This window comes from Lissotriton vulgaris, chromosome 5, assembly GCF_964263255.1.
Source record: "Lissotriton vulgaris chromosome 5, aLisVul1.2, whole genome shotgun sequence".
In the NCBI taxonomy this organism is placed as follows: Eukaryota; Metazoa; Chordata; class Amphibia; order Caudata; family Salamandridae; genus Lissotriton; species Lissotriton vulgaris.
The window spans coordinates 1,186,381,452-1,187,363,351 of record NC_141693.1 but is presented as its reverse complement, the minus strand read 5'-3'; the positions used below and the strand labels follow the sequence as shown (position 1 = coordinate 1,187,363,351).

General features: G+C 44.4%; 1 protein-coding gene and 1 long non-coding RNA gene across 10 annotated transcripts; one reads left to right on the top strand and one right to left on the bottom strand.

Annotated features, from left to right (window-relative positions):
• Positions 1 to 246,311: 246,311 nt before the first annotated feature.
• Positions 246,312 to 932,199, bottom strand: LOC147712238 (scavenger receptor cysteine-rich domain-containing protein DMBT1-like). Of its 9 annotated transcripts, none has more exons than XR_015295985.1 (27): positions 931,958 to 932,169; positions 849,669 to 849,753; positions 838,097 to 838,138; positions 774,947 to 774,988; positions 748,876 to 748,917; positions 728,147 to 728,188; positions 652,952 to 652,996; positions 621,962 to 622,276; positions 616,561 to 616,596; positions 586,613 to 586,660; positions 552,855 to 553,172; positions 529,875 to 529,904; positions 527,923 to 527,952; positions 521,779 to 521,826; positions 479,871 to 480,188; positions 468,684 to 468,713; positions 463,175 to 463,204; positions 461,177 to 461,224; positions 382,054 to 382,371; positions 378,518 to 378,547; positions 328,719 to 328,745; positions 308,094 to 308,120; positions 283,739 to 283,889; positions 267,349 to 267,566; positions 253,467 to 253,674; positions 248,795 to 249,233; positions 246,312 to 246,733 (listed from the first exon to the last, which is right to left on the bottom strand). XR_015295985.1 is itself a non-coding variant. In XM_086922971.1 (27 exons), the coding sequence occupies exons 1-27, from the start codon at positions 932,066 to 932,068 to the stop codon at positions 246,484 to 246,486; spliced, it is 3,246 nt and encodes a 1,081-aa protein (XP_086779097.1). In that variant the 5' UTR covers positions 932,069 to 932,199; the 3' UTR covers positions 246,312 to 246,483. The 9 variants fall into 9 exon arrangements, 7 of the variants coding, with proteins under 7 accessions (XP_086779097.1, XP_086779101.1, XP_086779102.1 ...); XM_086922971.1 differs by having other exon boundaries at positions 248,795 to 249,183; positions 253,499 to 253,674; positions 931,958 to 932,199; XM_086922975.1 differs by having other exon boundaries at positions 248,795 to 249,183; positions 253,499 to 253,674; positions 849,669 to 849,710; positions 931,935 to 932,060.
• On the top strand, positions 409,287 to 411,119 carry LOC147712239 (uncharacterized). The gene is made up of 3 exons (XR_015295987.1): positions 409,287 to 409,501; positions 410,204 to 410,273; positions 410,747 to 411,119. It is a non-coding gene; the product is annotated as an uncharacterized LOC147712239 (long non-coding RNA).
• Positions 932,200 to 981,900: the final 49,701 nt, after the last annotated feature.

The following is a 981,900-nucleotide window of genomic DNA, read 5'->3' as shown; positions in this document are numbered from 1 at the left end:
GGTGGGAGTCTAATTCTCTGTGTTCTGCCTGTGAAGAATGAGCGTATCCAGTCAAGGTCCTTTCCTTGGATGCCAGCGTCTCGGTGCTGTGGTTGCTGAAGTCTACGGATTGAGAGTTGTCCAGGATATTGGCTTCGATGAAGTAGGCTAGCTGTTGAGTGTTGACAGACTTTTCGATGACCTTGGCTGCAAAAGTAAGCAGCGAGATGGGCCTAAGTAAGTAGGGTTTGTGTGGTGATGTCGCTGGGGTGGGGGTTGAGGCAGTGATGAGGTCTTGGTTGTTGAAGTTGTTGTAAAGTATCTTGATCTTGAGTTGAAAAAAGGAGCTGTGTTTGTCGCAGATATCTTGAGAGGGAGGGACATCTGTTGTTTCACAGTTGGGTTTGGCAAATTCCTGTATGATGGAGAAGAGTTCCTTGGCGCTGGAGATGATTCTGTCTTGGAGGAAATTCTTCTTTGTGGATTTGATGAGTTCATGGTGTGCTGCGGTGGCTGTTTTGTAGGCGTAATTCTTTGGCGCAGTTGTCAATCCATTGGAGGAGGTTACTTGCTGTGGTGTTTTCAGCTGTCGTAGCTGGGGGTGGGGTGGAGTACTGGTGAGGGTGGTGGTGAGGTGTTCTTCAGAGACTTTGTTCCAGCAAGGGGGCAGCATGCATGTTTGTGAATAGTGGGTTTTCTAAAAGAGAAATAGATGCAGTGGTGGTCGGTCCTGGGCAGTTCTGTGGTGTGGTTGAAGAGGATGCTGTTTCCTCCTTCAAAGATGGGGTAGAGTATGTGTCTTGCTGTGTAAGTAGGGGTGGAGGCAAGTTGCTTCAGTCCAATTTTGGTGAGGTTGTCTAGGAGGGCGGTGGTGTTGGGGTCATTGTGGTTGTCCAGGAGAAACTTTAAGTCTCTGAGTAGTATGTAGTCTGTGGAGGCAAGTGCTTGGGGTGTGATGAGGTCGGAGATGATGTTGGTGAACAGAGAATGGGGGCCAGGCGCTCCATAGATCAGGGTGCTACAGTGCATCGATCTGGTGTCTGTCTGGATCTGGAAGTGTATGTATTCCATGGAGGGCAAGGCGTTGTCCGAGTCGGTGGTAGTCGTGTGGAGGGAACTTTTGTGGATGAAGGCGAGGCCTCTCCTTGGGTGGGTAGGTGGTCTTTTCCCAGGATCTTGTATCTGTCAGGGATGGAGGTTGCGAAGCTGGCATTGGTCTAGGTCTGTTAGGAAGGTAACATCAGGCTTGTGCTGAAGAGGTTCTAGAATTCCACGGCGTGTCTGTGCAGGGAGTATAGGTTGAGGAGAATGCAGTTCAGTGTTTTTTGTTCGCTGGTGTCTGGTGGGCTGGGGGCTACAGTTGGGGTCCGGAGGTGGGTGAGGTGTGGCGGCTGCATCGACAGGAGATCTGGTGTTGTGTGTTGTTCGCAGTCGAGAGTTGGAAGTCATTGTTGCATCTGTGGTTGAGAGCATGTAGCGTGCTGGGGGTCATACTGGTGGAGAGGTCAGAGGACCAGCGTTGCTGCCGCTGATTGCAGTCAAGTTGCAGGCTGGCACAGACGGGCTTGCCTATGGTGTGCCAGTGGCACGACTGCTGTGCATGGCTGCTGCATATGGCCGCTGTGCACCAATAAGTGAGGGTTGGGGAGGGTGATCAGATGGGAGGCGGGAGCAACACACTGGGACGGAGCAATGGGGGCACCAGCATCAGGAAGCACAGGAAGCGCAACACTAGGCAAAGAGAAAAGAGGCAAAAAAGAGAAAAGAGTCATAAGATGCAAAAGAGAAAAAGTGTCAAACGAGGCAAGAAAGAAAAAAGGGCAAAAGAGGCAATACGAGCCAAAAGAGAGAAAGAGACAGGCGAGAAAGAGAGAGAAGAGGTAAAAGAGAACAGGGGACACAGAGAGAAAAATAGCAGAAGAGCAAGGTGCTATTCCCCTACACCACCAGGGATGTGGCGAAGGTTGGAGCCTGTGGGTGGAGAAAGGCCTTGAACATCTACCTGGCAAGGAGCTCGGGCTCAAGGGCAGACCCATAATGTTGGAGCTGCGTGGGAGAGAGTAGTGACCTACTAGCTTGGACATGTTAGCGAAGTGTCGTTTAGGCCATTGCTTCTTCCAGCAGGACACCTTGCAGTACTGCGGGCATGGGAAGTTGCACTGAAGGCCCGCTGGGTCAGGTTGATGCAGGACCGGCAGAAGCTGGGGCTGCACTCCACCGACACCCGGTCTTGGAGGGGTCCAGGCAGCCTGGGCATGCAGCGTCCTCCTGCAGGCAGTGCAAGGGGTCAGGGATGGTGGCTGAAGCCGTGGCAAACAGAACTTCTCCATTGTAGAATCAAACGAAACTGTGAGTCAGGCACGATTGGCTCTACTGCGGGCCAAGTGTAAACAAGACCACAAGCGAGAACTTCAGGTGCACCACAGACCACCCACTATCCATGGCCAACATGATGGCCATCTTGGAATCCCAATAGTTACTTTCTGCAGGAAGGACATTTGTTGAAGGAACACCTCCGCAATGAGCTTGCTACTTTTGTAGAACATAAAAGAAAGAGAGTAATCAATGGATGCCAATAAGAAGTGTTTCAGCTAAAATATGCATTGTGACTATTGTTACATACACATCTGAAATACCTAATATTTTTGATGTAAAGGTGGGGAGTTGTCCAAGGTTGCAACCTATCCATACTTGTGTGTGCTATTTGATGAAAAGTGATCCTGGGTGGCTCAATGAGCTCTAAAGAAAAATACTTTAGCAATAGCCACAGGAGCAACATTGAACTATGCCAGGAGATTAGGAAACAAACCATTATTGCCATTGCTGAAGGTTTATAATGAGAAATGCGTCCTCATGACAACGTATAGTATTGAGGTTTGGGGCTACAAGGAGGTAAATGATCTGCAAGGGGCCGAAAATTAATATATAAGGAAACTTTTAGCCTTCCCCCTAGTACCCCTGCCTTGATGGTGCATGAAGAATTAATGCAACTATAGACCTATATCATTAATTGATAATACATAAAAAATATTGGGGAGAGTACTTTACAATAAAATTTTAATTCAGACAGAAGAGAATGATGTCTTAGAGCCATGCCAGTTAGGATTCCGTACCAAGGTGGGCACCACAGAGCAATGCCTCAATCTTAATCTGATTAATCTATTTGGCCTTTATGGATTTGTCCTCAGCATTTGACCTCGCTAATAGGTCAAAGCTGTGGACAATCCTTTTGGCATATGGGCTGGATGAGCTGCTGGTACACTTTTTAGCGTGCCTTCATAGAGATCTCCAGGCCCAGTGAGGATTGGCATGGGTGGAGAGGTCTCGGGTCCTATTAAGGTAGAAAGGGGGTGAGACAGGGTTGTGTCTTGGCCCCCCTTCTTTTTATCATTTACATTAATGGGTTGAATAGCTTATTGAAAACTGCAACTCTTGATGTTCCCTTAGTTAATGGTAAACCAATTCCCGTATTATACGCAGATGATGCGGTTCTTATAGGCCGCACCCCAAATTCCCTGCGTACTTTAGTTCAGACTTTTGTAAGGCATATGGATGGCATGGACCTGTGCATTCAGTTTAACAAATTGTTTTTCATGTCTTGTGGTCCAGGGAAGCAACAGTTGAGTTCTATTGCAGTGGGCAGTCAGAAATTGACATGCACCCTCACATTTTCCTATCTAGGGTTGACCTTTGCTGCGAATGGCTCCTGGACTGAGCATTTTGCTCACTGCAGAAGCAAGTTCTCAAAGCCCACAAATTCAATTCTTAGTCTTCCCCGCCCAATGACTACTGGAGCAATTTTAGCCATTAAAAAAATCTATACATTACAGTGCATTCGTGTGGCTACATATGGGGCTGAAATTTGGGGCATTGCAAATAACTCAAGTATCCAGCAGGAAGAAAATAGGCTTTGCAGGAAACTGCTGGGCATTCCAATCTCTACCCCACAATACATCTACCACAGAGAACTTAACATTAACTTTATATCTGACTTTATACGTGCTCGACCTGCTCTCTTTTGGCTATCAATATGGAAGAATCTGGCTGCCTCCCTCACTAGACAGATTATTAATGATTGTGCTACGTGCGAGAAAAAGATGGACATCCCTTGGCTGGTTGAAGTGCAACAAAGTTTACGTAGTGTTAATAACTAACGTATTTTCTCAGATCCAAGCATAGTAGAAACTGTGTGAAAAAAGGAACTAAGAGATGCCCTCTACTCTTTGTATAACACAGAAAGGATAGATTTGGAATCTAAGAAATCTACTGTTTTTAGTTTCATGGCCATAGAACAGTGCTATCATCCTTTACCCATATATCGCTCTTTAACAATGAGTCATTGGGAAAGAAGCCTATTATTACGTTTAAGAGCAGGAACTGTCAGATCTGCACTGTGTTTTCCTCTTGGTTACCACTCTAACCTCAATTACACACTATGTCGCTGCGATGGGAAGATTGGTCAATCAATATTACATTTTCTATTTTTCTGCAAATATTACATAAAATACTCAAAGTGGCTTTTAATCCCATTTATAAAAAAGAGGGCCTATTAGTCTGGAGAAGGCTTATTCGTGCATAGTATCTTTGGCTGATGAAGAGTTGATTTTTCGTACAAGTACATTCCTTAGAATTTCCACTAGAGCACGTAAATCGATGTCTGATCCCTGATACTTTTTGTTTTGTAGGCTGATAGAATGTTTTTACATTAGTAACTTATTTTATCTATTGATTACCAATGAAGTTATTCCTATGTTTTGTAATTAATATACTGTGGCTATATCAATGTGAATTTCAATTTTACCTTGTTTTCTCAAAACTCTCTGATTGTCATTTTACTTTTATGATATTGTGCTTTTATGGGTACCAAGTTACCCGAATAAAGTTTATGAATGAATGAATGGAATTAAGGCAGGGTTACATCGCAGATTGTATTGCAGTGGGCCCCTTAATACAGTTGATAAAAATATGGTCTAGACCCAAGCCTTGCCTAAGTCAAAATATTCTAGAGGATTGCATGAAGTTAGACAGGACCGCAGACCTCCCCTGGTTAAGTTATATCTCACAACAACAGCTAACAGCATTAGGGCACCCTTGGCCTCATTTATGCAAAGTGAGGCATTGCTGCGTCAAAACAGCGATGTGTCACTTTTCCCTGCGCCCTCCTTGCGAGAACAATGATGCGTCATATTTACAGTATGACGCATCATGGCGCAAGGAGTTACAGATACTTCAGTATTTCTGACGTATCTGTATGGTGCAAAAGTGACGCATTGCTGGAGTGTGTCATAAAAGTGACGCAACTCCAGCAATGTGTCCTTTCACATGAGGAAAGCTCCATGTGAAAGGGCCTGCGTCAGTCGTACGCTTGCTGTGAAGCAGGCATAAGAAATTGACGCATTTGTGTCCTAGAAGTGGCGCAGTGAAATCTTATAGATTTCACAGCGTCCCTTCTATGACCCTGTCTTGCGTCAGAACGCCCCCCCTGCATACAATATACCTGACATAGGTATAGTGTGGCGCAGGGGTTTACAAAGTGATGCATCTACCTAGATGCGTCACTTTGTAAATATGGTGCAACAAGGCACACTTATTACGCTGCTGGTGCGACACAAAAAGTGATGCACCGGCGGCATAAAAGTGACGCATAGCCTCATAAATGTGGCCCCCTGAGCTTTTTATAAAACACTGTCTGTGAGGTGAAAGACATCAAAAGTCAATTTTTAACCAGGAGAAGGCTAAAAAGGGAAACCAGTGAATTTAGCAAACCCACGTTTAGATATTATATGATAACAAACCCTGGGATTTTGGATCAACCCCTCTGGTCTTTTATTAATAACTAGCAGCCCGTCCCGACGTTGTCCGGGTATGAATTGCTGCCGGCCAGTAGTATATTGTTTTGTAGGATTTTGTTTAGATAGCATTTCTTATCTGTGACAGGCCTGTGAAACGCTCGAATTCACAGTGCACTGCTGATGCACTTAAGAGTGTGCGTTCAGTAGTGTGTGAACTCGAGTTTCCCTACTTTAATTTTCCTTGCAATATTATATAGCGCGAACTCGACAACATGGCATGAGCACAATTTATATTACAGAAGAACACATTCATTTGTGGTAGGCACGGGGAGACAAAGCGATTTGCCTGGACTCACAGGATGTTGAGCTGATGCCGAGATTCGAACGTAGCTCCCCAGCTCTAAAGTTCGCAATTCTAGAACTTGTGGCGGGAGGTGTGTCTAAAAGTGTATGTCGGTGCTGGCCATCAATGAGAGAGACATGTGCATTTTTCAAATGGGTGGTGAAAAAATATGAGTATGTTGCTGGAGATGTGGGCCGCCGTGCCACCAATGTACTTACCTGGGGAGGGTAAACACCCATTATTCCACAACTTTCTTTCCACATACCATCACTCCGCATACTTTCATTATGAAAATTGTAAATGCATGAATGGTAAAAGCATGTTTTTTTTAATGTTTGGATAAGGTAAGTATGGGTATAGGGGTATATGTTTTGGGGTACTGAGGTATATGTTTTGGGGTGTTTGGGTATTTTAAGGGTTCAGAGACAGTTTTGGGTTATGGGGTATAGGGGTATTTTTAGGGTTCAGGGGTAGGTTTGGGTTTTGGGGTACAGGGGTATTTTAAGGGTTCAGGGCTAGGTTTGGGTTTTGGGGTACAGGGGTATTTTTAGGGTTCAGGACTAGGTTTGGGTTTTGGGGTACAGGGGTATTTTTAGGGTTGAGGGCTAGGTTTGGGTTTTGAGGTACAGGGGTATTTATAGAGTTCAGGGCTAGGTTTGGGTTTTGGGGTACAGGGGTATTTTTTGGGTTTAGGGATAGGTTTGGGTTTTGGGGTACAGCGTATACTCATAGGGTTAAGATGGGTTAGTGTTTAAGGGTGTTGGAGTATTTTAAGGGGTAGGGGTGGGTTATGATTATGGGGTGCAGGGGTATTTGAAGGGAGCAGAGTGGGATTAGCACAAGATATGAGACATGGCATGAAGGGCCGAACGTACCACACGCCCCCAGTATTTGTCACACCCCCAGCACACGCCCACAGCACAACACAGACACGCCCACAAGGGACTACTTTGCTGGCACGGTTCTTTTACCTTTTACATGTATATGGTGGGAGTCTGCATAGCCTATGTCCTTCTGCTGCAACTGCTCTTTCCAACGCTGTATTGGGTGTTGTGATTGGTGCTGTGGTTCCTGAGATTACCCACCTCAAAGGTTTGGGCTCTCTCTTTATTATATTAGTATGGATTTGCATCATCGTTTTCTTTTATCTAAATTTATGTTTAACTGTATTCATTGGTGTCTTATAGTACCTAAGGGTTTTTCAAAGGCAGGGTCCCTAAAGCCCTGTTCCTGTGATGATTGTTTGTACCAAGACTTGATGCACTTTATGTTTTTCTGTGGTATTTATAATGATTCATGGTCTAAACATATCTTACCTCTTTTTAAAAAGTGCCAGTTTGCACAAGTAAGGCCTGACCTGATATATCTGCAAATGCTTTCATCCCCTTTGATACGTTATGAGGTTTTGACCTTTTTAGCTGGGGCTAAACGCAGAATAAAAAATATGGATCGCCCGTAGAAATGAATTGGGTTTTGCTGAGCCAAATGAAGAAACACTTTTATACTTATTTGATGACCTTTTTTTACAATGTATTGATATTGCATAATCTTTATTTTTAGTAAGGTATTTGCTGGTAGTATAGGTCTTATTGTGTTACTCCACAGTTATATAGGTGCCTAAGTACCTGTTTTTAATCCAATTGCATATGTAAAGGTAGTTTTGTTCTCTACTTTTATCATGTGTGTGTACTGGTTCCTCCTTGTGTAAACCTACTTTTATGGCCATAATGAGGCCGAATAAAGTTTTCTTGACTTCACTTAAGTTACTATTTTCAATGAGAAAACACTAGAAAAATTGCATTGGTTTCGCCTATGTGATGAATAAAGAGCTGCTTTTATCAATCATCGTCTGTGAGTAGGAAAGAGCTCCCTGACAGATAACGTGGAAGTGCAGAGGATGTGGCACATCGGCCAAAGCTGCTGACTGAGAGCTGGGGATTCCGGTTCGAGTTTCGGTGGCACAACATAGTGTGATTCGATGCAAATCACTTAATAGGAAAAACAAAAGGAGGAAAAACTTTAGGAAAAAAAAATCGTTCCACCAAAGTTGATGTTAACAGTATTTCGGCTGCGGGAAACTGGTAAGAGGGGCAGATGAGGAACAAGATATGGCAAATGCAAGAAAATATGCTACAGCCAAAAGAAATGGAGGAAAAGTAAGTGGCACGCACAGGAACCAATGAGAAGCCAGGAAAGGGAGGAGGTGGGATGTAAGTCCCTTTTAACTTTATATTAAAAACAGTAGATTTCTAAAGCAAAGCACAACTGCTGTGCAGTCAAAACCTAAAAATCTTATATTTTTCATTAATAAAAAAATTGAAAGAAAACTGAAAGTGTCTGTGGTTAATCCATGTTGATGCTCCCTGTGACCTCTAGTGCTGCTAGCAGTGGGGGGTGCACTATTGGTGGTCTGGACCATTGCCGGACAGTCAGAATTAAATTCCTTTACTTTAAATAAGTGGTTGGGAAGAATGATCAGAGTCCTGGCAGTCCTGCAAAGTGCCATATCGACTGCGCTATTCTCCTGGGGAAGGTCGGTATCTCTGCTGTTTTGGTCCATAATGCACTCCGCTCTGTTTCTGTCCAAGTGCGACAGCCCTTTCCCTTACAGAACTAGCAGTACAGGCTGTACCTCACATTGTATGTCAGATTCATATAACTCTTCGGTTATCAGGGCCAGAACATCGAGAGACTCTTATGATGGGCATAACAACGTCAGCATCAGCCACATAACCTGTCTCCTAAGCAATGATATGAAGCAGCAGCTAGGTCTAAAATGTCAGAACCACAGAGTTGGGAAAAAAAAACACTGACGTTTCCATTGAACACACATTGCAGTTTAATTGCCTGGCAATCTTGGGAGCATGCGTTGATGCAGGAAAAGTTCTGAAATGCTTTGGTGTGACCCAAAAATGCCTGTCACTTGGAGGGCTGCAGCCACGACTTCTCACTGTACCTCTCCATCTCCTTCCTCATCCTTTTACTCAGTGGATTGAGTTTAAGGTTGCACTTCACTTCACCTTAAGACACTCTTTCTATCTTTACTTCTTCTCAAGAGGAAGCCATCATCCCTATAAACAATATCTTAACTCTACAAACTTCTTGCCATTTTTTTAAACCTGGATTCTTTCAGGCTTCTAATAAGGATCTTTTGGAATGGTGCAGGAGCATGTTTGATTGCTTCTATTTGATGTTTCAAGCAGTGCATTTTAATTTATTTTCTAGAATGGCCTAGTTCAGTGCTGTTACTCTGTTCAGACCACCCAGGATATTGCGGCATAAATTTACATATTTTGTAGCACCCAAATGGAAATTTTGCTGCTTTATTGTGGCATTTTATTTTACTTGTAATCATTCCTTTTCAGCCTTAAATTAATGGAAACTGGTTTAGCAGAGTAATTCCATTTTGACATAGGCATGCTTAAAGTGTCTGTTTGCCATTTTCTCCTTTGTGGTAACATTCTTTATCCTAGGTTAAGCCAAGCACAAAAGCACAAGGTTGCTAGTCATCCTGTTTTTTGTGGCATTGTGTTGACGTCTGCGGGAGGACACCACATTTTTATATTTCTACTAAGTGCAAAAGTTTAACTCAGGGTATTCCAGCAGGCCCTGAGATTACCCTAGATTACGCTTCCACATCTTCTTTACCTGGCCTCTTGATAGGTTTCCCAAATAGAACGACTGACTTGTAGTATTGCAAGGGTTTGGGGCTTCAAGGACAGTTGTGTGATTTTATTTGTTGTTTAAATTTGCATCTTCACTGTATTGTGTGCGTTTTATTTTTCGTACAAGAATTCTTGTTTAGTAAAGTAAAATAAAAACATCAGGAAAGGTGAAATTGAAGCAGGGTATCTAAGGTGCACCCAAGAAGCTGCTCCAGGGACAGGATAACTGCCATGTGACCACCATTGTGTGCTGTATGAAAGAACCTTGAAGATCATAAAAGACATTCAACACACAGTTACCATGAACAACAGATATGGACCCAAACACACAACATATAAAGGTGTTACATAAAGGACACCATTTACGAGCTGCTTAGCAGGCTTTAGCGGGCTGTAGACTTTTTTCTTACTAGTGGTACAGGAACAATGGTGTGTGCTCCTAAACTAGCAAGTTAAGTTCAGCTGAATATCAGTATCCTTTTGGGTTGGACTAGCCTATAGGGCAATCAGGCAGTGCGCAGGGAGCTGGTCTGATATGATAGTGTGTGGGATGGTTTTTTGGGGGGGGTTGGAGCCTGTTTTATGGTCTGGTGGGCAGATATTTTATTGTTGCTTTTACTAATATTACCCCAAACATTGGCTTGTAGCAAACACAAATGCAGGAATATGTTACAAAACACTGACAGTGTTTCCTAAAACTGCACTATTTGCTGATATGGCCACTTTTTTTCAGCTAGCCACCCTCATCTGTGGTTTGTGGTTCAGTTTGGACCCACCGTCTCGCAAACAGAGCCTGTTCCTTTGATGGGAAATGTGTTTCAAGGAAAACATGAAGCACTCTCTTTTTTATTTTTATTTTTAATTTTATTTTTTATATTTTATTTTCTGCCGCCAGGTACATCTTAAGACCACCATACATAGAGAATGGATATTTACATTTCCTAAATTCATATATTCTATTTACAGTATACTGTTAAAATTCTCGCAAATCCCTACAAAGGAAAAGCAGAAAGAAAAGGAAAATTATATAACATCAATTAATATTGCTTGATTCCTTCCTATCCCACTCATCATCACCCCTGGTTTCCTTCAAACCAGTCTGTTATCGGTGCCCCTATATTACCTCCTTTCACTCTAGCTCGGAGGCCCTTGTTTTTATGTTTTTATATAGTGCCATTTGAAGTGTATGTATACTCAATAAGTGATAAAGCCAAGCTGAGAATGTTGGGGGTTCCAAATCCTTCCATCCAGAAGTAATTAATAGTCTTGCTACCGCTATTGAAACAAACATAAAATCTCGATGTGATGATTGTAATCCCATTCGACTATCGTATCCAAATAGCATCAATGGTGGGGTAATACTAATTGTAGGGTTGATCAAGTTTTCCCAGAAATGTTTTATTCCCTTTTTCAATACTATAAGTCTATATCATTATCCCTGATTTTTAATGCCCATCTTGACTCAGTTTTACCTACATCATCGGGTAATGTTTCCAATAACATATTATAATAATCCCCAATCTGACCATCGCCCCGACATATCTTATCCATTAGGGGTATTACTAGAAAGTTGTCCAGTTTTTGGAAATATTTAAAACATAATCTATTATTAATTCCACATTTTTTAACTAATTCCGGGAACGATAGTATTTCCAATTTGTCATTAATTAAGCTTGCCACCTGATGTATACCAGCCTGTGCCCAGCTTCTAGCCATAGCATCCAATATCTTTGAAGGAAAAAACGAAGATCCCCATGGGGGGGGGGGGGTATATCTATTGCATTTAGGGATTTTCATAACTGAGCTAACTCTTACCTATACCCTTCTGGCTGATTTCAAACACTTAAAACGTTCTTTTTTGTAGTAGCTGGGCTCGATTTGTCTTAAGAAAAGTCCTGTTGCTTCCCTTCCAATCGCCAGATGATAAATAGATGGTAAGTCATCCTCCCGTATAGAGCTTTCTGCCCCAAGCAAGGAACCCATTTATTGCAGGCAGGCTGCCCAATAGTAAAAGATTAGGTTTGGAGCAGCCCATCTACCTCTCTCTCGTGAAAGGGTTAATGTTTTTAAAGCACAACAAGTTTTCTGATAGCTCCATATAAAATTTGAAAAAATAGAGTTCATTCTCTGAAGTGCATTAGAGGGAAGTTCTAAGGGAATGGAACGGACTAAATATAGAATCCTAGGAAAAATCTTCATTTTTAAAACATTTATGTTATGTTATGTTATGTTATGTTACCTTCTTTTTGTATAGCGCAAATCACCACTGGTCTCTAAGCGCTTTCCAGAGGGAACAAAACACCCTGCCATTAAGAGCTCGTCACAGCCTGCCCATTATATTGTGGGGAATGTCTTTCTAAACAGATGGGTTTTCAAATGTTTTCTGAAAGACAAGAGCCCTGGGTCTCCTTGCAAGAAGGCGGGAAGCTCATTCCAGAGCTGAGGGAGAAGGACCGACAGAGCTTTACCTCCTCTGGTCTTAAGTTTGAATTTTGATGACTTCAAATTCACAGCTTTAGAGGAGCGTAGAGCTCTGCCTGGGACATACCGCACTAGTCGATCCTTGATATATTTGGGGGCCTCCCCATAGATGGCCTTATGAGCTACACAAAGACATTTAAACTGCACTCGATATTCAAAAGGCAGCCAGTGTAGTTTGTGCAGCAAAGGAGTGGCACGAGTTCTTCTCGGAAGGGAGAAGATGAGCCTAGCTGCATCATTCTGGACTACCTGCAATTTCCTGATGAGTTTTCTTGAGAGGCCCAGGTAGAGGGAATTACCGTAGTCGAGCCGGGCTATGACAGTAGCAGACACAATGGATTGAAGCGCCGGGACTGAAAGAATAGTACACCAGTGCAGGTGCCAACCACCGAGGAGACTTGAGGGGCCATAGACAACTCTGAGTCAATTTTTAGGCCCAGACTCTTCACTACTTTCCCTGGAGTAGGTACCTCACCCAGTTCGGGGGGAAAAAAAATCTCACACCAGGGATTGTTGGGAGTATCAATGATAAGTACCTCCGTTTTGTCAGGGTTAACCTTCAGAGAGTTGTTGGCCATCCAGTTAACCGTGAACCTAAGAAGTCTTTTGACAGAGTCTTGGGTTTGGCTTGTATTATCCAGTTGAACCAGGAGTTGTGTGTCATCCGCATAATTAAATACTTGACAGTCTCTCTGCATTAGTTCAGCAACCAGAGGCTCCAAGTAAATATTGAAGAGAAGAGGAGACAAAGCTGAACCCTGGGGGACCCCGCAAGTCACTGGACTGGCCCTGGATAGTTCGTCTCCCATTTGCACTCTCTGCAAGCGGCCAGTTAGAAAGGAGGTTAGCCATTTAAGATCCAGGAGATTCAGGGCGCACAGTTGTTTATTGTCCGCTCTGATTCTCAGATCATCCTCCACTGACGCCATAACTAGCTCAGTGCTGTGGTGTGGTCTAAAGCCTGCCTGTCTAGGATGAAGTAGCTTAAACTCTTCCAGATAGCTAACAAGCGTTTTCAAGACCTGTTTCTCCAATACCTTTGCTAAAAACGGGAGCTGGGAGATAGGTCTATAGTTTTTCAGAGTTTTTATATCAGCCCCTGCTTTCTTCAGGAGAGGAATAACTCTAGCTTCCTTCATACTCGCCGGTAGATAACCTGAGTCAAACGACTCATTTAAAAGATCTAACACCGGCTCTTCCAAACCAGGCAAGGCCATTTGAAAGAACCTAGATGGGCACGGGTCCATTCTAGAGCCAGATTTAACCTGATTTGCTGTGGCCGTGAGGCTCGCCGCATCAAAGCTCATTAGTGTGCCACACCACGGTGGGGGTCTCAGAGGGTCCTTTATACTGGTATCATTTGAGATAGTGGTAATCTCTAAAATGATATCTCGTACCTTTTGGAGAAAGAACTTCTGGAACTGGTCACAATTGGGAAGATCGTTTACTTGAGTCTTGCTCCATCTCAGAGTAAGTTCCTACAGAATCAAGTAAATCTCTTTTTGTTTGTTTCCTGCTTTGCCTAGTCTATCCTCGTAAAAGGATGCCTACTTCCGAAGAATATAGGATTTATATTCAATCATGAGACTATTATAAGTATCAAAGTCTGCTGGCTTATTATTTAGTCTCCACCTCCTCTCTGCCTGACGGAGAAGCCGTTTCTTCTCCCTTAGGGTAGTGTCGAACCAGGGAGCTCCCTTACCACTGTCTCTGACCGTCTCTAGTCGGTCAGATGAAAGTGTATTGAGAGCCGACTGAAGGCAGGAGATTAACACAATACTTTTGTCATCTAAATTGCCTTCACCCACGACAGGAAGAGGCATAGAGCACAGTGTGGAGACTAGGGGGTCCGCTTCCACTTTTTTCCAGGCTCTAATCTTCTTCCACAGGGGAGCAGTCGATAGTGGAGGATGGCCGCAGGGGACCCAGCATCTTATCAGGGAATGGTCAGACCAAGCATATGGGCTAATATCTGTTATCTCTGTATTGGGCAGCGAGGACCAGATCAAGTGAGGTCAAATTTGTATCAAATCCCGCTTCTGTCTTGTCTATGGGTATCTTATCCCAATGGTAATTGAAGTCCCCAACTATCAAGAGATGTTTGTATCTTGAGCTAAGATCTGTTAGGAGCTCTAAGGATGCTTCATTGAAATCTGGAGAGCATGTAGGGGGACGGTAAACTACCAATAGTGCAAAGCAAGCGGATTTCAAGGTCATTTTTATTCCTAAAAGTTCAGCAATATCGCAGTTCTCAGCGATAATCTGAGTCACGGCAAGACACTTTTTAAATATGAATGCAACGCCACTGCCCCTAGAATCGCCGGGTCAGTTGTACCATAATGCGTCATATTCAATTGGAAGCGCTGCCAGAATATCCGGGGTCGATGAATCCCCTAGCCATGTTTCCGTAAGAGCTAAGATGCCGATATACCCGTCCAAGAGGAGAGACAGCACTTCCAGATGATGTTTCTGCAAGGAGCGTGTGTTAAGCAAAGCTAGCCTAAGGCCGTTGATCTTATTTACAGATTGGGGGCGTTGAGTTGTTATAGATCCCTTCCCTTCCTAGTTACAGTCCCTCAATATCAATTCATTCCGTAGCCTGGCTAGCACATTAGCCCCTAGTAGTTCAGTGTCTGTTCTTAATGAATGTAGTTGTTCAATAGTATAAACAAAATGAACAGCAGGGGTCCTAGCCCTTGGGCCCGGCAGGGCGCGGACGGGCGCAGACGGGCTCGCCAGCGGCACGCCTGCTGCGTGCGTGCGCTGCACGCTTTCATCCCTTCTCCTTAAGTGGGGAAATTGCAAGCCTAGCGCGCTGACCGGTAGACCTCTGAGGGCTCTGAGTCCCCACCCCACACCCAAGATGGCGGTCAGAGACCGGGAGAGGCTGAAACTCACCAAAGTGGTGTGTCCGTGAAACATAGATTTTAAGTGCGGGCAATGCGGGAGATGCAAGTGAAGTTTCCAAAAGGAAATTAAAACGCTATTTAAGCCACACTCTTTTTAAAAATATCGTTGCAGTGGAGTTATTAAAAGATTAACGAAGCAGCAGGTTCCTCAATTCTACAGTCAGGTTGTGCAAAAATGCAAATGTAGCAGACAACGTTTGGCAGCATATAGTGAAAGGGCGCGTGCTCTTACTCTTAGTCCACTATTTACTCTCCACACTATCGATAGATGCAACTTATCCAACCGTCGAAGCTCTGACGTGACCTCATCCAGCACTGGATCAATATTGTTTGCCCATTGTGTATATAGGTCCGGACCTATCTTTAGCCCAAGGTAGGTTGCTGTACCTCTCTGTCGCTGATCCCTTATATTGCACTGTTCTGTACTAATAATCTGGGGTTTACCCTTATTCAGGCAATAGCCTGACCTGCTCCCAAAGCTTTTCGCCATACTCTTGAGTTCTATTATTGCCGTTACAGGATTCAGTGTGACCACTGCGATATCGTCAGCGTAAATGAGTACCGTTGTCTTATAGCCACTTGTTTTGAAAGGTTCTATCTGCGGGTTGTGGGTTATATGATTAATGAATGGATCAAGATATATGGCGAAAAGAATAGGGGGGCACGGACACCCTTGTCTAGTGCCTCTTGCCACCATTATTGAGTCTGATGTCTTCCCCATCACTTGTAATAGGGGTGTATGGTACATTGCCTTAATAGCAGCAATTATTTTGGGGCTGAATCCTCTCTCCACTAAGGCTCCCCGCAAATATTGCCATGTCACTCTGGTAAAGGCTTTTTCGGCGTCCAAGAGGATCACAGCCACTCTATCTCCCCTAGTCTCTGCTAAATGCAGCAGGGAGACCACCTGTCGTATATTATCTGTAGTTCCCCTGCCAGGTATGAAGCCGTGCTGCCATTGCGAGACCAAGTGGGCTATGACCCTCTGAAGCCGAATCGCAAACATTTTTTAATACACCTTTGCATCTGAATTTTTTAGCGAAATAGGACTGTATGAGCTCCGCAACATGCTTGGTTTCCCCTTTTTATGAAATATTATTATGTTTGTTTCCTGCCAAGATTTAGGCGGCACTCCTTGGTATTGAACATCTAAAAACAAGTCATATATAGCCAGATCAGCTTGAAGTATTTTATATGCCTCTACTGAAATTTTGTCTGCACCTGTGGCCTTCCCAGAAGAGAGGGAATTTAGGGCCATCACTGTTTCATGCAACGTAAACGCCTTTTCCAACTCAGAGCATTTATTGGGGTCTAATCTACTAAGGTGCAGGTGCTCCTCTGTGGGTTCTAGTTGATCATAGCTAGGATCCGCCTGATACAAGTTATTATAGAACTGTTAAAAAAAACATTTTTTTATCAGAATCTGTTTCTACTCCTTCTGCTTTTTTTTTTCTGTTATAATATTATGAGAGACCTTTTGTCTAGTCCTAAGGGCCAACAGCCTTCATGTCTTTTCCTCAAACTCGTACAGCTCTCTTCGATGAGCTTGATATGCCTGTGCAACTTGTATTTGAAAAAAGCTATTTAGCTCCGTTTTCGTAGTAGTTACCTGATCTTTAACCATAGTTAATCTATCTGTTTCTCCCGAGTGTAGCAACATAATGTGTTCTGTCTCTAATTGGGACATAAGGGAAGTAATTTGACTCTTCCTCAACTTCCGATGCTGGCCTACATAGCTTACTATTTCCCTCCTTAAGCACCCTTTATATGTATCCCACACAATCGTGCGAGAGGCACTATATCCGTTAATTGCAAGAATTCTCTGGACCAATTTTTAATACATTCAATAAAATCCTTGTCTACTAGTAGCTTCCTATCAAAGAACCATGAATGCCGTAACCTTCCTGAGCCTTGACCCGTTATTTCTAATAAAATTGGGCTGCAGTCAGAAAAAATTAGAGGGATCTTTGCTATCTCTACCAACCCCAAAATATTTTCAGACACCAAGAAATAATCTAAATGGACATATTTTTGATGGGGGCATGAAAAATATGTATACCTAGGGTCCAAATTGTGCTTGACTGCCCAGACATCTATCATTCCATGGCTAGATTTGAAGTTAGTTATGGCCCGATTAACCTGGGGTTTCCTCCCCATGTACTTTGACCCAGTCTCACTTGGGACCCCGTAATGAATATTAAAGTCTCCAGATATTATTAGGAGTGTTGGCCATGCAGCCAACTCCACCTCTAACTCTTCCCAAATCTCAGGATTATCCAGATTTGAAGCATATACTGGCCCAACTGTCATCCCTGTATTTAAAGTGACAATTGCCCATCGACCCCATTTGTCCACCAGAATACTTGTAGCACTTCCATAATTACTCCCCTAATCATGGAAATCTGTGTGTAGCAAGCTACCAGGTCGTATCCTGTTATCTGAAGGATACCCCTATTATTCTATGGAATGTGGGTCTCCTGTAAACAAATAATTTCAGGGTTGATAAATCCCAAGATCTCAAATATCTTAGCTCTTTTTGTCCTATCAATCAGTCCTGCCACGTTAACTGAACAAATCCGTAGTTTATCCATACTCTTCTCCTAAAGCGAACCATCTGCTTAGCCTACCATTCCATTTTTCATCCATTCTTTCCTTTATTTCATTTTCTTAATTACTGAATCCCAACATGTTGATGCACCTAAACCGGCTTTTCTTCCCCTTACACACAGTCCCACCCCCACTAACCTTCCCCCCACCTCCCTTAGCCCCCTCCCACTCCCATCCCCCTTTACCCCACCCTTAAAAGCAACTAGACCTATGGTTTAGTTCGGATGGAACAGCTCTTAACATGATCCTTGAGTCCCCCTTTTTAGTTATCCAAAAGTGACCATACTCCCCCTTGAACATAACCACTACAGTATATCCCACATTCCTATACCATATCGTATCCACCACCCTACTGTCCACCACCCCAATACCTGTGCTACTTAAAATAATGAAAAGAAACTAAACAAGCAACATTTTCCCCCCATCGGTAAATAACTAGATGGGTGACAAAGAAAAAGGAGATCCTTAGTCTCATAATCGCATAATCAGTTTTCAGAGCCTTCGTAGACGTAGCCTTCTTAACCTTTCTTGTTTAATTCCAAAAATTATTTTGCTTTGACTTCTGATGTGAAGTAGCGAGCACTATCCCCTATTAATACTTTTAGTTTTGCTGGGTTCAAAAGGTAAACCTGAGCCCCCTTTCCTGAAAAGGGTTTATCATCTGGCGTAGTCTCCAGGGTCTTTCGACCGTCACATGACAAAAATCAGGTCTTGTGAAAAATTCACCATCATCCAACCGACATTTATGATCAGTTCTGGCTTTCTCGAAGATAATCTGGCGCAGGAACACAAGAACTGTTCAAGGTCTGGTGCCTGCACCTGTCTGTTGTTTCCTCACCAGGGGGACCGGATGTGCTTGTTGGATTTCTTGGGCCCAATTCCAACCTTCTACTTCGGGGAATGCCTTCGCTAAGAGATCTACCATATAGTGTTGCATATCCGTACCCCCTTTGTTTTCAGAGATGCCCAAGAACTGCAGGTTGTTTCTTCGCTGTTGGTTTTCTTGTTCTTCGAGTTGCCACTGCACGTCTATGAGTCTAGCTTCATGTGATGCGGGTTGCAGCTGTGTTGATTCCATTTCGGTCTCCATAATACCAGTTCTTGTTTCAAGATCAGTTAAACGATCTGAAATTTCACTGCATGTCTTGACAATTTTACGAACTGAACCTTGGACTTCACGAATAGCAGTTTAAGAACACCTACTATCTTGTCTAGCCTCCTCCTGGTGGGCCATAACTGATTGCAAAATAGTGTGCAGTGTTGCTGAGGGCACCAATTCCGTATTACAGGGAGATTTAGTAATGTCCCCTACTAGCAAGCTAGAGGGTGAATAATCCCAATTCAGATCATGCTCCCCCTGCTTAGTTTGGACTAATTTTGTTGCTCCTTTCTTTGGCCTTCGAAGAGTTGCCGTGGAATCTCTCCCACTATTGTCATGGGGGCTATCACTTTCCTCCTCTTCTTCTTCCACGCTACCGCTTGTCGACGATGCTGACCCCACTCTTGATTTGGTATCTTCCGATAATGAATAATAGTTATCTGTTGTTTCAATGTCTGTTTCTCTTCCCAGCTCAGAGTTACTTAATATGCGTTGTTTTCCCCGTACGTGTAATTGACCGCCCCCCCATAGAGCCTGTGCTTTGTGTACTACGCATGAGATTTTCCGAATCCTTATTTTTTTATTGGAGGTTTGTTTCTCACTTAGACTCGTCTGCCCCTCTGAATGGTTTATGTGGTTTATCTGAGGTATGTTGTTATTGTGCTGGGCTGGCACTGGCACAACCTCTAATTGCTGCACAGGGTCTCTTCCATAATGCTCACTCTTAATATTTCCATTGATACCAATCATACTGCCCTCTACCAGATCGCCCCAAGCCATAACAGCCTCAGCCTCAGTCTCATTATTCTCCTTTAGACCACCATTTGTGGGGTTAGTAGCATTTGGAGCCTCTGTAGAATCAAGTACCTCGGTTGCAGTAGGCTGTGTCAGTCCATTCCCTGCATTTCTTCCATTACCTGCCCAGATTTAGCTGTTGGAGAGCCCCTGGTGCCTGATTCGGCTGTGACATCTTCTGCCGCCCCTGCCTCGACATTCTCCGTTGTTGCAGCCATTCGAACTAGCAAACATCTCCACGATAGTTACACCAGCCGGGCACTGCTTGGGCATCAATTCCCCAGAAGATTCTTCCGGGACGGCATTGGACCCTGTCGTCTGGGTGCTCCGGTCGCTCCTTCCCCGCGCTCCGTCGTGCCTCTGTTCCCAGGTGTTCCGAGAGCGTCCCTCGAAAGCAGGCTCTCTGCAGCCTGGAACTTTGCAGTTGATGCCCGCGTCGCCAGCGGGTCCCCCTTCAGCTTCATCTTCCACTCGCAGCCAATGTCAGAAGTGTGGCTCAACGACCGCCAGATCCGCCAACAGGTAAGGGCTAATACCTGACGTAGCTCTTTTTGCACCGAAATATAGGCGCCGTGTTTAATCTTATCTTCAGTGGTTTTTAGCAGGTTCAGTACTGTTCGAATCATTCTTAGGGCATATTAATACTGATTTAATGGGTGTTCTTGCGGGGGGCTCAAGGGATCACACTATCGAGCTGCACAGCAGCCTAGCCTGCCGCCATCTTGCTTTCTTCAAAAACATGCAGCACTCTCAGTGCACTTGCTCATGGTCGAAATACATGTTGTACCACAAAAGGTTGAAAAGTGCCATAATGGCGGGGGGAGCCTAAATGATGCTGCTCCAATGATATCCTGTTTGATTCCCAGACTAATTCTGGAGTCTGACATTCAGTGACCTTAAGATGATGTGGAAAGACAGGCTGATTTCAATAGTTGGAGGCTTCAGGGTCCTTCACTAAACCTATTTCTGTTTAAGTTGATCGGTTAGATACATTTTCTTAAGCACCTGAAATGTTTGAGAATATCTAGCCAGTTAGGTTCTTCCTATACAGATATTCCTCACCTTCTGCAACTGTGGGGTCTTTTAGTGGGAGTTTGTTGCCGTGTGACCTCAGAAAACCAAGATACTATTAAAGGAATATGCTAGTCACAGCAGAGGCTTACTGCCTGCCTGTGTTTTCTATTCAAATTGTCAACTGTGATGATTTGGAGAAAAAACACAGGTTGTTTCTCTGTTGTGTGCCTAGTTCATCAAATGCTTTTGCTACAGGCTTTACATTATAAACTAATATTGAAATGGAAGGGTGCAATAAACAACTGCGCTATCTAATTGCAGATGTTAAACTTGTACCGCTATGCAAAGTCAGTGCTCTCAGGAGACGAGACAAAAGACATACACACAGAGTAAATAAGAGGCAGAGCAGTCAGGTGTCTCAGGAAGCTGGTGTATCACCTGCATATTTTAGAGGCAGACTGAGGAAGGTTTATTCAAATAACTCTTAAATAAGCCCCCACAATGTCTTTAAGTATCCTAAAGACTACTTGCCACTGACACAAGCGCAAGCCTTCATCTTACTGCGACACTAGGCCCTTGAAGCTCACATTTGGCAATTTGTCACTGAGGCCATTGGCCGCTCTCTCTCCATTTCCCTGTCCCCTCATTCTGTCTCTATGTTGCACCTCCTCACCTGCTGAAAACTGTGACTGTAAGAGACGGGTGTTACCCTCTTTTTCCTCTCCTTTTCTTTATTCATTCCCCTATTTAATGGATCCAAAAGAGAAAAAAAACAAATTTCTGAAAATGTCGTTTCTTTTCATATATTATTTACCTTCCAAAGTGCAGCCTCAGGACATAGAAAAACAGGAAGACTTTCTTTTTCAAAATTCCGTCAAAACAAGCCAAAGTGGCCCGATTAGTTATATTCACACTGAAACACATCAGTGTTACTTTACAGAGTTTCCAGTGAAATGCTACTTTAATTTTCTTGTCTTTCTTTCAACAGCTTGCTTTTCCGTTTGTTCTGTGAAGCGCGATCAGCTCTGGATCTACACGCCAGAGATTGCAGAGAATGCAAGCTGTGAACGTCATGTCCCGGCATTCTGTGGCCGAAAAGATAAATATTGTGGTCATTGCGCTCCTCAGCTGATTTTGCGATAATGTCATGGATTGCAACAACACAAAATGCTGAAGGGTCTGTCTTGAGCACTAGACTGCTGTTCCTGGCATCTTTTCTGGGGACACAATTGAAATCTTAGCAGTACAATGGACCACAATGTTCCATAGTTGTGCATTGGCCACGTGTGAAGGTAATCCATCTTACCTTCACAGATGGAGTGTAGCGTTAAGAATAATGGCAGTACATTCATCTGTCACGTTCTCATCTTCTCTGAAGTATTGTTGCGCATGTCTAAAATGGAGTAAACATCCAAAATATCGAACTTTAAATATCGACTGTCTAGTTTAAATATTAAATCAATACTTTCCCTACTGTTACACTCACTGGAGTGGGAATATTAATTTGTACCCCTACGCTCTCCAACGCTTTCCCTACTGTTGCACTCACTGGAGTGGGAATAGTAATTTTTACCCCTTTGCTATCCAACACTTTCCCTACTGTTGCACTCTCTGGAGTGGGAATAGTAATTTTTACCCCTACGCTATCCAACAGTTTCCCTACTGTTGCACTCACTGGAGTGGGAATAGTAATTTTTACCCTCCCACTATCCCAAAAATTCTCTACTTTTACACTTGTTGGAGTGTGAATACTAATTTTATTCCCTGAGCTATGTAATGTTTTCAATTTTGTTATATTTAATGATATATATATATATATATATATATATATATATATATATATATATATTCACAGAAAAAACCATAGGTTATAGACCATATATAGTTAGGGATTTGCATTTACAAAACGTTATTTTACTCGCATAAAACCATTGAAATTCCATATATAGTTATGTGCGCTAACTATATATCGCGCACCCGCAATCCACTGCTGATGATGTCACATATTACATCATTCATGACATGGTCAGTGACATCACTGATGACATCACTGATGACAACATCCAGTGACTGTATGTTTCTGTAAAGTGTAAATATGTCTTACATATTGAAGAATGAGTGGATGTGTAAGTGTCTGGATGAAGGATTTAGTAGGTGCATGACTGACTGTATGAGTGAGTGATTAAATGTGTCTCACTGAGTGCATGGGTTAGTGACTAAACTGTCTTAATTTGTGCATTATTATGTCTGTTGTTCTGTAAACTGCTGCATGTGTTGATAAGTAGCTATATGAGTAACTATATGGGATATTCATTGGTTGTCCAAGTATTTGTATGGGAGACTGAGTGTGTGTGTGGGTGGCTGGGAGGTGTATGACTCTGTGCATAGATGTGTGAGCAGTTGATTCACTAGATGTATGGGTTCAAAAGTGCATGTGGAAACAGCTGTATGGGCGGTTGACTGTGTGCATGAGTGTATTGGTGAGTGAATGGATATCTCAGTGCTACATGTCAAAGTAAGTACATATGTAAAACACAGTACATGTGAGAGTTGACATATATAAATAACTGTGCATAAGAGCCAGTGAATGTGTGAGTGGCTGTATGGATCATTGTGAACTTGTATCAGGGATTGTATAAGAGAGTAAATATGTGTTAGTATATGTTTGAATAAGTAAAGTTTGTATAACTGTATAGTTGAGGAAATGGAGGTGTGATTGATTCTTTGCATGACTGACTAGGTGTGTGAGTAACTCCATGGATGAGTGACAGTCTGTGAGTGTCTGTTTACACTGATTGTATCTAAGATTATATTAGAATCTGAAGAGGTTCATCGTATTATCACATGAATGATATCATCAGTGATGTGATCAGTAATATCAAATGAGATGTCATCAGTGATGTCATTTGAGATGTCATCAGTGATGTCATCAGTGACGTCATTTGAGATGTCATCAGTGATGTCATCAGTGATGTCACTGACCATGTCATGAATGATGTAATATGTGACATCATCAGCAGTGGATTGCGGGTGCGCGATATATAGTTAGCGCAACTAACTATATATGGAATTTCAATGGTTTTATGCGAGTAAAATAAGGTTTTGTAAATGCAAATCCCTAACTATATATGGTCTATAACCTATGGTTTTTTCTGTGAATTTCATTGGTTTTTTAAAAGCTAACATCTGTAGCTGTAAAATGTATTCTTCTTTAAATCCCAAAATATATTTAGATGTTTATTGATAATTTTTTTTTAAATATTTTTTTTCTTCGCTTTCGGTTCGCGAACCGGGAAGCTTTCCGTTAGCTCATCTTGATGCCGCGATCTAGTCCGCGAACCGGTCAACGTTACGTTAGCGGAACTGTGACGCGTCGCGGAAGCGCGACGTATCACGTTATCGCGTAATGCGTCTAATGACGCGCCGCGTTAGCGCTCCCGGAAGTGCTCCGGACCGCGAACCGGAAGCGATCTGGGACGCGGCGCGCGCCGCGTAACGGAAGCGGAACAGGTCATGTGACTTGTTTATCAAACTTTTCATTGGTTCATTTCACTTTTGGTTTCCAAATGATGTATGACTAGGTCATGTGACCTAAAAATAACACTTTTCATTGGCTCAGAACTTTTGCTTTCCCCAAATCATGTAAACCCCTCCTTATTTCCTCACTCTGACTTTCATCTTGGTGAGAGAAAGACCATTTACCTAGAATTGAACAATGGCTTCTGTACTTGCTGCAGCTGGTGGACCCCCACCACCACCTCAACCTCCTCATAAGAAGAGAGGACCACCTAGTCAATTTATCTCTAACAGAGAGGAGGAAGAGGAGGAAGAAGAAGAAGAAGAGGACAGAGAGGAACAACAATTTATCCAAGAGTTGCCCCGGGTTTCAAAGAGAAAAACAAGTTTCATCTGGCAGTTTTTCTCCATCCCTCCTGGATCAAAGAAGGTGAATGCTAAATATGCCACCTGCCTCATCTGTGATTACAGATTGTCGAGAGGCACAGAGAAGAAATACAGTATGGGGAACTATACGATGCATCGACACATGAGCAGGTGGCATCCCTTAAACTACAGCCGGGCTGAGTTAAGGGATCTACAAGACAATCCCCCGACAACTCCTGTGGCCAGATCTACCTCCACAATGTCTTTGTCGGGAAGAGAGGCACAAGAAACTGTGCCAAACATTCAACCCAATTTTCAACATATGAAATTAACTTGTATATACTGTGGTGCTATGCTGTCCTATGGCAACATGAGCGTCAACCTGATTAATATGGCGTTCGAAAATCATAAATGCCCTAATGCACCCAAGAAGTAATTTTTTTTTTGCTCCTGTTGAGCCGTTTTCAATGCCTGTTTTTTGTTGTTTCCCCTCCATAAAAAACACAAAAAAACATAAAACAGTTCTAAAAATACAAAAAAATCAAAAAATGTTCAAAAAAAAAAAATAATAAATAAAACAACAAAAACAAAAAAAAACAGTTCTTTTCAGAACTACCTCCCCTTTCAAACAAAATTGCTAGAATGTTTATCACTCTGGCAAACTCTATTTCTTTTGGTTCGCTTCAAGTTCGCTGACCGGTTCGCGAACTGGAAGCGAACCAAAAAAAATATTTTTTTAAAAAAAAGAAGAGTTAGTATAAGGGAAGTAAACAGAGAATAATGTAAAAAGAAAGACAGCTATAGAGAGTAAATGAGAGATAGTGTCAGTGACATCATCAGCAGTGCATTGCGGGTAAAAAGAGTAGAAAGTATTTACCTTATAATTCTTGTTACCTTTTTAAAATATTTTTTCATACTTTCAATCTGTAAAACAAAGAACAAACATTTCCAAAAATATTAAAACATGTATTTAAAAATTAGAAAAGACAAGGGAAAAGGTTCAAAAACAAACAGTTTTTCAACAACTTTGACATTTACAGAAGTCTCTGCTTCTCTACGTCCCCTACACAATCCTAAAGATATATATTTTAAAGAAACTGTATCTTGATGTTGATGAACTGAGGCCTATTTTGGAACATGGTGTTTTTCTTGCACTGCTAATGTCTCACAATAGTGATGCAATAGCAGCGCAAAAAAGATGTAAAGCCATCATAAAATTGTGTCTAACATTTTAAATGATTGTTTTAGGATGCAAATAAGATGTGTGCTTTCAAGAGCTTTCTTTGAGGTGAGGCCTCTTTTCTTTTTTTTAAAAAAACACTACCCAGAAGTACAGCACTGTAAGCATTAAAATTGATATTTACAGAACTCAGCTTACCCATATGTACCTCACATTTCTAAATGTATATCATAAGGACAAAAAGCATAACATTAATTATACATGTTAAATGGTTTATTTTTGCTGTTCTCAGAATGTATCAAATTTCACTTAAATCAGTGACTTGAAGGTATTCATCATGTAACAGCGGGGAAAAAAAAACACAATCAAAATGACTGTGTTTAAAAAACCCATACAACCTAAGAAATCTGATTTCAAAACTCCTTAAAATTAACTTACTTTCAATGACGTCGAATGATCTCCTATAAACAGCATCCACTCTGTTCTGCTATAAATATTTTCAGCCCGCCACTTTCTGAAAGAAAACCTCCATCGATACGTAAAATATGTTACATAAAAAAAAACTTCTCTCATTATATCACATGTTTCCACTAGGCCAAATCATGTTGCCGCGATTCGCAAGTCTTGTAATTCTTCCAATCAAATCCCGACATTTTCTATTTTCGCAACTTTCAAAAATAAAATATTTGAGATTATTTTCACAATCCTGGACTACTAATATCTTACTCTTCTTTGTCACTCATGTTCTCCTTTTCCTATGACACTGATACTGCTTACTATGAAGCAGACTTACTTGCATCAGGTTTATATAGTTGGATTTTTAATCTAGACAGCATTGCAGACTTACATTCCCTCTACTTAAAATTTTGGTTTTAAAAACACCAGGTAAGAATTTTTAAGGTCAAACGGCAATTTTTTTTTGAAAGTTACAACGGAATCATTACAGAATGACCAGCCATTTCCAGACTTTAAGTAAGCTGTATAATGTCCTGATGTTGTTGATGGACCATCATGATAGATAATTGCTACAGTAACAAAAGTCCTCCCTGATATTGACAGCTGTGAAGCCACAACATTTTTTATTAAAGTTGACAATTTTGATCCATCAGGCCTACAACGTTGGATCATTAAAATGACATACTGGCTATATCTACGTATAAATAATGTTGACATCATATCACATTTACATTGGCTACACTCCATGTTGTGATCCGCTGCATTTACTAGCTTATTAAAGGACACTGATTTACTGTCTGGCAAAGTTAAATATATAAATCTTTCTGAGTCTACACTAGTAGTACTTGATACCATACAGTTCTCGCAGTCATGCTGCCATTGATAAGAAAGCCCAAACAGGTGATCTACATCTACACCCTCATCTTGCAATACATCAAGCATATACATTAAAAACTCCTGACAATCTTGCTGATTATTTTCAGAGAAGTCTGTTTGACCTGAACATTCATCTAACAGATAACGAACTTCAGACACACTTTCTACTTTTGTTCGATCAGTGCTACATTTCTCTAACACAGAATTCAACAAGCAGCATAAACTTTGTTCTGAATTGAACACAATCTGCTCTTTTAAACTCTCTAGTGAAAAGAGAACATTAACAACTACATTTGCATAGCAGTTGACACCAGAACTGTTTTCAAATTGAAAACCAACAACATCTTCAACAGAATCCACTTTCTTTCTGCTAACAACTTTCGGTTCATTGACTTTTAGTCTTTTTGCAACAACCTCCCTACTATTACTGATATTTCTACGTTTCTGGCCTACCACACGTTTCTCAAACAAAGGATATTGAGGCAAATGTGGCGCATACTCTCTTCTTAACCTATTGTATTCCTTAACACAATCTAGATCCGCACAAATGTTTGTGACATCACAGTCAATCAAATACAATCCCGATAAAGTTCTAACTCGTGACAATGCCACATATGCCATACCCTCCTTGAACACAGAACTGCCAATATTCACCAATGCACAGTCTACACTTAAACCTTGCGATTTATGGATTGTCACCGCATATGCCAAGCAAACAGGAAACTGTTTACGGCGAACATATAAGTCTTTAACAAGCAAAAACCTAGCAGAACAACGACCAATTTGCTGTACTTCCTCAATGCCATCAAATTTAATTCTTAAAAATTCTATTCCATCTCTATTTTTGTATTTCTCAAAATCAACAACATTACCCATTGATCCATTTACCAGACCTCTTTCTACATGTAAATTCCTTCTCAAAATGATTCGGCAATTTAAACACACATTCAAAGTCTTTTCAAAACCCGCTGTCTTAGATATAGTCTTCTCTAATGAATCCAATTTTGATTTCAAATTGTCTGACAAAATAATTGTTGATCCCATATGCTCTAATTTGTCGATAGCTTCAAGTTTCACAATCTCTTGCTTTTCTAAATTCAACATTTTGTTGTTGAAGATGGCACATTCTGCAAGAGTTGGCATGAGACATATCCCGGATTTCTTCTCAGTAATTTTCTGAAAAATATTCTCAGGCACAATCTCTTGTTTGGGATATAAATTTGACAGTAATCGTGCATTTAAAGCTTCTTTCCCATGCTCGGTCACTTTTCCAATTCTAATATCTTGTAGAATATTCTTGTAATCTTCATCCTTTGCCTGACGCATATTTTGATGCAGTTCTGCATAATTGAAGTTTAACCATATATTGACGTTGCCAATGCTCCCTAGGCACTTCCTGGTATCTTCATGCGTGAGTATTTTGAACACAGGTTGACCTTTTACTGGTGTCAGCTGCAGAAGATCTCCGAAAACAATGATGTGTTTCCCACCAAATAAGACATCATATTCAGTTTTAAGTACTTCTTGCATTCTCAAATGCACAAAGGCAAGCATGACATTGGAAACCATGCTTACTTCGTCAATGATAAGTAGTTTCATTTTCCTCAAGACTCTTGAAACTTCACAGCAAGCATCTCCAGATAACTTGTTGTATTGTAATTTGTTGTCATGCTCCACCGGCAGCATCAGTAGACGATGCAAAGTAATACCTTTAATGTTATGTGCTGCCAGTCCAGTAGGAGCGGTGACAACACAAGACAGCGATGACTCAGTCCTTTCCTGCAAATAACAAGAGATTGCTTTAATGAGGAAACTTTTTCCAGTTCCCGCTTCTCCACTCACGTACAGTCGGACAGGCTTCAACGATGTACATGAGCACTTGTTCTTCTCATGACTTAATCCGTGCTCAATTTCCTTGGTAACTTCATCATATATTTTCCTCTGCTCAACGTTGAGTTGTTTTTCCAAGTCTTCTAAGTTAACTGAATCCTCCTGAGCATGTGCCATGGCTCTTTCTACTTCATTCATAGCAGTGGCAGCTTCATTTTCGATAATAGGTCCTCCAAGTGGATCTTGACTCAATGAAACAGAACTCTGACTGTCCTGAGAACTGTCTCTGGCAATCTCAGCTGCAATCGTTGCTTCCTGCTCAATTTCCAAAGTTAGCATTTCTTGATATTTAGAAAAAGCAGGACATTCTATGGACTCCTTGGCTGCATTGAAAGAGTCTTCGTAACAGAGGAAATCTCCAAGCAGTTCCTCTTCTGCACGCCAAGGCTTGAAAAGTTGCAAAAGTGCTAAATAGAAAAACTCCTTTTTTTCTGGAGATTCGCCACTCAATTTTCGATGGTTTACTAATTGGCATTTTCTTTGCTTGACCAGGCATCCCTCACTTCCAATTACAGCATACACTCCTTTCTCAATATCTTCTTTGATGTTCCTCTTGAATATATAATTTTGGAGAACCTCATATAGACAAACATTCTCAAGGTGACTGCTTCGATTTGGATAATATGTATCCAACATGTTGGTCTTCAAAATGTCGGTACTGTTTGGTTCCTTTTCTGCCAAATACTCAATTTCCCGGACAGGTTTTAGAACTCGATTTCGCGTTGCAGCAAGACCAAGACTCGCCCAAACGAGACTCCTGGATTTGGCATAGAGACTTGCTGAAGACAATCGATCAGAACATTCGTAAGCTCCGATTTCTCGATGCGACAACATCTTCAGACTGAAACTGTACAACTTCTTGCTGAGGCTCTTTTCATGGGAAATGTCCTCCCACATATCCTTCAGTTCGGTCTTTTCTTTTTTGGTGATGTAAGATGTCACATACCGAGCCACAGCCATACAGTTGTCAGCCACAAACTGTATATCCATGTTGGCATTCCACATGGACAAAATCACTGGGTTGTAGTCATTGATGTACTTGGACTCTTCATTCCTTTTCAAATTGTATGTATTCTTGGGTGATTTCCTCGTCACATTATGTCGCAGCGAAGACATCAAACTGTTCACTCTTCCTTTAGAAATCACCGGTCGTGGAAAGTTGAAACGACATTTGGTGTAGAACTTGTCCTTGTTTCTGAATTTACGACGACAGTACTTTCCACAACGATGGCTTTGGAAACGTAGAACTTGTTCTCTTAGACTTTACTTCTCCGTTGCGTTTGGAACAGCACACGTAGAATACTGTTCGATGAAATTCATCACTAAGTCATCCGGATCTGTTCCAAATTTAGGTGCATCCTTGATCCACAGCAACATATGTATATGAGGGGCACCTCTTGCTTGGTACTCCTTTCTCCAGAAGAAATCCAACACCTCTCCAAGAGGTGGATTCTTTTTATTTGTGATGAAAGACATCATAGCTTCAAATCTATGATTGAAGTACCTGCATACATTCACTGGATCCAAAGAACACAGTTCTCCAGGTGTCTTGAATTCAATGTTTTCAATATTTCCATTTGCCTCTCGTAGAAATTCAAGTAAGTCTTCCCAGCCATACTCGGCACAGCTCAGAGTGAGGAACCATGTCGGAGTTCCTAAGTTCCTCAGCATACATTTTAAATCACCATGACGACGGTACCAGTACTCATTAGTACCACGCAGACACGCCATGAGATTAATTAAGTGAGAATCCAAAATACTGTCTTGGACATTGACTTTATGCATAAAGTCCCTTGCCGAAATATTTCGCATCTGTATACCACTTTTTAAGATGTGGTTAACTGCATATGACAGTCCAGACAGATCGCTTTCAAACAGGAGATGAAACAAATATGGAATGCATTGACGAAACCTAGGATCGTCTGCATACAATCGTAAAGTCCGGTATTCAGACGCAGGAATTTGATGAGGTCGCTCATCATATCTTCCTCCTTGACCTGTGGGAAATAGCTGTGGGAAACACCGAGCTTCCAAACTTTCCTCCCAAACACTAATGGGACTCCCTTTGGCTTGTTTCATTTGAAACAACTCAATAGCATTCCCCATGACTTCCTTGGAATGCAAAGGATGAACACTATAATGTTCATATATTTCTTCACTTTTAGAGGCCTCTACTTTCTCAATTTGGCCAGCACACAAATCGCTATCCTCTTCATCACTTACTTCCTCTTCTGCAACATATACATTCTTATAGTACTTATTATTTTTCTTCAAATACACTGTTGCCTTTTTGACTTTCCTAACATCCACTAAATCTTGCCATATTTTCTTATTCTTTGTCGGAACACCATTAACCAAGATAACCAGAGGTTCCTCTTCCACTTTTTCTATTCCAATTGTGTTAATGTTTTTCTTCAAATCTAGAGGCAAATAAACAACTCTTCCCTTTAATCCTCTCTGTAAATCTGCTGGAGGCAACTTCCCTGTCTTTGGCTCCATTCTTACAATAGCCTGAAAGGGATGGATACTTTGAATCAAAATAGATTCATAAGTATTTAAATCCTTCAATTCAGAAGGAATCTCAACCAATTCCAGATTATTATGAACTGCCCTAGCAGGCATCTGGTTTTGGTTTAATTTATTACAACAATAAGTACACACACGTTGATCCGATCCCAAATCAAAATAATTTTCTACCATCAAGTATGTGGCAAAATCCTTCCATTCACTATTATTTTCCCTTTCACTTTTTGCATATAAATCCACTACCTTAGTCTGATTCTTATAATAAGTGCGTCGACAACATACACAAGTGAAATTAGGCCTCTCACTTGATTTCATCTGAAACGTGGCAATTTCCTTCTGAAAATTATCTGTACTGGAAACCTGTACATTATCTTCCACATTACCCTCTACTTCAGGGTCAATTTGAACATTCTCATCTTTACTACCAAAGTAACAAAACTCAATTTCTTCACAAATATTCTTCACATCTATTTCAGAACCATGCAAAAGAGCAGCACATAATTGTTTAAGCATAATTGCTGGACTCTTAGCATAATACAACATTCTTACTAATTTTCTCACTTTATTATGATGCACTGCTAGCATCCTGAAATGATGAAAAACACTCTGGCATACTCTCCTGGAAAGACAAGCCAGTGAATGACCACGCAAACCTGTCATTTGTCTCACTCTGCAAGGATCTAAATCTTGCAACAACTTCATTTTCTGCTTCAAACTTTTCTTATTAAATGTCCGTATAAAATCACAAAGCAAATTGATGGAAACCTGTCGCACACTGCAAATAGAACTACACTTCCAAATGTACACAGGACCCTTAGGACGTCTTCCTAAAACCTCATCACTTAGCGCCTCTTCTGTCTCTGTTGTCACAAGTTGTTCTTTTTCAACTGGACAACCATCCTTCACTTCATAAGCTCGACCACTGATGTCAACTGCATGCACCAAATCATTATCCTGAAAATAAGTCTCCTCATTAAAAAATGCCTCAGAACTTGAACTATGCATCCATTCTCCGGAAAAAACTTCACAAAAGTTAGTACGATTTACTACTCTCTTCCATCTACTTTTTGTTTTGAAATCAGAAATTACCTTGCTTAGTTTCCTAATTCTATTGATTACCAAAATAAACAACTTCCGCTTAATTTCAAAAGCATGATCAATAATTTTCTCTACATTTTTCTTCTTCTTATAAAATGCCGCTTTCTGTTGGCCTTTCTTTTTAATATTTTTCAACAAATTAACTAATATCCTATTACGGAACATTCGATTTCGAATGTCCCTAAACTGTTGTTTCCTTCTACTATCATGCACAGAGTTATCTCTTCCTCTACCAGTAACATTTGTGATGGGTCTCTCCTTTCCATTTAAATTACTTTTCTTTTTGTGAACTGAAACATTTTTTTGAGCAAAACTTTTTTTACTAAAAATATTTCTTAAGAATGATTTCGTGCTCTTACCCGGACCTTTCTTGGTGTTTTGACAAGTATTTGGGGAAGAGGACTGCTGCAATAAAACATCATCCTGCTGTCTTTGACGTTTTCTAGCCTTTCGTATTCGACTTTTGTAAGGCATTTTCCAAACTATGAAAGAATCTGCAGTTGAATCTGTGGATAAATATAATATAAAATGTTATTAACCACAATTACCAAACAGTAAATAAATAACAGTCATCTAAAACTTAATGCCGTACTAATTATTTAACATAGCAAATATTTTCCACCAGCACTGTATCACAAAAATGACACTCAATGGTACAAAACAAGCATACAACACTCATAAATCACTCCCTAATATTTTAAATCATTAATTCAGGATGACGATAAGATGTAGCCTATCTAAAGATTTGTTTAGGCCCTGATCTTTAGACTGGGGTAAATGTGTGTCATTGATCCACATTCAGTCCATCACCTGTTTTGTTTATTTGAGGTGAGGCCAACACATGGTTGCAGATAAGATTTTTACTGAAAAAGACCAAGGTAAAAAAACATGTGAAGCCCTACCAATGAAGTAAATCATTAAATGAAAACCAATACATTTCTGCAAATATGCACTACTAGTGCTTCATAAGATGTTTTGGGTCATATTTATAAGGCATTTGAGTATCTAGTATGCTATTTTACGTTCTTCATGGTGCAAATTTATTGTAAATACGCTCCCACCTGCGGTTGGCAAATTTAGATTTTGATTATGGGAGTTAGATAGGCATGTTAATAATTTCCCAAAAATGGTGTATAACCCCAAACAACCTTTAAAGCAAATGCTCTTAGCCATGTTATCCACCTCCCATTGGATAACATGGCTAAGAAGTGCTTGCAAATGTGAAAAAAAACGGCCGCAATGCATAAATATCGCAGAAAAATCAGCGATATTCATGCATTTTCCAGCAAATGCTCTTAGCCATGTTATCCACTTCCTATTAAATAACATGGCTAAGAACTGCTCAGGGCCCCATGAGGAACGCTTTCCATTTAAAAAGGGAAAAATAACATCAAAGACACTAAAATGCCTTCTAAATATGAACCCAAACAACCTATGAAGCAATGTGAAAAAAAACGGCCGCAATGCATGAATATAGCAGAAAAATCAGCGATATTCATGCATTTTCCAGCAAATGCTCTTAGCCATGTTATCCACTTCCTATTAAATAACATGGCTAAGAACTGCTCAGGACCCCATGAGGAACGCTTTCCATTTAAAAAGGGAAAAATAACATCAAAGACACTAAAATGCCTTCTAAATATGACCCCAAACAACCTATGAAGCAATGTGAAAAAAAACCGCCGCAATGCATGAATATAGCAGAAAAATCAGCGATATTCATGCATTTTCCAGCAAATGCTGTTAGCCATGTTATCCACTTCCTATTAAATAACATGGCTAAGAACTGCTCAGGGCCCCATGAGGAACGCTTTCCATTTAAAAAGGGAAAAATAACATCAAAGACTCTAAAATGCCTTCTAAATATGACCCCAAACAACCTATAAAGCAATGTGAAAAAAAACGGCCGCAATGCATGAATATAGCAGAAAAATCAGCGATATTCATGCATTTTCCAGCAAATGCTCTTAGCCATGTTATCCACTTCCTATTAAATAACATGGCTAAGAACTGCTCAGGGCCCCATGAGGAATGCTTTCCATTTAAAAAGGGAAAAATAACATCAAAGACACTAAAATGCCTTCTAAATATGACCCCAAACAACCTATGAAGCTCTAACAGTACATATCCTGAAATTTAATTGATTTCAAAATTCGTTTTTAAACACAACATATAAATCAATTGTATACCTGCATTCATGAAGAAATGACTAAAAATGTCCCTGAGACACATGAAAGTGTTTTCTGGAATGCCCTAGCACCATTTTTGGGACACTATTAACATGGCTAGGTAACTCCCATAATCAAAATCTAAATTTGCCAAGCACAAGTGGGAGCGTATTTACAAGACACTTGCCCCATGAGGAACACTTTACATTTTAAGAGGTAAACATAACATCGCAGAAAAGTCAGCGATATTCATGCATTTTCCAGCAAATGCTCTTAGCCATGTTATCCACTTCCTATTAAATAACATGGCTAAGAACTGCTCAGGGCCCCATGAGGAACACTTTCCATTTAAAAAGGGAAAAATAACATCAAAGACACTAAAATGCCTTCTAAATATGACCCCAAACAACCTATGAAGCTCTAACAGTACATATCCTGAAATTTAATTCATTTCAAAATTCGTTTTTAAACACAGCATATAAATCAATTGTATACCTGCATTCATGAAGAAATGACTAAAAATGTCCTTGAGACACATGAAAGTGTTTTCTGGAATGCCCTAGCACCATTTTTGGGACACTATTAACATGGCTAGGTAACTCCCATAATCAAAATCTAAATTTGCCAAGCACAAGTGGGAGCGTATTTACAAGACACTTGCCCCATGAGGAACACTTTACATTTTAAGAGGTAAACATAACATCGCAGAAAAGTCAGCGATATTCATGCATTTTCCAGCAAATGCTCTTAGCCATGTTATCCACTTCCTATTAAATAACATGGCTAAGAACTGCTCAGGGCCCCATGAGGAACGCTTTCCATTTAAAAAGGGAAAAATAACATCAAAGACACTAAAATGCCTTCTAAATATGACCCCAAACAACCTATGAAGCTCTAACAGTACATATCCTGAAATTTAATTCATTTCAAAATTCGTTTTTAAACACAGCATATAAATCAATTGTATACCTGCATTCATGAAGAAATGACTAAAAATGTCCTTGAGACACATGAAAGTGTTTTCTGCAATTCCCTAGCACCATTTTTGGGACACTATTAACATGGCTAGGTAACTCCCATAATCAAAATCTGAATTTGCCAAGCACAAGTGGGAGCGTATTTACAAGACACTTGCCCCATGAGGAACACTTTACATTTTAAAAGGAAAACATAACATCTTAGACACTCAAATACCTTATAAATATGGCTCAAAACAACCTATGAAGCTCTAGCAGTACATATCCAGAAATGTAATTGATTTCTTAAATCGTTTTTAAAAGCAACATATCTGTTTCAGCTTACATAACAGACCATGGAATGGGCTCCATATATCACAATATCTTGTGTTACTGCATGCCAGAATGTTACACCAAATATGCAATTACAATTTCTCTATGAAACTAATTCTATTACTATATCACTAGAGACAAAAACACATTTTAAAAACACAGCTTTTTTCATCATTTTCTCCTTAAATCATACTATTCTCTATCTAAATTAAATAAATCTTTTCTCACCTTAGCAAATATTTTTTGAGTTTTGAAAACAGTCTCAGAAATACACCAAATTGTCTTCAGCAGAAGAAAAAGGATGCACTCCAAAGGCTGCAGCTATTGAAAGCACAGAAATACAGATATTCATTTCACATATCTCTCATATTAGCCAATCATACCTCTTCCCTCACTTTTTTCAAATCAAAACCCTTCCCCCCTCTGCCCTATCTGCCTTGTTTCCATAGCAACCACCTCCTGGAAGACCTCTCATGTTTGCAAATTCATACAACAATGTTTCAATTGAACTGTGAACTCTCAGTGCACCTGCGTATCCAGTGCAATCTTTCATTAAATGTTTCTTCCTTGACCATTCAAATGACATGTTTCAAAGAACACATCCATGCACCCTAACTTTCTGTTTTCAGAAATGGAAATGCACCAATCACTGCTAATGAATCATTAGCATTGTAAATCCACAGTTTTTTTTCTTTAGAAACTCCTACTGTTTCAACTGCCCTTTCATTACCACACTTCATCTGACTGCAGAACAACCTTCTCCCACCATGTTTAAGGTCTGGATTGTTGGACATAGTTACATCCACTGGGCTCAAAGGTATGCTGAGAACAGAAATTTACCTAACCTCAATTTACAAGATGTGGAAATTAAGTGGTTGGGCCAAAGAGGATTAAAATGTCACCAATTGATACCATTGGTGAAAACCTTTATGCATTTGCCAAAACCTGACCTGTTAATAGTGCACTGTGGAGGTAATGATTTGGGCACTTTGACAGGGGTAGGTCTGGAAATGCTTTTAAAGGACACCTTTGAGCAATTAATGGCACTTTTTCCTCAAACTGCCTTGGTATACTCCAATATATGCCAAAGACAGAAATGGAAGTGGTCCAACCAATTTTGTCCACAAATTGAGAAAGCGAGGAAGCATGTAAACAAATCTGTTTCAGCTTTCATGAGAGACCATGGAATGGGCTCTCTGTACAACAATAACTTGCGTTACTACATGCAAGATATCTACAGAGGAGATGGAGTTCACTTCTCAGATGAGGGCAACAGAATTTTCATTCTGAATTTAAGACTGTGCATTGGTACCTACTTATAAGTACCTAAATGTACCATAAACCCAAAAGCTCTTCTCAGAGCTACCCTTCATCTGATCACTCACAATTATTATGTTTTTCTAATTTTTTTCATTATTTTTCCACAAAATTCGCTCCCCGGGGCGCTACCCGGTTCGCGAACCGAAAGCTAACCTCGCGGAATTTTTTAAAAAAATGTTTTTTTCCGCACATATAAGCCTCCTCAGCCACCCTCAGAAAACCTAGAGGGTCAAGATAAGTCTACCATGACCCCTTCTACCCATTCTAAACATTATTTGCCCTCCATCTTGTATCTTAATGCGCCCGAAACACAAAATGGTGGACTCCCGTGACGCTTAAGGTTCGCGAACCGGGCCGCTTCCCGGAAAGCGGTCCAAAAAAAAAGGTGGGAAAGTAATTTACAGAAAAACGACTAGAGACACTCTCACCAAATATAGATTAGCTCATACTACATAACAATCCCTTCCATTCTCACAAATTTCATTGAAATTTCATTTAGCCATTTAGCCTGTAGACCTCTCCAAGTACCATGAGGTAAATTACTTCACAAAACACATCTGAAGTGTTGGAATTGACAACCAATGAAAATGTTACTTATATTTTCTACTTTTATTACCTGATATTTGATTGGTTATATACCTGAATATATATAAAGGAACAGAAGAAAACACAGCCATTTTGACTGCTACTTGTTGTTGTATATATCATTTAGAATACCACTAATAACATCAACTTGTTTCTAAAGGTAAGTTGTTATTTTTAAAACTGAAGTATATTGTCCACTATAAGTAAATATGGTAAACTTTTTCAGATAGTTATATACTATCCCTCTGTAAGAGTTAGACATTGAGAAAGGCTTCTTTATTATAATTATGGACTGATTTAGGTTTCCGTGGTATAATTATGAATTTACTTAGGCTTCTTCACAGGCACTTTTTAATAGTACTACTTCACGCCTGAAACCATACAGTGCCCATAGATTACTTCTCTGTTATAAACTCACAAGTGCCTGTCTGAACTTAAACCCAACAGTGCCCTATCTCTACTGATATATTTATTTTTTATGCAAATTACAGCAATAAAATGGAAGGTGAGCAGAATGTTTCCTTCGAAATTGTTCTGGAGAACAACACAGAAAAAGTTAATGAGGACAATGATGACTCAGATTTCATGGATGAATCACGGGACCATGAATTAGTTCAATGTGTAGAATCTGTGGATCATTTACTTTATTATGATGACGGACAAATGTTGGAACTTATGTTCACTGAACAAGAACACATATCAGACAGTGAAATGCTAGACGTTGTATTAAATTTTGAAAAACAATCCGAAAAATAAAATTGTATGTAATATTAAAAAATTGTTTGAGTCTTTAATCATTTTTATATGTAATTCATAAACTAGTTAAATGTTAGAAATGTTATTAAATTTTGAAACACAATCACAATAATAAATAATTGCTTAAAAAATAAAAAAATTAAAAAATAATCAACAAAACCAACAAATAATTAACATACAGTATTAGAAAAGTCTTTCATTCTTTTATCCATAAAGTTCGCTGCCCAGAACGCTTTCTGGTTCGCGAACTTGGCGCTTACCACGCAAAAAATTATTATTTTTTTTTTTTTTTTGGACCCTCCTAGGCCCTTTTAAAACCTCCACATAAAACCTAGGGGGTCAACGAGGATCTACTATGCCCCCTTATGGTAATTTCCCCCTTTGTTTTGGCCTCCTCTTGTCTCTCGATCCTACCGAGAGACAAGATGGCGGCCGCTCCGGACTGTTTAGAATGTTGACAGACACCAGAGGGCCAATCAGCTTCGCATCGCAAAGTTCCGATACGCGAAAGGTTCGCTAACCGGATCGCTGCCCGGAGCGCTGTTACAGATATATATCTTGATTTAAACGTTAATTTCTCAAAATCCACTGAAGCACATATATTGAGACCTAGCAAAGGCACATCGGGCTAACAGTCCCTACAATTTTGCCAAGTTTCGTGAAAATCCATTCAGCCGTTCGGGCTAAAAGTGAGTCCAACCGCCCTATGGAAAACTCAATGCAAAAAACGCGTTTTGGGACCCCCCTTTTTTCTCAGCCCCCCCTTGACGAAACCCGACCAAATTTTCAGGGGCTGCTCAGAAACAAAATGTGCCATTTTCCTGAAAATTTCAGCCAATTCCGTCCACAAACGCAAAAGTTATTAGGCATAGAATTTTCAGAAATCCCATAGGGAAAAAATCCTAACTATATATACCTACTGGCGACCGCCAGTAGGTAATATATATATATATATATATATATATATATATATATATATATATATATATATATATATATATATATATATATATATATATATATATATATATATATATATATATATATATATATATATATATGTAAATACATTTTTAATACTGTCTTAAATATTTTATAATTAAGATTAATAATTATTTTATTATATTATTAAGTAAATATATATGTTAAAAAGGTTATGGGTTTTACATGACATTTTTTATTTTTACATGTTAAGGTTTTTTACATTATTGTAACTATGTTTTATTTAATTGTGTTTATTATTTAATTACTTTTATATTATTTTTAATACGTTTAAAATTCGATCTTTTAGTTAACTATATTTTAACTATCGATATTTTGTACTCGATATTTTAGTACTTACCTGTTTGTAGATATGGGTTCTATATTCTGTCCCTCAATATTTTTGAATCGATATCCTGGGCAGTCGATATTCTGTCCCTCGATATTTAGTCACTAAACCCTAAAACGGATCCACAGGGTAAGTCGGCACTGTGTTGTCCCAAGTTTAATTGCAAATGTTATTAGTGTTGCAAAAGGTACGCTGTAATTAAATGGATGTTATTGGAATCTAAAGTATTGCAGTGACATGCAATGCATATTCTAGAGTGATTTCCGAGGATTATAAAAAAAGGAGGTCAATTAACCTATCCAATGCCCACTCTGCCATCTAACGATCAGGGGGCTTTTTGTGAAGAGGACCAGCAAGGGGGTGTCCCTGTCTATTTTATGTGTTTGATGTATGTTTATCTAGGTGCCTGTATTTCATTTAATAAAGAAGAGTTTTAAATGTTCCTCCTTGACAAATTAAAGATGTTGGGAATTTAGTCATCTGCTTAATGCTTTATTAAAAGTAATGTGCAGAGCTTAAGCTTAAAAATTAAATATGTTAAAAGCTAAATTTGTAGTAGGCAACCGTACTTAAAAATTATTGGACTGGTACACAAAAATTAAGCATGGATTGGTAATCTGACATAATTGATGATGCCATGAATGAATTAGAAAATATATTAATACTGAAAGTCTTGGTTATCACATTAAATAACCTTTGTGCAAGATGTGTTTCTTGTCTTTGCTGCAGACGTTACAATTTCGGAAGCTGCTGTTTATTAGCTAGTGAATAGACAATTGTCTGTATTAGACAACTGATAGTAAGGTTCTCCCCACAAAAGATGCAGAGGACAGGGAGGATGATTCATGGGAAGAAGTTTTCGGAAAGCAAGAAAGGATGTGCTACAACATATAAGGACACATGGTTAAATGACGATTGTACTCTGGTGAGAATATGGGAGTACACCTGTTCTCAGGAGCATGCTGAAATGTTATTGGTCAAAATGAAGATAAAAGAATATTAATGTTGCAACATAGGAAATGTTCATTAATATTTGTGAGTGTTCTCAGAACAGTTTGCAGATTTACATTCTCTTTAATCCTATTCCTTAACCTGAGAACAGCATCTCATTCTGTTTCCCTTCTTCCTGCCTCTGTAAGAGGGGACTTTCATTGAGTTTTTAGATTTCTCTATATAAGATTTTTTGGAATTTCTTGGTCTGCTGTTATTTGAGCTGAGAATATTTTCCAGTTTATTATTCTAAAGCTTCACGCTTATGCTTGCCACCGCGCGGAAGCAGGCACCGCGCGGCGCCTGCCATGTTGTGCATGGAACTGAAGGGGGGGTACCATAGGTACCCTCCATGTGCACCCCCACCCCCAGAATCCCTGGGGGCCCGCTACGGAACCCTAATGGCAAAAATCACCTGCCTTTCCGTGGCGGCAATGGATGGCGGTGTCTCCCAGACACCGCCACCATGTTAGCAGCTTTTCCGCCCGGTCGACTCTGTGACCGGGCGGCAAACCGGTGGATGGTCTTTCCGTCCTCCGGGGGTCCCCCTGTGGTAAATTAAATGTTACCCGGTCATAATTTCTATACATTAATAAGGAATAAGGATAGCTCATAAAAATGAGAGGCAGAGTCCGTGGTGTCCGAGTCAAAAGGGCTTTAATACAATGACTCGAGTTCCATCACCACTAAGGTTCAGGAAGGATCGACTTCTGACGTTTTATTCACATAACACATTATATATAGTAAAACCATACAATTGCAATGAATAGAGAAGGCGGTACACTCCAGGCGGAGCAAGTGAAAAAGAGAGATAAGAACACATGGGCGTGAAAGAAGACGTGTAAGAAGGTGTACACGTGGATGTTCACTTGATGAGTCATAGGTGTGTCATAGGTGGGTGGATACATAGAGGAGGTCTGCAGGGTCAGCAGAAACCTTTACCCTACATGTGTGCGCAACTGGTCATGACGTGGAATTGACGTGTAACTGGGGAGTTGACTTTAGCACTAGTAGAGGAGTCTGGAGTCTGGAATGTCAGAACGACCTGCACCTTTGGCACATCTGATATCTTGTGTTTGGAGGATGTATTGTCTGAAGTAAAGGTCTCTCGAATAAAGGCTGTTCATCACTAAATGCTAGTGTGTGCATATATTTCTACGTGCATTGCGTGGGTGCCATGGGCCTCCTATGGCAACGGGTTCAGTAAATCACTTGCATGGAGACAGGAAGGCTAGGCCCTATGCTCTGCAGGCGGAATATGTTTACCTCTTTCACTAGACTGGAATGTGTTTTTGCGGAGCTGAACAGATAACTGTAGGCAAAATACCGTCTTGGCAGGCAGGCCAGGCAGGGCACCTCTCGGCTGAGCAGGGAGTAAGGGAGAGGTCAGGGATGCATACCTAAACTGCAGCTTTCAGAGTCAGAAAAGAGGCTCGGAGCCTGAATTCAGGGCCTGGCTCGGCTGGGCCACAAAAACGTGTGCTTCTCGACTTTTAAACGTGTACCATGTAAATGCATTGGCAACGTAGGCCTCAATGCAGAATTAACGTTTCATTCATGGAAGGCCTAATAACAGACATGCTAACATTAGACGGAAATGCAGAGGCATTATTATTACAGGCTCGGGAAGAGAATTACATGATAACATGGACATACATGGGGCATAGGTACATGGATAGGGTGCGAGTGGGGGACACACTGGCCACATAAAATTTCTATTTCCTCATTCCCTCCTTGTCCCCTACTGCGCCCTTTAGGACACATCTATTTTCATGAGACCATCTATTTGTTCATATAGCATCATTTGCTCGTCTTTTTCCATTTGTGCACGGGAACGAGAACGTGGACGGGGAATACAAGCAGTGGCACACAAGCCGCAAATCGCTGGGCCACTTTGCAGACAGAGACAGCAACTGAATACTATGAGCAGTATTATTCCTAGGAATGACAATACTTTCCATCCCCAGGCTGATATCACACTCCAGAGCCAACCGGACCAAGTCCAGGTGCCTGGATTCTGGTGTATCTCGTGAGCTATCTTATGGAGCCTTGTTATAGCTGCATACACTGATGGTGCGTTATTAGGAATAAACACACAACAACTGGAGCCGATCACTCTACAAGCTCCGCCCCTATCGGCCAGGATGACGTCAAGAACAAGGCGGTTCTGAAGAACAACAAGTCTCATAGCAGACTGCTCTTCGGTTAAGTTTCCTAAGGCAGAAGTAGTCTCATTCACTACTGCTTCCAGTGTTCTCGTTAATCTGCGTATCAATTTACTATTTTGAACGGGACCTATGAACCAGAAATATCCTTTAATATAATCCTTGTACTGGTCCCATGCTGACTCAGTATAATCGATAACTGAGGGAAGGTCCCTCTTATGTCTAACATGCACAAGTCGGGAGTCTCGATGATAACGGGATGGGGCTAGAAAAACAGGTGGCAGTAGGAACGCAATATAACATGTTCCACCCCAATCTAAGGGCAGACGTACATAGGCTGTCTGACCACAAATTAAATAGGAATGGTGGGAAGCTTTGAAAGTAGACTTTCCTTTATCATTGAATTCGACCACAGTATTACAATCACTGTGTCCTAGGTGCACTGAACCATTCTTTCTAACGCATAATTCCCCTTTTACTGGTAAGACTGTTATAAACGGGGAACCTGTATTGGTCTCGGACTGGACATTCAGAATCATGAGGCTAAGGGAAACATTCCCTAATTCGTACACTTCATTTTCTAGGTCTGTTCCTTTCCTTTGGGGAAAACCATCTTTGCCGGGAAAACATGCCTTATTCATGACTATATTCAGGTCCCCCCAAATCCATGCACTCTGGGAATTTGTAAACTGTCTGTCTTGTGTTGATGACATTAAAGCAAACCAGGCTCCGCACGAACCAGTGCGGAAAACGGATAAGGAAAGAGAGGCAGAACTCCCTTCATTTTCTGATAAGGTGGGAGTCGGCCACATACCCAGCAATTCGTTACATTGCTGGTCTGATGAGAATGGTGTAACATACGAATAAAAGTGTTGTTGCGAAGTGCTAGTCGATATGACAATTCATGGGGTGGCAGGTCACTGAATGTGTGCTCTACAGTGTCATTGAAGGAAGAATGTATATGTGAACCAAGAGGAGGAAAGAGAACATGTAGCGTCAAGCTTATACATATAATCGATATACTTAAAAAAAACATAACGATCAGAGTTACTATGCATCTACTGCGTAAGTTTTTGCAGTACTTTTCTTTCATCTTTTTCTGCCTATCTCTCTGGCTATTTGGGTCTACGATCTTATACATGTCAGGAACCTGTCTAACCGCTTCACCCGAGGGGGACTTAAACAATTAAACGCTGTCTGACATACTAGACCGTAGTTTTTGTCTATACTCTTGTTGCGGAGTCTTTTCTAACAAAGGGGGTTTAGAGTCACTGGTATCAGGGCAGTCCTTAGAGTCTTTTACTGAACCAAGTCCATGGAATCGCTTCACATGATGGGCGTGGAGCCATCCTTTTCTCCCTTCGACCTTGACGGTGGTTCTCGTTGTCAACAGGACCAATTTGGGCGCGCGCCAGCGGGGCTCCAGAGGGCTTGAACGGTCGAAGTTGCGGACAAACACCAGGTCTCCTGGAACAATTGCATGAGTCTTCACCTGGGTGTTGTCAGGGAAGGCAGCTGCAACCTGTGAACGACAAGAAAGGAGTGCAGACATCAAGGAAGCCAGGTAATCTGTCAGCATAGTACTGTCGACATCGGTTATCTTTCTTGGCATAGGGGTACCCCACATATTCGGCGGTCTACCAAAAACCACCTCATACGGGGATAGTCCGGTTCTGGAATGAGCTACCATACGCATGTAGAAGAGGGCAACCGGCAAGGCTACCATCCAATCCACGCCTTTCTCTGCACAGACCTTCGCTAACTTTGTTTTGAGAGTCTGATTGTGTCTCTCGACGAGACCTGCTGCCTCTGGGTGTCGTACACAATGGAATTTCCACTGGTACCCTAACAGAAGAGATACTTGTTTCATCAATTCAAAAGAGAATGGCTGTCCGTTATCTGAGTACACGACACGGGGCAAGCCGTATCGCGGGAAGAGTTCTCTGACCAACTGCTTGGCAGTGGTCACAGCAGTGTAATCTGGGACTGGGTACGCTTCTGTCCATCTAGATAGGGCACATACAACTACGAGAACATACTTGAATCCTCGACATCTGTCCATCTGAATATAATCCATCTGGAGGACTTCAAAAGGGTGGTCAGGAGGATGAAATCCACCTTGTTCCACGGGAATGCCTTTGCCTGGATTGAACTGACAACAGATCATGCAGGTACACACTTTCTGTTTCGCTGCTGCACGCAGGTGCTTGTTAAACCAGATATTCTGTATACTGTCTAACATGGCTTTTTCTCCTAAGTGTGCTGGACTATGTGCTGTATTTATGATAGCCTGAACCATGGAGTCAGGGAGAAACCATGTGGCTTTTCCCTTTGTCATCCATCCCAGATCTATCAGGACCCCTCCTTGTTCGGTCCATTTCTTGATTTCGTCTGGAGTGGCATGTGTCTGTATGTCGAGTACATCTTGTGAGGGATCCCTGACTGTCATGCAGGTTGTCAGTGATGGTACTTCAATCTTTGTCGTGTCAGTTGGAATGTCTGTTTGAGTCTGGGCTGTAAGTTTAGCTGTTCGATCTGCCAGGTCGTTACCCTGGGAAATAATGTCTGTGACTTTCGTATGTGCTTTGCACTTCATGATGGCTATGGCTGTAGGTAAGTGTATTGCCTCCAACAGAGCTTGAATGAGGGGACCATGCTGTATTTTGGCCCCATGAGAGGTCAGAAAACCTCTCTCTTGCCAAAGGACTCCAAAGTCGTGTACGACTCCGAATGCATACTGTGAATCCGTGTATATGTTTACTTTCAAATTCTTGGCTCGTATACAGGCTTGGGTCAGAGCGATGAGCTCTGCTTCTTGGGCAGACAAGGTGTCAATTCGTTGTGTCTCTATGACTTCAGTATCAGTGGTCACTGCATATGCGGCCACTAACTCTCCTATGCTTGTTCTCATGCATGAACCATCCACATAAAGTGTCAGGTCTGGGTCGGGTAATGCAACGTCTGTCAAGTCTTGTCTTGATTTCGTCACTGTGTTAATTACATCCACACAGTCATGTGGTGTAGGGTCTGCTGTGCTCGAGGGCAAAAGTGTAGCAGGGTTCAGAATATTGCAACGTCTGATCTCTATGTGTGGCTGGAACAATGTCAGTTCATATCCTGTCAGTCGCGCTATAGTCAGGTGTTGTGTCTGTGTCCTGTTCAAGAGAACTTCCACTGAGTGTGGAACCTGTACTGTCAGGGGATGTCCTAACACTATGGAATCACTTTGTCTTATTGCTAGAGCTGTTGCTGCAACTGATTTTAGGCACGCAGGCAAAGCCTGGGCCACTGGATCCAATGTACTAGAAAAGTAAGCACATGGCTTGTGCTTTCCAGCCTGATCTTGTGTGAGGACGGATAATGCTGTGCCATCGCGTTCAGTGACAAAAAGCGTAAAAGGTTTGCTGTAACATGGTGTCGCTAAAACTGGTGCTTGACATAGGGCTTTCTTCAATTCATCAAATGCGAGTGTATGTTCCTGAGTCCAAGGGAGGACAGTCGAAGTCGCTGCCTCCTGTGTTGTCAACTGTATGAGTGGTTTGGCTAGATATGCGTACTGAGGAATCCATTGTCTGCAGTAGGAAGTGAGGCCAATAAAGGCCCGTACTTCCTTTTGTGTCTTGGGCTGTGTAAGGTGTGCAATTAACTGAATGCGGTCAGGTGTCAACTGTCTACCCCTCTTGGACAGCAAGTGTCCAAGGTATACCACTTGCTGGGCACAGAATTGTAACTTTGAAGGGGACACCTTGTGCCCCTTGTCTGCCAGGAAGTATAAGACTGTCAGTGATGCACGTTCACAGTCTCGTTCTGTTCGTGCTGTGATCAAAAGATCATCAACGTATTGGAGCAATGCAGTGTCAGTAGGCATGTGAATACTGTCTAGTTGTCTTTTCAATGCTTGACTGTAAATACTAGGACTTTCTGTGAACCCTTGAGGAGCCCTCGTAAATTTGAAGCTTCGTCCATTTAAACAGAATCCGAAGAGGTATTGGCTCTCTGGATGGATCGGGACACTAAAGAAGGCGTTCTTGAGATCAATTACAGTGAAGAACGTTGCTTCGGAATCAATTGCAGTCAATAGTGAAGAAATGTCTGGGACCACTGGGTACTGTGGTATTATGCATTTGTTCAATTCTCTGAGGTCAATCACTAGTCTGTAGACAGGTGGTGCATTTGGATCAGTTCGTTTAAGAATCGGAATGATAGGAGAATTACATGCATTGGAGTCAGTTTCTACAACCACTCCCTGTGTAATGAGTTCGTCAACAATTTTCAATAATGCAACTACAGCATCAGGTGGTAACTTGTATTGTCGGATTCGTGGCAGTACAACTCCTTGCTTAAGTGTGACACGGTATGGTTTAATGTGCATGTAACCTACATCAGTCGGACCTTGCGCCCATAAATGCTGTGGTACATTCTGGAGTCTGGGGTCAAAATCTCTCAACACATAATGTCCTTTAAAATCACGTAAAAACAATCTCACTCCTTCCGGAGAACAACAAATCACTGCTCCTAATTCTTTCAATGTTTTTATACCAAGCAAGTTTTCTGGACATGATTTCGTAAGCAACAAGTCTGTAGTGCGGGACAATGGACCGACTCCTAGGGAAACTGGCTTTGATACTTCGTTAACAATAGGCTTTCCTGAAAATCCCAGGGAAATATTCTGTGAGCCTGAGAGGGGTGCCCCTGGAACCTCGTCATAACTGATGGTAGTTCTGCTCGCCCCTGTATCAATCAGAAACTTTCTGTCTTTTCCCAATACATGACTATGTACATAGGGACCTTCTTGATCTACAGGAACCTCAATAAGGGGCAAGCCAACCTCCCTCTCTAGGCTGTTTCATGAGTACTGTTGATAATCTGGGTAGTCTGACTGTGCATACTGGTACATTTGTTGCGTGACATGTTGTGTGGCAGCAATGGGTTGGGGTGTAGCTACTGTCTGTTGCGTGTTCTGTGGCGTTTGCGTGTTCGGCGGGATGTTATCCTGTCTAGGAGGACGCGGTCTTTCTTTCGTCTTGCCTGTAGCTATATTGTGTTTCAGGACAGCACATTCATTTATATAGTGACCTGGCTGTTTACAGTAGTTACAGTTCCCTTTAACAGGTGCCGCGCCCTTTTTCTGTACTTTCATTTTCGTATCTTTCATGTGTCTCTTTTCGTGTTCCTGTTCTTCTCGAATTCGATTCTGGTGATACTGTAACATTTGTAACATTTGGGAAGGGCTATTTGCTTGCCAGGTACTCTCAACCTTCAGTACTCTATTTTTGATCTGGGGTAAGGAATTCTCTACTAATTTGCTCACAAAAAGATGTGGATACGATTTACTACTTGTTTTCAGGCCACTGTTAATAAGAAAACATTTTTCGAATCTAGAATAAAAATCACTAGTGTCTTCATCTTGTTTCTGTTTGCAGGCTGAAATAGCATCCCAATCTTCCTTTTTCGTAGTCAATAATCTCGGAAAAACCTGTATTAATAGCTCGGGTAATTCTTTAGCTTTGTCCCCAAGACCAACACCAGGGCCTCGTGTTTTCTCTTCGTCCTCTAATTCTGTCCAGCTAATCTTTTTCTCTCCCACCTCCCAATCTTTTTCTTTAAGCTTTTCGTAAATGCCTGCTGGTAACAGTACTTTCAACAATTTAATGGTATCAGCGTATGTGTACTCCCCCATGCGGAGCATGTCTTTTAATTCACGGTGGAACCCCCTGGGTCTTTATCATGACAGGGCAGTAACTTTTTCATTTCCAATAATTCCATTTTCGTCAGGGGTGTGTAAACGTATACTCGTTGAAGCTCACCCCCAGTAGTTCTGACGGGATGAACCTCTCGTAGGGGGTTCTGTCTGTCTATGTGAAAGGTCTTTCTTTCTCGATGTGGGGCAGGAATCAAGTGCGGAGTCAGAAAAGACAAGTACTTATGTTGTTGATCTAGAATGACATTAATTAATTTGGTACCTAGGCCTCTCCATCTTGCTAGCAGTAAATCGTCCAATAATTTATACAAGGGACCTGAATCAGAGTGCTGACTCTCATACAAGGTAATGAGATGTTGAATCATGTAAATACCGGCTAAACGCTGTTCTTCCGGAGGAAGGCTCAAAAATGTTTGCGCTACTATGTCATCTTTATATATGTTAGAATTACAAGCCCATTGGACTGCTGACCGGGCTAGTTCCTGTTCATGCATAGTACAAAGTTCACTACTACCTACTCGTTTTTTCAATGCATGTTCGGTAGCTTGGAATAGGTGTTCAAGGGAATATCTTTCTGGTATTGGAGAGAGGGAACGTTTATTGTAATCTAGGCCTATGGGTCTGTCAAACGGTCTTGCCCTACCTACGTAATTCATTTTATTTATTTCCTCTGTTTCTGCATCATCCTCTTCTGAGACTTCGTCGTCCTCTTTCTCGGCTTGTTTCTCGGCTTGTTCTTTCTTGTGTATATCAAGAATTTCCTTACGTATTTTTCTATACATGCATTCTATTCTGTTCTGTGTATCATGTTTACCAACACCTATATTGTCACTCCAAGTCCTCATACCTTTAGTTACTTCTTTATCTGGCTGGTCTCGTTCCCTGATCAAACAATTAGTCAAAAACTTTAAAAGCATGCTTTGAATCTCCACCTTTCTATTTGCCATGGCCTCATGTATACTTTCTGGTCCCTCCCCCGTTCTAATGAAATGGTATATTCTGTCTAAATGTCCCTTCATATCTGGTAGAGTGATCAGATAGTCTGCAACACGTCTTAAACGTACGGAGTATATGAGCATTACGCCCTCACCTGGTACTGGATCATATATACAATCGGAAAGTGACTGTCTAAGAGATGCTGGTGTCATTGGTTTTGGCGTGCGCTGCAGTGCTAATTCTCGTAATGTTCGTTTTAGTGGTGGTGGGGGATGCGGTGTGTGTGGTATGTCTCCAGAGGGCCCCCCTCCCGATGCCCCTAGACTTGAGTCGTCTTGCACTGCCGGTGCTGCTGTTAATCCGGGTTGATCTTGTGCTATGGGTTGTTGGCGAAAAGGATTGGTAGGGATGTTGACAGGAGCATTGGTTGGGTTGGTAGGAGGAAGAAGATCCTCATTTACATACTCTGGAGCAGCGTCGTCTAAATAAGAGGAAAGAAAAATGTCCGCTGCTGTCTGTTTATGACTACGGAGTTTAGTCGGGATCAGTAGTGGCGGTAAGTTACTGGGTACTTCCGGGGTCACTTTAGGTAGGCCTTCGGCGAGGATGGGATTTTTCTTTGTCTATCAATTTGTTCTGCTTTAACCCGTTCACCTTCTTCCTTTAGCTCTTTTTCTTTGGCTTTTTCTGATGCTTCTCTACTTTTCTCTGCTTTGTAGATTTCTTTCTCTGTTCTTCTATGCGCTTCTTTACGCCACAACTCAATGGCATCTTTCTGGGATTGTCTAGCTTTCTTTTTCCACAGTGCTTCCTCTACTCTCATGATGCATTCAGCATCCCATGTCCCTGAGACAGGCCATCTATATTTCTCTTCCAGGTCCTTCGTGTACTCTACCCATAAATCTAAAAACAGTATGGCGTCTAGGCCATGCTTTTGGTACATAAAATGTCCAGGACTGTCCCTAGGCGGGACGGGAACTGCCTCTTCGAGTATCCCTTTCCTGGTGCCTATCTGGCGTAATTTCGAAAACAGCGGCATGTTTGAACTTGCTTGAACGAGAGCACAATAAGCACAATAATAGACTGAAAACAATCATTCATACTACGACATTAAAACATTAAAAACAGATACTAATTAGTACATGGAAAAACACACTCCTAAAAAAATCCTAAAATAAACCTTGTTTACTGGATGCACTACTAGAACAGTACAGTCATAACGGTCTCATAAGAGACACGTCTTTACCCCATCCAGCTAAATGGACACGTCCTTACCGGATCTGTGTACCCAGACCCGTCTTGACCGGGTTCAATTAAATGAACCCGTCTATATGCGTTCCCAACAACGGTACTCACCGGGAAGCAAAACTGAAGGCCTCGGAAACTCAATACTGGACTGGACTGCTACGGTTTCTTGCTGTGCATGCGCCTCGGAATAGGTGGGCCTCGGGATACATCGGACCTTGCTCTCGCTCGGCTTGGGCTCTGGTCGGGATGGTCCGCAATCCTCACCGCCTCGTGTGGATGCCTGGTCGCAGTCTCCGTCTCCTCCGTGGGCCTGAGGGAGTTGGCAGGAAATCCTGCTGACGTGTACACTATAAGTCCGTCACGGCTATAGAAGGGGTCAGGGGGCTGCGCTTACATCGCCGGCGCGTGGGGAAGGGGACTAGTCCCTGTTCGGGCGCCAGATTTATGTGGTAAATTAAATATTGGAGATGATTTCAAAAAAGAGGGAGACAGAAAGGACACTATTTACCACACAGTATTTGTGGAAGGTCCAGTAACAGCTTAGTGTCCTGTACGAAGTACTAGAGAGTTTTACCAAAAATGGGGGTTGCTGTACTGTTCCTCGAGAAGGTAGAGTTAGGAAAGTTCTTGCTGGCGTGAAAGGGAGAGAGAGAGGGGATGTTATTAATACCCTGGGGAATCCATTATGTTGGATTTATTTGCCTCACACACCCCGAGGAGTGTCATGCTTCATCATCGGCGGTTGCTCCTCGTCGGGGAGGCGGTGCAACCCCCGACGGGCACACCTCTGAGAGGGGCTCTTTGGCGGAGATCTTTTTCCAACTGCCTGTAGGTGAAGTGGGGGTATGTGGGCGGGTAGGTGTATGCCTCTAGTGAGGTGTCTAAAAGATAGAGAGGGGTACCTGAATTGACTTTTATTCTGGGGGTCCCCTAGCTATGGTTAAAAGGTGAAGCTAGTCCTCTAGGTGTTAACCAATTATGTTGTGTAACCCTAGAAGGAACTAGTGGTGCATGTGGTCAACATGTTTCTCGCTCATGGTGCATTAACCGCGATTCTTCAGGACCAAGAAGTGAAGATAACATCATGCGTGTATCATATGTTATTAAAATTTACCTTAGTGGGTCCTCCTATGCCTATGTCTAAAGATCACGACCTAGAGGCCCCCTGAGTGTTCGGCAGGGCTGGACTGCAGCGCTGAGCCCAAGGTGTGGCTGTCATCCGCTGTGTCCGGGTGTGGTGACCTACCCTTCCCCGCCGAGCTCGAGTAGAGCTCGGCGGGGAAGGGTAGGTCACCACACCCGGACAGGCAGTTGGAAAAAGATCTCCGCCAAAGAGCCCCTCTCAGAGGTGTGCCCGTCGGGGGTTGCACCGCCTCCCCGACGAGGAGCAACCGCCGATGATGAAGCATGACACTCCTCGGGGTGTGTGAGGCAAATAAATCCAACATAATGGATTCCCCAGGGTATTAATAACATCCCCTCTCTCTCTCCCTTTCACGCCAGCAAGAACTTTCCTAACTCTACCTTCTCGAGGAACAGTACAGCAACCCCCATTTTTGGTAAATTAAATATTACCCGGTCATAATTTCTATACATTAATAAGGAATAAGGATAGCTCATAAAAATGAGAGGCAGAGTCTGTGGTGTCCGAGTCAAAAGGGCTTTAATACAATGACTCGAGTCAGTGGAGAATCGGGTTCCATCACCACTAAGGTTCAGGAAGGATCGACTTCTGACGTTTTATTCACATAACACATTATATATAGTAAAACCATACAATTGCAATGAATAGAGAAGGCGGTACACTCCAGGCGGAGCAAGTGAAAGAGAGAGATAAGAACACATGGGCGTGAAAGAAGACGTGTAAGAAGGCGTACACGTGGATGTTCACTTGATGAGTCATAGGTGTGTCATAGGTGGATGGATACATAGAGGAGGTCTGCAGGGTCAGCAGAAACCTTTACCCTACATGTGCGCGCAACTGGTCATGACGTGGAATTGACGTGTAACTGGGGAGAGCTGGGGGGAGTTGACTTTAGCACTAGTAGAGGAGTCTGGAGTCTGGAATGTCAGAAGGACCTGCACCTTTGGCACATCTGATATCTTGTGTTTGGAGGATGTATTGTCTGAAGTAAAGGTCTCTCGAATAAAGGCTGTTCATCACTAAATTAGTGTGTGCATATATTTCTTCGTGCATTGCGTGGGTGCCATGGGCCTCCTATGGCAACGGGTTCAGTAAATCACTTGCATGGAGACAGGAAGGCTAGGCCCTATGCTCTGCAGGCGGAATATGTTTACCTCTTTCACTAGACTGGAATGTGTTTTTGCGGAGCTGAACAGATAACTGTAGGCAAAATACCGTCTTGGCAGGCAGGCCAGACAGGGCACCTCTCGGCTGAGCAGGGAGTAAGGGAGAGGTCAGGGATGCATACCTAAACTGCAGCTTTCAGATTCAGAAAAGAGGCTCGGAGCCTGAATTCAGGGCCTGGCTCGGCTGGGCCACAAAAACGTGTGCTTCTCGACTTTTAAACGTGTACCATGTAAATGCATTGGCAACGTAGGCCTCAATGCAGAATTAACGTTTCATTCATGGAAGGCCTAATAACAGACATGCTAACATTAGACGGAAATGCAGAGGCATTGTTATTACAGGCACGGGAAGAGAATTACATGATAACATGGACATACATGGGGCATAGGTACATGGATAGGGTGCGAGTGGGGGACACACTGGCCACATAAAATTTCTATTTCCTCATCCCCCACTATGGTAATGTGGCGGGGGAAATCCAAAGCGGGTAGTGGCGATCTGCCCGCTATCCAAATGACCCCCTAAGTCTCTTTATTGACTGAATTAGAAGGAATGATAATTGGTAATATTTCATATTGACTGCGGCTCCTTACATCTCTGTCAACATCAAAGATGCATTGACCTGTACCCAATGTTTATGATTGATAGGTAGGTGAGCATGAAACCTCATGCTTGAGGAATGATAACAGATGTCATGAGAGAGGAGCTGAAATAATTAGCCATAGTTTAGAAATTCCCATGGCCTTAAGCCCAAAGCCTGAAACTGAAGATTGAGAGAGTTGAGGTTTCGAAGGCAGTTGCAGTGGTGGAGGTGTGAGTATCAATAGGGTAATGCATTGCTATAGTATTTGTTAAGATTTTGTCATTATGTTGAAGTTATGTTTGTGCTTGGGAATAGTGGTGTTCAAGTGCTAACTGTTGAGCAATTGAAGTTGTTATCAGACTCAAAGTAGTGTAAGATACTGGGATTTGTGGTACAGATTCCTGAGGTACCATCAAATTGCACAATTGAGATAGGACTATACCATTTGTTATGAGAGTGGTAATAATGATTGTTGTTAGTGGAGTCTAATGCGCAAAGGGGAAGCAACATCAGTAAGAGAGATTTTCCGAAGGCCAAGATTTCATTCGGGTACGTGTGTGTAATGAAGTTAGAGGGTGTCAAAACTTTATTTCTAATTGTTTCTTGGATGAGAGAACTACTTTGGATTTCTTTAGTGGAGCTGATGAAATGTATCCGTTTAATAAACTGACTTAGAGTTGGAGAATTTGTGTACAGGAAAAATTGAAAAAGAGGTGAATAGCTGCGAGGAGTGAGAAGTACGTCATAGTATGCTCACTGAGATTGGACCGTTGGCATTAGTACCAAGCAGTTACTGGTTGTTGACGACACAGGATGCCACACTGAGTCTTGTTGACGAGCTATTTAGTGTTAAACTGTGATAGGTTTGTGGAACAAAAGATGAAATGGGATTGGAGAAAGGAATTGGCATATGTATGAAAAAGGAATAGAACCAAAAGATTGAAATTGAAATGATCCCTGTTTATATATTTTTGAATGATTGCAAAAATAAAATGTTTGAAAACCCTTAGAGATTTATGAGGGATGATACAAGAGTCCTAGTTTGGGAAGTTGAGGAGGCATCACTGGAAGGTACCCCAGTTCATTATATGACGAGTCCATTCACAATTCTACAATATGGTGTATTTGATTTAAAGGTTATTGAACATTAAAGGGCTGTAACCACCTCCTAGATCCATGCAATAAAAGCATTAAATGTGTGATTGAGAGCGTCACATGCTAAAGAGAAAGATAAATACTGGAATAGGGCAAAAGGCGATGTGTGAAATTACGCAGATGATCAATTGGATGAAGAACTGCAAAGGTGAAGAAAATGTATAATTGAGGGAGCTAAAATGTACCTAATCATTGTGTCAAGGGCTGTACTTCTGCCTAGTTAAACTTAACCCTGGGCGTAGTGTGCATAGTGGGGCTACGCGAAGCTACGCAAAGTGGGCTAGAAACTACGCCCACCTGCGCACTTCACGTAGCCCCACTATGCACCGCATGCCCCCCTCCCTTACATCCCTAACTTTATTAAATGGGCACATCAAAATAAATAAAATGCACTTACCTTGTCCGTGGCGTCCCGGGGCTCCCTCTGCTCGTTCAAGCCGCCGTCTGCTAACCAATGCGCATGCGCGTGCGGCCGCGCATGCGCATTTCTCACGCCCGCGCATGCGCATTGGTTAGCAGACGGCGGCGTGAACGAGCAGATGGAGCCCCGGGACGCCTCGGACAAGGTAAGTGCATTTTATTTATTTTGATGTGCCCATTTAATAAAATTAGGGATGTTCGGGAGGGTGGGAGGGAGGCGGGTGGCGGGCAACTTCGCTACGCCCAAGGAGTGGGCGTAGTGTTGCCTGGTTCACCTACTTTGCAAAGGGCGAAGTAGGCAACACTACGCCCACTTTGTGGGCGTAGCGAAGTCCTTCGTCCAGGGTTAGTTAAACTGCACAGGAGTAGAATGAAGCTAAATTCCAATGGCCTTCTCAGAACCTCCCTGCTAGGTATTTAGTATTCCATCACAGGTAAGTCCCAAGGGGGGAAAGAGGTTGGGGACAGAGAAGAGACAGCTCCAAAACTCTGCTGGTTCTGCTTCGTCTTCTTCTTTGTCTCACTGACTATAAACATTAACATTTTCAGCTACATTTGTTAACATTAAACTTACTTTTATTTTTAGCATAAGATAACTTATCTTACCAGGAAGTAGTTTTGGGCTTGCTTCTATTCTTACTTCTCATATGTTTTGTTTATTAAGTATCATGAGAAGTATTCAGTCAGTTCTCTTACTTTTCGTTTTCAGGTCCCATCTGCTTCTCATTCTGCTCTGTTGTGATGCAAGAAAACAAGGTAAGTAAATGTGTCTTTTATTTTCAGTGTATTGTTTGATTTCTCCTTTTCTCCAACCTACTCACAGGAATGAACTGGAGTGATGCCTTGTACTGGGGGTTCTGGAATTTTCTGTGTCCAATCCTTCTGTTTTAATTCAATATACACTGTATCACCGGTAATAGGACTTTTATATTCTTAGGAGCTTAACCCTATTTAAACTTCTTTTATTATTCTTTAGATTATTTACTGAGAAACACAGCACCCGCGTTTCAAACTCCTTCTGCTTATGAAGAACAAACGCGACAAGTAAAGGATCTCGCTTGCGTTAAATGGATTTTTTGCCTTTAGTGATTAACGCGGCACGAAGAGAATCATGCATGCGTTTAATCTGTGGAGCCTCAAAAGTTTTAACTGCGGCACAAAGAAGAATAGTGCCCACGTTTTGTTTATTTAACCTCCCTCAACTCTGGAGCTCAGAATTCCCGTCTCTGAAACATTCAGGCTGCTGACTAGTTACAGAAATGAGGATTTGGTAAATGCTCTCTGAAATATTAACAGCTTTTTCAAGGAAAGATTAGGTATTTTAACTTGGCTATTTATCCTTGATTAAACGCCAGCAGAACGATTTTCAAGTTTACTATAAATGTTCCAAAAATCCAACTCTTACTGAAATTTAAATATTAAGAGATAGTTTTTAAATGCTAACCTTAATTCTGTGAATGACTGGAGTCCGGCGAAACTAACCCCGTTAATCCGCAACTACCCTGACTAACTTCCACGACGCCTGGGAAACAGGTGCTCTTCAAGTAAATTCTTCAATGAAGTGCGCAGTGGAATGTTGAAGTCTAAAAGACTAGACTACTAACAGCGGTGTGCTGTTGCAGTGTCAGAAAGTTGGCAGCTATGTTGGTGTTCCTGCGGTGCCAACCAGCGCTCCAGCTTAAGCAATTAACCGCCTTTTGGTGAATTTGTAAGGGGAAAATAGTAGCCACAGTTGAGATAGAAGGAGGAAACCTCCAGTGAGTCCTGACACATTGCCACAAGAATACCAACCTAAAATTTAACACCAGAGACAGTAGTAGGAATAACACCAGTGATTGAAAACATGGTAAACAGGGAATTTTGAAAGCGATTGATGGATGCCTTTGCAATTCTTCTATTATGGTTTTACAGAAACCCAATGTTAAATGCCGAATTTGTAAAGGATCTTCAAAAAATTAACAACATAGTAATTTCATTTTGTCTTGTGCTTTCCGTTTCCATGTGAGCAAGGATTGCAAAAGCATTCCTAGCACAAAATGTTCACCTTCTTTTGCAATTAAAGGGAAGGCTGGGCTCTCTCAGTGCTTATTCAGATACATGGAGATTCAGGAAGACATGTGGAATATTTTTCAACTACTCTTGACCGTTTTGGTGCTGAATTGTCTAACTGCCTTAAAGCGATTACAGCAGTTGATGTCAGTATTGAGAGATGCAAGAGCATAGTGATGGGCCATCCTCTTACAGTGATGGTCACTTGACCAAAAACACAATATTTGATAAACAGCAAACTTACAAAGTATGAACAATGGATACTTTCTGTGGAAAATGTGGTGTTTAGAAGATGTTGCATGCTGAATCCAGCTACTTTGTTGCCATTAAGCGTGGGCGTAAAATCCGTTTCACGGGCAAATTTGCGGATTATTGACGATTTCGCGATCCGCGAATCGTGCGAATTTACCCAATAATCCGCAAATTCGCAAGCTACGAATTATTTTGCTTGGTCGCGCTTGAAAAATACAATATCGCGTGCGCCGCGCTGACTTACCGTGATTCTGAGTCCGCAGATTGGTTTTTCTCCCGGTTTTGCGTGTGCTGCGCCATTTTTAATCTTGCTGCATGATCGCGCGAGAGTTTTTCGCACGCAATTACGTTATCGCGGCTTGCCATCTTGCACAGCAAGAGTTTGACAACGCGAGTACGTCATAAAGGCCCGCGATCACGCATTGCTGGAGTAAACAATGGCGAACACGTAGATGCAGCGCGCAGCTGACTTCCGGCAGGAGATTTGAACAGCTTGCGTTCCCGAAATTGCAAAAATTGCAATTCTGCACAAGAAATCCACCGCAAGAAGCATAAACCTTGTGAAAATGATGATTTTGATCAGAATAACTCCTCAGATTGACATTTGGCTGCACTTTTTGGTGCAAGACTCAATTTTTTGGGGTGGGGTGGGAGGAAGGAAGTGCCCCAGAGTCTCCAACTTCCTGTCCCTGTCCAGCAGGCTCCTCCCAGTGCTTTGTCCATATCCTGGTCACTTTTCATTTGGTTGTGGAGCTGGAAGGATTACTTTTTGTGACTGCTGCTGGATATTTGTATTTGAGGACTTTTTGGACTTTGGAGTTTGGATCACTTTCGGACTTGAGATTTTACAAGTAAGTTGGTGTTGTTTGTTTGGGACATTGCAGTTGAGGCAACTACAGTTCTAAAACTTTTTTCACAACTTTAACAAAATATATATTGTGGTGGGTAGCCACAGTATCCAGTAGGCCCAGGGTTAGTCATGGGTGCATGATACAACTGTTTCTGTGATTTTTGTTAAACTTAATTCTCATTTATATCATGGAATTTTAGTTCACTGTTATATGTTGTTTTTAAAAAAAAAAAAAATTGGGGTGCCTGTAAACCTCACTAGCCAGTAGGCCCAGGTGTAGTGAGTGGTGCATGGACCTAGTCTTTCTAAGGGGTGTCTTGAATTTAAACATCATTGAGGGCATGGATGGCATTGGATTGTGGTGATTTTTGTGTGTTTTTCGACTTTTTGGGGTGTTACTAGGGCCTGTCCATGTGGGTGGGGGCCATTTTGAGGCCTGGTAAAGGCAGGGCCTGGCCATGTGGTGGGGGTCAAGGGCCATTTTGAAGCCGGGCAGTGTGCTCAGGCCTGCACCCAGTTTGCCTTGCTTTCAACCAGTATGCCCAGGGGTACTCAGTGGTGCATGGGCCTAGTCTTTCTGTGGGGTGTCTTGAATTTAAACATCATTGAGGGCATGTATGGCATGGGATTGTGGTGATTTTTGTGGGTTTTTGACTTTTTGGGGTGTTGTTGGGGCCTGGCCATGTGGGTGGGGACCATTTTGAGGCCTGGTCCAGGCAGGGCCTGGCCATGTGGTGGGGGTCAAGGGGCCATTTTGAAGCCAGGCAGTGTGCATGGGATTGTTGTGATTTTTGTGTGTTTTTCGACTTTTGGGGTGTATAACTGATGTTCCTCTGGCTTCCATTGCTTTTAGGTGCACATGAGAACCACCAGTGCCAGGAAGAAGTCAGACCCCCAGGATATAGCGGCATGGATTAGCAAATTTAGCGGCAGAAAAATGGAAATTTAGCGGCACAAATATGGAAATTTAGCGGCAATTTAGCGGCATTTTATTTGGTGGTTTTTCCTACAACAAACACAGATATCTTCTTTTAGTTGTTTAACAACATGAAGCTATGTATTTTTGGTTTATTTATAATGTAGACCCTTTGTTTGGCTTCAAGGCTGCATATAGGACATAAACTAATGAATAAATGCCCCAAAAACAATCCCCCCAGGGCCCACCGCACACTGGGCACGCTGCAGAATTACTTAGAGTAGTGGTGAGTGGAATAGTATTGTAGAGTGGCATAGAGTTGGCATTGAGTGTTGTAGAGTAGATTTTCCACCCAGAATGTGAACAGTGTCTAGTACCACACGTGCATAATTATGTGTGCCAGGGTGTGGTCACAAGCTAGTAGGGCTACAGCACGTACATGATAAATATATGCAAACATGTGTACCAGCTTCTACTTAGCAAGAAGATCTGTTAATGCAAGCGTTGGTTGAAATGAAACTCATCAACTGCACTGTGTGCATCTGCCAACATTAACCGAGGATGCTAGATTTGAGGTTCCCCACAAAAGCTCCATGTTTTACACAAGACGTTTGTGATCTGGGATGTATTATGGTTAGTCAATTCCAAGCAGCTCCGACCGCTAAGCAGGACGCTTAGTACCAGGATAATGGAAGAAATACTGCTTACCCGCTCTTGCCTCTCACTATTCCTAATTGAATAATCATGTATCAAATCAATGTGTGTTTGATGAAGCCCATCATAAGGTAGCTTTGAATTCAGTGCAATCTTGAAAGCAATGTCAGCTAAGCCCCTACATTTTGTGCAATCACACATCCGTGCTGGGGGAGCTATGCTCATACAGTCATGTGAGTTCCTAGCAACATCACAGTGGATTCGAATAAAAAAACAGAATTAAAACAACACTTTGAAATGTTTTCCATATTAAAATGAATACGTTTCAATAAAAATGACACAATGTAAATTGAATGTTATCATAACAAGTTTCCATAAATTTCCTTTCTTCTGAGATCGCAGCAACGCCCGAAGGGTAAGCTAGTGTGCTATAAAAGGTATTCATCCAAAGTACACAGACATTGTAATTTCTTATTCTGGTACCTCTGGAGGACTTGCCCTAAAGTCAACAATAGTTGTATGAAGTCCTTATATTATGGAGGTAGACCGCACAATTCACTAAATGTAATTATTTAATGTCCTTTATTCAGTCATTAAAGTATCACCTGTGTCATGGTGTCTTATGTTATGTTATGTTAGCCTTTTGTTAAAGCGCAAACAGCTGCCCCAGCAACGGAGCGTCCCGGCGCTGACCTAACCAGTACCTGAGGAGTGGGTGGGATAGCCAACAGAAGACTAGATGACAGAAAAGAGATGGGTTTTGAGTTCCTTTCGGAAGGCGGTCAGATTGGTTAGGGTGCGGATGTGTAGAGGCAGGGAGTTCCAAAGTCTTGCCCCTAAGACTTTGAAGGAGCGTCCGCCCATTCTACAAAGCTTGGTTCGGGGGACAGTCACAAGGTGTTGTCCTAGTGCGCGCAAGGTGCGCTGGGGGGTGTAGGGTACAAGGAGCGGGCGTAGAAGTTCAGGGCAGTCTGAATTAAGAATTTTGAATGCCATGGTAAGGGTTTTGAAATGAATTCGGGATTCAATAGGCAGCCAGTGCAGGTTACGGATGGTGGCTCTGGCAGAGCACCTGCGTGGGAGACCAACCACAGCTCTGGCAGCCGAGTTTTGAATGCGCTGCAGTCTGCTTTGTTTGCCCCCAAGAATAGAACATTGGCATAGTCCAGCCGGGCAAGGATCATAGATTGGATGATAAGTTGGCGGGTTCTGGAGTCAAAGAAGCCGAGTATCGGGCTAAGGCTCCTCATTAGCCCCACACACGTAGCTGCCACTTTCTTTGTGTGGGACTGAAAGTTGAGTGAGGAGTCAAGCCAGACACCTAGGTTCTTGGCAAAATTTTTTGGCACGGGGTGGGGCCAAGCAGAGAGGGCCACCAATGATCGCTCCAGTGGCTGGGGTTTTTGCCAAGGAGAAGCACCTCCGTTTTCCCGGCGTTCAGCTGTAGCCAGTTGTGCGTCATCCACTGTGCAACTGCCGCTAGACCATCCCTGAATTTAGTAGCCGAGGATGATGGGCCTTCAGAGAGTGTGATGACCAGCTGTGTTTTATCGTCGGCGTACGACACCAGCGTAAGGTCCCACTCTTTTGCCACTACTGCGAGAGGCTGGACAAACAGATTAAAAAGGGGTGGGCTTAACGCCGATCCCTGGGGGACTCCCTGCTCGATGGAGTGGGGTTGGGAGATGTAAGGTGGGGCTGAAACTCGAAAGGACCTGTCCTTTAAAAAGGACCGGAACCATTCAAGGGCTAGTCCACCGATCCCTATGGCCTCGAGTCGTTTCAACAGGATATTGTGTGAGACCGTGTCAAAGGCCGCGCTGAGATCCAGCAGGATCAGCGCGGCACTTTGACCAGCGTCCAGGACACCTCGAAGGTGTTCGGTAGTGGTTAGCAGGGCCGACTCGGTGCTGTGTCCTGGCCTGAAGCCGTTTTGGGAGGGGTCCAGGACGTGGTTCTGCAGCATGTGATGGGATAGCACTTTGTTTACATGGGCTTCAGCCAGCTTAGACGTCCAGGGGAGCAGCGAGATGGGGCGGAAGTTTTCTGGCTTAGTGGGATCTAATGTGGGTTTTTTAATAATAGGGGAAACCCATGCAGATTTCCAACAGGTGGGGACCACAGCTGAGGAGAAAGAAAGGTTGAGTAGGCTGGCAAGCGAGGGAAGGAAGAAATCAAGTGAGTCCAGGAATTTAGTTGGTCTCATGGGGTCTGTGGGGGAACCAGACTTAACCTGTCTACACAGTTTAGCAAGGTCGTCAAGGGATATGTCGGGTATTCTTGACAGTTCCGACGTATCAGCCGCTGAGTTAGGAGTGTTGATGGGTACAGGGTCATTTTTTGCGGGAAGGAAGTATAGATCTTCCTCACTTTTTCAATGAAAAAGGTGGCAAGGTCTTCGCACTGTTTCGAGGAGGTAATGCAGGAACCTGGGTTGGAGACTTTGTGGAGGCTTTGAACTAAATTGAAGATAGTTTTGGTGGGGTTGGAGCTTAGTTCAATTTCCTTTGCGTAAAAGGAGGCTCGAGTGGTACGAATCGCCTTGTGATACGTGCGTAGTTTAGATAAGTAGAGAGCTTTGTCACTATCTAAGTAGTTTTTCCTCCATCCGCGTTCGGCTTTCTTGCATTCCTTCCGCAAGGCTTTGAGCGTTTCATTGTACCATGGGTTGGTGGGGGAACTGCGGGTTTTGGTCCATTTAGCCGGAATTAGGGCATCAAGCCCTGTAACGATCCAGTCGTGAAAAGCGGCATAGGCTGTATTGATATCTCTGTTCTCGTCAGGGGGGTGGAATTCTCCTAGGTTTTTGATGAGGTCTTCGGAGGAGAGTTTGTGCCACGGTCGTTTGTGGCTGGGGTTGGCCGCAGCTTTGGCAGGCGGTTTTGTTGCCGTAATGATAAGTTTGACAAGAAAATGGTCGGTCCAGCCCATGGGTTCAGGGGGATCAGCCGTAGCTTCCAACATATTGGTAAAGATGGGGTCTAATATGTGGCCAGCAGTGTGGGTGGGGGAGTGGACCAGGGAGTTTAACTGCAGGGCCGTGAGGTCGGCCAGCAAGTTTTTAATGATGGGTTCTGTCACGGAGTCAAAGTGGAGATTAAGATCACCCAAAATGGTGAAGTTGGGGGAAGAGACGGCCAAGGTGTGAGATATTTCAAGAAGTTCATCAATAAATCTGGCAGAGGGACCTGGTGGCCGGTAGATGTAAAGCCCAGAGAGGGTGAATTGAGGGCAAATGGAGATCTTAAATCGTGCACATTCGCAGCCCCAAATTTCTTCTTTCGTGAAAGAGCAGTTATATGTAGTTCGGTATATAACGGCTATTCCCCCGCCCCTAGAGTCTCTGTTAACCAGCTTTATGGAGAAACCGTTGGGCAGCGTAAGGTTCAGAATGCTAGTCTGGTCATCATGGAGCCAGGTTTCGCATACAAACAGAATACTTCAGAATACTTTACCACATTTATGTCAAAATGGGTACTCCGATTTCCAGAATCTTGTTAGGTTTCACATTCTTTTTAGCTTCACTCTATTTAGGTTTTGAAAAGCTTGACTGTGGTCACTAGAATTGTGTCTGGGCAGGACAGTGCTTTTTTGGTTTAAAAAAAAAAGTGCTAGGGCCCTTCTCAGAAAGCCACTGCAGCTTGCACCGCCCATTGCCACTAAAGCTCTGCCAGTTCCAATATAACTACAAACCATCACACTCTTCCAGGAGTGACAGTGTGTTCTATCCCTGCCACCCAAAGCTAAGACAATGCCCTGGGCTAGAGGTGGTATAATTTTTTTTTATGTATATTGAATTATAAAATCCTGTTGATGTGCTCACCGTAGAAACAGATAAACAGTGCCACCACGCGGTTTACTGTCATGTGTGCCATTATTGAGATTTAAGTGCCATTGTCAGGCACCAGTGAACACCTGCTCAAATTAAGCACTGCATGGAGGATCAAAGTATGTGCAGAACTGCCTAAATTATGTAGCAGATAAGACAAATTATGCGGTGCAATGCTGCACAAATTGTGGCAGCATTCCTTCATGATTTTGTTCTTTTTACAAATTAACGTGGTCTGGGCAAAGGTTTGATATCCTGAGTGTCAGTTTAGCATGTAAATACAGCAATTAGCCACTGAAAGGTGACTCGGTAAGTTTAAGAGGCTTGCCACTGCACAGAAACCCTCATGGCAGTGTTTTTAGGTACTTTTGAATCTCTAGCTGAAAAGGGCACTCTCTCAGTATAATTTTAGGTTTGTGAATAGGGGAAAAACAAACCATCAAACAAATATATACATTCATGCTTAACCTATCTATTTAATGAAGGTAGTCAATCCACAACGAGCACTGACCCAACTAAAACATTTTAATTGCTTGTTAATAAATCCTTTTCAATTTCGTACATTTTATAGTTTTCTTCTTTTTTATCTGTTTCCCTCTTTTCAGAGTCGGGGAAGATAAGGCTCCAATAGAGTTGTAAAACATCGACTGTCGTGATCGCCCGTGATTAATTATTCCAGCCCTAGGCAGAGGGGTCAAAGAAGGGGTGAAACACAAAGCCTCATTAACAAGTGAAAGGTCTTTTAATGACCTGTGAAGTACTCGGGTGGGGCTCGCAGCTAAAAAACTGACTGTCTGTGTGTCCCCGGGAAGCTGCTGACACACACGAGTGGGGAGGGGCGCACAGCCAATAAAAGGCATTGTTTGTTTTGCTGTCTCCCGGTAGAGACACTTTTCTCTAAATATCGCGGCCAGTATGGTCATTATCGCGGCCATCACGGTAGTCTGCCGATTTCGCGATTTTTTCGTGAATCGCGATAAACTGGAGGGTCTGAGAAGTCCTGCAGCGGTGTGTGCACAATGTCACGTGACGTCACGTGTGGCCACAGACAAGACAACTCTGCAACTCGTGCAACTGCAGCCTGCTGTTCTGACATCTCAAGAAGATGGCCCCAAAGAAAGTTGCCCATAGCGCCTTAGTGAAAAAAGTTGCCAGTGCCACTGCTAGTAAGAAGGAGCAGAAGAAGCAAGTGGCACCACCTACCAAGAAGACTGGTGTGCCCACCGACACCTTTTTTGGGGAAAAAAACTACGCCTGCAGCAGCAGCGTTGTCCGCCGGGGACCAAGCAGGAAGCAACACCTCCGCTTCATTGGGCTCAGTGCCACCACGCCAACTTAGGTCCAAGAACATGAGTGCTGCTGCGGCAGCCACTTTGGTTGTTCAATCACCATAGACCAGTGATCTTGGCTCATCACAAGAAAGTACCATCCAATCAACGCAGGGTGTAACTCAGCTGACGAGTGTTCAACAACCACAGCCACAAACACAGGTGCAACTAGTACAAGCGCAAGTACATGGGCAAGGAGAGGCGCAAGTAGAGCCGCAAGGATAGGCGCAAGTAGAGCCGCAAGGAGAGGCGCAAGTAGAGCTGCAAGGAGAGGCGCAAGTAGAGCAGCAAGGAGAGGCACAAGTAGAGCCGCAAGGAGAGGCGCAAGTAGAGCCGCAAGGAGAGGCGCATGGACAGGTGCATGGAGAGGTGCAACTAGAGGTTCATGGAGCAGCACAACTGCCTACAACGCTTGTTCCTCCTGATGTAGGGGCACATCAGGAAATTGATATTCAAGAGGAGGTATCATCCGAGGAAGCCAATCCTCCTGATGATGATTATCCATTGTCTTCCAGATCCCCAGCAAGAAAAAGGTCAAGGAGGGATACTACTACTACCACAAGTTCTTCTTCAAGCCCCCTTCATTCTCATGACCTTGATCATGATTGGAACCCAGCCATGCAGTCTGAGAGCGAGTCATGCCATGAGCCGACAAAGGTAGCTAAGCCTAAAAGGAAGGCTCCCGCAAAGCTTCGACTTATGGGTGATGACGACGAACAAGAAGTGGTGTCTTCTGCTGCTGATGAACAGTCGGACGACGACCCAGTCATCACAGTCGTCACTCTAACCCCAGCGGGCATGCAGCAGACACACATTTTGACCCTATCCCGAATGGCTGCTGAGCGGGATATGGGCGGCGTGGCACTGGTACCACCACCGTTAACTACAACACCAACACGACCTACAGCTTGCATCTTTTTTAGTCAGAAGGGCCAGCATGGACCTCCATCCAGCTCAACCTCAAGTAGTGGTGCTGTAAGTGAACAACAGAAACAAATTTAGCCACGCCCATCCTCCACTTCATCTGGCATTGAAAGTCAAAGTAGCACCTCCACCTTCAGCAGACATCACCAGTCCCCAGTTTGGGACTTCTTTACTGTTAGCGCAAAGGCGGAAAAAATGGTCGTTTGTTCGATTTGTAAAGCATCTGTTACTCAGGGTAAGCTTGGTACCAACTATGGTACCGGAGGCCAGAGAAGTCATCTCAAGCGACACCACACTAGCATTTGGGAAGCACACATAAGGAAGATCAAGAAAGGCAAAAGAAAAACAAATCCAAATGTATCCCTTGATATTGCATCTGATGATGATGAGAAGCTGATCAAGCAGGGGGGAAGTGAAGAAGCAACAGACATTTTTTCTGGTACACCCAGTTCTGCTGGCAGCAGCACTGCAGTGGTATCGCCCACACCCTCTACCCCTGCAACATCTATGAGGCACACTAAGAGTGTTGGAGGGACACCAATGCGAAAAACTACATCACTGGGCCTAACTGGTTTGAAGACGTCATCATCATCACGTAAAATGATCCAGCCCACCATTCGCAGAATGTTGTGGTCGGAGGCGCCATTTGAACGCAACCACCCAACGGTACGTCTGTATAATGCAAAGCTGGCTAAAATGCTAGCGCTGGACCTTCTCACTTTTTCTTTCGTGGAAGGGGTGGGGTTTCAAGAATTAGTGGCAACAGTCTGCCCTAAATGAAAGGTTCCTAGCCGGTCCTATTTTGCCACAGTTGGGGTTCCAGCACTACATCAAGATGTGCTGGAGGTAATTGGGGCAGCTTTGCAGAAGAGTGCTGTTCACACTATCCACTTGACAACAGACATGTGGACCAGTTGCCAAGCCCTTAATTACATGTGCATCACTGCACACTGGGTCTCTTTTGCAGGGTCTTTTGCAGGGGTTAGAGACAAGTCAAGTGCAGTTGTTGACCTGGACACAGTTTTTCAAGCTACTCGGAAACATGCAACATTAGCCATGTTTGCCATGGAGAAAACTCATACTGCAAAAAACATTTTGGAGGAGTTTAACAGTAAGGTCTCTGAATGCCTGCAACCAAGAAATCGCATAGTTGGTTATGTTTCCACGGATAATGGCAGTAATATAGTTAAGGCCATGCAGGAAGGTGAACATTTCAGAGTGCTGTGTCTGGCGCACTGTATAAACCTGGTTGTTCAAGATTTATTGAAAAATGAAAACCCAGTCTAGAAGTTACTGACCACCTGCCGAAGAATCTGCACATATTTCAGCCATTCTTTTAAGGGCCGGGAGGAGCTTAGGAGCATTCAACATGAACGTAAAGTGCCAGTCAAAGGACTCATCCAGGAGGTGGCAACACATTGGAACTCAACTTTTTACATGCTTGAGCGTCTGTTTGAGCTGTGCATGGTAATCAATGACTATATCTTTTTACTAGGTTCTATTATGAAAGACATGAGGCTAGAGTTGGAGGAATGGCAGCTAGTTAAAAGCCTGACAGACATGCTTTGTCCTTTTGAGGTCTTCACGCGTGAAGTCAGGAGGGAGGACTGTTCTTTGAGCAAAGCTATCCCATTGTTGGTCATGCTAGAGCACCAACTGAAGGCGGTGTCTTCAACGTTCAGAGATGATGTTGGAAAGCAAGATGCATATCTGTTGGCGGAGAAGTTATTAAGCCGCCTAGTTGCCAATGTAAGGCTTAAAAACATACATACAGAATAACATTACATTTGTGCCACTATTCTGGATCCACAGTACAAAAAGGCAGTGGCCAGCAAAGCATTCATTCCTTTTGATGAAGCAGATGTTTCAAAGTACAAACATTTGCTAGCTGTGTCAGCCAGTCGGTTCGAAAAAGATCGGCAGAAAATTCAAGGAGCCGTCAGAAGTCCAAATGAATCAGCAGGCCATCCAGCGTCAAGTTCCACTTCTAAATCTGTGGGCGAAGGGAGTCACTTTCCCTCACAACCGTTAATGACACCAGCAGCAACAGTATCATCATCCTCACCTGCACCAGGCCCAGCCATAATATTGTCGGAAACAGATTGGCTAACTCATTAAGGGTTTGCTCGTTCCAGTGCTGAGAAGGCCACAGATGGTACGCAAAGTGGAGCAACCGTGGAGAACCTTGAGTTGATGGTGCAGGCCTATCTGGATGACCAAACACAGGTCTTTATTAATATGAACCCATTGCTGTATTGGTACAGGAAAATGGCTCTATGGCCACTGATCACCAACCTGGCTATAAATTATTTGTCTTGCCCACTCGCAAGCGTGTCTTCTGAACGTGTTTTCAGGGGTGTTGGTGCCATTGTAACTTCAAAAAGGACCCGTCTTGCGGCCAAAAATGTGGAGAGGTTAACACTGATCAAGATGAATCAGCACTTGATACCACCAGATTACAAAGTATGTGAATGCACGCAGGAAGAAGAGGACACCGACTTAGGTGACGGAAGTTCTTCTCTGTTACCTGACCTACTACCGTCTCAATTCATGGAGTTTGAGGACGAGCTCTACTTCCCTGACACTGAGCCCTGAAAATGACTTCCTTTTTTTCGTCCTTATTCACTTTTATTCCTGTGTGTCTTTCTTTGTTTTGAAACTTTTACCACAACAAAACTCTATTCACTTAATCACAACAAGTCCATCAGCAGCATTGTCTTCATCTTATATTCCTTATTGATTTGAAGGTGCCGCAGTCTGCATTCCTGAGGTTCACAAGTTCACAACTCAATCATGCTCCTTTATACTCCTCCTCCAGACTCCCCCAATCTATTTCCCTCAAGGCAGATGGATGGATTACGACGAGTCCCCTCAAGAGGGACTGAAATTACTGACTGACTACATGCTTGCTGATTGCTGACAGAGTTACTTCTGATATTGACAGGAAAGGCTGCCCTGTGGGCCCTCACTTTCCGAAGAAGATGCGGACAAAAAGTAGAACAGGTAATGAATAATTGAGAAGATGGCATGCAGTGGACAGCAATGGCTGTCTGGCTTTGATGAAACCAATTGCTGTTTGTTTTTTGTGCATGAAATGATGATTCATATGTCTTGTCTTAGTTATTATTTAATCTTTCACACAGTAATGGTAACTAATGTCAACAGCTGTTTTTTTTACCTTGTTTAATTAAAATTGTACTTCAAATTCAGGGGCCACTATATTGCATTTCACAAAATATGCAAAATGTCCTTGGAGCGGACTCACTTGCCAATATACCATGATGATTGATTAAATAATATATCTTTTTTCTTTACAGTCACTCACTGGGACGGATGGATCATCAGCGTCTGTTTACTGAAGAACTATGGCCAATTCGTGAGTGGCAAACAGGTAAATCAGTCTACAACAACTACTACAGCAGGACTACATGTCTGTCTATTTGTGGTATGTATTGGTCGAGGACGAGGCAGTGTACTGTTGTTGTTATGCCAGGCAGAGTCCACTCCAGACAGCAGTTCATGTAAAATTGGGGCTATATGGCTTGCTGCATACAATTAGATATGCTTTGTCTGTCTGACAAAGAGCCTAGATATGCTACATCAGGTTGCTTCACTCAGTGGTGCCTGCCTTGACCCTCTGCATGGCACAGCCTCAAGCTTGGGCCAAACATCCGTTATGTTTGCAAAATTTGCTGTTTTTCGGTATTTCGCAAAGCTTGCGAAAGTACTGATAAATTGCAAATTCTTGAGCAGAACGGATTTTTGGCCCATGCTTGCGGCAGGGCCATGCAGACGGTCAAGGCAGGCACCACTGAGTGAAGCATTCTCCTGATGTAGCATACCTAGGTTCTTTGACACTGACAGACAAAGCATATCTGCGGTTTAGGGTTCAGTGGAATTTACTATGGTTTTTGGGTTTAAGTTGGTATGGTTCACGCTGATTCTAGGGCTCTGGGCCTGATGCAGGCTAGTTCATAATGATGTTGGCAATGTTTTAGGGGGGTTTGGTGTTCTTTGGTCCAGAATTGGCAGAATTATGGCCTTTTTGGGTGTTTTGCGGGCGCGTGTGTTTGGGTGAAAACTAAGTGAAAACTAGTCGTAGACCTTCTTTTTCTTCTTCAAAGAGCGCAGTGGTTCGATTTTGATCTGCCTTGCTGAGATTTCTGTGAATCGCTGGAACAAGTGACTGTCCAGGTGAGTTTCAAGAGGATCAAAGTAGTGGAAGTGCTGAAAACAGCAATGTTTTGTGAACAGCGCAATTTGCCATGCTCTGAATATACCAGTATTGCATGTTTTTGGGGGGCTGTTTGGGGGTGTTCTAGATTTGTGGGGGAGGGTGTGGGGGTCTGGGAGCACTGCTGGGATAGAATAATTTTTATTGGAAGTGATTTGAAGAAAATCCATAGTGGGAAAGAGGAGTTAGGGCCTACCTGCAGAGCCCGTTTGGACCAATGTTGACTGGTTGTCTGAAAAATTTCTAAGTATGAGTTTTTGCATTTTTGCTTTTTGCCTGTTTAGGGGTATTCTGCTTTTTTGCAGGTGGCTGCAGGGGTCTGGGGGCATAGCTCGGAAGGTCTAATATCGGAATCAAGTCTTTTGGACCAAATCCATGGTGAAAAAGTTTTTGCGTTTTTGGGGTGCTGTTTGGGGTGCTTCTATTTTTTTTTGGGTGGGTTTTGGGGTCTGGGAGCACTGCTGGCACAGTCTAATGTTGATTGCATTTGTTTTTCAGGAAATCCATTGTGGAAAAGGAGAGTTAGGGCCTAGCTCAACAGCGCATTTGGACTGAATTCCAGGTAGGCCCGAAATTTACTGTCTCACTTTTTGCGGTTTTGCTTTTTGGCTGTTTAGGGGTGTTAAACTTGTTTCTGCCTGGGTTGACAGATCTGGGGGCATTGCAGTGAAGGTCTAATATTGGATAAAAGTGGTTTGGAGAAAATCGGAGGTGAAAATGTTTTTCCATTTTCACGCATTTCGCTCACTTTAGCGTTTTCGGGGGGCTGTTTGGGGGGTTCCTGGTGTTTGTAGGGGGGGTTTGGGGTCTTGGAGCAATGCTGAGTATGGATACTTTTGATTTCAAGAGGTTTGAAGAAAATCCATGGTGGCAAAGGGAAGTTTGGGCCTAGCTGCATAGCGCGCACGGAGTGATCTGGGAACTAGGCAGAAATTTGTCAAAGTCCCCATTTTTCCATTTTTGCATTTTGGCTGTTTGGGGGGGGGGTAAACTTGGTTTTCGCTTGGGTTGACGGATCTGGGGGCATTGCTGTGAAGGTCTAATACCGGATAAAAGTGGTTTGGAGAAAATCCATGGTGGGAACGTTTTGAACTTTTCAGACTTTTCGCTCACTTTCGTGTTTTTGTGGGCCTGCTTGGGGGGTTCCTGGTGTTTGGGGGGGGGGGGGTTTAGGGTCTTGGAGCAACGCTGGGTATGGATACTTTTGATTGCAAGAGGTTTGAAGAAAATCCATGGTGGCAAAGGGGAGTTAGGGCCTAGCTGCAGAGCACGCACGGAGTTATTTAGGATTGAGGGCTAAATTATTCTGTGTCACTTTTTGCGGATTCGCTTTTTGGCTGTATGGGGGTGTTAAACTTGTTTCCGCCTGGGTTGACGGGTCTGGGGGCATTACTGTGAAGGTCTAATGCCGGATAAAAGTGGTTTGGAGAAAATCGGAGGTGAAAACGTTTTTGTGTTTTTGCTCACTTGCCTGTCTTTGGGGTGCTGTTTGGGGTGCTTCTAGTTTTTTGTGGGTGGGTTTTGGGGTCTGGGAGCACTGCTGGCACAGTCTAATGTTGATTGCATTTGTTTTTCATGAAATCCATAGTGGAAAAGAGGAGTTAGGGCCTTGCTGCACAGCGCATTTGGACTGAATTCCAGGTAGGCCCGAAATTTGCTGTCTCACTTTTTGCGGTTTTGCTTTTTGGCTGTTTGGGGGTGTTAAACTTGTTTCCGCCTGGGTTGACGGGTCTGGGGGAATTGCTGTGAAAAAAGTGGGGGAATACCGGACAAAAGTGTTTTGGATAAAATCCATGGTGAAAACGTTTTTAACTTTTCAGAGTTTTCGCTCACTTTCGTGTTTTTGGGGGCCTGTTTGGGGGGGTTCCTGGTTTTTGTGGGGGGTTTTGGGGTCTTGGAGCAACGTGGGGTATAGATACTTTTGATTGCAAGTGGTTAAGAGAAAATCCATGGTGGCAAAAGGGAGTTAGGGCCTAGTTGTAGAAAGCGTTTGACACTATTTTTAACTTAGGGCTCGTTAGGGTTAGCAGTATTGCATGTGTTTGGGGGTGTTCGAGATTTTGGCAACTGGGTTCTGGGGTCTACTCTTGGAGCACTTGTCGAGAAATGTCTAATTTTGGTTGCAAGTTGTTTGAAGAAAATCCATGGTGGGAAAGGGGGGATTTGGGCCTACTTTACTTTCAAAGTACGTTTTGTCACCATTTTCCACTAGGCCTCAGACAGGTAGCAGTATTGCATGTTTTTTGGTCTGATTGGGGGTATTGGACATTTTAGCGTCTGTGTTTAAGGGTCTGGGAGCACTGCTGGGAAGGTCTAATTTTGTTCTAAAATCGTAGTTTACACTACACCTAGCTTGAGGGGAAAGATCCGCAAAATTCGCCCATACTTATTTATCCTTCAAAAGGAGACTCAGAGTACGCCCTTTCGAAACTATTGTACTGTCGATTCTGAAACTGAAAGTGTGACTTTTTTCACTACACAGCGTACGTACCTTATATTTTTTTCTCAGTGGTGTTTTAATATCACTTCCTGTTTTCCCATCAACATTTACAGGGTGGCTTTCAATCTGTGTAATGGAAAAAAGGATGAAGTCAGGCTTCACATTAGCGACCCGCAATTCAGCATCCGCCAGGCAGGCAGTGGACAGGGTGTCTTCTGGTCACCAACATTGATCGACGGAGCGTCAGATGGAACGGAGGAGTACCGCAAATAAGAGGAATGGCTTGATGCATGCAACTTCCCAAATTCAACAGGACAAGTACAACAACATACAGTAAGAGTATCCATTCATTTCTACTTATCTTTTAAGTAATGTTATTGCTGTGAACTTCTATGAGTGTGACTCTGCATTTCCTTGCTCTCTGCTTCTAAATTCATCCCTCCAGCCATTGTATAATTTGACTTTGCTATTTTTCAAACTAATTTAATGAACAAAGTGGTTCTCTGAGTGCAGAGATAGGCAAGTGAAAACGTATAATTACTGCAGCCCTGTACTGTCGCATTCTTTCATTCATTAGAAAGTACTACTTAGTTTAAGTAACTTAACCATCCATTTAGCAATCAACTTCATGACTGCAGAAGTGCATGCTCTTCCTTTATGTCCCTTAAAATATTTATGGATATCTTTGTATCCAAAGATTTGTTTATCTTCATTTGTTGTTTGTCCATGCTGTGTTTTTTTTTCCTCTCTCAACAAAACTTTCCCAAAAAACCCCATTCCCATCCAATTTCCAAACCCTAACCCTCTTCCCCCAGGCTGTTGTTGTTGATGTAGCATACCTAGGTTCTTTGACACTGACAGACAAAGCATATCTGCGGTTTAGGGTTCAGTGGAATTTACTATGGTTTTTGGGTTTAAGTTGGTATGGTTCACGCTGATTCTAGGGCTCTGGGCCTGATGCAGGCTAGTTCATAATGATGTTGGCAATGTTTTAGGGGGGTTTGGTGTTCTTTGGTCCAGAATTGGCAGAATTATGGCCTTTTTGGGTGTTTTGCGGGCGCGTGTGTTTGGGTGAAAACTAAGTGAAAACTAGTCGTAGACCTTCTTTTTCTTCTTCAAAGAGCGCAGTGGTTCGATTTTGTTCTGCCTTGCTGAGATTTCTGTGAATCGCTGGAACAAGTGACTGTCCAGGTGAGTTTCAAGAGGATCAAAGTAGTGGAAGTGCTGAAAACAGCAATGTTTTGTGAACAGCGCAATTTGCCATGCTCTGAATATACCAGTATTGCATGTTTTTGGGGGGCTGTTTGGGGGTGTTCTAGATTTGTGGGGGTCTGGGAGCACTGCTGGGATAGAATAATTTTTATTGGAAGTGATTTGAAGAAAATCCATAGTGGGAAAGAGGAGTTAGGGCCTACCTGCAGAGCCCGTTTGGACCAATGTTGACTGGTTGTCTGAAAAATTTCTAAGTATGAGTTTTTGCATTTTTGCTTTTTGCCTGTTTAGGGGTATTCTGCTTTTTTGCAGGTGGCTGCAGGGGTCTGGGGGCATAGCTCGGAAGGTCTAATATCGGAATCAAGTCTTTTGGACCAAATCCATGGTGAAAAAGTTTTTGCGTTTTTGGGGTGCTGTTTGGGGTGCTTCTATTTTTTTTTTGGGTGGGTTTTGGGGTCTGGGAGCACTGCTGGCACAGTCTAATGTTGATTGCATTTGTTTTTCAGGAAATCCATTGTGGAAAAGGAGAGTTAGGGCCTAGCTCAACAGCGCATTTGGACTGAATTCCAGGTAGGCCCGAAATTTACTGTCTCACTTTTTGCGGTTTTGCTTTTTGGCTGTTTAGGGGTGTTAAACTTGTTTCTGCCTGGGTTGACAGATCTGGGGGCATTGCAGTGAAGGTCTAATATTGGATAAAAGTGGTTTGGAGAAAATCGGAGGTGAAAATGTTTTTCCATTTTCACGCATTTCGCTCACTTTAGCGTTTTCGGGGGGCTGTTTGGGGGGTTCCTGGTGTTTGTAGGGGGGGTTTGGGGTCTTGGAGCAATGCTGAGTATGGATACTTTTGATTTCAAGAGGTTTGAAGAAAATCCATGGTGGCAAAGGGAAGTTTGGGCCTAGCTGCATAGCGCGCACGGAGTGATCTGGGAACTAGGCAGAAATTTGTCAAAGTCCCCATTTTTCCATTTTTGCATTTTGGCTGTTTGGGGGGGGGGTAAACTTGGTTTTCGCTTGGGTTGACGGATCTGGGGGCATTGCTGTGAAGGTCTAATACCGGATAAAAGTGGTTTGGAGAAAATCCATGGTGGGAACGTTTTGAACTTTTCAGACTTTTCGCTCACTTTCGTGTTTTTGTGGGCCTGCTTGGGGGGTTCCTGGTGTTTGGGGGGGGGGGGTTTAGGGTCTTGGAGCAACGCTGGGTATGGATACTTTTGATTGCAAGAGGTTTGAAGAAAATCCATGGTGGCAAAGGGGAGTTAGGGCCTAGCTGCAGAGCACGCACAGAGTTATTTAGGATTGAGGGCTAAATTATTCTGTGTCACTTTTTGCGGATTCGCTTTTTGGCTGTATGGGGGTGTTAAACTTGTTTCCGCCTGGGTTGACGGGTCTGGGGGCATTACTGTGAAGGTCTAATGCCGGATAAAAGTGGTTTGGAGAAAATCGGAGGTGAAAACGTTTTTGTGTTTTTGCTCACTTGCCTGTCTTTGGGGTGCTGTTTGGGGTGCTTCTAGTTTTTTGTGGGTGGGTTTTGGGGTCTGGGAGCACTGCTGGCACAGTCTAATGTTGATTGCATTTGTTTTTCATGAAATCCATAGTGGAAAAGAGGAGTTAGGGCCTTGCTGCACAGCGCATTTGGACTGAATTCCAGGTAGGCCCGAAATTTGCTGTCTCACTTTTTGCGGTTTTGCTTTTTGGCTGTTTGGGGGTGTTAAACTTGTTTCCGCCTGGGTTGACGGGTCTGGGGGAATTGCTGTGAAAAAAGTGGGGGAATACCGGACAAAAGTGTTGTGGATAAAATCCATGGTGAAAACGTTGTTAACTTTTCAGAGTTTTCGCTCACTTTCGTGTTTTTGGGGGCCTGTTTGGGGGGGTTCCTGGTTTTTGTGGGGGGGTTTTGGGGTCTTGGAGCAACGTGGGGTATAGATACTTTTGATTGCAAGTGGTTTAGAGAAAATCCATGGTGGCAAAAGGGAGTTAGGGCCTAGTTGTAGAAAGCGTTTGACACTATTTTTAACTTAGGGCTCGTTAGGGTTAGCAGTATTGCATGTGTTTGGGGGTGTTCGAGATTTTGGCAACTGGGTTCTGGGGTCTACTCTTGGAGCACTTGTCGAGAAATGTCTAATTTTGGTTGCAAGTTGTTTGAAGAAAATCCATGGTGGGAAAGGGGGGATTTGGGCCTACTTTACTTTCAAAGTACGTTTTGTCACCATTTTCCACTAGGCCTCAGACAGGTAGCAGTATTGCATGTTTTTTGGTCTGATTGGGGGTATTGGACATTTTAGCGTCTGTGTTTAAGGGTCTGGGAGCACTGCTGGGAAGGTCTAATTTTGTTCTAAAATCGTAGTTTACACTACACCTAGCTTGAGGGGAAAGATCCGCAAAATTCGCCCATACTTATTTATCCTTCAAAAGGAGACTCAGAGTACGCCCTTTCGAAACTATTGTACTGTCGATTCTGAAACTGAAAGTGTGACTTTTTTCACTACACAGCGTACGTACCTTATATTTTTTTCTCAGTGGTGTTTTAATATCACTTCCTGTTTTCCCATCAACATTTACAGGGTGGCTTTCAATCTGTGTAATGGAAAAAAGGATGAAGTCAGGCTTCACATTAGCGACCCGCAATTCAGCATCCGCCAGGCAGGCAGTGGACAGGGTGTCTTCTGGTCACCAACATTGATCGACGGAGCGTCAGATGGAACGGAGGAGTACCGCAAATAAGAGGAATGGCTTGATGCATGCAACTTCCCAAATTCAACAGGACAAGTACAACAACATACAGTAAGAGTATCCATTCATTTCTACTTATCTTTTAAGTAATGTTATTGCTGTGAACTTCTATGAGTGTGACTCTGCATTTCCTTGCTCTCTGCTTCTAAATTCATCCCTCCAGCCATTGTATAATTTGACTTTGCTATTTTTCAAACTAATTTAATGAACAAAGTGGTTCTCTGAGTGCAGAGATAGGCAAGTGAAAACGTATAATTACTGCAGCCCTGTACTGTCGCATTCTTTCATTCATTAGAAAGTACTACTTAGTTTAAGTAACTTAACCATCCATTTAGCAATCAACTTCATGACTGCAGAAGTGCATGCTCTTCCTTTATGTCCCTTAAAATATTTATGGATATCTTTGTATCCAAAGATTTGTTTATCTTCATTTGTTGTTTGTCCATGCTGTGTTTTTTTTTCCTCTCTCAACAAAACTTTCCCAAAAAACCCCATTCCCATCCAATTTCCAAACCCTAACCCTCTTCCCCCAGGCTGTGGGGTTTTCATTGTTGTGTGAGTAAATGACAGCAATAATTCCACACACTTGCTGGGGAGGTAAGGTCATAGCAACTGAAAATGAATTACATTTCAAGGCTGGTGAAGGAATCGAAGGATATATTCTTACTCAGCTTGACACAGACCCATGACTATTGGCAAATCAAAGCAGATTTTCATGGGCACCATCAAGTGGATTGATCATGAAGAACATCCTCTTCCTACACATGGCAAATGATTACGCTGCTGTGTCCTTCCCCTTCAGTTCTATTTCTTCTAGTAGTAGCCAATGTCAAATTCCACACAAGTAGTAGTTATATTTTCAATACTTTAGCATTTGTAGGGCTACATTTTGGCACTGTTCTAGTGTACTGTCATGTGCTATAGTATCTATTGTACCGTTCTAATGCTCCGCTCAGGCCAATCAAGGTTTCAATTTCTTTTTTTTCATATGCTGCAACTGCCACTGTGTACCACTACTAGTACCACCGCAATGATGCCATTTCAACCGCCCAGGATTGCCATCCTTAATCGCCATTTGCCATTCAGCCAGCCCTGTGCCTAGCCCTATTTTCAAACATGGATTACAGGTAAGATAAGCGTTTGGGGGGAGGAAGAATAATGGAGTAGTATGAGAGACGAGAGACTGGCGGTAGTACTAGTAAAGTCCTAGGACAATTGAATTCAATAACTCTGTGAGAGGCACTTACTTTTGTAAACATTTGGGCAATTACTTACACAATTTGAATAAAGAAGCCACTTAAGTTTCAGGAAAACAAACTTACAGTTAACCCCCCCTCCAGCCTCAACTGCAGTAAAAACACGTATGCTATGTTTAAGTTGAAATTAATAATTATTTATATCCCTAACAAAGAAAAACTATCCCGCAAGACCTGACCCACCCCCCCCTACCTAACCCTAAAGAATGTCCGTGAAATAAAAGGTCCCCAAAGTCCAAAAAACACAACTTCCAATTCCCACCCCCCAAAAGTCTTTAAAAAAGGGGCAAGGGACAGTCTCTCCTCCTCTAATGCCGCCGGCGGTGTACTTTTTGGGCCAGGTTGTCATGCTCCTTGCGGAGGGTCTTGAGCTGGATTCTCATTTTCTTCTGCTCCTGCTGAAGGTAGGACACCCTGAGGGCTAGGCGGTGCACACGTGCCTTCCACCTGCTGTGGGGGGCAGCTGATTTTTTGGCTGCTTGGCGGTGGCGGGTGGCTGCGGTACCACAGCTCCGTACCGCTGGAGGCCTGCGCTGACTGGCTGACCCAGGGAGCACGGAGGAGGATGCAGCTGTCGCTGTGGATGTTGTGGAGGTTGACTGCATGTCCTCCTCCTCCTGGGTCACCAGCCACCGATATTCGTCGACAGTCGCCTCCAGTTTCCGTTGCCGGCCCGTCTAGCCAGCTCCTTCCGTGACAGTTTGGAAGGAGCATCTATAGGAAGAAAGAAAAACATAGGGGCATATTACCAAGCAATAGCGATAATTATCACTATTTCTTGGTTAGAGACAAAAATATATCGCCGACCTGCGGCGATTTTTATCGCAGATAAACCTTGGTATTACCAAGGTTTATCGCAAATGCGATAAGAATCGGCCGCAATGCATGAATATCGCTGAAAAGTCAGCGATATTCAGGCATTACCGAGCTAATGCTCTTAGCCATGTTATCCACCTCCCATTGGATAACATGGCTAAGAACTGCTCAGGGCAGGTGTTAGCTTTTGGTGATATTCACGCTTAGCGCGAATATCTCCAAAAGTTGGTAATAGGAGATAGCGATGTTAGCGACTGTTTCCAGTCGCTAACATCTTGGCACGCCCACTTTGCATGTGATAAATTTCTCTGACATGCAAAGTGGGGCCCAAGATGGTCGCTATCTCCTACTAGCTGTCGCTAACTGGTGTTAGCGACAGCTAGGTAATAGTGAGATAATTTTATCTCCGGTTTCTTGGCTTTTAAAGTCAAAAAAGCGGAGATAAACCCCTTGATAATATGCCCCATAGTCTGTAACCAATGCTCTTTAAGATTAACACAAAATAATTCAGCAGAAAGTTGTGTCACAGTAGAACTAGCAACTTGCAAGCACAGTACATAACATTTGTGGCCTGTGTCTATCTAACCTCCCACTTCTTCAGCATTGCTCTAACATTAGTGGGAGTTTCAGGAATCAATTCTATGAGCACTATGGACTCACTACATTAGATTCGACTATGACAGTCTACCAGTCTTATTCTTCTTCTTCTCTCTTGTTTAGCGAAATTGGTACGTAAACTTCTGAAAGCCGGCATAATACCAGCGCAGTCAACTTGCACCCGAGAAAAACAGACGCACGCCATGATGACACAGGCTTGCGTTACTGTACCAGTCCAGTACATGCAGGAGGTGAAGCTCTTACTTTTCTATTATGGGTGGCACTGAGAATACTCTGTTACAAGGGCTACTGCTTAATTAATTTAACTTTCACCCTACAGTGCCAATGACTACTAGAAAAGGAAAATGAAGAAGATAAATATTATGATTATCTATCCCTTCACAGGATATGTATTTGATTACATATGGGATTTCTTTAGGTGCTTTGTTTTTTATTGAGTGAACACTGATAGGCCACACATGAATGACAGAGTTGTACTATAATTTTTAACAGAGGTAGTGAGTGGCCCCGTAATCGCCGGATATATGCTGTGCTTGCAATACAAAGTTCTACTCCTATTCATGGTAGTATTCGGAAAAATTACAACTTCTTTTCCTTGCCTTTCCTACACTGGAACGGACTTGCGGTGCGGTGTTACATGCTCTTCAAAGTAACACTTAGTTCATCCAGTGACCGTCTACTCTCTCTACATACACATATGCTATCTATGAGTCAGATAGTACCATGATCTAGGCATCCATCCATTCAAAGTAAATGTCAATCATTCTTCTTAATGTCTCAAGTGGACAAACCTTACTTTTTCTCACGGGAAAATAACATTTTCATTCTATTTTGGAAACCGCAAGCCATGTATCCGTGCTTAACTTGCATTTGAATTTCAACCAAAGGATATATTGCGCACACATACAGTTTCTGTTTCACCCACCCAGGCAGTCCTCTTTCCTTTCTCCTTCCACCCATCCCTGCTTCATCCTTCAACCGGCCATGCATCATATTCCCAGCCACCTCGGGCAGCATTCAAAAACACGTATCATTCTTTGCCAGTCATCATTACTTTTAACTCGCTCGTCCTTCCACACTTACACCCTTCTTTCCCTTTTCGTTCATCCCATCCATTAAGTTCATCTCTGATCTGACTTGGATTCTCGAAAAAACTTTCACAGCTGAGTTGAAGTCAATTTAGAGGAGGCTACTATCTGGTTAATAAAAACCTAGTATGGCAAACATAGGATGGCAAAGATTTAAGCTGGATAGGAAAAGCATGCCCAGAACCATAGCAGGGTCAGAGAATAGTTACAAGTATGGCACAATGCTCCTGTAAAAAAAATTAAACTGCAACAGGAAGCACATACAGCTAAGGAAGCAGGTGCCAGACTTGAAGCTCTAATTCAGTGACACATTTACTCACCCCAAATTAATTCATCTCAGTTGAGGCTGGGCAGGTGTGCTTTCCCCCAATAATCTACAGTGGTGAGCCAGAGGGTGCTGTGATGAACCAGAGGGTGGCAGTGCTGAACCAGAGGGTGGCAGTGATGAACCAGAGGGTGGCAGGGATGAACCAGAGGGTGGCAGGGATGAACCAGATGGTGGCAGTGGTGAACCAGAGGGTGCTGTGATGAACCAGAGGATGGCAGTGATCAACCAGAGGGTGGCAGTCTTGAACCAGAGGGTGGCAGTGATCAACCAGAGGGTGGCAGTGATGAACCAGAGGGTGGCACTGGTGAACCAGAGGGTGGCACTGGTGAACCAGAGGGTGGCAGTGATGATCCAGATGGTGGCAGTGGTGAACCAGAGGGTGGCAGTAATGAACCATAGGGTGGCAGTGATTAACCAGAGGGTGGCAGCGGTGAACCAGAGGGTGATGAACCAGAGGATAGCAGTGATTAACTAGAGGATGGCAGTCTTGAACCAGAGGGTGGCAGTGGCGAACCAGAGGGTGGCAGTGACGATCAAGAGGGTGGCAGTGGCGAATCAGAGGATGGCAGTAATGAACCAGAGGGTGGCAGTGGTGAACCAGAGGGCGATGAAACAGAGGATAGCAGTGATGAACCAGAGGGTGGCAGTCTTGAACCAGAGGGTGGCAGTGATCAACCAGAGGGTGGCAGTGATGAACCAGAGGGTGGCACTGGTGAACCAGAGGGTGGCAGTGGCACACCAGAGGGTGGCAGTAATGAACCAGAGGGTGACAGTGATGAACCAGAGGGTGGCGGTGATGAACCAGAGGGTGCTGTGATGAACCAGAGGGTGTCAGTGGTGAACCAGAGGGTGGCAGTGATAATCCAAAGGGTGGCAGCGGTGAACCAGAGGGTGGCAGTAATGAACCAGAGGGTGGCAGTAATGAACCAGAGGGTGGCAGTGGTGAACCAGAGGGTGATGAACCAGAGGATAGCAGTGATGAACCTGATGGTGGCAGTCTTGAACCAGAGGGTGGCCGTGGTGAACCAGAGGGTGCTGTGATGAACCAGAGGGTAGCAGTGGTGAACCAGAGGGTGGTAGTGGTGAACCAGAGGGTGACAGTGGTGACCCAGAGAGTGACAGTGGTGAACCAGAGAGTGGCAGTGGTGAACCAGAGGGTGCTGTGATGAACCAGAGGGTGACAGTGGTGAACCAGAGGGTGGCAGTGGCAAACCAGAGGGTGGCAGTGGCAAACCAGAGGGTGGCAGTGATGAACCAGAGGGTGGCAGTGATGATCCTGAGGGTGGCAGTGGCAAACCAGAGGGTGGCTGCAATGAACCAGAAGGTGGCAGTAAAGAACCAGAGGGTGGCAGTGATGAACCAGAGGGTGGCAGTGGTGAATCAGAGGGTGGCAGTGATGAACCAGAGGGTGGCACTGGTGAACCAGAGGGTGCTGTGATGAACCGGAGGGGTACAGTGATAATCCAGAGGGTGGCAGTGGCAAACCAGAGGGTGGCAGTGATGAACCAGATGGTGGCAGTGATGATCCAGAGGGTGGCAGTGGCGAACCAGAGGGTGGCAGTGATGAACGAGAGGGTGGCAGTGATGATCCAGAGGGTGGCAGTGGTGAACCAGACGGTGGCAGTCGCGAACCAGAGGGTGTCAGTAATGAACCAGAGGGTGGCAGTGATGAACCAGAGGGTGACAGTGGTGAATTAGAGGGCGATGAACCAGAAATTAGCAGTGATGAACCAGCGGGTGGCAGTCTTGAACCAGAGGGTGGCAATGGTGAACCAGAGGGTGGCAGTGATGAACCAGAGGGTGGCAGTGATGAACCAGAGGGTGACAGTGATGAACCAGAGGGTGGCAGTGGTGAACCAGAGGGTGGCAGTGATGAACCGGAGGGTGGCAGTGATGAACCAGAGGGTGGTACTGGTGAACCAGAGGGTGCTGTGATGAACCAGTGGGGGACAGTGATGATCCAGAGGGTGGCAGTGGCAAACCAGAGGGTGGCAGTGATGAACCAGAGGGTGGTAGTGATGATCCAGAGGGTGGCAGTGGCGAGCCAGAGGGTGGCAGTAATGAACCAGAGGGTGGCAGTGATGAACCAGAGGGTGGCAGTGGTGAACCAGAGGGTGATGAACCAGAGGATAGCAGTGATGAACCAGAGGGAGGCAGTCTTGAACCAGAGGGTGCCAGTGGTGAACCAGAGGGTGCTCTGATGAACCAGAGGGTAGCAGTGGTGAACCAGAGGGTGGTAGTGGTGAACCAGAGGGTGACAGTGGAGAACCAGAGAGTGACAGTGGTGAACCAGAGAGTGGCAGTGGTGAACCAGAGGGTGCTGTGATGAATCAGAGGGTGACAGTGGTGAACCAGAGGGTGATATTGATGAACGAGAGGGTGGCAGTGGTGAACCAGAGGGTGGCAGTTATGAACCGGAGGGTGGCTGCGATGAACCACAGGGTCGCAAACAGGCTGGACACGTAGAAACAACATGGTCGCCACTGTTGCGACCACACAAGTACGTTCGCATTCCCGAACTTGTAAAAAACCCTCGCGAACTGGCAAAAACCCTGGCGAACACGCAAAAAAACCAAATTTGCAAATTTGCACGAATTCACGGATTTTGCGAGTTGCGAGTTCACGCGAATTCGCGGAACGCGAATTCGCAAATTTCGCCCATACTTAGTTACCATTATCTGAAAATGACATTGATGGGGATGAGGTTGTACTATTTAGATGTTATAAACTTGTTCACAAAGCCCAGATCAACAGCCCGAAGGTTTGCGTCCCCAATCTCCTTCCAGCAGAGTGGCTGAAATAGTTGATGACCCTTCCCTGCCCAACTCACAGAGTTTGGTCGAGCGGGCTGTCCAGGGACTTCACTTGTGGGGATTGTGGGGATTGTGGGTTTAGCATTACTCCGGAGCTCCAGCCATCAGGTCGGTCTGATGCGTCTCTGAGTTTGGGGGCGATTAGTGCTTGCCTAATCAATGCGAGATCTGTGACGAAGCATTTTATCGATATAGCTGGTCTGATCACGGATAATAATCTGGACATACTGTTTGTTAAGGAGACCTGGCTTGATGCCTTCTCCAACCCCATGGTGGCTCTAGCTACACCTGCAGGATTTAAAGTTCACCGGGTAGATCGCTGCGTGGGTCGAGGCGGAGGCTTAGCCATTTGGTATAGGGAAGACTGGATATTCCGGAGAGAAATATCTACCCTTTGTGGTTACTGTGAAGCCTTGAACTTTAGTCTTCAACTATCAGCCCAATTTACTTTGGGTGGTTCCTTGATGTATCGGCCCCCTGGGCCTGCAAGGAATTTTCTGGCAGCCTATGGAGATGCTCAGGCCAGGCGGGCTCTACGGTTTTCGAAGTTTGTGCTTCTTGGGGATATTAACATCCACCTTGATCACTCTGAGGAGGGGGACTCCATAGCTTTGATGGACTCCCTCCACCTAGCGAACCTCTCTCAAAGGGTTCTGATCCCCACACATTTGGGTGGGCACACGCTGGACATCATCTGGGCCAACTTCCCCATACTAGTGATGAAACCACGGCCTGTAGCCTGGTCAGACCACTTTCCCATATTTTTTTCATGGGATTTGGATAACTCTCCTCGGCAGGCCAACTGTCGTCGCCCCCCCCCGTCTCCAGGAAGGTGGACCCCGGCCAGCTAAGCGCCTTGCTTTCTGCTTCCCGGACCTCTTCCTCGGGTGGTTTGGAGGAGAATGTAACGCAATTTGCCAATTGGATTGCTGGCGCTGTTGCTAATGGGTCGGGGCAGTGTCAGACAAGGCTGCGGCGTGAATCCCCTTCTAAGCCATGGTATACTCCCGTGCTGAAGACTTTGAAGCATGCCTGTAAGGCTGCGGAGAGGGCTTGGCGTTGTGGCGGCGACCACCTCTCTGATAAAAACATCCTCAGATCCAAACAAAAACTTTATTATGTGGCGATAGGAGAGGCCAAAGGACAGTATTATGCCACTGGTATTGAGCGGGCTAATAACAATTCCAAAGAAATCTTCGCAATTGTGCAGAGCTTCCTGTCCCCCAGCGCCCAGGTGGCGACTGCTCCTGCCACGGAGTCTTGGTGTAACACCCTGGCGTCATTCTTCAGGGATAAAATAATTAGCATCCAGGAGACTTTTCGGTCCTCTCCCAGAAACAGAGACCTTGTGTTGCTGCTGCATCTGCCTAGTGCAGATCCAGTCTCCCTTTTCTCAGAATTCTGTCCTATTGACCTCGCTTGTTCTTTCCGAATCCTTAAAGCCCTTAAGTCCGGCTCGCCCAATGACCCCTGTGTGGCACGTCTACTATCGGATGTGGCTGACACCATTAATTCAGAGGTGAATTTTATGGTCAACAAATCGTTGCGGGAAGCTTGTATGCCGACAGCCTGGAAACATGCCCTGATCCTTCCTTTACTCAAAAAAACCGTCACTCGATCCACTGGTCCCAGAAAACTATCATCCTATCTCACTTTTGCCTAGTCTGGCTAAAGTCTGTGAGAAAGCGGTCACATTCCAACTTACCAACTTTGTTGAGGGGGCTGGCTTGCTTCATCCGGCACAGTCTTGCATCCGTGCCTCTTATAGCATGGAATCCGCTCTGCTAGAGGTCACTGAATCGATTCGGGAGTGTCTTGATGCCGGCGGGAGAGCAGCATTGGTTATACTTGATCTCTCGGCGGCGTTCGACGCGTTGCCTCATGCGATGCTCCTTGATCGCCTATCTGAAATAGGAATCAGCTTTGCAATGGATCAATTATTTTTTGGAGGAAAGATCGCAGCGTTTGGTTCGACGAGAAACTGAATTTTGTGACGCATGTAAAAAAACTGGCTAGCACCTGCTTTGGAGTGTTGAAAAGTTTGATAAAGTTTCCGCCCTTCTTACCGAGCTCGGCCAGACAGACTGTTGTTCGGGCACTGATTCTTTCTCGCTTGGATTATGCCAACGCCCTCCTAGTCGGCAGCACAGGTTTCCTTGTGAAGAAACTACAAGTGGTTCAAAACTCGGCTGACAGACTCCTAGGGGGGCTGTCTTCCAGGCCCAGTGCCCGGGCTATTCTACGGTCATTACACTGGCTTCCTGTCGAAATTCGCCTGAAATTTAAAATGCTCTCAATTGTGCAATGGGCCCTTTACGGTCTTGGTCCTAGCTATTTGCAGAAGAGACTTGCTTTTTACACAACAGTGAGACAACTGCGTTCGTCTTCACAGCTGCTGATGCAGACTCCGAAGTTTAAGGGCTAGCGACTGGGGGGGAACTCCTTTGTCCGCAAAGCTTGTCTGGCCTGGAATTCGCTGCCCTTGGCCTTGAGAGCCACTCAGGATCTTCTTCTGCTTAGGAAAGCTTTAAAAACCCTTTTGTTTTAATTGGTAATTGTGCATCTTCTGCCTTTCTGCTGTTAGCGCCGGGACACTTCTGAGTAGCTGTGCGCTGTATAAATTAAAATTTGAAGAATGGGGGAGTCAGGTCCTGGGACGTGGGGCTAGCTGGACCATTAATGAAACTAAGTACACAGATTGCCAGCCACACACTTACTTAAATCCTCTATTTTTGAGGGAACAAACGATAAGAGACTTCCTGGTTCGTACGGGTATATCACTCAAACCCTTTTATTATTTATTTATTTGTTGTCTTTTTTTTAAAGTATTGATGTATGAAAGGGACACCTTATCGTTTTGTACACCTTATATACAATTATTTACAATTCGCGATTATTTACAACACAAACACATACACATAACTAGTTGTATTATACAAAGTGAATTGCTCTGATATATATACACTCAAATATTCATACTACGAAGAAAAAATCATCCGTAATTCCATAAAGACCAGAGTCAAAAGTATAAACTTGATGACAATCATAAATCAATGAACTACAGTTAAATGTAGGCAGTTCAAAAAAGGAAAAATAGACTTCAAATTAATTCATTCAGTCCATTCAACCAATAAATGGCTAATCTTTTTACGCCAACGCGTTTCAAATCCGGTATGTCAACTCTACGGATTCTCATCAGGGCTCTGTCTTAATACGGGATATCTGTTGAACCAGCAGCCGCCGGTCAAGGGTAGGGTATTAGTTCTGACTGAGTTTCTTTTCTTTTCGGGATCTTACTGGATCATGCTCGTGATCCTACGTTTCCACCAAATGGGAGTTAATTTTCAGTCTTGTATTAACGCGTTTCGAATCCGGTATGTCAACTCTACGGATTCTCATCAGGGCTCTGTCTTAATACGGGATATCTGCAAGTGTATAAAATAAAACTTGTTTTAGCTACATTTCTGACAGTTGTTTAGCTTCCAACTACAATTAACTTGGATTCCTCATATTACCTGTTGAACCAGCAGCCGCCGGTCAAGGGTAGGGTATTAGTTCTGACTGAGTTTCTTTTCTTTTCGGGATCTAAAAACAAACGCAGGTATCATGACCTGTTCTTGCTCACTTTCTAAGACCAGAATGGGGCACATGTGTTATCAACATACCTTACTGGATCATGCTCGTGATCCTACGTTTCCACCAAATGGGAGTTAATTTTCAGTCTTGTATTACAGCCTGAAAATAACGAGAATAACGTTTTACGCGCTTTTTATGCACAGACAGAGAGAGTATGGCACTCGTTGCTCTACTCAGCATACCTGCTCTGAGGGATTCCTCGCTTGGGCTGTTCGTGTTCTAATCGGTTGCAGCGGTAAACGCTTTCTAACCATGTGGGCACCGCTTTCCTCAGTCCTTATTATTTGCGCTCGCTTTCCCTAGAGGAAATAACAGCGTTTTATTAGGTTTCTGGGGCTACTGCAATATTGGTGGCAAATCAAACCCATATTAGCTCTAGACTTACTTGAACAAGCTGTGACTCGGCATCTAGCTCTCATTCACTTAGTTTGGCAGCCATGTTGTAACATGGTTTTGGACCTACTTATAGCTACTTGCTTGGCGGCCATCTTAGAGTGGGGTCGCTAGTAAAAGCTCTCATTCACTCAGTTTGGCAGCCATGTTGTAACGTGGTTTTGGACCTACTGATAGCTACTTGCTTGGCGGCCATCTTAGAGTGGGGTCGCTAGAGAAGGCTATCATTTAGATGTGAAAAAAGGTGAATTTAAACCACATATGAAAACATACGCGCAATTACCATCGACCCTTTCTTTTGGAGGTACTATACTAGATAAAGCTCACACTCTAGATATTTCAGAAAGCGAATTGACCCCGCTGAGTGCGCTATTAAACTTAAGTATAAGGTAGGCCTCTTTTTTTAGTAGAAGTTTATCACGGTCAATGGGTCTAGACTGTTGCAGAACATATAGAATTGACCACTTTAAGTCATTCTCAGTGTGTTTATGTTCAATGCAATGCTCCACCATAGGTGCTGTAAGCACTTTATTCTTGATTCTAGACTTATGTTGCGTTATGCGCATATTCACTTGTTGTGTTGTCTTGCCTATGTAAATCTTATTACATGGGCAGATGACTACATACACAACATTTCGTGTTTTACAATTTGAGAAACTTAAGTGTTTCCACTTAGTATTCCCATGTCGGAATTCCTTCCCTTCCACAGTAGTCCCACAGGCCACGCATGTCCCACATTTATGATGCCCCTCAATGGGTTTCATTCCCCATTGAGACAATAGGTCACTCTTAGGTTTGGGTAATGCTATCTCGGCTCGGACAAGATGTTGTCCGATGCTCTTGTTCTTACGATACGCGAAAAGAGGACGGGGAAATGGACAGTCCAGGTTTTCTAGTAAGTGCCAATTTTTTAACACGGTTTGTCTGAATTTGTTTCTGTCAGGCCCAAATGTGGTGACACAGACCATCCGGTCTAGTTCAGCCTTTGATTTTGTTTGTAGCAAACATTCGCGTGGTGTACATCGTGCCCGCTTGAATGAGTTTTTTAACAGTTTTTTAGGATAACCACGGCTTTCCATTTCGTGACAGAATGTGTCAGCGTGTCTTTCATACTCTGACAGCTCCGTGCAGTTTCTCCTGATACGGAGCAGTTGGCCATAGGGCAAGTTAGCCTTCAAGTTCCTGGGGTGGTCACTTTGGTGGTGCAGTGTTGTGTTTTTATCAGTCTGCTTCTTGTACAAAGAGGAGACCAACTTCCCATTTGAACATGTGATTTCCACATCCAGGAACGTCATTCTTGTGTCACTGATCTCAATAGAAAATTTAATGTCCGGATGTTTGGAATTAAGCCATCCATGAAATTTCATCAACTCCGCGCGGCTCCCCTGCCAAAGGAGCCACACGTCGTCGATATATCGTAGCCATTGCTTAATGTGACTGCAATATGGGTTATCCTTTTCAATACATTTCTTCTCATATTCTGCCATATACAATATGGCCATCTCAGGAGCATAGGGGCATCCCATAGCAGTCCCTTTGGTCTGCATAAAGAACTGCTCATTGAATCGGAAGTAATTTTTGCGCAACGCTATTTCTGCCAATTTGAGAATAAAGCTGGTAGGGACTCGATGTGGTCTTGCACGAGCTTCTAAATAAAGTTCAATTACTTCCAATGCCTCTCCCTGGGGTATTTGAGTATAAAGGGACGTGACGTCCATTGTCACAAGCAGTTGTGATGCAGGATTAAAATCAGTCCCTTCTACCTTAACGAGGAAATCCATTGTGTCTCTGAGATATGATTTAACAGAGCTAACAAAGGGCTTCAAGAAAAAATCAACATATTTCGCAAGTGGTTCCAGGCAGGAATCGCACCCAGAAACAATGGGTCGTCCTGGCGGCTCATTTAGACTTTTATGGATCTTGGGGAGGAAGTACAGGATTGGAGTCCTGGGATATTTTTTGATAAAAAATTCACCTTCTCTCACACCAACATAGCCTTCATCTAACCCTATTTTAACAGTATCTGCTATCAGTCCCTGAATGTTTTTGACCGGATCTTCCTGTAGGGTTCTATACCAAACAGTGTTGCTCACCTGTGTATTGGCTTCAGCAAGATATTGTTCTCTTGGCCAAAGGACTACAGCTCCGCCTTTGTCGGCCTGTTTCACAACTATCGACGTATCATTCCTCAAGTCATGTAGTGCACTTCTCTGTCCTTTACTCATATTCTGTTGGAAATATTTTTTATTTCTCTCTAGTTTGTCAATTGAGGAAAGCATGATTTGTTCGAAGGCATAAACCTGTTTAGGAATTTTTTGACTAGGTATGAAGGTCGATTTATTACGTAACCCTGTAGTTTCTTTTTCTATCATAGGTGGCTGATTGGCAAAAAAGGCCCTAAGTCTAATTTTGCGACAAAATTCTATGGTCTCTAACTTCATTTGGGTAAAATCTGTTTGTTGACGAGGTACAAATTTTAGTCCAAGATTTAGTACGGATTCCTCATCTTTTGTGAGTGTTTTGTCTGATAGATTGACTATTGTGGATGGCGCCTTTATGATTTGTAAAAATTCCTCCTTGTCCGCATCTCCCATGGCACCTTGAATCTGGTTTTTCCTTGCTGGTCCTTCTCTAAAAAAGACACCTGCTTTTTATTTTGGTTTCCTCGCGTATCAGAGCCCGATGAGTCTGATGATGATGAGGTTTCGGAAAAGGTTTTAAACCTATATCGCGAATTGTAAATAATTGTATATAAGGTGTACAAAACGATAAGGTGTCCCTTTCATACATCAATACTTTAAAAAAAAGACAAAAAATAAATAAATAATAAAAGGGTTTGAGTGATATACCCGTACGAACCAGGAAGTCTCTTATGGTTTGTTCCCTCAAAAATAGAGGATTTAAGTAAGTGTGTGGCTGGCAATCTGTGTACTTAGTTGTATAAATTAAAATAACATAACATAACATAACATAACATAAGAGATGAACCTCTTGATGAGCATGGTTATGTAAGCTTATGTCTAATAAACAATGAGGGAATGTTGAGAGCAGCTTATGCGGTCTGCACAATTCAAGAAGTGGTAGAAGCCTCATGGCTTTGAGGTGTTACCTTTGCTCAAGTGGCAGAATTGATTGCCCTTAAAAGATTATATTACCTTTCAGCACAAATGAGAGTGAGTATATTTACAGATAGTCAGTATTGTTTTGGTGTGGTCCACGACTTTGGACAGCTATGGTCAAAAAGCTGGTTCATGGCATCATCAGCACCCCCCCACCCCATTAAGAATGGGAATCTGTGAAAAAATTGTTGGATGTCTTGCAATTACCCAGGAAATTGGAGTGGTAAAGTGTGCAGCACACAGAACCGGCAACAATTAGGTCACAATTGGAAATCAATATGAAAATGAAGTTACTCGTTACTCGGTATTGTGCACTTGTGGCTTACACATTTAATGGAGAATCAATCAATCAATTAATCAGAATACTTGGAGAGTGCACTACCTACCCATGAGGGTCTCAAGGCGCTGAGGGGAAGGGGGGTGCCGCTACTACTCGAAGAGCCAGGTCTTGAGTAGTCTTCTGAAGGTAAGTAGGTCTTGGGTCTGCCGTGGGTGGGTGGGGAGGATGTTCCAGGTCTTGGCAGCGAGGTAGGAGAAGGATCTGCCTCCGAAGGTCGTTCGCTGGATGCGGGGGACAGCGGCGAGGGCGAAGCTGCATAGAATATGCAAATGAATCTGATGAGGACACTGCTTTTTCTAAGTTTTTGTCAGTACTTGACACTTGGGAAGAGATTAAAATATTGCAAGAAGACGTTTCAGAAGCAGAACAACAAGGTTAGATCAGAACAGGTTGTGTTACGGATGAAAATACTATTTGGGTTACAGCTGATGGAAGACCAGTGCTGCCAAATAGTTGGTTATTTCCCATGATACGACATTTCCATGGTCATGCACACTTCGGAAGAGATGAAATGGTTAGGGTATTTAGGCAAAATTGGTTCAATCCTCAATTCACAATTCTAGCAGAAGAATTGTGCCACACATTTGTAATACGAAAATAGATGAATGAAGGAAGTAGAACCCCCATAACCATGAGTCAAATAGGAAGATCACGTGGACCATTTAATAGGATGCAAGTGGACTTTATCAAGATACCTGTAGCTAACTGGCTTAGATACATCCTAATTAAAGTGTGCATTTTCTCTCGATGGGTGAAAGCCTACCCAACATGGAGAAATTACAGTTTCTCTGTGGCTTAACTGCTGTTGTGTGAAGTCATACATGGTACAGATTTCTAGTTTCTCTAGAGTCACACCGTGGGGTTCATTTCAATAATGAGGTATGGCTCTTCAAGGTGTCCAACAGCTTCATCACCTAAGACCCTCACACCACGGCAACCACCACCGCAACAAATGATGTCGCCCTCAACAGACCCTACTCAACTGGACCCCACTCACATTGGACGACACACTCAAGGCCATGAAAAGCATCCACTCTGGAGCCCCCTCTGACTTCTGCCCGCACCACATCTTCCATAGAGCTGCCACCTCCATTGCCCCCAAGCTACGCTGCACTATCAAGACAGCCACCTTCCCAGACAACTGGAAACACCCTGCTGAAGAAGCCATCCGCTTACCCGACAGACCTCAAGAACTTCAGACCCATCTTCCTGCTCCCTTTCCCAGCCAAGGTCAATGAAAAGACCATCAACTGCCAGCTCTCCGAATCCATTGAAGCCAACCACGTCCTGGACATCTACGAATCCGGCTTCTGAAGCAACCACAGCACAGAGACGGCCCTCGCATCAACGGCGATATCCGCTCCCTCCTCGACCAGAGCGAAACAGCAGCCCTCATCCTCCTAGACCTCACTGCCACCTTCCACACCATCTCCCACAGCACCCTAATCACGAGACTCCACCACACCGGCATACACGACAAAGCCCCGGACTGCATCCACTCCTTCCTTACCAGTCAAACACAGCGAGTCAGACTACCACCTTTCCTTTCAGAACCCACAGAGATCAGCTGCCGGCTGCCTCAGGGCCCCTCCCTATGCCCCACCAATGACTAATTGGTCATTATCAGGTACCACAGACTAAACATCGGCTCCTACGCTGACGACATCAAGCTGATCCTCTCCCTCACCAAAGAACCCATAGCCACCAGAAACAACTTTCACAATGGGATGAAGGCCATCTCCACTAACCCTGGGCATAGCAGGCGGTGTTTCTCTACGCGGTTCACCGCAGAGTTGGCCAAAAACTCCCCTACGCACCTCCCACCCTGGCAATAAATATTTTCTAAATGCAATCTACAATTAATGTAAAATAAAAATGCACTTACTTTATCGTGGAATCCCTGGCTGCCCTCTGACTTCTCGCCGTAATTCTACCATGACTTATGTCCAACATAGGAGATCACGGCTAGGAGGAGGAGGGCAGCCCTGGATGCCACGATAAGGTAAGTGCAGTTTTATATTACATTAATTGACGTTTTGGAGAAACTTTGCCTTCTCTGTGGAACATGGAGTATGCAAAAATCCGCAAACTCCACCAGTGGAGCTATGTTCAGTGCCCAGGGTTGATCTCCACCTGGATGAGAGACAGGTGCTTCAAACTCAACAAGTACAAGATCAAATTCCACATACTGGGACCCCCCTCAGCTTGGGACAAATCCAGGTGGCCTGCCATGCTAGGAACAACCCCACACCCATGGACCACACACGAAACCGCAGCATCATAGTGGACTCCGCGCTCACTATGAACTACCAGATAAACACTGTTTCCTTATCATGCTTCCACACTCTTCACCTGGTTTGAAAGACCTTCATATGGATCCCCACTGATTCCAGAAAGACAGTCACCCACACACTCATCAGCAGCAGACTACACCTGGACAACACACTTTACGCATGCGTCACCCAAACACTCCTCAGTAAACTAAAGAACGTTCAAAACGCTGCAGCCAGACTGGTCCTCAACATCTCCTGCCACAGCCACATCACTGAACACCTGCGAGAACTCCACTGGCTCCAGGTCAACAAAAGAGTCACTTTCAAGCTCCTCACACATGTCTACAAAGCCCACCAAGACTCAGGACCAGCATATCTGAACCACTGCCTCTCATTCCACATATGCGCCAGACACCTCAGCTCCGTCCCACTGGCCATGGTCACCGTGCCACAGATCTGTAAGACCAGGACTCGAGGAAGATCCTTCTCCTACCTCACTCAAACACCTGGCACACCCTGCCTCTCCCCCTCAGCCAATCTCCATCACTAGCACAATTTAGGAAGGATCTCAACACCTGGCTCTTCGACTGAAACCTAGTGCCCAGATGGTTCAGCAGCCTTCCTCACCCCCTCAGCTTGAGACCCTTACGGGTGAGTAGTCGCTCAATACAAATCCTGATTGATTGATTGAACATAGATTACCTTGAAGCCTTTGTCCTCAGGCCTTTGGGATAGAGGATCAACCTTGAAGACATGATTTTCCAAAGTTTCTTCTTTCAATTCTTTGAAATGGCTAGATGCTTTACCATTGGTTCTTGTGAGTATTCAAAGTTCTCCTGGCAGGGGAACATGATTATCGCCTCATAAAAGTCTCATGGATTGTTCAATGAGACTGCCTGCAGTACCTGTAAATGCACTTGTGAATATCAGAGATGACATGATACTTGAATACTGCAAAGGACTGCGTTGTGTTTTTTCATCAGGTTGGAGCAAGGGTAGCTTGAAATACTGGAGCTGGATTTCTAGGCAAGAGAGCGTCTCTCTCAGTGCGTCTGCTGGAGGGTCGGCTTCCTTCGGCACTTGCTGTAGCAGGATGAGTTGGGCAAGTAGATAGTCGAACTGCACCAAACCACTGTGTGTTTTCTATAGCAAGTGTGGGCATATTTATACCTTGAAGGTGCCGAAGTTCTTTGAAAACTCTATGAGTTCTTGGATAAATCAATATTCAAATAAGGGGAAGTCCCTAGCTACTGAAGCTGAGTTTTCCAAGAAATCATTGTGGATTTTCAGAACTAGTGGAAGTAGCTATGCCGTAATGGGACTGCGTGAGCTATGTCTAAATTTGGTTATGATTTCTATGCCTATATAAGGATATGGTGATTTATACCCATATAAGGGCATGAATCTGGAAAATTACACTAGGGTCCTAAAATGCTATACAAAACTGTCACTTCCAATGCACATCACGAGAAGTGCTATGACCTTAGTCACATGCGCGGAAGTCCTGCTTAGAGCCAAGGTGGCAAGGGTACAACAACGCATCCTAATCACAAACCCTGCTGCAATGTGCTGCGATAGCTAACTGGGTACATGCATCACATACTCAGAGAGTGAGGTGCCCATATGAAGAAATAGTGTTTTTTAAGCCAAGGCAGAGCACACCTGTGACAGTTCCGAAGGACAAGAGAGGAGTGAAGAACTGCAAGTTCTCACACCAGTGCACATTTCTGAAATATTGCAAAGTGGTGTGGAAATACCCACTGAAGAAACTGCTGGAGTATCACAAGAGCAATTGAATGATCCAGATGAAGGAATGAGTGTGAGGAGAGGAAGCCAATATGGAAATTTGAATGGCCAAGTGGTAGGAGACGATTTGGATCAAGTGTGTCAGTTTAAAGTATACCACTAACATTCATTGAATAAACAAAATCCAGAGGTGTAAGTGAAACAAAAGAGGATCAGCAGACACTAAGGAGTATCAAGAGATTAAGGGTACCTTGTGAAAGGTATTCAGCTCCTGAATGGACATACAAGTGCAACAAATGTGCCAAATGGTACAAATCAAACTTAGCTCCGAGTTGTTTGTACCACCATAACATTCCCCACTGCCAACAGCATTGATTGAAACAAAATATTATACATAAGAACTCAAGACTGAACGACAACGCTTCAATGACAAGTGATTAACTGTGTTAATTCAAGCAGTAAAGTAGACTAAAGTAAATGTGACTGATAACAAAAGTATTAATAAAAACAATTTAAAAGAATTAAGAAGAATTCAAGGGTACAGTAGAAGAGTGGGGATAACCTAGTTAGAAGAAGTGGAGTAGAGCTAGGTATAACTCAAGAAGACTATTCTATATAAGCTGATTGAAATAACTGCAAGTTAAATCTCAAAACAAAGATTGCTTTTTTGCACCAGTAGAATTTAAGGCAGAGATCTGGATGTGCTTGCTGTTATATTCTGCTAAAGGTCTGACTGTAGAAAAACATATGTTTCCTCACACAAGCTAGATGTGTGATCACTGTAGGCATCACTTTAAGAGTTGTTTTTATCTCTCCTTGACCAGCACATCACCTGGTACGTTAGCAGAGGTAATGAAAATAGAAGCCTTTCTCTGTAGAATTGGCACTAAGAGAATGGGTGTGCTTTCCCTTCCTTTACCATGATCACAAGAAAGTCAGCACAAACAAGGCATCAGAGGGCAAAAGTAGTGTTTGTCATGTGAATTTGGAGACCTCAAGAGTGGTTGTCAGTTTTTCTGGAACTTTCATGTGATTTTGCAATCTGTGCACAACACCATTATCACTGTCTGAGGAATCTAGAAGAAAGCCACACTACCTTGTACTGGAAGGCAACCTATGACTGATGTCCTGGCAGTCTACAGGGGATGATCGAACATCCTCGGCCTATCGATACATGCTCGAAACTCATCCACAGAGTGTGGTCTATAAACACAATAAAGAGGTTTGGATCTGCCTAGAAAAGATGGCTTGAATGGTGTGTGCAATGATACCTGGATCCCATGGGGTCGGATATAATTCATGAGGTCTGGGTTACTTGCTTTGATTGTGCACTACAGTTCAGGGCAAGTATTATGTCCCAGAACTTTCAAAGATCAAATCCGCACCACAACATAGGTGGTGTCTACAATATACATTTGTCTGTATTATGTTGTTACACTAATCGTGCAGTTATTATGAAACATGAGACCTGTCAATCGTTGTGATATTAGTGTAATGGGACTTGTCTTCCTGAAAACAAAAGGGTCTACGGTCATATGATGTCACTTACTGTGAAGTCATTACGGTCTAAAGGCAGAAAACATTGAGGGCCAGATGTAGGTAGGCTTTTACCGGGTGGTAACGGCCGAATTCGGCCGTTACCACCCGGTAAAAGCAATTTGACATGTAGGTCCCTGTAATTTACAGACTCGGTAAATTTACCGATAGGTAAATTTACCGAGTATGTAAAATACCGAGTCGGTAACATTGTGGATACCGGTAAATTGGTATGTAGGTGGGACTCTTCTGAGTCCCACAAGCAGTACAAAATCGGTATTTTACCATCAAATAATACTTGATGGTAAAATGCCGTTTCAGGTGTGCATGCACATGTGTGCATGCACACCTATGCCATATGACAGGCAGACCTGCCCTTAGGGCAGGTATGCCTGCCACATGGCACCGAGCCTCTTTTGGGGGTGCCAGAGGGTGTCAAAGTGACACCCCCTGCTCCCTTGTGGCTATCGGTATTTACCGATGTGGTAAATACCGACCGGTAAATGCCCGTTCATTCCTATGGGCTTCAAAGCCCATAGGAATGCATGGGCATCAACTGGTCGGTATTTACCGCATCGGAAATTACCGACTGTTTCCGATTCGGTAATTGCACATCTGCAATTACCTACATCTCGGTATTTTTATTTTCCGACCTCTGAAATACCGAGTCGGTATGACTCGGTATTTAAGAGGTCGGAAAATAAAAATTACCTACATCTGGCCCAAATTGTTTTAAGTTCCAGTGTGTGCTGTATATCATGTTTTTGTGAATGAATGTTACATCAAAATGTTTGTGGTTTTTATGAATGAGACAAAGCATTGCTACAGAAAGTGATGTTCTATTTAAGTTGCAGCATATATAAAGTGGACAATTTATTATTTATTCCTGTCTCAGATTGTGAGTTCAAAAGTGGAAATTCTGACTACCAGAGTACAGAAATAATTAGGGGTTGGATTTAAGAAATGTGCCTTTTTTAACAAAAAGTTGGGTTCACAAACTGTGCCCAAAGCTGTGTTCAAAGAGAGGTTGCAGACTAACAATTCAAATATCTCTAACTTTGTAATCCTTCAAATCTCACCTGACACATTTTTGTAATGCTAAGTGATAAAAAACTGCTAAACAGGTTTGCACCAAATCAAGCAAAGGCACTTTTTAGAGCAATGGTGGAATGCAATGCCACATTTGGTGTAATTCTGATCAGTTGTTTCTTTTCTGTAGAAGACAGAAAATAATCCTATAGGAGTTAAAATGAGAAAAGCCACATTTTTTAACCTCCCTCCTCAAGGATCTGCAATAAACTTGCCATCCAAAACACCAAGCCGGATGGAGGTTTGATCTTTGATGCAGATTTTTTCAATGGTGCCAATATTATTACAAAGTAACAAACAGTTTTTCAACAGTGTAAGAAACTAGGTTACTTGGTTGAGGGGGGTTACACCCTTCACAAGCAGAAACCTCAATTCTTCTCAGGGTGAAGTCGCAAGCATATGCCTTAATTAACCAGTGCTCAGCCCTTAGAGCTTGGCACAGAGACGTCAGGCTAAACTCCGAGGCAATGTGTAAAGGATTACAGTACAAGTGGAAACACACCCCAAAAATTAACCCTAAACAGTTTTAGGAAAATAGAGTACTTTTTAATAAATAAAATTAGACCAAAATGATAAACATCTAATCAGTAAAACAAGAGATATTACCTTTTCCAAAGTTTAGTAAAAATAGTGCCAAAAGGTGTGAATCGCCATCTGTGGCTAGTTGGTTGTGCTGGAACAGGACAAAGTCACAAGTTAAGGCCAACTGCGATGCAGCGCAGGCTGATTAAAGGGGCCCAATTAGGACCAGTGAACAGAGTACCTTAAATCCTCGTTTGTGGTCCTGCTGCATCCTCATTGAAGATATCATTAATGAGGGCTTGTTTTGCAAAGTCCGAAAGAAATGCATTGTGCAGTCAGGGCGATGCATACGTTTCAAGGATCTGCGAGGTTGCGATGCAGAGTTTGGTGTCGTCGAGGCTGCCATTGATGAGAGAAACAAGGGCCTTCACCGAGGATGAGTCCCGACGCAGCAGTTTCAATGTGGTGATTGGCTGTGATATGATACGGATTTTTGTAGCAGTTTCGATCAAAGCAGCAACAGCGATATGTCAATTCTGTTCCCGGATGCACCACCCAGCAGAGAAGATGCTTTGGTTCTGCTGAATCTACAGAGGATGGAAGAGCATCATAGACCCACTTCCAAGAATGTAGGACTGGGATGGAAACATTTGGTAGTGTACACTGATAGATGGCAGAGATTAGGGGCATTAAAAAGGTTGTTGGAGCCTTTTGTCCCTCAGTCTCAAGTCAGGAGGCCAGCCAACTAGTCTTTGGATTCCCTTTGGGGTTCTGGGTTCACAAGATGCAAATCCAGTCCTTCTCGCCCAGGCAGGAGGGCAGCAGGCAGCACAGCAAGGCAGTAGTCTAGCAGGACAGCAGTCTGGCAGAGTGGCAGTTCTTCAGCAGCTCCTCAATCCCTTTTCCTGGCAGGGTAACCACAGGTCAGAAATGTAGTGAAGTGTTGGTGTCTGAGGTCCAGTTCTTATACCCAGTTGTGACTTTGAAGGGGGGGAGAAGCTTCTAGAGGTTTACGCTTGAAGTCCTCATGTATCCTGCCTTCCCTGTCCTTGCTCCAGACTAACTACAGGGGGTATGCAGCCTATGTATGGAGACAGGACACAGTCTATTTAGGTGTAAGTGGGGCTGTGCCCCACTCCCCCCTCCCATCATGCGCTAGTGATGACCCATCCAGGCATACCTACGCATCCTTATGTGGGTGGCGGTCTAAGAGGAATGCACAAAGCCTACTAGTCAGCTACACCCAGTCATGTGACTGGAGACAGGTTACAGACACTAAGGGGCATATTTATGAGGGACTTGCATCATGATTTCACCATGAACGTGCTACAAGCACGGCGCAAGTCTCCAAATCGGTGTGCAGTCAAAATATCGAATTTTTTATATCGACCTACACTAATAATCGTAGGAACAGAATATCGAAGTCAAGAATATCGTTGACCAGAATATCAACTGCAAGGTAAGTTACATAGATTTTTTTAATATCGAAGTAAGTAATAACGAAGTAAATAATATTGTTAGCAAAAATATTGTTGTGAATAATATCACATTTTTTTGTGTTATGTATTTCAGCATGTATTGTATATGTATGTTAATCAATCTTTTATGTGTTTTGATTACTTTTAAACATATGTATTACATTTTTCGAAAACAGTAATGTTTTTAAAGTAAAATTTGCGTTTTAGTATCAGATCGGGTTGTGGGTTTATAGGGGAATAGGGTGGTAAGTAATTTAATTATAATTAATTAACCAATATGTTTTTATTTATTGTTATTGATTGTTAATTTATTGTTAAGTAATCATAAATCAGTTATTTATTTGTATTAATTGGTTTATTTATAATCAAATTAATTATAATTATTTTATATTAATATGTATTTAATGTTATTGTTAATTAATGTATTGTAAATTAATTATTAATTGGTAATTATTTTTTATTATTTGATTAATTGATAATTACATTAATTATGGCATTGTGAATGTGTAGTGGTGTGTGGCTTTATAGGGGAATAGGGTGGGAAGTAATTTGAATATTATTAATGAATTAATATGTTTGTATCTTTTTTTTTATTATTAATTTATTATCATGGTAATTAAAGTGTATTTATTGGTTAAATATATTATTTATAATTAATGTGTTTTTAATTTGCATTAATTAATATTGTTAATTAGTTTATTGTTTATTATTTTTCAATAGGTCATTGATTTATATTAATTGATAAATAAATTAATTGTGTAATTTTTTATGTGTAGAGCGTTGTTTGTTTATAGGGGAATAGGGTGGGAAGTAATTTAATGTTGTTTAAGTAAATAAAAATTTAACGTAATAGGTATTCATTAATAATTGTTTTGTTAAATATTTATTAATATGTTATTTATTTTACAAAAAATATTTAATTGATAAGTATGTTAATTTCACCCCTATGCTATCCTACATTTTCCACACTGTTACACTCACTGGAGTGTGAATATTAATTTTTATCCCATCGTTATCCTACACTTTCCCTACTGTTACACTCACTGGAGCGGGAATAGTAATTTTTACCCCTATGCTATCCAACAATTTCCCTACTGTTGCACTCACTGGAGTGGGAATAGTAATTTTAACACCTACGCTATCCAACACTTTCCCTACTGTTGCACTCACTAGAGGGGGAATAGTAATTTTTAGCCCTCCGCTATACAACACTTTCCGTACTGTTGCACTCACTGGAGTGGGAATAGTAATTTTTACCCTACACTATCCAACACTTTCGCTACTGTTGCACTCACTGAAGTGGGACTTGTAATTTTCAGCCCTATGCTAGCCAACACTTTCCCTAGTGTTGCACTCACTGGAGTGGGAATAGTAATTTTTACCTCTCCGCTATCCAACAGTTTCCCTACTGTTGCACTGACTGGAGTGGGAATAGTAATTTGTACACCTACTCTATCCAACACTTTCCCTACTGTTTGCTGTCACTGGAGTTGGAATAGTATTATTTTTTTCCTCCGCTATCTAATATTTTTGTATTATTTTAGCCAATGTAGTGTATATTTAATTTGAAAAAGATTACATATTTATATATATATATATATATATATATTTATTTAATTTGTTACATACGTTTATTTAATTTGTATTTATAATATTGTTTTATGTGTATAGATGTATTTATAATTTATAAAAAATAAACAATGTATGAGTTATTAAAATAAATATTAAAACATATTAATAAGTAAGTATATATATTTTTTTATATGTGTATGTTTAATGTATTTTAAATGATATATATTACCTATAATTTGTAAGCATTTTATAATATTTGTAACTATGTTTCTTTTAATTATATGTATTATTTACTTTATTTTACATTATTTTTTACTTTAAATAAAAAACGATATTTTTAAGAATGAAATTATTGAGATTGATTAATTTTTTATGATATTTTTGTACCTACCATACGTAGATAGGATGTCGATAGTCTTGTCTTTGATATTTTTGTTGCAATATTTTTGTAGGTCCATATTGTGACCTTCGATATTTTTGTAGGTCGATATTGTGACCTTTGATATTTTGTCAGTGAGTCCTCCAAGTCATATTTGTGAAGCCACTAAAACCCCTTTGAGTGGATTTTAATGGCTTCACAAAAATAGAATATTACAATGCAGAGGAAATCACTATGTTGCATTACTCTGCACAAGGGAGGCGTTTCATGGAAGTTGCAGTGAGTATTCCCTCGCAAATCACGTAGTTTTTAACGCATTCCCAGATTAAGGAAACCTGGTAAACTTGGGAAGCACCAAAAAGATATGTCTCCCCAGGTGAGGCGCTGAAGAAGAAATATCTTTATTTCTCCTTGTTTTTTCGTCTTTCTATATGTGTTGCACTCTGCAGCACACATAGAAAAAGGAGAATGCCTCTATGGATTTTTTTGTGCAGGAAGGTACCCTTTCCTGCACAAAACAATCGTGCCTACAACACAGGCACCCTTCCACTATGTCCTTGCACCTCTGTGGATTGTTTTGTGCAGAAATCTGCCCCTCCCTGCACAAAAATATTTCTGTCTACAACACAGGCATTCTTACACCATGTTTGTGTCCTGCCTTTTCCTTATGATTCAGGGCAGCACAGCAAGGTAACTTGCTGCGCTGCCCCGTGTCAAAATTCCCATAAATATGCCCCATAAATGGCTAGGGTCAGAAAATCTCAATTTTCTAATAGTATAATACACAAAGGGCAACCAAATATTCCCTTGTGGGATTTGGTAACTGTAATGCGGTAGGTAAAAGTGCTAACAAGGGATTCACCTGGAAGCAATGTCACATAGGCCATTCTTATTATTTAGTGATGCCTGTAAGTGACATCACAAATAAATTGGTTATTATTTAATATTTAGAGCATGGTTTGAAGAGAAAGAGACCAATCATATAAGCAGGTGTATATGTTTTTAAATGCTGAATTAGAATAAAGCTAATATTTTTCAAAAAATGCAGAAAAATAATACAGGGTTTTTTAATAAATGAAATCTAACGGTACATTGACAGTTTCTATTACAGTGTAATCCAACTTTCAACGTTTTCATGACATATGCCAATGTGTTCTGTATCTACTTTCATATATACAACTAGAGAATCTCTTTTGACAAACACAAGACTCTTATGGATGTTATCAATTGTCCAGAGGAAAGACAGGTTGTGCATAGACGTTTCGGTCAACAAGACCATCTCCAGGACTGTGTTGTTTATATGAAGATGATGGATCCCCTATGAGGCTACAAAGTTGGTATTTGGCTGAGGTAGATATGGCACCAGAATGTAAAGTAGATCCAGTCGTGAAAACTGAACATTCAGTGATCGATTGAGAATGTGGTCCAAGGAAAGGAGCAAGTAATATTCAACTAAGTTTATGGAGACTGAAGCAGGTATTTTAAATACTTCAACATGTGGAATAATCCTCTAAAAAGTAGGATTCAATAAGGAGACTGCATGATCTCAAGGGGCTAACCAGCCAAGCATGCTGGGCAGCACCCAGAATGTAAAGGTAAATCATCATGCTTCAAATTGGTATGGCGTTTTTTTAATGAGGAAAGTGGCCCCATATGGAGCGAATGTGGAAACACCAAAGTCTGCAGGTTTTCCTCTGCTCCGGACAAATTTGAACTTATTACACTTTGCCGGACAAGGATTTTGTCATTTAATTCAGAAATCATGACTCCCAGCACAGGCTACTCCTGACATTCTGAGCAACCTGGAATAGCCACAGTGCTTGTTTGCTCCATACAGGACCATATTCTCAATCGATCACTGAATATTCAGTTTTCAGGACCAGATCTACTTAACATTCCTGCGCCATACCTATCTCAGTCAAAACCCAACTTTACAACTTCATAGGCGGTCAATCATCTTCATATAAACAACAAAGTCCTGAAGATGGTCTTGTGGAATGAAACGTTGATACACAACCTATCTTTCTCTTTAAATCATGTTTTATAAATTAAATGTTAACCAATATATTTGATATGTCACTCAGAGGCATCACTAAATAATAAGAATTTCCTTTGTATCATTGTTTCCAACTGAATTCCTCATATACTATAGCTTTCTAAAAGTCACATTTTCAAAACTATAATTTAAAATCCGACTTCACCATGAGTTAGGATTTTAAATAAGGATCCAGAGACAGGAAACCTGAACTGGCCACCTGTTCCCCTGTAGAAAGTACACTTAGAAAATGTAATAGGGGAGCTCCAATTTTATCCAATTGCAAAGGTAGGCATTGCAATGGAAAAAATTAGTTTTAGAGTTTTTCACCACCAGGACATGCAAAACCTAGAAGCACATGTCTTACTTTTTAAATACATGACAGCCTGCCCTCTGGGCTGTACAGGGCCTTCCTTAGGAGTGACATGTGAATTAAAAAGGAAGGTTTGGCCTGGCAAAAGGTTGACCTTGGCAAGTTGAAACAGCAGTTTCAAACTGCACACACACACAGGCTACAATGGCGGGGCTGAGATATGTTTTGAGGGCTACTTAAGTGGGTGGCACAATCAGTGCTGCAGGCCCACTAGTAGCATTTAATTTATAGGTGGTACTTCTTTACTAGGGACTCATAACTGAATTAAATATGCCCTTTTGGGGATGAGTCAATCTTACCATGTTTTGAGGAGGGGGCATATGCATTTTAGTACTGGTAAGCGGTGGTAACGTGCAGAGAGTCTAGGTCAGCAAAAACAAGATCAGCAAAAATGGAGGCAAAAAGGTTAGGGGAAGAACCCCCTACGGCTGACAGGTCTAACAAACAGAAACATTGTCAACAAAAACTGAACTGCACCAATCTGGAACTCTTCCAGCTTGTGGCGCTAAGGTCAATCGTGACAAATTTTGTGTAATCCTGTCCAGAGGAAAACAAGTTGGTAAAAGGTCAAACACTATTTGATTTTCCATTTTCAGATTCCACAAGAAAATGTGCTCATCACTGCAACAAAATCTGTTAAATGGATGTGCACCAGGTTCAGCATGATTGTAGAACCTTACTCAGAAAGTGTGTTTTCCTTGTATTGGTATAATCCGTTCAGTAGTTTTTGAGATCTTTAAATTTTTTTATATTGTCAGTTTTAACTCGTCTGCCATTTAAAATTCTGATTTTCAAAATTGTGATTCCTGTTAATCACATTTATGTTTTTCACGAAATGCAATTGGCTGATGAATGTGATGAAAATATGTTTTTCCGCATGTTGAAACATCACAATTTTGGGCCAAATCTGGATTTTTAGCATCAGAGGGGAAAGAATCACAGCTCAAGGGAGGCACAATGAGAAGTGACAAATCCCAGTGCCTTATTAAAGGACACTCAGAGGTGATACACATGCAAGTAAATGTGAAAAAACACAATGAATTTGTTATGGTAAAGTCATGCTTTTTCGGAGAAAAAAAGATTAGGTTGCTACCTTTTTGTAGTCAGTAAAAAAGCATCAAAAAGTGCGATTTTTTTTAAAACTGCAGCCACTTGCTGCCAACCCCAGTGTGCACAGGCAAAGGGTATGGTGGTATATGGAAGATGAATGCAGTATGTCTGTAAAATGCTAAAAAGACAAACATACTTCATGGAGAAATACAGTTCTAAGAACACACAGAACTATGACAAATTGTACATATTTCACAGTTGCCTGCAAAATCTGGAATGCATCATCTAAATGACAGGCCCCAAACCACTGTACTATCTTTTGTATGATGGAAATGTTGTTTTAGCTCTTCCAGTTTTTCCAGCTAGTACAATAAAGTTTTGAAATGATAGCCAACAATTTGAAGTTACAGATTTGCTTAAGAAGCCTGTGTGGAATGCATTGATATATTCACTAATAAAACCTACTGGATTTCAAAGTTCATGTCTCATAAAAGGTAGTTATTGCCTCGTACTAAATCCCTGCAAAGACAAAGTAAACACAGGTTAATTAACATTAGGTAGACATATTGATTTTTTAAATCTGTTTATTGCACAATGCCCAAAACAATTACTTTCTTTGGAATCAGCAATATGCACATGTTTTCAGAGGCAAAGCAAGCAAACATATTTTCTTATTACACATTTGATAAAAGTTGCATGGTTGAAGTATGTACCTAAAGTTTGTTAGTACCATCCAATCCTCTCTTTCACACCTATTTACAATATTTTGGGGAAAAACATTTTTAGTTTTATTTTTGCTTCAACAGCACTATTGTTACTGAAATGATGATCTAACTAATATTTTTTATTGTTCCTTGAATTATAGGAACCAGACGAGAGAGTTTACTGAAGCCAAGTACCTCTTTTTTAGGCTTTTAGGGGCATATTCAAAAGGCGCTATCGACGAATTAACTGCACTTTAGCGTAGCCAAAGTTGTGATAAATGTGCCCACCCATTCACAAGGTGGTGCAAACAGACCACAGCACGAGTTTTCCCTCAATAGCAGCCGTAAAATACATGGCCACAGGCGTTCCCATGCAAAATGCCGCAACAACACAACACCTCAACATTCACAACGACGAGCTAGATTGGCAATGAAAACACAAAACACGTGATAAGGCGCATTAGCAGGAGGAAATTAACACCTGCTCTGACCTGGTGTAAAGTCAGCCCATAGCCTGGACCACAAAATGGAGCCCAGACCAGAGCACACCTGAAGACAAACAGATGCCATGAGGCAACTGAACATGCAGCACGGACACCCAAGTGGGCCACAACCCCCACCAACACCACACCCAGGCCTGCAACCAACCCCCCCCCCAGGCCCACCCCCAACCCCGGACCGAGAAACTGAACACCAACACCATGAATCCCCTAAAAAATATTTTGCCTGAAGTCGCACAAGCAGGAAAATCAAAATATATGCGTGGCCAGAAAATGGAGAATCAGTCATACAGCAATGCAAGCACCAACACAAACACCATACAAACAAAAGCCAAAACAACCATTCGGATGAGTCCTAGCAGGTCCTCACTGGACAATCAGTAGGACACAGCCAGGAGACTAAATGCCATGCACCCAACAAAGGAAAGAGACGGAGAGAGCAAGGGAGAGATACGGAGTGAGTTTGCACAAGCAGCGCAAGGCCTTGCAGGGCACCTGGCTCCACATGCCAACAATTGTGTATATATTGCCATCCGTACCTCATGAGCCCAAGGCTGTGTCCTAATCTCAGCACCAAAGCCACATCCCATTGCGAAAAAGCAAGTAGCAGTCAAACAAACAACAGGGATGAAAGCTCCATTGTCCCAATGCAGAAGGCGGGAGGACACCTGCACCTCTGACCTTGGTCCAGAACATGTCTGGAACACCGTGAGAGAGATGCCATGGCAGATGTGGACAACTTCCACACCATGCATTGCACAAATGAACTATCCGACTCATCCACACCCCACACACTGAAGCCTCTTCCTGAGGAACCCATGCATGGGATGCCCTTGACACACACGGAAACAGCAACCCATTCAGCCCAAAGTAGCACACACATTCGAATCATTGCCCAGAGCTGTAGCATATCCACCACACAACTGCCGCAGTTCAGAAGAGTGCCGGTTCCACAAGACGCACCAAGGCAATGGCCATACTGGGCACATGCACAACCCTCTCACGTGGAACACTACTGTGCACGTATGCTGCATTTACCGGGTGCAGTGCCACTGGCAGTGCTGCGGATCAGTTACCGGCTCAGCCTCCGCATTGCGAAGTCACCTGCGTACAGCCCTGGTTCCACTGCTGAACATGCACATTCGAGTGTCGCATGGTAGTCTGCCTATCCAACACAACCGTAGATGAATTGGACTATGACTTGTGCCTGCACCCCCTGTTGTATCACGAACAGGAGTGTAACCGAGACAGCAGTGCATGGGATGCCTTGACATACTGCAAATGTATTGGCAGCTGTGCATGGGAGATTGCACAATTCCTTGTGTGCAGTGACCACATCGAGGCACTCCCCTATTGGGATGTGGTGCAGATTGGTGAAACGGCATGGGCTGAGCACACCTGCCAGATCAGGTAATGGTTTAGCTTACCCTAGTGTTCCTTGAACACGACAAGACATACTATTGGAATACAAGGCACATGAAGCTTCCTTCACATTCATGGATGAGTAACTATGTTCCTGCAGCCACATCAGATTGTTAGCCACAGCACAGGTCACAACAACTTGTTTCGTCATGGGGATTGCTCACCAAGCCCACCCCAACAGTGGACACGTCTGCCATCGTCCGGACTTTGGATGCATGTGTGTGGAACAACGTGTGTGTACACACACCTGTGCAAGGTCATGCAGGTTCATGGTTGGAGCAACACAGCGTCGTTTGCCATTGTTTACCATTTTCGCACCAACACTTTCTGAAACTCGACATGTACCCATGTTGTGTGTAAGTGTCTTAAGCATGTCCCTGCCTGTTGTGTCCGTTGCCTCGTCCATACTGACACGCACATGCCAATAAAGTCTATGCCACCCCACTGGTGTCTAACTGTGAGGTGTGTTCATTAGGGTGTCCACTCGCGTGCCACAATGAGCAACGTCCCTACACTGGGAGGAACTGACTGACGCATGTACAGTGGGGGTGTGTTACTTTTGCAAGTGCAACCTCTGTGACCCAGACAATTTTATGGGATAGGTGCTGGCCGACATGAGTACTGACGTGACTTCAGCAATGTGAGTATGGTGTCTAACCTCTGACCATGTGGAGCAATGTCATATATCATAACAGAATGTGTCAACATAGATGTGTATGAGTAGGTATGCGGCTTGAAGTACTGTTGTCACATGTGAAGTAGGACACCACTTGTGTCTTACTACCAATTTGATCACTCCTACACACAGCCCTATTCAACACATGGATTCAGGTCTACATTGGGGGGTAGTGAGATTGTTGTTGATGTGCAATGGGGACACATCTAGTACTCACCTTCACAGTCATCCAATTTGCCATGTGTCTCAGGGATACACATGCGCATAGATGTCAGTTACCATGGTGTACCTTCATGTGCAATCATTGTCCCTACATCCAGCCATACTACCATACGTGAGTGAACATTGTAATGACACATCTGTGTGATTTAGAATGTTTCATTCACATTTAGCTGATTGACGGAGCTGGAGCTGTATATGGCCTTCCAAGCCCACATCACATGGAAGCCCAGTGGTCGGCCAACCAGAGTCCTTTGGGGATTGTGAAGTGACTAGGAAGTGGGTGAGTGCAGTCCGCAGCAGTATTGCTGTGCCATTGGCCATCAGTGGTGAAATGGGTGTCTGTGACAGAGTCCAGGTGAATGTCACAGAGTGTTCCGAGGGTCAGTAGGAGGTATTTCCCAGGGTATGATGCATATGGTCATAACCAGGCAGGGAGAGGGTATATGGCAGTGATGGATGCTACTGCCTCCTTCCTCACACAGTAATTCCCATCCCCTTCTTACTCCCCAGATACGGGTTCTGTGTTGGGTGTGTCCGGTGTGTGTGGCGGGGTGATGGCTGCATCACTGTGTGCCACTGACACGACAGACTGCGAGGGTGATGGGGCAGCATCACTGTGTGCCACGGACATATCAGGGGTCGGAGCTGTGTGTGTCAATGTTCCCACTGCAGTCATCAAGGAACGGCTCAGTGGCAGCAATGGCAACACAAAGTACTGCAGGGCATTGTAGTTCCCAGATACTGCTGGCTGGTGTCCAGCCGTGGGAGACATATTTCCAGCCTGCATCTGCTCCATGGTCTCCTTTGACCTCTGCATCTGTGCCAGCTCTATGCTGTAATCGCTGGTGCTGGTCTGACCAGACAGTTCTTGGATTCTATTCACGGTCCCCAGCGAGGTCAGTCAAGGTCTGTGATGGAGCATGGTGAGTGCAGGGGGTGTCCAATAGGGACTGTACTTGGTCCCTGATGGGACTCAGACACCCACGTATGTCATTGAATTTGGCAGCCATGAGTTCAAAACCCACCTGCAGCTGTTCAGAAAACTCCACCTGGCAACCCATGTTGTTGGAACTCCATGTTTTGGTCTGGGGTGCTGGGAGACAGCTGTGGTGGTGTGTATTTTCTGCTGTGTGGTCTGTGCAGGTGGTGTGCTCACCTCGGGGCAGCTTGCCTGCCCTGCTCCTGGGGATGGGGTGTGGAGGCTGTCCATCAGCCGTTGGAGGGTGTCTTGACATATGTGCAGGTTGTCCTCTTCATCAACAATGCTGTGAAGTGTGGTGTGCCCTGCAGGTGGTGTTGTTTGTACCTCTGCAATGTGAAAGGGTAGATGCAGGTTATCAGACTTACACATGTATGTGGTGGATTTGAAGATGTTTCCATTCAGACTGCATGCCAATGCACATTGTTACTGTTTTGGTGGAGCTGCTATTTGATGGCAGTCAGTGTGTTTTTCCACTACATGATGGATGTGTGGTAGTACCCGTGCATTATCATCACACAGTGTCAGGCAATGCCAGATGTGAGTGGACAGTTACTACACATGTGCGGGACCTGTTGTGAGCCTTGTCCTATGGTGTTGCACTTTGTACCTTATTTCCATCATCGCTGATGTTCTGCTACATGTGCATGCTGCATTGTGGGGGAGTTGCCCCTGCAGCTCTGATTTCATGTAGCCTTCTCCCTTTGTGGCGGAGTGCCTTTGAATTGTGTGCTTTTCGGGGCCTGATTTCTTCTTGACTTGGGTCAAATGTGCTCTCGGACAGATTTTGTAACCTGTTCATTTGCTGCATGTATTGTACCGCATAGGTTGTGTGTGCACGTGGACATGTCAGGGTGTGACCTGCTCCTTTACGGATGTGATCCGCACTGGGCTACCTCCATGTCGATTCATGGACCATCTCATATTTATGGGCCGCTGCCTTGCTTTCAGGCATGCAGTGTTACTTGCATAGTCAGCGTGGGTCACAGAGCTGCTGCTTTGCTGGATTCAGCACATGTGCATGGGTCGGTTGTGGTGTTGGTTACATGGAGGGGGTCCCAATTTGTGCACATTGTGGATCAGTTATTACTTAGTGTTTCCATGTGTGCTACAGTGTGCCAAGGCTACCAGTGATATTTTTATTCTCACGTAGGTTCAGTAGTTTAATATAAATATGGCCTTGATGAAATTTGTATTACTCCACCATAATTTCAGTGATTTATCATTAGGCTTTTTATGCATAATTCAAAAACTGACACCAATATACAACTTTGTGTAAAAATGGCACTATTTGTGGTAAAATGTACTGTTCAATATACCATTCGCAGTGAAAATGACCAGGATTGTACCTATAAAACAGACCTTAAGCAGTTCTTGTTCACAGTTTATTTAAATACATCTGCATGCCACAAATTGATGCGAGGATGCATTTTGCTCTAAATTATAATGCAAAATGACAGACTTGCATAATTTCGTATAATTTTGCCGAAAGCTTGTGTAATTACACGAATGCAAATTACATGATCTTCACACCCTAATATAGATGCAATAGCTTTATAGTTGAAAATGTTTCTCGAACCCAGGGATAAATCAACCTAATCTTATGCTTTATAAAGAACTAGCAGCCCGTCCCGAAGTTGTCCAGGTATGAATTGCTGCCGGCCAGTAGTATATTATTTTGTAGGATTTCGTTTTGATAGCATTTCTTATCTGTGACAGGCCTGTAAAACGCTCCGATTCACAGTACACTGCTGATGCACTTAAGAGTGCGCGTTCAGTAGTGTGTGAACTCGAGTTTCCCTACTTTATTTTTCCTTGCAATATTATAAAGCGTGAACTCGACAACATGGCATGAGCACATTTTACATTACAGAAGAACACATTCTTTTGTGGTAGGCACGGGTAGACAAAGCGATTTGCCTGGAATCACAGGATGTTGAGCTGATGCCGAGATTCGAACGTAGCTCCCCAGCTCTAAAGTTCGCAATTCTAGAACTTGTGGCGGGAGGTGTGTCTAAAAGTGTATGTCAGTGCTGGCCATCAATGAGAGGGACCTGTGCATTTTTCAAAGCGGTGGTGAAAAAATATGAGTATGTTGCTGGAGATGTGGGCCGCCGTGCCACCAATGTACTTACCAGGGGAGGTTAAACACCCATTATTCCGCAACTTTCTTTCCGCATACCATCACTCCGCATACTTTCATTGCGAAAGTACCATGACTCCGCAATGCCATTATAACGCATGGCATTACATTTTATATGCTTTTACCACGCATACTTTTACAACGAAATTCGTTTGAAATGCATGAATTGTAAAAGCATGTTTTTTATGTTTGGATAAGGTAAGTATGAGTATGAGTATAGGGGTATATGTTTTTGGGTACTGAGGTATATGTTTTGGGGTGTTTGGGTATTTTAAGGGTGCAGATATAGTTTTGGGTTATGGGGTACAGGGGTAGTTTTATGGTTTAGGGATAGGTATGGGTTTTGGGGTACAGAGGTATTTTTAGGGTTCAGGGCTAGGTTTGGATTCTGGGGTATAGGGGTATTTTTAGGGTTCGGGGGTAGGTTTGGGTTTTGGAGTACAGGGGTATTTTAAGGGTTCAGGGCTAGGTTTTCGTTTTGGGGTACAGGGGTATTTTTAGGGTTCAGGGCTAGGTTTGGGTTTTGGGGTACAGGGGTATTTTAGGGTTCAGGGGTAGGTTTGGGTTTTGGGGTACAGGGTTATGTTTATGGTTCAGGGCTAGGTTTGGGTTTTGGGGTACAGGGGTATTTTTTGGGTTCAGGGGTAGGTTTGGGTTTTGGGTTACAGGGGTATTTTAAGGGTTCCTGGCTAGGTTTGGGTTTTGGAGTACAGGGGTATTTTAGGGTTCAGGGATAGGTTTGGGTTTTCGGGTACAGGGGCATTTTTAGGGTTCAGGGGTAGGTTTGGGTTTTGGGGTACAGGGGTATTTTTAGGGTTCAGGGGTAGGTTTGGGTTTTGAGGTACAGGGGTATTTTTAGGGTTTAGGGATAGGTTTGGGTTTTGGGGTACAGGGTATATTTATAAGGTTAAGATGGGTTAGTGTTTAAGGGTGTTGGGGTATTTTAAGCAGTAAGGGTGGGTTATGATTATGGGGTGCAGGGGTATTTAAAGGGAGCAGGGTGGACACCAGGAGCTGGAATGTACAGAACCTGGGAAGAAAAAACGATGAAATATTGGGCACAACCCTCGCTTTTTTTTCCGTAATCCCACGCCCCGCCAACGCCCACGTCCCCAGCACACGCCCACAGCACACGATATGAGACATGGCATGAAGGGCGGAACGTACCACACGCCCCCAGCGTTTGTCACGCCCCCAGCACACGCCCACAGCACAACGCAGACACGCCCACAAGGGACTACTATGCTGCCACGGTTCTTTTACCTTTTAAATGTATATGGTGTGCGTCTGCATAGCCTATGTCCTTCTGCTGCAACTGCCCTTTAAAACGCTGTATTGGGTGTTGTGATTGGTGTTGTGGTTCCTGAGATTACCCGCCTCAAAAGTTTGGGCTCTCTCTTTATTATATTAGTATAGACAACATACAGCAGGAATTAGCTTTCAATGAATAAATGACCATTATGCAGTACAACAGTGACCTCACTGAAGGCTCCAGACACTGGACAAGTACCGAAGAGAAGAAATCAAGTCACTGTAGACTAATCCAGAAGAAAAGAGTGGATTTGAAAAGTCCTGATGTTAGGCCTTTCTGGAATATGTAATGGTTAGATACAGGGGAAGGAAAATTGTATTTCTTTGCAATGAGATGAGAAAGGAAGTGCCCTCTCATTCTGGCACACGAGAATAGGGTGTGTGATTAAAGAACGGTTAATATTGAGCTAACAGTACATTAAGAAGTGTAGTGTGGAAAATATGAGCAGAGAATTTCATAGTCCATCACTGCTTTGAAAAAGAATGTTTTGTAGATCAGGAGCTAGTGAAGTGCAGGGATAACCTCTCAGTGAGGAAGAACAGGAGGCAAGGGAACTGCCAGATTCTGGATAATCTGCATAGGGTTTGAATATATTTGTCAGAATGTATATTGTGAATTTGAGAGGGAGGTGTTCTTACCACCTTAATAAACATACTCTGCTTAGGACACAGAGCTGCCTAACAGAATATGTGCTCACACCCTGGTAGGAATGGCTTAAGCAGCAAGCAGTTCTCTAGAGAATAATATGCAAAGTTGAAGCAGTACTAAAAAATGATGAAGTCACCAAACACATTAAAATTCCCAAACTAAGGGGTCGATTAGGATGGCGGTGAATCCGCATCCTCCGGGCCAGCGGAAGCCACCGCCGGCCCGGAGGATGCAGATTCACCGCTGCGGACCTCCAAAACACCACCAGCCACATTAGGATGGCGGCGGGATCAGCGGCGGACGGCAAGTCCGTCCGCCGCTGGTCCGCGGGATGTTGTCCGCAATTCGGTGGCCAGCCAAATTACAAAGGGTGAGGAAACATGCTTTTCCACGGCGGGTTTTCTGCCGTGGAAAAGCATGTGGACCAATGCTTCTGGGGGCCTGTTGCGGCCCCCCAGGGTGTTGTGGGGTGGGGGGTGCACATGGGGGGTACCTATGGTACCCCCCTGCATATGCATGCACAAAGCGGCGGGCACCTCGCTGTGCCTGCCGCTTTATGCATGCATATGCAAAGCATGCAATTTTAACCTCGCGGCGGGCGCTGCTTCAAGCAGCACCCGCCGCAAGGTTACAGATACGGGATGTGACCGCCAGGGTGGCGGTCACATCCTAATTTGCACGGAGGGACCGCCCTGCCCCTGCGAACGGTCCCTCCACCTCGGGGGTGGCGGACGGATGCAGGTCCGTCAGCCATCCTAATGAGGCCCTTAATTAGAAAAAATAAGAAAGAATGTAATGATCAAAAAGATCAAAACTGTCAAAATCACATAAGGGGAACTAAATAAAGTTTTTTTTTTATAGTTTTAGGGCACATGGGAGACAAATGCAGTATGTCAGTAAAATGCTAAACATTCAAACATGGTTCAAGGTTGAATACAGTTCGAAGAACACATAGAACCATGAAAAATGGTAATTATGTCACAGTTGCCTGCGAAATCTGGATTGCATCATCTTAAGGACAGTCCCCAAACCACTCTGCATAGCCCTAACATTGTCAGTGCTATGAGGATTACGTGGCATTGTAGACCAAAATATGCAGTAAGGTTCTAGGAATTATGGTCCTGATGTAGGTCGGTCGGTAATGGCCGAAAATCGGTATTTTCGGCCGTTACCGATCAGTAAAAGGGTGACCGGTATGTAGGGGGCATTATTTTACCGAATCGGTAAAATTACCGAATCGGTAATTTTACCGATTCGGTAAAATAAGAATTCGGTAATTTTACCGATTCTGAGGCACCCAGATGTAGGTGGGACTCTTCTGAGTCCCAGAGGCCTTACCCAATCGGTATTTTACCATCAAATCCAATTTGATGGTAAAATACAGATTCCGGTGTGCATGCACATGTGTGCATGCACACCTATGCCATGTGACAGGCAGACCTGCCCTTAGGGCATGTATGCCTGCCACATGGCACGGAGCCTGTTTTGGGGGTGCCAGAGGGTGTCAAAGTGACACCCCCTGCACCCTTGTGAAAATCGGTATTTACCGATTCGGTAAATACCGAATCGCTAATGCCCATTCATTCCTATGGGCTTCAAAGCCCATAGGAATGAATGGGCATTACTGATTCGGTATTTACCGAATCGGTAAATACCGATTGTTCCCGAATCGGTATTCCAGCACATCTGGAATACTTACATGTCCACAGCTTAGATTTACCGATTTTTAATTACCGAATCGGTAAAATTCGGTAATTAAAAATCGGTAAATCTATTTTACCTACATCTAGCCCTATATGCTTTAAAACGTAAATTCTGCACCACATTCTCTAAAATGTTATTTGCATCTATTTGAGGTAGCCACCGCCGGCCCGGAGGATGCAGATTCACCGCTGCGGACCTCCAAAACACCACCAGCCACATTAGGATGGCGGCGGGATCAGCGGCGGACGGCAAGTCCGTCCGCCGCTGGTCCGCGGGATGTTGTCCGCAATTCGGTGGCCAGCCAAATTACAAAGGGTGAGGAAACATGCTTTTCCACGGCGGGTTTTCTGCCGTGGAAAAGCATGTGGACCAATGCTTCTGGGGGCCTGTTGCGGCCCCCCAGGGTGTTGTGGGGTGGGGGGTGCACATGGGGGGTACCTATGGTACCCCCCTGCATATGCATGCACAAAGCGGCGGGCACCTCGCTGTGCCTGCCGCTTTATGCATGCATATGCAAAGCATGCAATTTTAACCTCGCGGCGGGCGCTGCTTCAAGCAGCACCCGCCGCAAGGTTACAGATACGGGATGTGACCGCCAGGGTGGCGGTCACATCCTAATTTGCACGGAGGGACCGCCCTGCCCCTGCGAACGGTCCCTCCACCTCGGGGGTGGCGGGCGGATGCAGGTCCGTCAGCCATCCTAATGAGGCCCTTAATTAGAAAAAATAAGAAAGAATGTAATGATCAAAAAGATCAAAACTGTCAAAATCACATAAGGGGAACTAAATAAAGTTTTTTTTTTATAGTTTTAGGGCACATGGGAGACAAATGCAGTATGTCAGTAAAATGCTAAACATTCAAACATGGTTCAAGGTTGAATACAGTTCGAAGAACACATAGAACCATGAAAAATGGTAATTATTTCACAGTTGCCTGCGAAATCTGGATTGCATCATCTTAAGGACAGTCCCCAAACCACTCTGCATAGCCCTAACATTGTCAGTGCTATGAGGATTACGTGGCATTGTAGACCAAAATATGCAGTAAGGTTCTAGGAATTATGGTCCTGATGTAGGTCGGTCGGTAATGGCCGAAAATCGGTATTTTCGGCCGTTACCGATCAGTAAAAGGGTGACCGGTATGTAGGGGGCATTATTTTACCGAATCGGTAAAATTACCGAATCGGTAATTTTACCGATTCGGTAAAATAAGAATTCGGTAATTTTACCGATTCTGAGGCACCCAGATGTAGGTGGGACTCTTCTGAGTCCCAGAGGCCTTACCCAATCGGTATTTTACCATCAAATCCAATTTGATGGTAAAATACAGATTCCGGTGTGCATGCACATGTGTGCATGCACACCTATGCCATGTGACAGGCAGACCTGCCCTTAGGGCATGTATGCCTGCCACATGGCACGGAGCCTGTTTTGGGGGTGCCAGAGGGTGTCAAAGTGACACCCCCTGCACCCTTGTGAAAATCGGTATTTACCGATTCGGTAAATACCGAATCGCTAATGCCCATTCATTCCTATGGGCTTCAAAGCCCATAGGAATGAATGGGCATTACTGATTCGGTATTTACCGAATCGGTAAATACCGATTGTTCCCGAATCGGTATTCCAGCACATCTGGAATACTTACATGTCCACAGCTTAGATTTACCGATTTTTAATTACCGAATCGGTAAAATTCGGTAATTAAAAATCGGTAAATCTATTTTACCTACATCTAGCCCTATATGCTTTAAAACGTAAATTCTGCACCACATTCTCTAAAATGTTATTTGCATCTATTTGAGGTAGAAACAACTTCTTAGTGAAATTTGCTTAATTTACAAATTATGAAAGAGATGCAGGAATTCGATAGTCATGCAGTTAATGTTGCAGCTATAGAATCGCAATATAAATCCACGTATATCATCATCCTCCTGAAAGTTAAACAAAACGTAACTATTCTAATTCCATTGAGTGCCCACTGTTAACTGCATTTTGAGGAAACAACTTTTTAAAGCTAATGTACCCAACATACACATGGCAATATAAAAAAATGTATAACAGCTAAGGTGTAAGATGATGCTATGTCGCCATGCCAAGGAGACTTCTTGGCTTTGTGATTGTTGGAGCAAGACAGGAATGCTAGTGTCATGCTTCTTTGTGAAGGCTATCTTTTGTATGATGAAAATGTTGTTTTAGCAGTTCCAGTTTTTTCAGCTAGTACTATAAAGTTTTGACTATATAGCCACCAATTTGAAGTTACAGATTTGATTAGGAAGCCTGTGTGGAATGCATTGATATCTTCACCAATAAAACCTACTGGATTTCAAAGTTCCTGTCTCATAAAAGGTATTTATTGCCTCATAGTAAATCCCTGCAAAGACAAAGTAAACACATGCTAATTAACATAAGGTAGACATTTTGATTTATTTATCTGATTATTGCACAATCCTCAAAACAATTACTTTGTTTGGAATCAGCAATATGCACATGTTTTTCAGAGGCACAGCAAGCAAAAATATGTTCTTATCGCACATTTGATAAAAGTTGCATGGTTTTAGGATGTACTTAAATATTGTTAGTACCATCTAATGCTCTCTTTCAGACATGTTTACAATATATATTGGGAAAAAATATTTCTAGTTTTATCTTTGCTTCAACAGCATTATTGATACCAAAAAGATGATCTAACTAATATGTTATATATTGTTCCTGGGACCGTAGGAACTAGCCAAGAGAGTTCACTGAAGCCAAGTACCTCTTTTTTAGGCTTTTAGTCTTTCAGGGTGAAGCACCATTGTACAGTCAAGACTTACTCTTGGAGGTTGGTGCATGTTAGGAAAATCACAGACAAATGACACAAAAATAACACAATAAAAATGCTGTTAATTCTATGACTTTTTTTGAATTTTTTTATTGAGCAAAGCATCAAGAGCAAATAATAGCATATAGACAAATATATTAACCTTCATTGGCACAAAAAAATCGTTAACTTCATCTTTCCAGGTTGCAAACAATAGCACAATAAAACTATTTCTTTAAAAAAAAAACTTTTTTATCCTCATTCGCCACCAACCTCACTTCTCTTCGCACTCAAGATGTCTATACCCATACTCAGCGAGCTGAGAAAGGTAGACAATTGAAAGTGGAGACCCGCCTACAGGTACCAAGACTAACTTGGGTTCTAATGAAGAACCAGCTGAGATAACTCTTCCACCAAGCTCCGAGAGCTAGATGACACTCATCGTAAAACTTCCAGGGGGAGACTGACAGTAACCAACATAGCCCAAAGAGTATTGAGGCAGTATAATCATAGGACTCAAACAAAAACACAAACAAAACTAATCAATCAACTCTGAACCCAATCTGAGTTGCACTAAGTCCCAAAATGCTTTCTTCTTCTTACTGCAAGATATGGCAAAATCTAGCTTGGAGACCGCCAAGACTGAAGTCAGCCAGTCTGAGAAGGAGGTGGAAGTGGATTCTGTCCCTCTTTTGCAAATTTGTCTCCTGGCTAGCAGGATTGCATAAAAAAGCAGCGATTTAGAAGGACCTGTAACTTTGTCTGCAAAGCCAAAAATAAGTCGATATGGATTGGATGCCCCAAAGTACTTGCCAAGAAATTTTTGACACTATCCCAAAAGGTAGCCAAGGCAGGGCATTCTTGAAACATATGAATGTCAGAAGCTAATGCCAGCCCGCATTTCTTGCAGCTCACCGGTGGGCCTTTAGTGATTTTAGAGAGATTTAATGGGGAGAAATATGCCCTGTGAATGGTAAACAGGTGGTTCATTTTCAGCCATGCCGGTTTTACTACTTCACATAAGATCTTGCAAGAATTCTGCCATACATAGTCACAATCTTATGCAGGTAAGGAACCACCCCACAGTTCCTCGGACAGTTTCTTTTTTGCCATCCACAAATTCGATAATGGCTTGATAATAAAAAGAAACCTCCTTCCTCCCAGGGGGCTTAGCCGGCCTTAGAAAGCTGCCACTCTCTATTGGGTTCTTATGATTTAATTGCGATTGGGCCCAGCTTTTCAACAGAAGATATTTAAACCTTGAGAGGCCTACTCCGACTTTGTAATTAAGTTGTTCCCATGAAACAAGAATACCAACGGAGACCAGGTCCCCCCAGACCGCCAACCCAGCTTCTCTCAAGGATACTGCCAGCCTATCCCTCAAACACTCCGGGTACTAAGAGAGTCCCAGAGGGGGGCCAGGCTAGAAAAGTAACCACATGCAGCCGTGGCCCTCAGTTTGGCCCATGTTTTAGCAAAACCCTGCAGAACCTTCAACTTAACCTTTTTTTTAAAACTTTGGGTCCGCAAATTTAAACAAAAATCCCTCCTCTGGTAAGTTTGGGCCTCTAAGCATGGCTAGAAACATTCCCCCGCACCAGTATTAACAGGCATTTTCAAGAGCATACTCGAGTGTGTAAGTTGAAAGGCCCAAGCATAGAACTGGTGATCTGGCAGAGCAAGGCTTCCGTTCTCTCTCCTCCTCCTCAGCTTGTTCCATGCTATCCTTGATGATTGATATGCCCAGACAAAGGAATGAATATACTGCTGTAGTTTGTCAATAATAGATTTTTCAAAGTGAAGGGGAATACAATTGAAGAGGAAGTCGACTGTAGGGAGTATTGATATCTTTACCAGATTGAATGGATAAAGGGAGTAGGGCCCAGGATTTCATCAGCCTCTGGCACTCCCTAGCCACCATAGCTAGGTTTGTCTCTGCAATCTTAGTGATACCTTGAACGATGTTAGTCCCCAAGTATATTATTTTAGAGCTGATCTGGTGCCAATGCTGGGTCCCTCCAAGGTTCCAAACCATAATTTGTATCTTTGTGGTGTTGATCTCATAGCCTGAGATGAGACCCAACTCCTGTGCCAGGCTGATCACTGCTGGGAATGCTGTTTGCAAATTAGCAAAATAACTAAAATATCGTACGCATACAGAGCGACCCTCCTCTCCCACTCCCCATACTTAAAAGACTGGATGTCAGGATCGTCCTTGAGCTGTTGAGCAAATGGCTCAATATATAGGTCAAAGAGTAGAGGGGAGAGTGGGCAGCCCTGCCTGGTCCCCCTCGAGATCTTAACCCCTTCGCTGCTAAGCCTTTTCCCCTCCTGTGCTAAGCCTTTTTTTGGCTTTTTGCTGTAGTGCGCGCTTAGGCCCCTGTAACTTTTTGACCACATAAGGTATCTATGCCAATTTTGCGTCCTTTTCTTCTAACATCATGGGGATTCTAAAGGTATCCAGGGTTTGTGGATTCCCTTGGAGGGGTGCCAGAAATTAAGCAAAATACAGTAACTTGTCTGTTTTTTTCAGAAAAACAGGAAAAACGGACTGCAAATTAAAGCCTCTGGGTTTTTCCCTGCAAATGTTATCAAAAAGGGTTTGTGGGGCTGAAATCACAATTTTCCCAGATTTTAGGGAATGACAGTCTTTTGTCAGAGAACCAACATTTTTTACACAGTTTTGGCATTTTTCAGGGACATAGCCTATTTTTGCTATTTTTAGTGCTTTCAACCTTCTTGCAGTTAATGGTAAAAATGAGTATGAAAGCAATAATGGATCCTGGCAAGCTATACATTTTGAAAAAGTAGATACAAATTTTGAATTCAGAAAGGGGTCATTTGTCTAAATCCATGAAGGTTTCTTTATATAAACTAACAGTTAAATATTAGAAAAATTGAAAATTAGTTAAAGAAAACAGCCTTTTGTGTCAACGTTTTCACCTGTATCTTCTTCTTGTAATAAGGACAGCTCTTTGAAAGCAATATACCGTTAATCCACTGAACCGTCCTGGTTGTGGGGATATATAGGACTTGTAGGTTCACCAAGAACCCGATGAACCCAGAGCCAAAAACTGAGCAGCAACTTGCAATGGTATTTTATTATGTACCGGGTTTAGAGCAATTATTCTGGGAAAATGTATACATGGAAAAATTGGTATGAAAGACACCTATGTATTTCTGAAATGGGTACAAATTATACAGCTTAGAAATAGTACATATTTACAAATTTTCAAAATTCGGAATACTCATACTAGCATGAGAATTATTGGACATTTTTCAAAATGAATTCTTTTTTACACAATGTCTTTCATTTGGAAGAGAGAAATGCATAAAAACTCAATAGGTAATAAAAGTGGATTTACAAATCTGAATTACCCTAAGTCTCCCAATAAAAATGGTACCTCAATTGTGTGGGTCACCTTGTGCCCGCGACAGGAAACAGCGCAAAACGCAACGGGTCACACCTCAAATTCGCAGTGAAAAATGACCCTTTTTTGGCAAAGTGTCTAGCTGTAGTTTTTGAACCCTAGCTCTGCCGGCACCTATTGAAACCTAGCAAACCTATACATTTTTTAAAACTAGACAACCAAGGAAATCCAGGATGGGTTGATTTGACTGCCTCCCACTAGGTTATGTTACCCAGAATCCCTTGCAAACCTAAACAATTGATGAAAAAAACACATTTCCCCACATTTCTGTGGTGAAAAGTTCTTAAATCTGTGTGTATCCACACATTTCCTTCCACGCTGCGTTCCCCAAAGTCTTCTGAGAAAAATGGTACCCCACTTGTATGGGTCGGCCTAGTGCCTGCGACAGGAAACGGGGCAAAACGCAACGTGGTCACACCTCAATTTCGCAGTGAAGAATGAGCCATTTTTGACAAAGTGCCGAGGTGTAGTTTTTTAACCCTAGCTCTGCCGGCACCTAGGGAAACCTAGCAAACCTATGAATTTTTTAAAAGTAGACACCCAGGGGAATCCAGGATGGGGTGACGTGACTGCCTCCCACCAGGTTCTGTTACCCAGATTCCCTTGCAAACCTAAAGAATTGACAAAACAAACACATTTTCCCCACATTTCTGTGGTGGAAAGTTCTGGAATCTGCATGGATCCACAAATTTCCACCCAAACTGCGTTCCCCAAAGTCTTCTGAGAAAAATGGTTCCTCACTTGTGTGGGTCGGCCTAGTGCCTGCGACAGGAAACAATGCAAAACACAACATGGCCGCACCTCAATTTTGCGTGAAAAATTGCCCTTTTTTGCACAGAGCCTAGCTGTAGTTTTTTAACCCTAGCTCTGCCGGCACCTAGGGAAACCTAGCAAACCTATACATTTTTGAAAACTAGACACCCAGGGAAATCCAGGATGGGGTGACTTGATTGCCTCCCACCAGGTTCTGTTACCCAGAATCCCTTACAAACTTAAACAATTGACAAAAAAACACATTTTCTCCACACTTCTGTGGTGGAAAGTTCTGGAATCTGCATGTATCCACAAATTTCCTACAACCCTGTGTTCCCCAAAGTCTTCCAAGAAAAATGGTACCTCACTTGTGTGGGTCGGCTTAGTGCCTGCAACAGCAAACGGCACAAAACGCAACGTGGCCGCACCTCAATTTCGCAGTGAAAAATGGCTTTTTTTTTGGCAAAGAGCCTAGCTGTAGTTTTTTAACCCTAGCTCTGCCGGCACCTAGGGAAACCTAGCAAACATATACATATTAGAAAACTAAGCACCCAGGGGAATCCAGGATGGGGTGACTTGACTGCCTCCCTCCAGGTTCTATTACCCAGAATCCCTTGAAAACATAAAAAATTGACAAAAAAAATACATTTCCCCCCTATTTCTGTGGTGCAAAGTTCTGGAATCTGCCTAGATCCACACATTTCCACCAACCAATTGTTCCCCAAAGTCTTCTTAGAAAAATGGTACCCCACTTGTGTGGCTATGCCTATTGCCTGTGACAGGAAACGGCGCAAAACGCAACGTGGTCATACCTCAATTTCACATAGAAAAATTACCGTATTCTGGCAAAGTGCCTAGCTGTAGTTTGTGAACCCTAGCTCTGCCGCCACATTGGTAAACCTACCAAACCCACACATTTCTGGAAAGTAGACACCCGGGGGCTTTATACGAGGTATGGCTTGCATGGATCCCCCAACGTTCCTTTACCCAGAATCCCTTACAAACCTCAATTTTAGCTGAAAAATAGGTTTTTCCACACATTTTTGTGCTGGAAAGCGTGGCATCACTGAGATCACACACATTTCCTACCACCCAGTGTTCCCCCAGGTCTCCCGATGAAAATGGTACCTCACTTGTGTGGGAGGCCCAAGTAACTGCCACAGGCAAGGGCCCAAAACGTAGTGAGGTGACTTCAAAATTGTCTATGTCAAAACCATCTGCTTTTGCAAGGGGGGGTCACCTGGGTTTTTGGCCCCATGCCCAACCTACCAAACCCACACATTTCTGAAAAGTAGACACCCGGGGGCTTCCAAGGAGGTATGGCTTGCGTGGCTCCCCCAACGTTCCCCTACCCATGATCTCTTGCAAACCTCAATTTTAGCTTAAAAAACTGTTTTTCCGAAATTTGTGTGTGGAAAAGCGTTTCCCAAGGTCTCCAGATAAAAATGGTGCCTCACTTGTGTGGGAGGCCCAAGTACCCACCACAGTCAAGGTCCCAAAACATTTTGAGGCGACATCGACATTGTTTATCATTGTCTTCTTTAATTAAATGTGTTTCCTGGAGAACAATGACCTGTGTGGGGAAATCCCTGAGATGTTGCATAATCCTGTCTCTTCTCGGTCTAGTGCGCAGGCCATTGACATTTCAAGATAGAATCTGTATGGAACTCGTGGTGGCTCAAACCGATGACCTGTCGCCAAAAGGGGAGATTGAAGAAACCCGCACCAGCACCCGAACCAACAAAATTCCATGATCGTTGCTCCTAAAACTGAAATTGTTAAGATCAAAAAAGGGAGAATGAGGACATTTTTATTTTTTTACCATACTGCTCGCAATCTCAACCCCTGTGCCCCTCCCACCCCTCCCCCACCCCTGGATACCCTTACCCCAATTATCTGGACAGATGGAGTTCATACGGTTGCATCCCAGAGGTACCCACCCCGACTGCCTTCAAACAAGTGAAAAAAGTATGAAAGGAAAGAAGGAAAGGAAAAGGGGACCCTTCCGACCCTAAAAAGCCATCAAGGGCCATTTAAGAAAGAAAGGGAGAGCACAAACCTACGATTATTCTTGTGCGTAGGGCTTATTATTATTATTTGTAAAATGTTTTCCTTTAGTTTTATTTCCTTCATAATTAGGAATTTTTTTATTTTTGCTACTTTTAAATCTATCCTCCGATGTTTTACTTTCAATAATGAGTACAGTTGGGTTAATTTATTTTCCATTCAATTCAATTCCTTGGCCCGTTCATCCCACTCCCGTCACTGTTATATGTATGTTTGTCTGTTGCTCTAACTCCTTGATCAATATTTGATTATCAGCCAGGAACTAATGAGGAGGGGAGAAAAATGAAAAAGGAAAATAGAGAAGACAAAGCCGCTGTTAGGCATAGATACAATAGCTAGACCCAGGCCAGGAGCCAGGCCGAGATAATCTCTTATGAAGCCCCCTTGCTGAATATATCAAGCAACTCATCCGCCTCCTGAACTGATCTTGAGCTATGCATTTTATTATTATGCATTACTTTCAGGAAGGTGGGAAATTTTAGCTAGGCTACTGCACCATGCTTTTTAAAATCTTCCAGCTTCGTTCCCAGTTCCAACTGCCTTTCCAATGTAAGCCTGGAAAGGTCAGAACGGATTTCAAACGAAAACTCTTTTGCCTTCACTGATTTAATTTTCAAAGCTAAGTTAATGATGTTCTCTTTTAAAGCAAAAGTGAGGAAATTGATTAATATTTTCCTGGGCTTAGATCTGTTGGGGTTTCTACGAAAGCGATCCTTATCCCTATGCACCCTCTGTCATGACTCACCACTATCTACAGAGTGAACCACCCTCCTTATGTATCAAAGTTTCCACCCTTGCACTTTGAGGAGCAGCCTGCCTTACTGACAGTTTCTAAGATTACAGCTCACTGGTACACATAACATTGGCTGCTTCAAGGAAGCTGACCTACTTTAGTAGAATTTGACAGAAGGACCTACCCATGCAGTTAGCACTTCCCTCACGAGACCTTGTTTCAGCCCCCGAGAGGAACTTTTGGCCTCAGAATAAAAAAAACAGTATATTTATAAGGTAACTGATGCTTAAAAAAAGAATTAGCATATCCTTCAGAATGCGTATACCTTCTTTGTGATGCCACATATTTCCTTTAAGAGAGGCAAAAACATCAAGGATCGTGTCATCCATTCAGTCGAGAACAAAATCCCCACTAACAACAAACAGAGGTATTTTTGGGGACTTGCCCCGTTGGTACGTCACTACTGGTGCAGTACCTGCTTGTTGTGCAAGTTCATGTATAACACCAAACATCTTACAATCAATTGAATACATTTTGAGCTGAGGTATGTCATCAACTGCAGTACAACTAACATAGTTTATTGTACATGGTGTCTGTGTCAACTAATTTATGTAGGGCAAACTGCATAGCAGGTTACAGGAAGGATTGGGCATCATCACAGCAAAAATATTTGCTGGGTGGAAAACACGCCATTTGTTGCCCACATCATGGAACAGATTCACTCAGCTGATGGTATCAGGTGGCGAATTACTGATGTTGCAAAGATGCCTGATACAGATAGTGAACTCTCTTTAATTCTACAAAGACTAAAATGTTTCTGAGTAGAGAATTGTGATTCTATTTAAAGAGGATGGAATACTGTGGAGGAATGGCACAGTTTTGTTTTATCAAAAAATTGCTATTTCGAAGGACTTAACATGCCTGTTGGATCAGACTGGCTGGGTAGTATGATACTACCTTCTTCAGTAATATTGCTGCAGAAAGATTATTTTTGTTGTTTGTTTTGTATCTCATATTATCCTTATTACCTTATTATGCATGTGAAAATGTTTGATTTTCAGTGTATGGAATTATCATTGTACTTTGCCAATATTATACATAGTTATGTCATATTTGGATGTTATGCCTTCTGTTATCTATGATTGGCAGCTATGGTAACTAGTCAAAATATCGAGTTTTTAATTTCGACTAGACATAATATCGACTAGACATAATATAGACTACAAAAATATCGACTAGAAAAAATTAATATCGACTAGAATAGCAAAAATATCGAATCAAAAATATAGAATGAACATAATATCGACTAGACAGAATATAGACAACAAAAATATCGAATTTAAGGTAAGTTAATATAAATATTTAATTTTTGTGTAGTATAATTCTGTAGCAGGTTGTGGGTTTATAGGGGAATAGGGTGGGAAGTAATTTAATTATAATTAATTAAATATGTTATTTTATTTATTGGTATTTATTTAGAATTAATTGTTAAATTATAATGAATTGGTAATTAATTAAAATATATTTGCTAATTAATTTTAATTGATTAATTGATAAATATTTTATTGCACTCACTGTAGTTGGAATAGTAATTTTAGCCCTACGCTATCCAACGCTTTCCCTACTGTTGCACTCACTGGAGTTGGAATAGTAATTTTTACCCCTACACTATCCAATGCTTTCCCTACTGTTGCACTCTCTGGAGTTGGAATAGTAATTTTAACCCTACGCTATCCAACGCTTACCCTACTGTTACAATCACTGGAGTTGGAATAGTAATTTAAACTCCTACGCTATCCAATGTATTCCCTACTGTTGCACTCTCTGGAGTTGGAATAGTAATTTTTACCTCTACGCTATCCAACGCTTACCCTACTGTTACACTCACTGGAGTTGGAATAGTAATTTAAACCCCTATGCTATCCAACGCTTTCCCTACTGTTGCACTCACTGGAGTGGGAATAGTAATTTTTACCCCTACGCTATGCAACGCTTTTCATACTGTTGCACTCCCTGGAGTCGTAATAGTAATTTTTACCCCTACGCTATCCAATGTTTTCCTTACTGTTGCACTCGCTGGAGTGGGAATAGTAATTTTTACCCCTACGCTATCCAATGCTTTCCCTACTGTTGCACTCACTGGAGTTGGAATAGTAATGTTAACCCCTACGCTATCCAACGCTTTCCCTACTGTAGCACTCACTGGAGTGGGATTAGTAATTTTTATCCCTACGCTATCCAATGCTTTCCTTACTGTTGCACTCTCTGGAGTGGGAATAGTAATTTTTACCCCTAAGCTATCCAACGCTTTCCCTACTGTTGCACTCTCTGGAGTGGGAATAGTAATTTTTACCCCTATGCTATCCAATGTTTTCCCTACTGTTGCACTCTTTGGAGTGGGAATAGTAATTTTTACCCCTACGCTATCCAACGCTTTCCCTACTGTTGCACTCGCTGGAGGGGGAATAGTAATTTTTACCCCTACGCTATCCAACGCTTTCCCTACTGTTGCACTCTCTGGAGTGGGAATAGTAATTTTTACCCCTACGCTATCCAACGCTTTCCCTACTGTTGCACTCGCTGGAGTGGGAATAGTAAGTTTTACCCCTACGCTATCCAATGCTTTCTCTACTGTTGCAATCACTGGAGTCGTTACAGTAAATTTAACCCTTTTGCTATCCTGCGTAAAAAATATTGTATATGTTTTGTAAATATTATGTATATATATATTAAAAATATATATATTTTTAGTTACATTAATTATTTCTCAATTTTTCGTTGTTTTAAGTATTTTAAATATGTTTACATTAATTTAATTTATTATTATATTACTTTTAATTTACTTTTAAGACATTTAAAAAATTCGATATTTTGACAGTCTATATTTTTTACACTCGATATTTTGGAGTCGATATTTTTGTACTTACCTGTTTGAAGATAGGAAGTCGATATTCTTGCAGTCGATATTTTTACCTCGATATTTTGTCCTCTCGATATTTTGACTGTCGATGTTCTGTCAGTGATCCGGCAGCCATGCTATTTATTAGCCACAATGTTTTTTTTACCATTAAGATCCAATCATTAATGACACAAATACACCCTGTATAAACCGATTGAACCACCTTTCTCCTACTATGGTGCAGTTGCTAACAGGAATAGTGAAGCTCGCTTGAAATCTGTATTGTGCTCCAAGACACTGCCTTGGAGCTGGCAATTGTTATCTACAGTGGATCCCAAGACAATGATGATCATATCATGTTGTGTTCATCCACTTAGCTCCTGATCTATTAAGGGATGGCTGCGACTTGGAAGCATTAGTGCTAAAAGCGGCACCAACCCATGTGGGCACTACAAAGGCTTTCTTTTTGTGAGGATTTGGGTGCATTATAAGATATGGCTGTGGGTCCTTATCGTGGAATACACTTGCAAAAGATTTTTTAGGTTTAGTCAGGCTTATTTGAATTATCTTTGCTCAACCCTGGGTACCTGTGGATTTGAGCAGCAAGGCTGGACACAGGAGCAAAATGTACAGCTTTTGACAGTACTAAACAACGAAATAGGCAAGTCACACAACACAAAAAAAATCAGACACCAATTTATAAAAATAGAGTATATTTTTATTAATTTTTTAGAGTCCTTGATGATCAAAATTTACTGGAGGGTTACGGAGCTACAGATTTCTATAAGATATAAATACTTTTAAATGCAACCACCAACAATCATGGGTCAACAAAAAGTTTGAAAACTTTCGAAAAGTATGAAAGAGTTAGTTTGGCAACTCTGGCCTGGCTTGGGGGACCAAATCCAACAGGATGGAGATCTAGGGGACCAGAGAGTGTACTTTGGACAGCCACCTGGCCACCCAACCGTTTTTACATTGAGTTCCAAACTTTACAGGACAACCGGTATAAACTATACTGGAGTGGTCCTTACGCTGATGATACAGGAGGAAAAGATGCTCAAGGATGTTCAGGTTGTGGTATGGTCAATGAGAGTACCTTTGTGGTGAGTCCTCGATCCACGAGTGGTGTATGGCGACTTTGGCAACAGAGGTCGAGGTCCCATGAAGTTCTTTTTGGTTGCAGTAGCTGGCCAGCCGATGCTGGGCTGCTGGTCTCCTTGCACTGTGGTTAGGGCAAAATCCTTTGGTAGGGGCTAGTGTTCCTCTTGGGGGATTAATCCAGACTCTGGTGGCACTTACAGGTCCAGTGGACTCGGGTGCAACTTTTGGCTATTGATGATCTTTCAATTTGTGCACCCAGCGGCAGGTAGAGGTACAATGTCCGCAGTGGCTACCAACTTGTTGGTTTGGGCTTCTTCAGGCTCTTTTGTCCTTTGAGCTAGTTCCCAGGGACCAGTCTACTGATCCTTGGAGTCACTGCTTTGATCTGAGGCCAGGAATTAACTTTTTCCTGAGTCAGGAGCCGCAGGCACAGTCCAAACGTTACTAGCCCAAAGTGCAGCAGGTGCAGTCCTTCCGACGGTGCAGCCACTGTTCATGCAGTTTCAAGAGCAGCAAGTCAGTCCTTCTTTGGTCCTTTTTTCAAATCCAATGTGATCTGAGGGGCAGAATTCCAAGGATCTCATATTTTTCCCAGGAGGGGACCATGCAGTCACTAGCAAATAGGCTAATTGGTCCCCTCCTTTCTGGTGACATGTTTCCTGCCATGCGTGGCATTTGGCTATCCTAAATGCACTATGCTCGCCATTCTCAAGATGTCAGGACAACGCTTTGGTTGTCAGGATCTTGGTACCCCATCGTAGAAGTGTGGCTGCCTAAGGGCTACATGCCCAAGAGAAATCTGGTTTGGGGATATGTTTTACGTCTCTGTCCTTGTCTACAACTTGTTTACATGAACAAAAGGCAGTCTGCTCATGAGTGTTATCTCCATCTGCCCTTCAAAGGAGGCTTCCCCTTTGAAGCTCGCTGTTTGCTTTAACACCCCAAGTGGCCTTCCTTGGAGAGGAGGTCACACCTCACTCTGCGGCAACTGCCTTTGTACCTAAGCCTGGGAGTCATTCACACATCTACAGAGGTTGGCAGCAGGCTGTAGGTGTGCCAGGGCTTTTGTGAGGCCACTGGACTGGAGTGGCAACCTTCTAAAATTTGCATAACTTTAATTGTGACAGTAACTTTGATATGTGCATCAGATAGGTTTTAATGCAACAATTAATTTGATACTTTACGGTACCTAGTTAGATAGTCCCATTCAGAAGTTAGCCAGCCTGGACTGCCAGCCTGGTTCTCTTTGTTAGCCAATTGAGCTACTAACTTTCCCCATCAAAATGACAATTTTGGAGAGTTGTTGTTACGATATAGGAAAAATATATGTCTTACTCACCAACATGTATAGCTCCCTGCCATAGGGTCCCATAGGCATTCCTTAGGCAAGACTTACATATAAGGTTAAGGGAAGTGGTTGCTTTGACATTCGTTTTAAATGTCAAAGTTGAACTATCAGTGTTGCCTCTACCCTTCCAGTCTGCACTGGCAGACTGAGAGCCGTTTTGTTATTTGTCACACTCAGGGTTGCACAAACTATGCTGCAGCACTAAGTTGGCACTCTGTCTTGCACACCCTGAGTACCACATACTAGAGACATAAGTAAGTCTGTGCTTGCCAATTGGGTATAGGCAATTCTAAATAACTTTGTAAGGGGTTAGAAATCTGACACTGAGGTCTGGTTAGCAGTCCTCAGTGCACTCTCCGAGTCGAAAAACCAGCAGCATCAATCCACAAATGTGGGGCAGAACAAGCAAATAGAGGCATGTCCTTACACTTTTATTATACTTTCATGTACTTGGTTCCTGATCAAATCAGAAATGGCTGCACCTTGCAAGTGCTGATGTTTAACTCTTGCACTATTCCACTTGCACACGGACCATAAAAGGCGTTTTGCGAAGGCTACATTTAACCTTTCGCCTCCCTGCGCTTGCCATTGGTGTGTGTCTTGCACACACGGGTAAGTCGACATCGTACTTAATTTGAAACCACTTCCATAACTCTTGATATCATGACCAATTGCTTCCTTCATATCATGTCAGGTTACGTTCCAATTATTACCATTGAGTAAGTATTAGTTTGTTTATCACTTTGGTTTGCATCTGATTTATCTGCACCCTTACACTTTACACCCACGTAAACTGGCGGGTTCCAGCTGGTCGCTTTGGAGCATATTACCAACAACTAGCGATAATTATCGCAATGTTGGCTTAGCGGGAATATTCCTATTGCCGACCTTCACCTGTTTTTATCGCTGAGATACCTTGCTTCAAAGTTTATCTCAGAAGCGATAAAAAACAGGCGAAATGCGTGAATATCGCTATCAATACAGCGATATTCAGGCATTACCGTGACAATGCTCTTAGCCATGTTATCCATCTCTCATTGGATAACATGGCTAACAACTGGTCAGGGCAGGCGTTAGCTTTTGGAGATATTCGCGCTTAGCGCGAATATTTCCAAAACTAAGCCATTGTTGGTAATAGGAGATAGCGATATTAGCGACTGTTTCCAGTCGCTAACATCTTGGCACGCCCACTTTGCATGTCATTAGCGATAATTATCGCTGACATGCAAATCGGGCCCCAAGATGATCGCTATCTCCTACTAGCTGTCGCTAACTGGTGTTAGCGACAGCTAGGTAATAGGGCGATAAAATTATCGCCGCTGTAGTGGGGAAAAGTCCATCTAAAGCGGCGATAATGGCCCTTGGTAATATGCCCCTTTGTTTTTAGTGACTCCAGACTGCATAAGTTAAACATATATTCAAATTCTAACTCCATAGGTATTATGACCTCATTAGTTTGATTTCCTATTTGTAGTTGTTATACTCCTCTCCCCCCTTCATCAGACATATCCTGATGAGGCTCTGAGACGACCCCACAGGTTAAAATGCCTTGACAACAATATAATAAACAAATCGATCGACGGCTCCAATTGAGTTCTGATGCAAGCAAACATTGCCGGAGATTTTATTTGAAACTTTTACGTTTTTTTAGATACAATATTTGTTTATGTAATTTCTTCAATTGCTTTCTCTGTGTTCATGTACAATCACTTGATTAGGCCAGAGTTAGAAGAGAAATGATTTCTCAACACCGTGTAATGGAAGGTTACTTTCCGATTTACCTTTTTGGAATATCACAGGCATGCAGATACCATATTGAGACGTGGTACTTTGCATGGTCCATTTGGTGACAGACTTGACCGGGTATGTCATGCGTAAGATCACACTCACATAGCTCTGCTTTTTTGCATGGTTGGTCTTAGCAGAACAGAGGCTGTATTACATAAGTGCCCCCAGGGCTTAACAGGCGTTTGCGCCCACTTAGCGTGCACCTGGGGCACTTTGGTATTAAAGAAGGGGCCGCAGACGCTTGTGTGGCCCCTTCTGTAATGCTGATAGTGCTGGCGCACATACAGCATTCAAATGAGGGAATCCCTTTGCCTCTGCACCCGTGCTGCATTACAGACGTCAGTGCAGAGGCAAAGAAGCTGTAAGGAGGCACACTGACAGTGCACCACGATTTCCTAAATCGTGGTGCACTGTCAGTGCGCGCCCTGCAGGCAGCCATCTTTAGGGGGATTGGGTTTCCCCTTGCAGGTGGATGCAGTCAATGACTGCACCTGCCTGTAAGGGGATCTCTAGTCCCCTTTAAAAGAGGAGGGTGCTGCCCGCTGTTAAGCGGCTTTAAAGCACTTTCACCTGAATGTGCTACCCTGGCGGCAGCGCGAGTTCCCAGCTGCCTCGGGGCAGTGCATTTATCATAATGGAGTGCATTTTTCTGGATTGCGCTAGGCGCACAATGCAGGGAAATGCTCCACATGTATACTATTGCCCCAGGTCTTTAAATAGGTGGACATGCATGTAGATTGTCCGATGTTTGAGACATGAATTATCCATGTTTTGCTTCATAGGTATGTGTTTTCTTGTCTTTCTTCTGTCCTGAGGAGGCCATTATCAAATATTATGTCCGAAATGAGTTGACTTCAGAATTGGAAGAGTTCAATAAAATGACCTTTTGGATTAAATTGTCCCTTGAAGGAAGTAAGGTTATTGTTGGTCAGACTACCTCTGAGTGAGTTTTGACTGAAATGGCAACACAAACACCATTGATTGTTTTGGACATGGTTTAATCCTGCCTAGAGCAGATGGTTGTAATATCTTGTTTTTGTATGATTATGTCTATGTACTGAGCAGGGTTCCCTCAGGTGCCAGCCAAGGACTCAGGCTCCGATTTCGCCATCCACCGCCCTCCGGGACACAGGACGGATGGATCGGACTCCTCTAGCTGGGCCCCTCATTCATGCAGCATTGATGAGGCCCAAGGACTCGATGACTGCAACTGCTGAAACCTCCACCTGTGCAGAACCTGCTGCAGAAATCTTCAAGAGTTAAAAAAGGTAAATTGGACTCATCACTTTATTCGAGGCGAATGGTGATGCTCTGTGAGCACAATCTCTTGTGTTAGAGTCGGGTGGAGTTGATTTTTCACTTTTTTCATATTTTTGTCGAGCTGATAATCCCTATAAAGTGGCTCATGTGCTAGAAGTACGGGATGGCGCTCTAAACAACTGTGCCGGAGTTAAGGGGTAAAAGAGCAGAAAGATGCCTTTAAAGTTCAGTTTTTTTTCTCCTTTCTTTTAATTCTTTTAACAAGAAGGTTATAATGAGAGGATTTTTGAAAGCCTGTAGGATGGCATTTCTTAGTAATACAAAAAAAGATCAAAACCGGCCAATTCATTGTACAAATACTTCACTGTACAAATATTTCAAAATTAGAAGTAAAGAAAAGAAAAATGAAGCAGTTTTTTTTGTCATTCTGAAGTGATGGGATAATCTAATAGGATTAAAACCAAGAATGGTACTTTACTGGGTGATGTACAAAACAAATATTGTCTTGAACAAGGACCTATTCCATTGGTGAAGCAGGTGCAGTGGAACAGAAGCGCGGGGGGGGGGGGGGTGGCACTGAACCCAGATTACTGCTGTATTTCACAGATAAAACAGGGGCAGGGGTCAGTTTCCTTTCTTGCACTCAGGACCATGGCGCACTGGCTACACCACTGGCTGGAACCCGATTTCAAACATTATCCGTTGTACACTGTATAGCTTTATCAGAAAAACTGCAAGTCTGTGTAAATGTAGTGGTCATGTCAAAAGAAAATGTGCTTTCTCTAAATGACAGAGCGCTACCACACCATGCAAGTCCAGTTAGATATCATACCTTTACCACGTTCATAATGGACGTGACTCATTTGCTACACTTGTTTACTTGTGTGATGCTTGGATTTTCAAAAGCCCCATGACTTCAGGTATGTAACATTAACTGCACCAAACACAGACTACAGAATTGCATCTTTTATAATCCCACAAGGAAAATCTTGATTCCCATTAAATGTTTCCCAGTACCTCCAACCTTCGCTCCACCCCTAACCCATATCCTCTCCACACCCCCTCTGCAATAGCTCAATTTGGTGAGTTGTGCGCTTTTCTTTTCCCATTTAAAGCTTTGAGAATTTGCATCTTTGCAAATCGGAAAAGGAACAATAAAATCCTCCTTCAGCACTTTCAGCACTTTCAAGTGATGGATCCTATATACAGCGCTATTGTGGAAGAGACTGTAAAGAGGGCTGCGATAGGGGTTAGTGAATGATGAAAGAATGTCTTTATTGTTTAAGTTAGTTAAAACCATAACAATTTCATAATACAAATATAAGGTCAATATAAAATATTATTTAAAAGAATGATATATATATTTTTTTCCTTTAAAAAAAAAAACAGGAACTCACTTATGAATTAAACATTATCTTAGTAAACAACAGCAGTGTCCTTCTCATTATGCCAATTTAAAATTTGTCTCATAATACAGTAAAAATTTCATTATTTTACAAGCCAGCTGAGGGTCAGTCGTGCTGAGTCCTTTAATTATTGCTCTCTACATGTTCGAATACCCCTGTCATTAAATGCCTTTTTCAGTAATCGCATACGTTGCATTTTTAAATTAGGACAGACGCATATTAGATAGATGATGTCTTGCCAGGCTTCCCCACATAAACCACAAGATTTGATGCCACTATATTTCCATGATGGTTCTTCCACTCGGCTTGGTAATACCCCAAATCTAGATGCCATTAATTTGAGTTTTAAGTGCGGCGAATATGTTGCGCCGAGGTATTCCGCCGGTCGAAGTGTAATATATGATTGGAGTACCATCCATCCGTGCAATCTTTTTGCTAAGATGGCTTTGTCTGCCAGTAATGATTGCAGTTTTGATGACTTGTTTGCTAAGCCACGGAAGATTTGAAATGACGGGTTCTTAGTCCACAACTCCTTCATATTAGTATCATCTAATACCTTTTTTAAGTATTTACCGTAGCTTGAATTTGGATCCTCCTGGGCTTGCCACAGGGCATCATTTAGCAGATTGGATCTATTCTGCCATAGTTTATACCATGTTTTAGTTGTCGCATATTTTCTCCCAATATCCTGCTTAATTGGGCCAAATTCAAGTAAATGTTGTATACTTGTAAAGCGCACAGCTGCCCACACACCGCGGGCGTCCCGGCGCTGTATACCGCTGAGGAACCCGTCCTGGCTTTCCCTGTGAGATGGTCCCTTCTGGACACCCCCAAGGTGAGACCAGGCATCCCCGGCGTTGAAGGGGCCGTTGTGAAGATTAAGCAAGCTATTGCCCAGAGTTGCAGAGTGGAACCCAAGGTTAGAGTAGGCGCCAAGGCGAGAATTATCAGGCCCGCGGACATTTTGACCCAAGACCCTGTCGCGTTGGGAATCGAACCCTGGTCCCGGGCCGATCTCAGTTTCTGGGTCTGCCACCTCTAACCATTGAGCCTGTGCCGGGGCTGCTGACTGTGGTAGTCTGAAAGCTTTTTTGTATGCCGTTGTCTGTATTGAGTCTAAGATTTTGACATCTTTCCCATTCAGCACTATGCTCTCATATGTGATTGAAGGTAGGAGTTTTATGGCCATCACAGAGATTAGAGGTGTGAATGACGGGCCATATAGCTTCTTCGCAATAGCGCAAAAGGCATAAGTATTTCAGTTTCCTTTTCTTCCAAGATATTGAATCTGCGATTGGAAATTCAGACTTTTGTCGATATATACCCCTGGGCACTTATAGGTTTTTATTATTTCAAGGCGCTTTTCTCCTAATTTAAATTGATACTGTTGTCGTGGGCTGTTCGTGAACGACATCGTTTTTGTTTTTATCTCATTAATCTCTAGTGCGTTGGTGTTAGCAAACAGCAAAAGTTCGTTAAGTGCCCTTTGAAGGCCTACACGGGTCAGGCTAAACAAAACGATATTGTCTGCGTAAGAGAGATGCGTTATGGGTAGTCTTCCCAGCCGTGGTGGGTGAGCATTTGCTTGATCCAATCAAGGTGAGAGGTCGGCTATAAAAAGATTGAATAAATGGGGGGCTAATACACAGCCTTGTTTTAATCCAATCTCAGTTGGTATTTTTTTTGATAATTTGGTACCATTCATTAGTTTTACACGGACCCAAGTGTTTGTGTAGAGTTCGATGATAGGGCGTAATATTGTGTCCGGAAGCCCCAGTTTGTGTAGTTTGGCCCATAGTAGTCCACGTTTCACTCGATCGAACGCCGATTTGAAGTCTATAAAACACGCATGTACCAGTCTTCGCTGGCATTTGCATTTATCGACCATAGTTACCAGAGCTAAAATATTTGTTGTGGTGCCACAACCTTTACGAAATCCTGGAATCAGGCCATTTGTATTGGACCATTCCACCAGGTCCTCCAGGATTAGTGTGGCAAAGTATTTCGCTTCCACGTCCATGAGTGCAATTAACCGGTAGTTTGCCGGCTCTGCTCGTTCACCACCCTTGTGGATCGGATTAATGATTGAGCCCTTCCAGCTTGTCGGGAGGATATTTGTTAAGGTGATTTCATTGTACAGACCATGTATCGATTTCGCCCAGTATTCTGGATCCGTCCGAAAAATGGCTTGGGGGATACCATTTGGACCTGGAGCACCATCATTGCAACCCTTTTTTATTATGCTTGTAATGTCTTCTACTGAATGGCTTTGAATTTCCTGGGTTATAGTTGTTCCATGGTCTAATAATCCTGCAGAATTCTCCACTGTGTTAAAGGACTTGGTACTCAACGTGATTGGCTGATTCCCAGATGTTGTATGGTCATCAAATATTTTGGTTAAATGGGATGCCCACGCGTTCTCTGATAAAGATGCGTTATTTATCACTGTTTTTGATCTTATCAATTTATTAACTTGTTCCCAGAAAAGCCTATTATTTGTTTGTTTGGCACTGAAAAGTAATTTTGTCCAGAGGCTTTCCTGTTGTGCTTTTAGGTCCTTCCAAATTTGGATTTTGTACTGTTTTTTGGCGGTCTTTATATCCTGCCATGTATGTTTGGTTTTTTTTTGTATATTGTTTTTTCTCACCATCTTTCTTAGTTCTTTCCTTAGTAAGTAGGCTGTCCTGGACATGTTTGTTTTAGGCTTAAGCCTCCTAGTCTGTGCGAAATTCTACTGCGTATTTGTGGCTTCAACAATTTCTTTTGCCAATGTGGATAGATAGGGGTCAGTGTTCAAGTGAGGATTTCTCTTCGCAGTGCTACTAAGAGGGTCATTCTGTGGCATTTCTTCCCCTGATGCCTGCATTCCATTGTCACCTGCTCAAGGTCTTCTATTCCCTCTGTCCTGCTCCCCCTTTTTCTGCCTGCATCTCGGAGACTCTCTTGGACAAGCATTTGCAATGCAATAGGTCTCGCATTAGGAAAGTTTGAACTATTGGTATTGTAAATGACACATTTTGTATTCATGTTTTGTTTTTGAAAATAGCAAAAATAGCGAAAATAATAGCTTTGTCATTTACAATGCCAATAGTTATAACTTTCGCAAATGTGACATCTATAGCATTTGTAATGCAATATGTGTTGTATTTACGTGACTTACATGTATTGATATTACAAATAACAATGCCTTTTAATTTTTTTCATATAATTAATACTTAAATAAAAGTTATTGTAATTTATAATGGCAATAGCTTAAAGCTTTGTAAATAACTTTTGTGAAGATTATGTTCAGTGTATTTTATTGTGACGAAATCCAGGAACAGAAGTGAAATATTAAATTTTTTTTGTTCCATTTGTAATAAAGCTTGAAACTTTGAGAGAACATATTTGAACCAGGTGTTGTTGAATGGTTGCACAGATTGATGCTGTGGTGGCGCTGAGTGATGTTGTGATGGCAAACGAGTGATGCTGTGGCGTTCAGTGATGCTATGGTAGTGCATAGTGATGTTGTGGTGCCCCTGACTGATGCTGTGGTGGTGTGGGGTGATGCTGTATGCTATGTTTTGTTTTGCTATGCTATGTTTTGTTTTGTATGCTATGCTATGTTTTGCTATCCTATGCTTTGAATTGTCATGCAATGCTATGCTGTGTTTTGTTATGCTATGCTATGTTTGTTGTGCTATGCTATGTTTTGCTATGCTATGCTATGTTTTGTTGTGTTTGGTATGCTATGTTTTGCTATGCTATTATATGTTTTGTTTTGCTATGCTATGTTGTGTTGTGTTTTGTTAAGCTATGCTATGTTTTATTGTGTTTTGCTATATTTTGTTATGTTATGTGTTGTGTTTTGTTATGCTATTTTTTGTTATGTTGTGCTATGTTTTGTTATGCTATTGTATGTTTTGTTTTGCTATCCTGTGCTTTGTTTTGTTATGCTATGCTATTTTTAGTTTTGCTATCCTGTGCTTTGTTTTATCATGCTATGCTATGTTTTGTTAGGCTATGCTACGTTTTGTTATGATATGTTTTGTTATGCTATGCTAAGCTTTGTTTTGTTAGGCTATGCTATGTTGTGTTTTGTTATGCTATGCTATGTTTTGGTGTGTTTTGTTATGCCATGCTATGTTTTGCTATGCTTTGCAATGCTATGTTTTGTTATGTATGCTATGTTACGTTGTGTTTTGTTATGCTATGCTTGTTTTGTTGTGTTTTGCTATGTTTTGTTATGCTATGCTTTGTTTTATGTTATGTTATGCAATGTTTTGTTCTGCTATGTTTTGTTGTGTTTTGGTATGCTATACTATGCTATGTTTTGTTATACTAAGCTATGTTTTGCTTTGCTTTGTTATATTATGCTATGCTTTCTTTAGTTATGCTATGTTTTGTTATGCTATGCTATGTTTTGTTGTGTTTTGCTATGCTATGCTATGCTTTGTTGTGTTTTGCTATGCTGTTTTGTTTTTTTATGCTATGTTTTGTTTTGCTATCCTATGCTTTGTTTTGTTATGCTATGCTATGTTTTGCTATCCTATGCTTTTTTTGCTATGCAATGCTATGCTGTGTTTTGTTATGCTATGCTGGTGAGGGTATGTGAATGTGTGTGAGGGTGAGTGAGGGAGTGAGAGGGTGAGGGGGTGTGAGAGTGAGGGTGTGTGAGGGTGAGGAGGAGTGAGGGTGTGAGGGTGAGGGGGTGTGAGGGTGTGTGAGGGTGAGGGTGTGAGGGTGAGTGAGGGTGTTTGATTGTAGTGTAGTTCCTAGTTTCCCACTAGGCCCTGCGCATTGGAATAACATAAACAGTAATATCGACGTGGAACTGCGGATATTCCAGGCCTCCACTGACTATGCTAAACTTAATTGGGTTGTGTTACCAACTAGCTCAGAGGTCACTGGAAACTTTCTTCTCTGCATAGGAAGTGATCAGCTTCCTTGGCACAGACAAGAAGGGATTCAGTTTTCCAACAACCGTGCAACATGACAACTTTGCTCCTCAGATCAAGAGTCGATCTCTAGGGTCGTGTGAAACAATAGACATGTATTTCACTCAGTTAGTCTAGTGCAGTTTACTTTCACAAGATGTAGAGAATAGAGAGACGGGCGTTTGTCAATAAAGGTTAACATTTATTGAACAGTCTTTCTTCTCGTACAAGAGAAATGTATTGCCACAATTGCAAAACTTGTTATGATAAAAAGTACGTACAGTAAGATAAGTATTGCGAAATAATACTGTAAAATCATTGATATGGTTTCTTAGCCATACAATGGTTAAAAGTAATAAAACATATATACAGTCATATATACATTAGGCTAAAATACTCAACTGATGCTTCTAACTAAGCCTACCCCAGTGTGCCTGACCTAAGCCTAACACGTGAAAGGGGAGTAAGTAAGTAGCTTAAGTTAAGTTGGTTTTGCCAAGGTTTGTTTCAAGAATTCTCATTTAAGGGTTTAGTCAGCACCATACCTCTGAATAGAACGATGGAGGTTTGGTATCTCCTTCAGGGGAAGCTCGATATCCCTGTCACCCGCGAGGGTAAACCGGAAACGCCGGAGCTGGATTTCTCTGCACGAGAAAGGCAGCGGCTCTTCTTCAGCGCGTCGAGAGGAGGAGGCGGGGGACAGCGTCCGCGGGCAGCTGGATCTGCTAGGCTCTTCGCAGAGGGACGTCTGTTCGGCTCCTAAGCGTACTGCACCATCGTTCGCGCTTTAGCAGCGATAATGGTATCAGTAGCTTCACCACCACAGGGACAGCAGGCTGCAGCGACAGAGTGCTACAGTGCTCGGCAACAGCAACGGTATGCACAACAGGGTGCACAACAGCTCTCGACCACAATTGCTTAAGGCAACGTTGGTAGTATTCATACCTGACAGGTGCCGGGTTTGACGCAAGTTTGCTGGACATAAGACGTCAATTAAAGATATCACTAGGAAGTGATAGCTATCAGTTGCTCATTAGAGTTCTATTACTAATCAAAACATAGCAAGGGGGATTTCCCAGTTTGCTGAGTTTTTATCTTGTTGAAGAACTCGGAGTGTTAATCTAGGAATATCAGATAGTGACTTCTGCTCTGTCATCGCACTAATTGGTCGCAAAGGAAGTGGCAGAGAGAGATATCCTTGAACGTGGCTCTGTTCGTGTGAGGTCAGAGATGACTTTCTGAATATCGCACTTGAACGGTTATGCCAATATAGGGAATAAAATGGATTTATAGCCGAATAGGGGCATAAGGTCACAGTATCGATCAGGACCCTAGATAAACACGCAACACCCACTCCACGTTTACATGTCCATCAAATTACTAAAACTAAAGCAATAGGATGCATGTGTAACATTGCCCACCCCAAAATACATAAATGCATTCGAAATAGGCGTACTTGTAATACATGGAATTTAGGTACTGTACGTTTTTGAAGCATAGAAATTATTCAAAAATTATGGCATGTGAAATCAATGAACGATTATGCATAAAAATTACACATGAAGTATCTCTGACAGAAGAAGGGCGAGATAAATCATCACATATAAATGCATTTGCAAAATGTGTGCTAGAGGCTAATGTAAGTTGTTATGTCTCTAGGTGTGTGTAAAAAATAGAAGTATGAACTTCTGTTCTTTAAGAATAGATTTTACCTCAAGCAAAGATTTGTTTGTGCCCAAAAAAAAAGGTCAATATTTGAAAAATATCCAATCCAAAGAGAATTAATGCTTGAACGGGGAAACAGAGTTCAAACGCTGCTAGCAGTCTTTGTTGACTAGAAGTGAAGGCCGAATTCAGAGTTTCATGGGAACGCTGTGTGTCGGAAAGCTTTTCAAAGTTATTGTTTCTGTATGGGTGGGAACATCATATCAGACAGGCTCGCAAAGAATTGGTCTACAAATTCAGGTGACAGTTCAACCAAATTTGATAGCGCTGTAACTTGGCAAGTGTGAGAATGATTGCTGTCATCGAAGGCAGGATCAGTAATGCTCACTGAACGTTGTACCTGGATGATGTTGCTTTTGTCACTCGCTCCACTGTTACCACTTGGTTGTAGTACAGGAGTCTCCACAAATGCCGTCATCAGGATTGGTAGCCGCTGGGGACAACACAATGCGTGAGCCGTTATTGGACTGAGCAAAGTATCGACGTCCATTGGTACTGCTGATGGAAGTGAAAGACAGATGTCCAACACGCATTCATTGCCGCAAAGCATACATCGTAGCACAGGTAAAATGCAATTTTGCCATACAGGTCTGAATGAAAGGAACCAGGTCATGTTTATGTCTCTCAGCCTGGCCAATCCGAGGACGTTAGTTATCCTGTCCCGGTAGCGCATTGCTAGGATTGTCTCTTCCATTCCCATGGGAGCTATGTCTGAGCTGAGGCTTGCCATAACGAAGTAGGAGGGTCAAAAATAAAATCCCTGCTACAAGTCCCAAAAATAATGGTATGCCGCCAAAAACAGAGTGCTCAAAATTAGGAACGATTCCCAAAATTGCTTGAAAAGGCGTTAGCAGTCCCGTAAAGACTGTCTTGAATATGCCTGGGATGCTTGTGGCACTAGACATGTTAAGGAGTTGGCTTAGCATTTGTACGAAATGCACGGGGCAATTTGTTGATAAAAGGTCATGAACTTCAGTAGCTGTCCTTGCAACTAGAAGATCATACGTCTCTTTTGATGACGTTATAGGCACTGTTGTCTGTAAAAGTACAGATTTAACTTTGCTTAAAGTATCAATTCGTATAGAATAGAGATTCAGACGAGGCCAGATGGGAGTCACTGAGTCTGCAGCCCCACTCGGAAACAATGCTTGCATACAGCATTTGACCATGGATGTTACTTCTACTAGATAACTTTTCCCTGGCACGAGGCCACAACATCTGTGATCCATTCTAAGAATGTAACTCCCGTTTGCGAGTTGCATAAAGAAGGGCTCGAAAGGTTGTTAGAATTTCCATCACATGCTCCGTGTAAATTAATACCCTGACACAAAAGTATACCGCTTAGTGAATGTTTACAGTTATTACCACTAAGAAATACATTTTTGTCGCTGTCACTATAGCAAGAATGAGTGTATGGTAATTTCCATTCAGATTTTACATATCCTTTACCCAATTGTTCATACTGGCCAGCAGGTATGTACTCAAGGCACTTTTTAAATCGGAAAGTTGTTATCGGAATTGTGATAATTCCGTGTATTATCCATTCAATGACAGGACTCTCTGACATTGTCAATGGTAATCTCTCGAGTTTTTCGATGCTCAGGATTGTATAGTCTGCTCCTTTCTGTGCCAAACTGATCTGTTTATCAGTAAGGTTAAAACTTGAAAATAATGACGTCGTGTTGATTAAACGCCAAGGCACATAGCCTGAACGAAGATTTTGCAGCGTCCAGCCTAATTCTATAATAGAGCGTAATTGAGACTGGCCATGTTGTAACATAAGCAAATCTCTGTCTATCACATCAAAGGCAGAGGATACAATATTGTCCAACGAATATATTCTGGAAGACAGAGTCATTAACCCATTGTCTACTACAGAAAGTGATTTCTCCAAATTAATACGATCAATTTCTCGTATTTTTTCAGCAGTTTCAATTTGTTTGACCTTCCAAGCCTCGTTGTAAGCAGCATAGATACTGGTCGCTATGAAACGCTTTTGACGCTGTTTGCGTGGTCCAAGAATGAAATCGCGCAAATCAGCACCTTCTTTTAGTAAAGATAAGTGTTGCTTAATTTCAGCCAGTGTGGATGTTGTTAGCCATTCGAGGCAGAGTTTCCCTACACTGTATGTTGTTATAATCCCTGGATGTTGTCTCTGGGAATATCTCGAGTCTAATCTGGTCATTTTTAACCCCTGTGTTCTATTCAGGAATCTATCTTGACAGCTGTTTGTGTCAGTAGGCCAGATTAACCACTTTTTCCAATCAGGATGTGTTCTGTTTAAATTTAAAATTTGTGTTACGTCTAACTCAATATCTGCAGTTGCATTTTCAGGTATTGGCTTTGGTATAGACGGTGTTTTAAGGTCTTTGATCTTAGCTAGGCCAAGACAAGATGTTTGGTGTATTGTGTCATTTAAAAACAACATTTGTTCTGGTATCATGCAGGTTCTAAATAGTGCTTCAATGCCTTGCACCTGCCAATCTTTTGTACCCCAGATTGTTTTCGTTTCAATATTATTTTTCCAATAATCAAAACCAAATGTCATCATTTTGTCATAAAATGCTTCTGAATATATCAATTTAGAATTTGTCAGCATTGTTTTCATTCCTGTTTTCTCTAACAGTTTATAATAAAATGTTTCTGCATCATTGGTGTTAAACCCTGAGAAGTATTTGAATTTCTCAAAAAATGCTTTAGAACTGCTTTTAGGTGGTGTTGCACAATGTTCCCATTGATTATACATAAAAACATTTCTAGGCTGTGCAGATTTGTGCAAATAATGATCCCCATAGTGGGTGTAACAGAATAACTGCTGATAACTAGATGAACCTTGTAAATAATCATGATCTGTGAATCTAGCTGACATTACTAAATCAGACATCATGTCATTAATACTGTTAAAGTCCCAATCATCAGAGAATGTACTAGGCGTTACAAAGTCACTTAAGGAAACCTTTAGTTGATGAGGATACTTCAGGATTTCGACCGGACCAGAGATCTCATAGTCTGTTTTCTCCCATACAACCCCACCAGGTATTGGAATTGCCGTGACATTTACTGTTGACAGTTCTCTTTTCTTCATGTGTGATGATCTGTGTGGTTTCAGGACTAGGTTGATGTTCTGACTTGCTGTGTCCATTCAATTGTAATAAACTTTCCTAAAATTAAAACTAAAATTAGGCATAGTAGGAGTATGAATACCCCTGAGATAATCCAATGCTCAATCAACGGTGAATCCAGATATAATTCTTTGATTTGTTGAAGGAGTCCTGTTGTATTTTCTTTAGAATACTTTTTTGTTTCTGGCATCACTTCGGGGTCGTTTAAATCTTCAGAGAAGTTGTCGAAGTTGATGAAATAACCAGAGGCAGTTCTGTCAATTGATGGGATTGTTCTTTCAATCTGTCTCTCGGTAGCACTTTCTGATGCCACATTAGTGTAGACTGGTGTTGTATCTTGATGAACTGTTTCAATCTGTGTTTCAAGAGGCACGAGTTCCATGGCATTATTGCATAGTCCTTCATTGTGCACTGCAGGCTGATCGAATGTGATGAGTCTTTCAGTTTGAACCTCTTGGATTGTTGCAAGTTTGGGTATTCTGTTATTTCTTGGGAGTCCACTGGGCCTACTGTTGATTATAGGCCACATGCTTGTGGTTTTACCAGATCGATTGACACGACTCTGTTCTCCTTTTTACCAGCAAGGGGCGGTAGCACAACTGATCTTGTTCCGGTGACTGCCAAGACAGGTACTGCTTTTCTGTAAGAAGGCCCAAATTCCTTCTTAACCGCGATCTTTTCTCTGACTAGATCCCCAATCTTTGGAATCCAGACAGGCCTTGCTGGGGCTGTTGCTGGTGGTGCCTCGTCAGTGGTAGGAGGCTTTTGCTTTAACTTTGTGTTGCTTAAGGATTTTCTTGTTTCGTTCAGTTCCTGTAAAACAGCCAAACGATCCTTTACATCAAAGTGCGTTGTTTCTTCTTGTACCACTGACATCTGACTATCGAGGTCCTGAACTCGCATTCTAATTCCGAACAATAGTTCGTATGGGCTGAAACCTTTTAGAGAATTTCTTGGCATGTTATTAAGACTAGTCTGGACACTTGTTAAATGTTTGACCCACCCAGCGCCTGAACCTAATACCTTCGCTGTTATAGATTGCTTTATGTCACGGTTTTTTCTTTCTACCACACTGTTCCCTTCGGGGTGCGACGGACAAGAATACCGCAACCCAATTCCCATGCTGGCCATGGCCTCCTTATAGGCTCGAGAGCTGAAAGCAAGACCCTGGTCAGAATGGAACGTGGTAATTGCGTATGTGCCGATAAAGACTCGCAAATCTTTTATAACCGTTCTAGCGTCAGCCGAGCGCTGGGGCCTCATTATTTAAGTGCTTTTCGTCTTAATGGTGTACACTGGAACGCGCTTCTCTTCTTTGATTGCGCAGATAGACCGCCTTATGCTGTCTAGAAGGGATCCTGAAACTACACTGGCCTGTTCATTTCTGCGATCTCGGTTGCAGTTTTCACAATTTTGAGCAAAACATTGAATATCTATACTCATTCCTGGCCACCAATACTCTGATTGTAATTCTTTCAGAGAGGCTTTGATTGTTTGGTGTCTCAGACCCAACCCCATGTGCGCTTCCAGTAAGAGGAAGCCCCTCGTGCTCCTGTTTGGAATTACTCTGTCCCCCACTCCAGGGATTCGAGCAAAAGGAACGGAGTTTGCATCTATTACGTATGCATAATTGAGTGGATAGTTTACGGGTAGTGCTGCACAGTCGCCTTTTACGGTCGTTTTTACTGCCAGCATGGTTTCCCCGTCTATGTATTTATCTGTACGCTTTTTTGTGGCTACGGAAGCCGGTTTGGTTGCTTCCGCGGTGGCTGTATTAGCCAATGAATTCCCTGCAACGTGAACGCCATCACGTTGAAGACTCTGTGCGTGAATCACGTGAGTCTTTTGTAGTTCTTTACTTAAAAGAGCTACCTCGTTCCAGAGCAATTTATGCTTTATTGTGGCACCTGTGTCATCTTTGTAGTCGTTTTCGATCCAACTCTGTAGTTTATTGTTGTAAGAGTTGACGCAAAAATGAGAATCGCACACTATAAGTGTCGGGAATTCACGTTCTGCATTTTCGAGCGCCATCTTTAAAGATCTGATTTCAGTTCTCTGAACCGAACAGTTTCTTACAGATTCAGTTTTTGTTACTTTCGGTCTGAATTTACCGCACAGCCAACGACCTTTAATGATCGCACATGCTGCATCGTAGGATTTTCTCTCTACGTTGAAATGCTGTATAAAGCTATCTGTATAGATTATACAGGCGTATTGTGGGAGAGGCAGAATTTCGATTGGCAGAGGATATTCTTCTTCATATTCTAAATCATTCAGTTCTTCAAATTGCGGGGCGAAATAGTATTTCACATCTTCCGCTCCTAGAGAATCTATACACTGTATCCATTTCGGATCCAGTGACACTGTAGGCAGGTTTACTGGGCTGAATAGCGCTTCGAAGGCGGATTCCGCTGTAAGGATATTAATCCGTTTGCCGTGTGCTAGTTCTCGTTCATTTGCTAATGCGATTTGCACTGCTTTCACAGTTCTTTCTGTGTGACTGAATGTTTTTTCTGCTTGTGTGTACAAGTGAGATTTAATTGAAATTGGTACCTTTTCTCCCTCATTAGAGGTTAGGTATGTGAATCCGCATCTTCCTGGGATGACTCGGATTACAAGATCACGTGTGTTGTCACGTGTATCTAATTTTGTTTGTGCTAACATGTCTGTTTGCAGTGATCTCAAAATTTCTGTGTGTTTTTGAGTCCAATTGATTTGTTTAAAATCAGGTTTAATTAGTTCGTAGAGTGGTTTAACCCTCTCTGCGTAATTTAGAATGTAAGTTCTTCCGAAATTCAGAAAACCTAGAATGGATTGTAAATTCTTCAGCGTTTTTGGAGCTTGGAGTACAGCGCACTTCTCTAAGAAGTTGTCCGCTAGGCTTTTCCCTTCACTTGATAATTCGTACCCTAAAAACAGTACTGTCAGATGGGCAATTCGAGACTTTTTAAAGTTGAATTTGTAACCCTCTGCTGCGAACCCAAGTATAATGGTGTTCACTCTTTTCAAGTGAGTATCCAAGTCGTCGTCTGTGAGATAGATATCATCTACGTAAGATAATGCCTCATCATCATAGGTTTGTAGTAACTCTGTTACCCTAGCTGAGAATAGTCCTGGGCTGTTCTTGAACCCCTGTGGGAGTCGACAGAATTTTTTCTGCGACCCAAATGCGGAGAAAGCAGTCAAATATCTGCTTTCTGGTGCAATGTTTTGACAAAAGAAACCATTAGATATGTCTAATGTCGTTTTATATTTTTTCCTAACTATATTATTCATTAGGGCTGCACTATGCGAGTTTTGTACTGCAAAAGTTTTACAACATGTATTAAGATGTCTGTAGTCCAAAACTAGACGATATGAATTGTCTGGCTTGGAGACAGGAAACAAAGGATTGTTCATTTGAGAGGTGCATGTTTCAATCACCCCCTGGTACTCAAGTTGATCTAAGATCTCACTGACCTGTTTTTTAGCTTCTTGCTTTATGGGATACTGCCGTTGGGCAGTTGGTTCACTTTTTAGTTGGATTTTGTGAGGAGGAGAGTCCTCATCCCATCCTACATGATTTTTATACAATGCAGGTGCCTGGGCTACTGCCCATTTCCTTGCATATGTGTATTTTTTGTGAATCGGAATGTGATTCGAGAAGGCAGGCATAATCACTTCTTCGCCACGAGGGCACTCCCTGACAAACTCTGGGGGCCAATCTTTTTCAGCTAACAGAATATCATAGCCTTTTGAGAGCTTATCCCAAAATAGACCCTTAATTTTCCTAGTCCTATCACCCTCCATACGCAATGTTATTTCGTATATTTTATGGGGCTCGCTAAGTCTGGTGTCGGCAGTTTCAACCTGAATGTATTCATTCGTGTCCACTGTCTCCAGATGACTCATCAAGATCTTGCGTGCTATACTGATCTCTGCTGCACTGTCCAACATTGTCAATGCCCACTCCCCGTTTTTCAACTGTGTCCTCAGTATTCTCGGCATGGTTGATTACTCTAATACTGGCTACCTTCTTTTTCTGAAATTGAGATTTCTTATTTTGAGCAGGTTCCTTGTCTTTGGACTTGGTGTGCTCTCCTGGGTCTGACCGTCCTCTTCTTTCCGAATTCTGTGGAGAAGATCGAGAGGGACGTGTATCAATACTTTGATATCTATCAGGTTTTTTCAGATTATCCCTATTTCTAAGGTTATATCTTTTCTCAGAGGGCTCCCTCTGGGGAGACTGGCGTTCTCGAGTCGGAGTTCTTTCCCTCCGTCGAGGAGACCTTCCTCTGGACTGGAAAACTTTTTCCTTGGGAGTGGATTGTTTATTTCCATCCCAGCTCTTTTTAGGAGTATTTGAATTATTTTTAATAAATAATTTTTCAGGACTTTCGAGCAGTTGGGGCTTTACTGGTTTCCCACCCAAGCTTTCTCTACCTAATTCTTCATAGCATTTTTCTATGATTTTTGCAAGCTCAACAGGATCTTTTATATCTGTTTCCTTCAACTTCTGGCGGATCGCCACAGATGCTGCTTCTCCTTTTATGTTGGCTAATAATATAGCCGAGACCTGCTTGAAGTCTTTCAGTAATTTCATACCTAGATTTAAAGCGGGCTCTGGACCGAATTCATTTTGAATCTGTTTTAGCACTTCTGGTATTACCGCCATAGACGGAACACCGTGTGTTTTTGTATAAATGGAAGCAAAGACTGTACCCCAAGTGTCACAGTCCTCCACGTGTGGTGCGATTCCCATAGGAAGGCAGATGGTCAAGATTCTGCGTTTCTCAATAGGGGTACTATCAGAAAATACTGCCTCTATTTGAGTGATTTTCTGTGCTAACCAGAAAGGAATTTGTTCCCGTTTTACGGGTGTTTTACCAAGACATGACTGTATGTTCTGTGGTGTAATTTTATTTGTGTTCCCCTGATGAGGGGTCAGCTGGTGTGAATTAACAGCTGGCTGGACTGTTGCAGTCCGCATTACATATTGGACTAATTGCCTATGTATTTTTATTAATGTGTTTAGCTGTACTAACAGCTCTTCTCTTGACATTCTTACAATGTCAGGATGTGGTGTGTAGCTGGCTAGAACCGGCCACGTGGCTCCTGGTCTACCTAGAGGACCGAGCCTAGTTATGTGATCATTGTGTTTTAGGGCGCCATTAAACCAGAGCAAGTGCTCTTGAAATTTAAGTGGAATTTCAATCTCCTCGAAAGGAGCGTACTCTTCCGGAGGTTTCTCTATTTTGTAATAGTGAAACTCTTTTGTTCTAGCGTTTACCGCTGGAAAGTTTATCCATGAATAGAAAACCTCTGTCTGCCGATACTCGTGAGCCTCTATCACGAAAATTACTGTACCACCTTGAGGTGTCAGTCCGTTTTCTATAAGTTTTAAAGTTATAGATCTTCTTAAGTGGACCGGGATGATTATAGCATCCGGGTCTGCTTCTAGGAGACTCGAGTCTTCCTCTATTAGTTGGGCTGCAAGTCTAACTGCTTCCCTTTCTTCTTCACTGTCTGACATTTGTTAAAATACAAGGTTTGCAGAGTAGGTCTCCAAGGAGACAAAGATTAGGTGCACAATATTTTGGAACACTGTATCCTTCAACGTTGAAGAAACCAGAGCTTTACATAGGAATCTCTTCCTACTAAGGTCGGGCGGATTTTAACCTTTCACCCACTCCAGACGTCTATTGGAGTATTTACGGGAGAAAGGGGTCTGTGTGAAATATGCACGACTGAGTTACTCTAACGTCTTGCGTTAGTTTATCGCCTTACCAAACGTTGGGCGCCATGTAGTGTAGTTATGTTATGTTATGTTATGTAGTTTTTATTAGGCGCGCAAATGCTCCAGCTAAGGAGCGTCTTGGCGCCAGACAAGGCAGTTACACAACACAACTAAATAAAACAGCACAAAACACACTAACTAAGGGAATACAAATGTTTTTAAGGCGCGACGGAAAGAGAGCACATCGCTCATGGCGCGAATTGCAGGGGGTAAGGAATTCCACAGAGCAGCGGCCCGCACTCGAAATGAGCGACCACCGGCCCTGCTTCGCTTAAAGCGCGGTACCACGGCCAATTCGAGATCTGACGATCTTAAGGGTCGTGCCGGAATATAATTGGCCAAGAGGGTCGTGAGGATCGTTGCCGGGGACCCCTTCAAGATCTTATGGGCGACGCAGAGGACCTTAAACTGAATCCGCTGCGCCACCGGGAGCCAGTGCAGTGCTCGAATGGTGCTGGAGGTGGGACAGAATCTTGGAAGACCCACCACCGCTCTCGCAGCTGCATTCTGGATCCGCTGCAGGCGCCCTATCTCAGCTACATTCAGCCCGGCCAACAAAGAACTAGCATAATCCAATCTAGAGATGACGGTCGCTTGGATCATGAGTTGCCGGGTGGGGGCGTCGAAGAACTTTAGCACAGGACGGAGCCCACGCAAGATGCCGAAGCAGCAGGCAGCCGTGCGTTTGGTGTGGCATGCAAACGTAAGGGAAGGGTCCAACCAGACTCCGAGGTTTTTAAGCTCCCGTCATCCTAGTTTCCCACTAGACCCTGCGCATTGGAATAACATAAACAGTAGTATCGACGTGGAACTGCGGATATTCCAGGCCTCCACTGACTATGCTAAACTTAATTGGGTTGTGTTACCAACTAGCTCAGAGGTCACTGGAAACTTTCTTCTCTGCATAGGAAGTGATCAGCTTCCTTGGCACAGACAAGAAGGGATTCAGTTTTCCAACAACCGTGCAACATGACAACTTTGCTCCTCAGATCAAGAGTCGATCTCTAGGGTCGTGTGAAACAATAGACATGTAGTTCACTCAGTTAGTCTAGTGCAGTTTACTTTCACAAGATGTAGAGAATAGAGAGACGGGCGTTTGTCAATAAAGGTTAACATTTATTGAACAGTCTTTCTTCTCGTACAAGAGAAATGTATTGCCACAATTGCAAAACTTGTTATGATAAAAAGTACGTACAGTAAGATAAGTATTGCGAAATAATACTGTAAAATCATTGATATGGTTTCTTAGCCATACAATGGTTAAAAGTAATAAAACATATATACAGTCATATATACATTAGGCTAAAATACTCAACTGATGCTTCTAACTAAGCCTACCCCAGTGTGCCTGACCTAAGCCTAACACGTGAAAGGGGAGTAAGTAAGTAGCTTAAGTTAAGTTGGTTTTGCCAAGGTTTGTTTCAAGAATTCTCATTTAAGGGTTTAGTCAGCACCATACCGCTGAATAGAATGATGGAGGTTTGGTATCTCCTTCAGGGGAAGCTCGATATCCCTGTCACCCGCGAGGGTAAACCGGAAACGCCGGAGCTGGATTTCTCTGCACGAGAAAGGCAGCGGCTCTTCTTCAGCGCGTCGAGAGGAGGAGGCGGGGGACAGCGTCCGCGGGCAGCTGGATCTGCTAGCCTCTTCGCAGAGGGACGTCTGTTCGGCTCCTAAGCGTACTGCACCATCGTTCGCGCTTTAGCAGCGATAATGGTATCAGTAGCTTCACCACCACAGGGACAGCAGGCTGCAGCGACAGAGTGCTACAGTGCTCGGCAACAGCAACGGTATGCACAACAGGGTGCACTACAGCTCTCGACCACAATTGCTTAAGGCAACGTTGGTAGTATTTATACCTGACAGGTGCCGGGTTTGACGCAAGTTTGCTGGACATAAGACGTCAATTAAAGATATCACTAGGAAGTGATAGCTATCAGTTGCTCATTAGAGTTCTATTACTAATCAAAACATAGCAAGGGGGATTTCCCAGTTTGCTGAGTTTTTATCTTGTTGAAGAACTCGGAGTGTTAATCTAGGAATATCAGATAGTGACTTCTGCTCTGTCATCGCACTAATTGGTCGCAAAGGAAGTGGCAGAGAGAGATATCCTTGAACGTGGCTCTGTTCGTGTGAGGTCAGAGATGACTTTCTGAATATCGCACTTGAACGGTTATGCCAATATAGGGAATAAAATGGATTTATAGCCGAATAGGGGCATAAGGTCACAGTATCGATCAGGACCCTAGATAAACACGCAACATGAGGGGGTGAGGGGGTGTGAGGGTGTGTGACGGTGAGGGGGTGAGGGTGAGGGTGTGTGAGGGTGAGAGGGTGAGGGTGAGTGAGGGTGTGTGAGGGTGAGTGATGGTGTGTGAGGTGTGTGAGGGTGAGGGGGTGTGAGGGTGTATGAGGGTGTGTGAGGGTGAGGGGGTGTGAGGGTGAGGGGGTGTGAGGGTGAGAGCATGTGAGGGTGAGATGGTGTGAGGGTGTGAGGGTGAGGGGGTGTGAGGGTGAGGGGTTGTGAGGGTATGTGAGGGTGAGGGGGTATGTGAGTGTGAGGGGTGCGAGGGTGTGAGGGTGAGGGGGTGGGGTTGTGAGGGTGAGGGGGTGTGAGGGTGTGAGGGTGAGGGTGTGAGGGTGAGAGGGTGTGAGGGTTAGGGGGTGTGAAGGTGAGGGAGGGTGAGGGTGACAGGCGTGAGGGTGAGGGGGTGTGAGGGTGAGGGGGTGTGAGGGTGTGAGGGTGAGGGTGTGTAAGGGTGAGAGGGTGTGTGAGGGGGTGTGTGAGAGTCAGGGTGTGTGGGGGTGAGGGCATGAGGGTGAGGGAGTGTGAGGGTGAGGGGGGGTGAGAGTGAGGGGGGTGAGCGTGAGGGGGTGTGAGAGTGAGGAGGTGTGAGGGGTGTGAGGGTGTGTGTGAGGGTGAGGGTGTGAGGGTGAGGAGTGTGGGGGTTTGAGGGTGTGTGGGGGTGTGAGGGGGTGTGAGCGGGTGTGAAGGTGAGGGTGGGTGAGATGGTGTGTGAGGGTGAGAGGGTGGGTGAGGGTGAAAGGGTGTGTGAGGGTGAGAGGGTGGGTGAGGGTGAGAGGGAGGGTGAGGGTGGTTGAGTGGGTGAGTGAGGGGGTGTGTGAGGGGGTGTGAGGGTGAGTGAGGGTGAGGGTGGCGGGGATGAAAAGGGGTGTGATGGTAAGGGTGAAGGGGTGTTAGGGTGAGCGGGTGTGAGAGTGAGGGGGTATGAAGGGGTGTGAAGGTGAGAGGGTGTGGGGGTGTGAGGAGGTGTGGGGGTGTGAAGAGGTGTGATGTTGAGGGAGTGTGAGGGTGAGGGGGTGTGTGAGGGTGAGGGTGTGTGAGGGTGAGGGGGTGTGAGAGGGAGAGGGTGTGAGGGTGAGAGTGGGTGAGAAGGTGTGTGAGGGTGAAAGGGTGTGTGAGGGTGAGAGGGTGGGTGAGGGTGGGTGATAGGGTGTGTGAGGGTGAGAGGGTGGGTGAGGGTGAGTGGGTGGGTGAGGGTGGGAGAGTGGGTGAGTGAAGGGGTGTGTGAAGGGGTGTGAGATTGAGGGGTTGTGAGGGTGAGGGGTGTGTGAGGGTGAGGATGTGTGAGTGTGAGGGGTGTGAGGGTGAAGGTGGGTGAGGGTGGGTGAGAGGGTGTGAGAGGTTGTGTGAGGGTGAAAGGTGTGTGAGGGTGAGAGGGTGGGTGAGGGTGAGAGGGTGCCTGAGGGTGGGTGAGAGGGTGAGTGAGTATGAGAGGGTGTGTGAGGGTAAAAGGGTGTGTGAGGGTAAAAGGGTGTGTGAGGGTGAGAGAGTGGGTGAGGGTGTGAGGGTGGGTGTGGGTGGGTGAGTGGGTGAGTGAGGGGGTGTGTGAGGGGGTGTGAGGGTGTGAGGCTGAGTGAGGTTGTGTGAGGGTGGGTGAGGGTGAGTGAGGGTGTGTGAGGGTGTGTGAGGGTGAGAGGGTTAGAGGGTGTGTGAGGGTGAGTGGTTGTGAGGGTGAGAGGGCAAGTGAGGGTGAGTGGTTGTGAGGGTGAGAGGCTGAGTGAGGGTGTGTGAGGGTGAGAGGGTGTGAGGGTGTGTGAGGGTGAGGAGGTGTGAGGGTGAGGGTCCGAAGTAAATGGTGGCAGGAAAGACATCATAAGACAGAGAGAAGAGACTGCATGGGGACTGCATTGGTCAGGTTAAGAATCAGGAGGGGCAGAGTCAGCACAGTCTGCGAGGGATCAACGTGTCTAGAGGCAAAGCATAGCGGATGTAGCATTGCAGCTAGCAAGCCGAGTGTTTTCAAGCTGAGTGTCCCTAGAGAAATGGCAACACAGCAACAGCATTTGAGGTGCAAGGCTACTGTAAACAAGCACGGTAGGCTTTCACTTTCGTCCAGTAAAAAAAACGAGAAAGGTGCAGAGAACGCCGAACAAAACACGGCTTCCCCGCGAAATGGATGCAAAAAAAACCAAGCTCTCGGCATTGCTGTGTGCGGGGGGGCGGAGGAGCGGGAGCGCATTCCTTTGAAGTCTGATGGTGGGGTGGGAGAGCGGCTTGGGAGCGGATTCCTTTGAAGTCTGATGACGAGGCTCAGGCAAATTGTGGTGTGCGAGCGGCTTCCTTTGAAGTCTGATGCTGAGGCCGATGGTGTTTGATGTGCACGCGCCTGCCTCACACGCCTGCCTCACATGAACTGTACTCGATCCGCAGGCTAGGTAGACTTATCAGACTACTTACTATAATCTCGCCTATTCAATCCCTAACGGGTTAGAATAGTCGAGACCTAAAAAACTACAAGAGATGCTGGCTCTCCGTATTGTGACTCTCGCTGCCTGTCTGCCTCCGTGAACCAGCAGTCAAAAACGAGACCCCTTGAGTGATGTGAATGGAGTCAGGGCCGGTGAGCAGAGCAGTTTCTTCCCAACGTGGTCTTAGTCTGGCTGGAGTCTTCTTACCCTGTAGAAGACTTGGTTGTGTGAAAGGACACCTACCTGTTACTGCTTCATCAGCCCATCACTCCTGTGGCCCTTCTGTCCTTCAATCCAGCTGCTACCGCACACTTTAGAACTCCACCTTCTCTCAGGCCCCATCAGGGTGACAGATGTAGAGTCTATAATGGGTGCCGTTTAGTCTGACCACCAAGACAACCAATAAATTGTTGTTTTTCTGATGTTAGAATCATCACTTCTAGCCTGCGCTAGGACCCCTAAGATTATGGTGAGTGCTGGGCAGCCCTATACAGAGAGCCTAGAGGAAAGACGGAGGATTGTGCCCTCACGATTTGTCAGTAGTAGTCCGAAAAATAAATGCAAACGTTCTTTGAAAGTTTTACTTGCATAGTTTTTATTTCATGTTACATCTGTGGATAAAGGACAGCCTATACAGAGAGCCTGCCAATGGCTAGGGAGGGTTAACCATTCTATTCCAACAAACTTTATTTCGGTCTGTAAGACCTTAAAAAGTGAACAGTACAAACATTAATACATAAAATACATGGGAAAAGCCAATGTATGGACATAAAATGAGAACAAAACTCAGTTAAAAACTCCAGTAAAATTCATCATGACAGAAGAAGATTAGTGGATTTAAGATGCTACTAGTCAGCGACCACCGATTACCCCTTGTCACATTAGTAGCTTCACATTTCCATTGTTCAAGGATGTTACTATTTAAAATATAACATGTTGGAAACTGGTTAAAAGTAAATTAAAAGATTGAAATGACTAAAATAAGTAAGAAATTACAAGATAGGGACTATGAAAAACGTTGTTTAGACTTACAAAACTGAATTTAACAATGACCTCTGGTTATGCCACATAGAATTCAAGAAGCGCAAGGTAGCAAAAACTATGGGTGGGTGGGAGTCCATTTGCAATAATCTAAATGCCTCCGCAACCTGCCTTCTCCCCAGGTTCCTGTAAAAGTGGAACTAGCCTTGATCACCCATCAGAGAAACAGGTACAAGGGGCAGAGGGGGAGCTGGGAGAGGTAATAGCCCCGGATTCAATTACTGGGTGTAATAGTCACTACCTAGGAACGGTGGAAGGAGGGAGTGAGTCTCAGACCCGGTACGAACCAGACACAACATTGGAAGGTGGGGAAAAACGGAGGTCTGTTTATTGTCTTAGAAACCGCCAGCTTACTAAACAAAACCCCTGCCATTCTAAAAAAAAACTGTGACCCCTAGACGTACCAAAAGAAAACAGCGAGTTCCACCCAAACTAGCTGAGCTATCAGAAAATATAAAATCGAGAGCCACGAAGCAAAAGGAACACTGGAAACTTTTAGCTAATCAAGGTATTAAAGTGACTCCCTCGCTAAGAACATACTTTAAAGTTCAGCAGGTGACACAAGTGCGAGGGGGGAGTCCCTCAGCCCAGACTAGGAGCCCGCCTACTTGCGACAAGTCAAATACAGACTCAGGTACGGACCTCTTAATAGATCAGGAACCTGCACCAGCAAACCCAGCGGTGACCACAAAGGAAGGGAAAATGTCAAAAACTCCCCCTAACACAACTCCCCAAACAGTCTTGAATGGGGACTTATCAACTCAACCCTTGGTGGAACTCCCCGGTCGAACTATAGACCAAGAGGGGGCTGTGTCACTGATGAATGAGCGAACTGAGAAACTATTGGAGATGTGCATGGATAAAATTATGGGGGAGATGAGGGAAAAATTTGCGGTCTCTGAGGCAAACCAGAACAAAATACACAAAGTCTGTGAGAACTTGGATCAAAAGTTAATCGATCTAGGAGAGAGAGTTACACCTGTAGAGTCAACGATTGAGACCCTTAGTAAAAAAGTGGCTGCCAATCAAAAAAGTTTTAGCTCATTAAAAGACAGTGACCGGGCAATAAAAGAGAAACTGGAATCGTTGGAAAACCAGGGAAGAAAAAACAATCTAAGAGTCCTGAACGTTCCCGAAAATTTGGAAGGAGCTGACATTAAGACGTTTATTGTGAATCTCCTTGAGGAATTCTTCCCATGGACCAAAGACAATGATCTGATTGCAGATATTCAGAGGGTCCACAGGGATCCATTCAGGAAAACCAAGGAAAGAAAAGTGCCAAGGAAAATATTAGTCAACTTCAAGACATACACACTGAAGGAGAAAATCTTAAGTGATGGCTTAAAAAGTGTGGCATTGAACAAAGACAACTGGTCCTTTAAGATCCGCTCAGATATATGTAAAGCCTCGCAGGACAGGCAATGGGAATTGGGACAACATATGCAAGAACTAAAATCCCTTGGGGCAAACGTACAAATGAAATTCCCTGCAGCCCTCAGAATAATGTGGCGCAACAAGATGCACAACATAAGGGAACCTCAAGAAGTAGAACACTTGATTCAACAGACAGATGGAGAAATCGGTCTAAGGAAGGGAAAGTGACCTAACTAACATAATAATCAATATAAGCACTGGTGAAATCGGAGCTCGAAGCGGGTGGAAAATTCCGCCCAAAAGAAGAAGAAGGGAAACCAGAATCTCACAAGTATATAGTAATGTAAACACTGTAAAAACATGGGTGGGGTGCAAAATAGGGAAAAAAAACCAAAATATCCTCATAATCCAAAAATCAAGAGCTAAAAGGGAGTCAATCAAAACCTATAAATCGTGCATTAGCCTAGATCAGGTAACTACAATTGTAAATAAAAGATGACAAAGGAGAGAACTGTTAAAGTCCTATCCTGGAACGTTAACGGCCTTAGAACCCCTAGCAGACGGAGAAGAATTTTGGAATATTTAAAGGAAGTAGATAATGAAATTATTATCCTCCAAGAGACCCACCTTGTAGGCTCTGAATGGGACCAATTGGAAAAATAACTAAACTGGGTGGAGACTTGCATATATACGACACAAGACTGCAATATAAAAGGGGTAGCCATTATCCTAAAAAAGTCTCTTAAAAACAAAGTCATAAATAAAGTGGTAGACAAGAAGGGAAGATGGGTAGTGATTAAAGTTAGTATAAACGATAGTTTACTGACTATAGCTGGCTACTATGGTCCAAACTTCGACGACCTGTCTCCCCTTCAGGAACTCTATACGGAACTACTGTCTACTTCCACCCCCATAATCATAGGTGGTGATTCTAACATAATACTTGACCCCAAAGTGGACAGAAAACCCTCAAGCAAACAGATGAAGCTTCCAAAAATGAGGGAGTGGATCGGGAATTATAAACAAGACCTAGGAGTGGAAGACCTGTGGAAACAAAAAGGAGAAAAAACGCATCCTTTTACATTTAATAATAAAAAATTGGGCCATAGGTCAAGGATAGATTTCATTCTTCTTAGGAATCTCCTAAGCAATGTCAAAGGCACTGAACACCTTCCAGCGCATTTGTCCGACCATTCTGCAGTACAATTAACCCTCTTAAAACCTAAAGATGTAAGCCCCCCCAGATGGACAGTTGAACGAATCATCTTCAATGACTCTCAAAATGTGTGCCAACTAGAAACTATGTTGGCATATTATTTTGAAGAAAATTCAACTGGCACGTTGAAACACGTGACTTGGGATGCTTTCAAAGCGGTGGCTAGGGGGAAGCTGTTGAACATAGGAGCCTACAAAACTAAGAACAGGAAACGAGAAATTAGAAGAATGGAAGCGGATATTAAACTAGTGGAGATCCAACTAGAGGGTGGATACTATTCAGAACCTAAAGAAGTCTTAGAGGAAAAGACCAGGAAGCTAAAAGAGACCCTGGCTGACTATCTAGAGGACATAGTGAGAGAAAAGTGGGAATGTAGTAGGCTGTCTAACCATGAATATGGGAAAGGATGCGGGAAAATGTTAGCATGGAGAGTCAAGACTGATCAATCAAGGAATAACATACCATGCATAAAAGTTCAAGATCAAGGGCAACAAAGCTTTGATGACGCTGTAATTAGACATGAGTTCTCAAAATGTTTCACTAACCTGTATAAAGAAGATATACACCCAACGGAGGAACAGATCAAAAATTATCTTGATACTGTACAGCTTCCTACCTTAACAGAAGAGGAAAGTTTAGAACTAAATAGTGAAATCAAACCTGAGGAAGTTAGAGCAGCCATAAAAGAATTGAAAAGAGGAAAAGCGTCGGGCCCTGACGCACTTCCAAATGAATTCTATATAGCCCTAAAAGAAACCTTAGTTGACCAGTTAACAAGTCTCATGAACACTATATATCTGGATCAGGAGAAAATACCGGATTCTTGGAACGACGCCACGATCACCCTATATTTTAAAACCTGGGAAAAACCCTAAGCTATGTGAATCATATAGACCCATATCGCTACTAAACGTTGACTACAAAATATTTATGCAAGTCATATCTAAAAGACTAGCAAAGGTTATGCCAAAACTAATCAATCCGGACCAGAAGGGCTTTATAAAAGGATGACAAATTCACGAGATCACTCATGAGCTATTTGCAGCAATAGACATAGCTGAATGTGAAAAATCACCCTTAACTATAATCACGTATGACGCTGCTAAAGTCTTTGATAGAGTCAATTGGGCCTTTCTAAATGAAACCATCAAGAAAAATAAACTAGGGGAAAGCTTCGGTCACACGGTAAGGGAGATTTACAACACCCCAAGAGCAAAAATTTAAAGTTAATGGGAGCCTAACTAACGACATTAAAATACATAGAGGCACAAGGCAAGGCTGCCCGTTGTCGCCGTTACTTTTCAACCTGTATATAGAACCACTGGCCTGCTCTATCAGAAATCATCCCTTAATAACGCCTTTCAAGCATCAAAACTGGGTGAAAAAAGTTGCACTATATGCAGACGGTCTGATGATCTTCACAGATAATGTAGGAAAAGCCAACCAAGCAATAGAAGAAACTATAAACAGCTTTGGAAGGGTCTCAGGGTATCTAACAAACCAGGGTAAAACAGAGGCGATGAGCTGGAACACGAACTCCAACACTCCATATAACAAAGATAAAATAACATATCTAGGAATCATGTTGGTTAAAGAAATTGAAAAAATCCCACAACTAAACCTGAGCAGAGTTGCTAAAGACATGGGAAGATTGCTCAGAGTATGGACGGGCCTACCACTTACCTTCTTGGGAAGATCTAACGCAATAAAAATGACTATTGTTCCAAAGTTCACATACCTCTTTAACACAATCCCATTGGAGTTCAAAAAAGAGACTCTGAAGAAGATCCAGGGGGAAATAGCTAGCTTTATCTGGGCAGCAAAAAGCACGAGAATAGCATGGAGCAAACTAAGGAGGAGGAAAGAGCAAGGTGGAATAGCTAGTCCTAACAATTACAAATACTGCAGATCATTCCAATTCAAGAACTTCAGACCATTATTAAAGAAACATCATTTTTACCCAAAATATTTCAGATCATGACAGACAGAACAGATCACTTTCTCTTCAAGGTTGGGCACCCAAAATTCTTTAAAAAAATAAAATTAAAGATCTTATTTAATGCAGTAAGACTTTGGTTTCAGATCAGAAACACTATAAATATACCCTATTACAGCTCCAAGGCCCCAATACGGGACTCCCCAGGAACACCAGAATGCCTGAAAGACTCATTGGCAACACCACTAAAAACAGCTGGAATAGAAAGGTGGGAACAACTAATGGTAGACAATGCTATAATCACGTGGGAACAGTTATATATAACTACAGAAGCCAAACTATCAAAATTCAAATACTATCAGTTAACCAGCTGGGCGAAATCGCTACCAGAAGGAAAAAAGGGCAATGAGATCCTTGAAAATGAAATGACCAAAAATATCATCGATAAAGAAAGAAATAGCAAAATGGTACTGGGCTTTCCTCGGGGCTGGTGAGGAAGACTTTTTAATACCAGAAGTCACATGGAGGAAAGATATGACGGATTCAGATCTAGACCTACAGACTATATGGCAAAGATCCTCGGAAAAATGTTGGTCTTGTATAAAACCGGCCGCCTTGAAAAGGAATCATATGTTCACTATTCACTGGGCATACTGGACTCCAAAAAAACTATCAAAATTCAAAGGAACAAATATTAAGGCCTGCCCTAAATGTGGAGAGGAGAAGGCGGATGACATCCACATGTTCCATAACTGCCCTGTACTTGGTCCGTACTGGTATGAGATCGGTAAGATTTTGACAAAGGTATTGGGAGTCCAAATTACTGTAAGTACACCTCTAATTATTTTTGGGATATATAACAGTAATGAGGCGGGGATGGGCATGTTGACCAAAAAGCAAGAAAACCTTCTATTTGTACTGACACTACTGGCGAGGAGAGAGATCTGCATAAATTGGGTTAAACCATCAGCACCCACACACATAAACTGGTTAAACTCTGTAGTAAAACATACCAAACTTGATAGGAAAGGGAAAAGCACAAGGAGAGTTCATTTCTGGGAAATCTGGGAACAACATCTCCACATAACCACCTAATACCTTCTGGGTTACCAGATCTTTCCAATGAATAAAGCAATGACAATAATTTCAGGCAAGAAATAATTTTCTTTGCTGAGTAGCCCTAAGGGCTAGCTACTCCCCCGACCACCGAAATTATTGACCACGATAGAGGACATGGAGAGAATCTGGCAGGTGATAACCTACAAAGGGATACTCCCCAAACAACGGAGCAGTGAAGGCACAGAATGTGGAACCACCAGATTCCCAAGCCTCCTTATCCGTACAATCGCAACATGAGGAAAAAAAAAAAAGTGGGACTAGCCATCGGCCTCTAGAAATTTTGTACCCGGGACAAAGAAAGAAAACATGGATATCAGTCTCGTTGTTGCAGCTACATGCAGGGCACCCCAGGGGGGGAGGCTTTTGGCCATTTGCTCATGAAGGCACAAAGCGGAAAAGTCCCTATTCTAAACAGGAAATAAAGTTTCCTTGCAAAAAGAGGTTGGATGGCATCCAAAAAGTGCTCAAAGCGATACTCAGCTTTGATGCTTAGCTGTTCGACGACCAAGTTGGGCGTTCCCCAGAATATCAGCTAGTTTGAGCAATCTATAAGCTCGTACTAATGCAAGGCGCAAGATGGCCTGACACGCTACTTTCGGATTGCTCCATAGGTTTGGAAGGCCAAGCTTATAGCATGCGTTCCTTATGTGTGAAAACTATGGCAGATTGCCCGCACCCGGAAGACCCAGAATGTCCCTAAGTTCTAACTGATAACCTGCGAGTTTCGGGGTAGCCCACAGTCTGCGCCAGAATGTTAGTGGTCGGAGACCAGTCTCCTCTGCTATGGGTCCAATACCAAGATCCACAAGTAAAGGAATAAGAGGGGTACTTGGTGGAAGACCCAGCAACTGCCTCAAAAGGTTATTCTCAGTTTTAGACAGGCCATCTGGGGGCTGTGCCCTTAGAGCTCAGTCCCATGTATTACAGCGCTCCTAATTTGTACTTTATAAATCTCGGCCACCATGGTAGCGGGTTTGGAGGAGCAGCTACTTTAAGGGTTTAATACTCCCCCTACCATCTGGGCAAGTTTGAGGCTTGCTTTAGCTAGTTGTGGACCTCAATCAAACTTTTCTGATAGTGTGACATCAAGATATTCAAGAACAGTAACAAGCTCTAGCAAGGTATCATTTAAAGAAGGGATAGGGCGGAAGGTTTTAGCTGGATTAAAAACCATGAATTTGGTTTTCAGGATGTTACAAAGCTATCAAAAACCCTCTGGATGCCCAGTGTAATCCGCAAACATCATTAATGGCACCTTGCTATGCATCAGTTTAGTGGCATAGTTGTCCACTACCTCATTTAGTTGTGCAACCAGAGGGTTGATGAAAAGACAAAAGAGGGTTGGGGCAAGCTTGCACCCCTGCCTCACTCCTCTATTGACTTGGAAAACAAGGGGTTAGATCCCCGAATTTCCAGTACCTTACTTGGGCATAATTGCCCACGTGCAGTCTCATGATCCATGTCAAGAGATAAGGGGGATTCCCTGTTGTTTGAGAACTTCCCACAATTTATCTCTAGGTATCAAGTCGAAGGCAGGTTTCAGGTCGACAAATATCAAATAGAGGCTGCCACCCTCTATTGATACCGTCTTCCAATATAATAGCTGTAACCTTAATATTTGGTCAATATTGGTCAATATTGGAGATGTTTTTCCTGAAACCTGCCTGGTAGGGACTGAAGATTTCACTCTCCTCCATCCACACTTGAAGGCAATCAAGAAGGACCGTAGCAAACAGTAAAAGAGGTGAGTCCATTTTGAAAACAGGGTAAATTTCAGCCCCCGCCAGGTGTCTGGGATCGCCATGCCTCACAGGATGGCATTAAAGACTACCCAGAGGTAGGGTCCCCATATTGTTGGTTCTTCCCTAAATAAGTGCCCTGGAATCTTTTCTAAAACCAAGTGCCTTGCCAAGAGAGAGATTCCGAATCGCATTTAGGACCTCAGCTAGGGTGATCCCTTGGTCCTCATCAGCCGCTATCCCAGGGATTGGTGAGAAGCTACCAGGTTCCAGAGCAGTGCCTACTTCTGTGGAGTATAGAGCTTGGAAGGGAGGCTTCCATGCCTCTGCAGCAATATTGGGCTCTAGAGCTGGCTGGCTTCGTTGCTATCTGAGCACACTAGTGACCAGAACAACTTCATGTCTCTATTTGAAAGTGCTAATCTGATGGCTTTCCATCTATCTGACTCCCAGACCTTCTTTGCTTGTTGAATGCAATCTCGATCGCAGCACCTCATTTGCTTATTCAGTTATCTATCACTAATTTTGATGGCATCGAGGAGGGCTTTCTTGACCTTGCGACAAGTGTCATTGTACCAGGTTGATTTGGAACCCTGCTTTGGTTTAGGATGTGACGGGGGTTAAATATGTTAGCCAAACTAGTTGTTAGTTCTATGTGCAGCATCTCTATTCTGTCGATATATTGGGGAGAATTATTTTACCTAACAATCTCCCCCATTTCCTGAATGGGCTTTATAGTTATAGAGAATAGTGCAGCTATCTTGTCAGGAGACTGCTTTAGTGTCCCCCATCTAAGTCTCCTCCTATTGTTAGTGAGAATTAGATTGCTAGCTACAGGGGTACTACTTTCCATAGGGTTGTTGAAATTTGAGGGCCGTAGCTCCAGTTTCACGACATTTTGATCGCTGTCGTGGCAGTACTGCGAAATCAGCTACCCTTTTCCATGATCTTGCTTCAACTAAAATGTAATCCCGCAAGGAGGATTGTCCAGGTCTATGGTCTGGTCTGTTTGACTTGGTGCGGCTATTACAAGCTCTCAGAGAGCAGGTTAGTGTAACTGCATTGATCTGAAGTGTCAGCAGTGTCCACGCCTTGATTGTTTGCAATTGAGGGTCGGGGATTAGCCATAACCAATCCTCAGCACTAGAAAGTGTATCAGAAGAGGCAACAAGAGGGTCATACTGACAATTAAAGTCACCCCCTAAAACCAATCTTCTATTCGGGGGAACAGTACCAATGAAGGTGTTCAGCTGTTCAAAGGTCTGTGATTTATGGCAAATAGTTACAGGACAAGAGTAAATATTAATAAAGGCAATTTTGAGGCTAGGTGGAAAAGTAAGTATGGGACACTGATGTCATTAGACAAGGTGTTCAAGTGGTCCACTGTGCAGTCCAAATGTGTACAGAGTCCCCCAGAGGGTCTACCTCTCCCCCTTTGTAGCTGAGATATTGAAGGTTGCATACCCCTTCCTCATGTTATCATCCCTGTCCCAAGTTTCCTGGAACATACACACGTTATAACAACCTACGCTAAGCCCCTATTCTGGCGAGTCTAGTTGGTTTTTAATTCCAGTGATGTTCCAGGATAGTATCCTCAACTTATGGTCAGAATTAGGGAATTCACCAGAGGGGAGATGACTATTAGAATCTGGGCTTAAGGTATTGTCATGCTGGGCCAAAGGGACTGCTTCCACTCCTTCCCTAGGGGAACCGCTGCTAGATGTGCCAGAGAATGGAAAATCATGTACAACCAACAGTGGATTTTCCTGCTGGTAATCAGTTAGCGGGACTCCTGGAACATCCCTAACATCACTCGGAATAGCCTGAATCATCTGCCCACTGTTGGAGCCCCTTGATTCCCTACCTAGACTCCTGTGCCAACTTTTCGGGTCAGATCCACCATTCCATGCAAGTCAATCCACGTCCTCTAAAACCCCATACCTGTTCACCACTGGGATGTTAAAGAAGAGAGGTCTGGGGTAAGGGACCACTGTAGGTTGCCCTCAGGACCTGTTGACTGGGGCATAGATGTTAGTGGACCTATTATGATTGCGACTGGGGAGATAGAAATAGTCCAAAGCGTGGGCCCTGACTCCTGTAGGTAGTGCTTGGGGGCTAAGAACGTGAGAAGCCAAGATGCAAGCAGTCTGAGGGTTGCTAAAATTAATGACAATACAGTCCCCTTGCATTGTTTTGGGTCTCGTGCCCACCCAGCCAACTCTACGGACCTTTAAAGTTGATCCTGCATGGTCGAAGGAAAACTGCCTATGTCTAGCCAGCCAGAATAGACACTTATTCCTTAATTCCAACTGTGTTTCCTCTGGCAGACTTTGATCTCGAGTACTCCAGTCAATTTAATGACATATGGAAGTGAAGCTGGGGGAATATTAATAGTCTGAAGCATCACAGCTCCAGTACCTTCGTAAATAGCCACAAAAGAAGTCCCTCCTACCCAGTGCTTAATTTGTAAAATATTAAGTGCAGGTGCTCAAATTGTTTTAGGAGGCCCCACCCACTTCCTATGTCTCCTGCCACTTCCTCCACTGGCTCCAACCCACCTACTCTATCGCTAGACCCAGATCCTCAACTGGCACTGGTGAAAGCCAGATGTAATAGTGTGAAATATTCTATCCTGCAACCCTAGGTAGGTGGTAGATGGTGTTCCCCACAGAACTGAAGGTGGGATAGTGATGCGGGTGCACCACAGCTTTAATAATAGCGTTAATCTTAAGTGGTTTTTATAGGCACCCTAGAATAAATGTGGATAGAGGAACTCCTGCTTTGACTGAGGTGCAGTGTGTTGGGAGGGAGGGAGGGCTGAGTGAGTTGCTTTCAGGGCTGGAAATTTTACCAGAGACAGTGGTCCCTAAACAAACAGGATTAATTCAATAAATATAGACTAAATAGTTCTACATTAAAGTCCAGCCGGACCGTTTTATTTAATTGGATAATTGATTGTATCAAAATCTTTAAAAAAATGTAAGTGGGACACCAGCCGTTGCCCGACTAAACACACTCCACAAGGAGAAAGAACAGACAACATAAATTGTAGGCAAGACAAAAGGTAGTCTGATTGGCATGAATTATAAACAGACTAATCATAAAATACACATATGCACATACAGAATCTCAGTACATTAGTGACATTTGTGTATGCTGTCGACGACGTTTCGAACTACAACTTATTCAGAGTTCATCTTCAGGACTATTGATCCTTTGCCTAGTCTAAATGGCTACGCTAATTCCGCATACCAATAGCAGATTATACAATTTGCCAACAAATAAACAAGAACAAACAAGGATAAGAAAGAAGAAGAAATAAAAACAATACATTAGAAATTGGCATATCAGATTCGCCACACTGTTAATCACATTTGCGCAAAATTATTTTTCTCTCCAACAGGGCTGGAAAGGCAGACAATCCAGTTGCTCAGCCCCTCTGTACATGCTCAAACCCTGTGACACATACTAGGAGTAGTTAGATAACACTTGGAACAGCATTACATTTTGGAAAATACATATGCTAACATGGTCTAATAGTGACGTTCAGTGTTATTTCTGTTTTGGTACCTGCTTGTATAAGTTTATAGTTGTCTTTTTTAGATTCTTGCACTCTGAGGCAGGCCACGAGTTGCATGTAGTGGCGATATCTATAAAACACCACATAACACATCATTGGATAACTGCTCTGAAACTATGCTGAGGCCTTGTGAAGGCAAAGTTCAAATGAACTATGAGGAACTCAATTTGCAGAGCTGAGATCCCTCGCTTCAGCGGCTGCATTGCTTTGCTGGAAAGCATCCAACCTTGGGTTTGGAGTTTTGTTTTTTTTACATATTCACAAACTCGACCTGAAGGTATTGGAGCGCAACATGAGCACCAGATACATTACAAGCAGGAGAGGTTATGTTTTTTGTAGGCACAGAGAAATTAAGAGATTTGCCCAGAATCACAGGATGTTCAGTTCACATTGGATTCTTTATGCAATGCTTAATACCTGCATTTATCTATTTGTCTGTCACCCTGCCTCATCATCCAGTATGGTGACGGTGACACATGAACATCATGAGATATATTCTTATGAATTTCCAATACTTCATGTATTGTTACGATTACAATATCTTTATTTACTTACTAACTTTTAATTAGTCTGAGGCCTGCTGTATGGCACACTGTTTGCTTCGTTTGCCTAACGGTGCAGCTGCACACTATGCTGGGGCGGGCAAAAACAAAGTGGGGACACTGATCACATTGATCGACTCGGGACACTTGACTGTTGAATTCCAAGGAGAGACAGGCTACTAATTATTTGCAAGCAGCCATTGGTTATGCACTAGCGCTACAGCCATATCTGAATGCATGTGGGATTTTTCTGTATTATAAATACACAGGAACAAGGGGCAGATGTATCAAGATTCCAATTTGCGAATTCTAAATAGCGATTTTGTGCGAATCACTATTTAGAATTCGCAAAATAGAATGTATGCACAAAATCACAATTTTTTTGCGATTCCTTAATATTCTTTATTTGCGAATTCGCATTTTGCGAATTTGCAAATATGGAATTATTTCCAATGCATTCCTATGGGCCAGGAGGCCCATAGGTATGATTGTGAAGTAATTCTCAAATTGCGAATTCGCAATTTGCGAATCGCAATTTGAGAATTATTTCAAGGGTGCAGGGGTGTCTCAAAGACACCCTGCTGCACTCCTGAAATGTTCATGTGTGTGCATATGGCACACATACATGCCCTATGGGCATGTGTGTGCGTCACATGCCACCTTAACAAATGATAATTTGTGCTTTTTTTAAAGAATTCGCAAATTACCATCAACAACAAGTTGGTGGTAATTTGTATTTTCTTAACCAAAATTCGCAAATTGAAATCGCTACATACATAGCATTTAAGGAATCGCAAAAATTGCGATTCCTTAAATGCTATGGAAAAATAAGGAATCGCAATTTTTTGCGATTCCTTAAATTGCGATTTTTTCATGCATTCCAAAACATGCAAAAAGGCCGTTTGCGATTCGCAAAGGCCGAAATTCGCAGAATTTCGGCCTTTGCGAGTCGCAAAAGGCTTGATACATCTGACCCCAAGTGTTTTTTTTAAAGAAGAATCAAGCTTGGAGTTAATGCAAATTATCCCTGTTACATGGATAATATCTGCCATTGCAGGGGAGGCAATGAGTGTAATGCAAAGAACCCACGGTGGAAGCAAGAGATCCGTGAAGGTGCACGGCCTACCTAAGAATCACAGAGCCGGCTACCCATCAGCAACATGCTTCATGGCCAGTAAACACTATTTTATTTGCCAACAAATATCATCCCTTAGGCACAACTTAAAACACTTACAACATTGGCATGCCAAATAAATACATACAGAACACTAAAAGCACAGGCGGCGCAAATTAACTCTCTCCATAATAAAGTAAAATGAGTCTCGATGTTACTTTCTCCATATGGATATGAGGGTGAGAGAATGCACAAAAAGCACTGTAATAACGAAAACTGCAAAGGTCCCAAGATATATTAAAAATGCCCCCTCATATACAATTGGAATAGGCTGTTACAGGATCACACCCCTCCACCCCCCCCCCCCCCCCCCCCCCCCCCCACCAGCAATAGTTGAGCAAGGACGATTTCGGAAGGAGTTTTAACCCCAAGATTTTTGGTGGACACTGAGGATTAGCTCCGTCCTGCTGCGCTAGGTGCATAGGGTCACGGCAAAGAATGCAAACTTACCGCACATGTTGTGGCCTCGCTCGAAGAACATCATGGTCTTCCAATACACAGGCCCAGACTATGGCAGAATGAGCAGGACCCACTGCCAAAAGGAAGACGTACAGCTAGGCCTGGCTCCAGGAATTTTGATTTGGGTGGGCCAAGGGTGCATTTGGGTTTGCCACTGGGGGCTCGATTTGTTGCATACATGTCTGGGCAGGCCTGCAGCAGGTCCCTCCTTTATCTCTTCTTAGTCTTACAAGGCCCAGTAAAACGCACTCTTTTCTAAATATTATCACTCTCAAAAAGTGTTTTTTCCAAGTAATGTTCCTTTGATGGTAAGAGGGGTTTCTGAGGTGGGAGTATCAGGCAAGTGACACTTCTCGGGCTCCCTCTGTGCGAGCCTGCAGGGAGAATACCTCTTCATTACTACCTCCACCTGACCCCTTACTCTACAACGCACTCCTTTACATGCATGATTATCCACTACTCCTCTCCAGTGCATCTTATTTCACAGCTGACCTTGGACCCCAGCCCCATATCAGGCACCATCGGGCTCCACTTTCATTATTCCCGGTAAAAACATTAGTAAAATCACCTTCAAACTTAAAACATTGAATATAGCAGTAAATATAATTAGCACACACTGTTCCACAGTAGCCCTTATGACCGACTGCTAATTAAATAAACAAAAACAGAAAGGCCATGACAGGGCCAGCTTTAGCGCTGATGTGAAAGTCTTTTTTGGTGCCACACCAATAACCTCTTTCTCTGTAAATACTTTTACTACCACCCTCCATAGTGCTCCTTATCTCTCCCTAGCTCCCCCCTTCACCCCATGACCTCTTTCTCGTATTACCTCACTGCCACCCTCCACCAGTGCCCCCCATCCCTCCATGGCCCCCCTATTCACCTCCTCATTGGATTTCCTCACTACCACCCTCCAATAGTGCCCCTCATCGCTCCATAGCCACTCCCCCTATTGACCTCCTCCTCGGACTCCTTCACTGCCACCCTCGACCAGTGCCCCTCATCTCTCTGTAGCACCTACCACCATGACCTCCTCCTCAGACTCCCTCACTACCACCTCTACCAGTGCCCTTTATCTCTCCTTAGCACCCCCTCCATCCCTCCATCCCTCCAGCCCATGACCTCTTCCTAGGATTCCCTCACTGCCACCCTCCAACAGTGCCCCTCATCCTTACATAATCCCTCTCTCATATGCATTTCATTTGTTGTATAGCACTACTCATATCAGTGTAGTGTGTGTCAGTACTTTACACCATGCGCACATTATACAGAGACAACGAATCATACAAGTATGTAAATCAGTCTACAGGGTATGTCACATAAGCCAATGAGGATTACAAGGTGTATGAATCACATGTCATCCATACAGGTGGGCAGTATATTTTAAGAGGGTTTAGTCTTTGGAAACAGAACCTTAGGATTTAAAGAGTATTCTATGGGGGTCAGCTTTACTGATAAAAATGTATATCTGCCCAAAAATACTCATTTTAGCTACATTAGAATAATGAAAGACAAAGGAAGTTCTAACTATATCACAAAACAAAAAAAGCGAAGTTCTAACTATACCATTCATGTTTGTATGCTCTTTGGTGACAATTCATTGGTCACTGTCCTTTGTTAGGATTGTAACTTCTGAACTGCAATTAACACAAGGATCTCTGTGACAAAGGCAGTAACCCACTGAGCTTCCACATAAAATACAGTTCATCTGCATTTAAAAACTACTAACAGACAAATGATTGCTCTCCAGCATGATCATTAATCACCAGCATTATTTGGTCATTTTGTATTGTCTTATTGTTGTCCTGCATCAGCCATGATACTGATAACAAGCATTTGCAATGCAATAGGTCTCGCATTTACACAAGTTTAAGCTATTGGCATTGTAAATGACAATGCCTTTTATTTATGTGTTTGTTTTTAAAACATAAATAAAAGGCAGTGTCATTTACAATGCTAATAGCTTAAACTCTCACAAATGTGAGACCTATTGCATTGCAAATGCTTGTGTTATTAAAGCTGCCTTTCTTTTTCAAACCAAAGCCTCAATTTATTCAGCCGCTGTAAGAGGCAAAAAATATGGTGCCTTTTAGTAAAAGAAAAAAATTCCATATTACTGCATCAGACATACTGGAAGGGCTTCTGGAGGGTCTCTGACAGGTAACTACAATTGTCCAACTCACTAGTACTTATTTTAATGACTTCAGCAGGATACATTGTAATGCAGATTTCTGCAGTGAGTGCATGGTTCCTGAGAAGTTTGGTGCTCTTTGGTGGGCTCTGGATGGTGTAAACTTTGAAATGCTTAGAGTGCCATGATGGTCAGCCTGTGTGTCCAAAAACACAGTGCCCGCACCCTGGGCACACGCTGGAGTCTCTATGTCAAACCACTTCACAGAGTGTGGCATCCAAAGAAAGGCACGACCATCTAGTCTTAGACCAAGCAGCGTAATATTTAATAAAATTTTCTGCAGCCAGGTGTGCGCGGGACACTGGCGTGTGGAAGACGGTGCTCCATGAGGCAGATACCTGCTCATAGAAACCCTCTGGCCTCTGGAGTCTGGTCAAGAAGGCACGCTAGACTAGCCCCTGTCGCGACAGATGCATGCACCAACTGTTCTACCTGTGTGATAGTGTGTGGAAAGTAGGAATGCACCTAGTCACAGAATGAGTCGGAAACCTTATCAAGCTGTGTATTTTCTATAAAGTGCCCCTTGCCACAAACTTGTAGGTCTGTAGCGTTGCCACCATCTAGCAGACTACAGTTTGTATCAGGCACACTGAGCTACCTTTTTGTGAAGATAAAAGGGAGTAAACATAAGCAAATCAAAGCAAAATGTCTGATACATTTCCAACCATCCTAAGTGCAGGCTTAAACCCTCCGATGAGGGCAGTGAGGTCAAGGGTTAGCAAGGTGAAATCTACAAAAAAATACAAAGAGGACATGCCTCTTACCAGCAGACAGTCTTCCAGTAAACCACAACACAGCCAGCCAACTGTTCTGTGCCCCGAGAGTAAAATAATAATTATACCGCCAAGATTGGGGTTCAGAGCTAACAACCACTCAGGAAAAGTAACCTAATTCTCACTATGTGGTTATATGAAAAAACTTAAAACACAAATATATTAGTGAATCAAAGGCTGCTTCCTGCACATCTCCTCAGTCACAGAAACGGGCAATCCTACATGTCATGCTATGGTGGTCACACAAAAGTGGCAACCCTCATTCCACGTTAAGGTGCTTCTTTATGGATAGGATTGAAACATGAATTTTTAAAAAAATGTCAACTTCATGCACAATTCTTAATTTCTATCTGTCTGCTCCATCCTAAATGCGCTCAAAAAAGGAAGAGGTAAATAAGGCCATCTTCAATAAAAAGAACCGATACGTACAAGGTTAATCTAATCTGATGAAGAGGGCCCCACATACTTCCTCCTACTCAACCTGTGATGTAAACTGAGCCTCTGAGAAGCAGAAGGGGATTTAAGTTTCACTGGAAAACAAGTAACAGTAACCTAACTAAAAAGACATCTTCCATCTGTGCTACTAAATCCAAGTGTGCAGAAAGGTATTTAAATTGGACCAATACCAGATATTCCAGTGCGTTGTTAACCCTGAATTCCTCGAAAACTCCTGCTTTGAGCTCAAAAGTCTATTTTTCTTTATCCACACCCCTCGATTACACTTCCTCTATGCATAGAACCTCAATGCCACCATCACCACCATTTAGGCCACATTTAGCCTGTGGGTGGAAGAAGGTACTGAAATGAATTATTACAGCAGAACAGGAGGCAAAGGTGACCGTTGTCGCCTTTCGCCAGTGGAGATGAAGGGGTGAAAAAATAAACAAAGCCTCGTTAACATGTAAATGGTCTTTTAAAGACCTGTGAAGTACTCGGGTGCGGCTGCGATAATCTCTTAAACTGTGTGTGTGTGTATTCGCCCGGGAAGCTGCCTCAGCCCGGGCGCGCACACACAGAAACTACCCTTTAAGCCTAATGCCGTTGCGCGCCTGCCTTGAAGCCCTCACTGTGAGGGCCAAGGCTCCAGTTAAAGGTGGGCCAGGCTCATATTTGGGTGGGCCTGGCCCACCCTGCCCACCCGCTAGAACTGGGCCTGCGTACAGCAGGCAAATTATGTGCCAGTGCACCATGTGCACTCAGCAATATAGCAGAGCAGCCAATGAACAACTGGCAAACTTTCCCTCAGCCAGTCTCAAGCCCATAGTAAAGTATCCTAACATAAACAGCCAGTTACGAGTCACGCAGTGCCTAGGCCAAAGCAAAGGGCAAGGACGTCAACATAGACCCCAGCACACAACCGCCTGACTACATAGAAGGCCAGGAGAAAAAACAAACAGAGAAAACTGCAAAAACAGCAACTGCAAAAACAGCGCTGTGATTGGCTCAGGCGGGAGTGGGTGCTTCCTGCTTCCGGCTGGAGCAGAGTGAAGACAAGGATGGACGAGAAGAAGAGACACAGCGGCAAGGACGTACATTTTACTTTTTTTTAATTACCCCCTACCTCCTCCCCACCCCCCACTCCTGATCCATGCCAGCCCCCACAGCACCAAGGTTCAGTAACCCCCCACACACATACATCACTGGTCGCTTCATTTAGGGGAAGAAGTATTGCAGGACAGGTGGCAGTAGTGCATGCTTCACCACACAGAGAACAACGTGCACAGCAGTTGTGCAAGTGACTGTGAAATGAACATCTATTACCTGACAACCACTGGAGAGCATGAACAAAAGCAGTAGTGGGGTGTGCCTTGCTGTTCCCATTATGATCTCTGAACAGGAGTGCTTTCGGTCACTCTCCTCAAAGCATTTTCTAAAAGCATAGGTGTTTGATGAGCAAGCAAACTAAGAAAATGGGAAAGGAGGAATAAATATCTGAATGATTCACCAATAGGGGGCTGCTAATTCTCCTATACTGGTGGCACTAGTCCACTTATCAACTATTTTATCAATGAAAATACCATCTCGACTAATGGAGAACGTGATTACACATTTTAATTATCATAATCACACAAGAACATTATTCAATAATTTCAATAGATTTCAAATTTACATTATACACAAATATACATACATATGCATACAACTATATACAACAACACAGGACAAAGTACACAAAATTAATACAGGCAACACATAATCACAAACGAATCCATCTTCATCCGGACAAAATTCTTAAAGCAAAAAGCTAGGTGTCCTCCTAGTAGTTCTAGGAAGTACACTCCGAGGTAGTCAGACCCAATTGGTTCAAAGCGGCAAATAGAGAACCTAAATATAAGGGATGTGTCAAAAGGTGTTATTCCACTTTAATTTCAAGTTTAAATCAGACTCCTCTTAATGGAAAGTGTTGACGCGGTCGCGTTTCGGCTTTCCAGCAACTCTGGCCTCCTCAGGACAGGATGATAAAAGAACAGCGGTATATCCAATCGGGCGGCACCCTTCAAGGTCTCAAACACAGGAGCAATTCTTGAAAATGGTGTAGTACATCAGTGTGGACCACTCTCACACGGTGCATTCAGTCAAGGAAATCAATCCCAGGAACGAACAACTTTCTCAAAGTCAGCTACGGGTCGCCCAGTCACTCTGGTGAATCTCCGCTCCACACGGCGATTTACAAGGTGATCTTCATTGCGTTGCTGTCCAGATGTGGGTTTGATTTTGTTTTTTGCAGCACTCTTTGTTAAAGGCACAATATCTCGCTTTTGTTGGCTTTTGCAACACAGATAATTTCCAGAACAGAGGTTTCTAGATGAAGAGGACATTTTTTTTTTTTCGACCCAACTGTAGACTTGAACGTACTTCATTGAGGAGGATAATGGATTACAATTCACATGCTCTGTTTGTAGAAACATTAGTACATATTTCCATGTTTCTCAAGCTTCTCACCTGGCAACCAAGATATTCCCCTTGTGTACCCCCACCCATGCCAGAAGCACCTAGTTTAATTCTCTCATTGTTATCAAGGCCAAATGTGTCTTTAACATCAGTCAGCTCAGAATCAGCACTTCGCAACTCATGGAGCGGCCTACGAATCCGGCGCTTAAAGCCAAAGAAAGCCAACTCCAGCCTTTTATCAGGATGTGTTGGAAAGTGGGTTATTGGTACAGGTAAGTATGCACCTACCACTAGTAATAAGCCCAACAACATGGTATAGGGTCCAGTTAATTTCTTAGGAAATTAGTCCCTTGCTTGACCCTATCAATGTCTGGTCAATAATCTCATAGAGGTTTTTCATAAAAGAACTCAAAAATTTCAGGAGGTGCTTCTTGAAGGTATCCTTGTGGGTTCCAAGTGCCCAAAACCTCAATCCAAAGGTCTGGAATCTCCTAGATGGTGTCTGGGAAGTCTTGACTACAGTTCCCACAGTGCACCTGGCCAAATCCTTAAAAAGCAACTGGACTCACTCCAGGATGGGGACTCTTTGTGGAGATGATGCAGGTGGGCTCTGCAAACCTTTAGCATGCAGGTCATCTACTCCTTAATCCTTCTTGAAGCAAGATACAATCCCCTGGACTGTAGTTGCAGATTGTGCAGCAGGCGCAGGCAGTCATAGTGCAGTCCTTTGGATGCAAATTCTGATTCTAGCAGGGCAGTCCGTATTCTCCTTGTAGTTTCAGGCAGCAGATCTGAGAGACTATGCAACTCTCACATATTTATTCAGTGTGCTGGGTGACAAGCAGGGGAGACCTCTGTCCAATGAGATCCTCAGTGCGACCCAAAAGCATGACAACTTCCTCCTAAATATGGCATCTTCTTGTCCCACAAAACCAACCAACAGTGTGGCTAATGTCCATTATCTCTCCTCCCCTTGACCTGTGTGTACTCCTGTCCTAAGCCTGCCATCTTACAAGGACACAGGATGTAGGGGTAGGTCCGCCCGGCATTCCTTACTGAAAAGCTCTCCATTTGAGCTCAGTTTGATTTTCCCAGCTCCCTCTTTATGATCTATCCTCCTCAGCTTCAGAGCTTACTCCATCGGGTAACCCCTGCTCCGGCCAGGCCACTTATTATCTAGCCAAAGCAGCTTGGCTAAGCCTTTTAAGGCTGACTAATCAGCAGAGACTACTTGAGGGTGGATTTTGGATAACAGGTGAGGAAGCCCTATAACTTCTCTTCTGTACTAGTTATAACAAATTCAACAGTGGCAAGTTGTGGAATTTATCAATACCAATCCTTTAAATCTTTGAATTATATTGTTCATTCCTTTCCAAGCAACAGTTATAGCTAAATAAAATACTGCAATGTTAGCCTATGGAGCCAAGTATCTTCAATAGTGAAAACATGAAATAGGCAGCTTTTCCCTTACCAGGGCATTTAAAACATATTGTCCCTGCCCCTGCTTATAGTTGCATGGCCTACCACCCCTGGGACACCTAGGGGAGACCTTGAGGGTGACTAATATGTAACAATAGGGTAGACTATCACTTTTAAAGTGGCTGAACCACCAAAGTCAATTTTGCATACAATTTACTTTTGAAGACAGTCTGTAAAGCCTGACTGCCTTTAAAATGACAGCAGGCACTCAGCAGTCTACACACTGAAGAGTGGGAAATCTACTGAGCCTCTAGACGTCCATGCCGTATTATATACTAGTGACTTATAGGTAGTTTGAACCCCCTAGCCCTATTATTTACTAGGGACTTATACAGTCTGTCATTGCCAATTGTAAGTGTAAGTGTACCCTATTATATGTACCTTTTTAAACATACCACTGGTCCTGAGCCTGGTTAGCAGAGACCAAGGTATAGTTAGAGTCAGTTATCACCAGTATTATTCAGCAAAAATAGCGGGTGAACATGGCAAAATAATGACTTTCTAACAGGATGATAAATTAAATAATGTATTGTAATGAGCACTTGTTATTTGCTACACCAGCAGTGGTAGCAAACATGATATAATTTGAATTTATTATTATTAGCCAAGAACAGAAGCTAGTGTTGCGCAAATCTTTGTGTGTTTCTGTTATATCGTGCAAGTAGGGGTTCTGAGTGCAACAATGCCCCTGGAGAGAACCAATGCCATTGATCCATGTGGTCTTCGTGCTTGCTTGAGGGTCGGTGGGCACTCTGTTGTCTGAGCCTTCTCCATCAAGGTCACAGTATGAGAACATTGTCACTGCGACGGTATACACCCGTTACAACGCATCTTTTACTCCGCACTACCACTACAACGCATCTTTTACAACGCCTACCATTACAACGCATTGCGCTGGGGGGCGCTCTAGGATAGGGAATAAGTATAATTTACTATCCAACACCTTCCCTAGGGTCCACGGGGACTGGAGTTAGAATAGTAAATTATACTTACCACTATCCAGCACCTCAAAGCGCTATGCGTTGTAATGGTATGCGTTGTAAATACCGCGTTGTAATGGTATGCGGAGTAAAAGTATGCGTTGTAACGTCATACATCCCACTGCGACATGTCCTAGGCTTCAGGAGTGGGAATGAATGTTTGTACTAAAGTCTGGAGCAGAAAAGTACCAATCAATCAATCAATCAGTACTTTTATAAAGCGCACTACATACCCGCGAGGGTCTCAAGGTGCTAGGGGGAAGGAGGTTGGTGCTGCTACTGCTCGAATAGCCAGGTCTTGAGAAGTCTCCTGAAGGCCAGTAGATCCTGAGTCTGTCGCAGGTGGATGGGGAGGGTGTTCCAGGTCTTGGAGGCGAGGTAGGAGAACGATCTGCCTCCGGTGGTTGTTCTTCGGATGCCGGGGATAGTGGCGAGGTTAGCAGAGCGGAGCTGGTGGTTCGGAGTGTAGAAGGTGAGACGTCTGTTGAGGTATGTTGGTCCAGTGTTGTGGAGTGCCTTGTGAGCTTGAAGGTGATCCTCTTGTTGACGAGGAGCCAGTGCAGGTCTTTCAGGTGGGGTGTGATGTGACTGTGGCGGGGGATGTCGAGGCTGAGGCGTGCAGAGGCATTCTGTATTCATTGTTGTCGTTTCAGGAGTTTGGTCGATGCTCCTGCGTAGAGGGCTTTGCCGTAGTCCAATCTGCTGCTGATGAAGGCCAGGGGCGACCGTCCTTCTGGTTTCGATGGGGATCCATCTGTAGATCTTGCGGAGCATGCGGAGGGCTTTGAAGCAGGAGAATGAGACTGCTGTGACTTGCTTGGTCATGGAGAGCGATGCGTCGAGGATGAACCCCAAGTTGCGTGCGTGGTTGGTAGTGGTGGCTGGTGACATTCGAAAGTGGTGAGCGTAAAATTATTTTCATACTGCATCAAAGTGAGCGAGCGTAGCAAGCAACCTCGAACAACCTGAGGGGGGTTCACCCTCCGAGAAAATTTCGAAAAAAGAGTGGACAAATTGTGCATTTTGATCAAATTTGAGAAAGTAGGAAGGTTAATAAAGCAATTGTGAAAGTGCAGTTTTACATTAAAATGTAAGATTCAAATAGATGATGGGATACACTTAGAACGGGCATTAAGTGTCACGCATTTGGGGTGAGGCTTTCTTAAAGTAACGTTACAATCATAGCAAACACAAATAATGCTGTGTTAACACAGCTGAAAAAATCAGAGAGCGGGATAAATCAAAAAGTATGACTTGAACAAATCTGTCATAAAAATTGCCTGAAAAATAGATAGGCTCAGATTAAAACCAATAGAAACACAACGTTTCCCTTTTGCCCTATCATATAATAAAATATAAAAGTTTTTATAACAATTGTCATAACGAATAACATTATTATAGATAAGATATGTTCATGTTTCACACAATGGAATAAAGGAAACGAACATGATATAATGGCTGTAGGTAATATTATTCCTTACAGGATACTGTTCCTTGCTAGATGTATTAATCTTAAACTGCAAGAATCGGCTATATTACAGTGCCCATATTGTCCATCTCCTGTAAGTTTTTTCTTTTAATTTAAGTCAGTTTTTGATAAACTAAAACAAATGCTCTTGCTGGATTATCATCTATTTAGATATAATTTATAGGAAAATATGCTTCGATATATTATATATAAGATAAAGGTAATGTTTTAGATACCAAGGATAGGCTCTTTAGTCTGTCACCATAGATAATTCTCTTCAGACATTTTGGGTAATGGTCACCTAATGATGGAATGCAATTGAATGCTTAGGTAGTTGTCCTATTTGGACTACAATTAAATACAAGAGAAGATACTGTGGACTCTTTGGAGATACAATTGGAAAATGTACAATAATATGTTTTGACCTATTTTAATGTTGAAAAAGGTATATATTTAAAAAAAAAGATTTTTAAATAATGAAAAGTATGGATTTAATTGGTTTTTATTGTATTTCAGAAATGAATATAACTTGTGGCTCCTGAAGAAGGCGTCTTTTGTACGCCGAAACGCGCGTCGAGAATAAGAACAAAATAACAACACTATCTGTCTTAATGTTTTGAATATAACAATTGTACTTTGTGGTTGTTTCCTAAACAACGGTTTTAATTTTGATATTATACTTATTAGAACTTTTTCATAAAAGAATGTACTGTATACGAATAATGAATTAAAAAGCTTATGTTTTAATTATAATTTTTACCTGGTTTCTAATTGTTCTCCTGAGTTCCTTGTTACTGTGATTTTATCTTTGCAATGCCTAGGATGTTACCCACATTATTGAACAAGGGAATAAGTCATGAAAAGGGGGCAATTCACAGATTACAATGGACACATTCTACGTTTCAAGGTAAGAATATAGTATCAACTCAGAATAGATTGGGTGAAAAGAATAGGAGGCATGATAACTGCATACATTGCATTATAAAACGCCTCACGCTGTCTCCGAAAAATACATATTAGAGCGCGAATGTGAATCAGTGGAATCAGCTACTGGAAAGTCCAAAAGAGGGCAAAATTATTCAGGGAATTCATTTACATACATTACGGTAACTAGACTCACTTGGCAGAGGAAAGGTATGCAGGAAGATTTACCTCAGAGCCGGTCGCTCCACCCGCCGCGTGGCTCCTCCTAAGTTTACCGGTTCCCCCTGCTGCTGATGCCTGTTCGCCGCTGCACCCTGGGCTCAGGTTCCCCTTGGTTGTGTTTCTCTGCTTTTTTGTTTACTGTTTAACCGTTGTGTCCCTGTATTTGCCCGATTGTTCTGTGCCTCTCTGCTGCCTGTTTCATGCTGTTTTTCCCTGCTCCCCGTTTCCTGACGCTGCTCCCCCGCGGCCCAGCCCCCCTTCTTTGTTCTGTACCCTCGACCCTCGACCTCCTATTCACCACCCCGCTCCCGCCTCCCAGCTGCTCCTCCCTCCCTCCTCCCTCCCACTCTCCATTTATGGCAGAGTCCGCACGTACGCGCAGCGGTCACGCCGATGGTGTGCCCAAGGCGCGCCAAAGGCAAGCCCGTTTACGCCCGTCCGCGCCTGGACCGCGCCCAGCGCCAGGACCCCTGGTCCCCGACGATGCCAATGCGCCCGACGAACTTACGACGCCGCCAACCTCCACGCACTCAACACCGGCCGAAAAATCACCTGCTACCAAGCAACCCCGAGGCGCACCCACGGGCAGGAAACAACCTTTACAACGCAACTTTTACAACGAACTACCATTACAACAAAACTTTTACAACGCAACATCCATTACAACCCATGCATTTACAATGCAACCATTACAACGCATGACACTACAACGCACACCACTACAACACATGCCTTTACAATGCAGTCATTACAACGCATACCATTACAACGCATAGCATTACAACACATAGTACCCTTACACTATCCAACACTTACCCTACTGTTGCACCCCCTGGAGTTAGAATAGTAATTTTAACCCCTACACTATCCAACACTTACCCTACTGTTGCACCCCCTGGAGTTAGAATAGTAATTTTTTACCCCTACACTATCCAACACTTACCCTAGTCGCAAGACCTCTGCGACTCTCTCGCCTCGTTCTTCCACCGCAAGATCGCCGACATACACAACAGCTTCGGTGCACAAACCAAGCACCCAACCACCGAACCGACGCCCCCCACCACCACCCTCCGCACCTGGACCCTGGTCAGCACCGAAGACACCACCCGCCTGATGAACACCATCCACTCCGTCTCCTCCACCGACCCCTGCCCACACCACATCTTCAACAAGGCCGACGCCATCATCGCACCCGAACGCCGGAACGTCATCAACAGCTCCTTCGCATCCGCCACCTTCCCGGAGAGCTGGAAACATGCCGAGCTGAGCGCCCTCCTGAAGAAGCCCACTGCGGACCCCACGGACCTCAAGAACTTCCGCCCCATCTCGCTCCTCCCGTTTCCAGCCAAAGTCATCGAGAAGACCGTCAACAGACAACTCTCCGCCTTCCTCGAAACCAACGGATCCCTCGACCCCTCACAGTCCGGCTTCCGAGCAAACCACAGCACCGAGACTGCCCTCATCGCAGCCACCGACGACATCAGGTCCCTGCTCGACAACGGGAACACAGCCGCCCTCATCCTCCTAGACCTCTCAGCAGCCTTTGACACCGTATGCCACCGCACCCTGATATAATGCCTCAGCAACACCAGAATCCAAGGAGCGGCCCTGGAGTGGATCATCTTGTTCCTCGACGGAAGAACCCAGAGAGTCCGCCTCCCCCCGTTCCGCTCCACGGCCACAGAAGTCATCTGCGGCGTCCCGCAAGGATCCTCTCTCAGCCCCACCCTCTTCAACATCTACATGAGCCCCCTCGCAGCCATCGCCCGCCAACACAACCTCAACATCATCTCCTACGGCGACGATAGCCAGCTGATCCTCTCCCTCACCAACGACCCCGCCACAGCCAAAGCCAACCTCCAGGAAGAAATAAAAGACGTCGCAGAATTGATGAAGATCAGCTGTCTGAAACTGAACTCAGACAAGACGGAAGTCCTCATCTTTGGACCATCTCCCTCTGCCTGGGACGACTCCTGGTGGCCCCCTGCCCTGGGAATCGCACCCAAATCAACGGACCACGCACGCAAACTTGGCCTTCATCCTGGACTCCTCCCTCGGGATGACCAAACAAGTGAACGCCGTCTCATCATCCTGCTTCAACACCCTGCGCATGCTCCATAAGATCTTCCGCTGGATCCCCACCAAAACCAGGAAGTCGGTCACCCAGGCCCTTGTCACCAGCCGTCTGCACTACGGGAACACCCTCTACGCTGGAACCATAGCCAAACTCCAGAAAAGGCTCCAGCGCATCCAGAATGCCTCAGCAAGACCCATCCTAGACATCCCTCGCCGCAGCCACATCTCTCCCCACCTGAAAGACCTGCACTGGCTCCCCGTCAACAAGAGGATCATATTCATACTCCTCACCCACGCACACAAGGCTCTCCACGACATGGGCCCGAAGTACCTCAACAGCTGCCTCACATTCTACACACCCACCCGCCAGCTCCGATCCGCCAGCCTCGCCCTCGCCTCCGTCCCACGTTTTCGAAAATCCACCATCGGAGGAAGGTCCTTCTCCTACCTGGCAGCCAAGACATGGAACTCCCTCCCCACTCACCTAGGGCTGACCCTGGACCATCTCTCCTTCAGGAAGCAACTCAAGACCTGGCTGTTCGAGCAGTAGCGACCCCCCCCCAGCGCCTTGAGACCCATACAGGTGAGTAGCGCGCGTTATAAATTCCGCTGATTGATTGATTGATTGATTGAAGATTACCACACTTTATTCTACTATTATAACATCGGTGCGCATGCACCACAAATCGGATCTACCATCATATTAATTTCCCAATGTGCTGATTATTTATTACCAGAAATGTGCATCAAAGGTCAGGAAGAATTAGTTATGTGAAGAAGATTTGCGCATGAAGGACATACATGTCTTAATTCAGTGCATATTCAAATGTCTTAATTCAGTGCATATTCATATTCAAATTCAGGCTGCATCTCTCTCTGTCAAATTGTCTCTAGTACTTATGATCTTTTTTTATCACCTCTCTTTGTCGCACTGTACTCTCTAGTTTTCCACTCATCTTCTTCAACATCTACTCTCTGATTTCTCTCTTCCTCCACCAGTGCACAGACAGGGTCTGTCACTCCCCGTGTCCTCCGTTAGTGCTGGGAGTCATTCCACCCCTTCCATTACCCATGTGCTGAATTCTACCTCTTCCTTTTGCACATTCTACCCAGGCCGCCTGGACAAATGCATCCATTTCCGCAAGAGATGTAACTAGTATTTAATTTAATGACAGCCAGTTTACCGACTATGGAGGATGAGTGGGCTGTGCTGTTTCAACATCAAGTGTTCTACTCACTGAGCCACCCCACCATGTCGACTCTGAGTGAGTGATGCAACAGCAAACCAGTGCTTTGTCATAGAATTGACAACAAAGGTACATTTGCTCAGTGTACACACCATTTCGAAGTGCACGTATTCAGACTCCATTCCCCACCCCTCAGTCTCGACCCCAGGATTCAAAAACAACTTCGTTTTGTGGCTCTACAAAACTGGGCAACTTTAACGTTAGAAGAAAACACTCGGATCACGTCCACTTCTTAACAAACACAGGCCACTTTCTAGTTCCAGAAAGAGCTTCACCCAGCCCCATTGGGCACCATTCGGCTGAGTCTAATTAGTATACGTTATGCCTTGCTTGGAGAGCCTAATCACAAGTTCGCAACATCAGTTTCTGGACGCCAGTAGTCAGATCAGAATGGAACATATCCCGAAACCTAGATGGACCCCGTGGAAACAACCGGAGCAACCTGCAATAGGAAGCCATAGGACAATCAATCCTCTAAAGAAATTCACACAATACCCGAGATGTCATGCTTCCAGTTGTCAGAAAGATCTGCCACCCTTAAATGCACTTTTAAGTATAGTAAATCCTAGTGAATACTGCAACAGCTTGCATCAGATTAACCTTAAAGCAGGCAATCCCTGCACATCTCTCACCTTTTTAAAAAAAATCTCCAGCCCCTCCAAGATTATAAATAGTGGCCAATAACTGAAATAATAAGCACAGTATGTGGTTTTCTGGTTGGGCTAAGTGACCTGCTGAAGCCTATGAGCTTTAGCATGGCGTCTGGTCCGGGAGAGCAAGAAAGAAAGGTTCATCCGGGTAACTGTAGAAAAACGGCGGGAGGAAGAGGAATTTAAAATGGACATGGACTTGGAGTATTGAGAAGTGATTCTCGCAGGTTTGTGGATTAACTTTTTTTTAACTGAGCCCGTCTTACCTGATGAGGAGCTGGTGGTTTCTGGAGAGACGTAGCCTCTTGCTGAAGCTCCGGGAGGCCAGGTGGCGGCTTCGGAGCCGATCTTCACAAACCGGACTGCTGCATCTTGATCTTTTCCCCCCCGCATGGCTCCTCTGAAAGGTATGGTGCTGCAGCCGGGTGATGGTTCCGGTCAGGGTAGGGGCAAGGAGCCCGCGAAAAATGCCTATGCCGCCCTGACAGACAGCGGCACCCAATGCTTTATGCCTCTAGGCCCTGGCTGCGCGGTGTCTCAGCCAATCCAGGCGCTGCATTAGCAGCGCTTGGATTGGCTAGAGCAGGGGTATGGCCCGCCCATTAGGAGACCTAGGGTTGCTGCATGAAGCAACCCGCGGCCTCTCGGGTCCCCCCTTGCTCTCCTACTGTAGGTGTCTGTAGTGCGCATGTTTGTGCTGGTCATAAAAATGACCAGCCCAAAATCGAGCATGCGCACTATTGCAGCAGCTGCGCTTAGTGCGTGCTGCTGTCACTCAAACCCTGGCTTGAGTGCTGCCCCACCCCCTTTAAGGGCTGATTGCCTCGGTCGTTGAACGTGAGAATACCCTGCTGCGAGAGTTATTATATTACTGCAATGGGGTCATGGGGCATTAGTGGGGCAACGCCCCAGCGCCCCCAATGGACGCACCGCCACTGGGGGTTGGTGGATGTTGGTGCAGTTCCTAGTGTGGCCGACAACCAGGAGTCATCCCAGGAGGACGGAGTGCAGCCGAGAATGAGGACTTCCGCATTATCTGAGTTTAGTTTCAGTCGGCTGTTCATCATCCATTCGGCAATGGCTTTCATTCCTTCGTGGAGGTTGTTTCTGGCGGCGGAGGGGTCCTTGGTGAGGGAGAGGATCAGCTTGGTGTTGTCGGCGTAGTAGATGATGTTGAGGTCGTGTGAACAGGTGATGTTGGCGAGCAGTGCCATGTAGACAATGAAGAGGGTCTGGCTAAGGGATGATCCTTGGGGTACATCGCAGATGATCTCAGAGGCTTGGGATTGGAATGGCGGGAGGCGGACACTCTGGGTTCTGCCGAAGAGAAAGGAGGTGGTGCATTCCAGGGCCTTGTCGTGGATCCCTGCATTATGGATTCGTGTGCGTAGGGTGTGGTGGCAGATGGTAATGAAGGCGGCCGAGAGGTCCAGGAGGATGAGGGCTGTGGTTTCTCAGTTGTCCAGCATGGCTCTGATGTCGTTGGTGGTGGCGATGAGGGCAGACTCAGTGCTGTGGTTTCTGCTGAACCCGGACTAGGATGGGTCCAGGATGTTGTTGTCCTTGAGGTAGCGGGTTAGTTGTTTGTTTACGATCTGCACGATGACCTTCGTCGGGAACGGGAGCAGGGAGATTAGCCGGACGTTCTTGAGGTCTCCTGGGTCCGCCTTGGGATGCTTGAGCAGGGCGTTGATCTCGGCATGCTTCCAGCTCTCCGGGAAGGTGGTGGTCTCGAAGGAGATGTTTATGATCTTGCAGAGATGGGGTGCGATGGTGGAGCTGACCTTGTTGAAGATGTTTTAAAAAATTGAAAAAATGTTCAGAACACTCTTATGTTTTATCAGAACAATTTGAGACTATGTTTCTGTCAAAATTACAATCCTTTCTTATTTAGAGCAATGATCATTCCTTAGTTATAAGACAAGAGAAAAAACTGTCCAAATTCCCATATTCTATTCCAAAGACAGAGTCCACATCACTTGGATTCTTCAAATATGTAATTTCTTTGTTTTTCTTTGATGATATATTCCAAAGCAACAACAGCCAACATCTGTTTCGTCTTCCCTTAGACTTTTTCAAGGCTGTAACATAAGATTTACATTAATATTGCAATCACTGGGTACACTAAACAAATCTTCAAAACAGTTGTTTAGACTCATGACATGTCATGAGACCTGTACAAGTTAGTTAGCTTTAGTGTATCTTATACACTCTCATTTGGTTTGGCTACAACATTATTTTCAATGTAATTCTATGTCCAAACAGATATTATTGGTTGAGCCATGAAAAGACAAATTTTGGCATTTGATACAAATCTAGAGAATACCTATTGCACAAAAGATCTTGGCAAGGGCCACTTAAATGGAAGAGATTCAGAATTTTAGTTGTTTCCTAGTGAATATAAAGAGATAAGTGCCCAACAGAAGAGTCACCAGAAAAAGTGAGTTTATATTGAAAACTATTAGTGCACTCACCCGAAGATGTGATGAAAATAGATTTAGTGAAAAGTACCTACTATCTCATAAGATTTGTGCTAACAGTGTACGTAGCACACTCCGTACGACCCTTTTCCTATGGGACCCGAAAACAGCCGTAAAAGGAGAGTCCGGCTCGAACCGCACCCCGGTACACGACATACACAACATGAACCTCATCATCCGTGTCATCCCAGTCCTGTACGCCTACGACCTGGTGCATAGAAACCGATGACGGCGCAGACGGTGAGAACAACGTACCGCAACAACGGGAGTGTACATGTACGGTGCATCATACACGCTCGCGTATACCACCATTGCAATAGCGATACGAGCCGCACACACGCCGTGAATGTTGGGGTACGGTGCATCACAGGCGCTCGCTCATGGCACCATTGCAATAGTGATACAAGCCGCACACACGCCGTGAATGTTGGGGTACAGTGTGTCACACGCGCTCGCGTATGGCACCATTGCAATAGTGATACAAGCCGCACACACGCCATGAATGTTGGGGTATGGTGCATCACACACGCTCGCTCATGGCACCATTGAAATACTGATACTAGTCGCACACACGCCTTGAACGTAGGGGTACGGTGCGTCACATATGAGGGGTCGGTGGATATGACTCCCAGCAGTGCCCAGAAATAAGAGGGGTGGGTGGATATGATTCCCAGAAGTTCCCATCAGTATGGGGGTGGGTGGATACGACTCCCAGCAGTGCCCAGACATAAGAGGGGTGGGTGGATAGGACTCCCAGCAGTGCCCAGACATAAGAGGGGTGGGTGCACAGGACTCCCAGCAGTGCCCAGACATAAGAGGGGTGGGTGCAAGGGACTCCCAGCAGGGCCCAACAGTATGAGGGTGGGTGGATATGACTCCCAGCAGTGCCCAGACATAAGAGGGGTGGGTGGATATGACTCCCAGCAGTGCCCAGACATAAGAGGGGTGGGTGCACAGGACTCCCAGCAGTGCCCAGACATAAGAGGGGTGGGTGGATATGACTCCCAGCAGTTCCCAGACATAAGAGGGGTGGGTGGATATGACTCCCAGCAGTGCCCAGACATAAGGGGGGTGGGTGGATATGATTCCCAGCAGTGTCCCGATAGATGAGGGGTGGATGCAGAGGACTCCCATCACTGTCCAGACATATGAGGTGTGGGTGGATATGACTCCCAGCAGTGTCCAGAAAGATGAGGTGTGGGTGTATATGACTCCCAGCAGTGTCCAGACATGTGAGGGGTGGGTGCAGAGGACTCCCAGCATAGGCCAACAGTATAGGGGTGGGTGGATATGACTCCCAGCAGTGTCCAGACATACGAGGTGTGGGTGTATATGACTCCCAGCAGTGCCCAGACATAAGAGGGGTGGGTGCACAGGACTCCCAGCAGTGCCCAGACATAAGAGGGTTGGGTGCAGGGGACTCCCATCAGTGCCCAACAGTATGGGGGTGGGTGTATATGACTCCCAGCAGTACCCAGACATAAGAGGGGTGGGAGCAGAGGACTTCCAGCAGTGCCTAATAGTATGGGGCTGGGTGGATATGACTTCCAGCAGTGTCCAGACATAAGAGGGGTGGGTGGATATGACTCCCAGCAGTGCCCAGACATAAGAGGGGTGGGTGGATATGACTCCCAGCATTGTCCAGACACAAGAGGGGTGGGTGGATATGACTCCTAGCAGTGTCCAGACATAGGAGGGGTGGATGGATAAGACTTCCAGCAGTGCCCAGACATAAGAGGGGTGGGTGCACAGGACTCCCAGCAGTGCCCAGACATAAGAGGGTTGGGTGCAGGGGGCTCCCATCAGTGCCCAACAGTATGGGGGAGGGTGGATATGATTCCCAGCAGTACCCAGGCATAAGAGGGGTGGGAGCAGAGGACTCCCAGTAGTGCCTAACAGTATGGTGGTGGGTGGATATGACTCCCAGCAGTGTCCAGACATAAGAGGGGTGGATGGATAGGACTCCCAGCAGTACCCAGACATAAGAGGGGTGGGTGCGCAGGACTCCCAGCAGTGCCCAGACATAAGAGGGGTGGGTGCAGGGGACCCCCAGCAGTGCCCAACAGTATGGGGGTGGATGGATATGACTCCCAGCAGTGCCGAGACATAAGAGGGGTGGGTGGAAAGGACTCCCAGCAGTGCCCTCATAATAGGGGTGGGTGGATATGACTCCCAGTGGTGCCCAGACATAAGAGGGGTGGGTGCACAGGACTCCTAGCAGTGCCCAGACATAAAAGGGGTGGGTGCGCAGGACTCCCAGCAGTGCTCAGAATAGGGGGGGGGGCATTATCATCATCATACCACAACTACATGGGCGTATGTTTACTTCCCTAATCTGTGAGTTTCCTGATAGTGCCATAGCAACACATCACTTACAGCAGTGTCCGACTCCACGGAGGATGGATCTTTGTCACACACTGCATGACAAACCACATGTGGGTGTGATGTCAGATCCCACATGCATACCCAACCCTGGAGGTTGCTGCCAACCTACACACCCTACCATCATGACACAATAGTGTATAGTCATGTAACAGCCCACCAAACAAAGAGAGCGAAAGGGAACACACACTGTCATGTACATCCTTGGGCTGATATGAATGTCCAGGTGGTGGTCAGACCACCAACATGTACTCTCCCATGGAAGGAATAGGGTTGAAACCCCTTAGATACAATGCACAAAATTGTGAGTCATGTGCACAAATACCCTGCATACCAATTCCCAACATAGGGGTAGGCTGTGATTACACACCTGCATAGTGGGAAAAAGGGTGAATGTGTCCATGAAGGCATTTGTACATACTCAAAACACAAGAACAGTGAGTAGCATGGATGGCACAGACTAATGAGCAGTAGTCATCTGTGAGCAGGCATGGCCATTGCTGAAGGGAACCGTCAACAAAATAGGAAATCTGTACACATTTCAGCACAACAATTGTGCAACTGTCTGTAGTGAAGATCTCATGTGTCACAGAGGAAGGAACGCTCCTTGGGACAATGTCTGTAGCCAAACTTAAAACACACAACCAATGATTAATTGCAGAGACATTGTGATGGCACATAAATACCATGGTCCACCTCATTACCTTCATAAACTAGACATCTTTCAGAACCCCAAAACATTACCATGACACCAACTCCTAGGCCCTCAGCACCTAAAGCAAGTTCCTGAAGGGCAATAGTTTAGATTAAAAATAAAATGCTTTATATAGCTCCAAATGAAAATGAGTGAAAAAATGAGTCCCGACTCAAACAAGGCCAATGGCCAATTCACATTAAAGTTTGGAAGGGGGACGTTGGGGAGGTCATCGACCCCAAACTTGCCTGCACATGATGGACCTAAAGGGTTGTTGACCCATGGGGGCATCATCTGGGTCAGGGCCAGGCACCGCAGGGACTGTAGTGGGAAGGGTAGATGTTGTGGGTGCAGGGGGGGAGGTATCCTCCTCAGTGGCTTGTGCAGCGCCAAAGGTGAAAGAAACTCAGCGCTGCACACTGCTGTCAGTTCAGCCAGACCACCACCTGCACCCGGGGACACAATGGGAGTGGAGGTAGAGGGCTGTGAGTCTTGTGGACTTTGTCTGTGGCTGCGTGCCTGCCGTCTGACCCCAGTCCCTGTGGGTGTGCCTGCATCCCTCTAAGATTGCATGCCAGGAGTTCTGCGCTTACACTTCTGTGGTGGTGTGCTGTTTGTGTCCGTTGGTGTGCGTGATCTTGTTGTTCTGCGTGTGCTCTGGACAGGTTTTGGAGAGGGGGGTGTGGATGGGTCCGAAGGAGGGGGGGACGGACAACTGCAGGAAGGAAACTGCTGCCGTCAGTGAGGAGTCCATGGACGATAGAATCCTATGTTGGTCAGGCATCATAGCTGACATGCCCTCCATGAATGACAACAACTGTGTCAGTATTCAAGTGTGGCCATGAAGGACAGTCAGCATTGATGTCTGACCAACCTGAATCTGCTGGAGTAGGTCCACAGACTCGGCACTGAGGGCAGCAGGGTAGACAGGGGCAGGGGCTACGGTGCCGGGCCGAAGGAGACATGGGGGGCAGCATGGACAGAAGGGACCCTAGCAACTGGGAGGGTGGAGATGGGTCTGGAGGAGGCGGGGACAGACACAGTGATGTTAGATGGTGTCGCCACGTACTCCCCCTCCTCCTGGGAGTCAGAAGCCGATCCGTCCGCATGGTAGGAAGTGTCACCTTCCAATGGTCTGGCCACCTGACTCCCCTCACCCTCCGTGCCACTGGCTCCCTCTGACTCCTCAGCTGTGGTGGCACTACGGCTGGGTCCCGTAGCAAAAAAAACAGGAACAAAACCTCTTACAGTGACCTAAAAATATTCAACAATTTTGGCAATTAAGTCAGTTATTTATAAAAAGGGTGCATCTGATGACACATTGGACTTCTCTCATATTTGTTATTTTTTTATTTATTCTTCATTATACAAAAATATATATACTTTTTGGATTGTTCTGCAGTTTTCATTTACATGACATACATAAATAATACATTTGAATAACAGTTGACATGCATTTGTTCAAGTGCGTTATATTTACTGAAATTGATGTTCTAGATAGGACCCCTCATATAAACAAGTGTAAACATTCATTCCAGCATACATACACAAACTTTCTCACATACAAACAACAGTGACAAAATACATAAAAATTTGCAGGCTTTATGATGAAATATTATTGTTGTCCAATACAAGACTCCTCGTAATGTAATATCAATCTGTCAGAAATCAGGAAACAGTACATGTAGAATCATTGTGATCTCTATTTAAATTATTTTCACATTTAGTTTTTGTGTTGTTTCAATTTGTCGTTTCCGAGGGTCTTTGTATGCGTACAGCCTACGTACGTTTCGGTGATATTAAATTCAGAATCACCTTCTTCAGGGCCAATTTGGACTAAACCAATGTATGCAGTAGTCATACCCTGCGGGGTTCTCTTTGGTCTTAATATTTAAGACAGTGCAGTAGAATGAATTCTACTGTGGCATTGATGAGGCGCCTAGTTTTATCACTTGATGGAAGTTTTGAATCAGGGATACTGTCCCATCCTAAACGGGGTGCCAAACGCCGTGTCTCTGCCACAGAGGTAAGAGGTTTTGTTCCTGTTTTTTTTTGCTATTTGCTACTCCCACCTCTTGACCGCAAACAAAATTCGGAGTACCCCTGTTTCTATTACTACGGCTGGGTCCCTCCTCTGGGTCCGTGCTCATGTCTCCTCCTGTGTCTGTTGATGATGCTGTGGGAAAGGAGAAGAAACAAAAATGCATCAGTCTCCTGTACACATCTGACACATGAGCACAAAATCAGTAGGTCACACTGCAAATCATCATAGTGGAGAAGTGTGGCTCACTGGTTAGAGGAGGCATACCCTGAAGCTGAGGTCAGACCCGGGACCAGGGTTCGATTCCCGACGCGGCAGGGTCCTGAACCCAATTGTCCATAGACTCGATAATTCTCCCTTCGGTGCCCACTCTAAGCACGAGTTCACACTATGCAGCTCTGGGCAACAAGCTTGCTTAATCTCCACAACGGCCCCCCTCGGCGGGATGCCTGGCTTTCACCTTGGGGATGCCCAGCACGGGTGATCTCACAAGGAAAAACCAGGACGGGTTCCCAAGGCAAGCGCCGAGATGCCCAAGGGTACATCGAGCGCTATATAAGAACACACATACATACATACATACATACAAATCATGGCATGCATCATGAGTAACAGCCAGATAGCTCCGCACATATTTGAGAATAGTACTGCCCAGTTGGTATAGACACAATGCTACTTGGACACAAGGATCCAAAGAACACACCAGGCCACAACTTGAATGAGAATTACACTGAGAAGCTTATGTTTCTTTACAGGAGAGCAGATCTATACAATGAAGTGATGCCACCTCAAGTTCACAAAGAAATAAACAGTAGTATTGCCCCTCTGGGCAAACTAACCCACCTCACCCCCCAAGGTGACACCACACTCAGAGCCCTGTAAGTACATTTGGGTGAAAAATAATGTCACGAGTTGTTGGCATCTTGGGACTCACCATACTTCACACATTCAACATGTGTTAATTCTCCATCTTGTGAAGAGAACACGTATGTGCCTGCATGAAAGATCTCTCACAAGGAACTGCACACAAAAAACATGTACACATTCATTGAAACAGCTGGCACACTTTAAGATGAAATACTGTTAGAAACAAATGGCGTAGCAGATTTGCCATATACATGGTCCAACGGAGGTCTTGATGGCTTGACACACATTAGTTTGTACAATTGACAACAAAGGAGTCTCAAGAACTCAAGACCACTGTGGGGACATGTATATGGAGATCAAGGCACAACATTAATCACTAACACTGGCCTCCTTCAAAAGCTGCCTGCTTCTTCCAAAAAATTGCAAATGTTGTTTTGTGTGCACTACCTTGTGAGACAACTATCATGCAGGCACATACGTGTAACCTACACAATTCGTCATATTAACACATTCAAAACATAAACAACTTTTAACAAGTGTTGGGAGTGCCAAGGTACATTCATCAATGTGTGACAACTTGAAATATGTCAGTCCTCACAGGGGCATCGATTACCTGACCATACAGTTGCTAGCACGTAAGACCCACTGGCTGTCATGTGAAGTGGCCCACATGTCCCAAATCAGGACAATGCTCAAGCTAATGGGCCTGCAATTGTGCAGAACAAAATCATTGCTGCATCATCCACACACCCTTATCCCCAGGCAAAATGTCAACACAGTAGTGTGCACAATAAGACAAAACAGCGTTGCACCAGAACTACATACATGTGGCAAAAATGAATGAGGCACAATCATGTCTGGAAACAAATTACATAGGCTGTCAAACCCCAAATGAAAGCACTGTGCACCATTACAGGGGAAGTGCATGGTGAAACATCGACCAGCCAATTCTCATTCACAGGTTACAACTGCCAAGGCCAAATCAGGCAGGCCCACTAGACCTCTCCTGCACAACACCCCCATCCCTCAGTCAATGTGATTGATACAGCACAAGAAGTGAGAACTCAGAATCGGGGTAACAAAAACTGTGCAGCAACATTTAAAAAAGTAACCCAAGCTCACCTTGTGGGGCTGCCAATACATATTAGTCACAAACAACCAACAACAGATTGGTGTGAATAAGCACACAGGCACTGTCCAGTGTGAGTATGTGCAAGCCACGTTTGGTATCCATGTCCAGTGGGAACATGTAGCAGACACAGTATAAATACAAACTATGCCAGGGACCAATGCCACTGAGGCAGACCCATGCTGAACCCACATAGAATGGGCACAGTGTTGGATGACACACATGATTCTGAGGCCAGGGTGTCTCAGGGGACTGTAGTGGGCACACTGATCTGTGGTTCTGGAATGAGCTGACTGTACCATGAGTAACCGTCATGGCACTATGCATATCTCCCAAATGATGTACATCATGTCTGACAACACAACATGGGTCATGCATGCTGCAAGGGTGTGCAGTTAAAACCTCACACTCCTATGTTGAGACTCATCATCAGTGCAAACAAATGTGAAGCCCTAACACAGTGCACAGGTCATGGCACAGGCAAGGTCCCAAAACATGTCACAGACCACCCTCCCACATGATGCGCTAGTCAATGTGCAGTCTAAATAACTTGCACCCTAGCTGAGCATGTGCATATTTGAATACACACAGACCAGGGGACACATGTGAAGGAGGGGAAGAGATGAAAAAGAGCACCAGCTGAATATGGGGAATTGAAAATGCACTGCACATATAACCTGTCTGACCAGACACCCCAACTGTGGGAGTGTTTCCAGGCTTCTGTGCATCTCAAGAAGCAGGTGACACACAACACAACAAACAGCCATGTACCTACCCCCTCCTTGCTGCTGTATCTCCTGCAACTGCCTATCGAGGTCTGGGAAGACCACTGCCAGGTCCCAGAGCATGTGGGCGGTGAGGTGAAGGCTTCCACCATGCTGGCGTGGTGGCTCCGTCTTCGGCTGGGCCTGGGCGATACGCCGGGTCCAGCACCGGATGTCCTGCCACCTTTTCTGAATGTTGCGCAGCTGCCGGCGATGGCCCCCCGCAGTCTTGACAGCCCTGATGATCTCCAGCCATATCTACCCCTTCTTGTAGACAGATACCTGTCAGGAAGACAAAGTGAAACAACATCACTACACCTGCTCCATGTCCCAGAGACACACACCATTGATAATATGAACAAGGCGTAGGATGCTGACAGGACTTGTATCATTGCCCATGTGAATTAGGCCTGTGGGCAAACCCCAATGTACTACATGGCATTGAAAGGCAACAGATGGCGTAACAGATGCAACACCCACACTGATCATGGCACACACTGGAGAACACATGCAAAAGCAGGGTGTGGGACAGCACGTGGCAAGCAGTCACATATCCTATTCCACTTAACAACCCTCAGCAGACCAGACAGACACACCCTGGCACAGATCACTCGCCTGTCACTGACAACAGTAGATACAACCCTCACTTTGCACATGTGCCACTTGACAAAGAGGTGTCACAGGTGTCGTGCTAACTTTGCAAGTCAGGCACACACCACTGCTTACTTGTCACATCAGATGGCTATAGCTGCTGCAAACGCCATGCATGTTATGTTATGTTATGTTATGTTATTTGTATTTTTATAGCGCACAGCTGCCCCAGCAAAGGGGCGTCCTGGCGCTTTGACAGATGCTATAACATAACACACAATAAAAGAAAAGAAATTAACTAGACACCGGAAACAGGAAGGTTTTAATCGCCTGCCTGAAGGCGAGCAGATCTTCAGGAGCTCGGATGTGTACCGGGAGCGAATTCCATAAACCTGCCGCTAGCACCCTAAAGGAGCGGCCGCCCATTCTGCTCAGCTTGAAGCGTGGACAGACGGCCAAATGAAGCCCCTCCGATCTCAAGGATCTCGAAGGCGTATAGGGCGTAAGAAGAGGGGCAAGTGCCGGCGGCGAAGAAGATTGCATCTGTGGTGCAACACTTCACACACACACTCACCCAGATGACAAGGAACATTCACACACTGCAATGTCCATGAGGTTAAACACATCATTTGTACAATATCACCACAGGTCTCCACAAGTCATAAACATCTGTGAGTACAGTCAGCTCTCACTCCGGGGGGAACACTGTTACACCTCAGGACATTTGGGAATAAAGCCACCAAGGTCTTGCACGGCTGAATGTGTCATGCACTATGCAGTGAATGTCACAGTAAGCACAATGCAAGTGAAGAGTGAACACACATGAGCTACATCAAGCTCTGCATGAGAGACACCACCATGAACACCCCTGGGACACTCTCAAAAACACATTGCATGTCTGTCCCACCAATGCACAATGCCTGTTGTGACACTCACTCAACAGGTGCACAGTCAAAGCTACTGCATTCAGCACTTACCGGCTCCCCTGGTCTTCCATACAGCTTGCTGTACTGTGGTAGGAGGGCATCCAGCAGGGCCTGGTTTTCCTCATCAGTGAATGCTTCTGCCCTCTCCATCGTACGTGACATAAGAGTACAGGGAATGCAGATACAGCAGCAGTGTGGTCCACTCCAATGTTGTGCAGGCAAGTGCTCGCTCACAGCCACATGCAGCCTTAAATCAGTGCTGCTGAGGGGCTTTCAGTCTCAGGAGTACAGTGTGATAGGCCAGATTACTTTAGATCCTACGTTTCATCCAATCCCTTTAAACATAAGGCCCTGACACACATTTGCATGGTTCAAAATTTGAGCTTCAGCTCCACAATAATTTTGCAGCATTGTATATTTTTGCCCAACTAACTTTTGCAGGACACCTGTAGCACACATTCAAATCTCAGTATCCATGACAACCAGCCTGCATTCAGGGCCTACTACTCGTACCCTAGGTGTCCCCTAAGTATTTTTGAGATCTACACACGTGTATGGTGCGTTTCACGTCACGTATGGCACCATTTTAATAGTGAGATGATGCGCACCCATGCACGTAATGTCGGGGTACGGTTTGTTAGCGTATGGCACGATTACAATAGTGAGACGATGTGCACACACGTACGTAATGTCGGGGTACGGTTCGTTCGCGTATGGCACGATTACAATAGTGAGACGATGCGTGCACACGCACGTAATGTCGGGGTACGGTTCGTTCGCGTATGGCACAATTACAATAGTAAGACGATGCGCGCACACGCACATAATGTCGGGGTATGGTTCGTTCGCGTATGGCACTATTACCATAGTGAGACGATGCGCACACATGCACGTAATGTCGGGGTACGGTTCATTCACGTATGGCACAATTACAATAGTGAGACGATGCGCACACACGCACGTGATGTTGGGGTACGGTTCGTTCGCGTATGGCACGATTACAATAGTGAGACGATGCGCACACATGCACGTAATGATGGGGTACGGTGCGTTTCACACGCATTAGTGAATGCAGGGGTACAGTGCATTTCACACGGTGTGTTTCACACGCATTAGTGAATGCAGGGGTACGGTGCGTTTCACACACTCACGCATTGCACCATTACAATAGTGATACAAGGCACACACATGGCAGGGATGTAGTGGTACGGTTCATACAAGGATGTGTATGAAGTTCTTTTCATTTCATACTGACATGTGCAGGCTCTAGGTGTGGCAGGCAGTGATATAGCACAGGGCATCTGACCTTGTTGCACAATTGATGTGTGCTGACCTGTTGACACATGTCAGGTGTGATAGTGCGCTATGTGGTACACATAACCTTTACACTTGTCACATGTGTAGCATTATGCAGATGTAGCCATGCACATCAACACTGGGATGAAACAGTCATCACTATGGGCACCTGTCTCATGATGCGAGGGACCGGGACACTTTGTCACTTGACCTTTCACGCTCAGCATGACCCTATGTGACTATGTCTGGTGTGTGTCATGTCAAACCTTGAGCTTGTTTGTGTTACGTAAACTGCATCTGCTGTTGATGCACCTAACATGGGTCTGTGTTGAGATGGGGAATGGTTTCACATGTATGCTCATCATGCCATATGTGCATTTCTACGGCTTTTGGGTATGATGGCATCAGACATCAATTTTCCCAAGGCACACATGTCTGCATCCTGACAAGGGCTGAGTCGTTTTTTTGTCACATGCACACCTTTCTCGCTATGTGTTTGATATGTACTTTTGCTATTCAATGTGACCTGTGCATGTGCCTTGCCGTCAGCTGTCTGAATGGGTTGACAACCTTCCACTGCAGGTTTGGTGACGTGTGTCACTCAAGTGAAATCTTGGGTTGTTCACTCAGACCAGACCAGCAGCTTGTTTCAGGGCATGTCATGTTTATTGAGGCAAACAACAGGTGTGTCTGAGTTTTCCTAGGAGTACCAGCAAGCTGCCATATGTGTCCTGAATGTATTGCACACGCCAGACTCCATAGTAACATGATGTCTAGTAGCAGTTTTGCATGTGCTATGTACCTTGCCATTGATGTTGTTTGACGGTTATTCTCCATTCTTCCCAAATATGTCCCGCAGGGCACCGCCTCTACCAAGGCCATTTCCAAACTTGGCTATCATGAGGGAACGTGACTGCATCCAACGTTACAGATTCACTCGAGAGTTGATTCAGGACTTGACGAACAAGCTGGCACCACATCTCCTACCGCAACACAGGTTGACCCCCAAGATCAAGGTGATGGCAGCCCTCCTTTTTTTGCGACAGGTACGTTCCAATTAACCATAGCTGATGTAGGTGGAATGTCCCAAACAATGTTCAGCTGTGTCTTGCATGATGTGTTAGCAGCCATCTTGGAGCATATTGATGAATTCATCAATTTTCCTACTCCTTAAAGGGTTGAGAGATGTCAAGGGAGAATTCTATGCCCTGGGTGGGATGCCACATGTAATTGGGTCCATTGATGGGACACATGTGGCTTTGGTGCCGCCACAGGCTCAGGAACAGGCTTACCGCAACAGGAATCATTATCACTCAATAAATGTCTGGGTGGTGTGTCTTGCTAACATGTTGATTTCCCATGTTTGTGTACGTTTTCCAGGATCGTGCCATGATGCATTCATCATGAGATGTAGCAGGTTGCCAAGAATGATGCTGCAGCTGCGCAATGATCGGGCATGTCTTGTTGGTGGGTATACTCTGTGTGTCCTGTGTGTTTCAGTATCTTTTGCTCTGTCTGCATCTCATGAACCACTTATTTACATGATGTATATTTGCAGGTGACTCGGGATATCCCAACATGCCATGTCTGATGACACCTGTCCGGAACCCAAGAACAGCTGCAGATCAGTGGTACAATAATGGACACGGGCAGACCAGGCGAGTGATAGAGCGGACGTTTGGCCTCCTGAAGAGCCAATTCCGGCGTCTCCTTAAGACCGGCAGATACCTCCCATATGCCCCGGCCAAGGTCTGTAATATCTTCATCGTGTGCTGCATGCTGCACAACATGGCAGTTGAGAAGGCAGTGCCACTCATCCTGGATCCTGAGGAGCAGGAACTTCCACCCGTTGAGGATCAAGGGCTTGGTCATGATGCAAGTGATGAGGAGGAGGAGGAGGATGATATCCGGAGTCAGCTCATTCGCAACTTCTTCTCATAATGGTGAGTCACTGCAAATGAGTGTGCAAGCTTGCAGCATTGAGTGGCATGTGTTGCAATGTGTGTGTCCAGCTGACTGTATGCAAAGTCACTTTGATGTGTGTTCTGATGTGTCACGCAAGTACTGATGTCATTCCACACTGAAATGCACAATGACTTAGCTTTAAATTTACATGTGTACTACATTGTTTGTGTTTTGTACCTGCCCATGTGTTTAGCAAAGATTTGTAACGTGAACCCTTGTGTGTCTCTCATTCCCAGGTTGTTGTGCCTGTTGTCTGTTTGTGTCATCTCAGTCCTCCTTCTATTGCTCATGATGATTGCAACGCGGGCCGAATCAGCGTTCCATGCAAGGGCATGTGTAAATGTCAGTTCAGGTAAGAGATCCAAACAGGCTTTTTGGGGTTGTTATGGTTTGGGAATGTGTTGGAACTGTTTCTGTGCATGTTGAAGAACCATCCATACATGTCTAATCACCATGGATCAAATTACATGTTGCACCACTCCCATGACAGGACAGTCACCCTTCTTGACAGTCATCTGTTGTGGAGTATTGACTCTGGTGAAGGCATCAATGTGTGTCAACCTTGACCCTGACACATTGCGGAGTCCACGTGTTGACATTGTGTGGGACATCACAACCATAGGCTCCATGGTGAATTGCAGCCTCACTGTGTGCAGCAGGATGTGTTTGGCACATCCACTTAATCTTGTGTGCCAGTACAGTTTGATTTGTAATCAAACATTGTGGTGAAGGTGTGGGCCAGCATATGTCCCACATGTTCTGTCAAGTGTCCTGTGAGTCTGTTCATATGGATGCATTGCCCCTTGTGCCAGTATGTCATGTCACTGTCACGTTGCTTCCTCAGGGCCGGTGGAGAAAACTGCTTTCCAAGCCTTCTTGGTCAGTTGATGTTAACTTTCTATTCCCATGATGCCAGGAACGTTGCGCTGATGACGTCACAATGTTGTGCTGTAGCTAATGTAAACGCCTCCGTTGCAGCAGTCGTGTGACGTCAAGCCGAGGATTCTCTTGTGGGGTGCTGCATATCCTGGTCACGGTAGGGTTGGTTTTGTGGAATTGCTCCTCATTACTCTTTGTTGATTTCCGGACCAGTATCTTGTTATGTTAGGCATTTCAAAGCCCAGTTGGACGAGACAATGACTGTGGAGAAGTGTGGCTCAATGGTTAGAGCGGCAGACCCTGATGCTGAGGTCTAGCCCGGGACCAGGGTTCAATTCCCCGCCTCGGCGGGTCTTGGGCTCAAAATTCCACGGACCTGATAATTCTTGCCTCGGTGCCTATTCTAATCATGGAGTCCCACTCTGCAACTCTGGGCAATAGCTTGCTTAATCTCCACAATGGCCCCCACAATGCTAAGGATGCCTGGCCTTCACCCTGGGGGTGCCCAGGAGTGGACGCCTCACAGGGAAAGCCAGGACGGGTTCCACAGCGGTATTCGTACAAGCGCCTTGAGAACCTTGTGGGTGAGTAGTGCACTATACAAGTATCAATTTACATTACATTTACATTTACACTGTCTATTGTGGGGCTTCCTTGTGTTTACATTATTCCCTCCCTCGTCGGATGAGCTTCTTAAGGCTCTTGCGGGAGATGCATAATTTCCCTTCTTGACCCTCACTGATTGCCAGGGGTAACTACGGATTGTTGCCTTTGTGGGAGTACCACTGCAGCGCATTAGTATTTTTTAGCATTGGAGCATTATTCATACACTGTGAGAACCTTCGTTACTGCATGGCTATAATTGCATTGAAGCAGCCTGCACAGCGTTATACACCCTTCATTTTTGCAGAGAAACTATGCTACCTTTTATGTGTCCGTGTTGAAACATCAGATCTAGTATAATTTTCATTACTGTGATGCCAAGTATGATACAGTGGCTGTTGTTTTCCTTTACAGGTGTAACGGGGACAGTATAGGTCCTGAGGTATTCTGTGAATCAGTGGCAAGATGTGTTGAATGCTTATGATTATTTATCTTTGTTTCAGATCTCCCTCCCTGCTGTTCCCTTCCTTTCCTTCCCTCGCCTGATCACCCTTTTGAGTCAGTAATTTATACTCAGACCAAGGGGTTATCGGGAGGTGGACCTCTATGATCATCGCACCTTTATGAGGATTCAAGGAAACAACAGTCCCAGGCAGACGTGTGCACATTGTCTCACCTGAAAAACCAAAACGAGCACCAATATTGCCACTTACTTCTTTGGGGGGGGCTATTAATGACCACTCGATCTACTGAGCTAAACAGTAAACCTCAGGACGCTTTTTAAGTCCAGAATGAATCAGTTTTAATCTTCAAATTTCAACAAAACATATTTCCAAAGGATCAAAACACATTATAACATTGCCTACCTCACTCAAATTTCTCTCATACAAAGACTCAGTCATTCACTCGACCATACAATCTACACGCAACATGAAAAAAAGCTATACATCAGTTGATACAAAAAAATTATTTACATTTCAAATTAGTACAACATAGCATAGGAACCACTTTAAATTATTACAATATTTTGTTTTTTGTAATGATCCTAATGCTGTAGAAAGGAGGTCTACGCGTTTCGATGACCCTTGATTTAAGGGAAATCTCGTCAGGACCACGTAGCTGCGAATGGAAAGGACAGGCGTGAGTCACTCTGCTAGAAGACCCATCCTTAATCACTTCTAACATTAATTAGGGAACCTAATCCTACCTCAAAGGTGCTCGTTTTCTAGGAGGTCGCAATCTTAAAACAGAGACAGGTACAAACTCGACTTAGTTTTCACTCTTAAGAAAGCGCTTAACAAAGAGCCAAACAACGAGTCAAAAGTATACTCACAGGCTTCTCATTCAACACAGCCTATTGTTCAAGGGGGAGTGAGTTCTGTTTAAAAAAGATTATATGTCAGTGGTGCTACAGAAGCAGTATTGAACCATTTAAATTACACTGTGTCCTTGTAAATTTAAATAAAAACGGGTTGCTTCTTACTTTGCACGTGGCGATATCCACAACCCAACGTTCGGTTATGTGAAGGCGGGCGGGACAAGTCGCGCCTGTGGGAGACAGAGGTGACGGGATAAGTCGGCCATACGTCAAAAGATGATGTCTAGAGAACGACGCTACATCGTAGCTAGTAACTCTGTGTTTACCTTAATTGTACGGTCAATGTTGCACAACAGGAGTTCACACCATCCGTCTCCGTCTCTTTCTTCACGAGACTGCCGCAATCATGGCTGCTCTGGTATTTTGACGTTTAGGGCGTCCTACCGCTTCCTGGTGTCGAGGATTGTGGGATATGTAGTTATTTTGCGAAAAGTTGACCACTGGCAGTTTTTGATGGAGTGAAATTCATATTTTAATTACAGAAAAGGGATAGTAGATAATCGTTGCAATGGCAGCCGCTGAGAAGCGCTTTCAAGGAAAAATTCAGCGAATATTCTCACAGAAACGGGGCTATCTCTCACATAGCTCCTTTTTATTCAGCAGTCTTATCCATTTGTTATAGTCGATAAATTTCTGACATTTCATTTAAGCCATCAACGGCTGTATTAAATTTGACTATTAGCCTGGCTTCGTGGCATGACAGTTTCTCTTCAATGTCAACCCCCCGGGGTTCCTTCTCGATCTTGGCTATAACTGTCCATTTTAGCTCATCCACTGTATGGTTGTTAGTCATCCAGTGATTGACCAGAGGTGCAGTGGTCACTTTATTCTTGAGGCGGGATTTATGTTGGCTTATTCTGCATCGAATCGCTTGGCTGGTTTTAGCGATATACAATTTTTCACAGGGGCACTTTATGCCATATATAACAAATCAAGTTTTGCAATTAGAGAATTTTTCATGTTTCCAGTGCATCTGTTTGTGTGAAAAGAGGGTGCCTTCCTCTGTACTTGAGCAGCAAGTGCATGAGCCGCATTTATAGTGTTCTTGTATTGGTGGTAGTCCCAGCAGAGAGCAGACTGTTGGTTGTTCTTTTTTTATAGCTGCTCTCACTAGATGGTTTGACACGCTTTGATCCTTCTTGAAGGCGAATAGTGTTTTTTCTTTTAGAGATTCATCGACATTTTCCACTAGATGCCAGTTCTGAAGTATGATTTTCTTTAGCTGGTTGGGGATGTATGACGGTACAACGCTTACCGTCACAACGCATCCCTTTACCTCGCATCCCTTACAACGCAAGTCGTTACCACGACTTGCGTTGGGGGTGCGGATTTCGAATAGTATAATTTACTATTCTAACACCAGTCCCCGTGGACCCTAGGGAAGGTGTTGGGATAGTAAATTTACTATTTTTAATCCTTTAGCACCCTCCAGCGCAAGTCGTGGTAACGACTTGCATTGTAAGGGATGCGTGCTAAAGGTACCGCATTGTAAAAACTTCGTGGTAAACGATGTTTACCCCTGGTTGGAGTTTGCACAAAAAGTTGAGACACATACTATTCTCTTAAGTGCAGGTTTTTCCCTCTTCTCTAGAAGGGTGTCTCTCGGTACCCACCACGCTCTTTTCATTGTCCTTTTCAGAAGTTTTTTAGGATAGCCGCTTGCTACTAGGTTGTCAGTGAGGTTATTCGCATGAAACATGTATTCGTCCTTAAAATGACAATTTCTTTTAATTCTGAGATATTGTCCGAATGGTAAGTTTTCTCTTAAGTTGCGTGGGTGGTTACTTTGAAAGTGTAATGCCTTATTCCGATCTGTTTTCTTTTTGTATAATGTGGTTACTAAATTATCCTCTGTTGGGTAAACTTCAACATCAAGGAAAGCCATTTTTGCTTTCGAGTAGCTGAGGCTAAATTTGATTTCTTGTGTTCTTGAGTTAAGCCATTTGTGGAATTGTTTAAGTTCTTCCACGTTTCCTTTCCATGTCATAAAAATGTCGTCAATATATCGACTCCAACTGGTGATCTGTTCAAAATAAGGATTATTCTGGTAGACAAATCTTTCTTCATAAAGTGCCATAAACAGAACGGCCAGTTCCGGGGCAAATGGACAGCCCATGGCTAGGCCACTTATTTGGTAGAAGAAATCACCATTAAAGTTAAAGTAGTTTTTCTTTAATGCAAATGTTGCTAGCTGCATTATAAATTCAGTCGGAACCCTGGTCGGTTTTTCTCTTTCTTCCAAGAAATATTGGATGGCATCTAATACATCATTTTGGGGAATTTGAGTATATAATGAGGTCACATCCAAAGTGACTAGTAGATCTTGATTTTCCTCAAATTGGATTGTGGGGAGTTTATTGATGAAGTCTGATGTGTCTCTTAGGAATGATTTCACTTTTGGGAGAAATGGTTTCAAGAAAAAATCCACAAATTTGGATAGAGGTTCTAAATGCCCCTGTGAAAAATTGTATATCGGTAAAACCAGCCAAGAGATTCGATGCAGAATAAGCCAACATAAATCCCGCATCAAGAATAAAGTGACCACTGCACCTCTGGTCAATCACTGGATGACTAACAACCATACCGTGGATGAGCTAAAATGGACAGTTATAGCCAGGATCGAGAAGGACCCCTGGGGCGGTGACATTGAAGAGAAACTGTCACGCCACGAAGCCATGCTAATAGTCAAATTTAATACAGCCGTTGATGGCTTAAATGAAATGTCAGAAATTTATCGACTATAACAAATGGATAAGACTTCTGAATAAAAAGGAGCTATGTTTGACGACATATTGACGACATTTTTATGACATGGAAAGGAAACGTGGAAGAACTTAAACAATTCCACGAATGGCTTAACTCAAGAACACAAGAAATCAAATTTAGCCTCAGCTACTCAAAAGCAAAAATGGCTTTCCTTGATGTTGAAGTTTACCCAACAGAGGATGGTTTAGTAACCACATTATACAAAAAGAAAACAGATCGGAATAAGGCATTACACTTTCAAAGTAACCACCCACACAACTTAAGAGAAAACTTACCATTCGGACAATATCTCCGAATTAAAAGAAATTGTCATTTTAAGGACGAATACATGTTTCATGCAAACAACCTCACTCACAACCTAGTAGCAAGGGGCTATCCTAAAAAACTTCTGAAAAGGACAATGAAAAGAGCGTGGTGGGTACCGAGAGACACCCTTCTAGAGAAGAGGGAAAAACCTGCACTTAAGAGAATAGTATGTGTCTCAACTTTTTGTGCAAACTCCAATCAGCTAAAGAAAATCATACTTCAGAACTGGCATCTAGTGGAAAATGTCGACGAATCTCTAAAAGAAAAACCACTATTCGCCTTCAAGAAGGATCAAAGCGTGTCAAACCATCTAGTGAGAGCAGCTGTAAAAAAAGAACAACCAACAGTCTGCTCTCTGCTGGGACTACCACCAATACAAGGACACCATAAATGCGGCTCATGCAGTTGCTGCTCAAATACAGAGGAAGGCACCCTCTTTTCACACAAACAGATGCACTGGAAACATGAAAAATTCTCTAATTGCAAAACTCGATTTGTTATATATGGCATAAAATGCCCCTGTGAAAAATTGTATATCGGTAAAACCAGCCAAGAGATTCGATGCAGAATAAGCGACTTGTCCCACCCGCCTTCACATAACCGAACGTTGGGTTGTGGATCTCGCCACGTGCAAAGTAAGAAGCAAACCGTTTTTATTTACATTTACAAGTACACAGTGTAATTTAAATGGTTCAATACTGCTTCTGTAGCACCACTGACATATAATCTTTTTTAAACAGAACTCACTCCCCCTTGAACAATAGGCTGTGTTGAATGAGAAGCCTGTGAGTATACTTTTGACTCGTTGTTTCGCTCTTTGTTAAGCGCTTTCTTAAGAGTGAAAACTAAGTCGAGTTTGTACCTGTCTCTCTGTTTTCAGATTGCGACCTCCTAGAAAACGAGCACCTTTGAGGTAGGATTAGTTTCCCTAATTAATGTTAGAAGTGATTGAGGGTGGGTCTTCTAGCAGAGTGACTCACGCCTGTCCTTTCCATTCGCAGCTACGTGGTCCTGACGAGATTTCCCTTAAATCAAGGGTCATCAAAACGTGTAGACCTCCTTTCTACAGCATTAGGATCATTACAAAAAACAAAATATTGTAATAATTTAAAGTGGTTCCTATGCTATGTGGTACTAATTTGAAATGTAAATAATTTTTTTGTATCAACTGATGTATAGCTTTTTTTCATGTTGCGTGTAGGTTGTATGGTCGAGTGAATGACTGAGTTTTTGTATGAGAGAAATTTGAGTGAGGTAGGCAATGTTATAATGTGTTTTGATCCTTTGGAAATATGTTTTGTTGAAATTTGAAGATTAAAACTGATTCATTCTGGACATAAAAAGCGTCCCGAGGTTTACTGTTTAGCTCAGTAGATCGAGTGGTCATTAATAGCCCCCCCCCAAAGAAGAAAGTGGCAATACTGGTGCTCGTTTTGGTTTCTCAGTTGTTAGTGAGGCTTGTCCTTATTGCCCGTGAGCCCTGACCCTGTTTTGGTTACGGCACATTGTCTCACCAGCATTACAGGTAAACTCCTTACATGACTGTTATTTTCTTCTGAGCAATGGGACTGGACATGGACATTGGCTAAAGCAGCATGGCCACCACACAAACTTAATCCATTTGTATAGCAAATGTGGCCCACTCAGTACAATGTGCATTATTACTGTCACCGCAGAGCTCTTGCCAGTTTGCATGCGTCATCTATGGCATAATTGACAAAGATTGTGCATATGGGAGTATGTGTACTGTGGCAACATGCATGGTGTTCATCATAGCTAATGATCTATATTGTGCATGAAGTACATGGTTGTGTATGTATTGTTGCAGCTTGATACACACAACGAGCAGCCCACACCTGCTGACACTGTTTGTCCTGTGCGCAGCTTGGTCTTTTGGTGCCTGATCCTGTGCCCGTCCTTTATGGTGATTGTTCTTCCATTTTAGTTCTGTGACCTATTAGTAACCAGACAATCCTTCCTTTCCATACACTGGTTACATTGTGCCTTTCAATCCTCCTTCTCTTTCTGTGCTAGTTTTTGCATGGTGTCTCACTCCTTCCACCATCATGTGTTCACTCATTCCTGCTGCTGCCTCACCTGCGGTACCACCCCACCGAGTGCCCTGATTCTGCAACACACACACCTCCTAGATGCTCCTCCCTCCCTCCACCCATTGTTAATGCAGGCATCAGCTTGTCAGTGCCACTGTTGCGCCACATCTGTGCCAAAGGCAGGACCGTCTGCGCCTGCAACGTGCACAGTGCAAGACCCTCTGGTCCTTCCATGATGCAGGTAACACAACAGACTCATGCTCCAGCCACCCTCCAAACAGGGAACACAAGACATTCACCCACCTGCTATCTGGTAACCCCTAAGCGCAACCATTACAGCTTTGCTGGCTGTGTGTGCAACTCCTACTGCCAACAACAGCATGACAGACCATGTCCGTACAACCAGGTCCTGTGCCTCCTACTGCACACCTGCTACATCCACCAGCACGCCATTGGACTCTGTCACCTCAGCCAACACAACAGCCCCACACATCTCCTTCATTACAGTGACCTGGTTGAATGCATCCTCAGCACACTACATCAACATTGCCATCACAGATGGATATGAGATCACCCACAGGGACCACACCAACACTCCAGGACGATGACAAGCAATTTTATCAGAAGTACCCCCTCAGAGTCACATACAACACCGAGGACACACTCAGCATTGTCAAACATCTGCACTTCAGGTTTCACACCAACCCCAGACCACCCTCAGTCTAACCATCATCCACAGATCTCCAGGCCTACACCCACAATTCTGCTAAGCCATCTACAATTATTATAATAGTCATGTATTGAGTGCATTGTAAGCCATCGGGGTTGTCCCAGCGCTGTAGTGTGCCAAAAATGAGGCAGCATACGGAAGAGCAACTAATCTAGCAGGCTAAATATCCAGGTCTTAAGGGCTTAACAAGAATAACATTCATACAGAATCAGATGCAGCGGAAGAGGTAGCTTAGTCCAACATTAGGTGGTTACTACCTGAGAGGTTTCACCTCCTGATCTAGGTTTAGTTAAGCTAAGCAAGGACTAATGAGCAAATGCTTGCCATTGGAACGTAGAGATCGTGATTGACAATAGGGACGCAGTCTCCTCCTAAGGTAGACCGGACAACGACCTTGTCCTGCCCAGAAGGTGAGTGTATCCCAGATCAGTTGACTGGGGGTGAGTGTTTGTTTTGTCAACGCTCCGTCCATCATCCCCTTTGGTTTTTCTTTGTTCGCCCTAAGTTGGCAGGGTATGCTCAGACGTGAGTCCCTTGCTCACTTTGCCACTGGATTCAAGCAAGCCCGGCTGAAGATGGCTGTAATGCCAGAAACCGGTCCTGGGAAGCCTGATACCGGTCCCGGGAAGACATGGCTTGGCAGTTCGGGCTGGACTGTTCCCATGAGGCACAGGGTCAGACTGATTTGCATATGGCCATGTCTGATCTGGGGTGGCGGAGTGAGCTAAAGAACGGTGATGGATTAAACCCATATCAGTTGACTGGGGGTGAGTGTTTGTATTGTCAACGCTCCGTCCATTATCCCCTTTGGTTTTTCAGAAGGTGAGTGTAAGCGCCTTGAATTCTATTTGTGGCAGCCAATGGAGTAGTGTAAGACACAGGGAGATATGTTGTCAAAGTGAGACTCCACATACCAGGTAGGCAGCAGCATTTTTGTCCGTCTGCAGTATATGGAGCAAGCCTAATGTGAGACGTACGTATGAGACTTTCTCGTAGTGTAAATGGGAGGTAATCAGTGTGTGAAACACCGTTTTCTGGGTTACAATGTGCAGATAGTGTATTATTCTCTTGATGAGTTTAATCTTGCGAATACAAGCGGCACCCGCCTCTTGTACCTGTGTGGAAAGGGATAGCTGATTGAACCATCTTACTCCCAGATTCCTGACCAAGTCCTTGTGTGCTGGAGCAATGGCAAGTTCCTCTGGCCACCACCGATTGGAAGAGAGGGGAGAAGGTTGGTTAAATAAATAGGAACTCTGTGTTAACTGTATTAAGTTCTCAGAAATTGTGGTACATTCAGGCCACAATAATCTAGAGACTATTTTCTAGTGTGTCAAAAGTTAACGGCACACACAGCATTCAAGGTGAATAGCAGCTGAGGCTCATCAGCATATGATATAATTTTGACTTCAGATATGGCAATCGATGCAGCCAGCGGGGTTAAGTAAATATTACAAGACAAAGGGCTCAAAGCAGAGACCAGCGGCACGCCCCACTTCAGTGATTTGACTGGGGAGATGGATGGATAGGTCTGGACCTGCTGTGTGCAGTCAGATAGTAAGGACGATATACAGTTCACCATGAAGCCACCCACGCCTATGGTCTTAAGGAGGTTCAGAAGAATGGGATGGGCGACGGTGTCAAATGCTGTAGACAAGTCTAACAGCACCAACACGGCCTTGGAACCTCCGTCAACTGCCCAGCGTATAGAGTCTGCCATTTCAATGAGGGCCGACTCTGTACTATATCCGGGGTTGTAACTGGATTGAGAGTCATGAAGGAGGCTATTATCTTCAACAAAGGCCATCAGTTGCTGCAAGGAATTGTTCACTTAAAGCTTGGCCGGAGCTGGTACGTGAGAGTTAGGTCTATGATTGCAAGCAGATACAGGATCTGCGTTGGCTTTCCTTAAGATGGGCAGGAGGAACACGTGTCTCCACACATCCGGATTAGAGCCCAATTTGAGGGAAAGGTTCCAGATGGAGCTTAAATGGTGATTGGGACTCTTAGCAAGGATGTTGTATAGCTTGGCGGGCAAGGGGTCAGTAGGGTAACCAGATTTACACATCTGCAATTAGAGCAGAGAGGCTTCATATGAAAATGTGTAAAATATACTGAGACCACAGAGATGGGAAACGGCTTTACAGATTGGTACTCAGACATTGGACAACTACATCAGCACGCAGCCCTCACCTAGACAGACAACATGGGTCAGGGATACAGCAACTCCTGGCTGGAGGACAACCATAGCACCATCCTGCATTGGTACATCAACATTTGCATCCAGTTGCCCAAAAAACAACACACTGCACCACATTCTGTTACAGATCCACCAAGAACGATTGACCAAAGTCAACACAAACAAGCTGTGTGGCACCCTCACACAGGACACTCCAACCAACGACACCGCCACACCCTGCAACCGCACACACTGGATCAGCGACTGACCCAACACTCTTCCCACATTGGCGGAATTTCCTGTGAAGTACAACAACAGTTAAGCCACCCGGGACAAGGCAGACCTACTGGATTCATACACGTCTAGCCAGACACTTTTCTGCCCTGAAACCACAACACACAGACATCACCATATCATCAGCACGGACAAGAGGACTAGCTCCAGGTATGGCCTAGGCACCAACACACACAACTTGAATGACCTCATCGGCATTGTCAGAGAACTATCTGACCCCAGCTCTCCATCCAAGAGACATCCCACCCTTGCAAGGCCAAGGGGATCCCTTGCAACTTACTACCACTGCAAGCTTGTGGACGTAAACGACAGCCTCGCCACACAGAGGCAGTCAGTGCTATTTTCCACAGGACATACCTCACTCCTCAGGTCCCGGACTCCTGTCAGCAGCAAAGACACCACCCAGCTCATGTTCACCATCCACTCCGGCTCTCCATCTGGACCCTTCCCACACAACATCTCAATCACAGCATACACCATCCTTCAGGCCCACCTCCGGGACATCATGAATGTCTCCTTTGAGTATGCCACTTTCCATGTGAGCTGTAGGCATGCAGGAACCCAGGCCCTTTTTTTAAGACGTACGGCTGTACCGCAGGATCTACTGGAACGTCACCCTGCTTCCCTACCCGGCAAATGTCATCAAGAAGACAGTCAACAAGCAACTGACCATCTCACTCCAAGCAAACATTTCCAGGCAAACTGCACCTGACCACCTTCCACAGTAATCACCCCACTGAGAGCCATCATTGCCACCACCAACAACATCTTGGACCGTGCTCAACAATGGTGAGTACACCACCCTCACCCCATTGACCTCTCATCCAGCAATCTACACCATGTGGTACCACGGTGTCAGATCACAAATCTCCAACACTGGTATCCAGAGGACGGGCCAGGAGGAAAGCCCCAAGTACCTCACCAGCAAGGCCCAGGCAGTCTGCCTCCCCCCTTCAGCACGTAGTACACTGGGGTCATCGGACCCAGGCATCATCTTGCAGTGTGACTATCTCCATTATCTCCATGACCCCCCTCACCAGCATCACATGCGCACACAATCTCATCATCATGTCCTCTGCCATTGACACTCAGCTGCTCCTGACCCTCACCAAAGACCCAGCCACTACCAGGTCCAACATTCAAGAAGGCCTGAGGTTCATTGACATATGGAGGAACATCAGCCACATGAGGCTGGACTTGGACAAGACTGGGCTCATCATCTGAGGAATGTCCCCTTACGGCTGGGACAACTCCTTGTGTCACAGCAGCCTTGGCAGCGTACAAGCACACATTGGCCACACACGCAAGCAGGTGCTCATCGTACACTCCTCGCTCACAATAACCATGCAACTCAACACCATCTCAACCTCATGCTGCAAGTTCCTCCGCATGCAGCAAATGTTCATCAGATAGATCCACTCCTAGTCAAGACAGACAGACACCCAGGTACATGACAACAGCTGGCTATACTACAGCAACGCCCTCTACGCAGGAACAACAGCCAGACTCCAGGAGGACTTGTGCACATACAGGGTGCATCAGCACACCTCATCCTCAACATCCCCTGCCACAGCCACATGACAGTCCACCTGAGATACCTACAATAAGATCACTCTCAACAGCAGGATCACCTTCATACTCCTCAGCCACACTCAGAAGGCACTCCACAACCCCAGCCCCGAACACGAACATGGACGTCTCCCATCCAACACCCCATTGCACCAACTCCGTCCAGCCAACCTTGCCCTGTACACCATTCTTCACATCCACAGTACAACTGCATATGGAAGATAGTTCTCCCACATCAACATATAGACCTAGTACTCCCTCCCACGGCACCTCCACATGACCCATGACCTCTACACCTTCATTACACTCTTCCAAAACTGTCTGTCTGAGCAGTATGGCAGACGCCACCCCCAGCAGATTGAAACCATCACAGGTGAGTATAGCGCTCCATGTATGTATTTGATGATAGATTGTGACCTATGTGTGTCCTTGACCGGACTCAGATCCCAGTGTATGGATGGGTTGAGTTTGTTCCACACTGTGGCATACTTTGACATATCCCCACACACGTATGTTGTAGAATGATGGCAAATGACTGCAACATCAATTTCAGTAGTGTTGTTTTTTTTATTTATCGTTCTTGTGCGGGAAACATGAGTTAGTGATGGGTGCTGAACAAAAAAGGGGGGGAATCCAAAGTTCACAAAGGAAGATGTGATGCCTTGCAGTTTGAGTCACCAGAGTCCAGACCACAGTGCTTGCCATCATTGGTCAGACTGCAACCAGCAAGTCCATGTGGGAGAGTAGGACAGTCAATGAGGTGATGCTGTTGCACACAGACTCCAGGTGCCAGACCAGGTGTCCTGGGAGATGTGCATTGCCCGCTGCCTCTCAGTGTGTCTTTCGTGGACGACCAACCTTCCTTGGGGGACCCTCATGTGCAGGCCTTGACGATGCACGGGACGCTCCGTCAGACAATTCTTCCTCCTCCTCCCTCCCTGTGCCTGGTGGCCGTCTTTGCCTTGAAGTGTCTTGCCTGGTGACACAGGGAGGGTGCTGCATGTTGTGAACAATCCGACAGAGTGAATGGCTAATGTCCCTTTGCACCGCCAGGAGCTCAGCCAGTCTTGCCTCCATCCGTCCTTGGTGTTGTTGTTGACTGGCATGTTGCTCGGCCTGCAGGTTTTTTATCTCTGTGAGGGCCCCCACTACCTGGCTGAACTCCCTGCTGCCCCACCGGTATGCCTCCATGATGTTGCAGAGCTCAGACATACCAGGACCTGCAGCTGTCTGGTCAGGTTCTCCCCTCTGCCTGCTGCCACTCCCGCCACCCCTGCCCACACGAGCCTGGCCTGTTGTTGCGTTATTATTATACAAAACAAGGGAAACCCAGAAGGTATGCCATAGGGACCTTGGGCAGTAACATGTTTTAGAGAACAGTGGTCCCTATTTTGGAAGGAAAAATGGACAACCACAATAATCATACCGTATTACAAGCGTGTCATTACTGTTGAACCTTGTTCATCCTTCAAACTAATGCGATATAGGCAAAATATGTGAATAAGCTTAAGACAACAATGAACTATCCCTTGTCCTGAAGATGATTCTTTATATTGTTGTGAATAGCATCGAAACGTCGTCGACACTAAAAGCACCATATGCAATATGATTTTATAATATTGTAATGATCAATGGTGTGAAAATGGATATTTAAGTCTGTCATAGTGATTACAAACAAACAGACACATCTTATACCCTGCCTTTGGCCATTCTGTTTTTCGATGGTTTGTCTTGTGTTCTGTGGGTCACGGCTGTGCCCACTTGTCATTTAATGTTTTGAATCTCAATCAACTGAACTTATATAAAAATACATTCTTGCCCGGCTGGACGAAAGACATACGATCTATTTAAGCATATGATTATTGTGGTTGTCCATTTTTCCTTCCAAAATAGGGACCACTGTTCTCTAAAACATGGTCTGTCGTTGTGGGCACATCGGCTCGATGGGACCCCTGAGTGATGGCAGTGGTGGTGTTGTCTGCCCCCTCCTGGGTGCCCCTCGAACCTTGTCCCTCATTGTCAGACTGGCTCAGTTCTTGAGTGTGGCCAGGGCTCCGAGCTGTCTGCTGGGATGTGGCAGGAATGGTGGTGGCGGTTGGCGCAGGTGTGCCTGATCCAGATGCTGCATGGTTTGGGGCACAAGACGTGCCAGGTCGGTCGGGGTCATCCATGGAGGGGTGAGAGGCGTCGCTGTTGGTGGGATGAGGGTCCTGCGGAGCCTGGGACTGTGAATCATTTTCCCCATTGGTGGGATTCGATTCCGCAAGCTGCCCTGTGGATGTGAGACACAGACAACGTTAATGCCATGTAATGCAACATCCATTTCTCATACACATTGTATTTGGCACTGTTCCACCTGGTAGTTGTCCATGCTTTGGATTGTCCTCAATGTTCACTTGTGGATGGGTATGTTGTGGGTTCTGATTGATATGTGCTCCTGAGTCATTGACATGGGGGGGCATATTTACTATAACTGGCACAGCCCTGCATATCAGCAGGGATTGACCAGTCATTGTGCACCACATCTATGCCAGCACAGATGCAACGCATTCACATTGTGGAGCACCATGGTGGAAAAAATGGGTCAGCAGCGTCACACATCTGTAGGCACATTGCTGGAGTAGCGTCACCAGCGCAAGACAGCTCCAGCAATGGTCTGTGGAGCCCTATCTGCACAATGTTGCTTCATTCCTTACGCCTGCATCAGCCATGCACAGGGTTTTGACGCAGCATGTGCTTATAAGTGACAGAGTGGAATCTTGTAGATTTAACATTGCCACTTTTGGGAGGCGTGCCTGTGCCATTACACCCACCCTCTTCCCCCCTGCACCAATACACCTACTTATGGTGCAGGGCTTTAGAACGTGACACATCTCCCAGATGCGTCACCTTGTAAATTACCAGCACCATGGCGCCTCTTTTGTGCCACAGCTGTGTCACAGAGGTGACACAACGACGGCTTGTAAGAAGCGCAAGTGGCTTGTGAATGTGCACCATGCATTTGTTGCTTGGATGCTTCATCCGATCTGAATTGGTTTAGTTGTGTTACATGGCCATTGTGACAGTGGAGAACTCCATTGCCTGTCCCAGGAGGGTATGTTTGTGTAAGGGGTGTGTGTGACAGCCTGTGGTGGTAGTTGGAGTCTGAGTTGGCACTGGGACTCCCTCGTGGTGTGGCTGTCCCACCATGGAGCATGCTGCCATTACAGTGGCTGTGAGTTCCTGCCCAAGATATCTGACCTTGTTGTCCTGGTGTTTGTGTTTGCACTGGTCACCGGAGGGCCTTTTGCTGCCTACACCAGGGCCCAGTGTCAGCTAACTTGTCAGTACATTCACACTCCATGTGCATTGAGCATGGTGCATGGTTGTGTACCTGCACCATATGGGATGAGTACAATTGGACATAGGCATCCACAGAGATGTTTATAGGGATGGGCAGATTTTTTGCTTCATCACCATCCCCCTTGTACCCTTCTCACCCTCCGCCTTGCACCCTCCTCCCCTCCACCTTTCACCCTTCTCACCCTCTGCCTTGCACACTTCTCACCCTACCCCTTGCACCCTCCTCTCCTCCGCCTTGCACACTTCTCACCCTCCTCCTTGCACCCTTCTCACCCTCTGCCTTGCACACTTCTCACCCTTCGCCTTGCACTCTCCTCTCCTCCCCTCCGCCTTGCTCCTGCTCACCCTCCACCTTGCACACTTCTCACCCTACCCCCTGCACCCTCCTCCCCTCTGCCTTGCACACTTCTTACCCTCCCCCTTGCACCCTTCTCAGCCTCCGCCTTGCACCCTTCTCACCCTCCGCCTTGCACACTTCTCACTCTACCCATTGCTCCCTTCTCACCCTCCGCCTTGTACCCTTCTCACCCTACCCCTTGCACCCTCCTCCCCTCCGCCTTGCACCCTTCTCACCCTACGCCTTGCACCCTTCTCACCCTCCCCCTTGCACCCTTCTCACCCTCCCCCTAGCACCCTCCTCACCCTACCCCTTGCACCCTTCTCACCCTCCGCCTTGCACACTTCTCACCCTACCCCTTGCACCCTCTTCCCCTCCGCCTTGCACCCTTCTCACCCTCCACCTTGCACCCTTCTCACTGTCCCCCTTGCACCCTTCTCACCCTCCCCCTTGCACCCTTCTCACTCTACCCCTTGCAATCTCCTCCCCTCCGCCTTGCACCCTTCTCACGCTCTGCCTTGCACACTTCTCACCCTACCCCTTGCACCCTCCTCCCCTCTGCCTTGCACCCTTCTCACCCTCCGCCTTGCACCCTTCTCACCCTCCGCCTTGCACCCTCCTCCCCTCCGCCTTGCACCCTTCTCACCCTACCCCTTGCACCCTTCTCACACTACCCCTTGCACCCTTCTCACCCTCACCTTGCACCCTTCTCACCCTACCCCTTGCACCCTCCTCCCCTCCGCCTTGCACCCTTCTCACCCTCCGCCTTGCACCCTTCACACCCTACCTTGCACCCTCCGACCCTCCGCCTTGTACCCTTCTCACCCTCCGCCTTGTACACTTTTTTTAAGTTCAAGAAAATCTTTATTTGATATTAATAAGAGAGAAAACCAGGTGTCAAAACAAAGTACAATGTGATATCAAGGGGAAAACTCTAAGCAGAATAATACAATCATACAAATACAAGCAGTATAATAAAAGAAAGAAATCTAGGTACACGATGAGAGAGAGGGAGAAGGCACAGAGAAAGCATGTTAAGCATAAAATATGAAAAACATGAGAACATTGGAAAGCATTAAAACAAAATGGTACGGTGGAGGATAAGTGGAATGTATCGAGCGGTTAAGGAGGTTTAGGAACTTCCTGTTGTGGAGGCGGGGGGTGAAACAAGCGTTTACTACATGAGTCCAGATAGAGTGTAACGGGAGTCCATAAGTCCAAGCGTTTAATAGCCATGCATGCCGGGAAAACATGAGCAGTATCGAGTCTATGGTTATGGCACACATTAAACCACCACGCCTTGAAGGAAATTTTTGAAAAGTCTTTCCAGTTGGCCGTTATTTGTTGGAAGGCAGCGGCAAGTAATAGGTCAACAATCTGAGGTTTTAGATCGACCTCATCCCAGCAAGGGGAGAGGCTACCCATAAAAACATGTGTGTGGGAAAAAGGGATAGAAGTGTGGAAAATTAAATTAATTTGAGCCCAGACCTGTAGCCAAAACAGAGTGCATAAAAATAACATATGAAATAAATTAGCTTGTGGTGACGAACAAGACCAGCATGTGTGGGGAGTGTTAGGGAAGCGTTTGTGAAGGTCAGAGGGTGTAAAGAGGAGTCTATTGTAAATAAAAAACAAAGTCTGAGTGAGGGTTGCTGCTCTGGAAGATTTGCGGAGTTTAATCCAGATTTTGTCCCAGAAGGAAACCGACCAAGAGATAGACAAATCATGCTCCCAGGACTCTTCCACTTTAGATTTAGGTCTAGGAGGCTCACTAGCGTGGAGGTATTTGTAAATAGCAGCAGCTTTTGGTGTAGTGCGTAAGAAGGAATGAAGTGTGGAAGTGGGAGTGGATGAAGCAGGAGGAGGACCAGGCTGGGAGAGGTCATTGTATTTTGCTAGGACTGTGTCTTTAAGTAATTGGTATTTGCGTGCGAAGGAAGTGGGTAGGTCATAGAGGGAGCGAAGGGTGTCAAAAGATAAGAAAGAGGATTGGGAAAAAAGTTGAGAGATCCACTGAAGACCTCGAGTGTGCCAAGTTTTCCAAAAAAAGGGTCTATCACGTATAAGTAAGGACGTGTTATGCCATATGGGGGAAGAGAGGAAATCAGCAATGGTGGTAGGAGACGAGTGAGTGGAGGAAAGGAGTAATTTAGTGGTGAACTTATGAATCGGGGTAGAGATAGAAGTGGGTTTGCGAGAGAAGGAGAGGTATTCAGCGAAGGAGAAGGGAGAAACAAGGAGGTGTTCAAATTTGGCCCATAGAGGACATGGGGTGTCAGGGTCTTGTAGCCAAAAAGAGGCTTGCCTCAACTGGAACGCCTTGTGGTAGGCTGGGAAGTCAGGAAAGTTAACCCCACCTTCTGACTTAGGACGAATCAGACGTTGTAGAGACATTCGTGGTTTCTTTTTATTCCAGAGAAAGGACACCAGAGTAGAGTTGATCTTTTTGAAAAATTTTGAGGGGACAGGGACCGGAATATTGGAGAGGGTGTAAAGAACAATGGGAGACAGCATCATTTTATTAGTGTCAAGGCGACCCCACCAGGATAGGTAAAGGGGGTGCCACTTGGAAGTGAGATCCGTTAATTTTTGAATGCATTTAGACAGGCACAGGGAAACAGTGTCTGGGATAGTAGGGGTAATATGCATTCCAAGGTACTTGATATTGGAAGGTTTCCATGTGAAATTAGAGGCGGCAAAATCAGGTTTGAATGTGAATTTAGTCAAGGGGAGGATCTCTCATTTGTCGTTATTAAGTTTATAACCAGATATTTGGGAATAAGCATGAACTTCACTGAGAAAGGCAGGGATGGAAACGGAGGGGTTGGAGACAAATAGCAAAATGTCATCTGCATAGGCAGCTAGTTTGATGTGGGAATCTGACAGTTGGAAACCATGGATGGAGGGATTTTGACGGAGTTTGGAGAGGAAGGGTTCTAAGGCCAGATTATAGAGACAGGGGGATAAGGGACATCCTTGGCGGACACCTCTTTTTAAATCAAAAAAGGAAGATATTTGGACGTTGGCACAAACCGCTGCACGTGGAGTAGAATAAAGTAGTGAAATTAATGATATAAAAACAGGACCGAAACCAAACCAACGGAGGGTGTGAAATAGATAAGTCCATTCGACCCTATCAAACGCTTTTTCGGCATCCAGGGCGATGGCCGCAAGGGGATGGGGCAGGGGGTGAGATTTAGAAAGAATATTGAAGAGGAGTCTGGTGTTATCAGTAATGAAATGACCTTTGACAAAGACCGACTGCTCCTCACCCAAGAGGTCTGGAAGAAGAAGGTCGAGACGTGCCGCAAGGGACTTTGCAAAAATTTTATAGTCAATATTGACCAAGGAGATTGGCCTGTAGTTTTTGCAGTATTGAGGATCCTTCCCCTCCTTGGGTATGAGGCAGATATGGGCGTCTGAAAAAGAGCCTGAGGAGGAACCTAGAGAAAGGAAGGTGTCAATAAGGGAATAGAGTCTAGGAATGAGGAGTTTTGAAAAGTGGAGAAAAAATTCTACTGTAAAGCCATCCGGCCCAGGGGCCTTGTCTCTCTGGAGGGTGTGAAGCGCTTTGAGTAGCTCTTGTTGAGATATATCAAGTTCTAAGTGAGAAAGGTCAAGTGGAAAGTGAGATGGTTTTTGAATGGAGGAGAAAAATGAGTCTAGAGAGTGAGGAGAAGGCTGAGTTTCAGAAGAGTACAAGGTCCTGTAGAAGGTAGAGAATTCAGTGAGGATGTCTGCGTCTGTGTGTTTGAGATTTGAATTGGAGTCGTAGATGGATTCAATGTTTAATTTATTGTGTTTGACCTTGAGATAGTTGGCTAAGATCTTGCCTGCCTTATTTTTGCCTCCATAGAACTTGGCACTAGATTTTAATAGGTACAGAGATGCGTTGTCCGTAGATTTTTTGTTAAATTTCATCTTAGCGTTGACCAGGGCGGTTAGAGTTGGTTGTGAGCGAGAGGTAAAATAAGAATGTTCCAATTTCTTAATATCCAAAAGGATAGCTTTGGTAAAATCGCGGGCAGCTTTACGTTTCTTAGCAACAAAGCTAATGCTAAAATCTCTTGCCGCCGCTTTAAAGGCATCCCAAATGGTGTGTTTTGGGACAGGGGAAGTATCGTTTAGGGAGAAAAATTAATTGGAGAAGGAAGTGAAGGAGGTGGTGAATTTAGGGTCCAGCAGGAGAGAATTGTTGAAGCGCCATCGTTTAGGGCCCGTTGATTTGGGCAAGACGTCCAATTGAACTAATGTGGGGGCATGGTCAGAAAGTAAAATGGGACCAATTTCCGCATGAGTGAGAGTTTGGGCAATATTGTGGGTAACAAAAACGTAATCAATTCGGGATTGGGAATGGTGGCATGGAGAGTAAAAAGTGAATTCCTGGAGCTCTGGATTACAAAGGCGCCAAGCGTCTGTGAGTTTATGTTGGGAAATGGCATGGGAGAAGGATTTATGAGACTTGTTAGGGATGAAGTGTGCTCTGGAGTTCCTATCTAGGAAGGGGTCTACGGGCTGATTGCAATCTCCTGCCAGTATAAAATTATCATCAATGAATCTGGTGATGTGCTGGGAAAATGAGTGCCAAAAAGTGGGATCACCAGTGGTAGGGGCATAAACATTCAGGAGAGAAAGTGGAACATTCTTGATAGAGAGTTTGGCATATACCCATCGGCCCTCAGCATCTGATTCTTGAACAAGCAGGGAATGAGAAAGAGCTTTGTGACATAAAATAGCAACACCATTGCGTTTACCGTCCCCAGGAGAGTAGTAAACATCGCCCACCCAGCTTCTTTTCAATTTAACAGATTCCTCAGTAGATAAATGAGTTTCTTGTAAAAAAGCAATATCTACATTCAAACGTGCAAGGTGAGATAGGATTCTTTGTCGTTTGATGGGGGAATTAACGCCCTTAACATTCCATGTAATTACTTTCAGAGACATATCAAATAAGGAAGGAGGAAAATGTCATGAGATAGGAAAAAGATGCAAGAGGAACCCAGAGGAGAAGGAAAGTCAAAGAAAGTAGGAAAGTCAGTAAAAGGCAGTGCATTAAAATGAGAAGAAGAAGGGTGATGAAGTAGAAAATAGAGCGGAGGAGAGAGAGATAGAATCAAGTGATATAAGAAATATGAGAAAGTAGACCGTGAAGTGGCAAGAATAATAGGAAGGAATTGATAGTAGAAGAGTTGTCGAGAAATAAGAAAGGAAGACACCTGTGGAATAAAGAAAACTAGTGAACTTGGAAAAGAGAAAATTACAATGAGGAAGGTGAACATTCGGGAGGAAAGGGAAAACATACTTACGGAGGGTAGAGGTGGGGAGGAATGATCACCAGGGAGAGTAGACGAGGAAAAATGAGTGGGGGGGGAGCGCCAGGCAGAGGAAGGAAGCATCCAATGCAAGCGAACCGGCAGGTCGAGGGGAAAACCCCATACATATCATAAACCTGCAAGAGAAAGGGAGGGAGAACGTAAATGAGTAAGACGAATGAAGGAAGAAGAAAACAGAGCAACATTACGAGAGAATACATGTCCATCCAACGCGGATGGAAAAAAGATAGAGAGGGGTGAAAAAAGGAACATAGGGACTGAGGATGCTGGGAAACTCATGAGAGGCAAACAACAAAACATCTAACATCAAACACGAAACATGTAAATTGGTTAGGCCAATGAAGTCACGGAAAGCAGGATTCATGGAGGGAAAGCTGATGAGGAGCCGGAGAAGTCCATGTCAGATGACTGTGCAGGGTTCAAGAAACTTCGGAGACGAACAGGATCCTCGTAGGTCGTGGTCTTGTTGTTGTGTGTGACTCTGAACAGGCAAGGATGAAAAAGGCCATATCTGGCTCCAAGAGCACGAAGCTCTGGTCTCATGTCTAAAAAGGCTTTACGGCGACTTGCTGTGGTTTTGGCATAATCCTGCGCAAAGAAGAGATTGGATCCTGACCATTGGAGACGAGGTGATGCCCGTGCTGCTGATATGACTTTGAGAAGGTCAGTGTACTCTAAGAAGTACATGATGACACCTCTCGGCCGTGAAGAGGACGAAGGAGTAGAAGGGAGGCGGCCCAGCCTATGTGCACGCTGTATATTAAGCGTAGTACCCTCAGGCAAATGAAGAAGTTTGGGTAAAAAAGACTTGAATGATGGACTGACTCGATGGGGTCAGTCCCTTCACAATTCTCTGCCAGGCCGTAGAGACGAAGGTTGTTGCGTCTGTTTCGGTTCTCCAACTCTTCAACCTGCTTTTGGAGAGAGGAAATCTGGGACTGCATGTGTGAGACCTTGGAGGACGACTCTTGGAGAGAGGTCAAAGACTTTTCTACTGTCGTCACCCTGGCGTCCATCTGAGACCAATTATCGGTGAGAACCTGCAGCTTAGAATTAGTTTCCTCCATGAAAGGTCTGAGGGCACGTATTTCCTCCAGTAGAAGCTCCATGGAGACAGTCGAGGTGGATCCTGTCGGTGATGGAGGATCTTGTTTTTGGCGCTTCGTCGTGACTTTCCCTGGTGGTTGGACAGGTCGCTCCGTGCTAGACTGCGACATCTGGGTGACGGGCGTTTGAGAGGCCTCGAGGTGCGCCAATGCGGAAAAGACTTTTGAGTTCTTAATGAATACACGACGTGGAGTCTTGGGAGTGCGGGAAATTGCCTTTCTTTCCATAAAAAGCAGTTGGTGGTGAGAGAAAAATAAAATTCAGTAGTAATCTCTGCTGGTCTGTATACAACTGCAAGTGTGCGCAGGAGTTCTTGGTAGGAGGAAAACAAGCAAGTTCCCCCAAGAAAAAAAAGAAAATAAGGAAAATATAACAGTCTGCGCAGAGTTCAGGAACGCCAAGGAGTTACTCAGATAAATGGAGCAGCATTCGAGTCATTTGAAGAGGCAGCACGTTGAGGCTGGGAGCGCAAAAACAACACTGCACTAGGGCATGCAAGAGTGGCACATGGCGATGCAGCAGAGAATTAACTGGTGAGGAACATCATAAATGCGAGGAGAGCATGTAGAGAAAAAAAAGACTTGTAAAAATAATACGCAGGACAGCTTCATGTAGTAGATACCTTACTAAAGTATGAGCGCGAGGAAATGAAACGCTCTCATAATATAATGTAGGTTGCAGCTGCGCATGCATTCAGGGTGCCTGAGGTAAAGAAGCAACAACCAGGAAACATGGTCGTCAGAAGACAAGTGAAGTCTGTGTAATTCACTGAAGAGAAGGCGTCATGAAGGAGAGTTGCCCAGCGGTGGTGCTAAAATACAGAAATGAGCTCACCAGAAGTAGCTGGAGGCAAGGAGGGCTCCGTGGCAGGCTGTCATGATTAACGAGCGGGAGCGCCGCCGTCCGTGGCAACAGGACTCAAGATGGCGGGCGCGACTATCTCACAGCCGCGTCCGCTACAGCGTGTGAAAAACAGTCATTCCGCCGCTCGTTTCGGTCCGCCGACAGGAGCCTGCTGATGTATCTGAGCTCCGGTCTCCGAAAAGCCGCTTTGCAGGAAGGTTTAAAATGAAATTAGAAGCGAAAGCCCCTTCAGTCCGGGAGCGCTTACATGAGAGCCGCCGTCCCCGTCGAGCGCCAAGCCACGCCCCCCCTCCGCCTTGTACACTGTCGATCAGTTTCTAATACAAGATTTTCAACACATTAGTGTTAGAGTAGATCCGTCAACAGCCCATTTTTCAATACTAATCGATGGACGTGCTTTTAGTGGCGTAATAAAGAAGGAAATTCTTTTATGATGCCGTCAACATTTCCCCCTTGCAATGGATTAGACTCAACATACTAACTATGAATCACGTGAGGTCCAAACGGTATGATGCATGCAATCCATGCACACTCAGTTTGTATTTACCCGGAAGATCCGAATTGAGGATTGCGCATAGGACAGTTAAGACACGTGGGGAGACGAGAGTGTGTTTTCACCATAGGTAAGCTACCGGAGAGTTATTATCACAATTTAATGTTGGTTTTATTTGAGACAGCCACGTCGTGGGCTTATAATACTAAAGGCGGTATTCTTTTGCTTTTATGTCAGGACTTATCAGGGTCTTGCTCTCCTTTCTCAGGAGATTGTGGCAAGTTCACCATTAATACTTTTTAGGTGAGTGCTACATGGGTTATTTGATTTGTTTTTACTTATAAAATCGAGGTACAGAAATATACATCTGGTTTTATGCCATTTTTGTTTGCAGAAGGATCGAGATAAATTTTACTTTTCTTCAAAAACACATTGCGCAAATCTCACCATACCTAAAACCGAGGGGTGACAATAATAATAAGTAAGTGGAACAAGATTGGATGGTATCTGGGTCTACATTTTTAATGAATTTACTGAAATTGTCTGGTATCAATTAGATTCGAGATACCTGTTTCAAGCAAACTATAATTTTTGTTGCTATTCATGTTCTATAAAAAATGGAAATACAAATAAAGTTGTTTTGAAGTCCTCCGTCATCATAAAATAAATCTACTAGAGCGTTAACATGCTAGCCAATACTGTGCACCAATATAGTGGAACAAAAGACAGGTGGTGCATGTCTAGAGAGGTAGTCTGCTTTTACTAACAGGAAAACAATTCTGTACTGACTTTTTTAATTGTTTTTAATATAATGTTGAGACGGCTTGATATGGAGTGTATTCAGCGAGCTTAGATTTAAATGAATTCCACCTTCTTTGACAGTGGAGGATATTATCATGGACTCATATGTATGATATTGGCTGAGTTTAATACCAAGTGTACTATTATCCTTTTGCTCTCACTAAGCAACATACCACGTGCAATATTTTGTGGTGTCGCCATAAGATATAAATATGTCCTCTTTTGACTGATACTGATTGTTAGAGGACATCACATGAGTATGATCGTGTCTTTATGTGTACTTCAATTTTCGTTCGATAGATGTACGGTGAATGATATGGCAGGGATATGCAATTATATTGGTCTGCCTTAAGGTACGTGCTTTGTTCCGCCTTTGGTAGGTGGACCAAAAAACCTCATCATCATTATTGTATGATCACAATTTTTGGTCCGGGTGCTACGTACGTACACTGTTAGCACAAATCTTATGAGATCTTAGGTACTTTTCACTAAATCTATTTTCATCACATCTTCGTGTGAGTGCACTAATAATTTTCAATATAAACTCGCTTTTTCTGGTGACTCTTCTGTTGGGTACTTATCTCTTTATATTCACTAGGAAACAACAACAATTCTGAATCTCTTCCATTTAGGTGGCCCTTGCCAAGATCTTTTGAGCAATAGGTATTCTCTAGATATGTATCAAATGCCAAAATGTGTATTTTCATGGCACAACCAATAATATCTGTTTGGACATAGAATTTCATTGAAAATAATTTTAATTTAGTAGCCAAGCCAAATGAGAGTGTATAAGATACACTAAAGCTAACTAACTTGTACAGGTCTCATGACATGTCATGAGTCTAAACAACTGTTTTGAAGATTCTTTTGGTGTACCCTGTGATTACAATATCAATGTATATCTTATGTTACAGCCTTGACAAAGTCTAAGGGAAGACGAAACACGTGTTGGCTGTTGTTGCTTTGGAATATATCATCAAAGAAAAATAAAGAAATTACATATTTGAAGAATCCAAGTGATGTGGACTCTGTCTTCGGAATAGAACATGGGAATTTGCACAGTTTTTTTTCTTGTCTTATAACTAAGGAATGATCATTGCTCTAAATAAGAAAGGATTGTAATTTTGACAGAAATATAGTCTCTAATTGTTCTGATAAAACATAAGGGTGTGCTGAACATTTTTTCAATTTTTTTAAACTTTATGAACACAATCATTTGTTTGTGTCTTTTGCACCATTTTGGTAGTAGGTGTGTAAAAAATAGCACCAAACTGTATTTGAAAAGTACGTGTAAAATAGATTTTCACACTCTGATTGTCAAGTGTAAAATATTCACTGATTGTGCGGTTCCATTCCTTTCTGAAAAGGAACACTACTACCTACTCTTCATTGAACAAAACACTTGTTGAAGATGTGGTGTGGACATGGGTCTGACGGAGAGCCGGAGTGGATGGTGTTCATGGTTTTGATGGTGTCGTCATCGTTGACGTGGGTCCAGGAGAGCAGAGGGTTGCTGTGGCTGGGGGGTGGTGAGTCTGAGGTGTCGGTGGGTGTCGGGGGGGCCTAGATGTTGAAGCTGTTGTGGATGTCTGCAATCTTTCCATGGAAGAAGGTGGCTAGGGAGTCACACAGGTCTTGCGATGGCAGAATGTCATTGGTTTTGAAGCTGGGGTTGGAGAGTTTCTTCACAATGTTGAAGAGCTCTTTGCTGTTGTGTGCGTTGTTGTCTAGGCGGTCCTTGAAGAGGTCCTTGAAGGAGGTTCTTTTGGCGGTTCGGATGAGGTGATGGTGACTGTGGATGTCGCTCTTGTGGGCTGCATAGTTGTCTGGGGTCTGGTCATGGCGCCACTTGTTCTCAAGCTTTCGGCAGGTCTGCTTGGAAGCCTGGAGTTCGGCAGTGAACCAGGTGGCCTTTCTGGTGTTGTGTCTGTTGGAGGGTTTCTTGATCGGGGCAAGCGTGTTGGTGCTGTCATCAATCCATTGTCTGAGGTTGCAGGCGGCAGTGTCGGCGTCGGTGTTGTCCGTTGGTGGGCTTCGGGCTAGGGTGGTGATTAGCTGGTGTTCGGTGACATTGCTCCAGCTGCGTTGGGGGGTCCGTTGAGTGTGGTGGTGCATGGTGGGTTTCAGGAAGGTGAAGTGGACACAGTGATGGTCAGTCCAGTAGAGTTCGGTTCGGTTCCAGAAACCCTGTCACTGGTTCAGAGCGAGAGATGCTGTATGATATGAGAGCATTTTGTGTGTACGTGTATGTGGATTTGTATAGTGTGAACACTGCTACAAAGCAATGACGCGCTGTATGCTGACAGTGGTTGCAAGAGATCGGTGGCTGTAATGAGAGAGGTGGGACCAGAGCTAGATGAGGGATGGGGTGTAGTATCCTGGGGAGAAAGAAGGTTGGAGAAAGGTAGACTCAGCTGTTGTCTTGGGTGAGCATAAATTTGAAGTTACCAGGTACCAGAAGGAATGATTTGACATGTGGACTTTAGGAGCTAAGGAGGGAGGCCTAGCACCTTAACACTCCTAGTAAATATTACTTGTGCCTCTTATTGAAGGGCTCATAGAGGTTCATTGAGAAATGGGATGATTTCTGCTTTTCCTATAACATTTAACAAATCTATAAATATAAAGGCAGGATAGGGGTAAGCCCAGTGCTCTCATTGTGTGCTGGGTGGTTCAGGGCAGCTGCTCAGTAAACAGAGCAGGTGTCCGACAGTAACATGTTGAAAATGTTGGAATGTCGGATTTTCTATACCAGTTAAGAACACAAAATGCTGCACCTACCAGACCAAACAGCTCTTGCAGACATGTGTGGCCTATTGAAATCTGGCCAATCAATGTCTTCTTTTTAGTGTGCTATGCATTACCTACCTTGTCCTTGTTTCTCAAAACACTCCTCTCATATTGAGCTAATCTGTAGCTCGTGCACAACGTTTTACCTACATCAGAATACTAAGCTCCACCCTACATGGTGTATAGGAAGTGGATCGCCACATGACCAGAAAGGTGGGGCTTAGCCTCTAAGTCTACCTGTTGTGCATTCTGTGGCATAGTTTTCATTTGACGCGGCCAGTCGTTCACGTACCAGTTCCCCCTTGGGATATTCCTCTAGTCGTGTGCTTCCTCCATGGAGCTCCTTTACAGTCTCTTTCTTCAGTTTCTTTCAAATTTCTCACCTTAAAGGTATTTTTCCTTGTGACAATTTCCTCAGGGTGGAGATTGGGAAATTTGGGTTACTTTTTGTCACAGACCCTTTGTAAAGGCTTTTTCTGGGTAAGGTGGTATTCATACCAGATCCTCCTTTGCTTCCCAAAGTTTCTTTTCATGTGACTCAGGACCATATTGTACCCTCATTCTATCCTTTCCCTTCATCATACCAGGATGATTTCTGTTCTGGTATTCCTTGGATTTGGACAGAGCTCTATCTATTTGAAAGGACAGCATCTGGTCAAAAGGTGGACTTTCTGTCCATTTCTATAGGCTTGGGCAATAGAGGTCAGTGTCTTACAGTTTCCACTTTGAGGAGGTGGATGAAGACTGTGCTTTAGTTGGCCTAGCAGAATACAGGTGTCGTAATGATGCAATGGAGCGGGACACCAAGTTCCTGCTCATGTTGTGAAGTTCCTATAAAAAGTATACAGGATCTGGGCGTTTAGACAACATACACAGTAGGATTGGTGTCAGACGAACTCTGATCACCCCCACCAGGTAAGTAGGCCCTTTTATACCAACTAGCTCACAGTGCCCCTATAATCTCCTTTTACCAAGGAGAGAATAGTTCCGGGCAACTTGCAGACATGACAACCCTGATCCCTCAGGACCGTGGAAAAAATATACTACCTTTCGCTCAGTTACTCATGCTTACTTAGTCTGTCTCAGAGAGATCCACAGAATAAACAGGCTGGGCATTTTCAATAAACATTTATTGAACAGTTGTTATTCTGGCGTAGAATAGATGTGCTGCAACAACCGATAGGCAGTGTAATATATAAATGATTAAAGAACACAAAAAGTCCCTAGTTGGTGGGGGTAAATACCCTACAGCGCAGACTAACCCAACCAGAAGGCTCAAAGGGTAGCTACGATGTCAAGGACAAGATCATAACATACACATAAATCGCAAATACAGGCTAACAGTCAGTATAGGAACCCTGTCTACAAATCACCACATAAATTTAGAGAACTATAATTTTTACCAGTGTAAAAAACAATTTATTAAAACCAATACATTTTCAAGTTTACATTCATAAAACAATTGTACATTCAAACATATGTTAAAAAACCAAAGAGTCGACGCGGCGTTTCGGTGTCTTGTGTCGAAGATAACACCTTCTTCAGGACGGGGTTTTTTTTGTTTAAAAAAATCTCTCAGAGATTGAGGGATTTAGGGCATAAGGAGTCTCATGAGGGTACAGTTTTTTTCAGTCATTAGTCTGACTCTCATGGACTTATCTTCCTTTGATGTAGTAATAAAAAACAATTTTGTTCCACCTGGATATAGGTATTCAAAAAAATTATCTGTGCTGTATCAGGGGTGACCACCGTATATCAATTCAGCTGTTTTGCATGTAACTTTAGTTGTATAGTGTTGGAGATGGTCCAACTTATCTCTTGGGGAAGCTGTATGAGGACCCGGTGACAGGGAGGCCGATACACAGGAAGAAGCGCTATTCTGAAAGTCAAGAAGGAATAGTAAGCGAATTGGGTGAAGTGAATGTAACAAATCTGAAGACTGCTACCCACAAGAGATAAGTTGGACCATCTCCAACACTATACAACTAAAGTTACATTCAAAACAGCCGAATTGATATACGGTGGTCACCCCTGATACAGCACAGATACTTTTTTTGAATACCTATATCCAGGTGGAACAAAATTGTTTTTAACACTACATCGAAGGAAGATAAGTCCATGAGAGTCAGACTAATGACTGAAAAAACTGTACCCTCATGAGACTCCTTATGCCCTAAATCCCTCAATCTCTGAGAGATTTTTTTAAACAAAAAAACCCCCGTCCTGAAGAAGGTGTTATCATCGACACAAGACACCGAAACGCCCCGTCGACTCTTTGGTTTTTTAACATATGTTTGAATGTACAATTGTTTTATGAATGTAAACTTGAAAATGTATTGGTTTTAATAAATTGTTTTTTACACTGGTAAAAATTATAGTTCTCTAAATTTATGTGGTGATTTGTAGACAGGGTTCCTATACTGACTGTTAGCCTGTATTTGCGATTTATGTGTATGTTATGATCTTGTCCTTGACATCGTAGCTACCCTTTCAGCCTTCTGGTTGGGTTAGTCTGCGCTGTAGGGTATTTACCCCCACCAACTAGGGACTTTTTGTGTTCTTTACACATTTGTTTACCCGGTCCCTCACTGGTCTTTGGGTACCTCCCTCATTGTGTTGTGTATATATAAATGATTAACAGTACTATAAAGGTAAATAGACGGTATAGTTCTACCATCTTACTATAATCATGAATACATTCAAGTAAATAAAACACATCATAAAAGATGCATACTCCTATGATGAACCCCTAACTGAATGTAGCTAAGTGTACCTATCATGGGTGTAGGTGTTAAGCCAAGAATCCCTCTAGGATTTAGTCAACCCCATTACCTGAAATGTGAGACTATGGGACCTTGTCCTGGTCTTGAGCTGGACACCCCGCAAGGGATGTTAGACCACAGCGAGCTGGAGTGTCTGCATGCAGGAACCTCAGCATCTCTGGTCCATGTGTTGGCCGGGAAGTCTCGGTCTCCTCTGTCTATCTTAGCAAGATGTGATGTATATATACCCGTAGGTCTCCCCAGGGGTCCTACCTTGCTGTATTACTGTGTCGGCCTAAGGATGACGTTGGGCATGAACTTTATACATAGATATTATACAGGAGATAGTAGTCCTGCAGTACTTCCAAGAATCCTCATAAATAATGTATGAGATTTCAAACTAGGGAAAACCTGCGTTCCGAGTGCAGTGTAATATCTAGGTGAAAGGTCAGTCCCTGTAAACTGTGCTAAGAACAATGTAGGGAGGAATATAGGAGAAGGGTAATGAGATTACCGAGGCTATAACCTATATGGAATATAACACTCACACCAGGCTGCAGGGGACTGGACACCTGACACTGCTTTCAGTCAAGAAAGGGGAAAGGCACTAACTAGACACACAGAGTGTTGGACACGAGGCAGGAAAGAAGTGACTGCATGAGCTCCGGAGAGAGAAACCCCTACACTCACCTTCCATTCTTACATTGTCATTAATTTGGGACCTGGGCAGTGGGATACAACATCGACAATGGGTATCAGTCTTCCTGTGGTCATTCAAGGTAGGTGAGTTTCTTCCTCTTGGGCCTTTTTTAATGGGCCTCTTTAAAGGGCATATATGTGGCTGCAACATGGTCCAGTCCTGAGCCTTTTATTTCTCATTATAAACTACAAATGGGGTGACATGTTTTCAACAGCTTTTGGGTCTGCTGTGCTATCGGCAGAAGATTAATAAGTGAATACATTTTATTTGTGTTTTGATTCAATTAATCACTGATATTGCAGATTTTTTGTCAGTCCTCAATTTCCTTCCTTTGGTTTTGGATTAGGTATACACTGAATTTGAGATGACTGTGGTGAGGAAGACCATCGAGGTAGGTAATGACTTTTTTACCTTCCGGTTCTATTCATTACTCTGAGACACAATCCTGCAGCTCTCCCTGCCCACCCTTGTGTGGTAGTTGGGCGGAAACTGATATTTGTTCTCTTTGATGAGCTTTGCAGCTTAACGAAGTCCTGAAAGCTAAGCCCCCGTTTGTGGTCATGTGGTACTCCACTTCCTGTAGACCACGGAGGTTGGGGATTCATTTTCTTTTCTGTTAGGGTGAAATGCTATACATCAGCTACAGAAAAGCTAAATTTGTGAGGACTATGGCAAGGAAGACTATGACAATTACAGGCTCTGATGTTTGATGTGCTAAAAACTCACATTTAGTTAGATTTTGCTGATTTGAGCATTCCATTTTATTTTGGAGGGTTGCACTAAAAGGTCAGCTACAACCTTGCCCTGATCTCCCCAGCATTGGCCTTTCTTCCCATTGCACCAGTCAAAGGTCAAGTGAAAAAGAAAATGAAGCCACCAGCAGTCAACCCCATCCAAAAGGCCCAAAGACTTTTCTACAGCCGCTCAGCTGGAGAGGGAATAGCACATGTTATACCACTCTGCTTAAGATTACTACCCTGATTGAGAGGTAATGCTGCTTGCACTGGCAGGCTTTACTGATTACATCAAAATTAACAGCTCAAAATTTTCACTGGAAGTTTTAGATTTATGTCAGAGACTCACAGATCAAAAGAAAAAGCGTAAAGGAGAGAGGGACGAGACACAGGAGAGAACAGATTTCGAATTGGTACTTATCCAGATACAACCACTCATTGAAATCTGTAGTAATATAACTTAGTTCATAAATCTCCCCTTGTGGAGATTGGTGAGTAAACCCCAAATTAAAATTTTAATCGGGCTGGGACATCTCAACTGTAAGGCCATATTATCAAGAACACGCGATAAATATCGCAAATCGCGCTTAGCGTGTTTTTCATTTTCGCCCTCTATCGCTGAATTACATTGCTGTGTTAGTGTCGTATTAGCAACGCTTTGCTAACAGACTAAGTACAATCCAGCGATAGACTGCGATAATGATCATTAGCCTGTGAAATACAGCGATGATTTCACAGCGCTAATGAAAAGCTTGGTAATAGGGGAGTATGTACTTAACCATACAATCCACCTCCCATAGGTAATAATGCTAAATCAGGTTTTATTCAGGCCTTAGAATCATGTGATAATGGGGGTTTAGCGCACCTTTTGTCATCGCTTCGCTGTTCAGGGGCAGCGTTGGTTATACCGCAATGTTGGTTTTGTGATCATTTCACATGTGTTTGTTTTTTTTTGTCCTCATTCGCCTTCAACCGCCTTAAAAACCAGCCGCCTATTCACAGCCTTAGTTATTAACCTTGAATGTCTTTTTATATGGAATCTTTCCATGCCTTAGCCTGTAAAGGTACATTTTTTAGGCGGGAAGGTTAATTCCCCTGCTGAAAAGGGGGGAGGTTGGATTTACTCCAGCTAGGTCTTTAAGAACCTGATGGACATCATCGACAGCCTGGAAAGCATAGAGTGGTCCAAGGAGTATGCAAAAGGCATATTCATTGACCCCCCCCCCCCCAAAAAAAAATACTATTTCCACTGAATCAACAGGTCCCAATATGTGATTCTTTTATTACTACATGTTCTAGACATGTCCATCTTGGATACTTCATATAGTGAGGTCAACCAATCTAAATGTTTGGGGGAAACTGGATTTATCCACTGTTTGCAGATTTGCCTCCTAGCCAATAATATTGAATAAAATAACAGAGATCTGGCAGGGTCTACGATGTTACTATTGAGGCCGAAAATTATCAAGGACAGGTTTATGTGAATTAGTGCTCTTAAGATACTTTCAAGTGTCTTCAGCACATCTTCCCAGAAAGAAGAGATGGAGGGCCAGTCCTTGAACATATGTATGTCCGATGCTTCAGTCAGCCCATATTTATTACACACTGCTTGGTTCCCTTTCAAAAATTTAGAGGGGATAGGTATGCTCTATGAGCAGTGAACAGATGATTTCACTTCAGTCAAGCAGGTTTAGCTAGTCTGAATAGAGTTCTAAACGAGAACTGCCATAGAAAATCACACTGTATGTCCGGGATCTGTTCCCCCCATAACTCGTCTGCAAGCTTAAATTCCCCAACCACTGCCTCTTCAATAGCCCAATACCACACTGAGACCTCCCTTTTTCCTACCGGCCTCACGACTAGATGTTGTTCCAGGCTAATGTCCCTACCAAATGATTTTTTCCGTCTTAACTGGGATTGTGCCCAACTTTTTAGCTGGATATACTTAAATCCTGAGAGACCCGTCCCTACTCTCTTTTTTAGATCTTCCCAAGAAACCAATGTATCCTCACTAATTAGATCTCCCCACGCTTTTATTCCAGCTTTTCTTAGTGGTATCGTCAAACTATACTGGAGGCACTTCGGTGAACCTGGCGAATCTCAGAGTGGCACTAGGTTTGAAAAGTAAGTAAGCCCCACCAAATTTCTTAATCTGGCCCAAGTTTTTGCTATTGACTGGAGGACCTTGAGTGTGACCTTTTAAAAAAAATGTTGGCCCCCAAATTTAAACATAAAGCCTTCTTCGGGTAAACAAGTACCCCTTAACATAGCCCGAAACATGTCTCCTTCCCCTGTACTCGCAGGCACGAAGAGCAGATAATTTCACATGTTGTCCTAGGAGGGAACGCCTACTTTGCATCTCATTAGCAATATCTATAACTGTCATGAGATGCGTTGCAGATTCGGCCGCTAACATGCGCTAATAAATATTAGCGACACCTTACAAATATTGAGATAATAAAATCGGCGCTTTTTCAGTGCACTGTGCCGAAAACGCGGTGATGTATCTCTTCATTATATGCCCCTCATTCTTTAACGGTCAATAAAACGGGCACCTATTTTATTTTTTCCGTTAAAATGACACCTATCAATAACAACGTCAGGAGACAAGTCCCTCTGCAATGCGTACTGCATTAATGGTCAATGCGCCTTGCGATTTTTTGTATGACAAGTATGAGGAAAGGCTCATATCTGTAGTGAAAGCACTAAGCCATTCATTTTCATTCTTCCGGAACTAGGAAAACAAGAGACATTAAGGCAGGTAATAAAAGCGCCTACTCTTTAAAATATAAAGAGTTAATTCATTCGATCTGTATCATATAAAAGTTAAATAATCGGTAAACACCCCAATTGGTAATTGAGCTGTGTGATAGACTATGACTATGTGTTTTCAGCATTTATTGTATGTGGGTGGGACAAGTAGGTGCAATACAATGAGGTAGAGGTTTAAGTGCTGGGCACCAATGGGAAGCAGTGAGCATTAAGTGGTGTGTATTTAGTAGATGTGGTGGTGCTGTGTAATTATATATGATTTTGGTGGCAGTTGCCTGAGAGAATAAAGAGTGGGAGGGGATGGTGGGATATGGTAGATCCTTTTTTCGTCGTGTATTGATGTATGTTGTGGTGTGATATATGGGTGGGAATTGGAGTAACAGAGAGTAATGTGAGTCTAGATATGCAAAGCAAAGCTCACAAAGTACCGGTTGCTATTAGTGACCAGTATTTGTGTGCCCAGTTTGCAATTTTACAAACCATTCCATGCATTAAAAGTCAGGTCACAAAATACTGAATTGTATTGTGTTGCAATTCAACCTACCTCATGAATATTAATGAGGTATGTCACAAATTGCAAACCTTTATGAATTACATCCACAATAGGAATATTGGCCTACTGGGGTCAGCATATTGCCATGTATGTGATTGCTCTTATATACAGCAATCATTTTTATTTTTAAATGCATCCCATTTTCCAAAAAGAAAATAGGATGTGCTTAAAAAACATGAGAAGTATAATTGACATGTTTTAAGAGTAAGCAGTAGTCCATTGAACGACTGCCAACTCTTTAAAAATATACTTGACAACATACAAAATGGTGAAGTTGTCCCATGGGGACCTCTTCTCACTTGCAAATGAATTACCACATAATATGAAAGCTTTTGACAGAGTTTTGGTTGCAAACCATTAACACATCCCATTTTAAATAGGTATTTGGAAGGGACGCCCTAAGCACACCACTTGCAAATACCTATTCAGTATTTATTCAAAATCAAAAATTGCTTTTTGTAATATATTACCGACTTGCAGTTTGGGTCCTTTAGGAGAAGAGGCCTTTTGCAACTGCCTAAAGCTCTGAGGTGCTCTAGTCTGTTGCTGCCTTTAGAAGTGAAAGGGGGAAGCTCGCTTCAGAGGGCTGCTGGCTGCATCATTTAGGCTGTATTTTGCCTCTTTCCTTCACCACTGCTGCTTGATTACCCCACTGCTCATGTTGTAATGGGACTTGATGGAAAATGGGCATCTCTGAAGATCTGAAGGATCACCCCAAGCTTTTTGCCTCCCCCTCTTCTTTTTCTGACTTCGTTTTTGTTGGCTTTAGCACCCTCAACACTTACCCAGGGCTAACCAGTTCTAAAGTGCATGTGCTCTCTCCTCTAAACTATGGGTGGGCCAAAGTCATGGAATTTCAGAATCACTCAGAGTTACATAAAAACTCAGCAAGATTCTGTAGAGTTCCGGGTACAGGCAGAAATCGGCACAACACATTGATTATTTTTTAGCACTGGGAGCTTGTTCTGTGCTGACAAATCAGTGCAAATGGCACCACACAGTGCATCAGAGGGCACTGCTTCTCGAGTTGGTTTTGCTGCCGCTGGCGTAGATTTTCTACTTCAGTGCACCTTTCCTACCCTGAGCGGTCGAGACCACATGCGGTGGAACAATCTCACCAGGTGTTAACCTAATACCCAAAAATCTTGCTATGGGACACCAATTTTCACTTGCCAACCTACCATTGTCAAGCCCCACATAAGAAAAAACTCCATGCGGCAGTGGCAGAATTTAGCTGGAACTCTGTCCAAAATACCCCCAACTCTGCCAGTGAAGCAGAATTTATAATCTGCCCTTACTCTAAACATTGTAACATTGGCTCATACACAGTTAGCATATTTATTTACTTGTATGTGCCTCATAAAGTTTACAACATGTGCGAGGGGCCTGTGATTTAAATGCTACTAGTTGGTCTGCAGCACTGATTGTGCCACCCACTTAAGTAGCCCCATAACCTTGTCTTAGGTCTGCCACTAGAGTTTATGTGTGCAGTTTGCATCTGCCTCGTTAACCTGGCTAGTTAAATCTCTAGCCAGGCCTAAACCTTCCATTTTAATACATATGTCATCCCTAAGGTATGCCCTGGACAGCCCAAGGGCTGGGTGAATGGATTTAAAAAGTAGGACATGTAGTTTTTAAGTTTTACAAGTCCTGGTAGTGAAAAACTCTTAAATTCGTTTTTCACTACTGCAGGGCCTATCTTTCCCATGGGATAATATTGGGATTACCTTATTATATGTTATAAGTGTCATTTACAATTGGAAAGAGATAAGAGCTCCAAGTCTGGTGTGTCTGGAATCACAATTTAAAATCACACATTATTGAAGTTGGATTTTAAATTTAAATTCTGTAAATGCCTTTTTTAGAAAGTTGGCATTTTCTTACTTCAGCTATTTTATACCAGCTGCCTGTCTCTGATTGCATATCTGTGGTGGTGACAGCTGGGCTTTGTGCATTCCCTATAGACAGCCACACACAAGGGGAGCTTAGGTGTGGCTGATGAGCCATCTGAGCAGGTTGGGAGGGAGAAGCTGGGCTCAGCCTCACACATTATTATTATTATTTATTATTTAGGGATTTATAGCATGCACGGCTACTCAATAGAGTGTCCCGGCACGAGCCAAAGCATCAGAGGGAACAAAAACAGAGTAAGAGAGGGACAGGCCAGTTGAACAGGTAGGTTTTTAGCTTTTTCCTAAACTGAGAGGGATTTTTCAGATTGCGTAAATCCAGGGGAAGGGAATTCCAGTAAGTTGCTGCAAGATACGACAGAGAACTGCCACCCTTACGTTCAGGCAAAACCTGGGGACAGATGCTAGGAGCATATTCGAGGAACGCAGGCACCTGACAGGGGTGTAAAACTGAAAACGTTTCCTAAAATAGTTAGGGCCATACTCATAGAGTGCAGCGTGAGCAATGGTAATAGCCTTAAACTTTATCCTAGCTTTAACTGGCCGCTAGTGTAAATTACGCAAGTGATGCCCTAAGCACTGGAGTGCTTAGGAAGATCCAGTAGAAGATGAGCGGTAGCATTCTGAACCACCTGAAATTTGTCCAGAAGGTAACATGTCAAACCAGCATAAAAATGCATTCGCATAATCTAGGCGAGAGGTGACCAAAGCATGGATAATCGTTTCTTTAGCAGAGAGAGGCAATAGTGGCAGAAATTTACAGAGAAGTTTAAAAATGCCAAACCAAATGCCAGTAAGTTCCGCAATTTGGTTACCAAAACTGAGTGTATCATCAAACCAGATGCCACGATTTTTCACCAGATGGCCAGAAGGGGAAGGACAGGGGGACTCAATTGGACAGCAGTGATGCCAAAACAAAGGGGGGAACTCCCCAAAGAAGAGAATCTCAGTTTTGTCTGCGTTACAGTTTAACTGAGCCGACTCAAGCCAGCTGAATACAGGCAGGCAGGCAGGCAGGCAGGCAGGCAGGCCTTGCCATGAGATGTGTCAGCCTTGTGTTTCTTCCAGGTAAACAGGAGTTGAGTATCATCTGCATAGGCAACTACTTTGGCACCAAGATCCTCAGCCAGCTGAATAAGAGGAGTCATGTAAAGATCAAATAACAAGAGACTAAGAATAGACCCCTGAGGCACTCCTGTCAGCAAATCTTGCGATGATTACACAAAAGGGGGAATCCAGACTTGTTCAGTTCTCTTTCCCAGGAAGGATTTCAACCACTTCCAAGCAGTGCCAATAATGCCAAGCTTATGTAGACGGGCAGGGAGAAGTGAATGGGGACAGTATCAACAGCGGATGAGAGGTCCAACAGGACCGAGTCGTTCCTGCCCCCAGCATCCAAGGTCTCACGGATAGCCTCTGCTACTTCCACAGTACTGTAATTGGCCCTGAAGCCCGATTGTGTAGGGTGGAGAATGCCATGCTGTTCAATAAAAAATGTGAGCTGCTTGTTAACCATTTTTTCACAGCCTTTAGCAATTGCAGGGAGCAGGGAAATAGGGTGATAGCTTAAAGGAAGATGGGGATAGAGAGTGGGTTTTCTATGAGAGGAACAAGCAGTGCCCATTTCCAGTCAATAGGCACAAAAGCAAGAGAGAGTGAGGTATTAATCAGCTGGTTCACAAAGGGATTAACAACAACCTCAGCAGTGGCCATAAGTTTTGCAGGGCATGGATCATGCGGGGAGCCTGATTTAAGGCAAGATAAGGCAGCCAGGGAGTCTGGCAGAGAAACAGGTTCAAATGCAGAAAAGGTAACACAGGTAGTGGAGCCAGTCAAATTGTCTGGGGACAGCTGAGAGATCTGGCTGTTGACGTTTTGAAAATGTGATTGCAGTGCCCTGACCTTAGTAATAAAAAAGGTGGAGAGTTCTTCGCACCATTCAAGAGAAGGGGCGTACCCCCCAGGCAGTGTCCTGGCCGCACACAAAGGGATGCATACCCCCCTGTAATGAGTCTGGAGCCAGGGCAGGAAGAGAGGACCACTGCACGCTTCAAAGACCTTTCTTTGAAGTCTTCTCTACTTCAAGGCACAACTGGGTATGCGTACTGCACCTCTGACACCACCACTTCAGTACCCCTCTGGACTTGTGATGACTCTGCCAGGAAGAAGAATTGATGTACTGCGGAAGGACCACGACTCCGCTAGATTTCTGCCTTGCTGGACTCCTGCCTGGCTATGCTGCCCTCCTGCTTGCTGTTCCCCTGCCTAGGTGAGAAGGACTGGACCTGCATCACTTGAACCCAGATTCACTCCAAGTGCTTACTGACTTGCCTCCGGATTGAAGTATAAGGGACATGAAAAAAGCCAACTACCTGCATCTACACCTGGGCTTTGCCATCTGTGAGTCTGCCTGCCAAGTGGTGCCACCTCAGTCCTGGACCCTTGGAAGTGAGGAGTAAGGTACTTCCTTAGCCAACCCACTCATCTCCATCTGAACGACTCATCTTCGAAGTTGCTGGGATCAGGACTGGCACATATATGCCTTTGCGTGGATTGGAACTTGTGCATTCTCGCCGCAGTGTGGATCAGTAATGGTACATCTCTTTAACTGTGCGTAAATCGGAACCGGTACATCCTCATCGTGAGTGAGTGGACCTGGCGCCCTCAGAGCCAACACATTACATTCGGGACCCTCAGACCCAATGCATCGCCACCTTTGCGTGGAGAAAACCAATACACCTCCTTCTGTTGTAGAATCAGAGCAAATGCACGCCTCAGCTGTATCCTACAACTTCTTCAATATCGACGAACACCAAGATCAATGTCCTTTTGTTCAGCAGGACGAAGTGGATCCCTCCATCTGGCCTGTACTCCATAGCAGTCAGCCTGAACCTTTGACTTTGCCCCGGTAAAGTGCTACCATATAACCCATTTAAGCACATATTGCTTCTAAGCACTATTTTATAGTTTATTCTTTAAAAATTCATGTCTCCACTTCTACTTATTGGGTTTTTGTCATGTTGTTCTTGTTTTATTTATTAAATTAAGTTCTATTGTTCTATCCTGGTGTGGATTCATTTTGTGTGTTTTTTCCACTGTATTACTATTTGAAAATTGAAGTGTTGCACAAATACTTTACACATTGCCTTTCAGTTAAGAATGACTGTTCTGTGCCAAGCTAACAGAGGGAAAGCATTATGCCTTACTTTTACCCTGACCTGGATTGTGGTTCCTGCTTTGACAGGGAGCATACCTCTGTCAACCAAAAACCCAATGTCTAACTGGGGTCATAACTGCAGTGACTTGATGAGAAAGGAGCACCCAGATGGAGAGGTAGACAAGGACATTGTTCCATTTCACTACGATATATTTATACATGCCATTGTCTTCATAAATTGTACTTTACAAAAATGGTTGTAAGTGTAAAATAATCCTGCATTACACCTAAGATTTTGGCTTCCATACTGAAATGGGGAAACTGGAGAGTTTCCTTTCTGGCCTTCTCTTTTCCAACTTCCATGCTGCAATCATTGTAAGCATTAATGTTGCTATCTATCTGCAACGTCTTCAGCGCTTCTTTAGTCCTCACTACTCCAAGGTGTCTACTTTTCAACAGCACCTGATGTTTTCAAGGTTCTCTGTCTTCGTGCCTGTTCTCCTTGTTAGGAAATGCCCAAGGGGGAAATGGAAGGTCGTGTGAGTTCACAACAATGCTCTGGTACTTGCTTGCAATTCTCAATTTTAGACCTGTGTGACCCACTTGGCCTACCTGGCCTCGACTCTATCCCAGCCAACCTGAAATTGAATCTATATTCTATCCACTGTGAACTGTGACTTTTGATTGGCGCTTTGTGTTTTCTTGGTGGCTTTTTGCACTGCAACTGTGAAAGTTCATTTTTCTAGTTCACCTTAAACCATTTGATTTTAACCATGTTGCTGTATGAGCCCGACTACGACTTTTGGCGGTGTGGAGTGGGTGGCCATCCACTGCCTTGCCCCCAGGATTGCCATGAGTCAATGCCGCCTGCCCCCCTCAAACGACATCTCCTAGACCCCCCCAACTACTTAGATCTATCCCCCCCTGTCCTCCCACCCCTCCTCCTGCCCTCTCTCCCCTTCGCTGCATGTTGATAAACTGTAGATCCGCCTCCTGCCATGCAACTGAGATTTCTGAAACCATTCTCAGTGAAAACATTGACATCGCTTTCCTTACTGAAACCTGGCTCACCTCCCACTCCACCCCTATCCTCGACCTGCTTATCCCTCCTGGCTTCTCTATTATCAGGAAGGACAGAATCAAACAACAAGGAGGAGGCCTTGCCCTTATCTTTAAGGAGAATCTCAACATATCACCCGTCCTACTCCAAGACCCTACGTCTTTTGAATATCTCTGCGCCGACCTCTCTTTTCCTGGCTTTCCCACCACTCGGCTACACACCATCTACCGCTCCCCGGAAATTGCCTCCCCTTCACAGAAGAGATGACTGATCTTATTATCCAAGCCTCAATCTCCCACCCCAAAATAGTCTTCCTGGGTGACTACAATATCCACTGGAATAAAAAAGATGACCCTGCGGTCTCCCTTTTTAATTAAACCCTTGACATCACTGACCTGACCCAACTCTGCCTTGCCCCCACTCACATCAAAGGCGCCACCCTAGATGCTATCCTGACGAACAAGGACTCGGCCTCTCTCGCGAGCATAACATTGGTTGATTGGTCTGATCATCACCTCATCCTCTTCACCCTAAACAGCCCCTCCACTCCCCCCGCCCCTATCAACACTTTTCCCAGAAAACCCACTCGTAACCTTCACCTCATCTCACCTGAGGAACTGGAATCAGCAATTAAAACTCGCTTACTCCTTCCCCCACCCTCTCTTGGCACCAATGATCTCACTGATCTCTATAACAAATCCATCCTTGATGCCCTTGACTTAATTGCCCCCATTAAGTTAAAAAAACAAAAAAAATCCCTCCAAAATCCTGGTTCAACGTTGAACTCAATAACGAAAGACGGACCCTCAGACAATCGGAAGGCGCCTGGAGGAATCATCCCTCCTCTGAAAACCTGGCCCTACTGAGATCCAACAGAGCTCATTACAAAAAACATATCTTTAACGAAAAAGCCACCTTCCTCCGGTCTCAACTTGACCAGGCCAGAAACCGTCCCCGGGAACTGTTTAACATTATTAAAAAACAACTTCCTCTGGCCCTCCTAAACTTGCAGCCTCTGTAAATAGATGTGAAGAAATTGCCAGTTTCTTTTCAAACAAAGTCAACTCCATTGAACAATCCTTCTCTTCCCCTCCTCTCTCGCTCCAAACTCCCTCCATCCAACCCACCTTACCTAATAGGCCCATCTCACCTCCTTCCCCCTCCCTCTCTCCTCTCACCTATCAACCTCCCCCATCCAAATCTCATTCCCCAACACTTCCAATTCACCTACTTCCTCCTCCCCCACGCACCACGACTCCACCCTACCCCTCCCTTTTCTCACCCCGCAGGCCTCTTCCTCTACATTTTTCCTCCCTAAAAATAACGCTTCATGGAATGTATTTATTCCTACCTCGGAAACCACTATCATCAACATCATTGCCAAACTCAAACCGTCCTCACATTCTAATGACCCCCTCCCCGCCCACTTAGTTCAACAACTTAAATACATCATTGCCCCAATTTGGACCGCTATCATCAACTCCTCACTTTCTTCTGGCTACGTTCCAGCCTCCCTACAGCTAGGTCAAATCTCCCCTATTCTAAAAAACCCTACTGCCGATACTAACGATCTGAACAATCTACGCCCTATCTCCAACCTTCCCTTCCTCTCTAAAGCCCTTGAAAAATAGGTTTTGTCACAGCTAGACAACCATATCTCCTCCTTCAACCTACTTGACACCTTCCAATCGGCGTTTAGAAAAGGATGCAGCACAGAAACAGCCATGCTCAATATTACTGATGACATTAATCGCTCTCTTGACAAGGGCGATCCTCCCTACTAATCCTCCTGGATCTCTCGGCGGCATTTGATACCGTACACCATCCCACCCTGTTGAACACCCTAAAAGTTCGCTTTGGTCTTAAAGGCACTGTACTCCAATGGTTCACTTCCTTCCTTCAGAACAGATCCCAACAAATTAAACTTAGTCACTGCCTTTCTAAACCCCAACCTGTCGCTCTCGGAGTCCCACAAGGGTCTATCCTCTCTCCGACCCTTTTCGACCTCTTTATGGAACCCCTCACTCTCATTCTCAAACAAGCCAAAATCAGTTACCACCTATATGCCGATGACACCCAACTATACTACAAGATCAAAACCCACAATGACATCCTTCACCTCAATGACACTCTGTTGAAAGCCCAAGCTTGGTTCCACCTTAATCATCTCAAACTCAATCCTAAAAAAACTGAAATTATCCTTTTCACTCCTAAACTCAACTCCCTACCCATTCAACTCTGGACTAAAGACATCACTGCCCTTAAATGCTCCCTCTCCACCTCTAATTCGGTAAAATTCGTGGGTATCAGCATTGACCAGAACCTTACCCTCATCCCCCACATCAAAAATACAGCAAGAAGTGCTCTCTCCATCCTACACCACCTCAAAAAAGTTAAACCTTTTATTCCAGCTGATGATTTCAAAATTGTCGTACAATCTCTTGTCCTATCCAGGATCGACTATGGAAACGCCACTCTGGCAGGCACCCCCAAGGTCCACCTGGCACCAATTAAATCTGTCCTCAACATAGCCGCCAGACTTATTTCTGACTGTCAAAAATTCGACCACATTTACCCTGTCCTCAAAAACCTGAACTGGCTCCCAATCGAAGGTCGCTCCACCCACAAGATTGCTTGCATTACCCATAAAGCTCTTCACCAAGACACCCCCTCTTACCTGTCAAGTAAACTACAAAAAGCAGGGAGCACTAGATCGCTGAGAAGTACTAACGCCCTACTCCTTAACCCTCCCAAACTTAAATGCAAAAAGACCCAATCTCGTGCATTCTCTGGTAATGCCCCCACTATCCGGAATGCACTACCCAAAGACCTTCGATGCAACCCCTCCTATCCTCTCTTCCAAAAGAGACTCAAAGCTCTTCTCCTCAATAAATACTGGGGATCTTAATTCTTACTGACCTTGAACTCCCTCATCTCCCATCTGTCACTCTCTCTCTCTGTCACCCTACATTCTCCCCCTCTCATCTCACCCTCCCCCCTCCTCACCCTCTCCCTTAGCGTTATCCTCAACTCCCCCTGCTCCACCTCTAATCTGCTCTAACGACCACTTCTCTCACTGTATCTTGCCCATTTCTAACTGTTTATTTTACTTAATATGTACCTGCTCTGTTCATTTGTCATCACTATGTAAAGCGCTCTGATACTCTCGGGTCCAGCAGCGCTATATAAAACTTTTTAAATACATAAATAAATACACATTTTTGGTACTCTGGGGGGTGGAAGACATGGTGGTTCATGCTGTGGTACCTCTTTTAAAGGCGGCGGTGCCTTTGATAAAGGCACCGTAATGGGAACGCCTCACAAGTTTCTTTCATAGCATGGACTATAACGTCCAGCCGTGCAGGAACTGTTGTGCAAGCACACAGTGGGGCACATATTGTGCCCCCCTGTGTGCATATACAAGGCACAGAGGTACAAGGGTGCCCTGTAGGGTCACCTTTGTTTCCTCTCCGCCATAAAAACCCTGGTGGAGAGGAAACATATAATATGCTTGGCAGGGTCACTGTGGTCCTGCCAAGCATATTGCAGCCTCTGACTGCCATGACACCACTAGAGAACAGCGGTTCCCTGGTGGCAGCAGCAGTCTGACCGCCCAAGTCTTAATGGGGCAGTCCGACTTCCGGTGCGGTGGTGGCTGGACCACCACCACTGTGCCACCACGAGTCTGGCAGTCCTTGGACCACCAGGTCTTGTAATTAGGCCCTTTGTGCTTACTTTTTTAATTTTCTGAAGGAGGGAGAGTTAGTTTAGATTCTTTTAAAACTGTGTTGTGAACTGACCAGATTTTGTTTATTATATTGGCAAGATTAAGCCCCTTCCATATTAAGGGACATATTCATGGGAAAGTCACACACAAAGTTGCTGTGCTGCCTGACTGCCAAAGGGCAGGGATGCGCCATATTTAAAAGAATACGTTGAATTCTTACATGGTGCAATGGTGCCAGTGTTGCATACACAATTGTTTTTGTGCAGGAAAGGGGCACCTTCCAGCACAAACACAATCCATTGAGGCATATCCCTATTTCTATGTGTGCTGCAGAGTGTTGTGTTACTCTGCTCTGGGAAGGTGTCTGATGCGCGTAGCATGGGTGCTCCCATGATTTTTGCTGGATTCCTAAATTTACCAAAAGTGCAAGACCTGGGAATGCGCCATAAAAATATGCCTCCCAAGAGAGGCGTAATGAGGAGAAATATCAAGGAAATCTTTGATATTTCTCCTTGTTACGCCTCTCCTGGGAGGCGTATCTTTTTGGTGCATTCCCAGGCCTACCACTTTTGGGAAATCTTTGATATTTTTGACATACATGCAGTGAGGTTGCTTTGGCAGTGCTTGCTCCCTCACACTCCTCCTACCTGTCAATATCAATGTCTTCCCCATCTACCTATTATTTACAGTATTTTATCTGCTAACCCCATCACTTTAAAATTAAATCATTTTTGCTTTAATCATGTTCTCTCTTGAAAGCGATACAGCTCTGTTCCAAAAAAAGCTTTGTATTGCCGATGTTGAATTGCCTTTGTATACAAATAAATTGAAATAATACAAATTAAATTAAACAAAACAAAATGCCTGGACACTCCCAAGGTGGCAAACATGATAATGGGCCTTGGCTGCTCTATAAATTTCAAAAGGGATGACTGTTCAATCAAGCCCCTTATGTCAATGTAGAAGCAATAATGGTTAAAGGGCACACAAACATATTAACCAGCAGACTTTGGATGTGGAAATGCTGCATAAAATGAAATGACCCTCTTTGTGTGACAGTATGTATAGGAAATACATATCCTGTTATGCACAATGGATGAACCCCCTATAAAAATAGATCTGAGTGATGATTTCTCAGTAGATATTTTCAGGTATGTGCTGTTGTTGATGATTTTTATATATCTGACAGTGTGTTTCTGACAAAGTCATATCTCCAGAGTTGACTATTCAGATTGAATATTATCATGGATTCGTTAACACTGTTCAATTACAAACAATTTTAATGAATAAAGCAACTAATAATGATCGCAATACTTGGAATAATGCAAAAATAATTAGTGCCCATTTTATTTATCAATTTAATTATATAACATTGTACGAATCATTTGGAAAATATTGTGGTGTAGGTATGAACCACCAAACAGATTCTTCTAAAAGCTCCTATAATGCATGAACTAAACATCAGGGTCCCGATCTTCTGGTGCTGATTGCTTTATTTTTTAAGCTGAATGGGTCCCACAATGATGTTTGCTACTGGGTGGTTCTCTTCTGGAGACCTCTTGCGTCTTGCCTGACAACCCTGGCGGCAACGAGATGAGTAATCGCTCACACGGCACACCACCATTTTACACTGCAGGTAGATCAAGGGATGCCTGCTCAAAAACTTGAAGGCTCGGAAAGCAAATCGAGGCTTGCTCCTGTAGGGAGAGTTGATGGAGCGGTAGGTAGAATCTCGAACACACCTGAGGGAGCAAAAGTAAAGTTATTGACTTCTGCATCTTACAAAGCTGAGTCCTATTATGCAAAACAGGACAATATGGACCTTAGCGTGCTTAACTACTACAAGCATCAAGAGTTTGTTGAAATGCTAAACGATTGAAACTGATTATACTGGAAGAAACTGATTATACTGGAAGAGCTTTCTACAGTGAGCCAGCAAGCAGGCCAGTAAAACTGAGAAGCATGCATATTTTATTTCTTTGACTAGATATTTCATCATACATTTTATATATTTTTTTCAAATGTTGCCATCTCCATCACTTGACAATCATCATACCCTTGTATATATGGGCCATTTCCTAATAATACATAATTGTGTTTCTCCAAAGGAAGTGGCCATCTGCCTTTTCTAGTAAATTCTATATTAGGATATTTTGAGAAAAGTATGTGGCATACCGATCAGTGACTCTCATAATGATTAGTATCAACTTGGGGCCATATTATCAAGAAAGGGCGATACATTATCGCTGCTTTTATCGGCAGGAAACTGCCACTATAGTGGCGAGATAATGGGCTTGATAATATGCCGTTGGGAATTCCCATAAAAGCCCAGGTTAACACCAGAACCAGGGCTTCTATGGGAATTTACAAGGGCATATTATCAAGCCCATTAACGCAACTTTAGCAGCAGTTTCCTGCCGATAAAAGCGGCGATAATGAATCGCCCTTTTTTGATAATATGGCCCTTAGTTTTCACATTTTATTCCGGGTGCTATTCCAGAAGCAACTTCAAACAATATAAACAAATATTGCGGCCAACTTGATGACTCATTGCCAACGGTCAGAATTTGACTGATAACACTTCTTAAATAAACATTTGAGGGGAGAATAACAACTATGGAGAATTTTTATTGTAAATATATTTAATCAAAGATATTTTTGATGGTCCTGTAAGATTTTATTTTGCTTCTCTTCTAAAGCTGTGGCTTTAGAAAGATTTTTGTTAATCATTATATTAAATAAACATGTTATATAAATACAAGTAGGAGGGCACTCTCAAGTATTTTTTGCCAGGGGAGAGTCAGAGGCCCCAAGGCGTAGCCTAATGTCCTATTCCATCAAAATCAATGACTACCTAGGAGTGTCCTCCCATTGGATATTATGGCTTTTGTAAATCGGACCTTTTAAGTTTAGGATAAAAATTAACAAAATGACGAGTCACATGTGCCTTCTTATACGATCAAAGGCAATACATTGAAACAATACTTAAAATAAATATTATTTAAAATTAGCCACCTCCTTAAAAACAAATACTTTAAAATCCTGTGATAAATGTTATGAATGACAGAATCTGTAGACGGAGTACGCTTTCAAATAATAATGCAAACTCATAGAAATGATTGTTTTGGTGACATTTATTTTCAGGGACTTTTACCAGTATATTTATCGGGTGTACATGGCTTGTGGGGTGACGCCTCAGTGTGACTTGGCAGAATATTAGCTGCAGTGGAGGATGTATCTACACAAATGTATTAGATAGAGGCATCTCATATACAAAGCCTTCTCAGCAATGCAGCATGCTCTGTACTGAGATCCTGTGCCTGAGGGAGTTGGTGGAGTGTTCCTAAAGTTTCCCTTGCACACTCATGGTACTTTGATCAGCTAAGGCCTGCTGTGCAGCTTCGGATTGTCTATAGTTGTGAAAAAGCATTTTTGGGAAGGATCAGCTCAAAGACCACTTAGATGAAAAAACCCTGAAATGAAAAAATTAATAGTTATGGTGGGAAATGAAGAAGAGAAGAGTTTTGGGCTCAGGTCTGAGTTGTTTACGTATGGCGCTGTCTAACCAAAATGTGACTGGTAAAACAGGAAGAGTTTAGTCAGAGAGTGAATGCCTTTATCCATTAACTGATTCTATTGTAGGTGAGGGGTTATCGAAGTGGCTCAGGAAATTATATTTGCAATATAGTATATAAACGTTTTTTCTGCTTTGCCTTGTTTACAGTAGCGGACGAACACTGAGAAAGTGGGTGACTTTGTTGTCATTTCTAAAGAATGTAAACAGTGTATGAATGTACACTTACCCACTCCGGATTAAATCATAGGTCTGGGATGTGAAGTCCAAGTGATCTGGAGAGGCCATACATGTGTCTAGAAACACCTCCAGGTCTGGGTCAGAGCTATGAAGAGACACCTGAAGGTATAACTCCTGGTTCAAGCTGACGCGGTATGGTGACTCGTAGATGGGGTACTGGAAGGACTGTGAGTTGAAGAAGGAAATGCTCATGTCATATCGCCCATACTGCAGCTTGTTGATCTCAATCGTGTCATTTGCCAAGTATTGGACTTCCACCAATGAGTCCTGGTTCATGCGGCAGCGCAGAGTCACGTATAGCTTCTTCTGGCGAGTAATGAGCGTAGCAGGTGGGTGCGCACGGATGGTGTTGGAGTAAATAATAGTGTTTCTGTCCACCTATAAATTAACAGCGTGTTAGTATTCTCATCAGTCTCTTTGGCGTTCCTCTGAAAGAGCAAATGACTTAAAGCTGAATAACAATACTGATATTTTAGCTTGTCAACGTTTCAACTGGACTCTAATGCTGGAAATTCACCCAGAAAGACATATTATGTAGGGCCGGCTTTAGGGCAGTGCGACAGGTGCGGCTGCACAGGGCACTAACCCGTGACAGGGGCGCAGACCTCAGGGAGGACGCTGTGTTAGCAATATCTTGTGATAGGAGAGATGAGGGGCACTTTTTGCCAGGTGATAGTGGGAGAATCCAAGGAAGCAGTCACTGGGTGTGGTGAGAGCCAAAAGGGATTGTCGCACTGGGCACCACCAGTGATAACTGGACATTTCTACTCGAAGAAATTAGCTATGAAAACATGGAATTTCACTGAAACGTTTGTATTCTGCCAATATACACCAAAAGTATGTTCCTTAATGTTGAAATTGTGCACACTTTAGACAAAATTGCTGATCTTGCCTAAATTGTAGGCAATATTTTAGTAATCTTAAATGTACTGCGTTCTCATCCTCTAGATACCCCATCTAGGTTGGGCAGCGTAGCAGAGACGGAAGGAGCAGCATTGAATTGGACTTTTATTTCAGTGATTGTAATATTTTTTTTAAGAATACAGGGGCATATTACCAAGCAATAGCGATAATATTCGCTATTGCTTGGTTAGCGTGAAAAAATTATCGCTGAGCTGCGGCGATTTTTATCGCAGATAAACCTTGGTATTACCAAGGTTTATCGCAAATGCGATAAAAATCGGCCGCAATGCATGAATATCGCTGAAATGTCAGCAATATTCATGCATTAGTGAGCTAATGCTCTTAGCCATGTTATCCACCTCCCATTGGATAACATGGCAAATAACTGCTCAGGGCAGGTGTTAGCTCTTGGAGATATTTGCGCTTAGCGCGAATATCTCCAAAAGTTGGTAATAGGAGATAGTGATGTTAGCGACTGTTTCCAGTCGCTAACATCTTGGCACGCCCACTTTGCATGTCATTAGTGATAAATATCACTGACATGCAAAGTGGGGCCCAAGATGGTTGCTATCTCCTACTAGCTGTCGCTAACTGGTGTTAGCGACAGCTAGGTAATAGGGAGATAATTTTATCTCGCTTTCTTGGCTTTTAAAGCCAAAAAAGCAGAGCTAAACCCCCTTGATAATATGCCCCACAGTATCAATACCATGAGAAGAACTGCAGGGCTGTCGAACCAAATACAGGGATTTACAAACCCCAGTATTTCGCACTGTGATCAAACAAACTGCTAGCCACTGCTCTTCCAGTGTGTCTTATTTACAAATGTTAAAGCTGCAAAATTGATATTGTTACATTTACACAACAGTTGATTGCATTGCGAGATTCACAGTGAAGTCAACAGGGGTTGAATAACTCATAGTGAGCACTTTCCCTATTTGCCCATGGTGCACCTTTCAAAAGGTGAGCTGGGCACAAATAAGGAAAGTGTGCCCTATCATTCTGAATGTGTTGCCTTCAGGGCAGCAGCGAACTCAAGGTGCTCTGCTGGCAGCGTATTCAAGTGAAATACAGAGCGGTTGTTTACAAACCGGTCCATGTTTCACTGTGCAGGAGGCAACGCACCTCCACTTTTAAGGGGGTGAGAGATCCCCTTGCAGGCAGAGGCAGTGCGTTCCTCTAAAACACTGTCCCAACCATGAATGTGTCTTAACCATACATTTGTTTACCATGCATGCCTTTACCATGCATGCCTTTACAACAATATTAATTGTAAAGGCTTGCTTGCTAAACGAATATCTGTGGTAAAATTAAAACTATAGGTTCTCAGCTACTTGCCGATCCAAGAAGATCTGCTCGGACCACCTGGAGCATCCTCTAATCCCACCCTGAAAACTTGCTAAACCTCTTCTTTCCATAGACCCCAATGTAGGAAATTTCCAATTTAAAAACTAGGCCTAAAACCACCCTTCCCATGGATTAATTTCCTGCAAACAGATCACAGGCACATTAGACATCCCTAGCCATCTGTGACAGAAGCAGTATTCGTCTGGAGCAACTGGAACCCCTCCCCCCCACTGCTCCTTTCCATATGTCCCAATGCAAGTGATTTCCCATTTAAAAACTATGCACAAAACGACCCTTCCCGTGGATTGATTTTCTCTCAAAAATTCACAGGCACAGTAGACATTCCTAGCCATCCGTGACAGAAGCCGTTTTCACCTGTAGCAACTGGAACTCCCCCAAAAGCATTTCTTGACAACCCCCAAAACTGGCCCATTAAATAACATTGCACACCAGACCTTCACAAACAATTCTGCTTCATCCCTTCCACTGCATCAATCCTCTTGAAACTTGGAGGGACACTGGTCCCAATTATTCCCAAGTACCTCACTAAGCAGAATTCCAATCGAATAACAGGAAGGGGTTCAAGTTTTGACCCAAAGGCCCACCCACCCATTGAAAAGCAAGCAAAAGTCAGCCAAAGCAAGTCAAAAACACACCAAATCCCTGCCAAATCTTACCAACTCCAATATGCTTGAAACTAAAATGGGCCCAGAGCACTTGACTCTAGATACCCTAGCCCGCACCAACCCAAAATCCCAGCCAAATCTTGCCAACTCCAATATGCACAAAACTAAAAGGGGCCTTGAGCCCTAGACTCTGGAAATCATAGCCCATACTAACCCTAAGGCCTGAAAAACAACCCCAACCCCCCCGCCCGGAACCTAAAACCAACCCCCACTAAAAACGACTCTCCTTCCCAAACCCGTCCCCTGCTCCTCCTATCTGTATGCATCGAGCCCTCTGTCCTGACCCTTCCTGTTCCTCTCCCCGCCCATCCATTTATCTAGACTGCACATTGACTTAACCACTCATATGTGTGGTTAAGGCATTGCGTGGTTAAGGCAAGCGTGGTTACACTTGCATTGTTGGAAAACTTGTCGCTCTGCCTGTGTGTTCCGACTGTTTCCCACTACACCGACCTGCAGGTTGGTCTGTGTCGGGTCCATGGGATCCCCTTTCCCCCTCCTAAGGGCTGCCCCCAGGGGCTGAACTGATAGTGCACCGCCTTTTTGCAGTGCACTGTCAGTTTACCTCCTGACGGCTTCTTAGCCTTTGCACCTCCATCCTCAATGCGGTGCAGGGGCAAAGAGATTCCCTCATTTGAATTTAGCCACACCCCCTTGCAAATAAGGGAATGCCCTCTCATGATTGCCCTGGTACAACATGTTCACCAATGCTATCTGTATTATAGAAGGGGCCGCACAAGCATCTGCGGTTCCTTCTGTAATACCAAAATTCCCGGTGGGTGTCCAAAGCGGGCGCACACGCCCATTGTACCCCCAGAGCACTTTGCATAGCACAACACCAGTTAGTGGTAAATACTACTGTAGGCCACATTACTGATTTTATTACCACTCTGCCAAGAATACTATCCAACTGCACTTCAAAATAGGCAATACTGTAATTATGCATTAAATTAAAAATTAACAGCCCTAAATACCGATAAGCAACAAAGATGTAAATTGCAGAGTATTGATAGTTCCTCTACATTCAGCAGCAACCCTTGGCTTTCCCCCTATTTTTTGGGACAGTTTTAGATACCGCGAACTCCACCTGAAGGTATTAGAGTGCTTTACAGGAATAACCGTTACATTACTAAGTACACATTCATTTGTGTTAGGCACGGGGAGATTAAGAGATTTGCCCCGAATCACAGGATGTTGAGCCGACGCTGAGACTCAAACTTGGTTCCCCAGTTCTACAGTCAGCAGCTCTAGCCATAGTGCCTCATCCTCCCTGTCTTCTTCTGCATGTAAGCACTGGCAGTGTCATTGTAACCTCTAGCCTGCGAGCATGCCAAGAACAGACGGAAAGCACTGTGTGGTGAGCACTGTTTACATTCTGTGGCTCCCACTGGCAAATGACACTTTCAGTTCAGTAAAGTAAGTAAATTCACAAGTGCAATTAACCACCAATGACATCAGTAACTTTAACTTCTAGGAGGATTATTCAGGCGTTTTCAAGGGAAATGTATTTAAAGCGTTAATACATGACCATAAACATTGCATGCATCCCATCCAGACGAGATTCAGATTTCCGTATCACACTGAAGAGCTTGTGACGGCTGTCGGAAGAATACACCGCAGTCAGTCCTAACACATCATAGCAGGCAGACCCTGAGTCAGGGTCTGCCTGCTATGATGTGTTAGGACTGCCTGCATCATTGCCACCAGGACAGAATGGAAAGCAGGCACTAGTTTCACCACAGAAAGAGCCCCAGTCTCACCTCTTTCACTGTACCGCAGCTGCTGTGAGGAATGTTGACTGTGACAACAGATGAAGAGGTTTGGGGGCGACAGCTGTTAATATTCAAATACAAATCCGATCCGCTGTACCCCAGGGACGCGAGGTAAGATCTGGAAATCACAGCCTGCATGGAGTCTGCTGAGCAGAACAGTGCAACTAGGAGCAAAGAATACATATTGTTAAAACTCAGAAGAACAGGCATTTGATTCTCAGAAGAGTTTGCATTCGAAAAGACAGTGCAAATCAGAAATTGCAATGGCTAAACTTGCTGTACAATTCGTAACTACCATTATGAATCACAAAGGAAACATTATGACCCATGCGTAATTCTATCTACACCTCCGTTAAGACTCACAGAGGTATGCACATATCCCTTGTGACCGGTTGTGCAGCCGTAGAGCCTGGAAAGGTTAGAGACGGCCATGGACGAATGTATGATGATACCACGCATACCATCACAACTCGGTATTTTACATCACGGTTTTGACAATGCAAGTCGTTACATCGACTTGCGATGGAGGGAGCTGGACTTAGAACTAGTGTGAATTACTATTCCAGCTCCAGTCTACATACAGTAGGGAAGGTGTTGGAATAGTAATTCACACTACTCCTTAGTCTAGAGTGCCCTCCAGTGCAAGTCGATGTAACAACTTGCGTATTTAAAACAACAATGTAACCATTACGCGTTGTAATGGTTGCGTGGTAAAGGATGTTTCCCGCCATGGACAGGCGTGAACCGCTCGCAAAGGTAAGTTGTCAGAATGTGACCCCTGGCACTCTGCTTGTACAGGCTGGATTTGTGTAAATCCCACGCATCTTTGCATCCTTCCTTGTCATCCGATTCACAATGTGCCGCATGCAGCATTGGGACTCTCCCTCCTTAGAAATAATGTGGTCCCAATGCTGTAACATTGAGATTCTGAATGCTGGCATGAAGGTGTGCTGGCCTGTGCAGGCCTTCATCACAGCATGCACAACTTTTCTTTTGGAGTCTCAAGGCAATTCTGCTCTCATTAATATTTATGACGCATAAGGTTTGGGTCTCTTAGTGAAAGTCCCTTTGCCCTGTGAAAGCTTTTAACATCCCTCCCATTATAACAGTAGAATCTGATTGCAAAATAATACATACATTGAGAAGAAAACACACTTTTTGAGAATCAGGCTTAACTGCAATGGCGTATCACATCAAATGACTTCTTACTCATATAAAGGTACAAAAACAGACCCCATACTCAGGGTGCAAAATTGCCTTTCCGACATTTGTTCCTGATATTCGCCATGTGTGGGGGATAGGTGGAGCATAAATAACTGGTCTCATCACCCTTAATTTCAAGGGGTAGACCGTGTTGATCACCACTTCTGAGTGGCCATTGGTTAGTGCCACCGTGATCCTTAGTGTTAGTGAAGCTCACATGAGCCAGCAGAAGCTCCCTACCAGCCTCCTTTGTAATGAAAGACGAGATACCTGGGCTAGATGGGGACCACTTCATATTTTTTTAATTACATCTTAAATTCAGATATATTATGCACAATCATAACTTCAAGAAACCTTAGGTAAAATAGCATTCCATGAGCACACTAATCCACTGGCTGAATTTCCTCCTCAATAATACACCTACGGCAGAGTATCCTACAGAAAAATATAGATTTTCAATTTCCTCCAAACTTTAAGTGAGACAACATTCTTAACCCAATTACACCATTAAATAAAATATATAAAGCACATTAAAAAATATGTATATATTCCCCTCTTTCTACTATGTTCGCTGTGTTAGCTTGCCTGGGGGGAATCCATTTACTTTCTCAAAAGAGAATGGGCTATAGGATTTGCCTTAGCTTGGTCACATGACCAGAGGAGTCTGCTATCCCAGATTTCTATCTGCAGAGGAAAAGACTGGTCCAGCTTGACTGAATGCTCCTTTGAGAATATACGGAAGCATTGGACACTGACTAGCTGTCAACATCTTCCCACCTGCCCAGGTATAAGTGCAGGTATGACAGTATGACCTGTGGTCATGCCTTTGATGCACTGACTTCGTTCATTTTCAGTCAATTTCTTTGTTCCTCCAAAGCCCAGACATATGTGGTGGTCAGGCATTTGCTTTGCTAGCATGCCAACCAGGTCTGCAGACCCTTGTGGTCTGTGCTGAATGTGTGTGGTTTTGGGATCAGTGCCCATGTGTCATCCTGTCATTCTCGAGGAGACCAACATCCTGGAGCCTTCCCAGTCCGGGATCCGCAGCAACCACAGGACCGAGACTGTCCTCATCGCTGCCACTGATGACATCAAGTCCTTGCTGGACAATGGAGAAATGGTGGCCCTCATCCTCCTGGACATGTCAGCCGCCTTCGACACTGTCTGCCACCACACACTACGAACACGCCTCCACAACGCCGGGATCCAAGAGAAGGCCCAGGACTGGACCACCTCCTTCCTCTCCGGCAGAACAGAGAGCGTCCGCCATCCCCCCTTCCGCTCCGAAGCCACCAAGATGATCTGTGTCGTACCCCAGGGCTCATCCCTCAACCCAACTCTGTTTAACATCTACATGGCACCGCTCGCTCACGTCGCACGTCGGCACGATCTCAACATCATCTCCTACGCCAATGACACCCAGCTGACCCTCTCCCTCACCAAGGACCCCCACACCACCAAAACCAACCTTCACGAAGGAATTAAGCCCGTCGCTGAATGAATGAGGAAGAGCCGACTGAATCTGAACTCGGACAAGACGGAGGTCCTCATCCTCAGATCCACCCCTTCAGCCTGGGACGACTCCTGGTGGCCGACCGCACTGGGAACCGCTCCAACAACCACCGACCACACACGCAACCTAGAGTTCATCCTCAACTCCACCCTCTCTATGTCTAAACAGATCAACGCCGTCTCCTCCTCCTGCTTCAACACCCTCCGCATGCTCTGCAGGATCTACAAGTGGATCCCCACTGAAATGAGAAGAATGGTCACCCAGGCCCTCGTCAGCAGCAGGTTGGACTACAGAAACGCCCTCTACGCAGGAGCCTCGGCCAAACTCATGAGACAGCTCCAACGCATCCAGAACGCCTCTGCACGCCTGATCCTCTACATCCCTCGCTGCAGCCACATCACACCCCACCTGAGGGACCTGCACTGGCTCCCGGTCAACAAGAGGATAACCTTCAAGCTCCTCACCCACGCACACAAGGCACTCCACAACACCGGGCCAACGTACCTCAACAGAGGACTCAGCTTCTACACCCCCAACCATCAGCTCCGCTCTGCCAACCTCGCCCTCGCCACTGTCCCCCGCTTCCGAAGAGCGACCTCCGGTGGCAGATCGCTCTCCCACCTCACCGCCAAGACCTGGAACACCCTCCTCATCCACCTACGGCAGACCCAAGACCTGCTGACCTTCAGAAAACTCCTCAAGACCTGGATTTTCAAGCAGTAGCAGCATTCCCCACTCCAGTGCCTGGAGACCCCCACGGGTGAGTAGTGCACTTTACAAATGATTTGATTGATTGATTGATTGATTGATTGATTGATTGGTACAACTCCCCGGTGTCCACAAAGGTGACACACAGACCACATACACTGCCTCATTACCTGTAGTTGCCCTTGACACACTTGTGTTTGCTGCGTTTTGCTTTTTTATGATATGTCAGATCCTTTATAGTCACGAACCTTAACTAGAAATAAGCCTGGTTTGTCAGGAAAAGTGTAAACCTCCTTTTAAGCTACTATCAGCCTGATTCATTATACTCCCGTTTTGCGAGCCCCTAATAGCGATTCATAGCGAATCGCTATTAAGGACTCGCAAAACGGGATTCATGTAGGAATATGCAAAAAAAATGCGATTCCTACTAATTCCTTATTTGCGATTAGCAAATTGCTAATCGCAAATAAGGAATAACTCCCCATTCATTCCTATGGGCCAAAAGGCCCATAGGAATGAATGGGGAGTATTCCTATGGGGAGTATTCCTTATTTTCGATTAGCAATTAGCTAATCGCAAATAAGATAGCGATTTAAAGGGTGCCAGGGGTTTCCAAAGGACACCCTGTAGCACTCCTTAAATGCTAATATGAACAGGGGTTGCGCACACACATGTCCAAAGGACATGTGTGTGCAACATGCAACTCGGAAAAATGCTTTTAAAAGCATTTTTCTGAGTTATCGCTATTTACCACGAGGTTTGACCTCGCGGTAAATAGCGGCCCGAAATTGCGATTTCGCAATTTTTAAATGGATGATGAATTCCATTTAAGGAATCTCAAATAGAGATTCCTTAAATGTAACCCATCGCAAATTTGCGAAAACGCAATTACCGATTTTTGCATTTGGGATGATGAATCCCAAATGCAAAAATCTCACTCGCAAAGGGCCAGATTCTCAGAATCTGGCCCTTTGCGAGCCAAATTCAGCTTCATGAATTAGGCTGTTTGTCCTTTAAAAGGTTTGCAATTAACAGCTGTTTGAAAAGCATGTACAGTGCTTCTGTGTCTGTGCTGCATCGGATTGCTGCATTTGTCTCCATTCTAGATGTGTGTTGGGCTTGGATGACATTAGAACTGCATGAACATTATAACCTCATGAACACTGAATTGTGCTTATCCATGGGCTCTTGTGTAGTGTGATTAACATCTGCATTAATTGTGCACTGGTTTCTACACAAAGTTAGCATGTTCAATGTGAGATTACTGGGTTATACTGTGATTACTATATTACATCGGGCACAGTGATTTCTGTCAGGTTCTAAGTATTTCCACTAATATGTTTTCTAAATATTAATATTTCATACTTTATTGCAAGCTGATTGCTGTACACAGTTACTGCAGTTGCAATAAAGTATGCATGTACTCTGACTGGACTCGCCTCACAGAGTGTCAAGATAGGAACTTGGTATCTTCAAGTGGTGATTGATAGGGACCATGAGCTTTAGGAGAGCCCAGTGTCCCCTGTGATCACCCACTCTCGACATCCACGCCTGTCAGTGTTGGTGCTATTTTGCCAGAGAGGCCAGATGTTGAGTGTGAATCTATGAAATATGGTAAAGCACCCAAATGCGCAGTCTCAATCAAGGAAAGGCAAGGAGGGCTCTACCAGTAAATCAATGATTGATGCATGGTGGTGAGGTAGTGGAAGTCTTGAATAATAATAATAATAATAATAATAATAAAAGCATTTATTAAGCGCCTGATTACACTAGGAACAGTGCATCTCCGCGCTAGGATGCATTCCAACATGAGTTCAGGCAAAGATCGCTCCATGCTAAGGGGAAAGGACAGGGGAGGAGAAACACTGACTTAATACTAAACTACGGGAAACAGATAGGTCTTAAGTTTCTGACGGAACCTTGATTCCGACGGTTCCATACGAAGCTCCACAGGGAGATCATTCCATTGTTTACTAGCAAGGAACCTAAAAGAACGCCCACCCATCCGTGCTTTATAGATGCGGGGTACCTAAAACTGCATATTGCCCATAGATCGTAGAAGGCGTTTAGGACAATATATGGTTAACATCCTATGTAGATAAGCCTTATCATGTGCAATCCGATGACATATGCACATGGTCTTGAATCGGATGCGTTCCCGCATGGGGAGCCAGTGTAAGGTCTGTAAAGCACGTTTCCCAGAGGACTTCCTCGGCAACTTTAAGACTAGCCTGGCCGCCGCGTTTTGAACATATTGCAACTGGTTCAGGCCCTTTTCACTGATGCCACAAAGCCGGGAATTCCCATAGTCAAGATTGGACGTGACCAAGGCATGCACTAATGCTTTCCTAGCTGTAATAGGTAGGAGGTCCAGGATTTTACGCAGGACCTTCAGTATGCCATAGCATTTCCCCACTATCTTGACAATATGGTGAGAATATGAAAGATTGGCATCCAACAAGACACCCAAATTCTTCACTGTATCTAAGGGGACGGGTGTAGGATCCAACTCCGTGGGCCACCAGGCAGATGTCCAAATAGATGGAGATGAACCAATCACAAGGAGTTCGGTCCTATTACCATTAAGGCGGAGGCAATTGCTCTTCATCCATGCTGCAAGTGCTACAAGACAGGCAGAGAAACTCTCTGCCGTCTCAACTGGGTTGTGAGATAGAGTAACCACCAGTTGCGTATCATCCGCATAAGATACAATATCCACCCCATAGGATTCCACCTTCCTAGCCAGGGGTTCCATATATAGATTAAACAATGTAGGGCTCAAAATGGAGCCCTGCGGGACCCCTTGTTTTAAAATTCTAGGCATGGACCTAAAGGGGGGACAATGTATTTGGAATTTTCTATCCGCCACAAAAGAGACCATCCATTCATAGGCTGGTCCGGCAATCCCCTTCTCACTCAAGCAAGCAAGGAGTCTAGAGTGCGACACCGTATGAAATGCCGCACTCAGGTCCAGCAATATTAGAGCGGCGGTCTGTCCTTCATCTACTTTCTGACGAAGCAGTTCTGTAGAGAAGAGGAGGGCAGTCTCTGTAGAATGTTTTGCCCTAAAACCAAATTGGGAGGGATGTAGAAGATGATTGTCCTCCACAAATTTAACCAACTGGTTATTAACCAGTTTTTCCACCACATTGGCACAGAATGGTAGAAGAGAAATGGGCCGGAGGTTATCCAGTTGGGAAATATTCAAGTTAGCCTTCTTTTTAATAGGAACTACCTGAGCAAGTTTCCATTCCTCAGGCACATGTCTTTCTTGGAAGGAGAGAGTAGCCAAGTTACCTTGGTAGTTGAAAGACTATTAAAGGTGAAAACAAGTCCTACATGCTGCTTGGGAATTCTTTGAAAGCCCTCAAGTCCACACATTTGGGGAGTGTGCTTTGACGTCCCATGGAGCAGCACACACTTTCAGGCACTTTATGTATTTATTGGGCCTTGTAGGGGCCCGGGCCTCTTTTTGGCAAGACACAATCTGATGAAATGTGTCCCCTAGATCTTTATGTCAGACTAAGGGTGATTAGTGTTCTTGCCCTTTTCTAAATGTAATCAGATGGGTGGCCTTCTTCTATGCTACAAAGGTGGTGGCCCGCCTAAGTCCCTCTTCTTCACTGATGATCAATACTCAACTTTCCACTATGTTCTAGAACCACTAGTTATAAAAGCAATTTGCATGCAGAAGCATGCTGGAACCTACATGCAACATCTTGCATAGCATGACTTAACATCAAACGCTGTTGCACCCTGTGCTGCACCCTAACAATTGCCAATGCAAGCATTTCGATATTTACTGTTGTGGCGTAAATCTGCGAGTCATTTGTTGTTTTCTGACTGTGAGAACCGGGACAGATAAGAATGTTATGATTCAGAAGCTGATCGGGGAAGCCATTCTGCTTCTGGAGTAGCATGTTATCTAGAAAAAAGACAATTCATCTTCATTCGATGCTGCCACCTACACAGTATAGTCAAAAACCTCAGTTTACTTTGCACAGGAGAAAAGGATAAATATGAACCTTTGCAAGGCATTCGATTTGTATGTTTCCGACACTCATGCATGGACTGTGAAGAACCATGGGCCTCATTTATGAGGCCTTGCGTCAGTTTTGCGCGTCCGATGCGTCACTTTTGTGACGCATCGGCAGCGTAAAACATGCCTCCTATTGCGCACTATTTACAAAATGACGCATCTAAGCAGATGCGTCACTTTGTAAACCCCTGCGCTACATTATACCTGCGTCAAGTATAATGTATGCAGGGGGGGAATTCCCCCGCAAAAAGCCTCGTAGAAGTGACGCAGTGAAATCTATGAGATTTCACTGCGTCACTTCTAGGACGCCGTTGCGTCAAAATCTTGCGCCTGCCTCACAGCAGGCGTAAGACTGACGCAAGCCCTTTCACATGGGACTTGCCCCATGTGAAAGGACGCATTACTGGAGTTGCGTCACTTTTGTGACACACTCCAGCAATGCGTCACTTTTGCGCCTACAGATACATCTGAAATACTGACGTATCTGTAACTCCTTGCGACATGATGCGTCATATTATAAATATGATGCATTAATCATGCCGCAAGCGGTGCGCACTGAGAAGTGACGCATCGCTGCTTTCACGCAGCGATGCGTCATTTCTCATAAATGAGGCCCCATGTCTACTTTGTGAGTTGTTCGTAATCACAAATTGTAACTTAGACGTCAGTGGCAAAACATTTCAGAGGGGGCATTAGCTGTGTTGCAGTACAAAATTTGAATGTTTACGGACACAGAGAATTACTACATATTATAATGTAATAGGTGATAACACCATTCGCAGTCTCAACAAACAGGCTCAAGAACAGCATTTCCACCATTTAAGAAAGAGAACAAGAGTCATCCATTCAGGTGGAAATTATTTTTTAAAGTCATTGTTAAAGGTCTATACAAATGTACAGGAACGGCCTTTTGTGGAGAGATATGATCCACTCAAAGCTATTAAAACCTCTTCTACAAAGTACACTGCCCCCTCTATTGGATCCTACCTAATTTTTTGTCGCATATCACGCGCTAGCATGCAGGAAGACTCGGGACACAGATCATGGGGGTGAAGGTACTTCTTTATTTGTATGTCTCAGCAGTCCGTCAGGGCACGTCTGTCCTCGTCCTCGTCCTATGTTATATTGTCCTTTTCCTGTCCCTCGACAGGAAGTGGTGTCCGGTGACCTGGTCACCACCCTGTGACCCACAGGGTCCTAGCGTCCGTCTGTCCTGGTCATCACATCTCCCCCTTTGTCACAACAAATACTTTCCCCATGCGCAAGTCCCGGCAATACTCTCCACACTGTGGAAAACTTGTGAGACAGTGCAAGAGAGAGGGAGGGAGAGAGAGAGAGAGAGAGAGAGAGAGAGAGAGAGAGAGAGAGAGAGAGAGAGAGATAGAGAGTCTCTACATTTCTTCTATCAGTCTCTTTGTCTTTTTGCACTCTCTTCTTGGTCTTTGTTCTCCGCTCTGTTCTGGTCCTTTATCTTCTTCTTTGTGTGTTGTCACTTCTCCGTTTGTTCCTTGCTCTCTTTCTTCCCCTTCCAGAGTCGTTATTGCTCTTTCTCCTTCTTCCATTTTGAACTCCTTGAAGTGTGAGCTGTTTCTTGTTATCTTCCGATGGTCTGAGACCGCGGTTACCATTGACCCGTTTACTCCAGTCACTACCAGCGGATCCTTTGAAAAAGGGCTGTCTGATTTTCTTTGCTGTGTTTGCCTCACTATTACTAGGTCTCCTTCCTTTAGTTGATGTTCAGCGGCATGTCTCTTTTTATCAGCATATTCTTTCATTTTCTTTTTCTCTTTGTTGTCTTTTTCTGCGATCTCTTGTCTATTGATGTCTGCTATTGCTTCTCTCTGTGGTAGCCTTGTTTTGCTGGTTCTTCCTAACACCAGTTCTGCTGGACATCTGCCCGTGGTGCTGTGAGGGGTGTTCCTATAATCTCGTAGTACCTGACACAGCGCTTGTCCAATGGAAATCTGTGCCAATTTTGCTCGCTGGACGGCTCTTTTGATGGTCCCCATAAATCGTTCTGCCATTCCGTTGGCTTGTGGCCATAGTGGGGTTATTTTCCTGTGTTTGATCCCCAGGTAATCCATGAACCTGCGGAATTCTTCTCCTGAAAATGGAGGACCATTGTCTGTTTTCAGTGTCTGTGGTGAGCCCCAGGCGGCAAATATGTCGTCCAGCACTGGTAAGGTGGCATTCGCCGATGTCGATGGCACTTCCCTCACTATTGGGAATCTCGAAAATTCGTCAATGACTACCAGCAGGTATTTTCCAGTTTCCAGTGGCCCATAGAAGTCTGCCGCTAGTTCAGTCCACACTGCCACTGGCAGTTCCGACATCCTTAACGGTGTGGGCTTGCTGGATGATCCAGTTACTTGACAGGTGTGACATTGTGACACTTCTTCCTCCACCATGCTGTCTAGTCCTGGGAACCACACTCTTTCTCTCAACATCTTCTTTGTCGCTACTATTCCTCTATGTGATTCATGGGCTATCTTGATTGTTCTCTTCCTTAGTCGATGTGGTATTACAATTCTTGAACCTCTCATCAGCACTCCGTTCTCTGTCTCCGACAATTCTTCACCTATCTTTTTGAACGCCAACAGTTCTTCTTTGTCAACTCCTTCTTCTGTGACGGTGTTGCTATTGATGTGTCTCCATCTCTGTAGCCTCACTATCGTTCCTATTGCTTTCATTGTCGGGTCTCTTTTTGTCTCTCGCTCCAGTTCTTCACTTGTTATTGACGCTGGAGTGTTTTGTTTCACGATGAAGTTTAGGTATTCTTCTGCCATTGTGGTACCACCATTCCGATACGGGAGCGGGTGTCGCGACATGTAGTCGGCTGGGTTTTGGTCTTTGCCTGGTTTGTGTATTATTTTGAAGTTATAGTCCATCAGCCTTATTCCCCACCTTTCTATTCTTGGCGGTATTTTTGCTTTTGGGTTGCCATAGATAGTCACTAGCGCTTGGTGGTCTGTCACTATTGTGAATGGTTTTCCATATATGAACATGTGGTAGTGCTCACATGCCCATACTACCGCCAAGCTCTCCTTCTCTGGTTGAGAGTAGGCTCTCTCAACGTCGGACAAACTTTTGCTTCCGTATGCTACTACTTGTCGAGGTGAATCTTTCCCAGGTTTGTGTTGTGCTAGTATTGCGCCCAGGCCGACCGGGCTGGCGTCTACTGTGAGTTCTGTGCATAGGTTTGGGTCGAAGTACGCTAAGTGGTCTACTGCCGTCACTGATGCTCTTATCTCTTCAAACGCTTTTGTGCATTCTGTGGTCCACTCGAATGGGTGCCCTTGTTTTGTCAGTTCTCTCAGTGGTGTGCTCACCGTTGCGAAGTCTTTTATGTATCTCGCGCAGTAGCTGGCAAGGCCAAGAAACGAGCGTACGTCAGCGACGTCTTTTGGTTCACTCGTTTTTTCGAGCGTATCTATCTTGCTTCTGTCCGGCCTCATTCCTTTTCGTGAGAATACGTGTCCAAAAAATACTAGTTCTTCTCTTCCCAGCTCGCATTTCTTCTCGTTAACTGTCAGGCCCACTTCTACTAACCGTGAGCATACTTCCCTCAGTGCCGTGTCATGTTCTCCGTCTGACTTCCCAAAGACCAGAATGTCATCGCTGTAGTTTAAACTGTTCGTTATCGGTCTTATTATCTGCCTGATCGTTTCTTGAAATATTTCTGCTGCTGAAGATATTCCAAAGCTCAGCCTTTTGTAACGAAACAGTCAGAGGTGTGTTGAGAAGGTCGTTATGTATCTAGATTGCTCATCTAGCTCCAACTGATGATATCCCTTGCACAGGTCTAATTTGGAAAAATTTCTCATTCCTGTCAGGCAGCTTATCATGTCGTCCAAATGTGGCCCTGGGTGCCTTTCTCTTTCGATTGCTGTGTTTGGTACTCTCATGTCCACACATATTCTTATTTGCGTAGTGTCCTTCTTTGGTACAGCCACTATTGGGGACACCCATGGTGTTGGTCCTTCTGCGGGCTCAATGATATCCTGTTCCAGCAAAGCCTTTATTTCTTCCTCCACTTGAGGTTGTAGATGTATTGGTACCCTTCGGTGATGCTGTGCAACTGGCCTGACAGCCTCATTTATGTGGAGTGTTATTTGTTTCCCTTTTAGCTTTCCTAGTCCTTCCGTTAGTTTCGGGAATTCCTGTAGTATGCTCTCCTTTTCTGACATGTGGTACATCATTTTCAGTAGTCCCATTACTTTTGCTGTTACGTTGCTCAGTAAACACGGTGCTGGAATGTCTCCTCGTAACACATGTATTTCTTCCACGATAGTCTTGCCTTTGTGCGTCATTGTGTCCGTGAATTTTCCCATGTTTGTTACAGGATTTTGTGCACCCCATGTGAAGACTCTTACACTTGATGGTTGTAGCGGCGGCTTTTTCTTCATCTTGTCATATTCAGTGGCACACATGATGTTGCACGTGGCTCCGCTGTCCAGTACAAAGTTTGTTTGATGGGGCCCTACTTCGATTGTCACCCAATCCGTCTTTTTTATTGACTTCCCATCTATTAGCCTGATGTGTTCCTCTTCATGCCCTTCGTCCGTGGTCATGAGATATAGGCGTTCTACTTTTCTTGTTGTTTCTTCCTCTTCCTCTTCTTCTCCTGATTCCCCCGATGAGCTCCTTTCCGTTGCTTCCATGTGCCGTACATGTTTTGTTGTTGTTGTTCTTGGCTTTCCTGGCTTGCCACGTTCACTTTTGAATTGTCCACCTTGGCACATAGTCGCAAAATGGTTGCTTCTGTTGCATTTTCTGCACGTTTGACCAAATGCTGGGCATGGTCCTCTGTGAGGGAAATCCAGGCCGCACCTGTTGCATTGGGAGCTTTGTTTCTTTGCCACTTGTTCCTTGTGTCCTCCTTTCCAGCTCCCTTTCTTGCCGGTGTCTGTCATTCTATGTATTTGTTCTCCCTTTCGATCCATCTGTTTCGCTTGCGTCGTCGCTCTTGCTTCTGCCCTCGCAAGATCTAGAATTTTTTCTACAGTGGTCGATTCTTTTAGTAGCCTTGTGCGAAATTCCGTGTCTCTGCAGCCTTCTATTAGTTTGAGGCGAAGTGCCTGTTCGTTGTCGTACTTTTCAAATTCGCAATGGGCTACTAGCTTTCTTAGTCTCGTTGCAAAATCATCCATTGACTCGTCTGGCTGCTGATATGCCATGTGAAAAGAATATCTCTCAAAGTCAACGTTTCTTTGTGGGTCAAACTTGGCCGTCAGACACTTTATTAGTTTGTCATAGGTTTCTAATTCACTCTGTGGCAGTGTTATGAGGAGGTCATCTATCTCATCTCCCATTAAGTTCAAGAAGAGATCTAATTTTTTTTCATTCACCACATCGGTCGCCTTCATGTATCGTTCGAATTTTATGATCCACTTCTCCCACCGGATGCCCACTTGTGGCTCCGATACAACGAAAGGCACTGGTCTGCGGTATTGTGCACTCTGTGACTTTGTGTCAGGCATTTTCTTTAAACTCGTTTATTTCGAGCTATTTCTATTGATATCTTTGCTCCTTTGTTTCTTTCTTTAATCTTGCCTCTTTTCCTTTCTTTTTGGTGCACAGGACGCAATTTTTAGCCTTATGTCTTGTTTCTTTGCTTTTGCCTGTGCTTTATTGCTCCTTTTTCTTGCAATCGGCACTTTTTTTCTTATTTTCGACCTTTTCCTGACTTCAAGATGGCCGCCCAAATTTCCTGCTCGCTGATTGGCTCTCGCGCCTGACTTCAAAATGGCCGCCGAGGCTCTCGCGAGACTTCCTAGCCAATCCGGGCGCTGCCTGACTTCAAAATGGCCGCCGCGCTTATCCTTTGTTTCTATTGGCTCTCCCGCCTGGCCCCAATATGGCCGCCGAGACTCTCGCGAGAGCTTGCGCTGGCTTTTCAGCTCCTTCAAGCTTCGCGCTCTTATTGCAGGCGCTTACCGGCAGTGTTGCTTTTTCTTGCGGCGGTCGGGGTGGGCTCCCACGTCGCTGCTGATTTTTGGACGGCGCTTCACTCTTCCCTCTTCCTGTTTGTCACAACGCGATCCAGGGTGGGCTCCTGGTTTGAGATCGCGATTTTCTGCACGCATGGACCGGATCCTTCGTCGTCAGATGTCGCATATCACGCGCTAGCATGCAGGAAGACTCGGGACACAGATCATGGGGGTGAAGGTACTTCTTTATTTGTATGTCTCAGCAGTCCGTCAGGGCACGTCTGTCCTCGTCCTCGTCCTATGTTATATTGTCCTTTTCCTGTCCCTCGACAGGAAGTGGTGTCCGGTGACCTGGTCACCACCCTGTGACCCACAGGGTCCTAGCGTCCGTCTGTCCTGGTCATCACATCTTTCATAGTCATAAAATCCTTTTCTGAGAACTTACCAGTCTCGTTATATTCTGGTTCAATGGAAGAATAGAAGGCACGGAATCCAGAGGCGGTGACGCTGACATCGCTCGAGAACAGGACCGTCATGCTATTGGATGAAGAGGTGAAGCTGTATGATGAACTCGAACAAATCCTTCGGAGCAAGGGAGATGTGTAGAGTGGTCCATCGTAGACTTCGATGTAATCATAAACACAGTTATTGGATGTCTCGAGTCTAGGAAAGGAAAATGGAACAGGTTATATTTCACATACATTTAAGCTTTTTATAATTCATTCTCAGTGGAATCCCAGACAGCCAATTCTCTCCACAGTATAAATACAATGACAGCATACAACACTCCAGGGTGGGGCCCCAAAACTCTCTCAAGCGACTCAAAGACGGGAAGGATAAGGGGCACTGCAGGTGCATTTTAGGTGTCATTGCTCTATGATAAGGGTGGGCATTGAACATGAGTATGGTAGAATGGACTTAAGACTATGAAAACTTTAGTAAGGATGAGTACGGCAATAATAAACGTGGTCATGACATAAGACGGAGACTGTGCTAATGATGGCTAAACTAGAGGATGGGTAGCGTTGAGATTTGAGTAATGTAACAATGTCATCAGATAAGCAGGTCTGAAAGAGAGTGAAAATGTACCTGGATATCTAATTTGAGATGAGCATGCGCCTTTGAGTAAGTTAAGAATACGCTTTCTAGGCACCAACTAGGTTGGCCTGAAAACTTGTAAACTGTGGTTAGCTAAGAAAAACATGCATATATGATAAGTAATGCGCTACGCATGCCATTTTCCTGAAGTTAACCTGTGGATGAAAGACTAATCTTTACGTGCTTCAATACAAGTGCAAAGGACAAGGGATTGAGAACTTGCAGGGAGAATACTGCTTTTCAGAAACTACTACCTGCTTACTTACTAGAGTTGGCAAGTTCACTCATCAAAAAGAATAACACTTGACCCCCAGCAACAGGTCGCAGACCCTAATGCCTCAAAGTCTCAGTAATCAAATCAGCTGACGCCCCCATCCTGACGGAAGCTACTCAACTTAGGGGGCCCCGGCGTGGACAGCAAGACACTCTAGACTACAAGAGAGCGTGGGGCCAAGAAGGGGAAACAACTACAATTTTTTAGACTTATAGATTTTACATATTTAGGGATTCTCACAGAACTAAGTAAAAAAATTGGCATGAACTGGAGTGTTCTCACATTTTAACTTACTTTAACACAGTCTATTAAAGGTGCATGTTGCTATAAACTGCACCCATGCAGGCATGGTGCATTTTTTTACTTCGAACTTTCGGAAGTTACTTGGGGGTGGGCTTCATTTATTCATGTGTTTTACTGTAAAGATTTTAAGTAATCGTGCTGTTGATTAAGAATTTTAAAATCTTTGTTCAATGGTATAAATTTCTTATAAATGGAGAAGCTGTTATGTTAGACCTGACACCCTTAGCATGGTTTTCCCCTAACTTTTTGCCTCTGCCTCCTGTATTTTTGATGCTGTGCTGGATTTCGTTTTTGCTGGTTTAGATGCTTTGGACACTCTGCCACTGCTGATCAGTGCCAGAGTGTAAGTGCTCCCTATGGAAATAATCATATTGATTGGATGTACCTAATTGGCATATTTGTATCACCTCGAAGTCCCTAGTAAAGTGCACTGGGTGTGCCAGGGCTGGTGATGACAGATGCTACTAGTGGGCCTGCAGCACTGATTCTGCCACTCACATGAGTAGCCCTAAAATGGTGTCTCAGGCCTGCCACCGCAGTGCCTGTGTGCAGTCAGTGAAGTGCCATGTCCTCTTGGCCAGTGTCCCCACTGGCTGGGCCTAACCCTTCCCTTTATGTACACATTGGTTACCCCTATGGAAGGCTCAAGGTACCCTCCTGGGCAGGGTGCAGTGTATAGGAAAGGTAGAGCATGTACTAGTGCAGGTAACATGCTCTGGTAGTGAACAGCAGCCATTTTTTGTGCTCACTGCTGCAAGGTGATCTTGCTCCATAGACTAACATGGGGGAGACTGGTCCCAATGGATACCAGCCTATCTTCCCACAGGAACAAGATGGGACATAAGTGATTGATATCCCTGAACTCAGAATTTAATAACCCATCTTTTAGGAAAGGTTGTTTTTAAATTCTGTGTTTGAGAACAGTACTTTTAGAAAGTGGCTGTTCTCTTGTCTAACCTTTCTGTGTGCCTGGGCCTGCTTGTGGATTGACTGCATGGTTTGAGGGTGACAGGGGCTGGGGAGCCCCCAGGAGGTTGTCTGAGTCAGCCCGTGGTTGAATGACTGCATCTGCAACTAGAGTGGTGGGAGGAGATAGCACCTGGGAGTGAATAGGGCTGTGCCTGCCTGCCACAATGCTGGCTCCACCTCCTGCTGGGCGGCTGTCACCTCTGCCCCTCACACTGAAAGGAAGGAAGAAGCCAGGAAGCCCCAGTGCTCCAGAAACACCCAGAACAGGTTTAGACCTTGCTCAGGGCCCACTTGCACAAAGACTTCAAAGACTTTTAGGGGTATAAGAGAAGGACCTCTGCCAGAAGAAGGACTGCTGAAGAAACTGAGGAAGACTGCCCTTGCTGTGTGCTCTGGGGCTGACCTGATTTGCTGTTCATCTGAAGGAGAGAAGAAGGGGACTTTGCTGTGTGATGTGACCCCTGCCTGCTTGATTTACAAGACTTTGCTGTGTGCTGTGTCTTTAACAGAATCTCCAAGGGCCTGAGAGGAGCTGGCCTCCTGTCCTGGAACCCAGGGTCAAAAGGTTCCCTGTGAAGATCGTGCTGCAATTTGCCTGGTGCTTGAGTTTTCAACTGCTGGCCTGGGGCTGAGATCGGTGTGCTCATCGGCACGCATTCTACGAGGTCCGGAGGATCGTGGTGTCTCCTCTCGTGAGTTTTTGCCCCAAAAGAGATCTTGTGGCTGTGATGGCGGTCTTTTGCGACCTGCGCCCCTGAAATCACTGTGCCGCAGAGTATCGCTTATGTCAGGGGCCTGAAAGCGCCCGAAGACCTCGTTGTCCCTTGCTGGGGCTGCAGAGACAGAGATCGAAGCCGCCGCGCTCCCATTGGCTGGAAGAAACGAGCCTCCTCAGTGAACGCCGCGCTGGGATTGGCCCAGCGCCGCTGTGTCATCATCGGAACCGTGCTGTGAGTGGCTAAGGTCTCCGTGTCATCAGGGGCTTGTCCCGGGAGCCGCACTGCCATTGGCTGACTCCTGGGTGTCTGCAAAGGCTTGTCTGTGGAGTCGCGACCTCATTGGTCTATCCCAGGGAAGCCTCGTCGGAAGACGCCGGAGCCACAACGAAAGAGAGACCCGTCCTCGCCGTGGGAGACGCACGAACCTTCCCCCGCCTTCACGTCTGCCCCAGAGAGAGCGGAGTGAGCAATCCCCGGCCCATCATCTCCACGCCTGAGAGGTATTGCGCTCCCCGCTGCTTTAGGAGATCGAGAGCGGGCGGAGAGCTGGAGGGACCGGCCGGGGGAGCTGAAGGGGGGTTATTCTTAACAAGCTCTTTACTCACCCTGACTGCCGCACTCACCGCCCGCTCCTCGCACAGACGACTAGGATCTGACATGTTGGAGGCAGGGCTTGTCGCCATTGGGGGTTGAGTCATTCAGCGCACCTGTGCTGGGATGAGTCCTGCCCACCAGCCTACTTAATCTCTCGCCTCCCTGCTCGCTTAGATTCAGTGATTACTACTCCTCTGAGGCGGAAGCCGGTGGACAAGGCAGCCACTATTTTACATTGTAATTTTGTTTGTTGCACTTTTAACTTGTGAATTGTGCTATTCTTAACAAGCTCTTCACTCACCCTGACCGCCGCACTCACCGCCCGCTCCTCGTGCAGATGACTAGGATCTGACGTGTTGGAGGCAGGGCTTGCCGCCATTGGAGGTTGAGTCATTCAGCGCACCTGTGCTGGGATGAGTCCCACCCATCTCAACCCTATATATTTCATACCACTTCTCGCCCGCGCAGCGGACGGGCGCAGCGGGCGCGCCGGCAGCGCGCCGAAGGTGCGCCAAAGGCAAGCCTGTCTGCGCCCGTCCGTACCGGGACCGGGCCCAGGGCTACCCCCCCCGGTCAACTCGTCCCTCAGACCCCCAAAGCCCCTGCCATGATCAAATATACCTCCTCTCAACTTCTGGAACTTAATCCTTCGTCCAACCTACCACACACGATACCTTCATTTCTATATACTGACCCTTCGGTAGGCCCTCTCAAATGCCCTGCTTGCATTAACCATACTCCCCCGGCTACTACCCCTAAACAGTTTCTGGCAGCACTCCTTAATGTACGCTCCCTTCCAAAACACAAACTCGACATCTTAGAGTTCATTGTGTCACATAATCTTGATTTATTGTTTATCACCGAGACTTGGGGTGATAATTCCTCTGGCCCGGACTTCAAAGCAGCCCTCCCTGAGGACTACTGCGTCCACAGATTAGATAGAACTATTAAAAAGGGTGGCGGTATAGCTACCATATATAGAAACCGCTATAAACTCAAAACCACAGTCCTTAATTACAGAGATTGCAAAGCCTTTTCCTTCTCTATTAGCCTCTCCGGTAACCAATCATTCACAGGCAACTAGCTCTACCGCCCTCCTGGCCCTAGATCTAATTTCCTTGTTAGCCTCAGCAACTTAGTCGAAATTACAGCTGGAGCTCCTCACTACACCATTTTAGGAGACTTCGATTTTCATTTAGAATCCCTCACCGGCAATTATACCATTGCCCTTATCAGTGATCTTTCAGCTGTAGGACTTCATCAAATTGTTACCCAGCCTACTGACAAGGCAGGACACACCCTCAATGGGATATTCACCAACAACCCTGATATTATGATGTCTTGACAGGCTTTTTGGCTCTATTTCGGAGAGATAAAGACTTTATGCTTGCTCACACCTATAGGCTGTATTCCTCCCTTTTAAGCCCTTTCTGCCAGACCTAGAAGAGGCCATCTATTGCCTATTGGCTTTGCCTTTCATTTTTTTGCCTATAATAGAGGTTGGATCCTGTGGTCCTGACTTTATAGTCAGGACCACAGGATGGCTCAGGGGTTAGAGGCGGCAGACCTGGCGCTTGAGTTCGGCCCGGGACCAGGGTTCAATTCCCCGCCTCGGCGGGTCTTGGGCTCAAAATTCCACAGACTCGTTAATTCTCGCTCTGGTGCCTTCTCAACTCACGGGTTCACACTCTGCGACTCTGGGCAATAGCTTGCTTAATCTCCACAACGGCCCCTCGCGGTGGGATGCCTGGCTTTCACCTTGTGGATACCCTGCCAGGGTTATCTCACAGGGGAATACCAGGACGGGTTCCCTAAGCAAGCGCTGAGATGCCCCAGGGTAAGTTGTGCGCTATATAAGTTTCATTCATTTCATTTCATTTCATATTATACATTGGTATGGTTTATGTAGGTACTCTGACAGAGCTAAGGGTTATTTCATCCTTCTCAGGCCTACAAGGCCCAGAACCAGATAGACTCCATTTTGCTCTCTATCCCTGCAGAGATGAGATGCTTTAAGGGAAAAGGTAATATTTTGATTTTGAGCTGTTCGCCCTAAGCGAACCGGAGAGAACCGGCCAGAGCTGAATCTAATCAAGAAGTGTCCCTGGGCTCAGGTCTCTAGACGAAACAAGCAGCTGATCACTGTGGGAGCGTCTAGAGCGAGGAGCCCGGTGCATGGACCTGGTGGGAGGAGGCTGCTGGCTGGAGCTTTCCACTAGAGGAGAGCAATCCATATTAGCGAATTGCAGAAGAGGAGGAGTGGTCAGTTCAGTTTGGTTCTTGAAGAGTGGAGAGTAGGATGTCTGCTGGAGCTGCAGAATACCGTGCAGTCCTATTGGTTTTCTGGAATGGAGAAAGAAGGCAGATGATTGCTGAAGCTGAAGAGAGAGCAGTAACTATCAGCTGGGACTGCCAGTTTGTCTAGGAGCATTAAAGCAGATGGAGGAGCTAAGGCTGTCAGCTGGAGCAATTGAGTCAGAGGCGTGAAGCTATGGTGACGGAGGGAGAGACATAGAGAGCCCTGATCCCACCAGAGTCAGAGAGAAATCTTCCTTCTAATAGGTGAGGTAGTCTAAACTAGTCCCCTTTACACTTACACCTCAATCTTGTCCTTATTCCCTAGGCTATTGTATGTCTAATCCTTTTCTTTCAGCGGTTTGTTAAAGTTCCTGTTAGTCACAGAGACCCCGCAGATAACATTGTTCCTGTATGTCTAATCCTTTTCTTTCAGCGGTGTGTTAAAGTTCCTGTTAGTTGTAGAGACCCTGCAGATTTGTGTATTGTTGTTGTAATAAAGATACCCCAGTTCTTAGTGAACTAGTGTGCATGTGTTGTTATTCCTGCATACAGTGTGTATATCTTTTGTCCCCACACAGTAGGGGTAACCTTGTCTCCTAGTCAGGTATTACTGTTTGAACAGATGTTACCCCTGATCAGGTAAGTGATAACTGAATAATTAGGGAGAGAGAGGAGACCTGAAACTGAGGGATAAATTATATACTAAGTAATTCGGCCATCCCATAATATTATTGTAGTAGCGAACCCTTAGTGAATAGTGAGAGAGACTTCCCAACATAGAGACAGAGAGCTGAAGGTATTCATAGGAAAGTGGTCGTCATTGGTAAGTGGCGTTAGTGAGAGCACTGATTGTGGTCAGTGTGTAGATCTGCCGGATTGCAGATCGGATTGTAAGTGAGTGAGCACCGGAGGGATACGGTGTTTTGTTCCGCCGGATTGTGGACACAATAGAAAGAGAGTGAGCACTGAGGCTGCAGCTCAGTGTGTAAGGCACGCCGGATTGTGTGTCAAGTGAGCACTGATGGTGATCAGTGTGTAATGGTAGATAATCAGAACTGCCCCAGGGTAGATTAGTCTGGACCCATGTGGTCGCGAGACTATGAGGTATGAGTCTGGTGTAGGGCATGGATGTCCTTAGTAATCAGTGAGTATTCTTAGTATCCCTATAGATTTAGTGGTGTTTCTGATGATATGAGCTTGTATATTGCGAGTTCCCCATCCTCAGGTAGGTACCCAGGTGCCTGGATAGATGGGTCCTGAGGAGGGAGGTGGTTACGTTCCGGCTGGGTTGGAGGGGCTCTCAGGAGCTGATCCCATCTGGTCTAGAACCCGGTCGTTACATATGATTTCTCCTCCTATTCCCCTTACTTGGACACATCACTCAGCAGTCTGCTTCTCTATTAAAGCCAAGTCCCCTCCATCTCAAGTCGGACCATCTTCCCCAATTTCAACACGAGACTGGAAAAACATTGATATCTCTCATCTTGCATCTATGCTGACCGCTGGCATCAATGCGATGGAACCGGATCCGTCACTAGCATGTAGTAACTATCTCAATATCTTGAACACGGCATGTTCCAAACTGGCACCACCCAAAACCTCTCACTGCAATAGAAAATCCCCTTCCGCTCCATGGTTCTCTGAATCCCTTTGTTTACAAAAACAACACTGCAGAAATCTGGAAAGACACTGGCGCAGGCACCACAACCCTCTTGACACACTTTCGTATAAAAGCGCCCTGTCCAAATACAAAGACCTCATTGTCTTGGAAAAAACGACTTACTATACTTCCCAAATCAATCAGGCTCACAACTCCGCAAGGAAATTGTTTCAGGTGGTTAACCATCTCTCGAATCCCCCCATTCCCCCTTCCGACACGTCTCAACCCCTCTGCAACTCGCTTGCAGATTTCTTCATGGACAAAGTCAATTCTATTTTTTCGGCCTTCCTGCACGAACCGTCTTCAACCCACAACACAGTTAACCAGCCTCCAATCATCACTTCTCCCTCTTTCTCTAAGTTTAATTCAGTCTCTGAGGAACAAGTCTCTCGTCTAATCTCCAGCACCAAGTCAGGATCACCCCTGGACCCATGTCCTCCTTCCATCCTCATCCTCATCCCTGATGCCATCTCTCCTGCTTTGACCAATATTTGTAATACCATGTTGGCTACTGGTTCATATCCCACAGTTTGGAAAAAGGCCATCATCAAGCCACTTTTGAAAAAACCCACCCTTGACCCCTCTTCCCCTTCCAGCTACAGACCCATTGCCTGTCTTCCTTTCCCTGCAAAAATATTGAAAAATTAATGAACATACATCTTTCCAAATTCATTGATGCAAATAACCTGCTAGATGACACTCAATTTGGATTTAGGCAAGGGCATGGAACCGAGACAGCCCTAATAAAAGCAGCTGACGAAATAAGAATGACGCTAGATAAGGGCGGGGCGGCAGTATTAATACTGCTCGACCTATCCGTGGCCTTCGACATGGTCGATCATCCCACTCTGATCGACCGTGTCTCAGCAATCGGCATCCAGAATAAAGCCAAATACCTTCTCGCTTCTTTTCTGGCCAATCGCTCACAAGCTGTAAAACTAGGCCTTTTCTTTTCCCACACGTTCTCCCTTCCGTGTGGAGTGCCACAGGGCTCCTCGCTAAGTCCGACCCTGTTTAATATCTATGTTTCGGACTTAGCGAGGGTGATCAAGTCCTACGGCATTAGTCTCACAACCTATGCCGACGACACCCAGCTAGTTCTATCTTTACATCACAATGGACTTTCAGTTGCAGCAAACTTTCAAGAGGGAATGCTTGCCATCAGTTCCTGGATGTCTTCCAACTGTCTAAAATTAAACTCTGAAAAGACAGAGGTAATCACATTTGGGGAACTTGAACCTGCCTGCTCCCCCCATTGGTGGCATAATGAGATGGGACCTCCACCATAACCCGTCACTAAGGTTCGTAACCTTGGAGTCGTGTTTGACGACAGACTACTCTTCCACCACCACGTCAACTCGGTAGTCTCCACCGCCTTCTTTACTTTAAAGAAGATCAAGAAGCTTCTCCCCTACCTTCCCACTTCAGCTGGTAAAACTCTGATCAGTACCCTAGTTTTCGCCAGAACGGACTACTGTAATGCCCTCCTTCTTAATGCACAGGAAAACGTTCTCAATAGGCTTCAGCTAGTGCAGAACACCTCAGCCAGGATCTTACTGGGCATACCCAAGTTCACCTCCATCACTCCATACATTCGACAGCTTCATTGGCTTCCTGTCAAGAGCCGTACAAAATTTAAGGCACTGTGCATTGCTTACAAAGCCATCAACGACTCTGGCCCGCAGTTTCTCAAAGATGCTCTCCGTCCTCTTGAAAACTCTAGGACCCTTCGCTCATCTTCGGCTCATCTGCTCAACGTCCAACGCACAAGGAAAGCTAACTGGGGAGACAGATGCTTTGTGATCTCCACAGCCAGACTATGGAATTCACTTCCTCTTACTATCAAAACTTCCCCCACTCTCCTTAGCTTCAGGAAGAAATTAAAAACTTGGCTGTTCCCACATTAAGATTTGTTATTGTCATCATCTGATCAGTTAAGCGCCGAGACACCCCTGGGTATTTGCGCGCTATAAAAATTGCCAAAACATAAACATAAGCATAAACATTTGCATAAAGAGGCTCCGGGCACCACCGCATTGACAGCGCTTCGTGAACACAGCGCTAGATACGGCACTCGGCAATATTATTAAAGGATTCTCCTGATATCTTCCTACTATTTTTAAAGACTGAGATTGGGATAAGTTCCCTGAATGACTTCCTAACCAAGTGCGATTATAAGGAAACGTCAAGTGATTTATGTAAGTGCATTGCCTTAAAGAACTGCCTAAAACTAGATAAATATATATTTTTTATACATACTTACCTGTGTGGTCTCAGTTTGTGGTGTACTTTGGGGTAATTGTGTGTGTTAAGTGCAAAAATTACACATTGCCTTGGGGATAAGCCTGCCTTCTCGTGCCAAGCTACCTAGGGGTGAGCAGGGTTCTAACATGTTACTTAATTAAGCTGAACACCTTCTAAGTACTTCCAACCCTTTCAGTGCTGTAATACTGGTCATTGTGTTCCTGCTGGGCTGATGTTTGCTTCCAGCACTGGTCTGCCAGTCCACAGCACTTCCTCAATGAAGTGGTCGACCCCTGGAGACCTGGATGTATCTAGTGTAAGACTCAATACCTCAGTTAGAGTTTAGCAGACAGAATACTCCACAAAACATGGTGAATATCCCATCTTCCCTATTGAGACTGCCTTTGACTGAAATTATCTTGTTCTGTATGACTCTCATTGACAGCAACCATTGAGCATACCAGATTGTAAACTGGGTTATTCACTGCTTTGACGAAGCTGGGCTTGACTGTTCCTATTGGAGTGGAGTCTAGGCTGATGCACATGTGGATGAGTCCAAACTGAAGTGGCATGGAGTGCAGTGGCTGAGATTAATTCAAGCATTCCATCCCTCACTTTATGCATACCATAATGGATTTCCAGGCTGCTCTAATATGGATCTCTGATAGCTTATCAGTGCAGTGTTGTGTCTGCTCTGAAGAGCATAACATTTAGAGAAGGGGATAAATTGGGCTGCCTTTTAGCATGGCTGATTAAGCTGGAAAATGTGTCTTCACCCGCCACAAAACTAGTCACAAGCACAGTCTCTGTAGTGCATACTCAGAGTGAGAAATTGCAGGAATTCCAGGCCTATTAATCTTCCATTTATCAAGCCCCACTAGTTGCCTCAGTAGCTTCTTCACGTGGGTTTCGTGCTGATATCATGCTTCCATGCATCACAGAAGCTGGAAGGCCGTCCCTTGATGACCAAATAACATTGTTTGAGGTGTTTAAACACCAGGACTGAATGGGTTACCGCTGAAATATTATGGACATTTTCACCCTTGTCCCCACCTTGTGGAGATGTTTGAGGCAGTCCTCCACGCTGGCTAACTTCCACAGATTCTTCGAGAGTCCCTCCTCATTTCCATCTTCAAGCCTCACAGGGAGACCACGCACCTGGGATACTACCTGTCTACTGTCGTCCTCGGCCCAGACTATAAAATATTAGGGAAGATCCTTGAGAGCAGATATACCCAGGTCCTCCCTGAGCTTATACACTCGGATCAGACATGCACTTCACAGTATATAAGGCGCCTCTTTCATGTTCATGACCTGGTCCGAGGTCAATTTCCGCATGCTGCCTGTCTTTTAATAGATCTGGAGAAGGCATTTGACACGTTGGTGTGAGATTATCTTTACCTTGTGCTGGCCCAAATGGGCGTCTGTAACAGGTTGTCTAATACAAACTTATCTTCTCAGATTGGCCTAGATCGCCTCATTTGGGCCTCCTTTTCAGTAAGTCGAGGTCCTAGACATGGGTGCCCAATCTCCCCCTTGGTCTTTGAGATAGAGCCCCTGGCAAATGGTTTACACAGTGAGGGCTGGGTTTAGGCTGTACCCCTAAAGGACAGGACACGTTGTGTCTTTATGTAAGGATGATCTCCTGCTATATCTCAAAGATGTTACAGCTGTTCTTTCTCTGCTATGTGATTCCTTGGCAGCGTTTGCAGAAATCAAATGCCTCGGGTTAATTGGGCGAAGCTGGCATTCCCCCCACTTTGCCCTGGTCAGGACCCATTGCCCATATACCTCGGAGAGGTGCAGCTGTGTTGGTGTTGGGAGGCGGTTCGCTAACTAGGAGTCTATCTATATCATACCCTCTCAATCTTTATGAGAGAAACCTCCGGAGGGCCCAAGCCACCATCAGGTCGCAGGCCCATTTTTGGCAACCTCTACCTTTAGCCTGATTCGCAAATATGGTGATCTTACCTCGTGTCTTAAATGATTTTGCCAACCTCCTTGTTGTTCCACCAAAGTCCTTCTTTTAAGACTTCCTTTTATGCATTCTCATCTGGGGCAACAGACATTGCTGTGTCACCCTTCAGAAACTGCAACTCTCATTAAGCAGAGGTGGACTGAGTGCCCCTTCCTAAAAGCATATTTTCTGGCAGCTCAGCTGCAGTGGCTATCAGGTAGGTCCAGGCGGTGTACTCTACTTGCGGAGCTTCCAGAGTTTTCTATACTCTGTGCTCCACTCCGTTCATCAAAGTGTAAGTTGGCCAATACGAGTTGCTGCCTGGGTAGAAATTCTACCAAGCGGCAGGAAGATTAGCACGAGCAGCAGTTTGCCCACACTCTGCCACTTGCGGAACTTCATCCAGGCCTGCTATTGAGCTGGACAACTGGGAGTTACATGGGCGAAACGAGTAATGAACAGTGGGTCATGTAGATGGCTACAGTTTGCGGCTGACTCCTCCTGAAGGGTCTTCCTTCCTTCCCTTGGTCCTTGCAGCTGACTCAATCCAGCATGCTCCGCATACACCGTCTAATACATGCTTCGGCTCTCCCCCTCCTTAGCCAGTCCCTGTTCCTGGGCTTTTTTACTTTTAGGGACCTGGAGGCATGGACCGCATGCTCGCTACTTACGGCGGGAAACTTATTTTCTGATGATCAGCCCCTTTCCTTTGATCAATTGACTACAGATCATGGCCTCCTGCTGGAACAATTTCTAATTCATCAGCAGCTTCAAGTCACCAGTTGAAGCCTTTGGGGCACATCAGAGGTGGAGTCTCTCACTCACCTGGTGTTGCAGGCCATAATCACCATGGGTGATAAACATCTTCTGATCACATGGCTGTACAGGGCTACCTCATAACTTGCAACTCTTCCTCTCAATACCCTGAGGCGTAAATGGGAGGAGGACTTAGGGACAGCACTTCATAACAGATAATGGGAGCAGGCAAGGTAGTTCCCCCAGCAGATTTCCCGGAACTCCTGGTTCAAAAACCTCCAGTTCTTTATGTTCCATAGTGTTTACTTTACCTTTTTCCCTGCTCAGACTAGTTTTTAGGCCCTCCTCCACCATTTATCAAACATGCCTAATGTTCATTTTTGTAAAAATTATATTCCAGCCAGTTGATTACACTTTATCTGGCCCAAGCCGAAGATTACAGCTCGAGCCGGAGAGTATTGCTCTAGTCGGAGAATACGGTCTAGGTGAGGAGAGTACGGTCCAAGTGTGGAGATTCCGTCCCGACTGCAGACGTAAAGTTAGGAGTCGTAAGTTATTTATGTGAATACCAAAAATCGTAAGTGCCTTCTGTGAATACCAGAAGTAGTAAGTTTAGGATTTTGTCTCAGATTAGTTCTGTGAATTGGCCCCAATGTGTGTGTATGAGCAAGAAATGTTTTTACTAGTGGAGCACAGAATTTTTGTGATTTGGATTTGTGCAATTACTTGAAAGATTTGCAAATTTATAAGTAGGTACAATGCAAAATCAAAATTTAGGGGCTTGTTTAGCCCCTTGCGCTGCTGGTGTGTCACTTTTATTATGGGAAAAAAGGCTGCATCTGCAGCGCAAGGGGCTTGTAAATAAGCCCTTTAGTGTTTATTTGCACGTGAAATGCATCCTTGCATCAATTTTTGACACAAGGATGCAAATTATGCTTGGATGTAGTGCAAAAAACACAAAAGCACTGTGAACAACAGCTGCTCACATTTTGTTGCTCCCATATATGTGTGTGGCATAATTTAAGACATTTCCTGTAACAAGAGTAATGTGAAATTCCAGGAAATAAGTAAATTATGACACTGTAATATAACTTTTGCCCAAGCCTTGTTTTTACTGGTGTCCCCCTATTACAAGATTACAAACTGGAGGTTTACGCAACGGACACTACTTCTCTTTTCCTTTACTATGTTTTGACATTCAATTATTGCACCCATGCGGGCAGGCCCCTTGGTATCTCAGATCAAACACCATCAAGTTAATAAGCCACATAGTTGGCTAAACATTTGACACCTCATTGGTCATGCATTAAAGTTATACTGACCCATTTATATTCTATCGCAAATATATATAAAAGCCATCCTAAAGAAGTTAACTTAATCCTGCCAAAACAATTTACACATAGAATGACATCAACACCACATCTCTAACAGGGTTTTGCTGTTCACTCAGGGGCAGCTCATGGGCTATGACAGAGGAGCATCTCCCTGCCTGCCAGCCCACTCAAAAACGTGAAAAATAAAACGACAATAAAACCCCGTTTTTATATATTCATGTGCCGAGTCTTGGGGCGGGACCAGTGTGATGACAGGCACTGAGGGGGAGTGGTCGGTGTACTGCCTTCAATGCGCATGTGGGTTTGGCCGGCCATCTCAGGCTGGCCAAACTCATATTCATAGTGAAGATCTAGCCAATCCCAGCGCATTGCTGGGTTGGAGAGACCAGGCACAAACTCCAAGTCTGTCTGGGGGTGCACATCATCAGCGCTCAGGCCACTCCTGAAGCTGCTCTCATTCATGAAAGCAGCTTCAGGATTGGCCGCAGTGCAGTCTGGGAGTGTGTGCCTGCTGCAGTGGAGAGGAGAGGAGCGGAAGAGTGTGACACGATACTGAAGGGTGGCAGCTGCAGGTAAGAGCTTTTTTGTTTTTTGGATTTCTCTCCCTCGCCCCTCATCCACTACCCCGACTCCCCACCTGACACATTTCCCTGACATGAGGAGTCTCCTCTGTTTTCACTCTCCTGTATATCCCTACATGACTATATTTTAATCTACTTCAACCCTGCCACCACTATCCAATGTAATTCACCTTAAATAATATGAAGTACAAGCAAATCCAAATTTCAACAGACCTCTTGAAACTGTAAAACGAGACTCTCAGATTCGAAAAAATTGTGAAGATTCTGAAAGTGCTTCGTGACCATAGAAATAGTGAGGGTGAGGGTGCAGGTAATATACCTTACCTGATATCCATGCACAGCAGATACAGCTTACATATCGTCACACAGTCAGAAACACTTTTTAGATCTTGGTTATCACTTGTCAACTTGTGATGGGACATCGTGAGTATACGTGTGTTTCCTTTGATAATTCATGTTGCAAGATTTGAGTTTTCAACTGGACCTTGCATGACTTCAAATGCTTCCAGTCAAAACCTAACTCGCACTAAAGTAGTTGGCGATTGTCACTAAAGTGAGGCATTTGTAGTTTAGCCAGAGTGGTGAGGAAAAAAGAGCCCTCCATCCCCGTGCATGCTATTGCACATGGCACAACAATGAATGTGTGCTGACAATGCTGCCACTGTCCTGATGTCCACATACTGAACCTGGACAAAGTGGGAACAGTAAGCATGTGGCACCCAGCACCTGGTGTTCCAGCACAAGAATAGCTGCCAGAACCAGAATCTGCCTGGTTTCCACTCAGTGCCAGGGCTGACTGCTTTTACACTACCACAGTGACTCAAAGATGCTCTCGGCTGACACCACACCTTGCAGCACATAGCTGACAGTTGCCACCTTCCCATTAACATTATTTGGACCAGTTTTCTCAAGCCTTGGCTTTTTCAATCACATTTGGTTTTCTTGTTATAGAATATGTTCTTATTTTCTCAAAAAATAGTGGGAATTCTGGATGTCAAGTCCCAAAATGTAAAGTGTTCGAGTTTAAAAGGGAAGTTGCTATGGTGTCAGACATTAGGGCTAGTGGTACTCCGCATACTCTGTAGGCGTCATTGCAGTGTGCTTTCAGTTGCCCCTTTGGACACATAAATAAAGAAATGTTCATGTTCAAACACCTAGCACAGTTACATTTTCAATACGTAAGCTCCTGACATCATAATATTTGCAACTTCCGTGTTCCTTGGCGTGCATCACGTGGTGACTTTTTTGCTTCAACAGGGACCTGGGATTTTCACCATTTGAATTGTTCTGCAGCATTCAGTCAGCGGTGTCCAACCAGAAAAGTGAGCGAGCTATCATGATGTCAAGGGATTGCCTCAGTGACATTTGAACAGGTCTGACTGTCTAAATTGGGAATAAAGGGTCTGAATTTCACTTGTAAATGATTACTGAAAATCGAAATGAATGCTACAAAGACTACATTTACCAGAATGCTGCGCGAGTCTTACTAATAGAACACACCTAGAAAGATTATGTGCTACTTTGCACGAGTGCTATCAAAACCGGTTCACAGAAACGGTTTTATTGCACGGAAAACCACAGAACTGTACCAATATGTGTCTGAATAGATGCAGAAGGACAACCGACAATCCAATGCAGAATATTGACGATCAGTGAGCAAAAGATTTGATAGTAATAAACACTTGCGGAAGAAGCAATTAAGTGAAAACAGTTGTTATCTAAGTAGAATTGTGCAATCATGTTCTTAAGTACAGGCTAGACATGTTTTAGTAATAGTAACCTCACTTTACAAATACATAATTGAGACCACTGTTGTGATGTAGTTGATGCCTTCTTATGTATTAATGCTACAAGAATGGCATTACTTTTCCAACTGGCTATAAAAGAAAGCCCATTACACCTCCTCATCCTCGGTTGTCTCAGTCAGCCCACTGTCGTCTTCAGTTCTCTACGCCCCACTGCTTCTTCAGAAACTTCAAACGCACACCCCTCTAAGATTATTGAATAAAATACACCGCTGAGTTTGGCCCCTGAGACGCTCCACTCACTGCAGGCTGGGGATAGAGAGATGAATCCGGAAGTTGTTCCGCGCTTGTATCTGCCACACACATCGGGCGTTGTTGGGATAATGGCCTGGATAGAATGGACTAGAAAGCGACCCGGATGGCTCGAGGAGGATTCCACCACACGGGTAGGAGGCTGCAGGGAAAAGAGAAAACATATATTACATAAAACACAGAGTATATGGTTAAACGTCTCTCCTAATCTGGAACAGGAAGAGTAAGGAAACATGATTTATAGCGTGCTTAAAAGTAGGTCAGGAGAAGATTCGATTTCCATTATGGCATTCAACAAGATTAAATATGTTTGTACTGTGCAACAACGTACCATTTTAAAACATTTTGCCAATTTTAAATTCAGTAGATATGTCTCCTGCAATGCCAGTTTTTCTTCATCATTTAACCTTGACAGTCCTCAGTAAATTTCAAAAAGTTTGCGATGTTGGCCACAAAAGTTCATGAAGTATATGCAACCTAGCACACTTATACTTAAAACATCATGATGCACTTAATTAAACAAACATTGACAAAGTAAATAGGTCTCGCCTATTCAAGATTTATCGGCTGTGTTATTTTTGTTAGTTATATGGTATGACCTGTAATATGGTATGGTACAGCCTGACATATAGTATGGTATGGTTTGTCATTGTATAGTATGGTATGGTATATCCTGTTATTGTGTAGTATGATACTTTATGATCTGTCGAGGAATGGTATGGTGTGTTGTTGTATGATGTGGGTTGTGATTGTATAGTATGGTTTGTTAACGTATGTTATGGCCTAACTTTGTATGGTATACTGTAATACAGTACGGGATGACTCATCAATGGTATGGTCTGGTATGGTATTGTATGGGTTGTCATTGTATAGTATGGTATAATATTGTATGGGCTGTCATTGTATGGCCTGTCTATGTATACCATGATATGGTCTGCTTTGTACAGTATAGTATGGGCTGTCATTTTACAGTATATTATTGTACGGTGTGACCTGTCACTGTATAGTATGCCATAATATGTTGTGGTATGGCCTGTCGTATATAATAGTCCATGGGTACAGTGCCACCCTGAAAGATCTATATAAGTAATATTTAGTAAGCATTGTATTTTGAATGTCAACAAAGTGTATTTAAACATTAAATAATTCCATCCCTGCAGTATCACTCTAGAGTTTTTTAACATTTAGTAAGCTCATGGCTACAGTGTTAGTGTGGAGAAGAGGCACAGCAGACAAAACCATGCAGTGGCACAAACTGCCTTCCGTGGCTACTGTGTTAACACACAGAAGAGGCACAGCAAATAAAAACATGCAGGCACATGATCTGCTTTAATAAAAAAATTTAAATTGCACATTGAAAATCAAGAAAATGGTTAAAAATAAATAAATACGTTTGTTGCCACGTCTGGACTGCGAGCTGCGGTAAATCACTGTGCTCTTCCGTTCACTCCTCGCGGAACCCGCTGCGCGGGTCCCGCTTCGTGTGGGGCTGTTGTGACTGCACCATCGGCGAAGACTCTTTGAAGAGCACGTTTCCTCTGTCATCTAGGGGCTGTTGCTGGAGCAGGGCTGCGAGCGAGGGTGGGCGCAGGACTACAAGTCCCAGGATCGCCCGCCCGTCTCCATTGTCAGCACCTGGACGCTCTCCCTGCAGGCTCCTCCCCCTTACCCTGACCATATGGAAAGGGGCGACCATTCGGTCCCCCCGAACGTATGGTTGAGTACCACGAGCCCCCCGGGAAGCCATTTTTTGGGCGGGAGGCGAGCCTCGGCTGGTATGCCCGAAGCGGCGTAGCCGGGGCGCGCCTTTTCCTGCCCTGGAGTGGGCTGGCCTAGACACTGACGCGGCCGGCCACGCCCTAGGGGCAGGCAGGGGCGGGTTTACGCCCGCCCTGAAGACGGATAAAAGGAGCAACAAGCCAAGAACGCATCCTCTTGTTCCTGTGCTCTGAAGCTGCACCCCCTCGCTGCACGTGAGCTCGAGACGGAACGAAGAGCCAATTTTGAGTGTGGTAATCTTTCTTGTTTGTCTTACAGATACTCTGTTGGAGAATGCCTAAGAAAGGCGGAAAGCGAATGACTACCGCCCAGATGCTGCGTGTTCTTATGAAGGAGGTGACTGACCTAAGGAAGCGAATGGCGGAGAAAGATGGCGAAGAGGGGTCGAAACGTCCGTTGGCTGAGACTGCTCCGGGAGGAAAAGGCAAGAGGCCCAGAAGGGGAGCAGCTGGAGGGGACATCCCGGTTCCCTGTACCCCACTCCAAGAGCCAACTCTGGTGCCGGTGGAGGGGAATCCGATTCCCGTGGTGGTCACCCCTGTGTCCGGCGAGGATATGCCGCCCGAGCTGGCAGCACAATTAGCAGCGTGGTTGGGTAAAAATAACGAGGGCGCCACGGCTGATGACGCACGAGTTTTGATGAGGCAACTACGTGAAACAAGGGAGGCGGCGAAGGCAGCATCGCCAGTTATCGCGCCGGCCGCGGCAGGAGGAAAGCCACCTGGGATAGGCTCAGCCGCAGAGACAGCTTCCGGTTCAGGTAAGCGGCCATTGCCGATTGCGAGGGATGAGTCTGCCCTGTCACGAAGGGAAAAGTTGGGTCAACATGTCCCCCTAGCTATTAAGGAGAAGATATGGGCAGATGAGTATGTAAACATCTTCTCGTTGCTTACCGATCATTATGAGATGGAATATGTTAAGAGCCAAAAGGAGCTCATGCATCCGGGTGTTTGGCGCGCAAAGATGGCCGCCTTCAAGGTAAATGAAAACATTGGCAATTGGGGCAAAGCGTGGGGGATTTTTACATCCATCCTGGGCGAACGTAGGCCCGAATTGCTGTCTGAATTGCCGATTTATCAGTCACGGATCATGGGGTATTCTGTGTCGCATGGGGGCAATCAGTGGTTCTGTTACGATAATATTTTCAGAAAAGCGAAAGAACATGATAAAAACTTGGGATTGTTACGATTCCGTGTCTTGGTCAAAAATGGCGGATACTGGTATGTTGAATTTGCCATTGGTGTGGAGTAATGGGGGGAGTCCTCCCGCCAATATTCTGGGACCCCCTTTCGATCAGGCGCGAGTAACGAATACCTCCCCAGGCCGAACGGCACCACAGGTAAAAAGGGGAGTTGTTGGAATTTTAACAGGGGAAAATGTACGAGGCCCCAGGGGTCATGCAAATTTAGGCACGAATGTAGTGGGTGTGGGCAAGCGTCCCATCCTGAGTCCATGTGCAGAGCCAAAACGGGTGATAACGGGGGGAGAGGAGGCGCCAAACAGGTCTGAAATAGTCCGAGGGGCGCCTCTACCTACTCCGATTGATACCATGGCAATGATTCCTTGGCTCAGCGAATACCCGGATCACGCTTCCGCTGGGGTGTTGCGAAACGGGTTTTCATATGGTTTCCGCATCCCAGTGGGGGAGTTTCAGGGTTTAGCGAAATGTAAAAACCAAATATCAGTCTTGCAGCACACAACCGTGGTACAAGAAAAGATTGGGAAGGAGGTGGCTCGAGGTCGAGTCGCCGGTCCGTTTCACGTTCCACCGGTCGATAACTTTGTTTGTTCCCCTTTGGGGGTGGTCCCCAAGAAGGACCCGGGTGAGTTTCGGCTGATACATAATTTGTCGGCCCCACGTGGTCTGTCCGTAAACGATGCGATAGACCCGGCAGTGTGTTCAGTACGGTACGCATCTTTCGATGAGGCCGTCGCCATGTTGAATCGCCTGGGGCCCGGTGCGCTGATGGCAAAATCTGATATCGAGTCAGCGTTCCGGTTGCTCCCGGTACATCCAGACGATCAGCGTCTTCTTGGTTTCATGTTTCAGGGACACTATTACATGGATAGATGTATGCCAATGGGGTGCTCTATATCTTGTTCCTATTTTGAGCAGTTCAGTTGTTTCCTGCAATGGGTCTTCACAAGGAAGACGGGGTTTCATCAGGTTATGCATTATCTCGATGACTTTTTGTTTCTAGGGGCAGCCGAGGATCCGGAATGTGGTCAGGCCTTGAATGAATTTTGTGTCTTAATGAATCATTTTGGTGTGCCATTGGCACCCGGTAAGACGGTGGGACCTTCGACTTGCCTGGAGTTTCTGGGGATCGAGCTCGACTCGGAGGAGGGTTGTTTTCGTTTACCAAGAGAAAAAGTGCTCAGGTTCAGGGCATCCCTGGAGACCTGTATTAGTCAGTCTAAGGTTAAGTTGCAGCAATTACAACAATTGGTGGGACAACTGAATTTTGCCCTGAGAGTAATGCCGATGGCCCGCCCCTTTTCCCGCTCGATCGCTCAGGCCATGGTCGGCCTGAAGGAGGGTCACCACCGCACGAGGCTTTCGGCCGAGGTTCGCCAGGACATGCGCATTTGGTTAGCATTTCTGGCGGATTTCAATGGTCGAGTTGTCTGGAACAAACCGGCGGTGTCCTCTGAGGAACTGGGCCTGTGGACAGACTCGGCAGGGAGCATTGGTTTTGGCGCCATATTTGGCACACAATGGTCAGCTCAAAAATGGCCGTCATGGTGGCATGAGGGTGGGCTGACGAGTAACATTGCTTTTCTTGAACTGTTCCCCATTCTGGTGGCCCTGAAAACTTGGCCGGAGGGGTTGAGAGATCACTCTGTGGTATTCTGGTCTGATAACATGACCGTGGTTGAGTGTATCAATAGCCAGGCGGCACGATGCAAATGGATCCTGAGGCTGCTCAAAGAAATTGTCTTGTTATGTATGCAATTGAATGTCCTATTTAAAGCAAGACACGTGCCGGGGGTGATGAACCAAGCGGCTGATGCGCTTTCTCGTTTCCGTATGCAGGCCTTCTGGGGTTTTCTGCCCACAGCGGACCCGGTGGCGGCACCCTTTCCCGAAGCTCTCTGGTCTCTCGGTGCCCCGAACTACGAAACCTCGTGGGAGAGAGTTTAGCACCCAGGACAAGGAAGGCATATGAAGGGGCGTTCCGTTCCTATTTGGCCTTTTTGGGGACTGCTGGAGAGGAACTTTGGGGCCAGGAGGAGTGGGTGGTGAATTTTCTGCTGTCTTTACATCGGGCAGGCAAATCTGTGGCTACGGCCCAGAGGCATCGGGCAGCCATTTCCTTTGTGGCAAGGGCTTATGGGATCCAGGACCCGACAGCATCTTTCGTTGTACAAAAAGCGCTACGTGGGTGGCAACGCCTTGAGGGTCGCAGAGTAGATGAAAGGCGCCCGATAGGTCTGGATAGGCTGGCCCTGTTATTTTCTGTACTCCCTTCAACGTGTTCATCCCGGTATGAAACGGTGTTATTCCGAGCCGCTTTTGCGCTGGCATTCCATGGGGCTATGCGGGTAAGCGAACTAGTGACTAGGAACAAGCGGGATGTGACGGGGGGACTGTGCCGAGAGCACGTTCAGGTCAGAGGGGAGACAATGTCCATCTCATTTGTCAGGTCCAAGTCCGACCAGGGTGCGGTGGGGGACTGCATAATCATACAAAGGATTCCCGGGTCCTCCATGTGCCCAGTAAGTTGCGTAGAGGAATATTTAGCGCAAAGGGTGGCATCATGGGGGGGGACCTTGTTGAGACACGCTGACACCACCCCATTGACGAGGTTTCAGTTTCAGCGGGTGCTTGCGATGTCAATTTCCGCTGCGGGCTTGAACCCCGGCGAGTTTGGGACCCATTCCTTTCGGATAGGGGCTGCTACTGAGGCTACAGCCAGGGGTCTGAATGTCGAACAAGTTAAACGTGTGGGGCGTTGGTCCTCGAACTGTTATAAAAGGTATGTGCGGTTGCACATGATGTGAAGCTGTAATGATGTACTCACGCTTCTTGTTTTTGTTTGGTTTTCAGTTGCGCAAGCCTACGAGGCGGGGCGGACTGTGCAGTCGACCCAACACCGGGTCAGCGGTCAGACATCACCGGCTGTGAAAAAGGAGGTGTGGGTCGTGGGCCACTCATACGTGAGGCGGGCCGCGGACGTATTCAAAGCAGGTGACATGATTCACGTGGCTGGGGAATACGGGTACAGTGTGTCCTTCTACGGAAAGGGCGGGCTCTGTATTGACCAATTTCATTCATTTTTTTGAGGGTTTGTTAGGGCGGACGAGGTCACCGCCGGCTATAGTCATAGTACATCTCGGGGGCAACGATTTGGTGTCCACTGGTAGACGACTACTTCTTGAGGCAATGCTTTCCACTGTAAGTTGGATAGCGAGAAGAGTTCCAGGGTGCACAATCGCATGGTCCCATTTGATCCCGCGAAAAGTGTGGCGGGGGGCTCTTTCAGTTTCTGCTCTGAATCATTCAGTAAGGAAGATTAATAATAAAGTGAGTCGATTGTTCCGTTCAGGTACACTGCATTCTATTTCGCATGGTTGTATTAAAGGGGACAGTATGTATTTGGGTGATGGTGTTCATTTGTCCCGAGTTGGGAACGAGTTACTCATAGGAGACCTGATAGCTTGGCTGGGGACTGTAAGACATGACCTTTAGGTAGGAGTGTGTGGGGGGTCCGGATAGCCGGTCAACTATCCGGCCTGTGGCGGTAAGGTCATGATCGGTGAGCACTAATTGGTAGATCCCTATGAGTGGGCGTCACCCATTACGGATGGGAGCGCTCGAGGGAGGTGGCCATTGGCCCCTCAACGGGTAGGCGGTCCCTTCTAAGGATGGGACGCCGAAAGGAAAGGAAAGGCGGTCAAGGCCCCTTCCTGGGTAGGAGGGGCTACAGCCCCCTCCTGGAGAATTTCCCGGGGCCAGGATATCTGCGACGGCAGATGTGGTAAGTTGTGTGGGGTTTGGGAGGGGGTCTACGCTACCTTCTAGATACCTCACACGAGTCCTCGGACGACCTTTAAGTGGCGTCGAGTTTATTGGGGCCCCCGTCAAGTCAAGGGAAATTGGTAGTTGCACTTGAGGTACACCTCTGTGCGGTCGCCCCTCACAAGTGAGGGGGATATTTCTGGTTTAGGGATCTTGACACCGGTTACGACCTTGCCGTTGGCCCTTAAACGTTAGGATGTACAATTTCAAATGTAATGTTAATGTTTTGTAGGATGTTAGTTCGGCTAGGAGAACCTTTGTATTAGAGAATATGTTAAGGTGAGCCAAACATCGCAATGTGGTAATGAAATTGTACATAATATGAAACTGTTATTTTAATGTTTTAATTTTGTTTCATATTTTAATAAATACGGCCGGGAGGGTCACTCCCTCCCGTCTTCCAAAAAGTTCAGAACTGTTTCCGATTTCCCATCCTTGGGGAGTGTGTTGAGAGGGGGTGGCGGGTATCTCGGCCATATAAAACAAACAGTCTGGTTCCGCTGCGCGGGAGCGCGCGGGAGCGACCGGGAGAAGCCTGGGACAAGGGCGGGACCGTCTGTGGCCGTCAGGGGCCGAAGGAGGCCGGGCTGGGCCGTCCCACTAACACTTGCAGACCTGGTATTTCTATATAGACATTTACGTAGTGTAGTGTTCTAACATATCGAGGGGGCAAAAAAGTTCTTTATATGGCTTGTTCTACAAATACCTCCACTTTGCTGCCGCCCCTGAGTGAGGGGGAAGCTACTGTTATGGGCCCCCTAGATACCTATTTTAAACGGCTGCCCCAGGATATTGATAGGGAAATCGCCTTGGCAGAAGGACGTGCGGGCGTAGGCTGTCCATTGAGCTCTTGAAAACCCCTGGTGAAAGAAGTAAAAGCCAAAGTTTTCCTTCATTGGTCACCCCTTTATCGTCCATTACGTTGCCTGCTGCACATGATATCCCACAATTCTCACCCTTAACAAATGAGACATTGGTTACTTTTCCCATAGAAAATGTAACCACTACGCTGCCTGTAACTTCCCCTAGCGTTCTTACTAACTCATCCACTGGGCAACATCCCACATCTCAACCCAGCGTTTCAGTAAATCCCACAAAACTCAAACTTTGTCCCAAAAGGAAAAGGAGTGTAACTGCTAAGAAATGTCAGGTCCCAAAACCACCAAAAAAATATAGGAAACTAGGGACAAATACACGACCTTGTCTTACTACTGGGGATAACCCAACTGGGTTATCAGTGGACAAGGGAGAAGTTGTGCCATCAGGCCTGGATCCCGTAATAATTGCATCTCCCAGGACACCATTAACATCGGGTCCTGACCCTATTGTTATTATCTCCCCTGGGACACCAACACCTAAGCCACAACTCCTCTCGGAGTTGGAAAAATTAATACGGTTCCTCTTGAACCCCTTTGTAGATAGACTTAAGAAGCTAGCTGATCAATTGGACCACCTAGAGCAGGCTAGCCTCGATAATTTTTTCTCTACAAAAACTTTAATTAAGTCTTGTCTCAAACCGGGCGATAATAGGAACAATCAACAAATAGCTGAGCGAGATGTAGGTGTCCCGTCGGTCGACTCATACCCTCTTGCTGTGAGTATTGTAGCCAACCAGCGGGGAAAAGGACACAGTAGTAAGACTATTAGTGATCCACCGACTATTGTAATTAATAGCAATTGTGGGAAAACTAAGCCACATAATACTGTAGCCAAGAGTAGTAATGAATGCTCAAAGAGTGCCACCCCTGTTAGTAATAATATTCAATCCCTACCAAGTACTTAGCTAACTTGCCAGGGTTCCTTGGCAAGCAATGATAGAAACTCTAGTAAAAAAGGTGTTGGAACAAGTAAATCTCATGTTCCACAAGTCCAAAATAGGGCTGGTCCTGTAAGCAATGGCAATAGAATAATTGAGAAAAAACAGGCTTCCATGGTACCAAAGAACGTTCTCCCACCAGGGTCTGTTGCTCCAGAACAAAGTCGGCCAACATTATGTGTGACAAAACCTCCAACTAGGATACCTCCAGTACAACTCACCCCTGATTCCTATCCCTACGTGGCTATCCTTACTAATGTTCCACCCTTATTAGAAGGGCAAAGAGAAACCTACCAGATGCTAAAAAACAAGGTTATGTACTGGTTAAGGGTTAATAGACCTCTGCCCGGGGAAGTAGATGGCTTGATTATCGGGGTTAGAAGGGTTAACTGGATAGGATGCACCCCAAAGGAACTGGGGGGCGAATGTATTATAATTAACTTCCAAGATCCAAGGGTGGTAGGATTGATCACAAGACCAGGCTGGAGTACCAGTAGTGGCGGGATTGGTATTGTGGATCTCACATTTTTCTATCCAAGACCAGTGGATGTTCATCTTGTTGGGAACAACGAGCAAGGGAGATTCAGTTTTTTTCCTCAGGTAGAGATCAACCCCTTTAACGTCCCTTTTCCACGTCTAAATGATTGTTATGAACAAGCATGTAACCTTTATGATGGATTGGGAAATTCAAGGTGGGGATGCTGACGGAAACCGGGTGACCTCATTGATATTGGGGACAACACGGTTGGGGTGAACATATCTGAGAAATCCCTGGTAACAACTAGGGATGTAGCATCAGGTTCAAATGGAGGGATCCCCAGTGGGGAAATTGAGAATGGGAAGGGGGGGCAGTATGGGGTTTAGGGAAATTTTGGGGGGCGATCCAAGATCTTCATTAAATGTGGGGGTCACTGAGGGAAATGATGCTAACTGTGTGGACATTGTCATAGAAGAGGAAGGTAACTGTGAAAAATTGATTAACCTCCCGTCTATACCTGTCATCAATGTGGGGATTTGTAATGTCAATACCACGGGGAGGTTCTTTTCGTGGAATATCGCGGGGCTGGGTACCAGATTACTGTCACAAAATTGGATAGATTTTGTCAATAGGTTTGAAATGTGTTTGTTTCAGGAGACATGGGCTTGCGACCCAATATTCCTTCCAGGATATCTAAACTTTTGAATTCCAGCAAGTAGAGGCCCAAGGGGTAGACCCATGGGAGGTCTAACAGTATGGATCAAGCAAAGTTTGCAAGTTAAAATAAAAGTGCTTGATCTGGGTTGCAAGGATATACAATTGTTAAGAATGTCATCAGATAAGGGGGGCATAATAGACATATACAATATCTATGCCAGGGGTACCAATGCTGGGAATTCCCCCACCCTAGAGGCTTTATCCACCTTCTCAGAAACACAGTCCCTGGGAAATAGAGTGGTTGTGGCAGGAGACCTCAATAGGACCTTTGAACCGTTGGAAAACACGGAAAACCCGATAGGACAGGAGGAAGATGTTCAATGGGGCGTCCCAAACTTAAACCTTGTACCAGTTAAACGGTGGACAAAAGATATACTGCTACTGAATGCGCTATGTTTGGAATACGGCTTGAGGGCCCTTAATGGAAGGACAAAGAGCGACCAGGGAGGCAATTGTACATTTGACAATGGTCACAGTAAAAGTAGAATAGACTATGTCATTTGTAGCCTCAACCTATGGTGTGGGATAGGCGACATGGAAATCAAGGGTAGATTAGAAAGTGATCATAATCCCCTTTGTGTAACCCACTCCTGGTGGAGGGTCACGCCTGATAATCCAGAGTCGTGTAGTGAAGTTGTACCTGTTATGGCCAATGATATGCGAAGTGTTAAATGGCCAAATGTGTTGGCAAATGTGGCATCCATGGCCTATATAAACTCGGAGGTGGATAAAGCAATTGCCGACACCGACCCTGTAACACCGACCCTGTAACACCTGGTTCCTCTTCAACAACAGCTATACACGATACGTTCTTTTCCCTTCTAAAACCACATTTTACTAGATTAAGTAAGGTAAATAGAAAAGCCCCAATCAAAATGGCTAGGTGGTTCAACAAACAGTGTAGGTTAGCCAGATTGGAGTTGGGTAGGGCAATCAAAAATAGAGATAAGGTTTTGATTAGTGCAGCCAGGAAATGCTACAATATTAGTATTCACAAGGCTAAGAAAAAGTGGGATGAGGAATACTGGGAGGAGTTGCTGGAAGCTTCTGGGGCAAGGGACTCCAGACTTTTCAGGAAAATTGTGAAGTGGGGACGAGGGGGCACCCCTAGCAATCCAGATAATAATGTCAATGAGGCATCATGGGTCGAGTATTTTAAACCCCAGTATGCAGAGAATAGGGATATTGTGGCCTTAGAACCTATCCCAGTGGCTGTTTTTAATGGAAACCTGTTTTCAAACAAAGAAGCTGAAATGGTCATTTCAACCCTACAAGGGGGAAAGGCACCGGGCTTGGATGGGATCCCCTCTGATTTATTTAAGAACGACAAGGTACGGTGGGCTAGGTATGTGACCCTGCTGGGAAATGCTCTAGCTAAAGGGGCTAAAGTCCCAGAAACATGGAAGGGGGCAATAATTATACCGATCTATAAGAAAGGCGATCGGTCACTCCCGGCCAATTACAGGCCGATAAGCCTGATTGCCACCATCCAAAAAGTGGTGGGGAAGATGGTGGTCAATAAACTCATGGACTGGGTAGACGAGAACAACGCCCTTTCCCCGTATCAGGCAGGTTTTAGGCATGCAACCAGCACGGTGGATCAAATATTTCGATTTACCATGTTGCGGTGGGGGACGGTACTCCTTGGCGAAGGCAGCCTATATGTCGCATTTGTAGACCTGAGGGCTGCCTTCGACCTGGTTCCAAGGAGCAAGTTATGGGCAGTCCTGAAAATGATAAGGGTCCCACTTGAGTTGCTAACTCTAATAATGCGTCTCCATGAATGCAACTTTGCCAAGGTCCAATGGGGGAGGAACGGAGAATCTACTGCTAATTTTCCTGTCGAGCGGGGTGTACGGCAGGGATGTGCAATGGCACCCCTGCTCTTCTCCTTGTTCATCAATGGTATTGTGGATAGGATGTTGGATGCAAGTGTGGATGCACCTTCGCTAGCGGGCATCAGGGTGCCGATCCTGATGTTCGCTGACGACACCCTAATTGTGTCCAAAACCCCAGCTGGACTCCAGCGTGCCCTAAATATATTTGATATGTTTTGCAAGGAGCATGGCCTTGAAGTCAATGCTAGCAAAACAAAGCTGATGTTTTTTTCTCAAAGGCGCCGACCCCAACCAAAGGTATCTCTGAATAACATCGAGCTTGAGGTAGTAAATGTTTTTTCTAACCTAGGGGTAGAGATATCAAGTAAGCCAGGTTGGTCACAACATATAGAAAAGGCGGTATTGAGACACCAGCAGATTTCAGGGGCGCTCCGGGTAGAGCAAGTGAAATCAAAAACTAGGCCCATAAAACCGGTCCTTATGGTTTATGATGCTAAAGCTCTAGGGGCAGCCCTGTATGGGGCAGAAGTATGGGGTTTTGAGAGGTTCCCTAATCTACAAATATCAGAGAATAGGTTTCTGAGGGGAATCACGGGTCTCCCCCAGAGTGCGCCACTAATACCTCTTGGCCTTGACCTAGGGAGGAGATCGGCTAGTGATCGGGCCCGATTAAGGCCTATCCTTTATTGGAGACGGCTTTGGACGACCCCAGAGATCCGACACTATGCCGATGGGTTCTTAGCCCTAGTTAAATCTGACACATTCCATAAAATATCATGGTTAAAGAAGCTCAGGGCTGTTCTTGCTGAGCTCGGTCTCTCCAACCTTTGGGAAAACCTGTCTGGGGAAGTATTCCCAAGTAAAAATACCATCAAGGCCATATATTGGGATTATGTTGAAGACAAGCTCTGGAGGGGTACACAAGCGGAAACAATGGGGGGTAGATTCATGGAAATTAAAATGAGACCTGTACTAGAACAGTACTGGGACAGTATAACTGTTCCGATAGACAGGAAATTATTTTTCCAGCTAAGATCAGGATCTCTCCCCTTGCGGTCATTGACGGTAGGTGAAGGAGTACTAACACTTTGTGTTGCCCGGTATGTGGTGCCCCCAACGAAACCATTGCCCACTTCTTATTCCTGTGAGAGGCCTATGCAAACCCGAGGAGAGTATGGCTAGCTCCAGTTTGTAGAAACCTTGGGGTTACCAGCGGTGCTGAGGGGTTGGGAATTATTTGTACCTCCACCGAAATGCCTATTGTGTTGGGAACAGCAAAATACTTGGGGTGGGCATGGTCCATCAGGCGGAGGGCTTTACCTCCTAATATGAATTACAATTTTACAGCTTATATATTTTCTTGTCAAAGCTTGCACAACTGTTTAATATCTATTTTATGTGTATGAAATATGAATTTTAATTGTAATGTATTTTAAAATGTATGAATTTTAAAATGTATGTTTGTGCTTTTATGAGTGTACAACTCGAATAAAGCTTTTTCAATCAATCGTTTGTGGCCACAATGATCTTAAGACCTTTCTTTTCACCCAGGCTTTTCTTAATGTGAACTGTTTTTATTTTTCCCCTTTCCACCAGTCCTTTGTTCCTACTGCTAAATTAGTCTCCACAGCGCCAAGAAACCGCACGGTGAATGTTGCGCTATATAAATATTTTAAATTCAAATTCAATGTCCACCTGGAGGATATAAAAGCATTGTTGTAGTAAACATTGCCCTTGGAAAACAATCAAAGTGATTTTAAACCTTAAATAATTTAGTTGCAGTAGTATCACCCTGGAGCTTTTAAACATTAAATAAGTCTGCGGCTACAGTTTCAAAGAGACTTATTCAGTACTTGGTCCGAGACACACACTCGAAGAGAGAAAGTGAAAACTGGCATGTGCTGACCAAATGGAAGCAAGGAAATGAGAGTAATGATGAAGCCAACCAATGGGTAGGCTCTAAGCACCCTTTAAGTTTAAGGTATCAAAAGCACATGTAGGTGTTTTTTTCACATATGTTGTAAGGAATCTATGTCAGGAGTGGGTGAAGAATTCATCTTCGCCGGCGGAGTTCACAGAGTTTTTCCCACTCCGCGCTCCACGTGGAGTTCCGCAAAACTGTTTCTCTTGAGCAGTTCATCAACAGTTCACTCCTCATTGTAAATTTGTATTTTTTTTCCTGTACATTCCCCACTCCTGTGTGCCTTGTTGGAATTTGTGTCTATGTAACCTTCATTTTTAGCCTCCTGTTTTTCTTTGAAATGTTTTATTGTGTTCCACTGTTCTCTTGAACCCTAACTGGCTCTATTGTACAACGCTCTGACACCTTTGGGTAATGTCTGCGCTTTATAAAAATGTACAAAATAAAATACAACAATAAAAAATAAATAAACCTAGAGGAGGCAGAGGCCCAGATTCCTGATTATGGTGTTTGGGGGTGATGAACCCTGCCCATGTGAATTTCATGACTATTTCCTCTCAATTTGTACTCGGACTAGGAGTCGAACCATAGCTCCCTGGATAGCTGTGGAACTTAACTCCCTCTGATGAGGATTTATGGGCGGAGAGGTAAAGGGGAGGGGCGATTCAGGGGTGACAGCCTGTGAGAGAAGTGACAGCCAGATGGTGCTGTGCATCAGCATCCTCTACCTATTGACACCGAGGGATCTCCGTGGAAGAAGCCACGCGCAGCTGACTGGCATGCGCCGGGGAGGCTGGGGCTCCGAGGGCACACAAGGTGCTTCTGTCTGACACGAGATTAAGCTAATGGCAATGTAAATGACAATGCCATTTATTTATCTGTTTTCGGACTCAAGGGCGTGCAGGCTGTGATTGGGCCTCCACCCCGGCCTGGTACTTGAAACCTTCTGGAAGGAAGGCGTGTGCGCATGGGGCAGCAGTGATCCTTGAAGTGGGAGCTGGCAGTGGAGACGCACTGACCTGGAGTCTTGGAGACCCGGCACGCTGGACAAATTTGGCCCCAGAGGCACGCGGTGAGTCTGGAGATTGGGAGACGCGGAGGCCGCCGTAACGAGCACGGACTCAGGTGGGGCTCTCTGGACTACTGGTGCCCGGGTCGGCCCTGGCCCTGGGAACACTATGGGTCGGAATAGGACCCTGGGCTAAATTAACCAGATTGAAAAGTATACTGTGGCAATGAACCAGGAAAAGGGTGCGGCCAGCAGTGCACGGGATGAGGACCACGACGATGGGGGCCCGACCCTTCCCTGAAAGACATAATGAGGGCCATCAGGGCTCTGGAGCCCAAGCTGGACTCCGTGACTGAAGAGGTGAACCTCCTACGGGCTGATTTTCGTAAAATCTCCAACAAAGACGCAGTGGCGGAGACGGGCATCATTGGGCTCCAGTCGAAGACTAAGAGACTGGAGGAATAGGTAGCCACGCTTACAAAGAACCAAGCTGCCATTCATGCCCCTTTAGAGGACCAGGAAGGGCGCGCTCAGCAGAATAACATCCGCATAGTGGGGTGCCATAGTGACTGGAGGGGCCCTTGACGGACTGGTTTGTGGAGGACCTCATTTTAAACCACCTTAAGCCAAAATGACTCTCCAATTTCTTTTCCGTGGAGCGGGCACACAAAGCCCTGGGCGGCAGGCCCAAGCCAGGGGCCCCCCCACGCACTATTATTGCCCACATCCATAGCTTCCGTGACCGGGATACCATACTGCAGGCAGGGCGCACACATGGGGACCTCCATAGGGACAACGCCACTATCTGCTTCTTCCCGGATTTCACGCTCCAGGTGCAGGGTCATCGGCGCTCCTTCGATGGGGTGAAGAAGGCACTTCGTGACAGAGGGTGAAGTACATGATGCTGTTCCCGGCATGGCTTAAGGTCCTCAACGGAGAAAAGGCCTACTTCTTCGACACGCCGGTGGATGCGGCTGACTGGTTGGAGGGCTGGCACACTGTTGGCCCTCAGGGGAGATGGCAAGAGGGGCCGCCAAACAGAGGTGATCGTTGGACAGCCCCGGAGGCCGAGTCGGTCTCCAGCAATGGTGAGAGAACGACAGCGGAATGACTTTGGCACCATGAAGGTATTATCGTGACTGGCCCGTGGCCCTGATTGGCCTTTGACTTTGGGATGGAGGGGCAGGTGGTGGTTGGTTGTTTGGCTCCCTGGAAGGGGGGGAAGGACAAGGCAGTGACTTTTTCTCTGTCCCAGTCGGAAGACAATGGTTGAGACATTCCTAGTCCCAGCCCTATGCTGGAAGTTTGGCCAGGTGGGGGGAGTATAAGGCACTATGCAGGTCGCTTGAGGTGTTCAACATGGGGGTAAGTGATCCGCCACTAGATCTATGCATCTTTCTTGGGCTAGCAGAATCATGTTTCTTCCGGAATGGTTTTAGTTGTGGTAATGGGGCGACAGGCACTCTTCAAGTTCTATTGGTGGGTGGTTGGGGGCTCACCAGGCAGGGTGGCAGGTAGGGAGTAGTTGGGGGTTGGGGAGTTGAGGGGAATAGGCGGGGGAGGAGGGGGATTGCTTTTTGTGGGGACAGTTTTCTCTTGCTCATTATCTAGACTGTTTTTTTGTAGATGCGGGTGGTCGTGGCACACGGCAGGGCAGCGTGCTTCATTCGTGGAGGTGGGGGTCTATGCTCCAATATGGATACCCAGACGCAGGTTAAGTATTGGACATGGAACATCAATGGGCTGGGCAACAAAAATCAAACGGACTTTAGTGCTAAAACACCTGAAGCGGCACTCCCCTGATTCTCATGCAGGAGACGCACTTGCTGGGCAATAGCTGCCGGGCATTGGACCGCTTTGGGTATAAAATTGTTGCCCACTTGGAGTTTACATCCGGGTTCAGGGGTGTAGGTATTCTCCTGCGGAAGGCCCTCTCTATGGTGATCTCGGGGGTGGATGGAAGATTCTGGATGTATGGTTGCGGGACGGTGGGAGGGGGGGACGGTGATGTTGTGTTCCTGTTATGTCCTACCTGGCCTACACTCCACAACCTATGCACAGCTGGGCTCCATTCTGGCTGATCTCTCCTCGGGGACTCTCTTGGTGGGGGGAGACATGAACGCTGTCATGAATGCGGACATGGATAGATAGGGCAGGGGGCAGGGTTTTAAGGGGTACAGCAGGCATTTGAAGGGGACTTGCGATTGGAAGATGTGTGGCGGGCCAACACCCTTCACATAGGCAGTACACTTTCTACTCGGCCATGCATGGGTCTTTCACCAGGCTGGATTACCTGCAGGCACGAATAGACCAGTTAGGCGATTATTCAGAACCGCACACACTGGCCCGAGGACTCTCAGACCATTCCCCTCTGTGCATCATATTGAAGGGTCCGGTTGTTAATAAGACGGCGTTCCCGCGGATTGACCCATGGCACCTCTGGGATGACAAAATTGGGGACAAACTCAGGGAGGGCTCCCAGTTGTACTTTGAAGAGAACCAGGGGTCTATGGCATCTCACGTCATACTATGGGAAGTGTACAAAACCGTCCTGAGAGGTCAGGCACGGGCCTTGATTGGGGCTAAAAAGAAGGATGAGTCTATACAGATTAAGAAATTAGAAAGTGAGATAGAGGCGCTGGGTAGTAGCTCTGATATTGGGACCACAAGTGACAGTAGCCACGCGCTGGAACTTAAACAAAAGGAGATTATGGCTCTGCCGAAGGGTGAGGCGCGCGCCTACTCTCTGGCAACGCAACACCGGCTGTATGATGTTGATGAAACTGCGCTAAAGCTCCTGGCTCGAACGCAGAGACAGAGAGTGCATTTGGGTGGCTGCGGTGCGGGACACGTCAGGCCCCCTAGTGTCCACTAGCGTGGGCATTGCAGAGGTGTTTGCGTCGCACTTTGAAGAGGTCTACACCCCGGCATGTACGAGAACAGGGAGGGATTGTGAGGAATTTCTCTGGGATTTTGCACTGCCTACGTTTTTTCAGGAACAGAGGGACAGTTTAGAGGCGGATTTTGCCAGGGAGGAAGTAGGAGCAGCGCTCAATGCCCTACAATCCGGGCAGGCGCGAGGCCGAACGGGCTACCGGTAGAAATTTTTAAGAGGCAGGCGAATGTCATTACTGGCCCCCTTCTGCAAATGTACCTTGAAGCGGGGGAGGAGGGAATGCTGCCGCCTGATAAAAGGGAGGCCACGATTGTGGTCATTCACAAGGAAGGCAAACTGGCCGATCAATGTTCCTCGTATCGACCGATGTCGCTTATCATCGTAAAAGCGAATGGGTTGGCTAAGATCCTGGTGGACAGATTGCTGCCAGTCCTGCCGGATGTAGTGCACATTGACCTATCAGGCTTTATGCCACGTAGGAGCACCAGGCATAACCTGCGGCACCTGTTTGGCACGCTCTATATGACGGAGGGAGTGGGGGACGCGCTAACAGCATTGATGTCGCTGGACCCCGCAATGGGATTTGATAGTATTGAGTGGCCGTATCTCTTCATGGTTCTACAGCGTTTGGGTTTTGGCCCTACTTTCTGCAGTTGGGTGTGTCTCCTGTATGAGCAGCCCATGGTGTGAGTGCGGGTCAATGGGACATTGTCGAGAGCCTTCTCACTCCGGCGGCGTATGCGGCAGAGTTGCCCCCTGTCCCCCCTTCTATTCGCCCTTGCTCTGGAGCCGTTGGCTCACTGGATTTGGAGGGATAGGTCATTCTGGGGATTAGCTCTGCATGACGACTGGGAAGAGCGCATTAGCCTCTATGCAGATGATATACTGTTGTATAAGGCTCTGCCCTACCAGTCGATGGTGCAGGCACTCCACCTGTTCAAGCTCTTTGGCAGCTACTCGGGCTACAGAATAAACTGGGCGAAATCAGTGATCTTCCTACTCTTGGGCCCTATTCCTCGGGTACTGTCTAGATGCCCTGAGGTGATTGCGCTGGATGGTTTTAAGTATTTGGGGGTGTATGTAACTAGAGACAAAATGGTGATCCTCTTCAGAAATCAGGAACCCCAGCTGGTTCTACAGCGTTTGGGTTTTGGCCCTACTTTCTGCAGTTGGGTGTGTCTCCTGTATGAGCAGCCCATGGTGTGAGTGCGGGTCAATGGGACATTGTCGAGAGCCTTCTCACTCCGGCGGCGTATGCGGCAGAGTTGCCCCCTGTCCCCCCTTCTATTCGCCCTTGCTCTGGAGCCGTTGGCTCACTGGATTTGGAGGGATAGGTCATTCTGGGGATTAGCTCTGCATGACGACTGGGAAGAGCGCATTAGCCTCTATGCAGATGATATACTGTTGTATAAGGCTCTGCCCTACCAGTCGATGGTGCAGGCACTCCACCTGTTCAAGCTCTTTGGCAGCTACTCGGGCTACAGAATAAACTGGGCGAAATCAGTGATCTTCCTACTCTTGGGCCCTATTCCTCGGGTACTGTCTAGATGCCCTGAGGTGATTGCGCTGGATGGTTTCAAGTATTTGGGGGTGTATGTAACTAGAGACAAAATGGTGATCCTCTTCAGAAATCAGGAACCCCAGCTGGCGCACCTGGCAAGGGACGTGGGCCACTGGCGATCTTTTCCTCTCACCCTTGCGGGGCGTGCCGCAATTTTCAAGATGCTTGCATTGCCTCGCCTCCTCTATATCTTGCAGAATACGCCGTACCTGGTCCCCTCGAGGGTCTTTAAATGGATATCCCAGGCAGTGCATACCCTGCTCTTTGATGGGGCAATCCTCAGATAGGTCTACGTTAGCTCACACGAGGGGTGTACGATGGGGGGCTGGCCCTCCCAGACATGCAGCTCTATTATTGGGCTTCCCATTTGCAGGTGGTTAATGACTGGGTGTACTCAGACAGATCAGAGCCGGCCTACAGGGTTGACCGGCTGGTGATGCCGAGCGGGAGCTGCGAATCATTGCTATATGCCCGCAGGCTCTGAGCGGACTGGCCCTCGCACACCGAGGTGGTGGTGCACTGCTGGAGGGAGGCAAATACATTTCTGGGGTGGTCCGGATCCCTGACAGGTCGTACCCCTCTATAGCTTGGTGAGCAACTGGCAGAGGTGTCGCGATTGGTGGGCTTCCGAGGGTGGAAACAAATAGGTATAGAATACCTAGGGGACGTTTGGAAGGGGGACGCCCCTCGCTCGTTCGATTATCTGAAAAAAGAATACGACATGCATTAGTCACAGCAGTATCAATATTTGCGCGTCATGCATGCCCTGCGTTAACAGATTAAAAGTGGCAGTTCTATCCCGGCATACTCTCCCCTGGAGGATCTCCTACTTCTCGATCCCATCCCTGAGAAGCCTACTTCGACGATCTATCGTAAGCTCATAAACAACATGCCGGATCCTTTGGGGCCACTGCGAGCGCAGTGGGAGAACGACTCAGGTGCATTAGCAGAAGAAGACTGGCAAGACGCATTGTAGAGCCCTCAGGAGATTGCGATTCGAGTCCGGTTCCATTTAGAGCAGCTCAAGATATTGCACCATGTGTATTACCCCCGCACTCACTTGTACTCATGGGGTAGGTGTCAGTCGGCCCTCTGCACAAGGTGTTGCCCGGAGGGAGGTTCTTTCTTCCACATCTTGTGGGAGTGCCCAGAGATCGTACCCTTCTGGACCAAGGTCATGGACACGATGGCCGAGGTGGTGGGCTCGCCGGTACCGAGGGAGCCCAGGTGGTTGCTTCTAATGATCAAGGGGGCCACGGATTGGACCAGGAATGGGGAGCTCTGGATTGCGTTGGCAGCAAGGGTCGCAAAAATAAATATTGCCAGTGCTTGGGGGACGTGGGCTCCCCTGCAGTGGGATCAGTGGGTGCGGGATCTCGACTGGTGTCAGAGAGCGGAGGAAACCATCTACAAAAGCAGAGGGAGCAATAAAAAATGGAGAAGGATCTGGGGGCCGTGGCGGAAATACAGAGACATGGGGGCTGGGCCGGGGGGGGGTCTAGTCTGAAGGTCGGGACCGGGGTTCAGGCTGGGCTTGCTGTGTGTTGTATACTGATGATCTATCCTATGTTATTAGACCATTGCACTGTAAACTTATCTGATATCAGCATTGTTAATAAAAATATTTTCACAAACGAAGAAAAAAACATCCAAAATAAGACCCAATGCATTTAGGGTTATGTTAACCCTTCTTCAGGGGTACTTTGTAACAACGATGTGGAGATTTATAAGGCGGTATTTTGGTTTCCTCCATGTCGAACTACAACAACAAACAACAGTGTAATGAGATTTCTATGTCTTACGGTACATGTTATCAATAAAATAGCAGGAATTGTTCAGGTCCATCCACATACAAGGCTCTTTAAGAGCTTTGCCAGATTTAACAATTTTGCAGGCAATAATTAGGGGTGCCTCGAAGATATCTCTAATTCCTCATCTATGCTCAGTTTTGGTTTCAGATTTTCAACATACATCTACAATTGCACATGGATCATATGTATTCAATAAATGTACTAAGTATGCAGTTATGTTCTGTTTGTACTGTAACAGGGTTTCTCCTGGTATGCCTGCTACACCATCAAAGTTCCTATAACTGATTCTCCAATGACAAAGTGTCTGGGAATCTGCTATTTGGGAAAACGGCATTTCATAAACTCTAGTTGAGGCAGGGTAACCAAATGGAAAGAGAATGGAACTTTCATAAATTGCTGGCAAATGTTTAATTTCCACCCTTTTGTGGAAAGGGGGCCTTTAGGCTGTAATTCAGATGGCTAGTATCACAATGGGCTTTCCTTTGAAAATTCTCACAATTTTTCCCCATTTTTCAGAGTTCACTCATTTTCTGAATTACTTCAAAGATGCATAACCATGTGCATTAATTAATCATATTTCATTTCTATGCTCTTCAGAATGTTGGAGACAAAAGCGGACAACTTTCATCTTGTCAAGCATGCGACCCGCATATAGTTTCTGTGTAACGTTTGTAGGATCCTGTTCAACAGCCTGTGTTAAAAAGTTCCTGTATCACAGAACCCTGCTAAACAATGCTCCTTTGATGAAGTTCATTCAAATGCAGCCGATAGGTCATTGGGTCACCGGTATTGCTGTAGACATAATGTGATAGGAGCCGGGTGTTTGGACAAAATATTGATTTAAAAATATTGGGAGACAGAAATATAAGAAATTAAACATTGCGACACACTCATATTGGGATGCAGAAATATCATTGACAAGAATATCATTTTTAAGGTAAGTAATATCGTAAATAATATTGATGTTTTAAATAATTGTTTTCACTAATATAGTGGTTAAAATATTGTTTTTCAATTCTTGTAATGTGTGTAAGTTGATATAATAATTGTATGTGTTTCTGTTTATACAAATGTTAATACTTGTCTTTAAAATATTGCTTCTATTTTTAAGTGAAGAAAATTTGTTATCACATTTTAATAGTGACTTATCATGTCGTAGTGGGTTGTTGGGTTTGTAGGGGGATAAGGTGGGAAGTTCATTAGGTTATACATAATTAAGAATGGTTTAATACATATTATTCGAATATCAATATGATTGACATTTATCATTTAATTTTTGTAATACTGATTTATTTCTGCTACATGCCATTTGCAGGCTGTTAGGGTTGTAGAAGTATAGGATGGGAAGCTAATTAAGTAATAATTAACAATTGTTAATTAATGACTTGGCTTGATTTTTAATTATTTAATTTACAGGATACTTATTTTAATTATATTTCAGTTGCAGGATTCTAGGTTTGTAAGGGTGTAGGGTGGGCAATTATATAATAAATAACTGTTAATTAATTAAATAATTTGAAATATGTAAGATATGGAAGAGGTTTTTTTAGGGTCTTTTTTTGTTATATTTTATGTGCGGACTGCTAGATTTTTAGGGGTACGGGGTTAATTTAATAATAACTGAATACCAATTATTTCTTGGTTGATAATTATGTTTTTAAGTAACTAGTAATTATGTAAATTGGTTCAGTGTTTTTCATTTTTTAAATAAATACACATATTCTTTTATGTTCACATTTTGCAGTTTGATATATTTCTTTTGTTCATTTGGTCACTTATATATGTAATGTGTTTGAAGTGAAACACTTTCCCTACGTTTGCACTGTGAAGTGGAAAAAGTGCATTCCACCTATCCGAAATGCAACGCTTTCCCTACTGTTGCACAGACCTGAGTGAGAATAGCACATTTCACCCCTCCAAAGTCCAACATTGTCCCTACTGTTGCACTAACTGGAGTGGGAATAATATATCTAACTCCTCTGAAGTCCAACACTTTCCCAATTAATGTGGTGACTGGAGTAGGAATAGTAAATCTAACCCCTCCGAAGACTTAACAATTTTGCCTACTCTGTTAGCTTTCATAGTATTGGTTAAATAGATTTTAAAGCATTGAGTTATTTTTTTATATTTTATACTATTTGCTTATATTTTTAAATTTAGTTTAATATTGATAGTTTTTTGTAAGTTTTCTTTTTTTAAATTTTTACTATTTTATTACCCAGTGGCAGTTGCCACTAGGTAGTTAATGTTAGGTCTGCTTTTCCAAAGACTGAACATTTAGTTAGCTAATAAATTTGGCCACATTTGACGAATCTTCAGAAAACTTTCCAGAAAAAAAGTTAATCTACTTCAGCTGCTTCTGACAAGTTTTGGGGCGATCCATCAAGCGGGGTCTGAAAATAAAGGAGGGGTCTCAAAACTAGCGGTGTGTGGAATTTGCATAGTCGCGCTACGCAAAGCTCCGCGAAACGGGAAAAAATCTCAGCGACCACGCAAAAGTTCCGTGAATATGCGGAATTGCTTGTTCCACGTGTTCGCAATTCTTTTTTCCTGTTCACAAACGCTTTTTGCATGCACGGAGAGAAATATCTCGCGAACACGCATTTCAAAGCGGGAAGAAGCAATAAATTTCGCAAAACTACGGATCGCTGCTCTGGCTATGGCTCAGTTGGACTCAGGGCATTCGAACAATGACAGCCGTAACATCTGGGTTCAGCTCCTAGATTGGGGCAAAGAAATTAGATTGATTTTAGATCTAAGTCCAAAGATTACACCAGGCTTTGTACAAAGAAGCTGGCCTGGTTAGGCCTACAGCCAATGCAAAAGCAGAAACCCTGGGCGCTCAAGATCGAAAGTTGGTTTCTTGCTTATATTTGCATATGCTTTATGGTGAGATGAGGACAAAAAAAAAACACGGATCGCGGAATTTTTCGCAATTCCGCGTTCTCCACAAAATGCGAAATTACCCGAATTCCACAAATTCCGCAAGCAGAACGGAATTTACCGCCCAGGCATACTCAAAACACAAGATCCCCCTGCATTTTACATAGGATTTTTTAGACAAGGCTACAGCAAAAACTGTTGACCGCAATTACACCAAATTCGTCAGGAAACTAGATCATGGTACCCATATTGTGCTTTTTGTGATTAGGTGTACATCTGTCCATTGGTATCTGAGATATTAAGGGTAAATAGATATTTGGACAGTTGAGCTCGTAAGAGTCTCAGAGACTCTCATAGGAAAGCCAATTTAAAAATAGAACTTTCTGATTGTTCCAGCGAGCTTTATTTCCCTTTTGCCATCTTGCTCCCACAGCAGTCTTACTCCTGCAAGTGCGAGTGCTCTGAGAAAAATTATGAGAAGCTGATATCCAATATCCCCTCAAAGTTGCAGCAGTGATTGTCTGCTGATCCTAAATGTTATAATATTCAGTGGTCTTTTGTGAGCTTCTTCCCACTGACCAGTGCCATATGATCAAATGAGCACGAATAATTACCTGTTCCGGATGCTGATATTTCTGTACCTGCATTGAGGAGATATTAAAAAAGCAAATATGCATTTAGAGTGCCTCTCATGTACGTCTTCAATCACATTATCTTTACAACCCCAAATCATCCAATGTGCATGAACTTTGTAATAATCCCTCACCATATCCTTTTTTTCTACATATAGTTTTTCAAATCTATATGATGAAATCTGATCTCAATACTGCACTCCACAATTACACTACAATTATATAGTTGTCTCTAATTAGAAGTCCAGTTATATTATGAGCAAAGTTTCCCACAGAAGAACCTATCTATGATTTCATGATTATAACTCATAAAACACATCCAATGTTTAAAATGTAATATCAATTTGTGCATTGCCCATTAAACCAGATGAAAGGTCTTTCTGATACAGCTTTAGAGGTATGGAAGAAAGGCAGACAATTGTAAACAATTTTTTCAAGAAAAATAAAAGCCCCTTCATATAAATTTTTTATTTAGCAACACCAAATTTTTAAACTCAAGGTATGGTGAAAATGATGACCATGGCCTAGATGTATCAAGCCTTTTGCGATTCGTTAAGGCCGAAATTCGCAGAATTTCGGCCTTAAGGAATCGCAAACGGACATTTAGCATCTTTTGAGATGTATCAGAAATTAGCAAAATAAGGAATCACAAAAAATTGCGATTCCTTATTTTGCTTATGCATTTAAGGAATCGCAATTTTGCGATTCCTTAAATGGCATGTATGAAACTTTCTTAAATTGCGAATTTGGGTTAAGGAATCGCAAATTAACACCAATTTGAGGTTCGTGTTAATTTGCGAAATCCTTTTAAAAAACAAATTATGACTATTTTGAAGGTGGCATGTGACACACATACATGCCCATAGGGCATGTATGTGTGCCATATGCACACACATGTAAGTTTCAGGGGTGCAGCAGGGTGTCCATGAGACACCCCTGCACCCTTGAAATAATTCTCAAATTGCGATTAGCAAATTGCGAATTCGCAATTTGAGAATTACTGCACAATCATTCCTATGGGCCTCCTGGCCCATAGGAATGCATGGGGAATTATTCATTATTTGCGAATTCGCAAAATGCGAATTCGCAAATAAAGATAAATAAAGAATCGCAAAAAAATGCAATTTTTTACATACATTCCATTTTGCGAATTCTAAATAGCGATTCGCAAAAAATCGCTATTTAAGATTCGCAAAATGGAATCTTGATACATCTAGGCCCATGTTTGATATGGAGAGGGTGCAGTTGGTGATTGGCAATACTTTAGATGGCTATGTGGAATGAAAATAAATTGTTTGGGTACACCATACAATTAGAAATGATGTCAGGAGAAAAAGAGGTTTTAAATTCGTTAGGGTACACATTGTCAGAGAAAATCACAAATATGTTAGGTGACGGTAGATAATGAGATGGCTGCATAAATAATTATAGAAAAACATTAAAGCTTTATAACATGTCCTTTTTGGGAGCACTATGGTTGTGGTGATTATGGATCTAGATTTGGTGAAATCCACTGGGAACTTTACAAGGGAGTCAGATTTCAAGAAATATGGATAGGTATAGTTAGGTCAGCATTGTCATTGGAACTGCATATTTTTTGTTGCTAATAACTTTGGCACCATTTGACGAATCTCCCCAAATCTCTTTCGTCTAGTTTGTGTATGGAAAATTTTAAGGTGATTCGGCAAGCAGAAACCAACTAAAAAGGAGGGGTTTCAAAAGGAAAGTCTCCATTCATTTTCCATAGACTTCTTTATGAAGGGCTACAGCAAAAACTGCTGAAGGGAATTACACCACATTTGACAGGAAGCTATATTTTGGTACTCAGAATGTGCTTTTTGTGATTGGGTGTAAAGGTTTTGAAATATTTGTATATCTGGATGGTTGGGTCTGCAAAAGGCTCGGAAGTGTCTTGTGGGAGTGCCAATTTAAAAATGGAGTGGCCTGATCGTCTCAATGAGCATTTCTTTTAACTCTGATTGACAGCCAGCAATATCAGAAATGTTTTCCTGCCACCCATTGCACAACTCAGCGACTTAGGGCCTTATTGCGCGTATTGGGGTCCACAGGACTGTCCTACTCATGGTTGCGATCTGACCATCGCCACCACTGCAGGTCCACCCACAGTATTCTTAGTGTGGTGGTCAGACCACCACGAGACCACCAGCTCCTCTGGGATCAAGAATCCCCGCTGCGCAGGCAGTCTGCAACCGACATCAATATGCTGGTGGTGCTGATGCTGGCACTGCCAAGCATATATTACGATTTGGCTTTCGACACCCCATATCATGATGGTTAGCTTGCCATGAAAAGGGGGGTGGATAGGCAACTAATGGAGTCTAACAGGGCCCCTGGCTGGATCTGGACTTGGGGGTGCATGCGGGGGAGCACAGGCTGTGCCCCTTGGAATTAGACCCACGTACCTGCATGGTGTGGCATGCATGCCACTCCTTGGAGGATCGTGCTGCAGGAGCTGTCACAGTGGCAGTCTGCTGTGAAGGCTCTTGTATGAGCCATACACAGCCACTGCCATGAGACCACTGCAGCACTGACCGCCTGCCCGGGATTACACTTGTAATCCAGCAAGCAGGCGCATGATGGGTTTTGCGCAGCAGTGGCGGGCCGATAGGAGGACCGCAAAACTCGTAATAAGGCCATTAGCCCCTTGGCACCTGTCCTGATTTTTTTTTAAGTGATATTAGAGGGCAGGGTAGGGATAGCCTGTCCCCCTTGGCCCAATGGGGCTCCCAGAGGGACAATCCCCCTTCGGCCAAAATTGGGAAAGACCTTCAATTTTGCCCACAATCCTGTAGGAACTCCTACAAGATAAAATAAATAAATAACTAAACAGCGATCCAGGACTACATTGTTTAATTAAGGGGAGGAGGCTCATGGGCCCCTCCCCAAGCCCTTGTAGGACCCGAGGAATCCATCCTGAGGGCTGCATTTGTGGATGGGAGGGTGGCATGTGGTCCCCCTTCCTGAGCAATTTTAGTCCCAAAGGTTCCTACTGCAGGGCTAACAAGTCTACAAAAGGAGGGGGGGCATTCCACCCTGCTCCCCAAGCCTTAACAGGCCCAGGGACCCCATCACCTGAGCAAAAATATCCAAAAAAGGGGAGGGTGCCACGTAATGTAATGTCTCCAATGATGTCATTTGAGATGTCATCAGTGATGTAATCAGTGAGGTAATAAGCAGTGAATAGCGGGGGAGCAAGTTTTAGTTAACTCTGCTAATTATAACTGGTGAACTTCTGTGATTTTTCTAGTGCAAAATGTTAATGGTGTCACTGACATCTTCACTTAACTATACCGTTACATTAACCTTTGTTTTTTTCAGCGATTATCTATCTATCTATCTATCTATCTATCTATCTATCTATCTATCTATCTATCTATCTATCTATCTATCTATCTATCTATCTATCTATCTATCTATCTATCTATCTATCTATCTGTCTGTCTGTCTAAATATATATATATATATATATATATATATATATATATATATATATATATATATATATATATATATATATTACATCAGCTTCTTCTCCCCACGATTCCCGCAGATGAAGACACGGCAAAGCAACAGGTAGGTTTTCACCTGATTTATTTACACACCATGTGCAAAATAAAGGTGCATCAAAAAACGGACGGTCTACGCGTTTCGGCTCCTTGCCTTCAACTGGACCATAGAGTCCTCGGGTCTAGACCTGATTTAAATATAGTGCTATGTGTAAGTACCCTCTTCCCTTTCCATGGTCATCTAGACCTTCAACCCTGCACAGTACCTTTTGGCCGGCTCATACTCGGGCCATTTTGTGTTCTTAATTACCGTAAAGTACTCATGTTAGGACAAACCCTTACAAACCAAAATAAAGTGTTTACAATGGTATGATTATCTAATCATAATCCTCATTTCCCCACCCCTTCCTATGTGCAGTGCAAATCATACAATAACGTTTTAAACTAAAACCTATTGCATTTCACTCTATCTATCTATCTATCTATCTATCTATCTATCTATCTATCTATCTATCTATCTATCTATCTATCTATCTATCTATCTATCTATCTATCTATCCGTCTGTCGGTCTGTCGGTCTGTCTGTCTGTCTGTCTGTCTAACAATATATATATATATATTTATATTGATCTATATTATCTATCTATATATTACCTACTGGCGGTCGTCAGTAGGTAGTTATAGTTAGGACCTAGTTTCCATAGGAATATCGTTTTTCGTTTTCCCAATAACTTTGGCGCCGAGTGATGAATCTTCGCAAAATTTTCAAAACTAGTGGCCCGCTCTGGTCAGCTCCTTTCTTGAAGGTTTCGGGGTGATTTGACAAGCGCGAGCTGAGAAAAAAGGGGGATCTTAAAATATGTTTTCCCCATGTAAATTTCCCTAGCAAACTTTAGACACAGCTACAGCCCGAACTGCTGAACTGATAAGCTTGTTGTAGAAGAACTTTAGTCTTCAATTCCTTAGTCTTCTTATCCGCTTTCTCTAACTCATCCTTACGTCTATTCTCATAATACTGAGCCGTAGCTAAAATCTGTGCTGATGTAGAAACAGGCCAAGCACTCTAAGAATCCTTCAACTTAGTACATAACTCAGGAAGAAGATTGTGCACAAACTTATCGACGAACAACCTCTGGCCACCCTCGGTAGCCATATCCTGACCACTATGATCGACGAACGTTTCTTCAAAACGCGTGAAGAAATCTGACACAGTCTCATCTTTCTTCTGCTTACATGCAGACAACTTGTCCCAATTCACACCTACTTCGGGCATCAAAGTCTTCATAAAAGTAATAATCCTACCAGGAAGTTCTGTAATAATATTTTCAGGCTTAGCACCTCCAACTTGTCTATTGTTCGCAGCAACAAGGTTCACCCACGAATCACCCAATTCATTATCATGATCTGTATGTCGAATGACATTCCAGATGGGCTGTTGAACAACATTCCCAAATAACATATCTATGTCCGCCAAATTCATGACGCACAAACTCACTGTTTGCGTAAGCTCTTTATAATATCCCGCAGGATTTTTTCTCGGATCAGGCAAAGTCTGTTTAAGCGCTAAAACTTCAGCACGCTTCCATGGAACATGTACCCATACTCTCTGAAATGGCGCAACAACAGGTGGATGAGCAGTTGCATCAGCAGGTCTCCATACCGGAGGAACCTCTCGCATCGGATACTGACGCGCTTGTCTCCCAACTGACGAATCAGGCTCAAGCAATCGTTCAGAAGGAACATTACTTCGGAATGACAATAACGTTGACACCGCTCTCTCGACGTCGAGGAGACTCACGATCGTTCCTTTTGCAAATTCGGAACACAACCGGAACAGCTCTTCAGGAGCTTTACCCACTTTGTTCGTCCATTGTTCATGGAGGAACGCACACATGATCTCAAAAATATAACGTTGCTTTGGTGCTTCCCATTGCCGGAAAACATCCATAATACCCTCAAGATCGTACTTGGATGCATACGTAATCCATCTACGCGCCATGTGATCTAGAACCACTCGTTCATCTGTATCAGGCAATTGACTACGCAGCTGTCTACGCTCACTCACTGGAGACATACCCAATTGTCCCAACCAAGGAGTCAGAAAACCAGAAAAGGCAGCAGTCATCCGCTGCCTAGGAGAAGGAGTAGTCGGAAGAATAAGAGAAGACAAAACAGTAGTAGAAGAATCCAGAGTCGGAACAGGCATAGAAGCAGTAGTGGGGACAGGCATAGAAGTAGCAGTCGTAGGAGAAGGCAAAGTTGGCGGCCCCTAAGGAGGCTGCGCCAAAGGAACAGTAGCCAACGGAAGAGCTGGCTGTGGAGGAATTACAGGAGGCACAATAACCGGCAACTGCACAGCCACCACTGGTGGCGGTGGTGCCGTAGCATTCTGCGCATAAGGAAGCGGTGAATTTAACAGATGCAACATTAAAGGATCTTTCACAAGATCTTTCTCATTGTTCTGCTCTTTAGGCGGCAAGACTGGGTAGCATCTGTCTACCGCTAACTTCCTCACTCTAAGCATCTGCTCACTTTCTTGTTCTTCCTCATTATCTCTGTACGCAATGGCAGCTTGCACCATTGACATACCTGTCTTATTCTTTTTCGCTTCTTTTATTTCTTTCTGTTTGGCTTCTTTGCGCCATATGCGGAAAGAGTCAAACATCCCCGGCCGGGCTTTCTTCTTGAACAATTTCACCTCAAGGTTATTTAGTATTTCAGTTTCGAAACTACCGTAACGGGGCCATTGTAGGACACCGTCACTCTTCGTATATTTTACCCAGATCTCATTGTAGCTAATAGGGCCCACACCATGTTTCACATACAATTCGTATGTAGGAGTTCCGATCGGAGGAACCGGACACGAATCCTCTAACCGGGAATCCCTCGATATAGCACAACTAAACAAGTTTCTAAAACTGCTAAAACCAGGCATCTTGCTCACTAGTTCAGCTTCAAACAACAAGGGAAGTCTAAAAACGACAGTCTCGTGAATACACAAATCCCTTGGCTTTGGGGCCTGCAGGTACCAAATCAAAGCTATCCAATAAAGGATACAAAACAAACTAAGGACTAGGAGACGCTCCGCTTATACTTAACTGAAATGTCGATGGCGTCACCAGAAGACCCGTCAATCGTCTCGCTCTACAAACATCTAAGGCTCCAAAACAGGGTGACAGTCAGGGCAGCAGTCCTTCGTAGCCGTCGGAAAGCGGGAAACCTCGCAGCAAAGACTTTTGGACCACGACGACATACAGGGGTCGATGAAGTGGCTGGCCTTCCTCCAGAATTTTCACACGAAGCTTCACACGAACCTCTGGCTTGGACCGGTACCGCTGAAGTCGCCCCACGTTGGGCGCCAACTGAAGGACCGGGTTTTTAGAACCCAGCGTCGTCAGGGAGAACGCCTGAAACCTTCGAGTTCCCCTGTCTTGGCAAACAGAGACACGGGATACTTCTTGATGACGTCAAAGACCAAAGTTTATTGGCTGCAACCAGGAACAGAGATCTACGAAGTACACACGGGTAGTTCGTCAGAGACTGCACAAATTCGGTAAGCGGAGCATGGTCTTTTATGCCAAAAATCAAGCCTCAGGCGACATTCCAATTTACATTCGGTGCATCAAAAACTAACCAATGACAGTGCAACATTTCAAAAAGTAGCGAATGATGACAGTCAAAGACAATCCCTTTGTCCGTTGTCCAGCCCACCAGAAATGACCACGCACATTCCCCATTTCCTGTTCGATCAGGCCGGACAAACCCATCGTAAACCCTTCGACCCAAATTAATGATTATGTCGTAAAGGAAGGGCAGAAACAGATTGGAAAGGAGATAGAAAGGTGGGAGCAGTGTACCATAAACTCGGGCATGTCCTGCTCTTTGATCTTATCAGACCAGCTGCTGAACAAGGAACTGGTTCAGCGAGGTCAGCCTCGGGCAAGGAGTCAGTTCTGCCAGGTCACCCAGAAGTCAGCTAAGGCGTACGTGTCTCAAGGACTCGTTCGGCCACAGTCTTCGGGCCTATGTTAGGGCAACCACACAAAATGGCTGCCGTATACAAAATGGAACCCGAAGGTTCAAACTAAATCCTTAAATAGAGAGTGTTCTCCTATATCGATTCATACGAAAACACTCAGACACGCTACACTTGCCATTTGCGGTCTGCTGACACCAAAATCGTCCATTTCCGACGATCTTTATTGAATGGATTCGGAACCGTCGAACCCAGTCCGTGAACCACGGAACCACACTGGTGGCACTGACGTTGTGGGGAGACGAGTTGGCACATAAGAAGGTCTTGTTCAGGATTGACAATCTGGAAGTGGTTGAGATCATTAATAGACAGTCAGCAAGGGAGGAGCAGATTTTGAAGCAGTTGCGTGTATTTGTGCTGGGTTGCCTTAGACACGATATTGCATTGAGTCTCTGCATATCCCAGGTGTGGACAATGACATCGCAGATGCTTTGTCTTGTTCGCAGTGGGAGAGATTCCATGGGCTGGCCTCGGAGGCGGACAGGACACCCACCCCAATGCCGTAACATCTGTGGTATGTAGGCAACGTCAGGTCATACAGTTGGTGGTAGGTTCTTTGTCGGCGCCTACAAAGGCTGCATATGCGCTGGCATATGCGTCAGGTGCTTGCCGGAGGGATGAGTCAAGGAGATGGTCTGAAGATGTGATACAGTTCATGCTTGACCTTTATGGAAAAGGGTTTGTCGAGGGTTACCATCACTGGGAAGTTGGCAGGTATTTCATTTATGGGGAAAGTGTTTTGGGTCTTCTCCCCTTCTGCAGAGGAGGCAGGGAAGAGGATGTTGGAGGGGTGGGCCAGGGAGCGAGGGGGGGCTCGAGGGACTCAGAAGCCTCTGTCTTGGCAGATTTTAGCCCGTTTGGTTTGTAATGATGAGTTTGAAGCTTGTTTTTTTTCTACGCTCATGGTTTGGATGTTTTTTAGAGCATTTAGGGTTTCTGAGCTGTTGGGTTCTTGGGTAAAATTGGATGTTACTTGGCAGGACGTTTTCTTTTCTGGGACGGGGGTTCATATTTGGCTGTCACGTAGGCAAGGGAGTGTGGCTGGAGGCAACTTCCCCGGCGGAGACATGTCCTTTATATTGGGCCAAGCAGTGGAGGTCTCTGTGTGGGGGATTTCTTAACAAGGGTGTTTTTCGGCATGGGGGTGAAGGGGTCAGGTGACGGACTATCAGCTTTGCATGGTGTTGCAGAAAGCGTTGCAACACATTGGCTTGGATGGTTCGCAGTTTGGGACACATTCCTTTAGGATTGAGGCAGCGACAGAGGCCTGTAATAGAGGTTGGTCTGCGGGGGACATCATGCGGCTGGGGCGGCGGTCATCCAACTGTTTTCAGCATTATGTGAGGAGCCCAGTTGTCGCAGCGCTTGTGTCTCCTTCTTTGACATGAATCTCTTCTTGTTTCAGGTTCAGTAGCGGGCCCTCGCTCCCCGGAGTTGACCATATGGATTGTGGGCCACTCGTTTGTCAAATGGGCCCAAGTTCAGGTGGGTGGGTTGCTACTTTGGAAAAATGTTGGGTTTTAATGAACGTTTGTTTAACATTGTTTGGAAGGGGAAAGGGGGGTGTAGTGGAGAGAGCTGATCCCGGCGTTGAATAGGTAGTTGGTGGGGGGTCAGTGCCCGGATGTGTTATTAATCCATTTAGGGGAGAACGATCTTTGTGGGGTGAAGGGTGTTGTCTTGCTTAGAGCGATGCTGAAGGAGCAGTGGTCTGGTTGCCACGTGTTGTGGACAGAGTTGATGCCTCTGCGGATTTGGAGGGGCGCTCGGAATCCCAAAGTGTTTGACGGGGCAAGCAAGAAGATATATTTGTAAATTTCTAGATTCTGCAGGGGCCTTGGTTTTGGTTGGGTGTCTCAAAGGGACATTCACTTTCATTCGGTGGAGTTTTTCTGGGGTGACGAGGTCCACTTGTCAAGGTTGGGTATGGACCTGTACTTGTTGGAAGTCCGGGAGGTGCTTTCCAGGTCTCTTTTCGTTCAAGAACGTTCACCTGAAGCTTAGTTCGTTTTTTGGTTCGGGGGGCAGAAAGGGGGGGTGTAGTTTCCTCCCCACCACCTTTCTGGGTGGCTGGGTTTTTGGAATTTTGAAAGGCGTTGGCTGTATTTTTGTGGTTCATTCTGAAGTTGGGTTATAGATAGTGATTGTTTAGGCAGGTTGATGGTTTGGGGTTTTCCGGCCGAGGTGGGGTGATCGTAAGTTGAGAAAGGGCAGGCAGGGGAGTTTTGATAAGAGATGTTTGCATTTATAGGATTAGATGTGTATTGATTTGAATTAAAGTTTTGTAATGTTGTAATGCTGAGTGGGGGCGGGTGCGAGATATGTATTAGGGGTGGGGGAGGGAGATGGGGTTAGGTGAGTTGTTATACTTAGTGAGGCTTAGTTTTGTAAGTCATTTGCCAAGGTAGTTTTAAATTGTGATGTGCACCTGTTCTAATAAAGCGGCCTTTTTCACACAAATCTGTGTGGTTTGCTCTCCCCGTCCACCCCTCCCTCGCAAGGGGGGCTTGGGGGGCGGGCGACCACAGGGAGTCCCCCTCCCCGGGCTGTTTGGGAGTGGCGGGGGCGGGGTTAGGCGATGCACTTTCAGGCATTTTGTTTTTGGGCTTTCTTTTTGTAGCCCAAATGAAGCCCAACGTATAAATTTGTTGGGCTACTGCTCCCAGCCACCATTTTGTCTTTGGTGACCTGGTGGCTGGGAGCGTTAGATAGAAAAAAAATTCCCTCCCTCCCTCTTTTGTACTTCTTTTTGTCTCTGGGTTTTTAAATAATTTAATTTTGTTTAGCTCTTTTCTTTTTCTTTCTCTAAAATTCGCCCCTTTATTGGTTTGTCAGGTGTGCAGGGTAGGTTTTTGTACTGTCGCTTAGAGCAGGTGCGGTGTGGGGTTTTTGGAATTTTGAAAGGCTTTGGCTGTATTTTTGTGGTTTATTCTAAAGTTGGGTCATAGATAGTGATTGTTTAGGCAGGTTGATGGTTTGGGGTTTCCCGGCCGAGGTGGGATGATCGTAAGTTGAGAAAGGGAAGGCAGGGGAGTTTGGATAAGAGATGTTTGCATTTATAGGATTATATGTGTATTGATTTGAATTAAAGTTTTGTAATATTGTAATGTTGTAATACTGGGTGGGGGCGGGTGCGAGATATGTATTAGGCCTGGGGGAGGGAGATGGGGTTAGGTGAGTTGTTATACTTAGTGAGGCTTAGTTTTGTAAGGCATTTGCCAAGGTAGTTTTAAATTGTGATGTGCACCTGTTTTAATAAAGCGGCCTTTTTCACACAAAGGGGGTGTAGAAGGATAGTTGCCTCAACTCACGACTATCCTTCTACACCCCCTCCCGCCAACTACGCTCTTCCAGCCAAGCCCTCGCCACTGTACCTCGCATCAACAAGACCACCATGGGAGGCAGATCCTTTTCATACCTGGCTGCCAAAACATGGAACTCACTCCCCGCGTACCTTCGCCTTACCCAGAACCACCTAGCATTCAAAAAGCAACTTAAAACATGGATATTTGACAAGTAACCCTCCTCCCCTTCCTAAGCGCCTTGAAACCCTCTGGGTATGCAGTGCGCTATACAAATTCCATGACTTGACTTGACTTGACTTGTTTGCTCTCCCCCCCCAACCCTCCCTCGCAAACGGAAGATATCATGGAAGGAGTGGCCGCTGTGAAACTTGAGGGTGAGCGGTCTAGAGTACGTGCTCATGAATGCACACAACAGACACACACAAAAACACAACACACAAGCGCACACACACACACAACAAACGCACACACACAACACACATGCAGGCACATACACCACACAACACACGCGCGCGCAGTAACACACACATGCTGGCATACACACACAGAAACAAACGCATGCACATAGAACATACACATAGGTATACACAAAACATGCAGCACACAGACACATCACGCACACACAACAAACATGCAGTCTAACACACAATGCACATGCACACACATTTACACACACACACACATTCCCGCAAAAACACGCACACACACAGTTGTGCTGCAGGTGTGGAGTATGCACAGTGTCAGTACAAAAGAAAGACACATGATAATAATAAGAAGGCACAGAGAAATGTAATGTGCACTCATAAACACATACACGTGCGCTGACAGACATGTGCGCTCAATCGCACACTAACATGCGCACACACTCATGGAGAGAATGCATTGCACTGTCCCCATAAAATACCTTATTGTTTGAAAGCAGAGCAAAACCGCAACGCCACAGGTGTACACTTTTATATACAGCACACGGAAGATACAGTGATGTTTGCTGGGCGCTATCTCAATAGGGTGGTCAGACAAGTGAGTGTCATCAAAATGCTGATGAGCCATTCAATGACAATGGGTGTGCACCTTAAAAAATACCATCACTGCGTTGTTTATTACTGGAAGTTCCTGAAGGCCCCGGAGGGGTGCGCCATATGCAGTGCCAGGCAGCGGAACGTGCACCTGGCTATGGAGACCTGCTGTGCCAACTCTGCCCCGGCCCCTTCTTCATGGTTCCTGCACCGGGAAGGGGTGACTGGCCGCACCCCGAAGCACAACAGACGCCCTGCAGTCCACAACCTCTCAGTCATGCAGAGAGCTGGTGTCCTCAACGAGGTGTAACAAACAAAGTCCAAATGGGGTGATGTGCAGCGCCGCTGACACCACCAGCGTGCCCTCCACACAGCTTTGTGCAAGCAGCGTGCAGCAGAATGCCCTGTGTGTTCAGGAATGCAGCCCAGCTCCTGTGGGGACCCACAGGGCCCGATTCACAGAATGAACTTAAGACTCAATCCTAAACTTACTACAATTTTGGTATTCACAGAATGCACTTGCTACTTTTGGCATTCACAGAATGAACTTACTACTTTTGGTATTCACAGAAGTTAGGATTTTGTCTTAAGTCTGTCTTAAGACAGACTTAAGACAGACTTAAGACAAAATCCTAACTTCTGTGAATACCAAAAGTAGTAAGTTCATTCTGTGAATGCCAAAAGTAGTAAGTGCATTCTGTGAATACCAAAATAGTAGCAAATTTAGGATTGAGTCTTAAGTTCATTCTGTGAATCGGGCCCTCACTCCCCTTCTCTGCCTCCACCATGTCCCACCCACTGGAACTGGCACATGAGGCACCAGCCAGGAGCTGTCTGTTTACTTCTAGCCTGGCACGATTCAGGCCCTTCACACACAGTGGGATAGCCGCAGAGACCACCAACAATTGTTCTCACTGGACTTGTCCTGAAAACTGGTAAATCATATAATGATCACATTTTGACGATGCTCCTTTTGTGCAACATTTGCACCCACTTTTGATGACGTTAACCTATTTGGCCCATATTTGGAGCTGCAGAATGAACACACCTTCAGATAGTGCCTCTGATACTGTTGGGCGCTGTGTCAGTTACATAATTTGCCAACTCCAGGATGTATCTTTACAGGTGGCAGTACCGACTAATTCCTTTGAGTCTCATTTTACAGAAAGGTAAATGTAATTACGTGTTTAGGGAGATTTCTGGTAATTGCATCAATCCTGCCTCATAGCCGGTTGTAGAGGGCTACCCTGCCGAAGAAAAGCTCTCTACCTGTGTGAGAGGCCCACACTGCAGGTGAGGGTCTATACCACACTAGAGGGCCTTTAACAGCCATTGGCTCCCTAACCAAAAAGACTATAGAACCTATCACCTGATAAGGGGAGTGTGCCCTCATTTATACAGGGAGAACCAGTAAGACAGTCAAGCAAGTCTATACCAGCCATTACTGCACCCCTGCCACCCCCTTGTCTTCAAAGCAGCTCCCAATCAGTCGTGCAAACGGCCTGAGACAGGGTTGTGTTCTTGCCCCCCAGTTATTCTCCATATTCCTGTCAAACCTACTGGCCTACTTAGAGGTTGAGGGTAGCGCAAGTCCCAGAATGGACGGAAAAAAGGTGCCCTGCCTACTTTACGCAGACGACTTGGTAATAGTAGACCAGACAGAGATAGGCCTCCAAAGAAAGTTGAACTCATTTAAGGTATACTGTGCTAGCAAATTCTTAACAGTAAACTTAGATAAAACAAAGATCTTATGCTTTGGTAAAAAGGCAAGTAAGTTTAACTGGTATCTGGGGGTCTTAAACTGGAAATGGTCAAAGAATACCGTTACCTAGGGATTTGGTGTGATAAGACATTAAACTGGCGTACACATCTGGAAGCCCAAAAAGTGAATGCTCATACTTCAATCTGTGGACTAAAAATGTTTAATCGGGACTATGGTGATCTGTCACACCGTCCAGTATTAAAAGCTTTTAACGCAATGATACCCCCACAATTCCTCTACGGAGCAGAAATCCTTTATCTGAGCTGTAAGGGAGTCTGGGACTTGGAGGAAGGGAAATGCCTGAAAAGCCTGTTATCTCTACCACAATCATCCATGGCCCAAGCAATAAGAACAGAAATAGGAACAAAGTCTTGGGAGGTACACGTACAAACTGCGATAATCAGACGCTGGAAACGATTGGATGATAGAGAAGGTCAAAATGTTGCACAAATACAAAATAGTGACCTAAAATGGGCAAACGCTTGTAGGGAAAGAATGGCGCAGGTTTGTGAAAGGCTAAAGGTGGAGGCGAACCAGGAAACGCAACAAATCGTCTGTACAACGAGTGAGCTGAAATTTAATGGTAAAGAATTATCCAGAAAGTCTGATGGGGGCTATCTGGTAAAGAAAAAATCAGTAGAATATATGATGAGCTCCTGGTCAAATGAAAACTGGTTCCCCTACTTAGATATCCTTCCAAACCGCTGCAATAGGCAGGAGATTTTAAGATTGCGGATTGCGATCAATCCATGGTTGATAAATAAAGATCCCAAATCAAAAATGTTAGATCACAAAGGGTGCTGTAGGTGCACCCTAAGCACCAAAGGAGATCTTGTGCACATCTTCTTAGACTGCCTAACATTACTAGAACAGCGGAAACTGTGGCTGCGCCCAATATTTTTAAAATATGATATAAGAACAAGGGCACAGGCGGCCAACCTCCTAACAGAAATGCCCACTATTGAGATCGCTATTGCCCTAGGAAAATATATAAAGGCGGTCCAAAGACTTCTAACGGAGTACTTTTAAAATGTTATGAATTTTAAACTAATGAATTCTCCTCCATGCAGCAAGACACTACCCATGCACTCTTCCATGCACTCAGCCATTATTCATGCACTCCTCCAATCACCCAGACATTACCCCTGCATTCAGGCAATCGCCCACGCATTACCCATACACTCCTACAATCACTGAGGCAGTGCCCATGCAGTCTTCCAAACGTACAGGCACTACCTGTACACTCATGCAATCACCCACGTACTTCTTATACACTCCTCCAATTACCCAGAAAGTACAGATGCACCCCTCCATGCACCAATACACTACTTGTGCACACTTCCATGCACCCAGGCATTACCCATGTACTCCTCCAATCACCTAAACATTACCCTTGCATGCATGCAATCACTGAAGCATTACTTATGCACTCCTTCAATCACTCAGGCAGTGCCCATGCACTCGTCCAATTACCCAAATATTAACCATGCAGTCCTTCAATCATCCAGGCATAATCTATGCACTACTTAAATCACCCAGTCAGTAACTAGGCAGTTATGCAATCACCCAGACATTACCCATGCACTTTTTCAATCACTCAGGCAATACCCATGCACTCCTACAATCACCCATACACTACCCATGCACTCATAAAATCACTCAGGCACTAGCCATGCACGCATGCATGCAGTTAGGCACTTCTGCTGCACTTATACAATCACTCAAACACTACCCATATAGTCTTCCAATTATCCAGACACTACCTGTACATTCATGCAATCAACCAGGTACTTGTTATGAACTCTTCCAATCACACAGAAACTACCCATGCACTCCTCCATGCAGCAAGACACTACCCATGCACTCTTCCATGCACTCAGCCATTATTCATACACTCCTCCAATAACCTAGACATTACCCCTGCATTCATGCAATCGCCCTCGCATTACCCATGCACTCCTACAATCACTGAGGCAGTGCCCTTGCAGTCTTCCAAACGTACAGACACTACCTGAACACTCATGCAATCACCCATGTACTTCTTATACACTCCTTCAATTACCCAGAAATTACAGATGCACCCCTCCATGCACCAATACACTACTTGTGCACACTTCCATTCACCCAGGCATTACTCCTCCAATCACCTAAACATTACCCTTGCATGCATACAATCACTGAAACATTACTTATGCACTCCTTCAATCACTCAGGCAGTGCCCATGCACTCGTCCAATTACCCAAATATGAACCATGCAGTCCTTCAATCATCCAGACATTACATCTACACTCATACTATCACCCATCCATTGGGAATGCACTCTTCCAATCTCTCAGGCAGTACCTATGCACTTCTCCAACCATACATGTACATCCCATGCACTGCTTCAATCACCCAGGCATTAGTCATGCACTCCTTGAATTACTCAAGCATTACCTATGTTACAAAATCATGAAGGTATTAACAATCCACACATTTAATAACTCAGGTAATACCTATGTACTCCTGCAAGCACTCAGGCATTACTCCTATACTCTTACAATCACCCAGACATTACCCATGTCCTCCTTCAATCATCCAGACATTACTCCAACACTTATGGAATCGTCTATGTATTAGCCAAACAGTTCTGCAATCACCCAGGCACTACCTATGCACTCATGCAATCACCCAGACATTACTTATGCACTCCTTCGTTCACTTAGGCAGTACCAATGCACTCCTCCAGTCACCCAGACATTATTACTGCATTCATGCAATCACCCAGGCACTACCCATGTACTCATGCAATAACTCAGACATAACCCATGCATTTCTTCAATCACTAAGGCAGAACCCATGCACTCTTCCAATCAGCCAGGCACTACCCATGTATTCATACAATCACCCAGACATTACCCATACACTCATTCAATCACTCATGCATTACCCATGCATTCATGCAATCACCCACATATTACCTCTGCATTCACACAGTCTACATGGCGTTACCCATGCACTTACCAAATCACCATGCACTACTTTTGCACTACTCCAATAACCCAGGCATTACCCTTGCACTCATGCAATCACTCAGGCATTACCAATACACTCCGCCAGTCACCCACACATTACTTCTGCACTCATACCATTACCCTGGCATAACCCATGCAGTTACAAAATCACCATGACCTACCCTTGCACTACTCCAATCACCCAGGGACTACTTATGCACTCATGTAAACACCCATGGAGTAACCATACACTCCTACAATCACTCAGGCAGTTCCCATATACTCATCCATTCATCCAGACATTACCTCTACATTCATGCAATCAACTAGGCATTGCCCATGCACTCATGCAATAAGCCAGGCACTACCCATGCAGTCATGCAATCACTAAGGCACTACTCTTGAATTAATTCTTTCCATCAAACACTATCCGTGCACTCATCCAATGAGTCAAGTAATACTGCTGCACTCATTTATTCACTCAGACACTACTTATTCACTAAAAGCATGACTCAGACATTACCCATCCACTCATTTTAATTCTTTTTGGTTTTTTAAAAATCTTTTAGTAATTTCTTGGTGTTTTTTTAAACAAACGTTTCAAAAAAACAAGGAAATGAACTAAAACATCTTTTCTAAACATTTTGCAATTACACACTCGTTACAAATAGAAAAATAAAATTTAACAACGATTATTGTTTGCAGCAAAAACAATAGCTCTAACAGATTGCTCGCCTGCACACAGACGTTTCTTGCACTGAAAAAAACATAGGTTTCAGGGATGTTATAGTTATAAATTAGCATTTACAAAACCTTTGAAATTCACTGAAAAAAACAAAGATTTCAGGGATGTTATATTTAGAAATTACCATTTAAAAATTCACTGGAAAAACAATAGGTTTCAGGGATGTTATTGTTAGAAATTAGAATTTAAAAAACCTTAGAAATTCACTGAAAAAAACACAACTTTCAGGGATGTTATAGTTAGTTGCACATTTCACTCATACAAAACCAGAGAAATTCCGCCGTTATAATTAGTTCAGCTAACTATAACTTGTGCCCTGCATTGCACTGCTAATGACGTCACATATTACATCATTCATGACATGGTCAGTGACATCACTTATGACATCTCAAACGACATCACTGATGACATCACTGATGACATCATCCACTTGAAAAGCTGATGCACCTTCTCACACTATATTATAACCTTTGAAACACCCACTGTAAAATACGAACTACCTTTTCCGAAACCATTGACACACTAATACCAGTTACTACATATGCACTCACTGATTCCTAGGTCTACACACACATCCACTCATTCACCCATACAATCACTCATACATGCAGTCACTCTTCAATACAACACTAACATATGCACTCATACACCTATACACTCACACACTTCCACTCACCTAGTCAGTCATGCAAAGATTCAATCACAATTACCATTATTCACATATACAGTTATACACACACCACCCCACTTATTCATACAGATACTGATGCATACTTACTCTCTTATATAATCACTGATACAAGAACACACTCATCTATACAGCCACTCTCACAACACTGACTCTCATGTATAGTCATTTATATATTCCAAATCCCATATACACTGCCTTTTACATATGTAGTTACTTGGACATGTACACTGAGATATGAATTCACTGAACAATACACCCGTACATACACTAATCCACCCATACAGCTGTTCCCACATGTACTCTTGAACCCATAAACCCAGTGAGTGAACCACTCACACATCTATGCAAAGAATCACAACCTCCCAACCACCCCCACACGCGCTTCGTCTCCCTTACAAATACTCAGGCAACCAATCAATAACACATATAGACACTCATGTAGCTACTGACCAACCCACGCCACAGCTTATACAACAATAGACAGGCTGATACAGATAGTTTAGTCACTAATCCATGCATTCAGTGAGACACATTTAATCACTCACTTATACAATCAGTCATGCACAAACTAAATCCTCCATCCAGACACCTATACACCCACTCATTCTTCAATACACCCAGGCATATATTTAATACATACTAAAACTTTAAAGGAACACACAGTTACTGGATGATGTCATCAGTGATGTCATTGGAGATCTCATCAGTGATGTCGTCAGTGATGTCACTGACCATGTCATGACTGATGTAATATGTGAATTGCGGGGGCGCCAGTTATAGTTAGCTGAAGTAACTATAGGAGCAGAATTTTTTTGGTTTTGTAGAAGTGAAATGTCCAACTAACTATAAAGTCCCTGAAAAGTATGGTTTTTTCCGTGAATTTCTAAGGTTTTTTAAATGCTAATTTCTAACTATAATGTCCCTGAAGCCCTTGTTTTTTTCAGTGAAAATATAAATATATATTGTGTGAACAAGGCAGATGTGCCAAAATGCGTTACAGCGAAGATTGTGATTAAAATGCAAGACCGACTGTGTCGGAGTCCGATTCATATGTGGGATTCGGAAATGGCGTTTGTATATATATATATACATATATATATATATATATATATATATATATATATATATATATATATATATATATATATATATATATATATATATATATATATATATTTACAAAATAGTGGTGGTCGCCACTGAGCTGTGTAGTTTAGTTAGGATCTAGTTAACATAGGATGTGGATTTTTTGATTTGCTACTAAGTTTGGGGCGGTCTGATCTTCAAGAGACTTTTTTAAAAAGTTCATCAACCTCAGCTCTACCTTGAAGGTTTCAGGGTGATCCATCAAGTGGGAGCCATTGAAACAAGCATTAGAAATGCAATAGGTCTCGCTTTTTCTTGAGTTAGAGCTATTGGCGTTGTAAATGACAATGTCTTTTATCCATGTGTTATGGAGTATTATTTATGTAGTGTTTTGTTGAATTATGTGGGCTGGATTGGGTGGAGTAAAATATATCATGGATTTATTTGTGTCCCTTATGGGCTGAACTGCAGCGATAGTGCACTGCACTGGGTCTGCTCTATTGCCCGCAAAACAAAGCTAATTTGAGCAATGAACAGTAATTGTGCATGTCCTGCACAACTTGACAGAGTTATTTGGAGCCTCTGCATCCCAATCTTTTGTGTGTAAATTATTGATCAACGCTTTTTATCCTGATGATGAAAGGCTGAGCGCACTCTCTCTGCTTTGAAGTAATGCCCATCCTGGAGCTTTCAAAGACAGATCCCTACATCAAATGTTTTTAACAACAGAGTCACTGCTCATATTTTTGCTGCAGATTTACGTCTCCCCCCCAAATAAAAAGTCCCAGTCACTAACTTTACAATTTAAGTTATTCATAAAGGGCTTTTACTAGTCGTATTGCCTTTGTGAATACGAAAAGTCAAACTTTAAGACTTTCAGTATTCACAAAGGGCATTTGAAAGTCGTAAAGTGAGACTTTCGTCTCACTTTACCTTTAAGAATGGGGTCTGAGGTCTTTAGTCTGTAATCTGATTATTACTATCACCGGGGATTTTTCCCTTTAAGAAGTCTCACACGTTTTCTCTAGTTTGCTAAGGTATACATATTTTCTCCAAGACTTGAAAATAAATCACCCATCATGCATTAGTTGAATACATTTTGTTTCTCTTATCTTCAGATTTTTAGACACAAAAGTGTCAGGCTCCACCCTGTCAGACCTTGCCATCCTCATACAGTTTCTCCTTAATGTTTGTGAGATCCTGCGTAAGAAGCTGAATTAAGAAGCCATTTTATTTCAAAGCCCTTTAAAAAAAATCATCCTATGATGCAGTTCATGCAAGTACAGCTGATAGAAAGCACCACCATTAGGCCAAAAGTATTCCTATAGACATAAAAGGAATAGCAATTATTTGCTACTTATCCTACCTTTACTATAACTCAGTAATCTATTGTGCAATTCTACTCACCATTGCTGCATGATCAAGAGATCATGAATATTATTTACCTGTGACAGGTGTTGATGTTCCAGTATCTGTAATGAGAAGAGATAGATATTTGAAAAGCAAATATTCATTCTGAAGCATAGTGCTTCTCATTTATGTCCTCAATCACATTATCTTTATCACAACTAATCATTCAATGTTCATGAACTTTTTTAATACTTTCTAGCCATGTTTTCCATGTATGATGACCTCCTGCTCACTATAGCACATCACAAACACAAAGAAACTAAGTCATGATAGTGTGGTTTGCTTTAATAAGAAGTCCCGTTATATAATGAGCAAAGATTGCTGCATCTTTGATTCCATGATTATAACTAAAACACCTTCAATGTAAAATATTTAACATCACTGTGCATTACTTATTAAAATTTAATGAAACGAACATCAGCTACAGCATTAGAGGTGGGGCAGAATGGCATACAATTACTGAGAATACTATAAAGATTTGATCAAGAAAGATTAAAGCCGCTATGTGTAAATTTGTGATTTAGCATCATCATACTTATAATCTCAAAGGATGGTGGAAATGGTGAAACTGTTTATTGTGGAGTGGGTGTAATTGGCTTATGGCAATAACTTAGATGGGCCATGTGGTATTGAGAGAAATTTTCCGGGTACAAAATACAATGTGAAATGATGCCTTGAGAGAAAGACCTTATATGTTCATAATGGGAAAATGTGTTGTTAGGCAGAATCAGAAAGAGGATCGGTGATGGTGGATAATGGAATGGTCACATACGTAATTGTAGAAACACAGATAAACCTTAAAATGTCCTAGTTTGGGAAGATTAAGAATATGGTGATTATAGATACAGATTTCCCAGGGGATTTTACCAATTTAGCAAGGGAGTCAGATTTCAAGAAAGCTAAGAGAATAGTCAAAACCACAAATGCATGGACTGAGTTGGACAATAGCTCTCAATGGTTTTTGAAAAGAGAAATTAAAGTTGATGTAGAAGATGTTACAGAGGATAGTTTGGAATATTAGAGCACAAAACGAGTTTATGGGAGAAGGTCATGTTGCAAGAATGAGTCCTAGAGATAGAGGAGAGAGAAAAATAAACGTTTTAAAATATCTACAAGGTTTTGTATTGAGCTATTTTATGTCAGTTTGTGTCCTGTATACATTGTGTATCTTGGTCATGAATGTGCAGAGGTGAAATGTATTGCAACATTTTGCAGCATGTATAGAGGATGTTTGAGAATGTTCTGTCACTTGAAAGGTTGCAATTCTCTGTTAAAGTCTCTGTATCATAGAACCGGTTATTTCCATCATCGCTGTGTTTGGGTGTATGCCCACCCACAAACCTTCATATTTTCAAATTATTTATTCATCAGCATAGATGGAAATACATACATTTCTCTGTAAATAACATAACCAACTTTTCTTTGTTTTTGTCTCTGCATTAACATTTACATTTACAGTTACTGTGCATACACATTTCTAAGTAACCGTAACTAAATTCATGGCACTGAAAAAATTCTAATTTGTTGAAGTAACATGTTTTGGAGTTTTTTATATCCATATAATGGTTGCCATTGCAATAGTGGTTTCTTATAAAAATGTATACATTTTATCTAAAAAAATAGATATTAAAAAAAATTTGTTATGCTTGTTTCGATTGATCATAAATCTTTACAGTACTTCTGTTTGTAGTACTATATGGTCAGACTGGACACGTTATTTATGGATGTCATACTACTAAATTATTCCTTAAGATCTGACAGTCCATTTCTATTAGATATCTGATAGGGAAGTTCTTCAACGATATACGACTAGTCTAAGTTGACATAGAAATGTTCCGATTTTTATACGTGTTGACATAGGATGGATCTGCATGGCAGCATTACTCCACTAAAACATTTTTTGTGCAGGATTTTCTTTAGAAAAACTTATAGGAGCCTATGAAAATAGTGCAGTTGTAGAAAAACATGGTATTAAGAGTGTGAAACTGAACTGCTCAAATGTGGTATACAACTGTTACAACGAAGTTTTTACCACGCACTACCATTACAACGCAGGCATTACCACGCATACCATTACAACGCATTGCGCTGGGGAGCGCTCTAGGATAGGGAATAAGTATAATTTTATATCCAACACCTTCCCTAGTGTCCACGGGGACTGGAGTTGGAATATAAAATTATACTTACCACTATCCAGCACCTCTAAGCGCTATGCGTTGTAACGGTATGCGTTGTAAATACCGCGTTGTAATGGTATGCGTGGTAAAAGTATGCGTTGTAACATCATACATCCCTCAAATGTATCCTAAATTCAGTTAGATTACCTTCTGAGCTATGCCTGATCATTATTAGCTCTGCCAAGGCTAGCAGGTTTTTTGGTGGTCCTGAAATACCAGCACAGACGTACAGCAAGCAGAGGCTTTCCTCAAGAAAAACGGAATATGCTCTAGTTTCATAAGTAAAAACTTTATCTCTGGGGAACATAAATATACATCGAAGTCCACATGCACACATCAAAGAAACTCATACTATTGGCCTTTGCCTACAGCTTGTGACTTACATTTATTGACAGGGTGGTGGTGTGATCGGTGCGACCGCACCGGGCGTTGACGTAGGGTGAGGACGTCATTTTTGAAAATGTGTGATCATTTTAAAAGCACCTGCTGCCCCGTTCCTGGCCTCCAGCAACTTTCAGACATCAATTAAAATGTCAACAAAGGGCTCAACAACCGAGTTCCAGGGCTTAATTTGTGCCGGGGCTTGCCGGTGCTTAGCACTGGCACTTATTTACCAGGACCGGGGCTATTGATTATTTTCTCCCCTGTCAGATGAATATGCCCAGTAATTATTAAAAATAAAAATGCCTACCTGTTCTGTCCTCCTCCTTCGGCTTGGACGCATGTCTGCTTTGCCTGCTTTGTCTTCCGAGGATCGCCCACCCTGCTCCAGGCATAATGACTTCATCACGTACGTGATGTCAGTAGCGCACGGCACAGGGGCGTGTCATTCACATTTGTTAATAGGTCCTTGGAGGGCGGGCCTGATGGGTTAGTTGGGGCGGGCACTGAGGCAGGCCGGGTCCTGGAAATTTCAGGCCTCAGCCAGATAACAAACTTAATGCGTCGGAGTAATTAAATATAAACATGAATAGCTGCCTATGGTTTTACCATTTAACAGCTCACATGCACTGAACTGAATCCAGCTGACTGACGTCCCAGATGAACTATCGGAAACGAACAGCAGTGCAGGACTTTAATTTCAGAGTTTTCCTGGTTCCGCAGCTGCCAGCACTCGAATCCAGACAGGAGCTCTGACCTAACGGCTATCCACCCACTGTAGTTACCCAGGCCTCATCCTAGTCCGATCCTTACAGTAAGTGTAGTGTGTATAAAAGAGCGAATGGGACCTTTTTTCCTTTGCATGCGACCGCCCACTAACATTCCACCCATCTATGCTCGCTATGTTGCTCCCACTTAAAGCTCATCCATTCTTTTATACACCCCTTCCCGCCTAAGCAATCTTTTTGTTGATTTGTTACATCCGCCCGCATGCTCTTCCATTACTCCCTAGCCCCTTCTTGTTGTGCCTCATATTAGGTAGCATTTACTGGCTCCAAGCCCGCTCCACTATAACAACCCATACAGTGAAGCATATTCAGTTTTATTTTTGCCTGGAGGGACCAGCAACTGCAATTTGATGCCACGCTCTCCATTTAAAAAACTGCACCTACACACACTGTATGTTTTTTTGTATTTACTCCTCCGTGAGCAGCAACTGTCATTTTAGAAACAAATGGTTGCCACTGTGCCATTATGCATGTAGAAGTTTGGTAACCGCTCCATGTGTACATTTCACAACACTGGGGTCAGCATAGCACCATTACTCAGACGGCAGCATGCATCATAACATTTGCATCATTGCTCTGATGGTCGTGCCAGGGAGTGAAGGTAATATGAGCCCTTTCGTCACATCTCATGCTTATTTATTTTCAAATATACACTGGTATCGTTTTATAGACAGAAGCGTCGTAATTGACAGAATAGAATTGAAGAGGTTTTTAATCTAAACCTTTGAAATAAAATATTGGAGTGATTGTGTGGCACGAGGTAGATGTTTCATTCTCATTTCAGGCCCTTCTGCCTCGCTTGCATTTCAAGCACTTGTAAACCCCAATAACCCTTTTGGATATCTAAACCTTTAAACTACGCCTACACTCATGCTCAGGCTCTCAATGGAAGTCTCCCAATCTAATTTCTTAAGAAAAAGTTGTTTTTATCATTTACATCTATGGAAAAATATTTTCCAACCTTCAGTTAACATATATTTAGAACCATCTTCCTGCCATGCGTGTACATTTCCCCAAATGCGAGCTTTACCTTAGGACCAATACTTAATTTTAACCTCTTGTAGAATCTCCATGGCAGTGAGGCCTGGGACGTGCCATTGCTGTTGTATATGTTTTGTGGCACTAACTGTTTTACATGCACTGCCATTACATCTAGCTTTCAGCAGTGCCAGTTGAGGATATCGATCGAGACAATAGAGTAAGTGAATGGAACTAGTGGAGGATGTGGGCAGGGACCGGGGAAGTGGGTGTGGCCTCCTGAAAATATTTGAGCACCTGCACTTAATATTTTACAAATTAAGCACCGCCGAGTTCAAAGGGGTCAACAACCCAGTTAAGCGTAGGGCTATCTTGTCTTACTCGTAAAATTCTAGGGCCTATATCTGTTTACTTCAGGTGACCCAATTGGTGCCCAGTGATACCCATAAAATGCCCTCTATAGCCTACCCGCAACAGTACTACTCCTCACTCTCTTCCAAAAAAGCTGGGGTAGCTATCCTAGTTGATCGCTCGTTCCCTGAGAGGGTGGAGGCCAATGTGACAGAGATCATAGGGTGGCTTCTGGCACATTCGGTAACCATAGGGGGCACACCCCTACTTTGGCCTCTATATACATCGTTAACAAGGGTCAAGAGCCCTTTCTACACAAGGCGATAGGTGACTTAACTGTCGCACCTGACCAACAAATCCTTCTTGGGGTGACCTGAATATTGTATTCAATGGACAGATTGACCGGTCAGCACAAACCCAGGGACAAACAGTGGCCCTTTCCAACATGCACAGCCAATGGATGCCTGACCTAGGATTAACGGATATATGGCAGCACTTCCACCCTCACATGTTCGACTATACATTTTACTCACATGCCTGGGGAACATACGCCAGGCTGGACTACTTTTTAGCAACCCACACTCTCCTTCAGGCGGCACATACTTCAGTCATCGAGACTCAGGCACTCTCGGACCATGCGGCCTTGACTACAACATTGCTGTTCCCCCCTACATCTAGACCGTCATACTCCTGGAGGCTTAGGGACACCCTTCTTCACAGACCTGAAGTCCTAACCCGCCTCACACAGATGCTGAAAGACTACCTAGCCATGAATAACACGCCAGACACCTCCATTGTTCCACTTTGGTAAACACTCAAACTAGTAGCCTGGGGTAACTTCATAGCCACATCGGCCACAAACAATAGGTCACGCAGAAAGAAGAGGGATGAACGTCCCACACAGGCACTTGAATTAGAGGGGATCCACAAGAGGACCGGGGCCCCCCGAATCTGGAGACAATTGAAAGCTGTCAGGGCACAACTGGCCAGCTTTGATTTTGACAGAGCGGAACATGCTGCGCGCTGCTTGAAACAAGCATTCTACACTGGGGGAGACAAATGTGGCCGCTTACTGGCCCATAAATTACGCGCACAAAGTCAGGCAGCAACAGGCCCCCTCATTTATTCTGATGGGGAGGTCGAGATAATGTGAGGTGAGGATATAGCAAACACCTTTTGGCATTTTTACGCTAACCTGTATACCGCACAGTCTCTCCCTGACTAGAGCCCATCTGGTTACATGCAAGGCATAACGCACTCCAAGCTGACGGCTGATCAAGCAACATCCTTTGATAGTCCTACCAGAGTCAAAGAAGTTATCTCGGCCATAGCCTGTCTTAAAATCCTTAAATCTCCCAGCCCAGACGGCTTTACTGCCATTTTTTATAAAGCTTTTTGCTCGCTTGTAGCTCCTGTATTAACACGCTTATTTAATGCCATTGATGACCATATGGAGCTACCACCCACAATGCTTCTAGCGTCTGTGGCGATCTTGCCCAAACCCGGCAAAGACAATAGATACTGCACCTCCTACAGGCCGATTTCTCTCTTGAATATTGACTTCAAGATTTTCACAGGAATACTCGCAGCTAGACTAGAGCCTCTTATGCTGGGATGAATAGAACCCGACCAAGCCGGATTCGTTGCGACAAGGCAATGCAGCGACAACACTAGAATGCTGTTGCATCTCCTGGACAAGTCCCATCGACAGTCAGTGGAGCATGTTTTCCTATCAATAGATGCCGAAAAGGCCTTTGATAGGCCCTTCCTAGAGACTGCCTTAGAGAGCTTTGGGTTGGGTCGCTGCTTTCGCCAATGGGTTGTTAGTGAGTACTGCCGCCCTTCGGCCAGTGTCAGAGTGAATGGCTTCCCCTCTACCCCTTTTATTATCGCCAGGGGCATGCACCAGGGCTGCCTGCTCTCCCCCTTATTATTTTCTCTCTACATGGAGCCACTGGCTCAACGGGTTAGAGAGACTCAGCGTATACAGAGGATCCTTTTTGGGGGAAACGCCATACGATCAGCCTCAATGCTGATGATGTTGTAGCTATACTGGAGTCTCCACATAATTCAGTTCCAGGGTTCTTGGCGGAACTAGAGGCATTTTCAGCCACCTCTGGTTTTAAGGTCAATGTAGACAAGTCCCAAGCACTAGGGGCCCGATTCACAGAACTAACTTATGACAAAATCCTAAACTTACTACCATTTTGGTATTCACAGAAGGCGCTTACTCAATTTGGTATTCACAGAAGGCACTTACTCATTGGTGAGTAAGTGCCTTCTGTGAATGCCAAAATGAGTAATTGCACTTACTAATTTTGGTATTCACAGAAGACACTTACCTCATCAATGATTAAGTGCCTTTTGTGAATACCAAAATGAGTAAGTGCCTGCTGTGAATACCAAAATGAGTAAATGGAAGTGAGGTTAGGATTTTGTCTTAAGTTAGTTCTGTGAATCGGGCCCTAGGTTTTTCCCTGTTGCAAACCAGTCTCACAGCTTTGTCCCAGGCGTGCCCTATTAGATGGTATCAAAAGACTATGCCCTACCTTGGTATAACGCTATCTCTAGCCTTGAATTACTCCCGGCTACTGCTTGTTTAATTATTTTGTCCACCATAAGCGTGGAAGGGTATACTCAGACGTGAGTCCCTAGCTCATTGCACCATCAGGATTCAAGCAAGCCGGGCCGAAGACGGCTGAAATGCCAGAAACCGGTCCCCGGTAGCTTGTTTCCTTCCCAGTGAAAGAATTGGCTTGGTAGTTTGGTTTGCCCTGTTCCCATGATACACTGGGCCAGGAACAGACTAATTTGCATATAGCCAGGTTCTGAACTGGGATGGTGCAGTGAGCTAAAAAACGGTGTTGGATTAAGCCCTGATCTCTTGACTGGGTGAGAGTATTCTGCTTAATTCAGAAACTCTGTCCATCACCACCCCCTGTTGTTTAATTATTTTGTCCACCATAAGCGTGGAAGGGTATACTCAGACGTGAGTCCCTAGCTCATTGCACCATCAGGATTCAAGCAAGCCGGGCCGAAGACGGCTGAAATGCCAGAAACCGGTCCCCGGTAGCTTGTTTCCTTCCCAGTGAAAGAATTGGCTTGGTAGTTTGGTTTGCCCTGTTCCCATGATACACTGGGCCTGGGACAGACTAATTTGAATATATAGCCAGGTTCTGAACTGGGATGGTGCAGTGAGCTAAAAAACGGTGTTGGATTAAGCCCTGATCTCTTGACTGGGTGAGAGTATTCTGCTTAATTCAGAAACTCTGTCCATCACCACCCCCTGTTGTTTAATTATTTTGTCCACCATAAGCGTGGAAGGGTATACTCAGACGTGAGTCCCTAGCTCATTGCACCATCAGGATTCAAGCAAGCCGGGACGAAGACGGTTGAAATGCCAGAAACCGGTCCCCGGTAGCTTGTTTCCTTCCCAGTGAAAGAATTGGCTTGGTAGTTTGGTTTGCCCTGTTCCCATGATACACTGGGCCAGGGACAGACTCATTTGCATATAGCCAGGTTCTGAACTGGGATGGTGCAGTGAGCTAAAAAACGGTGTTGGATTAAGCCCTGATCTCTTGACTGGGTGAGAGTATTCTGCTTAATTCAGAAACTCTGTCCATCACCACCCCCTGTTGTTTAATTATTTTGTCCACCATAAGCGTGGAAGGGTATACTCAGACGTGAGTCCCTAGCTCATTGCACCATCAGGATTCAAGCAAGCCGGGCCGAAGACGGCTGAAATGCCAGAAACCGGTCCCCGGTAGCTTGTTTCCTTCCCAGTGAAAGAATTGGCTTGGTAGTTTGGTTTGCTCTGTTCCCATGATACACTGGGCCAGGCACAGACTAATTTGCATATAGCCAGGTTCTGAACTGGGATGGTGCAGTGAGCTAAAAAACGGTGTTGGATTAAGCCCTGATATCTTGACTGGGTGAGAGTATTCTGCTTAATTCAGAAACTCTGTCCATCACCACCCCCTGTTGTTTAATTATTTTGTCCACCATAAGCGTGGAAGGGTATACTCAGACGTGAGTCCCTAGCTCATTGCACCATCAGGATTCAAGCAAGCCGGGCTGAAGACGGCTGAAATGCCAGAAACCGGTCCCCGGTAGCTTGTTTCCTTCCCAGTGAAAGAATTGGCTTGGTAGTTTGGTTTGCCCTGTTCCCATGATACACTGGGCCAGGGACAGACTAATTTGCATATAGCCAGGTTCTGAACTGGGATGGTGCAGTGAGCTAAAAAACGGTGTTGGATTAAGCCCTGATCTCTTGACTGGGTGAGAGTATTCTGCTTAATTCAGAAACTCTGTCCATCACCACCCCCTGTTGTTTAATTATTTTGTCCACCATAAGCGTGGAAGGGTATACTCAGACGTGAGTCCCTAGCTCATTGCACCATCAGTATTCAAGCAAGCCGGGCCGAAGACGGCTGAAATGCCAGAAACCGGTCCCCGGTAGCTTGTTTCCTTCCCAGTGAAAGAATTGGCTTGGTAGTTTGGTTTGCCCTGTTCCCATGATACACTGGGCCAGGGACAGACTAATTTGCATATAGCCAGGTTCTGAACTGGGATGGTGCAGTGAGCTAAAAAACGGTGTTGGATTAAGCCCTGATCTCTTGACTGGGTGAGAGTATTCTGCTTAATTCAGAAACTCTGTCCATCACCACCCCCTGTTGTTTAATTACTGCGCCAAAACAAGCAGGAGCTCAAGAGGTGGCGGCCATCCAATCTCTCCTGGTTGGGTAGAATAGCAGCCCTCAAGATGAGCATACTTCCCAAAATACTATATATCTTCCAGACCCTACCGGTGGATACCACCCGGAAATGTTTTAAATCAGCTACATTCTGAATTGAACGCCTTCGTCTGGGCACATTAGAGGCTGCAAATATATAGAGACCTGGGTTTTAGACCACATGATGAGGGGAGAATGGGGATCCCTGATTATTTACCCTTATTAGAAAGCGACGCAGCTGTGGACCTTATTGGAATGGGCTCAGCCAGAGTCTGAAAAGAGCTGGCTATTTATGGAACGCTTGCTGGCAAAAAAAAGCCCTATGGAAGGTCCTGTTTCTTCGCAGGGTGTCTAGACACCCTGGGCTATATGGCTCCCCTATAGCTGGTCTGTAAGAAAAGGTGAGATAAGGAACAATCAGAATCTATAGCGTCACCCTGGACTGTTATTAGTTTGAAAGGAATCTCATTAGCCCACCAAATGGCAGAGCTTCATCATCTGGGATTGGTAAGTTTGGTACTCAGTAGGACAGCTCTCCTTGTGAAATCAAGAGCTGTACCATTCCATGTTGGACAGGCCTCGTGAAGGGCTCGCTCCCTCCCCGCATGACAGGGCCCGGACACCGGTTGTCCCTGTGTCACCAGAAGAACAACCCCGACGACCCACAGAAGCAACCCACAACCCGTCCCCTACGGGACGCCTTCTCCCGGACATCTCTGTATCACTGGCCCGGGCCACCGCCAGCACCATTGCCCGGCCCAGCCGCCATCTTGGACACTGCACCACGAGGCCGCGTGGCCTCAGCTCGACCCCAACCCTGGGCCTGGCCAGGCCCCGACATCCCGGCACCACCATCCACCCAGGAGGTGAACGGACCACTTGGCAGGTCAATGGGAGAGAGGAGTTTCGATGGCTCTCCCCCGCCAGGTGCCGATCGCCCCCAGCCTCCCCGGGTGCTGGCTCCACCCCCCTGCTGGGTGTCTGGACTCCCTCATCCCGGACCTCCCGACCTCCAAGAGCGAGGGTTCGGACATCAAAGGAGGCCAGACCTATAACTGGGGCAGCTCCATAGCAGGAAGGCAGTTGTATCCTGGAGTCGAGAGACACCTAGAAGAACTCATCCTTGACGGACTGCTGGCGCTGCCGCAGCCCTGCCTTGTGAACCATCGTCCTGCCTGCTGGCGCTGCCGCGGCCTTCTGCAACCTTCCTTCTCAACCAAGGGACCTGCTGCTGCTGCCGCGGCCCTCTGCAACCTTCGTCGTCCTCGGGACCTGCTGGCGCCGCCGCGGCCCTCTGCAACCTACATCGTCCAAGGGACCTGCTGGCGCTGCCGCGGCCCTCTGCAACCTACATCGTCCAAGGGACCTGCTGGCGCTGCCGCGGCCCTCTGCAACCTACATCATCGTCGGGACCTGCTGGCGCTGCCGCGGCCCCACCTCAAGTGAGACTTGTCATCCGAGCCTGCTGGCGCTGCCACGGCCCGACCGTCCAGAACTCCGAGCTCGAGGATTGTGAGCTATCCATCATTCCACCTCAATACCAGATCGGTATCAAGACTGTCCCGCTACCCCTTTCCCTTCCAGAGACTAGAATTGAGAGGACCCTCGTGTCCCGATCTCACTGTACCATGATACTTTGCTTCAAGAACTGCATATAAAAAGCGTTAACCTTATCCTTGTGTGGTGTCCATCTGTGGGGGGAAGTTACTTGTCTGTACGATCGCTGGAGACGGCCCTCCCCGGAGGCCTCTCCCCTTGTCCTCGGCCGACCCTCCAGGTCCCTGTCTAACATTACATAATACCAGTGATGGTTCCCCCGCTCCCTATTTTGTGATTGTATACTGTAGGATGGAGACAGGATACTACTTGGTCTATAAAAATTGTTCCCTTGGACCCCCTTTTTAACTGGGTTGTATTGTATCCCCTAAAGCTGGTGCCACACTGAAAGCATGGGATGCCACTGCTCTCCACGGTGGCTTGACATCTTTCCCCTCGCCCCTCACTCCCATCACGGAAAATCCGGATTTCTCCCCAGGCCTTAACTGGGAGGCATTCTGTCAGTGGGACACAGCTAGAAGTAGGTCTATTGTTTTTTTTAATCTCAATTGCTCTCGATCCTTTGAGGACTTTAGGTCTGGCTCCCCCATATCGGAAACCAAACTTGCTTCAATTACATTCAAAACAGACATTGGGTCCTGCAACCACAAATCTGCCGGGGAGCGGAGAGGCTCCTCACCCAGTATGAGGACTGGCTACGTTTGAAGCATTCCTCCAAACGACTGATCACAGAACTTTATCACATCCTAGGTCCCCCAAAATTAGCTGATAAGTCGGCAGGACAAAGACGATGGGAGGCTAAACTTGGCCAGGCCCTGACACCTAAAGAATGGTCAGATGTTTACTATAGAGCTCTTCACTCGCCACACACTACATCTAGCATTGAAATGGCCACTAAAATCATGACTTACAAGTAATTTACACACTCCCGACTCCATAAACGTGATCCTAACTGCTCCCCTACTTGCTGGAGGAGATTTGATGTTGAAGACACACTAGCGTACATCTTGTGGGAATGCCCTCTCCTCGCCACATACTGGTCGCAAGTGCTAGACAAGATAGATGGCCTCTTCTATGTTATGTTATGTTAGTTCTACTTTTATATCGCACGACTCACCCAGGGAAATCTCGGCGCTGCTTGGAGACCAACCTAAGACTGGAAGATCAGATCAACTAAGATTAAAACAGGTAAGCTTTTAGCTGTTTCCTAAACGCACTGTAGGTGGAGGTTTCACGCAGAGCAATAGGTAATTTTGACAGGGTACATGTTTTGTGAGTTTCTTTTGCAAATAGCATGGACCTTTGCCTTTCAAGGCATTGCAAGTAAGGCAACAAATTTTAAAATATGATCGCTTCCTCACTGATAGCCAGTGCAGCTCTTTCAACAAAGCGCCTGAGGGGGAGCCTGCCGGGCGGTTCAGAATCATTCTTGCTGCAGTGTTCTGAATCAACTGTAGTATAGCAAGCAAGGTCTCTCCTGCTTCGGCCAGCAGAGCGTTTCTGTAATCCAATATACTAATCACCATGGCCTGAACCAGGGTTCTACGACAGTTAATAGGCAGGTAGGGAAGGATCTTGCGCAGAAGACGCAGACTATAATAGCACGAACTGGTCATTGCAGCAATATGATCTTTCATTGTTAATGTCTGATTAAGTTTTAGCCTAGGTTTCTTACACATTGTTTGGTTGCGGGTGCTATACCACGCTTCTATGCTTCCCCGCATATGTAGTCCTTGGGATATCAGATAGACTTACCCTTCCCCTCAAGTCTCGTAGGGGTAAGGAAATGGGCATATCCCTAAGGGCGGCACTATAGAACATACTGTCACATTTGGGCACAAATAGAACACGAACGGTGCAGGGTGGCTACATCGATTATGCTAAATTTTAGGTATGGATTGCATCTCTTTCTCACTTCTAGGCGACGGGCCTTTTTTGCTGAGGCGTGGCAGCTCTTTGTCGCTTTGTTGTGCACTTAGTTCTGGCAACTGGCCTGCCCGCAATACTTGCATGTGCTCCGCCTTCCTGAACTGGGTCAAAGTACAAACTAAACATTGCAATTCAGTCTATGCAGATGCTAGGTCTATGTTTTGATCTGTTGCCGGAACACGTTATACGGGGGAGGAGACGGGAGGGGGAGGGGAGGGTGGGAGTAGGGAAGGGGGCGGGTTGGTTCACCTGGGTGTTTTTTGTTTCTGATGCTCTGTGCAGCACTGTCATATTTGCGTGCCTGTGATCAAGGCCTCCCTACTCACTGTGTCTTGTTTGTTGACAACTCAATAAAAAGATTTCAAGCTCAAATATAAAGAGAAGTCCTGTGATTAATTGTCTTCCTGAAAAGAGACCGGAGGTTTGTCTAGTGGATTCATCCTAAGGTAGCGCAGAGGGTTAAAATGCCTACTGCTAAGAAAGTGTACCATACAGATAACAAAGTGCAGATAATAAAAATAGGTTAGTGGGTTACTGCTTCTGTAAGAGTGCTCCTTTTGGTACTTGTCGTTTATAATTCAAAATTCTAATATAGAACATTGAGCTATTAACTGTCACCCTAGAGCTGCTGCAAACTGCAAGGTATGTGTTATAGCTATATTTTATTTGCCGGGTCTTTCATTATCCTAATCTTGTAAAAAAGGGTTTATTTGGGTAGAAAACAATTCTTATTATGAAAGAGAACCCTTAACAATGATCAGTATCGATGACATACCACTCCTACACTACAGCTTGTAGTACTGTCTGATGTAACATTTCCTATACACTGATTTACACACATATGATTGTCTCTGTGCTATATGTGTGTGGTATTAAGTGTTTTGACACCTTACAATGGTATGAGTGGTGCTTTAAAACTAAATGGATCTGAGAGACAGTGGTTATGTAGACTTGAGAGGCACTGTTGAAGGGTGCCAGTGGGGGAATCCTTGGCAGAGGTGGTCATTGGGGGGAGCCAACAGACATTGTCGCACAGGGAGCCACTAGATCTAAAGTCGGCCCTGTTTATTGCTCCTCGACTAGAAGCATCTATTAACAATCCGCAAAAACCCAAAGTTTTTTCTAGCTTTGTTGTAACGCAAACTCAAAAATTGAATAGCAATTTATCAGGCATAATTCAATTTTAATTGCAACACAGAGGGGTATGCCTGGAAACCCTTGACAGGCGAATGTTTACAGGTATACTTCAGGAATGTTTTATAATTGCATAATCACATTTTACGGGGTAAGTGTGATGGTACAGATCTGCAACAATTTTTCTGCTGAGCTCCCACAATGTTAACATTCAGAGATGTACATACTGAGGGCAAAATGCTCTGAAGAATTATTGAGACAAAAAAACATCCAGGTGCCAGATGTACGTAAATTCAATTTAGCGAGTCCTTAGTAGGTATTTTTACCGAATCGCTATTAAGGACTTGCTAAATTGAATGTAGGTAGGAATCGCTAAAATATTAGCCATTCCTTCAAATTCCTTAATAACGAATCGCAAATTGAGATTTGTTAATAAGGAATACCTACCCATTCATTCCTATGGGCTAGGAGGCCCATAGGAATGAATGGGAAGATATTCACTATTTGCGATTCGGTATTAAAGAATCGCAAATAGCGGGAGCTATTTCAAGGATGCCAGGGTGTCAAAAGGACACCATGTTGCTCCCCTGAAATGTGCATGTGTGCACATATGGAGCACATACATGCACTAAGGGCATGCATGTGTGCTACATGGCACTTTAAAAAAAGCAAAAATTTGTTTTTTTACAGGAAATCGCTAATTACCACCAACTTGAAGATGGTGGTAATTAGCGATTCCTTAAGCCTAAAGTGCACTTTCTTTTGTGCTACCTACATTGCATTTAAGGAATCGCAATAAGCGATTCCTTAAATGCAAGAGCAAAATAAGGAATCACAAATTTTGCGATTCCTTATTTTGCTAGTTGGTTTAAACTCACCTACATTGCTCTCAGCCAAATACCGGTCGGTAACGCAGAAAGTCTTGAGACCCAACTTACTATCCAGTATAAACCAGTAAAATTGTACAATTGATGCACAAATACATTCCTATTGATACATGGGCAGAGCACTGTATCCCACAGATTAACGAGCATGGCTATGCAGAACACAAACACCGACGATTTATAAAGTAATGGGTCTTGCATGATAAAAGTAACATAATCAGAGGTAACCAAGAAACGCAAAATGCAGAGTCCATGAATATTTCCTGCTCTAAGTGTTTTTTCCTGGTGTTTGGTAGTCGCAAGTATCATGCATATTTTGTGGGGCAATACGATCATTCGAGTTTGACAGCCAACATGTGTTCTGGCGCCTCCAGGGACCACAGAACCTTTTCAAGGGTGTAATTTGTAGTTAAATACCATTTAGAACGTTTTCTACATCTAGGTGTAAGGGTAATTTGCACACAGCACAGATGTGTCACGTCAATCGAGAAGAGCAGATAAAAGCTTGGAAAGTGCAAAAGAGAGATATACATGTATGGAGAAAAAGAGACTTTGCATAATTTGTGGAACATATTTATAAACTAATCTCGGGTTTTTGTGACAGGCTTAGTGATGAATACTAAAACTATTCTGACAGAAGATCTCTGTGCATTCAATTGGCTCAATGAAATAAAAGTGTAACTATCAACAGTTCTATACAAAGGAAAAAGTCAACAAAGTAAGACTGATAGCAGTGAGAAGTTTGAGCTAATCTGTGACCCAGTTGTGGGCACGAAAGTGTCTAGAATAGAAACTTTAAGAGCAACTGGCTAGAACTCTTTAATGAGTTAGGTAGATGAGGCTCAAGATTGGAAGTTAAATGTATTGTAAAAGCAGTGCTTAATTTGAGCAGGAGCTTTCAGGTGCTCAGCACCTGCACTTCTTTCACAGGGCCAGGACTACAATTTCTGACCCTCCAGGTGGTAGTCTCAGTATTAATTGTTCAAATTCAAAATAAAAAGAATAACATACATTGCATGGTTAATGACTGGGAAATGTTCATAGACAGGCCAGCATATGCCTGTCCAGGCAGGCATGATTGTGTATCACCAAGTTAGTGATGATGTCATCTCGCCGATCACAAATCCAAGAAGTAATTGACAAACTATGTCTTGCATTCTATTCCCAGAGTCTGCTGCACCGTGCCACTGCCTAAGCCTAAGCCTAAGCCTAAGCCTCCCATTGGATAATTGTAGCTGGGGGCTGGCTCAAGACGGAGTTGAGGCAAGGAAGCTGCAAGAGCACATTTGGAACTTGGGAGTGAGGGCTCTTGAGGAAGAATAAACAAAAGTAAGTGTGGACTTTCCACTTGCTATGTAGCCAGGGTAGCATATCCTGCAGCCCTGCATTGCTGCTATCCTCAACGTGCTCGATGCTGCTGTGGCCCAACACAACTTTTGTGCGCCATGGCGTCACCGGTAGAATCTGTGCGCTGCACCCCAGCATGGTAATTGCTTAACATGTGTGAGTCCAGTAGGCACCACAGCCATACTTACCGGCATTGGCAGCATTACAGCTGGGGTCAATGCTTGTGCTGTAGCAGGCAGGGTCACAGCAAGCTGAGCAGTGGATGCCAATGCTGTTGCCTTCCCTTGACCTACTAATTACAGGCAGCACTAGTAGTGACATCACCTGCTGTGCTCGAGCAGCTACCTGTTCTGCAAATAACCTGGTTATACTGCACTGATTATTATATGCAAACAAATAATTTTCATTTGTTGTACATTTTGTTTTTGCACTCGTTGTAGGTAAGAAAGTAAAGCACATGTCATCTTCCTCTTCTTTAGGAAAGACAACAGGAAAATGCAGAGTTCGAAATAGCATGGACATGTACAGGCTGATGCCAGGGGTCACAGGCAGCAGCAGCGTTATAGATGAGAGAGAGAGAGCAGGAGTAAAGGGGAGAAAGAAACAACAGGAGAGGAGAGAGATAAGACGGAGCTAAGTAGAACAAAAGTAGAGCAAATCAGATGCAAAGAGAAAGCAGCCATGATGTGAAGAAGAGAGCATTAAGAAGAGATAAGATAGAATGAAAGGATGTAGAGGACAGGACAGAGGAAAAGAAGCAGACAAATGGTAAAACTGAGACACAGCTAATCACTGCTAGAAGAGTGATCGTAAAGAGCTAAGATCAAGGGGAGAGAGAGCAGAGCATGGATAAAAGTGAAGAGGAAAAAGGGCAGGGGTAGAATGAATAGAGGGAAAATCAGAAATGCAGGGAATAAGGTAACACACCAGGTGTGACAAAGATGAGAGAAAACAATTAGAGAGGTTAGAAGATAGACTCTTAGAGCAAAGACGTAGGGGACAGACAACAGATCAAGGTTAGAAGATAGAGACTGAGGCAGTGAGAGTATTGAAAGTGGGGCTCACCGGAGGAAGAAGTGAGCTGTGGCCTCCTTGGCAAAAATTTCAGCACCTGCACTTCTTTTTTTTTACAAATTAAGCACTGTGCCAAAGGATGTAAGAGAGCTTTTGAGAGCGCTCAAAGGCATATTTGTTTATTTGTCAGTCTTGTGAGGACGGTAGTTGCAGGGGAAAGCCCGAAATTGGTATGTATCCCTTTTTGGGTGTAGGGTGTGAAAAGGTATGACGAGTTATGTTCAATAGATCAAGGAGAGCAGTATCTCAACTTCTTAGAGAACTCATTGGAGAACTCTTGTGAGGTAGTAGGAGGCGCGCAGTTGGTGGAGTTTTACATTGCACTCTACTAATATTGGTAGGATAAGTATTTGAATGTTTAATCAAGACAGAGAGGCAACAGGAGGTACCTTGTAAAGAAAACATTTTTGTGAACGGGTTGAAACTGAGGTCGCATGTTGTGGCGTGGTGTGCAAACAGGGCTGGACTGGATACCGGGCGTTTAGGTGAGCTGCCGAGCTGGAGGCTACTTTCACTGTGGTGGGGGCTGATTTTGTTGATGGGGACCTGCGTGTGTTTCGAAATAAACAAAGCAAAACACATCTTTTTTCATCACAAGGAGGTCCCCATCAACGAAATTAGCCCTCAGCTCGGCCGCACACAAAACGCCTATAAGCCAGTCTGGCCCTGTGTGACAAATAACAATGGACTTGGATGCAGCCCGAGGAATTACCACTGGCTGAGATTAAGCCTCATTTATAAATTGGTGGATGGCTCTTTGCTTCACCTGGGGGGCGGATTAAATTACTACACCCTGTGGGGGAAGGACAGCCTGCCACAGTTATAAATGACTGCCAAGCTAAGTGGTCATTTGCAATGTATTGTCATAAAATTCCGTGAGAGGAAATCCTGTCAATGCATTTTGCTGTTTGGTGTAGGGCTGCGTCAGCATGAGACAGCCCTGCACCAAACAGTTTTCTTTATTTATTTTCAAAAAGAAAATCCTGAAGTGGAATTTCGTTTTTGAAATTAAAAACAATGCAATGCTCCCCTCGCCATGTGAGTCACCTCTCATGGCAGGGGAAGCATTATTTGATTTTTACTGTCCCACAGTGCCAGAGTTTGCCAGGTAGTGAAGTACATTTAGATATGTAGCCATTTCTCTGATGGCACTTAATCCATCAGAGAGGTTTGTCTATGGGAGTGACAGACGAGTCACCACTGTAGCCAAGCAGAAGGTCCACCTGCAATTAAATCAAGCGGAGGGACGTTCATGTAGGCGGCCTGTATACTTTGTTGCAATCACGAAGGAGTATACATACAATCAGCATATAAATTGGGCCCTAAGTCAAGCATTCCATCCATAAATATTTTGTATACGTAGGATTACATAAGATTTCAAGCCACTGAAGAAACCAGGTAAATGTACTTGCCACATTTCAGGTAAGCAGCACCCCTTCAATGCATTTTGCAGGGTTTGCCTGGTGGTGATGGACAGTAAAGAAATGGCTACATGTCCACCCATTCTGATTGGCAGATAGGCATGTAGCCATTTCTGTGATGCCCCTTAATCTGCAATAGAGGTTTGAATTTGGCAGTGATGGAGAAGTCATCACTGTAGCCAAACCAAAGATTCCGCCTGAATTTAAATTGGAAGGGTGGACCTTTATGTTTGCGTTATGTATACTCTTTCACCATTGCAATGGAGTACACATATAGTCAACGAATTGGGCCTTAAGTCAAGCATACTATTCATCTCTTTTTGTATATTTCTGTCTGGTAGAATTACCCAAGGTTACAAGCCTCTGCAGAAATCGGGTAAATGTACTCGCTACATTTCAGGTAAGCAGCAGCCCCTCAATACCTTCAATGAAAATGACTAGGCCTTCTCTAAACAGCATCATTTCTGATGAGGGAAATTCTGCTTCAGTCTGGCTGGTCACAATTTAAAACTCTGAAAAACAGTGCCACTGCTTGCCAGTGGACTGCTGTCCATCTGTCCACTGGCAAAGGACTAAGCACAAACACTGGCACCCTCTCAAGTAAAATTAAATGTCTATATTGATGCTGATATACTTAGATCCTGGTGAAATGAATCTCAAGCACAGAACTGGATGCAACCTCTTTCCCCCTACGCTAGGAGACAAATTGATGCCATTCTGGAACATTTTTGGCAAGCGCTGCTGGTTCCTACTCTGCTGTGTGGAAGTACCTAGCTAGCACTATGAGTCCAGAGACACAGGCACATAGTACAAAAAAAGCCCTCTCTTCATTTAACCATAAACAGGATGGAGATGTTTTAAATACACCACCAAGTGCTCAGTGATGAGCACACATCCTTAATGACCCAACATTTCTTTAGTTGTGTGTGATCTCCAATACCGCAGGTTCCTGGTCTGTCGTGGCATGAGCATTGACACATATCCACCCTGTGTGGTCCGGATGCCAGAACACGTTTTAGTGAACCACATTTGGAGTCCCCTGACTCTGCCATGCTCAACAGAGACCCAGAACTCTGCTGGTGTGTACATTAGACAAGTCCAGATCTTTAAGAGATCATGGATGGTACTTGTGCGTGCCTATGGGCAGCATCTTATGGCCACTTTTGCTTATATTCCAACATCAAACCCAATGGACATAAAGCCATTGTTGCAGTGTCTAAGGGTGACATTACTAGTCCCGGTAGCAATAATCTTTAGAATGCAGACACATAATGATATTACATTGCCATGGTCATATGGCCCCTCAACATACCTGGAGCAGCCTGTTTATAATTGCTTCTGGCTGTAGAGAAGTGTGTTCTTTTCTTAGCTCTTGGCTTGATTACTCTCTTGGGGTTTTCTGTCCATCTCCTTCTATACCCAGTACTTTCTAAAATGGCTCTTTCCTTCGCACTTTTTAGGTCGAGGACTCCGTCGCACTGCTGAAAGCAGTGTGGGCGGAGCCCGAAGATTAAATGTTTCTTAGAGGGGGCTTGAAACCCGCCCCTCTTCTCCATTGGCTGGCCTTCTAAACGGAGGCCAGCCATTGGAGGAGAGGGGCGTCACTCAGTTCAAGCCCCGTCTTTTCCGGATTCGGGGGCGTTTTTTTTACCTTCTTTCTTGTTTTCTTTCTCTCCTCTTCCCATTGGCTGGAATTTTACCTTCCAGCCAATGGGAAGAGTAGAGAATGAAAACCACTCCCCGAAACGGAAAATGACCGTGCTTTCTCCCAGGCATTTCTGCCTTGCCTCGGAGAAACATGGTGGTGTTCTCTGCCCTCCTGACGGCTTGCAGCAGCCTCCCACCTCCCTCTCCCCCTCTCGCACTAGAATTACACAGGAATCACGCATAGCAGGCAGTCTGTAAAAATCTAACCCAGGCCCTGAGCTCCCCCTCCCTGGACCGCCTGCAGCACTGGAGCCCTGCCTTGAAACTAGTCTGAAGCGCAGCGGTAAGGGAGGAGACTCAGGCCAGCCCAGACCCTGTGCGCATCGCTCCGGCTGGCGGCCTCCTAAATGTAGGTGGACGGGAGGACTGCCTCGCTCAGCCCCGCTGCTTGCGCACAGCCTGAAGACGGGAAATGTCCCCAGGCTCCGGACAGCTGTGAGGGGCCCGCGAGAGGAACGGAGCGCGTGGGACCTCTCACGCGCGCGCCTTCAATTTGTGCTACGTCGTTCCCAGCGCTGCCTTTGTAAGGTAAGGAACGGTTTGTGGAATTATGTGTGCTGTGTATATATATGTAAATATATAGAAAATAAATGGTGATGGGGTTGGAAAGAGATCCGTCTTGGTCTGCGCGTGGTGTGTGTGTGGGGGGGGTGCAGCGGAATCCTCCGTTTGTAGAAAGTCTCATGAGACCTAATTAGTTTAACGGGGGACAGGAGGCGACGTGTAAATTAACCAGGGAGGGGAGGGGACGGGGCTGACTTACAGCCCTGCAGGCTCAGCTTTGACAACCTCCCAAAAGGTCAGACGACATTATCACACTTTGCGCTGTATCAACAGCAGCTCGGAGCAGCGTCGTCTGAGCTGTAGGTGCAGCTTTAAATCTTCTGAAGGGGCTCTCTGCACCCACAGCCACATATCCTTCAATTTTACGCACCCCATTACCCCAAGTGGTTTATTTATTTATGTATTTGAGGAGCCACGGATGGGAGAGGGGGTGGATGCGCATGAAGTGGGAGCGGCTCCGTGCCCTGCTGGAATCGGGATTCGCACATACTGTGCTGTTTAATGAGCGCCCTCTGCTTCAAGCTGAGCAACAATATCATTCAGGCCGAGGAGATAAATATAACTTGTTGCAGCCACCTCCTAGAACCGACGCCGGGGCAGGCCGTGCTGTCCAAGTCCCGCAAAGAAAAAAGATGCTTGTGTGTGCGCCTTGAGTGGAGCTGCGGTGCTAATCTTCGACACTTGCACGGAATCCCAGCTGCAGCACCTGACCACAAATTGTGTGATTCTGGAAAAAGTCCTGTGTTTAAGAGATATGCGTCATGTAATCGGGGACGTAAATATGCGTCATGTAATCTGTAAAGCATGTCTGTCAATGCCATGCAACATACACGAATATGCATATAAATGTCTTCAACATACAAACACTGATATCTCCTCGCACTTTCCAGAGTTTCTGTGTAAATGTGGTCTCCTCTAAAAGTGTGTTGAGGCTTTAGGGCAAGCCGGAGGCTGAGAGACGGGTGAGAGTTTCCGAATGTTTGCCCCATCAGCCTCCGGATGTGTGGGCTCAGCTGTTGCCTGTCAATTGGGTGACAACTGGTCTTTCCTCAGTGAGCCTGTGCTTTCTTCATTATCCTCGTCTATATGTCAGTGTTTCTCTTCCCCCCCTATTATCCCGAGTGTGCCTGGGTCCCGTGGGAGAGGGCAGCAACTGTGCCCTGAAGGCCCCTCCAGGAGGGATTCCGTGCCGAAAGGGCGACGCGGTGTGTGTGTGTGGCTGTGTGTGTGTGTGTGTGTGAGGCTCTGTGTGCGTGTGGTGCTCTGTGTGCGTGTGGGGCTCTGTGTGTGTGTGGGGCTCTGTGTGTGTGTGGGGCTCTGTGTGTGTGTGGGGCTCTGTGTGTGTGGCTGTGTCTCTGTGTGTGTGTGGCTGTGTCTCTGTGTGTGTGGCTGTGTCTGTGTGTGTGTGGCTGTGTCTGTGTGTGTGTGTGATTGTGTGTATAGCTGTGTGTGTGTGTGTGTGGCTGTGTCTCTGTGTGTGGCTGTGTGTGTTTGTGTGTGTGTGTGTGGCTGTGTGTGTGTGGCTCTGTGTGGATAGCTTTTTTTGTAGGTGGCTCTATGTGTGGATAGCTTTTTTGTAGGTGGCTCTATGTGTGGGTGGCTCTGTCTGTGTGAGGGTGGCTCTGTGTAGGTGGCTCTATGTGGGTGTAAATGCAATAGGTCATGCATTTGCGAGCAATTAAGCTATTGGCATTGTAAATGACAATGTCATTTATTTAACGATTAAGCTATTGGCAATGTAAATGACAATGCCATTTATTTATGATTTTAAAAAAAAAATGTCATGAGCAATGCCAATAGCTCTGCCTTTAATAATGCCGAGACCATTGCATTGTAAATGCTTGTTTTTGTTTGCATGCTTGGTTCTTCATGTCTTTTTCCCCTGGTCCCCTCTGGACCTGCAGTTTTTTACTTCACTTTTTTATTTGGGCATTCCGATCTTCGATTCTTCTAACCTCTTTAATACTTCCTAGATATGAGTAATCTTTATTTATTCACTACTCTTCTTCCCCCCTGTCCTTCTTCTGATCGGTGCTGTTTTTCCCTTGCAACTTTTAAATCACTTACAGCCAGTATGACCTTGTACCTATGTGCAAACGTTTGTCACTGGTTGCTCCAGAATTTTCTTCCCTTTGAACTTGGGTTCACTTCCCTGCTTCAGCAGCTATCTTGTTTGCCTATAACTGCATTCCAGTTGCCTAACAACTGATTCTGCTTTTGCTTCTATGCACTGTTTCTTTTAACCAATTGCACCTTTCCTTTTTTCTGCAGGTCCTCACTCCCCTAAATCACCACATGCCTCATACAACATGATGTCACAACATGTATCAGCTAACTTGCAAACATATAGTAGCATCCATGCAACCTAACTGCTGGTTCTACACGCATTATTTACGCTGCAGCATCACCAATGTTGTTTATAGTGCAAGTTTGAATAAAAATGCCTTTTTTTGTATTTTCACCATTTTTTCCGGACTGATGCTGCTGGATTTCTGACACTGCCTACTGGGACCATGCTAACCAGGCCCAGGTTCATGTTCTCTGACCCCTAAAACATGTTGAATTTGGCAGTACTCCTAATTGGCTTATTTAACTTACCCTAAAGTATAGCACAACGGTGTACACAGGGCCTACAATTTAAATGTCACCAGAGGACTGCAGCACATATTGTGCTACCACTACAGTGACAATACAAATAATGTCTCTAGGCCTGCTCCTAAAACTGTCAATTCTACCTGGCAAAATAACCTATTTGCCAGGCCAAATCCTACTTTTTTTATATTTATGATTCAGGCTAAGATAGGCCTAAATGGCCATAGGACCGGATGAATGGTATTTAAAAAGTAGGGCATGTACATGTTAAGTTTTACATGCCCTGACAGTAAATAGCCCAAAGTCATTTTTCACTATAGCACGGCTACCTCTCCATAGTAAACCAATGGATTACATTAAAACACCTTATCTCGCCTACCTTCAGTTTGGGAGTAGCTAGAAAAATTATTACAGATCTAACTTTAATAGTAATTTTAAATCCAACTTATGTGGTCAAGTTAGATTTAACATTACTATTAGTTAGACAGGGTGTCCTTGGCGCAGTTTTCACCCTAACCTTTTGCCTTCAGTCCTCCAGTTTTACTGACTTCGTTTTTGCTGACTTTAGGACTCTGCACACTTTAATTCAGCTAACCAATGCTAAAGTGCTTGTGTGCTCTGCTTAAAACATGGTAGAATTGGCTTTTGCTTAATTGGCTTATTTAATTTAGTTAGAAGTCCTGTGTAAAGTGGTACTGCCTGTGCCCCAGTGGCCTGTAAATTAAATGACACTATTGGGGGTGCAGTACTGATTGTGCCACCCACTTTAGCTCATTAAGCATGTCTCAGACCTGCTATTGAAGCCTTTGTGCACCGTTTTAAACTGCAATGTCGAACTGGAAAAACAAACCATTTGCAAGGTCCAAATTTCCCTTTCTAATACATATAAGTCACCCCTAGAGTAGGCTCTGGACAGCCCAGAGCGTAAGGTTAATTGTATTTAAAAAGTTGGACATGTGCGGTTTAGCTTTACATGTCCTGGTAGTGAAAAAAGTATTTAATTTGTTTTTCACTATTGCAAGGTTTGCCTCAACCATAGGATAACATTGGGGCTATCTTATTACGTTTAATAGTTAATGATTTCCAAATGGGAGCAGGTATTAAATTCATTTTTGGTGTCTTTGGAATTGTAATAAGAAATCCTCTCTCATGGTGAAGTTGGGTTTTAAATTACAATTTTGAAAATGCCATGAGTAGGAAGTTGGCATTTTTGTACCTTAGCCATTCAGTGGCTGCAGCCTGTCTCTGGGTCACATGACTGGGTGTAGCTGACAGTTGAGCTTTGTGTATTGCTTCTAGATAGCCACACACAATAGAGAGTTTAGATGTGCCAGGATGTGCCATCACTGGCAGGATAGGAGAGCGGAGCTGGACACAGCCCCACTTAAACTTGAATATGCTGTGTCCTGCCTCCACGCAAAGGGCTGCATACCTCCCTGTAGTTAGACTGGAGCCAGGACAAGGACGGCAGGATGCGCAAAGATTCCAAGGGGAAAACTATAGCAGCAGCTTCTCTCACTTCTAAAGGAAGGCCCAGGTATAAACATTGGACCCCAGACACCAACTCTTCAGTACACGTCTGGACCTGTGGATACTCTGCCAGAAAGATGGACTGCTTTATTACTGAAAGTACTCCCACTCTGCTGGACTGTTGTTCTGAAAAAGACTGCTGCCATGCTGTGCTCACCTACTGCCCTCTTGCGTAAGTGAGAATGACTAAACCTGAATCTGTTGAACCCAGGACCCCAGTGTCCTGGGTTCAATAGAAGTCAGCCCAGCATGTAAACTCTGGTATCTGTGTGTCCTACCCTGCCAAGCGGCACCACCCGAGTCCTGGACCCTTTGAAGTTGCTCTGCCAGGCCATATGTAGATCCAGCAGAACCAATGCATCTCCTCAGCTGAACGGCTGAATCCAGAGCAGAATTGATAAATTGCCTCTACTGTGATGGTTCTCCTAGCACAAGGACTCAGCATCAGCCTTCCAGCCTGCCTCAGATGCTGTGTGAAGCTTTACCAACTCAGGCCTGTGCATCACAAATCTCTCATTGACAGCAGCTTCAGTGATGATACAGGTTCTCCTATCACAGCCTCAAAATTCCTCGGAACTGATGCATTGCCTCGACTGTGCGACGCATCCTTGACACCAGACTTTGCATCACAAGCACTGACCGATGGGATCCTCGATGACAATGCAGGACCTCGCATCGCATCTCCTCAGAACCACCTTGGTTGCATGATGCATCCTCGATGCAGAACCTCATAACACTTCTCAACCAACACTTAAGATACTCTTGTTCAGCGGGCCTACCTGGGTCCCTGTAGCCAGCCCGCACTCCATCGCAATTGACCTGAAGTTTTTACTTTGTCCAAGTCCAGCACAACGAAATATCCACTGTTGGCGCTTTTTAGGTATATTTTTTCCTGAACCTTCAAACTTGCATATCTCCTGTTCTACTGAATGTTTTTTTGCCGATTTGGTCTGATGTATTTAATAATTTTTTTTCTAAATTAGTGTGGGATTTTCTGTGCGCCTTTTTGTCACTTTATTACTGCTTGAAGTGCTGCATAAATACTTTACACATTGCCTCTAAGTTAATCCTGACTGCTCTGTTCCGAGATACCACAGGGTTCACCACAGGTTCATTTGGGGTTTGCATGTGCCTCAACCTGACAATTATTTTGGTTGCTTCTTCAGTGGGGATTCACCACCCTCAGCCAGTAACCCACTTTTCCACACTATTTAAAAATTGTGCTTTTGTCATTTTCCTCCCTCAGCTGAATGGCTCCTTAATTACGCGTGAAGTGGCTTCCAGAGATGAGGCAAAGGGAGAGGGCATTAGTTCCCCTGCCAGGTTGGCCATCTGGAACTTAATTAACATTAAAGTATACCTACCCTATCTAAAGCAGATGTAGCTCACAACTAGGCCATCTCAGCTATTGTCCTGCTAGCCAGTCAGGCAGCAATTTCACTGAAATTGTAGCTGCCCACAGAACCAGCTTTAGGTGTCCACAAGGGAGGGTTTGCTCATTACCATGGCCTTTGGGTGGTCACGGAGTGTTCTGCCATTTGCTTTTAGGCAAATAGTAAACATACAGGAAGTGATACAAACGTGGGTAGGGACACCATCGGAACTTTTACCCCAATGGTTAAAGAGCAGCCATGAGTTTCCCTCACCCCCAGTCTGGCACTGTGCATTAATGTGGCACCCCCAGTACCTTCTTCAGAGCACCTCTGGACCTGAGGGAGACGGAAGAAGGACTGCATATGCTGGGGGCCTATGAGGAGAACCCTAAGGGCTGGACCTACTCCTACTTGTTTCAAGGCCTGAGAAATGGACTCTAAGGGTCATTTGGCTGACCTCCCGTTAAGCTACAGGGACAGAAAAGCTGCAAGAAACCCACTTTGCTCAAGAGCCCAGCTGACCTGTTCCAACTGAACCCGCCCTGGATCCTCCAGGTGCCTGCACCTGGAGTGAGTCCTGACATCTATGTGGTGTCCCTAATGTCCTGGGACCATTAGGCGTTAATCTTGAGTTTCTCCCACTCTGAGCTTTCTCGCCAAAATTCAACAGCTTCACTGGGGCTTTGATGATTATTATTCATCCTCGTGGAACCCATTTCTACCACAGATTGCTGCCTTATCCAAATGAAGATTTGTGACTTCCATTTCAGAGACCAAGTCAGAAGTTAAATCTTCTGAGCGGGGCGGACCTGGCTTCTGTTTCAATCTGCATTCCATTGTGGTCAGCCTTAACTTGTGCCTCAATACCAGTCAGGCGCAACTAGATGACTCCAGTTTGTGCTTAACATTTCTTAACACTATTTTCATCTAAAACTTTAAAAATTCTGTTTACCCTTATTGGATTTTTGTCATTTTGGTGTCATTTTGTTCATCAAAATTATTTGTATAAATTGGAATGGGATTTTTATTGTGTTGTGTTTTTTACTTTTCAACTGTTTTGGTACTTCTAAATGCTTTATACATTAAGACTGTCTGCTCTGGTCCATATTTATCCGTGGTTGAGCTCTGGTTTGAATTACTGAATCCCTTATGGACCTAAGAAGGTTGTATGACTGAACCAGGCATGCCATTACAATGCATAGATTTACACTACGGTCCTTACAACACTACCACACATTAAATTAGCATGTAAGTCTTAAACACGCATATTCCTTTAAAACTGATTCCGTGCCAACTAATTTTCATTGTAAAGGCATGTACGGTAAAGGCATAAGTGTGGTAAAAATTTGACAGGTAATTATGAACATATATTAACATATATATATATATATATATATATATATATATATATATATATATATATATATATATATATATATATATATATATATATATATATATATATATATATATATATATATTTAACATCTATATATTACATATATAAATATATAATATATATATATATATATATATATATATATATATATATATATATATATATATATATATATATATATATATATATATATATATATATATATATATATACCTAGCTATATAGTACACACACACACACATATATATATATATATATATATATATATTCACTGAAAAAACCACAGGTTTCAGGCATGTTATAGTTAGTTGGACATTTCACTCATACAAAACCAGAGAATGCAGTCGTTATAGTTAATTCAGCTAACTATAACTCATGCCCCGCAATGCACTGCTGATGACGTCACATATTACATCATTCATGACATGGTCAGTGACATCACTGATGACATCACTAATGACATCTCAAATGACATCACTGATGACATCACTGATGACATCATCCAGTGACTCTGTGTTTCTGTAAAATTTAAATATGTTTTATATATATGGCAAGGTGTATTGAGGAATGAGTGGGTGTATAAGTGTTTGGATGGGGTATTTAGTAGTTGTGTGAGTGACTGTGTATGTGAGTGATTTAATGTGTCTTACTGAATGCAATGGGTTAGTGATTAAACTGTGGGAATGTCTGTATCAGTCTGTCTGTTCTTGTGTAAGCTGCTGCATGGGTTGGTCAGTAGCTACATGAGTGTCTATATGGATTATTGATTGTTTACCTGAGTATTTGTATGGGTACCTGAGTGTGTGTGTGGGTGGGTGGGAGGTGTGGACTCTGCGCATAGATGTGTAAGTAGTTGATTTACTGGTTGTATGGGTTTAACAGTGAATTTGCAAACAGCTGTATGGGTGGGTGATTCTGTGTATGGGTATGTTGGCGACTGAATGGATGTCTCATGTGTACATGTGTGATTAACTACATATGTAAAAGGGAGTATATGTGAGTGATGGTGTATATAAATATATGTGAGAGTGAGTGATTGTTAGAGTGGCTGTATGGATGAGTGTGTACTTGTATTGGGTATTGTTTAAGACATCAAGTATGCTTTAGTAACTGTATGAATAAGTGAGATGCCGTGTGTATAACTGTAAAGGTGACTAAATGGAAGTGTAATTGATTCTTTGCATGACTGAGGACGTGTGTGACTAAGTATATGGATAAGTGGCAGTGTGTGAGTGTATGTATAGGTGTATTAGTGCATATGATAGCATTGTGTTGATGAGTGAATGTATGGGTGAATGAGTAGTTGAGTGTGTAGACATAGTAATCAGTGAGTATGTATGTAGTAATTGACCGAGGTTTCACTTCGCCTCGAGGAGGACGCCGTATTCGGGACTGGGCAGACCTACAGGCCATTGTGGAGCGATTTTTAACCGTTTTGGAGTGACTTTACTCAAGTTGTAGTGTTTATAATACCAATAGTTGGCGCCACAGCCACGTCTGTCCAAGCATTTTTTATCGGCATTGATTTAAGGACAACACCGCTACAGCGTTCTTTCTTAACTGTTCTTCCTCACCTGCTGGACAATCTTCAGATACCCTTACTGGGTTGGAATTATCACCAGTTTTGGGGGATTGATTCCTTCGTATCTATTAGGATCTAGCCCTGAAGAATTGGAGTGTACTGTACTCCAATGAAACACGTGTCGGCTGGCGCATTAAAGCAACAAGATCAACAAGCGTCAACTGCTTTTCTTTTCTCAATTTCGCAAAATGTTAACATTATATGATTGATGGTTATGTGTGTGCACAGGTTCTCTTTGTATGTAGTAATTGGCATTGATGTGTCTATGGTGTTGAAAATTGTAGTCTGTATTTTAGAGTGGATGTATCAAAGGTTACATTTTGGTGTGAGGAGGTGCATCTGATTTTCACGTGGATGATGTCATCAGTGATGTCATTTGAGATGGCATCAGTGATGTCATCAGTGAAGTCACTGGCCATGTCATAAATGGTGTAATATGTGACGTCATTCGCAGTGCATTGCGGGGGCGCGAGTTATAGTTAGCTGAACTAAATATAACGGCTGAATTTCTATGGTTTTGTATGAGTGAAATGTCCAACTAACTATAATGTCCCTGAAACCTGTGGTTTTTCAGTAAATTTCAAAGGTTTTTTAAATGCTATTTTCTAAATATGAATGTTTTTAAAAAAAAAAAAATTACATTATTATGAAATGTTTGTATTATTTTGTAGTTTGTAAAAGATAAATATTCATATATATTTTTTTAAATAAAACATTGGAGTCGCGCACCCACCGTGTACCTGTCTCGATTGGTGCGCAAATTCAAGCCGCCATTTTGGTAAAGTCATGTAGGCCGTGTGCTTCGTAAGTGACTGGTGCGCGAAATACTCCTCACGTAACGTTACGCAGGGAGTTGCGGGCCTCGCGCTAGATTCGTGACTCCGCCGTGATTTTTAGCTCCTAAATCTATATATATACATAACTTTTACATGTATATTAAACCAAGAGATTATTTACTTTTTTTATCAAAATTATATCTTTGTGAGTAGAATAAAGATAAATTACTAGTAAATATATTTTTTTGAATTCGCGATGGGTGCACACGGAGTGCGTGCATGGTGCGCAAATTCAGGTGAGTTTTTCAAAGGAAGAATTTCATTGGTCCATAACTTTTTCATTCTGGAAATTTCAAGACCGCACCAATATTTTGTTCTACTTTCCAGAACCTCAGCAGAGAGACTACAGCTTTGATTTCTCTGTACTTTTTCTCCTTTTATTTGGTGTTTTTGAAAAAACAGCAAGGACAAATTGCTTCTTCCAACATTCTACCACAGGTTCATCCAGAGGAAGAAGATGATGAACCAGAACCAGTAAAGGAAAGGTATGAAAGTGTTGTCTGGGCTTACTTTTCCATCCCTCAAGGCCAAAAGAAAGTGAATGCACGGAAAGTTATGTGCACGCTGTGTCAAAGGGTCCTGTCAAGTGGGTCGGAAAAGAAGAATTCGTGTGGCACCTCATCCATGCTGAAATATCTGCAGACTATTCATTCAAGGACGCACGCACGAGAGCAACATCGTCGTGCAATGGCGAAGCAAACTGCAGAACAAGACCAATCTGGAGGTGCAAGCACATCATCTGGTTCTCCAACTGCTATGACAACGAACATCAAGTCTGAATTTGCGAGACTTAAACAGAGTTGTGTAAAATGCAACAAAGTTGTCATATATATGTGTGTGTGTGTGTGTGGAAAAAAAGACTTAATACTTACCTGTATTTATTTAAAATATTTACAATGCATATTCCTTTACCATTCATGCCTTTACAATGAAATTCGTTATAATGGCATGCGTGGTTAAGGCATTTTAGTTGTAAAGACTTGTGTGGTAATGGCATGCGTGGTAAAACCTTCGTTGTAAAGGATGGCAGGGTTCCAGCTTCGTGGTAATGGCTGTTTCCCGCTAAGAAGGATACTGACATGGCCCAAAATTAAGCAATGTTAAAAAGAAATGGAGATTAAAGTTATGATTATCATTGAGGGACAAGAAGTGACAAATATTTCTAGAAGCTTTCACAAGAACCTTGATCTGAGTGGAACATCAGAGAAAATATAGGGATCAGTGGACAATGCGAAATATAAACACCACACAGCTTACAGTTACAGTTAACTGTTTCCTTGGTGTAAATTGAAAGCTGCCGGTCTCACAGTGGGATCCGTGTTCATTATGTCTGATTCAGAAGAGGGTAAAGTCACTGCCTGCTGCCCCCAAGCCGTGTCCCATTCTCAGCTTGGCAGTCACATTCATACTACTAGCACTTGCTTTCAGTCCTCTTTCTACTCTGCCATTGAGACAATCACCTCTCAAAACAACTTAGTGTTTCACTCACTCAGATACTATATTAGTTCTGCCTGTCCTTCAGGGGGTTTCTGCTCTGTTTTTTTCACCAGAAAGTCTGGGAAAGTTGCAATTGCTGCTGTCCTATATATTGCTTTATTAAGAGCTTTCAATACACTGAATAGACTGTTCTAAGCACCTGAAGGGGTTAGTTTGAGTGGGACTTGTTTTTCTGAGCAGTGCACAGTCCATCAACTCGGCTTAGTACTGTAGAACTAGCCTGCTCCACATGGATGCAGAGAGAGATACACTCTCTCCTGATCTCCCCTGTGAGGGTACCACTTTCCTTCACTTCGAGGAAAGATTTATGCAAACCCACAGCAAGCTCATTTCCACCTTAACCTCTTTGGACAAGGTACATGGCAATATCAGGCCTTTGCTTTGCAGACCCTATGTATTTTAAGCGAGCTATTAAGGGTAACATTCATTTTCTCCATTGCACCACCTTTGGAGCATGTGGATCTCTCAAACCTTGTCATCTTCTGGACACATAAAGGTCATGCAAATGCCTTCTGTGGCACCACTTGGGGTTACAAGCATGTTAATTTTCAGAAGACACTCTGCTCTCCAGGAAATGAGGTTACAACTCTTTAATCCATTCCGCGCGCCCAGTCACAAAATCAAAGAGACACGTTTCGGCTTGTAACTTCTTTTTTCAATATTTTCCAAATTACCAAACAATTGCTTAATTTATGCAAATATCTCTTTACAAAGTCATGGAAGAAATACTCTCCTGTACTTGTGAACACAACCTTGCTGGTCATAGTACACAGAATATCCACAAATGTTCAAGGTTGGACGTGAGTATTGAAGTGTTATTTAATCATGCAAGCAATTTTAATGGAAAATGCCTTGTGGACAACGGTAAAAGCTAGTGCTTCTGACCACTGAATGTTATTAAAAAGTTGCCCTTATCATTTCCCTCTGCTTGGCCAATGCCTTGCGATACCCTGCTCCGTAATCTTTCTATTTCTCCTTCATAGACAGACTTCCTCTTGGGACCACTTCCCCTGCCTCTGATATTTCTACATGTCTGGTCTGGAGGAAGGCCGACCGTTATATTTTCACCTCTGTTTTGCTGTCTGCCAGGCTGCGTCAAATCATAGGTTGTGCACAAGTGGACTCAACCCAAATATATATTGCCACTTGTCCCTCTGGAAAAAGAGAATCTGCAATCAAGGAAATGAGGTTACAACTCTTTAATTCAGTTCATTCTCCCATTCAGGAAAGCAGGCTGGCAATTCTGATGGTAATTTGGAAAAGATTGAGAAAGGCAGTTAAATGCCGAAATGCGTCTCTTTGATTTTGTGACTGGGAGAGCGGAATGGATTAACCTAATTTCCTGGAGTGCATGGTCTCTTTTTACGGAGGGAGTAGTGGTAATGTATATGCATTGTAACATTGTAAATAGTGTAACACACTGTTTGCTGTACTTTGGGGTAAACAGCTTTTTGTAGTTACCTTCCCTAAAATTAACATGTAATATAAATATATACACAACGAGTAACATTAAATATGCTCATTATTGCAGATGCGGAATCCAAGTAACGAGGTAAGCAGGGTAAAAAATGAGTTTTTATTTTAAAGCAGAGCAAGTTCCAGTCATCCTGCCTCAGCAACCGCCTTCACCGGAATGCAGAGAATCTGGAACCAAACCTATTCTAACACCAGGGGTGCCGCTCACGGATTCAGACTCGTTGCTGCTGAGGATTGTACCGCAAATCTGGTGTTTGTGCCCCGTGCTATCAGCTCTGCTCCCTGAGGCACAGCAGCTGGTGTGAGCGCTTTTCGCATTCGGCGAAAAACAAACTCGCTCCCAGCTTGGAAGTGCCCATGTTGAGGACTCTGTTGCCTGCTTAGCCAAAGGCATCTACCGGGGGACTGCAAGGCCCAGCATTCTCCACTCTGCACAGCTGGTGCCTCTTCGCCCGGCGGCCACGCCCCTCGCCTCCACGTATTTTACTGTCGATCCCTCTCCGCGACGCGGGACGCGCGCGGGACTAAGATCGGGCAAAGAGCGGGCCGTTTGAGGCCGTTCGAGAACGTGAGAGACCGTACCGGGCCACCACACTAAGCTCTGCCAATATGGACTAGAACTGTATGTACTCCTTCTACTTATTGACATTCAAACTCTTTTTGTTATTGACTCCCTATAAAGACCCTGCGAACCTAATTTACTAAATATGAAGACGAGGGGTAGTAAATCAAAAAAAGTGGGGGTTGGTGAGCAGTTGTTAGGACCTATGGACGACTTCATCACTAAGGCAAACTCGTTCATAGACCAAAGCATCAGCATGAGTGAAGATAGAGTATCTATTGACCTTGCTATTGCAAGGCGATCATCCATGGGGCCACTGGCTGATGCAAGAACTCCCGAGACAGGTGGCACTTTAACGCAACCACCACAAGGTAATAACAGGCTTAGCCTCCCAAACGTTGTAGATCTCTCAGCCTCCCAACTCTCCTTTTCGAGTTCAGATCTAGAAAAAACACCTGAAATCTTACCCGACCATACCCCAGAGGAAGTAAGACAAGCAAGAGGGAGGAGGGAGGGGGCAATTAAGAAAAGAAAGGAAAAGGGGGAAAAATAATAGTCACGTACACTGTCGAATTAACTGCAAATTCAAACATGGTAGGGCCAACCTTGCAAACAGTTGACGATACAGACCGCCCTGTGTTGGTACACCATTCTCTGCATTACACACCAGATATTACCATTTCAGGATCCCCTGTTCTTCCACCCCCTAGCAAAGAACCAGAATTAGACGATACCTCAGCGTTGTTAAACAAAATAGCTGTCCTACTTAACTCGCTTTTTCTTCCCCTAGAAAGCAGATTATTAAATATAGAGAACCAATTATCCAAGCTTATAAACCCCCCAAAAACAAAGCCAGTCCAAGGGCCTCAAAAACTGGGGATAAACAAGCCGGCCGCACCTATTCCACAAAAGAAAACCACAATTCCACTGTGCCCAGCTCCTAAAGCACAAACAATAGTAAAGGCACCTATAGTGGAGAAACCCCCTCTTAAAACTACAACACCTATACCTCAGACCATTACGGTCCCAAGAACACCAGCACTAAAAACACCAGCCCTAAAAACATCAAATCCAGCAGTAAATAAAGGGGGAACCAGAGGGACACATGCGGGTAGACCCCCCGTCAACATGCCACCTGAGGCATGTCCATTTGTGGTTGTGACGACTGGCGTACCAGAATTGGTGGGGCAGGGCGTAGAACCTAATTGGTCCTTAAAAAATAAGGCGCAACATTGGCTAACTACAAACCGCCCAATCCCTCCTAACTGGTCAAGTAGGATATTAACGGTATGTAGGACCCCATGGGTAGGTCATGGCAAAAAAATATTACAGGGAGACTGCATTGTGATTACTTTTGAAGACCCCAGAGTAGTAGACTACATTTGCTCCTGGGAATATCATAGCACAAGTGGTGGGATAGATACAAAGCGTCTTTCCTTTTTCTATCCCTCAAGACAGCATAACAGCTACCTCCAGGAATTTGATAGTTCCTGGCCCAAAGCAGTCCCCCAGGCTTGGGAACTTGACAACCCCAGACCTAAACCGGCCCGCGCTATAATGAATATGACAGCTCTTGACGGGCAGTGGATCCCCACTATCAAAATTATGAGGGCCCATGGCAGATTGCGGGACCACGGAACAGAGGCAGAGAATGGGAGCAGTGGGGTGGGCTTCCACATAGACCATACAGACCCCCCTACAGGTAAACACCACATTGGGACAGCTGGTCGGGTATACCGACTATGAATCGGTTTAGTGGCTTAGAATTGGTCGACTGACCATTAACAGAAAAAGCAAACATCGAGCAGGACATTTTACCCCTAGACCCCATAGAGACGATTATTTTAGGGTCAGAGAATAAAATACAATTCCTGTCGGTCATCTTCTGGAATATTGCAGGCCTTCACTCCAAAATCGAGGATGGCTCTGCTGTTCACTTCCTAGAGGTAGGAAAAATAATTTGCCTACAAGAGACATGGGCCATGATGGAGCTACATCTCCCGGGCTATAAAACGTATTTCTCTCCAGCCCTTGCCAGTAATGCGGGCAGGCCTAAGGGGGGCCTGATTACCTATATAGCAAATACCATAAAAAATCTGAAGGTACTAAGAACAGAATCTGCCCCAAATTTTCAACTACTCTGTCTCTCGGCAGGAAAAAAAGTAACAATCATTCTAGTACATTTTTATAATGATCTAGAGGATGACCACTTTTGCATCACTCTTTTGACAATCAAGGAAAAAATTGCCCTGCTCCGACAACTGTATGAAAAAAAAGGGATAGTTCATTTACTATGGGGTGGGGACTTCAATTTACACCCTTGCCCGCGTGCGGGTAAACAGAGTTGTGGGATAGTGGATGAGCATGACATCCCCCTCATGCACTTCCCCCACACAAGGACAGGGACAGCTATGAATAACCTCCTTTTAGACTTAGAACTGTCAATAGCAAATAAAACAAGCTCTACTCGGAATCTCCTAGATCCAACATACGTAGGGAGGGGGCATCAGACTACTGTCGACTATGTTCTCCTGACGGATGGACTAAGACATTTAACCAGGGATTTCACACTTATGAAAAATATCCTAAGTGATCACTCCGCCCTTAGGTTGGACGTTTACCTGAATGATTTAGAATCCCAAACAGCAATCATAGCAAGCGCCCTATCCCAAAATAAGATAGAACTGGGCAAGAGAAACGGGTATACTCTGAAATGGGAAAAGATCGATCCCACCCAACTAACTGATAAACTGATAAAAATAACATACCCTAACATAATAAAATGCTTAGATCTTTCAGTAGATGACGGGGCGGTTCTTGAAAACTTCAAGACAATATTAGAAAAAATAAAAGGATTGCTGACTAGAAATTCTAAAACAACCAAGCCAACTGTACCAGGATGGTTTAACCACGATTGTACTGTGGCACTAACCAAGCTAAAAACGGCCTTTAATCAACCACATAGAGTTCAACAGCAGATACAGCACATCAGGCTCCAATATAATAAGGCAAGGAAGCTGAGAAAACAGGAGTTAAAACAAGCGCTATGGGCTGACCTCCATAAAAGTGCAGTCACGAAAAATAGCGAGTCCTTCTGGCGGATAGTCAAAACCCTCTTTCTATCTGACTCTAATAGCCCTAAGATTGAAGTGGCTATGGAAGAGGAAATCTGGGTGGACCACTTTTCAAAAATATTTAAATTAACATCGCCAACTGAAGGGCTAGACCACTCTTTTCCCCAGCTGAATTTCCAATTCCCCTGCAATTCGACATACTCGATGTAATACAGGCATTAAAAACAAGCAAAGGTGGAAAAGCACCTGGGCCTGATGGGGTGCCAGTAGACCTTTTTAAACATCTTCCGGACCTCTGGGCCCCCATACTCACAAGAGTATGTATTGCAGCAGCAAAACTGGGATTGATGGAGTCCTGGTCCAACTCCATCATGGTGCCAATTTTCAAAAAGGGGGACCGCCAGGATGTCACATGTTACCGCCCCATTTCATTGTTAGACTCTCTGGGCAAAGTAGTTGGCAGAGTAGTACTTGAGCGGCTCCAGCAATGGGCAGATGATAGGAATATTTTATCCGACCTACAATTTGGATTTAGGGAAGGTTTCGGAACTGTAGAACAGGCCCTTAATCTAAGCATGATCGTGTCCAAATATATTCACGCAAAGCAGGGGATAATGTACATGGTATACGTCGATTTGTCCGCTGCGTTCGATTGCGTATCTCATGCGAAGCTATGGTCTGTCTTGAGAACCATGGGGGTGGCCCCCACCCCTCTTGGATTTCTTGAGAGAATTATATTCTGAGGCTTCTGCAAGAGTGCGCTTTGGCATAAAAGGGGAGCTCTCCACGTCCTTTAGAGTGGAGCGAGGAGTCAGGCAGGGGTGTGTTCTGGCCCCCTTTCTCTTCTCGCTGTACACCAATGGATTGGAGGGGGAGATGTTGAGAGAGGGGCAGGACCTCCCCAGACTAAACCAACGCCTGATTCCCGCTCTACTCTACGCGGATGACGCGGTCATCCTGGCCCGCACACCAACCGAACTACAGAAGTCCCTGACTAAGTATGCTGATTTTATGAGTGCTTTAGATCTACATGTAAACGTCAAAAAACATTTGTCATGGTGGCTGGTGGAGGAAAAAAACGAACAAAGAATATTTACTTAAACAAACAAAAACTTGAGAGGACCCCCCAGTATCCCTATTTGGGTATAATGATTGATGAAAGACTAAACTGGAAGGCAGCCATAAAGGCTAGGAGGCATCTCTCTAAGAGAGCAATTGTAGCACTGATGAACTTCTCCCAACGACTGGGAAGGAGACCACCGGTTGAGCTGCTAAGAATCTATGCCGCGAAATGCCAAGCAATTGCGCTGTATGGGGCCGGGGTATGGGGGCATGCAGACGTTGGTTCCCTCCAGATAGCGGAGAACTCTTTTATGAGATGTCTCCTATCTGTGCCAAAATGCTCCTCTATCTATGCCTGCCATGTGGAATTAGGAATCCCCTATATAGAAGATCTGATAAAGGTCCAACCACTGCTACTTTGGAGGCGCATTTGGGTTTCAGACAAAAATGCGCTGACCAAACAAATCTTAGAGGATTCCATGGTGCTGGACCGCGCGCACAAAATAGCATGGCTCAGTTATGTCAGGCATTTCTTCTTAGACCTGGATCTAGAAAAGTACTATCTTACACCTGATAAGCTAACTGAGATAACAAAGAAAGAGTTGAAGCAAATAGCCCTGAACCATCTAGAGACTCTTAGGCTTACTCTGGTCTCAACCAAACAATCTGTTCTACATGCAAACATGATACAGCTTACCCTGCAAATCCAGCCTTATCTGACATTAGAGATCAGTACCTATGATAAGATGCTTCTGACAAGGTTCAGACTTAATCTTTTCCATAGGCTTGTAGCCTTTCCGGTAAAGAATACATGGGAACCAACTTTGGCTCACTGTCCTTGTGATGATATGTCGCCACAGTCCTGTATACATACAATATTGTTCTGCAAATATTATCATACCCACAGAAAAATCTGGCTATTTCCCCTGTTAAAACGCTGGGGTTTTAGACAATGCCATCCCGCCATGTTATGCTTACAAATGTTAGATTCTGAATGCACTTGCTACCATGTATTAAATTTTTAAAAATGCATTGTCAGGCACAGGAATAATCTTTAAATACCGGAACTTGCCAATCACTGTACTTCAATGGAACCCATCCTTTTAACATTTTAGATTCCTGTTAAAACATTTTTTATGACATACTGATATTTTCAATAATGTAATTGTTTAACCTATGTTGTTGCTTTTATGGTTTTGCAATGTCTAAAGCCGAATAAAGAAAGAATTTATTTATAACACCATGGTTCCAGATTCTAATGCATGCCTGCGAACGACCGCAGCTAAAGAAATATAACATATCTTCTTTTCTTATAAAAACAAAAGAAACAAGCAAGAAAATAACAGGGAATGCACATTTTAACAAAAACACCTAGAATAAGCATAAAATACATTCTTTAGCTAATTCAAAAATAATCATTACATTCTATAAACAAAGAACAATAGCACATACTAAGATCAACTCTAACATTTTTCAAGAAAAACTTAATACATCTTAAAGTATTCATATTTCCTTGGTACACGACATTGCCATGCAGAACTCTGTCATTTACTCTCCTGGATTGTTTTACTAAGAATATCTTTCTTAGGAGCAACACAAACAGAATCACTACTACTACCTCCTTTGGAATACAAAGCAATCCTTCTGAAGTTCCAATTTTGCCCATTTTCCAAAACAACATGCCATTTATGAACTTCTTTAACCCTAAAAGGTTCTGAAAATTTGTTAACACCATGCTCCTTTCTACCCAACTTAATTTTGACAAAATCACCCACATCAACTCTCCCTACCTTACCACTGGAAAAACTGGAAGACTTCCCAAATTTACCACTAAAGTTACTAACTTCAAAAGACCTCTCCTCAAATAACCACTGAGGAACCATCTTAGTCTTTGGAACCCTACCACGCATAAGCTCTGAAGGAATGGCATTGGTGACACTATGAACGGTGGTATTATATGACCAAATTAACTCTCCCACAGCACTGCGAACATCACGTAGACCTTGCACAGACATCTGAATAGTACCCTTCACCATCCTATTCATACGCTCCACAATACCGTTACCTTGTGGATTATGCAAAGAAGTACACATATGTTTGATCCCATGATTAGACAAGAACAAGCGCATAGATGAAGAAGTCAGTTGAGTACCATTGTCTGTAAATAAAATACAAGGAAAACTCTCCTTCAAAAAAGTTGATTTGAGTTGCCTAATGAAACTTTTGGTAGTAATATTCTTCATAAACTCAACACACATCCAACTCAACACACATCCACCAAAACCATAGCAAAACGACAATCTCCAGACAAATAGTCCATTGGACCAATAAAATCCAAACAGACCTTTTTCCCAAGGTAAATCCTTATCACATGCAATCGAACCGTGAGTACGTGAATCAATCTTCAATCTCTTCTTGCTCTCTCTGCACAGAGAAGAGTTTTCAACCCACTTTATAATGTTATCATCCATTCCAGGCCACCAAAAATGAACCTTAAGTCGCTTATTGGTCATACTCTGGCCAAGATGACCCTCATGTGCCAGAAGAAAAAGTCTTTTCCTAAGAGAATTTGGAGGTATGAATCTTTCACCTCTCATCACCAAGTCATCAGAACCACCCAAACAAAGTTCTTCTTGCAATGTAACGAAATTACGTAGGGAAGACTTTACATCACCCTCCCGTTTCCAACCAAGACGTATTGCACTAACTAATTCACCAAAATCAAGGTCTTCAACAACTGCTCGATGCCACTCGTCCTTGGAAATTGAATTAAAACCACCTGAGCAAACATCATCAAAGCTAGCAACTAAACACACATTTTCATCATTAAAATCATCACACTTTTCTGACTGAATAGGTAAACGAGATAAGCAATCCGCTTGTACATTTTTCCACCCAGAAATATGTTGCAAACTATATGTATATTCTTGCAATTTGGCTGCAAATCTCATTAAACGAGGAGAACCATTATTAACTCCTCCAGGTGACAAAATTCTAATAAGCGGCTTATGATCAGTTCTTAAGTTAAAATGTGTGCCCCACAAATAGGTGCGAAAATGTGAAACCCCCCAAACGGCAGCCAACGCTTCACGCTCAATCACAGCATAATTGCGCTCAGAAGCACTAAGAGTTCGTGAAGCGAAAGCAACCGTTTTCTCTAAACCATTTTTCCTTTGTGATAAAATGGCACCAATACCATGGGCACTGGCATCAACAGTTATAAAAGTGTCTTTACCTGGTTCAAATGTGGTAAGAATTCCTGCATTGACAATCTCAAGTTTAATCTTCTCAAAGGCCTCAGACTGTTGAGAACCCCAAACAAATTGTACTCCCTTTCTAAGTAACAGCCTTAAAGCTTCAGTTTTGTGAGCAAAATTCGAAACAAACTTTGAGTAATACTCAACTAATCCTAAAAAGGATTTTAACTGATCCCTATTTGAGGGAATAGGAGCACACCTAATAGCTTTCAACAAATCTTCTTTTGGCTTTACACCAGAATGAGAAATGGTGTACCCCAAATAATCAATTTCAGTTAATAAAAATTGACACTTATCTTTCCTTAGAGTAAGACCGGCATTGGAAAAGATATGCAAAACTTTAGCCAAATTAGCATTATGTTCAGGCTCATCAATACCCGTAATTAATACATCTTCTTGGAAAAAATGAACATGCTTTATGTCCTTTAACAACGAATGCATCATACGTTGGAATACGCTGGCCACTGAGGCCAGCCCAAACAGCAACCTTTTAAATTGAAACACTCCCTCAATAGTTACAAATGCAGTAAGTTCCCTGGAGTTAGGATGCAAAACGACCTGATGGTAGGCCAATCTAAGATCAAGCTTACTAACGAACTTTGCCTTATCCATCAAAAGTACCATTTCCGAGATGTTCGGGAGGGGAAATTTATCTACAATAATATTTTGGTTGAGGGACCTAAGATCCACACAAACACGAAGTTTGCCATCTTTCTTTTGAGTGACAACCACAGGAGAAAGCCATTCTGAGGCTTCAACAGGCTCTATTATATCTTGTTTCTGCATATCATCAAGCATTTCTTTAACTTCACCTCATATAGCAATAGGAATTCTCCTAAATGGTATGTTTCACAGGAGAACACTTCTTCTTAAGTTTGATCTCATGCACATAACCCTTCAATTTACCTAAACTTGAGCGAAAAACATAATTGTACTTGGTAAGAATAGCATCAACCTTTGAAAAGTCATCAATAACAAGAACTTTCTCCACAGATCTAGGATCCAGAATAATGTGCAAGTCATGTTGCTGCATCCAACCCAGAATAGATGGACCATCATCAGAAATATACACTTTCCCAGAAGCAAATCTGCCTTTGAATTCAAAAGAAGCATCCATAACACCCTTTATGTTGATAATTTGACCTCCATAACCTTTTGGAGTGATATCACTCTCGGATAATAACAAATGGGGCCAACATTCCTTGAATAAGCGAAAAGGGATAATAGTGAACATAGATCCAGGATCAACTAAGAGTGTTACAGCAACCCCATTCAAAACAAAGACAGCTTTTGGTCTTTGTAGACCAATACAAGCACAATTTTCTATACAAGAACATTCTTCTATGCATAAAGACATATCATGAGGAATTATATCACCTTCAACATAGGCAACTCTGTTAACAGAAGGATTTTTGCACGTCTTACTGATATGTCCCTTTTTTCCACATTTCCTGCAAGTTTTATCTCGGGCAAAACAACCTACAAAATCCACTGCATGAGACATGCTCCCACAGCGAAAGCAACCCACAAATACATTTTTTGCTTCAGGAACAAAACTTTTAGGTTTCTGCTTGAAAGTGGAACATTTTAGCCTAACATCAGTTGAAACAAAGTCCTTATCCACTTTGTTGACAACATTAATTGAATCTTCTTTTTTTAATTCCAGAGTACGCATTTCTTCCATACACTTATCCGACTCTTCCACCACTTTGGCAATAGAAATGGCTTCCATTAAAGTAGGATTCTTGGCTGCCCAAAGCTTTTGTTGCATCCTCTTGTTTTTGCATTGTATAATCAACTGATCTCTAGTAAGTTGATCTGTCATGGCACCAAAGTCACATTTCAACAAGAGTACTCTTAAGCGAGTTACCATTTGGTCAGCGGTTTCTTTTTCTTTTTGCGGAACAGTATAAAATTTGTGTCTTTGCATCACAATGTTTACTTATTTGCCAAAATATTTTTCAAGTCTCATTTTTGCTTCATTATATGGATTATCCACAGGTTGCCCAACTGCACCAAGCAATTCTGGCAAAAGTTTAAAAACATGTTGGCCTCCTTTGCCAAGAGAATTAATAAAATGGCTTTCTTCCTTGACACAGGAAATCTAAGCATATCGATCGCTTCCAAATAGTTTTCAAAAATACTTAGCCATTCTTCCCATTCAATGGCAGGGGTATCACTAAAAATTAAAAACGGAGGTGGTGGTGCAATAGTAGAATTAGCTGTAGTAGCCATGAAACTCAAGTACAAATAAAGTTTAATATGCACCAAATTGAATATATTGTACTCGGAATTAGGCTGAGGCAGGAGAAAATTGAAATATAAATTGTGCTCAAAATGTAAGAAAAGTGTTCTGAAAGTACAAGGCTAAAATATCACAATCCAAGAAAAGGCTACTTCATAAATATGTGGTTGGCAAAAGCGTATTTCACAAATGCAATTTGTGGTTGGCAGGAGTCAGCGATGCAAGAAAATGGCCTCCTTACGTAAAAGCAAGTTAAGTTTGTGTAAATACGCTGCGTGGTTGGCAAGAAATGGTTGGCAATGTTTCAAAATGGCCGTCAAACGTTAAAATGACGTGATGACGCGATGACGGTATAAACTTCAACAACGCGACTTACTGTCTGCGCGCACACATCACAGTGTGTCTCGCGACTGGTGGACAGCGCGTGAAAGAAAACATTTGCCCCAAAAGCCAACGACAACAAAATAATAAGGAACAACAGTACCTTAAAGCAGTTTTCACAGCGAGTGAAAGTTGAGGATAACAAAGATTGCGAAAAACGAGCGAAGAATGTTGAACGAGGCAGCAGAACAGGAATATCGAGTCAGGAGGTCAGGACAGGACTCCAGAAGAACAGGATCGTCGCCAAAATATTGTAGATGCGGAATCCAAGTAACGAGGTAAGCAGGGTAAAAATGAGTTTTTATTTTAAAGCAGAGCAAGTTCCAGTCATCCTGCCTCAGCAACCGCCTTCACCGGAATGCAGAGAATCTTTTAACACCATGGTTCCAGAATCTAATGCATGCCTGCGAACGACCGCAGCCACAGGAATATAACACTAATGTATTGCAATCTCGTAGTTCTGGTTGCATTTACAAACCACTTTCATCAGCCTTTGGCCTTGTGGCCTATAAATGTCATCAGAACCCCTAGATGCAATATTGGGCCATAATACATGTATTAGCAGTAATGTTTATATGTCTTACAACATATCTTACATGTCATAAATCTCTGATATCCAGCCATATCCAAACATATTTGTCTCTCCTCCTTGGATATGTTTGCTTTTGTCATAAGTCTGTCACTTTCGTCATACATCTTTAACATTTTGTCTAGATATCTTTCCTCAAGAATATCTACTGATCTGGATTGGCCTTCGATTAGACCTTTAATGAAGCACTTATAGCCAATGCTGAAATGAAATTAGTGAATGATTGCACTAGTTTTAGTAATTTAATATCGGGAATAACATGCAATCTGTTAAGTGTATATTTCTCTTCATTTTTTGTACACAGTCCTCTCTCTGCAAAGCTTCCCCATCACTCTTGTAGCCCTGCTTTTTTATCTACGTTTTTAAAACATTCCTATATGTCAGTCTTTACGACCGAATACCTTAATGCTAATCTAAATACATTTTATGGAGCGTGCAATTAACATAAGGCATCTTGGCACTAGTGTCATTTTAACAAGAAGTTTTGAATGATCGGATAACAGAGCCATGGAGTTTAAAGTCAACTGGAGAAGAGCTACTGAAGTATGTTGCTGAAGAGATAAGTTGTCAATTCATTTCCTAAATTTCAATAGATTGAGCTGCTCTCGGAGTTGAGGAGGGAGACAATTCCACCATTTAGAGGTGGAATAGGAAAAACGTCCTCCTCCCCATTGACATCTTTTTATTCTGGGTATACATAACTGCCTAGCAGTACTGGATTGAAGGGTACGAGGAGTGTACCATTTGGGAGTGGCCAGGAGAAAGTGGGTTCCAGCTTGGTGCGGTGCCTTGTGAGCCCACAATAAAGCTTTACATTTGATGCCAGCCCAGATGGGCAGCCAATGGAGGTCGCTAATTGTTCCTGAAACTGAGCAGAATTTGAGAAGATTTTTGAGTACTCTGGCAAACGCATTTCGAATGGTTTGTAGTTTGTTAAGAATGCGTGACTGGGCATCCATATAGAGAGCTTAACAATAGCCTATTTTGGATCTAACAAGAGCTAGAAAGACTGTTTTTCTAAGTTCCATGGGGAATGAACAGTAGGACTTTCTTTACAATGATTAGCATGGGGAAAATGATAAAGGAACTTGCTTAGAGTGGTCTATGAAATTGAGATTTAAGTAAAATATGACTCCAAAATTTCTGGTTTTCCAACTGGGCATAGAAGGGACCCAAGACTAAGTGGGCACCAAGGAGAATTCCAAAATGAGGGATTCCTGCCAAATAGCAGCACTTCTGTCTTTTCTGAGTTCAGCTTTAGTAAATTCTTCTTCATACAGGTGACAATTCGCAACACACAGGTTTTGAAATCATTGGCTAATTTATCAGGGTCAGTAGACACTGATACCACTGTTTGGGTATCATTGGCATAGGAAAAAAAAGAAATACCCAGCATTGAACTAATTTGATTATAGGAGTGATGTATGAAATAAAGAACGACTAAGAGGATCCCTGGGGGACCCCACAAGGGAGTAAAAATTGATCAGAGGTAAAACTGCTCACAGCCAACGATTGCTCTCAATTGGAATGAAAATATTTTAGTAATCTAAGCGGAGAGCCTTGAACCACGCTCTGTTAATTGATCACCATGATTCAATTGGGATCAAAGGCAATGTTCTTAAGTTCATTTCTTCATTCCTGGCTGACCTATTCAGTCGGTCTCTCTTGGTGAATTCATCTCACCAGCTTTTTTATTACCTTGTGGGGTCCCCCAGGGCTCATCTTTGAGCCCCACTTTGTTAAATCTTTATGGCACCCCACTCGCAGTCTTAATGAGATCATTTGGCTTTTCCTTAGTTTCTTATGTGGATCATACTCAGATTGTGGTATCCATTACTGATTTCCCACGGCAGCTCAGTTCCACAACTGCATACTTCCCATTTGGAAGTGGAAGAGCAACAATTGTCTTATCCTAAATTTCTCTAAAACAGAGGTCCTGCTATTTGGCAATAATCCTTCTTTTTGATCTAACAACTGGTGTTGCCAAGAACTTGGTACCTTGCCTACTCCCAGTGACAGGGTTAAAAACCTTGGGGTGATTATTGATACCAATTTGTTTTTTGAAAGACAAATAAACCATATCTTGAAAACTTTAAGGAATGTGTTGCCTTATATTCCTCTAAGCCTGCAGAAGAGGGTAGTTACAATTCTCATATCTTCAAAAGTAATTATGGCAACGCCCTCCTTATCATTATTCAAAAGCATTTTCTTCATAAATTACAAACATTACAAAACGCTGCTGCTTTGTTACTTTTTAGCATTCCGAAACATAAATCAGCTTCCCAAGCATTGATTCAACTACACTGGCTCCCTATGGATAAACGCATTCAATGTAAGGCACTTTGCATTGCCTTCAGGGCCCAACATACTGTCGACCCTGACTATTTGGTACAGCGTTTTCAACACAATACGCCAACACGCTCCTTATGCTCATCCACAAGTGGCAATTTCTTGATACCCAGATTTAAAAAAGCTAATTGGGGAGGGAAAGGCTTCATTGTCTGCACTTCAAGGCCATGGAACACTCTTCCCATAGAACTTAAGCTTAAGAAAGATCTGCTGGATTTCAGGAAACTTCTAAAAACCTGGTGCTTCAGTATATAACATTGATCCTCCTAGCCTAGTATCCGCTCAGTGCCTAGATACCCCCAGGTAATTGTTGCGCTTTATAAGTTTTATTTTAATTTTATTTTCCTTTCATGAAGATGAACGAAGACTATGCAGCATTTATTCAACCTCAGAGCATATATTTGGGCCCAGGTACTTATTATTGTACATATTAAGCAATAGCTACGACTCAGTCAACTCAAAATTACTTTCTAAGTATTTCCATTAATCATCTTTCCGCTCTCCGATCATAGAATTTCTGAGAAAAGCACCTGAAAAGAAACATTTATAAATTAAGGATACACACATGTATTAATGTTTTATATGGCTCCCTAAGCGACATTGTGATTGTCTGATTCTAAATCTGGTACCTCACTGCTGATACATCATAAAGGAATTCTAGGCAGCTCTGTGAGAGCCACACTGGAATGCAGGGAGCAAAGCTTCTAAATGAGGGGGAAGGGAAAGCACAGAGAGTAGTGGGAGTGGGTGACAGGAGGTCAATTAATTTTTGTATTTGTGACAGGAGAGAGAGGCCATGTAAAGTATGTCTCCCCCTTACTCTTCTGCACCTGCATAGCAGGTGAACGTTGGGGCATACATGATATAAAGTTAGAGAGAGATGAAAAGTCAATTACAGGGATGTTTTTCACCTCAGGGTTCAGAGTGACACCATAGATACCTTCAGCTTCCTCTCATTGTCTATTTTATGTCACTCAGAACATTCCTGTCAATCACTATTACCCATTTATAATTTGGTACATTATAATTTTGCAAGATCAGAGATGTTATAATCATTTATTTACGATAATTTTACACAAGAATGGATTATGACACTATTTTACAAGAAAATGTCAAAATGTGTGTTAGGTTTCAACGTTTCAAGAAACACTACAAAGTGTAATGTAAGCATTGGCACTGCCATGAAACGTAGGTGTTACATGAGGTTATGTTATGATTTGCCATTCATGAAGTTCTATTCTGATTTGCTTTAAAATCCTATAGGCTGTATTAACATATACCGTGCAATAGAGACTTACAAAATTATATGTGAACTGATAGCGACTATGAAAAATGCTATGAGTACCCTATACTTACATGAATTAATTGCACTTCATGATGAAGTGATATTCATATGTTTGCTTGAAACTTTAATACACCATTCTATGTAATGTTAGATTCATATTTTAGCACAAGTTCATCATGCATGAGGTGTGTGTTATGAAGGCCTCAAACTTTGCTTCCTTTCCTAGTATGAACTTATGAACTGAAAAGTCGGAAGCCTATGGGACTCTTTCGTAAAGTTACTACTTTTGTTCTAGCCCTTAATTGCCTTCTTTCACGTTCGTAGCTTACTTGACTAGACTTGCAACAAAATTGTTACTTCCTAGACCAAACGCTTGAGAATAGACGGAGAAGGGATGAGAGCATAAAATCGCCTACTTTCTAAATGCAACAAATGTACGTATGACTAAACTACAGTGGCTCTACGGGATGGCGACTAATGGAGTATTTAATTCTGCTGTCTCTGTATACTTTTACCTACTACATCATCTCACCCTATCGTGGGCACCCAATGAGACAGAGATGTCTGACAAATTCGGTGGTGTCAAGGGGTGTAAACCTGGAATCGATGGAGGTTAATTGCCTAAATGATGAACTAAGGTGCATCATCCCTTTACCCATCTTGCAGTACAGATACTGATGATTGGGACTTTCAGAAACATCGTGAACTGTGACGAAATGCTTTGATATGCTGCCGCCTGGTATGCTAAAGTAGTGGAACCTTTTCGGCTGCATGGGTTCGCGTCAGAGCAGCTGTGGCATTGACGCTGCAGTGCAAACAGAGGCAGACGATTCTATCCATGAACTGGAACTGGTCATTTGGAACTCACTGAAATTTCCTAATCGGGCTGGTATGAGATACAACTGATTTTCCCTTTTAATTGATTCTCATTAGGATAAAATCTCCCAAGGCAGAGGAAGATAGTTGCTTCATATTTGGATCTCGCAGAGTTTGCATATGGTTATTAAATCCTATCTCATTTAAAATTTAGGTTGTATGCTAATTAATTGAAATCTAAAGAAATACAATTTGAGGTACATTACTCTGCTAATTTTGTCTCATTATTTCTTGTGGCTAAGTTCAATTTGATTTAGTGATTACTTGAACTGTTTAGGGGAACTTCCTGGGAGAATATACCCAATATTGTATGGTAACAATTATCTTATTTCAAGTCGTCATATAATGATTGTTCATCCCTAAGTATTCCAGTCCCTTTCAGCACAGAACAAGATCCATTGGAGGCCCTAAGAGATTTGATATGATAGCTGGGGTTAAACTGTGATGAGAGAAAATAAACTAAACAAATAATTTATGAGGCCCAACACGTTAACCCTCAACAGCTTCTTCACGACTCCCAGTACTTGTATTCGAATAGATTGCACCACCCATAACAGTACTGACTTTCAGTCGATGAGACTATTGTTCTGAAGCTGTATTTTCACAAAGGTCCTTCTGACAGTGACATCTTAGATGCAGTGCATTCTGACACTATTGGCTATGAGTGCTGCCCCGAAATAAAGGCAGTAGGGGATACAACTATTCCCCAGTTCTCTTATTTCTTAGAATTGCAATACTCTCAGTACTGCCCTCCATAGATATTTGCTCTATTTTGAATTGGCTGTGTACTCACTAATTTATATCGCACACAAGCACACGCATAAGAAAATTGACACATAATTACCGATTGCTGGAGTTGGAGTTGTTGATTGACCTGTAATCAGAAAAAGCAGCAAAATCATAACCAGACAAAATAATTTATGTCACTTATAGGTGCCTTCAATCAAATTATTATAATTTGAAACACAACCCTTCATGAACTTTAACATTAGATTTTGAACCAGGTCTTATTCATATAAAAATACTTTTAATAAAAAACCCAGCTTCCATCCCAAACAAAGTTTAGGGGCGATATTTAACAGTTCACTCAATGATGCTTTTCCAGCCCTGTAGTGACATTGTCCATCTTTACCCTTTACAGACTCCTCTGAAACATTTGCATTTTACTCTAAAACTACGTCAGCGACAGGACATGCTCCTATGAATGTAGTGTTGCCAGATCTTAAGGTCTCACATATCAATAATGTATGGATTTTTGCAAAAAATTTATTGTGGTGATATTCATTCTGCACTTTCTTTTGTTAATTTCACAGCCTTACCCCCTCAGGATTCTCATTATCAAAGCGGTAAACAGTGTTGAGCACCACTCAGAACTCACTGAGAAGGAGAAGGATGTATCATTGCGGTCCTATATATAGAACATTGGGAAGTGTCAATTGGGCATTTTGGCCAGGGAGGTATCTTGGCAAGGGACATATAAGCAACCACAAAAAGGGAGTTTTTAAATTGCCCTTAGTTTGGTGCTACCTCAAGTCCGTTGAACTGACTTAATCTGCTGGCACAGTGCTACACCTCTCTTCTCTGAAACAATACTGCCTATGATCCAGCATGGTTATGGAAACACTGTTGAAGCATGGGCATGACAGCACTCTTCCTTTGAACAAGCAATGAACCAATGTCCCAACATGGAATGAATGCCTTTTCTGGTCAATGTAATTTAGAGCAAAATGAAAATAGCATTCCTTCTCTACCCTTTGTGAACAGTACAAAAAAATAAGCCCTTCTGTTTCAAAGTCAAAGTCAAAGAAACTTATTGAGCGCACAAATCACCTGAAAGGTCTCATGGTGCTTGCGGAACTCAGTAAAAGCTAGCGATCAGATCTGAACAACATTATTGATGGTCAAATAGCCATGTTTTTGGTTCCCTTTGAAAAAGCTTGTGATCAAAATGGAAAGAAGATGTGACAGAAGCTTGTTTCAGAGGTCGGGGGCAAGGAAGGAAAAAGATCCCCCCCTACTTCTTGTAGTGCGAAATCATAGTGGGGTAAGGAGATGCTTTGTGCTAGATCTTAAGAGTCTTCCTGGCTGATACCAGTTTAGTCTATTGGCTCAGTAACTTCGTCCGGTTCCGTTTATGCTCTTGTGGGTGAGGCATAGAATTTTAAAACAGCTTCTCTTTTTTACCGGAAGCCAGTGGAGCATCCTCAGACTGGGAGCTGATGGAGATCTTGGTGGAAGATTTAAAATGAGTCTAGCAGCTGTGTTCTGCAGGATCTGAAGTTTGGAAAATAGGTCTTCATTTAGGGAGGCTAATAAGGCGTTCCCATAGTCGAGACGTATTACAGTAAGACCCTGCACCAATGGCTTCCTGCATTCAATAAGGATCTATTTAAAGATTTTGCGTAATTTCCGCAGAATCCCATAGCAAGTACCTCTTACAAGATTAACGTGATTTTTCATTGTCAACTTGTTGTCAATTGGTATTCCGAGAATACGCACTGCTTGTTTGGGAGATGGGCATGGGCCCAGTGCCTAGGGCCAGCAGTCGTGGGACCAATACTCTTCGGCCATGCCAAACAGATTAATCTCTGTCTTGCTGCCATTGAGCTGTAGTTTATTATTGCCCATCCAGTTGTTAATATGGATCATACAGTTTTTAAACCGGACATTGTGTCTGTGGGGTCAGGACCAAATGTGATCAACAGCTGAGTGTCATCAGCGTATGACACTCCCTCAAAACCATAGGGCCTGATTACCCTGGCCAGGTGTTACCAAAAAGGTTGAAAAGCAAAGGGCTCGTGATGGAGCCCTGAGGGACTCCTATACTTACAGACCTATTACATGAGGCCAGGGTACCTATATGTACTGTGGTTGTACGGTTCATTAGATAGTTTTTGAACCAGTCCAGGGCTTTACCTCTGACTTCCACCTCCTAGAGCCGTTCTAAAATGCTATGGGAGATGGTGTCAAAGGCGGCTGACCAATCCAAAAGGATAAGCATGGCTGATTCCCTGTTATCCAGGGCCAGCCTGATGTTATCAACCACCTCTACCACTTCTGTTTCAGAACTATGTCCCGACCGAAACCCTGATTGCGGTGGGTCAAGAAATCCGTTATTTTCCAAGTGGTCAGTGAGTTGTTTATTAACCAGAGATTCAAGCACCTTCCCGAAATAAGGCAGCAGCAAGATAGGACGGTAGTTGTCTGGTACCCTTGGATCTGAGGTAGACTTTTTCAGAATTGGTTTGAATTGAGCTATTTTCCATCTAGTTGGGACCATGACTTGTTCTAGTAAAATGTCAGTAAGTTTGAATATTAAAAGAGGTGCTATGTTTACGCCGGAACGGTGTGGGAGAGGGCCTGCTGGAAAGCTTGATTTGATCTTTGTTAAGGCTACGTAGACTTCTTCTCTGGTAACAGCTTTTTAAATTCCGACAATAAAGGCAGAGTAAGATGGCTAATAATGGCTGTAAGAGAATCTGCATTGTTGATTTGATGTTAAGGGAAAGATCCATAGATAACTTTGACCTTTTCGCCAAAGAAGGAGGACAATGTGTCAACCCATTCTTTCGTGGGGGTATGGATGTGCTGCTCAGTGTGAGGGGGTAAACTTTTCCATATTTATAGAGCTCTTTATTGGAGTTCACAGCATTGCTGATCTTGTCTGTCAGGTACAACTTTTTGGCCTGTTTAATATTATTTAGGTAAGTGCGATGGATCTGGTTATATTTTAGCCGGTTCTTATTTGTCTTAGTTTTCCTCCATTGACGTTCAGCAGTCCTGCTGGTCCGTTTGTCAATTTTTAATGCTGATGTAAACCATGGCAACACTTTGTCCTTGACCCTTGACAAAGGTGCCACTGTGTTTAGGGTCAGTGTGATTCCGTCTTCAAAAGCTGTGGCTACCTGGTCTACGTTTTCTGAGTGAGACACAGACTGGAGATTGAAATGAGCTGAGAATGTTGATTGGGGACTTTACGCCAAGGCCTGATCCAGGTAAAGTCATTATTATGGCAATTATTCGAAACTTCAATGGGTATACACAATTTTAATAAATTATGGTCTGACCAGAGTAGGGCTAAAGGTTGCTCTACTGTAAGTTTAGTTGAATTTGTGAATAAAAGATCCAGGGTGTGGCCATGAGCACTATTGAAATATGGCATCTCTTTCAAAGAATACAGTTATCTACATTGCTAACCTTGGAGAAAATTTTTGTGAGTGACATATCTCAACATTAATTCTCAGGACGCCTTTTTACATCTTGAGTTGTTTGTGATTGTGGCATTAATAAAAAAAAACTATTTTGGTAGTTCCATATTGACACAGAATGCTGTTAGACCGGGTTAATAACTCTCTTCCACAAAGAAGAATGCACACTCACTTCTTGAGCAGATGACGCTGGCATCCTCGCTGTGGACACAGTTATGCACGCCCATCCCGCTGTGAGGACACGTCCACAGCGCATACTCATACCCTCTGCAGTTCACGTTATCCAGGTGGATGGGACCGTAGCCCTGTCCATAGAGGGCATTCCCTGGAGCGGACACTGCTGATCCGCAGCCAATTTCTCTGCACACGACATGCGCATCATTGAGGTCCCAGCCATCGTCACACACTGTGCCCCAGGAAGAGTTGTAATAGACTTCAACACGACCTGCACATCTGTCCAAGCCATTCACTAGCCGAACTGAGAAATAAGCTGGAAGAAATTGAGAGAAAGAACTATCATCTCCAAATGCAAATCTGTATTACTACAAATGTAACAAGTCCTGAAAAGGACCCACTACTATCCTACCCAACAACATATCATTTATACATAGACGTCTTGATGAAGGTCACTCTCACAAACAATTCCAACACTAAGCAGTCTCATGACAGGCCTGCTAAGAACGGTATCCTGAGTAAATCAGGCAGTGATGGAAGCAGGGCCCTCGGGCACGTGCCATCTCAATGAACTTGTCACTAGAATGCGAGTAGTATATCGAGTCTGGAAGTAAAGAGAAATGTGACAGGGGAAAACGAAGGACAGCACGTCACCAGCGATGAAAATCAGGCCAGGAGGGGACGCTAATGTGAGATGCAAGAATAGATGGCCAGGTGACACACAATTACAGAGAGGTGAATGGGGGAGAGTGAGCAAGCAGAGAGAACAGTGAAAGACAGAAAGGTGGGGATAGTGACAAGGAGAGAGATGGGAAAAGTAACTGACAAAGCTGCAGATGGAGAAAGTAAATAGGAGAATCAGGTGGGAACAGCAGTAAAGAGAAGGCCAGTGGAGGGCGAAGGAGGCATCACAGAATATTTTGTTGTCAGGCAAATGTGGCCGTGGGAGACCCCATCATTTTACACCCCAACCCTTTACCCCAACAGAACGCCTACAATTCTATGAATCAGAGGTGGGGTTAAAACTTAATTTCATGAGTCAAAGGTATGGCACCTCCCAACATGTAAAAATCCCAGAAATAGAGTAACCCCGGGCGTAGCTGGCATAGTGCCACTATGCAGAGTTCCACAGAGTTGGAAAGAAACTCTGTGGAACTCCGCTCCACTCCCCTCCACCCTGCCCAATATAATTATAATAAAAAAGGCACTTACCTGCTGTGGCTGCCTCCTCCTCCTCACCATGTTCTCACTCTCCTTACTCGTCCTCGCCGTCCTCATCGTACGTTTAAGGCGTACAACATAGGAGTTTCCAACGAAGAGGACTGTGAGGACGAGGACAGAGAGTGCGACCATGGTGAGGAGGAGGCAGCCACAGCAGGTAAGTGCCTTTAAAAAAAAATTATAATTACATTCTGGAGGGTGAAGGGGCTGGCTAACTCCGCTCGCCATGGAGTTTTCACCGGAGCGCGGATTAGGCATAATTATGTAAAGTCCGCTGGTGAAGCAGAGTTACGCGTCCGAGTTTAAAAACAAGTAAATTAAGGAAAAGGGATGTAAGAATCCTCTAAGCTTCTTTTCTTGGTAAAAGGTTTATTGAAGTACAGCACGGCAAAATGCATCTGTCCGTCTGTGGCTCTAGGTGCAACTGCAGCCCAGCTGGAATCTACAAACTGAAACTGTACTAAGAACATAGAACACATAACAAAAGTGTACAGAGTGCATGACAAGCAATCTAGAGCATAAGCTCATACTTGCTAAAGCAATAACTCATCCAAGATAAGTAAAGAATGTAACGCAGGACCACACATAACTGAATTCTACGTCAGGGGTTTTATTACTGAGTTCACAAATGTGGTACAAAATAATTGCCGTGAAGGAACCTACAGCCTGATTCATGTACGGGCCGTTTTGCGTGGCCCTAATAGCGAATCATAGCGACTCGCTATTGAGGACACGCAAAACGGCATTCATGTAGGAATTGCTAAATCAATAGCGATTCCTACATGTTCTCTATTTGCGAGTAGCAATTTGCTACTCGCAAAAAAAGGAATAACTCCCCATTCATTCCTATGGGCCAAAAGGCCCATAGGAATGAATGGGGAGTATCCCTTATTTGCGAGTAGCAATTTGCTACTCGCAAATCAGATAGCGATTTTAAGGGTGCCAGGGGTGTCCAAAGGACACCCTGTAGCACCCCTAAAATGCACATTTGAACAGGTGTTGCGCACACACATGTCCAAAGGACATGTGTGTGTGCAACATGCAACTTAGAAAAATGCTTTTAAAAGCATTTTTCTATGTTTTTGCTATTTACCGAGAGGTCTGACCTCTCGGTAAATAGCGGCCCAATTTTGCTAAATCGCAATTTTTAAATGTGTCATGAATAGCATTTAAGGAATCTCTAATAGAGATTCCTTAAATGCTAATCCTCGCATATTTGCTAATTCCTCATTAGCGATTTTTGCATTTGGGATTGTGAATCCCAAATGCCAAAATTGCACTCGCAAAAGGCAAGATTCTGAGAATCTTGCCCTTTGCGAGTGCAATTTTGCTTCATGAATCAGGCGGCTAGATAAATAGAGCATCACACAGAAGTGCAAAGTCAGACATATTGTAAGTCCCAAGTGGGGAGCAAAATTAGGAGAGAAATGGACAGCATCCCTTGCAACATCTAAGTCTTCAGGAAAGTCTTCTGGCTCATCCCCAGAATCGAAGGTTTACATACACTATTGTTCAATATTAAATTACTAAAACTGCAAAATCATTGTGGTATGATCAAATGTGTTACGTTCTCAGCAAATCAGAGCACAGTGTTATTGAGTGACATATTGCCTTAGCACCTAAGCACTATCTCACTACACCAATATTGATTGTGCCCACTCCATGGTAAAGCAATCAGGACTTGAAGAAAGCAGATACATGGTCAATAGCAAACAATTATGAGTTAATAGGGTACAGTAAGGTAGGAGAAAGACCTTGGAATAAATTAGTTTTGTGACCAAGCCATTAAATATTCATCGAGAACAGCATTAACAATAAACAAATCTGACTCTGCTGGACTAAGTATTGCAGAATTAACAAACAGTAAAATGTACAGGGGAAGATAGAGAAGACATCCATTTAGTAAAACAGAGCTTATAGGCCCAATTTGAGGCCTCGTTAACAAGAGTGGGTGTAAGAAATTGGGTTCCTGGTTCACTGGGGAACAGCTCTGGCCAAGTAGAAACCAGACTCTTAGTCAGGGTAAGGCACCAGCAATTCCCACATTAACCTGGGCTCACCCTCTGGTAGCTTGGCACAGAACAATCAGGCTTAACTTGAAGGCAATGTGTAAAGTATTTGTGCAAACTCCAAACAGTAAAAACAGTGCAATCATGACACAAACAAATCACACACCAGCTTAGAAGAATAGGGAATATTTTTATAAATATAACAAGACAAATACAACAAGAATCCAATAAGTAGAACTTGAGAAGTTGATTTTTAAAGAATAAACTGTAAAATAGCAGGTAGAAGCGATATGAGCATACTTGGGATATCTGGTCACGCCACAACAAGAGAAAGTCAAAACTTCAGGCCGACCACGATGGAGTGCATGGAGATATGGGGGCCAAGGGCCCGATGTAGGTAAATTCAATTTACCACTTCTTAAATACCGAATCATACCGATTTGGTATTTAAGAAGTGGTAAAATGGAGGGGGGGGGGATGTAGGTATTTCAGATTCGGTAAATACCAAATCATTGAGATTCAGTATTTACCGATTCTGTAAATACCGATTCGGTAATGCCCATTGATTCCTATGGGCATTGAAGCCCATAGGAATCGAGGGGCATTACCGAATCGGTATTTACCAATTCGGTAAATACCGATTGTTGCAAGGCTGCAGGGGGTGTCACTTTGACACCCTCTAGCACCCCGAATTCAGGCTCGTGTGCCATGTGACAGACAGACATGCCCTAGGGGCATGTCTGTCTGTCACATGGCACAGGTGTGCATGCACACATGTGCATGCACACCTGGATTCGGTATTTTACCACCCAATTGGATTGGGTGGTAAAATACCGATTCTGTAAGGCCTGTGGGACTCAGAAGAGTCCCACCTACATCTGCAAGTTACCGAATCGGTAAAAATACCGATTCGGTATTTTACCGATTCGGTAAATTTACCGATTCGGTAAATTTACCGAATCGGTAAAATAGGGCCCCTACATCACAAATGACCATTTACCGGTCGGCAACGGCCAAAATCGGCCGTTACCGGTCGGTAAATGGCCACCTACATCGAACCCCAAGTGAGGTCCGCTGAACAACAGTAGCTAAATTGTGGTTGTGTTTACGTAAAGGATGCGTGGAGCAGATGAGGCAATGCACCGGTGCTGATCCACACACCAACTTCAAAGCCATGTGCCTGATCTGCACCACAGTGATGATGTGTTAGCTCTGATGAGTCGGGTGCTGCGATGCAGAGGTTCAGTGCCGTCATTGAGGCTACTGTGAACAGAGATGTGAGGGCCCAGTGTTGGGTAGAGTGTCATGCTGTGGTGGTTTCAGAGGCAATATGTCGGGTCCGATCCACGCAGCAACAGGGATGTGCCGGTGTCCATCCACACAGCAGAGGTAATGAGCTAGTACTGATCCATACAACAGGGGCAATGCAATGGTTTTGAGCCTTGCAACAGCAGCAATGCATCAGTTTAACAGAGGATGCATTGGTTCTGCTTAAGCAAGCACCTTGGGCAAACTTCCAAGGGTTCAAGACTGGGAAGACACCACTTGTCAGACTCACAGATGGCAGAGTCCAGGTGCAGAAGCTGGGTGGCCTCTGTCCCTAAGACTACAGATCAGTAGGCCAGCCAACTAGCCTTCGGAGTAACTCTGGGTACTGCGTTCAAATGATTCAGGTCCAGTCCTTCTCACCCAGGCAAGAGGGCTGCAAGTAAGGACAGCAAAGCTTGAGTCCAGCAGCGTAAAATTCCTGTAGAGTGGCAGTCCTTTCAGCAGCACAGCAGTCCTTCTTACTGTCAGAGTATCAAAAGGTCCAGAAGTGTACTGAAGTGGTGGTGTCTGAGATCCAGTAGTTGCACCCGGTGGCATCTTTGAACTGGAGGAGATTTCAAAGACAAGGCTATGAAGTGCACAGATACCCTGCCCTTCCTGTCCTGGCTTCAGACTCACTACAGGGGGGTATAGAGCCCTTTGTGTGAGGACAGGACACAACCTATTCAGGTATAAGTGAGGCGGGATGTGGGGGCCAAGTGAGGTCTGCTGAACAGCAGTACCTAAACTGTGGTTGTGTTGACATAAAGGATGTGTGGCGCCGATGAGGCAATGCACCGGTGCTGATCCACACAGCAACGGCGATGCCATGGGCCTGTTCTGTACAGCAGCGGTGATTTGATAGCTCCGATGAGTCAGGTGCTGCAATGCAGAGGTTCAGCGCCGTCATTGAGGCTACCGTGAACATAGATGTGAGGGCCCAGTGTTGGGTAGAGCCTCATGCTGTAGTGGTTCCAGAGACAATGTGTCGGGTCCGATCCACGCAGCAACAGGGATGTGCCTGTGTCCATCCACACAGCAGAGGTGATGGGATAGTTCTGATCCATACAACAGGGGCAATGCACTAGTTCTGAGCCATGCAACAGCAGCAATGCATCAGTTTGACAGAGGATGCATTGGTTCTGCTTAAGCAAGCACCTTAGGCCAACTTCCAAGGGTTCAAGACTGGGATGACACCACTTGTCAGACTCACAGATGGCAGAGTCCAGGTGCAGAAGCAGGGTGGTCTCTGTCCCTGAGACTACAGATCAGTAGGCCAGCCAACTAGCCTTTGGAGTAACTCTGGGTACTGCGTTCAAATGATGCAGGTCCAGTCCTTCCCACCCAGGCAAGAGGGCAGCAGGTCAGCACAGCAAAGCTTGAGTCCAGCACAGTAAACACCCTGTAGAGTGGCAGTCCTTTCAGTAGCACAGCAGTCCTTATTACTGCCAGAGTGTCAAAAGGTCCACAAGTGTACTGAAGTGTATGAGATCCAGTAGTTGCACCCGGTGGCATCTTTGAACTGGAGGAGATTTCAAAGACAAGGCTTTGAAGTGCACAGATACCCTGCCCTTCCTGTCCTTGCTACAGACTCACTACAGGGGGGTATAGAGCCCTTTGTGTGAGGACAGGACACAGCCTATTCAGGTAAAAGTGAGGCTAGGTCCAGCTCCTCCCTCCCTCCCTGCCAGGATGACCCATCAGGTCACACCTAAGCTCCCATTGTGTGCAGCTGTCTGAGGGAATAGACAAGGCCCAACTGTCACCCACCTTACACATGATCAGAAACAGGCAGCAAGCACCAAATGGCTAAAATAAGAAAATGACATGTTTCTAAAAGTAGCAACATCTTGGTTACATTTTGTAGTCTATATGTGGTGTTGCTCCAATTGTGTATTAAACTAAGCACACAGACTCTGCAATGGACGACCTGAGACATGTTTAAAGTTTTACTTAAATGGATAGCACAATCAGTGCTGCAGGCCCACTAGTATTTACAACAAGGGGTGGTGAGGGACAGAGTCTCTGAATTAAGCAGAAAGCTCTCACCCAGTCAAAAGATCAGGGCTAGATCCAACACCGTTTTTTAGCTCACTGCACCATCCCAGTTTCAGAACCTGGCTGTATGCAAATTAGTCTGTTCCTGTCCCAGTGCATGATGGGAACAGGGCAAACCAAACTACAAAAGCCAATTCTTACACTGGGAAGGAAACAAGCTCCCGGGGACCGGTTTCTGGCATTACAGCCGTCTTCGGCCCGGTTTGCTTGAATCCTGATGGTGCAATGAGCAAGGGTCTCACATCTGAGAATACCCTTCCACGCTTAGGGTGGACAAAAATATTTACAACAAGGGGTGGTGAGGGACAGAGTCTCTGAATTAAGCAGAAAGCTCTCACCCAGTCAAAAGATCAGGGCTAGATCCAACACCGTTTTTTAGCTCACTGCACCATCCCAGTTTCAGAACCTGGCTGTATGCAAATTAGTCTGTTCCTGTCCCAGTGCATGATGGGAACAGGGCAAACCAAACTACAAAAGCCAATTCTTACACTGGGAAGGAAACAAGCTCCCGGGGACCGGTTTCTGGCATTACAGCCGTCTTCGGCCCGGTTTGCTTGAATCCTGATGGTGCAATGAGCAAGGGTCTCACATCTGAGAATACCCTTCCACGCTTAGGGTGGACAAAAATATTTACAACAAGGGGTGGTGAGGGACAGAGTCTCTGAATTAAGCAGAAAGCTCTCACCCAGTCAAAAGATCAGGGCTAGATCCAACACCGTTTTTTAGCTCACTGCACCATCCCAGTTTCAGAACCTGGCTGTATGCAAATTAGTCTGTTCCGGTCCCAGTGCATGATGGGAACAGGGCAAACCAAACTACAAAAGCCAATTCTTACACTGGGAAGGAAACAAGCTCCCGGGGACCGGTTTCTGGCATTACAGCCGTCTTCGGCCCGGTTTGCTTGAATCCTGATGGTGCAATGAGCAAGGGTCTCACATCCGAGAATACCCTTCCACGCTTAGGGTGGACAAAAATATTTACAACAAGGGGTGGTGAGGGACAGAGTCTCTGAATTAAGCAGAAAGCTCTCACCCAGTCAAAAGATCAGGGCTAGATCCAACACCGTTTTTTAGCTCACTGCACCATCCCAGTTTCAGAACCTGGCTGTATGCAAATTAGTCTGTTCCTGTCCCAGTGCATGATGGGAACAGGGCAAACCAAACTACAAAAGCCAATTCTTACACTGGGAAGGAAACAAGCTCCCGGGGACCGGTTTCTGGCATTACAGCCGTCTTCGGCCCGGTTTGCTTGAATCCTGATGGTGCAATGAGCAAGGGTCTCACATCTGAGAATACCCTTCCACGCTTAGGGTGGACAAAAATATTTACAACAAGGGGTGGTGAGGGACAGAGTCTCTGAATTAAGCAGAAAGCTCTCACCCAGTCAAAAGATCAGGGCTAGATCCAACACCGTTTTTTAGCTCACTGCACCATCCCAGTTTCAGAACCTGGCTGTATGCAAATTAGTCTGTTCCTGTCCCAGTGCATGATGGGAACAGGGCAAACCAAACTACAAAAGCCAATTCTTACACTGGGAAGGAAACAAGCTCCCGGGGACCGGTTTCTGGCATTACAGCCGTCTTCGGCCCGGTTTGCTTGAATCCTGATGGTGCAATGAGCAAGGGTCTCACATCTGAGAATACCCTTCCACGCTTAGGGTGGACAAAAATATTTACAACAAGGGGTGGTGAGGGACAGAGTCTCTGAATTAAGCAGAAAGCTCTCACCCAGTCAAAAGATCAGGGCTAGATCCAACACCGTTTTTTAGCTCACTGCACCATCCCAGTTTCAGAACCTGGCTGTATGCAAATTAGTCTGTTCCTGTCCCAGTGCATGATGGGAACAGGGCAAACCAAACTACAAAAGCCAATTCTTACACTGGGAAGGAAACAAGCTCCCGGGGACCGGTTTCTGGCATTACAGCCGTCTTCGGCCCGGTTTGCTTGAATCCTGATGGTGCAATGAGCAAGGGTCTCACATCTGAGAATACCCTTCCACGCTTAGGGTGGACAAAAATATTTACAACAAGGGGTGGTGAGGGACAGAGTCTCTGAATTAAGCAGAAAGCTCTCACCCAGTCAAAAGATCAGGGCTAGATCCAACACCGTTTTTTAGCTCACTGCACCATCCCAGTTTCAGAACCTGGCTGTATGCAAATTAGTCTGTTCCTGTCCCAGTGCATGATGGGAACAGGGCAAACCAAACTACAAAAGCCAATTCTTACACTGGGAAGGAAACAAGCTCCCGGGGACCGGTTTCTGGCATTACAGCCGTCTTCGGCCCGGTTTGCTTGAATCCTGATGGTGCAATGAGCAAGGGTCTCACATCTGAGAATACCCTTCTACGCTTAGGGTGGACAAAAATATTTACAACAAGGGGTGGTGAGGGACAGAGTCTCTGAATTAAGCAGAAAGCTCTCACCCAGTCAAAAGATCAGGGCTAGATCCAACACCGTTTTTTAGCTCACTGCACCATCCCAGTTTCAGAACCTGGCTGTATGCAAATTAGTCTGTTCCTGTCCCAGTGCATGATGGGAACAGGGCAAACCAAACTACAAAAGCCAATTCTTACACTGGGAAGGAAACAAGCTCCCGGGGACCGGTTTCTGGCATTACAGCCGTCTTCGGCCCGGTTTGCTTGAATCCTGATGGTGCAATGAGCAAGGGTCTCACATCTGAGAATACCCTTCCACGCTTAGGGTGGACAAAAATATTTACAACAAGGGGTGGTGAGGGACAGAGTCTCTGAATTAAGCAGAAAGCTCTCACCCAGTCAAAAGATCGTTTTGGCCACTATAGGTGTGGCAGGGTATACTCAGACATGAGTCCCTTTCTCACTGCTCCATCAGGATTCAAGCAAGCCGGGCCGAAGAAGGCTGAAATGCCAGAAACCGGTCCCCGGTAGCTTGTCTCCTTTCTGGTGAAGAATTGGCTTGGTAGTTTAGTCTGCCCTGTTCCCATGATGCACTGGGCCAGGGACAGACTGATTTGCATATAGCCAGGTTCTGAGCTGGGATGGGGCAGTGAGATAAATAACGGTGATGGATCAAGCCCTGATCTTTGGACTGGGTAAGAGTGGTCTGTTTAACTCAGACACTCTGTTCATCACCACCCCCTTTTCTAAATCGTTTTTGGCCACTATAGGTGTGGCAGGGTATACTCAGACATGAGTCCCTTTCTCACTGCTCCATCAGGATTCAAGCAAGCCGGGCCGAAGAAGGCTGAAATGCCAGAAACCGGTCCCCGGTAGCTTGTCTCCTTTCTGGTGAAGAATTGGCTTGGTAGTTTAGTCTGCCCTGTTCCCATGATGCACTGGGCCAGGGACAGACTGATTTGCATATAGCCAGGTTCTGAGCTGGGATGGGGCAGTGAGATAAATAACGGTGATGGATCAAGCCCTGATCTTTGGACTGGGTAAGAGTGGTCTGTTTAACTCAGACACTCTGTTCATCACCACCCCCTTTTCTAAATCGTTTTTGGCCACTATAGGTGTGGCAGGGTATACTCAGACATGAGTCCCTTTCTCACTGCTCCATCAGGATTCAAGCAAGCCGGGCCGAAGAAGGCTGAAATGCCAGAAACCGGTCCCCGGTAGCTTGTCTCCTTTCTGGTGAAGAATTGGTTTGGTAGTTTAGTCTGCCCTGTTCCCATGATGCACTGGGCCAGGGACAGACTGATTTGCATATAGCCAGGTTCTGAGCTGGCATGGGGCAGTGAGATAAATAACAGTGATGGATCAAGCCCTGATCTTTGGACTGGGTAAGAGTGGTCTGTTTAACTCAGACACTCTGTTCATCACCACCCCCTTTTCTAAATCGTTTTTGGCCACTATAGGTGTGGCAGGGTATACTCAGACATGAGTCCCTTTCTCACTGCTCCATCAGGATTCAAGCAAGCCGGGCCGAAGAAGGCTGAAATGCCAGAAACCGGTCCCCGGTAGCTTGTCTCCTTTCTGGTGAAGAATTGGCTTGGTAGTTTAGTCTGCCCTGTTCCCATGATGCACTGGGCCAGGGACAGACTGATTTGCATATAGCCAGGTTCTGAGCTGGGATGGGGCAGTGAGATAAATAACGGTGATGGATCAAGCCCTGATCTTTGGACTGGGTAAGAGTGGTCTGTTTAACTCAGACACTCTGTTCATCACCACCCCCTTTTCTAAATCGCAGACCCACTAGTAGCATTTATTTTACAGGCCCTGGACGCATATAGTACAGTTTAATATTGACTTCTAAATAAATTAAATATGCCAATTGTGGATAAGCGAATGCTACTACATTTTAAGGAGAGAGCACATGCACTTTAGCATTGGTAAATTGCTCCGAGTCCTAAAGCAAATTCAGTTAAAAGGGGAGGGCGAAAAGTTTGGGGGTGACCCTGCAGAAAGGGCCGTTTCCAACAGTCAGGAAAATACACTTCTACACATCATTGGATATTTATTTTAAAGACAATAATACAATATGTGCTTAGTAACCCTGGGCATAGATGGGAAGAAGCGCTATGCGTAGCTACGCAAAGCGCACTTTGCACTACGTGAGCTACGCGTAGTATTACGTGTACTGCGTAGTAGCCTGTTCGCACTGTGCAAGATGCCGTTTTCTATGATTGCACAGTGCGGACAAGCATCTGGCACTGTGCATGCATTGTAAATGGCATCTTGTACAATGCGAGCTGCAGTTTTCTGCCGCTCGAGTAGAATTTTACTCGAGCGGCAGCTTTCTGAACGCTGACTGGTAGTTTCTCATCGCGAGCGGTCGTGAGCATACACGACCACTCGCAATGAGAAACCTGACCTCTCCGCATTGAGAATCTCACCGGGAGGTTTATTTTCCATGCTCGCGATCGGCAACTTGATGTTCCTGATTGGAAGAAAAAGTCTTGCCGGGATGTCATTTTGCTTGCTCGCGGTCACCAACTTGATGTTGAGGACTGCAAGCAAGTAAAAAATGACCGCTGCACTACGCTACGCGTGTTTGCACTGTGCTACGTGCAATTCGCATAGTTCGAAGTAGCGGACACTTCACAAACTACGCGAGCTAGGCATAGTGCTTTGCCCAGGGTTAGTGCTTACATGTATAGTCAAGTGGAATACTATAATCTGCCCATTGGAAAAAAATGCATAAAAACATGAATGCTGAAAACTCCTCAACACCTTCTTCCTAGTAATATTCTTTAAACACTAACAAACCTGCAATTAATCTAATTAGTCAGCAATTATAGTCTGCATCACTTTCTGCTTCTTTCAGGTTGATTTTTCTATCAATTTCAGCTGAATATAAACATGGTCTCTAGTGCCCTCCATTATCAAATTCTTCTTGTGTTCTCTTTGATAATCCTCCTATCTCTTTACACCTACATTTTAGAAATAACCACTCAAAAATTATAACAGGGCAATTATACACATCAACACACTAATTGCAGGTGTTACTGAAAGCCTACACATAGCCCTTCCCTTTCCTATCATAACCCAGGAAACTACTTCTTCCCACAAGCCATGCTCCTCTAAAGTTTGGGCTTCACAAGAATTGTTAGTTATGTTTGACACATATGCATTATTTACCCTACTATTATCTGGTCGGAAGGTGCAGCACTGCCTTTCCTTCAAAACTCTGCAAACCCCACATTCCTTTGCTAGAAGATTATCTTCTGCTAAACGGTATTGTATAATATTTTTCTGCATTGCAATTATCTCTGAATTCATCTACATTAGGTCATCCAACGGTATTAGAAGCAAGACTGTCCACAAGCGTAGACAACTTTCTAATCTTTTTTTTTTATAAATTCTTTTTATTGTTGCATTGAAAGCATCACAAATGAAAAAAATGAGCACACGGGCAGGCGTCAACATTCCACCTTGTCTGTCAGATACGCAACTTTTCCTTTTTTTTCTTTTCCCATGGATTCCACAGGTGTAAACAGAACGTGTGGATCTTTAACAGACAACATAACAAGAACTTAAGAAAAGAAAGCAATCCCTAATACAGCAGCCCACATACCCACCTCCTCCCCCCCCACCCCCGGGCCCACCCCGCTCCCCCTATTGCATTCCCACCCACCACTCAAACCTGGTCTAAACATTTATGTCTGAATATGGCCTCCCTGAGTCACTGCCATTAGGCCTGTCGCACTGGGGGTCCCTCCAAACCTCCCACTCGAGTTCCCTGGGGCTTCACTCCAGCCCATGGTATTGTCTCCACTTCGCCCACACTCTCCGAAACTTTTTCGGGCAGCCCCAGGCCTTGTAAGTCACTCTCTCTGCCGCCATGTGCAAGTCCAGCCCCCTCCTCCATTCCTCCAAATCTGGCGGTTCGGGTGCCCCCCAGTATCGTGCAATGTCTCTCTTCGCCACCACCAAAGCAAGTACCAGAAAGATGATCAAGGGGCGAGCCAGGTCAACTTCGGTTGCAATGCCCAACAAAGCCAATCTAGGGTCGCGCGGTAGGTTCACTCCCAGGACCTCATCTAATTCTGTGAATATTCCTTCCCAGTACACTTGTATGACTTCGCAACCCCAGAGTGTGTGAAAGAAGTTACCATTCTGCTGATGACACCTAAGGTACGCTGTGTCAGTTATCCTCCCCATTCTAAAAAGGCGCATCCTGTCAAAGTAGGTTCTGTGGAGCACCTTCAGTTGTATGAGTCGAAGCCTCGACTTAATCGCCACCTTGCGTGGGTGCATGAGAACAATCTCCCAGTCTAGGTCCTCCATGTCCCCCACGTCTGCCTCCCATTTGTTCCGCAGGTCTCGTAGGTCTCCTAACATGTTGTTGGTCAGTGTTTTATACGTGAGGGATATCGCCCCGCCCTGTATCTGTTCCTGTAGTAATCTACCCTCCAGTGGTGCGTACTCTGTGATGTCTGTAAGTGTGCCCTCCAAGCGTGACTCAGTTGTGCATACTTATAGTACTGGGTGTTGTGTAAACCAAATTCTTCCCTGAGTGCCTGAAAGGTTTTCAGTTCCCCCCTTGAGATCACGTCTCCCACTGTTGAAATGCCTATGTCATCCCATCGTCTGAAGCCTCTCAGTTTGTTAAGTTCCCCCAGCCATTTACAGTGCCATAACGGCGTCTGTTGGGTGGGCCGCTTGTTCCATCCCATGCGTTTTGTCGCCTTATGCCATGCCGCCAATGTGATCCTTGTGGCCGGTAGAAATTGCTTTCCCACCGTCCCTTCGTATAAGTAATACAATATGTTGGTGGTAGACCACTTAGACCTTTCTAGTGCGTAGGTAGGGTGATCCGCTGTCGCATGCAACCATTCGTTAATCGGGGCGAGATACTCCGCCCAATAATACGCCTCCAGGTTGGGAAGAGAAATCCCTCCACTGTACTGGTGGCGCTGCAGTGTGGATAGAGCCACTCCCGGCTGTTTCCCCAGCCACAGGAATGCATTCAAAGTTTTAGCCGGCAACGGATAGTACTCGTTTTGAAGTGCGTATAAAAACTTCGGGAGCAGAACCATTTTATAGAGTGCCGCGCGACCCAGTAAAGTGAGTGGGAGCTGTCGCCACCTATCCATCTCTGTCATAGCGCCTGTCATAACTCGGGCCACATTATTGGCAAAGGAAAGCGTCCTGTCCAGAGTTATGTACACTCCCGAGTATTGAAAGCCCTCTTTGGTGTGAATGAGTAGCTCTGGCAGGCACTCCCTCTGCTCCAGGCCTTGCGGGTCATATAGGACCGATTTGTGCCAGTTGATAGTGTGGCCTGCCCTTGCACCGAAATCAGCCAGTTCCTTGAACAGTATCGGGATTGTCGTGTCTGGGTCGGTGACAAACAACAGGACGTCATCCGCATATAGTGCAATTTTCTCCTGTGAAGCGTCAGAGTCTCCCCATGTGAAGCCACTAATCCCCTGGTTCCGTCTAATCCTGATCGCTAGTATTTCTATTGTAAGTGTAAAAAGAAGGGGGGACAGTGGGCATCCCTGGCGCGTTCCCCTGCCGATTTGGAATTCGCGAGACAACCTCCCGTTGACTCGCACTCGCGCCCTCGGGGCTGAATATAGGAGCCGAATCCACTTCAAAAACTTGGGGCCAAAGCCAAATCTCAGCAGTGTCTCTAGCAAGAAGGGCCAATGGACTGCGTCGAAGGCCTTCTCTGCGTCCACCGAGAGGAACCAGTGGGGTTCACTCCTCCCTCGGACCTCCTGTAACCAATTATGTGTGCGGCGGAGATTCAATTTGGTTGCCCTATCCGGGAGGAAACCGGACTGGTCCGCATGTACCAGATCCGAAATTACCTGCCGCAAGCGTTTAGCGAGAACAGTGGCCAGAATCTTCGTCTCCATATTTAGGAGGGAAATCGGGCGATAGGAGGCACAATCGTCCCTAGGCTTGCCCTCCTTGTATATTGGGACTATCGTGGCCAGGGCGAGGTCTGGTGGCAGGCTCTTCGCCTGATATGCTTCAATAAATAAAGTTTTCACATGGCGTTGCAATAGGTCAGCCGCCGCTTGAAGAATTCCGCCGGGAAGCCGTTTGGCCCCGGTGTCTTCCCTGGTTTCAGCGATGCTATAGCCTCCGATATTTCCTCTAGTGTCATCTCCGTTTCCAAGTCCGTGGTGGCCTCAGGGGACAGAGTCGGCACCTCCATGTCGCACATGTAGTGTTGCGCGTCCTCCTCGCCACCCAGGTCTCTGGCCCTATAAAAGTTTTCATAATATGTCGCAAAGGCATCTGCTATGGCCTCGTCCGTGCACACCAATCTATTCTCGGCTAGCGTTATCCGATCTACCCATCTTGCTGCCCGTTCTCTCCTGCTCAGCCATGCCAGGAGTTTGCCAGACTTATCTCCCACGTCATATAATCGGTGGAGCGTTGCCAACGCCTGCGTGCGTGCTTCATCAGTGACGAGTTCCCTATAGTGTCTTTGCGTGTCTAACAGCTTCCTAAGTAGTACCTCTTCCTTCCTCTGGTGGTATTCTGCTTCTAGGGCTAAGATGGACACCTCTTCACTAGCTACCGTGTCCTGCCGTTTCCACCTAGCCTCTCCCAGCCTACTTTGTATGCGATCCCTCAGGACCGGCTTCATTGCCTCCCAAAGGGTAATCCCTAATTCAACCGTACCCTCATTTTCGGCCACATACACCCTTATGTCCGCTCTAATGCCCCTCAGTAGTTCTGGCGTTTGGATATCCCAGGCTGCTAGGCGCCAATCCGCCTTCCTCTCCCCTCTCCCCCGCCCCATCTGTGCATAGAGCGGGGAGTGATCTGAGATTCCCCGTGCTTTGTATTCTGCTAAGTCCCTCAATGAGACATCCTGCCGGGACACAAAGATATAATCTAGCCTTGAGAATACCCTGTGGGCCCCCGCGTAGAAGGAGTAGGCCTCCTGCGTAGGGTGAAGCCATCTCCAGACATCGGTGAGGCCTATGATATTCATCTGCCGCGCTAAAGCTGTGTCGGACCCTACTGTATGTGGAGTCCCCGATCTATCCCGTGTTACACACATAACGTCGTTAAAATCTCCCCCCACTATTTGTATCGTGTCAGCCGTGTCTATACGGATAGCGGTGATTGCCTTGAGGGTGCGTGTATGTAGCTTTGGGGGGCATATACTGAGAGGATCGTGTACCTACGCCTCTTCCAGACTCCCTGTACTCCCGCGTATGTCCCCTGTGGGTCCAGCCAGGTACGAGTGATAGTGAACGGTGCCGTTTTTGTTATGAGGATCGCTACTCCCCTGGAATCTGTTGTGTATCCTGCATGTGCCAGCACTACATGCCTGCCTCTTGCTATAAACGCGCACTGATTGCCTCTAAGGTGAGTTTCCTGGAGAAGGATGATATCCGACGCTAGCCTTTTAAGGTAGGCGTTTACCAGGCTTCTCTTAATCTTTGACCCAAGGCCATTCACATTCCATGTTAATACGGTGACTCCTGTGTCACCCACGTGTGGGGTATCCAGTGTATCTGCCATTGTGTGTTACATTTCTCTTCCCATGTAGGTCCCCAGAACTGGGGTGGCTCAAGGTGTGGCATGGCATGTTGCTGCTGTTTCTCAACTGACCCCCCCCAGAACCCCCTGGTACTCCAACTTGAGTGAGTAAAGAAACCATCCCCCCCTGCACCCCCCTCCCCACCTCCCTCCCCTTCCAGTCGCATCCCAACCTGGGACCAAACTATCCACGGGAGGAGGCCTGTCGCCCTCCAACACACCCCCCCCCATCACGCACCAAATAACTGTATAAACAACTCAAACTTGAAGGGCATGTCAACTTGCATGCTCCCGGTGGCCGGGCTGCTATCTCACTGATCCCTGGAGATCCACACTCATGAGTGTGAGTCCTGAGTGTCTGTTGCGGGGCCCTGCCTCGACGAGTCCTGCTCCAACAGCAGTATTTCTGCGACTAATGGGTGGACTGAATCGCCAAGACCATCGTCCTCATCTCTTCCTGAAACATGTCCCTCCGAATCCTCTTCCTCGTCCCCTTCAGAACGGATGCCATTCCGCAGGCAGCTAAACCTGGAGCCCGACACTGATTCTTTACCCGGAGATGTTGATCTGCCCCCCGTCTTTCACTGGCACCACGGGTCTGATAGGGCGTCGCTGGCTTACATTTCCTCATCTTTCCTGATCGTCTACGTTGTGGTTTCGGCAGCTCCCAGCGTGTCTTTTCCCTCATTGACTTGTCCATGGCTTCTCTTCCGGCTGCCTCCCTACTGTTCAGGATAGGGCGTTCTTCAAGCCATTGCCAGGCGTCCTCCGGGCATGTAAAGAAAATGGATTTGTCTTTGTAGATGACTTTGAGTTTCGCTGGAAAAAGGAGCATGTAGGCTATATTCAAGGATCGTAGTTTCATCTTTACTGAATCAAAGGAACGGCGATGTTTTGACACCTCCTGGCTATAGTCCGGGAAGATCATTACTGTGGCATTCTCGAAGCGGAATTCTCCCAGTTTCCTGGCTTCTCGAAGTATCAAATCCCTATCAGCATAGTTCAGGAATCTCGCTATGACTGGTCTCGGTCTTGCCCCCTCCGGTGGCTTGGCCAGGAGCGCCCTGTGTGCCCTCTCAATGACGAAGCACGCTGAGAACTGTGCCACCGGGAAGGTAGTCTTTAGCCACGTGTGGAGGAAGGAGGTCATATCCCTCCCTTCGAGTCCTTCTCTAAAACCTACAAAGCGAAGGTTATTGCGCCGTGATCTATTTTCAGCATCGTCCACCTTCCATTGCAAGTTACGATGTGAGGCCTGGAGCTCCGCCATGTCCTTTTTCAATGCTGTGATCGATGTCTCATTGTCCGTGACTCTAGTTTCAGCCACTGCCACCCTATCCGTCAGATTTCGAAAGTCCTGTCCCAGCAACGTTATCTCGGAGCCCACTTCTCCAATCTTCACCTCCAGGGCCGCCCGTGATTCCTGGATGTCACTCCTAGAGGCTTGGATGGCTGCCAGCAGCATTGCTGTTCGGATTGTGGTCCAGGAGTCTCCGGCCGGTGCTCCATTACCGGCCGTGATGTCGCAAAATTATCCATGGGGCCCTGTTTAGTTGGCTTAGGGACCGGGTCTCTCTTCCCCATGATGATCCTCGTCGGAGTGAGAGCGGCGCTATGGGTGGTCTGTCTGTGACGTTTGAAACTCGTCGCTTGTGGGAGATTTCACTCCGGGGGCCGTCGTCTCCACTCCAACCTCCGCGGCCTGTGCGGGAGTATCTCTAAGGGGCCACCTCACTGCCAGGTCCCTCACGGGTCACTCCTCAGTGTCGTGGGTTCTCACCCACCTCAAGGCTCTGCGTGGACCGTCCTGGCGGCCTCCCTCCATGCCGCCAAGAAGGCTTTTCTCCCTGTGCCGGGCCTCCAGTCGCGCCAAGACCTGCCCCCTGCTCCTGACCCAGGAGTGTCTCCGGTGCCAGAGGCTTACTGTCCTTATCACTTAGTCCGCAGCGGGGCGGCCGCCGGTGCCAGGGCGGGCGGAGGAGGCTGCCCCGTCACCTCGTCCTCTGTTAGTTTTGTGTGCTCTCCCGGTCTTTTCCTGGACACCGCCGCCCCCTCCGTCTCTTCCACTCCGGTCCCATAGTTACCAGGGGGACCCTGCCTCCACTTCCGAGCCTTGTTTTCCAAACAGTGCCGTCAGGATCTTCCCCCCGTATGGCTGGGCGTAGTGCCTTCTCACAAGCAGATCCGTAGCCGGTGGCCTGGCCCTATCCTCACTTCGCTCCTCACCACTACTCAGATCCGCACACACCGGGCCATCTAATCGGTGCCGCCCCGGATGGTGACTATGTTCGTTGCCAGCCCTTCGCCTTCCTCTTCAGCCGGTCTCAGGGCACCTCAGTTGCTCCCATGCGGTGTTTCGTTTCCTGCCGGGGTGAGCGGGGGGAGGGTGGGGACGCGGCCGATGCGGGTGCTCCAAAAGCGGGCGCGGGGGCAGTCACAGGCATACTGGGCCGCCACAGCAAGGCCTCTCCCCAGGCAGCCCCCTCCGCCAGTGCATCTCCCCTCGGGCTCACCTCCTCTGCCGACTCCACTCCAGCTCCGTCTCTGCAGGGGCGGACAGGCGTTGCCGTCCCAGGTGCTCGTCTCCCTCGTCTCTTTCGCTGGGGGAGCCCCTCCCGCTCACCGCTCCTGTCTGCCGCCGCCCCACAGCACTGTGTCATGTGGGGGGCTGCCCCGCTCCTCCCCTGTTCCCCGGGCACCGGGTCAGAAATCAGCCGGCCGCCATCTTGGTAAAGGTGGCCGGACTTCAAAACGGATCTGCCGCTCCGGGTCAGGCACCACTGTCGGCGTTCCAACGGGGCTCAGGCCAGGCCCAGGTTGCGTTGTGGTTCCGACTCTGCTTCAGTGGTCAAACAGGGGCACAGGTCTGCTCTGCTCCGTCTCTGCAGCCGCTTAGTCCCTCGCCGCCATCTTGTTCGCAACGGGCACTCCCGGCCAGCCGCCGGTTCTTCAAATTTCGGGCAGTTCCGCGCTGGTGGCGGCTCCGCAATGCACTCACCAGATTCTTGTTGTATTCATACACCGCCAGGTGAAGGGTGCGTTCTCCGGGGTGTTGTTGATCGTCGGATGATTGTGCAGCCCGGCCACATATAGGTGGCATGCTTCCTCATGGGGTTCTTTCTCAGACCACCTCCCAAAGGTCAGTGGTGTGAGCTACAACCCACTCTTAGGGAGGAGCTCTTAAGAGCTTTCGTTTGGGCTAGGGCCCTAGTGAGATAAGAGGGCATGACATAGTGTGGTGTTGGTGGTATAAAGGTTCAAAATACCTCCTTGTGGAATTAAATTAAAGTTTACTTATACATTCCCTAGAGTATATTAAAATATGAGGGTGCTATGCCTTCAACCCAGTAGTGATGAATGGTCCCTCCCGGCATTTCTATGAAATCTGCTTCAGGACTCATAAATGAGCTCTCTGATTTGCCAATATGATTCATAAGAACCACAGTTCTTTTTCTCAAATTACTTCTCTGACAGATGATGCATCTTCTGAAACATTTCTAAATTTAGAATATGACCAACACTTTTAGAAAATTCTGGTCATAATGTCTCTTCCTGCATATGACTGGTTATGTAAATAGCTGGTCATGCAATTCAACATAGAATCAGGTCAAATATATTTATTTTCAGGAGTGATCCATAAATGTTGGTAATTGTTTTTGCGATTCAATGTTTCTCACCTTCTTTGCTCATTCCTCCAAGGAAGTCTGTATTGGTTTCAACAAAAACAATTTACATTTTCTGCATTTTCAACAGAACACTTACTCAATGAGTGTAATATGTTCATTTCATCTCACAGCTTCCTTTTCAAATGCATAATATCTAGCTACTTAGTCTGCATACTTATTTATGAGTATGAGCATGCCTCCTCAAGCCTTATGTTCTGCACCAATGACCACTGCAACTTATTTTGCCTGCTATATTCCTTCTAGCAAATCAAGTATGTAAGAACTGTTCCTAAAGGCAGTTCCAGAGTCCGTCATAAATCCCCTTTTGTGACTACAGATATCCAAAGTCATGGACCAATCCAAAACCATACTGGCTGTCTTCATAGATTGTCCTATTCAAGTTTTCTGCAGGGTAATATGCTCTTGTCTGTGCACTTAAATATGCAACTTGTGCTGATGTTATTTCCAATCAACGGGCATGATACTTCCATAATTCAGAAATGAGACATACTGCATAAGCACTTCATTACAAAAAGAACAATTGATGGACAGAATTCAGAACAATGACAAACATTCATCCCAGTACAGAGATCTGGGCCTACATCCATCGTTTTTTATTCTCCCCATGCCATTCCAGTTTGAACCCAGCCATATGTAAATCCGTCTTGACAGAGAAGTCATGGCTTGGCGGTTTGGGCTGTGAGGCACAGGGTTAAGACTGATTTGCATATAGCTGTATCTGAATTGGGATGGCGAAGTGACCTAAAGAACAATGATCAATTCAACCCTGATCTGTGACTGGGGTGAGTGTCTGAAATGTTTCAGCACTCCGTTCATCATCTCCTTGTGTTTGCTTTGTTCGCCCCAAGTTGCCAAGGTATTCCCAGATGTGGGTCCCTTGATCTTATGCCACTGGATTCAAGCTAACCTGGCTGAGGAGGGCTGTTAGCCCAAAACCAGTCCCAGGATGCTTGTTTCCAGTCCAGGAAAGACATGACTTGGCATTATGGGCTGGACTGTTCCCATGAGGCACAGGGTCAATACTGACTTAAATATGCAACTTGTGCTGATGTTACATTTAACAGGCATGATACTTCCATAAATCAGAAATGGGACATAGTGCATAAGCACTTCATTACAAAAAGAACAATTGATGGACCGAATGCAGAACAATGTCATACATTCACCCCAATACAGAGAACTGTGCCTACATCCATCGTTTTTTTTGCTCCCCATGCCATTCCAGTTTGAACCCAGCCATTTGCAAATCCGTCTTGACAGAGAAGTCATGGCTTGGCAGTTTGGGCTGGACTGTTCCCATGAGGCACAGGGTTAAGACTGATTTGCATGTAGCTGTGTCTGAACTGGGGTGGCGAAGTGAGCGACAGAAAGATGATGGATTCAACCCAGATCTATGACTAGGAGTGAGTGTCTGAAGCAGTTCAGCGCTCCATTCATCATCTTGTGTTTGCTTTGTTCACCCTAAGTTGGCAGGATATGCTTAGACGTTGGTCCCTTGCGCACTTTGCCACTGGATTCAAGATAGCCTGGCTGAATAGGGCTGTTATTCCGAAACCCGTCCCAGGATTCTTGTTTCAGGTCCAGGGAAGATATGCCTTGGCCTTTCAGGCTGGACTGTTCCTATAAGGCAAAGGGTCAAGACTGATTTGCATATAGCTGTGTCTGAACTGGGGTGGCGAAGTGAGCTAAACAACGATGATGGATTCAACCCAATATGTGTCTGCGAGTTGAGTGTCTGAAACATTTCAGCGCTCCGTTCATCATCTCCTTGTGTTTTCTTTGTTCATGCTATGTTGGCAAGGTATGCCCAGACGTGGGTCGCTTGCTCACTTTGGTACTGGAGTCAAGCTAGCCTGGCTGATTAGGGCTGTTTACCCGAAACCGGTCTCAGTATGCTTAATTCCGGTCCATGGAAGATACGCCTTGGCAGTTCTGGCTGGACTCTTCCCATGAGGCACAGGGTCAAGACTGATTTGCACATAGCTATGTCTGAACTGGGGTCCCGAAGTGACCTAAAGAACGATGATGCCTTCAACCCAGATCTGTGACTGGGGGTGAGTGTCTGAAACGTTTCAGCACTCTGTTGATCATCTCCTTGTGTTTGCTTTGTTCACCCCAAGTTGGCAGGGTATGCCCAGACGTGGGTCCCTTGCTCACTATGCCACTGGATTGAAGCTAGCCTGGCTGATGAGTGCTGTTAGCCCGAAACCAGTCCAAGGATGCTAGTTTCCAGTCCATGGAAGACATGGCATTATGGGCTGGACTGTTCCCATGAGGCACAGGGTCAAGACTGACTTAAATATGCAACTTGTGCTGATGTTACATTTAACAGGCATGATACTTCCATAAATCAGAAATGGGACATAGTGCATAAGCGCTTCATTACAAAAAGAACAATTGATAAACAGAATGCAGAACAATGTCAAACATTCACTCCAGTACAGAGATCTGGGCCTAAATCCACAGTTTTTTTGCTCACCATGCCATTCCAAGTTTGGACCCAGCCATATGCAAACCCGTCTTGACCTTGCCCCCAATGGGAACAGTCCAGCCCGAACTGCCAGGGCAGGTCCTCCCTGGACTGGAAAAAAGCATCCTCGGACCGGTTTAGAGGTTTCACCCCTGATCAGCCAGGTTGGCTTGACTGCACTGGCATTGAGTGCACAGGACCCATGTCTTGGGATACCCGTACCACTCAGGGTGGCAAATTCAAAAAGAACAATTGATGGGCAGCATGCAGAAGAATGTCATACATTCACCCCATTACAGAGAACTGTGCCTACATCCATCGATTTTTTTTTTGCTCCTCATGCCATTCCAGTTCGAACCCAGACAAATGCAAATCCGTCTTGACAAAGAAGTCATTGCTTGGCAGTTCGGGCTGGACTGTTCCCATGAGGCACAGGGTTAAGACTGATTTGCATATAGCTGTGCCTGAACAGGGTGGCGACGTGAGCTAAAGAAAGATGATGGATTCAACCCAGATCTATGACTGGGAGTGAGCGACTGAAACAGTTCAGCGCCCCATTCATCGTCTCCTTGTGTTTGCTTTGTTCGCCCTAAGTTGGCAGGATATGCTTAGACGTGGGTCCCTTTCTCACTTTGCCACTGGATTCAAGTTAGACTGGCTGATGAGGGCTGTTATTCTGAAACCGGTCCATGGATTCTTGTTTCAGGTCCAGGGAAGATATGCCTTGGCAGTTCAGGCTGGACTGTTCCTGTGAGCCAAAGGGTCAAGACTGATTTGCATATAGCTGTGTCTGAACTGGGGTGGCGAAGTGAGCTAAACAACGATGATGGATTCAACCCAATCTTTGACTGGGGGTTGAGTGTCTGAAACATTTCAGCGCTCCGTTCATCATCTCCTTGTGTTTTCTATGCTCGTCCTACGTTGGCAGGGTATGCCCAGACGTGGGTCCCTTGCTCACTTTGCCACTGGATTCAAACTAGCCTGGCTGATGAGGGTTGTTATCCGGAAACCGGTCTCAGGATGCTTGTTTCTAGTCCAGGGAAGACATGGCTTAGCATTATGGGCTGGATTGTTCTCATGAGGCACAGGGTCAAGACTGACTTGCATATAGCTGTGTCTGAACTGGGGTGGTGAAGTGAGCTAATGAACAATGATGGATTCATCCCAGATCTGTGACTGGGGGTGAGTGTCTGAAACTTTTCAGTGCTCCGTTCATCATCTCCTTGTTTTTGCTTTGTTTGCTCTAAGGTGACATGGTATGCCCAGACGTGGGTCACTTGTTCACTTTGCCACTGGATTTAAGCTAGCCTGACTGATGAGGGCTGTTAGCCCAAATCTAGTTCCAGGATGCTTGTTTCCGGTCCAGGGAAGACATGGCTTGGCAGTCCGGGCTAGACTGTTCCCATGAGGCACAGGGTTAAGACTGATTTGCATATAGCTGTGCCTGAAGTGGGCTGGTGGCGTGAGCTAAAGAAAGATGATGAATTCAATCCAGATCTATGACTGGGAGTGAGCGACTGAAACAGTTCAGCGCCCCATTCATCATCTCCTTGTGTTTGCTTTGTTCGCCCTAAGTTGGCAGGATATGCTTAGATGTGGGTCCCTTCCTCACTTTGCCACTGGATTCAAGATAGCCTGGCTGATGAGAGCTGTTATTCCGACACCGGTCCCAGGATTCTTGTTTCAGGTACAGGGAAGATATGCCTTGGCAGTTCAGGCTGGACTGTTCCTATGAGGAAAAGGGTCAAGACTGATTTGCATATAGCTGTGTCTGAACTGGGGTGGCAAAATGAGCTAAAGAACGATGATGAATTCAACCCAGATCGGTGACTAGGTGAGTGTCTGAAACATTTCAATGCTCAGTTAATCCTTTCAATGTGTTTGCTTTGTTTGCCCTAAGTTGGCAGGGTATGCCAAGATGTGGCTCTCTTGCTCACTTTGCCACTGAATTCAAGCTAGCCTGGCTAATGAGGGCTGTTAGCCCAAAACCAGTTCTAGGATGGTTGTTTCCGGTCCAGGGAAGACATGGCTTGGCAGGTCGGGCTAGATTGTTCTCATGAGTCACAGGGTCAAGACTGATTTGTATATAGTTGTGTCTGAACTAGGGTGGCGAAGTGAGCTAGAGAATGATGAGGGATTCAACCCAGATCTGTGACAAGGGGTGAGTGTCTGAAACGTTTCAGTGCTCCATTCATCATCTCCTTGTGTTTGCTTTGTTCACCCTAAGTTGGCAGGGTATGCTTAGAAGTGGGTTCCTTGCTCACTTTGCAACTGGATTCAAGCTTGCCTGACTGATGAGGGCTGTTAGCACGAATCAGGTCCCAGGATGCTAGTTTCCGGTGCAGGGAAGACATGGCTGGGCAGTTCAGGCTGTACTGTTCCCTTGCCTAAAATTCATAAAGACATCACGGAACCGCCCATGCGGCCAATTGTAAGCAGTCTAGGGTCATTGTTGGAGCCCCTTAGCAAATACGCAGATTTTTTCTTGAATCTATTGGTCCAACATCAACGCTCGTATCTGAAGGACACAGCTCATACCATCTCGATATTTGAAGGGAGGAGCTTCGATGAGGTGACCCAGTTTCTGGTCACCTTAGATATCGAAGCTCTTTAGACAAATATCCCCCAGGACCATACCATCCAGGTGCTTTCATCCATCCTGGAGGGTGAGAATTTGAGGGGTGGACACAAGGATTTTATCCTAGGATGTGTGGAATTAGTATTAAAAAATAACATTTTTCTCCTTAAAGAAGAGCTATTCAAGCAAGTCAAGGGGACCAGCAAGGGGGCCACTTGTGCCCCCAGTCTGGCATGCCTCTACGTTGGTCATTTCGAAAAACAACACATCTACAACGAGATGGCCCCCTTTTATGAGAATGTCACCGTTTCATTGATGATATCATCTTTATCTGGAACGGTGCCAGGGAAGACTTGGTGTCTTTCTTGGAGTGGCTTAATCTGGGCGATAGAAACCTAAAATTCACTGCCCACTACAGTGCCCAGAGTGTAGAGTTCTTAGACATAAAAATTAAAGAAGTTAATGGACATTTAGAGGTTGAACTCTACACAAAGCCAATGGATAAACACCCTATTGCAGTACCAGAGCAATCACCCCCGATCCCAAAAAGACAATATCCCCTTTGGGGAATTTCTAAGGTCACAACGCAATTGCACAAGTCTGACAGATTTCTACCACCATGCTGAAATCATGGAACATAAACTATGCGAAAGGGGTTACCCTAAAAAACTTGTGAAACAATCTATGAAGCAAGCAAGATTTTATAACAGAGACAACCTATTAGATATAAACAGAAAGAAAACAAACAAGGCCCAGGATAGGATTGTTTTTGTGAGCCAATATTGTGGTCTCAGCAACAAGATCAAGAATATAGTCAATCGAAATTGGAAGATCATCAACAGTGGCCAAACTGTACCAGTACCCAAACCACTGTTTTCATTCCGACGTAACAGAACAATCAAAAATGCTCTTGTACAAACATATAAAAATAAGGCCAGTAGTGTGCAAACAACCCTGATCGATAACAAAAAAGCAATAGGTAACCACCAGTGTGGCTCATGCTCTATCTGCCCCAACTGTATCTCAACAAAGAAATTGATCTTCAGCGGGGAAACATTAATTCCCAAAAGTTTAAACAATTGCAGGAGCAAGAATTTAGTTTATCTGCTCGTTTGCCCCTGTGGCCTGGGCTATGTAGGGGAAACAGGGAGAGAGCTCCGAGTAAGACTATTAGAGCATAGATCATCAATTAAAAATAAAAAAGAAAATGCGCCCCTTACAAATCACTATCAAAAAAAGAACCATGACTGCAATGAGTTTACTTGGTTCATTCTAGAAATAATAAGTGTCAATAGAAGAGGAGGAAACCTAGATGCTATCAGAAAAACATGTGAACAATGGTACATGTGTTTTTTAGATACTGTAGAAAATGGCTTAAATTCAAAAGAGGATTGGATGAAATTAGTAGCCAGTAACTGAGATGAGACATGTGATTGTAGTCCAATTATAAGCTAAAGAAATTTAATTGTAGTACGCTCAAAATAATAAGTGGTAGCATGGAGGGAAATAAATCCATAAATAAGGTGTAGGAAAAAAAGCGTACCTCTCAAATGTAATATTAAGATAATCTCAGGGTAATCCAGCGCTGTTAATATTCTGCAAAACAGTAGGAGCAAACGTAGGTCTAATTATAAAAAGGTTTCAGAAATAGACCCAAATAAAAATGAATAAATGGCCCTATAAAGGGAACAAGAAACGATGTAATAAGCTCTGAAGCACTGAAAAGCATAAATCAGGTTGACCTTGTTTATTTCAAATTGAAACTAACGCTGAAATAACCATTCTAAACGTATTGTGGTAGAGAACACTTTAAAGAAGGGACACCCATAATATTGATTGTTAAAACCACGCCTAATAAGAAGTATAAACGAGGCATGGTTTAAACTTGAGAATGAGGCTTGGAACCGGATGTCGTCAGAAAACTAGAACGAGGCGTGAAATAGATAGAGAACACAAACGAGACGTGAAATGCTCAGCCGTGCATAGCGCCCGTTCAAAATTAAACTGACTATGGCCGCTAATTAGAAAGAACAGCTGAACCTAATATAACTGGCCAATTAACATGAGCACGATATAAAGCGGCAGCGGAAGAGGCTGAAACATTCGACTCTTTCCCTGTGAAGAGAGGAGCCGTCGTTAGACGCTAGACGGGTGTGGAGACGCGGAGGCTAAAACCTGCAACAGGTAAGGAACGTTTATGCCGATGGGGCCCTCCTGATGATTATTAGCACTATTTCGAAACCATGGGTGACAGTGTCTGCAACTAACGGAGCTGCGCTGTCTTTAATTTAATCCCCCTGCGAATACAATAAGCCTGTATACTGCGCCGATTATCCACCCCATTTAAAACTCATCAAGGCACGATACGAGGTGGGTCTATAGCGCATTATAAATAATACATACAGGAAGGGTAGATCGTTCTGCAAGAAGATGCCCATTGTATGTTTACCTCTTTATTTAGAAATTACCAAATACGTAGAGCTGAGGGAGCAACTTTCTTCAAGAAGGTGGCACCGTGGAAGACAGCAAAGTTGAAAAGAACCCCAAATCTGGGAATAAGCATCAGTAAAATCAGATAAATTTACTAAACAACAAAGAATCGTACTGTGTGGAAATATTATGAAAGCTAGGTAGTTTAATAAATAGAAGGAAACAAATAATGACAATAAATTAAAAAAATTCTTCTTTATATAGTTTCCGATCCTGCATGATTTTGAATGATCGCATAACAGGGGCATGAGTGGAAGCCATAAAAAGAATACACTCAGGTAATTTAGGATTTTTAAAAAAGACAGAATGTATCCAGATAGAGAGAACTACTCTTCTGTTATGTTAGAACTTGTCTGCTTTATAAAGTTTAATAACAAACAATAAACTACTTTGCAGATTTGCCCAAAAACCCTATGATGTTGAGCTCGGCAACTCAGAAGAACTTCAAATAATAATATGAGATAAGGTAATAACTCCAAGAGAGGGTGGTATGATTTATCTGTAGGTGTGAAAACACTGGTAGCCTATATGAAAGATATAACAGATTGATGACAGATCATGGTGGCTTATCCCCCAGAGGGCTCCCTAGGTAGTGGGCCTCCCCTACTGGTGGAGTACAAATGCAATTTAACAAGCACACATGGTAATATTGGACATGCATTTTATTTTGTTCAAAGTAATATGGATATAAATATGAGGCTAATAAGGCGCCTGGAAAATGTGACACTGGACGCAACACAAAGTACATGATCCAAACTTTAGATAAGAAGAAGATAAATTAAAAAAGATGTGTAAAATAATGGAATTGATGCCTGTGAAAGGACTAAGGACTGTACACTTCATGTGACAAATAATGGAAGTTTTATAAAAAAGATTAATTAACAAATGTAACTTTGAGAATGTTGTGAAAAATACTGATCCTAGTATGTTTACCAACAGGACTTTTAACTACAAGGCAACCATCCAGTGACGTTTATTAGGAGAGATCATTAATTCAGTCTTGAGAAAGATGGCACAATAACTAAGCTATCGAAACGCGCCGACGCCCAACAAACCGCATAATTGAGTAATCAAGCTTCTCCTGTGTATCGCAAGAATTTAATGTGTCCAGGATTGGGTTTTTGAATTTGGATACTTGATGTGCAAAGTCTGAATGACAAATTATACTGTCTTTTGTTTGTCTCTCCCCCTTTTTGTGTTTTTATAATTGATAAACTGTATGGTATTGTCTCTTTTTTAAGTTGATATCTTGAGTTTATAACTTTGATGAGATTTAGCACTGTGATCATTTTAGCAGTATATGCCAATAGAATGTGGAATTGTTTTTTATTGTGTATTTTTATGTTTTTAATATAACAATAAATTTGATATATATGCATTTGTTTTGTCACATTTGTACAATACGAACGTCCATTATTAACATTTGGGCCTGATTAGCTAGTAATCTTGCCAAGGAAATTCTTTTATTTTACTGTTGAAAAGTACCCTATTCCCCTGGTGTAGGGGGTCTCTCTCTGCTATATCTTATACTGTTCCCATGAGGCACATGGTCAAGTCTGATTTGCACATAGCTGTGTCTGAACTGAGGTGGCGAAGTGAGCTATTAATCGAGGATGGATTCAACCCAGATCTGTGACAAGGAGTGAGTGTCTGAAATGTTTCAGTGCTCCGTTCATCATCTCCTTTAGTTTGCTTTGTTTGACCTAAGTTAGAAGGGTATGCCCAGACTTCGGTCCCTTGCTTACTTTGCAACTGGATTCAAGCTAGCCTGGCTGATGAGGGCTGTTAGCCCGAAACCAGACCCAGGATGCTTGTTTCCAGTCCAGGGAATACATGGCTTGGCAGTTCGGGTTGGACTGTTCACATGAGGCACAGGGTCAAGACTGATTTGCATATAGCTGTGTCTGAACTGGGGTGGCGAAGTGAGCTAAAGAACGATGATGGATTCAACCAAGATCTGTGAATGGGGGTGAGAATCTGAAACATTTCAGGGCTCCGTTCATCATCTCCTTGTGCTTGCTTTGTTTGCCCTAAGTTGGCAGGGTATGCCCAGACATGAGTTCTATACTCACTTTGCCACTGGATTCAAGCTAGCCTGGCTGATGAAGGCTGTTAGCACGAAACTTGTCCCGGGATGCTTGTTTCCGGTCCAAGGGAGACATGGCTTGGCATTTCGGGCTAGACTGTTCCCATGAGGCATAGGTTCAAGACTAAATTGCATATAGCTGTGTCGGAACTGGGGTAGCGAAGTGAGCTAAAGAACGATGATTAATTCAACCCAGATCGGTGACTAGGGGTGAGTGTCTGAAACATTTCAATGCTCAGTTAATCATTTCCATGTGTTTGCTTTGTTTGCCCTAAGTTGGCAGGGTATTCCCAGACATGAGTCCCATGCTCATTTTGCCACTGGAATCAAGCTAGCCTGCAGGCAAGATGGCCGCCGTGAGGTTGTGGTGAGAAGTCGCTCCAGACCTCTCTCCCCGTGACACCCAGATGGTTTGGAAATAAGGACTACTATACCCCCTCTATGGATTTAAGTAGCTGGTTGCAGAGAGGACTGAGCAGGTTCCGTCCAAAATACCCAGGTGTTAAAGAACAACTCACCCGATTTCTTCGAAAAGCATTTGAGCTGAGAGCGGTGCTTCGTGATCAACTGATAAGGATGCCTGCACGTCTATCCAAGGCCGACAAAGACAAGGAGAAGGCAAAGCTGCAACAGGATGCAACAGCAAACACACAAGGAACGGGCGGTAAAGGTGCCCATGGCAGCGTAAAAAGAATCAGCAACGATCCACCCTCAGGACCACAACAACAGCGAGGGCCTGGTGCCATAAGGAAGATAATACCCCCGGTTCAAAAGGGGAAGAAAATCGAGAAAGCGGAGAAAGCAGAGACGGCGGAGGTGCGCCCAAAGCATGATACATCGGCAGCGTCTGCAGTAAAGTATGATCGGCCCCCAGACTACTCCATCGAAGACACTGTAATAGCGGCAAAACAAGGCACGAGCAAAGGGAAAGAAGCGGCACTAAGGCAGCCTACCTTGATGGAAGCGTTTACTCCTAGGAGAAGCTCACAGCCGGACACGGAGTTTACCGCTAGCAGAGACGTCCTCGAGGACGCAGCGGCTGAAGCACCGGCAGCGACTGACGCTTCCAGCGCGGAGACAGTGGCTGCTAGGCAACTCAGAGACCCGGCAACAGCACACATCGGCAGCGGCAGCGGAGACGGAGGTATCACGGGAGCTGCAGTGCCGAAGGTAATACAAGTCTCAGAATCAACTAACAGTGGGCTAAAGGAGGCTAAGGGGGCTAGCAATGCTACAACACCAACTGCAATTAAGGGTCCACATAAACCTGGCTTAGTAGGAAGCGCAGACATGATGGAAGCGCTAATTCAGCTGGAAGCAGAAATAAAAAGTTAAAGGAAAGAAACAATGGGGCTAATAATCCAGCGGAAACAGGAAAAAGTGCAATAATAGGTGCAGAAAATAAAACTGTTGGACTGGAGAAAAGAGAGGGAGCCTCACTGGAGGGGGAATGCTTCTTTTCAGTGAATGAGGACGCTGATACTACCCAGTCAAGCAATGAGACTTCAGAGGAATTAGATGAAGATTCGAGCTATGGTTCGAGCTCATCAATAAAAGATACCACGCAGAGAAAGAGAAGGTCAAAGGGTAGAAGATATGGCGGAGGATTGGATTCGCCCATAGCAGGGGGGAGGAAGTTAGACTGGGACTATTCTGCAACATCCCAGACCTATGTAGAGGAAAGTAACTCACAGGCCTCCGGTAGTACCCCCATCCCAGCGCAGTATATGGCCCCCTTTGACACGATATGCTCCACACTCAAACAGATGCAAGGGGAAGCGAGGACGGAAAGTCGGAGGGCTAGACAAGCCACAAAGAAGATCCAAAATACCCTTAGAAAAGTCAACAAGCTGTATGAAGGTCTCAGCGAAAGAGTGACTGAGGAGGAGGCACGGACTGGGAAGCTAGAGGATGATGTGGGGGGATGGCAGGACTTCAAAATGGAACAGGAGAAATTGACGACCGATATGCAATGGAAGCTGGAGGATTTTGAGAACCGCCAGAGGCGGAATAACATTCGCATTCTGGGAGTGGAGGAAGGAGCAGAGGGAGATGACATTATGCACTTTGTTGTTAACTTGCTAAGAGGTGCGTTCCCCGAGTCGCAGTGGGAGTGGGAGAGAGAGATACAACGAGCCCACAGATTTCCCTTCACCATTAGAAAAGGCAGAGGGGCTGAGAGGCAGGCAGGTCAACAGGCACTGCCTAGAGCCATTTTGATATATGTTGGGAACTACCTGCTCAGAGAGGAAATAATCGATAAGGCTAGACCGGACAGGAAAAGAACTTTTGAGGGAACCACCTTCTTCGCCAGACCAGATTTCTGCCACGTAACCGTCGAGAGAAGATGGAGACTCAGGCAGCTTATTAAACCCTTCCAGGCTCTAGGTTCTGAGGCATATCTTTTATTTCCTGCTCGACTGAAAGTGGTTACAAGGGGTAGAACAAATATCTTCTTGTCCGAGATCAAGGCCCAACAGTTCTTGGAGGAGATTAAAGCGCAGAAAGAGGGCAGAGTAGTATAGAACTGTTAAACTCCAAGGGTTTGGAATGAGGTACAGCGAGATATACGCACTGGGAGGGGAAGATATTAGATCTTGGTATATTAATGTTTGGACTATTGTTAAGTGGACAGAACATGCAAAATAGTGAAACTACTAAGAGAAAATTACAGAGGGGGGGGTATACGACAACACAGGGTGATGGGTGAGGGGAGAGAGGAGCGATCCCCACAAGCTACCGCGGCTACATATAGGTCTTATGGACCTATTTGCCAGTAAAAGGGGGGAGAGGGGCGGGAGACAGAAGGGGGGCAGGGTGGGAGCAGGGGGAGTAGGGGCTAAAAAGAGGTCCGAAAATGTAAAAAAAAGGGAGGTAGGATGTAAGAAGCAGCACAGGAAAGCACACACCATCGCGCAGGGAGCTCATTCTTTACACTATGCATTAGCCAGAAGGAGAAAGACAAGTGTTAATCATCAGTTCCATGATCAGATTAAAATGATAGACAGGCTAAGGTATGCTGAGTTGGACAAAACTTATGAGGTATTCTAATGACTTGTAGGATTGCTACTATTAATATCTGTGGCCTTAATGATGCGGGTAAAAGACTTAAGGTGGCGGCATTACTTAGGACACTTAAGCTGGATTTGGTTTGTCTCCAGGAAACACATGTTGAAGCCTCTAAGTCATATCTTATGGATCAATTAGGGTTCGCTGTACTGGCAAATACCAAGCAAGGGACGGAACATAGGGGGGTTGCTGTATTAGGGAGATCCACTGACGTAGAGGTGCTAAGGAAACTGGAGACCCAATGGGGAAGGTGGGTAATATTGGAAATAAAAAAACAAGGGAGAAAAGTGCACCATAGTTTCTGTCTATGGTTCGACAGAGGACGATCCTGAAATCTTCCAATTTCTAGACACCGAGTTGGCACTCTGGCCTGAGCCAATTATATGTTTTGGGGATTTTAATATTCATGATCCTAGTAGTTCATTTGTGCATACAGGGGGGGTTTATGTAGGGAGAAAAAAGAGAACCCACAGAGCTCTCTCTAATTTAGTGTCAAATAATTATTTAGTGGATCCATGGACTAAATTAAACCCAGGTACCGATGGTAGCACTTTTTACTCAGCCCCTTACAAGATACTTGTTAGGCGGGATTATTTTCTGATTTCACCCGCCTTGTTGACAGAGGCACAAATAGAAAAACAACCCTGAATTGTTTCAGATCACAGCCCTTTGATTTTAACCATTAGATTGGGCCAGGAATGTCGAAAAGATATGCAGTGGACATTTGAAAGAGCCCTTTTGAAGGATGAAGGATATAGGGTTCACATGACAGATTGGATCAGGGCTTATTGGGAAATTAACAAAGGTACGGCTTCTATAGGAGTGGTATGGGATGCCTTTAAGGTCGGGATACGAGGTGAGATGATGAGTTATGTGTTCTCAGCCCAGAAAAGGACACAGCTTAAAATTGAGGAGGTTTACCAAAAGCTGATAAGGGTTGAGGAGGAATTGGCGCAGGACTTAAAATATAGTGCACCTATAGAATTGCATTTGTTAAAAATAGTGGCTCTTAGAGCGGAAGCGATAGAAAGTATATCAAAAAAAGCAGCGGAGAATTATCTAAGTAAGAGGGAAGCCGCGTATGAGTTAAGCGAGAAGGTAGGTCACCTATTAGCAGTACGCACCAGACAGAGATTAGCAGCTTCAGATATTGGGGAGATTATGGATGTGAATGGAGCTAAAGTTTTTGAGACAACCGAAGTAAGGGAAGTGTTTAGACAGTATTATGAAAAACTATATACTAGGGATAGCATAGGAACAGAAAGGGAGACTGAAAACTATCTTAGAGATATTACTTCTCCGGGTATATCTGCGGAGGAAAGGGATAGATTGGACGCCCCCTTTAGCCTGGAGGAATTCTTTATGGCTCTAAATATGTTACCATCAAGTAAAGCAGCCGGCCCAGACCAACTCCCAGTAGAGTTTTATAAAGTGTTTTATCAAGTTCTGGGAATAGAATTGTTTAATGTTATGCTAGAGGCACAGAAGGGGGATAATATACCTGAGTCATGGGGAGAAGCGGAGATCATTGTCATTTTAAAAAAAGGCAAAAACTCGACACTCTCGGGGTCATATAGGCCTATTACACTGATGAATGCAGATACTAAGGTGTATTCCAAGATACTAGCAAGAAGGTTTGCAGATGTAATAGAAGGACTAGTAAGCCACACTCAACATGGGTTTATACCTGGCAAAGGCACGACGCAACACATTAGGCAGGTGATTACAACTTTTGACGCGGGAGGCGTCCTGGGAGACCCTATCGCGGCTCTTTTTCTGGATGCCGAGAAGGCGTTCGATAGAGTCTCCTGGGAATACCTATGGCAAATTTTAAAATGGAATGGATTGGGGAATAGCTTTATAATCGCAATGCAGACTCTCTACAAAAATCCGACAGGAAGGATTAGAGTTAACAGAGGCAAATCAGCAGCAGTCAGGATTGGGAGAGGGACCAGGCAGGGGTGCCCATCCTCCCCATTTCTATTCGCTCTTTACTTGGACCCACTGATAAAGAAAATGGAGGGCAATGAAAGGATTCCTCCAGTAAGGTTGAATGGATGCGAGGTAAAAACTCTCGCCTACGCCGACGACGTGGCCAATTTAAAACCCAATCCTAGCATGGCCATAGGGGAAATTGAGTCCGAAGCACAAAGATTTGGGCAAATATCTGGATACAGTTTAAACAGGTCTAAAACCCAAATAGTATGCAACCAATATGCTGTGCTTAATGATCAAAGAGTGGTGGACTCAGCGATGTATTTGGGGGTTGCAATCACACCGGACTTGGACTTGCTGGTACAGAATAATCTAGCACCCTTAATGCTAAAGGTCAAGACGGATCTGGATCGAATGATCAATTTACATTTGTCGTTAGTGGGCTGCACTAACGTTTTAAAAATGTTAATATTGCCAAAATTCTTGTATTTTTATAGGACAATCCCGTTATTTTTCGAGACGGAATGGTTTAAGGATTTAGAAAATATGTTGAATAGATTTATCTGGGCCCAGGGCAAGACTCGTAGGGCATATCGCTTTATGTCATTGCCCAGAGAGAGAGGAGGTTGGGGAGCACCTGATTTCAAATTATATTACTGGGCATCGGCATTGCAATACATGCGAGGGCTGATAGGTGGGGGCGGTTTGGATTATAGAACAACAAGCGATTCATCTAGGATATATTCTATAGTGTTGGGACCGGAGGTGGATAATTCGTTTCTTAAATGTATTGATTTCGCATATTACAAGTGAACTAGATTTAAGACAGTCCAAGCCGCAATTAAAATTTGGACCGCCGTGATGAAGAGAATTGGACTGGGTCGATATAATTGGTATACCAGATTGTTTAAAAATGTTTCCCTCCCAATGCAGATCTTTGGGACACCACAATGGCAGGCTGGATGGAGAAGGGGATAATACAGTGTGGGGATATGAGGAGTACGGAGGGCGTGTATCAATTTACAGAGCTAATGAGCAAATTTGGACTAGACAGGAGGGATTTTTTTAAATTTCTGCAGGTAAGAAGCTTTTTGGCGAATAAGCAGGGTGGGAATGTGGGTTTCAGTAAGGTAGAAATAATGGAGAAAATAAGGTTAGGGGGGACTGGTCTATTCAGAGTTTCTATGCAAATTTGTTAGCAGGAAAATCAGATGATATGGACAAATATAGTGAGTAGTGGGCAGACAAGTTGGAAGGTGAAGCCAGTTGGTTTAAAGAGTCGTTGGATTCAGGGCGAACTCTGCTCTGCTCAGCACCGCTGCAATCACAGCAATACAAAACCCTCTACTCACTATACTTCACCCCAGCAAAAGTAGCAAAATGGGAGGGTAACATAGGTACCACATGTCCAAGATGTAGTTCCTCTGATGCAGACTTAATACATATATTTGCTGTATGCCTGCAGCTACAAACTGTGATAAAGGAGATAGAGAGGTTTCTCGATGCCTCCCGAATATCCAGATTACCCTAAAACCTCCAGAAATACTATTAGGGAGAGTCACAGACACCAATATTAATCAGAGGGAGTTTATTTTTGTCGCAATGGCAGTTTATAGGCTTTGTATAGCCAGGGCCTGGCTTGATAAAAACCCCCCAGTAATGCAAGTCTGGTTGTCTAATCTCTTATCAACTTATAATCTGGAAAAAAATATCTATGCCCGAAAAGGTAGAAAAGGGAGGAGATTGGGGTTGAAGATTTGGGACCCTATTATAAGATGGAGAGAGGGACTGGGATTGCAGGATTAAAATAGGAAGGCATTGGATGTGGTAGCGGCTGTAGGAAATCGAGCCGGTTAAGTATTTGAAATAAGTAAAAAGATTCGTTGAATTTTATGTTTGATGTATGATGTAATATGTTATATGATTTGTAAAGTAATAATGGAGTATGCGCGATGTAAATGTGCTAACTGTGCAATGGTTAAAATAAAAATATTTAAATTAAAAAAAAGGAATCAAGCTAGCCTGGCTGATGAGGGCTGTTAGCCCACAAATGGTCCCAGGATGCTTGTTTCTAGTCCAAGGAAATCATGGCTTGGCAGTTTGGGCTAGACTGTTCCCATGGCGCACAGGGTCAAGACTGATTTGCATATATCTGTGTCTGAACTGGGGTGATGAAGTGAGCTAAAGGAAATCATGGCTTGGCAGTTTGGGCTAGGCTGTTCCCATGGCGCACAGGGTCAAGACTGATTTGCATATATCTGTGTCTGAACTGGGGTGATGAAGTGAGCTAAAGAACGGTGATTGATTCAACCCAGATCTGTGACTGGGGGTGAGTGTCTGAAACATTTCAGTGCTCCGTTTATCATCTCCTTGAGTTTGCTTTGTTCGCCCTAAGTTGGCAGGGTACGCCGAGACATGAGTCCCATACTCACTTTGCCACTGGATTCAAGCTAGCCTGGCTGATGAGGGCTGTTTGCCTGAAACTTGTCCACGAATGCTTGTTTCAGGTCCAGGGAACACATGGATTGGCAGTTCCGGCTGGACTGTTCCCATGGGGCACAGGGTCTAGACTGATTTGCATATTGCTGTGTCTGAACTGGGGTGGCGAAGTGATCTAAAGAACGATGATGGATTCAACCCAGATCTGTGACTAGGGGTGAGTGTCTGAAACGTTTCAACACTACGATCATCATCTCCTTGTGTTTGCTTTATTCACTCTAAGTTGGCAGGGTATGCCCAGACGTGGGTCCCTAGCTCACTTTGCCTCTGGATTCAAGCTAGCCTAGCTGATGAGGGTTGTTAGCCCGAAACCGGTCCCAAGATGCTTGTTTCCAGTCCAGGGAAGACATGGCTTGGCATTATGGGCTGGACTGTTCTCATGAGGCACAGGGTCAAGACTGACTTACATATAGATGTGTCTGAACTGGAGTGGGGACGTGAGCTAAAGAATGATGATGGATTCATCCCGGATCTGTGACTGGGGGTGAGTGTCTGAAACTTTTCAGTGCTCCATTTATCATCTCCTTGTTTTTGCTTTGTTCGCCCTAAGGTGGCAGGGTATGCCCAGACGTGGTTCACTTGCTCACTTTGCCACTGGATTAAGATAGCCTGACTAATGAGGGCTGTTAGCCCAAAACCAGTCCCAGGATGCTTGTTTCCGGTCCAGGGAAGACATGGCTTGGCTGTCATGATTTATCCTGCCACCATGAAGCGCCTGCATGAACAGTATGTTCAGAAATGCAATATGCATCTATATCGTTTCTTTAACTACATGTCCCATAATGCCTAGCGACTGGGAGGAGTTGGGCAGTTACACCTTGGTTATATACACACACACCCCCACACATAGTTCACTTCAAAGTGCTCCTGCGTACCCGCGAGTCGTAGCACGCCGCATCCCGTAGAGGGGTGCGAAGGCCCCGATGATGAAGCATGACACCAAGGGGCCTGTTGGTGTGTGAGGGGCATTTAAACAACACTGTGTGTCTCCCCATCACTTTAGGGATCACCACCTTGAGTGGATTCCACTTTGTTTACTTATACGCATAGGGAGACTGAATCCACTGACTCTCTCTCTCCCCCCTTCTGTTACAATTTGTGTATTGACAGCGCACAGCTGTGGGAGCCCCTTTCCCATCTTTGTTTTCCACTTTTGGATATACACGGACACACATACAAAACACTTTAGTCTCATAACCCTCCTGCTCTCCTCATCTAATATCATGGAGGATGAACATGGATTGACCTTTAGCGAAGATGATATCGACCGTATTCTGGCTGATGACAAACCCTTTGAAGGCCTTAGTAACAGTGACCCTGGCCCAGCTGTAGCAGACTGGGATGAATTAATGAATATCCGCAAAACCCAAATCAGGACAGCCCTCCATGGCTTACTAATGAGAGAGTATCTACGAAGCAAGATGGCTCCTCAAGGCCTACTAGTCAAAACAGAACCTTTTATTTTCCAAGATGATCTCATTTTTAAAAAGGCGTGGTCACTCATCTCGTGGCATTGTACCAGGGATTGGCTGGTACTCATAGTTCAAACTGCCGCGAGAAAGTCAGTGGAATTAAAAGTTGAGATACAAAGACTAGAAGTACAGCTCAAAGCTTTCATTTCCCCCGCAGATTTAAAAAAAGGCCTTGAAGAGCTAAATCAACAAATGAAGGATTTTGAGGCAACCTTGAAACAAAGCAAGTTTAACAAATTCAAAAAAGACAAAGATCGCTTTACCCCTGAGAGAGCCTACCCCTACACCCGAGCTGACTATGTCATGAAAGACAACTCAAGTGACACTGACAGCGTCAACTCTGATAGCAGTAACTCAAGTAATAAGTCAGGTGGTTTTCAACAAAGAAAACAAAGGGGAGGATTCCGTCAACAAAGGGCTCAATTTCCACGCCAACGTGGCTGGCGAGGTTTTCAAGGACCCCAATTTAATCCTTACCAACCGCCGTTCCAATTCCCACAGTATCAGTTTGTACCACCACAGATGGGACAAATGTACCCACAATGGGTTCCGGATCAAACCAATGCTCCCCAGAACCAACAGCCTTTTTTATCCTGGGGCCAAGGATCGCGCAGAGGGCGGAACAAGAAGGGCAACAACGTCAATTGGCAACCCGCAGAGGAGGAAGACCCACGGGTAGTGACGAGGTTGATGACGGCGAATCAGGCGTCATCGAGCAGCAGGGGGACCTAGTTATTAACATAACCCCCTGGCCCCTCACTGATTTACAGAGGGAGGTACTAAATAAAGGTCTAGGATATGTCCCTACGAATAAACCTGACATTTTTTTATTGCACAAAGAAATGCAGGAGTTCATCAGAACTATAAAACTGCGGGCTTTTTTCAAAGACAAGGAGCCACCCACAGAGACCTCAGACACCGGCTTAAAACCGAGATCAACTTTTACACCTTTAGATAATCAACTTCCGGTAGAGGTGCTGGCTTTTGAAAAGGCCATAATGCAAGACTTAAAAAGTCTAGAAAATAGACAGAAGATTTTTCAGAACATGTAAAGGATGGAAAATGAGGCCATTAAGGAGTTGAGGATGAAAAAAGACCTGATCATAAAACCCGCGGACAAGGGTGGGGCAATAGTCATCCAAACCACCTTAGCCTATGATAAAGAATGCAGGAGGCTTCTGTCTGACAATAGAAACTATCAAATCCTCACTGAAGATCCAACTGAATCACTGAGAGTTCAGATAGGAGGCATGGTGGAAGAGGCACTTGCCCATGACTGGATTACCAAGAAGGAGTCGGAGTTCCTGATACAAAAGAACCCACGAACTCCTTATTTTTACACTATACCCAAGGTGCATAAAAACCTTGACAACCCTCCCGGCCGCCCCATCGTTTCAGGCATCTCATCTATTCTGGAACCCCTGTCAAAATTTGCGGATGCCTTTCTCAGACCAATTGTGCAGGCCACTGACACATATCTGAAGGATACTAAGGCGGTACTCCAATTGCTGAAAAACCAGACATTTGACCCTAGCTCCCAGATGCTCCTCAGTCTCGATGTGGAGAGTCTCTATACGAGCCTCCCACACGAGGAGACCTTACAAATCATTGAGGAGGTTCTACACTCAAAAAACTGGGAATACCACACCCCACGGAATGTAGTGCTTGAATGTATCTCATTGGCCCTTACTAAAAATTTCTTTGAGTACGATGGCACCCTCTTCTGGCAAAAACATGGGACCAGCATGGGCAGTACTTTTGCCCCGAGCTTGGCTGGACTATATGTCCATCATCTTGAGTCTACAAAAATTCTACACTCAGATAACCCATACAGGACGAGGATACGTACCTGGCGGAGATATATAGATGACATCTTGGTTATCTGGGAAGGAGACATGACCACAGTAACTGACTTTACTGTTTGGCTTAACAACCAGAATGCTTTCTTGAAATTTACCCATCAGGTGTCCAACCAGAGCATGGTATTCCTGGATTTAAACATTTATCATGAAGCAGGAACCCTAAAAACTGAAACACATTTCAAATCAACGGCCAGGAACTGCCTCCTCAGATTTGACAGCTTTCATCCACGTCATCTGAGGGAGAACCTTCCCTATGGACAGTTCCTGCGCCTACGGCGGAACTGCAGTGATATTGCTAAATATAAATCTCAGGCCAAGGACCTTAGTATAAAACTAAGACAGAGAAAATACCCAGAACCTGTAATCAGAAAAGCATCAAAAAGAGCCAGGAACAATAATCGTGAAGCCCTCCTAGAGGACAATCCTCGTAGGGAGGAAGCTGAAAAAAGAACAGTATGTGTTACCACATACAGCCCGGTAACCAACCAAGTGACCAAGTTGGTAAACAAACACTGGCGCACTCTAACGAGTAGTGGTCTATCTTTGGAGAAACCTTTGTTTGCCCACAGAAGGGGCAGGAACCTGAGAGACATGCTTGTCCATACAAGACCGCCCCCCACGAAAAATGATCAAACAAGACTTCAGGGCTTACATGGTCACTACCCATGTGGTAACTGCAACAATTGCCACCTCACTAAAAAAAGCCTAAATTTGACTTTCTCAAATGGGACACAGTGGGAGCAACGGATGTTCACAAATTGCAACAGCAAGAACGTTGTATATTTGATCACGTGCCCCTGTGGAAAAGAATACGTTGGTATGACAACAAGACCTGTCAAAACAAGAATCAACGAACACAAAAGTAACATTAGATGCAAGAAACTCACCACCAAAATGTCTACCCATTTCATTGAACATCAACACTGTGTGAATGAACTGCAGTGGACAGTTATTGAACAATTACCTTCAGAGGTGGGCCTTTTGGAAAAGGAACAACGGTGGGTGTTCAGGTTGGGAACTGACGTAACGGGGTTGAATGACTCCATCCCGTGGAACCTCTTGAGATAACCTTGTCTGAAAAAATCACTTGGGCTGTTTTGCCCGTAAAAATGTTTGTTAAAACATCACCTTGGCTTCCTAGCCTTCGGACAGAATGCCACCACCTGTGTGTATATACGTGACTACCACACATGGCACTCCAGATCCATCGGTGCCCTATAGCTGAAACTCATTTGCACGCTAATTCAAACCAAGGGATAATGTAAACCCGCCCGCCCCCCCCCCTCCCTTTTGTGAAATTTAATTACTATTGCACAATACACATTTAAAAATAACAGTATTGCGCAATAACTTATATCGATTTAGGTCCCGGTTTCCCGGGTTTGGGAATCTAATTTATTGCCCTTTCTTAAGTTCGGAGATATCATCTCTCCGCGGTCCCAGTGTTAAGCGTTCCCTTTTCGGAGCATGCGCGATCGGTTTGTTTGACCGCGCATGCGCAATAGACAGGCGGCTCTGCGCATGCGTGCAGGCAGTGTTTCACGGGAGCGCATTACCGGATCTTCGGCGATGGCGTTCTCCGTATTTGGGCATATACCGACTCTCATCAACTAATTAGCCATCACTAATTATCACGAGGGGTAGTGTATTTAAAGGCCCTGATTCTAGAGAGGCTCACTTCATCGGAGCCGCGTTGAGGGAAGGCAGGCGAATGGCGTGTGCAGTAACCGTGAGTTAATGGGTGATAGCAGACGAACGTCTTTTTTCATAAGTATGGTAGACTCTATACTTTTCCTTTTTTCCAACTGAACCCTGATTACTAATGTTGTTTTAGGTCTTTCTGAGCAGGAAGGAGGGATCCCCAATATACGCTTAGGCTCATGAGGTTTTACATATTAGAACTTTAAGTAAGACTTCTCTTTATGATTATGTGCTCTCTTTCCATCAGAGCTGAGAGTAATTTTGTGTTTTGTATTTGTATGTGTCAGTACAGTGATGTCCTTTTGTGTGTTTTTTCATCACAAAGGTCCCAGCATTTTTTGGTTTGACCTTGTGATATTTTGAGAAGGTTTTCTTCTTCTCCATGAATCTGCTGGCATGTATTTAAGTATGCATTTCTTTTTGCAGGTTCTCTCGCCAACTGGGCGCAACGACATTCACTAACACTAAATAACATTGTTAGGAATATTACACATTGTGGTAATTTTTTAATGAAACACTTTTACATTTTACATGTGAGTAAGGTGAGGGTAAGTGCATAACCCTTGTCCTGAAGAAGGAGGCTGCGCCCTCCGAAACATGTTGACACTTTCACAGTGGTTTTTGATACCTTAACTCGTATCTACTTAACCACGCTCTGCACTTTTTTTAATAATACCAGCCGGGGATTAATAAAATCCTGTTTTTCTCCCACGTGCCAGGTATTTTTTAACTTTTCACTTTTTTCACCTCACCTCACTCACACCTTGGTTATATACACACACACCCCCACACATAGTTCACTTCAAAGTGCTCCTGCGTACCCGCGAGTCGTAGCACGCCGCATCCCGTAGAGGGGTGCGAAGGCCCCGATGATGAAGCATGACACCGAGGGGCCTGTTGGTGTGTCAGGGGCATTTAAACAACACTGTGTGTCTCCCCATCACTTTAGGGATCACCACCTTGAGTGGATTCCACTTTGTTTACTTATACGCATAGGGAGACTGAATCCACTGACTATCTCTCTCCCCCCTTCTGTTACAATTTCAGTTATTTAGGTGGCCATTTCCGGGCTGCAACTCGTACGTGATTTTGAATCCCGAACCGGAGACTGGGTTCTGAAACTTGTTTTGGAGATTCCTGTTCTCGTTCAGCGGCTGCTGAGCGTTCGTGCTTCTTTTTGGAGGTTCGTGCCTCGGAAGGGACACAAAAGGATTTGTTGCCTTTTGGGAACCATTTGTTGGCGTTCAGGCAGCTGCCGTGCGCAATTTTGAACTCGCCCATGTTTCCTTCTGACACGAGAAGTGTCTGTTTGATTCCTTCCAAGAAAAGGAGACACGCGTTCTGGCGGCTGCCGAACGTATGGATTGGGAACTGTTTTCTTTGTCGGGCATATAGGGAAATAGCGAAGAAGGTTCTCGGTAGGCCTGGGCGAAGCACTACGCTACGCTCGCGGAGTTTTTAGAATTTTGCGCAACTTCACACTACGCGAGCTGCACATAGCACAGTGCTTACACACGTAGTGCAGCGTGGCGTAGTGCAGCGCTCATTTTTTGCTTGTCTGCGGTCCAGAACGTCATGTTCGTGACCGCGAGCAAGCAAAATGACATCCCGGTGAGATTCTCAACGCGGGGAGGTAAGGTTTCTCATTGTGAGTGGTTGCGCATGCTCGCGTCCGCTCTCAATGAGAAACTACCAGTTCGCGTTGAGAAAGCTGCCGCTCGAGTAATAATCTACTCGAGCAGCAGAAAAATACCGCGCGCACAGTGCAAGATGCCGTTTTCAATGATTGCATAGTGACGGATGCTTGTCCGCACTGTGCAATCATTGAAAATGCATCTTGCACAGTGCGAACATGCTACCACGCAGCTCGCGTAGTGCTACGTGAAGTTCCCGTAGTGCAAAGTGCACTTCGCGTAGCTTTGCGTAGCGCTACTTCGTGACCTACGCCCACCTTTAGTTCTCGGTTCTTGGAGTCCCAGCGTTGTTTGTTGATTCAGTGGGAGGATTCTGCACATCGTGAGTACTAGCGTTCTCGGCTGAGACGCTCTGCTGTTTTCAGTTATGTTTTCCGGATAACATCCATAATCACAGAACTTAGCTCTTGATGTGAATTGGAACATTTATGTGGAACTTGATTCTACGTATAGAGACAAAAACTTAGTCGTTCTCCCACGGATTAAAGTAGTCGTGCGAGACTGTCATTTGTTTTTGCGATTTCCTAGTGAAACTGACATTTTCCTTTTCTTTTTTGATGAATTCACAAAGGGGATTAATTTCTTATGATTAAAAGGGAAGACTGGAAGGTATGCATGTTTCTGGAGAGAGGTGAATGTTGGTGCTTGTTGTGAGAACATCAGGTTTGAATACTGCTTTTGGTTTATGTTTTTCAGCATTAGATGCTAGGGTATAGAGGCGTTTATCTGATACCTGCCAAGAAAGAGGAGGAGAACAGTCTACAGTTAGTTGACGTGGTAGGTGTTGTTCTAGCGAGAATTGACAGAGTAGTTAGTGAATTCTTGTACTTACCTTGTGTGTTCTTCTTTTCTCGTTTCAGCCTCCCTTTTCCGTTCCAGACCCTTCCTTACCTTTCCCTCGCCTGATTTCCTTTATGCTCTGTGTAATATATACATTCAGCGTATAGGGCAATTTGGAGGTGGACACCTTTTAAGCATCACCTGATCCTGAGGAAGCGTGGTCGTGACATTGGCAGTTCGGGCTACACTGTTCTCATGAGGCATAGGGTCAAGATTGAATTGCATATAGCTGTGTCTGAACTGGGGTGGCGAAGTGAGCTAAAGAACGATGATGGTTTCAACCCAGATCGGTGACTAGGGGTGAGTGTCTGAAACATTTCAATGCTCAGTTAATCATTTCCATGTGTTTGCTTTGTTTGCCCTAAGTTGGCAGGGTATGCCAAGATGTGGGTCTCTTGCTCACTTTGCCACTTGATTCAAGCTAGCCTGGCCGATGAGGGCTGTTAGCCCAAAACCAGTTCTAAGATGCTTGTTTACGGTCCAGGGAAAACATGGCTTGGCAGGTCGGGCTAGACTGTTCTCATGAGTCACAGGGTCAAGCCTGATTTGTATATAGTTGTGTCTGAACTGGGGTGACGAAGTGAGCTAGAGAACGATGAGGGATTCAAACCAGATTTGTGACTGAGAGTGAGTGTCTGAAATGTTTCAGCGCTCCATTCATCATTTCCATGTGTTTGCTTTGTTTCCCCTAAGTTGGCAGGGTATGCCAAGATGTGGGTCTCTTGCTCACTTTGCCACTAGATTCAAGCTAGCCTGGCTGATGAGGGCTGTTAGCCCAAAACCAGTTCTAAGATGCTTGTTTACGGTCCAGGGAAAACAAGGCTTGGCAGGTCGGGCTAGACTGTTCCCATTAGGCACATGGTCAAGTCTGATTTGCATATAGCTGTGTCTGAACTGAGGTGGCGAAGTGAGCTAAATGTCGATGATGGATTCAACCCAGATCTGTGACTAGGAGTGAGAGTCTGAAGCATTTCAGTGCTCCGTTCATAATCTCCTTTTGTTTGCTTTGTTCGACCTAATTTGGAAGGGTATGCCAAGACTTCAGTCCCTTGCTTACTTTGCAACTGGATTCAAGCTAGCCTGGCTGATGAGGGCTGTTAGCCTGAAACCGGTCCCAGGATGCTTGTTTCCGGTCCAGGGAATACATGGCTTGGCAGTTTGGGCTGGACTGTTCACATGAGGCACAGGGAAAGACTGATTTGCATATAGCTGTGTCTGAACTGGGGTGGCGAAGTGAGCTAAAGAACGATGATGGATTCAACCCAGATCTGTGACTGGAGGTGAGTGTCTGAAACATTTCAGTGCTCCGTTTATCATCTCCTTGTGTTTGCTTTGTTCGACCTAAGTTGGCAGGGTATGCCCAGACAAGAGTCCCATACTCACTTTGCCACTGGATTCAAGCTAGCCTGGCTGATGAGGGCTGTTAGCCCGAAACTTTTCCCCGGATACCTGTTTCAGTTCCAAGGAAGACTTCAATTGGCAGTACCGGCTGGACTGTTTCTATGGGGCGCAGGGTCAAGACTGATTTGCATATAGCTGTGTCTGACCTGGGGTGGTGAAGTGAGCTAAAGAACGATGATGGATTCAACCGAGATCTGTGACTAGGGGTGGGCGTCTGAAAGGTTTCCGCTCTCCATTCATCATCTCCTTGTGTTTGTTTTGTTCACCCTAAGTTGGCAGGGTATGCCCAGACCTGGGTCCCTAGCTCACTTTGCCACTGGATTCAAGCTAGCCTGGCTTATGAAGGTTGTTAGCCCGAAACCGGTTCCAGGATGCTTGTTTCCAGTCCAGGGAAGACATGGCTTGGCATTATGGGCTGGACTGTTTGAGGCACAGGATCAAGACTGACTTGCATATAGCTGTTTCTGAACTAGGGTGGCGAAGTGAGCTAAAGAACGATGATGGATTCATCCCAGATCTGTGACTGGGGGTGAGTGTCTGAAATGTTTCAGTGCTCCGTTCATCATCTCCTTTTTTTTGCTTTGTTCGACCTAAGGTGGCAGGGTATGCCCAGATGTGGGTCACTTGCTCACTTTGCCACTGGATTAAGGCTAGCCTGACTGATGAGAGCTGTTAGCCCGAAACCAGTCCCAGGATGCTTGTTTCCAGTCCAGGGAAGACTTGGCTTGGCAGTTCGGGCTAGACTGTTCCCATGAGGCATAGGGTCATGACTGAATTGCATATAGCTGTGCCTGAACTTTGGTGGTGAAGTGAGCTAAAGAAGGATGATGGATTCAACCCAGATCGGTGGCTGAGGGTGAGTGTCTGAAATGTTTCAGCGCTCAGTTAATCATTTCCATGTGTTTTCTTTGTTTGCCCTAAGTTGGCAGGGTATGCCCATACTTGGCTCCCTTGCTCACTTTGCCATTGAATTCAAGCTAGCCTGGCTGATGAGGGCTGTTAGCCTAAAACTGGTTCTAGGATGCTTGTTTCCAGTCCAGGGAAGACATGTCTTGGCAGTTTGGGATGGACTGTTCTAATGAGGCACAGGGCCAAGACTGATTTGCATATAGCTGTGTCTGAACTCGGGTGGCGAAGTGAGCTAAAGAAGGATGATGGATTCAAATCGGATCTGTGACTGGGGGTGAGTGTCTGAAACATTTCAGTGCTCCTTTCATCATCTCCTTGTATTTGCTTTGTTCATCCTAATTTGGCAGGGCATGCCCAGGCGTGGACTCCTTGCTCACTTTGAAACTGGATTCAAGTTAGCCCGGCTGATGAGGGCTGTTAGCCCAAAACTAGTCCCAGGATGCTTGTTTCAGGTCCAGTGAAGACATGGATTGGCCAGTTCGGGCTGGACTGTTCCCATGGGGCACAGGGTCATGACTGATTTGCTTATAGCTGTATCTGAACTGGTGTGGTGAAGTGAGCTAAAGAACGATAATGGATTCACCCCAGATCTGTGACTAGGGGTGAGTGTTTGAAATGTTTCAGAGATCTGTTCATCATCTCCTTGTGTTTGCTAGGCACTTCATTACTCCACCTAAATCTCAAACAAGAACCACCTACAAATAAAATCAGATCTGCCATTTCTAGGAGAATTTCTTTCATGTTTATTTATTTGTTTATTTAAGAAGTTTTATATAGCTCTAGCCTGACCTGAGGGTATCGGAGCGCTTCACATCAGTTACAGAGCAGAGGAAAAGAGAGCAGAACATAATACAATAAAACAAGACAATCCAGCCAAAAGTAATCGTAATGACAGTGACGAAGAGTTCCATTTCAAGGATTTGTTAACACCGCATATAAGAAGGGTGAGGTGTCAATCTCAGGACTCTAGCTGCTCCTATATGCTCGCTTGGACTCGATCGAGGAAGAGGGTTTTGAGCTGATTTTTTAATTTAGCATAGGAAGGAATAGTTTTGATGTGAGGGGGAATAGAGTTCCAGATTTTGGGTGCGTTATCAGCGAAGGACCGGGCCGCGTTTTTTTGTTTTCGTGATTTTAGCGGATGAGAAGTAGGGTGTTAGAGCTTCCGAGGATCCTGTTCTGGTCAGCTTTTTCACGTTTGGCCGCCAGATATTCAGGTTTGCCTGTGTGAAGGGCTTTGTGGGTGAGGAAGGCTGTTCTGAAGTTCACCCACAATTCAATTGGTAGCCTCTTGAGATCTTTGAGTGCAGGAGAGATGTGTTCAAATGTCTTTATTCCCGTGACCATTCTGGCATTCGCGTTGAGAGTTGTTTTTAGAGGAGCAAGATGTGTTTTAGCTATTCCAGAGAGGACTGCGTTTCCATAGTCTAGTCTTGACAGCACCAATGCTTGGGTGGCTTGTTTAAGATCTTTGGGCGGAATAAAAGGTTTAATTTTGTTCAATGGCTTCAAGTTTAGGAAGGTGCTCTTCGCCGAGATCTTAATGTGTTTAGTCATGTCGAGTTTTTAGTCTAGGGTAACACCTAAAGATTTAACAGAATCAGCCGGAGTGAGGTTCCCATTGAGGGCATCGATAGCTTTTAACCACTCTGCCATTTGTGGGTTCTCTTCTTTGAGGAGTAGTTCCGTTTTGTCCGGATTCAGTTTTAAGTGGTTACTTGTCAGCCAAAGTTGCACTTCTCTTAGTGTTTCATTGAGTCTTTGGATGTCTTTGGCCGAGGAGATTTCCAAATAAATTTGAGTATCGTCAGCATAAAGGTGGAAAGGGATGTTGGCTTTTCTGAGTAGAGTGGTGAGGGGTTTCATGTAAATGTTGAAGAGTTGAGGGGAGAGCACTGATCCTTGGGGGACTTCCCTGTTGAAGGGGTGGAGGTCGGACTCAAAGGTTTTGATTTTGATTCTCTGGAAGCGGTTGTGGAGGAATGAGGAGAACCATTTGAGGACCACCTCGTCTGGACCGGCCCTATCTTCGAGAGCCTTGAGGAGAAGTTTATGGTCAACTGTGTTGAATGCTGCCGATAGGTCTAGGAGAATGAGGAGGCAGCATTGGTCTGAGTCCAATGATATGTGGATGTCATCTATTATGTTGAGGATCGCGGTTTCAGTGCTGCAATCTTTCCTGAATCCCGACTGATGGGAGTCGAGAAGGTTGGTGTGTCCAGGTGTTGTGTTAGTTGTTGGAGTACACATTTTTATAGGATTTTGGCGAGAAGAGGAAGGTTGGAGAAGTGTCTGAAGTTGTTGAAGTCATTAATGTTTAGGCCTGTTTTTTTCCAGCAGAGGGGTTACTTCTCCCACTTTCAGACAGTCCGGAATGATTCCGGTTTTTAGGGAGCTATTAATAATCCTGCACCAGTGTGGGGCTAGTGAGAGTTTCAGCTTTTTAGTGAGTTGAGCAGATAGAGGATCAAGGGCATGAGATGAAGGTTTGGAGGTAGAGATAAGTTTGACTATCTCTTCTTCAGGGATGGGAAGGAAGAGTGACCAGGGTTTGGTATGGTAGTGAGAGAGGGAGCACTACCAAACACCTCACCCATGCTGCTCTCAGAAAGGGGGCGCAATTGGTGTCAAGAGATCGCTCGATCTTAGAGATCTTATCATTGAAGAAGTTGGCGAAGTTGTCGCACCGTTCTTTAGATGCTGGCCCTAGCCTGGTACGTAACTCTGAGGCATTAATAAAGTCATGCTATGGCTCATCATCATAATCATCATAATTATCTCTCCTGTTCTTGTCTCCATTACTGTCTGAAATAGGAAGCAGTGCTGCAGTATTCAGAAATCCACACTTATTGTTAGAGAGGGTTGTAGCAGGGTTTCCGTTCTCCCACAGAACTGTGCATAGAGATCTAGAACCTCAGTGAGTTAGGATGATCCAAAACTCATCTCAGTGTCAGAAATCTCCTTACCTAGCTAGCTACAGTGTCTCATGGATCATTATGGAATGAACCATGTCTTAGACAAACCAGAACATGATCTTTAGAATACCTCAGGAATCGTGGAACACATGAACACTCTTTCATTATATAATCATTTCAAACCAAAACTGGGAGTCAAAGAACACAAGTGCAAGTTTGAAATATTTATTATTCAATGCAAAGTTCTCAAACGCAGTATCTTGTATAATACCAAAATGCAGATTATAAAAATCAGAGTCAGCAGCATAGTCACTAATCCATAGTAAGCAAAAGGTGCTAGCATGTTATAATGCAAAACCTATAGTAATCGATATCACCTATATTTCGCGCACCCTATCTAGTATATTATTTTATATCTAAGAAGGTCTCATTCGGGCTTTAGCAGGGCGGCCCCATACCTCTCAATGTCAGTAGGAGCAGTTCACATCAACAGCTACCAGCTCTCTCCATGCGCAGCACCAAGTGTCTACGTTCATTCCGTGTAACTCTATCTTAAACCCGCGTAGAGCCCAAAATGTTGGCATCAACATTATTTGTGTTATGTCTCATGTGGTGCGAGGATCAGGCCTCTCAGCAACCTTGTGTTAGGTTAATCTTAGAGTGTGCAGCTCTCAGTGTGCAGACAGTTGTACCAAGTGTACCAGGCAAAGCTGATAGCATAGAAATAACATATTATTCTCAAATAAACCACCTCACCGCTTCTAGGGTGAAAGCTACAACAACAAGTATGTGTCGTGTGCAAAACTGAAGCCGAAGGCAAACCGGCTGTTTAAACATGTAATACACTCATGCTAACTTAACGCAATATATGTAATGAAGTATCCATATGACACCCCCCCATTGGTCCGAGCACCGTCAAACATAAGGGAAAAGGCAATACTAAATCAGACACAACAATTGAAAGCAAAGTTCAATAATCTTGAGCTAAAATATGTATGAATGAATATGTATGAATGCCTACAGTGGCCTCAAATCTAAAAATAAAAACAAAACTTTTGAACCAAAAGTCATCCACCAGGTCTCAAAAATATGAAACGTAGGACCAGGTTTCATCAATTCAAATGTTTGGAAGAGAAAAAACAAGGCACGTATCCGATTTCCAAAGTCATGTGCCACATTGACGTTATCCCCAGCGACATCACATGATTGTACTCTCCATCAGCTGAACATAGTCCATCCCTCCAATCCAGCGAGGGGAAACTCATATTTCACAACAAAGCATTCCTCCCAGGCATCTCACGATTGGAAAGTATATGCAAAGAAAGTTGCCACAGCCTCCAGCATGAAATCACTGCCATCATCCGAAAATAGTTCAGCAATCCAATTTAGCAATGGGAAAGAACATACGTGCTCCTCCAGCATCGGATCCTCCTGTAACGTCAGAGGACAACTTGGTGGGTTCACCAGATCGCTGTGTGTCAGAAAGGCATCCGCCGCTGCAGAAATCTCCCATTGGCCCAGAACTCCATTTATCGCTGCCAAGGCCATAACTCTCTCGCCAGAACAGATCAACTCGTGAGCCACCACGGGACGCATTAGCTGATCAAAATCGACGTCAGGAGCAGTACTCAAGCATAGGCACAAATCAATGGCCCAATCGAACTCGCAGCTCAGGCAGTGAAACACAGGTTGGACACACGTGAAGTCGGTGAACCGAAATGACAATCTATAGGCCGTGCTTAATGCTGCAAGCGGCAATGTTCCATAGTAATTGAGCATCCGATTACGGCACAGTGTCAGGAGGCGTTGAACGGCGTCTTGCGCAGGATGGGCATCCATGTTTTATGAAGAAAAACACCAACAGAATGCCTGCGGCTACAGCCAGTAACACAGGTAATCCACCAAACAAACTCAAAAAAATAGTGTGGAAAAACGTGGGAATGATACCAAAAACCTTTTCAAACGTAGTCACGAGGCCACTGCTGACTAACTTGAAAAAATGTGCCAGCCCAGTCGTTGAAGAAGCATTAAATATCTGGTGTACCAGCTCGCAGAAATGAAACGGCAAATCAGTATTTAAAAGCGCCTGCACCTCTGTGCGGGTGTTGGCTATGTGAAGGACATAAGTTTCCCGGGCCGAACTCAGGGTCACTTGTTTTTGAGACAAAAGGGCCCTTATTCTGCTTAAACCATTGAATTTTGCTTCCAAGGTTGGAATCCGTGGCCAGATGGAGACATCTGAAGAACCATGCGTGGGTGGGTATAGAACATTCTTGCAGCACACTACACGCTCTGATACAGTTACCACATATGCCACACCAATTAATAAACCACAACATAATTTGTTGTTTAAAAGCAAATAACTACCATTAGCTAATAATGTAAATGTGGGAACCACTGCTGGAACTGGCGTGCCTTTTAAAACACATGCTAAATTTGGACGGTCCTGATTACAAGAACCGTGTAACTGAATGTGTCTGCATATTAATGAATGGTCAGGTGACTGTGTGCATTCCTCACCATTAAGATTCACTTCTTTCCCATCCTTCAGACATCTGTATGTGTATGGTAATGACCATGCCTCATGTAGGAATGCATTGCCTAGTGGTTCATATCGTCCTATAGCAATATACCGCATACAGTTAGTAAATTTATATAAAGGAAATGGTAATGTAATTAAACCATGAATAAGCCACGTGGCAGTAGTGGTTTCAGCAACAGAAAAAGGCAAGGATTCTAGCTTCTCAATATGTAACATAGAAAATGATGCATCACGCATTGAAAGCATGCGTTGTTTTTCAGTAAGATTAAAAGGGGCGAAAAGGGATGAAACGTTCAATGAGGTCCAGGGAACTCGACCAGCCTTAATCGTCTGTAGAGTCCAGGCAAACTGCATTACAGAACGCAATTGATTTTGACCATGGTATAACGTGGACACTTCATCATGTACAATATCAACAACAGAAGAAACAATATTATCCAATGTGTAAATCCTGGAAGAAAGCATGTTAATACTGTTATCGACCACTGCAAGCACCTTTTCCAAATTTGCTTGATCAATAGCTCTCAGGCGTTTAGCTGCCTCAACTTGTGAAAATTTCCAAATCTCATTGTATATAGCATAAAGAAAGCGTTTAGATCTACCCCTAGCTGGGCCTTTTATGAAATCATTTAGGTCAATATTTTCATTCAACTGGGACAGATGCAGCTTAACTGCAGCCAAAGTGGAATGTTGTAACCAGTTCTGACACAATTTGCCTACTGAATAAGTAGTAACAGTGTGATCCGCTTCAAACCTGGGATCCGGCCTGATGTGTGTAAAACCTTCAGACAAACCCAAAAACCTACGTTGGCAAGCATCAGTGCTTCTTTGCCACAAAAGCCACCCCTCCGGATCAAAATGGGAAATATTAAAGGAGGAATTCTGCAAAAGTGCTTGTATCCCATTGATGGATATTGTAGTGAAATTACTCCAACCCGAATATTCTTCTAAGTCAGGGATAGTAGGGGTATTTAATTTTTTAGATGTAGCCAATCCAAAACACGTTGTTTGAGAAACAGTAGAATTTAAAAACAACATGTGATTCTGGATGAGACATGCACGATGCAAAGCCTCAGTGCCTTGTACCTGCCAATCTTTGGTACCCCAAACCGATTTAAGGTCAATAGCATCCTTCCATAACTCATAGCCATCCACAGATAACCTATCTAAAAAGGACTTTGAATACAGCAATTTTGTATCTGTAAGTCTAACTTTGGGTATGAATTTCTGGTTCACTTTAAAATAAAACGATTCAGGATTTGATTGATTAAAATCTGTAAAATAAGAGTATTTTCCCAGAAATGTACTTGAGCTCCCCTGTAAGGGAGTAGGGAAATGTTCCCACGGAGTGTAATTCACAGGAACCCTCCTGGAACTTGTCTTGTGTAAGAAATGATTCCCATAATGTTGATAACAAAACAAATCACCATAATTGACAGAATCTAAGTACAAATCCTCAGCATCAAAGGCCGCATAATATTTCAAATCAGAGAACAATGCTTCTACAGCCTGAAGATCCCAGTCATCAGAACGAACATTTTGCTTAATCACATCTCCCATGTTTACTCTAAGCACATTAGGAACATTAATAACTTCTGTGGGGCCATGTATCTGAAACCTAACCGCATCCCACACAATCCCATCAAGGACTGGCCAAGCAGTAATCTGTACTGAATGTAAGTCTCTCTTTAGTCTGTGTACTGAATGTGAGGAGGACAGGGGGCCAATGTTCCATTAAGGTACCGAATTCCTGTTCTTTCTATCACGTAATGGCCATCGATCAAGCGGAAAAAATAAAACACAAAACCAATTGACATAAAAAGATAAAATGAAAATAGTAACAGCCAAACGTATGTCCAAGGTGGAATTAGAAAATGTTTTTTAAACAACGTGGCATATTTTGCAATAGTCGATGGTTTCTTTGAAAGTTCCGAATCCGAGTCAAAAGAGAATCTGGACTGGTTAGCCAAACGGGCATGTAGGTCGGACATAGATAAATCAGCAGGATCTGCATAGGTCAGCTCATCAATGTTAGCAAGAGGAATAGTATTTAATAAAGGACTGGATAAAGCAGGCATCTCGAGGGACACCTCCTGATCTGTACCAGATGTAATAGCCAGCACAGAGTTCCTCACCATGGAAGGACAGGATGCAGCCGGTGTCATGCTATGAAGAATCGGCCACCCTGTGTGTCTTGACATTGTCAATAGAAATAAATCTGTTTTCTTTACGACCTGGAAGTGGTGGTAAAATGACTGTTCTTGTGCCCTTCACTCCAAGGACTCGAACCGGCGGTCGATATGAGGGACCAAACTCTTTCTTGTTATCGATCTTCTCTCGAACCAGTTCTCCAACTTGGGGTAGCCAGCCAACTACCGGGATCTGCAACGCATCATCCGATGTGGAGGGCAAGTGTTCCTTTGCAAGACTGTCTCTGGTCTTTTGTAGATCCTGTAAAACATTGCAATGTTCATCTACGTCAAAGGCCGCGGCCTGGGCCTGGCAGTCTGCACCATCAAGGTCAGGGACGTACATCTTGATACCAAAGAGCATTTCGTATGGGGTCCGCCCACCCAGAGACCTTCTAGGGAGATTATTAAGCGCACGCTGCACGCCATAGAGGTGGGTCAGCCAGTTTCTACCAGTGCCTATAACACGGGCTGTCAAAGATTGCTTTAAGTCGCGGTTCATTCTTTCTACTACAGAATTGCCCTCAGGCCTGTAGGGGCTTGAAAACTTCACCTGTACTCCCAACGAAACCATAGCATCCTTATACGCCTTAGAGGCGAAAGCCGGACCCTGGTCCGAATGGAAAGTACCACAAGCAAAGATTCCCACAAAGACACGCAAATCCTTAATGACAGTTCGCGAATCAGCGCTTCGATGCGGCCATACCCATACAAAGCGTGTGCATGAGTCAACTGCTACTAAGATGTATTTATACGCAGTATCAGAAGAAAAAGGACCGCAGTGATCCAAATAAACACATCCAAGTGGTTTATTAGAGATGTACAACTGTGTCTGAGGCGGACGCGCAGCAGTAGAAGGCTTGATCTGCTGACAAATGTCACACATAAGGACATAATCGCGCGTCTGTTTGTACAGTCCCCGCCACCAGAACCTCTGTTGTAGCTGAGATACAGTGGCTGAGACGCCCGCATGCGCAGACGCCACACCTTCATGAGCCGCTGTAATCAGAGAAGCTCTGCGATCCGAGTTGGGAACTAAACGCTCTCCAACTTCAGGAATTTTCACATAAGGAACCTTATCGGGACTTAAGTGGTATGTGTATTTCGAAGGGAACCCCGCAGGATATTTACCTCCCTTCGCCGTGGCAGCAACAGCCGCCAAGATGTCATCATCTATTTTGCTTTTGGACCTCGTGACTGCTGCAACTAAGTATTTTGATACCGCTGACTTCGCTGCTTCATCAGCAAGCGAGTTGCCAACAGCGTGGACCCCCACGCGCTGGTGACCGAGAGTACGAATCACAAACACGAGCGGCAGTTTCTCTTTAAGTTCCGCCACTCGGACCCAGATCATTTTATGTTTTATTGTGCTACCCTTGGAATCACGAAAATCATTCTGAATTCAAAAGAACAAGTTCTCATTGTAAGACTGGACACAGTAGTAAGAATCACTTACGATTAAAGTCGTCGCACAAGGATCAGCGTACTCCAATGCAAGCATAAGAGCACGAAGCTCTGCCAACTGTGCGGTGCAGTCCCCTAGCGTTTGCGTGTGCACAACACTGGACTTGAACTCATCGTTCACCATGGCACCGACCACAATGGCGCAAGCGGAAACGTAGGCGTGTTTAGAGCCATGCGCAACCTGCGCCGAACCATCCGTGTAAATGATACAATGGAAATCCTCCAACGGCCGCATTGCTAAAGGAGCAGGATGAACAAATTCATACTGTAAATACTCCTGCGACCGTAAAGCGGCGTCAAAAATAAACGTGACATCCTGAGATGTCAAGGATGTAGCCCACTGAATCCACCGAGGGTGCAAAGCTTTAGAATTAGGCACACTGGCTTTCGTGACCGCCTCCAAGGCTGGACACGGGGTGACAACCAACATGCGCTTTCCCTGCGACAGGGCACGTTCCTTAAGAATTGCCATCTGCACAGCCGTTAAAACTTTCTCCACAGTGGAAAAACGCAGTTCAGCCGAAGTGTACAAGTGTGACTTGTAAGCAATAGGTACAGTATCCCCTTCATTAAAAGTCAGGTACGTGAAACCCACCGTCCCAGGGATAATTCTTATCACCAGGTTGGTCTGGTTATCACGAGTCTGTAAGTAGTCAGAAGCTAGCATATCAGCCTGCAAGGACTGCAGAATGGCTGAATGCTCAGGCAGCCAGCATGATTTGGAAAAAGATGGTTGTACCAAGGCATAGAAAGGCCTGATACGCTGGGCATATTCCGGAATGTATGTCCTCCCGAAATTTAAAAAACCCAGCAAAGACTGTAATTTTTTCAGCGTTGTCGGAGAGCGCAACTGCGCGTACTTCTCCAGGAACTGAGGAGCCAATCCCTTTCCTTCATGGTTAAGTTCATAACCTAGAAACAACACTGTGTACTCCGCAATGTGCGATTTTGCAAAGTTAAACTTGTAACCCATGTCTGCAAAGTTACAAATTATGCTGTTTACTCGACACAGATGCACCCAAAGCTCGTCGTCTGTGAGATAAATATCATCCACATATGAACATGCAACTGGATCGAAACTCTCTAAAAGAGAGACTATGCGGGCGGAAAACACTCCAGGACTATTTTTATATCCCATTGGGAGTCGATTAAACTTTTTTTGTACGCCGCCGCACGTAAAACTGGTCCATTGGGAACTTAGACCATCTAATCTATGTGCATAAAAACCATTGGAAATGTCAAGCGTGGTTTTGAACCGTTTACGCTCAAGACTATTCACTAGGGCAGAGCCGTGAGTATTCTGTACTGCACAGTTACGGCAATGCGAGTTCAAATGCCGGTAATCCAAAACCAGACGATACGATCCGTCCGGCTTGTTGACAGTAAAAAGGGGATTATTCATCGGTGACACACACGTTTCAATTACACCTTGATATTCCAATTGTTCAAGGATAGCCGCGACCGAAGCTTTAGCTTCACGCCGTATGGGATATCGGGGTTGTGGCTGCGGCTGTGACCGTAACGGAATCTCATGGCTAGGGGACAATTTATCCCAGCCACACTGATTCCGGTACACAGCCGGCGCAAGCGCCAGAGCCCACTCTTCTGCAAAATGCAGCGCTTCCACTCTCGGCACAGTGTGCGCGAAACTGGGGAGGATTACCTCCTCCCCTCGCGGAGCTGCGAGAACAAAAGGTGGGGGCCAGTCAGCCTCCGAAAGCAAAATGTCATACGTATCCGAAAGATTTTCCCAAAATACCCCTTTTACAGTTCGCTGCATGTCACCTTCAATTAACAGGACAATTTCAAAAAGTCTTTCAGGGGGAGCAACATGTGTATCAGCTGTTTCAATCACAATAAAAGTCTCAGTCGCTGTCACCTTCAACAGTGGACGGAGGGCCTCTCTCACTATGGTAATCTCCGCCGCGCTGTCCAGCAAGGTCAGAGCCCACGTCAGATTCCGAAGCCGCGTTCTCACTATCTGGGGCATATCGATGCGCCGTTAAGGCAGCGACTTTCTTCTTGGCAAACAGCGGTCTCTTTGGCGTAGAGTCGTCCCGCTGATCCCCTTCACTTCGTGTGCGGGGCTGGCCACGTCCTTGCTGGCCACCCCTGCCCCTGCCGCCCCCTCCACCACCGGTTGACGGAGCCGATGAGTCCTGAAAGGAATGAGGAGAGCGTTGGTCAGATGCCTGATATCTCTCAGGCGATTTAATCGTAGCGCGATCGCGCAATTCATAAACTCGCTCCGACTGCGCAGGTTGTGAAGGCGCCGGACTCGAAACCTGTGTCTGTTGTTGTTGTTGCTTACCCTGATTCTGCTTTTTAGGCCAATTCTGTTTTTTGGACTTGGGCTGTCCACTTGTTTCCGAAGACTGTCCCTGGGGCTGCTTCTTTTCTTTTTCAAGAAAAACCTTTGCACCCTTAGAATTGCGGCCAACCGTTTTATAAGCCGCCACAATAATTCTTGCCAGCTGACGAGGTTTCTCGGCATCGGGAATTAACGCCAGACCATTGGCCACTTGAAAGTTCACAGCATCCCCTTTTACATTGGCAAGGATAATACCGCAAACTGTCTCAAATGAACCGTTCAGGCGCATACCCAACTCAACCGCCGACTCAGGTCCGTGATCATCCTGAACACGTTTGAGGATCGCAGACAGGTTCGACACTGTCGGTGTGCCAAAGCACCTCGAGTAAACCGCTGCAAAAGTCTTACCCCATGTTTCACAGTCAGCAAGTTCAGGGGCTAAATCCTTCGGTAAACTAAGCGTAAGAATCCGGTGTTTTTCACCCGGAGTCGTATTAGGAAACACAGCCTCCAGCTGGTCGAATTTCTCGGCAAGCCAGTAAGGAAAATCATCCTTATTGTCTGGCTTTCTGCCCATTACGGAATTCACCAAGACAGGACTGATTTTCAAACCAGCCTGTTCCGCTCGAAGCTGCGCACCTGCGGGGGCTGCGCCATGTATATTACGACCAATGTAATGAACAAGCGCTCTAATCACGTCAACCGCGACATCATGCAGACGCCGCAAATCACCCACATTACAAGTGGCGCGATTAGGATGAGGAGTAAATCCGCCCAAGGCGGGCCAGGCTGTGCCCGGAATGGACAACGGACCTAACCTCGGAGCCGTTAAAGAGTGGGGTAGGACGCCACCAAACCAAACTCCGTGCTGCCAAGCATCGATAGGTACTTCCAGTGCCCTGTACGGAGCATAAGCCGCCGGTACAGCCGAGGCAGTGTATGAATGGTAGACGCCCGAATTAGCGTTTACTTCCGGAAACGTCACCCAGGAATAAAACAATTCGTACGGGTACGCGTGTTCCGCACTCACCACTAGAACCACAGCCAAACCTTCCGCCGGGACATTATATGCCCGCAAGTGGTCGCGAACCGCGACGCGGCTATGCTGCGCTATGTCCACGGCCATGGTAGCACCGGAAGTGAAAAAAAAAAGACAAAGAACACTTTGTAGCACAACTGGGTAGTAATTCAAAGAAACCGTTTAAAGTAGAATTCAAGCTTGAAAAGACCTATTTCAAAAATAGGTAGGTTTTTCCGACACCACCGTTTACCGGAAACGGGAATGAAGGTGTTAAGGTTTGAATGATATACTACTCGAGTGTCATGAAATACGGCCAACCAATCCGTTGGGCGCCATGTAGCAGGGTTTCCGTTCTCCCACAGAACTGTGCATAGAGATCTAGAACCTCAGTGAGTTAGGATGATCCAAAACTCATCTCAGTGTCAGAAATCTCCTTACCTAGCTAGCTACAGTGTCTCATGGATCATTATGGAATGAACCATGTCTTAGACAAACCAGAACATGATCTTTAGAATACCTCAGGAATCGTGGAACACATGAACACTCTTTCATTATATAATCATTTCAAACCAAAACTGGGAGTCAAAGAACACAAGTGCAAGTTTGAAATATTTATTATTCAATGCAAAGTTCTCAAACGCAGTATCTTGTATAATACCAAAATGCAGATTATAAAAATCAGAGTCAGCAGCATAGTCACTAATCCATAGTAAGCAAAAGGTGCTAGCATGTTATAATGCAAAACCTATAGTAATCGATATCACCTATATTTCGCGCACCCTATCTAGTATATTATTTTATATCTAAGAAGGTCTCATTCGGGCTTTAGCAGGGCGGCCCCATACCTCTCAATGTCAGTAGGAGCAGTTCACATCAACAGCTACCAGCTCTCTCCATGCGCAGCACCAAGTGTCTACGTTCATTCCGTGTAACTCTATCTTAAACCCGCGTAGAGCCCAAAATGTTGGCATCAACATTATTTGTGTTATGTCTCATGTGGTGCGAGGATCAGGCCTCTCAGCAACCTTGTGTTAGGTTAATCTTAGAGTGTGCAGCTCTCAGTGTGCAGACAGTTGTACCAAGTGTACCAGGCAAAGCTGATAGCATAGAAATAACATATTATTCTCAAATAAACCACCTCACCGCTTCTAGGGTGAAAGCTACAACAACAAGTATGTGTCGTGTGCAAAACTGAAGCCGAAGGCAAACCGGCTGTTTAAACATGTAATACACTCATGCTAACTTAACGCAATATATGTAATGAAGTATCCATATGACAGGTTCACAGCTGCCAGTATGACTTGTTCTTATCTGGTCAAACGATGGTCATGTGCTGAGTCCAAGTACAGGTCAGCAAAATCTCAACTGAATGGGGCATAAATACAATTTATGTATGCTCCAACACAATTCCTTAAATTTGCTCATTTGTAAAGCAAACAGCCACAAGTGCCATCAGATAGTCAGGAAGACCTACAACTACTGTATCCAACACTCCATCGTGTTTTTTTGTGTAAGTACGGATAGTGCACCCCCCGCTCCCATGATAAAAAAATTAAATTCCATATTGTAATCAGGTATTCTGAGGGTGGATGCAATACATATTTTTTCTCTGAAGTCTCAGGAGCTTCTAAGCATTTGTGATCAAATGATACTGGGTCTCTGATTTCACTGTGAGTCAGCCTTACTAAAGACTTTGCAATCAATGAAAAGTTTGGAATCCAGTGAAGAAAGTAGCTGACAATTTTCAGAAACATCCTCACCTCTCTCTACATGGTAGAAGGACTGATCTTTTCTTAATGTGATGACTAAGATAAAATCACTTCTTTTTTACAGTAGTGTAACTTTGTATGGGGAACCTTGTGACCATTGTCAGCTAAATGATTTAGTAGTGCAATTGTATCAAATATAGAATCTTGTTTTGTCTTAGATGCCATCAGTAAGCCATCTATACACGAACCAGGGCTAAGTTACTTTAGGATTTGAAAAAAAATTAAAGGACTTTCACTGTACCCATGTGTAATTTGGCATTTAATGAGAACTTTATTTTTTAACTGAAATGCATAAAGAAACTGACTATTACCACGCAGAGGAGTGAAGAAGAACAATTGGCATAAGTCTATGACTGTATACCATTCTGCATCTAATTCTGGAACAATATTTCTGGAGGATTCAGTACCACCAGACAACATGGACTCACTATTTAGTTTATTTTTCAAAGGTTTTGAACAATGTTCCACTTACCACTGATCTTTTTAACGCCTATCAAGAGAGAATTAAAAAAACTACTAAGCACTTCTCACAGAATTTCTCGTTCAAATATTTTCTCAAATACGAGCATCATTCCTTCTTCTACCTCTTTCAAAAGTATGTATTGCCTAATTATAGGGAAAATTGCATTTGGTTTTACATTAATCTTGCCAGGCTTTGCAATTTCTATCAATGCTATATTTTTTGTATCAAATCCCATACCTCTTTCCTCACAGTATGTCTTAAATTCAGAGGCAATCATCTTTTGCAAGAACTGTAAACAACTGAACATTTGAGTCTTGTGATTTAGTTTTTAAACATTGAGGGGCACATTAGGATGGCAGGCGGACTTTGTCCGCCCACTATCCCGATGCAAAAATGGACCGCCCGCCATAAGGGCGGGGTCCTGTGGGGGGCGATTAGGATGCGCCTGCCACACTGGCGGGCGCATCCCGCATTGTTAACATTGCTGTGGGCGGTGCTGAAAGCACCGCCCGTCGCAATGCTAAAAATGCACATCAGACAGTTCAATGCAGAATGTGACAGGCACCGTGCGGTGCCTGCCATGTTGTATATTGACATGCAGGGGGGTACCTGGTACCCCCCTCCATGTGCACCCCCCACCCCCCAGGATCCCTGGGGGACCGTAACGGGCCCCGCAAATGATTCCCACCTGCCTTTCTGTGGCGACATTACTTCCACAGAAAGGCATGTCGCCACCATAATGCTAATTAGGATGGCGGTGTCTCCCAGACATCACCACCATGTTAGCAGCTTTTCCGCCCGGTCGACTCTTTGACCGGGTGGCAAAATTTCAGACAGTCTTTCCGTCAACCGGGCTCCCCCCCGCCATGGTAATGTGACGGGGAGAGAATTCAGAGCGGGCGGAGGTTTTCTGCGGGCGGATTGCCACCGCCATACGGGCGGTGGCGATCCGCCCGCAATCATAATGGACCCCTGAGTCTTCATTTTCGATTTCAATTGTAACATCCTCCACTGTACAAAAAAACACAAATCCCTCCCCACCCTGCCCCACAACCCCACCTCTCTGACTTGAACGGGCCATATCTGGCCTTCTCTAAATTGTTAGTTCAATGTTTGAGAATGGCTTTAAATCTAATGCTGAATGAGGAGATTGTTTGAAAACATTACTTCAGGTTATTTTAGCAACGCTACTTAAGCGAAAAAAGGCATAAAGATTTGGAGTTTAGTTTAGACAGACCAATAGCATGTTAAACTCTGACTATACATTTTACACCAATGACTTGGTTTTGGATCTTGAGTGGTTAGTGCATAATTAGATTTTTCATTAGCATACATATTTCATGCGGTAATGTTGTATAGAAAGACAATGCGGAGTGTATATAATTTAAATAAGATACATCAGTTGGTATAAAATTGGCAATTTTATGTGAAATTCTTCAGTTACCTAAAGGAAAAACTGCGATGTGGTAAGTGATGGTAATATTGTTTAAAAAGCATTGGCAAAACAATAGATCTTACCTTTCAAAGGTGTTAGCTCACTTTTTTGGTTTTCCAATGATGCTTGCAGATACTAATCCGTTTTTGCAAAAAAAGCTTATCACCAATGCTGAAAAGTATTGTTAGAAAAAAGCTAAAATGCTCACCATCCAGAAATTGGCAGCCAAACTTGAGCTCAACTTACCACTAAGAAGTCACATCGCACCACTCCTCAGGGAACTACACAGGCTTCCGATGACAAACGTGCTCAGTTCAAACTCCTCACACATACTCTCAAAGAAACTACAAAACTCAGACCCCACCTACCTGATCAGTGGCATCTCCTTCTATCAATCACCCAGACTTTTCCGCTCTGCAGGACTCCTGCTCGCAGTGATCACACACATACACAGACCAGATAAGGGAGACTGATGTTCTCTTACATTGCTCCTAAACCATGGAACGACCCCCCTCTCCACATCAGAGCCGCTTTCTCTGTTCTTGAATTCAGCAAGCAGCTAAAGACCTGTCTTTTCATTATCCAACTTTGCATAGACAGGGCTAGGTGCACACACCTAGTTAGCACCAGGATGCGTTTGTGCACTTTGCAAACACACATTACAGGAGTGTTTTGTAATCCAGCATCTTTACTGTGAACATCGAAGCCCATTCTTTTAGGAAAAACATCACCACTAAAAAAGGAGGGGATTAAAAATATTGCACATCACTGAAACTTTAACAATCAATACCACCTAAAGAATCTGGCCAATACATTAGTGTTTTTCATTATGTTCTTCAATTTGTTTTCTTAAAAACAGCGTAAGACTACACTGTGGAACAAAATAAAAAGTAGTGACATGTGGCGTGCAAGTTCAGGCAGCATTTCCAAAACAAGCATTGACAATGCAAAGAGGTCCAGCATTGGCGGCAAGCCTTTTGATAGTTTTTGTTTTGTTTTGTCAAGGTATTTTCTAAAAACCTTTTGGTTGTAAACATGTGGGTCCTTCATCATCAATCTAAAAAAAAACATTGCCTAAAAGCAAACATTGTTTTTTGATCAAAAAAAATCACACATTATCATAGAACTCCATGACACAGGAGGGGACTGCTTTGTGTGTGGATATGCTCATTGTGAAAATGTAGCATAATTCAACACACAGAGAAGTCAGCCAATGGCTTAAATCTACTGAAGCATTACCCCTTTATGCATGCTGAAGTGGATGGGAGACACATTTTAATGATACAGATTAAAAGATGAAGGCTGCCTGAAAACCCTTATACGTAACTGTGTTATACACATAAGTTCACTAAAATCAAACGGTCTTGACTAACACACACCTAAAAAAAGCCAACTGGACTGGCATTGGCTTCCAGCCTTTTGCTGTAATAAAAAGGGCAAGAAAGAAAGTAGAAGAGAAAGATAGAAAGAAAACAAGAAGGAAAGCAGGCAGAATGAAAGAAAATATTGAAAGAAAGAAGGAATGACATGAGGACGGAAAGGAGGATAGAAAGAAGTGGTCAAGGAATTAATTGAAGAAGAAAGGCAAGAAAACAAGGAAACAAGAAGGAAACAAAGAAAGCAAGAAAGACAGAAGAAGGGAACTAAAGACAAAAGAAAGACAAAGAAGAAAAAAGAAACACAGATAAAAGTAGAGACAGAAAGAAGGAGAAACAGAAAGAAAAAGAAAAAGAGAAAGAATGAAGGAATGAAAAAAGAAAGAGAAAGAAAATAATTGAATGAGATAGAAAGCAAAAAAATATATATAAGGAAGGAAACAGAAAAAGGTAAAAGAAAAAAGGATGGAAAAAAGCAAGAAAGAAGGCAGAAAAGGGCAAGAAAAAAGAAAAAGGAAAGAATAAGCAAGAAAAGGAAGAAAAAAGAAAGAAAAAAGAGAAAACAAGGAAAGAAAAATCAAGAAAAGAAAGGGGGAACAGAAAAGAAAGTGACAAGAAAAAGGAAAGGGAAGAAGGCAAGAAAGAAGGAAGGAAAAAATAAAGAAAGAATGCAAGAAAAAAAGAAGGAATGAAAAAAAGAAAACAGGACAGAAAGAAAGAAAAAGCAAAAAACATAGAAAGAATGAACAGAAAGAAAAGGAGAGGAAAGATAGAAAATAATAAGGAAAGAAAGACACACAGGGTTGAAAAGATACAGAACACTTATGAGCTTATATCATAGTTTGTATGTGCTGCTGCTTGTATTACTGTTGTCTTTCAAAAGTCTCTTTTCTCCACAACTTTTTCAGGTCAGTGAGATAGCAGCATTCAAATAGAAAAGATTACTCCAAGAGGAATTTGCAACAGTATTGGCAGCGTCCTGCTATCACATCAAGCATATAGAAAAGTAGAATCTGCTTTCATGGAGACCCCCACATGTTGCTGGTATTAGCATTTTTTTTTACTAGTCTGGCTGGGATCCTGCTAATTAGGATCCAAGCCTCTGTTGTTCCCCCCTAAATTTGACATGATAAGTATTTGGTACCTCCATAATTGGTTACTGGTGTACCCTTGTAAGTCCCTAGTATATGGTACTAAGGTACCCAGGGCATAGGTACACCAGGAGTCTCACATGGGCTGCAGCATGTATTATGCCACCCATGAGAGATCACTCAAACTGTAACTACAGGCCTGCCATTTGGTCGCAATTCGCATTCCACTTTCTTAGTATATGGTTTGGTCTCCCCCTGGAGATCAATGTGTATTGTGCTTACTTACCTATTTACAATTGAAGTATTGTGTGCATTTGTGTTGATACCTCCAGGTAGCAGATATGCCAATCTGTTAGAGAGTGTTTTGTAATAAATCGACATATTTTTATAACTACACTGTGTGGTTCTTTTTCGTTTAACCTACACTACATGATTAGATTTGCCCAAACAAGCTGTTTAACACTCCATCTGGACTAAGCCTAAAGGCTGCTCTCCACAGTTACCACTTAGAAAGCTTTCTATGGTTGTCTAAGACAACTAAAATCACCATAAGGGTTCTATAGATTATTGCAAGGTGCTTAACTTAAATAGTGTGCACAATATGCTAACCCAGCCTCACATTGGAGTGCAGTATTTGGGATTCAAGCCTGCATTGTTTTAGCAGCGAATCTAGGTGTGGTTAGACAAAAAACTATCACTAGCATTGGGTACATATAAATACTACTGAACTTTCTGGATTGCTAGTTGAGGGTCAAGCACAACCCTTTCTACAATCCTTTTCAAGTTTAGTTTCCACTAGGGTAGGTAGATGCAACACCACACTATACCTAGTTTACCATGTCTTTAGTTGGGGAATCTAGTAAGTCCCTGTGAGAAGTTGGCTTGGCATATGCTGACCACTATACTAGTGGGGACATTGCACCAGTCCAAACAACCCCTTACTGATGGTAGGCTAAAGACAACATTTATAGAAAGCTATCCTAGTGGTAGCTGTGGAGAGCAGCCTTTAGGCTAAGTCTTGGAGGAATGTAAAGCAGCTTGTTTTACCAGTTTATAATCTTGTGAATGACCAAATGAAAGGAGAACCACACCAGGTATATATATAAATATATGTATTTATTCTAAACACAACCCTCTAATCTCTTTATGAGGCTAGAGGCAAAAGTACATTCAGTAAACTTAATAGCGCACAGTAAATTAGCACAATATACGTTGAGCCCTGGGAGCGTACTAAAACATATATCAATAAAGTGGTATAAGAACACAACTTGCATAGATACAAGGCCTAGAGCCTTCAGAACCGCTGGGGCCACCAGGACCCACCCAAAGTTGTGGCACAGGGGATCCACGGGGACACGTGTAGTGTCTTACCACAGCCACGAATCAACATTTACTTCTATGGGGAAAGTCGCAGTTGGAAATTTAAAGATAAATGACACTTCGAGGAGGAATTGGAGCAAAACGTTTTTAGAACTAGGTGGTTCTAGAGTCAACACCCACGGGAGCACCGGAGTACTCGGGTTACCTCACCCAGGGAAGCCGGGTACATAGGTGTCTTTTCGTGTCAGGTTTCGTCGTAGTTTTCATTGGCGATCTGCTGCAAAGTGCTGCTGCCGTCAAAGAGGAAAGTGTCCGGATGGATTCAAGCCTGGATTGGAGATGTGAAGAACCTGAAAGCAAAGGGGACAGAGTCTGGGCCAGTTGCCAGTAACCAGGGGCACAATAGTCGAATTCCCACTGATGTCGGGTGATTTCAGGTGAAGAAGGTGAAGCTTCACTCTTTAGCAATGAGGTTCCGGAGACGTCAACGACAACCAGGAGCTGGATTTGAGCTGTCCCATAAAGGATGTCGAGTGCTGCAGTGTTGGTGCCCGGATTGTACCCTACAAGCCTTGGCAACAGCAACCCATGCAGAAAGCAGGGATAGGCTTTGGTGCAGACCAGCAAGGTCTGGGGGACTTGGTAGGGAGTCAGGGCACATCTGGAGCAACCAGGGAAGCCCAAGGAAAATCAGAATGGCATTATGTGGACCCACCAGTCAACGGACCAGAGATCGCGAAGGAGCATCGAAAGGGAAATACAGGAAGTGGGCTCACGGCATACGCATGGAGTGTAGGCTCAAGATCTTCAGTGCACATGATGCTCTGGGCTTGGGCTACAAGTAACCCAAAGCACAACTTCGGTAAAGATCAGGAAGTCACTGCACTTAGCAAATGTGCACGATGTCCAGGGTTCCGGTTTCAGTACACTCGTGAGGGCCGCGGGTCTCAGCTTTGCTGGGGACTCGGGTCAGCCTTCAAGAAGTGGAAATCGTCTTCCTGGGCTGCAGGTACTTCGGAGGGGGCTTCAGAGATGCAGACTGGCAAAGGCTTTTTGGTGCCTGTTTGAACAGGGGAGTCACTCCTTAACCCCAAGGGAGATTCTTCCGTCCTCTAGTCTTTAGTAGAAGGTCAAAGTTCCAGGATTCAGTTTCAGTGTTTCGTCGAAGAAATCCTCTTCCTGGGCTGCAGGTACTTTGGAGGGGGCTTCAGAGATGCAGACTGGCAAAGGCTTTTTGGTGCCTGTTTGAACAGGGAAGTCACTCCTTGACCCCAAGGGAGATTCTTCCGTCCTCTAGTCTTTAGTAGAGTATCAAAGTTCCAGGATTCAGTTTCAGAGTTTCGTCCAGGTGTAATCTAAAGTCCTGTTGCCAGGGGTCCCATATTTATCCTAAGAAAAGGGGTTGGACATACTCTGGGGACCCACCTATGGGAGGGTTTTATAAAGAGGGGTGGTTACACCCATTTTCTTTGTCCAGTTTCACGCCAGAGCAGGGGCTGAGTTCCCCTGCCACCGGTTTGAACTGGACTATGCACAGGGACACCAAATGTGCCCCCAGTGAAGAGTTTCTGGCACACTCAGAGTGCACCCACCCAGCCCCAATACAATAAAGCCTGTCTGGGAGGTGGTTACGCCTCCCTGTGACAGGAAACCTATTGTCCAGGCCTCCCCTGCCAGAGATTTTGTCCAGCAGCAGGAGGTCAGACGCGTGTCTGTGGCTGCAGCATCCATTTTGTGATGCTGGGGCTCATTTGAACTATTACCGGGCAGACCATTGTGTACATGTATCTTCCTCTAGAAGGGTTGAATTCTATCCCCGCTGCCAGGACTGGTGGGGAGGTAGGATTCCAAACTGCTTGACACCAAACAAGACATGTTTCCATGCAGCCGTTCCAAAGTTAGCATTTACCACGAGGTTATAATGCACTTAAGAGTATATGGTCTGGCTGCATCACAGAACAGCCTCAGAGAATAGATTCCGAAAGCTGCATAGTGATCCTGCTCATGCATGAGCACCCTCTCACACAAAACCAAGCACTCTGCCTTCAGGACTGATAAGGCCTGCCATCGGAGTGGCTTATAGGCTTATATGTGTCAGTGATTAAAGGTAGATATAGGTAACCTATATCTTAGCAAGGGGTGCATGAACCACCTCACCCAGGCTGCAGTAGCAGTCCTGTGGTGTCATTTTGGAAGGCTTCCCAGGGGTGGCATAATACATGCTGCAGCCCCTGGTAAGCATCTGGGGTACCTATGCCCTTAGTATCCAAGGCACCATTTTCTAGGGACTCAAAAGGGTACCCCAGTAACCAAACTGGAGTGTACCTAAAGTACATGCAATCATTTTAAAGAGGAAGCAGCTGGGCTGGGGCCTGGATAGCAGGGTCCCAGCCAGACTAATATCGAGAAACAGTGACACACCAGCAAAAAGTGGGGGTAACCATAGTAAGCAGATCCTACTCTCCTACTTCCCAATCTTCTAGTTACAGTGATCTTAAGTTCCAGGAACGTAAGAAAGGTTGTCTGGATTAGAGCAAGGTGCTTCACTGAAATAAGCTTGCACCATACTCTAAGCCATCCTCCTACAAAACTCTAAACACAAAAACAATGCTAAAGTAATTATAAAGTAAAAACAAAAACACTGGCATTGAAGGGAACTATTTATTTATTTGAAGAGTTTTATATAGCGCTGCCTAGACCCGAAGGTATCAGAGCGCTTCACATGAGAACAAGTGAGTTACAAGTTACATGAGGACAAGTGCGATACAAGTTACATCAGTTACAGGGTCACACAGAACAACGACATATAAAAGACATTGTTACGTGGTCGGAGGGAGGGAAAGGAAGGGAGACAGCAGAGAGACGTGGAGAACAGTGCCCAATGTCCGGCTGGGTAGGTGACAGCTGAGGGGTGAACCTAAGCCGATCTCCTCTATAGCTGTCTATACAGCTCCACCGGGCATCAGCCACATTGTTCAGTCTCAGGTGAAGGTAGGCGTAGAAAAGAGGTGTATCTCCAAGTCCAATAAGAAGAGAGAGGTGTCGTTGGCTCAAATGGAATTGGTGAAGGTGGCTGGTTGCTCCGGCGGCAACAGGAATCATGGGGACAGTCGCAACCGCAACATGGAGGAGTAAGGGCAATGGACTCAATGCGCCCAAAGACACTTTAAGATGCACCTGCTAGAACTTGAGGCATACACACGTTCTTCTCATCATACACCTTCCATTTTCAAGAGGGTTACTACACTAATGCTAATTTGGTGGGGATTAAAATAAAACTTCAGGAAGGAGGATAGGGTGTCTTAAGGAGAGGAGAACATTGGGGAGGGGGGTAACACTCCATTGATTAGGATGTGGTTATTTTAACACTGCATGAGATACGGGTAGGGATAAGCCAAATGTTTATCGAACACTATCTTTGTTGCCAACAAGGGAATACAAATATCTGACTTTAATGGTCTGGATGATGTATGGCAATGTGTGTGGATGTGCTCCTTCTGAGAGAGCAAAATACAGTCAGAAAAGTGAAGTTAACCTAGTCACTTAAGCATGCTGGCCTACTGTCCAATATTGTGTATTGTAGTGAGTAGAAGCAAACAGTATATGACACAACAGTAGCGGTGGGCGATAAATTACGCTCTGCAAGCAGAGTAACTCCGTGTTACGCTTGGCAAAACTCTGTCAACTGCTGCATGACAGTTTTTTACTCATGCACGGCTTAAAGATACCAAGCTCAAGTGAGAATTGATGGCACCTGGGGAGTTTTTCTCAAGAAAGCTGCTGTTCCAGTAGAAAATCTACTCAAGAGGCAACAAAGAAGCATCACTTTCTAGCACGTCCTGTGGTGCAGTCCAGACTGACTTTGCAGCGCAGAACAAGCTCCCGGTGCTAAAAATCCCTACAAGCAGCGCAGTGTGCTGATTCTGTCCATTCGAGGAACTCCATGGAATTTCATATTATTTTCATGTAACTCCACAGAGAAGTGTGGAGTTACACACACCCCTAAACAACATACAAAGGGATGAAGAGAGGTGGTTGAAAGTCCCTTTAATTGAGAACATTATACATATATTTTAGTAAAAACAAAAGGTCTTGGCTAGTGCCAGACCTAGAAAATTGCAGCAAATTTTTTAAAATGTGAAGGGGAGACAGCTTTGTAATGATGGACATATGGAAGGGCACTAGGACCGGCCCGAGGAAGGCTGGTGGCGGGCGGAAAGGGAGGAGCCGGGGTTCAAGAAAGGCAGTTAGCTGTTAGCCCAGGACGAGGGCAGAGGCAATAAAGAAGGTTGTTAATCTATAACGCGTGTCCGTGTATCTTTGTATAAGGCTGGACACTATAACTGGTGACGAAGGTGTTTCGAGCTCACACGTGTGTGAGTCGGACGGCTAGCTCAGTGCACGTCCAAGGGTGACCGTCCTCGCGTGCTGGGAGCCCACCCCAGTCTTCCGGTGGCGTCTGACCCACCCAGAGCTTGCCCCGCATGTGTGAGGGGTTCGAGTGTGGTGCCTGACTGCCTACCGGGAGCTCACCACGGCGGCAAAGTAATGGGAGATCGCCCGGCGTGTGGGGGCTGGAGCGTGTCACCTGCCTGCCTACCGGGAGCCCACCGCGGTGGCGAAAGAATCGAAGCTCGCTCTGCATGTGGGGGCTGGAGCTTGTCGTCTGCCTGCCGACCGGGAGCCCACACGGGTTGCGACTGAACCGGGGCTCGCCCCGCGTGTGGGGGCTGGAGCGTGCTGCCTGATTGCCCACCAGGAGCCCACCCCGGCGGCAAACATGCAAAGAAGATAGAAAGAAGAAAAAAAAACTGCCTCACCTGGTGCAGTGGCGGGGGAAATGAACACTGGCTGCAACCGGCGATCGGTGAGTGAAAGCAAGCGCAGATAAATGCTGTGTATCCGGTGAAAAAGGCCAAATCTCGTTGAACACGAGATTCTCGCGCGGCCATTTTGAGATCAGGCAGTACTGTCCAATCCCCTGCGAGGGATCCTTGGAGGCCATCTTGAAGTCAGGCGGAGAACCTGAATTGCAAACATGCACTGGCAATTGCAAATCTACATAGCAAACAAGCACTGGCGAGTGCAACGGACATCATAAACAAGCACTGGCGAGTGCAACGACTATAGCAAACAAGCACTGGCAAGTGCAATGAACATAGCAAACAAGCACTGGTGAGTGCAACGGACATCATAAACAAGCACTGGCGAGTGCAACAAATATAGCAAACAAGCACTGGCAAGTGCAATGAACATAGCAAACAAGCACTGGCGAGTGCAACGGACATCATAAACAAGCACTCGTGAGTGCAACGAATGGAGTAAACAAGCACTGGCGAAGCACTAGCGAGTGCAAAGAAAAAGATCTCGGTGACACAGTTGAAATGTGTGAAATAACACAAGAGAGGGCGATGGCTGACCATGCTCCCGTGAGTGTGTTGGGAGTCTCATTCCTACGCCCTCCAGAGCCCCTCACCCTTGAACCTTTTGGGGTTATAGGCTTACGGTGGCAATAATGGCTAGAAGACTTCACAGACTTCATGACAGGGTAATATGTAACTGACGCTGCGCAGCAACTGATCGCTCTCAAGAATCTTGTAGGTAAAGAAGTGGGCCTGATCATAAAAGAGTTGCCCACTGAGTTAACCGGCTCCTACGGCAAGGTCTGTGGAGCACTCAACCGCAAGTTCCTACACAAAAAGATTGTCGACTACAAGCGATACACATTCAACCTGGCATCGCAAGAGAAAGGCGAGCAGATGAGTGCATTTGTCACACGCTTGAGACGTCTATCAAGATATTGTGATTTTGACAAGTTCTCTGCCGACGATGCCATCCGACTGAGGATCATAGAAGGCTGCCTGTCAGAGCCCTTGAGGCACAAGCTGCTCAAGAAAAGCTACCCGCTAGAGGAGATCGAGGAGATGACAAGGGTGGACGATCAAGCAGATGAACACATGAAGAAGATGGAAGCCGGGAAGAGTGAGAAACACGAATGGGCGTTCCGGATGCAGTCGCGACAAGTGCACGGACGGTCCCCACCTCAAGCACGCTTTTCCAGATCGAAGAAGCAATACCACCCTTCAAGTCGTCGACACGGAAGCGCAAGTCGCACCAAGAAAAGGTCAGAAAGGCAACTCAAATGTTATAGATGCGGCTATGACTTTCCACACGCAGACGCATGCCCGGCCCTAGACCAACGATGTCGGAAGTGTGGTAGAGACAATCACTTTGAAAGCATGTGCGGGACGTCACATAGGGATGACCAACGAGAACACAACAGGCAATATCGCCCCTCGAGCAGCCGTCACCATGTCCGAGCAGTACAGGATAGGCGAAACTCATCCACTGGGTCATCACAATCCAGCTGTCGCTTCTGCCGAACACATCAATCACGACGATTGTCGACAAGAGAGTCAAGATCACTATCACCTATCTCACAAGACCAGGAAAAATATGTATATTTTGTAGCAGATCCTGATCGGCTAAAAGAGTATCCGCGGCTAGACATCCAAATTGGCTCGCATCACACCAAGTTTGTTCTGGACAGTGGGGCGTCACTAAACCACCTGCCAGTGGCAGAATATCAACGAATGAAGCCACCTCCCAAGCTGGCCAATGCCCATGTACGAGTGTACACGTGGATGTCCAAGAAACCGCTCACCTGTCTTGGAAAATTAGCAACTGATCTATTTTACCGAGATCGCACGATACAAGCCTACATTCACGTAATCGAAGGGCCTAAGGCAGACTGCCTACTAAGTCTGGCCACCGCGGAACGACTGAAGCTGGTAGACATTCTGTACAAAGTGGATGACAAACCAGATGAAACAGCCATCATCATGAAGTTCCCCAAACTCTTTCAAGGTCTTGGGAGGATGAAAAACTGCCAAATCAGACTACACATCAACAAACAAATCGCACCAGTGGCACAGCACCATCGGAAAATCCCGTTTCACCTGCAGGAAGCCGTGGAGAAAGAGCTCCAAGACCTACTTGAGGCTGACATAATAGAAAGGACTGAAGGGCCAACCCCATGGATTTCCCCAGTCGTAGTGGTCCTGAAGAAAGGAGAGACGAACAGAGTCCGTCTATGTGTGGACATGAGAGCACCTAACACGGCGATAGAGAAGGAGAGGCACCCTGGCCCTCACATCAGCGACATGATCACGTCACTCAACGGAGCCAAGATATTCTCAAAGCTAGACCTTAACAAAGGGTATCACCAACTCGAGTTACATGAGAGGTCCAGATATATCACGACATTCTCAACACATCTAGAGCTATTCAGATACAAAAGACTAAGCTTTGGGGTGTCCTCAGCAGCAGAAATTGTTCAAGAAGCGATCAAGAGAACAATTCACCATGTCCCTCATGTACTGAACTACAACGATGACATCCTGGTCTATGGAGCAACCACCCAAGAACACAACAAAGCGCTAGATAGGGTCTGTCATGCACTGACATAAGCCAACCTGAGAATAAATCAGGACAAGTGTGAATTCCAGAAGCCAACACTGACATTTTTTGGCCACATCTCCGGAAATGGCATGAAACCAAACCCCAAAAAAGCAGCGCTCAATGACACACCGAGCCCAGACGACGTTGGTGATGTATGCTCATTCCTAGGCATGGCTAGCTACTGTTCCAGATACATACCGGACTACGCCACATTAAGTCACCCTCTGAGAATGCTCACCAAACAAGGGCAGCAGTTTCAGTGGTCCACCCAATGTGAACGAGCGTTCAGAGGGATCAAGGCAGCTGTGGAGTCAGCCAAAAACATGGCGTACTTCAATCTAAAGAAGAAGACCGAAATAACAGTGGATGCCAGCCCAGTAGGCCTAGGGGCCATCCTAGCGCAATACGTCAGAGATGAGGATCAAAGACACATTGTAGCATATGCCAGTAGGAGTCTAACAGACACGGAGAGAACATACTCCCAACCGGAAAAGGAAAGTTTAGCTGTTGTATGGGCTTGTGAACATTTCTACAAATTCATCTTCGGAAAACACTTCACTCTAGTCACTGATCACCAAGCTCTGATCACAATCTTCGGAAATCCTTGAGCAAAAATGCCACCACGAATAGAGAGATGGGTTCTCAGGCTACAAGAGTATATCTACACTATCATACACAAACCTGGGAAAGCTGCAAACCCTGCCGACTACATGTCCAGACACCCCACCAAGACCAGTGAATCGGAACAATTGATCGCAGATGAATACATCCACTTTGTGGTCGATCAGGCCAGACCTCCTGCAGTTCCGCTGGAAGCCATCTGTGAGGCGACCCAGTCTGACGTCACCCTACAAGAAGTGAAACGCCGGATACAAACGAATAGCTGGCGACATTCACAAACAAATGGACAAAACAACCAAGAGATGGCTGCATTCAAACATGTCCACAAAGAATTGTCAATAGCGACAAATGTGCTCATCCTAAGAGACACTAGAATTGTGATCCCATGACAACTCAGACAAGGGGTAATCAATCTGGCACATGAAGGACACCGGGGCATAGTAGCATCGGAAAGAGCACTCCGGGAGAGAGTCTGGTTCCCAACACTGGACATAATGGTGGAAACAACACTAAAGGATTGTCCACAATGTTAGCTAGTGAGTCGTCCAGATCCACCTGCACCGTTACAAATGTCTCCACTGCCTGAGGGTGTCTGGCATTACGTTGCCATTGACTTCTTCGGGCCATTCAAGTCGGGCCAATATGTCCTGGTCATCATGAACGAATATTCCAGGTTCCTCATTGCACAGCTCTGCACATCGACAAAAGCCTCCAGCGCCATAACAATTCTAGAGGAAGTATTTGCTGCGTGGGGCATTCCTCACGTGGTGAAATCTGACAATGGGCCCCCATTCAACAGCCACAACTTTGCCGAATGTTCTCAACATCTAAACTTCAAACACTGGAAGATCACACCACTATGGCCTCAAGCGAACGGAATGATTGAACGCTTCATGGCCACGGTCAAGAAAGCCATTCAGCAGGCGGAGCTCCCCAGAAAGAATACTCAGACAACACTAAATGAGGTGCTAAGAGCCTACCGGAACACGCTAGACTCCACCACAGGCAAATGTCCTGCCACCCTCATGCTAGGCCGCTCAGTGCGCACTAGATTGCCAATGATGAGCATCCCAGCGCATGAACAATAACCCGACTTTGACCATGAGGAAATCGAGGCCACAGACAAGCTGAAGAAAGAAAAGATGAAAGACATTCCGCCTGATTCATCAACGGGCCGTTTTGCGAGCCCCTAATAGCGAATCATAGCGAATCGCTATTAAGGACTCGCAAAACGGCATTCATGTAGGAATCGCATAATAAAATGCGATTCCTACAGATTCCTTATTTGCGATTAGCAAATTGCTAATCGCAAATAAGGAATAACTCGCCATTCATTCCTATGGGCCAAAAGGCCCATAGGAATGAATGGGGAGTATTCCTTATTTGCGATTAGCAATTCGCTAATCGCAAATAAGATTGCGATTTGAAGGGTGCCAGGGGTGTCCACAGGACACCCTGTAGCACCCCTCAAATGAAATGTGACACAGGTGTTGCACACACACATGTCCACAGGACATGTGTGTGTGTAACATGCAACTCAGAAAAATGCATTTAAATGCATTTTTCTGAGTTTTCGCAATTTACTGCGAGGTTTGACCTCGCGGTAAATTGCGTCCAAAAAAGGCGAATTCGCAATTTTATATTGGGTCATGAATATCATTCAAGGAATCTCAAATTGAGATTCCTTAAATGTGATCGCAATTTGAAAAATCGCAATTTTTTGCGATTTCTCAATTTGCGAGTACATGACCCAATGATGAATTTCTAATGCAATTTTTGCGGGCGCAAACGGCCGAATTCTGCGATTCGCACCGTTTGCGCCCGCAAAAATGCTTCATGAATTTGGCTGTAAGCGGACGAACGTCGACATGCTTCCCATACAGACATTCAAGAAGGAGACTGGGTGCTGGCGCGGCAAGAACAGCACCGAAAGACGGACTGCAAATATCACAAGACTCAGCTAAAGGTGGTGCAACAAAAAGGGACCATGGTCACCGCGGAAACTGATGGAAGACGAGTCACCAGAAACGTGACGCACTTTAAGAAGTGCAGCCCTAATGTCAGAGAACTACTGACTGAACCGCGAGCTGAGAAAAGAGAGCAAGAGACACACCCAAACCACAGTCAAGCACTATTAGAGATTACTGATGAACGTGAGCAAGACATCCCTGGTCATCAGTCGCGCTCTCAACGGATCATTGAAGAAATCTGAGCGGCAATCATCAGCGACGCAAAAGTAAAGGAAGTATATAGAACGATGTGGTTTTATTTTCGTTCCTGATATTATTTTGTTTGTTTACAGAGGGGGGAGATGTAATGATGGATATGTGGAAGGGCACTAGGACCGGCCCGAGGAAGGCTGGTGGCGGAGAGAAAGGGAGGAGCCGGGGTTCAAGAAAGGCAGTTAGCCGTTAGCCCAGGACGAGGACGGAGGCAATAAAGAAGGTTGTTAATGTATAACGCGTGTCCGTGTATCTTTGTATAAGGCTGGACACTACAAGCTTCTTTTCATTTGTGGCCATTTAGGTGTTCGTGCAGACATGCGGTCCAACATTTTCATGCCTAAATAACAATAACAAAATTCCAATAATCTGGAAAGGTTGGTGATGAGGAAACAGCACATACGGGCAGAGAGCAAGATAATACAAGGACTTCAATGGTGTGCTCAAAGAAAAAACAGAAGTTTCTGCATATAAGCAGTGGAAAGATAAAAGTCCCAGAAAATTTCCTTCTCCTTGAGCTGAAATTCACAACCAAGCTGCCTTGTAAACTTTAAAGATACTTTGTTCCAGAATATGCTCAGCATAGGACAGTCTACGAACATGTGTTTTAAGTCAGCCGCAAACAAGTTGCATTTTGGACAGTGCGATTTTGCTGTAGATTGAGTAGTTGCTCAATTGGAGATGAGTTCAGAAGTATAATAAAGCATACATTCTTCCCTGTGTTGCTGCATTTTCAGATTAATGAAGGTAACTGATTGGTCTAGAGCATCCATTTTCTCCTGCAGTTCATCTACAGATATGTGAGTTTTCAGAAGGCGACTAAGTTTAGCAGAGATCAGCAAATTATCGTCAGATGCATTTACAATACATTTATGATAGATTGCACTAATAGAGCCTTTACCAGGATTTAGGTATACCCCTGCCAGTAATTCTGATGTATATGGTATCTCTCTTATCTTGTGTTCATATAAAAGATTATCCCTAATTTGTGAATATTGAAAGAACGAGCTTTGCGGAAGCCCAACATCATCTTTTAATGCAGCGAACCAGCTAAACCCCTTACCATCATACAGCTGTCCAAGATAAATAATGCCGTTATGCTGCAAGACTCTGCCAGCATAATCCCTGAATGTTTTGGGGAATTTTGGGTTATCCCATAACGGAGTATATTGGTTTATAGTCGGCAAAGAGTAGTGCTTAGAAATTTCTTGCCAAATCTTAGCAACAGCCTTAATTATCTTAAATCCGTGGCCGACAGCGGGGGTAGGTCCTTAATGCATAGGCAATTGCGATTCCTTAATAGGGATTCCTTAATAGCGATTCCTTAATAATTACTATTAAGGAATCGCAATTGCCTAGCTTAAGGAATGTGCCCCTAAGTCCTTAGCTAGTTGTTTTTGCCCCTGAAGAGAAGAAAGTAAAAGTTTGAAGAAAGTGGGCCAAGAAACAATTTTTGAGATAAGGAGTGTGAACATAGGTTCACCAAAGGCTGGTCCATTTCATTAATGAGTATTTTTTCTTTCCAATTCTTTGCTAGACTATATGATATCAACCTGATCAGCTACAGTTTTCTATTGAATTTATATGCACTTTTAATTTCTTCATTTATATTTATATTTGACTTCTATTATATATTCACCAAGCAGGCATTTTCTCCATGATAAAGAAAACAGGTTTGAACTATAACTAATTATGTTTCACCTGGTGTGGGAAATATTTGAGTGGGTAGGAATGTATCCATTGTGTTCGCTGTTGGTGGGAGAGAGGAAATAGAGAAAAATAAAATTTTCAGGTATTATATTTATGCTTTGAATAAAAAGGTTAGCAATAACATCACAGCCATCCCTCTTTTTCTCTGCATGCTTATTATAGCTTAACCGACAACGCATCCATCTCTTATTCTAGTCCTAAGCATGATTGTTTAATGGGAATGTCCTTATCTCACTAATGCGTTGTAACATCTAGGAGCCGATTACGATGAGTGTCGGAAAGCCTCTGTGGTTTTCCAACACTCATCGTCGGCTTTAGTTCCGAGTGGCTGATTATGATACAGCCGGTGGAAATTCAAACCGGACGGTCATTCCGGCTGACTTCCGTTGGGTTCAAGGAGCCTATCAGCCAGTCAGAACCAGTCCATATTCCAAATGTACGACGGTTTACGCCGTCCGGATTACGATGCGCAGTTTCCGGAAGGGTTTCCATGCAGGCTTTTCCAACATGGACACCCTCTCGGAAAGCCCCCTTACCCTTGCGGCCTCTGGTTGAGGGCTGAGGCACCACCTGTGGTGCCCCTTGTTAATCCTTGCACCCAATGACAGGCACCTTGAGGGATTAACACAACCTCTCATTTCCCTATGGGAGCTTCACCCGTAGCACATGCTCCCACAGGGAAATGTGGGAATGCGACCGCACCATATGCGGTCGCATCATAATTAGGCGGTCGGGACCGCTGACCGGAGGTCAGTGAGTTCCGTTTCCGCAATGGTGTCAGGCGAACGCAAGTCCCCCATACATCGTAATAGACCCCTAAGTCATTAGAGAGATCCCTTGAATGCTTCACCTTGAAAATCTCGAGTTCCCTATTCAACTTTCACCACAAGGTTTCTTTTCTTCGCTTCTCTTCACGCAAGTCAATGTTTCTTTTTTGCAGACATTGACTATATCGCTGATCTTTATTATTCTTCAAGGCTCTGCCCATTTCTCTGATGCTCATCTATGTTTACTGATCTTTTTCAAATACTGCTGAGCTCTCTGATTCATATCTGTGTCTTTGCTCATTATGTATAATCCGCCAGACAATCTAATACCCTCTCAAAATCAGCTACCACTACTGAGAGTTTTGACTACCTCCATGCTTCAGAGTCATGTTTGGTCTTCTTTCCCATGGCTATTCCTCTGCTTCAAAGTCTTGACTGTGCATCTTTAGGTCGACTACCTACCTCTTGATCTCTTCATTACCACTATAACTGGGCAGCCCCCCTGGGGCTTGAGCTATCAAGAAAAACATTCCCACCAGCAGAGCCAGCTGAGAATCCACCGATCTAAGTCGAGTGTTTTCCCTTACTCCATTTAGAGCAAGACAATAGTATGTTTTGCCGAGCAGTAGCACAGATGATATGCAGAAGTGCTCCTATTCAGCCAAACTCAAAAGGACATCCTACGTATTTGCATTATTCATCATTTTTCCTGTCTGTTATCATAGCATTTCTGACAAAAGCACATTAAAATAAAAAGATACATATACATATTCAGGTTTTATTACACCTTCATCAGGACACCCTGTATTTGTATTCTTATAGATCACACTACATTTATAAAGTATGGCAACCAGCCAATGAGTCTTTTGTTACGAATTTGTATTTTCACAAAGCTCCTTCTACCAGTGACATCTCAGTTGCAGTTTATTCTGCCACAATTGGTCACTAGTGCTACTCAGAAAAAGGTATTTGGGGTACAGTTTGTTTTCTCCAGTAATGTTTCTTGGCACTGAAATGCTCTCAGTACAGCTGTAAATTGACCTGGCATAATGTGATTCTCCTCCCACCATATATGTCATCACCTATTACGCAAACATGGTGTTATCATTTCTGTTCATCTCAATTGCACTTCACAGATATTTGCTTTTTTGTGATCTGGCAGTGCATTCACTAATTTACACCGCACACAAGCATAAGCATAGGAAAATTGAATCATAATTACCAGTTGTTGGCATTGTAGTTGTTGGGTAGTCTGTAATCAGAAAAAGCAGCAAAATCAAAATCAGAATATGAAAAATACAGCTAAATGTACTTTATAGGTGCCTTCAATTCAATTATTATAACTCTCTGCCCATTTCTCCGATGCTCATTTATGTTTAGAGATCTTTCCCAAATACTGCTGTACTCTGATTCCTATCTGAGTCTTTGCTCTCTATGGATAATCAGCCATGCAATCTAATACCCACAGTAAATCATCTACCATTAGTGATAGGTTTGACTACATCTCTGCTTCTGAGTCATGCCTGGTCTTCTTTCCCATGGCTATTGGTCTGCTACCAAGTCTTGATTGTGCATCTTTAGGTTGACTCCCTACCTCTTTGATCTCTTGATTACCACTATGACTGGGCAGGCCCACTGGGGCTTGAAAGGTTCACCGACAAAATATCCACTGCAAAATATCCATGTAGAAAAATATTGATTCAAAATTATCGATGTAAAACGTATTGACTCCCATACTTTTCATTAAAATTACAAAAATATTGAGAAAAAAATATTTTGTTCACTAATATAGTTGTCTTAAATATAGATTTTCAAATATATGTAAATTTAAATAATAAACATTAATAAATTAACTAATAATACTAATATAATCAAAGTAAAATATATTTATTATTTTTGGGGGAAAATCATAACTGATTAATATTTTTTAAAAATAAAACAAACATACATATTACTATACATAATATGTACATATTTCTAATTTAAATATATATCTAAAGTAATATGTTTAATTTATATTATGTTTTAATACTTTTTTAATGTAATAATATAAAAAAAAGTATATAAAAATGTATCCAATAAAATACAATATTTAAATAAAGGAAGCATTGTAATTGTTAATAAAAAACACCTCAAAAATAAAAAATTACAATGCACTAAAAATAAAATAATTTAACCATTAGTAATCATAACTATTATAATTAAAAAAAACAAAAACATAAAAATATAAACTAAAGCAATATAAAATAAACTACACATTTTTAAAATAATACATATACTATTCCCACTGCAGCTTTTAAATAGTAGACAAAGGGGCCGATTCGATTCGGTAAAATCCCATACAAATAGCCTTACGGAGCATTTTTCCCGTACAAATCGTATCCTTGAGCGTCCCCGTTCGTACGATGTAGTACGATGCGTACCCAAAGCAGTTCTCCTTCCGAATCATACCAAAGCCCATACAACTCAATAATCCGTGCAAATCGCATTCGGAACGCGCAGTACGCGATGTCCGTACGGATCGAAGCATCATTTTTCTGACCCACCAAGTACGATTTGTCCAGTCAACGCTCCGTACGACTCTTTTTTTACGAGAGCTCAAAACGTCCGGAAAAGCAGAATTCGACTCAAAATGTGTGCGAAATGGACCCCCCGGCACGGTGCGTACACTCCATGATCGTAGGGGTACGGTTCGTACAACTCATGATCGTAGGGGTACGGTTCATACACCCCATGATCGTAGGGGTATGGTTCATACACCCCATGATCGTAGGGGTAAGGTTCGTACACCCCATGATCGTAGGAGTACGGTTCATACACCTACAATCATGGGGTATACGAACCGTACCCTTACGATCATGGGGTGTACAAATCGTAACCCTACAGTGTACGAACCGTACCCCTACGTTCATGGGGTGTATGAACCGTACCCCTACAATCATGGGGTGTACGAACCGTACCTTAGGACATTGTGTGGCTCTCCGTACGAATCGCTCATATGCAACGTTTACCTACTTCACTTTCAGGGTCTGTATCGTACGGATTTTTCCTTGCTTTTTTTTACGGTTTGCAACGTTTCAGATGTATTTTTTTACTACGGATCGTACTACGAGATTCGGAAAATTCGAATCGTCGTACGGATTTGTTTCCCGAATCGAAATCGACCCCAAAGTGTTGAACTCAGGAGTTGTAAAATAAAAGGTACAAGTTGCCCACTACAGTCAAGGCAAGAGTAGAGAAAGTGTTGGATATTGGGTGCTTAAAATGTACTATTTCCACTCCACTCAGTACTACAGTAGGGAAAGTGTTGGCTTGTGGAGTGGTACAATTTACTTTTCCCACTCCAGTCAATACAACAGTTGGGAAAGTGTTGGATTGCGGAGGAGTAAAATATACTCTTCGCACTCCAATGAGTGCAACAGTAGGGAAAGTGTTGGATAGATAGCAGTGGTCTAAAATGTACTATTCCCACTCCAAAAAATGGAACAGTATGGAAAGTGTTGGCTAGCTGAGAGTTACATTTTACTATTCCCACTCCAGTCAATACAACTGTAGAGAAAGTGCTGGATTTTGGAGGAGTAAAATGTACTATTCCCACTCCAGTCGGTGCAACAGTAGGGAAATTGATGGATTGCAGAAGGAAACAATGTACTATTCCCGCTGCACTACATTAGGACGAAACAAAACCTCTTCAAAACACTACAATAATTTAAAAACTAAATAAAAAAATCAATATTAAACAATTACAAATATTTTTCATATAAAAATACATATTATAATGTTAAATACATAAAAATAATGACAATGATTATTAAAATGTAAATCTAAAAATAATTTTCATGTAAAAAATCTGTTTGAAAATGATTTTAAAAAAAAGTTATCAAATAATTTTATTTCAGTTCAAAACCCAGCATATGCCCCTGCAAACTTACAAGCAACACCTAAATGTAACATTCAAAATATATTTATTTACATATAAACATCAATATTGACCAACAAACTAATTATCAATATAAATATAAATTAATTATTATTTTGTCAAATGTAATTTACTTTACACAATATACCCCACAAAATATAGAACATTCTCCTAAAATGTACTAAATGATTACTAACACGACTTACATAGTACATTGTAATTTTAATACTTATGATCAATTTCAAAATAAAGTTAAACCTATTTCAAAATGTAATTTACTTCCTACAATATACCCCAAGCAAACTCAAACCAACCCATAAAAGTTTATATTAAAATGTAATCACACAATTAACATAATTATTAAAATAATCATTAACTGCAAATATTAATATTAATTACTGAGAAATAACTTACTGTACCCCTATAATAATTGAAATTAAATTACTTCCCACCCTGCACCCCTTTAAAGCCCACAAGCTGCACATAAAATGTATATTTAAAAAAATGTATTTAACACTAATAACATAATTAACTAACTAGAAAAACAATAATAATTAAAAATGTATCATTCATTTATTATAATTAAATTACTTCCCACCCTGTGACACACCACAGTGCTAAGAACAAAGATTATTTAATTTAAATTTAATAACTCCTAAACATTTTACAAATACATTAATTAACATAAACAATATTCATACAAAAAAATGCAACAAATACATTTTAAATAGATACCAAAATACATAACAATATTTTGAAAACAATATTATAAACAACTATATTTTTGTACCCGATCTTAATGACTTTAATATTTGAAAAATTGATATCACTTACTTTAAATTCGATATTCTTGACAATTTTCTTGCTAATGATATTTACATGTCACAATATTTTTGAGTCTATATTTTTGCAAGTTGATATTTCTGACTCAATATTTTGTCTGAACACTGGCTTGAGCCATCAGGATAAAAAGTCACACCAGTGGAGGCAGCTGAGAATCCACCAGTGTTTGGGGTCCATTACGATGGCAGGCATACAAAAACCGCCCACCACCATAACAGAATGCGGGACCTTCCTCCAGGGGTGCGGCGGTCCTGCACTTGCAATTAGGATGCCACTGCCACTTGGTGGCATCCCCTATTCCCAGCATTGCCAGCATTGCTGGGAATGCACGTTGTGCATTGGCATGCACAAGGTGACAAGCTCCACACGGGGCCTGCCACCTTGTCTATGCCAATGCCGCGGGGTACAATAGGTACCCCCATGTGCACCCTCCACTCCCCCAACCTCCTGGGGGCCCGCTACGGGCCCCCAATAGCAAACACTGCATGCCTTTTCATGGTGGCAATGCCACCATGGAAAGGCAGCTCTCCGCCATAATCATAATATAGATGGCCCATATTAACCATGTTTTCCACCCGGTCGACGAGTCGACCGGCGGAAAAGCGGCGGACGGTCTTCCCATCGGTTGCAGACCCCCCAGCCACCCTAATGTGGCAGGGGGGTCTTTGAAGTGACTACCACCGGCCAGGCGGGGGCAATCTGCCCACCATCCTAATGGGCCTCTAAGTCAAGTGTTTTCCCTTACTCCATGTAGAGCAAGGAAATAGTATGTTTTGCCGAACAGTAGCACAGATTATGTACAGCAGTGCTCCCATTCCGTTAAACTCAAAAGACCTCACAAGTATTTGCATTATTCAACATCTTTCCTGTCTCTGACCATAGCATTTCTGACAAAAGCACATTTAAAGAAAAGCAAAGCATAAATGAAAGATAACCACACATAATAATGTTTTATTGCACCCTTCATCCGGACACCCTGTACTTGTAATCTCATAGATCGCAGTACACTTATCTAGTATGGAAACCAGCCAATCAGTCTTTTGTTATGAAGTTGTATTCTTAGATGCGTTTCTTTCTGCCACAATAGGTCACTAGTGCTACTCAGAAAAAGGTACTTGGGACACAGTTTATTTTCTCCAGTAATCTTCTTTCTTTGCACTGCAGTGCTCTCAGTACATCTGTATGTTGACCTGGCCTAGTGTGTTTCCCCTCCCACCAAATGAGTCTCATCACTTAGGGGCTGATTACGATGGCGGGCGGACTAGGTCTGCCCGCCATCATAGCGCTGTTTGGGACCGCCCCAGATATGCAGCGGTCCCAACACAGTGATTAGGATGCGCCCACCATACAGGCAGGCGCATCCATGGCTTTTAACATTGCGTCCGGTGCTGCTGGCTGCAGCCCCGTACACAATGTTAAAACTGCTTGCACAACATTTCCCTACACCACGACGCAGGCCCCACACGGAGCCTGCCACTTCTAGCATGGAAAAGGAGATGGTACCATGGGTACCCCCCAGTGCATCGACACCCCCCAACCCAATCACCGCCAGCCTTTTCATGCGGCATCACCGCCATGGAAAGGCCTTTCTAAACCCTTATTCTAATTTGGTGGACGGTGTCTGCTAGGCACCGCCACCATTTCAGGGGCCCTAAACCATCCACCAGGCAATCGGTGCGATTACCTTTGTAGGGGACTCAGTGGACAAACTTTGCATCTGCGGTGGTACACATCGCCATCCTGATTTGGAGATGGGTAATAGGCTTGGTGATGGCGAAAGGACCGCCACTGCCGACCCTGTGGTGGCAGTCCCTCTGCCATCATAATGACCCCCTTATTTCGCAAACATTGTGTTATCATTTCTGTTCATCTTAAATTGCCCTTCATTGATATTTGCTCTTTTGTGAACTAGCAGTGCAATCACTAATTTACACGGCACACAAGCATAAGATAATTGAATCATAATTACCAGCTGTTGGCATTGTAGTTGCTGAGTGACCTGTAATCAGAAAAGGCAGCAAATCAAATTAACATCAGAAAAATACAGCTGAATGTCATTTATAGATTCCCTCAATCAAATAATTCTAAAGGAAAAAGTAAACCATGATCCGCATGATCATTGAATTTCAGACCAGGACTTATTAATATATTAATACATTAAATGAAATAAAACAGCTTCTATCTCCAGTAAGGTTTTGCTGCAATAACGAACAGTTCATTTGTGATATCTTTCTAGCCCTGTATGGACATTGTCCATCATTTCCAGTCTCAGACATTAGTGACGGGAATTCGTTCTGAGAATGTAGGGTTGCCAGATCCCATTGTCTCACTTGTCAGTCAGGTGCACATTCCTGCCAAATCTTTAACGTGCTGATCACTATTCTACAGTTTCTGCCTGTTCATTCGTCAGACTTACACCTTCGAGATCCTCATTTTCAAAGAGGTAAACTGCAAAATTGGGATGTGTCAAATCTGTGATTTTGGCACGGATGGATCTTGTAGAAGGGAAATATAAGCAACCCACCAAAAGTTTCTAGATTGTCCTTATATGCTTTTTTTTCAAAGTTCATGGGGGCGCACCAAATAGAAGTCCAAAAAAAGTGTAAGTAGAAAAATATTTTCTTTATTTATCTTTGTCCATTAAAATACAGATCATCAGTTGGTATACAATGAATTCAGCCAACGCGTTTCACTCCCTACCAAGGAGTTTCTTCAGGGCACTGCAGTTCTTTATATACTTTTTGTTCAGGTATTTTCCATGTTTCCAAAGCTAATTTCTTGGTCATCCGTTTTGGTTATTTCTGTATCTTTCTATTCTTTTATTTGTGCAGTCTAAGTGTTCCCTTATTTTTTCTTTATTTTTTCATGTTTCCAAGACTTAATTGTTCTTGCCCAAAAAGTGGATTCAGGGAATCAAGATTCTTCTCATCCCTGTTCGTATTTGTACACGATCGTTGCGTTACTGACTGTATTTTTCGGCGTAGTTGTTAGCGTGTCGGCATGGCTGGTTCCCTGAATCCACTTTTTGGGCAAGAACAATTAAGTCTTGGAAACGTGAAAAAATAAGGGAACACTTAGACTGCACAAATAAAAGAATAGAAAGATACAGAAATAACCAAACGGATGACCAAGAAATTAGCTTTGGAAACATGGAAAATACCTGAACAAAAAGTATATAAAGAACTGCAGTGCCCTGAAGAAACTCCTTGGTAGGGAGTGAAACGCGTTGGCTGAATTCATTGTATACCAACTGATGATCTGTATTTTAATGGACAAAGATAAATAAAGAAAATATTTTTCTACTTACACTTTTTTTGGACTTCTATTTGGTGCGCCCCCATGAACTTTGAAAAAATTGTTTATTTGATCTGGAGAGCACAGCGACGCCAAACAGCAGCTGGCGTTGGGGTAGGCGGCACAAGAAAACACATATGAATATATGACAGACTTTGGAACTGGATTATAGGTGCGGCATTGTAGGGTCCGCTGTTGTTTTTTCGTACAAATGTCCTTATATGCTTTTAAAACATAGGAGGAATAGTGGCATCCTTAAAGAGCTGCGGACAAGCTTATGAGATCCCAAGTGAGACTACAACTAACAAGAAATTAGAATGCAGCCACCCTTAAGTACCGCATATGAGTCCTTGGACACCCTCCTATGACCCTCAGACTGTGGTTAGGGACCAACAATGGATCGACACTCGGAATTCCAGAGATGGGACTTACATCTTTTAGACACAATTTGAGAGTATTCGGCTCTGCTGAGCCTCTTCCTTCCCATAGATTGCCTCAACCAGACCTGTCTAGCATACCACTCATTACATCCATCTGAGGACTAAAAGAGTTGCTTTATTGTCCCTAAGTGATTCTCTGAACCCTCAAATAATGTCAGAACTTCTGGACACCTGAGTCCATGCAAACTAACTTTACAGGCTCCTATTGAACTCATTCTGTCTTGAGGAGCTCCTCAATTGGCCCTCAGAATATATCTACTGACTCTTAGGTAACCTCAAAACACCTCAGCCTAACCTCAACCCCCTGCTGTGTACACTAAGAGGAATCCTCTGTTCTTTGGTTCCTGCTCTGATCCTTAGAGCTACTTATATACCCTCCAGGAGTACACTGCCCCCCTTTCATGCCCCACTTAGATTAAGGGGCACCATGCCACAGTTGACATAGGCTATCTGGTCATTGTCTGTTACTCAGCTTCCTGTGTCTCCAGACACCATCACAGAGATTGCAGAAAGGTACTTCACTAATCTGCATCTACTAGAGTAGAGCACAACTGTGATTGATGGAAATTTCTGGCTTGAAGTCCTGCCAAGGGATACTGCTGTTCTCCTATACAGCAGCTTTCATCACATATATAAACGTATATTTTCTCTACTTGTTGTTTTTATATACACTTGTTACCATAGTTCTGCAGTTTAGTGTCTGTGCCTGCGTGCCATATGCACCATACTGTAAGCTGCAAGTCAGTAGAGAAATATTTTTATGCAAAAATATGTTTTTGTATTGTATGGTATTTAAATGGTCATTTAGACCGTAAATAATAGCATATCTGTTACACACCATATAGAACATCCAGGCTCCTTCTCAATCAATCACTCAATCAATCAATCACGATTTATAAAGCGTGGCAAATCACCTGTCAGAGTCCTAAGGAGCTGTAGTTGTTAGCTGTTTTGCGGTGCTCCGGTCATTTGAAACGCCAGGTCTTCAGTCCCTTCCTGAATTCCTGGAGCAAAGAAGTAGCCCTGTCGTGCAGGGGAAGGTCATTCCAGGCATTGGCCACCTGTTGGCTCGGTGTATCCAGTGGCTTTTGCGAGGAAGAGGAAGGCAGATTACAGGTCATTCGTTTGTTGATGCATGCTGGTCTTTCATTGTGCTGAGCTTTCAATGCATTTTGGTCAACATCTTGAGCTGGCCTCTTTTCTGGATCGGGTGCCAGTTAGCGTCTTAAGGTGCAGAGTGATGTGCGTCCTTCTAGGGAGGTCGAGGGTAAGCCTTGCTGAAGAACTTTGTATTGTGTGTAGTCTCTTGAGGAGGTATGCAGTGATTCCTACATAGAGAGTTTTGCCATAGTCCAGCCTGCTGGTGACAAAGGTCTGAGTGATGGTCCTTCCAGTTTTGCTTGGTAGTCAATTGAAAATTTAACAGTGCAAGTGTAGAGTGTAGAAGCAGGTGCACAAGGCAGTTTTTAACTATTTCTTCATAGATAACTTGCTGTCTATGATGATGCTGAGGTTGCGGGCATGGTCTGTCGGGCCAGGGAAGAGCCGAGTTCAGCAGGCCACACCGTGTCATTCATGGTGAGGTGGTGTTCCCAAAGATGAGAACATCTGTCTCGTCCGTGTTGAGCTTAAGACAGTTGCCCTTCATCTAGTCAGTAAAGTTCATCATAGATCTGTTGAAGTTGACTCTGGTGGTGGAGGAATCTCCTGACATTGAGAGGATGAGCTGGGTGTCATTGGCATAGGAGATGATGTTGAGTCCATGAGATCTGACGACATTGGCCAGGGCGGTCATGTACGTGCTGAAGAGGGTGGGCTGAAAGATGATCCTTGTGGGACGCCGCAGATGATCTTCTTTGGTTCCAAAGTGAACAGTTGGAGGTGGACTCTCTTGATTCTGCCGGTGAGGTATGAGGTGATCCATTTAAGGGCGTCTCCCTAGAATGTGACTTGGTGGAATCTGTTGATCAAGATGTGGTGGGAGACAGTGTTGAAGGAGGCTGACATGTTTAGGAGGATGAGGGCTGCTGTTTGGCCGTGGTCCAGGAGGGCCCTGATGTTCTCAGTGGCTGCGATCTGGGCTGTCTCAGTGCTGTGGTTGGCTCCTAATCCAGATTGAGAGGGGACTAGGAGGTTGACGTTTTCATAGTGTTCAGTGAGATGCTGGTTGATAGCCTTTTTTTTAATCAAAAATATTTTATTGCAAATTATTTCATAATAAACAAACAAGCAAGACATACAAAAAATAATATTAAACAACAACAATCTATTACAATATCTAATGTACAATATTTGTATACATATTTGAATAGATATAATGAAAATATATTCATAGAAAAACTAAAAAAAAGGGGATAAGGGGAGGGGAACATTAAAATAGCAAATTGATAGTAAAATACAAGTTGAGTTACTAGTCAATTTCAACTAAACAATGAAAAGCCTTTTTTAAAAAGTTTGGCAGAAAGGGAAGCAGGGAGATCAGCTGGTAGTTCTTTGGTTCAGCTGTGTCAGCGTATGGTTTCCTCAGAAGGGGCCTCACTTCGGTGTGTTTCCATTCTTCAGGGAAGGAGGCCTTGGTGATGGAAGCACTCAGGAGATTCTTTAGCATGTTGCCAATTTTCTTGCTACCGAGGTTCAAGATGTGGTGGGAACATGGGTCAGCGAGTGCTCCCGAGTGTACAGAGTCCATGATGGAGACTGTGGCTTGAGTTGTGAGAATGTCCCAATGTGTGCGCAAGTATTTAGTATTCATGGGTGTGAGTGGGCCGATGCTGTCGGCGGAGCAGATTGGGGTTTAAAGTGCTCATAGATGGCTGATATCTTGTCATGGAAGAAGTCTGCCAGGGTGTCATACAGTTCTTTTGAGTGGGAAATCTAATTTCCAGTGGCTTCTGGGTTTGAGAACTCCTTCGTAATGGTAAAGAGATCTTTGCTGTGGTTTGTGCTGGCTTCCATGTGGTCTGCTAAAGCATTCTTCTTTGTATCTTTCAGGAGGCAATGGTACTGGTTGAGTGCAGTATGGGTTGCTGTCTTTCTCATAGTGCGCCACCTCCTTTCTAGTTGCCAGCAGCAGTGTTTGATAGATATCAGCTCCACTGTGAACCAACTGGCTCTTCTGGCTGATACTTTGGGTTTGGCTGGCTTGGTGGAGCGATTATGTTGGGACATTTCTTGATGCACTGTGAAACGTTCTTCGCAGCCTGTTCTGAGTCGGATGTTGTGTCTGGGAGTTGGGAGTGGACAGCGTTTTACCACTGTTCTTCTGATATCTTTTTCCAGTTTCTTCCAATGGAGCTGGGGAGTATGGTGCCAGTGTTGGTACATCCTGAAGTGGACACGTTCTGGCAGTTCCAGGTGAGCTGTGGTACGTGGTTGTACTTGACTCTGTAGCTGGACGTATAAATGGGGTCTAGCGTGTGTCCTGGGATGAGCGTTGGTACAGTGAGAAGTTGTTTGAGGCTGATGTTGCTCATGCTTTCCTGAAGGTTGTTGTGTTGGTGGAAGTTAATATCCCCTAGGAAGATGTAGTGCTCAGAGTTGAAGGATATAGGGGCAATGAGGTCATGGATGGTGTTGCAGATGATGGAGCTTGATCCCAGTGGTCTTTATGTGAGGGTGCATTTTCCGTTTGTGTGAAGTTAGAAAGTTATCAGGATTAAGTCGTCTGAGGAGGTTTTGCAGCAGATGTTATCCTTGTACATAATGGCAATTCCATCACAGGTTTTCTTTCATTCCCCGCGTGTTATCTTGTAGCCTTTTGGTGTGACAATGGCGATGTTTGGCACGGAAACAGAGTTCAGTCAGGTCTCTGTGAGGAAGATGATGTCTCGGCTGAGGGGTGAGATTGTGTCCCAGATCTCAGTGGCGTGTTTGCTGAGTGATCGTGTGTTGAGTAGAATGCACTCGAGTTGTGCCTTGGCGGTCTTGGTCGGCATGGTGGTTGCAGTTGTGTTTGCAGAGGTACTGGCATTGTTGGCTGCTTCTGTATTGCAGGTTGAATGGCAGTGCTGGCAGGAGAAAGGTCCTCTAGTGGTTCATGGAGATATACAACAACAGATGTTCAGAAACCAGGGTTCTGAGCTTGGTCCAAATGCGAACAGGCACAGACGGGCTTGCCTTTGGTGCACCAGTGGTGTGACAGCTGTGCGTGTACGCTGCACGGCTGCACTAGGGCCTCTAATAAGTAGGTTCTGGGAGGGGCGCTGGAGGACAGAATGGCAATCAGCATGAATCAAGCAGTGAGGCTCGCTGAACAACAAGAGGCACAGAATCATGCAATAACAGAACAAACACTAAAACACAAAATCAGGCACTAACAAAATAAAAAGGAACACTAACAGTGACAATGACGGGCACAGAGGACAGCAAGGGACCCTCAGGCAACCAGAAGAATGGCACTAAGCCAAGAATCGAGCGGAGCTGGTGAACAGATATGCGTATATTAAAGGCATGATATAAAATATGTGTTTTCTTGCTTTTATTTTTCTGGTAGCATGTATATTTTAGTTCAGTTTCTCTTAGTTAACAAGGTTATCAAGGTTAACAACCTAGTACGCTTTGAGATATCTTTGCTAACTTGTGATGCAACAAGGCGAAGTGCACTTTGGTTTCCCCTTATGTTCTGCTGAGTCTAAGGAGCAGGTGTTAGCTGTGCTTGGGACCTCTGACGTCTTTATACTGTGTGACTTATGGCTGCCTTGATATGATTTTAAGCTTCAAACGGGGTGTTGGGGACCCCCACTCCGCATACCTCTGACCTAATAAATCAAGTAAAATCAAAATACACTAGATTCAGAGAGGAAGAAAAGTCTGCAAGCAGAGTGAGCAATATAAAGTCAGTGTATCATGCTTCAATCACTTGCCACCTCATACATGTTCAAAAAAGCTACACAGGATACAAATACTTAACTTTTCAACTGTGCTACCATTACCCTGAATCCAGAGTGACATCACTCAGGCTATGTAGAGAACACAAGCTGAGGCCTTTAAGACATACACTTGTACTTTATCGATTAAGCATCAAACCAGACTTCTGTTGAAAGCAACAGGGAAAATGGGACAAAATATTCCCCACAGCGATATGTTTCTTCAGTAGGTACTAGTTCCAATTGATTGCTTCCTGGTAGGAGATGTTTAGGGCCTTTATCTATGCAGGTCATTGGTTTTCTCACACAAGCACCCCCAATTCTTAGTTTTCGCCCTCCCTCTCTCTTGACAAATATGCCTTTTCCCTTTTCACAATCTGCTCTGAAGCGTTTCTCCTTTGACCTATGTCTATCACTACCTGCATATGTGTGGAGGCTTTGTAGAATTCTCCATTGTATGACAGGATATAACATGACCACATGATATGGTATGACTTAACATATAATGCACAACGCGACCACCTTCAGCCTGATAACACTTCACGAGGCCCATGTAGAGAACCATCTATCCAGAAACTATGTACCCCATTTCTCAAAAGACCTCCACTTCATCTTTAAATTGCATTTCGTTAAATTCAACTTTAGTGATAAATGGTAAAAGGACACGACAAGGAGTAACACATACCAAGCCCTATATTGCAGAAGTACCTATGTAGCAAGCGACACTGTGCTAGGATGGTGGTGTTGTGGTTTGCTACTGTAGACTAGCCATGGATCTGCTCCAATAGGAATTGTCCAGGCCAAGCTGCCTGCCAGTGCCAGGTCCCCTTGGGTTGGGAACACAGATGCCGGCCATATGACCACTCAGCTAAAGGATCCAGGCTAAACCTTACTGATGAGTCCCAACAAGGCAGAAACCTGTCTCAGTATACTTGTGTTAGTGTTCCGAGGGGACGTTGCCTGTCGATTTTGGCTGGACTGTCGCAATTGGAGCAGTGGGCAAAAAAATAGATTGAAATGCAGCCCAACCAGTTGCCACCCAGGATATTTTCTTTTTCTAGAGAACAAAAATAGTAGCAACCTATGAATGTTTCCACCAAACTCCTTTGTGCATTCTTCTTCTCTTTTACTAAAGTCCCCCACAGATTTCAAAAGAATAAACCCATAGTTTATAACGCTCCCAATTTTAAGATTCATTTGTATGCTGTAACTGCTCATTCAGCGAGTATAACACTCATAGGTGGGTGAACTGCGTTCTCCATAGTACTGAAGGAATCGATCAGCAGCAGTCTCCTACCCTATATCTCTTTACACACGTCTGCTGTAGAAAATACACCCCATCACTCAGAAATTGGCTATAAGAAAACCATACTATCATATCACCTCATGTCAGATAAAGTCACCATTGTATATGCATACCCTCACAAGTGTGAATACCATCATTCATACAACCTCTGGTAATAGAAATCCTTAGCCTTTCAGACAAAAAAAACTCGAACTCTAAATTTCTCCTGTGCACAGATGCCCCAATGAGAGTAGTGTCTGATAGTAATGAACTAATGTCTTACTTCAGGCAGTGGAATACAAATGCCCATGAAAATACAGCTGAGGTACAATTTACTGCTCTACCAAAGATTGCATTTCAATCTCCCTAGGAGGCAGGTTTAAAGCCAGCACAGGAGAAATAGATGAGAACCGTCGCCTAAGTCTTTACTGACCACACAAACCTAAATCTAGATGATAATTATGGGTTTAACCATTTTAGTACTAATCTTAGTTTGGGAAGTAAACCATCAATTTTTGGCAGCATTTTGTTTTCTCGAGAATTGCGTGTAAATGCCGGAAGCAGGGATGCATTTATCTGAGGTAGTAATGTTACCACCGCAGTAAGTGAGGATTTTACTTACATTAGAAGTTTCTCTTATGTAATAGCAGTGCTTTCAGTGGACAGTAAAATCGCAGCTGTGATGTATTGATGGAGCAAGGATTCGCATACGAAGCGACTTGCTCATACTCATGAACCTCGAATAACAAATAACAAAATAACCAACCTGTTTGTTTTACAAATTTCGCACATCTTACACTTACATGGGGAATCTGAGTGAAGCTTGCTTATGTGTTTTCTAATCCTAATATGCTGCAGCTAAAATGGCTGCTGCTATGCAGGAATTTCTACTGCGCATGCGTCTGTCATACCCATGTGACATGACGTACTCGCAGCTTTGGAGGGAACCCTTTCGCATCTGCGCACTAGTGCTAAAATGGCTGTTCTGTGTTCTCACATGCAAGAGGCTTGCATTGCTGCTTTTGCTAAGCTGTTCGTTCTGCCTAATCCTAATGCTATAGTTTATATTAAAGTAATGGGTATAGTGTAGAGATTCATGGTATACAGTGTAATAATTTATTACTGTGTTCTAAATTGTTTCCATTTACTTTTCATGTATCGTGTTCTTTGGGCCTGGGAGTTGCTTACTACTCCATTTTGGAAGTCCTTTCTGCGCATGTCACCCTGCAGAGGGAAGATGAACTCTGCGGCATTGAAACCCAGCCAGATGGCAGCAACAGCCAAGATGCGCCTGGGAAGACGACCTGTAACCCAGCTAGAAGGAGCTGAACTGTACAGAAAATTGTTACATTGTATTCAATGTTATATTCACCATTGTTAACCAAAAGACATATGTCATGGGTACCTGAAATTTAATGGGAGTAGGTGAAATGTAAATAAGGAGACTGTGAAAGTCCAAAATTTAGGTGGTGTGATGACCTGTCCTCCTCCTTCGTCCAATCAAAAGTGGGGATCCTTACACTTGCAACATTGGGGGGTGGTACACTGACCTGAAAAACAGTATAATTAGCGTAGGTTTAGCTAGAGAAATTGTCCAACTTCTCTGAATAGCTGACCTGTCACTGGCCCAACGCACTCAATAGGTGACTAAGAGCAGAGAGCTGCGGAGCACTCTGTCGAAAGGTTCGAGAACCCAATCTGGGTTTTTTGGGAAGTGAAACTGCTGGCGAAGCACTTTGCTGATAAAAGTTATAACCCAATTGGGGTTTTGGCAGATTCCTTGCAGAGAGAGTAGCGCAAGCGTTGCAACCGAAACTGCGGGTGCTGGTCTTAACCTTCGGTGATCCGGTCCTGATCCAATTCTGGGGTTATCCTGTCCTGATTGTCCATGAGCTGCACCTGCTTGCCTACTGGCACTGAAGTATTTGGGGTTTCTCTTGTCCTTTCCAACTGACCCATGGCCAGGGTTGGTCTTCAGACTATTCTAGGTAAATATACATCTGTGTGGGTAATTGTCTTTCTAAATCACGTCCTTTTCTTACCTTCCCTGATTGTGCAAAGATTTTGATTGCATATGTTCCTTTTCTTTCCCTGTCCCTTGGCAATGAGATTTTCAAGTATTACTGTTTATTAGCGTGTTCCAATTTTCCAACCCACCTTTACTCAATGCTAAATGTTTCTATAATAGTTTATGTTCCTTTTCTCACCCTACCTTTAAGGAGATAAGCTGAATCTATAGTGTATTCCAATTCTTACCTTCACTATAGTTATTATGCTAAATCTGAATTTCGAATTGCATAATTGTGTTCTCTTTTTTAAACTGCAAATGAATTGCGAAAGTTCTTGGATTTACTATGTTCCTTTTCTTTACCCTGCTTTATTCAAGTTGCGAAAGTCTGTTTTCTAAATTTAGTGTGTTCCTTGTTCCTACCTTCCCTTTTATTTCAAGTCTGCTAAATGGTTGGCATAATTTCTCTTTTACATAGCTATACGCTGTTTCTGATTTTGGTTATTGATAGTTTAATTGCGTTTAACCTGTGGCTTATGACCTTTGATGATGATGATTAGATAAAGAGTTTAAACCTACCCTGAGTCTGTGGTAATTATATAAATGCAAATGTTATGATATCTTGACTGCCTTTCCTTTAATTTAACTCCCTGATTCATCTTGTTTAGGTATCTAGTGACAAGGATTGGTAAGTTACTGATATAAGAATTAGAGATAAAAAATTACAATATACTGGTAGTGGAGCGTGAGTGACCTAAATAAATGTTAAGGTATATGATTTGGAATTATGGGCCTAGGTGAGTATCGGTACAAATTCTAGTTGGGTGACCTACGCGCTCTATCAGTATGGTAGTGCAAACTGGCTTCACTGTAAGCCAAAGCAGAAGGCTCTCTTCATTCGAGGTTTTCCTACTGACAGCGCAATGATACATCCTGTCTTCTCTCTCTGTGAGGCAATCCTGCCCATGACCCAGCATGGTTATGGGAACACTGTGCAAGCATGGTCATGACAGCTCTCTTCCATTGAACCAGAGACGAACCAATATCCCTTCTCTGAGCACCTTAAACAAGCTCAAAATGAATTAATGACGTCTCTGCCATATGAGGACAATCTTAAAAAAATAAGTTCTTCCTTTTCAATAACCACTGTTGAAATGTGGCATCTCATAGAATAATCAAGAGATCTACAGTTGTACTGTAATACATTGTCACAGAATACTGTCAGATAGTCAGTAATGGGCTTCATTGATGACTGAACACTCACTCATTGAGCAGATGACGCTGGCATCCTCATGGTGACTGCAGCCATGCACGCCCATCCCTCTGTGAGGACACGTCCACAGCGCATACTCATACCCTCTGCAGTTCACGTGATCCAGGTGGATGGGACCGTAGCCCTGTCCATAGAGGGCATTCCCTGGAGCGGACACTGCTGATCCGCAGCCAATTTCTCTGCACACGACATGCGCATCATTGAGGTCCCAATAGTCGTCACACACCGTGCCCCAGGAGGAGCTGTAATATACTTCAACGCGACCGGCACATCTGTCCAAGCCATTCACAAGCCGAACTGGGAAATAAGCTGGAAGAAAATGAGAGAAAGAACGATTAGCTCCGAACCTAAGTCTGTATTAGAGTCAATGTAACAAGTCTCAATGCATATCACGCCCACAGGCAATTCCAGAATAAACAAATCTCTTCAGTGACATCCTGAACAAAGCAAGCAAACAAGGCTGCCAACATCCAAGTGTCGAAGAAAAGCACACGCAAGCCCACTAGCCCCCTTTGCTGTGTTATGTGTCTATTCACAGAAACCCCTCCCTTTGAAGAAGGGCGACCACAAATACTTCCTCATGAAGTTTCTTCTAGGATGATCAGGGAGGAGAATAGACAGGTTCAAAGGGACTCCAGTCATCATAATGCAAGCATTCTTTGCGTTTAAACAAAACTGTACAAACTTTAAACGTCATTTGCGATGCGATTAATATCATACAATATAAATGTAGTGATATACCTTGGGCCGGGTCTTGCATAGTGTGGGTGATAGATGGCAATGTGTTTAGTCTAAGCCCTGAATACTGCTGTGTCATGGTCCGTGAGTTTCTGAGGTGGAATGGCATACTTAAAACTCAAAGGTGCCTTGCTGAAACACGTACCATTGGTGAATGGAGGTTGTCTTTTTCTGCGGTGCCCATTGGTCTTCACAACCCATGCCCGACTGATAATTTGTGGCTGCTATTCATAGGAATCTTTCAAATAATGGTTATTGGACTTTGGAAGAAGCTAAGATGTCCTCAAATTGGGGGGAGTTAAATGATATTATTAAATCTCTCAGGTCCTTTTTTCTTTCCAGGAAAATGGGTGGCATTTGACAGCAAGGACTTACAATCGAGTTGCCGAAGCCTTCATGTGAGAATCTGGATTATTAGTTGGACTGGTTATGAGACCTCACCAAGAAAATAATGCCAATATTCTGATATCAGGTCCAGTAAGGTTACAATAATTTAAACCTTAGATCAATCTTGGCAGCTGCGGAACATAGAAGCCAGGCTTAAACCAAAAGATATAAGTGTAAAACATTTATCGGTACATAAACATTTAATAAGTAACAAACACGGCACAAAAAATTACCACTCCAATTTATAAAAATAGTATATATTTCTATATTTAAACAGACACCAAAACAACAAAAACCTGATGTAGAGAGCCAGAGTTATGATTTTTTCAAAGATTTAAAAAAACTCACTGCAATTCAGTGAAACTTTTCCATAAATCCCTGCTTTTAACTCATAGTCTATGAGTCTCGAATGCGGAGGTCTAGACCAAAGTCGAAGTTTCAGGCTGACTGCAATGGATCGCTGGTCCAAAGCAGTGGCCAGGTTGGTCCTTGTCAAACTTTTACCTTTGCACTTAAAAATATTTTATGGTTCTGTTTCTTGCTGACAGTTTCGTGGTTGGGGAACTCTGCATCTGGTATCCAGTGTTGGGCTTGACATCAGCGGATAGGTGAGGTCCAGCGGTCCGTGTCAGCTTAGGTTTATGGGGCTGTTTGAGGCTATCCACAAATAATAACACATTTTCACTGGTACAATATGATCTGTGGCCTAAAGAGTCTTCAACGATGACGGTGTGCTGGCTAGGTGTAGTGTATGAGCCTCTAGTTTTTTGTCAAAAACTGTTATCTTTGAGTTCAAGACTCACAAGTTGCAGTTCTTCCTGTGGTAAAAAGTAAACTCAAGTACCAACCAAAGGCCTGGGAGCTTCTAGATGCCTGACAGATGGGTTGGGGCGCTACTCATGAATCTTTCAATGGAGGGTCATGGGACATGGGAAGAAGCTAAGAAGTCCTCGAATTGGAGAGATTCAGGTGACATTATTTAATGTCTCAAATCATTGTGGGGGCTAGGACGCTATCTCTCAGAGTGCACTAGCAGGTCCCAAGGCAAATCCAGTTGTTACTGCCCAGCTGGGCACTTGCAGATGCAGGGCTTCTTTAGTGTTGTATTTCTGAAGTTTATTGAGTGGTTAGCCTAATCGCACTTTGAGTCCACTTACTGGTGGAGGAGTGGGAATGAGTGGGGAGCACTTTCAACCCTTGGGATGTCTCTCTCTCTTCGCGAAGTCAAAAGCAGAAGCAGCCCTTCCCTTTCAGAAATCCTGTATCATTTCAGCAGGGAGAGGGTTTCTTAATGAGGTCCACAGGTTCTTAAGGTGTGATTCTTCTTCTGTCCTTTGAGTTCAATAGTGTTCTGAGGCTGGTATCCAGAGGTGCCACTTTTATGCCAGTTTTAAGGTTGTGGGTAGAGAGGACTCCCTAATCAATGGGTAAAACGTTCTCACAGGCAAACCCCACTTGTTCATCATTTCCTGGGAGATTGGCACTATCCAATCCCACAGTGTATCATTCTTCTCAAATCCAAGCTGTCAGAGCATTTTTCCCTTGATCCGATCTATGGGCACAGCCATGAGGTTCTGCAATAGATTTTTCCTTTCTGGGGGGAAATGCCATCCTGTCTAGCTTGACAAATGGAGTCGACGTCTACAGTGTGGCTCACATTGCCTATCAGAGCAGAGATCCCATTTGAGGCTGGGCCATCTGTGGCCACAGACCTCTAGCCATCCAGTTAAGAGGAGGTGTGTTAGGAGGAGGTGACACCTCCTCCTACCTTCAGGATTTTTGTTCTCTATTTCTGGCAGCACTTCACACTGTCTGGCAGGAGGCTTCCTCAGGTAGCAACTGCTGTAGTTTAGCAGAAATCACCACTAGAACTTTGAGGCCAGAAGGTGATGACATTCTCAAGTCACTCACATTAAAAGTCAGCACTATGTTTTGTTTAATGTAACAATTAATTTCATACCTTGGAAAACTGAATTTGCTGGTCCCAAATGGAAGTTAGCACTTAGCAGTTGGATAGTGAAACCCCATGTTAGCCAGTGGGACTACCAGCCTCACTTCAGTGAAGACGTCGTTGGTGAGTTTTAACTCTCAGGAAACATAAAACATAAAACTGTCATGTCCTTTTCTAAAATATTCTGCTCCTTCTTTATGGATTTCTAAGGCCTACCTAAGGTGTTGACTTGCAAATATTAAAAAGGAAAGTTAGGACTAGGCAAAAAAGGGTTACTTTAACATGTCAAGTTGTCAGTTTCAAAGCTCCCAGACTAGGCTACAGTGGCATACCAAGAGCCATGGTTTAACACATCACTGGAGTGGTGTCCCAATAAGTGCAGCAGTCCTCAGGTGACATTTAACAAACAGTACCTGGGTACACTGTGAACCATATACTGTGGAGTTCCAGGTAAGCTACATTTGCTAATCAGGCATTAGCCAATTATACATACATTTGAGGGGTCAGAGCTCAAGCACTGGGACCCGGCAACATGGCCCAGTGCACTTCAGGTAAAAATGATCAGCAGAATCAGTGCCAAAATGTGTAGGGTACAATCAGAGGTTCTTGCTTACACTATATCATTCACAGAGGGACAAAGATAACCTTTTTAGATTTACTAGCCAATGTGATATTCAGTGTGTGAAGTCTCTTCTCCCTTCTCTGAAATCAGCCTATCTTCTGGAGAGGGGAAATATGCATGCAGACAATCTCAGCAGGCATTTTCTCTCATGAGTTCAGTTTGTTTATCAGTAATATATTTTGTCAGACCTCTGCAAGATTGTGAACTCCTATGAGAGATCTTTGTGCTTCCCTGAGAATGAGCTTCTTCCTGTTTTTTGCTCAGCAGCCACCTGTGCAACATCTTAGGTGTGGATGCGCTACCCAAGGGCAGACAACGGCACCTTCTATATGTATTTCATATAATATCACTACTATTCAGAGTTTTGGAAAGGATTCATTTGGGGAGAACAGAGATGATTCTAGAACCCCCAATTTGACCCATGAGACCATGGTTTTCCCTCCTTTTGAAGGTAACTCTAGAGCATCCCTCTAAGATGCTGATTCTTCCTCCATCTCTTCAGTTTTCGATCTTTTGGGATCCACATGATCTTCAAGTAGTGATATGATGGTTGAGCAGGTTGGTCTCCAGCATTTAGATTGTCCTAGAAAAGTAGCTATGGATCTGCAGCAAGAATGCCACCCTGCTACATTGACGTTTCATGTTGATCATTGTAATTCATTTTAATTCTACTAGTATTCTAAATGATCACATCCTAGGGCTTGTGATCCTTTAGGAATTCTGGATTTTTTTAGGGCTAGTTTCCTTTTCGGATTACCAATATATACCATACCAGTGTAGTGGGCTACAATTCAATCTTTGTGGTGGCCATAGACATGATCTTTCTAATCATATTCCTTTGATTTCTAGTCTCTTAAGTAGGTTTTGCAATCTCTCAGACCTGTAGTTCATTCTTCCTTTCCTGACTGGGATCTTTGTTTGGTTTTATGGTCTTTGCCTTACTGGAATATATTCTTCTTCCTCTCTTATCAGCCAAGGTTTTATTCTTAGGGACTATAACATCTGCTCAGAGTCTGGGAAATTTAGTGCATTACTCTCTCATGAGCCTTAGCTGAAGATTTGTCTGTAAAATTATCCTTAAGATCAGGTGCTTCTTTTTGCCCTAGCATGTCTTTAATTTATCTCAGGAACTAATTCTTCCTGCATTTTGTCAAATGTTATTTCTGAGGAAGAATTCAATTATATCTCTCCAATGTCTCTACATGTTTGTCTACTGACTTAAACTATATTTCTTTATTTTGTACATCAGATGACATGTTTATTAAATGAGGTCTGTCTGATAATAGACGAAAGCCTACAGTGACAACCCTGAGTTGTGGTCTATACTTAGCAATCTCGACTTTCTAATTATCTGAGGATTGCCCTCTTCCTGAACAGATACAGAACATGTCCATAGGGGGCACAGTGACTTTCTGAGTGTTAATACTTGGTATATACTCAAGGTTAATGACTGCGACGAGGAAGATGGATGAGGTGGTAATGCTTTCATTATTTACCAGTAATCTTCATGACTCCAAATGGGATCATTTCCATTGTCCCACAATGCAGTCGTGAGTAGGAGCTGTAAGTAGCAACCTCTCCCATTTCTCTCCCTCATTCCGTCCGGCTGTTGATCTCCTGTAGGCAAATAAGTCTGATTTTTCCTTGTTCGTTTTGACCCCTTGTTCAGGTTGGGCATGATTATGAAATTGTTAGAGGTAAGGATCTGAATATATCCCACCCCCTGAAAAAATGGCCCTCTTTTTATCTCCTCAATCTTTCCTCTAGTCATATTTTGCTTTCAAAATGAAATATCAGAGAGACAAAGATGGCCCCTCACCAATGCCTTTCCCAACAGTGTATGTGCCTTCAGTGACTCACTGCACAGGTGCTCACACAATCATGCATTGCTCTTTCCATTTCAACTCTGTCAAAGATCTTTCATTTACATTGACTTCATCTTGGGTCAGAATCTGAGCCTCCTTCAGTTCTATACCGCATAGTCTCTACTTATGAGCCATTCCACCACACCCATTAGAACACCCTCCAGGTCTAAAGAGGTACTTTGCCACCCTTTTGCCCATTCCCACTGGGACAGATTAGCATCACCACCACCTTTCTTTCTGAATCCTGTGTCTCAGGGCCCTGACAATGGAGTTCATCAGGTCCAGGTGCTGCCTGGCAGCCATATTGTCCATGCCCTAGAGGTGCATTGTTAACAATTGGTTTGGGGAGAACCTTAGTGTGGGCCACTCTCTAATTTTCTGCACTTGTTTTCAAAGAAGTATGCTCTCCATTGCATCCTTTTTTCTGCATTGTGGCTTCAGACCACTCTAACAAGAAGTAGGTGGGGATGGAAGAGGTCAGTAGGTTATTGTGGTTAATAATAGTGGTGATAAAAATACAAGAACGTAATCAGGAATTATGTAGCACTGATTTACATTATATAAGATTATTGGTTTGAATACCTTCTGGATAATTCATACGGGTGCAGTGCTTTAGATGGAAAATATTACTTTTCAGTGCAAACTGTAAGTGCAAAGACATTGTGGTATTCAACGGCAGAATAACTTAACTTTTTGGTTAGTTAAAAAAGATTTTAAAATTAACTGGGTAAAAAATGATAATAAAACCATGGCTTTCATGATATAGGGGGGTGGGGGGTGAGGGGGACAGCATAAGATTCACATTTCGAATTTTTGACCCAGATAAATGAGGAAGATAGCTATCTACCTGTTGTCTCAACCTATTTTCCCCCCTCCCAATTGTTGTACTTTTTGTAAATTAAGTAAGGTCCTTGTATGTAATCAGTCCAGTAGTATAGATTATGTAGATTTATTCAGTGAGAGGTAAGATGGAACAGGCCCCACCGGAACAAGCATCCTGCTGGTCAGCCCCACTCATTCCAACTGACCACTCATCCGAACCATGCACTCATGAACATTCTATTACATCACACTCACACAGGCTGTGCAGCAAGGAACTAGGTGACACAGGATATAACAGTACTAACTATTTTTTTGTGTTCCTTACGAAGCTAAGAAAGCCTATGCCAAGGAGGCCAGTAGGGATGAGTTCTCCTTAGAGCCCCGCATCTGTCTACCCCGCTATGTCCCGTTACATGAGGGCGAGTTAAACGTATAATCTACTGATTCTACTGTGTTGCACTGCAAAGGTCGACATTCTACTACTGAGAGTCATGGCCAAGTGATTAAGATCCTATTTTGGAATACTGCCGGCCTGGCAAGCAGGATAGGCTGCAAATAATTGGTTAATTTCATATGGGACTATGATATCTTTCTCTTTCACAAAACTTGGTGTATGGAAACCATAAGCCTGGATGGTTATTGCTCCCACATAGTCCCTGCAGTGTCTTCTTCGTCTGGAAGAGCTTGGGCAGGACTTATGTCCTGGATCCAAGTTCTTTGTGCTGCAAGTTCCGTCTGGCTGCACTCTATTTCAAGCACTTTTATTTATGTGGCCTAATGGATTAATTATTGTTTTTTTAATTTTTTATTATGGGTATTTTGACACACTTGCTGTGGCGAGGATGTAGCCTTACAGCTAGAGTGGACGACCTGGAAGCTGGGGTACCGGGTTCGAGCCTCGGCACCGATGCTCATCATCCTGTGATCCGGGGAAAATCACTTTATCTCCCTGTACCTAACAAATATGAATGTTTCCTCATGTAACTGAAACTGGTGCCCATGTAAAGCGCTCTGATACCCAATATCTCAGGTCTAGTTCGCACTCTAAAAAAAATGTTTTTACATTACTGCCAATTTTAACAGGATTTATATTTTGATTTGTGATCTGTAAGTTAAATATACTAATTTGCACAAGGATATGAAATTATTCTGGGGGTATTTTAATGCCAAACTTGGGATCTGTCATTTGGTTGATGTATGTCATATGTCAGAAATAATGGTTTGGAATTTGATTATTTCCTCAAGTACAAGTGTGTGAAAATTCTTCTTCATCTGATTAAGGCGTTTGACCTTACTAATGTGACTGAAGTTCGGGATCCTAATTTTCATTCTAAGGCCACTTTTGAAAGGGGAAAATACTCTTCTACTAGTGACTATATTTTCATAACCTGTGATCTGTTAACCACGGTGCTTAGGGCAGCCATTGGTATTAGACATATAGCGACCACAATCCAATAAGCCTAGATTTATGTCTACCCTGGAGGGGGGAGCCAAGTGTACGACCACGGACCCACTAATGGTCAAATCACAAAACATGTGGCTAGTAGGGAGGAAAGTTGATATGACTTCTTTTTTGTCAAAACTTTGCTCGAACCACCTTTCCCTGATGATAAAATGTTTGACCGTTAATGATGACCCGTGGGGGTAGAGAATCAATTTGCCCTGCAAAATTTTGTCTTCAGTGGCGGTCTTTTGAAACCTATTAAGCCAGGGACTTACCAGGCTGAGTGGTTCGACCAGCACTGTAGGAAGTCCTCAGTGTTACTACATGAGGCTTTAAAAGAGATACTAAGAGATTTAGGAAAATTACAACAGCGTAGATCAGAGTATAAGGCTGCCTTAAGGTATAAGAAAAAAGTACTACTAAATGAATCCAGGGAAAAACTGGTCAGAGCTTGTAGGCAAAAAGATCCTTTTTTAAAAATATTTTTATTTGAAATTTATATCAGCAAGCAGACAAAACACAGCACAAAAAGTATAAGCAATCATAAATACATCATTCATCTTTTCAATATCAGACAATAAACATCTTATACAGTTAAAAAGAAATCATTTGATCATACCACAACCTCATAAATTATATCCAATTAGCAATAGGAGACCACAGTTTCAACCCCTGAGTTTTATTTCTCATGCCCTTAGCTTTATAGGCCGCAGTCTCCAGATAATATATAGACAGTAGTCTAGATTGCCAGTTAATAAAGGTTGGTGGTTCCGCATCCAGCCATTGAGACGTAATGCATAAACGAAAGATAGACATACAAATAAAAATAAACCCTTCCTCAGCCGCCGATCGAGAGTTGGCCGATCTTTCTTGAAGGCCAAAAATCACCAACTCTGCCTATAATTGCTGCCAAATACCCAGAGCATATATCAAAAAATACTCTACTTCCTTAATAAACTGGGAAAGTTTGGGGCAAAAAAAAAACATGTGAGATGCATACGCGGCATATAGCCCACAGCGATTACACTTATTCCCCCTTGTAGAATTCCATTTAGCAAGTTTTCCCGGCGTATAATATAAGATAAAGATTGACATAAAGTGCTGACTCTGTAGGGGGCAACTAAATAAAACATTCGTAGCTAACTCAATAATTCTCTCAAAATTGATACGCTCAATCCCCAATCTATTTTGCCATTTTACCTCCCAGCTCTCAAGATCATCCTCCGCCTTTTCAATAAGCATCTGATATAAAGGCCCCATTTTAGATCTTAATTTGATTACTTCCATGATTTCTATTCTTTTTAGTATAATCTGATTTTGAGTTATTTTTTGTTTAAAAAAACTACGTAGCTGAAGATATTTAAATAAAATCGATTCTAGCTAACTTATATTTCATCTGCAAAAGACCAAAAGAAACACACTGCTTCCCCTGGAGCAGATCTCCAATTTTACAAATTCCAGCGCTATACCACCTAGCCATAACCTGATCTTTGAATATTTCTGGAAGTAAAAGACAGTTCTTGAGTGGGGTATCCACATTCAGATTAGAACCTATGCCAAATTTCTTTTTAATTTTTCTCCATTTTTCAAAGGTGGCCATAACAACTTTAAATTTTGTTTTCTTATAATAGCTGGGTTCAATTATTCGATTTAGACATTGCCTCACCTCTACACCCAGTAGATTTGACGGCGCAGCAAAATCTTCGGTTGGATCATCCTGCAGAATTAACACCCCCATATGTTGCAATATAGCAATCCAATGATATAATCGGAAATTAGGGACACCCCAACCTCCTCTTGCTCTAGGTAGCATACAACATTTAAGGGCTCTCCTAGAACGACGATAGCTCCACAAAAACCTAGCGCACATTCTCTCAATACGGGAAACAAAAGTGGATGAAATTAGTAAAGGGATAGTCCGGAATATATACAAACATTTGGGAAAAATATGCATTTTTAAGACATTACTGCGCCCATAAAGAGATAAATGTAGGTTATTAATCCTTTCAAGTGTCTTATTAGAAGAGACAATAATTGGATCCAAGTTCAAGGGGATAATATCCTCAACTTTGGGTGATATTTTAATACCTAAATAGGTTGCCTCTGTTTCAAAATTAATATCAGCTGGGCGACCAGCCACCGAAAGGATCAGTTGTGTCTTAGAGACATTTAATTTATAACCCGAAAACTGCTCAAATACCTCGGCTGCTTCGATAATCCTAGGTAAGGCATTGCTAACATCAGATGTAACCACAGCAATGTCATCTGCGTACGCAAATACCTTATACACCCCATTATTTATCTAGACAGGTTTATTGCATCATTATTCTCCAGGTTAATTATAAACGGTTCAATATACAGAGCAAATAACAAGGGGGACTTAGGATAGCCTTGCCTTGTCCCCCTTGCTATGGCAATATCCCCTGACAGACTACCCGAGATACGTATAGCAGCCGATGGATGAAGATATAGTGTCTGTATGGCCGTGATAATTTCTACCGGAAACCCCTTCCATGCTAAGACTGACCACAGGAACTTCCACGAGACCCTGTTGAATGCTTTTTCAGCATCCAACAGGGCCACACCAACAGGGGAATTAGTGCCCTGTGACCAGTCCAGCATGGAAATAATCCTTTTGACATGGTCTGTAGTGTCTCTATGTTGAATAAAACCATGTTGTCTTTGAGACACCAAGCCTAGCATAAAATCGTTCAACCTATTAGCAATTAGCTTCGAGTACATTTTGCTTTCTGAGTTAAGTAGAGAAATAGGCCCCATTTCAGTATTTTTTTCCCTTTCTTTTTAAAAACCACAATCGTTGCTTTTGACCAAGAGTCAGGAGCATTGCCAAGAAAAGCTTGTTGACAAACTTCTAATAATTCATTTTTTCAAGATATTCCTAAAGGTTCGATAAAACTCAAGTGGAATATTTTCAGGGCCCATATCCTTACCCTGTGCTAAGCCTAATAAGGCCTCCTCAACTTCCTCCCATACCAAGGGAGCGGATAATATTGTTTTTTGCGTGTCCGACAATACCTCAGATACCAAATCTTTCAAGTATTCTCCCTCATCGCCTACATGTGATTCAGCCCCCGAGATACTATACAAAGATTGATAAAATCCTTGAAAAGCTACAAGGACGCCCTCCTTAGTTTCTTGCAAGACTCCGTTTAAATCAGTAACTTTAGTAATCTCGTTGTAAGCTGCTTTCTCCCTTAATCTAATGGCCAAAATTCTGCCGGTTTTATCGCTAAATTCATAAGCTTCCTCCTTATGCTGTACATATTTTTGCCACTATTTGATCAGCTAGATTAGCATACGCACTTGCCCTCTTAATAATAAGATCTCTTTGAACTCTAAGAGGATCTAAGCCCAGCCTAATCGTGTCTGCTAATTTCCGTTCCACTGTTATGACCAAGTCAAAGTCCTTTTTATGTTTGGCCCATATCTTTTTATGTTTAAAGTTAGCAAAACTAAGAGTTTCTCCTCCAACAACTGTTTAAAAGCATCCCATACTACTTTCTGCTCGGCTGTTCCTTTATTGAATTTGAAAATTTCCGGAATTATATTAATCATAAATAGGGCTCCCGGTTTTCCGTTTAAACGGATTTTTACATATAAATACAGACCGAAAACAAGTTTTCCTTTGTCTGTATTTATATGTAAAAATGGGTAAATACTAGCACATTTTGCAGCGCTGCCGTGCTCCAGCAGAGAGTTGCAAAACAGGATGGTATGGTGATTGCTCACAGAGTAATTCTTCCAGCCATAGTCAGAGTGGCGATGCAGGCAGTGAATGGTCTTTTAAAGACTTGTGAAATGCTCGGTTGCGGTTGGCAGCACAAAAACTGTCAGTGTGTGTGCCCAGAGAGGCTGTCTCAGCCTGGACTCATACACACGACGTGGGGGGGAAGAGGGGGGGGGGGTTTGAAATATAAGATAAAATACATCCATGGATTGAGAAAATGCTACAGAAGTTTCCGTCTAACTTTAAGGTCACATGCTTGAATCCTTGTAGGGCCAACTCAGCCTTCCTTCCTTACTTTCGATGTTGATAACATGATAACATGGTATAATTGAAACAGGCATGGCTTAGAGTGCCAAAACACCGTCCGTTCCGTTGGTATGTTCCATTCATTGTATTAAATCAAATGCAGGCATCTTTCTACGGTGCTCCACTCGTGCCTCTTTTATCTGGAGCAGCAAGGGTTAATAGATGCCTAACTGACTAACACTGATCCCAGGAGGAAGGTGAGCCAGCTCCTCCTTTAATTACAAAAACACCAGCCTTGATGAAAGTCGTACCAGAGGTTCTGAAAACTTTGTAACTTGATGACACGTCTTCAGAAGGGCAGCGGACTCTGCCATCCGGCCTCACACGCCAGTATTCTGCTATTAACAGGTCTTTATCTGTCCAAGGGATCTCTGCACTTCCTTTGAGCAGCCCGCGTCACCTTCTGCTTAAAGTGAGCAAATTCATCAATGGTGTGCAGAGGAGGGCTAGGTTTGTGGGGATGAGAGAGCGCCCACAGACTAAACCACCATCAAAACCATCTTAGGTGTATCGCCTGACTCACAGCACAACCAGCATATTTATAAGACATGTAATAACCGTAAAAAATAATCAATATACCGACTAAAACTTTCTAAAACTGACAGATACCAGAAGCCAGTCTGCGATAAAATCCTCGAAAGAAGAGAAGGTCTAAAATCGAATGGTAGCAGAAAATGGTAGAATTTGTGCCATGTAGATAAAGCATAACATATAAGTTATATTTGGGACATTATGCGAATGGTAAAGTTTTCAGATTAATGTATTGACCAATAACAAATGAGTGTATGTGTGCATTGTCAATTTAAATAAATGTGGAAAAATACTAGCTGCAGCGACGCCTTTTACTTGTGGGAAAAATAAAAATGGATAAATACAGACGGAAATGGCAAAAAAATAAATACCATAAAACCGGGAGCCCTAATCATAAATTGATGATACTCCTCATCCAATAATACCTTTCTCTCGAAAGACCAGACCTGATTCCCTTCTTTTACCTCAGGACCTAAAGCGAGCTCTAATATTACAGGATTGTGGTCCAATACCAGTTTGGGCTGTATCTCAATGCTAACCTTTCCTAACAGTATAAATGATACAAAAAAATTATCTAGTCAAACAAATTTAGAATGAGGGGCGGAGAAAAAAGTGAATCCAGGATCATCGGGATGCAATCTATTCCAAACATCGTGAAGTCCGTGCTCTAGGATCAAACCCCTCAATGAGGTAAATACCTGCTTCTTTCTACCTGTATATGCATTATTCACTCTCATATCCACCTGAGCTTCCAAATGTATATTGAAATCACCACACATTACCACTGGTTGCATCCACTGAGCAAGTTCTATATTCAGATAATTCAGAAGTTCAGCATCATCCAAATTAGGACCATACACATTGCAAAGTGTAAATCCACTTTCGTTAATCTTAAATTCACTAGTTGCCCAGCGTCCCCATTTATCTGACGCAACTTTTGGACAAACACCCAGCCTTTGTTTCATAAGTATTGCCACCCTCTCTTGACCCCCGTTTGCGTAGAACACACTACTAATTCCAGCCCTAAGTTTTTCAAATGTCCCCTGTCAGCCCAGGCAATATGCCTTTCCTGCAAACATAGTAAATCAATACGTAACAGCTGCACAATTCTAGCAAATACCTACCTCTTCTTGGGGTCATTAAGGCCGCATATTTTCAAAGTACAAATCTTTGGTTTCCTATCCATTTTCACAAACAAAAAATACATACATCATTACATAAAAAGAATAGCAGGGGAATATATACAAAAAAACATTGTAACTTGGCCTTTGATATACCAATCATTATTTAACATCTTCTGAACACATAAAGTCAGTTTAAACTGTGTCTTAGCTGGTGCTGATTTTTCACCCCCACACACCAACACCCTGCACCCACCACCATGACCTTTCCTCCCCACTCCTCGCCCATAACCCTTCCCCACCTACCCAACCAGCCCACCCATCCCACCATATGAGGCCCAGGGGCTATCAGCCCCTGTAATATATGGAGTGCTGTGCCCCCACCCCCAGGGCAGGAGAAAAAAAAGGATACTGTCCATATACTTATACATACAAAGGACAGACCCCTAAGTGAAGAGAAGCAATAACTGCCATGTACGGAGAGAGCTATCCATTATCATTGTTACTACTAACAACAGATATGATCACCTCTTTCTATAATGTCCCCAAAAATTCTTTAGCCTCAATCTCTGAAAAGAAAAATCTGCTCTGACCCTTTATGATGACTTTAAGCTTTGCGGGATTCTGCAGAAAGACAGTGGCCTCTTTATTCTGAAAGCCAGGGATAAGCTGACGGAGATGCCAACGTTTGGATACTGTGACCTGACAAAAACCTGGCCTGACGAAAAAATTACAATCTTTGGCCACCCCCTTTTTATCAGGCCAAGCAAGTGAAAATATGGCTTCTCTTGCTAACAAATTATTGAAGCAGACTAGAATTGCTCTCGGGCCATCTTCCTCTCCTTGCCTAGGCTTCCTCACTGTAAATGGGAACCTAAGGGCCCTTTGAACTTCCTTTGACCAGTCCCACAAAGTCAGCTCTGGAAAAGCTTCCGTAAGAAGTTTGACTACATATTTCCGGAAATCGAACCCCTCTTTCTTCTCCGGGATGCCCAAAAAACGCAGATTGTTCCTGAGTGCCTGGTTTTCAAGTTCGGATAATTTATAACTGATATCGTCCGGCTGCGCTTTGATAGCGTCCAACTCCACTTTCTGGGCTGCTACATCGTCCTCTAGAGCCGTAATTCTAGTCTCCGCTTCCATGATTCTAACAGCTGTGTCAGAGCAGATTTTGATCACGCGACGGACAGCATTCTTTACTTTACTACATGTTGCCTGCGTACACATATTTTCAGCTTTAATTCCCACTCTATGATTCATCATTGTGTTGTAGATTGTAGATAAAGTAATCTCTTGGGGTAAATTCACATCGTTTAAATTCTTCTCCTGATGCAACCTCGCTGCTTTAGATAACGCAGTTTCTACTACTGGCACCCCCTCAGTATTCCCCAAAATTAACTCCTCTGCATTAGATTTCTTACGTTCGGTCCTGCTCTTCTTCACTCTTTTGACTGTAGAGGAACTAGCATTTGGGGAAACCGTATTTGACATTGTTTCATTCTCCGAACTGCTCCCCTCACCATAATCAAGCCAGTCTTTACTTAAATATGTACTCTCATCTGAAGAGGGATCAGAAAGTGAGTAAAAATTATCGACGGCTTCCTGCGATCCCATCAAATCCTGTGAGGAAGCTCCCTCAGTTAAAGCTAAAGAGTCTATCTCCCATACAAGATTGTCCAAACTGCCAGTCATTACTTCCTTGGAAGTGCCAGGAGGAACTCCATCTACCATAATGCCTCTCTCAACACCTGGAGATTTCAAACCGTAATTTCCTGCACTAATGAAATATGTTCATTAATAATAACAGCTTCACCTGTAGAATCCACTTCTGCTTCTACTTCTTCAATTAGTCGAGGAGGAGATTTTTCGCCATTACATACGTCTACTGCCATAACATTTTGTAAGGCAGGTTCACCCCTCAATTCATAGCCACCTGCGAGCTGTACTGCTGCACCCTTCTTGATTTGCCTCTCAAATAGTGCTGGTAGGGTGTTTGCTCCCTGTTTTACAGCACGTGCAGCTGATTTACCCACAGAGTCACCCCCCTTTTTTGACTCCGGGGTAGCAGTAGATTGCTTTGTGCTCTCACCTCCTGCCACCACTCCTCTGGCAGCATTTTCTAGTGCATCCTCAGTCACAGGCTGTTCCTTTGTTTTGCCGCTACGCGTAACTACCTTAGGCGGCATTTTCCTTCGCACCGCGGCTTGGGTTCCTCCACGCCCACGGACCACGCTGAACTGGGATCCAAGAAAAAAGACAGTGAGCCGCTAAAGTGAGCTCTTCGCCGGAGGAGAAAGAAGCCAGCCGTCATCCGGGCGATACACGCGAAACCGCAAGAAACCTACTGCAGGTGTGCGTGAGCCTAAAGGTATCAGCACAAGCAAATCCAGGTAAACGTGAGCCAGCGCAGCGTTCTTGCTCATGAGGGATATTTTGCAGCTTCAGGTACTGAATATTGTCCACACTCTGTACTTTTTCAGGCGTTTTGCACGCAGTTACTCCTCGCTATATCAAGTCTTCTCCATGCCGTAGCCGTAACCGGGGTCTGCTGCGTTGAATTTTCTCCTACAGCCTGGAGCGAGGGACTGAGCTGTTCACACAGCCCACGCTACGGCCACCATCTTGCCTCCCCGCAGGCAAAAAGATCCTAGGGCCTTCTGGCTAGAGCACAATAATACCAACTCTCTAAGCATTAACTCTAACACTGTCCTAACTATCATTAGCCTTTGAAGCTTGGGTCAACCATTAAAAAAAATATATGGACACATTGTATCTATTCAATATGTTGAGAAGGATGTGCTGTTGCCCCTAGATCTGGAATTCACCATCAAAGAGGTGAAGGAGACAATTATTGGGAGCCCTTGCCACAAGACACCCGGACCTGATTGCGTACCATTGGACTTATATATAGTCTCACCTGAATTATGGGTCCTTCTCTTATGTAATTGTTTGCACGCTCTCTGTAAGGGAGGACTCCCACACTCATGGCACACTACTGGTATTGTGCCGATATTTAAGAAGGGCATCCCTCAATTACCGGACTGATATTGCCCAATATCACTTCTGAATTCCGCTGTGAAGTTAGTGGGGAGGGTCACCTAACTTGGGTGAGGGAGAGCAACACACTATCGGAGGTGCAGTATGGGTTAGGGGAGGGGCTTGGAATGCTGGACCAATGTTTAAACCTACACTCACTTGTTAGTCTCAAAGTACACCATTGCTAAGCCGGGTAGTGTGTGCCTGGCCTTAATGGATCTATCCTATGCCTTCAATAGCTTAGTTAGGTCTAAACTTTGGGTGATCTTATCTTAGCTTATCTTAATAGAAATGTATAAAGCGCACGTTCACCTAGAGGTTTCATGGCGCTGATCAGGCAGGAGTCACACCAAGGGAAGTCACCCGAGAGCTTGCTCGTATAACCAAGTTTTAAGCATTCTTCTGAACGCCAGGAGATTATTGCTCATCCGGATTGGTAATGGCAGGGAATTCCAGAATATTGGGGCGGGATAAGAGAACCTACACCCCCCCCTGGCATCTGAGCTTGAAAGTAGGGATAGTCAAGAGCTGAAGATGGGCAGATCGCAGGTTACGAGAAGGTAGATGCCTCGCTATTCTGCAGCTAATGATTTTTGGGCTATTTCCGTGCAAAGCTTTAAAGACAATGCACCCAGTCTTCAAAGCAATGCGTTGAGCCTTAGGAAGCCAATGAAGTTTATTCAACATAGGTCTAGCAGATAGCCATCTAGGTTGCTTATGTATTAACCTAGCGGCCTGATTTTGTACCAATTGAAGACGCTTGAGTAGGCCCAGAGGGAGACCAAGGTAGATGGAATTTGAAAAGTCTAAGCGTGACAGGACCAAGGCAATCACAACCTGTATCAAAGCAGAGTGGGTGAGCAGGTGGGCAATCTTCCTGATCCTGCGCAGCTGAAATAGGCAGGATGACACCACTGCGCCCACTTGGCCTCTAAGAGAGAGGTCGGCGTTGATGATAACCCCAAGGCTTTTTACCGATGAAGAAGGATGAGGGGAGGGGCCCAGTTCCACAGGCCAATAGTGAAGGCCCCAGGCAAGTTCACTCTTCCCGGGTAGGATTAGTTCAGTCTTGCCTGGGTTCAGTTTCAGATGGTTGCGGTCCATCCAGCTCTGAATATGGAGCATGGTAGTTTGAAATTGAAGAATGGAATCGGTGGAACTGTCCAAGGTAAAAACCAGCTGGAGGTCATTCGCATAGTTAAAGGCGGTAACCATCATATCTTTTAAAGAGTGGATCAAAGGCCGGAGATACAGGTTGAAAAGGAGAGGCGAAATGGAAGAGCCCTGTGGGACTCCACATGAGGTAACCTGTTTAGGATCAATGAAAGGAGTGAGAAGGACAGCTTGCGTTCTGCCCTCAAAAAAGATCTGATCCAGTTATAGGCAGTGCCCAGGATGCCGGCCTGTTTGACACGGTCCAACAAGATTTTATGGTCGACCGTGTCAAAAGCGGCCGACAGATCTAATAATACTAACGCCTGGGCAACACCTCTATCGGCATTAGCTCTCATGGTGTCTAGCCGAGTCCGAATTACAGCCTCAGTGGAATGAGCAGGCCTAAAACCTGCCTGATGTGGCTCTAGGTACTCTGACTGTTCTATAAAATTGGAAAGGCACTTAGTCACATGGGCCTCTAAGATCTTGGACAAAAAGGGGAGAAGAGAGATGGGCGGATAATTAGAAAGGTTCGTAGGGTCAGCCCCAGGTTTTTTAGGTAGGGGGACAATTATGGCATTCTTAAAGGCAGAAGGGACCCTGCCCTGCATCAGTGACTCGTTGAGGAAAGGTAACACACTGTGAGGTAAATGGGAAAGAACATCTCTCATAATATAAGGGGGACAGCAGTCATTAGGGGAGCCGGATTTGACACGAGTCAATAAATCTGAGAGCGTTGAAGGGCTAAAGAGAGGGAAATTTTCCAGGGTAGAGGCATTAATTACCAGATTGTCCGTCGATTCTCTAAGCAGTGTAGGTGGAATACTTGCTTTGATGACTGAGATCTTCTCCAGGAAGAAATTGTTTAGGGAATCACATAGATCTTAAGTGGGAGTTTGTTTTGGAAGGATCCTTTCAGAGTTGCAGAGGTCGTTAACTATCAAGAAAATTTCCTTCGACTTATTCTGGGAGTCTAATATTCTTTGTGAGAAGTAGGTGGCTTTGGCTCCCAGAATAGCAGTTTTATATTCTTTACGAGCTGAGGAGTATTGGAGTTTATCTTCCAGGGAATAGCATGATCTCCATTTTCTTTCCTTTTGGCGGAGCTCAAGTTTCTGTTTTTTTAGTTCAACCGAGAACCATTTTTGAGAGTCTGAATGACGAGTACGAGTGAACTTGGTGAGTGGGGCATGGATGTTACAGGCTGACTGCAACCAGGAAGAGCTGTTAGCTTCCATAGCATTCACATCTGAGATGAAGGGGGATACTGAACTAGCCAGTGTGTCCGAGAAGGCTTGAGTATCTAAGGCCCTCCACTTTCTAGTGACTCCACCTCCTAAAGGAGTGTACTTAGGCATAGAAGGCAAAACAATGTTAAATTGTATTAAGTAATGATCCGACCATATGCAGGGAGAAATGGTCAGTTCTGTCAATGAGAAATGAATAGACCAAATTTGGTCCAGTGTGTGACCTTTAATATGATTGGCAGAATGAATATGTTGAACAAAATTTAAGTTTAAAAGCAAATCAAGATGTTCTGTGGCATAGGGTCCACCTAAAGTGTCATTGAACCAATAGTTCAGGTCACCTATGAATAAAATATTAGTGAAGTTCATGGCTAAATTAGCCAACTGTTCACATAGGGAGATGGGGAAGTTAGGCATGGGTTGGGGGGGCCGATAGAGCAGAACAAGAATGAGAGCACCAGAGCTAGAGTTCTAGTTTGATGACTAGATTGTCTGCCGCCGTCAAAACCAGAGGGGAGTTGCAAGAAAATGTATGATGTTTCAATATAATAGCGGCAACTCCACCGCCGGGTCTGCCTGGGGATCGATTGGCCCGTAAAATGTAGTAGTCCTGGGGTAAGGCAGCCAAGATATCAGGAGTGGAGTCCTGAGTCAACCATGTTTCAGTAAGTAAGAGTATATCTGGTTTGGCTGCTGAAAGCAATAAGAAGATATCAAGCTGATGTTTGACAAGGGACCGTGTATTGAGATACAGAACGCGAAGAGCAGAGTGATTCAGAGTGGAAGAAACAGGGGTAGGGGAATGGTAACCAGTAGCCGCCTTGAGAGGAGACTATTGTTTGGAAAAAGACCTAAGTTCCTCAGAGGAATATTTGAGTAAAAGTCCAGAGTACCTGGTCCCTGGGCCTGTCGGGGCATGGACGGGCGCAGACTGGCTTGCCTTTGGCGCGCCGCCGGATCGTAGTTGACTTAGGTGTTGAGAACGATTTGGTTCAGTTTGTGGGATCCCTTCATTATGGTCTGTTAGCCTCTGTCAGGTACGGCCCTTCAGGTGAATGGATGCACCGATAAAGCTAAGGAGAGGGGTGTGCCAGGGGTGTGTCTCTCCCACTTATCGTTCTTTTTTTATTTTAATGGCCTAGCCACAGCCTTAACTAATGGTGTCTCGGACACACCCTCAATCAGTAGGAAAAAGGTACCAGTGCTCCTATACGCAGATGATGCGGTTTTACTCTCGAGAACACCCAATGGCCGAAATGCCCTATTCCAAGAATTTGATTCGTTCATGGGGTAATTGGGCTTGGTTACCAACCAAGCAAAAGCCTAAGTAATGGTCTGCAAGCCTAGACAACATAAGATGCGGGATCAATTTTAAAAAGGCCAACCGGTGATGCAGACCCATGATTTTCCCTACTATTGGAGTAGTTATGGATGCTAAGGACCATCGGGGACCCTGCATTGATAGTGTGCACTGGAAATGTGCGAGCTCGTGGGTATATTTTTAATTTGGCCAAACTCATCTTGGAAAAAACCTTCCCCCCATTTTGAAGCTCTATAAGAGAAAGGGTCTCCCAGTTCTTACATATGGCTCCACTATCTGGGGATCACCAATGTAAGCTTCCTTCTGGGTGAGTAAAACTGGGTAACTAAGTAAATTCTGGGTGTTCCCCCACCCCGCCTGCTCTACTTTTATTACGCACAAGGAGCTGGGAATCGAAAATGTGCTTATATTATTAAGCTGGCCCTCTGCTTCAGTGGTGCTCAATCTGGGCAAGTCCACATAATAGGGAGATTATTGCGGATTGCCTTTAGTGTGACAGACTATGAAGATCACTTGGTTCAGCTATGTTAGGGCATAACTGGTAAAGGTGGGAAGACCGGCTCATTTTATTAACCCAAGTTTTATAACTAAAACGGACTTGCCCTGGGTTTAAGCTGCTTTTAAATTTGGATGAAAGCTTATAGAGAGGAACTTGAGTTAAGAAACGAAACTCTTAGGGAGTAGTTGGACTTGCATTGTTCGTTAAGCATGGAACCACATTTGGTATAGATCGATGGGTTGTGGCTTAGATACTATTAACCAGGATTAGGTTAGGATTTGTGAGGTGGCATCTTGGATTTCCCCTAGGTCAAATTGACGCATCTAAAGTTTTAATTTGCCCCTGTGACGATCCCTCCCCTAAAGCCTGTTGCATTTTTCCTTTTTCAGACAATTTTACCTTGTTTTTACCAAAAGGTTTTTAATTCATATTATTAAGTCACAGAGTATCAGAAGTTCCAGACTAGCTTTGGCTTATCTGCAGCAATTAAATTCCCCACCCAACTGTATCAACATTTGTTCCTTCCTGTTATGTGCCCTCAATAGGAGGAAATCATTCTTGTTTTAATGGGATCAAATGATTCAAGGGGGACAATACTTTCACTTTGGGGAAAAAATGATTTGTGGACGTAGATAACCACTAACTAATTGTGACATGGTTGAGTATGTGGCTTCATTCATGGGTTGCTTACAATAACTTTTCTGTTATTCGATTTTAAGAACTTCGCCTGCAACTAGTGCCTAGGCTAGAGGGTCAGAAATCAAATGTATATGCCTGTCTTATTGGTATATGGTGGTGTTATCTCAATGTGAATTAATCTCTCCAGCCATGACCATGATGTACATATCTTTGTCCATTTATTTGTTTATGATATGAATTTGTAACTGTTTTGTTTCTGATTTGATGTGCTTTTATGGCCACTTCTTGTACACGAAAGAAAGTGATTTTGAATTTGACTTTTTTTTGGGGGGATAGCTTTGCCCGTGAGCAGAGATTTTATTGTGTTGTAGGTCCTGTGAAGAGGTTCTCTAGTAAAAAACAAACATTTACTGGTGTGATTTGCAGGTAGATAATAATGCTTTATGATATTTAGTCCCTGAATTAAGATTTAATATTTGAAACTCGAGAATGTAAGACATATTTTCACAATTCTGGTGCAAACTAATCTAGTTTTTTACAAAACCCTGGAGTATGCACTGAGCCAACTGTTCATTTGTATATATTTCAGGCAGGTATCGCTATCCTGTGTTCAGTTCATTGAACCTGGAAAATGACTAACTCTCTAGAAAAGCTTCATTTTTTTGCCAGAAAGTTAGGTATGGCATTGAAACTTTTTTATGGTTAATGAAATATAGTTGTTTAGAATAGTGAGTAGTACTGTCACAACTTCCCCCGAACTGTCGTTATTTCTATACTCTTGGCACGTAAGAAGGTGAGGTAGTATCACTGGATCTAACCATCATGATCTCAGTTTAATTCAAAGCCATTTGACCTATCCACTAAAAAGGGTATCCATCAGAAAACTAAGCTCATCCCTGAGGAAGGAGACATCCTCAAAAGGTGTATCTACAAGGATAATATGTATTTATTTATTTGAATAGCACAAGAATCGACTCCCGAAGGAGAATCTCTGCGCTTCGGACGAGGAGCACAGATAGAAGGCAACTACAGTCTGAGTCAACAGGAGAAAAAAATAGTCTTAAGCAGCTTCATGAATAGTAAAAGATTAGGGCACTGACGTAAATGTAGGGAGAGCTCATTCCAGTAGTGCGGACCGATGTAGGAGAGGGCCTTTCTCCCTAGTCTTGCCCTCTTAATTCGGGGAACTTCTAACAAATTTTTATAACAGGAGCGTAGAGACCTAGAAGGACAGTAGCGCAAACATTTCTCTGCCAGATAGGGGGGGGGGGGCAAAATTAAAAAGCGCCTTGTGAAAGGTACAACAGATTTTAAATTTTACCCTCTGGCATATCAGAAGCCAGCGAAGCTGCGCAAGAAGAGGGCGTGAAGCAGTCCTAAAGGGCACATTAAGGACTAGCCATGCTGCCGTGTTCTGGACCACGTGTAGTCTGCTGATCAAGGTCTCACTCCCAGAGATCATCAGACCATTACAGCAGTCCAACTGGTTTAGTATATGTGCCTGAATCAGAGTCTTTCTGGTAGAATCAGGAAGAAGAGGAAATACTCGACGAAGAAGTCCCAGAGTTTGGAAACAGACTCCAGCTGTCTGAGTAATATGCTATTTCAGGGTAAGGGATTGATCCAGGCGAATGCCTAGATTCTTAACAATGGATTTAGGGTCAGGAAGGGTGCCAAAATCAGGCAGCCATGCCTCGGGAGACCACAATAAAGGGGCCTCCCCAAAGAGCAAAATCTCAGTTTTTCCTCGGTTACACAGTAGGCAATTCCTCTTCGTCCAGTGTGAGATAGCTCTCATTCCCGAAGAGAAGGCCAGCTGCGCCAACGGTGTACATTTGTCAAAAGGGAAAAGCAGCTGAGTATTGTCGGCATATGATATTGGAGTACACCCATTGGTCCTAAGGAGATTGGCCAAGGGAACAACATAGATATTGAAAAGTGTGGAGCTCAAGCATGAGCCCTGAGCCACTCCCTTGGACAGTTCCATAGTGCCAAGCGATATGGGCCAAGATTGACAGTCTGAGAGCGACCGGATAGGAAACTCAACATCCATTGGAAGGCTGAGCTTCTTAAACCAATCTCCTGCAGTCTTCTGAGTAATATTTGGTGCGAAACCGTGTCAAACATGGCAGATAGGTCCAACAGCACCAAAATCGTAGAGTGGCCCTTGTTTAGGGTCATCCTGATGTTAGCAGTGACCGCTAGCAGGGCTAATTCGGTGCTGTACTTGGGTCTAAAGCCAGACTGGGAAGGATCAAGATGACCCATAAGTTCGACATGGTTTGAGAGATAAGTGTTATTATGTCTCCAGAAGTTTAATCAGAAAGGGGAACAACGAGATGGGCGGGAGATTGGACATATCTGTCAAAGTGGCCTGGGTGTTTTTACGAATGGGCATAACCTGCGCTTTTTTCCCATTCTACAGGGACATGGCCATGAATTAGTGAAAGGTTGAGAAGATGTTCAATTAAGGGGGAAAGTTGGGTGGCCAGAGAAGTGACAACTTTGACTGGGGTGGTGTCTTGGGGAGCCCCGGATTTAATTCTGAGGATCAAAGTGGTAACCTCTGCCTAGGTCAGAGGGGTAAAGCTTTCTAACATCTGAGAAGTAGCCGGTAGAGGTAGATCCGCAGCTGAGGGAGGCGGGTCCTGGCTGTCTGACAGAACAAAAAGGGGGTGGTGATGGACTGAGCATCTGAATCAATCAAACACTCACACCCAGTCAAAAGATCTGGGTTTAATCCATCACCGTTCTTTAGCCCACTCTGCCACCCCAGTTCAGACAGAACAATCTTTTAATAAATGTGTTCAATTTTTTGTGAGAAATATTGCGCAATATTATTGTATAGTGTTTGTGGGGGTGTTTCGAGGTTTTCACAAGCCTTGGGATTGGCACAAGACTGGAGGATACGGTGTAGGGTTTTAGGGGCATTGCCAGCCATATCCAATTGGGAGGCAATAAAGATTTTGCGCACTTCTTTTATATTATTGTGATATCTGGACAGAGTGGTCAGAAACTGAGTTTTATCTTTCTCATCATGAGTCGTGGGCCACCGCCTCTCATATTTCCTGCAAAGTTGTTTTTGCGCACGCAGCTGAGGGGAGAACCAGGCAGCCTGCAGCCGTTTGGAGTCGTTAGGAAGACGTTTCAATGGCGCAAGATAGTCAATCGTCTTGGAGAGTGCACATTTGTATTTTGCATAGGCTTCTACTATATCATCTGATGCGGTAGTCCGTGTTCTTGAGAAGAAGGCTTGAAAGCTCTCCGGGGTGACTTTCTGCCATTGTCTATGGATATGGTGGGTGGCCGGAGTCAGTACCTTCAGCTCCCTTTGTCCCTGAATAGAGAATCCAATTAGCGCATGATCGGACCAGGTGAGTTGAAAGGGGGGCTCACTGTGGACCTTAGGGGAATTGGAAAAAATAAGGTCCAGTGTGTGGCCCGCTATATGAGTAGGGCCTTCAGTTATACTTATGTTTGAAGTAAACAACAATCTGAGCACACTCAATATTTGACAGACCAACAAAAGGTCAGCTGGAAATGTTGTATTAGACAACGAATGTCATTTTACTAATTAGAAAATAGAAAACGTTTATAAAATGTTATAGAAGTTTGTAGAGTGAATACCTTCGCTCTCATACGTAGGTTCTAATAACATAGTAACAGATTTTGAAAATGCCTCCCTTGAGGAAATTCGTCACAATACTCTCAGTCAAATGATTGAGGATAGGAGGTTTTCTGAAGTTATACCTATTGGGCAAGCAGGAAGTGTGGAAGATGATTAAGGAAAGGATGTGTAGAAAATCTCTCATATGAGGGTCAGTCACTCAGATAGCTGTCCAAAAAAATCATTAACATTATAGCCGTAATGGTAGATTTTAGTTTTCACCGATACAGCATGTCAGCGAAAGCTATTGTAGTTAAAAAAAAAAAACTTTTAAATGGGCTTAGAGTGCCCTCCCATTATTTACCAAAACATACTATTAGTTGGTGTCCGCTTCACTCTGGGTTCCTTGCTTTTCACTAGTCACACCTCCTGACAGCTGCTCAGGAGACATCTCATGGCCTCTGTCCATGTCATGGAGCCTGGACCAAGCATAGCTTCCTGTTTGCTGCCAATGTCCTTCCACTTGTCCTGTGGTGCTGAATGTACTTTTATTTTACTTTGGCCATGCATAGCACAGTATTGTCTCCCTCCACTGCTGCCGTCTATTTCCCCCCACCCATCTGCTGACCGCTTATCCTCCACTACACTGTGTTGTACATTTCCTACTCATTAGCCCGCTGTCAATTTTCCCCTTACCCATTTCCTCACACCATCATCACAGCTAGTGACATCTAAAACTAAGCACAATGCAACGCATTTCACAGTACCACTATATAAAGAATGAAGAGAAGAGGTAGGGGGGAGGTACAAGTTTGAAGCACTGCTTCCTAACTAAAGTGTCCCCCAGCACTGCTGCTTTTATTACTGGGGCCGATATTGCAGCACTGCTGCAAAACTGGCCCCCAAAAACAAAACTGGCCCCCACAGCTCCATAACTGGACCCCACCCTTCTATTCTCTAAGGGAAACGCCCGATGCCCGCTACAGCTACAGCCAGTCCTGCCCTAACGCCATGCATCACCACAGACAGATTTGGTACTCCTAGTTTTCCCATTGTTGCAATTCCATGATCACCAGGGCTTCTCAATCATTCTAACCTCAGACAGGACTCATTAGTTTTATCCCTTCTAAATGGTGGTGTCCTCCTGTCACGTTGGCACGGTCATTTGAACAGTGAATGTGGCATGGTCAGATCTCATTTTTTCTTTGCTCACACTACTCTCTCTAATAAGTGGAACAGGAGCTTATTTGCCTGTAGTCTGTTCCAGAGGCCACTTTGGCAAACCTGATCACCACAGATTATGAGATCTTGTAAATACAAGCTACTGTTTGTCAATACTAAAGCTTGGCCTTTGCTCTGATATTTTACTGCACGGTTTTAAAACTTTCCTTACTTTTAGGTATCAGATATATATATATATGCAGCTCAAATCCAATCTCGCACTAGACGTGCACAAAGGAAACCGCACTCCGGGCAGCTGTGATTGCAAATATCTTACTTTATTACAGCAAACAGACGCGTTTCGGCGGAAGTGCCTTTTTCGATGTTACCGGCACTCGTACAAAACACCATGTTTTATTAGCATTCATTGTATCAAAATAAAGGAAGGACTTGCGTACCACTTCTAACGTGGGCACCATTTTGTAACATCCTGTGATATATAAACAAATGTGTTACGATTACTCATCTAAGAGTTGTTTCATGATTCATCATTATATTATGTGATGTTTATGAATCCAACATTTCATTATAGATGAAAAACTTTGCTAATAGAGCCGTGGATCGGCTAGTATCCTTCCATATATCATCCCAAACGTACCATAGATTAGGATAGACGATGACTAGTCATAGAAATCACGAATGCGTGAACATATTGCTATGTAATAATACATGAATTCATCAACGTGCATGTCAAAAAACAAAACATAATATTACGGTATCATTATTCATTCATCAGTTTCTCAGTTCATTGCTACTATGTACAAATTGATTAAGTAAATAACACAAATCTCCAGTACTGTACTTTGCCACAATTTACTTCAGCCTATGTGGACTGTCAGTTCCTCCCCACAATTCAAACCGTACGGATGTTTGGTGTGTAAATCAATTATATAACGCAATTCCAGTCTGCGCAGCTTCTTAAGTCTATCACCACCCCTAGGACTTGGAGCTACATGGTCCAAACCAAAATATTGCAGCTGATTAAGATCTCTATTATGATTTTCTGCAAAATGGCGTGCAACAGGGTATGCCTGATCATTTTTGTCAATGGCCCGCATGTGTTCATATGTTAACACCCTCCTACTGTTAGCGCAGACCTTGCATTTGCTGCATGGGAAAAAACCCATCATTTGTTAGAGCCCGCTAGGTTTGCCAGGCAGTTTGTCAAGGTGACTTTTGACCAGGATGTCACGCAGAGATCTCGCTCTTTTAAAGGTGACCAATGGTTGAGGTGGAACATCCATACCAATCATTGTATCTGTTAGGAGGATAGGCCAGTTTTTACGTAGCATTTTCTTGAGATAACTGGCCTCAGTTGAGTAGGGAGTTACCAGCAGGAACTTGCCCACCTCTGCTGTGGCCCTCTTACTGCCAGTGAGCAACTGCTTTCTATCCATGCTCCTCACTTTGTTTAATGTAGTGTCAAGGGTAGCTGGATCATATCCCCTGACTCTGAATCTAGCAATGCCAGCAGCAGCAGCTTTGTCAAATTCATTGACCGTTGAACAATTTCTTCTCAGCCTAAGCAATTCCCCGTAGGGAATGCTTTGGATGAGTTTGGGTGGATGGCTGCTGCTGGCAAAGAGTATCGAGTTGCCCGCTGTTGCTTTACGGAACAGAGTGGTTTGTAAAGTCTTCTCCTCAACATAGATCCTCAGGTCCAGGTAGTCCACTGCCACTGGACTAACTGTACCCGAGAATCTAAGATTGACTTGATTGTTGTTGAGGAGGTCGATATATCGATTGGCTGACTCTGTATTTCCCTGCCAGATAATAAATAAATCGTCGATATATCGATACCACTTGATGACCCGTCCTGAATTGAACTCATCATGGTAGGTTCTGGGCACCCGCTCCTCCCACCAGCCAACGAACAAGTTCGCATAGCTGGGGGCAAAGCAGGTGCCCATCGCCGTCCCAGTGAGTTGCCTGTAATGTTGATCTTCAAATAGAAAAATGCTGCGTGTAAGGCAAAACTCGATGTACTCAATGAGCATGGTAGTATGTGCTGAGTACCTCAATTGACGTCTTTCCAGAAAAGACATTACTGCTGTTATACCATCCTCGTGCCTTATGCACGTATATAGACTGGCAATGTCTAAAACCATTAGTTGGTAACTAGGGTCCCATACAATGTTCTCTATTTTGTTAAAAAATATCTTGGGTGTCCCTAATATACGAGTCAAGTTGAAATACCCATACAGATAAAAAGTGATCAATGAACATAGACAAGTGTTCGGTCAATCCATTCATTGAAGAAACAATAGGCCTACCAGGCGGATGTTTATCATCTTTATGTAGTTTGGGTATATGATAAAAAGTTGGTGTGACTGGATTCGAACTTCGTAGAAACAAATGTTCTTCCCGACCTAGCATGTTTTTGTTATACCACTTGGCAATTAAATTGTCATATTCCAAGATGCTGGTCTGATACTCCTTAGCTGTAACCTTCAAGTAACAGTCTGTGTTCAATTGACAAAGTGCTTCCTCACAGTATGCTTCCCTTGTTTGTAATACTACATTACCCCCCTTGTCTGAGGGTTTGATGATAATTGTATGATCTTGTAATAGTTGCTGTAATGCTTGTTTCTCCACTTTTGTTAGATTGTCCGAGCGTGGATGATATTTGGGTCTCCTTCTGAACTTGAGGAGGTCATTGGTCATCGCATCTGAAAAAATTTCAATGGCGTCAGGTGGCATCTGTGGATTAAACAAGGACTTAGGTTTGAAAGGGCTCTCCTCTCTGTCTTGTTCCACACCTGTGTTTACCGCTCTTGTTGGAAAATCTTGGATGTCATGTTCTGGTTCACTACCAGTTTCAGATCTTAAATCTTCCAGGCATTCTATAGCAGGCAGATCTTTCCCAGTAAGGGCGTCGGTAGCAGTCATCCGCGTAGTATTTCCCTTACGTTCTTTTAAGTGTGATCTAGTTTTGAAGTATTTATGGAGCTTAAGCTTCCGCACGAAACTAAATAGGTCAATGCGTGCTTGTGTGTACTCCAATTGGTTGCTTGGGCAGAATGTAAGTCCCATTGTGAGTATCTTATGCTCTACTTCAGTAAGGGTCCTTTCCGTGAGATTGACTACTGTCAAATTCGACGTCATTATTGCCTGTTCATGTTCTTTTTGCGATTCGTCCAGCTTCGTGTTCGGCCTCTTCCTCTGCCTGCCTCCCCCACCTCTGCGGGTTTTTCTGCGCTTCCTTCCGGGGGTTTGTTTTTGCCTCCTCGGAGCCACAACTGTTGTATGACCTTGAATTCGTCGTGAAAAGGAGTAGTTGTTGTGTTTCCTTCAGTTCTTATGCTTGACCCTTCATCTCCCGACTCATTTTCGGTGACTTCTGATTCGGAGGTTTCTACTCTGGTGGTAGTTTGCTTGGAGCGTTGATTTACTTCTTTCCTGGGTCCATCAAACTTGCGGGCGAAGGTAACAACTCTTCCATGCAAATAATCATTTTCGTCACGTGCAAATTTTTCTTGTTTTCGTGACTTGATCTTTTGTTCATATATGGTTAGTCACAATTTCATTTGGCCCATCATGTCATCTAGGGTTTTCTTGTCTGGTTCTTCCTTAGACAAGTCTGCTTCCAGCTACTGAATTTCCTGGAGGGCTTTGTCCCTATCACTCCACGCATACTTCACCAGTATATCGAGTGTTCCTCTGCAGTATTGAGCAGTATGTTCCGCCCAGTCAGTTAGTAGCTGTGGGTCTGGATTCTCATAGGAAGGCACAGTGTATACCCTCAACCCTCTGGGAACACGTTGCACATCAATGTAATTTTGCAAGCTGGTGGCCTCCCACCATTTACGGACTTCTCGCTCATAGAGACGTTCCAATTTGATCATAATTTCAGTTACTTTGCTCCTGGGTTGTTCCTGGCCACAGGCAGCACTCTGGGCTTGTCTTGTGTTTTGTCTTTTGAACATGCCCTTAGCTGCTTCTCGACGCTCTTGTTCACTAAACATGGCTTGTGCCATGGTAAAGTACTTTAGCTGTAGGTGATTTTGACAGCCGTCAAAACCACTGTGTTTGCAATGCGTGAAGCTGCCCCCAAACTCTGCCGACAATACTGTTCAATTACTCGTGTGATCCGAGTGAAAGCAGTGCACTAATCTTCAAAAGTGCGTGACTCACCGAGACGGCGTTTTCAGCAGATGGCTCGAACCCTGAGAATTCTTCTCCCTCACTCGGCAAGGAGTTTTGCACACAGCATGATATATATATAGAAGCCCTAAGACAACTATCAGACACCAACTATTATCAAAAAACAGGTACTGAACAGTATAATAAGAGTGTATCGCAGTACGATGAACTGGTGAATAAATGGTACAAAAGAGCAATGCTCAGGAGTGAGGAAAACATCTTCTTATGTAGCAATAACCCGACAATACCTACTTTCTACCATCTACCCAAACTGCATAAAAATGCCACTGAACCACCAGGGAGGCCGATTGTTTCTTCAATCAACGGACTCACAGAAAACATGTCTAAATTCATTGACAGTTTTTTATTTCCCCTGGTGATTCAACTGAAATCCCACGTGAAAGACACAAAAGATTTCTTATCAAAATTAGAGGATTTGTTTTGGGATCCGACATACTTAATAATGGTATTGGACATAACCAGTTTATATACCAACATCAAGCATGAACTGGCGATAACAGCTATTGAACATTTTCTCAATAAGAAATCGGCAAGATTTGCTTTACACAATTGTATGCTACTGGAGTTCGTGGAATTCTGTCTGACTAATAACATCTTCCTGTTTGATGACCAACTGTATACACAGGTGTCCGGGACTGCAATGGGCACCTGCTTTGCTCCCAGCTACGCGAATTTATTCGTGGGCTGGTGGGAGGAACGGGTGCCCATGGCACTTGAGACCAGCGGGCAGGAGGCAGGCAGAGTGGTGAGGTGGTACCGATATATTGATGACCTCTTCATCGTGTGGCAAGGGACGATGGAGATGGCTCATCGGTATATCGAGGTTTTAAATAACAACACCTGCGGCCTGCACTTCTCGGGGACAGTTAGTCCGGTGGCAGCGGACTACCTGGACCTGAGAGTGTTTGTCGAGCAGGGTAAACTAAACACCTCCCTATACCGTAAACCCACGGCAGGGAACTCCATACTAAGGGCAGATAGCAACCATCCCGTCAGACTTATACAAAGTATCCCCTATGGGGAATTACTTAGATTGAAGAGAAACAGCAGCAGGGATGAGGACTTCGAAGTGGCAGCAAAACAATGTGTTGAGAGATTCACTGTAAGAGAGTATGACACTGACTCCCTAACCAAAACACTAACAAAAGTAAGGAAGATACCAAGGGCGAGTCTATTACAAACAAAAACGCAAAAGAAAATTCCGGATGATCACATCTTATTCCACACAATCTTGGAATCTTAGGGGAATATTTGCCAAGAACTGGCATGTCCTTCTAACTGATCCGGTGATCAAGGAGGACATCCCTCCGAAACCCCAAATAACTTTTCGCAAGGCAAGATCACTCAGAGACACCCTGGTAAGAAGTCACTTTGAAAAAAAGAAACCGAAGAAAAACACATTGGCCGAAATGAAGGGCTTCTTCCCCTGCGGCAAGTGTAAGGCCTGCGCAGGGAGCAAAAGAACGTTAACATACTGGGTACCGGGGGTAGAGATCACAAAGCCCATTAAGAAATTTCTCACATGCAGCACACCATTCGCTGTATATTGCCTTGTCTGCCCATGTGGTCTCAGATACGTGGGCAGCACGATTCACCCACTAAAAATCAGAATACTGGAACATCAAAGAGCGATTGACAAAGTAGACCCCTCCTACCCTGTCGCAAGACACTTTGATGATATACACAATAGAGACAGGAGCAAATTACAGTACTTTGGGCTCGATTACATTCCGTTAAATGTGAGGGGGGGGCGACAGGTTGAAGCAACTTAGACGCTTGGAGTCCAGATACATTATCGATCTGATGACTAAGTCACCACTAGGGCTTAATAGCGGAGAAGAACTTGCTGTACATTTGGGAAAGTAAACAGTTAAGAACAGTCATTGAATCGACTAGAAAGAGCATGCTCCATGATTATTGATAACTGTTATACTAGTATTTCCTGTCATACAAAGCCATCCTCTAATAGATAATGACATGCAGAGTAACTACTGTCTGACCCCTTTAAAAAATGAAACAGAAAAGGAAGCAATTATAGTTACATCCTACATCACTTATCTCAATAGGTATGTGCTCTTGTTTATGGTTTATTAGATTTTGTTAAGTAAGGTTTGGTCAGAAAACATATGTGAATAATATGTGATGGTAATGCACCTAACCAAGACAATAAGCATCTTCTGGTTGTTGTTAATGTATAATGATGTTGTATTTGTGACATGGTTAAAATAGAAAAGAGGGACAATAGCGGAAGCACGATCATACGCTGGACATCACATCCCGAATATGTTGGTTGATACATCATATCCAAACCCCTGTCTGGGGTTACCCAGGGGTTACTTGCCGATCCACGGCGACACTCTGAGACCCACATATGTGGATAGACTGTGCATCATCAGCATCTCATATTTATGGTAAATAGTTGAGAGCGTTTGATATGATACCAACACTCGGGATGACAAGCCTATACACAGCATTATTCCTAAACAGCAGCGCAAAGCCCAGGTACAATGTAAATGATATATGCATTGTTGGTAAACAAACTGGTTTGATTTGTACATTCCAAAATGGCGCGACCTTTTGCATGTATGCTGTAGTCCCCTTTCTATGCTATGCATTAATCATGTGACATGGATTTAAATACACTGCTGGTCCACGCGCGAGTATCAACACTGACGAAGGCTTGCAGCCGAAACGCGTTTGTTGACTCTGTAATTAAAAACGGGAAGATTTAACACCAACTTGCCCACGAGTGCTGTTTTCCTTACGTAACTGGGAGGATTGTGAGCTATATATATATATATATATATATATATATATATATATATATATATATATATATATATATATATCCGCAAACTTCTCCCCAAAGAAAGAAAGAGGCCACACCAGGGAAACGCTTGGAGGGAGCTTTAATCTAGAGCACATCGAAACATGGCGAATGCATTTCAGCTATTACTGCCTTCTTCAGCGCCAGGGTTAGTAGTGGAACCGCAGCCCAAATGCTTGATTTCAATGTCCTGCTGCGTCCTGATGGGTAGACACCTGCTCCGCCCCTCTGAATCACAAATGCTAACGCCTCCTGTGTGTTGCCCAGTGCACGGCAACTACAGTTCCCAGAATGCCACATTCCGTGTCGTGAGGCGTTGCAGTGGCGGAGCGGTCTCTCAAACTCCAACCCCCAGGTTCCTCAGTGCGCCAAACAAAGCTCTCTCCTCCAGTCCCTGTCCACAGCAACCTCCAAGTCTCCGGAAAGTTATTAGCGGTGAAAAAGCAGAGAATCCACTTGTCCAACGTGTAGTCAATGACTACCCCCCCCCCCCATATTTTTCCGAACCTGAAGGTGGACCAAGGATATCCAGGTGAGTGGAGACAAAAAGTTCCGCCGAAGCAGGTACTAGTAATATAAATATATTGGTTGCCTGAGTATTTGTATGGGTGCCTGAGTGTGTGTGTGGGTGGGTGGGAGGTGTGTGACTCTATGCATTGCTGTGTGAGTGCTTCATTCACTGGGTGTATGGGCTCAAGAGTGCATGTGGAAACAGCTGTATGGGTGGGTGAAGGTGTGTATGGGTGTGTTGGTGAGTGAATGGATATCTCAGTGCTACATGTCCAAGTAACTACATATGTAAAACGCAGTGCATATGAGTGTTGGAGTATATAAATGACTATACGTGAGAGTCATTGATTGTGAGAGTGGCTGTATCGATGAGTGTGACTTGTATCAGTGATTGTATAATAGACTAAGTATATGTTAGTATCTGTATGAATAAGTGAGGTTGTGTGTGTATAACTTTATAGGTGAGGAAATAGAAGTGTGATTGATTCTTTGCATGACTGATTAGATTTGTGAGTAACTCTGGATGAGTGGCGGTGTGTGAGTGTTTGTATAGGTGCATGAGTGCCTATAATAGTGTAGGATTGATGAGTCACTGCATGTATGAGTGACTGTATGGGTGAATGAGTGGATGTGTGTGTAGATCTAGGAAGCAGTGAGTGCGTACGAAGTAACTGGTATTGGTTTCTCTATTGTTTCGAAAATGGTAGTCTGTATTTTAGAGTGAGTGTATCAAAGGTTTTATTATGGTGTGAGTAGGTGCATCAGATTTTCACGTGGATGATGTCATCAGTGATGTCATTTTAGATGTCATCAGTGATGTCACTGACCCTGTCATTATTGATGTATTGTGTGACATCATCAGCAGTGCATTGCGGGGACGCGAGTTATAGTTAGCTCCACTAACAATAACAGCCGAATTTATATGGTTATTTATGAGTGAAATGTCCAAATAACTATAACGTCACTGAAACCTATGTTTTTTTCAGTGAATTTCAAAGGTTTTTTAAATGCTAATTTGTAACTATAATGTACATGAAACCTGTGTTTTTTTTTGTGAATTTCAAAGGTTTTTTAAATGCTAATTTCTAACTATGCCTACAGAGAAGTGAAGAAAGAAGAAAAAACGCACAGAAAGAAAAAAAAGAAATGCAGAAAGAAGCAACAGATGTCAACAAAGATAAGGAAAGTGCTGGAAGAAGGAAAACTTGCATAACGATCAAACAGAAGAGCAGAAAGAAACCTTGTTGCAAAATCATCCTGTACCCTCAACTTTTTCAGACGGGTACTGGTGGTAACTAACTCTGACTAACCTAGAGCCAGTGCTATGTTAAAAGACACTTAGGATCTTGTTTATGAAAAGTGACGCATCGCTGCATGAAAACAGCGATGCGTCACTTTTCACTGCACCCTCCTTGCGACACCAATGATGCGTCATATTTACAGTATGACGCATCATGGTGCAAGGAGTTACAGATACGTCAGTATTTCTGACATATCTGTAGGCGCAAAAGTGACGCATTGCTGGAGTGTGTCACAAAAGTGACGCAACTCCAGCAATGTGTCCTTTCACATGGGGCAAGGGCCTGCGTCAGTCAGTCTTACGCCTGCTGTGAGCCAGGCGTAAGAAATTGACGCATTTGTGTCCTAGAAGTGGCGCAGTGAAATCTTATAGATTTCACTGCTTCACTTCCATGACCCTTTCTTATGTCAAACGGCCCCTTGCATACATTATACCTGGCGCAGGTATAATGTGGCGCAGGGGTTTACGAAGTGACGCATCTACCTAGATGCGTCACTTTGTAAATGTGGGGCAACAAGGTGCATTTTTTACACCACTGGTGCGTCACAAAAAGTGACGTACCAGCGGCGTAAAAGTGACGCACAGCCTCATAAATGAGGCCCTTGGAATACAGTGGAAAACACCTACATACACTAGGGAAAACTATGCGTTGGGGTCTCCCTGTGATTAGCATGGCCTTCTCTGTAAGTCCCTAGTATATATTAGGGCACAGGGATTAAAACTACCTCTTAAAAAGCATCACAGGGCGTGCTTGCATACGTCACCTCAGGTCCCGTCCCCTCCCTTCACCACTGTACAAACACGCTCTGTGGCCGTTTTAAGTTGGGAGATTAAGTCCCCTTGAATCTTGAGGGTGCCTAGGGTCCAACTAGCCCACTAGGTACCTCCAGTAAGCACCACAGAGCTGCGTTGTAAAGAGATGTAAAAAGGGGCACGGCCTAGTCCAACTCTCTACAACGCAGCGCATTTGCGTTTACTGGAAGCACCTGGTGAGCTAGTTGTCCCCCAAGGGCCCTCAGGATTGAAGGGGAATTATTTCACCAACTTAAAACATGCCATAGAGCGTGATTGCACAGTTCACCCCAGGCCCAGTCCCCTCCCTTTGCCACTGTGTAAACATGTCCTGTGGCCGTTTTAATTTGGGAGATTAAGTCCCCTTGAATCCTGAGGTTCCCTAGGGGCAAATTAGCCCACTAGGTATGTCCAGTAAGCGCCATTGCAGAGAGGTGTAAAAAGGGGCACAGCCTGCACCACCTCTCTGCAACACAGCGCATTTGCGCTTACTGGAAGCACCTGGTGGGCTAGTTGGCCCCCAGGGTCCCTCAGGTTTGAAGGGGAATTATTTCCCCAACTTAAAACGCGCCACAGCGCGTGTTTGCACACATCACCTCAGGCCCCATCCCCTCCATTCACCACTGTGTAAACGGGCCCTGTGGCCGCTCCAAGTTAGGAGATTAAGTCCCCTTGAATCCTAAGGGTCCCTACGGTCAATATAGCCCACTAGGTACCTCCATTAAGCACCATAGAGCTGAGTTGCTGAGAGGTGTAAAAAGGGGCGTGACCTCTAAACACTTGTCTGCAACGCAGCTCCCTGGGGCATACTGGATATACCTCTTGGGCTAGTTGGCCCTCTGGGACCCTCAGTATTGAAAGAGAATTAATTCCCCAACTTACAACTCGCCACCGTGCGCATTTGCACAATGGTTAAGGAAGGGGGCTTGTCCTGAGGTGACATGTGTGCACCTGTGGCGCGTTTTAAGTTGGGAGAATTAATTCCTCCTCAATCCTGAGAGTCCCTAGGGGCCTACCAGCCCACGAGGTACCTCCAGTATGCACCAGAGAGCTCTGTGGTGATTACTGGAGGTACCTGGTGGGCTAGTTGGTCCCCAGGGACCCTCAGTATTGACGAGGAATTAATTCCCCAACTTAAAGCGCGCCACAGGATGTGTTTGCACATTTGTCAACTCAGGCCCGCCCCCTTCCTTCACCACTGTGCAAACGCGCCCAATGGCACAATTTAAGTTGGGGGATTAACTCCCCTTGAATCCTGGGGGGCCCTGGGTTGCAACTAGCCCACCAGCTACCTCCACTAGGTACCACAGAACTGCCTTGCAGAGAGATGTAAAAAAGGCATGGCCTCAGAACACCTCTCTACAATGCTAGTTGGACCCCAGGGACCCCGAGTATTCAAGAGGAATTCGTTCCCCATCTGCAAACTCGCCAGGGGGCGCGTTTTCAAAGTGCTGAAAGGAGGGGGCGTGGCCTCCGGCGCGATGCCAGACTTCTTTTTTTTTTAAGAAGGGGGGCTGTGTAGCCCCTTTCTTTTTCAGAACTTTGGGCCTGCCCCCTAATTCTTAAAATACCCTAAATTCGGGAAGGGGACCCCATCCCATGGGGCATGGCCCTTTTTAAAAAAAAATAATCTTTTTGGAGGGGGGCTGCCTTGACCCCCTCCTTAGGCCATGTATGGCCCCGGGGACCGCATCCCCCGGGGCTGGCCTTTGTATTTTCTTTATTTTGGGGAGTGGGGCTGTGTGGCCCACCTCCCAGGCCACTTGTAGCCCCAGCGACCCCATCCCCCGGGGCTGGCCCTCTCCGTTGGGGACTGTGGGGGGACCACAATTCCCCCACGGTTCCACTGACTCCCCTCCTCCTGCGGGAGCCGGCATTGCTTTTCCACATGGGGAGCTGCTAAGATGCTGCTCCCCATGTGGAAAAGCAATTTGGTTTGCATTTTGAAAGAGAGAGCAGGTTTCCCTGCTCTCTCTTTCAAAATCCAAACCAAGTTTGCTATGGCAGGGCGGAAGCCGCAAGGCTCCCGCCCTGCCATAGCAAGCTACAGTGTCCCGGCACCCCGGGACACTGCAGGAGCTGGCCCTGAGGGGTGGCGGTCCCCAGGGCCATCAAGGGCACCAGGAGGGGGACCGTGTGGCCCCCCTCCCAATATTTTCAAAGCCCCGGGGGGTGGTGGTCGTCGGGGCTTGGGGGTCCATAACGACCCCCCCCAATTTAAACTCTTAGTGTCCCCGGGAGGTGGCAGTCCCCCCCACACAGGTGTATTTTAAAAAAAACAGCCCTGGGGTGGCGGTCTCCAGGGCTGCGTAGGGGCCGTGAGCCCCCAGCATATATTCTCAAAAAGCACCGGGGGTGGCGGTCTCCGGGGCTTGGGGGGTCTTTGAGCCTCCCCACCCATATATTTCGAAGCCCTGGGGGGTGGCGGACCCCCGGGGCAGGGTGGCTATGAGCCCCTCTGCACATATTTTCATAAAGCCCCGGGGGTGGTGGTCCCCGGGGCTTGGGAGGGCCTTTGAGCACCACCCATGTTTTTAGAAGTCCCAGGGGGTGACGGTCCCCAGGGCTGGGGGGGCTGAGACCCCCCACAAAATTCAGAAAAGGCCTGGGGGTGCCGGTCCCCGGGTCTGACATAAAACACATTGCCCCCGGGACTTGGCCCCCCAGTGGCTAATTAGCAACGAAGCGTGGAAGCCCGGTCTTCGTTTTTGCCGATTTAAAAAAACGAATAATCAATTTTGGCCCTGGGGGTCCTTGTGGGACCCCCTAAGCAGGCCTAGGGGGTCAGGGTGTTTCTACCCTGCCCCCTTTTCACGTTTTGCAGTTTTTTAATCTACTTTCTTGTGCTTCGGTTCTACCGAGGCACAAGATGGCTGCCAACACTTCCTGGTTTGGAGTGCTGACAACCAATTAGCATACAGCTTGTCATTTGGAGCGTGCGCGGATCCTGCGCGGCTATATATATATATATATATATATATATATATATATATATATATATATATATATATATATATATATATAATCCTCCATAACTGCTGTTCCACAATAGAGAGCAGGGCCCACACAGCTCGGACATTCCGTTGCGCATCTTTATTTAAATGCAGGTTGCCGGGAATGAGTTTCAGCCACGAAACCGGCCTTTTTCAACAACACGGACGCCATATTCAATGCACTACGTATACCATATTGCTCCGACGAGTTCAATAAACATAGCAGATTGCCTCAGATGTTTCTGCCCCTTTAATCTCCATTTTATTTGTCAGGGAGCCCCACTGCTAAAATTTGATTAGCATTACATTTAGCATATACATTAAACTCAGTACAAAAGTCCAATGGTGATACTCAAGATCGGGGACCTCCAGTAAAATACCATAAACAAGTGTTGGAACCCTCATTAGACCGCAAAGGTGCAAAATAACAGAACAATGCTAATGCATAATGTCAAAATTGCAACCCCCTGTTGGATAGTGCACAGTCTCCTGTGTCCACCCGAAAGGAACATCCCCAGTGGAAGAGCAGGTATTTAATCAACAACATGTGGTGCAATGGCAATTAAAATCTATAGACTGATCACAGTATTAAGGTCCTCATTAGCAAACAACAGTCACAGACATGGGAAAAGGGAACCGAACCACTGAGAATTCTCATACTCTTAATTTGTTAAAATAATTGTAGTACATATATTTATTCCCTCCTGGTTCTGTGTTCCAGGGTCCGGCTCTGGTGGGCCTGGTCTTGATCTATGGGTTTAGCAGCCCTGATCCATATCTCATTAAATCCTGATGTGCTGCTATAATGAACGAAGCAGCACAGTCGGAGAGCTTAAGTGAACTTTTGTCCCTGTTTCTAAGAGGGCCAGTTGAAACATAAGCATGTATAACACTATGATTAACCCCTTCCATGCTCATGACGAGCTCAGCTCGTCATGCAGCACAGTGCTCGAGTGCTTTTGACGAGCTGAGCTCGTCATGACCACACCCGTTTTTATTGCTGTCCAGCACAGCAGAGGAATATCTCAAGCAGCAATGAGGTTAATGAGCAGATGCACGTGACCCTCCCTTAAAAACCGGGACAATTCTTTGTTTTAGACAAAAGTGTTGGGACGTCAGGACAGTCCTGCAAAAACTGGGACTGTCCGGACAAAACTGGGATGCCTTTTCACTCTATTACAATGCATCACACTGGAGAGGATGTGTTACAGCCAGAGTTGCCGACTTTGGAGCAGTGGAACCAGGTTTGAGTCTCAGTGTCGGCTCAACATTCTGCGATCCAGGGCAAATCACTTAATCTCCCCAAAAAATGAACTTGGGCTTCTGTAATGTAACTGGTGCTCATGTAAAGCGCTTCAATACCGTCAGGTTGAGTTTGCGCTATATAAAACTGAAAACAATAACTCAAATATAAAACAAGCATTGGCAAAGTCAATGGATTCTGATTCTGCAGGACCTATTTGGTGTTGTCAATGTCTTTTTTTAAAGATGTTGCACAGCAGAGTGGGCTTCTGTGCTACAAACAAAAAAGTACTATGATGCTGTCAGCGCTAGCCACGCCATAGCACTTTGTTTCTATTTAGTTTAGGCCGTGTTTCACAGTAGATGTGCGACATCTTAAAAAATGAAAAAAACAATAGGTCCTGCATAGACAAAACGAATGCTTTTTTTCCTTGCACACTTGAACTTTTTGTCTTGAAAACAACTGCCCGTTACGCTGGGGCACAAAGAAACATGTTTAATTTTTAGCAATGTAGTTGTTTAGTACAGAAACGTGCTTTGTCAATTTCACACCGACTTAGCAAACTGTGAAACTGCAATAAGCTGTGAGGTCCAGTGAGGGAGGAAGCAGCGCCTATAGGGAGAGAGCAAGAAAACATATGCACTTCACTGTCAGATGGACGGTGAAGAAACTATGCTCAATGGAGAGACAAACGCAACAAAAGGAAGGAAGACCATTGAGTAAGAAGCAAGCCCACAAGACTGACAAGAATGCCAATAATAAGAAATAGACTGGCACAAATCCTTTTCTAAATGTTAGTGTTATAGACAATAAGTCGTTTGACAGCTGAAAAGCTAATAGCTGCCCTTAAGTGAGACTTAAAAATCTATAAATAAAAGATGGAGCATGAGAGCCAGAGCTCCTAAAAATTGTGGCATGGAGAGTAATGAGCCCTGAACCCCCTTCCAGATGAGCCTGCTATCTACTTTATTTCTTTTGCATCAATAAATCAATTAAGCCAAGTAAAATTAGCCCTGTCCCCACCTCCACGTCCTTCCTCTAATTACGCTTCACCTTCTTGCGGTTATAATTGCCTATCTGCATTGTCCCAAATAGAGGATAAAAGGCACGAAGAGTACGATGGTAGGGACCTCATAAACTAATTTACCTGGTGGTCCAGTTGGCTAAATGAATTGTACTTGTTTATATATCTGGATGGAGCTGGATTTTTTAAATTGTGTATTCTTAGGCGGAGTACCGCAGCCTTGTATGCACATCACAATCCACCACCCTAATCTAACCTAACTGCAACATGGATTAAAATATCTATGTTGTGGGGTGGATGTATCCCTTACAAGATCCCACACCAGCAGCAAAGCACACTCACATCTAACCACTCATAGGTGATGTGGGAGTGTAGGGTTATATATCACAATCAATTATAGTGTCATTGACAGCAGAACCGGCGATTTGGCTGGCTTGTCCCTTTTTCTAACTTCAATAAGTCAGTTGGTAGTTGTTTTTGTTACTGAAGAGAATAAAGTATCTGTTGGAGCAAAGTGGGCCATGGAGACATTTATGAGATGAGGAGTGTGAACACAGGTCACCAAAAGCTGGTGCAGCTCCTTCTTGACTATTTCTTTTTCCAACATTTTTCTAGACTATAAAAAACTCAACCTGAACAGCTACTGTTTCCTGTTGAATTTATGTGTTCTCTTGATTTCTTCAGTACTATTTAGATTTGACGTCCATTAAATATTCATTCATCAAAACAAGCATTTGACTCCACGATAAAGCAAAAAGGATGAAACGATAATGATTTATGTTTTACCTGGTGTGGTAGATAATTGCGGGAAAGGGGAAACATCCGATGTGTGGGCTGTTGATGGGAAAGATGAAATAGAGAAAATTAGACATTTTCAGTAAGTATATTTATGCTTCAAATAAAACAGTTATCAGTTATCTCACAGCTACACCCAATTTCTTTTGCATATTAGTATTGCATCTTTATCTACAAGGAGATATTTTCTTGCCTAATCCTCAGCATGATTTTCCTGCTATTAACTGCAGTCTTTAAGTGATTAGAGAACTCCCTTGAATGCTTAATCATGAAAATCTTTTCAAGTTCCCAAATCAATGTTAACCACAATCTTTCTTCCCTGCTCTGTTTTTCACACTAGACGATGTTTCATTTTTTAAGACATTGGCGATATCTCTGATCCTTATTATACTTCAAGTCTCTGACCATTTCACTGATGCTCATTTAGATTTACAGATCTTTCTCCAATACGTTTGAGATCTCTGATCTGCATCTTTATTTTGTCTCTCAATGGATAATCTGTCCCACAAACTAATGGTCAGTCTAATTCATTTGTCGTTATTGAAAGGTTTCGCTTGCTCTGTGCCCCAGAATCCTATATGCTCATGTGTCCAAAGGCTATTTTTCTGCTACACAAACATGATTGTAGGTTACCTTTCTTTTTGAAATCATCATTGAGGAATCATCTGTGTAATGCACAACGTCTTGGTCTTGATAATTGACTTTGTTTAAGGTTGCATATCTCAATGTTCCTTTCACTTTGCCAACCTATATTTATGAAAGCTAGAGATCTCTCTCTCCTCAGTGTTGCTAACCCAAATTAATGAATAATGTTATACTCTCTTAACAGCTCCCTTGTCTATTGATGTGCTCATGTAAAGTCAATCTCTCTTCTCATTGGATTTGTCTCTCAATCTCTTTTGAAGACTTTCTTACCTCACTGTCAGAACATCTTTGAGAGGTCCATGGGGTACTCAGGGGCTACTGGGACCAACCATGATGGTTGAGGCCTTTTACTACAAATGTCCCGTGGCCCGACCTGCTACTGATCCTGAACAACTGGGCCAAGTACCTCTCCTGAACTTTGCCTCACAGCGGTTGCTATGGATGAGCGATCAAAGGCTCCCTGGGGGGGGCGGGGGGGAGTAGGCAAAGGCTAGTGAACACTGCTCATAAATCAAAGTGCTCTCAGCAATGTCAATAACTCATTGTCTAGTCAAATAACTGTTTTTGTATGAAAATGACGTTTTTTATATCTAGATCTCAGCATTCGTAATCAATAACACAATCACCTTTGAGCACAGGGCTCTAGTGTTTGCGTGGCAAATCCGTGTCCCATACTCCTCTTTACAATGTTGTTAGGATTATTGATCATTCACTGGTGCCCCCATCCTGGTTTAGCAGGCCTTACTCAAGAGCCCTCTTTTGTCTCTTGTGAAATAGTCAAAAGTGTCCATTGTGCTGCAGGACCTTCATCAGTGAGTCTCATGGGGGATTCAAGTGTTACCCGCGTCTACAGTATGGAAGAGTTCCGCTTTTCCACGGTTCCTTGCAAGTTCTGGTCCTGTTCAGAAAAGTCTGTCTGCTCGCGGTTCAGGTGGCAGTACCTGGAAGGAGCATGCTCCATGCCGAGCAGCGCTTCTGGATTCCTCAGTGATAGGAGGTGCTCCCATCTTCCGCAGGCACAGTAAGTCTGATTTTCCCACACAAGGAGGAAGGTTGATCTTTAGGCTCCCAACCGAATCCCAGCAATGGTGCGATATCCTCCTCCGTGTGCTCCGAAGTCTTTGGAGCTGGTTAGTGTCAGATCTCAGTGCCTGGGCTTGACCCGCAGGTTGCAGCCTTCACTTTCTCGGGCAATGGCAGTAACTGTTGGCAAAACTCAGTACCAGCAGCTCCTCCTGGCATACAGGTTTGCTAAGGTACTTGCTGGTAAAACACAGACTCCTCCAGTGCAATCGCTCACACCCTGTTGACCCCTCTTTGCATACAGGGTCTCCACTAAGGCATACATGTGTCTTGGCATGTTTTTCAGCACAATCACTTCAATGGTGGCCCCCTCTGGCATATGGGGTTACAGCAACAAGATTGTATGGCTTTGGTGCTGCCTGTACAACACCCAATGCATGGCTCAGTCCACGGTAACCTTCTCCTAGCATATGAGGGTCACTGAATAACTCCTGTATATGAGCATAGACCTGATCAGTGCACAACTATATCCTCACACCTTGCACCTCCTCTCAGTTGGGCTCCTCACAGGACCCTGCTCACTCCAATGCTCATTTCTTCCTTAAGGGCACACAGGTCTTTGTAAGCAGCAGGTGCTGGAGCTCCAGGTTCCAAGGCAGGTGGTCTTGGTTTCCCTGGGTGATGTCCTTTCACCGAGCAGGGAGCCTAGCAGGTCTTGACCACCATTTCTGGTCAGAGGCAGAAATCTTGCAGAGATTCTCCTTCTCACTCAGCGCATCTGTCTACTTTGGCAGATGGTCAGTTTTAGGCTCTCAACCTCCCCTTCTTATAGTCCATTTCCAGACACCAAATGTGATTTAGGGACTGGGTCTTTGAAAATGTTAGTTGTGGTCCTGCTTTTTTTGAAATGTACGCTTTTCTCTCTCTTCTTCCTCTTGAAAGGCTGTCACAGCAGGAGAGACTCTGAAGCGATTAGTCCCACACCACAGGCCACAGGAGTGAGTTGAGTTCACACCAGGATGTCAGCCTTACTGATATGTGCATCTAAAGGTTAATTATGGGCTTCCAGCCCTACTCTTCAGCTGACCACTGACTCAAATAACACCCTTATGAATTGTACAGGGGGGTCACCCTCCTTTTCTCTGGAATGTCCCATTGTGTTTAGTCAAAATACCAAGGAAAAAATATTGTATTGACAAAATATCGTCAAGAAAATCGAGAACGTGAAGGTAAGTCTCCACAGGTAAGCAACGTTTTACTATATATAACTCCACATATATGTACCATGACGATATATATATCTTCAAGGTACGTAGATGTGGAGTTAAGGATAGTAAATCTATATTTACCTATTTGCAATTGTCTATTCCTCTATATTTTTCACATGATATTCTGTCCACACAGTATTTCTGTCAGTGAACCCACAGGGAGGCCCGCGCTTCCCAAAATGGAAACCAGGGTCCTCCATGTAATATACCATTGCAGGCACACTTGCGCTCAGTGTACATAAACAGCACACATACTCTCCAGTACTATCACCTCCATGTAGTGTCCATGTAGTGCGCCACGCAGGTGCACATACATCCAGCACTCCCAATTACTCTGTGCACACTGCTTAGTACTATATCCTTTCTCTATTGTGCCTCGCGGTCCCGTCCCATTTTGTGTTAAATTAGGCCTAATCGTGATGATTGCCTAGCGGCAGAAATGCGGCGGACGGTCTTTCTGTCCGCCGCGGTACCCCCCCCCGCCATGCTAATCTGGCGGGGGGTAAAAGGCTGTCCAGCGGGGTGTTTTGGTGGGCGGATTGCCTCCGCCAGTCGGGGGGTGGTGATCCGCCCACCATACTAATGGGACCCCTAAGACTTTACATCCATGTTCGATACAAGGTGCTAAGTCTTTCACTGCAATAGACGTTGATTACAGGATTACAGATTTTATTCTACACATCAAACACAAGCCTGTTTACAGTATGAGCAAGAATCTCCTCTGCCCAGTGAGATAATGCTTCTATATCGCTATGAGGACATCGTATATACTGATGGATCTGCCCAGCATGCTGTGAGGACAAAGCATCAATGCTCAGCTGCATGAGTGATAGTAAAGGGGTGCATGCATGATGACTACACAGCTGCCGGAACTAAAGGTTTTTCTTACACTCATATTGTGTGTGGAACGTGGGTTTCTGTTGCAGTAACCCCCCCCACCCCCGCTTTTTGCCAGATTTCTAATGCACTTTGACTTTATGTGCCGAGGACCTCTGTTCCTTCCCAAAACAATACACTTGTACCCACAATTAGCACCTCTTTGGCCACATGAAAGTCCCATGTAAAAGGTACCATGGGTACCAAGGACACTGTGACCCAGGAAGGCCTCTAAGCGCTGCAGCACATATTGTACCACGCTAAAAGGTCCTTTACCTTAACACACACACACACACACTGCCATTGCAGGCTGCATGTTTTGGTGCAGAGTTAACATGGCACACATACCTGTGTTCCATGCCTGCAACCCACTGACTTTGGTATAGATAAGTCACCTCTTTAACTGGGTGCACTATACCACTGGTGAGGGTACAGTTACATGAGCACTGTACCCCTACAGGGTCTAAGTCCATTCTTAGACATTGTAAGTGCAGTAAAGCCATGAAGAGTATATGGTCTGGGAGTTTGTCATTACGTACTCCAGAGCACCGTAATGGCTTTTCTGAATTGTGGGAAGTTTGATAGCAAACTTTTCAGCATAATAAACCCACATTGATTACAGTGTGGGATTTGTTATGCAGTGCATTCAGAGGGCATCGTAGAGATGCCACCTGAAAAATAACCAGCCTGTGGCGGGTTCCCTGACTGGTGAACAACAGCCTGCCACAATGAGACAAATTTCTGGACCACTGAGGTGGGAGCCTTTGCTCCCTGGGACCGGAAACAAAGCCTTTCCTGGAGGGAGATGTTCACACCTCCCCCGGATCAAGACGATCCATCTGTGGCAGGGGAGCTTCAAATGCCTTGCTGACTTAGCAACACGACCCCCAACCTCTCCTGCTATCAGGAGCAGGCTCTATTCCTGTCTCACCCCTTTACAGTGGGAAGACAGGCGGAAAAAATTAGCACAGCCCAGAAGATGTGCCCACCTCTACCAACCCCACCCCTCAGGTGGCGGTGGCGAGGTGAAGCTCACTCTTCAGTGCCCACCATCTTGCAAATGGCAGGCACTCTCCAATCAGAATAAGGGAATGTGCCCACTCTCCCATGTGGGGTGTGCACACCAATGTGTAGTCACCCCAAGGTCAGTAGCCCATTGGCTACTACCTCGAGAACCCTAAATTCCCCCTAAATAAAGCATTTAGAGGGCCGCCCTGAACCCAGGAGGCAGATTCATGCAACCTACAAAGAACAGCAGAGGAGACTACAGAGAAGAATTAACTTTGCTCCAGCCCTATTGGCCCTTCTGCAATTTCCAAGGATTGCATAGGGCTCCCGACCCCTCCTAAGCACCCAGCTCCCAGGCGCCCCAATGCTGCTGGTGGTGTGGACTTGGTGCTAACTAGGGATCCCCTTTGCTCTCACCTTAACTATAGGAGTTTGGCTCCTGAGACTGAGTGGCTTGCCAGTGAGCAGCCCTCAATCGAGGTGCCCCTAGCCCTTTGGCTAACATTGGCTTCCTGCACTCTGCACCCGGATGCCCTAGTGCCATAGGTGGTCCAATATGAGTGCCTACCAGGACCTTGGGGAACCTTAGTCCTAACCCCCAAACCTCCCACTTGTAAGACGTTTACTTACCTGTAAAACCAATAACCATTTTACTCCTATAGGAACCCATGCTAAGAGATTCTGGGCCAACATTTTTTATTTGTGTTGAACTAATGTTTGTATGGTCCCATTCTGCCAAAATCAAAAGGACATCCTAAGTATTTGATTCATTCATCATCTTTCCTGTCTCTAATCCTATCCTTTCCTGCAAAAGCACATTCAAAGGAAAGAAAATGCATAAATTAAAGAAACATACTCATATTGATAATTTATTACACCTTCGTCAGGACACCTTGCACTTGTATTCTCATAATTCGCACTACATGTATCAAGTATGGAAACCAGCCAATGAGTCTTTTGTTATGAAGTTGTATTTTCACAAAGCTCCTTCTGCTAGTGACATCTTAGATGCAGTTTATTCTGCCACAATTGGTCACTATTGCTACTCAGAAAATGGTAGTTGGGGTACAGTTTGTTATCTCTAGAAATCTTCTTTCTTTGCACTGCAATGCTCTCAGTACAGCTGTATGTTGACCTGGCCTATTGTGATTCTCCTCCCACCATGTCTCATCACTTATTACGCAAACATTATGTTATCATTTCTGTTCATCTTAAATTGCACTTCATAGATATTTGCTGTTTTTTGATCTGGCAGTGCACTCACTAATTTACACTGCACACAAGCATAAGCATAAGAAAATGTAATCATAATTACCAGTTGTTGGTATTGTAGTTGTTGGGTAGTCTGTAATCAGAAAAGGCAGCAAAATCAAAATCAGAATCAGAAAAATAGAACTAAATGTAATTTATAGGTGCCTTCAATGCAATTAATATTATTATAATTCTCTGCCCATTTTTCTGATGCTCATTTATGTTTACAGATCTTTCTCAAATTCTGCTGAATTCTGATTCGTATCTGTGTCTTTGGTCTCTATGGATAATCAGCCACGAGATCTAATACCCACGTTAAATCATCTACCATTAGTGAGAGGTTTGCCTATATCTCTGCTTCTGAGTCATGCCTGGTCTTCTTTCCCATGGCTATTCCTCTGCTATAAAGTCTTGATTGCGCATCTTTAGGTTGACTCCCTACCTCATTGATCTCTTGATTACCACTATGACTGGGAAGGCCCACTGGGGTTTGAGTGGTTCACTGACAAGGTTCACTGACAAAATGTCCACTGCCAAAATATCTATATAGAAAAATATTGATTCAAAATTATCGACTTCAAAAATATTGTCTCCCTATACTTCTAATTTAAATTACAAATATATTGAGAAAAAATATTATTTACACTAATATAGTTGTTTTAAATATTTATTTTTAAATGTATGTAAATGTAAATAATAAACATTAATCAAATTAAATAATAATACTAATATAATCAAAGTAAAATATATTTAATATTTTTTTGGGGAAATATAACAATGATTATTATTTAAAACAAATTAAACAATATATATATATATATATATATATATATATATATATATATATATTATTTACATATTATGTACATATATCTCATTTAAAAAGATTACTAAATTAATGTTTAATTTATATTCTGTTTCAATACTTTTTTAATGTAATAATATAAAAAATAAATATATAAACATATATCCAATAAAATAGCATATTTAAAAAAGAAAGCATTGTAATTCTTAATAAAAACACCTCAAAAAATTTAAATTTACAATGTCCTAAAAATAAATACAATATTTTAACCATTAGTAATTGTTACTTTTATAATTTTAAAAACCAATAACATATTAATATTAATTAAAGCAATACAAAGTAAACACATTTTTTTTTAATTAATACATATACTATTCCCACTACAGCTTGTAAATAGTAGATAAAGTGTCGAACTCAGGAGGTGTAACATGTACAAGTCACCCACTACAGTCAATGCAAGAGTAGTGAAAGTGTTGGATGTCGGATGGGTAAAATGTACTATTCCCACTCCACTCAGTATTACATTAGGGAAAGCGCCTTCTGCCAGTGACATCTTAAATGCAGTTTATTCTGCCACAATTGGTCCCTAGTGCTACTCAGAAAAAGGTAATTTGGACACAGTTGTTTTGTCCAGTAATCTTCTTTCTTTGCACTGTAATGCTCTCAGTACAGATGCATGTTGACCTGGCCTATTGTGATTCTCCTCCCACCATATGAGTCTCATCACTTAGGGGCTGATTACAATGGCAGGCAGACTAGGTCCCCCTGCCATTGTAGTGGTGCTTGGAACCGCCTGCCACACATTCGTCGGTACCACCACTGCGACTAGGATGCTCCCTCCATATCCCCGCCAGACAATGCCACCATGGTAGGCCTTTCTGAACCTACATCCTAATTTGGTGGACGGTGCCTGCTTGGCACCGCCAGTATTTCAGAGGCCCTGAACCATCCGCCAGGTAGTCGGTGCGATTGCCTTTGGCAGTGACTCAGCAGACGGACTTTGCGTCTGTCGCGGTACCCACTGCCATCCTAATTTGGTCGTGGGTAATAGGCTTGGTGGTGGCAGACGGACTTCCTTATTTTGCAAACATTGTGTTACCATTTCTATTCATCTTAAATTGCCTTTCATAGATATTTGCTCTTTTGTGAACTAGCAGTGCACTCACTAATTTACACTGTTCACAAGCATGAGATAATTGAATCATAATTACCAGCTGTTGGCATTGTAGTTGCTGAGTGACCTGTAATCAGAAAAGGCAGCAAATCAAATTAACATCAGAAAAATACAGCTGAATGTCATTTATAGGTGCCCTTAATCAAATTATTATAAAGGAAAAAGCATTCCATGATGAACATGATCATTGGATTTCAGACCAGGTCTTATTAATATATTGATACATTAAATGAAATAAAACAGCTTCTATCTTCTGTAAGGTTTAGCGGCAATTACGTACAGTTCATGTGTGATATCTTTCTAGCCCTGTAGGGACACTGCCTATCATTTCTCTGACATCAGTTACGAGAATTCGTTCTGAGAATGTAGGGTTGCCAGATCTCATTGTCTCACTTGTCAGTCATGTTCACATTCCTGCTAAATCTTTAACATGCTGATCACTATTCTACAGTTTCTGCCTGTTCATTCTTCAGTCTTACACCTTCGAGATCCTCATTTTCAAAGAGGGAAACTGCAAAATTGGAATATGTCAAATCAGTGATTTTGGCAGGGATGGATCTGTCGAAGGGAAATATAAGCAACCCACCAAAAGTTTCTAGATTGTCCTTATATGCTTTTAAAACATAGGAGGAATAGTGGCACCCTTAAAGAGCTTTGGACAAGCTGATTAGATCCCAAGTGAGACTACAACTAGCCAGAGATTAGACATCCTCCTATGACCCTCAGACTGTGGTTAGGGGCCAACAGTTGACACCCGGAATTCCAGAGATGGAACGTACATCTTTTACACACAATTTGAGAGTATTTGGCTCTGCTGAGCCTCTTCCTTCTCATAGGTTGCCTCAACCAGACCCTAGTCTTGCATACCACTCATTACAGCCATCTGAGGACTAAAAGATTTGCTTTACTGTCCCTAAGTGATTCTCTGAACCCTCAAATATTGTCAGAACTTCTGGACACTTGAGTCCCTGTAAACTAACTTTACAGGTTCCTATTTAACTCATTCTGCCTTGAAGAGCTTCTCAATTGGCCCTCAGAATATATCTGCTGACTCTCAGGTAGCCTCAAAACACCTCAGCCTAACCTCAACTCTCTTCTGTGTACACTAAGAGGAATCCTCTGTTCTTCGGTTTCTGCTCTGATCCTTAGAGCAACATATATACCCTCCAAGAGCACACAGAGCCCCTTTCATACCCCACTTAGATTAAGGGGCACCATGCCATAGTTGACATAGGCTATCTGGTCATTGTCTGTTACTCAGCTTCCTGTGTCTCCAGACACCATCACAGAGATTGCAGAAAGGTACTTCACTAATCTGCATCTACTAGAGAAGAGCAAAACTGTGATTGATGGAAAATTCTGGCTTGAAGTCCTGCCAAGGGATACTGCTGTTCTCCTATGCAGCAGCTTTCATCACATATATACACGTATATTTTCAAATGCACACATCTCCACTTGTTGTTTTTATATACACTTGTTACCATAGTTCTGCAGTTTAGTATCTGTGCCAGCGTGCCATATGCACCATACTGTAAGCTGCAAGTCAGTAGTGAAATATTTTAATGCGAAAAATCAATTTGTATTGTATGGTATTTAAATGGTAATTTAGACCATAAGTAACAGCATATCTGTTAGACAACATATAAAAATATCCATGCTCCTTCTCAATCAAACCATCAATCACGGTTTATAAAGCGTGGCAAATCACCTGGGAGGTTCCTAAGGCGCTGCAGTTGTTAGCTGTTTTGCAGTGCTCTGGTCATTTGAACAGCCAGGTCTTCAGTGCCTTCCTGAATTCCTGGTTCAAAGAAGTAGTCCTGTGGTGCAGGGGAAGGTCATTCCAGGATTTGGCCACCATTTGAGAAAAGGAACGTCCTTCCCTGTTGGCTCGGTGTATCCAAGGGTGTTTGTGAGGAAGAGAAAGGCAGATCACAGGTGTCTGTTTGATTGCTGGAAGGTCATTCATTTGTTGATGCATGCTGGTCTTTCATTGTGCTGAGCTTTCGATGCATTTTGGTCAACATCTTGAACTGGCCTCTTTTCTTGATCGGGAACCAGTGTTGCGTCTTGAGGTGCAGAGTGATGTGAGCCCATCTGGGGAGGTCGAGGATGAGGTTTGCTGCAGAACTTTGTATTATGTGAAGTCTGTTGAGGAGGTATGCTGTGATTCCTACATAGAGAGTTTTGCCATAGTCCAGCCTGCTGGTGATGAAGGTCTGAGTGATGGTCCTTCCAGTTTTGCTTGGGAGTCAACGGAAAATTTAACAATGCGAGTGTAGAGTGTGGAAGCAGGTGCACAAGGCAGCTTTCACCTATTTCTTCATAGATAACTTGCTGTCCATGATGATGCAGAGGTTGCGGGCATGGTCTGTCGGGCAGGGGAAGGGCTGAGTTCAGCAGGCCACAGAGTGTCATTCATGGTGAGGTGGTGTTCCCAAATATGAGAACATCTGTCTTGTCCGTGTTGAGCTTAAGACAGTTGCCCTTCATCTAGTCAGTAATGTTCATCATACATCTGTTGAACTTGGCTCTGGTGGTGGAGGAGTCTCATGACATTGAGGGGATGAGCTGGGTGTCATTGGCATAGGAGATGATGTTGAGTCCATGAGATCTGATGACGTTGGCCAGGCCGGTCATGTAGGTGCTAAAGAGGGTGGGCTGAACGACAATCCTTGTGGGACGCCGCAGATGATATTCTTTGGTTCTAAAGTGAACAGTGGGAGGCGGTCTCTCTGGATTCTTCCAGTGAGGTATGAGGTGATCCATTTGAGGGCGTCTCCCTAGACTGTTATCTGGCGGAATCTGTTGATCAAGAAGTGTTGAAGGAGGCTCACATGTTTAGGAGGATGAGGGCTGTTGTTTCGCCGTGGTCCAGGATGGCCCTGATGTTGTCAGTGGCTGCGATCAGGGCTGTCTCAGTGGTGTGGTTGGCTCCCAATCCAGATTGAGAGGGGTCTTGGAGGTTGACGTTTTCATAGTGTTCAGTGAGATGCTGGTTGATAGCCTTTTTGAGAAACTTTTGCAGAAAGGGAAGCAGGGAGATGGGCTGGTAGTTCTTTGGTTCAGCTGTGTCAGCGGATGGTTTCCTAAGGAGGAGCTTCACTTTGGTGTGTTTCCATTCTTCATTCATAAAATATTTCGGTTTATAATACCATGAAAGGTACAAACACATACATCTTTGTCATTTGTGTTCGAAATAAAAATTAAAGAAATATTCCTTGCATTGTTCCCAAAGGATCAAATAATTCATATTACAATATTTAAACACAAAGGAAGATTGACAGAGGACAGAATTTAACTATGTGACATCTTCATCAAGGGTGTATGATATATAACTAAAGTGCAAGTGCATTTATACCTGGCATTTGTCGATTTAATATAATCTACACCCCTTCTACTATAAACAAATCTTTTAAGATCCCTTTACTGCATTGTACTATAAAATAAAGATAATAATGCATTAAGACCAGGTTTAGGAATAATAATAATAATAAAAAATATTGGAGACTCTCAATTCCTAGAACTCCCATTCATTTGGGCTGTGCCACTCAAGGATGCAGTCACAAGCCTACGCCTGGTTTCCCAGAACTGGCCAAGACATTTGGCGACTGTACATACATAGAGTGGTCTTGTGTCTGATTTCAAGATAAGAAGAGCTTCATTTGAACTGTAGGTCCCCAACTGTCTACATACTGGTGCCAGCCAATTCCTTCTTGGTCTGGTGTACGCTGGACATGCAAAGAAAACATGGCCTATGGATTAATGCGCATATCAGCAAGCTGGGCAGCCCTTGGGCTGGATATTATCAGCCAACCAAGAGTTAGCGTGAGTATTAATGGGTAGGCAGCCATATCTAAACTGAGTATACAGTTTCCTGTCTACTGGCTCCTTAATGATGTAGTAAGAACGCTCAAGCACTTTTCCAGATTTAATATCTAGAAAAGCATAAGTTAAGCTACCTTGGCGTGTTTTCAGGTAAATATTCTGCTCAACCCATGACCAATATAATGACTTGAATTGGTCCTTAGAGTATGAGGGCGGGGAACCCACAAGCTATTTTGGGGGACCAATAGCTGCCCGGGTATTATTAATGTATTTGAACCACCCAATTTTTTTATTTATATCAAATGTTAAAACTTCGTTAAAAGCAGCGGCATAAAGGGCCAGGTCGGAAGTGGAGACCAGCCTGTACCAAAAAAGCAAAGGCCGCAGGCTCACTTGGTCATTAATTGATCTAATATCCAAGTCCAATTTCAAAGGGAGGAGGGGAGTACTTTGGGGAGGTGATACCAGACTCCTAAGGAACTCATTTTCCACTGTTGCTAGCGAGCTGGCGTCCACTGATCCCCAGAGTTCTGCCCCATAAAGCACACTACTAACTGCCTTTGAACTATATAGTTTTAGGTCTGGGGCCACAGGCTTAGTATATGAAAGACAAAGCTCCCGCCGCAAAGCCCCAGTTAGCTGTGATAATTTCAGGGACGCTTTGTCTAAGTGGTTCTTCCAAGTCATTTTGTCAGACAGTTTGATGCCCAAGTACTCAAAAGAGCTAACCCTCTCTAGCAGGACATTGTCTAGAACCAAATTTCTTTTAAAAGACTTGCAGGGGTTTATCATCATCAATTTAGTTTTCATAGTGTTAATGACCAAACCCTCATGTCACAAAAGGCCTTAAATTGGTTCAGGAGCTTTTGAAGGCCCATAGGGTTCTTAGATACCAAAAGGGTATCCTCGGCAAACAGTAATGTAGCTATTTTCTGGCTTGCCAAGGAGGGAGCATCAGCCTCAGTAGAGCACAGGAGATCAGCAATTTGGTTTATGTAAAGTGAAAATAGGGTGGGGGCCAAGACGCACCCTTAGCGTACCCCCAGCCGGATCTCAAACGGGTCGGTGAATTACCCCTGTTTCCACCACCTTACACAAGAAAAATTATCGTTGTGTAACCTAATCAGAGGTTCTAAAATTTCCTGGGGCATACCCATATTCCAAAAGAACCTGCCAGAGTAGATCCCGGGGGACTAGATCAAACACCGTTTTGATATCTATAAAAGCAAGCTATGGACTGCCTTTGCCCAGCAAAACTACCTTCCAATATAGCAGGACAAGGTGGAACGCCTGATCGACAGTACTGGTCTTCTGCCGGAATCCTGCCTGTAACGGAGAGAGAATATCATTCTCATCCATCCAAATCTGGATTTTGGCTAACAGCGAGACCTTTTGGGCACAGTCTATCAGGCTTATTGGGCGGTAGTTGGCACGCGTAGATCTGTCCCCTTTGTTGAAAATTGGTATCACCTCGGCCCCCTTTCAAGAATCAGGAATGCTTCCCCCTGCAGCAATATCATTGGCCAATTTCTAAAAAAAGGTTGTCCAGTTGGCCCTATCAGCACAAAAAAAGATCACCAGGGATGCCATCGGGGCCAGGTGCTTTCGCAGGAATAATGGCATCTAGAGATCTCTTCCCTAGTGAATGTGATGATACTTCTTTGAACACCCAAATCCTGGGGCATCTGGAATCCATAGGGGGAGTTACCGAAGGAATATAACTCCCCAAAATGTTTATGCCATTCTATTGCAGGGATGTTGTTGGCCAGCGGAGGTGAGTGCACGGAGCTTGGTTTTGACACAACAGACCAAAATAGTCTAGTCTCCGGGTGTCCAATAGCCTCCCCTAAGTCTTCCCATCTCCTTTCATCCCATTCCTTTTTGAGAAGCTTTGGCAGAAAGAGAAGCAGGGAGATAGGCTGGTAGTTCTTTGGTTCAGCTGTGTCAGTGGATGGTTTCCTAAGGAGGGGCCTCACTTCTGCGTGTTTCCATTCTTCAGGGAAGGAGGCCTTGATGATGGAGGCACTCAGGAGTTTCTTGAGCATGTAATGGTGCAAATTTTCTTGCTACCGAGGTTGAAGATGTGGTAGGAACATGGGTAAGTGAGTGCTCCCGAGTGTACAGAGTCCATGATGGAGACTGTGTCGTGAGTTGTGAGAATGTCCCAATGGGTGAGCAAGTATTTAGTGTGCATGGGTGTGAGTGGGCCGATTCTGTTGGCGGAGCAGGTTGGTGTTTAAAGTGCTCGTAGATGGCTGATATCTTGTCATGGAAGAAGTCTGCCAGGGTGTCACACAGTTCTTTTGAGTGGGTAATGTCATTTCCAGTGGCCTCCGGGTTGGAGAACTCCTTCACAATGGTGAAGAGATCTTTGCTGTGGGTTTTGCTGACTTCTATGTGGTATGCTAGAGCATTCCTCTTTGTATCTTTCAGGAGGCAATGGTACTGGTTGAGTGCTAACATTTCGTGATGCACTATGAAAAGTTCTTTGCAGCCTGTTCTGAGTCGCATGTTGTGTCTGGGAGTTGGGAGTTGAGAGCGCTTCTGATATCTTTTTCCAGTTTCTGCACATGGAGCTGGAGAGTGTGGTGCCTGCGTTGGTACATCCTGAAGTGGACACTGTAGTGGCAGGTCCAGGTGAGCTGTGAGACGTGGTTGTACTTGACTCTGTAGCTGGATGTATAAGTGGGGTCTAGCGTGTGTCCTGGGATCTGGGTGGGTACAGTGACAAGTTGTTTGAGGCTGATGTTGCTCATGCTTTCCTGAGGTTGGTTGTGTTGATGTTATTAGGGTAGTCGAGGTGGAAGTTAATATCCCCTAGGAAGATATAGTGCTCGGAGTTGATGGATATAGGGGCAATGAGGTCATGGAGGGTGTTGCAGATGCTGGAGCTTGATCCCAGTGGTCTTTATGTGAGGGTGCGTTTTCCGTTTGGGTGAAGTTAGAAATTGAGATCCTCCATTATCAGGATTAAGTCATCTGAGGAGGTTGTGCAGCAGATGTTATCCTTGTACATAATGGCAATTTCATCCATTTTTTGTTTCATTCCCCGAGTGTTATCTTGTAGCCTTTCGGTGTGATAATGGCGATGTTTGGCACGGAAAGAGGGTTCAGTCAGTTCTCTGTGAGGAAGATGATGTCTCGACTGAGGGGTGAGTGTGTCCCAGATCTCAGTGGCATGTTTGCTGAGTGATCGTGTGTTGAGTAGAATGCAATGGAGCTGTGCCTTGTTGGTCTTGGTAGGCATGGTGGTTGCAGTTGTGTTTGCAGAGTCTCAGGCATTGTTGGCTGCTTCTGTATTGCAGGGTAAGTGGCAGTGCTTGCCGGAAAAGGTCCTCTGGTGGTTCATGGAGATATGCAACAACAGATGTCCAGTATCCAGGGTTCTGAGCTTGGTCCAGATGCGATGGGCTTGCCTTTGGTGCCCCAGTGGTGTGTCGGCTGTGCGAGTACACTGCATGGCCGCACTAAGGCCTCTATTATGTAGGTCCTGGGAGGGGCGCTGGAAACCGCAATCAGCATGAATCAAGCAGTGAGGCTCGCTGAACAACAAGAGGCACAGAATCATGCACTCATAGAACAAACACTAAAACACAAAATCAGGCACTAACTAAATAAACAAGAACACGAACAGTGACAATGACGGGCACAGAGGACAGCAAGGGACCCTCAGGCAACCAGAAGAATAGCACTAAGCCAAGAAGCGAGGGGAGCTGGTGTACAGATATGCGTATATTAAAGGCAGAATATAACATATGTGTTTTCTTTCAGCATGTATATTTTAGTTCAGTTTCTCTTAGTGAACAATGTTTTCAGGGGCCATAACAACCTAGTACGCTTTGAGATATCTTTGCTAACTTGTGATGTCTCAAGGCGAAGTGCACTTTGGTTTCCCCTTATGTTCTGCTGAGTCTAAGGAGCAGGTGTGAGCTGTGCTTGTGACCTCAGACGCCTTTATACTGTGTGTCTTACGGCTGCCTTGATATGATTTTGAGCTTCAAACGGGGTGGTGGAGAGAGGAAGAAAAGTCTGCAAGCAGAGAGAGCAATATACAGTCAGTGTGTCATGCTTCAATGACTTGCCACCTCATACATGTTCAAAAAAGCTACACAGGATACAAATACTTAACTTTTCAACGGTGCTACCATTACCCTGAATCCAGAGTGACATCACTTAGGCTATGTAGGGAACACAAGCTGAGACCTTTAAGACATACACTTGTACTTTATCGATTAATCATCAAACCAGACTTCTGTTGAAAGCAAAGGGAAAATAGGACAAAATATTCCCCACAGCGATATGTTTCTTCAGTAGGTACTAGTCTCAATTGCTTCCTGGTAGGAGATGTTTAGGGCCTTTATCTATGCAGGTCATTGGTTTTCTCACGCAAGCACCTCCAATTCTTAGTTTTCTCTCTGCCTCTCTCGTGACAAATATGCCTTTTCCCTCATCACAATCTGCTCTGAAGCGTTTCTCTTTTGACCTATGTCTATTACTACCTGCATATGTGTGGAGGCTTTGAAGAATTTGCCATTGTATGACAGGATATAACATGACCACATGATATGATATGACATAACATATAATGCACAACGCGACCACCTTCAGCCTGATAACACTTCACGAGGCCCATCTAGAGAACCATCTACCCAGAAACCATGTACCCCATTTCTCAAAAGACCTCCAATTCATCTTAAAATAGCTTTTCCTTAAATTCAACTTTAATGATAAATGGTAAAAGGACACGACAAGGAGTAACACATGCTAAGCCCTATAATGCAGAAGTACCTATGTAGCAAGCAACACTGTGCTAGGATGGAGGTGTTGTGGTTTGCTACTGTAGACTAGCCATGGATCTGCTCCAATAGGAATTGTCCAGGCCGAGCTGCCTACCAGGTCCCCTCGGGATGGGAATATAGTTGCCGGTCATATGACCACTGAGCTAAAGGATCCAAGCTAAACCTTACTGATGAGTCCCAACAAGGCAGAAACCTGTCTCAGTATACTTGTGTTAGTGTTCCGAGGGGACGTTGCCTGTCGGTTTTGCCTGGACTGTCGCTACTGGAGCAGTGGGCAAAAGAATTGATTGAAATGCAGCCCAACCAGTTGCCCCCCAGGACCATTTCTTTTTCTAGAGAACAAAAATCGAAGCAACCGATGTGTGTTTCGATCAAACTCCTTTGTGCATTCTTCATCTCTTACTAAAGTCCCCCACAGATCATAGGTGTGTGAACTGCGTTCTCCATAGTCCTGAAGGAATCGATCAGCAGCAGTCTCTTACCCTATATCTCTGTATACTCATCTGCTGTAGAAAATACTCCCCATCACTCAGAAATTGGCTGTAAGGAAACCACACTATCAAATAACCTCATGTCACATAAAGTCACCATTCTATATGCCTATGAGAGAGCGCAAAACTGCGTTAGAAATTGTAGGGGTGCACTATATTCCCGAGTAATCAGCACCCGCATATATAGAGGATTATAATCGTGTTTAAATGTGACACAGAGCTGTGAAACCATGTACCCGAATTTACATAGCTGTAACGTAAAGTGCTTTGAAAATATTAAATGTCATGTTAACTTAGAATTGTGTTTGTAGTGTAATACTAATTCAGTTAAAGGATGTTCGAATAGGCATTGATATATTTAAATGCATGTTTAGAAAATGTATTATTGTATCCAAGTAATGACATAAAAGCGTTTATTTAGAGAATGTATTCTTTTTGCTATAATGATGTAGGCCTAATGAACGAAAATGTTTGCCAATGTTAGAGGGTGATATCCCGAAACGTGCAGAGGCCCAGGTGGGGAGAGAGGATTGTGTAGGCCGAACTAGGAATGTTTCTTTTAACATTAAATTATGGAAATGCCGTTCCTAGAAGGTTGTTTTAGAAAATTAATTGCAAGTAGCATGGAACTGTGAATCGATTTATGTGCGTTCCTTTGCAGGTGCAAGGTTAACTAGAGATAGTAGAGAAGGGCCCATTGTGTATGAGCGTCAGGATGGTAGTACCAGACATGGAGGAGTGGCTGCGGAATTTTAGGGAAGCAACTTCAAGAGGAGAAGACTCTGGGACCCAAGGCCGTTTTTCAACGTACAAAGATGAAGATGTCGTAATGAAGCTACTTTGAAAATTAATACTTTTGAGAGGGGCGTACCTTAGGGCGTGTCGCCCTTATTGTGGGATTTGTATTAGGGACAGCACCCTGGGGAGGAGGGAAGAGCAGAAGGGCATGAGGACGAAGAAAGATGCTGGGTAGGCAGAGAGCTTTCCTATGCGAGATGGGTTCGTAGGCTAAGTCTGAATCGAGTGAGTGTGCTTCTTTGGAAGCCATCACGGCTGACACGTTTGTTAGGAGAAAACTCTGTTAGGTAGGAATGCCACTTAGTATAGTGTAGGGACAGTTTGATCTGGATGTATTTTCTCTTTTCTTCGATGCCTACTAAAACCCAGATAATAGCAATTCTTGCTAGTCTGGTGGTTCTGGAGATCATACTTGTGTTGTTTCTTAGTCGACTGAGACTTTTCCGTAGGATTATGTTTGTACTAGTGCCTGTTTATCTTTTGAATCTGTTACTGAGGTGTTTATATACACATCTGCTTTTGGCTTTATAATAAATCTTTAAACTTGACTTTTTGTCAGTGGTTCTTCGGGGAAAGTAATGGGGATGGTTCGAACTGATGTTAGGATGTTGATTGCCTTCTACACTCTATGACAGGTAAAAAGGTCTAATCGACCTGTGGCGGGATTCTAGAAAATTGTTCTGGTTCTAGAGCGAAAATCCCACCTTTCCAGTTGGTAGCAGAGTAGGATGGTTTATCTTCTGGAGTAAGGGTAATCTAGAGTAGGTTAAGATTTCCCCAAGGCCCATAGAGATCTGGAGATGTGCGTCCGCAGAACCTCGGACGGAAGATGGCGCTCCACGGAAAATGACGTAGAGTGACGGTGCGGCAGAAAGCAGCAGGTCATAAGAGTGTGAGTATTAAAAGGGTCATGCGTGTTAGATTGCGGTGTGTATTATGTTGTTGAATTGTATTGTCTAACGGAGTTGAGTGCCTGTAGTGTGAAAGGAGAACAGGTTGTGAGCGCGCGCAACCGGTGAAAATCTTAAGCTCAAGGAGAGTTTAAGTGGTTTGGGTGTATCGAACACCTACAGTAATTGTCGACCATTGTAAGGGGATCATGAGGTACCATTGATCGCCCGAAGGATCGAGATAGGGGGAACGTATGTGTGAATGTGCGGGTAACGGACGCTGGTCGGAAGTTGCCGTGTATGTAACCTATCAGAAAAGCGATTGTCTGGTCGTTAAGCGGACAGACATTTGCTAGTCGGTGACAATTACAGTCAGACTGTGGACGTACAGTCAGAGAAGTAGTTACTTGGTCGGAAGTGATCATTTCAAAGTGTATGATTGGGACGCATGCATGACCGAGAGAAGAGCGGAGAAAGGAGGGGAACTGCTGCAAAACGGAGGCGAGTGACGTCAGAGAGAACCGCCCTGGGATAGGACGGTTAGAGTGGAGCCGCGCTGAGATTGGGCGGTTAGCAAGAAGCGAGTGACGTCAAAGGAGAGCTGCGCTGGGATAGGACGGTTAGAGTAGGGCCGCGCTGGGATTGGTGGATTGTCATTGTGAAGCAAACGAGCGTAGTAAACAAGGAATCGTTGTGAGTTTCATCATGAAATGCTTAAAAGGATTGCGAAGTTGTTTTTCGGGAGAAAAGAGACGTGAACCTCGGGGTGGGGAAGAGGCTCCACCCGAGGATACGCCAGCTCATTACATGGCCACGAATGTTGGGTTGCATACTATATTGTGGCTTGAGAACTGGTGTAAGATGACTGACGGGAATGAGGAATTGAGCTTTCCTAGGTACGGGACATTCAGATTAGAGGTGTTGTACCAGCTAAAAGCGATTATGTCTTCTTTGTGACCTTTGCCTAGGCCAACACAGTTCGAAGCATTGAATGCATGGATCAGGGCAGCCCACGAAAAGAACAGAGATAGGCGACAGGAGAGAGTGAAGCGCTCAGTTAGGGCGGTACAGGATGCGAGATGGGATGCGCTGGCAAAGAGGTGGAGAGTGCAGACCATCGAAGGAGACAGATTATACCCATTGCTGGAGAGTGTAGGGAATGCCCAAAGAAAGAGCAGAGAGGATGACGACAGTGAAACAGAGGACAGTCTGATAGAGAGACTGTTGTCAGAGAGACCACCTCCATATAATCCAGACGTAGAAGGGAGATCACTACCACCAACAGGAGGAGAGACATCTGTAGTAGACGGTGGAGTTCTAAGAGAGAGCGACTTGGGCCCAGTAGGGGACAGGTTCGGTTCGGTAGGAGGAGAGGGGGTACCTCAACCGACCCCAGAAGCGAGAGTAGTGGGAAGATTCACGGTACAGCAGGTACATTGTGAAGAGGGGGCCAGTGCTCAAAGACTACCAGATGCTCTTACAGTACCAGTTACCATAGGTCCCATAGTATCAGTATACAATCCGGAACAGACACAAGGTGAGAGTCTGCCACAATTAGATAGAGAAAGGAACGTCAGCGAAAATAGAAGTAATGTGGCGGACGAGTGGAACCAATGGTCCAGACCTGTAGAAAGGAGCACCCCTTTGGCAGCATCGGCAGATTCTTCTAGGGAACAAGGGGGTTTAAGAGGACCGATGGATCTGAGAGGACCACGGCCCGGTCGATTAGAGAATTGAGGCCAGATTTGAGAACTTGGGAGTCAATCGCGGATACCCAGAGCAACAGGACAAGAGACAATGGTAGAGATTAGGGTTCAGAGAATAGAGAGAGATCCCATTGCAGGTCTAATGGAAGCAGACAGGAAGGGGACCGTGGGAGTGAGGAAAATAGGGGTACGTTCACCCATGGAACTGCAGAGAGAAGACAAGATTGGGACTGCGAAAGATGGGAGCGAGGAAGTGTTCCCCATAACACCCCTGAGGAAGACAGGCGAGTGAGTCAGGAATGTAAAGGGAAAGACTCTAGCGAAACCTCTAGTCAAGGCACATTGAGAGCAGCGATAAAGGCAAGGAGAATAGATGTGCTAAGACTCAAGTCAGAGGTGGAGGAGATAGTGGAAGGCACAATACCCCTAGAAAGAATAGAACTATACGAACCAGATGAACTGTTGTTTGTAGCGAAAGATGTCACCCGCAGAGCTAGGACCGCCCATGAGAAGCTAACTGAATTAGCGAACAAGTACTCAGTGGATATGACCAGGACAAAGGCATTTCAGGGTGGCCATAGGTTACAGTATACAGACCAAGACTTAGACGAGAAGAGAGTGATCGGATTAAAAACCCACATCAGAGAATTAGTTGTGGGAATCCGAATATGGGTTCAACTGGACAAATGGGAGGAAAAGTGGTCGGAAAAAAAAAGTGTTAGGCTGAGCACTATAGAGACATCTCCAGGAGCGGGGCTGATGCATGCAGAAGCATATCCTTTGAGGGAGGTAGCTCACGGAGGATATGTGCATGTACCCTGGAGCAGGGGAGATTTGGCTGCCTTTACGAACACATTTCCAAAATTGACAGAGAGCCCAGTAGAATGGTACAAGCAGGTAGAGAGGTTTGTTAAGATTTCAAAGGTACTGTGGGTTGATCTGAAAATATTGTTTGACATTGTGGTTCCGGGAGACTTGTGGGTAGCATGTAAGATCAGTGTTGAATGGTCCACGGAGGAGCCAGAACGAGATGCACTCACAAATGGACCTTCTCCAAGAGTCATGATAAAGTACGAGCAAGTGATTACGTGGTTAAAAACCAAGGTGCCACCGCAAGACATAGATTGGGTGAAAATAGACCGAACTATGCAAGAACCGAAGGAGACAGTCCACAAGTACTATGAGAGATTGTTGCATATATTCAAGCAGTGCAGTGGTCTGGATGTGATGGATCCAAAGGATATGGGACAGTTTGTGTCCAAGTTTGTTTTGGGGCTGAGACCTGAGATCTGTCTCATGATACAGCAACATTTGATTTGCTGGCAGAACAAACCCCTAGACGAGATCCTGAGGTATGCAAGGTACTGCACCGATGAGATAGACTCTAAAACAAAGAAGCTCAAGGATAAGCTAATGCTAGTCCAGATGCAACCGGGAGGACAGGGTCAGTCTGGAAGTGGAACATTGGGGAGAAGATCGAGAAGTCAGAAAAGGGATAGCGAGGATGGCCCTAGGCCAAGGGTAGACCTGGCGACTCTGAAAAAGACAACTAGGTGCCATCAGTGTCACGAGATCGGGCATTGGAGGAGCGAGTTTCTTCATAACCCGGAAAATCAGGTACAGGAAGAGGAAGAGGAGAGTCAGGCACCTCAAGTACCAAGAACAACAGTGGTAAAGATCAAGGCGGCAAAAGGGGGGACTTCCGCTCCTAGAGCTCCAGTTCCCCAGCCACCGAAAATTGCGGCAGGGAACAGGACTTACCAACAGATGCCTCTCCTGATAGACGGTGACGAATACTATCACTTTAACCCAGTGACAGGATGGTGCCTGAATGAAGAGGAGGAGTGCACCTTAGGAGCAGCATTAGAGATAGATCAGAAGGGACCCTTTGTAGAAGCAGAAGTAGCCGGACACCCCACCACCTTTTTGGTGGATACAGGTGCGACTCGTTCTACTGTACGGTCCGCAGTGGTTCCTAACTTGCCTCTTTCAGGACAAACTATCCAGGTTGTGGGAGTCTCAAATAGGAAGATGACAAATCCATTGACTGAGCCAGTTCCAGTAAGAATAGGGAACTTCAGGGACAACCATCAATTCGTGGTATGTGATTCTAGTCCTGTGTGTCTGCTGGGAAGAGACCTATTATGCAAACTTAACTGTACCATCTACTGTACACCTAAGGGAGTGGAGTTAGAGACGAATGATGATGATGCTGCCTTTAAGGTTGCAAACACACGTCTGTGCATTGAACTGTATCCTGCACTAACAGTGGAGGAACTCCCCTGGGATTTGAGAGAGACAGTCAGACAGGAGGTTTGGGACTTTACAGGAGAAGAGATTGGACTGATCAAAGGTGTGGAGCCAGTTAAGATACAAGTGAGACCTAATGCAGAATTTCCAAGAACACCCCAGTACAAGCTGACTCCAGAAACGATTGCGGGAATAAAACCTGTGATTGAATCCATGATTAGACAGGGAATCCTGAAGGAAATAATGGGCAGTCCGTGTAACTCTCCGATCATGGGCTTGCAAAAGCCTAGCGGTCAGTTCAGGATTGTGCAGGATTTACGAAAAGTGAACGACATTGTTGTTCCATGCTGTCCAGTGGTACTGAATCCATCAGTAATATTGTTTCAGATTCCAGCACAGGCTGAGTGGTTCACGGTGATTGACTTATGCCAGGCCTTTTTCTCAATACCGTTACATGAGGAGAGCCAATTTCTTTTCGCTTTTAAGCTGGAAAATCGCGTGTTAACATGGTGTCGTATCCCGCAGGGGTATACAGAAAGCCCATCGATCTTTAATCAATTGTTGAAAAGAAATCTTGAAAGTCTAGTGCTGCCCCAGAACTCGGTTCTTGTACAGTACATAGACGACCTCCTTGTTGCGTCAGAGACAGAAGATGCCTGTAGAATAGACACCATCGCTTTGTTGAACCATCTGGCAGAGAATGGTCACAAGGTATCTCCCAGCAAGTTACAATACTGTCTCCCAGAAGTACAGTATTTGGGACACCGAATAGAGAAGGGAATAAGGAAAGTGTCTCCAGACAGAATAGAGGCGATAATGAAAAGGATGGTGCCTTCCACGCAAAGAGAGGTTAGAATGTTCCTGGGAATGGTTGGCTACTGTCGCCAGTGGATTGCTAATTTCTCACTAAAAGCGAAGCCCTTACAGAAACTGACGCTCAAGGACGTGAGTGATCCGGTACCATGGGACACAGACTGCATGATGGCTTTCCTTGCGTTGAGAGAGGACGTATGTCATGCTCCGGCTCTGGGAATGCCTGATTACACCAAATTGTTCTCACTGTTCTGCTGCGAGCGAGAGGGTTGCGCGTTAGCAGTTTTGACCCAAGATCACGGAGGTGTCCGTAGACCAGTTGCCTATTTCTCGGCTACTTTAGACCCAGTAGCCGCAGAGTTGCCCGGATGTCTCAAATCCGTTGCTGCAACAGGTGTCAGCATTGAGAGGTGTGAGAGCATAGTGATGGGGCATCCATTGGTGGTGCATGTTCCACATTCAGTAGAACTGTTAATGACCAGGACCAAAACACAGCACCTGACTAACAACAGGTTCACACGCTACGAGCAGGTTATACTTGCTGCGGAGAATGTGACCCTAAAGTGGTGCTCGGTTTTGAAACCTGCTACACTGATGCCATTGCCAAATGTTTTAGATGATGATTGTGACGACCATGACTGCCTTGAAGTGACTGAACTGTGCACCAAACCTAGACCAGACATTGTCGATGAGCCTTTGGAAGACCCTGATGAAATCCTCTTTGTAGATGGCTCATGTATAAGAGACAATGCTGGACAATTAAGAGTGGCTTTTGCCGTTTGCACGATTCATGGGATAATCGAAGCTGCCTGCTTAGAAGGAGTACACTCCGCTCAGGTGGCTGAGATAGTCGCATTGACGCTTGCCTGTTTGGCAGCCAACAAAATTCGAGTCACCATATACACCGACAGCCGATATGGGTTTGGTGTGGTTCACGACTTCGGCCAGTTGTGGTCTCAAAGGGATTACATGACATCATCAGGTTCCCCTATCAGGAATGGAGAATTTGTCAGGTTACTGCTGGAGGCTCTACAAGGGCCAGCAGAAATTGCAGTGGTGAAATGTACAGAACATAGCAAAGGTGCTGATTTTGTGTCTCTGGGAAACAGGTATGCGGATGAGGTTGCACGTTATTGTGCCGAACAAGCTTACTCATTCACCGACCAGGTTATCGAGGGAATGCATAGAGGGACCGAGCTAAACATGATACTTGAAGTGGCAGATACTTGGGATGAATTGAGGAAGATGCAGGAACAAGCATCTGATTTTGAGAAAAGAGTGTGGGTGACTTCTGGTTGTATCAAAGGGGATCTAGATTTGTGGGTTTCAGCTGATGGGAGAGCGGTGTTGCCTAACGAACTAGTGAGCCCGATGGCTCGTCAGATACATGGTCCTGTGCATTTGGGAAGAGATGCAATGATACGAGTGTTCAGGCAGACTTGGTACAATCCCAAGTTTAGAACGCAGGCGGAAGCGGTGTGTCAGAGGTGTGTTACGTGCCAACAGATGAATGTGGGGAAAAGGACACCAGTCACGTTAAGTCATGTCGGGAGGTCTGGAGGGCCTTTCAACCGAATGCAACTGGATTTTATTGAGATGCTGAAGTGTAATCGCCTTAGATATGTCTTGGTGATTGTATGTGTGTTTTCCAGGTGGGTTGAGGCATACCCAACTCGTAGGTGCGACACTCTCACAGTAGCAAAATTATTGTTGAGGGAACTAGTGCCTAGGTTTGGGGTCCCGAACTCTTTGGAATCGGACAGAGGGACACACTTTAACAGCGAAGTTGTGAAAATGCTCTGCGCTGCACTGAACATTGATCAGAGACTGCATTGTAGCTATCGACCAGAGGCTTCAGGTATAGTGGAGCAAATAAACGGAACACTCAAAACAAGAATGGCGAAAGTGTGCTCATCCACGTCCCTAAAATGGCCAGATGCATTGCCGTTGGTGTTAATGAGCATGCGTAGTACACCAGACAAGAGGACAGGACTTTCACCTCATGAGGTGCTGATGGGAACAGCTATGAGATTGCCGTCCGTCCCTTCAGCAGCCTTGCTAAATATCACAGATGATCTGATTCTTGATTACTGCAAGGGACTATCTGACGTCATACATTCTGTGTCCCTTCAGGTGCAGACTGCTGAAATCCCGGCTTCTCGAGACCTTTGTCACGACCTGTGCCCAGGTGACTGGGTTCTGGTGCGGAAGCACGTGAGGTTGAGCTGCTTGGACGTCCGCTGGCGAGGGCCGTTCCAAGTCATCCTGGTGACGAACACTGCTGTGAAGTGCGGTGGATTGCCAAATTGGATACTTGCTTCTCACACCCGAAGAGTCCCAGCGCCCCTGGAAGAAACAGCTCTTCTCGTTGAAGAAAATCCAGCTGTGGAGGAAGATCCACTAGAGGGGACAAGTCAAGCTGTGGGGGTGTCTGAAGAAGCTGCTAACTCATCTGCCCGAGCTGAGGGAGATCACGACGGCAGTGACACCGAATCTGCCTCCGAATGGGGAAGCTGCTGTGGAGGTGATCTCAACCCTGAAGGAGCTGAAGGCAATGATGAGCAGGTTGTGCTGACGAGGAGCAGAGGAGTGAACAGCACAGAGGCGAGTTGGCCTGAAAGACGGAAAAGGCTAAACGTGAGGCTGACTTCCGAAAGAGATCTGGCATCTGTATCTGAAGAATCTGAACCGGAAGGAGAAAGCCAAGAGTCAGAGGAAAAGGGTCCGAGGAGATCAAGGAGGGTGAGAATACCTTGCAGAAGATACGGCACTCCGGAGTGGACCTACCCTTTGACAAATGCCAGGTGTACTGAGATCCGGGAGGGTGAGGTCGGTGCTTGTGACCGATACGACTCAGAATTTTAAGTTGGAAGTGATACTGTTGGTACCTGGACTGGAAATCGAAGGTTTACTGACAATCACTGTTCCTAACCCCCCTCTCCTAAGCAAGATAAATGATTTGATTCTAAATAGACTGGTTTTTTCCTACATTTGGCCCTGAAATACCTGCCTATGAATCAATAGTCCTTCACATGGAACTCTTGGATTATGTACTCTGTGCACTTGGAGAAAATCTTATCATTGATGCGCAGTAAAGACTTTGTAAATAGCTGCTAAAGTTACTTAGAGCCGAGTGGAAGAAGAAGAAATTTAGGGACATCCCTTAGAGGACGGAGAAGGGTTAGGATTACCTGAATACGAAATGAAAGATGAAGATCTGAAAAGGGATCTCTGGCTCTAGGTGTGGTTCGAAAAATTCATAAGGCCAAGCAAGAGACTTTGTGTTGCTGAGACTTTGTGTTGCTGCTAGAATCGAATCATACTGTCTGAGACCATGGAGGCTGGGAACCCGACTCGTAGGGCAAAATGTATTACAGGCACACTCATAGGGTTAGTGATTTTCTTTATATTTGTTGTAGTCTTAGTTTCTTATTTAGCACCACAAGAGCAGGAAGCGGAGGTCAAGGGAACCCTTACACCTACCACTCCTAGCCAGAAAGAGGTAAACATAGGAGCCGAGAAAGCTTTGCTAGCAGAAGAAAGCCGTAGATTACATGCTGATTTGTCCAAGGGAAACTTTGGGAAGAATGCGTATGCTAAATTGTTGTATGAGCACATTGATGCAATGGATGCGAAAGATTGTTATGTGTGTATGCAATTGCCAGCTTCAGTAGACGAGGGTATTAGATACCATCACCTGCCGTTGATGTATGGAATTTCATGTAGTTTGCTGCTTAGCATATTTTATGGGAGGACTCATTTTGAATATTTCTTTTCGAACTATGATGCTGTGCTACCGGAAGTCCCAAATTATAAGCACCTGAACAAGTGGGATTATTATAAATCAGAGGATAGACTTAGATACTTTTTCATTCCAACTAAAGCCATAGACACCTCATACGCACACCGACACAACTTGACCTGCTCATTGTCAGAGGTAGAGAAGAAATTCGTAGAACAGGTTGAAGATAGATATAAAAAACAAAAGCAGTTACAGACGTCAGGACAGGGCAAGGTAGATTGGACGGATGAGGAGCTTGGACATAAGTCAAAGGGAAGCTATGGTCCGATAGCATTGGATGTGGTGCAGAAAGGGAAGTTGTGTTTGCATAGGCCAAAGACATATTACGAGAATGTGTATGTGGGCGAGACAACTTGTGAACACACTTTCAAGATAGAATATTACACCAAGGATTTCCTGAAAAGCGTGGTGCAAGTGATCCCTACGGTGTATTTTGTCTGTGGGAAAAATGCGTATGTGAGGTTGCCAGATAAGTGGTATGGGACATGTTATCTGGCTATTGTTTTTCCAAAGATATACCACACTGAGGATTTTGCTCAGGTGGAGGGTGGAAAATTAACAAGGGTAAAGAGAGGAGAAAGTGTTGGTGCAATAGTGGGAGATGTGTTTGGAGGTGCGATACCAATGTTGGGAGTGATTTTAAATGGCGTAAAGATACGGAGATTGGCAACAGTGGTGGATGAATTATCGATGAGTACGGCAAAGTCACTGGTGTTGATTCATGGTGAGATGCTATCGATTAGGGCAATGGTTTTACAAAACCGTCTTGCCTTAGACGTTCTTTTAGCAAAAGAGGGCGGAGTCTGTAAACTTTTAAAGGTCCAGGAATGTTGCACGTATATTCAAGACAACTCCAAAGATCTGAAGAAATATATACACAACATTACTGCAATTCACTATGAAATTAACGATTTGACACAAGAGAATACATGGGAAAAGGTTGGCAAGGGGTTTGGAAGTGTTGGAAGTTGGTTTGCAAACCTGGGAAGGAGTTTCCTTGAATACATACTGGAACCCCTTATCATCATAGTGGCATGTGTGATTGGAATATGGGGTTTGTTGAGATTGTACAAATGCTATAGGTCCAATAGGTTGGCTAGATCGATGAGGGTACAAGAGCAGAGAATGGAGAACTTGCAGGACAATCAATACCGAAGTTTAAGGGCATTAGAAATGCTCAGGCGAGGTAACGTTGCAACAAGTGCTGTGTAGCTCGGTCCTTACCCTAAGGAATGTGGGTTGGTGGTGATGACACAGGTCATCAAAGGGGGTACTGAGAGAGCGCAAAACTGTATTAGAAATTGTAGGGGTGCACTATATTCCCGAGTAATCAGCACCCGCATATATAGAGGATTATAATCGTGTTTAAATGTAACACAGAGCTGTGAAACCATGTACCCGAATTTACATAGCTGTAACGTAAAGTGCTTTGAAAATATTAAATGTCATGTTAACTTAGAATTGTGTTTGTAGTGTAATACTAATTCAGTTAAAGGATGTTCGAATAGGCATTGATATATTTAAATGCATGTTTAGAAAATGTATTATTGTATCCAAGTAACGACATAAAAGCGTTTATTTAGAGAATGTATTCTTTTTGCTATAATGATGTAGGCCTAATGAACGAAAATGTTTGCCAATGTTAGAGGGTGATATCCCGAAACGTGCAGAGGCCCAGGTGGGGAGAGAGGATTGTGTAGGCTGAACTAGGAATGTTTCTTTTAACATTAAATCATGGAAATGCCGTTCCTAGAAGGTTGTTTTAGAAAATTAATTGTAAGTAGCATGGAACTGTGAATCGATTTATGTGCGTTCCTTTGCAGGTGCAAGGTTAACTAGAGATAGTAGAGAAGGGCCCATTGTGTATGAGCGTCAGGATGGTAGTACCAGACATGGAGGAGTGGCTGCGGAATTTTAGGGAAGCAACTTCAAGAGGAGAAGACTCTGGGACCCAAGGCCATTTTTCAACGTACAAAGATGAAGATGTCGTAAGGAAGCTACTTTGAAAATTAATACTTTTGAGAGGGGCGTACCTTAGGGCGTGTCGCCCTTATTGTGGGATTGGTATTAGGGACAGCACCCTGGGGAGGAGGGCAGAGCAGAAGGGCATGAGGACGAAGAAAGATGCTGGGTAGGCAGAGAGCTTTCCTATGCGAGATGGGTTCATAGGCTAAGTCTGAATCGAGTGAGTGTGCTTCTTTGGAAGCCATCACGGCTGACACCTTTGTTAGGAGAAAACTCTGTTAGGTAGGAATGCCACTTAGTATAGTGAAGGGACAGTTTGATCTGGATGTATTTTCTCTTTTCTTCGATGCCTACTAAAACCCAGATAATAGCAATTCTTGCTAGTCTGGTGGTTCTGGAGATCATACTTGTTGTTGTTTCTTAGTCGACTAAGACTTTTCCGTAGGATTATGTTTGTACTAGTGCCTGTTTATCTTTTGAATCTGTTACTGAGGTGTTTATATACACAACTGCTTTTGGCTTTATAATAAATCTTTAAACTTGACTTTTTGTCAGTGGTTCTTCGGGGAAAGTAATGGGGATGGTTCGAACTGATGTTAGGATGTTGAGATAGATTGCCTTCTACACTCTATGACAGGTAAAAAAGGTCTAATCGACCTGTATCGGGATTCTAGAAAATTGTTCTGGTTCTAGAGCGAAAATCCCACCTTTCCACCTACCCTCACCGTCAGTCATACAACCTCTGGTAATGGAAATCCTTAGCCTCTCAGACAACAAAGAAACTCAAACTCTAAATTACTGCTGTGCACAGATGCCCCAATGAGAGTAGTGTCTGATAGTAATGAACTAATGCCTTACTGCAGGCAGCGGAATACACATGCCCATGAAAATACAGCTGAGGTACAATTTACTGCTCTACCAAAGATTACATTTCAGTCTCCCCCAGGAGGCAGGTTTAAAGCCAGCACAGGAGAAATAGATGAGAACCATCGCCTATGTGTTTACTGACCACACAAACCTAAATCTAGATGATGATTATGGGGTTAACCATTTTAGTACTAATGTTAGTTTGGGAAGTAAACCCATCAGTTCTTGGCAGCTTTTTGTTTTCTCGATAATTGCGTGTAAATGCCGACAGCAGGGATGCATTTATCCGAGGTAGTAATGTTACCACCGCAGTAAGTGAGGATTTTACTGACATTAGTAGTTTCTCTTATGTAATAGCAGTGCTTTCACTGGACAGTAATGTCGCAGCTGTGATGTGTGGTGGTGCAACCTAGCTTCACTGTTAGCCCAAGCAGAAGGCTTCATTCGAGGTTTTCCTACTGACAGCGCAATGATACATCCTGTCTTCTCTCTCTGTGAGGCAATCCCGCCCATGACCCAGCATGGTTATGGGAACACTGTCCAAGCATGGTCATGACAGCACTCTTCCATTGAACCAGAGATGAACCAACACCCCTTCTCTGAGCACCTTAAACAAGCGCAAAATGAATTAATGATGTCTCTGCCCTTTGAGGACAATCTTAAAAAAATAAGTTCTTCCTTTTCAATAACCACTGTTGAAATGAGGCATCTCATAGAATAATCAAGAGATCTACAGGTTTTACTGTAATACATTGTCACAGAATAATGTCAGATAGTCAGTAATGGGCTTCATTGATGATTGAACACTCACTCATTGAGCAGATGACGCTGGCATCCTCGCTGTGGGCACAGTTATGCACGCCCATCCCTCTGTGAAGACACGTCCACAGCGCATACTCGTACCCTCTGCAGGTCACGTCATCCAGGTGGATGGGACCGTAGCCCTGTCCATAGAGGGCATTCCCTGGAGCGGACACTGCTGATCCGCAGCCAATTTCTCTGCACACAACATGCGCATCATTGAGGTCCCAGCCATCATCACACACTGTGCCCCAGGAGGAGCTGTAATAGACTTCAACGCGGCCTGCACATCTGTCCAAGCCATTCACAAGCCGAACTGAGAAATAAGCTGGAAGAAATGAGAGAAAGAACGATTAGCTCCGAACGCAAGTCTGTATTAGAGTCAATGTAACAAGTCGGGATGCAGATCACGCCCACAAGCAATTCCAGCATAAACTAATCTCTTAAGTGATATCCTGAGCAAAGCAAGCAAACAAGGCTGCCAACATCCCAGTGTCGAAGGAAAGCACACGCAAGCCCACTAGCCCCCTTTGCTGTGTTATGTGTCTATTCACAGAAACCCCTCTTCTGGAAGAAGGGCGACCACAAATACTTCCTCATGAAGTTTCTTCTAGGATGGTCAGGGAGGAGAATAGACGGGTTCAAAAGGACTCCAGTCATCATAATGCAAGCATTCTTTGCGTTTAAACAAAACTGTACAAACTTTAAATGTCATTTGCGATTAATAACATAGAATATAAATGTAGTGACATACCTTGGGCCGGGTCTTGCATAGTGTGGGTGATAGATGGCAATGTGCTTAGTCTAAGCCCTGAATACTGCTGTGTCATGGTCCGTGAGTTTCTGAGGTGGAATGGCATACTTAAAACTCAAAGGTGCCTTGCTGAAACAAGTACAATTGGTTGAATGGAGGTTCTCTTTTTCTGCGGTGCCCATTGGTCTTCACAACCCATGCCCGACTGATAATTTGTGGCTGCTATTCTTAGGGATCTTTCAAATGATTGTCATTGGACTTTGGAAGAAGCTAAGATATTCTCAAATTGGGGGGAGTTAAGTGATATTATTAAATCTCTCAGGTCCTTTTCTTTCCAGGCAAATGTGTGGCATCTGACAGCAATGACTTACAATCGAGTTGCTAAGGCCTTTATGTGAACATCTGGATTATTAGTTGGACCGGTGATGAGACCTCACCAAGAAAATAATGCCAATGTTCTGATATCAGGTCCAGTTAGGTTACATTAATGTAAACCATAGATCAGTCTTGGCAGCTGCGGAACAGAGAAGCCAGGCTTAAACCAAAAGATATAAGTGTAAAACATTTATCGGTACATAAACATTTAATAAGTAACAAACACGGCACACAAACTCCAATTTATAAAAATAGTATATATTTCGATATTTAAATAGGCACCAAAACAACAAAAATCTGATGTAGAGAGCCAGAGTTAGGATTTTTTTCAAGGATTTAAAAAAAATCATTGCAATTCAGTGAAAATGTTCCATAAATGACTGCTTTTCACTCGTAGTCTATGTGTCTCGAACGCGAGGGTCCAGACCAAAGTCGACGTTTCAGGATGACTGCAAGGGATCGCAGGTCCAAAGCAGTGGCAAAGCTGGTCCAGGTAAAACTTTTACCTTTGCACTTAGAAATATGTTACAGTTCTGTTTCTTGCCGACAGGCTCGTGGTTGGGGAACTCTGCAGCTGATATCCGGTGTTGTGCTTGACATCAGTGGACGGGTGAGGTCCAGCGGTCCGGTGTCAGCTTTGGTTTAAGGGGGAGTTTGAGGCTATCCACAAACAATATAATAACAACTCGTAAGAGAGGGTCCGAGGGAGGTGTTTAACGACCAGACAGGCGAATACCCCCTGTGTAACTACTTCAATAACAACGAAGCCTGTAGGTCGAGTGGTGCTGAGAAACAAAAGTTAACACTGGTGTGTTTGCACAAAAAGTAAAATAACTTAAATGACACAAAGTCAAAAATAGGCTAACAGAAAATTGCTGATTAAGTCCTATCAGCCCACCTGGTGGCGGAGCCTCATCATGTAGGACTTCCGAACCTTGGTCAATGTGCGATCGCCCAGTTGTATTTAAGCAACTCAACACAAGACCGCAGTACGGTCACCGCAATCGTACGTAGAACAGGGGGGCTGATATGTGCAGTGCAAAAAATAAATCAAGTGAAGTGTCTTAAAATGGCTATCGAAGCAAACAAGGACCTTTAATAGTGTTTGCCTGGATGTCAGATTAAAAGATAGTGAAGTGACAGTGTGAAAGAATCACTGTCTATATTGCTTGGTAGAAATCCAAAAAGATCTATGTAGGGCCAACATGTTTCTGCCTTCCTGTGAAAAAGTCACTGGCATTCGTCAGGGCCAAGCTCTTATCTGCTACTGCAAAAACACTATCATATGTGCTAGAATAATTACAACCAGAAAATAAAATAAGATTGATCATTCAAGACCATCCTACCACATCTTCTAAGTTTTGCTCTGATGATGCAATTTGTCTTTCCTGTACAAAAACGAGAAAAGAGGAGAGAACCATGTGGAAAATTACATGTGCATGTTCCTCAATCTTACACCTTCAACAATTGCTGTGTGGAAGGTGCTATAATTGTGCAATACCAGTGTTAAATCAAGATAAACTCAGACTAACCATCACAACTTTATGATAGTCACATTAGAAGTGCAAAACGTTATGTCACCACAAGTCAATAAGTATACAAAAAGTTAAACACTTACCCATCGGTGTGTGGGAAGTAGCCTCACCTCACCCGGCAACTGCTCGGACGAATAAGGCACCGCTCTAAACATATAAAGACAGTCTTTGTGCTAGATGCTTGTATTAAGGATTAGACCTCAGTGTATTGTTTGGAGAACCACTTAATTTCCAATCTGTCTAAAACATATCCCCCACCAGTGTGCCAGATGGCTGCATCCAACGACTAGGGCATATGGCCTCCTACATTACATTCATGTAAGTGCTCACACAGTTGTACAATGGCACTTATTATTTACCCATGACAACAGCTAAATATTATTGTTGTTAAACCAGTGGTAAAAGACCACACGCTGTTGTCAGTACCTCTAAAGGTGAAAAAGGGGCCGGTCTACAAAACATATACCCCCCTATATCTAAACGCCCTGGTCCCTGCTTACCTGTCCGTCGGTACCTCGCGGCAGAATCTCGAGCCGAAGGGGAGGCACCGACGGGCAGGAAGGGCGTCTTTTTATGTTGCAGCTAAGTGGCCAATTTGATTCAGCTGGTCCGCTACGCCGTGTCAGTGAGTACGCGCGGTGCAGAGACACTTCACCGCGCGCATGCGCACTACCTTCTAGTGGTCCGACGCGCATGGGCGTAGGTGAGTTAGTTTACCTAATCTCATGCGCATGCTCGTTCGCGATAAACTAGCGCCGCTAGCTGAACCAGATAGAAGGACACTTTCGCCAATGCTAGCGCCTGCGCAAATAACTAGGTATAAGGCTCTGTGCAATGAGAATAGAGCCACGAGTGTTTGCTAGACAACAAGCGCGGCGTCGCAACTATCAACAGATTGGGAAAAGTGCCCTTTTCTGTGGCAGTAAATGGCGATGGTGGCCAGTCAAAACCCACCAATTTATTTACTACATAGTTAGTGGGAATTATGCAGCATGGCCTGATCGGCTGTGCAATGAGAATAGAGCCACGAGTGTTTGCTAGGCAACAAGCGCGGCGGCACAACTATCAACAGATTGGAAAAAGTGCCCTATTCTGTGGCAGATAATGGCGATGTTGGCCAGTCAAAACCCACCAATTTATTTACTACATAGTTAATGGAAATTATGCAGCATGGCCTGATCGGCTGTGTCTGAGAGTGTGTGCAGGGGAGTAAGTGGAGTCACGAAGTCTGACCCATGATGTACCCCAGGGTATTATCAAAGGGTATTAAGTTGAGAATGTAGATATAGATTATAATCAACATATATGTGTCGGAGGACACTAGACTAAGAACCTGAAAAATGATTTACAAGGCGCCCTGTAGATAGAATGAACGCCACGGATTTGTGGAAGTCTCAGTCTCAACAGGTCGGCACACCTTATTGTGATAACAAAGAGCTCCACATGACAAATGTTGCACTCAGATAGATAACCAAGGAATGTTGTCATTCAGTCCAATTACATCAGATTTCAATCTATAAATCCAACGTTGCTCCTTAACAAAAAGGAAGTGAGAAACATCAGCGACGTGTGACGGAATGTGTGGCTGCTCCAGCACTACTCAGACCAAGTCCTCAGCTTTAGGATTAGCTTCCAAGAAGTGATTGGTGAGGCCTGTAGATTGCTTCCTGCACCGGATTGTGCTTTTGTGCTCGCTAATGCGAGACTTAATCATCCTCGTTGTATGGCCCACATACTGCTTCTTGCAGGGGCAAGTAATCAGATAGATCAATTTTTCAGAGTTGCAGTTTGTATGTTTTGTTAATCTCCACGGTCTGTTAGTGCCAATGTCTATTGTCAGGGTCTTACGTGTCTGAGGGCAGGCAGCACAACTCCCACAGGGGTAATGGCCTTGAACTGGATTGCTGTTCCAGAGAGTGTTAGTAGTTTGTTTCATTTCGCTGCGTGGTCTGGTATGAACCAAGTTGTCCTGAATGGATGGTCCTCTCTTAAATGCAAACAGCGGGCGAGGTATTGCACCTGCTGCTGTATTTAAAATTTTCCAATGCTTCAGTATGGTTTTTTTCACTTGGTTGGAGGATGTGGTGAAAGTTTGTACCATGGTCATCCGATCTCTTGTCGCCTCTGTCCTCTTATGTTGCAGGAGTGCCTCCCGATTGTTGTTGAAGGCTCTCTTCCGCGCTCGGCATACTAGATGATTGGGGTAGTGCCGATCTCTCAGGTTGAGTGCCAGTTCTTTAGCATGGTGCTCGTATAAGATGTTAGACGAGCAATTCCGTCTCACTCTGAGGAATTGGCCTACAGGTAAATTCTCACGGAGCGATTGAGGATGAAAGCTCTGGAATGACAACAGTGAGTTGCGTGCCATCGGTTTCTTGAAAAGTTCACTTTGTAGGCCACCCTCTGCTGGAAAAATCTGGAGGTCCAGGTACGCCAGTTTTTCTTTGCTGCTCTCCATAGTGAACTTAAGAAACTGATTCTTGGAATTTAACCATGTATGGAAGGACGATACCTCCGTTGCTGTCCCTCTCCAGATCACCAAGATGTCATCAATGTATCTTTTCCACAGTACCACCTGGTGGATGAAGGGGTTACTGTGGTTCAATACATGATCTAGTTCGAATTGGTGCATGTATAAATTTGCCAAGCTAGGCGCAAAGACGCTCCCCATTGAGGTCCCGTTAACGTGGAGACAGACCTACTGGTGAGCTTCGATGTCGAATCGTTGTATACCTCTATCCCGCAACAGGAGACACTGGATTGCATCAGGAACCTCCTCGAGGCCAAACAAATAGACACAATAACACCGGTTGCCTTCATAATGGAGTGCGCAAGGATTGCCATGATGGAAAACTTTTTTCAGTATCAAAACGATCTTTATCTCCAGGTCTCAGGGACCTCAATGGGGAGCGTCTTTGCGCCTAGCTTGGCAAATTTATACATGCACCAATTCGAACTAGATCATGTATTGAACCACAGTAACCCCTTCATCCACCAGGTGGTACTGTGGAAAAGATACATTGATGACATCTTGGTGATCTGGAGAGGGACAGCAACGGAGGTATCGTCCTTCCATACATGGTTAAATTCCAAGAATCAGTTTCTTAAGTTCACTATGGAGAGCAGCAAAGAAAAACTGGCGTACCTGGACCTCCAAATTTTTCCAGCAGAGGGTGGCCTACAAAGTGAACTTTTCAAGAAACCGATGGCACGCAACTCACTGTTGTCATTCGAGAGCTTTCATCCTCAATCGCTCCGTGAGAATTTACCTGTAGGCCAATTCCTCAGAGTGAGACGGAATTGCTCGTCTAACATCTTATACTAGCACCATGCTAAAGAACTGGCACTCAACCTGAGAGATCGGCACTACCCCAATCATCTAGTACGCCGAGCGCAGAAGAGAGCCTTCAACAACAATCGGGAGGCACTCCTGCAACATAAGAGGAAAGAGGCGACAAGAGATCGGATGACCATGGTACAAACTTTCACCACATCCTCCAACCAAGTGAAAAAAACCATACTGAAGCATTGGAAAATTTTAAATACAGCAGCAGGTGCAATACCTCGCCCGCTGTTTGCATTTAAGAGAGGACCATCCATTCGGGACAACTTGGTTCAGCGAAATGAAACAAACTACTAACACTCTCTGGAACAGCAATCCAGTTCAAGGCCATTACCCCTGTGGGAGTTGTGCTGCCTGCCCTCAGACACGTAAGACCCTGACAATAGACATTGGCACTAACAGACCGTGGAGATTAACAAAACATACAAACTGCAACTCTGAAAAATTGATCTATCTGATTACTTGCCACTGCAAGAAGCAGTATGTGGGCCATACAACGAGGATGATCAAGTCTCGCATTAGCGAGCACAAAAGCACAATCCGGTGCAGGAAGCAATCTACAGGCCTCACCAATCACTTCTTGGAAGCTAATCATAAAGCTGAGGACTTGGTCTGGGTAGTGCTGGAGCAGCCACACATTCCGTCACACGTCGCTGATGTTTCTCACTTCCTTTTTGTAAAGGAGCAACGTTGGATTTATAGATTGAAATCTGATGTAATTGGACTGAATGACAACATTCCTTGGTTATCTATCTGAGTGCAACATTTGTCATGTGGAGCTCTTTGTTATCACAATAAGGTGTGCCGTCCTGTTGAGACTGAGACTTCCACAAATCCGTGGCGTTCATTCTATCTACAGGGCGCCTTGTAAATCATTTTTCAGGTTCTTAGTCTAGTGTCCTCCGACACATATATGTTGATTATAATCTATATCTACATTCTCAACTTAATACCCTTTGATAATACCCTGGGGTACATCATGGGTCAGACTTCGTGACTCCACTTACTCCCCTCCACACAATCTCAGACACAGCCGATCAGGCCATGCTGCATAATTTCCATTAACTATGTAGTAAATAAATTGGTGGGTTTTGACTGGCCAACATCGCCATTATCTGCCACAGAATAGGGCACTTTTCCCAATCTGTTGATAGTTGTGCCGCCGCGCTTGTTGCCTAGCAAACACTCGTGGCTCTATTCTCATTGCACAGCCGATCAGGCCATGCTGCATAATTCCCACTAACTATGTAGTAAATAAATTGGTGGGTTTTGACTGGCCAACATCGCCATTTACTCCCACAGAAAAGGGCACTTTTCCCAATCTGTTGATAGTTGCACCGCCGCGCTTGTTGCCTAGCAAACACTCGTGGCTCTATTCTCATTGCACAGAGCCTTATACCTAGTTATTTGCGCAGGTGCTAGCATTAGCGAAAGTGTCCTATCTGGTTCAGCTAGCGGCGCTAGTTTATCGCGAACGAGCATGCGCATGAGATTAGGTAAACTAACTCACCTACGCCCATGCGCGTCGGACCACTAGAAGGTAGTGCGCATGCGCGCGGTGAAGTGTCTCTGCACCGCGCGTACTCACTGACACGGCGTAGCGGACCAGCTGAATCAAATTGGCCACTTAGCTGCAACATAAAAAGACGCCCTTCCTGCCCGTCGGTGCCTCCCCTTCGGCTCGAGATTCTGCCGCGAGGTACCGACGGACAGGTAAGCAGGGACCAGGGCGTTTAGATATAGGGGGGTATATGTTTTGTAGACCGGCCCCTTTTTCACCTTTAGAGGTACTGACAACAGCGTGTGGTCTTTTACCACTGGTTTAACAACAATAATATTTAGCTGTTGTCATGGGTAAATAATAAGTGCCATTGTACAACTGTGTGAGCACTTACATGAATGTAATGTAGGAGGCCATATGCCCTAGTCGTTGGATGCAGCCATCTGGTACACTGGTGGGGGATATGTTTTAGACAGATTGGAAATTAAGTGGTTCTCCAAACAATACACTGAGGTCTAATCCTTAAGACAAGCATCTAGCACAGAGACTGTCTTTATATGTTTAGAGCGGTGCCTTATTCGTCCGAGCAGTTGCCGGGTGAGGTGAGGCTACTTCCCACACACCGATGGGTAAGTGTTTAACTTTTTGTATACTTATTGACTTGTGGTGACATAACGTTTTGCACTTCTAATGTGACTATCATAAAGTTGTGATGGTTAGTCTGAGTTTATCTTGATTTAACACTGGTATTGCACAATTATAGCACCTTCCACACAGCAATTGTTGAAGATGTAAGATTGAGGAACATGCACATGTAATTTTCCACATGGTTCTCTCCTCTTTTCTCGTTTTTGTACAGGAAAGACAAATTGCATCATCAGAGCAAAACTTAGAAGATGTGGTAGGATGGTCTTGAATGATCAATCTTGTTTTATTTTCTGGTTGTAATTATTCTAGCACATATGATAGTGTTTTTGCAGTAGCAGATAAGAGCTTGGCCCTGACGAATGGCAGTGACTTTTTCACAGGAAGGCAGAAACATGTTGGCCCTACATACATCTTTTTGGAATTCTACCAAGCAATATAGACAATGATTCTTTCACACTGTCACTTCACTATCTTTTAATCTGACATCCAGGCAAACACTATTAAAGGTCCTTGTTTGCTTCGATAGCCATTTTAAGACACTTCACTTGATTTATTTTTTGCACTGCACATATCAGCCCCCCTGTTCTACGTACGATTGTGGTGACCGTACTGCGGTCTTGTGTTGCGTTGCTTAAATACAACTGGGCGATCGCACATTGACCAAGGTTCGGAAGTCCTACATGATGAGGCTCCGCCACCAGGTGGGCTGATAGGACTTAATCAGCAATTTTCTGTTAGCCTATTTTTGACTTTGTGTCATTTAAGTTATTTTACTTTTTGTGCAAACACACCAGTGTTAACTTTTGTATCCACAAACAATAACACATTTTCAGCTGGTACAATATGAAGTCTGTGGCCTAAAGAGTCTTCGAGATGACGGTGTGCTGGCTAGGTGTAGTGTATGAGCCTCTTGTTTTTTTTTTAATCAAAAACTGTTATCTTTGAGTTCAAGACTCACAAGTTGCTGTTCTTCCTGTGGTAAAAAGTAAATTCTAGCACCAACCAAAGGTCTGGGACCTTCTAGGTACATGACAGATAGGTTGGGGCCATACTCATGAATCTTTCAATGGAGGGTCATGGGACTTGTGAAGAAGATAAAAATTCCTCGAATTGGAGGGAGTCAGGTGACATTATTTAATAGTCCTTTCTGAAATTTACTGAGAGGTTAGCCTAATCACACTTGAAGTCCACTTACTGGTGGACGAGTGGGAATGAGTGAGCAGCACTTCTAACCCTTGGGGTGTCTCTCTCTCTCAACGAAGTCAACAGCAAAAGCAGCCCTATTTTTTCAGAAATCCTGTATCATTTCAGCCGACAGAGTTTCTTAATGCAGCCTGTCTTACTGAGGTCCACTGGTTCATCAGGTGTGATCCATCTTCTGTCCTTTGAGTCCAATAGTGTTCTGAGGCTGGTACCCAGGGGTGCCACTTTTATGCCAGTTTTTAAGGTTGTGGGTAGGGAGGACTCCCTAACCAATGGGTAAGAATTTCTCACGGGCAACACCCCACACAGGGCGGGGCTTTAGTCTGGTAGGACTTTCCTATAGTGCTTTTATGGCATCTCAATCAAGGTGATGCTCCATTGGAGCGGCCAAATCATTCAAGAAACTGCGGACCGATAGATGCACACCGTAAAAGAAGAGCACTGAAAAGACCGCAACAGCAAAATCAGTATAGGCGTGATGAATATCACCTTGATTGAAATGCCATAAAAGCACTATAGGAGCACCACGTTATTCCTTCACGTGAGCCGCAAAATGGCATTGAAAGTCCTCCGTCACTGGAGTGCTGTCCCAATAAATGCATCAGTGCACTGGTGACATTTAACAAACAAGTCTTGGGTACACTGTGAACCGTATACTAGGGAGTTCCAGGTAAGCTAAATATGCTAATCAGGCATTAGCCAATTATACATACATTTGAGGGGTTAGAGCACGAGTACTGGGACCCCATCAGCCTGGCCAAGTGCACTTCAGGTAAAAATTATCAGTAGAATCAGTGCCAAAATGTGTGGGGTACAATCAGAGGCACTTGCCTAAACTATATCATTCACAGAGGGACAAAGAAAACATCTTTAGATTTACTGGCCCATGTGATAATCCCTGAAATCCGCCTATCTTCTGGGGAGGGAAAATATGCATGCAGACAGCCTCAGGAGGCATTTTCTCTCATGAGTTCAGTTTGTTTAGCAGCAAGATATTTCGTCAGATCTCTGCAAGATGGTGAACTCCTATGAGAAATCTTTGTGCTTCCCTGAGAATGACCTTCTTCCTGTGTTTTGATCAGCAGCCACCTGTGCATTATCTTAGGTGTGGATCTTAGGTGTGGATGCGCTACCCAAGGCCAGACGACGGCACCTTCTATGTGTATTTCATATGATATCACTACTATTCAGAGTTTTGGAAAGGATTCATTTGGAGAGGTCAGATATGATTCTAGGACCCCCAATTTTGCCCATGAGACCATGTTTTCCCTCCTTTTGAAGGTAACTCTAGAGCAGAGGTATTCAAACTTTTCCAGGTTGAGCCCCCCCAGCTGAATTCCCCCAGATGTTGGGCCCCCCCACCACCCGACCGAAACCTCGGGAATCCGGCACACCACATGATCGACTGCAACGCGCACACCACAGGCCATATCCGGCAAACAATGCTCAACACAACAAGAGTGCCTAGCAAACTGCAGGCCTGTGAGTGGGTGTGGCGAAACGACCGAGGCGTATCACACAGCTCAAAACACAATCCTCCAAGGCAAAGGAAGTCATCACAACCCTCCCCATCCATCATGTACACCTTGTCATCCACCAACTCCCCCACCATTCATTCCTTCCCTCCATCTGTGCCCCATCCACATTCAAACCCCTTCAACCACTTGCAAACCCATACACCATCCATCCCTCCATCCATCATCTCACCCATCCATCCCTCCATCCACCCCCTCACCTATCCATACATCATCCATCCATCCCTTCACCCAATCCATCCCCTCACCAATCCATCCACTCTTCCACCCATCCATCCACCCATCGATCCAACCACTCACCCCTTCACCCAAGCTATCCTCCCACTCATCCATCCACTCCTCCATTCATTCATCCATCCACTCCTCCATTCATTCATCCATCCATCCACTCCTCCATTCATCCATCCACTCTTCCACCCATCCACTCACTCACTTATCCATCCAACCACCCACCCTCTCACCCATCCAGCCATCCCCCCACCCACTCATCCATCCACCCAGTCACTCATCCGTCCACCCACTCAACCCCCCACTCATCCATCCACCCACCCATCCATCCCTCCCGCTCTCCACCCTCCCCCCACTCATGCATGCACTCTCTGACCCATCCATCTCCATGCTCCTCTCCTCACCCATCTATGCACACACCTGCCCATCTACTCTGCCAGTCATTCATCCATGTCCTCACTCATCCATCCATCCATCCTCCCCCTCTCTCTCCATTTTGCGTGTTTATATAGCGCTAGAATCACTCCCGGGGGAGTATCTCCGCGCTTCGACCACTGCGAAACCCTTCCTGGCTTCCCTGAGAGATGGTCCCTTAATGGGTATCTCCAGGGTGAGACCAGGCATCCCCGGCGGTCTGGTGGGGCCGTTAGTGAAGATGAGGCAAGCTAATGCCCAGAGTTGCCGAGTGTGATCGCTGATCAGAGTGGGCACCAAGGCGAGAGAATTATCGAGTCCGCTGACCCTGGTCCAGAAACCTGCCGCGCCGGGAATCGAACCCTGGTCCCGGGCCGTCCTCTGCTCTCGGGTCTGCCGCCTCTAACCAGTGAGCCACACTACCTCACATTCCCCCCTCACCCAGCCACCCATCCCTCCATCCACCCTTCACCCATCCACCCACTCATCCATCCACTCATCCACTCATGAATCCATCCATTGACCTCTCACCCACCCCTTCACTCCTCCATTCATCCCCCCGTCCATCCACCCTCCTCAATCACACATCCATCCCTACATCCACCCCTTCACTCATCCATCCATCCATTCATTCACCCCTTCACCCATCAATACATCAATACATCCATACATCACCTCTTTCATCCATCCACCCACCCACTTGTCCACCATCCACCCCCCCATCGATCCATCCACCATTTCACTGATCCATCCATCCCTCCACCCATCCATCTACCCTTCCAACCATACACACATCCATCCATTCCCATCCATCCCTCCACTCATGCATCCATCCTCTCTCCCACCATCCATCCACCCCTTCACCTATCCATCCATCCCCTCACTCATCCATCCACCCCCCACCCATACATCCACCATGTCACCCACACATCCACCATTCCACCCATCACTCCACCCATACATCCACCACTCCACCCATACATCTATTCACCCACATGGCAACATAACGGACGTCTGGTGGCCGGCTCAACCCGACATCCCTCGCTCTCCCTCTAGCTGCCTCTGTTTCCCTCGCTCTCCCTCTGTCTCCCTCGCTCTCTCTCACTCTGCCTCCCTCGCTCTCCCTCTGTCTACCTCGCTCTCCCTCACTCTGCCTCCCTCGCTCTCCCTCTGTCTGCATGTCTCCCTCCCACACTCTCCCTCGCTCTCCCTGTCTGCCTCTGTCTCCCTTGCTCTCCCTCTGTCTGCCTCTGTCTCCCTCCCTCGCTCTCCCCCTGTCTGCCTGTCTCCCTCCCTTGCTCTCCCTCTAGCTGCCTCTGTCTCCCTTGCTCTCCTTATGTCTCCATCGCTATGCCTCCCTTGCTCTACCTCTGTCTCCCTCGCTCTCCCTCTGTCTCCCTCGCTCTCTCTCCCTCTGTCTCCCTCGCTCTCTCTCCCTCTGTCTCCCTCGCTCTCTCTCCCTCTGTCTCCCTCGCTCTCCCTCTGTCTCCCTCGCTCTCCCCCTGTCTCCCTCGCTCTCCCTCTGTCTCCCTCGCTCTCCCTCTGTCTCCCTCGCTCTCCCTCTGTCTCCCTCGCTCTCCCTCTGTCTCCCTCGCTCTCTGTCTCCCTCGCTCTCTGTCTCCCTCGCTTTCCCTCACTCTGCCTCCCTCGCTCTCCCTCTGTCTGCCTGTCTCCCTCCCTCGCTCTCCCTCTGTCTGCATGTCTCCCTCCCTCACTCTCCCTCGCTCTCCCTGTCTGCCTCAGTCTCCCTCGCTCTCCCTCGCTCTGTCAGCCTCTGTCTCCCTCCCTTGCTCCCCCTCGCTCCCCCTCACTCTGCCTCCCTCGCTCTCCCTCTGTCTGCCTGTCTCCCTCCCTCGCTCTCCCTCCCTCGCTCTCCCTCTGTCTGTCTGTCTCTGTCTCCTTCCTCCCTCCCTCTCCCTCTTCATCTCACCATGCCTGTGTGTGCCCAGGCTGACACAGCTTCTGGGCACGCACACTCTGCCAGGCAGCCGCACCCGAGCACTTCACACCTCTGAGACCATTCGCATGCTAATGAGCTTTGTTCTGCTCTTAGGCCCCTGCAGCCCCACTCGGACGGAAATCGCCCGCCCTCAAGAGTCTCTACATCGCGCTGCACAAAGGGAAGATCGGAGTGGAGCTGTGCCCCCCCTGGGATGGTGCCGCGCCCCCCCCCAGGGGGGCGCGCCCCACAGTTTGAAGAACCCTACTCTAGAGCATCCCTCAAATATGTTGATTCTTTCTCCATCTCTTCAGTTTCCGATCTTTTGGGCTCCACATAATCTTCAAGTACAGTGCTGATGGTTGAGCAGGTTGGTCTCCAGCATTTAAATTGTCCTAGATAAGTAGCTATGAATCTGAAGCAAGAATGCCACCCTTCTACAGTGATGTTTCATGTTGATCATTGGAATTCATTTTCATTCTACTAGCATTCTAAATGATCACATCTTAGCGATTGTGATCCTTTAGGATTTCTGGATTTTTTGAGGGCTAGTTTCCTTTTGGAATTACCAAAATGTACCAGACCAGTGCATTGGGCTACAATTCAATCTTTGTGGTGGCCATAGACATCTTTCTAATCGTATTCCTTTGATTTCTAGTCTCTAAAGTAGGTTTTGCAATCTCTCAGACCTGTAGTTCATTCTTCCTCCCTTGACTGGGATCTTTGTTTGGTTGCATGGGCTTTGCCTTACTGGAATATATTCTTCTTCCTCTCTTATCGGCCAAGGTTTTATTCTTAGTGACAATTACATCTGCTCAGGGGCTGGGAAATTAGATGTATTAATTTCTCATGAGCCTTAGCTGAAGTTGTGTCTGTAAAAGTATTCCTAAAATCAGGTGCTTCTTTTTGCCCTAGCATGTCTTTAATTTATCCCAGGAACTAATTCTCCCTCTATTTTGTCAATTGTTATTTCTGAGGATGACCTCAATTATATCTCCTCAATGTTTCTACAGGGTTTTCCTACTGACTTAAACTATATTTCTTTATTTTGTACATCAGATGACATGTTTATTAAATGAGGTCCGACTGATAATATATGAAAGCCTACACTGACAACCCTGAGGTGTGGTCTATGCATAGCAATCTCGACTTTCTAATCATCTGAGGAGTGCCCTCTTCCTGAACATATAAAGAACATGTTCATAGGGGGCACAGTGAGTTTGAGTGGTAATACTTTGTATATACTCAAGGTTAAAGACTGCAACGAGGAAGATGGATGAGGTGGTAATGCATTCATAATTTACCAGTAATCTTCATGACTCCAAATGCGTTCACTTCCATTGTCCCAGATTTCAATAGTGAGTAGGAGCTGTAAGTATCAACCTCTCCCATTTCTCTCCCTCATCCCTTCTGGCTGTTGATCTCCTGTAGGCAAAAAAGTCTGATTTCTCCTTGTTTGTTTTGACCCCTTGTTCAAGTTGGGTATGATTATGAAATTGTTAGAGGTAAGGATCTGAACATATCTCACCTTCTGAAAAAATGGCCCTCTTTTTATCTCCTCAATCTTTCCTCCAGTCATATTTTGCTTTCAAAATGAAATATCGGAAAGACAAAGATGGGCCCTCACCAATGCCTTTCCCACCAGTGTATGTGCCTTCAGTGACTCACTGCATAGGTGCTCACACAATCATGCATTGCTCTTTCCATTTCAACTCTGTCAGAGATCTGTCATTTATGTTGACTTCATCTTGGGTCAGAATCTGAGTCTCCTTCAGTCCTGCACCACGTATTCTCTGCTTTTGAGCCATTCCATCCCACCCATTAGAACACCCTCCAGGTCTTAAGAGGTACTTTGCCACCCTTTTGCCCATTCCCCCTGGGACAGATTAGCATCACCACCACCTTTCTTTCTGAATCCTGTGTCTCAGGGCCGTGACAATGCAGTTCATCAGGTCCAGGTGCAGCCTGGCAGCCATATTGTCCATGCCCTAGAGGTCCATTATTAATAATTGGTTTGGGGAGAACCTGAGTGGGGGCCACCCTCTAATTTGCTGCACTTATCTTCAAAGAAGGATGCTCTCCATGTCATCCTTTTTTTCTGCAGAGTGGCTCCAGAGCACTCTAACATGAAGTAGGTGGGGATGGAAGAGGTCAGTACTTAATTGTGGTGAATAGTAGTGGTGATAAAAATGCAAGAACATAAACAGGAATGATGTAGCACTGATTTACATTATATATGATTATTGATTTGAATACCTTCTGGATAATACAAACGGGTGCAGTGCTTAAGATGCAAAATATTACCTTTCAGTGCAAACTGTAAGTGCAAAGAAATTGTGGTATGCTTAATGTGGTGAGGTGTGTATTATCCCACAACGGCATAAGTACTTAACTTTTTGGTTATTTAAAAAAGTTTTAAAGTTTAACTGGGTAAAAGATGATAATAAAACCATGGCTTTCATGATATGTGGGGGTAGGGGGTGAGAGGGACAACATAAGATTCATATTTTGCAATTTGACCCATGTAAACGAGGAACATAGCTATCTACCTGTTGTCTCATCCTATTTCCCCCCTCCCAATTGTTGTACTTTTTGTAAATGAAGTAAAGACCTTGTATGTAATCAGTCCAGTAGCCAGTAGTATAGATTAGGTAGATTTATTCAGTTAGAGGTAAGATGGTACCGGCCCCACCGGGAACAGAAGCCTGCTGCTCAGCCCCACTCATTCCAACTGGCCACTCATCCGAACCATGCACTCATGAAAATTCTATTACATCACTCTCACACAGGCTGAGCAGCAAGGAACTAGGAGACACAGGATATAACAGTACTGACTAATTTATTTGTGTTCCTTAGGAAGCTTAAAATGCCTATGGCAAGGAGACCAGTAGGGACGAGTTCTCCTTAGAGCCCCGCATCTATCTTCGCCACTATGTCCCATGAGGGCCAGTCAAATGTACAATCTACTGATTCTACTGTGTTGCACTGCCAAGATCGATTTTGGATTACTGAGAGTCATGGCCAAGTGATTAAGATCCTATTTTGGAATACTGCTGGCCTGCCAAGCAGGGTGGGCTGCAAAGAATGGGTTAACTTCATATAGGACTATGATATCTTTCTCTTTCACAAAACATGGTCTATATAAACCATAAGCCCGGATGGTTATTGCTACCACATAGACCCTGCAGGGTCTTCTTTGTCTGGAAGAGCTAGAGCAGGTATTGTCCTGGATCAAAGTTCTTTGTGCTGCAAATTCAATCTGGTTGCACTTTATTTCAAGCACTTTTATGTATGTGGCCTAATAGATTAATTATTGTTTTTATACATTTTTATAATGGGTATTTTGACACACTTACTGGGGAGAGGATGTGGCCTTACATCTAGAGCTGTCGACCTCGAAGCTGGGGAACGCGGTTCGAGTCTCGGCAACGACACTCATCATCCTGTGATTCTGGGCAAATCACTTAGGGGCAGATTTACAAGAAAGTGGCACATCTATAGAAATGGGTCACTTTCCTTGCGCCACCCTGAAAAATGCTTGCGCCACAATGGATCTGCCGTATTTACAATACGGCGCACTATGGCGGAAAGATTGACAGATGCGTCAGAAATTCTGACGCATCTGTTGGGGTAAAAATCATGCATTGCTGGAGTTGTGTCGCAAGCACGACGCAACTCCAGCAATGCATTTTGTGGCCTATTCCCACTATACTGTGTAACTCCTTATGCCTGCTTCAAGCAGGCGTAAGGTTTTGACGGAGTGGCGTCCTAAAAGTGATGCAGTGAAATCTTGTAGATTTCACTGCGTCACTTTTACAAGGCTTTCCTGCGTAGGAACGACCCCCTGCATACATTATACCTGACGCGGGTATAATGTGACTCAGGGCTTTACAACATGCCACATCTCTCTAGATGTGTCACGTTGTAAATATGGGGCATTGTTTGTGCTACCATTGCGTAAAAAAAAGTGATGCAATGGTGGCTTTTAAGGAGCTACCTAGAGATTTTGGAAAATTACAACAGCGTAGATCATAGTATAAGGCTGCTTAAGGTATAAGAAAAAAGAACTACTAAATCAATCCAGGGGGAAACTGGTCAGAGCTTGTAGGCAGAAAGATCCTAGGGCCTGCTGGCTAGAGCACAATAATACCAACTGTCTAAGCATTACATCGAACACTGTCCTAACTATCTTTAGCCTTGAAGCTTGAGTCAACCATTACAAATATTATATGGACAGAGTGTATCTCATCAATATGTTGAGAAGGATGTGCTGTTGCCCCTAGATCTGAAATTCACCATCAAAGAGATCAAGGAGACAATTAATAGGAGCCCTTGCCACAAGACACCCCGACCTGATGGCGTGCCAGTGGATTTATATATACTCTCACCTGAATTACGGGTCCCTCTCTTATGTAATTGTTTCAATGTTCTGGTATTGTGCTGATATTTAAGAAGCTCATCCCTCAGTTACCGGACTGATATTGCCCAATATCCCTTCTGAATTCTGCTGTGAAGTTGGTGGGGAGGGTCTCCTAACTTGGGTGAGGGAGAGCAACACACTATCGGAGGTGCAGTATGGATTAGGGGAGGGGCTTGGCATTCTGGACCAATGTTTAAAACTAAGCTCACTTGTTAGTCTCAAAGTCCACCGTTGCTAAGCCGGGTAGTGTGTTCCTGGCCTTAATGGAGCTATCCTATGCCTTAAATAGCTTAGTTAGGTCTAAACCTTGGGAGATCTCAGTTGACTTAGGTGTTCAGTTTGTGAGAGCCCTTCATTATGGTCTGTTAGCCTCTGTCAGGTACAGCCCTTCAGGTGAATGGATGCACTGCTTTAAGCTAAGGAGAGGGGTGTGCCAGGGCTGTTTCTTACCCCCCTATTGTTCTTTTTGTATATTACCGGCCTAGCCAAAGCCCTAACTAATGGTGTTTCGGACACACCCTCAATCGGTAGGAAAAAGGTACCAGTACTCCTATACGCAGACGATGCGGTTTTACTCTCGAGAACTCCCAATGGCCTAAATCCCCTATTTCAAGAATTTGATGCTTTCATGGGGTAAGTGGGCTTGGTTACTAACCAAGCAAAAGCTTATATACTGGTCTGCAAGCCTAGACAACATAAGATGCAGGGTACATTTTAAAAAGGCCAACCGGTGACGCAGACCCAGGATTTTCCCTACTATTGGGGTAGTTATGGATGCTAAGGACCATCGGGGACCCTGCATTGATAGTGACATTTGTGAGCTCGGTGGGCATATCTTTAATCTGGCCATACTCATCTTGGAAAAAAACCTTCCCCCCCTTTTGGACATCCATAAGAGAAAGGGTCTCCCAGTTCTTACATATTGCTCAGGTATCCAGGGATACTCTAATATAGGCTCCCTTCTGGGTGAGTTCATTCTATCTTTCTAACATCAGACAGGTCTCATATGTTTTACCCCTTCTGTACTGTGGTTTCCTCCCAACGCGTTGGCCCGGTCATTCGAACAGTGAATGTGGCATGGTCAGATTTTATTTAAACACTCTTTTTTCTCTGCTCACACTACTTACTCTAATAAGTGGGACAGGAGCTTGTTTGTTTGTAGTCTGTTCCAGAGACCACTTTGGCAAACCTGGTACCCACAGATTATGAGATCTTGTAAATACAAGCTGTTTGTCAATTCTAAAGCATGGCCTTTAAGCTGATATATTATTGAGCGATTTTAAATCTGTCCTTAACTTACTTTTAGGTCCCAGGGCATTATATATATGTAGATATGTATATTTCAGGGACGTTATAGCTAGTTGGACATTTCACTCATACAAAACCATAGAAATTCCGCTGTTATAGTTAGTTGAGCCAACTACAACTCGCGCCCCCGCAATGCATTGCTGAGGACGTCACATATTACATCATTCATGACATGGTCAGTGACATCACTAATTACATCTCAAATGACATCACTGATGACATCATCCAGTGACTATGTGTTTCTGTAAAGTTTAAATATGTTTAATATATATATTGGCCAAGTTGTATTGAAGAATGAGTGGCTGTATAAGTGTCTGGATGGAGGATTTAGTAGGTGCGTTACTGACTGTATAAGTGAGTGATTAAATGTGTCTTACTGAATGCGTGGGTAAGTGACTAAACTGATGGAATGTCTGTATCAGTCTTCCTATTGCTGCGAAAGCTGCTGCATTGGTTGGTGAGTAGCTACATGAGTGGCTATATGGGTTATTGATTGGTTGCATGAGTATTTGTACGGGTACCTGAGTGTGTGTGTGGGTGGATGGGAGGTGCGTGACTCTGTGCATAGATGTGTGAGTGCTTCATTCACTGGGTGTATGGGTTCAAGAGTGCATGTGGAATCAGCTGTATGGGTGGGTGAATGTGAGTATGGGTGTGTTGGTGAGTGAATGGATATCTTAGTGCTACATGTCCAAGTAACTACATATGTAAAACACAGTGCATATGAGAGTTGGAGTATTTAAATGACTATACATGAGAGCCAGTGATTGTGAGAGTGGCTGTATGGATCAGTGTGTACTTGTATCAGTGATTGTATAAGAGAGTAAGTATATGTTAGTATATGTATGAATAAGTGAGGATGTGTGTGTATAACTGTATAGGTAAGTAAATAGAAGTGTGATTGATTCTTTGCATGACTGACTTGGTGTTTGAGTAACACTGGATGAGTGGAGGTGTATGAGTGCCTATAATAGTGTTGTATTGATGAGTCACTGCATGTATGAGTGACTGTATGGGTGAATGAGTGGATATGTGTGTAGACCTATGAATCAGTGAGTGCGTACGTAGTAACTGGTATCTGTGTCTCTATTGTTTCGAAAATGGTAGTCTGTATTTTAGAGTGGGTGTATCAAAGGTTTTATTAAGGTATGAGGAGGTGCATAAGACTTTCACGTGGATGATGTCATCAGTGATGTCACTGACCATGTCATGAATGATGTAATATGGGACGTCATCAGCAGTGCATTGCGGGGGCGCAAGGTATAGTTAGCTCAACTAACTTTAACAGTCGGATTTCTATGGTTTTGTACGAGTGAAATGTCCAACTAACTATAACGTCCCTGTAACCAATGGTTTTTTCAGTGAATTTCAAAGGTTTTTTAAGTGCTAATTTGTAACTATAACATCCCTGAAACCTACGTTTTTTTCAGTGAATTTCAAAGGTTTTTTAAATGCTAATTTCGATCTACACTGCGGACAGCAGGCCTCACAATTCAGATGGAGGGGCGATTGCAGATGACTCAGTCCAGTACGCAAGACACATTGCTCCCAGTGTGGCCCCCCGGACCACGCATCATCGCAGGGTGTGCACACACTGAGCGCCAAAGGTACCGCTAACTCAGTGCACCATAAGTCATCGCCATGTGGCCTTATTAAGGCAGAATTTAATAGACAAAAGACATTGCTCCCAGTGCAGCCCGCCCGGACCACGCATCATCGCTGGCTGCGCCCACGCTGAATGCTTCTGATGCCCCTACCTCAGTGCAGCAAAACTCATGGACCCTTTATGATTAAATCTCTGTGTCTGATCCAATGATTACTGTTGTACTTGTTACCAGCGCCAACCATTCCCGGAGGGGTGACTTACACTCACCCCACACGCATCCAGCACAGACGTCACTAGACATATGACCCTGGTTATAAAAAGGAGTCGAGCGAATGTGCCCGTACCCAGGTCAACTGTCTATCTGTGTGCATGTGTTTATTATTTAAGTATTATGCTGTCCCTGGGCCCTACCACATTATATTGTGCTCTGGACAGAGTATGCAACCATCTTACCTTTGACAGCGGCGGAAAACTTTAGTTATGTAACTTTGTCTCGGTCATTGTACAAGTACTTACATAGAGATTGGATCATTAGAGTACTGCAAGGAGAGTATATGGTGAAATTATAAGTGCATGGGGATTGGCGGAGTGATTGTATAAGTACATATGTTGGCTTACTCCGACAACAAGCTTTTCTCTAATTGGCTGTCCTCTATGTTCCAAAAACTGAAACTTTAACTTTCCATGGGTCTGTATGGCTACAGCTGCAACAATTCACTGAATGTGCAATAAACATTCATATCCACATAGATGTGTCATGTCCACCATCTTTCTTGTGTGGTACTATGGATGAATGTAGGGTCAGTGATTCCCCGTATCTTCCATGTTGGCCATACTGTAGGACTTGGCTCACAGATTGACACTTTGGCTTTTGCAACCTGGGTGACGGTAGCACTCCAACAAGGACACCCGCATCAGTGTTGTCAGATTTTTTAAGCATTCTCTAGCCCAAAGCCAACTAGAAAGTAGCCCGAAGTAGCCCGATATTGTTACTTTGAGGAAGGAGGGGCAGGAACAGCATCAAGCAGGCGGTTAATGCGTTGGGATTGATGTAGCGGGAGGCTACCAAGTACATATTTGTCTAATAAAGCACTTTAACATACTACTTTGCTGGAGCACTGAATATATATTTATAATCTGGCAACTAGCACAAACCAAAGTTTTACAGCACAACTGGGAAAAATATAGCCCAATTGTGCGTGATCTAGCTCAGTCTGGCAACACTACCTGCATCAGTTGATTCCTCATAGAGCTCACGACAGAGCCACACCCATAGCCACTGAGTCATTCTTCAAAGCCTCACGTTGGACTGGCATACGTCAGGCCAGTCCACTCCGCTTACGCTTACAGGGAAGGACAACAACGCTACATGGCCCAGATTTTCATTGTAGTGACCTGCTGGTCACAAGTCTAGTTGTTAGTATGCCACGAACACTCCCTCACGGCTGATATACACCCACACCACACCCATCCAGCACAGGCGTCACAGGACACGTGACCCTACTAATACAAAAGACTGGGCGCACGTGCTCTACGCCATTTTAGAGTTGCTCGCACCGCATAAACTGCGGCCGGCACAGTCACACCGGCACAGTGATAGCCAGTCCCGGTGGTCCGGACACCTCATGTTTTGTGTTCCCTGATGCACCGCAGTGTAGGCCTGAGCCATGCAACAGTGGGGTCTTACCGCCACATGCGTGGCCTCACTGATAACTGAGTTAGTAGCACCGCAAGGACTGAGTGGGTGTTCAACCTGCGATGATGATAGGTGCACTAGTATGTCCTCTGCCATACCAAATGCAAGACTTGTTGGCTTGAAAGCGGGGCTCCATGATGTGGTGGGTTCCCTGTCTGTGAAAAGGTGAGCAGTGAGGCCTGGGTGCGCAGCAGCGGCCACATACCTCTGGGTGGCGGGAGTAGATGGGGTGCAGCAGCCTGGATGCCGAAAGGCGGCACAGCGATTTAGGCGTACACAGTCGCATGTACTCTGCCATTACTAATTCTGTACTATGTTTCAGATGTGGGAGCTTGATAGTTCCACTAGGTGCCGGCACATGGTTGGAGACAGAGTGGTGACATAAAGGTGAGCTGTGATGGTTTTGTCCACAGTATGGGTACTTAGTGTCCCTCCTCATCTCTTCCTTTCTCTCCCCACACTCTATCACTCTCTCTTCCTCTTACACTGTTTCTCTCTTTCTCTCTCTTCCTCTTTCTCTTTCTCTTTCTCTCTCCCATTCTTCCTCTGTTTCTCTGTTCCTCTTTCTCACACTCTTTCCCTCTTTCTCCCCCTCTTCTTCTCTCCCACTGTTTCTCTCTCTCTTCGTCTTTTTCACTCTTTCTCTCTGTCTTCCACTCACTTTCTTTCTCTCTCTCTTCCTCTCACTCTCACTGTTTCTCTTTCTCTCTGTCTTCTGCTTACGTTCTTTCTTTTTTCTCTCTCTTTCACTCTGTTTCTCTCTTGTTCTCTCTCTTCCTCTCTCTCTCACTCTTTCTCTATCTCTTTCTCTCTCACACTCTTCCTCTGTTTCTCTCTTCCTCTTTCTCACACTCTTTCTATCTCTCTACCTCTTTCTAACTTTCTCTCTCTTCCTCTCTCACTCTTTTTCTCGTTCTCTCTGTCTTCCTCTCACTCTTTCTTTCTTTTTCTCTCTCTCTTCCTCTCACTGTTTCTCTATTTCTCTCTGTCTTCCTCTGACTCTTTCTTTATTTTTCCCTCTGTCTTCCTCTGACTCTTTCTTTCTCTCTCTCTCTTTTCTTCTCTCCTTTGATGGCGCATGGCGCACAATCTTATCTTGCTTTTTATATAACAGGCTTTGATTTACAAATCGATGTCCCCCCCCACCCAACACCACCAGAGCTGAACGCACGTAGAACCTGCGATGATGCATGACCATCCTCGCAACATCTGAGAAAGTTGCGTCGGCACATGGTTGACCCTCTTACACACACACCTGTGGCGGAATGTGAGAAGAGAGGCTTCTTTCCGCAGCAGCGAGCAGTCACCTCTGGGTGGTGGGAGTGGATAGAGTGCAGCAGCCTGGGTGCATAAGAGCACACAGACACCTCCAAGCAGTGGGAGTGGATGGGGTGCAGCAGCCTGAGTGCGCATTGGCGAAACAGAGAATTACGTGTGTGCAGTTGTATGTACTCTGCAATTACTAATTCTATACTATATCACTACACTTGAGGGTGCACTATGTCCCTGCACATGGTTGGAGACACACCAGTGGCACAAAGGTGCAAATATTTTCCCCAGTGTCAACGTTCCCTCTCCCTCTCCACCTCTTCCTTTCACTCTCTCACACTTTCTCTCTTTCTCTGTCTCTTCCTCTCTCTCATTCTTTCTTTCTTTCTCTTCCTCTCTCTCACTCTTTCTCTCCCTCTCTTCCTCTCTTTCATACTGTTTCTCTCTTTCTCTCTTTGTCTGTCTTCCTCTCACTCTCACTCTTTCTCTCTTTGTCTGTCTTCTTCTCTCTCGCTCTTTCTCACACTGTTTCTCTCTTTCTCTCTTCCTTTTATCTCACTCTTTCTCCCTTTCTCTTTCTTCCTCTCTCTCTCTCTCACTCTTTCTTTCTTTCTCTCTCACTCTTTCTCTCTTTCTTTTTCTCCTTTGCTGGACGCATTGCGCACCATCTCATTTTTCTTTTTGTCTTGCAGGCTGTGATTCACTATTGCTCCAGCGATGACACGACTCAGCTGCACATAGTTTTATTTGTTGTTGTTTTCTTTTAATAAAATGTTTTTATACGTAAATCCATACATGACTAAGATTGTTATTTGTCCAACCTCACAAGCATCTTCTTAATAATAATTATACAACATTACCCAATTTCTACGTTCCAGATTCCCTAACATGACTGTCACATTTGTTTGTGGGGGTTGGGGGTGAGGGGGAATGTCAGACAAGGAGCTCCTGCTGGGGGATGTCGGAGCACTGTTGGGTGTCCGACCTGCATGATCGTTGCCTCAATTGCATCTGTTCCCAGACACTTACGAGCCGGCGGGCTGGCTCGTAGATGAAGAGCTGCAAGCCGACTGGCTGGCTCATAAAGGGAGAACCACAGCCCGTCAGTTCGCAGAGGGAGAGCTGCAGGCCAGCTCGCGGAGGAACACCTGTGGGCTGACTGGTATAGGGAAAGGTGTGGCCGTCGGCTTTCAAAGGGATAGCTGCGGAACAGTGATGTGGGGAGACGGATCATGAAGAGGGTATCTCGCAGAGAGAGACCTGCAGTATATTTCCAGTCTTGGCTTCAAAGATACAACTGCGACAAGTGGTTCACAGAGGGAGACTTGCAGACCCAAGAAGGTTTTTGAAGGTATGCTGGTGATGTGGGAAGAGGGTGCGTTACCTGCTTATGTTGGGAGATGCAGCATTAAAGGGGTATCTCGCACAGACAGAGCTTCAGTATGTTTTCAGAGATGCCTCGGACAGATGCCAGCTGATGGACTGAATCACAAAATAGCTTTTCTATGTTCATATAGTGTGATTTATTTTATTTTATTTTTATTTTGGAGATTTATAGAGCGCATGGCTGCCCGAGAGCGTCCCAGCACTAATTGAAATCCACTATCAACTCCAGAGGAGGGGACCGGCGGGAAAAGAAGAGATCAGGGGAAAAGCCATGTCTTCACGGATTTGCGGAATGAAAGGAGATTAGGTTGGGCCCGAAGGTCAGGTGGAAGAGTATTCCACATCTTGGACGCCTGAAATGAGAACTGTCGACCTCCAAAACGTGTTTTTTTGATCTTAGGTATTTTGGTCAGGTGGGCATTGGTTGAGCGTAGGGTTCTGATTGTCGTGTGAGGGGTCACGAGATCTTTCAGGACCGGGGGTGAACAGTTCGCACCCAGGCTTGCAGAGGGACAACTGCGGCTAGTGGAATCAACTCACAGAGTGAGAACTATGGGTCGCCCGCTCCTAAAGAAACAGCGATACCAAAGGGGATGATAGACAGAGTGCTTGAGCAAATCAAACACTCCTCCGTCCATCATCCCCTTTGATATCGCTTTGTTTGCCCTGAGTTGGCAGGGTATGCCCAGACGTGGGTCCCTTGCTCACTCTACCACTGGATTCAAGATAGCCTTGCTGATGAGGATTATGAATCCGAAACCGGTTTCAGGATGCTTGTTTCCGGTCCAGGGAAGACATGGCTTGGCAGTTCGGGCTGGACTGTGCCCATAAGGCACAGGGTCAGACTGATTTGCATATGGGAATGTCTGAACTGGGGTGGTGAAGTGAGCTAAAGAATGATGATGGATTAAACCCAGATCAGTTGACTGGGGGTGAGTGTTTGATTTGCTCAAACACTCTGTCCATCATCCCCTTTGGTATCTCTTTGTTTGCCCTGAGTTGGCAGGGTATGCCCAGACGTGGGTCCCTTGCTCACACTACCACTGGATTCAGGATAGCCTGGCTGATGAGGATTAGTAATCCGAAACAGGTCCCAGGATGCTTGTTTCCCGTCCAGGGAAGACAAGGCTTTGCAATTCGGGCTGGTCCGTTCTCATAAGGCACAGGGTCAGACTGATTTGCATATGGCCATGTCTCAACTGGGGTGGTGGAGTGAGCTAAATAATGATGATAGATTAAACCCAGATCAGTTGAATGGGGGTGAGTGTTTGATTTGCTCAAGCACTCCGTCCATCATCCCCTTTGGTATCCCAAAGAAACAGCAGCAAAGTAGCTCGCAGAGATAGAGGCACAGCAGCGTACTAGCTCGCAAAGGTAGAGAGCTGCGAGCCAACGGACTGGCTTCTTAAGGCATAGCTGCAAAGTGGTGATGTTGGGCAGAGGAAGCGTGAAAGGGTTATAATTCTACTGGTGTCCTGGAGTGGAAGTCGTGCTGCCTGGAGCTCACCTGTTTCTCCTTTATTGTTAATAAATCTTAAACCTTCACTGTATCCATATCATCATTACACTGAGCTCCGGTATATTAAATTGCCCCCGGGGCCTTTCTTTTATATTTTCACTCGATGCGAGGTACAAGATGGCTGCTGACACCTGGTTTGAAGTGTTAGCAGCCAATCAGAGGACACTTCCCGCTTTGAAATGTTGGCAGCCAACCAGAGGCAAGCTTGTGCTCTGAAGTTAGGCACCGTCCAGATATATATATATATATATATATATATATATATATATATATATATATATATATATATATATATATATATATATATATATATATATATGTTTTCCTTTAATATCTCAAATCTCAAATACTACTGAACAGATTTACACCATTTCAGCAAAAGAGCGCTTTCTGAACCAAGACCTTCCTCTCTGCCAAATTTGGCATAATTCCGTTTAGCAGTTTGACCTGTAGTCGTGTGTTAAGTTTCTTATAGAAAAATGCATTAAGAAACACATTTTGGGACCCCCCTTTTTTATCAGCCCCCTCTTGACCAATCACCCCTAACCTTTTAAGATAGGAGCTGATCAAAAAAGAGAAACTTTTGGGAAAATTGCGTATACATTTTTAAAACGACGACGAAGTTATAAGCACAAGGGGGGGCGCGCAACCCCCTCCCAACATGAGTGAAGCCTCTGGACTGCAGGGACCCCAGCAGGCCCCCGCAGCCCCAGCGAGTCCCTGCTATAATTTCTTTTTAGATGCCAGTAGGTAATATATATATATGGATATTCCTCCATAATCTGTTCCACAATAAAAAACTAGGCTGACACAGCTCAGATATCCCATTGCGCGTCTTTATTTACATGCAGGTTGCCATACTGAACGCGCACTGAACATGTTTCAGCCACAAAACCGACCTTTTTCAACATGACAGACGCCATATTCACTGCACTACTCATACCACATTGCTCCCACGTGTTCAATAGACTTAGAAGATTGCCTCAGATGTTTCTTCCCTTTACCCTCCATTTAATTTGTCAGGGAGCCCCACTGCTAAAATTTGAATTGCATTACATTTAGCATATACATTAAACTCCATACAAAGCCCAATGGCGATACTCAAGATCGGGTGCCTCCAGTAAAATACTATAGACAAGTGTTGGATCACCTCATTAAACTGCAAAGGTACAAAATAACAGAACAATGCTAATGCATAATGTCAAAATTGCAACCCCCCGTTGGATAGTGCACAGTTCTCATGTGTCCACGTAAAGGAACATCACCAGTGGAAGAGCAGGTATTTCATCAACAGCATGTGGTGCAATGGCAATTAAAATCCATATACTGTTGGCATAACTTTGGGATATCTACCCTGGGGGACGTTATGCGCGGCATAGTGTTGAAGTCCTTTCAAGACATCCAGATGACTTTTCAGATGCCATAGACTCTGTTTTTTCAATTTCGGCATTCCATCGCTCCTAGCTTGGAGGGTCCGGACTCACTGCCGTAGTTTAGTCCGGTGGAAGCTAAGGATTTTATGGGGGATCTCCTAGACCTCAAGTTCTCCAAAATCTATCAGTGTTTGGTTACGCACTGTTCCCCCTCTTTGCAGCATCTGAGGGAGGCCTGGGAGGGAGATGTGGGTCAGATGGAAGAAGAGGACTAGACAGAAGCTTTGGCTTCCCCACGTGGGGCGGCCATTGCAGTACGCCTGTCGCTTATCCAATTTAAATACCTCCACCGGGTTTATTTTACCAGGGTTAGGCTCTAGAGGGCGGGCTTGGTGGCTTCCTAGGGGTGTCTCCGCTGTGGGCATAAAGAGGGGATCCTGATACATACTTTATGGCACTCTACAGCACAGCAGGTTTCTGGAGGTGGGTACTGGCCTGTCTCTCTGAGGTTCTGGGGTGGGAGCTTCCTCACTCACCAAAATAATTTCTCCTTCATTTGATGGAAAGGATCGGGGCAACATCTACAACAGCCATCTCATGCTCCTGGGCTTTACCTTAGCGAAGAGAGATATAGCTAGAGCCTGAAAGGCGGTGGTTGGCCCCTTGGTCTCGATCTGGAAAAATTGTCTTGTCTTTACTATGGGCCTCGAGCTCCCCATTTTTTAGGCTAGAGGGTGCCCTAGGAAGCACTATAAGATCTGCAGGTGCTGGGCAGATTATCGTAGCCTGGAGCTGCAGCCGCCATGGAGGGATTGGGGTCGAGGCCCAGAGTAGCAGATTGGCCTCTCCCGCCCCCTGCACACTTATGTGTGGCCCGCGCTTCCCCAGTAGACAATGGTATTTTGGATGTTGAGCTCTGGTGTAGATTGTTGGCAGCTTGGGTCAGTAATATATTGTTCCGGAATATGGAGACAGTGCGCTGGGGGGTGGGGAGGGAGGTGGGGAAGTTGGTTGTTTGCAGGATTTTATTTTATTTGTATTGCCTTTCACATTCTATGTAAAATGGTCAAAGACAAAATGTTTGTATCTTACATTCGGCAGCTGTCTCTGATATTCAGAGGTCTGCATGATATGTGCTATTTTGACAAATAAAATCTGTTTAAAAAAAATCCCCATACTGATCACAGTATTAAGTTCCTCGTTAGCAAACAACAGTCACAGACATGGGAAAAGGGAACTTAACCGCTGAGAAATCTCATACTCGTAATTTGTTAAAATAATTGTAGTACATATATTTATTCCCTCCCCGTTCTGTGAAGTGCTCAAGGGTCCGGCTCTGGTGGGCCTGGTCTTGACCTATAGGCTCAGCAGCCCTGATTCACACATCATTAAATCCTGCTGTGCTGCTTGAATGAGGGGAAGCAGCACAGTAGGAGAGTTGAAGTGAAATGTTTTACCCGTTTCTAAGAGGGCCAGTTGAAATGTAAGCCTGGGCAGCACTATGATTAACGTGCAGATGCACCTGACCCTCCCTTAAAAACCGGGACATTTCTTTGTTTTAGACTAAAATGTTGGGACGCCAAGACAGTCCTGCAAAAACTGGGACTGTCTGGGCAAAACTGGGGCGCCTTGTCACCTTACTACAATGAATCACAGAGGAGAGGATGTGTTACAGCCAGAGTTGCCGACTTTTAAGCTGTGGAACCAGGTTTCAGACTCGGTGTCGGCGCAACATCCTGCGATTCAGGGCAAATCACGTAATCGCCCCATAAAATGAACTTGTGCTTCTGTAATGTAACTGGTGCGCATGTAAAGCGCTTCAATACCGTCAGGTTGAGTTTATGCTATATAAAACTAAAACAAATTACACAAATATTAAACAAACAAAGTCAATAGGTTCTACTTATTTGGGATCTATTTAATGCTGTCAGTGTCTTTTTTTAAAGATATTGCACAGCAGAGTGGGCTTCTGTGAAACATGGCTTAAAATAAACAAAAAAGCATTATGGTGCAGTCAGCGCTGGCCACGCCATAGCACTTTGTTTCTATTTAGTTTAGGCCATGTTGCAGAGTAGGTACCGCTGTTGTGCGACACCTTCAGAAAAAAACATTGACAACACCAATAGGTCATGCATAGGCAAAACCAATTGGTTTTGCCAATGCTTGTATTCCTTCAATTCAATTCATAAACTTTATTCGGTTTTACAATAAAAACCATAAAAGTTGCACAACAAGAATACAGTTAAAATGATCCGTGCTTGATCAACAAAAAAGCGCCAGAATTGCAATAAAAGACAGAATAATAAATCATTATAAAAAAGGTCATAAATTATTGATCCAAATAGTTCCTGTAATTAACACAAGCTTTTAAAAAAAAACAATATAAAAGATAAACAGTCTTCCTTCAATAATTGCAAATACATCAGTGCGGGTCGAACCTGGTCAAAATTCAATCTTTTTAAAATTGGAACCAGGAAATATTTTCGAGGGAAAGCATAAAAATGACATAAAACATAAAATGTAGCATATCCTGCAGAGACTGATTGTCGCAGCCGCAGAATGCTTTCACCAAACCTCTAAAAGAACATTTAGGTCTGGCAAGTATGAGTTCAAAGAGGTTCAACCGAAAACTGGTTAGCAAAAATGTATTGTATCGTGCGTAGACAGAGACCCCATAAGGTATTGCTCTGTCCGAGGTGTTGTTTTTAACATAATGTGTATACGCACACTGGATTTCTCAACCTCCTTGGCTTCCCTTTCCATATTCCTCTCTAGTAGAAAGGTTACCTTAATTGCTTCCACATCCTTCTTTACAATACAGTCAGGATTAGAGAATAGTTCCTCCGGTCCCAACCTTTCCAGACTTCTCTTCACATAATTCAGCCACTGGATACGTGCTGAGTTATCAAGAGCCAAACAATCTCTTAAAATTAATTGAGTAAGGGGGATATCTATATTCAACCAGCATTCTATCCAACAGGTAAGTGGTCGCAGAGATGTTAGGTCATTTAAATATGGGACCCCTAATTCCTCGTGGGCCACCATGTTAGAGGTGCCCGAGGAACACAGAACAGGCGATTCAGAAAGTCGTTTTCCGAAGTTTGAAGGGACTGTCCTGCAATATAGCCCCATAGTTCACTGCCATTGGAAGGTATTGACAACATTTTAGCTTTATACAGTTGCAGCATGGCCCCTGTGGGCTTCTTACCTATATTAGACGAAAAATTGAAAATTGCAGAGTTCGCCCTTACCATGTTCCCTTTTGTTTTAGGCAAAATTGATAATTCTTCCTATGCCTCTGCCCCACCTGCATAACATATGATTTAGAGTTGTTAATCAGCAAATCTCTATCTAGCATGAAGCTTGAAAAAGCAGATAAAAGTGTTTGTAGCCCGTTTGCAGTCCTGGATATAAGAACGGCGTTGTTCGCATAGAGCAGGATGGGAATCCCACGCCGTCCTATTCTAGGGTGATCTGCACCAGTAGCCCTTAAAACATTATCCAAGTCATTAATATAAAGATTAAAAAGAAAGGGAGCCAATATACAACCTTGCCGGACTCCCTTTTTGATGTTAATATCCCTCGTGACCCGCAAACCCTGGGAAAACCTAACATTGGCGGACTTTGGTGGAATTTTGCATGTCCTCCTGGAAGTTAACAATACCGTTATCCACCCCCATGGCCCTCATGGACTGCCACAGCCTCCCCCTGTTAACACAGTCGAAGGCCGATGACAGATCAATGAAGGCCAAGTGGATGGTCCCAGAACGTGCGACGGTGTACTTGCTCAATATCAAGAGCAGATTAAGACATTGAGCTTTAGTAGACCGACCCCTCACAAAACCATATTGAACCTCTGACAGGATCATCTGTTCCTCAGCCCACAGTATCAGTCTCAACTTTACCACAGAGTCAATTAAGGAGATTGGTCTATAGCATAATGTGCTATTTATGTCACCTTTTTTAAAGACAGGGATTATTGTAGATGTTGCCCAAGACTCAGGACAGCCATACTGTGCTGCCGCATTAAATACCTGTTCTAATATCGGGCCAAAAATGAAGGATCTGATTTAAAAAGATCTAGGGGGGATCCCATCCGGTCCGGGTGCTTTACCCACCATCAATCCTATTATTCCTTCCAGGATTTCACCCATCTCAAATGTCATTCCTTCATCGTAGGTGTCATATGGTTCCACATCATGATGCCCTTTCTTAATATCAAACATAGATTCAAAATGTGTTCCCCACTCTTCCTCGGTTATGTATGATTCAAGCATATTCCTTGCTTATTTGAACTTTTAGTCTTGAAAACACCTTTCCACTACACTGGGGCGAAGACCCAGTTAGGAAATTAAAGAACAGCGACGCTAGAAACAAAAACACAAGCTAAGGGGAGACAGTTTCTTTCATTTGTGGTCACTCAGTTGTTTAGTGCAGGAATGTGCTCAGTTAATTTCACACCGACTTAACAATTTTAAAATTGCAATAAGGTGCAAGGTCCAGTAAGGGAGGAAGCAGCGCCTACGGGGAGAGAGCAAGAAAATATATGCGCTTCACTGGTGACCAGTCAGATGGACGGTGAAGAAACTATGCTCAATGGAGAGACAAACACAGCAAAAGGAAGGAAGGCCATTGAGTAAGAAGCAAGCCCGCAAGACTGACAAGAATGGCAACAATAAGAAATAGACTGACCCAAACCCTTTTCAAAATGTTGGGGTTGTACACAATGAGTCGTTTGACAGCCGAAAAGCAAATTGCTGCCCATAAGTGAGACCTAAAAATATATAAATTAAAAGATGCAGCATGAGAGCTGGGCCTCCTAAATATTGGGGCATGGAGAGTAATGACCCCTCTGCCACCCTGCCCGATGGGTCGGGTATCTACTTTATTTCGTTTGCATCAATAAATCAATTAAGTGGAGTAGAATTAGCCCTGTCCCCACCTCCAGGCCCTTCCTCTCACCACGCTTCACCTTCTACTGGCTATAATTGCCTATCTGCATTGTCTCAAAGGGAGGATAAAAGGCACGAAGAGCACCATGGTAGGGACCTCATAAATTAGTTTAGCTGGTGGTCCATATTGCTAAACGAATTGTATGTATCTATGTATCTATATAACTGGATGGATTTGGATTTTTTAAGTTGTGTATTCTTACGTAGTGTACAGCAGCCTTGTATGCACATCACAATCAACCACCCTACACTAACCTAACTGCAACATGGATTAAAATGTCTATGTTGTGGAGTGGATTTAACCCTTACATTATCTCACAGCCACACCAGCAGCAAAGCACATTCACAGCTAACCACTTATAGGTGATGTGGGAGTGTAGGTCTATATATCGCAATCAATTATAGTATAATTTACAGCAGAACCTGTGATTTGGCTGGGCTTGTCCCTTTTTCTAACTTCAATAAGTCCATTGGTAGTTGTTTTTGTTACTGAAGAGAAGAAAGTAACAGTTGGATGAGAGGAGGAGTGTGAACACGGGTCACCAAACGCTGGTGCCACTCCTTCTTGAGTATTGTTTTTTTCAACTTTTTTCTAGACTATAAAAACTCAACCTGATCAGCTACTGTTTCCTCTTGAATTTATGTGTTCTTTTGATTCCTTCATTTCTATTTAGATTTGACTTCCATTAAATATTTATTCATCAAACAAACATTTGACTCCACGATAAAGCAAAATGGATGAAACAATAATGATCTGTTTTTACCTGGTGTGGTAGATAATTGTGGGAAAGAGGAAACCTCTGATGTGGGGGCTGTTGAGTGGAAAGATAAAATAGAGAAAAATAAACATTTTCAGCAAGTATATGTATGCTTCAAATAAAACATGTATCAGTTATCTCACAGTTACACCCAATTTCCTTACCATATTAGTATTGTATCTTTGTCCCCAAGGAGATCTTGTCTTGTCTAATCCTCAACATGATTTTCCTACTATAAACTGAAGTCTTTAAGTGGTTAGAGAACTCCCTTGAATGCTTAATCATGAAAATCTCTTCCACCTCCCAAATCAATTTTAACTACAATCTTTCTTCTCCTCTCTATTTTTCACACTAGAAGATGTTTCCTTATTGGCTATATCTCTGATCCTTATTACTCTTCACGTCTCTGACCAGTTCACTGATGCTCATCTAGATTTACAGATCTTTCTCAAATACATTTGAGATCTCTGATCCTCATCTTTAGTTTGGCTCTCAATGGATAATCTGTCCAGCAAACTAATGCTCAGTCTAATTCATTTGTCATTTGTCGTTATTGCTCTGTGCTCCAAAGTCCTACCTGTTCATGTTTCCAAAAGCAATTTTTCTGCTACTCAGACTTGATTCAATCATCTGTGTGATGGATAATTTCTTGGTCTTAATTATTGACTTTGTTGAAGGTTGCATATCTCGCTGTTTCTCTCTCTTGGCTGACCTAACTTTATGAATGCTAGGAATCTTTCTCCCCAGTGTTGCTTACCCACATTTACTTAAGAATTGTGGGGCATATTATCAAGGGAGTTTATCTCTGCTTTTTTGGCTTTAAAAGCCTAGAAAGCGGAGATAAAATTATCTCCCTATTACCTAGCTGTCGCTAACACCAGTTAGCGACAGCTAGTAGGAGATAGCGACCATCTTGGGCCCCACTGTGCATGTCAGTGAAATTTATCACTAATGACATGCAAAGTGGGCGTGCCAAGATGTTAGCGACTGGAAACAGTCGCTAACATCGCTATGTCCTATTACCAACTTTTGCAGATATTCACGTTAAGCGCGAATATCTCCAAAAGCTAACACCTGTCCCTGAGCACTTCTTAGCCATGTTATCCAATGGTAGGTGGATAACATGGCTAAGAGCATTAGCTTGGTAATGCATCAATATCGCGGACTTTTCAGCGATATTCATGCATTTTGGCCAATTTTTATCGCTTAAGAGATAAACCTTGATAATAGCAAGGTTCCTAAGAGATAAAAATCGCTGCAGCTCGGCAGTAAAAATATTGCTGCTAAGCCAACATAGCGATAATTATCGCTAGTTGTTGGTAATATGCCCCTGTATTCTCTCTCAACAGCTCAACTGTCTATTGATGTGCCCATGCAGAGTCAATCTTTCTTCTCATTGGATTTGTCTCTCCATCTCTTTTGAAGAGATTCTTACCTCACTGTGAGAACCTCTTTTAGAGGGCCATGGGGTACTCAGGGGCTACTTAATCCAACTGTGGTGGTTGAGGCCTTTTACTACTGATGTCCCAGGGCCCGCCCTTCTATTGATTCTTAATAACTGGGCCAGGTACCTCTTCTGCACTTGCCTCACAGTGGTAGCTATGGATGAGCGGTCAGAGGCTCCCTCATGGGGGGAGTAGACAAAGGCTAGCCAACACTACTCATAAATCCAAGTGCGCTCAGCAAAGTCAATAAATCAATGTTCAGTCATATACCTGTTTTTGTATGAAAAATACATATTTTATATCTAACTCTATGCATTCAACGAAATGACAGCATTCGTAAGCAATAACACAATCACCTTGAGGTCAAGGCTCTAGTGTTTGCCTGGCAAATCTGTGTCCTATACTCTTCCTTACATTGTCGTCGGGATTATTGCTCATTGACTGGTGCCCCCATCCTGGGAATGCTCACTAGCAGGCCTTACTCAAGAGCCCTCTTTTGTCTCTTGGGAAATAGTCAAAAGTGTCCATGGTGCCGCAGCACCTTCATCAGTGAGTTCCATGTGGGATTCAAATGTTACCCGCTTCTGCAGTATGGAAGCATTCAGCTTTTCCACAGTTTCTTGCAAGCTCTGGTCCTGTTCAGAAAAGTCAGTCTTCTTGCGGTTCAAGTGGCAGTAACTGGAAAGAGCAAGCTCCATCCCGTGCAGCGCTGCTGGCTTCCTCAGTGAACGGAGGTGCTCCCAGCTTCCACAGCCAGAGTAAGTTTGTTTTCCACACAGAAGGAGGAAGGTTGATCTTAGGCTCCCAACCAGATCCCAGCGATGGTGCAATATCCTTCCCAGTGTGCTCCAAAGTATTCAGAGTTGGTTAGGGTCAGATCTCAGTGCATGGGCTTGACCCACAGGCCTCAGCTTTCTCTTTCTGGGCAATGGCAAAAACTGCTGGCAAAACTCAGTACCCGCAGCTCCTCCTGGAAAACAGGTTTGCTGCAGTACTTGCTGGCAAAATACAGACTCCTCTAGTGCACTCACTTACACCACATTGGCCCCTCCTGGCATAAAAGGTCTCCACTAAGGCATGCATGAGTCTTGGCATGCTTTTCGGCACAATCACTTCAATAATGGCCCCCTCTGCATTTGGGGCCTCCGCAACAAGGCTGTAGGGCTTTGATGCTCCCTGTACCACACCCAATGCATGGCTCAGTCCACCGTAACCTTCTCCTAGCATATGAGGTTCACTGAATAACTCCTGTACATGAGCAAGGACCTGATCAATGCACAGCTATCTCCTCACATCTTGCACTTTCTCTCAGTTGGGCTCCTCACAGGACCTTGTTCCCTCCAATGCTCTCCTCTTCCTTAAGGGCACACTGGTATTGGTAAGCAGCAGGTGCTGGAGCTCCAGGTTCCAAGGCAGGTGGTCTTGGTTTCCCTGAGTGATGTCCCCTCACCCACCCTAGCAGGTATTGACCCCCCATTTCTGGTCAGAGGCAGAAATCTTGCAGAGATTCCCCTTCTCACTCAGCGCATCTGTCTACTTGACAGATGGTCAGTTTTGGGCTCTGAACCTCCCCTTTTTATAGTCCATTTCCGGACACCGAATGTGATTTAGGGATTGGGTCTTTAAAAATTTAAGTTGGGGTCCTGCTTCTTTTGAAATGAACAGCACAGGCCACAGGAGTGAGTAGAGTTCCAACCAGGATGTCAGCCTTAATGATATCTACATCTAAAGGTTAATCCTAGGCTACCAGCCCTACTCTTCAGCTGACCACCGACTCAAATAATACCCTTTTGAATTGTATGGGGGGAGTCTCCTTTCCTCCAGAGCGCCCCATGGTGTTTAGTCAAAATACCAGAAAAAAAATATTTTATTGACAAAAGATGATCAAGATAATTGAGAACATGAAGGTAAGTTTCTATAGGTAAGCCACGTTTTACTATATATAACTTCACATATATGTATCTTGACGATATATATATATCTTGAAGGTACATACATGTGGAGTTAAGGATAGTAAATCTATATTTACCTATTTGTAATTGTCTAGTCCTCTATATTTTTCACACAACATACTGTCCACACGGTATTTCTGTCAGTGATCCCACAGGGAGGCCTGAGCTTCCCAAAATAGAAACCAGGGTCCTCCATGTAATGTACCATTGAAGGCACACTTGCACTCACTGTACATACACAGCACACATACTCCCAGTACTATCACTTCCATGTAGTGTCCATGTAGTGTGCCACGCGGGCGCACATATATCCAGCACTCACAATTACTCTATGCGCACTGCTTAGAACTGTATCCTTTCTCATTTGTGCCTCAGGGGCCCCTCCCATTTTGTGTTAAAATTGGCCCTGGGGGACAGAGTACCCGAAGCCTATAAAGGCTCCGGAAGGGGGGGGCACACTGCCCCCTTCCTTTTCTTTTGGTTTGGCCCTGGAGATGAGGTCCTTGGGACCAAATAGGTTTTGGTAGGGGGGCCTCACGGCCCCCCTTCACATTTTGTATTGTATTTGGCTCTTTTTATAGTATTTGTGGACCAAAAATACTCCAGGGCCTGTCAATGCCCGAGGATGAGGGCAGCATGCCTACCCTGTTTAATTGTATTTAGACCCGAGGGATGGGTTCCCAGGGCCTTTTAAGGCTTAGCTTTACATAAAAAATTAAATATTGCTCAAGGCAATGTCCCCTTGCATCTGGGCAACTGACTAACATGCAGACCTCAACCCTGGTAGCACAATAGTCCTTCAACTGTTATGCGGAGCACTCCTTTCCTTGTCATGACGAACTTGGAATTTTACAAAGTAGGGTGGTTTGGATTCCACTTTCAGAAATAGCGCGCTCGATCGTGAGGCTTCCAAACACCCGGATCCACTCCAGCCACGGCTCGCTGATTCATTAGCATCATCACGCCGCCTATCCATTAGAATTATCTACCCGAGGAACTTTGATTACAGTTACCACGCGGACTCTGGCCCAGCAGACAAGCTGTTATCCATATTGATTGATTCCGAGTGTTGGACCTGGCCCTTTTGGCAGGTTCACCCCTAGAATTTTTGCTTTTTCCTAGCCTGTTTCTGGAACCTGGTGGTAGTGATTGTAGGCCTCTGCGCACTTTTTCACTGTGGTGCAGTGTAAAGTGCTTTAGCTCTCTGTGTATGTGTGGTGAGTGACCTGCCCTACCATAGGAATGAATGGGGAATATGTATGCCCATGGTAGTTCCTGATGTGTGAGAAGTGCAGGGGCGAGTTTGATATGTGCAAACTCGTGAGACTGAATGCTGCGCAATGGTATATGCGGTACAAAAGGGGGTGGTGATGGACGGAGCATCTGAATCAATCAAACACTCAGACCCAGTCAAAAGATTTGGGTTTAATCCATCACCGTTCTTTAGCCCACTCTGCCAGCCAAGTTCAGACATGGCCATATGCAAATCAGTCTGACCCTGTATGTCATGGGAACAGTCCAGCTCGAACTGCCAAGCCATGTCTTCCCTGGACCGGAAACAAGCTTCTGAGGACCGGTTTCTGACATTCCAGCCGTCTTCAGCCCGGCTTGCTTGAATCCAGTGGCAAAGTGAGCAAGGGACTCACGTCTGAGCATACCCTGCCACACTTATGGCGGCCAAAAGCAGTACAAAAAGGGGTGGTGATGGAAGGAGCATCTGAATCAATCAAACACTCACACCCAGTCAAAAGATCTGGGTTTAATCCATCACCGTTCTTTAGCCCACTCTGCCAGCCCGGTTCAGACATGGCCATATGCAAATCAGTCTGACCCTGTGCCTCATGGGAACAGTCCAGCTCGAACTGCCAAGCCATGTCTTCCCTGGACCGGAAACAAGCTTCCAAGGACCGGTTTCTGGCATTCCAGCCGTCTTCAGCCCCGCTTGCTTGAATCCAGTGGCAAAGTGAGCAAGGGACTCATGTCTGAGCATACCCTGCCACACTTATGGCGGCCAAAAGCGGTACAAAAGGGGGTGGTGCTGGACGGAGCATCTGAATCAATCAAACATCACCGTTCTTTAGCCCACTCTGCCAGCCCAGTTCAGACATGGCCATATGCAAATCAGTCTGACCCTGTGCCTCATGGGAACAGTCCAGCTCGAACTGGTATATGCGGCATGACTGTGTCTAGTCTAGAAGTGCCACTTTTAGAATTTGGCATATTTGTCTAATTGGTGTCTGGCGTGTGATTGGCTGGTGAGCCTGGCCCAAGAGTGCCTGGGCCTGATTGTGGATTGACTGTCTGGTTTGAGGGTGGCAGGGGTTGGGGAGCCCCAGGAGGTTATCTGAGTCAGCCCGTGGATGAAAGGCTGCATCTGCTGCCAGGGAAGTGAGAGGAGATGGCACCTGGGAGTGACTAGGGCTGTGCCTGTCTGACCACAATGCTGGCTCCACCTCCCGCTGGGCGACTGTCACCTCTGTCCCTGACACTGAAGAGAGTTCCCTATAACCAGTTCTAGCTGGTTCTCACACTGCCTGCACAAAGACTTCAAACACTTTTCTCTGTATAAGAAGGGGCTGTGTCCCCTTCCAATTTGTTCTTGTTTTTGATCTTGAATCTTGCCAGGGCTTGCTGCTGCTTGGGCCCAGGGAAATGCCTGGGCCCTGCCCAGCCCCTGGACACCTGATGGACTTTCCTTTTCCTGGGAGCTGCTGTGCTCCCCCTTGTGTCCTGGACTGTGGGGGTTCTGGACTCCTGAAGGACATTATTTTTTTGTGTTGCTTTATTATTCTCTGCCTCTAGCTCTTTGGAGCGCTTTATTTCTCTCCCAGCGCCTTATTTTGGCCAGGAAGCACTGATGGTTTGATTTCCTTAGAGGAGGGAAAGGAGCGTGGGCTGTGCAGCGCGATGCTGCAGGCCCCAACAGAGGATTCCCCCGAGATTACATTGGGGGTTGTTGCGAGAGCCCACCTCGCTTGATTTTTAAATTGGGAAAACCTTTCCGTCCACAGCCTTGCCGTGGACAAAGCACCGCTGGGATTGGGTCGCTGCTGGGGGCTCGTCCCGGTGGGCCGCGCTGCCATTGGCTGACCGGCCCGGGATTCCCTGATGACGCGCCCCCGGGTCGCGCCGTGATTGTCTGACCGACCCGGGATTCCCTGATGACGCGTCCCCGCGCCGCGCCGTGATTGGCTGCTGGTCCAGGGAGAGAGAGGAAGATGGCGGCGGCTGCTGCGGGGCTCCCGTGACCGAGAGGGAGCCCCGAGAGAGGGAAGCATGGCGTTCGTTGCCGGTCTCCCGGCAGAAGAGGGAGACCGGAGATGTGCCCAGGAGTTGCCGGCTGCAAGGCTCCGGTGCAGGAGAGCACTACCCGCGGCACCCGAGGAGAGGAGCAGGTCGGCTAAAGGTGCAGGCGGGGCTCCGGTGTTGCAGGAGAGCCCCGCCGTCCAGAAGAAAGGACCGGAGTCCCCCAAGAACCGCCCGGGGAGTGAAGGAGGGCTGGTGGGGGCTCCGTTAGTGCCACAGGGTAGCTGGTCCCAACCCGGCTCCAGTTCTGAGCTGGCCCGCCGTTGCGGGCCTCTCCAACCCCTGAGGCCTTTTGCTTAGAGCCTGGGAGGCTCCCCCATTAGTAAAGTCCCACGAGGCTTACGGGCACATTTGAAGGGAGCCATGAGAGGCTCTTGGGGGCATGTGTAGGTTTATGCATCATGTGTTTCCCTTTACTACTCCTCTGAATGTATATTTATGCATCATGGGTAATGTGTTCCTTCCTAGACCCCTAAACGCTGTGCGATACTTAGGTGGTTGTCCGTACACCTCTGAATGTTTTTAGGCATCATGTGTTTTCCTTTATTACTCCTCTGAATGTGTTTCATGCATCATAGGTAATGTGTTCTTGTTTATACCCCTAGGTGCTGTGTGATACTTAGGTGGTTGTTCTTTTTAGTACAGGTGGTCCTAGTGAGGTCCTGGTTCCTGTTACCAGTGGTTACTGGTTGTGTGCTATAGTTGCTAATTTGTGCTACTTTGATTTTTATTCTTTATTATTCTTTATTCTAAAAGTGCTATTTCTGATTCTGACAGTGGCCCATGTGGCCCTGTCCTGTACATAATCCCTTGTGAATATTGCCCGTGCCAGTTGGCACCATGTATATTGTGTGATACTATCTGATGTGTTTTTACAATACAAAAGTTATTTTATAATAACCTTGTGTGGAGTTCCTTTTGTGGTGTGCCTAGGATGTTGTTGCTGTTGTGTGCTGGCGCAAATGCTTTACACATTGCCTCCGAGTTTAGCCTTACTGCTCGTGCCAAGCTACCAGGGGGTGAGCAGGGGTTATCTTGCCGTGTGACTCCCTTGTTCTGACTAGAATGATGGTTTCTGCCTAGCTTTGGCGTCAGCCTTAGCCAACCAGAAATAGCCAGTTCTAACACCGAGGCACTTTATACACAGTTACCACGCGGACAATGGCCCAGCAGGCTCCCACTGCCGAAGCCCGGTCTTGACCTGCCAGTGCTATTGTACCACTTAGAGCACCGTTCATTCATCGCAACCCCGTCCTGAAGACGATCCCAACTAAAGTGGATCGAAACGTCGTCGACAACACAGCTCAATCATTGGCACAACTTCCTTCAATGGCTCACTTTAATCGTCATCTGTAAATTGTACCTAATCTGACTGAATTTTAAGCCATTGCTCTTCATCTCACTGTATATATTATTTCACTCATGCCACTTACGCGGTGCTTGCTGTGCAACATTGCCACATGCGTCGCCACCTTGTGTCACTCGTACACACTGAGCACCAAGTGCAATTTGGGTTGCTTCTTGATATACTTCCATACAGTGCTGCCTTAACTGTATATCTTGTTTATAGTTCAAATATATGATGCTATAAGCACTTTCTAAAAACGAATTGAGTCTCCTTTTTAATTGCTAGTAATGCTTTTGGCATACATACTCAACTGTCTATTTATTAATACCTTGTGGGATATTGTTTGTTCATTTTATCCGAGGATGAGGGCAGCATGCCCTCCTACCCTGATTAATTGTATTTAGACCCGAGGGACGGGTTCCCAGGGCCTTTTAAGGCTTGACGCCACAAGAGGTCTTGGCTTTACATATGAAAATAAAATATTGCTCAAGGCAATGTCTCCTTGCATCTGGGCAACTGACTAACATGCAGACCTCAACCCTGGTAGCACAATAGTCCTTCAACTAATATGCGGAGCACTCCTATCGTTGTCATGACAAACTTGGAATTTTACAAAGTATGGTGGTTTGGATTCCACTTTCAAATACATTTCCAGGTAGGGGGTGTTGATACACTGTCTAAGGTTTTGGAACTCGTTTGGGTTGGTTCTTTTTGAAATGGCATTGTCTGACTGGTCCTCAGGCAGAGCCCTCTCTGAGAGCAATGGCTCTCATAATAGGTAGCAATGATGCTGGCTTCAAGCAGTAATATCCAAAAGAAGGTCACAAATGAAGTCACAGATATCTACACCAAGCTAGCACAAGCCTTTCAGAAGCACTAATAGAGTATAGACAAAAGAACAGGCCCTGCCTACAAAGTTCCTTACTTTCAACAATTGAAACTGCTTGCCCACTTCTCATCCTTACCATCTACCAAATGGCAGTGCTCAGGAAGAACGAATTATCACCCCTTTGCTAACAATGCCCTCACTGAATTATGAATAAATGTATGGGTCTCCCTGTTAGAAATTGGGTTTCTGATTGGCAGAGGTATGCACTCTGTGCAAGCAGGATTTACAATCCTAGTTAGGGTAAGTCACAACACACCCTACGTTATCCTGTGCTCAACCTCTGTTAGCTTTGCACAGAGCAGTCAGGTTTAACTTAAAATGCAATTGGTAAAGTATTTGTGCACCACTAACAGTAACACAATGAAAACACCACCAAAAGACTCCACACCAGGTTAGAAAAAGAGAGAATCATTTTATAAATAAAACAAGACAAAACAACAAAAATCAAATAAGTCAACCTTTAAATATGTTTTTTTAAAGAGCGCTGAGAAGCAAAAAGCTGGGATGTCTGGCTACGCTGGACCTATGCAGAGTCAAAGGTTGGCCGACCATGGTGGAGCATGAACAGGATACAGGGACTCACTTTGGTCCGCTGAACAAAAGTACCTTGATACAAGTTCTACGACTTAAACGTCCTGGCTTTTCGATACACATTGGACACAGGAACATACAAAACGTTTATGTCCTCTACAAGATGACATGATAGTTTCCAAACATTTACACATTCATGTGAACACAACAAACCCGGTGATCTTAATTATTGCAGGGACATAAGGATATACATATGTCATGTTCAATGAAGGTGACACTGTACTGATTGTATATAAATCCGATCTATACACCAATGCCGAAATGAGTTTTAAACCTACTGAAAAGACACTGACAGCAGTACAGACGGCTGCAGTGAGAGAGAGAGAGATTCCTGGCTCAGGGTAAATGCATAATTGTCATGATCTCGGTGCTGACCTTAGAGGCTGTCACCATAAGCAAGCTTTCCAAACACTAAGGGGGTCATTAGGATGTCGGGCGGATTGCCTCCGCCAGGCTGGCTATAGCCACCGCCGGCCTGGCGGAGGCAATCCGCCCGAAATCCATTGCCCAATTCCCCCCGCCATATTCAGATGGCGGGGGGGGACCGCGGCGGTGAAAAACACCACCCGCCTGTTTTCTGCCCCGGTCGCCTTGCGGCCGGGGCGTAAAATCTTCAATATTGTGGCGGTGTCTGTTAGACACCACCAGCCATATTACAATGGGCATTTTGGCAAGCCTTTCCGTGGCGGCAATACCGCCACGGAAAGGCAGGCGGTCTTTGCTTTGGGGGCCTCCTGCCGGTTCGTGTATGCAAATGCGTGCATTTCATTTTAAGATTGTGGCGGGCGGTGCAGTGAGCACCGCCCGCCACAATGTTAAAATGAGGATTGCGCCCGCCACTGTGGCAGGCACATCTTAATGCACATCTCCCGTTTCCCGATAGGGTGGCGGGCGGGCTTTGCCGGCCCGCCATCCTAATGAGCCCCTAAGACTTGACATCCATGTTGAACACAATGGGCAATGGACAATGGGACTCTCTCACTGCAACAGACGTAGGTTACAGATTTGATTCTATACCTGAAACACAAGCCCGTTTACAGTATGAATAAGAATATCCTCTGCCCAATGAAATAATGCCTATAGATCGTTGTGACTACATCATATATACTGATGGATCTGCCCAGCCTGCAGCATCAATACTCAGCTGCATGAGCGATCGTAAAGGGGTGCATGCTTGATGGAGAATTCCATCCTGAGAAAACCCATACGCAGTCAATAGGTGACTATACAGCGCAGCTGGTGGAACTAAAGGCCGTATTGCTGGCATTGGAAAATGCAGATCATGGATTCCTTGCACTCATTGTGTGTGTAGAATGTGGGTTTCTGTTGCAGTAATCCCCCCGCTTTTTGCAGATTTCTGATGCACTTTAACTTGATGGGCCCAGGGTCCCTGCCAATCAGGTTCCCAGGGCATGTGTTCTTTCCCAAAACTGTACATTTGTACCAACTAGTGGCACCTCTCTGGCCACATAAAAGGCCCTTTTAAAAGGTACCATGGGTTCCATGGGCACTGTGTCCAGGGAATGCCTCTAAGAGCTACGGCACATATTGTGCCCCCCTTAAAGGTTCTCTACCTTAACACACACACGCTGCCACTGCAGGCTGAGTGTTTTGGTGTAGGGAAAAGTTAAGAGTTGACATGGCACACATACCTATGTGCCATGCCTGCAACCCACTGCCTACGGTATAGATAAGTCACACCTCTAGCTGGGTGCACTATACCACTGGTGAGGATACAGTTGCATGAGCACTATACCCCTACAGTGTCTAAGTCCATTGTTAGATATTGTAGTTGCAGTAAAACCATAAATAGTATATGGTCTGGGAGTTTGTCATTACGAACTCCACAGCACCGTAATGGCATTACTGAATTCTGGGAAGTTTGTTAGCAAACCTCTCAGCATAATAAACCCACACTGATGACAGTGTGGGATTTATTATAAAATGCACTCAGAGGGCATCTTTGAGCTGCCCCCTGAAAAACAGCCACCCTCTGGTGTGTCCCTTACTGGTAAACACCAGCCTGCCACAACGAGACATGTTTCTGCACCCCTGGGGCAGGAGCCTTCGCTCTCTGGGCCTAGAATGAAAGCCTTTCCTTGGCAGAGGTCTTCACACCTTCCCCGGATCAGGAAGAGCCATCTGTGGCAGGGGAACTTCAAAGACCTTGTTGCCTTTCCAGCGTGACCCCAGCCTCTCCTGCTATCAGGAGCAGGCCCTCTTCCTGTCTCACCCCCTTTTTGACCAGAAGACAGGCGGGAAAAATTAGAACATCCCAGAAGTTGTGTCCACCTATGCCAACCTCACCCCTAAGGTGGGGGAGGCGAGAGGAAGCTTACACTTCAGTGCCCAACATCTTGCAGATGGCAGTCACTCTCCAATCAGGATTAGGGATTGTGCCCACTCTCCCATGTGGCATGAGCACACCAAGGGTGTAGTCACCCTAAGGTCAGTAGCCCATTGGCTTCTGCCTCAATACCTCTAAAACACCCCCTAAATATAGTATTTAGGGGGCAGCCCTGAACACAGAAGGCAGATTCCTGCAACCTACGAAGAAGAAGGAAGAAGTCGCACAGCAGAGGAGACTACAGAGAAGAACTGACATGGCCCCAGCCTTACAGGTCCAGCTGCAGTTTCCGAAGATCCTGTGGCAAAAGTCGACTTGTCCTGCAGCCAGTGACCTCCAAAACCCCTGGGAGGACTGACTGCCTTCAACAAAGACCAGATCTCATGCGAGCAGCAGCTCTGTTCAAATGAAACTCCAAAGACAGATTTTGAGCCTGCTGAGGATGAAGAACCTCGCCGCCTGGAATCACCACTGCATCCATCGCCTTCTACCCGAGTCCAAGTGGACCACAGGCCCCAACGAGGTCCCCCATCTCTCCAGAGTCTGGATCCACCATGGGTTGATCCCTCCAGGAATCCCGAACGCCACCTGCAAAGACCCTGACAGCGAGTGTCCTGATAAGGTGAAATTTAACTGCTAAAGGCACACTGCAATCTGGCTGCCCTGCACCCTGGAGAAGAGGACCTGAGGTGCACCTACATCCCGAGTCCTCCAGCTTATCTGCCCTTCTGTTGGTTCCTACCGAAAGACTTCCTGAACTGAGCCTTCCAGCCAAAATCCAAATCCGGCAACCTCCATAGGATTTCATTGGTTCCGACCCCTCTTAGGCACACTGCATCCAGCCTCCCCAGTGCTGCTGGTGGTGTGGACATTGTACTGACTGGTGTCTCCCTTTGCCCTGACTTTAACTCTAGGAGCCTGGCTCCAGAGACTGAGTGGCTTGCCCCTGAGCAGCCCCCAACCGAGGTGCCCCTAGGCCTTGGCTAACATTGGCATCATGCACTCTGCACCCGGCAGCCCTAGTGCAGCTGGTGGTGCAATTTGAGTGCCTACCTGGAGCTTAAGGAATCTGGGTCCTAACCCCAAAACTCCCACTTGTAAGATGTTTTCTTACCTGTAAAACCGAAAACCATGTTTCTCCCATAGGAACCCATGGTAAGAGATGTTGAGCCTAAATTATTTTTCGTGTTGAATTAATGTTTGTATGGAGAAAGGAGAACTAAACTGCAAAGTATAAAAAGGCTTACTTACCTTGTATTGTGAGATCCTAAGGTGTGGTATCTTGGCATACCACCCCCAGTACTCAAAGTAATCCAAAAGTAACAAAAAAGTAATCTGAAAATAATGGCAGTGTAATTCAAACTGCAAACCTGTAATAATTGCAAATTCATCCTCAATTGCATGACTGTGTAAAGGTCTACAATTTAAAGTATATTTTACCTATCTGTACCAAGTCCTGCTTGGTTCTAGAAACAAAATACTAGTATACCTCTTTTTTTATCGTTACCCAACTGGTCTGGATTCTGTCTCTGAGTGTGTGTAATCAGTCCGTGATTGAGTGAATACAATAAATGCTTAACACACCCTTTGGATAAACCTAACTGTTTGCCCACACTACCACAAAGAGAGCTGTTAGTAGTTACCTTATTTAGCCTCTGCTAGACCTCTGGGGACTCCCTGGACTCTGTGCACACTATACTTTACTTTGGTGTAGTATATACAGAGCCAGCTTCATACAGTGTGTGATTCGTGTTACTGTATCCAGTCCTATAATGAATACTTACTTCACTGGAGCCAGAATTGTTTCAGGGACTCAAAGGGGTGCACAATTTAGCTCAAGCTGCTCTGGGACAAGGTGGCAAAGCTGAGAGATTCGTTGCCATGTTCTCATGTTATTCCTACATTGAGTCATGAACATGTTGGCGTTCACGCTGTAGGGAATTCCATGGATGATGAAGCTGCAAAAGCAGCAGTTCACACTGCTGTAGTTTCCTTATTCGCCTGTTCTAGTAAGAGGATAGACAGGGACATCATTGTGGCTGTCAACACCGAACACGATGGCACCCACCTTCTGAAAGACTTTCCACTCAAGTACTTTGACAATTTAGATGCACAATTCATACGATTCGATTTCAAGGCTTTATTCGAGGAATATACTCATAAAAGCACAAACATACATTTAAAATACATAATAATACAATTTTCCTTGTTTATAAAGACTATTTAAAACATTTGTACATACATGAGCAATAAAAGAAGTTATTTAGTATACATTTGCACATTTGCACAAATATCCCTTGACACCCGAATTATGTTACATTGGAAGAGATTGTCCTCCGTCTAATAGACCAAGCCCACCCCAGATACTTTGCTGTTCCTAAAACGATAGGCATATCAGTGGTGGTACAAATGATTCGTAGTGCCTCAACACCCCTGGATGTCCCTAGGTTTCTGCAGACAGGAGTTAGCCAAACTCTTCTCGGGGTGGCATAAGCTTTGCACACGAATACAAAGTGACCTGTGCTTTCCTTAATTGCACCACAAACCGGGCAGGACGAGGTAGTTACACTCCTCCACCTACCCATCAATGATCTCAGAGGGAGGGCACCTGATCTCAACTGGAAGAAAAGCTTCCTATCCTCTGGGTTTGTAATACTGTCCCAATATAGTTCCAGTATAGGACACAGTTTGATTTCTAGGAAGCGCCCTGCCATTGTATCTGACCTTGTTCTACTCCAAAGTTTACCATCTATCCAATCCCAATATACACTTTTGATTGTATTTTTACTTGGAAAGGGTTCACCAGATGGATTGTCCCATAGTTTAGAGAGTCCGAGGTCCCCTAAAGCCGCTTTAAGATTTTTTAACCACACTATTTTGTGGAAGATGTCAGCTTTGATTATGGCAAGGAACCCCTCTGCGTAGTGCCTTATCACCGGGGTAGTCCAGAGGCGTCTCCAGTAAAGGATCGGGCGCAATCGCGCTCGGTCACTAACTGATCTTCTCCCTAGATCAAGACCAAGCAGGATCAGTGGTGTACTCTGGGGGAGACCTGTAATTCCCCTTAGGAACCTATTCTCCGATATCTGTAGAGGGAGAAGCCTATCAAAGCCCCATAACTCTGCCCCATATAGAGCAGACCCAATAGCCTTAGCGTCATATACTGCTAGGACTGGTTTTATGGGCTTTGATTTTGACTTTTTGTGTTCCACCCGGAGTACCCCCGAAAACTGTTGGTGCCTCAATACTGCCATTTCAACATGCTCGGACCATTTTAGATTATTTGCTATCTGTACCCCTAGATATGTAAATACAGAAGCAGCCTCTAACTCACAGTTATTCAAAAGTATTTTGGGCCGGTGTCTATGCTTAGATGAGAAGGCCATCAGCTTGGTCTTACCCACGTTAACTTCCAGGCCATGTTCCCCACAGAAGAGATCAAAGATGTTTAGGGCTCGCTGCAAGCCTGCCGGTGTTTTAGATAAAACCAACGTATCATCGGCGAACATCAGGATCGGAACCCTGACGCCCGCCAACGAAGGTGCGTCGACACTGGCATCCAGCATCCTAGCCACAATTCCGTAAAGAAAAAGGGAAAAAAGCAGGGGGGCCATAGCACACCCCTGTCGTACTCCGCGTTCAATTGGGAAATCGGCAGATGATTCACCATTCGTGCCCCACTGGACTTTGGCGAAGTTACATTCATGTAGCCTCATTATCAGGGTGAGCAACTCAGCTGGAAGGCCTATATCACTCAGGACTGCCCAGAGCTTTCTCCTTGGGACCAGGTCGAAGGCAGCCCGCAAGTCAACAAAAGCGACATACAGGCTGCCCTCACCAAGGACCACCGCCCCCCACTGCAGCAGAGCAATACGGAACACCTGATCGTCGGTGCTTGTTGCCCGCCGGAATCCAGCCTGATATGGGGACAGGGCATTTTCCTCATCTACCCAGTCCATTAGCCTGTTTACCACCATTCTCCCCACCACTTTTTGGATAGTGGCAATCAAGCTTATCGGCCTATAATTGGCCGGAAGGGACAGATCTCCTTTTTTATTTATGGGTATAAAAGTTGCTCCCTTCCATAATTCCGGGACTACTGTTCCCTTTGCAATTGCATTTCCTAGGAGAAATATATACCTAGCCCACCTTGCCTTGTCATTTATAAAAACATCAGAGGGTATCCCGTCTAAACCCGGGGCCCTTCCCCCTTTGGCAGCGCCTATTGCAGCTTCAGTTTCTTTGATGGAAAATAAATTCCCTGTAGGGAATACAGCTGAAACTACCTTCACGTCATTAAACTCCGTTGACTCAGTGTACTGCGGTTCAAAATAATCCACCCAGGCACCCTCTGCGACATTGTTATCAGGTTTGTTTGGAAGTCCTCCTCTACCCCACTTGACAATATTCCAGAACAACCTGGAATCCTTCGCCCCTGCGGCCTCCTTTAGCTCAGCCCAGTGGTTTTCATCCCATCTTTTTTTTGCCAGTAATACACAAGCCTTATAGTGCTTCCTGGCCTCACCAATCGCTACCCTATTCCTAATTGCATATCCCAAGCTTAGCCTGGCTTCCCTGCACTGGTGGTTATACCAACTAGCTGGTTTAGGTGGAAAAGAGCTTGTTATGTATGTCCGTTATTTCCCTTGAACCTGGGGTTACAGGATTTGCAGCCTCCAAAAGAACAATTGCAGTATCCACTTCAGAACTTATAAAGTTCATAGCCTCTGCATTCGCTAGTACTCTCGGCCAGTTAAGTCTGCGAATGTCATTGGCCATAGTAGGCATTAGGCCATTACTTAATTGGGGGCCCCCCCCCCCCAATCATGAGACACACAGAGGGGATTATGGTCACTTTCTAGTCTACCCTCAATTTTCATGTCACATACCAACTGCCACAAGTTAAGGCTGTAAAGGACATAATCTATCCGACTTTGACCATGACCATTGTCGAATGTACAAGCACCTGCCCTGATGCCCTTCACCCTCCCATTTAGGGCTCTCAAACCATGTTCCAAGCAGATGGCATTCAGTTGTAATATATCTTTCGTCCATCGCTTGACAGGAACCAGATGTAAAGTCGGAACACCCCACTGTGTATCTTCTTCATGCCCTAGGGGATAGTCCGAACTATCCAATGGTTCAAAGGTCCTATTTAGGTCACAAGCTACTACAACTTTGTTACCCAAAGACTGAGATTCCAGGGAAGTGGACAGTGCCTCTAAAATGGGAGAGCTCCCAATGGTACTACCCCTGGCATAAATGTTATACAAATCTATCCCTCCACGCTTTTCTGAGGTTATTCTTAACATTTGGATGTCTTTACAACCCAGATCCACCACTTTGATTGTCAACTGAAGGCATTGCCTAACCCAAATAGTCAGGCCTCCCATCGGTCGGCCCCTAGAACCTCTAATGGCTGGAATTGAAAAATTTAAATAACCAGGAAGAAATATAGGGTCGCAAGCCCACGTCTCCTGGAATAAACAGAGATCGAAACCATTAATGAAATCAATCCAATTTTGGGACGTCAGCTTACTGTTCAGCCCCGCGATGTTCCATGAGAGGAGCTTCCCGGGGCTATCCATAGATAACTCTCCTGTACAGGACACCCTAGTTCCATTTCGCCCATCCGCCCTCCCTCGGGTGATATCCTCCATGCTATGATCAACCTCCTGGGTGTCCACAGTACTTAATATAATTGATACCTCTCTTTCGGAGTCCCCGGAAGTAGGAATACACTCCCCACAAGTTTCATCCAAAATCATAGTCTCCCCACAAGTTCTCATTTCATTTGCTGCCACATTTTTTGACAAAACAGTTAACACAGGTTTCCCACATATCTCCCTACGGGACATACTTTCCCTGTTGTTTTGGCAGTAATCGGAACTTGGTCAATAGCTCCACCCTAGATCATTCATCACTTCAAATTGATTATACATTAATCCGTTATGGAAGTTGCCCCGTTGAGAGTGTACAGTAAAAGGTGCAAACCCTTGGGAGGGGAAATTATTAAAACAACCTGGTTCACTGATCATTCCAAATTGTATACCTGTTGGTCTTGGGTAAAAAAATGAAAGATCAACAACACCAATTCCACCACTACTTGGGCCCCAATTTTGCTTCGTAATCAAACGTGCCACCCTAGGATCTTGAAAGTTAACAACTATACACTCCCCCCCCAGGTTCTTAGGAGTGCAACCTATCCAATCTGTTCGTCTCACTCCAATAATCAGCCCGTCCACTTCCCCGGGCAATGGTCTATTTGCCTTCAACCAGTGCATTACCTTGTTCTTTAGCATCTGGAAGGATTCTCTTTGCCCGGCCAACAGAGGTGGTACATTAGTGAGGACAACCACATAGGGGTAAGAGTCCGGGGTGAGATTCATGGGAGGTATCCTACGCGGAGCTCTCACCAGGAGGTTAATAGGCCGGCTTATATCAGGAGCAGCAGGACATGTTGTTGAGCTGCTTGGTAGTGGCTGGGAACAACTCAATGCAGTGTTTTTGATATTGGAACAGTCTTTGTTACCCCTAACTGGGACACCAGAATGGGGTTTTAAGCTACTTGGTAAAGGCTGCAAACCATTAAAGACAGGATTACCATTTTTAGAAGTCAACTTGTTACCCATAGCCATGGTATCAGGCAGCTTGGTTTGTTTGCTAGTATTACTACTTGGGCGGTCCAACAAAACTGAGTTAGTCTTAGGGGTTTGGCCCTTCGACTGAGGCTTGCAAGCAATGCTAAATATAGGCAGAGAGGGCACCACAATGGACACACCATTGGCCTGGACATTTGGTTTCATAGAGTTGGTACTTCCCCCAGTCCTGGGATGGGACTTGATTAGGGCTTTGGTAGAAAGAAGTTATCTAGGGTTGCCTGCTCAAAATGATCTAATCGATCAGCTAGTTTTTTAACTCGTTCCTCGATAGGGTTCAGGAGAGACCTCATCAACCTTTCCAACTCGAGAAGCAGAACTGGAGCGGAAGATAATGTCTCAGCCAATCCCATCGCCGAAGGGACATTCGTAGTAGATGCAGGACTAACCAAAACAACTCCATCCTTAGTAGGGTCTTCCCCACCAGGGGCAGCCCCAATAGGCTCACTAGGAGGGTGCAGGGCTACTCCAACCTTCCTTATTTTTTCGGGTGTTTGGAAAGAGTACACTTCTTCGGGGCAGCACTTCTTTTCCTTTTAATACTTGGTTTAGTTTTATCAATGTGAGCCGACACACTTAACTGGGCGGTAGTCACCTGCCCTAGAAATAAACCAGTTGTTGTTAAGGGCGAGGTGGGGGACGAAATGGGCACACTCGCTTGGGCAGTAATCACCTGCACTGTAGGTGAACTGGTTGTTAATGTGTGGGAGGAGGGCGAAAAAATAGGCTCAATGGGGCCCACAGACGAGCCAGCCAACAGCTCTGGTGAAGGGGGAAAGGCATAAGGCGTTTCCAATACAACTGGCAGGGTTAAAGATGACAAGGGAGGAACCAATGCCAATGCAGGGAAACCTTGGGGCTTTTCTCTAAGGGAATTTGAAGGAGTTCAATGGATAACCTACGCCTCTCGGCCAAAGCTATTTCTTTGTCAATATCTTGGGTTGCCCGACTGAAATATTTGTCTAAAGGGCCCAGGATAACTGGCCCCGCCTCGGCCTGAGTGGGGATCAGAGCAGTTGGGTTTGAGTTCAAAGACATACATCACAGTCAAGAAACTATAGGATTAACAATAATATATATGCAAACACCAGGTATTTCCTGATAACCGACTATATCATGTAAAATAAAGGCACAATGTTAGAGGGTAGGCCCATCCCGGCCTCCTCTGGCCCCTGACGGCCACAGACGGTCCCGCCCTTGTCCCGGGCTTCTCCCGGGACACTCCCACGCGCTCCAGTGCAGCGGAAGTAGACACCACTATTATAGGTTAGGTGTGACGCACAGGGGGCGGGGCTAACAGGGAGAGCGGGCCAGGTGATCTAAAATGGCCAGGCAGGGACTCCTGGGAGATGTAGTCCCTGTAGAATGCTCGCAGCCCTGAGCAGATGCCCCAACACTCCTCTGTCAGCACAGCAGCTCCACAGATTCCCCGGCGGCTTCCCCTGCGAAGCGGGACCCGGGAAGCGGGTCCGGCAAGCAGTGGTGTAGAAGCAGGTCAGCAGCCCAGAACCAGGAGTCCAAGAGCAAAGGTCCCAGTAGCACGAAGTAGAATCCAGCAAAGGGTCCCAAAGGTGAGAGGCAGGGAGTCTCTTTTACACAATCTGTGCACAGGGGGTGGGGCTAACAGGGAGAGCGGGCCAGGTGTTCTAAATTGGCCAGGCAGGGACTCCTGGGAGATGTAGTCCCTGCAGAACGCTCGCAGCCCTGAGCAGATGCCCCAACACTCCTCTGTCAGCACAGCAGCTCCACAGATTCCCCGGCGGCTTCCCCTGCGAAGCGGGACCTGCGAATCGGGTGCGGCGAGCAGTGGTGTAGAAGCAGGTCAGCAGCCCAGAACCAGGAGTCCAAGAGCAAAGGTCCCAGTAGCACGAAGTCCAATCCAGCAAAGGGTCCCACAGGTGAGAGGCAGGGAGTCTCTTTTACACGATCTGTGCACAGGGGGTGGGGCTAACAGGGAGAGCGGGCCAGGTGATCTAAATTGGCCAGGCAGGGACTTCTGGGAGATGTAGTCCCTGCAGAACGCTCGCAGCCCTGAGCAGATGCCCCAACACTCCTCTGTCAGCACAGCAGCTCCACAGATTCCCCGGCGGCTTCCCCTGCGAAGCGGGACCCGCGAAGCTGGTCCGGCGAGCAGTGGTGTAGAAGCAGGTCAGCAGCCCAGAACCAGGAGTCCAAGAGCAAAGGTCCCAGTAGCATGAAGTCCAATCCACAATTCATACCATATGCTCACACTCCTGGAGTGGAGGATAAAGTAATACCAAACACAGATCACAGACTGCGGTTGATACTAGCTGCACACAAGAGTCTGGCTTCTGCACACGTGGGGGTTGTAGCTACAATTTCATTACTTCAGCTAGGCTATTGGTGGCCCAGTCTCTACAAACGGACCAAGGACTTTGTCCTTACATGTGACATCTACCAGCAGATGAAGGGTCTACCATAACACGTCATCTTGGTAGCAGTGGATTATTGCTCTAGATTCCTGTGCGTATTTCCACAGCAGTTTCTTGATGCATCAACTGTTATAAATGATCTGCAAGTCTTTATCGAGACATACGTAATTGCCACATTACACTCCGGCCAGAGTTTAGCTCTCAGTCTTATTAAGAGGCCATGGGAAGTTTGGGTGTGACCATGCGATATTCCTCAACCTATCATCCCAAGGAAATTCTTTAGTGGAGAGGGAAAACCGCAACGCAAATCAGTCCTTAACAGCAAGGGTCCTAGGCTCGAGTCACAGTTTGGTCCATCACCCATACGGGGCCCTGAGGGCCTCAAATAACATACCAAGAAAATTCTTGGGTGGTCCAACTAACTATGAGATCCTGTTTGAGAGTTAAGATGCAGGTCCCAGACCTCAACAATCCCAGCACAGTGGCAGCAGAAACACCATTTGACATCAATGAACGTTTGGCTGTTTTTTTACAAGAACTGCGGGACGAATAAAGTAACATCCAAGTAAAATGCACTGCCACTGGAGAAGTGAAGGTAGTGCTGACAAGACCTGGCTCAGTCCAGATGTTGTGAATCTGGTCACAAAGAAAATTGTGGGCAAAAAAAGTGAGTGGGCAATCTTACAGAGCTATTACCATTCCTGGCTTTTTTAAAGCACCAGAACTGTGCTTCTTCTGCCCTTGCCGGTCAAAAAGACATTTGATTTGTCTCCATTCATCTGATCTAACCACACTATGTGGCTGATTCTCAAAAGTAAGCCACATGGGCTCCTGGGTAGCTACCTGTCTCCTCTCACTACTGTTCAGGGAGTTCAGATGCAAGCCTTAATATCTCAAGATGCACCTTCTCTTGCATAGGAGACACTAACAAACAACAACAAAGTGTATCTTCTATGTGTTGCATCTATAAATACTGTACAGCCAACTAGTACAGAAACACAGATTTTAATCCGCAAACCTTACAAGAATAAAGACTACATAAACGAATCACGTCAAGTAATCTCCCTCATAAACAATTGGCTATTCCATTTGGTCTGAAAATGTAAATTTGGCCTGACTTTTACAAACTGAATTTTAAGTTCCATAATTTTTATACGTTTTATGCGAATAGCTTTCTGTGTGCTCTGAGTGTCAAACTTACACAACTTCCTTTTATTAGGATTGTTTTGAAAGAATTTTAATAAAATTGACTTTTCTATGTGCCATGGTCTTTTTATAGCGCTTAGCCTTTTGGACAGCTTTTGGGTCTTCCCTTTCTCTGAGCAGCGGGTGTTATGTGTCTGAGGTAGGCCCACCTGGATCCAACACCATATTATATCATGGGCACCTTTTCTTAAGTTGCCTTCCCATTTACACAAAAACCTTTAACACACATTTGAGTGTGTGACAATGTTGGATTAGTTTCTCTGAAACTGCTTTGCTTACAGATTCTTCTTCACCTAACATTATCACAATTCCCTGAACACCACGAACAAGGTCCCAAGTCACATTGTGGAAAAGTCATTCTATTTTTCATCCATGGGGCGACATGCTATCTATTGACCAAAACAATTCTGTGTTACACAGGACTCACAAGGATGCTTTTCTCTATAAAACAAGCATTTCTAGGTTTAGTCAGAGGAGCTCTTCTCTCATATTGGTGATGACTCTACACGCAGCTTGGTGACTTCTGCTTGTGAGAGAGTCCAGCTCGTGACAAATAGTGGGACTTTTTTTCCCATCAGGTAACCGGGGTTGGTTCATCCAGTATGGTGATTCCTGTCTAGACACACACACTGACTCTAGACACTTAGGTTAGGGATTGCGACCAATTTTCTATATTGTATTTTATGCCTGCATATATACATTGATTTACCACCATGGTGGAGTTTTTTCTTCTGTTCACCATTCAGGTGCTCTTAGTGACTTTCATTTGCTTCTATCTATTGATCATTGCAGCATGTATATTTTGTACAAGATCACGTTGGTTCAATAAAATATTGAAAATGTCCCTAATTGTATTTCTTGTATATTCCTCTGAGAGTACCAGAGCACCAGTGACTGAGCGAAAAGGTTTTAGATCTGTTACCACACTTCTGGGGTGACAAGGGTTGTCATGTTCATAGGTTGCGGGAAATCATTTGCTACCAGGCTAGGTTTATAGGGGCTTATGGTGGCACTGTGAACTAGCTACCTATAGGACAACATATCCTGGAAGGGTGAATATAGTCACAGGTACCATCAAAGAACTTGAGGCCCACCCCCTCCCATTCAAAGGGAACCTGAGCCACCAGACATCAATGCTAACTGTTGCCTACAACAAGTCCTTGTTGGACCACATAAGGGACTACCTGCTTTGAAGACACCATATGACACCGGACAGTTGTCATGTTGACCACTGTGTCTCTCGACCCTTTGCCTATTAATGGTAACCTATTGCCTATACTTATTAGTATTATCTGGAATGAGAGTTCTCTACACCATTTTACTGTCACCCAGGGACAACTGAGTAAACTCAGAAGTATCCCCACCACTATCTGGGACCAACACCTCCCCAATTGCTACATTAGCTATCCCCTGTGACTACCCACCTGTGGGGGGCTGTGCCCACTTGGGACACTTGGGATCCCCCTTGAAGTGCCCTTCCTAATTACATCCAACATACTTCGGGGGTCACTTCCCTGTAGGCTTTCCTGTAGGGAACCACTTCTTTTTCTCAACAGGGTGTTGGGAATCATTAACCTGGGAACTAGTTTTGGGCCCTTTGGAGAACCCCTTACTTATATCGGTGTCCCCCTCCTTCTTCTGTTGGGGACCCACCCCACCCTTGGTAGGATCTCCCACATACAACTTCTTGTGGACCCTGGTGCTGATGCAGCAGTGTGTCTCCCTAGCAATCTTCCTGGGGTGAGAAAGCTTATTGTCAATCAAGTACAGGCACAGCTCTTGTAAACGAAGATTAAACATGTGCTCTTGTGCAATCACATTGTCTAGCCCCTGATAATCTGTTACGTCACTGCCCTTCACTCAACCATCCAGTGCCCTGCAGAAATAATCAACAAACTCTTCAGATGTCTGAGGGACAAGTTTCACACACTTCCATAACTTCCGCCTATATCACTCTAGGGTCAGATCATATGTCCTGGCTAGGGACTCCTTCAAGGTGAGGTACCTTGTCTTGTCCTCCTTTCCTAGAGCCAGCAAGGTTCCCCTCCACAGAGAAATGCTTCCACATGTCTCCCCTCCAATCTCTCTCAGGGACCCTGTGCATTTTCAAAGCTGTCTCGTATGCCACAAAGCATCAATGTATGTCATCTCCCACTCCATAATCAGGCACCAAACTTTTGGGTATTTGCACCTTCCCCTATTGGTACAGTAAAGATATGCTGCCCCCATCTGTGATGGACTCAGCCTTCTTGGCTTCGAACTCCAGCTCTTTCAAGCTCAGCTCCTGCGCAAAAAGCATTGGGCCCGATTCACAGAACTAACTTACGACAAAATCCTAAACTTACTACTTTTGGAATTCTCAGAAGACATTTAGTAGTCTTAAATTAGGATTTTGTCTTAAATTAGGATTTTGTCTTAAGTTAGGATTTTGTCCTAAATTAGGATTTTGTCTTAAATTAGGATGTTGTCCTAAATTAGGATTTTGTCCTAAATTAGGATATTGTTTTAAATTAGGAGTTTGTCCTAAATTAGGATTTTGTCTTAAATTAGGATTTTGTCTTAAATTAGGATTTTGTCTTAAATTAAACTTAAGTTTGTCTTAGGTTTAACGTAAGACAAAATCCTAATTTAAGACACAATCCTAATTTAGGACAAAATCCTAATTTAGGATAAAAACCTAATTTAAGACAAAATCCTAATTTAGGACAAAATCCTAATTTAATACAAAATCCTAATTTAAGACAAAATCCTAATTTAGGACCAATTCCTAACATAAGACTAAATCCTAACGTAAAACTAAATCCTAACATAAGACAAAATCCTAATTTAAGACTACTAAATGCCTTCTGTGAATACCAAAACTATTAAGTTTAGGATTGTGTCTTAAGTTAGTATTTTGTCTTAAAAATTAGGATTTTGTCCTAAATTAGAAGTTTGTCCTGTCGTGCTGAGGCATTCTGGATGCGTTGCAGCCGTCTCAGGAATTTAGTTGTTGTTACTGAGTAGAGGGCGTTTCCGTAGTCCAGCCTGCTGGTGACGAGAGCCTGGGGAATGGTTTTTCTTGTTTCGGAGGGGATCCACTTGAAGATCTTGCGGAGCATTCGGAGGGTGTTGAAGCAGGATGTGGAGACGGCGTTGACCTGCTTGGTCATGGAGAGGGTGGAGTTGAGGATGACCCCCAGGTTGCGTGCATGGTTGGTGGGTTTCGGGGCTGTTCCCAGCAAGGTAGGTCACCAGGAGTCGCCCCAGGACTGAGAGCTGGAGCCGAGGATGAAGACCTCCGTCTTGTCAGAATTCAGCTTCAACCTGCTGTCCTTCATCCATTCAGCGATGGCCTTCATTCCCCTGTGGAGGTTGGCTTTGGCTGTTAGAGGGTCTTTCTTGAGGGAGATGATCAGCTAAGTGTCGTCGGCGTAGGAGATGATGTTGAGGCTGTGCTGATGGGCTACATGACATGGGCGAGTGGAGCCATGTAGATATTGAACAGGGTTGGGATGAGAGAGGACCCTTGAGGTATGCCGCAGATGATCTCGGTGGTCTTGGAGCGGAAGGGTGGGAGGCGGATGCTCTGGGTCCTGCTGGAGAGGAAGTATGTGGTCCAGGCCAGGGCCTCCTCTTGGATTCCGGCATCGTGGAGGCGCACTGTTAGGGTGCGGTGGCAGACCGTGTCGACGGCGGCTGAAAGGTCCAGAAGGATTAGGGCGGCTGCTTCTCCTTCGTCCATCAGGGCCCTGATGTCGTCGGTGGCGGCGATGAGGTCGGTTTCGGTGCTGTGGCTGCTGCAGAAGCCGGAATGGGATGGGTCCAGGATGTTGTTGTCTTCGAGGTATTGGGTCAGTTGTCTGTGACAATTTTCTCTGTGACTTTCGCCAGGAACGGGAGCAGGGAGATGTGCCGGAAATTCTTGAGGTCCTTGGGGTCCGCTTTGGGTTTCTTTAGTAAGGCGTTGATCTCGGCGTGCTTCCAGCTTTCCGGGAAGGTTGCTGTCTCGAAGGAGATGTTGATCATTTTCCGGAGATGGGGGGCGATGGCTGTGCTGGCTTTGTTGAAAACGTGGTGAGGGCATGGGTCAGACAGGGATCCGGAGTGGATGGAGTTCATGGTCTTGATGGTGTCTTCTTCGCTGATGTTGGACCAGGCGGTCAGGCGGCTGGTGCGGATGGTGGTCGCAGCGGTGGTGAGCTCGGCGGTGGATGTGGGGGTCGTGGAGTTGAAGCTGTTGTGGATGTCAGCGATCTTGCTGTGGAAGAAGGTGGCCAGCGAGTCGCACAGGTCTTGAGAAGGGGGTATGTCGTTAGTGTTGGTGCTGGGGTTGGAGAGTTCTTTCACGATGTCGAAGAGCTCTTTGCTGTTGTGTGCGTTGTTGTCTAGGCGGTCCTTGAAAGTGGTCCTCTTGGCGGTCCTGGTGAGTTGGTGGTGTCTACGGGTGGCGATCTTGTGGGCCGTGTAGCTGTTTGGTGTTCGTTTGCAGGGCCAGTTCTTCTCCAGTTTTCGACAGGTGCGCTTGGAGGCCTGGAGGTCTTCGGTGAACCTTGTAGCTTTTTTGCTGGAGTGGTTGGCGGCGGGGGTCCTGAGTGGAGTGAGGTCTTGGCGCAGTCGTTGATCGATTGTTTGAGGTTGAAGGCGGCGGTGTCGGGGTCGGTGGGGTCAGGGGGTGGTCACAGGATGAGGGTGGTGGTCAGTTGGTCTTCGGTGACCTTGCCCCAGCAGCGGCGTGGCCTCTGTTGGGTGCGGTGGTGCGTGGTGGGTTTCCTGAAGGTGAAGTGGACGCATCTGTGGACGGTCCATTGGGGTTCAGTGGTGTGGTTGAAGGAGACGTGGGGACTTGCGGAGAAGATGGGATCAAGCGTGTGTCCAGCGGCGTGGGTGGGTGTTGTTATGGGCTGTCTGAGTCCAAGGTTGGCGAGGCTTTAGATTAGGGCGGTGGTGTTGGCATCGTTGTTGTCCTCGAAGTGGAAATTCAGGTCCCCGAGGAGGATGTAGTCTGTAGAGGCGAGGGCGTCGGTGCTGATGAGGTCGGCAATGGATTCGCTGAACTGTAGTCGGGGTCCGGGTGTTCTGTAGACGAGGGTTCCTCTGAGGGTGGTGTTGGGGTCAGTGTGTATCTGGAAGTGCAGGTGCTCGGAGTTGTTGAGGGTGTCGTCAGTGTTGGTCGAGACTCTGATGGTGTTCTTGTGGACGATGGCGATACCCCCTCCCACTCCGTTGGTGCAGTCTCTGCGGGAGATCTTGTAGCCTTCTGGGATGGCTATGGCGATGTCTGGTGATGAGCTGGTGTTCCACCAGGTCTCCATCAGGAAGGCGACATCGGGGGCGGTTGAGTCAAGGAGGTCCCAGAGTTCGATGCAGTGTTTGCGAGCGGAGCAGGTGTTGAGGAGGATGCATTGGAGGTGGTTGGGATCTTTGCTTGACAGTTTGGCTGGCTGGATGCTGGTGAAGCTGCAATTGCGGCAGGTGAAGGGCCCGTGGGTGTGCCTCGGTGTGGCCCGGTAGCAGGCGTGTTCTCGTCCGGGTTTGAGTGCGTGGAGGGTACTGGCGTCATAGTGTAGTCGGGTGCAGAGGTGTCTCCGGGGGCAGGGGTTCTGGCGCTGGGTGCTGTCCAGGCGCGGACGGGTGCAGACGAACTTACCTTTTGCACGCCAGCGGCCACCATAAAAAGGGGAGGTGGGAGGGAGAAGCGGCTGGGTGTGAGGATTGGCCCAATGGGGGAGGGCCGCAGGGGACGCAGCGGCGTGGAGCGGGATAAGCGAGGGAACGAGCAGAGAGGGAGGAAACAAGCACAGGCAAAGGCAGGGAACAAGTGGCACAAGGCAAATACAGTCACAACGCAATACAAAAAGCAATACAAAAACAACATCCTAATTTAGGACAAAATCCTAACTTAACACAAAATTCTAATTTAGGACAAAATCATAATTTAGGACAAAATCCTAACTTAACACAAAATTCTAACTAAGGACAAAATCCTAATTTAGGACAAAAACCTAATTTAAGACGAAATCGTAATTTAGGAAAAAATCCTAATTTAAGACAAAATCCTAATTTAGGGCAAAATCCTAATTTAGGACAAAATCCTAACATAAGACTAAATCATAACTTAGGACAAAATCCTAACACAAGACAAAATCCTAACTTAAGACTAATAAATGCCTTCTGTGAATACCAAAAGTAGTAAGTTTAGGATTTTGTCGTAAGTTAGTTCTGTAAATCGGCCCCATTCTTTTCTCCTCCATGGCCAATTTATCATTCTGCATTGCCAACTTATCATTCTCCAAATCCAGTTTGAGCTTGGCAAGCTCCATCTTTAGCTTACTTTTTTCCCTCCTGTCCTCCAATTCTGCAGGGGGCAGGCTTTTACAGGATAAACTGCTGCCAGCTATGGAGAGATCTCTTCCACCCCTCAGGCTGAACTCTGCCCCACAGGTAATGCTGGCTCCTCCAGCCATCCCAGATGCAGGCCTTGTTGCTCATTCTCCACATTAACATTCCCATCTTCTGGGTGCAGACCAGGTCCTCAGCGCCTTTTGGAACAGGAGGCCAGAAGGCCAAATAATGGGGAAATATTTCCAAAAAATGCCAGGCTTAACAACAACATTTTGATGAATAGGAAATCAGCAATAATTCAATATTTTGTTTTTTAGTTCAAAAAAAGTTTTCGACTTTGTTTTCATTTTCCAGCAAATTAATATTTAGTTGAGGAAGCCGATTTTTTTTACAGAAGACTATAGAAGCACTTTGCAGGGAAAGGAATGGCAATTATGCCAACAAAAAATGATTCCACAGTTCCTAAGAATTGACAGATGACATCAAAATAACTATAATGAGTCCTTCATAGACGAGAACATAGAATTCCAATAAAGAGGCAAATTGAAAATAAACATGCTGTTCATAACACTTCAAATCGTCATAGTAAATTGAAACAGCTTGGCTGAAACCTAGAAAACTAAAGGAAACAAAGCACACAAAATATTGGGGCCGATTCCGATTCCGGTCGGAAGGGCTCCGAACCATGTTCGGTGCCTTTCCGACCGAATCGGTCAGTGCCAGCTGGATTCCTTTCTGACCGAGCCATTCCGATGGGCTCGATCGGAATGAAATCTGACTCGGATTCCCGGATCGCCTACGACGGGCTCAGAGAGCCCGTCTGCCTTCCGGAAATCCTCCAGTACTCCCCCGGTTGCCTCTTTACGACTGAGGGAGTACAATGGCAGTTTTTCACTGCCTCTTCGTGCTGGTGTGTCCGGCACGAAAAGGCAATCTGAAACTGTCTCTACGGGCCCCCGGCATGGCCCCTATGGGTGCAAGGCTGCCGAATGGCAGCCTGGGGGCACCAATGGTGCCCCTCTGTGAATCCCTGCACCCGGTGGCAGGCACCTTGGGGTGCCGATTTCAGGCTGCAGGGATGAACTGCACCCCTGCTTTTCTCAATGCAGGCATGCATTCCGCTCGGAATGCATGCCTGCATTGTGAAGTATACGAGTGCGACCGAACCCTGTTCGGTCGCATCGTATTAGCAGGGCCATAACCAACGACAGTGGGTCAGTCGGTTACGGCTCCTGATCGATGTCGGACGGACCTGAGTCCATACGACATCGGAATAGGCCCCATTGTTGTAAATATAGGAAGTCTGATATGAATATCCCAGTCTGAAGAGCACATTCTAAGCGAGTCTTAAATAGGCTAAGTGCTGTTATTGAGGTCTAGATTAAAGGTGTCTCCCTGTATGAAAAAATGTGCTTGGAGATATTGCTACAACATATGACCGCACACAACACCTTGTTATAAAACAGCTACGAAATACATGTAACAGATACCCACCACTTGATGTTTGTGGCTCTTCTGTTGAGAAATGCTCTGTAATAAAAGCAACAAGAGAGAAGTGAAGTTAGGCATCTGTCTCGGGCCCATTTACTTGCTGCAACATTTCATTACAAATGAATAATATCTGAGTATAGGTGTTGTGCCATTTCTCCTTCCCTGACTGGAGAAATATTGTTGTGTGTCACCACCCTTTTCTTTGTCCCTTTTCTGTGATGGCCAGAAATATGTCATAGGGATCAGCAGTTTATGCAAACTGAAAGCATATATACTAGAGATAATTACTTTGCCCTGATTAGGTCGAGGAAAGGAGGAAGACAATTTGCTTCTAGCATAAGCAAATGTTACATGACAAAATATTAAATGCCTTCCAAATAAAGGAAGGCTGAGGATTCCAAGTACCTACCAATGCTTTGTATCAGTCAACCCTTAACATCTGTGCGAAGAAAGGGGTGAGGACGTGCTGAAACTGTTGCTGTTAGTGAGTCTGCAGTTCTTGCCTGTCTTGTCCCTCTGTTCCCTAAGCCCACTAATCCCTAATCTACTATTACTTCTCCATAGACTAAAATTGTCCAGAGGCCCCATCTTAATGTAAATATTACTCAACTGTATAAACATCAGGAAAATATTTGTGATCACACCTCATCCACAGAAACTGCAGGGACTTTGTGTGTTTTTAATATAACATTTCTACGTTTTCCTGCTAGAAATAAAGCCTTATATATTCCCAATTATTCAGTCATACAGCAGAGTTATCTTTCCGAGTGTTTTATCTTTGTTTCATATTGTATCTGAGTTCCAACCATTGATCACCTGCTAAAGTATATTCTGAGTGCTCTAAGTTCCAACCCTGAGTCCAAAAAAGGATACTTGTCATTAGTGAGCAAAGCGACATTAAACCACAATGTGCATCACCAGTCGGAAAGAATAGCTACCCACTGAAATCTGCCCAGTAATCAGTAACATCCCCAAGTCATAAATCCCTTTAGAAGAGGGTTGGTGCCATATATGTATGGCCACTGGGTAGTTATAGTAAGGATCACGTTTTCATAGGAAAACATTTTTTGGTTTACTTATAACTTTGGTGCCATGTGACAAAGGATCAAGAAACGTTCCAAAAAAAGTCTAATCCACTTTAGCTCCTTCCTGGAAAGTTTCGGTGAGATAAATCAAATGGGGAAAGAGCAAAAGGGGTAGTCCCAAAATGCATTTTCCCCATTTATTTTTCTCTAGGAAAATTTGACACAGCTATAGCCAAATCGGCTGAACTGAATTACACCAAATTTGGCAGAAAGCTAGATCTTGGTCCAGCAAATGTGCTTTTTGTGACTTGGTGTAAATCCGTCCTGTAGTTTTTGAGAAATTAAGGTCACAAATATGGATATTTTACGCCACAGAGGATTCGCAAAGCTGACAGATCAATAGATAAGATCTGATTGGCTGCCACCACATCAACAAAGCTTGGCTTGTATCTTTACATTAAGCTTGAAACAGTTTCCTGCTCTACCAAAATACCAAAATGCAATAGAATGGAAACAATCATTGTGTCCTTTCATTACAAGCATGTTTCAATTCATTAACCTCTGTTCATAGAAATAAGTAGATTAATTCATGCATCATGTATATAGCCTGGTTTAGGAGTACGGTGTGCAGACAGAATATTAAGTTTAAATTATCGAGTTGCACAAATATCGAGTCAGAAATATTGTAGTTCAGAAATATCGACAGCAAGAATACCTTTTTCAAAAATATTGATAAAGGTAAGTAATATTGATTTTAAAAATATCAAAGTGTTTAATATTGTTTGCAAAAACATATTTGTTAAAAATATTTTTTTAATTAGTGTTATGTATTTTAGTATATGGTTTAAATGTATGTGATGTCTTTTTTTGTATAAGAATTGTTTGTATTTTTAATATATGTGTTACATTTTTAGTAGGTATTAATTTTATTTTTATTAGAATTTTGCGATTTTTGTTCAGTAGCGGGTTGTAGGTTTATAGGGAAATAGGATGGGAAGTAATTTACTTATATTAAATAATTAATTTTGTTTTATGTATTAATATTTCTTTAATTGAGATGTTATAGTGTTAAATGTGTCAAGTAATTTATTATTAATTAATTAATAATGTGTTATTAATTAATAATAATGATTTAATATGTAATTAATGATGGCAATTGTGCAAATAATTTTAAGTGTATGTTTTGGTGTTGATAGGGGTAAAGGGTGGGAAGTAATGTATTTTTATTTGAATTAATAATTGGTTGTTAATTTACTTATGTACTTAATTGAAAATCAATTATGATAATTGGGTAATTAATTTAGGTGCGTGTTTTGGTGTTGATAGGTGTAAAGGGTCGGAAGTAATTTACTTTTAATTGATGAATTGATAGTTGGTTGTTAATTAATTATAAATATTTATTTGGTAATTAATTATGGTAATTGAGTTATTCATTTCAGGTGTGTGTTTTGGTGTTTATAGGGGTAAAGGGTGTTAAATAACTTATTTTATTTGTATTAATAATTATTCAATTGATAGTATTTAAATTAATTAAAACATATTATGGCAATTCTGTAATTCATTTTAGCTGTGTGTTGTGGTGTTTATAGGGGTAATGGATGGGAAGTAATTAGCATTTATTTAATTAATATATAGTTATTAGTTAATGTTAATTATTTGATATTTATTTAGGGTAATTGTTACATTTTTGGGAGTTGTTTTTTACATTTAAAGGGGTAAAGGGTGGGTATTAAATACATTTTAATTACTTTATAATTAGTTGTTAGAAGTAATAGTTTTTGATTAAAAAAAATAATTTTTAATCGGGTTTTATTATTCTATAGTTTAATTTAGGTGTGTGTTGTGGACATTATAGTGTTAAAGCGTGTGTAGTTAATTAATGTTCATTAGATTTTTTAATATTTTTTTTTAGTTGATCATTAATAATGTTAATTATTGAAGTAAATTTAATTTAACATTTTGAAGTATATTGTTATGGGTGCGGTGTTACAGGGTAGGAAAAAAAAATTATTACATTTTTGTAATAATTAATGTTTTTGTGTGTAAATAGTTTCTAGTTTAAAATAATATTTTTTACATTTATTATTTTATTTTATGTATTATTTGTAGGTATTTGTTATATGTAATTTATATTATAATATGTTTTCTTTTCATATATTTAATATATTTTTTCCAATTTTTTATATATTATTTATTTATTTTTATAATTGTTCTTAATTTTTAATATATATATTTTTGTAACTGTTGGAGTGTGAATAGTAATTTTTGCCTCTCTGCTATCCAACACTTTCCTTACTGTTGCACTCATTGGAGTGATAGTAGTAATTTTTACCTCTCCGCTAGCCACCACTTTCCTTACTGTGGCACTCATTGGAGTAGGAATAGTAAATTTTACCCTTCCGCTATCCAACACTTTCACCACTGTTGCACTCACTGGAGTAGGAATAGTACATATATTACCCCTTTGCTATCCAACACTTTCCCTACTGTTGCACCCACTGAATTGTGAAATGTAAGTTTAAATATTTTTTAATAGTTTAATGTTTTGATTTATTATAGATTTTTGTTTTTTATATTTTATATCGGAGTCGATATTTTTGTTGTCTATATTTTTTACTCAATTTTTTTTTCATTGATATTTATTATATCAACGTTTTGTCAGTGAACCAAGGATTATATCCCCAAGACGTGGACACTATACTCCAGTCTGTCTATATCCCCAGGTATTCAATCCCATGCACCTGAGCTCAGTCTTCCAAGAGATAATCCCAAACGTTCACAAAAAAGATTGCCCACCCACAACTTAGAGAGCTGTATATAATAGACTAGGGGGCCGATTACGATGGCGGACTAACTGGAGTCCATCTGCCATCGTGGTGGGGACCGGGACCGTCCGCAATACTTGCAGCAGTCCCCCAGAGCAAATCAGGATGCGACCGCCACCATGGTGGTTGCATTCTGCATTTTAAAATTGCGGCGGGTGCTGCTGACATCAGCACCCGCTGTGATGTTAAAATGGCATGTTGTGCATTTCCCTACACTACGTGGCAGTGCACCCACATCTTCCCCCAACACAAGGAGGGCCCGCAACGGGCCCCCGAAACCAATCTCCACCAGCCTTTCAATGGCGGTGTACCCGCCACGGAAACGCTGGCTGGAGACAGTATTTTGATCTGCTAGGCACCGTCACCATTTCATTGATGCAGACCGCTTCGCCAGGCAATCGCAACGATTGCCTGTGGTGGTCTGTGACGGACGGTCTTTGCGTCCACCAAGGTCCGAGCGCTATTCCCCCCGCCATTGTAATGTGGCGGGAGGAAAAGCAATGTCGGATTGAGGAAGGACCGCCACCGCATAACTGGCGGTGATGGGCCTTGTGCAATCGTAACCAGCCCATAGGTTCAGACCTTAAATGAGGCCTTACAAATGAGCTTTACAGTGGAAAAAATCCCTTTTCTGTTGAGTCTTTCCACATACATCTTGATAAGCCTTTTGTTGCTCTTGTGGACACATGACCCTTTTAATATATTTTGAGACCTTCCGTTATAAACTTCCACTACTCGCCTTTCATCACTTCCTGCTCCTCGGTGCTCAAAATGTATGTGTTTGCTCTTCTCATTGAACCAAAGCTGCTAATACTAGATCACTCTATCAAGTTTCTTAACTTGCCCCTCCTCTTTTTTCAAACACTATAAATAAGCACACCCTACCTATCAAGTCCACTACACAGCTGCCTGTGATGGTATCGTGAAACACCCTGCCAATAACATACCCGTGGCACCTCTGGTGTCCTCTGCTTTCCCTACAATGGCTCCACTTAGAAACATTTCCGACCATCACTCATGGAGTTTCTAACTTAAGCTATGGGAACCCCCTGATATCACAAGATTACTCAACATGTGCACAAGTCTGTGTCAAACGGCATAGAGGCCTTTAGTGGAAGCTAGAAAGATCACACAAGTCATTTCTCGGGTCATTAAATCAACAAATCCAATCGTGGGTGATGCTGCCTGACTTCTCCTCTTGAGAATCCATGCTGCTGCAGATGTCTTTAAAATAATATTTAACCATTTTTTGTCTTTGAGGAAATGTATTGATCGATAAGGGCTAGAGTACCCTATTTCAGCTTTGCAGAAGTAAGGTGTTGCTTCGAGTTATTTCTAATCTCAGCTTTATCAGCAGGTTTGCTCATGTCATTAACAATCTCCACACAGCAGACCTCACATTCCAGCACCACTCTTTAAACCTTGTAGACTTTCCATCTAGAGTCGCCCTTCTACACCGCTCACTGACACCAAGACATCCATTCCCAGCTGTAGCTTCATATAAGTGCTACTCTCTGAGGCCCACAAGTCTCTACACAAGCTGTTGACAATTACCTGAGCAGATGACGCTGGCATCCTGCCAGTGCCCGCAGTTGTGGTTGTACCACCCTCTGTGACTGCAGTGCCACAAGTAGTCTTCATAGCCACCACACTGTACGTCATCCAGGAGAATGCTCCCCGCGCCCTGTCCAAAGTAGGCATGTGTTGGGGCAGACAAGACCCGGCCGCATCCCAGCTGTCTGCACACCACCTGTGCATCGGAGAAGTCCCAGTAGTCATGACACACGGTCCCCCATTGATGGTTGTACAGTACCTCAACGCGGCCCTCACATCTGTGATATCCACCCACGAGCCGAAGATGTAAATGACCTGTTTAAAAAGAGCAGTATAATGAGCGGTACTACTGACCAGCATTGGGTTTCCCCAAAGACGATCCCACATCATAAAAAGACCATCAATTGAATACATCAAGTATAACCCTTGCAGAGACCAGGAAAGCTACAAAAACGAGTGCCAAAAAGCAAGATTAGATTAGTCTGAACATGACTCCAAGGACTCTGATGAGACCTCTGCAGAAAATTTTAGCATCAGAATTTTCAACCGTCTCAACATAAAACAAGCATGTTCAATGCAATAGGTCTAGTATTTACGTGAGTTTCGTAAATGCGATACCTATTGCATTAAAAATGCTAGTTTGTAAACCCCCCCATGCCATGCCACTCTTTAACTTCTATATCGGCCGCACCCCTTTCTTTACACGAGCCATGTCTAAAGAAAGAGGAGTGGCTGCAATTGAAGTGAAAGTGCAGTATGGGGGGCTTTTACAAAACAAAAGTATTTGTTTGTCAAATTGACAAGCAAATGTTTTTTTTGGTAAAAGCAGCCAATGCTATGTTTTTACTTTAATGGCGGCCTCGCGCCTTTCCCTAGACTCGGCTCGTTTAAGGAAAGGGGCGCGGCCTACAATAAAGTGTAAGTGCGGCATAGGACAATTAAAAAAAAATAGTTACAAAAAAATGCGGCCCTGTTTGGCGCTGCAAGTAAAGCAAAGGCATGACCCCCACTAACTGCGTGGCATGAGAAAAAAAAAGCTGTTGGGAGAGAGAGCGTGTCCTGCCTGCAACAGGCATGCAAAAACCCTTGAACTAAATAGTTCTTGGAGGATGGCCTACTGAGCAACAAAACATATGAAAGGGGATGTCCTCATTGGAGGCTACAAATGAAGACAAGACAGTACTAAGGAAGTATTAACAAGCCTATTTAAAAATGAGAAGCCAGCGTTTATGAAGGACAATGACACAAGCCAATGACAAATATGGGAGGAGAGTGAGCGGGTCTTCAAGCGCATACTCCAATACAGCATGGCTCGCTGAGCAGCGCATGCGCTGCCCTGGCTCCACATAAAAACTGGAAAGGGGCGACCATTCGGTCCCCCCGAACGTATGGTGGAGTACCACGATCCCCCCGGGAAGCCATCTTGGGCGGGAGGCGTGTCTCGGCTGGTATGCCCGAAGCGGCGTAGCCGGGGCGCGCCTTTTTCCCGCCCTAGAGTGGGCTGGCCTAGACACCAACGCGGCCGGCCACGCCCTCGGAGGCAGGCGGGGGCGGGTTTACGCCCACCCTGAAGACGGATAAAAGGAGCAGAAGCCAAGAAAGCATCCTCTTGTTCCTGTGCTCTGAAGCTGCACCTCCCCGCTGCACGTGAGCTCGAGACGGAACGAAGAGCCAATTTTGAGCGTAGTAATCCCTCTTTTTGTCTTACAGATATCCCGTCTAAAAATGCCCAAGAAGGTCGGAAAGCGGGTCGGTACCGATGAGATGCTCCGTATGCTCATGAAGGAGATAGCCGATCTGAAGAGAAAGGTTGAGGCCAAGGACGGGGAGGGAGGACCGAAACGGCCTTTAGCGGAAACAATTCCCGGTGGAAAGAGCAAGAGGCCTAGAAGGGGAGCACTTGGGGGGGAGACCCCGGTTCCCGAAGCGCCACGAGAGGAGCCAACCCCGGCGCCAAAGGAGGGGAACCCAATCCCTGTAGTGGTCGCCCCTGCGAACAGGGAGGATATGCCCCCGAGTTGGCGGCGCAATTGGCAGCGTGGTTGGGGAACGATAGCGAGGGCGCCACGGCTGACGACGCCCGGGCAGTGATGAGACAACTGCGGGAATCGAGGAAGGCTGCGAAAGCTCCATCTCCTGTTCTCCCGCAGGTCCCAGCGGTTGGAAGTACAGCAGGCCCAAGTTCGGCGACAAGCGTGGGGTCTACTTCAGGTAAGCGGCCATTGCCGATTGTAGGGGGGGACTCCGCACCTTCTCGAAAGGAGAAGATTGCCCAGCACGTCCCACTAGAAGTCAAGGAGTTGATTTGGGCGGACAAATATGTAAACATGTTTTCATTGCTTACCGACCATTACGAGATCGAGCATGTAAAGAGTCAAAAGGAGCTCATGCATCCGAGTGTTTGGCGCGCTAAAATGGCCGCCTTTAAGGTTGATGAGACCATCGGTACTTGGGGCAGAGCGTGGGGAATTTTTACTTCCATCATGGGGGAACGCAGACCTGAGTTGTTGACCGAGTTACCCATCTATCAGTCACGTATTATGGAGTATTCTGTGGCATATGGGGGCAATCAGTGGTTCTGCTATGATAATCTGTTTAGAAAAGCTAAGGAACATAACCCGTTGTTGTCCTGGGACTGTTACGACTCTGTGTCTTGGCAAAAAATGGAGAGTACAGGGATGTTGAAGGTGCCATTAGTAGGGAGTAACGGGGGGGAATCCTCCCGCCAAAACTCTGGGACGCCCTTTCGGACAAGTTCAGGTAACGAGTCCCACACGAAGCCGAGTGGCAACACAGGTAAAAGGGGGATATGTTGGAATTTTAACAGGGGCAAATGTACCAGGCCCCAGGGGTCATGCAAATTCAGACATGAGTGTGGGGGATGCGGGCAGCCATCCCATCCTGAGTCCATGTGCAGAGCCAAAACGGGTGATAACGGTGGTAAGGGAGGCGCCAAACAGGTCTAATATAGTCCGAGGGGCGCCTTTACCGACCCCGATTGATACCATGGCAATGATTCCTTGGCTCAGCGAATACCCAGATTATGCTTCCGCTGGGGTGTTGTGGAACGGGTTTTCATATGGTTTCCGCATCCCAGTGGGGGATTTTCAGGGGGTACCGGACTGTAAGAATCAAATGTCGGTCTTACAGCACACGGCGGTGGTTCAGGTAAAGATTAGGAAAGAGGTGACTCGAGGTCGTGTCGCCGGTCCATTCGATTTCCCGCCAGTTGCTAACTTTGTCTGTTCTCCTCTAGGGGTGGTTCCCAAGAAGGACCCGGGGGAGTTTCGGCTGATACACAATTTGTCAGCCCCACATGGTCTTTCCGTAAATGATGCGATAGATCCGGAAGTATGTTCGGTGCGGTACGCATCTTTCGATGAGGCCGTCGCCATGTTGAATCGCCTGGGGCCCGGGACGCTGATGGCCAAATCGGACATTGAGTCAGCGTTCCGGTTGCTCCCGGTACACCCAGACGATCAGCGTCTCCTTGGTTTCCAGTTTCAGGGTCGCTATTACATGGATAAATGTATGCCAATGGGATGCTCGATTTCATGTGCCTATTTCGAGAAATTCAGTTGTTTTCTGCAGTGGGTATTCACGAGGAAGACAGGTTTTCAACATGTTATGCACTATCTCGATGACTTTCTGTTTCTGGGGGCAGCCGGGGATTCTGAGTGTGGACAGGCCTTACATGAATTTTGTGTCCTAATGAATCAATTTGGTGTGCCATTAGCGCCAGGTAAGACTGTCGGTCCCTCGACCTTGATCGAGTTTCTGGGGATCGAGCTCGACTCAGTGGAAGGTTGTTTTCGTTTACCTAAAGAGAAGGTGTTAAAATTCAGGTTATCCCTTGAGACATGTATTCGTTCAACGAAAGTGAACTTGCATCAATTGCAACAGGTGGTGGGTCAGTTGAATTTTGCCCTAAGAGTAATGCCGATGGCGCGCCCCTTTTCCCGCTCGATTGCACAGTCCATGGTCGGCTTGAAGGAAGGACATCATCGTACGAGACTCTCGGCAGAGGTTCGTCAGGACATGCGCATTTGGATTGCATTCCTGGCGGATTTCAATGGTCGAATTGTCTGGAATAAACCAGCAGTGTCTTCCGAGGAGTTGGGACTATGGACAGACTCGGCGGGGAGTGTGGGTTTTGGCGCCATATTGGGTACACAATGGTCAGCGCAAAAATGGCCGTCATGGTGGCACGAGTGCGGGTTGACGAGTAACATTGCTTTTCTCGAACTGTTCCCTATTCTGGTGGCCTTGAAAACATGGCCTGAAGGGTTTAGGGTTCACTCTGTGGTTTTCTGGTCTGATAACATGACCGTGGTTGAATGTATCAATAGTCAGGCAGCACGTTGCAAATTGATTCTGAGACTACTCAAGGAAATTGTGTTATTGTGCATGCAACTAAATGTACTGTTTAGGGCGCGGCACGTGCCGGGGGTGATGAACCAAGCGGCTGATGCGCTCTCTCGTTTCCGTATGCAGGCCTTCTGGGGCTTTCTGCCCACAGCGGACCCGGTGGCGGCACCCTTTCCCGAAGCTCTCTGGTCTCTCTGTGCCCCGAACTACAAGACCTCGTGGGAGAGAGTTTAGCACCCAGGACGAGGAAGGCATATGAAGGGGCGTTCCGTTCCTATTGGGCCTTTTTGGGTACTGCCGGGAGGGGGCTTTGGGGTCTGGAAGAGTCTGTAGTAAGATTCCTGCTCTCTTTACGTCACGCAGGCAAGTCAGTGGCTACGGCCCAGAGGCATCGGGCCGCCATTTCCTTCATGGCAAGGGCTCATGGGATCCAGGACCCGACAGCGTCTTTTGTTGTGCAGAAAGCGCTACGTGGGTGGCAACGCCTTGAGGGTCGCAAAGTAGACGATAGGCACCCGATAGGTTTGGATAGGTTGGCCCTGTTATTTTCCGTGCTACCGGTAACATGTTCATCCCAGTACGAAGCAGTGTTGTTCCGAGCCGCATTTGCATTAGCATTCCATGGGGCTATGCGGATAAGCGAATTAGTGGCAAAGAACAAGCAGGATACGATGGGGGGACTGTGCCGGGAACACATTCAGGTCAGAGGGGAGACAATGACGGTCTCTTTTGTAAAGTCCAAATCCGATCAGGATGCAATCGGGGACTGTGTAATCATCCAGAGAATCCCCGGGTCGGCCATGTGCCCTGTTGGGTGCGTAGAAGCATATTTAGCGCAGAGGGTGGCAGCATGGGGGGGGACATTGTTAAGACACGCTGACGCCACCCCACTGACGAGGTTTCAGTTTCAGCGGGTGCTTGCGATGTCGATTTCTGCCGCGGGCTTGAACCCTGGCGATTTTGGGACCCATTCCTTTCGGATAGGGGCTGCTACGGAAGCTACAGCCAGGGGTCTGAATGTTGATCAAATAAAACGTTTGGGGCGTTGGTCCTCGAACTGTTATAAGAGGTATGTACGGTTGCACATGTTGTGAAGCTGTAACGATGTACTCACGCTTCTTGTTTTTGTTTGGTTTTCAGTTGCGCAAGCCTACGAGGCGGGGCGGACTGTTCAGTCGACCCGACACCGGGGGGCCAGCGGTCAGACATTACCGGCTGTGAAAAAGGAGGTGTGGGTCGTGGGCCACTCATACGTGAGGCGTGCCGCGGACGTATTCAAAGCAGGTGACATGATTCACGTGGCTGGGGAATACGGGTACTGTATGTCCTTCTACGGAAAGGGCGCTCTCTGTATTGACCAGTTTCAAGCATTTTTCGAGGGTTTGTTAGGGCGGACAAGGTCACCGCCGTCTGTAATCATAGTACATCTTGGGGGCAATGATTTGGTGACAACTGGTAGACGACTTCTTCTTGAGGCGATGCTTTCCACGGTAAGTTGGTTGGCAAGAAGAGTTCCAGGGTGCACAATTGCATGGTCCCATATGATCCCACGGAAAGTGTGGCGGGGGGCTATTTCTGTTTCTGCGCTGAATCATTCAGTAAGGAAAATTAATAATAAAATGAGTAGATTGTTTCGTTCAAGTACACTGCATTCTGTTTCGCATGGTTGTATTAAAGGGGACAGTATGTATTTGGGGGACGGTGTTCATTTGTCCCGGGTGGGGAACGAGTTACTCATAGGAGACTTCTTAGCCTGGTTGAAGGGTTTGCAGCATGACCTTTAGGTAGGAGTGTTTTGTGGGGGGTCCGGATAGCCGGTCAACTATCCGGCCTGTGGCGGTAAGGTCATGATCGGTGAGCAGTAATTGGAAGATCCCTATGAGGGGGCGTCACCCATTACGGATGGGAGCGCGTGGGGGAGGTGGCCAATTGGCCCCTCAACGGGGAGGCGGTCCTGTCTAAGGAGAGGCCGCCGGAAGGAAAGGAAAGGTGGTCAAGGCCCCTTCCTGGATAGGAGGGGCTACGGCCCCTCCTGGAGAATTTCCCAGGGCCAGGACATCTGCGACGGCAGATGGGTAAGTTGTGTGGGGTGCGGGAGGGGGTTTACGCTACCTTTTAGACACCTCACACGAGTCCTCGAACGACCGTTAAATGGCGTCGAGTCTATTGGGGCCCCCGTCAAGTACAAAGGGAAATTGGTAGATGCACTTGAGGTACGCCTCGGTGCGGTCGCTCCTCTCACAAGTGAGGGGGGTATGTCTGGGTTAGGGATCTGACACCGGTTACGACCTTGCCGTTGGCCCTTAACGTTAGGATGTACAATTTCAAGTCAAATGTTTTGTAGGATGTTAGTTCGGCTAGGAGAACCTCTGTATTAGAGATCTGTTAAGGTTAGCCAAACATCGTAATGTGGAAATGAAATTGTACATAATATGAAACTGTTATTTTAATGTTTTAATTTTGTTTCATATTTTAATAAATACGGCCGGGAAGGGTTTACTCCCTTCCCGCCTTCCAAAAATTCAAGAACTGTTTCCGGTTTCCCAATTCTTGGGGATTGTGTTGAGAGGGGGTGGCGGGTATCTCGGCCATATGGAAAGGGGCGACCATTCGGTCCCCCCGAACGTATGGTGGAGTACCACGATCCCCCCGGCAAGCCATCTTGGGCGGGAGGCGTGTCTCGGCTGGTATGCCCGAAGCGGCATAGCCGGGGCGCGCCTTTTTCCCGCCCTAGAGTGGGCTGGCCTAGACACCAACGCGGCCGGCCACGCCCTCGGAGGCAGGCGGGGGCGGGTTTACGCCCACCCTGAAGACGGATAAAAGGAGCAGAAGCCAAGAAAGCATCCTCTTGTTCCTGTGCTCTGAAGCTGCACCTCCCCGCTGCACGTGAGCTCGAGACGGAACGAAGAGCCAATTTTGACCCACCCACCAGCCCCTGAGGACAGCTAGTTGTGTTGAGTAAGGATTTGATCTGGTAACTCTGTTTCTTGCAGGTTGTAATGATCGTCGTGAAATTTTGAATATGCAATAAAGATTGGTTATTTTCAGTTTGTTTTGCAAATAAAGTAATGTTGCACTAATGTCGTTCAGTATTCATGCTTGTAATAAGTCATGTTCGTTTTATTGTTCAGTAAATTAGATAGAATTGTCGTATTTATTTTGGTCGGGCGGTAAGGTCATGATCGGTGAGCAGTAATTGGAAGATCCCTATGAGGGGGCGTCACCCATTACGGATGGGAGCGCGTGGGGGAGGTGGCCAATTGGCCCCTCAACGGGGAGGCGGTCCTGTCTAAGGAGAGGCCGCCGGAAGGAAAGGAAAGGTGGTCAAGGCCCCTTCCTGGATAGGAGGGGCTACGGCCCCTCCTGGAGAATTTCCCGGGGCCAGGACATCTGCGACGGCAGATGGGTAAGTTGTGTGGGGTGCGGGAGGGGGTTTACGCTACCTTTTAGACACCTCACACGAGTCCTCGAACGACCGTTAAATGGCGTCGAGTCTATTGGGGCCCCCGTCAAGTACAAAGGGAAATTGGTAGATGCACTTGAGGTACGCCTCGGTGCGGTCGCTCCTCTCACAAGTGAGGGGGGTATGTCTGGGTTAGGGATCTGACACCGGTTACGACCTTGCCGTTGGCCCTTAACGTTAGGATGTACAATTTCAAGTCAAATGTTTTGTAGGATGTTAGTTTGGCTAGGAGAACCTCTGTATTAGAGATCTGTTAAGGTTAGCCAAACATCGTAATGTGGAAATGAAATTGTACATAATATGAAACTGTTATTTTAATGTTTTAATTTTGTTTCATATTTTAATAAATACGGCCGGGAAGGGTTTACTCCCTTCCCGCCTTCCAAAAATTCAAGAACTGTTTCCGGTTTCCCAATTCTTGGGGATTGTGTTGAGAGGGGGTGGCGGGTATCTCGGCCATATGTCCTATGACATAGTGTACTGAAAAAAATCAGCAGAAAATGATCATTTCTTCAAGAGGCTCTCACTAGTGTGCAACGGCCTTCAGTCTCTTGTTCTAATGATGGGAACTCTTGTATGGCGATTAAAGCGGATCCACGGATCGCTGAATTCACCCACCACTGTAATGCGAAGATCATCACTATATCAATGCATGCCATGTGTACAAAAGCAGAAGAGAGAAATGAAGAAAGTGGGAAAGAGAAGCATAGGAGAACAATGAGCAAGGGAAATGAAAAGAACCTGCACAGGTCACGTAAAGAGTTGGGGAATGTGAGTTGTACACGGAAGAGGCTGAATGAAAAGTAGGCCGGCTCATACGAATGCGTGGGCACCTGAAGGAAAACAAATATAATAGTAGACGAGCCACCCTTTTCTCACACTGTTGATCGGTCATGGTTGCATATTAATTAATATAAAACTTTATGCAAACAATACAGTCTTTTTAAATGTTAAAGTTAATTATAATTTTGTCAGCAAGCAATCCCTTCTTGCGCCCAACTACTAAACTACATTGGTAAATTCGAACTATCGAGGCGAACCGACTCCCAGGTCGTAGCTATAAATAGTACATCATGTGTCTTAGTACCGGAGCTGAAGGGTGCGGTCTGTCTTCAATTATGACTTTATTTCAATATATAAATGGGGAGTCCAGGGTCCATTTGTGTTGCTTTCATTAGTGCCAGTGGTACCCTATGCAGTGGTACCCTATGCAGATTTGTTCCATAGGTGAACATGATGTTTATCACTTTTAGAGAGAGAAAACTAATGTTACCTAGGGAAACATTCACGTTTTAAAGTAAAAAACAAAGCCAAACTTTTTCGTTTGTTATTCAATGCGGTAAATTTAAATAGCGTTCATGTTATATGACAGTTATTGAGGCATTTATAAAAGAATGAATTCTGGCCATGCTGGCAGACCAAGGACCAAGAATCATCTTCAGCCATGGATTTGCTAGTTCTGCCCATCAGCTTCTTTTACTGCGAATATCAAATGTAACTTTACAGGCCTTGCTCTAAAATAGACCAGGTCCTACCTTGACAATAGGTCACAAGCTAGGTTATGGTTCCATATCAATTCTCGCTGAATGGTGTTCCTCAGGGCTCTTCCTGTACTCCAAACCTATTTAACGTATGTATCTTTCACTGGCTCTGCTCAGCCACACATATGGTCATATTTTTATGGGAAACAGTCAGAACAATGCAGGCAGAGCCACTTGTGTTCCAACTACACAAGCACTACCACACAAACAATACAGTTGTTTTAAATGTTAAAGTGTATTGCCTTAACCACGCATATGTGTGGTTAAGGCAGTGCATCGTCTAGCAGGAAGGGTCAGGAGAGGATGTGACATGCTGAGGTAATGGAGGCTGGGTTTTGGGGGCAGTAGTTTGTATTATTAGAGGGGCTCTGGGTAGTTTTCAGGGGTGTGGTAGGGGTTCCGGGTAGTTTTCCTGGGTAGGGGGTTATGGGGTAGTTTAGAGGGGTGGAGGGTTCAGGGTAGTTTTCAGGGATGGGGGTTCAGAGGAGTTTCTAGGGCTGGGGGATCTGTGTAGTTTTTATGGCCCAGGGTTTGTATTCGTTTTCAGGGCTGGGGGAGTTCGGGGGAGTTTTGAAGGCTGGTGGGTGGTTCAGAGTAGTTTTCAGGGCTGGGTGTTTGTGGTAATTTTCAGGGCTAGGGGGTTTAGGGTAGTTTTCAGGGCTGGGGGGAGTTTTCAGGGCTGAGGGAGGGGGTTGATTTTTAGGAGGGAGGGGTAGTTTTAGGTGTCAGGGCAGCGGCTTTGGGGGCCGTTTTAGGGCTCAGTGCGGGAGGCAGGGATCGTAATACTTTTTAGGGCTTGGGGGAGGGGTAGTTTTTAGGGCTCTGGGGGAAGTTGGGGTAGTTTTTAGGGTTTAGGGGAGGGTGGGATAGTTTTTTAGGACCAGCATTGGATATGCTGAATTAGAAAAAAGTAATACATTTATAGACCCATAAGTATATGGAAGGTATATAGATGCATAAAGGAAATTAGTATATGTTGATTAAAGATGCATCAAATAACTCAAGCTTTCAAATGATGTTGTAAATAAAATTCATTATATATATATATATATATATATATATATATATATATATATATATATATATATATATATATATATATATATATATATATATATATATATATATATTTTTATGAACAGCACTGAGCACTTTTACTTAAAGTACTTTATGTAAATAACCTGCTTTAAGATGGCAGCCATGATTTTTACACCGAATGTAGCGTAGGTCCTGTTTTCATGTTTAAGAAAAAATCATGTGATATATGACGATTTTAAATACATGCGCAAAAATTTGAGCAATTGACATTGAGGAAGCTCAAAGGTGAAACGCGTTTGTCAGAAGTGGGGGGGTCTGCACAATAAACACCAGCAAGGAATTAATTTGTGAGTGCTCTCCGTTTTTTTGGTTACGGAAAGGCTGCTGAGTTGCAGAATATATATATATATATATATATATATATATATATATATATATATATATATATATATCTATTCAAGAACAGTCCACTCCAACTTGGCTAGACAAACGACCAGCACACGATACCATAAGTTGTGAATTTTTTAATTCAGGCCCCTACCCCCACAACAGACACGTTTCGCCAGAAGGCTTCGTCAGTGTTCACCTGTGCATTACTACACAACGCCATTTAAAGCCACATTCCGTATTCACATCATAAACATAAATGACGGTTTTCATTATAGTAGAAAAATATAGCAGCGGCCATCTTTTAGTGTGCAAATTCACAAATACATTCATTTTATCAACACGGCGTTGTGTATAATAAAATGCTCTAGTGCAATTTAAAATCATTTGGGCAACAAGTTACTCTTTTTTATCAAAATGCGTGCATGCTTAGAGATTTTTCAAGCATTATTCTTCTACACAGGCTACGGTATTCACAATAACATATTATGTAGACATATGTCAATTTCTACATCGTAACCTGAGCCTTGCCATGTGAGCAAAAAAAAAAAAAATCTATATATCTATCTATCTATCTATCTATCTATCTATCTATCTATCTATCTATCTATCTATCTATCTATCTATCTATCTATCTATCTACCTATCTATCTATCTATCTATCTATCTATCTATCTATCTATCTATCTATCTATCTATCTATATAAATATATATATATATATATATATATATATATATATATATATATATATATATATATATATATATATATATATATATATATATATATATATATATATATATATATAACCCACTGGCGGTCGCCAGTAGGTACATATAGTTAGGATTTTTTTGAATAGGGATTTCTGAAAATTCTATGGTAAATAACTTTGGCGTTGATGGACGGAATTGGCTGAAATTTTCAGGAAAGTGGCACATTTTGTTTCTGAGCGTCCCCTGAAAGTTTGGGGGGGTGGGGTTCGTCAAGTGGGGGCCGAGAAAAAAGGGGGGTCCCAAAACGTGTTTTTAACATTGAGTTTTCCATAGGGCGGTTGGACTCACTTTTAGCTCAAACGGCTGAATGGATTTCCACAAAACTTGGCAAAATTGTAGGGACTGGTAGCCCGATGTGCCTTTGCTATGTCTCAAGATATATGCTCCAGTGGTTTTTACGAAAATTAACTTTGAAAAATATATATTGGGCTACATTGGGCTATATATATGTTAGAGCCCAAATGTAGCCCAATGTAAGCCAATGTAGCCCAATGTAGCCCAAAGATGGCCACCAGAGACAAAAAAAACAAATGTAGCCCAAATATCAGCCAGATGTAGCCCAACTATAGCCCAGTGACAGAATGTCCCAGTGTGTTCTAAAGAACAACTAGAGGGCTAACAGTCTTACTTATGACAAACATATGGCACACCTGAAGTCATCTTGATTGGAATAAAGTGTTAACACTTAAAACTTTTAATTTGCAAAGGAACAAAATGAGGGGGTTTCATTTTGCCATAGAAATTATGAGTAGTGCTGAAGAAAGAAAAATCAGTGCACATTTTGAGTGACTTCTCAAATCCTCTTATATTTCATTAAAACAATTCTGATATGCAGTCTCCCAAGATGGCCACCAGAGACAAAAGAGCCCAAATGTAGCCCAAATATCAGCCAGATGTAGCCCAACTGTAGCCCAATGACAGAATGTCCCAGAGTGTTCTAAAGAACAACTAGAACGCTAACAGTCTTACTTATGACAAAAGTATGGCACACCTGAAGTCATCTTGATTGGAATAAAGTGGTAACACTTAATCCATTTAATTTGAAAAGGAACAAAATGAGGGGTTTCATTTTGCCATATAAATTTTATATATTACCTACTGGCGGTCGCCAGTAGGTATATATAGTTAGGATTTTTTTGAATAGGGATTTCTGAAAATTCTATGCTAAATAACTTTGGCGTTGATGGACGGAATTGGCTGAAATTTTCAGGAAAGTGGCACATTTTGTTTCTGAGCGTCCCCTGAAAGTTTGGGGGGGGGGTTCGTCAAGTGGGGGCCGAGAAAAAAGGGGGGTCCCAAAACGGGTTTTTAACATTGAGTTTTCCATAGGGCGGTTGGACTCACTTTTAGCTCGAACGGCTGAATGGATTTCCACAAAACTTGGCAAAATTGTAGGGACTGGTAGCCCGATGCGCCTTTGCTATGTCTCAAGATACATGCTCCAGTGGTTTTTACGAAAATTAACTTTGAAAAATATATATTGGGCTACATTGGGCTATATATATGTTAGAGCCCAAATGTAGCCCAATGTAGCCCAAAGATGGCCACCAGAGACAAAAAAAAATGTCGCCCAAATATCAGCCAGATGTAGCCCAACTATAGCCCAGTGACAGAATGTCCCAGAGTGTTCTAAAGAACAACTAGAGCGCTAACAGTCTTACTTATGACAAAAGTATGGCACACCTGAAATCATCTTGATTGGAATAAAGTGTTAACACTTAAAACGTTTAATTTGCAAAGGAACAAAATGAGGGGGTTCATTTTGCCATAGAAATTATGATTAGTGCTGAAGAAAGAAAAATTAGGGCACATTTTGAGTGACTTCTCAAATCCACTCATATTTCATTAAAAAAATTCTGATATGCAGTCTCCCAAGATGGCCACCAGAGACAAAAGAGCCTAAATGTAGCCCAAATATCAGCCAGATGTAGCCCAACTATAGCCCAATGACAGAATGTCCCAGAGTGTTCTAAAGAACAACTAGAACGCTAACAGTCTTACTTATGACAAAAGTATGGCACACCTGAAGTCACCTTGATTGGAATAAAGTGGTAACACTTAATACATTTAATTTGAAAAGGAACAAAATGAGGGGTTTCATTTTGCCATAGAAATTTTATATATATATATATATATATATATATATATATATATATATATATATATATATATATATATATATATATATATATATATATATATATATATATATATATATATATATATATATATATACATATATATATATATATATATATATATATATATATATATTACCTACTGGCGGTCGCCAGTAGGTATATATAGTTAGGATTTTTTCTCTATGGGATTTTTGAAAATTCTATGTCTAATAACTTTGGCGTTTGTGGACGGAATTGGCTGAAATTTTCAGGAAAATTGAACATTTTGTTTCTGAGCAGCCCCTGACAATTTGGGGGGTTTCATCAAGGGGGGGCCGAGAAAAAAGGGGGGGCCCAAAACGCGTTTTTCCCATGTTAATTTCCATAGGGCGGTTGGCCTCACTTTTAGCTCGAACGGCTGAATGGATTTGCACCAAACTTGGCAAAATTGTAGGGACTGTTAGCCCGATGTGCATTTGCTAGGTCTCAATATATGTGCTCCAGTGAATTTTGAGTAATTTAGGTTCAAAAAAAGATATATATCTGGGCGGAGCCTAACCACACATCTGATCTGATTGGCTGTCAGCACTTCATCCAAGAAGTGTTGGCAGCCATCTTGGGACCAATATACATGATAGCACCTCATTAAAAAGCATTGTAGTTAATAGAGGGTTTTAGGACTTTAGTTACATTATAAATCATTTGTTGATGGTACCATACTCGTTTTAGGAATTGTGGTGGGTTCTAAGGTGATTTTACCATGAGAAAAAACCTTCTGCTGTGATATCATGAATATTGTTTGAAAGAAAACTAATATCTCATGATTTTCCCACAGTGGTTTGGAAGGGGATCTATAAGCTAAACTGAAAGCATATTTTCTGTAAATTCACATTATCTTTCTCAGTCATGTGAAAATGAAGTCTGACATTCTCAGTAAAACATGTACATCCAACAAGGACAGAGACTGTCAGTTGATTCCTTTGTGTTCTACTGCAGCCTCCTAGAGTGTTCTAAAGAACAACTAGAGCGCTAACAGTCCTACTTATTACAAAGGTATGGCACACCTGAAGCCATCTTGATTGGAATAAAGTGGTAACTCTTAAAACATTTAATTTAAAAAGAAACAACATGAGGGGGTATATTTTGCCATTGAAAGTATGATTAGTGCTGCAGAATGAAAAATTAGGGCACATTTTGAGTGACTTCTCAAATCCTTTTCTATTTCATTAAAACATTCTGACATGCAGTCTCCCAAAATGGCCACCAGAGACAAAAGAACCCAAATGTAGCCCAAAAATCACCCAGATGTAGCCCAAGTATAGCCCAATGACAGAATGTCCCAGAGTGTTCTAAAGAACAACTAGAGCGCTTAAATAAAAGACAGCTGAGGTATGCACAACATAACCTCATGTTAGTAGAATTCTTAGAATTTTGCCTGATGTATAACATCTTCCTATTTGAGGAGCAATACTACAAACAACTTTCCGGTACGGCGATGGACACCTGCTTTGCCCCCAGCTATGCAAACTTGTTTGTAGGCTGGTGGGAGGAGCGGGTGCCCAGAACCTACCAGGATGAAACAACTAGTGGTACAGTCATTGAATGGTATCGATACATCGATGACTTGTTCATCGTTTGGTAGGGAACGGAAGACACAGCCCTCAAATATATCAACCAGCTCAATAGGAATGACATCAATCTGCACTTCTCGGGTACAGTTAGTCCAGTGGCAGTGGACTACTTGGACCTGAGAGTGTTTATTGATGAGGGCAACATTGAAACAGCCCTGTATCATAAATCGACAGCAGGGAACTCCATTTTGTGTGCAACAAGCAGTCACCCTCAGAAATAAGTGCAAAGTATACCTTACGGTGAACTTCTTAGGCTTAAGAGGAATTGCACACGTGATCATGATTTCGAGGAAGCAGCATCAGAATGTACAGATAGGTTCATAGTGAGAGGATATAATCCTATCACATTGAAAACTACACTGTGCAAAGTTAGAGCTGTATCAAGAGAAACACTGTTAGCAGATAAAAAGGCTAATAAGAAAGACAAAGGCAAATTTCGATTAATCACGCCCTTATCTGCAGAGGCCAATCATTTGAAATCTATGTTTGGAAAGAATTGGCATATCCTAAAAATGGACAGTGTGATAGGAGAGGATATTCCGAACTTCCCACTAGTGACCTTCAAAAAAGCAAGATCCTTACGTGATAAGTTGGAAAAAAGTCATCTGGAAAAGATACCAACAAGAACAAGTACCCTCAAAGAGATGATGGGCTTTTGTCCTTGTAGTCGATGTAAAGCCTGTTCCATTAGCAAAAGGGTTTTAACAAATACAATACCAGACACAAGGATGTTAAAGTACATAAATAAATTCATTACATGTAGCATGCCCTATGTAGTGTACTGCCTGGTCTGCCCCTGTGGGTTGTGTTACATAGGCAGTACAGTACATCAATTGAAAATAAGAGTACTAGAACATATGAGGGCAATTGACACGCTAGATCAGTCTTATCCAGTGGCGCGACACTTCGCCGAAAAACATCGAAGTGATAGAAATCAGCTACAATGTTTTGGTCTAGATCATGTTCCCACGAATATCAGAGGAGGGGACAGACTAAAGAAGCTACGGAGGCTCGAATCATGATACATAATAGACCTCAACACGAAAACTCCTGGGGGATTAAACAGTGGAGAGGAATTGACTGTTCACATAGGAATATGAAAAACTTGAAAACTGTATGAATTTGTAGAATATTTGTAGGATACAGAGACGTAAATGGGATCAAGAGATGGTAATTATTATCATTTTTCTATTTATTGTCTAATCATTGAAGTAAGACTCTTACCTGGAATGTCGTAGCAACATGTCACAATATGATCATTAATGAATCATGAAATTATGCATATGAACCTCAGGGAATTGAAATTTAGAAATTTTGAAAATGTCAATTTAGAATTTTGGGAGACTCCATGTGGTAGAATTGGAATATTTGATGATTAGAAAAGTATAAGATGATTGGTTGATTCACGAATGTTAATCTCAATTTTATTTTTAATGTGATTCAAAGTCAGAACAGAATAGGGAAGGGACATAAGCTGATCCACGGCAAGATGAATTTGAGTCTCAGAACCACTGTCGCAATAGCTGATACACGGCAACAACCTGTTAACTATAAGTCATATATGACAATATACAAAAAAGTGGTTATGAAATACGACAGAAATGTATCTGAGTATGCTTAATTTTACACAGGTGGAATAGTTAGTATCATAATTCCACAGTAGTTGATGAAGCAGTATACATTGTATAGAAGTATGTGACACTTCAAAATGGCGCTGAGTAAAGAGAAGTGTGATTTTCCTTTCTCTATTATGATGAAAATGAAATGCTTAAAAACATGTCGATTTCAAATGGCTATTGACATAGAAGAAGGCACTTTGCCGAAACGCGAACACGTCTGTTGCTTGCTGGTTAATAAACAACCTTTAAAAAATTCCCCGCGAGTACGGATTATTCCTTTTGGAAAACGAAGGACTCCGGAGCTGCAATACATATATATATATATATATATATACAAATATTTTTGTAATTCAATAGTGAAGCAATTGTACATAACAATTTACTTAGTTATGCAGTCACTTACATGCATGTTAAAAACATAGAATAATGTAACAATCAGTAATATGTACATTTTTTTTGCAGAACTCATGAATATCTATATTTTTTTTGGTCCAGGGAAGACCTGGCCTGCAGTTCGGGCTGGACTGTTCCCATGGGGAACAGGGTAAAGACTGATTTGCATAAGGCTGGATCTAAACTGAAATGGCGTGGCATGCAAAAAAACATTTACCCCAGGTCTGTGACTGGGGGTGAGTGTTTGATTAACTCAGCATTCCGTCCATCATCTGTTCTTTTTGCATCTGCATAATTATTTTGCGTGAAATTGATGAATCAGAGCTGGTAATGACTTCATGTAGATGATGAAAAGCATAGGTGAGATGATAGAGCCTTGATGAACCCCTGCTTTTGTGGAGTACGTTTTGGATGAGAAAGGTGGGGTATGGATGACATTTGTTCTGTTGCAAAGGTAGGATGTGATCCAGTCTAGTGCAGTCCCCTCTATGCGAACTTCTTATAAGTCTTGAAGGTCTTCAAGAGTTGCTGTGTCACTGTATATGTGTTAGGTGTGGTGGAAGAGAGAAAGCTTGGCATTGGAGTTTGTTCATTTTTGTCGTCTGAAAGTTGGGTGTATGTTTGTATTTTGTGATGGCAAGTAGTATGAGCTGTTGCGCTTGAGAGATTTTGTTGTGCTGATATGCGTGATATGTTTTGTTTTTGAGGAGTAGTAAAACGAGGTGCTGATGAATTTGTTTTATGAGATGGATTTGTTTGTATAGTATTGTTTGTGAGTGAAAGTTGTAAGGTAAAGGGAGTGAGTAGAGTGTATGTTACGTGTATGAGGAGATGAAGTAGAGTTAAGAATGTTTGTCTTAGACTTGTTTGCTGCAAGAGGTAATATGTGTTGTGCAGTGGAGTGTAAGTGTTGTGCAGTTGTGTTATTGAAGTAGAAAGAATAGTAGGGTGTTGGTTGGAAAAATGATGGTAGTCTGAGTATAGGTTTGGGGTGACAAAAAGGGGTCCATTAGGAGTAATTAGAGCAGGGAGTGTGTGTCTGGATGGGATATAGGGAAATATGTTGTGGATTTGGGTTGTGTTAGTGATACGTGGATTGGTTTGTGGTATAGGATAGAGTTTTGTACTGTGTGTAGGTGATGGTGCAAATGTGTGGTAGTGGGACAGAAGGTTGTATAGGTGTGGTTTGTGTGGTTTAATAGTGGGTGCTGAGACATTACATTTTGATAGGGTTAGTCTGTAGTAAATGGGTAGAGTACATGTGCTGTAAGTGTGTTACTCTGGTTGTGGATGGGGAAGGTGGTGTGCTGGTGTATGTAACACTGGGAGGCATTTCTGGCACTAGTCCCAGTGATTCTCGAACAAGCTCGAACAGGCAACTGCCCTTGTCCTCTCCATCCTTAACCTGAACAGTAGATTGAGACGCCATGACCCCAGGCCATAAATACCCCTAGTAATCAAGTGACCTATTCGGCCAGTGGGAACCCTAGCCCTAACTCGAACCAATCACAACACTAGCCATAAGCCCTATGACCAATAGGAAACCAGTCTCCTACAGCCAAAAACAGCCCTAGTCCCAGCATCCAATAAGATATGAAACCCTAAGCCCTAAATCTGGTAGAAAGCCTAACCCAGGCACTAGTCCCAACGCTAGTCCCAGCAGCCATTCATACAGGAAACCTTAAACCCTACGTCCAATAGAAAGCCTAATCCCAGCCCTAGCCCTAACCCTAGTCTCTGCAGCCAATCATACAGGAAACCCTACGTCATACGCCCAATCGAAAGCCCAGCCACAGGAATTAATCCGAAACCCTAAACATATCCACCAATTAGATCACTAGCTCTAAGCCCTACATCAATAGAACCACTTACGCAGGAACGAATCGGTACCCTCAAACACCAAACCTATGAAAACACAAAAATGAATCCATCAGAAACGCCAGATGCAATCACCAATCAGTGCACACATGTAGCATTCAATAACAGACTATATAAGGTCCCTGCGATCTCAGGCAATGTTTCTAGCCAGGGAGTTGGAAGCTGCTCCTCAATTCAGAATCTCCTAGGAGACAGACAGGCTCAACACACACTTTGGAGTTCTGCAGGTAAAGGCCTAACAAACATTGCCCTCTAACAATAAAGTTTGTACAAAACTTTTCTCACTCTCCTAGCCAAAAAACAAGTGTACAATCCCTAAAAGACACAGCTTAAACAGCAGATTTCTGCTGTCTCAGAGCACCCTTGGTTCACTCTCTGATGTATAATATCCCTGTTGCTAAGGGGGAAGGGGCAGGTAATCTGATTTCACTAACTTGTTAACAGAAAATGGGAGCTGGGGTGGACTGCTTAACACACAGGTTTGAACACAGAGCAAGGGAGAAACTAGGTAGAAAAAACAGGTAGTCATGGGGTATGTGAAAAAACGGATTGTGGACTGCAAATCCCACACTGTACTGTGTCAAAGCAAAAGTCAATGAGTGTTTGGCAATATAGCTGAGTTCTCAGTAGCTGAGTTCTGAGAGTGGAACTGGACTATCACTTTATTGTGATAGAGTGTTAGAAGAGGCCTGTCTTGAGCTCCTAATTTTGAAGAGCGGTAGATGTGGGGTACATAAGATATTCAATTCTTTATCTCATGCATTCATTTGATACAGTAACCATCTTTTTACTGTGCCAGTAGCCCTTCCCTTACAAGGGACAGACACTAATGTGGCAGCATCATTGCTTCACAGGAAAAGCAATCTGCTAGCCTACCTCTTCTTTAACCCCTATTGGCAGGCAGCTCTCCCGCTGCAAGACACTCTTGTTTCATTTATCACTTGAGACCCCAGATCCTCCTATGCCTACTGCTATGTGGCTCTTCTACTACTGGGCAAGAGCACCCAGATACTATGAAAGTAAGCAGTGGCCCAGTGGCTCTTTTACCACCAGTGCCACATACCTTTCCTACTGTACCTTCTCACTAAAAACAAAAAGAACAATTGATGGACAGAATGTAGAACAATGTCAAACATTCACCCAAGTACAGAGATCTAGCCCTAAATCCATTGTTTTTATGCTCACCATGCCATTCCAGTTTGGACCCAGCCATATGCAAATCGGTCGTCCCTGAACCCAATGGAAACAGTCCAGCCCGTCCAGCCAGGCCAGGCCCTCCCTGGACTGGAATCAAGCATCCTAGGACCGGTTCTGGGCTTACAGCCCTCATCAGCCAGGATAGCTTGACTCCAGTGGCATGGAAAGCACAGGGCCCACATCTGTGCATACCCATCCCACTCGGGGTGACAAATACAAAAAGAGCAATTGATGGACTGAATGCAGAACAATGTCATACATTCACCCCAGTACAGATATTTGGGACTAAATCCATCATTTTATACTCACCATCCCAATCCAGTTTGGACCCAGCCATATGCAAATCAGTCTTGACCCTGCGCCCAATGAGGACAGTCCAGCCCGAACTGCCAGGCCAGGTCCTCCCTGTACTGGAAACAAGTATCCTAGGACCAGTTTCCCTCATGAGCTTGGATAGCTTGACTCCAGTGGCATGGAGAGCACGGAACCCACGTCTGGGCATACCCGTCCCACTTGGGCTGACAAATGCACAAAGAACAATTGATGGACAGAATGCAGAACAATGTCACACATTCACCCCAGTACAGAGATCTGGGCCTAAATCTATCATTTGTTTGCTCACCATGCCATTGCAGTTTGGACCCAGCCATATGCAAATCAGTCTTGATCCTGCGCCCAATGGGAACAGTACAGCCAAACTGTCAGGCCAGGTCCTCCCTGGAATGGAAACAAGTATCCTAGGAGCTTTCAGCCCTCATAAGCTAGGATAGGTTGACTTCAGTGGCATGGAGCGCACTGGACCCACGTCTGGGCATACCCGTCCCACCCGGGTGACAAATGCAAAAATAACAATTGATGGACAGAATGCCAAACAATGTCATACATTCACCCAAGTACAGAGATCTGGGCCTAAATCCAACGTTTGTTTGCTCACCATGCCATTTCAGTTTGGAAACAGCCATATGCAAATCAGACTTGACCCAGCACCCAATGGGAACAGTACAGCCAAACTGCCAGGCCCGGTCCTCCCTGGAATGGAAACAAGTATCCTAGGACCGGTTTCAGGCTTTCCGCCCTCATCAGCCAGGATAGCTTGACTTCAGTGGCATGGAGCGCACTGGACCCACGTCTGGGCATACCCGTCCCACTCAGGGTGACAAATGCAAAAAGAACAATTTGTGGACAGAATACAATAAAAACAGCAATCTTTTTCATACCTCTCTGCCACTACGAACAATACCACTACCTTCAACACCACTAACATATCACTATTACCACCACTAACATTACCATTTCTATGAACACCACTATCACCATCACATTTATCACCCCTATCACCCCTATTACCAATACTTTTAATACAAACACCAACATTATTATCACAATCACCACCATCACCAATAAAATTTAAATAGATTTCACTGTCTCTAGAATTACCATCACCTTTACCATCACCATTACAAACGTCATTACGAATACCACCACTTCCTTTGCCACCCTTATGTTTACTACCACCATCACTGCCATTAATAACACAACTTTCACCACAACTACCATTACCACCTCCACCTCTACAACTACAACCACTATTATAACTACCCTTACCACCATTACCATAAATACTACTTGTGAGAAACCGGGTTGTTGATTGACTTGGGTGTGAACCCTGGTCAGAAACAACCATCACCCATTGCAGTGTGAATCACAAAACTCACTATATTAACCTGGGCTTAACCCTGGGTGGCTAGGCACAAAAAGCAGTCAGGCTTCACTTAGAGGCAATGTGTAAAGCACTTATGCAGCACACAAACAGTAATAAAGTGAAAACACAGCAAATGAAAATCCCACACTAATATTAGAAAAATAGAATACATTTTACTACACTATTTGACACAAAAACAATAAAAATACAATCAGTAGAACCAGAACTGGGAATTTTTAAAGTCATTGAGGGGCCTCGGGTTGGATCCGTGGTGAATATTTCTATGTTAGAACTTGGGGCCTGTTTTAGTTCTCAGCTGACGGGTTGCTCCATCATAATGGTCCCGTCCGCAGAAATATTAATCCCATAATATGACATGGTATTTATATTTCGGCAGATGGATTGTCTATCGTCTTTCTGATGGAGCAACCCATCCACCGAGATCCAAATCCAGCCCTAGTCTCCTTTTTGGAAGTCAAAAATCTTCAGTGGGAAGAAGCAAAATGCTGTAGCTGAAGACAGTTCCAGGGGCTCAGATACGCCAAGGACAAAGGACTGTTGAGAAGAAGAATGTAGCGGGAGAAGCCACAAAATCCAGCCGACAGGTGATGCACTTCAGGCATATAGGCAAGCAGGTGTAAACTTCAAATTGATTTCTCTATTACTAGATAATGTAAATGTTGGAAACCTATGTTTTTTATCACTCTGCCTTTGTCACAGGGACTGTAATATGGTTTTCTAGCCAAATGTATTCTTTTCACAGAATATGTCCTTGAGTAAATTCCCAGTTCTGGAAATGCCTTTTAGTGGAAGCAAACCTGTATCTCTCATAGTTTGGTTTTAACTGTCTATACAATTTGAGTGGAGACGTTTTTTCACCCAATTCCAGTTTGTCTCAGAACTCATTCTTTGCTCTCAGGCAATCTGTTTTTATTACCTTTATGTCTCTGTGGGCATGGCTTGGAGACATTGCAATGTGTCACACCTACCTCATATAATAAAATATTCATAAGATATACACACATGGGTACATTCAAAGAGGCGATTTTGAATACTATTCTTCATTCGTTGATCTGTTAAACATTAATTCACATTTTGCTTCTAACCGCTTTAGCATTCTAAACTATGAAGCATGTAATTTGGGAGACAAATACTTTAGTCCATGAGATGCTATTCAATTAAATGAAAAAGCATCTATTTCGTTAAAAAAGTAACATTTGGCAAGGGGCGACCAATCGGTCCCCCCGAACGTATGGCAGAGTACCACGATCCCCCCGGGAAGCCATCTTGGGCGGGAGGCGAGTCTCGGCTGGTATGCCCGAAGCGGCGTAGCCGGGGCGCGCCTTTTCCCGCCCTAGAGTGGGTTGGCCTAGACACTGACGCGGCTGGCCACGCCCTTGGGGCAGGCACGGGCGGGTTTACGCCCGCCCTGAAGACGGATAAAAGGAGGAGCAAGACCGGAAAGCATCCTCTTGTTCCTGTGCTCTGAAGCTGCACCTCCTCGCTGCACGTGAGCTCGAGACGGAACGAAGAGCCATTTTTGAGCGTTGTAATCTTTCTCGTTTGTTTTACAGCTACTCTGTCGGAGAATGCCGAAGAAGGCGGGAAAGCGAATGACTACCGAACAGATGCTGCGTGTTCTCATGAAGGAGATGACCGACCTAAAAAGGCGGATGGATAAAAATGAGGAAGGGGGCCCGAAACGGCCTTTGGAGGGAACGGCCCCAGGAGGAAAAGGCAAAAGGCCCAGGAGAGGAGCAGCTGGGGGAGATACCCCGGGTCCCGGTGCCCCGCTCGAAGCACCCACTCCTGTGCCGGAGGAAGGGAATCCGATTCCCGTGGTGGTCACCCCCGTGTCCGGGGAAGACATGCCGCCCGAGCTGGCAGCACAAGTAGCAGCGTGGTTGGGTAAAAGTAACAAGGGCGCCACGGCTGTCGACGCGCAGGTGTTAATGAAGCAACTGCGAGAAACTCGTGAAGCAGCGAAGGTATCCACGCCGGCTGCGGCCGTAGAGAAGCCACAGGGGACGGGTTTGGTCGCAGAGACAGCGTCCAGTTCAGGTAAGCGGCCATTGCCGATTGCGAGGGAAGAGTCGGCTCCCTCTCGAAGGGAGAGGTTGGGTCAGCATGTTCCTTTAGCTATTAAAGAAAAGATATGGGCAGGGGAATATGTGAACATCTTCTCGTTGCTTACTGATCATTATGAGATGGAGCATGTTAAAGGTCAGAAGGATCTCATGCATCCGAGTGTTTGGCGCGCAAAGATGGCCGCCTTTAAGGTTAATGAAAATGTTGGCAATTGGGGCAAGGCATGGGGCATTTTCACATCGATCTTGGGTGAACGGAGGCCCGAATTCCTACCCGAGTTGCCGAGTTATCAGTCACGGATCATGGGGTACTCGGTTTCACACGAGGGTAATCATTGGTTTTGCTATGATAATCTTTTCAGAAAAGCAAAAGAACATGATAAAAACTTAACTTGGGATTGTTATGATTCTGTGTCCTGGTCCAAAATGAAGGAGACTGGTATGTTGAAAGTGCCATTAGTAGGGAGTAATGTGGGCGAATCCTCCCGTCAGTATACGGGGACGCCTTTTCGTTCAGGTACGGGTACCGACAATCACTCGAGGCCTACCGGTAATACAGGTAAAAAGGGGGTTTGTTGGAATTTTAACAGGAGTAAATGTACTAGGCCCCAGGGATCGTGCAAATTTAAACATGAATGTAGCGGGTGTGGGCAATCATCCCATCCTGAGTCCACGTGTAGAGCCAAAACGGGTGATAACGGGGGTAGAGGAGGTGCCAAACAGGTCTAACATAGTCCGAGGGGCGCCTTTACCTACCCCGATTGATACCTTGGCAATGATTCCCTGGCTCAGTGAATACCCGGATCGTGCTTCCGCTGGGGTGTTGCGGAACGGGTTTTCATATGGTTTCCGCATCCCAGTGGGGGACTTTCAGGGTGTGGAAAAATGCAAAAATCAGTTATCGGTCTTGCAGCATACGACCGGGGTACAGGAAAAGATCCGGAAGGAGGTTACTCGAGGTCGAGTCGCCGGTCCGTTTAGTGTACCCCCGGTGGCTAACTTTGTCTGTTCGCCTTTAGGAGTGGTCCCCAAGAAGGACCCGGGTGAGTTTCGGCTGATACATAATTTGTCAGCCCCTCGTGGTCTTTCCGTAAACGAAGCGATAGACCCGGAAATATGTGTTCGGTACGGTACGCATCTTTCGATGAGGCCGTGGCCATTTTGAATCGCCTGGGGCCCGGGGCGCTGATGGCAAAATCTGATATCGAGTCAGCGTTCCGGTTGCTCCCGGTACATCCAGACGATCAGCGTTTACTGGGGTTCATGTTTCAGGGTCAGTATTATATGGATAGATGTATGCCGATGGGATGCTCAATTTCTTGTGCCTATTTCGAGAAATTCAGTAGTTTTTTACAATGGGTCTTCACAAAGAAGACGGGTTTTCAGCATGTGATGCATTATCTCGATGATTTTTTGTTCCTGGGGGCAGCCGGGGATCCGGAATGTGGGCAAGCTTTGGCTGCATTTTGTGTTTTAATGAATCAGTTTGGCGTGCCATTGGCACCAGGTAAGACGGTGGGTCCTTCGACTTGCCTCGAGTTTCTGGGGATCGAGTTAGACTCCGGAGAAGGTTGTTTCCGTTTACCAAGTGATAAAGTGTTTAAGTTCAGGGCATCCCTGCAAATGTGTCTGAGTGAAGCTAAAGTTAAACTGCATCAGTTACAGCAGTTAGTGGGCCAGTTGAATTTTGCCCTAAGAGTTATACCTATGGCCCGCCCCTTTTCCCGTTCGATTGCTCAAGCCATGGTCGGATTGAAGGAGGGCCATCATCGCACGAGGCTCTCGGCCGAGGTCCGCCAGGACATGCGCATTTGGTTGGCATTTCTGGCAGATTTCAATGGTCGAGTCGTCTGGAATAAACCAGCCGTGTCCTCTGAGGAGCTGGGGCTGTGGACAGATTCGGCAGGGAGTGTAGGTTTTGGTGCCATTTTCGGTGCTCGATGGTCTGCACGGAAATGGCCGGCATGGTGGCATAACAGTGGACTGACAAGTAACATTGCTTTCCTGGAACTTCTCCCCATTTTTGTGGCCCTGAGAACGTGGCCCGAAGGGTTTAGAGATCACTCTGTGGTATTTTGGTCTGACAATATGACCGTGGTTGAGTGTATCAATAGTCAGGCAGCACGATGCAAATGGGTTTTGAGGCTGCTCAAGGAGATCGTATTACTGTGTATGCAACTGAATGTGTTATTCAAAGCAAGACATGTCCCTGGGGTAATGAACCAGGCGGCTGATGCCCTTTCTCGTTTTCGTATGCAGGCCTTCTGGGGTTTTCTGCCCACAGCGGACCCGGAGCCGGCACCCTTTCCCCAAGCTCTTTGGTCTCTCGGTGCCCCGAACTTCGTAACCTCGTGGGAGAGAGTTTAGCACCCAGGACGAGGAAGGCATATGAAGGGGCGTTCCGGTCCTATTTAGCCTTTTTGGGGACTGCTAGTGAGGAGCTTTGGGGCCAGGAGGAAGGGGTTGTGAATTTCCTGATGTCATTACATCTGGCAGGAAAGACGGTGGCCACGGCCCAGAGGCATCGGGCTGCCATTTCCTTTGTTGCTAGGGCTCATGGGATCCAGGACCCGACAGCGTCTTTCGTTGTGCAAAAAGCGATACGTGGGTGGCAACGCCTTGAGGGTCGCAGAATAGATGAGAGGCGCCGATAGGTTTGGATAGGTTGGCCCTGTTATTATCCAGACTCCCTACAACATGTTCGTCTCAGTTTGAGACAGTGTTATTCCGAGCCGCTTTTACGCTGGCATTTCATGGGGCTATGCGGGTAAGCGAATTAGTGGCAAGGAACAAGCAGGATGTGACGGGTGGACTGTGCGCAGAGCACGTTCAGATCAGAGGGGAGACGATGACTGTCTCGTTTGTGAGGTCCAAAACCGACCAGAGTGGGATGGGTGAATGCATAATTATACGCAGGATTCCCGGGTCGTCCATGTGCCCAGTGAAGTGTTTAGAGGACTATTTAACACGAAGGGTGGCATCATGGGGGGGACCTTGTTGAGACACGCGGACGCCACCCCACTGACAAGGTTTCAGTTTCAGCGGGTGCTTGCGATGTCGATTACAGCTGCGGGCTTGAACCCGGGCGAATTTGGGACCCATTCCTTTCGGATAGGGGCTGCTACAGAGGCTACAGCCAGGGGTCTGAATGTGGAACAAGTTAAACGTGTGGGGCGTTGGTCCTCCAATTGTTATAAAAGGTATGTGCGTTTGCACATGTTGTGAAGCCGTAATGATGTACTCACGCTTCTTGTTTTTGTTTGGTTTTCAGTTACGCAAGCCTACGAGGCGGGGCGGACTATGCAGTCGACCCAACACCGGACCAGCGGTCAGACATCACCGGCTGTTAAAAAGGAGGTGTGGGTCGTGGGCCACTCATACGTGAGGCGTGCCGCGGACGTATTCAAGGCAGGTGACATGGTGCACGTGGCTGGGGAATACGGGTACAGTGTGTCCTTCTACGGAAAGGGCGGTCTCTGTATTGACCAGTTCCAATCATTTTTCGAGGGTTTGCTAGGGCGGACGAGGTCACCGCCGTCTGTAGTCATAGTACATCTTGGGGGCAATGATTTGGTCACCACTGGTAGACGACTTCTCCTGGAAGCGATGCTTTCCACTGTAAGTTGGTTAGCGAGGAGAGTTCCAGGGTGCACGATTGCATGGTCCCATATGATCCCACGAAAAGTGTGGCGGGGGGCTTTTTCGGTTTCTGCTCTTAATCACTCTGTGAGAAAAATGAATAACAAAGTAAGTAGGTTGTTCCGTTCCAATGCACTGCATTCTATCGCGCATGGATGTATTAATGATGACAGTATGTACTTGGGGGATGGTGTTCATTTGTCTCGGATGGGGAATGAGTTACTCATAGGAGACTTCATAGCTTGGCTGAAGACGTTAAACATGACCTTTAGGTAGGAGTGTGGTGGGGGGTCCGGATAGCCGGTCAACTATCCGGACCTGTGGCGGTAAGGTCATGATCGGTGAGCACTAATTGGAAGATCCCTATGAGTGGGCGTCACCCATTACGGATGGGGGCGCTCGGGGGAGGTGGCCATTGGCCCCTCAACGGGGAGGCGGTCCCTTCTAAGGATGGGTCGCCGAAAGGAAAGGGAAGGCGGTCAAGGCCCCTTCATGGGTAGGAGGGGTTACAGCCCCCACCTGGGGAATTTCCCGGGGCCAGTACGTCTGCGACGGCAGATGTGGTAAGTTGTGTGGGGTTTGGGGGGGGGTCTACGCTACCTTCTAGATACCTCACACGAGTCCTCGTACGACCTTTAAGTGGCGTCGAGTTTTATTGGGGCCCCCGTCAAGTCAAGGGAAATTGGTAGTTGCACTTGAGGTAAGCCTCCGTGCCGCCCCTCTCAAGTGAGGGGGATATGTCTGGGTTAGGGATCTTGACACCGGTTACGACCTTGCCGTTGGCCCTTAAACGTTAGGATGTACAATTTCAAAAGTTAAGTAAATGTTTGGTAGGATGTTAGTTCGGCTAGGAGAACCTTTGTACTAGAGGATATGTTAAGGTTAGCCAACATCGCAATGTGGTAATGAAATTGTACATAATATGAAACTGTTTATTTTAATGTTTTAATTTTGTTTCATATTTTAATAAATACGGCCCGGGAGGGTCACTCCCTCCCGTCTCCAAAAACTTCAGAAATGTTTCCGGTTTCCCATCCTTGGGGATTGTGTTGAGAGGGGGTGGCGGGTATCTCAGCCATATGGCAAGGGGCGACCAATCGGTCCCCCCGAACGTATGGCAGAGTACCACGATCCCCCCGGGAAGCCATCTTGGGCGGGAGGCGAGTCTCGGCTGGTATGCCCGAAGCGGCGTAGCCGGGGCGCGCCTTTTCCCGCCCTAGAGTGGGTTGGCCTAGACACTGACGCGGCTGGCCACGCCCTTGGGGCAGGCACGGGCGGGTTTACGCCCGCCCTGAAGACGGATAAAAGGAGGAGCAAGACCGGAAAGCATCCTCTTGTTCCTGTGCTCTGAAGCTGCACCTCCTCGCTGCACGTGAGCTCGAGACGGAACGAAGAGCCATTTTTGACCCACCCACCAGCCCCTGAAGACAGCGTGTGGTTTTTAATAAAGTTTGATTGATAATTCTGATTTTCGTTTACAGGTTGCGGTATTATCGTGAAGATTTTGAGTATGCAATAAAGAATGATCGTTTTGTGTTATGTTTTGCAAATAAAGTAATTCTGCTTTAGTGTTCATCAGTAGGCATGCTTTGAATAAAGTTGTTGTTGCTACTGTCTGTTATTCTTAGTTTTAGTATTTAGTTATCTTTGTTGTATTTATTTTGGTCGGGCGGTAAGGTCATGATCGGTGAGCACTAATTGGAAGATCCCTATGAGTGGGCGTCACCCATTACGGATGGGGGCGCTCGGGGGAGGTGGCCATTGGCCCCTCAACGGGGAGGCGGTCCCTTCTAAGGATGGGTCGCCGAAAGGAAAGGGAAGGCGGTCAAGGCCCCTTCATGGGTAGGAGGGGTTACAGCCCCCTCCTGGGGAATTTCCCGGGGCCAGTACGTCTGCGACGGCAGATGTGGTAAGTTGTGTGGGGTTTGGGGGGGGGGGTCTACGCTACCTTCTAGATACCTCACACGAGTCCTCGTACGACCTTTAAGTGGCGTCGAGTTTTATTGGGGCCCCCGTCAAGTCAAGGGAAATTGGTAGTTGCACTTGAGGTAAGCCTCCGTGCCGCCCCTCTCAAGTGAGGGGGATATGTCTGGGTTAGGGATCTTGACACCGGTTACGACCTTGCCGTTGGCCCTTAAACGTTAGGATGTACAATTTCAAAAGTTAAGTAAATGTTTGGTAGGATGTTAGTTCGGCTAGGAGAACCTTTGTACTAGAGGATATGTTAAGGTTAGCCAACATCGCAATGTGGTAATGAAATTGTACATAATATGAAACTGTTTATTTTAATGTTTTAATTTTGTTTCATATTTTAATAAATACGGCCCGGGAGGGTCACTCCCTCCCGTCTCCAAAAACTTCAGAACTGTTTCCGGTTTCCCATCCTTGGGGATTGTGTTGAGAGGGGGTGGCGGGTATCTCAGCCATAGTAATTGGACATAAAGATGGATTAACTAATTTTCTTTCTATCTTCTGTCTACTTCAATAGGATGTGGTACTAGAAGCAATATGTTACCTATTGAGAAATGAATCCATTTTTAAAGGCAATAATGTTCACAATTGTGCTGAACCAATAATTTTCCTAAGAAACATTGATGATTCACATTCTTCTCAAAGAGAACATGGGTGATTTTGTGAGAAGACTGGTTTGTAGAAGGAGACAGTGTTTAGGTTATAAAAGAGTGCTTCATATCTGGAAAAACTAACAATCAATCAGGAGATTTAAGCCTTGTATAGATTGCCATTTAAAAAAATTGAAGAATTAATTATTCCAGAAGATCATATTTAATCAGCTGGGATCTGTGACTTTTGAGGGTATCAGGAAATCCGTTCTTTATTTGTAGGGGGTAATAGATCTTTAATCAAGTAAATAACTACTTGACAAAACAGGGTTCAAGTAAATATGGAACTACTTGACAAACAGGGTTGATAAAGAAACATACTATGCCTTTATGATAGATGGGACCACATTTGAGTGTGAACAAAAATATGTGAATAGAGGCAAGATTGAACAAAACATGTATGTATACACAAAGGAAGTAACAGTAAATAAGTTCATACATAAACAAACGTCTTGTATAAAATAGCAACTTGCCTTGTTACATAAAACAATTAAACGCTTATAAAATATTTCAGTTGGAACGTGTACCTACCATCAATTGTTTCTGTATTTGCAATGCTTGTGACATCGTTCATAGCTAGATTAAACATAAAGAATTAGTAGCCTGTCTGAGAAAGCATGTGGATTTCGGTGTAACTTTTATCAAAACAAACAACATATACAGTGGGCAAAGTATTACAATTTCAGTTTATGAAGTAATTAAAAAAGACCATTTGTTACAGAAAACAAATGTCATTAGTTCAATGAGAGACAATTACCATTTTCATGTTCATTTTCCGCTATACAAACATGGCCTGCAACGTCCATAAACGTACTTTTAGGCTTAAGTTCCTGATCCAAAGGTGTTGACTATTTTGCCAGTGTAAACCAACATTAGCATGTACTCCATCTCAGTTGTTAAATGTTGCTCATATACAAATAGCCCCTTGCCCCAATACGTCTAAATTTTTCTGAGCTCAAACGTTGTCTGTACCAAGTCATGTATTCTTAATGACATTCTTACTCTCCAGGGCTTTGCAACACAAAGGCATCCTTTATGCTGTAGTAAGATATGGAAAAAACTGGCCCACATATTGCGTTTATTACTATTGATTTCTTTCAAGTTGATTTCGTATTAAGATTATGTTAGAAAGTAACAGTTTTGGGTATGTTCACCCCCATTTTTTGGTACTGAATGGAACTGGTGGTAGCTGACTCTGACTGTGTCCTGGGATCTGTAAGTGGGGCCCAGGGCCAGTGCTATTTTAAACACAAAGACATACATTGAGGTACATTTATAATTTGCATGCCCTACCCTATAAGCCCCTAGTAGATAGTAGGGCCAGGGGATGAAAACGACCTGTAAGTCCCTAATATATAGTAAGGCATGGCGGTTTAGAGGCCAGCAGCCTTCGTTGCACTGCTAAGAGCCCACGGTCATCTTAAAAGTGTCTCTGTTTTACAACACAGCTTTTAAGAGTAAAATTCACTGCAAACTCGAATTCGGTGGTATGGGCACTTCGAAAGTGATAATCTACCTTATTTTAAATTTTTTTAATTAACACCAATGTCACCCCTGGTAGTTCCAGGGGCGATAGCGGGGTTATGTAACTATAAGCAGGGCCCTTATAAAATAGGTTTTATAAACCCTGGTGAGTGAAAGCTTGCCATTCTATTTTACCCTAGTGTCGGAAATTCACAGAAAATTCAACTTTGATGCTATGGGTACTGTGAAATAAAAAACAAAATCGTTTTTGCATAGTAGGAACCCCCATGTCTCCCCTAAGTGTTCCAGGGATAGGGGTCCTGTATTTATGAGTAGGGGCTTTATTAATGCGGTTTTAAAAACCCTTGTGAGAAAGAAATTGCACATTTAATTTTTTTCTTCTGTGAGATAATTGGCCTCATAGTGCGATCAGTGGAGTTTTAAGGGGTTGACCAAGTGCACTGTGGAAAGCAAAGTCCAGGATTGCCAAGGACCATTTAGGAGATTCCATACCCTTGGATTTGTGTATTAGACAATTGAAACCCACCAGGAGACCTTGCGGAAGGACCTCCAGAGGTTTGGGAACGTTTGGGAAACTTTTTGAAAAAAGCCCAAGGAGGTGACTGACCCAACGCTCTGAGCCCAGCCAGCCACCATCAACCGAGACCCTGCCCGGATTCCAGTTTTGTCCCGCTGAAGAGCTCCAGCAGTTCGACTTCCAGAGTTTGACTGGTAGCTCCCTGAAAGTCAAGCTGGCAAACACTCACCCAATGCAGACTGGTAGAGAGCAGTCAGGGCCCTTGGAGGAAAAAAACTCATAAAAACTGTCTAAGTCTGAAGGTCAAATTTTGACCGAGGGGATTTTTATTGTGTGTTGTGTCTTACGTATTCAATGTATTGGTGTTTAAATGCTTTACATGCCTGTATTCTAAGCCTTATTTCTCGGTGTCAGCTACCAAGGGTTGAGCAAGAAACTAATTAATAGAGTCCCTAATTAGGGCCCAGTACCATGTTGATGACCTTGTAGCTGGTGTTAGGCACCTACCTACCATTCCCTATACCCCACCTTCCAAGATAAAATGTACAGAATAAAAAAAGTTCATGCCTGTTTCTAGAGAGGTCTCAGCATTGCTTCCACTACAAACAGAGTTGGAGGGAGCCATTTTGTTCATGCCGTCATTGCTAGGCAGACCTATTTTAGATTCGGATAAATTTCAACAAAGACTGACAACACCTTGATGGGTCCTGGGTTGCCTAGTCAATGGTAGGGGGTGAGAAAACTCATTTGTAGAATGAGACGGTGTTTAGGTTAGGAGGCAAAAAAAATACACCTTTAATTTTTCCTGGATTTCACACAATCCATTTAGGATGCCTGGAGGAAATTTCTTCCTGTCATGAAGGAACTGCAAGAACTCTGCCTACGATAAGCCATGCTGTACCCAGACAACTTTGATTCACCTTGAAGGGCAAGACTTTAGTATTTTCGGACTCTGTGGGCACTCTTACCTTCCTCCAGAAACAGGCACCATCACGTGACACCACATCACCTCAGGACAGGGCCATGTCTATGTTGTCCCTTGACAAGATTGAGTAATGGTTCCACTGAGTGGACTGTCTAAATTAAGCCAACCTGGAGAGCCTACGCCTTCCATGTGCCTCATAGCAATCCCTTGTTTTAATTTGGACTTGATGCAAATGAGTAAGAGGTGGGGTTTTACGGGGCGCTTTAAGTTAGCCCTGTTAAGGCAGGGAAGTATATTATGATGCTGCGATGTAATGATGTTTACATGTTCACTCAGAATAATCGGTACAATGTTCCATTAGCTGCCATTGTGGGGACCCCGGGCTTTAAGCCCCAGTGGAGACAAGATTTGCTATCAATTACTTTTTCTTTGGTAGAAAACTATAGTTGTATGGGTTCAACTGTTCTGGGTTTTCCCGAGGAGCATGAGTCCTGGTGTGAGTGGGGGAGGGAACAGGAATTTGTTCTAAATAAAAAAGGTAATGATACATTTTTTTTTGTAAAGATTTTTATTGAAGTACTTGACATTCTACATCGAAACAAATGATACACGATGGAAAATAAGACTTTAACACTTTAACATAACCCATATAATGAAAAAAACAAAACGTATTTGTACTTTTCTTTCTCTATTGACAAGCGTATCCACTAATCAAAATATGATTCCCATATTTTAGAAAATGTTCTCAACCCCCCAATCCTTTGTGCATATACATATTCACTTTTCCTGACTCTTTTAATTTTTTGAAACCACTCATCTGCAGTAGGAACCGTTTCTGACCTCCAATACTGAAGTAACAATGATCTTGCCACTGCAATTACGATATAAACAAGTTTAGCTAGCGATTCAGACAACTTAAGTTCTGGATCAAAGCCATATAGTATTACATTAACATAGCAGGGAACGAAAATCTTTAAATAATGTTGAAGCAAAACAAAGATTTCCTGCCAAAATATCCTAATTTTAGGACAACGGACCATTATATGAGACCAATTAGCAAGATCTTGTTGTCTACATCTAAAACAGTTAGATGGAGTGTGAAGATACATTTTAGAAATAACCGCTGGAGTGCGATATAAGAGCCATTTACTAAAGAAAAGCATTATTGGACAATCGGCGCCTCTCAAAACATTGAAATTAAATTTGTTTATGGTTTTCCATGTATTAAGAGTCAACTCCGAATTTTGGTGTTTCTGCCAGAGCAGGGTTTTCAACGTTGATAAAGTTTGTGAAAAATGGATCATGAATATCTTTGAATGAGATGGTAAGTTTAATCCCGGGGAATTTTTTGCTGATAGGCACGTATAAATTGATTCATAAATCCCTGGGACAAATTGATCTAGCACAGATCAGTCAATCTTCTCATCTGACTAATGATCTTTTCTTACACTCGTGCTTTAAGAACCCCGGAGAGTGGAGAAGCTGCTTAGCGCAAAGTAGGGATGGAGACTTAAATTCTAAAGCGGAAAGGTAATGATATATGATGCACAGTTTTCTTGGCACTCAAAACTATGGCTCCTAATCCTTCAGCCACCATTTCCCCTCAATGTTTATGGCCAGCAGGAATGACATCATCGACGCCCAATTGAAAATAGTCATGTTAAATGTGCGAGCCTTAACAATCCCCGTAATTGCAGGCAAGTCCTTGACTATTTGGCCTGACATGCGGTGGACATTATATGGTTGCAGAAAGCACATATCCCCTTTGGCTGTGTGACTAACACGGCTCTAATTAGGGCACTCACATACTTCGCCTTCTACCCCAGAGGATTTGCAATCCTTATTAAAACGTGTGTACATTTTCAACACATTAATACAATAGCAGAGCCAGAGGGCAGATTTCTTAATCAGTAGTGAATGGTCAACTACATACAACTCACCCTTCTAGATATATTTGGACCAAATACAGACAGCCCCAATTATTTCCATTCAATATTGAAACATTCTATGGCGACTGACCCATTCATGATTATATCGGTGGGCCGACCACAATCTTATCCTTAACATGGAACTTGACTGCTCAACTGTAATGAGAGATGGCAAAGGAGAGCTCAGGATGTGTTCTTGCGTGCTATGAAGCACTTTGACTTGGTAGACCTCTAGAGATAAAAAAAAACCAACAAGAGAATACATATTTCATTCATCAGTGCATGACTCCTCCTCCTGCATTGATTTCTGGGTGGGTACCAAAGACGTGCTGCACTGGACAAGAGAGATCATTCGCCTCACCAGGATGCTATTGGACCACTCCTCAGTGGTGCTCTACCTGGAAATGCCAAGTAGATGGCACCAGACATATATGTGACGCATCCAAAACAAGAACCATCTGGATGTAGCAGGAAGAAATACAGCAGGCCATTAGGGACTATCAATACAGTTTTATAGATACAGAAAGGCTCAGTTATGTTTGTTGTCACCCTGTAGGAAACTCTCAAGTCTGTTATTTACAAGGAATAAAATGCAAAGGGAAATGGTATCCTAAAATTGATTTGACCGACTTTCTATACTGGAACAGGAATTGCATACTCCGGAGCAACACTATGACTCAGCTCAAGCTAGGAAAACCCTGGACCACATGCACACTAAACTATTGGAATTTAAACAGGAGGCAGACAGTGAGCAGAAATGTTTGAGCAAATACGGGCTAGTTTGGAGAGGGGTCACACCGGTGGCTCTACTTAAATCTAGTTGGGTCGCAACTTACATTCCTCGCATATGCACATCTGAAGGGCATATTGAGCATTATTCCACCAGCATTATAGACCCATTTGCTGCCTTCTATAAAGAATTGTATACTTCCAAGTCATAGGTGGCACCTTCTCACATCCACAAACACCTCGACAAGTCACCCCCGGCATGGATGGAGCTTGAGGACCGCAATACTTTATGTCAACCTACTATTGAAGAGATTACATCAGTGATTAAACAACATATAAATGGTATTGCTCCTGGCAATTATGGCCTTTCCAAGAATTAGAAGGAATACAAAGAGGAACTATCCCCCTTGCTATTGGAGGTCTATGAGAAAGCCTACAGAGCAGGGAAACTCCCACAACCATGAGAGAAGCCATAGTAATAACTCTCCTAAAACTAGGCAAGCCCCCAGACTGGTGTGACTCTTATCGACCTCTTTCACTTATTAATATGGATAGTAAGATCCTGGCCAAGATACTAGCAAACAGGCTGCTTGACAGGTCAGGCCAGATCAATCTGGTTTCATGCAAGGTTGTTCCGCCATTGACAACCTTAGATTATGATTTGCTCTCACCCACCAATTTAACCGCGATTTAAAAGCTGTGGCCACATTTATGGGTGCTGCAAAAGCATTCATCACCATTGATTGGTCATTTCTGCTAGGATTATTGGACAGAATAGGACTCAGAAGGCTATAGTGAAATGGGTCATGCTCATCTACACAGGCCCCATGGCTCGGGTAAAGGTTAACTTATGGGGTTCCCCCTCCATTCCAGGTCAGCAGAGGAATGTGGCTGAGTTGTGCCTTATCCCCAATCTTGTTTGCTCTTGTGGTGGAGCCTCTGGCCGGTGTCCCTTTGGGCGTTTCATTGTGAACAGGGAATCAATATGGGAAATCATTACACTCTGTTATCAATATATGCAGACGATACCATGCTAGTGGTGAGGGGCCCAGAAGTGAATTTTATGCCCCATTATTAATGTATTTATACAATTTGGATTTAGACCTGGGTTGCAGATCAATCAGTCAAAATCCATCATTGTTAAACCCCACCCTAACATAGATTACCAGCTGCAATGGGAGATGGGACCTGGAATAAACATATCATAGTAATGCAGTGGCCACGTGCCCCCCATAGCCGCAGGACCCGTCACCTCACCAGGGCACATCAATGTTTTTTTTAAAAAAGGGGAAGGCCCTATGGCCTTCCCTGCTACTCTGGGGGAACATCACCTCCCTGGGCAAAAATAAATAATGATGTGTGAGGGGGCTCCAGTTCCCTCCACCCAGCTCCAGGGACCGCCACCTTACCGGGGCATAAACACATGAATGAAGGGGGTCCTTTGCGGCCCCGGGGATCACCACCTCCTGCGGGCACATTTTAATATGTTAGAGGGACTGCGTGCCTCCCCTCCTGGAGCCCTAGATGTTGCTAGAGACCGCTACCCCCCTTGGCCAGCTTCAGTAATATCATCGGGTGCCCACCCCAGGACATTGCAGTTTGCTATGGCATTGCAAAAACACTACTCCCGCCATGCAATAGCAAACAAGTGGTCCTCTTTAAAGAAGCAAGAGTATTCTGCTCTCACTTGCTCAGGGTGCAGCACTTTGCTTTTAACACCCAGGGAGCTGCATGATAGAAGCTCCCTGTGTGTAAAAAGCAATGCCAGCTTCAGCAGGAGGCGGGGAGCCGGCCAGGACCCTGGAAGTCTTCAGGTTCCCCCACGGTCCCCAATGTGGACAAATTCACAGATTTATGTATTCATTCACCAAGCAAATGAGTTTCAAGTTTTAATTTATTTGATTTATTTCTCTACTGAGAACAACAAATATTTATACAAAAGAATAAAAATACATTAAGTATAAAAAATTGCTTAATTACTAGGTAATTATTCTAATACCATTTAAAAAAAGTTTACAAAAATTAAAAAAGATTATAACACAAATTTATTGGGAGGTGACTTAAAAAGCGAGATCAAGATCTGAACAGTTGTGCTATTACATTTTGTTTTGAATCGGTTTTAAGAACCGCTTTCTAGCATCTACAACTGTTGAGTTAGGGCAAACAAGCAATACATGTTTCAAGTCTTGCACACATCCATTGCAGAGGTCACATGAACTGCCGGCATTTTCATTAAAAGTCCATTTAGAAGTAAATGATTGAAGAGGGAGAATCCCGAGCCGAAGTGATATTATGCAACATGTGACTCCATTCAAGTTAAACCGAATATACTGTTGCAATTTCTTATATTATATTGTCTCAGCATACAGTTCGTAATGATGCAATTTAGTACAATGTTGAATATCAAATTCATAAATTATCCTTGGTGTTAAATGTTTTAGGAAGAGTCTCAGATGTGCAGGAGTTCAGGATTGCAACAATTTTGACTAAAAACGTACTTCGATGATCCTTGGTCAAAAGTCCACGCTTTTAATAAAGATCTTAAGGTGCCTTGTTCTGCGTGTACAAGGTTATATGCCCATTTTAAGATGTTGGTAATACCTCTGGCATATGAGCTGACTAAGGAGAGCTCTAGGCGTAGAGCTTGTACAGGAACTGCATTATGTATTTTAATCTGTTTCCGGAGGATTTTCCCTTCGTTAAGTTGTGTTTGTTGCCATTGCCTTATTGGGATATATTCGAGAGCATACAATAAGATTGGTGGGATCTTGTGACTAAAAACCTGGAGAAGAGAAGTAAAGTGCCTGTGCCCGGTGGAGGAATATAATCATTGGAGTGCCCCAACGTGAACATCTGCTTTGCTGCCCAAGTGCTGCAGATGAGGGGAGTTTTGTTAAGATTGTGTAAAAATTTGCCCTAATTAGGTATATTCCTTTACGACTTCTAGCGATTCTCTCCGTACTGTCCAGTTATATTTTGTGTATTGTTTCCTTCCTCTAAACGGAACGATTTCCGTTTTCATTATGTTTGGCACTAGAAAGTTTTCTTCTGTATATTTGGTCAGTGCTGTTAAGTTCCTTTGAAGGCTGAATGGTGTAAGGTCGAGGATGACCACATCACCTGCATACATCATGATATGAATTTTGTATGATGATATTTTTATGGGAAAGTTGATGACATGTATAAAACATTCCGGAAAATCACTGAGCTATAAAGAGAACAGGAGGGGAGCTAAAAGGCAACCTTGCCTGAGACCATTTGGTATATCAATTGGGCGAGTAAGTCCTTTCTCTTTCCCCATTTGCACTTGACACCATGTTTCCGAGTATAGTGAAGTGATTATATGCAGCAGGTTGTCCAGGATTCCCAATTTTCTGAGCTTGCTCCAAAGAGTTGGTCTATCCACTCTTTCGAATGCTGTCCTAAAATCGACGAAGACCGACTAGACGACCTGTGATTTTGAGACCACATATTTATCTATTATTGTGTGCCACACTGCTATGTTGTCGGTTACAGAATGTTTTTGTCGGAACCCAGCTTGGTCTAGCGGTATTAATACTGTTGAAATAGCCCATTCTTTAAGATGTTTGAGAATACTTGCAGCAAAGATCTTCACTGTTGCGTCCAACAGGGCGATCTGTCCGTAATTGCTGGCAAGCAACCGAGAGCCCTTCTTATAGATTGGGATCACTATGCTCCCCTTCCAAGATTTTGGGATTTCGCCAGTAGAAAAGCAATGGGAAAAAAGTGGGGCTAGAAACGTACTCCATTCTTTTGGATTGCTTTGCAGGACCTTTATTGGGATCTGATCACGGCCCATTGCAGCTGACAATCTTCCAGTTTATATTAAATGTTTGATTTGCAGAGGAGATGGAGCACCATTGTCTAGAGTAATTTCTCCAATCTTGCTTGAAACATGGATCGCACTTGCTTTCCTCAGGTTACTTAAAAATGATTTCCATTCGGTTGGGGGAACTGGTGAGGCGTGCAAAGTTTTTTTGTGCCTGTTTCTTTAGCAATTAGACTCCAGTAAACATTTTTATTTTTTTGTTTGGCTCCAATCTGAATGTCCACCCATTTGTGGTCCTGCATAGTTTTTTGGTTTTCTTTTTCCCTCCTGCAGCATTTTTTTAGAATGTTGATTTTGTGTTGTCTTGTTTCAGAGAATTGAAAGAATTGTGCCTGTATTAGTTTATTTAATTCAATTGCTCTTGTATCTAAGTCCCTTCATTTATGTTTTCCTGAATGTGAACTTCAGGGTTTTAAGTACTGGGTAGACATGTTTCAAGCTTTCCCCTAAAGCTCTTCTTCAGGACCACATGAGGATCATCCACATGCGTACCACTCCTAAAGAATCATGTGAATAGGAAACAATAGGATGCACACCTAATGTGTGTTCACCTGATACTTAATACATACAGTTGTACATTGACACACTGTATTTTTGTTTAGGCAGAAACATGCCTCATGATCTGCAGGGGTAGAGGGGCTTGTAGTCACACCTTGGTCAAAGCACTCCTCTTGGAAAATGACCTGATGGCACCCCTAGAGACCGCGTCTCGAAAGCGGGAAAGCAGTAAACATGTTGACCCAGTACTAGGGACACCATACTCATTACACAATATTAGTTCACTAGCTAGGTATTTTTAACCTATATTTCCCACTCCACATCACTGCACCACCCATATTTTCTAAAAACGAAGTGCTCCTACATAGTTGGCAAGTCGCAGCATGCCTCAATACACAGCGGATTTAGAGGACCCCAATGATGAAGCGTGCCACCTAGGGATAACCCTGGTAAGTGAGGGGACTCTGGAAAATTTCTAGAAAGAGGATTTTTCACACATATTTATTGTAATACCCGTTCTTCCTATGGTTTGGTTTCTAATTCTGGTATTCCGGATGTTGTGGAACCAAATATATTTTTCTAAACCTGTGGAGAGCCTTTTGTTGTGGTGTTTTTCTGTGTTGCTGGGGTGTGTGGTACACAACTACTTTACACATTACTTCTAGGTATAAGCCTCTCTGCTCTGCGTCAAGCTACCAAAGGGCAGGTACTGGGCCCGCGAGGGTGGTCTGAGCCTCACTCGGAATAGAAGGGTGGTCCCTGTTTGATCAAGGGTGCATACCCCTGACAATCAGAGACCCCATTTCCAACAACTTCCATTTCTGTCTTTGGCATATATTGTAGTTAACAAAGATAGTGTAAGGGATAAGTGATATCAGTTGTGCAAAGGTATCCTTCATTAGGATTTCCAATACTACCCCGCTCAGTGTGCCTAAGTCCTTGCTACCACAGTGCACAATCATGAGGTCAGGAGGTTGGAAATTCAAAATGCTTTTAACCAAAGGTAGCAGTTGGTGCCACTTTAATCCTCTCTGTGTAAACGATTTAATATATATCCACATTATGCAAACCCAGGACTTTGTTAATACCTCTGTCTCCAACATACTCTTTGCCCCAGCAAACACAGCTGTGACCTACAATCCATATTTTAAGCATTTTGAAGGCATGTGTGTTAGGAATCAGTGATGTCTGTTGCTGACTATGACAGTTAGCATAATGAAAGGCATTTAAAATGGTGGACAGAATGTGGTTCAAGAAAAGGAGATGTTATTGATTGTTCATAGACATTGTCTACTTAAAAATAAGTTTCATTGTGATTTGTAAAAAAAAAAAAGAATTCTTATTGGTAGTGAAGAAAATATTGAAAGGCACAATATGCTGGATAAGCTAATGTTTTGCTGTTGTCTAACACACCTGCTACTGTAGATTTGGAAGTTAGCGTGCTGCACTTAAAAATATGGTGAACTTTTGACTTACTGGTACAGTTGAGTGCTTCAGAAAGTGTTGGTATGGAAACTGAGGTGAAGCAGTGTGGGGAAGCGTTTAAAGAACAGTCTTGTTTTAAAATATAAAATGGAGTATTATAAATATTGTATATGTTAGAAACGTGAATAGTCGAACTGTCTGTTAATCATACCGCTATGTCGTGTATATAATGAAGTATAGAACAAAAAGATGAAATGCCATATGTACTACATTGAGCCCATCGCAATGATATTTTGGCAATCAATAAAGTGTTTTAAAAAAATGTTAGAAAAGTGAATTTTTATAATCAAGTAGTATATTTAAAAGTGGTATGCTGTTTGAAGAATAATAGTAGTATTATTGGAAATGGATTTTTTAATCCCCATACGGGTTCGCAACTGTATCATGACATTACACTGGGGGTCGCGTTGGGTGCCGTGGCGGAGTTGTGACTCCAGCGAGTTACCAAAACAGGTTGGGCTTCTTTAGAACAGACCAGTAATGGGTTAATGTAACTACCCTATAGGATGTGGTTTTAAATGTTAAAAAAATGAAAGGAATGTTTTGATTTGTTACTAACATTCATTGCTGTGGAAAATGAGAGGGAAAATTTGCCATTACTAGTTCTTTCTTATTGATTGACAGTGGTACATTATGTTAACTGTGTGAAAAAGAAAAATATCTAACAATTTGTGATATTTTCAGAAACTACTGCAGAATGTCACAAGTAAGTTACAAATGTGTAAGGAGTGCGATGTCTGGCGTGGGAGTCCTTTAGTGATTGTAATTCCTGTTTTAACAATAAGATGAACTGTTTTAAAAAGTTGATAACTAATTCGTCAGAAAAAAATATATTTTATTAATTGTGTGTTGAGTTAGTGTAAATAATGCTATAGGTATGTTTTTGATATGTCGAGAGTAATGCTGACTGTTTAACTGCTACCATATCTTAGGTATGTTTCTACTTGAATGTGTAGTGTAACATGTGTGATACATGAGAAGGAAAACTTGCCATTACAGCTTCTTTCTTATTGACAGTGGGGTGCCGCTCGCAGCTAGAGCCCATACCTTTTTGTTTCTTGGAAGGATTACGGAGGCTCCTGGACTTTGTTGACTCGCCGTGGGTCCCTGCTGTTGGTGTTGAACTCGGGACAGATCCACAAAGATACAGGGTTGACACGGGATTGAGGGACTGCGAGGACCAGCACTCCCCTTTGCTATCAGCTGGTGCCCCTTCCCCTAATCAGCCCACCTGCCTGCTCGCAGCTACTTAACATCTTGCGGCCCCCGCTGCGCGGGAGCCGCTCGCTGCTAGAGCCCATACCATTGTTTCTTGGAAGGATTTACGGAGGCTCCTGGACTTTGTTGACTCGCCGTGGGTCCCTGCTGTTGGTGTTGAACTCGGGACAGATCCACAAAGATACCGGGTTGACGCAGGATTGGGGGACTGCGAGGACCAGCATTCCCCGCTGCTATCAGCTGGTGCCTCTTCCCCTAATCAGCCCGCCTGCCTGCTCGCAGCTACTTAACATCTCGCGGCCCCGGCTGCGCGGGAGCCACTCGCTGCTAGAGCCCATACGTTTGTTTCTTGGAAGGATTACGGAGGCTCCTGGACTTTGTTGACCCGTCATGGGTCCCTGCTGTTGGTGTTGAACTCGGGACAGATCCACAAAGATAACGGGTTGACGCGGGACTGGGGGACTGCGAGGACCAGCATTCCCCGCTGCATTCAGCTGGTGCCTCTTCCCCTAATCAGCCCGCCTGCCTGCTCGCAGCGATTTAACATCTCATGGCCCCCGCTGTGCGGGGGCTGCTCGCTGCTAGAACGTATACCTTTGTTTCTTGGAAGGATTACGGAGGCTCCTGGACTTTGTTGACTCGCCGTGGGTCCCTGCTGTTGGTGTTGAACTCGGGACAGATCCACAAAGATACCGGGTTGATGCGGGATTGGGGGACTGCGAGGACAAGCATTCCCCGCTGCTATCAGCTGGTGCCTCTTCCCCTAATCAGCCCGCCTCCCCGCCCTACTTAACCAGGGCCATCCCACGCAGCTCGGGACGTGCGCGGGACGTGCCTGGGCGAAGCCGGGCCAAGGGCGAGCCCGTCTATGCCCTTCCAAGCCCAATCAAGGCTGGGCTGGGCCACCCCCTTGGATTTATCCGCTGGGATTAAAAGGCAGCAAGAGGTACTGAATTTGACTTTGGAAATAGAACAAGGCTTCTTGGGGGTGACAGTGTTAGATCAATGATAGTGTTAATACTCTTCAGCTAATACGTGTGTTATCATTGTCGGGACATTTGAAAATGACTTCTAAACCTGGTAATGGTAGGAAAACACAGCTGGTGGGGAGCATTAGACCTACTTTGGACACGTTTTTAAAAAAGGCAGTCTCGAATTTGGATCACGAAATTTCTGTTGCCGAGAGCCGCTTGTCATTTGAGTTGCAACAAAATAAACGTTCTTCCCTGGACTCAATATCATTGATACCCTCCCCCCCTAAACATAGCACACAGAGTAAAGAGAATACTTCTATTACAGACACTAGTATTCCCTTGCTACTCCAGGACAATCTACAATCATTATCTCAAGTGTCAACTAGGAGGGTGCACCATGATGTTGTAAACCTTGACCCCTCCCTAGATTTCTCACTAGAGGAGCCCTCTTTGCTACAGTTGCCTAACCCCACTCCTGTGAACAAAAAGAGTAAAGCTCACGGCAAGGAGCACTATTGAAGAGGAATAGAGGGGGAAATTTACATCGGTGTAGGCAAACTAATGTACCCTGAATAGGTATAAGTCCCTCTACTGATCAACCAACGCCAGAACAACAGAAAGATTTGCCCCCACTAGAGTCAAATTTCCGGGGAACAAAGAATTTGCCCAAAACCCAACCGGCTGAAACTGCCCCAAAACATTGCACAGCTGAGGATATTGAACATCTAGTTAGATCCTTACTTCTCCCAGTATTATAGAGGGTAAAAAGACTCGGTGAACAATTGAATACCCTAGTGGTAAAAACTACTTTAAATACAACATTTTTAAAAGGTTTAGCAGCCCATAAACTGAATAATACGAGTGTGGGGCAGAAACTGACAAATAATTCTATGACAAGGGATACCTCATCCTGTCGTTAAAAGTAAGATGACTGAGAAGGTAGCAACAGGAGTTAAGGAGACGGGGGGTAGAGGGTCAGTTAGCCATATATCTAATACTCAACCATCGGCCAACCCACAACCAGCTACCAAAGACGCGAACATAGATAAGGCCCAGCCCCTAGATAAGGCCACCAAAAGAATAGGATGTCACATTGACTTGCCACCAGAGGCAGCCCCATATGTTATAGTTCCCACGGGGGTCCCAGAACTTACAGAAGGGAAGAGGGAAGGCTATATAGAGTTAAAAAACAAAGCAATACATTGGCTCAGACAAAACAGGCCACTTCCCCCCAACATAGACAGAGAAATAGCGCATGTGAAAAGACTAGCTTGGGTTGGATCCAGACCCAAAGACATTAATGGGGACGTAATTATCATCAATTTTAGAGATCGAAGGGTGGTAACGCATATTGCTGATTGGTATCAGGAGCGTGGAGGTAGTGGCATAGCGTCTCGAGCTCTGAGCTACTTTTATCCTGAGGCGTTGTTTACTCCCTGTGGCCCGCGTGGTTTCCGTACTAATGTTAAACATACCGTCTATCTCATGAATAGGAATCGACAGAGACCCACCTACCCGGCTTTTAGGCACTTAGAAAGGCCCACCATTTATCGGGGTGACAGTACACAGCAAGGCTCTTATACACCACACTGGCCAATTCCCCTAGAAAACCCCTAGAAAACCGTTATGATGTTTTTTCTGGTCTGGACGATTTAGATTGACACCTGATAACTACTGCGGTGGAGAATCTGTTAAGATCTATTACTCCGCCGCCAACAGCGTTCAATCATTCGAGGAGGAACGTATCTCTGGTGATGGCAGGGGATTTGAAGAACTTAAACGTCCTCATTGGGAAGGAGGTAGCAGTTGATGAATGTTAGAACCGGCTGTCTCTAGTTGGCAGAGGAATACACTTCTGACAAATAGAGACACACCTTTTCTAGTCAGGGCAAGGGGATCACACCCTTTGATAACCCCTGCTCACCCCCTTGGTAGCTTGGCAGAGCAGAACAGGCTTATCTCAGAGGCTGAGCGTTAAGCATTTATGACCACATACAGTAATAAAGTGAATACACTACAAATGGACACGACACAGTAGTATTATAAAAATAAGGATTTTTATATAAGGCTTAGCACAAGACCAAATAACGACAAAAATATACACAATCTCAATAAATACTTTTGGAAGGGAAATAACAGTTCAAATGCGGATGCTTCTTTAGCACAAAGTCTTTTCGTATCAAAGCAATTCTTCTTCCTGGAAACACAGTTCTTAGCAACAATGTAACCCACATGGGAGCTACACGACGTCGAGGCAAAGTTAATCCAAAGGTTCGGCGTCGACCGCGAGGAGCGCTACGTCGAGCCCGGAGTCACACGGACCCCCAACAACACAGTACCTTGGAAAGTGAAGCACACGATGATCAGCGGCGTCGAGCAATCCGGCGTCCCGTCTTCGGTGTCGATCAGGCCTCAGCCGTCGTCGATGTCGATGATTCTGTTGCAAGTGTGAGCAGCGCTCATGGCGTCGAGAGGGCACGAGGGCGATGCGATCAGCAGTGGTGCAGACACGAGGTCCCTTGGAGCTGGAGCCGAACTCACTACTCACTGGCGTTGCTGCTGGCGTCGGTCGGGCCCGGCGGGCGGCGTCGAGGAAGCGGGACACTGGAGCCGTTACTCACTATGTCGAGCTAGATTCGGCGACGTCCGTCGGCGTCGAGATTGCTGGTTCTTTCAGAGGTGCTGGATTCACAGGTTCCAGCAAATAGCACTTTAAGCAGATGAAGTCCTTTAGCCCTGTGACTTCAGCAGGAGACTGGCACTCTTCCAGTCCTTGGAGATTTTATCAGCAAGCGTGAGAGTACACACACAGTTCCTCTGCAAAAATAAAGAAGCACTGCAGGATTCCCCCCAGCAAACAGCACACTGGCAGAAGGGGTAGGCAAGTCCTCAGATCGGCAGGCCTCTTGTCCTTGGTTACAGGGTTCCTTGTCAGAAGTGATCTGATTTCTTAGTTCAGGGGTCCTACTCTTATACCCGTTTTCGGCTTTGATCCCTTTGTCCATGCAAGGGACTTTCCCAACATCCTGGGTCTGTGGTGGGTGAAGCCAGGCAGAAGCACCTGGCTTATTCACTGAGCAGGGCTGGGTCCTCAGACGCCCAGCAGGAGGTGGAGCCAGCATTGTCACTGGCAGGAGCAGAGCTATCGGCCTCCTGGCAGGAGGTGGGGCTAGGATCGTCCATGGCAGGCACAGAGCCATCCGTCGCTTGGCAGGAGGTGGAGCCAGCATTGTATCAGGCAGGGCAGGCTATCAGCAACTACTCTCCCCCTACTCTCAACGCAAATGTCCCACTCATCCCACACTGACTCATTCAGACCTCTGGAGCCACCCAGCTCCTGTCACACACACGCAAGACCAGCAGAAACCAGAAATGGTTAGACAAGAAAATAGACACTTTCTAAAAGTGCTATTTTCAAACCCAGAGTCCAAAAACCATCCACACCAACGGATGCGTAATTAAACCCCGAGTTCAGGGATACCAAACTCGACATTGCACCTTGCTCCCCGAGCCAGCTAGGATCATAGCATTAATAATCCCGGCGGCCCATTCTAACTAATGGAGAGCAGGTTACCTCGCAATAGTGAAGAACGAAGATGGCTGTTGTTCACTATCAGGACATGCCAACTTGGTCAGGCGTGTCCTACCTTATACTTACAATGCACCCTGCCCGTGGGCCTACCATAGGGGTGACTAACATGAAGTTAAGGGGAGGTTTGAAGGGCTGGCAAGTAGGTATACTTGCACCGTCCGCGTGACAGTACTAGACGTGGGTCTCGCAATGACCGACCCGTAGACATTCTTTTACGAGGCCGCTCTTGTGGGTGGCACAACACGTGCTGCAAGCCCACGAGCGGCATTTGGAGTTACAAGCCCCGGCACTCCTGGTGCACTAGACTAGTGACTGACAGTAAGCCAAATAAGCCAAACATGGATACAATCTATACATCAATTTAACATCGGGAGCACTTGCGCTGTGGCACTGATCAGCGGTGGCACGGCGCCCAAAGCATATACCAGCAAAACATCGTAAAACAGTGGAGGCAAACAGAAAAAATGGAGGAGAGACTCAAGCCAATGATGTCAGGTCTAACAATGAATATCTACACAGACCAATTTTAGCGAACGATGTACCCATGGTTTCCCATTCCATGTCAGAACCCCAGACTCCGTTTACACTCAAGGGAGATCGAGAAAACCTTGCTTCAGTGAATACATCCCCTAACTGTAGGGATTCTACTTATAGCCTCCTCTCTGGGAACGTTGCTGGTTTGGCAAGTAAAGTGTCCCAGCAACATTGGCTAGATGTTGTTACTGAACACAGCGATATTTGCATACAGGAAACATGGTCCATGGAGGAACAACACATAATCGGGTACCAAACTTTTCATACCTCAGCGGTGGCTAGTGCCCAGGGCCGCAACAAAGGGGGCCTGTGCATATATGTTTCCACCACCGGGGGCATTAAAGTGCACAAGTTTCTGTCCACTGAGTTTTACCAGATACTGAGAATTAAATGGGGCCATTTGAATATGATCATAGTAAATTTTTATAATAACGTCCCCACACAACATGATGGAGACTATAATCAACAAGCTCTTGTCGAGCTTATTTACTCTAAATGACCAGTCAGTAGGAGAAAAGGTTATGATCTGGGTAGGGGATTTCAACTGTACTACCTGTCCTTATAGCTCGACGGCCAGGTGCGGCCTATCTGAGCATAGGGAAGATACCCCCACTCATTTCAACCATACGAAACTTGGTAGTACTCTCAATAACATCCTCTTTTATTTTAAGCTGTCTTTTGTAAATGAGTTATGTAGCCCGAGTATACTGTTTCAACCTACCTTTAATGGGGAGGGGAGTAACTCCATAATTGAATTCACACTAATTTCAGCAGCCCATGCTGGGTTAGTATTAACTTGGGAAACGGGTCAGGCTTTGTTTTGTGATCACTACCCTATATCCTTCAGTATAAAAGTTAAAAGACAGACCCAGTGGTTAACTCACCATATACACCAGAGATCAGATTGGCCTAAAAAAATAGCTACACTATCAAATGGGAGAAGGTAGAACCCTTAGGCTTTTTGAAAAAATTAGTTTTGACATCTGTTGAAGATATGTACATTTGTCTGGCACAAGATGAGGACCCAGAAAGAGCAATGGCCTCCTTTTCTAAGATACAAGCCGCCGCAAAAACTCTATTGACTAGAGAACATCGGGTTGAGGTAACAAACGTCCACAGGTGGTTTGACAGCAAGTGTACCAAAGCATTAACAACTCTTAAAAAGGCCTTGCAGGCAACACCAAGAAACCCTGACCTAATTCGGCAAGTTAGAAGGTCATATAAAAAGATAATTAATGTGAGAAAAGAAAGAGGCATGGGTGGCCTTAAAAGAGGCATGGCAAAGAAGAGATCATACGGCCTTCAGGAAAGTGGTAAACGCGCCCTACTTGCAAAGCAAAGAGGCTGATTTTATAGACATTGCAATAACTGGGGATCTTTGGGTGGCTCACTTTAAACATCTTTATGATAGAGCCACGCCATTGCTCCCACTAATGGGACTGTCAATTTTTCTGACGGTAACCAACCTAGCCCATTCCCATTAGCCATAATTTTTAGTTGCCAGGAGGTTATTAAAGCGATAAAAGACAGCTCATCAGGTAAGGCATTGGGTCCGGACAGCGTGCCGATCGATGTCTATAAGGCTGAGCTTGATCTGTGGGCCCCCATGATAAGGAATGTCCTAAATAAGGCGAACCAACATGGCTTCACATCCTCCTGGACTGACGCTATAGTCGTACCTATTTTTAAAAAAGGTAATAGGAACAACCCCACGTGCTACTGGCCAATTTCGGTGCTGGACGCGTTGATGAAGGTGGCAGGTCACATTATCCTAAATAGGATACAGACCTGGGGGTGGAAAATCAAGTTATTTCAAACCTGCAGTATGGTTTTAGATCAGGAAAGGGGACTGTGGAACCATGCTTAAATCTGGCCCTACTTATCTCGAAATATACCCAGGCAAAGAGCGGAAATCTTTTTATCTCCTTCATCGATTTAAGTTCCGCTTTTGACTGTGTAGATCACGAGTTTTTATGGATAACACTTAGTGATATGGGGATTGATAGCCAAATTCTTTTATTTATTAAGGAACTTTATAGGGGTGCAGGTGCAAGGGGGAGGTATGGTCATAGGGGGGAGTGTTCAGATAAATTCCCTATAAAGAGGGGGGTTAAACAGGGGTGCATTTTAGCACCCCTGTTATTCACCTTATTCACCTTATAGATCAATTCAATTGGACAATATCTTAGGGACTCACAGCACGATTACCCAACCATCAGTGGGACCCCAATACCAATATTACTATACGCAGATGATGCGGCCTTAATGTCGAGGACTAGACTAGGACTACAGAGGACTGTGGATAAATTTACCAGCTTTATGAGGGACAGAGGTCTAAGAGTTAATATATCAAAAACCTACACAATGGACTGTGGGAAAGGTACAAAGAGGGCGCCCTGCCCAATTTTCCTCGATGGTAAGAGAATTGAAACCACTGATAGGTCTCTTACTTAGGTGTAAACTTTGATAGGAGGGGAAGTTGGCAAACAGCTGTGAATGCTAGGCAATTAGCTTTTACACATACCATTGGAGCTTTGAGAAACTTTGCGACCAAATTAGGGGGGAAGCCAGCGAAAGAATTAATTTACATTTATAAAGCTAAATGCGTTTCAACCGCTACATATGGTGCTGGCTTGTGGGGGACTGAAAAGGCTCAGGCTATACAACCTACTGGGTGTTTCTAAATCTTCATCCACGTACATGCTACATATTGAAGCAGGCCTCCCCTACATTTCAGATACCATAAGGATCTCTCCCATACTCCTCTGGCATAAGGTTTGGGTTACTCGTGAGACCTCACTAAATAGAGACCTAATAAATGACTGTCTCTCTCTAGACGGAGTGGCTAAAATGAAATGGCTATCCTATGTAAGAAACACGTTCAATGAGATAAGACACCCGGAATTCTTTGATAGGCCAACTAGTATGGAGGTGGTATCAAGAGGATCGCTCAAAAAGATGGCTCTTGAGCACTTAGCTAGTTTTAGGTGGAACGTTGAAAAAGGGAAAAATACTATCCTCAGATATCAGCAAATTACCTCTCATGACGGGCTACAAAAGTATCTTATTTCTGTGTCAAGCCCCTATGCTCGTATGCTGCTGACTCGCTTCAGGCTAGGCACCTTTTTTCGTTTGGTTACTTTTCCTCTTTGTGATAATTGGTCCATGGATAACTCTGTATGCCCCTGCGATGATATTTCTTATCAACCGAACATACATTGTGTGCTGTTGTGTAAATTTTACCAGGCACCACGAAGGGCGTTCTTATTACCTGTTTTCAGCGCATGGGGGAACCGAACCTGTATATTTGCCTTCGTTAAGTTGCAACAGCTACAAGAAGATAATGTTATCCATGCTGTAACCAGTTTTTTAAAACTTGTTATAAAATTTCTGAACACAATGTGATGGTTTTTTAGCAATTATAAATTGTTTTTAATGTGTAATACTTAACCATGATACTCTTGATATCAATTAGCTTTGACCTAGATTTGTTTTATTTGATCGTGTATTTCGTAAAATGTGTTTTTTTATATTATGTGCTTTTATGATTTTGATTTCTGATTCGAATAAAGCTTGTTTTGATTTGATTTGATTTGACAGTGGTACATTATGTGAACTGTGTGAAAAATAAAAATACCTATCAATTTGTGATAATTTAGGAAACTACAGCAGAATTTCACAGGTAAGTTACAAATGTGTAAGGAGTACGATGTATGGCGTAGAAGTCCTTAAGTGTTAGTATTAATTTTTTAACAAGATAAACTGTTTTAAAAAGTTGAGAACAAATTCGTCAGAAACAAATAAATTTTATTAATTGTGTGTTGTGTTAGTGTAAATAATGCTATAGGTATGTTTTTGATATGTCTAGAGTCATTCTGACTGTTTAAGTGCTACAAGGTCTTAGGTATGTCTCTACTTGTATGTGTAGTTTAACATGTGGTACATGAGAGAGAACATTTGCCATTACTGATTCGTTCTTATTGACAGTGGTACATTATGTTAACTGGGTGAATAAGAAAAATATCTAACAATTTGTAATAATTTCAGAAACAACAGCAGAATTTCACAGGTAAGTAACAAATGTGTAAGGAGTGCAATGTATGGCGTAGGATTCCTTAAGTGATTGTAATTCATTTTTTAATAACAAGATGAATTGATTAAAAAAGTTGAGAACTAATTTGTCAGAAAAAATAGATTTCATTAATTGTGTGTTGATTTAGTGTAAATAATGCAAGTAGGTTGTAGATAGCGATGTGTCTACTTGAAACTGAAACATATTCTGACAACTTTCAATGTCTGAACTCTTTCATGTTTCACTCATGTCTGATGCCAATGCATCCCCAGGGAGGAACACACCCAGACTGACCCGGGCCCCCTTACAAATCACGCGATCGAGCTGACGCGTCCTTGACAAGCTCCCGTAACTGGGCAGCTACATCCAATCCCCCTACTTGCATTAACGAGCATGCCAGTTCTTGCCCCGGAGGCAATAGAGGCTAACAATTATTAGGCTTCATTCCATTGTCCTGATGATGATCCCCATGATTTCTTAGCGGGATCGAAACACCGTCGACCTATCTGTGCACCCTATACAGATTGTATAATATGTACTATGTATGTGTAAAGGTGCCTTCTGGATTTTCTGTTTTACTGCAATTCACAGAAACCCTCGTTTTTGTCTAAATAACCCTGTTGTATTTCTTTCTTCTGTAAACAGTAATTACCTGTATGTGGTTGGGTTCGGGCTTGTGCCCCACTACGGTGAATTGTTGAAGGAATCTTTTGTTTTATCTTTTTGATCCAGTAAAGATTGCGACCTCTGTCCGGCTGGACATGTCAAAAAGAATATAGATCAATTTTGTCTATATTCATTTCTCTGTTCACAAATTGTGCATGGGACCACTGTTGTTTGAAATTATGACACTCAGAAGAGTGGCATGAGAGGAGAGGGCCTATCATTTTGGGTTAGGCCTGGCAGTGTGAGCATTGCCTCTCTAATGAAACAGGAAGAGGAAAGTGAGGTTAAAAAGATGTTGACAAATGTATTAACCTCTATCCTCGTCCATATGTGAAGGTAAATTGCAATTAGACTATATATAGTGAAGTGTGTACTTTAAACTGAAAGTGTATTCTGTCAAGTTTGAATATGTGTGTGCTACCATGTCTCGGGTATGTTTGTATTTCTATGTATACTTTGCGTGTATGGTGTAGTTGCTGACCCTAACATAAAAACTTTACAGTCTTATATAAATCCAGTACTTGTATAGCACACGAATCACCCCCTAAGGGGTATGTCAGCGCTGGGGGTCGTTGGGAAGATTAAGCGTGCTGTTGCCCAGAGTCGCATGGTGCTGGGCGGACCCCTGCTGCCAGAGCCAGGGATCGAACCGTGATCCCCAGCATCCAGTGTCAGTCACACTAGCCGCTGCGCCACACCTCTTCCCTAATATACCCCTGGACAAATATTACAGAGCTACTTCAGAATTCAGTCCAAGAAGCACAGGTCGCTTAGCTAGGCAGTCTGAGAGGCTGGCTCAGTATATGATGTACAATTATATAAGTTGCCACCTTGCACTTATCCAGACAACTCTTATGGTGATTTTAGTGGTCTTAGACAACCTTGGAAAGCTCTCTAAGTGGTAGCTGTGGAGAGCAGCTTTCAGGCTTAGCCCAGAAGGAGCGTTAAGCAGCTTGTTTTACCAGTATATCATCTTATAGGTATAGATTAAATTAAAAAGAACCACAAAGTGTATATATAAAAATATGCAATTAATATGTGACACTCACTAACACATTCCAATAACACTTAGCCTGAAATATTCACAAATACACAGTACCACAATACCAAACCATATACTAAAATAGTGGTATGCAAACCAAGTCAAGACAATACTCAGAGGATGTAGAAATGCCAGGGACCCAAGAAACCACCCAAAGGGAGTATCTAGGAGCCCCACGGAGGTTGTGTGCAGTGTAGGAGCACAACACTGTTCTCCTTATAAATCAACTTGTAAGTCATGGTTGCAATTTTAAAGAAAGAGAACCTTCCCAGTGAACCATGAAGAAACCGTATAGAAGACAAGAGTAGAAGGAGGTTATCTGCACCCTGGTTTTTAGGTGAACAAAAAGAAATGCTAGGTAAAATCAGAATTCTAGAGCGAAGGTGGCGACGTAATTATGGGATTGAAGAAAAGGAGGCATACAAGAGAACAAGGAGGCTTTATCATGCCTCTATAAAAGGCGCAAAAGCCAAGTATTTTACTTCTTTAATTGAAGCCTCCAGTAACAAACAGAAAGATATTTTTAAAATTGTTAACAGCTTCAGAAAGCCCAAAGCGTTAACACAAGAGATCCCACCCTCCCAGACTGTCTGTGACGAGATAGCTAACTATTTTGCACAGAAAATAGATACCTTTACGAAAGATTTCCCTCAGTCTGAGAAAGAGGAGTTAGAGGATAAAACCAGCACAGTTATAGGCAAATCATGCTGGGACACCTTCAATCAAATCAGTCTGGAAGACACATATCAGGGGATATCTGCGATTAAGTCAGGATCTCCTTTCGATCCTTGTCCCCCTATGCTGCTCAAAAGCAATAATAGAAGAAGTTAATCCAGTAATTAACTCTATTATAAACTCATCCCTCCAATCAAGTGAAATCCCCTCTCACTGGAAAGTGGAAAGTGGCCACTGCAGAAGAAGGTTTTTCAGGATCCCGCTACCCTTTCTAACCTGCGCCCCATTTCACTCCTCCCAGCTGTTTGCAAATTGACAGAATTACATGTTAATAAGCAATTCATGGCTTTTTTTGAGGCAAATGAAATTCTTCATCCATGTCAAGCAGGTTTTAGAGCCAATCATTCAACTGAATCTGCCCTGTTGTCTTCAACTGAAACCATTCGAGCTGCATTGGATCAGGGCAAGATGGCAGTCCTGATCCTATTAGATCTCTCTGCAGCGTTCGACACGGTGTCCCACGCTATCCTTTTACATCGCTTTGCAAATGCAGGCATAGCGGGAACTGTTTTCGATTGGTTCAAAAATTATTTGGCACACAGACGCCAGTTTACTATGCTGGGAAATTTCCGCTCTGAGGAGAAAGTGTTAAAAACAGGGGTTCCGCAGGGCTCGAGTTTGAGCCCCTCATTGTTCAACCTGTATATGGTTCCCCTGATTAAACTGATCTCCTCTTTCGGTATCAGTACGATTGCATATGCCGATGATACCCAGCTGGTATTGGTTCTTGATGAGAACCAAACCAATGCGGAAATGAACCTGAGGGAATGCCTATCGGCAACTTTTACGTGGATGACGAACAATCACCTAAAGTGTAACTCTGCGAAAACAGAAATTCTGCCCTTTGGACCTAACAACTGCTTCTCTCCTCAGGATTGGTGGCCTCAGGAGACAGAGGCTCCTCCAAAGACCATCAAGGCAGTTCGAAATCAAGTTTGATAATACCCTGTCCTTCACACAACAAGCAAAAGAAGTAGCAGGTGCTTGTTTTAACATCATTAGGGGCCTTAGAAATGTTTTCAACTTGCTCTCCCTGGGTGCCAGGCGGACGGTTGCAGTAGCGCTGATAACATCCAGGCTAGATTACTGTAATAGTCTGTATGAAGGGTTAAATAAATCTGCCCTGCACAGACTTCAGATGGTCCAACATGCAGCTGCCAGGCTGGTCCTCAGATGGCCCAGAAAATCCTCAGCCTCTGCGGCATTAGATGCCCTTCACTGGCTCCCAGTACAAAAGTGTATCCTGTTCAAGGTCCTTATTATCCCCTACAGAGCCTTTCACTATCAGGGCCCATTGTACCTGTGTAGGCTTTTAAAACAATACCATCCTTCGAGTGAACTTAGATCTTCTACAGCAAATCTCCTCTCTCCGTTTCCAGATTTAGGCTGACAACTGAAGGAGGAAAATCTCTAGCAGTTATCGGCGCTAAGGCATGGAACAAATTACCCCCCTGCCTTCGGGAAGCCACCTCGGAGCTTAGGTTCAGAAAAATACTAAAAACATGGATTTACACACTGTCAGACACAGGCTGTAAAGCCTTATTATGATCCCTCCTTTGCTACATGGGCAGTCCAGCTAGGTTATCTGCTGGTATTTCAAGAGTCGCAGCGCCAAGATGCTCCCTGGAGTGGTAGTGCGCTATAAAAATGCCATATCACATCACATCACACAAGAGGTTTGAGATCCACCCCACCCTTGGATACCTAGGAACCAGGTTACCAGCAACAGGGAAGCCGGGTGCATAGGTGTAAAGTGGTGTCGGAAACTGACATCGAACCCAATGGAAGACTTCAAAAAATGCAGCTGCTGGAGAGGATGAAAGTGTCCGGTGGAACCCAAAGGTTGATTCAAGATGTCAAGAACCTACAAGCAGAGGAGACTCATGAGTGACCAGGAGCACAGAAGACAAATGCCCGCCGATGTCTGGTGTTGCAGGAAAGCTGACGGTGACCTTGGAACTTCAGCTGTTTGGACCAGGCATTGCTGTGAAAGACCGGGAGCTGTTCTCAGGTTGTCCCCTGTTACACGTCAAGAGTTCAGTGGTCGGTGTTCAGCGGAAGCACCAACAAGCCTTGGCAACTGCAAACAATGTGGAAGTTGAAGAATGTGCAATGTTGGGACCAGCAAGTTCCAGAAGACTCCGCACAAACAAGGGAGTCAGGGCAGGCCCCAAGGAATCAGGGAAGCACAAAATAATTCAAAAGTGACCCTCAAGAGGACCCACAGGCGGAGGCACTGGAGTCACAGAGGACCTCGAGCAGCTCACCATAGATGCAGGCTTACGGAGCAAGTGATTTGGTGAGGATGAAGATCTTGGTCACTGGAGATGCTTGAGATTTGGGCTACTTGGAGCCTGAAGATCTTGGTGGAAGGAAGCCAACAAGCCTTTGCAACTGCAAGTCAATACAGTGAACTGGGGTTCAGTTCCTGCGGCTCCGACGGGGGATAGTGGCTTCAAACTTGGTGACAGAACAGGGCTTGCCTTAAAGAATGTCAAAATCTATGATCTGTGTTGCTGAGCTTTTCTGAGTCCCTAGGAACCCAGGATCAGCAAACTGTTCAGCATAGTTGTGGTACCTGCAGATGCAGGGAAGTGAGTCCTTCACTTCAAGGGAGATTCATTCAGGTGTCTTGGATGTCCTCAGGCCCTGGACAGGTTCCTGTATGCAGCACAGGCATGAACGTTGCATCAGGCAATCAGGAGCAGCAGGAGTCTTCCTGGTTGCATCCTTGATGCCCAGAGCAAAGTCCAGAGTGCCCAGACGGTCAAAGTTGAAGTAGTATCTGAACTGTATCGTGTCCCACAATGTATCTACGGACCCACCCACCCACAGGTAAGCCCTTAAATACCCTAAGTAAAGGGTAGGGAAGATACAGGGGTCCCTCCCTAAGGAGGGATTGGACAAGGGTGAGGATACTCCCCTGTCCTTTGTCCTGTTCCATGCTAGAGGGGGAGCCAACGGCTCCCTGAACTGGTTTGAGCTGGTCAATGCATGAAGAGCAGTCCCTGTACGCAGACTATGTGGCACTAGCAAGCGCTCCCACCATGCCCCAATACACTAAACCCTGCCTGGGAGGTGGTCACACCTCCCTGTGACAAGATGCCTATTTTTCTGACTTCCCCTGCTCGAGCTTAGCTCAGCAGCAGGAAGGCAGAATCGTGCCTCTGGCTGGCAGCAGCCATGTTGTGCTGTCCAGGTTTAAAAAACTGGTACCGGAAGCACTGGGACCTAATGCAGGGCCTTTACAGTGCTTGGAATCATACCTCCTACACTATTTATGGTGTGGGGTATGATTCCAACATGTTTGATACCAAACACAACAGGGTTCTTTGAAGCCAGTTTTGAGATGGTCATCGCGTAATGACGCAATGCCCCTTCATATGTTATATGGCTGTCTCACTTACAACCCGGGAGCATGGACTCCGAGGTTGTAGGGGTCTCCTGCTCATGCAGGGCCACCCTCACACTTAGAACCAAACACCCTGCCTTCAGAATTGAAAAGGCCTGCTGTAGGGGTGACTTATAGGTATTAAGTGCAGTGATCCTATATATAGGGAAATCCATATTTTTTTGTAAGTGTTGCTAGCACAAGCTTACACAGGCTGCAATGGCAGGCCTGTAGTGATAGTTTGAATGGTCTCCCATTGGTGGCGTAATACATGCTTCAGTCTATGGGGGACCTCTGAGGTACCTAAGCCCTGGGTACCTTAGTACCATTTACTAGGGACTGATAAGGGCACCACAGTATCCAATCTGGGATGTACCTGAGTGCTTTCCATAAGAATTTAGGGGAGAAAGCAGAGAGACTGGGGTCCTGATTAGCAGGATCCCAGTAAGACTAGTCAGAAACAGCATTACATCAAGCAAAAAGTGGGAATAACCATAGAAACAGATCCTACTTTCCTACAGGCAGGCCCTGTAAAAGTAATTAAACACAGCTTAATCCCGCCTGCCTTGAATATTAAGTAGAAAGTGATCTATGCAGCTTCCTTTACACACATTTACAGAGCATATAGTGTTAAATAGAGGTACACTACTACATATAGTCTATTTTAGAAGTGTTATCTCATCATCTCTAAAAGGCACTGACACACTCATTGAGGTCTGTTGTAAGATGTTGATATTAATGAGAGTGGCATGAGAGGAGACAGCCTTTCGTTTTGGGTGAGGCCTGGCTTCTGTGAGCTCTGTCTCTCTAATGGTATTGGTAGACATATGGGAGATTTAGAACATGTTGCCAAGTGTTTTAACTTCTATCCTAGTGCATATAAGTTTACGCTAATGTATACTGCAAGTAGGCCATAGATAATGATGCATATGTTTGAAACTGATTGTCAGACTAAAGTCATATCTGAGATATGTCTTTACTTACATATGTAGTCTGATACTTGTGGTGCAGCTGATAACTCAAACTTAAAAACTATACGTTCTATCATACCCTTAGACTCATATTGTCAGAGCTACTTTCACTTTGTCACAGAAGCACAGATCTGTTTGCTAGGCAGGCCTCATGGAAGCACTTGAACACACAGCTTCATCCCTGGATGCCCTGTATAATAAACAGAAAGTGATCCATGCAGATTCCCCTGCACACATTTACAGACCATGTGGTGTGAAACAGAGTGAGAGTACTACCTACAGGCTAATTTACATGTCTCATCTCACCCTTAAAAGGCATTGACACACCTATTGAGATGTCTAGAATAAGGCTGGCACTAATAAGACTGGCATGAATAGAGACAGACTTTCATTTTGGGTCATGTTTGGCACTGTGTGCTCCATTTTTCTAATTCAACTGGTAGAGAAATCTAAGGTTTCAAACATGTTACCAAGTGAATTAACCTCTATCTTAGTTCCTATAAGTGTCCGCAAAGGTACCCTGCATGTAATCCATAGATATCAATGTCTCTTCTTGAAAGTGAAAGCGTGCTCTGTCAAGTTTGAATCTCTGACTGCTAACATGTCTCAGGTATGTCTGTACTTATACATGTAGTATGACATGTGTAGTGCAGCTGATGACTCCTCAACTTTCAGTCCCATAAACACAGATCTGTTTGCTATGGAGGCTTTTATGGAAATATTTGAACAGACAGCTTCATTCCTGACTGCCCGGTACAATAAGTAGAATGTGATCCACGTAGCAGCTTCTACAAGCATTTACAGAGCATGCTGTGTGAAACAGAGATAATGTAGTACCTCTAGACTTGTTTATATGTATTTTCCTGCCCCTAAGAGGACTACTGGCACACTAATTGAGGTCCCTAGAAAGATGCTGATACTCAGAAGAGTGACATGACAGAAGTCGCCCTTTGATTATGGCTTAATGCTGGCATTGTATGCTGTGTCTCGTCAATGAAACTGGTAGAGCAAACAGATATATGTTTCTGGGACAGAAGGCTGAAGTATCTCTGACAATATTTGAGCAAGGAAATAATAGATTGTGTAGAATTTAAGTTAGGGTCATCAGCTGTAGGAATACACAGTCTATCATACCCCAGCACAAAGATTGTCAGAGCTAGTTCAGCATTCAGTCGCAGAAGAACAGATCTGTTTGATAGGCAGACCTCATGAAAGCAGTTAATCACACAGCTTTATACCTGGCTGACCTGTATAATGAGCAGAAAGTGACCCATACAGCTTCTAGTACATAAATGTAGAGAGCATGTGATGTAAAACAGAGGTAGTCGTATACCTATAGGCTTCTTTACATGTTGTCCCCAAAAAAAGACCTGACATGCTCATTGAGGTTTCTAGAAACATGGTGAGGCTCACAAGAGAGCCATGACAGGAGTCAGGCTTCTATTATGGCTTAGTCCTGGCAATGCGATCTATGGCTCTCTAATGAAACTGGTAGAGAAAATTGAAGTTTAAGATGTTGCCACATGTATTAGCCTATATCCTAGTCCATATAAGTGTCTGCAACGGTACCCTGCAAGTAAGCTATGGGTATTAAGGTGTGTGCCTTAAACTGAAAGTGTACTCTGTCAAGTTTGAATGTCTGACTGCTACCATGTCTCAGGTATGTCTGTACTTCTGCATGTATTGTGACGTGTGATGCAGCTGATGACTCTAACTTAAAAACTATATGTTCTATTGTACCCCTAGACCAATTTTGTGAGAGCTACTTCACCCTTCAGCCCCTCAAGCGCAATTCTGTTTGCTAGGTAGGTATTATGGAAGTATTTGAACAGACAGCTTGCTCTGCATAATGAGTAGTAATGTGGGCCATGCAGCTTTTTCTACACACCTTTAGACAGCATGCTTTATAAAATAGAGGTAGTCTAGTACCTAATAAGGCACTGACACACTCATTGAGTTAGTTAGAAAGATGCTGGCACTAAGATGAGTGGCATGATGGAAGTCACCCTTTGATTATGGATTAGGCCTGGCAATGTGAGCTCCGTCTCTACAATGAACCTGGTGTAGCAAACAGATATATGCTGGTGGGACTGAATGCTGAAGTAACTCTGACAATATTTGAACAAGAGAATGATAGACTATATATTTTTTAAGTCAGGGTCATCAGCTGCAGCACATCTCGGGGAACATCCTTTACGACGCGGATCTTACTCCGCAGTACCCTTACAACGCGTCTTTTACAACGCAAGTCGTAACCACGACTTGCACTGGAGGGCGCTACAGGACAAGGAATAATTTAATTTACTATCCAACACCTTCCCTACTGTATGTAGGCTGGTGTTGGAATAGTAAATTAAAAAATTCCTAAGTCCGCACCCCTCCAACGCAAGTCGTGGTAACGACTTGCGTTGTAAAAAACGCGTTGTAAAGGTACGCGTGGTAAAATCATGCGTCGTAACGTCGTACATCCGCACATCTCAGATATACAAACAAGTAGAGACCTACCTAAGACATGGTAGCAGTGAGACGTTCAAACTTGACAGAGTACGCGTTCGGTTTAAGGCACACACCTCACTATCTACTGCCTTCTTGCAGTGTGCCTTTATAGAGACTTTTATGGAGTCAGATACAGCTTAATATATTTGGCAACCTGTTTTAAAGTCACTTTTCTCTTCCAGTTTCATTAGAGATGTAGAGCTCCAAATGCCAGGCCCAAGCCAAAATGAAAGCCTGACTTCTTTCATGTCATGTTTCTGAGTGTCAGCATTTTTCTAAAGACCTCAATTAGTGTATCAGTGCCTTTTTAGGGGAAAGATGCCACATGTTAAGAAGCCTATAGCTACAAGACTACCTCTGTTTCACCGTGCATGCTCTCTAAATGTGTGTAGAAGAAGGTTCATGGGTCACTTTCTCCTCATTATGCAAGAATAAAAACTGTAGAAAATGTTGAAAAGAGAAAGAAAACTTTAACAAGTCACAAACGAAAAGGGATTACTGATGTTCAAAGAACAACAAATTATAAAACAACAACTCTTCTAACAAGAAGGCAGAAACAGTATAAAGATAGAAGAATGTTTAGAAATTCAAAATCAAATTAGTAATTCAAAATGTATTAAATAATTTCAAACAGTATAATAGAAGATCAGCAGTTTATAAGCAAAACAACAGATTGAAAGTGTGGTAGATAAAGCTTTTGAGTTGAAATGAAAATAATGTATCTTAATATTGAAAAGATTGAGAACACTGGAGTAAACAGTGGTGATTTGGAAGGAAAAATGTTATTTTCAGCAGAAAACATTAGTACATGCAGTTAATACTAGTGATCAATTTTATGAGGTGAAAGATGGTTCTCCCATTGCAAAGGAGTAAATGATTCCTAGGAATGTTAACAAAGTAATAGCTGAAAAAGTTTGAGGTAAGCGTACACAGGCACCTGTATTTAAATGGAATTTTAGCAGTATTCAACAGGAGTATGTTGATATATTACGAAATGTTTTACACCAATATCCTAATAAAAATGTTAAACATAAGATTATGATATTGCAAGGATTAGATCAATGTAAAATAAGAAAATATACTGAGTCACAGGGTTATTTTCTGGCTTGTCTTTCAAGACAAGTGTGCCAAAGGACTTTTCATCATTAAGGAATGTTAACTGTCCATCATTCTGAAATGCAGACATTAGTAAGGTTACAATACGATGCAAAAACTCCTGCATTATGTTTAAGTTAAATGAATTCAACTCTTTAGCATGGTTGTGTAGCAGATGTACAGAATGGTTGTGATGATGTAGAGTTTCATCATTTTTGGTTCTGAAGAGGAGTGTAGAGAAAGTGAAGACTTGATATCTTAAGGTGTAGTAGAACAGGACAAAGAGATTAATATTGATGATTTTGCAGGAGAAATTACAAAGGCTAACACTTCCTCAGAAAAAAGCAAACTATGTTTTTATTTGTTGTTGAAGTACTCACTATAAATGTCAAACTAGGAAAAAAAGTCAAAAATAAAATAATAACTGGCAACAATTAACTTTTTATTTATTTGTAGAGTAACGATTTGGGTTGTCCACTGATCAAGTTATATTTAAGTACTGTTACAACTAATTAGAAGAAAACAAAAATGCCAGCTAGAGTAGTATATAAAAACTTGGAGTTTGTACATATTGCTCAGGAACTGGCAGGTTTAAATGTATATGAGTCTATTCTTATCAAATCTGTACACCCATTCCAGGCCATAGTTCATATGGAGCCAAAGATAGGCAAGCTGCAACCAACAGATTTATAAAAAGGTCTTGGGGGAGGCAAGATGGCATCCACAAGCTTGGACGTGTGAGCTGACCGCTCCCTGGTGCTCACAGCCATAAACTATGGCAATGTAACTGCGGCAATACTATACTCATGTAATCCAGGAGGAGAACGGGAAAGAAGGGATGTGCTACGTACCAACTTTCTGACGAAATCCGTGGATCCCGTGGAATGCTGAGCGTTTTGGCAGAGGTCAATAGCGGCAAGACTCCTTTGTCTGTGGCAGAGCTACTGGGCAGTCCCGCCACTCCGGCGCTGGGCTGCTTGTCCGCCCGAGGCTATATGGAGACTCGAGAGGGGAGGATCCTGAGTCAGCAACAATGCCTCTTAAATGTGCGTGAGGGAGAGCGCATCCACAGGAAGACTCTCTCGGTGAAGGTAATGTTGCTGGAGGATTGAAGACACTGGGTAATCTCCAGGTCTCCCAGTCAGCGCTGCCAAAAATGCTAAAGTGATGACGGGTGAAAGTCTTGGTAAGGGAACTATTCAGGAGCTTTTCATCACTGGCAAAGATGAAAAAAACGGGTAAGAATGTGCATATGACTCAGGCGGAAGAAGCAGAAGACAGGAGAGCAAGGTAGGAGTAATAAAGACTTGGATCCCTATGTAATGGTGGTTGTAACAAAGGATAAAAATGAAGGCTCCATCTCCCTCTCTTTACCTTCTCCGTCTCTGCAAAATAATGAAGGCATTTTTGATAGGAGGGTGGGTCAGGACAAGCAGATTTGTTGGAGGATTTGAGCTGTTTCTCTGCTTTTGCTGCTATTGCGGAGACCCCCAATGTTGACACAGCTGCCTATATTACCTCTGACTCAAGTTCTATTGTAAGATCAACAATGGTTAATAGTGTAGGGTACTCTGATTCCGGGGTAATAACAGATAAAAGCTCTAACCCCCAAGTACAGGAAACAGAATCTGGAGATATTTTCTCTTTGTCAGACCAGTCAACGTTGTCTTGTGAGAATTTAGCGCCAATTTTTAAGGCTCAATCTAATGGTGTTGGTGCCAGCGACCATAGCATCGCTTATCTAGAAGATTCTGGCGAGCTTCTGTAAGGTAGTCTTCATACTGTCCGTAACAAATTAGCTGGGAAAACCTGTAAATTGGAATTTGAGAAGGATCAGTGCAACGTGCTACAGAAAGAATTGCATTCGACTAATCCTCCTGAAGATATATAGCTAGCCTTAATGTATCAATCAATAATGTCTCACAGAGAGCAAACAAGAGTGGAAAGTCAGAGAGTGCAGAATCTATGTTGGAAGCTTCAAATTAAGTACGACGCATCGCTAAAATCTGCTCAAGATATAACGAAGCAGAGGCTCGTATTTCAAGTCTTGAAGATGAACCTGTGGCACAAAAAGCCCTGAATGAAACTCTGTGAACTATGAAAGACTTAGAGAACCGCTCACGCAGAAAAAATCTCTGAATTTTACATATTTCGGAGGGTCAGGAAGGACAAGATCCTCGCATGTTTATTGTTGACTTGTTTAAAGATGCATTCCCTGAGCTAACTAAGTGGGATTGGAATAGAGGAATAGAAAGAGCACATCATTTTTCGTTTGCTCTTTGCCCTAGAGTGGGTCAAGAATATGATAGGCCCAGAGCATTCTGGATTTCTTTTCATAGCTTTTTAGCCAGGGAAGATGGTTATCAGCTGGCTCGCCCAGATAAAAAGAGGACAGGGAAGGAGTTTTGTCTCAGACCAGATTTCTGTCACTTCACTGTCAAAAACTGTTGGCAACTATGACAGCAAATTCTGCTATTTTAGGCTAAAGGGGCACAAGTTTTTTTATTAAACCCAGCAAAACTTAAAGTTATTTTTCAGGATCATACTCGATTCTTTACTAGGGAGGTTTCAGTGAAAGAATTCTTTAAATCTTTGTACGTCCTGTTACAGATAGCTCCTTGCTTTATTACCTGTAGAGTCTGGGATAATATCAACCAACATATATGTTGTTTCCCTTTTTGTTTGGGTTGGAATGGATTATCCCTTCCCCTATTTTACGCTGCTCTTTAGGAAATAATAATAATAATAATGTTCTTCTTTCTACGCCAACCCATGTGGAATTCCTTCGCTACATAGGTATTAAAGGGAATTTGAGTGAAGATGTTGTATATGCAACATAGATTGTGACCGTTTTTGGCTGTTTTTTTATTCTTTACCACATGGGTTAGGATTGGGTTTGCGGGGGACAGCACTGGGTGAACAGGAGCTTGTCATCACAAGGACCATGGGTCCTAAAGCCTCGTTGCGGGGGGTAGGTGTCCCTGGCAGTTTTTTGGGGTTTTTTTTGGGTAGACAAGGGTGTCGGGTGGGTTGTTGTGGGGGCTAGGTGGGGTAATATCAGAAAAATAATCCACAGTATCGTTAACGAAAAAGTTTAGATTTTTGAGGATTTGATGTATTGTTTAAAAGTTCAAGAAGGGCTTGCCCATTTTTCTTCTTTTTCTCTAATGGCTAGAATGGGAATTAGAATATGTTCTTTAAATGTATGCGGCCTCAACAACTATAATGAGAGGCAAAGGACTGCTGTTGAAGTTCGTGTGATCCAGCCTGATTTGCTCTGTATTCAGGAAACGCATATACCTTGGTGGAAACGTAAAATGTTGTTAGATCTAGGCGTTGTACTCTTGGCTGCTTCACAGCAAGCTTCAATGACGAGGGGGGTTGTGATACTTGCTAAACGTGCCATTCGGACCTTGGGCCGATTGTTAGTAGATAAATTGGGACGCTGGGCAATTATGGAATGCTGCCTAGGGAGTACAAAATGTACATTATGTACTATCTATGGTTCAAATCTTGATTAATCTATAGTTTTGTAAGAATTGAATCTAGAACTTGTGCGGTGGCCAATATCTTTGGTACTATGTGGAGATATTAATATAAATTTGGTTAATAAAGAATTACAGGGTGGGGTACAAGGGAACAAGGGGATGAAACCCAGGGTGTTCAAGGCATTGTATAATTAATTAAAGGATCGTGGCTTAGTGGATGCTTGGGACTCTCTTTGAGTCCCTGCGCCTGAGTTTACATTATCCCCATCAGAAGTTAGTACGTCTCAATTATTTTTTTTATATCTTCCGCATTACTCACTGGGGCACAAATGCATATATTCCCTAGAATTACTTATGATTACACACCAATAGTCATAGAAATTCCCATATTTTTTGTAGTTAGAACCCAAAAAATGTTTTCATTTGATAGGAAGCTTTTGCTTGATAGTGTTTTTAGAGAGCATATGCAGATATTGATTAAAGACCTTTTTGATAATAATAGGCACCCTGTCACAGTAGCGGTTCTCTGGGACAGTTTTAAAGCTTGCTTTAGAGGGGGAGTACTGAGTTTCGGGCTGTATTACCAAAAGAAAGCAAAACTGGAACTACAGGAACTATATTCTAATTGAGAATAGCAGAGGAAAAACCTACTCAAGGGATCTCGCAGCATAATGATATTGCAGATCTTCAAACTAATGCGGCTAGATGTTGGGCAAATATTAATCTTCTATGGAATAAGGAAAACGCTTAGAAATATTTAATCTATAAAAAGGAATGTCACGAGTATGGTAGGTCGATGTTTAGCTTTACGGCTACGGTCAAACAAAGCCTCCCACAGATTTGCGGGTCTTAGAAATGATTTAGTTATTATGACTCATGATCTTCAAGAGTTCCTTACGATTTTTCATAAGCTCTAGTTAGATTTATACATGGAACAGAAGGCACGGGATTCAGCAAGCAATCTGTGTATTCAAGATGATTTGGCACAGGTGGATCAGGAGAAGGTAGAGATATTGGATAGCCCTATTACAATGGAGGAGCTAGAGATAACTATTAATAATTTGGTGACTAGTAAGGCAGCAGGGCCATATAAGCTCCCTGGTGAGGTCTACAGTTTTTTTTCACGATAATAATAATAATAATAATAATAATAAAAACTGGGCAAGCACCTCAGTCTTGGGATGTAGCCAGTTTTGTGACATTTAGGAAGAAGGGAAAACTGCTTGAGCTCCCGGGGGTCTTAACGAATGATTTCACTTGTTAACTGTGGCGAGAAAATTAATGCAAAATATTGGCAAAAGGGTTGGCAAAGGTTATTTCTCCACTGGTTTCCCTACACCAACATGGCTTCATTACCTGCTGAGTCCAGGTGGAATGTAGGGACTTAAGGCAAATATTACTGGATGTGGAAAAAGCGTTTGATCATGTTGCCTGGGACTATTTATGGAACATTTTGTTTTCGATGGGTTTTGGACAAGGGTTCATTCAGGCTACACAAGTATTATATCAATCACTGGTAGCTAGGATATGCTCTATGAGGCTGGTATCGGATCCGGTAAAAATAACTAGAGGGGCACGAAAGGGGTGTCTTTGTTCGCCCTTGTTGTTTGCCCTGTATATCAACCCTTTTGTAAATATGCTGGAAAATAGTACTTTGGTGAAACCTTTCATTGTTCAGAGGATTCATTATTCTTTTTTCACGTATGCGGACGATATAGCCATCACTACTTCGGATCCAAGCACGGCTATACCGGAGGTGGAACGTTTAGATCAAGAATTTGGTGAGATATCTGGTTATAAGTTGAATACAACTAAAACACAAATTCTCTGCACAAATTTTGGCATGCTTTATGACTCTCCCAAGAGAGAGGGGTGGTTGGTCGGTCCCTGATTTTAAATTTTATTATTATGCTTGTTTCTTATCGAATATGCGGACACTATTGACCGGAGAAGAGGCCAGCAATCTAGCAGAAGCCCCTCAACTTATCATATGCTATTAGGAACAGAGGTTAAGAACTGTTTGTTTAAAGAATTAGATGGCAGCTACTACAAAATAACTTGTTTCAAAGACTTTGAGGCCGTTTTTAAGGTGTGGAAGGCTATTCGGAAAAAATTCTGTTTGGAGGGGATAACATATTATACACCTAATGCCATAAGGATACTTCCAGCGAATATTTAGGACTATGTGGCAATAAGTTGGAGAAGTAAGGATACCTTACAAATTGGAGATTTTTATGAAGTTGGAAGGTTGTATCTTTCCTTCTCGGACTTTGCAACAAAATATAACCTACCTGGGACGCAGTTTTTTAAATTTCTTCAGACTTTGTTTTTTTTGGGCAGACAGAATGTAGTGTCAGCACGGCACAAACTCATAGAGGCCATCAGACATCAGGAGGAAATAGGAGTTCTTTATCAAAACCTTTTAACCTCTAGGGTAGATGACTTGGAGAAGCATACCATTAAATGGGCCAATTGTCAAGGGTTCTGTATGGGGTTTCTGAGTGTACAGGAAGAATGGCGCCTGTGCTGGTAGCGGGAGGTATACAAAGTTGGGAAATAATATTTGTTGTTAAATAAGTTTCAAGGAGGTCATGGAAAGAGCTTCAGTAATCCACGGTGTGAATCTGTTGGAAGCCAGGTATGGCTCGTATGGGTGTACACGCGATGCATGTTTTCAATGTAGGAAGATCCCAGCAGGATGAATAGACTACGGCAAGGAGCGGATAACTCCTCATGGGCTGCAACTTGTAAGAGTGAGCCAGAGCGGGTTTGTGCTTCCAGCGGGTCGCTGTGTTCCTGGATGTGGACCACAGCAGGAAGCACAAACCCGCTCTGGCTCACTCTTACAAATTGCAGCACCTTGAGGAGGTATCCACTCCTTGCTCTTTCCATGACCTCCTAAACCCTTACCCAGGTTTCCCTTTTATCCGTTCTACTGAACTCTTCTGTCCTGATGAAGACATCTTTACCATGATATTGTTGAAACTTCATCAACAACAAATATATGAGCTCTGTTTTATAATATTGTGCTAAGTCATAACTCCCTTACTGTCAAGAAATGTGACCTAAAGATAATTTATCTTTAGTGCCCTGAAGAGTCACGGGCCCAGTGCCCGCATGACGAAACACGTGTCGGCTGGTTGTTTTTTTTTCATTGATGTCACTCTTCCAGAAAGGAAGAGTTAATACATGGCATTTGGAAAGAAACCATACATATGGGTCTACCTTGTTTCATTCGATTTTACTCTGCTTTGCACCATTGATGACTCTCACACATACTTGATAGAATGAGTGCACAAGACTTCTATTAAATGTGCCAATGTTTTGGGAGAACAGACAGTCTCCTGGGTGAAAACTATCACAATAGCGGGTGAAGCATTCTTATCTGCGAACCTTGAAGACCAATTTTTTAAAACTATCTTTAAAGCTGCTGAAATGGGGGGAGGAATTATGGTAAATGCTTTTGTTGTGGTGCTGACAATGCATATAGTCTACATATTTTTTATTCTTGTGGTAAACTGTCTCTATATATCAGTCATATCAAAATGTTTTTTGTCAGGTGTTACAAGTGTGACTATCAAAATCTCAGCATCCATGAAGTTATTAGGGATGGGTGAAGATGTAGAGCGAGGAACACCTATGTATAAGCATTGTTACTAACTGTTGTGGCTCGTCTGTGTGTTGCTTCCTCGTGGATACATCCTGAAGTCCCACCTTTGGAAATATGGCGAGCCCGGATGCATAGTATATTTAATTTAGAGTTTAGTCTATATTCAGCAAAAGGTTAAAGGAAACAGAAAATGGGCATTTATGTTGGGGGGGTGCTTTTTGATCATATGAATTTGTGAATTTGAGTCATGTAAGATAAATTGCAGTAAAGGTCTTCTTTCATTTATCTTCCCTTTTTCGTGGTCTTGTACCTTGTGAAGAAATTGTTTGTTTTTGTGATACTGTGGATTAATTTTTTAAAAAAAGGTCTCAAAGGAAGAGTTGTGCACTTACCTTTAGATTTTAAGAAAAATTATAAATTGTGGGTGTAGACAGAGAGAAAAATGATCCAGTAGTTATTCTAGTAAATGGTGTACCAACAAAGAGTAAAACAATCTGGCAAGATTTTGTAGATATTGATAATATTTGAAATGCAACATTATACCTGGTACAGAGTAATATTTATTATATGAATGTAAATGTTGAAGAAGTAAGATTCCTACAAGATGAAACAATAATGTCAACTGGCCTAATTGAAAAAGTGGAGAAAATCCAAAAGTTAGGCGATTTATGAACATTATGCCATACATCTGTGACATTCCAAAGACATCTTAGGAAACAGTATTGATTTATTTCAAATGAAAGAAGCTAAAGGAGTGCCCATAAGTATATTTGAAAAAAGGAGAAGGTAGGCAATTGGATGACCAGCATCAGATTACCAATCAACAAGATTGTACTCAGACAATCCAAGATTTTGGCAGTGCATTCTATGTATATTCCATTTTCTGTTCGGGTGTGATTTATCTCGACGTTCATATGCAGTAAAACATGTATTAAAACCAGGAGTTCATTTTCAACATATCTCTGCAGATGAATGGAAGCTTCAAAGTATATTAATGGCTATAATCCAGTCATTTTGAAAATGTGGAATGCAAACATGGATGTTCAGTTTATTGAAGGCTACTTAATTGCTGTTGCTTGTTACGCCACATATATATTACAAAATCTGAGAAGTCAGAGATGAAATAAATGTGGGAAGACATTGTTTTTAATCCTGGCAATGGGGCCGAACCAAGAAAGACTTCCTTTTCGCTCCCTTTAGTCCATTTTAAATATCACTACCCTCACAGTTTGGTATTTTTTGTTGCGCTTTGCCCTTAGCATAACCCATCCTTGCTATCATTTGTTGAATTTATTATATCCGAGAGAACATGGAATTAAAACATTCCTGAGCTCCTTCCTCTCAGAGAGGGAGTTGTAGCTCTTGGTGGGACTAGGCATTCCCGCTAACAGGAGAATCCCAAATGATGACGTATGCCACCTTCGGTGGGGGAGGAATTTTGTCCTGAAAGGGAATACCTCACAGGTTGTTTTGGGTTAACTATTAGTGCCTCTGTTTGCTTGCTTAGACACACCAGGACTAAGGATTTATTTTGTTGTTGTTCGTCATAACATATAGTGGGGACTGAATCCTTGCAAGTCTTTAAAACTTTTCCTTGGAACCCCCTCTAACCGTTTTTTGTGAAGTTTAAAAGTGCACCAAGGATGACTTTCTGGTTATTATAAAAGACAGTGGGGTATGAACATATATGTTCAAATGGTTCCAAGTAGGCTACTTAGGAAAGTGAGGGGTGATTCTGGGACTGAAAGATGACGTAGCTCTGTCAATACTTATCAAGGCTTGTGATAGACTCCATAGTTTTCGAATTAGGATAATCACCTGCACCACATGTATAAACTACACGTAGAACTACAGACATGCCTAACAGAAAACAGGTCAGAAATTAAAATTTGCCAGAATACATTTTCAGTTTAAAGGCCGCTGTTATTAGTGTCAGCATCGCTCTACAGATCTCAATGAGTGTGTCAGTCCTTTTAAGGAGTGGTATAACACATGTAAAGTAGATTATAGCCACTAGACTACCTGTGTTTAAGAGTGCATGCTTCAATAATATGTGTACAATAAGCACCAAGGATGACTTTCTGGTTATTATAAAAGACATACATTGCAAGTACACCATAGTGATGTGCATGCTAGAAACTGAAAATGTATTCTGGCAAATTTTAATTTCTGACCTGTTTTCTGTTAGGCATGTCTGTAGTTCTACGTGTAGTTTATACATGTGGTGCAGGTGATTATCCTAATTCGAAAACTATGGAGTCTATCACAAGCCTTGATAAGTATTGACAGAGCTATGACATCTTTCAGTCCCAGAATCACCCCTCACTTTCCTAAGTAGCCTACTTGGAACCATTTGAACATATATGTTCATACCCCACTGTCTTTTATAATAACCAGAAAGTCATCCTTGGTGCTTATTGTACACATATTATTGAAGCATGCACTCTTAAACACAGGTAGTCTAGTGGCTATAATCTACTTTACATGTGTTATATCACTCCTTAAAAGGACTGACACACTCATTGAGATCTGTAGAGCGATGCTGACACTAATAACAGCGGCCTTTCATTTTGGGTTACACCTGCCACTCCCAGCACTGTCTCACTAATCAAACTGGTCGACAAATGTGAAATTTAAAACATGTTCCCAAGTGTATTAGCCAGTATCCTGGTCCATAAAACTCTGCAATATTATATTGCAAATAGGCCATACATAGTGAAAAGTGTGCCTTAAACTAAAAGCTTACTCTGTCAAGTTTCAATGTTGACTGCTACCATGTCTAAGTTCTGTCTGTACTATACATCTAGTCTTCGATGTGTGGTGCACTTGATGATTCTAACTTAGAAACTGAACCGTCTATCATACCCATAGGCAAATATTGACAGAGCTATTTTACCTTTCAGTCCAAGAACCACACATCTGTTTTTTAAACAAGCCTAGTGAAATCACTTAAACTCAAAGCTTCATACCCCGCTATCGTCCTTAATAAGCAAAAAAACATAAATGCAGTTTCTTATACACACATTTAAAGAGCATATGGTTTGAAAGAGATGTTGTCTAGTGTCTACAGGCTACTTTCCATATGTCATCTCACTGCTAAAAGACACTGACACACTGATGGAGATCGCTGAAGAGATGCTGATACTAAGAAGAGTGGCATTACAGGAGTCAGGCTTACATTTTGTGCTATTCCTGGCATTGTGAAATTTGTTACAGTAATGAATACATTTTCAGTTGACAAATGTGAGGTTTAAAACATGTTCTCTATTGTATTAAGCACTATCTTAACCCATATAAGTCTCTGGAAAGGTAGACTGCAAGTAGTTTGTGCAAACTGATGTATGTACTTTAAACTGAAAACATATTCAGTCGAGTTTCAATCTCTAACCTCTTCCATGCCTCAGCCATCTTTGCATCTTTGTACTTCAACATGTAGTGTTAGAAGTATGGTCTCGCTGATGATAATAACTTGAAAATTAAACAACATATCATACCCTTACCAAATATCAAAAGAGGTACTTCACCGTTCAGTCCCAGAACCACACATCTCTTGTGTAAGCAGCTCTCAAGAAAACAGTTAAACACCAAGCTTCAAACTATACTGCCTTGTATATTAAGCAGAAAGACATCAATGCATTTTCTTCTACCCACATCATTTACAGAGCATGCAGTGTAAAACAGAGGTAGTCTAGTGTTTATATGTAGATGTTATGTGTCATCACACCCCTAAAAGTCACTGACACGGTGATTGAAATATCTAGAGAGATGCTGACACTAATAACAGTGGCATGAAAGGAGATGGCTTTTTATTTTGGTTTAGGACTGGCATTGTAAGCTTTACCTCTCTAATGAAACATGTAGAGACATGTGAGGTTTAACACATGTTGCTCAATGCATACACCTCTATCCTGCTCTAAATAACTGTCTGCAAAGGTTCATCGAAAGTAGGACATTGATACTGATGTCTGTGCTTGAAACATGAAAACATATTCAGTCAAGGTTCAATGTTTGAATGCTGCCACTTTTCAGCTATGTCTGAACTTGTACTCTGATACATGTGGTGCAGTTTATGATCCTAATTTGAAAACTATACACTCTATCATAACCATTGTCATATATTGACACAGTTATTTCACCTTTCAGTCTCAGTACTGCACATCTCTTTTCTAAGCAGGCCTCATGAAAACACTTGAACCTATATGTTCATACCCAGCTGTGTTCTATGATACCCAGAAAGTGATCAATGCAGTTTAATCTACACACATTTATGGAGCATGCACCATAAAACAGAGATACTCAAGTGCATACAAGCTACTTTACATGTGTCATCTCAACCGTAAAAGGTACTGACACACTCATTGAGATCTCTGGAGAGATGTAAGAGACCTGGTACTTCCAGCTCTGTCTATCTCATGAAACCGGTACAGAAATGGGAAATTTAAAACATCTTCCAGTGTATTAACTTCTATTTATTACATATAACTCTCCACAAATGTACACTTCAAGTGGACCCTAGACAGGGATGTGTGTCCTTGAAACTGAAAGCATATTCTGTCAAGTTTAAATATCTAAACTCTTCCATGTCTCAGCTATGTCTGTACTTGTGCATGTAGTCTGAGACGTGTGGTACAGCTGACGATCTTAACTTAAAAACTATATAGTATATTGTATCTCTGATCAAAGATTGACAGAGTTACTTCACCTTTCAGTCGAAGAACAACACATCTCTCTTTTAAGGAAGCCTCATAAAAGCATTTGAACACAAAGCTTCATATCCTGCTAACCTACCCTGTATAATAAGCCGAAAGTCAACCAAGCAGCGTAGTCAACACTCATTTACAGAGCATACAGTCTGAAACAGTGGTAGTCTAGTGCTTATAAGGAACTTACACACTCATTGAGTTCTCTGGAGAGATGATAAAACTAATAAGAGTAGTATGACAGGAGTCAGCCTTTCATTTTGGGTCAGTCTGTTTCTCTAATGAAACTGTTCAACAACCAGGCACTAACCATGCACTCATACAATCGCCGAAGCAATACACATTCACTCATCCAGTAACCCAGATACTACTCATGCAGTCATCCAATCAATGAGGCACTATGCCTACACACATCCAATCGCTCAAGCACTGCCTGTGCACTCATCCAATCACCCTGGCACTACCCATGTACTCATCCATTGACCCAGGCACTGCCCATGCAGTCATCCATTGACCTAGGCACTACCCATGCACTCATCCATTCACCCAGGCACTGCTGATGCACACATCCAATCACCCACGCACGGCCCTTGCACTCATCCATTCGCTCACGCACTCCCCAAGCACTCATCCAATAACCCAAGCACTATCCTTGCACTCATCCATTCACTCAGGCACTATTCATGCACTCATCGATTCCCCCAGGTACTATCCATGTACAAATCCAATTACCCAGGCACTACCCTTGACTCATCCATTCACTGAGGCACTAGACTTGCACTCATCTAATCACCCAGGCACTACCCATACAGTCAACCATTCACACATGCACAACCCTTGCGCTCATCCATTCACTCAGGCACTATTCATGTACTCATGCAATTACCCAAGCACTATCCATGCATTTATTCAATCACCCAGGCACTACCCATGCACTCATTCAATCACTCAGGCACTGCCCTTGCACTCATTCAATCATACAGCATTACACTTGCACTCATCCATTCACCCAGGCAATACCCATGCACTCATCCAATAACTCAGGCTCTGCCCATACACTCATCCATTTACTCAGGCTTTACCTATGCATTCATCCAATCACTCAGACACTGCCCATGCACTCAGGCAATCACCCAAGCACTACCCTTTGATAAATCCTCATGTACACTTATCCATAAATATACTGTTACACCCAATCATTTACCTATCAATGCATTCCTCGAATCATTAACTGATCTATGCTGATACAAGCAGTGATATACCTATTCACCGGTACATACTAGCACTATTGCACAATTTGCTTACCCATACATTCAGTAATTCATTTATTCACATACACAACATATTATTTTTCTATTTTTAAGTTTTTTAAGTGCTTTTTTGTGTTTCTTTACAAATAAAACAAAAACAAGCACACAAAGTGTGCTTTATAGTGCTAAGAAAATCCACACCGATGACTATTAATTGTCTCCATCATTATAGCTACAACTTGTTCTCCCACACTTAAAACAGACTGGCCCTTTTGAAAAATCAATCCAGCCTTTGCAAAACCAGGTAGGGTTACAGGCATGGTCTGAAGTCTTTCTCCTGGACTAGATGTTCCAGGCTGTCGGTCTCCAGAAATGTGTACACCTTTCTGCTCCTTCATCCTTACAAGCTCTGCTCTTGCAAGCTGGGCACTGTGCATGGCCTTCAGGTGTTTGTACATTGAGGATGTTCTGCACAAGTATTTTGTCTCTGACCCACATGACAGCACTTTCTTGCGTAGCACATAAGTTATTTTTTGGTCATTAAATTTCTTTTGCCCCTCAGGAATCGTGAAAACCTGCCATACTAAGCTTTATTTCTTTTTTTTCTGTGGCTCGTCATTTTCCTGAAGCAAATTCTCTCCCTCCTGCTCCTCAAAGTCTGTAGAAGTTGCCATCTTTTTTTATTAAAAAACACCAAAGCTCCTTCAAATAACTTCTGCTCCAATAAATGTGACTGTTGCCAGCCACACCCTGACGTAGAAGAAAGTGGGTGGGATTTATCCTGGTTTATGATGGAAAAGATGTTTAACCAATAAATCCCTTTTTTTGTGTCACATAGGGTGTGCAACTCCTATGTGGTATTATCACGTATCCAACGCAATTGCGCAACATCTTTTTATTTTACATTTAAATTGAAGTTAGTTACATTTGGTCATAAATTTGGTTACATTTGGTACTACTTTTTCCTTCACCTATAACTGTACCTCTTCAGTCAAACTAAACTTAATAAACCTTTACGTACATATATTAATAATGTAAAAAAATGTTTTGTGTCACGTCCCATACGCGAACCCTGAAATACATTGCGACTCCTTAAAATATTATAAAATGGCCTTTTTAATATTTTCAATTTATTAATATATAACTTTCTTTACTATCTTAGTGAAACTCTAACTATAAACCTAACCCTACAAGTCTCCATATGTATGTTTAATACCACAAAAAAATATGTCGGGTTCGAACAGCAACTCTGCAGTTACATTCTGCAAACAAAACCCGGAGGTGGCACATATTTTGAACAAAACTGTTAAAGTAATACACAAATTTTAATTATGCACAACCATAAATTGTACTTTGAGAAATCACACTGGGGCCACGATTCCTATGCGGACCCATAAATGTGTACCGGTAGTGTGTGCAACAGCGTAGCGACCCCATAAAATACTTAAATTCAGTTTTTAAATTACCTTTACCATAACTACATAGTCATTTCACTACTCTCGTTGTACACTACCAGCCTGATTCATGTACGGGCCGTTTTGCGTGTCCCTAATAGCGAATCATAGCGATTCGCTATTGAGGACACGCAAAACGGCATTCATGTAGGAATTGCTACTTAAATAGCGATTCCTACATGTTCTTTATTTGCGAGTAGCAATTTGCTACTCGCAAATACTCCCCATTCATTCCTATGGGCCAAGAGGCCCATTGGAATGAATGGGGATTTGCGAGTAGCAATTTGCTACTCGCAACTGAGATAGCGATTTTAAGAGTGACAGGGGTGTCCAAAGGACGCCCTGTAGCACCCCTAAAATGCACTTTTGGACAAGTGTTGCGCACACACATGTCCAAAGGACATGTGTGTGTGCTACATGCAACTTTGAAAAATGCTTTTAAAAGCATTTTTCTGAGTTTTTGCTATTTACCGACAGGTCTGACCTGTCGGTAAATAGCGGCCCCAAATGTCCAATATCGCTATTTTGTTGTGTGTCATGAATAGCATTTAAGGAATCTCTATTAGAGATTCCTTAAATGCCATTCCACGCAAATATGCGAATTCTTAAATAGCGATTTTTGCATTTGGTATCATGAATACCAAATGCAAAAATTGCGCTCGCAAAGGGCCAGATTCTGAGAATCTGGCCCTTTGCGAGTGCAATTTAGCTACATGAATCAGGCTGTACTACCCTTAAAATGTACGTTAAAAAACTTAAAAAACAAATTTTACGCTTATAAACATATAAACGATTCTGCGCATGTAACACAGAGGGCCGCGTCTGGTACACAACTTCATTTTTATATAAAAAAAATAATTCAAAAAATAACATTACCAACACTGTTTCACTGCTTCAACCAGTTAGGTTGACATTTAACTTGTAAAAAACCACAGAAATTCAGCAATTACAGTAATCTGAACTAACTAGAACTTGCCCCCCCTCGCAATGCACTGGTTATGACCTCATATATTATATGACTCATGACAATAAAAAACAAAGGATACAAAGACGTTATACTTAGGAAACAGATTTTGAAAAACATTAGAAATTCACTGAAAAAAGCAAAGGTTCAAGGGACTTTATAGTTAGGGTCAGATTTCAGTCATACAAAACCAGTGAAATTCTGCAGTTATAGTTAGCTGAGCTAACTTTAACTCGCGCCCCGCAATGCACTGCCTATGAAATCACATACTACATCACTCATGACAAGGTCAGTGACATCACTCATGACATCACTGATGACATTGATGACATAATTGAGTAACTAAGTGTTTTTAAAAAGTTTAAGAGTGTTAAATATATATGCCAAGATGTATTGGTGGATCAGTGGGTGTATAAGTGCCTGTATGGATGATTCAGTGGGTGCGTAACTGACTGTATAAGTTAGTATTTGGGTGTCTCAATGAATATATGTGTGAGTGACTAGGTTATACAAATGCCTGTATCAGCCTGTCAGTTGGTATCTAAGTGGCTGCATGGGCTGATGAGTGGGTACGTGAGTGGCTGTATGGGTGATTTACTGGCTGTCTGAGGAACTGCATGAGTATCTGTGAGGTTGGGTGAGATGGTGTGTGACCATCGGAATAGATGAGTGAGTCAGTGGCTGTATGAGTTAGTGAGTGCGTAAGTGAAGGGCAGTATAGATGACTGAGTGTATGTATGGGTGGGTTGGTGAGTGAATTAATGTGTCAGTGGTATATAGGTGAGTAACTGTATATATAAAAGGCAGTATAGGTGAGTTTTGAAGTATATGAATGACTATGTGTGAGTGAGGGATTGTGATACTGACTGTATGGGTTAGTGTGTGCTTGTGTGAATGACTGCATGGGTGAGTAAGTATGTGTTAGTATCTGTATGAATAGGTGAGTGTGTGTGTATAACTGTATAGGTGAGTAAGTGGTGCTTGACTCTATGAGTAACTGAGTAGGTATGATAGAAGCTCTATGGGAGACTTACAGTGTGTGAGTAGATGTATGGGTGTATGAGTGGATATATCATTGCCTGTATTAGGGAGTGAGTTGGTGTATGAGTGACTGGATGAGCAACTGAGAGGATATGTGTGTGTAGACCAATGAATCAGTGACTGGATGTATAAGTACTGACATGGGTGTGTCAATGGTTTTGAGAATGCTAGTGTGGAAGTTGGAGTGGGTGTATGAAAGGTTATATTGGGATGTGAGTGGAAGTGTCAGAGATTCTGTTGATGATGTCATGAGTGATGTCATTTGAGATATCATCAGTGATGTTCCTGACCATGGCATGAGTGATGTAATATGTGAGGTAATAAGCAGTGCAATGCAGAGGGTGAGTTATAGTTAGCTCAGCTAACTATAACTGCTGAATTTCACCAGTTTGTACGAGTGAAATCTGACCATAATTATAACGTTCCTGAAAAACTGATTTCAACTAGATGTAAATGTAAATGTAAATTGATACTTGTATAGTGCACTACTCACCCGCAAGGGTCTTAAGGCACTATACCGCTGTGGAACCCATCCTGGCTTTCCCTGTGAAGCGTCCACTCCTGGGCACCCCCAAGGTGGAGGCCAGGCATCCTTAGCGTTGTGGGGGCCGTTGTGGAGATTAAGCAAGCTATTGCCCAGAGTTGCAGAGTGGGACTCCATCATTGGAATAGGCACCGAGGTGAGAATTATCAGGTCCGTGGAATTTTTGAGCCCAAGACCCGCCGAGGCGGGGAATTGAACACTGGTCCCAGGCTAGACCTCTGCATCAGGGTCTGCCGCTCTAACCATTGAGCCACACTTCTCCCTAGATCAAGATCTAAATCAAGCATAGTTGCATTTACATGGCCCCACAACCCTGTACTGTACGAAGCTGACCCCAGAGACTGCGATTGGTAAACTTGCAAGGCCGGGCTTGCTGGCCGCAACTACGATCTATATGCTATCTTAGAAACGCCCCACACAATTTGCTCAAGGTTAAGCCTACACTGGGTGATGTAAGCCTGCCATCTCATGTGTTCAGTGACTGTAATATCTAAGTATGTGAAGGAGTGTACTCTTTTAAGGGGAGACCCTGCTAGAATTGGATTGGTCATGGTTGAGCATCCTGGGTTTATAATCATGTACTTTACTTCCTTAGTTTGATTTCCAGGCCCTGATCCTTATAGAATTGTTCAAAGTGATTCAGGAGTTTTTGTAAGCCAATGGGGGATTTGGACAGCAAGAGGGTGTTGTCAGCAAAAATGAGGGCAGGGCAGAAATCCTCATGTTCGGAAATCTGGGAACATCATAGACAATCAGCCCCAGGTAAAGCATAGGGCCTTTATTATAAAGGAAAAAAGTGTTGGGGCAAGTACACAGCCCTGCCTTACCCCTCTACAGACGGGGAAGGGCGGTGTCAACTCACCAGCCTGGCCCCACCTCACCAGCACATGGTTGTTCATGTCCAGCCTCATAACAATGTAAAGTAAATCGTCAGGAACTACCGTCTCTACCCGCCACAAGGACTACATCAAAAGAAGGACGAAGGTCAACAAACCCGACATATAGGTGTCCAACCCCAAGACGACCTCCTTCCATTACACCATCAGGGACCAGAATACCTTTTCTATCATGCTTGTGGCGTCTCTAAAGCCCACCTGTAGGGGTGACAGTATGTCATTTCCAGCCATTCACCGAGTATGACCCTACAAAACAGCTTTAGCAGGCTGGTAATAAGGCTTGTGGGTGTTTGGTTTGATGGTTCAGAGTTGTTCTCTTTCTTATAGGTGGGTATGATTTCAGCCCCAGCCCAGCTAGGGGCTATTATTCAAGTTCATGGGTTTAAAGGTACTATGTGGTAGGACACTATTTTCAGCAGTGTCCTTGCGATATACCAGGCTTTGAATCTTACTCTACAACACTTTCAAACTGACATCTTTAAAAATACATTTCTGTGATGCTCATTGTGGTAATGAAACTTAGTTTGTTGGGGTATTAGTTATATTTGATGAGGGAAATACATGCTTTCTCTGGGGTCCCATTCCATTAGATGAATAAATCATCAAATATATTGTGTCCAAATTACAAAATGTTGGGTAAACTCCTGATTCTCTTCTGCCCAGGCCACCCGCTCTTCCCAATAGCCTATTACAAGGTTAGCGAAGCCGGGGGAGAAGCAGGTGCCCATGGCGGTCCCCATCTTTTAGTGGTAAAAGACCCCATCATGTATGAAGATGTTCACTTTTAACCAAATTTCAATCATGTTAAGGAGCCTTTTTCATAAAAGCTGACAGCTGTCCTTTTTTTAAATGCTCACAGACTCTCACACCAAACTGGTGGTCAATGTGTGTATAAAGTGCCATGACATCTATCATAATCATTGTGTATGTGTCATCCCAATCTATATTTTCAATTTTAGTGAGGAAATCTCTGCTGTCTCTAGAATATGCCGGTAAAGTTACCACATATGGAAACAGAAAGAAATCAATATAGATGGCAATGTTTTCCAAAAATCCCTCAGTGGAGGAGACAAGGGTCTCCCCTGTGGCTGTGTGATGCTCTTATGGACATTACGCAACACATAAAACGAGGGCACCTTAGGATGATCACACAGCAGGAATAAATATTCATAATTTTTCAGGATAGTTCTATCCGGCAATTCCAACAAGTATTCCTGGAATTTGTGTACAGAGGTTTTAAATATCTCCTGTGTGATAATTTCATAACATTCACTCTCAGACAATTGACGTTTTACTTCATCCTCATATAGACCAATATCTAAAACCACAACATTACTCCATTTAGCAGAAGGCTTTATTACCACAATTTTGTCATTCTTGAGTGTGGTCAGAGATGCTGATTTTGCTGGACTCATTGTCCTTCATTTTAAACGTAACCTTTCGCAACTCAATCAACTCTTTGGTCAATATGTCATGGAATACATCAAAATATTTATTGGGACGGGAAGGGATAATGTGTTATTTTGGTTAAATCGCTACTGCTAGGAGTATCTCCTTCTATTCCCAGGGAATCCAACATTTTATTTGATCAAGAACTACTATAGTATCATCCCATTCCCCCTCTCCAGCAAGGTCTTCTAAAGCCAACAAACAACCCTGCCACCTCTCCGATTTGAAAATATGATATAGGAGCCATCATTTTTTGTACACATCATTTATGTTTGGACATCTTATGAATGTTGCATAATTTTAATTTTCTCACAAATAAATACAAATCAATTTTGATTGGCATATAGTAGTAATTCATACTTGAACAAAATGTTAGCCCCAATTACAGTAAGGAAACATCATTCTTGGTTAATTCTCTTTTAGTCAAGTTCATTACTGTTACTTTAGGGTTCAGTTATTACTGATCTGACATGTTGTTCTTCATGATGGTGTTGTGCCAGCCCCCTCCCCTGATTCTTCGCATTTGGACACACCTTTTCCTTTACCCCTTCTACCTCTGGATTATTACCTGTGGTCTCTCTTTCCTCAGCTTGTCTGCTTGATGCAACAATCTGTACTTGTTATGAAAATCCAAAACTATACCTCTTCTTGCGGCTTCCGTTGGGTCCTCATTATCAATGCTAACATCCAAACTGGATTCAGTCGAAACTCACTCTTGTTTTCTCAGAAAGTCTTCCTGGCATATTTAATTTCTAAATGCATCATACATTCTGGCAAATGTTAGCACTCTACCCTCTGCACAATCACATTTGTCGAATTGAAACTTTTGTTGTTTTTTAAGTTTAATTTCTTCTTTACATTTCATGAATCTGTCACTCATTTTTGTTTCGATTTCCATGAGTGCCACATGATCCTCTTCTTACTGAAAGCCTTTTTTAGGATCTCCTTAACAATGTGGGATGAATTCAACTTACTTCACTAATATCTGCATCATTTCTTTTGCTATGAAGTCTGCCCATTCTTACAAAAGCCCTGGGTACGTTGATTCATAGATTGGGTCTGTAAATATGCAAAGACCTTGTAGAACTCTATGTACCTCATTAGAGTGGTCAGCTCCCACCATTTACTAATTTCTTTTTCAAGTAATTTTTCTTTAAGCGTCACAGTACCTGTGTGAGTGTGAGTGGCGCCGGCCCGAGTCAAGCCTCTCAGTTCCTTAGTCTCACTGAAGATCTGTTTAGCTACCTCCAACCTTGCTGAATCACAGTCTGACAAGTCTGCTGCCATAGTTTTGGTTTTCTGTCAATCAAAAAATGTGTCTCTCCGGAGGTAGGCACTGCCACTGATACCACAGTTTCTAGAGTCAGTCTCTGGGATATCTCTCTCTCTGCATGTGTCCATTTATACTGTTTGTATGGTCACTCCTACCCCCACCTTTTTCTCCAATGTTGATTTTTATGACACTGAAAGTGCAATGAAGCCTGCTGTCCAGGCCCTAGTTCCAGTGCTCTTGCCCTCACACTAATATATGTGAATTGATAACCCCAATTGACAAAGACTTTAACCACCTTCTAAGTCCCTAGTTCTGCGGTACCGTTTGTACCAAGGGCATGGGTGTTAAAGGGGTCATTAGGGACTGAAGCACTGTTTGTGTCACCCTGAGTGGCACAGGAATACTACTGTTAGCAGGCCTGGCATTACAGACTACAGGAGCTTTGCAAACCGCTGGAACTCAACTTTGCCCTCACCATGAGCGCACAATTTTTAATACATGCCAGTCACCCCTAAGGAAGGCTACCTAAGCCCAGGACGAAGGGTGTATTATATTAAAGGTGTGGACATGAAGTGCAAGCCTTTACCATTAAAGGACATTATAAGTGATAGACGGTCCATAGGATAATTTGGGCTGGCACCTGGACAAACCTGAGGTTTGCAGCTCTATTTAAGTACCACCTAAATGCCATGTTTGCTATCAAGCAATGTGCCTCTCCAACCCTAACACAAATCCCATGTCCAGGACGACGTGGCATACACCTAGGTAGATACCTTAGAGGTTGCCCACATTGTTGCCCCTGCCTTTCCTGTGCTCTGGCTGGCAACCTCCACTTGCTGCCACCAAGACAGGATTCTGACCCCTGCATGGAGGTGTGCACTCTCCTAGGAGTCTGAAACAAATGCCTGAACAAGAAAGAGGTCATATCTCCCTCTCTCACAGGATGGCTAGTTAAGTGGCACATCAAGACTGTGAGCTCTAAAGGCATCACCCTTGTACTATGCAACCAGACTGCCTCTTAAAGGAAAAAACAACCACAACCCTGCCCCAGGCACATTTGCACCCGGGCAGGTGAAAGAATTAGGAAGTTGGCAGTTGTACACCTCCAGAAGGCTAGCCACACCTCTAGGGTGTGTTGGCTGGTCCGTACAGCTGAGGAAGACTTCTGCCATTTTTAAAAGTGGTAGAATTGAGAGTTCTGGGTAGAAGAAGTGACCTACACCTAAGCATGGGCGAATTTTGCGAATCTCGCGTTCGCGAATTTTGCGGATTTGCGAACTCGCAATCCGCAAAATCCGCGAATTCTCGCGAATTTGCGGATTTTTTTTTGTGTTCGCGCGGGTTTCTGCCAGGTCGCAAGGGTTTTTGTACAATTTCGCAAACGCGAACTTGCCTGTCGGGTCGCAAGTTTTGCGAACTTGTTGTTTCTACGTGTCCAGCCTGTTTGGGACACTCTTCTTCATCACTGCCACCCTCTGTCACCACTGCCACTCTCTGGTTTTCCCATGCCACCCTCTGGCTCACCCATGCCACCCTCTGTTTCATCACAGCACCCTCTGGTTGTCCAGTGTACAATATTGTGGCAAAGCAAAGCACACCTTCCCTGCCTCAAGTGACCTGAATTAATTTGGGGCTGATTAATGTGTCACAGAATATTTTTTTAGCTGGCACCTGCTTCCTTAGTGCTTCCTGATTAGTGATCTTTTGCAATTGCTAAGTGCTTTCATTGTTGCAAAATTAGTTACAACACCTGCCCTGCCCCAACTGACAATAATGAATTAGGGGCTGATTAATGTGTCACTGGATTTGAACTTCCAGCCTGGCTCCTGCTTGTCTCCCTTAGCTGTAATTCAGGACCTTTGTGGCATATGTGTAACTATTCTGAGGGTCAGAGCAGGGTCACATAATAGTTGCAAGTAGGCAACTGAACTCTGGAGGGGCCCCTCAGGAAGCACTACAGGAAATGGCTACTAATGATGAGCTTGAACTTTTTAACCTGGTATGTAGTTTCAGTTTTCCTAAGATCGTATTTCTGCAATTTAGCGCTTATTCGCGGGGCGTGAAGTTGAACTGGGAAGCCGCGAACTCACGCGAACAGTGCGAGCAAGCCATAAAATCCGCTGCTCGCGGATTTGCAGATTTTGCGGGAAATTCGCGAATCTCGCGGATTGCGAATTTACCGAAAATCCGCAAAATCCACGAGCGGAACGGATTTTCCGCCCATACTTACCTACACCCTACCCCAAGATATGGTCACTTCGGGGGCAGATAAGCCACTGGGGCTAGTGTCCCATTGGTCACTAGCACCCACACCCCTAAAGTTAGGATTTAAGTGCTACCCGTATTTCCAGAACCTCAGTTCTGATCTGACTTGCAACAAGGACACAAGAAGAGAATCAAGTCTGTGATGAGAGGAGATGCACAAACCCAAGGCTTGATACTCTGCACCTGTGACAACATTCCTGGAACTGCATGATCCTGGCTCGTCCTGAACCAAAGGTCAGTTCCCCAGGCAAAAGCCTCATCAGACTCCTCTGACCTGAACTAGTGGCCCAAGTTCCCTGCAACCACAGGTAAAAACAATGTACTGGGACCAAAGATTCACTGACCATGGGGCAAAAGTTGATGGTCCAGTGCATTGTGGGAAACATAGTCCTGCCTCCACGAAGTTTGAGGAAGCTACCATGTTCCCCTTCTACCTCGGGATGTTGAAATAACTGTCTGCTGTGATTATCGCTGCAAAGGCTGGCTGGTAGCCAGTTCAGCAACCACCCCTTTTACTCGAGCACACAGCAAATTTTCATCCCACATCAGCAGTGGATTCCTTGTCAAATTATTGCACCACATTCCCCACCAGCACGCGGTAAAACCTGCTCTTCTGCGGCTCCTGCTTCAGCACCATGGACAGCCAGAACAACTCTGCACCCAGGCTTCTCAAGCCAGGCAAAACCAAACTGACTCTCATTGCTTGGTCGTGGGAACTGCATGATCTTTACCCTCCTTGGGTTTTACGCACCTCGAACTGCAAGTGACCGATTGTCACTAGTGGTTTTCACCATTGACCACAGTGATAAACTTTTGCAGTACTATTTTGCACTGATTTTTTATAGTTTATAAAATATATAATTGGTTATACTTGTCTGATTTACTTCATTTTGGTGTCTAAATTTATATAGAAATCTGCTTTACTTTTATCAATTAAATTGGCATTGGTTTTCTTTCGAGTCGTGTCAATTTCTTATCGTCCATGCTCGTACTCTGGAAATGCTATGACACATGTTCCTCTAGTAAAGCATGACTGATCTTTGCCAGTCTACCAGGACTAAGCAAAGGATTTATTATTGTGAGCCCAAGGACCATCTTTGGGCCATTGTGATAGTATTGCACTGTGAAGTCTAACTTGCATCACACATAAGAGTGGGATCCTGAACTTGTGTTTTGCAGTACCACTTGGTCATATGGCTGAGATACCCGCCACCCCCTCTCAACACAATCCCCAAGAATTGGGAAACCGGAAACAGTTCTTGAACTTTTGGAAGGCGGGAAGGGAGTTACCCTTCCCGGCCGTATTTATTAAAATATGAAACAAAATAAAAACATTAAAATAACAGTTTCATATTGTGTACAATTTCATTTCCACATTACGATGTTTGGCTAACCTTAACAGATCTCTAATACAAAGGTTCTCCTAGCCGAACTAACATCCTACAAAACATTTGACTTGAAATTGTACATCCTAACGTTAAGGGCCAACGGCAAGGTCGTAACCGGTGTCAGATCCCTAAACCAGAAATACCCCCTTCACTTGTGAGAGGAGCGACCGCACAGAGGCGTACCTCAAGTGCATCTACCAATTTCCCTTTGTACTTGACAGGGGCCCCAATAAACTCGACGCCATTTAACGGTCGTTCGAGGACTCGTGTGAGGTGTCTAAAAGGTAGCGTAAACCCCCACCCACACCCCACACAACTTACACATCTGCCGTCGCAGATGTCCTGGCCCCGGGAAATTCCCCAGGAGGGGCCGTAGCCCCTCCTATCCAGGAAGGGGCCTTGACCACCTTTCCTTTCCTTCCGGCGGCCTCTCCTTAGACAGGACCGCCTCCCCGTTGAGGGGCCAATTGGCCACCTCCCCCGAGCGCTCCCATCCGTAATGGGTGACGCCCCCTCATAGGGATCTTCGAATTACTGCTCACCGATCATGACCTTACCGCCACAGGCCGGATAGTTGACCGGCTATCCGGACCCCCCACAAAACTCCTACCTAAAGGTCATGCTGTAAACCCCTTAACCAGGCTATGAAGTCTCCTATGAGTAACTCGTTCCCCACCCGGGACAAGTGAACCCCGTCCCCCAAATACATACTGTCCCCTTTGATACAACCATGCGAAACAGAATGTAGAGTATTTGAACGAAACAATCTACTCACTTTGTTATTTATCTTCCTTACTGAATGATTCAGAGCAGTAACCGAAATAGCCCCCCGCCACACTTTCCGTGGGATCATATGGGACCATGCAATTGTGCACCCTGGAACTCTCCTTGCCAACCAACTTACTGTGGAAAGCATTGCCTCAAGAAGAAGTCGTCTACCAGTGGCCACCAGATCGTTACCCCCAAGATGGACTATGATTATAGACGGCGGTGACCTTGTCCGCTCTAACAAACCCTCAAAAAAGGATTGAAACTGGTCAATACAGAGCCCGCCCTTTCCGTAGAAGGACACCCTGTACCCGTATTCCCCAGCCACGTGAATCATATCACCTGCTTTGAATACGTCCGCGGCACGCCTCACATATGAGTGGCCCACGACCCACACCTCCTTATTCGCAGACGGTGATTTCTGACCGCTGGTCCCCAGGAGTCGGGTCGACTGTACAGTCCGCCCCGCTTCGTAAGCTTGCGTAACTGAAAATCAAACAGAAACAAGAAGCATGAGTATATCATTACAGCTTCACAACATGTGCAACCGCACATACCTTTTATAACAGTTCGAGGACCAACGCCCCACACGTTTTACTTGTTCCACACTCAGACCCCTGGCTGTAGCCTCAGTAGCAGCCCCTATCCGAAAGGAATGGGTCCCGAACTCGCCGGGGTTCAAGCCTGCGGCCGAAATCGACATCGCAAGCACCCTCTGGAACTGAAACCTCGTCAGTGGGGTGGCGTCAGCGTGTCTCAAGAAGGTCCCCCCCCATGCTGCAACCCTCTGTGCCAAATATTCCTCTACGCATACCACAGGGCACATGGAAGACCCGGGGATCCTCTGAATGATTACGCAGTCCCCGATTGCACCTTGATCGGATTTGGACCTAACAAATGAGACCGTCATCGTCTCCCCCCTGACCTGAATGTGCTCCCGGCACAATCCCCCCATCGTATCCCTCTTGTTCTTCGCCACTAGTTCGCTTACTCGCATAGCCCCATGGAATGCTAGCGCAAATGCGGCTCGGAATAACACAGTTTCATACTGGGATGAACATGTTGCAGGGAGTACGGAGGATAACAGGGCCAACCTATCCAGACCTATCGGGTGCCTCTCATCTACTCAGCGACCCTCAAGGCGTTGCCACCCACGTAGCGCTTTCTGCACAACGAAAGACGCTGTCGGGTCCTGGATCCCATGAGCCTTTGCCATAAAGGAAATGGCGGCCCGATGCCTCTGGGCCGTAGCTACTGATTTGCCTGCCTGATGTAAAGAGAGCAGAAATTTCACTACACATTTTTCCTGACCCCAAAGCTCCCCCCTAGCAGTACCCAAAAAGGCCCAATAGGAACGGAACGCCCCTTCATATGCCTTCCTCGTCCTGGGTGCTAAACTCTCTCCCACGAGGTTTTGTAGTTCGGGGCACCGAGAGACCAGAGAGCTTCGGGAAAGGGTGCCGTCACCGGGTCCGCTGTGGGCAGAAAACCCCAGAAGGCCTGCATACGGAAACGAGAAAGCGCATCAGCCGCTTGGTTCATCACCCCCGGCACATGTCTTGCCCTAAACAGTACATTCAGTTGCATGCATAACAACACAATCTCCTTGAGCAGTCTCAGAAGCAATATGCATCGTGCTGCCTGACTATTGATACACTCAACCACGGTCATGTTATCAGACCAGAACACCACAGAGTGATCACGGAAACCCCCGGGCCACGTTTTCAGGGCCACCAAAATAGGAAAAAGTTCGAGAAAAGCAATGTTACTCGTCAACCCGCATTCATGCCACCATGACGGCCATTTTTGAGCCGACCATTGTGTACTAAATATGGCGCCAAAACCTATACTCCCCGCCGAATCTGTCCAAAGCCCCAGCTCCTCGGAGGACACCGCTGGATTGTTCCAGACAATTCGACCATTGAAATCCGCCAGAAATGCCAACCAAATGCGCATGTCCTGGCGAACCTCTGCCGAGAGTCTCGTGCGGTGATGTCCTTCCTTCAGGCCGACCATGGCTTGTGCAATCGAGCGGGAAAAGGGCCGCGCCATTGGTATCACTCTTAGGGCAAAATTCAACTGACCCACCACCTGTTGCAATTGATGCAGGTTTACCTTTGTTGCACGAATACATGTCTAAAGGGATAACCTGAATTTCAACACTTTTTCCTTGGGTAATCGAAAACAACCTTCTACCGAGTCGAGCTCGATCCCCAGAAACTCGATCAAGGTCGAGGGACCCACAGTCTTACCTGGCGCCAAATGGCACACCAAATTGATTCATTAAGACACAAAATGCATGTAAAGCCTGTCCACACTCAGGATCCCCGGCTGCCCCCAAAAACAGAAAGTCATCGAGATAGTGCATAACATGTTGAAAACCTGTCTTCCTTGTGAATACCCACTGCAGAAAACAACTGAACTTCTCGAAATAGGCACATGAAATCGAGCACCCCATTGGCATACATCTATCCATGTAATAGCGACCCTGAAACATGAAACCAAGAAGACGCTGATCGTCTGGGTGTACCGGGAGCAACCGGAACGCTGACTCGATGTCTGATTTCGCCATCTGCTTCGAGTGGTACTCGTTACCTGCACCCGTCCGAAAGGGTGTCCCAGCGTTTTGGCGGGAAGATTCCCCTCCGTTACTCCCTACCAATGGTACCTTCAACATTCCTGTACTCTCCATTTTTTGCCATGACACGGAGTCGTAACAATCCCAAGTCAACAATGGGTCGTGTTCCATAGCTTTTCTAAAAAGATTGTCATAGCAGAACCACTGATTGCCCCCATATGCCACAGAATACTCCATAATACGTGACTGATAAATAGGTAACTCGGTCAGCAACTCGGGCCTCCGCTCGCCCATGATGGAGGTAAATATGCCCCATGCTCTGCCCCAAGTACCAATGTTCTTGTCAACTTTAAAGGCGGCCATTTTAGCGCGCCAAACACTCGGATGCATGAGCTCCTTTTGGCTCTTCACATGCTCTATCTCGTAATGGTCGGTAAGCAATGAAAACATGTTTACATACTTATCCGCCCAAATCAATTCCTTAATTTCTAGTGGAACATGCTGGGCAATCTTCTCCCTTCGAGAAGGTACAGACCCCTCCCCCGCAATCGGCAATGGCCGCTTACCTGAAGTAGACCCTGCATTTGCCGCCGCACTTGGGCCTGCTGCCCTTTCAGCCACCGGAACCTGTGGGGGAACAGAAGGTGGTGCCTTCGCAGCTTCCCTAGATTCCCGGAGTTGCCTCATTACTGCCCGGGCGTCGTCAGCCGTGGCGCCCTCACTATCTTTTCCCAACCACGCTGCCAATTGTGCCGCTAACTCGGGGGGCATATCCTCCCTGTTCACGGGGGTGACCACCACAGGGATTGGATTCCCCTCTTTCGGCACCGGGATTGGCTCCTCACGTGGGGTATCGGGAACCGGGGTGTCCCCCCCAAGTACCCCCCTTCTGGGCCTCTTGCTTCTTCCACCGGGGACTGCTCCCTGCAAAGGCCGTTTCGGTCCTCCCTCCCCGTCCTTAGCCTCCACCTTTTTCTTCAAATCGGCTATCTCCTTCATGAGCATGCGGAGCATCTGCTCGGTACCGACCCGCTTTCCGACTTTCTTAGGCATTCTCAGACGGGATATCTGTAAGACAAAAGAAAGATTACAACGCTCAAAATTGGCTCTTCGTTCCGTCTCGAGCTCACGTGCAGCGGGGAGGTGCAGCTTCAGAGCACAGGAACAAGAGGATGCTTTCTTGGCTTCCGCTCCTTTTATCCGTCTTCAGGGCGGGCGTAAACCCGCCCCCGCCTGCCTCCGAGGGCGTGGCCGGCCGCGTCGGCGTCTAGGACAGCCCATTTTAGAGCGGGAAAAAGGCGCGCCCCGGCTACGCCGCTTCGGGCATACCAGCCGAGACTCGCCTCCCGCCCAAGATGGCTTCCCGGGGGGATCGTGGTACTCCACCATACGTTCGGGGGGACCGAATGGTCGCCCCTTTCCATAAGTGTTTTTGCACAAGATTAAATCATTAGTTTTCCAGAACTTTTTCAATGTTTTCAATTGGAATTCTAGGGTACTGTGTAGAACTCCAATCCAATGGTACAATAAAAAGGCTTAGGAAAGTTAGGGAAAGGTTTACAAGTTTTTCTCAATTTTAGAAAAGATCTCAACTTCCAAATAAAACGTAACATACAATGAAGGTTGGTAAGGATCACAATCTGGCAGTCATCCCTGTCCTAAAGATCAGGGATCTGAGGGTTTTGTGCAAAGCAAGGGGCATTAGCTAAAGAGTTAAAGCTAAAAAGGAGGAACTTGAAAAAGCCTTCAGCGCCTATGAAAAGGAAAGACTTGGGAGGGAGGGCCATTACTCAGAAGAAGACCCTGAAGAGGGTGGGAATGATGCCATAGCTGAAATTGATGATGATGGGAAAGAAGGTAAACTCTGCACCCTTTCCCAGAACCCCTTCACCAGTGGGAAGTGACAGGAGTCATTCTAGCAGACCCGCTACTGGTCAGATGGTAGTAAGCCTTGAGGAAGAGCTTGATTTCCTCTCACTAGAGGAGAAAAAGATTGAACTTGAGGAAAGGGGTATATAGCTTGAGGAAAGAATGGTCTAGATGGGCTTGAAGCCAAAAGATAATTGTGGCAGCAGTTTTAGTAAGGCGAAGGAGAAATCTTTTGACCCTAAGATCCCCAAAGTTTAGTGATGGTGATGACATTGTCAAATGGTTTACAGCCTTTGACAGGGCCTACAAAATGAGGATGATATGTCACCAGCACTGGGGTTCTCTACTGTGGGAGGTATTATCTGTGAAGGGCAGAGCTAGACTTCTGAATCTTAATAAGGATGTGGCAGAGTCCTATCAGCATATGTAGAAGACCTTGATAGAAGGGTTTGGACTCACTACAGAAGATTGCAGATTGAAGTTTAGGGACACCCATTAAGGTCTAAACTAGACATAGGTGGATTTTGTGAGCTCGTCTGTCAAAGCACTAGAAGGCATGATAAAAAGGCAATAAGGCGAACAAGTATGATGGGCTTTATAATTCAATTATGAAGGAGCACAATTTGACTAATTATAAAACAGAGATATTGCATCAGCATTTGGTTGATTCCAAGTTGCCTTCTCCTCGCAAACTGGGGAAGGTATCTGACATATGGGTCAGAACAAGGGTTTCCAGAAAGACCCATGATGAGTGACTAGAAATATAGTGCTCAGACTTGTCAGCAGGGGAAGGAGGTGAGCAACAACAAAGATAAGAAAGCATTCTCTAAAGGCCCCCAAAGTTCTTCTCAGAAGGGTGGGCCCAAGACTTCTCCCAGATCAAAATCAAAGGGTATTAGGGTAAGAACTAGGATCCAGCAAAGGCTTCTTGGTAGTTTCATGGCTGTCATCAGGAAGTACATAAGAAAGGATATGCAGCAAGCTTCAATACGTATCACAGTAGTAGAGAATGCACGTGATTGGCTAGCATACGAGTGGGAGTTTACTTTAGAGAGGCCAGAGGATACCCTGAGGCTACATTGGTTTTCCTGGGTGAGGTGAATATTTAATATTATGTTATGTTACCTGAGTTCATATAGCGCACAGCTGCCTCAGCAAAGAGGCGTCCAGGTGCTGCCAGCGGCAGAAAAAAACAAGGGGCTAAGAAACAAAACAGGTAAGCACAAGGAACATACAAAGGGACTGGAAAGGGCAAGGCAGAGTGGAAGAGAAAAGTTTTAACAGCTTTCCTGATGTCCAACAGGTGATCCACGCTACAAATCTGAAAAGGCAGAGAGTTCCATAGCTTGGCTGCTAAACAGCCGAAGGATCATCCCCCGGCCGGAAGACGCTTCATTTGGGGGACACTAACCAGGTGCTGTCCCAAGAAGTGCAAAAACAACAGTTGATGGACAGAATGCAGAACAATGTCATACATTCACCCCAGTACAGAGATCTGGGCCTAATCCATCATTTTTTTGCACTCCACACCACCCCAGTTCAGACATGGCCATATGCAAATCAGCCTTGACCCTGTGCCTCATGGAAACTGTCCAGCCCAAACTGCCAAGCCATGTCTTCCCTGAACCGGAATCAAGCATCCTAGGACCGGTTTCTGGCTAACAGTCATCATCAACCAGGATAGCTTGACTCCAGTGGTGTGGAGAGCACGGGACTCACGTCTGAGCATACCCTTCCCAATCGGGATGACAAATGCAAAAACAACAGTTGATGAACAGAATGCAGAACAATGTCATACATTCACTCCAGTACAGAGATCTGGGCCTAAATCCATCGTTTTTTGCACTCCACACCACCCCAGTTCAGACATGGCCATATGCAAATCAGCCTTGACCCTGTGCCTCATGGGAACAGTCCAGCCCGAACTGCCAAGCCATGTCTTCCCTGGACCTGAATCAAGCATCCTAGGACCGGTTTCTGGCTATCAGCCATCATCAGCCAGGATAGCTTGACTCCAGTGGTGTGGAGAGCACGAGACTCACGTCTGAGCATATCCTTCCCACTCGGGTGACAAATGCAAAAACAACTGTTGATGGACAGAATGTAGAACAATGTCATACATTCACCCCAGTACAGAGATCTGGACCTAAATCCATCGTTTTTTTGCACTCCACACCACCCCAGTTCAGGTTTCCGGTCCATGGAAGGCATGGCTTGGCAGTTCGGGCTGGACTGTTCCCATGAGGCACAGGGTCAGACTAATGTGCATATGGCCATGTCTGAACTGGGGTGGCAGAGTGGGTTAAAGAACGGTGATGGATTAAACCCAGATCTGTTGACTGGGTGTAAGTGTTTGATTGGTTCAGATGCTCCGTCCATCACCACCCCCCTTTGTACCGCTATGTTCGCCATAAGTTGGAAGGGTATGCTCAGATGTGAGTCCCTTGCTCACTTTGCCACTGGATTCAAGCAAGCCTGGCGAAAGATGGCTGTAATGCCAGTAACAGGTCCTAGGAAGCTTGTTTCCGGTCCAGGGAAGGCATGGCTTGGCAGTTCGGGCTGGACTGTTGCCATGAGGCACAGGGTCAGACTGATTTGCATATGGCCATGTCTGAACTGTGGTGGCAGAGTGGATTAAAGAACGGTGATGGATTAAACCCAGATCTGTTGACTGGGTGAGTGTTTGATTGGTTCAGATGCTCCGTCCATCACCACACCCTTATGTATCGCTTTGTTCGCCATAAGTTGGCAGGGTATGCTCAGATGTGAGTCCCTTGCTCACTTTGCCACTGCAGTCAAGCAAGCCTGGCTGAAGACGGCTGTAATGCCAGTAACCGGTCCTAGGAAGCTTTTTTCCGGTCCAGGGAAGGTATGGCTTGGCAGATCGGGCTGGACTGTTCCCATGAGGCACAGGGTTAGACTGATTTGCATATGGCCATGTCTGAACTGGGGTGGCAGAGTGGGCTAAAGAACGTTGATGGATTAAACCCAGATCTGTTGACTGGGTGTGAGTGTTTGATTGGTTCAGATGCTCCGTCCATCACCACCCCCTTTTCTACCGCTTTGCGCACCACAAGTTGGCAGGGTATGCTCAGACGTGAGTTCCTTGCTTGCTTTGAAACTTGATTCAAGCAAGCCTGGCTGAAGACGGCTGTAATGCCAGAAACCAGTCCTAGGAAGCTTGTTTCTGGTCCAGGGAAGGCATGGCTTGGCAGTTCAGACTGGACTGTTCCCATGAGGCACAGGGTCAGACTGATTTGCATATGGCCATGCCTGAACTGGGTTGGCGGAGTGAGCTAAAGAAAATTGATAGATTAAACCTAGATCAGTTGACTGGGGGTGAGGGCTTGCATTGTTCAACACTCCGTCCATCATCCCCTTTGGTTTTACCTGGTATTAGACACCAGGATGCCATTGCTGATAATGAGACTAAACTCCATCCAACAGCCTTGGTAGCTTAGCATAGAGAGGGGTTACATGCCCAAAATAGGTGGAAGTGTCCCCTATCATCCCAGTGGAATGTCTGTTGGGAAATAATCTGGAGACTTCTGCCTGGGCAGGAGTTGAAAGGAAGGCCCATGAAGAAATGCTGGGTCTCCCCAAGAGGGTTTTTGTTACTACTAGGGGTGGGCAGAGCTCAGAGAGTTTCCCTCAGTGGAATGTCATAAAAACTCTGCAAGATTCCCAGAGTGGATGGATTTCAGCAAAGCATGCTGTTAGCGCTGATTTTTAGTGCCGGCTGCCTGTTCTGCACTCTAAAATCAACACGAACAACACCATGGGGTGCATTAGAGGGTGCTATATTTTTCAGCCACTTGAGTAGATTTTTTACTTAAGCGGCAGCTTTCTCATTGTGAACAGTTGCAAACTGCCAAAACCGCCTACGTTCAGAAAATCCCACCAGGTAACATTCTAGCTCTTGAAAAACACGCTAGGTGACGCAAATTCTCATTCGTGCTCAACAACTTCACATCGGCGAGTGGCTTGTGAGAAAAAACATGTGTTTTGTCAGAATTTTGCAATATTCAAATAGCGCAGAGGGGGCAAAACTCTGCAAACACCCCCAACATAGCAGAATTTTCCACCCACCCCGAGTTACCACAAGAGCACAAGCAGCAAATCAGGGAAGTCATGGGAGCTTGGATCCTGAAATAGTGGGCCATATAACACAAAGCAAGAGAAAGCGAAAGAAGTCTGCTAAGGCAGCTTCAGAGAGGTCACAGGGCCAAGGTGAGAGTTATCCTGAGGGAGATGCTCCGGTGCCTGAGAAGGGAAGTGTAGCTGAAGGAATCTGGCCAGACCTGGCAGAGCTCCCAAGTGTAGGTGGACCTTCCAGAGCGTACTCATGCCAAGGGCACAGGACACTCCTATCTCTTGAAGGCCTTAGGCAGCAAGCTCAAAGGCAAGAAGATGGAGATGTCAGTGGCACTCATAGGGTCTACTGGGAAGATGGGCTTCTGTACACTGAGGCCAGGGACCCTAAACCATGGGTAGCCAGGAGAGTGGTGGTCCCCTAGGTGTACAGAGAATTTATTCTGACCATGGCACATGACACCCCCTTAGCTGGACAGCCGGGATAAACCAAAACCTGGGACAGGTTGGTTACCCATTTTCTTTGACCCCAGATGTCCAAAAAGTAAAAGAGATGTGTTGCTCCTATGTCACCTGTGAAAGCCAGTGGCAAAATAGGAATACCAGCAAAGTAGAACCAAGTCCTGTGCACACATTTTCAAAATGTAGGTTTCACTGTGAAAATCATTCTTCAAAGTACTTGACGTTCAGAAATAATGAAGGTCGACATCAGGAATATATTAAAGAAGTTTCTTTATATTAAGTCATGTGGGTCAATACAGAAAGAAAGCCAGCCGACAGGTGTTTCGTCATATAGGAATTATGCTGTGACTCTTTAGGGCTGGAAAGGACACAATGAAAAAACAGAGAACATGAAAACAAATAGTGGATGACAATGACAAAAAGGGCACCCTTATAAAGTGGAAACCTTAAGAGAGTGATGAGGAAAAACATAAACAGTGACTTCACCGTAGAAACAAAGGAAAAAAAGTTCTGTGACAAGTGATTTGGGCAGTCATAATTATTAAAAAGAACAATCCTAATTATTAGCCAAAACGGATCGCCTAAGGAAGTCAAACGAACGTAATTCTCAAATATTAAAGACTATCTAAACAAGTTTACTTACTAACTAGAAGAAAATAATAATTATAAAACCAAGGCAAGTGGCCTAGATTACCTTAAAAAAGAATTGCCAACATATCATATTACCAAAGAGAAAGAACCGTTTACAGATATGTTACCCAGAATGCTAAGATCGGTTGGTACATGTTTTGGCAAACAGGACTGCTCATGGATCACACAAGAAAATCGGAAATAGTCAATCAAAATTACAACTAGTTGAGTCAATATCATATGGTAATATGAGAGATGCAAGGTCTTAAAGAGGGGTCAATGGCGTGCACAAAACATAGTGACAATTTTGTGAGTGCGGGTGGGTCAGCATAAGTGACTTGTAAACAATCGGTAGCACAATGAACAAAATGGCGTATTTGGGAAAAATTGGACAGGTTAGAAGGACAAGAAAGTCAATAAACGCCTTGAGCCAACCATAATGTAAGCCTTCTGGGAGCCTGTCTATAACAATCCTGCGGTGAAATGTGGAGAAAACGTAACGGAAGTGTGAGAAGGTATCTACCTTTAGGGGTGAACCACAAGGCTGCGCGAAAATCTGAGGAGAAAGGCAACCTGGGTTAAGTCAAAACGTCGACACACTGTAAGGGTCAAGTCAGTAAGTAGAAAAAGTTGCACGCAATATGCAGTGGGACACTCACCGCTTGACCGCTGATATTTCCGACCCGGTCGATAACAGGCTACAAATTAAATAAAGTTGAACGTGGAAATGCCACGAGGGTTGCAAGGGAAGGACAGATCCGTTGCTCTCCCCCAAGTACTCCGTATTGATAGAAACGTAGGGAGACGTGTAAGTCCGTACTACAGTTGGACCTGAAAACGGGAAAATCAAAAAGCTTAACCACAAAAACTAAGGGTCTCAGGGTTTAAAAAGTGAAGGCGCGGGGTATGAAAGGACACGCTTACTGTAAGTACGGGTCTCTAGTGAGAGCGCTCCGTCTCGAATTCCGAATAATGGAGGCAGGCGTCATACCAGGAAGTGCATGAAATAGCCGTGCATAAACGACTAGAATGCTAACCACCGAAACTGACTCTGGCAGTAAGGAAGTGAGGGCTGAGATGATTCTGCATTAAAGACCCGCAAATGTGATGGATAGATTACAAAAAATTATGTGCTCCAAATGAAGAAAACGAGAAACAGCTAATAGAAAAAGAGAGAAAGTGGAGAAATAATACAATGCAAACACAATTAGTTTCATATCAGTGTCAAAAATCTGGGATAGCTCTAACCTAATGTTCAAAAAGAGGGACATTTCTCAAGTGTGAATGGATACAGGTTGTGGACAACACTAGTAGGACAAAAACAAGAAAAATTTCACAGACCTGTAATAAGTGGAAAAACGAAGTCTCGTTTAAACGGATACAATAGATTATAAATATGGGTACTGACCAAATAAGCGTATGTTAAAACATGAAGAACAGTAATAGTCTAAACATATCACTTGGCTACATCTCACAGTAGATCCTGTTATAATGAGTCATAATAAACAGGAAATGTCTACTCATATTAGAAGGGACACATCTCATAATTGACTCTGCTACGTTCTGTTGTTTGGAGAACAATGTGAGAATTTAAGAGGTGGTGGCTACGTGAAGATCTTCCACCATCACTGATAAAGTGAAGTATAAGCAAATTTCTAACTAAAAACAGACAGCCAAAATTGTTTTTCTTCGCCGATCTTACAAATGTCCAACGTTTTCAGGAGCCCGGAAAGTATTAGAGCTCATGGTCGATGTTCAGACCATGTTTGGCTGTGTGTAGATGCATAATCCAGGTTGCCTCAAGCCATCTCAATCTTAGTTCACAATTGCCACACCTGATGCTAGGGTCTGTAATGTCGATTCCCAAAAATGTCAGTCTTTTGTGTGGATCTTGTGTCGCACATGACGCAACGTGCAAAGCCATAGGGTATCTGGCATCTCCATTGTGCATAGCCCTGATATGTTCGATGATTCGTTCTTTCAAGGGCCTTATTGTGCTCCCTATGTATTGTTTCTTGCATGTGCATTCAAGAACGTATACAACATATTTGGTGTTGCAGTTAATGTTGCGATTGATGTTGTATTTGTGCTTGTTACATCCGGTGAATTCCTTTGTGCCATTCAGAGCCCATTTGCAGACTCCACAGCAACCACATTTGAAAAAACCCTTTGTGTGTTGAGTAAGCCAGGAGGAGCTAGCAGTTGTGTACGGAACAGTGGGACTGAGTCTATTTTTTATTTGATCTTCAACGCCTGAAGGTGATCTGTGGTCTAGTGGTTATGAATTCTCCTAAAGTTTTGTCAGCACTAAGGCTTCTTGCAGTGGATGGGACTCCCTTTGAAAGGGTATGGATTCACATTGTTAGTCCCCTTGACCCTTAAACTGCATCTGGGAATAGATGTATTCTTGTAGAAGTGGGCTCATCCACTAGGTACTCATAGGCACTTCCCCTAAGGACTGCCACTGCCCCTGTAGTTGCAAAGGCCCTCCTTGGTATCTTCACTAGGGTAGGGTTTCCTAAAGAGATTTTTGTCTGCATACCTATAAGCTAAGTGGGATTAATGTGGCGTGAGCTACAAGTTCATCGGCCCTATCTCCCTCAGACAAATGGTTTAGTTGAAAGGTTCAACAAAACCATGAAAGACAAGGTAATGGGCCTTCATGAACACCTAAGAAGGAAATGGGATGTCCTGTTACCTTGTCTCTTGTTTGTGTATAGAGAGGTGCCACAAAAGTGGGTTGTATTCAAACCTTTTGAACTTTTGTTGGCCATCCTGTAACGGGTCCTCTAAGTCTGGTGAAGGAAGGATAGAATGAACCTCTCAAAGTGCCCAAACAAAACACAGTGGACTATGTACTGGTCCTGCGTTCACACTTAGCTAAATTCATGAAGAGAGCAATCAAATAATTGGAAGCCTATCAAGTACTGGTATGACCAGAAGTCAGCCCTGGTTCAGTACCAACCACGTCCACTGGTGTGGGTGTTAGATCCAGGGGCTCCAAGGGCCATCGAGGACAAGTGTACTGAGCCCTATCCCATTATGGAGAAGAACGGGCAAATCACCTACTTGGTACACTTAGGCACCCCTAGGAGTCCTCACAGAGTTCTCCATATAAACGGTCTAAAGCCACAACAGAACAGAGCTGACATGACCATGCTCATGATCACTGATGGAGGCCAGCAAGAGGAAAGTGAACCCCTCCTTGACCTACTGTCAAGCAACCCACAAGATGGTTCAGTAGAGGGTATTGTCTCATCAGACGCTTTGAGTGACCAACAGCCAGCTGAGTGCAGGCAAGTCCTAGGTACGTTGGTTGAACTTTTCTCTTTGACCCCTGGCCAGACAACATGAAGTACCCATGATGTGGACACTAAGGACAGTCTCCCTTTAAAAAAAAACAAAGAATATTCAGACTGTCTAATTATGTCAAAGAATGCATCAAAGCTGAGGTAAGCAAGATGCTAGAGCTAGGGGTGATTAACCTTCTGACAGTCCCTGGGCCAGCCCAGTGTTACTGGTCCCTAAACCTCATTCAAAAGGAGGGAAAACAGAGATGAGATTATGTGTGGATTACACAGGTTGAAATGCAGTTACTAAAACCAATGCACATCCAATTCCAAAAGCAGATTAGTTTATTGACAAGCTGGGTGCAGTCAGTTCTTCTGATTTAACATCAGGATGCTAACAGATTGGACTCATCCAGGGAGTAAAGGGGAGGACAGCATTTTCAACCCCAGAAGGCCATTTTCAGTTTTGGTTTGGGAAATGTACCTGCCACTTTTCAATGGCTGGCGAATAGAATTCTCTCATGCTTAGACACATTTAGTGCAGCATATCTAGATTATATAGCTGACTTTAGTTTCATTTGTGAGGATCACCTTGTCCATCTGAGGGATGTTTTAGAGGCCCTGCATCAGGTACGCCTGACTATTAAGTCCAGCAAGTGCCAGATAGGCCAAAGTTCTCTTGTGTTTTGGGCCACCTTGTAGATGTAGGCCAAGTCCAACTTCTCCAGCCCAAGATCCAGAAAATTCTGCAGTGGGCAGCTCCCAAAACCTAGATCCAAGTCAGGGTTTCCTTGCCTTGACTGGTACTACAGGAGTTTTATGAAGGGGCATGGGTCAATTGTGAGACCGCTCACTGAGATTACCTCCAAAAAGCAGCCTAGGAAGTCATATGGACCACAAGATGCCTAAAGGCTTGAAGGAGCCTATGCGTTTAACACCATGCTGGAGGCACCTGGCTATGGAAAGGAGTTTATTGTCCATACAGATTCTTCTGAATATGGAATTGGGGCAGTATTGCAAATAAAGAATGACGGCTAGGATGAAACGTTTGCCTATATTAGCATGTGACTCCTCCCCAGAGAGCAGCTTTGGAGTGCAATTGAGAGACAAAACTTTACTGTGGTTTGGTCCAAGAAGGTGGGGATACCCCACGTGTAAGGGACTCATTTCAACCATATGCCTCTCTGATGGCTGATGCAGGTGAGAGAAGAGAACCTCAAATTGTTGAGGTGGTCCATTTCCCTATTGGGTATTGGATTCTTGATGGAACATAGACTAGTGACTAACCATGTCAATGCAGATGACCTTTCCAGGTTTTTCAATTTACTTGATGAGACCTACCAGTTAGTTGCTCATCACCTTTTGTCTGGGTGGAGTCATGTGCGAAAATTTCCTTTTTGTATGGTCACCCCCCATGAGAGGGATGCTCATGTACATCTCAAATTTCACTTACAAATGTATTTTTTTGTCATGAAAATATTACTGCATTTGTCTGAATTTTGCACCAAATTTTGAAGACTTCAATATGTATTTAATTTCATCCTCAGATATCGTTTGTACATAATTTGCAGTGTACTTAACATGGGATATAAGTGGCTTCCTGGTTTCTCCAGGACAGCCTTCTGTAAATAACACATGATAATTTACCTTCTTTTTATTCTTAGCATTTTTGTAAATCTACTTCACAAAACACTTTAGTTTTTATATCTTCTCTTTTTAATACTGCTCACTTTTATTAATTGTTACCATTACTTGAAGTACATTAGTGAGGAATGAATTTCCCTTTTTGTTGCTTGCCTGTAAAGCACAATGAATCACACTTTACACCGTAAAGAGCTTAAGACATCTCTGTCAGAAATCACCACCCTAGACAATTGTTTGCGTTTGACTAGGCGCCAGCAGATTCTATCGTGATAGACCCCTAGGCAATACAACTTCCGCAGCGTGCATCAGGGCGGCCGCCCTCACTAGTTTATGTTATCAAGATGCGGTCTAGTTGGTCTCATCGTCTTTCCACACACGTCCGTTCTGCCATATGCAGCAGCGTCTGATGCAATATGAAGTATAGGTACCTCCGTGTTCATAACAGAGCAAGGCACTGCGGAAAGGTTGTGGATAGCGGCTGAGACCCAATTCTGCTTCCAGGAAATGTGTATGCCATAATGAACCACCATCAACAAGTGAGTATTCTTGCCACTTGTTGCTTGACCATGACTGTGGGCACTCGTTCATGTTCACTATCGTTCATTCCTAATACTGCCACCATTTTATACAGGAGCTGTTACCACTACATCTACCACAGACAACTTGAAAGGAGGTACATTTCCTGTGTTGCTTGGGCTTTTTCGCATATACCTTTGCTGATAGTTGGCCCTAGAATCCGTATTGGAACTTGTAATTTCCACACCTGAAATCTCCCTGTAAGTCATGTCCAGTTTATTTATGGTTTTTGCTGCAGTTTTTTGTCAGTAACCCATTATTTTTGTTTTATTCAATCTTTATTCAGATTCTAGCTACAACCAATTGTAGGTAACCAGAGCTTCCTCTACATTTAAGAGCTAATCTTTGCCTTATGGTCCCTATATGTGGCTATCCCCCGTTAGCTCTGTCTACATTAAGAGTAGATGTGGACGAGGGCCCATTCTTACGTGGAACATATTGCACCACCTTCACAACGGTGTATTACTCTCCTCTGCATGGTATTTCAACAATCCAAGTTGCTGCAATATTTTTTCTCTGGCTGCCTTCTTGATGGACTCTTCCACACATTTTTGATATGATTTACTCTTAACTTGCTAATATTGATGCACTTTTGCATGATACACAATAGCACCAGTCTTAAATGGAATGTACCACATACCGTAGGGTAGCCTTAACAAGATTTACAATTTAGTCCTACTATCTATTATATTTCTATTGTATTCAATTATGAGGCCTAATTAAAAATTACTCTATGCTGAAAATTCATTTATTGTATTTCCCTGTAAGCTTGGGCGATTTTGTTCCCGCATTGTCCTGAGGAGGCCATAGTTGGAGTCTGAAGCGCGTCTTCTCTCACTATCTAGGGCCAACACCATTCATCTTAAAGAAAGATAGATAAGAAAAACCCATTGGGCCTACACCACAAAAGCAATGTTGAATTCAATAAATGTACAAGTTGGTAAAATATGAATTAGTGTTGGTACCTAAGATGGTTTTTCTACTGCTGCCCATAGAAGGGCCGATTATCCGTCACTTGCGGTCACCCTATTCACCTAATTTTAGTTATCACTGTGTGTCTTAATTTAGATATAAATTAATGTGTTGTGACTGGTGAATTTCTGTATTTTTACTTTTTGGTGCAAAACCTTATGTTGGCACTGATATATTCACATAACTATAATGTCACTTTAACCTTTAGTATTTTTAAGTGAATGTCAAATTTTTATTTAAATAAAATCAGATCTTTTTATCAGACCTAACTATTACGTCATTTTTCTGTGAATATACATATATGTGTATGTAGGATTTGTGTGTGTGCGCACACACAACACTGGTTAACACTGGTCAGTGTGTAGTTATAATTATGTTTCAGTTTTCAATAAAAAACCATCGGGCATATTATCAAGGGGGTTTATCTCCGCTTTTTTGGCTTTAAAAGCCAAGAAAGCGGAGATAAAATGATCTCCCTATGACCTAGCTGTCGCTAACACCAGCTAGTAGGAGATAGCGACCATCTTGGGCCCCACTTTGCATGTCAGTGATATTTATCACTAATGACATGCAAAGTGGGCGTGCCAAGATGTTAGCGACTGGAAATAGTCGCTAACATCGCTATCTCCTATTACCAACTTTTGGAGATATTCGCGCTAAGCGCAAATATCTCCAAAAGCTAACACCTGCAATGGGGGGTGGATAACATGGCTAAGAGCATTAGCTCGGTAATGCATGAATATCGCTAACTTTTCAGCGATATTCATGCCTTGCGGCCGATTTTTACCGCATTTGCGATAAACCTTGATAATACCAAGGTTTATCTGCGATAAAAATCGCCGCAGCTCAGCGGTAAATTTTTGTCTCTAACCAAGCAATAGCGATAATTATCGCTATTGCTTGGTAATATGCCCCATCATTTGTTTTCTTAATAACTTTCAGAAGTTCCTCAAATCTGCGAGAAACATTCCAATAAAAAACTTTTTTTGATTTGGGTTTGGCATGACATATTTTGTGCAGATCTAATTACACCAAACCAGGTTTGAATGGTGTTATCCACTCAGTAGTCTTGTAATTAGTGTTACAAAAATGTGTCATTTGGCTGAAAAAGGCAAAAAAGATACAGATGTATTGACTGTTCATTTACAGATGCTAAATGGATTCACAATCTCACATAGCATTCATGAATACAACAAAAAATGTAAATACACGCTAATGGATGAGGGAAATGTTTTGACTATGGTCCATGGCAGATTCACGAATCTAGCAACAAATTCACAAATCTGCCATGATCTGATTGACGGCCCATTATAGATAAATTTCTGTTGTGGAGGCTATTACCCAACATGGCGAACCAATCACCTCATTTAAAATCTAAAGGGCATATTAGAGCAGGGTGAGCCTATCCTAGACCAACGTCTGTGTGGGAGAAGCCAGAGGCGACCCTTCTGCATTAAAATAATGATTTAAATAAGTATTTTTATCCTATGATTCATGAATTCCAGACCCTGTCTCGTGTCTTATATATCCAGCACAAGAAGCACAACAACAGAAATACTTTTTATTAAAATAATTTGTTGCACTACAGCTGTTCTTCTTTGAACCCCGCTGCATGGGTAGTGCAAAGGGCCTTAACGATAGGCTAGGATCTGTGCTAACAAGTGCACAGCCTGAGCAGGTGCACAGGAGTGGTTGGAGGAGTTGGTGCACAATCTTGAATGTGGCCAGGTCCTGCAGCCAATCCTGGTTGAGCACAGCCAAAGGCTATATCCATCAGGGGTTGGCCATAAGCATGGTTTGAAATTCAGAAGGAGCTGATCATAAAAAAAAAGATAAATTCACTTAAAAAATAAAGCATAGTAAAAGTTATAGAAAGGATTGTTTCCAAGACTTTGACACGTATAAAAAAACCCTTTTAAATTCATAGCATTAAATTTGGTTTGCAAGTTGTGGTTTACATGGTTGTAGTCTGAGTTATTATGGATTGTGGTGAATCAGTGTTTTGTTATTTGAAATTCATTACCATAACTATAATTTAACTGAACTCTTGTGGGTGCATTATTCTCTTTTTCAATGTTTACCATTGTGAGTTAGTCTGACAGATTTATTCACTACTGTTTTCAGGGAGCTACTGCCTTCAATAACGTTTAGGGGTGTGCTGATAGAGCCACTTGAGAAGTTGCTGCAAAAACGAAAGTGTGGGAATGTGCAGAGTCTGCAGATATGTATAATCAGCATAACAGTCCCGCAACCTAATGCTAAAACCCTGTCACCATATAGAGGAGAAATGTAGTCACCTAATAACAAATACAGTACTTACGACTTTCGGTGGTGTATCTCCATCTCAATATTTTCATCTGATCTGTTAATGTAAAAAACATAAGTATATTGTTATGACTAGATACATAGGTGGGGGCAGTGCAGGAGAAACACGAATAATTTCTTAACAGGAGAGGTAATACGATGGATTAACATGTAGAGGAGCCCACACCGCTTTCTAGAGAGGATGAGATGGAGCTATCGAAAAACCTTTGAGGACAAAAGAGTGTAAAGAGAAGTGGTAGAACTATGGAGCTCGGACCAATATAAAAAGGGAGAATACATCAATTACATGATCACTGTTGTTTATCTCTCCACCTAGTATGTGACTACGGGGAGATGCTCCTGTTTTAACCCTGGCTTAAGGAAACTTTCTCTGACCACTTGGTAAAAGTGGCTGTGGCTTTTTTCAGGCTTGACAGTGTCTATCATCACTGTGTTTTCCACTTCTGTGTGCAGTGCTTCATGTTTTGCTGTGTTTCACTATTATGTTTTACCTAACACAATGTATGTATATATTATTCTTCACTTGCATGTACATTTCTTGTGTTTTTCCCCAATACAACCATACATTTTGTTTTTTAACTACTGTGTGTAATTAACACACCTCAACTATTGTCTAGTGACTGGCATAATCAAAATGGTTGAGTTAAAGACAGTCCTGAAGAAGGCAGTTGAATGAGTTTAGGGGAATGTGGCTGAAACATGTAGGATCACTTGAGAAGGTGAAAAACATATGTGCTTAATCAATCTTGATGTGTAGTGTGTATTCTGGGTTTAGCCTCTGAAATGAGGAATACTGTTGAAACTGATATTTGTATAGCAATTGCTGTAGGGTTTTCCCTGCACTCGTCCACAGACATAATCCACCGGATTTTCACTGGTGAAATGTAGCTGGGGAAAAAATCAAAAACGATATTTTCTTTCACACATCATAGTTCTGATTTAAGAGGTAATGCCCTTTGAACCCAAATAGCGATTATTCTATATTGGAAGAGAATGAGTGAGTGTCTTTTATAGTGGACTCTGTCTCCCCGACCCTTACATAATGTACTTCTAGAATAGCTGTGCTGCGTTGTCAATTCCTGCATGAGGTGAATAGATGCATTGGTGTTACATTTTAATTTTGAGTTCAAAGCTGATATCTTGACCTGAGCAGAAGGCATCTGCCCACTGCCAAAGTGACATGCTATTTCAGAATTTTAACAAGACTGTAAAGGGAAATGGTCATAAACTCTGGGAGTCAAAATAACTGGATTTGTATTGGTTGAGATGTAATGGGTTGGGTGCTGACGAGATTGGCAGCCCAACATTGACCTCCAATCTCTTGCCAGACTAGAAAAAGAAATAGATCACTGAGAAATTTAGTAGTAAAAATGCCATCCATTGCTAGTTGGCTAGATGGCTCATGACGTCAAAATTTGACCCCAGCCAGATGAATTGCTGTACGTCCCCATTGCAAAGAACTATAAAACTGTATCATGGTTTTGTCCAGGTAATAGCCTAGAACTGTCATTTCCGGTCATGGAGCACATTGTCCTACGAAAATGGCTAGACTGTGTGGTAATATATGTTGTACATTCTGGCATGTGTGATCTACTCTGGTTTAAAGGTGTGTTCCTTTCTGTACATTATTGCTTTGTGGATGGATAGTCACATCAGTTGGTACTACAAACTCTAGCATTTGGCCCTCCTCTCAAGGTGATTTGATGCAACAGATGACAGATGGGATTCTACTGATCCTCGCCCTAGTCAAGTGCTTTGGTGTTTTCAGAGGCATCGAGGCGTATGTTAGTATTTTTACAACAGATCTAATGAGCAGCATCTATTGCACTCAGTAATAGGAAATTTAAAACTTCTTGTTTAAAGTTATCGTCCATAAAATTAAACCAATGTGTTGTCCTTAAATTGTACTCGAATAATGAAAATAATGTTGCAGTATAACGACACTCAAAAGAACAGGATACATCTGGACCATACACATGCCAGCCACCTGCAAGAAATTGTTTCTCTTGGTCTGAAACCTTTGCGATGCAGCTACCACACCTTCTGTCCTTTTTGTGATTAAAAAGTGCGGTTGCTGAAGCGTCCATACTGACTGTATCATAATGTAAAGGTGTTATACAGTGTTTCAAATGTGAAACAGCATCAGAGGCATGAGCCCACTAGATAATTCAATATTTCACAGAGATGTTATAGGTCGGGGAAACTTACGTGCAATACACTGATGCTCAGCGCATAAAAGATTTTAACAGCTGACATGTTTCCCTTTAGAAGGATTTACTGGACCTGTTGTTGCTCTTACCATTAGATGTGTTTGTTCGAGCACATTGGAAAACAACTCTCATGTCTAGGGGTCTGGGAGGAATGTTTGCTCACATTTCCTACAACGATTTAATCATAGAAGGATTTGTTTGAGGTGGAACGTTCATATTTTAGGCGGACAAAGTGCAAACCGCATTTGTAGCTTTCATGCAAAGTCGTAAATTAAATATAACAAGTCTCTCCTTGTTAGACACTACTCAACCTGAGGATGGATATCACAACACACTACTCACAATATTATAATGCCCAGCAGTCATTACTCAAGTTTTTATATAAAAACCTTTAATTGTTTCCGTATTGTGATTCGCTAAATATGCGTTTTTTAGAAAGTAACCACCATTTTTCAGCAATGGCTATAGGATTTAATCAAGTACCAAATGTATTCAGCATTACTCAATTATGGGCCTAAACTAGAGGGTCAGAATTAAATGTTCTGTCCCATGGATGCAAATGTATTAACATTAGAAACCCCAGTGCAAAAATAATACATTATGAAAAAGGCAAGGGTGTAAGACAAACAAAGTAAGAAACATATTAAAAAAATCTGTTAAAATAGAGAATAAAATCAGATAATGCCGAAAATAGCTGTAGGAAATAGAATCAAAATACAGCAGCACTATGTTACACAGAAAGAGGAAATCTATAAAACACGAGATAAAACGTTAAAGGCAGGAACGTCCCCTTGCGGCTGATCCGGCTGGGCAGTGTCCCAGGAGCAGCAGTTGCAACTATAGGCAACCCTCCCACCCATTACAGGCTCCTTGGGCGTTTTTACTTTTGAAATCAAATAACGATGACAGATACCTATTTAGTTATCGTATATGTGCATTGATAATCCACATGCACTGTATATTTATTTGCACAAACACATTTTCAGGAAAAGGATTAGTTAAATGAACACACCACATAGAAAGTGAGTGTAGAAGGGATATGCTAGGTCCTGAAGAAGAAGCCAGGGCGGCTTCGAAACATGTTGACTGACATTGGAGGCGTAGCTCATTGAGGCAACTACACCTCCCTCCCCACATTATTTAACAATACCAGCTCAAAAGTATATATAAAAAAATTCTGACCGACGAGCCATGTATTTTTTAACATCACCTTTCCATTCACTCCTGACCCTTCCACTCACACTCCTACACGACACATAGTCATCTCACAACAGTGCTCCCGCGTAACTGTAGGTTGTAGCACGCCCGTCCCGTAGAGGGGTGGGAAGACCCCTATGAGGAAGCATGACACCAAGAGCCCTTTTGGTGTGTGAGGGGTATTTAAAAAAATTGTGTGTTTTTTTCCCACTGTAGGAAGCGTACTCAACCTGGGAGGACATGGCTTTTGAAACTATCTGAGGGTGGATCTTTGTGGTTTAGAAACTATAGACTGAAGGAAGACATATCCACCTCCACTGCTTGTGACAAGCAGTACCTCTTTGCTCCCCCTTTGTTTTTCTCATGACCATAACATATGCAGGAGGTCCACCCCTGGCTCGTTACATCTGGTACATTTGGCATCTGTACAGGCAAAGTATTTGTTTATTTTTGCCGGCGTGAGGTAAGCCCTGTGGGTTATGTAATAATGAATGAGTCGGAATCTTGTGTTGCGCGGAATTTGCGTGGGGCCTACAAGTATGTGACCCCATTCCTGGGCCGTGGTGGGTCTCCGAAGGTCCGCATCCCAGTGGGCACGCAGGGAGAGCAATGGAGGTGCTGTGTGAATTCTAAGCGTCTCTGCAAACCATCTGGTGAGATGCCGACAAGATCGTGCAGGAATTGTTAGGTCAGATGCGTGGCAGGTTCCTACGTCACATCTCCCCACTGTGTGCCCAATGTGCGAATCACTGCAGCATGAAGGAGGAACTGGCCTTGCGGCAGACCAGTGCTCTCAGCCAGGTCTTCAAAGGGAACCAGTTGCCCAGCATTGTATAGATCCCCTACTTTTAGGATGCCCGCTTCCTCCCATTGTGTGAGTTCCGCACTAGATATCGCCCGATGCCGACTGGGGATGCCTAGTATGGAGAGAGATGGTGCGTGTGGTGTAAGCTGATGCGTGAGACAAAGGCAGCAGCAATAACACTAATAGGCCACCTTTAGTACTAATGGCGTGGGTGAACTGCCTGTCCTGTTGGGGTGGAAAAGTGGCGTTCTCTGGGGATGGATGACCCAGGCGTCTGTGTTGCCGTGTCTCTGAGGTTCCGTGCACTTAACCAGCGTGCTACCCACTGGAGTTGCACCGCCAAATAGCAATGTTCCATATTGGGTAGCGACAGTCCTCCCCTAGTGGTCGGCGGGTACATTTTACACATTGCCACTCTGCTTCATGACCAATGCCAGATGAACCGCCGTACATCCAACTCTAGGTCTCTGAACAGTGGTGGCCTGAGGTAGAGCTATAGGTTCGTGAAGTGATAAAGTAGAGGCAGTAGGACCACTATTTTAATTAACGCTATCCTGCCCATGACTGCAATTGGCAGGGTTTTCGAGAAGGTCATTTGCGCCCGCATCGCTGTGATTGAGTGTGTCAGTTTACCTTCAAGGAGATCCTGCTGTTCTCGATATATATGGACTCCGAGGTATCGGAACACCGTAGTTTGCCAGTACAATGGTTTGTCGCTAATTATTAAGTGTGGTTCTTTAGTGGTGGCCGCGAAGGGATATTGGCATGACTTGTCCCAGTTCACTTTCATTCCTGATACCAAGGTGAAGCGAACCAGCATGTTATCAATTGCCGTGCAGGATTGTCCATCATCCCTGAGGTAGATGAGCTGGTCATCAGTGTACAGTGAGACGGCATGTATGCCATCTCCCAGGGGATCCCCCATTTGGCGTGAGTGCCACATAGCGCCTCTGTTAGCGGCTTGATAGGCAACGCGAACAGTAGAGGAGAGAGTGGGCAACCCTGCCACTTGCCATGACCAATAGGGACCTGGTCTGAGACATAGCAACCCATCTTAACTCTGGCGATTGAGTCGGTGTATAACAGGCGGACAAGGCCCTAGAACACATCTTCTACCTCATATCTTTGCAACACGGCTAATAAGAAATCCAATGCCAGGGTGTCAAAGGCCTTTTCGAGGTCTAAGATCAGGCATACGACCAGTCGTTTCCTGAATAATGTCCCACTCTGAAGAACCAACGCAGGTTCAGTGATGTGCTGTGAGCCGGCACAAACCCATTCTGGTCTACATGGACCAGCTGAGGTACCAATGGGACAAGCCTGTTTGCCAGAATTTTGGCCAAGACCTTGCAATCTGTAATAAAAGGTGCTAACAGTCGATAGGAACCGATCAGTTCTGTGTCTTTTTGTGGTTTAGGTAAGGAGACCATTAAGGATTCATGAAGCGTGCCTGGCAACCTTCCAGTTTCTTGTTCATTTTGGTACACTGCAAGCAGTCGTGGTAATAAAGCTTGTTGGTAGGCTTTATAATATTTGGACGGATAACCGCCCAGTCTGGATGCCTTGCCCGTAGCAAGTGTACAAATGGAAGCACGCACTTTTAATAATGTGAACAGCTCATCTAGCTCGGCTCGTTGTTCATCTGTGACGCGGTGTAGTGTAGTTCCTATTTTCCCTATAGGCCCTGCGCATTGGAATAACATAAACAGCAGTTTAGACGTAGAAGTGCGGTCTTCCAGGTCTCTACTGACTATGCTAAACTTAATTGGGTTTGTTACCAACTAGCTCAGAGGTCACTGGAAACTTTCTTGACTGAATAGGAAGTGATCAGCTTCCCTGCACATACAAGAAGGGATTCAGTTTTCCAACAACCGCATAAACATGACAACTTTGCTCCTTAGAATACGAGTCAATCTCTAGAGTCGTGTGAAACAATAGACAGTTATTTTACTCAGTCAGTTGTGCAGATTACTTTCACCAAGATGCAGAGAATAGAGAGACGGGCGTTTTCAATAAAAGGTATTATTTATTGAACAGTCTTTCTTCTCATGCAAGAGAAATGAATTGCCACAATTGCAAGACTTGTAATTATAAAAAGTGCGTACAGTAAAATGAGGATTGCGAAATAATACTGTAAAAGCATTGATATGGTTTCTTAGCCATACAATGGTTTAAAATGAATAAAATATATACATTCATATATACATTTAGCTAACGTACTCAACTGGTGCTTCCAACTACGCCTACCCCAGTGTACCTGACCTAAGCCTAATACTTGGGAGGGAGTAAGTAAGTAGCAGTTTAAGTTAAGTTGATTTTACCAAGGTTTGCTTCATGAATTCTCTCTAAGGGTTTAGTCAACACCATACCTCTGGAATAGAATGTTGGAGGTTTTGTATCTCCTCTCAGGACTCGATATCCCAGTAACTCGCAAGAGTAGGCTGGAAACGCCGGAGCTGGATTTTCTCGGCAAGAGAAAAGACAGCGTCTCTCTCAGCGCGTCAAGGAGGAGGAGGGGCAGCGTCCGTGGGCTGCTTGCATCTGCTGGGCTCTGCAGGTGACAGCTGTTCTGCTCCTGTATTCACCACACCATCGTTATCGTCGTCGCACTTGCTTAAGGCAACGTTGGTAATATTTATACCTGAAAGATGCCTTGTTTGACGTAAGTTTTTGGACATAAGAGGTCAATAAAGATGTCACTAGGAAGTGATCGTCCTTTCAGTGCTCATTAGAGTTCTATTACTAATCAAAACATAGCAAGCGGGGCTTTCCCAGGTTGCTGAGTTTTATCTTGTTGAAGAACTCGGATTGTAATCCAGGAATCTAAGATAGTGGCTTCTGCTGTGTCATCTACTGTAATGAGCTGCAGAGGCGAGTTTCAGAAATATGGCTCTGATCGTTTATGCCATTATAGGGGTATGAATGGATTATAGCAGCATAGGGGCATAAGGTCACAGTATTGATCGGGGTCCTAGATTAGAACGCGACAGCGGGGCAGGTTCAGGGTGCAAAAAAATGATTCCTATTCTGCAGGTGTTGCACGATGTGCTGACCGGTAGACTATGGTATAATGTGTGGTGAACTCCTTGTGGATGGCCCGCTGTGCAGTGAACAGTAATTCAGATGTAGAGCGTAGTCGCAAAATTGGTGCATGTGCATTCTCCTCCCGGATGATATGTGCCAGCAGTCTACCCGCCCTGTCCACTGTGGCCTGAGTGCGTGCACCATGAGATGCGTAATTGAGACGTCGTAGGTGCCCATACACAGTAGTGTGCTGCATCTGGCAGTTATCAATGACTGGTTGCACCACCATGCCCTGTTCTAGTTCGGTTTCGAGCTGGGTTAGGTCATCTTCTACACATTTAACTTCACTGTCTAATTGCTTCCGAAGGCTCCAACTCATCCCCATGCACTGACCGCTAACAACTGCCTTCCCAGCATCCCACAGGACCCCCACATCCATGACTGATCTCTCGTAATGCCCAAAGTAGTCCTCTAGTGCTGTGGCTGCTGTCTCTTTGAACGAGCGATCCTCCAATGCCATAGGCTGAAGCCTCCATATGCGGATGTATGGCGTTACATCGCAAACTATTACAACGCACACCATTACAACGCAATTTTTACAATGCAGGATCATTTACAACGGAAGCCTTTACAGCGCATGACATTACATAGCAGATGCTATTACAACGCATGCCATTACAACGTAAGTCTAGGTAAGTATATTATTTTTTAACAAATGTAATTATTAAATATTGACTTTATTTTATTTATTAAATACATTTTTTAATAATATATTTGTAAATATATTTAAATATTTTTTTAAATAGTGTAGGTGTATAAAAATAATATTTTAAATCCAGTTAGTGTAAAACCCAAACCCAGCCCTGAACCCTAAAAATACCCCTGTACCCCAAAACCCAGCGCTGAACCCTAAAAGTACCCCTGTACCCCATAACCCAAACCCAGCCCTGAACCCTCAAAATACCCCTGTACCCCATAATCCAAACCCAGCCCTGAACCCTAAAAGTACCCCTGTACCCCATAACCCAAACCCAGCCCTGAACCCTAAAAATACCCCTGTACCCCATAACCCAAAACTAAATATATACTATTACTTAAATAAATTTATTTAATTTAAATTTAAAAATAAATTATTAAATAAAATGACATACTTACCAATACTTACGTTGTAATGGCATGCGTTGTAATAGCATCTGCTATGTAATGTCATGCGTTGTAAAGGCATGCGTTGTAAAGGATCCTGCGTTGTAATGGTGTGCGTTGTAACAGAATGCGTTGTAAAAGTTGCGTTGTAACTGTTGTTTCCCCCATATGCGGCATACAGGGCCTTCAACATCTCCCTGTAGTGTCATGATGTGCGGATTATGGTCCGAGTGTGTTTTCCCCAAATAATCCACCTTAGTGCATTTCGTGATGAGCGTTGCGCTTGTAACAAAATGGTGGAGACGGATGTGCAGCCCATGTGGAAGTGAATATTATGAGTATAGTCAAGCCTGTGGAATAAGGGTTTTCCACACATCTGCCAGGCCCCAATGATGTAGCCAGTCCCCTAGATGTTTAGCATGGAATGTCGCTGCTGTTTGTGGGAGTGGTGGGAATGATCTCTTGCGTGTCATATCAAGAACAGAGTTAAAGTCACTGCCAAAAAGCCAAGGGACAGCGCACCAGGGGGACAACAGACCTGTGAGTGTACCAGAAGGGGGCTTGCTCCGTTTTAGGGGACTACATGGAGCTGAGTACCACGTCCTGACCATTGAGACAGCCCTTAGCAAACACATACCTGTTGCATGCATCTATTATCGTCTTATCGTGCTCAAAATGGGTTCCAGGTCACACCCATATTAAAGTCCCTCTTGCATAATCTGAGTACCCTGTGACCAGTACTTGGCCCCTCCATCTCGGCTGTATCTTGCTGTTTTCCAGCTGGGAAATGTGCGTTTTCTGAAGAAACGCTACATGTGCAGCGTGACACTTCAAGCATGCACGTCTCGCATATCTGGGCGCTAGCGTATGGATGCCCCTGACATACCAGGTTATTACGTTAGTGTGCGGCAGGCGGTGTGTTTTAAAGGTGGTCTGGCATGGTGCCTATGTGTCATGTGAGGCAGGTGATAACGCATTGTATGCTGTGTAGGTGCAAAACAAGAAATAGAAAACTGCTGGCGCGGGAGCGTGCTAACTTTAGCGAGAGGAGTGAGCACTGGAGTTGTGGTGAGTGCCAGATGCATCTATGGTACCAGCAAGTGCGCGGGTGACATAACTCGAACAGGAATTACAGGAAAAGCTTCTGACGGCTCAGCTGGGAGAGAGCAGAGCAACAACGTGCGTCCGCCGAAACGAACAACAGTGCCTTATGGAAACTCACGGTCACGTCCCCCATGTTGGACTTTCTGGACGGTGGGGCTGGTTGTATCCTGCAATTAATGTAATGGGCGAGTTCGGGCTCGCTGTGCGCGTGTGAAAGTTTACGCCACATAGTAGTGTGGTGTAAGTTGGGCGCTCACTTTTCTGCACCAGCCTGGCTGTACACTATGCTCCAAGCAGGACATTAGAACAGCGCAAGCGCAGGCTGCGTGGAGGGCAGCGTAGATCACAAAAAAAAAGAAAAATGAGAGAAGAAAAAAAGACCAGGCATTGCAGTGAACTTATACTTGCATGGTCACAGTTTACACTGTACCGCTACGTTGATCATCCGCGGTTTGAGGTATTACTACTGGGAGTGACTGTGCGTCTTCGAGGTGCTGCCACACAGTTTGCGAGTTGTCATCACTCAGCGAACGTTCAAAAGAGGCATCTGTATCTTCATCGTTTCGCCATTCCCTCGTGTCTGTCACTGCTTGAAATGCATTTCACCATTCCTACAGCACTTGCTCGTTGCAGTGGGTGGTTGCCGACTGCACCTGCAGTGCTTTAACTCACCTCTGGTTTCTGGTGCGTCGGCCCCCTCGAGTGTCCGATCACTGCCCTACATTAATTTACAGGCTGCTCTACGAGGTGTGGTGACCCTTAGCTTCAAGCCAGTCCGAGACATCCTCCACATTGTTGAAAAAGTGCGCTCAGTCTTCCGCCACATCCTGCAGCCGGGCCAGGAAAATGAGGGAGTACTTCAGGTTCAAGTCTCTCAACATGCGTTTGACCGTGAAGAAGACGCTTTGCTGCTGCTGCACTCCTAGGGCATAGTCTGGGAAGGAGACGACCTGTGAGTTGTCCACTTTGAAAGATCCCAATGTTATCACTTCCTGGAGTAGTGTGTCCCTGTCTTTAAAGTTCATGAGCCGAAACAGGAAGGGTTGTTTCCAGCTGCGGCGGTGGGCGACTCAATGGCACCCTATGTGCCCTTCCCCCAGCGAAGAAATTAGAAAGCACACCTGCAGGCAACAGACTTTGCAACCAGTTTTCAGTATAGGTCACTGCTTCACTGCCTTCTGTGCCTTCTGGCAAACCCACTAGGTGTATATTGTTCCAACGTGAGCGGCCTTCTGCGTCATCCATTCTGCGCTCTAATGATCGAAGCCGCATCATGAGGGTGCGGATTTCCAAAGTCGTCTCCCCGGTTATTGGGGCGAAATCTTTCACGTCTTTTTCTCGATCACTGACGCTCCCTGTCAGTTTTCGGTGGTCAGCATGCAGGAGCCTAAAGCCTGACTTGACCTTATTGATGCAGCCTTCCAAGGAGGTGCTGGCTTGTGTCAGCGTTTCACCAATTTGCGTCACCACCTGTAAGACAGAATCTATTTTAGATTCCAGGCTGGAGCGCCTATGCAAATATGACGTTTCAGACTCCTGATCCGAGTGGCCTGGGCCTTTACATCGATCTCACGGGTGGAATGCCTGTACCTGTGTGTGGTTTGCTCATCTCGCCAGTTCACAACAGATGATCTTTGTGAGGGTGATATGGGCCTCTGCGCTTCCATGTCTCCAGGGGGCTCCGCTATCTGGTGGCACAGGCAGGTGTTCGCCAGACCAAGGGCGGCCAGGGTGTCGCAATCCACTTCCTGGACCTATCCGGCCGGACACAGCACCGAGGGCCAGATTTTTTTGTCCTCCCCCGGCTCAGGTAGTAGCACAAGAGTGGCAGAGGGGCCTGCACTATGGGTCAGATGTGGCGCTCTTCACCTGCAGGTGCTGTGCCATCACATAATAGCGCTTATTGGTACTATGCCACCTCAGCAGTCTCTCCATGTCTCAGTGACACGCAGAACCCAGGTATAGGAAGGCATTCCTTCCCCCCCATGTTCTTCAATAGTGTGGGTGTGGCACAAGGCCGTACCCTGTAGGTCACTTATAGTCAGCCTCCACACATGGCATGTGCAGCAGTTCAGACCCACACATAGCGTATGAGGCAGGAATCAGTTCTGCCACACGAGGTGGCATCTGCTCTCTCAGCCCACCAGTCTTTTGCGGCCCGACAGGCAGGAGTCCTGCATCACTCACCGCATCCAGGCAGCAGCCAGTTGATGCTTCCAGGAGCCCCTGGGGAGAGGGAGGGGTAACGGAGTCAGGATCGCTGCACCGCTCGTTCCTCCTTTTCAGCAGCAATGTCACACGCAGAGGTACAGCCAGGTGTTTAGTTCTTCCACCACCACTCCTGGGTATCGCAAGCCTCCTCAGCCGGTTCAGCCACACAGCACGGGGTCAATCCCAGCCTCGTCGTACAGGGATAAGGCACCGCGTCTGCAGATCACTCGGCTCTCCTTGACTGCAGTGCCAATGGTCACGCGCCTCTCCTACGTGACCGCCCCACAGCCGCTCTGCATAGATGGCTGCTTCTCAGGTGGGGCAGGGTCCCGATTCTCCAAACTCACTATGTATGGTCACACCGGCACCGCAAACCCCGCGGGCTAGGCTCAGCACACAGATGATGCTTCTGTGTGCAGGATACATGCCGGATTCTGGGGCTGAGTGGCGGAGCCTCGCTAGAGCGCGCCCGCCATCCTTGCTGGCTAGCCATGCCCTCCTGATTATGTGGGCCTGATGATGAAGAGGGTGGTGTCTCAATGCTAGATCAAGGGTACCAAAGCCTAGCTGCTAAAGGTATATTTTGCGGTGATCAAAACACTGGGGTGTAAAAAAATCATGGGGTTCAGTTCCCACAATATGTGTGAATGCTGTACACCATGCAAATGAGAGCACTATAAAATCCTGAGTGAGGGATTTCTGAACAGATCAACAATGTGAGAAAATTCAGGTGGGCAGATACTGGTGTTCTTCTCTTTGATATTGCAGGGTTTATACTTTTTGATGCATAAATTTTCTTTTTACACATATGGAGGAGAAAGGTCCACTTAGTCGTTCTTAGGCTACCATTCGTGGAAGGTGACATAAACGTACTTCCTGAATATCAAGGAGAACTACTGATTGCCTTTGGCAGTCAGCATGCAGTTGTGATCATAAAACTGAACCTTTCAGAAACATTTGACACTAACAACCAAGGTGTACTGATGAAAGCCTTTTTGTAAAGCACACGTATACCGAAAAGATATCTTGGTGCTCTCTGCTTCTGAGACTGACAGGCCTACTTATTGAAAAAACAGGTTTGTAGCTGTTTTTATCTGAGAGAGATTAGAGTGGGAAGGGCTCTAATACGAGGAGGTAGGTTATTCCAGAGATTGGTAGTACCCACGACAAAGCTTCTGCCTCCCCAATGTGTACTGTAAATTCTAGGAGTGGTTAACAGGTTCGCCCCTAGGGAACGCAAATGTCTGCTGGCTGTGTATATCTGCAAGAAGTGTTTAAAAAAACCAGGGTCTTTTCTGGTTATTGCCTTATAGGCTATACACAGCGCTTTACATTTTTTTCGGCTTCTGATAGGCAGTCAATGCAATTGTATTATAGCCTTGGATACAGAATTATATTTGGCAGGCCCAAAGAGAATCCTTGCGGCTGCATTCTGTACCATTTGAAGCTTATAGACTATTGCAATAGTCCAGTTTATACATGACTAAAGCAGTGATTATTGTCCTTCTTGCTTCCGCCGGAATAAATGGAAAGAGTTTTTTTACCATTCTAAGTATGTAAAAGCAGAAAGAGACCAGAGAGTTGAGTTGGGGCTCATAGTTCAGCTTGTTATCTAAAATGAGACCCAGATTTTTGGCCTTTGCCACTGGGATGAGCGGAGAGCCCAGTTCTTCAGGCCAACAACTAGAGGACCAGACAGGGAGTACATTTCCAAACACAATCACCTCAATCTTCTTAGAGTTCAGTTTGAGTCTGGACATCCATGAGCTAATTGCTAGCATGCCATCATGGACGGTGGTCGATACCTCTGTCACGTTTTATAGGCGGACAGAACTATTTGGGTATTATCCACATAGGAGGTAAACACCTGGTCAAAGGATCTGACTAAGAGTTCAAGTTCTATGAAATATATATTAAACAGCGTGGGGCTGATAGATGAGCCCTGTGGCACCCCATATAGAAGCGAAAAGGTGGCTTATTCAAAATTGCCCAGGCTTACTGATTGTATGCACTCAGACAGAAAGGATATCAGCAAAGATTTAGCCCTATTCCTGATGCCTAGAGTGGTGATTGTTTTAACAACAGCCTGCGGTCAACTGTATCAAAGGCCGCTGATAAATCCAGAAGAATAAGACCTGTTGCCCCATCTCTGTCTACGGGGACCCTTATCTCTTCAGTGGCTTCAATCAGGGCTTTCATATTGCTATGGCCGGATCTGAAACCGAAATGCATTTCATCCAGCAACTGGTTATTTTGAATGTATTGTGTAAGCGGAACATTCATTACGTTTTCAACTAGTTTAGCAGGCAAAGGAAGACGTGAGATGGGCCAGTAGTTGTTGGGATCAAAGATATCTATTGTATGCTTGAAAGTGTTTATGCATTCTTGTACGACTTGAACCTAACTGAAGGGCAGGGGTGCCTTGTAGAGAATCAAAGGCAAGATTCAGTAAATGAGTGTTTGGACAGTAGATGTGTTCTATCAACAGAAATGGACTTTTACTGCATATTCGTAGAAGAGGTGCAAATGTAGCTCTCTATTAAATTAGAGCAGGTATTTTTTTGCACTACTTTCTATCCAGTCTGCTGAAGTTCTGGCTGAAGTTATGTCAGGAACCCCCAGAGATAATGACTTTGTTTGCCAGATAGGTGGGGGTGTCAGTCATGATGGCTTTGTAGATGATGCAATTGCTTTTGAAGATGGTGCAGGCCCGTCAGGAGAGACACTGGAGTTCCCTCAGGGTGTGGTTATGAACTCATGCTTCTTTTAGACCTTTATTGAGGCATGGTGTGGTGTGTAGAATGGCCTTCAGTGCCAGTGAGAAATATGGCAGGTCGTGGTGCACCATCCAGATGCAAAAGTACAGGTTTGAACACCAGTTCGGTAGTATTTTTCTTGAAGGAACAATTTCACTTTCTTTCGTAGAAAGAGCTGGTTCCCAGCTGCCTGGCTTTTCTTGGCAATGTGCTTCTTGTGGCTGAAGTCATAAGCCATAGTGAATCTGAGTGTGATTTGGTGCCGGATTAAAGTTGGTGTTCGAATCCAGCCAGGCTCATGGGATTGAGCCTGATTTGTGCTAGTTGTGGCCGGTCATTCTTGGAGAATAGTGGGAATTCTGTTTTAATGATTGAGCTTCAGGTAGGCAGATGCTGAACATCTATGTCAAGATGTGTTGCTTGCAGTATTTGAGGGGCTGAACGTCTGCAGAGAATGAGACTTTCAAGAAGAGTTTTGTGTCATCATCACAGTGTTGAATGTTGATGCTTGTATCAATAAGAAGAGTCCACAAAAGGGTTCATGTAGATATTTAACACGGCAGGGGACAATTTCCCCCCTCATCAAACAAGTATTGGTTGAATAGCTAGATAGAAGGAGAACCAGTGAAGGATCGTGCTAGTGAATTCCACTTGAGTCTTGAGAGTGGGGTGGTCAATGGTGTTGAATATGGAAGTGAGATCCTGAAATACTAGGAAACAGGTGTCATCTAGTGTTTTCAATGGTTAGAAGCTACACAGATAATTGTGTTGTGCAGGAGATAGTTGTTGATGTGAACTTGGAATTGTGTATAGAATGCTTTTTTGATGATCTTGCTGATGAAGGGTAGGTCAGTGATTGGCCAGTAGTTGGTGAGTTAATCAGGCTCTAGTATGAATTTTTTAGGAGGGATCATTGTGGCTTGTTTTATTGGAAGATGCGTTGAGTGAGGTATTTATGATGATGTGGAGAGGAGAGAGAATGTCACAGAAGTGGGCTTTAATGAAGATAAACTGACTTTAACAGAGTTGAGAATGTCGGTGATAGAGATTTGAAGGATGGCCATTGTGGAATGCACTCTAGATTGGTGCATGTCAGAAAAGAAGCAAGCTTGGTGCTTTTATGTACTTTCTAATTGTGTCTATCTTTTCACCTAATATGAGTTCTGGGGCATCACTCTTATTGGCGGAATGAGGGATTTGAGGGTCAGATAGAGGGTTGATGTAATGTTTGCATGTCTTGAGAGTGTTCTGCTTCAGTTGGCAGCTAAATTGATGATCTTGGTATTGTATGTGGCTAATATAATAGATCACCTGTGTGCTGCTCTGAGGAAGTTCAGCAGCTTAACGTTGTCAGACTTTGTTTTTCTTCCATTCTGCTCTCCTGTCTGCAGAAGGAGTGTTTGCTGTCAGCAAAGCCTTTGAAATACCAAAATGCTGAAGGATTTCACTTTTTTCCTATGGATTTCCAGAACTGCACTGAAATATGGCAGTGTCAGGAACAGAGATGAATTTAAGCTTTAGGTTGTTGATTGGGAAGTCTTTTAGGGATCTGTGCTTTTTTCCTTTTGCCCTTACACAAAGCCTCAGAGTATTGGTTGGATACTAAGCAAGGTGATAATAATGACACGGTGATCAGGTCAATTCATGAACAGTTTTTATAAGACAGTAGGTGACGTCAAGACTTAAGGGTGGAGAATTTTGCTTTTGCAGCACAACCTCTTTGTTTCCCTATTTTATAGAGCGCCGTTTGAAGTGGAATTATAAACACTGATCACTCTCACTCTGAGACATGTGTTGAGTATGGTACTAATCTAGGTGCACCAAATGACATACTGCAAGGACGCTGGACTACAACCAACACACTCTAACCAGAGTACATGATATATATATACATATATATATATGCTGTTATTGACAGGGAGAAACTGATGAAAGAAATTGACGACATCAATGAGACACTGGCTCCATTTGAACCCAGAGAACTCATCACAACAACTCGGAAAGAAATTAATGACAGACTAAAACTACAAGAGGAGAAAATTAAAACACGCAAAATATTCAAATTTGCAAGAGACAAGGAGGATTATGCCCAGGGCCGCATTTTCACATTTGCAAAAAAATATGAAACAGCTAAAAAAACAAAATTAGCACAGCAAATTGGAAAAAATGCACCGAAACAACAATCTAATGCCTTGGCTTCAACATCAGCCAATGCGGGAGCCGTAAGTGATGATGCAGCAGAAATCAGTGAGATCGAATCACTGACCAGTGGCTCAACATCGGATGACGGCGAGGGGCAATCCCTGGAAATAAGCACTACTATCTTGAATGTAGGAGAAGAGATTGATTTTTTAGTCTCGGACCGCCTGCAGACCCTAAGACCACGGAAGCGACAAGAACAGCAGCCGAAAAAAGATCTGAACGTAACAAAAGGAGAAGGAACCGCCGCAAAAAACAAAAAATCACCAAAAAAAACAAAGCGGCAGTATTGGCGGCAAAAGAAATAAATAACAATGTTATTATCAACTTATCTGAGACAGTACTTACTGAAGCAGAGAAACAAATCCTCAGTTTGGGACTAACATATTGTCCTGTCTCTGATTTTAATTACACAAAGACTCGGGTTGATATATTTTGTTACATTCGTAAGCTGAAACTGATGAAATTCTTTAACATTAAAGATGGCTTGAAAGAAAACTCAGCCAATAAACCTAACACAACCGGTGCAAAAGGGACAACAGTTGATAAAAATCTAAATGTTCAAGCGGGGGACACACGAACCTTTCTAACAATGCACCAATTGGCTGTGCCCACAACAACCAACAATGAGCCATTCTCAACTCAAGAAGAATTAAACATGGCACAAATTGCACAAATTGGAATGGGCATAAGCCCCTTCAAGCCGAAATCTAATTTCATACCAAACATGCCTAAGGATGCTATAGACACGTTTCACGATGTTATAGTGGAGGATCTGAAACAACTTTATCACAAGGTAAAGCACCGAAAACGCTACAAAACCCTTAAGGAACAGGAATACATAACTTTGGTTAAAAAATTGAATAAGAATCAATAAATCATTGTTACAATGGCAGACAAGGGAGACAACGTGGTGATCTGGCCCCAAACAGATTATATTCAAGAGGCCTCAAGACAACTAGGCAATGGAGCTTGTTACACCAAAACAAACATGAAAATGTATAATGAGGCAAAGGAATCGCTGAAAAAACTATTATACAAATGGAAGAGAGAAGGTATGTTGTCTAAATGTGAACATGAATTTCTCCATGTTGAATCACCCATACTTCCCAAACTATACCTATTACCTAAAGTACATAAAAAAACTATTCCTGAACCTGGCCGCCCAATCATTTCTGCCATATCCAGTGTTGCTGAACACATTGGGGAATACATTGACTATTTCCTGCAAAATATGGTAAAAACCCTACCTACAAATATTAAAGACACTGGCCATTTCATCAGCAAAATTAGAAATGTTCCCTGGAATGATGAATTGCTTTTTATAACACTTGATATAGAGTCTCTCTATACACGTATCGAACATGAAACTGGTTTAAGAGCGTTAGAACACTTCCTGGGAACACGTACTATTGACTGTTACAAACACAACAAAATGCTGTTGGAACTTATTACTTGGTGTCATCATAATAATTTTTTTATGTTTGGCGGGGAGGTCTATTTGCAACAACGTGGTGTAGCGATGGGTGCCTGCTTCTCCCCCAGCTATGCGTGTTTACACGTAGGTTGGTGGGAGGAGCAGGTACTCAAGCGCACATATGGGGCCATAATGAACAATAACGTAGTCCATTGGATGCATTTTATTGACGATGTGTTTGTTTTGTGGAGAGGGGACAAATTGAGTGCGGAAAATTTTATCAAAAATATTAACGTCAATGACCAAAACCTTAAATTCACATCATCCATCAGCAATGTGGAAGCTGAATTTTTAGATGTTAAGGTCTTCATTTATGAAGGTAAACTGGCTACCAAATTGCACCGCAAAAGCACTGCTGGTAACAGCACTCTTCATTCCAGTAGTGCCCACCCCAAACATATTATTGATAATATCCCCTATGGGGAACTCTTGAGACTCAAGAGAATCTGTAGTACGGAAACAGATTTCAACAGATGTATGGAGGAATCCCTAGAAAGATTCCGATGCAGAGGATTTAAAGAATACATCCTTAAACAAGCCGTTGCCAAAACTAAAGCAAGATCCCGAGAATCTCTATTGGCAACTGAGACTACATCTGAGAATATTGACATTATCTCTAATTCAAACACAGAAACATTGGCCCCTAGACTAATTTTGACCTTTAACAAGCAGGAAAGGAAAAACAGATCAATTGTAAAACAAAGATGGCCAGTCTTAAAAACAGACCTGGTTTTGTCACCTAGATTGCCAGATGGACCGAACATAACATACAGAAGAGGCCCTTGCCTTAGGACCCAAATTAGCAGAGAATTCCCTGAACTAACCATAAAAGACAATTGGATGCTTCGACCAGGTTTTACTCGCTGTCCTAATTGCAGGGCCTGCAAATTCGGGATTAATACCAGAGAGTACTTTACACCATTTAATCCCACCCCAATTAAAATCATGGGATCCTTCAATTGCAAAACCGAATTTGCGGTCTATATCCTGACATGCACCTGTGGTCTTAGATATGTGGGTAGCACCCGACTACAGGTGCATGTCAGGGTACTACAACATCTCAGAGCAATAGTTAACAATGATAGCTCCTACCCTGTGGCAAGACACTTTAAGTCAGTCCACAATAATAATTTACAATGTCTTACATATTTTGTGATTGCCGCAGTGCCCAGACCCCGCAGGGGAGGTGATCGTGACAAAATTTTGAGAAGACTTGAATCCCAGTTCATTCTGGAACTAGATAGTCGTTTTCCTAATGGTCTGAATACCACTGAGGACCTTCATGTATTCCTCTAATATAGTGAGCACTAATTATTGGCTAGATTGGTTTTGGAGCTTCCTGCCTCAACCGTCTCCCTAATCTATGAGTTTCCAAAAGAAATATTTTATTTTTACCTTTTCACATTATCTTAATAGCACCAATTATGAATTAATTTTCTTGATATAAATATTTTTTTCAATTTGTTATCACTATCTTCCTCCTTTCTGGATGACAGATAGCCACACAGTAGAGGGCACTACACATTATAAGACATAGACAAAGGGGCATGATGACAAGTAGTCCTTTGGCTAGATCTCTTCTACTTTATATATATTTGTTTGCAATTTTGTTTTGACATTATAGAATTGCGCAATGCAAGATATTTTGTACATGAGCCAACCACACATATGAGCATTTATGCAGTAATTACAAGTAACATATGTATGTAACAGAACCATTCCCATTATGTAGTGAATCTATATTTGGGTTCCAAGAACTATTTACAATGCGTGATTTTGCACAGTGGTCGATTGTTTACAGATTAATGTTTACAATGCGTTATTTTGCACAATTATTGATTGTTTGCGAAATTTGCACCTTGCACATAGCACTTTATAAGCTCTATGTTGCACCAAAAAATCTTTTGCGTAATTTGCACATCTGGATTTTAAACCATGTATTTGATCTTCTTGTGTTCTGTTATTTTACATGTTGGCTGTACAGAATTTATGCAGTTATAATCCCTTTTTAATCTTGCATATAGCAACATACGTTTTAAATTTAAGCATCTATGCATTTTTAAACGTATTGCAATTATAAAATATATGTAGAAAACTTCATCAGAAAACAGACTACTTTGCCTAATGTTTGTAGTATGTCTTCCACATTCATAGTCACAAGTGGTGTTGTTGCAATGGGTTTGAAAAAACCGGGAAAAAAAATGTATATAAAGTGTGAAAAAATACTTACCTGACGATCTGTGAGCAAGGGCGGACGCCCGAAACGCGTCGGATCTGGTGGCTTGACGAAAATAAATCAACTTGCCTAATTTAGACACTGGAGTCGCGTGGTCTTTTTCTATTGCTGACGAGGTGGTGGGAGAGACTACAACGAACGCATATATATATATATATATATATATATATATATATATATATATATATATATATACTCACTGATAAGACCTATATCATGGACTCCATTAACCTTTAGGCATATATAGGCCTAACTGTTTATCAGAGATGCTCCAAGGACCATGCAACACAAAGGTGATTCTTGCGCTGGCACCCCAGCCACAAATCCCATATAATTAAATAGACCAATAACCCTTGACTTACCTTTGTCAATTTCATTATTGGAGTTCTTGGCAGAGCTCTGGACTGCAGAGAAAAATAACAAACTATTAGAACACAATTTGTGAATGAGTTCCTGATGCAGTGTTGGTGATGTATAAGCTGCTCTTAACTGGCAGTATTTGCGAGTAAGTGTACTTACAGGTTTTAAACTGTGATAAACAATGGATATTTCAAACAGCAAAAATAATACATGAATCAATATTAATTACTTTCTTGTCAACATTTGCAGTGTTACATTGGGTAGATCTGTACAATTACAGACATAACTTGACATAGTCTCACTACTAACCAAGAAGGTGTGCACCCAGGCTGCAATAAAAAAAATATTTCTGGTCCTCCAGGTGGGGCAGTTAGGTTGAGTTGTTAAGGACATCTTTGGTTTTCCATTGATAAATGTGTCTTTGCATTTTCAGGCATGTAGATGAAGTTTAGTATCGCTTAATTGTGTTCGGCTATCAAACAGTCTCATTAATGTTTACTTGCACTCACAATAGAGAGTCACATTCAATACATCCTCAGAATTGCACAAAAGAGAAGGAAGAAGCTTTTGAATTGCATGACTCGTTAAGACGGTAAGGAAAGTGAAATGATATGCTACACCATCATTTTTTGTTTTTAAACAGAACCCCTCAAAAGTTCAGATTATGTACGAAGAATACAGTGTGGAGGTGAAACTCAATTACTAATATGACACCAGCTCACTAACCCAGTTCCAAAAAGCCAGCAATTCATCACACCGAAAATCAGTGACAGAAAATTGTGTTTAAAATATCGTCTTACAAAAATATTAAGTCAAATAGAACGTCAAAAAATCTCGCAGTCCTATACTTATAATGCAAATTAGAAAAATATTGTCAAGATATTGTTTATAATAATATCAAGCAAGAACAGGCAAACATATTATATTTTAAATAAATAGCTACTTTAGAGTAGTGTAATTGAATCAGTTCTTTCTTTTAGTGTAATATAATATTTATTTATTAATATTCAGTATATTTTTAATTATATGCATATACATATATTTATATACAATGAACAATTAAACTTATCACCAGCCCAAAGGAATGCCTTGACAAAAATACAAGCGAATACTACTGCACAGAAGCATTGAGAACACTGAAGGACACAGACTGCTATACTAAGATCACTAAAGATGACTACAATTCTAGCATCAAGGATTATCACCTTCTACTTGACAAGTGGGCAACAGAAGGGATGTTAGATGCGAATGAAGTGAAATTTTTGACGTGCCAACAGCCTATAACTCCAACATTTTATCACTTACCAAAAATTCACAAACATTCAACATTGCCGCCAGGGAGACCAATAATCTCCTCGAAAGGCAATTTAACAGAAAATATGTCACAATTTTTGGATTTCTTTCTGATCGAGCATGTCAAATCCTTTTCATCATATATAAGGGATACATCTGACTTTATTCGCAACATATCTGATATACCTTGGGAACCCGATATGCTGATGATAGTGTTGGATGTGACTGGACTTTACACTTGTATATCACACAATGATATGTTATGTTATGTTATTGCTTATTTGTATAGTGCCTATCACCGCCGGTCTCTAAGCGCTTAGAAACAGAACAACAAAACACACTGTTAACCCAAATCCATCAGGCTACCCATCGACTATGCTGAAGTCATTGCCCTTTTAAATAAATGGGTTTTTAATTTCTTTCTGAAGGGCAGTAACTGAGATTCTTCCTTCAGAGTAGTCGGAAGTGCATTTCACAACTGTGGGAGAAGAACAGACAGAGCTCTGCCTCCTCTGGTTTTTAGCTTGGTTGAATCAGATTAGAGGTCTTCCCTGAGCGCAGAGGTCTACCGGGAACGTATCTCATGAGACGTTGCAGTACAGTGCAGTACTTTCTAAAAACTCGTTCTCTGAAATACATGAAACATAACTACATGTTGGTGGAATTCCTGCATTTCTGTTTGCATAACAACATTTTCTTATTCCATAAACAATATTACAGGCAAAGGAGAGGGACAGCGATGGGCACCTGCTTCGCCCCCAGCTATGCAAACCTATTCGTAGGCTGGTGGGAGAAGCAGGTGGCCTGGTCTGATGAGAATCAGAGATGGGTCACGTCAATTATCGGGTGGCACCGATATATTGACGATTTGTTTATTTTCTGGAAGGGTTCTAAGACAGAGGCTGAATTATTCATTCAATCCTTAAACCACAACGATCTTAATCTGCATTTGAGTGGCACCATAAGCAGTGTAGAGGTAGACTTTCTCGATTTGAAAGTCTTCATCAGGGATGGTAAAATCTGCACTTCTCTTTTTCGGAAGGCCACAGCCGGCAACTCCATTCTTGAAGCCAGCAGCTGCCGTCCTAAACCTTTAAAAAAATAGCATACCTTTTGGTGAACTATTATACCTCAAAAGAAACTGTACTCTTAAAGAGGATTTTGAGCAAGCTGCACTAAATTCTATGGCCAGGTTCAAATTGAGAGGCTACCCGGATACCACACTTAAAAAAGCCTATGATAAAGTGTGTTTAATCCCCAGAGCAAGTCTGTTCAAGCATCCAAGCGAAAAAGTAGTAAGTGAAAATAAAATTCCTCGTTTTATCACGACTTTCTCCAATGACCCTTCATTGATCCAGAATATCATGAATCGACATTGGAAAATTCTCAAAACAGACGGGGTTATTGGGAAGCAACTTCCACCCCACCCAAAAATCACCTATAGAAGGAACAGATCCCTAAAAGATACCCTGATACACAGCATCTTCAATGCCATTCCAAGATCCCCCCGACTTGGAAACCTTACTGGGTTTTTCCCTTGTCAAAATTGCAAGGCATGCCATTCAAGTCACAAAGTTACCAGTTATGAAATTCCAGGCACTGGTAAAGTGAGAAAAATCAACAAATTTCTAACGTGTATGAGTCCATTTTGTATATACCGTCTTGAATGTCCCTGCAAACTCTATTATGTCGGGAGTTCAATTCATCCTGTAAAAAAGCGCATCTTGGAACATTCTAGAGCAATTGAGCATAATGACCCAAACTATCCTGTCGCGAGACACTTTGCATTGAAACACAACAGTGACTGCAATCTCCTCAAATTCCATTGTCTAGAACAAATACCTCCGAAAGACCGGGGAGGGAATAGAGAGTTACAAATGAGAAAACTAGAGTCGAGATTTATCATAGACCTTCGAACGAAATCCCCGTTAGGATTAAATGCAGGGGAAGAGTTAGCCAGTCATCTAGGCTAAGCCACATGTAACTCTTAACATACATTACTGTTTACAGGTGCAAGAAGAAAAAATCAGAAATGCTATACTGTTCATTGTTTATTTTGCCTTGCTTTTGCTGTGTCTGTGGATGAACTCTTTATCGTAGTATATGAATGATTAATTTATCGATTTATCCTATAATTTGGATAGTTCATCCAGGGCTCAATAATTTACGTTTGCAACTAAAATGCTATATAACTGATGCATTATGGTAACCACTTTAAGATGGCCGCCGCGTTTATTATTTACTTTTGGTTTCTCTTTTGTGTTTACTTAACATTAGATTGACGGCAATCTCTATTCTTATTTAAATGCATATGAAACGAAGGCGCGATGCCGAAACGCGCTCTGTTGAACTGTTGAATTGGCAAATTAAACTTTGAATAACTGAGTTTTGGAGTTGTGGAGTGCCGTCATTCCTCTGCCTTTGGAAGGGAACCTTGAGCGTCATATAAATATATATATGCACAGAAAAACCATAGGTTATAGACCATATATAGTTAGGAATTTGCATTTACAAAACCTTGAAAATTCACTGAAAAAACCATAGGTTATAGACCATATATAGTTAGGGATTAGCATTTACAAAACCTTATTTTATTTGCACAAAACCATTGAAAATCCATATATAGTTAGTTGCACTAACTATATATCGCGGACCCGCAATCCACTGCTAATGATGTCACATATTACATCATTCATGACATGGTCAGTGACATCACTGATGACATCACTGATGACATCTCAAATGACATCACTGATGACATCACTGACATCTCATTTGACATTACTGATTACATCACTGATGATATCATTTATGTGATAATACATCTTCAGACTCTAATATAACCTTAGATACACTCAGTGTAAACAGGCACTCACAGACTGTCACACATCCATGGAGTTACTCACACACCTAGTCAGTCATGCAAAGAATTAATCACATCTCCATTTCCTCAACTATACAGTTATACACACCTTACTTATTCAAACATACCTAACACATATTTACTCTCTTATACAATCCGTGATACAAGTTCACAATGATTCATACAGCCACTCTCACATTCACTGGCTCTTATGTTCAGTTATTTATATATGTCAACTCTCACATGGACTGTGTTTTACATATGTACTTACTTTTACATGTAGCACTGAGATATCCATTTACTCACCAATACACTCATGCACACAGTCAACTGTCCATACAGCTGTTTCTACATGCACTTTTGAACCCATACACCTACGGAATCAACTGCTCACACATCTATGCAGAGAGTTATACACCTCCCAGCCACCCACACACATACTCAGTCTCCCATACAAATACTTGGGCAACCATTCAATAACCCATATAGTTACTGATATAGCTACTGATTTAAACATGCAGCACTTTACAGAACAACATATATAATGATTGCCAAATTAAGACACTTTAATCACTAACCCATGCACTCAGTGAGACACATTTAATCATTCTCTCATACAGTCAGTCATGCACCTACTAAATCCTTCATCCAGACACTTATACATCTACTCATTCTTCAATATGTAAGACATATTTTAACTTTACAGAAACATACAGTCACTGGGTGTTGTCATCAGTGATGTCATCAGTGATGTCATTTGAGATGTCATCAGTGATGTCATCAGTGATGTCACTGACCATGTCATGAATGATGTAATATGTGACATCATTAGCAGTGGATTGCGGGTCCGCGATATATAGTTAGTGCAACTAACCATATATGGAATTTCAATGGTTTTGTGCAAATAAAATAAGGTTTTGTAAATGCTAATCCCTAACTATATATGGTCTATAACCTATGGTTTTTTCAGTGTATTTTCAAGGGGTCAGAAGGGGTCTACCTTGCCCCCTTTCCTTCATTTCCCCCTTTGTTTTGGCCTCCTCTTGTCTCTCGATCCTACCGAGAGACAAGATGGCGGCCGCTCCGGACTGTTTACAATGTTGACAGCCAATCAGCTACTCCTCAGACTCCCGTTACACTGCCGGTTAGCTTCCCGGTTAGCTGCCCGGTTAGCTGCCCGGTTCGCGTACCAAGACGCGTCTCTACGGCGAAAAAATCGGATTTTTTTTTTTTTTTTTGGGCCCCGCGTGGCTCTATAATATCCCCCTCATCAATCCTAGGGGGTCAGAAGGGGTCTACCTTGCCCCCTTTCCTTCATTTTCCCCTTTGTTTTGGCCTCCTCTTGTCTCTCGATCCTACCGAGAGACAAGATGGCGGCCGCTCCGGACTGTTTAGAATGTTGACAGACACCGGAGAGCCAATCAGCTTCGCATCACAAAGTTCCGTTACGCAAAAAGTACGCGAACCGGAGCGCTGCCCTGAGCGCTGTTACAGATATATATCTTGTTTTAAACGTTAATTTCTCAAAATCCACTGAAGCACATATATTGAGACCTAGCAAAGGCACATCGGGCTAACAGTCCCTACAATTTTGCCAAGTTTTGTGCAAATCCATTCAGCCGTTCGAGCTAAAAGTGAGGCCAACCGCCCTATGGAAAAATGAATGGGAAAAACGCGTTTTGGGACCCCCCTTTTTTCTCGGCCCCCCTTGACGACCCCCCAAATTTTCAGGAGCTGCTCAGAAACAAAATGTGCCATTTTCCTGAAAATTTCAGCCAATTCCGTCCACAAACGCCAAAGTTATTAGACATAGAATTTTCAAAAGTTCCATAGAGAAAAAATCCTAACTATATATACCTACTGGCTATCGCCAGTAGGTAATATATATATATATATATATATATATATATATATATATATATATATATAATTTTCAAAATATCACCAATAAACCAACATTTTCTAAAATGTTTTCATTTAAAATTTTAACAGTAAAATAAATTAAAAATTATCAAACATATATTCAACCAACTAAAATATTTAACCTAAATATAATATTAAAATAAACATTAAAATAACATTTACTTTTTTATAATGTACACTCCATTAAAAAAAACGATTTTTTTTAACATATATTACTAATATTTTGATAATTTTACACTCTCAAAAATAATATTAATTATATTAAATCAAAACCATACAGATGCAAAACATGTATTGCCTAAAGAAATATAGTAAAACATGTCTCTACAAATAATATAAGCCTTTCTGAACACAAAATAAAAAAATTATAACATGCAGCAACAATATAATAAATAATACAAATCTACTCTAATAAAAAATGGAGAAACATTTAGACTTTATTGGGGTTACATTTACTATTCCCACTCCAGCCTAAGCAACAGTACAGTAAGAATTGGACACCTGAGCGGCTAGATGTACTATTCCCAATCCAGTCTAAGAAACAGTAGGGGGAGGGCTGGACTATTTAAAGGTTAGATTTACTATTCCCACTCCAGTCTAAGCAAGAGTAGGGAAAGTGTTGGCCTTCAAAGGGATTAGATTTACTATTCCCACTTAAATGTAACCAACAGTAGGGAAAGAGTTGGATTTCATAGAGGTTAGATTTACTATTCCCACTCCAGTCCAAGCAAAAGTAGGGAACGTTTTGGGCATCAGTCTAACTGTGTTCGACCGTCAATGAATTACACATAACAATAAAAGTTCGAATAATTTATTACGACCTGTTTAATACATAATAAAACAGAATACATTATAGTATGTAGAAAATAATACTACTAAATTAAAAAAAATTAAATGTAGAATTTAAAATTGTGAAAAGCAACCAAATTACCTAATATCACATTTACTTACCTAAGTACAAAGACATTGCAATTTTTTAAAATAGATCTGCATTGAATTGGTTTATACTAATACTGAGGCAGACAAACATAAATTATTACAATAAAAGACATTCCACATAATTTCAAGACCACTTGCAAATGAAATAATCAAAATCAGGACAAGAATTTTAAAAAATGAGAGAAGTAAAATTAAACATAATCAGCTATCAATCAATCACAAAAAAGTGTTTTTAATATATTTTCATAACTTTAAGATCTTCCAATCCTATACCTCTTAAATACAAACTTTAAAAAATACATATTAAATATATTAAAATTAAAATATAAATAAAAAAATAACACAATAAATATATGAAAAAATTAAAAAACAAAATTCCAATAATGAATCCTCAATTAGATATTTTATGAAAACAAAAAAGAATATTAATGCTACATACATTTTAATGTAATTTTCTCTCCACCCTCTTCCCTTCAAACACAATACCCCAGTATTATAATGTAACATAAAATTAATAATATTAGAATTAAAACACACATTAGAGTTAACAAAATACATTAACATTTTAAAAAAAAAATAACAATCCAACAATTTAAATAATTAATTTACAAATAAAACATACTTATCATTAAACTGAAATTAATTGTAATTTATATAACTTCACAACCTATTCTCCTAGTAACCTAACAACCTGCAGCTAAACTACCATGTTATTATTAATAGAAATAACTATATGAATATAACATTCACAAAATAAATTACAAAATAAAATGCAACAATTCAATAATTAACATCATCAATAATCAATTAAATAATTAATTAACAATAACATAACTTTATATTATATTTTGGTTTCATGATATTTTAAACTCACTCTTTTCTTTAAGTATCACATATCAAGCAGGCTACGTTCAAAAAGCTAAAGGCTTCCTTAAATGGTGGATCTCATAACCTCAACACATATTTCCTTCTTACTGAAAAGCAAAGCAAATGCCCTACACTGCAATTCATATATTGCATACATCTAGCCCAATTTCAGAGAGAGGTAATCAGTAAAATTAGTTCAGAAAATTGTGGGAGACACTGATTTTTATTTAATGTAATGAAGCTTTCAATATTTCACTTCGGGGTTGATTAATTGTTTGGTGGGCAGGCTTCCAATTTTCCTGTGCACTTTCAAAATATTCTCCATCACAAATGAAGAGGATTGTCCATTCCGTTTGTCCTCATTTGCCGATGACTCCAGCTCGCAAGGCAGGAGCTACCATGGGTACAGATCTCAGTGATGACTTTTCAGTAGGTTCAAAGTCGCTCCCCTGCATCCTAACTCCAACTTTCACCTCAGCTCCACCCTTCCACCCCTCTGCGCTCTCCTCAATGACAATGGGTCTTACTGACCCTGGCACACTGCTCCCTCTGGTGCCATCCATGGGGAATTGGCCCTGCTGTAGTGTCAGTTTGCTAGCAAAACACGCCATGGACACACTTTGTTGCACTTGTTTCACAGACCATCTTGCGCATTGAGACATCTGTGACATAGAAAACAACACTGACAACAGTCATGTACCAACAGCCGTATAATATGCTGTTGATTCACCACCATCTTTGGTGGTTCCTCACCCTCAAAGCGTGTTTTCCTGATTGAGGGAACGTGGCAGGCAGGTTGGTTTTCTGCTGTTTCTGCTGTACCAACAGCCATACATTATGCTGTTGATCCACTCATTCTCGAACTATGTTTTTCCGATAAAGGGAAAGTGGCGGGCAGGTTGGTTTTCTGCTGTTTTTACCTGGCATTACAATATTGTTGACCAATGAAATCGATGATGTGGCTTGAGCCCAATGCTATTTTAATAAATAATTTACTTTATGGGAAAATCTACTGTGGGCCACAGATATTAAAACCTACAAAAACAAAGGTCCCTTACAAGGGCATATCTTAAGGAGGAGGTTGATAGAGGCGTATCTTCAAAGGGGGATTTTTAGGTGTCCCACCCCCTAATATATGCATTTTCATATTGTGAGTAGAGTCCTTGGAGCACTATCAAGTCTGATAGTGTCTGTCGGGTTTTACATGGGATGAACAGCAGGGTTGTGGGTGCCAAATAAATTCCTGGGGTCACTAACGAAGGGAAACTCCTGCTTGCCCTGGGTTTTTGGCACTGCTTAATATATTTACTTCTGCACATTCTCACTCATTTGTGAAGGTCTGCAAATCTTTAAACATTAAGGGGTCCTTTAGGCAGTGGAAACAAATAAATATGACAAACTGTATGAGCTCTGAACTTTGTGAGAGGAGGGATGTCAAAAGAGTTCAACTTTGGGGAAGACAAAAAGATAAGATGGTCAGATAAACAATATGCGAAATAAAGAGGGTCTCTGGGTTTCATAAATGCCGCTTTGCCAGAGTAATGTTGATTTTTGTTGTTAATAATGGTTAATTAATTTCTTAAATCATTCAATTTGATAATTTGATATACACCAAATTATAGGGGACTAATGTATTTCATAGATTATTGAAAGTAAAACGGTAATAATTGTTCAGTATATAAAGTCAGGGAATTGTTTTTTTTGTAGAGTTTTATATAGCATGAACTAGACCCGAAGATATCGTGTATCAGAGCGCTTTACATAGCCCCAGTTTCGTTACACAAGGACACATTCATTTTTGTTAGGCACGGGGTGATTAAGGATTTGCCCAGAATCACAGGATGTTGAGCGCCTTTGCCGAGATTCGAACCCGGTTCCCCAGCTTCGACATCGGCCGCTCTAACCATAAGGCTACATCCTCTCCCCATTGTAGATATTGTAGATAGTCTCTTTGAGATACTAGTGAGTCAGCCTGATTGGATGAAAAGACTACTTCTTTCAATTTTAACCTCTTAAGCGCTGCGCCTATACCAGCGGCCGACGGCACCACTACCTCGGGAGTGCTGCCGTCGGCCGTTGGACGTTCCAACTGCACCTGCGCAATGGAACGTTCAGCACTGGAGCTGGACGTTCCAAAGCAGCTAAGGTGTTAATTATAACTTGAGTGTTTTCTTTACTATTGTGATTCTTACTGTTAGTCAATTCATTTCTATCATTCATCAAAAAAGAAAGGAGAAATGGGTCAGCCAACAAGTGTTCACCCTCTTTGGCACTTCATGGTGTGTAAATTAATTTAAATCGGCAGTGGAGGGAATATATTAGGAAATGACATACACAAATAAAGATAACAAGACAAATTCTTCTGAACAATTGTTTTGCCAAAAGAAGAAAGCAACAATTTTATCAAAATCGTGTGGGCACTACAAACTGTTCACAAACTGTGGGACTTGGCACACTGTGAGCAGGTCTAGTTAATTGTTATTGTTAATTTGGTAGTTAGGTGCAGGTGTAGAGTGGAAAGTAAAGGAAGAAGTTTAAAATTTGGCTAGGAAGAGATCACTGGCCATACATTTGACGTGCAGCAAATCAGCATTTAGACTGGACAAAGAGGAAGGTATTTAAGTGGTACATTAATCACGCAAGAAATATTGAATTAAATTTGTGAACCAATAAAGGTATTCAGTAGCGCAAGGAAGAGAGGGCCGACATCAATATTGAAATGATGATAAAATAGTTACCGTGTGGTCAGGCCCAGACTGGCCATAGCGGGCACCGGGCAATCCCCTGGTGCGCCGCACGGGTGGGGGCCGGTTTTGGGCCCCTGGGGGCTGATTTTGGTACAGCACCGATTTAGCAGCAAAATCAGCCCGTACTAAAATCGGCAAGGAGCTCGGCGGCACCTCCAATCCCTCCAAGACATTTGCCTATTCTCCCCTGAGGCGGAAGCCGGGGGCTCTCCTTACTATCCCTCTACATTTGTGGATGCACAGAACTTTTGGCTGGTAAAACACTGTTTTAAAACTTGTAAATATTTTAAATAGTAATTTTTATTTACCAAGCTCACCGAGATTTGCATCGCACCGAAGTTCCCGGCACCCGATTTTCCACTCAAGGCGCAGCAGATTGAGGCGCTGACACCGTGACTTGAAGAATCATAGCCGCCATCTTGCTGGGAGGAAAGGGTTGCGGTCCAGCTGCAGGACGCCTCCCGCCCTCCTAGGATACTTAAGGGGCTCAGTTTCTTATTGCGCAGACTTTTGCCTATTCTCCCCTGAGGCGGAAGCCAGGGGCTCTCTTTACTATCCCTCTGCATTTGCGGATGCACAGAACTTATGGCTGGTAAAACACCGTTTTAAAACTTGTAAATATTTTAAATAGTAATTTTTATTTACCAAGCTCACCGGACTTCGTGGCGAGATTTGCATCCCACCGAAGTTCCCGGCACCCGATTTTCCACTCACGGAGCAGCCGATTGAGGCACTGGCGCCGTGACTTGAAGAATCATAGCAGCCATATTGCTGGGAGGAAAGGGTTGCGGTCCAGCTGCTGGACGCCTCCCATCCTCCTCCACTTTGTAATAAAACACCATACCTTCCCGTCTGCGCAGCGGGCGCGCCAAAGGCAAACCCGTCTGCGCCCGTCTGCGCCTGGACTGGGCCCAGGGCCGTAACCCCTGTTCCAGATGGCACAGCCCCTAGTATCCAGTACTCGAACATTACGTTGCATAACCTGCACCCACCTCACAAGAGTAACTGCCCTAAGTTTGACCCTGCACTCGCCCCGGACCATCCATGCACTCTTGTCTCCACTGTAAGGCCACCAATCCTTTGGTAAACAAAACAACCATCTCTTGCTACAAGAAGACCCCAAAGAGCACCCTGATAGCACTTACCAATGTTCGCTCACTTGGAAAACATAGACAAGACATAGCAGACCTGGTAGAGGACAGGTGGATGGACAATACATCTGACCCAGACTTAGTCATCACGGTCCCAAATGGCTTTAAGGTTTATAGACAGGACAGACAGTGCAAAAAAGGGGGTGGGTTAGCCATTATCGCTTGTGACTCATTTATTGTCAGGACCTCCCCTATTCCCTCATCCTCTTGTGAAGCCATGCAATTTGCCATTAAATTATCCCCCTCTGATAATTTTAGAGGAATACTCTTATATAGACCACCGGGAGCACGTTCAGGATTCCTTTCCGACCTAAGTACCATCCTGGAATCCCTAGCACTTGAAGAATCTTTAACGGTATTGGGTGACCTTAATTTCCATTTAGAGAAATCAGACAAGTCCTCCCTTCTATCAGACATGGATACCCTTGGGCTCTCTCAATTGGTCAACTCCCCCACCCACGATGGCGGTCACATCTTGGACGGCATCTTCTCCAATTTGGAGGATTTTCGCATAACTGACATCCTCCCACTCACATGGTCGGACCACCATGTAATTCTGGGCACAATTACCACCAATGAAGCCCCAACTGCCAATGTATCTACTGCCAGTCGTGAACCTTTCAAGGCCTGGAAAGACATAGACAGTTCAAGCCTAAAAACTCTACTTGATAACTCCCAGCCTATACTTTCCACTGATCCCAACACAGCCACCGAGCAATTCCAGGATTGGCTGGGTCTTGCCACAAACTCACTGGTACCCCTTAAACATGTGACCAGAAACAGATCAGCCCCTCTGCTCCTTGGTTTACTGAAGATCTTAGGAACCAGAAACAACTTTGTAGGAATAGGGAGAGGCATTGGCGGAAGTCTTACAACGAAGAAAGTAAAATCTGCTATAAGGAGATGCTTGCCAAATATAAAGCCATGATCATCGAGGCCAAGAGGAAGTATTTTAGCGAACGGATAGAGCAAGCCAAGAATTCTCCCAAACAACTTTACGACAATACCAAGCAGCTAGGAGGCTACTCCCCCGATTTAAATCCTCCTCCCTCCCAATCCCTCTGTGATGCACTGGCAACCTTTTTCTTCACAAAGGTCAATGATATCTACTCAGCTTTCTCTGTTAACACCAATACCCCCACAAATACCATAAACTCCAAACACCCTGTGTCCTTTTTTACACAGTTTAAAGACATTACAGAGGCCCACACAGCAGACATTATCACCACTATCAAAACCGGTTCTGCTTTAGACCCATGCCCTTTTAAAATTCTTCCACCTGTCATGGACTCCTTGATATCTGTCATCACCCAAATCTGTAACGCTATGTTTAGATCAGGGACTTATCCGGACTTACTCAAAAAAACTCTCCTTAAACCACTACTGAAAAAACCACATCTTGATAAGGATGATCTGAAAAATTAACGACCAATAGCCAGTCTCCCATTCTTGGCAAAAGTTGCAGAAAAAGCGATGAATTCACAGTTATCTGAATTCATAGAGGAACATCACTTACTTGACAGCACCCAATATGGGTTCCGTAAGTTCCATGGCACTGAAAGCGCCTTGATCAAAGCTGCGGATGACATTAAAGTCATTTGAGATCAAGGCGGAACAGCAGTACTAGTGCTATTAGATTTATCTGCAGCTTTCGACACAGTCGACCATTCGATCTTGATCGATCGTGTCGAAAAAATGGGCATTCAACAAGCAGCCAAAGACCTACTGGCTTCATTTTTGTCTGGAAGAACTCAGGCTATCACCCTGGGAACTTTCCAATCGACTAATCTGTCCCTGCCATGTGGGGTTCCACAAGGCTCATCCCTGAGTCCGACACTTTTTAATATCTACGTGTCGGACCTAGCCAACATCCTTCGATCATACGGGATGAGCCTAACCTCATATGCAGATGACACGCACTTAATCCTGGCCATCAAAAATAATGGCGAAAAGGTGGCCGAGAGTTTTAAAGAAGGGATGTTGGCAATTGGAGACTGGATGGCTTCCAACTGTCTAAAACTTAATTCCGAGAAGACGGAGGTTGTCATATTTGGACAACTCACCCCAAGCTGGTCCCCCGCCTGGTGGCCCGCGGCATTCGGAACCCTGCCTAAACCTGCCCCCAAGGTAAGGAATTTGGGAGTTGTTTTTGACGATCACCTTAATTTAGTTTCTCATGCTAACCAAATAGCGTCCTCAGCCTTTCATAAATTACGCTTAATAAGGAAAATCATTCCCTTCCTTCCCAAAAGTGCCGGTAAAACCCTGGTGACCTCCCTAGTGTTGTCCACATTAGACTATTGCAATGGTCTTTTTGCTAATCCTCAGGTCAGGGTAATCAAAAAAATGCAGACTATACAAAACGCAGCAGCAAGACTCTTTGCCAGAATTCCCAAACACAAGTCCGCAACTGATACAATCAAAAACTTTCACTGGCTCCCAATCAGAAGCCGGATTAAGTTTAAAACTCTGTGTATTGTATACAAGGCACTGCATAAACAGGGACCTCAGTTTCTTAAAGAACAGTTGATTCCCTACCGTCCCCCCATGTTACTGCGATCCACTACTCTCAAGACCATTTCCTGGGGAGACCGCCGGTTCCTGGTCACGGCTCCAAAATTGTGGAATACCTTACCTCAGTCAATTAGGACTAGCCCCTCTCTCTGGTCCTTCTGTAACCATCTAAAAACTTGGCTGTTTAACCAGTAATACCTCAAAATATACATAGTAGCTGGAGAATTTGATGCAGATGTTGTAGCGCCGAGACGCCCATGGGCATTTGTTCGCGCTTAATCAAATGTCATAAATAAATTAATAAATAAATAAACCCCCCCCGAGTGGGGAGGGGGGCAGGCGAAGCACTTTGCCAGGGCCAGTTGTGGTTCCCAGTCCAGCCCTGCATGTGGTAAACCGCTTTGCTGCCGTGAAATCGGCCAATCTCGACGGGCGATCGCGCCTCAAAATGGCGCTGGAAGCGGCTCATTGTTTAACTGAGCGGAGATTTCGAAAACAGGAGCGGCCGCCCCGGGAGATGACATTGAGGGAGCGGCGGTGACCTGGAGCTGCCTTCTCCACTCCTCCGGTGGGTGCATGAGGTAGAACCGCTGTTAATACTATGGAGTAATTGGGAGTGGCGCCGGCGGGAGATGGCTTGCAGCGCCGGGGACTCGTGTAAACTGACACCGCGAGGGTTCCTGGTGATGCTGGCCTCGGCATATTGAGAAGTCGGCAGGGCCCCCCTCCCCCTCCCCCCGAGCGACCGGCCCCGTCGGGCAAATTTGAGGCAGACAAAAATCAGCGTGTATTTGGGCAGCAAGGCAGGGCAAAGACCTCGGAGCCCACTTCAGTGCCCAACAGCTATGATGGACCAGCAATATCAGATGTGGACACGGCTCGCCCATAAAGACACCAATTTGCATAATGGAACAGAGTATGCAACAGCCACAATGAGTGCGTGTACAACTAGCCTTCTTTCACTATAGTCTGTCCAAACCTGCCATTGTGTGCAATCAGTGCTGCGGCAGTCCTGGAGAAATGTGTCATGGGAGTGCTTCTGTGTGTGCATCTGTGCTTGTATGAGGGGGTGTGTGCGGACGCACGTGTGTGTGTATGAAAGACTATGCTCACATTTATGAGTGCTTGTGCATGTCTGTGCGTGTGATGGTGTGGACATTTATTTGGACGTTTTTGTATTAAAAAGTGATTCTATGTGTGCTTGTGTTTGTGTGCGCAGATGTTTCTGTATGTGTGCTTATGTCTGTGCGTGCGATTATGTGTGCATGTATTTGAGTGTTTTTGTATTAGAGCATGGGCTTGTATGTGTGCTTGTGCATGTTTCTGTATGCGTGTTTGTGTGCGCCCTCTGTTCATGTATGAGAGTGTGTGCGCACATTTGTGTGTGCTTTTGCATGTCTGTGCATGTGATGGTGTTTGTGTGTCCATGTATTTGGGTATTTTTGTATTAGAGCATGGGATTTTATGTGTGCTTGTGTTTTTTGGATGTTTCTGTATATGTGTTTGTCTGTATGCATCTGTGCACATATGAGAGTGTGTGCTCACATTAGTGTGTGCTTGTACATGTCTGTGCTTGTGATGATGTGTGCACGCTCGCTGGATTTGTTATTCTCTGGCGGCCCCTGTCCTGGATATTGACTTTAACTGCCAGATGCCTGACCTTAGGATGGCCACCAGTGTACCAGTGTACAGTACAGTCCCCTGTCTGACCCAATGAAGGCTTCCATAGTGGTCCCCTACACGTTGTTTTACTTCCCTGGGACAACAATTGGACATTGACCAGACCTTGATCCTATCCCCTAACTTGCCTACACATCAGGACTTGGAACCTGCGGATCTTACCCCAAACTGTGGAGACCTAGCGATTTGGCTGATGCCCGGTGGAGCTACCCTATAGCTAAAGAGGAGATGGGTTGTGGACTCCCACCCCTGCCCTCACCTACCCAGCCCGACCTTGGGCAGATTATCCCCTCGTATTTACATCCTATCTTCCTCCTACCCCTTTACCCTATCCCCTCACCCTTCATTGCTCCATTCACCTTGTCCCCTATGTTCTTTAAATGCCTATATAATAACTCACTGATTATACTTGTTCCCATTTGCCTACCTCCCTATACCAGTACTTACACACCGCCTCACTGATTCATAGCTTCTAGCTCCTATCCCCCTGTACTTTGTGCCCTTTGAATAAGCACTCCTTCTCCCCTTGTTCGGAAAAGATCCAATATTTTTACTCTGGAGTCTCAGCGAACCCCGCTGAGAGAGTCCACTGTGCCATGGGAGCCACTCACTGCTGAGGTATGGTATGGCACCCCTTGCCAAAGCACTCCCTCTCCCCTTTTTGGGGAAGGATCCAGTATGTAGGCCTTGGAGTCTCAGAGACCCCTCTGAGAGAGTCCACTGTGTAAAGGGAGCCTCCTGCAACAAAGATAGGGACGTGATAAAAATGCCAGCATTTTGTAAAGCGCACAGCTACCTCCAACGGAAGTGTCCCGGCGCTGTCTAAATACTGCTTAGGAACCCTTCCTGGCTTTTCCCTGTGAAATGTCCACTCCTGGGCACCCCACAAGGTGAAGCCAGGCATCCCAGCGCTGTTGGGACGGTTGTGTAGATTAAGCAAACTATTGCCCAGAGTGGGACCCATGATTACAATAGGCACCGTGGAGAGAATTATCAGGTCTGAGGAAATTGAGCCCAAGACCCGCCGAGGCGGGTATTGAACCCTGGTCCCAGGCTAGACCTCTGGATTAGGGTCTGCTGCTCTAACTATTGAGCCACACTTTGAGGGACGTGATACCACTTCCCCTGGGTTCACAGCTTACTGGACATTGGACGTTGCTTTGACACTTCAACCGGTTTGTGTCCCCGTCGCCCTTCCCCTCCTCTTTCTATGCGGTGTCCTTCACCCTCCCCTCCTCTTTCCCGACTTCATTACCTCTCTACTTCCCGAGATCCTTCCCCCTCCCCTGAATCTTTCCCCTTGCCTGCTTTTCCCCATACGTATTCCTGCTTATTGTTTATCTCAACCTTATAAGTAACTATGTCGCCATGCTCTAAGAACTATGTAACCTTTGTAACGATGTAACCTGTAACTATGTTCTGATGCTCATGTAAAGCGCTCTGATACCTCCGGATCTAGCCAGCGCTATATAAAACCTTTAAAATAAATAAAAAATAAAAAATAAAAAAAGGTCTGAAGGAAGGGGGGCGGACTGGTCAGGTAATTGAACGAACAGTGAGGCCAAAAAATTGGGAATTGCTAAGATAATTGATTACTCATCCGCAAGCAGTAGTGGCTTAAGGGTTGCAGACAAAAGTTATGACAGTCTCCGCAGGATATTGCGGTATGGATTTGCAAATTTTGAAGCACAAAAATTGAAATTTTGTGGCACAAAAATGAACATTTTGTCACATTATTGCGGCACTTTTTATTTTTCAGCCTTGAATTAATGGAGTCTGTTTTAGAAGAGTATTCCACTTTGATATAAACATGTCTAAAGTTTCTGCAGCTCCATGGGGTCACAGCTCCAATCCTAACCTCGCGGGAAGGGGCTGTATTTCTCCCTGGGATAGCCCAGCGCCCATGTATGCACCTCTGTTAGGGCACTAGTTTCACCAGTCCCTGGTTTCGGTCACACATCCTCTTCCACTCTCTGGTTTATGTCACACAACTGCTTTCATTCTCTGGTTTTAATCAGACAGTTCCCTTCACACTCTTTGTAGAAAAGTGGTTTTCTGTTGCAGTACCCCCCAACGTTTTGTCTGACTTTTTATGCAACTTTGACTGTAGAGGGCTCGGTCCCTGCTTGCCATGCTACCACTACCAGTGTTCTTCTCCTAAAACTGTATCCTGATTTGCAACTTCAGTCATCCCTATAACTCCTTAGGAAACGGTCCTCGCTCAAACCTAGAACAAGGGTACTCAAGGGGGCCTCTGGGACTGAAGCACTGGTTGTGCTCACTAGTCAGCTGATTTCACAATTATTTCGCGAATCGCAAAATCCTGGCGGGTCTGTTAAAATGCTGTCTCTTTCTGACAAATTAGGTAAACTAAGTCAAATTCACTATACAATTTGTCCCTATTGCCAAATTCATTGTGACAGATTAAAAAAAAATAACCTCCACCCACTTTATGCTGCCACACTTTAACCCCCAATGTATGGGTTCTGGGAGAATTTGTTTTCTATTTCCAGCATTGCATGGATCCAACCCTCTTGGAGATGCTCTGGACACCCCTGCACTAAGCGAAAGTATGATGCCTCGAAACACATCAGCAGCAGATTGCAGAAACCTCAGTACAGTATTATCTCCTGGGCCTTTCTGGATGCATATACATTTCTGCAGCATGCAACTTTTACAGAGTGGTGGAGAAAGGGGTTGTGGCCACCAAAAACCTCACAGCAAACCCACTGTGTGGGACTTGCTGGAGGTAACAAGAGGGGTAGTTGGCCCTCAAGTACCCTCAGCCAAGGGGACTTCATCCCCCTACTAGTAGTGCACCAGGAGGCGTGTTTGCAGAGAGGTGGTGAAAGGGGATGTGGCCTTCTATATGCTCTCAGCAATCCTGCTGTGTGGGACTTACTGGCAATAGGAGGGGTAGTTGGTTCCCAAGGACGTCCTTGGTGGCAAACTACTCCTGATTTTATCTCCAATAAGTCCCACACAGCAAGATTTCTAAGAAGTCTTCGGAGGTCACACCCCCTTTCTCCACTACTATGTAAACATGGCTCGTGGTGCACTACTGGTTGGGAGATGAAGCCCCCTTTATTCCTGCTTGAGGGACCTTGAAGGCCAAGAAGCCCTTCTGGTACCTCCTGTAAGTCCTCCACAGCGAGATTTCTGAGAGCTGGTTGGAGGCCCAGTACCCTGCCTCCACCACTCTGCACACACAACTACTAGTTAAAAAACCATAGAAATTCACAGAAAAAAACTAAGCTTACAGGGATGTTATAATTAGGAATTAGCATTTAAAAAAAGGGAAATTCACTGAAACAACAAAGGTTACAGGGATGTAATAGTTCGGAAATTAAATAAAAAAAACATAAAAAATTCACTGAAAAAAACAAATGGTACAGAGACATTATAGTTATGCTCAGGTTCACTCATACAAAACCAGAGAAATTCAGCAGTTATAGTTAGCTGAGCTACCTATAACTCGCACCCCCACAATGGACTGCTTATGACCTCACATATTATATCACTCATGACATGGTCAGTGACATCACTGATGACATCTCAAATGACATCACTGATGACATAATTGATAACATCATTGTTAGAATAGAAAAATATGTTTTCGCATTGTTTTATGTAAGTTAGCATTATCAGCACCATTTTGTGTATGGGCGCTATTTTGAATCATGATCGAAACAAATCCTTTGCTATTTCTGAGAAAAGGCCTCTCTTAGATTTTGTTTATTCGAGGTTCAGTTCTGCTTTACTGATGAATACACTGTTCTTATTAGCGCATACATTTAATTTTATATATAGGCCTTCTCCCACTTGTCTAGTGAGTGACCTTGAATAGTAGATAATGAGTGCCCAGCCTTAGAATCGAAACTTACTCCTTTGTAATTTACTGTCCAGCTGCATCTGCTTGGAAAATTCCATAGTGGATGTGCTTTTATTGCTTTTGAAATGTACATAATGTGCAGCACTCCTAGCGACTGGGCAGACTAGGCTCCATTCTGAGTGTACTTTGAAAAAACAGTTATTGGTTTGTATTCTCTACTGTCTGACCGACTCTTTATTTGGTATAGAAGTCTGAGAGGTGGTCGTAAGTGATCTGAATGACGTTATTTGGGCTACTTCCTTCATCATCCTCAGACTCTCTGAATTACCCACACACACCAATATAAACTTTCATACATCCACTTTAACTTTCCACACTACCATTCTCAAAACCATTGACACACCTATACCAGTACTTACACACCGCCTCACAGATTCATAGGTCTTCACAAACATCCACTTAGTCACCCATGCAGCCACTAATATGCCAACTCACTAATACAACCACTGACATATCCACTCATATAGCCATATAGACACTCATAGAGCAACAAACACACCTACTCACTCACCCATACAGTCAATCACACTGACACAGTTATACACACACCAACTCACCTATTCATACAGATACTAACACATACTTACTCACCTATACAGTCACTGAAACAAGCACACATTCGCCCATACAGCTACTTTCACAATCACTCACTCACACATACAGTCATTCATTTACTCCAACACTCACCTAATCTGCCTTTTGCATAATGCAGATTCTCAGCCATATACTACTGGCACATCCAATCACTCACTGATGCAGCCATACACATACTCAGTCACCCATATAGGCCCTCACATATGCACTCACTAACCCATACAGCCACTGACTCACCCACTCACTCATCCATGCAGGCTGTCACCCACACCCTCACCCACCCACACAGACACTCATACAGCCATACATGTACTCAGACAACCAATCAATCACCCATTGAGCCACTCACATATACACTCACCAACCCATACAGCCACTTAGACACCAACTAACAGACTGATATAGATATTTGCACAACCTAGTCACTCACCCATACATTCACTGAGACACCTAATCGCTCACTTATAGAGTCAGTTATGCACCCACTGAACCATCCATACAGGCACGGATTCACCAATACCCTTGATATATATATATTTTAACACTCACTTGATGATGTTATCAGTGATGTCATTTGATATGTCATCTGACCATGTAATGAGTGATGTAATATGTGAGGTCATAAGCAGTGCATTGTGGAGGCATGAGTTATGGTTAACTCAATTATCTAAAACTGCTGAATTTCTCTAGTTTTGTATGAGTGATACCTGAGCCTAACTGTAACGTTTTTTAAATGCTAATTCGAACTATAAATACCCTGTAACCTTTTTTTTCTGAATATATATATTCACATACATATATGTGTGTGTATATATAAATTACCTACTGGCGGTCGCCAGTAGGTAGTCATAGTTATGACCATATTTCCATAGGAAAAACATTTTTTTTTTGCCAATAACGTTGGCGCCACTTGATGAATCTTAACGAAAGTTTCAAAACTTTTGCTACAGTTGGTTCATCAGCTGTGTTGAAAGTTTCAGGGTGATCAGCCAAGCTGGGGCTGAGAAAAATAGGGGAGTCCCAAAGCACATTTTCCCTTTGCATATTCGCAAAGGGATTTTGAACGCGACTACAGCCCAAATCACTGAACAGAATTATACCTGTTTGTCAGAAAGCTTGCTTTTTGTGTTTTGGTGTACATCCTTTCACTAGTTTTAGAGATATTTAGGTTTGAAAAATATAGATCTCTGGGGACACAGTTCCTTGCAGTGGACTCGTGCATCCACAGTCCCTGTGTCAAAATTTGATTGGCTGCTAACAATTCAACCAGGAAGTGTTGGGAGCCATCTTAGAGTTCAGCTTGAAGCTGGTTCCCACAAAAAAATTAAAATAAAGAAAAGGGGGCAGGGTAGGAATACCCCAACCCCCAGATATGGTGGGGCTGTCCCACAGGGACCCTGCCACGCATTAAATGCATTTTCTAAATTACATTTTTGCCAAACCTCCGTGACTGGATCCACAGTTCTGCAGCAAATTGAAAAAAGAAAGACTGAATGACTTTTTATGAAAAGCCCCCGGAAGGGCCAAATCTCAGGGTCATGTAAACAATTAAGGAGTGGGCGCATGGGGGCTCCCCTCCTAGGGTTTATTAAATCCCGGGGACCACCACCGCCCACTGTGTAGCACCTATAACTTATGTGGGGGGGCCACACGGACATCCGCAGCCCCCGGGACCGCCACCTCCAGACGGTTATTTCTAAAATTAGTGCGGGGAGGCCTGTATGACCTTCCACTTGCCCAGGGACTACCACCTCCCCAGGGCTGTTGTTTTGTAATTGGGGGCCTCAGGGATTCCCCCGAACCCCGGGGACAGCTACTTCCCTAGGGGCAAAAGCATTGTATTTTTTAAAAGAAAATGGGGTGCACGGCCCCCTCCCGGGCCGTTCTCTGTCCCAGAGACCGCCACCTCCCTGGGCCAGGCCCTCCTCAAAGAAAGGAAAAGGACATGTGGCCCCTTTCCTTGAGACATAGATGGCCCTGGAGACCACCAACCCCTCAGGGCCGGCTACTGCTATGTCCCAGGATGCCAACCTCTGAGACATCGCTGTTTGCTATGGCTTGGCGAGAGCTTTAAAGCTCTAGCTTGCTCAAAGTGGAGCACAGTTTGCTAAGACTTGGTGGGAGCTGTAACGATCCCGCCAAGCGATAGCGAACAGCTATGTCCCGGGGTAAGGTAAGCAGGAGCTGGCCCTGGGGGGGTAGTGATCCCCAGGGCCATCTAGGGAGGTGGTGAACCCCAGGGCAGGAGTGGAGGCCATACACTCCTCCCACGCATTTCTTGTTCACAAAGGAGGTGGTTATCTCCAGGGCATCAATGAACCCCAGGAGGGGGAAGGCCATGCACAACCCCTTCATTTATTAAAATGCCCCTGGAACCTGGCCTACCCGGGGACCAATTAGAAGCAAAGTGTGGGCTGCTGACATTTAAAAAAAATGCTTTTTCTGGCCCTGCGAGGTCCCGTGGCACCCCCAAGAGAGGGCTCGACTTCACGCCGAGTCCCAAGATGGCTGTCAGCACTTCCTTGTTGAAGTATCGACAGCCAATCAAATTTCAGTAGGATTTCAGTAGGCCTTTTTGGCTCCCAGATATCTATATTTTTTAAACCTATATTTTTTAAACCTAAATATGTCTGAAACTTTTGCATGGATTTACACTTTCTGGACCAACAACTAGCTTTCTGCCAAATTTGGCGTAATTCTGTTTGGTGGTTTGGGCTGTTGTCATGTTAAAGAAATGAAAAACCCCAATAGACATAACTTGGGAAAACACGTTTTTTCTCAGCTCCCGCCTGATTGATCACTCTGAATCTTTAAACACAGCAGCTGAGCCAAGAAGGGGATGTTTTTTGAAGATTTTGTGAAGATTAATTAAGCTGCTCCAAAGTTAATGGCTAAGTATAACTATATATATATATTTTTTTTTTCAGACATATACAAATAAATGTGTGTCTGTGTGTGTGTGTGTGTGTATGTGTTACAGGGACATTATAGTTAGGAAATAGGATTTTTTTAGAAATTCACCAATAAATCACCAAAGGCTGAAGGAAAATTAAAGTTTAAGTTAACATTTTACACACACAAGTCCATAGAAATTCTGTATTTATAATTATACTTATCTCCACTAGCTATAACTTGTGTGCCCTGAGGTAACTATGACTCACCCCTTAGCACATTTGTGGCAAAACTAAAAAAAAGAAAATCCAGGCCCCGGGTGTAGTCCCATTGGGATCCCACCAACAGGCCTAGGGGTCATAGTATTACTTACGACTCCAGTTTATTTAGCATAACACATTTTTATTTTGCATTACTCTTTCAGTGCAACATTTAATTGTAATGCCACAATACATAATTATGCACCATTTACACTACTAATTGACCACAAATGTTCAGTTTACAGTGCAAATGTACCACGAACGTACAGGAAGCATTGCGAACAAGAGCATGAGCAAATATTGTTTGTGGTGCTGTGGTTTGTTTGCACTATTTTTTAGCATGAAATGCATCTTTACAGCCAAAATGGATTGGAGAACACACTTAGAACAAAAATACAGCAACAAGTTTGGATTTTGTGTAATTAAGCAAAAGAAAATAACACAACTTTCACATATTATTTATTAGACAAATCGCAACCAGCAAGACTGTTCACAAACCATAAATGTGCAAATTATTTGCACTTTCTTGTCTGCTAACTATTCTGCACAAAGAAGGTGCCATACCTCCTAAAATCCTTTTTTCAATGGACATCTCATACATTTCTCAACAACCTGCTCTTGACACTGATCTACCAAAGGGATAGATACATCGGCTCTGTGCACACTCTCAAGTTCAAGGATATTTTTATGTATAAATGTAAGATTTTAGGCACCAGATTTCGCAGATAATTCAGTGGCATTTCCCCATCAACACCTCATGAAACCTAGAACCAAATTACACTTTATTGAGAATATCCCTTGTTCGAGTAAATTATGTAATTGCCTAATGCACTGTGTGAAACTATGCCTAATTTTCCAAAGTAAGTAAGCTCCATCGACCTTGGGAGACACTCAGTTCCATTACCTCTATTCTCTTATCATTGTCAATCTACCATTTGTTCATTTCAATATTTGTCTGTTAGTGAGTGTCATAATCAGCTTTAATGTATTATGAGAAACATAGCCTTATGAAATTATCACCTATATTACCCCCAAATCCCTTTCAGATTTTGGGGTTTTAGGTAGATGTTATCTGTGTAAAACAAGTCCCTGACATTCTCTCAGCTAACCCGAGGCTTTTTCCATATTATGTACTTTTGCAAAATCCTTCTAAATGTACTTATCTCATCAGGTTGTTCCCCCTGTATGCTAGTTCCAGACTGTTATGTTGTTTTGACTTGTCCAACTAGTATTGTGAAAATATTTCTTTTATAGAAAGATTTCAGTTTTTTATATTGCCAATATGTATGCTTCCTAGTATGGGTGTCTGCCCTTTTGTTCCTTTTAGGGGATTTGATTTGGTTAAAACGCTGGTCTTGTGCTGTTGTGTTTATGGCCTGCTTGTGTACCCTGACACGTGCAGACATTAGAGGGGGCTACTGTGCCAGGGTGTTCAGCTTTGGTATATACTCTGTGTGAGTGAGTATCATGAACATTTAGCTTTTGTTTACAGAATGTTGTTGTATTTATTTATTGTATTGTATTATATTCATATTGGTCAAGATGGGGGGGAGCAGGTTACATTTTTACCTTGCTTTAATAAAAGGCTGAAGATTTGAGGATTGTCATATTGCCCTTTTCCATTTTTTATTTGTATTTAGTTAATAATATCATATAATACATGGGTTTCCTCAATCCCGGTAAAAAAAACCTGTCTCCAAGCGCTGGTATGTTTGGCTCTCATAAAGTTTGGCTCCATAAGTTTCTAAATCTCATAAGCCACTGCTATGGCAATGCAACAGTTGATACCAAAACTGGTTACCCACTGTTGTGATGTAATAAAGACCTTCCAAGCCAGGCTGACAGACCCCACGAGAACGTGCGAGTGCAGCACTGCTTGCCTGCTTTGACCAAAAGCAGAGCTGCAGGAGGAGGAAAGAAGGCAGAGAATGTTGTGAGGGTTGGCCAAGGATGGCAGGTAAGTTTTTTCTTTTTTTTAACCTTTGAAACACGGATACATAAATGTAGCCATGTTATGTATGGCTCCACCCTTACTCCTCTGCCACTGCATAGCAGGCAAAAGTAGGGGCAGATGATTTTGGGGGGCATACATAACATAACGTTTTACATTGGTACAAAAACAGCTTGATATTGACAGGAGATCAGCAAGAGAGTTCCATACACCTACTTTCTGGATGGAAATTAGCACTCATAAATCCTAGCAGTCACTCCTAGGTCAAAAACTAGACTGTAGAGACTAACAAAGGATGTAGATTTAAGCACATCAGTTCAAATACAAAAATGGAAAATACACAGATATAACATGTCCGTGGGACCCATCTTACTACCAGAGAGCCTTGAGCTAAAGGTTTATTGGCAAGGCAACATCCCCAGCTCCGCTGCCTCATACTGACTTCTCCACTGTCGACCATTGCTCCCAAATCAAAAAATTGCAGTGGATTAATAGGTTTTGTCTCACCTGATCCAATTTTTTTACTGGCGTCATCCGGGGCCTTTAGTGCTGTAAAAAATAGTAACAAAAGTTTAGACGGTATGAATTTAGTTGCTCGTGTACACAGAAAAATAATGACTTAGTCCAGCATAGTAGCATAACACAAAAGGAAAGGACGCACATGCACAATAAGTGAGGAATACTAGAATTACTGACACTGATGACTCAACCATGTATCTGTATATTAATTCCTTTGCCTCCTCTTTGGACAGTGTTTGGATACCCAACTCACGTGAACCCCTTCTTGTCTGCCCTCCTGCCAATAATGGCCAAAACTAATGACGCAAATGTGTTGACTCCTCATATAAATTGTGCTCCTGTAAATAGTGCTCCTTTATAATGTCCTCCATGAATGTTACCTCTTGAATTATACTACTGCTCTCTGTTAAATTGTGGTCTTGTCTTGAGATTTGAACTCTTGTGCAGTCTCTTTCTTACTCGCTAAACCACATTTCTTTGTTATTGTCCTACTCTGGTGGACTCAAGTGCGCCTAGGTTTGTCTCTCCCTAAAATTAATGTTCCGGTCAATCTGCTAATACTTCGTTAGGTAACTGCATGTAACATTTGGTTACTTCAACCCTTCCCGTCGGTGGGCCTTATACATTGATATGGTAACTGATATATGCTTTGGGGAGCTGTAACTTCTTTGGTAAAACATGCACCAATGCAGTGTAGTCCCATAGAATGAAAGAGTAACTCTATTGCAAACGTTTGAAAGCTTCCCATCTTATCAATGCTGCTACACTGCTCCTGGATGGATCCCAGATACTGATTTGGTAATTTATGTGTACACACAACCACTGACCTGGGCTCTGCAAGGGGAGCTGAGGAGTTCCCGAGCCATCCCTGCTGCCCGTACAAGCCTTCCTGCCTGCTTGTCATCTGCCGCCTCTGCCGCCCAACATTGCGGTGGACCGGAGACTACATCCCCCAGTGGCCTTTGCCAGAGGAAGTCGCGCACGCCCTGTCCCGCCCCGGAGGTGCTCTTATACCAGCAAGAGTCCCCGCATTGCGGGACACGCGCGGGCGGCGCTGGTCTGAGCCCGGGCAGAGTGCGGGCCGTCTGTGGCCGTCCGGGGCCGACCGAGGCCGGGCTGGGCGACACATCTAACGTCTGCCCATTCATCACCGTATCACGGAAAATAGGATCCAAGGTCTAAAAGGTACTGTGGGGTGTGAAGGGGGCTTTGACTACTTATAATCTGTCCTTATAACCTGCCGTACTGACCCACCTGTAATAAGGCCCCGAGAGTGATTCAAATCATCTGCTTTCCTTTTTACAATGGGCAAGAGAAATATGGAAGGGATGGCTCAACAATCACTACCAAAAAAAGGGAAAAAGGCAAAAAAAATAACCCATCCTGGTTCAAACTGTACTTTGACCCGTATTGAATCCCTTGTGAATGACCTTGAGGAAATCTTGCTAGATAACCCCAATAATCAACAGGAGAAGAACCCTGACAGTGGAGTAGAAAGCCAAGGACAGTGCCGAGGGAAAGTGATACCGGCTATTTTTAATAAAAAAAAAAAATACAATAACTTGTATTGTTCATAATTCTCAAGAGGGCGGCCCTGGGCTGGATATTCCTGACATTTCTGAAGAGAGTAACACTGCAACTAACGTCTGTGGAAGTACTGATCAGGGGGGCACCCCAAATAATGTAGGGAAGCTAGCTACCCTATGCACTAATAAATTTGCTGTCCTGGAAGGAGAATCAGGGGAAGCCGCAGAAGTAATTGCGCAGGCTATCAAAAGGGGTAGCAAAGCTACGGATGCTAGCACAGACCTAGAAGAAGATTGCCTAAAATGTGGGTCTTTTAATAGGGCGAACTTGAAGAAACTAGAGAAACTAGAAAGGGACATAGTATTCATAAAGAAACTACTTAATCCCCCAACTCAGAAGGGAAAGATCGACACAACAAATACCATTCAGCAGCCCAAAACATCCGCATTACCTATGACAACACCCAATCCAATAAAACATACAACTCTTGGAATGCCCAACAAAAATGTCCCAACCAAAAAAGGGCAGTCGGATTGTAGTACAGGAGTGCTAAGTAGGACTGTTGCGCAGCATAGTCGTAGTACTAAGTCATATGTGGAAATCACGATGCCAAGAGGCACTTCACTAGGTAATAAGACCTCGAATAATCAGGTATCTTCCCCCAAGGGTATAAGGTTGGGAAGACTTGGGAACTCTAAGACAGGCCAAAACATAACATCTCAATCAAGTGTTATAAGGAACCCAGATACAACAGTCTATATGACAGGGGTTCCTAAACTACACTTGAATCCAGAACACGAAACAAGAGAATCAATCCACAACAAAGCTATCCACTGGATAAGACATGTGAGGGGCTGTAGATCCATCATAAGGGAGGATATAACTAGTATTAAGAGACTGTCCCTGTCGAGCTCCCACACTGACTGCATCGAAATCCAACTTTGTAATAAATCCTTGGCTGAAAATCTAGTGACGTTAGAGTTTCGAACCTGCCCCCCGAGACACTCTAATATACAGATTAGATCTTCCCCTTGGTGGTCAATTACCAAAGATGATAGTTTTTCAGATTTAAATAGAGTAGATTGACTACATAAAGGTAACTCTAGTATTGATCAGGAAAGTAGCCTCAATATGGGCACTATGGGAAATATAACTACCACAGTGAATGAACCACCTAGCCCTCATAGCACAGTCCTCTCAAAGCAGAATAGAATTGAAAATAACATAGAAGTGGGGGACACTTCAGATACAATTTGTATCCTCTCCTGGAACATTGCAGGCCTCGAAAAACACCTGGTAATTCCAGAACTGAATGATTTTATTGAGAAACATGAGGTCTGCATGTTCCAGGAGACCTGGAGTACGACACCCCTGTATAAATCAGGCTACTCTACTTTCTTCGTCCCTGCTGTTAGTCAAGGCATGGGCCGTCCATCAGGAGGTCTCATCACATGGGTCAAGGTAACAATGAACTTGGACATCACCTGTCATAATACAAATTCAGAAGATATCTTGCATCTATCATTTAAGGGCCCACTAAAGGGCAACAGAGTAGATTTGTTTAACGTTTATGCCAGAGGAGCGCCAGCTTGTAAAAAATCGGAAACAATATCCCTATTGGAAATGGCTCTAGAGGGTACCCCCCTAAGATCTAACATCATATTGGGAGGAGACCTTAACTGCACATATGAACCCCTAACTGAGGATGATCTACTAGGGGTCACTGAGGAGGATATTAAACAGTCTATCCCCACATTGAACTTAAGACCTATTAAGAGATGGTCGGTTAGAGCATTGCAGATCAATGCTCTGACATTGGAATATAATTTGTGTGCTCTAAATGGTAGAACAGCTTCAGACCCTAACAGGGCCATGACCTTTAATAGCCCCAATGGCCAATCTCGTATTGACTACATCCTCCTGGACACAAGATTATGGGGGAATGTTGTTGATATGGATGTTAAGCAGATGCCGGACAGCGACCATAATCCACTCTCCGCTGGAATCAGATGGGATCTTAAAAGGAAAACTCCAAATAACCGCCTATACACCAAAGAAGTAGTCCCATCCAATTGCAATAGAAGGTTAAAATGGCACAAGGTGGCATCCCATGAGAAAACTCTGGAAAGTATAGGCCTTTTAGTGGCATCTAAGGGATTGGAATTTAGTAAGCTGAACATCTTACAGGGTGATGTCCCTAGTCCAGACCTGGGTAATATTTATAGTGACTTCATAGAAAGTATGGGCTCTTATTTTAAAATTACAGGACCAAGCAGACGGAAAAACAATACTTCTAAAAATGGCAACCCTTGGTTTTCAGTAGACTGCAGGAAAAAGAGGAAAGCCATCTCACTAGCGATTCGAAAAAAGGACCCAGCAGCTTTAAGGGTAGCTAGAAAAGAATATAAAAAAACTGTAGAATTGTCAAAACGAACATGGGAGGAAGACCATTGGCAGGAACTTAGGAGGGCCGCCTCCCTAAAGGACTCAACTCTTTTTTGGGACCTAATAAATAAATCATCAAGAAGGGGAGGGGATTCTGTTTTACACAATATAACTGAACAGCAATGGTATTCCCATTTCCTGAATCTCTACTGTTGTGAGGCTGACTCCGTACAACTGCCAGACCCACACCTAGACCCTGAGCCAACCAACTTGAATACCGAACTAGTCGATCCCTTCACTTTTCTTGAGGTTCAAGCAGCTATCAAAAATATTGCTCAGAGAAAGGCTGCTGGCCTGGATGGCTTGCCTGGTGATCTTTTATTACATGACCCGACCCTATGGGCCAATCTTATTTTTCCGCTAATGAATCTCCTGACCCAGAGCTATCCAGTCCCTGAGTCGTGGAAAGGAGCTGAAGTGGTCACGATATATAAAAAGGGGGCTAGAGAGGACCCTGCCAATTATAGACCAATCAGTCTGATTTATGTAATTCAGAAGCTGGTTGGCAGGGTCCTCACACCCAGAACGGTGACATGGCTGGAGGAGGGTGACATCCTAACACACCTACAAGCGGGTTTTAGAAAGAAGGTCGGCACGATAGACCAAGTCTTCCGATTCACTGCGATTTATTGGAAGACTGTTTCTGTGGTAAAGGGTCATTATATCTGGCGTTTATAGACCTGAAAACCGCCTTCGACCTTGTCCCATGCACTAAACTATGGCAGGTACTTCAGGACATGGGCTACCCACGCTACCTGCTTGAGTTGGTTAAAAGATTGCATGATGGCACGTATGCAAGGATTAGATGGGGGAGTGAGGGCCAACTAACTTATAAAATACCAGTGAACAGGGGGGTCTGCCAGGGTTGCGTGATGGCTCCCACCTTGTTCTCCCTCTTCATAAATGGGGTGGCAGGCCATTTGAGGGAGGACCCTGCGGATGCTCCCACCCTGGCAGGTGAAAAAATACTGACCCTCCTTTTTCCGCCCGCGCATGCGCATTTCTCGTGACAAATGCACATGCGCGGGCTGCCGCGCATGCGCATTGGGATTGACGACATGCAGCAAAATAGAAGAGGGAGCCCCGGAACGCGCCGCGGACCAGGTAAGTGATTTAAACTTACTTTTATGCCACTTTATCCTTTAAGGGGGGGATTTAGAGAGGGCGGGAGGGAGGCGGGTGGCGCGTAGTGGGGCTACGCGAAGTGTGCGGGTGGGCGTAGCTTTGTGCCCACTTCGCGTAGCTCCGCGTAGCCCCACTACGCGAACTACGCCCAGGGTTAGTCAGAACTATGGGGCTTCGACAACATCACAGAACTAACGAAAACCGAAAATAAGTTTTTAAGAGACTTGGTGGTCCTTCCAGTCTCTACCCCTTTGAAACCACTGCTTCAAGACATGGGCCACCGTGCAATTAAAGACATTGTCACCCTTCGACCGCTTCTATATTGGGTGCGACTGAGAAGGACACCGGAATTGGTACACTATGCTGCAGCTCTGGACGAACTTATTACCCTGAAAAAGATGACTAAGATTATATGGTTGGACAACCTAAGGGACTTGATCACCAACTTGGGGCTAAGTGAGACATGGTTGTCCCAATCACCACCCCCTAAAGAAACCATTAAAAAAATATACTGGGAATGGGTTCAAGCCAAGGAGCTCGAAAAATCAAACTGGAGGGTTTTAACTGATCAATTCTTAGAGCACAAGCCGGTGAGGAAGTTTGAACCCTTTCTCGATGTTATTAAAGCACCTAGAGACAGAGCCTTGTTTTTAAAATTTAGATATGGAACACTTCCCTTGAACACTTTTACCAGGTGTTGTAAGTCCTCTCTGTCCAACAATTCTAGCTGCCCTGGATGTGTAAACCCTAATGAGTCCCTAGCACACTTCTTATTTGCCTGTAGAGCATACAGTGGACCCAGGAGAAGGTGGTTAAAGCCAGTATGCAGAGAACTGGGAGTCAGGCACTATCCGACGGAACTCCGCATATTGGTAACGGACGCAACATCTATGATGGTTTTTTGCGGAGTTGCCAAATTCTTGGGAAAGGCCTGGCAGATACGCTCAAGACTGATAAAATCGAGAACGGGGTAGGAAACTGTGTATTATAATGCACCAGAATATCTCCCGTTCTCTGTTTTAGGACTTTATTTAATCTATTTTTTAACTTTATATTGTCTCCATTTGCTCTAGAAAAGATCTCTCCTTTTTAAAGTTTTTATACTCCTTTTAACAATGAACTTTATGTACTTTTATGATAAAGTTTGTTTTTATCGAAATAAAGTATTACAACAACAATTTAAGTGTACTTTTTCAGGAGCTGCTCCTACACTGCTCCAGGTGAACCTCAGAAGTAATTGGATAACTCTAACTTTTGCGAGCAGAGACTGCCCTGGCCGTACATATGACACTCCAGTATGTATTTAATATACTGATTGGTCAACTACCCTAGCCTTTGAGAACAGAGCCTCGACTGATAGCACCTATGCCTCTACTAGATGGATTCCATAGATTGTTTAGTTTGGGTATTGCTGCATGTCCCTGGCAGGACCTCATATACTAACTAGGCAACCATGTTGACCTTGCTAAAGTAGGTCATTGATAGCTTCAACCTACCCTATCGCACAGACACATTTTATCAACCTAGACTAATGTGCATCTTTAGACCTTGTGGTGATCCAATCTTAAATTCTACAGCATATTATGAGAATTTAACACTTGTGAAGTTTTCTCAAATTTTCCCAAAGCTGACACCCTTAAATCCACCCATACCCACAGATGAACATTTTTCCCAACATGGATGAACATCGGGCTGCAGGGGTTTATGGTGCTACAGTGTAACACCCGGAACAAATAATAGCCACTGCTTGGATGCATCACCTCCTTTTCCTATTATTTCAAGTTCCAAGGATGTTGCCACTCGCTGCCATACATCGCAGCAGGAAAGTTCAGATATTTTGAAAAGTCCTTACTAGTCACTAGCTGTGTACTTTTAAAGAACAAAAAATGTATGTCATAGCCAGCCATTCTCAAGCTTAGTTAAAAGCAAAAAAATCACAAACAAAGGCACAATTAACATAATTTCCCTCTTTCTCAGATAGGATTCTTATTCCAGTTACTTACTTTCCTTCTGCACATCCTAGCACTGTGCATAGGTCTCCACCCATGCCCCTACATCTATCACAGACTTAGGTCGGGCACCATTGCAGCCAAATGCTGTCACCTAAAAAATATTTCTCCTCTCTTGAGACTCCACTTGAAGACTACCCATGATGACAATCACCTTTCATTAGTAACAATTTGCTCCTTTTCTTTCCCAATCTTTCACTTATAGACATCTACCTATCACTACATCCCCTCTATCTTATCTAGCATTCCTCCCTCATCTCATCTGTCTGAACCTACAAGGCTATGAACCCAAGGTCATTGTTCTACTGCTTGTCTATTTATCATCTTCCGCACACCACCTCAGTGATCTTTTCCCTGAAGAGACCCTCACTCAAGCCCCTGCACTTTATCACTATTGCAGACATTCGTTCTTGCTTTTCCTAGTCCCGTATAACAACCATGCTTCCTCACTACCACCTTACATCCGCCTGCACCTCCCTTCTACAGTCTCCCTCTTTTTTAATACACACATTTTTCAATTTCTCCCTGGAGACCCTAGAAACACGCAGACCAGCTGCTGGCCAAATAAATCTCTTTTTTTTTTAAACTTTGAAGCTAAATCTGCACCTTTTCACATACCTGCCTGCAGTGACAGCCAGTAATTCTGGCAGGTACTGGGGCAGGGAGGGGCCACACACGCACACATATACACTCACACCCTAAATTCACACACATGAACACACACACACACCCATTCACAAATTCATACATTTATGCAGGCATGCACCAAACATTGAAAAACATAAACCTTACCTGCCCTGCAACTCCTGGAGAGAAAAGCCATGGAGATACCAGGAGGGTTGGCACTGCAGTCTTCCCTCAATCGTCACAGAGTGAGATAGGGTAAGTGAGACTTCTGACCCCACCCCACTCTGTGGTGAGGTATCACTGATTAACAGTTAGCCCTGTGCACTTCAAGGCTTAAAAGTGTAGGTCTGAGGCAAGCAGTGAAGTTCCCCCTAGCCACAAGGGGAAGGGCCTCAAGGCACTCTTGCCAAGTTGAGGCGGTCACTTCCACAGGGCTGTGAAATCCTCCGGCTTGCAAAGTTCAGTTAAGGAAGCAATTTAGTGCATGCCTAGCTCCTGGCTGTCTGAACAAGAAGAGTGTCTGTCAGGCTGCCCTTTGCTAAGCCTGACAGACTCTGTTCTTCTCTTGAAAAAGGTGATGGGGTATGGTACCTTCACCTGTATGGACAGGCAACGGCTGTCTGACTGTGAACTGCCCTTAGAACTTCCATCTTAACCGAGATAATATTCAGCACACCTTTTAGAAGTATTCCAGTTTTTTTATAGTTACCGTCACCCTTGATTATCATAACATCTCTGTAAGAAATTGAAGTATTAGTTGAGGGTGATGAGAGCCCACATCAAATAATAACCACAATCCTTGTCAGGGTGAACTACAAAAGTGATTGACTAAACCCATGCTTAACCCTTTGGTAGCTTGGCACAAAGTCATCAGGCATAACTTAGAGGTAATGTATAAATTATTTATGCAGCACTCCAACAGTAATAAAGTAAAAACACAACACAAAAAAAATATCAAACCAATTTAGAAAAATAGAGTAAATCTAAATAAATAAAATAGCACCAAAAATCCAATAAGTAAAACAAGATTCATGTATTTTTAAAGTCTGAATTGAAAATAGCTTCAAGAAGCCTTAAGCTCCATCCACAATTATCTGGTCACGTTCGACCGGGTCAAAGTCAAAATTTAAGATCACCCGTGATGAACGTGGGGTGGATACAGGACCCAGGTTTGTTCTGGTGGAAAGTTTATCTTCTGACTTAGAAACTTTTATTGAGGAAAAGTGATTGTTGATGTGTTGACTGTGGGATAAGCTGCAAGCTAGATCCAAAAATAATGCTTTACAGCGGTGGGTTGCTGAAGAGTGGGACACTGGTTCGGTTGCCAATGAAGGCCAGAAAGCTCTGAATCTGTGCCCAGGAAGGCCTCAAAATCAACCGGTTGCTGCTCGGCATTGATCCAGGTAAGGTCCTCTATGTTCAGTTTGGCGTAAAAGATGGCACAATATTTCTAACTCCCTGCTTTCACAGTCTGGGCAATATGAGTACACTCTAACACCAGCTAAGGGTCCAGGACCTGAGGGGCAACACTCAGGGGGAGGGTCATGACTAATTCCAACACAAGCAGAGTCCAGGGCAGGTTGAGGTACAACTGGTCAGTTGGGTAGTTTCAGGGAGAAAGGCCTTTGGAAGCTTGTTCTATCCCTGTAGCTCAAACGAAAGGCCAGCTAACTGACCTTTCTAGTCAGTCTGGGTCTTCACTTCAAAGCAAACAGGACCAATCTTCCACCATGGTCTCAAGACAGCAGGACAATCCTTCTTCTGATTCTTCTCAGATCCATAGGTATTCTGTAGAGAGTACTGGGGATGCCAAATGTATTCCCAGTGACAGCCTGCGGGTTGGGGAACTCTAGATTATTTCCTAACTAATGGGGTAAATGTGCCCAAGAGTGGCACATTTTTACCACCCTTTCTATGTGTTGTGCTGTAAACTAGCCCACAGTGCTCCTCTCTACCTAAATCCAATATGGCAGAAAGATTCCTCCCTGGTCAGATCTCCTTGTGCCTAACCAGAGGGTGGCTATGATAATGGCCAAACCATCCCTTGTGGTCACTTCAAACTGTTTTTTGGGCAGTTCCTCCCTTCCACTGGGGTTCGAGCTAAAATGACTAGGAAGAAAAGAGAGGCAGGTCTGGGTGTTATGTACATCTGCCCGTGACAGTGTTGGCATCCTTTAACTCTCAGGAAGGGGCTTGGCACAGCCCCTGAGGCCATTCTGTTCAAAGAGGAAAACATCTCTCCACACCCAAGCCTTTTATTTAATGTCTGGTAGCAATTCACATCTCACCAAAGTGGAGCCATTTAACAGTCATGTGACATTGGACAATGTCAGAAATACCTTTTTATCTGGCTTAGGCAGAGTCGTGCCAACTTTCTATAAGTGTAATTTCTAAAATAATAATATAAAATCTGGCTTGACCTTTAAGTTAGATTTTAAATTACTATTAAAATGAGTCCTTGAATAATGTTTCAAGATGCTCCCAAACTGAAAATAAACACTGCAAAATGTTATAGTTTAACCTAGTGTTTTACTATGGAAGAGCCAGCCTTGCCAAAGTCTAAAACGACTTTGAAGGTTTTTTTACGGTCAGTGCTGTAAAACATTAAATATACATGTTGTGCTCTTGAAGTACCATACACCTTGCCTTAGGTCAATTAACGCCTATTTTTCATGTGACTTACAAGTATTAATAAAAAGGAAGGTTTATGCCTGGCAAAAGGTTTAATTTGCCGGGTCAAAATAGCAATTTACACTGCATACCTATTTCATTTCAATTCAAAATAACTTTATTCAGGTGACATTTTGCCCATTAAAGGGATATAAAAATATTAATGAAAACATTGCCTTAAACAGTTAAAAAGTTAATTCAGAGCTAGCAGCCTAAGTTAAAACAACATGTCTTGTGCTCTTACAGCATGTCGCAGAAAAGAACCTACATGTAAACCAACTTCTTCATCAGATAATTGCAGAGCAAATGTTAATGCAATTCTAGATTGCCCGATATTATTGCATTTCTTTTTACATAATGGGATTTAAACAACCTGGTATACATTTCATAAAATTACAAAAAAACATAAAGTGCATCATCGTTTGGCCTGTTCTCCCATCACATGGGCATGCGATAGCGCCCAGGTTTGACTGATAACCGAGAGGAAGGCAGCTCTAAGACGAAATAATAAAGAGCGTTCCCAGCCCACCCCCCCCCCCCCCGTGTTTGCCAAAGGTATGTAAGTGGGCCGCTAGGAGCTTTCATAGATAGATACAACATAACAGAAGTTTTCCTTTCCATTTCATATAAACGACGTTCTCTTTAGTTACAGGGCTCCTTTAATGGGTGCTGCATCCACCAGTACAATTAAATTTGATGACCCGTGGTACATGTGGGACCGTAAACTAGGAACTTATAAGTTAATCAGGTGTATACAAATTTTACAATATTTAGCCCTGGTTAGCAGGAGTAAAATATGATTTGGGAAGAAAGGGGACCCCTACAATAAACAATTGGACTTGCTAGCTGTAGGGAAAAATACATTTGGGGTAAAGTTAACGGCTAAATGCAAGTTAAGTAATCATATAAAGCATATCAGGCCATACATTTATATTTCCTAATTATCAAAACCTCAAACCGTGCTGATTCATACCTTGCTAAACAAGCTATACATCCCCTTTAAATATTTGTTGATTTTACATACCCTTAAATTCTTCAAGTTGGACGTAAGACTGCTAGCATATACCATGACACACATACAGAAAAAAGTAGTGACCTGACTATATATTGAAATCACCAGATGAAGCAGCATCAATATAAACATAGAGATTGCCGTTTCTGAACTACTATGCAGCACCAATCGCATATCCAAGCGCCAACTCTTGGTCTTGGACTTGAAGGAGCAAGAATTGTTATTTTCAAACTTAAAGATTACTTCAGATTACATTAATGGAAGAAAAAGTTGAGCTGGGTTTTCCTGACAAAGGCACACACGCCGAAACATGCTTAGTTTTCATCTACCGCCAGCCTTTGAACTGTCCAATAGCCTATCACTTTTTCGTGGTTTTTTTTAATTCTAAGTACAGTGTTGTTCTTCATATGTTTGTCATTTATATGTGTGTATGTATATCTGTGTTCTCATAGGCATGTTATTATGTATATGACTTCTGCATTATTGAGAATGATATAATATAAATATATGTAGACAAAATCGATGGAAAGCGCTCCGATACCCACCGGTCAGGTCAGCGCTATATAAAACTCCTCAAATAAAAAAATAAAGATAAAGTGCTATTCAGCATTATTCATTCCTACACATTTTAGTGTGACTATTTTTCATCCAGAGTGATATTTTTAATGCCCTTCAGTGCACCATTAAGGTTATCATCCAACTTTACGCAACCCGTTGCTCTCAACTAAGCGTACTGCTACAATTCAATCCACTGATTCGCACAGCTTTGTTAATATGGTTATCTCATCTTCATTTGAACCTGTTTGGTGCATCATCACTCGCTGATGCACACAGCTTATCTATGTGTATCTTTGTTATTTTTTCAGCTTAAAGCCCTACAAATACTTCTGAAGTTTGTTTCCTCTTCCTTTCATTCTTTCTCTTCCTTCTTACTTACCTTCTCTCTCTCCACCATGGCTTCTGGTAACATTTGGAACCTCTCTCCTCTACAACCTTTTATTCCCACATCAGGTGATTCCTCTATCAAATGGGAAGAATGGTATGAATATTTTGAGAACTACATTTCTACATTTGACGACGACGAAGATCTTACTCCAGAATGAAAGAAGAAAATATTACTACACTGTCTGGGTGCATAAGGAATGAAAAATGATAATCGTATCAACAAGACACCAGTTTGTGTATCTGTTGATAGATTCACATTTTTTTCATCACAAACACGGTTCTGAAGGATCAGTTGAGGAATTTCGTTGCCGCACTTAAAAATTTTGCATTATCCTGCCGCTTTGGCACACTACATGATGAATTTATCTGCAATGAAATTGTGATGCGTGCTGCTAATCGCAACATCCAAGAGAAATTGTGGGCTAAAATAGAGTCATCTCTTCAAGAAGTCATTGATATTGTCAAAAGTGTAGAGCTGTAGAGTTGACAGGAAGATGTGCCAAAGCTGTATTGTTAGAAGAAAAAAAAAACGTGTGTGGAAGAACACCTGACAGTCTCTAGAGTCAGGAACTTTGAAAGCATGGTTAAAAAATCTAATTTGTATACTAATTCCTAGAAGAGGTGATATTAAAGGACATTTCTACAAAATGTGTTGAAGTAAAAGAAATACAAATGTAAAAAATATTGTACCAAAAGACCATAATGATATATATTCTTCTGATGATGATGACAAGAATCTATTTGTCTTACAAGTTGATGAACATATGCTAAATGTGAAAGGTAAAAGCAACCAACGTGTGATTTAAAGATCGGGGGTGTTGAAATCTCCATAGTAGCATACTCTGGTTCACTGTATACCATTATTAACAAAAATGTTTCGGTAGGAAAATTTGTACCTGTCATAGGAAAACATTTAGTCAATTCTGACATTCCTCCCAAGACGTTCACTGGTGAACCTATTGATGTATCAGGATACAGAGAACTGTGTTTTCAATTCAAGGACAGAAAAATGTTGGGTACATTGTATGTCTCTGCTGTTGGACCTTCAGTACTTGGTTGGATGGACCAAGGGAAATTGGGCATAATTCTAGATCATAATAGCCCAGATTCTGTGCTTTTCTTACAATCTGAGGAAGAGTATGAGAACATCTTTGCTAAAAGGTATCCAAGAAATTTCTCTAATGACATTGGAAAATTAAAAGGCTAAAATTAAACTAAAAATAGATGCTGTCCCATGTGTTCACAAAGGTGAACAACCTTTACAACGAAACTTTTACAACGCACTACCATTACAACACAGGCATTACAACGCAAACCATTAAAACGCATTGCGCTGAGGGGCGCTCTAGGATAGGGAATACGTTTAATTTTCTATCCAACACCTTCCCTAGTGTCCACGGGGACTGGAGTTGGAATAGAAAATTAAACTTTTCACTATCCAGCACCCCAAAGCGCTATGCATTGTAATGGATTGCGATGTAAAAACCGCGTTGTAAAGGCATGCGTGGTAAAAGCATGCGTTGTAACGTCATACATCCGTTCACAAATACAGGAATATTCCTTTCTCCATCTAAAATGAAGTTGAACTGAGCTTCGCAAATTACAGAAATGTGGCATAATGGAACCTGTTGAATCAGCAGAATGGGTCTTACCCTTAGTTATTGTTAAAAAATCCAATGGTAAACTCTGCTTATGTGTGGACCTCCGCAACCTCTATAAAAACATCTGCATTGATCAATTCCCCTTACCTAAGATCAGCGAGATGTTGTCACACACCAATGGCATCAAGTGGTTTTCCAAAACAGACCTCTCTGCAGCATACCATCAGGTCACACTGCACCCCAACAGTAGGTGCCTCACCACCTTTGTGACCCCCTTCGGTTGCTTTAGATTTAAAAGAGTACCTTTTGGGTTGGCCTCTGCGGTTGCCATGTTCGAAAGATTGAGGCAGATACTTTTTAAAGATTAACCTAATCTTTACATTTTTCAGGATGACATAATAGTCATGGCTGATAACAGAGATGAACATGATGCTAAACTAGCTAAAGTTTTAGAAATCCTTGAAAACTATGGCCTCACAGTTGATATTCATAAATGTAAATTTGCTGGGACCAGTGTCACATATTTAGGACACTAAATTTGTGGGAAGGGCATCAATCCAAAAAAAGAACTACAGTCCGCACCAAGAGATGGGGTTAGAGCCTTCCTTGGTCTTTCTGAATTTTATGCTAAATTTGTGCAAGAATTTGTCACTACAACTTTCATTCTAAGGTAACTTATAAAACAAAAGAACACGTTTGAATCGTCTACTGCTTGTGAAGAAGCATTTACTAGAATTAAGAATGACATTTGTGATGCTCCACCTTTACAGGGGTTTAACTGTTTCTTATAAAGCATTGTTTCCACAGATGCTAGTGGTAGAGGTCTTGGAGCGGTTTTAAGTCAAACCGATGATATTAGCAATGAAAGACCAATTGCATTTGCCTCACGCTCTATTACACCTACTGAAGAAAGGTACTCAGTGATAAAGAATGAGGCTCTGGCATGCGCATGGGGCTTGGAACATTTTAGGCAATGCATATGGTGGTATCGAGTCACTCTTATAAGTGATCATAAGCCCCTTGCCAAGGTCCTTACTAGCAAGGGACAACAAGGTGTCTCACCTCGCCTCGCATGCATATCCGTCAGAATGATGGACTTCAATTATGAAGTACAATATGTTCCAGGTGTCAAAAACACCATTGCTGACTGTCTGAGTCGTTTGCCGTTACCTGATGTGGGTGAGTCTACCTCAGATATTGAGTTTATCTGTGTACCAAACATACTAGAAAAAATCCCCTCATTATCCAGCCCAAATGGTTGTTAGCCCAGGTGGCTGATACCACTTTATGAGAGGTGAGTGGGCATATCAAAGATGGTAGCCCATTAAAGAAAGTTCTCCCACTCATTTACGCACATTCTGGGAGTTGAGACATGATTTGTCATGTGAAGGATGCCTTATCCTAAGGAATGGAAAATGTAAATCCAGTATTTGTAAAGGCATACCCCCTGCGTGCCTTCAGTCCCAACTCCTTGACATTTGGCATGAACATTTAGGTATTGGTAAAACTAAACGTAGAGTAAAAAAGTCCTACTGGTGGCCAGGGTTAGACCATTAATTTCAAAGGAAAGTAAGAAACTGCTCAGCCTTTGAGAATTCTGACAAATCCCAACACACTTTTAGAGTACCTTTACAACCATTTTCCAGCCTCAGTAAGCTTTGGACCAGATTAGGTATGGACATATGTGGCCCCATTGGGAAAACTGTGAACAGTTATATCTCATAGTTTTTGTTGATCACTTTTCAAAATGGCCTGAAGTAGAGGTTGTACATAAAACTGATACCAAGACCATCATTCATTTCTTGCAGAAGTTATTTTTAAGAGAAGGTCTTCCCAAGTGCATTATGACCGACAATGGCCCCCAATTTGCCTCTGATGATTTCAAACAATTCATAATGGATAATGGTATCACTCATAAAACCACCTTCCTGCACCACCCAGCTGGTAATGGTGCAGTTGAGAGATTCAACGGAGTCATAAAAGGCATTATCCAACTGGCCAACCACATTGACCCTTCTTGGAGTAAAGAATTGGCGCACAACCTATGGGCTTTTCGAGATACACCATGTGAATCTACAGGCTCTAGCCCCTTTGTGTTATTAAGAGGTAGAACCCCTATCACCAAAGATAATGTAGATTGGTTAGCACCAAATAAGGTAGCCTGGTCCACAGAAAGGGTTAAGGTAAAAATGTTACACTCTCAATTTACCAGCAAGAAGCATTACAATTCCAGACATAGTTTAAACCTGTTAGCATTCGCATGGGTGACAAAGTTAGAGTAAAAAAAAAGTGGTTTTGACAACAAGGGACAGAGTCACTTTTCACAGTCTTTTGTAGTCAAGAAAGGTTTCTGCAATTCCGCTCTCCTAAGTGACGGAAAGATTTAGCATTTTCTGTCCTTACCCTTGTGCAGAGCAGAAGGGATTACAGCTCAAAAGCAAACTGGTTTGGAGTATCACAGGCACTCTACCTCCCTTAAATATGATAGGCTTCTGGGCAATGACACCAGTAGGGATTGCATCCTTGATGATTCTGTAGTGAGATCTTCAAATAGAATCATTGTTCCGAGTCATGATGTTGTCCAGAATGAGAAAAGAGGTAATTCTCAAAGTGAGGAGACCGATGATGAGACACTACGTGACCCTATCGCCAGTAAAGAAAATAACATACAAAACAATGACGATGCTAACACTGAACAAAGTTGTTCCTTTCACAATGATCCCCACGAAAGGGGATTCGCAGTAAGGGAACCTTTTTTGAGCAGTCATGAAGTCAGATTACCCGCAAGGTTGCGAAACTTGGTGTGTGAATAACTTCCTCTTCTTGTTCTGTATCCCTTTTGCATACAGTCATTTTATTACTTTTTTTACATATGTATTTTTCATTATTCTCCATTTTCTTCCCTTCTTCCCATCCACCCCACACCTCCTTCCTTCCCTCCAGTTTCCATTTCCACTGTTGCATTTCACTTAGTTTTACTGATAAAAAGGAGATGTGTTATGTTTCATGGCCGTGAGCGCTTGCTCAAGGTTCTATGACATCCATCGGTTCCGGAAGAGACCCTTGGGCATGGGTGGCAGTTGGAGGACAGTTGAGGCGGAATTCTTGTACCAAGACGACACGCATCCCGGTGTCAGGGCATTAATCAATAGAGACTATTTTCCTTTCCTGCTACGCCTCATTAGTATTTACATATACCTATATGTAATCCCCAAGAACGAACCACGGAGCAGCACGGAGGTATTGTGAAGGTGAGGGATTACCGGTTTACACAGTGAAAAATTTGAATTTGAATTTGAATTTAAAAACACTTATAAAGCGCACAAACACTGAATCAGTTTCATGGCGCTGGTGAGGTCCCTGAGTGAGAGCAAGAAGAGAGCTAATTACCAAAGGCCTGCTGGAATAGTAACATATTTAAATAAGGAACCCTCCCCCCCCCGGCGCTAGCTCATGTGGCACATCGATCAAAAGAAAGTGTACCAATTTGGTAATTTTTAGGGGTCAATCACTCCCTATTTTCAAACTGACTAGCCTATTTTTGCGGTCAGTCAACGTGAGATAATAGGCATACTATATATACACATAAATATATCCCAGAGTGCAGTAGGGATCGTATTTAGGTCCTGATGAGTAAAGCAGTGGGGACTGCTTTCGAAACATGTCGACCAAGTAGGGAGTAAGATCTACCCCCTTCTTATTTTTCTCCCCGTTTTAATGTTTCCAGCTAGGGAACTGAATAAAATGTATTTCATTGACTAGCCAGGACATTTGTAACTTTTTTGTAACTAGCACTTTCCCTACCACTCTCACAATCCACCACACATATAGTCTACTCACACAAAAACAAGTGCTCCCGCATAGTCGTAGGTTGTAGCACTCGCCGCCCCGTAGAGAGATGGGAAGACCCCTACGATGAAGCATGACACTATGGGATTCATAGTGTGTGAGGGGTATTTTGAAAACACATAGTTCTTCTCCCTTACATTTCTAGGGAGCAGTTTTTTCACTGATCACAGTAAAATTAAAAATAAGAAAAACAGGATAGAATCTCATTGTTTGTATACGGTAAAAAAGTAAGCCACGCACCCGGGGCAAGTACTGCACTGGATATTAGTGGGACACAGCATTGATTTTGCCACTCACCAGAAAATCCTTCAAACATGTCTCAAGCCTGCCAGTACAGGTCTGTGGGTGGGCAGTTGTGCTTATGCTCAGGTTGGAATTTCTAACACGTAACCCAACCCTGAGTGGGCCTTTCACTACCTCTGGAGCCCCCCTAGGTTAAGCCCTGAGGGGCGGAGATACTTGTAGTGAAAGGCTGGACAGGTACCCATGGGTGTTCTATGCCTAGATAGTGAAGAACCCCCATGTGTTTTTTTTCTACCTAGGAGGCTGGCGTTTCCCATGGGACAACATCGCGGTTGCTGATTCTCTTTTAGTGGCCTTAGGGCTCTGGGAACTCTCCCTCTGTAAATGCAGTGTAAAAATACGTGCACCCTTCTTGCACATGTTATGAAGTGGTGCTTAACTGCAGGCCGGTGTGTGCGCACTTGCAATTATGATGGTTTTAATCAGCTCTCAAACCTGCCATTTCAGGCCTGTGTGTTGGCACTTGCACCTATGATGTTTTTAAACAGGTTTCAAGCCTGCACTGCAGGCATGTGTGTGTGTGTGTGCACTTGCATCTATAATGTTTTTAACCATATGTCAAGACTGCCATTGCAGGCCTGTATGTGTGGGATACCTCTTATGCTAAAGATAGCCTTTCTAAACCACTGGCCAATACTGAGGAGACCTTTCACTACCACTAGAGCACCCCTAGGATAAGTCTTGAGGGGTGAAGCAAGTGGCAGGTAAAAGGCAGGGCAGGTACACATGTATGTTCAATGCCCAGTTAGTGTAGAAGACCCATGTGTGTTTTCACTACCTATGAGGTTTGCTCTTTCCAAATGTTAACATGGGGGAATGGTTGAAATTACTTCAAGCTGTAATAGTGGCTTGCAGTGGAGCAGCCTCGTAATGTTTCCTATCATTGGATTCACAATGACAAACCTTCTCCTGTGGGAAAGGTGGATTTGTCACTAATAGCTTAGAAATGCCACTTCTAGACAGTGGGCATGGCTCTGTTCTAAAACTCTTCATTTGCCTTTTAGTTTGACTCCAGTCCACACTGGAGGTGGAAGGAGCACATCTGTGCATTCCCCAGTGACCGCTATAAACATTGGGCATGCAACTGGAACAGCAGATCTCTGCCATTTGAGGGCCTGGCTGGATAGATAGGAGGAAAAGGTTTTGACACTTGGCCTCTGTGAGGCCCCACTAAAGATTAAGATCTGCATTCCATGGCATCTTGGCAGACAGGACTGACATTTTGAGGAAACATTTGTGACTCAAAGGGAAACTCTCTGAACCACCCCCAACTTCGAAGGCACACTGCATATAACTGCTGGTGCCATACTTCAGCAGAGAAGAGATACACTTGTGGGGAAGTGGAAGGGACATCCTGGAACAGCATGGTGCACAGTGCCAGAGGAATCTGTTGTGCACAATGAGGATTACTGCCATTTGAAGGGACCGTGCACCCTTCCAGATTAGTGGCTGGCCTGAACTAACTTTCTGCTGCTGTATGGCACACTAAGTGTGCTCTCCATGGGCTTGTTGGCTTGCCCCTTGTAGTCTTGTGCAGGGACATTAAAGGCCTCCTAGGAGGGACCCACACCATCTACTTGTGACACCTGTAGAGCGGTGCCCTCTTAAGTGCACATGTCATCTGCTGGATCCCAACTGGTAGCTTGGCATGGAACTAAGCGTTGTGCCTGGTGACTAAATTGCCTTGTGCAGAGCCCCAAAGATATTGCCCACATCTAAGGAGTGTGGCCTCTACATTGTTGGTGCCTCAACACACATAGGTACATAAGTGTCTTGTTAGTGGTGAGCAGATTCACTGGTTGCAGGATCCAGCGTGGCCTGATTCGTTTATCGTGCTGCATCTTTCCCGTGCGACACGCCAACTGCATGCTCATTGCTTGCGGTGTCTGATTCACAGGCTACGACCCTCGGAGGGAGCTCATACCTGTAGTAGTGCCCTGTTCTACCTCGTGTGGCACTGCTAAAGTTGCACAATTGATGGACAGAATGCAGAACAATGTCATACATTCACCCCAGTACAGAGATCTGGGCCTAAATCCATCGTTTTTTTGCACTCCACACCAGCCCCTGTTCAGACATGGCCATATGCAAATCAGCCTTGACCCTGTGCCTCATGGGAACAGTCCAGCCCGAACTGCCAAGCCATGTCTTTCCTGGACCGGAATCAAGCATCCTAGGACCGGTTTCTGGCTATCAGCTGTCTTCAGCCAGGATAGCTTGACTCCAGTGGTGTGGAGAGCATGGGACACATGTCTGAGCAGACCCATCCCACTCGGGGTGACAAATGCAAAAACAACAATTGATGGACAGAATGCAGAACAATGTCATACATTCACCCCAGTACAGAGATCTGGGCCTAAATCCATCGTTTTTTTGCACTCCACACCACCCTAGTTCAGACATGTGACTGCTAAAGTTGCACCTATGTGTGTGACTGGAATTGTGTGCTGCAACCCATATCAACACACACTAGGCATTGTGCTTTATTTTCAGGGAGGTACAGAATTTGCAACTCTGTGTTGTGTGTGACCAGTATTGTCTGGTGCGGTTGGTATCAACGCGCACCAGGCATGGTGCCTCATTTCTAGGGAGGTGTGAATGAGCTAATTTATGTTCTGCTGTGCCAAGATTACCTGGGTGCTACTTTGATTGACATGTGTCTGACGGGGTGCCTCCTTCTCCTCGTGCATTCTACCTTGTGCAGCACTACTAAACATGTGCCTATAGGTGCAACTTGAATTGTCTGCTACAACCTGTATCAATGCGCACAAGGCATTGTGCCTTATTTCCAGGTTTGCAACTCTTTGCTGTGTGTGACCGGAAGTGTCCGGTGTGACTTGGATCAATGTGCACCAGATGTTGTGCCTCCTTTCCAGGGAAGTACTGAGTTGGTGATTCTTAATTATGTGTGAACTGAACTGTTTGGTGTGGCTCGTATCAATGCTCACCAGACATTGTGCCTCATTTCCAGAGAGTGCAGAGGAGCAAATTTGTGTTCCGTTCTGCCTAGATTGCATTGATGCTACTTTGATCAATAGGTGTGACGGACTGCCTCCTTCTTCCGAGAGGCTCCCCTGCTTCATCCCTATTCATCGACTGTTCCTTTTGTGCCGTCAGGGTGGCGGATCAACTGCCCTATCCTCACCTGGCCTGGACTACTTTTTGTTGCAGATTGTATTTCCCGGTCCAGGCCTGGGTGTTGAGAGTAATTGACAGGGATGAGGAACGCTTCCAAGAGCAATTGCAAGCGGGTCAAGAGACTGCGTGCCGCCATGCTTCGCAGAACTGGGCTGTTGGCAGAAGGACAATTATGGAACCTTTTGATTGCACGACTATCGCCCTCAGCCCACTTCTGCTCCGCATACCATGGGTGAACTTCCCGAATTGTGGCCATACCCCCATTTGTCGACTGCTGCCTAATTAGCCCAGCTACCTAACCCCACCTTATTCCCTGGGACCCTGACCAAGTGTGATTCAAGCCGCAATCAGCCTAGTATCAGGGTTGTTGTTTTTTTATCTACAACTCGTGGGTGTAGCGTAGTCGGGGGTATCTGAAAGGTGGATAAGGACTTAAGCCATGAGGTCCGCATTTGTGTTATCAACTGACCTGCCTGATATCAGTTGCACAGCATTATTGTGCTGAGTGCATGTGTGTGCGAGTGTGCTCCATACAGACCTGCCTGATGTTCGTTGCACCATGTGTCGGTGCTGAGTAAATGTGTGTAAATGAGTGGAAGTGACTGTATGAGGACCACCTGTAATTAATTACATGACACTACGGTGTTGCTTTACTCATTGATTCCTTTCCAGAAAGAATACTACGTTTGACATTGATTTTTACCTGAGTGTCCTTGGTTCTCAGTGCTGTTTAAAAGTGTTGTAATTGTCTGTGTATGCACATTTCTGATATTGTGATCTGGGGTGCGCTCTATAACTGTGCAGTATTGAATTGTAATAGTTGACAAGGTGGGCCCAGTTCTGACAACGTTTCACACCAAATATGGGTGCTGTAAGTAAAGTAGGATGTTTCCCAAGTGTGCATACCACTGAGGGTGGGTCTATTACTGCTAGTAATATTTACAAATACGATGTATGCCCATAAATACATGATGTTCATGTTGTGTTAATGTATGTGTTGAATACAAACTTTATTTACATACACAATGTATGAAGTCTCTTTTGTGAGGCTCATTGCACTTTTTGTGTGAGTGCTGTGCCAGTGCTTTACATATTGCCTCTGTGATAAGCCTGACTGCTCAGTGCCAAGCTGGCCAAGGATGAGCACAGATAATACAGTAAGTCTAATCACCCAACCCTAATAGGAGTGATAGGTTCTGCCTGGCAAGGTAACCACTCCAGTCAACCAGAAAGCGCCAGTTCCAACACCACCTCTGATCACTTTTTTGGCACTGTAATTCATATCCCGCTAATTGCGCTCTGAGAATGTGAATGCAGAGAGGGAGATCCACTGTGCATTGAAGGTTCCCAGCTCATAATTCAGATTGTCACTTGGTAAGTTTTTTCTCCAGTCTCAAATAGCCTATGCTCATTGACAGCTCTGCTCTCCGGATCATTCATTATGTACCATATAAAGACACTAAGAATGTTACATAGAAGAAAGTTGAATAGTCCAAGTTTTTAGAAAAGCAACTATTTATTCATAAATGTAACCAGTATGTTTTATGTGTTTTTTATTATCTTAATTGAGTGCATATTGTTCTTATAGTAGTTTCTGCTATTGCCAACAGCTGTATGCAATGTTTTTAACGAACTATGCAAATAAATAAATAAACTAACTTATTTATTTGTGTATTTAATTATTTATTTAATGCATTAAGAACAAGTAGCCAGCAAAAGTAGCCTTACAGCACTTACAGATAACATTGGTATCGGAATAATAAGATCAAGATGTTGGTAGGGACTCCCAAAAACGGATTAACTGGTAAGAGATGTTAACGTTTAGAAAGAAAGGTAGGGCACCTACTAGTGTGTTTGGTTTTAGGCATCTAACCAGCCATCCCCAAGGACAGAGTGTTCAGGCTAGAGCCTGAACTATAGTGAAAATATAAAACATACTGAAAAGGCAGCTGTTTCAAAGTTTTGTAAATTCCAGAAAGTTATTTAAAATGTGATAAGAGAGAGTTCCAAAGGAAAGAGCCAGAGTATGAAATGATTTGTCTCAGAAGTTCTAGAGACGGAACAGTCAGATTGCGAGTAGTTTCTGGTTCATAGATCCTAAGTCTCAGGCTGGTTGGTAAGGGACAAAAGAATGGGACAGATTGGTGAATACCATCATGTAAGGCTTTGTGGATGAGGCATAGGGCTTTGAAATGGATCGTTGCACTACAGGTGTGAGTTATAGTTAACTATAACTGGTAAATTTCAAGTGTTTTATTTTGTTTAAAATGTTACATTTAAAAGTACATCTTTATCTAACTATAATGTCACTTTAAACTTTTGTTTCAGGGAATTTTTAAGCTATTACCATATCTAATTATAATGTCACTGTAACCTTTCTTTTTTAAGTAATTCTTTAAGATTTTTTTAACATAAAGTAAGAATTAAATTACCATTCTTAACTATGCCAACCGTACACGGTAGAAAACACTGAAATTCACCAGATATTGTTATCTGAAGTAACTATACTTCATGACTACACCAGGAACTGCTTATATCCTCACATTATACATCACTCATGGCTTGTTCTATGACATCATTGATAGCATCACTGCTAATATCTGAAATGACATCAGTAATAAAAAAACTGTGCTTGTCACCAGCACAACGAACCCAAGCCAGGCGGCCACCAACCTCGCAAAGTGGATCAGCGACGGCGCAGATGACCTCGCCCCTCTGAAGTTCCCGCCTAGCAGACCCGGCAGCAAGAAAGCCCCATGGATCACCGACGAACTCAAGAGCTCCAAGAAGAACTGCCGAGACCTCGAGAAAGCCTGGTGCAGAGACCCAACACCGAACAACATGGCTGCCCTCAAGCTGGCCACCGGAAAACACCACCAACTGATCCACGCCACCAAGAAAACTGCATTCAAGGAACGACTGGACAACAACGCACACAACAGCAAGGAACTCTTCAACATCGTCAAAGAGCTCACCAACCCCAACGCCGGAAACAACAACATCACCCCTTCACAAGACCTCTGCAACTCCCTGGCCTCCTACTTCCACAACAAGATCGCGGACATACACAACAGCTTCAGCACTCAACTGACGCACGCCACGACTGAATCACCGCCCACCACCACCACCCTCCGCGCCTGGACCCCGATCAGCACCGAAGACACCATCCGCACGATGAACTCGATCCACTCCGGATCTCCCACCGACCGCTGCCCTCACCACGTCTTCAACAAGACCGACGCTGTCATCGCACCCCACCTGCGGGACATCATCAACACCTCCTTCGACACCGCTACCTTCCCGGAGAGCTGGAAGCACGCCGAACTCAGCGCCCTACTAAAGAAGCCATCAGCCGACCCCACCGACCTAAAGAACTACCGCCCCATCTCGCTGCTCCAGTTTCCTGCAAAAGTCATCGAAAAGACCGTCAACAAGCAGCTGGCCGCCTTCCTCGAGACGAACGGATCCCTCGACCTCTCTCAGTCTGGTTTCCGGGCCAACCACAGCACCAAGACCGCCCTGATCGCAGCCACTGATGACATCCGAGCCCTGCTCGACAACGGAGAAACAGCGGCCCTCATCCTCCTAGACCTCTCCGCGGCCTTCGACACTTTCTGCCACCGCACCCTAGTGCAGCGCCTCAGCAACGTCGGAATCCAGGAGAAGGCACTGGAATGGATCATCTCCTCCCTCGCCGGAAAGACACAAAGAGTCCGCCTCCCCCCGTTCAGATCCGAGGCCACCGAAGTCATCTGCTGCGTTCCACAAGGATCTTCACTCAGCCCCACCCTCTTCAACGTGTACATGAGCACCCTCGCAGCCATCGTACGCTAACACAACCTCAACATCATCTCCTACGCCGACGACACCCAGCTGATCCTCTCCCTCACCAACGACCCCGCAACCGCCAGAGCCAACCTACACGAAGGGATGACAGAAGTAGCCAAGTGGATGATGAACAGCAGCCTGAAACTGAACTCAGACAAGATGGAAGTCCTCATCCTGGGATCCTCACCCTCCGCCTGGGACGACTCCTGGTGGCCCCCCGCCCTGGGCAGCGCACCCAAACCAACAGACCACGCACCCAACCTGGGCTTCATTCTGGACTCCTCCTTCTCCATGACCAGACAAGTCAACGCCGTCTCCTCATCGTGCTTCAACATCCTGCGCATGCTACGTAAGATCTTCCGGTGGATCCCCACCGAGACCAGGAAGACGGTCACCCAGGCCCTCGTCACCAGCCGACTGGACTACAGCAACTCCCTCTACGCCGGAACCACCACCAAACTCCAGAAGAGACTCCAGGGGATTCAGACGCCTCAGCACGACTCATCCTGGACATCCCCCGTCGCAGCCACATCTCAGGACACCTCAGAGATCTGCACTGGCTCCCGGTCAACAAGAGAATCACCTTCCGTCTCCTCACCCACGCACACAAAGCCCTGCACAACCAAGGCCCAGCATACCTCAACAGCCGCCTCAACTTCTACGCTCCCACACGCCAGCTTCGATCAACCAGCCACGCCCTCGCTGCCGTCCCCCTTATCCGAAGAGCCACGACAGGAGGAAGGTCTTTCTCCTGCCTGGCCACCAAGACTTGGAACTCCCTCCCGACCCACCTCCGCCTGACCCAGGACCACCTTGTCTTCAGGAAGCAGCTCAAGACCTGGCTGTTCGAGCAGTAGCAGACCCCCCTCCCCTAGCGCCTTGAGACCCTCCGGGTGAGTAGTGCGCTATATAAATGCCTTGATTGATTGATTGATTGATTGATTGATTGATTGTGAGTTATAGTTACTTCAGTTAACTATAATTGGTGAATTTCATTATTGTTTTCTGCGAAAATATAATGTTGTCTCTGGCATTGCCATCCAATTTATTTGCCCACTGTCATAGTTAAGTCTGCGTTTCCATAGTAAGAGAGTGTTTTGTTTTGCTAATAACTGTGGTGCTGTTTGACGTATTGTAGGAAGCTGGCTCGGTCTATGGTATGCCACTAGGTGGATATACCAGCCGCAGGGTCCAAAGTGTGCAGGGCTAAAAAAAAATAAGTGCTCTACTAGCGGTAGAATGGGTGTGCAGCCTTTGGCCTAACACTGAGGAATGTAAGACATTAATTGCCAGCAGAGGTTGCAACAGGGAGACCAATAACAGCAGAGGTAAGTATAGGTGTAGGATGGTGGGGCAGCGTGGGTGGATCTCACGTGGAGTCGCGGGGTGATTGCGCAGCTTGGGGGTCTCAGGGGAGGGATACATAATATATTTTTAAAAAACACAAAAAAAAAACGTACCTTGCTGCTGGCTGGGTCCCGCGTCTCTGCTCCTGCTCTCCTTGAGCACATCAAAGAAGAGGAATCAGGCCCCACTAACCAATCACAATGCTGCAGTGCAGTGTTGTGATTGGTGAGCACCCAGGCTCCAGTGACCAATCACAATGCTGCACCAGCATTGTGATTTGTTTTGAGTGTCCTGGTTTGTCGCTTAACCAGGGAATGGGGGCTGGGCTTTTTCTCCATGTAGGCTGCAGTGTAGCCTGCATGGAGAAGGGGAAAGTGTGTATGACTGGTTTGGGAAGCGCGAGAGGGCTCACCAAACAGTCATTGCGGACTTGAGTGGGCAAAGCATTCTGCCCCTGCTCAAAGAGCAGAGCAGCCCGCCCACTCATTTTAGGTTTCTGCTTCCAACTGCTTAAAAGCAGTGGCTTGACGCTCCTCCGCCATAGCGGAGGACCCGCCCCTAAGTTCAGCTCACCGGGGTTAAGGGGTTCAGGTGCAGGGGTGCCTTTCGACGTCTGAGTCTTCTTACTGTAGTCGGTCACGGTCAGGGCGAGCCTCTGGATTCACATGGCAGGCACCATTGTGGAGGTCAAGAGGGGGTCAGCCAACACAGGATCACTGGATTTACATATAAATCCCTCATAAAGTACACTACCTGTTCCCAGGGCCTGTAATTAAATGTTACTAATTGGCCTGCAACACTGATTACACCACCCACTTCAGTAGCCCTTCAAACATGTCTCAGGCCTTCCATTGCAGAGCCTGTGTGCAGTTTTAAGCTGCCATGTTGACCTGGCAAGTTACTCTCTTGCCAGGCCTAAACCATCCTTTTAATATATATAAATCACCCTCTGAGGTAGGCCCTGGACAGCACAATGGCGGGGGCAGAGTATTTAAAAAGTAGGACATGTTCTTTAACGTTTTACATGTCTTAGTAGTGAAAAACTCTTAAATGTGTCTTTCACTACTGCAAGGCCTATGTCTCCAATAGGCTAACATTGGAATTGCCTTATTACATCTTATACGTGTAGTTTCCAATTGGGAAGTTTGTTATCTCTGGAATCACAATTTAAAATCACAACTTGTAGTGTAGTTGAATAATAAATTGAAATTCTGAAAAGGCTGCCTTTAGAAAGTTGCCAGTTTCTTACTTTATATTCATTTAGTACCTTCAGCCTGTCTTTGAATACACATCTGGGATGGGTGAGAACTCTAGGCAGCCATACAAACAGAGCATAGGTGTGACAGGTGGACCATTCACATCCTGATGGGCCATTCTTGGCAAGATGGGAGGAAGGAGCTGACACCCGGTAAGGCTTTGTCCTATCCCCACACAAAGGGCTGCATACTCCCCTTTAGTGATTCTGGAGCTAGGGAAGGAAGACATCTCTTTGAAGTCTCTCCCACTTCAAAGGCACAACTAGGCATAAGTACTGGACCTCTGACACCACCAACTCAGTACACTTCTGAACCTGTGGATGTTCTGCCAGGAAGGAGGACTAATATGCTGCTGAAAGGATTGCCACTCTGCAGGGCTCCTGCTCTGCTATGCTGACCTGCTGCCCTCCTTGACTGGGAGTGAGAAGGACTGGACCTGCATCTTTTCAACCTAGAACCAAGGTGACTCCAAGGGCTTGCTGGCATGCCGCATGTTGTGAAGTCTCTCTACCATCTGAGAGTATTGGCCAGCCAAGTGGTGCCAATCTAGTCCTAGGCCCTTGGAAGTGGGTAGAAAATGCAGTTTCTTCCAAACTCTAAACATAGCCATCATTACGCCGCTCAGAACAGGTGCATTTTCTTTGGCAATGGTGCATTGCAGCTGCTGCGAGGATCAACAACATCACTTTGCCGTCAGCGCAGTGCTTCACCTACTTTTCTGACACATCTCCGACTTTGCATGGCTCACAACCAATGCATCGCCTACAGCCTAAGGATCATCAATGACGCATCGCCTCTTCTTCTACATGCATCAAATCTTTGCGATGACGCAAACAAGGTACTTTGAAGTAGGACAAGGTTGCTACATGAATCCGACCTGCACTCCATCGTGGTTGGCCTGAACTTTTGGATTCGTCCCAGTCAAGCATGACCAGATATCTCCAGTTGGTGCTTCATGTTTTTAAACACTACATTTCAGTTTATTTAAAAAAAATTCATAACTCTGGTTATATTTATTGGAATTTTGTTGTTTTTGTTTTATTTTGTTCATTAAATTAAGTTCTATGTTTCTAACCAGGCGTGGTAACTTTTAGTGTGTGTTTTCACTGTTTTACTGTTTGAAGTGGTGCACAAATACTTTACACAGTGCCTCTTAAATTAAGACTGACTGCTCTGCGCCAAGTAGCAGAGCGTGATCACAGTGTCATTTAGGATGTATATCTGTCTTACCATGACTAAGATTGTGATTCCTGCTTAGACAGAGTGCATACCCCTACCCACCAGAAACCCAATTTCGAACAAGGGGTCCCAAAACAAATAATCCACATGCATTTTCCATAGCCTTCTTTGAACAGCGCTACAGCAAAAATACTGAACAGATTCACACCAACTTTGTCAGGAAGCTAAATCTTGGTACAGAAAGTGAGCTTTTTTGTGATTAAGTGTAAATCCGTTCAGTAGTAAGGTACAAAAATAATTGTACATCTGGATGGTTAGGTTCAGTGTACTTTTGAGAGAGTGCCTCAAACTTAATTTTAAAAAATAGAGCGTTCTGATTGGCCCTTGGGCTTTTTCCCTTGGGCCACTTCGCTCCCACAGGAGACATAATCTGATGAGCTACCTGCAGCATGAAGAAAAATGTTGCAGGCAGCTATTACAGGACTCAGGGACATAGTCCCCTATCCTGAGTTTAATAAAAAAAAAAATATTTCAAAAAATGGTGCAATCCAGCTGGAGTACTGCAGAATCATTGCGTTTAAAAAACAAAAACTTATGCTAAAAGGAGCCACCATGAAAACCAAATGGGAGGTGCGCACGGTCCCACTCCACTCCACTACTTGTAGGACACCCCCGTGCCGCACGGCCACCAGCTGCAGCCTGCCGCTACTCTCAGCCTCGCTGAGCCTTCCCGCCCTCGGGCCCCACCCCCCGCTCGTTGTTCTGCCGCATTCTGTGCCTCTGTGTAGCCTTGCTCGTTTTTAACTGTATTTCCGTGACTTTTTGAGACTGTATCCGTGCTGTTCACTTTGTCCCCTGTGCTTGTATCCCCCCCTGTGCTGCTGTCCCCTGCACCCGCTCCCCGCTGCCGCTTCCCGCCGCCGGGGAGTATAGACACGCCCCCTTCCTCCCCGCTCCCGCCTCCCAGCTGCCCCTCCCTCCCTGCACTTCGCCATAAATGGCGACCGTGCGCACGTGCAGCGTTGATGCGCAGCGGGACGCCGACTGAGCGCCGAAGGTGCGCCAAAGGTAAGCTTGTCCGCACCTGGACCGTGCCCAGTGCCAGGACCCCTGAACCCCGCAGACCCCAGCCCACCCGCCGGACGTACGACGCCACTGAACTCGACGCTCTCAACGCCGGCCGAATCCCAGGCTGCTATCAAGCCACCCTGAGACGCACCCACGGACCCTTCTGCTGCCACTCCTGCAAGTTCACCTGCATCCGGAACCTGCACTACCCCAGCACCGACCAAGACCGAGACGAGCAACAGCAGCAGCCACCTGAAATGCATCCTGCTCAACACCCGCTCCGTCCACAGACACGCCGTCGAGCTCTGGAACCTGCTCGACACCACAGCCCCAGACGTCGCCTTCCTCACGGAAACCTGGATGAACGCCTCTTCAGCGCCCGACATCGCCATCGCCATCCCAGACGGCTACAAGATCATCCGGAGGGACCGCATCAACCAGACTGGAGGAGGCATCGCCATCATCCACAAGAACACCATCCGCATCACTACCAATACCGACCACACCCTCGCACCCGCCGAGCACCTGCACTTCCAAGTCCACATCAACCCCAAGACCACCCTCAGAGGCACCCTCATCTACAGACCCCCGGGACCACGCACACAATTCAGCGAGGACATTGCCAACATCGTCAGCCCGCACGCCCTCCCCTCCGCTGACTACATCCTCCTCGGGGACCTCAACTTCCACCTGGAGAACAACAACGACCGCAACACCACCACCCTGCTGGACAACCTCGCAAACCTCGGACTCAAGCAGCAGGTGACCACCCCCACCCACTACGCCGGACACACACTCTACCCCGTCTTCTCATCCAGCAAGGACATCACCTTCAGCCACGCCACCGGACTCCACTGAACGGACCACAGCTGCGTCCACTTCAGCTTTAAAAGGACCATGATCCACCACCACCAGCAACAGGTTGCACGCAGAAGCTGGAACAAGATCACAGCCGACCAGCTCGCGACCTCCCTGAGCAAGAACCCACCCACCAGCAGAGCAAACCCCAGCCAAGCGGCCACCAACCTCACAAAGTGGATCAGCGACTGCGCAGACGACCTCGCCCCGCTGAGGACCCCGCCTAGCAGACCCGGCAGCAAGAAGGCCCCATGGTTCACCGACGAACTCAAGAGCTCCAAGAAGAACTGCCGAGCCCTCGAGAGAGCCTGGTGCAAAGACCCAACACCGGACAACATGACTGCCCTCAAGCTCACCACCGGAAAACACCACCAACTAATCCACGCCACCAAGAAAACTGCATTCAAGGAACGACTGGACAACAACGCACACAACAGCAAGGAACTCTTCAACATCGTTAAAGAGCTCTCCAACCCCAACGCCGGAAACAACAACATCACCCCGTTGCAAGACCTCTGCAACTCCCTCGCCTCCTACTTCCACAACAAGATCGCGGACATACACAACAGCTTCAGCACTCAACCGACGCACGCCACGACCGAACCACCGCCCCCACCACCACCCTCCGCGCCTGGACCCCGATCAGCACCGAAGACACCGTCCGCACGATGAACTCCATCCACTCCGGATCTCTGACCGACCCCTGCCCTCACCACGTCTTCAACAAGGCTGACGCTGTCATCGCACCCCACCTGTGGGACATCATCAACACCTCCTTCAACACCGCCACCTTCCCAGAGAGCTGGAAGCACGCCGAACTCAGCGCTCTACTAAAGAAGCCATCAGCCGACCCCACCGACCTCAAGAACTACCGCCCCATCTTGCTGCTCCCGTTCCCTGCAAAAGTCATCGAGAAGACCGTCAACAAGCAGCTGGCCGCCTTCCTCGAGACGAACGGATCCCTCGACCTCTCGCAGTCTGGCTTTCGGGCCAACCACAGCACCGAGACAGCCCTGATCGCAGCCACGATGACATCCGAGCCCTGCTTGACAACGGAGAAACAGCAGCCCTCATCCTCCTAGACCTCTCCGCGGCCTTCGACACTGTCTGCCACCGTACACTAGTGCAGCGCCTCAGCGACGTCGGAATCCAGGGGAAGGCACTGGAGTGGATCATCTCCTTCCTCGCCGGAAGGATACAGAGAGTCCGCCTCCCCCGTTCAGATCAGAAGCCACCGAAGTCATCTGCGGCGTTCCTCAAGGCTCCTCGCTCAGTCCAACCCTCTTCAACGTCTACATGAGCCCCCTCGCAGACATCGCACGCCAGCACAACCTCAACATCATCTCCTACGCCGACGACACCCAGCTGATCCTCTCCCTCACCAACGACCCCGCCACCGCCAGAGCCAACCTTCACGAAGGGATGAAAGAGGTAGCCGAATGGATGAAGAACAGCCGCCTGAAACTGAACTCGGACAAGACGGAAGTCCTCATCCTGGGATCTTCACCCTCCGCCTGGTACGACTCCTGGTGGCCCCCCGCCCTAGGCAACGCACTTAAACCAACAGACCACGCACGCAACCTGGGCTTCATCCTGGACTCCTCCCTCTCCATGACCAGACAGGTCGACGCCGTCTCCTCGTCGTGCTTCACCATCCTGCGCATGCTACGTAAGATCTTCCGGTGGATCCCCACCGACACCAGGAAGACAGTCACCCAGGCCCTCGTCACCAGCCGTCTGGACTACGGCAACTCCCTCTACGCCGGAACCACTGCCAAACTCCAGAAGAGACTCCAGCGGATCCAGAACGCCTCAGCACGACTCATCCTGGACATCCCCCGTCGCAGCCACATCTCCGGACACCTGAGAGACCTGCACTGGCTCCCTGTCAACAAGAGAATCACCTTCCGTCTCCTCACCCACGCACACAAAGCCCTACACAACCAAGGCCCAGGATACCTCAACATCCGCCTCAACTTCTACGCTCCCAAACGCCAGCTTCGATCGACCGGCCACGCCCTCGCCGCCGTCCCCCGCACCTGAAGAGCCACCACATGGGGACGGTCCGTCTCCTACCTCGCCGCCAAGACTTGGAACTCCCTCCCGACCCACCTCCGCCTGACCCAGGACCACCTCACCTTCAGGAAGCAACTCAAGACCTGGCTGTTCGAGCAGTAGCAGACCCCCCTCCCCTAGCGCCTTGAGACCCTCTAGGTGAGTAGTGTGCTATATAAATGCTATGATTGATTGAGTCTCATCAGGGCCCCAGGAACCCCACCCCCTGGGGCTGAGGTTTTAACATAAGGGAGGTGGTGAGTGGCCCCCTACCTAGACTGTTAAATTTAGAGAAAAGGGGGGGGAATGCCCCCTATCCACGGTGGGCCCTGGGGCCTACCCTTTTTATTAAGGGGGGTGGGGTGCACGGACCCCTCCACAAGTCACTGTGCGCCACGTGGACCCTACTCCCCTTAATAAAAAAGGGAGGCCCCAGGGTGTGTAGTCCCTGGGACCCACGGTGGCTCAAGGAGAGGGGTTCTTCACCCCCTCCTCTAATTCTATGTTTTAGCCTGGGCGACGAGGTGCCCGGTGTCATAAAGTCCTGGGGAATAGGTTGTGTGCCTCCCACCCCATACAAAAAGCAAGGTCCTGGTGGATGGGGTCCCTGGGCCCCAAGATGGTCAGGGAAGGGGGCTGCATACCCTCATCCCCTTAAAAAAAATACCCCCAGGATAGGGTCTTTGGGGTTGTAAAGACATGGGGAGGGGGAACATGCAGCCCCTCCCCTTAAAAAAAAGAAAAGCCCCAGGTAATGGGTTCCCTGAGGAGGGGTGGTGGGCTGGTCATTCCTCTCCTCTTAATAAAAAAATGCCCCAGGGCATGAGGTTTCCGGGGCCCGTAGTGGCTCAGAGAGGAAGGGCCTACATTCCCAAACCTTGCCACACTTAATGTCGCACTACGAGCAGCACCTTGGATTATTTGAACAGCATCAGAATAATACTGAACCCAGGAAGATATTTTTTTTAAAACCTGGCATGGGATGGCAAACCCTCGTTTATATCTGAAAAGTGTGTGATATTGGTTTATTTTCTGGCCAATAACTTTGATTGGCTAATTGCTGACAGAGGAACAGTGAAAAAAAGCAATCCCTTCTGAAAAAACTGAGAAAGATGTAACACAGAATGAAAGGTTCAGAACACGGTGAAACACCCAAAAGGCCATTGGGTCTTAGCTTTTCTTGGGCTGTGGTTGTATCAGTATTATTTTGTGTCTTTGAACATTTTTTGAACTGTAAGGCTCGATCCATTTTGGAACCTGCAAATCGGGAAGACTTCTTTTTTCTTACCTACCTACACTCGCCATCACATACACTTGACCGGTAGGAGGCAATATTTCTCAAACTCCTCAGCATGTAGCTAAACACAGGGGTCCTCATTTACAAGAAGTTGCACATCGCTGCGTGAAAGCAGTGATGCCCCACTTCTCAGTGCGCCCTTCTTGCGACACCAATGATGCGTCATTTTGACAATATGATGCATCATGTCGCAAGATAGGACAGATTTGTCAGTATAACTGATGTATCTGTCAGCGCAAAAAGTGGCGCATTGCTGGAGTTGTGTCGGAAGCCTGACGCAATTCCAGCAAGCCCCATGTGAAAGGGCCTGCGTCACCCTTACGCCTGCCATGAGGCAGGCCTAAGGTTTTGACGCATTGGCGTCCTAGAAGTGGCGCTGCGAAATCTCATAGATCTCACTGCGCCACTCCTACGACCCTTTCTTGCGGGGGTATGCCCACCCTGCATACATTATACCTGGCGCAGGTATAAAGTAGCGCAGGGGTTTACGAAGTGACGCATCTAACTAGATGCGTCACTTCAAAAATATGGTGCAACATGGCGCATTTTTTACGCCACTGGTGTGTCACAAAAAGTGACACACTGGTGGCGCAAAAGTGACACAGGGGTTCATAAATAAGCCTCAGGATTTAGAGCAGGCAGATGTTAGCTTTAAGAGCCATTCTCTGCAGGTCTCTCCCACTCCTCTGCTCTTCGGTGCTCCACAAGTTCCAGGCCGTCATGCTTCTATTGGCAGCATTTGGGCCTCCACAGCTGGTTGGCAGGAGCCAAAAGTCAGTATAGAATCCACTATCCTGGGTGGAAGTAAGTTTCCATATGTCTCACAAGCATGCGCATTCCGTTCTGGAGTGAGCAGCAGAGATGAAAGGCTCTTCTCTGTTTCTCTGACTAGATGGACCAGTATTACTGTTTTTGTGTTCTTGAAAGGCAGTCAGATAGTGTGGGTGGGGTGGCACTCACTGAGCATGGAGCAGTGGTCTTATATTGCCTATTTGGCAAACTCTGCAATTATACGCACCTTGATGGATATACCTAGGGGGTAAATGGAAGCACGGAAGGTTCTGTGCAAGACTACCAATATGTAAACAGTTTTATTTAGACCATCCAAAGCCAATAGAAACTTTATTAACCTGCATCGTATGATCAATGAAACAAAGTTATTTTTAGATACATCCTGGCACATGTATCAAACATGTCATTTGCGATTCCTTATTAGCAAAGAATATGGATTCGCTAATAGGGAATAAAAAATGCCTATGCATGTAAGAATAGCTATAACAAAATAGCGATTCCTACTAATTCCTTAATTGTGAGTAGCAATTTGCAAGTCGCAATTAAGGAATGGCTTCCTATGCATTCCTATGGGCCTACAGGTCCATAGGAATGAATGGGCAATTGCATGTGCAATTTGCGAGCACCCAACAGTACTCGCAAATTGCGCATGCAATTTCAAGGGTGCAAGGGTGTCAAAAGGACACCCTGTTGCATCCCTGAAACTGATATGTGCACCCAAGTTACGCACGCACATGCCCCAAGGGCATGTGTGTGCAACATGGGACTTTGAAAAATGCACGTTGGTGCTTTTTTCAAAGAAATCACAAATTACCATCACCTTTCATTTGACGGTAAATTGCGATTCTTAATTGTGAAATCGCAATTCTTTTTACTTTATTGCATTGAATTTAAGAAATCACAAATCGCGATTCCTTAAATGCAATCGCAATTAAAGTAATCACAATTTTGCAATTTCTTAAATTGCGATTTTTGCATTTGGAATGATGCATCCCAAATGCAAAAATACCAGTCGCAAAGGGGCAGATTCTGAGATTCTGCCCGTTTGTGGCTGTTTTTTCCTTTGATGCATGTGGGCCATCATTTCATCATGTTACCAAAAAACTACACATAGCTTTTAATGTTGATGAATGTTGATACAATCACTAGGGTGATATTAAAATGCATTTTTAATCAGATTCATAGATGAAAGGACACACTTGACTGTAGGGAAATGTAGGTCACTCGTGCTGACAAGTCCACTAAAATAGGTGAACGTGGAACAGGACACATCAGCTCACTCACTAGGAAATCTCCATATCAGCCAGGAAAGAATGTGATGCATCCAAAGACACAGCCTGCTCGTATCTCAATGCTGCCATGTTCAGATACAGCTAGGACACTGCCACAGCACAATCACAGCAGCACCCACAAATGTGTTTTATGATAAGGGACTAAAGGAGTTGTGTTTAGCACAGGTACGATGAGCATCCCCCTCCCAGCTGACTTCCGTGTCATGGGTGATGAAAATATTGTTTGAAAAAATAGAGCAACAGATCATAGAATGGCCTATGTCACTTCCCTGGGTCTGGGCAGGAGGTGGATCTCTCTCAAGGGGATAGGAAGCCAAGTAAATGGTGGCAGAAGCCTAAACAGGCCACATGCCACCCTTCTTCTAACACAGCATCCCACAAAAAAGAGGAGTGGTGCATTTTGTGACGGAAAGAAGGGCTTTCTGGTACAACCTCTCTACACAATCCAGTCAACAATGGTCACACATTGGGGGAGGAGCCATGCCACACCAATATCCCCTAATTCTTATGGAAAGAAAGACCCAATAGTGTTTAGAGATTTTTGGTAGTTCACTATATCATTTCTGTCATACTCTCAGTCAGCAGCGAGATACCAGGCTCAACAGAGGTGCGCTCACTGCTGACAGTTTCCATATCAATTCAGAGAATTCCTGAAACTCTTCTGACGCATTGGAATAAAAGTTTAAACTCTCCCTCAAGAGACTGTTGAGACATCCTTAAAATACTACTCATTGTTGAAATAAAAGCACTGAAAAAGAATGATACTGAAAGAGACGCCTGAGATTTACGGTTATTCACCCTAAAATGTGATGGAATATTTTGCACTCCAAATGGCAATTCACTGTAAATAAAATACTACTATTTCTAAGTGTGTGGCTTTTGTGTGGTGCCTGACACATGTCCCACAAGATGAAAAAATACTTTTGTCTTTTGGGTTCACATTCACAGTAGCACTTTCAATAAAAGCAAATTGACATCTCAATATACAGCATAGCACTCCTGATAACAGGTCACCCTTATTATGAGGGTGTCTGCACTACTATGAAATATTGGAACATTGTTAAAGACAACTCAGGCTAGGACTTATCCAAGTGTTGGAATTATAGGCCCATTTCTCTTATTAACACAGGCTGCAGAATATTTCCAAAGCCTCTTGAGATGTGCATTAGGCCGGTTATTCCCGGTTTAATATACATCTATCAATCAGGATTTGTGAAAGGATGTTTTATTTCAGATAACGCTCGAACCTTCCTTAATATAATCCATATGGCCTCTAAATCTGACATACCTTATGCAGCCATAACTTTAGATGCTGACAAAGCTTTGGATCATGTTAATTGGGATTTTATGTTTGGTGCTTTAAAATAGCATTAATGTAGTCTCCATGTTCTTAGATATATTCACCTTCTATGTTTTCAGCTTTCCACTTCAATTTATGTTAATGGTACATAATCCTCATAGTTACCTCTTTTCCGAGGCACCAGACAAAGCTCCCCTCTAACCCATCTCCTCTTTATTCTTTCTTTGGAACCTTTCCCAGAGAAAAATTAGTAGAACGTTGGATTTCTCTGGATTCAAATATAAGCAATTGGAAGTTAAATTCACTGATTATGAAGATGATATGTTACTATATGTGTCTAACCCACTAAATATGCTTCCTACTTTTTTCCAATTATTAAAGGAATACCCTCTGGTATCTGGAAATAAACTCAATTTAGAGAAATCAGAGGCACTGCAATTAAATAAGTATTGTCTCCCTGATATGTTTAAGGATACTGGTTTTACCTGGATTTCTAAACCCATCACATGTTTTGGCATTCTACCCCATTAAAGAAACCATTCAAATACATTTAGAGCAGGTAAAGTTACAAATGTACTATATGTTGCTTGCTTGGTCTCCTCTTTTCTTATCATGGTGGGGGAGATTAGCTATGATTAAAATTATGATGTTACCAATAATTAATTTTTAATTGTCCATGCTTCCTGCCAAACTCCCTCTTACATTTTTCAAGCCAGTCAATCCTCCTCTTTATCAAACCTTCCATTGCCTTCCTTTTCTCCCATTAATTTATCTCAAAGGTGAAGGCTTCCTATAGATACAAGCTTTTATGTCTTCCGCCTAAGAATAGACCTTAATCAAAAACTTTATTACATTGGGAACTGGACTTTAAATCAAAAAATGTCTCACTACACTTTGGAACAATTTGGGCTAAAATACACACTACTTCGCGCTCTGCCACCACTACTCAAACTCTATTTTATTTCTATAATAGACTATATTACACTCCCACTCACTTACATCAGTTCCACCTAATCAAAAACACCAAATGTTGGTCTTGTGCCCCAAGAAAACTGCACATTTTTATATATGTTTTTTGATTGTCCCTGAGTCCAGAGTTTTTGGTTGTTAATATGTGATAAGCTTAATAGCATATTGTCTACCGATAATATATTTAACACAGTTCATCTGTTTTTGGGTAGTGCATCCCCGCTATGGTATTCTTGTAAGCCAATTTGGTGAAATGTATTGATTTGACGATAGCCCTGGCTTTACAAATTCTCAAATCCAATAGGAAAGACACTTCAAAAATCACTTTTATTGCCATTGGAATTTACTATGTCATCATCAAAGGTTAGACAGAGGCCATGCTACTACATTACCCTTAATTATTAAAAGAGATCTGTTCTGGTTTCATCTAACTTCATACCTATCCAGAACTGTTGCCCCTACTAGACCTGTTTGCACCGCTTTCGACCCCCCATGAGTAGCCAGTATCTCGTTTAGCTATTCTGGTAATAACAGGCAATTGTTAACTATGTTATTTTAAACTTGTTCTTAATATTCTCCTTTTTTCCTTCTCACTTTCTTCTTCTTTTCTTTCTCTTCTCTCTTTTATCTTCTTTCACCTCCATACTTTTTAATTTTTTTAGAAAATGCTACAGGTTTATATTAGAATTGTTCTTTTGACTCTAGGCATTATGTTTCCTCTCGCTATTTATACTTAGTTCCTAATCCCTTTTAGATATAATATTTCACTGTGTTTATATAGTATGCCTAAATATTGATTGAGCGAAATGCACATCATTTAACTCTGTATTATTCATTCAATAAATCATCTTTAACAAAAACAAATCAGGGTTACGTCACTTTTGTGGCACAGCCTGACACAAAATTATTTTTGTCATTTATTAAGCCATGAAAAGCCACTTTGCTTTGATTGGCATAGTTTAATAAATAAAAAGAAACACAATGCAGATCATAGAGCTGCCTTCTGGTACTTTGCATTGGGTAGGCATTACTTGGGTAGATCATGGGCATTCCTGTGCATCCGCCCATGTATTTTGACTCAATTGCAGATTTACAAAGATTTGTAAACCTGAATTTGTGCCAAAAGAGTGAGCCTACCCAACAGACAAGAAGCAAGGAGAAATATCTTTATTTCTCCTTCTTAATACTGTTTTTTTTGTGTCCTGAAATTTAGCAGAGTGCCAGCTCTATGAGCGAGAAAAAATGCACCATATTTTTGTAAATATGCAGCGTTTCTTCTCTCTACATTTCCCTAAAGGCAGCGTAGCATGTTTTCTTGCTGCACTGGGTGGAGTAAAATAACACTAAATGTGCCCTGCAGTCATCAGTAAAAGTAAAAAGTGAGACAGAGAATAGCAAACTCTTTGGAAGCCCACATTAAGTTGATGGTTCTCCTGTGGTGCACATATGTGTCTGTGCTATATCAGTCCTGTTCTCTCATTAAGGCAAGAATAGGCACATACATGCTATGCTGCTGTCAAAAAATAATGATCTTAGTGTTGGACATGACCCACTCCCTAAACGTGTTTCCTTCTGCCCTCCTGCTTTGCTGAATTCATTTTTGTTGGCTTTAGGGATCTGAACTTTAAAACTGCAAACCTGTTCTAAAGTGCTTTTGCGCTCTCCCTTAAATATGGTACAAATGGCTTACACCTGATTGGCACATTTGATTCACTTGTAAGTCCCTAGTAAAGTGGCACAGTATGTACCCAGGGCCTATAAATTAAATGCTACTAGTGCACCTCAAGTACGTATTGTGCTACTCACTGCAGTAGCTTTAAAAAATATCCCAGGCCTGCCATCACAGCCTGCATTGCAGTTTTGCACAGCCATTTCAACATGGCCAAAACAGCTTTTCCAGGCCTGCAATTGTAAATTTTGTCAACTATTGTTCTTTATGTGGGAGCTGTTTTCTCCATGAGAAACTCCCTTCTCTTAAACCCAGATGGAGTTTGGGGATGACCCATTCCCTTAACTACCCTGAAAAGTGATTTGCTCCAAACACTGACAAGTAAATCTTTCCAATTGTTTCCAGGGTGGGAAAGGGTTAAAGAGGAGTGGAGTTTCTGAATTGCTTCATTTAATTTTTCCAATCAAGTATATGCAGATAGTACTTATATCTTATACTGATCGGCTCCTTTTACCCCTGACCACAAAGAATCCTACTGTCTCAAAGCCATCTGGCACTAAATTTGTCTCCACTTTCTTATGCCGAACCTTTCTAAGAAAGAGAATATATATTCATCTTCTACACACCCTGTGATATTTGTTCCTTGCACCCTTATTCTAACACCTTTTGCTAGAAACATTGATGTACTTTTCAACAATAAACATGTTCCTGGAATCCTTCATAAGAATCACAGCTACGGCTGCTAGACACCACTACTCCTAAACAGCTGCAAAATTTGCCCTAAATCTGCTTCCACACAGATTTCTGCATGTTTTCAGTGAGCCAGAGAACTGCAATAGTGTATTATTAGGTTTCACATTTCACTAGTTTAAGCCTTTCCACTGGAACTTACTTCAAACTGTGTTCCATCATCTTTTTAAAGACAGTTTTCAAAATATATCTTCTCAAACAAGAAAGTTGGAATAATCCATTATCACAATCACATGGTAACCCTTTTTATCCCATGTTTCCTCAGAGGGGCTCATGTCAACCAAGGCAATATGCAAATATAATAATGATAAAAAGTTTTTGATTGTGATCTCTTGAAATAAATGCAATGCCCATTTGTCACCTGTCAAGCTGTTTATTTGTGACCTATGTACAAGAAAACCTGTTGTGTACAGCATATTTTGGCAAGAAAATGAAAAACATATTTTCTTTAGCTCATGAAGGACATGTTAGGCAATTGGGTACTTCAAGGATCATTAGATCAATCAATCAATTAATCAAGCAGCATTTGTATAGCTAAACCCTGTCACACCTAGGGGTATCTGGGCCAAGTCTTGAGTTTCTTTCTGTTGTCCACCAGGGAGGGTGCTGTTTGTAGGTGGAGGGGCAGGTCATTCTAGACCTTGGCGGCAATGTAATAGAAGTAGCAGGCTTTGTATGTATATATGAGCATCTTGAACTGGCATCTCTGGATGGGAGCCAGTGGAGGTTTTTGAGGTGGGGGGTGATGTGGGTCCATTTAGGGAGCTTATAAATTAGCCTGGCTGTGGTGTTCTGTATGGTCTGGAGTTTTCTGAGGAGTTGGGTGGGAATTCCAGTGTTGAGGGCGTTTCCGTAGTAGAGGCGGCTGATGGCAATGGTCTGTGTGATGGTCTTTCTGGTATTGATTTGGATTCATAAGAAAATTCTGCTAAGCATGCAAAGGGTATAGAAGCAGGAGGATGCAAATGCGTTGACTGGTCATTTCATGGTCAGTTGGCTGTCGAGAATGATGTCCTGGTTGAGTGCATGATATACAGTGTTGGTGTTAGTCTAAGCTCTTTTGGTCAACAGCTGTGGTCCCATATGGAGGTGTTCTCACAAAAGATCAATCTCCTTTTTTTCAGTCCTCATTTATCAAATTATGCTTTAGTTTCAAAGAAATAGGGCATAAAACCGGACCAAGACGAGGCATTGTGATTCCAGGTCACTCCACAAAGGAGGAGAGATAAAATGTATCCCCTGGTCATACAGAAATGTAGCCTCTTTGCTGGAAAGTGACACCATATCTTGTGTAGGCAGGTGCTCTAGATTGAGCAGGCTATGTAGCGTATTTGTTAATCATTTGACCATAAAACACAAACAACAAAACGATATCCTAAGTGCCCAAGAAATTAAGGAAAGAAGAGAGGCTAAAACAGTTAAAGAATAAATAAATATGGGGATTGTGAAAGTAATGTATAAGTGAAGTGCATTGGAGACAAATGTCTTAACCCAACCATCCCAAATTTCCCAAAATTTAGTTTTGTTGGCCTGCTTACTTGCACGTTCAAGTCGGGAGACCCTCTGGATGGAATGAATCCATTCATCATCCATGGGGGGACAGGAAAGAATCCACTTTACACAAAATTACCTCCAGGCAAGCAGGATCAGAGCAAAGAAAAGAGCTTTATGATTTTTAGTTAGTCTTCGGTTGACTACCCCCCTGGAAACACCCCAAAAATGACAGAGGGTGTAGTCAACTTTATCTCTTGGCCCATAATACCTGACACGGTCTTACCCACATGCTGCCAAAAAGACTGAATTGAAGGATCCCGCCAGAACATATGGACCTCGTTTGTGTTGTCTTGTCCGCATTCCGGGCATTGCTTGATCTCTCGACTCCCCATTATTGATAGTTTCTATGGGGTCTAATATCCCTTATGGACTGTGAAAAGATCATTCTTTTTTAACGATGCAGATTTCACATATGACCATAAAAGAGACATGGACAGTTGCCATAATTTTTCAAGATCTTCACCCGGCAGGTTACTCTTCCAGATCTCTGTGAATGGTTCTTGCGTATCTTCTCCACTTTGAGCTAGCATCCAGTACCATTCTGTGACTTCTTTTCGAACTGTGGGACGTTTACAGATCTTTAATACCAGGTCCCCTTTCTCTTTGAGCTCATTCCCTAAAGATTGTACCCAGCTTAATAATTGATAATATTTGAATTTCGAAACCGAGTTCTCGCAGATCCCTGAGAAGTATTGCCATGAGATTAACTCAGAGTCCACAATGAGCTGCCCCCACATGAGAATGCCACAGGATCGAAGCAGAACAGCAAGCGCGTCCATCAAGCAGGGCGGGTGCCTGCAGAGTCCCAGATAGGTGCTGAATCGCTAGAATAGGGTATTTTTTAGAAACTGTCTCACATGAGACCAAAGCTTAGCTGCAGCCACAAGAACCTTGAGTCTCACATTCTGAAAAAACTTAGGGTGACCAAATTTTAGAAGGAAGGACTCTGATAGATGAGGAACACTACCCAAAAGAACCTTAAAGAGCGGGAAGAAAACCGAACTACCCATCAGTAGTTGCCGAAAGTTCTTTAGCTGGAAGGCACAATAATACAGGTATTGATCTGGAGTGGCAATGCCACCATGAGCTTTCTTTCTTCTAAGTTTCTTTTAGGATATTCTTGTTTTTTTGTTTTCCCCAAATAAAACTAGAAAAAAACCCTTGTAAGTTCTTGACCCAGATGTTCGGAAACTCTAACGGGGGGATAGTATTAAACAAAAAGGTGAATTTAGGGAGAATTGAAATTTCTAAAAGATTCAATATACCCAAAAAAGAAAGTGGAGGAACCCCCCAAGTTTGTAACTTTGATTTGACAGTCGTAGTTATTTTATCAAAGTTAACCTGTGCTATCTTATCGATGTTATGGACTATTTGGACGCCTAGGTATCTAATTTCTTGCTTTGTGAGGTCACTCCTATAGTGAGTGTTCCATTTCATTAACTCAGTTTTTTGTGGAATAATCAAGTATCCAGATGCCCTGCCAAAACTCTCCAACTGCTCCCAAATCGCAGGAGGGGACTTCTCTTAATCCCCTTTCGAAATCTTAAGATCATCGGCATATAGCCAGATTTTCGTTTCCCAACCATTACAAATGAAAGGGTAAATGTTCCGGCAATCTCTTAATTTACATGCCAATGGTTCAATACATATGTTGAAAAGGAGACGGGAAAGAGGACAGCCCTGTCTAGTCCCCCTACCTATTTTTTTTATGACTTTGTGAGAGTTCCGTTAACCAGGACCTTGGCAGATGGGTTTTTATACGGGGCCCTAACTGCTGCTAAGAACGTTTCCAATAAATTAAAATGCTGAATCATTTTATATAAGTAAGGCCAACTGACCCTGTCAAATGCTTTTGCAGCGTCAAAAGTCATTACTGCTAGTGGAATCTCATTTGTTCTTGCCATGTCGATTGCTCCAAATAATGCATATGTTAATTCATAAAGCTGCCTCCCTTTCATAAAACCTTTCTTGTCAGGATGGATCAATAGTCCTATTACCTTATCCAAGTATTTAGTTATAATCTGAGTATATAGTTTGTGGTCACTATTTAGAAGCAAGATAGGCCTGTAAGACTCACAGGATCTCTGATTCCTATTTGGTTTTATGAGAATAGTTATAGTGGCTTCTTCCCAAGATAAGGGCAGGTTTTGACCAGATATGAAAGCAGAGCTGAACAGTTGGAGCAGAAATGGGGCAAGCTCTTCCTTTAAGATAACATAAATCTAATTTGGGATGGAATCGGGGCCAGCGTTTTTCCCCTTTTTTAGGGTACTTATCGTTTGAGAGATTTCCTCCAAAGTTATGGGGCAACTTGAATTTGTTTTTTCTGCAATCTGGAGTGAGGGGCGATCCAGATCTAGAAGAAACTATTCCTTAAAACTTTCACTTAATATTGAGTCCTCTGCATAGAGACCTTGGAAAAATTGAACAAAGGCATTGTCAATCCCAGAATCGTCAGTGATGATATTACCAGAGTTCGGACATCTAAGATCTTTTATCAAATTTCTGGCCTGGTCCGTTTTGGCTTTCCACAGAAGGAGTTTGCCACACCCCTCCCCATATTCGTGGTGAGACAGACTGCTAGCTTCCCACTTTCTTTTAAGTATTGCTTCAAGGTTATCCAAAAGCTTATGCTTTGCTGCAATTAAATTTTGTGAGATATTCAGATTATCAGGGGTTTGTTCTAATGCTACCTGATTGGTGTATACTACAGGTTCTAGTGTTCTGATTTCATCTCTCACTCTCTTAGTTTGAGCAATAGAGAAAGTTGTTAGGATACCTTTTAAGAAGGTCTTATATGACTCCCATACCACATGAAGGGGTGCTGAATTAAGATTAAATGCAAATAACTCATTAGTTGCTATTTTTAGCTTTTCAGTTACTGAGGATTCCAGGAGTAGCGAACGGTTAAGAGTCCACCTACGAGAGGAGGTTCGCTTCATAATGGCTATTTCCAAGGCCACAGCAGAGTGATTGGACAAAAACTCTGGGACATGACTGACTTTAATCGTGCTCTTACAAGTGTAGGCATCGACCGGGGAAAAAATCATTCCTAGAACGATGATGACCACACTTTTTATAATGAAAAGTGAAGTTCCCCCCTCTGTCCCTGCCATACGTCCCATCTCTCTCCAAATATCTAAAAGCCCTATATCTATCATCAGCTGTTTTAGGGCAGCTCTAATATTTTGAGTCCTTGCCTCTGCTCTACTTGAGGTTGAATCTTGACTAGGATCCAAAACCAAGTTAAAATCACCGCCCAGTATAATCTGATAATTTATGTTGAATAATTGGAGGAATAGAGAATGTAATGAGGCCGGATCGTCTAAATTTAGTCCATAATAGCCCACAAACGTCAGCCAGGAACCTTTGATTTTGGCCCTGGCAATTGCCCACCTTCCCAGAGGATTGACAATGGAGTCCCCAAGTATAGCTTGGGTGTTTTTTTTTAAACATGAGAGCAACCGCTTTTACTGTACATGATTGGGTTGTGCAGATACAGTGTTCTATCCATTTTAGAATTTTTTTTAAATTGACGTCCATTTCTCTTTAAGCAGGTGTGACTCTTAGATAAAGAACACATCGCTATCTGAAAGTCTCAAATATTCAAAACATGTTCTGTCTTCTGGTGGTAACCCTGAGACCATTTACGTTCCATGACGGTATTTTCAAGATTTTTGTTTCTCTGTCCTACCTAAATATGTCATGGAAAATATAGATAGCTACGTAATACCTTAAGAATGAAAAGCTTATGTAAGTTGCACATGGTTAAAGAAATGAAATATTTATACAAGTCAATTTGAGATAATTGGTTGTTATTAATAAATGAGGACAATTTATTTTTAATTTTTTCCCACATGCTCCCCACCCCCTGCAGAAACAGGAAACCATTATTTTTTCAATTAAATTTATATTTGTGACCCATCGCACCTCTTCCTTCCAATCCCCCTCCCCCAGGAGAACCGTCCCTCAATACTAGAGGTATGCCGAGGACACCTCTATTTTGGGCGCTGACTATCTGGACAGGAAATTTAAGATTTATCATTTGGAAGTGCCTTTGATGTGAACAATCAGGGAGCTGATTTTGAGGGCATCTTTAAGGTTAAAACTTGTAAACTTGTAAACTTGGGGATTTATAGAGCGCAATTGTTGCCCGAGGGCGTCCAAGCGCTGGGATAACCGTGAACTACAGAGAACAAGGAGGGAGGAACAGCAGTTAGCAAGCGGATTAAGCATGGGCGAATTTTGCGAATCTCGCGTTCGCGAATTTTGCGGATTTGCGAACTCGCAATCCGCAAAATCCGCGAATTCCCGCGAATTTGCGGATTTTTTATTTTTTGTGTTCGCGCGTGTTTCTGCCAGTTCGCGAGGGTTTTTACAATTTCGCAATTTGCGAACTTACCTGTCGGGTCGCAAGTTTTGCGAACTTGTTGTTTCTACGTGTCCAGCCTGTTTGGGACACTCTTCTTCATCACTGCCACTCTCTGTCACCACTGCCACTCTCTGACTACTCATGCCACCCTCTGGCCCACCCATGCCACCCTCTGTTTCATCACCACACCCTCTGGTTGTCCAGTGTACATTATTTTCGGCAAAGCAAAGCACACCTTCCCTGCCTCAAGTGACCTGAATTAATTTGGGGCTGATTAATGTGTCACAGAATATTTTTTTAGCTGGCACCTGCTTCCTTAGTGCTTCCTGATTAGTGATCTTTTGCACTTGCTAAGTGCTTTCATTGTTGCAAAATTAGTTACAACACCTGCCCTGCCCCAACTGACAATAATGAATTAGGGGCTGATTAATGGATTTTAACTTCCAGCCTGGCTCCTGCTTGTCTCCCTTAGCTGTAATTCAGGACCTTTGTGGCATATGTGTAACTATTCTGAGGTTCAGAGCAGGGTCACATAATAGTTGCAACTGGCAACTGAACTCTGGAGGGGCCCCTCAGGAAGCACTACAGGAAATGGCTACTAATGATGAGCCTGAACTTTTGAACCTGGTAAGTAGTTTCAGTTTTGCTAAGATCGTATTTCTGCAATTTAGCACTTACTCGCGGGGTGCGAAGTTGTACTCGCAAGCCGCGAACTCACGCGAACAGTGCGAGCAAGCCATAAAATCCGCTGCTCGCGGATTTGCGGATTTTGCGGGAGATTCGCGGATCTCACGGATTGCGAATTTACCGAAAATCCGCAAAATCTGCGAGCGAAACGGATTTTCCGCCCATGCTTAAAGCGGATGTGAATAAGTAGGTCTTCAGTTGCTTGCGGAACATAGTGAGGTTCTGAGTGGCTCTGAGATGGAGTGGCAGAGTGTTCCAAGCCTTGGAAGCGTTGTAAGTGAACGTCCTTCCGCCGGTTCTAGCTCTTTTTATTCTTGTAACCACTGCTAAGAGAGTCTGGCTGGACCGAAGACTTCGATTTGGGATGTAGTGGGTGACCAGATCACGGGCGATGATGGGACCCATGTCCCAGAAGGCTTGATGGGCTATGCATAGCGCTTTGAACAGAACTCTCTGCCGAACCGGTAGCCAGTGAAGGCTAGACAGTCCGGTCCTCACTGAGTGTCTGCGAGGGATTTTGAGTAGAAGGCGAGCTGCGCAGTTCTGTACAGTCTGTAGCCTGCGAAGGGTGTATCCTGGTGCGCCTAGATAAAGTACGTTGTTAAAATCAAGGCGTGAGTGAATGAGACCTTGGATGGCTGCCTGTTTGGCTTCCATAGGAAGAAGAGGAAAGATTTTATTTAGCACTCTCATAATGCCAAAACAGGTGGCTGAAAGTTTTGTGGCTTGGACATTGAAAGATAGAGAGCTGTCCAGCCACACTCCGAGGCTTTTGATGGTGCTTTTTGGGGTGGGGGGGGGGTCCTAGGCATGGTGGCCATGGGGAGGGGGGAAGTGTCGGTTCTGAGGGTCCTAAGAGCATCAGCTCACTTTTGTCTCCGTTCAGTTTCAGGGATGATGACGACATCCAGTTCCTCACTACCTCCAGGCATTCTCTAAGCCCGCCTGGTGCAGTTCGAGAAGCCTCCTGCGCCAGTGAGACCACCAGCTGCGTGTCGTCCGCATATGAGATGATCTTGACTCCAAATGGGCAGACAACACTAGCCAGCGGTCTCATATATAGGTTGAATAGAGCGGGGCTCAGAGAGGAGCCCTAAGGAACTCCACAATTCAGAGGTCTGCTGGAAGAAACGGAATCGCCATCAAAAACCCTGAAAGATCTGTTCCCCAGAAAGGATTCAAACCATGCCCAGGCTTTATCCTTCATCCCCACACAGGACAGGCGGCTCAGTAAGGTGGGATGACTGACCGTGTCAAATACCGCGCTTAGATCAAGGAGGATCACTGCCACTGATCCTCCCTGATCCAAGATTTTCCTTGTTTCCTCTATGACCATGAGGAGGGCGGTATCTGTCCCGTGCTTAGGTCTGAAACCCGTCTGAGTAGGATCCAGTATGTGATGGACTTCTAGAAAGTTCACTAACTGTTGGTTCACATATTTCTCCAAAACCTTGCTCAACCAGGGGAGCAGAGAAATAGGGCGATAGTTAGCCAGGTCAGATGGGTCCAGATTGGGTTGCTTGATCAATGACCTAACCATGGCTTGCTTCGAACAGTGCCAGAGGAGATGGAAGAGTTTAGTACCTCTCTGATGACGGGCAAGGTGGTATGGGAAGCTGCCATTAGGATGTCAGGAGGAGGGGCAGGATCTGCCAGAGAACCTGATTTGACACTGAGGGCTAGTGATTCTAGAGTGGAAAGGTTTAGTGGGGGGAAGTGGGTTAAGCTGTATGGAGTGGGGTGGTGTGGCGGGCTAGGGAGGTTATTAGGTTGATTAGATGAGCCAATGTTTGGGGAGGAAAATGTTGAATAGATTTTGTTAATTTTCTGATAAAAGAACTCGGCAATGTCATTACGTTGGGTGACAGATTTCTCGACATGCATCGCAGGGAATGGGTTTGTTAACTTTTTAATAATCTGGAAGATCTCTTTGGGTTTAGATTTAGCCTTCAAGATTTTGTCGGCGAAGTACGTCGACTGAGCTGCTTTTATTTGGGTTTTATACTCGTTGATGGTTTCACGGTACCGGGTTTTGTTGTCTGCCGAATTGTCTAAATGCCAGCGTCTTTCCGCCCTTCTACAGAGATGCTTTTTTTCCCTAAGAGACTGGGTATACCAAGGGGCGGTTTTGTGGGGTCGCTTCAATACAGTCTTGCTCATTGGGAGAGTAGAGTCAAGAGTGTGGGTGATCCAGTTGGTATAGGCCTGGTTTGCTAGGGCAGGATCCTCCTGTATCTCTGGTTGTGAGCTAGCAAGTTTGATGCACCACTTGTCAACCTCAAGGTGTGGCCAGGCTCGCCTGAGTTTGGTGGTGGGGGCGGATGGAGAGAGGTTGTACATTATGTTGTTCTACATCACCTTCAAAGAGGCAGGGAATGGTAGGTTTGCTGTAGTGCTCAGGCCCCTTATCTCTTAAATATATTTCCCTAATTCTCACTGCCTGTCTTGTGTGTTATGTGAGATGTATGATCTGATACGAAAAGACCAGTCTCAGTTATTATATACTCCTGCTTTTAACCCTCCGAAAGGATGTTTTCCTTTACCGAGTATGTTTTGAAATTACCTAGGATCCTCCTTGGGTTTTTCTTCCCAGCCCTTTTAGTATAAGGGTCATGAGGGACTCTCTGAATATCATCTTCCAGGGTCTGTCATTCTATGTAAGGGTGAAATTCTCTATGAAGGCTAATAGCAAAGGACCTTATATCCCCTCCCTCAGACTCTTCTGGGACATTCAGGATCCTAATGTTATTTCTTCTAGCGCTATTTTCTTAACTTTCTAGTTTACCCTCAATTCTTTGTCATTGTCTTTTTGTCTCGAGATTTCAGATGAATTTTTTTACACTTGCTTTGAAAGATCTTCCAAGGCTGTCTCCATTGCTCTGACTCTTTCCATCATGTCATTCATTTTTTCTACAAGCTTTTTGCAAACTGTTTGGATTTTCATTTGATTACTTTCAGAAACAGCAAATTTTTCCCTGATTTTGGTGAGTAGCATGGCTAGAAGGCCCTCTGTGGATGATTGGACCCCTACATTGGGGCCGGTAGCTAATTCCCATAGCACATATTTCTGTTAGGTGGACTGATTCAGCGGAATATCAAACCTAGGATCATGTGGAAAGCAAATGTTGTCATTCTCTACCACTGCCAAAAGGGCCAGAAGAGTGAATCTATTTGTAAGAGGTACAGTAATCATGTCTGTTCCCAAAACCCCAGTGTTTGCTATCATGGGCAATTCAAGAGAATTCAATAGCGTAGAGCCAATACTGCTACCGCTTCTCATGGCCACTGTGGGGTAAGGGAGTTGGACTGACTAGCCTGGGTAGCTTGAGTAGACTGGGTGGATTGAGTAAGTAAGGTAGATTGAGCCTGAACCTTAAAATAGGAGCGGAGTGAAGGAGTAACACGAATATTAGCAGGTTTAATTTGGGTTAGCTCTTTTCCCCTGGTCAGGGTAATTCTCTCTGCAGATGCTTTTTTATTTTGTAGGGTAAGAGTTTTTTTTAGAGTTCATTTGCACTGTGGGCAGTGTTATTTTCCTAATTTGAGCTTCGGAAGGGGGCTGACTTTGGCACCAGATATCCCTACTTGTGAGGGTATATCTATTTAGCTTGTTTACACCAATGTGTTATTCAGCCTGATTCTTTTTTCCGCTGTCTTGCTGCTCTTCACAAGCAGTACCCTCGCCCACATTCAACATCGACCCCCAATCCCCCTTGGTCCTCCAGCTTACCGGGGTCATTTGCGAGTGCCATATCCCATAGCCCACATTCTCCAGATATGCTATCCCGCCTTTGCTTCGGAACAAACCAGTCTCAGGGAATTCTAAGTTGGTATCGGCTTCACGAAAAAAATGCGTAGAGATGCATGGAGCCATCAGAGCCGTAACCTGGCTCCCGCTGCCCCAGAAGCCAACCCTGGCTGCGGCATGGCTGCCACCGGCGATCTGCACTGCAGCTACTGTCCACCGGCTCCCATGCGGCGCTCCACCACTCCGGCCGCCACGTCACCTCAGGCAACAAACACCGCAAAATACGGGAGCTAAAAGCCCCTGACACCATGCCCGCCTTACGGCAACTGCACACATCCAGGCACCATGTTTTTTACGCATTTAGTCCGTCACAATCGAGCAAGAGCCTGCGACCGCTCTAGCTAGCAGCCATGTTCCCCTGATTGGATCATTCAAGCCTTCGAGGATGAGTTGGGTGTTGTCTGCATAAGAGATTAAGTTGAGTCGGGGGATCTTACAACTCTGAGAGGGGCGTCATGCAGACGTTGAACAGAGTGGGGCTGAGGGATGATATTTGGGGTATGCCACATTTGAAATCCTCCGGGGCAGAAGTTAAGGGAGGCAATCGGAGGCTCTGTGTGGGGAACAGCCTTTATGACGCGGCTGTTACACTGCGTGCCGTTACAACGTGTTTTTTTCAACGCAAGTCGTTACCAAGACTTGCGCTGGAGGGTGCTACAGGACCAGGAATTTTTTAATTTACTATCCAACACCTTCCCTACTGTACGTAGGCTGGTGTTGGAATAGTAAATTAAAAAATTCCTAAGTCCGCACCCCCTCCAACGCAAGTCGTGGTAACGGCTTGCGTTGAAAAAAACGCGTTGTAACGGCACGCGGTGTAATAGCACACGTTGTAAAGCCGTACAACCCTCCGTGTGCATCCTGTGAGGATATTTTGCTGTATGCCCGATGTTGTCTTTTGATGAGGCTCTTGTGGGAGACGTTGACAAATGTGGCAGAGAGGTCGAGGAAGATCAGGTGTGCCATTTCACTGTGGTCGAGGAGGGTTCTGATGTCAACTGTAGCAGTGATTAGCGGGTCTCAGTGCGGTGTTTGGCCAAGAATCCTGATTGTGAGGGGCCGAGTAAGTCATTTTGTTCAAGGTATTCGGTGAGCTGTTGGTTGATGGTCTTCTTGTGGACTTTGGTTGGGTAGGGGAGCACGGAGATCGGTCAGTGATTTTTGATGTTGCTGGGGTCGACAGAGGGTTTCTTTAGGAGGGGTCTGATCTGAGTTTTACCATCTATCTGCGAATATTACTGTGGAGGTGGACGTGTTGAGAATACTGGCGAGTTCTGTGCTGATTTGGTCGGTTCCAAGGTTGAAGATATGGTGGTGACAGAAGTCGTTGTGTGCCTCACAGTAGAAGTCGCTGGGTGCCCCAGAATGTATGGACCACATGATGTCAGAGGTAGCCTGGGTAGGTCGCTGAGACCAGGTGGTGATCGTTTTGGCTGATATTCACAGTTTGGTTGAGGTTGTCAAGGTTGAGGGTGGTGGGTTGGCAGTCCGAGTTGTTGTAGATGGCGGCAATCTTGCTCTGGAAGCAGTCCAAGAGGGTGTTACAGAGTTCTTGCGAGGGGTGGATGGTATTCTCTGTGACTGTCGGGTTGGAGAATTCCTTGACTATTTTGAAGAGTTCCTTCAGTTGGTTGACAACAGTGTCGATGTGAATGGTAATGGCTGATCTCTTGGCTTGCTTAATTTGTAGGTGGTAGCTGCTGAGGGCTGCTTTGTGAGCAGTTCTGATGGAAGGGTCCTTGGCGATTTACCATTGCTTCTCGATTCATTAGCAGTTTCACTTAGTGTCTCTGTGGTGTATCAGCACACTTATTTAGAGATTTTGTTGGCTTTTGCTAGTTTCAGTAGGGCAACTTTGTCAGCGCACTTGGTGATCCAGGTGGAGAAGTACTGGACAGCCTGGTCAAGGTCTGCTGAAGATTTGGGTTGTGTGGTGTCGAAAGCATGTGTCCATTTAGTCTCAGTTACCTGCCCTAGCTGTGGTGGGTGACGCTGTGGTGCTTGGCGATGGTATGTTGGGCCTCAGAGATGGTAAAGTGAATGATGACCAGGTAGGTCCAGGTGAGTTCTGTGACATGAGTGAATTTGATTCTTTCACTGACGGTGAAGATAGTGTTGAGTGTATGCCGGATTAGATGACCGGTTGGGTAAGGCAAATGTTGTTCATGTTCTCCAGGAGAGTTTGTGGAGTTGGCTTTGTTGGAGTCGTAGCTGTGGAAATTGAGGGATCAGAGAAAGATGTAGTAGTGGGAAACGATGGCTACGGGGGCGATGAGATTGAAGAAGGTGTGCAGAAGGTAGGCCAGAAACCCAGGGGTCTATAAGCAAAAGTGGCTCTATTTGTGGTCTTGGAGTTGGTCTATAGTCGGAAGTCGAGGTGTTCCATGAGAGGCATGGTGTTGTTGTTGGTGGTGGTGGTGCATTGGATGGTTTCCTTGAAGATGAGGATGATGCCCCTGCTGTGTTTGTTCGTGCAGTCACTGTGTATCATCTTGCAGCCATCTGGAGTGGCATTGGTGATGTCTGGGTTCGAGGAGTAGTTGAGCCACGTTTTGGTGATGAAGGTCACATAAGGCGAGAGGATGGTGATGGTGTCCCAGATTTCTGTGGCTTGTTTACAGAGCGAGTGGGCATTGATCAGGATGCATTGGAGTGGTTCCGGGCTGTTCATGATCTTTTGAGTGGAAGTGGTATGGGAGTCATTGCGTGCTATGTTGTAGGAGATGCAGTCGTGTAGGTAGGTGAAGGGTCCAATGGTAGATTGTTGTGAGGAATTGAAGCAGCTGTTAGGGTGTCTGGAGTTCAGGTCCAGAAGCTCCTTGAAGGCGTATCAGCGGGAGGCGAGGGGCCAGGGGTACTGGCGCTAGGCGCTAGGCATTGTCCAGGAACATTTGAGCACAGACTGGCTTGTCTTAGGAGTGATCAAATTGCTGGTGGCCAAGAATAGCAAGTTAAATCAAGATATCTGTTGCAAATTGCAAAATTTGTGTGTGGTAAATTGAAAGTACTTGGAGCCAGGTTTTATAAGATAGGTTGAATTTATTAAAGCTTAGTTCCAGGTTAAGTTCATTAGAAGAAGATAAGTAGACATAAAGTAAACCCCACCACTCCCTGCCGCTCAGCCTGCCTGCCATCAACTGCCACTCCACACACAAGCCAGGCACCAAACATTCCATGATGTCATCAGGCATTCTACCACTCACACTAGCTGAGCAACAGGAAAGTCACAGCCAGGGAAATGAAAGACATAAGCCAAATATATCAGTGTGCTAATGCTGATAAAACATTTTGAGACACTCAAGTTTCCGGAGCAACCTTGGTGTGAGTGGGTGGGAGTCTATGCAGGTCCTTGCCATCATGGCAGGGAAGTCTTACTTTCTACGTACATTTACAGTCACAATGATTGGTTCTGGTACGTACATTTTAATATTCTGGAACTAGAGGAGTTTGGGTGCCAACAGGAAAAGGTATAGTGTACTGTATTTTCTGAAGATGAATACTATTCATATTGTATGTCTGCAAGAGTCACACCACTCTGACATAGAAGGCAGCAGGTTGGCTAGAAAATTTAAGTGGCAGCTTTACTCTGCTACCTACTCAACATTTCTCAGGGTAGACCTTATTTTGAAAGCACCTGGGAAACCCTTTGATCTGACGTACATGGAAGCTGATGTTGGGGGTGGGTCCTACTGGTACAGGGTAGACTTGATGATGTGGAAATTGCCGTCATGAATACTTAAAGATCCAACATTGACGATGGGCAAGTCTTCTCCAAAATTCTTGAAGTTATATCACTGGCACTGGACAGTATGGTAGTCTAGGCTGGTGATTTTAATTGTGTCTAGACGGTGTGCTAGAGAGTCACCCCTCTCACACAAACAATAAACAGCAGATGACACTTTCGCTACACAAAACGGTCATTAACATGTGGTTCTGAGACAAATGGAGGGCCACTCATCGCTCTGTGAAAGAATTCACTTGCTATTCTCCTTCTCATACAACATACACCATTTTAGCTAGCATATTGTTATCAGACTCATTGGGGAGGAGGGTGTCCACATCAGCCCACTTATCCCTTTATCTTTCAGTGCATGCCCCGGTGGTCTGTGAAATTGGCTGGGAGAACCAATGGGATAGAGACTTTCTCCCCAAAATCTTCAAAACGTGGTGGGAAGGGAGATAATTGCAGAGGTTCTCTCGGATTACTTCAAGAAAAATTGTTCCACCACACTCTATTGTGGAATAGAATAGGAAGCAAAAAAAGAGGTGATTTGAGGGCACTGTGGGATAGGTGAGAGAAATATACCTTAAAATCGTACCCCCAAATTCTCTACAGGGCGGGTGCTACTTCCCGACAATTATTAGCTTGCATCCTCAGACAAGAGACTCCCTGCTCCCTCGTACTTCACCTTAGGGATTCTCTGGGACAGGATATATGCACCCAAAGTGGTATCATTGATGGACTTAAGAGTCACTTACAAGTCCACCACAGCCCTCATCCCCCTGATCAAGATCGTATAATGGCATTTCTAAATACCATATCCCTACCCCAACTGAATGAGGAGACAATGATTGATTTGAAGGCAGAACTCAATTTGGAGGAGGTACAAGCGGCACTTCACCAGCTGCCTAGAGGAAAGGCACTAAGTGGTGATGGCTTCCCTGCACAGTTCTATCATGCATTCTCCCCTTCCCTTACCCAGCATTTATTAGATGTGACCCTGGTAGGCAAATACTCAGGTGTACTGCCTGAGTCTGCTGGCACAAGGGGTATACATCTTTCTTGCTAAAATCAAGGTCAGATAGTTCGGAACCCAGTCATTAAGCATTTAGTCCATGATGACCAATGGGGGTTCATACCTGGTCATGGCACTTATAGGAACCTCTGTAGATTAACACATATTTTGCATGAGGTGGAGAGTAGGACGGACGAGCTCACCATTGTCTCAATAGATATTGCCAAAGCCTTTGATACTGTGGATTGGCAGGACTTCGTGCAGGTGCTGGGAGCTCTTGGGGTTGGCCCTCATTTTTTCTCCTGGGTGAAACTATTGTACACAAACCCTACTGCCAAGGTGAGAGTTATCAAACTATGCTTTGAAAGCAGGTCAACTAGCAGAGTGATGAAATAGGGCTGCCCAATTTCTCTGCTCCTTTTTGCCCTCGAATTGGAACCCATTGCTATTTGGATTCGGCAGGAGATGGAGCCCTGGGGTTTAATGTAGGGGATACTACTCTTAATGTTTCTTTATGTAGACGGCTCCCTTTGTGTACCTATCAGCACTACCTCCCTCTGCTGCTTTTAGATAGGTTTGGAAAAGATCTTTGGTCCCTGGATTAACCACAAAACAAATTTCACTTCCCACTGGGTGTTTTACAGTTGCAGCCCCCTGAGTCTTTGCTGGTCTTCCCCTTCACTGCTAAATCGATAAAACATCTTATTTGGGCATGATGGTGGTGCACACTACACAGCAAGGCTTACACCACAATATTATCAGGGTCATGGAGGGCCTCCGATCCTCCATCCGGTTTTGGAACACTCTCCTGCTCTCATCATGGAGCATGTAGCAATCTCCAAAATAGTTCTTTTGCCATGATGACTTTACTGTATTTGACTGTCCCCCTCCGGATATCTTCAGAACACCCTACTTATCTCTTTCATATGGGCAGGGGATGCATGTAACCAGGAAGGAATAGCAGTACAAAATCTGGAGCAATACTATTGGCTTCACAAATTCAGTGTGCAGCTAACTAGCTCACGGAAGGAGATAACTGGGAGAAGAAATTATTGATCAACTTCTCTATTGACTTCAGATCCTGATAGGGAGACGAAGAGATGAGGACTGCATGCCGTTCCTGGGCCAGCCAAACAGTCATGCACTCTTTGCATGTTTCCCAGGTGGCGGCATTACACAGCCATGTGAGGATCATGCACAGGCTTCCTGTTCCCATCAGAGCGCAGAACCACGGTGCTCAGACCAATCACAATTCTTCATTGCAGCATTGTGATTGGCTCAGGGTGCTCCCTGCTGCTGCTCGGGACTGTAGACCGGAAGAAGGAAGAGGACCAGGATGGGGACGAAGGCGAAGCAGTGGCCGGCTGTTCCAGGTAAGCTCTATTTCTTTCATTCCCAGACCCCTTGCCGCCTCTGCCACCGCCGCGCATTACCCCTATCTGGTAGCAGCTGCTACTGGTGCTTTGCTATATTATCTCTGTATATCTTTTAGATAATGTACCCCCAGCTGTATCACTGAAATTCTCTGAAGAGTTCCGTGACCATATATTTTTGGGGTTTCCCTCTACACTTCCCTATCTCCCTACCAAGCATGCTTACTGGGCGGGGAGAAGTTTCTCAATGCCTATTCTTTTATTTATATAGACGTCGGCGCTCCTGTACCTTCATGGTGAAGTCAGAGTACAAATAAATCGTGGAGCCCCCATATTGTAGATCTCCGTTTTCTCTAGCTTGCTTCAGACTCGCATCCCTATCTCTATAGTTCAACAATTTTGCGATCAGTGGGCATGGTGGGGACCCAGGGGAGGTCTGGGTCCAAGTGAGCGATGAGTCCGCTCCACTATGAATGTCTCCGAGAAGGTTTCTCTGCCCAGTAGCGTGACAAGGAGTTTCTCTATAAACACTTCCATGTTGCTTGCCATTGTGTATTCTGCAGGCCCATAATATGAATGTTACTCCTCCTGGACCTAGCATCTAAGTCCTCTTCCTAATCCTGTAACATGGTGAGGATTTTGGCCAGCTGCTTTAGGATGGTATCGGCTTCCGATTGCGCCTCCTCCACCTCCGACACATGTCTCTCGGCCATGTTGATTCATTCTGCATGTTTATCAAGGCGCTCCGACATTCTATCCATTCGGTATGTTAGAGTGTCTATTTTCCCATCAATCGTTACTAAGATTTTCTGCATTTCTTTTGGATCTGCCTGATATCGCCAGTCGCCTCTTCGGGCATGTCTGTCTTCTTCTCGGGAGGCCTAGATTTCTCTGCCTCTCTGTATCTTTATTTGCGCTGCTCAAATTGAAACTTAGGTTGAGATTTGTCCACCTTTGCCATGATGATACGAAGGTGTGGGGGGCCTTAGCTTGCTCACCTGCACTTCCCGGTTGCCTCAGGTGCAACTCTTAGGACCGGGGGTACAATCCAACTCTGCACAATGACAGCTCGAGTCCAGGGCTCAGATCAGTAGGGCACACCAGTCCGCCTAGGGTAGACTCCGCTCTGAAGATATTCGAGTGTTAGGGCACTTCAGAGGGCAGGGAGGGAGTCTCACCACCGTGGTCTGTGACAGTATTCAACTGGGCCCTCACAGCGTGAGACATATTCGATGTGGATTGACCTGTGTTGAGGGCCATTGACCAGGCACGCTCTTATCTGGCACCTCAGTGTTGCTTAACCCCAGCTCCATGCCCGGGGATATAATTGGGCAGCTTGATTTCTTACTTGGTTTCTGTAGCGCTGTCAACTTACTGTGGATCGCACTCACGTCTCAGGTCACAGGTTTGTGCTCCGCTGTGCAGCCGCTGTGTGGCCGGACTGTGTCTCTGTGTTGCAGCCAGCACAATGCATGTCCCTCGGATCCAATAGTCATCCGCTGCACCACCTCTATGCCTGGGGACGATAGTCATTCCAGTTGTCGGGCAGAGGCTGCGCTGTCATCAGGATTCTCCAGATCTTTCAGTTCCGGCCTCATGCAGCGAGGGCCCAGTGGGCGTGGCAGCCACTGCACACCAGTGCGCCAGGCCGGGAAACAGGCTGCTTCATCTTCGTTCTCCTGCTGCACTCAATCTGCGGCCTCCGGTATGCCAAACCGTCACACAGCACTACCGCTGTTCGTGCCTTAAGTTCCGGACGTGCACGAAGCACCCAGATGTCAGGATAAATTACGGATTTTGGTGATTTCTCGCCAAGCTCGTATAGAACACGGCCATTTTGCGCTCTGGCAAGCTCTGCCCCTCCCTCTTCAAGTGTGTTGTTACAAGCCATTCTAATACTGGACCCCAGATGTCTTTGGGTCTTGAGGCTGCAGTATTAATTCCCAGAATATTGATAGTTGAGCCTGACAAAAAGTGATATCTTGCAACCAGACTTTGACTGATGGGGTGGTGGGTTTCCCCCAATGTGTTGCCACTCTGCGTTTTGTCAGCAACAGTAATATGACGTTTCAGAATCGGGCACTCGCGGGATGTCCTTGATGTATCCCAATATGCCTAGTATCGGTGTGGGTTTGGCTGGTATCCCCAGGATCTCCCCACATGTGTTTAATATAGCCACCCAGTATCTCGCTATATGAGGGCAGTTCCAAGATAAGTGCAGAAATGTTGCAGGTTTAGTCCCGCATCTCCAGCAGCTCACGTCGGGTCTAAGTCCCACATCATGTAACTGGGTGGGGGTTCTATAAAATCGATGCAGAAATTTAAAATTGATCAATCTATACTTGCATTTAGGAGACAGCATCCGTAATTGGCCACACCAGCATTTCCCCTGCTCCTCCGACAGTGGAGGGTTCAGTTCAGTGTTCCAATTTGAGATTGCTTTAGGCCTTGTCATCGAGATGTGGTTTGCATGGTATTGTATAGATGTGTAATAAGCTTGCATGGCAACAGGCCAGTCAGCATATGTTCGAGAGCATGCAGTGTGGGCTTGGGGTCAAGGAAGGTGTAGTGCACCCATCGGTATGCCGCACGTATTTGATGATACAGAAACATCTCTACAAAAATAGGCCCAGCTACTCCTCCCCCTGTTGGAGTAGGACGAAAGCTGCCCCCAGGATAGAGGTCAGGAAAACTGTTCATGCCTATCTGTCGCACGAGAGCCACACTTCATGTGTCATCAAGTGGGGGGTACTTGTGCGTTGCATGCCAGTGGCGCAGAAAGGGGTGTGTAATATCTCCAGTTTGGCTCTCTTTCTCCGGCCCTCCCATATCCACCGTAATGTCTCTACTGTGTCATCCTGGGGACGTGTATATGGCTGATAAAATTGTTACCTGGTGGGGGGCCCGCGCCACCCTGCCTATCTTCACTGCAACATGAGGCTGGAATGGGATAGGATGAATCCAATAGTGCAACAACTGGGCCTGTGCCCACTAGGCATACAGCTGGACATCCGAGCGCCCAGCCCGCCTTGCGTTAATGGGGGGTTGAAAGTTTTCACTATATACAGGCCTGCTTCCCGGACCACACCAAAGACAGAATCAGGGAGCGCATTGTTTTAAAAAAAAACTTGTGTAAGAGGGACAGGTAAATTTATGAACAGATATAAAAATGTAGGTAGTACAACCGTTTCCGCTATTGCTATACGTCGCGCCAAATAAAGCAGCAGTCTAGCCCAGGTCTGCAACTTGTCCTCCAGCAATGTCACAGCCCTTCCATAATTCACATACCACAGTTCTTGTAGGTTTCTGCTCATCCAGATGCACAGGTAGTGGATAGAGCCATCTTAGAAGAAATTCCAGCAAGAAGGTCGAGGTGTCTTCAGTTAGAGGGAACAGGACTGATTTTGCCAAGTTTATTTGACAACCAGACAACCCCCCAAATCTGAGAAGCTCCCGCAGTACAGAGTGTAAGTTGTCTCCTGTCCCCTGGTGGTGAAACCCAGATCCCTGGCTGCATGATGTTGCCTAAGTCACGCAGCCAGTGGCTCCATGGCTATGTGAACAACAAGGGGGATATGGGGCATCCCTACCTCATGCCTCAGGTGATTTGCAGAAAGGGGAAGCCAGTCTGTTTAGTCTAAGTTTGGCAGTGGGGAGAGTATATAACAGTTTAATCTGGTTGATATATAACGGGCTCAAACCCAATCTTGTCAAGATAGTGAATCAAAGGCCTTAGTTGCGTCTAGAAGCGCAGCCAAGGCCTGGGAATGTGGATTGAGGTAATGCAGCACTGCAAAGAAGGTGTGTAAGTTATGTGCTGTGGACCTTCCCTCAATGACGGGGGAGACTGCCTGTCTCTAGGGATTCCCCGTAAAGAGTTAGCAGCTGGGGTGCCGGTAGATCTGCGTAGTTCTTATAGAAGGCTGCCGTCAGACCGCCTGAACTCGGAGCTTTATCAGGGGGCAGGCTTTTTATTACTAGTATAATATCTTCTTTAGTAAAGAGTTCCTCTAAATAAGCCCTATGTGCTCTGCCCAGCCAAAGCAGTTGTAAGGCGTCCAGGTAGGCCTGGAGTTCTTCTGGAGTTGTGCATGAGGATGAGGTATATAAAGTGGTGTAGAATTGAGTGATCAAGGATTTCTTGGGGAACGCTTACTGGTACGCGGTTAACGTCTAGTATTTCTGTAATGAATATGGCATTGTTAGGCTTATGCAACATATTAGGCAATGTCTTGCCGGGCCTGTCCCCCTCTCCGTACCTTCTGGCTTGGGCAAATTCCCCCATGAATTTCACCTCTCTCTGCGCCTCCTCTTCATATTCTGAGACTTTAGACCTGATTTCGCCCATGAGGCTTGGGTTTTCGGAGCCAAAATATTTCAGTTCTAGCTCCCTGATGTCTGTTTTCAATTTCCCGAGGGAGTGTCTAATGGTTTCAGTACCCCGGCCTGTCTGGAAATACACTTCCTGCAGGTCACAGCCTTGAAGGCCTCCCACAGAGTGGCCTGAGAGAGGCGTATAATCAACCACATGGTGCTTCCTAAGTGTTGCCATTTTTTTTCTTTTTCTCACATTATCAATGCTTCCAGGGCTATGCTCATCCGCCTCTGCCCTTTGTAATGCGGTCCAGAACTGGGGAGCAATGGGCCTTACGAAGAGAGTGTTGCTTCTGTTTCTGAGCAGCGCTTCCACGGTGCCAGTGAACTCTTTCTGTCTCGTTTGGCCATTTACTTTGAGAACTTAAATTGCATACAAAACTATATGAAAAATTAGCGTAAGCCCCGCACTTTCCAACTTCTCCCTTTTGGTTTGTGAGTGAAGATAACATGAACCTGTGTGCTGATGGTGCCCTGGGGGCTGTTGTGACATACCTAGTTACTTTTCTAATCAGAGGTGAGGGAGATGGAATATTGATCCATTCATTTTCCAATAGATAACTTGTAATCAAAGGGGAAAGGATCACTTGTCCTGAACAACCTTAGGTCTGCAGGATGGTTTTCGGGGGGAATTCTGTCCCAAATAAAAAGACCCTCATGCACGTGATGGGTATGGTGTTGTCTCAGAGCGGTATATCTTGGTTCTCCGCTTCTATTTCACGTGTGTGCATAATCATCAGGTCTAAGTAGACCTGATGATTATGCACACACGTGAAATAGAAGCGGAGAACCAAGATATACCGCTCTGAGACAACACCATACCCATCACGTGCATGAGGGTCTTTTTATTTGGGACAGAATTCCCCCCGAAAACCATCCTGCAGACCTAAGGTTGTTCAGGACAAGTGATACCTAGTTACTTGTAATACATTATTACTAGCGATTAGAGACATTTTATTGCGTTGACGTGCATGCAGAAGGACATTCAATGCATGCATAACAAATCTAATCTCATCTTTGAGACCATAAAGCCTAGTCCTATTTAGTGAAAGGCCCTTTGCAAGAGACATTTATAAAACTGGAAAACTTAACAAATTATATGGAAGTGAGCTATAGACAATGCAAGCACCTCTTCTGAAATAGGAAAGTTACATATAAGGACTGATATACTATTTCAGTGGGCCATAATCAACACTCAAAGCGGTCCTAGGCTAAACTTGTATACGAAATTGCGGTCCAAAGCCCATAAACCTCAAGCTGAACCCTGTAGTATTGATCATCGTTATTAAATCAAAACATATGCCAGTGGATTAGCAGACTCACCTGGTCCAATTTTGTTGTCGGAGTCTTCAGGGGCCTTTGGAGCTGTGGAAAAACAAAATGGAGGAAATGTTAGATTCAATCGATGCTGCTGCTCATGTCCACACTGCAATAATGACAGAGCAGGGGACAGGGACATTACACAAAGGATGCAAATTGTTTGAAAACAATGTTGCGATTCCCACCACCTGTGGCATAACTGCTTAATAATAAGTCTGCTCAGCCCCCCCAAAAAATAGCCTTACGGTTTAATTAATTTGGTGTTCCAGGTGCTTATTTGTCATCACAGCAATGCTTAATTTGTAAAAAAAAAAACCAAGTAGGTGCCAGGGCCCTTTTACGAAGGCCACTGGAGCTTGCTCCATCCATTGCTCATGCCAGTGCTGCCAATGGCAGTAACGCCACAACTACTAACCATATCACTAATACAATTGTGATGGTTTTTTAAAAAACGTACTGAATTATTAAACAGCGTGATTGTGTGCATCTCAAATTTAGACAGATAGTCATTAGTGCTGGTGTTCAGAATTAAGTACTGGTGCCGAACACCGTATACCATCGGCTGAAATTAAGCACTGGATCATATTATTATTAGCAAAGGGGGCCTGACAGGCAATCCAGTGACCTGAAAAGAAAGTGGAAATTAGACCTGCTCTACCTGAGGGGGTTGAGTCCTGCTGTTCAGCAGAAGTAGCAAAGCAGGCCGATGGCAAGGAACAGTGACATAAAGTACATTGCCCTGCATAACAGCAACATGAAATAGTAGCATTGCAGGTGATTTTTATCTCTGAAAATTTGCAATAAGTAATGGTACAATATATTCCATTTTTAAAGCACACAATATATTTTTGATGTTTCAGATTATTTGTGTGATTTAGTTCTGAAGAAAAATTGGTAAATTCTTAACCAATGATAATAAATATTTTATGCAGTAGGGGATTTCAAAATACATTTACTGGGGATTTGAAGAGTGTTGATAGGGACCATTACAGTAATTAGTGCCAACTTTTGTGTTCCACACAGATGATTGCGATAGTGTAAGGTCTTCAAAATCTCGAACCTGCTGAGAACATTGGAAGGAGGATTTTTTATGGTTATATTGAAGTTGATTCATAATAGCTATGGCAGAGTGACTGAATGGGGACTTTTTATATTTTTGGTAGAATTTCATCATTTGTGCCTCAAGATGTTACTTCTGTCGAATGTTCTGAATAAAATGTATTCCAGGAAGAAAGGCTCAGGACATACGGTGAATTCGTTCAGCAAGTGTATTTTTGGGGTTCTCGCTTATGAGGTTTGTAACCATTTTGTACAATGTCATACTAAAAAGATACAAAAACTGTTTTCTTGTTTTTAAGATTTTCATTTACCAGATCTAAAAAGAAATTTAAAAAAGAAGCTCCCTTGCATTTAAGAATTGTATTACAAGGGTTGTGTCTACTATGCACTTTGAGGAGTAAGACATTACTGAAAGTTTGACCAGAATTCATAAAGAATTACGATGTTTAATTTAATTATAAGGGTCTTATTAAGGGCCTGATTACCAATGGCCTACATTGGATGCATCTGATAAAATTCTAAACTGAATTGTTTAGAAATTATCGTATGCAATAATGTTGCATATTCCAGTTTACCACACCAAAATCTGCATGTCCCTGTAAATAAAAGGTCTGTTACTTCTTTAAAATTCCAGCAGTTATGACCAACCAAATATAACCATAGGGTTCACCTGGACATAACCAGATGAAATAAACAGTTGTTTACAGGAAACAAAATTTAATGCGTCACCCGTGTCAGTCTCTCTGTTTGTAAATGGATTGTTTCTATTTGTTTCAGCAATGTAATGGAGTGTAATTTAGTTCCAGGTATTGCCAAACATTATATTTCATAGATTATGAAAGATTTATGTTTGTTAAAAAATGTTCCCTCTAGTATGCTTTTAGAAGTTTTGTCTCCTCCTTCCCTTCTTCTGTTTGATTTATGTCCTTCTCACAGTCTTGAAAAAAGCAGTTTGACTGTGAAACATGTTTCAGTTTTGAATTATGAGATATAACATCTATCCGTTCTTTGTTTTTTGTAAACTGAAATAAAGTGCACAGTTATTTTGAAAATCAAAAGGCTGCTGTATTTTAAGCCGTGAATTATTAGCTGTCAGGGTGATCAAATCGTTGGTGGCCAAGAATAGCAAGTTAAATCAAGATTTCTGTTGCAAATTACAAAATGTGTGCTAATGCTGATAAAACATATTGAGCTACTCAAGTTTCCGGAGCAACCTTGGTGTGAGTGGGTGGGAGTTTATGCTGGGCCTTGCCACCATAGCAGGGAAGTCTTACTTTCGACGTATATTTACAGTCACAATGATTGGTTCTGGTACCAATATGTTAATATTCTGGAACTAGAGGGGTTTGGGTGCCCACAGAAAAAAGATATAGAGTACTGTCTTTTCTGAAGATGAATACTATTCATATTGTATGTATGCAAGAGTCACACCACTCTGACATAGAAGGCAGCAGGTTGGCTAGAAAATTGAAGTGGCAGGTTTACTCTGCTACCTACTCAACATTTCTCAGGGGACACCTGTGATGTCTCACATATAAGTAAATATGAACAGAAAACGTGGTTAGCAGAGGTACTGTTTAATAAACCTTAGCCACGAACAGCCCCAGCCAAACTGCCAGGAATCTCGAACTGTACATGTCAGCTAGAGAACTTTATACACATATAATTCCACATTCTGTGGAGAACATTGGAATGAGAATACAAAGCTTACCATTACAACACCTTATTTGGAAAGCACCTGGGACCCGCTTTGATCTGAGGTACATGAAAGCTGATGTTGGGGAGTGGTTCCTACTCGTACAGGGTGGACTTGATGGTGTGGAAATGGCCGTTATGAATACTTAAGGATCCAACATTGACGATGCGCAAGTCTTCCCCAAAATTCATGAAGTTATATCACTGGCACTAGACAGTTTGGTAGTCTAGGCTGGTGATTTCAATTGTGTCTAGACAGTGAGCTGGTTAGACACCCCTCTCACACAAACATTAAACAGCAGATGACACTTTCACTACACAAAACGGTCATTAACATGTGGTTCTGTGACAAATGGAGGGCGACTCATCCCCCTGTGAAAGAATTCACTTGCTATTCTCCTGCTCATACAACATACACCAGGTTAGATAGCATATTATTGTCAGACTCATTGGTGAGGAGAGTGCCCATATGAGCCCACTTATTGCATTATCTTTTTGAGCATGCCCCGGTGCTGTATGAAATTTGCTGGGAGAATACACATTGATTACCAATGGGATAAAGACTTTGTCGAGAGAATCTTCAAGACGTAGTAGGAAGGGAGATAATGGCAGGGGTTCTCTTGGATTACTTTAAAATTGTTCCACCACACTCTCTTGTGAAACAGAATAGGAAGCAATAAAAAGGTGATTCAAGGGCACTGTGGGATAGGCTAGAGAAATATACCTTAAAATTGTACCCTAAAATTCTCTACAGGGAGGGTGATACTTCCCGACAATCATTAGCTTGCATCGTCAGACAAGAGACTCCCTGCTCCCTCGTACTCCACATTAAGGATTCTCTGGGACAGGATATATGCACCCAGAGTGGTATCATTGATGCACTTAAGACTCACCTAAAACAAGTCCATCACAGCCCTCATCCCCCTGATCAAGATTGTATCATCACATTTCCGAATACCATATCCCTACCACAACTGAATGAGGAGACAATTATTGATTTGGAGGCAGAACTCAATTTGGAGGAGGTTCAAGCGGCACTCCACCAGCTGCCCAGAGGAAAGGCACTAAGTGGCGATGGCTTCCCTGCACAGTTTTACCAGGCATTCTCTGCTTCCCATACCCAGCACTTATTAGAAGTGTCCCTGGTAGGTAAATACTCAGGTGTACTGCCTGAGTCCGCTGGCACAAGGGGTACATATCTTTGTTGCTAAAGCCAAGGTCAGATAGTTCGGAAACCAGTCAATAAGCATTCAGTCCATGATGACCAAAGCAGGGTCATACCTGGTCATAGCACTTCTAGGAACCTCTGGAGATTAACACATATTTTGCATGAGGTGGAGAGTAGGACGGACAAGCTCTCAATAGATATTGCCAAAGCCTTTGATACAGTGGATTGGCATGCAGGTGCTGGGAGCTCTTGGGTCTGGCCCTCATTTTTGCTCCTGGATGAAACTATTATACACAAACACTACTGCCAAGGTGAGAGTTATCAAACTATGCTTTGAAAGCAGGTTTACTAGCAGAGGGAAAGAATAGGGCTGCTCACTTTCTCCGCTCCTTTTTGCCCTTGCATTGCAACTCATTGCTATTTGGATTCAGTAGGAGATGGATCCCTTGGGGTTTGATGTAGGGGATACTACTCACCTAATGTTTCTTTATGTAGATGGCTCCCTTTTTTGCACCTACCAGCACTACCTCCCTCTGCTGCTCTTAGATAGGTTTTTGGGGATGATCTTTAGTCTCTGGATTAACCACAAAAAATTGCTTCACTTCCCACTGGGTGTTTTACAGTTTCAGCCCCCTGAGTCTTTGCAGGTCTTCCCCCTCCACTGCTAATTCGATAAATTATGCTATCTGGGCATGATGGTGGTGCATACTACACAGACATGCTAACAACACAATATTATCAGGGTGGTGGAGGGCCTCTGATCCTCCATCCAATTTTGGAACACTCTCCTAGTCTCCATCATGGAGCATGTAGCAATCTCCAAAATGGTTCTTTTGCCATGATGCCTTTACCGTATTTGACCGTCCCCCTCCAGATATCTTCAACACACCCTACTTACCTCTTTCATATAGGCAGGGGATGCATGTAACCAGGAAGGAATAGCAGTTCCAAATCTGGAGCAAATACTGTTGGGTTCACAAATTCATCGTGCAGCATACTAGCTCACGGAAGGAGATAACTGGGAGAAGAAATTATTGATGGATTTCTCTAGTGTCTTCAGATCCTGATAGGGGGAGGAAGAGGTGAGGACCGCATGCCGTTCCTGGTCCTGGCCAGCCAAACAGTCATGTGCAATTTGCATGTACCCCACCAGGCTGCATTACACAGACTGGTGAGGAACATGCACAGGCTTCCTGTCCCCATCAGAGCACAGAACCACAGCGCTCAGGCCAATCACAACGCTGCATTGCAGCGTTGTGATTGGCTCAGGGTGCATCTTTCTGCTGCCCGGGACTGTAGACCGGATAAAGGAATAGGACCAGGGCCGGACTGGCTACCGGGCAGTTGTGTGTCCTGCCGAGCAGGGGGATGCTTTCGTTGATGTGGACCTGTGTGTGCAAAACGAAATTCGTTTTGCTTTTTTTTTTTCAAAGCGCACGCACGTCCCCATCAACAAAATAAGCCCAAACAACAGAGAAATTATTCCCCAGCTCGGCAGCACACACAACTGCCCGGTAGCCAGTCCGGCCCTGATGGGGACGGAGGCAAGGCAGTGGCCGGCGGTTTCAGGTAAGTTCTTTTTCCTTCATTCCAAGCCCCCTTGCTTCCTCTGCCACCGCCGCCCCATTACCCCTGTCTGGTAGCAGCCGCTACTGGTGATTTGCTATATTATCCCTTTATATCTTTTAGATAAATTAGATAATGCACCCCCATCTGGATCACTGACATTTTTTGAAGAGTTCTGTGACCAAATATCTTTAAGATAAATTAGATAATGTACCCCCAGCTGGATCACTGGAATTCTTTGAAGTGTTCCGTAACCATATATTGTTGGGTTTTCCCTCTACACTTTCCCATCTCCCTACCAAGCATGCTTACTGGGCAGGGAGAAGTTTGTCAATGCCTATTCATTTATTTATATAGACGTCTGCCCTCCTGTACCTTCATGGTGAAGTCAGAGTACAAAGATATTGTGGATCCCTCATATTGTAGATCTCCTTTTTCTCTAGCTTGCTTCAAACTTGCATCCATATCTCTATAGTTCAACAATTTTGCAATCACTGGGTGCGGTGGGGACACAGGGGAGGTCTGGGGCCAAGTGAGCAATGAGTCCGCTCAACTATGAATATCTCTGAGAAGTTTTCTCGACCCAGTAGCGTGACAAGGAGTTTCTCTATGAACACTTCCATGTTGCCTGTTGTTGTGTATTTCAGCAGGCCCATTATACATATGCTACTCCTCCTTGACCTAGCATCTAAGTCCTCTGCCTTATCCTGCAACACAGTGAGGATTTTGTCCTGCTGCCTTGGGACTGTATCGGCTTCCGATTGCGCCTCCTCCACCTTCGACACGTCTCTCGGCCATGTCGATTGGTTCTGCATGTTTAGCGAGGCGCTCCGACATTCTATCCATTCGGTATGCTAGAGTGTCTATTTTCCCATCAATCGTTACTAAGATTTTCTGCATTGCTTTTAGGATCTGCCTGCTATTGCCAGTCACCTTTACAGGCATGTCTGCTGTCTGCTCCTCAGGAGGCATAGAACCCTCTGCCTCTCTGTATCTTGATTTGCGCTGCTCAAATTGTAACTTAGGTTGTGATTTATCCACCTTTCCCATTTTGATTAGAAGGTGGGGGGGTGTGGGACTTGCTCTACTGCCCTTCCCGGTTGCTTCAGGTGCCGCTCATAGGACCGGGGGTACAATGCAACTCTGCACAATGACAGCTCGAGTCCAGGGCTCAGATCAGTAGGGCACACCAGACCGCCTAGGGTGGACTCTGCTCTGAAGATATTCAAGTGTTAGGGCGCTTCAGAGGGCAGAATGGGAGCCTGCACAACCACGGTGTGTGCCATTATTCAACTGGGCCCTTATAGCTTGAGACACATTCGATGTGGATTGACCTGTGGGAGCCTCCCTTTGGTGCATATAGGGCCCCGCGGATCAGCAGCATAGGTTAGGGATCACACGTGCACTCCGCTATGTCCACAGTCCCCAGCTTTCTTTGGGTTTAGTGCTTCTTCTTGCCTTCACAATATGGGTTCTTCTGCCATCTGTACGTTACAATAAGGAGGCTATTGCCCTCCCTATGCAGCAGCAAGCCGCTATAAATGGGGCTGTCGATCATGGAGCATTGCAGTCTTAGCCTCAAGGCAGATGCACTCGAAGACATTCTAAGCTCAATCCGTCTTGCGGGGCAATGACGTTGGTAGAGTTAATGCAGGTGTGTTGACGGCTGTTGACCAGGCACACTCTTATCTGGCACCTCGGTGTTGCTTAACCCCGCCTTCGGCACAGGGATATAATTGGGCAGCTTAATTTCTTACTTGGTTTCTGCAGCGCTGTCAACTTACTGTGGATTGCACTCACATCTCTGGTCACAGGCTTGTGCTCTGCTGTGCAGCTGCTGTGTCGCCGGACTGCGTCTCTGCATTGCAGCCAGCACAATACGTTTCCTTTGGGCCCAATAGCCATCTGCTGACCCACTTTTATGCCTGGGGGTGATCATCACTGCCATTGTCGGGCACTGGCTGTGCAGTCCTCAGGAGCCTCCCCAGATCTTTCAGTTCCAGCCTTGCGCAGCGAGGACCCAGTGGGTGCGGCAGCCACTGCACGCCGATGCGCAAGGCCGGGAAATAGTCCTCTTCGTCTTCGTTCTCCCACTGCACCCAATCTGCGGACTCCAGTTCACAAAACCATCACACAGCACTAGCGATATTCGTGCCTCAGGGCCGGATGCGCATGAGGCACCTGGATGTCAGGATAAATTACGGATTTTAGTGATGGCTCACGGAGCGCGTCCAGAACACGGCCATTTTGTACTCCCGCAAGCTTCGCCCCTCCCTCTTTAAGTGTGTTGTTACATAGCCATTCTAATGCTGGGCGCCAGATGTCTTTGGTTCTGGAGGCTACAGGTATTAGTTCTTAGAATATTGATAGTTGAGCCTTACAAAAAGTGATATCTTGCAGCCAGACTTTGACAGATGGGGTGGTGGGTTTTCCCCAGTGCATGGCCACTATGCGTTTTGTCAGCAGCAGTAACATGGTGTGTAAGAATCGGGCCCTCGCCGGGGTGTCCTTCATGTATCCCAATATGCCTAGTATCGGTGTGAGGTCAGCTGGTATCCCCAGGATCTCCCAAATTGTGTTGAATATAGCCAGCCAGTATCTCACTATGGAAGGGCAGTTCCAAGCTAAGTGCAGAAATGTTGCAGGTTTAGTCCCGCATCTCCAGCAGCTCGCATTGGGTCTTAGTCCCATATGATGTAACTCGGCGGGGGTTCTATAAAATCGATGCAGAAATTAAAAAAATGGATCAATCTCAACTTGTATTTAGGAGACAGCATCTGCAATTGGCCGCAGCAGTATTTCCACTGCTCCTCAGACAGTGGAGGGTTCAGTTCAGTGTTCCAATCTGGTATTGCTTTAGGCCTTGTCACTGGAGATGTGGTTTGCATGGTATTGTATAGATGTGTAATAAGCTTGCATGGCGACAGGCCAGTCAGCATATGTTCGAGAGCATGCAGTGTGGGCTTGGGGTCAAGGAAGGTGGTGTGCACCCATTGGTTCGCCGCATGTATGTGATGATACAGAAACATCTCTGCAAACCTAAGCCCAGCTCCCCCTCCCCCGTTGGGGGAGGACGAAAGCTGCCCCCGAGGTCATCAAATGTGTTCATGCCTTACTGTCGCACGAGAGCCACACTTCCTGTGTCAACGAGTGGGTGGTACGTCTGGGTTGTGTACCAGGGCCACAGAGGGGGCGTGCAATAGCTCCAGTTTAGCTCTCTTTCTCTGGTCCTCCCAGCTCCACCGTAATATCTCTACTGTGTCATCCTGGGGATGGGTATATGGCTGATAAATTGCTACCGGGACGGGGGTCAGCGCCACCCTGTCTATATCCACTGCAACATGAGGCTGGAATGGGATAGGATTAATCCAATAGTGGAAAAACTGGGCCTGTGCACACTAGGCATGCAGCTGGACATCCGGGGTGCCCAGCCTGCCTTGCATCAATGGGAGGGTTAAGAGTTCCCACGATATTGAGGCCTGCTTCCCGGCCCACACCAAGGATACAATCAGGGAGCACATTGTTTTAAAAAAAACTTGTGGGAGAGGTAAATTTATGAACAAATATAAAAATGTGGTTGTGGAACCATTTTTGCCATTGCCATACGTCCCGCCACAGAAAGCAGCAGTCTAGCCCAGATCTGCAACTTGTCCTCCAGCCATATCACAGCCCTCCTATAATTCACATCCCACAGTTCTTGCAGGTTTCTGCTCAGGCAGAGGCCCAGGTAGTGGACAGGGCCTTCTGAGATGAAATTCCAGCAAGAAGAGCGAGGTGTCTTTAGTTAGTGGAAACAGGACTGATTTTGCCCAGTTTATTTGAATACCAGACAACCCCCCAAATTAGAGAAGCTCCTGCAATACAGGGTGTAAGTTGTCTGCTGGGTTATTAGTGTATAAGGTTATATCGTCCGCGTACATTCATATGATCAGTCCCCTGGTGGTGAAACCTAGACCCCTTGCTGCATGATGTTGCCTAAGTCACGCAGCCAGGGCTCCTTGGCTATAGCGAATGACAAGGGGGATAGGGGGCATCCCTGCCTTATGCCTTGGGTGATTTTCAGCAGTGGGGAAACCAGTCTGTTTAATCTAAGTCTGGCAGTAGGGAGAGTATATAATAGTTTTATCTGGTTGATATATAATGGGCTGAAACTCAATCTTGCCAATATAGTGAACAAATAGGGCCACTCTAGCAAATCAAAGGTCTTAGTCGCGTCTAGAAGCACAGCCAAGGTGGAGGAGTGTGGCTCACTGATTAGAGCGGCAGACCCTGATGCAGAGGTCTGGCCCGGAACCAGGGTTCAATTCCCAACGTGGCAGGGTCCTGAGCCCAAAAATGTCCACAGGCTCGATAATTCTCGCCTCGGTGCCTACTCTAATCATGGGGTCCCACGCTGCAACTCTGGGCAATAGCTTGCTTAATCTCCACTATGGCGGCCCACCCGCTGCGGGATGCCTAGCTTTCACCTTGGGGATGCCCAGTTGGGGTTATCTCACAGGGAAAAGCCAGGACGGGTTCCCAAAGCAAGCACCTTGATGCCTTCGGGTGATACGTGCGCTATATAAGTTGCAATACAAGGCCAGGGAATGTGGATCGAGGTAATGCAGCACAGTAAAGAACGTGCATAAAGTTGTCTGCTGTGGATCTTCCCTCATTGACGGGGGAGACTGCCTGTCTCTAGGGCTTTCCCATAAAGCGTTAGCAGCTGGGGTGCCAGTAGATCCACGTAGTTCTTATAGAAGGCTGCCACCAGCTTTCTGAACTCGGAGCATTATGAGGGGGCAGGCTGTTTATTGCTTGTATAATGTCTTCTTTATTAAAGGGTTCCTCTAAATAAGCCCTATGTGCTCTGCCCAGTCAAAGCAGTTGTAAGGACTACAGATAGGCCTTCTGGAGTTGTGCACGAGGATGAGGTGTATAAAGTGGTGTAGAATTGAGTAAACTGATCAAGGATTTCTTGGGGGACCCTTACCGGTACGCGTCTAGTATCTCTGTAATGAAAGTGGCATTGTTTGGCGTACACAACATATGAGTCAATGTCTTGCCGGGCCTGTCCCCCTCTCCATACCTTCTTGCTTGGGCAAATTTCCCATGAATTTCACTCTCTCTGCGCCTCCTCTTCATATTCTGAGACTTTAGACCTGATTTTGCCAACTGGCTTGGGTAGTCAGAGCTGAAATATTTCAGTTCTAGCTCCCAGATGTCTGTCTCCAATTTCCCGAGGGAGTTTCTAATGGATTTCAGAACACCGGCCTGTCTGGAAATACACTTCCTGCAGGTCACAGCCTTGAAGGCCTCCCACAGAGTGGCCTGAGTGAGGCGAATAATCAACCACACGGTGCTTCCTAAGTGTTGGCATTCTTTTTCTTTTTCTCACATTATCAATGCTTCCAGGGCTATGTTCATCAGCCTCTGCCCTTTGTAATGCGCTCCAGAACTGGGGAGCAATGGGCCTTACGAAGAGAGTGTTGCTTATGCTTCTGAGCAGCGCTTCCACGGTGCCAGTGAACTCTTTCTGTCTCGTTTGGCCATTTACTTTGAGAACTGAAATTGCATACAAACTATATAAAAAAATTAGAGTAAGAACCCCACTTTCCCACTTCCCCTTTTGGTTTGTGAGTGAAGATAACATGAACCTGTGTGCTGATGGTGCCCTGGTGGCTGTTGTGACATCACTAGTTACCTGTGATACATTATTACTAGCGATTAGTGACATTTTATTGCGTTGACATACACGCAGAAGGACATTCAATAGCATGCATAACAAAACTAATCTCATCTTTGAGACCAGAAAGCCTAGTCCTATTTTGTGAAAGGCCCTTTGCAAGAGACATTTATAAAACTGGAAAACTTAACAAATTATATTGAAGTGAGCTATAGACAATGTAAGCACCTCATCTGAAATCGGAAAGTGACATATATGGATTGATATACTATTTCAGTGGGCCATAATCAACACTCAAAGCGGTCCTGGGCTGATCGTGCAAATGAAATTGCGGTCCAAAGCCCATAAACCTCAAGCTGAACCCTGTAGTATTGATCATCGTTATTAAATGAAAACATATGCCAGTGGATTAGTAGGCTCACCTGGTCCAATTTTGTTGTCAGAGTCTTCAGGGGCCTTTGGAGCTGTAGAAAAACAAAATGGAGGAAATGTTAGATTCAATCGAAGCTGCTGCTCATGTCCACACTGCAATAATGACAGTGCAGGGGACAGGGACATTACACAAAGGATGCAACTTGTTTGCAAAATATGTTGCGATTTCGACCACCTGTAGCATAACTGCTTAATAATAAGCCTGCCCCCCCCCCAAAAAAATAGTCTACAGGTTTAACCCCTGCCCTGCTTATGAAGGAACTGTGCCGTCATGAGCCACGGGCAGCGTGTGCTCATGACGGCGTGGTTCCGCCATGCTGCGGCCGCTCCGCCCACACGCCACTGATTCCCCACATGTGCGGGAGACTAAGTGAGTGGGCCGAGTCGTGCAGAACCACGCCGTCATGAGCACAGCTCGCCCGTGGCTCATGACGGCTGGGTTTTGTCACGAGATTGGTAGTACCGTAATTGAAGCATGAAAATCATTGAATAAGAATAAAATATACAACGCACAAATTAAATTCAAGGAATTTTTATTGATCAAATTCAAAGAACGGTTTCTCCAGAGTACATTGAAGGGACGCTGCTCCCGAGGGAAACAGCGCTAACTTGCATTTTACCGACCCTCAGCACAGGGGATTTTACTTCAAAGCACCACACAACTTACAAACAGATCTCATCTTAATTCAACTCCTGTGCGATTTCCACATTCCACTTATTGGACTCCACATCATGGTATGCGGCACATGACAGGCTTACTAGATTACATATTCTTTACCAACAAATGTCTTAGGACTGGGGGTATTTGGTAAGGTGGGACGCCTTGCTGACCGAGGAGCACTTTTGTTTGGGACTGACTTGCCTGCCTGCCTGTAAGCCTACTGCTCGCGGAACCCGCTTCGCGGGTCCCGCATCGTGCTGAAGACATCTGCAGCAGTCTAAAGGTTTGGAGGGCCAGCGGAGGGAAATCTTTGCAGGGGCTGCGAGCGGCGAGCGCTCACGGAGGGACTACTAATCCCAGGAGCGCCCGCCAGCCCTGAGGACCAACACCTGGGCCGCTCTCCCCGACCCCTCCCACCTTTCCATCGAGCATTTAAGCAGCACTCCCTGGACCTGTGAGTGGGACGCCTTGCTGACCGAGGAGCACTTTTGTTTGGGACTGACTTGCCTGCCTGCCTGTAAGCCTACTGCTCGCGGAACCCGCTTCGCGGGTCCCGCATCGTGCTGAAGACATCTGCAGCAGTTTAAAGGTTTGGAGGGCCAGCGGAGGGAAATCTTTGCAGGGGCTGCGAGCGGCGAGCGCTCACGGAGGGACTACTAATCCCAGGAGCGCCCGCCAGCCCTGAGGACCAACACCTGGGCCGCTCTCCCCGACCCCTCCCACCTTTCCATCGAGCATTTAAGCAGCATACCCTGGACCTGTGAGTGGGACGCCTTGCTGACCGAGGAGCACTTTTGTTTGGGACTGACTTGCCTGCCTGCCTGTAAGCCTACTGCTCGCGGAACCCGCTTCGCGGGTCCCGCATCGTGCTGAAGACATCTGCAGCAGTCTAAAGGTTTGGAGGGCCAGCGGAGGGAAATCTTTGCAGGGGCTGCGAGCGGCGAGCGCTCACGGAGGGACTACTAATCCCAGGAGCGCCCGCCAGCCCTGAGGACCAACACCTGGGCCGCTCTCCCCGACCCCTCCCACCTTTCCATCGAGCATTTAAGCAGCACTCCCTGGACCTGTGAGTGGGACGCCTTGCTGACCGAGGAGCACTTTTGTTTGGGACTGACTTGCCTGCCTGCCTGTAAGCCTACTGCTCGCGGAACCCGCTTTGCGGGTCCCGCATCGTGCTGAAGACATCTGCAGCAGTCTAAAGGTTTGGAGGGCCAGCGGAGGGAAATCTTTGCAGGGGCTGCGAGCGGCGAGCGCTCACGGAGGGACTACTAATCCCAGGAGCGCCCGCCAGCCCTGAGGACCAACACCTGGGCCGCTCTCCCCGACCCCTCCCACCTTTCCATCGTCCTGTAGTCCACGTGTCCTATAATTGCCATTTGTACTCCCGCAGCGCGGGAGAGCGCGCGGGAGAAGCCCGGGACAAGGGCGGGACCGTCTGTGGCCGTCCGGGGCCGGTAGAGGCCGGGCTGGGCCACATCTCTAACATTATTCTCCCCCTCATTTTAACTATTGGTCTGTATAGTACTATTTAATGTAATTGATATTTTGTTTATTTGGCTTTGCTATTTAAATTAACCAAAGTGCCTAGTTTTAATCCAGGTTGTGATTTTGCATAATCCAGATTTTATTTGGGATACTTTCACACTATTGACTGTATATTTCTGTGACTGGTGTTAATTGTATCTCGCTTAAATTTAATAATGACTTTAAGATCGGGTAAAGAAAGACAAGTCCAGGTTTCCACCTCTAATGGTACCTTTTCAGGGACTATTGATCAGTTCTTTAAACGTTCCACAGCTATATTGGAGAAAGAGATCGCATTAGCAGAAAAACGGCTCTCGCTGGACATAATTACAGGCAAGCGATCCTCTCTTGGGAGAATTAACGAGGCTGTCTCCCCTGTTCCACTCTCTGTGTTAGATTTAGATAGCGACGTTGTTAATGCAGATCTGGGATCTGTAACTGTTCCTGAGACCCAAACCGCAGAGTTAGTAGAGTCTGGTCATGATAGCCGACTTAACACTGCACATGATAATTTGTTAAATGGTGGGACTATCTCTTTAGACCAGTCTGTAGAGAAATCAGGTCTCTCGGATTCTCCAAATCTCAACATTACCAAGGACCGAACGAATTCCCTCTCTGGTTTACAATGTTCACCCTTGCAGAATCCTGGGAAACGTAAAAGGATAGATTCTCCCGTCTTAGAGGCACACAGTGAGGACATAGGAATTGTGCCTGATTCTCCAACTCAGTCGGTTAATGCAACTGAGGTTATCCAAACAGAAGATCATAATACCGTAATTAGTATAGTGGAGGGAGTATTTCTGGCTAAGATAGAGTTGTTACTTAAATACCTACTCTTACCTCTATTTGAGAGAACAAGACTTTTAAACACTAAAATGGACTCCTTAGAGTTGCTGGTGAAAGATAACATAGCTACCTCCAACAGTATCCTCGCTAGTTCAACTTTTAAAGGAATGATCCCCCCTGTTCTGCCCCTTTCAAAGGTTAACCTGGTGAATAGTAAAACAGGGGGTATTAGTACAAAAGAGGGACCATCTGTGCCCAAAGTCCAACAGAAAGCTACTGTATCTAACCCCAAGAAAATAACTTCTACTGAGGTTGCTCCCAAGTCTAAGGCTGCTAAACCACCCCAGGCCAAGAAAAACCCTATTCCCCCTAGTAATCAAAATCAAAGCTTTGGTCCAAAATCTAAACCTATTCCAAGGAGACAATGCGTGAACCTTCCACCAGAGTCACAGCCGTATACCATCATCTTAACTGGCGTGGCCCCTCTTGATGATGGCAAGAGAGAAACGCACATGGACCTATATAACAAGGTTATTTTTTGGCTTAACAAAAACCGCCCTCTTCCACCTAACGTAAAGCCGGAAATTCTTAATGTAAGAAGAGTGGATTGGGTAGGCTTTAACAAGAAAGATCTTGAGGGGGATTGTGTGGTAATAAGTTTTAGAGAGCCATGGGTGGCAGAACTCATTAGTAGAGAACCAAGATTCGGTAGAGTGGGGGATGTGCAAACCCTATTGTTGAATTATTTCTACCCTGCTTTATATTCAACTAGACCTCAAACTCCGTTTCATTATCCTAGTAGAGACAGGCAAAGAGAGAGATTCCCTTTTGACACTTCTATTTTTCCACTGTTTCATCCACGTCTTACAAATCGGTTCGCTCCACTGTCCGGCCTGGAGGGCGTGGATTGACTTAATAAAGAACCACCTACTCGGGGGTTGACGGAGGAGGTAGGGAATTACCCTACTATCTCTTCTTTGTCTCCCAGGGCAGAGATAACTTTAGGGACCCGTAGAAATGCTCAAGTGGTGGTAGGAAGGGAAACACCCCAAAATGTATCTACAAGACTCTCTACCTGTGGAAGAACAGTGAAATCCTCTATCAACCTGTTAGCAGATCCCACTCATTCCCTTGAAGTCTTGTCATGGAATATAGCGGGACTAAAGGGGAAAATGACTGGGGATGACTGGGGCTCCTTTGTGGATACCTATGATATAATTATTCTGCAGGAAAGTTGGACCACTGAAGCCATACATCGGGCTGGTTACCTTAACTATTATAAACCAGCATGCAAAGGTCCCAAAGGACGTCCTTCTGGTGGTCTTGTCATTTGGATTAGACAATCCTTGGCAATTACAATTACTACTGTTCCCACCTCCAGTAATGATATTTTGGCCTTAAAACTTTCTGGTAAAAACAACCCGGATCTTTTTTTGATAAATATATATGCAAGAGGGCAACCTGGTGGGAAACCCATGAAAACGGCTAGTGACCTGGATTCCTTACTGTATGAAATTTGCAGAGAAAACTGTGTCATGGTGGCAGGTGATTTTAATTGTTCCTTCGAACCTTTCCCTACCCTTGACAAAGATGGGTATGGGGAAATTGATTTAATTTGGAATATTCCATATCTATCTATTCCCCCAATTAAAAAAGTTACAGAGGCCGCTATGCAGTGGTTAGGCCTTTGCCTTGAATGGGACTTGCGAGCTGCCAACGGCAGAACTAAATCTGACCAGATGGGCAAGGTCACTTTTGATAACTCTATGCACTCTAGTCGTATTGACTATTTTCTAATCAGTATAGAGTATTGGAAAATCCTAGAGGACATGGAAGTAGTTACACGACCAGAAAGTGACCATAATCCCTTGGCAATAAAATTATCATTGAATGAGGGATTGAATGGGGTCTTACCAACATCCATTACCACAGCCGAGGCCATTCTTACTAATGATTGTAGAAGGGTTCGATGGGCTAGGTTTTTAGATAATCCTGCCACCATAGACGAGATTGCAGTAGAGGTCTTAGCTGCCACTGATTTGATGGTTCGCATACTTAATGCTGGCACTTCTTTGGAACAAATAGGGACGATTCATGACTCCCTTTTTAATAAAATTAAAACCTTTTTTAATAAACCTGTAAAGGGGAGAAATAATGGCCCTGCTCCAAAGAACAAATGGTATAATAAAGCCTGTCGCACTGCCCATAGTTCCTTGTTAGACGCTATTAAATCCAAGCTGGTCACTGACATAAGATTAGCTAGGGTTAATTATAAGAGAGCTCTCAAAGATGCTAAAATAAACTGGGACGATCAGCGTTGGTCGGACCTATACCAAGCAAGCTCCTCTTCCAATCAACAAAAATTTTGGGAGGTTGTGAGATGGGGAGGATCTGGGGATCAGAAAATTCCAGTCAATCATGTGCCAGCCGAACAATGGGTCAAGCACTACGCGACGCAGTTCAGTAACACGGAACGGATCTCCCTATCTAGGGAAGATGCCAGTGTGCTGACTGCAGAGCTTTTGCCCGATCACATTGTCTTCACTGAAATGGAAGTCGTTGCTGCTCTAAAACGAGTTCAGAATGGTAAAGCCCCCGGCATGGACTGTGTCCCAGCAGACCTTTTTAAGTACGATCAAGTACACTGGGTCCTGTATATAACTACCCTGGCTAATGCAATAGCAAGAGGAGCTAGTATTCCAAAGTCGTGGAAAGGGGCAGAGATCTTGCCCGTGTACAAAAAAGGGGATAAAACTGATGCGGGAAATTATCGCCCCATCAGTCTTATTGACGCCTTACAAAAAGTAGTGGCCAGAATGTTATTAGGGAAAATTGAATCATGGATGTTAGGAGCTGATATTCTGTCTCCAATGCAGGCAGGCTTTAGGGCAAACATTAGCACTGTGGACCAAATATTAAGATTTGTGATGATTTATTGGAAAACTGTGCACTTGGGGGGTGGCAAGATATTCGCTGCATTTGTAGATCTCAAATCAGCGTTTGATCTGGTCCCCAGAGGTAAGATGTGGGCTGCTCTGAGACGGATGGGTGTTCCACCTGCGCTACTTGAACTTACCATCAGATTGCACGAGGGGAACTTTGCTAGAGTGAGATGGGGTCGTCAGGGCCAGGTTACTGAATCCTTCCCAGTAACTCGTGGAGTGAGACAGGGCTGTGTCCTGGCCCCCACTCTTTTTATACTCTTTATCAATCAGGTGGTTAAGTTCTTGTCAGCTATCCCCACTGATGCCCCATCACTGGGGGGGACTAAATTCCCCCTTTAAATTTTCGCAGACGACACACTTATACTGGCCAAAACACAGAAGGGACTGCAGGCAGCTATAAATAAATTTGTGGACTTCTGTAATGAGAATGATCTAGAAATTAACATTAACAAGACCAAGTTCATGGTGTTTACAAAGAACAAACCGTTGAGGGGTCATGTTACGATGAATGGGTCTACTTTAGAGCAGGTTGAAGTAATGACTTACCTTGGTGTAGTAATGGACTACAGGTTACGCTGGAAAGAGCAAGTTGCGGCGTTAAGTCTGAAATTTGCTCGTTTGTCCGGCTGTTTGGTGAAAGAGCAGCGGTGTTCTTTGACTAAAAGAGTTTTGCCTGCACTTAAAATTTATAGTGCAAAAATTAGATCTGCAATATTATATGGGGCTGATATTTGGGGTTGTGTGGACCTGGTTGTCCTTGAGAGGATCCAGAACAAATTTCTCCGTAACTTAGTTAATCTTCCCCCCTCAACACCTGTATTACCACTCCTTATGGACATGGGTTTTTATTCTATAAAATTCCAAGCTCAGTTTAGGATGGTGGCGTTATGGAGGCGCATTTGGTCTACCCCGGATCTTGCTATGTTTGCTCAAGAACTACAGGACGTCAGAAAGCAACCAGGGGCAGCCGAAATACCATGGCTTAAGCTAATCAGAAACATTCTTACTGGAATGGGTCTTCCCCAGTTATGGTCAGATCCGGGCTCCCATATATTCCCCTCAAAGAAAGATTTCAAACTACTCTTTTGGTCCATGGTGAAAGAAGAACATGTTGCTCTTTCAGCAAAACCGAATCTGACTGGTCAGTTTCTGCTCTACAAAGCAGTTCCACATACTGAGACCTATTGGGATGTAATTCCTAAAACCTTAGACAGGAAACTCTACCATCAGTTTCGTCTAGGTACACTACCTTTAAGGGAATTCACTAGTGGTTGGTTGAAATCAGAGTCATCCTGCTGTCCTTGCTGTATTGGACACATAGAAACAATAGGTCATTTTTTGTTCGTATGTACTGCCTACCATGAACCACGCCACAAGTGGTTAAAGCCCATCTGTACTAGATTAAAGACCAGGGTGAGCAAGGAAGCTTTATTTATCCTAAAAACCAACACCTCCGAATGGCTATCTATTGGTCTAGCAAAGTTTCTTGGATGGGCTTGGTTAATAAGGATCAAGTCAGTTCGTAATACTATATCTTCAACTTCAACCTGAAACTGAAAAGGCATGTTAATTTTATCATCTCCTGACCAGTATTGTTGTTGCTGCTGTTGTATTTATAATCAAATGTAAGGAAAACATTATTCCTTAGGTCGTCTTTATTCGTATATTTAATTGTGGATTTTAGCAAATCTTTTTAACCAAATTTGTACATACCTTCTCTTATAAGTTATATATATATTTAGGATTATGTCACTCTGATTACACTTACGTTATTCTGATCATATATATTTATGTTTATGATTATGTTATCCTGATGCATGTATATACTTTGTCTTTTATGAAGAAATTTCGAAATAAAGACGTTAAAAAACTGAAAACTGGTAAGGGGGCAAGTACCCACCACAAATAATAACCACAAACAGGGTCAGGGTAAACCCTCAAATAAACTAAATCAACCTGAGGTCAACTCCCTGGTAGCTAGGGCAGAGAGAAGACAGTTTAACATGTGAAGTATGTATGTAGTACTCAAACGTATTCTAATCAAAAGACAACTCAAGAAAAATTCCAAATCAATTTAGAGAAATAGAGTACATTTTATTAAACATAATGCCACAAAACTGTCAAAAATGCAATAAGGGGAAAACGGAGTTATGAATTTCAAAATGGCACCAAAGAGCTTCAAGCGCCAGCTGCAGTCATCTGGCTGTATCTGGCTGTACCTGGCTGGTACCTTGGTGCAAGTTAAGACTGGCCATGATGAAGCATGCGTTGAATACAGAAACCAGGTTTGATTCAGTCAAATGTTTTACCTTCTGACAAATCTCTGCAATGGAAGTCAGAAATGCTCAGGGTGGAAAAGCAGCAGGCTGTGGCCACAGAGGTCTCCACATTATCAGACTGCCACTGGATGAGGTCATGGCAAACTGTTGTCTTTTGGTGGAAAAAGGTCAGAAAGGGAGAACATTTAATTTTGTGCCCGTGGAGATGGCCCCTTGCCACCCAGACACTTTTCCCACCGGTGAAGATTTCTACCTTCAGACTTAACCACTTACTTGGAGTTTAGATTCTTCCAGCGGGACAAGGTTGCAAGCTGTATTTGAAGATAGTTCCACAAGGCCCAATACCTACTCTGTGACATGCTGATTCAGATCCGCTGCTGTAGAGAGGAATCAGCAGGAGCTACGAGGTTCTTTTGCCCAGCAGCGATGCACCTTTGTCAGATCGGCTTGGCAGGTTGGGCTTGCATCTCTGCCAGTTCTCATGGCAAAAAGTTGGGAAAAGATTTCTAAGACTTAGGTTTTAGGATTTATGAGGTGGAGTACACTTTGACACTAGCCAAGTTTACAGGATCTTGGGGCCTCTGCTGGCCTCCAGCAGAGGCAGCAGCAGGGTCCAGGGCAGGTTCAGTTGGAACGGGTCATTTTGGAATGCAGGGAAAGGGCCTTTTGGAACTTGTTGTGCCCCGGTAGCACAAACAGGTTGTCAGACTTATGACCATTGGAATCCATTTCTTAGTACTAGGTTCAAGAAGGAAAGCAGATCCAGGCTTCAGGGTTCTTCCCAGGACACAGACACCTGGTCCAGTTCTCTTCTGTTCTTCCACAGGTCTAGAAAGCGTTCTGAGTAGGATACTGTGGGTGCCACATTTATGCCATAACACCAGACTGTGTGTGGGAGTGACTCCAGGCACCTCCCTGACCAATGGACTAAAACGTCCCAGGGGATAACCCTACCCACTTTTGCAGCAATTTTGTGGTCATTTAAAACCAGTTCTGGAGACAGCTCCTCTCCCCCTGGGCTTGGTGCATGACTGGCTAGAGGACACCTCCTGGTGTTACCTACATTTGCCTGTTACAGGGTAGGCCTCTTTAAAGCTAATTACGATTTTGGGTAGAATGAATATGGTCAGCCTGCCTGAGAAGCAGAACTCCTCCCCACACTCAAGGCCTTTGTCTCAGCACTGTTAGGAAGTTCACACCTCATCAATGGGCCTATTCAGTTCTTTGGTGACAGCTCATGCAATCTACAGGATTTAGGTGGATAACAGGTAAGGCTTTAAAGGCATCTGTTCTCAAATATTTATTGCAAATGTGATGTTGCTAATAAATTTGGCTTATATGAACTTTGCAGTTGTTTCCTAGGCGGAGATATAAATATTACATTAAGCCCCTTAGGCAGTTTCACTTTAGGGACATGTTTAACACTAAACTTCTATATATCCTACTTTTAAATACCATGCACCCTGCCTTATGGGCAGTAAGGCTGACTTGGAGGTAACATTAAAATATTTAAAAAGAGTGTTTGCCTGTCAAAAGCGGTCATTTTGACAAGTCAAATTTGCAGTTTAAACCTGCACAACTGTGCTACATATAGTAGGCCTGCAGTCATGTTTGCATTGTCACTATAGTGGGTGTCAAAATGGTGCTACAGCCAATTGTTGACATTTACCTTAAGGCCAATGGTGCACTCTGTGCACCATATACTAGAAACATATAGGTAAGTTAAAGATACCAATTAGGGGTATGCTAATTTGATCATTTTGAAAGGGAGAGAACAGGCACTTTACCACAGGTTTGCAGGGGTAAAGTGCACGGACTTCTATAGCCAGCAAAAATAGTCAGGGCAAAAATCTGAGGATACACAAAGCAAACAATGGCAATTTTTTAACACCACCATGTTACCATCATAATGGCTGCAGATTTTTCAGCACGCCAAACGTGATTCTTCTGAGTAACCCAATGAGCACTGTGGGCTAGCAATATTTTTCAGAACTTAAAAGTAGGCCCGAGCAAAATGTAAATTACAGTGGTGCAATTTGCATAACTTTGAAAATTATGCATTACACTTGCTACACACAATTCGAGAAACTACGCCATTATCTCGCTTTGCGCAATTACACTCCATTCATGATGTAAAATTACTTTAAAAGTACCATTTACAGTAAAACTTGACTTAAGGATGCATTTAAATCTAAAATACAGACGTTATGCACATAATTTAATGTAATTTTGCTGAAATTTCACATAATTACACAAAAGGAAACTATTCAAATTTCACAAACCCATAATTAATTGGGCATGTTTTATTGTTATACAGGAGGAATTCATAACAATCCCTGGGGCTCTCATTTTGGCCCAAGGAACTGGGTCAATCTCCCTCCCCTTCTAGTTTGGCCAAGAGCTTGGGGTAACAATCAACCAGGATCTCACTATGAAGTCTCAAATCGTGTCAGTAATGTCCACTTGTTTCTTCCATCTGAGGAAAATAAAAAAGATCCTAAGACTAATTACCCTGGAAGCTCTGATTCAGGTGACTCTTGCCATGGTCATGTCCCATACTGATTATGCCAATTCGTTGTAGTTTGGCATCCCTTTATACCTATTAAACGCCTGCAGCTGGTACAAAAACCAGCTGCGTGCATGATTTCCAAACAACCCAGGAACTGCCATGTCCTTCCGCTTCTGAGGAAACTACAGTGTCTCCCGATTTACTCAGCGCTGTGCCTTCAATATCTGTTGCCTCTTTTTCAAATCTCTTAATAGAAGAAGTCCCAAACTTTTGAACAGCCTGTTTACAAGGCATGAACCCAGACGCAATCTGTGCTTGGCCCATGAGCAATTCCTGTCCACTCCCTCATTTAAATTGAAGCGTGTAGGTGGGGCAAGGTATGCTATCATGGCCCCCAAACTTTGGAAATCTCTTCCTTCTGAAATCCGCTTTTGCACCGACATTTTGGGGTTTAGAAAACTCCTTAGAACCTTAGAGCACCTTAGAGATTTTTTATGCATTGGAGAGAATTCTTTAATCAATTTTGTCTTTGTTAGAAAAAAGTACGCCAAATTCTGATCATACATTGGAAATCCTTTCTCCTGTTTTAATGGGAATCCAAGATCTTAGTCAGATTGATCAAGCAACAAATAAATTTAACAAAGGTCCCTGATGCAGTTTGCTGCTCATGCCAGACATGTAATGGGGTGTCTAAAAGGGGAAGTAAGATAGAAGAGAAGGAAGCGAAGGAGAATTCTATAGTTGTACCACCCAGATGTAGTGCCCTGGTAAGTCCATACCCAGTTAAGCCTAATAGAGAAAGCTTTCAGGCTATTAGTCAAGGGGGAAAGCCAAATCTAAATTTAAAAGAAACCCTGGTTACTTCCCCATTATGGGTATATCCTATTTTTAAAAAAGTATCTCAAACAACTCATGTATGGCAGGTCCTTTGATTAAATTACAGTTAACTGAAGAGACTGCTAATACTTTAGCTACTGCCCCCTTAGGGGAGGTCCCCCCACCGAGCGAAAGTAACCCTCGACATAATCGGAGAGGAAAGAAGAAGAAAAAACTGTTGTTCCCTTATGTAATTGAGTTTAATAAAACAAAATAAACATCAGATAGGAAGGATCCAGGACCCTTGGGGTAATCTATAGTGAATGTTGGTCATAATGCAGGGCAAGATAACGGTAATCAGCCGACTTGCTCAAACTCTGTACTGATTAAGCTATGGAACCAAGAGGGTCAGGAAGAAAGAGAGACTCCTAAAGTCAATATGGGTGACAGCTATGGAACCAAGAGGGTCAGGAAGAAAGAGGGACTCCTAAAGTCAATATGGGTGACATTGAGAATCAGAGTTTTCCCGTAACCTAATTTTAGCTCATTATGAAACAAGTAGAGACTCTACACTAGGAAATGTAGTGAAAAATTAATGCGCCTCAGTTTTAGAACAGGGTTTGGTTAGTGGAGGTGCCCCTCTTCCTTCTGGTAGACTGGAAACTTTCCCAGTACGGTTAGATCCCGGCCAGTGGAAGGTTGGGGAGGGGAACTTAACCTCAGTCTGTAGCAGTAGGAGGGTTAGGTCAGAGAGGAGTTTGGTCTTGGGGCCCATTGGTAAAAGGCCCATAGGGCATACAAGGCTGGGTGTCGGGCAGATGAACAGGACTTTGCTCTTTGTTTCCTTGTTCGCCAATGACTCAATGTTACTGAATAGAAGCACCCTTCTTCAGTTGCTATCAGAAATAGAGGACTTGCGACCGGTAACTAGCAATGACCATGAGTTCGTCTATTTAGATTTGAGGAGTGCCCCTCCAAGTACTAGAGCCACATTCACATCAGGGGTAGTTTTAATGTTAGTATTAACTAATGTTGATTCCTTTAGGAAGAGAGGAATAGATGTGCTCTCCTGTGAGAACCTTTCCTCAGTTTTGTCTGAAAGTTCAGGAAAGATCCACCAGGCGCCAGGTAGTGGGCTCTCCGCTCCTATGGCTGCTATAATCCCGTTAAATATTAAAGACATAGAAAGAACAGTAGGGAGAAATCTAATAGAGAAATTAATATTAAAGGGCCCAAATGTCGAAGACCCAGTAGTCCCATTGTGGAGAATGAGATGGCCCAGTGGAGCTGGGTGGCTGATACCCTGAATAGCTCAAAAGAAACTACAAAAATGACCTTATTGCGGGTGTAGACAATTGGGAAGAATCCTATCCTAGAATTTAGATGGGGTAGGAAAAACTAATTGTAAGCTTAAATAATTATTAGAATATGACCCTAAAATAATTTGCTTCCAGGAAACCTGGAAGGTTGGGGACTTTCAGTTTGATAATTGTTATGCATATTGTTGTGCAGCAAAATCTTCCATAAAAGGGCATGCTAGTGGTGGTTTAGCTATTTTACTTAGCTGTAACATGAGATGGGATCCAGTGATTTACATTCATCTCTCACTGTGTTGTATGGGTGTGAAGTTGAGGATAGAGGAAGACAAATCGGGGAAAGCTGCTTTTCTTTTTCTGGTACACATGTATTTTCCCCCAGGGAAAGCATTCAACTCACTGGTTGATTCAATTTGTACTTATGTGCAAAGGATAAGTAGCACTGAAGAATGCTTGCGGATTTTGATGGTGGGTGATTTTAATGCCAAAATATACAACGGTGCAGTCACGATTTTTTCAAACCCCGAAATAAAGGTAGTATGGTCCATTCCAGATTCTTTACTGCCCGATCATTTAAGATCAGATAAATGAGGCAAGTTACTTCTGCATAATTTGAGAATGTTTGATTTAGTGAAGTTAAACGCAGATTTCCAGAAGATTCCACAGCTCCTTATACTTAGGGTCCATATGGTCACTCATTAATTGATTACATGGCAGTATCTTACCAGCTCTTTATGTACAAAATTTAGGGTATTTCCCACAAGCATAAGTGATTTCCAACAAGCATAAGTGATCACAGAATGTTGGCTGTTAATGTCGATATAGAAATGGAGAAGCCTGATTTCTGGAATCAAAGGGATGAAAAGGTCTTATATAATTGCAGTAATGGCCGCACTTGTTGGTCAAAAAAATTGCTGCCCAGCATTAAGAGAATCTTTGAAAATATTGCTTTTATCAGTACCCAAGAAACTCCCTTTGACAGGTTTGAGAGAATCTTGGTAGCAATTAGATATTTTGGAAACAATAAAAAAGCAAGCTCACAGTTCTGCACCATCAGTGATTATATCATGGGAAATAAAAAAAATTAATCTGAAAATTAATGCTTTAATTAGAGAACAATTTAGGCTTTCTACGATACCAAGGCAAAGGGAAATGAACAGAGTGAAACAGGTATGGAAAAGGAAAATGGTATCGGAACGAAGAAAGGTCGAAGACTCAAATTGGGTCAAACTTCGAGAGGTTGCTTAATCTGGTGACACTAGGAAATATTTGGCACTGATAGCAAAATTTTGCGATGGGAGAGAGAAGTCACAGCCCATTTTGATTCTAGACGCAGAATGGTCTACGTACATTACCCAATTTACCCAACTGTATGCTTTATATTCCACAGTTGGATGGAACCAAGGTGTTGGCTCTGCACGGTCTGTGGGGAGTGAATATGAAGCATTAACATGCCTTGAAATAGAGGGTTATATTAAAGAAGAAAGACACTCTAGTGCAATGGGCCCCGATGCTGGTCTATTAGCCATAATGGCGAAGCATGGGTCTAATTTTTACATCCACTGTTTGTACATTGTTATACCCATGGTGTCATCCCGCAATGCTGAAAGGGAAGTATAAATCTTCCCCTGTATGAAAAGGGTCCAAGTTTCAGAAAGATCTCTCTCCTGGATTCGACTGGCAAATTATTTGCAAAGAGCATCCTCACCCATACGCAAGATTGGGCATTTGGAAATTATCTAATTCCTATAGAACAAACAGGATTTACCTTGGATAAAATCACCGCCTTGCAAACTTTAACTGAAAAATATCCAGTGAGCAGAGGCATGCCGTTATATGTGGCTTTTATAGATTTCTGTATAGCATTCGACCGGGTAGATTGGGGGACGTTGTGGAGAAAATTAGTCGCAATGGGGATTCCAGGGGACTTATTGTGATTGGTTATTGCCCTTCACTCCTCTACTTGGATGCAGGTTTTATTAGGGGGAACAAAGGGTCTTTCGAGGAAAATAGAAACTTATAATGGGTTGAAGCAAGGGTGCCTTTTGGCCCCTCTTCTTTTTTCAATTTATATTAATGATTTGCCAAGAAGAGTGGGGCTCAACAAAGGGGATTCTCCTAAATTAGGAAATTTAGAACTGAGCTGTCTGCTATATGCAGATGATGCCCTAATAATGGATTTAACCCCAGTTGGACTTCAAAGACTTCTTGCTGAGTTGATTGGGTATACAGAAATACAACATTTAAAAATAAATGTTTAAAAGAGTAAAGTTATGATTTTTAGTTATCAGGGTTGTAAAGTCAGAAAAAACTTGCATTGGTCTTTGGGAAATGAGAAACTGGATGTAGTAAAGTTTTATCCGTATTTAGGAAAAATCTTTACTAACAGGAGTTCCTGTAGCAATTATATGGATCATTGTAAAGGCAAGGCAATTTCTCAAGCCTTTGCAATCAATCGACCGTATACACACTGCGGAAAAAGACATTTCTCACATATTTTATCAGTCTATAAAATAAAGATATCACCAGCATTGAGCTATGCCTGTGAAAGAATAGATGGACAAGAGTGGGATACATTTGAGAAAGTAGAGGGATGGGTCTGGCGCCAAATGTGTAATTTTAATAGCGCTGCTCCTGTTGCGGCGATTAGGTTTGAATGCGGACTACTCTCCACTTATGTGGTAAATATGGCTGTGTGCTTCAGATGGAGCAACGCACTAGAAAACAGCTCCGAGAATATGTTACGGGTTGCTCTATGCAAGGAAATGTTTGTCAGCATGAAAGATAAGAGTGCTCTTTTTAGGAATATTTAAAAGCTATAACAATGTATGGCTTAGACAGGGTTAGTGCGTCGGTACTCTGTAAACGTGCTTTGAAAATCATAATTAAAAAAAACAATCTATGGGGTTTCTCACGAAAGAGATAGTAAAATTTGCCCCGAGAATAGAAATAATGATTGTATTGTGGGGAGTAGTATTTACGAAAAACCTCAACAATATGCTTTATGGAATCTAAAACATGAAGTACATAGAGTTATTCTGTTGCATAGACTGAATTTACTCCCTTTAAGAATCGTAACAGGAGCTTGGGAGAGCATTGCTAGACAGGAAAAGAATTTGTCACCTATGTAATTCCTGTATACAAGACCTAAATCATGTTCTCTTTGTTTGCCAGACATTGCAACTAATACGTTGCAAATACCTAAGGAATTGTTTTCTAAAGTATGATATTACCACTGCAGAAGCAGCATGCAACTGTCTGTTGGCAGCCCCATCTGAACTTGTTTGTTTTAAAATGTTTTGCTTTTTAAAACAATTTTTAAATATATATTAGAACAGTATTGAATGATTTACTATGTTTGTTTCTGAGCACGTGCACTTTTCCAAACCCACTTGCTGCTAGCTAATGAGTACTGTATGCTGATTATCTATGTAGGTATTTGAGCATGGCACTTTTCTGAACTCTCTTGCTGCTAGCTAACGAGCATTGTATGCTGATTTCCTTTGTATGTATCTGAGCACTTGCACTTTTTCAACCTTTTTATACTGATAGCTATCGAGTATCGTAAGCTGAAAAGGCACTGGCACTTTTCCAAACTATCTTGCTGCCTCTTAACGAGTAATGTATGCTGATTTCCTTAGTGTTTATTTGAGCACTTGCACTTTTTCAATCTTTTTTTGCAGCTAGCTATCGAGTACTGTAAACTGAAAATTTCTCTGAGAAGGTTTAATATATTTTTGTATTGTTATTATGCTGCTGGTTATCTTGTACTGTACTATGAATGGACACATTCCTGCTTTCTACTACATGGTTATGCTGATGGTTATCCTGTACTATATTGCGAAATGACAAATACCCGCATTTAATTATATGGCTTTATTTTTGAAAGTTTTTATGGTCGTTTTAGATTATAATCTTTGTAAAAGTCCCCTAAGTATCCATCGATGGTAATCTGAATCATTACAGATCAATCCTCTTGGCACCTGAAAATGTATTGAATGGTTCCCATGTACATGTTTTTCCTTGTTTTTAGATGATATTCTATGACAAATTTAGTGATTTTCTCTTTCTGTTTTTATGGAGTGTAATGCTGATTCCTAGATGTATATTTTTCTTTTATGTGGAACTCTTTGAAGTCCCAAATCATAATAAATACATTGAATTGAATTGAATACAAAGAAAAAGGGCTGCCTAGGCCCAATACCAATGTGACCATATCCCTTCAACTTTTTTGATTGATCAAGGACCCCTTGTTTTTGCAATTGAAATTTCACATTCATAATTTCATGCAATATTGCCCCAAATTCAAACACCTTGAGCGGTGTGAGATCTATTCATACCCTGGCCACACATAGATGAGCACTAACTATTGTAATCATAATTAGTGAGCTGAGACACCACCCAGGTTTATGCCCCTGCATAATTTCCTGTTAACTTAGAATAATTTCTAACCCCTCATATGCTGAGCTCAGGTTTTTTTTTTGTGACGTCTTATATAGCGCTCGACTTAACCTTGGGCATCTCGGCACTTGCATTTGGAACCCTTCCTGGCCTTTCCCTGTGAGATAACCCGTACTGGGCATCCCCAAGATGAAGGCCAGGCATCCCGCCGCAGGGGGCCGTTGTGGAGATTAAGCAAGCTTAATGCCCAGAGTTGCAGAGTGTGAACCCATGATTAGAGTGGGCACCGAAGCGAGAAGAATTATCGAGTCCGTGGACAATTGGGCTCAAGACACTGCCGCGTCGGGAATTGAACCCTGGTCCCGGGTCTGACCTCTGCTTCAGGGTATGCCTCCTCTAACCAGTGAGCCACACTTCTCCACACAGTTCTCCACACAGTTGAACAAGACTATCCCAAAGACTATCCCAAAATCCTTTAAGCTTTGGACAGTCAGCCAACGTGTGTACTATATCTGCCGCATAAAGACTGCATTTGTGACAATGTGAACACGCCTAGGTTGTGACCATTTTCCATTTTGAAATATGGTTTGGTGTGTAATAGAGCATGCAAATTGTCCTAAATTGCTGTAATTTAAGACTAACCGAATTAATTGACTGTTCTAAAATTACTAATGCATCTTGTATCTTTGCAGCCGTGATCACAATTGCCAGACGCTGACTCCATTTTAAGGCACATTGTATGCCATAATCCTGAGCATAAGACATATATTTCTGATATATCATGCTTATGCTGACAGTAGTTGTTTCCCAATCAGGTTGGTAATAACAGGTGAAAGTTTAGATATTTCTACATTATTGCTAAAATCTATCCTATTTACAATATAGTCCCTCACCTGTAGATATTTGAAAAAGTAGCACTGGGGGAGCCAATATTCATCCTGTAATGAAGCAGATGTCCGGAACCCCTAAGTAGCATAAAGATGCCCCAAGTACACTACACTTAGCTGACCACAGAACTGTTCAGCTTTATCATGAAATATGTCAGGGAATAATGGATTGCCCACAGCGGAATGTAAGAATGAACTGCTGGTATAGAGAATTACGACAGATCTGAACTATGGGTGGTCATTAAGATGGCGGACGGACTTTAGTCCATTTGCCATTGTCCCTGGGGTGGGGACCGCCTGCCTATATGGCGGTGGGCCCACAGTAACAAATACAATGCGGCCACCATGGTGGTGGCCGCATAATGCAGTTTTAACATCGCAGCAGGTGATGCTGGCTGCAGCACCTTCTCCAATGTTAAAAGTAAACGTTTTGTTTTTCCCTGCACTATGTAGCAGGCACTGCGCAGTGCCTGCCACCTGGTGCAGGGAAATGTAAAGCACAAAATGAAAGTGTCTCCCCACAATGTGGGCCCGCAATGGGTGCCCAAAGTCAATCTCCGCCAACCTTTGAATGGCGGAGGAACCGCCATTCAAAGGCTTGCAGATTGCAGCATCCTAATATGGCTGGCAGTGACTGCTAGACACCGCCACCAGTTTATGGACGCTGGCCAGGTCTATCAGGAAATTGGAATGATTGCCTGTGGCAGACCCGTAGCGAGCGGACTTTGCGTCCGCCAGCACACCACCCGCCAGAAGACGGAGAAGTGATTGGTGATGGTGGTAAAACCGCCACCGGCAGCTTGCCAGTGGCAGTTTCACCACCATCCTAATGGCCCCCTTATTCTCTGATAACCTTGAACTTAACCATCCTAAAGTAGGATCCAGCAAACTATGCCAAGAATATCTAATGCCCAAAACCTAATGCTAACTGAGACCTGTTGGATATCTTCTATTGCAAAATGATATCAGTATAATTAAGAAAGGAGGGCAGTTTGGTTTAGAAAAGTAAGGAAGAATACCTTTGAGAAATGATGATACTTCCCCAGCTGAAACGTACTGATACTGTTCATTAAAGGTACGACTGGTCCATTAAAATTATAAAAACGCAGCTCATGTACTTGAAATTAATTGGTCTAATTTTATAGCAGCCATTCTGAGAATAGAGTATAGTTGTGCCTATTATCAATCAGTGTGCTTTATCCCTTTCCATAAAGGTTAAGCAGGAAGACAGGAATGTAGACGTTTCTTTGAAAGACAAGCTTCAGGAGGAGCTGAACACAAACAAATGTGTATGTTTGCAGGTATTCCATACAAGTATACCCTCAGCCCAAAAGTGCAAACAAATTCACTCCTGTTTGTGAAAGGCAAGAATAAGTGCTAGTACAGGGTATGTATGAAATGAGTGGGAAGACAGCACATTCCATTGTAGCGCAAGGAAAGGTATTATCCCTGAGAAAAAAATATTTTCCAGTGGAAAAAAAAGGTTAAAGGAAACAAGGCCAAATACACTTCCCTGCATAATTTAGCAGGCGACACGCTTCATTTTCCACCAGGTGAAAAATCCACAAGTAAATTGTGTTCATGTGAGTAGTCCTAAAAATCTAGAAATGTCATGGATTGCCAGGAAACCTCCTAGAATTATCTGTAAATCCCATCAAAGTAGAAAAAAATCTAAAATTATAGAATTCATTAATTTAAAAATGTTTTACTTCACCTTTGCCAATCTGGCAAAACTGTTTTCCCGAGGATAACATAGTGGTGAAGTCAGGGTTATGGCTCAGCTGGTAAAGCTAGCTTCTACAGCAGACTACTATCCCTTTAAAACATTCCATGTTACAAAACTGTACGTATTATGGATGATGATGCTCACACATAAAAATAAACCTTATGTAAGGAAACCAGCTGGTAGCATATGTGCATGTTACTTACACACTTTGCATTTCTCCTTTTTCTCCTTTCTCTCCTTGCTTTCCTTCCTCACAATGGACCCCTGAGCTGTTACTATGTGGAGCTCGAAATTCTTTTCAGCTCCCAGGAACAGTTACCAAATGCAGAAAGTTGAGATGCGAAAGAAACATCGAGAAACAGAAATGTCTGTCTTCTAGGCCAAATAAATGAAAAGTTCCTTACACAGCTTGCTGAAAGAACGAAGAACCTTGTGATAAATGTAGTGATATCACACCCTAAAGGCCTGAGATCCCAGCCTTAACAAATACACCAATGCATGTAGAAAAAATACTTGGTTTGTCATTCCAAGATGAATGCATTTGATTCAGGTAATTCTTCACTATCAAGGTAATTTGAGAAGGGGAGGGACACATTAACGTGGACTGTCTTGCAAGGCGTAACCTTGGCTATGGCCCTGTGTATGGGTGTGTCCAACACATTCATATCTGAGAGTTGCAGACATGCCAAAAAATAAAAATCAAGCATTGGCATAGCCAATAGGTCTCGCCTTTGGTACCTTATAAGTATTTAGCCATACAATGGTTGTTGTGCTTCATAGCTAAATACTTATAAGGTCCCGAAAGCAAGCCCTATTGGCTATGCCAATGCTTGTTCTTGGCAGGCCTCTCCTCATCCTTTGCATTGGTTAAGTCTCCCGCCCCGAAACTCTGCACTATTCCTCTTTCAAACTTGCTGTATGCTGATGACTTGGTAATGTTCAGCCATACCAAGGTGGAGATGCAGCGTCTTCTGAACACCACTCACCACTACTTGTTAAAAAAATGGCCTATTAATTATCACCAAGAAAAACAAATTCATGAATCAATGCAGAAGAACAGGTGGAAATTCAGCTGGTTTCTCGACTCGACAAAGATCGAAGTAGTCACCGAATATAAATAGCTTGGTTTAACATCTGACAATAAAGAAACTTCAAACCATACAGGGAGGAAATAAAGAGGAAAGGGCTTGCCCTGACAGCGGACTTAAGGGTACTTTTCAGGAACCTGAATGGGCTATTTTACAGTCCCATTTTGGAAGAAGCTAGGGTGAAGAAAGTTTGAACTCTGGCATACGGATGCAAAGCTGTTCCAGGGAGGGCCTCAATTGCCCTGGACAATACTGTCATTAAAATCTACAAATGATAGCCAGAGGCGCAGCATTTGTCAACATGTGCTATAAGATCTAATTGGCGAAATTGGAACACCATTAATCCACAACATCTGGGGGGAAATCAATAAACCCCACTCAGAACGGAAAATATCTCGAAGATTCTATTGACCAGCTAAGGCTAGCTCAGCTATGGTCTGCAACGCCCACGACTTAGTTGTTTCAAAGGACAACCAGCAAAATGTCGAAACAAATTTCATCCCTAGAGGACAAGGCTTCTCTGGAGATCCGTGCCCATGCATTGAGGTTACTAAATAGTTACACGCCACTCAAACCACAACCATATTTGGGCGAAGGCTTCCCTAGCAGGATCAAGGGAACCATCCCAAAACATTGCCTTGGCGTCTACCCTACCAAAGCGCATGCAGCACTATGGCCAGGGACAGCAGGAGAAGCTGCCTGTAGGCTGTGTGGCCGACCAAAGGAATACACGATCCGCACTTTCTGGCAAATATACATTAGAATTGTGCTGCCACTGGCTCAGCGTCACCCAGAAACTGGCTCGGGTCAACCCCTACAGACAAGCACTAATAGCATGTTTAAACTCTGGGGACCCTCGAACAATCTCCCCAACAGTAAAATACCTACAGAGAGTTGAACAGGCCTTAAAGAAAGTACTTTACTAATCTGCACTGCTCACTCAGCAGTTACCTCTGGTCTCCAATAGGGAGTGGGCTAAAGCACCCAGCTCATTAAACTCTGCACTGGACTTGAATCTCCGGCTTACTCACAGCACTCGTACTCCAGTCACCATTTGAACAGGTCTTGAACAGGTCTCCCCCTTGCACTACTCGCTTTTCCACCTGGACAACATGAATCCTAATTGTTTAGGTACAGCTAACTGTCAAATTTTCTCTTACGTGTTATGCCACCTCTTGTATACTTGCATAAAACAGGACTTCATTTTACAGGTGGGATGCTGTTTTATAAGTATGGGTGAAATTTGCGAATTCGCGTTCCACAAATTCGCGCGAAATCCAATTCGTAATCCGCAAAATCCGCGAATTCGTGCGAATTTACGGATTTTTGTTTTTTTGCGTGTTCGCGGGATATTTTGCGTGTTCGCGGGGTTTATTGCGTATTCACAGGGCTTTTTGCATGTTCGCGGGCCGCTTGCATGGCGAAGTTACCCATGCAGTCGTGTTGGGGCACAGCACCCTCTGGTTCACCACTGCCACCCTCTGGTTCACCCCTGCCACCCTCTGGTTCACCCCTGCCACCCTCTGGTTCACCACTGCCACCCTTTGGTTCAGCACTGCCACTCTCTGGTTCACCCCTGCCACCCTCTGGTTCACCCCTGCCACCCTCTGGTTCACCACTGCCACCCTCTGGTTAACCACTGTCACCCTCTGGTTCAGCACTGCCACCCTCTCGTTCAGCACTGCCACCCTCTGGTTCACCACTGCCACCCTCTGGTTCACCCATGCCACCCTCTGGTTCACCACTGCCACCCTCAGGTTCACCACTGCCACCATCGGGTTCATCACTGCCACCCTCTGGTTCAACCCTGCCACCCTCTGGTTCACCCCTGCCACCCTCTGGTTCAGCACTGCCACCCTCTGGTTCAGCACTGTCACCCTCTGGTTCACCCCTGCCACCCTCTGGTTCATCACTGTCACCCTCTGGTTCATCACTGCCACCCTCTGGTTCACCACTGCCACCCTCTACCGAGACCTTTTGTGACAGAGCGGCAGCACAAAAGATGCGCCATGGTGCTGGGTATTAACAACGTGACGATTCTGAGAGATGCGTCACGTTGTAAAGCCCTGCGCCATCAGGAGGCGTTCCGGCACAGGGGAGGGCGTTCCTGCACAGGAATGCCTCCTAAAAGTGGCTGAGTGAAATCTACAAAATTTCACTCAGTCACTTTTAGGCCAATGCTGCGTCAAAACCCTGCGCCTGCTTGAAGCAGGTGCAAGGCTTGATGCAGCATTGGGGAGATAGGGCCCCCCAGAGCATTGCTGGAGCTGCGTCGCAAGCACGACGCAGCTCCAGCAATGCGCTGCTTTTACGGCACAGATGCGTGACGCATCTGTGCTGTTTTTGCCACATGGTGCGCCGCATTGTAAATGTGGCGCACCATGGGTGGCGGAGCTGCGGCGCACAATAACTGGCGCATCCCTGGGGATGCACCAGTTATTGTAAATCTGCCCCTACACATTTAGCCAACGAGGGAGCACTTACTGATTAGACAGTAGAAAGTACTCCAGTTGAGTAGAGGTATTGCACAAAAAGGTGGCATCTTTGTGGTCAAACACGCAGGTGCGCGATTCATTCTGCCCCCTGTTAGACTCGTTTTTTGTGCCCTTCTGCCCTCTGTTAGACTCGTTTTTCCCTTGTTTTTCTGGCCTTCTGCCCTCTGTTAGACTCGTTTTTCCCTTGTTTTTCTGGCCTTCTGCCCTCTGTTAGACTCGTTTTTGTGCCTTTCTGCCCCGTTAGACTCGTTTTTTGTGCCCTTCTGCCCTCTGTTAGACTTGTTTTTCCCTTGTTTTTCTGTCCTTCCATCCTCTGTTAGACTGGTTTTTTGTGCCCTTCTGCCCTCTGTTAGACTCGTTTTCCCCTTGTTTTTCTGCCCTTCTGCCCTTTGTTAGACTGCTTTTTGTGCCTTCCTGCCCTCTGCATCACCACATCCTCACTCAGTGCTACCCCAGCATCACTCAGCACCCCCACATTATCACTCAGCATCACCACATTATCACTCAGCACCACTACAGCACCACTCAGCACCACCACAGCATCACTCAGCACCACCACAGCATCACTCAGCACCACCACAGCACCACTCAGCACCACCACAGCACCACTGAGAGCCACCACAGCATCACTCAGCACCACCACAGCACCACTCAGCACTGCCACATTATCACTCAGCACCACCACAGCACCACTCAGTACCACCACAGCATCACTCAGCACCACCACAGCATCACTCAGCACCACCACAGCACCAATCAGCACCACCACAGCACCACTCAGCACCACCACAGCATCACTCAGCACCACCACAGCACCACTCAGCACCACCACAGCACCACTCAGCTCCACCACAGCATCACTCAGCACCACCACAGCATCACTCAGCCCCACCCCAGCATCACTCAGCCCCACCCCAGCATCACTCAGCACCATCCCAGTATCACACAGCACCACTCAGCATCACCACAGCACCACTCAGCACCACCACAGCACCACTCAGTTCCACCCCAGCATCAATCTGCACAACCATTCAACAACAACTGGTTCAAATATGTTCTCTAAATGTTTCAAAATTTATTATAAACTAGCAGCCCGTCCCAACGTAGTCTGGGTATGCGTTGCTGCCGGCCAGTAGTATATTGTTTTGTAGGATTCTGTTTTGATAGCATTTCTTATATGTGACAGGCCTATGAAACGCTCCGATTCACAGTGCACTGCTGATGCACTTAAGAGTGTGCGTTCAGTAGTGTGTGAACTCGAGTTTCCCTACTTTATTTTTCCTTGCAATATTATATAGCGCGAACTCGATAACATGGCATGAGCACAATTTACATTACAGAAGAACACATTCATTTGTTGTAGGCACGGGGAGACAAACTGATTTGCCTGGAATCACAGGATGTTGAGCGGTTGCCGAGATTCGAACGTAGCTCCCCAGCTCTAAAGTTCGCAATTCTAGAACTTGTGGCGGGAGGTGTGTCTAAAAGTGTATGTCGGTGCTGGCCATCAATGACAGAGACCTGTGCATTTTTCAAATGGGTGGTGAAAAAATATGAGTATGTTGCTGGAGATGTGGGCCGCCGCGCCACCAATGTACTTACCGGGGGAGGGTAAACACCCATTTTTCCGCAACTTTCTTTCCGCATACCAAAACTCCGCATACTTTCATTATGAAAGTACCATGACTCCGCAATGCCATGATAACGCATAGCATTACATTTTATATGCTTTTACCACACATACATTTACAACGAAATTCGTTGTAAATGCATGAATGGTAAAAGTGTGTATTTTTATATGTTTGGATAAGGTAAGTATGGGTATAGGGCTATATGTTTTGGGGTACTGAGGTATATGTTTTGGGGTGTTTGGGCATTTTAAGGGTTCAGATATAGTTTTGGGTTATGGGGTACATGGGTAGTTTTAGGGTTTAGGGATAGGTATGGGTTTTGGGGTACAGGGGTATTTTTAGGGTTCAGGGCTAGGTTTTGGTTTTGGGGTACAGGGATATTTTAAGGGTTCAGGGCTAGGTTTGGGTTTTGGGGTACAGGGATATTTTTAGGGTTCAGGGCTAGGTTTGGGTTTTGGGGTACAGGGGTATTTTAGTGTACAGGGGTAGGTTTGGGTTTTGGGGTACAGGGTTATTTTTAGGGTTCAGGGCTAGGTTTGGATTTTGGGGTACAAGGGTATTTTTAGGGTTCAGGGGTAGGTTTGGGTTTTGGGGTATAGGTGTATTTTAAGGGTTCAGGGGTAGGTTTGGGGTACAGTGGTATTTTTAGGGTTCAGGACTCGGTTTAGGTTTTCGAGTACAGTGGTATTTTTAGGGTTCAAGGGTAGGTTTGGGTTTTGAGGTACAGGGGTATTTATAGGGTTCATAGCTAGGTTTGGGTTTTGGAGTACATGGGGTATTTTTAGGGTTTAGGGATAGGTTTGGGTTTTGGGGTACAGGGTATCTTTATAGGGTTAAGATGGGTTAGTGTTTATGGGTGTTGGGGTATTTTAAGGAGTAAGGGTGGGTTATGATTATGGGGTGCAGGGGTATTTAAAGGGAACAGGGTGGGATTAGCACACAATATGAGACATGGCATGAAGGGCGGAACGAACCACACGCCCCCAGCATTTGTCACGCCACCAGCACACTCCCAAAGCACAACGCAGACACGCCCACAAGGGACTACTTTGCTGGCACAGTTCTTTTACTTTTTAAATGTATATGGTGGGCGTCTGAATAGCCTATGTCCTTCTGCTGCAACTGCCCTTTCCAACGCTGTATTGGGTGTTGTGATTGGTGCTGTGGTTCCTGAGATTACCCGCCTCAAAGGTTTGGGCTCTCTCTTTATTATATTAGTATGGATGTCACAAAAAGATGTTAATATTTCACTTCTGTTCTTGGATTTTCGTCACAATAAAATACACTGAACATAATCTTCGCAAAAGTTATTTACAAAAGTTTAAGCTATTGCCATTAAAAATTAAAATCACTTTTATTTAAGTATTAATTATTTAAAAAAATTAAAAGCCATTGTAATTTGTAATTTCAATACAGCTAAGTCACGTAAATACAAAATATGTTGCATTACAAATGCTATAGGTGTCACATTTGGGAAAGTTATAACTATTGGCATTGTAAATGACAAAGCTATTAATTTAGCTATTTTCAAAACCAACACATAAATAAAAAAAATTGTCATTTACAAGACCAATAGCTCCAACTTTCCTAATGCGAGACCTATTGCATTGCAAATGCTTGTTTTTATATCTGTCAGTGCTTCCTGTTAAGGTTTAATTTTTGTGACAGGCGCCTCATTGCCTACTTGTAACTATTCTCTGACCCTGCTTCAAAGTTCAGAGCAGGGTGAGAGAATAGTTGCAAGTAGGCAACGAGGCGCCAGGAAGCACTTACAGGCTTACAGCATCAGGTGCCCAGGGTTGAAGTTAATTTCTTTATAACCCTTTTGTAAAAGGTTACAAAAAATTAGCTTCAACTTTTGCACCTGCTTCTGTAACCCTGTAAGTGCATGGCTGAAAATTCGTCCCCGCTGATTTGCGGATTTTACCGCGATTTCGCGAGATTCGCAGATCGCGAAATCGCGGAAAATCCGCAAATTCCGCGAGCTGAACGAATTTTCAGCCCATGCTTAGTCCCTGGGAGAAAGCGAGATGGTTCCTAAGATCCAGGTGCCCCCAAATACCACCAAGTATGGGCAGCGGGTCACCATCAAGGGCCAGAGAGGGGAAGCTCTGAGGGACACAGGTGCCAGTATGACTATGGTAAGGAGTCAGCTGGTGTCCCCAGAGCAGGTGATCCCAAACGTACTCTACCCCGCTGCGATGGCTGATGGCAGAATAGGTCACTATCCTGTGGCTGGGGTTCCCTTTGAGTGGGGAGGGGTCACAGGTCTCCTTCGAGTTGCGGTGAACCCTGCTGTGCCAGTCGATTGTCTGTTGGGGAACGACCTAGAGCACAATGCTTGGAAATAGGTGGAATTCCGGACCCATTCGGAGATGCTGGGTACACCTGATTGGACCTGTGCAACTACACGGTCCGCGACTGCCCGGAGGGGTAGTTCGCAAGGGGTGGAGCCTGGAACAAAGGCACAGCCAGCTGCCAAAAAGGGGAAGACCCGGGGACAAGGAAAACCTGCCTCGGCGTCCACACCCCGTAAGATGGATGGGCCCCTGAGGTGGTGGTCCCGGAGTCCACAGAGGGGAATGTTGTCTCCCTGGAGGACTTACCTATCCCTGCAGAGTGGCATGTGGAGGAAGGACCTACCAGGGAAGAGTTTTGTCAGGGGCAGAAGGAGTGCCCCACCCTTGAGGGTCTGAGGCGTCAGGCCGAAGTCCAGGTAGCAGGTAACATTGCAGGGAACTTTCATATGTACTAGGAGGATGGCCTTCTCTACAGCGAACCCAAGGCTCCAGTGTACGGTTCGTCACGGGCCTTGATAGTTCCCCAACGTTACCGAGTCCTGTCTTTGGCAGGACACCTGGGACAGGACAAGACCTTTGCCCAGCTTGTCCCCCATTTCTATTGGCCTCAGATAAGGATTGCGTCCGACACTTTTTGTAGGACGCGTGTGTCCTCTCAAGCTAGTGGGAAAACAGGGGTTAAGCTGAAGACTCCCCACTACCCGTCGTTAGCACCCCCTTTGAAAGGGTGGGCATCGACATTGTTGGGCCATTGGATCCACCCACTTCTGCCGGTCACAGGTTTATCCTGGTTCTGGTGGATCATGCCACCCGGTACCCAGAGGCTATTCCTTTGAGGACCGTTACTGCACCTGCGGTGGCTCGGGCCCTGATGGGGATTTTTACCTGAGTGGGTTTTCCCAAGGAAGTTGTGTCTGACAGGGAAGCCAACTTCATGTCAGCCTACATGCGGGCTATGTGGAAGGAATGTGGAGTTACTTACAGGTTCTCCACTCCTTACCACTTCGAGACCAATGGTCTGGTGGAAAAGTTTAATAAAACCTTGAAGGGCATGATCAGGAGTCTGCCTGAAAGCCTGCGGAGGAAATAGGACATCCTCCTACCCTGTTTGTTGTTCTCATACACGGAAGTACCACAGAAAGGAGTGAGCTTCAGCCCCTTTGAACTTCTGTATGGGCACCCTGCCAGAGGACCTCTCAGCCTGGTGAAAGATGGATGGGAAAAGACTCCCAGGAGGCTTTCCCAGGATGTGGTGAGTTACATGCTGGCCTTCCGTAGCCAAATGGCTAAGTTGTGGAAGCAGGCTTCCGACAACCTTGAAGCCAGCCAGGCAGTCATGAAAGAGTGGTATGACCACAATGATCACCCTGTGGAGTTGGAGCCTGGCCAGAAGGTGTGGGTCATGGAGCCTGGAGAGCTTAGTGCCCTCCAGGATCGCTGGACAGGCCCCTTTGAAGTGGTTGAGAAGAAGGGCAAGGTCACTTACATAGTGGATCTTAAGACCCCCAGGTAGCCCCATCGGGTGCTCCATGTCAACCTCCTCAAACCCCACCATGAGAGGCCCGAGGTCATCTTGATGATGGTGACTGATGGAGCTGAGGAAGAGGAAAGTAAGCCTTTACCGGATCTATTTGCCTCCCAAGAGAAGGCTGGGTCGATGGTGGGGGTAATCCTCTCACCATCCCTGACTCCCGAACAGCAGAGAGACTGTCGTCAAGTCCTGTCCTGGAGCAGTATTCCTCGCTGTTCTCCCTTATCCCGGGAGGAACCCACCTGTGTACCCATGATGTGGACACAGGGGACAGCCCACCTGTGAAGTCCAAGTCCTACCGGCTGTCAGATAAGGTGAAGGCCTGCATTCACAGTGAAGTCACTAAGATGCTGGAGCTGGGAGTGATCGAACCTTCAAGCATTCCCTGGTCCAGTCCGGTGATTCTGGTACCAAAAGCTGCTCCGCCGGGCACCGCCCCAGAACTCAGGTTCTGTGTGGATTACAGGGGACTGAACTCTGTGACGAAGACTGATGCTCATCCTATCCCTAGGGCAGATGAGCTCATTGACTGGCTGGGAGCTGCCCAATATCTGAGTACTTTTGACCTCACATCGGGGTACTGGCAGATCTCCCTTACAGATGGAGCAAACGAAAGGTCATCTTTCTCCACTCCTGAGGGCCACTACCAGTTCTGTGTGATGCCCTTTGGGCTCAAGAACGCCCCTGCCATGTTTCAGCGGCTGGTAAACCAGGTCCTCTCCGGTATGGAGACCTTCTCTACTGCCTATCTTGATGACATCGCTGTCTTCAGAAGCAGTTGGGAGGACAATTTGTGTCACCTTTAGGCTGTTCTTCAAGCCTTGAGGCAGGCTGGCTTGACAATCAAGGCCAGCAAATGCCAGATTGGACAGGAGTCGGTAGTGTACCTAGGCCATTTGGTGGGCAGGGGGAAGGTGCAGCCCCCTCAGGCTAAGTTTGAGACTATCATGGCCTGGGAACCTCCCAAGACTCAAACAGAGGTCCGAGCTTTCCTGGGCCTAACAGGATACTACTGTCACTTTTTCAAGGGTATGGCACAATTGTGGCACCCATAACTGAGCTCACATTTAAGAAACACCCTCGACGGGTAATCTGGACTGAGGCGTGTCAACGAGCTTTTGACACCCTATAGCAAGCAATGTATGCAGCTCCTGTCTTAAAGGCCCCTGATTTTTCCAGGGAGTTTATTGTCCAAACAGATGCATCAGAGCATGGCATTGGGGCAGTATTATCGCAACTCAATGAAGAGGGTCTGGACCAACCTGTTGTTTTCCTATCAAGGAGACTGCTTCCCGGGAACAGAAGTGGAGTGCAATTGAACGGGAAGATTTTACGGTGGTATGGGCTTTGAAAAATTTGCGAACATACCTATTTGGTTCGCACTTCCTTGTCCAAACTGACCATCGGCCCCTTCGTTGGCTGATGCAAATGAGGGGCGAGAATCCCAAGTTGTTGAGATGGTCCATTTCCCTACAGGGAATGGACTTCAGGGTGGAAATCGGCCTAGAGTGGACCACGCCAACGCAGACGGTCTCTCCAGGTAATTCAGCCTTAGTGATGAGAACTCCCAAGGGGTTGGGTAGCTCTCCCCACTTTTAGCTGGGGGGGACACGAGATAGACCTGTCAGCCCTTTGGGTGGTCCCTCCTAATATTTTTTTTATCCTCTTTTTGCCTTCTGTTTTTTTTGTGTGTCCACTATATATTTTTGGTGTTTACCATAGTTCTCTGGACGCCCATGGTCACCAATTAACCATGTGGCGCAAGGGCTCCTCTAAAATGGAGGGATAGGTGGAAACACAAAATGGTGGCCTGTCCAAATCACCTCATGACTTGGGGCCATAGGGTTGCATTGAGGGGTTCTAGAACCTTCTGGTCCACTCTGGACTCTCTTGGCCCAGGCTATAAAAGGTGGAATGTTGGGCGACCATTTTTTCATTATGGGAGGAGTGGGGTCAGTCAGGAGTAGAGGCTTTGGATAGGGGAGGCTGGCACATTGAGGAGTGAATTGACTGTCTTGGGGCCTGCTACCCTTTTCTAATGACGTCCCCTCCGGTCTGATGACCTGGCCCTGCCTTTATTCTTGACCCCGAGGTGTAGCCCCATTTTGGTACCCCCCTCTTCTGTGAGGAGAACCCTGGTTCAGACTAGTAAGCCAAGTGGGAGGGTGGGGGCATCTACCACAAATCAGGGGACCCAAGTCTGTTGACCTAATCTACTTTACCCTGGTGGTTGTCCCAAAACCTTAAGGACTGCCCTTTGAAGCTAGTTTTCCCCCAAGCCTGCTGCGGAGCTGATTACACGGGAGGTTCATAATATAAAAGAAACAGACCTCGGGCGGCATGGCACTGTTAGCACTTTCCTTCAATTGCTGTTTCTAACCTGGGAATCCGCTGCGGAGAGAGCGTGTGCAGCCTGGGATTCCTCCAGCACTCTGAGGCAGCCGACATCGGTGTGAGGAGAAGGAGCCGCGTCTTGGAGTGTTGCCCAGCAACAAAGGCTCAGTGAAGCCCCTCCCCGCGAGTTGACAGAAGGCGCCGGAAGGTGAGGAGCGGGTTGGAAGGAGGCCGGGCCAACACTGAGCGCTTCCCCGTGTGGAAGTCTGTAAATGTGAAGGACCTGACAGTGGGTAAATCGCCAGAATTAACCCCCTTTCCCCTTTTTCTCAACGGACATTCTTCCGGTAGGACTGCAGAGTGAAAGCAGTGACCGGATCGCTTTGAACAGCAGGGAGATTCGATCACGGAATCTACCGGAGCCGGTATTACCATCAGACTTGAGTCACAGTAAGCCGGGACCTTTCAGGAGGAGGGAGGAGTTACCATTATTGTAACCTTAACTGGGAGGAATCCTCGGACCGAATAACTTCAAAGGGGTTGTTTGCTGATAAAAGAAAACTTGGCCCATTTCTCATATGTTCTCCACACCATTAGGAGTGCATAATTGGGGAAGTTAACTACCAAGAGTGTACTGGCTATTTGCAGCCAATTTATACGGAGTTAAACCAATTTAATAGGGACTGAGCACTGCTAAAATGGGGATCCAATTCTTCTTATGTAAAGCCAGACTACTCTGGAGAGTGATCCTGACTTCCTGCGATATTAACACATTCAATGCTACTGTGATGATCTGCTAAATTCACCTTTCATCCTCCAGGCCATTGATTGGTGATTCCGCTAGAAGTGTCAATATGGCAGAGCTGCTTTTAGGACATGTATTTCATTCGCTGTAATTTCAAATTATTTGACATAGTAATGCAACTCTTTTACCTATTTGTACAGGATTTTTGTTGATGAAAAAGTCTGCTAATGAAATTAGATCTTTGCTATATTTTAGGAAATTTAAAAAAGCATGAGAAATAATAGTGATGTTTAAAGTGCAGTACTGTCAAATTGTGCGGTAACTGAGAAACTAAGTACAAGAAAAGATAAAGCTTTTCTAACTTTTTCTAAATACGGTGTGGTGTCATTTCTTTTTGAGTGGAAGTACGCTGGGGTGCTGGAGAGAGTGTGATGCAAGTACAGCACAAAAGCATTAGAGTTAAGTATTTCCCTCTCGTGCCAAGCTACCCTAATCGGACCGGTGACCCCGGGTCCAACATCCTTCTCCTTATAGCTTCAGGCAGCAGATCTGAGTTGCCATGCATCTCTTCCATATTTATGCCATTTTCCTGGGTGTCAAAAATGAGGGCACCCCTGGCCAATGGGATGCAGAGTGCCACCTAGGTGTATTAGCACTTCCTTCCAAGTGTGGCATATTCTTGCCCCAGAAATCACTATTCTTCCAAAATCTAGCATGGAGAAACTGTCTCCTTGGAAGTTAGATAGGGCTAATTTAACCCACTGGGGGGCAAAGATTCCTTAACACTCCCCTTCCAGCCCTCTCCCTAGTCTTATTACAGTGGCTCCTGTGTGGCTGGGGGTGCAGGATGTGGAGGTGAGCTTTTGCTGTCCCAAAATGTAATTTTCCCTTGAAGACCAGTTTGGCCGGTCCACCTCATCTTGCCTTCTGCTTTTGCAGTTTCAGTTCTATATCCACCGAAAATCCTTTGTCTCTCTATAAGGCTACTTTACACGTCATTAAGACAGCTTGGCCCAGACTGGCAGAGGCTAACCGATCAGGAGAGGACAACTGGAAGTCTGGGTTTTGACTTGCAGAAAATAAAGTTTATTAAGGTATTTTCTGTGATAGTCATTATAAATCTAACAGTGACAAGTTGTCGAATTTATCATAACTATCAATTTAAGACCTTACATGACATGTTAAGCTCCTTCCTATCGGTATTTATACTTAAATTAAATATTCAAATGTTAGACTATGGAGCTAATTATCTACAATGGGGAAAAACAATATTGCCAGTTTTTCCCTCACCAGAACTTATAAAAACTCTTTCATACCGTCCCTGTTTACAGTTACAAGGCACTCTGCCCCTGGGACAACTAGTGGAGACCTTAGGGGTGGAATATATGTAGAGATAAGGTAGATTACTACTTTGGAAGTACCTTTAATTCCAAAGTCGAAATTTCATATAATTACAAGGCAAGGCTGGCTTTTAAAATGAGTGCAGGCAACACAGTTGTGAACACTCTAGTGCAGGAAATCTACTGGGCCTCCCAACCTCGCTGCCATATAATATACTAGGGACATATAGGTAGTTTGAATCCCCATTGCTTTAGTCTATACTAGGGTCTTTCATCGCCAATTATAATTATACCTAATCATGTACTTTTAATCAAAGCACTGGCCGTGGGTCTGGTTAGCGTAGCTCAAGGCATCATCAGAGCCACTTACTACTAGCACCAAGCAAAAACTGGGGGTGATGAGGGCCAAAATTATCACTTTCTCATTGCATGTACTTTAAAGTTTTCCATGTCCTGGTAGTGAAAAACACCTACATTTGCTTTTCACCACTGTGAGGCCTACTCCTTCCACATTTCTTAACACACTTTTAAGATGTAATTCCTAATTGAGAAGGAATAGGTCTGTCATGTTTCATATAATTGCAATTGTAATGATAAATCCTCTTCACTGGTAAAGTTGGATTTAACAATATAATTCTAGAATGCCACTTTTAGAAAGTTGAAAGAGCAAATGATGGACAGAATGCTGAACATGCAAACATTCACCACCAGTCACAAAGATCTGGGTTTAATTTATCATTTTTTGGCTCACCATGCCACCCCAGTTGGTAACAAGCCATATGGAAATCAGTCTTGACCTTGCTTCTAATGGGAACAATCCAGTCCGAACTTCCAAGCCAGGTCCTCGCTGGACCAGAAAGAAGCATCTCTGGAATGGTTTTGGGGTATCACCCTTCATCAGCCAGTCTCTCTTGAATCCAGTGGTGCAGTGAGCTTGGAACTCATGTCAGGGCATACCCTTTCCACTTAGTGTGGCAAAAGCAAAACGAACAAATCATGGATGGAAGGCTGAACAATGCAAACATTCACCCCCAGAGAGGACCTGGCTTTTGCAGTTTGGGCTGGACTGTTCCCATAAGGAGCAGGAACCAAACTGATTTGCATATGGCTCTGTTCAAACTGGGGTGGCAGGGTGAGCCAAATAACAATGGCTTGAACACAGATCTGTGACTGGGGTGGAATCTTTGATTGGCTCAGCATTCCATTCATATTGTTTCCGCAACATTTTTCACACTAAGCGGGATGGGTATGCCCTTGCTCACTGTGCCACTGTGCCATGGAAAATCACAGTCCATGCCATGGTGACATCCAGGCTGGACTATGCCAACAGCATATATTTAAGCCTTCCAAAGTACTTAATTAGACACCTACAGATGGCCCACAATTTGGCTGCAAGACTGATTAGACGGGTCTCTTTCCGACATCATGTCTCTCCGCATTTAAAAGAACTCCTGTGGTTAACCGTGGCTAAAAGGATCAAGTTTAAGGCACCGGCGCTGGCTTTCCAAGCCACCCCTTGGCAAATGCCCCAGCTATTTGAAACAAAGACTACGTAGCTATAAGCAGACGAGATCCCTAAGGCAAAACTCACAAAGGCTGCTCTGCACACCCCGCTTCAACAAGGCCCACCTAGGAGGTATATCCTTCATGGTTGGGGCAGCTACGTTGTGGAACTCCTTGCCTGGTGATCAAAGCAACATAGAGGCAGACCCTTTTTTCAGGAAGAAAGCCAAGACCTTGCTTTTTATGTCAGATTAATGGGTCTGAGGCCTTGTTTCTTTTTTTTTTTTTTTAAGATTTTTGGAAGACCTTTATTGATAGAAAAAGGCAATTACAAATCAGCAAGAGCCCGAGGGCCCACACATACGGTACATTACAACTTACTGTAAGCACAGAGGATTCATTACAGGAGGACTGAGGTCTAATTTTAAAAGTTTCCCTTGTAGGATAGACGTAAGCAGGATATTGTAGCACAACAAGTCAATACTGGTGTGGGACAATCAGGATAGACAATCTTGCAACGTAAGAGAACACCAGAGTCGCTGCGCAGCACCCAGAAAGAAGCGTCTAAACCCCAGGGAAGGAAGAAAGGGAAAAGAATAGAAGGCCCATAGAACAAAAAAGAAAAACAAAAAGAAAGCAGCCCCACCCCCCCAAGTACCCCCCACCCTGCACCCCTGCAGCTGGCTACGGCCTGTCCCCCCCTAGCAGTGTGCCTGTCGCCCAAGAAAAGGAGTCCCGAAATATAGAGAGTAAGAAAGGATAGAATCCTAAAACTCTCAGAAATAAGAAGGGTGGGGAGGAGCCCATTATCCGTCCCCCAGCTCCGCCATCTCGTACCAACAGTATCTACAGTAGTCTGACGCCCAACAACAGTAGCATATCCAATATGTAAAGAAAATTGAGGTCGCCACAGCCGCGCACAGCGTATTTAACGCAACAATACCCAGACCAAGCGTAAACCCCCACTAGAGTCTTCTAGCACCACCGATACATTTCCGGGTCACACAAAGAGACTAGGTCCCCCGCTGTCTCACCCACAAGAGCGGTGCAAAAACAGGAGTCAGTAGCCTGATGACCATGAAACAATTCCAGAGCACAGATTGGAGCACAGCGGCAATAGCAATGAAACAGAATGCCGACATCATGTCCCCCTCCGTCACAATCAGTCACCAGAAATCCACCAGTTCAATAAAGGAAATGTCTATCCTTGTCCCGTTTTCTCCTTACCACCGCAAATCCGTATGGTCGATGCAGATGAAGACGGCAGTCCAGGGAGATAACCGCGGTGCAGGTAACTCGGTGCATACAGGGCAGTGAAGTCCAGGAGTCTCAAAAAAATTACCGAGCATGCCATCTCGGATTCTCCGGGTGTAGCCAGGGCAGGGAGGGAGATCTCTGCGTCCATCACCTCTCGGGGCGAGTCTCGAGGATTCGTGAACTTGGCGGGGAGAGAAAGCTCACGTCGTGGTGGAGACTCCGGAGTGGTATACGAGTTCAGGAGCCAATCTCCAGCGACTGATGGTAGTGGTAAGTTTGGGTTCACGAGGGCGCCACCGACCCCAGCGGACGCCCTCGCAGCACAGGCGGAGATGGAACAAAGAGCGGCGCCGGGACCCTGCAAGTCGGCCATCTTAGGGCGAGTCGAAGCACTGAGGACGGCATCCATCTTGTCCAACAGGGCGCAGCCGAGTCGTAGAGCCTCAGATCGAAAGGAGAGGATCGCTTCCAGAATACTCCCATAGCTGTGAGAGGCAGCAAACATTGCTTCAGGCATGTCTCTCCACACAGTTGGTCCAGAAGCACCAATCACCGCCAACACGCCCGGCTACTGTTAGGAATTAGGGTGGGTTTAGCTCCATGGGCTAGTCTTTTTTCCTTCTTTCCTGGTTTGGAATGGTGTCCTTCCTTTGTTTCCCTATTTTCGGTAGCCCCGCCCCCTTTCCCTCCGTGGATTTAGGTCACCAGCACTAGGGCTCTGTGCTTGGTTTCTGACCTTGTTGGCGTTTTTCGTATGTTGGGATTTATTCATTCCTGGATTCATCGTGGGAACGTGAGAGACCGTACTCGTTTGGATACCCTCTCTATCGGCGGAGGCGTTCTGCTGCACGAGGCTTCGTGTCAGCTGCCTGGTGGACTGCCTTTCCGGTCGTTTCTCAGGGCGAGTGAAGATCAGCGGTAATGTAAAGACGCGTCCGCGCTTGAGGACGCGTGAACTTTCAGCTGCTGTTGTTGTGCAATATCGGGACTGAGCTAGGGGTTTTCCTCGCTGGGGGAATCTCATTATCTCTGACGGGTTCAGTGTGCCCGAGGTCTAGTGTGTTTTGTTATCGTTACCAATGGTGACGTGTTCAGTCTGTGGCCACAGACTGCGGGATTTTTTGTTGAAATAAGTAGTGCAGAGTGAGCACTTCACGATTATTCTTCTTGGGGTTTTTTTAATGTCAGACGTATGACTTTTTTCCCCTTTCGGTTTATGAAGATTCTACCACGCAGGTTGTGGAACTGCTAATGGATTATTTGCTCTTCTCAACTCCTTCCTATTTGTTACACAAGTAAGGAGGGGACGGGGGTGTGTTGGATGTGTTTATTGTGTGTGAATGGGGAACCAAAGGAAGGAGCATTGGGCTATTTGTTAACAAATTCTGTCTTTTCTGTGTTTCTTTTTCCTTGTGGCTGCAGGTTAGGATCCCTTTCTTCACTACAACAGAGGAGGTCCTGCTGTGCTGTAGCAAAGAGAGAGCATTGGCTTTATTTTTTCTTTGCGTTACATTTTTCCTACCTTCTCCCTTTTCCCGGTTCGCGGTCACGCTGAGTAACATTGCGTGTGGCGATCCGAGCAGGGGTAGAGGAGTGGGGCCATCCTCGCTTCCGTGGTTGTGGGTTGAGTCGGCGAAAGATCCAACAGAAAACCAAGCCCACGAATTTACAACCACCCGAGCGAGTATGGATGAGGATGGGAATGAGTTGGAGGAAAGGACCCCTACAGTTCAGGAACTGATGGGGGCTGTTAATGCACTTCAGCTTAAGGTGCAGGAATTACAGCAGGAGAATCAGGGGTTACGTCAGGAAATGAGTGCAGGGAAGGCGAAAGCTCCGGTTTGGGGAATGGGTAAAGCTTCTGTAGTCCAACCTGCTACTTTTCAATTTGATAGAGGAGCGAGCACTAGTAATCCCCCTTTGACAGTTAACGTGACTACCCCCTCTCCTGTCCCACTGGCAGTCCCTGAAAGATTTACTGGAGACTCCAGTAAATATAGCATTTTCATGAACCAGTGTCATTTGCATTTCATGTGTCGCCCTGCGTCATTCCCTAATGACTCTACCAAGGTGGCCTTCGTGATATCCTATTTAGCTGGCACTGCGGCGTCTTGGGCCGTGCCCTTGGTGGAGAGTGATGACCCTGTTCTGTATAATTATGTGGCTTTCAAGGAACAGATGCGTTGTCTCTTTGCCAAGCATGCGTTTATGCAAGCGAGCGACGCAGAGTTATTGAAGTTGAGACAGGGAAAACAAGACCTAATGATTTATGTGTCAACCTTTAATCGGTTGGTTTCCGAAACCCGTTGGCCTGCCGATAAAAGGACTTCATTATTTTATCAAGGTCTGTCTGAAGACTTGAAAGACATCGTCTCACAGGTGGTGAATCCACCTGAGGACTGTGTGGAATTCATTGATCTTGTGGTGAAGCTGAACCATAGGCTCACTGAGCGGAGAGGCGAGAAAAACCGATTTCAATTTTCTCGTGGGGTCCCATCTAAGGTAGAGGTAAAGAGTTCAGTAGAGAGTAGGACGATCCCTGAACCGATGGAGATAGGCGGTGTTCGAAGTCCCTTAACAGCTGAGGAGAAAAACAGAAGGCGAACTCAGAATTTGTGTTTGTATTGTGGGCAGGGAGGCCATTATGCCAGGGATTGCACAGTTAAGCCGTCTTCTTTGTCTTCTCGAAAGGTGGTGGCTTGTGTGCAGCCTTCGGCAGAAGTGGAGATGATTGATCGACTGAATCCTTCCTACCAGGTTTCTGGTATAGTCAAACGAGTCCCCAAACATTTTATGATAACCGTCTGCTTAGTCATTACCAACAGCCACAGGACTCCGGTGTCTGCCTTGTTGGATTCAGGGGCCACTGGCAATTTTATGGACATCAAGTTGGCGGAACAATTGAAAGTGCCCTGGATTCTAAAGGAGCAACCCGAACCTGTGAGGGCGATAGACGGAACCGAGTTATCTTCAGGGACCATCACTAGACAGACCGAACCCTTGTGTATGATTTGTGATAACGGCCACTCAGAATATATTGGGTTTGATTTGATTGATGCCCCTTCATTTGGTGTTGTATTGGGGGTTCCTTGGTTGCAATCCCACAATCCCCGCATCGATTGGTTCAGGAGAACGGTAACCCTTGATTCTGTTTTTTGCTTGCAAAGCTGTTATAAAGTTGCTACTGATTGGGTTACGCCTCTATCTTGTGCAGTTGGCGATGGCTTACGGTGTGACGTGCAGACAATCCCGGAAACGTATTTGGAGTTTGAGGAGGTGTTTGACAAGGGGCGAGCAAGGGACTTGCCACCCCACCGCTCTTTTGATTGTCGCATTGACTTAATACCTGGGGCGAATTTACCTTGTTGTCGTGTCTACGCCTTATCTGGGCCGGAAGAACTCCATTTAAAGGAGTATTTAGACGAGATGTTGGCTAAGGGGTTTATTCGCCCTTCCTCTTCGCCTGCCTCTTCGGCTATCTTCTTCATTCCCAAACGGGAAGGTGGATTACGAGCCTGTGTGGACTATAGGGCGCTTAATAAAGGGACTATTAAGAACAAGTACCCTCTCCCGTTGATCCCAGTATTGCTCGACCAGCTGAGGCATGCGACCGTGTTTACCAAATTAGACCTCCGAGGGGCATACCATCTCATACGAGTCCGTGAAGGCGATGAATGGAAGACTGCCTTCCGGACTAAATTCGGCTTGTATGAGTATTGTGTGATGCCCTTCGGGTTGTGTAATGCCCCGGCGGCGTTTCAGTTTTTTATCAATGAGATCTTGAGGGAGTTTCTGGATGTGAGCGTGATTGTCTACATAGATGATATACTGATCTTCTCAAACTCAGAGGAGGAACATATCATTCATGTTCGGCAAGTATTGCAGACGTTGAGAGACAATCAGTTGTTTGTCAGGCCTGAGAAATGTAAGTTTCATACCGACATGGTCGAGTTTCTTGGCTTTGTGGTCTCGGTCGAAGGTATCAAGATGGATCCTCGGAAGATCGAGGCAATTACCTCGTGGCCAGTGCCAAAAAATGTGAAAGACGTCCAAGTGTTGTTAGGATTCGCTAACTTCTATAGAAGGTTTATCTCCCATTTTTCTGAGATAGTGGCCCCCATGACAGTATTGTTGAGGAAGGGTGTTCCTTTTGTTTGGTCGTATGTGGCTCAGATGGCTCTGGATCAACTGATAGAAAGGTTTACTTCTGCCCCCGTTCTGGTCCATCCCGACCCGGCGTTGCCCTTTTTTGTTGAAGCTGATGCTTCCTTGGGTGCTGTGGGGGGGGTTTTGTCACAAAGAGAGGCAGAGACCGGATTTATGCACCCCATAGCATTCTTCTCGAAAACCCTGTTGCCTGCCGAAAGAAATTACACGGTGGCGGAGCGGGAATTGCTGGCCATTAAATTGTCCTTTGAGGAGTGGAGACATCATCTGTGGGGGGCCCGGCATTCCATTACCATCTTTACAGATCACAAGAATCTTGAGTTCTTTCGATCTGCTCGGGCCCTTACCCCCAGACAGATGAGGTGGGTCTCATTCTTCAATGAGTACGATTTCATTATCACCTACCGGCCTGCAGCTCAGCAACTGAAATCGGATGCTCTATCTCGCATCCATGTGAAACCGAATGAGTGGGGAACCGATAAGGACTCAGGGTGTTTCATTCCTTCTGAGAAAATAGTAGGTAGTATCACACTGGATGATTTTGTGGCCTCGGTGAAAGATCAGTTGAGGGGTTTGGATTTAACACCTTGGTTGTCTATGCCGTCTTGTGCACAGAGGGATGGGTTGCTGTATCACGGATCGCAATTGTTCATACCTCCCTCTCTACGTGACTCTGTGGTGGAATGGTGTCATTCATCTGCTTTGGTTGGGCATCCAGGAATGCACAAAACCAGGGAATTCTGTTTACGTTGGTTTTGGTGGGAGTCATTGACCCAGGATGTGCAACAGTATGTAGCGTCTTGTCCGATTTGTGCTGTGAGTAAACCATCACATTCTTGCCCGTCTGGCCTGTTGAGACCATTACCTGTCCCTCCTGCACCCTGGCATACGATAAGTATGGACTTTGTTACCGATCTACCTTTGAAATCAGGTTGCACGGTGATTCTGGTTGTGGTCGATTCCTTCACCAAGATGAGCCATTTCATCCCCTTGCCTAAATTACCCTCAGCCAAGGAAATGGCCTTGATATTTGTGTCATCTATCGTGCGGCTGCATGGCCTACCTTCCTCCATTGTGTCTGACAGGGGCTCCCAGTTTGTGTCCCGGTTCTGGACTGAGTTAGGGGAGGCCCTTCATATGAAACTCTGCCTTTCTTCAGCCTATCATCCCCAGTCCGATGGTCAGACAGAGAGGGTTAACCAAACCATGGAACAGTACTTGAGATGTTTGTTGACTTCCTTAACGTGTGATTGGGTGGTGGCCCTCCCTCTTGCGGAATTCGCGTACAACAACAGCTTTCATTCCGCACTGGGAATGTCCCCCTTTTACTGTTCCATGGGGTTTCATCCCCGGGCAATACCCATCCAACCTACAGGTCATGTGCCTGCTGTGGATACCTTAGGGATCGCCTTGAGCCGGATATGGGATTTGGCTAGGGAACATCTAGTAAAGGCCAAAGATGATATGAAGCGACAGGCAGACAGGCATAGGGTCCCTGCTCCGTCCTATGCCGTGGGGGAACGAGTGTGGCTGTCTACTAGGAATCTGCATTTGGATGGCCCTAGGAAACTGCAGCCTAGGTTTGTGGGTCCTTTCCCCATAGCTCAGGTGATCAATCCGGTGGCAATGAGATTGGAGCTGCCGGATGAATATCGCATACATCCGGTGTTTCACACCTCACTGTTGAAGCCATATGCCGACACTGATCAAACCTTGCCACCTCCCCCTCCCGTGATGATTGAAGGAGAGGTAGAGTTCGAGGTGAACGCTATTCTAGATGCCAGGAGGAGACGAGGGAGGTTGATGTATTTGATTGATTGGAAAGGGTATCCCCCAGAAGACCGTTCTTGGGAACCTGCTACTGCAGTGCATGCTCCCAGATTGGTTCGGTTGTTCCATCTTCGTCACCCGAACAAACCTCGCCCGGTGGGGAGGCCTTTGAGGGGAGGTACTGTTAGGAATTAGGGTGGGTTTAGCTCCATGGGCTAGTCTTTTTTCCTTCTTTCCTGGTTTGGAATGGTGTCCTTCCTTTGTTTCCCTATTTTCGGTAGCCCCGCCCCCTTTCCCTCCGTGGATTTAGGTCACCAGCACTAGGGCTCTGTGCTTGGTTTCTGACCTTGTTGGCGTTTTTCGTATGTTGGGATTTATTCATTCCTGGATTCATCGTGGGAACGTGAGAGACCGTACTCGTTTGGATACCCTCTCTATCGGCGGAGGCGTTCTGCTGCACGAGGCTTCGTGTCAGCTGCCTGGTGGACTGCCTTTCCGGTCGTTTCTCAGGGCGAGTGAAGATCAGCGGTAATGTAAAGACGCGTCCGCGCTTGAGGACGCGTGAACTTTCAGCTGCTGTTGTTGTGCAATATCGGGACTGAGCTAGGGGTTTTCCTCGCTGGGGGAATCTCATTATCTCTGACGGGTTCAGTGTGCCCGAGGTCTAGTGTGTTTTGTTATCGTTACCAATGGTGACGTGTTCAGTCTGTGGCCACAGACTGCGGGATTTTTTGTTGAAATAAGTAGTGCAGAGTGAGCACTTCACGATTATTCTTCTTGGGGTTTTTTTAATGTCAGACGTATGACTTTTTTCCCCTTTCGGTTTATGAAGATTCTACCACGCAGGTTGTGGAACTGCTAATGGATTATTTGCTCTTCTCAACTCCTTCCTATTTGTTACACAAGTAAGGAGGGGACGGGGGTGTGTTGGATGTGTTTATTGTGTGTGAATGGGGAACCAAAGGAAGGAGCATTGGGCTATTTGTTAACAAATTCTGTCTTTTCTGTGTTTCTTTTTCCTTGTGGCTGCAGGTTAGGATCCCTTTCTTCACTACAACAGAGGAGGTCCTGCTGTGCTGTAGCAAAGAGAGAGCATTGGCTTTATTTTTTCTTTGCGTTACATTTTTCCTACCTTCTCCCTTTTCCCGGTTCGCGGTCACGCTGAGTAACATTGCGTGTGGCGATCCGAGCAGGGGTAGAGGAGTGGGGCCATCCTCGCTTCCGTGGTTGTGGGTTGAGTCGGCGAAAGATCCAACAGCTACATAACAGTATGATCACCATTGCGTCAGGCAGGGAATCCCCGGGTAGGAACAGGCTGCGCTCTCTGGGAGGACAACTGGGCGTGCTGTGAAGGCAAAAGTATGGGCCTGGGTACAGATGATAGTTCAGTCCGTCCCATACGTCGCCCCGCTTAGCTACGAGTACCTGGCAGGTCGGAAGCTCATCATCAGTAGCGGGACGAAATGCAGGCAATAAGCACACAAACAGCAGTGCAAGTGCCCATAGCAGTACAATTGTAGCCCGGTAGAATCGCCGCAGCGTCAGCAGTGCAGCCGGACATGAATGCAGGGTCCGCTGCCCGACGATACCTGCCAATCGGGACCTCGCGGTCATCAAGCCCAGGGAGCGCGCCTCTGACGATCGGCCTCGACAGTCACGCGAGGTCCCGGTCTTTATGCCGATGCGGGCCGCCAGCCGTGTCCAAGCGTTTCTTCAACTTGCCGAAAAGCAAAAGATTCAGGATTTCGTGGCGGGTCGGCGGAATGCGTCCGCTGTCGGAATCAGCCACTTCGGTGCAGGATATCTGGCAGGAGAGGCTCGAAGGCGGAGACGGTCCCCGGAGCCGAGGGACTACACGTCTGATACGAGCGCCATCTTGGCTCCTCCACCCCGAGGCCTTGTTTCTTGGTTCTCCATTCAAATACTGTTGATTGCTTAGTGCCGGGACACCTCTGTTTGAGGTAGCTGTAGCGCTTTACAAGTGTCTGTGCTAATATTATTATTATTATTCAATCTAGCCTGGCCGATGAGTGGTGATACACTAAAATGGGTCCCAGGATGCTTGGTTCTGGTGCAGGGAGGGAGGTTTTCAAGGTGAGCTGAAATTGCATAATTAGAAGATTAGGGATGGCCTTTTAGTAGTCGCTGTGTTTGAACAAAAAACACTCGATTCATTTTAAACCAGTTCCTTGTAAGGAAAATCAGCAAAATTTTGAGGGGAATTTTGGTGGTACATTTCAACCCATCAGATCAAAAACAACACAAGATCAATACAATTATCTCATAGTCACAGTGTTGTCTAGGCTCACAAGTATCACAAGGATCTACTTTGTATTTTCCACTACTATGCATTTTTGAAGAGCAAGCATACTGCTAATTTCTGATATTCTGTGCACTAACCCCACTAACCACCAAATGCAAAACTTGCTGCATCCTGTTTACTGAATATACAACTACACTAACTGTCTCAGCAACCAAACACATCCCTGTAAGCATCTGACCTATATGCTAGTCCCACGTTGCTTCTTTTATCCCTGATGTATTCACCATAAATAAGCCTGTACCACTTTCCACTTTGCATCTCTGCCCTAATTTTTATTTTGGATTGAGCCTTTTCCCATCAAACTCATACTCATATCAGTTGGCAGCATCACAAAACTGTGCTTACATATACTGACCGCACCACACAAAGAACTAACAATCACAACTGGCTCAGTTGCTTCATATAACTAGCATTTCTCCACTTAATATCAGACCAGAGTCCCAATGTCTAACCTGAGCAATCCTCTGTGTCCCTCCAATATCTCTCCTGACCAATGTCAACATTCTCTTCCCTGTATCAACTCCATTGCTTTACAAGCTGACCATGCAAAAGACCAACATCAGTAATTCTGGTTTGTAGTTAGAAAATCATGGGAAAATCATATGTTGCAGCTGAATAATTATCAAACATTTAGTCAGGTATGATGATCAAGACTGGGAATATAAAACATAGCTTTATTAGAGGGGGTTCTAAGGTTGGAGTGTTTACTAAACCGAGGGTAACATGATCTTCTATCCTCCACTTTTCCTCTGGAATGCAGTGGACGAAGAGCTTGTGTACTGGCAACCAAGGCTGAGAATCCCTTTAGTGTTCACATCCAAGGAATTGCCTTTTTTGGCTTTCACTTCAGACTTCAAGGAGAGAGCGTCCCTTGTCGCCAGATATTTTTGTCTTTATTTTCAGTGAAGGTCTGCACTGATGCCACTGAATATGACACGGGAAGCCCTTGAATGCTTTCAGTGTGATCGGTGCTTGGGGCACTGCTCAGCCAATCTCACATTGGAAAGAGGAGATTATATGTTCCCTTGTGGATCCCTGCTTATGATTTACTCCAAGTGGACAATCCGTGAACAGGTATTCACTCCACTGGACCAACAGGGACATTATCACAGAGGAAGCAGACTTCCAAGCATAATTTATTGCTAGCCCCACTACAACATGGTGATGCCGGAGGGAGTTACTTTTGTATTCAGTGGGGTGTGGGACCGCCCCATCAGGCTGAACGCCTCACCGCAGGAGATCAATCAGCCTTTCTACCCACTTGGGTGGGCAAAATGAGGGGTTTACCCTAGTTTGCCATCCAGGGGACAGAATTACCGCTAGGACACCGGGGATTGCATTTTCAAGTCAAAGCATAACAAGTGTCACATCTCTCCAAGGAACACATGTAGCCTTTTTGCCCCCTAAGGGACAACGTTAGAGTTTACCCCAATCTGAATGTTTCATAGGGTGGGGATTTAAAGTCCACTGGGCACTAGGGGAAATTATCTAAAAGAAAACAAAAAGAGGAATGGGAGGTGGGGGTGCCAGCCTTTCTGGCATAGGGCTGCCCAATACCCACAGGCTGAAGGTAGTCTTTCTGCCACCCTGCGGGAGTGGAGCAGATTGGGAGAGTTATTAGAGTTGGAATTTACCCATAATCTGCCCACCCCAGAAGGGACATAAAACCTACAAGAATAACATGAAAAAGAAACACACAAAAAAGAAAGCAACAGTGAATGTGTGGTCAGCTTTCTTAGAAATTAGTGCTTCTTGATTTCCTGGCCACAGGCAGTTTTTCTACCATTCTTGGGGCAGATCGGCATGCTTATTACCAAGGGTGGGGGAGAGAACTCACCAGTCCCCCTGGAAAAAAGTGATAAAAAGGAATGAGGTGAGGCATTTGCCTGCACTGGCATTAGGATGTATCCTTCCACTTCACTGGGGTTTCAGAGGGTGGGTTAAACTGCCTCAATGTGCCCACCCTCTTGGTAAACACAACCAATAGACACCAGGAATTAAAGTATTTTAAAAAAAGGAATGGGGTTGGCTCATCTTGCATCAGGCCCAGGCATCAAACAGTCTTTAATCCAAATCTGTCCTGCTTAGTGGGCAAAAAGCCTAGTACACCATCCAGGATTACTAAAACAAACAAACTGGTGTGGTCAACCGGCAGTCTTTGTGCTACCTGGGTGGGCAGATTGGGGATTTACCCCCAAATCTACCCAGCCAGCGAGGGGGTGAGAAATCACAAGGAACACCTGGAAAAAGTATATGAGGTGAGGGACTTGCCTGTTCTGGCATGGTGCTATACCCTCCCACTCCCTAGAACCTCAATCTCTCTACACATCGGGGGATGCAGACTGGGGTACCACAAGGGGCTAGTGTCAAAAATGTGAATAGGTTTGGTTGCAAGCCCATACTGATCAAACTCCACAGCCTAGGCACCAAAATATTTTACCCACAATCAATCAACTCAGGAGGGACAGTATTTCTAGTAGACTACCGGGTATGATGTCACAAATGGAATGGAATGGGTGGCTAGCCTGTCCTAGCGTCAAATAGAACCCTCAAGCTCCCAGCACCAGTCATTCTGCCCAACAGTGAAGACAGAATGGGAGTTTACCCCCTCTCTGTTGGCCCATACATCAAAATAAATTTAACAAAGAAATTCATTGTACTCTCATTTAGCACTGAGGAAGGCTAAGGGGTGGCTCCTCCATGTGGGTGGAGGAGCGTTGCCCCACTGCTTTCCTCGCACTGCGAGAAGCAAAAACATAAAATGGTATTATAAATACCATTTTATGTGTCTGCTTTTCACACTGCAAAACTGCAGAAGGGTTTGGTTAGGGGCAGGCCTGCTCTAGGGCAGGGGAGGAGTGGCAGCCCAATGCTGCGAGCCCTGACTGTTTGGTTGGCCCCCTGGGGCCGACCAAAACAGTCATGTGCACTCTCCCTTTTCTCCATGTAGGCTGCATGCAGCCTACATGGATAAAATGGCCTCCCCATTGACGCTTGTGTGGTCGGCGTCCCAACCAATCACAGTGCTGCATTGCAGAGTTGCGATTGGCTTTGGAGAGGGAAGGGGAGGAAGGCTGCAAGCTTCCTGTTCCTACGGAGGCAGGAAAGCAGGAGCAGACCCAGCAGTGAAGACGTGGTACCCTGGAAAGGTACTTTTCATTTTTTATTTTTTATTATTTATACCCACCATCCCCCACGACCCCTCTTCCCTCGCAACCACTCGCTCATACCCCCCACCCTGAACGACCCTGCACCCGCCCCCCTCCCCCCACCCTCCACCCATGAGCAATGCTGGCCAAAATTGGGAAGGCTTCACTATTTGGGCTTAGGTTAGGCTAAGGTTTGGCAAGCACCTAGTTAGTAAATTTCACCCATTCTGGGCATTTCTGACGTCTAGAGGCCCTGGAGATCGTGTGGTGTGACTTGCATGGATCCCGCCATATTTACTTATTCAGAATGCCCTGCGAACATTAAAACTATATTTATAAACGCTATATTTCTTACCAATTTCAATTTGGGATGGCTGTAGTATTCTTGACAGGGTTGACTCGCACCCAGAAATCCCTACATTGCTTTTTTCCATTTAAAAAATGTATACATTTTGGCTATTTTGTCAGGCACCTCCAGCCTAAATCACTGTTCCTGGGTATCTTTACAATCTCCAACATGTGACTCAAAGGATAAACTTTTGGCCTGGAAATATTTTCGTTGAAAAAAGGTGTAAAGGTTCAATCGTGAATTACCCCAAATGTCATAAAGAGCTCAGCACATTGGGGGCGAGAGAGTGTTGGGATTACAGCACCTAGCTATCCGATTAATTATCGGTCAATAACTGATCTTTTGTACTAAAGGCTGTGGGTATCTAGGCATATCAGTGACCAAATATGAATCAGTTGTTTGGCGTTACTGTCTATTAGAGGATGTATAAAGGGCTACGGTGATATGGCAAAGACACTTTGTGCTATTTACTACATTCTTATGTGTTAGCATGGGTGCCCCATGTTACTCCATTCTGCTTCGGAATGATCAAATATTGTTGTGATGTAAGTTTTGGAATGTTATATTTTGAATAGGCAAAACAGTTGTAGACCTGCCTGCTGTGTGGAGCAGGGGTGCTCCTGAACCGTGTAGCAAGATGGATAAACTACAGGACTGAAACTGCCTACGGCCACTGAGTGGTTACTACACACTTCTGCCATCATTTCTATTGGTAGCTCATAACAACAAAGCACTGATGTAGAAAACACATGTGCATCCCCTTAAAGAGTAACTTTCCAGGAATTGATTCAGATTTTTTGCATCTCTTACCTCTTACTTCCATTCGTGCACCATTTAGAGAAAATGTTTCTTTTTGGATTACATCAGGTCTAGTAGTTGGGCACCTGACCCTTCGTTTGTAGAAACAGCAACAGGCAAATGTGGATAGAGAGACGCTGCATCACATAGCGCTGCCAGCTACACAAATCAAGACACCTCCCAAGACAAAAGGGATAGTGTGACATAGGGTGATGGTGGAGGACAGGATCTGTCTCCTAAGCATCTTTGCTGTCCGTACATGGTGGGTGTCTGTCGATGCTGGAAGAAAAGCTGCAGAAGCTTGTGGTTTCTTTACAGTGAGTGTGGAAGGCATCGGGGAGTGCCTTAAGTGGCTGCCAAAACAACACTTGTGAGACATAGATACTAACAACATGAGGCTACACTCTCCGGCCCATTAATTCTGAAAGCCCTATGATTTTATACCTTCTCACGCATGAATGCACTGCACTGAAATACAGAGCCCCTTTATATGCAAACTGCTGCACATGTTCGGATATCTACCTACAGCCCATCATTGTGCACAAGATGGGATTACTTTGCCACTTAATCTGATGTTCGCTTTCCAGATGGCACTCGGGTCCTCTGTTGGTCAAGCTCCACTGGGCCTTTGCTCCTTGCTGGCATATGCAAGCATCTGGAACAGGAGAGCCAGTACACTGGAAAGTGACAGCTTTGATTAGCACCCATGGAGGATGTAGAGCATTTTTGTGTAGTGTCCTGGGTTGACAAGAGAGCTAACTGAGACTCTAGTCTGCAAGAGGCCCAGATACATTATAAGCATCACCACAGAGACATAAATAACAAACAAGCATTTGCAATGCAATCGAGCTCGCATTTGTAAAATTTAGAGCTATTGGTGTTGAAAATGACAACGTTTTCTACTTCATTTTTTTTTTATTTGCAGTGGAGTTATCATATTTGCATATTGCCATTCATTTGACCTTGCGACGCCGGAGAAACAGAAAATGGTAAATAGGTTAAGAGGGAGGGGAGACCAAAGTAATATTCTGCCTGGAAAAAAAAGTAACAACATCCAGGAAAAAGCAAACTCTCATAGGGAATGCAAAATTAAGTAAAGCATATGAAATGTAAGCAAGAACTAAAATGGTTAATTTAATGCTTTTACATTTAATATTCAGAAATAAATTAGTGTTTTTTTGCCTGAAAAGTTAAGGACATGACTACAGGACCCGGAAGGGATCCATTTCAATGTCCACTGCCTATTTCCTTACAAAAACGTGCTGCGCATGCGTGAGCACTGTAATGTATTCCATCTCTCTCGCTTGTGTGTGTCCATGTTATTATTTGCTTTCAGGTTTACCATCGCATGAGGGGACATGTGCATTATGTCAGTGGCTGCTGGTGACATTTGAAAGTGGTGAGGCGTAACTTTATTGTTGTACTGCGCTGTGTACCGAAAGTTTGGGGGGGGTTATCCCCCCTAGAAAACTTAGAAAAAGAGGGGACAAACAGTGCATTTTCAAGCAAATTTGAGGAAGCAGGAAAATTACTATTATTATAATTATAACTATTGTTAGCTAGTCTTAGAGTTAGTGGACCTCCCTGAAAACATATGTTATAATTTATTCATTGTTCTTACAAGTTTCAGCAGCAAAAAGCCCCTGTGGAAATTCAGCATCAAAAAGCAGAATATCTAAGCCTACTTCCTAGCGAGCGATTTGCTCGTATTTGTGCAATTAGGCCCAGATGCAGGTAAATCACATTTACCGATTTTGAAATACCGAATTTTAACGATTCGGTATTTCAAAATCGGTAAATGGGATGTAGGCACCAACATCTGGATTTGTTACTGATTCCTTAAAAATTCGGTATTTACCGATTCGGTAAATACCGAATCGGTATTTGCTATTGAATCCTATGGGCCTTGAAGCCCATAGGATTCAATTCAAATACCGATTCGGTATTTACCGAATCGGTAAATACCGAATTTGTCAAGGGTGCAGGGGTGTCACTTTGACACCCTCTAGCACCCCCAAAACGGGCATGTGTGCAATGTGGCACACAGACATGCCCTAAGGGCACGTCTGTCTGTCACATGGCACATGTGTACATGCACAGATGTGCATGTACACAGGAATCGGTATTTTACCATGGATTTGTATTACATGGTAAAATACCGATTCTGAAAGCCATGTGCCAATGGAAAATTGGCTACCCACATATCAATCTAGCATTTTCGGCAATTTTACCAAATCGGTAAATATTACCGATTCGGTAATAATACCGATTCGGTAAAATTACCGAATATGTGCACCTACATCTCCATAGCCCTTTACCGGAAACGGCAGAAAATCGGTATTTTCGGCCGATTCCGATCGGTAAAGGGCTACCTACATCTGGCCCCAAGTGAGGCAGAGTAACAGAGTGTGTTGTATATCCGAGTGTGGTTTTCTTTTTGATCTACCTGCCATTGGTGCACACGCAGGACTTGAACATCCAGTTATGAATTACCAGTTGTAAAGGATAGAGACGAGTAACAAATAGGAGCAAGGTCAGACCCTGGGAACATCTTTTCCCAGCTCCCTCTTTCCTCCTGCTGGAGTTTGGCCAACACAGCAAGACTTACGGGAAGACAGACACTAAGGACAGACATACTTCACCTGCACAGAGACACACACAGGCGCGCCACTTCTCAAATCCGCAAAGCTCTAATTCACCTCAGCCTTAACCCACAACGCCTGCTGCTATTATAATTGGAGCTGCACTAAGATGCCACAGACAACTCTGTAAAAGCATCTCTGATCTGCGCCACCCCCTGCTGTTCAGATGCCGAAACACAGCTCTATCAATTCACCTAATTGCTCACCCAGAGCACCAGGCTATTGCAGTAAGATTTTACACCCAAACCAGTCACTGTACCTCAGTCCTGTACCCTCGAACGTTACAGTAGTAAATGACTCCTCACCCCTACATGCTTTGGCAGTGTGCTCTAATCCAGACCTTCAATTTTTCCATATACTCCACGAAAAAGTAATATGATGCGAGAGCGTACCGACCTCCAACCAGAGCAGACACGACTCGCTCAGAAACAGGATTTGTATACATCCAGCCAAAAGTCTTCTTTTCTAATTTCCCAAATGTTAAACTCATCGAGAAAACATGTCCCTGATCATGCAAGGAGCCTCTTGGTTCAATTAGACAAACAGGGTGAATCAGTTAACACGTCACCATTACTGTTATAAGATAATATATTACCTCAGGCGAACAGTGTATATTTCGAAACATTATGTCTGCCTAATAATTGTTAAAGGAAGAACAGGCATTCAAATGAGAACGCACCATATGGAAGCATTCACGCTGCAATGCACTGCCTGTTGTGACATATGCAGGATGCCTGTGGTCCCTGCAGGGGACCCCATAGGAGGGCAGCCCCCATAGTACCTTTGAGGGCAGCCGGGCAGCAGGACCCTGGGTGCCGCGCTGGCGAGCCGCCGGTAAGGGGGCGGGGCAGCAGGTATAAGGGGTCTCCCCCGCCCCCCCAGCGTCCTCTTTGCTGCTGCTCCCCTACCAGACGGGTCGCGACTAGGAAGGTAGCTCCCAGACCTCTCCATCTGCCTAGGCCGATAGGTAGCTCCCCCTCTCCCCCATCAGGACTAAGGTCCCCCCTTACACGGAATTCCGTGGAGATCGTCGTGAGCAAGGTAAGGGTGACTCTATTTCGCCTTCCCCCGGGCCCCGTCCTTGGGCGAAACCCAGGTTGCACAGGGGCCCCGTGGTAGGATACCACAGGGAGGTGGAGTTGTCCACGATGGGGTCGAATTCAAAGGCGGTGGGGGGAGCTTTATGATTGCAGCATGGAGGTCGCGTGAGGGGAGTTCGTGCAAAGGGCGCGGAGCAGGCTGAAGTCGTGCTAGCGGGGCAGATCTAAACCGCAGCAGGCCTTCACAGGGCTGTAGGTTTTCTGCATTATAAATGAACGAAGGTCCGATCTCACGGACAGCAGCGACAGGTTGCGGCAGGCAGCGGGCCGCATTAGGCCGCAGTAGTTTGGGGTTGTATAGAGGATCAATGATGGCCCCAACACGCTGCCGGGCGGCCTTAGGGCAGAGGACCTGCCCGCATTATTTACTCAAAGCAGGCCTCCGGGTTGTTTAACGGGGGCTGCCACACGAGTGCCTTAGTAGAAGCAGGGGTGAGGCGGACAGAATTAAATTCAGTTTTGGGGGCATTATGGCCATGCCCCAATGGCCGTGGTTGTGCTCCTGCCCTCAACAATGGCCGCCACGCGGCAGGGCGGCCTTGGGGCAGAGGGCCTGCCCGAATTATTGAATGATAGCAGGTCGCCTGCGGGTTTTACAACCGGGCTGCAATGCGAGTGCCTTATGGAAGCCGGGGTGAGGCGGAAAGAAGTAAAATTCTTTTTGGGGGCATTATGGCCATGCAGCAATGGCCGTGGTTGTGCTCCTCCCCCCATGATGGCCGCCACGCGGCAGAGCAGCCTTAAGTCAGAAGACCTGCTCGCATTCTTTGAAAGCCGGGGTGATGCAGACTACATTAGATTCATTATGGGGAATTATAGCCATGCCACAATGGCCGCGGTTGTGTTCCTGTCCCCGACAATGGTTGCCACGCGGCCGGCCGGCCTCAGGGCAGAGGACCTGCCCGCATTATTTAACGATAGCAGCTCGGGGTGCAGGCCTCCGGGTTTTACAATGGGGGCTGCCATGCAAGTGCCTTATGGAAACCGGGGCGAAGAGCAAAGAATTAAATTCATTTTGGGGGCATTATGGCCGGGCCACAATGGCCGCGGTGGTGCTCCTGCACCCCCGCCTGCGGTGAATACGAGCACTGCTTCGAGCCGTCATACGCATGCGCCCAGTTTACTATAATGATACGGAGACTTCAGGGTACTTACAGCACAACAAACGCTAGCGGGGGCGACAGATTGCTAAAATTTTCTATTTGCAAATAACAGCCGCTGTCTCGCTACTGCCCCCACCCCCCTGCACAAGGACATGCAAAGCCTGCCTCGTGCTCCATGCGCATGCGCCCGGATGCCGGTTAGCTCAGTTGGTTAGAGATGGTGCTAATAACGGCAAGGTCACGGGTTCGATCCCCGTACTAGCCAATATGTACATTTTGTTAGAAACGATTGGTTTATTAACAACTCAATGTTGCAGCGGGCTGAAATTGGTTAGCGGGTCGGCATATTGTGCAAAGTACGACAACTGTTACATGCAAAGAGGCATAATTATGTGAGCTACAAAGTAGTAATTATTACGTTCGCCTAACATGCAGAAGGTCCCCGCTTCGTAAGCAGGCGGAAACAAGCGACAGAGCATTTCCTCAACAGAGCAATGGTCTGCACATCCTTGACAGCGGCACGAAAAAACTCGCTAGGAATAATAAGTTAAACTTGGCAGACAATAAACAGCTCTCAGCAGAGCGCATGAGAGGAAGTACACAGGGCTCAAATGTATGATAAAGATTGGAGGTATGCATCCATAATAGTGTATTACGCAGTTAATGTCCCCGCTCACGACGTGAGTGAGCGCATGTGGTAATCAGTGTTCCTTATTGCAGGCAGGGATGGAGTAGCGACCAACAGGACCACAGGAACAGGGGTGACTCACACAGTAAAGAAGGTAAGTGTGAGAGGGGAACACCTGGGGTGCTTTGTTGCTCCAAGAAAAGGCGATAAAACGGACGACACTAGGGTGGATCGGCGAACATGGTCACGGTCCTCTCAGACAGCCTCAACGCCACTGGGGCAGGGAAGAGCTAATTTTTATATGTGCCTTTTATCACAGTAGAGGCAGAGAGCAGGACGACAGGCTGAAATAATGTTCATTAATATCAAAGGAAAGGCCGGTGCGACGTCCGGCAGGGCACCTTCGATGCTCAGGAGCAAGAAGTAATTCTATCTTGGGCACGGGAACGGCGCACAGAAAAGGGGGGTAGTCCTACATCCCAACTCAAGCCACCCCCCCCCCCCACCCCCTTACCCCCGTCGTCCAATCGTTCCTTGAATCTGGCAAAAGCTCGAGGAAGGATAGTCAATTTACGTTTATCTTGCAAATATAGACGGAGCGGGTCAGGATGTCCAAACAAAGATCTCCATCACTCTTTTCCACGTTCCACGACGATCCGCCAGATTCGGGAACGTCCGCAGAGGCGCAGGCGGCGACTTTTCTCCAGCTCGTAAAGACCAATGGTATGACATGGGCAACAGAGCTGCTCAATGCCAGCAACACTGACTCTGGGTGTCACAGTGACATTATAGCTATAGAGGAGGATGATACGGAAGGGTCAGGACACCCCAGGGCGTCCAAAAGGGTGACAATTGCCACAAACAAGGAATTCCTGCCACCTGCGAAAAGCAAAGGCGGGGCCAAGACGATGGTCGCCCTGATACACGATGGGCCCGGAACGTCAGGCAATCGAAAAAATGCACAACCCACAGTGGAATACGCCACAAAAAGCGATCTAGGTAAGATCATGACCACCTTGCAAACTTTTATGACTGAAATAAAGGAGAGTGTATCAAACTTGGGAGGGGGGGAGGGCCCGGCCAAGGTTTGGGGGAAGGTGGGGTCAGCCCCAAGACTACCCACGCTGACCACTCCGGGTCCAGTGCCCCCCCTCTGTCTGTCCCGCTGGATCCTGCGGTGCCAGTTTCAGATCACAATTCCGCACCAGATTTAACAAGACCTGTAGAACCCGTTGGCTCCATTGGTACCTGATACTCCGGTACCCGCGCCATCGCCTATACCAACCCCACCAAGTCCTATGCCCCTCCTCCCGACACCCCCTCTACCACCCCTCTCGACAGCCCCTCTACCACCCACGACACCGATACCAAGGCCGACCCGGGCACTGCCAACAGTCGAGGAGGAGGTGGTGTTGGATGCCCCCTTGCTGTCAGGGCACTCATGCTTGTCCTGGGAGGTCCCTCTGGCTGCAAAGGATTTGATCTGGAAGAGGGAGTTCATCGATATTTTTTCCCTACTCATGCTGGAGCAACAGGGCACAGATCTGCGCAGGGCAGGGCTAAAGGAGGACGAGAAAAAGGTGAAGTTCCAGCCATGGCCCGAGAAATCAATTCACACCTGGTTAGAGGCTTTTGCGATATTATCTTCTGTAATAATGGAAAAGTTTTCGGAGCAAGGCCCCGCTCTGGTACAATATGGCAGACTAATTCACAATGAAGCCAAGAAGTGGGGGGGCGTGGGATGGTTAAATTAAGATAGAGAGTTCAGAAGGAAGATGCCCAAATGCCCCAAAATGGTTGGGATCACAAGGAGGTGCAACTTTGGATGGACCACATGGGGTCCAGGGCGCTGCAGGGAGCAGGGTCAAGCGGCAAAGGGCAGTACACACAGGCAGCGACCACAGAAAAGAGTCACACGCAACAGCAACAGCACAATGAGCAAGGGAACACAACATTTCGGGGTGGACACTGGGGGAGGGGGCAGAAAAGGGTGGGCGGGAGAACACAGCCCGGGACTTGCAGGTTATTCAACAACGGGCATTGCCACTGGGGGAGAACCTGCAAGTTCACACATGCATGCAGTAACTGCGGAGGGCAGCATCAGGCTGGAACATGCAGGACCGACAAGGGACAGAAACAGAGATGGCAATACGGGGGGCGCTGGGCACGGCAATTAACACATACACGTGCCTCTGCCCATACCCACCCTCCTCCCCCAATCCTGGCTCACGGCATCCCCCCTCACCACCGCGCGACCTGATCCAGGCACACACCACCCCACACCCCCCCCTTGCCACCTGCTACACAGGCTAAAGCAGTGAAAGGGCCTTCACCAATTAGATTGGATCACTTGATCCCCCTGCTGAACAAATATCCCAACGGAGTTGACGGGAGTCGGGAGGCTGCTCCTGGGGTTTTTTGCTGAAGGCTTCGTAATACCTTACATAGGGATCCCACAACCACGAGATGCGGATAACCAGAAATCCGCTAAATAAAAACCGGACGTGGTGAGAGCAAAGGTCTACAAGGAGATTGAGTTGGGTAGAGTAGTTAGCCCCTTCCAACAACCCCCCCTCGCGCACTTTATAGTCTCTCCTCTGGGGATAGTTCCTAAAAAAGATCCGGGGGCATTCAGACTGATACATCACCTGTCTTACCCCGAGGGCGATTCAGTCAACCACAATTTGGCAGAGGGGGTTTGTTCAGTGTCATACTGCTCATTCGCAGTGGCCATGGACTTGGTACGGCGGGCTGGCAAGGGGGCATGGTTAGCCAAAGCAGACATAGAATCGGCCTTCCGCCTACTGCCGGTGCACCCAAGCAGTCAACACCTATTGGGCTTCAGGTTAGGTCAGGAGTACTACTATGACAGGTGCATGCCAATGGGGTGCTCCATATCTTGTGCATTTTTTGAGGCATTCAGCACCTTCCTGCAGTGGGTACTGCAAGCCACAGAAGGGGTAGTAAGCATGACTCACTATTTAGACGATTTCTTGTTTTTAGGTAGCAAAGACTCACAAGTCTGCGCGAATGCTTTGGCCAAATTCCAAAAGGTTATCGGGCATCTAGGTGTGCTGCTGGCCCAGGGGAAGACGGTAGGGCCAGCCCAAGCCTTAACTTTCCTGGGAGTGGAGATAGACACCAGGGCAGGGGAAGCCAGGCTCCCACCAGACAAGGTCAGCGAGCTGGCGTCACTAATACGGGCAATGTTGGGACAATAAAAAGTGTCACTGGAGGACATACAGCTTGCATGGCAAACTAAGTTTGCTACTAAAGTGATCCCCGCTGGCAGGGCGTTTGCGTGCAGGTTAGCCAGGACAGCTGCCAAGTTAAAACGAAGACATCACAAAGTGAGGCTCAGCAATGGGGTGAAAGATGACCTAAGCATGTGGGGGGAGTGTCTGGAACAATTTAATGGCTCTGTAATATGGAGAGACCCCTGGACTAGCAGCCAGGAACTGACACTGTTTACCGATGCATCAGGTAGGGAGGGATTTGGCGCGATTCTGGACAGGGACTGGTGCGCGAAGAAATGGCCGAACACATGGAGGAAGAAAAGGATAACAGCCAACATAACGGTCTTAGAGCTATTTCCTATTGTGGTGGCTTTCCACCTCTGGCCAGCCATGCTAACAGCTAAGAGGGTGGTCTTGTGGTACGATAACCTGGCCGTAGTACAAGCAATCAACACGCAGTCCGCTAGCTGCGCGCTCGTATTATGCTTGCTCAGGGAGCTAGTGAAGGTATGCCTATACAACAATGTGGAATGTAGAGCTAGACACATTCCAGGGTCACTAAACTCAGCTGCTGACGCTCTCTCCCGTTTTCATTGGCAGCAATTCCGGGAGGCGCGGCCGAGAGCGAGGGAGGAGATGACCCCTTTCCCGGCTCGGCTCTGGCACCTGCTGCGGTGGTGCAGCGCATTAGAGAGCTAGGTGAGCTGTCACTGGCATCTCGGACAATGAGGAGGTACCAGTCTTGCGTGGAGAAATTCTGTGAAATCATGGGCCCTTGGGAGCAAGAGGCTTACAATAGGGGGGACAGGGTACAGGCGTTTATGATCTGAGACAAAGATGGAGGGAGGAGCCGCCTGCTTTGGCCTCATTCGCATGGTGCTAAAAATCCTCCATCTGATCCCTTTCCAATCAAGGAAACTACTGTTGCAGGGGTTGGTGAATTCCAGACTGGACTATGGCAACGTCCTGTACCTGGGGGCACCAGCATCAGTTATTTATAAACTGCAATGCGCTCAGAACGCTGCTGCCAGACTCCTAACCGGAACCAAATTGAGATGCTCTGCTAAACCAGCACTCAAAAGCCTGCACTGGCTTCCAGTTAAAGAAAGAATTACCTTTAAGACCTTATGCATATCACACAAAATAATGCAAGGCAGAGGCCCCCCGATTCTGAGATCTTTCGTCAAACCCCATCACTCTAACAAACAACTCAGATCAGATTCCCTCTCCCTTGCCAGCGTTCCTAGAATAAAAAAGTCCCGTTCCGGGGGGCGCTTGTTCTCCTACAACGCCCCAAAACTGTGGAACGCTCTCCCACCTGCCATGCGGAGAGAACACAATCTTTTGGCCTTTCGTAGGCAACTAAAAACTTGGCTCTTCCCATAACCTGTCACTTCTTCTTCTCCCCCCTCTGTAACTTTAGGTCATGTCAGCGCTGGGACACCCTAGGGTAGCTACGCGCTTTACAAATCCCAATTAAAAAAAAAAATAAATAAATAAATTCATGGATGGCGGGGCACCTGTCGGCCATCAGGCACCATGCCAGGTTATTAGGACAGGAGGACCCCACCGCTTCATTCACAACCAGGGCGGCACTCTAAGGTTGGGCCAGAATAGTGCCCAAGTCTCCGGATCCGCAGGCCCCCATTGACTATGAGACATTACAAGGAATGCTAGAGGCCCTCCTCGCGGTTGCCGAGTCCGCGTACGAAGCGGCACTCTTTGCCGCCACGTTTAGTCTAGCGTTTATTGGGGCTTTCAGAATAGGAGAAATTGTAGCAAGGCCCAATACGGAGACTCCTTCAAAGGCACTGCAGATGCGGGACGTGCGCCTGACCACAGAATCAGTGGAGATACTCTTACGATGTTCAAAAATGGATCAAAGGGGCAGGGGTAGAGGGATCTCACTGCACCGCTTGGGGAACGACAGGTATTGCCCAGTGGCACTGCTGTCCGCATTCTTGGCCATACGCCCACCCATGGATGGTCTATTGCTCTTACACCTGGATGACTCCCCCATCACAAAATACCAGGTGGAGCACTTGATGCATGGCTGCCTGTTCCTGGCGGGGTACACGAAAGAGGGGGCTAAGTACAGCTCTCACTCATTCAGGATTGGGGCAGCCACAACAGCATTCATGGAAGGGTTGCCCGCCGAAGCGATCAAGAAGGTTGGGCGGTGGCACTCCAATTGCTATAAAACCTATGTGCGGCCAATAAGTGTGATACATCCCTCTACCAGGAGTATTTCAGGGATCAGTTAGGCAGGGCAAGAAGTTGATGTGAATATGCGCCACCATGAAAGGTGGCTTCTGTAATTTGTGTGAAGTGTGGAATAAACTAAAAATTTGCCAATCATTGTGTTTTATTTCAGGAACAAATGTTTGGGTGCTGGGGCACTCTTATGTCGAAAGGATTGCAAGATGGGTGAAGGCAGTTCCTTGGAAACATGGTTTCAGCAACACCATTATATCCTGGTTCGGAATTCCGGGAATGCGCTGGGCAGAGCTAGTAGGAACACGGCGCAGGACTTTGAAAGAGGGTAGACCACAGCCGAACATCATAGTGGTGCATCTGGGGGGAAATAACTTAGGGGCTGAAGGAAAGAGGCGCCTGCTGCAAGAAATGAGGGGGGACCTAAGCACATTAAGCAGTGAGCTGGGATCGTGCGGCCTCTGGTGGTCAGAGATGACACCTAGACCCATACGGCACGGAGCTAGATCCCAAGAAGCGTTGGAAGTAGCCGGCAGGCGAGTAAATGCAGCCATTAGGAAATTCACGGAGATGCGGGGGTTAGGATTCATTAGGCACGGCCTGTGGCATGTGAAATCCGTAGGTTGCTGGGAATCGGACGGGGTCCACTGGTCCAAAGTAGGCATGGCGATATTCTTGCTAGACCCAGGGGAAGCGCTAGAAGCAGCAGGATGTAAGTAGATGAGGGGTGGGGGCTCTGGGTGCAGCGTCGGCCACACCCAGGGCTGTGGAGGAGTTACAGAGCGATTCCACAACAGGAAGGCGCAGGAACAGGACCTGAAGCCTCCAGTATAAAGCACATGCATACATAAGTCATACATGCTCGAAGGGGTCCTTCTTGGGAACTTGGAGTCCGACGGCGCCCCGTTAGTCCTTAGGGCGGTTGTAAACCTGAGCAACCCGGGGCTTGCCATATGAAGCTCCGCCCGGCTGGTGAAGGTGTGAGTCACTCTCCCTTGTTCAGTGGGAGTGAGTTATGGTGGACGATAGGTTCACCGGTGGGAGTGTAGTCCTCCCAGGGTACAACACCGGGCTATGGCCGCTGGTGAATTTTTGGCTAAACTTCAGGTGCCCAGCAACTAGGGGTTGCCTGTAAGATAACCCGCTTTTTATTTGTGTAACAAATAAACCTGCGGCTCCTTTTCCAAACAACGCTGTGTCTGTAGTCATTGTGTGAAAGTTGTGGGGTGCTGTGGGTGGCGGCGTAACGATAAAAGTACTATACACAGAGACAAATCTTTGATGGACTTTAATTAGGAGCAGCAAGGGCACTGCTGCCCCAGGCTTGCTGTTAAGTACCATTGGCACTGCCCTTGCTGCCCATGGTCTCAGGGGTCACAAAGACAAATTGGGAAAAGGAAGTAAACGGGCCTCTGCGTGCACTGTTTATTTTCTACTGTAGATTCTACTCAGTGATTTGCCCAGAATCAATGAAAGATTAGCCGATGGTGGAAGCTAGAAAAAGAGGAAAGACTGAGAGTGGGATACCAAGAGAGACAGCAGGAGAAACCGAAAGGGAGACAGAGGGAGAAATCGAGAAAACGAAAAACAGAAAGACAGGCAGACAATGACATGAAGGCAGAATGAAAGTGAAAGAGTATTGACCTTATGATTTGCGTTGCCGGCTCGGCTTGAGTTTTGACTGTTAGGTCCCCTGACTCGGCCTTTCTTATGAGTTCTCTGGCTTGCCCACCTCCGATCGTTTTAGCTTTACGGCTTGACGCCAGAGTCAATCCTGTGCTTCTGCTTCAAAGGCTTTACCATCTTTGGACTTTTCCCTCCGCAGGCTGATATCCCGACTTGCACTAACTACCTGGCCTCCAGTCCCCACTCGCATGAACATGTTGCGTATATATATTAAATGCTATAAAATTATGATTATTCTAGTGAAAATCTATTTTCACTTTAAGTCAGCACTCACACAATTTTAAAATACTACAACGGACTATGTTAAAACAACGTTTTCCAATTGACAAAAGTATACGGATGAAGTGAAACGAGAGCGATATATGATTAAAGCGCACGTGGAGAGGGGTGTGCTCAATGGCGAGAAGTGAGGGCTTCATCACTCACAGGTGGTGGCAGCCAGGAAAGGGCTTTGCACTGCACCTCTTGCGTGTGAGCTGCTGTAAGGAAACGAAAAGAGCGCAACTTTGCATCACACATCCTTTATGGTCCTGATATGTGCGCCAATGGCAATAGGGGGCTTGGTGGGGGTCTGACGTGGAAGAGGGCTCTTGCTTTACCATCTCCTGCATCGCGATAGCACAATGAGAGAGGGGAGTGTGGGGAGCGCGCCAACAGCGGAGGGACGTCTGCACCTTACTGCAACTGACAATACAACAACAACAAAAAATAACTAACTTATAGTAACTCACTCACTCGTTATCTAGTAGGTCGGACGAAACGAAACCAGGTGCCTGCAGGGGACTCGGCTGCCAGACAGACAGTGCCATTGAGTCACACACAGAGGAAGTCAAGAAAGACACACAGGCACCAGTGGCACGCAGGAGCTGAGGTCCGTCTATAGTACAGTCACACTGAGCGCCGCAGTGACTGCTCTCAGCCAATCCTGGGGCTGCAGTAGCAGCACTACTGCGCCAGGATTGGCTAAAAGCAGGGTTAGTGCCTGCCCAAATGACACCCAGGGGGCCCGGGTCCCTCACACTCTGAGTCGCTGTTGGGGAGGGAGGGGAAGGTACTTTACCATGTGCGCATGCGTGGGCAAGTCAAAAAAATGAGTAGCCAAACATTGACATGCGCACACTGCAGCTCCGCTGTTTCTGCAGACTGCTGTGCTCCGCTGAATCACTGCCGCAGCCCCGCCCCCACACCTTCCGCGATATCTATCTTGTCCCGGTGGTAAGCTGAGCTAGCGTTGCCGGCGCCGCAGAGAAGTTTGCGAGTGCGCGCTCACGCTCCGATAATATTTAAAAAATTGTTAATCCTGCCTGCCTCAGCGTGACGGTCGTCCACAGCTAGTGGGGCAACGCCCCAACGCCCCCCCAATGGACGCACCGCCACTGCATTATGTTAGGATGTGTATTTGTTTCTTTTCAAGGGATGGTTGCGGTTCGGGGCTCGTTCCTGCTTGGGCGACTATGATGGGGTATTCTTTCTAATGGAGGGGATTGTATATGTAGGTGTTGGGTGCTGTCCGTTGGTAAACATGCTTTCCTAACTTGGTGCATGTACGGCCGGCATCTCCTGGAATAAACAACTAGATTTATAGCTTACCGAAGTTTCTTGTGATTTTTGCTATGACTGAAGGTTTGGTACGACAGAAGATCACAATTTCTGGCATTTTCGACTTTTCTTACACTTGTGACGAGTGGTACAAGCTACGAGTCATAGAAGCTACGTGTGTGTTCATTTGAGGATTACCGCAGTCTATGCTGATTGGGTATTAAGGTGTGCTGCCTGCTGTTATGCCAATGGATACATTTTGGGGCAAATGTACAGGAAAGTGATCTCTGAAGATGAGTCACTTTCCCTGTTCCACTTGAGAAACCCTTGGCCACCATGGATGCGCCGTATTTACAACACGGTGCACCATAGCACAAGGATTGACAGATGAGTCAGAAATTCTGACGCATCTGTTGACGCAAAAGTCACGCATTGCTGGAGTCGTGTTGCATGCGCGATGCAACTCCAGCAATGCAGGGGGATGACTATCCTCATTGTGCTGGGTCACTCCTTAGACCTGCTTCAAGCAGGCGTAAGAAGTTGACGCAGTGGTGTCCTAGAAGTGGCGCAGTGAAATCTTGTAGATTTCACTACGTCGCTTCTACAAGGCTTTTTTGCGTTGGAATGCTCACCCTGCATACATTTACCTGGCGCAACCATAATGTGACGCATGGCTTTACAACATAACGCATCTCCCTATATGCGGCACGTTGTAAATGGAAAGCATTTTTATGCTGCTGCTACGTCACAAAAAGTGACGCAACTGCGGCGCAAAAGTGACGCAAGGGGCTGGTAAATCTGCCCCTTTGTTTGCATCGGGATATTGGCTCTCCATGCCATTGGATTCCTGTAATTGGCATATTGGCAAGTAGTTGCAGAAGAATCAATCTCAGACGACACATGCTGCATCGTTTGAGGTATACGCTTACCTTTTGTAATGAGGAGCGTTAACAAGCTCGCATCTCTCTTGGTTTGTGCAGTTTACTTTGTTGTGTCATCTACACCCCAACTCATTTGGAATCAGGTACTTTGTTTTTTTCTCCATGTGGAGGAAATCTGCACTAGTATCTACTCTTTCATGCGAGGAAAGCTGTACTGCTACACACATCGTAACTTTCTTTAAGGGCATTTCCAAAGGATTATTCATCGATTCCTTTCATCCATTGTGTGTATCTTTACTACGGTGATGTGCACACCTGTCACTGTTATCTTCTAAGACAACAATGATCATCTTTATTATTTTGCACAACTTTCTTGTATTACTGTGTTTGCAAATTATAATATTTATTTTGAGCTTTAAGTGCCATTATTTCAGGAGTCGTGCCACAACCTTCTTTTCTCACGGTCCCTGGAGAACCACCCATGGCTTGGGAAATTTGGGAACCTATATTCTTAGCCTATGATGAGGTTTTAGAAGGGGACGATTGTGAAAAAGAAAGAAAATTAGCATTGTCAAAACATTGTTTGGGTGGCATGGGATTGAAAGAATTAAAAAATCTTCCAACTTTAGTTAATCCTGGAAACCTTAATGTATATCAGTATGCTTACAAACAATTTAGTTTGAGATATGGTAAGAAAACCAATATTGTCATGGAAAGATTAGTATTTTATTCCAGCAAACAACAGACACATGAATCCATTGAGGATTACATTTCTACACTGAGATCTCTTGTGGTCACTGGTGATTTTGAACACATCTCATATGAAGAAGTTTTAAGACCAGATATTATTGAGAATGGATAATAAGAAAATTCAGGAAAGGTTATGGACAACTTCAGATATGTCTCTTTGTGCAGCTATTGACATTGTACAGGATTTAAGAGGCACAGAGCAACATGATATACAGGTTGTTTCTAAGGAAAGTGAGAGAGCAAAAACAATTGTTCCATCTAAATATGGTGCTATGCAGAGAAGTGATGGCAAGTTTAAGAATATTAGGCAAGAGAACAGGAGAGGTGCTAACATGTGTTATCTATGTGGTAGTAGCAGACATTTTGGCAATTCTAAGAATTATCCTGAGATTGAGAGACTGTGCCTAAAATGTGCAAGAGAGGGCATTTCAGCAGGATATGCAGATCAGCTCCCAGGAGGGTGAAATTTGTCCACAATTCTGATGATTTTGTGATTGCGATGAACAAGAGGTTAACACATGCGGGAATGATAATCATACCAAGTTTCCTTCGTGCACTTTTACTATTAATGGTGTTCTTACACATGTGTTAGTGGATTGATGTGCATTCATATACTATCTTGTCTCATGACATTGTCAAGAAGAATAGGCCTAACATTATTTTAACCAGTCCAGATGTAGCCGCTGGTGGGTACACTGGTCACAATATTGCCCTCATGGGGTATTTTTGGGCAAATTTAGAATTTGCAGGTCATCACATATTTGGTAAAGTCTACATATCTAAGAATGGTCAACCACTTTAAGGTTGGCCACACCAGGAGTACTTGGGCATAAGATTGGATCCCAATGCTAATCCTCCTGTGTTTGCCATAAAACCTTTGAAACCTGTTGCTATGATTCTACCAAATATACTTAGAGTTAAAGGCACTGTTTCCCAATGTATTTAGTGATGTGTTGGGGACCTACCAAGGTTTTAAACACTGCACAAACTGGTGCATGGTACTGTCCCTGTGCACAATAGAGTCAGGAATGTGCCCAAAACGTATAGAGGCAAACTTAATGATATGTTGCATGATCTCTGTAACAAAAACATTATTGAGCTTGTTGAATCATCACCATGGGTATCTCCGGCGGTGATGTTGGCCGAACATTCTGGCGAGTTGAGATTGTGTGTTGACTTGGGCTGTCTCAATAGTGCCATTTGATTTGACGCGCATCCCCTTCCCAAACTGCATAAAATAGTCACTAACTTGGCTAGGGCAAGGGTATTCTCGTGTATTGATCTGGTCAGCGCCTTTTACCAGATTGTCCTAGATAATAAGTTTAAAAACCTAACTTTGTTTATAACTCCTGAAGGCTTGGTCAGATTTTGTTGCATGCCTTTTGACCTCGCCAGCACAGCTTCTGTGTTCCAAAGAGTCATGAAGGAAATGCTGGAGGGTCTGTCAGGTGCTGTGACTTTTCAAGGTGATATTTTAGTTTTTTGGAAGAATCATGAAAAGCATGACCACAATTTGAGAGAGGTTGTTGATGCATTTGTATTTGAAAGGTCTTCAGCTGCGTGTTGCCAAATGCAGTAGCAAAAGGTTGGAGGTGGAAAATTTGGGACACAACCTTACTGGAGAACGGATCAACCAAAGAAAAGCCATGTTGATAGCATTATCAATGCAATGGTACCTAGTTCTAAGGAGCAATTGGTGGAGTTTCCTGGTCCTACAGAATTGTATGCAGAGTTTATCTAATTATGCATCTAAAGTGTACCCTTCCAGATCTTTATTGAAGAAGAATGCGGTGTTTGTGTGGACAGAGAATATGAGTATAGTCTTTTAGCAGCTTAAAGAGTCTGTGGTGAATGCTCCTTGTTTGAAACATTTTGTAATTGCCAAGCAATGTGTGGTAACGGTAGATGCCAGCAACAGTGGATTGGGGCGGGGTTGTTGATGCAGAGAGATAACAGCAGGGAATGGCTTGTTGTGTACGCTTCCAGAGCACTAAGGGACAAAGAGAAGAACTATTCTGTGATCAAGAAGGAGTTGCTGTGCCTTAAGAACTTTCTTATGGGGCACAAAATTCATCACAAAAACGGATCATAAGCCCTCAATTTATATGATGGCACCAGGTGGTGGTCGTTCCATGTGAGCAAGATTGGCAGGAATGGCTTATAGAATACAAAGCTTTCGGTATCAGTTGGAGTATGTGAATGAGAAGTGTGATGCGCATGCCAATTGTATGTCAAGGTTCTGGGGATCTAGGGAAGAATGACAAGGAGGATTGTGAAGTTGCGTTCAAGTTAAAAGACATCAGTTTGATTGGTAATACTTGTCCTATTGCTCAGGAGGACAAATGGTTAGCAGAAATGGAAAAAGATACTGAACTTCAGAAAGTAATAGATTTTATATCACAGGAGAGGCCTGAAGAAAAGAAGATGACTGATGATCTAATGGGTTATTTCAAGGTGCTGGAATCATTAGCAGTGGAAAATGACATTGGGCGCATAGAGCATACGTTTATTACGCCATTCAATTTAAGGAACATGATTATGCAGATGGCTCCTGAGGGGCACATGAGGATCTCTGGTATGAGCCTGTCACTGCATTCCTCCTGCCACTTTAATAATGGCTAGACGAGTTGGTTGGGTAGGTCAGAGGTCCAAACAAGTAGAAGGTGATTGTATTGTAATTAATTTTGACCAGGTATGAGTAGCGGGAATGCATTTTCATAGAGGATCCAGTGTGGACCAAGGGGGTATAAGGGCCCTACCATTGTTTTTTTATCCTCCTTTAGAGGGCAGTCAGGAGTATGTGGGGGGATTTTGTATGAACTAAAAGGATGGCGGGCTCACCACCAGGGTTTAGCCTTAGAGATGATCAGTGTCGTAATCTGACCCAATATAGATGCCCGATTCTCCCCAATAACAGTATTTAAACCCCCTGGGGAAAAGGTGATGGAGAGTGGTTTAGTGTGTTCAAATAGTTTTTTTCCATTAGGCCAACTAGACAAAACTGATTGACTGAAGCCTCTCATATTACCGGGAAGGGAGGGGGGTGCAGGAGCCCTAGGTTGAGAGAGGAAGCCAACTTGAATTGTAAAATTCTACGATGGAATATAGCAGGTCTTAGAACGAAAGGTGCTGAACCTAGGTGGCTCAATTTCCTTAAAGTTCACCATATAGTGGGTTTACAAGAGACATGGGATAGGGAAAGTAATTTTGGGATGGACGGGTATAAGTCCTACCATGAGCCAGCACGGTCCTGGGTCTCGTGTAGAGCAAAGGGGGGGCCTTTTAATTTTAATATCATTAACGTTGATAAAAACTCATTGTATTGTGGACACAGGTTCCAGTAATTGTTTAGCCATATAAATTAGTACTGCCAATTCAATTAATTTGTAAATAGTATTTTTTTTATAATTCATTCGAGTCTAAATTTCCAAATGAACATTTATGCACTTTAAAAGGTTTCTTAGAGGAATATAGACTTAAGCAAACCACTTTTTATTCTATTATCACTTTGGGGGGATTTTAATATTCATTTATGTATGACAAATTGTCATGTTGTAGACCATTTAGGACCAGAGGATTTCCCTATTTGCCACTTTGAGCACACTCTGCAATGAGAAGGTCTGGAGGATCTTCTGGCCGCAGTTGATCTTTTCCAGCCTAATACAAATATCACGGAGGAGAGGATCCCTACCTTTAAGGCAAGAGGGCAGCATTCTATAACTGATTATAAATTAATCTCCCCTGTATTACTTTCTCAAGTGCTCTATTATAGTGCCCAATGGTCGTATTACAGTGATCACAATCGCATTGTACTTGAGTTAGGTGGGGCAATTGGAATAACCCTCCGCTCATACATGCCTAAAGACCTCTGATCAGGGGCATAGGCTAAAATGAATTGAAGTAATTCCAGAGGTTTTCCTTCAAAATTAATGCAATATGCTGAAAAGAGTTTCAACATTTATCTTAACCCTATAAATGAGGGGGCGAGGTTTTACTGGCATCTGAAGACATCTGAGCTCAGGTGCCGGCTTACCTAACATTGCCTAGTAGAAGACACACTGATATGGGTGAGAAATGGTTTGATAATAACTGCTCAAAAGCACACCAAAAGCTTATCTTTGCCCTGAAGCAGGTGCCTAGAGATGGCTCCACATAGCCCAGTTGAGGCAGTCTTATAATTGTGCAGTAAACAGTCGGAGAAATTAAATTAAAGAAAATGCATTGAATTACTTGTTATCTGTTGAAGTCCTGAAAGATAGTTCCAGATTCTCGGCTATAATTAATAAACCATTTTTTAAAGGACTCAATATTATGCCTTTACAATGTAATATCACCGAGGATCAGTGGTATTCCCATTTTAACTCTATTTATGGGGGTTTGACCGGGAGGGGTCCTCCAGTTATTTTTTATCAGGATCAGTGTACACAGCATTGGCATCTACGGAAGATGAAGTGGAGACAGCAATTATTCAAATAACTAGTAACAAGGCCCTCGGCCCGCATTGTGTCCCGGCCAACCTGTATAAACGGAATCCGTCCCTTTGGGATAAAATTATAACTAAAGTTTTAAATGTAGCTAGTAAGCATGGATTTCCATCATCCTTGTCTCTCTTCACCATCCTCCCAGTTTTTAAAAAGGGTCAGAGAGGTGATCCAGTCTGCTATAGACCCATTTTGTTGATTGATTCAGTGGTTAAATTTCTAGGCAGAGTGATTTTAAGTAAACTGGCTGGATGACACGGGTATATTAACAGATATTCAATATGGTTTTAGAAAAGGAAGAAGCACATTAGACCAGTGTTTAAGCCTGCTCCTATTGGCCGAAAAATATACAGTGGCCAAAACAGGTATGTTACAGTTGGCCTTTATGGATCCATCCTCGTTTTTTGACCTAGTAAATAGATCAAAGCTATGGGCAACATTGATAGGCATGGGTATGGATCGCTGCCTAGTTTATTTTTTAGCAGACCTCCATAAGGACCATTATGCCAGGATCAGAGTTAGCCAAGATGGCAACTGCACAAAGAAATTTTAAATAGATAGAGGAAACTCTATTTAGGTATGGAGAGATCTCTAACTTGGATCTTTCTGTAGAATCACCCTGAACTGGCTAAATAACCTTTTTTGCATTGCGCTCTCCTCGGATCATTTGAACCTGACGTTGTACTGTGCAACTGACAGTCTTTTCGAAACCGTGAACTTCTTTTCACTCTATGAGGAATTATCCTTGATGAGTGATTGTTGCTTAGCTTTATAGCTACTATCTAACCTTGGGTGATAAGGTACTAATTGGTGTGGTCACATGAAGCTAGTGGCTCCTTCATCTATTTTGCCTAAATTTAGCTTTTCTTCCCCTTGTTTGTTCTCTCTAGTATGTTAAGCGTATCACAATGGTGAACTGTTTTTACCCAGACACAAATCTCATACACCAATATAAGGATTATTGGTGTATCTTCAACCTTCTCTTCTTTTCTTTCCTTTTGAAATACTCTGCTCGAATTTTCCCTTATCTGAAACTGGTGATGGTGAAGGGTAAATGGAGCTGTGATATATGAATCTGTATATATTATGGATTTATTGTTTTGTTGTAGCCCTGAAGAAGTCATTGGGTAAATGTCCTGTGACGAAACACGTGTCGGCTTTGTGCGTTTTTTGGCTACACCTGTATGATTTTCTGAAGACTTACTGGAAGGTTTGACTGTTTGAGAAGAAAAAGAAGAAAAAAAAGAAAAAAAGAAGTAAATGGAACTGAGTTTTCTACCACATGACATGCGAAGAATCTGAATCTTTATTTCTCACATAACTGTTATTGGTGTGATCTTTGCTCGGGACTGTTTTGCTTGAGATAGAGGAATATGTCAGGGATGTATTTTAGCTCCCTTGCTCTCTAGCCATTATAAAAAAATGTATGCATCTCCCTAAGTACTGCTAGTTTAGATATCCCACGAGTAGAAGGCAGTGTTATCCCAGCACTCCTATACACTGATAATGCGGTCCTGCTGGTCCACACAGAGGTAGGGGTGCAGAGGCTCCTGGACTTTTTTGGGTCCTTCATGTAATCTTTGGACCTAATTGTTCATAAAACTATATCGCAAAAAGCCAAAAAAGCTTCAATCCTTTTAATGCAAAGAGGTAAAGTTGACAAGGGTTTCCTCTTTCTCTTACCTGGGAGTTCTATTTGATGAGAGGGGCTCATGGGTTCCTCAGCAAAAAGTGAAAAAATATGAGATGTCAAGATCCATAGCAGCCATCCAAGGATTTGCATCACGACTCGGAGCGAAGCTCCTTGAAGCTTTGCTCAATATCTATAGACCTAAATGTATTGCTATTGCAAGGTATGGGTCTGCATTTGGGGATATACATCGGCAGCGGGGCTCCAGATAGCCAAAAATAAAATTTTAAGATATCTTCTGTCGGTTCCCCAATCTACTCCTACCTATGTTATACACCAAGAACTGGGGACTGGCTTCATTGCGGATCTGATAGGTCTGGGCCCTGTGGCATGCTGGTTAACAATCCAGGTTAATCCAGAATTGGCATTAAATAGAGACATTGTCAAGGACTGTGCCGCAATGGATAATGCAAGTAAAATTCAATGGCTACAAAATGTTAAGTCATTCTTAGATAAACTGGGACAACCTGAACTTTTTGCCTCTCCAGAAATGATAGTGAAAGAGGACCTGGTATGGGTCAAAATGCATTTTTTTTAATCTGTTGTCAGTAGAGAGAGAGGTGACAGAGATTATGAAATCCACAGTGAAAGCTTACCTTTTGTAAAAAACTTTATCAACAGATAGAACCGTATCTGAGAATTGTCATGAAGCCTTCCCATCGTTTTCTCTTAACTAGATTTCTACTTAATCTCATCCATTGTCTTTTAGCAGATGTGCAGAGATGGAGTAGGATAAATGATTTAGGCCCCTGTACATGTGACAACTTCTCAACACAGGACACCATGCATTTTATGATGTTTTGCAATTATTTTAGCTATGTGCAGAGAAAGTTTTTAATTCCTATTTTAAAGGGGAAAGGTTGTATGCAAGTCAGACCTTCCTTGTTATATTTGCAGATGCTAAATGACCCTTGGGAGATATTTAATGTTGCAGATTTTTTAGTGGCGGCTGTTAGGCATAGGGAAAAAGGGTTCTAGGTATTCTAAACTATGGCTGATCATATATTCTGATACAAATTTGCTTTATTACAGGTTTTTATATCTTTGAAAAAGTGACGGAGGATGATATTTTATTGATGTATTTGCTGTTCTACATATGAATTACTAGTGTTCCTTTTTATTTGTTCTTTTTTACTGTTATGTAATTGGTATATTTTATTTCCCCCAAATTGTATTATGAATTTTATCAATTTGTATTGTTGGTATGATAATTGTTGTTTATTGTGTATTTTTATGGATTTTATTAGCCGAATAAAGTGGTTTTGACTGACTGACTGAATAACTCTGGTACAAGAAGGAAAGTCAAGGAAAACTGTTGGTGGCCTGTTGTTGATACGTGTGTTGAGCACCAGGTTAGGTCATGTGACTAGTGCACATTTTGTCACAAATCTGCTAAAGCCCTATGCACTGACCCATGACCTGTTGAGTTTCCTGAAGGCCCATGGGGGACGTTAGGTGTGGACATCATTGGTCCTTTTGCTGGTTTGCCTAACAATGAGTCTTATGGATTAGTACTTATTGATTACTATTCTAAATGGCCAGAGGTGAGGATGGTGAAGGAGGTGACATCTGAGGTGGTTCCTCACGAAATGGTTACCGATAATGGACGGCAATTCATCAGCAAATGTATGGAGGATTATCTTGCCAGGTGTGGAGTGACGCATAGAAGGATTGCTGTGTTCCATCCAGAAGCCAATGGTCTGGTAGAAAGGTTTAATAGAGTGGGTAAAGAAGCAATTCTATTGGCTGTCAAGGGATGCATTAATTGGAGGAATGCTTTGTAGTCTATGTTGTTAGCCAATAGAACATCACCCAATTCTGTCACTTCAGTAAGTCCATTTAAATTGCTGAGGGGACGTAAAACGGGGTCAAGATTGGTACCTTGGTGGATAAAATTAAAACAAGACAAGATGTCAGCTGAGGCTGAAGTGGATTTCAAAGGTATCAGGTGCAGGATGGAAGAATATACATTCAAGAAGAAACAACATTTGAGATGCAAAAAGAGACCTGTGAACAAGCAGAAAGTATGTGTTGGTGATGTAGTACGTATCAAAATGTCTAGGCCAGGTGGGTAAGGATGCAGTAATTGGTTAAACCTTATTTGTTTTATACAATTATTCAGAAATGCTGTGCATATTGAGGGAAGAAGTGTATGGAATCTTAACAGGGTCTCTTTGTTGAAGGGCAAAATGATGAGTTTGGATAGTCCAGGAAGTAATGTGTTTTTAGATGTAAGGGAGGTGGAACATGGTGAGAATGGGGAGTGTGCTGAGTCTAACAATGTCAGTGGTGTTCCCAAAGGTGTCAGAGTAAGATCTTTGCCTGTAAGACTCCTTGATTGTGTGAGGGAATAAAAAAAAGGGGGAAGGTGTGTTGGACAGCTGCGAGCCCTGTAATGTATTCCATCTCTCACACATGTGTGTCCATGATATTATTTGCTTTCAGGTTTTCTATCGCATGAGGGGACACGTGCGTTATGTTTGGAAGTGTCTTTGTTTCTTTTCAGGGGAAGTTTGCGGTTGGGGGCTCGCTCCTGCATGGGCAACTATGATGGTGTATTCTTTCAAATGGAGGGGATTGTATATATGAGTGATGTCGTTTGATGAATAGGCTTTCCTAGCTTGGTGAATGTATGGTCGGCATCTCCTGGAATAAACAACTAGATTTATATCTTTGCTAAGACGGAAGGTTTCCTACGACAGAATATCACAATTTCCGGAATTTACTACTTTTCTTACAGTATGGTTTAAAAATACCACATCCCTGAACACAAATCCACAGTACACATCTAAAATAAGGAAACAGCTGATAAGTATTACATTAAACATTTTCCACTCCACGCATCAACCAGGTTTTGCAGTCTCTCCAGGAACGATGCACTTCCTCACCCGGGAAAAATCGATTTTGTTCAAAGAAAGACAAGAAAACGAAAGTAGCGCTTCACCAGCAAACTGCGTAAAGTGGAGCAAACTCTGTAAAGTGACGCTAATGTCTGTGGGTGTGACTAAAACCAATCTGTCCACTTTGGTACCACTGTCTTGCTTTATTTAGTTTTTTATATATTTTTTGTATTGTGAATCTATTTTTAGCTCTGTCCCAAGGGTGCACTTTGGAATAGAAAAATGTCAGAAATAGACAACATTTGCAGCAAAAGTGTTTCTTTCTTTCTTGGATCCATTTCGCAGGGGACGAAATAAAGGAAAGGAGAGGAAAGAGATGGTAAGAGCCATTTGTCGAAGTCATGGTTTTCAGCAAGTGAGGAGGAGCGAGACAGAGACAGAAAGAGAGGGAACAAGAGGAACAGGAAGAAAGAGAGGGGGCAGCTGCCAGCGGCAGAGCAGGAAAAGTAAATGCTGTAGAGAGGTGGTTGGTGTGAGATGAGTGTGGTGAGGCAGGTGGGGTTAATCATATTTAGAAGGGGGCCCTACACTGTGGTGAGGTAAATAAATGTATGCCATTGTTTGGTTTATTGTGAGTGGACCAAAGACGTGCATTGTGACCAAACATATACAAATAAATAAAACATTCTTGATTGTGGATTTCAGAGGTTCTGTGTCTTTTTTTCTGTTAATGAGTTGCACATACATGTTGGTGGGAAAACCTGAGGTCACAGTGCCCATTTCATTTGTTACTATGACACTGCCTTAAAATAAACAATCAAATGCTGTTAGCAGGTTGATCCTGTTTGCGCTCTCGAGCTGTGGAGATTTCTCCATGAAGTTCCACTACAGAATGGTGCTTTGTCACTTTTTCAGAGCTACAAGGATCTTTGAGAGGGACAAAGCTGAAATCAAATCCATTGCAGGACCCCACAACCTCAAGTGAAGGCCCTAAGAGACTCTCAAAATGTCAGGCAGAGGCCTGCAACAAAGTCCAGCCAAGGTCCAGTTGCCACTGATCAGCTGGGCACAATAGACTGAAAGCCTGTTGCCAGCTTGTAGTGTTCCTATAGTCATACAAGAGGTCAGTTAACTTCTCTTTGGTGTCCACTTCTTTTTCCTGGGTTCAAGAGGAGCAGATCCTGCCATTCATAGCTTGCCTCAGGTCACAGACAGCATGTCCAGTCCTCTTCGGATCTTCTGCAGGTCAAGTATGTTTTCTGAGGATGCGGCTGAGGGGTGCCAAATGTATGCCTAACGCTTGCTAGAGGGTGGCAGTGTCTTCTGGCTCTTCCCCAACCCTTGGCAACCCGACCCACTTTTGCAGCAAATGATGTTTGTAATACTGCAAAAAATCCCATAGTGCACACTATTCCCAAACTTTGAATGGAGTCCCTCTTAGGTCGAAAGTTCTAGTTTAAGGAGTATAGTCTATAATTTGACTTTTTCTATTTACCAATTACAGCCTGACCAGTGATTATGGTATTCTGGACGTAATTGATGGGAGGACGTGGCATTTCTAATGTCACGTGTCCCACTTTTAAATATTATGCACCTTACCTTGTGAGCACCAAAATGTGCTTAGGGGTGACTTATTTGAAGTTTAAAATCAGGTTTCACGGATGTTAAAAGGGGGATTTTTTCTAGACCAGGAAAAAATTCAATTACACCACATAAAGCATGTCGTTTTGGGAATTTTACATTACACTTCTTAGATGAATTCCCAAAATTAGGCCATTGTGCCCCTTTGTCTAATTTCTTTTCCTTACTGGTAAAAAAAAGTGTTGCAAATTGCTGAATTCACTTAATAAATTGACAGCAAGCATAAGGGAACAACAGATCGCATGAGGCTGATGTGCGCATGCTTTTGTTGAAATGCGTCCTCTCATCAACAACTGATGCAAGGCTTGGTTTCGCACTGTATCGCGTAAAATGATGAATTTGAATTTGTAATTTATGTAATTTGGTGTACTTATGACAAAATTTTGCATCATTATGTGAAAGTAGAGCACGTAAATTTCACACACGCCTACATTTGGCAAGTCTGTGCAATAAGGTCCAAGCTGCTGCTGTCAGGCCGCCAGGGTAAGCCTGAAACCATGTTTTCACTGCCACTGTAGTGGATGGCACAATAGGTGCCACAATCTACAGGCAGCATCTAATTTCCCATGTCAGCAGTATACTTCTGCACCACATACTATGTATGGCCCTATAGTAAAGTTAGTTGCACCAATCATGGTCCAGCCATTTTCGACACGTCACGAATAGCCAGATGATGATGTCTCTTGAAATTTCCTCGCAGATGTTTATTTTTATCTAGAGACTTGGTGATGACCACTTGAACAGAAGGGCCAATGGCTTGAACAGAGGTGGCTTCTGCACCTCTCCTATTAGCTTGATAGTTAATACCTCGTGCTGCATGCACAATTGACTACCTTAACCCAAGCTTTTAACACCAGGAACCTCCCTCCGTCTAAGAGAGCACGTAATAGAAGGGCTTTCCGTACTCAATTTGAGCCACTGGCAATAATTTTTGTAGAAAACTCTTTTTTTTGCACCACACATTTACAGAGAGCAAGAGAGGGAAAACCCGCAACAAATAAGGGAGAAAGCAGGAAATGTGATGTGCACGGGCAGGGAGTGTCTGGTAGTGGATTAACGAGACGTCAGGAGAATTTAGGACAATGCAGCCTTGGTATTTGGCGCACTGACAATGACACTGGTAGCAGACTTTTGAGCAGAGGTTTGGGCACAGGTACTCATTGCATTTACAAATCAAGCACTAAAGGCTTTAGGAGCGAGCTAAAGAAAGACTAGTGATTTATTGGCTTTGGTGCAAGTTCTGTAGCTATGAACTTCTTATATGTCTCCGGACTGTGCGTGACTGGAGTTCTACGTCTTGCATGCAAAGTGACTGAGACTAACAGTCTTCAGGATAGTTGGGCTTCATGACAGTTGCTGTGTGGCACACAACTCAGGGTGTATTTCACACAGTCAGTCCAGAGTGTGCTGCACACAGTGCCTTGCACCAGTCACTCAAAGCTATGCTTAAAAGATCTTTCCCTGCACAACCTTCTGGGAGATGTAGCAATAGTTCACCAGCATCAGTCTTAAGATCTTTCCCTGCACAACCTTCTGGGAGATGTAGCAATAGTTCACCAGCATCAGTCTTAAGATCTTTCCCTGCACAACCTTCTGGGAGATGTAGCAATAGTTCACCAGCATCAGTCTTAAGTTCTGTTTCATTGCTTTGTAGGTTGAAACATTGAACAGGAATCTCGTGCCACTGAGGATTTCGCATCCTTATGTAGAACTGTATAGTCTGCAAGATGCAGCATGGCAGACAGACCGTGCTGTACATAGTCTAAAGCCTATCAAAAACAAGCACAGAGCATGTCTTTTGAACATGAAACAGCATTAACCATGCAGCCTCAATCACACATGACCTTACAACGTAAGCATTACCATGCTTGCCTTTACCAGCCATATTCCTTTACCACACATATTCCTTTACAATGCATGCTTGGTAAATGCACATGCGTGGTAAAGGTAGTCAGGGCTCTATACTCAGAGTGAATGGGTGGGAGGTGTTTGAGATGCTTAGAGGGGTTTCCTGCTCAGAGGAGATTGAGAGGAATGAGAAGGATCAGGACAAGGCTTGGTGGGTAGTTTTTGGGGTCAGGGTTGGGTAATTTTTAGGGCTGGGGCCAGGTTTTAGGGCCAGGGCGGGTGGATGGGGTAGGTTTCAGGGCTGGGGAACGGGTTTCAGGGCTCAGGGCGGGGGGCTGGAGTGTAACCTTTACCACACATATGCCTTTACCAATCAGGACTTAGTAAGGGAATTTGTTGTAAAGGCATTTGTGGTAATGACTCAGTTATGGAAAATACCACGTTGTTAAGGCAAGCGATGTAATCACATGTGTGGTTCTGTTATCCAACCCTCTCTCACACAGACACAAACATATCTACAGTTTGTACCTAACTGTACCATGATCAGTCATGCACAGCCCCTAAGCCTATCATACCCACAGCCTGCAAAACACACTGTTTAGTCATTGTCTCAAGACATTTACAACCCTGAGTTGTCACCAAATCAACTCAATCCGTCACATACACACACCTGAGAGCCTATCACCCATTTGCATACTGCCACGATTGTGAAAAACAGAGCCCATAGCATCACATAAAGCCACACAGCCTAGGACCTATTTATTGTTACACACATAGTATAAAATCACACGAAGCCCTAGAGAACATCGCGCATATAGCGACGGTCTGACTGGGACAGAAGATAGGCCCAGACACCAAATTAAAAGTAGCCTCCATTAGCGAATCATATAGCTAAAAAAAAGTGGCCCACATTTGCAAATACAGGCAATTTTGACCTTATAAAGAATAGCTGTTTTGGTGTTTTACAAGGAACACACTGTATAAGTGTTTTACAAGGTATGGGAGAATGCATACATGTGTGCTTGTTGCAAGTAACATTTGTGGTAATATCAGAGAAATCAACAGTAATAACCGCTCGACAAGTACATAAAATAGGTCCACAGTCCAAAAAATAGCCCATACACCGACCTGTTAGTCCAGCCATTTGCGCACTGCCAGATTGACCCATTTAGTAATCCACCATGATGAAATACTATTAATTAGAGACTTTAACTATTGGGCCAACAAGAAGATGGGTGGTCCATACTCAGGAGAATTGACCAATATTCTTAACGGACTGAACTGTGCCTAACATGTGACATCTCTGACTCACATAAAAGGCCACATCCTTGGTCAAACCAGGAACTTTAATCTCACGGTGTTAACCTTAACAGGGTCTCCATGCACCTGGTCCAATCGTTCCTTAATAAATTTCTCCTTTAATGATTTGATCATATCTAAACCCAAAGCTAAAGAGGGTTTAATGGCAAGGAACTGGAATCATACCAATAGCAGTGCTTTCTGTAATTTTTTGAAGACTACTGCACCCACAAACCAGTTCTCTGTTTACCAAAGTGAAGAAAATATTAAATCATGGCTAGCAGTCGACATATCCATGCCCCCTTCAGGAAAGTCAAAACTGCCAGACGCCATGATTATCAGAGGTGCTTCTCAAAAGACTTAAAATTTCAAAACCTAGCCCTGAGCCGCACTGAACATATCTGGAGATGGAATTACACCCCAGATAAAAAAAGATATCCATCAAGCTCAACTTAAACAATATAAAACTGGATCTTACAAACTAAAGCCACCTACTTTTCTAACAAGCTCTTGAATTCTACAAATGAATCCAAAGACATATTTGCGATGGTGACTAAGTAATCCAATCCAGATGGAGTCACAGCAAAACTAGTCCCTACTCAGTCATTATGTAACTCTCTGAACACCTTTTTTATTGATAAAAACAGTACTATTGAAGTGAGCATACCCATAAACCCCTCCACTGGTTCCCAGCCTGTGACCCCTAGGAACCCTCATTCTTTACATCAGTATCCAAAGAATCTGGACCTCCTGCTGATAGCTGCCTCCATCATATTCTGAGAAAAGTCTTCCTTGCATGCCCCGATCCTGCCCTCTCTCTATTGAATGACTCTCTAACTCAGGGCTCAGTTCCCAGAGCCTTTAAAGAAGTGGTAATAGTCCCACTCATCAAGTAAACAGGTGCATACCCTTTGGTTCCATCGAACTTTTAATCAATCTCACTGCTCCCCTTCTTGGCTAAGGCATTGGAAGCCCATGTCGCCAACTGCCTCTGCTCTTTCATCGAACAGTATCAATTCCTAGACTCTCAACATGCAGGCTTTCACCCCACTAACTCAAGTGAGGCAGTAATTCTGACTGTACTAGATGAAATGAGGAAAGAATCAGTTAAGGGCACTACTCAGGCTCTAGTGCTCCTTGATCTCTCTGCGGCATTTGACACAGTCGACCATGAAATCTTGGTGGACCGTGTCAAGGACGCAGGGATTCAGAGACCTGCCCTACAATGGCTGATGTCCTTTTTAGATAATCCCCCCCAATCAGTCCACTTTTCCCAATTCATGGCTCCCAGAGTTAAATTAACCTGTGGTGTGCCGCAAGGACCGTCCTTGTCCCCACACTTGTTCAATCTGTACCTTCTTCCACTAATTCAGTTTCTGGGTGAAAGCAAGGTGTGCACTTTCAATTATGCAGATGATCTGCATTTGATCTTCACCATTAAAAACACCCCGGACTCCACCTTGAACTTACAGACAACCATGTTACATATACGTAACTGGATGAATAATAATCACTTAAAATTCAACCCAGACAAAACAGAATTGATCCTGGTCAGTGGCTCTCAAAATCCTTGGAACTCAAATTTCTGGCCGGCTGAGTTGGGAGCGCCTAAAACTACCATCTTCTTCAGCCAAGAGCCTTTTTGCCCCAATTGATAGCGACCTGACTTTGAAGACCCAGATGGGGATGGTAGCTACCTGCTTTTTTCAGCTTTGGAAGATCAGGAAAATTAGCAGATTCCGTACAACAGAAGCTCTTATGCAGGTTGTTCTATCAATTGTCATTTCTCATGGTGATTATGCTAATTCAATTTGCTTTGACCTCCCGTGTATGTAACAAAAAGATTGCAGTTGGTGCAAAGTCAGGCAGCTAGACTGATGTATTATCAGCTGAGATGGCACAACGCAACTCCTCTAATGAGGAAGCTACATTGCCTCCCAGTAGCACAAAAGGCTGTGCATTTAAGATTGGATGCCTCATCTTTAAATCCCTTCATGGCACATGCCAGAATTTGTTTCCACTCTTCTTCAGAGGTATGCCCCCACGCGGAACCTGATGTCATCTCATCAGAACCTTCTGGTAATCCCTACTTTCACACGGAAGAGACTAGGCGAGTCTAGATTGCCGGCCTTGGCCCCCGAATTTCTGTAATTCACTCCCTTTTAACATAAGATCCTCTGCAATTTACCCTAATTTCAGGAGACTTTTAAAAACGTGGTTGTTTTCCCAAGAATATAAATGATCGAACAAGCAGCAGGCTACCCCTTATATTTAGCACCAAGAAACCGTATGGTGTATGGACGCTCTATGGCCTTTCTGACCCCATATAACCTGTCATGCACCAAGTGCCAGAGCCTGGGCCCCTCAGTCCAAATAAGTCCCAAACATCCACTGAAGTTATCATATGCACCAGGACACAGCCTGTCTCCCTTTACACAGAGCACATGATCTGACATAAAGTGCACCATAACATCTCACGAAGCAGCAGATCCAAGCACACATACAACCTGTCACACAGTTTTAGAGACCTACTTGCATAGGCCAGCACTGCAATAAACATTAAACGCAGCCCCACTAGCTCTTGCATACATAAATCTATATCCTATCTCACAATCACGTCCTATCATATACATCGTGATACCGAAACATGACACCGTATTGTTGCATGAATATTTAAATTGAAAATGTTATTAAAATATTTTAGAATTAAATATTAAATATGTACTAATTTTATGTTTTTAAAATGTAATGAAATTATTTATATTATTAACTATTTTAACTATTTTAATTTAGTTTTACATTATTTCCTATTGGAGGGTGTCACAGTACCAGTGGGTGGACATGTGTGGTGCTCACTCAGTGCAGCCTTTTTTCAGTAGTACTTACATTTCGAAATTTGTACCTATAGACGTGCAAGTCGACACTTTTGGGTAACTATGTGCTCTGGTTTTGGGAAAAGCCCAAAGTAGTAAAGTGATTCAAAAGTGTAAGAGAAAATTACACCGGTAAGTTACTTTGGAATCACCCTCAATCTCTGTTGACTGGAGCACACTGACTCTGGTACAAAACCAAAGAGTGGGAAAGGATAGGAGCTGGGAGATGTTGTGAGCTCAATCATTTGTTCCTGCTTGATCCATTTGTGAAAGTTTCCAGCCTGCTATAAGCTCCCTGGAATCTTGGTGACCCACTATATCCCCCTATGACACCTCAAAGCTTTCATGGCCACCAGAGTGCCTCCACCCTCTATGACTCTCCTGATGGAGGTGTAGTACAGCCAGAGGCCCTGCTGCATCCCAGCACGCCTTTCTTCCATGTCTAGGACCCATCATTAAAATAAAAGTGCACAGCTAATAAATAGGTCTAGTTGTGTTGGTCTAGTGCATGCTAAGACATGGATGCAGAAATGTTGTTATGTGTAAGAAAAGGAGGTATCCCCGACTAAAGTTCCTAAATCGGGATCACTGAAATGCTTGAAAAGACGAATATTTAGGAACATAGATTTCAAATGGACGCTGACTGACAACAAAGAATACCGACTATGGATTGACGGTACACACTAGAATATGTCGTAAAAAGGGGGGTACTTTATTCAATAGTATAATTATTAGGGATATGACTTTTTAACATTCATTGTCGATCCAACGTTGATTACCATAATATGCACTTTATATGTGTCATGTGTCACAATACATTTTTATATAGAAATATACATTTTATAAATAGATCCAAAAATTACAATAAATAAATAGATCAACATAACAATAAATAGATCAAGAAAACATGGCTAGAGATAGTTTAACATTGCATGAAATTGCATAAATGCTGTTTGCATCAGTTAGCACAATAAAACCACACCCATTGGCTTTGCCATAGCCAATGGCTTCGCTATGAATAGCACAGCACAACCGCTAAATGTTAACACTGCAAACACTGTATCTACAGGTTCTTGCAGTGTTGAGATCTGTTCTTCAATGTGCAGTTAGAGCATGAAAGAATTCAAGCATCCTGAATATAACCTCACATTTTACACCCCCTCAAAACAGAATACAACTTTAGAAAATGCCGTGTTACCTGCAAGGTGCGGCAGCCCCCCACTGCACAGCAGCAGCAGCAGTAGAGGGGTGTAGAGCTCTGCTGTGGCCATCTCGAGCTGTGAGCAGGCCTGCTCTCTGTCACTCTCATGAAGGGCGCGTCGGCATTTATAGGTCTCTGGTGAGCGGTGGGTTTGCCAGGTGAGGTTCACTGCGCCCGTGCCCGCTCGATACCAGGAAGTGATTTTGATTGTGTTTATTGTCACACTTTGCCACCGTTCTTAGCCTCTCGCACGTAGCTTCCCTTTTAATGGCTGTTTTATATCACTGACCTCTGCCGATGTCAGAGGCTTCACAAAAGTGATATACACAATTGTAAAGGAGCTTATGTTTATCTTTTTGTGAAACATGTGTCAAACATGAATGCATTGCCTTGTAAAGAAAAATGCTGTAGAAAGGTCGCATGTTTTGTTTGTGGGAACCAGGCCCGGACTGGTGATTCCGGGCACCGGACAATCCCCCGGTAGGCCAGATAGTGTGGAGGCCGGTTTAATCAGAGGGGTCCGGTTTTGCTTGAGCCAATTTTCCATGAGTCAGAGTCAGTCTCCTGCAATGTATACTTTTGGGGCAGACAACAGTACGGGGCCCAAATGCCATATACATTTTAGTTGCTAATCAAAATAAATGTGTGCAGGGACTCGCAGGGTGTGTTAATCGGGGTCATAACGTACACCCGTTTCTTCAATGATGTTTCAAGGGAACTTGTAACATAAGGTTTGTATTTCAACCAGATGTGGGACTAATTCACTGTCTTTTACCGTTCTTTTTATTTTGAGCGCTGAGAACATTCAATAAAAAACGGATGCAGATTATGATAATTTTCCAGTTTTATTATGCTGACAATTATAGCTTTACATGCATTATCTCGTAAAGTATCAGTGAATGGAGCAACAAAAAGAAAAATAAGACAATTTTAAATGAAATCACTTGCTTTACCAGAAATTTCATGGAAGTGTGTAGACACTTTCGTGCTTGTTTCTGTGCGAATGATGACGACGCAATCGGATTGGAAGTACAAGCACTAGACGTCTTTGAGTAAAGTTTGTTACTCAAATTATCTATGTTTTTAAGTATGTCTGAAGTCTAACAATAAAAAGAAAACACGTCGATAGTTTCTAGAACTACCTTTACCTAGTAATGTTGGGGAGACGTGGAACTGCAGATATGTTTGCCATTGAATAATAGTGACAGTTTAATTTGCACTGAATGCACTATCTGTCCTTGTTGTTTGGTTGCGGTAATGTGCATCAGATGCGCTAAAAATATAACGAGACATGAATGACCCTTCACACATTGAACTTAAAGGCATTTATTATCTTTTATTCCCAGCGATAAATGTTTTTAAATGATATGTGCGGCAGAACTGGTTCAGGTTGGTTCTCCATTCAAATGTCTTTGCCAGGCTGGTGTGGAGACACAGTCTTTTTGTAAAGGCGCCACTCTCAGCAGGGAGCCTCTGGCCTTGAGCACCTACCACAGAGGCACACAGAGGTGGCAGGTTCAGTGGACTTCTTCTCTGCATAGCCACTCTCACATGCATTTCATTTGTTTTATAGCGCTACTCAAAGCCCAGTGTAAGTTGTGTGAACACTTTACAACACACACACATTATATATGGAGACAATGAATTATACGTGTGGGAATCAGGCTATAGGAAATAAGACATACAACAATGTGAATTGCAGGGTGTAAGCATCACATATCATCCATACTGGTAGGCAGTACATTTTAAGAATGGGTGTTCTGGAGAAGCCGAAACTCAGGATTTAAATTGTACCTTAGTGGTTGGGGTTGGCTTTACTATTAAGAATATATTTCTAACCAAATAAACCTTTTTTTTAGCAGGATTTGGATAGGGAAAAACTAGGGGAAAACCAATGTTCTACCCTATAGCATGCCTTCTGCTGTTTGATGACAGGTTATTGGTCATTGCCATATATTACGATTGTAATTTAGGAACTACTGGTTACAAAAACATCTCTCTGGTAAAAGCAGTAACCCACTGAGCTATACACATAAAATACAGTTATGTGATTTGCATGGTACATGTTCTTTGCAGCAGGCATATTAACTCTTTGTGCTACTTTATGAAGAGTCAAAACTGTCACTAGCCCAAACTCTGATCTCTCTCCAGCAGGAACATTAACCACCAGAGTTAACTTGGCATTTTTATTGTTGCCTGAAAACTGCTGGACACACTACACACAAGGTACTTTGCAGCAGGCGCTATTAAACCCATACGTTATTTCTTTGCACAGCGCCCCTCGAGTCAGCATCAGGTGCGGCTGCACCAGTCAGTCCGCATCTTAGTTCCTTGCAGCGAAAAGAACAAGACCATGTTTCAGCACGCATCTGTGTATATGGTGTTTGGATAGCACAAACTGTGTAACAAAGCCCTGTAGAAGGCCAAGGTCACAGGTAAATCCATGAAGTGCTTGAAGGGTTAGCTGGGCTCTGAGATGTGCTGTAAAATCCACCATTTTGGTCTGTCTTTTCAAAAAAAATTCTTGGGGGGAGAACCCACCCAAACCCCCCCTAGTAGTGGTTGGGCTCACATGCCAAGTGTCGGACGGAGGCTGGTCTGCCAAAACTTGACAGGGCGGCTTTCAGTCCCCAGTCCGGCACTGGTGGGAACACAGTATTTGAGTATCCATCTGAAGTCTTCCAATGTCTCTCCCAATGTCCCTGCTCACACCGGTGCTCTCTCCTTGGTCCCCACATGTTTTCTATGGTGAGGGGTTGATTTACTCCCTCGCCTGAGGTCCTGCGCCTGTCATATGAAGCACCAGAGACAATGCATTGCTGTGAGATGACTCGCTATGCAGGACACCATCTTTTCCATATTCCACGAACCTGCCAAGCATCCTTCAGAATGTATCAGCGATACAATGCAAGCTTCTCCCTCACCACATACTACCAAAGGCTTCTCTGGTGTCATCCAAATTAGAGCATCCTCCAAATTATTGGTTCGAACACAAACCGCCTTTACTAGCACTCCATTCTTCCGAGGTAAATACATTGGGTACCATACTTAATTGGATTATCAGTAACACCTGGTATTTACAGTGCTATGACCGGAAAATGAAAATACTAAATTAAAAAAATATTCACCCAGGGCAGGAGCTAGTACAGCCCAAGCCTTCAGCTGCTCATCATGCAGATTAGAGTCGTTTTTTGCAGCACTGACCCACTGAAGTATGCAGAACGATTGGCATCATGGAATTTCGAAAGGAAACATAAATACACTGTAGATTGTAGTAAATAAACTAAACGGGAGGGGGGACAGGAAACAACTTAGACTAAAACAACGCAATCCCTCTTTCATCAGACGAATACGCACAAGCCAAACAAGCATTGGTAAATGCTTTAGGTTTCGCCTACTTGATTAATAATACATTGTCATTTGTAAGTTGTAGCTTGCTGAGTAGTAGAATATAAGTTATAGAAAGTGTGTTAAAGTGTTATGACTTGCTTTATGTACAAAATGGCAATATGTTGTGCTGTTACCAGTGGTACAGTGGTGGTAAGTAATAGCAACATTTTGAAAGAGGGAAATAATACAATTAATTGATGTAATAGCAATATTATTGGAGTTCTGCCAACTTTTCGTGCCAGTGCCACTGCATCTGCTGCACCATTTAAATCATGACCCTATTGCTTGTAAGGTAACTGCACTTGTGACTGCCTGTTTAGTAGTAAAATATTGCAATATTTGGTGATCAGATGGGTTTCTAGAGCTTTGGGCCTGCCTGCAAGGTAACTACCCTTCTGACTACTTATTTAGTAGTTAAATATAGCAATATTTGGTGTTTAGAGGAGTTGTGACAACTTTTGGACCCAGTGCCACTGCACCTGCGGCACCATTAAAATATTGTCCCTAGTGCCAGCTATACAACTGCAGTTGTCACTGCCTGTTTAGTAGTGAAGTTTACCAATATTCTGCGTTTACTGGAGGCCTAGAACGTTTGGCCTTGATTCCACTGCACCTGTTGCACCCTTCAAAGCAAGCCCATTTTAGCTGCAAGATATTGCTCTAGAAACAAACATTGCATTTACAACCTTCTCACTGACATAAAACCTGACTTACTCTTCATCACTGAATCATTGCTAGGCGATGACATGACTACAGTGCTGCATGAAGCCGTTCCTCTAGGCTATTAAACTATCACACAAAATGGTATAGGTAAAAGAGGAGGTTGCCTAGCTGTTGTGTTCAGGCAAACATTGCATATGACTAATGCTGTCAACGTCGTTGTTAGGCCCTTTTCTCCAGAGGCAATCCTTCACTGTCTTCCTCCTGTAACTTCCTGCTCCAGACCTCCACCTAGCAATGCAAAATTCCCAGACGCGCTTCTAGACACAGTTGCAAACCTGAAAACACTTCACTCCAACCTATGGATGCTTGGTGACCTCAACATTTGGTTTGACAAACCCAATATGTCCCATCCAAAAACCATAATCGCTGGCCTGGCGACACTGAACCTGCATCAAATCGTCCACAAGCACACACATATCACTGGACACATCCAAATTAAATTACAGAATTAGTTACCTTTCAAACAATGACTCCAGTCAAATAGCAAGACCACAATTTGCTTGCTTTCCAACACAGAACAATACAAAGTGACGCACCTACAACCAACCTTATATGCATCCACCTATCGACCGTGGAACAAAATCAGTTTGGAACACTTAGAAACACAATTTACATCCAGTACATTTCTGGACACAATACATTCTGTACAAACACGAAATGAGTGTCTGCAGGAAGCTTTTGATATTCTGATATCTCTAAAAATAACACAACAGAACAAAAAAAAACAGGTACCATGGGAAATGTAGAGATAAAAGAGATAAAACAACAAATTAGAAAGATGCAACGTGCCTCGCTCTAAACAGACACCAATCAAAACAAACTTCGCTTACAGAAAATTAACAGATTATACAAGTCAGCTATCAACAAAGATAAGAAAATGTACTATTCAGAAGAAGTCAAAATGCTAAATGTGCAAATAAATAATTCTATATAATTCTCACTGAATTTGGTAAACCAAATTGCCTAGAAGGAGCTCACATATTTCACAGCTCACAGATTTCACAGACAAACTGGCAAATCATTACACAAAAGCAGACATGTCAGATTCTTATTCAAACAAAGACAATGCACCAGCACCGACTTGTTTTGAAAAACAACAATCCAAGAATACTCTAACCCAACCTCTCCATTACTAAATGGCATGGAGTCAACTTAAATTGAATGGTTCGAAAATGAAAATACTTATGTATGGTGATTGGAAAAAGTATGACCTGCTCATAGCCTGGCCTGATGATCTGAGAACACTGCCTTAAGTATCTAAGGAAGAAAGCAGCCTCAAAACAACCATGGACTCCATGCTATCAATGAATGCCCAAGTGACAAACTAGCAAGACCAAGCTTTGTTACTATAAAATCTTCCCCCATCTGGGATTTCCACACAAGGTCCAGGCTGCCATCTCTGTTATTCTGTCCAAACTCGATTATGCCAATAGCCTCTCCCGGATCACCTTTAATGACTATGACAAGACTACAATGGATTCAGAAATCGTCTGCCAGACTACTCTACATATAAATCCGCAAGCCCACATCTCCCCTGCCTGGAATGCCCTGCATTGGTTACCGGTTGCCAGAAGATCCATGTTCAAGCTGATTTGTATCACCCATGAAGCGATACATGGAACGCAGCCGCTCTTTATCAGCAATATAATCACCAAATACATTCAACAAAGGAACCTCCCGAGTCATCCCCACTGGAAGACAGGGTGCTGGATGGCCATATGCCGGACAGCGCCATTTCCCTGACTTATAAAAAACTAATCAATGTTCGGACGGACCTGCTGGTGAAAGTGCGTGATCAATGGATGAATGATGGGATTGAGATGGATGATGAGGACTGGCAGTCTGCGTTATCCTCCCCTAAGGAAGTAGCAATTTCGGCCAGACTGCGTTTGGTTCAGCTGAAAGTGCTTCACAGGGTGTATGTCACTGGCCCCAGGTTGATTCATATGGGGCTTTCCCAGGACGGCCTTTGTAGGCAAGGATGCGGTGCGCTGGCCACTTTTATGCATACCATTTGGGAGTGCCATGTCATAGCCTCCTACTGGGAACGAGTGCATGCGGTTATGCGTGTTGTGACTGGTGTGGATTTGCCTGCGGAAGCTAGACGCTGCTTGCTTAATGTGTGGGGTCCGACTGATTACAATAATGCTCAAACCCGCTGGGTCACATTGGGGAACATGGTGGCCAAGAGGGACATTGCTCAGAAATGGGGTGCTCCGACCCCCCCCCTCGGTGAGTCTTTGGAAAACCAACATGGATTGGTGCATGCTCGGGGAGAAAACTGTCTACTTAGCTCGGGGTAAGCCCAAGATGTGGGGGTTGGTTTGGGGGGCCTGGAATGCATATAGATGCGATATTTGTGTGCCCCCGGAAGCAGTCCGACTGGAGGTTCATCTCTCACCTTAGCTATTCCCTCCACCCATGTTTCACGTGATATGATCCTGTTTCTTACTCCCCCCACAAATGTATGCTCTCCTTTTTTGATATGATTATTCCAAGATGCGGAAGTTCCCGCTTGTCCCCCTGGATATATGCCTTAACGCTTTTCTATTCTTTTCTGCCTTGCCATCCTTCTCCCTTTCTCCCTCCTCCTCCCCCCCTTTTTTCTTTCTTTACTCTTGTTCCTTCTCGGTTCTCACCTTGTTTCTTAGGTTCACTTCTATAATATGTAAAATTAAACCTGACTGCTCCTTATACTGTTTTGTGCACACCTATACGTTGCTTTGACAATGCTGCCTAGCCTCCGGGATGTACGGCTGAATAGCGGTGTACTTTGAACTACCAATAAAGGTTTTCCAAAGAAAAAAAAAAAAAAAAAACCAAAGGAACCTCCACTCTAGAGTGGCACCTCGCCTCAATATCACAAGTACAAGAAAAAACAAATGGGTGGCACATCCTTTTCTGTTCACGCAGCCAAAGCATGGAACTCTTTACCCCCAACATAAGATCCACAGATAACCACCTTATCTGCAGAAAACTACTCAAGATTTTGCTCTTCCCCGCATAACCACCAAATGCAAACATAAATATCCATCATATCCCACTGTATATGAGGATCTATTTAGACTATAGATATGTATCTAAATTTGTCTATTGCTTTGTTTAAACATGTATGATAGAATATATTTTTAATGATAAATATTTGTGACTTCTACTCAACAAATTCACTTATTACTTATAGCTACATTAGTCTATGTTTTTAATATGTATATAAGTGACTGCATAAATAAGTAAATCTTTTATTATAGCCATTTATCTATATTGCTTCACTATTGAATTACAAAAATAAAATATAAAGAATTATTTTAAAAAACAACAACACTTGAAAGCCGGAGTTTTATTAAATGCATATTTAATTTACATATATTACCTTCCTTATGCATACATATAGCTTCCATTTACTCATGTATCTATATATTTATTACTTTTCTTCTAATTCAGCATATCCAATGTACTACGCTATTTCTCACAGTATACCACTCTCAATATATTTTCTACCTCAACTCTCTGACTCATCTCAAACCTCATACTACTACAATTTCCAATGCACTACCCTATACCTCACCCAATACCTCTATCAATATACCCCTACTATGATCCCTAAAATAACCCTTTCTGGACACTTCCCTACTCTACCTCTCCTTGCATCATCCCATACCTCTTTTACTATTCAGATCCCCAAACAAGCCCTTCTATACCCATCCCTCTCACTCTTCCCACTCCACCTCCCCTTTACTCCCCCAAACCGCTTTCTACTGCTATGAACCTCCAAATAAAAATATTCTAGACCATGCGTCTTCTACCCTTTCTTCCCTTTTCTATCCCTCCACTATTCCTTTTCAATCCAAATAACAGACTAATATGTCCACTACTCAAATTAATTTAATATTTCCCTATACTAACTCCCCTCCAACTCTCCTTTGCTCATCCCAAACCCTTTCCTACAGCTATAAACTAAAAAAAATTCTCTATCTTTCCCTCTTTGATCCCTCCATTATTCCTTTTCAATCCAAATAACAGACTAACATGTCCACCACACAAACTAATTGCATATTTCCCTATACTAATTCCCACTAATCCAGTTTGGATTCCGGAGTAGTGTGCTTCTCACTGAAAAGTGCTTAAACACCTAATCAGGGGTAGCAAGAGCTATATAAATGCAAACCTTTTCCTTCTTCTATCCCTCCACTATCCTTCCCAATCCAAATAATAGACTAACATATCCACTGCTCAAATTACTTCATATTTCACTACACTAATTCATCACTAATCCTTTATGGGTTCCAGAGTGGCGTTCTACTCGCCAAAAATGCGCTTCAACACCTCATCAGGGGTACCAAGCACTATATAAATGGAAACCTTTTCCCTCTTCTATCCTTCCACCAACTTTCTCAATCCAAATAATATACAAACGTATCCAACGCTCAAATTACTTTCAAATTGCACAATACTAATTCACTACTAATCCTTTATGGGTTCCAGAGTAATTTGCTACTTGCTGAAAAATCACTTCAACACCTCATCAAGGGTAGCAAGCGCTTTATAAATGAAAACCTTTTCGGTCTTCTATCCATCCACTATCTTTCTCAATCCAAATAACTGAGTAACATATCCACTCTCAAATTAATTTCATATTTAAGTATACTAATTCACCACTAATCCTTTATGGGTTCCGGAGTAGTGTGCTACTCACCGACAAAGAGATTTGACACCTCTTCAGGGGTAGTAAACGCTATATAAATGCAATTACATTGCAATACAAGATAAATGCATTGGGTCATCCCGTATAGTAGTAAAATATAGCAATGTTCTGTGTTTCGAGGAGGTCATGACAACATTTTGGGCACAGTGCCACTGATGCATTGAAATCATGAGCCTGCTATCTGCAAGGTTACTGAACTTGTGACTGCCTGCTTAGTAGTAAATTATAGCAATATTATATGCTTAGTGAGGAGCCTAGAGCTATTGGTTCTGGTTCCACTGCACCTGCTGCATCATTCAAATTATGACTGTATTGCCTGCTTTATAAATGCACTTGTGACTGTCTTGTTTATTGTAACATTTTGCAATAATCTGGGTTTGATGAGGTCCCAAGAGCATTTGGCCCCAGGGCGACTGCACCTGCTGCATCATTCAAATCAAGTCCCTTTTTAGGTAACTGCAATTGTGACTGCCTGTTTAGTAGTCTAATATTGTAATATTATGTGTTTAGAGGAGTTGTGTTCAAATCAGTTGAGGTTTGCCTGTTTTTTTAGTTACCCTATTTTCGGAAATACAAGCTGTAGACGCAGTAATGACCTTTTTATTGTTTACATTCTCACTTTTATGCCTTTTTTTAAGGACGATATGTTATATTAACAAGCACAGGCAAAGCCAAAAGGTCTGACCCTGTTGCCTTCAAGATAACTGCACTTGTGATTGCCTGCTTAGTAGTAAAATATAGCAATGTTTGGTGTTTAGTGGCGTTATGACAACTTTTGGCCCCAGTGCCACTGCACCTGCTGCATTTTTAAATCAAGCCTCCTTTCGACTGCAAGGTAACTGCAACGGTGACTGTATAGTAGTAAATTATAATAATAATATTGAGCTTATAGAGCGCTCAGTAACGCCATCACGGCGTGTCCCCGCGCTGAAGCTGTCATAGGAAAACAGCAGTCAAAGACCAGGATCTATGCAGTGTATAGATGTGTTTTAAGTAAGGCCCTAAACCGCGTTTCACTGCTCTAGCAATATTAGATGTTTATAGGAGTCAACTTTTGGGTCTGGTGCCACTACACCTGCTTCACCATACAAATCATGATCCGGTAGTTTGCAGGGTAACTGACCTTGTGGCTGCCTGTTTAGTAGTAACATATAGCAATTGTAAGTGTTTAGTGGGATGCTTAGGGTTTTTAGTCCTGGTGTCACTGCACCTGCTGCATCATTGAAATCATGACTCTGTTGTCTGCAAGGTAACTTCACTTGTGATTACCTGTTTAGTTTTAAATTTGAGCAATAATCTGGGTTTAGTGGGGTCCCTTGAGCTTTTGGTCCCGGTGCCACTGCACCTGCTACACCATTCATCATGTCCCTTGTAACTCAAGTCACTTTAAACTGCAAGGTAACTGCAATTGTGACTGCATGTTTAGTAGTCAAATATAGAAATATTATGTCTTAGGGGAGCTTTTGTGCCTGGTACTACTGCACCTGCTGCGCCATTCACATCATGACACTGTTGTCCGCAAGGTAACTGCACTGGTGACTGCCTGTGTAGTAGTAAAATAGAGCATATCTCATGTATATTAGATTTATTTTTAATATGCAATGTTATCATAATGACCAAATTGATTAGGTTAAAAAAATCAATCTGATAATGCCTACAAAGAAAGGTACTGAGGCATGAATAGAAATGCCACAAACGTTCTAAGGCTATAGCATCTGCTTTACACAACTAAGTGATAAAAAGCAAGCATACTGTTAGAAGCGGTCTGTCTTTTTCGTGAGAAGAGATCTTATCCTGACAGTGAATGTGGCTTAAACAGTGTGAACAGCTTTATTAGAAGTATCGTAAATACATGCAACCAGGGGAAGTTAAAAAAAAAAGTTATAATGAATACAACAATTTGGCATGGGAACTGATAAGAGCCCCCTTTTAAAATATTTTAAATACAGGTTATTTCACAAGCACAGTGCAAACACTGTGCATGTGAAACCGAACAAGAACTGCCTTTTCGGAAGCTATTAGAGACCTGGCTCTTCCAGAACAGATCCTCGTAACTCTTCTAAGTGGTCTGTGCCTCTCTATCAGCACTGGGATTGCTAAGTATAATCATGTGCTATCCAAGTGGTGTATGGACTAGAATAGAATAGAACAGAATAAAATAAAATAAAATAGAATAGAATAGGGGAAGAATTGCGTTGCTTGATGTTCAACTTCACTTACATCAAGGGCAGGTCTCACCTCAAAATGGAATCTTCTTAGAGGCTTTTTATTTAAAGATGCTGAGACGCTGGACTCTCACCTACCAAGTGGGGGCATGCTTCATCTAGTTTACTCCTAGCTATCTTTCTATATCTAATGCAAGCTCTTCCTGGGGGAGTGAGGTGGGGGCTCAGGGCATTTACTTAGGTCCTTCAAAAAAAAAGCTATTTGTTAAGCTTAAAGCGATTGCTCCTTGGGGAGCCTGCAGTGGGTGGTCAGATCTTATAATTGTGTAATGGAAGGTGCTATGAATGTGGTTAAATAGAATCTTTCTACTACAAGTTTAAAAATCAAGTGGCAGAAAGTGGGGATTTTTGAACTCTAATTATATCAAACAAGTAGTATCACCACGTTTTTGCCGTTCAAGGAATAGCCACTATCGTGTAGGGCATAAATTGGGACAAAAACAGATCCCAGCATCATAGAAACTATGGGACATATTTACAAGGGGATATCACCACCAGAAACACAAAAGGAGCATAAGGGGGTATACAGTCATGTAGCCCCCCACTCAACAGTCTACAAACACAAGTAGACCTGACCAATTCTGTACAAATGATTACATTCTAAAGATAACTGAGGAGTTTGTAGAACATTTCAAAACTTCCTCGAATGCAAGGCACATTACCAATAGCCTAGTGTCCAATTGTTCAATTTCAAAAGAAAAATGTCAGTATACCACATCTCATATGAAGTAAAGATTTTTGTGTCCGCACAAAGTTTGTGAAAAAATGTGAGAATAGGAAGAATATACCTCACCTTAGTAACACCAAGGGGGCTGGCTGGTTGGTACTCACTAGCTCACCCACTTATCATCATCAGTAACTTTCTTACCCAAAAAGAAAAGAGTGTGCTTATTCATAGAGTTCTCAAGGTGAGGAAAGGGGAAGAAACAGTGAAAAAAACATGTTTAAATGCACTGTCAGTGCTTGTGTCACTAAAGTGCACCGCACCGAGTGGTTGCTGTCATCCCTCTTACCTACAACCCACTCTTCAGGGGATCACGCACAAACCGGTCACGTGTCCGGGTGACAACTGCAATCATCAGTATCACCGCTACCGAAGATCATCTTCGGGATGGAGCACAATGCAGCCAGCTATACGTAGTAGCGGTGATACGGACAATGGCAGTTGTCACCAGGAAACTTGACTGGTTGGCAAGTGATCCCCTGAAGAGTGGGTTGCAGGTTCAAGGGATGACAGCAACCACTTGGTCCAGTGTGAGTCACAAGTGAGGTGAATACTGGTTACCCTGGCAGCCCTGATGAAGTTGCATAAATAGGCGGAAACCAAACATGTTGACTTTTGGCTTGTGAAAATGGCTTAAATTAAACCATTCTGTTAAGTGAGGACGCTCACGGCACCAAATAAAATTACATTTAGCAAGTGAGTGGTACCTCATTTTAAATTTGAGAATTGCATTTCTTTTCTCACGAGGACCAGTAGTAGGTGTTGGTAAAATGTGCAACATTTGCAAAGTATATTGTTTGGTATCAAAATATTGGTCATAAACATATCCTTTGTGGAACTTTCAAATATGGACATAAAACAGATGTTCTACAACGTTAATGTAAATTTTAAATGTTTAGGTCTGATATTTATTCAGTTATCAAATATTGTTATACTATCCATTTTACAAAAAAATTATGTAACCATAAAAGCCCTTAGGTAAAAATGCATGAATCTGATTTCAAAACATTCTGTGATTTCTTTAATTCTCTTACACCTGCTACAATGCTCTACATCTTGGTTCATATTAATGAGCCCCTTGCATCGCTATAGCATCGCTTTTTGTAACGTAACAGCTGCGCAAAACACCAAATCATATTTATGAGGCCACACACAGCCACTTTTCCTGGCTTTGAATGACCTCATAAATATAGAGTAAGGCAACACAGCGCAAGCCTCTACATTGCCTTATTCTGTAGTAGGGAGGTGTTGCATGGGTGTTCCCACACAACACCCATCGATTTTGGTGCGTTCCCAGATTTTCCAAGACCATGTAAACATGGACAATTAGCTTTATTCCTCTTTCTATGTGTGCTGTGTTCTGCAGCACACATAAAAGATGAAAAAGCCTCTCAATCTTGTTTTTCTGTAGAACGTTGTCTCTTCCTACACAAAAACAATCTTACATGCAACACAGTTACCCTTGCACCATCTTGCAAGTGTTCCTGCGTTAGCACTAGGATGCCCAAAAGGTGCCAGATCAGAGGGAAAGGACAGGAATACGCCGTATGCCACAGATGCAGTGAATACCTGCCCTTTCTCTTTGATGCAGGACAGCACAGCACAGTGACTAGGGGGCATATTTACGGGGATTTTACTTTATGGTTCTCAAATTGGCCCATTTATGACAACATGAGGTTAGTGGCCGGGTTCTCAAGTTCAAGATTAGACACTTGAGCCTTGTATTTGTATCTTAACAGACTTTAATAAAATACAGTATTTTTCATACATGGTCCTTTGTTTGTATGTCTCAGGTCGGTTTCATCAATTTCATTCTTGGTTCGCCTTTTTGGAGTATTTTTCATTGCCTTCATTGCATTAAGACTAGGATATGAAAATTTTCCAGAAATAGGTAATAATTTCATCTTTCTGTTTCTTATGCTCTTTAGGGCTTTTTTTGAGGATTTTTTGTGGCCAATAACCTTTTCTTTATTGAGTGAATTGCCATAGTCCTTAATGGGGACATTTTAGAATGAAATCCTTTTAAACAGTTTTCTCTGCCTTGAGGTTCATTCTATACACATGGCACATCTTGGATTATTGACTGTACTGTTTCCTGATATTTTATCTTTTTACTTATTATAATACTTCCCCCTGTCTTGGTAGTGGTACTTGTAGGTTTTCAATGTTTTCAGACTTTTAAATACACTTTAAATAAAGGTTGAAAACACCAAGAATGTAGTTGGAGAACACTGTCTAACTCACTAGGGTGTTGCAAGTTGTCGTTTTTAAAGAGAAGTATTCAAATAATACGAATTACATATTTTGAATTGTTTTATCTTCTTTGCATGAATCACCTTATCAGCCTTGAGAAAGTCCAAAGATTTGAGGAAACTCGTTTCAGCTGATTCATCTGTATCTCATAATTAACAGAATATTCGTATCTTGTTTTTGGCTGAATCAACTGTTTTAGAACAGCCATTATTGGTTATTGGAGTTACCAAGAGGAAGGAAACACATCAATTGATTGCAACATGTAATATCTGGACTTTGTGATTGTTAAAGGAACAGTCAATGGTAGTAAACCTCCTAGAATACTGATTATATTGGTTTATGATAGGGTGTAAATATCCCAGATCTTTACATATTTACATGCATTTTGAGTGCCCTGTTGCTAATTATGTGAAGATTCTGCACCAAAACAATCCTGTGAGGCTTTTTCCTCTTTTTATGTGTGCCGCAGAACACAGCACACATAGAAAGAGAAAAGGCAAGACAAGGAGAAAATAAAGATATTTCTCCTCATTGCACCTCTCCTGGGGAGGTGTATAATTTTAGTGCATCCCCAAGTTTACAAGGTCCTGCACATCTGGGAATGCATCAAAATTCATGGGTGTTGCGTGGGAACACCCACTGCAGTGCCCATGGAATGCCTCTCTAGCGCAGAGTAAGGCAATGCTGCGATTTGCGCTGTGTTGCCTTACTCCATATCTATCAGGGTGGACTTTTCCCATGGGGGAAGGATCAAGACTGATTTGCATATGACCAAGTCCAATCTGGAATAGCATGGCGAGCAAAACAATTATGGATGTAACCCAGATTTGTGACTGAGGGTGAATGTGTGACAATGTTCAGCATTCCTTCCACCAACCTTTTGTGTTGCAATATTTTCCCTAAGTGAAGATGGGTATATCCAGATGTGGGTACCGTTCTCGCTATGCCATTGGATTCAAGCTAACCCAGCTGATGAGGGGTGATACCCCGAAACCGGTCCCAGGATGCTTGTTTTCTGACCCAGGGAGCAACTGGCCTGGCAGTTCGGGCTGGACTCTTCGCATGGGGAGCAGCGTCAAGACTGATTTGCATATGGATGGATCCAAACTGGAATGGTCTGGCGAGCAACACAAATGATGGATTTAACTCAGATCTGTGACTGGGGTTGAATGTGTGACAATGTTCAGATTTCTGTCCATCATCTTTTTGTGTGCAATGAACACACACACTACCAAAGACAGATGCGTGCGCGTAAACAAACAGGATGCACATTTCTTTTTTTATCATGAACTTCTACAGCCATCCCAACTCTCGCTGGTGTTTTGGGCTCTCATTTCAGTAACACGGTAGGACGGCATCCCCCCAGTTGTGGCCTCAGTAAGAGGAAGCGGCCAATAGTAGACTCTGGGGTGGCCTGGGGAGGGGATGGATAATAGTGAATGGAGAGAGAAGGGGGCAAGCAAGAGTGCCAGTTTGAGGGGGAAGTAGGAGAGACTATCGCTTCCTGGGAGAGAGGGCAAAAAGAGTGCCTGGGAGGCAGGTCAGGGAGATTTGGACGGCCTGGCAGTGGAATGGGGAGTTCCTGAGGTGGAGGGGCACTGAGTAGGAACCCTGGCAGCCTAGGCCGGGGAGTTATTCGAGAAAGAGAGGGGACTGCCAAGCCTCTTCTCTTGCTGCTTCTCCTCTCTAGGGGCCAGATGTAGGAAGACATTTACCGACCGGTAACGGCCGATTCGGCCGTTACCGACCAGTAAATGGCTATTCTAGATGTAGGTGGCCTATTTTACCGAATCGGTAAATTTACCGAATCGGTAAAATACCGAATCGGTATTTTAACCGATTCGGTAATTTTGAAATGTAGGTGGGACTCTTCTGAGTCCCACAGGCCTTACCGAATCGGTATTTTACCACCCAATCCAATTAGGTGGTAAAATATCGATTCCAGATGTGCATGCACATGTGTGCATGCACACCTATGGCATGTGACAGACGGACATGCCCTTAGGGCATGTCTGTGAGCCACATGTCACACATGCCTTACATCGGGGTGCTAGAGGGTGTCAAAGTGACACCCCCTGCACCCTTGTAAAAATCGGTATTTACCAAATGGGTAAATACCGATTCGGTAATGCCCATTGAATCCTATGGGCTTCAATGCCCATAGGAGTCAATAGGCATTACCGAATCAGTATTTACCGATTCGGTAAATACCGATTCTTACAGAATCGGCAATTCAATAACGATTCTTTCTACATCTCCCCCCTTCTATTTTACGATTCATAAATACCGAATCGTTAAAATTCGGTATTTATGAATCGGTAAAATTAACTTACCTACATCTGGCCCTAGGTTCCTTCACCTAGGGTCAGTGACTTACACAGTAGATTCACACCAAAGATTCTTGGTGCTTGTTAATCAAACATACCTATGCAGATTTAAAAGGGTAATTAATCACTAGATTGGAATCATTTCAGTTATTTCCTCAACAGAGTTAATCAAATTTCAGTGTGGAGAACAAAAGGGAGGGAAACAGCTCTGCCAGTCTGTCTACATTATTAGCAGTGTGGGACAGGGCCTAGGTACATCGAACAAATGTTGATGGACAGAGGAGAGAGAGAGGTTAGGAGAATTGTAAGGCAATGAAGTCAGGTTATTTTGGCACATAGCTTTATGAACTATCACCATACCTTTGAACAAGATTCGGCTTTTGTTTGGAAACCAGTGTAGCTTTTTTTTAACACTGCTATGATGCTGGTGTGATGCACATATTTAATTAAGTTGGCAATGAAGTGGACAGTGGCATTGTGCACCAATTGAACTTGGTATAGAAGGGTTTCTGGGGCAACTAGATAGTATTGCCATAGTCCAATCTAGATGGGACCAGGGAATTCATGACTGCAGTGTGTAAATGTTCATCAATAAAAGAAAGTAAGGCTATGAAAAATATCATATGCTAGAATGAAATCCAAGTTGCATTGAACCATGTAAATATTAAAAAGTTTGAGGCACCATCAACAAGAGGCTTGGGATCTGAATAAAAGTGGGATAAGTAATCATTTGATGTCAGTCCTCTATGAAGAAAGAAAGCCATTTGAGTGTTGTTCCTGAAACAGCAATATCCGCTAGCCTGATGATTAAGAAAGAAGGTTCAATGGTGGCAAAGGCAGGTGTTGGGACAGGAATGTCCATTGCATAGCATAGGGGTGTGTTCCCTTACTCTGAGTGTCTGCCTGTGTGTATCTGGTATCCTGACATTCCAGTTATAGCCCTGGTAAAGAGCTGTAGACATGGGAGGAGTCTGGGGATGTCAAACACCCCATATTAATATTTGCCACTCTGCCAAATACAGCAGGCAGTCTCACAAATAAATAGTTTTCAAAACGATAACTTAGCTTATATCTCCACTTCCTTCATTCCGAATTAAAGACCAGCACTGCAATGTATCAATCAATCAATCAATCAAAGCATTTATATAGCGCACTACTCACTCAGAGGGTCTCAAGGCGCTAGGGGAGGGGGGTCTGCTACTGCTCGAACAGCCAGGTCTTGAGTTGCTTCCCGAAGGCGAGGTGGTCCTGGGTCAGGCGGAGGTGGGTCGGGAGGGAGTTCCATGTCTTGGCGGCGAGGTAGGAGAAGGACCGTCCCCCTGTGGTGACTCTTCGGATGCGGGGGACGGTGGCGAGGGCGTGGCCGGTCGATCGAAGCTGGCGTTTGGGAGCGTAGAAGTTGAGGCGGCTGTTGAGGTATCCTGGGCCTTGGTTGTGTAGGGCTTTGTGTGCGTGGGTGAGGAGACGGAAGGTGATTCTCTTGGTGACCGGGAGCCAGTGCAGGTCTCTCAGGTGTCCGGAGATGTGGCTGCGACGGGGGATGTCCAGGATTAGTCGTGCTGAGGCGTTCTGGATCCGCTGAAGTCTTTTCTGAAGTTTGGCGGTGGTTCCGGCGTAGAGGGAGTTGCCGTAGTCCAGACGGCTGGTGAGGAGGGCCTGGGTGACCGTCTTCCTGGTCTCGGTGGGGATCCACCGGAGGATCTTTCGTAGCATGCGCAGGATGTTGAAGCACGACGAGGAGACGGCATTGACTTGTCTGGTCATGGAGAGGGTGGAATCCAGGATGAAGCCCAGGTTGCGTGCGTGGTCTGTTGGTTTGGGTGCGCTGCCTAGGGCGGGGGGCCACCAGGAGTCGTCCCAGGCGGAGGGTGAGGATCCCAGGATGAGGACTTCCGTCTTGTCCGAGTTCAGTTTCAGGCGGCTGTTCTTCATCCATTCGGCTACCTCTTTCATCCCGTCGTGGAGGTTGGCTCTGGCGGTGGCGGGGTCGTTGGTGAGGGAGAGAATCAGCTGGGTGTCGTCGGCGTAGGAGATGATGTTGAGGTTGTGCTGGCGTGCGATGTCTGCGAGGGGGCTCATGTACACATTGAAGAGGGTTGGACTGAGCGAGGAGCCTTGAGGAACGCCGCAGATGACTTCGGTGGCTTCAGATCTGAACAGGGGGAGGCGGACTCTCTGTGTCCTTCCGGCGAGGAAGGAGATGATCCACTCCAGTGCCTACTCCTGCATTCCGACGTTGCTGAGTCGCTGCACTAGTGTACGGTGGCAGACAGTGTCGAAGGCCGCGGAGAGGTCTAGGAGGATGAGGGCCGCTGTTTCTCCGTTGTCAAGCAGAGCTCGGATGTCATCGGTGGCTGCGATCAGGGCGGTCTCGGTGCTGTGGTTGGCCCGGAAGCCAGACTGCGAGAGGTCGAGGGATCCGTTCGTCTCGAGGAAGGCGGCCAGCTGCTTGTTGACGGTCTTCTCGATGACTTTTGCAGGAAACGGGAGCAGCGAGATGGGGCGGTAGTTCTTGAGGTCGGTGGTGTCGGCTGATGGCTTCTTTAGTAGAGCGCTGAGTTCGGTGTGCTTCCAGCTCTCCGGGAAGGTAGCGGTGTCGAAGGAGGTGTTGATGATGTCCCGCAGGTGGGGTGCGATGACAGCGTCGGCCTTGTTAAAGACGTGGTGAGGGCAGGGGTCGGTAGGAGATCCGGAGTGGATGGAGTTCATCGTGCGGACGGTGTCTTTGGTGCTGATCGGGGTCCAGGCGCGGAGGGTGGTGGTGGGGGGCGGTGGTTCAGTCGTGGCGTGCGTCGGTTGAGTGCTGAAGCTGTTGTGTATGTCCGCGATCTTGTTGTGGAAGTAGGAGGCGAGGGAGTTGCAGAGGTCTTGTGAAGGGGTGATGTCGTTGTTTCCGGCGTTGGGGTTGGAGAGCTCTTTGACGATGTTGAAGAGTTCCTTGCTGTTGTGTGCGTTGTAGTCCAGTCTTTTATTGAATGCGGTTTTCTTGGTGGCGTGGATGAGTTGGTGGTGTTTTTGGGTGGCGAGCTTGAGGGCAGTCATGTTGTCCGGTGTTGGGTCTCTGCGCCAGGTTCTCTCGAGGGCTCGGCAGTTCTTCTTGGAGCTCTTGAGTTCGTCGGTGAACCATGGGGCTTTCTTGCTACCGGGTCTGCTAGGCGGGGTCTTCAGAGGGGCAAGGTCGTCTGCGCAGTCGCTGATCCACTTTGTGAGGTTGGTGGCCGCTTGCCTGGGGTTCGTTGCGCTGGTGGGTGGGTTCTTGCTCAGGGCGGTCGTGAGCTGGTCGGCTGTGATCTTGTTCCAGCTTCTGCGTGCAACCTGTTGCTGGTGGTGGTGGATCGTGGTCCTTCTGAAGCTGAAGTGGACGCAGCTGTGGTTCGTCCAGTGGAGTCCGGTGGCGTGGCTGAAGGCCATGTCCTTGCTGGATGAGAAGACGGGGTCGAGTGTGTGTCCGGCGTAGTGGGTGGGGGTGGTGACCAGCTGCTTGAGTCCGAGGTTGGCGAGGTTGTCCAGCAGGGTGGTGGTGTTGCGGTCGTTGTTGTTCTCCAGGTGGAAGTTGAGGTCCCCGAGGAGGATGTAGTCAGCGGAGGGGAGGGCGTGCAGGCTGATGAAGTCGGCGATGTCTTCGCTGAATTGTGTGCGTGGTCCCGGGGGTCTGTAGATGAGGGTGCCTCTGAGGGTGGTCTTGGGGTTGATGTGGACCTGGAAGTGCAGGTGCTCGGCGGGTGCAAGGGTGTCGTCGGTGTTGGTCGTGATGCGGATGGTGTTCCTGTGGATGATGGCGATGCCTCCTCCGGTGTGGTTGATGCGGTCCCTTCGGATGATCTTGTAGCCGTCTGGGATGGCGATGGCGATGTCGGGCGCTGAAGAGGCGTTCATCCATGTTTCCGTGAGGAAGGCGACGTCTGGGGCTGTGGTGTCGGGCAGGTTCCAGAGCTCGACAGCATGTCTGTGGACGGAGCGGGTGTTGAGCAGGATGCATTTCAGGTGGCTGCTGTTGTTGCTCGTCTTGTCTTGGTTGGTGCTGGAGTAGTGCAGGTCCGGATGCAGGTGAACTTGCAGGAGTTGCAGCAGAAGGGTCCGTGGGTGCGTCTCGGGGTGGCTCGGTAGCATCCTGGGATTCGGCCGGCGTTGAGTGCGTTGAGGGTGGCGGCGTCGTACGTCCGGCGGGTGGGCTGGGGTCTGCGGGGGCCAGGGGTCCTGGCACTGGGCGCGGTCCAGGCGCAGATGGGGGCGTAGACGGGCTTACCTTTGGCGCACCTTCGGCGCTTAATCGGTGCTCCTGCTGCGCACGTCCGCTGCGCGGTCGCTCTGGGGACGTCATAAGAAGGGAGCAGGTCGGGAGGGTCTGCGGGGAGGCGGGAGCGAGAGCCAATCGGCTGGTGGGGGGCGGGGCCACGGGCAGGGGCGGTGGGAGAAGCTGGAGCGGGCTTGGCGGCCCTCGGGTGGCTGGGGCTGCGGGAGGCTGGTGTGGGCTCGGCGGCCCTCGGGTGGCTGGGGCTGCGGGAGGCTGGTGTGGGCTCGGCGGCCCTCGGGTGGCTGGGGCTGCGGGAGCAGGCACAGGCACTGGAGCGTGGGGGTGACCAGGCCGGAAGGCGCAGTGGTCACTCCCTGGTTCTGGTCAGGCTCCCCTTAAGAAGGGAGCCGGTCGGGAGGGTCTGCGGGGAGGCGGGAGTGAGAGCCAATCGGCTGGCGGGGGGCGGGGCCACGGGTTGGGGCGGCAGGAAAAGCTGGAGCGGGCTTGGCGGCCCTCGGGTGGCTGGGGCTGCGGGAGGCTGGTGTGGGCTCGGCGGCCCTCGGGTGGCTGGGGCTGCGGGAGGCTGGTGTGGGCTTGGCGGCCCTCGGGTGGCTGGGGCTGCGGGAGGCTGGTGTGGGCTCGGCGGCCCTCGGGTGGCTGGGGCTGCGGGAGCAGGCACAGGCACTGGAGCGTGGGGGTGACCAGGCTGGAAGGCGCAGTGGTAGTAGATTTTAAACTCTTTCATTCATTTTCAAATGATTAGTAAAACTGCTGCTGCATGGTCATCTACAAAAATGAAGGTGATGTCCTCTCTGTATGTTGTTTTAAGTGGGAACTAACTACCTCACTTTTTGTTCCAGGCCAAGTCCTCTATAGCCAAGGAAGGAAGTGCTCATCAGAGTACTTTAAAAGCTGCCGGGCGACCAGGACTGGTGTATGTATGACTGCCAGTCTCCCATTGGTGATAGAACATTACCTGAAGTCTGGAATACATTCTGGAGAAGCATTGTTTCTGCCCTGAAGCACCTAGAAGTTTCCCTGTCTGCATGAGGAGAGCCTGTGCAGGATGGAGCGTGATGCAGTGGTTGTGGTGCACAAAGAGGAGCAGACTCCTCTGCAGAGAAACTAAAGGAGAATGGGTACCTAACAAAACTACTGAAACATTCGTGCAAAAGAGCGTGATTCACGCCACTTGAAGTACTGCTGGAAAAACAACCAAAAAAAAACAATGACACGCCTAGTATGGATTTCCACGTTTGGCCCATACACCAATTCATTTAAGAAAATCATTTGCCAGAACTGGCAGCTGGTACAGGATATGGACACAAACCTTCAAGTCCCTTTGCTCGCCCTAAAAAAGAACACCAGCATCGGACAACGAATCATACGGGCAACAGACGAACACTCCAAAGAAATCAGGGACAATATGCCCCTTTTTGAATTTACAACCAGTTGTCGGACACCATAAATGTGGTACATGCCAAGCAACCTCAACTCAACGATTGAAGGGGAGGAATTTGTGAATGGAACAGTCAAGTGGAAACAAACTGAATTCTCAAACTGCAAGACCAAGAAGGTGGACTACGCCGTTGTATGTCCCTGCCCGTTAATTTACATTGGGAAAACCACACATGAGATCAGGCAGAGAATAACACAACACCGATCAAGGACTAAAAAGAATGTACCCAATGCACCTCTTGTCACCCACTTCCCAGAATTGCGGCACACGGAAAAAGATCTTAAATGGACAGTACTGAGTGTGATCAAACCTAACCACAGAGATGGTGATACGGAACGGATACTCCTCCAAAGAGAGGCTTATCTAACCATGCGTTATGATACAGCTTGCTCAGGACTGAATGAGATGTCCAAAATTAATAGACTATAGAAAATCACAACCTGTAATACTTTGTTACCAGGCTTCTTAAGTATTGCACTGAGAATTGCCAAAAGTGTTGTACCACAAGTTCCATTATTCCTGCAATGCAAGTGGCATAAAAAATTTAGCAGGTCACTTTGTGAGCGATATCCACCATTGAATTGTTATACACTTAAAAGAAAGACGTCCGTAGTACATAGCCGGTAATACATTTCAACACAAGCACATTGTGTGATATTATGATATTCGTCAAAATAGTTTACTTCAGTGTATGATTTTACCAGTTAAACTTCAATACCGACACCCCCAGCGCCTTTAGCGCGATACCACATGATCAAATAGTTCACCCTGGGAGCGTCTTCCATTTCCGCTTTACTGAATCGCCGCTGATAGGAGAGAGACGCTTACTGGGAACAACGTTGAAAAATTAGGCAAGTTCCTTTATTAAATTATAGGTCAGCAATAAGCATTCGTTTTAACACTGCCCTGAGTTGGATGCTGTTGGGCTGCCTGTGAGGATTGTCAGGACCCTTTTTTCAACTGCTTGCCGGACCCGCTTCGTCGTTGAGGGAGTCTGTGGGGGCTCTGGACTCGTGTTGGGACTGCTGGGGCATTTTCCAGGCTGGTAGTAGGGCTGCGAGCACTGCAGGGACTCCATCTACCAGGAGTCCCTGCCCGGCCAACTCGGAACACCTGGCCCGCTCTCCCTGCTAGCCCCCCCCCCCCCGCATGGACAGTCTGTAAAAGGCCACTCACCTTCACCATTATGGGATCGCTTTAACACTGCCCTGAGTTGGATGCTGTTGGGCTGCCTGTGAGGATTGTCAGGACCCTTTTTGACACTGCTTGCCAGACCCGCAGCAAGGGTCCCGCTTCGTCGTCGAGGGATTCTGCTGGGGGCTCTGGACTCGTGTTGGGACTGCTGGGGCGTTTTCCAGGCTGGTAGTAGGGCTGCAAGCACTGCAGGGACTCCATCTACCAGGAGTCCCTGCCCGGCCAACTCGGAACACCTGGCCCACTCTCCCTGCTAGCCCTGCCCCGTGTCAAACACTCTATATTTCGGGTACAGACTCCGCAGCGGGGGAGCGCGCTGGGAGAAGCCCGGGACAAGGGCGGGACCGTCTGTGGCTGTCAGGGGCCGAAGGAGGCTGGGCCCACTCTCTGACATTGCGTCTTTCGCTTTATTGTCATAATTTGTTCCTGTGTTTAGAGATTTCTGGTTTTTAGGCTTACATAGTACTATCTCTCTTAAAGTATACTGTTTGCTAAGTATGCCTTCCTCTCCAAATACCACTGCCCAAAGCTCCCCCCAGCCTGAGGTGGGGTCAGCAATTTTGGGTCCTTTAGATAAATACTTTAGTCGGGCAACCCAAGACATTGATAAAGAGATCGCTTTGGCGGAGAAACGCGCCGAGCGTAGGCTATCTATTGAACTCCTTAAAATTTCCTTGGAGAAACGTCCACCTCTGAGTTTCCTGGCACTGGTTCCTCCTTTATCATCCCTAACCCTACCAGCTGTATTAGAAACGCCTTATGCTTTTTCCCAGTCATCCGGCCTATCGGCTGACTCTTTTGTGGGAGATGATAGGACCATTCTGGTCCCTACCTCGCCTACTATACCAACTGATTTATCCACTGGTGAGGTAAACACTGCCCAATCGAGTGCGTGACCTCCAGTGGTTATTAACAAACCATGTACCAAAAGGAAAAGAAGTGCTGCCCCGAAGAAATGCTATCTCCCCAAACATCCCAAAAAATTAAGGAAAATTGGAATAGGCTTGCGTCCCCCTTGCGAGCCTATCGGGGCTGGCTCCAACAGGGTCAAGATTGCCAAGGACGCAGTTACTCCTGCTAGTCCTGTATCTAACCTTAGTGACCCTCCAGCGATGGGATTGGCTGAGACCTCACCTTCTGCTCCACCCCTGCTCCTCGAGTTGGAGAGGCTGATGAGGTCTCTCCTGACTCCCATCGAGGAACGAGTCAAAAGACTAGCTGATCGATTAGACCATTTCGAGCAGGCTACTCTAGATAACTTCTTTTCCACTACATCCTTAATTAAGTCCCTTCCTAGGACGGGGGATAGTAATAATCTTCCAAACCCAAGTGGGCAGGTTAACAGTGTGTCTGCCGCTGAGCCTCCTCCCCCTGTAGTTACTATTACAAATAGGCCTCGACCAACGGGACAAACCCCCAAGACTAATTTACATTTATCGAATCAACCAAGTAGCAATATTCCTAAACAAAAAAAGCAACCCGATACTGTAGCTAAGGGTACCAAAGATAGCTCCAAAACTGGCAATCCAGTATTGAATAGTTCTCAACCCCCTCCAAGCAATCCAACATCCCGTCCTGTTGTTTCTGCCCCTAGTCTGCATGATACACTCCCTATGAGGGCACCCCGTAGGAAACCTCCTATGAATCTCCCCCCAGATTCTTACCCTTTCGTAGCTATCCTTACCAACGTACCGCCTTTGCAGGCTGGGCAAAGAGAATCTTTCCAGATGGTAAAAAACAAGGCAATGCACTGGTTAAAGACAAACAGACCATTGCCCAGGGAAGTGTACGGGTTGATTATTGGAGTAAGAAGGACAAACTGGATAGGCTGTACTCCTAAGCGCCTGGAGGGGGATTGTATAGTTGTCAATTTTCAAGATCCCAGGGTGGTACGCTCGATTACGAGGCAAAACTGGGGCATAAGCAGTGGGGGAATTGGTGTTGTTGATCTCACATTTTTCTATCCAAGACCAACAGGTATCCAATTTGGCACGGTCACTGAAGTAGGTTGTTATAACAATCTCCCCTCCCCAGGATTTGTTCCTTTCGCTGTACCCTTACAACGGGGAAACTATTGTAATGTACCAACGTATAATCGTTTTGAAGTGATGACAGATCCGGGGTGGGTCTATTGACCAAATTTTGATTATTCCATGAACAACTGGGAAAATATGAATCTCTGGGATACACGCGGGGAGCCTGTATTAACCCCTTTGACTGAAAATGTGGAATCAAATGAAATAAGAACTAGTTGGGAAACTGTGAATGTGGAGGCAACATGTGGGGAGTTTACTGCAATTTCTGGGGAATTTGATAACGAGGATCTAATTACATTTAGTACTGTTGGAACCCAGGAGGTTGAGCACAATAATGAAGGTAAAAACCGAGATAAGGAGGGGTACAAAGGGATCCCAACAAGCCACTCTGGTATGTCCTCTATAGGAGCAGTACCTATGGATGGCTCCTGTTTAGGGAAGTTGGTTTCATGGAACATCGCGGGTTTGAGTAGCAAGCTGGCAACCCAAAACTGGATAGACTTCATTAACGGTTTTGATGTATGTCTATTCCAGGAGACATGGGCCTGTGACCCTATATTTCTTCCTGGTTATCTACATTTTTCAATCCCGGCTAGTAGAGGTGGCAGGGGTCGACCGATGGGAGGCCTTACAATTTGGATACGGCAATGTTTACAAGTAACAGTCAAAGTGGTGGATCTGGGTTGCAAGGACATCCAAATGTTAAGAATAGCATCAGAAAACGGGGGAGGGATAGATATTTATAACATTTATGCCAGGGGTAGTACCATAGGGAATTCACCCATCTTAGAGGCTTTGTCCACTTTTTTGGAAATACAGTCCTTGGGAAATAAAGTTGTAGTAGCTGGCGACCTAAATAGGACTTTCGAGTCGTTGGACAGCTTGGACGATCTGTTGAGGCAAGAGGAGGATATGCAATGGGGCGTTCCAATATTAAATCTTGCTCCGGGTAAGCGGTGGACAAAAGGTATATTACAACTGAATGCCATTTGTCTGGCAGAAGGATTAAGAGCCTTAAATGGGAGAACGAAGAGTGATAGGGAAGGTGCCTGCACATTCGACAATGGTCGTAACCAAAGTCGGATAGATTATGTGCTTTGTAGCCTTAATCTGTGGCAGTTGGTACACGACATGAAAATTGAGGGCAGACTGGAGAGTGACCACAATCCTCTCTGTGTGACCCACAATTGGTGGTTGGCCACATCAGGGAATCCCCAGCCGAGTGATGGACCAACGCCTATTATGGCCAACGACATGCGTAGACTTAACTGGCCGAGTGTATTGGCCAATGCAGAATCTATGGCCTTTATAAATTCTGAGGTGGATATTGCAATCACCGCTATGGAGGCTGCAAACCCTGTAATCCCAGGGTCTAGGGAAATAACTGACATACATGACAAGCTCTTTTCCCTTTTAAAACCGCACTTCCTGAGGCCCCGCAAGACAAATAGGAAACAACCACCCAAACCAGCTAGGTGGTTTAACCATCAGTGCAGGGAAGCCAGGCTAAGCTTGGGAAGAGCAATTAGGAATAGGGACAGGGCTGCGATTAGTGGGGCTAGGAAGCACTACAAGGCTAGTAAAAAAACATGGGATGAAAAGCATTGGGTAGAACTAAAGGAGACTTCCGGGGCTAAGGACTCCAGGTTATTCTGGAATATTGTTAAGTGGGGTAGAGGTGGAACTCCAGACAAACCCGACAATAATGTCGCTGAGGGTGCATGGGTGGATTATTTCAAACCCCAATATGCTGAGACTACTGAGTTTAAGGATGTGGAAGCAATTTCACCTGTATTCCCTACTGGGAATTTATTTACCCCTAAAGAAACCGAGGTCGCAATATGCACTGCCCCCAGGGGAAGGGCCCCGGGTTTGGATGGGATACCCTCTGATGTTTTTATAAACGACAAGGCGAGGTGGGCCAGGTACGTATTCCTTCTGGGAAATGCTATCGCCAAGGGAACGACCGTCCCTGAATTATGGAAGGGAGCAACCATCATACCCATATACAAAAAAGGGGATCAGTACCTCCCAGCCAATTACAGGCCGATAAGCTTGATCGCCACCGTCCAAAAAGTGATAGGGAGAATGGTGGTTAATCAATTAATGGATTGGGTTGATGAGAATAATGCCCTGTCCCCTTATCAGGCGTGTTTTCGGTGGGCTACAAGTACAGTCGACCAGGTGTTTCGCTTTGCTCTGTTGCAGTGGGGGACGGTGTTGCTTGGTGAGGGCAGCCTGTATGTTGCCTTTGTCGACCTACGGGCTGCCTTCGACCTAGTCCCAAGGAGAAAGCTCTGGGCAGTTCTGAGCGAAATTGGTCTTCCGGCTGAGTTACTTACCCTGATAATGAGGTTGCACGAAAGCAACTTCGCTAAAGTCCAATGGGGTATGAATGGCGAATCATCTGTCGATCGAACGTGGAGTACGACAGGGGTGCGTAATGGCCCCCCTGCTCTTTTCCCTATTTGTCAATGGGATAGTGGCTCGGATGCTGGAAGCCAGTGTCGACGCACCTTCGTTGGCGGGCCTCAGGGTTCCGATCCTGATGTTCGCCGACGATACATTGATTCTATCCAAAACGCCGGCTGGCCTGCAGCGAGCTCTAAACATTTTCGACCTCTTCTGTGGGGAGCATGGCCTGGAAGTCAACGTGGCCAAGACCAAGCTGATGGCTTTTACATCAAAACGTAGACCCCGGTTAAAAATACTCTTGAATAACTGTAAGCTTGAGGTGGTTACTGTATTTACCTACCTTGGGATACAGATAGCAAATAATTCAAGATGGTCCCAGCATATAGAAAAGGTGGTTTTGAGGCACCAACAGATCTCGGGGGCGCTTAGGGTGGAACACAAAAAGTCGAAATTCAAGCCTATAATACCCGTCTTGGCTGTATATGATGCCAAGGCTCTTGGGTCTGCCCTGTATGGGGCTGAGCTGTGGGGATTTGGGAATCTCCTCCCCTTGCAGATATCTGAGAATAGGTTCCTTAGGGGAAATCACTCCCGCAGAGTACACCATTAATCCCACTTGGTCTTGATCTAGGGAGAAGATCAGTTAGCAGCCAAGCGAGGTTGCGCCCGATTCTCTATTGGAGACGCCTTTGGACTACCCCGGAGATCCGGCATTATGCAGAGGGGTTCCAGGCCATAATCAAAGCTGACACCTTTCACAAGATAGTCTGGTTAAAAAATCTCAGGACTGCATTAGGAGATCTTGGCCTCTCTAATCTATGGGACAATCCGTCTGGGGAACCCTTCCCAAGTAAAAATATGATCAAAGGCTTATACTGGGATTGGGTAGATGGAAGACTCTGGAGTAAAACGAGATCTGACACAATGACGGGGCGTTTCTTTGACGTCAAATTGTATCCTGCATTGGAACCATATTGGGACAGCATTACCAACCCAGGGGATAGGAAGCTTTTCTTAGAGCTAAGATCAGGTGCCCTCCCTCTAAGATCATTGACAGGCAGGTGGAGGAGTTCGACCACCTCTTGCTGCCCAGCCTGTGGTGCGGCAGATGAAAGTATAGGTCATTTTTTATTTTTATGCAAAGCTTACGCCACCCCGAGAAGAGTATGGTTAGCTCCTGTCTGTAGAAATCTAGGGACATCTAGGGGTGTTGAAGCACTACGAATACTCTGTACCACCACTGATATTCCTATTGTCCTAGGAACAGCAAAGTATTTGGGGTGGGCATGGTCCATTAGACGGAGGGCAATCTCTACTAATGTAAATTGACTGGAGTACTTTTTATGGTTTTTGGTGTAATCATACATCAAAGATTTTTAATGTTTATGTCTGTACAATTGTTTTATAATGTCGTATAATTAGGAAAAATCTTTTTTAAACAATGTATTTTAAATGTATGTTTGTGCTTTTATGTGTATAATTCTCGAATAAAGCTTTGATGATGCATTCTTAATGAGTCTACTCGAGAATTGAGGTACTTATATGAACTTGTTTTTTTAGCACTACTATTAAGATCGCGTCCCTCACTCGGCAACACGGTATTGAGTACAAAGAACACAGTGAGTTTCTGTGTTGCCTGTCAGTTATGGTTTAAATGGTTATGTTTATGTGGCTGGCGTTGAACAGACGCAGTTCCAGTGCCATGTACACTTCATATTTTAACTGGAACTTGATGAATAGATGAGGGCTCCGCCCACGCCTAAACTTTTCACAGTGAGGTATGTCTCTATTATCATTGAAACCCTGCACACTGTGGACCTTTGTCTTTAACAGCTTTTCACAAGGTATCCATGGGCTGAAAATTCGTTCCGCTCGCGGAATTTGCGGATTTTTGGCAATTTTGCAGTCCACGAATCGCGCGAAATTGCCCAAAAATTCGCAATTCGCTAGTTGGTGATTTTTTTTGCTTGGTCGCGCTTCGAAAATACAATCTCGTACACGCGGTGTTGACTTACCGTGATTCTGAGTTTGCCGAGTTGTTTTCCTCCCGGTTTGCGTGCGCTCCGGCATTTTGGATCTGGCTGCCTGATCTTGCAAGACTTTTTGAACGCGAGTACTTCATGGAGTCCCGCCATCTTGCACTGCAAGACTTTTTTGAACGCGAATACGTCATAAAGGCCCGCGATCACGCATCGCAAGAGTAAACAATTGCGAACACATAGATGCGACGCGCAGCTGACATCCAGCTGGAGATTTGAAAAGCTCGCTTTCCCGAAGTCGCACAAATTACAATTCTGCACAAGAAATCTATCGCTGGCAGCATAAACCTTCTAAAAATTATGATTTGGATCAGAATAACTCCTCAGATTGACCTTTGGCTGCACTTTTTTGTGCAAGGAGTCCATTTTTTTGGGGGGGAAGGAAGTGCCCCAGAGTCTCCAACTTCCTGTTCCTGTCCAGCAGGCTCCTCCCAGTGCTTTGTCCATGTCCTGGTCACTTTTCATTTGGATCTGGAGCTGGAAGGAGCATTACTCTTTGTGGCTGCTGCTGGATATTTGTATTTGAGGACTTTTTGTTTGGATCACTTTTTGAGTTGAGAGTTTACAAGTAAGTTGGTGTTGTTTGTTTGGGGCATTTCAGTTGCTGCAACTACAATTTATAAACTTTTAAACACTTTAAAAAATATATATTGTGGGTAGCCACAGTATCCAGTAGGCCCAGGGTTAGTCATGTGTGCATGATACAACTGTTTCTGTGAGTTTTGTTGAACTTAAATATAATTTACGGCACGGATTGCATGGAATTAAATAGCTCACTGTTACATGTGGAAGTTTATTTTAAATTTTGGGGTGCGTGTTAAAGCCACACTAGCCCAGTAGGCCCAGGGGTAGTCAGCGGTGCATGGACCAAGTCTTTCTGTGGGGTCTCATGAATTTAAAAATCATTGTGGGCATGGATGGCATTGGATTGAGGTGATTTTTTTGTGTATTTGGATTTTTTGGGTGTTGTTGTGGCCTGGTCCAGGGCGTTGTCATGTGGGTGGGGTCCATTTTGATGCCTGGTCCAGAGCCTGGCCATGTGGGTTGGGGTCTAGGGGCCATTTTGAAGCCAGGCAGTGTGCTTTGTGCCATAGGCCTGCACCCAGTCTGCCTTGCTTTCATCTATTACGCCCCGGGGTACTCAGTGGTGCATGGACCAAGTCTTTCTGTGTGGTCTCTTGAACTTAAACATCATTTATTGCATGGATGGCATTGGATCGGGGTGATTTTTGTGTGTATTTTGATTTTTTGGGGTGTTGTTGGGGCCTGGTCAAGGGCCTGGCCATGTGGGTGGGGGTCTAGGGGCAATTTTGAAGCCAGGCAGTGTGATTTGTGCCACAGGCCTGCATTCAGTCTGCCTTGCTTTCATCCATTATGCCTAGGGGTACTCAGTGGAGCATGGACCTAGTCTTTCTGTGTGGTCTCTTGAATTTAAACATCATTTATTGTATGGATGGCATTGGATTGGGGTGATTTTTGTGTGTATTTTGATTTTTTGGGATGTTGGGGCCTGGTCCAGGTCCTGGCCATGTGGATGGGGGCCATTTTGAGGCCTGGTCCAGGGCCTGGCCATGTGGGTGGGAGTCTAGGGGGCATTTTGAAGCCAGGCAGTGTGCTTTGTGCCATAGGCCTGCACTCAGCCTGCCTTGCTTTCATCCATTATGCCCAGGGGTACTCAGTGGTGCATGGACCAAGTCTTTCTGTGTGGTCTCTTGAACTTAAACATCATTTATTGCACAGATGGCATTGGATTGGGGTGATTTTTGTGTGTATTTTGATTTTTTGGGGTGTTGTTGGGGCCTGGTCCACGCCCCAACAACACCCAAAAAAATCAAAATAATGTCCTTGGACTCACTGTGTATAGACTGTGACTGCATGAACAACATCGAGTTTGCCAATACCATGATGGTGATGATGAGTCTTGATGATAAAAGTTACATAATATCTTTACAGTCACTCAATGGGATGGATGGTTCAACATCGGAAGAAGTATGGCCATTTCGTCAGTGGCAAACAGGTAAACAAGTCAACAACAACCACAGCAGAACTACATGTCTGTCTAGTCGTGGTATGGAGTGGTCGAGCCAGTGTAGTGTTGCTATGCCAGAGTCCAGACAACAGTTCATGTAAAATTGCGGCTATGTGGCTTGCTGTATAAAATTAGATCTGCTTGGTTTGTCTGTGTCAAAGAGGTATGCTACATGGAGGTTGGTTCACTCAGTGATGCCTGCCTTGACCGTCTGCATGGCCCTGGCCTGCTGTGTGCTAATTAATATCCTTGAAAAGGAGACTCAGAGTACACACTTTAGAAATGATGCTTGTATGTAATACTGTCGCCTCTGAAAGTAAAAGTGTTATTTTTGCACTACACACCATACCTTATATTTTTCCTCTGGGGTGTTTTAAAATCCCTTCCTGTTTTTCCATCGACAATTACATGCCGGCAGTTTTTAGGCTTTGCATAGCCAGGGCTTGGCTGGACAAAAACCCCCCAGCAATGCAAGTTTGGCTGTCTAATCTCTTATCAATTTATAATTTGGAAAAAAATATCTACGCCCGGAAAGGTAGGAAAGGAAGGAGACTGGGGTTAAGGATATGGGGCCCCATTATAAGATGGAAAGAGGGTTTGGGACTGAGGGATTAGGCTAGGACATGTGACATTGGTTGTATTAATTTGAGTAGATATATATATGATGCTTTGATGAATTTTTGTGTATGATGTAATACGTTATATGAATTTGATGTATCTTTGGAGAATATGCAATGAATTGTGCGAATTGTGCAATGGTGTAAATAAAAATATTTTTCAAAGTGACAATTACAGGCCGGCTTTTACCCTGTGCGATGGGAAAAACATTAACTCAGGCTTACCATAGCAACCTGCAATTCCGCATCCACCAGGCAGGCAGTGGACAGTGTGGTCACCAAGATTGATCGACGGAGCGTCAGATGGAATGGAGGAGTACCGCGAATAAGAGGAATGGCTGGATGCATCCAACTTCCCAAATTGAACAGGACAACTACAACATACAGTTACAGTATCCTCTTTACTTCTCCTTATCTTTTAAATAATGTTATTGTTGTGAACTTCTATGAGTGCGACTCTGTGCGTTTGCTCTCTGCTTCAAATTCATCCCTACAGCTATTTGATACGTGTCTTTGCTATTTTTAAAACTAATTTAATGTACTAATAAGTGTTTATTCTCTCTGGGGGCAGATAGGCAAGTAAAATTGCGTAATTACTGCAGCCGTGTACTGTCAAATTGTTAAATTGTTTATTCATAGTTAGTAAGTTGAAGTAAGTACTACTTTTCAGTAACCTAACCATCCATTTAGCAAACAACTTCATGCATGCACTTCCTTTATGTCCCTTAAAAGATTTATGGATATCTTCGCATCCAAAGATTTGTTTTTCTTCATTTGTTGTTTGTCCATGCTGTGTTTTTTTTCTCTCTCCACAAAACTTTCCCCAAAAACCCCATTCCCATCCAATTTTCAAGCCCTGACCCTCTTCCCCCGGGCTGTGTGGTTTTCATTGAGGTGTGACTAAATGACAACAATAATTCCACACACTTGCTGGGGAGGAAAAGGTCAAAAGCAACAGAAAATCTATTTCAAGGCAGGTCAAGGAATCCGAGGATATATTCGTATTATGCTTGACACACACTCATGAGTATTTGCAAATCAAATCAGAATTTCATGTGCGCCATCGAGTGGATTCATCATCAACAACATCCTCCTCCTACATGTGACGAATGCTTACCCTGCTGTTTCCTTCAGTACTATTTCTTGTAGTAGCCATACTCCACTCAAGTAGTAGTTAACTTTTGATGGAATACTTTAGCATTGCTTAGGCTATAATTTATGGCACTATTCTTGTGTACTGTACTATCGTACTGTTCTAATGCTCGTCTCAGGCCACTCAATGTTTCATTTCCTTTTTTTTGATATGCTGCTACTGGCAGTGTGTACCACTACTACTACCACCATAACGATGACATTTCATCTGTCCAGGCCTGTGCCTAGCCCTTTTCTCAAACACGAATCACAGGTAAGATAAGGATTTTGGGGGAGGAAGAATAATTGAGTAGGAGGAGAGGAGAGACTGACGGTAGTACTAGTAAAGTAGTAGGACAATTGAATTCACTAACTCTGTCAGTGGCACTTTTGTACAAATTTGGGCTATTACTTGGGCAAATTGAATCAACCAACCAGTTAAGTTTCAGGAAAGTAAACGTACAGTTAACCCCCCCTGCCTCCCCCGAAAAACAGTAAAAACGTGTATGCTATGTTTAAGTTGAAAATAAATAATTATTTTGACCCTAACAAAAATTAACTATCCCCCAAGACCCGACTCACCCTCCTCCCTAACCCCAACCAATGTCCATGAAAAGTCCAAAAACCCCAACGCCCAATACCCACCCACCCCAAAAAGGGGCAAGGGACAGTCTCTCTCTCTCTCTCTCTACTTTGGCGGTGTCCTGTGGCCAGGTGGTCACGCAGCTCTCTCCGGAGGTCCTTGAGTAGGGCTTTCTGCCTCGCCACCTCCTGCTCAAGGTAGGTCACTCACAGGGTCCATCGGTGTATAAGAGCCTTGCAGGTACTGTGGGGGGCAGCTGTTGTTTTCGCTGCTCGGCGGCGGCGGGTGGCTGGCGGACCATGGCGCAGTACTGCTGGAGTATTGCACTGGCTGTATGACCCAGAGGCAGCGGAGGAGGATGCAGCTGTTGTGGATGTTGACTGCCAGTCATCCTCCTCCTCCTGAGCCACCAGCTGCCGATATTCAGCGACAATTGCCTCCAGCTTCCGTTGCCGGGCCCGGATAGCCAACTCCTTCCTTGTTAGTTTAGAAGGAGTATCTGTATGAAGAAAGAAAAACATACTGTAATCAATACTCTTTAAGATTAACACAAAATAATTCAACAGAAAGTTGTGTCACAGTAGCACTAGCAACTTGCAAGCACAGTACATAACATTTATGGCATGTATCTATCTAACCTCCCACTTCGTCGGCCTCTGCTCTAACATTAGTGGGAGTTTCAGGAATTCTACTAGCACCATATGGACTCACTACATTAGGCTCAGACAGTGCACCAGTCTTCTTCTTCTCTCCTGTTTAGCGAAATGAGTACGTAAACTTGTGGAAGCCAGCATAATGTCAGCGCAGTCAACTTGCACCCAAGAAAAACTGACGCAAGCCATGATGACGCAGACTTGCGTTACTGTTACCAGTCCAGTACATGCAGGTGGTGAAGCTCTTACTTTTCTATTATGGGTGGCACTGGCCATACTCTGTTACAAGGGCTACTGCTCAATTAATTTAACTTTCACCCTGCCCTGCCCCTGAATACTACAAAAGGAAAATGAAGAAGATAAATAATTTGATCATCTATCCCTTCACAGGATATTTGCTTATATAAGGGATGACTTTAGGTGCTTTGTTTTTATTGATTGAGTGAACACCGATAGGCCACACATAAATGACAGAGTTGTAAAAAAATTATTAACAGAGGTAGTGAGTGGTCCCCGTAATCGCTGGAGGAAGGCACTTGTTAGTTGTGACTTGACTTGATAATGTGAACTATACAATATAGATACACAATATATGCTGTGCTTGCAAACTACTGTTAGTCAAGGGAGTATTCTGAAAAATCACAACGTATACTTTCCTCGGCTTTGCTACTCTGGCACGGACGTGCGGTGTGACATGCTCTTCAAAGTAACACTCTTCATCCAGTGACCGTCTACTCTGTCTACATACACCTATGCTATCTATGAGGAAGATACCATGCAGGCATCCATCCATTCAAAGTAAATGTCAATCATTCTTCTTAATGTCTCAACTGGACAAACCTTACTTTTTCTCAACGAAAAACACCCTTTTTATTTTATTTTGTAAACCGCCAGCCATGGATCCGTGCTTGACTTGCATTTGAATTTGAACCAAAGGATATATTGAGCACACATACAGTTTCTGTTTCACCCACCCAGGCAGTCCTATTTTCTTTCTCCTTCCACCCATCCTTGCTTCAGCCTTCAACCGGCCATGCATCAGATTCCCAGCCACCTGTGCCTGCATTCAAATACACATATCAATATTTGCCAGTCATTAATTTAACTTGCTTGTCCTTCCTTACTCCCTTCTTTCCCTTTTCGTTTATCCCATCCATCAAGTTCATCTCTGATCTGACTAGGCTTCTCGATAAAATTTTCACAGCTGAGTTGAAGTCAAATTTAGAGGAGGCCATTGGTTACTCGTCAACTCCCGCCTCTAATGCTATTGCTAACGCGAAGTCAAGGGTGACTGTCTTCTACCTGGTTGACAAAAACTTCTAAATTTGTAAGTCTTCTTAACAGTAAAGTGTACTTGTACTGTACAACATATACACCCCTGCAGAGAGCCTACTCTGCAATCTCAATAAGTAAGGAGTATAATAGCTTACCACTGCCCGCCACAACCGTGGCGGGCACTGCATCCGCCCCTGGAGTGACCACCTCCGCGCTGGCCCCAGCACTGGTGGTGGGCTGTGCCGATGGTGTTACGCCTAGAAAATACATTTAATATATTTAGTTGCCATATACACCACTCCCTATTTTGTCTAGGAATGAAAAAATATGTTACTTCATAAACACATTTAATTATTTGTGACTCTCTAGTCTAAACTAAAAATTCCCCTTTCGTAAGGGGAGGGTGTTTTTTAAATATGCTTAGCCATAACATGCTACACTTTTTGGCACAACTGATGAATGCTTGCTTTTTAACACGCACCATTTTTCTCATAAAAGACAGAAGCTTCCCTTCTACGAACAAGAGCAATATGTTACTCGGAGTCGTCATCATCACCACCAAGACTAAGTTCCAACCAGGTGAGGGCTCTCCCACAATTAATGTGTAAAATCAGCCACTGTTCTTTTTTTAAGAGTTCACCGTTCATCTTATATAAAGTTGATTTTAATAAATATTTTTATATAATGCACAATTGAAATGTAATATACAGAGTACACACAGAGCTAGTTTTTTTACTTTTAATAAAGCTTTAAAACTTACATAAACAATGTGGTTTTTGGTCATGAGTGAGTGAGCGAAAGGGTTTGCAATTTGCAAGCATGAGTCCGTGGCTCTGAGAGGTCGGGACTCTGACTCCGTAGTTCTGGGTTGTATAATCATTGGGGATCATCGCTGCATTCAGGGGCCTTAATAATGACTATGAAACACTAGCTAGTCAGTGAGGAGATTGGGGGTTCAACTTTGGTTATGACTGAGGTATGTGGAAAGTCTAACGTCTCCTATTATCACCAATGCCCTATTTCTTGTCCATAGTTCTGTATGTGCAGAACAGTAGTAGTATGCCCTCCTATCCAATCAAAAAGAAAACTAGTATCTTATTCTTGGTGGCCATTGACATTGTATTATTGGGAATTGTCAAAGCATAAACATTATGAAGACTTGAATAGACATTATGGACAACCCAGAGGACTGCACTCAGTGCCTAGAGCTATTGCTGAATAGGAATTTTGTTTAACACCTTTTGCCAACTGTGCAAGCTTAGCTAACTACACAGGCAGACTAATAAAATAGTAATAGCATAGAGAGTCATAGTAGAGGCAAGGATAAGAATTTAGAAACAGTCTACAATAAGATCAAAGAGGATTTAGGAAAAAATAGAATTATGATGAACGTTTGGAATAAATAGGTGCTGTAAAAGTTAGGGAAGTATATTTATTAATATTAACAGGAAAACTTACTGGGGCCAGCAGAAGAGCTCTCGGCGGACCGACCCTGGCCTTCCTGCTCTTCCGGCGCCGCCACTACCACCTCTGTCCTCTTGCCCCCGGGAGGACCTGATGTACACTAAAGAAAGACACAAACATGGATGATTGTTGTCAACGAAATCAAACATTTCAAAAAAACAATAACAAATTATTTCGGGTAAATAAACAACAATTGCACTAAATTTATTGACCTATCTGATGTGGTCTACTAGGATATTAGTATTGCTGGATTCGCGGACCGTCTACTTGGAAAGGTATGTAACTCACTAAACCAACTACAAAAGGTTCTACTAGGACTGGCAGCACTCAGCAGCACGCGAAGTGACAGACACAGTCCGTCATGATTGCAGACCACTAAAAAATGTCCTACTAAAACACAAGTCATAATATACTCAACCTATCAATCCACCACCACTATCTCTTCTTAGTGGCAGGAGGAAGAACTGGACTTGAGTCTCTAGCCTCTCTACCATTACACAGCTCTGTAAAGTACACTCATACATAATCACTCAAGCCAAATGAGCACAACATTGAAAACAAGTAAGCATAGTAGCACCGCCACTGACTGAGCAGGCGAGCACCTGCAATCACAGAAACTTTTGAAACATAATTTACCTGCAATGTAATCGGCAGCATTCTTGCTCTTCAGAGAAAAGTTATATTTGCAATATAACACAGAGCAGAAGAAAACAAAGTAGTTATTTAGCTACTAGTACTCACCAAGCCCAGGGATCTCGACGCCAAGCAGGTCTAGCAGATCTTGTTCCCGGTCCAGGATGTCTGACCACCGGTGAGTCACCTGGTTGTAGGTGCGCCGGACCCCAGACTCCCGATACATGGCCAGGCACACCTTACCCCATAGGTGGCGACGCTCCTGGAGGCCAAACCCGGTACCGGGCCTGCCGCCTGCCGTGACGGTCTTGGGGAGGTGGCGCTGTACAAAGAAGATCAGTGCGGCCACCTCCACCACGCTAAAGATCTCCCTAGGACTTACTGAATCCCCCCTTAGGTGCCCGCAAGGGAGCCGGCTACAGGGGTGCGGGACCCTTCCCCTTCAGGTGTTTGCCGCCTCCCTTTGCCATGGTCCTGGACAGTTAAAGAAAAATAAAATAGGAAAGAATAGGGAAAAAGTGAATAAGAGAAAAAGAGTTAAAAAAAAGTAGCTTTAAAGTAACGAAAAGTAGAAAAAAACACAAAATATAAATGTAGAAAAATAGAGAGATAGATAATGAGTAAAAAAGATCAAAACAAGTTCAAACAAACAAAGGATTACAAAGATTAAAGCTGGATAGAAAAAGCATGCCCAGAACCAAAGCAATGAATGAAAAACAATATGGCTGCGCCCACTGCAACCACGTGGGTAAGTTTGCGCGATATTTCCCCCGCGAGCACGCAAAAACGGACGCGAACGCTCAATCGCGCCCCGTAAGTAGGAAATGCACAACGCAAGAATGCAACTAGCGCCCGGAAACGGAAATACGCAACGCGAACACTGAAAACAAGATGGCCGCACCCATGTACAACTGCATGGGTAACTTTGCGGTAGCCACACTGAAAAAAATCCAGAGAACACGCAAAAATAAAAAAATCTGCAACTTCGCAAAAGTTCGCAGATTTTCGGACCACGAGTACGCTTTCGTACGAATTTGCGTACCGCGAATTCGCAAAATTCGCCCATACTTAATGCAAACTTTTTATGTTTTATAGGCAGCCCTGAATGCGCGACTCCACATACATAATTGATATCGGAACCATCATTTGGTAATTCCTAAGTGATACAAAAGGCAAATCAAACAATAAATGTGGGGCGCATTGCAGCCACAAGCACTTTATCACCGGTGATGTTTTAATGCTGTTGCAAGGATCCTGCTCATACACAGAACTGTGCACAGAGACCCAGGACAACAGTGAATTGTGGTGTACCAGAAACTCACCTCAGTACCTAGAAAAACCCCAACAAGCAAGCATCAGTTTCACATTAGCTCTTCGTCCTATAGCATAGTAACCAATGATTAGACAACCTTGAACATGCGACTAAGGACAAACTCGGGAGTGGTGGAAAGTGAGAACACTCTTTCGGTATACTCTCATACCAGTCCACAACAGGAGTAAATTAGAGACATGGGTGATCTCAGGTGCAGTATCTTAGCCAACATAAGCAGACGAATGATTAGAAATAATATGGTCAGCATTGTTACAATTCCATAAAATACAAAAGGAGAAATCATATTACAATGATGGTGAAAGCAGGTCCGATAGCGCCTAGTTTTAACACCCTCTCTATATAGGAACTTTGTATTATAAACTAAAGAAGGTCTCTTAAGATTGTTTGGGGGACCCCATTACCTTTCTGCTCAGTAAGAGTAAATCACATCAGGATCAGCAAAAGCTCTCTGCATCCCTGGAAACGTAAAATCTTCCAAGTGTGTGAACTCATGGCAACTGTGCCATAATATGGGCGCCAGAATCTCAGTTGGCTCACAGCTGCCAATTGTTGTGTCTAAAAACGTTAGCCAATCATTTCAAACAACAGCTACCATGTTATGAAAACTTTGACGGCTTCAGCACTCATTGTGCAGACTAGGGGCACAATGTAAGTCTAGAGATGTCAAAAACAAACCTTTTCTCATGTGCAGACATTCACGAAGGCTAACTTACAACCCAGCTATATGCAGTGTCGTGTGCAAAAGCTGCGAAAGGAAAAATGGCGTTTAAACTTCTAATAAGCCATGCTAACATAACATGCGTGCAAAGCAGGCCTTAGGCCACACTATAATGCAGTGCACCTACAAAAGAGATAGTTTTTTGGTAGTTTGGTTAAACGCTCCACCTTTTTTCTATCTTTTAGAATCTTACCACATCAACCAGCCCTGTACATTGTGCATGGTCAAATACGGTACCCGGGATCAATACCCCTGAATGGTAAGAATAAATCACCTGTACAACCGTAGGGTTCGGGATCATTGGAACACAGGGACTTCTAGCTGATACAAATTTCTCATTTTGTAATACTTCAGTGTCCGACCTGGCCTGGTCCTGAGGACAACCCGAAATAAAGCAGGGTTCCGAAACGCGGCGATCCCCCAGCTAGCTGCAATCTCCATCACCCTACTGATTAACGCAGTGTACAAATAAGGCAATCTGCCTGGTGCAATTGTTCTACTAGCTAGCTGTGTATGGCAGGCTGTTAGAAAGTGAATATGCAAATAATTTGCGCCGCCATTATTCCTTTCTTAAGTATAGGATCTGTCAATCTTGTTTGTTAGTAATTGTAATATGTTTACTTTTTGGTATTTATGTGCTGAATAACAAATGTGCTGTGATTACTGTTTGATGTAATGTTGAATGTCACAAAAAATGTATTGTCTTTCTGTATGACATGACTTAAATGGTCAATGGATTGAACACTTAAATGAAAAAAAAATGGTGAAATAAATACACCCAACCACTTTAGTAGTCAAAGTGGTTTGTAGAATACAATAAGTTTCATCACACACCCAAACAACCTTCTTATATAAACCTATTCTTGTGGCCCAGTTTGGGGGTTAGTGCAGGCCCAACCCCCGCACTATTAAAAACTTTTGGAAAGTTGGCAATTTTTCTTATTTTAGCCATTTAGCGTTTGCTGCCAGTCTCTGATTCACATCTGGGGAGTGTGACAGCTGGGCTGTGTATTCACCCTAGACAACCACACACAATGGGAATTTAGGTGTGATGCTGGAAGGTGAAGGTGACCACAGATATGTCCATTCTGCTGGACATTGTATCTGTTCTGTGGGGGTACTCGTCAGGCGAATGCAGTGAGCAGTACCCTCAGAACCAGGTATTGAATGAGTCACAAACATGAGTCACAAACATGAACTGAATATACTAATGATTGATCCACTGTGTTTATCTATTGCCTTGTTATATTTTTAAGTTGATGGATGTTTACATAACATATGTTTCATATCATATGTATAGTTTATGTATGCGGCATAAGATTTGCATAAGCCATAACGATTCTTTACAGTATTAAATATACTGCTTGACAGTAAAGGGGTCTCCTCAAGCACTGGGCTTCCTTTTCACTGTCACTGTTGGACGTATCTGTGTCACCTCTTAAGTGCCTCTACAATGATTGTGTAAGGTACAATTCTTAGGCGCAGAATTGAAAAGTGTTTCTTTCGACATGTTGACATCCAGTGGAGTAGACTTCAACAACATGCCTTTGAAGTGCACAGAGGCCCTTCCTTCCTGCCCCGGATCCAGACTCTCTATAGGGGGTATGCAGCTCTTTGTGTGCAAACATTACTCGCTTCTTCGCAAGCCTTCTGTTTATAAACATCCAGCGTTTTGGAGCTGGTCGCCCTAGCAACATTTCACTGCTAGCCCTGATTGGCTTTTAAATCCAAGCCTCGATATCATCACGATCATTGCCTCCCATAGGCGTGATGCGTGCGTTCCAAGCCTCCTTCTGGAATGAACCACGCCCACCCGGAAGCGCGCTGATCAGCGTTTTCTCCGTTTAAAAGACACCGGGGTCCGGTTATGAGGAGAAGCTAGGTGCTGTTACGGGTGGCGAGCGCTGAGGGCGTGAGTTCGCATCTCTGACTCCAGGGTCACGTCACGCTACTGCAACCTCTGAGCTAAGTAAAAAATGATATCGATCATTTCCAACATCTGCTTCTGTTTTCCTCGCAGGATGTGCCAGGGACGCTCCTACCCCCCTCCCGAGGCCCATGGTGCATTTAGCGCCACATTTTAAAGTGAGATTATTTCTTGAGATTACGATATGTACATGAGGAGGTCACTGACCCTTGGTCCATTGATCACTCCTATTGAGAACCATCACAGTGATATTTTAAACCCCCCCACTCTTGTTTGTGTAACTTTACACATTTTTAGCACTGTTATGCACTCCACTTCCTAGTGTTAGTGGTATAATCCTCTTCAGGGTTATATGGATGGTGATAATGTTAGTGTTTAGCAACTGACACTGGCTTGCCACAGTTTGGAGCACTTTGGACAGACTATCGAACTCATACTTATCATTGACATTATGTTTATCTTGTATGTTTGTTTGTGTCTGTCTGTTTTTTCCTTTCCACAGGTGCAGATAACATCCTACATCAGGATTTTTGGGTCTGGACATTTTGTCCTCCCTTTCTTTTTGCACTTTTTTCACTAATTTTTCTTTTTTCACTTTCACGTCCTCAGGTCAGGGTGGGCGATTAGAGAGTCCATACCGCAGGGGTTACACTAGTCCTGATGAATGCCTAGGTAACTTAAAACCAATTAAAAAGGGCTGAAACATGTTGACTGACTAAAAATTCTGAATTAAACCAATTTATTACCTTTGGCTGTAAATTCAGACACATAAGACCAATGTTAACTGTGTTTTAGGGATCTACCAATAAAATATTTTTTGAGATACCCTTTAGACACTTTTACTTTATCTCCCTCACTGCACGCCCTATCACACAACCTGCTCCGCAGTCTCCTGGCGTCGTAGCACACCGAGGAGGCACTCGGCCTCCGAGGTGGGGCCCTATGATGAAGCATGACACTGACTAGGTCGGTGTGTGAGGGCTTTCCTATCCTCCCAAATTGGGTTGGCCAACTTGTTCTTTACATGGCTCCGTCTCTGTGGCTTTTGAGACACATGTAACCTCTCTTTTGTTGTTGTATAGCTCTTTGTGTGCAGACAGGACACAGCCTATTCAGGTGTAAGTCAGGCTGGGTCCAGCTCCTCCTTCTGATCCTGCCAGGATGGCACATCAAGTCACACGTAAGATCCCATTGTGTGTGACTGTCTGGGGGAATACACAAAGCCCAGCTGTCATCCTCCCCAGACATATGATCATGATGCAGCGCTCCTCCGAAAATAATTTCTAAATCCATGTCACCTTTCCCTGAAGTGAACATATTCTCAAACAGTGGGGCCCATAACACTGTGAATCATCCAAAAACACTTACACTACACTTAATGGATCGGTGAAATTCAAAGAAGAGCCGCTGTAGCCGATATGGATGTTTATATCGGTGAAAACCTTTTTATTCCCTTAGTTTGTATACATATGTTTGTTTTTGTTTTAGTTGTGTTGTGCAGCTGCCTTGTCGGGCACCAGGACGCTCCTTAGCTGGAGCATCTGTGCGCCAAATAAAAACGCATAACATAACATAACATAACATATCATAGTGGAGCATCTAAAAACTAAAATGACATATTTATACTATTTACACCTGCAGTTTAAAATACTGTTACAATGGTTTTCATTTAAAACAACATTTTATTTAGACACACCACCATTGAGATAAATGGATCTGTTAGTAAAAATGTAGGCGTAGGAAAACTCAAGACCAGCTTCATTCTCCATTTATCTAATTTTTATTAAGAGCAAATTCAGCATGTCTAAGATTATTTACTTTATTTATTTTTTTTTTTTTTTTTTAAATGACATTTAATATAAGGTTTAAAAGACAGATAGTTTCCAAATAATCATCTATTCTCCTAAAACCCCTAACTAAACTCTCAATCTAAAGTGCATCTCCCTGTGGAAAGAATTAAGAGTTATTGAAAATCTTACATATCAGGAAAATCAGCATTCCAGCAGCATCTCTGGTGGAAATCGAAAAAAAGAGTTCCTCTTCAGTAAAAACAGCACTTTTCATACCTTTTTCACTAGCTCTATCTATCTAAAAGTGTAACTTTCAACCTAAATTCGAGTCCTGATTGGACAATTTTGGGGTGGATGAGCATCATCTCGTCATCACAAATTAATTTTTTCTTCCGTCCGCAGTTTTCGAATGGGTCCTTGTTTAGCCAGAGTCCGGACTAGTCCTGTTCCCTACTTGTAACTTTAGCCTGTAGTCCTACATTCTGTACCATCATGCTCATCATTTTGGCAGCCATCTGCACTTCCAGGCTAACATGTCCTATAACCATAGTCACTCCAGGCACAAGCAGCTCGCATTCAGACTTGCACATGCGTATTTCTTTTGTGGCCACAATAATCGAGTGGCTCCATTTTCTTTTAGGCCTCACGAATCAAAATGGGAACTATCATAGAAACAAACACAAAGAAACATTAATTTTAAGTGATTTACCCCTTCTGGTTACATCCCCCCTTACTAAGGTTTTTCCCTGTTAATAGTTACCTAGCAAATAGCCACACTTAAACGTGATATACTCACTTTAACCTCGCGTTTTGTCACAAAAACACAAACAAAAGCACATTTATGCCGCATTCCATTATCTTAAAGCTGCTCATTAGTTTGGAACATGACAAAATCTCATAATTAGTTGATTATGGTTGCAACATAAGCAAAATTAGTTTCCTGCGTGTATTCGTGTAAGTGCATTTCTTACTCTATGTTGGTTAATCACATATAGCATTACATTAGTATGAATTATAGTTATTGAAGTATGACTTCGCAAGCGGTATGCAAAATTTTGCAATTCCACCTCGATCCATCAACTCCCCCCTTTGGTGATTTATCACCAAATACCTACCAAAATGTTTCAAAATTTTATTTCAGAACATGTTTCAAATTCTTCAGGTTAGTATGGCAATACTTTAGTATCATTTTCTCTTGTCTCCTCAAAAATCTTTTCTATATCACCTTTTTCTCTTTCTCTTTCTCGTCTCTCTTGGATCATTTTCTTTAATGATTTTCTAACATTCCTTCTTTTTCTGTATATGCAACATAACCTTATCATTAAAATGAATAATACTATCACTGTTACTGGAATTAGTATTTTACCTATAATTGAACTACCTATTTCATGAAACCAATGTTTAACTGCTGTAAAACGTTTCCCAAGTCATTCAAGAATACCATCAACCTCCAGTGGTTCAATTTCTCTGTGCAATTCTGTAATATTTGTAATATATTTCTCAATGTTTTGACTTTTATCTGGAATGTATGTACAGCAATGCTGTACTTTCAAAATCCCACAAACTTCTCCCTCTTTTACCAATATAATGTCAAGTGCTAGACGATTTTGCATTACTATAGTTCTCATAGCAATCATTTCAGTGTTTACCATTAGGAATCCACCTGCTGTGTCTGTTGACAAACGATCTATTATCGTTGACAATCTTCGAATTAGATTTGCATTGAAAGATATTCCCACTGCTGGTATCAGTGCTCCAAAAACATCACCTATTATTTCTATGACACTCTCTCTTTTTCTACTACTTAAAGGTTTACCTATCTCATGAGTTCCATTATTACCTCTATCTACATGAACATTTTTAGGAAAGACAAAACCCACATAGCATGTCCCGTACCAGTGGTCAGGTAATCTGTAATACGCCTTGTTCCCACAAATAAAATAAACACCTAGAAAAACAGGATCATTTCCCCCTTTAAATCCCCATCCCTCTTGGATTTGATAAGTATCTTTACACTGACTTGCTCCCACAAAATAATTGTCATACATGGTATTGTCTCTCCTAAAACAACATTTCCCTAACAATGGAGTGTCTATGTTTATTGCTACATTCACATTTCTTTCATCAATATTTTCATCATTAAATGCCCAATATTTTGATTTTTCATGCTTCACTTTTTCTTTACTTTTATAAGCAATTCGTCTTTCTACAACCATATCTAAGAACGCCTTTTCTTCTACTCTCATTTTACATGTTAAATTATTTTTAAACTCATAGTCATGACTTAACTCATCTACTTCTAAGAAATATTCTCCCATAACTGTAGCAGGCTTTTTCTTATTTAGTGCATTATCTATTTTCAATTTCGCGAACACTTCATCTGAATTGGAATAATGATATTCTAATTTGCCTGTTTGATAAAACAAGCTTGCAATCACACTACACGTGACTCCATATGTAAGTGGAAGGTGGTGATAAGTCACCCCCTCAGAAACAGATGCAGGTAATTTCACACGTACATAACAGTCGCTGGCGTCCATTGTCCTAACATACTCAGTTAACAATCTTGAAAATGTATTTTTTTTCAAATCGCTAATAGAACTATCTTGATATAATTCTGGCATATACACATGTTGCTTATTCGGTTTTGATTCCACATCTTTCTCACTTGAACTCACATTATGTTTCAATTTTACTAAATTACCTTGGAAAGGTATAATAATAGCTAACATTATCGATATCAATATTAATAAACTAGTACATTTTAGGCACATCCTGCACCATTTTCCAAAATTAGAAAATTTTCTTTTATGATCGTTAGACACCATTTTTTATTTTTTTTTTACACAGCGAGTTTTGCTAACAGATTTTCTTCGACCTTATGTCACCTTTAAGCCTCTTCTCTTCTAACAAGTTTTCTTCGACCTAATGTTACTTACAAGTTTAAGTTTTCTAACAACTATTTCTTTGGACCTTGTGTCACTTACATATTTTTTTCTTTCTACTTACAATGCCCCTTTTCATTTTCCCCTTCTGAATTTCAGATTCACTTTCCAATTTGTCCCTCTTGATTAATTACCACTTTTCTTTGTGGCTCAGTTCTTTACTCACTTTTCCCATTTGTCTTTGGGCAATTCAAGTTTTCTTGACTGCTGTTTACTTCTTCAATTGGAGGTAGGACCATGTATGTCCATTCAGGTGATTTGTACTTCTGATTTGGTCTTCTTACTCTTTTTGGCCTTTGCACAACTTCTATTTTCTTTCCCAATGCCTCCCATTTGACTGGTTATTTCATTGACCTGCTCTTCTTGTTGTCTTTCTTTGTTAACCAGTTTGAATCTCAGTCCATCATTTCCTTTAGGCCAATTATATCCTTTACAAAACGTCTTTGTCTTAGGCTCCGTGGTATTATATTCCACTCTCCAAGCCCTTTTCCTCAAACTATTTCTTAATGGAGTTTCATCTGCACTCATCAGTCTCACTTTCAGTGTCTTCAACAGTTTAGTTAATAATGATTTTCACAGCGTCTTTCTCCTTTTCAGAGTCAGTTTTCTCTTTTGACAGTTTTTTCACTCTGATAGGAACAACTCCATAGCTGGTAATTGGAATATCATCTTCTTCATGAGCTGTTTCCTCCTTTCCAGTCTCAGGATTTTCGTTCCTGCTTTCAGAGCTTCTAGTCTGTTGTTCAGGATTTTTTTCTTCACCAGTTTTATCTTCTCTTTGCTCAGTGTTCTTACTGGTGTCAGTCTTTACCAATTCTCGATCTTCAGATTGATCTTGAGAATTCGGTATTTCAGGACTTTCTTCTTCTCCTTCAGACGCTGAACTAGTATCTGATACTTCCAGATATCGACGTTCCTGTTGATCTTCAGTATTTGGACTTTTCTCTGGCTCACCTTCAGAATCCGAATCAGTTGTGCTTTCTCCTTCTTCGTTTAAATGTTCAGGTTCAGGTACATGAATAGTATGGCTTGCATGTATCCATCTCTTTACTCCAGCACATTTGACTGCAGTAGTACTAACCAAAACAACTTGTCTTGGTCTCTGCCAACGAGGTACCAAACAGTTTCTTCTGCGGTGTACCTTTATTTTCCCCCAGTCTCCAGGGACTAGATCACGTTCTGGACTTTTCTCTATGGTGTTTGATTCAGTTTCCACCTGATGGAACACAGAAGTTACCACGTCAGACAGGTTTTTGCAGTAATCCACTATGATGTCATCATTAATTGTTAACAATTTTCTAACTGGTACTTATGCTTGTCTCATCTCCCTTCCCATCAAGATCTCATGTGGACTCAATCTAGTTTTCCTGTCAGGAATGCTTCTTAGGGTCATCAAAACAAGTGGCAAGGCATCCGGCCACTTTAATCCTGTCGCTAAGCACATCTTTGCAATTCTGTTTTTTATTGTTCCATTAACTTCCTCTACCACTCCTGAAGCCTCAGGTCGGTAAGCACAATGCAGTCTCTGATGAATGTCCAATGCTTCACGTACCATTTGTATGAGTTCATTTTGAAAATGGGGGCCACGATCAGTTTCAATCGTCACTGGGAATCCAAACCTAGGTATTATTTCCGTTAAAAGTAGTTTTGCAACAGTTAGCCCATCATTCCTTCTTGTGAGGAAAGCTTCTACCCATCGAGAGAACAAACAGATGATCACCAAAAAATATCTGAGACTGTTACATGGCGGAAGCTCAATGAAATCCAATTGCATTCGTGTAAATGGACCTCCCTCCCATCCTATGGTTCCCAAACTCACAATACTTCTTTTGTTTGGATTAAACTGTTGACAAACCAAGCATCTCTGACACAGGCTCTTGGCTATCACCCTAAACTTGAGATTATACCACTTCTGTCTGAATAAGCGAAGCATGGCATCTCTTTCAATATGAGCTTGACCATGGTACATTTGGGCCATATTTGAGATCATTCTATCAGGCATTGCTGGTCTTTCATCTTTGTAAACCCAGATCTCATCTTCCTATCTTTGTCTACATCCTGCTTTTAACCAGACATTTTTCTCTTCCTCATCAGCTTCTTCCTGCATTTGCCTCACTTCCTGCCAAGTTTCAACTACAGTTGTTAGCATTAAAGGATTTGGAACATGTTCTTTCTCCCTTTCCTTATTGAACGAGGCAACATTTTTGGCACAGTATTTTGCAATTGAGTCTACATACCTATTACCTCCTTTTTGTGTGCTGCACATTTTACCACAGCCAATTTGTCTGGCAGTTGGATGGCATCAAGCAACATCAGCACATATTCAGCATTACGTATGAGTCTTCCTGCAGAAGTCAAATAACCTCTTTGGGACCACAGCTGTCCATAGTCATTGACAACTTCAAAGCCATACAGACTGTCAGTCACTTTGATTTCTTTTCCCAACTCACATGGTCGAATCAGGGCTATCAACTCTGCTATCTGAGCAGAACAAATTCCTTTCAAACAAGAAGCTTCCAGTACATCTGCCACTGTACAGACAGCATACGCTGTGCTCAAAACACCCTCATATGTTCTCGGACACGAACCATCCACAAACATCTCTAATGTCTGCTCTTGGTTTGGTACAATATTAAAGAACATCTAAGCATTTGTGATCAACTTCATTTTTCACTTCTGTTTCCATTGTGTCAGGCAACAATGTGGAAGGATTCAAATTCACGCATCTAGAAATTGTTACATTTTCTACTCCAAGAATGACCTTTTCATATTTGGTCATTCTATTGTTGGTCAAATACAGTGTTTTCGTTCTAGTGAGGAGAATCTCCACAGAGTGAGGTACATACACTCTTACAGGAAATCCCATCACTATTCCTTCACTTTGTTCTAGACTAACGCTTGTGGCTGCTAGTGCTTTCAGACAACCTGGCAATGCTTTTGCAACAGGGTCCAAAACAGCTGGGAAATATGCAATAGGTTTTCTCAGTTTTCCATGTCTCTGAATCAGTACTGACAAAGCACATCCTTCTCGTTCACTACAATACAGTATTCAAATTCCTTTTCATAATCGGGCATCCCTAAAGGTGGTGCTTCACATAAACTTGTTTTCAGCTGTTCAAAT

Bases quoted from the DNA above. Each gene is read 5' to 3' on its own strand.
- LOC147712238 (XM_086922971.1), bottom strand. From the start codon at position 932,068: ATGAGAGTGACAGAGAGCAGGCCTGCTCACAGCTCGAGATGGCCACAG. The intron at 521,827-527,922 runs GTAATTATGATT...TCCCATCAACAG, and splicing joins AACTACAATACCAACAACTG to CCCACACATCGGATGTTTCC. The intron at 328,746-378,517 runs GTAATTATGTGT...TTCTCATTACAG, and splicing joins AACTCCAACTCCAGCAATCG to ATACTGGAACATCAACACCT.